The sequence below is a fragment of the Bombus fervidus genome, chromosome 7 (assembly GCF_041682495.2).
Source record: "Bombus fervidus isolate BK054 chromosome 7, iyBomFerv1, whole genome shotgun sequence".
Taxonomy (NCBI): Eukaryota; Metazoa; Arthropoda; class Insecta; order Hymenoptera; family Apidae; genus Bombus; species Bombus fervidus.
In genome coordinates this window covers 13,220,910-14,310,926 of record NC_091523.1, presented here as the reverse complement: position 1 = coordinate 14,310,926, position 1,090,017 = coordinate 13,220,910, and the positions used below count along the sequence as shown (strand labels likewise).

Below are 1,090,017 nucleotides of genomic sequence, written 5' to 3'. Positions count from 1 at the left end.
TAAGAATACCGGATATACGTACTGTTACTATGGTATTCGACAGTGCATTATTAGATACGAATGCCTAGGAAGCCGAGAGCAGAACGAACTTACGATACATTGTAATGACTTACACTTAAAATTCCATGTCCCAGCAGTTCGACCACTGTGAGGTCCGCATTATCATGCGAAAGGCAAGACAGGCTTCGGACAGTTTTCGATCGCTCGCTCGAAAGTGCATCCACTCTCAGATAAGTGGTAGCGGAACGGCGCGGCGTGATGACTACGAGATCCAGGCGTTTTAAATTTATCGCGAAACGGCGAGACGTCCTTCCGCCAGTCCCGCTAATGTACCTCGCAAACTCTTAGCACGAGATACACGTTTTACGTGCAGCGCGCTAAAGAGATCACGGTGTACACGGACAATTTCAATTAAAAGCCACGAAATGATCGCCTTTCTGTTTTATCGAGAGAAACCAAGCCAAAAATAATCCCCCAAGCACCGAACCCCTCCGATTACCTCGCGTCTGCAACTGAATTATTTTTAACCGAAGTCTAATCCACAAACCAAACGACTTTTTCGTCCTCGATGGTACTGCAGACCGGGTGCTTCTTCACATTTCGTGGTACTGCCTTTTTTCCGGAAATAGACTTCCTTTCTCTGAGTTAAAAGCGCACACACCGCGTCAACGTAGCACGTGTACAAGGTTCTGCGTATACGTCACGTATAGCCCGTGTGTACATACGATGGTGGTGTATCGAAGAGCAGAGGGCCACACGCTCTTTCACTTATAAATAGACATACGTAGATGGATTAAGCGTATGGAATGCAGTTCGATGCACGAGGGGTTTTAAAACGTGGAAGCGCTGCAAGCGCGTTCTGCACCTCATAAAGGAGCCAAAGCTTCAGTTACTGCGTGAAACGTTGCGCAGAACGGTTCTATCGCGAAACGCCTCCAGGATCCGAATCTTTTGTCAACATGCTGGCTGCGAGACACAGGTGAGGCCATAGCGGTACGCGATATCGCGAATGCTTGTAACGCTTTGCTAACTCCCGTGCCCTAGTGAAAACTGGGACGGCGCACGATTGTGTTTAGAACGACTATCTCGCTTTGACTTTCGATTTTATCATCTTTCCTTTATTAACCACGAGTAAACGCGCGATTCCAAGGAGAAAAATTGCCAATTTGACGTTTAACGATAAATCGACGTAGACTCGTTTCGATCGAATCTAATATCGCGGTACGCATAGGTACCCAGTTTTCACGTTCATAGATGGAACTCGAACATCGCATGACGGTTTTTCCTAGCGATAAGACACATCCCTTCGGCGACCAGAGATCCTGTCATATTGCGGTCGTTCCTGCATCCGGTAACTCACGAGAAGAGAGTACTGGTGACTAACGTTTCATACGGGATTTAACAGTGTAACGTTACATCGTTGGTTTGGTCTTTCCTGTGCTCCTCGAGTTCACAAGACGAGTCTTGGATTTCTCTGCGTACGAAAGGAGAGGTTATTGTGCGAGGGTTTTAAATTCCGAACAGGTTGAATGCACCCACAGCAACCAGGAGACACCTTTCTCTTTACTTTAACTATCTCGGCGAAAACAGTATCCAGCGGGGTGTGTCATTGTCGGTAGAATAATACGAAGAGAATCTATACATTGAAGTATAGAATTGCTTAACGGAACAGCGCAGATAATGAGTCACGTTGTTAAATTCCAAGGCAATGGATAATATAGTAATAGAAGATTCGAAATTTCATAAAGGTCGTTCGGAAGCCTAGTAGGTCAGGAGACGGCGAGTATATGTACGCGGTATTTTCACTTTCTTATCTCTTGTTTGGCACCACGGTCCCATTTATGAACCCCGTAGCGGAAGAAGTAAAAGGAAATTGGATTCGACGAATAAGAAACGCAAGTTCCACTCTATTAATGAGAAACAAACGGATGATACCAAGTTGAGTGGTACGAGCAGTTAGGATAGATAGAATAGAATCGAATGTTTTGATTCGATTTATTGACAAAATGAAACGCACGTTTGGAAATCTGTGGGCGTAGTGGTAAAAAGCTGTAAGAGGCCGTCTCGCGGCAAAGGGTGGTCGTAAAATTCATCGAGTCCACGCGACGCGTCACTTTCGAATGCTTGTATTTCTGCAATGGAAAGTCGGGGAAGAGTGTCATTTGTTAGGCGATACGTGGGCTGAGTAACGTCACTGACCTGCCGCAAATGGGCGAACGGTACGCGAACACGAAATAAATGTTAGATAGAAATCCGCAGCTGCGTCCGCGACCTACGTGAATCTATTTTCGTCCATAGAATCGACGGAAAAGCCGAAGAGGCGTCTAGATTCGCGACCAGCAGTGGGTGGTTTAACCTATTTTTAGAACCATTCATTGTCTTGAATTTACAATCGCAATTGTAAAACTTCCTGTCGAATAGGAATCGAAAGAGGAAGAGAAACTGTGTCAACTTCCGAATAATGATTCATCGATCACCGTGTTAATCGTTGAATGTTTGTAACGGACGTGACGCAAATACGTGTCGCGAAAGACGATTCTTGGAGTAAAGTTTTAAATCGATTAAAAAGGTGATAGCGAGTCGATAAAGATCATTAGAGTTACACCGATAGAGTGAATCTTATTGCCAGATATGGTATTTACGTATACGATTTGTAGAATGGTTTTTCGTTGTTATATCGTGCCTGGAATGCTCGGTTAATGAACTTTTAATAATTCTTGTTTACGGAACACGCTGCGTATAACTTTCCTATGCGCGTTTCCAAGCCATTATGAAAACTCTTCCACTAACGAGTATAAGTGATTATATGTATACTTGAATTACAGGTAACTGATAATCTTGTGCCGTTCATTTACAAGCATAACTCAGTCGTTAATTGTGCTGTGGTTAATGTTATTCCATCAGCAGGTTTGATAATGGGTACATATTTTAAAGCGATTACGCTCAAGCTATCGAATCGTCTGACATAACAAAAGCGAACACGATTAGCCGCTTTGCATAGGATACGTGATCTCAATCTCATCGCTCTAATTAATCTCAACTATTTTCAATTCGCTTGAATCGCACCGACTTATCTCTTTTTGCGTGTGTTTCTTGTATCTCATGCTATGCGACATCACCGTCTCCCTGTTTCTATAAATGTCTCTTGACGACGCGACGCAGAGACAGATTGGTCGCACGTGAGTCGTCGTTCGCTTTCCTACCGTAACTTTCAGCCCCTGGAAACACGTCCGTCTCTGGATGAAAACGTCCGACAGGAAACATTCCCGAGGGCGTTCCGAATTGTACGAGACCCTCCGTAACGATCCAAGCGACGTTTAAAGAGGATAAAGCACATACGTCGGAAGAACGGAATAATTTTTAAGGGTGTCGCTAAGTCGTGCAGTCTGGTCCCTAATGGGTAGGGTTCGTTCTATTTATTTTGCTTCTTTTCATAAAGGTCTCGAGATATCGAAGCACTTTCGGCATCAGAGTCATTTAACGCGATTCTCGAACGCGTACAAAGGACAAGAAAATGAGCAAACGTGTTTTGATCGATCGTAAGGTTGTCGAGCGAGAAGGTTAGGGTATTATTCGCAGGAAGTTCGGGATCTGAACCGTCCGTAGTCGAAATGGGACGGAATCGGAAAGACAGGTCCGGCTTCCTTTCTATATAGCAGCACCGCTTTCTTTTTGCACGTTTCATCGTCGAACGGAGCGTGACCGAGATGATTCCTTTTGGCGGGAATACATTTCAAGGTCCGTGGATACATGCAGGAAGCGACAGTTGGCGAAAAAGATTTTAGCATATGTTGAAATCCGTGGCAAACAACACGTGCATCGATATTGCGAAGGAATGAATGAATATGCATTCCATTCATAAGAACGGCTTGGTATTTGTTGTATGTGACCGTTTGAGGAGGACGCGATTTACCGTGAACCGTATGCGATCTCAACGATCGTTTCGATTAAAATGCCGCGTTGTCGGAAGACTGTAAAAACTGCGTGATTTGTGAGCAAACGAGAGACAAGTGATATTTTAGCGAAAATGAGACTGGCGCGTGTTTACGGAGAAATTACAGGTTACCGATGTTAAATTCTTTTTTTATCGTCGAACCTATCTCGTGTTCGCGAATTATGTAAAACAAATTTACCGTGCTCGTACAATTATCGATAAGGGAATTAAAGTCGAACGGCTTCCAGTGCAATGTTTGATCAAGTGATTTCAAGGATGAAAAAGGTCTGCAACAATTGCGTGCGATTGAAAAGAACGGAAAAGAAAGTACGACGTGTCTCGCCCGATGACCAACACCGTTATCACAATGACAGTCGTTCGTACGACTATAAAACACGATTCTTCATCCGATGTCGACAACTTTCGATCGTTTCGACGATCGAACGTTCGATACGAGCGAATGGTATGAAGAAAAACTATACGATTTTCACGATGTTGATAACGAATCAAGGCAAGGACACGATCAAACTTAAAGAGTTATTTCGATATCGTTCGTTAACTTTCACTTTGCAATTGTTTGGCGAAATTCCAATTACGAGAGGTGAGAGATCGTTTACGTCAAAATACACTATTCACTTGGGATTAATTCAAACGGGAGTTTGGATGTTCCGTAAAAAAATGCGTTTACAGTTGTACTTCTTTTTTGGTCTGTAACGGTTCGCTTCTCTAGCGTTAATATTAATCAGACATGCTCATCAACTGGACATGTTCATGCTGGTCACACGCGTGAAACGTTCAAGCTGATTGTGAACACTGCAAACTTTAACCTGGACGCTTTCCAATAATCAATTTCCCGTACCGCTAGATCAAGAATTTTTCCACTCCTAATCCAACCAAGTATACTTTAGCAATCACCTTGACTGGATAATTATCTGTACGACTGATGCGATCCACGAACGTTCAAAATGCAAATGAACTGCACCGTATCGAACATCGGAGCGATCACAGAACGTTTCCTCGATGAAAGATTTCTTTGAGCCATCCAGCAAGAAATCATTTGTCAGTATAATTCAAGCGGAATAATTAACAATATAGCTAGCAAACATAGATAGCAACACACTCGATTCGTTCTTTGCTATTTCGTATTCGTTTAGATGAAATTAAGCGAATTCTGCGAAGAACGTGTTACATTTGCTTTTATCTTAATGGTTCTCTTTTATGGCTTTCGATTATAGCGACACGAGACATTAATCTTATGTCTTACTCAACGGTGATTTTATTCTTATTAATGATTTTATTTTTATTATGATTACTCGTCGCAGATGTGTATCAAATACAAGTTAAAGTTAAACTAACAACGATTAGAATAATATGAAAGAAGAACACGAGTCTGCATCTGGCTAACTTTTAACATCGATACATCTTTTTTTCCTCGTCGATAGGGTTCGTTGAAATTCGAGAGGTGGGGTCGAGCGAAAAATTTGAAATATCAGCTGTCGTTCGGTACGCAAAATATTGATGGCACCGTTTAAAAGCGCTCCTGCTGGTCGAAGCGTTTCGAAAGGCGTGCTCGTCGCCGATGATCGACAGCTGCGTGGGTTGCTAGGGAAGAAACGAGTCGACAAACCGCGAGAACACGGTTTAAACGAGAATCATGATACGTGATATGGATACAAGAGATACGTGAAAAGTCTTTTTACTAAATACTCTTTATAGGAACTGATAACCTGTAAGGTCTCGTAGGTCAATCTTCTCGCGAATGGTCAAGATACGTGGCAGATATTTATAAGATAGATTTTAAATAGCAGAACGGTGGAAAAAGTTGATACACGCGCTTTGCGAAGATTCTGACGAAGCGTATTCAAATGTTTTTTTTTTTTTTCCTTTTTTTCACGTATCTAGCTGATTGCTACAGAGTCACGAGAAAGAACAGAAAAAAGGCAGGAGGCAAAATTATGCGCGATCTAGTTGCAGCAATTTCCTCGGAAGTTACGACGCGGAACACCGGCCCGGAACGGTATGGTAAGCGACGGTTGCTCTGGAGCCGTTAAGAGAGGTCGAATCACCGAAGGAAGTGTAAAAGGCAAAGGAAAACGAGAAAAGAAGATGTTCGACGATCGTGCTGCTAGGAGGTTGCTCTCTCAGCTGCCGCTTTTTTACAACCTTCGAAGAATTCTCCGGAGAATACGAGTATCTATATGTGAGAATTTCCTACCGTTCTACTTCCCGCCATTCTACCAACTATACTCTCACGGAAACGTTTCAGTTTTTCTCCTTGGCAACGCGAACAGCAAACCTCTTTCCTTGCTCCAAACAACTCGCCCTCGTGGTTCGTTCGATTTTATTCCAGCTCGCAAATATTGATCGATTGCTTTCGAACGATCAGTTTACCGCTTGAGAATAACAATTCGATACTCTATCCCGGTGACATCGATATAACTTCCGATCGGGCATACGATCCATCGAGAAAAACTATTCGTCGAACGATTACCCCCTTTTACGTTGTCATGTTCGTCGATTCTTCGAAGATAGATATTATTCGTTGGAAAATCGATAATTTTCGTCATCAGAAAGGTGCTAGAGTTTCTTCCTAATAGCTGATATCGATCCGCGAATAAATCGGTTATTTCGTATTACTTCTGTGTATATATATTACATTTGTATGTACAGAATATTTTGTATAACTAAACAAACTGTAGCTCTGAAATAGAAGATAGAAAAGAAAAACGTGACGCACTATGTACTCTTGCGTTTATGTTTTCCTCGTCTTTCGTACGATAAATCGTATAAAATTAAAATTAAAATACCTTGCAAAGTAATCATTTCTCAACCTGAGTGCCATAATATCTTTTTATAGAGCATAAAAAGATACATCGATCGATGTATAAAAAAAAAAGTTCCACTTACAAAGATAATAGCGATCTTAAAATCGTCAAAAGAAAATCTTCATCAGACCATGCATCGTTCGAAATTTTGTTTTAGAAAAAATTCCAGGACTATAGCTTAGTCCGTAGTTGCGTGAGTCACTTCGTATATTATAGATTATTATGTATCATCTTTTTCATCAATTGCACCATTTAGTATTATTGCGCACCATGCGGACAATCATTCAGTTAATGGGTATTAGCGCAGGCGTCTGTTGCACTACATAAGTAATAGTCTGCAAGAAGAATCTAGGCTACTCAGCTGCACCTGGGATACAAGTAACTATTCCGACTTTCCGTCAGTCGCAGTTTAAGCTTTGCACCAGCTGCATCGTCTCTGTTCCTCGCGTGCAATTCTAATCGTTCCTCTTTGTGCACTTATCGAGCTCTCAGCGTAGTCAGTTTAATGTCAGTAGTGTCCCTCAAAGTCGATGGATATGAAGTCAAAATGCAATACGGATTCGAATTCGGATACAAACCAGAATATCTCCGGAAATCGAGAAGTAACGAGCGAACGATCGAGGTTAGTTTTCAAGGTCGTGTAAAATAATCCCGTTATTTGCTGATATCAGTAAAATAAATTCTAACTTGACACGAATCACACGTAAACGTATTTTCAATGAAAGGAAGAGAAAAGAAGATTGATATACATATATAACAATCGAACGGTTACCATTGAGCGATCCAGTACAACGATAGAGAGATATTATTGCACATAGATGTATGTATATTGAGTGTCACATATCGATATCCGTGCGAATGCGCACTGACAGTATTTCTCGTTGCAATGTGCGCGCGCACTAAAATACCCCCTCGTACTTTAGTACCAGTCCACACCCCCGACGAAAACGATGGAATTATCGATCGCGTTGCTATTCAACCTAAGAACTTTTCGTTAGCTGACAGTTCACCGTAGAGACGGATTTTCGAGGAAGGAAAACACGCGTCGTTTCGATTACAGGATGAGACCAGACCGAACTGTATTACGTGTTAACGTGTCTGTGACCTGTGATTTGTGATCTGTGATAAAAGAAATTCGCGCGTTAAATCTACGACAATTTTCTTTCACGGACAGTGAGTAAATGAAAATCACGGCGAGAATGAATACTAATACTTTGATTAGTGCACAAGACCTTGGAAACGTTCTGCATGAATTGATATTTTCAATGTGAACTTTAACCTTTTCCTTATCAGCCGGTTTTACAGCCGGTGAACAGATCATGCACGACATTAATTTTTATTGATGAAATTTTAACAATGCAAATAATATAATTAGCGACATTTATTTATAGAGATCTTCGTTATGAATAAATTGATTTATAATATAAAATATCATTACCATAGGTAACAAATTTAAAGATCGAACAGGTGCATGCTTGTCGGCACGGATTCTCTGATTTACCGAGGGTGTTTTCGTTCCGTCAAACATTACATGATTTATGCTACATGTTTATTCTTAGATCAATTCCATAGTAAGTTTTGCGCGTTATTGATTAACGTTGAACAATCGTGAAAAAATATTGATTTGCATACTTTAAACTTTCAAGTATTCATTATTTACAATGGTCAATCCGATAGCGAATAGAAATAAAATAAACGTTTTTTTGTAGCTCGACAACTTTTGCAGTTTGTGATTAACGACGTATACGAACAATTAATCTTAAAAGAATTAACTAAAGCAGTAAAGTCAAATTTAATTGACTGTAATTTGTTACACACGTTTGTTTCTCTTTTTGTATATATAATTTTACAAAAAAAAAAAAACCAATTGCCTTGATACAATGTTGCATCCTTTGCTCGTATTCAACTTTCATTCTGGGATACCAAATTCAACTAGATGTCTAACATTAGTGGTTGCCTGTCTCATAAGTATCTCAAGTTGATTGGGAAGCAAGAGGTTCATTAGATATTAGCGAAAGTTCCGATATAAAACCAGTTTATGATCGAGCATAGAAACAAAACGTTAAGATAGTAATGCCTGGTTTCGCGTGATATGTACAGGATTAACGTTCATAGCAACTATTCGTATAGTTTTTTGTAGAGAAGACTCGAAGAAACAGTCGTTTTTAGAAAAGAAATTACATTAGTAATATTCGCCTGAGAAACTGTAATTCATCAAAGATATGATGTTATACGTAAAAGTTTATCTCGTTTATAAGTTGAATAACATCTATTATCCCATATGCAATCTTACGTTCGTACAGGAAGTGATATGCATTCCAATACATCCGTTCAACGGCACATTGACCGAGAGTGCTATAGATTTCTCTTCTGTTCTTTCTTTCTCGTTTGCCAACACACGTGCGCAGGCTTGCATACTCTGCAACGCGGCAAGTCACGATACAATCACATTGTTTACACACTACAAAGAACTATTATCTATGCTAAATCGTGCGTAGCATTAGTAACTAAAGTTGTCATATACTCTTGAGAATTCCCTTATCCCTATTTATGCATAGCATGTCACTTTCGTTTCTCTGCATAACATTTTAGTCTTCTATCATATATTTGTCATAGCTTTCTTTAATTTATCGCAAGTAACTTGACTGAAACGAATCGTTTCTCTTTCTCCGATTCTTTCTTTTTAACGTAAACTTAATCTGAATGTGCGAAGGGCTCGACTCATGATGCAATATCCAAACATCGATATACAAGAGGGAAGAAGACTCCGTAGCGTGCGAAGAAGACTTTTTCAAGACGAAGACGATGATAACGAAACGGAATCGGTACGAAATTCTGGTGTCGAGGACAACTGCTTTTTCGAAGAGACACGAAAAAATCGAGAAAACGTGCGTAATAAATCAGACATAATTCATCTTGATCGGCAGTGATTCATTGATTGAATTTTCTTTAGATTTTTTCTTTTTTTTTTTTTTTGAAAACAGGCTAAGGAAAGGTGGAACTTCGACTTCGAGAAGGAAGAACCTCTACCTGGTCGTTATGTATGGGTGAAACTTGACCAGCACGGAAATGAAATCTGTAATCCGTTGGAGACAAAAAATCGAATAGAAAATTTACAAACGATGCAAGAAGAAGACGTACAAGACGATGACATTACGATGCAGGACCACGTGGAAGGCAAAGATGACGAAAAAGTGACTGATAGTACGTGAATGTACGTAATTACAAAATACTTTGCTCATGCTGACCTTTTTGCTGATGCAAAAAGTTCATTTTTGTCAATGGAACCAGAAAACAAGTTTTGTACTATGAAGTTGACTAAATTGGAGTAAGTAAAGTTCGGATAGAAATTGCGAAGTTATTGATCGCAAAAAATACTGATTCGACTTCTAGTCAGAATAGACACGCATTAGTGTCTGAGGAGCTAGTAAACCAAAGTTAATCTTTTTATTTAAATTATTAAAAATTCTCACTCATAATGACAATTCGACAATCGAATGTTCGAGATCATTTGTCGTGATATTTGTTATTGTATTATTTATCTTGATTTTATTCCATTTTACATGATTATTTAATATTGTTATATATGTGATTAGTAAACGAATGATATTATAATGTGAATAAATTATACAGATGACCTTGTACTTTTTATAGATAGATGAAGTAATATATTATATTTATCTATAACTTTATAATCCTGTGTGTGATTTCCAAATGCTTTTCATTTCTCCTACGTTTTAATAAAACAAAGCAACTGCGACACGAGATTCATACAGACGGATGCTTGGAAGCACATGGTGCATGACTTATGTGTGACCTGAATCTTAGGCACGAGAATAAGATGACACATCTGCTGTATGTATCTACCGAAGAAATGATACCGACGAATGAAGTATCCCTCTGCTATAGAATGACGTCGTTAAAGTGTAACGATTACTAATGCCGGCGCTAGTTACACTTGATTCCACGAGTATCACGATTCCTTAAACTTAATCTCAAGTTCTCGTGAGAAGGCAGCGTGTGCACCTGGCATCGTTTCTTAAGAATCGTTCTTCTTTTTTTCACTCTGCTCGCGCTATGGAAGCTGGCCACGATGATGGCGGTGTACCCATTGCCAGAAATTGCACTTCCGTTCCGCGAATTCCCACGGAAGTGGGTACAATCGCGAGTACGACAAAAGATATTTGCGTATAACGTACACCATCTTCATTGTTCGCCCCCTCGACCATACAATACTTCTATGCTGAACAACTACATGTGTATGTACTAACGGCTATCGCTAATGAAGTATCAATGAGTGATACTTACAAAGAACTTTCTATTGGATAAAATGAACAGTCATTCTATTAAAAAAAAATTTCGTTCATTCTCGTCTTCATTCTCAGTTTCAACCCACCACCTTGATCTCGAATCAGATGATTTATCACGGCTGCATTTTCACTCTATGGCGGCGTGCACGCGACGAGATAACATACATATACCAACGATAAACTTGGATTTGATAGTGAAATACTTTTACTGATGGAACAGGTGACTCTTTTGGTAGTAAACACAGTGATACAGACGCAGCCACGCGTCTTCCGGTCGTCTATTCAGAATGTATAACACAAGGCTTCCTTGAGAAGTAATCTAGAATAGACCTAAGCTCATCGTTCGAGAGATGAACGCAGAAGACGTTATAAGAGGAAACGGTACATATTTATTTTCCATCCTTCGTTTACGACAAACCATGAGAAAACACCTGTGCAACGGAATACCTTGCTAAACGGGTACCCCACCTAACCGCAGATGAAAGAGAGACGGTAGTCTTTGCGAAACGCAAAAAGGATTGTTTTACGCGACTCATTCGCTCGTTCTCCCCTCATTGAGATGCATCCGGTGCCACCCTCACCACTTCCTGGATGTTGCGTGGGATTTTCATTTTCAACAACAAGCTTTGCAGTTCTCTCATGAGAATCTGCTCCGTTCCGAATACATCTCTCTCACTCTTTTTTATGTTTTTCATTTTTGTTCATTTTCGATAAAGTAGTTATCCGTAATATACGATATAAAGAATATATCTCAATGACAAAAAAGTAATTGGATAGTAACGGTAAAATATTACAGATATTAAATATTCTCAAGATGAGCAAAGAGAGATTTTTCTTTGAGTCCCTTTAAACGTTTATAAAGAAGACGTGACTGATATAACATAAAGGTAATATGTACGAAGTTATTGTTCGAATTTTATTAGGCTCGAACATTTAAAACTTCCCGCGAATGTACAGTAGCGCCAGTTGGTCAGCCATATTCTACCAGACGGATATACACTAACACTATTCAACGTTACTTGGCACACGGGTTCCCTGATTGGTTGCGGCGATCGTCTATGTACGGTTCGTTCAACGCGAGTTGCTTCGCACGCGATAGAAAACTATTTCCCCATTGCCTTCCATACGAGACACGATTCAGGCCACGAGAACAACAACGAGGTAAATTGACAATTATCATTGAAAAGTGTCGATTCACCTCGTTTATTTCGTATCTTCTCTTAGCAGCGTCGCAATAAACATCTGTTGCTTAAGAACCATCAACTGTCACATATATAAAGCTTAACGAGTAAATACGAATTCACATTTTACATTTACATAATGTTAATGAATCAATACTTATGTTCATTCCCGTATAAAGATATAAATATTTACATCGATCATTGAAATATTTAAAAGCATAGTTGTTATTTAAATGCAAACAATTCGCTGAATCAATAAATTCAAATATATAAGAAGTCAGACTTACAATTAGTAGATACGGATACGGAACTCATCTTTGCTTTGTCGAGAATATTAATACCGGACGAGATTTTATTTTTACATCTTGCAAAACATATTCTGGTTCTCACCATAGTGCCTAGAGACAGTAGCCTTATATCAGTTGAAATAAAATGACGATGATAATCTGAAGAGTATGCAAATAAATTCACCGTGTGTAACGTACTGCCATGCAAACATGGAAATCCGCCGAATAAACGTACGCACGAGTGTCCGTGATAAGATTACAGCCGTTGTTTTGAAAGCTGGACTTGTTTATTTTTCGTTTCTTTGTCAACATACAATGCGCATCATTTTTTTCTTCCAATCACTTGTGGATTTCTCATACGCACGTATATCATAAATTTATCAAACATATATCGAAAAATTTTATCTTGAAGTTGATTAAACGCGGCAACTATTCTTTGCAAGAAGTCGTTATACCTAAAATTCAAAGATTGCTTTTTATAATTCCAAATTTTTAAGTTATCGTATTTTACTTTGAATCAAACACAGATTCGATCGTGCATTGAACGCAGTCGCGCGTGGTGAAAATGGGAGTGGTAAAGGAGACAACAGTGACCTATTACTTATCCCAACCTTCTCGGTAGTACAGTCCCCCTGAATGTAGAAAAGTAAAGTTGGGTGGTATTTACCATGGATGTTGGCATACTGGGACGCATCCGATGGTTACAATCAGCATTCTACTCGTTTATGTTGCCGTGGAAGGGGCCGATAACTGTACAGCCTTCTCGTACGTATTTTCAAAGGCTTGAAATTGTGCGCTCAGGTTGAAGGAACTATATTCTGCAAATGGCGGTTATTTCGTTTCTCCCTGACGCGCGGAGAGGAAAAAGGGGTGACACCGAATGAGCCGAAGGTAGCCGAAAACAGCCGATGTATTTAGAGGCTTGGTTACTTGCATTGAGAGGCGCATGCTTCAGTCGCTAGAGAGCGCTTTACACGTGTGGAACGTGTCTTCGCGTAACTCCGTGCATTACAGAGCACGCACGTACCTCGTCAGCGTCAACATAACTGCGCAATCGTATACGACCTTCCGCCGAACTTGGAACCACGCGCGTGTCTTGACAGTCGTGTATTTGGCGGGAAGCGCGGTACTGTTTTCATTTAGAGTTTATGCAGTATCAGAGTCGATTCAGTGGCTCCCCACCGTGTCAGCGAACAGCATATTGGTGCTTTCGGGCCGTGTGCAATAACGTTTTACGCAAAATATTCTTTTGCCGAGCGAGAAATATTGTGTAATATATCTATGTGCTTCACATTACACAGACGTGATAATTGTGAACTCAGAGGGCCGATGCACGACCAGTTTTTAATTTCAACAGTAACGTGGTAATAACCTTCGCGGGAATACGTCGAAACACGTTCGTCGTCTCTTGGATGCTCACGCGCAAGTGCGAGCAACGTTGCCGGTTTGTTCTTCCCGCGGGCTATAGCGACAGATCTGTGAGAAGAGAAGAAAAAAACTTGGAAACGTGTTCGATTGCTGACATCTATTTCGGTTGTTTCGACTGTGGAGTTGTATACCCATCTCTGATGAAATATGAGATAGTTGTTACTGTTTTCCTGTCTTGCCTCTCGCTCTTTCATCGTGATACGCAATACTGTGTTTACCGTGTTGCCAAACCTTCTACTTTCGTCGTACACCCTTCGCATTGTCGATGATACACTCAGTTTTTAACTCTAACTTCGAATTCGCGGATGTGCCCCGTGAAAAAATCAACGTCAGAAAGTGTTGGGTGCACCCACCAGCCACTCAACGATCAGCGTAGTCGCGAGGCGACGCTGAGCACGGCCATTATTCGAAATTCGGTGTGTCGCGCCACGACAACGTTGCCACATCTTCGTGAGCCGCGAGTATTTCAACGTACTGTGAACAATTCCTGGAAGAAGAATCATCTCCGTAAATGGGACGTATGTATGTAACGCGTAAAAATCAATGCAAAAAAGGTCGACTTCTAAAACAGCGCCGTGCGTCTATTGAAATCGATCGTGTTGTGTAGATTCAGTAGTGGCGAATCGCGAATCGAAAACAGTGACGCTGAAAGAGAGAAGGACGGAAGGAGACAGGGAGTGAGAAAAGTAGTGACTGCGTGAAGAGAAACGGAAGCTGTTTATTCGTGAAAACGCTTGGTTATTGGTAACTGCGAGGGAGAACGGCAACGTTGCCGGCGTGAAAGACTAACGAAATATGAGCGCTCGAGTGTTGAATCCGGTGATGATGACGGAAATGAGCAGGAATTTGGGTGGAGGACGAACGGTGCCGAACAGAGCAGCCCTTGCCCGTGTTCGAAGGGACTTATTCGGACCCGTGGATCACGCCGCAGCTCGTGCATTGGCGGAAAGGGAGCTTCGCGCTCAATCCATACTCGATGCCGAAAGATGGGGCTTTGACTTTCACTTGGAAATACCAAAAGCTAATTCGAGGTACGAATGGGAGTTAGTTACACCACAGGATGTGGTGCCTGAACCCTATGCCCTACGAGGTATGCCCTACTTAAGGAAACACGCACCTAGTACACCTCGGAAACTACGAGATTCCTCGCCTACCACAAGATTCCTCCGTAAAGATTCTTCGTCTCCGGTAACTCCGATTTTATCGAAATCGGAGAGAACGCCACCACAGGAGCCAAGAGTACCACAGATCGGCGAAATCACCACCAACGATTTGTTCGACTTCGATTCGGACAAGAAAATATACATCGCTGAACCCACTACCCCTGTTTTATCAACCTCCACAACGAGAAAACAGTCCTCCATAACCGGTAAGTGATAACGTAAATTTTTTTAATCTCATCACTTGTATTGTATACGATGCGGAGTAGGATGGCAACGTGCACAAGCACGTGCGCTGTGCGCTTACCACTCTTACGATACCATTAGAGATAGAGCGTCATGCCGGTTACTATGTTCTGTATTATAAGAACTCTTTCGCTTATTTTTTAATGCAACTCTATTGGAGGAGATTAACTCTTTCTTTAGCGAATGAATAGCATGTTTTGGAGTTGAATAGTTACTTGCAATGATATCGATAACTCTTAATTATTTGCATACATAGGCTAGAAGTCCAAGATAAATTAAACGTTGCATTCTCACGCAAAGTACTAATTTTTCACTTTTTACTTTATTTCTTTTTTGTTCTTTTTGCTTCTCTAAATTTTTGTGTCATAAATTACATACTTAACACGAGCGAACAAAAAGTAGAATACTTTTAAGATTATCGTTGCACTCGTTAAAGAACAGTGTTTTTCGCACCGTTTTACTACGCGCCAATCTGTTCGCGAGAAGTTACGTAATTACATACTCGGGGACACGAGGTTTCCTGAATTATTCTGTTTAATCGATGCATGTTATCGAAGTTAATTTGCTGGCATTATTTATGCGGGAAGTAGCTTATCCTAGGTCAATCTAATTCGTCGGCCGAAAGGTCGTCGTAATTTACGTAATTACGAAAACACTTGATCTAGGAAATGAATTGTATCCAGTCACTGATCGAACGAGTACGCGCTTTTTTCTTAGAAAGAAATTGTTTCTAATGATTTTCTCCGATCGTTGCAAAAGATACTGCATCGTGTCAATTTATGGTCAATCGATGATAAAGTTCAACGTGATTGCTTATTTAACTAGTGAACAATGAAATTATACCTACGGATTGAAAGATAGATAAAAGAATTGAGCTTTCCTAGTTATTGATAAGATCGACGGAATAAAATTCACCACAAATATTTTTTTCTCCCGGATAGTTATCGCTTGATAATTCGTCGTACGCGCACGTAAACAAGGATGACATAACGATAAATATTATTCGTAATTTCTCTACCGATCGTCTAGACAACGAGACACAAGTGATGCCATCTGGTTACTCGAGACATCGTCTGTTTTCTTTATCGAGAAAAAAAAAAAAATTAAATGGACGCTGCGCCGTCTGGTTCGACATCTCCCGTCGCACATGATTTTCCGCGTTGCGTTTGTATGTTGCATACGGCCATCTTGTTTGGACCCGTACCTCACGGTCTAGTTCCCCTTTTTTCGCCTATTTATTATTCAGGCGTGCACACCACCCACGCGACGCGACTATTTCTGGACGTGACTCGTCATATGTCCCGCACGCATGCATCTACACGCGTGTAAACACATTTTGCGCCGCAGCATCGCACGCACTTTTGTTTATACCCTGAGAGTTCCTTTCGCGAATCTTGGAATTGCCCATCTTGATAGTATTATCCCAAAAAACATTGTCTCGAGACATAGTAAAATCGATGGAATCTTCGTAAAATTGTTTCCATATTTTCTTCGTGACGATTTTTCTTTTTTCCTCTCTTTTTTCTTTTTTTTTTTTTTTTTTCAAACTTCAAAGTATAATCTCATGTACTCGAGACAGACAAACAGTAATTGCAGCACTGAGTCGCGTGTAATTGTATTTACCTGTATCGTGTTGATTCGAAGACTAGACTGAATATGGTCGCGTGCTGCGCGTGACCGTTATTAGATGACGATAATATCGTACGATACGCTGGCCATTCGATTAACCGGATCGATACACCGGATGCGTTTTGATCTCTCGATAGGATTCTTTTCGCGATGAGCGAACTCCCTGTCTGTTTTTTCAAATATACGGGAGAGACGTAGCGTGTGTTTTCGTAACGTACGCGAGTTCGTTGTGGGATCGTGAGTACGATGGGGGCGCAAAAATGATTTTCCTAACGTACGTTATTAATGAGCCGCACGCGGTCAGCTGTGCAGTCCATATGGGGTTGATAGAAACGCGCACCCCCGTCCCATTCTCTTCCGCACACCCCTCCGTCATCGGCTTTTGTTCGCACGCGCGTTCCGTTCTGCGAGCGATACCTCCTGCGTGTTACGCGCATGGGGGTATCAGCTGTGCTCACAATCGTGCATCTCTGACAAACAACCCTCTGGATGGTACTACGTTACGAGGGTCGAACGGTATTTAAAATCAGGATTAGCCGGCACGACGATTGCAACCCGCATGTGCTGAATGCAGTTCGAGCTATTTAAATTGCACGCGACGATTTTGCTCGTAGATATCGAACGAAGCTACTTTTCCAACGTTTAATAACACATATAGTGTACGTAAAATAAATTTTAGATATTTAGATGTATGTAGAAAAAAGGAGAGAGAGATATTGGATAAGAAAATATCGAAGTTTCAGGAATATTTAAGGCATAAAAATATTTCGTAATAATAACGTGTAACGTGTCACCTTCGAAGTTATTAATTTTTATGTGCTCGATTCGTAACGTAACGATTGGAAGGGGGTTAGGTAGACTGCATCACAGATGTCCCTGAAATGTGCTTAATTTGTGTCGCGTGGCAATATGTTTGGATTTAGATGCAGAGGGTTAGTCAGGGAAATCGAACAGATGTATCGAATTTTCCCGTGGAAATTCGCCGAATGTTGGTTGGAGAAAGGGTAGGCAGAGGTTTTGTGTTTGGTACGTGCTGAAAGCAATGTGATATGACTCACGATTACGAGTATCAACCTAGCGCAGACTGTGTTTTTCTGCAAGCTTCCTATATCATGACTCACGAGAAGTTCGCAAACAAAGCGTATATGGAAGAAATGAAATTGCATGTATCTTATTCGAAATTCTTTGCTCGCTTTTATCTCTCTTTGTCCCGCTGTGTTGAGCCGTATCGGCATGCTTTAACACTTTAACGAATATTACGAAGATTTGCTCGTATCTTATCAGTCGCCGATATAATTAATAAGCATGTGAGTCGGTACTGTATTCGTAAGGTTATCGCGAATGCGATTTGACGTACGTGCATTGGTCTAGCTAGATCGTGCACGAGATCAAATTTTATATTGCATGCGATTATAAGCATTCCGATTTAAATGCTTTTTCGTTAATTCCTTTCTTTCTCTGTTGTACACATCGATTCAGAAGTACGCGCGCGCGCGCGCGCGCGTGTGTGTTTGTGTGTACACTTGTTATTGTTTTCATCATTGATCACATATCAGGAACACCTGTTATCGGTATCGTTGATGTACAATATTAATGAAACTGAAAATAAATCGCGTGTAATACATGTGGTATACGTATGTATACATGTTTGGTTTGTTGTGTGTTTCCAGACTTCATGAAGAGTCGTAAACGTAGCCTAAACGGTAGCGCGAAGAGCATGATAGAGCCGCCGGAGAAGATCGCTCGCAACGCGGGTCAGATACGCAGCTAAAAGCCTTCCAGCTTCCTCCTTCAGCCTCGCTGTCTTCTTCCATCTCCTTGGAGCGCGAGTGGGACCGGAAACACGAAGCATCACTGCCAGGAGGAACGAGAAAGGCAGAAGCTCTGGCAGGAGGCGCGAGGTCCGTTGGCTGTGCCATTCACGTAGATTTATCCGCCATGAATATAGGCGAAAACGGTGGGAGAAAAAGAAATGGAGTAGTGCCGTTTGTTTCATTGCGTATACTTTCGTAGACATGCCACGGAAATTTACAAAATAGTAGCAACAACGACATTAATTAGGAAGTACGAATACAAGAAGGACGATATTCCATGGTTGTTGCTATCTCCCCTTTTTTTCCTTTTTTCTTCTTTTTTTATATCTCATTCGTGTCGTTTTGTTCTTTTGCATTAGGCTACACAGATTAGAATATATACAACGATAGGAAGAGAAAGAGAGAGAGAGAGAGAGAGAGAGGAAGGAAGAGAGAGAGAGAGAGAGAGAGAAAGTGTGTGTGAGTACGTTAATTTTTCATGAAATTAATTAATGTAATATATTGTCCGTTTAATTCTGATACGAAGCGAGAGTAAGTTAGTGACGAGGTCGTCGCACACATAGGTACATTTTGATGTAAGTGTAAACAGACAAAAAATATATAAATACCTTGATATGTACATGTTAAAAATAGGTATTAAGTGAAAGTGAATTGCGTTTCTATTAAAATTCACGCAAGAAAGGCTATACTTGAGCCTGATCTACGAATTTTTTTGAAATCGGAGAATGTTTCGATCGACACTCTGTGAGTTTTCATCGACTGTTTCATTCAATGAGGACCCACAGATGTTTGAACATACATATCTACGTATAAATAATAACGAAGCTGAATCTATCGGACGAATTTCGCGACAGTTTTGACTGTGTCCTTGAAACGGTCGCGAAATCATACGACATTAGATTTCTTTTACGTATAATGTACAAAAATATAAGAGACGAAATTTCGACCATGATTTTTACACATTTGAGAATACAAAAGGAACGCAATCATATTTTTGTAGCCGAAAAGAGACCAATCTCGAGGACAATTAACGGGGAGAAAGATATGATTTAGATTGTAGTTGGTTACCCATGTTTAAGCATTGATCTCCTGTACAATTTTAAGAAAGTACAGCCGATGCCAAATCACCCCCGCGACTTTTTTCTTACCTTATACCTTCGAAGAAGGAACCCTTATCACATTTGGCTTGCCCATTCTCATTTTTCCTATTCACTTCATCACCATGAATCCCGTTAAGTGTTAGAGTATATTTAAAAATCTAAAGCTTCGTGAAGATTGTAATCTTTTTAAATATATTTTCTAGAAGAAAGAAAGAAAACGTTGATCAAATTTGCGTTACTTACGTATTTCATGGACTGTAACAATCAAATTTATAGCTGTTCTATAAATATAAGACGCAATCTTCGTTTGGCTTTTTAAATGAATTCTTTACTTTACTATCTTCGTTCATCTTTTTTTTTTTTCTTTTGTACAAATCATCACGAAGAATTTACTCGCATTTTTAATGTTTTACGATCAGACATTAGGTATTGGTGGTGTAGCGTGATCAAAGCCGTTGAAAGTTCTCCGTAGCCTATCTTTTGTTTCTTCGAGTTGGTAGTAGTAGTCTGAAATTTTGCGCAGCTTACACCTAAGAGAATGCGTAGGTTTATTTGGAAATATTTCACGAGTACAAATACAAATCGTAGCTTCTGGAGGTCTTTAAACGGTTCTTGAAATTATGCAACGATGCAACTTGTATTCGAATCGTTTTTTACCGTGTTAACGAAAGTACGATGTGTTTGACGTACATGCTGTTTACAGATTTTGGAACAAACCAAAACTTTCCTTCGTTACTTTCTTCGTCGCAAATGAATTTACACAAAACATAATATTAATGTAAATGTAATTGTATATCTTAAATGGTATATTGATTTTATAATGGTAGCTGTTTATTACAAGTTCTTTTTTTTTTCTTTTTGTTTATGATAATTTTGTTAACGCCATCCTGTGAAGTATGCCCCTTGAATCGTATCCTCCTGTTCCCGGTGCACACTTTTTCCGTTCACTCCTTTCCCACTTTGAGATTATAATTCAAAAATACGACTGGTGGTTACAAGCTATTTTTTTCGTAGTTCACTCGCGAAGTGCGCTATGAGTGGTAGAACTGATTCGTTGTGGAATTCTAATGGTCGTTTTTCATACCGGTTACTGTGTATTCGATGTTTCAATAGCGCTTTCATGGCTACGATACTCGTACTATGAGAGCATCGCGATAAGAAATCATATTGAAGTAACAGTTTTGTACGGAGCACGTTTGAATTTTATTCCTCCTCGACAAAACTTCCAATTCGTTGACTACTCATACGGATAAGCACGTGAAATTATGACGAATTATCGAAACAAAACGATGTTCGACGGCAGACTGTGCATAATGGACAAATTTGATGTTAGCTTTTCTTTTCTTTCTTTTTTTTCTTTTTTTTTTTTCCCTACCTAGCGTGAAAAAGACGCGTCGAACGACTATAGAATCTCGTTAGATCTAAAAGGATCGCGACATAAGGAAGAAGGTAGTCTGCCGTCGGGAAAAAAACGAAAAAAAATAGTAAAAGAGAATAATCTTATGCCTATGTAACCCTGTGATGTATTAGTATGATCTCAGTAAACATAACTTAGCGTGTACTTCTTATTTGTAATAAGCATAGATGTATATGTGCGTTTCAAACGTGACGTAAAAGTCCCCATAGAAAGAGTATGAAAGGTTGCATATGTTTGAGCACGTGTGCATGATGTTTGTTTGTGTGGGCGAATGTCAAAATAAAAAGGGTGAGCAGAAATACCCAGTGCCTCATATCCAGTTGGTATTCGCGTAAGAATTCTATCTGTAACGACAACATATTATATAAACCATAATCGTAAGAGAGTCTAAAAAACTAACCTTCATAAGTGAATGCCTATGTTTATTAAAAAAAGGATTTATCTAAAAATGCTTGGTATCATTTCTTTACACGCCTGGCATCCGAACCTGTGTTACATGTATGTCATTTGTAAATTGTTGGGTTAAATTGTATTTTATTTGACTTACACATGGTGATAGGAGGCAAATCGAAGTTCAATTTTCGATATAATAATGCCTTGTCTCTCCCTTACCCACACCAATCAAACAGCCTTTCATACCCTTCATAATAATTAGTTTGACTCCTTGGCACTCCTTTTTCACATGTATCATTTCCTTGTTACAGCGGAATACGCTTCCTAGAATCTCCTGAATCCACAATCAGAATCTTCTATACAATCTCCCTACGCTGAATCAGGAGCATTGAAAATTTATTCGTAGTGAAAAAATTGAGACAGGTGCAGGTGCAACGGCGGAAGTTGTATGCAGCAGAATAGTCGAAGCTGACTAAGAAACAGGTGCTGCTGGACCTGCATGTATTTGGCTTTGGTAAGTGACAATTTGATTTTATCTTTTCCCCGTTTTAAAGCGAAACATTTTGAGGGACGAGTAGAATGTATTAATTAAAAATATATAGTAACAAGTATATTAAATATTATACATAGTTATCGCAATCGTTTGTTCTTAAATACTACAAAAGGTATAAATTTTGCTCGAAAGAAAGTTGATTTACATCGAATTAAAAAAGAAAAATAATTTGCTATATTAATTTTAAATCGATGGCTATGAACACGAAATACAAACAACGATCGCCTCGTATGGTCAAATTTGCAAGTAAATTAACATCGAACGGAGGATGTTGATATAAAGTTGGCTCATTTTAAATACAAAATGCATACGCGATATGTATTTTCATAATTGTTCAATTGTCATACGAATCTATGGTTGTTAACGCGATTTCATAATCACGTTTCTCATTATATGTCAGATGAAATTAATGCATCGAACGTTGGCCGGAGCAACGCGTTTAATTTCAATTTGAGTTATTGGATCGTCGCGTGAATACAAAATCGAGGTCAGAGGATTATGCAAGAATTTCTTTAGTGAATCACACTTTTTCCTTGGGTAGATACAAGCAATCAATGAAACATTGAAAATTTCAATAATAGATCCAAATCGACGTATGTCTTCAACTTCTGTAAACAACGTGGAAAGGCAAATTATTAAAAAATATTTTTTACTGTTTGTTTTTATACATATAAAGAACTATATGGTTATTTCGGACTAAAACGACTATTCTTTAAAATATATTGCACGTATTTTTCTGCAATCTGCTCTTTCGAATGTTTATCTGTCTATACACTCGTCTCGTGCCTTGAGAAGACGCATTAAAATATGTCCTGTCTTTTATCACACATCTTTTTATACATCACACTGAACAAGTTTTTTTTTTTCACACTAGTCAAACATGATATGTTATTTATTTTCTACATTTTCAATTCGATTTAAATACTAAACATCGGCACGAAAACTTTTTCTACATGAACGTTCTACATATATAATTTTAAATATAATGAAATAATTGTTAAATATACGAGGAATGGGAAGTTCAATTCGATACGAACCGGTTATTTGTTGAAATTTTAAAAATTGTTTTAGAGAAACGGTGAAGTTTTGTTTGTCAGGCTCCTCTTTCCGTAACTCATGTCCTCGTTGTGCCTCGGCGTATAAACACGCACGTTCACTATAGTTATGCTTCTATGCAATCTCTGTTGCTAGGCGCACCTCGGCCCACCAACAGTATTTTTAGACGATACGCTCACATTTCGACGTTCATTCTTGAATGAAAGTGCCCTGTTCGTAGACCCGTCCACTACCGTCCAAAGAATTCCCCAAATTCCAATATGAGTTTCTGTAAAAAAAAAAGGACACGAACACGTGTTATTAGAATAATAATTAATTGGTACAATATTTTCTACAAAACATACATAGTAGAATATATCGGTGTTTATACGTTTTTTAAACGTTCCTGTTACTTTTTGATATTATAACGTTGCTTGCGTTGCATACATTATCATTTGATGCAAGAATTGCAAAAAAAGTAGCACATTATAAAATTGTGACAAAATATTTTAGATATACATACGTACATTAACACTTATGTTTATTTTTTGTTAATATATAAACAGTCATTATACCTATATGTAACTAAAAAGATAGTTAACGGCATGAAAACCATTGATCGTTTAATTTTTGCACAATTACGTTTCATACTTAAGGAGGTCTTGGGGATGAAAGCCGGAAGTGACCTCGATTTTGTTATCGACTCACTACCGTGAGAATTTATGTACGCAATGGCGGACAACGTTCCTGCAAATAGTGATAACTTTGTCTTTATCACACACTCGACAAAAGACAATTTGAATGTTTTTAATTATCTTTGCACGTAATATACATAAATATTTTATTAATTGTTATTGTTAGAATAATAACTTAAATGTAATTTTGTCGAGTGACAATTGAATAATTTGAATAATTTAACAAAGGTACGAGCATCGTGCGTTTTAAATTTTTAAGGATATTGTAATAAATAGAAATATTCTTTTGGCATTTTGCGACAGTAGCGACAGATAGTGGTCGAAGTAGGAACTGAAAATGTCGGTAACTAGGCCTATTGACAGAGATATCGATTCACAACAAATACTGATACAAATTTACATAAAATTATCCAAACTGGCGTTGATTTCTTTTTGACCGAAGATTCAAAGTGGTGCATTTAGATATTATTTTAGATATAAGAGAAAATCGTATAAGTTATACCGATATAATGTAGATCCACATCGATTTTTATAGTTACTACTCTCTGAATATATGTATATGGACTTTTTGGAACTCAAATTTTTTAATCCTCTAGACTTTGCAGTATCGATTAAATTCGTGTTAATTTCCAAACAAGTACATAACGTAACATAAACATAAATGAGAATTATATTACAGAAAAATATGTTGTAAGATTAATATCAACTAAGATGGTCGTAATCGTTACACGAATAGAGAAAAACGTTATGCCTTTTTACGAAAGAGGCGTCTAGATTCGATCGTGAAGCTCCAGCTGCCTCACAAACCGGAAGCCGACAACGCTGTGCCATTCTGATACCATTTGCGTCCGATTAGAAACGATAGTCCACTTCCTTGTTAGAGGATTTTAGAAGCGCGTACAAAAACGAGAAACGATATCAAAGTTCTTCTATGAAACTATAGTAGTAGATTGCTTCGACGTAAACGAGGTTCCTTCGTGTCTTAACGAACGTTACCGTTGACTTTGCTGCTCGTGATGACCCGTATTCCTCCTTCACGATCTCGTATTACTACTCATTTCGAAAGCAATCTTGAGATTTCTATGATTTAGCAGGGGAAAAAAAAGAATAGAACGCAGTATGAGGGGCGATGACAGTTACTCGAAGTAGTCTTTGGCATTATTTTCGGACGGCTACTTCCTGAAGAAGAGTCTTCTTTGAATTCGCCTCTTACAAATTGCGCCACGGGTGCAACGTACCTGTTGTTTACCACATAGTGGGTTCAAAGCCCGGTCAGTGCAACGGTCCTCCACCTTCCCTGCCTTCCTACCCTGCTCATCTTTCTTGCCCCACCATCGGTGAACATCATCCCATCCCCTACCGTCCGCCTCTTCAAGTAAGGACAAAGCGGTAGTTGCCTGTGATTCGAAGTCTTCGAGGATGCGCAAGACGAGGAGCTCGCTTGTGCCTCTTTGTAAGGTACACGCGGCGTCTGTGCTTCGTGCCTTCTGCTTCTGTGTTTGGTCTCTTCCTAACAGACCATTTTATTTTTTTTTTTAATCCAACTTTTTATCCCTTATAATCGCTCTTCCAATCCTTCTAGACGTTCTAATTATTAACGCGGATGAAGGTTAATTGCATCGTGCTTCGCATCGTGTATATTTCCTCAATGAAACGTTCGTACACGTTTACCGTTAATTCCGACGATAGACATCTAAGACTGGTTGGTATACTGTTTGTAAACATTTTCAGTGATCCGCGAAAGGCACATCAAGGTCACCTAGAACCTTTTCGTAGCTTCTTCGTGTCTTTTAGGTTAGATTTTCATCGAGTACGAAACTGTCCAGGGTGAGAAAGTATGGAAAAATGGTAAGGTTGTTGTTGGCGGAGTATGAAAGAAAGGGTGGAGACGAAGCAGGGTTGATAGTGTGGTAAACCGAGAAGAGTGGACGAAACAATCTGGAGGGAGGCCGTACTACGGCGTAGTACTCCAGTGGGATCAGGGTTCAAAGCCCGGTCAACACCATGTCCATGGTTCTTTCTCCTACTCCCCTTCTCTTTCTCTGCGTAACGCTTCCCCTCCGACTCCAGTTTCTCCCTACTCTGTCTCTCGCGTTCTACCTCGGTTATTTCATGTCCACCACACACACGTGCTAAGCATCACCATGGACCTCTCTCCTTCTTCCGACTGTCTCTTTCTCTGGGCATCGGTGTTGGCCGCGGTGATTCACCATCGGTCGGAGATAAGGGGCCAATGAAAGGAAACTGTAGAGGGCAGCACCGGCGAATAAGTGTATACGTGCTCCACTTGCCGCAGGAAAAGGTGGTATCAGGTAACGAAGATGAAAAATCGCGAATCGGTTCCTGGCTCCTGTTCATCCCGTTTCTCGGTAGTTTACGATCATCCTGTCCAGGATAGATAGAGAGAGGTAACATTGTTGAGAACTTTGTTTTCACGAGAGAACAATATCATCGAAGAAATTTGCTACCAGTTTACGAATCGATATATAGATTCCGGCTAGTTAAGTTCCAAGTGGAATACTTTGCAACTTTATACAGGATACACTTACTTTGTTTCTATAAGCTTCAAATATATATACAATATACTTTAGAATGTACACGAGAATGTCAGCGAATACGAAGCGAAGGAAGGTTACAAATCAGATTTATGCGAGCGTAGTTTCTTCCATCGTAAAGGCTTTTAAGAGAGTAGCAGTTCCTTCAGGGAGCAAATACAATAAACATACTTTGTATTTGAACGGATAATTTAAAAATATGCTGCACCAACGGTGCAGCATATTCACGTGGGTTTTATGTACGAAACTGACCAGGGAACCGGTTACACAAACATTCATTAAGAGATCATGGTTCCCTGTTCCAAAATTACGTAGCCATTGACAAACCTGGCATTATTTTGCTTGTGTAAAGCACCTTTAATGATACTACGTCTTCGTTTCGGGATGAATATGAAGTACGAAAAATGTTCGTAACGTACACTGTCATCTCTACGAAGAGACTGATGGAGGTGTTGATGGAATTTGACTGTTGCACAATGTTTCATTTGACTGAAGCAGAATTATTGCTAGTAGTATTTGTACTGACGTTTGACATTCAAACGGCGAGTAGAAATGACAAAAGAACTTATTACCACCGCGTAAACAATTCAGGATATTAATCAGTCGTGATCATCGCACACTAGAGTAATTGGTACGTGGCGATGAAACTTATCCTCTAGATACAGACAACCGTTACATCAAGAGGTAAGACCTCGCTGTTCGGACGATCATTGAATAATGAAACAATATCGGTCGTTAACACTTTTTACAAGACGAGTTTATCGTAACAATCTTTGCCGTTCATAAGGTGTATAAAGCGCAAAATCGATATAGATTTTAATGAATTATTATTTTGCCTCGATATTTAATGTAACTCGATGTTACTCGAGGAAGCGCATCGTAAAATGACTCTTCCCTTTTTTCCTCGTTTCGCAAAATAAAATTTTTACAGAATATTAAAAAAAATAATTAGTACGCGTTACCTGCTGCTTTTCATAAGTTATCGTTCATAATTCGTTGCGACGATCGCATCGTTTCATTCGGATTGCTCTAAAATCAATCGATAATCTACAGTGGTGTTTGTAGGAATATTAGAACAGTCGACTGCAAAGGGTAATCATATGCGCGTACAATGCGTACTATACATACTAACGTCCTTGAGCGTAAGCGATCTGTTTACGAAAGGGACGTCGACCCCTTTAGTGCTCACACCTATTACGGAGTTAGTCGAAGGGGAGAAGAACCTAAACGATATTGCGTGGTATAGCAATTATACATGCATCGTTTTTCCTCGTTCGTCTCCTCTTATTATTTTTCCGATCGATAGATTCATCATGGCACTTTTTACATTCTTTAATTATTTTCTTTATGAGTCTGATTGAAACTTGAAAACACGACTATTATTACATTCATTGAGAGTAGAAAATCTCGTTTAGTATTAACCTAAAATTTATAGCTTCTGCGATCGATAGATTCATCACGGTAGTTTTTACATTCTTCGATTACTTTCTTGATCAAACAATTCCGGTTCGAACAGAAAAATATTATACCGGATTCGTTGAAAGCGTTGGAGGTCTCTCTCAATGCCTACCTAAAATTGGTCGGCCGTAAGAAGATGGAAAAAGAGGAAGATTATCGGTTCTGAACGCAGGAAGTGCAAAGTGGTGTTGAGAAAAGGAATGGTTTTGCTTTCTCCGAAGCGTTTACTTGGAGTTTTATTAATGCAGAAAGCAAGCATCTCGGTTGGTTGCAGTGGTTGTGCTCGAGCAATTGTAATTTTTTTCAAGCGTTACTTACTGGATTGTAGATCGCATTCCAAGAAGTAATTTCGGTCCGAAGTCGGACAGTTTTCTTGTTCAATTCGATTTACTCCCGGACGTTCGAGCCTTTTTTTTTTTTTGTTTTCTTTTAAACGTCAATTGTAAAACCGAGGTGGGAAGAAGATCATAGGACACGTTACAAAAATTACGTTCAAACAATTTGACTTCGCTTATTCTTAGAACTCTTCTTTGATACGCGACGGTTTCTACCGAGTAGAAGAGTATCTTAAAACATTGGGTTCTTCGGCCGACCAACGCCACACAACCTTGTCGATTTAAATCAAGTCGAAGGATGGATACCCTTATGTTCTACTATGTTGGGTTCCATGCAACCCGTCCATTTTCGTTTTCGTCAACGGCTTAAAACCGTTCTTTTTCCCCTCATCCTTAGCAACACCGTTCAGTTTCAAAACCGGATTGGAAGAACAACAATACGGAAATTCTTGGATATAAGAATTTCCAATGAAGTATACCTCCGGACGATCCTACAACTATCCGACACCAGCGATTCAACCTACTAAAGCGTTCACTTTTTTCCTACTTTTTTCTTTCACCTTCTGATTTATTAACTTTGTTTATGTCGCACAATTTAATCCAGACAACACGTTTATTGAACACGTACTGCCCCCCCTCCCTTAGTCACGAGATCCTATCTAGAATTTTTTTATTTTTCAAGATACGTTGAAACATTTCATGTTCCTCGTATTATTTAGACTATTGCGAAATAATGATCGGATGAAAACGAACGTGTCTCCAAGAAAGTAATGAAACTTCAGTTTCCTGCAGTTTGGAAAAATAAGACATTTTAACCGAGAGATACGGTACAACAGATCGGATACCATTTTGGTCAGTACGTTTTGCGGACATTAATAAATTTCGCGCAACAAACAATATCGTCGTTTTTTTATTTCGACTTCCAAGGGAACTTTCTGTATTTCAGAATCGTATTCGTAAAGTTTGAACAAAAGTTCACTCTTGTCGCGTTCCTGCTGTTTCACGGCTCTTTTAAACTATGCAGCGGACTAAATTTTATCCGGCTGGTGGGTTGTAGAATGTAGAGTCACTCTGTGGCACGCGGTAACACCCAGCACGAAAAAGGTTTTTGTTGCCTGCAACCCTTCGAGCTGGGTCAGTGGCCGAAAAATGACCTGCATCGACTTGGCGGTCGTGGGTACCTAAGGAAGTGAAGTTTGTACATGTACAAATGTTATCATGTTCTCTGGAATTTCATCTGCTACCTAGAACGGTATACGTAGTCGATGAAATATGTACTTTGAGGAAGATACAAAAGATGTTTTTGTAAGAATTACTGCAAAAACGGAAGCATATCGTGAAACTGTAACGACGTAATATGCAAGAGATAGTGTGGTTTCTTCGCAATGTTTACGGATAGCAACGGAAGAAACCGCGATTCACGGTCGAGCTTCCGGAGGTAGAAACTTCTTCGTCGTTCACATGGGATCATCAGAGATACGGGAAAGAAAGGAGAGCCAAGAGCGGTACCGAGGCCTCGGGTAAGAAACCGTAATTGCCAGGCAGTGACTTTTGTAGCAGAAATTGCTCGTCCGCGATGTGGAAAGCTAACTTTGAAAAGCACGTAGCAATTCGCGAAGTGATTCAAGAAGCGGCGATTGGCGTACAAGAGGTTGGCATTCGAACAAGAAATTATGGAACTGACCCTTGAATTGTCCGCATACGACAATGGAAATATAATAATTCTTCCGTGCGATGGCCACATTCCTCGATCGTTTGAACACGGCTTAATAATCGATTTGAATCTAGGCTAGCATTGTTCGTTAAATTCTCTTGACTAGAATGTATTATTACTTAGAAAGTGAAAAAACTTGAAGGATGTGGTTTTGTTATGAGTCCCTTATTTATGAAGTATTTGTTTATAGCTATTACGTTGATTACTCATTATGAGACTCGTAGTTAACGTAAGCCGTAATAGTTAAGCGTAATCAAGGAAATGGGACGGTTCTTAGCAAGTTTCTTATAGGATGACATTATATCCCGTAGATAATTAAAATATCCAGAAAAATCAGTCGAAGGTCTCGTTGTTGTGTTTTTTACACGATTCAAGAGTAAAGTTTCGCCATAATATAAAGATTTACGTCATAGATAAGTGTTCGAAGGTATATGAATTTGGTATCAGATTCTGGTCGCTTATAATGTTCTACAAAACATCCATAATTTCGAGAAGAGATTGCATTGTATTTTTGTACCGCTCGTTAAGCTGTGAAACAGGCAAACCTGTTTACAAAAACCGTTCTGACCTTCGCATGGAACGGATACGCGTATATAGCAAGTTCATCTCTGCTCTTGTTATTTCAGCGTAAAGTGAAAAATGTTTCTCATGGTAAAGTTAATAACGTATCGGACCTCGGTGCACCTGTGGCGCATGTAGATGCTGTCGAGTTTACAGTGTGCATTAAACGTACGCGTATATCAGCCTCCGGCAGCCTCTTCTCTGTTCTCTCCATTATCACCAACAATCATGATCATCACGACCTTTATCGTACTTAAATTAATGTCAAAGAATGTACCCTGGATCTCGTGTTCCTAGTATTAGTAAACTTCGGATATTTACGCGATTTCATATAGGTATTTATGAATAAAACTGAAATAAGCCTATTTACGTAATATTAGCTCACCTACTAAATATTATAGCGAGTATTTTACTCTTGATATTTTACATATCGCGTGTATGCTACGCGTTTATGTTTCTTTAAATTTCCGCAATATACACAGCACGAATAACAGCAAAGCGATATCGATAAGCAAAAGAATTGCGCAACTCGTGCACGAATCTGACTCATAGATGCGTGATTTGGCTTTAGTCACGTGCCATGTGTCTATCACGTTATTCTGCATAAATGACTAAAAAATGGTAAAAAAAAAAAAAAAACACGCATACGTGGAGCACATATGGAATGTGAACGAAGAATAAGCGGAAAAAACAAGGAGTGTCGCGAAACAACTTTATTGAGAAAATCGAGTTTTAATATTTAAGTCCACTCGGAAAGGAACAACATTCGATGAATTCAACCGTATTGTTCATACAACGAAATTTGTACGCTACTTATCGTTAGTTATCGTAAAAAAGAATGACTAATGAAATATTCATCATTTTTATCCGTGTTTTGTTCCAGTACAATATTCCATGTTTTTAACCAGTGCATCAAATCTTTAATGTTATCTCACAGAGACATTTTGAGCATTATGATCTTGATTTGATAATTTCTCAGTGGCAATTTGCATAAACAAAATGTGTTAGAAATTGGAATATCACGAAAAATGGATATTCCTCGTTTTTCTCCTTTACCCTTCAAATACGTATGGATAGTATTTGTCGCTCGTACCAAAAGTAAAGGTAGATTAACATTTGTTATTACTAGCATCCGCAGAACAATCGCAGGAAGCACCGTATCAATTTTTCTAACGATACACTGGAACGATAGCGTATCGCCATTGAAAGAGCAATCTATGCGCGTAATGTCAGATTTGGTCGGATTAAGGTCAGATTTATCTGGATGACCGTGAAAAAGAGGGAAGCTGATCATCCTGCGTGTTTCGATCTCGATCTGCCTTCGGCTAAAAGCTCGACCTGCATCGCCATTTTTAGTCACGATCTGCAGCTCACCCTCGTCCCCCTTGTCGCACGGGACGCTTCTGCTCTAAGCAAGGTCGCTTTAATACCGCAGACATTTATCATACGAAACAAAGCAACATTGAATATCGAATCCAGAGATAAAGACGATTGCGGTGATAAAGATCCGTTTGCAATATCCCCGTTATCTCTAGTGGTATTCATTGTTAGGGAAACAAATTTAGAGAATGAATGCATTTACGGTCTGAAAGTCTGAAGGCGTTCTTTTCTTTCGTGCAAAGATACGGGAAAACGACGGATTGAAAAAAATTCATATTACAGGAAATATAGTTAGTCGTGAATAATTGTCCACGGAAATTGCTCTGTTGCCTCGTGTTCTTCATTTATAATGCTAAAATTTACAACTGGCTTGTAGGTCTGTTATTCCTTGTCGCGTTTGATCACTGCAAAAACACACGTTCGCCTGTCGCAAAGAGTTTAATCGTAGATCTTCCTGTACGACCAGTCACCTCACTCCGAGGCCATGCCGTTTCCTTTAGTAGGATCAAGAGACAAGATGGTACCGGTCTAATAACACCGATCATTAACCACTCGACTAATGTGGCGGCATGCACGACCAAGCTTTTTTTGACCGAATGGGACAAATTTAGAAGAATGTCGAAGCGTGAGATATAAAATACGTGTGAAACAAAAAACACAGGGAACGAATGAGAAAATCGAGCGAGCGAGAAGAAAGTACGAGAAGTATTTAATCGAGATATCGAATGGAACGATAACAATAGAATCGAGATAAAGTTGAAATTGCATCGTGGCACGACTAGAGATGGTTATCGTCGTTGTGATTTCATTCAACACCCTCTGTGCGCCAGGCAACGACTTCTAGCTTTACCTTTAGCGACACTGTTGTTGCTAAGGGGAATCCGATTACATTTTTCACATAATCGTAATCAGTCCAATAGCCTGACTCAACCTGCGCGTCACGGCGTCGATATCTTGTTATTTCTCTATCTTCCCGTGTATATACATACTTCTACATTTACGTACATGCGTACGTACACGATGCATCGGAGGTTTCTTTCGTCCACGCGTTTTGCTGGTAGAAAGAGGGATTACAGTTAAACGCGCGGAACGCGTGGTTTCTGGCAAATGTAGCATGAATACAATCGAACCGTACTCTGTGGAATGGATTGCGGCAAAAAACCGCGTAATCGACGGGGATACCGTTTTCTACCGTTCTGCTACAACTGCGGAATACGAACAGTCGTAATACGGCGCGGAATGAATTGGCAGCGATGGCGTGCGAGTCGAATCGATTTTCCATTGGCCCGTTAAAAACCTGAAATTCGTGCCGTGTTTTCGCTCGAAATTGCGTCTTGATAAAGCCAAGAAAAAGCAGCCGAGACGAAGAGGATTCGACAGAGAAAAACGGAAAGAGTGGAAGAAAATATCACGGAACGAAATAAGGACAGGGAGAAAAAGGAGGCACCGGGTGCCGCGCCATTAAAATATCGGAGCAAATTCTCCGGGCTTGGACTTCTGTAACGCCATATTTTTATGTATCGCCCGTTCCTCAAGTCGTCTGCTTCGTTTCAATTTGTTCCGTCCTTATTCCACAACTACTGTTTCATCTGTCACCTTCTTTACGAGATTTCATTTTTTTTATTTACTTCTCCTGCTCGTTGCATATATTTTTCATTTCGCCCCTCTTTCTCTTTTTCTCTCTTTCTTATTAAAAACATGCCATTATTTATTTCGTACAATCGTTCCTAGCAGTCCAAAGTATCTCTGGTTCCGTCGACGAGACATCTGTTCTCTTTGAATCGCCGTATACCTCTCTTGTCGCACGAGAAATTTATTTTTTTCTCGGATGTTGAATCGCTGCCAACAGCATTAATGAATCTTAACTGCCTGTCAGCTGTCGGCGAGATTACTAGTCCGTGATAAAAACCCGTTCGAACCTTCCATAAAAATAGGCGCAAGTTCGCCTTTGAATCAAGGATTTCTTTGCGATCATTGCCAATGTCTCGAAACGGCTCTATCACGTAGATAAAACGATTGATTTGATTTCCTGTTCAAATAAAAATAAAAAATCCTTATTAACCTTCTTCTCTCGCAAAATAATAATACGAGACGGAAAGAAGAAAAAATTTCATCGAATTAATAAAATTCAATAATCCAAATGGTAAAAGAAGAGAAGAGTTCGTGCGCTTCTCGAACAATTTCTCCCGATCCCGATGACCTTTCCACAAGGGCATGCACCAATGACGTCATCGCGCCCTTGCACGCTACGTAGAACGCAAACAGGTCGAACAGCATCGACGAGATACGGGTGTGTAGTGTAAGCACACAATCAGTCGCGCTAAATCTGGTCGCGAAGGGACACAGCGTATACGCACGAACAAACCGCATCTTGCTCGTAGCCTTTACGACGTGTAAATCACAAATGTGAGACGCCAAGGATCCCCCCTCGCATACACGGCCGCGCTATTAAAGTGTCTCCGAAGGTTTTACGATGGCTAAAGAATTCTTTCGGGGCTCGGTACATCGAAACGAGCAGGCCGTGGTTCAGTGATTTCGCGAGCCAATTTACAGTTCACGAAATTTTCCCGTCGAATTCGGAACTGGAAGAAGCTAAGCGCCATCGTCCTTCGGTAAAGCCGATCGAAAAAACGCGAACTTACTTAACGGTCGAAATCGCGATCGTTAGAGAGTCGTGCAAGTTTGCGTGTATGGCGCCAAACAAAGAACGGCGATGACCATGGGCCAGAATCTCGATATACCGCGAGCGAACGCGAACATCTAAATGCAACGAGACCGAGGATCGATAAGAGATGCAACACGTTACAATGCAAATTCTTTGACAGAAAGTTGCCGATTGAATTTAAGCCCTCGATCCTCCAACCTTGGTACGTATGTATATTCGTTCTCGTACGAATCCCAAAAATTATTGGTCTGTAATTTGAAAGACTATAATTTAAGTTTTCGATTTTCGAACTTTCGTTCAAAACGTATATATTCGTTTGCGTATAAATTCCAAAAATTGTCGAAACCTGTAATTTGAAATTAGACGAAGTACACTTCGAGAGCAGAAGGTACTTTTGTTGATGTTCAGAAAAAGAAAAAAAAAAAAAAAAAGAAAGTTGGAAGGAAATCGTATGGCGATCAACGTAGTTGTAAAGGTGGTTGCAGTTCCGATGGGCGAGGCCATAAATGGAGGAAGATTCGACGATTTTAATCTGTTCTGATGTATACCTCTTGTAAGCCTCTCGTCCTCTTCGATACACCTCTTTGATCTCTTTTTTTCTTCCCCCTTGATCCGCTTCTTTCTCTTTCTCTCTCTCTCTGTCTTGTATCCTCGGTATTCTCCTTTTTCTCGTTTCACCGTTCGTTTTGCTCCTGTCTTCCTTCCGAATGCTATTACGCGCACCGGCTACCGCGGGGAATACAACCGCCATCGACTCCACCCAGATGAACGGGACGACGAACCGGAGGAACTTACAATTAGGCAATTTAAATCAACCAGTTTTGATAGGCGAACGATGCTCGCTATCGACGTGCTTCGTATTAATATCGCGAATAACGTAAGAAATTGATTTTGTTTCGTCAAAGTTCGTTCCTTATTTCTTTCTGATTTTGTCTCTTTGGTCTTCGTTTTTCACGTTAATCCGTCGATATATTCGATCGTATTCGTTTCCGATGGAAATTTGTCAATCGTTTAGTGGTAGCCGGACGCTGATAATATAATTAGCGAAGCAATTAAGCGGCAGATCGTGCCGGTTAGAAAGAGTAACGCCGCGTACAGAGTAAAAGAGTAACCGCGGGTGGTGGCGAGCGATGTTCGATTAACACGAACGTTCGACGAAACGAACATAGGTCGCGCGTTTGTAATTGGCGCGGATCGACGAATACGGGAATCGTTTTTGTGTTGGTCGAAGAAGAAGTTTCGGCTACCGGGGAACGAAGAGAAGGACCTTGACATCGGGCGATTATCGGGCTGGCTCGCCAGTGTGTGCCTGGCCGTGGCTGAACCGAACAGGATGATGCCAAAGTGGTACACACGCAGGTACATAGCCGCACACAGGAAGAACCGGTGCACGTTATGCTTCTCGACACACGTGCGGCTATACGCTGAAAAGTCGAATGCGCACGCCGTGGCACTATATCTTGCCGTACTGTACCTTACTACACACACTCTATATGGTAGAGAGGAGGATGAAGAGGGAAGAGAACGAAGCGGAGGAGGAAAGAAGAGAGGCCGAGAGTGCGCGTGGTTTTGCCCCTTTTGCCTGCTCTGCCTTTTTTCTTCCTCTCTTCTTTCCACTTTCACCTCCTTTATCTCCTCTACCATGGCCCAGGGACGTAGCGACCGAGTATCGGCCGCGAAGAGACGCGTTTTCGTTTGTTTCGGTTCATCGACTCCTCGCGCTTCGAACTTCGCTTCACCGATCGAGATACTTGCGCTTTTTCGCTTCGTTGCGTTCTCTTGTTCTGCTCTATCAGCAGCGTTCGGTGAATTGAATTTTTCAACGATCTCGTGTCCGCCTTCGGCCACCATCGTGGGTTAGGTTTATGACTTAAGAGTGGGTTAATTGGTCGGAGTAACTGAGTTTTCCTCGGGAGAAAGGTCAGCCTTGAACAACATCGGCCAGCTGATTGAACGTGTTACTAGGAAGGCGCTCGAGGTATTGCGGTTGTGCGACTGGTTGTAGACACAAAACGAGGCACGCGGTTTATCTATTTTTCTATCTAAGAATACAAATGGTTCACCGCGTTGCATAACCCTTGCGTTTTCCTGGTCAGCTTGACGCTCGTTCGCAACAGGTGCAAGAACAAATATACATAGGATTTTACAGATAAAGTTAATTCGACGATCTTCCTATTTTTTTTTCTCTGTCGGCATGAACAATTTTTTCACACGTAAATTATCTCTAAATCTTATAGATATCCTATCTACACGCAAGTCTTATAACTCCAATATTTATTAGATTCGTTGATATTCGAAATGTAATAACAATTACAGGATGTTCTCGTAGTTTCGATCAAGCGATTCATCTAATCGTACGAGGCACGAAAGTTTCCACCTTACATCCCTGAGGTCCCCTCGTTCGTTTAGCCGGTCTCCTCTTCTTCTTCTTCTTCTTCGTCTTCTTCTTCTTCTTCTTCTTCTTCTTCTTCCTCCCCTCTTCGTTCCGCGTTGCCGCGAAGGGCCGCTCTTTTCATCTTTTTCCTCCGCGGCTGTCCGTTTGGTTTGCTCGCTTTGCACGGCATCACGGCTACTTTTGTTGCGCTTCTCTTTCCTTCTTCTTTTTCCCTCGTTCTCTCCTTCTCCGTTCCACCCTCTATCCCGCTATCTACGGATATTCGGCGTCTTCGTCCCTTCCTTGAACGCACCGCTGACGAACGATTCCTTTGGAACCGCGGAAGAGAGAAGGACAGAAACATAGGGGAAGGGGAAGGGACCTTTCTTTCTTTTTTCCTCCGGTCCTTCCATCCTTTCGTTTCTGCTATCGCTCGCCTTCCTCCAAACCCTTTCTTTCTCTTTTTCTCTCTCGTTTTCTGCCCACACTAGTTGCTCCTTTTGTTTTCACCGAGTAAGTGAGTCAGTGTGCGCGGGCAAGAAGAAGAGGCAACAGGCGAAAAAAAGAGAGAGAGGATGATCGGTGCGAGAGGGAGTAAGAGATCTAGAGATGGGAGAGAGGAGAGACAGCGAAGCGTGTCTGGACACGCGAGATGCGAGGATCGAATTCGACCCTCGGATGCGGATCCACAAAACTCTCGATCTCTTGGGTCTTGGATCATTCTCGAGAGAACGTTCCTTCTCCTCCTTTTGTCGATAGATTTGACATTGGAGAAAGATTTCTGGGACCGTGGTCATCCGTTTCGAGACGCGTCTCTCATATGGAAATTATTCGGTCAACCTATTATGTAGTACATGCGTCACTTAGACTTGTAAACGCTTCGAAGATCGGCACGAAATTAAGTGGTTTTAATAAGAATCGCGATCTAGATGGGACGGATGAATTGATTTCGACACGGTTTGCCGAGCAACGTCACTTGTGTTCCTTCTCGTTTCGATGGGGCGAAGTGTACGGAGGCAATGCATTCGTATGCTGTAATTTGCATCTCTTCTCGCCCTGTTCCTCGCCCGTGTATAAATATTTAATGGAGCGATTTCAGTATATATCAACCGGGCGTAAGGAGATTGTCTTTACACCGGCTAAGACTATAGGTTACAGTGAATACACCTTCTGGTGAATTAATGTTCCGAGGAATACTTTGATGCGATCGAATATATGAATTCTTACGAGAGTAGCTACAATCAGTCAGAAAATTGTTCATACATTCCATAAATTTGGAACAACTGAAAAGAGTCCATGCGTTATCGATCAATTTCATATTACCAAAATTGTCTCTCTATTTTTACTGGCAAACGAGAGTTTGTCATCCTCTTAAAAATTTTCAAAATATCGCTCGCCTTCGCGATTATACCTCTGATTTTCATGAAACTTCATCCGTTTATCAGCCATTATTAGAAGAGTTACATCCTTGAACCTAATAGGTAATTTTCATTTTCAGCGAAGTTGCGTTAAAATTCCTCCATATACGATGGTAAAGTACCATTGAAATAAAAAAGACCAACGAAAATGTACTTATCGTGTCTTTCTATCGCGATATTCGCTCACGATGTTCAGTGAAATTTAAAAGAGGGGAAAAAATAACGCCTAGATCCCGGGTCGATTATCTTGCGACAAAGGGCCAGATAAAGTAACGAATCTCTCTACTCGCTAATTATTAATCGGTAGAAATTACAGAAAATTGTTATCGCTATATTACCCTGTTCTCGTGTGACGATCTCGTAAATTCGCACGGTGATTCGGGTCCCCTTAACCGCCTTTTTCACGCAACTCTATCAGCATAAAGCGTCGTGTAAAGCGGGCAGATACGAGGAAGAACTTAATCGACGAGCCGTTACGCTTCGCCGTAGCCACTTACCGCGAAACCGCCCTTTTAATATCAATGTCGGCTCGTGCGAACTCGCCTCGTGCGAACCCGCCTCGATGAAGCTGTATATACTTAAGGTGCTGGATAGACTCGTAGATAGCGCGGTGAAAGAGCACCGACGGAAAAAGGAACAGTCGGAATGTTGGCGAGGGGCCATTTATCGAACGCGTCGCCAACTCGCTGTGCTTTCTGTCGACTAGATTCTACGCGAATGCGCCATAAGGAGAACGTATTCGTAAATTCTATCAAACTGTATGAAACGTCGTTGGTGCCGGCACGTAACACAGAAGCGACCCATCTTCCGCTATTGCCAACGAAACTTTCAATAAACGATAACCTTCCGGCTCGAGGCTTCTCGAGCGGAACCATTCATTACTGGGATCAGCAGAATCGCTGTATTATAGCATAATATAGGTAGCTATACTGCGACAGCAATAGCTCGTGAAAATGTTGGAATATTTATGAGAGGACATTTTTACGAATACGCTGTGTGTGTGTGTATTGTACGAAAGTTTTCGAAATTTCGTTAACGCTGTAATGGGACACGAATGATTATTTTTTATACCGTTACAGTTACACACATGATACATAGGTTTCTAGAAATGTTGAAAGACTTTCACGAACCACTATACACATATATGGATATAATACAGCATTTATAAAATATCTTTCTGAGAATGATCGAATATAATTCCGAATATTCGGAATTCAAATAAGTAAGTGATTATGTCTTTTGGGTTATTACAGTTCCACGAACGAGAAACTTCCTTTATTCTGTCCCGTTTTTCTGAATTTTTACGCAACCAAGGAGGCTACTTCTTGCCCCTTTTTATAAACGTTAACCTTCACGAGGATTCCGTGCTTGAAAAAAGGGAACATAAATGAAATATTAGTGTCGACGTCTTACCGTGTTGTAGAGTAAATAAGTACGTACTCGGTTCTCGGAGGTAATGTCGGTTATTATAATTCCATCTGTACACGAGAAGAAAAAAAAGAACGAAGATATGCGAATAACTTGTTCCAATGATCGCATTTTCCTCTATCGAAGTCTGAATTGAAAACGATTGCGGCTACGTTTTTCTTCTCATTGTTTATCGCGTATACCTTGACCGTGTCGTAGTTTATAGTTTATTTTCAATCGAAGGTATGTACACTATCGGCTATAAGTATTTTAGGACGTCTACTTTGTTCTCTATAGTTGAAGTCTCCTATTTACCATTTCAAAACATTCGAAAAGACTAAAGTTCCATCGTTCCTTCCGCCGTCTTTGTTTCTTTTTTCTCTCCATTCAGCTTGAAATATTTAGCCATTACTTTGTAACAACCTTTACGGTATAACTTTGAATGAAACATAAAAAACATGGGCAAATATTTCAACGTGTCCCGATAAACGAACAAATATTAGGGTACTTTAAGTTACGAAGGACAGCGCTGATACTTAGTACAACGCGAATGCTCTAATTCGCATCATGTGTGCTCCGCAACGTAAAATATTAAATAAAGTAGAACTTGTTCGAGCTGTCCAGCAAATGTAACGAGTAGGTTAAATATTCTGATATTTATAGCAAGCGGTGTACATCTGCTTTTGCTTGATTTCTCGAGCGCATTCATTTCGCGAACAGAAAAAAAATTCCTGCAATAATGGCAAATACGACGTCCATCTCGATCAAGGTCTCTCTCGTTCTTCGCCTTTTTACGGTGTTCTCGATTCCGTATAGGCGCTTCTATATCGCGTGCAGATCAAAAATCCCTCGTGATACCTTCGCAGCATAAATTACGTTACCAATTTCGTAGTCAATTTACGCTCCGAACCTGATACTTGCCACTGATTGCCTATGTAAATAACACGCGGCTTTACTATGATGAATGAAGTTTCTAATAAAATTCGTGAAATATCACGGTGTTGTTCTCGTTGGATAGAGGACGCAGCATTCCGGCTGTTCTCCGTGGATCAGAGAAAAGTGGTTCGTGTAATTTAGAAGCCATCACGCGTGGTCATCCTTGCACGCACATATTATGTATACGACTCATGTTAGAGAAGTGTGCAGTCGCGTGACTAAAAATACAATCCTGTACGTAGAAACGGTTATCTATCGCCGGCATTGTTTCATGGACAATCATCTATCTCGAGCCTCGACCCGTATAGACGTATGATTTCTTTCTTGCCTTACGATACGAATCTTCTACTTGTCTCATTCTCCTTTATTTCTACCCTTACTCTCTCTTTTTTCTTTTATCCTTCGTAACGGATATTAATCTGTCGACGAGTCATTCTATGACCAGCATAATTGTGAAATTAAAAGTTAACACGGAAAAACCAATTTCGGATAGATCGATCTTAATTCTTCCAGATATAAACACGATACAACTTGTTCGCAGTAGAAACGAAATAGATCGTTGAAAGATATAAAATCCGGAAATAAAAATCTAGGAATTAATGATTCATCAATGCGCATAAATTATTATATCCAATCGTTTGAGAATTTCGAATGGCCAATTAACTCGTCTCTCTCGATCAACAGGTTAAAAGTTACGATTCCGCGAATTGCCATTGATATGTTATAACGTGGCCGTAGCTACGAGTTTAGACGCGCTCGAAATTCGTTCTCGTTTCTGTCGCTGATTGCATATCGTTTCGAACAAACTGCAGCATGCGAGCGTGACGCAGCGGGGTCAACACTCAATCGGTACAACGGGAGCTGAACGTGCATCAGAGAACACAAAAGAGACGTAAAAAGCAGGGAGAAAGAGAGGCGATACAATAGTGCTACTGGTGCTCTGACAAGCGAGAGAAAAAGAGAGTAGAAGAGAGATAGAGAACGCGGAGGCAAAGTGGGCTGGAGTATCTGTACGATGCGGCGTAAAGGGAAAAATTGATGGCACGGTTACGAATGGTCCTGCTGCTGTTATCAAATAAAAGCTAGCCCGAATTTCTTTCTGAACTACGGCTCACAAAATTATGATTACCATTTTTAATAAAACATGTTTTTGTATTTCTAGATTTATCGGTATCTGTTCCAAATCGTTTGATCGTAACAAGCCGCATTGCGCCACGAACAAGCATACTCTCGCATTCTTTTTTACTACTCTAAGCTTTTGAAGTTACTTATGGTTAAAAAATCACGATTTCAAAGATCATGTGTAAATTAGATGCGGTATAATTTGCATTACAATTCGTGACATGTAAAGAATTATTACTACTATTTCCTAAATATTATTTTCTCCGTCACGATTCACGGGTTGAATTTTAAATAGATCTATGTAATCACAATGGCTTTCTACGAATACTAACCCAATTTCGTGTCACTTACGAATGTTAGCTTTTCAATAGATCTATTCACACTTATGAACTCAATAAAATCGTGATCGATGTACTACACGTGGGTCTTACAATCCAGCTGATAATCTCAAAGTGATCTTCCTTAGTATCCTTGCCATAATTTATGCTAAATTAATTTGGTCCAGAATTATTTATTTAAGAAGCAACGAAATTGTCATGGCATGCGTTTGAACAAAGAGAAACTTTCTGAATTCATCATCAGTGGTTCCTGTTCACGTTGTACGAACAGTTCAGAAATCACATTGACTAACTTCATAAATTTAAACGTAAGGAAAAGTGATGATATTTTACAGATGTTTTTTTCTTTATTTATTTTCCTTAGAATTTACTGTTATTTATGTTATTTGCTTACGATATACGAGCTTGTGGAAATGCTTTATCTCGAGCATCGAACATTAATCGTGTACTTGGGTAACGAAATTTGGAAATTTATAAAAGGTGACGTTGATCAGTTTGACTTTTGAGAGGCTCGTGTGACGATTAACGTTCTAGACGATGAAACAAAGCCATGGCTCCGACTCGTGTTTAATACGCAATGTCTGAAATTTCGAGAGGAATTCTATTCTTTATTGAAGATCATAGAGAATTAAGTTATGGCTGTTGATACTGTCGATCGGTTTTGGACATTGGTCATTTCGTGTCTGCGGCAAGTACCTTCCTGCCGAGCTTCGGAAATGTCTTATCAGGTCGTATCTTGTATAAACACGTTCCACCTGGTCTCAGGCCGTCACGACCCACGCCATTTTCTACTGTCGCTGCCCACGTTGTTTCGTAACTTTCCACGAGAACACTTTATCACGCACCGTTCGTCTCTCGTATTGTTCTGCTCTGTTGATAGCGGTAGAAAGATCGCAGCATTGATTATACGCATATTTCTTCTAATAGCTTCTCGCTAACGGTGTTAATGATCGTAGTTCAGAAAGTAAAGACTGGCAAGAACAGTGTCGTTCAAAAAAAATAAACTTTAAAAATGCGTATTTCGAATTGCTGATAGGACAGACGCGTACGTCAACCCTTAGATATTGTAATACAATAACGGAGAATTCAGAATGGATAAGCTAGAAATGTATTATCTTTTTATCTCGAAAATTCGTTGCAATTTTAGAAGAAATGAATATTAACAATTACATCGAAATATGTCGAAGAATGAACTGCGGTTGGTTAACTTTAGTCGTTGCAGCATCATCTCGTGCTAAAGTGATTGAGATACGTACATACCTATAATTAAGAATAATTTGTCCCAAGTCTACGATGTAGAGAAATATTACGATCTGAAATGAAAAACACAAGCGTAAAGATGTAATATCTGTATAAGATTAATTTATTTTCCTCGTTATATTTTGCAAGTCTAAAGCAAAGTTTACGGAGTAATAACCAAGTATTTTAAATTGGATGGAGAAATACAAAGATCGCGCGAGGAAATAATAAAACTTCAGTTTTCTTGAATATTTGAAAATGATAGATAATACGTTGTAACTGAAGAAGGTAGTATGTATATATATGTGGTAACTACACTGTTGAAAGCTTAATGGAACATTAAACGAACATCGTCCACGTAGGTGTAAAAAATCAGAAGCAAAATGTAGAATTAGCGAAAGATGCAGGCCGTGATTAGCGTGGACCTTTGAAAGGCGATCGAATTAGTTGGGTACGCGGAATTCCCTGTACGGGACGATTTGTAGCAGTAATCCAGGCTTACGGTTCCCGGTGCTTGGATGCGCTTTAATATGATTTAAACCTACCACCGTGTTGGCTACCGTGTTACGATCGTGAAGCTCTTACTGGCTACATGGGCCTTCCAGAGAGTCCTTGAGGAGAACTCGAGAGAGCGCGATGAAGCGAGACAGTGATACACGCGTGCGTACACGCAAGAAAGTGGCGTAAAATACGTAGGCGAGGTACCGGTTTTTTCCGGACCCACTACCGTTCCTCTTTGAATTTTAAATCTTTCTCGCTACCGAATGTAATTAAGCCGCATTCACCGCCAGACAAAAAATTGAATTCGTACAACATCCTATACGATTAAATTGCAACGAAAGCGCGTCGGTTCTCTTCAACATTTAGCTGTATAGTTTTATCTATGAGTAAACTTGTTCGTGCGTGCCTTTGTACATAATTCGTATCGATGTAGAGCTTTGCTTCGAACCTTCCTTCACCTCGTTCTTCTTCATTGCTCGACATTATCCTTCACATTGCGAAACTATAATATCCGACGAGCGTTTCTCTCTTTCAAGCAGCTTGAAATGTAATGGAAAACGGGTTATTCGCACGTGTTTGCTCTTTGCAAATTCAGCCGTTCACGTGCGCCGGCTGAGACAATTTCATGACGCGAGTCACTCGAACACACCGGTTCGTAGCTTGCCTTTGTTTTCTCTGTCTTTAGTCTCACGTGTTTTTCTTCGTCTACTTCTTCTGCACTTCCTTTGCTTGTTCGTTGAGTAAGCGAAGCGAACGCTTTGAGGTAGCCGCCGCGTTTCAGATCGGTCGAGGCGACGCGACCGCGACGCACGAAACGACGTACCGGGCGACGCACCAACGAGATACCTCACTGCGGTCCGTGCCTCGGCAAAAGTGACAAGGCCCCGGTAATTATAACGGGTGGCGCAAAAAAAAAAACGACGCTTCTCGTCTACTCGCCGCGCATCTCTCGTTTCGTCCAGTATGCACTCGGACATGCAACTCGATAAGCAACATTATCCACGGAGTCCTTCTCCGTGGTACTCTCCTTTTCGTAGATTGTTCGCGTGATTTCCACGATCTTGATAAAATATAATCCACGCAGAGTTCGTCGATCGAACCAGTCATCTCTATCGCGCGACGGAAATCAGACGTTGGATTCGCTGGAATTATTGAATTACGCGGAGCTTCAATAAAATCAATGAACGCTATCCAATGAACGCTGAATATTGAATTTTCATCCTCACCGTCGTCGATCACCAACGGTAAATCAATTACGTAATAAAAATAAATGAAATGCAAACTTCCAATTTGTGCATACAATATGGTTGTAGAACCTCTAATTGTAAAATTATATTATCATTTACTTAGCCGGGTCGATCAACTTGGTTCCTATTTTTTGGAAACGCACGAATTACAGGCAGCAAAAAATAGTCTTTTAATGCAAAATAATGACTCAAAATTGCTATTGAGAATTACATATAATTCTTCGTAATTGTGTTCTTAAGATTTAAGATTAAAACAAAATAAGTCGAAAAATTGGCAGTTAAATACATTTTGATATGATTGCAAATAGACGATATGTTAGTATACGATATGTTATTAGTTGTTATTGATATTTAACCTATTAATAATTTATTTTTCTGAAAAAATGATTTACGCTCATATCGTGTATGTGGCGACACCTATCATCCACGAGAGGAAGGTATAATGTTTCATTGTCAGCAAGAAGATGGCGGTAAAATAAAATAAACAATATCCAATTGCTGGTAACATTTTTTGCATACATACAAAAAACATAAATGGATTTAAAATAAACATTTAACGAAAGTTTTTTAAGGAATCACTTAAATGTCACATTAAATACACGAACTGCTTCGTGATCTTTCAGATCTAAAACACTAAAGAAAGCTTTCATATTCGCAATTTATTGTATAAAGATAATCGAACAGGTAATATATATCGTTTCATGGTAAATTTTATTACAAAATATCTTACAATTGTATTTTGTTTTTTATTGTGATTTTGAGTAAAATTTAAGTGCAAAGGCATTTAAATAATATTTAAATGTTTTGTACATTATCTTGTCAATACATAATTGTGACAAATGTGATCGACTGATTTGGATATTTTTCGCGCCATTTGGGGCTGTAAGCATTTCTGAAGGATCTTTTTACTTTTTGTATTGCTCCATTATTTTAGTTTAATTTTATAAAAAAAAAAAAAAAAAATGGTGTAAACGATTCAATCCTAACTTTATTACAATGGAACAGTTATTGAAACGTTCAAGAATTACAAAAGAATCGACTATTTCTGATATTGCATCTTCTATAAGTAAGTGAATGTTTTTATAAATAAAGTTAATTATGTGGTAAGACATGTTACATATATCGTTAAATATTTTCTCTGTATAAGTTTTTGCAACTTTTCAATCTTAACATTATGTTTTCAAATTGCTTACACTTTGAATAAAAGTGAGGTTATGTGTGTAGTTACTTTCATATTGTAAACACTTTTGCTGCTATAAATCATCAATCTTTCTGTTACATAATATTTCAGGGGAAATATCTGAATCAGTTTCGTCTGTAAGTGAGAAACACAGAGCTCTTTTGAAAGTTAATAAAGCATTGGTGTTATATATACAAAATAATAAAAAAAGACAGCAGATTCAAGCTCTAGATGACATACAATCTGATTTGGAGCAAACAAGATTGGAACAAGATTAATAATTATAACTTTTTTATACGATAATGTACAAACACAATAGTTAGTAAAATACCTTTTATTAATTGATGTTAAAATAACATATGTAAGTTCTATGCATTAAATAAATATATTTCCTCATATCACAATGTTTTTATTATATATAAAAGTACATTCGTTCATAACTTATAATAATGAATAGGTACTATTATATAAATACTATAATTATATGTTGTGTATCTATATGTATAACGAAATGACATAAAGGTAAGAGATTAAATTAGGTCTGTGCAATTAAATACCTGTTTTATAAAATTATGATTCAATCGTTATTCATATTTGTATTTAGGATCTGGTTTATGTTTTCTTGTCAAATATTACCTGACTTTTTTTTATGTTTGTCTGAATTTATAACCAATCCCTTCTGTAGATAGAGATTAAGCTTCAGGCAATAGTAATTGCTGATATCTGAAACATTTTTAAGTATTCGGTGTTTCAAACAATACTTTATCCTTTCGCTTCCTTTTTTACAATGAAACATATATGTGTCATTAATAAACACGCAGTGTACATTTGGGGAAGGAAGATAGCATTTTATTTTGATTGTATTAAATAAAGTGATAATTTAATCAAGATGTTTTTGGAACTATCTGATTTAGCTGGAATTGCCTCCTCACTATTCAAGAGTAATCTGCATTTTCTCATTTTATTTGAAAGAAAACGCATTAAACAGAAAGTTTGTCATCCTAAATGTTTCCCTCTTGTTTCCCCTGAATTCCTGTTTGAATGTTCGAACGTTCAATGTATTTTCTGTGGTTTGATCTAAAACAATAGTCGGGACCATTCCACCCTAAGAATTGTTGCCCTTTTTTAGGTAGTTTATCAATGGAAAACCATACGCAAGCTATTTCATTCGCGAATAGTTATTTCGCTTTGGTCGACGGTCTTGTTTCTGGTTTAGAAAGTCAGCTCTCGGAGGATGTGGTCCTCTATTGGTTTGGCAGTTTGATCAAAGGCAGGAAACATGTGTCCACCTTCTTGCGAGGTCGTAAACAAAATTCAAGGCATATATTCTCACATATTATATCGACTACTGATATCAGTTACGAAAAGGAAAGGTTAACTCGGTAAGAATACGTGAAGATGAAAATTACAGATTTCATGGAATGAGAAGAAACAATTTTAATTTTAGAAATAAAACTTTAATTAACATTAGGTTTTTATATAGGAACAAGCTTTGTTCGTGTCATTATCGAAAACAGCAAGAATGTCAAACAAGACATAATAATTTCGTCAATGATAATAGTACAATACGCGAGCCGTTCCTCCAAGAAATAGAACCGTCGTTGTCGACGTGTGACGTCATAACAGACATTAATCATGACGAAATCCATGTGAAGGAAATTAGCTCAGTGGACGACACGTTTTACCATCTAAGCGAGGGTGATCTCTGCAATCTTTTCAAGCTCGGCATCTTATCGACCGATATAGAAGAAATCGAGCATAGCATTAATAGAATAAAATTGAAAGAGGAAATGATACCAACCATCAAGAGAAAGTATAGTCAAAGAGATAAACACGATATCGTTCAAGTTAAGTATGTGGAGGCAAACGGCGAAGTAGAATTCTCCCGAAAATTTTGGAAACTAGGCAAGAATTTTTTTTCTCGTTCTACAGTAATGGTCTAGAATAATGATCAACAAACAATAATGAGAATTATTGTTTGACTTTTATAATTATCTTCACATAATATTCAGATGTTTTTTCATGATCCGAATTTTAATTTCATTAGAATTAATCGGGTTAATCTTGTTTCATTGAATCATAGGTTCCTGGAACACGTATATCTCGCGTCTCTGTACAGCTACTCTTCACACTTGGAGGCGGCCATGTAAATTGCAAATTGCATATAGCATCTCGTCTCAATGTAAAACCTTGGAACAATCGTGTGAAACTAAAAATGTCACGGTACGATTCGTACAGCCTAAAGTCAGACTACCCAGTCTACAGGAGATTAATGAAATTACTAGTAGACTAGTGCCTAATACGAACGAGTTCGGTGGATTTTTGAAGGATGCGGATTTCTTTGAGGATTGTAAAGGCTTTCTAGAAAATGTGAAAATGGAAATGCCAATTAATGATCCTTGTATGCCATTATACACTGCTCAGTATGTTAAAAATAAACTTGTCTTTGATAAACCGTCCATCAATATGGATCGTCGCAATGGTAAAGGCAAAAAAAAGTTCGTTTCTAATTATCAGATTCATCTGATAATATATCAGGATATTGATATATGTAACACGAATGAGTGTTGCACAATTTTAAAGGAATGAAATTTGAAGAAGGGCAGAAGTATAGCGCTTCGTGTGCAAAAAATAATTCCTTTTTGTGCTTAAATGGTATTAAAAAAATCTTTTTCAGGCAGATAATATCTTTGGAAAAAGATTACGAAATTGTTTCTTTTTTACTTTTACAATTAGTAAATATTTTTCATTAGTTTTCTTTATTTGTTCGTAAGTCTACACGTAAGTTTACGTAGTTGCGAATTTTACGCTTACAATGTACATTAAGTACACATATTAAGTCTGTCTTTTCTATTGTGATAAACTGAATGATTTCTTGTTCACTAGTAATCGAGCTTAAACGAATCAATCACTAGAAAATACTGCTTAAGTTAACATGTTATTTAAGTCAGTAATATTTGCCACGGTTACAGGTGAATAACCTATTATAGCTTATTCTTTAAATATTCAGAGATTTACGAAGACAACTGTATTTCTCTCGTACAGTATCAAATCTGAGTTAAAATATGTTTTTTTATTTAGCATTAGGTATGCAATTTTTGTTTTCTTTTAACTTGAATAAAATCCAATCTTGAAGATTGTACCAATTTTGTCAGTCTTTTTTTCGAATTGCCATGAGTTGACTAGTGTTTAATACATTATCAGCCAAAATTTGAAATACCATTTTTTTATTTGCACGTATATTAAATTGTTAATTTTATTATTCATTCGAAATCGAGGATTTTTCTGGCAAGAAAGATTACGAAACAAAATTGTGAATTGAGTACATATATCGTGTCGAAAGTTTTAGTTTTAGCTTTTAAACATTATCTATATTTGAATTGATCATTACAATGGCTCTCAAAGAACTTTGATCTTTATATAAAAATTCAACTATTTGACCATATTTTTGTTCTATTATATTTTCTTTCCATTTATTGATTCCTTAGATTCATTCATACTATACAATTTTAATATATATACTATATAATTGTAATATAATCTAATATAATACTATATAATTCTAATAGTAAATAATCTGCAAAGTACGTACCTAATCGTGTAAATAGTGGTTTGATAATACGTGTGTATGTATATATAAAAGTTTCTGTTACTCTGTGAAAAGTAATGCGTATAAGCATGCCAACTCATGTTCCAAAACAACACAATATATACAATGTTTACGAATGTAGACCCTCTCCCCTCCATAACATTAGAAATTGCGCGGCGAAACAGGAGAGCAGATCATTTAGCTGTCGAATTTCAGTGCGGTAACACATATCACGTTAATTAAGTCTGTAACGTATTCTAACCTTTCAGTGGCGTTCCTTTGCTTTTTCATTATTCGTTTACTACCACTTATATCTTGTTATTAACATTGTTTAATTAATACATGCGTTTATTTAACAATTCATTGAACATCAAGATAACGGAATTAAGTAGCTTTTTTGAAATTTTCTGTGTTAATTTTTCTTCGATCACTGTTTGGTTGCTGACATTATCGATATCTTGTATTGTAAGCTTTTGTAATGGAATATAAATTTGATTATTGTTTTATATGATTATATTTGTCATCACTCTATACATTTGTTTTAGTTTTAACTTTTGGTTCTCTTTTGTGCAGGTAGTTGATTGCAGAAATAAGTCGAGTTACATCGAAGTAATATAACAATTAATTTATTTTAACAAAGATAGACATATATAAACGATTATATCGTCTTTTCGTTGAGGTATAGGTAACATTTGGTACATATAAGTTTCATATTTAAATTATATTTGATATACAATTCATATTTATCTTAAAATATATATTCGATATATAATAAATTTACAATACATAATGTCCTAATTATTTGAAATACTGAGATGAATATAAGAAAGTTTAATAAATCATTATTTTATTTGGAATATATGAAATCATTTTCTTGTTTCAATTTATTCTGTATTCTGAAATGTAAAATTCTTGATAGTTTAACAATAGCCTCATGTAGACAGATCTTGTAACATAGAAATCTTAATAGTTTCACAATAGCTTCAATTATTTCGATAAATATTATAATATTCAACCATTCAATTCAAATCTTTCACATTTTGCAATATTACGATGAATTTGTTACAGTTAATGTCTTACATGTTTGCAACTTATAGTTTTTCCTCAGAGGTGGCGCGCAATTAGACGCTCAGTCGTTTCAAACCGAGGTTCCGCGCGCGTTTTCGCGTAGTGTTGTTCTTCACTCATATTTAGTTGTGTAATTTTGATTTCTTGCAAACATTTTGGAATATTTATAACAAACAATTAGAATTCTCAATTTTTAGATTTCAAACTTTTATATTTCAGTTCCAATTCCTATACTTATACTAGAATTTATTGAATTATCAGTTTCATTATTGCTAAAGTCTCAAATTTAAGAAGTTTCATCTTTTATCATCTCAGATATTTTAAATAATCAACAAAATATGCTTTCAAAAACAGATCTTAATATTTTATGTACTGTTACAGATATCTCAAAGCCTCAACTTCTTCCTGTTCCTTGAAGAAGGTCTGACGATGGATCAGTAGCCAAGAATGTAAGTATATATCTTTACTTTATAATTAAATTAACTCTAATTTGTATATTTTGCTTCAAATACTACTAATTAAGAAACAAAATTTAATTGAAAATTTGGGAGGTTAGGATTCCTATTTTTCTATTGAAATAAAAAAGATGTCAAAGTCTTAATATTGAATTATAAGATACAAATGTCTGACATGCTTCAGAAATCATTAGATTTTTAATTTCTAGGTTCCAAAATTTCACATTAGTTTCAATTTTTATATTTGTTAAAGTTTATTAGAATTTCAAGCTTTATTATAAGTAAACATCCATCTTTCACTATCTCCAAATTGTTTAAATAATCAGCACTCTGTTTTTAAGAACAAATTGTAATGTTTCATGTTATGTTATAGATCTTTTACGACTCTCATTTCCTTCTATTCTTTAAGGAGGATCTCACTGTGCTACAAAAGCTAAGAATGTAAGTAATTTTACACGCTGTGCTTAAATTAATTTTATTTTCTATAATTTTTTTTCCAATGAAATAAAATGTAGAACAATCTAAAGTTTCAATAATAACTATAATAATAAATAATAACTATAAGATGAAAATATATATCTGATATGACTAAAAAATGATTGAAGATCCAACTTTTATATAAATATTTCAAGTTTCATGAATAGCAATCTTTCATTACCTCAAATTTTTCAAACAATTAACTCTGTGCCTGTAAGAGCAAATTATAATATTCTATGCTTTGTAACAGATTGTTCACAGCCTCCATTTTTACCATGTACTTTTCAACGATTGAATTGCTTGATGATAGACTTGACTTCTGCTGACCCAGTGCAACGTTCTCCGCGTTTAATGGTGAGTCGCATGCACTTTTGTTCCTCTAGTCACTCAATCATGTCGTAGGATGAATGGTCCGAATCGACACGGGTGACTAGTTGTATTACGTAGAATTTTTTACGAGCATAGTGACCGCGGATATTTATTACATCCGTGAGTAGTAACATTTTCTTGTCTATGTCTATTTATTAGTTCAGGATAGGTTTTCTTGCACATCGCGTTTTTGAATTTTGATAACAATACATTATGAATAATAAAGAACTAGTATGGACAACGTAATGTTGACAATTGATATATGTATATGTGATTGAAAAGATTAAATATTCATATGAGTTATTTGTATGAATAAATAAATATTTCAATAGACAACGGATATTAAAATGACTCTCAGTATTTTAAAGCAGAGAAATCGGATACCCTCCGATTTCGTCATTATGAAAATTACGATAATGATAGAAATTATTATAATAACTATTATAATAATGTTATTGACAATACTTATCTTCTATTTTATAATAGTATTGAACAACTTTATTACTCGAGTTCCATATTCAATATAATTTCAATAGAATTTGAAATTGAAATATGCAGATATAAACGTTCAGTCCGTCTAAGAATGTGCATCAGGTTTCATGTGCAAGAAGACACTTCGCGACAGATATTTCATAATCAAAACAAGTTTTGAATGCTGCTCTTGGATTTTCAAAGATGTGTGTTGGTGAAGGAATCGTCTGAAGATATTTAGATTAATATTTCACTTAGAGTTCACTATTATTCATTGAATTTAATAGTACGTATTTGCATTCAATCCTAATTTGTTTTTTAATAGATATATTCTTTATTAATTTCTTTCATTCAAGTTTAGCATTTTAGTAATTCGCTAAATTAATAAAGTAAAATATAGAGTTATTAAAATTGGAAATAAAATGGAAATGAAAAATCAAAGAATATTAGCCCGTTAGATACAAAATATACCTAATAGATACGCTGATCATAATTTTAGCTCAGGATTTTCAGGTTTAATCCATTCCATGTTCATCGCCAAAACCTCACTCACGTGCCCAGGTGCTACTTGGGTGGGAGAAAGGCAATGGGCATGATGAGGATACTTTATAAGCTTAACAATTTCTCAGCGACTGATGTTGCGTTAGCTTATCGTGCCCGACGTATTTTCTACATTGTGTGTGTGGTTAGGCTGTGGAATTGCGTCGTCGTTTTTATGATTCCAACCATTATGATCTTAATTTTACAATATACAATGAAAATATTTAGATACGCTATTAAATATAGCATATAATAAACAGTAATATTCAATTACAATGGTATCAAATTACCACTTATTCCAACGATATCTCTCAATTTCACCAAATGATATATGTCAAAGATTAAGAAATCTTATATAACATGATCATGAATACTAATTAAGATTAACGATATTCGATATATAATATCTTACACGTATCTTTACCATATTTTACGCAATGGTCAGCTAGCTATCATCAGTCGATTTCAGGAAAATGGTATGTAAATTAGAGTGTGAAAGTTGTGTGGAACTTGAGTGTCGGAGGCGTCCCGGGACGTCTCTCTAGTGTAGGCTTTTGCGCTCGAGTTATGTGTGAGAACCGTGGAGCGAATGTGTTGGTGTGCTTGTTTTGCAATTTTTTAAATATAGGGCAAGGTAGGATAGGTAGCATACTTTCTGGTATGTGTGTGCATTAATTATAAGTAGGTAGGGCCGGGCAGGTTGGCACAGTCTGTGATCGGGTAGGCGCGTTTCCGCATGTCCAACCTGTTTCAGGAAATTTGATTTGAAAAAACTCTGGCTTTGTCTATCGATTTTTCGAATTTCGCGGACGTGGACGCGAGTAGGGTGTGGGTTTCGAAACGAACGTTTATCTATTGCTCGAGCAGGCACATGCGAGCGATCAACGATCATTACGATCGTTTGTCGTCCACGTGCATTTGAGTCAGCTTCCGCGATATACATTTTTATTTCACCTTTATAAGTATAAACGCTCGAAGAAAGAAGAGGCTACGAGCCGAAGAGGCCCGGCAGATTTGCCATAGAAGAGGGCAACTACTAATGTTTTTCCATCCTCTGGATCATCCAGGGCACGGAAAATCATTCTCGTTACTACTTTGTCACTATGCTCGTTTGTAGTATTGTCGTAGTATTTCTTTTTCATTTTTTAAGCCGACGTATATGTCGGCCCATCACCATATTGGGCAAGTCGCGTTTTTTTTTATAAGTGTTGCGAGAGATAAATCATAGAAGTTTCGCGGTTTTTTTATTAGCGTTGCAAGAGACTCATTACGGTTTGAATTAGAGTTGCGAAAAAATGATATTCGTGTTTGCTTTAGTGTTGCGAATTATGACATCGAGATTGTCTTTTGCAATTTTGATTATGAATTCATAGAATTTTCTAAAGAATAATATACGTATTAGAGTTTTAGAATTTTGTTCCCCGTTGTTTAAAATTATATTTAGAAATGTTCAAGTTTCATTACCTTTATAGTATTACAATTTCTATCGTAATATGTATTTGAAGTAGCTTTCTTTTCATATATAATAATATGTAATAATTTTTATTAAATTTGTTTTAAGAATTAGTGTTGCGATCTTTCATCGCGATTGTTTTAATTAGTTCTTTAGAGTTGCGTTGATGAATGATCGCGGTTTTTAGAGTAGTGTTGCGCCTATATCAAGCCCAATTTTCTTTCACTGGACTGTGAAAGAACACTTTCTCCTGAATCATCTGATGCAGCATTACACTCGTTATTAACGTTATGAATATTTAAATACGAGTGCATAGATCAATATGTATAACTAAGACATCCTACTTTTGCGTTTGAGAGTTTTCTAATTTTCTGTTTGCTTTTTTCACTTTTAGTAGTTAATTATATTAATTAATATTTGCAAATATTATATGAAGCACTCTTCGTGATTTATATTGAGAATTTTTGATTTTACATTTGGCTTTATTAAATTAGTGTCGGGATTATATCGAGTGTCTGTTTATCGTATTCTGATGGCCATGTTGGCCACTGATTCGTTCTCTTCTTCAACACACCCCAAATTATCATAGTGTTTGTTAATGAAAATACTGTTAAAATATGTTCGCTTGTCATTAATGAATATTGTTTTACTATGAGTATTCTTTAATAGCATCTCAAATAATTTTTCTCTTCATTTGGTAATTAATTACATACATACATTAGTCTCATAGAATTTTACTAAATTATTTGTGTCTGAGTTTGTTTCAGGATTCTTTGTGTAAGATTGTCAAAAGAAGACTCGTATCCCATATAATGTTCTATGTAGTTTTCCATTTTTTCTCTTTGTAACGTTTAGACTTTTGTATAAGATTCCCACAATAGATCCTTAAATTTTTATATAAACAGGACTTATAGGAAAGCTTTCAGATTTCTATAGGTAGGATCTGCAAAAAATCTTTGTCTTCGTTTAAATTATTTTGAAGTTTGTTTCAGGAATTACTTTAGGACCAGTAAAAGGACTATGCAAAGTAATTCAAAGTATGTACATGGGAAGTATTCAAAAGTGTATAGGAATTATTTCATACAATACCTCTCTTCCTTGTCCCATTATTATAGTCAGATATTTATGTAGGTAGACCTCATAAAAAATTTAAATTCTTACCAAGCACGTTAAATTAGATTTTCTATTAGGTAGGGTTTATTGAAATTTGTAAATGAGATGTTTTTAATTTGGGATTGTGGTTAGGTAGAGTATTTTTTATATTGCTAAAAAACGACTGTTTCTTAGAAGTATTAATCTGGGCATAAATAAATGTTTTGTAATTAAATACATGCATAATCAAGGGTAGTATTTAAAACTGATAAAATAATGTAAGATAGACAAGTAATATCATTTGAATGTTTTGGTTTAATGTTTCGCAAATGTACAACAAACGGGGAATTTGTTCAACTTTTTAAATGCAGAGTTAATATGTTTTTGCATAAAAGGATCGTGGATAGGGAGGGCTTCCATTTGCAGCAATACTACACGCGCTGAGACGTAGGCAATCAGTATTATTTCATATATAGAATAATTAATTACATGATAATAATACGACAATAATACAGTAATTACATGACAATACGATTTTGATTGATTGATTGCGATTGCGATTGTGACTGTATTATGCGGAATACTTATAGTTGAAAAATTTAATTTATATTTCTTGAAGTCTAGTCTACAATATATAAAATTTTATATAAGTTCTAGATATAAATAAATTTTGCAACGATTTTCGATTCTCATTTTGCCCGGCGAACATTAGAACATTGATGAACAATTGAATTCTAAAGATGCAGAACTCCTTTAAAAGTTAATAAAACAACGATTATATATATATATATATATATATATATACAAAACGATCGAAAGTGGCAGTATTCAAATAAGATCAAGATAGGACAGATCACAATAATTGTATAACTTTTTAAAATGACAATGTACAAAAGATGTATAAAATAAAATACCTTTTGCTAATTGATGCTAGAAAGTGTAGCTAGTACCATACGCATTAAATAATTATATTTGTTTATATCACAGTGCGTTTTAATTTTAAGGGTACATTCATTTGTATCTTACAATAGTGGATTAATAATACATATTATGTAAATACTGTAATTATATATTGTGTGTGCGTGTATGTGTGTGTGTGTGTGTGTGTGTGTGTGTAGCAAAATGGCACAAAGGTGAAAGATTAAACTAAATAAGTGCTATTAAAATAGCTGTCTTATAAAAGTCTTATGATTCACATTTAGTTTATAAACGGAAGACTTCTATTCTGGATCTGGTTTAGGTTTTCTCCTAGGATCATTTGCATCTAGAGGAATTATTACTGGTGGTACATCTGGTTTTTGTGTTTGCCCAAATCTATAATCAGTCCCTTTCGTAGATGTAAACCAGGATCTAGATATCGGTAATTGCTCACATCTGAAATATTTTTGAGTATTAAAAGTTTGAGATTATGTTTGACCCTTCAACTTGCTTCTTAAAAAAAAAAAAAAAAAATGATTTGCATGCTGTTAATAAACAATGTGCATTGATGAATTCATTCATTAGAAGAAAATATTATTTCACTTCAATTGATTCAGCTGAAGTAATAGTTTAATTATGTCATTCTTGTAACGTATAAAAGCAAGCGCAGAGTGGAAACAGGAATACAGTGAAGAGATTCTCGTCAATGCAGTGATTAATTTAACATAAAGTATCAGTCAAATGTGTAGTGGTTGCATAAAAGAATTAAAGAAGATAAGCTATGAGGGTAGGCGTTAGTTCTTGCGAATGAAGCAGAAAAATAAAGTTATTTAAAAGAAAGAAAAAAAAAAAAAGAAAGAAATTCCAAAAAACATTTAATGTAACGCGTGCAGCTTACAAGATATATAGAACAGTAGAGAACAGTGAGGATAGTGTGCTCTTATTTCCGTTGTTCTACTGGAGAACGTTCACACCTGCACATATTCTGGTTGTAAAAGAAGCCGGTCGAACATTCATGTGCGTTTCTACAAGAACAGCTACAATATACCGAATCCCAGATTTTATCTGGGTGCTCAATACATTTCGCTCGATAGTCCGTGTTGCTGCACTCGCATCTACACAAGTTCTCCTTATAAACCTGTTTGGGCGTGCAATCCTGAAAAAAGTTTATCAAATAAAATAATCTAGATTCTATGTTTCTTAAATTTTGAATTTAATATTCTTTAGCTCTCTAACGTATAAACGCATTCGGCGTGTATAATGAAAGTGTAATGAAAATTATAACGTTAAAGTTATCATGGATTGTCGAGGTGTTGAGCGGGCTATACTAGTTTAAGGAGGAAGATCTCAATTATCGGCTATTGTCAAATTACCGATGGTTTTATTACGCAGTCACATCCGCATTTCATGTGCTCATCTATTGGTATGACTTGTTTGCCTTGGTACTCGAATCTACCTTGCGCTGTCAATTTTGCCAGCATGATCTTCAAACATTCGTAATATGTAATTAGTTCGAACATTATCGTTTATCTGTAATTATATATTTATCGAGATGTCTTACTTCAAAATTTCGGGTTTCTATTTCCTTTGGCTGACAAGAGAGTAACTCATTTCCGCAACAACCTGTGCATCTGTTGACTCGTATACACCGGGGAAAATAGACGACAGACGGATCGTTATGTTGATATGTAGGAACTACGGTTGGTGAAGGCTCACAGTTAGCTTGCTTTGCCATTTGCCTATTCGAGCGTTCTTCAGGTACACCCATTCTGCCTAAAAGAGAAGGTATTAGACTGTTAAGCAAAAGGTTGGATCGCGATCCTGATCCTGAGTTAGTCAGAGGATTTCCCTTCGTTTCCTCCGAATTCCTGTTACATCCAGTTCAGCGTGGTTTCTGTGGTTTGACGTAAAAAGTAGCTACTTGGAAACTTTCTAACGTAGAACTCGTCACATCTTTTTACGCAATTTAAAAACGGAAAAACACGCGCAAACTATTTCGCTCGCTTTAACTCGCTTCATTCGAACTATCTATTTCAATAGTCGTCTCGTTTTGGTCGATGATCTTCTTTGCGATTTAGAAAGTCAGCTGTTGAAGGATGTGGTTTCCGATTGGTTCGGCAGGTTGATTCGCAAGGTAGGATAAACGTGTCTGCCTTCATGGAAGTTCATAATACGAATTTTAGACATGTGTCTTCTCGAATACGACACCGATCGCTGATATGTCAACTGCAGTTACAAAAATAAAGAGGAGGAAGAATGTTAATGTTGGGAAAGGATTTTACAACATTACAGGAAATTAAGATTAAGATCTTTATGTGGAAACATATTTTGTTTGTATCACCACGGGGAATACCAAAAATGCGAAAAAGATGATAGTAATTTCACCAGTGGTCATAATGAGGCAATCTATAAGCCTCAGTCCTTTCAATAAACGTGTAACGTCATCAACGTGTAACGTCATAAGAGACAGTAATCAGAATGAAATCCATGCGAAGGAAATTAGCGTGATGGACGACACATCTTACGACTTAAGCGAGGGTGATCTTTGTAATCTTTTCAAGCTGGAGATGTCGTCGTCGACATAGAAGAGATCGAGTAAAGCATTAATAGGATAAAATTGGAAGAGGAAATTGCACCAACCATCAAGAGAGAGTGTAGTCGAGAAGATGAACACGATGTCGTTGAAGTTAAGTACGTACAGGCAAACGACGAAATAGAATTTCCGCGAAATTTTTTGGAAATAAGATAAGGATTAATACTCTTCGTTTACTTTTTCCTGTACGATAACGAGAATTATTGTTCGATTTTTATGGTCGCGTTCACATAAAATAATGGACAAACGGTAATAAAAATTATCGTTTCATTTTATGACTATCTTCATATAATCATTTTTTTTTGCACGAATCAAATTTTTATTTCGTTAAATTTAAACGGTTTAATCTTACGCGTAGATGTTGGTCACGTCTAATTTTCGCATTTAAAAGGCGGCCATGTAAATTGCAGATTGCGCATATCATTCCGCTCGATAACTCAACCTTGGAACAACCGCATAAAACTAAAAATGTTACGGACACGATTCGAACAGTCTAAAGTGAAACTACCACCCAGTTTACAAGAAATCAATGAAATTACTAGTAGATAGGTACCGAACATGACCGATTTCGATTGCTTTTTGAAGGATTTTGATTTCTTCGAGGACCATGAAGACTTCCTGGAAAGCTTGGAAATAGAAATGGCAAGGAAAGATCCTTGTATACCATTATTGCCACTCTCCTTGTCTTTAACAAACCGTCGTTAGTGTAGACGATCGTAACCACGGGAATAAAAAGAAGTTTGTTTTAAGATTTATCTAATAATATTTATATCAGAATAGTGAACACGTAAGACGATTCAGCGTTGCTCGAATTTAGAAGAACAAAATTTCGTTTAGAAGAACAAAAGTCGTATATCTGCAAGTATACGTAATTTTACTTGCAGAGTATACGCTTATAAGATTTTTATGTTAAGTACGTTTTTTGTTCTGCGGTCAACTGAATGCTCTCATGTTCACTGATAGTCGAGGTTGGTTATACAATGTAATCACTAGAAGATAACATTCAGGTGAACGCGTTTATCTAAACGGACAATATTTGTTGCAGTTATAGCCGATTTATCTGCTATAACTTCCTACTATATTGCATCATTATAGTAGTATCACGTCTACGTTAGGGATATTTTTTCCTTTCGATATTACCGAGTAAAAATTTTCCTGTAAAGTAACATTCATAATGAACGATATTAATCTATTTAAGAACGTAAAAACTTACTAATAAGGAAGACTTGTGACGGTGATACACCGATCATTCGAAGGAACTCTTCCGGCGAATTGATTCTCTTGACTGTTTCCGACGACTGCGACCGCTGAAAGTAATAGGACATTTTCTTTACAAAAGAGAAAACATAATTTGTGGAAAAATTTTTACGTTCTCTATTTGTTTCAAGATTATATCTTTTTTCGTTATCTCGATTAGTCAATACCACAACTGATAATGGTAAAATGATACGATGCTATTACCAATAAAGCCCTGATTAAGAAAGAGCTGTTGCACAATAATTTACTAATTAATAATATTAGTGAAGTAGCAAGTTGTAAATCGTAAATATTCCTTTCACAATTTTATTTGTAAAATTTCGTTTGTTACATTACCATATTTGTTATTATAAAGTAAGAAAATTGATTAGTACTAATAATTTGTAACTTGAGATTTGCAAAATATCATTAATACCATTAGTTGAATTGTGTAAGATGAACCAAAAACCACATAGCTGTTTTCCTGGAAAAACTTAGTCATTCTTGCATTCTATTAGATACACGTTCGTTACACGAAACCAATTTTGAGAAGAAAAGGCACGTTAATCAGCCACCTGATTCTAATCAGGAATTCCAATGTTTTGTCATGCATATTAAGGAACGAAGAATTGAAAAGATCATTGGTTAGATAACAGTTATGCGCGTATCATGTACTGACGTATCGTGTGTTCCGAACAATGCGTTAAGATCTCTAATATGGGTCATATGATATCGAAAAATAGAAATTGTTGCGCTACCGTTCGTGCTATTGAAATAATCTAAAGGGTGTTTGGAAATACCGTAGTCTCGAAGAAAATGTACGAACGGTGGAATCTCGATGTAATAATCAGGGTATTCCCGCTAATGGCTAATCGATGAATCATCGAATTCGATTGTGTGTACTCGCATGACTAAGGTAATCATGAGAGGTACAAAATGATTTTAGGTCAATCATCCGGGAAACTATACAAAAGATTAGTCCTTCACCGTGGCTATATTTAGAATGTTGTTAAAAAGCATTTTTTACGTCTTGGTCACTGGTATGAGACTCCCAACGTAGGCATGTCGAGTCGTTTTTCAACCACACGTTCGCCTTTCCATCTAAAACTGGTTTTAAACAAGTTACTATCGTGTGCACACTAAAAACTCCGCAAAACGTTGAACCGATTTCTCAGAAGCATCTTCGGCGTTAACATTCTGCCTCGATAGATGCGGTTCATTCGTTTCTTTTCGAATTTTTCAGAGATGACGACCAGTCAACAATTTATCCTGTATATGTATTTCGTATTATAGTTAGCTCACGTATATCGATAAATTGTCACCGATCTGGCATATTAATTTGAATATTTCCACAGGTGCGGAAGGAATCGGTAACGGTACGACCAGCATTTTAATAAACAGATTACGTATTTCACGATTTCCATAGCTGAGAAATCCAAGACATTGTACTTTCCAAGAAGCGCCGTCTCTTGGCACCTTACAAGAATTTTACCGCGACTTTTAAAGATCGTCTATTACACCTGGCGTTAAACTCAGTCGTATAACCCTATTGTAGCAGTGAAATATGCGTTGTGCATATACGGTGATGGCGCCGTGGCCAAACAGATATTATCTTCGCGAAATAATATTTATGACGATCTTTTGTGGCGATAGATTCCACCTTGTAATGATAGCGTCGCTGTGTATATGTTTTTTAAATCGTAACCTAAATTTCTCTTTGGTTTCAGAGGAATGAGGGTCACAATCAACGGAACTGTACACAAATTCTTCACAAGAAACTTTTTAGTTTTTTGTTTGTATGTTTGACTTTTCAATTTTGTTTCGTTTTTCAAGCGACGAATTTTATCAAATCTCCCTGATAAAATTAACCGTGTTCCGCAAAGTAATCGGCTAGGTATTCGCTCGAACGTCGAATGACGTATAATCAATTATCTATATATCGATTCACGAACAACGTGACAAGAATCCTAAGCGTGCACCGCGAGGTTTTTTACTTTTCAATCTCGATCTTCTACCTTCATACCTGTTTCTATACCACGTACATCCTTGACATTAGTGTTATACGGCCTTCGACGTCATTCAGATCTTTGCGGGAAAAGCAATCGTGCTCTCGTTCGCAAGGATGTCGTAATATCAATGCCTGTCGTCGACAGAAGGAACTGCCAACCGCTTTTCACACTGTTAACTTAAGTTAACGAGTGTACGGTGAAGATAATGGAAAAATAGAAAACGATACGGTAGCAAAACCGAAATAGATGACCGACTTCCGCGCTAGAATTGATAGCATGTGTTGCATATATTTCTTCGATAATCATCGTATATTACGATTTTTATGTTAAATTCGTAGTAAAAACGTTCCGTCGATCGATCAATTTCAGAAGTATATATTCATAAATATCGGATGATTATTCATAAAGATTAATGGTGTTGCTAAATGTTAACGTTCGAACGACCAATATATATCTTCGCGTAAAAATACAACGATAAAAAATACGACCTGCGCCAGCTTACGACCCGGTGCCTTTTGCACACGAAACGATCAAATAAATTTTTAAACGTTCGCCACGTATGTTCTTCACAATGCTCCGCGGGATAACATAATTGCGCTATTTATCGAAGTGAAAACGTGGGAGTGTTGCAACGCGGCTAGCGAACAGTCTCTTTGCGTTCCACTCGTGAAATACGAAATACATGTAACGCTTTCGAATCTCTTCGATAAAATATGCGATCGATTTTACCAATAATAACGCCGTGTTGTCTGCTGTTCTTGGTTCGACCGGAGCATTTGACTCTCTTGGATTTATCTGGTCAGGAAATACTATGTCAGCTTTATGGGGCACCACCAATCCACAAAAAATCACAAGAACGAGCGTTCTGTATCTGATTAAACGCGACATTTTTACTATTTTTAATCGCTTTTCTCCGCGTGTTCACCACAAACAAAAATGCGAGGATAGTTGTCTTTGAACCATAAAATTCGTTCTTTGTTCACGCGAACTCGACGCGTTCAGATGTATCGGCGACGACAGATTTTAATTACGAGAAATAATAATCGCACGTGTTTACGTGACGCTCGGTCTCGCTGTTTGCATTGCACTCAAATTGCCGTTTGCGATGCACGAGGAAAATGCGAGGACGTCACACCTGAACAGGTTCGTATGCTCGCGCTGCGATCGACTGCCGAAGCGAGTACGCTCGGCGCGTATTTCTGGCTACACACACGCTAATGCATACGCGCGTATTCTCACACATACGGAGCACGGATCACACGATTTCGCTATAACACCGTAGCAATAGTATCATTTTTGTTTGCGGTAATTACCGATCGTTATCAGGATGATACTGTTTGTGAACACGGAGTTATCTGGTCGGGCAGCTAAATTTTTTTTTTTATATTTGCTCGATCTTTTGTCTTATTGAGTCATTAAATCATAATATTGTTACGATCATCGATTCATAGCATCGTTAATAACAAACTTGTGCAACGTTGCTAACTGTTCTGATACGCTCAACGTGGACATTGTTAAGTCTGCCTGTTACTCAAACAAATTTTCACGATTACGGGGCTAATATGCGACGCAGGTGATGAATTTGCATGCGAGATGAAGCTATTCCGAGATTGCCCTTCATAACGCGATCATTCAAGGTGCTAATTTATTTAAGTAGAAGTACAATCTGCTGACCTTGTATGTGTAAATGTAATCACAGTATAGCTATATGCTAGAAATTGTTTTTTGTTTATTAATAATTGCAGCTTAATTTGAAAACGCGATATATTATATTTGTTTTGTCGAGATTCGAAATTTCCAATATTTTTTACATTAATCTTTGATCGAAGATAGAGAATAGGTTATGGACTAGTCACGCTATATTTTAACGATAGAACTATAAATAAATTTTAATTCTCCTATCCTAAACACGTTATGTAGAATTTTATGCGAGTTTTATCTTGTTTGGAATTATTGTTACTGTTAAGAAAAAGCTAAAGACCTATTTTATTATTGAGAATGCAAGTCAAAGGGAGCAGCCATTTTCTCAGCAACAAAGTTTGCGATAGATCGATTATCGCGTGCATATTAAGATCGCGGTCTGTTTAAAAGTACATAAATTTAATTCGATCGAGTTATTATCTATCTTACGTTGACAAATAATGATTGGAAAAAAAAAACCATGACATAAACTATGCGTCAATAAATTGTTATTTACTTTAGATTTGTGAATCATAAACGTGTACAGTTGCGAAAGAATAACTGGCTATACATTTTGCAATATTTGATAAAGAATATAGATATGCCATTGATCCTTGATGGTCCGAACGAGTCCAATTAGTTGTTTAAGAACTGTGGAAGAACTTCTTATCTAGTTTCGACTGGAACAAATGGAAAAAATACACAATTGCACCAAGTATCGAAAGAAATTTTATAATTTTCCAGATTGATCTTTAATAACTTACCTTTTAAAGAAGTCTAAGACTTCTCTGCAGCCAATGTTACGAATATATCTGTATCCTGGTGGACATCGTCTTCTTTCTGGGAAAGTAAGAGGCCTGGATTCGCTTGTAACGATGAAGGCGCACAGAAGAAGAAGAAAGATAATGAAACGTAATGGAGCCATCGCGTATGCACAAAATACAAACAATTTCGATAGAATTGTTTTTAAGAACTCGTTAGGTCCTTTAGATTATTCTAAATTATTCACCAAGCTATTGTCGAGGAAGAAATCGGAAACTGAAATACGAGGCAATGAAAATACGTGTAATATATTGCTTTCTATGTAATTCCCCCTCTCTTTTTCGTTTTATTCAGACTAATTTGCGGTTACAATTCATATCCTGATTACGCACATTGCGGTTTCCACTTGATAATTACGCGTGATAGTTTAGCGATACCATAAATTAATTATTAGTAGGTACGTAGTAGGCAAATTTTTTAGACGTCATAGTTGTGTTACTCGTACGCATATTAACGAGTTTATTCGCATTTGGTAATTTAACAAAGGAGTGAATTCTGACATTTCGAGCCTAACATTATTTCTAATAAGTTGTTCTTTATTGATGTTTAAGTATATATCTATAATAATTAGATGAAATTATATAAGTAAATTACAAAACGTATTCTAGTTCGTAATTTGTACGTAAATATATATTTTACAAATTGTTGTATACAGGAGATTGGAATTCACGTGAAAGGTGTTTTACCTTGTGCAGACTACTTATCTCTATATGTTAAATCAGATTCCAATGTCCTACCGACGCGAATGATTTATCTTTAGAAATGATTGATTTAATCACAGTTCATAATTGAGATATACGCTTGATATAGAATAATATAAAAATGTCGTTCTGCAGAGTTTTTAACATTTTGATTTATTTATGGAAATTCTAATCGAATTACGAACAAGCGATAAGGCGGTTTCCTTCCTCTTAATCTCGCATAAATTGATAATTCCAATCTTTCGAGGTCGAGTCTATATCTGCATCCTATCAATGTTTCTTACTTGGTTCTTCTCGTATTTCTATTTTAATTTAGAAATTTGTTAATTTTTTCGTTTGAATTGCCGTTTTGCTCGTTGGGTAATCCATTTGTGTCGCATGCACTTCCTTACCGACGTTGCGATCAGGAAAGAAGAATCCTGTAGGATTTTAGTAAGGATTTAGACGACTTGGGAATTCTTTGTCACGAAGTGTTCACTACGAAGAAATAACTAGAAATCTCGATATAGATTAATGGAAATGATTTTTTATTACGAATGTGACATCTAGAATTAATACGAATTTTGAGCAGAAACTACACTTCTATGAAACTATCGGAGCTATCAATATTTCGTCACATAATTTCATAAATTTCTATTTGATAATTCTATAACTGATAATGAATTCTACAATTTCACAATTCTACAATTCTACAATTCTACAATTCTACAATTTTATAATTCTATAGTTCCATAGTTCTACAATTCTGCAGTTCCATAGTTAGTTCTACATATATTTTTTATAGAAGATTGCTTAAGCAGGTGATTTCCCCATTCTTGTTTTTCAAAGCATCCTTGTCAGGTAGAATTTCTACTCACTTAAAAGATAGCCCTACAACGATTCCCAATTTTCACTCTGTCCGGTGGACAATTAATCGGGACGTTGATGAAGGATCCGGTTTGAACGCTTTTGTTGTTGGTCTGGAATGGCACGAACTTCTTTTCTACGTTCGATATATTCGGTGTTACTGTATCTGCGGTGTGTAAGGATAAGAACAAGACGAATGCTGTCGTCAGTACAATCCACAGGAGTCTCATCTTGAAAACGATGAAAGATTCGACTTCGTTTCTAACGTTTTGCTGAATCTACTAGAATGTTAATACTGCAATTGACACGATAGCAACGGTAGATTCGAGACAAAAGTTGCTCAAGCAACGTAATTTATTGCGAGCAAAGTGGCGAAGTGTATCGACGACGAAGTTTTGAAGACTGAATCGCGATAATAGCGCGATAATAATATTAACGAAAATTTTTACAACTTTTCAATGACGTGGTGACACGTGCTTTATCGTCGTCGCATTTCCACTGCGTGACACTATTCGCATTACTTATTTACACTGGTTAGATTTCCAGATCTCGTTGACTCGACCTTCGCGTTCGAATATAAATACGAAGTTGGAAAACTCGTCGATAGCAAAGAAACTGTGTCTCTGCGGGTCTTGTGTAAAAGACTGTCTTATCAGTACTGTAAGTATCGATGGTAACAACAAACCGTTATCGCGCGATACTCAACGTATTAGTTTCTGGAATCAAGACAGGCCTCGTTCCGAAGATTCTCGATCGATGTACCAACTTGTCGATCATCGAGAGAAGATAATTCGTTAATTCCATATAATAAGTTTCATCGTTAAGGTATCGTTCCCTTTAAACTTGCTTTACCAAACCTTCCTGCATATTCCACGTCGATCCAATCTCTCTTCTGCCGGGCAAATCTTCTTTCGAGGAGGAGCTTCTATTATCGTACCTAGAATCGTTACGTCGCCGGCTGTGAAATTTACATTTTTCTTTTCCGTATAGCTTATAGTGGAAGGTAATCTTTTACTGGAATTCGTTACAGTCCAAATGGACGAAACGATATTTGCGAAGGACCAACTGCTGACGAGAACTACGTGAATCAGGAGCAATACGAATATCGCGTTCCATAATCGCATCGTTCTACGGCTATCAAATTAGTCGTAACGTTCGCGTTCGATGTCCAACGAAACTCACTGATAAGTAACAGATACAAGTAATCGAAACACAATTGTCTGTGTCACGAATGAACGATTAACACGGAGGATCGATCGCGACTGTCATTCCTTTCGTTAACGATTCTTGGTTTTCTACTAGACTTTAACTCGCTCGACGGCAGCGTTTCATTTTCATCGGGTCGCGATAACCTTTAGTGATATTTTCGAGGAACGATCAAGGTTTTTTATTTTCAAGTATTTGGCACGCGCGTTGCCTCTCGATGTTCCGAACGATCGAATCCCGACGAATTTAATTCTATCGATGTTAGTGCATCGGCATTTCTCATTAACAAGATCGAGTAAATTTTCTATCTACGTAGTTACTTAAACTACGACGCAATACATAGTCGAAACTATATTAAATGTTTGAGAAACAAGCAATTCAGCGTTCGACCGTGGCGATAACCTTCGATGACGACTTTGATAGTGTCATTTTTTGGTGTAGCTTTTGCTTGCGTCTTTGGAAACAGTTAACGCGATCGCTTTCTGTACTACGTATTTATCATTATGACGTGCGCTTTTTGTTTATAAATGATCGTAATCGATTCGATTGTTTAGCTTCCTCTGCGAGTGATTCCGTTAAATAATCGGATCAGTTGGTGGCGCCATCGCGCGTTTACTGCATAAGCAATAAAATGATCGCGCGATAAGTGCTTTACTCATTGAAACGTTAAGTCGTAAAGAAGATTCTACGGTCAATGAATCGTGTGAGAAATTTTTCCATTTATCGCATTTCGGATAACTCAGACGTTTCAAAGAGTCTTTGTTTATAACTATTTTCTACGTATTTTTTACGTAAATTTTTCATCAAATTCTTGCCTATCAATTAATTAACTTATTAACACTACCGCCTTCTTCGAGTCGTTTGAACCGAATCGTATTTTTCTATCGCCATATTAATACATTTAAAAGTTAAAATGAATTCAATTATTGAAAATCTTGATTCCTATACGACACAATTATTTTCACTTTGCTATGGATAGCGAAAGATTCTATTTTACTTTAATGAATAAATAAATAAATCATCGTCTCGTTAGAGTCGCGATGTACATAAATTTCTTTTTTCTCATTCACTTTCCGCATCCTGCAGCGACTTACGATCATTTCAAACGTTTTATGCATCGAAAAGATAGTTAACAGGGTAATTGCACGTTCCCATAATCGTATTTACGAGCCGCTTCGCTTTATTCGAAAACGTTTAAACGAACAACCGAGGGGGGAAAATTCAGTGGCGGGGAAATTGGAACGAGTCGAAGTGGCGTGCGTGAAAAAAACGATTTCGATTATCGCGAGAATGGATCTCGAGCGTTTGTTACGCCTCTTCCAGTATCCAGTGAAGGGTTGACTTTTCCCCAGAGGGTACATAGTTGTACGTACCGCCGACGATCGTTTACGTGCGTAACATGTCGCGTCGATTTCTCAAACGTACGCATATTACAGTCAGATTTTATCCGCGATTCGCTGTGCACGAGTGGAATATCTGGGGCGTCGATGATCGATTTTACAGACGACAAATCGCGTTTAAGCCTCCGACGCGACTTCTCCTAGGGTGGAGTCAATGATCGTCGTCTTGTACGCGATTAAAGAGAAATTTAGCGAAATTACAATTGTCTTCGGAATTGGGGTAAGAAAGGTTGAGATGGATTTTACTATAGAAGTAGGCAATATACCAGATATATAGAAATTAATTCAGTATGTTTTCCGAGTAAATTTACCATTTATTGTCTTTGCTTCTGAATCAGTTATAGTTTATTGGAACGACAAGTAGTTCCTAAATAAATTAATAACTTGGCTGATCACGATAATTCGCTCGAGTTTATCTTGATGGACGAATCGGTAACTTATTGTTACTCAGTCGTTACTACGATGTAACTTGGATTTTATATCTGTGATATGGGATCGGTTAGGTAACAGGAGGAAGGTGTTCGAAAATTTCCACTAGAACGGACGTATCCTCCTTTATGCGAGAACTGGCTAGGTTCCCACGAACGCGGTACGCTTAGTCTAGAAAGGCAATAACAAGAGACGATTAAGATATAGTCATGTTGCTCGTCGCTTCCCTGTTCCTGGACACTCGGCCTGTCGTGCACGAATAGCAAACGTAACGGCCTCTAAACGTACAATTATTCTTCGATACGTTCGATTCAGAGGATAATTCTTCCTCCGTTTGCAATCTCCTACCGACGTAAGTAAAGCATAGAACAAATAAAACTCGTATACCTTTAGAATTTCCTTAGAGAATTCGCACGAAACGTTTCTACGAGTGACGCGTGTGTCACGAATACAGAATCAAACGCGTACCTAATTGATCGTGGTAAGAAACGTAAAAGTTGGACACCGGTGGACGCGTCCGGAGATGATATTGAAGCGAAAAGGCGTCAGAGACAGTTTGATCCGGTCGTTCGAACCGGTATTACTCGGGCCCGTTCGAATAATTTTCGGCCGAGAAGACGCGAAACGTCGTGAAAGAGAAGATGCTTATCGCGGATCGATGCTGAACGTTGGGAAATTCTGCGCGATACAAAACCGACTATATACGTATTTATTCGTGCTTATATGTGTACCTCGTGGAACACAAACGCGTATACGCGAGTCAGTCGAGCAGTCCGTCAGCCAGGCAGCCAGCCAGTCAGGCAGCCAGTCAGCCGGGCAGGTAGAGGTAGGTAGGTAGGCTCGATTTAAAAAGTAAATGACTGACGGACTGAGGTCGCCTACCAGGCAATTCCAGTAGCGGGCAATTGCGTGCAAGAAATTACTTGCCAATGCTGACTGGCACGCAAGCTCGAAGCGAACGCGAACGGCGAAGGTTGATGGGGCAACGCGGCGCGGAGGAGAGAGAGGATCCGGAGGTGGACTCGAAGCGGCTTCGTCGGGGCCTTCTCTTCTTCTTTCAAGCATCGACGATCCCGTCATCGTGCATGCGAGCATCCGTGGCGCGAATCACCCGGACGATTCATCTCCTACCAGCGGCGAAATTTCGTCTAAAACCCATCGCCGATCTGCCTCGTAAACTCGCGCGCTTCATCTTCGCGATCGCGTGACCTTCTTTCCCTTCGTTTGCCATCAGTGGCTGCGCGTTCTTCCTTTCTTTTTCGTTTCAATCATTACGCTGTTGCGATTCCACGCGGAGAAGGATAAATCGATGAAAATTTTCATAAAATTCTCGAAGCAGAGTGAAACCTCGTTTGTTAGAACAGGTCGGGAAACAAAGCAGTTCGGGATAACCGAGTAGTTTCTATAATTGAGGTTTACGAGCTGTAACCATCGTTTCTTACTATTATGCCGGATAATACGACCTGGGCCCTCTTGCATAATTAAACCAATATTATCAGACAGATTTTACAAGTCACGAGTCACAAATTTAATAGTACTAATAAATTTTTTTGTTTAATAATAATTGGTTTTCCTAACAAATTTAATGAAATTTTACAATCAAGGTTTTGTTAAATTATATGTCACGTGATTATCCCATTCGATGTACGATTGTGAAATTATATAGGGGAATCTGTAACCTGTAACTTGTCAAGTCGCTAATGCGTTCGCAGAATTGAAATCAAGCAGTTGTTTCACGTCCGACTGTTTCTTCTTTCAGATGCTATAAACATATTATAAATAAATATACGGTACATCGCTATTTGGCATCTGCAGTGGTACAACTCAAAAAAATGTAAATTCTAGGCAGGTTTCTTAAAATTGACGAAGAAACGTTTGTGAGTCGTTTCAACGATATCGCAAGAAATGCTCTATTATTCGCAATCAAAGATGAGCCAGTGTTGTTTTAAAAATAAGGTCAGATTGATAACGACACAAGTACAAATTTTGCCCTTTGACGCAAAACTGATAGAATTATAAAGGTACCGTTTTGCACGATAAAAATAGGAACATAATGTACGATTCGATGAAAGCAAATTTGAAATCTTTTGAGTTGTGCCATCATCATTGACAAGCACACACTTTGTCAACCACGAAACACGACGAATTAAACGATCATCATCTTTAGTTGGAACAATAGAGGCTCAGCTGTAAGTTGGCAAATCCGAAGTTGAGCATTGACTTCTTCGTAAAGATGAGATTTTATAATTAAAATTCAAACGCTTCGAAGAGAATTCTCGGGTTACGCTTGAAAAAGTACACCATTGTATTTATCATAACACTTACATGCTACATGTATATCGCTCGATAGTATTTTTATACGACTACAAAAATATAATGCTACGAAAATGAAATGTGGAATCTATTAAAAAATGCTTCCTTGTAAAATAGGGCTATGTGCAAATATTTTTTATCGCCGTTGCATGTAGTTGGAAGGTGATCGTGATGGAGTATGTAACGAAGGTTTGAGAAGAACGTTTACTCGAAAATACACGGTCCAGCGTCCGACTGTGTACACATGAGCACGGATAGAAGTTAGATCCGACTCGGATAAAATGCGATCGAAACGACGAGCCCGAGTAAAAGCAGAAACGTCGTATCGTATCTTCCGTAACCGGTGCCGGGCTACGTCTCTTGTCGGCATTATACGGAACGCGCACACCGATTATCAAAACTGTCGCTTCCTTCGTTACCTTTTTACGGACATCTGCTTCTCCCCCTTCCGCGGTCCGATGGACCCGTCGCGTTCTCTCCGTTGGAACCGTGAAATATGATTCGTTTTCTGGCAGGTCTCTATGATGCCAGATTCCATGGAATTCGACCGCGTTTAAATGTCATTCCGTTCATTTCAAACCGAGAGCCCTTTAAGCTCGCCAAACGATTTGCTCACGGTCAGGGACTCGATTAACGTTTCTTCCTTTCCCTCTTCCTTTCTTCGTTCTTCTCGAGGGTTTCTTTTTTAGGTCGGAATTTATATTCAAACGATGTTTTCGCTGAGTCGAGCATTCGTGCGAAGCGACTGTGAACGGACAGTAGATACGTGTTCATGTTTTCCAAAGCGAGAGAAGCACGGAGAGAAGTCGCGGTTAGCCGATCGCACCGCATAAAATTTGTCGTACGCAAGAAATTATCTGTCGAGCGGGGGTACGGGATAATTTTACGAGGCTTCGTGCAACGTCTTCACGATCGTCGGCCCGCAACGTCGCCTAATTTTACGAGGCTGTCCCTTTTAACGTCTTCTCCTTTTCAACGAGATCATAGCGTAGAGGCTTGCGTGCCTTTTATCTGGCCACAGATATTCGTGCAACGATCCTCTTTCGGGTTGAGATCAAGGCACCGGCGACCTCGGGCTAATTTGAAAATTGAAGCCGTTCGCGGCCTTTGGAATTGACGTTTTCATTGTACCCACCAAGATGAAGCGGAAAAGAAGAAAAAAGGATCGAAAAGAGATGAAAAACGGTAAAGGAAGCAGCGAGGAAACGTGAAAGCGAGGAGGAAGAAAGCGAAAGAAAGGCGGTCGTTACGTTTACGCAATATCGCGGTGGTACGGAATCGAAACCGCAGTAACAAACACATTGATGGTGAATGCGAACATCTGCTCGCAACAATTACATCCGCGTAACATTGGCTGGGGCTGGTTGTGTTCCTCCCCGTAGTTAAGCGGTCGCGAAAATTCACGGGGCCGAGGTAGCCCGAAGAATTATGCCGTTGCACCGACACCGACTGATTTTACGATGCGCCGTTGAGCTCGTATCTAGCACGTCGCCGCCTTATTTTACGACGCTGCCCCTCTTAACGCCTCCTTAGCCCCGGAGATCGGCCAACACGCGCCCGTAAACGTAAACGGCTCGCATACGTTTCGTGCTGAATTTCCAGTCGACTCCGACACGCTTCGTCCTCGATGATTTTCCCCTGTTACCCCCGCGTCCAAACGCCGCCCCATGATTAACGGAGACCAACCCCGCCGTTATGTTATTGCGCGCACCCTGAGAACCCACGCCACTTTTCTCCTCCAGTTTCTACGCGAACCTCGATACATTTGTGTCTGCGCGGAAACCACCTTCTCAGGTTATGTTCACCACGTTTGTTTTGTCTATTTCCCTGGTTGGTTACCGAGTTAAATCGTATTAGATGGTCGATACACATTTAGAAGCTTCTACGTTTCGATACCATACTCATTTTTTGAAATACCAATATAGCAACAGAATTCCGTTTATCCGAACTTGTAGCTTGTCAATTCACTGATATTACTCGTGTAAGAGGGCTCAAATATACAAATATTTATGCATGATAGCACATGGATTTGACGTTTGGATTGACCGTATCAATAAAGATATCGAGCAGGGCATCGTTAATTAATTTCGAAAATTAATTGGAAAAAATCGGAACGTTTCGAAGATACAGAGATAATCACGTAAAGGAAAAGTATGCGAACCGTTTGTCAGAGGGATCGGTACGAACGTACTTCGCGTTTTATTATTTCGCATGCGCTCCAAGTTGCGACTTTTAATGTACCTTAATCTCGTTGGTGACTTTAATGCCGTTATCACTCGCTAACATCGTCATTACTGCGGTGCAGTTCGCGCTACACTTGGATCCGGTTGTGTTTCTTCGAATAAGTAATTTCTGTTATTAAACGAACGAGTATAGGCACGGTTCAAAAACGTACAACAAGAAAATCATCGAGACGAGGCGTGAAAAAGAGAGAAAAGTAGTTAGAATAGGTGTAGAGAGGACGAGGAGAGAGGTGCAATGGGGCAGACTCCAAGAACAATGATCGACTACCCTGCCGAATTTTACGACGTGGTCTTTTTTTTCGCACCGCACGGGTTCCTTGCGTGCTAACCACCTTGACTGATGAACACACCATGTATAACGAATGTTACGGGTATCCTCGTGTTGTAAATATTGTACAGTCTGGCTACCCGAATACGCGAACACGTATGCATCATACGGTTTTTCGAGAATAAACTGCCTGGGAAATCATAAGATACAATAGAACTCCGTTTATGTGCAATACGTTTCTTTACATTTATTTAAACGAAGTATCAGTCAGTGTCCGATTAAATGAATTCTTCTTATACGAACGAAAAATAACAGCCAATGGAGAAAATTGACGAAGTACAATTATATGAACCATTTATCCCTCGACAAATCGAGGTTACAACGTACTGTGCAAAGCTGCAAACAAGACGAGTGTGAGAGATGCAGGTTCATATTCATCGTAATGGATTAGGCTTATCTCGATCTCATATGCATTTTCAGTTGCAGTATGTTACCCAATGAAACGTTTCATTGAAAATGACAAGAGAAAATCATGATAAATCGCGTTTCAGAGTAGAAGCTCGTTTACTCGAATTAGTCCGACTAGAAGCAGGTGATGTTCGGAAAATTGAAATCGAACAGCCATTTCTGTGCCACGTTCAACTGTTTCTTCTTTGATATATGGAAGCTATTCGCAATATAAACAAATGATTATGCGTTTATATAAGAGAATGATTTATTACAAGAATACGCGTTCGTATAACTAAAGTTACGCTCGATCTTAATTCGGATAACAGAAATTTGGCCAGTTCGTACATCTGCGGTTAAGCGTTTAATTTGTGTTCGTATAGGTACCTAAATTAAACACGGATAGACAAGGTTTTATTGTAGCTCATTTCGTCCGAACGAATTTCACCCCTGTTTCGTTTAAGTACATGAAAATTATACGATCTTCGTAATTGGTTAGATAGCGTTAGAGCTCGTAAGGCTCGGGCAAGGTTAGCGAAATCGATGACGAGATGGATGGATGGTTCGAGAGGAACGGGGTATCGTGGTCGATCCGACACGCATAGACGGATGGTGTTAAAAGAGCGAGCTAGTCAGCGTGCGCTACCGTACGATGGTATCCGTATCAGAGATCGGAAATCGGTCGCGGATCCCTGGCCGTAGCCGCGTTCGCTCCGGGAAAAGTAATTAAAGAATTAATTAAACGGAGGCTTACTCAGCTAAGTTCAGCCATCGATCAAGGCTAACCATGGCAGGCTCTTGTGTGCCGCTGACAAAAAACACCGCTACCGAAATCATAGGGAGTCCATTGTGGCCCGTTTCGCTCTTCTCTTCTTCTGTCTTCTACTTTCTGTCCCTTTTTCTCCCTCCATCATGCTCTTTCGGCCCCCGATGGACGCGACGCGAACAGGCACAGCCGATGGATGCCGCTCGGAATATGTAGTGGGTAGGAGATTGTTCTCGAACCGATGCTCCCGATCCGGCCAACAGAGCGCGGAGAAAAGGCGAGAGAAGAGGAGGGCTGGTCGGAGGAAGGAGAAAGATCGACAGAGTAGGAATGCAGCTCGCGTGCTCCGTTCCTGTCGTTACAAATTAGAGTAAAAATCATGAAGGAGAATCGTGGCAAATAACTTGCGCAGCGGGAGGGTTCCACCGGGTCCAACCCAGCGAACAATGCCTTCTTCTCCTTCTCCACGGCTCCTTTTCGTTCTCCACCTCCTCCTCTTTCTCCCTCTTGTCCCTTTACTCCCCCCAAACTTGCTCGCTCGCGTCTCCGTTTTCCCTATTCTTTTTTATTCATTTTTCCTTCTCTCCTTCCCCATCTCTTTACAACCTTTACAACCTTTCTCCGCTTTCTTATTCTCTCAGTGGTCCCCATCTTTGGTCGGTCTTTCCTCGTCCATGTTTTACTCGGCTAATAACGATCAAGCAATCGCAAACAGAGTCGGACACCTCGCACACAGCCATGCGTCCATGACTATCGTTGTCCGTTCACGGATCGGAGCTTGGCCTGCTTCGTTCTGGCCTCTCTTGATCCAAGAGGTGTGTGCTTCGCTACCGTTTCTTCTCGTCCGCCACGGGCCGGCGCGGCGTGTCGACACGTATCGGTCTGTCGATAACTCCGTGTCCGAGATTCCAGCTGGCGTAACACAAAAGTTTAAAGACCAGGCTTACCGGTAGCCACTGACAGATTTTTGTTGCGCCGTTCGATTGTTTCCGAGTGGAAGGGCTGGTTTTAAAACGCACGCGATAATCCACTCCGCCTTCCATTCCATTCCATTCGCTTCGTTTCGTTTCAACGCCTCTTAACTATGGGCGCGCCTCTCGTCGACGACGACACGATTCTTACGAATCGGGTACCATCGTGATCGATCTCGCGAAGTTTACTCGGAATACGCGGTGGTTAAGATTGGCGAGAATACGAGAACGAATGTAACCAGCACCGGACACTCCTTTCCTCTTTCTCCGTGATCGATCGTATATGCATTTGGCGGTCCGCTATGCGCCGTGGCTCAGCATGCCTTTCTAAGGGGACAACGGAATCCTGTCTGGGATCGAGCATCGTGCACGAGATCGGACAAATCGAGTGTCGATCGCGCGTTAACTCGCTCTAAGGGAATATGGAGTACTTTATATAATATTCTTCTTCGAGTTTCGTATTGTTGTAATATCCAACGTATAGATCGCATTTGATCGATTTAATGAAATTTCATTAGCATCGAAACAAGGTACGAGTATCGTCGCTATATCAGCAAAATTTGAAAATAATCCTAATATTGAGAAAACCTAATATTTCTACTTCAACGTGTGTGTTCCATTGTATTATACGCGAATATGTTTTTCAAAGAAACTCTAGATAGAATAAAATCATCGAAGCGATGACACGTGTATCGAATAAATCTCCGATGTGTTGGAATCTGGTTGGCGCGAGGGAAAGGGAGGCTTCGATGTTCGAGTTCGGTTCGGTTCGGATCTAAGTGTCCCATCGATGTCCATCGGAAGGTTGAAGGATCCCGGGTGAAATAGCCGGCAGTGAATCGCGAAACTTTAAAGGCTGCCACGTCTCAGCGAGTAGGCCGGCGAACAAATTGACCGAGGCGTCTAAGCTGACCGGTAGCAGCCGACAGCTTCTCACTTCTGGCCCTCGATCGTTTTCGTTCGACTGACGAGGCGAGGCGAAAGCCCGTCGGCCATTAATAATTGTTCGTAATAATGGACCAGCCGCGGTACAGGGGCGAGGGGTTGGCCGGCTCATCGACAGGGGAGGTTGGATAGAAAAAACAACCAGGAGACCGGTAACGAGGCTGACCGATTCACGATGTAGTGCCGGTTGTTGTTGTTCCTGTTGCTGATGCCGGTTCTCGCGGTGCTGGTGGTTGTGCCGGTGATGATGGTAATGGTGGTGTCGGTGCTATCCGGAGGCCACCCCCGCTGCGTTCCTAATAAACCCACTTGCTGGTGAGATAATGGCTCCACGGTGACTACACAACTCTCCTCGAGAGAGGAGAGAGATCGACGATGGAGAAGAACGCGATGCAGAGGCACCTTCGACGTCGCAATGCCGACTACCGACAGTATAACGTTACGAGCAAAAAGTTCCAAGACTTTGACTTTGCTTCGAGTATCAATGAGAGATGATCTTTGTCGCGCTTTTCCCTCCTCCTTGAAATAAGAACAACCCTCCTTTGCGACTAGTTTTCCCTTTAACGACAAATTAACGAGATAGGTTCGATGATTAGGTTGTTCCTTCGATCATATCAAGTATCGTTTCTACCAAGTTTGAATTCGGTAGACAGATACTGACGATTAATTCAGCTATTCAGAGGTTACATCGAATTCATAAGATTATTCAGTTAAGTCACTTAAGTTTCTTACATCTTAAAATTCCATCTTGAATTCCGCGCAAAATAATCAAACTTGTTTTGTATTATTTCGCTTGGCTTGATTCAAATAACTACTACTCCGCTTTACCTTATTGTATCGTTAGTGCCGTAGGAGCTGAGATTAAATTTCGTCGATAATTTAACGATTCGCGAGTCGTAATTGTGTGTTAGTCGAAAAGGAATTCGAACAGATATCGAACAGAGCGACTCGGAGGTTCGATTTTCGTTCATAATCACGAAACGATCTTTGCTGCCGGGTAGATCGGTTCGATCCAATTTAGATGACTCGACAAATTTGTAAGTTCGACGCGCGTCTCAATCCCTAATAGCCACTTTACTTCGTAGCCCACTATAATTGGGCCTTTCTTCCGTCTTTGCTCCACGAAAGCTTTAATATCCTCCGTAACCGGGACCTCTTGGTTTCTCGCGCCTCTTTCGCTGCGCCCATTGCTCGAGGTTAACGGTAGTTGGAGATCGTTGCCTCTATCGATAGCGATCTTCGACAACGATTGCGTGATGAATCTAGCCAAGCTATCTGAAAAGAGACGATGTCGATTCCAGCGTACCAAGTAGTCCTGTCGGTTGTAATGCGATATCGTTAAACGTAACTCGGTCTTCCATACGGAAAGTCTTTAAAGCACTTTGTTAGAAACTATATCTCGATAATATCGAGAAATAGGTAAAAAATCTTGTATAGAATAGAATTTCATTTATCTTCGGTTGAAAGTTCAATCATCGATTTATTACGCTTAAAGGTCTTTTTTACCATTTTCAGAGAATATTTAATATAAAATTGAAGCAAAAAGAAATAATACGTAGCAATAACAATATCTGTATAATATTTGTCGAAGTGGTCATCACTTTTAAGAAAACTCTACATCTGGTCTTTTAGTTTTTTCAAGCACCGAAGCCATCGACAGCGCGTAGACAAAAGACTGCGTCGGAGGCAAACCATAAACAGTAGACAGGCGACGTTGGCTTCAGGGTTTTCAGTCACAGGGTAATTCAATATTTAAAAATATATATTTTCTACCTTACAATTTATCCACGCGTTCCTTTGTATTCACATACATCTGTTAGAATTTAATCTTGATGTTAAGATTAATAATCTTTGGAAGACACAATGTTTGCGTTGAAATAATATTCAGTGATGTCTATTAAACAGAACTACAGAACCAGATGTATATAAGCGAGTGATATAATTAACAACAAGATTATACAAGAATTGTCGATTGTTGGCCAGTTACTTTCAGACTAGACTTAGGTAGTAACCCATGATCCCTTAAATACTATGAAGCCCACTCTTTATACAGTAATGAGTACGACCTGTGTAAGTGTCCTGTTCAAATGCCTGTCTGGGTGTCTGTGTAAGGGTTTTGTGCCTATGCGTGAAATATCGTTGTATTTCAACAACATCTAATAACCTCAACAATATTTTCACACTGAAAGTCGACATATTGCTTAACGTTAGAAAAATACGAATAAGTCGAAAATCAATGACAGAACGCTAGGGGTTTAAGGTAATTTATATGACCTGATTAGAAAAGCGGCACTGACTAAAATCTCGTCTCGATAAATGAACTTCAGATAAACGAAACTTTGCTATATTCTTAAAGTCATATTCAGAAAAAATTAGATTAAAAAAGGGAAAATCGTGGAATGATATTCTGCACGTCACTGCATGAATTTCTATGGAGCCCGAAGAGGTTTTCGATTTCGTGTCACGAACGCGATCGCGGTCTAATCCATCGAGCGCGCGTACATATGACAGCAATCAGTCAAGCAGCACAGGGTGTGCCATAGATCGCATCGTGGCGCGATCGCGACACCCTGTGTGAGGGATCGCCGCGATTTGCATCAGCCGTGCGCCGAATAATGCATACGAGCTCGCTCGGATCCGTTCGGATCGAAGCGACGCTGTCGAACTAATTACCAGCACGCTCGTGAATCGATTCACCGGACTCGCTCTCCTGGGGGCGAGTCTAATGTTTATGAATCCTCCAACTCGTAACTTTCTGATTTCTTTCTTTTTCGTCGCGAGCCTTTCAGTTGTTTGAGTAGGGTAGACCGGGGTCGAAAGTAACAATTCCACTTTGGAACACGGTTTCGCAAAGATTATTGGAGTTACGAAAGAATACTTTATAGCTGCGGATATTATATATCTATTGGACATTATTAAAATCATCGTTTGTGACAAATAACATTAAGATTATCAGCGGTAAAACTGAGACGAGAGAAAATGTTACTGTAATCGGGTGAAATACAACACCGCGTGAAGTAATTCTAGAGCAATCAAAAAGTGTTCGTACAGTTAAATTATAATAAGCGAAGGGGAGATCAAATATTTGTTTGTGATCATTTGTTATATCCAAAAACTATTTTTTACATTATGCATCTGTATAGATACGTCTAAATTGCTATAATTTCAGTCGTAATCTTTCATCTTATAATCTTTATGTTAATCTCTGTAGTACCTACATTTTGGAATATTCGATTTGTTGCTCTTGGCCCCAATATTCTCGGAAGAACGTCGGACTATGGATAAATCTAACTATAACGTCAGAAAAGGAAGAGAAGTTAACAGGAAAAGGGTATATAAACTATATAAAAACATTTTAAGCCTCGTTTTGGTAGCTTAATATGCGTTATTTGTTCGTAACATGTTGAACACGCGTATTCTCTCCAAAAAAAAAAAAAAAAAAAAAAAAAGGAAACGCAGCGAGCGGGGGGCTTGTGTTCCGAAACGGCCGAGCTAATTTTTTATTCATTCCAGAGCCGGGATCGGCATTGTGCGAGTCGCGGCCAGGTGAAAAGGTGCGGCAATTAACTTCGGCACAATGCGTTTTTCCTCTTTTGTTGCGAACGGCGTTGGATGCCTCCAAAGTCATGGTTCATCGCGAAAATCGTTCCGTCATGATGCAAATGATTCGGTTCGAAACGACCGCGTTCTAGGAACTCGAGGGTCGATTCCCTTTGGATAGCAAGTACATGATGTCTACGTACCAATTTAAAATTTGCATTAATATCGTCAACACAAATCCACGTTAATATCACGATACACCTTCATGTAGAAATATTCTTGTTTCTTCGAGACTATTATAGCTAATACGAAAAGGCAAAAAAATGTATGATTAGAATTATGTTTTCGTATGTGAAACTGTTTGACAGCTAAACGGGGCATCCTGCCGGCAATTTGTTCAATTTACCGGTGTTTATCGTGGCCATTAGGTATTTGACACTATCATCCTTACGATCGTTTTCTTCGAAAACGTAAGGCGACACATAGCAGCGATTCTCGCGTGTATTCGTCGATACACTCTTGTTATACCGTTATCAGTTCGATCGATCTCGTAAGGTAGCCAGAGTGTCGGTAGATGTTCAATGAATCTATCGAATAAATTCATACACGAGTATTTCTTCAATTATATATGTCGACCGTAGTATTTAAACGAGAAAGTGCGTGGCAGAACTGGTGCGAAGTGAAGGAAACTTAAAGGAGTTTCTTATTAGTATGAAAACAGCTAATATTGTTTCAAGTCGTCGTTTCTTTTTTCATTCATCTAGGATTTAGCGAAGCTGGAAGAAATGGAAAGTAATATTTATAGTATCGTACTAGGATATTTGTATAGGAAAACTATATATTGTACTAGGAAAAAAATAGAATTTTTTCCTTATATCTGTAATTCACGTAGTGGTTTTCCGTATAGTGTCTATTATTACGATACAGATTTTTGCTTTAATGAAACAATAAGTGACTTTATCCACGCCTGTCGATAATATCGCGTTTATGCAACTTTTACGAATTATTTCACTGCTTGATCCTTAACGGTTTGACGAAATAATCGAACGTTACGTATCGATCGATCGGAATCGATTGGCGGGCGAAATCAACCGATTCCATTGTGCGCGAGCTTTCGCGCAGAAATAGGCTGTCCCATTGAATCGCGCGTGGCTCTGAATATCTTCGTGGTGATGTTTCGTGGCTAGGCAGCCGGTTCGGTCGTTCCACGCGATAACGCAATCATTTGTATGGGCCAGCCGTTGAAATCGTTTCGATAGCGATCGCGGTGATCTTACGAGACTGGGCGAGAAAAAAGAAGGAGAAAGCGAAGAAACGATCGAGAGACATTCCAGGACTAGGCGTATCCCCAGAAGGTGTTCCGTAGCTTGGGACACGGGGACGGCGTCTAATTGATCACAAATACAAAAGAATCGGCTCGGGGCAGCGGCACGGCACGACACAGCCTCATGCGTGTCGACCGGTCGCTTCTATAAACATGCTAATGGCGGTTCCCGATAATAAGTTAGTGGCCCTCGATAGTCTCGCTCTTTCTGCGCGCGACTCTCTGCTCCTATACAAATCTCCGTATACCTACGTAAACGACGACACGGCGGCGCGAGATGCAGCGAGACGGTGAGACGGACGCGCGCGCGAATCGAGCGAAAAAGAGAACGCGAAAGTGTGACGAACGAAAGGATGGCGAAGACGGAGAGATAGAGAGGAGGGAGAGTACGACGGATCGAAGAATCGAGAAAGATAGTTGTGAGACGAATAGGGAAAGGAAGGGAGAGAATGAAACGTGACGTGAACGGAGGAGAGACGGAGAGGACGAGACAAAGTATACAGAGGGAGAAGAAGAGAAAGAAAAACTCCGGTCTGACCGCGAGAGCGTGCTTTACACGCTGATGCGTCCGAACGCGTCGAGGCGAAGAAGCAGAAAGAAGCGAAAATGGCGAAGAAAGAGAAGAAGGAAGAGAAGGGAGGAGGTGGTGGCGTCGATGGTGGCAGTGGTGGTTGCGACGAAGGGAAAGGTGGCGAAGTAAAGGGCAACAGGCGAAGGGCAGGGGAAGCGGAGAAAGAGGGGAGGACAAGGGAGAAGGGTTAGTAGCTCTTGTAACGCTATCAACCCTGTCGCTGTACATCACGTCGACACCATCCTAGTCGACTCATTTCAGACCGCAAGAGTAGTAGGAGTTGGCTTCTGCGCCATTACTTCGCTGGCCGGGTCCTACGTGCACACGCAAACACGAGCAAAGAGGTCTGCGCGATCGAGCCACGTACACGCAGGTTGCACGCGAGGCCGGCCAACGAAAGAAAAAGAGGGAGAAACCTTCGGTAGAATGTGTGCTATGTCCTGGGAGCATATTCCCTCGCGGACCAACTGATTACGTAAAATAAGAATCTTACGGTCGCCACTAATGCGAACAGAATGTACCTAGGGAATTTACTCGCTTTACGAACGGATAATTGCACTCGTTACACCACGCTAAGAACGGTCACCGATCGATGGAATATTTTCTTGAGACGCGAGTTTCGTTACGAACTAGACGTATCTAGTTTCGCTATTTTAGATTTTAGAGAATGAAATTTTCGATTCGGAGAATCTGTCGAAAAGTTCAATGGCCGGAGATGCAAAACGAAGAGCATCGTCCTAGGTTGGGAAGATCGGCAGGCAGTCGCGCGGTCTCGGGGCGAATCCGGCGGGTCCCGAGACGTGCGAGAACGTCTGTTTCTCGTGGGATATCTCCCGGCCATTTCCGTTTAATTGATCGTCCTGAAACGTTGGCACGTATATGTGCTCCGTGGATCGAAGACGATACTGGGACGGCGGTTTCAATGGTCACTGGACGAGCCAATTAGCTCCGTCCCAATGCTCAGGTACACTCTTCTGCCTCGCTCTTCTTCCCCCTGACACCCTCGTGGCGTTCTTTTTCTCGTTCGAACGAGCGCGTCTCTCTTTTTCTTACCAGAGCACGGATTCCCGGTCTATATGCGACCTGGAAGGCTTCCGGGCTGAAGCGGGACATTACGGGCCCCTCTTCTACCTCAGACGGAACACAGAAAACCGAGGTCCTATCTTATCCGGGAAGAAGTTTATAGCCCGGTCGACTCTAATTGGGCGAGAAATCATCGGGCACTCCTTTCCTCTGTCCGCTCGCTCAAAAAGACGCTCACTAATTCACGATTTCTCGCGTATTATTGCCGGGCCATGCCACCCTTCTTTCCCCTTTCTACCCTCTCTTTCTTTCTCTCTCTCTCTCTCTCTCTCTCTCTCGCTCTCTCTCTCACTCACTCAGTCCATCTTTCCGTCTTGCAACAGTTTCACATTTTCAATGCTATTCGTTTCCGTGGCTCGTGTCGGCTTCTCGCCGTGGCAACTATGTTTCGCGAGGAACGAGTCGCTTTGACGATTTTCTGCGAGCGACGCGTTATCGAGGGCCGAAGGTGTTCGTTATCGAAGCAGACTCTTCGAGCCTGAGAAGAATCCGAAGAACGATAGATAGGTACGAACACCTCGTCGTGTCGGTCGGTTCGATTAACTTGTCCTTAAACCGCGAATGTTGGGGCCGCGTTAGCAAGGAGAAGCACGAGATACACGGACTGTATCAGGGATATTTCTCTTCTTTCATGAAAGGAGGGTGTAACGCGCGAGGGGAAGGGTATGGGTGGCGCGCGTAGCGTGGAAGGCGAAAACGACAAAGAGGAAAGAAAGCGCGCGCGATTTACCGGGCACGAAAAGGTGCGCTACGCTCTCCGCGGCAGGCAATATCTCATTGAGCAAAGGAGGAGGTGACTTTAACGTTGGCCCCTCGTTCTTCCCATGAGCAATCGCGGCTGAGACGGGCTCCGACGTGGCCGCTGCGAGTAAGATCGTTAATCTTACCGCACCGATCGGTCTCAGATAGTAATTGTTACGTTCTCGTTTCTCCTGGCTGACTGCCTGAATGTATCCGGCGATCCTTCCTTCTGTTCTGTTCTGTTCTGCTCGCGCCCTCCTCTCCACTCCTCTCCTCTCTTTACCGCTCTTTACCTCTCTTCACCAGACGCTCTTACCTCCTTCTTTCCTCGACTTCTCCCTTATCCACCCTGTTTCCCGCATGTGTTCGACTGCTCGTTTGTCCCTTGTTCTTTCTTTTACGCCGAGAGTGTCGAACGACCCTCACCCACCACCGGTGTTAATGCCTTTGGCAACTTTGTTCGCATTACAATAACGTCGATCCCTTATTCTATCTTAAGCTTCGGCCCTATCGCTCCTGCCTTTTGTACATCGTTCGCCTCTGACTTTCCTTTTCTCTTTTTCGCCCTATTGTACGATACACCGATTTCACCGTCCGGGATATGAGCGTTCCACGGGGTAATTTCAATGGCCTCCAACTCGCTACGAAATTCTTTCGACCCGAAACAGATAAGGATAGTAGGGAGTAGTAACCGTAACAAGGCGAAAGATAGCAGCAGAAGATGTCACGAACACGCAAAAATGTTGCTAAGGACATTCGGAATGATTCAGGAATATTTGGCAAGTTTGTTTCAATTATCCGGCCGACCGTGTCCCTTTTTTTCGTCGCGACGCGACGGGTATGTTCGATGTTTCGCCTCTCTTTCGTTCTTCGGATCGTTGGCTCTACCGTGCGCGCACATCCCCGACCACGGGCGTGGTTATAAATTTGGTAGTCGCGTTAACAGCTGACGGGGGCCACGATATCCGAAATGTTGGCGGATCCGGTGTTTTCGTGCTCTCCGCCAACAACCGATTCCACCCGTGGCCGAAAAGTGTCGCCCGAGAAACCAGTTTCACACGCAGATTCCTTATTTGCGAACCCGACGAAACCGTAGATTCGAGTTAATCGTCGATGAGCCTTTCTCCTGGCCACCGCCCATCCCCTTCTTTCTCCCCTTTCTGTCCCTTATACGTGTCTCATACTTGCTTCCCTCTAAGGGGATGCTAATTTTCACCAAAATCACCCAAAATTGATTTTTTATCACGCAATGGATTCTAAGAACGTGTGACCAGAATAGGAATAAAGGTGGATTTGAAAACGTGGATAAGGTTGCGATGTTTCGAATTGTTTCGTAGTCAAAGACTTGTGTAGATATTTACAAACGAATTCATTTAAATAAAAGTCGTTTTTAACAGAGTTCGTTACAGTGTTACCATCGATTCATCTATTTTTTTCTACATAGTGCCTAGGTAATGCATTATCTGCGGTATAATGATTTCGCTAGGACTAGTTCCGGATAAGTTTCGGCGTCTGTTTCCTCGGCGTTTGGATCTTTCCTGACTTCGTATCTGGATCTTTCCTGTTCTCGTATCTGCATCTTTCCTGTCCTCGTATCTGGATCTTTCCTGTCCTCGTATCTGGATAGGGGAAACGTCCACTGCACCGCGGTGTAAATTATAGCGCAGCGCTGCAATTATAGCGCAGCCGGCCGACAGCCCGATACATATCGGGTAAGCAATTAATTACCTATCTAAATCCTCGGTAGTTCTAGTTGACAATAACGCCACGACGGCACTGCCGGTAATTGGAATTTAACGTTACACAACCATCCTCGTAGCTTATTATCGTAATCTTAATTGTAATAAATGGATCGTAATCGTAGTAAGTAGTTGGATAGGTACTAGGGACGTATCACTCGACACGAACGATGAAGAGTCGAGGACATGTCGAAGCGAGACACACGAATTGAAGTTTAACGAAACGATCTCGTCAGTCTTCTGTCCTTGTGTAATGAAATTCTATGAGATTAAGCGATAGTTTTACAGTCACTGTTCGAATTCGGCACGAATTCCACTACGATCACGATCGATCGATATAAACGGATCTCGAGATTTCTTGTTCACGCACATATTAGATCGATACACTTGAACGTTCTGTCTCGCAGTAACGTTTTTTTTCATATATCACTGATTCATAATCGATCTTGGACACTAGGCATGTGCTAAATCACGATATTCGGTGGCAAAAGATTTCACGCAAAACTGATTGTTACTTTAAACGTTTCTAATACGAGCACAATTTCTTCGATCGTTCCACCAAGTTTCGAGTTGGAACGATTTCAACGATCGTGTTTCGTCAATTCCAAGGGTTGTTGTTCCGTCCAATGATCCCGCCATGCAACGGTCGGCGAAGATGCAACGTCTTGGTCCGAATCTTGCACGTCGATCTCCTCGTCTTCCTCTTCAACCTCGACCCGCTCAAATTCCTTGTTGTTCGCAGACTCGGATTCCATCACGGATCTAACGTTAGTCTCGTGCCTCTGCTGTTCGTAGGTCGGACTCGAGGACTTGATTATACTCGGCGAATCATCACCGACGAGTTGACTGATCATCCTAAAGGCGCTCGGCTTTCTTTCCGGCTGTTTGGTGATGGAATCGACCCTGTCGATCCTCTCGTTCCGTTCCGCGACCTCTCTGGATGACGAGGAGTTGGTCACGACGGCCCGGAACGCGCTACTTTCTCCTCCCATTCCGGCGATTGAGCAGCTTGACGCACGGCTTACTTCCATACCGGATGCGGAATGCGGTTGCGGCGGCGGCTGCTGCTGCGGCAGCGGCGGTGGCGGCGGAGGCGGTGGAGGTGGTGGTGGCGGCGAACGTTTTAAGAGGTTCATTCGCTGATGACGACGCCACTTTGCCCGTCTGTTGGAAAACCAAACCTAAGAGTCACGAGTTAGGTCGTTAGATGGCTTGTGATCAAATTTCTAAGCTTCGAAGAAACCAGGAGGCTATGCACGCGACAGTCGCAGGGCCTATTCCACGGGCGACACCGACGCAATTCTCTGTGTATCGCGTTACTTCGCTTCTCTATGGATCTGAAAGCTCTCGACGAAGTGTAGAAAGAGAAACAAGGACTACGATCAAAACGAAAGACGAGAGAGGCAAGAAAACTACGATCAAGAACAAGCCCTGCGAGACCAACGTACTAGCCCCCCGACAAAGATATCTTTGAGATGGAATTGATCCTCACCTGTACACGAGCTTCCGAGAGAGAGGTCTTAGAGGCTAGCCGTTCGCGCGTAGACACGCAAGGATAGTGAGATCGCTCGAATTCTTTTTCGAGCTCCTCGAGCTGTTCCGGGCTGAAGGTGGTACGATTTCGTCGGAATTTCGGTTGCTCCGACCCGTCCAGGCTTCCTTCATCTCCGTCACCGTCTGCACAGAAAAACGACCATCTTCTTCTACTACCATCCCCTGTCTCGCGTTATCTTCCTCCATTCGACAACACGTTTCACGATTCTATTTCCTTTCTCTCTTTCTGATTTTCATCCCAATCGTTCTTCACACGGTTAATGGAAGATTAAACAATCATCACCTTGCAAGTACCCTCGTGCGATGGCGTCCGCGTGAAGAGAGTGATCCGCCGTTCCAGCAGCCGACGCAGAGGCGGCTGCGGCTGCCGCTGCCGCCGCTCCTGGGCTCAAGGACGGCGGAAGAAGCAGAGCGGAAGCTGCGCCGGTGATTCCAGTAGCTAATGGCGGCAGCATCCAAGGATGACCCGCTGCCCCCGGCGCTGGCCAGCCAGCGGGTAAATGGTGGCTGGTCGTTGGGTGTTGATGGGCGCTGTTGAAATACGGATGTGGACCCGCGGCGTATAAACCATAGCCTGCCGCTCTCGCGAATTCCGCGGCTGCTCGTTCTGCCGCGCGATTTCGTAGAATTCGGTTGATGCTACTGACGGATGGAGCTGTCGCGTTGCTGCAAACGCCTGCAATGAAACGAGCATGCTTCTTCTGGAACTGTCTACTTTGCGATTCTTGTGATTCTTTACGAGAGAGTAGGGAACTTTGGTGGTTGTTTAACGTTGTCCGGAAGTAAAAGTAAGATAAATTGTCTAGTCTTATTCGGATTTCTTTCGCTTCTTGTTCGCAATTCTTTGTAAGATTTTGAAGAATTTTGGTAGATGACGGGCGATGACGATCCGAGCTTGTTTGAAGGATAAAATAAAAGTTGAGTCATGTATTCTTATAGGATTCGTTTCGCTCCTTGTTCGCGATTCTTTGGAAGATAGTGGAAAGTTTTAGTAGATAAAAAACGATGGTAGTTTGAAATTGTTCCAAAGGTTAAGTAAGTTAAATTGCGCTCTCTTGTCGAATTTGTCTCGCATCTTGTGAGAATTTTTCTAGATCGTCGTTGATCGATTGCGCTTGTTCGAAAGCGTAAAGTATATCTACCTATAATATACATGACATATACGACATCGACGCGTTATGAAACACGTGTGTCATGCGTTATTGATAAGCGAGTGACCTTTTTGACAATAATAATAGGTGTCCATGCTAATAATAATAGATCGTCTCGCGCACTCGAGACTATAAAACAAACAATCGATTTATGACCCACTGGTTTTATATTATACGATTACTGTAAAGTACAATAAACAGTTTTAACTTTGATGTTAGGCTAGAATCGTAACATGCTAAAGGCGTGTTCGAATTTCTTCTACGATGAACTTCAATTGTAGGTTTACAAATAGATTTCGTAGCAGGTAATGTGAATTATGGTTTCCATCCTCGACACCTTCCTCCCAAGATTCCGTTCTTTTGAAATCAATAATGAACACCTTGCATCCGGTTCTTTCTGCGTTTCGAAATGCTCTTGATTTTCATGTAAATTGCTCGTGGATGACGCACGATACGCCTCAAAGGAGAAAGTTCCCAACGCATTAAGAACGAGAGACGCAAATTCAGTTAATTGATAGTCGAAGAAGGAATGAGACATTCATGCGCGATGAAGAGAATACAAGGTGAGACTACGCCGAAGCTTGTTTTCAAAAGAATAAAGTATGCCGATGGAGAAGGACGTGGAAAAGTTTCTTGATTCTAGTCGCAATTGCACGTGCGCTCGTACTACGACACATGTACTACTATTATTACGAGCGATTTGCAACTGTGCACGAAACGTGCGGCTCACGCATTGTTAAATAAGAAGTTAACTAACTACATATCTAGCTGCTGGCAATTACATATGAACAGAATTCGTCGTTCACTTTATCGTATTGTATATTAGCAACTCGGAAATTAAACCGATCTATTCTGTTTTCTGAAAAATTCTTAATCTTACTACAAGGTATTCTCCGACGAAATCGAAAATCTTTGCTATCGTCGATGTTCGACAGATCACTTTGACAATAAAATATGTTACACGTCACGTAATGGTATCAGGAGTAAATCGAATAGTTCTGTATGATTGAATTTAGCTCTGTCGTCGAGATATTAGCGGAAATATCGAACTGATGTCTACGGAAATGTATATTTCTATGAACACAACTGTAAGAGACGAAATTCAGATAAAAATTTGTTTCGTTTAATCCTAAACGTTCTAACGAACACTTTATGTACTTTAGATATTTTGCATGTTTAAATTTTTTATCTACAATCTACTGATATATCTAGTTAATTACTTAATTAATTAATTCGCTCTCTACAACTATCTAACCCATCTCCGTTAGATCTTTTTATAGAATTGTATGAAATCAAAAGTAATTAAATGGAAGGCTGGATACGAGATAATATATATATATATATATACACGTGAACCTGGTAACGTTCACATTAGAAATGATCTGTTTGATATTTTGGTCAACAGAAGTTCATTTAGTTGTATGTATAGAGACACGACGTGGTTATTTTAAGCACGTAGATATCATTAGACTAGATCAATAAATAAAATGTCAGAAAATTCCAAATAATTAATTAAGCAAAAATCGAATAGCTGGAAGGCGTCTGACTATTTGTCGTTTATATCAATATATCTCTCATATTTCCAAAGTAAAGAATTAATGAACGGTGTATATGACATATTTTATCTGGAATAACATGCTGAATGCGTTGGTGAAGTTACTGCTTAGTTTCCTGGAATGCAAATGATTACCGTCATAATCATATATTCTGGTACTAAAATTAAGAATTCTTCATACAGAGTCGATTAGTTTGATTTCTGTGTAACGCATGAATCAAACTGGTCTATTAGCAAGAATATAGAGCGACAGCAACAGTATTCGGTCATACTTGTTTACTTTATTATATCCGTTTACCGAGCAATCTGTCCATAAATTCGTTTCCAATAACTCAAACAAGCATTTTTTAAGCATTCCTATGTGTCTACACTCTAATTTTACCAAAGTGAACGAGCATTAGCTCGGTTAGGTTAAACGCGCTTTAACAGATGCCATTCTTTCATTTATCGTACGGTTATCCGCGTGAAGTAGCATAGACAAAATGTGCTTACCTTCGGAGATGAGCCTCTCTCGAATCTCCCATGCGAAGATCGTCGGATTTTCCCTCTTGTATTGTTCGATCTTAGCAACAACGGCTGGCGTCGCAACTTTTGGCTTGCTGCCACCGATTAAACCCGGCGGGCGCAACGTACCTGGAACACGTTAGAACCAACTTCAAGGACGCGTTGTCTTCGCTAATACTTGTGCTTCGCGATAAAATTGGTCGTAAACGGCGATGCCGGTTTATATGCCCGTGCCGATCGTATCGGCGAGTGTCCAGCATTGAACCCGCATAATTTCGGAAAATCACGCAAACACCGGACATTCTCCACGTAATAACGCTCGAGTGCAAACTGTCAGCCGAACTTTATAAGTGTTCCTCAAGCACACGAGCTTCTACCTTGTATGAATTTCTATTTAAACGTACGTAGTACGCTACGAGTAGATTGGTTACAAGAGTACATATATGGAGAAAGGAAACGAATTATTGCTCGTAGTTTGTTCGATGTATTGGATGGAATACGTTGTAGCAGTTGACAAGATGGAGGCTTAGAAGGTTGGTGCGCATCCCGTGTATAAGTCCTGGCTCGCACGGGCTCTCGACATCGGATACCAATCGTATCGTCTGGGCGGATCCACACGAGGTAGTCATTAGGAGCTTAGCGCGTGAAACGATACTGGTATGCGATAATATATAATCAGAGATATCTAATATGAGCCGAGACGTGTTCAACCTGCTGCCATGCCGCTCCTCTGCGTTTCTCTCCGCTCTCTTCTCCGCTCTGGTCGATCGTCATGAAAGAGCAATGCTTTCAACTCGCTCGGATTAGGCATAATTAATGAAAACTGAAAGTTCGAATCGTTGCAATCGCGTTCATTTTTCGACGTGTCTGATGCTTCAAATTGAGCAGCTGAAGTGACAAATTTTGTAGCAAATAAATACAAGTTTTTTATGAGAGAGAATGAAAGCTGTACGAGTGAGATACGGTAAGAAAAGTTACAAGCGAAAGGAAATTTTATTCGAGATTTTAAAATCATCGCAACGTAGAAATTAAGATTGCTAGTAAATCGCGGTTAGTAAATTTCAACTTCTCCACTTCTATTCGCTGTTTTATTCCAATTGAAGGATTTTCGCAGTTTAACGCGATATTGGGTGATAAATATTTTCGCCGAAACAATAATTTTGTTTATCATGTTGAACGTTCCGCTAAATGTATTTAACAATTTGAGAACCTTGTTCTTTCCAGTCTCTCAGTTTTTGTCGAATTATCGATTGTAAGATCGTGCATCATCGAGAATCGTAATCAGAGTTCGCATGACCGTCTCGTTGACAGATTCGTGGTGATTATCATCGATTTAATTGCTTCGTTCTCCTAGCGTATCACAACTCCTCAGGAAAAGTTGGACGTCCGAAGTTGGACGAACCCAGCTCTATAATGCGAGCAGAGAAAGCGCAGTCAGACTCGAGTAATTATAGAACGTTTCGCGTTATCATTAGCGACAATGGCTACGGTACAGCTGACAAGTTGTACGCCGAAGGCAGACAGGTGTTACGCGAATACATAACTACAAAGATGGAGTGTCGTGCGTTGCTCGTTAAACTCGATCGTCGATAAAATCCGCGAACTCTATTGAACGACCTGATGCACTGGAAAAATTGTCTATCAATGGAGATACGCTTGTAGCTATAAAGTTGAACAGCGTAATTGAAGTTTTTATTATGCAGCTGTTTCGAAGAATATAGATGGACGAATGTTTGTTGTACAAACGATGGAGGTTCTATGGGTATTCGAAGTTGAGAAGCTGGAATGATAAACGACGAGAGTTCTAAAAGAAATGGAAAAAAGCTTTTAAAGTTATTGCAGAATGTAACAGTATTGTGATTAAAGAAGAAGAAAGAATAGTGTGCAAAGGAAGAAATTTAACATGTAGAGTTAATCCATCACCTTTCTAGAACTGTAAAGGTAGTAAACGCTAAAAATTCGTAACAGTCAAATAATAAATGACGTAACCGTCAAAATTAACAGAACCGTGTTTTTCTTTCTATCGAAACTCTTCGCTTCTTACATGACTTATCATTTCAACTCCTCCACTCTTTATTTAGCGCTTGTTCCTAAAACTTCTACTTCTTGATAAAACTAGAAGATTCGCATGTACAAGGAACTCGCGTCTTACGTGTACTCGCGCGCTATTACAGGAAAAACCGCTTCGAAACCGCTTCTTATCGCAGAAATAATTGATGAAAAAAGTACACGAGCCGGAGAACAGGCTGCTTACACGCAGAATACGCGATGTTAGACGTATCGGAAGGCTTGTCTCGCGTCTCGTACCGCTGCCGGAGTTGTCGAAACGCACGATGTTGGCAAGGATAATGGAAAACGGAGGCGCAGTCAGAGTTGAGCAATTATCGGTAGTTACGTCTTATTATTAATAACAATAATGACGGCTAAAGTCTGTAGGATATCGCGTGCGCTCCCACGGATGAACTGCGTGCCTGGTATAAACGATGTACCCACCTAATAGGCATCCATGCCTCGAGCAAATTCTTTGCCCCGATCCAATGTCTCTCTCTTCCATCTGGTTACTCGCTTTTCCTCCTCTCTTTCCGTTTCATTTTGTTCCGTGTGCACGGCCGCTGGTCCGCGCGCTCGCGCGTGTATATGAAATTTTCGAGAGCGGGGTCCGGTTAATGAAAGAAACCGCACGAAGCCGCGATTCCATCGTACCTAGTGGTTACTCGTTCTTCCATGGATCGAATCAACGGACAGCGGACGCAAGCGGATCACCATCGGTATGCTTATTCGTCTCGAGCTTTGCGATGGCTACCAGCATCCATCCACGACGAGATCGAGCCGGCCATTATGGATTTACGAATGGAAAATAGGTGTAATCGCGGAACAGAATGCAGGGATAGGTTTCTCTTGCGAGGCACGCGGTCGTTATCCCGACGAACGTCTATGCAGCCGTCTATGGCGCGTTCCAGACGTCTCCTCGACGTTCCTTTCGCGCATTCCGGGACCATTTCTCCATCGGCGACGATCGATCTTGATACTCGTGGATAAGAAGACCGATAGGATGTTGCGGCTGAATTAACCGTCCGGGACGTATCGGAGAAATTAGACGATATCGGCCGTCTAGCTAAGAACGCTTTTCTCGTTGCTTTCGTGAAATTTATCGTGCTCTCGAAACGCTCGCTGCACAAAGATATCGACGCGCGTGATAAGCTCTATAATACGAATACATGTTCTCGAATGGCGGATATGTATCTCGGCGAAATCGTTGATTCTTGATTCCGTGCGAAGTGGATGCAAGGTTGGCAAGATGGATGAACTCGCGTCCGCGGTTGTCAGACGGGAGTTAACGAAACCGTAACGTTCACCAGGTACACCGGTGAACATCGTTGGAACGCCCAGTCGATGGTCTCGAACGTTCGCAACACGCGTTTCGTGTCCGCACGCAGAATACACCGAGGTTGCTCTCGATCGAAGAAAAAGATTGCGAAGCTGGAAGAGGAATCGGCGGTTCTTGCGCAGCCAGACGACTACGGCGCAGCCAGGGGATTAATTGTTTGCCGCTGTTAAGTAATTGCGGGTCGATTATGGTACATTATATTCACCTCGAGAGGCCTAAGGAGTCCGTATCCAGTGGAGATGAAGACATTACCGGCGAGTCGAGAGAGCAGGCCGAACGGTATTTTTACGAGCCGCTCGTAAAGTTAACGAGGACCAAGGTAGCAGTCAGTCGAGAAAGAGAGAAACCAGCGTTCCACCGATGCTCGGTGGCTCACCTCCATTTTTTTATTGCTCCCCTCGGCAATGTTCAGCGTTCCTCTTCCGAACGTAGAAGTCGATGGTCGTCGCCACTGTTGCTCGACTTTGAATCACGATTTTCGACCATCGATTCACACCTGTTTATCGGATTCGACCTCTCTTCCATCGTTAAAATACCTATCGTTTATCCATCGGTTGTTCGATGATTCGATTTCCTCAATGATATAACGAGTTCTTCTTTTCAAGGTTCGATGTACTCATTTTAGTCAACGAATCAATGCTTTCCGACGGTTATTTGTATTAGATCGTTTAATAAGTTGATGTTGTTTTCACGTGACTCGCAACATTGTATCTTGAAAAGGAAGGTTGTTTTCAACATGATATGCATATATCGTATCGTTCGATGACTTTCGTTTATCCATTCTTAACCAATGACAAATGCCTCTAATTGACAACCATCACTCACTGAGTGTATGCTCGAACTTTATTAGTCTTCAATGTTGAAATCCCAGGCTTTAAATCTAAGAAGCCATCTTTGGACAGTTGTTTCGTGAAAATGTTTTCTCCATAAGCGATAAAAAGCTTCGTCCGCTATTTTTACTGCATACTTATCATTCTTCTGATATAAGAAATATGTCAAATGTGCAAATATATCTTACTTTTTCGTCTTAAATCTGCTACAAAATTAACAGAAATTCGTTAAAAGTATTTTTTCCATACTTAAAGAGGCATTAAAATTGTCGCACTTTAAAAAATATATAATTTAACGACATAAGTTGTCTTAACCGTCGTACTACGGACAAATACAAGCATTCCAAGATCTACAAAAATCAACAGAGCTTATCAAACAATACATAAATTCTTGGTGCAGTAAAAAGAACGTCGTTCGATACCTCCTAAATTCCTCGCGTAGATTCCTCGAATCGGGGACGTGGAAGATCGACACGGGTAAAGATCAGAGCAATTATTGACAAATTATTCGAGAACGGTCGAGCACTGGTCATGCGAATGTTTTACGGGAAAAAGAAACAGCTGTTACGAGTTAATCTTAGCCGGCTAACGAGCTCGAAAGACCGCCGCTTCTTCGTAACGCTCGTTATGCCTTATTTGCCCATACTGATACGCGATGCTCCTTCTTATTTCCCCGACAGTGGTTGGAAAATGCTCGGGATGCCGATCAATTTAGTTTACGCCGTTTTATCGCCTCGGACGCGAACGAGCGGTCATCAACGTCAATCTGCTCGAATTTGCTGCGCAAACAGTATGGAACATCCTCGTAAAAAACTAGCCGTGAACGAGTAGCTCGCGGGACTGTCGTCAGCTTGTCGTGATTAACGGCGCTGGCGAATTAATATTTTGAATCTGGCAAACGCTTAAGAAATCTACCGAACGGTTATGTATTTTTACTTCAGCGTGTTTAAGCTTCAGACTCGTTTATCTCTAGTATCTTTCTAACGAATGATCCGATAAAATCAAACCACTTACGGCGGATGGAAGCGATAAAGCGAGATTGTCAAACTGGTCAGTGTTTGAAGTGTACAACTTTCGATGATCAATTGCTATCAATTTGAAACGTATCGATTGAATAATTAATTTGTATCGGGGATCATAAGGACCTAGAATCTCGTTCAGGATCATATAACGTACGAAATTCGAAATCGGTTCTTCGTTCACATTTTGGGAAATTTGGAGATATAAAAATCCAGAGAATACATATATCATACGAAAATATAGAGAATATCCAATATTCGTTAGAATAATTTGTACACAAGCGAGATATCCTCATAAGCTCAGCTTCCACGTTTTAGCTGCGTTTATAAAAATACAAATTTGTACAAATATCCGCAATCTATAACTTGTGACTAATGTCTAACTTATGTTCAACGTATAAGTTATCGTTGATCTGTTAACGACGAGAGAAAATGTTTTCAAAAAAGCAACGCAGATACCAGCATGCGCGCGGAATGCGAATAGCTATAGCTAAATCAATTGGTGACTTTAGTTAACGTTTTATTTTACGACCTTACAAGGTATATCGCTTCTACCTACTATAGCATTCGTATGCTCGCGTTGATCAAAGTACTTTCAAACTCGTGCTACCAATTTCTCGGACGCCGGAAGCGGCAATTATCCCTAACTTCGCGGAACGTGTTAATCTTTTTCATCGATGGACGTTTACAAACATTTGCAGAGATTAGAGAAATTTCCAGCGATTCGATCTCTTCCGTGTTACAGGGCATTAGCCACGATTACATCGGTATCTCAAGATTCGTCGGATAGGCTAACGAACAGTCGCGGATGCAATTACCAGGGAATAATGGTGCCACGTCTATGGGAATAATAGCGAAAGATTGCCGCGAGTTTCACCGGTCGTTTCGCGGATCACGATGGCTGCTTCGCCGCTCGCAATCTCCGCTGATTTTTCTGTCGCCTTGAGCGGAGAGCACGCGCGGCTAGGTAATTTTGAGCGAGTTACTGGTGCAGTTTCGCTCGACTGAGCGAACACTATGCCGAACACGGATTTCCAGCGCGTGTCGCCTCCTGACTCGGCATTTTCTTGGATTTCATCGCGAGGAGCCGCGTCACGGATCGGTAAACGCGTGTACGTTACCGCTCGCCGGCATTTATCTCGCGATGATACCTGGCTGAGAGGAATGCCGTTGTTTGGATCAGTTCGCGATCTATGGAATTCTGTTACGCGAAAGCAAACTGCACCATTATGCTCCATCGTCTGACCAGAAGGCTTCTCAGAACGGAAAAGAACGAGTTGTAGGTACCTTGCATAAAGGTAATTTCTCGTAGAAGGGATACGCTTATGTATAGTCGCTTCTTCTGTTCCTTTTTTTAGCTATTTCTTATACATTTAGCTTTCCTCGTGCGTCAAATGGCGAATTATTAAATTATACCGAACTTATAAACAGACGCTGTCGGTCGATAGAAATCCTAACCTGCAAGCTACGCGAAGTATCGACGACAGACTCTCTTCTTCTTGCGTTTTGCTCTCGCGTGAGATAATTTATACGAAATTTGATTAGTTTATTAATACGTACGTAGTTTAGGTACCAAGATTGGAAACTTACCCAGTAGTTTGGTGACGACCGCCCCTTGTTGATTCAGCGACAGCACATGATTAGCAAGGTCGTTGTAGTGCCTCAAAGCTCCTAATCCGTGCGATAGTTCGAGCAATCGTTGACGACTGGTTCCACCACCGTTGCCGCTGGCAAATGGTCCCGCGGTACAGTTTTGTAAGCTCACGCCTAGAAACGTAGCAACGTAACCGATTACCAATCTCGCTGGTACAACTCGCCTTCGTCTTCGCCGCTTAACAAGATCGACTCGCGACAATAACGCGAATACAATACAAAGAGCAATAGCGAAGACAAAAAATTGTCAGCTACTTGAGAAATCGTATTTCATACTATGTTCACGAACATTTCGTCGTCTGGTTGTCGTACTGTACGTAAAGCCGTTCGTGAGACACAATGGCAGGTATCGTGCTGAGCGGATATAAAACTTTTGCAACTATCTTGCGACAACTATTTGCAAACAGTATATCTATTCAGAAACTATACGCTTGTGAGTACGCGCTTTCGGTGAACGTTCGACGTGCTTCGTTCTATAATTCATGGACGAACATTCAACGAGTTTCTCGCTATCGAGAACAGATCGAAAAATAGTAGATCGATTCCATGCATCGCTCGAATGTTTATGGTCGATCTGCTACTTTATTCGCGAAGGATCGGCAAAAACCGATGATAAATACGATTTCATTAACAGTAAAGGTGTAACGAGCGCGTGGAACGGCGATCGCGAGGACGTGCCGGCGTAATCGAGCGAATTAATTTAAATTACTCGACGCGGAACGCGATCTCATCGATGCGATCTTCTTCTCGTCTCTCGGGGGCCTTCTCGCCGGCACCACGGACAAGGGAAAGAAAGAGATGGGCCGAGTGAGAAGCATCTGCCGTTTGAAATCACGTCGATTAATCACCGAAGGTGCGAATACCCTCGTAATTCCACGAAGGACACGGCCGGACCGGTGGTTCGCGACTTCCTCGGTGATTTTATAGGCGGCTAATCTCGGCGACGCGACGCGACGTTCCGTTTCGTGCCACTCTCGCGCGCTCACCGGAGAAACAGGCGACGATTTACGATCGAACCGGCCACGGTATTGAGAGCGATCCATTTTTCGCCTGGCGAACCTTACTTTAAACTTCCAACACTGATCGTATCTTTCCGAAGAAGAGAGAGGGAGGGGTAGGGTTGACGACGAGGGGATGAGGTTGAGTACTTATAGGATAGGGTAGGAAAGAGTGAGAGAGAGAGGGAGGAGACACAGAGAGATGAAAGAAGGGAGAACAGGGGGCGGCTGAGAGGAGGAAACGGGGAGAGAAGAGCAAAGAGGAGAGAAGGTGATCGGAAAGGGTGTCGGCCGACAGCTCGCGTTTACGAAACGATTGGTTTTTTGCGACGATGGCCGGCTGGCTTTTCATAACGGCTTCGTGAATCGGTAATTGCGAGAAATAATCACGCGAGCGGCTCGTACGAGTTCGTGCAGCCGTCTGTGCTCGTCTCTGCGTACATATCCTTTTCCCCTTCGAATTAATTCCGAAGAGGAATCACGGCCAGAAGAATAATTGTAATTAGCGTCGAGTTCGCGCGGACAGGCACCGTGATTTTACTGGCGGATAATCTTAACGACGTTTCATACGATCCGGTGACCACGATAATTTACGATCGAACGACGATATTAAAGAACCGTTTTCCGCGCCTACCGGGGCTCAGGAAGATGCGAGAAGGGCTCATGATGGTGCGCGCGCGAAGACAAGCCGGACGCGAAGACGATCGTCAAACGAGAAATTAAATTCCACAGGTAGATAGAAAACGACCCGGTTCCTCAGCTCATTTGTAACGCCTTGTTTCGACTGGTTACGAGCGGACGGAACGCGCGTATGCGTTTACATAGCACCCGTTTAATTAATTAGTCTTTTAAGCGCCGACCGAATTGCCAATCGACGATCCAGATGAATTTTACGCGAATTCTCGTGGTTTCTTATCCCGTTTTACGCTCGTTTCGCGGCTCGTCACCTTGCGTCGTCCCGATATTCGACAAAGCAACTAGCGCCGTTATAACACCGGTTTCTTTGTATTTATCGCCATGTCGCCCGATTAACGAATTAAATTGTAACTTCTTCGCGCTCGGAGTTGATACATGGGTGATTCCAGAGAGGTTATTCATACGCGTGACTCTCGGACGCTATATCCGAGATATAAAAATACAAGCGGAATATATTATTGAGCGACTCGAAGTCGATCGAGCGTACCAAGTTTAAAGTATTCGGAGATGTTTCGATGGCGTTGAATTGAACATAAGAAAGCCGGTCGGAAGTCGAATCGGGGAATAACGAGGCGAGTTCGTTTCGGAAGATATGTACGCGGTCAGGGAATGTACACGTGTCGCGAGTAATTTGGTCCTGGCAACAGAGAAGGAGACGCGAGGACGAGGCAGTTTGCGGACGATGAGATGCATCCGTTGGGATCGTTTGGCAAACGCGAGCGGTGCGAAACCTACGCGTTCTGCCCGTTCTGGAAATCACACGGACGCGCATTCTGCGCTCGTTTCGTGTCAAAGCTATCGAAGATGCCGTGAAAACGAAAGTAGCCGATGCACAGAAAGAAATGCGTCGTGTCGTTGCATCGACGCGAGGCTAGAACCGGTTCTGAACGAGTTCTGCCATCGAGTCCTCTATATTCTTTCGTATATACGAAATTGCCCCGTGGAAAAGACCGATCGTTCGCGCGAGGCAATAGATAATCGTTATAAAAATCAAGGAGCGCGATTCCTTCTGGTAAGTGCCTGGAGGAGGAAACGAGATCGATGAATGAAAATCGTTCGATCCTTGAACGAATCGACCGACTCGACCGTCTCGTGCAGATCATTGCGACGATAAACGCAGCGGATATCTTGGTTCACGCGTAATCGACGCGACGCGTCGATATCTCCCTTCGAAGTGGTTGGATCGATCTTCGGAACGAATCACGCGTGAAACGATTTCGTTTGGACGACACGAAGGCAACGAGCTGGCGCGGCGCAGCTCGGTGTTCACGAAAATCCACGAAAGCAGAAAGCGGGCAACGGACGAACCTGACCGGTACCTGTCTCGAAACTCGCAGGGTGTGGCTATAAATTCAGCCGGATAGGAACGAGATACTTAGGTTATCCACGAGTAACGGAAAATAAATCGTGCGCTGCCTGTTCTCGAACGACGAACGGACACGAAATCCAATTAGCTGCGCATACTTCGATTAAATATTGTCCTCGTTTAATTAGTCTAAACGTTTCGCGGCGGTGTCGCGCAATATTTACGCGCTCGTATATCCACGCGTCCCCCTCCTGTTAACAGGGACTGACGCATCGGCCTTCTAGCTTAGCTGCTAGAAGATTCTAATTAGCGTCCGACGCTCGACGACCACGAACCGACAACGACCACGGACATCGTTCGTTACGCTACAATAAAGGACAGATAGGAGCGAGAGTGACCGGCGAGGAGACACTTAACCCACGATCGGTGGAAACAAAGTGGCCGACACCCGAACAGATGAAGATACCTGCCAACTACCGGGGCCCCGCGACGCGAGATATACCTGCTAACGTCTCGAAATACCTGCTGGGTGTGGCAGTTAAATGTAGCGGATAGTCCCGGCGAATATCCGGAGCGGCCACGGTATCGGTCAGGGCACAGAAGTCGAGAGCGTACCGATCACCACGAACGGATATTGAAGGTTCAACGAGAGCACAGCAGCTCTTCGCTAAAAGACGTACTGTTGGCAACATATTGAAACCGGTTCTGAACGAGTATGGCTGGTAGCTGACCGTCGTTCCGTCTGGCAAGTGTAAACCACGGAAAGGATTTCTGAATATACCAGTAGTTGGTTGCAACTCGGACACCTATTCGATGGTCATTCGTTGCTCGTTGATCGCACACCACCTTATCATTGGATTCTAGGGCTCCGTGGAAAGGTCGACGGTCCGTTTAAATTCTTCTGCGATGCTTCTCGTTTCGTGCTTTGCATCCTCGACGAACCGGGAACACGATTTCGCGGTTGGTGAATCGCCGCGACAACGATTCCGTAGGCGTTCGCGTACGCGTTATGATTGGTATTGAACGTTCCGATCTGTTCTTTGCCTTTGATCGGTCAATTAACATTCGCCGGGTAAGAATAAGCTCGTCGTACGTCCGCGACAACTCGTCGTAAACATCCTCGTCCGGTGTGTATCGTATAGAACGCATTGCGCTCTAACTTATTCCACGAATATGCTATTTCTGATGCCTCGTCGTTCCGATCGACCGTCGTTCTCCGTGTTTCGCGCTATGGTAATAGAAAACACGCCTGTGCCGGATAATTTGCGTCAACTCTCGACGATTTTCGATTCGATCATTTAGCTGTCGCACCGATAAACGTCCTATGACATTTCCTGTGCGATGTTTATTCGCGAGAAAATATCTCTCTACTGTTCTACGATTCTGTTTCCTTTCGACAAAATCCATGTAAACCGATAGATATCTCATTGACGTGTAACGAGTAACCGTGTGAAGCGGAACGTGAATCACGAAAATTGGTGGTAATTTTGGGTGCGCGATTTTTCGAGCGTTTAAACGCTCGTTTAAGATACCGAGAGGGGCTCGAGCGGCCTCGGAGGAAGATACGATCGTGAACAGGGGAAAGATCGTATCATCCCTTAAGAAACGTTGGTCTGCCTACCATGGAGCCCGGATTTCGACACCTGGAGCACCATGAAACGACGTTTTTACGCTCGTTTAACGCGATTTAGATTGCCACCTTTTTTCCCTTCGCGATGTAGAAGAGCAAAGGACACGCGCGACGCGTCCATGGGAAAATGATATCTCTCCGTGGGTGAACGATTACGCGAAGAAACTTCGTTTCGGCTTAAATACGGTTTAAATGAATCTATACGAAGCACGACGATCGTCGATAGAAAAGAAGAAAGAAAGCAATCGATAACGTGTAATCGGTTCCTCCGGTTTTTGCGAATTCGTGTCAAAGGCGGCGAGGATACAGTTTACAAAATACCATAAGAAGGTGCTAGGTGAAGGAAAGAGCAAAAAATGTGGACGCTGCTAGCGTTGTTCGATTGTAACGCGGTACGTCGCAAAGAGAAACGGTTGTCCAATTAAATTCAATCATCGCGGTTTTGTCCGGCTGAAAACTATCCGCGCGAACCCAGGAGTGTCTCGGTTTGTTTGCGTTCCATGGAAATTTTCAGAGCGAGACGAACCGGAGCGTAACGCGAATGTTTCATCGATTATCCCGGTGTGTCTCGATTATATCGCGAGACGCGGTGTATTCAAGTGTTCGAGTCGCGCAATTTAACGAAGAGACGTTCGACCGGGCTACGTGATGCACGATTAATTGCTCGTTATCATTTTGACAAAATTAATTACTTTGTTCTCGTGCTCGTGTTTTATCTCGAGACAGCCCTGATCCTATTTGAATCGCACGATTTCATTAAACGCGCATTGTTTTCGCAATTGTGACGACATCGAGTCACACTCAAATATCTTCAACTTCGTTAGTCTTGACGAAACGATATTCAAATGGTGAATATCGTGTGTCAACTGTGTAACGTGCTTGCCAACGGTATATGGTAACGTGGTTCGAAGGATTTCATGCAAAAAGAAAAAGAGTCAACCGTATTGGAGAAGGTAAAAAACAAAGGGGATGAATGTGGAGGCAAACTGACCGTCGATCAAAGACACTGGAGGCACGGTCATCTGTTGATGGTGATGCGCAGCTGGATGCTGATGATGGTGCGGTGGATGGACCTGAAACAGATGCGACCTCGTCTGCGAGAAGGTCGGCGAGGGTGGTTCCCAAGGACGCGTGACGCCGGTGCTGACGGGTGCATCGTCGTCGTGACAGCAAAATTTGTCGGTCGCCGCTGCCGGGCCGCTGGCGCAGTTCACCACCGCGTGACCTTCGTTGTTATTGTTGTTGTTGTTGTTGTTATTGTTGTTTACAACGTCCCCGTTGTTGTTGTTGTTGTTGTTGTTATTGTTATTATTGCCGCCAGCGTTGTTGCTGTTGGTTATACGTGTAGTAGTCGCGCCTGTCGCAGGACTACCACTACCACTAGCACTGCCACTGACACTACCACTGCCAATGCCGTCGACCTGCACCATTTCGCTGTCGATCGCAGCCGCCGACTTGGCAGTACCAGGAGGGGTCGCGACGCCGCCACCGATCATCATCACCAGACGATCACCTCCACCCCCTCCACACCGGGCACCAGCTCCTCCTCCTCTTCCTCCCCTTCTGCCTCCACTTCTGTAGCTACACCGTCCCTATGGTAGAGTCGTTTCTCTTCCTGCCTTCGTATCCGACGGATGCTCGCCGTTTCCTGCACCCGACGTTTCCTGATCTCTCTTCTCGCGCCCCTGTCTTTTCGTCTCTTCTTCTCTCGGGGAAAGAAGTTCGAGATGTCGCAGGTCGACGTTCGTAAAGATCGTAGCGATTTTACGCCGAATTTGAACGAGTTTCGAGTCACTAGTTCCAGTTTCTTACCGAGGCACGAGTGTGTCACGACGTTCTCGAGTCAGAGCAAATAGCACACCGACAACGGATCTTACGTATAGGTGGATGAAAAGCGAACCGCGGAACGAAGGACAACAGTCTTCCGGCACGTACGGCCCCGGACGTTCAACGACGGCAACGAGGTCGGTCCTCGTGCACGCTTAGCCACTCACGGTGTCACAAGATGCGGCGGTCGGCGTGTGTATCGCGCTGGCGCAGAAGCGCGCGAGCGCAATCGACGCCAGGGTCCGGCGTGGTTTCCTGCGTCCGATTAACCAAGCTGAATGACATCCTGTCTGACGGTCCGTCGGCGAACGCGATTCATCGCAACGCGAGCTTTCACGTCGGCTGTCGCGTCTACGTGGACGAGCGTAGTCGATGCGAGGAGGTAACGGCGAGAAGTGCTCGCGAGCGCAGGCGCTTCGTCGAAGCTCGTGACTACCTATAGACGTGTGCCCTTCTCTACCTTCCCACCCTCTGCCTCTCTTCGCTCGCTCTTACTCCCCCTTTCTCTCTCGCTCTACCGCTGTCTTTCGCTCCGATTCTCGCTCTTCTTTCTCTCGGGTTCCACGCTTCTCTGTTTCTCCTTCTGTCCGACCCGTGCTCCCTTCTCCAATAACGACCGACGAGCTACGCGCTACCACGGGATAACCTGCTCGCGCTCCGCCGGATTCGAGCAGATTGCCTTCCGTTCGGGCTTTCGAAGCGCGCCAACGACTAGCTTCACCCCCACCCTCTAGAGCCTCGCGGGAACAGCGGCGTCTACTCGCATCCAGCTGACATCCAGATTTCAGGTAACGACAGTCTTTCTACTTGTCCTTCGATTCCGACCTCGTTCGCTCTATCGCTTCGGTCTTCCGCCTCTGTCCTTAAAACGAGCCTCTATGTAAGTACATACATTCGTTAGAATTTTCTCTTCATTGGTAACATCTTCCGGGTGCGATCGATGTCCGTCTGAGATATAGTAGTCGTTTCCGGTTGCTTCTCTCTGGTAACGCCATGGATCGTGGCCCGAACACCTCTCGGACCATTCACTTGACAGTAATTTCGGACGCGCGATTCCTCTTGATTTCGGTCGTCTTGCACGATGACCGGTCCACCTCTTTTTCGTAACCTTCGACTCGAGCGCGAGAAGGAAAGCTACGTACCAAGAAGCCAGTGTGGAAGAACGTAGAGAAAGAAGGAGAACGATGGAACACGAGTACACGGGGTAACCTGCTCGCGGTCCGCCGGATTCGAGCAGATTGCCTTCCGTTCGGTGGCTCGAAGCGCGCCCAGACTAGCCTTACCCCCACCCTCCAGACTGTTGAGTCGAGGTGAGATCAAGATTTAAGGCGCCGCGGCGCAGCGGCGGTGGCCGCGGTAGCAGCGGCGGCGGCGGCGGCAATGCTGACGAAGACGAACAGGAGGACGAGAACGAAGACGAAGGAACGACGACGCGGTGGACGTCGACGGGAAGGAAGAGGACGAGAAATACGAGTTCACGGAGCAACGAGGAGAGGCGAGCACGAAGACGAGGCAACAGCAGCAGCAGCACCAGCACACAGGGCTTGCACGATTACGATCGCGCGCACACAGGCCCCGGATCGTCGAACGACGAGGAGGAAGAGAGGAGGCGACGAGAAACAGGGAGAGGTGGACAGTGTGCGGCTTAGTCGAAGCGCTGGTAAGCCGAAGGGGGAAGCCGGGAGAGAAGCGCGAGGATGCATGGAACAAGTCGTCGTCGGCTAAAGGTAGCCAAGTGCGCACTCCATGCCGCGCATCTGAGCTTACCCGACGCCCACCGACCATTACCGGCTCGATCGACCAATTGGGCGAACCGGTGGACGCCCACCGATCTGTTCGACCTAACGTTCGTCGTCGCCCACGCCGAGAAAGCGCCCTTTCGCCTTCCGCTTTTCGCCTTCCACCTTCCACAGGCTCTCCCCTTTGTCCTTTTCGCAGACGGGATCGATTAATTCCCGAATCGGATGTCGATGTCGGATGCCGACTACGCTCCGGAATCGCTGATTCCAACGATTACCTTGCCTCGATACTTGCAATCGTCATCGAGCTCTTACGTGCACTATGTTTTTCCAACACCTGGCTTCAGTATGATATAGGAGAATAGGTATTTTTTTTTTTCTTTTTTAGGGAAGATCACCGTTGGTCCTATCGTTTCGCGTGTCTATGAACAACGGGCGATATCGTACATAGAATTTTGTTTAATCCCGCGATGTTTCTCTAGACGTGTAGCGGCATATGAGTAGAGAACAATTCAAATCACGTTGATGTTTTACCTCGGAGTATCAAGATGGTTAGGACACATGTGATGTAAGAATAAATAAACTCGGGGCAAAACGATGTGGCCGCTACGCGCAACCGTCGAACGAAGACGAATTTGAATTTTCCCACTTCCCCTCGACCAGTATAAATAAACGGACGCAACCGAAAAAAGTTCGGTATCAACGAGCTATCCAAGTGTTATCACGAGTTATCTATCGAGTTATCGACGAGTATCTAGCGAGCATTTATCGAGTATTAATTAGCAATTTTACTTTGCGGTTTATACACTGTACGAGCGACTCAGCGAATATAGTCTGTATATTTATTTATTATTTTAAATATATTCGACGGTTTCGACAACAAGCAGTAACATCTAATATATCTCACGGTCAAACATTCTATATACTAGTCCTCTACAGACGATTAGTACGATGTTACAGACAGATTTTGACGCGGGTTTGTGCCAGGAAACGGGAATGTTCGTATAGTTCCCTCGAAACGAGTTTTAAATCTACTTGGAGGCTACGGAGGAACGCGGCCCTCGTTTGATCGTCTTTCACAGATTCGGCGCAATCTAAAACGCGCTTATAAAAATCCTTTCCGTCTGCGTGTTGTACCTAGTCCTGATATCTCAAGTTCGACGCTCCTTTCGCACAAAAGTCTTGGTTAGTTTTCAAACATTTCCTGCTACGATTTAACTTCCGTCGGAGCAAGACGTTCGAATCAACGTATCTTACTATCTCTTTTCACTAGCAATATACCGTTGTTTCCTCGATCGATCTGCCATAATTTCCCATTTTCACTCCAAAATCATAGCGCAAGTTTTGCGCACAGTGCATCGACCCGTGTCAGATGATCTTTATTTTCTGTCGTTGCCAGATAATTAGCAATTGGAAGGCGTACGTACAAAACGGTGTCGTTCATGGGAAAATCCGCTGCACAGCGGTGTAGCGGATACGCTGGAAACGCGGGACGTTTGCGTGGCGAATGCGAGCGTTTCCTGTTCTTCGTACATTTAGTTCGACTCTAGCTCGATTTAGCGAAACGCAGGTGCTGTTTAGCTAGTTTTTCCTCTTACGTGAGGTGTCGGTAATCGAAAGACACCGTAATAGTTCAATAACATGGCGAATAAAAAAAATGAAGGATCATTTCGAAGATCGTTGGAAGTATGTTTTGCACGCTGAAGGTGGTGCTGGACGCGAAGATCCGTATAAATCGAAGAAAAAACAATTTGTTAGGTATGTAATTCCTCGGTTACTATCGAGGACTCACGCGAAGGTTTCTCGGGCCAGTGTCTCTGCTAAGTGCGGATCATCAATTTCATTTGGTTGCGTGCACGCACTCCGCTGCCACTTAAATTCTTTCCGAGTAGCTACGTCGAGGAAACGAAAACAATCGATCATCTTGTGACGTATACGAGCTTTTCTTGCAAAATTATGCTGATTTCGCTGCTGTCAACGCGATCATTTTGGTAAAAGTTCCTTATACCGTATGTATCGTCCGATGATATTCGACAAACGCTTAATTCGCGTTCCTCGAATCTTCGGACTCGCTTTCGCTTCTGTCTGATCAGAGAAAAGAAGTTTGAAGTTGATCGAAGGGCTTGCAATAATAAGTAGGTAACGACAGGAAATTAAATCGTATTTGTCGAAAGAGGAAGAAAGCTTAGTATCTACGAATTAGTTGACTAGGAATTTATGGCACGTATGAATTTTAATTTTTGGTTGGTTTTTAATTGACCGAAATTAGCGGAAAGCGGAGCTACCCGTTCATGTATCACATCGGTATTCAATTTGTCGTATAAAATCGAAACGAAATCATGCACGTCATCGAAGATTCCTGCGTATTTTCCTCAAACTCGAGAAATTCTCCAGCAACGGAAACATGTTATTCGGTCGAGAATGGCCTGAATGAACGCTCAAGAGAGTCAAGAAGCGTTCGAGCGAAGAAACGTGAGTCGAACTGGTGTTTAAGAGTAAATTGGCATCTGATCGCGAACAATTTCGGTATTCGGTTGTATTTTTAGGACGATAAAGGCCACAAAAGAGATTTACCTTCAAAGTTTGTTCACGAGCGTGAGTCACGCGTGCAAATCGAACTGGCGGAAAGGAAGAAGGAAGGCAACGAGCCCGATGCAAATTCTTTCTTGCAACGGAGACTCCTCGCGTGCGGTTTTCTCGACAGAGCAAGGTACATAACAACAGATCGATGCCTAGCTACCCCTCAGGAACAAGTTCTGGAGTATCGATCTTAAAACGTTGTACTTTTCTACCTCGGTCCTGTCGTCTTCTAAAGAATAGTTGCGTTTATAGATATGAACGTCCAGGCAACGTAAGTAGCATGTCGGATAGTTCAGACAATAAATTAATAAATTAACCAATTAATATTTAAACGAACCAAGAAAAATTTTTAAACGTTCGGAAGTTTCCTCACCGTGTGATATCAGAGTTTAAAGATTGCCATAAACGCACTGTGTTTCACGGTAATAATTACAAAGATATGGATACATCATTGCTACAAACTTCAGCTTTTTCATAGTTTACGGCAGCTCATTTTTTATTCAACGTTTAACCGATAGGTTCGCTTACAGTGTGAACTCGCATCCCGGTTAAGCGTAGATCGTGAAAGCGAAGCGAAAGGTTGTTTAACGCCCTCGATCGATCGTGATCAAGTTATGGTTGACATTTCTTACGGGGCCGTTCAAATATTCAATTGTATTGAAAAAATGAATCGTGGTTTATTGTACTTGAACCGTTGTCTTTACATCGTGGACTAAAGATTGGCAGTTACTACATCTATGCATCGAAGGAGCAGCGAATTTAATCCCTTAGTCCGATTTGCCAGTGAAAATGGCTAAATTGTTTTATCATAAAAAACGAGCCTAAGAATGAATATACAATGTATATTTTTACAAGATATGTATCAAGATACTTACGATATCGAGGCTTGGATCCACGCAGATTGACGAATAAAATAATTGTCTAACTGAAAACGACCTATTGGGTTGGCAACCTAATCACATGTAATTACCACCTAATGACAAAATCCGCAATCACCTAGTTGCCAACCCAATATATTACTTTTTATTAGCGAGTGAAATAAAATTCAATTTTCGGTGGAATAGTTGTCGTTCTTCGGTAGAACGGCGGAGGAATGTGCGAACCGATAGCTGCGTGACTCTCACTGCCTTCATTGTGCCAGAAAAATCCTGTTAGGATTCGGTTGTTGTGGTTCGCCTGTTTTTGGCCCCTCGCTCGTACCTCGCACCACCAAATCTGCTAAACGATGTGGTCACAGTAATTTAGTTATTGACCGCTAAACTGCCCCCTTGCTTGCCTCGAGGGCTCCAACAAGAACGATCCCTCTGCAAGTCTCTGGAACAACGACTATTCAAAAGCCTGACGAACGCCCTTTCGTCTTAGAAACGCGTTTCTATCGCGTCAAGCGAAATGAAACGTTTTCAAATTTTATTAACAGTCTGAAAACGAGATCTCCGGGGCACTTTACTTCGCCCGAAGCATTGTCAAACTTACTGAACGAGTTCATATTTCCAGAGAACACGACAGCATATTTAGAGAAGATCGATGATTAGTCATGTTCAAATTTGGAAACGTGGCTCGTTGACGATCACCGTTAAGAAAATTAGTCTAGTCGATTGTTTAATTGATTTAACGAAGCACTTTTTGCATCGAGAATATTTATCGGCTAGAAGTTTATGAAATCGCCGATCCATTGACGGCGAGTCCTTGTATTTATTCCGCCTTTGGAACACGATACGTGTTTATTATATTTTTATATTGATATTTTCTCGAGCGTTTAGCAGTCACTGTATGCAGCGCAAAAATCGAGATGATCGAGCTTTAACAAGTTACAAATTATTGACGTAAAAATGGATATATCGAAACGATTATTTCAAAAAATAATCCGTTTTGCTGTGATAGGCTGTGAAGTGTAAGCGCGACGTAACAGGAATTTCGATGTTTTACTTCGCACCATCGAAGATAGTGTTCGTGGCTGGAAAAATGGCTCGCAAGAGAAGCGAGCGACATGTTCTACTTGCTCCTCCTTTGACTTGTAACTGTAAATGATAAATTTGTACGTATGATCAACTTGGTTAACCACGAAAATATAAATCTTCTCTGTTATTAAGATCGTATCAAGGGAACCTTGTAAACTTATCGGATCTGTATGCCTTCCGATAACCTTCTTTCCAGCCACGAACCTCATTATAAGTAATATATTTTTCCAAGTATACCTATCTTCGACATCGGTAGGTTAATTTTTGCTTCTTTCCTTATCGTAATCCAAAGTAAATCACCCCAGATAAACTATCGTGTGTAAAAAAATCATGGTGACCCAATCAAGCAGGAGGAGCTCGTGACTAATTTAATTAAGGACGCGTTCGTTTTTCACGCAATGCGCCACGCGACCTGCGCGGCGTGTCCTTGCTGCACGACGCGGGAACCGCACGAACCGGGGCTTGAGACCGCAAGAAAGAAGGAGAAGGCAAGAAATTGAAGAGAAAGCGAGAAAGAAGAGGCAGGGAATAAAGGAAAAATATATACGTATATCGCGACGATTACTCCGACCACGGGGAGTCGTGCAGCGCTACACATAGCATGAACGAAGATTTATCGTGAACACTTTGCATGGTCGTCGGAGCGCGGCTCGCCTACGCTGGCAGAAACTTCGTGTCCACGAGCCACCACTATTACCACTATTACGTTATACACGGTGGTAAGGGCGACGGTGATAAATCATGCGACAGGAATGATTCGGCTAAATTGCTGCTCGCACGTATCCGCGCTCGAAACTGCCCCTCGCTCGTTCTCCTCGTGCGCTGTCGATTGCTCGCCTAGGCCACGCCGGAAGGCGGAGGGGCACGAGGGGTGAGTTCCACGCAAACCTTTCGTGCCCTGCCTCCGGCGGGAGGAACCGCCGCCAGGAACCGCCGCCCGTAGAAAGAGGCAATGTCCGTCATCCGCGTTAAGTACGCACGCGTCCAAGTAGCCATTGGTCTATTGATTTTACTGGATCTCCTGGGGGCTGCTTCTCGGCGGATTGTGTTACCTCTCGCCGGTTGCCTTTGCGGTGTCGGCCCGCTTCCAGGGAAAGGCGTGTCACCGAGAGGCGGAGATCGACCCGGTCGCCACAGTGGGGCAGACCTACCAACGATTGGTCCCCGTGACCGGGACGCGGTAGCCAGCCGCGACGACCACGCTATCGGCCAGGGAACCGACTCCCGCAGCTATGCTTCCCAGCCTCTTCGTTCGTCTCTCGAGGCCCGTCATTTTTTTTCTTTCGAGCTCACCACGAAGGTAAATGTCGATTTCGTACACGTCAACGCTTTTGATAGCGTTTGTCGCCTCTTCAGGTTCGTCTCGTTTCCCGATCTATCGTTTGAACGCCACGTTACTTGGTCTTTGATAGCGGACTGCTCGAGCATTGCATCGCCGCCATTGGAAGAACGCCCTCTCGAGTTGCTTTTGCTCGTATTATCGTTTCACGGGTATGTTTGGTCGAACGTTCGATTCTAAGTCTGTTTCAATGTTACTTGGTATTATGCGTGATACGGCAGTTAGATGTTTTGGTATTAGCGATTGCTATTTTACATATATAGTTATTCTTGCGCCGCTATGTCCTGCACCATACCGAGTTAGCTGATCGAATGCGCCATTGTGTACCATTTCGTACTATTTCCTAGAGATCCATCAGTCCTCTGTAGTATGCAATTAGGTATTAATTACTTCATCGTAAACTTATCTATAAGATACTAAATAATAGAAGGTTTTTCAAACGGTCATTACGATAATTCTCCTTCCTAGATGGTGGCTGTATGTCGGGGAATAAAAACGAGCGTTCTTAGACCATGGAAGGATAGGATCGTTGGCATTCTAAGTAAAATTATGCGATCACCGGACCGATAGTTCTAGACGGCGGCTATATTGTAAGTAATTTTGCGACGGTCGAGGGGGTTAAGCTAATTGCGGCCCTCGCATAAGTTAACTGTGCGACGCGTTGTAAATACATACGTCTTGGTCGCAGCTACGAGAGCGTGAACCGCGCGTATTTGCATGGAACGCACGATATTCGGCGCTTAATTGTTCTGTCGCGGCCATTCCTCGTCCTTTGTTCCTACTCGTCCTGTGAAAAATATTATCATCGGAGCAAGGAGCGTGTAACCGGTGCGCTAGCTCATTTACGCCTTTCCCAGGAAGTGCGCGAAACTTTTATCGCCTTCGCGAACTTTCTCTGCACAAGAATCCATTCTTCCCTTACTTCCTTTTCGTTCCTTTCGAGAGAAAATTTTAATGTTTCGAACAGCACTAGTTTCTAATTTGTTGGGTCAGTGCCAGACGTGTATCGTTTGTAATTTATCTATAGTTCACTATGGTCGCAACGCACTGTTTCATCATTTTTCTTGATTTTTCTTGTGGTAATTAATCTACCTAGATTCCTTACTAAAGTACACGATTATCTACGGTATTGGGCGATCTACGTTTCGAACAATTAGAATCGATTTATTTGAAATTGATTTGCTTTTCATCGTGAAAAAAGAATCGGGGAAATTCTTGATTAAGAGACCATCCGAACAAAGAGTTAACACGTTCGCTGCGAACAACTCCAGTTTCGGTATTTATACGTTTCTTCTTCAGAATCGTATCTTGTTTTAAGAAATAATCTTTGTTCGAACGAACTGTTCATAATTTTTTTCATCTTTCCAAGTTAGTTTGCTAATACGCAGAAAAACAACTTGCGTCAGTGGCATACAGATATAGATACTTAGGTAATCGAAAGGGTACAAGGTACATCAATAGCAGCGAACGTAGGTATTAACCTGTTAGCTAAGAGATTTGATAGAGACCTTTGTAATGATACAGTCCAAGATAAATCGTAGAAAAGATAATTCAATTTCAGTTAGATTCTTCTCGGTACTGGCAAATGCATGCGTTATATAAATGCATGCTTTATATGTAATAAAAAAGAAACTATATACGTTAATATAAAGAGACAAACTAATAGTTATAGAATTATCTGCGAGTAAAGAAATTTCTATTCAAACTGACACGTTCAAACTTTCCCGGTTAAGCAAAGCTACGAACATCTTTCAATTTTCTCCAACTTTCACGACATTGAGAAACGATCGCTCTTGAGAATTTCGTACAAAAGTTTCATTTATAACTGGCGAAACAAAATTTTGTTCGCAGTTTTGCATCAGCCCGTTGATCTAATTCCACGCAAGACCATCTGGACGCGTGAGCGTTAACAAAAGACAGACGACGATGGAATGACTTTGCACGTCTGTTTAATCTCCCGTTTTCGGAGGCCAAAGTCTTCCCAGGGATCGACGTGTCCGACCCTGAGCAGTACACGCAAAGATTGAAGGCTTCGCGGACCACATGGACAAAGGGGACACCGTGGTTGCATTCATTTCAACTTGCAAGAATGTCAGGGCGCACAAAAAGACCGAGACCCGCCCTTCCGTTACGAGCCGCTTTCCCTCGTGCGCCCGCGAGCATGGAAACCGACTTGCCTCGAAAGTCGTTTCGCGCGAGTCGATTCAACGCGGCTGCGACCGGATGGAAACGTGGTCGATGCCGATTTCTCAACCCGGGAAACGGCCAAATGTGAAACGCAACCGACCGTATTGCTGCTAGTAATCGCGAGTTTCTCTTCTTCGTGTTTCTTCCTGTCGTGTCCCGCGTAACAGCCCCGATACTCTCCGAGAACTTTTCGTATTTGATTATAGAGAGTCGAAGACGGATCTCTGTCGCGCGGTTGAGAATTGAAATTTGGTTCTTTGTTAAGCTCGACCAGGTCTCTTTCGCGGTGAAAGTTTTTGAAATTGTATTACAGGTTATACGAGTCTACGAATTTTTATTTCGACAGAATAGTCTTCTTTTTTTCTACATTTTTACGAAAGGAAATAAAATCGACGAATAATTTACGTACACATCGTGAACGTTGCTAAAACCAGCGAACTACAAAGTCTAAACTTAACCAAACAACCTTTCGATTAATTCAAAACTAACGCTACAGATAGCGAATATCAATGATAACGTTTATTACCTCGATAGCATCGTTTATCAACGAATATTTTAAGACAACGAAGCTTCGAGTCGAAGTTCCATACAACTCTTGGTGGTGTGAAATTTTTTAAACGATCAATCAGCAAATAACCGGTCTAAAAGCCAGTCATGGGTTTTAAGAGCATTAGAAGCAACCGTTGAGAAGCGAACTGTCTCTGGCGCAGGAAATTAAAAGACGCATGGAAGAAAATATATTACGTGAACGACTGATACCAATTGAGAGTTAAATAACCGAAACGTTTTCTAAACGTTTCTTGTCCCTTTCCTAACTCCCCCCAGACGTCTGCGTCTAATATGTAGTTCGATCAACAAGCTGCGACGGCTGTTCGTAATCTTACCGAACACGCGGCTATTGTCAGCCTGACGCGCGCCTAAATAATTCGAAGGCAACAGCGTCGACTAATAATGACGCACGAGCGGCTCAGCCGAGCTGGACTCCAGAAGCAGAAGAAGTAGCATCAGCAGCCGCAGCTTCGTATACTTAGGTGTTACATATTAAACGAGAAGGCCGTATTCTAGCTAGCCGAAGCAACCACCTGTGCGCATAGCTAATACCATATAATAAGGGCTCATGCATATGAATTTCGTGGGCCAGCCCAGAGGCGCTTATCGCGTAGAAATCTATCGGGCCTCAGAGCCGCGACCGCGCAACCCTTTTTTTTCGATACACCTATGCGGAACATCGCGATAATGTCTTTCACTGGCCCCATCGTGCGTGTCGTCCGTTTCCTTCTTTTCTTTTTTTTTTTTTCTTTTTTCTTTCTTCATCCAGACGCGCACCTACGTAAACGGTTCCGGAGCATATCCGACGCGATGGAAACGAGAATGAAGACATTTTAATTAATTCGTCGTTGTGGATGTATTTACGAAGATTATGGCTGTTTGCAGCTTGTAGTTGATGGAACGCAAGGTGCGATTAAGGAGATTGCACGGTTAACACTTTGGTGAACAAAATGGCAGTGATCGTAGTTTTCCTGCGAGGGCGAAGAAAAAGCAGCTCTGCGGTCATAAGCTAATGATTGCATTCTATGATGATAGGGATATCTATACGTAATAATTGCAGTAACGCAGCGATAATTGTAAGTTCTCCGAGGACTTCCTAAAGTTTCTTTGTTAGACCGAATAATCTGTTAACCAAGAGTAATGAATACTGATCGGATGCTCAGGTATTTGATCCACTAGATATAATAATTTCTTTATTTACGAATCTTCTATATTCTAAATGCAACCTAGCAATTCGAAAGATAAACGAAGATAAATTATATCGTATTTATGTTTGAAATTTATCGAACTGCATATTTGAAATTGAGTTATCCTATAGCTCGTTAATTTCAGAGTTATAGAAGTTTCTGATTAAAGGATAGTTTGGTTAAAGGGTAGATACATTTATTAAAAAATACAGCTATTATTGTTTACGTTTGTTTTAAGTAATAATATTTGTTCCAATACATTATTATACTTTGTTCTCCCTTGCCTTTACAAATCATCTCATCGAAAAGTATGGAGGCAAAAATGTAACAGTTGCATCAATAACACTTTACATCCTTAGATAATTGAAGCGATACAACGTATACGTCAATCACAGCGAAAATGTTAAGAATCGCATGGCTAAAATGGCTAGCGTACGCGAAGTAGATTCGGTCGTTTATGGTCTGACACATAAGCACAGTAGAGTAACGGTATATTTAAGTCTGTTCAGAATGCGATCTTCGGATCCGTAATAAAGTATGAATCATACTACAATAAGTAGCAGGAATTTTTTCAATTCTTTCGCCTGATTCCATAACGAGATTCTCTGTGTACAAAGAGAAGATAGACGCGTGTAACGCGTGCACAAAGGATACAGGCCTGATGTTCTTTTGGTGCGCGGATGCGTACCATGAAGAAGAGATATGGCCAAGCTAATATCCGTGGAGAGATTTCTTATGTTCTTACGATGTAATAAAGACTGGCTGAAGGGGGACAGATGCGTTCGCGTGGCAGACGCGGCGATAAATTCCTGCAGTCGATTCTTCTTTTGATCAGCGGGGCTGCAAGGTTGGCCCTCGGCGTTGTTGTTCGATCAGTGGTTTCTTTGAAATCGGTTCGATCGAAAGGATGGTAGGGTAACGAGTAGATCAACCTCGTAAGCATTTTTCTCTTGAAACACAGTCGTATCCTGTGATACGTTCTGCGACCTCTTACGCTAAATAATCGCCTGAACGAAAAAAAGAAGATACACATGTACATGAAGAAATTACTTCAAGAACTGCGTGTGTTGGTATATCCGGTCGGACGAAACCTATTAATTAATAAACCGTGCATCGCTTCTCTCCGCTTTCCAGAATAACGTCTGCGTCCTCGACGATATATCGTCTCGACGCGTAGGCTCGACACGTCCGGACAGATGCTTGCACGCAGGCGGTCTCTTTATTCGCGGGTCGTGCGTACGTACGCGATCCGCTTCGCTCGTGTCCATCTGTTTCTCGTGGTCGGTCTCAAAGACGCTCGTCGATGAAAAACCGGATCCGCGATCTAATGAATTCCGCCGTTCGTTTTGCATACCTATGCGTGCCGCGTCCCACGTTTAACGCGCGATTTGTAGATAAACAATACAACGCCGTAAGCGGAGCAACGCGCGGATCTACTTATGAATTAATTTCCTCTAATAGTTAGGGCCCGATAACGAACACCGTTTGCCGTGAGCCGCGCTCAACAAATATTTCCACCCTTTCATTATGGCATGCTTATGCATACATCGATCTTTCTATCGATCCTCGTTCCAGTACACGAGCTCTATCTACACGAACGGTGCTCACACGTTGCCTCACCGAGCCCAGCTTATCCGTCCATCCGTCCGAGGCTGTCACTTCGTAACTCCTTGCCGATCCGTCATTTTCACCGACGCCCATCCTCTTCTCTCTTGAATTCAATGCGCTTACTCTCGGTCCCGGTGGCGCTCCGTAATGAACAGAGGACACGAGGGGATCACGGACGAGAGCGACAGAGACCACCTTGAAATAAAAAGAGGGACGGCTACGATGAAACGAGATGGACAAGGAGAACGGAGCCGAGTTAAAGGAACACCTGTGCCAACTGGGGCGCAACCGGGCCACAGACGGATGGACGAGCGAACGGGTGGACAAAACAGGTGGGCCGTCACGCCGGGATTCTTCACTCGTTCTCCCGTGGGCCTCAGCTTTGGCCCTGCGAGACTTTAATTCATCGCTTCTCGATGCCACGCCACAGTTTCTCTTTGCTACTATGCGCGAGCGCGCGATTTGATCGTTTTTCATGCCTGAAAAATTGCCAGCCACTTCTTGAAGATAATTTTTTAACGATTTCGCGTTGCTCTGATCGGATATTATGTATTACATGCAACTTAAAAAGAAAAGAAAAAGAAAACGAATCCCGTCATCTTTTATATTGTATGTATATTTTAGAGGTAAGGTAAAATCGTGCTATTGAAGCATCGACGGTGTAATTAGGAGTCGTTTCCACTTATTCCGTATGCAAATGCCTCCTACCGCGGATTAAAACATCGATAAACAATTTAATAATGTAATAGGATATCGGGTGCGACGAAGATGACTCGTGTATAATTAACCGATTGTCTTGTGTCTGATCCCAGCAGCTTGTTGATCCTCCTTCGTGAGCCCCGCTGAATATACAATGGATTACGAGAGTGTTTGAACATTTATCGTAGAGAAAATTTTCTTATATTTGATGCGTAAGTTGTATCCCGATTGCTGTGGCTTAAAAAACCAATTTAAAAATGTATGTACAAGTTACAAGGTATTTACCGAAAACATATATTTAAAAATTAAAGAACTTAGTACGATATATAGCACGGATGGCTGTCATAAAACACGTAATTAGCGCTAATGAATGGTAACTACTGAATATCGAGACCTATCGATACAATGGATAATCGGCTGTTTAAATACCTTTGTGATATGCTAATGAAGTTTAACAAATTTTACACGTAATATATTCGTAAGAAGTTTCTACGAGCGTTGGTATACTCTCGCGAGCCACTGTACATGCCCTCGATCGTATCACTTCAGAAACAGGAACTCGCGTACTCGTGAAAACTGGTAAAAACGATGGATCGTTAAAAGAATCGATCGTGGTTGGCAGTTTTACGTGCCCGACATCGTCCCTGACTTTTCCGAACGAATTTTAATTCGCGTGCACGATCGTCGTTATTTATGCAATTGTGTAGCTCGCATGCAGTGAGTGGTAAACAGGGTAATCAGTTGGCGCAGCGCGGGGCGAGTTAAAAAGCCGCAGGCGCGGTGGACGCGGATAAAAATTTAATCGGGTGAATTGCAACTATGGCTAATGCGTGTCTAAGCGAGCGCGTGCGCCACGTAATGCAGCTATGCAAGAAAATAAGACATAGAAAAAACTGAGCAGGAGGAAACTTCTTGGTTGGAGCGCAGTTACTCGTAGACACGTGTATTGCGTTAATTTGTATGATCGATAGCCCGCTTATTCGTTTCGTGGCCTCTTGACGCGAGAATGCCTCGCGTGTTAGAACCAGAAGGAGCTTTCGTAAATTTACGTGACTCGATCGTACGGATTATGAGATTCCCGAGATAATCCCAGGAAACGGTAGCCGCCGTGTTCTTCCCTTCCGTTAATCCTAAGCTGCACGACTTCCTTCTTATCGGTCGCGCTAACCCTTTGCGGTCCAAACAATATTTGACATTTAATCCTAATTAGTTTATAGTCAATACGGTATTTTCGAAAGCTGGTTAGAATTCGAACGTATCTTTATATTTTTTCAACCAACAGCGCGTATGTAAATTGACGTATCTTTATTAATTTAACGTACGAAGACTGCAAGAGAAAAAAACAATTGTATTTTCCTCTTTTTACGGAGAAGCAGTTTCAAGATCAGCACGTTGTCAATTTGTTTCCGAGGTGGACACGTATTCTCTTAATCTCTTCGTAACCTCCAAAATTGCTCGATACAACGTTAAAATATCGCCTTGACAGTTGTATCTTGGGCCTCTATAAAAATTTGTTAATTTACCTAGGTATATCCTTGGATAAATTCGTTCCATCGTTACCTACTACAACGTTACGTTAAAACAAAACGATAAAAAGTCTCGAGTGAAATGGAACGTCGATTGCAATTCAACAGTGGACTACCAAGATTCAAGTGTCCAGTTCACGAAACGTCGAAACATATAAGATCCACTGGATGGAGGTTGCTTCGTACCATTCGTTTCAGCAATTAAGTCTTTTTACAAATGATACCGCAAGTCGTTCCAAAAAAAGACCGACACGATCGAAGAACCGTTTATGAAAAGGGAAAGGCGAACGTGGGGAATCGGCCCATCGAAAAGGTGGCTCGAAGCGAACAGATTGAAGGCCGTTTTTAGCGTGCTCAAAGGGGAACCGGTGCTCCCGATAAATCATAACATCGACGATGTATCGGCGTGTCCAGAATCTCTCCACCTTCGCTTCCGGTCCGCGGGCAGGGAGCCGATATCACCTGCCGAATTGGGTGCCTACCGGGCGCACGCGGCACCAAATACTTGCGGTTGTCGGTCGGTAAGCGTCGAAACCGCGGCCAGATGTTACCACGAGCAACGAAGAAGGTGGCGAAGATCGCGATCGTACATTACGAGTCCCCTTATCGTTTTCTCTGGGACCATGGACGACCAGCTGCGTATCCTCGGCTCTCGTCGACCCGCCACTCCGAATTTATCGCTCCGATCTCCGTATAATAACCTAATCGGACGTTGTATCGTTGTTGCCAACTTTTTTCGCCACGATCTCTCTCGTAACGGGCGTCACGCCGCACGATTTCGGGAACTTAGATTAAAAGGAAACCACGCGACGCTCTTTTTTCACTCTGTCCTTAAATCGATTTCTTGTTAAATCGATTCCGTGGAACGGATTAGCGTGTAGGAATTGGTAGCGGTCGATTAGGCGATATCCTGTTCGTTAGCGACTACTTTTCGACGAACCATCGAAAAGTTTTTACTCGATGGAATTCTTCCGAAGGTAGCCGGTCGAGCGAGGAAGCGTTTCGTCGAACGGTTAACTATCTATTAACGATGACGCTTTCCGTCCTGCTAAATGGTATCTCTAATCTTTGCCTACACGCAACGCTGGCAGCGGATATCACGGCGGGTCGAGTCATCGTACCGGCAAAAATCGCGTAAAATAATCGCGCGTACTCGGCCCAGATCCGGCGCGTCGAATTTATCGATCTGTCGATCTCCGTATAATGAGCTAATCGGATGTTATATTGTTGCCGGCAGCTCCTTCGTTCCTCAAAGTACACGGCCAACTCGAGAGAGCTCGGCGAATTAAGCGGAGTCGAGAAAGCTCCGATCGAAGAGAAAGAAAGCGAGAAAGAAAGAAGGAGAGGAAGAATGGAGCAGAAACCAGCAGAACGGATGGAAAGAAGGATCGGAGCTGTTTGAACAGAAAGGGTGAGAAGGAGAAACGGCCGGAGTAGGGTGAAACAATGAGAGGAAGTGAAGGTCCAACGAGTGCGGCTTCTTTCCATTCCCGATTGCCATGGAACTTAACCGAAGATATCATCCGTCCCTCCATTCTCTCATCAACGTGCCCGTTAGGTGTACATCCAACCGAGATATATCTGGTGTACGATGCCCCTCGCATCAGTCATTATCTCGATCGGCTTGACCTAGCCTATGCATCGCGATGCTATTCTAAATTACGCTCCTCTTTTCACGAAGACCTTCCCCGTTGCTTGTATTCCTTGATTTCTCCATTTCTTTCCTCTCTTCTTTCTCTCGAATTGGGAGACTAAAGAGATGGATTTGCACGATGAGCTCTTTTCGCCGATAGATAGGTAGATCGTTCGAATATCGACTGCGTTTCCGTCGAAGGAACGCGTATTCGAGCCCATTTCCCTCTATCAATTTCCCGCGGATGTCGAAAATCGTTAAAACGTTAACGTTAACTGCGAATATCAATACATGCGTTTGATTCCATAAAACGTAAATGGAAGGTTAACTCTTTCAAGACAAACTAGACTGTACTTTCATGTCCGAAGATAACTTTGATGACACTTTACAGATAGACTATTGTATTTAATATTTTCTATTATCCCTAAGACTCGACGAGAGGCATCGTCCTATTAGGTACGTAGATCGTACGCGTAATAATAATTTTAATAAGATTAAAAGAAAAAGTGGTCGTTGGATGGTAGTTCACTGATGAAATTGTTCGCCACGGTAGTTATCTCGTTGATAAGATAGACGCCGGTAATTCGTATAATTTCGTAAAAGACACATGTGTACTTCGCTCGTGCTGTTTCATAGCGTGGTAGCTATTTATACAGATACTGTTGGAACAAGTTTCGTTGATCGTGCCGTTTGTATCGATTCTGTCTCGCACTTTCGCATGATAACTTTGAGAACCGTCGATTCAATTGTCCATTGATAAACACCTGGCGCTTGGATCGCGAAAGTCGATGGCATTGCATGTCCGCCGATGTCTGAATCACGAAACCGGAATGCACCAGGGGACTGTCAATTATGACAAGGCGAATTTTTCTAGAAAAGTCATTCTCCGAGGATCGTTTCACGAGACGATAGTCACGAATTGCGAGGTGCATCCGGTTCGGCAGGATGAATCGGTATCCGCGCTTGCAACTTCTTGCGCGAACAACTCGGACGTTTATCCAGGCAAAGGGTATAATCAATTTTTTGAAGAAGACTCGGCTTTCCCTCGGTCGGGTGTTCCGCTCACAATAGGCTCGCGTGAAATCAAGCGAGTCGAAGGTTCGCGGAAAACATATGGACGGGCAATTAGTACCTACGCGGACCCGCGGCACGACCGTGTGTACACCGTGCATCCTGTAGGATCGTTCTGTTGGTAATAGCCTGGTAAGTGTCCAGCTCACGCATGCTGCGCGGCCTATGCGTGCGCGACTGACTGCGTGCGTGGTGCTCGCGTCCAAGGGTGTCAATCCAGCTACCGCGGAACTAACCGCTTTGCTGCTGCAGCAGAAAAACCTACATTTTTCTAGTATGTAATTTATACAGCATCATAGAATAGGCAACCGCATTCTACGTTTCAATTATCCATAACTTTGAAGAAGAAAGAGTATGGTATTATCGACTAACCGTTTCTTTTCAAAACGAAATCCATGCTATCCATTGTCTATCACTTTCGAAGGAATCGCGCATAATTGGCGCATACATTGCTGGAACACGAAGAGAAGAGGCGATCGAAACAATTCCCAAGGCAACGCGGAGTGCGACATATGCAGGCGAGTATTGGCCAGCGAGCGGGAAACAAAGCGATCGGAGGCGAGTCGGGGCGAGTCGAGACGAGTTGAAGCGACGGTACGGCGCGTAAGTGTGCGTAAACGCGCGTAATAGGCGGGGAGGGGCACAGCAGCTGGCGTCAGAGTGACAAGATCTAAAATTAGAGTGGTTGTGTTGCGTGTCGATCGTCGCATGCGCTTATCATACGCCCCCTTCCGGCTTCTCCTTATTTTCATAACTTCTTTCAATTCTTCGCGCTGCCTCCCATCGTTTCTCTCGCTCTTGTTCCTCGAGCGTTCGTCTTTCTTCTTGCTTTCTCTTTAGCCGCTGTCTCGTTCTTTGTCCGATCGGTGCTCCCATTCGTTTTCTTTCCTCGCCGTTCTTTCCGTTCGAAAATGCGGTCTCTGTCCGCGAGGAGAAACCGTGAGAAGGAGATCGATGATGGAAGCAACTCGAGGACAGACCGCGAACTCATTGACGATGAATTGCTCGTGGTGGCGCGCGAAACCGAAGAATTTCACCGGACTGAAAGGGAGGCGAGCATATCTTGGCGGACGAGGGCGGCAAGAGGCGATCAGGTGTTACAAGACAGGTAATCGGACCGTGGTGCATTCGCACGCATGTGTACCTACGCGTTCGTCCGAAGGTCTTTGAGAGAGAGGATACAGTCACGAGAGATGTTCAGGCCAGAACGTGTATTACTTATTCGCCGATGCATCGTCAAAATTTTACTTAAACGCAATTTTCCTGCCGAAACTGTTTCCGATCTTTTCTTTCGCGCGCTATTATCAATCGAACAGAGAATGCACGATTATCGTTCGACTATCGTTCGATTCGTTATCATTTGTCCTCCAAAGAATCTAATAGTCGCTCGACAGCTAAATCGTTGGCTATTTATTTCAATAGCCAGTTGGTTATAGTCTCGTTTTTTTCTCTTTTTGCCTTGTCTTTCTCTCTTTCTCTCTCTCTCTCTCTCTGTCTATCTTTTACACGCAAGAGTTACCTATAAATCGATGAAATATTCGCGTAAACGGTAGACGAAGCAGCTTGCAAGACCGACAGAAACTAAGCGTGCATAGGAGAGAAAACTAATGGCCGTGGCGCGTGTGTCCACCTGTAATTTAACATAAGTACGAGCCCGTAGGTCGTTGTAACCGCGGCCGTTTGTGCGCGCTGTGTAGATAAGTACAGGCTACCTACTTTATGCAACCGCCCACGTCGTTTCGTGCCGCGGGCAAAAAAAATGCCTGGAGGATTTAGGAGCGTCACGGTGTGGACGTCGCGAGCGTTCCCCTCCCTCCCCCCCTGTAGCAAGGACGCGGAAACGCGGTGGAAATTCTTAGTCGTTGTTGTTCGCACAATTTCATTTGGTTCTGGCCGCGTACATGCATCGCACGTAATTTCCCCGATAATATAGCCGCCGTTACGTTCCGCGTTTATGGGATAGAGTTGACCGCGGTGAATTTTAAACGTGCTCCGTATAAAATACTCCGCGACCGCTCTTCGACTTTTGACGATCGAACGTTTACCGGGTACAAGAGGCAGCTCGAGCCCCGGCTGTATCCTCGCGAAATAGTGCTCGTATTTTTTTCTTTGGGGGAATTACCGTTTCTTCGAGTAAGTGCGCAATCCGAGAGCAATTTAGAGATGTCTCGATAGAGGGTAATTGCTATTCCGTGGGAGCTGAAGAAACGGTGAAATTATAGCCGTGTTCTAGCATCGCAGCGACGCGACGTGCGATTCGGTTCGAGCGTGTGTAGATGGTCGGAGACGGTATATCTTCACGCGTCGATGAAATCCAACGCTAACGACTGCCAACGAAAGAAAAGTCTGACCGTAGACAAACACCGTGAGCTACTGAGCGAAGGAAATAGATGCACTCCGTTCTACCTATTATCCTTTTATCGGAAGATCCGCGGGCTAATTAAGGATGCACTTATTCCACCTTGGCGGAAGCTCTTCCCACTTTCCAAAGGAGTGCAAACAAAAGTAGATGTTTGGTTATCGCGTTTCGATCGTACGTTCCACGCTCCATATCGTTTTATTCGATTGCCACCGCGGCTGTCTCATTGTTCCGTTGCCTTCCGTGTCTTTAGAGGGGACGTTTAAGGGAGGAGTGAGAAAGAGAAGGAGATGGAGGTGGAGAAGGTGGAGGTTTTTATCGGCGATCGTTGTCTCGCGAAGACAAACGCCGAACCGCCGCAACTGTCCTCGATTTCACGTTATATACAGGAAAGTTTGTCCGGCGTGCGCGAGCCTGCGATGTCTCGGTTCCTGTCTAGTGCAGCTGCCGTGAAATCGCGGATCACGACGCGGCGCCGCGGTGTGAAATCGCGGCTGTCCCCTTCAACCTGCTCTCGTTTCGGACAGATTTCAGCCGTCCGGCCATTCGATCCGCGATACACGTGCCAACTTTTTACGCGCGTGCCAATTTCTCCTCTCGCGTCGCCTCTTTCGTTTTTTAGTACGCAGAGGGCACCTGATTCTGAATGAAAAAAATCTATATACACGAGTATTTATAACGATCGAATTGATTTCTTCGTTAGCGAGCTTCCGTACGATTTACTACGTAATTTATGCACGTACATGGAGCATATTCCTTTTTTGGTGGCACGCTTCTGTTCAGCTACCGTTTATATTCTCTATGAATTATTTCTTACCTATTATTCTCTAACTGCTCCGCCGTCAATAAATTTCCCCAGTGGCTTTTTCATCCCTGCGTATCTATGTTATCGGTGCTCGCTGCAATTTTTCATATCAAAAATGCATCGCTACTTATCGTTACTTGAACTCTCTACGAATCGTCTAATTACGCTATTCTACTGAAACTTCCTTTGCGGCGTACGAGGTCGTGAGTATGATTCCCCTATAGGAAAGAACGCGCCGTGAATATATCTATTGATTTCGCTATGTACATTTCGCTCTAAACTTTTAGATAAATGCTTGATTTCTTCTCGATGATTCATATATTTTTTCACGAAAGTATCGACAAACGTCGCGCCGTTATTACCGATTAAACCATTATCCGACTGCCGCCTATAGCCGCTGCTGGGAACGAAAGAGTCAATGCGTTTACATATTCGTGTATCGTTTCCACGAACTGTCGTGCGCGTGGAGAAAAAGTTCTTGCCTTTTATCGTAGAAAATCGTATTTCTATCGCGTACTTACTGCAAATCGATAAAGTTGAAAAAAGGGTAACGGTAGAAGACAATGGATCGAACAAGATTTATGCACGATACACACGTGCCTGTAAACGGCGACGCGCTACGCACCGAACGGGCAATCGCGTCCTTTTTGCGTGCGATCGTGGCAATCTTGGCGAGGACGAGCGGGGACCGAGTACGTCGAGGAATGCGAGGCAAGCAGTGCAAAAGGGCGGTACATCTGCGGCAGCTAAAAGACGGGCGCTCGTATTTAGCGGTGTGCAGGTTGGTCGTGCACCGGGTTAAGAGGAGGGAGCATATCGCGAGATAGGATCGGACGCGGTAGCCGCGTACGACCGGCTGGTCGAGATAACCATCGAACCAAACGAACCTGGCCAACCCCTTTTGCCTGACTTTTCAGCCACCTTGCAACGATTCGGATATCGCGGCTGATCTATCTCTCCCTCGCATTTCGGCCCACTTTATATTGTATACACAGTGTATGCGAACGCGGGGCTCAACGACGATATATCGCCATCTGTGGCTCATTAGCTTAAGCGGTACAAACTGAGTAGCGCGGTCTCTCGCCTCGCTTCGTTGCGCCTTACCACTCGGGCAATCGCGAGTTCGCTCCACTCCGCTCGACTCCACGCTAGCCTCGCCTCGCCTATCACCGACCGCTTAACGGCCATTATACGGATTATTACCTTGCTTCTCGAGTGGAAAACTGCCAACTGACGCCGTCTTGAATCCCAAAACGAACGAGGAAGCAACTTTTTTTTTTTTACAGCGTTTCGGCTTCTAGGCGAGTACCACCTTCTACTGGTCAGTGTGCCGTTGTTAAGGCGATTGTCGGGCCATCCATGCCCCTTGGCGAATCGTTCCGCCGCTTCTCGTTAATCTTTATCGCGTGGAAACGATATTCAATTAGATGCGGCGTCTATCTAGACAGTTAATCAATTTCACGTTCTGTCCACGAATGACGGGTACATTTTTTAAAGATTCTCTTTTAAATGCGTTGCTCATTAACAGCGGCTACCGTTAGACTACGGTTATAGCGGATACGCTTTCCGAAGAACCGTCGTTCTGACGAATGAAACATAGGAAAAATAACGTACAATGGCTCGAAGTGTTTCACTTTGTATAATACGTTCTTTGCGTTATATCGGACACTTGGAAATTTCGTTGCCACTACAGCGATTCACGACTATTCAGATTATATTGATAACATTTTTAACGAAACTGATAATATATACAGAAACTATAAGATATCTGCTGCAAACATCCAGTAAAAAGTTGCTAAATTATCATACTACGTGCCTAGAAATAAATTAATAAACATATCGTATATATAAACACATAATAAATGTTAAAAATGATCCCACTGAATATTCGGGGTTATTAATACAACGAACGATTAACCGTTTAAATACTTCTGTGATCTCGACGAATTTACAATGTATGCACTTACACTAAATATATTCCATGTACTATTTTCTTCATTAATATTCTATATACATTTTAAAATTTGTTTTAAAGTCTATCGACGTAATCGTATCTCGTCGTGTCTCATTGGAGTGTTGAAGAAATTTCGAAATGTCGCATAGTATAATACACATAATACATCGATAAAAAGATTCTACACGTGTTGGAGTTTTGAATACTTCCGTGAACTATTGTCACTATTCTCGTAAGAATCCGTGTATTTGATTGCTCTGATAATCGTATTCGTCAGAGAACGTACCTAATGTAACCATAGTTTAACAAGCGTTACGATGTCATCGGCAAATCGAGCGATAGTTATATTTAGTTACCGTGCTCCCGATCGCTTGAACAAGCATCTGAATTTTAAGTCTCGTTGGTATTTGTCAGGCGGATTAGAAGCGGATAACAAGACTCTGACGCAAATGACGACCACGAGTTATACGCGCGTGTTATGACAAAAATTCTGACGACTTAATAGCTTGATACGACTCGTACTACGTACGTGTGCGAGATCCGTCATTCCGCGAATTTTATTAGCGATACGCGCGCATTTTAATCGGCCTCGGAATGCTGTGACGCGTGAACACCGGTTTCATGGACTCGTCCATGCGAGTCAGATTAATATTCGAATGATCCCTGGAGAATTCCGTGAACCTCGCATTTCGCTGGTGTGGAACGCAAAAGGAAATGTTGGAAGGTTACACAAACACGGCAACGGTTTTCACGGAAACGTTTCATTACCAAGCTTGCTTAAGACCAAGAGGCAGCATGCTGACAAGCGTTTAAATTACTTGTTGTGACTACGATTGTTCGAGAATACTTGGGATACTTTTTCAAAGCGCTTTTAATTCTTTTTAACTGTCATATCTCTGAACACAACTATAGCCGGAAATACTCGATATATGGACATCACGAGGCGAAAGCGCGATAAATTCACCTTCTTTGATTTCCTGACTTTCGTTTGGTTTGGCAATTGGAAAGGAACATCTCGATGTAACATAGTTGCGCAGGAAGATAATAGGCGAGACCCAAAGATACGAACCCTCTAAGAAGATGAACGATAAGTCTACGAATTTTTGTAAAAAGATCAAACGTATAACTAATATTGTGACGATCAACGATCTTTCCACATTTGGATCTACATCTAATACAGGTTACAAGATACAGATTTTGTTGATGTGAAATTGATCGAAAGCGCATTGAACAAGAACGCCGTAGAATACGAAGAATGTCACTTGTTCTACTTTTGTCCCGTAGCCTTTGTATCTTTTTTTATAGTTTAGTAATTCGGCGCATATAATTTCGAATAACGAACGGATCTTTCGCAAGCGATGCCGTACTCCGTGACAAGACGAGTATATTGGAAAGACGAAGTGACGCGATTATGGTGGTTACGTTTTTAAAAATTGATGAAAATTGTGTCAGACGAAAATACGATTCATGGAGAGGATAAGTTAAAACGGCGGCTAGTGTGCACGGCCGCCACCCACGCTGGCAGGAACACGAACGAACAGGTAGGTAATACACGGTGTACGGTGGCACGACAATAGTCGCGTCGTTGTCACAATGACAAGAAGGGAACCGGTATTGAAAGGCAAATGAGAGGCAGCGCTGCTCTTCCTCGCCTTTTAGTTCATCTCCTTTCTGTCGCGCACCCACATCCGCTGCCTTTCAAGTAGCACCCCAAAACACACCTTACGCAAATTAATGTCGCATGCTAACAGGACCCCGGTTCCAATGACCGGGACAACGAAGTGCCTAAGGACAGTTGGCTCGTCATCGTCTTTAATAATGATTCATCGCCATACGGCGCGACTAATTGTTTACCGGTCGTTCACAAGCAGCTTCTTCACCGTGAACGTTTCTTCTGTCGTCGATACGCATGCCACGCATGCATATGTATTCTCACGTGGCTTTCTCTTTTGTTTCTTTTTCTGTTCGGCCCGCTATTTTACGGCTCGTTTTCTTGTTCGGCTCGATTCCCTGGTTTCCTGTTTCGCGTTTGTTTTCCAACTATCCATGGTGTCTGCTATTTCCTGCGCCGATTCTTCATGCTATAGATTGTGAATTGTAACGTTCGAATTAGATTAAATTAACTTAGGTGTCCAGAGTTTCAACGAACTTTTATTTTTTCATCCTCCGTTGCCCTTCTGTATATATTTATTAATATTTTCTTTTTAAATAATCTGTTATATGGTATGTATTTATGTCGTTGCTTTCGAATAATATTGTTTGGTATCGTTGAATTATGTATGTGATATATAATTGAATTATATATATTGTAATGGACCAGTGTGGAGAACTGCATTACCAGCGCCATGGTCTTGCTTTGCCATCTGCCTTTAGACGTTAGACTTACTCGTATAGTAGTTACCTTCTGCTTCTCTTATCATTTGAGTGTCATTTTCAGCATTACCGACTCAGTATAAGATTAATATACCGAGAATAAGATTACGACGTTTATAGTGACTGGAAATTGAACTTTAGCTTATTACTTCAGATAAAGTCTAAAACAGTATATGTTATTGGAGTTCTATATTTCTATATTAATCAGAATTCTATATCTCTACGTATCTTTGCTATGTGCATAATTTATGGCTGTAATACGTATAGCTGTGATATTCCAACATCCGACAAATCACGCTGTTTAGCTTCTCACGCTAATAATTTCTAGCGTATAATAATATTTTCAAAAAATTTAACCTTCAACATGTCAATTTTTTTATGGAATATATATAAAAATTAATGTCAATAAATATATATTCTACCGTCGAGAAAGTAGTCTCTGTATTGTGTATGCATTATAAAACAAAGTAATAAATACTGGTAAACAGAAGCCAAATGCGACATTACATCTAGATAACTTTTATTAACCAATATAATCGTATATTGTTACAAATGACGGCGGTACAATATCGTACCACCTCAACGGATTACAATGAAACGGCGTGTTAACGTTATACAATTAAAATGGGAATCGATGAATGAGCGAATTTTACGAATGTTTACGGTCTTATCGTCGCTACTCGACTTGAAGAAACTGCATACACGACAACATGTAATTTGTAGAACTTTTATCCTTGTGTCTTGCGTATTGAAACTTTACTCTAATCCCATTGTTTGAGTGAATTCTTCGGTTTGCCACCTGCTCTCGTATTATCGTATCTATCTGATAGAGTGGTGAATATGTCGGTTGTGCGCGCGTATTGTATATGTGTACAAACTGTAATTATGCTCGAAGACATCGAAAACTCACTACGTAATGTTAAATGACGACGTGTCGCGGATTTGCTGTTGGTTCGCACCCTCGCGGATTTTTCTTTTTTTATTCTTTATCGTCACTGGAAATAATTACGTGCGTTTGCGTGATCGCGCAAACTCCTTTTGTCATTCTAATTATCCTTCTCTCGTACAATTGCTCGTAAAATTGCTCGTAATTCTAGTCGTAATTTTCCACCGTACCTGATCCAAGAAGCTAACTGTAGCTCTTGAATCGAAGATTCGCGTGTTCTCCACGAGTTTCGAAGCAAATCCGCGACTCATTGATTAGGCTTACGGCTACTATCGAGATACTGATGTACATACACAAGAACCATGATTCTCCTGTTCTCTAGAACACGGGTAGAGTATACAAAGACGTTGTTTGCCGAATAAAAACGTGTTGCACGCGCACCGTTGCTCAATCACTCGCGCAAACGCGTTCCGGACTCGCTCGTACACTCACTCTCGATAAACGCTGGAAGGGTACTGGTTTCGTATATCTTTCGCTCGTTTTCCGTTTCTGCTCGAAAATCGCTGGCTTTACTCTTTGTTCCCTCTTCGTAGTTGCGCGTGCCTCGGCTACCTTCGTTTCCTTTGCGTCTCCCTTTTCGCCTTTCTTCTTCATTATCACTCTTCTCGACTTTTGTTGGTCCTGTGTGTGGCAGTGCCTTGTTAACTAAGATTTTTGTTAGAACGTCACAGTGATTTCTTCTTCACTCGTTGTTCCATCCCCGTGGACTCGCATCCCCTTCTTCCTTTCGATCTGTGGTACACGCTGATCCTCGCGCAGAGCGACGGTGAAAAAGATTCGAGCGGAGGAAAGACCAAACGAACGTTCGTTTCTCTTTGCTTTGTTCGATTGTTTGTCGAAATCAGTGGACGCGGGTGTGTACGGTTTTTATGGCTTTTTCGCGGATTCACGGTTGTTGAAACGAGGCAATCGAGGGCAAGGGGGTGCGGACCACGTTTTCAATTGATTTCGATCGATTTCAATTGACACACGCTCCGACTAAAATCGATCGATCGGTCGTAAAATAGTCGACGACGAAACTAACCTGCTTTTATTTGAACTTTCAAGGAGGGGTTTGATGAGGTTTTTGCATCACAATTTAAGGGAAAGAGACACGGCACCCCCTTTCTATCGAAGACACCTCGAGAACAGAACTCGCAACAAAATTGCTCTTCGTTTCACAGACACTCTGCTGAACAATAACTTACTGTGCATCGTTATTTACATATTCGCACGCAGCATTCCAATCGCAGTCGCGCACATCGAAGTCAATAAAAGATCTCCATATAATTGTATTTATATTTATATATATTTATATATATATATTTATATATATAATATATCTATCTATCTATATATATATAATATATTTTTTAATTTTTTTTTTATATTTATATCGTATTACCTTTTAATAATGTCGTCTCGGATTACAATTATGTATAATTAATCTTTATGTATAACTAGTGTCACAACTTCGTCCCCCTCGTTTCCATCATTCCATTGCCCCCTTTCGCTCTTTATATCTCTTTCGCCTATACATATGTCTAAGAATTAAAATATTTAGACTCGAGTAGCTAGGTACGTACTTCGACCGGGGAGGCTTTCTGTTAGGGCGGGGTTGGAGTCTTTCCTTTCTGAGTTTCACGGAATCCGTGGAGGGATTTTCAATGTATAACGACTATGTAAACACATGTGTTCTCTCTTGGTTTGCTTGCTCAACCATCTACAATGTACGATATTCATAGCGAATTAAGTGTGAAAGATCGATCTACCTCTTTTCATTTCTCTCGATTCTCGAGATAACTTTGGAAGCTAATCGACGACGTTAATTAACAATAACTTTCCGTGAATGGTATGTGTGACTATGTGTGTGTGTGTGTTATGTATATGTGTGTACATGTAAGATTCACTACTAGTGTACCGACTATAATTTCATCGTCGTATAATCTTCTCTTGCACGTCCATCTTAAAACATCGTCTACGATATTTCTTTACTTTTAATCTCTTAGTCTCGCGATAAAATCTACATTCGTGGTTTCTCGCCTCTTCGCCGTAGTGCGAACATTCTCGAGCCTGTTTCGAGCGCCCGGATTTATTTCGAACAAAAAAGGAAGAAAAAAACGAAGAAAGAAGAATACGCTCTACTCTTTATACACAATTTTTCTTCCTGTTTTCTCGCTATCGTCGTCGTCGTCTTTCTCGTTCATTCTTCTGTCTTTTTCTTTTTGTTTTTATACATGCACGTCATTCGATTCGAATACGCGCTTCGATGTCGTCGGAACACTCTCCGGAGCATGAATGTCGAAAGGGTGTGTCGATAAAAGATTCTAAAAGTTAGAAACAGTTTTTGTACTTTGCAGCACGCAACGAGAAAGAACGTCGAAATTGTTTTGGCGCGCCTTCTCCTTCCGATTCTTTGATTTCCTTCTGTCGATCGATCGGCAAACGAGCGGCCGAGTTTCGTCCTTGTGCTCGTCGGAACAAAAAGATATCGTTCGCGAGACCAAAAAAGCGTCGTATCAAAACGTCAAGCGTCTTGTTTGAACGCGGCGAAAAGGAATTACCCTGTTCCTGCATCGAGTCCTGCGTCTTTTTTTCATTTCTTCGACTGTTCAACGTTTTTCCCGCTTTTTTCTTTTTTTTTTTTTTTTTCTTTTTCTTTTCGCCGCGAGAAAGGGATCACGTGGCTATTTACCTAAAACTATCGTGTGCCATGCTAACGAAGAATATACTCGATCGCTAATATGAAGTGACTCGTTAAGAAGATCGTTCGTTCGCTCCTCGTTCTCTTCTAGGTACCGTGATCGCTAATATCCACTTTTTACTGAAAAATTTCTAATTAGATCGCTGGCACACCTCGGTCGAACGATGGAAGCGATATCGTTTGAGCAAGTTCGAATTTGCGATTGAAAATGTTTTTGATCGATGCCGAGGTGTCGAAGAGCGAAGCGATCTCTTAAATGCTCTCGATGCACGATGGGGCGAAGGTACATATATAATATATAAAAGTAGAAAATTTGACGGCAGTATATAGAGATCGTAAAAGATGTGAAACACGGTGAAAGGAAATGGGCCCTATTTCGTGAAATGGTATTGCACGTACACTGTGTTCGTATGGTTTTCTCTAGAACTTTTTGTGCTTTATGGCGAATACAATCGGTTTAATTATATGCTTTGTACCTATGCAAAATTTTCGTTTTCTTTTTTTCTCGGCGGTCATTGATCGACCTGTTCCTCCTGATCCGTGCTCTCTCGACTCACTTTACCGATCAAGGAAGCAACATCCAAGCTGTTTTTTAAGCTAAGAGAACCGAGGATAAAATACATAATGCGCGTAAAAAAATAAAACGACGCTTCGCGATCCTCTGCGGTTTCCTCGCGAAGCCCCGACCTCGAACACGCAGCATCGACACCTGCGCCTTTTACTTTGACCCCCGACTTTTAAATCGTCGATCGAGTTTCCCGTTCTTTCCTCGACGAGGACCGTAAAAGCAACGTCTTCGTCGTCGCTTCTATTCCGCTCGTCGTTCCGTGCTTACTCGGCTGTTTTCGCCAAGATTTTAAAGAAGAGACCGGAAGCTGCCCCGATCTCTCCGGCGATCCACGAACGCCCCAAGATATGTCCAATTATCGGTTTTGATCAGAGTGACTCGTTGAAACCTCGAAGCCTCTCTTACCTGCTGGTAATCCATCCCTTTGTCCAAGTGTTTGACTCGCGATGGACTCGAGTGACGAAAAGATCGACCGAAACCTCGAGATCGATCGTGCAGCCAAGAATGTTGTTTGTCGTCGAGAGGTAACCTCGGCCTCGTGTCATTCTCCGTTCTCCAAATCTTTCTCGATTCTGTCTGCGAACGACGATCACTCCGGGCCATTGATCCCAATGAACGGCCTGTTCGTCTAGTCGAGACGCGCTTTATAGCTGGTCTTCCAGATCTCCGCGAACGTGACCGCGCTGTGGAACCTGTGGAAGATGCAGAGCGGCAGAGTGACCCTCTGCACGATGGCCCAGGCGAGGAACCCGTAGAAATCGAGCTGCACCGGGTTCGCCATCACTTTCTGCGACTCGAACGTGTAGATGACCCACATGGTCAGGTTGCAGATCAACAGGAAGGTGACTACCTGTCGGCCAGGCTTGCTGCGATCGTGTTCCGGCAGGTGAACCCTTCTACGAGAAACGTCCGCGATGAACAGCATCTGAAGGATCACCTGTGCGACCGACAGAAGGCCGGTCACCATCACCAGAAGATTGGGTTCGTGTGTGAACGCTGCTAAGGAACCGGCGATCACGCTGAACACCGCGTAGACGAACAGGCCGAAGCCAGAAACGCGAAGAAGGATGTCGTTCAGATCGCTTTGCTCCTCGGCTTTGAATTTCAAGCTCTGCACCCGTATGAATCCGACGATTATGGCGACGATTGACAGGACCATTAACACGCAATGAGAGACGTCCGCTAGGTAAATGGCGACGAGACCAAAGTCCGGATGATGGATCAGCACGAAGAAGAGGATCAAGCAGATGAGGGAGCCAACCAACAGCAACAGGCCGAAGAATAGTCCTTTGCTCGCTCCTACACAGTCCACCCTTGTGTGACCTATTTTTGCGTTGAGAGATTCGTTTAGTGTTGCTCTGCTTTAGCCGAACGTTATTTTAAGCAGTCTTGCGAATGGTTATTTTAAGTCAAAGATTTAACCATAGTCATTTAAAGATGAAACCTTGGACGAGCTATCATTATGTAAATTATAATATGAATGCTTCTTTACTTGAAAGAAAATGCTAAGTGATTTCAACGGTTTGGGATTGCATTAATCGCGAAAAAATAAATGAAATTACCTGCATGAGCCAAAGCGACGGCTCTTCGAGACAGCATAGCCTCGAGGCGGCGCTCAAGGTCTGCTTCCACTTGATGCGGCCAACGAGGATGTCGTCCAATGTGTTTCCACATGACGTAAATCACAGCGGCGCCAATCAAACTGTACTCGATAATGAATGGAAACAGATACGGCTCTGCGTCTTGAACGATAGTCCCCATGATATTGACTCGGCCGCACGAATTGGATGCGATCTCCTCGTCCGTTAATGCCTCCGCGTAGGCTCCGAAATTCGGGCTCCAATATTCACTGCTATTTGTCTGGTTATTCACATCGAAGATTTGGTGTATCTATAATATTACGAGATTTATTTACCACAACGTGCAGAGCTCTACTTACAAATGATCCTATAGATCATATATAGATACATAGGATCGTATATAAATCAGTACAAACGATTCATATAATAAGAGTGCACTGATTCTCTTCACTTGCTGCTACTGTTCGTTCGTACGTACTAGAATCCGCTTAAATTATGGTAAATTGAAAGGACCGGATCTTGTTCCTCGAACTCCTCGACGAAGAGAAAGAATAGATCTAGCTTTGCCGTAACTATTTGCTTTCTATTTGTTAATTCTATTTGTTAATGAATTTTAGTTACACCCAGCTCGAGACGTTCCAGATTAGCAGAAAGTAACAGAGCTGGCTCGTTTGAATTTAAGTGAGATCATTTTAAGCGATTACCATTTTAATAGAAGTTCGTGTATGGTACAAGTAAGTGTAGTCAATGGACGAAATATTTAATCAGGCCGTAATTAAGATTTCGTCGCGGTAAATGGAGTTCCAGCGTACGTAAAATGCACTCGAAGTATCCTTACCTCTTCCTTGTTTTCGGCTTGAGGAGCGTCAAAAAGTTCTATGAAGAAAGACGAGAAAGTGGTGGACGGTGTGGTAGTGGTAGTAGTGGTGGTCGTGGTGGTTGTACTGGGAGTAGTCGGGGTTGTCCTTTCCTCGGTGGTGGCTTTCGACGTGAACGTAGTTAGGAAAGTGGACAAAGTGTTGGCAGTGGTTGTAGTCAAACTCGGCTGGGGAGTTGAGGTGGAAGTAGTCGTTGAGATCGGAGGGTTCCAGGCGGTAGTAGTGGTCGACGTTGGGGTCGTGACAGCTCTCGCGATCGCCCTTGCCGTCGTTCTCATCACTCGACCCAACGAGGCAGCTATCGTGCTCGCGACCGACGTTGAAACGGTCGATGACCTCGTGGCGGTTAATGGCGCCTCGCGCAAAAGAGCCACATCCCGAGGTGCTGTTCCCAATATGGCTCCCGCGTTTCTCATCGAATGCTGTTTGATGCTCTCTAAATATATTCGATCACGATATTAGCGAAATTTCTTGGGACGCTTATTTTTACGTCGCTTGGAGCATTGAGAGTAACAGCGAACCAAGCAATATTTTTTAACGCGAGTTTGCAGTATCGATCTATTCCAATAAACTGTGTTGACCAGTCGATTCTCGTAGCTGAGATTGTGGCGCATATATAGTAAACTTTGTCGATTTCTATCTCTCTTTGTACAAAACGATAGATCTCAAACGTTTATTTGCAAATACATGTAAAATATTGTTTTTTTACTTTTATTATAAATTAATATATTCCATTCTACTCTAAATATCGATATTCTAAATATCGTGGCCACGTAAGATTTAGTCCAGTTTTGCTCCCAATACTTCTCAAATGTTGATCTTTCTTTATAATGAGAATTTACCAAGAATGCCCGCCTCGACTTGACCCATCTTCTGATGATGCTTCGTGATCTCCTTGATGCTTTCCAATACCAAAGTACGAATCCAGACGCAAAGATTGGTAGCCACCACGTGCATCAGCCCGAAACGCGCGATCACTTTGAACCGATGAATGTTGAGCTGGGAAAACGGATAGTCAATCTCATATTCGGAAGTTATGCGAAAGGATGACGGTTATTTGCCGATACGCTCGTCTACCTACCCTAGAGTTCATGAAGATGAAATACATCTGCATGAACGTGAAAATCATTTGCAGAACCGGATTCACACCCTGAAGAATCTGGTAACACGGTGACGTGGGTGGTACCTCGAAAAATGTGCCGAATTCTAAACCATTGTAGACCATCGTACCCAAGCCAAAAGCTACGGACAAACGAAGTAAAATTCGTTTTTCGAAATAAGTCGTTCTACTTGGATTTGAATTTCAATTTCAATGGAAATTCGAGTTAAACTTAAGTCCGAATCTAACTCACGTTTGAATTTCAAATGTGAAATTCAATTTTCTCACCAATTGCTCCGATTCTGAGGAAAAAGCTCCCATGACTCTGGTCGTTTTGCGAAGTCTTCCGCTTTCGCAGAGCCCGTGTGGCCACGCCAGCCTCCACATCAGCGGCGTCCTAAATCAATTGTTTCTCTCTCAGGAAATCGTCGTGAAATTCAACGGGTAGCTGAACCAGCCAACTACACCATCGAACTACGTTTAATTTCGCGGCTGAAATTGATTTTTTAAATACTGTCTCGATACCGAAAGGACAGCTTTAACGAGGATGGGACTGTCGAGTTTCAGTCTGCAAGAAGATTCGCGTGACGATGAATGAGGGAACTGTAGCACGCGCCTTTTGATAGATAGTCGTCGACGACAGATAACCCACTTACGTCAGCGTCTCTTTTAAAATCGCGACGTCGTATCGGTTCGATACTCGTTTTACAGAACCGAAACCACGAAAACCGTTAAAACGAAATTATTAACGCTACGTGACTCATCCTAGTATTTTTAGTTGCTATTGTAAATGAATTACGAATTCTTGCTCGTACGTTGACAAGTTAAACCGATCTTATCGATATATCTGAAGCAAAATAAAATACTTAAGATAGTACGATAAAAGAAAGTTGAAGATCTCTGAAATCCGACCTGGTACTCTTTTTTGTTTTTCGACGACTTCTGCTCTTTGTCCTTTTTGTCCTTTTTCTTGTTTTTCTCCTTCGGTTCCTTAGGTGGTTTCGGTGGCCTCGGAGGTGGCGGTGGCGTATCGCTGCCTCTCGAGCAGCAGGCGCTTTCTTGAAGTAGAAAGCAGAACACGTACAACAGGAACAAGATGCTAACACCGTACAGATACGTGAAGAATCCCTCGTAGTAATACAGGGGCAGTTTGTGCGTGACCACCTCGCTTATCACATAAGCGATGCATACGACCACCAGTAGTTTCGCGTAGATGAAACTCATGATAATGAACAGCGACGTCCTGCAAGAAAAAAAGAACGAGAACTCGTGCGTATCTGTCGAGCAACGCGAATCAAACACGATTATCGCGATCGTTGCGTCTCTCCAACGATCAGAATTTCGTTATTCCTCGAGTCTCACCGTGTCTTTCGGACTATTTGTACCCTACTACCGTGCCTTGGAACACCCCCGGCTCTGTTTACGTTATTATTTTCCATACACGGCACTGTTTCCACTTCCATCGCGAATTGATCGAAGCCTACTTTACGCACGCGACACTTTTCTTTCTAACAAGCGTTTTCCACTTCGTAGCTACGAATATCACAGACGAGTCAACGTCGAGCCGTATTTATACTTCTGCATCCGAGTAAATTATTTGCCAGCGCCGACTGCTGTACTGGATACTCGATTCACTGGCATGCTATTTTCGATGTCGAACGTACGTTGGACCACCGAGCATCGAACTCTGCTTGATTCTTCACAACCTCCTTCGCTCTTCTTCTTCCTCTATTCCCGTAAATTGTTTATTCGATCATTCGCATTACCCACTCGCGTATTCCACCATCTCCATTCGACTCTTCGATCGTGATCGTTCGCATACGCCAGTCCACGAAACTCTTGACTCAAACTGGTTCAAAAATTTTCTTCCGACGATGCAAGGTTCAGCGACGCTGCACCTCGAACTCTCGCGCTTCTGCACCGTTCGTCCGCCACGGCGTTCTTTTCTCATTAAAGGTTAGGTCGCGAAATCGATAATTTGCGTACGCGAAGGGGAGAGTGCGTTGCTGGTCGATCTCGTTGGAAATTAATCGCGCGAGAAACCGGTTTCTTCCTGCGACCTACCTGACAGGAAGATGACGCAGACGCGCACGCAATCAAAACGATAATAACATGAATACGAGCGAAAGAAAAAGCAAAGAGATATTTCGAAATCCGCGGAGCGTTTGCGGTGCGATTGCACCGCGTCGCGACGTCTGCACGGGAATATCAGGGGCTCGGCGACGTATGGTGCATCTTCGTCGAGAAGGGCTTAACCACCCTTTGTCACGCTGGCATTTCAGGGGTTGGAGCGCAGACTTTATTGTGTTCCGCACGAGTCTGTACACTCGTGTAAGGCATTTTTTTCTACTCTTCGATGATTACATCGCGGGCCGGATAAAGAATCGTGATATTTAGCGAGACACAACGAAATCAGTTTTTTCCATCCAGCTTTTGTATCTTTCTCTAACCATAACCCGTTGATATTTCCGCGATCTACCTACCATCTACCTACCATCTACCTACGTAATTTTCTTCTTCGTTTAACTTGGAAGTCTTTGCGTTACATAATAAATATACTTTTTACACTTACCACGTTGAAATAATTTTTGCAAGAAGGAAAAGGAAAACACTAGAAACTCGTGTCTTTTATTCTATCGACGAATACTCGTAAAATGTGAAGCAACGTCTCGTAGTCAGTTTTTTCCGCTTTTAACGTCGCTCCGAATCATCGTTAAAATTTCGCAGATTTTTCACGCGGAACGTCTCTTGCCAGGAGCAAGATAACGGGACGAGTCAAGGACGGTGAGTGATGGTGCCTGGAGGGATGAAGATTTCCAAAGTTTTCGGAGCGATGGAAGACAAAAATAGAGAGAAGCGAAGACAGGGCGCGTGTCTGCCCGCGGTATGGCCTTTTTTTCCACTTCTGAAGAAGAAAAGCGGCGAGAAGTGGAAACAGTGGCGGATAGCACAGACTCCGAGCGAACCAGGCTGCCTCACGGTCGATATTTCGAAGTACCGACTTTCAGCCGCTGGTCTTTCGCTCTATACCTCGCTCTCTCGACTCGCTCCCGCCTCATCTGTGTCCTGTCGACGAATTTCGCTCTCCCCTTCGCGTTCAATCACGGCTGTATTCTTCATCAGCAGTCGTTTACGTATATTCACGTCGGATCGTTTTTACGTTTCTCGGTCAAGCCCATCGCCCAAGCATTTAATTTAATTCGTCGTTCCGTCGTTTCGTTCAATGAGATACTCGAAGTTCATTTTGTCGATCGTTTAAAAAATGTGTGTTAATTTCGTTTCTATTTTAACCACAGGCAATTTTAGCTCGCTGTTTCGTACTGTAGTTGATTCACGAGAACGTTTTAGCGTTATTTTCGGTAGTGTGTTACACAGATTGTTTTACGAGCGTATCGTGCTGGTCGTGTTGGCGGCACGGAGGTATGTACAGTCACGTTCACGAGACCCGTAATACTGTCTTGTCTCAGCGTCTAGACTCTAGACGGACGAAGCGTCGCTTTCAACCCGTGTTAATGCAATTGCGACTGCGACTGCGACTGCGACTGTGTAATTCGAGAAGGTATTGCTCGGCCGTGTTGCATCTATACATCGTCGTATCACTGTCATACTTTACCGCTCGATCGATAGTAATAAATTATAAATCCCAGCGAAACTAGTTCGCGCCATTATCAACCGATCGATGTTCGCTGTCCGTATGAGTTTCTCCTTTGTCTCTTTCCCACTCGTTGTTCTCTCGATGTAAGGAAGGGAAATTAATTCATCGATTGGGCGCAAGATTTTCTGTTTTATTACATCTCCAAGCGTATCGTAGGCGTTAAAGAGGTTTCATTCACCGTCCTATAGACAGTTGTCCTCTCGTTCTTTTTTTTTCACGATTCTCTAATCCCACGATCACGAGGAGAACACGCGAGCGCTCCCCTGCCTCTCGTTTTACGCTTCACACGCGTTCATCAATTTCCATGAAAAAAAAGGTGTCGTCGCGTTCCAGGGTTAATGCTCGTCGGCCTGTCTCACCTCTATTCCCTTGGACTAGCTCGATATATCGAAGATAAAACACACGTATACCGTCCCTCCTCGAAATACGTTCGCGCTCCACTTCCTCGATTCTTTCTCGAGAATGATTTCCATTCGTTCGTGGCCGCAACCTCGGTCGGTTAGTTACTTCTTTCAGCCTGGGGTAGTAGGTGGTGTACGTGCGCGAGTGCATAACTCGGGGCCGCGTATAATGCACACTAGACGCAAGACGCTTCATAGGCAGCAGCGCGACAGCTAACGAAGTGCGTCGTAAATAGACACGCAGACGAAAGCCGCCATTTCGAGTCGAATACACAGAGTATCCTGCAATGAATGGTATGTCTATGGAGAACGATGTTTTACGCACAAAATATTTACTCGCAATATTTTTATCTTATCGTCTTTTACCAATAGTAGGAGACAAATTTTGTTTAAATCTTCCTTCACTTGGAAAATTGCACCGACTGATGTTTATATATTAGACATTTGTATGTCTGCGGACTTGGGATTATTTCCATCTATAGACTTTCCTTCTCAATGGTAAAACGATTTTGCTATCCTATCTGTTTCTTTCTTTCGAAAAAAAAAAGAAAAAAAAACACTATTTGTATATGTATGATGTATATGTATTGTCACTGATTACGAATATCTTTTTATAGTCTTCTTTTATTAATATTAATGACTGGACTAAGGTTGCATAGATATACAGATATTTGTATTGTGAAATTTATTTAACATGCGGGTTCTCTCTCGATTATATCACGCATTACGGGGCTCTGTATTCTTTTCTCGTTGCGCCCATTGAAGCAGCCATACATTCATTCGATCAGTCCTCATCTCTTGTCTTTCCTCACTAATCGTGGGTGTGCTTTGAAAAGCGTCACATCGTGGGATAAACGAAAGCCATTGTGTAGAAAACGAGGCGTTGAATCGATTTGCGAGTGGAAATCGTTACACGCGCGTCTGCTTAGACGTTCTCGAGCGGAAGCCGTCTAACAGAGAATCGCTCTTCCGGGATCCACTGCATATGTTGCGTGCTCGTGTTTCCGGAAGTTGCTTTCCAACATGGACATCCCGACGTCGGGCGACGTTCGGCCCAGTATTCATCGATGCGTTATCGAAATTCTAGAACGGGTAGCTGATCGAACGTTCCACGATGGAATGACGATACTTTCCCACGTTCCTTCGATGAGCCATAAACACGAAGTATCGAGAAAATGTTCGCGAGTTCGCTCGTGGAATTTTTAATTAGGTCGACCTAATTATCCTATAGTACGATGTTTGTTAATTCCATTTAAACAACAAATTGTTTCTCCCCGACCCTATGAATTTTTAACTATCCTGTTATCGAGGGTAATTTAAAGCAAACGTCGACGGCGTAACAAAGAATCGAAAAGCGAGAATTTTCAGAGAGGTTCAACTGGTGCTCCTAGATAATTACCATTCGTTAGCGTGCAGATTACGAGAGCTCTGGTCAAGTGGATTCTTGACCTAGTCCCGTTTCTCCTCGTAATTGCGCCGTGGAAAAAAGAAACGGTAACGTTCGGCTAATCCCTCGTTAAAATGCGCAAACGACCGATGTTCATGCTCCGACACGTTTGACGTAGTTCAAATTGACACGACGGTTAAATAAAAGGAAATCGAGTCGACTAAAAGGACGCGACAGTCGTCACGTTGCATTTACTACTGGGACAAGCGATGTGTCGAGGAAATGATAAAAAAGAAAAGAAGAAAAGAAAAAGAAACGTTAATGGAAATGACGGCCCTGCTTTCTCAGATGATTTTTCTCTACGTCTACGGCAGCCGGTCTTACTTTTTCGCTGGGGTCGAGCGCACGTTCTTCAGCTCCATCTCTTTGTTTGCCGCGTTGTTCTTCTCGGCGTTGTCCTGCGCGTTTGGCGACGAGTTTTGCGGATTCAGAGGCCTGGTCACCGGGAGCGTCGCCGTGTTGTCTGCAGCGGCAGCCTCCACCTCCACAGTGGCGACCTTGCAATCACCACCACCCACCATCGCGGATTTCTTCTCCCCTCACAATGGACCCTAACGATCGGCAAAAGACACGGCTGGATCTCACCGGGAATATACCACGATTTTCCTATTCTGAGATCCAAACGCGAGATTCCCACTCCGACAGAAGCTCGATTACGACACAGCCGCCATTTTGGCGAACAACTAGAGCACCGTTCGAAGTGTCCACGATATTTTGACTAAAAAATCCTCCCCTCGTCGTTGAAGCTTCGACACTAAGCTCGTCTACTGCCTCGATAGTAGCGAATAAAGAGAGATATCGGATCGAACAGAGCGAACGGAAGCTGATCGGGGCGCGAAACGCCAGAGAGTCGACACGGTTGGAAGGTTTCGAGACACCATTTCCGAAAATGAGGGCAGCGAGCGCGAGTCAAAAACTCTCTCCCCAAATTGTTGCTCTCTGTTTATTCGATTCCGCGGATCACGCCTGCGCGTTCGCCCCTTGGACTTTTTGCTGCGCCTCACCTCGGTCCTCGGATCAGATGAATGATAGTGTACGAACTTTAATGAGACACGTATAAATGAACATCGACGGAACGGATGACGAACGCGTGTAGTAAGATTGACAGATTTTTTTCGGGGGTTGTCGGTGGTTTTTTTCTTTTTTTTTTTTTTTTTTAGCAAAAGATTTATCAACAAAGAACGCGTCCCGCTACTTTTATTCCCCTACTCCCGACGAAGAAATTTATCGACCAACGGTCGACTGGTCCCCGATCTGGTGTGAGAAAAGAGGAAGGGTCGGGCGAGATTTTGGGGCTGGAATTGAAAGGGCGGTTCGGCTCGGCGACCGCGTAGTCGCGATCGAACGCGAGGAAACAAAGAGAAGAGAAAGGCGCGACAGAGGGCGAAGGGAGAGGAAGGAGCGTGGCCAAAGGGCGAGAGAAAGGACCGCGATCAGAGTTGGGAAAGAAGAACGTCGGGAGGAACGAAGCTGTGGACCACCCCAAAGGTTTTCTCTCTCTCTGATCCCGCGCACTTAGTTGAACGAGCTAATGGAAAATCCCGTGCACACGACCGAACCTGAGGCTGGGAGGATCGAGCACTCTCGCTCCGATGACTGATGACGAGCACGACGACAGGCGACGGCCGATGGGCGACAGGCGACGGGCGACGCGCGGCTACGATTACCAACCGAGTGCAATGCACACACCTCGACGAACGCCGACGTACCAACCGACGACGGACCAACGAACGAACCAACGAACTATCCAGTCACCGAGTACGCGACCAAGAAAGCTCACCTGCTAGAGAGGTGGTTGGCTGAAGGTTCTCGCGGTGACTGCACCCAGGGTTCGGCGGAAAAGGGTGTGAAGCGGAGAGACGGAGAAGGGATGGAGGATGGAAGATCGGCGAGAGAAAGAGGAAGTTGATGCTGACGGTAGAGGAGAGGGGGCAAGGGCCAGATACGGAGGATGGGGATAGAGAGAGAGGGAAGGAGAGTAGGAGGAAGACAGGCGCGTAGGATTCGTAAGTCGCGTAGAACGTGGAATCGGGAGAAAGGGAGAAAGAGGAATGGAAGAGCGGATGATAAAGATGGTAAGGTAGACACCGAAAGGGAGTCTACCTTACGATGGCGGGTGTAAACACAAGCGTCGAGGGTTAATCCGAGAGGAACGGGAGCAGAGCGAGAGATGGACGGATGGACAGGAGCCGAGCGAGATGGACTATGTTATCGGAGCACGATGAAATGGGGGTAGAATCACGATCGCCGCCCCCAGCATCCCGGAGACTGAGGCTGGCCGGGAGGTCTCTTCCCGGGCAGCGGCAGCTTCTTGCACAAGCGCACTACGAACCGCGGCTTTCACTCTATATCGCTCTTTTCGCCTATCTCCTTCTCGCAACCCTGGCCTCTTTCTCCCCAATATATTTCGTCTCCTTCTCGCGATCTTTCCCTACGGTGTCTCTTGTCTTTTTCACCCTTTTCGCTCCTCCGCTCCTTTTTCGATGCATTCCATTCCCTCCACCCCTGACTGTGGTCTCGTACGCGGAGATCCAACGAGAATCCTCCACCACGACTCCTCTCGGCTACCAAGCTACCTCGAAGCTGGGACTCCTTTTGTTCCCTCGGAATCTTCGGTCACGTCATGAATTTTTTCTCCTCGTACTTGCCATGTCCCCGTTTTCGTTCCTGCTCCGCTCTGTTTTCTTTTCCAACCTCGTCTCTCTTTCTTCTACTCTTCTTCCTCTTTATCTTTTTTTCTTCCATTTCCTCGTATAACCACGCGCAACTCCGAACGAATTCGAGTTGTTTTCTCGATTCAACGTCAATTACGGGCCAAAGGCCGACTCCTTGATTCGATCCGCGCTTTCCTTTTTAGCTTTTCCACGCGTTTCGTCTCCCGACTCTCACCGACGTTGCTCGTAATCGCGGTCACTGGGTTTTCGGAGTAGCGTCGCGAGCCCGCGTGCTTCGCCAATCTGCTTGACGAATCTGTATCCTCGCAACGGTCGTTGCAAGTCGTTTTTCCGCGACGAAAAGCAACGTCAGAGCTGATTCTTCAATCTTTTTCCAAGCCTTTCTCGCCGACCTCTTTTTAATCCACGCGTTTCGCGGAACCACGATAGCGGAAGTCGCAATGCCAACAAAAATCCCTCTTCTCCGGTAGCTTTTTTCACCGTCTTGTCTCTAGCGACCGTGTTCATTCACACCCGCCAATGATAAACGCTGAATAAACATTGAGGCAACGTCCTCTTTTTTCCATTTTTATCCCCATCTTGCGTTATTTAAATATCCTTTCGCATCTATTTGCAGCCTCCCGGACGTGGTGGATGCTAAAGACCTGGCATCGATGCATTTACGAGCAGTCTTTGTACGAGCTCCTCCTCCCGTTCGAGCACAGTCCGCTGTCTATGGTTAACAAGAATCGGTGAAGCACCCTTTGCCGGTAACTCGTCCTGCATCGTCGTCGTCAGGAGGGAGCCGTGTCTTTTGTCTACGCGAATTTCTGTATGGGAAACGCGTGCGCTATCGCGAATTCCCCTCGCGGCCCTTTTCGCGATCAATTCTCCCGAAAACTCGAGTACGCTATCGTACTCTGTCATTCGGCATAAGATATCATTCGGCAAGATATCGTACTATACATCCGCCATCCGTACCATACACCCAGATTCTCCGCAATCGTAAATTCAAAAAATAATTTCGTGATCGCTAGGGTAACGATATCTCGTACCGATCCTTCTTTTTTCCCTATAGATCTGGTGGTCGTGTGTAATTCATTACCATTTAAGTTTCCCTCTCGGGTAGCAAAGTCTCACGGTTTGTTTCGTCGATATTTCACGATCACTTTCAACGCGTCTCCCTTCCCCTGTATCGCGATACCTTCTCCATTGACTCGTAGATTCTCCCACTCTTCTTTGACGAGACCGCAAGATCGTGTCTCTGTTCCGATAAGTTTTTAATTCCATGAAACAGAGGCGAGGGGAGAAGCGGGCCGTGTTTCGCGAAAGCGTTGCCTGCAAGTTGAAAAAGTCCGGCGCGCACATTCGGCTGCGTTCCCACGGGAGGATCCGGAACGGTGAGAGGTAGGAGATCTGGATGAGGGCTTGCGAGGTGCCGGGGGTGAGGGAAGGGGAGTGATATGCTCTGTGGTTCTGCGACCCACTGACCCGCTCGATAACGCTACCACCGAGGTCAGTAACCTTACCCTACCATAAAATTCTCCATCGTACGACCCTTTTCGTACCGACTTGACTAGAACCAACCTTTGATTACGATTGCGATCGGAGATTATCTCCTGCCTCGTCGATGATTGCCGCCAGCTTTGTGTCTATTGATCGTTCCACTTGTCTTTTATACAAGATACCTATCAAGAAGTACTCTTCTTGCTTCTCTTTTTCATCTCACGTTAGAACGGAAAATTTCTGATAAATGGTTGAAGTGCATTGTTCGATGGTAACATGAGATTATGGCAACTTCGCGGTAAAGGATTCGTTCCTCTGTTACACGAAGTTATGTTTCGTAAGTCTGTTTTTCCGGTTCCGAAGGGTCGATGACCGACTCGATGATCGAAATACTTGGCAACTATCCATCGAATCCACGAATGCCAAGCTCGATTATAGTTTTCCTGCTTTTTCTCTCGTTCGTCGGACAGGTTTTTCAGCCGCGCGGCAACGTATTGCTCGTAGGTACGTTGGCGAAGAATCTCGAGCGCGCAATCAGCCTCGACTATTGCGGTAATCTGTACAAATGGTCGCGTGAGAATTATCGCGATGCGGCGTGTCACGCGATAGAGGGGACCATGGTGCCGTTTTTTTTTTTTTAATTTTCTTTTTATTCCTTTTCTTTCTCCCCCTCCCCCTTGCCTCGATCGACTCGAAGCTAACGTTAAGGGTGGAAGACCGCAGAAGATCGCCGGACGTGGAGTAACGCGCGGCGATCGCGTTCCCAGAGATGATCGGAATCAGGTCATCGATACGACGCAATACCTGTGTCCCTAGTATTTTTCTGCGTGCTGTAATATCGCGTTGCAAGGATTGCGACAGACCAGACTCACGCACAGCGAGTATTGATTTCGAGTCTCGCTGGCAGTGCTGCCACGATTCCGCGTCTCTAGAACTAAACCCTGGATGAGAACTAGGGAGAAGGTCACCGAAATCGCGTCCCTTCCAAATTTTGAAAATTTTCATTTATTCGCAACGCGTAAGTAAGCTTCTTCGTGTTTCATCTCCGTTTACGAGACATTTACAAAAAATGTTAAACGCTCTTTCTCCGCTGTTAAAAGCGAACGTCTCTATGGGTTTCAAAATTTCCAAACTTTACAAATTTCGCTTCTTTCAGAAATTCATCGTCGCGACAACAATGAATCCCGTGGTTTTTTTGGATTTCAGCGGCATCGTTTAAATTTGTACGATGCAGTCAGACAGTTGCTGGTTATTTGAAATTTTTCAATTATCCGTGAATCTTTTTTCTTCTCCGAAGTATCCGATCCTTCTGAAGAAATTCGAGCAAGTTCGCTCGGTTTTTTGCCCCCGATCGGTGCACCTCGAGGTCGTCGACGCAGCTTACCTTCTTCGGATGCACGTTGCATCGCCCGAGGGCTGCTTCAAGATGGCGTTCTTCTTTAACCGGTGCATATTAACGAGGGTCAATCGGTCGTGCGGAGGTGGTTCTCTTGTACAACGAAGCGTTCAACGAGCCAGATAACGAAACTGTGGAATTTCCTCCTCCCATCTGTCTTCTATCGAAACACGTAGTTTTCAAAGTCGATGCAAGTTTGCCGCGTCGATCGCTCCCATTTCGAGAAACAGTCGAACCAACAACAGTCGATCACAAATTTCGGTCGTGTCTTTACGCAAATTACACGGTCGCTTGACAAATTCGAATAACGAACGTAGTTTCGATTCAGGTTCACGCGAAACTGTATAGATCCTCGTTACTTCTATTATAGTCAAAAGATTGCTTGTTTACAATGGCTTCTCGGGTCTGTGCACTATTTCCCTTTGTAAACGCCGATACGATCTTTCCCGAAATAAACGATTGCTATATCACTCGGCTAAGCATACAGACGCCCATATCCCCATGAGACTTTGGTTACCGAAGTCGTAAAACGCTAAGCCACGTTGGCTAATGTTATTTTCGGCCAGTCAAATGGTCGGTATCATGATCAGCAGTTTAGCGCTAGCGGAAGCACTGGAAACTTAACATGCCTCCACGTGTCTGTAATCACCTACGGCACTGTTCAAAAGTATTCGGACTCTTTCTTATTTTCCACTAGGTGTATTTCATTGTACGTACGATTATAGACAAATTAAACAACAATGATTTTATCCTTTATAATCAGCTTAGCTATGCGTACTAGTGTATTATAAAAGGATTAGATCGACTTTTGAAACCTTATACGTAATGAAATTGGTGTTTGTATCTGTCAAACCTTATAAAGGTTACTTGAGAAACTCTTTGTCATTTTGCTTAATTTTCGGGTTACAAGTCGGATGAAGAAGAGTCCTCTAAATCGATGTTAATACAATCAATGTTATTTAAATAACGACATGTACGTAATACGTACAGTAAAGAGTAAACTATATTATTCCTATGTTCTTAATAGATAATTAATTTGCTAGTTTGGCAGCGAAAAGATAGTAAGCAATGCGTCTAATCTCTATGTGTAATCGAAAAATTTAAATCGAAAAACTGTCCAAGTTATAATATTAAATACAGAACGATAATACAAATACGTTGAGGAGATTGGTTTGTTTAATTTGCACAGTTCGAAGCTAGAGTATCTGTTGATGTTCAGAAAAACAGGCAGTCGTTAATTTGTAAAATTCACGCACTGTTATTAGAAAACGACCAAAGTGTCCGGATACTTGTGATCGGTAGCGTGCTAGTTCCATTACCATTCGAGCCACGTGTGGATTATATTTAACCTTCCTTCACGCGGCTATCGATATTTTTTCCACCGACGCACGTTTCCGTAATGTCCTATTTTTATCGGTGCGTGGACGTCCGCGTGCAAAATGAAAAGAGAAGAAAAAAAAAAAAAAGAAAAAGAGAAGAACGCAAAGAGGACGAGCAGGCACGCGTTTATAGGAAATCATGGATGGTACCGCAGGCATGTAAAGGCAATTAGACGACAGTCGCGAACGCGTCGTAAAACCGTCGCGTCTCGGCGAGACGTCGCGCGGAACGAGGCCCTCGCGAAGGCCTTTCGTCACCTCGACGATCTTAAGAATGCACTCGCAAGAATGTACTCGTAAGAATGTACTCACTTTGCGTTCTTTGGCAGTGTGCCAGTCGCTGGGCCAGAATGCGTGGGGGTGAGGCAGAGGGGTGGATTGTTCGTGTTCTGAGGCACCAGGGGTTGCCTCGCGTGAGCCGGTGACGTGTGCGAACCGTAACCATCTGAATTCAGCTAAAACCAATGAATTAATCCCGGGTGCATTTTTATACAGCGGCTCACGAAAGTATTTGAAGAAGTATCTTTCTATGAATATATTATGCTTGTCGTACGAAATATCTTAACATTTCGTTGATACTTTATCGATAGACGCGACTATCGGCATTATGTTAATGGTGGGATTTAAAACCAATCTGAAAACATATACAGAAACTGTAAGATATTCGGTTCAAGTCGATACATATCTCGTAGTGGTTGAAGTATTTGAACAGTCTATTATTAATTACATACATTAGCGAGCAACGATATTTAACGAGGATCAGCTGCATTTAAAAAGTCAAAGAACTAAGATCGATAATTTGCTATGAAGCAATCTGCTGATTACCAGCGAACGTTCGGTATATTCGACTTGGACAGGAAGCACAGTTTCGCGATGTATTATATATGCATATGCTCGAGATAGGACGATCGATCAGAGAACTGGTTCACTGGACGAAATCTCTTTTCCCGACAAACGACAAATTTCTATCCCTTTTCGAAAGATCGTCCCAAAGAAAATTAGAACGCAAATGATGGAACGTAAAACGTTAAACAGCTAATTCAATGGACCACGGTGGAAACTTACTTATTACAGCTACTTGTAATGTCAAGTTTAAGAAATCTTGACACGGTATATGGATAATTGATTAAACGATTAATTAACCGAGTTTTGTTTGCTTCTGACGAAACCCGATCAACGAGAAAGTGAAAGTAATCTCGAAAGTAAGGTGAAACTGGACTTGGACCGGTAATTGGATGGAAGCCCGTGAAGTTGACGTACCTTGACGACCGTGCCGATGAGCGAATCAGGCGGCATTTCCGGAGGATCCGGTATCACTCCGGGGTTGGCGTGGGCAGGATAATCGTTGTGAAGATTGGGCTCCTTGACAGGAGTGCCGTCGACCCGCTCCATGTCCAGGCTGTCGGTCGGTGTCGGCTGCGAGAGCAGGCGCTCCTTCATCTCGTGCAGATACGGACACCGCTGCATCTCTTCAGAGTTACTTTTCGGTCGATCTGCAAAGTAATCAGGTATCGACCGGTTAAGAGACGATGCAAGGAGGAAGCTCGTTGCTTGCTTTAAACTCGATCGTAAACGATAACGTTGACATCGATAGGCCGGCCGTGTCGTGGCAATCGTGTCTTTCGCAAGGGATATCATTAATTATACGCCTCGTGAATAATGCATCGAAACTATTAATCGACCGTTCGTCCTCGTTTCCGGTCCTTCATGGCCGGTAGTTTCGATTCGATCGATATTCCCGAGATCGTCGTATAACGACGGTTGCTTGGCCGTTATGTCCGGTACAATGGAATCGAGCGACGAAGAAACGACACTCGCGCACTCAGCCTCCGCCAATCCCTCTGGAATTAGAACCTTTTCATCTCGTTAAGTTTCATCGAGCGCGTATTTGTTCCGACCTCGTGCACCACCCCTCTTCCACACGATTCGCTTATTTACGCGAACAGTGGCACTCTTTGAGAGGGACACTCTGCGCGAGGATCATCTTAACACATCATCTACCTTTTCTCCTTCTTCTCTCCATTCCATCGACGACTAGTCGTCTGACGGCGAATATCGAGCACATATTCTTCCTCGTTAATACAGGAGGGATCGATAGGAGAACTGGAAGTTCAGGGTTCACGAAATCGCCCCAGCGTTAACCTTCAACGTTGAACTTACTCGACATTACGTTGTCCATCGCGTGCCAGTCGAGCAAAAGGACTCGATCGACGAAAAACAAGAACTCGAACGATCTCGATCGCGCGAAATCGAGAGTAGGCCGTGATCGATCGGCCGGGACAATCGAGCCGTGGGACGATAGCGTAAACGCGATCGGATCGGCACTGGTTCAAGGGGAAGTCTGATCCTCGCAAGCGAGTACGCGACATGCTCTCTCCCCATAGCAGAGATCGCCAAACATGGCACTGCCGATCGGCCATCGAGCGGTCCGCTAGTCACGTGCGTTCATCTTTCCGCGCGGCCACGCTTCGAGGAACTTGATGAGCACGAGACGGGAAAACGAATGAGAGCCATCGAACGCGCATCGAAGCCTGCTCGAGTTCTTTTTACGTTATCATCGAGTGGCGCTGCACGGAATAGCCGTATCCAGCGGGACTTTCCATTAATTACGTTACGGTGATCTCGATCGTCCGTTACATTTTTGGGAATTTCAGCGTAGATCGTTTCTCTATTTACTTTTCCTCGTTTGGAATATAATTGCGTTAAATTTCGATTGGCACGATGCTGGTGATAGATGGCTGACAGATGCAAGCGTTGCAAATTGGTTTAAGAATCGATAGTATCCATAACATTATATAAGTAAAATATGATATAAGGTACGAGGAACTTTATTTAAAGTGCCGAGTGCAAATCAGATTTTAAAAATGTATAATTGACGCTTTCGAAGAATAAGGTGTACTCAGGCCTCAGTGATTAACTGTTGAAAAATTTCAATTCGGATTCTGAAGGGTTTAGTCGTATTAGGTTGTCCGAAAAGTTTCTTTCGTTTTATGAAAAAATAATAGACGCACGACGTTTTTTGTTTTATATTATTTTGTCGAATTAGTTACAATCCATTTTGTTCTGTCGAGATAAACCCCGCGACACTTCACAGACTTGGTTTCACGTTCGTACGAAGGTGCATTGTTGCAAAAAACACGTTTGCGAAAGGAAGACATTCTTCGGACAATCTAATATTTATCTGACGGTAATTTATCGCGAATAAGAGAAATTTGTCATTGCGATAGCTTAAAGATTCTAAATAGATTGATAAGATAATATTCCGTCATCTCGTAATATATTGTATGTACTAACCTAATTATGAAACGTACAAATTTCATCGTATTTGTCGATTAATAATTATCTGCTGTCTTCTGGGACTATGTTACTCTCGGGTTCTGCTTTTGAAAAATTATTAAGACGTTAACATAAAATATTCGCTTACTCTTTTAACACTTTACACTGAGAAGTTTAATTACTTTGCAGACTTTATACTGAAAATCCAACAGTCATATTTCAATTATGGATTTTTTAATTAGTAATTATCTGTTAATCATCAAACCCGTGCCATACCAATCGAGGATTAATATCGATAATTTCCAGGCCATTGTTTCGCTTACTACTCGAAACCACATCTATTAAGAGAGTTCTTTCTTAAAACGAAGATTTAATCGATATTAAATCGACGGTTCTCTTAATTAGAAGCGAAATCGGAATTTACAGATGAGTGGTACACGACAAACAGATAGGGCAAACAGAAGAAAATAGATATCGGTCGAGGATGAATTTTTAATGTTTGCTCGGCGTTCGAATTACGGCTCGCATCGAAATGGCACGGTTTCCCGGCGAAAAGCTATCGATTCTCGAACGCGCCGCTAAATAGGTCACTCGACGCAGCGCAGGTAATTAGCGGGAGTAGCGAGTTTACGTAAGAACGGGTTGCTGTGCGTTTTACAGGTAGCAGCGTTTCGTGAACTCGACGAGTCAGATTTCTCAGTTATCTCGTTTTCGCGAAAAAGGTGTCGATTGCTTCGGGTATCGCGCGATTAACTGGGTCATTTGTTGCTGTACAGTTTTACTCTTGCGATTCAACTATCTACGTTATATATACGTATGTATGTGTGAACTCTTCTTGTACCTGTATTCAAATGTCTGCCATTATTTCTAAAAAGAAACGGACTAAAATTACATGTTAAAGTCAACGAATTCTCGCCTACGAATTCTCATTCGTCTATATTTACCCTACGGTGTTGCCAGCACAGATTTTCATAGGGAAAAATTATCGATTATCGAACGTTGTTGTGCGTGAAGTTAACGGAAGCAGTTATTTATATCAGCTAAGGGAACCGATGACACCAACGTGAATAATAAATGAGCTCGTCGAACAAAGCTCGTCTCTCGTAATGCTTGGAATACAATATCATTTAATATAGAAAAAGAGAAAAATAGAAAGAAGTATAGATATTCAGCAGGAAACGTAAGACAACACGGATCGCTCCAGTGTTTCGACGTTACGTGATTTTCTAAAGTAGCTTTTCTTCTCGAAAGATCGCTTGAAACGAAACCTGACGACACTCTTATTTTTAGTCTAACGGATGTTATTACCAATCGTTACGATTCAGATCGCTCATTTGCAGGTATACAGCGTGGAAGAAATTAGACGAAGCGAAGTGTCGTAAGGAACGAACACTCATCGAGGTTGTTAGTTCATTGACAACGCCACGTGTAAATGTTTGCTTGCTGTCGCAAGCTAGGAATAAATTACAGCTACGAGCGTGCCTTTGCAGCCGTCGAGCGCATACTAAACCATTTTCTCGACATGATTTGCATCCGTCGTTTCAGCTACGAATCTAACGTTCTTTCGTAGAATCGCGATCTTGTCACCGGTATTTTTGTACGTTTAGCAGAAGTTTATATTTGTATCGGGATCCGACTGTTATTTCGATCGAGATGGAACGGAAACTACGTTCGGTGTATGTACAGCGACGATGAAATTTCAAGGTGATTCGCAAAGCAGGAAAATGGCAAACGCTTGAATGAAACTAGAAACGTGGATAGGAGGGTAGAGGGGGGAAGGAGGGTGGTGAAAGCGAGGCTGCAGTTACTGACCTACCTCGAGTCACGATTGCGAGCTATCTCTACGAAGAGGCGGGCAAGAAGAAGAAAATACTACTGGCGGAAGGGTGGCAACGACCGACCTCAGCGTAAATACACGGCAGCATCTCGAAAAAGGAACAAAGGAGGGACGATGAAGCTGCCGAGAAAAAGACTCGAGTCACCAAGAGTTACTTCGTCTTTTCCATTTTCTGTCTTTTGTTTAGTTAGCGTGATTAAACGTATAACACAAAGAAGAAGCGAGGGGCGAAGTGAATGACACGTAGATAGCGGAATCGTTGGTCTAATCGATCAATTTGTTGGAAGAAAAGTTAAAGGGGTGGCGTGACGCGTATCGCGAGTACGAGCCGCCGCTTTGAACGTGGTGTTGAATCGTACAAGGGGGAATTCAACAAGTGCAGCAACGGCTAAATGGAATAATCGGTTCGGTTAGAGCAAGCATGGATGGGGTGGAACGAGCGCGAGAAAACGCGGTGCTAGTCGACACTGAGGACACTCGCGATCAATTTTAGGCCGGTCGTTGGTAAATCAGCGGGGAAAAGGTGATCGAGCTTTGACGGAGAATCGATGGTGGTGCGATATAAACAGAGAAGGCGAGGAGAGGTTAAAAAGGAATATAGAGAAGCAAAGTAATCGGAAAATCCTTGGTTACCTGTGTGCGAGTAAGGCTGATACAGGATTCTAACGCGAACCCGCCGGCAGCTAGTTTGTTCCCCGATAACTGACCTATCCGAACGCGCGTCCGGGTGACGCCGCGGCGTCGCGGTGCCCACTGCAAGCTCACGTTCCATTCGTTCTCTCTCGAGACGCGATCGCGAGTCGTGCTGCTTGCCTCCTATTCTTGCACATCGCCGGCTATATATTTAGAAATCCGCGGTTCGTCGGCGTCACAAGCTTTAATCACGATCCTCGGGGGTCGGCTATCACTGTTCCTTCTCCTTCCTATATATTTTTTCTCCCCCTTTATTTGCCGCGCACTATCCTTATCCCTCTTTTTCCCCCCTATCCTCTCCGTACGTGCTGGCTCCTCCGTCGTTCCTTTTCCACCTCCAGTTCGCTCTGATTGTCCGCCTTCGTTCCCGTTTCGGTAGTCGGCGTGGTATGTGTCTCTCTGTCTATTCACGTGTGGCGAACGAAACGGAAAAGGACACGTGTGCGTACGTGTGCGAGTCTTAGGCGTGTGACACGTGCGAGCCAGCTCGGCAAATGTGGAATTATTTCTGCCTTTTGCCACATACCCCCTACCTGCCTCTTCCCACGCTACCTTGTTTCCCCCTTCCTTCGTACCTGCCTTCGAACGACGCTTGCTCGCTCGTGAGCCCGACGACGGCGTCGACGCCGATACCGGCCGCCAGAACGTTCGCCGGCCATTCCGCCATTCTACGCGATTCACCGATCGCTATTACAGATCTTCTCTTGTCAGCGAACGCGTTCACCAACCCCACCCCCGTTAGTATCCCCCTCTTCGTCATCGATCCACGTTAGCACCGCTAATGGAACACCGGGATAGGAGACTTAATTTACTCTCTTGTCGCTTTTCAGATCTGAGAACAATTCGCGTGCGCGATGGATATCAGTTTTTTCCACGGCTCCCTTTTGTTTCTCATCCCGACGGGTGCCCTCTGCTTCGCGTTAACGTTCAGAATCGACAAAATGACGCGTATTTTATTAGAGTCAACGGATCGATGACGCATCGTTCCTTCCGGGTCATCCACTCTGTCTCTCTCTCTCTCTCTCTTCTTTTTTCATCCTATCTTTTTTCCTTCCGTCACTATGCTCCATATTTTCGCCTCACGTTCTTTCGAATATCGAATCCTATCCGCGCTTTCAATCGTAGCCAGATTAACGAACACCCTCTGGAATTGCTCGAGGGCAACACGTTCAATCCGGCTGGTGTACCGTCGACGTACGTACAGTCACAGACTCCTCGAGTACCTGCAGGTCACGTAAATCCTTTAAGCGCGTGCACACAGATCAAAGATCCCGAATGCGTCCCGGAATAGCGCTCCTTTCGGTCCAAGCTCCGTATCACTGATCGTGCTCTTTCTTCGGAGTTACCTCATCGTCGATTCGAATACTGTAATGGATCGAACTCGATGCTCGTTTAGAACCTCTAAGACCGGAAGAAATCGCCAGACCGATATCGATCGATCGATAGAACCGGCTAATATATTCTCGATTATGAAACGATCATCGAGACCGTCGTTGTACTCTCGATGGAATTCTAGAAACGTGGTCGCCAATTACCGTATTGTCGAACGACTAAAGAATTCCGTGTAAATCGCTAATATCGTCGGTTGATGCCTAATTAATTTCTTCTTTCCACGATACTCAAAGCTAACTGTGCTTTCTTTCTGTGCCCGAGCTCTCGCATTTGAAATATCGATAGCCCGTGGAGCTCTTCCCAGAACGAACCTCGATATTCTTTTTTCCTCCGTCTTGTTCTCGTTTATTAATATTCCGTCCGTGCTCTCGTTTCGTCGCGATTTGTTTGAACGTTTTGTTTCGAGCTCGAGAGAGAACCTTTCGCTTCCACAGCTTTTCGATTCAATTTCGCGCATCGACTGGAACCCTCAACCCCTGACTCTGGCCTCGTCTGTTTCCCCCTTCGTGTATAAACGTCTAGCGATAAAGCGCCGAGGACACATCGAAAATCGTCGACCCGGAATAAGCTCTCCTCCATATTTGAAAGCGCGCGATAAACGAGCTTTCTTCGCGGACAACTTCCTGGAAATTTGAAACGAACCGACGAGCTCGAATGCTCTTTCTCTCTAATCGAGCTGCCACAGTGACACGCTTTATCGCGAGTAATTTTAATTATTCCTGGTTGTTTCACCGGGCACCGATTACTCGATTCTTAACGCATCGAGATACGAGGTAACGACACGAAGTGGAGAATTAACGTCAGGAATGAAAGGGGTCGTAGAGGCTAATCGCGGAAGTATATCTCCCCTTGAAAACAAGCGGCAGCGATATTGTAAGGATGCAATTACGAGCCAGCCTTTCTTCGCTGTCAACAATTATTTCCTTGCCACCGATGTAAGACGTTCGTCCGCTCAAGTTTTCACGCAAACTTTGTTTTCTTTAGCGGCCGTCCGCGATAGCCTGCGCGCGACAAAAAGACCGAGCATATAAATGCGCGTCGTTGAACACAGAAATGGAACTCGACTCCAGCGAGCGGCTAACCCAGTTCCTTACTGGCGCATTTAATTTAAACTACGAGATCAACGAAGCGCGCCAGCTGTGTGCATCCATCGCACGTTTTTACTAATCCGCGTCTTTTTAATCCGCCGTGCTTGAACGTGGCAACGAATCGCGAGTGAAAGTTCGTTGTTCGAGCTCGGTCGGATGTTCGCGGCTACGGAAGCTGGCAATTGCCAAGCGGCGAGAAGTTGCGACGTCGAGGGGAACAAAGTAGGCATGTAATTAAAAATGAAGCACGCCCTCCTATGCAATCGCGCCGCGCGTCAAGATCCTGTCGTTTCTCGGCTTCCGACATTCGTTCTCGCGTTCATCGAATTCCAGCCTCTTAAATTCCTCCACGTTTCGCTGACAACGCGATTCTGTGTCCGGAAAACGTACAAATTTTGCGAAAATTCTGCTTACGGTGTTATCTGATGAAAAAGAGAATGGAAAAAGTAGAGTGTTTTGAGAAACAATAGTTCGGCGATTAATAAATGACGCGTGGAAGAGAATCGACAATCTTCGGAAAGGGAATTGATTCGCGCAGAGAGTCCGTGTGTGTGTGTGTGTGTGTGTATATATATATAGGGATTGGCGTGATGTCAGCCGAGCAACACGTATCGGGTTGGAAGGCAGCGAGAGATCTCAATGAGCAGTCCATACGAGAATGTACGGTCACAGATATGTAGTACGGTAGTTCGGAGAAACAAAAACATCGCGAGGTTATCGCGCCGGCTCCGCCCGTACTCGCGTCCTCGAACCTGATCGATATGCCCGCCCCTTCGACGTTCTCGGAAAATATCGACCGAGTCCTGAGTATTTCGGCTCCATAGGCTGCTGCCTGTAGTATATTTTATCTTTTCCCTCTTCTTGATTTACCGCTCTAATATTCTCTTTCCATATCTCTACCTCGTCGGTAGAAACCGCCAATAGCAGTATCTTGATAGAACTGTTTGCGCTCGATTCACTCGTTTCTTTATCCAAAGGAAATTACCAGTCACTCTAAACTCGCCTATTTTTTTTTTTTTTTTTTTTCAGTATAGTTCTCTCTTTTTAGTATAATTTTCTAGCTATCCGAGTCTCTGGAAAAAACATTTCCTTATTTACGACAGATCGAACGAGCGAAGTATAGGTTAAGAGACTCGAAACAGGTTAGGACGCACCACCCTTCGCAGCATCTCCCCAAATTTTACCACTCTCCTATTTTCGTTTATATCGTCGTAAGAGAAACATCCACTCGTGAGAAGTAGCACGTAAACCAGCCTGTCAACTACTATGTTCCTGTATACCACCCTCGACATGCCATTATCGATATCTCATACTCCATGCTCGTCTCTCTCGAACGCGACTCTATCGGATTTAATCTCCAGATAATTTCCTATCCAGCTTTCCTCTGCCTTATCGAACTTGTCCGCTTTTCGAGCACACGTTCTCGTGGCAGCTTTTACGCAGGTCGGTGCTATAATAGGGTTAGGGGAAGGGCAAGGATCACAAGCCTTGTCTAAGGTCGAACACGAAGAGGGAGGCTTACGGTGGTCCTGTTGGTGGAGGTCGTCGAGGACAAGGAGGCCTGGAAGCCGGCAGCGGCGTGGTTCCCGGCGCGATACGCGGCGTCACAACAATCGGACGCCGGAAGCGGCAGCGGAGGCGATGGATCGATTCGGTCGGCCGGTCGTGAACCTCGAAAAACCGTCACGCCGAGCTGCTGCCGCGGTATCCGACACGAAACACGGCCAGACTGCATGGCGACCACCTGTGAGCTTCGTACCGGCGCCGGCGTCGCGACGCCTACGTACCGTCCATCGACCCAACCGCGCCACCGACGAGATACCGCGACCTCGCTCGACCGAACCTCCGCACCCGGGACCAATTCGAGATTCGCGCATGAAACTGCGTAAACCGTGGTCTGTCCGGATTTCAATCCTGGATATTGTTATCGTCGTCGTTGAGAGATGAGCAAAGTGGTTCGCTCTTCTGCATCGAATTACACATGCGAAAAAGAACAGATTCCAGGGAAGGAAATATCAATACGATACGCAATGACAAAAGGATGCGAAGACGTACGATGGAATATAATTTATGAAGCAGATGAGCCTGGATGAACCGTGGCCTCTTCGTAATCGAACTTTTAAAATAAAAATAGGCGATTTCGAGACGAATGGAATTTTTGCACACTTTTACTTTGAACAGAGAAAGGTTGTTTAATCTACAGTTATGGAATAAAGAGATCTGTGAAACTGGACAAAAATTCGTGTTAGTTCGAAGCAATTATATTTCTCCGCGGTTAAGAAATATCACAAGTATCGATCAAATATAAAACAATTGCTATTGACACGCGTGATTTCTCGATTGAAAGGTTTCCTGATGCGTCAAAGGTCTTCTTGTTCCTTCAAATAAGATCGAGATAGAAATAGAAAAATTTCAGGATTTGTAGAATTCGAAGAAAGTAACAGAATGTCTTCCTTTGTTGAATGTAAAATTTGATGATTCAAGGTAAGATGTAATAGAATTGCACTTACGACAGCACGGTTGCTTCCGGGAAAATGGACTAAGCAATAGCGCGTCTATACACTGTTACGAGTCAGAGAATCGTGCATGCCTATTGTTTCGCGATTCCAATGGAAGCAAAACATTCTACTTTTATTCGGGTTACGAGCTCATTCAATCCAATTTACCTTTAATCGAATCAAAGGCGTTCGATTTCCTTTCATCGGTGCTCCTTTCTACGGAAAAAGAGGATCGTCGAACTATTCGGTTCGCGTTGCCGTTTGACGATTCGCAATGCCATTCTTCGCTATTCTCGCTCTTTTGACTACAGCATTAACGGTCGTAAATTCAGGCACCGATGTTGAGCGGCTTTAGGACGCCGAGCGGTATCGCGCTCCCAAGATAATAATCGCAGTAGTTACGATGATTACAACCGCCATTGTTCTTCCCGTCCGATATTATCCGCTTTCCGCGCTTCTCGGTATTTTCTGTCCGTTCGACGAAACCGCGAATATGACGCGGTGCTTGGAAGAAAAAAAAAAAAAAAAAAATACAGCAAGGGGAAAATGGGATGGAAAAAAATGTGTCGAAGAGAGAGAAGTTTGAAGGGAAAAAACTGGGTCGTTGAGATGGATGGTGCGCGGCAATCGGGAACAACGGTCGCTGAGTTTTCCGTACGTTTGCTAGTTCGCTCGATATTCCAACAAACGAATGTTTAGACCAGTTGCGAGATCGTCGCGGAGAACCGACGAGGTTGTGAAATAGGAGATGACATTCGATCAGATCCCACGTTCGTCTTGGGAAAAAATTCTATTACGACGGATCTATTACCGTGGGTTTATCCGAGCGGTTCTCGCGCGACGACGAACGCAACTAGTACGAGTTTTCATCAGATCGCGGAAAGCGTCGCGACCGAGAAAGAACGTATATTTTTGACGAAATATTCTCAAGTTAAAAGTTCAGATTTTCGTATAACAAATCACTGACATCTTCTGTTTAATCGCAGCCTTCAGAAAATAATGTTAAATTAAAGATCTGTATGTGCTTGAGGATGTTACAATATTTCGCGACTCTATTATTATTATTAGTTTCTTACCTCCATAACGAATTTCGATCTCGTTTCACAAAAAAAAAAAAAAAAACCAATGGAAAGATATTCACTGTGAAAACTTGCTCCTTGATGAAGCCACGCGATTATACTTTCGCTCACTGACGGTCTAAGAATTTTCACTGAGAAACGCTTTTTCCGATTTTCCTTGAAATTATCACTTGGATACTGCGCGTCGAAGTACGAGCAACTTTTCATCCGACTTCCCCGACGTCAGCCCTCTCGAAACGCGAATCTCGTAATTGTGAGCCGCGTAGCGAGGCACTCGCGTCGCGATTGGCGGCTCGAACGCGAATAATCGTGGTTTTATGATGGGCGCCCGATACTTGGCTCCTTTCTCTTCGCGAATCGTGGCTTCCCCTCGGCTCTTGTCGCTTCACGCTTCCCGCGTCCACGAAATTTTGCACCATCGATCGGTACATGCACTTCTATCGAATATTTCCGCGTTACGCTAGTAAAATATTACGAATACGTCTGACAAATTTTAGAAAGCGAAACGAATCGCTTCTGCTATCGTTCAGTTTCGTGTTCTCGTTGTCACGTTGAATTCTTGTGATTCGTGTTGTAACACGAGACACACAAGCGTTCTATCTATTAGCTCGTGTCGAATCGAGGTACGAATTGTTAAGGCGAATTTCCAGTCTGGAAATTCGCGTCGTCGTTGTTCTCGGGGGGACGGAGTTCCCAGAAGAAACTCCAGAACATTTTTTCCTTTCGCGACTTTAATCTCGAACACTGCAAAGCGTCCTTCTGTGCGACAAGATTCTTTGATGTGTGTCGGTCGTCACCGAGTAGGTGCCTTTGTCATCCAAGTCTTCGACTCGATGCGAAAAGAACGTTGTGTCGGATTAGACGCATCTGTATCTGGCCCTAGGTCGTATCAAAGCTGTCACAATTGACACCTAACGATTTATGCAAACACGAGTCATTCAGAGAAAAATTTCGCTAAGATGTATAATTTTAAAAGATCATAAATTCTTAAATTTTGGAAGCTCTGAATTTCTAAAATCTCTGGTTCTTTATTGATCTATCGCGAACTAAATAATTCGTTTCTGGCAATTTTTAAGAATTTTCTTTCGAGTTTCATACGAGGATATTTTACGACCGTTCAAAAGAAAGAAGAATGTGTGTTCGCGGCAGGTCGGCCATCCCTTCCCACATTACATTTTCAGCCCCCTCGTCCAACTTCTCCACCGACCTCAGCACAACGGTTCAATGCCACGGCCCGATGAACCTAGACACCCGGTACATACGCGTGCACACATACACGCATCCAATTTCGCGTACGTATTCGAACGAGACCGTGGTTTTTATTTGCCGGACCTTGACTCGATTTTTGGCTCCTAAATCGTTGACAGTACCGGAAGGTCGACAGATTTCGAGTTCGCGGCTTTTTCGCCACAACGAGAGCTTTTAATGGCGGGAACACGTTAATTGGTCGCTATCGATTACGGGCTTTTTTCACGAAGATTGCACGCATCCCACAGAACATTTAATCCGAAAAATGTACACTCTGAAAAAATCGAAATTAAGCGCGACTGAAACTTTCTGAAAATATTTTACAATTTTCTGTATGATAGAAATGTGCACTAAGAATCGATGAAAAAGTGGAGGCAATGGTCCTGTTGGAAAGCAGAACCGATCAATCGTTCAGAAGGAAACGATTTTCCACGTTAGAGACGCTAATTAACGCGGATCTGTCTGTCACGTTCGTTTATCGATTAGCAGAACCTAATCGAACAGTGTTACGCAAGTAAATAGCTCGACTTCCGATGCTATTATCCCGCCTGTTATGTACTTACGCCGGTACCTGATGCGTCCGTTACACGCGACTAGCTTGGAGATCGATAAAGCTCGCGTGGAAATTGTTTTGCTGTGAAAAGTCGTTGACCGCGAAAGCGTCGCGGAATCGAAATTCACGTCGTTTATTTCTTTTTTTTTTTTTTTTTTTTTTTTTATCGCGTCGTATTCGCGCCTTCCGCAACCGATATGGCCAAGCCATAAATTCTCTAATTGGCCATGATCGCGTCCGCCATAAAGCATTTGTAATGCGATTCGAGTTTCTGCCCGTAATTAAGGTTAGAAACGACAATTATATATGCAGTTCATTAATTTCTTCAAAATCCAGTTTGTTGGAATCTTCGCGCAGAGACGTCAAGTAAACGAGCGTTGCTGCAACATGCTGAGCGTTTCTCCGAACAACTTATAGAGTGCGTCATTACATAGAGGAGCGCGGGAAAAATTTACGGTCGCGTTTCGTTCATCGGCGTTTGCTCAATGAACCAAGATTCGTTTTCCGTGTCTTTCATCGACGAACGTTTCGATACAAAAACAGAAAAGGCGATTGTACCTACCATTGTCTTCTGTGATTTACACGATCTTCGGCTGACAAGTAAACCGTGTTAAACGTGTTAGACGGTCATTCAAGACGAAACTAGATATCCAGGCAAATAGAAAACAGGCACGCGCGCGAACGAGGTAAGCAAGGGAGAAACAGCGTAATCAAAAAAGCCACTCAACGTGCACTTACGCGAAGCGTACTCACCCGTCCATTAAGCAACAACGATGCGCTCGTAGAACGCCATGAGTCGCGGAGATGGCCCGATTCAGTTTTCACTCCCGTATTCTATCTTCCCGCGAATTCTATCTTGTAATCACGTTCTCCCTTCTCGTCGTCGGCCGAATGGAACGGTAGTACTATGTCCAGCGACACGCTGCCACGTTCTCACCAACTGTCCGGTTATTTTCCTCGAGCAACGTGCTTCCTCTGCGGCATTCGTCGAATGTAAACAAGGTGTTCGGAGCTTGCGCTGTGCCCGGAAGCTTCGCCGCGAACCACACAGACCTTTCTGTCCGTGCACGCGACTTCTACGCTGCTTGTCTCTCTCTCTCTCTCTCTCTCTCTCTCTCTCTCTCTCTTTCTCTTTCGCTCTCTCTGTTTTTCTCTCTTCCACGTCCGTCTTTTCCCTCCTTTTTCCTCTTTCATTCACCTCTCGCGTCCCTGTCCAAGCAAGCTTACGGTTGGTCACCGTCCTCGTCACACCCCCTCGTAACCCGTCTTTTTCCCATCAACGGGAAAACGCTCCCCCTTCGGAGCCCTTCTGCGTGTTACGGTTCGTAGCTGGAGAAGTTCGGTCGCTTTTACTGTCGCTGCCGCTTCGTCCCCGTACGATCCATGGCGCTGTAATGGCGACGCAACGGTTATGGGGGTCGCCGTGCGCGAAGCCACCCCCATGCACGATGGGGAAGCACGATCAATACCTTAACCCCCGCGATACGCTTTTCCACTCCGTGACGCTTGCCTGTCCCCCGACGATGTACCTAGCCCGTTCACCCTGCAACTCTCTGTTTCTCTCTCTCTCTCTCTCTCGCTTTCTCTCTTACTTTTCCTCTACTCTCTACACTCGGTTCTCTGTATCGAATCGCACCGGTTGCCGACGAGACTCTACCTCCCGCTTTTATCGCCGCTATTCTTTGTCTCGCACAGCGAAACTTTCTGTATCGCGTGGAGCATCGCGACCGACCTGGAACCTCCTCCTCGCGAGCAGTTGAAGTCTAGCGACAGAATGAATGCGACCGGTGGCTCTTTATCTTCCAGCGATGCAATTGCGTCGGAGGGCGGCCTCGAGTGGCCACAGCAACGGCTTAATCGGAGCCAGGGAACTTCGAGGACGCTCCTCGAGTCTCTCGTCTCTGCCGTGTGCCGGAAATTCGTTTCTCGCGCTATAGGGAGCGACTATTTGGACGTCGTTTACTACTTCGGCTCCCCGTATCGAATTTTTAACCCCTGGTCTGCGCGATTTTATCGAATTTTATTTCGGCTATTTTATTTGACCCTCACGATGAGCAACAATTTTCAAATTCCTGAATAACACTTGGTTAAAGCGTTCTACCTTTGTCGATGTCGAATTGTAAATTGGAAAAACATTTGAAAGGGTGTGTATAGTTGGCGATCGAATTTCTACGTGTTCTAGTGGCATTTCGATGCTGCACGGTCGTAAATTATCGAACACCCTACAAAAGTGATGAAAAAATCGCTTTTTCCGTTCATAGATATAAAACGACTAGCTTTGGTTTTCGACTGTAGGTACAGGTTTCAAAGGGTTCGGATATTCTTTCGTGGGTATTGATTTTTTCCATTACGATTTAAACGGACTCCAGTAACGATGGATACGAGAGCGTATTACGAAGAGTTTGGTGGCTAAAGTACACCCTCGTCGAAGCGACGGGAGCCCGACAACGCCCAGGAGGGTTGAATTTAGCCCTTAATTACGGGGACCGGCTCACGAACGATCAGCCACCAGAATGTTTGGCTCGTCGAGGGTTTCCTCTATCACGCTTCACCAGATGCTTCGTGCTTACCATGAGAGACGATCGTCTTGATTTTTTTTACACAACATGTATCATTAAGAGGAACCCCGCTACTCGTTCCTTGTATAATTTCGTTCCGTCGTTCGAGCGATTAAAATTCGATTCGTTTAAAATAAAATCTCGATGTATGGATACTTGTCGATGTAGATTAATTCCATTGAAACAAACTACTACTATCAGTACTAATAGCTACTATCGTGAACGCTATTAATACTGTTATTTATTATTTGCTGTTTGCTATCGAAAATCCAAAATATCAAGAAGGGCGAAGGAGCGAACAACGATCAAAAAGAGCAAGGTACACACCGACGATTCACTTGCGAGTGAACATTATTGCAGCCGTGTAAAGGGTCGTTGTGTTCGCACGCTCTCTTGTGCAACGCTCTCTTACCCTTCTCTCACGTGTGCCGCGATAAAAATGAGCTGCATGCGTGCTGTGTTTCAAGATGTGACTCCAATTTTATTCAACGCCCAGCCGCCTTCTCTCCGATCCCACTCTATCACCCGTGTTAATTCTCCTGCGTGTGCAGATCAATTTGCTTATTCGCTTGATTATTTAGCTTAATCCCGGCAGGACGAGTGTCACTGGTTAAATCAAGAAGATAAAAAATATGTCATTTGCGTTCAGTTGATTCACCGAATGTTCAATGGTTCACGAGATATTTCGTAATAAAGAATATATATTGTTTAATTGTTGTATCTTTGTTGCAAGGAAGAAAACGAAAGAAAAAGACAGCGTACGTGTAAATACTTACCATCGGACATGACGACGAACAGTGATCACCGGATCTTCGCAAACATTTTATGATCACTGCACGATTTTCTTGTAACGAACTCGCGATCAGTTCTCGAAACCTATAAAAATGTTCGATTATTCGCAAGAACTTTTTGTCTGGTATGAATGCTGATAAGAACTGTGTTTCATAAACGTGCTCGCGAATAGTATGCACGCTGCATGCAATTTGCAATCTATCGCGGACAGCGACGATGCAAGATGTTTAACGAGGTTACTGGATGGTTCTGCAGGTGCGATAGATTACCGCCATGAACGATCGTGCTATAAACTTTATGGCGCCAGGCTTCTGAATGACTATTTGCTACATATGTATGTATAAAAGGTACTCCTTAAAAGCGGAGAATTATTAATCGAACACCGTTTTTCACTTTTAATTCACAACTTTGTAACTATCAAGGCATCTATTGACGTTTCATACGAATTCAAACGCTTTTCAGTGATTTTATTTTCTTATCATTTTATCATAAAATTTTATTTCACCAGCATCATGTATATCTTAGAACGTAAACTATAACATTAGAGATAAAACTAAAATTTCTCATTTCTTCAATAAATGACAGTATACATAGAGTTTAAAGCACTGTATTGTATCTGAGAAATATAAAATAGTATTTAAATCTACTATAAATAGCTTTATATTGTTTGTAAGGGATTTAAAATACTATATAGTATTTCGGTATATTTGTTCTTCTGTTCTTCGAAATGTTTTCCTTCTACTCTGATCTCACGTACTTAATATTCTTCTAATTCTAATCTCATGTATACAAAAAAAAAAAAAAAAGAAAAGAAGAAAAAGAAGGAATTCATTTGTACACATAGAATTACTCGATTATGTAATATTCCCCGCGCGATCTCATTCGATTCGAACAAATTGACATAATACGATTCCTCATTACGTTACGCGACAAGGCCGCAGTGGTTTGCATTATGAGACTTGGATGCGATTATGCATATGGTCCTGCACATCGTATTAGCTTCGCTGAAACTTTCCATTAATTGCATAATTAAGCAAATGGGGACGCAAAGGTGTACTAAGTGCTTTGTCTCGAAACTTCAACGATCTTACACAAGATTTTGGGCAACTGCGAAGATGACGGAGTTACAAGTAGATGAGAACAGATTAGAAGTCTAGATGACGGAGACAAAGTTATACTCACCTTATGAACAATTAAGGCGACTTCCTTATTAAAAGACCACGCACGTAACACGGAAACCAGTTGCATCCAGCGTACACGAAGGATGCATCGATATACGCACGTTAACTGAAACCGTTTCGCCGACTGACCTTGTCCATTTTACGCGACAAACGAGCGTGATTAGCGAGGAATCAATTAAAAAGCTTCACATCTATGACGCAAGGCTTCGCGTTATCATATTTCTTTACGCACGAATACATTTTCGTATTTAAAAAATCTCGATTTCCTATGTAAAAGATCGTTTAAAACAGTTCCGCACGCGAACATAACTGCGTAAATACTATACGAATATTTGTGCACGCGAGGATAGCATACACGAGAAATGATGGTCGAGAATGCTCGATTTAGATGCATTTTGCTCGGTGAAAGTCGCGTCATGATTCGATTTTCTTCTTTTTTGATTTAGTTTAGCCTGTTCTAGTGGAATGACCGTGGCGGCTTCGTGACAGGCCTATCTCAACGTCGAGAGATCACGGACTCTGAAATCGAGAGCATAGTCGTAGGTATTTAGGTCGACGCTCGGCCTCCTAGACTCGCGACTCTGTGCTGTTCAATGTGCGTCGAACAACTTGCAGATAGAGCCGCCTGTATCGGCGAAGGAAGCATCGAAGAAAAAAATGTTCACCTGAATATTACGTTCGCGACGTCTTAGTAATTTCGCTGATTGTTATAAATGCAGAGTAGGTGGATACCGTAAATGCTTTCAGATTTCAGGTATCTTGGATTCGTTATTCGAAGTACGTGCATATTCGAAGAATATTTTAATAGCGACAGGACGATAGACAGCTGGTGGCAAAGAACGAAAGTAAGTTATTATTGCGGACGAGTGTATTGCAATTCGTAAGGTACAAATAGTACAAAGGGTATAAGAGTACAAACATTGCGTAGGAACTAGAATATGCGGACATAGAAAAAGTACAGTTTAGAGACGTGACATAGAAGGGTATCGTTTTCCCTCGTTCACCCTTGCTCGAATTTCGAATTGCGCACATCGTGACTTACCTCCGATTTTCGTTTCGTAATTCATCTCGATTTTCGGTTAAGACTCGTGCCGAGATCGCTTGTGCCGTTTCCAACACGGTATCAAGAGCGTTACGCACGTAGATCGACTAAATGGAATAGAAATTGACAAGCTTTTTTTAATCTTTACAAATGACAACGATGCGAAAGACGAAGACAGAGGAGAAGAAGAAGAAGAAGAAGAATAGTAAATAGAAAGGAGGAAGAGAAGGAAGGACAAAGTGAGAAAGTGATGGGGGATGAATCTCGACACGAGCCCCGATCAATAAACGTAACGTGTCGCGCGTAAATCCTATATCTGATAATACAATAAATATTATAATAGAACAACGCAATAATAAATATATTTATATTTGTATATATATGTGTATATATTATATATAATATAGGAAGAAACATGTCGACACAACTAGCTCTAAACACCGAGAGGATCCATTTTCTTATCTTTTCTCTTCGCTCATCCTTCTTACGTTCTCTTCTTTTCTTTCTCCTTGAAACCCCGTATTTACAGCCGTCTCACAGTCGAATTTTTACATCTTACAAAAGAATCAACCGGTTCAACTATGCAGCTTAGATTTCCAGTATCGCTGAAAGTGTGATCGTTTATCGACGAAGAATAAAAAAAAAAGCGCCTATCGCACGACAAACACGCGTTTAACTACTAAAAATGTCTCTACCGAACGTTTTACGCTTTCGACGCTTTCCCGTTTCCTCTTTATCTCTCTCCTCACCATTCATTTTCTCGTCGAGTTGTTCCCAAGGGACACACGCACATATCGTCACGCAGTCGTCTCACACAACACGCGGTAAAACAAACGTATACGGGCATTCTCGCAGAACAATAGTATCGTACACCGATCGATTAGATCGGTACGATTCTCTCATTCGGTCTCTCCTCGAGGGACCATCCGTTGAGCAGAAAATGTATGAAACACACTGGAGCAGGTCGTCTCGGCTAATTCCTTCAAGGTTGCGGTCGATCGCGATTCTTCGATACCCCTTTTTTTCCTTTTTTAATTATTCAGAGATTGGACAGCACACTCGACGGATTAAGGCTTAATGATATGATTCGCCATTGTACTCTGTTCCTCCTTCGAACGTTATCTTCATCTTATCTCCTGTTTTTCTTTTTTTTTTTCTTTTTATCTTAACATCTTCTTTCTATCACTTCGCGTGATAAATCTATGGGAATCTACGGGACGATGCTTTTGCATCATTGCCACCGTTTAACAATCTCGTGAATTTCTTTTTTATAAACGTACCTATCTTTCTTTCTTTTTTGTTTTGTCTTTTCTTTTTTTTGAAACGGTTGGAAATAACGCACGAAGCATCGATTCGGTGCTATGTTTAAAACTGAGACCTCCCCCTTCCTCTCGCTCATTCTCACCGCGTTTCTCTCTACAAACCGATATTTCGAATTTAGATTCGTGACTAACGTGCAACGCCATGCGAGGAACCGTTGAAGGCTTGCAATTTCGATGTGATTCAAGTGGTCTTGTATAGGATAAACGTTGTGTGCTCGCACGCTCTACTCTCGAGGCTTCCGTTTCCTCGAAATGCGGACGATCGATCGATCGCGAGACGTTGCCGCATAAAATCGTGAGAAACAGACTATACATTTACTTTGTACAACTATCGTGACAGACGCGTTGGACTTTTATACTTATTCCTTCAAACCCACTTTCCCTTTGACTAAAAAAATTACGACGAGAGCATCTACGTAGTAACAATATAAAAAACTATTCGAGTTGATCAGTCAGGACTTCGCTATAGGTAATCTGTTTCTCTCGATCGTTGGATTATTCTTTTAGTTCCTTTCTCTCTCTCTCTCTCTCTCTCTCTCTCTCTCTCTCTCTCTCTCTCTCTCTCTCTCTTTGAATTATTCATTCGAATAACCAGGGACATTATGTTAAGTTGCAGCTTTGTACTACGTGGAAGACGGATATCCGTGAGAGTATTCGAGTAACATCGAAGGACAGATCGATCAGGGGTTCTCTGGGTTAACGCGGATTTTGGTCGACTTGCATCAGAAACGTAATCGTTCTTCTATCACCTTAACCATCGTCCTAAGGTTGCTTAGAATTCAGTCTTACGAACGTTTACGATCAAAGAAAAAAGACCTTTCTTTCTTTTCTCATTCTTTCGTGTACACACACTCGCTGCCTTTCTCTCTTTTCTCTCATTCGCTATTTTTGATCGGTAGAAAATCGTCTTAACGCTTACTTATCGAACAGAAATCTCATTGTTCCCGAGAAAATCGAAGGAACAGTCGTTGCTTCGACGATTCTAAGCGACTAATCGTCTAACATCTAACCTCGGTAAAAATTGTGCGTCGTTAATCGTGCCACCACTTTTTCCTACTCTTTTACTTGTTTCCCTTAAATCGATTATCATTAGAAGATTTGAAAATGTCTGCGCGTTCGTTCGCAGTTCGTTCCTGAATCTCGTCACGTACGAACTGCGTATATACATCGTGATTCGTTTTAGCGCGAGGACGATTCGAGATAAAAGCTTCTTACAATTATCTAAACGATAATAAATAACGCAACTTCTCGACGATCGAAAACAAACGCCGCTGCCAACCACTTTCTCCTCTACGGTTCGTCGAGCTTCGTTTTAACGCGTTACTAACGTGAAATCGTTAACGTATAACGTGTCTAAATCAACCTAAAACAACGCATAACGCCTCGAAACGCATACTCGACTAACATAGTGAACTTGGTAAATTGTATCGACAGCTTTTTGCAACACCTCAGGGACGTAGGACGAGGATTTGACGAAGAAGAGGTAAAAGGACGTCGACCTTGGACCACGTAGCTCGCAAAGAGGACTTTTACTTCGCGATTACATGAAGTAAATTGGATCGTTCTCCGCGATGGCATCCAACCTTCCCGGCAGGGTTTTCGGTCGTTGAGGAGCCGTGGTCTTGTACACGACCTCACGAGACCCCTTACGTCACATGTAGGTTGGTTTCACCTTGTACGCCCTTTTCCAAACCTCGCACAGACAGACGGTGCTGTGGAACCTGTAGAAGATCGCCAGAGGCATCGAGACGTGCGTGATGATCGTCCACGCCCACAGGCCGTAGAAATGCAACTGCACCGGGTGCGATTCCGCTCGCGATTTTTCCAACGTGTTGATCGCCCACATCGCCAAATTCGTCACCAGTAGAAACGTCACGATCTCTCTACCCGGTTTCCTCCTTATCTGTTTCGCAGTGACCACAGATCTCCTTGACGCGTCCAAAATGAAGATGGTTTGAAACGTAGTCTGCACAACGCTCGCCAACGCCGTAATAAGCACCAAGATCGTGTGCTTGGCCAGAGTAAACTGGGCGCCGATGATCGTGAACGTTGAATAAATGAACATGCCCGTCTGCGCGGCTACTAGAAGAATGTTGTCCAGTTCTAGGTTTCGGCTGCCGTCGTAACGGAGCTTTCGCATCTGGAACATCCCTATCAGCGTGGCCAACGTCGACATTCCGTACAACGATAACTCGCAGACGTTCACTTCGGTGACGGCGAAGCCAACCAATTCTGGACGCGATATCAACACGAAGAATAAAATTAGCGAGATGATCGTCAGCACCAGGATCAAGATGCCCACGAACAGACCTTTGTGCGCGCGAGCACAATCCACGCTGTAGTGATGCGGCGATCTCCTGCGAAATTAAAATCAAAGTGAGAGTTCGTACGTGTGACGAACGGATATTTATAATTATTATTGTCTTTGATTGTCTTCGACTATTTACCTGTAAGCATGCGCATGATGCCGGGATCCAGGAGGTGTTTTAGGCTGTGAAAACGCCGCCTTCGATATATTCTTCCACATTACGTATAGAATCGCAGCACAAATTAAGCTGTACTCGATCGTGCAAGGAAATAGAAACGGGCTGGCGTCCTGGACTAACGATCCAATTATGTTGGTTCGACGACACTCGAACATGTGATGCGGCCCTTTCAGACCTCTCGGAAGCCTCAGGTGCTCGCCATGGTGGTAGTGATTATGTCCCCCAAGATTAAGATTGAAGTTCGAACCTAATGTAATTTCAACTTGATTCTCCACTCGATATCATTAGGGGTTTCGTTGTACTCGAGAGACGACATAATTATCCACACACATGCACATATACAAAGACGAACGAAGCTACTTGAATATTTTTTAATAGGAATCTTTTATGTATGTATTGTATGCGTTATGTAAAACGTATTAAAATTTCATCTGCCAAGTTGTTATCAGATATCAGTCTGGAAATGTAGAAATTACAAGATATTTAGCTGAAACGTATATCTACAGCATGATTAATCATCTTCAGCGTGTAACAAGCGTCACAGACGGTCCCGCTGAATATCGATTGATCGTTTAAATAATTTTGTCATCTCTGTGCAATAAAATACATTCGCATTAAATATATTGTAGCTTCTAAGTATAGCGTAGGTTTGTTTTAAACTGTATCGACTCTCGTTACAGTGCTATTGAAATTTCAAAATGTTTCGTACAATACGCGTAACATTCGTAAAAGGTTTTCACTAGCGTTTGCGAGCTACTGCTCGTAAGCAGCTACGAATCGTACCTAATCTGTGGGAGATCCTTAACGAGTTGTTCTCCGGATTGTAGAACGTCAATATCTCGTGTTTCGTTTCCTGTACAAGGACGCTCAGCCAGACCGACAGATTCGTTCCAATCATGTGCATCAGCCCGAAACGCGCAACCACCCGATGACGATAAACTTTCATTTGCTGTCAAAGAGAACAGAGATTAACATCATCAGCGATTCGTAGAAAGGAACGAGAGTTTCCTTTGTACATCTAATTAAGGAAAGAGAAATGATCTTTGAAGCAGGGCTAGGGAATCACAAACGTAATTATTAGTCAGATTTCTCTCGTTGTAAAAGACTCGAGCTGTATTTAGGGGGATGTTAAACGATCAGCGATAATTGAACGATGGGAATTCTCTCGATCGAGAAACCTTCACGGAAAGTTTCGATGAAAAGCGGTCGAGTGTGGCGAGAAATATTCATCTGTCGCGAGGCAAAGGAAAGAGCAAAGCCGGCCAGGGTAGGACAACTCGTGTTTCAGTATTAGTTTCAGGGTTGTTCACCCTTCCGTTTCATTAGCCTTTCTAGACAAGCTTCTCGTTTTGCATCGACGCTTTTGCTCTTTCATTACGTGCCGCGCACCGATCTCTGCATCATCGATGCCGCTGTTATTTTTAGTCCCTTCACCTACTCAGTGATCCCCCTGCTGATTTTCAGTTAACCATCCCCTTTTACGCAACATCTTTGCGTGAAAAACGACGGACCGAACCGCTGCCATTCCCTTATCCCCTCTTAACGCTTGAAAGATGGGCCACGATTTTATTTGCCATCGATCCAGTCACCGTACATTTACGTTTCTCCATAACAACACGCTGGATGCCAACATACGAAACGTTCAATTTTCTAAATCGTCTCCTTTTTCTAACACGATATACGTACAACCTTTGTATAGACCATTCTATATGACATTGTAAAATTGAGAATTTGTCTTCGTAAATGATTTTAATTTTCTAACTTTTATGGACGTAAAGGCATCTTTTTTTCGCGATTCCTTGAAGATAAGCGAAACGATGGAAAATAGAAAATATAACGATAGAAAATATATCCCGTACGATATATTTTCATACAGTATCAGCTTGTCGATTGCATGGTGATCGGTGAAACGAGGATTGATCTTGAATATAATTTCGATATCTGTAAAAATACACTCACCTCGTTGTTCAGAAATATAAAGTACATTTGTATGAAGATGAACGCCATCCTAGTGGCCGGCGTGAGGGCGAGCATGATGTTGTGGCACTTGGTGTTCTGCTCCAGCTCGAAATACTGGCCAAGTTCCAGTCCCGAGTAGATCATGGAGCCGATACCGAACGCCACCGCACCCATTCGTAGATAAAAGCTTCCGTAGTGTTGTGCCGGTTTGATGGCAGTCACGTGCGGACACGTGGTGTCCGCGACATCGCTGTCGCCACCGGCGCCGCTCGACGATCGCGACGAGTCCAGGTCGCACACGTCCTTTCGTTTCTCTTCTCATGCAAATTTATGGTAATCGGTCGGTTAAGATTAATGCGATTTTAACGGAGCTCAGCTCGCTGCTTCCCGTCGTCGGAAGCGGGTTGAAAGCTAGCGCGCGAGATGCCCGACTCGCCATTGCCACGCAATGATACTTTGACCCTTTAACGCTGCACTCTGACATTCTTCCGATTCGCTTATTTTTCATTTTCCGTTTGGGTAGAAATGTCGAGTGACCGCAGAAATCATTGGCGCATGCTTAATAATTTTCCAATGAAGCGTTTCTTTATCAAGTTCTATATATTTTATTTTCATAGCGTCAAATTCGTGTAATCGTATGAAAATACTACTAAATGGTAGGAAATAAATCTAATATACTTGGATTTAATCAATTGGTATATAAATGCTGTAATCGATACAACGATGTGCCGATACTGTTTTTAGCTATTGTATCGTTTAGTTGTTTTAGTATGAAGTTGAGAGATCGTAGCTAATGGCGAATATTGGCGTAATTAAAGTTGTGCGAGGGTTCATGTGAAGGGATTCGCAATGCACACAACGAGCAAGGGATTAATTCTGTAAAAAGCAGGCTGTTTTTGACAAATTGATAGGCAAGCGCCTAAGATAGCGTAATGTGACCTATGTTCATGTCATAACAGTCTTGTGCAGAAAGAAATTACCTACTCGTAAAACAACTCGTAGCGGACCTTCCTGAAACGTCAAGTGGATCGTGTTCATTCGACCTCGTTTATATCCCTGGTCGTGGATATAAAGAAAAAACAACAACAAAAAAGAAAAGAAAAAGAAAGAAAGAAAAGGCGGAGAAGAAAGAATTTCGTGCGATCACAGCGATCGACTTACTTGACTTGGATTTGCCGTCGCGAAGCAACGTGGCGTACATGTAGACGAGAAAGATCATACTGCCGAAGTAGAGGTAAAGGTAGAATCCTTCGTAGAACGATGGCGGTATGTAGGTGGATATTACTTCAGCCATGGGAAAAGCGATTCCCATGACGACCAGCAGCTTTCCGTAAAGAGCGCTAAAAGTCGTTGCCAGGGCGTCACTGTGCAACAAACGGAAATTGTGTTTGAACGAGAGTGCTCGGCGTTTACGTGTGCCCACGCATTCGATTTCTCTCCACCGGGGAAATTGGATTATTTCCGGCCCTACCTGTTGTCGCGATTACTTTCTTCGACTTGGAGCGTTTCACCAGGATTACGGATATCGTCGTTCATCCTTCGAAATGCGTACCTATCGCGCGTGTACAGAAAATCGAATACAAGAAAATTCTTTCTCCTTCGGTTTAGGTTTGTAACTCGATCGACTGAAAAAACGCAAGCGAAATGAACGTTAGCCAGACGAAAAGGAAACGTCGAGGCCCCGGAATGCAACGTCGGGAAGCGTCAGTGGAGATACCATCGGCCGCAAATACATCCACCCCCGTAAGAATTGGCTCAATTACGAGTAATCGTGTGCTCGACCGTGCGTATGTGTGTTTGATTCATAAAGTACCGGTAATTGCGGTGCAGACGTCGGTCAGGATAACCCCGAGGATCACGTGAAATTTCCGTGGTGACCGGCATATATTCTCCCCCTTCGTGTTAATTCGTTTGGAATTGGAATCAGTCAAGATGAAATCTTTTGGTCGATCGGTGCACAAGCGCTAATGGGACGCTTGAAACGTTCAACTGCGAATATGACCCGATTTAATCGTACACGTTCAACTTTTCCACGCCATGACATTACATTCCACTGATTTTCCATATAGACACCAGAGAGTGCTCGATATAGGTTGACTCGTTGATGGTTATAAATTTACAGTATCTCTCGGCAAAGACATTGTAACGTCTTTCTCATTCTGTATTCTATATCCTATACTCCATATTCTATTCTATTCGTTCTACTGCTCTTCGTCATCGAATTATTCACAATTTTAATATCTTTTACTTTTTTTTTTTTCTTTTAATAGAGATAGAATTCGCAGGAGAATCGTAGTGCAAAAGTTTATCAATTACTACGATGTTATATATAAATATTCATGACTTATGTTCCTTTCGTTGCTTCGTTATTTCGCTGAACATCTTGAATTTTTATTTTTAGATTGATAATTTTCTCGATTTAGTGCAACATCGCGGTAAAACGTAAAGCCGGTATTGCGTTTTCAGTCCTCGGACAAAATATACCAAATACAACCAAAAAGAACGATAACTGCATTGTATCAAAAATACTATCGATTAAAAGATTAGAGCTGTAAAATTATAAGTCAATTTTCTATAAATTAATGGCTGCTACATATACACTATCTTTCCCTATAATCGAACCATAGAGCCGTATAATCCTATAGAACTATATGATTCGATAGTCAGTATCTATAGCGGTTTGAAAATATCGAAGCTCGCTACGTAAGAGAACAAACAATCCAATTCGACTCGGTGGAGAGCGAGAAAGAAAGGTACGTAAATAGAAAACTTACCATCCAAGCTTCTTCCACTTCCGGTCCTCGGCGACATCGAGGAAGGTCGGTGCCGGATAGCAGACCGCGGAAATCGGCTGCGAGGAGCATGGTAGAGCCAGGGCGAACTGGGGTGGCCGGTGAGCGCGGGAGGGTGAGCTGCTGCTGTGTCTAGACAGCGTTTCCGGCGAAACGATTACCGCGGACGGTGAAGCCGGCGACGGTAGTGCAGCCGGCAATCCTGGCCAGCTGAACAGACCGTGTTTCCTCATTATTTCTATCCTGTCCTTGGCCGATCGATTCATTGGTATCGACGGCTCAATTACGGTAGTAGATAATTACAAGGTACGCTGCTTGAGGTACCTGAACTACATCGGTAAAACGATTCGTTCTTTTTGTCGTTCCTGTAATTACCTGTGATTTCAATGCTCTTTTCATCATCAAAGATACTTCGACTCGTCGTGATTGCGTACTTATCGATACTAACGTGTACTAATCGAGCTTTACGCTTATCTATCGTCGAAAAGAAATTCTTCCATCGAACGAACTCGTAAAACGAACGGATCAATTTTTTCTAATCAGCCCATACCTACGCTGATTGGTGCGTGGGAATCAGAATCGATCGTTCTTTCCGTTTTCATTCTAGTCCCAGTCCCCGGTTACCAATTTTCATTCGTTCCACACGAATTTGCTCGGTCGAAAGCAATTTATCCCGAAAGCATTCGATGCCAGTGCTTATCGCTTTCGAGCGGACTCGCGCCCTGCCCCTGTAATACGTTTAAGCGAGTTTCCTGAGTGCTAGCGGGTCGTCTGAAACGTGCACGCGGCCCGAACTTCGTCACCGTGAAACTGGCTGTCGTTACTCGCCGCCAATCCGAACTCGTTAAACTGCGCCGACAAATGGCCGGGAAACTTTTCACTGGGCGGTATCGCGACGTCGTCAGTTTCTCCGGAGAATTTCCACTTCAGCCATTGTAAGAAAAGCGACACGACGTTGAAGAGTACGAGTATCGTTCTCGCTCTCAAAGACGGTCGCGCTAACACGGGAAGGAGTAATTAAGCGCGTTGCCGGGGAAAAATATTTTTTCGACCTGTTTTCACCATGCAACGCGCTTAATGAAACTCTGAACCCCAACGCGTTGCTTCAATCTAGTTTCTCTAGTTTATTCTTTTCTGTTCTCTTTTTTTTTTTTTTTTTTTTAACGCTCTGCGAACGCCAGTAATTAAAGTGGGTGTGAGTTTTCCCATTTGCTCGATTGCGTTCTCCTCGTGCTATTCTGCCTGTTCTACACGGCTATGGACAAGAAATTCGTGTTCTCTCGTTATCCGTTTAAAAGAAGAAAAGAAGGGAAAAGAACAAGCGGATAATTAACGCGTTGCTACTTTGATAGAATCAATGTTGAATATCCGATGAGTCTGGCCGCAACGTAACAACGGCTGCTAACTAAAAGTTTCGAGGAATTGAAAGGGGAGCTCCGGCTGCAAACGGTTTCGCGCGTCTAATTTAAGGTCAGCACGGTGTCGTAACGTTTGATACACGTCACATTGACACTGGCTGCAGGAAGAGACCTACTATAGAGCGTGGACGGTCTCGCGAGCGATATTAATGCGACGACTTTCGAACCAGTGGCCGTTTATCTAATGATAATCCCTCCTCCGATCCGGCGGCCGTTTCTCACACACGTGCCGGCCTCAGGATTCGCTGCAATTCTCTTCTACAAAGAAACGGAGAAACGCGTTGCCCGTTTCTATGGAATCCACGACGACAACTTATAGATACACGCTTAGCGATCGAAACGGAATGTAAATGCGTTTTCACCGTTGCCAGCGTCGTCGCGATATTACGTCGACGTATCGAGGCGAAATTTCAATTTACCGCAAGCATGATTTACCCCCAACCACTCTGCAAGCGTTTCGCGAGAAAGAATTTTCGAGACGTCGTAAACGGAGCTGGTCGTTGGAAAACCAATTTTAGAATATACGAGAAACGGCGAAAATATTCGAGCAAAGTAAATAGATTTAAGTTTGATCAAAGTGATCGACAGAAATGGAGTAATTTGAGTGCTTAACTGTTAACGAAAGAGATCGGTTTTGGAAACAGGTCAACGTCTATTTTCGTATTCGAAATTCACCGCAGATGGTGTATTTCGGTTCGCGACATCCTCCGAAAGATTCCCGATATCCGAGCGTTATTTAATATTTTAGTAGCTGTCGTTCCATATATCCGAACGCGAATTACGCGTCTGAAACGAACACGTTGACGAAGCGAGTTTCATGAAAGCCATCCATCCGCGAGGTTTTCGCTAACCCCTCTTTAAATATATCCAAAACCGGGAGATCGTTGTTCCGCGCGTTTAAGAAGGTAAACGAGGTACCGCGTAAAGCGACCTACCCCTACGAGGCTGATAGTAGGCAGTGAGAGGGACGTGGAGGAGTTTCGTCCTTTTCACTCGAGAGATTGCAGGGGTAGATGGTTGCTTGGGCGTGCGCGCGAGCGCGTTTCTACGCACCGTGAAAGAGAAACGCGAGAGGAAAGGTAGTCCAACCAAGGATGGAATACGCGCGAAAGAGGAAGAGAGGATGACTCGTCTCTTGGCTTGCAGCTTTTTGAAATAATCACGTAGTGTTGAAGAAGCAGAGGAGAGCGAGAGGGTGTTGCCGGACGAGAGGGAACCCGTGGAAGGGAGCAAGAGGGCACCGAGGGGTTGATTCAGTGGCTGAGTACCGTTCCCTCATTGTGGCACGAGTGTATCCGTGGCTCAAGGACTCAGGGACTGACTCACCCTTGTTTCGCTGGCTCCGCCACTCCGCCGCCCCTTTAGGATATCCCTCAGGAATCTGTTCCTCGTCTTCGTTCGTTCGTTCGTTCATTCGTTCGCTCTCTTTACGTGCTCGGACTCGAACCACGAGAAAAGACCTCCTTTTAATCGTTTCGCTACCAAACTTTCGCCACGTAAATACTCGCTAAACGCTTTTCACCCCTTCTTCCCTACTTTTCCCCGAGCTGTTTTTCGCGAACGCCAGGCACCACGCATTTTTATCTCTACGATTATTGCAAACTCTCCGGCCAGCCGGGGATTATGCTTTTGACGTTCGAGGAGGGTCGTGGTTGGCTCGACTCGATACAGCGAACGTTTCGTGGTCGAGAGCTTTTTTACCACCGGTTTCTTCTCACTTTCCTTATCTTGTTTCTTTCACGTTAAATCGTTTTCGTACTTGCGATAGGCAACGATAATGTACATAGATGGACTGTAATCTTTTCGAAATCGATACGACGAAGTGTCACTTGAAAATTAATAAGATTAATTTCTCGCTCGTAATTCTCAGCGAATGCGTTGTTCCCTGCTGCGTTAATGGAAACCCAAAATTCCTGGTTTACCCGCAAAACAACTTCCAACTCGAGCATTTCGACGCGTTTCAACGATCGATCGAAATCCCCCTCGGGAAAGCATGCGAAACATACGAGGACTACGTCCTTGTCGTCGTCGTGCCATCGGAAATCGTAGACGACCGTGTGGCAGTGTGCGTGCGCGATTTCAGGATTCCCGACAAGTCGTCCGGAGTGAGAAGTACACTGAGAGAGAAAGAGAGAGAGACAGAGACAGACAGAGGAAGGAAGGAGCAACCGGATCGATTCGTGGTCTCGACAGGGTGGAATCGTAGTACCTGAGGGAGGTCTCCTTGATGAGCATATCCGTGACCTTGGCTGGTAGTTTCCTCGACCGTCTCGGCGGAATGTTAGCTGCTGAACTCGCCAGCGGGTTCGCACAGTCACGGCCCTGCGGCTCGTGTCACGACACTCTCGGACCTCGCATCACAAACTGATGCCCTGCACTCTCGCGAGTCCGCGGCTCTCTCTCCGCTAATCTTGCTCCTTCTCTTTCGCCGTCCCTCTTTTTCTCTCCCCATCCCACTCGTCGCCTGTATCCATCGTCTCTGGATACGCGGCTGTTTGATAGCGAGCTCGTTACCCGAATGAGATTCGCAGTGGCGTAACGTTCGCGGAAGGACCGCTCGAACTCGCCCACGTTCTATGCCACGAAGTTTCGTTCTGCGTGTCGAAGAGTTGCCTCGAGAAATCACGACGAAAGCAACGGTACCGACAAGTAGGCGGAAGCTGCGAGAGGAGAGACAGCGGCAGCGAAGCGGCTTGAATTTGGAAATTCTCGAATCGGATCGAGTACGTCGAATTGCTTTAGCACCCTGTTCGGTTCTCTCTATCCTCGGCATCCTCTCGTTCGTACCTTGACCGTGCAACGAGGATCCTCGAATCACGAACTTCCGCAACTCTGATCTTCGTAGGAGAAGGAAGAAAAGGAAAGGGGGAAGCGATTCGCTCCTCCTTTGGCCTGGCTGAGTTTGCTTGAAAGGAGTCGGGAGCCGAGTGCGCGTGTACCCTGATCAAATCTGCATGTAAATCGACGGAATAGGCCAGTCTTCCTGTTCTCGTGCGGACCGAAGGAGAGGACGGTTCACCGGAGGTTCCGGTGAAACGGGAAAGGAAGAGAGAGCTGGTAACGACAGAGGGAGAGAGAAAAAGGGACGAACGTTGGACGATGCGTAGAGACAGGAGGGTGTACGTGGAGAGGATAGGAGAGGAGAGAAACGATAGAGAAGAGAATGCAACGATGGAAGCGAGATGGAAGCGACACGAAGGTCGTTCGTTGGCCATAACGAAGTGACAGGTCAATATTAACTTCGGTGCTGTTGGCCACTCGTGCGTTCACGAATTCACGTTCGATATCCGCCGGAAGTAATCGAGTTCGGTACGAAATGGAGGCGGCCGGCTATCCACCGATCGGCTGCCGCAGATCGGATGGAAATTGCCGTTCGAGCGGCAATTAATCGGTCGATTCGTCGCGTCGCCAAACGGATAAATAATCGATTCACGCGAGACAACAATGGTGATCGCGTTTCAGATAATACATAACGGAAATTACGAGGGAATTATTTGCCTAGCCGCGATCGATATTCAAAAGAAAAAGAAGAAAAAGTACTATCGTACGCGTTTGATTATCGTTGCTTGCCGCGATACGCCTTTGACGTCTCGTTTCTTGGTGACTCGGAGATTAAATCCGGTAGAAGCGGCAATTTTGCAAATTGGGGTCAGTGTTTCGCTTTGATCAAAAGCTCGCTCTGTTTCGTCTCGAACTCGCCCCTTTTCGGGCCGTCGACCACTCGTAAACGACTTTGGTCAGCGATAGAGGTTACCCCGGCTTCAACGTGATCAGCGTTCTCTCTCGGTTGCGAACGTGTTCACAATTGTGCTTCCGGTCATGCGAGTAAAAATTAATGGAGCAAAATGGAGACGCTCGCAATACGATTTTTCACGATCAAGTTCAATCGTCGACGGTGGACAAACTGCCGCCGGTCGCTTCCCTGCTGGATACACGGGAGCCGAGGGATGCGCGTTAATCGTGGACAGTGACTAATGTTCCATGCCTGTGAATAGTGGCGGTGGTCGTTCGAATGAAGAGACGAGGAGTAACGTGGCCGCTTAGGGGGGACGGTAATTCACATAGCGACGTTACGTATGGACCTACAAAGCGAGAAATAATGGACGATAACCTACAAGAATCTACACAGATTTCCACCAATGACATTATCAATTCTCTGAAAAATATGATATAGCAGCGATTAATGCGTGAATCTAATCGACGCGTGTTATTCACGGCTAGATATATTTTTTATTAATACGCTACGTATCGTTGCTATAAAATCATCCTAAAATTTTTTATTCTTCTCGTATCGATTCTTATTAATTGTACGAGTACGAACAATACGAAAAGGATAAATTATTTTTCAATATGATCTCGATCGTGGCATATTTCGTTAATTATCAGGTTTAACGTACAAAAATATATAGAAATTAAAAGCTTTTTAAACGTGTACGTCTAGAATACCGAATAGCAAAAATACGAAATTGTAAAGGAAACATCTACAGATTTAGATGAGATTATTAATATTTAGAAGCCATTCATGAAATTGGTGGCTTCCCTTGTATCCGATCAATCAAACCGTCAAAGACGGATCGTAATTCAGACTTCCTGCCACGAGGTAATCGCGTCACGGGCCTAATATTTCCATCGGTTGCCACGCTCGTAGTCGTTCCTTACGCGTTCCTGCAATTATGCTGTACGTCGTGGTATTCCAAACGCGTTGAAAATACTTTCTTCTATCTCATCTCGCATTTTCTTCACCCCGAGATTTTGTTTACCTACTTAACCAACCACTTTTTTCTCCCGTTCGAGTTTCTCGCCAAATCTAGAGGAAACTCAAGCGAGAGACGTATGACGGATCTTTAATGGATGAGAACGTTGCTGGCAAAAAATGTAGGGGGTGAAAGACGCTTAACACCGAAGACGGAAATTAATCGTTGCCAGTTTATTTCAATCGCCTTTCGAGCGAATATGTCTTCATAGCTCGTTCTAACGATGCTCTTCTTACGTCTGAACATCTTTCGCAAGATGCATACGAATGACCAACGTCGTTTATGCAACGAAAAGAACGAATTTAATTTCCAAATTTTATCTGATATCTATTCTCCATACATAGATAGGGAAATGGCTAGATAAAAGAACGCGGATCTAGTTGCTTCTTTCTCATAGACTCGATACAATTATAAAAATGGGCACATTCAGCTCAAAGCACCACGACACCTGTTTCACACAATTATACTAATATTATTATTATTATTATTATTAGTCTACAAATTTTGTTATTGTCACTAGTACAAGCAAGTGTCTTAATACTAGTTGCCGACAATCGTAAATGAATTTGTCCCTGAGCTACTGCATTAACCATCCTCTCATTTTCACAAAGCGTATTAATAAAAAAATTCCGATGTCTAATTAAAAAACAGAAGCGAAAGGTGAGCACAATATGATCTTTTCACTGCCATCTCGAAATTGTTAGTCTCTGTAGATAAAACACCTCTTTACGCTCTGAACGCTAATATTTACCCAGACCATCTACTTGCCTTTCTCTTCTTGAGTTACTAACCGAACACCCTTCAATTCGTAACCGTAAATATCCTCGAGCGACGAACGGAATCGCGTTACTGGACAAATCAAAATCGCGTCTCCCAAGTAAAACGAAGGATCTCGCTGAGGGTGGAAGAAAAAAGAAAACGGGGGATTTCAATTAAAACCGAGATCTCTTCGACGCGGATTAACACTAAACCTACCGGCGCGATCAAATTGATCGATCTCGCAACTTTTGCACAAATTTAACCATATTTAAACTTTATCATATCGCATCATAATTTCTGACTTTTCCTAAAACACGCATACAATATATTTTTTGGTATTTAATTTTAGTTTGCTCTTTTATTTTCTGAGAAAGATTTGTACTCTGCCTTGCCTACCGTGAGCGGTTATTTTAACCGCCCGACAGAATATGTTGGTTATTCTTAAAATAAATGCAATCAGTACAAAGAAAAAGCTATCTCAAGGTTAGATGACAAGCAAAATCAGTAATAATAAATAATAACAACTGTTACACCCGTAATCTTGTCATAAAACAATTCATCCCTCGATCAAGATAGCCACCAGCTATCAAGACATATCAACTCAGGCTCACAATAATCCTAAGGAACCGCCACAAAATTTAGCGTTTTTTACAGTCCATTGTTACAAACATTTTAAAAGTCGAGATGTTTCTCGGGGTTGTTGCTCATTGCTATAAAACACGGGAAAAGCTTTCCCAACTCCAACCTCGAGTAACCGTTGGTGAACCGAACGGTCAATACTCATCAATATTTTCGTATAAATATCACTGTCACAGATCGTACTTTTACTTTCTATTGTCTTTTCGGCTAGAATACATCGCGGTTTGTTAGTCAATTAGTCGACATCTAAACTTGTTATCTCTAAAACTCAGACAGAAAGCATCTCGGAGCGTTTTGTGTAAAATTGTTATAAAAGGAAAAGTAAAGCATATCAAATATAACAATAATTTTGTATTCCGTGCATGGTATTATTCTGTGATAAATATTTACTCTAGAAACGTCAAGATTTTTCCAAAAAAAATTATACAAAAAAAATAAAGGACATAGAGGAAGAAAACTGTTCAGTGTGCAATGAAGAAGACAATTCAGCAACTGAAAACGGCATGGAAACACATGAAAAGCTATTTACAACCGAATCAGAGTTGAATATTATAAATAAGCGTTTATCAGGCAAAAAATCTAGATGTCTCATATTTGTGGAATAAAATTTGGAGACTTGCATTTTTTTCAAAAACAATGAGCAGGAATGACTTTGTTGAAATTATGAGGTTTATACTATTTGATAAGAAGAGCGAAAGAAGTCAACGTTTACGAACCAATAAATTTGTAATGGTATCTACAGTATGGGACCAACTTACAGAGAATTCACAAAATTGTTATAGACCTAGTGCATACATTACTTTTATATAAAGAATCGCGGGAAAAAAAACCATGCAATAAAACTACCAATAAGTTCAGATTCATCACTACAAAAAACTTGTCAAGTAAAAAATTGTAAAGGTAACAAAATTACAAAAATTTGTTTAAGATGCGGGAAATATTTATGCGGCAAATGTACAATTGATGATAAGATAATTTGTAAAAAATGCAGCAAAATTGAATAAGATATAAATAAAATGTATAAATAAAAGTATAATCCTATTTGTCTATAATTGAAATTAAACTAAAGCAAATTTGGACGAAATTTTATGAAAGTTCGTCATTTTATATACATTTAGTTATAAATTAACAATTATCTAAGTTAAAAATCATAAAAAAACTATTACTTCTTTAATCACCGGTTATTTTTACCGCACACGGCAGGAAAAGTGTCGGTAAGTTAAAATATCGCTCAACGAGATGTACGCGCTGTTTTATATTGCGCAGAATATCCGTACTTACTCTTGCGGGGCGAGCGTGGAGAGCTGGGACGGGAGTTGCTGCGTTGGTTTCTCGGCTTCCGTGTTGATTATTGGGCCCTCGGGTGTTCGCAACGCAGCCTCCATCGCCGCGGCTTCCTCCTCTTCGCGCAGCTCCTCCGAAGCTTCCTCCGGGATCGTGGTGATGTCCTCTAATGGCGGCAGTTCGTTCCCAGTTTCTTCCAAATGGTTGTCCATCATCGGGTCCGAGTTTTCTCCTGGACGCGTTACCTCCTCGATGTCTGAGTCGATGCCCTATCCACACGAATTAATATCCTTTTAGAAAAATTGTTGGAATTAAAGCTTTCAAAAGTTTGAGATGCGTTCTTAAAGAGATTGAGGTGGATAGATCATGACCAGCACAACTAGTGTATAAAAAGACTCTTTTTTGTCTTCATCCGCGTTGCCTTCTTCTCAGTTAGAAATTGTGGAAAAAAAACCGGACTGTGAATTGCTGGGATTCGAACTTGGGTCTTCAGTTTGCAACCAACTGCGCTAACCACTACTCTATCGTCGTTCGGTCGATGATAGGGTCTTTGTGTAGGAAGCCACGGAACATAAACCGTTGGGAAGTTTGCTGTCAAGCGCTGCTATAGTATCCTCCCCCCTTACCAGCGATAACATTTTTATATCTGTTGTATATATATATGGTCGTACGACATCGCACGTCGGTCGCTTATTGTCAAACCCGTGCAGAGGTTGCGCGAATCTTCCGTGGATACCCTTCGGTACGGTGCGGGCGTTCAACGTACGGTCGCCACGGGGTCGTAGGCCTCCGTTTCCACGCTCTTAGATTCGCGGTGATTGAAGTCCGGGCAACGTTAACACGGTCACCTTTTTTCATTGTAGATCACGTCGGGGTCACCAATTTGAGGTGTATAGGTTCGTGACCGGTACTGCTAGTGTATAAAATTTTTGTCTTCATCCGGATTACCTTCTTCTCATTTAGGAATTGTGGAAAAAAACCGGACTGTGAGCGGGGATTCGAACTTAGTCTAGAACGTTCTTAACCAACTGCGCTAACCACTGTTTTAGCGTCGTTCGGTCGAAGATAGGGTCTTTGAGTAGCCACGGGACACAAACAGTTGGAAAGTTTGCTGTCGAGTGTAGCTACAAGATAAAGATACATCCCGATACTTCTTCTTATTATTATTTCTTTTACGTATCGTTCTCGTATAAAACTGATTTTCTTTCGCGTTTATGAAACCCTTTATTCAACTGTAGATGCAGAGTAACTTTGAAAGTATGTTTCCTGTAACGAGTAGTCAATGCGTTTCGCGATTTCCTTTCAGAGTCACGCTGGTATCGATGGAGAAGCAAACTCGTTGGAGTTTGCTTCTCCACTCTGCTTTCATTTATCCTATCTCCTTTCTTTTCCTGAAAGATATCAACGAGTTCGCCGTGGATAAAGGATAAACGAAAAGACTGTCTACCGACAAAGAGACTGCGAATAGATATTAATATAAATTTGTCCTATCCAAAGATAGAAAATATCTATCAAGGATTATCGATGTATCGTGTTGGAATTGGTACCTGGGCAAAGTCCATGTAGAAGGAATCCCTAGAGTCGGAACTGCCTCGGCGGAGCCGGAGGCTCAGATCCGGCGAGCTCTCTCCCATCTTTCTTATTTCCTTTCTCGTTCCTCCTCGCCTCTTCCTGTCTCCGCTCCGTCCCTCCCCTGTATCTCCTTTGCGCAGCGCCTTCTCTCCACCCCTGTGCTACCAACCCCCTTTGTCTTTTACGAGCTTCTTGCTCCACAGACGGGGAATTCTAAAGAGGGTGGCCCTGCACACACAATCCAGCGAGTTTGCAGCCTGAAAGAATCGTCCTTGAATGACAGATCGTCGTCTCGTTCTATCATCTTCCGCCCTTTCCGCGCTTTTCTTTTTTTACGCTCGCTCTATCCTCGATGTCATCGTCCCTATGTCCGTCTTTGTCTGTCGCTGGTTTCCGCGGAACGAGCACGCGAAAGAACAAGAGTACGTCGTCGTTCGTCATTGGCGCGAAACAAAAATGCCCTGATGAAAGAAGGGCTGCCGAGTGGTCGTACGTGAGTCCGTGAATACCGAGTCCGGATCTTTGAATATCAAACGTCCGCGCGAATTAAAATTTCACCCCTATTTCCCCCGCTGTCGTCCGTGCTACTTTCGCTGGAAACGGCCACGGGGACAACGAAACGCCGTTGAAAAGAAAATAGCCCCGTTCTTCGAGAGCGAACGAATAAAAATACGCCACCGTAAGTCAATAAATCACGGAACGATTGGTGCATTTAGGATAGGGATAAACGGGCGTTGAAATTAAAATATGAAATTGAGGCATAGTAATTACGTGCAGGTACCGTAAGTATACCGCGAATATTTATGCAAATTCGTATTTTTATGAATATAATTCCTACTTCTCCGGGTCTCCTTCTTTATTCTACCCTCTTTCCTTCTCCTCCAGATTTGACCTCATAAACGCTATTGCGAATACCTTGCGTACTTTATATACGTATTTTTGCATACTATGTGTATTTTTCTATTTTCGAATTTATACGAACGCGTAAAAATTTCCAGTCTAATTGCACTATGTTTTGAGAATATTATTATAGACATATTCATTGAAACGTGTGTTTAAAATTAACAAGCATCCCGTGAATTGTGATCGGGAATGTACTTGGAGTTACTTTGCTTGTTCCATTCGAAGGGTTTGAGAAGTTCTCCGTTGCCTGAAAGCAATAAACGATCGTCCGTCGATCGAACTTCCCACTTCTTACATTAATTTTCAAGGATTTAGAAGGGTGGCCTTCGAAGTCTCGATCGTCAGACGAATAGAAGAAGGTGTCGTGGATAGGCGTGATTATCGGGCGTCTGGTAACTGGATTCAGTTACGTCGAAACTAATTACGAAAGCTAGGAAATTCAATGGAGCCTACGGTTTGTCTTCGACTTAATTGCCTTAGCTGCGACTCCGACTGGCTGACTTTAATTAAAACTAGAAAATGTCGGTCTCGCGGCTCCCCACGGGATCGAACGCATGGAAAAATCTCGTTCACGCGAACGAGCATTTTTTCCTCCGTCGCCTCGTTTAATTAACTTCGACTTGATCGGCCTGATTGAGATGACATCGCGCGACTCGAACATGGAACTTGTATATTTAGTAGTTTAATCTTGCTATTTCGAAATGTTAAAAGAGAGATTAACGCGAGGCTTGTAGTTAAAACGGTAACAAGATATTCTACGTGCAACTTTCTTGCACCATGTTATGCACATTAGCCCGGACCTACGTCTAGCCTTGCGAAATTCTGTTCTCGATAGACCTTGCAAGTGCACGAAACCTTACTCCCTTTTCGTCTGAACTCGATTGTCAGGAGAGACTCGAGCTTCCCTTACACTTAGCTATCGTATTCGGTGCAATTACTGCTCGGTTATTCGACCAAAGTACGAATTTCGACATTATTATCGTAGTTTCGATAGCTAAGAATAACGAATTTTCACCGCAAGCTTCTCTCGCCAATATATCACTGGGAGGCAGACGTCTGCTGTGAAAATGGAAGTACTTTGCAAGTAAAATTCAAAGAGGGGAATCGAAAACGTTGAGTTGGTCGTACCTTCAGGGAACATTTGTCTTTCTGTGCGCGATCCAGTCGCGGGCCAGTAAGACGCCACTTCGCCAGGATCTTGTAAGCCTGAACGTCAATGAACATTCTTCCTGTTCGGGATCAGACTCAGAACGCCATGCCACGTCGGACCCTCTCGTTCCTCGAACGTTTTATGGCCAGCGTGCGTGGCGTCGAATATTTCTCCATCAAATGACTCCCCGTACACGTCACGATATTGCTACGGGCCAGGGGAGAGATAACGTGGGGTAAGATGCTGGCTGTATTTTTTTTCTCTGTTGGGAAAAGCCGGAAATAACTGGGAGAATTGCCGTGCGGATCTACTGCGCGTTTGTACGATTTCTTCCTTTCGGTTATCTTTGATGAAACGATTCTACAAATTCAATTTCTTACATTCTTTTCAGCAGACTTTATTTCTCTTTGTAAATTGCGCGGGAATTGTAAGAGTTTGAAAGAAAGAAGTCCGCTGTTTAGCAGGTTGGAAAAATCTTATCGTTTCAGTATTGAATTACAACGTAGCATTACGTGAAACAATTTTAAATAAGCTACAAGTATGGCAATCGATACAGAGATTCCGTGGGCAAAGTTGTACAATTGTTGAAGCATACGTTTGCTAGCGATCCGCAGCAACGATTTTCCGTCACTTATATCGCGTGCCGGGAAAGGCAGGTATTTCCATCCGCGTTCATGCTCAACGGCAGTTCATTGGCTTTTTGCGTCCATAGCTCGTTTCATTGCTTTATCTAACGCGTGCCATGAAAACAAGCCTACGATGGCTGCACGCAACCTATTTGCCACTTTCCGCCGACCTTTATACGCTATCAGACACAAAACGTTCTAAGAACTGACGATAGCGGCAGGAAACAAAATTAATTAGGTCGAGTCCGGTTCGAATCTATCGACGCAACTACGCATGAACACGGAAGTAAACGTTTCTGATTTTTTCTCTAACTACTATCTCAAATCTCTGACATGTAAATCAAAGCATAAACCAGGAGCAAACTTAAGCATCGTCTACTCTGTTTAAGAATTTTCTACTTCTACCTCGTTCGTTTCTCTTAACACGAATATCTTCTACTTGAAAGAAAATATAATGAGAGACGAATCATTGCTATTTCTCGTTCAAACGAAAAGAAAAGAAAGAAAAAGGAAAAAAGAAGAGAAGAGAAGTGTACGGGAAATCCACTTACGGGGTCTGTATCTCACACGATCGGACGTTCTCCACGCAATGTATCCTCATTCGTTCATCCCCCCGTGTCGCGGTCCGATTCGTTTTCACTTTCATCCAGCGGCTCGTGGTACCTCCTACCCTCCCGCGCGGACATCCGATCGCGGCAGCGGACCCGTCAGCTAGCCTCCGGTATCCGGAACCTCCGCGGTTCCATGGCCGGCCGCGAAACGGTGTGTCGGACCACACGAAACCACCCACACCACTGACACACGCAACAGAACACGGAACCAATTGACTATAACAACCGCGGGAAGAGGATTCGCGCGACTGATTCAGAAACACAGTCACCGATACGAGTCGCGAGACCGGCGTTGTACCGTGACTGCGATCGGAAATCGCACGCGATTCACCACGCGTCCGCTTTTGATCGTTGTCGCGCGTGCAAACACGCACCACGGGGATTGTTTTCCTATGGATATTAATCTGTAAACGGACTTGACCGGCCGCTACGATCGCCACGACCGCAAACACGGCCGGAACTTGTTGATACGACCTTGCGCTAGTAATCGAAAGTGTTTTCGAAGCGCGGGTTCAGGGACGACGTACGATCAATCGTGGCGTCGAGACCAGCCACCGAGACGACACTCTTTGGCACCCCCCGAAGGGCGCGCCACGCGAGCCATCGACATCCTGCTGCCAGAGCTGCCGGGCTGCTGCGATGGCCCGGGCGTCGCGATCACAGCGCCTGCGACGCCGCCACCCGTCCCACGCCGGTGATGTCGTTGCAGCTATTCCAGGACCGTATCTATCCTATACAGTTTTTTTCAAATCCGATGCATCGTGTCATTTAATGACATCGCAGAATTTTATTTAGAATGACAGATTCCTTTGGTGATTTTTTTCTGAGAGCGAAGCTTAGATGACCGTTTGGTAACGACTATGAGCACTTGGAACGCTCTTCTTATTTGTGAAAGGTAATTTAATGAATTTTTAATTGATTAGACTATAATTTAAAGAGTCTTAATTAAGCAGGTAAGTGATAATGGAAATATGATTTAATTGACAGAATAAGTATTTGAATTAGATTTGGGTAGGGTGTCGTTGAGACTAGTCACAGTCTATTGGAGGAATAAGTACGCGTTGGAACATGCGCTCGAAGCCGGTAATGGAAAGAGTGATCCGAATGCGCCGTTCGGAAACTCCCGCGTGTGGAAAAAATGTAATGTATTTAATGGTGTGGAACAGACTGAATACTCGATAAATTTTGCCGTAATTTCATCTAGAGTACAAATGAGATACTCCCACTTTCGATGATAGAATATTCAATATAACTAAATAGCTTTGGCACGGATAGAAACACGAGCTACGCGCGTGTCTTTCACTTGTTGCACCCAAGAGTACAACCACAGAAATGCATAAATGAATCACCAATTTTAATGATAGTCATTTCATTTATTCTTTTTTGTATGTTTTTTTTTTATATTGTGTAGATATATTACAGGATATATGAATGATGTTAAAATTATATTCGTCTTTTGACAAATACCAGTGATGTTTGTATTTTTTTAATAAGAATAATAAAAATATCATAAGCGTTATATATATTTATATCTATACATTTCCTAATTGCATTTTCTTTACTCCTACATTTCGCTTCGGTATAGCCACGGAATGAAACGAGATTCTTTCTCAGTTCTTCATATGCAATAAATCTCCGCGAATCAACCGCAATTAAATTCTTATCACATTTTTGAGACAGAACACATTGTATCTGGATAGTACAAAGGTGAATTAATTGCCGACGCATTTCGGCCATGCCAAACCTCCACAAGATATCGACACAATAACGTATATGACAACCTACGAGATTCACAAAAAAATGTTTGCATTAAATGGAATACTTCGCATTAAATCAAATCGTACATAGTATCGATTACTTACGATTAGGATAACTCCAACAATAACGTAAATTTTTACGTTCTTCCAAAACAACGAGCGTGCTAAATTTCTACTGGTTTTTCTGAATGTAACCGACTAAAAATATACGAAACATTATTTTTTTGCATATCCTTTGTGGTATCTTTTAATTTTACTTACATTCGTAGATAAATTTTCAGTCTTGTTTACAAGAAGTTCTAACCGTTCTCCACGCATCGCAACGTTATCAATATTTTTACTCATTATATCTTTCAATTCATCCAGATCACCGAGAACGCTATCAAGCACATCGACTTTGTGACTAGACTCATTGTAATGTTTCTAAACAACAAATGTAAATGTGAAAATGTTAGAAAATACATTTCACATATATTTATATTTCTTACCATTGTACTAGCTAAAGTTCTAGCAAAATCTGTATTCATCGCATAGGGAATTGCAGTTTGCGCATCTTGACCATATGCGGCCAAGAATCTTCCTTTAATTTCTGCGAGGTATAAAAATGCTTTGGATTTTTGGTAATCCTATAACATAAAAATGTTTGATACTAATGAATTATTTCAAACGATGCTCGATTACTTTTAGATTACTTACATCATCTGTGATGCACATATAAATAATGTTATCTTCACAGATGTAATGAAAAAGATATTGTCCTTGTGAATATGTAACCTTGTCATTTTCGGCTTTTTTTGCCAAAATGCTCTCTGTTACTTCATCAAAGTTTCCAGTACAAGAAGCATATTTTGCCAATACTGTTGACCCTCGAGCCACCACTGTATATAAAATTGGCATGATGAATGCTGGAATAAAGTAAAGATTAATATTTAGTTAATTTATAGTCTCCCTTGTTTAAGCTTTTATAAGCAAAGAATCTTTAACCTACATGGATCTATTAAGTAAACAATAAAGTTCTGTTTATAACTGAATTTCCTTATCTGCTTTCAAGCTGATTAGTACTTAAAATAACAGAGTTTACAAAAGGTGTTGTCATAACAGCATGTAAAGTAAGAAGAACATTCTAATATTCTCAAGAAAGCAAGATAATTGCAAGACTTACGGAACAACAATGGAAAAGATTAATAAATCACAAAGTAAGGCGTCATAATTTCTAACCTCCAAAGACAATGAAATGTCTTATAAATTCATCGTTTACGTCCAAAATTCAAAAGATGCTGTCAGAACGAATAAGAAATAAAATGACGTCGTAGTAACCAACATGTGAATTTATCAAGATCAACTATAATTTTCATGACCTACCTCAATTATTAGGATGGCGCGAATTGAGAAGTGATTGTGCACTTTGTTCGATGTTAACCTGAAAATTTCTACTGTACTCCCTCCTGAGATCGTTTTTATGAGTAACTTAATTGATCAACGAATTGTGACTTCATGAGAATTGTCCTATGATCCATCAGCATACGTCAACAACGTCCGTGATTATCAGTAACACATGACAGTTGATCATTGTCAGTGTGTATTTCGCTGACACGCGCACTACTTGTGGCGCGAAATTTAAAATAGCTTATTTTTCTGCTTTTTTTTTTCGCGAAGAGAAAGCAATATTTTCATCTGTAAAGATAATCTCAAACAATTCAGTATTACAATTAAAAATGTTTAAAACGTCTGAATTTGAAATATATTTTAAAACATTTTCCTAAAGCTCGTATCTTTAGGCCGTGAAAGATAGGAAAGAAAAAAAAATTTCGAATACGTTACAAATCCAAGCATTCCTTACTCGAAATTCACAATTCGCACTCTGGTTTATAACCTAATTACATTATCTCTATCGCTATCAGGAATCAAAATCATTCATTATCTAGAAAAAGAAATTACTGAAGAATTTACTTATCAACAATATCTCCTACAAAATTAATCACAGGTTTTCCCAATTCTTTAAATATACGATCTGTTCTCTTGCATCATGCTTGAACTTCGCTCCAAATACTAGAGGCGACACGGAACATGCGTGTCCGGCCTCGAAGGGTCCTGGTTAGTTCGGAAAGCGCATGTCAGTAGCAATACGAAATTACTTGGCGTGCCAGTTTTCTGGATTTCCTAGCTGCGTACGGATCGATAGCTCCTCACATGTGGCCGCATACCGACCAGTATACCGACGCTGCTTACTACAATGGAGAAGGGAGTTAACAGAACGTAAGAGTGGATAGATAACGGTATATTCGTCGAGAGGAAGAGACGCGTGCACGCGGAGTCTACAGCAGTTCTGTGTGAATCGGCAGACACGCGACTACCTTCAGAGCTCTGGTGATCATTATCTACGATTGCCGCTATTCCGTCGATAGTTATTCGTTCTACGACATTAGCCATGATTCTAGGTAAATATATTACGTTATCAGTAACCTTATCGTGCATTGATGAACTTCACATTAACGCTTTTCCATAGTATTAGACTTCAGAACCTTTTGCAAGTCTTCTTTATTAGATTCTTTCATCACGTGCTGTTCATTATTCATCAACTTGTTCATATGAAGTTTAGTGAACCCTAATTAACTGATGTTTACCGATAGTAGATTACTGATAGTAGCTAGTTTTCTTCCTCGACTTTAATTCTGAACTGGTTTCATGGGAAAAGCGATAGAATCGCAAGGTGCGAGGGGACGGGTGCCAATTCCAAGGAAAACTTCTTAGATCATGTTTCTTCGTAATTTCTTGGGTATCGCAGTTATGTTTTTTTTTACGTTTATTGCACAACGTTGTTTGTTACGTTTGCACTGTTTCATGTGTATATTTGGAGCAGGTTATCGAAGTATTTTTTTACTGACATGCTATCCAACATATAAGCTTATCTCAAGGATATGTTCTTCTTCGGAGAAATTTTTCATGTTCGTCGCTGCATGATGTATTTCGATTATATAATTCCACCAGAAGAAATGACTAGCGCACAATATTCGCAATTTAAACTTATTATAGTTATTTTCGTGATTGGTCTTGTGTCGGAGAGCAACGCCCGTGATATTGATTTCAGCAAAAGGGTCCATTGTCTCCCCATGCGATTTCCCCTCTACAAAAACAGTAAATCAATATCATTGAAAGAAATATCAGATTATGGTAATACCAGTCTATATATAGCTACGTCTATGGTGGATATAACAAATATACACGTAATAAATACAAATTAAATAATCGGCGAAATTAGAAAATTTATCATTATCCAACTACAATTTTTTATTTTAATCTAAAATAAATCTATTTACTCGTTTCATTATGTTGTTATGTAATAGCACTGGAATATCTAATACGTTGGTTCACTGATAGCACTATATGCTATACTATATATACTATGACAGTTACAGTAAGCGATATAAGGCATAACATCTCTTTTAAATTATTCTTGCGTTCGATAAACATTCGTTAGAAAATATCAAAGTTCGAAAGAAAATCTGAGACTGCGAATGTTTATGCATTTATAGAAAATTTAAATACGCAAACATTATATAAAATATAAGATATATCCAAAACAGAGTACTCGTTGTAATACTCAGCGAGTGAAACAGGTCTCTACCTCTCCGATTGCGTTCGTAAAAATACAAATTTGTATAAAAATCCACTAACTGGTCATTAGGAACGCCTATAAGAATGACTGAAAAAGCAAATGCGACAATCTATGCACATCTTCGAAAGCGCACAGTTCTTCGGTTTCCGTAGCCTACTTTCCCGCGTATCAACGATACGGGACATTTTAGCATGGACAAATTGTGCAAGTCGTTTAATACGAATATACAGCTGCTGTCACAATATTCCGTTACGTTGTTCCGATTTCTCGCTATTTAGAGGATGTCATTTCGAATTGCGATGAAGAAACGGTCTATATTATAACGCAATTTCATCTGTTTCCGGTCGGCTGAGAAGAATGCCGGCTACTGTTCGTTCGAATATGTACCGTTAAACGCGCCATAAACTAAACATTAACGTTCAATTTGCATCGTTCGAGATTACTTCTTATAAAATTCTGTAGAATGCAAATAAAACGGAAGCCTGTCGTGAACGTTCCGTTGGAAGATCTTCAGTCCGTTGATCACAGTAGTGCGTTTAATTTATTTCACCGGTATTCTCGATGATCTCCAGAATAATTTCAGATTTCACGCCATTAGAATATTTATTATACAAGCCGGTTCTATGTTTAATTGATCGATGAAGGACTCGAGCAAGGTACACATAAAGAATTTCATGCTCTGTTTGGTATAAATTTAGATGTTGACGAAGGGTTCACATATTATCGGGACTCATATACATTTCAGGCTCGTATATTATTCAGCAACGACTGTCTCTCCTTTGGAATCTTCCTTTGTTTCACTCTGAAACCATTACTTCGTCGGTGTTTTGCATTGCAAATAACTTGATTTCTCATTCACACGGATGTTCCCTGGATGTCCTCTGAAATACAAAATTCGAAGTGCTCTAAAAATTTACAAAAGAGGAGAAAAAGAAAATTAGTTCTTTCAGCGAATAATCGAGACAATGTAAATGCTCAGTATCTCCACAGTAGAGTTGCATTTATCTGAACGTGAGCTCCTATTATGTGAACTCTAATTATATAAACTGTTTGCCCCCGATTAGTCCAAACAAGTGGAGTTCTACTATAAGTCAAATTTAACCACCATGCAATCTTTATCTATGTTCTGTTATCTGGACGTTTGATCGCAGCTGCGAGTCGACGATTCTGCAACGGACCGTTTTGCATGGTCACATAACCGTAGAGAATTAATGTTGCTGAATGTTTTGCGAGCAGACAGGACACGGCTGACGTACGTATCTGCAGCCGTTGTTGGCGCCGGCACTGTAGTCGTCTTCTTTTGGTGGTGGTGGACAAAAAGGCAAAAGGATAGGCCACCCTCGGAGTGGCGCAAGGTTGGCGAATTGAGCGACCTGTTTGTGTATCCGGTTAAGTCGCTCGGCGTTGTTCGAGTGAACTCAATGGAGTGCACGAAATTGGGCCTGAAATCTGGCTGGCTTAGGGACCGAACTTTGATGGTCATCGACTTGAATGGACACTTCGTTACTGCCAGACAGTGGCCAAAGATGGTTCAGGTAAGAGATTCAGAATTAAGCAATAATATAATATCTTGCATCTGGATCGATGGTTGTATGTAAATATATGGAAGAAGATATATTGTCTGTTAGCTATTTGACTCGCATTACATCAATTAAAAAGACTGTTTTATTCTATCTATGTATCCATTTCACGCCGAGACGAGATTTCCTGACATGTATGTCTTGTATTTTGATTAAATTTAGTTCCAACAGTCAGGATGCAAGGAAACACCTTATACTTAATTATATTTCACCAATTGTCCTAACTTTGTATATTAATATTTATTGATATTTATCATTTATATTCATTTCAATATTTGCTTCAAGATATTAGGTATTTTGAGAGAACGAAGCCCATGGAAATCAGAGAGACTCCATAAAATCTATTCTTAGACGATGATAACATCTCGATGGCACCTTCCGAGCATCTAATTATGCTAGAACACCTTGTTTTTTTCGTCCAGTCGCGGGGAGACGCGATCGCGTTGAAGCGCGTCAACGGGAGTCGTAAATTCCCGTTACGATTATACGAATCGACACCACGAGCAGGGCGATCCCCTTATTTCTTGTGGGATAATAGGGGTGTTTGGTTTTGAATATAACTGGAATCTACAGTTATATGATATATATATATTTATTTATTTATTTACACTAGCCTACAATAATTATTGCGTCGACAGAAATTGTTTGACTTCGTCGTGTCGGAAAGCACAGTGATTGACCCGAAGGTTGATCGATTTGATGGGTAGAGCACCGAGAACTTGACTGCCCGATGAGTGATAGGACAGTAGACTTGACTGCCCGAGGGGTGTTAGAACAGTAGCAGACCAGTCTCGTACTGTTTAGGAAGAAAGCTCGGTGTGAGTGTACCCTTTTTGAACTAAGAACGCGGATTCGTTGTTCACACTTTTCGGTAGAAAAGCGAGGGTAACGATCCGCGATGCCCACAGCCAATGTTAAGATAACACCTCGATAGCACCTTCCGAGTATCTAATTATGCTAGAACACCTTATCCTTAATTATATTTCACCAATTGTCCTAAATTTGTATATTGATATTTATTGATATTTATCATTTATATTTATTTCAATATTTGCTTCAAGATATTAGGTATTTTGAGAGAATGAAGCGCATGGAAATCAGAGAGACTCCATAAAATGTATTCTTAGACGATGATAACACCTCGATAACACCTTCCGAGCACCTAATTATGCTAGAAGATGATATTAGATCAGCTACTTGGTAGATTACCTATATTGATTAATGTATATCAGCGTATCAGTGTACAAGGAGCAATGTTTTATCTTTATAACGAGACGCGTGTTCAACTCGTAGCTGATAACGAAACAGGAAGAAATGCAATGTGGGATCGTTGTGGAAACTAAGTGCGTGGTAATTAGAAATGGATCGATGCGCGATAATCAAGGCAATTTCTTCTGATCTTCCTCATCTCTCGATATGTGTATTCTTCACGAGTCGTTAAGTTTAGTTTGCACGGTCCTGGCATGGATTCGGTTGGGTTTCCTCTTTGAGCTCGAAGGAGCGAACCGCCATTTCTTTAACACGACTTTGTAAGGAAACGGGATACTTTTATAATCAGGATTAACGATCCGTTTTATTGTTGCGAAGATTCGCGAAATTAACTGTTGGAGTCCGACGCGAGTAATTAATTCACCATACGGCGGTATTTTCCTATCGTACGTTGCATCGTTTAGTTAGTCATTTCCTTCGATGGAATGTACCTTCGATTCGATGGAAATATCTTTCATCTCGGAATCTCGATATTTCTGTTTAAAAAAGTTTCGAATCGCTTCCTTAAATCTTTGGCAGTGTAACAGAATAACAAAAAATTCAGAATGAATGATTTAAAAATTAATTATCTCTTCGGTCTCAAGATTTATCTCAGTTATCAGATACGGAAAACACATACTTTCAACATTTTACAAGAAGCAAATATTAATAATTGCGTTGTTGCGGAAATTTTTTGGTACCAAAATATCCAAAGTAAATTATTCGTTGTGATATTCAGAGGATGAAAAATATCTTTATTTTATATTATTTCTATTATAAACGTTCACAGTTTGATCGTTACATTTATAATGTGAAATTTATAATTATCGTTAAAGAGACAATTATCAATGAAATAATGAGCTGAATCTGTGGGTTTCAGGTGATACCTAGCATCTCTGGATCGATTCTCACATTGTCCGCTCCGGGAATGATGTCTACGTCTGTCGATTTGTCGCAACTCCAAGGCAAAGGATTTCGCGTCGCGGTCTGGGGTCAACCTGTATCTGCCTGCGATTGTGGCGAAGAATCTGCCAGATGGTTATCTCGCTTTCTTCTTCAAGAGGACACCGGGTTTAGATTAGTTTACTATCCTTTACATTATCCAACAAGAGAGATCAGGACGAGAGGCAAGATTTTTTCAGTGACAAGTGACGATACTGTAAGTTTTGATTCAGACACAGTCGTCGCTGAGAATTACTCAGGTTTTACAATCAAATAGTTTATTCATCGCATTAGTAAATGATTTATTTATTAAATAGGGCGCTTATCCAGATGCCACTAGCTATTGTTTAATAAACGAAAGTTCAGTGACGGACTTGAATAGTCGACTCGAAGATCCAGTTACCCCAGATCGGTTTCGGCCAAATTTCGTGGTTAAAGGCGCCAACCCATACGAAGAGGATACTTGGGGTTGGATAAAGATAGGTGATATCATTTTCAAGTCTGTTATGCCTTGTACGAGATGTATCCTAACTACCGTTGATTCCGAAACTGGGAAAAAACATCCGAAGGCTGAGCCTTTGAAGACTCTGAAGAGGTTTGCCTTTATTATAAGTAACATTTATTTATCTTAAATTTACCAATAATCACGCAATTTAACTAATAAACAAGATGCACTAGATTTAGTCAATTTACTAGATGAGTAACACATGTAAAAATTTGTAAATTTTGAGATATTCGCAACAAATCAATGCGAAAGCGAACCACTTTCTGAGATAGTTTTCCTAAACCTGAAAAATATATCTTTCCTAGTCGTATCACTCTATTAGAAAATCGACGATGTGATAACGAATTAACTCTGCTGCATTTTCCGAATCATTTTTCTATTTTTCCATCATCATTAATCATCAACAAATCTCTAAAGTTTGAAGAAAAGTAATTGTTATTTCAATGCGTGATCTCTTTTCTTCAATCTTTTTGGCTAGAGATTTTATTAAGACGTTAAAAGCTTTTTAATTTGTTAATATAATAGCATGATTCAGACCTAAAAATTGAGGGATTGCAGCAGGTTTAGGACACCTACATTCATAATTATTTATGTTGTATTCATATTCTTGATATCACATAACACGTTGGCTGCCGCAGCGAATTTTATATGTTTTCTTTTGAGAGTAGCAACAGATTGAAATATATTACATTTAATTTTTACAAAATATTATATTGTATTGTTCCTTCTGAATCTTATCTAACAATAAGTTATTATATAAGTTAAGCACACCGTTGAATATTTTTTCGTCCATGAAATATATCATGTTCTAATCATTCTATAGAATCTAGTAACGTGGTTTATCGATAACTGTCATGACAGCCAACGCGTTAAGAGTCATGCTCTTTTTCATTCGGATAAAAATTAATAAGACGTATATATTTGTCACAGTTACAGACAAATAATGGATCCAAATGTTCGCCCAGTAGTTGGCGAGAGTCCAGTGATGGGAATTCACCTGGGATTGAGAAGTCCCAATGGCACCATCCGAATAGGGGACCCAGTTTACGTCAGTGTGCCCAAGGAGCAACCGCTATTGATATCGCCTCCCTAGCTACACCGATGGGCTTCGTGTGAAGACGAAATTTTCTTCTACGACGAAGCCACGAGATCTCTGAAGGAGGACACTTTGTTAAAGAATTTAACACACAGAGAAAACGCATAGCGTCGAGCCTAAAATCGCGTCTCTGATCGTTGAACAGGGCCTAAAATGTTACAACGGACATCGTTTTTTCAGACAAATTGCTATTCTCTCGATTAGAGAATGATGTAAATGACGCGATAGTCGCGTGACAACAATAATTTAAACCTTTTTGCCAAATGTATTTTTCGCTTTAAAGTTGAAGTGTTCGTCGTTTGAGATAATTTGCGAAGAGAATCGATGGTTCTCAAATATCATATTTTTGCTAGATGTTGGTGATGAATCGACGAGGAAAATATCATAAACGTGCTGGGAGACGCGTTTGTTATTTGTTCATATTTGTATGGAGTATATTGTTGCGAGGAATAAACGAGTCGCAGAGGAATGTGAATTTAAAATTTATAAGGTTTGAGGAGGGAGAGGAGAGAGTTGCTACATTTTCAATAATGTCCTAGCTTTATGATAATAATATTTATTTATTTACACTACAAAACAACAGGGACGATTTACAGTAAAAGGGATAACTCGTCCAATTCGAAGATCGAAATACATTTTTACGAGTATTATTCGACAATGACCATTTTCTTATCTCGCCTACTCTGGGCCAATCTGAGAGAAGAGAGTGGCATCGTTTTATCTCGTATGCGGCAATCGTGGAGTGAATCTCAAACTATGCTCAGTTTTGTACAGGAGCCATGGAATTCCTTTAGTTTACCGGATGGTCATCGGAATCGCCGCAGCGGCTTGGCAGCCCTCGGAGAAGCAACGGACAAGGAAACGCGGGCCGCTGAACGGGGAGAAACTTTCTTTACGTGTAAATCGATCAGATCAGAAAGAAACAATGCTTGGCACAGTTGTGTTTCGGAAATAGCTATATACACAGCTCACATGAGATTCTACTCGGACTTACGTTATTTTTTCTTATAAAATTACACAAAAAAAAAAAATATATTTATACGTAATAAGATATTTTATATTTTAAATAGAGCTACATAGAAAAATGACCGGCTCAAAAACATGTTGAATTCCATTCGTATAAATTATATATCATATCGACGAAAGTTCGAGCGTAGCGAATCTCGGTAACGTGAACTTCCTAATCGCTAATAAGAAGAATAATATACCGCGTATAACATAAACAGAGAAAGTATTAAAAAGAAAAAGAGAGCGTTGGAGGATGTGAGACAGAAAACGAGAAGTAGGAGACGAGAGAAGCGAAGCAAAATAGACGGAGGACAGAGACAGTTCGAAGTATGAACTCGAAGTCGCGCGATTACGCTATTTAATTTGACGAGAACAATTCGGTAGTATCGACGAGAGACTTTGGATCTCGGGGACAAGGGGGCAACGCTGGTTACGTTGCCAACGTCGTACCCGTGTTCCAACTTGACAATCACGGCTCGAGAATGTCTCTCACGTGGCTCCCGAGCGTTTCAGGACCATCGGAATTTTTCTCTTATACTTGGACACCCTTTCGCTGTCGCGTTTAGATGATGAACTTTAGATGACGGAAGTGATCAGTCTCGCCTTGAAGTTGACGATGCGTTCGCTCGTCGCTGCCAGGCGCTGAAAATATAAATAGTTTCGGTTAGATTTTATTGTTTAGTAATCAACTATACACACACACACACACACACACATAGATATTCTTTACATGATAAATTAGAAAGAAGAAGAAGAAATCGTCCAGACTATAAGATACGAGTTTCTAAATCATTTACGTGAATGCTTTTTTTACAATTCTCTTTCTGTAGAAGACAATCCTACGATTTTCCGCTTACAAATGTCCGCAACGCTTTCGCGTTTCAATTCTACTTTCGACATTTCTTATTCGCGCGACCACGGTTTCACCGTAACGTAGTAAAGAAACGATCATCGATCGAAGATCATTCACACGGACGGTGCAACATGTGTTCGTTCGCCACGTGACTGGAGCCTGCAACGGAATTTAGCAAGTTGCGGTGCAAGCAGACAAATTCCGAGCGATGTACGAACCGTGAACGCTTTCAAGCCGATGCCCGCTCGCACGCGCGACGAAGGTTGAGCATAATAAGCGCGATTAACTTTAATAACGCTCGAGCTATACAATACCACTGTATTTCCGTCTGTTCGTGCTGTTGCTTTCTCTGGTTTGTCGCATTGTAAACGCTATACCGCCGCCACGCCATAATAAAGACGTGGTCTGTCGATTACACGCGAAACGAGTCGAGAAAAACGCGAAATATAGCTGCGACTGGCCGGTGGTTTTGTTCTCACAGGAATTCCTACGCGTGTTCTTTTTCGGCCGCTTTCTTCCCGCTCGAATTCCAAACGAAACGCGTAGAAAAATCTAGTCACTGTCCGTTGCGTTTCCTCTTCACGCTTGGTAATAGTAAAACCGATCAATTAGCCGAGCATCTCGAGCATTGCACGGAGACAACGATCTTTCGAAATTGGAATAGTTTTTGCGGAACCATATCGTGAGAGAACCAACGAAACGTACATAAAATATAGAGATCTCCAAGCGAGATCATCTGCCTCTAACCAGCTACTTCCCCGTGGTTCTTTCGTCGATCGGTTTCGCTTTCCTTGAGAATTCACGACGCGCGAGAGTGAAACGCGTGAACTTCGACGAGTGACCGCGGTGATCGGTGTATTTATCCCAGTACAGTGTTACAAATTGTAACTGTAACATATCATATAGGATATGATATCGGAGATAAAGTAGACACTATTTCAGGTGTCGGGATAAACGAACTGTTAGAGATCCGAGGAAATATGAACCTGAGTAGTTGGTGAGGACAGTGCGAAGAAGTTTTTAATACAGAGTATTAAACATAAAGGGGATATCAACGATGTTTTATACTGTATATTAAACTAAAAATGTATATTTGCATCTGTCTCCTCGTTTCTCAATTTATCCAAATAGTAATTAATATCCTTAGTTGTATTGCTGCTAATATACGGCCTTAAGAGGATCCAGAGCTTCAAGGTATCAGTCCACGTCAATTCTCGATGATGTGACGTATGATATTAGGTATTTCATTGCCTGATCTCTGAACAAACATCGTGATTTGTTTGATTTATGATTTCGGCACAATTGCTCAACCACGATATTGCTTTTACAACTTTATAAACGTAAATAGCTACCTAGGTATTATTACAATATTATTAAACAACTATTTAATTACAGCTAAAATAAACAGCTATTAATCTACTAATTAAAATGGTATTCTTACCATTGTACGATCGCGAATATTCTGAATTAAGTTAAGGAACGAATTGCACGCGAGAATTGAGCACATCGGTAGAGAAATCGCGTCATCGATAGGTCGTTAGAGGCCGAAGGATCTACCAAGATCTCGATCGCAGGAGCCGTTCAGTCGCACTCCTGGCAATATCGCGTGCCAGGAGCTACGTAGCAGTTGCTTGCATAAGTCAGCCGGCAAATGGACGAGCTATTTCATAGAGAAAGTCGCTTACATTTTTGCTTTCCATCGATCCGGACGGGGGATGCTTACGTAATCGCCCGGTTTTGTATCTGGAACGACAACGCGTCACGCTTGCGCGAGTTTCGGCAAAATCTTGCGCGCGAAAGATCGGTCCACGTCGAATTCAGAATTTCACTTATAAAAAATTGCGAAAGTATAAAATTCTAGACTCTCTCTCTCTCGATTCTTTTTAGATTCTTTTTAGATTGATATATATTAATAATTAATTTAACGCATAAATTAATATGGCTTTATTGGAAATAATAAATAGCGAAAAAAGCTGGTTGAATATTAAACGAGAATGAGATTAGGCGAACTCTAGTTGTGCGTCGTTCTTGAATTTAGAATCGCTCAAGAAAAAGAAATTCGTACGTTGACATTAACAAATCGGCCAAGATATTGTAGTTTCACTTTCGAACAAATCGGTTATATAAAACGATGCAAGGGAATAGTTAATTTACAAGGCAGAATCCGAAAAAATACTACGAATAATTCGAACAGGTTAATGGCAATTTGTTGGAAACCCGTCACGGTGACTACACGGAAAATCCCGAGCAAAGTTATAACGCGTTTGGTCTGCCAACGTGTGCTAACCTCGGTCGGTCAACCCCTTTCCACATGCATATTTCGCTTCGTGTCTGCTTCGTTAAACATAATCAATTTCTAATCGTAAAGATCGACCGGCAGTTGCCACAACGCGATCAGGTCGCTGAGTTTCCATTCATGTCGGTAGATTGCTCATAGAGAAACTGTCTTTTTGAAACGGTTCTTTACGATCAGAAGAAGATATTGAAGCAATTTGTAAATTGAAGTGTTCTCATTCCTTTGATCGCCGATTGTATTATGAGCTGTATGATACAGAATTTCATATTTCTTCATCGTTTCTCTTTTCATTGCTTTTATATTTCCGTTCCTCGAATCACTTTCTTTTAATATATATTATCAAGATGTTAATTAGACGTTTTGATATTGTTGGATATTTTAGAATTCCAAAATAATTGCATTGATGAGACATAAAAATTATTTCATCGAATCGATTACAAATCCACTTTACATTTCAAATAATATATAATAAATAAAATGATGAACGAAATAATACATTGAAGAAACATTTTGAGATTTTAATGAATCTATAAATTCTAATATTTCTAAAACATTTAATAAATACGATCGCGTCATTTTCGCCTTTCAACTGAAAGCAAGAAACGTAACGCTAATCGAAAAGCATAATCGATAAATGAATAATAAATTTATCCAACAAAGGCAATGAATCGATTTCTGCATTTTTTAGATTTCTTCTTACTATTTGCCATTTATCACTTAACCCATTTTTATCATATACCAATGAAGATTACTCACAAGAATGAGATCCTGTACGAGGTTCGAAATTCCTCTGTTCACTATGACGAAGAACCTGGTCACGGGTCCTGGAATTGCCTCTTGAGGCTCCTCCGCGCCCTTTCCAGCCGACCCGTCGCCTCCGCTTCCGGCTACCAGCTGGAAATAATCAAGCCGCGTATTAGCCTAATTTCTATCGCAACAGAGGTTTTCTCAGAAAGAGCACGAGAGAAGGTGAATGATAGAGACAAGTTGCGTAGATCGTTCATTGTCATCGATCATCGCGTAAATCGTTGTCATTGATATTTTATTTTTTAAATAGAGAGATAGTTGCGGTGTGTAGCAGCTCCACGTCCAGCTTCAGCGCTCCCGATACTACGGTGCTTTTACATCCTGAATCCTACTTGCGGCTACGATTCATCGATCTTGCTGCTACGATCCTTACGTGCGCTCCTTCGGCTCGTGACATTGTTTCGGATATCGTTATAGGGTGTCCATACGCTCAGGATATCTTTCTATTCGTATTCTTGCAATATAATTTATACAATGACAATATACTTTCGCGAGATAACTTCGAAATCTCGACATTTCAAAGTTTCGTGACACTGTCGCATTATGGACAACCTAAAGGTGCATCAAAACTAGAAATATATTTACAAGGACCCAAAAAGACAATACGACGTTACAGTGATAATTACAGACAGCATGACGCACATACTTACTTTACTGCTCGGTCGTTAAAAAATCGTACGTCACGCACCGTGCTATCAATTTACAATACTACTATTTAGAAAAATTCGTGTACGAGGCCAGACGACTCGGCTGTGTGTAAGAATCTCATTTTCTCCGTACGCATTCAGTCAGAGATTCGAAACGAAAAGAAGCGAAATTATTGGACAACGCGAAGCGAAATCGTCTGGCTGCGCGTTGCTTTTGGTGCGTCCCAGTAGCAACGAACGAGCTACGGCTACGACGCTAACAATATACAACGTACGAATGTGCAATGAACGAGTACGAGATCACAACAACGAGAGAATCGGCAATCGATCAATGGCTGCCCTGAGATTCCGAGAAAATCGGCCGGGATGTCCATCAGCCAGTTGCTTCGCCGAAAGTCTTTAGTCGCTGGTTGTCGGTGTCGCGTCGGGACCGTTGGTCGGGTGGAACAATTGGATAAAAGATGAGTCGGACGTGACGGAACGAAGGATTTACAGGGTCACTGAATACTTGTCCAGAATCGGAGAATAGGATCGATAAACGTGGAGGTTACAGTTAGTAGGAAGATATGACGATAATCGGTGTTACGTGGCGTTCGAAGGACTGAAAGTTGTCACATTGAAACAATTCTTCGGGCGAATACATGCGATGGCTTACGAAAGTATTTAAACGTTTCGAAATTTTTGTACGTACATGTGTAACATTTCGAAATTTTATTTTATCATACCGCATTACCAATTTTCTTTAACTAAACATATATATCTGCGTTAAATGTCTTGTAACTTCTATATAGATTTTCAGATTTGTTTCGGATTTTACCAATGTGATAATGTCAGTCGTGTCTCGTTAAAATGTTGGTGAAATTTCAAAGTGTTTTATATAAAACACGCAATGTACATGTACATAAAAATACATTCATCAGCCATTGTATATGGAAACTAAATTGCAGATCTTCCATGTCGTTGTTGAAATTATCTTTAAAGAATACCAAAAATATTCTTTCAGTCGGTCGAGATGGGAATACAGGACGAATGTAAACAGGGTTTTGGTTAGTGACAACGATGATGCATTACATCTAAGACTCTACGCTAGGACTATGAGAAAATCGATGAACGTTGCGCGAATTGTGCCCCAGGTTTCTGAAATTATTCGCGTGACGGATCTTCCTCAACAGGGTGGACGATCGGATTAAATGTCCTGGTGCACAATCCACGTACGATCGTGGCTAAGGGAAATCGACGAAGAAGGCACGACGAAACACGGGGAAGGCAAGTTAATGAAGAGCGAAGAAAGGACAGACAGACCACACGAACGATGTTCGAATAATCAAGTAAACGGAAGACGAAGGATAAACAAAAGAACACGCGGTACGAGTAACAGGTGATCGTTAGTCACGTGCGAGGAGTACATGCTGATCAAACACAGTTGCATGCTTTGCTTCGATGTACAGAGGATTGGGTGCTGTTAAATATGCGGTTCGTTGCTTGTAGACGTGCAAAGTACTTCTTGCGAGATAGATGCAAATATTAGATATTGGATGCACTAGAGAACGATATTATTATTGCAAACCAATATTACCTCGAGTTGAAACTCCTTACATCGTAACATTCATATTTCTATAACAAACGGAAAGCCATCTTTTCGGAAGAAATACATCTTGAAGTGGTGCGTTACCATAAAAGACCTTGCTCGAGAATTAACGTGTTAGAGAAAGGAAAGTGTCATCCACCAAGCGCCATTGGCAAAGAGAAACAGACAGTGAGTTAAAGCCAGAGCAAACAGAAAGCCGACCAGGTTCCCATAGGCCAACATTCAGCGAAACCACTGAAAATCGTCATCAAGAAACCTGTGGTATCCGTTCACCGAGTGGACAAGTGAAATTCAGAAGAGAGATAAAGAGAGTAAGAGAGAGAGAGAGAGAGAGAGAGAGAACAGACAGACAGGCAGACAGAGAGAAGTGCAGTAGGCAGTGTCCGTTCGGCTCTGCTCGGAAGGATTAGCGTACCGGTGGTAGGTTGCCGGCTCCTGACGCGGCCGGTGCGCTGGTCGAGGATCCCGCCGTGGTCGAGGAACCAGCTGGAGCGGCAGCAGGGGCGGCACCTTGGGGAATCGGGCCCAAGTCCCGAGAGGCGCTTAAACCGAGCCCTAGGCTCTGCGTACCTGCCACCACGCGGTACACCGTGCCCGCCGCTCTTGCCGCCCCGTCGGCCGCTTGCTAAACGAGAACAGAGACGAGAACTTTCGTTTACTGATCCGCTCCTCGGGAGAACGCCTGTCTATTTAGTCATTCTTTTCTGTTCTTTTCTTTGTTTCGGTCATGATTGTCGCGTGTCGTATCGACAACAAGCGATTTTTCTCCCTCCGCTTCACGATAGTGGATTAGTATTCGTCGTCGATGAAGTGGATGTCCTGCAAAGCGGCTGAAATTGTTTTTAACGACTGACGAGACGAGTATTTTTCTTGGTATTTGTCTTTGGTCAATGCGACGATTCTGCGTTTATTCTAGTTCGTTTCAGTCATTTTGTTTCGGGTCCATTGGTTTCTTGGGGATTGCTTTTCTCCAGATTGTTTATCGCGTGAAGAGTGGAGGATCAGAATAGAATAGTATAATGCAACAGATTTCCCAGAACGTTCTAAGAAAATGTGAAATGTTTCAATCCGATATTTCGTATCGTACTTTCAAGGAAACGAACGGTAGTTTTTCGATACCGTAAAAGGAGGTCGGTCTATCGACTAGTTCCAAACAGTCGCGCGTATTACTCAGGATCGCGTAAGTTCTCCATTAGCGATTGCGAACATTGGTAGCCTTTGATAACAAAGGATCATAAGATAAGTAGCCAAAGACGGCGAGGGAAAGCTTTAACGCTACTCGAAATCGCCAACTCCACGCAGTTACTTGTATCTTTATAAACGCGATCAAGAGAATGGAAGCTAATCAGAAATTTGTTTTAAATATCACAGCGTAACTTTTCCAAACGCGTTCAATTTGAATTTCGAAGGAACGAAAAATCGAGAATACGATTCGAAAATCGAAATTATTAGCTGTTTACGCAATCGTGATTTCCAAATGCGACGCAAAAGATAGGATCACGTACTTCTTGTTCTAGCGCGTTTCTTGCGACGTGCTAAATTTTCTATTTTTTTTTTTTTTTTTCTCGTTTATGAAGCATGAGCCTCGAGGACGTTTTCGTCTCGTCTCTAATCATCCACGAGGTTAGGTCGCGCCTAGGTCGAGAACCTTGGAATAGTAACCAAGCTACACAGCTGGGAAATTCGGTCGTAGACTTTCACCGGTATCAAAGTAGGCGCCCTTGCCTGTGTCCTTCTGTTCGCTGCTTATTTGAATATTAAATCTACCAATTTCTGCAGTACTATTTTCGATCTTTATGTTTTTGACGCAAAGCTATACCTTTTCTTATACAAATTCTTTTTTCTTTTTCTTTTTTATCCATCTATACATTCAATTCAAATATCGTGCATTGAGTTGTTCGACGTCTAATACTATTAAGAGCAGTAAATTGTACGGTGATTGGAAATATCGAGATTAATCGACAGAGTATTATCCATCGAATGTTTCAATAATTATTCGACTTAATTATTGTTGCAGTGAACTAGGTAATGTAATATGACTTGGAAAATAATTATTTCTTAATCTTCAAGGTTTCTGATACGTGATACAAGAAATACGTACTTTCTACTTCTTCTGGAAAATAAGTATTAATAATTCCTAGGCTGCAGATTTGTATGCATTTATACAGAAATTCACAGAAAAATGATACTTAATACATGCAAATGATACATATAAAATAATGAAAGTGGCGTGTCGGATCTTTCTTTTTTCTTTAATAGATGTTGCGGGTCTCTTTAGATTCCTTTGCTTTACTCGTACCCATAAAAATATAAATTTGCATAAAACCCCTCGATCTAATACTATAATAATTACGTTACGTATTACCACATGTAAGATACGACAGTTTGCCGGAGTTTCTCACACGCTACACTGCGAATGGTTTAATCGTTTTAGAAGATTAGTCTGTTCGAATCTTAGTGTCATCAAATGGACAAAATCCTCAGCTACGTTTATCGATTAAACATCGCCCATGAATTACAAAAATCCATTACAAAAATCCATGACAATAATTAAGATCCACAGAATGTAAACTTCCACTTTTCACCCGATACTGAAGAGACGCAGTGGAACAGGAAACGCTTTCTTTATTACGGAAAACTCACCCTGATTATATCAAAGACGAAGTTGCCAGAGCTGCTGGAGCCGCCCAGACCAGGGAGGAACCTTTTGTTTCTGTTCTCGTCATCTTCAGTCTCTACTTCTTCGAGAGGCGTCAATGGTGGCGCTGCATCGTTGCTGCCCTGTTCATCCGCGAATTGTACTTTGACCTCGTTGTTTTGCGACTCGGCTGCTACTTCGTTTACCTTGTACTCCGCTTCCGGGTTTATATTCTGTGAAATAGAAGATTTACGGTCTACCATCTTGAGTATGTTTGATGACGAGTTGCCGATCGATTGCTAAGGAAACACGAATGGACATTAATCGTGCGTTATTATACAGTCAAGGACTGTAAGAGTGTATTTAAATCGTTGGATAATCAACGTTAATTATTTATGAACGCTGATGTATTGTAATATCAAGTTCGTTAACGATCGACCGGCGTTTAGGGAGAAAAAATACGGCTTATTCAGATCGAAGGAAACGAAGCGTGTGACGTGCGATCTCGCGATGTCTCGTGATCGGGATGCGCATCGGTTCAGCGATCGATGGCTGAACGACGGCTATACTCTGCAAGCAACGTAGAGAGATATGCAATGGATCACGACAAAACTCTTCGAAAGAACTCTTTTTCTTGGTCGTTTAACATAGAAAGCTGTATCGTATACATTACATAGAACATTTTATGATTTCATTAACACCGTAATGAGACACGACAGTCATGACTATATTGGAAATATTTGAAATCAATGTGAAAATGTGTATTACGTACAGAGGTTATAAGACATTTATGCAAACATTTAGTAAATGTGTACTGCATGAATAGAAATAGTCGTATGAATGGAGAAGTAACGAAAAGTGATGTAGTTGCAACCACAGTTTCTTCCATTTACTTTAGAATTTTCTTTCGTGAGCAATTGCGTAATATAGTATATGTGTGTAGAGCAATTATATAACAGCGCAATCGAGTCCAAACTTCTGATTATCGTATTAGAACAACGGCTTTTAACGAGAAGTTTGAATTTATTAAAAATCACCAAAGAGAGCCTCTTGTATGCTACGTTTTTCTATATTATTTGAAGTTATCTAACTTATAAATTGCAGATTTTCTCCGACTCTGAATTCTCTTATGCTGATTTCAGTCAACGATGCATCAAAAACGCATAAATATCCAATAACAAAACATCGCTGCATGATATTTATAACAACATAACACTACAGAGAAGCTAAACAAAATATGATAAACGGGAATCTAATAATCATTTATCATCATCCATCATTGCGGAATATAAATTGTTAACTCGAACGTTGTTTTCTTCCAGCTAATTCTATTTAGCATAGCTGTTATGCGACGATCGGGAAATTAATTGTAAATTAACGCGAATGCAGATTGATTTTTTCCAATGATCGACAAAAAAGATGAAGGCAGAAAGTAGCGATTAATGTTCAACGAAAACAGCAGAAAAAGTGTCCTCTTTATAAGAAAGTACCTTGCCTCGAGACGAATATGAAGAATCAAAGGATAACGATGTCAAGAAAAATAAGTAGAAGACAGAATGAAGAGAAACACAACGCAAACAGATAGACAAGCGAATAATAGAAAACGATACGAATGGTATACACACGCAAACGCACACAGAGAAAGAGTTATAGTTAGCAGACAGTAGAAAAACTTGGTAGACAAATTATTGTTTCCCGCAGCAGTCCCAATTGCGCGGTGATCGTCCTTGCCGGATCAATCGATTACTCTTCGTTCAGGTTCATTGACCTCCAACGTGTTACCGATCTGGTCACCATTGTACAGTCACGCGACCGTAGGGGCGACCTCGTTCGTCCTGTCGTCCTGATTGATAGCGGTCGTCTGGCTGGCTTTAGTGCTCGACATACTGGCTGGCGCTTCTGTGTCTGTGTCCTCGTCCGGCGGGAACGTCGGCAAGGATACCGATACCTTGGAATTGCCCGCGTTGTCCTCCTCGTCGTCGAAGAAGGGCGACTCAGCGGTTGCCGTCGAGCCATCGCTCGACGATTTTCCGGAGTTCGAGTCACCGTTATTCTGAATGAAACTGCGAAGAACGGTCGGGCCGAGTATTCGGATGATTTCCGCGACAATCGAGTTCACCTTTTTTTCGATCATCTAGAAAATAACAGCTCTTAGCTGACCTTTTTTATCAATCCTGTTTTCGAGTGTCGCTCGTTCCCATTCACGAGGAAGTTTTCTGTCTTTTCGTGTCCGTGATGCAACAGTCGTAACGTAGCTCCTGATGGTAATATTATCGCGCGATTTAATCGAATTCGTTTCGTTGAAATTCGTGTTCGTTATAAATGGTTACGTCGAGCATTGGTTCTTTTTAATCGTTCGGCCAACTGTTATTATTGTCGTATTTGCGTCGTCGAAATGTACGTCGATAGAATTGCTTTTTGAGCAACGTTATTGTTGAATTAATGTTCCAGTATTTGTTGACGGAGCTCGATATTAGGATTCGTCGTCAGCCTTCGGTGCAGTCGAGAACGTTACAACGGGTAGGAAGTGAACGTGTCAAATGGCGATGGATGATGTTGCCGAACTAGTGGCTGGTTCGATAAAGGTGGTAAAGTGGAAATAGCAAACGGTTGCAACGATCGTGTTTTCCACGGTGAAATTTGGCTCGAGAAGGATGTACGCGGATCGAATTCGTTCCGATAGAAACTTTCAATTTTCGTTCGATATCTTATCTTAATTCATGAAGTTAATTGAATAAACGAACACGTAGTTGCGCAATCTATAGACAGAATGCACAGGAAACGAGGAAACTCTCCGTGAATCATGAATCGAACGTGCAACTTTCTTAGGAGGAATGTCGATTCACTGCGAACAATTTCTCTTCGGGTTTAAACCGACACGGTATTACTAATGAAACGTTTTCGTTGACGATATAATTTCTCAATTACCCGTTAATGCGAGAAAGCGGCGATTTGAACAACATCGGACGTCCAAGATCCTATTTCGATCGATTAAATCCGATACAAAAAATACCGTACGTCTACGAGGGAAGGGGAAACTTGGTACATAAATCGGTCCTGGCCGTCTGCAGGATTTGACTGCGCTGTATTCAGCAGCTGCTCACCTGAGAGGCTTCGGGAAACAGTTCTCGCAGGATACCGATCGTCCGTTTGTTCCTTAGAGCGGCCTCGTTGTCGGCTTCGGCCATCACCAGCCGATTCAGTGCCTGAAAAAAGTTTCCCTGTTGTCCCTACAAAGTATTTTCAATGTCTGGAAATTCTCGTTTCATATATTACTCTTCCTCTCATGCATCTGCTTCCGGGATTTTCATTACCACCTTTTAGTTATTGTTCTTGTATGTAATCGTGTAAAGTATTATCCACAGAGATAAGAAAGTACCGGCGAAATATATCAGCACCTGATCGGAGTGCTTGTCTGGAAGATAGTCGAGAACGTCGAAGAGCGTTAAGATAATATCGTTGCGCAATGTCCACGATGGGTAGTATAAGAGAGACATAAACTCTAACCAAGGATTTCGTTCGATGCGTTCGACGTTTGCTCCTGAACGATAATTTACAATCTACAAAATTGAACGAGAACGCGTGCGGATCGTTCTACGAACGGAGAATTGAATAAAGTTTAGGCGAGAGAAAATAGTGGAACTGTAACGTTGCGCACGACAATCGCTCGAAGAGAATTGCAGCGTTTAACGACGTGATTGCGCATTATTACGTATTACCGCATTAGTGTCGCTACAATTTTCTGTTACGATATACGTAGCTTTTTATGATTTATGACCTCCCAAGTTGTAAACGACGCTTCTTGTTCGCACAAGACGATTTAAATAGATCGGCAGTGAGATGAAAAAGTAAACTCGTTTATAAATAATGTCGTTGAGTTTTGTAACAACCCGGACAAAGTCATCGACGGATTAATCGAACCGTTCTGACACTTGGACGGTCTCAAAAGTTGCTCAACCTGATTACCATGGTTCACTTTCCCCTATACCGCGCTCACGTTCGACTCGCTGTTACGATATTTGTCCCTGCGTGTTGTCCACATTCGCAACTAGTCTTTGCTTCCGACATAGCCTCACCAATAACGAATTCATTTTACAATTTCCTATAGATATCCGAGTAAATCGCAAATTTTTCTGAAATTGAATAGCCGTTTGCTTCGAAGCAAACAGCTGAACGAAATTAGAACGAGTGCCGTAATAGGAGATCGCGCTTATTCTCGCGTTGAAGTCTCCAAAACTAGCGGTAGTCGTCTTAAGATATCCGTTACAATTTCTTTTGTACTTTGTAAAACATTTCACCGAAGATTACGAAGAAAATATATATAACAGGTACAATTTTGATGATTACCTGATTTTCGTGCTATCTAGTAGTTAGAAAGAGCTAATACCTAAAACATGATAACTGATACTTTTGAGAAGTCGATATATTTTATGCAAATATTTTTCAAGAAGATCTCATAAACAAATTCTGGTAATACGTAATTAGTTGTTACGATATCGCATTTTAAAATTGCTGCCATATAGAAAACAGGAAATATGACTTATCGCGTCTTTCCTCTGCACTTTTTCACTTGGATCTTTTGTAACTCAACTGCAATTGACAAATCCCACAAACAACAACGATACCTGGCAATAAAAATATTTCAAGCCAAAAGAACAACTAGTACAAAAATAAAGAGATTTGGAAACCACTATCAAGCACGATATAACGAGAGATGGAGAGAGAGAGAGAGAACACGTGCACGTGAGCGCGTGTACGTTTACGCGCGCGCTTTCCATTGGGCACCGATCAAGCGAAGAAAGTGTCCGGTGTAACTCTGGAAGTGTTCGCGGCCAGTGAAAGTGTCGAACAGAAGAAGAGAGTCGACCAGACGTTCTGACTTTTCGTTGGACCGTATATTTCATCGCTCGTGAAATGATACTTGCCCACATGCCTAACTCGTCACGCTAAAAAAAAAAAAGAAAAACAATTCCATGAAAATCGTTTAGTCTCCTTCGACTATGACGCGCGAGTTCTCTCTATTTTCTGTTTCCGACAAAACCTGTTTCTTAATCGAGATGTCTACGCCTATTTTCATTGGAAAGAATGGCTATAAGAAAAATCTTCGTTGCAGGAAACAAGGAAGACATTTATTTGCATACTCTACTACTTTAACGATTCGGCAGTCGTTAAAATGCAATGGCGGTAAATTAAAATCCTAACAACCAATCGAGCCGCCATTAGACATGTTAATGTTACGAGCAAATGTGATTCGACGTTGTTAAATGGAAATCAAATACATCGTCTTAAGTCCGAGGATTCCACGTGACGTGGATGAGACATTAGAAACACGAGTGTTGCGCGTTTTCTTTGCGAGCCTTTATTCGCGCGAGGTCGTAGCACTCGATCGGAGTGAAAGAGGTTCCGTCGAAAGTGAAACATCATCTGCGATCACCGAATCGATCGACTCGGTCCAACGATCAACCGGCGATTTAGCCGGACGTCGAAATCCTGGCGAGAACTTTCGCAACGAACGACACTGCACGTTTCCTTCGTTGGTTATCTCGACGATTGAACGGCCGTTGCCTGTCGCGAATTTCGCGCGCGGAAACCGCGCTTTCTCCGATTCCAGCCTTCTTCCGAGATAACGAAGATCGTCTCAAGGATAGATGGATGGCGTCCAGCCGGCACAGTGACACAGAGAAATCGATCGTAACGCTAGTTACGCAATCTCTGAATCCAATACAACTAGCTGAGAATCCTTTCGGACATCGGACAGAATTTTCTAAAATACTTTTCTGCGTTAAATACACGAAATATAAAAATACGATATATACAAAATACGATGCAAGAGATTGAGGTAAATTACATGAATATCAGAGAACAGAATTTAATAAATTTTCCTCTGTCAAAGAGGAAGCTATCTATATAGTTTGGAAGTTTCCTCCTTTTTAGTGGAATACACGTTTGGCGTTGAAAGGTTCAAGAACTAAATACTAAGGTCGTTCGATGACTTCGATAGAACCGGACTGCGGAAATGTTTGTGAAATTATCGTACGTTGTCGCAGGCAAATGAAAACAAAGTCTCTGACGACATTTGGTGAACGTACGTACGTTTTTCAGCCGACTTACCTCGGATTGGAGACGATCTTTATCAGAAAGTGGAATCGAACCGACTAAAGTCACGCACAGTGCTGTTGCCAAAATAGCGATGAGTTTCATTTTGTTTGGTTGGGAATTTGAATACCTGCAAAGGAAAAGGGTATGATATAATTTTCATGGGTAAAAAATTCCTTGTTGGTTCTTATAAAATATTTCACCGCGGAATGTTTAGCAACTTTGATTGTTTATCGAAACGCGAGCATCGTGAAATACGTATCACTTTGCGTTTAAGAATATAATATCGTTTTATCTGGAATCTAAAATATTATCTTATATCTGCGCGTGTTTCTTGGATAATCGACCAGCATGATGGACCGGAAACGTTTTGAAAGGATCCTGGAGAAAAAGATGAGAAGGTGAAGGAGTCTCGTCGATGTTGCAGGAGTGGGGAGCAATGGCTCTCCTTTCTCGAGTGTGGATACGTTCGAAACTATCACTTTCGACCGAATGAAAGTGGAGAATGCCGCTGGCAAAAACGACGCCGAGATTCTTGAGGAAAGATGGTCTAACGCGTTTCGTTCATTTTTATAAAAATGAGTCATCGCGATTGCTATTGCTTGTTGTTCGTTCTTACAATGTCGAACCGTTCGTTGCAAATCGTAACGAAATATAGAAATTTTGAATATTTCAACCTGAACTGATAATATGCATTTCTTTACGACGTAATTATCGAGAAGTATCGAAAAATAAATGCTCATCGGAATATTTGACTTTCTTTTTTGTAACATCATTTACCTTTCACGTTTTCATACGTTCTATAAAATTTAATTGTAAGTTCAAATGCACATGTTGCTCGACTTGCCTTCAAACGAGTCTATAATTACGATAGCGAAACTGTCGGAATATAATGCTGACCACACATCGAGTTAATATAGATTCAGTACACATGTCGTCCCAACCGATGGTGATGGAGCAACAGTGCGCGTTCGAGGCCAAATATTAGCAAATTTCATTAATAATTCGCGAGCATAATCGAAAGCAGGCTGCGACTATGTTTGGAATAGAGAGTAGTACAACTTTCTTCTTAATTGATAAAAATTGCAATGAAGTAATTCGACTAGCTACCAAATATTTCATCGATTTGATAAAATCGATAGGTTGAACCGACGTGTGTAGAGTCACGTGCGTTCCGCGAAATGATCAAGCGTCACAGTTCGATAAAAACCGGATTTTCCTTCGGTTGGACCAATAGCTGGTCTTACGAATTTCGATTTTTTCCTCGAGCTCGTTGTGTCCGATGAGAACCACTTCACGAAAATCTTCACTCTGATAATTCTTTCTGCCCGCTTCGTATACGCGAGCCTCTTTCGAACTCGAGGAAGAAGCTCGAAATTGGAAATCCTATGCACCTGGGAACCTATCGAGACTCTATGAGAATTACTATCTTGTAAACTCTTTTGCAAACGTTAAAAAAGCAGTCGGATGTTTTATCGAGACGTACAGCCAAACTGAGTAAGAAAAATTGAACTATTTTTGTACAATCGAATTTCCAAAATACTCGATAGTTTCCTGAACACAGAGCTCGTGTCACGTGGACTAACGTAATGATCGAACGCTGAAATAAAATGCACGATATCGCGGTCGAATACGTGTTCCGTATGAAGGAACTCACCACACACCGATTCGTTATGACACGGTAGAACTTTTAAACTGTCCGCTTGTAAAAGAGACCGAAAAGGAGCTCTCCGTGGCTCCTGCTCTCTTCGGCTTTTCTGTAACTGTCTGTGTAACGGAGGTTAGTGAGCGGCTTTTATTAGAAGGAGGGGCCTATCGCCACCTCCACGCTACACTTCAGACTCCGTCCTCTCTGTTTCTCTTTCTTTTCTGATTGCCTCGCGCGATTCTGAAGAAGGGATCACCGTAGAATGTGAGATGTAAGTAGCTACGGCCGATGAAAGATCCTCGATGCGACCGTGAAGATGTGCTGAGCGGAAGTACGAAGCGGATTGTTGTTGTGCATCAATGTATCCCTAAGGGCGATCGATAACAACGAATATAACGAGTAAACGCGTTACTATAGGAATTTATGTTCGTGATTAATAAAATATACGTTCGTTTGACTTTAGAAATATTTCGAAATTTCTGGGCTTAATTTGGATTCTTTAGACCTTTGAGCTGTTGAGTGTTTAAATTCTCGAATCTTCAAATTTGTTAACTATTCAACGAATTCCTGTTATGGAAGTGGAATGTTCCTGAAAGTTAATTATAATTTTCAATGATAAACGAACTTGCGAAAGATCGATTGTGTCTCGATTACGTTACATTTTTTCTATGCCTTTCTTCGACTAAATCTCTCTTCGTTAAGAAGCAAGTGTTATAACAATCGGCGTTTAAAACGTTTTCACGATGAAATTGATTGTTCGGGTTCGATTATGGTTAAAGAAGGCTTCGAATCTTTTTACAGGAAGCATTCGTCAATTATATCACGAGGAACACGAGATTCGGTTTTATTCCTAAATAAATATAAATGTATAAAATAGAAAGATCCGTTTTTGTTTGCATTTTTATCTGTGATTATAAAACTGGTTCTTCCTTGTCTCATTCCCTCTGCGTTAGGCACTGCTTTTACGAAAACTTATATAAAGACCCGACACGAGAGTATATCTGAATCATAGAAACACTTTTGTCATAGTTATTTATTATTCACTCCGCAAATGGCAAAAGTTCCAACTTCGTTCTACATCGAAATATTAATTTCATTTTTATACAATTTACTTTCTAAATCCGCATACGTAAAATAGAGGAAAACATTAAATGCGATGGCTGTGCTTTAATTGAAGAATGCAGCCGTAATTTAGTTCAAGGATTCTCAGTGGATTCGGCCCGTGCGTGGTCAGACACGTCCTATTATATTACCGCTGTAGCCGTGTGAATCGCACACCGATGCAATTGTTCCATGGCACTTAATTACGCTGCCAAAAGAAACTTTCCAGCAATTATTCGGCAACGAATGTATATCTGAAATTATCGCAGGTAAATCGGATTTATCACGGTACCTGGTGTATTCATGGCTTTTTCCATGGAAGTTCTCCGTTTCCAGTTTCCTTCTCTTGTTTCACCGACCTTGTTGCATGTCGCATCCAGTGAAAATCCTATTAAGATTTCAGACAGATTTAGTTGATCCGTGTCGCAGTACGCGACTGCGAAACTGTCGTTCCAGATTGTTGCCCGATTGTTTGGTCGACTAGAGTCACCTCAGGTTTCACAGAATTGGAATGAAATCGTTTTAACGATTAAACTAGAACTAACAATTTGCGATATATACATACAGTACTAAACATAGAGCAGTATGCACGGAGAATCCTAATTAAAATGTAGGAAATGCACAAACAACGAAAATGTATAAGTATATAAAATTATATCTGTATTTTAACGAAAGTCAGCATTGATTTTGTCAAAGGCAATTGCACTAATCTTTTAGTAATCGGAAAAAGAGAAAATCTGAAACCCGTGATTTCGATAGTTTTAGTGTTAAATTTTCCACCTATCGTTGCGTTGTACATTTATTTGTCCAGTTTTATTATTTGTACACATTAAAGAATTGTGCAAATTGCTTCTCGATTCGTTGATCTCTGTTTCGTTGGGAATGGGCCGAATAGAAAAGGAACTCGAGATACGCATCGCTAATCCTTAACGAAAAAGTGGTCATGATCGATCGAGCTTAGGAAATGGAATCTCTCGTCGTGTGTTTGCCGTTAGCTGTCAAAAATTTGGAAATCGATGTCGAAAGTGGCTCTTGCGCCAGTTGTGTTCCTTAGATGTTTCCCAATAATAAAGACAATTTAATTCCATATTATACCGTGTTTGCAGTATACGTATTTCGATATTAACAGAAATAAACCACGGTGTTGTTCTGCCAGCTCCTACTGATCAAGATAAGGGTGACTTTTCGTTTCTTCTCGACGATCATTATCAAACGTTTCGAAACTTTCTGGTAATATTTTCTATACCGGTATAATATTGTGTAGGGAGAGAGAGAGAAGGAGAGGGAGAGAGAGAGAGAGAAGACGCGTTTCAGTGAATCAGGGAATAAAAAACTCATTAAACACGAGGTCAAAAAGGAAATTAAAAACATCCATCTTGAACTCGATCGTATAAAAGCTCTTCAACATTTCCGTGTCTCTCATAACCTCGTGTTTAATTAATCGAATTAATTCCGCTCAATATTAAATGAAATTAACTTGTGTCTCTTTGTTATAAATATAATCTGGCCAACGATTGTACGCAAACATATGTTGAACAAGAAGCATGTGTCTTGGGTTTGTACTTTATAGAAAAGAGTCACGTATAGAAATTCAACGTAATTCGCGTTCATTGTCATTGTAAACATTGAAAACGGCTTATGCTCCTGAGAATTGTATACATCGCTGTTGAAGTTTGTCCTGTTACGACGTTTCCGCTTATTATTTTGCCAGCGATCGAAACGACAGAAATGAGAGGAAGAACGATCATTATTCGATGACGAAACTGGGCATGTTCCAATCGAGTCGCTTATCAATTACGAGAAATCGATTCAAAAATGGGTCGTCACTCTCCTTTCTCTGTAAAAATCTTGGCTTCACTGTGTTTCGTTTAGTACCTTTTCACAATCGACTTCGAGTAACAAAGTGATAGAGTAGTAGAGACTTCGAGAATTAGAACTCGTACTTTAACTCAAGTCGGTGCATAATGAATTACTCACGTTCTAATAAAATGTTTCTTCAATGGCGCGTCGTTGATAGCCCGTTCGACTTTTATCAAAAGTATCCCCGGTGGAACTTTCGACGTTATGCAATTTCTACTTTCATGCACAATTTGATATCGCTTTCATTCATCTCTTACCAGAATAATCATTCTTTTCATCTGACTATGATCTTTGCGCGCTAAACCACATTCTCGTGACCGTTTTTGTCCTTACAAAACCTACAAATAGAGAACGTTATAGCTTTATTGTAATTTTTCTTTTTTTTTCTTTTTTTTTTTTATATAATTGATCAACTATAATTGATTTTACCATCGATTCTCTATTAATTCAATAATTATCCATTAATAGGAACGAGGATTCAAAAGCCACTAGAAATCCTCCTTGAAACTAATAAGAACAAGACAAAAACAAGTAACTCAAGGATGCGCCGATTCCTTTATTCCCAATAGTGCCTTGAGCGACTAATAGATTTATGTAATTCGGTGACACGGAAACTCACGTTTGGTTGTCCACTTTTAAACGTATATTATAACGCGGGCAACGGTTGATCACGTAACGATCTCCAGGATCCGGCCTGGAATAGCACTTGACTCGTGTTCCTGACTAATTCCGCTACCGGTTCGCTAAGGAAACCACCGTTGAAAATAAACGAAATTCTAGTTCGTGCTTCACGTGTAATTCCGTAAGAAACAACAGGTTTTTTTTTTCTTCTTTGATATCACCATAACATATTTTAAGTAAAATAAATTACAACGAGGGACCATAAATGTTACAAGCAACATTTTAAAAAGGCTACAGTGTAAGAATTCATTCTCATTCATCTGAGATTAAGCAATTTTGATCCGGGATAATAAATTCAAATAATAAATGAAGTAATAAGTTGAAATAATATCTTGTTTAAAAATATTATCGATAGAGAAATATCTCTTAGGGCATCTTCAATCGTTCTCAATCTTTTATTAAAATATATGGTAATCACCTATACCGCGTTTCAGTTGTAAAAAGAACATCGCTCTAGATGTTCAATTACGACACATAGTTTTTCTAAAAAAAATTTTAGACCGACTGCTGGAGTATTCCACATAGCTTCCAAGTCCATTCGTTTTATTACACAGTCTTTGACATTTGTTATTCCTGTCACGAATATTCTAGGAGTCTCGTCGATTTGAGATGGGCTGAAACGTCGCAGCCTTGCCAAGCGGCAATAGTTTCGTTTCTAATGAATTTTTCATGCGTTTTCCATACGATAGGAAACGCGTAACAAAAGCACAAACACTTAATAAATCATTTATGTTCAAAATAAGGGTCGCGAGTATTTTCCATGTAATTGCACGTGGGGTTTGAAGGTGGAGCAACAGAGAAATGTAAGAATTCCTCGTTTCTACTTCAGATGCTCGCGAACAGGCCAAGGACTACTTACGATATGTTCTTACAAAACTGGATTGAATCACTTTTTTGCTCATACTTTTATGAGTCGTAGATTATGGGGTTAGATTTAGCACAATTCGTCATTGGTAAACTTCATATGCTTACGATTGTATGGTAATTTTAGACTCGTTCTCGATGGCTTGATAAAACATGTACAATGTTGAAGGATATTGCACCGAATGAATGTCATTTGAAAATTGATAATTTAGAGCTGATATGTATAGATGCAGTGTCAGATGCATAATTAGATTTCTTCAGGTACAAGTTAATCATTCATAGACATTCTCGTATGTTAATGAAGAAAATTGAAATTTGCTAGTTAGCATGAGTTGGTTGGAAGATGATATTGTAAAGTTGCTTCTTAGAAATTTGTGACCAACAATGGAAAGTTGAGAATTGTTAGCACCTGATGGAAGTAGGTGAGAAACTGAAGGTTTCACGATGCAAGTTCGAACGTAGACAAACGAATGTTTCAGAAGACAAACCACTCTATTTTTTGTACATTTCTCAAAAGACGTATAATTAATATTCAATTTGTCAAAAATCGAACAAATCACTCGCACGTATGTATTTAACGCACGAAGATGATACAAATAAGCGTAAATTCTATGATGAATTTTACAAAACAATGTTTGCATCATTTTTTTCTACTTCCTTTAATTAATTTATTTAGCGATATTAATTACAATAGACATATACCGATGTTCTTTCTAATTACGGAATTAATGAAAGTTGCTTCCGAATGACTCACTTATGGCTCGAACGATCGCTTACGAAGTTCGTGCTATACTTAAAGCAATAAAATATGACACACACCGGTCATTAGACTATTATCGGCGCTAACGATGTCTATTACTAGGCGTCCGAGTAATTATTAGAAAATTTAAGAATATTTTTATAGCTGATATTAGCTTGCTGCTAACATGGCAGGCACGTGCGATTACAACGTTCTAGGAACTCTATAATACCTATGCGCGTTATATAAAACTAATGTTTACAAGTTGAACGTTTCACGCTGTAGTTTTGTTATGGATCCAGCATGTATCAATACGGAAAATTATTTAACGCTTCTCCTTGTTATGCGGAAAATACTGTAGCGGTTCTTTTACATATCAAAGTATAAAACCAGATGACTGATCAAAATATACATGAATACACCTTGTAAGTAACAGAACAATTATACAAAATTACAGACATCTGAATATCATTAGAAGATTATCTATAAAACCTTTAAATAATTATTAATATCGAATATTAAAATCGAAACAAATACTTGTCATAAAGAGAAATTTCATACGAAAACACTTCTTCCAAAGGAATTTAGATTTCAAGTAAGTTTTTATTAATATCAATTCCAATGGTACTGTCAGTAGATAAATTTGTACCAGTAGAAACTCTTTGATACATTCTCTTGCGGATTCCAACCGATTTGTTGTTTTCATTAACGAATTCGATAAATTATTATCAGGATACTTGCATATCCTAAAGCTTTTTCCCATTCGTCATGAGGTCTTCTTAAATGTCACGGACCGGAAGACGGATCCTGATCGGTGAAAGTGTCACGTGACACGATTCTATCTCACTAAACCGTCCCCTGTCGAAAGAAGAAAGATTTTGCTACAGGGCGTTCATCTTATGACACGCGCTTTTTTCTTTTTCCCACTTTCGAACAGGACGAATTCTCGCGTAATTTCCTGGTAACTCGATTATCAGAGCGTTGGGGCGTTACGTAAATAAGAATGTCGGGATTTACATAGAAGCAGAATGCAAAACAAAAGACAAAGGCGATGTTAGACACGGTTGATTTGCAGTTGCACCGCCTCGAAGAAAATCATGAGATCCCGATTACGCGGACTTTGGCAAAGAGATTTCCGCGAAGTCTTTCTTGCAGCGTAAAATTTGCAACTACAGCGTCGCGCTCTGATCACACGCCTTTCTGACTAAAGATAAATAACATTGCCGCGCTCGTTACTTTTAGTCTTGCACGTTCTTTACATTTTCTGTTTGAACATTAGTCGAAAATCGGCCTCGATAGTCAACGATGCTTCACGATTATCGAATGTTTTAATATTTGGAAGAATGCGAGGTCGATTTTGTCAGAAAGATCAGAGAGAGAGAGCTTGGATTTTTATCTACTCGTGATTTCTTCACGTTCAAAGTTTATTCGAAACAAACTTCTTTGACGACCAGTTGATGTTTCTTGTTTTTTATTTTACGTGATCTTTTACACTGCTCTGTGTCTAAGTATATTATAACAGAAACATTATTGCCAATTAGTAGAAAGATCATTGAGCCTATGCATTGAATCTATAATGCGATATTCAACGCAGACGAGCGCCGTTTTCTCGTGTGTGTTGCAATGGACGTGCAGCGTCACCGGACACAAAATATCTGCTTCTGTTTTTACACAGAGGATAGATTCGGAATAAAACAGTACTAAAAGCCATATTGAAAGAGAGTAAAACGCATATGATAATGTGAGAACTGGTTATAGACACGACTATTCATTATACAAATAGTAACTTGTTTTCAAATAAATTATATAAAATCCTCGGCATTAGATCTCTGTTTCATGTATATTCGCTTACATATACTTTTTATTCTGTGCGTTCCTGAAGTTAATTATATGTACATGCATAATTACGCGCGTTAAAGATTTCATTTCTGCTCGGTCAAATAGTAGCTTCAAACACGAACAATTACCGTATACAATATTCAAGAAACAATTAAGGGGAATTCCCACGTAACTTAACATCATGAAGCTGGTTCACGGAACTGAATGTTGACATTTTATTCCAAATAAAGTAGACTTTCTATCATTTTTTCCATAAAATAGAGGATACAGAAGATAAGCAAAATAGACGATAGATGGCAATTAAATTCTAAGGAAAACATAAAACAAAATTAGTGTGAAAATATGTTAGATCAAATGAAACCATACGAAAAGAGAATTGCAGTGTTTTTGTAAACCGTGTTATATCCAAATTCATGTAAAAAGAAAATATAATCCATATGATCTAATTTATCGTTAAGACGCGTGTGAAACATTTGCGCTATATAAATTATTCGCCTACGTTGACCCTAAATGACTCACTCGTCCAATTTATGTTCATTAATTTAGTCTTGTAATGATACGTCTACGCTAAGCGAACAAATGCTTGTTCACTCGTCATTTTAGTAAAATTAGAAAACGAAAGTGCGAACGTGTATCGTTTGTTTCATCAGAACGGGGAACGCACGAATATTCGCCAAGTGTAAACGCCCCATAGCACGCAATACAAACATAACCTATATTTTTCGTAATTTGGCTCGTAGATTCTACCGCAAGTTTTCCAGAACAATAATAATAAGGATTACATTGTTATCAATAAGAGTTTTGCAAGTACGCGATAAATGACCATACAAGTTGGTCATTGACTTTCGGAAACTGTAGAATATCGAACAAAACTTTAAGTTTTTCATTTGTGAAGTATGAAAATTTTTCTGCGCACGAAACGAAATTTTTTGCTGTTGCGCGATAGAAAATTCTGCTAATCGCTTGTAACTATTCAGTGGCAAAAACTCGAAAAGTAGACGGAATATATGACGATAAGAAAACCGCTAGTCGCCTCGTAGCTCTATGACAATTATCGATTTTGCAACGAACGTTAGGCGAAACATTCAGGACCGATAGACTGCGGAGCAGATCAATGGACGACAGAAACTAGTCGCACCGTGAATGTTGCTAACCTTCGTTGTCGCGCGAATTGCATGAAACCGAACCGGTAAACTCGGAATCGTTTTCCATCGTGGCTATAACCGGAATTTCCTATTACAAGACCGTCACTTGTTCTGCCTTTATGTAAATTACGTAGCTTTTTATTTATTACTAAGTGAAACTAATTACGCCTGTCACCGTGCATGCTTATAGCTTGACGCTCAAGTTTTTTTTCGTTAACAAAATAACGCTTCACGAACTTTCTCATTTTCAAAGAGGAAGCTATTCGTTAGTGAACCAAGTTATATACATTGGATAAAACATCTCTAGATCCTCGATGATCAATTGCGATTTTACCGACAGCAAGAGGAAGACGGTGAATCGATCGTTAGAGTTCTCGATTATTATTGTTTCCATGCACGATCGCTAGACGGAGACACCTTTGCTACCCTTTCACTGATAACAACCCTTGACGAAATCGTGTTTCGACGAAATCCAGATATTTCACCTCGTAAAGATTTCAACGCGTTGTATGACGCAAACGGATGAACCGAGTGGTGGCGCAGTTCCAAGGTGACAGAACGATTTCGTAACGTATTTTAGAACTAACAACAACGATAATTATTTAACGACAACTGCGCAGTATATTTTGCTCGACTGATCCATAGGTTATTAGTCTGAATATCGGTCGAATGAAAAGTAGCCAGTATGTGGTATATATATATATATATAATTGTCAGCCTAGCAACTGATAAGTTTCCATGAATTCTAAGGTAACCAGTTTTTGCTACGATCTTAATGCTTTTTATTTGATTTGGGCGCGACGCGTTCCAGAATATTCGTACTATAGTTTATTGCACTTTCTTGCATAAAGTACCAACGTTCTTTATCTCTGCCAGCATCCAAACAACGAATCCTCTTTTCCCGCGTTTTTGTAACTTTACTGTTACGTGAAAATCACTCGAGGAAAAGATATGACAAGTACGTTTTAATTAATTTTCTGACTTATGAAACGACAATTGCAAATATTATTACGAACAGACTCTTGCACTTTTTTCGTATCGCGAATCAATTTAGTTTATTGAATTGCGCGTTGTTGGTGTTAGTAATAACACAAGGCTCATAGATAATAATAATAATAATAATACAAACTCCAATAAGTTAAATTGATAGAATCTGATAGAGACATCGATTCGAGCAGTAGAAACTATAGAAAGTAGTCGCGCGTTTCAATTTTTTCTTTTTGCTCCGTGTGTATGTGCGTGCGTGTGTGCTTGTTGAAGCGCGTCCACGTTTAAAAATATATTTATTAAATGTTAACAGGATGATTCGCCGATCGTGAAAGCTACGTCTAATTATTGTCGTGGTTACATGGTTGCGATGTCGTTTGCTCCTGTGCAATTAGTACCAGGAAAGAAAAGACATTGTTGCTCGTTGATCGTTCGTTCAATTGTTGGCTTGCATATTGAATTTCATTTCGCTTTTTCTCTTTGTCCCTGACAAATGAATTCGTTTAGGTGGACGATACGGTGCGTAATTTTCAAGTATAATATCGTCGATCAGTTTTTAAAAGGGAAACCTAATTAATTTCGTTTTTCTGTGAGATTTCGCAGGATTTCATAACGTTACAGAAGGGAAAAAGTGAAAGGCATTCGGTTTCCTGCTACTTTGACCGAATGACACGAGAGAAACACGTGAAGTTCGAGATTGAAAGCACGAAACTTGGACGATCTTCTTCGAATATCTAAAAAATCGTTTCGTATACTCGTATTATAACTATGTTAACACTTTGGCTGCCACGTCGAAATCACATGTTTCGCTCAGTACGCCATCAGAGTATTTTTATTATTCAAAGCATATAATGGCAAAATAGTAATAAATTGACGATGTAAGACAACATTCTTTCCCAATGGACCGTTTACCTTATTGGTGGTCACGAGTGACCACCGTGGCGCCTTGGTAACAGTTGATAGCGACGTATTATAACGAGGCTTCGTTTATTTCAACAAACCATTCGCATTCGTTGTTTCGTCGTAAGCAAAACGTCCAGAATATATTGTTGAAACATTTAGAAGATATTAGCAAACAGCATTTGCTCATTCTATATATAATAGTAAGGTGGAGAGACATTTTTATGATTTCGACGAAACATTCGGATGAAATGGTAGAATTCCGCGAAAAGAATTATGTTTGTGATAAACCAATGGTAGTGGTAGATTACAACAGAGGAAAGTGTGCTGTAGATTTATCAGATCAAATGATAGCATATTCCAAACCACATAGAAGAACCCTCGAATGGTATATAAAATCAGCCTTAGAGTTATTGTTAAATACATCAATTTCAAACGCGATGATACTCTATAAACAAGTAACAAAAACAAAAATCAAGGTATCAGCTTTTAGAATGGCACTCGCAATGTACCTTACACAGTGCCATTTATCAGAGCTATCAAATATACTTATTCGATAAAGATTACAACACGAAATGCAGAAGAAAGAAGGGCAAGCGTATCTGACTCGAAAATTTTGCAGAGAATGCTATAAAAAAAAAAAAAAAATGTTAAACAGTCAGGATCAAAAATTGCTAAGAATCGAACCAAAAAGTTGACCATCTATTGTCCAGATTGTATTGATGAGCTACATTTATGTTTAAAGTGTTTTAATACAGTGCACCGTTAGATGCAAGATTTCTTCTCATTTTTTTTTTTTTTTTTTTTATGGATGTTCTAATAAAAATGTCTAATCGTTCAATGGGGCACTTTTTATTTCGATGTATCTTCTATTTATCGGTTATATATAAGCAACACGTCCAGAATATATTGTTGAAACGTGTAGAAGATATTAGTAAACGGTATTTGCTCATTCTATATATAATAGTAAGGTATTTTCACACTTCTAACTTCAATTATATGATTATAAAGCAGTATTTACGATTATTTTCTAAGGTGTGTTTATAACAATATTCGTAGATTATCCCTCAAAGATATGGATGCAAACACAGTGCACCGTTAGATGCAAGATTTGTTTTCATTTCTTTTTTTTTTTTTATGGATGTTCTAATAAAAATGTTAAATCGTTCAATGGGGCACTTTTTATTTCAATGTATCTTCTACTTATCGGTTATATATAAGCAACACGTCCAGAATATATTGTTGAAACGTGTAGAAGATATTAGTAAACGGTATTTGCTCATTCTATATATAATAGTAAGGTATTTTCACACTTCTAACTTCAATTATATGATTATAAAGCAGTATTTACGATTATTTTCTAAAGTGTGTTTATAACAATATTCGTAGATTATCCCTCAAAGATATGGATGCAAACACAGTGCACCGTTAGATGCAAGATTTGTTTCCATTTCTTTCTTTTTTTTATCGATTTTCTAATAAAAATGTTTAATCGTTCAATGGGGCACTTTTTATTTCAATGTATCTTCTATTTATCGGTTATATTCAAAATGCTCTAACTGTCAATTTTCATACAATTTTTACAATTGTAAGAAGTTCTAGCGCTCCGGTCACCGATGACCACCGTGGCAGTCAAAGCGTCAACTGGCCCTTCTACTTCTTTTTTATCCCTTGTAAGTTTCTCTAATTACGTCAGATATGTTACTAAGTTTACCTGAAATCGATTAGAACGTAGAAAATTACAAGATCTCGCGGAGTAGAATCTTGCACGTAAAAAGCAATCAATAAAGAACGTTGGATGTGCTCGTAGAATAGAAAGTATAGGAAACAATGATTCGTATTAATATGTGTGAAATTGGCTCGGCATAAAAAGGATAGTTCCACTTGTAGCGTGTGGTGATGCTTTATATTAGGTTGTTCGAAAAGTTCCTTTCGTTTTATGAGGAAATAATAGGCGCACAACGTTTTTTGTTTTATACTATTTTGTCGAATTACATACGATTCATTTTGTTCTGTCGAGATGAACACCGCGAAATTTCACAGACTTGGTTTCACGTTTGTACGAAGGTACATTGTTGTAAACGACACGTGTGCAAGAAAGAAAGATACTTCGCGGACAACCTAATACTTAATTACGATATGTAGAAATGTGAAATGGGGAGAAAACGGCTGTCGCGTAAATCTGTTCGAAAATATAACTTTAAACTTTTGAATTAAGAAACTGAGCAAAATTCGTGGTAGATTTCGCAAAGAAAGAAGACGGATTATAAATCACCGATGTCAAATAAATATTCTTTATACATACATTCATGAGAGACAACAACCTATTTCTATCCTCCTACATCTGCATATATCCGTAAAGCCGATCGACACGTGAAATCTTGCGAACAAACGCAACTGAATCGATAAGTCGTTGAGAACAGTTGTATCGTATTAAGAACTTTCTAATTTCTATAGGTGATCGTTAAGAAACTTATAATCGATTCACAGCTTAAATTTTTAGTTTCAGCAACGGCCTTAACATTTTGACTTTTGTAGATGATCGTCAACAGACGGTCAATTCATAGTTTCGCATTTGAACATCTAGACGTGCTTTTAGAATTAAACTCGAGTTTGGAAAAAATTTTGGACGTTAATTTATAAACGTTCACCGATTGCCAGCGGAAGCTGAACAAGTGACGCGAATAATTGAAAGGTGATGTAAGGCGATTGTTGCATAAACAAGAATGATCCCGACTCTATCTTTTTCTAACACGCGGATGATAAAGATAAAGATCGATGGCGGAATCGCAAATCGTCGAGAATATTGAAATTCTATCGAATAACGAAATCGACCTCGAAAGGATCAGAATTATAAAATCAGAATCGTCCAGCCGACATTTGGTACGATCGTCGTGGCACGATATAAAGTCTCTTAAGACTGGTCAGTAAACCGATCTAATGGTGCTAGTTGCGAGACAGAGCTCAGGCTCCACGATACGTTGCTATATCTCTTCGATCGCTGATGATCAGCGTGATAACGTAGTGGAATTTATTACAGTTCGTTCACTGGTTTTAATCATTCACAATATTATGGATTGTAGAATCATCGTTGACTTTCTCATGTCACGTACATCGTCCTTTCCTTTTTGTTTTGGCTCTTTTTTTACGTGTTTCACGAGGCAGCTTGCTGAATACTTCATGACATTTGTACTGTATTTTTATGCCATTTGCTCAGAACTCATGTTGATTAACTCTATAAATAGAAAAACAGAGGAAGCTGAAGATGTTACGAACATTATTTTTTTTAATATTTATCTTGGCATTCGCGATTATTTATACCATCGTCTTGGAATAGATAAGCTTACGAAAGCAGTTTTTATGAAGATTTTTACGAAGCTTGATCACTACGTTGCGAATGTTTATGAGTTATGGAATATTTTAAGGTGCGGAAATGCGAAGAATTCGTTATAATATTGAATAAATGAAACTAATCTTTGTTATGCTTCGCTCCTTTAATTCTATTCACGTTTACAGTCGTTATGTTTAATTTGCTAATCACGTATCCGTGAATAGTAATAAAATTAAGAAATATACTACTTTAAATCGAGCTGGTGAATTTCTCTTTCGAGAAGTTCATACATCGAACACCCAATGAACCATTTTACGATTATATAAAGATATAGTTCATTAGGTATTTAAGATCGAAATAGGTAACGTTTTATCACAGATTTATCAAAGTTACGACGATAGAAGTACTTTGGAAAGAACCTGAAAGTATAGCTCAATGTGATTCGAGCAAAATCTTAGATCAACTTGAGACGGCGGCGCGGGCGTGCGATTAACTTAATATGCACGAACCAGCGTGGTAACTTTCATCAACGTGGGATAGAGTTAAACTTGTCCTTGTTTTGTTTCGTACTGAAAACTGTTAATGAACGCAGTGGCAGTTTGTTCACCTAATGCTAAGGTCATTGTTGCCACCTTCTAATACTTCAATATCACGTTCACGGCCAACCACAAGTTGCCAATTGTAAGGCTTCATTGTCAATTTGTTTAACTTTTGCAATTCGCGTTGTTGTATTCGTCTAAAACGGAAAAGTCGAGAACAGTTTCAATCTACGTAAATATGGTTATCTGCAAAAAAGAAAGAAGAAAGAAGCGTATTTCGATAAGATTATAGGCACAAAAATAGCAAGTTTCATCGTGATAACTCCAACTTTTACTGGCGATAAGAGAAAAATGACTGTAAATATTGATATAATTCTACCATGGAAGATAAGCGAGCATCTGAACTTAGTGACCATCATAAACTGTTAGATTGCTTCTATGCACGATCACGCATAATCCTTACATTTTCTCCTACCGCATTCTTTCATAACATTTCACCTGTCCGAAGTCAACATGTAAAATGAAGCGACTACCGTTAAACACGAATTTTTTCAAGATTCTCCGCTTCTTTTCGCAATCATTTCGAAGACACGAGAAACAAAGGATACGCCATCCGTAAATTATAGATTTGGAGATTTCACGAAGCACCCATTAAGAGATAAAGTTGCTATGTTAGTAAATCGACGTCCCAATTGTACACTTGGAATCCATTACACACGATTTTCGGATTAGGCGGTTCCCATGCGTTGCGAAAGCCTGTCGTCGGCCGCACTTTGCGTGCACCGCGCCTCCTACGAGAAATTGCACCCCCGTAATTGCGAATGCAACGACGGAAGTGAGCGCACTCGCCGAGGCGTTGTACACTGTCATTAGAAATGCCAATATGCCGATCGGCGCACGGAAAAAGTGCACGCTTGCACGATCAGCAAGGAAAGGGGCGACCAATTACTCATCCCGCTATAAAACATCCACTTTTCCATGTTTCCGATCAGTTTTCACGTCGCGATTCTACGTCGAATTTCCCTTTGCCCGATAACGGTTACGATCGACATGTGCAATACCTAGTGGGAATACGCTGTCGATTTTATCAAGCAACGACGGATTCTGTGTCAAATGGAAGGTGCGCCTGTTGCGCAGAAATGACGTCCAGGTGTCGATTTTTGTTCTACGAATTCGCGTGGACGTTGAGCAACGATTAAGCATCAGTGTTGTTAAATATATTTAATACCTTATCGTTCGATAAATTGTCTCGTAAAGAAGACCAATAACGATGTTTTTCCTGTTGTCGAGGAGAATACCAGGGTCCTATACGATGCTCGCGCTTATAGCGACAAACCTGGTGATTTCAATGGCCGCACCGTTGTCGAAACGTTTGCCAGAAGACGCTCCGAACGACGCGAGAAACGGGTTCTCCGCTGTGCCAAAAATTCTGGAGATTCAGTTACCGCTGAAAATTGCGACCAAGGACGACTTGGTAGCATGGGCCAGGTACGTTATGGGTCTAATGGCGTCTCGAATAAATATCACTCTGACTACTGTGAAAGAGTCGCAGTCGAAACCTACTGCAAATGTCAAAGCTGCAGAGAGCAACAGAGGTTTCGACAACAGCAAAGCTTTCGAGAGCGTAAGACCGCAGAACAGCGGTAGAAATTTGGCGGTGCAAAATTTTGATAACATCAATCCTGTCAATGGTATCCGACATTATGCGAACACAAAGAGCACCGAGAACACGAGATACGCCGAGAACTTTGAGAAAACGAAAATCCCCGCGGCTGTTAGAATTCTGGAGAACGGTAGACACACGGAAAACATAAGAATCGTAGAGAATGGTGGATATCCTGGAAACGTTCGACTTGTGGAAAACGGTAGACAGCCTGAAAATGTTAGAGTTTTAGAGAATCGTAGACAACCCGAGAACGTTAGAGGCCCTCAAAGAAATGGAAATCTTCAGTTATCGAAGGATAAGGTGTACGCTACTGCACAGTTGCCATCGTTTACGATCAACGGAGCGACTACGAAGAGTTTATTTAACAACAATCGACAACTTCAACCACCGTTTAACAGCTTCGCGATCACCGATACCACTGTTCCAAGCCCACTAGAGATCGCAGCGAATATAAATATTCCAAGATCGAAATTCAAAGAGCCAACCAACAAAAATGCCTTCGACACGACGAATTTATTGAAATCCACGGATCGACAGCTGTTTGTCCCTCAATTTCCTGACTTTGGACCAGCTATTGGCATCGACGTGAGACCTACTGACATTGTTCGAAATACAAACGTGGTTTCGCCTCCTGCGAGGACTTATCTACCTGTGACCATGACTAGCGACAACATCAAGTTCCCAAACGATCCTTTTGTTACTAGATACTTTTTCGACGGAGTCGAAAGGAATGTTTCCAGCAACCTGGGTATCGCGGATGAGATCACGTTCACCACGCGGAGTCCTCTGGTTTTCAACGATGAAATACCATTGAAAGGCGTTGATTTTCTATCTCAACAGAGGAACATAAGTTCTGTAAAACCGCTGTTCAAAGTTCCTTTCGAAGCGGTGATTACGTTTACCCACGAAGAACCTGTACAAACGACCACGTTGAAGAGCGAGAGTGGCAAATACTTCACGATACCAACTAGAGATCCTCTTGATCAATTTCCACCGTATTTTGATACCAATTACACCGTGACCAACGAATCTGGACAAATCAACGTTGTATTCGATGATAGCATTGAAGTGAACGAAACAATGAACAATTCTAAAAAGGAGGAGCGGAAGAAGCAAGAGAAGAAGAAGGAAGGCGCGAAGAGGGACAAGTCGAAGAAACAAAAATCTGAAGGAAAGCGTCAGTCATCACCGATTAGTCAGTTGTTGAAGACGATAGTCGCGATCAGAAGAAATAATACTCCGTCGACGAATCTTACGCCGCCTCCGTTGAATCAACAGACGTCATCGACTACGCAGAGGGTTCCAGTGCGTCAAAGGGTTCCACAGTCTCAGAGAACTCAACTTTATCCTACTCAGAAGCCACCGGTAAGTTCAGTGATGAGTAAAAGTATCGTACATATTTGACCAGTTGATATGGCATATAATATAAACGTCACAAGTGAAAATTCTCAATAGAAGCAGAATGTGCGTTTCTGTTAGTTCGATTGTTTGAATTGTTTATCGCTTAAACGTTATGGGCTTTCAGCGTTCGTTAGCTTTGTAGATGTAAAAGGAGAACAAACGGTAAAGATATATTTTTATCTTTGCGAAGAAATGAGAAAGCAAGAACCGTATAACTTCGAAGTTATTAGAAGTAGGCGGGTGAAAGGTGTGCGTAAATTGACATTGTATCGTAGAAAAGTGTGAATTAATAAGGTTGCATTCGTTAGAGACAATGTAAGAGGTTTGACAGGTGTGGAGTAGATAATTTAATTGGACGCGTTAATTACTCAACGTACATTGTTTATTACGAGCATCAACGAAATCATGTGGATTTTTTTGAGGCTTCATGGGTAAGCAAATAAAATCGAAAGTTGGTGTTACATAACACAAATAATTATGTAACACGTATACAATTTATGACTTGAAAAAGAATTGCGAAAACGAATGTATCATATTTAACGAGAAATCGACTTATAGATTTCATACAGTCCACGAGGTATATGTGCGTATTTGATTTACTGCAAAATAATCTTTTTCCATAAATCACGTCTCATCGTCTGTCTTTAAATCATGAATTAATTAACGATTTATTTATATACCTAATCGGCAGAAATATTTATTTCTCTTTGGTTTAATTTTCTTCAACAAGAGATCGTTGTGCAAACTCGCGTGTGAATCACAGAATTTCTTCGAATTTGCTTGCGTTCTCAACGTTACCGGTGTCATCCGAAAACAACAACGAACACGCATCAACGGAACCTTATTGAAGTCGATTCGTTTATTTCAGTCTGCGCTCAAACAGAAAGGAAGACGTAATCAGACGTCTTTGGCGCAACAAGTTGAGGTACGTTCGATTTCATTTTCTATGGTGTAGCATATCGCGAAATATTATTATTACGAGAACTATTAATCGATAGGACGATGACAACGACAGTGGAAGCAAAGAGGATAATGGCAGCAACGAGGACGATGATAACAAAGAGGACGATGGTGGGAAAGAAGGTAACAAAAGTAAAGAAAATAGCGGCGAAGATAAGGATGGCATCGAATCCGACGAAGAAAATGATAACAAGAGTGACTCTAAAGAGAGTTCTAACCAAAGCGAGTCAGATGAAGACTATGACGACGACGAAGAAGGTGGTCCCATAAAAACTGTCATCGACTTGCTTATGCTTGTCGCACCAGCTTTGGAAGATCTTAGCGACGTAAGAACTTTGACGAGGATTTCGAAATTATTAATACGCAACGTTAAACATATTAGGTTGTTTAATAAGTTCGTACCATGTTCATATTTTTCGCCATGTCTTTTAAGAACACAAAATAGTAAATGATCGAAACGAATAATTTTATACGATCGAATTTAATCTACAGAAGGCATTTGGAAGGAAAGATGAACGAATAATATACATTTCGATTTGAATATAATGAGAAATTAGAGCCAAGATAGCTAAAGAAAGAGGGAATGATATAAAAGCTGGATAGATTAGTATAAAACTTCCGTATATAACAAGGAAATAAACAACACAAACTTATTGAATGATCTAATGGTTGTACGAATATTATCAGATTTATCATGGATCCTACATTTGTTCATTTTTTCAGCCTGACTCCGACGCTGATATTGCCGATTTACTCGAAGTAGGAATTCCAATACTTCAAGACCTGTCGGAAGTAAGAACTCTAATGAATCATCACGAAATGCTTCGTTTATCTAAAAAAAAAAAAAAAAAAAAACATCATCTTGCGCTTTTAGGGAGATGGTGAAGCAGGAGGAAGCGATATCCCAGCACTGTTGCTTCCGATCTTGTTGCAACTTAGTGGAGTGAGTTATCAAGTTTCTGTAGAATTTTTCGCAGAGAAACGAAATCGATAAGAAGGGATACCGAGAGTGCAGGTAAGATCAGGTAAAAAATAAAGTTTGTTTCAGGGTAAGAATGGCGAAAGAGATTCGGCTGCGATTTTGACACCGCTTCTTCAATTAGTTGCACCGCTAATCGGGCCCATTATCGGTCCATTGGCTGTACCATTGAGTCGTCAAATCAGTAACGTAAATATAATAATAATTTTTGGAAATGTTTGTTTCTTCGTATTAGAAGGCAAATTGAAGTGAATTTTAGGCTCCAGGTCAAGGTGGATCGAGTTTTGGTGATCTCATTAAGGCTTCATTGGGTCCCTTGCTCGAAGTACATATATATTATTTATTTACGATATTTTTCATTATTATTACCATAATATTATGTTTTTTTAGTAATGATATATATTGATTTTATAAAATATCCATTTATTTCTAGCCGGTTGGACCTGGAAAGATGACGGTGCTCTCAAACCTAATAGCCGGAGTTGTCTCTAGTCTTAGCAAAGTACGCATTGACTTTTCTGTTAACAACAATTTGTTCTTCTCTAATAAATCGACCGTTTCACTACTAAACCAGTCTCATGTATACCATCGTGTACTGCCTCTCGATAGTTCTTGGAAATAATTGCAAACCCTTTAACACTAAAACTGCCAACCTAAAGATATTAAACGAAAAGCTTTCGCATCTTATCGATATAATGGACCATTGTACAATTTTAATTTAAAATTTCGAATTTTTTTGTAATATATTGATAACAATTGACAATAATCAACGAACACCCGTTAACTGTCCTTTGGTTGTTGGCTTTTTACAGAATTCAGGAGCTGGTGGTAAATCAGATCTAATGAGTCTCGTGAAAGCTGTGGTCGCTGGATCGATAGCAGGCACCAGTGCAGGTTCCAGTGGTTCCAACGGTGCCAAGGACACTTATGGAGCTCCCACTAGCTATGGTGCTGACCATGGTCCTCCCCGTCCATACGGTTATGTAAGTTTTCCCTTGTCCTTTCATTTTTTTCTTATTCGCCAGTACATTGCGCTTGTCTCCTGTAACTCAGAGTCAGAAACATTTCCTAAGATTTTATTAGTAGACTGTGGATGTTTATGAAGATTCACATTTTTACAAAGACAAATAACCACATGAAATCTCATTTCATCTTTTATATATCGTAACGGGAACTCGATTTTACATGTTCTAATATTTCAGGAAATATGTGAAAGTGTACGTTTATGTTTTAATGTTTTATATATTTTTTTTATATTATATACATCCTGTGCATCTTACGATGTTTAACTCCCTAAGCACATTTTTATAAACCGTTGCCTCCAAACTTAAAAAATCACAAAGCTAAATACGATGTTAAGTAAAGTCGTTAATAAGCGATTACCATATCTCAAACTTAATTATAATGGCGTTTCATCTTTCGACGACAGTCGATTAATGGATTAAATTTCCCATAAATGCATAAACATCCGCAATGTACTTCTTAGCTTTCTGTGACTGAGCTTCTGAACTTTTCAGCCTAAACCATCATCAAACTCACTTGATCTGCTCGGCTCATCGATCAAAGACATCTTTAACGCGATATTAAAAGTGGTTGCTTCGTTAGTGAACGCTATTGCGACTATTTTAGGCGCCTCGTCGAACACCTCGAATGAACCGGTATCGACAACTTACGGTCCGGCCCCACCCCCTAAATATGGCACGCCATCCAGTACATCGGTTCCTTTTAGCGAGACTATTAGTATAACTACTAGTAAACCACAACGATTAATAAGACTATAGATGATAATATATATTATCTTTATGGCGTTCTTACTTGTCGAAGTAATAATTTTCTATCGCGATTATGGAGAAGGAATAACAGGTTAACGAAATGTCTGTAAGTAGAAGTACTCGTGGATAAATGGATAGAATTCTAAGTTGATGTGGTTTTACGAGAAGCTTAAGATATCCATAGATGATGGGAATTACCTTTCATATTAATTAAAGTTACGTACATGAACAACGTGAAATGATTCCCGATTTTAAAGAATACGTTGCTATAGTATGTAGAAAATGATAAATTAGATTTTATTTTATATGTTTTGTATCTTGTACTTTATTATTAATATATCTATATTTTATATTTTATTATATTTTGTTATTCAATGTTTTATATATATATATTGAAATTCTTATTTTTTTCAAATTTAATTTGTCTCTCTGAAAGGGTTGGATGAAAGAGAAAGTCGAACGTCGATAGAAATTTCCTTGGCAACGTTCAAACAAGTTACACGTATCTTCAAGATATACGTAATTAGTTTAGAAATGCTGATTTATCTGTCAGTTTCCTACAGTTTGTTCCTTTAATGGGTAGAATATCACGTATTATCATTTTTTGTGCAACATGTGAGAAATAAAAGTGAGTTTTTTCGCGCTCCGTCTGCCTTTTCATTTTGTCTAATATCGCGAAACTTGAGCCTGAAATTGACTAACTGTTATTCGCATACAGAGTCGCAGGAAGTCGCAGAATCGAGCAACAAAAGATTGTTAATTGCTTCGTTATTAAAGAATTTAGCATAATTGCGGTAATGATCGTGCAATTGATATTGTATATAGATACAAGGCTAATTACTAATTTCAAACTCGTGATAATCCAAGGATGCAAAATACGTCATCGATCTGATACTTTCGATTCGACCTAATTTGAAGCCATTCTATTCCAATCGAACATACATAATTATTATATTTTAAGCTTTGTTTTCCTGTTTATGTTAAACTCTACTGTCGGTACTAGAACCTTCATATTATGCATTTGCGTATTTCAATAACGACGATATTTTGCAATCTTTTCCACGAAATCATTGCACATATAGAAAGAATCAAGGTGTTTAAAGTTTTGAGAAGCTAATCATGGTTTAACAGCGTGACTCGAGAGAAAGTAGAAAATAGTAAAATATATTAATATATAAATTTCACATCTTAAATGTTATCATGCGTAACGCATTTGTATATATTTTTTATAAATTGTTGAAAGCATTTGTAACCCAGAAATGCAGGAAATTGAGGATGAAGAGTTACAAATTATCTTCTAAACTGATCTTCATTTGTCATTCTATTACACTGTTAATAATGATGATTAATAAATACCTCTGCATAGCAATAACAGGTTTAGGAAGAAAACGAATAAAATTTCACTATTTTTTTCATATATTTATTTCGATATTATGATAATGTGGACAAATCGTTTTACTCGATTATTTATAAGCGATTTTCTTAACTATTCCTGTGCTTGTACGTAGTTATTGCACGATCTATATTTGCCACCTTGTCATTAAAAAAAATTGGGTTATCGCGATAAGACAGCAGCTCGATAATTAGCAGGTTTATTAAAACATTGCAAAATGGTGGTTTCGTCACCTGCGTCGTATGAAACTGGGACAAAGAAATTCTATAATATCCGAATACAAGTCATTAAAATGACGTTCATTAATAACATGCATCGATGATGTGTATTTGTTTCTTAATATATTTCTATGTATACAAACTATATATATATAAAATATATTTATTCAGAGTCATACATATTTGGAAATATGTTTCTTAATATTTCTAACAGAAAAGATTCATTCGATAATCTTTTCTATATATAAAAAATATACTTTTGCCACAAAAGTCGATAAATATGTGACCAACTTATTCCACGAACACGTGGAAGTGCATGACGTGTAATGAGATAGCGGATTACGTGACTCGGAAAGGGCATTGAGCGTATTTGGGCGTTGCATTCTCGAACAAGACAGATGTGGTTTCACACATGACGTAACGGTTGTTGTTTCTCCTGAAAAGGACAGGGCAACCTATAAATTTGCTCTCACCACCTACGGTACCCGTTCAATTAAATGATTCACGAGATGGTTGCATTTAATCGGTTCATTCTCAATTTTAATGAAAGGTTTCGCAGTTTTTTAAAAGCTGTATGTACGTGGAATCCGGAAATCGTTCTTTTTATTGCCCTAAAAGGGACAGCCGAGTATTATAAAACATTTTGTTGTCAAACGTAACTATTTACGAAGTTTCCGTCAATCCGATAATCGATCGTTTTGTTAATCGGCATATTAAAAAATGAGAGTTCTACTTTATTTTGAGAATAACAGAAATAGTCACTAAACGAGAAGAATATTTATTTTCGATAGAATTATTCCCAATTTGAACGCGTTACATTTTCCTTACAAAACAAATGAAAGAAGATGAAAGAGGTGATGAGAATTGTGGATCTTAATTGCCGAAATAAAAGTAAAGGGACGCTAAGATTGTACTTAGAATTTATATTAAAATAGTTTTAGATTTATTTAATAAACGATTGCCAGGATCTTCGTCGATATTCATTTGCACGCGTCTCAGTACTCTCTTTGTCTCACCATTTTCCATCAGACTGCCAATGGCACAGTTACATTCAGCTGTTTTTCGAGACGCCGCGCACACACATACTTCCACACACTCATATTCACATACGTGTGTCACTACTACGCGGCCAATCTAGTCTAGCACACAAAATTATACATATTTCAAAAAGATGAATGACGATAATAAAAAGATGAGAGAAAAAATGGAGAAAATAAAAGGAGACCAATGAGAAAAGAAAGAAAGAGAAGGAAGAGGACGTTCATTCTGTGGATTAACGCGTATTCCGTAATACTATCGTTCGTATACGATTACACAGCGTCGTGGAGTAATTGGTTAATAGACGTATCATTGGTTGAACGCCTCGATTTCACTCGGATCATATGAAATCAATGAGATGCAATGAATTAATAGCGCGTTCAATAAATCGATGACTATTAATGGCGTTGATCGCGTTAGAAGTGAACGTTCTAGCGCCAATTCTCTAGCGATCATTCATCGATCCGTACACGGTGTTACGAGTCTGGAAAATAAGTTGAAAAATCGAACTTTTTGTTATCGAGCGTGACATGTATGTAAATAAGTTTGTGAAATTTCGAAACTGTCTCGTAACTCTTAGGTACAGAAAACGTACCTATCGCTGATAGTATCTACGCTGTAAATTATCAATGGTCTAACGCGACTCGTCGATTACGAGATGTTCTCGTAAAAAGCTATCCATTAGGTAAACTTTGACCTCGCGCGTTACTAAACCGACTGCAGTGCGTTTTACAAGGATGTAAACTAACAACGAACGATGGTTAGAGGACGTACTTTTATGCATATGTAAAATGTTAGTATTGCAAAACTGTGTAGATCGCATACAGTGTAATATAGTTTCTATTCAAAATCTATTGTTATAAATCGAAGATAATGGACATATTCAGGCAAAATTAGTCGATTACTTGGTTATTCGATGTTTAACGCTTCGGAACGTTATAATAAGAAATTAAACAGACAACGTGACTGTGAAATATATTACACATAACTGTATTAGTAATTTGCTTATGTAAGTACAATGTTAATATTTACCGATGGAACTAAATTAAAACTAATTTTCGTTGATACTGTAAAACTTTCTCATACTTGTTACAATATCTGAAGGATGAAGCACGTATCTTTCTATTTATATCTCGTTTCTTTAATCACGTTTAGAAACACAAATTTGCATAAGCATCCGCAGTTTAATGATCGTCTATGGTTTCAGCAACCGTTAAATAAGAGATTACTATCAACTTACACGCTAGCTGTTTGCTCGAACACGTTGCACTTCGTCAGATCTTTCAACCAGATCTCAAAGAGAGGGAAAGAGAGAGATGGTCGTTTCAAAATTCGTTGCATGCTTTGTAATCGCGTTCACGGTCGAGGCTGCCTCCGCAGATGGAAGGTGAAAGCACATTTCACCGTTTGACCTATGAATGAACGCGGAAGATCGCGTTCTTCCGTTCATTCGTGTCACCACCCACGATCAAGTTGCCTTACCCGTTTCGTGTACTTGGCAATATCGTTATCGGACCGTGAAAGTCACGCTGGAACTGTCGAATTTCCGGTAGCTCCGTTCAATGGACAGTGTATGGTATAGAGGAACTTTAATATAGATCGAAACGTTTTTCCCGATTTCATTTTTCCTTTTCTCGTCCGACGGGTTTACCAACCATGCTAAACGATCACGGAAGACCCAACGATGGTCGTACATTATACGCTGTATGAACTGGGATATCCGATGGGCAATAACGTATCCATTGATTATAGGAATATTCGAAAATTTACTGGACACGCAACTTGATAAGCTAGAACTTCTTTTATCGTAATAAAATTTTAGTTCGATTAACTCGGTCCGATTAACTCATTGAGAATCAACGTTATGTCGATGCAACGTTTCACTTGCAATTGAGCAGATTTTTGGAAAAGTGTTTATAAGATAAAATAGTGAATTGTGTGTGGATAAATTGGAAATTTTGTTGAAGTGTTGTTTATAATATCGTTTTATTATTTTAATCGCCTATCGTTTTTATACTCGCAAAATAAATACAAATTTCAGAATACGTAGTTTGACTAGAACATACATTCTTATCGATATACATACTTAGCACAGATTTATAGATCCTTTTACAGAAATAATTCTTCTGAACTTTTTCAATTTCAATTATTAAATCTACCTTTATAAAAATAACGAAGAATAGTAATCGCATAATACGTGTTCTCGTTAGTATTTCTTCTCGCCAAAGAGATTAAAGGATTTATGAGATAATCTACTTATTTTTTTCAGAAAATATAACATCTGTTTTTGCATGTGTTCTGTGTAATGCACTTCTGTAATATACCTTTGATAGATTTTTTGTACCTTCACGAAACAGAATGTTACATTTTACGCGAGTGAAACTGTTTTTCACATTGTCTCATTACTTAGTTGTTAGTGGAAAGAATGAAATGAAAATGAAATGAATTCCTCTCCATCGTATTTAATTATTGTCTGAGCCTGAACTCGTTCATGTATACTTGTTTTTTAACGATACAATTCAATTATGTATAAACTGAAAGTCACACAGCGAATATACGAAGAGTCCACCGGAAAAAGAGAAAATATCGAATTTTAAAACTTTTTCCGTATGCTCCCGCGTGTGTTCTTTATTATTGGCTATGTCACAGCGCGAATTAAAATTTTCTGTGTCTTACAGTAGTTACAAGACATTGAACCCACGACGAAAAAACGAGGAACGTCAAATACAAACAGTGCGTGAATGGGAAATGCTTCGAAAGTTGAGAATAATGCAAAATAATGTGACGAATAAAATGATGTTTTATTTTCATATATGAGAAAATATGACGTTATGATATTATATACAGGAAAAATAAATTTTCGTTTCCTGAGAAACGTTAAAACTTGACATTCCCCCTTTTTCCCGTCTGCTCGTCGTATTACATTTGTTAGAACTATTACATATACATATGAACTCCAGTTTCATGAACTTTTCTCACGATGGAATTAGATAAATGGAATTCTACTCTATGTAACACATGTCCTTTCTGAATATTAAAGTTTCATTATTCATAAGTTACTAAGGGACAGGCATTGCAGCATTAAAAAAATAAAGTTTATCAAACATTCCGTATAAAAAACAGATAACTGGTTGAATGTTTCTCCTGGTTTTTTTGCATAATAATGTAATATGGTCGCTAACAGGGAAGGCCGTTCACTCTCAATTCTCAAAAGAAAGTTGTACTTTTCGTCATCGATGGGACACCGGTTGACCCTCGAACCGTATTTGCGAAATTTCTTTTGATCTCATTGCTGGCCAGTGAAGAAACTTTTCTGTATATTGTTTACCTCTATTCGTTTCTATTTTGTCCCATTCACATGCATTCGAAGAACGAAGGAAGAGATGAACGAATCAAATTAGTTGCAAGAAGAACCTTTGCACCCGTCAACCGTTTTTCGACTTTCGGTTTCTTCGCGTTCCAATGAATATGTACAGCGTACAGTCGAGAATTTTTAACGCGACAATATATGTATATTGCGTTGTGTCGTAATAATGCTGGAAACATTTGATCCTTGACCGCTTCTTGCAAATAGAACTATAGAAAATAAGTACGGTGACTATGAACAGTATTTGCACACCATTGTATCTATCTTTTATCATTTACATACTAATTGCTTAGAAGCCAATTTTTTGCGGTCAAACGTTAGACCAGAAGCCATAGGTCAAGATAAATAGAAAATATCATATAAATACATGTGATTGGAAACACTATTAAGCAATTGTAATAAAAAAGATGATATATGACATGAGCAGTAACAAAGATGCGTTACTATGCAACGAAGTATTAGAATGATTGAATGGATTAAGAATATTTGCATCTAGTATTGTCATTAGGTTCGTTCATAATACTTGTACAACTCCAGCTACAGTCCACGAGAAAACGGTGGGATTTTTTAACAAATTTTCACCTTATCAGTCTTCCATATGCTTCTGCGCGTGCTTTACTTACCACCGATTACGTCGCATTAATTCGAATTAAAATTTTCTGAACTTTACAATAGTTATACGAAATTGACGAAATTCATTTTTGACTGTTAAATGTGTTGTATATTATTTAAAATTAGAAGCAAAAGTTGAGAATGCTGAGGAATAAAATGTTTTATTTCGATATAATATCTATGAGAAAATATAAAATTCCGACTTCTCAAGTTTATATGTTGAAACATAAATTTTCGTTTTTTGAGAAATGTTAAAGCTTGAGATTTCTCCACGTAGATTTCTCCATGTAGCATTTATATGATGTTCGTATGACATCTTCATATACTATTTTTGATATACTATTATGATACACTGATAACATTTGGCCGCAGAGAATTTGAATATCGCGTATAATTACGCGATTATGTAATTCTTAGAAAATAAATGCAAAGGCATTAATCGGCAGATGATGCCATGAATATTGATAAAAATATAAAACACGGCATCCGTAACATCATCACATTTCTGAACTGTTTAGTTTATAGAGTTGCTTGAGACGGCTTCTAAACGACTCACATAATTAATCAGGCTCGAGTATATTACATTTCGTAGATTTAATAATACATTCTTAAAAAATTAAAAATTTTACTACGAAAGTTGATATCATGATGACGAAACATAGAAGAACCTGATCATACATTTCTCTTAGTCATCGTAGATCTTAAAAAAAAACGAAAAAGAAAACACCCCATTGATCTTGCTAAAAAAACAAAATAGTCAAACTCGAAGATGGTATCCTGCTGGGGGTAATCATTCGCATATTATTTAACGATTAAGTTAGACAGATTTACCAAATATCCAGCTGGACAAATTGTAAAGTACAAATTAAATAATAATAATAAAAAAAAAAATTGTAGATCTTCATCGAAGTCAAAGGCATAGTTATTTCTTGAGAAGTGAAGTCGAAGAGAAGCAGGAGTTACGCGCTGTAATAAATAAAAAAAAAAATCTGACTTTCTACAAAAAGAAATAAATTCATCGTGTTCTAACTGCGTTTCGAAATATTTTGTTCAAGAATTCGTACAACAAACACTGTATCTCTTTGCATCCATTACTATTAATTCGGTTTATTATGTTCCAAAACGAGGCGGCCTACATCAGATCTAAGTATTTTTCTCTATTGGGATCTATTATGTTTGCGCAAGCTATTAGATGAAATTGCGAGATCGACTACCGGAACAGAGACTGATCCGGTAGATACAGTCTGCTTGAATATTTCGAAACATCGTAACCGGATTCTGCGACAAAATACCTGTACCGATATAACCAAGCCTGTATTGACGTGATTCTGGTAAATCATAGTTTTTATGGTAATAAGAGAAAACATGTCCTGCCCTTTTTTTTCGTTGATATAAACCTTATCACGGGTATTATACGTAGATATAAGTATTAGTTGCGTAAAACATATCTAAGAATTAGAACTTTGAACCTGGCGCAATTTATTAGAATTTTTATGTTTAGATAACATGGTGCGAAATAATTATTAGTTATATTTTATTTATCATAATTAAACGAATTTTTATGCATTGAGAAATTGAAATGATTAAAAAATGTAAAAGATGTAATAATAATATGCAAAAATATACGAAATATTCTCGTATAATCCGTAATCAAATTCGAATCACTTTGGTCTTACAACATTAACCACTTTTAATAAGATGTAAAATAACATTGAGAGGTGTGGATAAATTTTAATATCAAATTTAACGTATAAGTAATATTTTGTTGCTTCATATGTTTTATCTTACTATTCTGGCGAATACTTTGGAACTTCTTTCTTAAATCGAATAATATAATATAATTGCGAAGGAATATAAATAATTTAACAAGATAAATATTTTCTCTGCAAATTGTCGATGGGATTCGAGTGTGGCAAATTGCACGACCATTAACGGATTTGAATATTTTACGATGAAAAGAGCTATATGACATATGACATAAGTTTCTGACCTAAAATCTTGTGTAATAATACGTTAATGACTATGATATAATATAATTAATATTTATAGCATAGTGTATCTAATAGTAAATTATCTTCGATCTTTCTAACTCTCCTTCTGCATAAAATGATAACTACAATACTATCTGACGTTGAAACGATTTTCTTTTCCAGGCTAATTGCCGACCTGGCTATGGTGGAAGGTGCTAAAGAGATTTTTCACAACGTCTTTCACCACATCAATTTCATCTCTAATTGAATAAACATCATGAATGATCAACTCATAAACATATGGATCTTCGAGCACAATCCTGCTCAATAACTAGGTCACAAAGGCAAAGTTCGCGGCCTTCGTTGCGTCCTTCGATGACAGAATCAAAGAACATCGTTTTTTGAGTGACGAATCTTTGTTATGAGTAAGATTTTTCAAGATATATTTTTATATACCTATAGTAAGTAGAATAAACTTTGTAATATTTTTCATTGATGTTAATTTAAATGCAGATATGCGATTAATGTATAGACGTTTTATTGCATTAAGAATAGATTGTGACAGAATGCGTAATGGAATATAATTATGGTTCACTGCATCGATTTAAAGTTAATGACGTTTTCTCAACATCGATTCATATAATATGCATCTGTAATTAATGACATTCTAATACAATAGTCCATGAGTTTCTCAATGACAATGATTTCAAAACAGAACGAGATGAAAGCATAAACTCCGTTCGTTGCAATGATCAATAATCACGTATATAAAGCTGTTAATAAAATTGTTTGCACTTGTGACAATCGATTGCTCGTTTCTCGAGAGCTCACTGTTCGAATACTTGCGTAGCCGTTATACATTAAGAAAAAATAAAGAAAAACATCTCAATGGTTTGATGAACTGTTTAATTAAAACACCTCCCCTAATCACGTTTGCGTTTCTTCTCGAGAAGGTGAAACCTAATCAGCAGCCGCAAAGTTTAAGGTCTTGGACTGTGTACTCTTTCATGCGGAAATTTCATAAGTTTTAGCGTTACGCAACAACACGATTGGAGGCACTTTTACTCTCGAGTCTGCTCTCTTGTCGCGGTCGAGCTTCCTATTTCGCGCATTATTACGTTCTTCGCGGTCGAACAATACGAAGCTTGAACCGTCGATGAGTGAATGTGCCATGGAAAGATCTTCTAAATCGAACGAATTAAATCTGGCGATAAAGAAAATGTGATCCTGTCCTTTCGTACTTTTACTTTCTTTTAGGACAGATGTTTCCGTTTCGTGGAAGAGCCTCGAGCGATCCACTTCTTAGTCCCTGTGTACATAACAATTACACAAACGAGTTATAAAAGAGCTTGCGTAACTGAGGAATAGAATTGTTACGACGACACATGATCATAGATCGTAGAGAATTTACGAGGAGACCTGAAATCGAGACTTTTATCCCCAGTATTTTCATTACGGCAAGCTTATCGAATCGTTCTCGTAGTGCTCCTCCATTGTACTTCGAAAGAAAGTAACGTGTGTTATTTGATCGCGAGGAAATGAGAATTATTTACTGTACACTTTTTATATTTCAAATTATAAGATATACTATCGCTCATAAGTATAAATTACCTATTAAAAAACATGGTAATAATATACTATCCTATTTGGTATATATATAGGTATACTTCTACGTACATTTGTTATTCAAATATCACTGGCTACATTACATCAGAGGTTTTTTTCTGTATCAATGTGAAAGACCTTCGTAACCAGTTTTATAACTCAAAGAATCTAAAAATAATCTTTGTTTTAATAATGCATGTATTATATATATATATGTTTTTTAATAATAATAATAATAATAATAATAATAATAATGTTATAGTTTAAAGGCAGCCGTCAAGTTTAACTAATAAATCATCAGTTATCACAACTCTGTTAGTATCCTGCACTTCGTAATTGTAAGAAATTATACGTTACCAAATATCACTACGGACAATCTCGCGTGATAGGGATAAACTAATCGAATTCATCGGGAAAAGTACAATTAATGTGGCACTTACAATTTATCCGATGATAACAAATACAAATATCCCGTAAAGTAATATTACCGCATCGTCGTTGATTCTTCAGATTATTCGACCGTTTCTGAACTTTCTAATTAACATCGAAGCTGCGTCGCAGTAATCTCTGCCGTTGGAAATTGTTCTCGATAGAAAAGCCTTCAGAGGATACTAATTGCAAGTCCATGTTGCGAAACGCGACTCACAACGAGTGTATCCACTTTGTTACATGGCTCGTGTAGCAGCATAGAGAGTTGCATCGTATAATCGCACGCAATCTCGACACGTGGAATTTTATCGATGGAGATCTTCTTTGGCAATCAATGCAAGAAGATCGGTTTTTCTTCTACGCTCTCTTTGAAAGTAAAACATTATGGAGTTTTATGCCATGGTTACGTGCATACGTACTCGGACGAATTCACGTTCTGACGAACTTAAAACGCGAATAAATAAATATGTGCATACACACAGATGTAGATCTCTATGATCGCATTGCAGTCTTATGATATTTTATTTGTTAGAAAAGACATCTGCATAGCGCGATCTCGACCAACGTTACGCCTTTCTCGTGAATAATTCGCACCTGTGCCACGCGTTTTATCATTACGAAAGCCGCGATATAAATATACTTTCAACAGGTAACACTGGTTCCTTCCTACCGTTCGATAAGATTGAGTTTTCAGAGGGACGAAGAAAATTAGGAACTTTCTCTGGTCGGGAAGGAACTCGTACCAATATCGTAACGCTTTATTGTTTTGCAAAAGTGAATTATGGAATCGATGTAATTCGCGTAAACCGGTATTATGGCTGCAGCGGTGTTTATAAACGTATGATTGACTTGTTGAATATAGTAGCACCGATGTAGGAAGTTCCGTGGCCGAGCGGAGAAAGTAGAGACGGTATATGTATTTATTCGTGTTGCGGACTGATACGCATATGCTTAACGATCGCTACAAGGCGCTATAAATTTCTTGATCCACAGTTTCGAATACAGAAAAAGTTCAGGAACATCAGAGAATCACACAGTTCGTGTAGCGCTGTCTGAGAAATTCTGATCTGCAACATCCGTTGGGTAATCTTTGTAGTATTTTATCTCAAAAACGAACGTGAAAACAGAACTGCTGTTCAACTTTTAAAAAGTTATGGTTTTAAAAGATCAGCTGTTACGCGAAGATTAAAAACGCTGGAAAATTTAATTTATTTTTAAAAAATAAAAAAGGTCTTTTTAAGTATGTCAATATAAAGTATTAAATTTTGTAGTTTTAAATGGTTGTAAATTATACGCACCTTGGTAGAATCATCCTATGGATTGCATAACGAGGATTCGTTGATCCTTTGACTATAATTTTTCATTCACGTAATAAAAGGAGTTCACGTTGAAATAAATGGATTCATCTAACCTTCTGATCCTCGTATTCTTTTCAATATTTCAATAATTCAATCTAACCGCACAACTATTTGTCGGATATGTAATATGTGTTTTGTAATTGTAATGATATACAATTCTACGTCGTTAACATAACCGAGTGAAAACAGAGCACAAGAAGCAAAAGAAAGTAATTCTTTTTCTAACACGGAAAACATAGTCCTTAATTGGTAGAAAGTGTTAAAAGCTTAGTTTTATGTATTACATTTAAAAATATAGAACAGATCTAAGCACAAACTTATATAATATGTTTAGCAATATATAGCAGACTTGTACTTGAATTTCTCGCTGTTCATTAGCTATCTATAAATGTTAGCGTTTAAAATCTTCGGAATTATATTAAAGGAAGCGTATAAAGTCTATTTAAGAGCTGCGGATTTACTTATTTCGTTGTTAAAGTGAATAAATAAATCACTAATAAAAATATATTAGAGACTAGCTTTCATCGCTAAGTATAAATCAAGCACTCGTTAAAATTCCATTCAAATAAATGAAATTTCACTGTAAAAATGTGTTTGGAAATTTTATCAAATTAGATAGCTCCGCAGCTTCTCTCGAAATCATCTAATCCCTTGCGAATGATAACATACGAATTTATTTATATAGCGACCTCCTTCCTTTTCTCATTTTTTATCCGTAAGAATAAAAGCAAATAAAAATTGTCATGTCATCGATGCATTTCTAATGAGCCACTAGAACGCAGAAGGCAAAACACACCTGACGTAACTCCATACGACGAAACACAATGACCTGAGATTTTCTATAGGAACTCCGAACGTTCCTATGACCACAAATTCAAATACAATCGCTGCAAATACAAACACGTACATGGTCATGTGTAGCCATTATAGACGAACTGAGGTTGGTAAAAGGATACATGTAACATACGTAGACACAGGTAGCGTTACGTAAATGCAATTCAGCCTGACTAGCGAGGAAGAGACTCGCTTTTCCAGGATGGACCACGTCGCGGTCTCTGTCGTGACCGTGCGAATTCTCGACAGCGAAAGTATCGTAACTTTTGACCCGATCGGCAGCTCGATCATCCCGCCGGAAGATCCTCGTTTATAGTAAATCATCCGACCTAGGTCTTATTCAACACACCCGAGAATGTTTGCGGTAGAGTTTCGATAATGCGGGGAAACAGCAACTTTCGTCCGAAATACGAGAAAGTGGGTTAGAGTGCATCACGCAATTAATCAAATCATTAGATGGTCGGTTCGTTACCTTGCATTGTAGTATAGCCCATTAAGAGGCTCATGATTTCCTACGAATATTCGTCCGTGTGTTCTCGAACAATAGAAAATGCTCATGACTCATAATGCAATCGGAATTCTTCTCTTTCCCCTGTATCATCGCTAGACTGCGGACGTTTATGTAAATTTACATTTTTGTCGGCACTAACGAAATGGGACTTCAAATAGATATCTTATAAGAGGTAATTTGCTTTCGATATTTTTTATATGTTTACGCATTCTTGAATTTCGTATAAATGCATAAACATCCGCGGTATAATTTTTACAGACCAGTGACCAGCTAATCAATGATATTGTCAATTACGTCTCTTCTGTAAATGAGATCATCGGAGAAATACACTGGGCAGACTGTGGATTTTTATGTAATTTTATATATTTTTTTTTCTTTTTGGGTGGGGAGAAAGAAGTAAACAAATGGAATTTACATGGTAATTTGTTTCGCCTATTAAAACTTACACTTTGGATATTTCATATATCTATTTTTGTATATTATTTACTCGTTGGATTTTTGCATTTATCATAACAACCCGTGATATGACGTAGGTTTCTTTAATAGCAAAGTACGTCAATCGTTATGGAGAAATGCCGGTAGCGGACGAAAAAACGATTCAAACGAATTGAGTCACGCGGCGCTAGAATTACGCCATAAATTTCGCCCACCTTCGTTGCCAGCGATTGAGTAGCGGGCGTTTCGTTCGACCAATTTCCCCGTTACAACTTTCCTTCGTGGCGGCTGGCTCTTCGCCTCTATCCCGGCATCGGAGGCGTCGCGTATCGAGCTTCGACGTATCGATACTGACCAGCTCTGTGGCACCGCGAATGAAACGTCTCGCGATACGCAGGTATTCGGGAACATCGAGTTTTCCCGCGGTTTCCGTTTGAAATACCGATTATGAGAAAAGAGCGAAGATAGAGAAGAAATAGTGTATGCCATCGTAGTGAATTTTGTGGTGAATGTCGACAGAGAAAGTTGAGAACCATTACAGAACATCACTGAAGAAGGCACGTGCGACGGAACCTAGTTGTACCATAGTTGTTGTTAAAAATCGTTTTTCTTCGTCTGGAACTACCAGCCAGTTATCGAAAGTTTCGACCAACCTAGTCGCCAAATGATATTTGCATTTTTCGATTTTTTGTGGGTTTTCTAGAGACCGTTTACTCGACAGTGAGTGCAACTTTGTCGCCATTCGCGAAACCAGTTACTCCGGATTCTGATTATTGAGCGATCGATCGAGCGATATATCCACCATATAATGTGAAAATCATCGAAATCACCTGGTTGAACCGTTACGATATACTCAGTGAACTCTGACGATCGTTAAACCCGCGTTCGACGTGATCCAGATACGTAAGTAATCGATCGAGTCGTTCTATAACGAACTTTAGATGAATGCGTTACATTAGATGGAAAAAGTTCTAGCGTTTGCAGCTCTTCGACTAGAAAGTTGCTTACCACTTTTCTCGTCACGAAAAATCACTTAAGTAAGTACGCGTTGTAGATGAATTTATACGATACTAGAGAACGAAACAAATTTAGCGTTTCAAAGGAGTTTATTGTTCCTGTCTCTTAAAGTATGTTGCACAAGGAGAGTCATCGAATGCAAACACGAATCTGTCGTGGTCAAGTAACTGACGTGGAATGAGAGGTGCCGGAGCATCCGCTTTCTTTTCGAGGTCCAGTCGTTGCGCAAGAACCGCTATCTCCGGGACCAGATGAGCACTTCGCCCTGTCTGGGGTTACCTTTCTTCGGAACTGGCTAAAAAAACGTCTTGCTTGTTCTTGGAAGGTGCGCGATCCGTTACTTTCGTCAAGACTATCGACTTTCGTTATTGGTCAAACGATACGTCCCAAATGCTTTACCCAAGTGCGAACCTTCCGATTTTTTCAATGGGTTTCATCCTCGTTGTCTTCCTTCCTCTTTAGGAAGTTTTTTTTTTTATATCGTAGAAGGAAGTAATATAGTAAAATCGTAAAGTAAAATGTTAATTAGAATCTATTCGTTAACCTAGTCGTAATTATGGCCGTATTATGAATACACACTGGGCAGTGTTTTAGAAATCAATGTCCATCGTCGTTAGTAACTCAGCAATGAATTAAAAAAAGATATTTTAGAATACAACCAAGTAAATACGATAACGATTCTCCTTCACTGTATAACTATATTTTTGCGTGATGTATATTTCGTGTATCCCTGGATCATTAAATTCCTCGTAAATACATAAACGTTCACAGTCTAATTACAATTCATTTCTAACTTATTTATCCTAAAAGCTTTAGTTTTATAACTCGCCGGTGAATTACTCAACGATTTATTTTTTTTAAATTACGCCGAAAAGGAAATTGCTGTGAGTTACAGTTTACGTAAATAGTACATCTTACGCCTGTGAACGAAATTCCAAATCCTCTCGTACCAAGAAGACCGCAAATTACATGCTTCGATCATCTGAACCTGTGAACTCTAACATTTGACCGATTTTCATCCTTCGTCGTATCGTTCACGCTCGACCACGCCAGGAGCCTCTTTTCTAGCACTTATTGACACTTTGTTTCTCTTTAATCCTTTCTCCGCTCTGTTCTCCCTCTCTCACTAGCTGTTTGGAAAGTTACCAAGTCTAGCCGCGTTTAAAATACCTCATACGTTTACGCATCCAGGCGCTGTGTGGCACCACGCGACGAGAAACGAAGATGAACGACCGTCTGACCACATAACGGCTCGTACTACTTAACCAACTAAAACCTTTGCCCGCCGTTGTCAAAACGACTTTAGATCGTAGCCTCTTTCTCATCCGAGGACGACTTGCATCTCGCGACGAATCGTTAGGATTTAAACGTATTCCCGTTTTATCTTTCACGTTTCATTCGCGGAACGAGGTCTGCCAATGATGAAACGCTGTTTCCTTTCTAAACATCGTTCTCCTTATCGGGATGCCGACGCTTATCTCCAAGCGTTACCGATCAATACGCAATTATTATATAGCATAAGACGTTGAATAGGCAGAAGACGTGTCCTTAAATGGGAACCTTCTCCTTTGTGGAAGGACAATTTTTAAATTCTGATGCAACAGGGAATGACGGAGGTGCCGAAGTCGTTTCGGTTACACTTATGACCGAAAATTCCATCCTGTTCTCGTACAACGACTGTAAGATTTATTCTGATCCAAGGGAATAAAAGCAAGGCGGCATTTTTCGACCGCAAACAGGTGTTTTCGTAATACGTTCGCGAATCAAGGTATTCCACTATACGTGATAAGTATTAATAAGAACTAAGAAGATCGCCAGTGAGGACTTATGGTTGCATAATCTTGGTCAAAAAAAAAAGCAACCTCTTCTTTATTTGCATAATTCCCTCGTATTTTCTTCGACGGCCGTACGTTCCACGAAACTCGAGTGATCACCTTGGACATTAAAATGGAGCGTACTCTCGTTGGCAATAGCCCGCGTTTAGGTTTTCGTAACATCTTTAGCCGTGAACCGAGCTCACCAACGAACAATATAGGATTTTGTAACGCGCTCGAATGATGGGAATAAAAAGAGAAAAAAGATGTCGCATAAAATAACGCGTGCACGTAGGGTCGGCTATCGATAGCAAGTGCACTCGAGCACCAAGTCGGGAAGTACGTCCTTGATCCTTTCTATCCACGCGTTCGCGGACTGCATTTCAAATTGCGCTTTCGAATTTTACGATAACGTCACATCGATGCAGCTACGAATTAATTGGATTTTCGAAGCTCGCTTTAGAGGACGACAGAGTCCTTGACGAGGCACGAGCCTTTCTAATTTCTTTCTAACTACGATGAATAGAGCAATTAACGAGAGCGATCTATGAGATTGTTCGATGAAGATAATGTGGTTTTATGGGAGTCTCTCTTGAAAGAATTTTTTTTTTTTTTTGTACTTGAGAGGAGTCAGAAAATCTCGAATAACTTCAAGTCTATGGTCAAGGTGAAAGTGAAGTTCGTCTCGATTAAATTCCCCGAACAAGTCAGTCGGTGGTAATCGTGAGTGAAATCAATCCAGTTTTCACGGATAATTGTAAACAGCCGATGCAACAACGGCAACTAGAATTGTCTGCAATGATTAAAATTATCAGTTTGTAATTTTTGAAAAGAAATTTTACAAATGCATTTTTCTCAATTTTAACGATTCTTTGTAAAATAAATGGATAACACATGTTATGCATTTCCAATCCAGATAATTATGATCTTTTTTATTAGCAGTTCTACTATCTAAGAAGCTGATAAGGAAAAAAATAGCTGATTATTCACATATTAATATTAATAATTATTAAAAATCGTGTAATTAATTTTAATGCTTCATTGATAAGATTTAAATTTCATAAATCTATTTATTAATTCCACAGAAGGATAACACGAATTGTTCTCGATCATTAATTTACCATTAATCCATATATTTTATTAATACTCGTATATTGATAAATCCATTATGATATACTTACATATATTTGTAAAACTCAGTATACATGTCATATTCTTCCTTTAATCATCGATTAAAAATCCGTTGTTAAAAATATGCAAGTTATGAGATTTAGCTTAACAAAAGGTTCGAAAAAAAGCCGATAAGAAGTCAATTCGAAGTCAGAGAAAAGAAACTTAAAAGCCGGTACTTCGTTGTGAGCCCAATTACCAAAACAGTACAGAAAATTAAAAGCACTGTGTTAATTAAGACAAGATCACGACGTCGTTTTGTCACGACCGGCAGGCTCGAGCGCAATATGTAAAGCGAGGAAGGAAAACGATCCAATTTGGAGAAACTAGCCGTTATGTAATCGATATTACGACGCTTCGACATCATATGAGATAATACTACGAGAAAGCGACGTCAAACTGTACCTTCCTAGACCGTCGAAAAAGAAATTGCAATGTATCTATCCGGCTCTTGATGTCTTGGATGATAATCGAAGCAACAGTTGGTTACAATCGAATAATTTTCAACTGCAACCATTTTCTTATAGCAAACGGTACGCTAGGAACGCAACGTCTCGCGTATAAAACGTCTAATTATGTAAAGACGTATAACCAATTTTGTTTTCCTTATTAGTTGCATCGTTATGTAAAAATTCCAACGGAGGGAAGCGCGGGATGCAACTTACCTATAGGAAACCACGAGAGTAATGCAGGTTTTATGAATACGTATAAAAGTAAATCAACTTGCGTAACAGCACCATTGAATTCTTCTATTTAATCAGTTACATTCTATCGCTTCGAAAATGAGAACAGATCGATTTCTGTTAACGAAGGTGAATATCTAAAGGTATCCGAAGAATAGGAAGAGCGAGGAAGAATTTCAAGTAGTCGCGTTTACATATTTTTCAAATTTATAATTATGTAATGTAACATTAATGGCCAAACACAGATTTTGTCCTGCTCCGTGTTTATGGATATTGCTGGGTTTGCTTAGATACTGCTTAGATTATCTTTCAATAACAAGTTCGAGCGAAAGCTATCTGCTTTATAAATACGGTTCCTAAACGGTGTAAATCGTTTGAAAGTGTTCATCTCGGTTAAAGAAACGTTAAACAACGTTAAAAAACCGAGTGGCTCTCCCATTAACCCAACACAATTACGCGTTTCTTACTACCATCTGAAACATTACATAATGCGATTCTTTTTAGTTGTATCACTGTCATTGTCGCCGCAGGCGTTCAATCGTTCGATGACATCGTTCCACTTGTTTTTTTTCACTTTCACACCCGAATAGTTCTGACCTTTCCAGTTTCCCACCTCTAAGATCACCCCACCATTCCTGGTCCCATTAAACGCCACTTATTCCACTATTTTGAAATCACTTCCCCGGACTATCGTCTAGACGCGTACTAGTTAGTGGCATCTTCCCCTATGCAGATGGTTGTATGAAGTCGCGAATAAGTTGTCGTGAATAGGTTGTCGCGAATCCCCATCACGAGCTCGCAGGACAGATCCGGTGATTTCGAGAGCCGAGAGAACGAGGCTGCGTGGGATTCGCGGAGCAAATCGAACCTGCCCCACCTGGGAGGCGAGGCTTGCGATTCTCGAAGCTCGATTCTCGATTCTCGAAGGGGCACACATGCTCGCCTTCGTTCCCATTCGGCCTGCTAAGACATCGGGATCTCCTTCACCGTGGTCCTCAAACGGGCCTCGCGCTCCGCCAGGTACACATCTCGCCTCACGCACTCGCGTCCACGCTCGCACTCTATCTGTAAGTTGATCACACATTCGACTCATTCTCGACGCGTATCCTCGTATTTCTGACAGGCTCGCCACGTGGCTTCTTTGCCGCTCCGTACACAGATCGCTACTCGTATCTTTCGTTGACAGAACGGTCAGAGCTATCAAAGGTCGTTCAAATTTGTTACAAATTTTAATTATAATTTTTCATTTTCGCCTTCGTGATTCGGAGAGTGTTCTGTGAAAATTTCACTTTATCTCTATTATTATATATTTTGCCTGCAGTTACGATTGTCTTTAATCGTTCGTAAATTTGTAATTATCCATCGATCGTTGGCAGTTCCTGTCTCCGTGTCATATTGTTATTCTTTCCTATTTTCAATTAGAATCGTTCGCGTTTATTCGCAAATCTATAGGACGTGTAACTTTCTTTGATACATAATCGATCGATTGTCAGCTCCTATTCGTTTCGGATGATTACAAACTTTACAAGCACGCGTTTTCGTATGACGTTACGCTTGATAAACGTACGAATATAATTTTCATAGGTTTTTAATCCGTGTTATTTGTTCTCCGTCATCCTTTCACTTGACATTTCTAGTTAGACGTGTCGTTTTATTTTAACGAAAAACCGGTAGCGGTTTCCACTTTACTCACCGCATACGATTTTCCCTAGAACAAACGAAGCCGAGTACCGAAAGAGGAGGAAGCAAAATGAGGATAACTTACGTGCTCTTTGGCCTCGCGTTGCTCGTTGCCTACGTGCACTCGAACCCTATCGTCAAAGGGGAGGCGGAATCCGAGGATCTCAATCCATTGAACGAGGTAAGGCCAATTACAATTCTTTCCGACGAACGAGCAGAATTGGAAGGGAGGGGAGGGACGCGGTCGTTATGCAGCACGCGTATGAAATCACGCGAAAACCACGGATATCAAATGGAATCAAAATGTGGCTGGCAAGAGGGGACCCGCTGTGAATCGCGAAAGTGAAAGCGCCTATTTCGAGGTTTTATTATATTGCCGCCTCTTACACGAATTCAAAGTAGATGCTCGAGTGAACCGAGCTCGTTTGCGATCCCCTTACTTTCTTCGTTTGTACGCACGTATCGTGTCTATGATCACGCAGAACGTATTAGGAAAACAGAGGAAAGAGGAACCGAGAGACGGATCGATAAGCCGAATGGAAAAAGAGAGAAGCACGGCGGGCCGAAGAAACGAGCGAAGAGTGAAAGTGGTTGACTAACTTGACGAACGCAGACACGCGAAGCCGGATACGCGCGCGTAACTGAAATTCTGATGCGCGCACGTGGCCGTACGTAGCGTACATAGCCTCTCTTGACTCTTTCACTCTTCGTTGATGGAAAACTTGTGTGTAAAACTCGCGCTACTTGTCTCTATAATAATCGAACTTGGTCGACGATGATAAAAGCAAAGTCCGATCGTTAACGATGACGTCTCGCAGAATCTTCTGGAACGATCGGCTAAAGACACTTTAAAGTTTCACTGACTCGACGTTATATACTTCGATGAAACGTTAAACGTTTGATCCTTTCTCTCCTTTCCCCGGTTGCTTAATTTGATCGTTCGACTCGTCGTTTAATACGATCACAGAGGGAAAGTGGTTTCCCCGATGAAATGGTTTCCACGACGAATTTCCTGTCTGGAGAAGAAATTAACGCGATTCGTTTCGGTTAGATATACATCGTGGAGGCCGACGATGATCAGGCGGCGGATGGAGACAGGACCGACAGGGATAAGAGGAAAGTCGGCGTCATCAAGCTGGGCGTGTCCAATGGGATAATCAATTTCGTTTTCGGCGTAAGTGTCTGACATTCTCTGCTTCGAAAAGTAACGCTGTAATTTAAACCGTAAGAGATTTTATTCACATGGAAACCTCTTTGTAGAAGCTAGATTCCTTCATCGATGCGAAAACTAAAGCGCTGGGTACGTTGGATGAGGCAAATAAAGTAAAGAACGCTGCGTATGGCATTGATAACAAGCATTCGGCTACCAGCAAGTTCATCAGTGATCTGTTCGCTTCGAAACTGAAAGCAGCGAGCGGAAGCATCGGACCGGTACTAAACAGCGCGCAAACTTTCGTCTCCAGCTTCAAGCACGGATTGGCTGGCGCTACCGCTTCGAAATTGCAACCGCTTGCTGCCATCGCCGGTGGCTTGTCCTCCCATACGACGTCCGATTCGCATGGACACGGTAAGATAAGAGACAAGCACTTTTTGGATCAGAATCTTGTTGAATCGATAATTTGTTTAATTCAATTTGGGATTTTCAGACGAAGAAAGCGGAGACTCGTCAAACGCGCTCGCGCTTATTGGGAACATTTTGACCAAGAAGCTCGTCAGCTTGAGTCAGTTGAGTCAGAACAAAGACGACGGACATTCCGGTCATGGCGAGGGAAGCGCCGGCTACGGATCGTACGGACATGTTAGCGACGGGGTAGGAATACCATAACAGTTTTTCTTTTTCTCTTCTCCTTTTCTCTTTTCTCTCTATTCTCTATCTTCTCTATATTTTCTATCTATACAACACGGCTGTTACACCGCAACTGATGAATGTTGCTGATGGAAGTGAGTTCTATGCTCGTCGCCTCTCGTAATTAGTAACAACACTCGGTAACGAGTCTCTGTTCTTTTATCCTCTGTTTGCTTGTTCTCTCTTTGCTGTGAAGAGTCGTTCGCCATGAAAGCAGACATTTAACAAGGGATTAGGAGTAATAGGGAGCTTCCGTTTCGTTTCTCTCTCGTTTGTTAAACTTGCATGTCGGTTAGGTTTCATTCGCGCCAGAGATAACAATTAAAGGCATAACTTCGTTTAGCCTCGCATACTAAAACGTTCCGTCGAACCTTCGTTATTCCATTGCATCCGTCCAACTACGCATGTGCTTACTTTACTTATTATTATACCACGATGGAATTTTTCATGGCAGTTTTAGTTTTCCAAATAATTTGCTTGCTCAAAATCACACGATTAAAAACACATAACTACGTTACTAGTTGTCGAGTATCGCGTGCTGAATTAACCCGCTACGGAGCACGTTTGGAAGATTCGCTTTAACGCGCGGCTACGGTCAAAATCGCCAATTAAAATGACTGTTGTGCATAAACAGTACGAATACGATCCACCGCAAGGGGCGTATTATACGGCTTAAAAAGCGGATGCGGTGCAAACGAGGACATTGGACCTTGGCCTTTGGACACGTCCAAAGGGATCATCGATCAGCCACGCTTGAGAGAAGATCCATGACGCAACTAAACATTCATCTTAAAGCGCGAACAAATAAATAAAAGCAATAAAAAGAAAGAGAAAATAACGAGAGGATTGTACGAACGTTATACAAACGAGCGTCTTTAATTTTCGTAACTGTACGACGATATATCTACGACAATGGATTTTTCTTTTTAGCACGGCCGATAAAATGCCAGGATCACACAGGCGACACAAGTAATGTTCTAATGTTTAGAATGACACGCAAGAGATCTCCCCTATCTCATCTGTCTCATCACTTCCGGGCTAAAGCTACCGAGAAGTTACCCATGAAATTGATTCACCATTGTGCGATCTGTAAATAATTCTTTAGGTGTATGTTGCCGTGGGACTGTCTCGTCCCATGTACCTCAACGTTGTGCAAATCAATTGTAAATAGAGTATTTAACCGCTCGTTAAATATACGCTCTAACGGTGTACGTTTATGAATGGTAGATGTTGATAATAATGATAATTGTTTTTTTTTTCAATAAAATCACGATCAGGTTTTCTTTGTCTTTGAATCGAGTACTTCAGTCTTTTACGAATGCCATCGACGTCCTGCATCCTTTCCTATCCTTCTCTGAAGATCTTTAAGAGGATCTCTAAGAATCTTTAAAGTCGGTATTAGAAGGATTGCACGATTTTATCGTAGCATCGTGAAGGGATAGTTAATTATTGATATTTGTCAAATATTTGCGAGCATATTGAACGCGATAGCAGGCACCAAGAAGTTTACCGGACGGTTAGATAATTATATTCGAATACCAACGTATCGGACACGCCTATTTTAATTTTTTTCTTCTCAATGCATAGAGGAATAATTTACGTACACGTTGTTGCTATTGCATGAAAGCACGACGCCATAGATATGCTATCGACAGAAAAAAGGACAAATAAAAAAAGAAGGATATAAAGGAATAAATCAATTATCCCCCTTTTTTCTCGTTTTATGATATCGGTATATTTATTTACGATATCGGTCGCACGGTGTAGCCTATACACTGTGAAAGGCGAACTATCATTGACTGCTTTTACGTGTGTTTAGAAACCGATCTCGGTCACCACAGAAGATATCCCTACTTTCGATAGGATGAGGGTGTCCTTGGACGTACCACCACCTGTATTCGGTTCTGGTTTTACCTTACTTACCAATGTCAGCAAAGTCCTGAGCAAGATTATAATGGTAAGTACCAAAACCTATAATGACTTAATCGGGCCATTTCTTTTTCGATTGGACGCCTAATGTTTTGTAGACTGACCGAACAAAAGTGACATAGAAACGATTATTATAACGGCGTTGTCAGGATTATCTTGCAACACTCTACTCGAGTTTATTTGCGATGCAACGATTTTTTTTCATAGCTTTTACGTCGGATTGACTAATTAACGCAGACATATCACCCTTCACTCGATTTATTACAAAATCATTGCGGTTCTTCATGCGTATCATTCGCGAGATTAAAGTGGAACGTTTCTCGGTTACATATGTGGAGATTAAACTGAATAACTAATCCATTGCGTGCTAAATTAATTTGCTAGTTGTTGGCTTAGAATTATCTACAGTAGGTATCCGGATATTTTGATCAATTTTACCAGAGTGTACGAACTAATGGTAAATTGATAACGCGATAAATGCATTCAAAGAACAAATTAATTATTTATCATTATCGTTTCAAATTTTCCGAAATCATTGTCATCAATCTTCGCTTATATCATTTAATAATTAACGTTCAGAACGATACAGAAAAGAACGGAACAAATTTTTAAAGATGACTTTTTCTGTGATTTGTAGAATTCAGCACGTCGAACACAATCAACCGTAGAACTACTTAAACCAATATTCAGCAATGCCCTTTTCTCTGGTGAAAAGACAAATGTGCACACTCACTAGAAGAAACTCTTCGGAGGCGGCAATCAGATAGCTCAATTATTACTTCAAGTATTTTCACGGGGTCCTAATTTACACAAGCCATTCTTCGGGAACGAATCGAGAGGCGGGCTCCAGTGATCCTTGCAAGTAGTCTGAATTATCAAGATAGAACCCAAATTATGGAATACTCGTCGTTTCTTCTTTCTTTTTTTTTTTTTTTTTCTTCTTTTACGAGAATTTTACGAGATCTGAAGGACCTTAAGTGAAATTGAAGATGTTTTACTAAAGAAATTTCTTTTCTACGAAAAGAACTATATTTATCGACCTTTTTGTACGCTGATTAACTCAATCCAGATTAAATTCTTTTCTATCCTTTGAGGAAAAATTGCTCCTCGTTAAATATGAATAATAGAAATGTTACCTCGGATAATTTTGAGAAGAAGACGTAGCGCATTAAAATGCGAGATTATTTTTGTCAAGAAAAAATACATTTGTTATTCAACTATGTAGTAACTTATGAAAGAACAAAGTTGTGTAGACGAAACATAGAATCTACAGAGATTAAACTCCCAATTTATAGCTAGCATCAATCTTGTCCAACGAAGGCTGATTTTATGGAATTTCGACGATAACTGCGAGCGCGGTTAATCGTTCGTCGCTTCGTTTCCTATCGAATTCGTTGCCATAAATTATTGTTCGCCAAAACGATAGTTCAATGGTCGCGTGCCGCTGTCAAGGAAGTACAACGCTGTAATAATTTACATATTACACAGTTGTTGCTTTAACAAATTGAATAACAGTGTGCGATATCAGAATGGAGAAGTGTTGCGAGCACGTATTACAATTACAAACTTGTTAACTGTATTTCCGACCGAATAAACGTGTGTACGTTTTTGTAAAACGAAATTCGTTACGTTACTTCCCATTTCCTTTCTAAATGCCTATCATCGGAAAATAGTTTTCAATTGAAGATATCCGGGATACTTTCTAGATACGAGAACGACGTAAGTATAATTTGTCATGTCACGTACATAATTGTTTCGTTAATCTTTTCAGGACTTTTCTTCAGGTTATAAAAAGATTTTCTTCCTTATAAATTATTAATAAACAGTGCGGGTTTTTATGCGGTTATGGAAAATTGAAATTGCAAAAATTCATGTAACACATAAAGGCGTATAAAACATTCGAAGCTAATCATAATAAATTGTGTCGAATAAAAATATGAGTTTATATAAATATCCGCAGTTTAATCACTATGTAAATAAAAAGGCATTTTTTATACTCCTATAAGGAATATATAATACTCGTGGTACTAAAATTTAAGACGAGTTTTCTAAGAAAAATACACTTACGGTTCAATTAATTAATAAACGTTAAGAGGTTAATAATTCTTAACGCGTCATTAGACGAAAATTACGCCGTTAAATATCAAATTAGATCGTATTTTAAATACTTCATACTATTATTTATTATGTATCATATTAAATTCGTTGCAGAAAGTTTTGCAATACCTGTAATTACCACTAACGATCTGCTGATTAATTGATGAGAAATGGGATCTTTGTCCCTCAGAAGAATAATTGAAAATCGAAACCATAAGTAACAGTATAACTCCATATACATATTTTAATATATAATACTATGTTTAAATCGTTATCTTGTAACTTAAGTTGCAATTGTGTAATTAAATAGCAGAGAAAGGTGAGGTTTATCTCAAGCATCTTTGATCGGTGCCTATACGTAATGAAATCAATTCACACATCGTACAGTCGAGATAATAATCTCGCGACACCAAAAAGTGCTACTCGAGGAAACAGCTATTAATTATTCGTCTAAACTTCCGTGTCCGGTGAAAGCATTATTCAAACACTCTATCGAATGAGAAACGAAAAAATAGGCTAGGAATGCGAATGCAACTAACAACGCATGCGAGTTTCTGCCACACACGCAGTTTCCTAATGATAAACTGTCAAAATTATGCAACTATACTCGGTACAATTATATAAAATGTTGGTATATGACTTATAGATTAGACACTTGGTTTCTTGGAATGTTTTTATTCCTTTTTGAATAGACGTAATTAAGGTCTGAAGTTACATAGATATAAGATCAATAGAATTCTATGTACACAATAGTATTCTAAGAATTCCTCGCCGGTAGTTATAAATAATAAAATGTAAATGATTCAAGAACCAACATATGTATATTGCGTCCTCTCGTGAATGTAGGTTAAAAAATTGGACGGACTTTGTATCGTTTAGCTGAAGATTCAATAGAAATGCGTGTAATTATGCAACCAGACGTCGATTCCGACATGGAGAGATGTAGCTCGTGCCCTAGTTCTAGATATTCTAAGACATCGATGAGCGAGTAATTATCACTCGTGTGTATGTTACGTACTTTCTTAATTGTCACCGATCATGCGTTTCTTTTATTTGTGATCACGTCTTATGCAGCGGATGGTTTATGAGAAAAATAAAAATTCACGACTTAATCGTTAATTTATGATCGCTTTGTCAACCTGCGGTGTAATAAAATTTCTCAAGATCTATAATTGGAAAGATGACAGTTTTACGATAGTTCTCTACTTAAGATCGCCTGTAGATAGGTTTCCCGCTATGGTAAGAACATAGCGGTTTGCAGTGCGCGAGGCGCCAGTTACAGCTACGCTGGCACCAATTATGATACCTTAAACGGCATTTATGTCACTTGAAAAGCTAATTTTAAAGTAATTAAAATATTTTCTATTTCTTTTTCCACTTTCATAACAATTTTGTTATCTCATTAAAATTAGAACTATCAGAATGGTGAAAATGATCAATTAATAATTTTTCATAGAAATTTGATAAATTTGCAACGTCGGATTTTTAAAGATTTGAATATTTTTTTTTTTGTAAAATATTAAATTGATGTGTATATCCCGTCCCCCTTTTGGTTTGGTTCATCCAAGTAAACTATCAATGTCGTAAATATATATGCAATATATAATATAATAAATGCCTTTTTAATGATAAATCTGAAGATATTTACAAAAGAGGCACAACGTTCCAGCACGTGGATGGATGTTGTAAACCAAATTTATGGAAGACTTACTTTGACAGACAAAACTTATGTAACAACTTGGCATATGCGTGGATAAAATATATTCTTTCGTATACCTCTCGAATTTGGTTTCTTTGATACATGTCTCATATTTTACCTGTCGGTAGATCAGGTACTAATATTAAGATTTGTAAAATTGTTAATAGTTTAGCCCGCGATTACGTAAGAATCGTTCGTTGCCTAATTTTCTGAGAAACGCGTCTAATGGACTTGCCATAGAGCACATCGTCATCAGGGGATATTTAGATGCGTCATCGTGAGAAATTTTCCTTCGTGCGCAACGCGAGATCGCTGGAGAAATGGATGATGGAATGAGGGGCGCTAAAATTTCGTAAATCTGTTCCGTTGAGGTGATACACGCGAGGTCTTTCGTAAAAACGCGAACGACCTTCGGTGCTGATTCGAGATATTGAAAGGAGGAGAGACTCATCTCGTTAGTGACGGGTCTGCCGTCCAACAAGATGCACTTGTTCTTACTCGTTCGATCGCCACGTTATATTTCTTCGCTGTGCCACGAACATCGGTTTACATTGCAGAAGCTGACACGGATCTTTCTACTTGATTGAACAAGTTTGAAGAACTATTGTCAAGGTAAAGTCGACAAGTGTCTAAACGCTTTCATCCGTTCATAGTTTTTGATCTTAGTCTAAAATACCATTCTACTTTTGAGAACTACTGTCAAGGAATGACTGAATTTTGAAAATTCTCGTCCTGATAAGATTGACAACTTTTTATATTTAACTCTTCCTAATTCAAAAAATTTTTAATACGATTCAACTAGCGACTTTGGTACACCTGTACAATGAAATCTTTTGGAACGAAGAATTTTGATTTGAGAAGAAAAGGGTTATAAATGAGTGTACATTTATTTCTACAGTAGCTTTCTTCCATTTGTTCTTTTTGTCGATTATAATAATACGATTATCACACGATCAATGATCGCTTTAGCAGTGCTAATGGAGTGCAAGGGATTAACAGATTTTCACTAAAAGTCACTAACTATTCATAGTGCTGTGAGCTTATAATTAGTGCAATTGAATGCAGAATTTGTCAAATTATTCACTCAGTAATCGCTTTGTATTTGTTCATCAAATATTAACTATGTATTTTTTAATGCCACAATTGGTGATTTTCTATTTATCAAATCACTTCCACCTAATTTTTAAAACGAACTATCACTGCTATCGATATACAGTATTAATATGTAGATGAAGGTGATATCTTTCAATTTACCTGTTTCCTTCGCATTTTCGTTCGTTATTGGAAATAGTTATGCCGAATTCCTAGACAGGTATCGAGGTCAAAGCACCTATGATCACTGTTTCGTGAGCAATTACGAGAACGTTATGTAAGAATAGACTTGACCACGCTTTATTATACAACTCGATAGCCGAAATACCATGTGGATAAAATTTATGCGAAGAACTGAAATCTTCTTTCGTGTCAAACACGTTGTTTCATAATATTGTAGGCCTATATCTATGAATCAAGATCGTCTTGATAACCAGTCGATATTTCTCCAATTAGTAAGAAAAGATGCATCAATAAACGGCTCAGAAACCACGTTGATCTACGTCAAAAATTATATAATTATCAAAAAAAGTGGAAAAACTTGTGGTTTTAAGAAATACCTGTTTTTTAAATTTATCTTAGAATTTATTACTCTTATTTACCACATTGATCGATTCTATAGATTGAGAAATAAGAGGAAGCGGTTGTTATGAGCATATTTCTTAACTTTTTGAAAGTTTATCTCAAAATTTACTATTATTCATAGGCACTATTTACTTTACTATTTAGTAGAATTTAATAGTATTATTTGTTTCATAATTCACTGTAGTATTATTTATGTTAATTACAAATAAACCTACAGAAGTAAGTTAATTGCGGATTGCATACGTATATGCAAATTCATATTGAAACTGATAATTAAAGAATAGTAGATACTTTACGAGTTACACGTTAGATATTATTACGAATATTATCCTTTGGATTCTTATTTCTTCGATTATATGTTTGAAGCGTTTTATACACTGCTTCGCTTCAAATTTCTTATAGATTTCTAAACGGTTAGAATCCACTTGCTTCGTGTACCTGTGTCACGAAACTGAGAAATTTACGAAAAGTGAAACTGATCGCATATAATTAAAGTTTCTAGGAGATTCAAATATACCGACACATGAATGACACGATAAATTGCATACCTATTTTTCCATGTTGCACCTTCGTATTACTATATTCGGCTGCTGCAAAAGATACCAGACTTCAGTTTGTGACCAGCGTCCAGATATTCTCTATATAGAACTCGATTCCCGTAACTTTAACACCGCGTGCAACGCTTGTAATTCACTTCGAGCTTCGTAGTTTTTCCCTATTGCGATTAGAAAATTATATTAGCCATTTCCTGTACACTTCCAGGTACGTAACAGGATAACAAGGAATTGCATAAGGGTTCGTGAACGAAGACGGTCAGAATTGCGCAATAAATATTTGTACGCAGCAAATAAAAGTAAGTAGACAGTTTACTTACAATGGTATATTAACTTGGACCAGTGAAGGAAAGTTGCAGGGATATTTCCTGTACTTTTGAAAATGGAGAGTTTTGTTGATCCTGTTGTTTCGAATCGACGCTGTTGAAAAATGAAGTTTAAGAATTCAGGGTTACTTTCTATGATCGCAGTGAAAAATGTCTAGCGTAATTCAGTGACAGTCTGTCATTTAATTCGTTCGACTTAATCTTCCAAAAAATTAAATTAGGCAATTTAAAAAAAATTCTTTTTGTTACATACAGTAAAAATAGGAATGAATTTTGGCGTAATTAGACTGCAGATGTTTATGCGAATTGATATTTTCAGAAACACGATTAAAGAATTAGAAGCTAAGGAAACATTTGTTTCGATCAGTAAATTTATTACAATTACGAAACAAAGATTAGAAAATAATCGATAAATAATATAACGAGTACTATACCTTGAATGCTTTACCTTTGAATTTCCTATAAATGCATAAACATAATTGAGTAATTATACGAATCGATTGAAATACAAAACACGATTTTTAACATACAATTACGTTCCGTGCTTCTATAATTCATTGACACTATTCCCACGATTATCGAAACAATATTACTTTCCTTCGATACATTACGATATTTCTACCTTCGTTAAACAGTCCGCGAATCGTAAACGTCTGAGCTCGAAAAATGACGGGCGATCGTAAAACTAATTTCCATATAACCTCAAACTCCGAGTCTAATTTACTCTAAATTTTTGTCAATTCCACGCATGCTGAGAACCGCTGACTCATAACAGGTGGAAACCGCGTTGCGTAACGCATGTACATATATAGATCCTTGGATACACAAGAGAGATTTAAAGCAAACGTTGAAACGCTTGCTTACATAAAATTTGGAACGATAATCTATCTTGAAAACAAAGCTTTATACGAAAAAATTTCGATTTACTTTTACGCAAGGAACTATTTGACGTAAAATAATAGAGTTACGAAAGAGAACTTTATGGTATACAATCTGTGACTTGTTGACTTACTATCATTATTAGTTATCAATTATTGTGCAGAAAATTTTGGCAATTTCGATACTATTTCGCAGTTTATTTCCCATTCTAAACGTTTCGTTTCCTAGTACAGTGAAAGAAAGACGCCTGGCAACTAGACCGTGGAAGGAATAATTTGACTGGAAATTGCATCGTATCCGCCCTCCTCCAACATTTTCTTCCGCTAGTCTATTAACTCTGGCGTTCTTTTTTTAAAACTCGAACTCTTAACTTACGGTAAACAATTCACGATCGGAATCAAATATAGATCACTCGTCAGAACCTCGTAATTCAAAAAGCACTGAGAAGTGCAACCAACTAAAATGGTAAAAACGCGAAACTTCATCAGTGATAATGTTCGAGAATAATTACGTCTGTGTGGATTTCCATTATCGGCGGTAAGAAAGTGCATCGCGGGCATAATAAAAATGAAGTAACACGTCGAGCGAGGCATTTACCATCGATTTATGTTCAAGGAAACACGTGGTCGCGCGACGGCCAAGAGTGAAAGTGAAACATGATCTGTGATCCACGTGCTTCTGACGCCCGAGCGCGGCTAACCTACAAGTACCGCATCGACTGAACCTCGGACAGCACGTTTCTGCTCCAGCGTGTCGATCGTTCCAGTGAAAGAAATTTCGTAATCGTGGACGAAAAGTGACGAATAATTCGACGTCTGTGATTGAGTGGCATCAAGCATCGTTGAACGAATGCCAACTCGAAGGATCGAAGTTGACGCGAGCCAGTGGACTCTGATAGAACCACCATCGAGATTTTTTGTGTTTGCTTTGTTCCATTATTTCCTCGATATATGGGAAATTTGAAATCGGAATTAAAGATTTCAGAGGAAGAAAGGATTCGGTCAATATCGGGAGAATTTGAGGAGTAATCCCTTAAAATTGATTACATCGACTAAAGTTAGTTTCAACGATTCGGTTTATCGACCGAGTCCTTTCGCGCGATCGCATAATCGACAACGCGATAACTCGTGCAACTTCTGTAGAAAGTCGACCGTCCGGTTTAATCGTGATCACGGCAAAAAGAAAAAAAGATCGAGGAGCAATCTTCAGAAATTTCAGAAACTGTCAGAGACTCGGACAACCATCCATAGCGTCGTGTGTAGTAGAAATATACTGTTGACTATACGTATTAGGACATCTGTCGATATTTAGTGTAAATTCAGTATTTTCAAGTGCTTCTATTTTCTAGTTATTTTATTTTAAATCTGTTGTGTCATTCGCGTCGTGTACAAACATTTCTGACAATTCGATGAAATTGAAATTAACGTTTGTTTATACGTTTTAGTTACATTATTGAAACAGCTATATAATTAAATATTTTCTATATAAGTACAGTATAATGATATTAATTTAGAAATGAATTATACAAGTTATATTAGAATGTCTCTATTTGTATACTCGCTACCTATATTTGTCCTCGGCTGTCATTTACATGTCTGTAAATCGGTCAAACAAAAAAATTACTTAAAAAAATATTCTTCCTGTTCGAACATAATTTCCGTGAAAGGAAGTTGTCCACTTCGTGATGATAATTACAACCATCTTACTGGAAGGTTATTATTTACAATTGAACGACATGTATAAGTACAATCACTGGCGTAATTTAGATGCACCGACGTTGCTTCATAAGCATTACGACGATCATAAGGTACTACGATCTCGAACCAATTACTCGCTCGATCAACGAACAGTGTTCCGATTTCACTTAGCCCAGGTGTATGTTATGATTAGGTAACTGATTTTAGACTTCCTTAATCATTCCATGCATCGACCCGTTACAAAATATAGAGTCCAGAGTGTAAACGATTAGAAACGATGGAGAGCAACGAATGTTCGCGAAACATTAAAAAAACTTGACGGCCTCGCGTTCAATTTCAACAAAAATAGACATTCACCGACTATCTAGCGCTAATGTTAACGAAGGAATAAACTGGAATGATAAGAACAGACGAGAAATACCTATTGGTTAAACGGTTCTTTCATTGGCGCGGAACAACAAAGAACGATGTCTATTGCATCATATTCGAAATTCGTTGGTCAATTGATTTCGAAACTGTCGAAATATCGCTGCTAGTGAATTCCCTGCACGCGTCAACTCGAGGTTGCGTCGAAATGGAGCACAAGAGGAAGTATCTAACCAAGGAGTCACGAAAAGCCAAATTCCGATCGTCGTTGGACAGTCACGCCCGATCTGGCACGAAGGTTACAACCGTTTCATCGTCGAATCGAATCTCACTCGTTTAATCGATCGAATAAAACACATAACCGTTGTTCGATCGCATTTACCGGTATCTTCGGGAGTGCAAGAAAGACTGGAAAGTGCAAGAAGTGAAAGCGCGAGGAAGGTTCACGGGCATTCGGTATTTCTGAAATTTTCCACCGACTTCAGAAACAAAGCTTCGCATTCTGTTTTCACGCGTTAATTCTCAACGAGGTTCATGCGTGACTCATAATCGTACGTTTCAGTAAAAGCATGGCGTACGATTTCCCGCGTTTCTTAAAGACGTATCCCCCGTTTGTTAATCGATAGTACCTTTTAAATTGAATCCGATCGTATCACGAATACGAATTGCTTGGTTAGTCGTATTATTGCTATTTCCCTGGCGACCATTCGTGCCACGCTTACGTGATGGGAATCACGCGACCGATGGAGATTCGAGTTTTTAACGGCTCGAGTAAATAGCTAACCTGTTCTGGCAGTCGCGGTTTCATCGCTTTTCCGATTCTTTTTCTTCTTCACGAAAGTTTCGTGGCTTAAGTGAAACGTCGAATCGATTCTCCTCGCGTGACACCCAACGAGTTCTTCGCGAAGAAAGTACGTGGCGTAATTTCGCGGAGTTGTTCCGAGTCTGTCTACAGAGTGTACTTTAAAACGAAATTTACATTTTTGATAGCCTGGATACGTGTTGCGGATGAATCATTCACAGTGAATATGAAAGGTGAATGGAGTATTTATTAATTCATTGATTGAACTCGTTTCACTGGTTTTCGAAGTGTCAGAGCTAGCATTCCCTATTACAATTAATTACATGGCAAAACAATGTTACCTGAATGACTGTGTACTTGTTGCTGAATGATATTAGTAGCGTCAGTATCGCTTCAGCACGGATCGTATCGATATCGTTCATTCGATTCATCAAAAGTAAAGATCGACTCTACTTTGTTCGTTGATCGCTTTGGATATCGATTTTGGATGAAATACAGATGAAAACGATCTTTACTTCTTTCGCTGTGAACGAATCATCCACGATATGTAATTTGAAGCGTGAAATCTAGATTTACCTTTAGACATCTTCCTCGTGTAAATTCCGTGACCGATTAACAGCGTTTAATTGCAGATGCAGGCGTCGTCGATGAATTTATTGGCAGCCGGCTTATCGCTATTTTGCTTCGTGTATCCCCTCCATGGCGACCCTCAAGGATTCTATTCGACGAATTATGAGTCCTACAATCCTGTATTTCACATATCAGACCCGGTGCACCGTGTTGCACAATTTCCTGAACGATACGATTCTTCGGCCACTCGGAAATCTTTACCACGCGTGACACAGTATAAAGAAACAACCGAGGCCACTCGAGAAGAAGATCAGTTTGAAAAACCTTTGCTTCTGCTGAGTTACTCTAGAGGAATGACAGAAACGGTGCAGCCAGGAGTATATAACAGGTATAGTGATTTTGGGTCGGGTGATCGCGAAGAGAAAGCGAAAGAAGATAGAATAAAAGCCGAAGATGAAGATAAAAAGAGCGACTTGGACGAGGAGGCCATTATAGAAAAGATGAGGATTCTAGATCGACTGTTGTCTGAGGATTCAGGTGAAAAAGATTTTGATACGAATATAATTGGAGACAAGATCATCTCGGAAGAATCGAAGAGGGTTGTCAGAGAAGTGAAGAAGAAGAAGCCGGGATTGTTTTGGTCCTTGGCAAAAATCACGTTCGAGGTAAGGCATTTTCTCTCTACATATATATAGTGTATAGTAATGTATGGTTAGGTTATGGATACTTGAATTTTTCAGAAGACAAATTTTACAGTATTATCCAAATGCATGATTAATATTTAACTTCTTCAAAAGTAGACGGTCCAGGTATAGAATAAATGTATATTTATCAAGAGAATGAAAACAAATGATCGTAAATCTGAAAGAAAATTAAAAACGACAATTTACGTCACACATCGTTGCTTTCTTTCGTTTCTCAATTTACGAAGTTGATCGATATCGATCGATTTATGGCAGACAAGGTATACTTGTGTATGAGTGTATTCTACATTCAATGGTCACGACAAGTTTCGAGTTTCCCTTCAGGATAAAATCGTACGGAAGGAAATTTTAACAGATCGGTGATGACATCATGGTAAATCCACATAACCGGACCATTCAAGTTGCCTGGTATGCGGATGTGCATTTTCCCCTCCCTCTGTTACAAGGAAGAAAAAAGGATAATGTGCACTTAACTGCGTACGGTCAGTGAAAGTGCGGGTGAGATTGTACAGATGACCACGATAGCTAGTGACTCGAAGTCACGTAACTGTCGAGTGTCGAAGGTTTGATCGTTGGGCGTGAGAGAGTTTAGAGGTGGCAAGCAGTTCAATGCACAATGGACTGAAACAGTAAAAACATGAATTGTATTCTCGCAGCGCTATCATTTATACGTTACTCGTTTATGCGTTATTTTAAATCATATATTCCGATTCTGACAGCATTTGTTTATTAGAAGGAAGGATTGTCTTTCTTCTCAAGTATATAGGTTTGTTTCGTTGCACGAAAAAATTCTAATCTGGGTCATTAAGCAGCGAAACAACAAGCTGAAAGATAATTCGTTAAATAACGAGTTAGGTTTTATACTTACTAGTAATAAAAGCTGAATTGTAAAACAAATTCCGAATGTTTGCAGGCAATCAGCGACACGACATCAGCGATCAAGGAGATCGCCACCATCATCAACAACAGCATCGCTCCGGATTCGGTCACTGCTAGTACCATGATGAGAGGATCCCTAAAGGATGCAGGTTCATCGAACATGACAAACGTCAACGGAACAGAAACAACGACATCAATACCCACGACCACGCCCTTTGTCTTAACTAGACAAGCGGTACAGAATTTAATCAGGCGAAACGTCTTGGGGCTCGTTAAACTTTTTAATATCGAATGGAAAGACGCACTAAACGTAAGACGATTCTTTCAAGTCCTTGCAATTTGATTCTGATTCTAATGATCGATTTATCCGGCCATTTGACCTATTCATATTTTGTCTGTACATTTTCCAGCAATCGGAAACAAACGTGAAAGAGTTCCAGAGGGATCTAGGAAATCAAATAGGCAGTTTCTTTCGTGACAGAAGGGACACTTAAAACGACTGATTGCATTAGGACATTTCTTATTCGATGAAATTCCTTCGACAGTGTACATCCTGTAAGCATGTAGCCAAAGATCGAACATAAGTTTAACCGACTAGTAGTACGTGTAAAAGACCGTTTCTTTTTATAATTCGAATTAAAGAGTTGAAAGCGAAAGTGAAGATATTTCAAATTGCCATAAAATCAACTCCAATACTATTTCCAATAGTGCGTCTCGTAAAAGAGCCAAGGACAAACGAGACTGTTTCAAAACACACAAAAGATCATAGGTGTTTATGCTGGCTCATGTTACGTCACTTTCAAAGATCATCGTCCGATATTTATGTAACGCGGTCTCACACGACCTACGCGCTCTCGTATTTGTACGCAGGTAATCAGTGAAACTGGGTTTTAACAGTTCTCTTGTATAAAAATCAGACGAAAATTCGAGAAGAGGTAAGTAGAAAGCACGTTTGCCTGAATTCGATTGGTTGACACGCGGCGTGGGACCACTGGATTCGCTCTTATATGTGGATCAACCAGACGGATCAAGAACTACACGATCAGTGCTGTTCCATGGATCACGTTCCATAGAGTAAATCTGTTTACGCTAATTGTAAGTAATATTCTTGAAACGTTTCTTTGAACGAAGTTTCTTTGAACGTAGTTTTATATATTCACGATTGATAATTTTGTTGGTATACTAATACAACGTCTTACGAGGCTCATTAAAGATTAATTAAAACAGGAAGAATTCAAAGTTTGCTTTCATACATACATATGTATATTGGCTTTATATCGCTCATTATCTTTTATTGAAAATAATATAAAAAGGTATGCAAAAGTTTCCAATCAAACAAGTTTTTTTTCACTCAGCTTTACATTCTGATTGAGATACTTAAAGATTTCAAATAATATTATGTAAATACACAACAATATTTACTTCTTACTTCTGTTTTTTTTTTTTTTACAATATTGGTTAAAATTTGTTTAAATAATATAAAGTGAATATATTACACACACTATAAATTCATACACATTACAATAACATTTTCTTAAATTGTATACAGTAAAATATGATGTACGTAACGAGAAATTTTTATTCACCATTGTAAGATGATGATCTTACTTGACTTTCTCTAGAATCATTTACAATTGCTTCGCATAATCCTATCTTTCAGCGTAAAAAGAAATAATAATTTATCAGCTGTCCTTAATGCGTTTTGGTCGTAATTTTCGTTTGATCGTTCAACTTCTGTGAGTATTCTTAGCTGTTGCTTCTGTCTGTTCGTGTTCGTACATGGGTTTACTGTTACTGTTACTGTTACTGTTACTTTCATGTAAATAACTAATTCCGCTTACGTTGTTGCATGCGCGTAACACGATAGCTCGGTGAAAGAAGACAAAAAGGAGGGGCTAAATCGTGTGTAAGAAGATTACGTGGAATAGAAAGGACCACTGGTCAAAAGGTATTGGATCCGTGGTATCCTACATCGTGATTGGTTGATACTTCGCGTGGGATCTTGCAATCATCCTTATAGATCGGAGGATCGTCGACCTGTTCTGCAGTTTGCAGATCACGAAGATTCTTTGACGGTCGTATCAAAGTGTTAGAACAATGCTTGGGATAATCTGCGTTTTCAACGCTATTTTGTACGTGGCAGCTTCGGAGACAGTAAGTTCTGCGCTTATTTCCGACAATTTGTATCTTGTTATTTTAACACGTTAAAACTTTCAGATCTGTTCAAATGATGGATTTCACATCGTTGCTTTTAGTATTATAAACATACTGATTCTTTTCACACAAATCAATATTGGCTTTCCTTAGAGTTATCTCTGTTATCATGACATTATAGCGTAATTGCAGTGAATGTGGTGAAGCTTAATCATTATCCGAGTATATATACAAACAATGCAAATATTTTGGATCTTCGATAATAAAATTCAGATCTTTCAAGGAACATTGAATCGCAAGCAGAGTTTTACTCGATAACACTAAAAAGAATTAACAATTCTCTTGAAACTCTTTCTCATTGGATCTTGACGCTCGATTCTTCAGCAAATTTTACAAAATTCTTCCGGTAAAGACCTCACACGTACAATACACAGTTTTGACACGTACAGTCATATCTTCACGTGCCACTATGCATCTATGAATCTTCACGCGCATTCTCTGAATCGCTCTTAATACAAAACCAATTAGTTAAAGACCAATACAAAACATTCGTCGGTTCTCAATCACTTGTCACTTGTTCTTAATCACATGGTTTTTATATTCGAATTCACGTATTAATAGGTGAGTGAAGTAATAATAAAAGAATTTAACTTTCGATACTGTGTAACTACTATAATTTAAAGCTAAACTCGTTGATATTTTCAAATGAAGGAAGAACATTGATCTGTGAAATTTTCAATTTTCCGGTATGCGATAGTAACGCAAATAGAAATGCAACGAAAGAACAATAACGCCCGTTCAGAAGGCACGTTGGCATTTGCATTAACACTTATTGAGCAGAAAATCGTTTGACGCTCTATATGTAGAAAAGAGAAAGTTACTATGTAGGCATAATAGCTGTTTAAAAGTAATTCAATGCACATTCTCGTACGGATAATTCTACCCGCATTTGCGACTTTATAACGTGTGGGATTAACTTTATCATATCTTCCGATTACAGCATAGTTCAAGTGTCAAAACATACTATTTTAAGAATAGCTTTAGTGAATTAAAATGCTACAAAATTTCATCGTAAGTTAATTCCTTCTATACTAAGATGATTAAAAGTTGTTTTATTGTCGCTTTATATGTCGACAAATAAATATGTTATTCTACGTCACTATATATTATTTGCTTAAATAAAAATGGTCTAAACATGATATGGAGACTTGATAATTGAATTTAAATTTGTTATTTCAGGTGATCCTTCAACGAATGAAGCGTCAAAATGATCCGAGTGAAAGTGGTCATGTGGTAGACAGTATTTTTAACGTGAGTATTATTTAATCTCTCTTAAGTTTCTCGGTGATCCAATAAAAATTGATTTTAACGCTTCAGATTCCAATTACGGCGATCAAGCAGACAGGAGCCGCTGTGCAAACCTTCAGCCCAGAAAATTCTAAGGCCATCGATAGTATCTTAAAGGTATATTTATATTCAGGTGACTTACATAACACGTACTCTTCGTAAATACAGTTTTCGTAAAAATTCCTAAAATATACTTTACTTTTAACTTTAAACAAAACAAACTTTCGGTGTGCATACATACTTTTGGATATTTATCAAACAATAATATTCTGCTCTCGCGTAACACGCTCTCGATATGACACAGTTCGAATTTTTGTGTTTTATCGTGTTATCTATATATTATCCTAGCAATTTCTTTGAAATATAAATCTTTCTGTCATTTTCATAGATCCCTGTTTCGACCTTAGAAGCTGTTGGAGCTCTAGTAAAACAAACGTCTGGGCAGAGACTCCAGAATGCCGAAGAGTTACAACGAATACGCCAAGAAAGAAGAGAGAGAATATTAGCTCAAAGGGAACGACAGAGGTTCCAAAGAGAGCAACTTCAGCAACAACGTTTCAAACAGCAACAAATGAAGAGAAACGTTAAGAACAATAACAAAGATCTCTTCGGTTTAAACACCCTCTCTTTCCTGGTTAGTAATCATGGAATCTTAGGTAGTATTCAAGGTCCGTTTGGCGGGTACAATGGATTTGGTGGTGGACATGGTGGTCATGGTGGTCATGGTGGTCATGGTGGTCATGGAAATCAAGGTATACATTTACTGGTATCGAATACGTATCTGTACTGCTTGACTAGGCAAAAGCGAACTCCTTGAAAAAAATAATGAAAAAGGGAGAGACAAAGGTATATGTGCGATACCTTCGATTATTAATCGAACAATTGTAATAGGGGATTTTTACAAAAAGGCGTGTTTTTCTGTCGTTAACAAATTTGTTAAAATCGAGATAATAAGAAAGAATAGTGAATTGTATGTTGATATGTGCGATTTCTCGTTTTAATCTTATGCCAAAACTTTTCTGAAATATCTTAAAGTACAAATTTTACGGAATTGATAGAGAATATATCATGGGAAATTCTGCAAAGAAATTTTATTGCAGCTTCTAATGAGAATCATTATATAGAACCAGAGAATGGTGCGCCACTTTTTTTACCGATTATCTATTTGTTTATAGATCTTGAAAACTTCGTTTTTTTTTTTTCTGAATCGAACAGTACAACTATAAAACTACAGATGATTCATATAAAAATCTTTATAGGTATCCATGGAGGACAGGGCAGTACAGGTGGTTACGAAGTCCACGAAAACGTAGAAGAAGATACAAATTATTTCTGGCATGGGATCACCGCTGGCTTTGGTACGATTTCTGGTTCTCGGCCAACTAGCGCGCATATTTCCATACAAAATAAAGTCGCCCCTAAAGATAAAAGACCAAACAAGAATTACGACGATTTTCGAATACAGAACAAAATTGCTCCGAATAAAGAAAATGGACTAGACTATGAAGATGATCCTCCACTGCAGAACAAGATTGCACCCAAAAGGAGCAGGATATCGTTTCAATCATAGAACAAATTCATCAAACAGTGAAATGAATTCAATCTTTTAGTTTTCTATCACGCGAAACACACGCTGCCAGTTATACTCGTACATAAGTATTAGGAATTAGGACATCTACTTGTAGTATTTATTGGAAGACGTAAATTTTACTTTGTCTAATATTTTATATTACAAGGCTCGTGTAACGCAATCGAAATGACAGATTTATAATAAGATAAGTAGAATATAGAATGACAACAATGAAATGCATTCGATTACCAAATGTCCTAATACCTACATACGTGCGTAAATATGTCTAGCAGTGCACGTTACTTTAAATGTTCTACCATTGTAAAGCAAAGTGACATCGAAGAACAGCAGAGTATCGCCTGACTCGTAAAAGAAATGAAATACAAAGCGAAGTGAATTTGACTTTCTAAATTTTCATGACGTATTGTATAACATATATTTATTTTTATATATCACACGTTCGATAACAGCTGGCCGATAAGTATGCGAGTCACATTGCATCGTTCATGTAGATAACGAATGACAAAATGTCGCTGCTTAGAGAAAACCAGAGTCGTTAAAACAAACTGCAATTTCATCGTTGGGACGATAATTGGCGAACGAACTACAATGACTCGTTAGATTTTCACGGCAGCTGCGCTATTTCAGCCACGAATTTCGAAGTCACGTATGTACCACGAAAGATTCCATGGCTACTACGTGGAATGTTAAACGAGTCAATCCTGCGATACGGAAAACATTTCGAATGTAACGCCTCCCATGAATAACGAAACGATGCGAGGATAAGCAAGCAAGCCGTGTATCCATTGTGTATTCGAATAAAATTCAACTTCATTTTGTACATAATTGATATTCCACTGCATGGATCCTCGTTATAAGATAAATATTAAACGAAGGAAAATGAATCTCAGTATCTGATGATAGTCGGATTTAATGAATAATCGCGTGACTGGTAGTCTTGTTTTTTATTTATATGGCTCGGGCGTCATAAGCAAATAAATGCATGTAAAATAATAATCAGTCCATGCGTTAACGTTAAATCGTTTCGCAGTTATCGATGTATTAGCATATGTATAAATACAGCGTTGGCAAGGTTGAATGATTCATACGATCGGTTTCGTTTACAATTTATCACGTCTATCATTCGAAGGAATCAGTCTCAGAAATTGAAAAATGTATCTCTAAGTGGTATACAAAAGATTTTTAAGCTTTTCCTACTAAACTGTGAATTAAATATCGCAAACGCTCGATCATTGACGTTCTAAAAAGTATTACAAGTTGGCGTTGACAACGATTATGCTGATTTCGAAAACGGAAGTTCGTCGAATTACAACATTGAATCTTGATGTTTGAATCATAACTTTGAATTTTTATAAACCGTCATTCATATTCAAGCAAATAAGGAGAATTCTGAAATACCTTCTGACATTAGAATACTATTAGTCATGTAATTTTATGTTCTTAGATATTTATTCGAGGAATTATGTTTACGTTTGATTCAACTTTGATCTGCGGTATTAATGTCTAGTTTTCCTCCATCTCGTTACATTTTTAATTAAGATCGTTTTAGCGTCATCCATCTATGTCGTCAAAAAAATAATCATAAGAATCTTTGCTTCTCCTTCACCTATGTGTTGAGTCATTTTAGCGGAAATTTCTCCATCACACAAGCGCATAGCTATTTCACGATTGCAGCATTCCCTTTCGTTAAATTGTGAAGAAATTACGAATTCTTTAACCATGGTCACGTTAATTGGTAATTTATTTCCGACGTAAAACAAAGAAAATTTTCAACGTTAAACTAAAAACGAAAACAATAAATCGAAAAACCTTCCGAAAATATTTGAATTATTTTCTAAAGAGGTACAATACATTTTATACCGCACCAACTAGCTATCTTTTATTATAAAAAGATATTCGATTATTTTCATTAATAAATGGAGGAAGAATTTGTGCATTAAGACGTTAAAAGCCTATTGAAACTTCTGCTGAACTTCTTCCATTTGTAAAAATAAACAGCGTACGATACTGTCTTTTCGGATATATACTTATTAATTAAGGCAGCTCACTGAAACTTATACAAATGCTAGCGAGACTGAAGAAGGAAATGAATGCGTGGTGATTGTATTCGGACTGTCCTTGACCCCGGCGTAATCATAGTTCATTCGGTAGACAATCGTCGTATAAATCAGCTATAAACTCACATTCGCAAAACGAGTTGCTCGGCTACTTCTTAAGTCTACGTCAGACTTTATCCCTTCCCGACGAGAAGGTAAGCCAGAGATGTCTTCGAGGTCTTTTTAGAAGTCGGTAGTAAGTGCGTTAGGTAGCCAGTTGTGCGAATCAGTTGAAAGAAAGATGCTGTGCTGCAAGGTTGCTTTAGTGTTCGTAGTTAGTCTAATTGCATTAATCAGCGGGATGCCTCACGATAGCGAAAATAGCCCCCAGAGTCCATTCTCGGTGAGTTTTCAACTTTATTGAATTAACAATACAAATTTTCATTGTATTTGCCTGAGAACAATTCACATTTACGTTTGCGATACGGACGATTGTGAGACAGCAATTTATCGAATTTTGCATTGTAACTTCTCTTGGAATTTCGAACGAACAAGTGGAAGTTTAATTGGCGATTCGCGTAATTGGTGCGTTTGGAAATTTGTAGGAAAACGAGGCTTTGAAAAAAAAAAAAAAAAAAAAAAAGAAAAAAGAAAATAGGAATAGAAATTGAAAAAGATTGTCACATTTTTATTGAAAAGTTTCCGTTCGTGTTCGATATCGATATTTATAAAACGATTAAAAATAAAGAATTTCCTCTCATAAGAAAACAAAATTATTCAGTTGTTCAACCAGCGGCTATAATTAGAAATGATAATCGAAACTGTACGATATTTGCAACCTTTGCACATGCTTAACTGTATACCTAATGAATTGTTTTACAAACTGTGTATGAGCAAATAGCTCTAAGCGAGCAGCTTTCTAATATTTCCAAGTCTAACGTAACAATAATTAGACAACGTGCCACGACGTCTATTGAATCTTTTTGTTCGAACGGTCATAAATGATGACAAACGAATGACGGTGAATAGAATGTATAAAAAAATTTAGTGAAAAGGGGAGAGTACGGGTCACTGATGGCGAAACAATGTTAGGTAATCAGCAAACGCAACCACGATCAGGGGAAAGACCGCGGAAGTATAAAACCGAGTTAAAAGTTTGCGATGGTTATATGATTTTTAGAAAATAATGCTTAAATTTGCAAATAATTGTAGTGAACCAAGGACTGAGTTAATGTTCGTCATCAGGCCGACAATTTAGTGAATTTACATAAATATCGAATAATTGCGGGGAACTTAGGAAATATATAGAATATGGTATAGAAGCAAATTGTACCGAGCTTATAATTATTTAAGAAAATTGTTTCATACTAACTACCACCTATTTATTAAATACATACATAGTGTACCTAAAAGCCTTCAGTAAGGCTTATCGATCTAATTGTAGCGTAGAGATATCTATAGATTTTATTACAACGAGGCATTATAGATATAACGTAGATAGTTTGGTAGCAATTATTAAAATGTTAATACTTAGAGAAACTTATCGTTGTAATTATACAAAAATGTTAGAATTTTGATGCACCGTAGTGATTAAGAGAGTTAGTAAAAATGCATACAATGCGCTGTACATAATATACAAAGTTATATATACAGTTTGCAAAGTACAGTATTCGCCATAATATTTGCAAATTGTATATATAACTTTGTATATTACATTTGTAATATTTGGTTTGTTTATTAAAGTACAGTATTCGCCATAATATTTAATAAACAAACCAAATCTCTGCATAGATTCTCTAGCTGAATTGATAAAAATATGGATTTACTTATTGCACCATTTAGTTAAATTATCCTATTTAGTACTTTTCCATTCTTCGAGATATGTTTAGATGTCCAAATTCTTTAGATGTAAAAATTTCAGACAACAATTAAATGCCTTAAATAGTATGAAGTAGAATAGTATGAGAAACAAAAGACACTTTAGTTTTCATTACTTTCGAAATGATCGATATAGGATACTTTAACTATAGACAGCAGCATAAATATTCGCAGTCTGATAATAAAGCAATGAATAAACATCCCATTGTTTCTCCGTAGCTTCCATTCGTTCAACTTACAAATGGTGGAATCCGATTCAATTTGGGCGGCTACCATGCCCAAGCTGGACTAGGCGGAAGCAATGGACTTCACGCTGGCGTCGGAACACCTTGGGGTGGCCATGCGTCCGCTGGTTTAGGTGGCACAATCGATGGCAACAATGCAAATCTCGGCTAGTATAATTCCATCGACGCGTCTTTCTTCTTTTTCAGTAGAACTCGTAGAAATCTGTCGCCATAGACGTTTATACGAACGTCATCTATTTGAACGAAACTTTAGATTGCCAATCTCTCGAATATAATAATTCCTTTATTTACAGATTCCCTACTTTCTTAGGTCCCGTTACATTTTGTACTAAAAGTACTTTGTATTACGACTATAATTTTTCCAGTCTCATAATTAACATCTTTATGCGCGATGTTGCATACACGCAACATTGTATTTTAATACGATACCAAATGATAAACGTTAAATTAACTAAACGATAAATCCATTTGTTTCCGATAAAAGTGACCCATTATTCTGGTGTATCGCGACTTCTTTTCGATCATCCAAAGAGACAATTTTCCTCGGACGATGGAAAAGGGATATTGACATAATTCAACTCTCCCTTATGTAAACGTGAACTATAATATTAACAAAAACATCATAGATCGTAAGAAGTCAGCTCCTATTATATCATCTCCAATTATATACCTATATGATTTTTTTATACCTTGACAGATTCTCAGAAATAGATATTTATCGTATCATAAATATACTGCAAGTTGACCTCTAGACTTCCAGTTTTTTCTTTTTTTTTTTTTTTTTTGCTATAAGAAGGCGAAATGAAAAGTTCATGCGGTGAATCGATCAACAGGAGGGGGTCTGTTCGCGAGAGCAGGCCTTGGAAACGGAAGACACGAAGCTGCAGCGGGATTAGGCGGCGTGATAGACGGAAGTGGAAGATCTGGGCCTGGACTCAGAGGACAAATCTTCGCCAACGCGGGAGCCGATGCGGTTGGAACGTCGAATGGGATTATTAACAGAGGACCAAGCGACAGACGAGATGATGGAAGTAATAAACCAGGTGAAGATGAAGGCGACAGGGGCCAACCAACCAGAGGACATTCGAATATTCAAGTAATCGCTCGTTCTGGAAATAAGAAAGAAAAAGTAGTGGAGGTGCGTTAAATTATTATTAATTGTTCATTGAGTCGTAACGAAGATGTTCGTTATCAGAGTTACAAATGTGCGACGTTTTAAAAGTAATTTAGGTTTAATTGTAAAGTGTGAAATAAAGAAATATATATAAAATGTGTGCAAAAGTTTCTGGGCAAATAAATCTATTTCATATTCGTATAAAGGGATAATTAATTCGTAGTATAATATAACTGTGTATTTATTATACTGTTTTCTTTTATTCGTCATAGTCCTGTACCTAACATTAGTTAACAACTTTTTAAATATCATTGCATTAGGTAAGATCATTAGATGATCAAGTACGTTAGATAAATATCATTACCTTACATTAGGAATATAAATTGAGGGACTGACGTGACCGGGAAGTCTTGCACACCACGGTATATAAATGACGTGCTTCGTTAAAAAGAAAAAAAAAGGAATAAATCTCAGACGGTAAATATATGATACGAAAGTAGAAGAAAATGAATATAATTTGTGGTGTACGATTAGCAAACAAATTATAAAGCGTTGGGATATGTTATATGAAAGGTAAAATTACCGTTAATTTGTAGACAGTGGCTGTGCCGGCAGAATCTCCAGAGGCTTTTAAGCAAATTGACTCTTCGTCGAAAAAAGAGGTAAAACACAGTTGTATTAATAGCATCAATTTGAAGGTCGTTGCTCTTATATCGAATTAATAATCTGCGAATACGATTACGTCAGATACAGGAAGCATTAAACGTTAAACCGCTATCTATCGCCGAGGTTAATCCTGTCTTGTCCAGCGAGACGAATGATATACGCGTTGGTGAGAACAATCTCAGTTAATTAATAGTCTTAACTCATTAAGGATCAACCAATGGTTCATCATAATGTTATAATTATATCAATCTCTTTGCGTTCCATAAAATCGTAAAGTCTATGTGAAAGAAATAACCACGGTAAAAATATCGAACGAATCTTTAGAATCCTCGTTCACAGTCACGTTGTTCGAAAATAGAATTCCATAATGAAAGTTGACGGAAAAAAGAACGCTAATAAAATATTGCGTCAACGTAACGTTGCTCCTTAATGAATTAACGCGACACGATGCAACATAATACAACGCTCGTTCATAATACGACACTTTTTATACATTTGAGATTTATTTTTTAGTTCGACTAACGAAAGTCCTTCCACGTCACCGTAGAAGAAAGTTATGGGAATCGAAGAGACAGGTTGATCAAGAGCATACAGATCCGATAGTGCCACAGGGTAACGCCGATTCAAACGTTCAAAACGTCCAAACGCGTCAAGCGATTTATTATTCAGACCCTACACCTACGCGAAAAATAGCGGTAATGAGGACCAAAAGTCCTGGTTTTTACGATGACATATTTCAGGTAAAAGATACGATTATCCTTATTTATCTATCCAAAAGTATTCGGACGCTTCTTTGTTTCTTACACGAGATAAATTTTAATTACTTCAATGATATTATATATGTCGGATTAACATTAGGGTTAAGGGTGTGTAACGAATCTTTCTTTGGATTAGACATAGTTGTTTTATGATTGTGACAAAATTTGACAAATAACCGTGGTAATTACATACTCGGGATGTGAATGGCAATGATCTTAGACTCGATAACGAATCTACCACAGTCTAAGTCGTACTCGACTTACTGATCCACGATTCGGGTGTAACTCAACGTGCTTGTCCACGGTACAAGTAGAACTTACCTGACTGCCTCTCAGACCAAGTGGAACTGTCCTTTTATATACTCCTTTCCATACCTCTCTGTACCTCTCGGGTCAACCTTTGTTTTTAAGGAGTGCCATTTAATTACTCTTTTAGTTTAATTACCTCTGTTAGGTACACGTCCCTCCCGTGACCGTGGCTACGTTCAGCAACGTCACTTCGAGCCTAAGCCCACTGTCATTAATCTCGAGCACCCACACTCAGATTAAATCATAAACAACTGTTTCTCAGTTTTATTATTTAAATACAGCTATGATAAAAAGTCTGGACTAATTGGGGACCTTGCCAAACATTCCAAAAGAAAGACCCCGATGTCCTTTCATCTCCGACATATATATAACCAGCATAGTCGTATAATAAAATATTATAACGCGATTAAATTGATTTTTAAGAGCAGTACGTAATACTAAGACTAGCATTTATAACTATCGGATCTTGTAACGTTATTCTGCCACTTGGTAAACTTTACATCTTTGGATTCTATCATTTCCAAATTATAAATTACATTATGAAGATATCTTTCAAACGGATAGCATGTTGATGCAAAAAGTGATATGTAAATAATCAATTTATGGGGTAAATAGTAATACATATTGCTATTGTATCGTTTAATATGTAATTTGAATTTATAATTTGTTAATTCCAATTATTAATTCATCAACATCAGTATGTTCGGATACTTATAAAGAAGGGTAGTATATGATGCAACGAAAGCTTCCCTCATTCACTTGAATGTTTCCTTTTCACAGATACCGATATCAACGCTGAACGCTGTTAATCAACTGTTGAATAATAATGCCGGCTAAGTAATGACGTCGTGTTGCGTCAATTTCTAATCTCCATATAAGCTTTTTACATTGTAAGACTTAGTGGTAGTGGAAATAGCTATCCATTAAAAAAGATACAAATACGTTGTGTTTAATTCGTCAGAATTTTCTTAATAAATTATTCTAAATTGAACTCTCTTTCACTTTTTATTCCCACCACACCAGATTCACACTGCATTAATAAGTCCATCAAAAATAATCTATTTTATTCTGTAAACGTGAAACCTATTGTAGTATCGTGAAATAATCGTGTGAAACTCGACGAACTTGATAAGACAAAGAGTACGAACTGCAGCGGAGGTAAAAATAAAAGTGCTGACGAGCCAGAAGGGATGAGAGATCCCCGTGGGTCATCGTGCCCATCGACGTGTCCGTGGCCCTTCTGGAAAATCGAGTATTTGGAAAGGCAAACGTGACCATATTTTGGAAACGGTTTTAGTTAAATAATTATAATTTTCTGTCCTATCATTTGTAAGTAAATGTACGAAATAAAATTCCTTTGCTGTTAAATTATTGCTTCTTTCCTAAACCTGTTCCCAAGTGGAGAGTTATCATTGCGAAAATTATCGTTATTTTACTTTTAGGCGCTCATATTCGATAAAAATCGCAATTATGTTATGTAAAAGACGAGAAATTCCATGAAACGTACGAATAGTAGTAGTAATGATGTTTGACAAAGACAAGGTCGAGTTTTTGGATATCAATGCTAATTTTCGAACAATGACAGTTATTACGAGGTATTTACTATTAATGGTCAAACAGTGTGATATAGACCGGCTGATAACTATGATATAAATATGAACGAGTCAACTAAAAATGCTAGTACTTTCGAGGAGCTTCTTTTTGCATTTTCGTCGCAAAACCATACAAAAGAACACAGCTCGTCAATATGGGAGTTATACCGTCTTTATTCGTCTCTTGCTTCCTGCTTGGGATATTGGCCACTACAGGCAATGGTCAGCTGGTAAGGTTTCTTTGAAACAAAATAGTTACTATAACGAAGACAATTACAAATTGTATTTCAAGATTTGTTTATTGTTTCTTTTTAATGCCGCCTATGAATACTGTCATTGTGATATATTGGTATTTCAGACCACTGGACAGGGCATTCTTCCTACTGCACAAGGTAATGGCACCACTCTGTTTAATAAATAGGATACTATTATTTATAAGCTGCTTCTTCGTGAAACAATATATGTATCTTATTGATATTGCTGGATGTAACGTTTATTAGCTTGACGCATTTGAAACGTCGTTTTTTCAAAAATGTTCGAATTTTACGGATCGATACTACCTAACAACCTACGATATTTTATAATAAATGTTAATCGAGTCGAATGATTATTAATTTATCATAAGATTACGGATGCTTCTAAATATTGAATTTTAAATGTGTGGAAATATACAGAAGCATATAATGCACGGGAATGTACTGAATATCCAGATAAACCACTACGATAGTTGTAAGACGTGCCTCTATTTAGATATTACTCCTTTAATGATATTCGTAAAAATGTAAATTTAAATAAACATCCAGTCGATTTATACGCTTTTGTGTATTGGATTTTATCAAATTAATTAATAGGCAATAAATTAAGCAAGAGGAATGTTTTAAACAATTTAGGAGGAAACCTTGGTAGCAGCTCACTGACCGGAGTCCCGAACCTCAACGATGCCCTCGCTAGTATCCTTGGACCTATTTTGGGCGGAAACTCTACCAACGGAGGTAATAGCTCTGTCTCTGGCTCTTTAAATGGGGCCTTTTAATAAACTATCGTATTCTAATAAAAATTAAAAAGAAATTCTAAGCCTTTCGTGCATCAATGAAATTCGTAATCTTCGCCCCTTAATAATTTTAGTCCACTGTACGCAATAAATTGTTTCATACATCTTAGTATAATTATCAAAATATTTGTGAAAACTAATGAAATCAAAATCTAACATAATAAGTTATCCTCTATCACGTGTAAATCGAAGAGTCGCTATCCGTCGTTCATGATCTAACTATAGTTAATCGTCAAGAGCTATATACGTTTATGCTATTATAAATGAAATTTCACTCGAATACATTATTTCACCTTAGATACGAATAAAATCAAACAAATGCTATTAAGGATTTTACTATTACATAATATTAAATACAAAATAAATAAGTTATTGTTTGCAGTAGGTATGAATAACACTATTTACGATAATATTATTAAGGGTGATAGTATTAAAATAAAATTCAATTTCTCTTCATAATCGACTTTAAAGAAGTTATATAAAAGACTTAGAAAGGTTTTCTCGACTAATACGTTAATATAATGTTAATGTAATGTTTCATGATCGCATCTAGGAGTAACCATCATCGGAAGCCTGAGTAAGATCTTGTCCGGTCTTCAAGAAGTGTCGCTCGGTACACTACTTCAAAATATTTTGAGTGGAAATCTTTCTTCACTTCAGCATATACTTGGTCCTGTAGTAGAACTCCTACTAAGCCTACCTATAGTTGGCCCACTCATAATGCTCCTATCGCAAGTATTGAATGTAAGTTTCGTATTATATTTCGTAATTTCGTAATTTTCGTATAACCTTATTAAAAAGTTTTATAATAAGTAGTTTTAATATTAAATAATTTTTAATATGTTATTCACTTTGATCATTCTTATTTTAATAAGCGGAAATGAGGTATTTTCTTTAAAAACGTGTATTCGTTAACAAATACGACATTGCCCACTAAGCGTTTGTAATACGATTGCCAACCTTTTGTGGGTTTATTGCACGCTAACGCAAACTGTTCACAAATTGTCATTAAATCTACCAAAATATTTTATATACGTACTTCAGTGTATTTCGTAACTTCGAAGAATTACGATCGTCCATGAAAGTGTTCGCGATTTACATCTTACAAAAATGGTCGTTTTTATTGAAATAAAATATATAAGATGTAGCCATATAAGTATTTGTTTATTACCATATATAAAACAATAAGAAAATGGTGAAAAATTACTTCGCAATGAAATCTTGTGGCGTTCTATTCCATTAAAAATGGCCTTTTTATCGAATGCAAGAGAAGTTTTATGAGTGATCGTATGCGTCTTACGAATATGTAGACGAAAAATATGCAAAACGAACGACGATGAGATGTCGAATTATTCATAAACACCAGTGAGCACGCGCCTTAACCGTAATTTTTATTTTTGTATGTTTCAGATTCCACTGACTCTTGTCGCAAGTATAGTCGCTTTATTGCTCGAGATCTTGATGGTTCTCTTGAACATAACGAGAACTACGAGTGGTTGATAAGCGAGTCTTACAAATTAACGTTCGTATAATTTCATTTGGATATGCATATTCATATATTATACATATTGCGATAAAATGTGCATTTTGAAAAATAAAATTTTATCTCAAAAGTGAAAAATGAACATTTTCTCACCCATTTTCCCTTCTAATATCTTCTTCGGGACAAGTCGTCCAACATCGACCCTTTAATTCCTATAGTTCAGATCGTGATTGCGATATTCTTTACTTTCTTCTACTTCTATCTTTATTTTAATACAAAGGGGTTTATATTAAAATATGTACAAAGTGCGTCGGTTTCATTAGTTTCAATAATAAACGATACAGTGGCACGCGAAATTGCCCCAACACTTAGGCATAGAAACCTTCTATAAATATATTATGCGAATTTTTTGTAATTTCATTGGTACTGTAATAACATCTATATCATGATTATATTAGTGAAATTCTAAAGAAATTTGACAATAATACATATATAAAAGCTTCCAGATATTTATCACAAGCACACGTCAGTTCGCACAAGTCACCAAAGTATTCGAAAGAAACAATTATTTATTATACAATACTAATAATCCACAATGATTTTGGCAAAGCTACCCTCGGCACTAATTCTATGTTTAAAACTACTACGTATGCGTATGTATATTAATTTTTTACTAAGTGTACATTTACAGTAAGTGTCGCGAATTCTCGACTAAAGAGCAACTCAAACCGATCGGTCGATATCGCGTACCTCGAATGACTCAAGGTGGAGGAGGTTTAATAATCGAGTGTTAGAGTAATCTAGCACTGCATTTGCACTTGTCGTATAAAAGTAAAGTGTGATGTTATGAACACGGCGGTGGTAAGATCTTGTTGGCAGTGAAGTATTTCACCCGCACGGTACGACGTTTGACGATGAACTGTCCTCCTACGTTGCTGATTCTCCCTACCAGCCGTTGAATTTCGTCTGTCCATCGCGCCTTTTCGGCTGGGTTTTTCCCAGAGTTGTTTACCTGACCTCGGAATCATTAAGTTTACAGCTCGGGAAGAACATGTAATTCGAAATTTCCTAAAGAAGGGACTGGGCTTGTCCGAACTCAAATTCCGCACTCAAAATTCCGAACAGTAAGTAAGTTGCAAACTTCTATACGCGCGATCAGATTGATTTGAAATTCTATCGATAGTAATGAAATTTCCCAAGTTTTCTATAATACAAATAACGCGTTGAGAAAAATCTTAATAAAAATAGTGGTAACTATATAAGTGTTTCGTCGATGATAGCGTTGAATGATTTTTCCTTTGATATCGAATTATTCGATTGCAAATGAGCTTTCGAAGGAACACGTACGTACACGGTCGACGGCTGTTTCTAGATCGTGAAGCAAATCGAAAGAGAAAGTGTCTGTCGTAAGAGCGTAAACCAACTTTATAACCGACTACAACGTAATGTGTTAGTCGCTGGATGACTGCGATACAAGGAACGTCCTGTGCGATAAATCTTCGGTTCTGTTCTAATTGTCTTCGTTTCGTACACGATAAAACGATTTTCTGGCAGGAAGTAGAAGAAAAACCGCGTCGTGAGTATACTATCGCAACAAAGTATCGTCACTTTCATTTAAGAAAGTGGAGTTGCCGGTGACGAAGAAATTTTCTTTGCAGAACAACGATGTGGGGGAGTCTTGAGAAACGAAGAACCTTGAGATTTTGTATCTTGATCCTTGTCTGTCGGCTCGATTTATCGATCGGATTACCCGCGGAACAACCGACCAGATTCACCTTAAATACGGGAGACACGAATTCGAGAAACGTTGCTGCAAGGGTAGTGTCTAATTACGCGCCAGGCGAGGTAAGTGCGTTTATAGTTTTTTAAAGGAATTTCACAATGAAAGACCGCTAACCATTTTTAACGTAGAAAGAGTTTCACATTCTTTGAATAAATTACTCAACTATGATCTAAACTATGTACACAAGTGAAAATGAGGAAGAAATGTTTTATATAATAAAGTTTTACTATAAACGTTTTATTAGAAAATTATATGCAAATATTGAACACAAACTGAAATACAGATTTATTAGAATAACTGATGCTATATTTTCAAACACAAGTTTTAGTATTCTAATCAATCATTCTTATTGATATTACCTGTCAATCACTACGAATTATATTATGCCGCATGTTGGTATTATGCCAATGAGTATGATATCATCTATGTCACGTAAGATTGATTTTTCGTATTTGTTTAATTTAATTACAGCTTTGTAAGGAAGCGTTTAAAGTTATATTTTATATCGTTTACCGTTTGTTCTTATTTCCACTTGCACAGATTAGTAGTAGATTGTACGGATTGTCCTATATTTATTTATCTATCATAATTTTAATGCTATAAAAATAGTATGCGATAGTAGTAAGGACACTCGTGATATTCAAAGATTGGATTAAAATTACAAAATTTGATATAGAATAGCGGTTAGGTCAAAATTGTGTTTCGGTTTTTGTAGGAGATTTTAGGCCGTATCGCGGACGCGACAAGAATTGGCACAGGCAGATTTGTGAATTCCGTCATATTGGCCCGAAACATCATAGCCAGTCGGGCGCAGGTAATTGGCGCACTGACTTCGATACCGCATATCATCGATTTGTCTCCCATTCTAATAGGCTTTTAATACCAGATCGATATAAAAATTCTATCGGTTTGTTCTCTAACTGTGCCCTCAGACGATCAATAATATCGTCGATATTTCTGTCGATAGTGCTCGTCAAAAATGCGATTTGTCAATAAATATTGACGATGTTATCCATTGTTCGAGAGCGCTCGAGAAAGAAAAAGCTCATTTGCCTCAAACGATCAACATGAAATTTAATTAATAACCTTCAATTTGATATTATAATCGTCATTTATGATCGCTTCTTCGCCTATCTCATCCCTCTAATTTATTTATTCCATTGCTATCGAAGCTGTTCCATTACTGTTATCGAAACACACTCTCGATCCAATTGCAGTCTAATTTTCAGTACTCCGATCATTTCTCCCGACGAAAGGTTCGTCTAGATCTTTATGAAGCTTGGGTCAGTAAATAATTCGTGTAAATATCTATAAAACTATCGCTGCGTCTTGGAAGAGAGGAAAAAAGCATCTCGATAGAGTTTCACCATTTATCGCAAGGCTCTAACAGCATGTGGCAATAACGAATAACAAATCAACCTGATTGGAAGGAAAATCGAGGTTGAATCGCGCGTAGAACTCGGCTAATTAGCTCGAGAACCGCGTTAATCCGTGAAGTATGTCTTAGTATATAGGAAAATATCGCTGGAACGTTCACCTAACATTCATGCTATCATTAAATTCAAGGATTGAGAAATCGTAACAGTATTCTAGCAAGTATAAAATATTCAAACGATAAACACGCGTCATATTCTTTATGGAACAGGCTTTGGTTAGCGAGACACAGGCCACCATGGCTAAAGTGGTAGTGCAGAAATCGGTGGCCTTGAACTACGAACCAATATCCTCGGCAACGACCCAGTATCCGCCAGTAACGAACACTCGACCAAACGCGCGCGAAACTGTGAGACTGGAGAACGAAACTGCGCAAGGTTTCTTAGAAAAGCCAGTTTCGAAACCTGTCGCGAACATTTTGGAATCTTTTCTCAATCCTACACCATTGGTCGATGGTATCAAGGAGGAGGAAAAATATGGAAACTCCGGAGACAAGTTTATCGGCATTGGTCGGACTCTGGTGAATGGATTTGAGAAGTTTAGCAATTTTCTGAACGGTGTCGTTGACGTACGTATATTTACACGTAGAATATTAATCCTTTGACGAAGAAATATATTTAGAAAATAATTATGTCCTTAAAGATTTCTCGCCTTTTTTTATGTGGAATTAGACAAATTTTGAACTTTCTATAGAGAATAAATATTTATAATTACGTGTAAATATGAGAAATAAGAAGTATTAAGTTTGGCGGTTTGATCGAACGTGTAACGTAATAATTAGAGGAAAAGTTGACTTATTCTGAATAATAATACATCGATAATTATTTTTAGTTTCCACGCAAGACTGTCAAAACGAGTACCCAGGAAATCACGGACTTTTTAAATAAAATAGGAGCTCGTCTGGTCGGATTAGAGTAATGTAAATATCATAATTTATAAGATCGTCTTATTCGATGTTCTAATTGTTTTTTTTTTTTTTTTGTTACTCGAATAAACTTGTTTGTTTTTTACTGTGTCGTTTTATAAAACACAAAGTGATTTTCTCGCCAGTTGATTAGAAAAATACTTTAAATAATGTTAACGTTGTGCGATATGTATATCTATAAACTGTAGATATTTATGCAAATTCATATTTTTATGAATCCGCATAATGACTTGAAAAGTTTGTTTCACCTACTAAATACGTCAGCGAATATTTTTAGCTACTTGCGTTTACAGCTGTAAATTTCGCATAAAATCTATACATATTTGCAGTCAAGTAAATTGAAAACGATAGTGTGTGATCCGCAATGTAATTGATAGCACAGTGCTTGAAATCAACTAGCAAGAAAATCATGTTGTATCTAACGTGAAAGATGGTTACGAAAAATATCTGAAGAATATTGTCGCATAAATATATTATTTATTATTCGAACGATATAGGTACGTACAACGTAACGAACTTCGTGTCGAACATCTTGTAGCGTGATGCAATGTAAACGACTTTTGCGATATCGTAACAAGCTGCACTCGAAACCACGCTTCTTTAAAACAAATATTAGACTTCAAGTGCTGTTAAATTATCAACTACGCGATGATGTTGTATACGATAAAAACGTGCGACCGACACACCCGAGGATTTAAAGCTAAGCGAAAGGAAAATCTTAGAAATTGCAGGTTCCACGGGTGCGTCGATTCGATCTTAAACGATAACGAGTAAAAATAATGCTCACGTTCGCACAAACAGGCAGCTTTTTAACAAATAGAAGGTAATAAAGTATTGACAAAAAAATCATCGAACATAGCCTCGTTGTACGAAACGTAATTTTGGTAATCTCCGCGTGCGATCAACGTTATCTCTAGTAAATAAACAAGTTCGCATGCAAGGTAACATAAAACATTCGCATTCTACGATATAAAATTCTCTCACATACTAGCGTTCTAACGATCGAAAGTCGATTAAAATGATGTCGCGATAGTAATCACTTGTCGAACTGTCCTCGACAGTATGTCGTCGTTATTCCTATAAATCGAAGGTATTTTGTTAGAAACTCGTCAAGCTGGCCCTTTAGGAAAAGCAATCATTCATCGAATGTAACGAGCAAAGTAACGGCGTATCTTGTGCATCTTTGAAGCCGTGCTCGTTTATCAACTCGTCCTATTATCTCTTTCGCGAATTAGCAGAAATTTCACGATCTTCGTAACGATCTTTAACGCTTACGCAGAGTCGCGATGATTCGCAGTGATCACTGGTCCTACTCGAATTCTACGATAGAAAAGGAGTCTTTTTCGCCTCTTAGCATTACGAAATAGCATCGAAGGCAACGAAAGAAATTTACAGGGATCCATATCTCGCTCGAGGAGTAGCGCATGCGACAATCGAAATCTTCTTCAGACATTTCACGAAGAAGATCGTGATCATCGCGGATGTGACGTGTAATATATAATTGGTTGGATTCGATGGATCTTAGACACTGGTTTCGTCCAAGATCCATCTGAAATTCTAGGTGTTCGCAGTATCGTAACTCTTGTACGTGTGGGATGATCTCTTGTGCCTGACGGTGCAGAACAAGATCATGCTGGCCACCTGTCCGAATAGCTGAAGGAAAGCCACGACAAGACCGACGGTTCCGACCACGTGAAGCCTAGTAACTAGCCACATTTGGATAGCTGTTGCGCAACCTTCTTGGTACCAATGTTCCTTGTTTCGTTCCCCAGGACCAAGACGACCGCAATATCGTTCCCTCTGTATGCAACAGGAATCGGGTACGCGGTCTTCCGTCGGCCATGCGTCGATCCGGAACCAGTCGGTATAGTCTCGTACACCGCAGCAATGGAACTGAAATTGTCGCAGAAAATCAATAAAAAATTAGTGAGATTCGATGTAGTTGAGAGAAATCGTTTATATAGTTTGACGGAATAATGGTACGTACACCGGTCATATTAAGTATTGCTACGCTGTTATATTTATCGTAGCATTTACATATTAATTAATTCAGTTCAAATATCATTCAAATGTCATATCATTTAGCTTATACTTTCGTGAGACTACAAAAATTTGATATTGTGAAAGTGAAGCATAGAACCTGATAAGAAATGCTTCGTTGGTACGTGCCAATACTTTTTGCAAATGTGGCTTTGAGAATAATAAATATTTAAAATAGTTGCAGTCTCGAGTCGTTAATCGTGGATTGTTTTAGCGTTAAGGTAGACATACTTGGCTATTCTCACCTCTGTGTGTATATGGTCCCATATAGCAGGAAGAGTACCAGGTTCCCTGGTCAGATTATAATGTTTTTCAATACCGAAAAGAAGCTCGTCCTTCAAGCTCTTCGATAAATGTTCTCTAAAGATGAAGGCCAGAGTACCCAACATGGATTCACCGAGGAACATCAGTATTACCAAAAAAAAGTACTGCGAAGAGAGAAAAATTAGAGAATGAATATCAAAGCAAAGGTGATACCCGTAGAAAAGCGGACGAGGAATGAGAAGCTACGAACCGTGATTAACATGCATCTCGATTGAAACCATGCACCACAGCATCCGAAGAAGGCGATGACGAAGGTCACACATCCAGCGGCCAACAGCAACGAGTCAGCTGACGCGAAACTGTAGTGCGGCACCAAGGTCGTGTATCCGGAGTAAGCCAATCGTAGCCACAGGCCTGCACCCAAAATTCCACAAGCGCATAACTGTAAAAAATGTTAAACGAATCAGAACGACATTCTGACCTGGATGATCTCGACCATGACACGCATCTTTCTACGTCGATCATCCTCGTCGACTTTACATTTTTATATAAATTTAAAATTAATATGACTCTAGAAATAGGAAAATGTGGCCAAAAAAAGGCCATCTTGACCCAGATCGAAGATTACAAAATCGCTAGTCGTTATCCTCATTGACGAGTATTGAAATTGATCTTCGATGCAATTATGTTGATTTTATATGCAATAAAAAAAATGCAGCGAATCTTACGGATATGCAGATAATTACTTTCTAGACGATTATTCTGCGTACATTCTGAATTCAGAAAAAAATGTCTCGAAGCAAGAATCAAGAAAAGAATATCGTTGACAGGGCGGCCTCCTTCTGACGGTTCGACGCGCAATTATGCAGGCGATCTGATCGCGCGTGCTTCCGTACGAACGTTGCACGCTGTTGCGAAAGCTCTTAAATCACGAGGTCGAATGTAAGTTCCAGCTATGCGTGCTCGTTCGACCTACAACCGCTGTGTGTAACTTTCAATCCTGTCGTTTCTGACACCTTGGTAGTCGCTCTCGAAATCGGCAATCGATGAATTATGTAGAAGAGAAGGAAGATCGACGGAGGAATGTCGACGTTCGTGGTTTTCACGCTTGGTGAGAATCTCGATTATTCAGCGGGTATACATAATCGCGAGTAAAAAGTGGGTCGGCAACGAGAAAGCACGCTCGTCTTGTATTATAACGTTAATGAAACTCTAATGCAACCAGACGACCCAACAACGTTTCTTTTCACTGACGAGACATCGGTGTGTATCGTGGACAGCAATTGAAACGCCGCAGCTCGATTTACACGCGTATTTCTTTCCTTGTGCCGGTGGCCGTCTCGTGGTTACTGTCTCATAGGGGAAATTGCCATCCTGGTCAGGTGAAACATAGTTTCTATATACACGTATAGCGTATGTCTAGCTCGCGTATTCGGTGACAGCGAGATTAGAAGGTGTATTGACCTTTCCTTGGAAATTGTTACGGTTTAGTGATTCACCCTCCCTATACTGCCCTCGAGGCGAGATTAAAGCCATCGTTGTACGGAGTGAGGCCACCCGTCATTTACGATTTCTACCGTTCCTTTGTTCAACTGCCTCAATTTTAGCTCGTCGTCTGTAAATCTCCGTCCCATTATATCCATCTGTAAACCTCTACCCCATTATACCTGCCTGTATTGTTCGAATGAATGATGCGGCAGCTTTATTACTACGCGGTTCAAAGCTAATATCATCCTGAATCAGACGTGTTTTCGCGCTTTCACAGTCTGCGTCTCTGTTGAGATTGATATTGTTATTTCGAACCATTAGGGGTATAGAAATTGTATTCCTTCAAATGCTGTGTTCAGCCTACATTTTATACAGTATTTTGTCATTTAGAGCATTATGTTTAAGTGCAAATTGTAAATGTTCCAATATGCTGACAAAACAGTCTACTGTACGTGTATCACGCAATAATAGAATGTCCGTTAGTAGCAGATATCTGTTCTTGTCAGGAGTAATATTATCTTAATCTAAACAGCCAATGAAAGTGACAAAGATGTGGTTTCTCACAAAGTACCATATGAGACATTTGAAAATTGACACCGATAGTTTCAAATATAAGAAGAACGGAGCTCCATAGAATTCTTCGTGTCATCCTCAAGTACCAAAACGAACCAACGATCTTTTGAATCTCTATTTGAATAAATGAAACCTGGCATCGCAAAAGTGATCATTTTTATCTTCAATAGTTTGCAAGTGGAAGACTATTGCGCTTATGAACGGGGGTGTACTAAGATCGAGCCAAGTCCAGAGTCCAGATAGGTAAACAGAAACGTTGTCGGCAGAATATTCGTCCTCGCTGCGATATATGGAACCGGCGTAAATTAACATCAGCGTGGTAACAACGTGTCGCATTATCCAATATAGTTAAATTAGTTCGAACGAAGCAACTTACGCGTCGTTGCTCAGGATCGAGACGAAATCGACTGATGCTCGACCGACCCAATATCCCAGCCACGGTTCGTCGGCGAACAGCATCGCGGCCAGCGGATCGTGGCCGCGTGGAATCAATGGACGAACGGTCCAGTCGATCGAACGATTAAACTCCCCTCGATTTACGTCGTCCACGAAACGAGTACCGTTAAGTATCTCTCGTGGATGAAATGGCCGTGCAGAGTCTCGATCGTCGACTGCTGATTAGCAAACCGACTGCGTGCCCGCGCGAAATTACAGACGCAATTTCAGCGCAGACGCCTGGAATCGTTCGAGTGTGCAATTAAGGACACGAGATACGTAATGAGGCCCGTGGAACATTGAAACCTAGTACTTCTCGACTACACGACGGTACAAGAATTTAAGATGAGACGACGACGTTAAGGAAAATAGCGTGTACCTGATATATAGGCCAATTGGGACGTGCCTCGTTGTTGCGTACTAGAAACAATACTTTAATCTTTATTCTCAACCAGTTGTCAATTGTCTTGGGATATCTGATATAAGATTCAATAAGATTTCACTATCTGACTTAGATTATGAACTTTTTTATAAAATTATTAATGTGTATCAAGAACGATACATAAAGTACTATACGTCAAAATATCACAAGCGACAGTCGGGAATATTGATACGTACGTCTATCTTTTATTGTCCTAATTTTTCGCAAACTAACACGAGCATGCTAAAAGTACTAACAAAAATTAGTGCCCCATAAGTAAGATCATACAGTAAATATCTATTGACTTTAAGAAGTATAAACATTCCACCTTACTCGAAGTACCCCTGTTCATTTCGAGCGCAAGTTTTCGAATTGAAATCTCCCATTTATTAAAAGTATCTCGTTCATTAAGCTTCGGGAAGGTAATACGATTTATACGACGTTCTTTGTCGTAGAAATGTCCGATGTACGTCTGTGTAAATCCAAATGTACCTCGACAGTAACGAAGAAACGTACGGCGATCGGTGTGCACAAGTTGAAAGATCCCTTGTTCATTTCGAGCGCAAGTTTTCGAATTGAAATCTCCCATTTATTAAAAGTATCTCGTTCATTAAGCTTCGAGAAGGTAATACGATTTATACGACGTTCTTTGTCGTAGAAATGTCCGATGTACGTCTGTGTAAATTCAAATGTACCTCGACAGTAACGAAGAAACGTACGGCGATCGATGTGCACAAGTTCATTTCGAGCGCAAGTTTTCGAATTAAAATCTCCTATTTATCAATAGTATCTCGTTCATTAAGCTTACAATTTTTACGACGTTCTTTGTCGTAGAAATGTCCGATGTACGTCTGTGTAAATCCAAATGTACCTCGACAGTAACGAAGAAACGTACGGCGATCGGTGTGCACAAGTTCATTTCGAGCGCAAGCTTTCGAATTGAAATCTCCTATTTATCAATAGTATCTCGTTCATTAAGCTTACAATTTTTACGACGTTCTTTGTCGTAGAAATGTCCGATGTGCGTCTGTGGAAATCCAAATGTTCCTCGACAGTAACGAAGAAACGTACGGCGATCGGTGTGCACAAATTTAAAGATCCCCTGTTCATTTCGAGCGCAAGTTTTCGAATTGAAATCTCCCATTTATTAAAAGTATCTCGTTCATTAAGCTTCGGGAAGGTAATACGATTTATACGACGTTCTTTGTCGTAGAAATGTCCGATGTGCGTCCGTGTAAATCCAAATACCTTGATAGTAACGAAGAAACGTACGACGACCGGTATGCACAAGTTGAAAGATTTACAAGGAAAAGCCTCGTCGGACAAGCGTCTGCGAGCGTCTTCTCGGGTACCGTAAGTAAGTTCATAGCTCATAGAGCACGGTTCAACGTCCTATTTAAGAGTGGCGTGCGGCGGGGACGAGCGATTTCAAGTGGCACAATAAATTCGAGAGCAGAGACAGAGTTCGTTGGAATGCACCGAGAATGACAATGCGCATCGATTTAATCGCATGCGTGGGCCGTTCCTCCTGTTTCTGTTCGCGGTCTTTTGCTCTACGTTGCGCAGCATCGGCACGAATAGCAATGGAAATTAACTTGGTCGATCGTGTTTCTGGGTTCGCGAACGTGACACGCTTACGGACGTGTTTGAACGACGTTGTTTTCGCTTCGCGAGCCGTCTCGTCAGCGGAATCGCGAACAATATTTATTTTTAACTGTATAACGAAAACAGAGAACGCTTTTACGAGCGTGACGAACGATGACGATAGAATAGAATCGGACGTTGCATGCGGTAATTATAGTTCCATGAAATCTGAATAAATCCCGATGATGACGATCAGACTATGAATGGAATGTTACGTATTTATTACTTTGTATCAGGTTGGTGCATATAAATTCCCAAGTTTTTTAATCAAAACATATAACGAGCGTTGAAGATAATCTCATCGATTATCGAGGTTTATTAGTACAAATTACTCCTCTATCCCTCTTAATAGAAATTATTTCAAAGGAAACTATAACAATTCCGTTCCAAGAATATTTAGATTCATAGAATCAACGATCCACACGAAGCTAAAGTAATAATTCAAATAATCACTAGTTACTCGGAGTCGTATGCGAATTACTTTGACTAGACGCACGAAGTATTGATGAAACTATGTTCAAGTTTTATTTGAGAAAACACGTTACAAGCACCAACTTATGTAAGTAACTTCTACTTGATGGATTAACAAAGACAGCAAGTGTTACGTACCCAAATGAGAACGTTGAGGGAGCAGAAAACGTGCCTGATGCACGTGTATCCTGTGCGGCCCATGCTTCGATCCCTCGCAAAGTCCTCGCGACGAAGGGATTGGCAGTGTTTCCTAGAAACACGAGGAATGCGATGATTCTCACCTGAGAATTGTCCCGAAGCAACTTTTACCGTCGCTGACACCTGTTTCAAGGATTCGAAAACACGAACCCGCAAAGACAATCGCGAAATCGAACGTCCGAGCTTTTGGTTGGCGCGCCGCGAATTTTAATTGGGCTACGCACGTATTAGCATCGATCGGGTCGTTAGCATTCGTATTTGTTGGTCGTTAACAGCGCTCAGCAAACTTTCGCTGTTTACTCTCGCGTGAGTCACGATCGATCGGGATCTCGATTCGCAAACCACGCTCGATCGTGACCGGCTAAACGTTTTAAACGAAAGACGCGGGAAGATCGAACGACGAGGTTCGAGTCCGGCCAGGAACTGAGCATCGTTTTGGATTACCGGGAAACGCGTTTACCACCAACGAAACAGAGACGAGCAACAAGAAAGAGAAAAAGAAGAGGAATGGCAGGCGAAGATAAAGCTTTACGAGCACGGGCGACGATTACATATTCCTTGCGAAGCCTGACGGTTAATGCCTATGTTCTACTTATGTTAGTTTATTGCTGACTTGATGCTCGATGTATTATGAATTGATCCTTTCAATGTTGATTAAAACGAGGATGTGCAGTAATAGTTGCGTTGGCGCGTGTATAAAAATTCGTCTTCATCGGTGAAATTCAATATGCGAGATAGATTTTAAAACAGAGAATACGTTAATTGTTCATATATCATTGTAACAGTTATAAATAGACTGCGGATGTTTATACGTTCGAAATTTAATATAGAAAAATATGCAAAGTATTCAAAATATCGAATGATATTTAGTGAATAAGGAATACTAATGTAACTATTATTTAAATTCCACATTCAAAATTGGTTACTTGTTATAATATTTCACCAACTCGAAAGATTCTTATTTGCGGTCTTCTTTAATTCTGTTTATTAAAATATGAAATTGCATAAATATCGGCAGTTTAGCTATAAATTTAAACACCTTATACCTTTTGATACGCTCGTATAACGTGCAGTTTCAGCTTGAAAGGTTCGAATACGAGGAAAGGAAAGAACAAATAGATCTTCGCTATTGGATATATCAACTTACAATCAACTTTCGCCGTCAAAGTTTTCATCCTTATCGCACAACGATGATTTCAACTTTTCGGCATACTAGTCCGGATTATTTTAGATAAATTATCAACACGAAAAACACACGTGAATTAATTAATGGATCGTACCGGTTGACTGACCAGCCTGACCGGTTGTCAGGCGATCCTCATCGGACGAGGATCCGTTCCGGTGTGTTCGGAACCAGGTTGATACGATTGGCTGTGGCCCCTTCTGGGCCTTCTAGGTCCCCTAACGGGACACCCTGCCGACAACCAGGCCTCTTACCTATACACAATCCCGATCACGATCGCGCGGGTCCACTTTGTGGTGGAGGTAACATCTATGGAAAGGTATGCTCACGCGAAGACGTCACTTTCCTACAAACGTCCACTGAGTAGCAACCGAGACGCTCAAGGTCGTCGGAAATCTGCGATCGTGTTTTCCTTTCGATTCCTGTCGCGTGATTGATATACGTAACCAATGCTTGCAAATGATCAAACGATATTTCTACTCTCACAAATTAATACGTTAGCTGTTAGGAGAATCGTGCATGCCATGGTTTGTATATCATTTGTTTTATAGAACGATATATTTTCACACCAATGATATCGAAACGTTTTTACAAAATCTGATTGGCATAGGATTTGAAGCAGGTTAAATCAAAATCACTGGAAATCTAATTTAGAATTCAAAATTTGAAAACAAATTATTTAACACTCTCGCTGCCATTGACGTATACGTTGTGACAATTCACAAATTACGTCGATAATAATACTGTCTTTCTAATTGTACTTTACATTTTCACTGAATATTCATCACTGTCAACAGGAAACGGAATTGTATCGCAATGGTAATTACATATTCGATATTGTTACTCATTGATTCTTGCCTGTTATTCAATTCAGATAATAACTCGTAACAAAGTGCGACAAAATTTCTGATAGAAAGAATATATTGTTCGTGGGAGAGAAAAAATCAAATTTCAAATTCGACGGATTTTTATGGATCGTCGATAGTCCGCGTGGTGTCTAGCGTTGATCACCATCGATTCTCGCAACATTCGACGTATTAACCGTCGTTAAAAATCGATTATGGGCCATGAACCCGATGCTTGCCGTTCGATTATTACGTTTGCAAAACTATGCAAATAAAAATCTGTATGGCGACATCGAAAGATACCTTGGAAAGGCAAGTTAGAATTGTAAAATCACATAAAAGATTCACTGAACACGGTTATGGTATCAAAAGTTGTGATCTCGGAAACATAGTAGCAGCATGTTTGACGCATTTTTTTCATCCATTAAACATAGCTCGTCGCGCGCACGTATAAGTAATGGATCGAATAGCGCACGTCCTCGAACACAAACAAAAGATCCGCGTCGCGATTTTCCTCTTGACACTTTGTTTTAATTAACGACAACGAGAAACTAATTTTTTCCCTGATAATTAGCAGTGACCGATTTCACTGATTTACCGGAGTTTCACCGGCCATTTTCATGCAATTGTGCGACACGCTAATACCGTTGAGAATAGTACAGACGATTTATCGAACTCTCTAATCTAGCACAAGAAACGTTGCATTTATCTACGCGTGACGGTAAACGATTTAACTGTACGAACGTTGCGACGCGAATTTCTCACCTGCACGCGTTCGACTGCGTTCCTTTGCACAGGTGAGGCGTTAGTCGAAGAACCACGAAAAAAAGGGGGACCGTGACACAGCTTATCTCAAACGGTCGAGTGTGACATTAATTTCCCTCGGTTCACCGTTTTCTACGCGTCAAATCGCGCGAATAACGCGGTAAAATGGAATTCTCGCGCGTGTAGAATTGTGATGCATTGTTTACCGAGCGTTCCACGCGCGTCGAAGATGGAACGCGTAATTTATGTTCACAGCGAGAATGAATTTCACGATCGTCGATTCGATTTGTCTTCTTGTCACCGGCGATGTGCATCTTGGTCTCCTGACTGTGCGTTTACAATGGTTTCGATTTGGACGACTGCCACCTATCGTTATTCGCATAGTTTCCATAGAACGGAAAAATCCCTACTCCTCGCTCCTCCATTTGAATATCGTTATCAGCATGGGATAATATTGATTCATCTTATCGCGTAAGCGAACTCGTCGTGCAATACACGGTACCGTTTGTTGCGAATGGTTGTCTCGTTAAATAAACGAGAATTAAAAACGGGTTCAGGGCTGGGTCGAGGTTTGCAGCGGTAAATCCTAATATTCTTCGTAACCTGTATACGAAATAACTGTTACGGAACTCGTTTTTCGAAGCAGGAAGAATTGCAAACTTCCGAAATTATAAGTACAGATGGCAAATCTTGAAATCTTCCTCTACGAAATTCACAACGAACATCGTAAAAGAGTTCGCTGTAGATATGAACAATTGAACAATTTTCATAAATAAATAGCATGTTACTGGAAGGTCGTTTAAGATTTAAAAATCTAAAGGAGCCAAGAATTAAACGATGAAAGATGACCAAATTATAAATTTCTGACTGTCGGATAATCGTTCGAAAATACTATAGACATCGTTAGGATGGTGCAGTAACATAGTCGTGAGATTCGACAGACATTTTCGATATTAAAATCCCATGTTCATACGCATCGCGTCATTAAAGGTACGAACCTGACAAATCGTTCCGTTAAGTCATCCTTCCGAGATCACAGCGTGCAAATTTGCCGCAGATAACGCATTCGATTGAGATTCGACGATAATTCTCGAAGAGCGGGGTTGATCTCGTACTTGAAATCAATTCGTACGAGCGAAATGGACCCGCAAACGCCGCGGCTAATGGACAACGAAGAGAGTGCGAGGGGGCGTAGGAACGGTCCCCCTTACCACGACTTCCTGCCAATTGCGGACAATTTGCGATCATCTATGACCCTCCCCGTTCGTCGCCCCGTCGACGTGAACGGTGTGGACGGTGCTTAAACCGTAAAAGTTAACGCGGCACGACTCTTTATCTGTCGTTCCCTTTTTCGCATGGGGAGCCGCTCTTTCTCGCTTTACATGATACGTGCCATCGACGACGGCCGCGCGTTAACGCGTCCTACGCGGCTCACTTCCCACGTGACGTAACCGAGGAAAGGAACGACGAGCGCGTCGCGTTTCCAACACATCGCTCTATCATCAGATCTATCTCTGTTCGTGCGTGCAATTTCTGCAACGAGGTTAGTGCCGATCGCGATCACTATGCTCGTTGCAGCGAGGTTCGCGTTTTTCCGTGCTACGAGCCACGGCAATTCGTGCTTTTCCAAATCGAGGCGTTTCAATTCGCTATACGCCACGCTTTCTTATTCGCAGATGAGTTTATTTCGCAGGTTTCCTACTGTTATGGTATATTGTTAGATGTTTAAACCGCAATGAGAACGTGTAATGGTTTAACCGAAACTTCACGTTGTGTATAATCGCTATTAGGATAGTAGTTGTCGAATTATTTGAAACGAGGGGATCGTTGAAGAAAAAGACGGCGCGTCAATTACGGGACGCGAAAGGAGAAACTGAGAGACCAGCGTCGTAATTCCTAATTTATTACGATGCGCTTGTTAATCGCGAGATGATATGCGTCCGCGTATACGCTTGTCCTCCCACGTGATATAGCGGAGGATCGAACAAAGGACCGCGTATAGGCGCCATCGTCGTTTCACATCCCCTAATCCTCCGCAACCTAAAACGTGATCGGCTTCTCGAATGTAGGTTTATGTATATGAACGGGGAAGATTAAAACTTTTCTCTCTCGTAAAGTAGAGAATAGATCTACGTTCCCACGAGTATTTAGATTTTTTAACTTGTTAAGAGATATAAATCTTCATTTACATCACCTATAAGATGTCACGCGTGTGTGTAATGAGAAAACGAACGAACGAATCGATCGAAATCGGAAATGATCCTTCTCCATTGTTTTCCACGGTAAATGACAAGTGGAAAGCTTCTAGTAGGCGATTAAAGCGAGAAGAGATTTCCCACGAGCGCGAAAGAAAGCGGAAGATAACAGCGGAGGAACGAAAAGTATCCACTGACGATTGTTCCGGGAAGAGGAACATGGGAAGAGAAATCGACGTTCAGCCGGTTCGCACGATCGATTTCCTTGGTGGCGCGATTACATCGCGCGGATTATCGAAACGGTCTGCTGCGACATTTAATTAACGTTTCTAATCCCCGAGTGCGGAGAGGATTACGGTCCTTGATCTAGAAACTTGTTCTAATCGGGGATCATTAATAACAACGATGGCTTTTGAACGTGTAGTTAACAACGTTGATGCGCGTGTATCATCGGGACAACCATCGTTAAATTGGCTTCACATAATGATTTTCATTCTATAATAAGAACAGTAGTTTACAAACCTCATGAGAATGATTGCGAAACTAAATTTCAGAAGCGTAATGATGTCAGACAGCAATTACCGAAGAAGATTATGTTTAAACGCGATAATCTCACGATTATCAAGCAATTAGGCTATAAACAAATTGAGATAGCGTGCCATGAACATCAGGTGGCAATTTGTGCGTAACCGTGGGGCAGTGTCAGTTCGCTACTCGGTTAGAGAAAATTATTTCTCATATAGTCGCTTAGGAGGAGAAACGTGGGGAGGTGCGACGAGAATAGTGTCATTGGACAATTCGCATTAGCATGATTATAAGAATCGTTTATAATCATTATTATGTAATGCATGATCTCGATTGCCTTACGTAACAAGCTTACGCACGAAACTGCGTGTTTTGCCTTTTCACGAAAACGCTTGTTCCCTAACAAACTGCTTCTCAGAAGAAATTTTTTTTTACAGAAATTTTATAGAAATTGCACGAGTTGATTCCACGATTTACATCATTGAGATACCAGAGTCCAACGAATGAATTCTACCATCCTTGTAGACGATGTAGAAGCATTGCTTATCTAACGTAGAGATCGCGACAAAATTTCTAAGAGCCTTGACGGGGCTGCTAATTTTCTGCACGAAATGAGACTAGAAGAATTTCATAGAGAACCGATTGTAGGTTCCGAGAGTTTGATAATCAGCGTTCTAGAAACAACAGGGAAGGAAGTCATAAATTTTATTTTCCATGAAAAATATCTTATAAAACGAGAAGAAACAATGGAGAGCGTATTAGCGTAGGAATTTTCCTGACTGGATTGCGTAATGTTTTCCGTTTGGAATATGATGTCTCTTGCAAAAGATATCGTAAATGAAATGCGCCTTCTATGCGGAGACGCAGATTTTTTTTAAAGTGCGTACCTCTGGCTGAACGAGTCAATGGAACTCGTTAAACGCAGAATAAAAAAGTGAATCAGGGCAATAACGCTTTACGATCGTCGCGATTATTCACCGGTCAGCGTCTTCTTTAATTTATGCCTGTCGTGCGAAATTCTGTAAAACGATACATTCAATCGGGCCCGCGAAACGGCGCGATTCTTACAGACAACATGTGAACTACTACTTTTACCACGATATAACAGTAAACCTGAAAAAAAACGCCCGTTTTATTATTTATTTTCATGCATGGAATGAAATAAATATTACGGTAACAAGTTGAAGAGAGTTGCGCGTGAAGTTCGAAAAAACGGAAGTGTCGAGGGCCGGAAAGCGATACGAAACACGAAGAATACCACTTACAGGTGGGATGAAAGTGGGAACGGTCCAGTACTGCGTTGTTGACAGGACCTGTCACGAGCTCTTCGACACTGAATGAATCACGAAAGTTCATGGAAAGTGGAGTCAAAGGTCGGCTTGTGTTCGCGACAGGTTTCGAGTTCTCGGATCGACTGCACGTCAGGAACGCGCACAACTCTCGCATATCCGTTCTCCATCGGGCACCGCGAAACGAAAGTCGCCATCTGACGGGAGCCGAAGAAATTGAACGATGCGAGGGAACGAACTGTGACAGATTACCCGGGTAGAAAGAGCCGTGTCACGGTTATGATCCGCCGCGGATAAAGGGATGTACTTTCTTGATATTATTATGTTTCGTTCTGATAATTATTCCTGTCATTCCACTAATGACAAAAACAGTTTGCGTATTACTTCTTAATTTGTTGCTTATTTACAACACTTAATCGCATAATCGAGAGCAACAGAAAAATAAGCTTGTAAATAATTATTGGGTTGGCAACTAAACCTAACATTGCGAATCCAATACTATCGTACAGGCATCAAACGATCGATTAACGTTTAATTGCATACGAGAATTAGCGATTATCATGTCGTAAACAGAGAAATTTGTTTATTCAAAACACTTTAATTCAAAATAACTTCAAAAACGCATAAAGTACAAATTGAGCAACAAGAGTGTAAAACGAAGAAGATCGTCTTCAATTATCCTTCTTATATCTCTGAGAAGACTCTTCCATAGAACTAAGCCATAATTCTAAATCCTTGGTCAACGCGGGCCGTTGCGCGTTTGGTTCGACTTCAGCGATTATTTCTGTAACTGGAATCTTCAAACCTGTGATAGTTTGTCTGCTAAGAACAACCGCACGTACGAAGTTGTCCGTCAAACTAATGAACTCGTGTTCCAAATAGAAGTGCTTATCTTCCCAATATATTAGCTGCGAAATTAAAACAGGATTTTCATTTCATGACATAACGATACACATAATTCTATGTATATTAATATACAATTAAGGCTAATTATATTACATTATACTGTATTATATTTGTCTAACCTTCGTGATAACTTTATAAGGCGTAAAAATGGGAATAGCTCGACGATACCGAGTCGACGAAGCTCCTTGTACTGCACCTCCTCCTCTTTTTGCGATGGCCGCGTAAATTCCACTGCGATCGTAATAATGAAAACGTGCGAAATCCAGTTCACGAAGGTATCTGGCATTGTTCATGTGCTTCAAAAACAAATCCACATCTTGTGTTGTACATATACCTAGAGAAATGAAGAAAACATTCAATCTGTTCTCTTTCAATTTTTATCGATAAAAAGAACATTTACATATTTGTTAATCTATTCATTTGAATATATGTATGCAATTTTATATTTTTACATATTACCTAACTACATTGCATATGTTTGTTATTACATCATTATTTATCATATCATTATTTTATTATAATCTTTAATAATTACTCGTATCAGCGCTTATTTAATCGGATTTGACGTTTCGTGTAAGTAAAATTGTAATTTAATGCCACGATACCAGAAAAAGTAAAGAATAAAAAAGTAGATAGGATAAAGTCATTCTTCGCATTTTACTTATGATCTTTGATATTAACGTAACATTTGAAATATAATGCGATCACAATTTCATTACAAATTTGTCTTGTTATAATAATACCTATAATCTTCTAGTACTATATAATTTATCTATAATATATAATATAATTTATATATATAATTTATACGTATTCTGCATAGGCATTAAATAAAGAATATCTGAATTTTCGAGTATGAAAAATGTCTGGTCAATCATACTTGAAAAATGCTTGCCTTTAAATTCTTTTAAAATGGTGGGGATCCCGCTTTACATTCACCAAAGTTAATTTATTGACGTAATTTCCATTGTTCTTATTACATGTCATTATTGTGCCTACTGAACACGTGACCGAACGCGCGCGTATCCATGCTTCTTTGATACTTTACTTTTCATACAAAAAAAAAAAAAAAAGAAAGTATTTTATCGAATGAATATTATCCCGTATCTTATCTTGTATATTGTATATTGTAATGGTCGATGAAACACTTATTGTTATATCATCGATTTCGCCACAAATCGATACCAATAATAATCCAAATAAGAATACTCATTACTAAAGGATGTATCTCTAAATAGATCGAATACAAAAATTAAATATAAAGAACAAAATAGTCGCGAAAATACTATCATAACCTATAACCTATTTATCATAACCCGCAGTATCATAAAACTGTTGAAACTATGAAATATAACCGATGGAAAAGATGTTATATGATTATTACCATAGATAGTAGTAGTATCGAAAATCTTCTTTTTCTTCTGTAACAGCCTGCCCGAAACTAACGTAAACACGATCCTGAGGAAATAATTTACGTCAAAGAGTATGTAGAGAACAAGTAAGATCGTGACGAAGCAGGCGCACACCATTTTTCTATAATGCTTCCGGAAGACGAGACGTGAAAGGAGAACAAACAGCTCTTGACGTTCACAAAGCCACAGTCCAAGGAAGACTGCGTGCGGTTACCATGAAATTCCAAACTGCGAGGTCGCTTCTTACACTGTAACCGGTTCCTGATTCTATGACGTTTCGTTGTAATCGAAACGGTGCTTGCTCGCTGCACGTACGGAAACATTCCACGTGATCAAAAGACGATAACGAACGTCCAATATTTCGAAGATCATAATATTTTGTCCTCTTTTATTATAGTGATTTTATAATTGTGAACAGATGACAACTCGATGGCTCGCTGTGAGAATTTAATCGATCGATCGTTGATGATCGTAGCAAATGAATAAATAGGTGAGTCAATGAATCAACGATTAATATGATTTAAGAGACTATGCATATATATCAACAATTCTTATATAAACTATATACAAACTGAATTAACTGGTGTGGATGGAACCGAATATTCTTTGGCTGCACTAATCAGCACTTTATAAAAATGATGTCGCGTTTAATTCAGAAAACCGAGTAGATACGATTTCTAAAAATATATATGCTATTCGTTTTATATATCATTATATCATTGCTTGGACGCATTAGCCGTGAACGTATGAATGCCCTATTTAAGATATGAAAATTAAGTACACGAAGTCGTGACCTTTACGTGAAATATTCAACGCGGCATGCATGCATTGCGTGACCTCTATTTTAAATTACAAAATTTTCGATTCAACTTCCGTTGCTAAATTCTTGTATCGTCAACAATTACTATATCGTTTCGATCGAAATCGCCCTGAACAATAAAGAAGAAAATAATATGTGCTTTCCAACGAAGAAACATTAGCCATCTAAGGAATATTTATTCTTACTCCTGGGTAATGGTATTTTCAACGACATGATCCAACATAGTATTATGTGACAAAAATGACATTATTATCATCTAGAATTATAATAACGTTTTCACGCATAGTACGTGCACAATGCTATTTAGCTGTTAGAGACTCGCTACGTCGTCGGCTACTTAATAACCATACTACGGATACCAATTTATTTCGAAATTCAAGTGGGATACACTTTATGGATTCACCCATGCAAATGGCGTCGGTAATAAGGATTGTATATAAGGATTTCAACAAATCGATCATATGCGAGCCGCTTACAACCAACTCGCAATTTCGCGGATATTCTACATATTGCTAGAAACATAATAATAACAAGCAAGTGAAATTTATAATAGAATCACAACGAATTGATGCATGGCAAACACGGTAACAATATCGATAAGCGAATGTCACAGTCTGAGTGCTCGACAATCGCAGGCGCGCGAATATCCACCATGATTAATGTGAAGGCACCTGTAATACGTTATAGAGGTATAAACATTCGCCGCTCAACGCGCTTGTAAATATATTGTTGTTCTATCTCTACCATCTTGCAGCAAAGCAACTGCTTGGGAGAATTCTACACTGTTTTCTCGTGGAAATCATTACCGGCGCCAGTCGCTAATTTATATATATATATATTTTTGTTTATATACATACATATATATCTATATATACATACATACATATTTGTATACATACGTATACATATTTATATATATACATATATAATATATATTATAATAAAAAATGTAAATAACACCACGCGTCTCGCGATTACTTTCAACGGAGAATATTTAACAAACGGTGCTCTTTTTAATTTCGGAAGCTCCTTTGAAATGGATGTAATCGATCTACAATCTGTAACCTTATCCTTCTAGCAGTCCGTTCCACGGTTGCTAGTAAAACTTTTGGTAAATTATTCTCAAAGTCACTGAATTCGTCGGCATATCAAACGATTTGTTAAGCAAGTTCCTCCCCGCACGTATAAGGAATTTAAAAACATCTTGTCCGATAGTCACGTATATACCATTGCCTAGTAAAATAATTTCCGCGTCTCTGTTTGGCCTTTGTACTCTAGATTTCTGTTTCTCATCGATCCGAAAGAGTTTCCTTTGACATTGGATACATATACACGATTACGCATTCGAATTACGTTGCCAATAACGCTGAGCCAATTTTCAGGTAGACAAGCATCAACTTTTCAGCTGCCCGATCGTTCACCTCAATTCTCAACCGAACCATCGGGAATACAATCGATAAAAGCTCCAAACTTAACTCGTAATTTGTTCGCCAAAAAAATTGATTCGACGTTATCACGCGCGTCGTTCGAACAAGAAAGTAACTACTGGAAGATTCCATGAATGCGTTCACGACCAACGAAAGCTGGCATCGATCGAATCTTCGACCTTACACGGTCGTAGTCGAATAGACGGAAGTGGACACGGCGCCATTTGCGGAGGACGCCGTATCCTCCTTTTGTCAGCAATTCGTCGTTGCTGCTGAGCTCTGACGAAGCATCGCCGAAGAAATTTCGTTACTTTCCAACCACCTGGCGACTTCCGGTGGCATCTGCGGTCGCACATGAGGTATCTATAACATGAATGTTAATTAATTTACATATTTGCACTCCAGGCAAATTATTCAGATTAATGTAATCAATTGTTTCAGAGATTTTACGTTTTCTTATTTATAACGAAGGAGAAACTGAAAATTCGTTAAAAAGTGTTAAAAAAGATTTTACCTGAGTTACACCCGCCTCCACGTTACCGTTCTGCTTGACGCCTCGTTCCATAAGGGAACCGATCACAGCCTCGGCGCTACAATCCAAAAGCCTTTGTCTGCACATCGCGATGGCCCTGACGAATCCGTCGCTGGGAGTGATGAACCGATGTTCCATGAATACGGACTTCTCATCCCAATATATTATCTGCAAAGATACATGCCACGAAAACATCGAATGGTTAAATAGGCAAAGTTACTTGTAACAACCTTATGGGCGCAATTAACTCTTCTCCTTTATAATGGAAAAATGTAACCGGTTTTGATTTGATATTCCACTTGCACCATGATAAAAGTGATAGCGAGAATACATTTTGGATACAATGCGTCATATGATCATCGGAGTGCATACAAAACTATAGTGGCGAACACTTGGACAGCTTCGACTCTCTAAAATAGTACCAGCAACGATTTGCACACTAAGTGTCAACAAGTTCGTTTCCTTCTCGGTCTTATCGGTTTTCCTAGAAGTTATCGAGAACAAATGTTGATAATCGACCGGATACCGAGATCTCTGTGTCGAAGAATCGTAAAAATTTTCTATGGTTTCTCAAGTCGATCAGACAGAGAACAACGAACGTGACTCTGTAATACGATTTTACGTGATCACACTCGCATACCTTAGAAGTTATTTTGAAGATGGACAGAGGTTTCAGGAAGCGGCGATAACGAATGGTCGACGCTCCTTGTACGACGCCCGATCCTTGCGAGCAGATCTCGCGATAGAGGCTCGTCCTTTCGTAAAAATCCGCCCTGGCGAAATCGATCTCGCGAAGATATCTCGCATTGTTCATGTGATAAAGTAATGTGTCCACGTCCGTCGTCGTGCAAATACCTGCGAAAAGTAAACGTTAGTACAACCGTGAGAGTAAATAGAATGAGATAAACGATGATTATTCTTTTATTATGTATGTTTCAAAGATCGAAAGGTTAAAGTTGAAGTTAAATATGAATTTTCAAAGGCTGATGTCACGAATTGTTTTTGACACGCAATTGCGAAACGCACCTTGCGATTTTCCATGACGGTCAAGAGAATTAAGGATGCATGATTTCAGCCGAATAACGACTAACCGCAATCGCGTATCATGCCTCCGATTAAAAGAATACTATAGAAAACTTTTCTGATTTGAACTAATACGATTAAAAACAATTAATTAGAGACTTAAGAAGGTAAGATGAAATATATGGAAGAGGGAATGATGAAAAGGTTGCTTGAGTCGAGTCGCTACAAGGACAGATAAATAAAAGATCAGTATTTGCTGGAATATAATAAGCATATTAAGTAACCCGAGAGTTTAATATTCTTTGTTTGTCTCGCGTGTCATGTAAGTCCTGACAAAAGTGTATGTTCTTTCGTAGGTAATTTCTGGAATTCAGACCACCGTGTATAGGATGAGAACGCTACTGAAAGAAAAGGCGCATACTGATAAAATACGTTGCAAAATTTACGTCGTTTACATTTCGATCTGTTGGTCCAGCTTTGTAGAATTTCGCAGCACAGTACTGCACAATCAATACTCGTACGGATTTGCGACACGAGCAACCGACCGACCAACTGATCGCGCATGGTAGGTCAAGGTTTACGCGAATGAGCCCAAGATAAGTCAGTAAATTGTAAGGATTCTGGACTTACGTAGCAACAAAGATGCATGAAATGCATTTTCATAGAATCTCTATATTCTTGAATAACGTTTCGGTTATGTGCTATCGATAATACTAGCTTGAACAAGGCAGCATTGTAGACGTTTTCACATCAAATCGTTAATCATCGTTATTTCTAATCTCATTCAGGGTTAAGCAGCCAACATACCGTAAACGGTGGTCTCATCGAGGATATGAACCTTCTTCTTGCAGAAACGTGCAAGGAACACGGTCAAGCACATACGCAAGAAATAGTGAACTTCTATTAGGCCATAAAGCAGCACGATAGCTCCAGATACACCAGCCAACACCCAGCAGGTTATCATCATGATTAAGTTCGCGATTCACACGTCCTCAAATTCGAACAGGAGTATGATCCCCGCGTGGTCAGGCTTTGGAATTCCTCCACCGTCGGGAAGCCACACTCCACTTTATCGATTCGTCGTCGATTCTGACTGCGTTTCCTGGCTCGCTTCTCGCCGATGAAAAGCCAAGTTGCTCGATTAGCATGTCAAAGGATCGTAGGTGGATCGACGCACCATGACGATCAACATTAGTTCCAAATACATCGGTACATGCCGGACGACCATTGAACGCATCAAGAGATAATGCAGCCCGTGTCCGGCGTTCTTTTATATACGAAGCACCTCGGACCTGAAATGCCAGAAGCAATACCATTTAAATACTCAAACAAAAAGTATCGAGTGTCACGTTTTCATGGAGTGCGTTTCTCATTGTAATCGTGCACATGGAATATTCCACTCGAGTCGTGCGATACGACATTTTTAATGCTAGGAAGCAAATGTTCAATAACAAGAGACAGAAGCAAGACAGTGATTTGGTTATCTCCTTCTTGACAACGATCACTCTGCGAAAGAACTCGGCAGGCGAAGCACTTTGGAAACTAACAAAGTAATAAAATGTCCGAAATCTGCACTCACTAATTAACAGTGTAAATATTAGGAATACGCGTTTGCTATGATCACGCGATGCTTTCCTGCCAAGTGGCAGGGGATCGTTGACGAATAAGCGGCACATCAAAAATAGGCATCCGATGAACCGCGCGCGTCTTGCAACGTTGCTGATCGTTGTACACCGATGAATAAACGGAACGATGACGAATCGCAACCGTGCAACAACGACACCATGTAGTAATATCCACTGATGTAACGTTTAAACGTAGAATTTCTGGTAGTACGAATATACCGTGGAGGCAATTCAAAATTCCCAGCGAAAGCTACTTTCGATACTTTCCCCCTCGAGAGGTTGTGCGATTGTCACGCGAAGCACGTTTTCATTGGTCGCGTTCTTCCAAAATATTGTCCCGAAACGTCCGTCTTCTTCGTCGAGGTTCGCAATGCGGTATTGCTTCTTCCGAAATCGAAGGTGTTTTCCCAATTGACAACAACTAGTTCTTCTATATCACAAGATTCTTATTGTTCAGATCGGTGTTTAGGTTTTCGACGTTTAAGCGTTCACTAGCTTTCGTATGCTCGCTTCGACCTACCTAGCGGCCGTCTGTCAGGTGGAATCGTCGAGGACGCCCGATGACTGTCCTGTGCCTGACTATTCACGGCAACACGAATCTGCACATGCTTATCTACTTATACACGCACGCACACAAGGAACACACGTACACAAGTACAGAGCTAAGGAGTATGCGTTCGAGTCGACGACATCTCACAAACTGCTGATCAACGCGTTCCCGGGTTCGATGTCGTCGTCGGCGTCACAGGCGCCGGAACGTCCCTTTCCAGAAGTCGCATCTGCGCCGAGGACTTCCAACCATGATGCCGGTTCCTAGTGGGAGGCGACACTTCGTTGCGCGTTGACGTCAAAATCCTTGGCGCTTTTCTTAATGGCAAACCGAAGTACAGGCGTGTGTTATGCCAGGATGACGCCAATCTTGCCATTTTGAACGCCTCTGCTTTTACAGGGAGTAAAATATAAATTTGGAAATCATAGCGTAAACTGATTTCTTTGAAACGGTTTTTCTTCGCGATGAATTCAAAGGTTGTACATTGAAATCTTCAGTTTTGAAAGCGGAAAGAAATTATAAGATTCTGTATAGTAGATTTTGAAGAAGACACGTACAAAGTAACAAGGAAATTGACCGAAAAGTACAATATCCTTGAACTTTGAGAGTCTTACAACTCGCTGATTAAGGAGACAAGCGAAGTTTTCTAATATATTCATTGCTAAATCATATTGATTATATCTACGTAAAAAAAGAACGAAGCGTATCGACGCAATTTTCCCAATATCTATATTAATAAAGTATAATAATTATAGGACACTAAGGGACAAATATAATGTTAAATCATCGTGATCTATCTAGAATAATGAATCTTCCTCCTTTTTTCTCGTTCTTATGAATTGAAAACTCACCTAAAATTTATACAATAAATGTATACAATATAAGTATGTATCGACGTCACCGTCGAATGTAAATACGAGTATAATATAATTTATGACGTATTAAAATAACGGATAATTCAAACGATGATTTTCATCGTGAATCCTCCTTTTGTAGTATTTTATGTTTTATTTACTTTCTTCGTGAAAAGATCATTCCTAAATAGAATTTTTAATCTTTCATATGTAAATCTTTTTCTGCTATTCTTTTTTTTTTTTTTTTTTTAGTAAATTTCTTAAGAAGTTAAAGAGTTCGTTTCGCTACCTTGTGTGACCTCGTCTTACGAAATCTACGTATGCCAACTATATGTAATTAATACGGGGAAGAAGTTCGTCAAACGTTGTTTGAAGGCGGGGCATGCACAAGCAATACGATGTTACGTCGAAAAGGTACTGGCCAGGAAACGCTTTCCTGCTGATGTTTTATGGAAAACGCGTGATCCACGAACGAACAATCACGAAATCGGCACGAATCACGAGCTAATCAATAAATATCTCACGTACGACGTGGGAATTTCAGACGTCGTAAAATTTCTATTAGCCTACCAGAAGCCTCATAGAACCATTACATTACATTCTAAACTATGTCCGCAATGGGACGACGAAAAGCAATTCGCGAAGCAAATAAAGCGTAGATCTCTTCTTTTTTTTGTAATGCTAAGTTAACATATATATGTATCAAAGCAATTATTATCATGTTTATTCTAAAAAAAAATCATTTGTACAATAATGTTCTGTTTGATACTCTGCTTAACGAAAAATATAGAGAAGAATAAATATATGTAATTTTCATGTTATAATAGTATTCTTCCATTTTCAGATATTACTAGCTAGAAAAAAATTCAGTAACAAATGGTTTATCCCCACTCTCGTACCGAGTTAGAGGTAGATCGTACGGAATAGGGAAAACGGGAACACCAGCTTCTTCATTTTTGATAGGAAACGTGGTTGATCCAGTCTGTAAAAAGATGATGTATACTTGAAACGTGTATAAAGGATATATAAATAAGAATACGTTTACGTACAACGAAGTGCGGAATAAATAAAACGCCTGCTTCGTAATTCAAAATATGATGGGAATCCTTCCTGACCATTCCCCATGCGGCTTTACTTAAATTAGCACTAGTAAGAACGAACCAAGGAATCTTTTCTAAATTAGGCGAAATTCTTGTGTATGTTTTTATATGAGGTATTGCTTTATCTCTAGCGGTTCGTGTAGCTTTCCATTGGCTGAAATAATGTATGTACAGTATGTACATATATAAATAGAAATATATAAATAAAAATTAAGAACTTACTACATATAGGATTCTAGCCATTCTTGTTTGGAATGCGTGTGAATACTGTATGGCAAACAACAAGATCCATTTCGACAATCAAAACTTTGTTTGTAATTGTTTAAAGATGGATAAATGAACCGAAAGTTCGGGCAGCTCTTCAAACCTGGTGGATTCTCCTTTGACATCGAAGATATTATTTCCTCCTGAATCCAACTTTCATAATTAGGACCCAAGCTACCAATACTTGAACTCTGAGCAACTAATGTCCACTGTGGTGCATCAGGAGGTAATTTCGCGTGTTTAGAAAGAACATGACCTAATTTTCTATAACCCCAATAGTCATATTCCACACCTGTGTGTCTCCCAGGAACAGATCCCACAAAGAATACATTTACTGAAGAAAAATTTGCTCTTCTCACAACAGAAATCCATTCTGTTAAAGCTGGGTGTCCGTATTTGTGCAAGTAACGTTCGAAATCCTTCTTGAATCCTGTTGGTGATTCTCCATCACTGGGGTTTGCAGATTCTGCCAGCAGTGGAAGATGTGGCGATATCCAAACTCTGATCAACAACATTGAAACAACTGTTTATCGATTAAAACAACTCTTCTACTTAAAACAAGCACAAAATAATGTCTAAAATTATTTAACCAACCCTTGTGTTCTATTCTCCCAATCATCTGAATATAAGTTTGCAGTAGAAACCACAACCCGTATTCCATCATCTTTGTATTTCAGGATCATGATTTTAGTATGATGACAACCAAATTTTGTTGGCATACACACAGGTATCATAGTGATATTTAAGCTTAACTTTTCTTCGTCCACTCTTGTTCCATATAAAATAGACATATCTGTGCGCTGTCCAGCCAATAAATATTGCAAACATAACCACCCAACATCAACCATGAAATTAATATGCAAACTTTTTACAATTTCCCCTAAACTAATGTCGAAGATCTCAGGACACGTTATAGAAAATTGTTGATTATATGTTTCTTCTGATTTTTGAATTCTTGTAAGAAATAAGTGATATGGAGCTGATAAGGCATATTTTATATCAAAATTTCCTGGTTCTGCCACGGATACTTCAAATCCTTGTTGTTTCATCATTTTAATTCCTCTCTCTCTGACTTCGCTCCTAGATTTTGTAGAATTGCATAATTCAAATTTTTCCATCAAAGATGTGCCTTTTGAAGAACTAGAACTTTCCATATCCTTTAAACTATTATTTGTATCTTGAACACACTCTGGTACCTGTCTAGTATGACTTGACTTTGATTTCTTCTTTTCCTTATCGTTGTCACCAAAGATACTACTATCTCTCTTTTTATCTTGAGAGCTAGATCTGTGCATGGATTCTTCGGTTATCTTTAGATTATCCAATTCTTCTTTCATTTTGGAAACTTTTCTCTGATTATCTTTTTCATTAGAAGACATAAAAAGTGCCTCTGCTTCCTCATCCATATTTTTCAACTTATTTTCCCTTTTCTGAATCATTACTTGTTTATGTTTCTCCACTTTATTCTTTAAAGTTTCAGAAACTGTTTTTTCAATAGTGACTGTTGGACTCTCACTATTTATTTTAGAGTTTGATGCCGTGGTTGAAGAACTGCTTCCATCGCTATTTCTGTCTTTTCTTAATACCATCTGTAAGATCTTTAATTGGTCTTTCAAAAGACAACGATCAGAACACTCAAAATCAAGTTCCTCGGGAATTTGTATTTCGCCTTCTAACTGATTTACTACAATTTTTTCCACTGAAACAGATCATATGTTTTTCTTTGATCACGGATGAATACTTAAAATAAGACTGACAAGAAACATATGAAACTTACAGTGTGGATGTGACATCTCGTTGAAATGAATTGGGTTTTTGCGATAGCATTTTTCCATGTAAGGACATTGCTTCTTGACTGAAACTTGCACAAAACAGTGCAACTTTTTAAATTGCACGAAATTCAATCTTAACCTTAAAACCAGTTAATGTATGCTTACCATTGTTCATAAAACCTGTTGCCATTTTGTGATATTATTTAATTTGCAAAGATGATAGTACAAAGTTATCCTTTAAATGTTACATAAAACAATAACGCGTAATACTATCACAATTTGTTCCCTATCCGACCAACTTCTATTTCAAATTATTGACGAGAACGAGCAGATGGCACTGTAACGACATGGCGTAAGTGTAGTTCGAATTGAAATTAGTTTCGATTTAAACTTCTTTGCGTCCGCGCGTCTTAAAAACGTAGTTTTAAAAATATGTGGAAGTCAACGTAAAACCATATAAATTGTTAACGTTACTCACTTAAATTATATTCACTAGTTTATACCAAGATGAGACGACACGAATATTTAGTATTATTTAATTAATCCTCATTGTCAAATAATGATATGTCATGTGAACTTCAATGAGCGCCAATTTCGTTAATCAAGATGGAAGACATACAACACGATGTACAATATTCAACACGATCGTTGATTAGCAATATTTCATACATTCGATCTATAATCTGCTGTAAGATATTTCCAAACATCATCGAACAAGGGATAAGGAACGAGAAAGGTAATTTAATAAACTCATTTAGTATCAATATAAAGTTAAGACATTAATAACATCGATATAAGGTAGAACAAAATGAATCGTTGTTGGAAAGCGATTTACGTCGGTGCCATTAATACGTCTCAAACGCGACATTGAGAAATATCATCTTAAATGCGATACGAAATGTTAGAAAGCGATTCTCAATAAAACGATCGAAGGAAAGCAAGTGATGAAGGAGAACGAAAGACGTAGTAGCTGGGGGGGGTGGGGGGACGATTAACAGCGTCTCACGCGTAACAGCGCGTCCTTAACCGATGCAGCGTCGAGCACCAGGGTTAAGTTTCAACGAGGAAACTTACCGACCGCATCTCAGCGCGCTCGACGCTCGGCGAGCGTCTCTTGGGAACAAATTGCGAAGACGAATTTCCATTTTTTCCAAGAACAATTAATAGCCGCGGAAAGAATCGGGATGGCGGTCTTAAAAATCGGTCCGCTTAATATGCATGCGCATAATTTACAGGGCGCCACTGGTATTGAAATGATTAAATTAAAGTCGCCGCCAGGGGGTGGAATGTTTTTCAACCGACGTCCCGCGCACAAAGATGATTTGTCTGGGGAAAATATTAAACAAAAACACGCCACTGGGGAAGCGTCGAAAAATTTGCATCGTTTGATTAAAAAATGGGAAAGTAGTTATTTTAAAAACAGATCACGATAAAAGTAGGCGATCTTCCCAAAAGAAGTTGGACTTTTTCAACAAATGTTCTTATATACCTTGTCAAAAGTTCTTCAGACGAATTAACGTTTAAGCTTCAGTTCTAAACGTATTTATGCGAATAATAACAGCTTCTTTTACTTGAAAATATTAAAGAATAGTATACTTAGAATAATTTGATACGAAGTACATAGAGCGTATAATTTTATTCAAAATGATAGTATTTCTATCGGATATCTACCGTATATTGCACAAGCTGTTAAAACACTCTAAATTAGTTGTATACTTTATCAAAGTAAATAGCTTATCCTTCGTTTCGAGTCGCTTACGTTTCGAGACGACGTTCACGGAGATAAATCGAATGAGCGAAATAGGAAACGTTTCCGACGTCAAAATACAAGCAATTCGTTCGTAAGTCACCAGGAAAACGAACAGGCAGCTCGGCGAAATTAACAGTTTGCTCCTTTAGTCGTAATTGTTTCTAGAAACGTTTGCTTCTTGGATTATGGCTCGATCAAGTGGAGAGTAATTGGAAGGCGCTTCGACGTCGAGAAGCCAACACTCACGTCGAATCGATTCCTCGTCGAACATTTTATATTCGTTAGACAGTACATTATTTCCAGTCAATACATGCATGCGAATATCCCGACTTCTGTAACATGGATTCTTCTGAATATTTTACGAAATTCTATTCCCAACACGGGAAACAGGACGTTCTTAAAAGCGACGCAGGTGGAATTAACGAGTGAACGAACGAGGACAAGCTTATTCAGAAAATACGACGACGACTGTCGACCTTTTTTTAGGAGGAAAGAGCTAAGAAAGGAGCGGCAGGATAAGCGAAGATTGGATTATCTACCGTCAGATTCGATAGTTATCAAGTTCTAGTTGAAACTTGTTCACGATTCGCACGGCGCCGTGGCGGTGCAGCGAACTGAAGCTTCTTCCCTCGATTCTCCAGTTTCTACTGTAATTTTCGTTTTATATATTTTTATATATTGTAATAATAAACGGCCATAGGTTTAGCAAAAATACACATTGAAAGGAAAGATAGAAAAATAATAGAATAGAATGAAATAAAATACAATAACGTAATGAAGAATGAAATAAAACAGAAATTATACAATAAAGATACAATGAAATGAACGAACATCGTGGATAGATATAAAAGTCGAAACGAAAAACCGAGAAATACCGTCAGTAAGTGTCCGAACAAGAATGAGATTAAATTCTTACAAATTAACTGGTTTCAATGAACTGGTTGAACGCGTGAACGGGAACCGAATAAAAAAATCAAGCTTATTCGCAATAATTACATATTTTTGAAACGAGATCGGAAAACTTCAGATTCGTAATTTCACCTTCGTATCGTCACAACTTCGATACAAATTATTAATCAAATATTTAACAATGTTAAGCGATAACGAGGTACCTTCTTAGGGGTTAATAGCTAGCAAGAAACGTCGATATATGTACATACCCTCGTAAAAAACGCGGCGAGACGCTAGTCATAGTCTTTATCGTCGGTCGTTCGGTTCTCGTGCGCATCATTTCTATCCATGTTCTATTACGTTCGTTGAAAATGGATATGAAGAGACGGAGGGGTAATCTGCCTTTAAACTACCGTGAAACACGCATCGAGTTACGAACGAGTCTCGCGACGAGTGCGTCGAATGTACTTCGGTACCAATAAATAACAACACAACACCGTCGAATGTCACGCGGCAAAGGCAGGGGCGAACGACGGAGCAACCGAAAAGTGGTATCCGTCAGGCTTGCAGGATGCGAAGAGAGGGGTGGGAGAGACGCCGTGCGTCGAGACGCCTCGGTCCGCTCAGTCACCGCCCAGACCGCGCCGCGAGCGATTCATCCGTCGTGACTTTCGCGTGTTCACGCCGGATCTCGTGTCAGTGACTTTCGTTGTCTTTAATTGTCACTTAACCACCGTCTCTGTCTCGCGAATGAATCTTAACTCTCGGTACTCGGATATTGTACGTCTGAGCCACGTGTTGGCGCTTTATCGTCGATTTTCATTCAAAGATTGCGGCTACCGGTGGCCCCGGTTAGAACCGCGTTGATCCAGGCGTCGCGTGACCGTGTGATCTACCCGCGTCGAACAGTGATTCCCTCGCATCGATCACGTGAACTGCAGTGTAAGTTAGAAGTGGTGCCGTGGTGGAGTCGGCTGGAACGCATCCTGCGGAAAGCGGTTTCCTCTGGAGGCACTCAGAAAGCAATCAAGATCCATCGCTGCCCGGAAATGCCAGAAAGTCAAGGTCGCTTTATTTACACCGTTATACTACCGATTCGTCGTTAACAGTCGGTTTCGCGCGAGCCAAACGGAAGTCGCCTCGTGAATCACTCGTTATTTTCGATCGTGTTATTGTACGCTTGTTTACGCGCCCTTCCTATTGTACATTGAGAAACTTTTAAAGTAGTTGGGTCGAAAGTCTACGATACGTTTAATGTATTGGTCGTCGCAGCGACGGATTATCGTTGTTGTATTCTTTCTTTTTGTTTTCCTTTTTTCTGTTTTCTCGAAACTCGTGGAACGACGAGGCGACTTTGAATGGTAACGCTGAGACCATAATGAATTGAATTCCACGATACGACGGAACTCGACATGGTACGGAAATTTTAACAAAATTATCATTCAGAGCATGAAAGACGTAGCGATTCGATAGCGAGAACGTTCCTCTCAACCTCGGTATTGCTTGTCATTTTCGGATCATGCCGATGTCAAGTTTCGAAAACGCGGATACCCTTCATTTAGAATACGCAACAAATTGCTTCAAAAAGAGTTTCAAAAGTTTTAAAGTATAAAATTCGTAAGCAAGATTTATAACGAGAACGAAGTTCTCTGAAAGAAGAGAAAGTTTAAAATCCATCGTTGTTGCAACGTTGCAATGAAAAGCTGCGCGGGTTTTCGCAACACACTTTGTAATTTCGAATCATTTCACCCCGAGAACTTGTATCTGCTCGTTATCGATAAATCATCGATCACGAACGAAATTTTTAGACAAGCGATATCGTGAATTCTATTTCGCTCGAATAATTTACAAAATATCGAATGAACGGTAAGAATGACTGGAGAATATATCGATACTTTCGTCCTACATTCTTCGGTTTTTCTTCATTTTAAACCTGTTCATTTTACGAACGAAAGTTTGACACGAGGAAGATACAAAAAAGGTCTATCGTGTTGATTGAACTGTTACGGTAAGGGGGATGACGGGCTAAAGTGATCGAATAACTTTAATTAATTTTGACCGGTTAGCAATGAAGTCTTGCCAAGGCTGTCCGGATCGTAGTAACTGCGTGGAAGTTTATAGAGCGTGGAACGATTAATCACGGATATCGAAAGAATACGGTCCATGCATCGAAAAACGATTCGGCGAAAGTTTCGTTACTCAAACTGTACCTCAACTGTATATGTCATTGTTTATATGAAAGTGTATCGAAATACGAGCGAAAGGGAATCGTGTTATGCCGCGTGCATGCGAAAATAAATCGTAGTTTCCGATGGAATACCGTTCCAAATTCTATTCGATAGTCGAAACGTTAGTATCGTATATCCTTGATCGATTAAAAATATTATTCGCGTTATGGTATAATCGAAAATCCTTGCTCTCCGTGATTATATAATAATTTAATTCGAGGTCGACATTTACACAGGCGCCCAAATTTCAAACGTTGTAGAATATCAAGGTACTAATTAATGCAAATTTGCAGAATTAGGTGATCATTTCGTAAACTGATTGCGATAAATCGCAAATCTTTTACTCTATTTCGAATAAATATATGAGATCATTTTTTACACGATAAATTATCTGCTCTGTTTGAGACTCATTTCCATCCATGAGATATATTTCTGTCCTTCTTTTTTTTTTCGCGATTGTATTTTTCCGTCATACGAGATGTAGATTTATCGAACTGTTTATTTGAATTGGTATTTATTGAACGAACAAAATGGAATTTATATTGATACACGTTATACCGCGTTTCTTACTGAACTTGTCCTGTGTTGCATAGTGATGCATCGGTCGACAACGTTGCAGAGTGTAAAAGTTACAAACATATCACAAATCATAGTTTGTATTCTCGTCTTTTACAATTTTATCATACTAAATCAAATAAGACAATCGGATCACTCGTAATTTAGAAAATTTACTGGCAACATTTCATTTATTTTATCAAAGAATTTGCTGATTTACTATCATGCGAAAAAATTGATTAATTCTTGTAATTTCTTCTTATACGAATTTATTACGTGAACGAGAAAATTTATTAAGCGATATATCGTAAGAAAAAATGTCACTCGGAAGAAAGTCTTTGAGACGAATTGTGGGATGTGGAGTGGTTCTTTAGTTAAAAAGTTCCAACTTGAAAGTGGCTATTGTAAACGTTGCCATTGAGAAAAGCAAGCAGAAGGAACGCGTTCGATAGAGACACTCGAATCTTCATTCAATGCTCTAAGCGAATCGCTCGATCATTTCATGAATAATCGGCCGTAATGGCAACTAATTTTTGTATAGGCTGCCGATAATTCTCCAGCCATCTGGAGAATACCGGCATTAAACCAGAGAAACGTTGTAGATAGTTCACGTGAAGTGGCTCTCGATCTTAAGCACGAGACAACAAAGATCCTTCGATGTTTCTTTCTTCGATACTTGTATTTCAAATAAAGTTAACATTTAATATCATCGAACGGTTTGGGAGAAAGCGAATACCCAGATATTGTTATGTTATCGTAGAAAACAGCAAACAAGTTTGGAATGAAAGTTTCCGAAATATTTTTCCACGCTGCACCGTAAAGGGATTAATATTTTAATATTCTAATACCACAGCGAGAACTTGGTCGGTGTAACGCTCACTCGCGGACTTTTACTGTCTCCAAACGATATTACGATCAACATCGTACTGATTATAAAAATGTTTGTTTACATAGTATGACGGGACTGATATGAATTATGTATATTCAACTTTCATAGATCATTCGGTTCCGAGTTATTTTTTGTTGAGAGGAAGAAATGCGAGCACCGGTATTGCGCCATGTGGCAAATTGTTACGTAATCCACGCGGATTCATCCGTTCGCAATCCTACGAAACACAAGGAGGATCTCATCCAAATTCAATTATGAAGTAGCTTTAGACATTTTCTTCCTTTTTTCCTAGAAACATTTCCGTACCGAGAGTAATTTGAACGTAAATGTAAATAACTCTCAATCGACAAAGCAGAAGACGATAATTCTTTAAAAAGCGTGGATTATATTCGTTTTGTTAAAAAGTACAAGGTTCTCGTTTTAGTACACAGGTTCGAACACCTGAAACCTGGTTACGCTGGTCTTCGCGTGCATTTCTTAATCGACCTGCACGATCTCGAGTTTAACCCGAAGGATCTCTCCATTGTCTGATGAACTACCTCAAAGACGGCACGCCATGAATAAATTCATCTTGGTAATCACCGTCATTGTTTCGCTGTGCTCGGTACAAACAGATCGAGTACACCTACATATCTCTGTTTCACGGCAGATTTAAATGGTATAATTAATCGCGTTAATTTCGACAGTTCTCTCTTCATTCTTTAGACGTCAGGTATTATCGTAGATTTTTAACCAGTTCGAGCTCGTTAAAATTCGAAGCATCGATGAAAGGAGAAATTGCCATTGAAAATTTTCACAAGAGAAGTCGAGAGGCACGTTGAATGCGATAATGGAATTTTGAAAATGGAAAATGTCGCAGGGAATGACGCTCCCAAACCGACATACTCTTGAATCGAAATGAGATGCACTTCAAATCCATCTTACGGAAAAGTGGCCATTTCCATTTGTACCGTACGAAACAGGCCGAACTGTCTCGCGTCGCGGTACCATCGTTCCAATAATTTTCTCTAGCAAATACTTTTCTCTAGACAAATTTTATGAAAGTACGTATTATAGAGTTTCCAATGGCCTAATTCCATCAGAGGGGAATTTAAGGTTTCGATAGACGCAAGTTTGCGAAGTAATTTCTGTGAAGAAAATCGCAAGACGTTTCTCTAGCCGCACTCGTCAATAATTTCACCGCCATCGTGTCGATAACGACGAACCAGTTTATCGAAACCCTACGTTCCCAACGTATTCTATCTCGGTTTTCCCGGTTTTAGTTTGTTTGAAGCATTACGGCGTAAGTTGAACTTTTGATATTTTATTTGAGCACACGCCTGCCCATTTATATACAAACTTCAATCTCGAGATATGCGTTCGCTCTGATCGACTACGACATGTTTACACGAATTTACCCGACATATCCCCAGGTCGTCTGACCACGTTACGTTCCTCTGTATCTCTGTCGAGCTGCTACGTTTGCGAAACTCGTTTCCTTTCGACTCAACATTCACAACGTTTAATTCTACGTAAGCTTAGTTAATCGTGAAACGAATGGCCCGTTGTTTCTTGCTCTCTCTCTCTCTCTCTCTTCGACATTATTCTCTATATGGAAAGAGCATTTGCATAAAATAGTAGCAATTTAAAACAATATATCGTTTGGTTCGTGGTATTGCCGATTATGAGAAACCCATATAGAACAGTATACTTAAGCTCCTAAATCTATAACGCTTTAATTCGTGAAACAAATTGTGTAAAATTGTATTTTTTAAGTGCCACCATGGTGAACATACTCGTGAAATAATTGAAGTAAAATTCAAAAGTTGAAACATAGTACTCGAGTTAGAATAAAATCTCTTCTTTCGTCAGTTTTGGCTCGCGAACGATATAAAAGAGTGTAGAATATTGCCCTACCTACGTCTTGTCTTTTGATGTCCGATTATTTGCTGTAATTTGGCTATACGGTAATTTTTTAGACTACAGAACGAGCAGGCACAACTTCGGACTTCCTTTTCAACGTGGTGCACAAAAGTGCTCGTTAAAATACCATGAAATGACGAGGCGAGGAAAGAGAAAAGGGGGAGGCCACTCAGAGGAACTTTAACCGTAGCACCTTTTCTTCGTCTGCTATCTTCTTACCTTATTCCTCGGCCGGACTCTTACTATCCTATTCTCATTCTTCTTCATCGGTTAAATCGAGGTTATCGGAGCGCTCAATTATTTGGGTCATTCGAGACTACCGTTTTCCACTAGCATCGAGCATATCCCACCGTGCACCGAATATTTTGCTAGAAATAGGTAACGTTTCTCTGATAAAACGATGCCGGAGCCATATTTACCTAGGAAGAATTTCCGAATTAATTATTTAATATTAAACAGTGTTACGAATTTTTTAGAACGATCCTTGAAATTCTTTTCTATCTATTTGCAGTGAAGATATAATTAACGAGAACGTGTCTTGAACTCGTAGTAATAAATATCGTAGAGATGTCTGGAAGTAGATGTTTAATACGACCGTATGATTATCGTGCGATATATTATGGGTGATTTCACAAGGGGAAGAAACGTGATATAATTGATTGGTTGCCGAAAATAACTATATTTCGCGTAGGATAGAGGATTGAGCCACGGAACACCGTATCGTTTATTACGAGTAGGTTAAAACCTGCGGGATATAATTTAATCGCTCGTCTGTACGCTTCGCTATCCAACGTCGAAAGACCTTGCGCCGATAGATAAAGAAATGGTACCCTTCAGACTTTTCTAAAATTACCGCGACACGCGTCGCCCCAAAGAAATTTAACGAGCAAAATGATTTGTTGCTTAGAATTGCAGCAACACGTATTTACGAGGCACAATTTTCCTTTCATTTTTCTCGTGCTCGTATCCTATAAAAGCTTCCGGTGAATCGTCTCGTGTATATTGCACGTACACACGGCGATATTCCCGTTTTCGAAGCACACATTTTTGTCGCACTCGACTTTTTCCCATCGTACCTACTCGTTCTTTCTTCCAAGCGAAATTTAAGAAAGTTACAGTTCGATCGAACTCACTTGACCGATCTCTCGAGCACAGCTGGCTACCAGCGGGGTCGTTTCAGAATGGCAAAACGCCGTCTACCATTGCACCCGGAAATTAAATGCCACATACAGGTTACAGGAAGATGATTGCTTCGTCCTTGACACGGTGCGGCATATACCGCTTATTTGCAGCCCTACGAAATTACGAGTCACATGATCCAGAGATGACGATTAGTGCGAAATAATTCCGGCGCTTGAACATGCCCGTAATAGATGCGTATCACGGATCGTATGTGCACGCACGCATGTACGTAGCAGTGTGTACACAGTGTAAAACACGGATAGGTACACGTACTTACGCGTGTGGTATCTATTATATCGACACGTAGCTTCGATACACATGTACGTTCAATGTCACGGTGCTCGCACGTGCATCTATCGCGTAGCTATGTATTTGCATGCGTGCAATTTACAGGTAGCAGTCGATGCGTATGCAAATTAGCAGCCAGGGTAGTTTGTTACAACGGAAATTTAAATTTTCTGGGTGGAAGGTCCGGGAAACATCATCATTGCGTGGCGTAAAATCGCAAGTGAACGGTGAACCACGGGGTAATTCAACCGCTGGAGCGAACTTCTGCCGCTTTCGCGATGTTTTACACAGTGTTGGAAAATACACGTGCACTCGATAATCGGTCAACGATATGTTTCGATAACAAGCTGTCACGTATGAATTAATTTTGTGGTAGCAATTTCGCGCGATCATCAGCCGGAAATCGTATCGAGCGTCGCACGTCGTCGTTATAAATTTTATTTTATTCGTCGCTCGTGCAGCGATATGGTCGAGACCTCTGAAACCATGCTATCGCAAATTACATTATGCCGTTACATAAATTTCTGAATGCAGTCAGACTGGAATCGACGATTTTGCGACAACAAAAATTATTCATCCGCTGTTTCGGCGTTGACGACTGTACACAATAGAAATAAAATTTCCAATGTCCTAATTACAGAGTCTCGATTAACCGAATTAAAATTGGACAGTCGTATTTCTCGGATAATTGAACGGCTGAAATTATGACATTATTATTTTTTTTTTAATGAAAAGTGTTAAGGTTATTGGATGTATGTGAATACAAAGGAACGCGTGGATAAATTGTAAGGTAGAAAATTGTATTCCGAACTTTGTACTTACGCTTTAATATTTAAAAAATATATATATGAGCTGGTCCAGATCCGCACGCTAGCAGCGTTACCCTACAACTGAAAAACCCTGAAGCCAACGTTGTATGTGTATCGTTTATGGTTTGCCTTCGACGTAGTCTTTTCTCTATGCGCCGTCGGTGGCTTCAGTGCTTGAGAAAACTAAAGACCAGATGTAGAGTTTTCTTAGAAGTAGCCACCACTTCAAGAAAAAGTGATAATTTATTGCGCATTATTATATAATTTTTTTCCAATCTTTCTGAGCTATACGTGGCTAAATATTGATATTCCTTTACTTTTAATTTATCAACATAAACTATAACTATACAGAGTCCAGATGTACTTATTTCTCAATTTCGTTAACATTTGTCTACTTGTTGAGACACAGAAATAATTTCCAATTGCAGCTTTAATTTTTGGTGCCATTAATCGTAGATCTTGCAAGGGTCATAGATTTTTGCAATATTTGCGACAGTTTCTTATTTCTTCTCAGCTTCTGAAGCATTCCTTGCTTTATTCCAACACTCGATACAATACGTTTCCTCTTTGATGCCGTTTTAGGATGTGAGATATTAACATAATATCATAACAGAACAGGCAAAATACGAGATCGTAGGACGACACGAGTAAGAAATATCGTTTAGTTGCTACAACGTTCGGTCGGACGAAAGTTTGCGTACTGGACATTCTCTTGTATTATAGAACTGTATAGAATTGTGGATCATAATTGCCGAAATAAAAGTAAAAGAACACTAAGGTTACACTTAGAATTCATATTAAAATAGTTTTAGATTTGTCTAATAAACGATTCCCAGGATCTTCGCCGATATACATTTGCACGTGTCTCAGCACTTTGTCTCACCATTTTACATACCACACTACCAACGGAACAGTTACATTCGTCTGTTTTTCGAGACGCCGCGCACACACATATTTCCACACACTCATATTCACATACGCGTGTCACTACTACGCGGCCAATCTGGTCTAGCACACAAAATTTTACATATCTCGATAAGAACGATTCTCGATAAAATCGTATGCGTCATTAAGAATGAACTGTACGATGTAACGTGACGCGTGACGCCTTCCGATCTTGTCACGAGTGATGCGAAACTTTCTATGGAATCCATTAACGCGGCGAAAGATGCAATTACGTTTGCGCGCGGAGCAACCCTAAGAGTAACCGCGATCTCGTCTATTTCATTTTATTAAGCTTGTCGCGCGTGTTCGTCCCCCTTCAAACTCTTGATTCATATTTAACGACGATATTAGTCATTTGCAAGTTCAAAGAACCGTGCCGCCTGTTCCGGTATCTACAGAGTGTTTCAAAAAGTTGCAAGAAATTATAAATAAGCAAACAAAAAGCTTTAATAAACATAGGTATCTGTATTCATACTCGAGCATCTTGTAACTCTAAAACTAACGATATTTAACCTACGTTCGTCGAGACCTTTTTGTTTGTTTCGATGTGCTCCTGATGTTTAGCACCAATTACCAGAAACAGTTTGTATTCTCCTAATTAGTTACACAATAACTGTGTAGCAACGACAGTTTCAATGAATTTAACGAGTTAGTAACGCAGAATTGTCCCACGTTGCAAATAAACTTCCTCAACTTCACTTTGGATACGCACGAGTTTGAAGGAAGAACTTGGATCAAGCGAAGTTAAATGTTGCAACAATCTAAACAACGTCGCGAATCCTTTCTATCCTCTCGTTTGCCATCGAATCCTAAACTTCAGCAGTTAGCGAACCGTAGAACGAGTTTCGGAAAAGAACCCAAGTTATTTTTACTCGAAATAATGAAATTCGCTCGAATAGAAAGTTTCTCTGAAGTGTCTCGATTTTAGTCGAGGCTGAATTACGACGATTCGATATCCAACTCGATCAACGACCCATTCAACGAAAGGGTAATAAGGTAATCGCTGTAATCGAACGAATTCTCTTTCTGTTTACCTTCTCCGTGTCGAATGTTTGAGGATGCGGAGGAATCTCGCAAGGAGTCGGCAGCGCCGGCGAGTAGCTAAACGTCGACGCCCCAGAGCGACGCCATCCTCATTGATTCCACTCCAACCATTTCACAGCCCTCTCGCCGCCCTTCCTTCAGCTCGTGTCCTTAACTGGCTTCGTTGCCCGCGACCTGTTCCTTCGTCAGCCGCGGGAATCCTTTAACATCGCTGTAATGCGTTTTGAATTGGATCGATGGGCCGGGGAACTTTTCCGGCTGTTTGACCAAACTTTCTCAATTTTCATGAAACTCTGTCCTCCGTTTAAGTCCGCGTTCCCCCGTGGAAATTCAAAGTCGACGATCAAACCGCGTACGCATGGATAAGAGAGACGAGGCAGAGATGATTCTGAATTAAAGTCGAGCAAACCGAACGATTCGAATTTCGTCGTGGATGAATCGTAGGAACGGCACAGTCGTGTTCGAGCATCGAAAAAAGAAAAAGAAAAAAAAATAAAGGACTATTATCATGCTTCGTTCTATTGGTCGCGTTACTTTAAAATCAGTCTCTGGCGAATCATCCAATTTGCATTGGTCGTTATATCGAGGTTCGTTCTCTGATTCTAGTCACGCGTTACCGCGTGCCGACGAAATTTCAAAAGGAACATTTTCATTGACACGGCGGTCTTCTGTCAGAAGGAAGACTTCGAGAATTGTCAAGGCGATGAATAATAAACGAACGGGCGGAGTTACGAGCGGGATATTTGTAAAATAAAAGGCCGGCGATATTCGGGTGACTGTAATTACCTTTGACTTTACCAAATAACGGGGTCTGTTACAGACAGCGGTGCAGGCATAATTGCATTGCATTGGCAAAGGGATATTATATGCAAACTTGAACTGGAGATGTAGTATCGGGAAAGACGAAAAGAGTTCTCGTTTCATTTCGAGAAATTTAATTCGAGTTTCATATATATGAAAACGAGACATCGTTAAATAATAAGTCGTGCCTCTATAAAATACGAAAAGTTTAACTTATTTCTTTCTCTTTTGATCTTCGTATAGAATTAAGTATAGTTATATTAATTATAGTTACATAAATACATCGAAACAAACGAGTGAACTTTATGAGCAAGACAATACAAGCTTTTACGAAACATTTCGTTAGAGAGCGGTACGTCGACCACTCGAAATAGAATGCTGTAATTAAATAGTTTTCTCTCGTTAAAGGACCGATCCTATCTATCGGTTGTTACCAGAGACGCAAATAATATGACGTTCGTTGTAATTATCTGTCTTCGTTTTTCGCACCGTTGTCGTTGAGTGGGAAGCGTATGCAACGCGTATCACACTTATCTAATAATCAAAGATAAATGGCCATCGCGACGCATTAGCAGCGATATCGATTCTGTAAACGAGAATCAGCAGCGAACATTAAAGCAGTCGGTGGCTCACGCTGACTTTAAAGCTCGACTTCCTAGTAGCAGTTATTCATTCGGCGAGCTTCATCTCGAACTTCGTCGCTGAATTACCGATTCAGCGTGGGATCGATCAATATTCGGTCGCGTGAACCGGGATAATCTCGGTCGGAATTCCGGACAACCGAATTCAAAGCGATTTAGAGCTTAAAGTATTTAATCGGACGGATGACGAGCGTTTGAAATTTCCGTGAAATCAACGACGACGCACCGTGTTGATTCCTAGCTGATTCATGAATATCTTTTCCTCATGTTTTTTCGAAACATCGCCATCGACTGCAATTCAGTGGCACGCAACAAAACTTGTTGCTCTGGAATCAGTCCAGCCAGACAACCGCAATTACTCTTTCAATCGATCACGCGTTCCGCCGCGGACAGGCCGCACCGAATACACTTTGAACGCGACGATCGATGATTTCAACGCGATCCACGAGCTCTCGGAATTTAAACGACCGCGCAACCGTCCCGGAAACACGGTCCACCGATCTTCGGAAAAAGTGAAGCTGTCACTGACGAACGAAAAATAAATCGCTTCTCGAATTTCTTGGGGTCAAGATTTACGCAGCGATCGATTTTCCTCGTCATGATACGAATTGTATAATGATAATTGGGCGACAATACAGTTTGGATAAGAGAATTTTTCATAATAATATGATATAACAACAAGCATTTAGCGCTTGGATTAATCTAATATTTATGACAAAATGAAATAAAATAAATAGGTATCTCATAGCTTATAATATTCATTTTTAGATTTGTTTTGCTTTACTAATAAGTATGATTTTAATAGTCTAGTCTCGTAACAGTGCTGAGAAAATTTCAAAATGTTTCCTATAGTACACATAATGTATTCATAAAAGCTCTCTACGTACGTTCGAATGCTTTCCTGCATTTGCATACCGTGTTCTAATAGGAAGTATTCTGTTGAGACAATAAAACGTCCAGATAACGGCTGCTTCGGTGAAGAAGATTCTACCGTATTCAAAATTTTTCTCCTAAATTCGCATCAGTTCGATACGTGACACGATATATCGTAATTTGTGGCCAAATATTTTGCAATTTCGAGTCAGCTGGAGATATTTAAACATCCTATCGACCTTTCATTGCAAATTTCTCTGAAATTCACACGCGCCAATATGAACCACGATTTATCCTTATTCTCGTGCCAGCAGCGCAGAAAGCATCATTTCCGGTTGCACGCGTCGCTCGTTTGTTACCAAGTGGACTGTAGTGGACTGTAGCGAAGATTTTCAGCAAGTCTTCTCCCATTTTATTTTTCAACTTACTCAAACGCACACGCTTCTTCGTTTCCGCTTGACACCGACAAAAACGATACTCAGATGTTCGTTCAGCGTTCGTCAAAGTTTTGTTACATTGCCCGTTCGAAAATCTCTACGTGCTAACAGATATAGGAAATGAAAATCCTGCATCAGTTTCTGTCTGCGGTATACTCGAAGAATCGGATAAATGCGCGCACGTATTGCGTGCGTGTATTTATGGATGTGCCAGGATAGCACCAGGGGGTCCCACGAGCGTGGAACAAGGGAACCAAAAATTCGAAGAAGCGGAATACGTCTTCGTGAAACATACTCGTGAAACATACTCGTGGAACATGGAATCTTGTTTGTTCGGAATTCCAGAAAATATACGTAGCCATGTCTCATCAGCAAAGTGAATAGAAAATTCAGTCATAGACCGTGCAACGACGACCCAGAGTATCGAAAACTATTCGTGGAATGTTTGAAAATGAGTACGCATTCCGGCTTTTTCCTCCGACCTTCGGCTCCGATAATGAGAAGATCAAGAGTCGAAGTTTAATCAATGCAAACCGTACGATTTTAATCACGCCTGGAATCGTTCTGGATGGGAAGTTTGTCTACAGGGTGTCCCGTATACCTAACCTAATAGTATTACGTACATTCTACGTAGATTCTACATATAGAAATAAGTTGAAAATATAGGGTAATATTTTGTTTTCGTAAGTGGTATTTCGTTTCCGAGAAAATTAAATTTAAGAATTCATCAGTCACGCATGTGTCAAGGTAATCCTTAATTAAATGAAAAAAGACTATTCGACATTTTTTGATTATTTTTTTGTGTAGAATTACATATGAATAGATAGCGAAATACGTAATATTGTCAACGCTTTTTATTCGCAAGGTGAGGATACAAATACCTCGTGCATGTCTTCTCCAAGATTATTTTTCTGTCTCGTTATCGATCGTCCTGATCTCGACCATTAATTAAACGAAGTTTGGACGAACAGAATGAAGAATTCCTTTAACAAAGTTTCCTGCGGCTCTTTTGCTAGAAACGTCTCTTTTATCAAGCAGCCAAGTGTACGTCTTAATCTAGGCACTCTCGCTGTATCTCTGCTGGTTTTATGAAAATAAAATTTAATATCGGTGCCCGTGTAAACACAGCTTCAAGTCCCGCTGACACTCTATGAAACATGCTGGTAATAATCCTTGTACGGGACCTCCTGCCGCGCCTTCTTGTCTACGACGACATTGTAATCAGTCATTTAATATCCACCAGGGAGAACCTAATTTCTGGGAGTCGTGATGAAAGTCTTGCGGCGCGGTGTTGTCGATTGATAGGGAGCCTTTCTCGATTCTATCGGATTAAAAGAGAATTTTCTCGTTGTTCTCTTACCTCCTACCAATTTTATACGAGCAATAAAACCAGCGGCTGAAATTTGATCGAGAAATTCGGAGTGTTCCTCGTGTTTCAAAACGTTCCACTTGATTGACAGAGGTCGAATAGAGAGAATCGTTAAAATGTTATTAAAAGAATCGCGTTGGTAGACGTTCTAATTACACGTTATTATATCTGCCGAGAAGATTTAACGTTGACGTTTGAAAAGCAGTAAATTCGACTCAATGTAAATAAAACGGACGTTCACGCGTAATATTATATTTAACGTTGAATCACACGAGTTCTTTCTTCGGATAAGCCACTCTTTCTCTCTCTCTCTCTCTCTCTCTCTCTCTCTCTCTCTCTCTCTCTTTTCCCATCTTTATTTTCCACGGTGATATACTGTAGGAATAAACGTTGACTACAGGACGTTGCATAGTATCGTCACGTTTGCACGAATTAATTAAACAGCTACTTGCAATTGCGCAATTATCGGCAGAGCTGCAATCGATCAGGGAAATGAGTCGTCAGCGTCGAAAGACGGGAATATACGTCGCATCCGTGTCCGTTTGATTCATTTCGTGGCGCCGGACGGATCGATTTTTCAATGAGATCGTCCCTCGTAAATTCGTAAACATTTGTAAAAGCAATAATTCCGATAAATCGTGCGCGTGTTTCATCTAAATGTCAAGCTACGTAGAAATTGGATACTTGTTCCCTTTTCTTCGTTATTTTGTAAACTTTCGTCGCCTTATTAGTCGCGCTCGTTTCCTCTATTGCAATCGTATTCTTAGCACCGAGCAAAAAACAACGAGCTCGATCGATTGGTTCTCGATGTTCTTATTCTTCGCGAGAATCGCAAGAACTTGGCTGTTTCTTGGGCAAACTATGGCGCCGGCTAACAACAAGACATCGAGCGGTCTGCTTTTTACGATTGTCACCTTTTGCACTAGAGAGCCAGGGGATTAGAAGAACGTTTCACTCAGGCTGTATCGGCTATTTCTATCTGGATACTTCGCAAACAGTAATACACTTAAATGTTTCTTGAAACAAGTCGCCTGGGTATACAGGACGATTGAAGTCTTGGTACACAGAACTCGTTAAATCCACGTGTCACACGTACCTACCTCCCTTTTCTCAATTCTCATTTATTTCTATGGCAATTGTACGCGATCTTTCGCAGTAATTACGGTTTCTCGAATTCTTGGTTACCGAGGAAAATTAAGCTTAAGCCTGTTCACTCTGTTTCATGGTACTTCGATACCGCGAAGATTCATCTAAAATTTTCGATATCTTATGAAATATCGATTATCAAGATAATACAGAATAGCTTCTTTTATTACCCCGAGCTATTTAGAATCACAAGTAGATTTTATATCCTGTACGATCTGAAATTCATTCGATCATCTACCTGAAGATATTGTCGCGGATCACGCGTTTCTGTGTACGTACCAACAAAGCTTGTATCCTTCCAATAACACTCGCCACAATAGTGCGTTTTATTGGCTAGCACAAATGTTTGTCGTGAAGTGGAACTTCTCTCGGACACAGTCGGCCAATTTTCTTCGCGAAACCGACGAGACCTTAAGGGTAACTTATGGGAAAAATCCTCTAATGGAATGGCATCGCAACATAGCGCCATCTCCGCTAACAAAACAGCCTCGTTCATCTCTGTTAGATACACAAAAGTCAGGTGCACGATAAAAATATTTTGATACGCACAGGATGTATCTAGTTTCTGTGTATACATACACATTATTATTTCTCTAGCTGATAAAAATACGACAAAGTTTTTCATAAACGTTGTTTCATTTAATGAAGAGTTTAATGAAAGAAGGTTATTTAAGAAAGGATTAATTACAGTAATTTCAATATCAACTTAGTTTTTACATATTCTACAACGTGTAGAATGAGATACATGATAATTCGTCTTATAATAATATTATCTTTGTGCAAAGGTGTTGATCGACAAGTAAAGTCAGGCAAAGTAGGTGGAGTACCTTTTTGGTGAATTCCATACATATTTTTTATCCGATAAATTATTGCTCGAGTATACATCTCCTTTGCTTTGTTAAGCACACGCCGAAATACGTAATGTGGTAATAATATAATGGAATCTTGATTATCTAAATTAATCATGGCACATAATCAATCATAGTCAATACATAGTCGTATAATCAGATAACTGTATTTCGTGTGAGAGATCCTGAACATCTCGGATCGTGAACTATCTTAGAAATGCCGATATTGAACGAGAAGGAACACTTTAGAATAAAAATGTAATAATTTCTATTCTGCTTTTCAAAGAGATTTGATTAATCGAGATTTAGGGATAAACGATGATCGTTCCGTACTCGATATTCTAATAATTGACATTCCACTGCGATATAAATCTGCTTTAACAAATTACATCGACATTGAAATCTCTATAAATAATAGGCTGGAAGGAAATCCAGAAATTCTTTATTTATCGTAGCCATTCTGTTAATATTTGAAACGTTCTAGCTCTCAGACGATACTTTGTTTAAACGATCTCGGATTACAAACGCTTCAATGAAACACTGTTTTTGAGACGAGTAGCTTTTCTTCAAGTTCGTCACGCTCTCAATAATGAATCTTACGAGCTCATAGCGACGCACAGTTCTTCGAGTGTTTCTCCACCTCGAATGCCTGCAGCAACGTATATACAAGCGTTAAGCTCGGTTTCCTTTCTACCTTTCCTTTGTTCTGCTTTACGTTTAAGTGCTCATATTAATATATCTCTATAACCTGAATTTTCTTGGAAACGGAGAAACGGGTTGGTTATTCCAACAAAGTTGTTCTATGTGGCTAGGTGCACCTTGCAAAATTTTGGATTTCGTCAGTGAATTTTACTAAAGTAAAATATAAATTATTCGAAGTGTTCTATGTTCTATTGTATATCAACGCGCTGTTCCAAGCTAAAATTATAAATCGTAATCTTTCACATTTATGAATTTACGATGGTTGCTATAGTTCCTGGGACTTGAATCATTTTTTGTAAAATATACGAACGGAAGCTGGTAATTTTACAAAAATACTTGGTTTCTCAATGTTTCTTAGTCGCCGATATTTTTAATGTTCATCGTTGAGAAAATTACAATCTTTTCTCGCTCTAACAATGATATATGCATTATTCCATGTAAAATTCTATTTTTAAAAAATACCTACATTGTCTTCAAAATTTTCTTCAATTTTACTACGGACCTTACGAATGATCTAATGATCTTAGTCGTAGTTGTAAATTAGAATTTTTGTTCGTTGTTTACGGTAACAGAAAAAAATCACGACACGTTGTTGAATCGACATCGCTAATTTCGTAGACGTTGCAGAAACATAATGGTTGATTTGAGGGAGTTGGTGAAGGCGTTGAGGAGAACCGTTGAATGAAACACGAGAGCTTCACGTGGGCGCTCGTGAGTTCAACAACAGCTGCGGACCATCCAGCAGCGTGTACATTGGTTCAGCCCTCGGTGGCTGAAATTGTTCAGCACGAAATTACCGAGCTCCGTTTCGTCGTTGGAACTTCCTGTTGCGGTGTAACGCCGCTATTTCCACCGAGTTTTGTTTGGCGTAGAAAAATTTGGTCTAGAAAAGTCGCGTGAAGCTTGTCACGATTCGATTTCTATCGTAATCGTAGATTACCACGTTCGAATGCAGGACAAATTTGATTCTTTGAAAAAGATATACAGTCGTTTCTTTCTTATCTTTCTTCCCTTTACGTCGGTAAGAAATTAGGCAAAGTATCCCCCTTAATTACAGTATGATGTTTTATCGATTATCATTGTTCCTTCGTTTCCTCCTATTTTCTTTATTTCCTCAAGAAATTAGGCAGGTTTATTGGAATACGCCGATATATCGTGATAAAAGACACGGATATATTTTGATCTGTGTGTGAATAGTTTAGTCTGAAAAATGATTGAAAACATACCGTAGAAAGTACGTCAGTTTAACCACAAGAACGTTATAATTCTGTTTAGTTTTCACTTCCTAAAATTAAGACAATAAATACGCTGAATAATTAAATAGCTTAGCTAAAGAACACAAAGCGTTCCGTTTCTTTTTGTACACTGGCGCGCTTCTTCCCATCGCTTAATCTTTTAAACAATTAGGGAGGAAACTCCAGCGGGATTGTTTCGCTTAAGTACGATGTTTTGCCGATTATTATTCCTTGTTAAAGGGATGATCAGGAAATTCGTGTATGGCTAGATGGAAACTCAATGGTGTTCTCGATAGTTTAGGTTATCCGGTCGGTCATAGGGCAATAGTTGGTTTGAACCTCCGAGTTGTCTAGTTCGTGATCCGGGAATACAAGCCGCTCGTAAAGTTCCTTTGGTATCCCGCTAGCAGTTTCAAAGCCTTCGGCTTATACCAAGTGCCCAGCAAAGCGTAAGATATAATCATGAAGAATCGACGAGAAGAAATGAAATGCAGCTGCATCCATTTTCCTACACTTCGCTCCTTGATTCGCTACTTTATCTTCGTTGTATTGGTAAACGTAAAAATTTCATTTACGAACAACGAAGATGGGTCTGGTGGTTAAAAGAACGATCGAACGAAAAGGAACTTTTGTGCTCCTTCTCGCGTCCTGATACTCCTCGTTTGTCTTTGCCATAACGAATCCTTGAAAGCAGCGTAAAGCAAACAGAAAAGAATAAAACGAGTGTACAATAAGGAATCGCGAAGCTCTTATTGTGTCGGTTACTTTAATTCCATCGGTGGATAAGAGTTTGAAAATAAAGAGTCTAGAAATAATGTCGACTTCGAAATTGGATATGCTGCAGCACGCGGCACGCTGCGTATCCTATCGCCTCGACTGCATTCCCTTAATTACTCGCGCGGACGGTGTACTAATTAACAGAAACGCCGTTCTCTGTTCTAGGTGAGACGAGGACGTGAGGGCTGATCCGATGAATGGGGCTCAGCTCTGGCACAGGTATTGTCTAGAAATAATTTCGAAAGGCAGCTTTCCTCGTGGAGAGGTAGCGAGCCAATTTGTATATCGTGATTACAGCTTAAACTCGGTTTCTGGATATTAGATTCTTACATCGATATCCTTTCGTGCATCTATTTCGTCGTAGTTTCGAGAGTCGATGCAATTACGCTAGCAATATAGGTCACATCACTCTCGAAACACATGTCACTTTTCCATTCGTTTCGTCTCCCTCGACGATGATATATTATCACGCGAGAGACACTTGATTTTTAAATTTATATTCTTTCTTCTACGATTCTACAATTATCGAACATAATGCTCGTACCATTTAGGTGACACAACATTTCCTCAAACTTCTGCCGTATGTTGCGTGTAGGTTGCTGTGTAAAAAATAATCGTGCGCGGCAACTCAACATTTTTATTCAGGCTGTCTTGTTATTGCACGTTAGCCGATCGCTACGCGATTCACTGGATCGTTACATTTACATAGCCGCGTACACACCCGTTAATAAGTGTTGGGACACGTGCTGATTTCATACGAAGCGTGTCAATCGATCTAAATTATTTGTCAAAGAATAAAGAATTTGTCAAAGCTATTCCCAAGCATCGCAGCAACGAAGTAACCATTTAACAATTATGCGTCGATCCCCCATGGTTTCCCGATTCTATGCAAATCCTGTTGAACAGATTTTACGCGAATTCGCTCCGTGGAACCGAACGTTTTTGTAAATAATCACGATGCCGTGCATCATAATTCATCGTATTCGTCGGAGTTGCCGCGGCCACGACAGATCAAGTCAATCTTGATGGAATTTCCTCGAAGATTCACGGATCGTGAAACAGTCAGAAACGGTGGACGCGGAATTCAAAGAGATTCCATCGGAGATTGCGACAGAGGCATACGTATCGAGTTTTGGTTTACAAACTAGTGGCACTAGCCGGTATTATTCTCTCCTACTTGAATACAATGCTCTGCACAACAGGGGTGAGAAACGTATTGGACAGTGGGAAGAAATATCAAATTATAGATGACACGTAGCTCTTGCCAAGTGGAACGAAAGTCAGGTTCATCGAATCGATCAAATACATATGTATGTGCATACATATGTATGAAGCAACGCGGTCGTTTGAAGTGATCCAAATCGTAATCATATTTCATCTTAATTCCATCGCGTCGCAGCTTTTCGAAATGTTTGTAAATTCAATCGATTTCCGTAATATAACGTTTTTAATGCGGCTTATTCATAACCCTTTGACGACACGTTACTACGCGTTCTCTTTGATCAGTTGGAATTTCCAATTCCTTTAATCCGATCGGGGTGAAAAACAAATAGACTGTAACAAAAACGTTCTATCTGCATTATTACGGGAAAACGAGATGCGAGTCGAAAGGAAAGAAGGCCAGGTACGTTTGGCCCAAATCACTGCGAACGGTTCTAGCGTAAAACACCGAATAGAGGGATGGCGAGGGGGCGGCGGGATTTAAATCTAATTTGCGATATATGTATAAGAATGGCGACGAGAATCTCCATAAAAAGCGTGGCTCGATGCCTCTTTTTCCGAACGACGTCGTAAGAAGTACACTTGGGCCGTTTTTTATTAATGCGGAAGCAGCCTCAGACCCGAGGCGTCCCTAAAATCTCTTTAAATACATCAGCCTCGGGTTGGAAATATCTCGGGTTGGCATCTCTAAAACACGCTCTTGTAGCGGGATACCGTGACCGAGCGTGTACTTTGAAAAATTAAAAGACCGAAAGTTTGCGGTCGTTGCCGTAACTTTCGTATCGTATTGTCGTTTACATTAAACGGACTCGAGCTTCTGGCATATCTCGAGCACTTCGTCGCATTTACAACGCCGTCGAAAGAAGAGTCTTTCCCCGTCGCACCTTCTCGATTGTCTTAGAAAATAAAAGAGTAGCGGAGAAAGCTTTTTACCTATGACGCTCCCTTTCTTCCTTCAGCTTCCTGTGTTCCCTCCGTCTCACGTTTTCCTCGTTGTTTTCATCCTTTTGCCTCGGCTCTTTCTTCTTTCGTCGCGAAAAGCAAAGGCGTATAACGCGCGATACTCGAAGGAGTTACAGGGAGAAAAGGGTCTGGATGAAACAGAAAGAGAAGCACGAAGCGAAAAAAGCTGGAAAGGACGGGGGTACGTGGCTTATCTTGAACTCGACACGCTGAAAGCGTTTCTGCTGCTTTTACTGCACCGCTAGACAAAGTTGAGTGGCAGTAACGTAGTACGTGCTATGGGCTTTCTCCCTTCCCGCGTTTCCTTCCAACCTTTCGGAAGACGCGACGATTCGAACTCACCGCTGAATACGAGCCTAATTGGAATTGAAAGCCTCGTCCGTGATCCCGTCTTGTAGTGGCATGCGTAACGAGCGTTCTTCCTCGATGAACTGTCGCATTGATCGATACGTACGAAACGCACTATATGATCGTACGTCAATGGAAAATCGGGTTTCTCGTATGCAAGGATACGTGTGATCGATCCGTCAATAGCGTGGAGGAGCGAGAGTACCACAATGATAAAAATATTGGATTGCCGTTAGTTCTTCATTCGTATTAATCCCTTGGTACCGATACAAACTTCGTATCTTCTGATTTATGCGTTTATGTGCGTCGTATGATACGTTTTTTAATTCAACAGTGTAGAATTCAAATATTATTGAAATATTTCGAATATCATTTCGCTTATACCAATGCATTTCGTGCTGGTTATATTAAAAATATATCTTTCCTATATTATCATTTCATCGGAAATTTTATAAAAATAGGCCATCCATTTTACCTAACGTTCTTGTATTTCGGTTTAAGATCGTTTATTAAGAGAATCGCTACAAACGAGACAGTACTCGATATCAATATCGATAAAAATAAGGTGTACCTTTACGTGACCAATGCATGGTAAAGCGATATCACGAAGAAGATGTATTTTCAAGCGATTGGCGCGTAATATATTCGCAGAGAAGGAGCTTGTCACTGTTCTATTATGTGAAAATTGTTACCCGAAAGTTTGTAAGAGTCTCGCAGTCGCTGACATGGAGGGAGTTAGATATAAAATAAAGTAATAAAATCTTTCTTTAACGGTAATATGATAATGATGGATCTCGAGTTTTCAATGATACTCTCGACTCTTCAACGATCCCCAGAAGACCTCAATCGTATACAATTTTAAAGATTTCACACGCACGGCACACATTCTTGCCACGTGCAACCAAATGCCCACGTGCAACTAAATCTCCACGTGCATCCTCTCAATCGCTTCTTATTTTAGCATAACTCACCATACACTAGCATAAATCGTTCCATCGTTAGTCATCTCGCACGAATTCTCAGCCTCTCGTAATTACGGATTGAAACACTTCTTACATAAGCGTTGTCGATACCTTCGGAGGGAAGGAGGCCTACTTTTCTCAACAATAAGCGTGATAAGCGTGACAAGCCGATTAATTACGCAAGGACCACGTTTAAACGTAGGGCGCAGAGTGAGGAACAGACAAACGGCGATAAGAACGAATAAGGGCAGAAATTGCAGACTTGTCGTTTGAAACGATCGCGAAGGGAAGATTAATTAGCGAAGTATAACGCGGACTGATTTTCTTGATGGTTTCAATTATTTGGTCGCAGGCGGTCTCTCCTCGTTGTCCCGTCAAACTGACGGAGAGTTCGAGAAGAATAGCTGAGAGAGGGCAAAGTTCACTCGTCGAACGGTTTCCGTGAGAAATCGAAGTCGATTCTCGAATAAACAACTGCTAGCCACCAACACAAATCCGCTGTTGATTGCAGCCATTGTGTATTCCTGAATCGTGTCCTTCTATCTTGTTGAACGCTATTTAACTGAAAGGTAGTTATTGCCGTGGCTCGATAGGAAATCAAATCGGAAACTGACAGGTTTGTTTCGTTTTGATGTTTATTTTTCGCCAAATGCTACGAACGCGTGCCTTCCGGCGTAGACGAGCGAGCAACTGTGAAGCGAAGCTCTGCAGTGGAATCTTTCTTCTCGTTTTATTGTATCCATTCGTTTGGCAGGAAACGCCGGTGAAACTTGAACAAACTCGAGTAAAAAACAGTCATCTCTTTTCACCGGAAATATTTCATAAGCCTAAATCTGCGCGGATCTTGCTTAAAACGCCTATTTATGCAATCCTGTAGCTGAGAGCCAGACTTACATAACTCTCCTTCTGTTGGGTCTCGACAAAGCAGAAAAAATACGGTATTCTCGTATTTCTTGTCGTAGAAATGTAGCATAAACCGTATAAACACTGGTAGCTTTTCATAGCATAATATTTTCCGATGTAATATAAAATTTCACATATTTATATTTATTTTATGTGTATTCTCGTAACATTTCATCTTTTCTTGCTCCATTACCAGTACAAAATGCGTAAAACTTTCATTTTCCAAGCTTCAGTATTTTCGAAATATGTTAACTGTGTCGCACAATGTAATTAGAACTCCATTAACTTAATGTTACTTTAGCATTTAAATTCGTTTCTTTCTTGATACTCGATTCGTTTGCTCCTCTACTTTCTATTTATCTTAACTACAGACATTCCACTTAAATAGATGTTTGTTTTATCCTCTAAATTTGATAACGAGCACTTACTTTACTTCGCATATTTTGTATACGCATTTTTGTATAAATATCAAATTTCTCACGAACGCATAATTTATGATTCTCGATTCACCAGCCGTTAATGGCTTGCAGAAAGCTCCAAGATTTTGCTAAGAACGTATGAATTTATATCTGCCAATGTTCTGCCAGTACTATAATAATTTTGTAACTAAAAAGAATGCACTTTGGAAAGATTCGCAGAAAGAAGGTTCGAAGGGACGAAATTGTAAAAGAAACGCAAACTCCGTTATCGCCCCCTTGTTCCTGTCACACTGATACCGATATTCCTCATCCATCCGCATGTTTCTTTTGGTCTACGTCGAAAAACACGTATTTCCTTTCGCGAAAGTTGAAAATAAAAGGGGAAAACCAATTTGGACAAGTGTGTGTGGCTTCGTAAAGTATTGCGGTTAAACTCGGAGTTGTCGCCGAAGGATAGAGGGTGAACTCGCGCACGATTTATTAAAGTCGCTGGGAAGATTTCCGCGATGTTAACTTGCCGAGTTTCTTCGTTTATGCTATACGGAAACAGCATGGTTCGCGTGATAGTTTCTCGAAACTTGGACGAGAAAGTTGCGCGCATTTACCAACCGCGAATACGGCGGCGACTTTTGTGAAAGATCACGCGCGATTTCTGCTCATCCAGCGACGATCGTAGACTCGCGATTTCGTTTCACATTCTTCGTGTTCGCGGTGAATCGCGAACTACGAAAACGATTATTGGCATCGTTCCACTGCATTTATATATTGTAGTAGATAATAAACTTTATTACTTAATAAAGATATTCATGCGTGACACGGTTTAGAATATTTCTCGTAAAGATCGTGTTACGTTGGATCGATACGAGATAAAATTTGCTGCTATTCTGCGTACTACCGACGATAAATTTAACGACGCGTAATAACAAGAATTTCCACAAAGTATCAATAACTTTGATATTTCTATTCCCTTTTATTAGATCGATCTCTGACTTTGTTATGTGGGAAAAAAGAAAGTAACTTTATCCGAAATATGTATTGCGAATATGATAATACTTTAATATCGAGTACGATATTCGTTGTTACTTATTATTACCTTTCATTCATCTGGCGAGATATTTATTTCGTGGTACAAAGAAATCTTTTTTTGTATCCGATAACTTTGTCAAGTTCGTTGAAAACGTAATTTCTTCGTCAAACGAAACTGCGAAGGGCATTATGGAACTTGCCATTTTTCCATCGAAAACTAGTATTCCAATTTGTTTAAGAGGAAGTTCCATAAAGTGTTGGTTATCTATGCTGCACCTCGTTCGTAGTTACCTAAACGTCTAACGATGAATCGATAGTTTGTGGATGACAGTTCTGGCTGTAATTTATAAAGTAGGCGTCGCCAGGTTGGAATAATTATAGGATGACTGTGACATTGCATGAACCGCGCAATCCGATGCAATCTACGTCGTTGTACTTTTACTTTGTCGTTGAAAGAATCGTTTAAACGTGACTGGAAGATTTTCGGAAATTTCGAAACAATTTCGTCTATCTATATCGAGAAAGAGAAAGATAAAACGTAATATTTGTTAATTCTTTACTTCGATTTTTTCACGTAAAACATTTCCATAACAAGATCACGATACATAAGAAAATACGAAGAGATGAACGATAAATCATTGGCGACGTGCCAAGCTCACTCCAGACCTATTTCTTTTACACCGAGAGTCGGTTTAATACCAATTATATGGAAATTATACCGCGACCACCGAATTTAATTATATTTCAGCCGCGTCGCGTTTTACGATCGGCCTGTTCGTAGAAAATCGACCGACGATACGCCCTCCAGAGTCATCGTCTTGTGCTTTACGACGTTTCGTTAACGTAGTCTGAATGTCTCGCCGGTCTAGCTCGTAACTTTTCAGTTTAGGTACGTTGCCCCGTAAAAGATGGAAAAGGTTTTATGAAATGAAGCGTCCTTGGAACTGGAATCATTAAGACCGACAAGAAATTTAAAGATAACCATGCACTTGTAGAAATGTTGCATATATTATACGTGTTACACGAGATTTTAAAATAAGACACGCAACATTTTTTTTTTTTTTTTTTTTTTTTTGGAAATAGTTTAAAAATAAATTCTCATTGAGAATTATAAGTAAATTATTCCTGATACTATAACGTGAATAATAAATGATTATCGTATGTTTGGTTCTAGCAAAATCTAATGTTTAAATCTATAGGGTAATATCTTTTTAGTCTGCGGATCTGATTCGTCGTGTCAAGTAATTAAGTAACTAGTGGGTTTCGGTGGTTGTTAATTCTTATGTTATATCTATTACTGAATTTGGATATTTCTTCTTAAGATCGCGATTGTTTCGTTGGTTTTATATCAAGGTGCATCCATTAAGGATCTTGGAGTTTTTGATTGGAATCGTTGAAGAATTTCTATGTTGGAATTACTCGCTGTTCCCCATAGTAACACACAACGTATATAAAATATGGATAATTCATAATACGAATAAAAGTTTTCTCTGATAGAAATCCAAACACTTTCGCTAGCCACTGTAGATAACATTATTGCAACGTTATCGCATTCTGCTTTTGAAAATGATTGCACAGTCGATAGGTCAATGCGCCGCTTTTGTTTGACGACGGATTTATCGTCCCTGTAGAAGTACACGTGAAAACGTGACATGACGTAAGTACATTTATGTATTTCATATCTATGTATTTGGTTCGGTCGTGTTTGTCTTCTACAGAATCCGTCTGAGAAAAGCTCATTAGCAGCGAGTAATCTGTTCCGTGATGAACTACGCGAAAAGTCTGACGACAATAGTAAACAGGAAGACGCGTTAGATCGTGGAAATTTAACGCGTTTTCGATTGCTCGACAAAGCTTACGAGATCGTAAAACGCCTCGGTTTTATGTTCCACTCGATTAATACTCGGTAGCGTGAATTTAACACGGTTGACACGATCAATCGTAGAGAATGATTTACGAGCAGCAAGAAAGCAAATCATTTCATTCGTTCGATTTACACGGTTGAATATTTTTACTTCTCTTATAACTGTACTTGTGTGTATAACTACTGCTCAAAACTATGTGGACGTCTGTTTGTATTTTCAAATAAAACGTCATTTATTTACACAATTGCAAATAGAAAAACCGAGGACAATTTTATTCTTTAAATCTTTGCACTCCTATGTCGAGTGTGACTCGGCATTGGTTTTTATCTCAGGAGTTCCTTTGTCGAGTTCCACTCGACGTTCTTTCAGTCCCACCTTTTTTTTTGTGAAACGTGCGAAATAAAACGAGGATTGCATCCTGGAAATTGTTTCAAGGTATAACATACACTTAAAAATTACAAAATACAACAATAGTGTGAATAAAACTGGTAATTAAGTAAATTTGTTTCTTCCTTTATTTATTTAAATTCTCTTATTTTTTAGTTAAAGTAAATTTCAAATAAAACACTTAAAAGTTGTTGGGAGCTGCTGCTAACGAAATTGAAACAAAATTCCGAGTGCAAACGGTTAATAAAGTCGTCGTAGAAGTAGATTCTTCTCCTGTGATCAGACACTCGATGCATTGGTATCATTCGGAAGTTTCTTCTGAACGAAGCGTTCGCGCGTTTAATTTTTTATAATCGAAGATTTATTTGTTTGGAAAAAAACGGATTTTTAATTGAAGATATATTTCTTGTGTCTGTCGATTCCACAAGAAAATAATAAATGTTGCTTTAGATCGTACTATTAATTCATACGTTTCAGTAACATTCATACGTATCGTTAATACAAATCAGCCGTAGTATCCATATTATGAATAGAATTCGTATTCACCAGAGTTTCCCGGAGAATCGACGTTTCTTTCTTTAAAGATATCGAGCATGCATTGTCTACGAGGAAAACGTAAAGATAACATTGTTGCACGCAAACAAGTTTAGCGCATTGGGGATTCGTTGATGGCGGTACGAACCGGATATGGAATTTACGGATAACAACGTTGGACGTTTCTCGTATTCAAAGTTTCGTGTTTTTTACGATTTTCCTCGAGAGATTTCTCAAGGAGGATGCACCAGCAGGTTCTTTACTTTTCGTTTTTAAAACCGAGCAAACAACTCCTCAACGTTTCGCGAAAATTTCGAAGAAACGAAATATTAGTTCATCTTGGTCTTCGTCTCTGGCGACAATATTTTTATAGTATCTACTATTTTATGAATATTTTGTTAACATTTTCAATAGCATGCAAGTTTCGGAAAATTGCGTTTGAAGATAGACCGTTCCAAATTGACAATCTACGGTAAAATTATTATCCAGTACAATGATTTAAATAGAATTAACTTAAATGGAGAGTTTTAATGCAAATGGAAAAATATGATCATATTCTTCCTGTATCATATGATAGACAATTTGTGCTGCATTTCGCCTATGTACACTGCTGTGATTGTACATGTATATACGGCTATACGTGTATACTACTAAAATGATTAAGTATAGGTGTCACTTCAGAAAGAACAAAAATCGATAATAAAATATTTCTTTCGTTTCACAGTTCCGTACGACGACACGGGTAGTTTTTCAAAATTTATCATTGGCGACTCTAATATCATCGTTGTTGTTCTATACCTGAGCACCTCTAATATCGACCTACTGCCAGGTCCAGTCTCGTAATGTTAACTTACGTCCACTTCTGGATCGTTTTACGTTCTATCGTTTTCCCACAAAGCTTAGACACGTCGCTCGATATGAATATCCAAAATGATTCGCATGAAATTAATATTCAGATCGAGGTCTAGCCATCCTTAGATTCGAGCGGGGTTTTAGCTTAACCCCGTCTAGCTACCATCTGAAATCCACTGGAATGCAAAAGGTGCGGCCGAATTCTCTGCGGAGTTATTAATTCTCGCGTTTCGATTCCGCCGCCGTGTCTGATGATGATTACACTGGAACTGTAATTGTCCTAGCAGCGACGGTAGAATCCATTTCGAGAGCGGTGTAAAAAAAGAATTTGACCTAGATAACGTAATTGATAGACGAGTCCCTACTTCAAATGAACGATATTTTCCATGCCCATTTTCCATATATATATATATATATATTTGTTATCTTGAAAATAAAAATTTCGATCGTATAACGTGACAATAAAACAATTACACGCGTCGGCAGTTCCAGTTTTTTAGATAAATGTGTTTTCGATGAAAAAATGACTAACCGATACGAATAACTCAGCGTTCGCATATAACTATAGACAAATAAATTGCAAAAAGTACTTGCTGCGTTGCTCACATCTCGAATTTCCTTCGTTTCTACCACGCACACGTGCGAATAGATAGTTGTACGTGCGAGTTCGCGCAATTTCCATCCCATACGATAAAGATTCTTCCGCTGCTGGCGAGTACGGCCAGCAACTCGAGATGAAGACGTTGAATGTTCAAGATGGAGTTCACGAGACCTTCGGCTAAATAAGCCTGTCACTGCATCGTGAAGAATTACGACCTCCTTGTTAAGCCACTGGCTTGCGACCTTATCGTTTACCCATCGTCTATAATGCTCTTGTTACGACCCTTAATACGTAACCAGAATATGGACCAAGAAAGATCACGGGAAAATATTTTCTACTTTAAAGATGAACGAAAATCGAAATAAAAGAAGGTGAACATTTTGGAATTAAAAGAATTGCAAATTTGGTTATTAACACCCGATAATTACACAGCCGCTGGGAAATTTGAAAATATTTCTTGTTTGTAACAAAACTTTGGTATTTAATGTACATATATCATTAAATTTGAAATTTCATGCATCTCCGAATAGAATTCTTGATGTGCCAGCACATTCTACGTTCTCTTTCGTATAAGCTACTAAGTTAAACGATATTCCATCGACTATTTCAATGTTAATCTAACTTCTCTTAGTTTTGAATTTCGAATCTATTTTTGTCCGATAGTATTAATAATCGTAAGTGCGTTATCATTTCCTTTATACTTGGTACGTCTCTTGCAATTTTTTGATAGAACCACAAACAATCTATATTTATACAGAATACACTGAAATATCTGGAGAATATCTATATGATCGATTCTAAACATAAAAGCAAATGAAGGAACTTCATGATTTATTGACCCGGGACAGTTGCTAGTGTACATTCAGCGTAAAATAAAATTATTTATAACTGGAAGAATAACTCTCGTGTGACACATTTGTACATAAATCTTCTTTATTATCTCGATCTATAGGATCGTATGTTATAAATTATCTCCGATTTTGTTTAACATTCTGTATAACATTTCTTTCCTCTTATTCGTAAAATATCCTGACAAAACTTGACCTAAAAATACTAGAACAGTTCATATAGTTGGTGGCCTCCTTTGAAGCGATCTCAAGAACTTTCAGTCTGTTCCATCGATACGCTGAATATTCCATTTGCTAAACGTGCTGGTCGATTCGACGACTCTCACCGTTTCTTGGAAATTCAATCTTATAGTCTTGGTATCGATGATTCGAAGCGCAAAAGTCTATTTGTCCGAATAGTAATAAACATAGTCGATGGACGATGGATGATCCAGATGGAAACTATACCTCGGGGAAATTCTCGACCACTCGAACCACCGAATACGTCGATTCATCGAACGGTTCATAGGCGAAAAATTCGTTTCCAAGCGATAAATATCGCGGCGATTTTCCAAGGTACACGTTCCACTGACTGCATCACTTATCGAACGAACTGGACGATCGTCTCGGTAATGTTTGATTTATGGCAAAGAATCCAGCTGTACGCGCGGTATCTCGGCACGAAGCTGCGTTTCCCTATTGTTGCGATTCTATTGTATAGTTCATATTACATCTCTGTCCATTCTTCATCGTGCCACTATCGTTTACTTTTATCCCTCGTTTTTTCTTCACTGACAAAAGATCTTATTTTCTCAGAACACTGATTGAAGGGAAACTTCGTTTACTCTTATTTATTTATCTAACCATATAATTTAAACCTTTGATGCCCCCGGTGAGAATAAACAGAGCGCAATAACGTGGCATGCAGTTTATTTTTGAAATTACGATTAGTTATAATTATAATAAATTGACGACATTTACTAACACTTTTATTTATATATTGCGCGTCTGTGTTATGTAAATCTTGAAATCTCTGCGTTGCACTATGTAATAAAGCACGACTATCATAATCATTTCGATAGAATTTCAAAATAAATCTGAAAATGTATATACAAGTTACAACATATTCACTGTGTATATATATATATATATATTGGTATGGTAAAAAATTAATATACAACAGAGATGATCGTCTTAAACGTACAACGGGTGTTAAAAATAAATTTATACGTTGAGACTGACTTACGATTAGTTCCAACTTTACGAATCACCTACGATCTAACAACGATAACACTTGGGAGTTGATGTTGAGACGATTTGTGGGTTGTTAGCGGATGCTGAAATCAGAGCTTGGCGAATGTCTGTTAAACTAAGTTCAAAAGAATGCACATTACTTTGATAAAATGAAGGAAAAGATTATACGATACGAGGTACGACACAAAGAAAATCCCAAAGTTGCAGCGACATGATAACTCAAGATTCGAGATTATTAACGTTCCGGTTACGTTTGTCATTCGATTGATTTTATCCAGAGGATCCAGTGGAGAGACGTTCGGTAGGTTAGGCTCGTTTCTCTTCGTTTTCGTGTTTCTTTCAGAAATACCCCTCACGGTGTCCATTTTCGGCTACTATTTTCTTCGGGTAGGACGTATTTCATGTGTCAACGCGAAAAGAAAGAGAAATGTTTTTTGTCAACTGCAGCCACAGAAAATCTCAGCTTGGAAGGATAGAATCTTTGGGATATTCAATAAACGTTCGTTTATTGAATATATTCTGGGCGCTTGTAAATCGTCTGGCATCGTAATATACCGAAATGGTCTTTATCGTGGATCGTCCTGTGAAAGAATGTCGTAAACGTGTTATATCGTTTATATCATCGATAGAATAATAACCGCGTAGATTTCTGTTTGAGTGGATGAATTGTTGCGGTGGCGCCAAATATTCAGCTGTACCACAGCTCTTTTGCACAATAACTTGCCAATCGATAATATCGGTGAATTGATACAACGCAAATTCTAGGCTATAATCCGTTATTTTAGAATGTTCGAAATTGTATTTATACGTTTTATAATTTAACGTTAAGTGGGATAATCAGTTGGCTCGCAATTTGTAAAACGCATCGCAGGCGTGAAATTTTATTTGTTTGATTGCCGAGCTTGTTATTCTATTATACCGATAACTTGTAATTTGCGAATTATAAATTTTCACTAATTATTATACTGTGGATGTTTACGCGTGTTAAATATGCAACAGGTATTTATGCACGAAAAGTGACAAATGTGCAAACGATGTCAGCAACATGTTCGATATACAAATTATAAATCGAACAATACCATATCGAATATTATTTATAATAAAATCTTCCTTTTGCGAAAACTTTTGCAAGTACCTCGGGTAGGACGATATAATGGAACAAAGGTAGAAACCGTAATGACGAAGCAAATGAACCTGTTAAGCCTGTGGTTTAAGAGTAGACGCTTCCCTCTTCGATTTTAAGACGATCGAAATTCGAAGGATATTTTAATTGCGACCGAATAATGACTACAGGATTTCACGGCACTCGGGACCGTGGTGAAAAGCTTCACACGCAGTAAACCGCGTTTCTGCGAGTTCTCGTCGGCGCTATCGCTCGATCTATCGACACGCTCGTTTGAAAAGCTGTCCGATAACAAACGTTACTGGGAAGAACAAAAGATCGAACGAAGCGTAGGACGTGACGACCATACTCTTCCTGTAGCAATAATTGTACCTTGATATACGGTATGAAAAAATTGCAGTCAGAGGCAATAGTATGGCAGCGAATGATATATGTATATAGAGTTTCTCATGACCATTGCGATGTGAAATAAATATCAGCACTATCGGTTGCCTCTGATATCCTACAATTTTCGTCTGAAATATTTCCCCATACCTTTCGTATCTTCCGAGACATTCGATCGTCTCTATTTGCTTCTTTCGTCAGATCTTTAATCTATTTTTTCTTTGAACAATAGACGCGATAATGTAATATTGGATCGTTCTAAACTTCGTAACATTTAATTACTTAATTAAATAAAACATAACAGTTTGAATGCTAATCGTGTATGACATATTTAAGCACGCATTGCAGGTTTCTACCAAATTTTGCGAAAACGAAAAATCTGCTAGTAGTCGCTTTAACTGGTTCGACATCTTCACCGTTAAATGTAAACCAGTGGATGTCACTGTGTAAGAAATCGCAACAAACAAATCTCGAGGGGAATTTATTCGATTTCGGTAGCGCTATAAATCTCGATGTTCCGACATTCGGTAAGTTCTCAAACAGTCGAAAGATCGAAGGTAATAAATCCCTTAAATGTTTCACCTATCAATTCCTTGCTTTTGTGCCGATTTTCTGTCACCGTTATCGGCATGTTCATTTTCGTGAAAATGTTGTCGGACCGTGCATGATTAATGAGAAAAATTCACATCGTGTCAATCGTCAACAGTCGTCCTCGGAGTAAGATAATGTTCGTCCCCTTCCTATCCATCGAACGTACAACATTTACCAGATAACACTGACGAAGAATCGCTATCGTCGCTCGATCGATCGTTAAACTCGAACGTACGCTATCGTCGATTTCGCGCTGGATGCTCCATTACGATTCGACCTTCTTTACTCTCCGCTTTTCACGATCGGTAACTCGCAATTAAGGATAATCGATCGTCGAACTGGCTTGCAGTTTGTTCGCTACCGAGTATATCGCGTTCGAACACAGTCCAAGTGAAGAAGAGGCTGGAAGTAGAAGCTTCTTTATACACATCGTGTAATGCTGATGTTTAATTAATCATCGATCCAATGAGATTTAATAACAGATACTCGCCAAGAGGATTTAGCTGAGAAATTATTAGTTCAAGCACGGCTAAATCCATAATTGGCGCGCGTTTAATATTTCATTTAATCGTCTCGCCGCTGCTTTCACCGACGTTCCGCGGGTAATTTTTCACAGTTATCACGGAGACAGCCGAGACAGATAATAGCCGGGTGCTGTATCTACGATCACGGTAATGAGGGTCGTCGGTGATTAATTTTTAAACGACATAATAGCCCTCACTTCCGATACAAACCATCTCATCCGCTGCTACTTCAACTCGGTGGAGGACAGAAAACGAAAATGAGACGCATACTTTCATCCAACGCTGGCGTTAATGCGATATATCATTTATCATTTCCTTTTCGGTTAATTTACGTTGCCGAATTACGATTTCCACCATCGTAGTTATAAAAGAGAATCTCGAAGATGTGCTTGACATTTTTCTTTCTCTCTTTCTTTTTTTTTTTTTTTTTGTCATCGTTTCTTCTTCCATCCGAACGGTACAATTTTATGATTGTTACGCCACGAGGCTTAGTATAGGCCGTATTTCTAACCGTCGCTCGCGGTCCTACAACGTCGCAGACATGTCGTCTTATCTACCCGACGGAAAATACACGATGTATCGACGAGCGCATAGTTGTCAGCAAGCAGCGAGTTCCAGAAACGTCGATTTCGGTCCGTTATTTTTCCACACAAAGAAGGTGGCATACGTGATCTTAGGTGCGAACGGTGACGTGAGCCAAGCGTAGTGGGGTCGTCTCCCCGAAAAGACAGAAACGATCGAAGGGCGATCAGTCTCATTTGAAGATTCTAACAGCATACGTCGAGAGGTCTGACGAATAAAGTCGCCACAAGTCTAACGAATATATCGAGAGATATCACAAAGTCGAGTCGAATTTCTGTAACACATAAACTGTACTTATCGTTAAATAATTTGTGGCGTTTTTTATTATATTTATTATTGTTAAATATACAAGCTATATTAACCTGTTGATACAGTGTTAAATTCATTGAAATACCTCTGTTATCTTAACCGAAACAGGGGAACGGCTAATTCGCGGCGTCGATTATACGAATCGTAGCGAGAATTTACGCCTCTCGTTGACGCGTTTCCCCGCGATCGCTTCTCTTGCGATGCCAACCACGTGAGAGACCAGGCCGCGCTTCGGAACCGATGGGGTGATGACGGAAATAAAGATCTGGCGGCACTCGACGACAATGTATGTCGCCGAAGCGAAGTGCCTACTGAATCCTCGATATCCCAACGGTCCTTTCGCCGAATGTTCGAAAACGCCTAACAAACGCATGGATAGTGGGGATATCGAGGGATGACAATGAAAAAGAATCAGATTCCGCCGAAAGTCAAGTTGTAAGAGCTTCGATCTTGAAAAGTCACGCCTAGAGTTCAGAAGTAAATTATAGCCAGTGAAAAACAAGCATTAAGAAATAAATTCTCTTTTTTGTATTTTCTATTTCTATCTTCTATTTACATCTTCGATTCTCTTTTTTTATTTTACGTGACACTCTCCGCGAACGATTACAGCAATATGATATATTTTCCCTTTAATTGGACAAATTGTTTTTCCCATTCGTGGATTTTAATGGAATATCCATTACTTTAATGTAGCTTAATAAGATAATATGTAAGCCACTGTAGGTTTCTCGATAATTTTGCGCGTATACCTAGTACATTGCCCTAGTATCTACGTATAACGTTTATACATTACTTCACTGACTGATCCTTAATGAGTTAACTCGTTCTTATACGATATAATTACGCACACGGAGCAATTAGATCGATGTCTCGATGATTCGAGAGAAATCTAGCAAAGTGACAAACGACGTGGAAATCGGGCTTTCTGGGTGGATTAGTTTGTTCCGTATTTTCGTAAAGGGCTGTACAGGACCAGACGAGAAGATACGGTCCTAATCCAGGGAAACGACGAGACTCTCTGGTTAACGGGCACGGAAACGATTTCTTATTGCCGAAACCGGTGGAAAAGCCATACAGAATTATTCTCGCATAATACCCTGTCAGGACGGAGCACTGTTCAACGTAATCGTTGACTTTCCACCGAAAAATATTCGATTACTATTATTTCATTGTCAAGAATAACAGAAAAATTATAGCCAGAGTACTATCAATGAATCTTTTAATCGTTTGAGCAGCAAACAGTTTTTGGAAACGCGTTTAGAATATTGCAAACTAGAATATTGAAAAAACAATTTTGATCTTTTTTGTCTCGGTTTATTGGCTATTTGTTGTACCTGAAAAAAAGACAAAAACCGTACACAATTCATAGCGTTAGGATTTCACGAAACAACGTCAACACCTGAATTTTTGCCAATAATTTATTTTGCATCTAAATGACAACATTTCGCTGCCTCTGTGACATTCGTCATTCGCGATCCTCAAGTCCATGTCATGTCAACCACCTTATCGCGGCCAATTTTGCTGTATACATTTTATCGCTGTCTATTCCCTTTTGTCGATTCGTGAAAAGAAACGCGGCGAATTTTTCGCGATGCGTCCGTCGCGTATAAAAAAGTTAGCTTGCAGGTGGGAAAGGAATTTCAAAAACGCGATCGCGAGGTAAATATTTCGTCGAATCAACGTAGGAACGTGCCGTGTCGATATTCCTTTCCTTTACATCTTCGTTTCCCATTTTATTTACGAAAGATATGTATTTGCAAGAATTCTGCTCCGTTTTTCATAAATTCGCGTTCTGTCGTCTACGATGAAATCCTCTCCTCGAAGATAATTTCGAAGATAGTTAAATCTACGATTTATTAATATCTATCGAGATAATGAAATTATTTTACTAATTAACACGCTCGCCGTGGATCGTATTATTTTACGTAAAAACGGATAATGAAATACAAACAAGAACAAGACAAGATAAATTTATGTTCGTCGATTTTTTATTTTCTGCGCCGCTCGATAACTAAAAGATGACTAAATCTCTATAGACATCTATAATATTTATACAAACGGAAAACGCAAAGCCAGAGAAAGAACAATATTTGACTTAATAGAGTAGAGTGCAATATTTGCATAGAGATCACAAAACATTTTTTCCGCAGTGTTTTTAATTTTGAAATTGCGATTCTTTGAAAAGTCGTAACCACACGACCAAGCGAATATATCACGTTATACCTTCATAGTTCGTACGACGGTACTAATTTAAAAAAAAAAATGTCCATCTTATTCGTTCTACGAAGAAACGAAGCTAACGAGTCGATCAGGATTCCTGGGAACCTTCGGAACCTTAACACGCTCGATTTAGCCAAAAGCCAAAGCTGATCGATGCTCCGGATACGATACTCGGAGCTTTAAAGCGAGGGATAAAACCGTGTATCGATTGGCGGTGGCTTCTTTCGGCCACAGAACAGGAAGCTTCTTTTTCCAAGAGACAGCGCTCCTTTACTGTGCACGAGCCAGTCAGGAATTTCGCACGGCGGCGCACGACTTCGAAATTCCTTTCTGCCGGCTTCTATTTCCTACCGGTGCTGGCTCTGAATAAACTCAGTTTACCTTCAGAACCCGAGGGATATGTTTTGTTTGAAAGAAACGTTTGCCGTGGAGCGCCGAACAAGAACCGCCCGATGGAAAATTTTCTTTCCTCTCTTTACGATCTTGCCGGTGTTAACGAGATACGAGGTGCAGCGTGATTCAATTGCAGCAAGTAACGATGTATTTTACACCCTCGAGACGGTCACAAACATTTCAAACGTTTACACGCGTATTTATCGTTGCTAGTTTCTCTGTTCGCGAATCCGACGATTACAATAAATCTGTTTACAATTGTATCGGATAAACAGTTTGAGTAAAAAATAAACATCCGCGGAGTTTGCCCACAAGGTCGGGTCGGGGTAATCAAACGAGGAGAAAAACGGTCGAGCATGATGAAAAATATTTGACTATCGGGGAAAATCGGTACCGCCATTAGGAAATCGATAAATTTTCTTCTCCTCGTAGAATTCTATCGCATGGTAAAAGCATTTCCCCTATTCCATCCATTTGCCTTCTCATCCAGAGGATATTCCATCGAACGTAGTCCATTAACAGGGAAATATAAAAAAAAAAAAAAGGTTGCTGCGCAGCCAATCACGCGTTGATGTGATTTCTATCGCGGAGAAACGAGATGGGGAAGGTGTTTTTGCTCGTGGCGATTCACACGAATCGTTTGATACGATCGTCGATGTTTAACGTCCGTTGTTCTTTCTGTTTCAGTTTTCCACCGAGGGAAATCATGACAGGAACATACCGACGATCGGTGAGTACGCACAGTACATCAGATCCTTTTCATACGTTGCACGCATTAGTTGTTGTTTACCGGCCCTCCCTATAACGTTCTATACACGTTTCGCGTTATACGGTTCCCAAAGCGGAAAAAGTAAACTGGATTATTTCTTGAAGTAACACGATTAATTCCATATGGAAATAAGTATCATGGAATATACGAAGTCTTCCATATCGTACAAAGATTAATACATAAATTACAGTAAGTTACTGTCGTAAACGAGTAACACGAGCACGCCACGATAGAAACCGATTATAACGTAACACGGCATTTGGAAATATACTCTTAAGACGAAGTACACCGAATTCAGGCGTTCTCTACGAATTATGATTTTTCAAACAATTGAAAAAAGTATACGTTTGCATGTTGGAATGCGGGTGAGGCCTGCGACAAAGTGCTGGAGGCAAACGCAGCAAAAAGTGACAAATACCGCTCTTGACATATTTGGCATTCTTCTGTTTTCAGTCGTGCTATTAGTACACTGCGTTTCGTTTCGACGTTTCCTGCTCACCTCTTCAGAATAGGCTCGAAATGGCCCATTTTTAACGAAACGTAACGCGCTAGTAACACGATTCACATCCGAGAAATCACAAACGCGTCGCCTGATTATCGTCAAAGTGTAAAATCTACAATACCGCTCTTGTTTATTTATCTCGCAACAATATGCTTCTGCATAGAGTCCGTTTAGGTAATTCTTAAATCGCATTATACGCCGGTCCGAGTATGAACTTTTCCATCGCCTTATACGACGCCATATTACACTTATCTCGGTCTTTCGCATACGTACCCTTACTGCAACACTTCTCGACCTCTCGACAGCACCGGGCACGGTGGTTTCCTCGTGGACTTTGTTTCACGTTGCGTGTTCGGTGGCCGCGTTGCATTGATTTTTCCCTTAGTTCGTACACCCTCAGCGATCCCTAATAAATTCGCACGATGCACTCGGGGAACGCCCACTAGCGCGAGGCTACACTGCGATGTCGACCGTGCAAACGTTTTATCGTCCGAAGGAGTTAGAACACGCTCGTATATACGTAGACGAGTCTCCTGGAGCGTTGGCTCGGTTGTGTTCGTGCGTCCATAAATTACAACGATCGACGGAGGACCGAGGTAAAAAATCGTGGCACGTTCATCCTCTCGTGTTACATTTACATTTGCATCTGGGACCCGTTGTATGGTTCCCACCATTTGGCCAAATTATCGTTGGAAATTGGGTGAGCGAACGAGGGCGCTAAGAAATCGACGCGAATTACCTGTCGGCACGAACGATCGTCTGAAAATATTATCAGAATATTTCGACCGGTGCCGTTTCGCCGATTCAGTTTCCTCCGACGGGTAATCTCGATCGACTTGGACGTCGACGTGGCGAAAAGCGGGAAAGATGATTAATGAAAACCAGCCTTTCAGATGCAACGTTGCAACGATTCGAAAGCCTTCCACGAACTAGCCCTTATCTCCGGAAGCCAGGTCATTGCCTGAGGTCACGCAGCTTTCGAATTTTCGACCGATGAATCGCGTACTCTGGCAATTTCGTCCCGTTATCGTACGAACCTATTCATTTACTCAGAGCGCGCGAGGTAAATCTTCGAACGAGCGTGGAACAACCAACACTTTTTAACCGAAATCTAGTTCTCTCGTAAAACAGTCATAGAAATTAACAATAGAATCTTCCACTGTATTCCATTTTGAATTCTCATACTTATGCAGTACAAGCGGAACTGATGAGAATCGCTTAAATGTTTGGAATATCCTTCTACTATTTACCTAACTCGCCATCCCGTCTCTCTCTCTCTCTCTCTGTCTTTCCTTCTCTCTCTTTCTACCAGCGTTGCGTTTAAATACAATTTCAACGCACCTCTGAAGACTCTGAACGTAGCGTGTGAGTATGTATCGGGGGCAAAGATTAGTAGAGAGAATCGAGGAGAACACCGAGGTTGGAACGACGTCGGAAGAGACATGAATATTTGGAAGTTGTGCGAGAATTCGCGAAGCACGGCATCGTATGAATTTTCAACAGTGAAAAACATTGCATATTCGATTAGAGACGGGGTAGATCGATAGGTTGGCACGGCGCGGCCGGCACAGTCACGCCGTGTGTATTTGATACACGCCGTTGATCAGAATGAACGATCGTTTCGACAAGAGAAATGGTCGCAACGTCTTACGATATTTACGACACAATATACGACATATGGAATGGTCGATCTTGCGTCCGGTTGAAAGAATGCTTGCCCATGAAATATTTCGACAGGATGATTCTTCTGTCTATGAAAATAATCGTGTGTATTCTTTGTAAACGAACGGACCGCGGTGTTCATCTATTATTAAACGTTATTTATTAGAGGATGCAAACCATTTTACGTGAACGAAACAACGTTTTAATTGTTTGCCGCAGAATTTAACGACAATCGCTTTATCCCTCGCCACGCCCTCGCTATTCTCGCGTCATTTGTTTTCTATCTGCGCGTAGCTCCGAGCGTCGATATGATTTTCTCAACGTCGCCATGTAAAAGAAAAAGCAGAACGTGAGGGATATACGGTGACTCAGTTGTAGACACCTTTTACGAATATACTATCTGTGCTATACGAGACTCGATTGTCACGATCGTATTGGTAAGGTTTCAAACGAATTCTTATGCAAGTTTTGTGAAAAGCAGAGATATACTCGTCGACACAAGCAATATTTTAACGAATTTAACATCACGAACGTAATATCACTGAAAGCAGTATTTGGAAAATTTTGTTTCAATTAAACGCCTGTCAAGCTTTTAAACCAAATATAAAAACAATTTCAGTAATGTAATATTATTCGATCGACGATATACCGAAACCTGTAAATACTCATTATCTTCTCTCCCTTTAGTCTTCGTATATTAGGTTGCCCGAAAAATGTCTTTCTTTTGCAAACGTGTTTTTTACACCTTCATACAAACGTGAAACCAAGTCTGTGAAATATCGCGGTGTTTATCTCGACAGAACAAAATGGATCGTGCGTAATTCGACGAAATAATACAAAACAAAAAACATTGTGCGTCTCTTATTTCCTCATAAAACGAAAGAAACTTTTCGGACAACCTAATACATCGTCGGATCGTTTTCAATTTTTATCAACATAATCACGACGGCCATGCCTCGTTACAACGTTAACAAAATCTCACAATGTTTTATATAGCACGCATTATATACACGTAAACGTATTCCATAATAAGTGACCAAATGCTTTCGTGAGCCGGTGTGTCTATATAGTCGGAGCGTTCGATGTTACTTCGGGCAATTCGAAACTTTACCAAGGACGGTAACTGAAAAAAGAAACGGGGACAAAGGAAGAAGGTTCAACGACGACAAAGCACGAAGAAGAGCATCGTGAACGTGAAGTTTCGTCGGTGATTTAATTTGGTCGCAGCAGAACGTCGGAAACTGAAATGCAATGGGAAAAAAGAAGGATATAATCTAGTTGGTTTCCGGGGAATTTCGTTGGCCTGTTAGTAAGTAGTCAATACCGAGCTACTTCCTCGGAGACTTCGATCACCGAGGGCTGGTTAGCGTTACGAACGGAGGGGGATTAAGGGTGTTGAACTCTGGAAAACATACAAAAACGAAGGACATTGGGGCGCTGGGTCTCAAAACAGTGTTGCTCGAAGACACGGTTAGGTCATCCACAGCGCGGAGGATACAGATTCATGGAAAAGCATTGCGTAACTTGTTTATTTATGCATTCGTCTCTTGCGAGCCTGCCTCTCGATAGGAATAATCGGTTGGTAGACAGTCGACGGTTGTTTTCAAAGAATTTCGGCTTTTTACTTTGTAGGATTCTGTTCCAGTCTAAAATACAAAACACGTTCTTTCGTATTGCTACTTAACTCAATAGAAGTATGCCAACGTAGACATGCGAAAGTTTGCGTAAATATAAAAATAGGTGTTATACTGACAGATACTTTGTTGAGTAGGTCATACGAGAGAGAGAGAGAGAGTAGGTCATTTTGGGGATTTAGAATAACTTACGATTCTGCCTGTCGCCGTTGTGCTTACCTTATTTTTTGCAGCCTTTCACAGTCTGACAAAAACAGTCAGTAATTATAGATCGCGTATCCATTGGTGTACGTTTTTGTGTAACTGAAATGGAAACAGCATACTTAGCATATAGTGTCGTGAACAATTCAGAATGCTAATAGCGCGACGGTCATTGCAGGAAAAATACGTAACAGGTACTTATCAAGGAACAGGCGTTTAGTATTAGTAAGGACAAAAATTCAGTAACAATCGTGCACAGAGTTTTATTCGACTATCTTTCTTACGAAGACAATTAAATTCTTTTTGCATCAAGAATTAATTGCAAAAAAATGGGAGCAAATGATAATATATGTAATGATGTAGGATACCGTCTAAGCAAAATTATTCTGCGACTTTTTAGAAAGACAAATTAAGTGTACGAATAGATTCTGAAAGTATTTTATTCAGAAGAAACAAGTTGGAATAAATATATTCGTAGTAATCGTTCTAATTCGAAGATCAAATCACTGTGAGCTATAAAAATACGTGCGAAACACAGCGCAGTTTCGCAAGTCGCAACTTTGGAATCAGAAAACACGTAACCCGGAATTTGGCGGCTGCGGTCAATTAGAAAACATATAAGAGGGTTCTAATCCGTCGATTACTCGATTATCGATTTCTAGCTCATGGTTGTATTTCGAATTCTATGCTCGCAGTTCCAACAGTTCGCTTCGACAAACTTTCACGGACTGCCTTACGATAAACGAAATTGTGTAGACGTACCGAAGAATATATCAGGCGAACGTAACGCGCGAACGAACGCTGCAGCACGACGGATCGATCTTGCGCAAACGGAATTCGAAATCCCCAACGCAGCTGCCTTTCGAAATACGATAAGATCGCAAAGCATTCTTTGGATAAATAAATTGAGAGTTAAAGCGAATAAGAATGCCTGTATATTTAGTTGGAATTTCCTATAAATCGTCGTTATATGTTTCCGATGCTCACAAAAATATCTCGAACACTCGTAGAAATCTTTTACGATATAGACACGACAGGCGCAATTATATTTATATGAAAAAATGAAATTTTTCTATGATGCGCGTGCAAGTATAATATCTTAGCGAATTATTGTATACTCGGTGGTTCATTTGGTAAATTAATGGCTCGAGAAATACATATATATATGCGAGAATGTCAGTGAAACGGAACAGTGGGCTAGCGTGCAGCCTAATTTGCTGCTAACGGACGCCATCGATTTTGTTAAATTACCGTTTCGAGGGAAATAAACCGTAATTGCTAACGTATCTAAATATACTGCTGTCGATTACTTCATTATCTCGTTGCAAAATATTGAAACGAACGAAATTGAATGAAAAACACGGTGACATGACTGATCACCGCGATAGATCATCCGAGTAGTCTGGTACAATACACAGATAATGAAATTGGTAATCGTAAGTCGTACAACAGTTGCAAACCTACCCATAGGCTTATTAGTTAATTGCCGAATGATTATCACTTCGCGAGCCACGTAATGGCGTTGCCGCTCGATTAATCCTAATTAACGGTAACAGCTTGCGTGGGATAGTCTGACCACGTTTCTCTTGCCTTCCCGTGAAATAATCCCAAGGTTTTAATTGCACGCGAAGCGAGTCGCGCGTTCGGTGAAAACACTGTTCCAACGAATTATACATCTTCGACTAAAAGAGAGAGAGAGAGAGAAAGAGAAAGAGAGAGCTCCTTTTTTTCTACCCGCCACATTGCTGATCCTGGTATTCTCGTCTACCGTCGCATCTAGGCTGAAAGTGTGCAGATTTTTAGCGATGCGTCGCGAAACGCGACGACTCGGTTAACCAAATTCACCGCAGCATCTAATTAAACTTTCTACTTAAGTGGTTGGAATCCTGCCAGTTACTTTGCTTCTAGCAACGTTGCGAGACGCGTATGCGTGAATTGTCAGTAAGTTTCGAATTCGCAAAGCGATTCGATCGACAGTGGAAAATGAAAGCTTAATACTTGTCGACGAAAGTCATAGGTCTACGTCAAAGCGAGAACGAAACGCGTTAATTATTTCAGTCCTATAGCCAACATTGTGTGGCGTGTGTTACTCAATCATCAAATTGTGATCAATCACAACAAGCAGAAGCTTAATATCTACCGAGGAAAATCACCGGTTCTATCGTCAAAGCGAGAATGAGACGCGGCTATGTAAATGTAATTAAAGCCACTTTACGGACCTTCGTTAGCAAGAAGTCGCGTAAAAAATCACTGTTTCTTTGACCCATCCTCGTGTACCAGAACACGATCGTGTTGGAGCATCCGGAAACGTGACGTCGCATCCGGAAAGCTGCAAAGTTCGTATTTTAATTCGAAGTTTTCGTAGCCAGCTTTTAAATCGTTTTGTCCTATGACCTCTTTAAATACCCGGACATGGTCCAAGCGGTAACTTTCTCCACGGAAAAGCGGTTTTTCGTGAAATTAAATTGCGAACTGTGCGACTGTTTGCGCGTGATTAAGAAAGAGTTTAAGATTTTTAAATGGCAAAAATCAGTTTAGTTGAGCAACGACGAGTTGTTTGGTCTTATCTGTATATAGTATTCTATTCATAATTATTCGAAAGATACGCTTTTTATCTATTGAAGCAAGGTTTGAGTCGGTTGATCTTCGACGTTCTTAAATTCAAGTTTGAACTTTACATAGAATGTTAGATGATAAGACGCCATTGACCTGCAATAAAATAACGAAGAAATGAAGAAAAATCGTGTACTTTAGATACAGCAGGAACAAATATCAGAAACAAGAAAATGCACAGCGAGAAAAGAATTATGGTATAAAAATGAATAAAGTAAATACCGAAATGACTTTCACAAATACATATACGCACGTTATCGAATTCCGATAATTTCAAAAAATACCGATAGTAGCTGCAAATTAGCTTCATGAGTATAAATCATATTCTCACACAAAACTGTGCTTGTTGAGCTGTCAATGTACACAATATATTTTATTGCTTAGCATTCCAGTAACAAGACAAATAGTCTTTTCGAGTTCTATGTCTTTTGTTTTTCCAGATAAAAATAATTCATAACTAAATTTGACGATTTACAAATTAAATAAGGAATTTTCCTTATTGTTGGCACATACGATTCTTCGTTGCAATAATGAATATTAATATGTTTATGACTAGAAATCGTCAATTCTTGTTATCGCTGTGAACGATTCTGTGTGATTTATGAACGTACATAATCTACGTAAAAGACAAATACGCTAATGATGGTTACTAATGGTGGGAAACGTTTCGAAAACACATCGTTGTCGTCGCGATTTTTCTTTCGCACAAAGGTAGCTCGAATTTCAAAAAGAGATCTCTGCGATATTTCGTTTTTCCTATTTTTCTCTCGTCCACTTTTCGCCGCGTTGGAAGATGAAGAGATACGTAAAAGTTTTTGTTTCTCTGTAGTTTCTGAGCAAACAGCACCGACCTACACGCGATCTACAACCAAAGCTCTTAGGAATTTCCGTAATTGAAGCAAGTGCCTGTAATTTCTAATAATATAATGTTCGCATAACCATTTCTCGTAATAGTGAGTTAGTTAGTCCGTTGTTGATTCCCTGATGAGTTACAAAACTTTTGTTTCTCACCTTTTATCCTTTCGTTTTTTTATTACGATCTAATATAATAATAATAAAGCGATATATAATTTAACTTATTCCTTAGCGTAACAATAACAAACTGACATAAATGAACTTCGATATTACAATATATACATAACAATAATATTTTATAACGATATAACAGAAATATCTTACAAACTACCATATTCTTCATTCAATGCGTAATTGTCTATTACAAACAAGCGATTAAAACATAGAGAGTTTGTCAGTTTACGAAATACTTGTGTAAGCATTGCCAATTACAAACATCATTTTTCTTATTACACATTTTTTTATGCCTTTTCATCGTTCTAAATAAATCGTCGCATTTCGATTTATTCGTGATTATGCAATCGAAGTCGATCTTGTCAGAAATAAGTAAATACCCCGGTACTTTCGAGCGGTGGTATATCCATTTCTTGTAATATGACATTGTTGCGAATTTTCGACTAAAGAGCAACCGGTCAGGTCAAACCGATCGATCGATATCGCGTACCTCGAATGACTTAACGCTCAAGGTGGAGGAGGTTTAATAGATCGAGTGTTAGAGTAATCTAGCACTGTATTTGCACTTGTTGTATAAAAGTAAAGCGTGATGTTATGAACACGACGGTGGTAAGATCTTGTTGAGAGTGAAGTATTTCACCCGCACGGTACGATGTGTGACGATGAACTGTTCTCCTACGTTGCTGATTCTCCCTATCGGTCGTTGGGTTTCGTCCGTCCATCGTGCTTTTTCGGCTGGGTTTTTCCCAGAGTTTTTTTACCTGACCTCGGAGTCATTAGGTTTACAGCTCGGGGAGGACATGTAATTCGGAATCTTCTAAAGAAGGGAATGAGCCTGTTCGTGCCATAAACGGACGGCCACTAAAAATTCCGAACAACATTGACCTCTTCATCGTTCTAAATAATAAAATCGTTGCATTTCGATGTATTCGATTATGCAATCGAAGTCGATCTTGTCAGAAATAAGCAAATACCCCCTGGTATTTTCGAGCGGTAGTATATCCATTTCGTGTAATATGATATATCGTAATATAATGTACTGTAATGCAAATTATTGAATTAATGTCGAGTAACTTTGAATTTGGAATAATAACATACAGCGTGATGGACATCTTGACGCAACGTCGAACGATTTCGTCGCGTTTGCTCGCGCCAAATCGGAAATAATAACGATTAATCGGGGTCGTTCTCCAGGCAGGTGAAATATGCGAGCACGAAGGTCTCCGCTTCGTTGACGTGGAATATACATCCCGAGGGAATTATGCTTCGGGAACGTCTGCAATTACTATGCCGTGCGAAACATCGCAGTAACTGAGAACGACCGACAGCGGAAAATTCGTGATGCGGTTTGAGTTGAAATTCGGTTTAACTCGTCGCTTTAACAGCGAAAGAAGTAGCTGAAATTCCGTTACATTAAATTGAGTTCTGGGAAATGTTCACAACGGAAAAATCTGCCGCGCTAGTCTATAAATTTTTATCAAACATCGAACGACACTTTTTAAAACCAACAGCAGGGATTGAGTTAAATCTTTATTTTCGTGATGTTGATGGATACGCGAATTTTTTAGTCTCGTATTCTTCAATGGCTTTGCTGTCCACTTTCACGTAAATCGATAGTATCGATACAGTGTAATATCTCTAATAACGATACGATATATATAATCTATAAAATCAATACTAAAGGAACTTTGTTATTAACGTAGGATAAACTGATCGCATAAAATTAATTTTGTTGCCAGTAAACAATGATCCATCATTGAAAAATATGATTTTGCGTTTGAAGCTTTTTCCGAGTATTGGTTTTCCTCCAGGTATAACTCATTTAAAATAATATGCGATGTTTCCTTAAACGTATTACACGCATAAAGGCATATTTATCATTGAAACAACATATAACACTTTGTAAAAATATTGATTAAACAAAGTGTGAACACGACCGCAAGATTACAGTTGCAGCTTAAATTTACGTAACATCGTGTCGACAGTTGAAGGTCCATTTTTTAATTGTGCATCGAGATTTAATTTCCGATAATCTTTATAGTAATCTTGTAGTATAGTAATCTTTAATCTTGGCATCTTTTAACGCTGCTACAGTAACAATTCTAACAACAATATTTCTTATATATTGACTTATTTTTTACATGATCAACATAGTAGCAACAGTAGTTAAAAATCTGCGAATCCTAAAATCACTATAATCGAAGAAAGGAGTGTCGAGATATATCCGTATTTCGAAAATCTCCTCGATCCTGTTATTTTTATATATGAACACAGAGAACAACTGGAAAGACAGTCGGGACACGAATCACGTTCGTTTTATTTTCTCTATCCTTCGGACGTGACACCCACACCGAAGTGGAAAAACAGATACATACAGATCAAAGATATGGGTAAAAACGTTTTTCCTCAGTTCGCTTTTCGCTTCGAATCGATAAGCCGTCTGATAGATTGAACCGTAAATTAAACGCAAAACGGGAGAGGAACCAGGCGAATCGAAGCAAACGCGATGATAATTGACCGTTCTATTGCCAGGGTCGCGCTCTCGCACGTTTAATTAGAAAAGTTTAGCATGGTTGCGAGAGACCAACCAGGGGATCATAAAAGCGATTAAAAATCCAGGTTGGCGAGAATTGTAAAACACGATCGACTTTAGAGATCGGTAAGTATGGTCGGCGTTCTATTAAATTTTCAACGATGCCATCGACTTGTTAGACGATCGTTGGTTCGATTAGTTGGAAAATTTCTTTCTCAAGATAAATACTATAGGAAACCCGTGAGAAACTTGAGCTTGTAGGTCCATAACTTTTTAGTTTACGAAACAAACTGTGTAATCAAAATTGTATTTGTTAAGTACCTTCATAATGAACAGAAAGTAATTGAAATAGAATTGGAAACTTTGCTTTTGAAAACCGTCGAAAATAAGATCGGAACGCTTGCGCGTGTTTTTATAAAAGAAAATAGTCGTCGGATCGTTGTTGGTATTTTTGAACTAATTATGCAGATGCGTATGATTATGGTTTTATTCTGTACACTCTCACGCGGAATTTCTAAATATTCGCTTAATTTTCGAAAATTCTGATTGTTCGTTGCGAATTGCTGGTTTAACGGAATTTTACGATGGACAAATGATCGCCGCTTGTTAGAAATTCGGCACGTGGTGAATCGGGTTTTAATTGTAGAAACGTGACAGGGGCGGATCGGTGGCCGAACAGTTGCCAGATCACGCTATTCTCTTTAGCAACGCTGGCATTTATGACGTTATAATTATAACGTAAACCGGACTGCGTGCTTTTGCAACCGAATAGAGCGATTCTCGCGTGGTCATTAATTTTCAAACTCATTACGCCTTTTGACGGTGGATTGTCTCGTTTAACCTGCTCCCTACAGTCATACAAATAATCGATAGAATTCCATTTAGCACCAGTAAAACTAACAATCCTAAACATTTAGATAGATATTTACGTAAAGATATTTACCAGAAGGTGAACATTTATCAGTTGCGTTATCTTCGCCGGATAATATATGACGGTGACGCGATAGTTTTGATAGCTTGGAATTAATGTTCGGTTGAATTAGGTAAGCACGATTCGTCCATTACACGAGATGTTACTTCGTGAATGTACGTAGCCCACGTAATGCATTTTCCATTCGAGGACTGAATACACGAGATGAACGAACGATTCCACATACTCCGTCGATGGGAATCGTGCACCGAACCGCTAATTGAACGAATAATTTGGTAACGCGGACGACGAGTAATGGAAGGACCGTGTAACACAAAAGGTTAGAGCGCGACGAGACGCGGTCAAGTGAAAACGGACGGTGACGCGTCAGACGTGGGAACCGAACGAGACAAACAGAAGGCAAGTTATCGAATTCCTAAAAGTTTGTTTCTTCTCTGCGTGAACTGTTGTTTCGTTGCTGGCGCACCGGGGCTGCTTGTAAATGAACGTTAAACAAACTGTTCTTGGGGAAGAGAAACCGTGTGAAAGCAGCTTCGTTGAAGAATAACAGCGTACAGTAGAAACGAATAGCTTGTAGTCAGACGAGCTTCCAAGCATTAACGCGAAATACCGAAACGCACGGTGAAAAAGCGTATTCAAAGGCATAAAACATTCAATCGCTACATTCCTCTCGATTTTCTCGGAATAAGCTTTCCTATTCGAATCGGTCAGATTTTCCTTCAACGATCTTTGTCCTTTTTCTCGAAAGTACGAAAGCTGCTTATAATCTTTCCTTCTGCGAGAATGAAAGCCAGAGATTAAACAGCGGAGACTGTGTCTCCGGGGATAACCGGGGTCAGACGAAATAACGCCCTACTGTGTTAAACTTGATGAATACCTTTTGCGTGTTGACGGAGCAGGTTACAAAGGGCGTTTCACGGTATTGGCTCTTTGCCAGGGCATAATCGTGCATCTACGGCCACCAACACGCCACCAATGCTACCAAGCAGAGTGCTTCGATGACGTGTATATACTTTTTCTCCGATATTCGTCGAGTGCATATATTAAAAATAGAACAGGGGGAAGCGTAAACTCTCGCGAGCTAGTGAATCAGTACAACTGGACAGTAGGAAGGAAGGGAATTGCGATGCGACAGGATGCAGGGGACTAATCGATGCGAGGGCATTTCCTGGGTCACCGGTTGTGATAACGTGCTCGTACAGGTTAAACCTACGCGCGTTTCAAACGTGTCTCCGCATCAATCGTCTCGATGATAAGTAGCCCCGAAATTTCTGCCGCTATACGCTATTCGAGCTTAATATACGATTCATCGATTACCTTCGAGACTGATATTGCCTGTGAAACATCAAATGAAGGATTTCCCTGGATCAGGATAACGTCTGTCTGTCCTTTGTCATCGTACGGGGTTACGAAGGCGTTGCCGATCGAAATAGAGTTTCGGAGTTTAACACCGCCACGGTTTTCGAACTTGAACGTACAAATTTCACCGCTGTTTCAACGAGAAACAATATGCAATCGAGACAAGAAATCGTGTACATTATCTGATCGTAGGAAACTTATGAACATGTAAAACAATTTAAATTTTCATCAGTATTGTGGTGAAACACGGCTGTCGTGGTTGTATCGATAAAATTGAATGGCTATCTGGAAATGTATATAGAAGCTACGCAGCAAGCTTAAACGTTGTCCTACTTTAAATTTGGCGAAGAAATTTATTTTCACGGTAACCCAGAACTCATAGACAAACGTACATTAACTCGGTCGAAAAATTGCTCCTCTTTTCACAAACCTTGACTATGTACGCAAGCCACCGTGTTCTAATCCAATTAGCGTACATTCCGAGTCTTTTATCACGTCCATCCGCGTTTATCCGAAAGGTGTACACGGTTTGGAGCGTCAGCCCGTATGATAAGCGGTTTCCCCAAGTCACGTCTTATTCGTGTCCAGTCTGGAAAATTATAGTGGTTTCTGTGTGAGTATATGTATATATGTATGTTTACAAGCGTAACACGCAGTGGGACGCAGAACAGAGTTCCCCTTTGAATCTGTCCTCTGCTCAGGTTGCTAATTCTCAAAATGAAGCTGGCTACAGGAATCGAGGGAAGATCCTTGGCGGATCTGATGCTGGGTAGGTCACGTACTAAGCTAACTAAGAACGAAGCAGAATGGCTCGTGAATGGATAGACGTTAATTCGAACACAGGATCCGATCATTAGAGGGAGAAACGGTAACACTTGGCAAGACGAGGTTGGCTATGGTAATGCCCGGTGAATCTGGGTCAATCAGTTGATCGTCTTTAGTTAAGGGGATACGAAATAGTGCAATTAGGCTTACCTCCCTTGCAATTAGGCTTACGTCACGCGGATGTCGAATCACGTCGGCCGACAAGATTTTCGTGCCACTTCGCTGCCGGCAGCAGGGAGAAGTTAATTTGCTACGAGCGAAGTATAGCGCTGTATTTCGCTTTGTTTATAGTCGAAAACAAAGAAAATGAAAGAAGGAAAGCAAAGAAAGAGGATGCAGAATTCTTTCAGTCCCACCGCGGTACAGTGGGTTTGTTGATTTAATTGTTTGACGTTGTTGAAAACGCGTGAACGACCACCTCTTTACTCGAAGCAAGAACCAGGCAAAAGAGGAGAAGCTTTCTTCCCTCTACGGCGATATAAAAATTTCAAGCGTTCCAGACGATCCGTTAACGAACCTCGTGAGAACGAGGGATTTGTACGCGTTGGGATTTTCAATACCAATTCTTCCCTTCTTTCTTCCCCAATATTTATACTCGTTTCGCGACACAGCGAACGAAGCGAAACGATGATATTATGTATACGTCGTAGCTGATTTTCATTTTTCGACAAGAGCCGGAACGCTCGGTTTTCTAACCTCGGTGGCTGCATCCCATTCAGGATAGAACGAATTTTCTCGTCGACTCGGTTCGAGCGAAATTTATAGCTCCGGACGTGAATCATCATCGACTGAGAAACGCGGCTCTACATTGGCAAGCGTAACTTTAGCAACTGGTCGTATTTCGCTCGTCACTCTCGACTACCTGGAATCAAACATCTCTTCGACTCTGCCGCAATCCCGTTGATCTCGGTTTCTGCAAGTGGCAGCCGGGTAAAACCGAAAAAATTACTTTTCCGGTTGGTATTCTCCGTCATCTGTTATCGATCACTGTTTACCATTTTAAATCAGATCTCTGTATCTAGGGATATAAACGATCGATGCCCTGTGGAACTATTGGACACGATAATCTACGGTGACACGATAAGTCGCGGAATATCAACTTCCAGAGCCAATGAATTTTCTGCTTATCTCGGTGCAAACGGTGCAGCGTGAGAGATTAAACACCGTTAAAAGGAATCCAATTAATCTCACGACAATAATGTTCGTTAAAGAAGAATCCAAAATGAGATTTTGCTTTACGTTGCTAGGCAGTAGTAAATTCGGTTGTTACGTTCCGTGTAACGACACTTTATGAAAATTGCTTCGCGGAAACGCACGCTGGATTAAATTTGTAATTTCCACGTGCCTCGCATTACGGCGAAAGTTTTGTTGATTCCTGTCTTTATCACCATGAAACAATAGCTTCGGAGAGTTTATCTTTGAATACGCGTACAACTTTGTTTCTAGCTTCGTTAAAAACATAAAGCTTTTTGCCATATTTCGTTATCCAAAAGTATAGCTCTGAATACGATAAAAAATTCAACGAGGTGAAATAATAACGCGATAGAATTATAATATCAATAGGTGCCATCTTTGCCACCAGATTTCGATACATATACCAATTTCAGTACCGGACAAGTATTATTAAATTAAACGATCGATTTTACGTAGATCTTGTATAACGACATCTACGTTTCTCTTATCATCTTATCAACAGGAAACCTGATTAACTCTTTCATCGTTGACAAGTATAAATTGTTAAGACTTGTAATCGTTGCAACTGTTATCTATTCTTTGTTTCGAAATCACACGGAGAATACATATTGTGCAGAAGGTAAATAAAAAATACACAAAATCCACATAAAACGACATTTTTTAAGTTTTATAACACAGCTGTTACGGTACATCGTCGTTTAAATAGTAGAAGGGCTACACAACATGAAACACATTTTCTGTCGAAAGTTGCTAAAAATAATTAAAAAATGAACGAAACTACCTGAAGGATAAACGAAACCAAAAGTCCTGGCTACGAATATAACATATTACACAGATTGCAATATAATGGCTGTTAAAATTCTATTTCGATGTTGCTAAAATTCTCCTCTTAACAACTTTTACAATATCGCGCTTCGCAAACTTTTACTTTCGAAAATTGTTTATTTCAACGATATAACAATATTGGTATCTTTTGGTAATCGCTGTAAATATTAAATCGATTAGGATGCAGTAGAAGCTACGATGTATGAATTTGATTGTTATTTCTATGAAATTAAAAAAGGATGATATCTGTAGATACTTGGAGAAATTGGAGGGTTCAAAATCTGGTTTCGTGGGTTCCGCGAGTTTATATCAATTTCCAGATGAAAGAGGATTAAGCTGGCATTTCTCTAGCAGGCTGGCGCAGGAATTGGCGAAGTTTCTCGAAGATAATGGAGGCAGCTGGTGCAGCTCGTATTTCAGACCTCTATCAGCGCCCAGTCATCCATGCGTTCCGTATTTCAGAATGATTCTTCTGGTAACAAGTCAACGAATTTCGAGAAGCTTGTCACGTGTTTCGAAATTTTAATTGGTCGTTGACTAACTGAAAACGACTTCGCTTCCGGAGGACGTTCCCTCTAATTAATTAACTTGACCACGTGGAATCGAAACGGGCGAACGCGAACGTCTGAATGAATTTTCCACGAGCACGTGAAAGAGCCTCGCAATCTGCGCGTTGTTTCAAGAAGTACGAGGTGAAATGCTCCTCGAAAGTAATAACGAGGCCTTTTCGCAATAACAGTATCCTCTGGATCGATGCGATTAAACGTACAGTTCTTTGACGGAAGAGGTTGTAATATTTCTACTTAGAAACGTTTCTTAGGAAAATTTTATAAATATTCGTCAGATTAATTTGCGACTTTCGCTTAAGAACGATAGAGTCTGATGAAATCAATCAATTGCGTAAAAGTGTTCGTCCTAACTTTGCTCGTCCTTATCAAGATGCTCTTGGCCTGTTAATCGGATCGATTCTTAATTGAGAGTTTCTATAATTATGGAATTAAAAGTTTATAAAGACGACTACGTTTCAGTTAGGTTCAGACCTTGGCAATATTCGAGTAAAATATATATCTGGAAAATAATCATCTAAATGTATTTATCATCGTTACTTCTGATTATTATCTCTTATCACAGGTTAGTTAATTTGAGTAAATAAATTTCTCTTTGATTTATTCTATTTGGTTGTGAAATGAGATAATTTCTTATTTTATTTGACATTACGCATTTGAATAAATGTTTCCTGAAATAATTCTATTATGTCAACTTTATCAAATGCGTCAGGCATACAAATTTCCTCGTAGCACAGCTCGCACATGCTTTATTCGAGAATAACCGAAGTTAAAATACTTTTCAGAGGAAATACCGTTAGAGTGCAAAATAATTTGGCTATATCGATTATGATTGACACGTACGGAAAATACGGTAGTTAAAGTTTAGGTTAATATTAAAATCTAAATTATTTGTTGCTCGATTTGAAAATTTATTATATTCTGATATATCTCGATAATTTAATATTGGTTTTAATACTTGATGCTTTTGATATTTCAATCTAATTTATTTAAATTAATTTCATCTTAAAGTAGTTTAAGCGATTAATTATTTCAAATTAAATAGGTACGACAGATGGAATTAGTCTTTAACTCTAGTGAAAAGACTTGTAAAGGAATAGAATATCTATGAATAAAAAATTTATTGCACTCAAGAAGTTGGCGATCTGCATAACGAGATAGCTCATCTTCTCCAGTTAACAGGTTAATCAAATTAAACTCGCGATTTAGCTATATCTGCCTCGAACTGTAATATCTTGCTTTACTTAAACGATCATTAATTAACCGGTCTTGGTGCACCAATTGTCAGATACAAAGAATTCGTTTCCATCTCTAGAACGTCTACTTCTTAACGTTTCACAAAGAACCGGAACGCCTCAAAGCGCATAACGTATCACGTAACTTATACATAAAATAACACGGCTGTACGCTTCTCAAAGAAATGCCTAATTATCAGGCGCAATTGTACAGCATTCGCGAGAATGAGCCGTGTTTTCCAAACAACTAGCGTTTCCCACGTGACGATCAACGCTACGATTCTCAAGGGGAAAAGAATAGGATCGCGGATGATCGATCCATTTCCCACCGGATAAGATCATCTTACGAGTGGTGAAAGCTTTCAGAAAGTGAAAAGACCACTATTGCTCGAGGCAAATATTGAGACGCTCTTGAAACGTTCCCGAACACGGAACCACGGTTAATGTTACGTATACTATCTCGAGAACGACAGCTTTTAACGTTCCAGATTTTCTAGTAAATTCATACGGCGGAAGAGATCGTTCTTTTGACGACGCGTTCTTTATGTTCTTTATTTACGAATGAACATTTTATTTCATCTACTACGAGCTGTGCTCCGATATACATACACAGGCTTACTGTCAAAGAAATAATGCAAACGCAACGCAAAAACATTATCGTCTCTTCTGATCATCTATTTTCTTCCTCCCCTTTGTCTTCACTACTTCAATAATAATTGGACACGTATTGAATTTATACAGCGAACTCTCTATTTTTCAAACATTGGAACAATTACAATTTTTCTTCTATACTCGGCCAAGATCTTCAAAGTATCAGGCGCTATTTACATCTTGTCAAATACAAAGAGCGATATATGTGCTGTATTACAATTTCCATGGCTATTGGAGCGAATTCTTACGCAGTTACATAGTAAGCAATATATACGGTGAGTACAAGTATAATTTACATATGTTCTTACGTCCCAGTAAAGCGCCGTTTCATTCTACGTTTCATTTTCATGGGATCAGATTTTTGCAGTCATAGGAAATACCGTCGTAAAATAATGTGAATTTTAATATACTTGAACTTAATTGATCGATATGTAAATGCCATAATAAGTACGATAATGAAAATAATTTTTGTAACCGCTACAATTTATGGTATACGAGTGCAAAATTTTCGAAACGGTGCACTTGTACAACGGGAAACGAACGCTCTTTCGTAGACTCTTCCAGACGGTTGTCCGGCAAAGATTCGGTAGCATGCAAAAACACAATTGCGCGCGTAGATTAATAGCCAGAAAATTTTGTCATAGTTCCATCGTTTTTCATTTTCCTTGGTCGAGGACACCGTGCTCTTGGAGTTTTGCGAGATAAAGAACCGTCCGTTGGTTCACACTAATCCTTTCGAGGCTTTGCAACTGGGGAATTCCAGCTTCAGACGTGAAATTAATTTTCAGGGATGGAACGGAAGAAGCGTATGATCTGTTCTTTCTTTCGTCGAGCTGACCTGTGTACGTTTTAATTTCACGAATTACTCGTCGAATGCATGGCGCGGAAAATGAAACATTGATAATAAGCTTAATAATTGATAACGTATGTACGTCGCAGAATAATTTGACGAGAAAAATCGACAATGATATGCGTAAATTTAATTTTTTTAATTTTTAAATAAAACGCACATAGGCACAGTGAATCCTTCTATGACACAGTTAATTCGTTTCGCGTTGTATCGACATCGTATTAAGCGAAAGCAAAACAGCGTTCACGCTGTACGAGGGTTAATCCGACTCTATTAATGTCGTGGTATATGGAAGCGTGTAACAATTTTTCCACCGTGTTTTCATAGTACCGTGCTGCAATTTTCGAAACCGTGTTTTCAGAGTACCATGTTATAAAAGGGTTAAGTGTACTGTTTCGTTTCACCTTCTATATATATTAATGACTCCTTCGCTTTCACCATTCTGTATATTTGCGCATGTTATGTACATTATACACAGTTTTGCGCTTTGAAATTTCTGATATGTTCATAAACATCAGCAGAGTCTACTAATGAGCGTCTCGTTCGTCGTCGATTTTTTAAATTTTCTCCCAACAATATTAACTTTGAAGAAGAAAAACAGAGCAGACCTCGAGAAGATTATGCAAAATCCAGAGCAACGATATTTCCCGAAAAAAAAAACTAGATATCGAGATAGTAAAAAAAGAAAAAAAATAAGAGAAGCAAAATAGTAAAAATAGTATTGAAAAAGAGCGTATCTGGATGTCAAGAGTGTATGGATTCCAACAATATAATAATAAACTCGCTCTAATGAAGAGCATGACATATTTATTATAACCAAAGAAAACGAACGCCTCCCATGTTACAATTTAATAGTTTGCACATACACGACATGCGTATATTCGTAATGTACGTACACGAGAAAACCTTGTACTTCCTCTGCCGCTTAAGCAGGTTAAAAAAGCAAACAGATGGATGAAGCTGTCGAATCGAATATATAGAACTTGGGGATTTTTTATCGAAGCGATCGTTTTTGTTCGTATCCTTTCTCGCCAATGAGACTGGATATTGGAAGATGCGAAGAATCGGTGGAAGGAAATAGTCGGAGAACTGTCCCGCGAAGCTGTTCCTTCCCGTAGATCGAAATTCACCGTGACAATAACGCGATACGTCGCGTAATGGTTTTGCGGTTGAAGGACCAATGGCCGATACGGAGAGAAAAAGAGACGCGTAGTGGTTCTCTGTCTCGCGAGAATTATTAGAGACTAAGTGAAATTTATCTGCGGTACAAGCCAATAGAAATTGTATCCTGGCTGGAGCGCAACCAGCTATATAAAGGAAAAGAAACGAGGCTAAAAGAGAATTAAAACGAAAGCCAATCGGAGCTTCCGCGAAGGTCTTTTAAAAATTAGATGCTCGTGCTCCTGACGTTTAGCAGGACATCAATATTTGACATGCGGCGGTGATTTGAAATTCGCCCACACGGGGATAATCGGTCAGCTTTTCGTCGATTACGTACCCATCATGTTTCCGTCGAACATTGACCCATTTTTGGACATCGATGGGAACAAGGTAGGTGACCAACCAACAGCAAAAAGTGAAGCAAAAACTACGCTCAATCTGTAACGAAATTAAATTAACTTCCAAACCTGACGATAGTGTGTTCTAGCAGTGCTCGGTAAAAACACAAAGCAATTACGCTGTTCCCTTTGATATCCTACAACGGGCGTCCGATTAAAATGCAATTTACGACTAAAAGGTTGCAAAAAAAAAAAAAAAAAAAAGAAGAAAAAAGACAAAATTCGGTGGTTATATCTTGTTGCATGGGAAAGGACATTTTTTTCGGAGGACACAAAATGGGAAACGAAGAAACTGACAAGAAATGAATGCGTGGTATCAGTACTCGGACACGTCGAGTTTCCATCGATGCGCTGTGCAATAATCTACGCTGTAAAGAAACGAGATTTATCTTTCGCCGAGGTTCTACTTGCATTTGGGCAAACTAGGTGGAACATCGTGGTCCGCCGGAGAAAAAAAATTGTTTAAGATAAAAGTCACATGAATCACAAGCCGTTCCATGTACCGGAAGTTCCGCGAAATGGAGCTTCTCCCGCGATAACTTGGCCGTTTTAGCGGTGACACACAATGGGTCGACGATATTCCGGTTGACGAACAGTTTCTGAACTTTCACGGTCGCGTGCTTTTCAACGCGCGGAATTTCGAAACGGTGATTTTCTACAATACCGCGGATACACAAAGTCGCAACGGCACTGGCATATAGATCGAATACGTTTCAGCACTGTAGCGAACACGATACGCGAGATAAATACCGGTGAATGAGCTCGCAAGAATTTGTTCCGGTTAATTGATCCATGAAAGTAAAAAGTATATTTGATATCGATAAGTTAATCGCACGATTGGCGAACTCAACGTTTGGAAAAGATTGGATTATTCACAGCTTTCCTATCGGTACAATCAGGTTTCATTCTGCCTTTTATTCCCGCTAATCCGTTTAGCGTATCTTTAGCTAAATGCTTCTAGAATTTCTCTTTCACCAGGAGAGGATTTCCAATGTCTCGTTCTCCTAATTTCCTGACGATACACGCGTGCATTAAAATATCTGTGTAGTATTCAAAAATATCATACGCGCCATTTATACACAAATAATTTTTATGTAGGTAAATAATATTGCAATTAATTTTCCTTAAGGATTTAGAGACTTAAGAAAAATATAAACTGTTTTAGACGATAGAAAATTATCAAGATCGTAACTTTTATGCGATCAGAGAACCGGCCTAAAGCACTGTGCCGCTTTTGAAACATACGGATATCGACATTTCTCCGTTTTTATGCCAAGTAAAATCAATTTACTCGTTCGTCGACACACGCGCCGCTTTCCAAATATGATTTATCCGCGAGCCATCGATTCTTCATTTGCCTCTCAAATGAGCCATTTTGCTGCTTCGCGTTTTTCCTCCTCAACGTTTCTTATTACATCTGTGGATTTACACGAGTTTCGTTCTCTCCTTGGCACTCCTTACGGATGAGAGACAAAGGAAAGAGAAAATAAATTGAAGCTCGTTAAACCGATAAAATTTCTCGACTGTAATGCCAACTGTAAAAAGGATTCACGCGAGGAATTTTAGGGGAAAAAAAAAAGAGATTTCGGCTAATATGCTTAGCTCGTTCGGGACGAACGGACGAAACGAGGGCGCGGCAGTGAATAAAAAGAGAAAAGAAAAGTACATCGTCCCAAAGGTTCGAAGCTGGCAGAATTTCAATTCTGGGCGGACATTTATTGACTAGTGACGAGCGCGAACGCGCGCCTCAAATTTGGCGATCCCACGCTCGTGACAATGGGAGAAACGATGAAATATATATCGTGTTCGTGCCATCTCCATGCGGAAAACTGTATAATATTTGTCACACATAAGTCACCATTATATTATATCGTGCTGCCAGGAAATTTTGAAATCAAACGATTTATTTACTGTTGGAGTTCCAAAAAAAAAAAATTTTTTTATTGAAAAAGTCATAGAGATTCAATGCGGATTCTTCAACATGCCACGTTTCAAAGATCCGATCATTTTCGTTTTTTAAACGAGCATCTTCGCTCGAACGAGCACTTTTCGATGATTTGTGGGATCAATAATTACTAGATAATTAGAGACCAAGGTATTGAAAACTTTTCACTTCCGCACCTTTCCAACAAGTGTACCTACGAGACAAAAGACAATCAAAAGAGCGAAGAAATTGATACGAAGAATATTAAAATTTCCCTTATAATTCTATATAAAAACGCTATTACTGTCTATTAGGTTGTCCGTAAAGTTTCTTTCGTTTTATAAGGAAATAATGGATGCACAACATTTTTCGTTTCATATTATTTTATCGAATTACGTATGATCCATTTTCTTCTATCAAGATAAAGATCACAACGTTTGTCAGATTAGGTTTCATGTTTGTATAATGATGCATCGTTGTAAAGGACGTGTCTGTAAAAGAAAGACACTTTTCGGATAACCTAATATTATGATAAAATTGCAACAATCTTTCTACGTGTAATCTATAAAAAAAGGACATCAAAAGTGTCCAGGTATTTCGGTTACCAGACGAGCGTGAATGTTTTGATTGCCAATGCGAGAGTTAAGCTGGAAAAAGAATGAAACGAAAGGCCGCGAAAAGCCTGGATTTTCGTATCGTCCGATGTAGACCGAGGATTTTCCGCGCATTATTTATGTATAATTTCGAGCGTCTCCGCAGGATCAGGATTTCATTACGATATATATCATCGGCTTATACACGTCGGAGAAGAGCGTCCAGTTGACGTTCGCGGACCGTAATCCGTCAACAGCAATTCGTATTCAAATAACACAGCGCACGTACGCGTGCGTGCACCCTGGTACACGCGAGCGCTTCGTAAAAATCGTTGAGAGCCAGGGGATAATTCGCATTAATGATTTTTTGCATGACGCGCGACCATTTTATTTTCCCACGGAACGACAAAAAAATGCCGGACATTTGAACGCGCGTGCAGTCTTCCGTTTTCCGGGAATTTCATTTCCATGCAGATTTCACGGGAATTAAATATTCTCCTTTATCACAGTGATAGTAAAGTGTCGCGTCTATTTCTTTGGCTACGAGCTGACGTTGGTTCTGTCCAAATGCATTGCGTTTATTTTATCGATGCTCGTTATCACGGACTAATCTCGGTTCTGGAAATTCTAGAATTAACAGCGCGAAACCATCGATTGCCTGTATAATTCAATGGATAGAGCGTAGTTTCATACGCAAACCAGCTATCCATCGATTAACTTGTTTTTAACCCGCCACTCTGACACTTTAACTTCGAATACTTGAAATCGTTATCTGAGAATTATTAAACTAATTGCGAATTATAATATTATGGAAGCTATGAAAAATGAAAATGAAATGTGGAAAATACGATGAATATATATCTTTCTGGATCTATGCTTTTTTATTTGCATATTTGATTAAACTGGAGATGACATAATTGAAAATCCGTAGGGCTGTGATATAGATTTAAATCTTTTAGGAATAGCCGACAAATTGACAAAGTTTTGTTGGTAAATAGTAAATTGTCCAGTCTGTGTGATACTGAAATTCTGTGTTAATTCTTGCGACGATTTACCGATTAACCAGATTTAAAGGAAGAAAGAAAAGTTGGAACATAATTCAAGAGAATTTATTAAGCGTATTTTATTCAGTCGAAATGACGTTTCGAAAGAAGTTGTATAAACGTCGTAACTATAGTTAGCTCGACTCGAGAAGACCGTGCACTCGGTTTACGCCCCTTCTCACGTAATTTCCTCTAGCAAAGTAATAACTGTACCTCGTAGACGCTTCTTTTACCAAGTTCTTCATCTTTCAGCTTTTTCTTCGGTCGACATTCCACTGAAACATACCGTCGGAAGTCTTTTGGTAAACACAAAAACGATAGCTCGATAAATCTCGCAGCTTCATTTATATTCCGACGTTCTTTGAACCGCTGCACTGCCTCATTACGATGGTTCATACGATGACTTTGACTGTGGAAACGTGTCTCGCTTAACTGACGGATGCTGATTTACGCGAATAACTTTGGTTTACGGCGCGAACGTCGGATTTCGCTTCAAGGGGACCGTAAAACGAAACAGTCGATGTTAACTACACAGCTCGTCGTTTCGTAGACTGCCTTTGGGGGTAAAACCATTATTCTGTTGTCGGTTCCGTGATGCGAGCGATCCGCTCGATACACCAGATGTTTACGACTGCTTAAAGATCAGAGACTGCAGAAGGTCAAACGAAAGAAATTCCGAATTATTTTTTCCCGTTCGAGCTTCAGCATTGCTTGAAATCAAGATGAGTTTATGAACTTTCAGAAATTGTTTCCTGCGTTTTGACACAGCAAACTCACTTAGATCGATATAGAAATGATAGATAGATAGATAGATAGATAGATAGAGAGGATGCTTAAGACAGGCAAGCTAGTTAAGTACGTTAGTTTTATCAAAATTTTCAATATCGATATAGAGGGAATATTATAGTGGAAATTTCGGTATATCTCGCACACAGCCATGTGTCACACGTAGCTAAAAAAAAAAAAAAATTGTATAATAAATATTCAAATGCTTCCGTAAGTTACTGAACGTAAGGCAGATACAACTAAGCACATAGTTGTTCTTTGACTTCGCTTCAAAGTTTCAAACTCATCGCTCTCCGAAACTTTCTGCATTTCCATTATTCTCTCCTGTGAGAACTCCGAACCATTTTGCTTTGCTCTACAATTTTCTTTCCTCTTATGCAATGTACATACTATCGTTATTTGTAACTCCAAGATCGTATATATATATATAATGAAGCTAAAATCCTCTCCTCGTATTTCTGTACTAATAATATGATAACAATTTTAATCGTTCCAATTTAGCGCGCGTGAATTTCGGAGCGTAACACCGAAAAAGATTCAAACGCGGTTCAATTTTGTGCACTTCGCAGCGGTAACTAGCGATTATGACACGAAGCAACGCGATGCACGAAATTGGCAGCTATTAGCGAGGCATAATTAGCAACACCCTTACGGTTCGCCCGATTACTCCATCGCTTTCGTGCAGAGTATTCGTTCGCGTGCACTCACGCTGCTTCATTTTCTCTATGCAACCAGACACGCACACGATCGGCTAATTACAAGCGAATTCGCCCGTGGAATCACACACGAATGGATATGCTCGATCGTTCAGCGGCTAGCAACAGACTCCTGTAACGCCAATTTTCTCGCTTACGAACTCGCATGCGAGCGCATCTACCAAGAATTATCGCATAATTCGTCGAATTCTAAGACTAATATCGCAGATGGCTGGGTCTCTCAATTTTCACCCATTACGATCTATCGTATTATAATATTAGGTCGTCCGTAAAGTTTCTTTCGTTTTATAAGGAAATAATGGATGCACATTTTTCTTTATTTTTATATTATTTTATCGAATTACGTATGATCCATTTTCTTCCATCAAGATAAATATCACAACGTTCGACAGATTAGGTTTCATGTTTATATAAAGATGCGTCGTTGTAAAAAACGTGTCCGTAAAAGAAAAACACTTTTAGGACGACGTAATATAAGAAACTAACGAGAAAGTATGGTTTCTTGGTAGTGAGAAAATTATTAATAAAGTGGAATCATCATTGCGTTCTTATTTTGCTAAATAGAAGATTCCTTTGTATCGGTCAGATCGAAAATTTCCTAAGATTCTACGTAAAATTTGTTAAATAATTGTACTTTGTCGAGTACTTCCAGAGATTTGCTTAATCCATTGATTAATCCATGATAAAATACATTTGACAAGTTGACCAAGTAATGTTTTATTTTTATGATTTTATCTTAAAATCAAAATGTGAAACAAAAATAGCACTGTATTTTCTATTTAATAACTTTTCTGAATATACAAAGTTGCACGCAGAGAATCGTAGATTCCAGGGAGGCCAAATGTTCGTTGCACGTAGAATACACAAACAGTTTGTTGCAACTTCTTTTATTTCTTATCTCCAAGTGTAAAAGCGAAAGTAATATTAGACACAAAGTGGATCTGTAACGCTCACTGAACATAGTCCTATGTTGACATATTATAGAGCCCCATGAATTTTCAATGTTCCGTTAGGAACGAATAAACTTAATAACTGTAAAAAGAGAGCATAAACAATAACAGAACAATGACAAGTAAATTAAAAAAAATTATGTTTTTAATCGTCACGTTTCTCCATTCGTTTCTCAATTCCTGGTGTCGTTGAAACCACCAATATGGCTCCTGAGCGATTCATACCTAGGTTGATAGCGATAAAAGATTTAACTGGAAACCAGTGGTGTTGTACAGAAGTAGATTTTCTGATAAAGAGGGAGACTCGAGACGGTCGGTCGAACACTCGTGCTTGATACGAGATAAAGACTTTTCAACCCTGTGACGTTTCCCAGAAGCAACGTCAACGTACACGCGAACACAGTTTCCGTGAAACGGTACCTTGCCCAAGTACAGGATGTGCAACAGGTGCAAAACACATAGGCTCACTTACTGCATAGGCCGATCTGCAGTTCCGCCCTACTTCTGATCGTCGATTAAGTGGCAGATTTCGCAACTTCGACGACGCGTTACCACTAATCAGTTAACCATGTTTCTTGATACTCGTACTACACGTTCGCGCTTTAATGTCGTATCGACCACAATTTGCTCAAGTTCATGTTGAGATGCTCCAATTAGTAAATGTTTCTATAGAGATATGTATAATTTTATGTGCTACATAGGTTAAATGCGCAGTAGTAATACTTGTATGTGAATATCAGTGTGTGGAAGTATGTGTGTGCGCGGCGTCTCGAAAACAAATGAACGTAAACTGTACAGTCGGTTAACAGTCGGGTATGTAAGAAAGTGCTGAGGCGCGTGCAAGCGTGATCGATGAATATCTTTGAAATCGTTTATCAAATAAATATGTAACTATTCTAATATAAATTCCAAGTGTAAATTTAGTGTTCCTATACCATTATTTCGGCTATTAAGATCCAAAATTCTCAACAATTTCAGTAACGAAACTTGTTAAATTTGAAAACACACAAGGGAAGAATATGATACTTTCTCTATCTTCTGTAGGAGAACAATTTCAAAACTCAATACCCTGGCGACTAATTTCATATTACTGGAAAAGATTATTTTCTCATTTAAAAACTAGATACGTGTGCTTGTCATCTATCTACATGTATTTGAATTTATTATTTCGAAAATATTAACAGTAATAGTTATTGTTGAGGTTGAGGTTGACTGATTGAAGAACGAGTGGATGAATTTGTAATAGAAAGGTATATTGAAATAATTAAAGGTATAAGTATAATGTATAAGTTTATGCTGATTCAGATCCTTGCTCTCTTAGTGTTACTAGACAGAAGGAATTATAGGGAGCACGTTCATATATTTATAGCAAAAGGACATTACCAAAAAAGTTAAGCTTATAGCTTTGGCTAGAGGCTACGGGGAACATAAATAGAAATCTGTTTATCAGTTCCTTTGTTCCTAGACCTTGCAACCCAAAACATAATGTACACTCAAGGGTACAATAATATTCATCGCTCCTTATTTAAAATATTTCTGCGTAATAGCAGTCTCCAGGTCACGAATATACATAAATAAGGATGTAGAATTTTTCTTGAAGTAGTTACTTCAATAGTTATAATTATTTATATTTATTATGATTATATGTATAAGAATAGTTTTATTCCACTGTAGTTTTAAACAAGGATTCTTGAATTTATCACTTACTTCTCCGAAGAAATATACCTTTTCGAGTAAGAAATTATTTTTCTTCTCAATTTATTGTTTGTATTAAAATATCCTCGTTTCAGCTCCAAATGATCCATAAATCGAAAAATCGATAAATGCAAGGCTTGTCGTGTTTTTCTTCGCGTGGCCTGCAATTATTAAATACAATATACTTACGTGTACGAAACACGGTAGAAGCTTGTTAAGATAATCTTTTTCTTCGCAATGAACAGCTACTATTTACTAATTAAGATGTCAAAAAAGTATGGGATTAACTTGTTTAAATTGTTGCTGGCGACGGTTCCCCGATTCACAGAGAAAATTAGTGACCGGAAGACTCCCTAGAGGTACCGGGTGTGCTTTGACCGCGAAATGTTACGAACCGAGTAAAAAACGACCTCGTACGTAATATCGCGTCTTCGTGGCTCATTTCGTGTGCGGAGAATTTACTGCCGCAAAATTCTCGTGTATGAAACATACAGGATAATAGTGCTACGACCTCGAGGGATAGCTATGAAAAATACCTGCACACACACGCGAACACGTATGCATACATTTCGCGTAATGTGGAAATCTTAAGAAGAACTCATCGATCATCGTTTTCAAAGATGATGTACCAATTCGTCCGCCGAAAATTCTTATTCTTATTAACGCGACGAAGTACCGGCACGCTGACCAATTATTCTTCATCCGACATACACACGTCGTCTCTCATTCAACGTGTTCACGAAAGTCACCTATCCATTACGGTCCTGTGCATGTTCATACACACAGGTTTATCGATCTAGGTCTCAGTGGAAACACGCGATTCACGGTAAGCTCAACGACCCGTGCGGGTTCGAAGTTCCAACGTCGAGGGAACCGCGCGCGAGATAACCACCCTCTGAATCATGTGCCTCCCTGTTACCCCGCTTTTAAATGATATCTTTCTTCTTTCCTCCTCTTTTTCTCTCTTTTTTTCCCGTAATTACGTAGTTTAGTGACTTTTCACAATTTTGACTTCGGTATATTTTTTTAAAGCTTTATCTTGTGGCTGATTTTGGATTTGTCTTCTTATGACTTTATCCTCAACATATTATGGCTGAAATTTTACCACATGCGAATTCTGTTGTAACATTATCGTAGTGAAACGTTTAATTCCACTCGTGTAACTTTATTAAATTTTTAATTACACGCTATACGCTGCGGTGAATTTTTGCCTAACCATACTCTTTAAATGTTATATCGTATCGTCTTCCATCTTTCTTTTCCTTTTTTCTTTTCTTGCGCGGAAAGAACAACAATTTGAAAATAATCGTAGCCATAAAAATAAACAGTATCTTATTCAGAAAGTTCATCATTGTCCGTAATCATGGACCGAGCATCTCCTCTTCTACAAACAGCGTCCTCGTTGCATATAAATCCGATCTACGTTCTTCCGGGCTTCTTTCCAACGGGTTGAACGCTTCCAAACGTATTTAAAAAGTTGCTATTTCCTCCAAGTTTCCGCTCGCTCGATCCGCACGGTACGAGAACTGTTGCTCGAGGTACGTTTTGTTCGAGGTATTAAAAAACTACCTGAAACTTCTCTCCGCTATTTAAGCAGCCTGTCTTTCCTCAGAGGGAAGTACACAAACGTGTTGGACGATTAAAGGTTTGGAAAGCACAGCCTGTCTCTCTTTTCACTGGAAAACCGAGACTATGCAATCTCATAGGCTTAGATTTCCAAGAGCTGTTTACCTGTCTAGCTGTGCTGCAAATGTTCCATTTTCGATAGCTACGCAAACTCATATTCGGCATCAGGTATTTACGAAATTACAGCTACCTGACCTCCATACTTCTCATCATCATTTCGACGTTTGTAAAACCTAATTCTAAAGGTGAACTATCTTCTAGAATGGGAGTATCATTGTTTTGATAAAAATAAATTATATCGTTTATATTATTATTAAAATACTAGTATTAAATACTATTTATCAAGAAGAATGTCGTGATTAAAAATTTGCCTTAACATGTTCTTTTAATAGTAAGCAATACATAGTAGCGAGCGTAAATAGGGGAAATCTTTTTGTATCAAATTCTACCTAATTTAATTTGTAATTATTACTAATTATTAGGAATAAAAATTTGAAGGAAATATTCTATGTACATGGTGGTTCAAATTGCAAGAAATTCATGTTTAAAATTAATGTTATAGAAGGAGAAATAAAAATAAAACTTTTCATGATACAATTGGAAACTCTGAAAACCCCAATGCTATCGCTTAAATATCGATAGAAGGAAAATAATTTTATCGTTAAACTATCAATAATCATTTACTTCAAACTGCCTATGTCAGATTCATTTTTTGAAGAATTTACTCTTTAACAAACCGCACGGTATATTTGTTTAATGTTCTCCTATTTGGGGGAAATTATTTTCGCAAATTAATATTCACAGTATGAATGCGACGTTTCCCTGAGCTAGCAATTAAAATAAGCTATGGGCAGAAGAGCACAATGATCATTAAGAACCTCTGGTGTAAGTTATCATCCATGCATAATGCCGGTGATAAAATTCACTCGACTGTGGTCAGCGATCTCGAATCAGTGAAAAATGGGAGCAGTGGGAGTTATCGTCGAGGAAGGGATTCGTTCTCGACTAATGACTCTAACAGTTGCTGGAAAAACAGTTTTCCTCTGGTGGTCTAGTCGATCGAACAGGATCGAACACCGAAGGATAAGGCCGCGATCAAGTGAATCTTCAGTTTAAAATAACGACGTGTTTTATTTCTGTTTGGGTCGTTAGCGAATTAGAGAGGATTTCGACGAATGTAAATGATGTTTACATTTCGTAACGACGCGCAACGCGAGAAGATATTTAGTCCGCCCTTGTAGCTCGTCAGATTTTTCACTATTATTTTCGTAATTACGTCGAACGTATGAAAAATGTTAAATTATGTAAAATAAACATGTAGACGTAAAATTTTACGACTAAATAACGAGAGATCTTTTTACTATTATTTTAATTCGAATTGAATTTCTACTATTTTAACTTGTTTAGTTAAGATACCCTAGCAGGTATCTTTTATTTTTGTGATTATTTTATTTGAATAAAGAAATATTTTTAATCGAATCGAAAGAAGCTACGCACAAATATAATAAACTTTTATAACAGGATATTCTAACCCTTTTGAAATTAATGATACAGTACATGTCAAGATAAATTTGAAATTATATAGGAGAACAACTCTGAAGATATGAAATGGATGGGCAATTTTTTGGGGGTCGTTGCTTCTCGATTTCGATTTGTTTCGCAATACACGCACGGCCATCGTCCTGAGATTCGTTCGCATGAAATACAGTACACATATACATACACAAACACACATATCGTGCCTTATGTAAATCATCGGTTTCTAACGATCTCGTTGCGCAACCCCGCCGCAATGGCGCGACGCTCGATAAACTCACGATGAAACCTCGCCGCTCTCATGTGATACATATTTACCCTTGAGATTAATAGCCGCAAAAGGAATTACTATTTCGATCACTCTCGACTGTATATCCTTTCTCGGTTCAAAGATTTTAATTATCCTTCAAACAAAATTGAAGATTAAGATGAATCGATCCTTTGACAAGCCACGTAATTAATTGAAATTCAATGGATATTACAGACATACGTAAGAAATGTAAATAGTTTAGATATAAAAGTAAAAATTTTGGTTTCTTTCGTTATATCAGGTTGTCCGGAAAGTTTCTTTCGTTTTGTAAGGAAATAATAGACGCGCAATGTCTTTTGTTTTAAATGATATCTTTCTTCTTTCCTCCTCTTTTTTTTTCTCTTTTTTCCCCGTAATTACGTAGTTTAGTGACTTTTCACACAAATAAAGATGTAGAATTCATTTAGTTTATTCAATTATACACAAACGTAATAATAGAAATAGAACGAAATGGATGATACATAATTCAATAAAATAATATAAAACAGAAATTCTTCTTCATCTGTTATCAGCTTATGAAACGAAAGAAACTTCTCGGACAACCTAATATAATTCTTTATACACGTTTCGATCTAATTTCTTTCGTACAAATTTCATACTTGATGAAAATATCGTTTATAACGATAGTCGAATGATATCTTAAAAACAAATGGGATGGAAGCTCGGTGAGAAACAGGCAAGGAAACGGTAGCTTCCGCTTTCTCAAGGAGCACATACTGTCGAACAATCACGCGTAAATGGACTGGAAGAATTAGAAAATCGTTTGGTAACGATAACGCGGTATTGAAAGCAAGAAAGCCGTTTCGTTACCACACACCATCGACATAAAGCGAAATAGCGCTATTTTGTCGAACAATGCGTTTGTTAAACGCAACCGAAACACCATGTGACGATCTCCGATTGTTTCTCCACAATGGATTCTGTTCCATGTTTGAACGGCCGACGTTATTTTCGTAAAACATCGTGCCATTGAGAAGAAACGCTACACATCGCAGCCGAGCGACGTCGATTCATCCAACGAATCGGCATTTTTCATTCATGAAAATGTCACACACCGTTCAGGACAGCATTATTGCGTCGTAATCGATGTCTCGCAGCAGAGAGCACGAAAATCCAGAAAATTACGTCGCAATGCTGTCGACGCGCAGCTAGTACGCGTGTATGTTTGCGTATAACCAATAAGGGTGAGTGTATTTCGCGATCCATCATCCGTTCGGATTACCAACAGGGCGTATCTAGTTCCGTTGCGTCGGTTGGTTCGTCGCTTTGCTCGCCTCCTCGCAATTGTCTGGAGAGCGGTATTTCGTGCTCAAAATTAAGAACAACGATATTCCATCGATATTTTTAAACGCAAATTTATCGTATGTACAGCAACAAACTTTTCGAAAAGTATAGATTTTTACTTTGTTCCAAGAAGGTACTGTTATTTTATGGAGAGAAACAGTCTCTATCGCTGAAATGATGGGAATTTATATATCGACTATTTGGTACAAAACTGTATTTTTCACCACAGAATGCGATTATATTTCTCTGTAGTAGCATGTAGTTTTATTTATAGTAACAAATATTATTCTATAGAGGAAAGGACGAAGAGGAAGTACTTGAACGTCATCGTTGCGATTAGGCTGAAAACATAAATACTGAAACATATATCTACGATATAATTAAAAACTATAGAAGCGCAATTGCTATAGCAATTATAATATTGTATGATATATAGGACGAAGCGTTTGAAACAAGTCACCCGAATATCTCGCTTTCTTTCGATGATAGAAATAAATACATCGGATCAAATTTGATTGGTTTCGTGAAGCACATAATCCGATGTAACTAATTTCTCTCTTACAGGGGAAACTAAATTTTAATTTATGTATTAAACTTTAAATGTGTATTGTATAAATAGATATATAGAAATATGAAAAATCTGGAATGCTTGTTACAAATGTTTCGCCTGAGTAAAAGTTCGTTCAGTAAAAGACTAATGCTACAAGACTGACAACTTAGATAATAAATAAGGTTTATGAAAGGAGAACATTTGGATAACTTATTGAACTTAGCGCGAGTTAGATTTTAATTCTTTGGTGATAAAATGACAAACTACTGAAAATAGGTCCTTTGGATTTTCTGTTCATTTATTCGAGTCAGTTGATTTATTTGCATTCCAAATACTCAGTAACTTTTAACAGTTTTAAAATCTTTTTAATTGAAAAAAATTTTCTTTGACAAATATTCTATTTTCCTTCGTTCAAAGGTTTGTATAGCTGTCGATGTGCTTATATACTAGGCTTTGTATTAATTGAAGAGCTTGAAAGGTTGACTGATGGAATCGTTGTGTTCTTTAAACGACGCATGCGACTATCCGATACGATTTTTTAAAAATCATAAATTATTTATGATTGCAATAATACTAAGCTATTTCGATCAAATTTTCAACATGTACGTAACCGTCATAAATCTTCAAACCGTATTGTTTAATTTAAATTTCCATTAAGACCTGGATTAAAAGGTTACAAAAACTGACCTATACTTTTTTCTTCGCGATTCCGACCGATTGCAATTTTTCCAAAACATTTTTGCACGCCATCTAGTAAACTAATCCTCCTAACTTCCAAAAAAAAAAAAAAAAAAAAAACGAAGTTTGGTCCAATTTTTAAAAAGTTGTTCTGTTTTTAGACTATCCGAATATATGTTAATGCCGACGATAGAATTTTATCTTCATTTTTTCTAGGACAAAAATTCCATTACGTAAATCTTTATAGCTATTTAAACATTTACATGACTCTTATTATGCCGATCGATCCAATTGCATTAAAAAAGTTTTAAACATTCATTTTCCACAACGTTTTTCGTCTATTTAATCATTAGTGATCATATAGATACTTTCAGTAGTTTAATTTTCCTGCACGTAGTTGGCTATCCAAATTCTCGTTTTTCCCATATCGGGAATGCCTGTCAAGTGGCTGCAACGAATACGTTCGGAACACTAGAATACTTCATGCGACCATTTTTCAAAATCAGTGTAGAGTTAAAAGTGGCAGTAAGTGGCAGCTTAAGTTTATATACTCCCTTTAGTAATAAAAAATGAAGTTTCCTATTAAAAAATCCTACATCTGTCACCATTAAACATTTTTGTAAAATCCTTGTCGAAGCTTAAATAGTTATAAACTCTGCGCTGTTTAATAGGATATAAAAATTATAAGAATTAAAAGATACTCAATTGAACAATGCAATCAGTATCATTTTGAATTTCAGGATTTTGTCTCGAGAACGTTGCCCTCGACTGCACAATTATTTAAAATAATGTTGTAGATCCGGAAGTTTCGAAGGATTGTCGTTTCAAAGGAAACGGCATTTTTTGGGAATGTTGCACTTGAAAAATTGAATTTTAACAAAAAGCGGATTTTCAGGCCTGTTGGATCCTCGCCATTCTTCCGCGTACGCTTTATTTGTATTCCCACCGATATAGCGATTATGTCTGACATAGTAAAATTAGTGAAAAGGTTTCCACGTACTATTCTGCTGAATGTCGGATACGTAAATACATTCTGGGATCGAATGTTTCCAATTATTGGATATAACAGTAATCCGAACGCTGGTGATGTTTTATTCATACGTAGAAATTCATATTTTTGCGAACATAATTAAAGATGTGTTTCACTTAATAAATACAAAACAGAAACTTGTTTTAATTATCATATCCCACAAGGAGCACTTCAACCGAAGGAAGCAAGTCCAAATAAATAGGAGCCTGTACCATCTACTAAATACATACCATAACGAGTACTTTATTTTGAATTTGATTTGTATCTTTTTGCATACTGTGTACATTCTATATGTTTTCTACACGAAATAGTGAGATAGTTGAGATGGTAATTTTTGATAGGAATGATACTATTGAGATATGTATAATTTTGATTAGCCGTGTAGTAGTGACACACGTATGTGAGTATGAGTGTATGGAAGTATGTGCCTGCACAGCGTCTCGAAAAACAGATGAATGCAACTGTTCTGTTAGCAGTGTGGTATAGAAGATGGTGACATACAGAGAGTGCACAGACGCGTGCAAATGTATATCGACAAAGATCCTGCGAATCGTTTATTAAATAAATCTAAAGCTATTTTAATATAAATTCTAAGTGTAACCTTAGTATTCCTTTACTTTTATTTCGGCGATTAAGATCGACAATTTTCAACAGATACGAAGTCAATATTGATATTATCGTTCTTCTCAGCGGAAAATATATGTACATTAAAGTTTTAGGGATGGAGGGTGGAGAATTTATTATTATTATCCATGAGCCTTTGGAGCCTATAGAGATAAAGGAAGAACAGGCAATTTGTCACTGATAAATTTCAGTTTCCATAGACTTCAAAGTTAAAGCAAGGATGTTCGACGTTACTTTTCTTTGCAAAATGTAAAGACGAATTTTGGTGAAATTTGAGGGGCGAATTTAAACGAATTAGATATTCCAAATTACAGAGAAACGAATGAGTCGATTTGTCTGTTTCAGAAAGCGCGTACGAAGATGAGGAGCATGGCGCCAGGGGCGCGAGATCCCCTGGTGAAAGTGGTCTCGGCGAAGAAATCGGTGCTCCTGACGATGATTGCGCAGATCTACCTTTGAGGATGGATATTAATACGATCAGGGGTTGGAACTCGGGCGCGAGGAGCGGTTTCCTACGGGGCATCGGGCAGCGCGTGAGCTTCGACCCCGAGGCACCGCCGCCGCCGCCGCAACCTGCAAGAAAGGTCGATGAAAAGGTCAAGGTAGGTATCTCTAACGTTACACAAGAAGCTACTGTTTATCACGAACAGTAACAAAGTATTTTGTTCAACCAACGAATAAATTAACGCTCGTGATGATAAATCTCCATCGCTATTTTTTTTTTAACAATTTTTTTAATTAAACCGACAGAATGAAATTGATGTATGATTTGTCAAAGTAAATTTCAAACGTTTATAATTCGCCATACAATTATTCACGAGTATGTAAACTAATTAGAAATCGATCAAAGTTAATTGGAAATTATTTACGGTCATGGTAGATTAGTAGAGACAATCAATTTTTTAATTAGTTACGTGTAAACTAGGTGACCATGTCGATAACCTTCGTATTGAATTAATATTAATAAAAATCTACGTTATCGAAGGAACCACGGTCTATCATCGATCTTCAACAAATTTTTTACGTTCGTGCAAAAATGTCGCAGAGCTTTTATGCACCCCCTTCCTCTATTTAACATTGAATAACGTTTTAAATACTGAAGCTTAAACATCTTTATACCTTTAGTTTATAACTACGTTAATACTATTCTAATATTTCTATTTGATAGATTCCCTTTAACTTTCCTAAAAACTATACAGAAAATCGAAGAATTTTCGAGCCTTCGATAAGATCAAGTATAATTCATATTAACATACATAGGATTATATGATAGTTTCAAGTAATTTTTCGTATAAATTCTATAAAATAAGACTTGGTTGGGTGACACAGATAGGGAACTGTCAGTTTCGAGGAACTATGAAAATGATACCTTTTGTTCTGTCTAGTCTACAGAAAGACTACACCCAAACAAGGCTGAATATTTTGGCTGTCAGCACGAGGGTTAATGGAATTACGAAACGTTCAAAGTAGAACGAGCGTTTGACAGAGGAAAGCAGGCGAACAGACGAATAAAAGGAAGCAGTCGGACGATAACTGCGTTACGACGTCGACCCAATTTGCGGAAGTCGCTATTACGAATCAGAAGTTCTTTTCCCGTCGTAGTCTACCTTTTTATTGCCTTCTCGAAAGTCCTCTCTCTCGAGAGACGATTATGTTCCGAATCCCTGCGAACGAATCAAGCTGTCACTGGAACGTTCTGACTAGTTCCTCGAAAGAAACTCCTACGCTATTTCGATGATCGTAGATAATCGGATTCGACCGATCGACAGATGTAATTACGCTGTAAAGACAGGACAGAAAGAGATCGGCGCCAAAACTTTCATTCTTAATGCGTTCCATTTCGACTGTGACCTCTGTACCAGTCGAATCACCCATTCCAACATTGTAGATCAGAGAGGAAGATGAGCAAGCAGCAAAAAATTATTTTATCGACGCTACAAGCAGTTGAAGATAACGCGTACGCTTCTACGCACGCTTTTACGAGTGGTTCGTGAAGCTTTTGTTTTTATTACGTCGTAAAATCTCTATCGAGTTGATTTCATGGCGGCAAGCGGTATGGTAAATGTACTGGACAACTCGTATTTCGTGAAATCAAACATCCTCCTAACAATTCCAGTCTGGTAGTTCTAATACGCGTTTTCTAACAACAGTTAGATAGTTCAGCGTCTTAAACGAAACCGCCGTTCATAACCTTTAAGACACGTACGTTCTATTTCTAATTCTTCCATCGATAGCAAACGAAACCTCGCAATTGGTTTCTGTCTTTTATTGGTTCGTAAACGTCTTCGATGAATCTCTGCTCGTCAAGCTGCTCCACCAAAATCCCGTGGTTTTAACCGATCGAAACCAATCTTCCACACTTTCATCTCATCTTCGTGCTATTCCGCACACCGGCGATCTATCATATTCACCTTTGTTTCACGGGACAGCGTTTGATTCACGGCGTGGATGCAATGCATTAGAATCTTCTGCCTCTGGCAAAAAAAAAAACCATCGGGAAGCCGCAACTAAATCATACGACGAATACTTGAACATGACCGGTCGACACGGGAATGGAGCTGCTTTGAATACAGGTCAGCAGAAGCTCGTAACGACTACGATGTCCTAGTCAGTGGTCGCTAAGAATAAAGGTCTTCGTTTATTTCAAAGAACAGCGGCATGTGCATCAGGTCAGAAAATGTTCGAATACTTATAAACGGAAAAATTAATTTTTCCTCAGCACGAATTAATTGTCTATGTAACGTATGAAATTCACTCTTGCCTAGTTTAACTTTAATTTTGAAATGAAAATAATGCTAAAAATGAGGATGATGAAATAAACGCATCTTCTGACGAGTACACCGGAGCAATCAAACTTATAGATTCTTACGAATGTATGCATTTCGATATTCAGATGTTTCATTCGTCAGAACCGCAATTACAATCTTAATGGAATTACGGAAGAAAATTCTTGATAAAAGTTGGCTGAAAAGGGGCGGAGGTTGGAAAATAATGAGGCTACCAGGTAACGGAGGGATGGAGGTACTCGGCGGAATACGCGTGAGCTCGCGATTACCCCTCTCGGCTTCAAGAAGATGACATACTGTGCCAAGGGCCGACACTGACAGCGAACGAGTGTTTGCCCGGGCGCACCCTAATTGTCGAGCCGCCACACCCTCGGCAAACATTGTCCATCAACCCTCCTCCTAACAACCATCTCTCTATCGGCCCCTACCACTCGACCCTTTTCCATCGGGACCAGATATATGTACATATATACGCACATCGCACGTATACGCGGTGTCCTTGGTGCGAAAGGACGTGGATAGCTGTATGATCAGAAACCGAGGGTTGCTTAATTGCTGGAGACGCCGGCATTAACCGCAGGATCTCGTCTCGCGTTACCCCCCACACTATTTCATTTCCGCCTCCATCGTATTTGCGGATCGTCGTCGTTCAGCAAATATCAGAGTTCTACGTTTAACGTCTTTGATAAACTTCCTGACTCTTGCCTTGACTCCTTAACACACGGTCGATGTCGTATTAGTCAGCTGATAAATAAATAAAAAATAAAGAAACCGTTGGAGAAGCGCTCGGTTACTGATTGCTTATAAGGACGTCAACGAGATGTATCTTCGAGTAATAGGGAAGTCTCTGGAAGGAGACTTCATTAGGGTCCAAAAGTGGAAGATTGGAGGATTTGTAAGATGTCTTCAATCGTAGATCGATTCATTGTAATGTAATTTATGGTTACGATAGATTAACCCTACAGCATCTCTTGGGTCGTGCCTGATATAGTCGTATTTCTCTGTCGTCATGAAATTTCTTAAGCTTGAGAGAAACGCGAGAGACGCTTCTCCTTTTGATTTTCTGCGTACAAATGTTCTAAAACGCTAAAATCAGAATGAGATTGAGATATGAAAACTCGAGGACCGCAGCAGGGTTAAACCAATGAGAAGGCGCGAAGAAAAGTGGCTTAGTTAAAAATTCTGTGTGAGGTTCATAGAATAGCGAAAAGACTGATGTGTCGGTGAAATGCTGTCTATGTGCCTAGTCATGCTCGTCAGAGACATAAGTTTTTTACTCGGTCAATCTCTAATGAGAAATACGATACTTTGTCAAGCGTAATGAGAAACCTGCGGGAGGAAATATTAGGTTATCCCATAGGTAGCGTCTTGTTTTCTGGAATTATATTCCAACTTTCTGCTAACTTTTTAATTCTCTCCTTGAAAAATTGTTACGATCTCGACCGAAATATTCAGCTACCCCTATGAAATTTCTCATTAGTATCTAATTATTATTAATTAGGTTAAGCGATTCCAATGAAATAAAAAGCTTGTTATGCTAAGTACAGAGAATGGTATAATAAATTTCAATTATACCTTTCATTTTTTATTCCAACTCTTTCATTTATCGAACCTAATATCGTCGATGCTGTTAGATTAAATTAAATTTCACCAGTTCCCACACTCTTAACATTGCCTTAGAAATTCAAAACGCAAGATAAAAAGCTAGTCATGTATTTAATTAATATCACGCCGATCACAGGATTTTCTAGAGGAATAGAAGTTCTGTCGATTGAATTTACCCACAAACATACCGTTTGTAATCACACAATACCTCAACAGTATAATTGAAGGAGCGATAATAGCACTGCTACGAACAATTACACCGTAATCACTTGACCATCCAGTCCTGGCTTTATCTGACATATGTCTTATACTATCTTATCTTATATATTAGGATTTTATGAAGAAAAGCTCCGAAAATACCCGGTTTGCAAGAAAGTATACAAGCATAGAGGTTAACTCTTCCTTTGAATAGGCCTGTGTAGAAAGAAGGCATTGTTTCCGCTCATGTTTGATCTTTACGTGTTGTATTCGGTATTCTTTCCTCGTCTGCAATCTAATGACAAGCATAAAGAGAACTTGCCTCCTAACGAGAGGTTTCCACGATCGAACAATGAACGGCTATCCGAGTCGTTAATTACTCCCCTTGTTCTTCCTACGATCATCCCAATTTCAGCTGAATCTTCGATCAGCCTTTCCATACTCACCCACGCTCCTGTATATCCCTCGATCGACGCTACTGTTCCCTTTCGATCATTTTCCAGCGAATCGTATTTCTCTATGGTTGGAAGATTTTTTTAATTTGTGAAAAATATTAAATTATTTCATAACGTCAGATTTACATGTATTTTATTTATTCATAAAACTATTACCCCATTAGTTTTACACTTAACTAAGTTAGAACTTTACATCTGCACACATGTTTATGATTAATAACGATTCTGTTAATGCTAATTACAGTTTTTTTTTTTAAATTGTTGTCACGTACAAACTAAACTTTTTAGAGGTAATTACGTACGGGATGATTTAATATACGAAGCGAATCGGTATTTTTATATCGATACACTGCAAATATATACAGAAAATATACTTTAAAAATAGATAAGAATTGTTGAAATTAAGTTTATACCAGGAAGGATAAGGGAGACGAAGAAGTAGAAAATTGGAAGAAAAACTAACCATAATCCTTTCACTGCCTCTTAGGAGAAAAACTTTGAGAATCCAGTTAGCTGTTACCTCTCGAGAGTATCGAGTTTAGGGTTAAAACTTCAAAGTTCCACGAAATTTCCGAAGTGTCCGATCCCCAGGTAACACACTCAACTCTGCTCGTATCCCGCTAGTTATTTCATTATATTCGCCTAGTTCTACATCCAGAAGTTCGATGACGTCGTATCGGTTTAAATCACGCCGCTTCTCTCGATCCACGATGCAGATCCATTCGCGCGCACGTCGTTCACTCGGGTGACTATATCCAACGTTGCGGTACATTTATCATCCTAATTTCATCCATCTTTCATCAGAGTTTCGTCCGTCGATCAATAACCCGTTACCCCTCGAGTTTCTTGAGGACTCGATGGTTTTTTGTTGTGAAAAGTGGGATTGGGGCAAAGTCCAGCAAATTCCACTGAATAATATATTATAAGTAAACGTGTATTGGTACTATATTGGAAAATATGGTACGTCGGTGTATTCAGTATAATGTCGCCTGTAGAAGGTGTGTGAGAAAAACAGTGGACGACGGATTTTCATGCATTTCTGGGAAATTTGAAAGTGCACGTAATATGCAAAAATATATAAAATATGCAAAGTATAGCGCTGCCTGTAACACTTGGTGAGTAAAACAATTTCCTGTCGAAGCTCTACTTTGTTAGATTACGTTCCCGAAAATATGAATTTGCACAAAAATCAGCGTTCTAATGACAACGTTACCAATTTATGAGAAATAAGATCGGCTTCGTTACTTTTTCCACACACCATGCGTATCGTAAATGTTCACAAAAAATAAAGAAAAATTGTAAATATAATACCGTAAAAAAGGATGTATCGCGGGACTGGACGAAAGGATAACATTGGCGGGTAGCGACGTGTTTTGATTAATCCTGTCGCGAGGATGAATAGCGCGACGAATGAAATAAAGCTACAAGAAGCTTCATTTTCCGAAACGTGGACGCAGCGACGAGACTATAATAAAAAGTTACGACGGTTTGCAGAGGCACAGTATCCACGGCATGATAGAGGAAGAGAACGTGGTGAGACCGCATCAGGAAATGGCTAGTCTGTCCTATCAAGAGAAGAAGTACCTTCTCGCGGTGGAACGTGGAGATGTTGCTTCTGTCAGAAGGTGAGACTTTAGGAAATCAAAATCGTACGTAAGCTAACAACGTATATTTACGTATTAATGGAATTATATTTGGGGAGCGGAAATTTTGGGGGCACGTAGCGCGCGTGGATTATGTAACAAGAATAACGAAGGGGAGAATCCTTAATGTCGCAAGACATTCTGGAAAAATTCACTCTCGTACACGTGCCAATTTTTTCTCCTCTGTATATACATATATATCTTCTATATATATATAAAAGAAAATTTTCAGAGCCGCTCGAAATCCTTGTTACATCATCGAACGTTCGTATCTCGTGGTTAATCATTCGCAAACAAGACACGTCTTATACCAATTATATCCGGGTCTGGATGTAACTGATCTTTTTTCCACGGAGAGTTTCAAGAAGTTAGGGCCAAACTTTAAGAGTATCCATATAAACGAGCAAAAATGTCTTAATAAACACAAGTCGATATATCGTTATTTTCGAAGTTGTAAGACGTACGTGTTCATACTATGAACATATGAAACGACAGATACAGACAACTCGACGAGGCACTCGCATATATGCATATTTTTGTATAGAAAAATTTTCATTCCCAAATATACGTCCGAAATATGAATGTTCAGCGGGCTAGAATCGGCAAGATGCAAGGTATTGTTTCGATCACTTTCAACGCGACTACAATGGCTAATTTGAAAGGCGGGAAGAAACGGCGCGTAAGAGTATCGCAATCGTGGCTTTTGTGCAAATGAGCATACGCGCGAGCTGGTTGAAATCCGTTGGATCTAGAGGTTGAGCGTTAAACAAGACAAGAGATCTCGCGAGGGAAGGTCAAACGCGCAGCTCATACACATATGTATATCGCGTCAGTGTGCCAAAAAAGGATCTAATTATCCTACGAACAATCGTCCCGTGATGCTGAAACTTCTCGGAATTCTTCACGGCGTTGCTCGTCTCGACGCAATTAATACCGATTGCGATGTACGAGAAAGTTTCAGCGGTCGTGGAATTCTCATTTGGCTCGGTCTCGGGAAACAGGACAGCTAAATACGATTGCCAAGTCGATCCGTTCCGGTGAACGTAATGGGAAAATCGTGAGCTTCGTGGTTGAAATAAAAGAAAATAAAAAAAAAAAAAAAGAGGGAGAAATAGAAATGGTAAAACGAAAGGAAAAAAAATAGAGAAGTTAGTAGGTAGGAACGTAATGGGTGTTGTTTCAGGATGTTGCAGAGTGCTCACGAAACCGAAATGAACATCAACTGCGTGGATCCATTGGGACGTTCGGCGCTTCTAATGGCGATCGATAACGAAAATCTGGAAATGGTGGAGCTGCTGATCGAGCACAAAGTCGACACGAAGGACGCGTTGCTTCACGCCATCTCCGAGGAATTCGTCGAAGCGGTCGAGGTACTTCTGGAACACGAGGAAAGTCTTCATCGAAACGGGGAGCCACACGTTAGTCGCTTTCATCGTCTAGTATATGTAACTGTATCGATCCAAGAATTTTTTATGCTTTTCTCTTTATCAATCTGTAGAAACTAGTCGCGCGCGTATAAAACGTCCCTTTGAATATTTTTACGGTCGTGTATAAGACGTTCTTTGAACAATTTTTCCTCATCCCTTGCGCTCGAGCTTTCCTTTACTCTATCGGAGACACTTTGATTTCGTAGCAACAAGCTTCGCCTCGCAATTAAGCGGTGATTGCATTTTTCCGGCTAGGCAATTTCGTTTCAGTTATCGAAACTCCCCCCTGTCCCGTAATTTTCACCGTTGGTTGGTTTCGTTCCGCGCTTAGGCGACCAACTACGGCGACCAGACGACTCAGCGCTACGGTTAAGTAGATTCCATCCGAGAAATAAGTCGACCCACATTTAAATCAGGTAATCCGAAGAGTTTTCCGCCGTTGACCGTCATTCGCAACAAAGCGTGTCTCGATGAAAGCGTTTCTCGATGAAAGCCAGCTGACCGAATCTCATTTCCGTCAGAGCTTGAAAAAACGCTTGCACCCGTATACCGGTCAAATTCACGCCGACTGGACATCGGGGAAAACGGGAAAATAAAGGCGAGAGGGTCGGGGAATTGTTGACGAGAGGAAGCTTAATCAGCTTTTATTCCTCTTTTCCGAGGGAGGAATCGGCTTACGTTCACCATCGGAAATAATTATCATAGTCCCCCTTGCCTCTAACGATCGCGATGTTTTATTAGTTTGCCAAGTGCGTCGATTATTAAAGAAGCAGGGCAAGTACGGGAAAGATGATCTATCGTAGCTATTTCAGAATGGAAGAACGAAATAACAGTTTCATTATCGTCGCCTGTCGCAACACGAGACCCATCTCGTTTATTTGTTTCAATTAATCTATTAACCCTAATCTCTTGAACATAACTCTCTTCTTTATGTCCCTGCTGTTATTTTCTAACGAGTTGTTTCGTTTCTACAAAAAAAAAAAAAAAGAAAAGAAATAAAATATATTACATATATTTGAAAGTATTCAAATTAACCATTTCAATCCACGTAACATCTCTCTTGTGCTTGCCCTGCAAAATTCTTATTATACATTTGCTCGCGTATTCGTCGTAAGATTAACGTAAATTCGCGATCTACGAATTTCTTCTACGCTCTGTCTAAAGAACAATCGCTCCATATTGCAATATATATAATATAAGTTTATACGTTTGTGTTTCAGAGCTGGGAAGCGCTGCCATCGGACACCGCAACCTTCACACCAGACATTACACCCCTAATCTTAGCCGCTCATAGGGATAACTACGAGATCATTAAGATCCTGCTGGACCGCGGATCCACGTTACCTATGCCACACGATGTTCGTTGCGGGTGAGCGGTTTTCGAACAAAGCTTCTTTCATCCTTCCCATAGTTACGAAATTTTCTTCATAAATAAATCTGACGAGAGAAGCTGTAAACGTGAGAAACTACAATCCCTTGTTAAGTATACGTTTCACGTTGATTAATTTCCAATACTGATTTAGCACGACATGCGATGCTCTAACGGAGCCCGCGTATACCAATCAGTTAGGGTATCTACGATGCAACCTTTACGCAGCCCAAACCTAATCCCCAATTCCCAAGCATAGGGTGAAATTTCACTTCCCTCGATAATATCTATCGTAAATACTAGGTCTATCCTCTTACACGAAACTTAACATCCGAAAGTTTACAAACAGAGCGGAAAATCCCTAACTAGAGTCATATTAATATTGATTACGATGATGGCATTTATTCATGAGCAGGTGCGACGAGTGTGTAACATCGAGGAGAGAGGATTCTCTGAGGCATTCCAGGAGCCGAATAAACGCATACAGAGCTCTAGCATCGCCGTCCTTGATCGCTCTTTCCTCAAAGGATCCCATCCTAACTGCGTTCGAGCTCTCTTGGGAACTTCGGCGACTCTCGTTCCTCGAGCACGAGTTTAAGTGCGAATACCAGGTGAGACAATTAAGTAACGATATGTATTGCCTCGGTAAAGACGATAGGGGATAGAAAGTCGATATAGGAAAAGAAAGGAACTCAACGTTTAATAAAACAACGTTAAAACGATATTATCGATGTGTTTTTTTATACTTTAGAAAAAGAGATTAAAATCGATATACTGGAATTCTTCTTCTAATAGTGAGGATGAGTTGAATCGTTGCATAGAACAGCGTAACTTTAACTTGATGTAAGAGTAGAACTCTAATGGAAGAGTGCCACGACAAGATAACTTGCCTCTCCTTTCAAAGGATTTCGTTTTCGATAAGCAGAAGGCGATGTTATTTTGTCCATAGTCTAGTTACAATTCTTTCAATTTTATTTGATGTTCGTTTAAAGTACCCGATTACGCCGGAAAATAGAATCTAACGTTCAATTTAACCATGGAAACGCGACGCTCCCTCCCCCCGCTTGGAGAACGTATCCGTGAAGCCACAAGGGGAAGATTACATAAAACAACCGTTGAACTTCGGAGTTTGCTCGCTTCTCAACCCTTTTGGCCCACTTTCCTCGTCGTTCAATTACTTCTTTTGCAAACCCATCTACGAAACGAAATTTACGGTAGCGTACCTACATTCTTCGCGCTGCTAATGATCGAAAATATTTAAAAAAACCTGCTTATTTTTATCAAGTTATATATTTCAATTGTACAGTTATGGATAAATAGAGCTACGATGATATTATCCTTTAAAATCATCACAGCTGCGTATAATAAAATATTATGATGCTATTAGATCGGTTGGTTAAATCAATTAGTTATTATGGAACTACCTGTGTTACAATTTTTTGGTTTCTCAATTGAAAGGTAAATTAAGGCGGGTCTTCTAAATCTAAAGTAAATACCATTTGCGGTTAAATAATTTAATTAATAAATTTTGTGGTTACACGCTATTATGACGCTATTAGATCGGTTGGTTAAATCAGTTGGTTATTATGGAACTACCTGTGTTACAATTTTTTGGTTTCTCAATTGAAAGGTAAATTAAGGCGGGTCTTCTAAATCTAAAGTAAATACCATTTGCGGTTAAATAATTTAATTAATAAAATTTGTGGTTACATGTAAACAGTAAAATACGTACGTTATCGTCATGTTTTTCAACGAACAATTTAGCGTTAAATCGAGAGATCGACATTTAATAAATATATATATAATATATACACGTTTTGTAATTCGATTCTAAAATAGTATTGCTGATTCGTCGTTAATTTGTACGCTGCAATAAGACTCTCATTCTGATACCATAAATCGACCAGTGTCCAGATACTTATTGTTGGAATGCAACGATATTTCACGCATAGACATAAATACCTTTACACAGACACCCACACAGGCATTTGCACAGGACACTTACACAGGTCATACTCATTACTGTATAGAAAGTGGGGTTCAAAGTATTTAAGGGATCATGGGTCATTACCTAAGTCTAGTCTGAGAGTAACTGGTCAACAATCAACAATCTCCATACGTTGTTAATTATATCACTCGCTTATATACATCAGGTTCTATAGTTCTGTTTAATAAACATCACTGAATATTATTTCAACAAAAACATTGTGTCTTCCACAGATTATTAATCTTAACTTCAAGATTAAATTCTAACACTTATGAATGTGAGTAGTATACATACTACATGGTACTATATAGCTAGAAAAAGAAAGTACAAAAATATTCTCCCAGATATTATGGGTAGGATCTTCTAAAGATATAACGAAAATGGGGCACGAAGTTGAGAAAGTTAGGGTTGACATAAGCTTGCGAAAGAATGTGGCGCCACGTATATGTATTCCTCCGACGTAGATTGAAACGTATAGGTTTCTTTATAAGGTCGTATAGCTCGTATATTATTCCCGTCATTTATTTCGTTTGTTCGCGCAGGAAGAATGCTTCTGCCCCGTAGAGATGTTCCAGACTCTCAAATGGAAAATTCGCAGATCACCGGAATTCATGAATGTAGAAAGGAACAAAATAAATCAATATAATGCAAATCGATGCTTCGCAAAGATATCTATACAGATCTTGTACAAATTGTTTATTCGGGATCCTTCCGGCGAATCTGACATTTAAGCTGGCAAATATCGATGTCGACGCGAGTCGGGGCACGCATGAAAGGAAATTAATACGAAGAAACGGCTCGTGCATTTTCCAGTACGACGCGGTCTGCTTATTTCTGTCGGCCATCTTTGTTGACGCAAAGCGTCGTCTTTCTCGCGTTGTAAACGCGATCGTTGTTAATTCTTGTAAACAGCTCGAGCGCACGTGGTCGTTTTCGATTCACGAAAGTCTCGAAATACTCGCGAGTGTCCTTCCTCTAAACTACTCTAGAGAAAACGAAATAACACTAGGCAAAACGTCTCGATGAAAGTTTCATGGTCGATGCAACGCGACGACGGATATTAATGTCTCGTTAGCTTGATCTCGAAGTACATGGCCACTCGCAGATATTAGCGAACGTTTGAACAGTTTGGTATGGCGCTTTGATGTCATAAATGTTTGCTTTGGCGCGTAACTCCAGGCGGAACAGGGCTGCACCGGATTCCTGTTCGTTCGCTCGTTTCTATCTTTTCCGAAAAACGCGCTGTATTTTCTAGTTACCGGACAATGAAAATTTCGTCGGATAACGAACGCACAAGGAACGTTGCTTTGGAATACTTTCAATGTTTCTTTTCTTATCGATTCCGAAAGATCGCGCTTCGAATTTCGAATAACGATCGAACGAAAATAATTCATCGTCGTTGGCGGATTGATTAAACCTATAAAGAGATTGGCAATCGATTAACGAGGATGAATTATAGACGACCAACCCTCGTCCAACTTTCCTTTCTCGTGGCGCGATAAAAACTTCTCGCTTCTCTTTTCGGCCCCTTTTTGTCGTATCGAGCGACGGTCTATCGTTTGCCGGCCATCTTGGATCTCCTTTTGTGAAACTATTATTTCACGAGAATATTCTGTGGAACATTGTACGGAATGTCTCTGAAAGCACAATTCTTTTGTTCTTACTTTGTGTCATATAGCCGAGTCGCTCGTTTCTTTCGATGTTCAACATATTTTCTTCTTTTTTGATTGCCCGGCCGATTAAACACACCCGTCACTTTGTACCTATCAATTTAAATGCAATAACGTCCGAACAAATTGCTGCAGATGATCGTTTAAATCTTCCAAGCGATCGACGAGGACTAAAGGGAAATAAATTACCGACCGATTTCTCCCTATCCTTCGTTCGCGGGGATAAAGTTTCCACGAGATTACTCCGCGTTTTTTCGAAGGTCTCGAATCGCGCCGAATGGCCGATTGTCCCCCGACAACTCGATTGACAAACGACCTGTCTTCGATCTGAATCTTTTTATCGCTCTTATTCATGCTTCTCTTCGCAATTTCCCTCGAAACGAACGATACGAGCCTCCAAGTGTCCTTAAAATTCGATACAGCTTCTTTTAAGAGCCGTTTTCAAGAGCCATCGTTTTCCAGAAAAACGGCGCCACCCTTATACGTTAGAGAAAAAAGTTTCGCTAACGACGTCGCGGCTTACTTGCAGAAGCACCGTCGGGGAAACTTCCGTCAACGAAAGTAGCAACGCTTCTGCAGAGAAACACCGGCGAATAATTCCGTCCTTCCGCGTTGTTGACAGAACTTGTTTCGCGCCTCGCGTGCTCGCTTCTCGAAACGGCAATGTTGCGATTCCAGGAGCTTAGAAGACAATGCCAAGACTTTGCTACTGCTTTACTGGATCACACTAGAAGTTCCTACGAGCTGGAGGTGCTCCTAAATCACGATCCCACCGGGCCAGCGTTCGAGCACGGCGAAAGGATGCATCTGAACCGGCTGAAACTCGCTATTAAACTTCGGCAGAAAAAGGTAACCGTTCGAACTTTTATATTTCTCAAACGAATTGTAAAAGAAAAATTGTACGTTATCGAAGAAACAGACTACTTGAACAAGACGTAATGCGAGTAATGCATACGATCAAATAGTTTTTAATGTTACCGCGATCCTCGAACTTTAACGTCTCAACTAGACCTTCGTCTCGATCAGCGAAACATCTTTCGATATTTTAAGAAAATCTTTATACGTTCACCGATGGAAAAGAAGATATTATACAATCCATAATTATTCGTTATTATTTTTTATTATTAATCAACAAAAAGTTTCCAAAATAACGCCAGTAAGGTACAAAAGATTAAGAAGATTGCACAAGAGCAAAGTGTAGATATAACGTCGTTAGATCCTAGATGGATCATTCGCGATGAGTCCTAATTCCTAAATTAGACCTTAATATGTACAATTTGCTAGTTATATGACCGGAAACTGTCGACCGATATTAGATTATCTCGAAATTTCCAGTTCGTGGCGCATCCCAACGTGCAGCAGTTACTCGCATCGATTTGGTACGAAGGTCTTCCTGGCTTCCGAAGGAAAAACATGGTCCTCCAGGCGCTGGAGATCGTCAGAATCGGCGTTCTCTTTCCTTTCTTCAGCGTTGCATACATCATCGCGCCCCACAGCGTGGTCGGCCAGACCATGAGGAAACCGTTCATCAAGTTCATCTGTCACTCGGCCTCGTATTTCACTTTTCTTTGTAAGTATCTTCCTTCTTTCTACTAAGTTTTGCCTCGTCGAAACTCGTGCGAACCTGTTCTGCGAACGTGCGAACGCGCGAACGTGACGAACGTGGCCAACGACTTTTGATTCTTGCCCCGAATCCTCATTCAAATGCCGCACTGTGCGTCGCGTCGATCGACTACATCTTGCTTCATCACTGCTGCAAGCTGTTTCCAGCACGTTCTAAAATTAACCTCGATCAAAGTTGGTTCATGACTTTCTCTTTTTTCCAAACAGCTGGCTCGCTCGTTTCCTTCAGGCGTACGGGAATGCGTTCAACCTCGTTCCTCTCGGCAACGTATTTTACCTTTCCTCACGTCAGCGAATCAAACGCAGAGACCCGCTTCTAAACAGTTTACAAATACCTCTCATGGCAACCGCGATTCGCGAATACCTCTCACTACCAATAATAGCAGAGTGCGGTAATGCTCTAAATTTGAGACATTAACCATCATTACGGGGAAACGATAAACATTTGAAAACGGGAACACCCTTAATCGAATTAAAGCTACCAAATACCACCGCAAAATTATAGTATACAGCACTGAATCGAGGACACTCGGGACCTCCGACATTCTTTATTTCTTTAATATGATAATTACATGGCACGAATGTATTCCATAATGGTAAATTTTATTAAATGCTAGAGCGTATCTGTACTGTCACTTTGCCTCGCCTTTTTCTCCCCCATTATTCTAACCTTTGAGTAAATATTCGGAATTTTTATCAAGATGTTTCGTGACGAAAATGGTCACAGTTTTGAATACAACAGTAGTTAGAAACTCGGCCGAGGAGATTCAGTTAGAGAACGGTTTAGAGAGCGGCATTCAGACAGCTGAAGCAAAGGCAGCAAGTTCCAGGCCAGGTTCCAGGCATTCGCGAAAAGCATAATTGACCTCGAAGTTAAACTAACGATATTTTGAGTCACGGGGAACGTGGCCAGATAATGTACTCCTCGAGGACGCGACCAGGGCGTAAGGAATTTCGAGAGATTATTCAGGAATAAGCCAAGTTAATCTCGTCGGCCGTAGTACGTGGTTAGTTTCGCACACATACGAGGGTAATATTTGACCCGATGTGATCGTGGAGACGGGCCTGTATGTAAATCGCCGGATCCAATAGCTGTTTCTATCGTTTTTCGATCGATAAATGATCTTGGGAGAAGATCAATCTACGATGTTGCACATCTGTTCAGAGTGATTTGGAGTTTCGAACGCTATCGTACGAAGTTGTCAAGTGCTTTAAAGCGACTTACAGCTTCGATACACCGCATCGTCCCTATTATCGAGTTTACCTGAAACAATGTTACGCAAAGATGTAACTTAAACCCATTATAGTTGTAAGCTTCGCAATTACAGCAATGTCTCGTAGAATTCTAATAGACCAGTTTAGAGTTACGTCACGTTGTTAACACATTTCGCTACAATTACGTAAAAACGTGTCTTTCCTGTATTTCCATTTTTCAATTTAACTGTCGATTAAATACGTTGGCTGTCGTAACGCGATGTACCGAAGGTTTCGTTAAGCCAGCTTTACTTTTGAGAAACAGAATTATAGCACTACGATCATCTACGAGCCAGCACTCGGACGGTTCGTGAGTAATTTAACGGATTTTCGATGCCATGCATTTTTAACTTGTCCGCGGCACTTTCCCACAGTTCAGTAGCCGAGATCCTGTCATAAACTTCGCAGTTTCCAAATGGTCATGCGACGACCAACCTAATGGTTTCCGTCACATAACTCGTACCCTCTCGAATATTCCACAGAGGTGTACGTTCCCACTATCTCGACGAACATCCCCGTGTAACGCTTGGTCAATGTCCTCTTTCCGAGAATACAACGCACGATGGAAGACGGATACCAAGTACAAAGAATACCGAAACAGCGCGCATCTTCGGTAAAATTTCAGTCATACCTCGGAAAATCCCAGTCGTATCTCAGAAAAGACAAGTTAAATCGCTATCAATCTGTAAATCGCTTCGCACGTCGCGAAACCTTTTACGTATCATAATAGCATCGCTATCTCATATATACCTATATATAAGCATGATGCAGTATGACATCAGTTGTGCATAAATACATTCGAAAATCGCAGTCGATCGATCAATCGATCTATCTTCTGTAATCGCGCATCACACGCGCAAACATGATTGATTATGCCCTTTGATCGAATGTACATTCTTTATATGCTCGATTATGCGACATAATTATACACGCGAGTTGAGGAACGGTAGGTATAAGTTGGAAAACTACATTTTGAGATATTTGAAGAAATAGCTACAATTTTCATGATTTGGTATCACCGATTCCCAATTTAAATACGGATATGTTCATCCAGATAAACGTTCGCATATGTTGAATTATGGTATTACATATATTTTTCATACGATAACATAAAACTCGAATTTGTACTGTTTTTTAACTTAACCCATTTTTGTTGAAAGGAAGTGTAAGAAATAAGATAGTTCTTCGAAAACAAATTTCTTCATTGATCCTTGTCTTGTGATACACTTCACTAACTTATTATACAAAAGATTAAACATTTCCGACTTGTACCGTCTAACGAGTTTTTACAAAAATTGATATAACTAAAAAGGTATTCGTCGTATCAATAAAAAAAAGGACGTGATTTTGTGCAACGAAAAATGAAACAACGTTAAATAGCCATATTCTTATATGACCGAAATGAAATAAAAAGTCATTACAAATGATATGGATTCACGTTTGTCCGCAGTTATGTTGATCCTGGCTAGTCAAAGGATAGAAAGCGTGATCGGGAACTGGATGGGTCACGATGTCATAGAGCACGAACCAGCACCGACGAAAAGAGGCGCTGCTCCAACGATCGTCGAATGGTAAGACAATATTCTTAATCAATGTTTCTCTTCGTTCACATGGAACCGGACAAAACGATGCTAAATAAAAACGCGGCAGATATCGATTGTTATTTTTCCTAAGAATGTTTCCTCAGTGCGCTGGAAACTCAATCCACTCGACGATACCTTGCATCATCCTTCCACTACAGCTCTAGCTTCTACTAAATTCTAGTAGCGCAACCCAAATAAAACTGACTTCCCAAAAATAAACACTCTCGGTAGCCACCCGTCCCTCGTGGCACCTCTTGAAACGACTTCTTCTCCCAAACTGACAGTATATTATTCCCTGTAAAGGAAATAATATAAGTGAAGTTGGGAAACGCATTTCCCGAAACGCTTTTAAGTTGTGCCAGCGATACTCCCAGGAGGAAGCCGATTTCGAGAAAATGGGAAGAATATCGTCAAACGTGTACGACGTATCGTAGGTTCATCCTGGCCTGGGTATCCGGCCTGATTTGGTCCGAAGTGAAGCAGCTGTGGGACGTCGGCCTCGAGGAGTACGTGAACGACATGTGGAACGTGATCGACTTCGTTACCAACTCCTTATACGTAGCTACAGCCGCGCTCAGGGTGGTCGCTTACTACAGGGTGCAAAAAGAAACCCAGAAGTCCGGATCCATGATCGAGCTGCAACGCGAACAATGGGATACGTGGGATCCGATGCTCATATCCGAGGGCCTTTTCTCCGCCGCAAATATATTCAGGTCTTCGCTGAATTTAATTTCTTCGTCCTATTCTTTCTTACTAAAAACCTTTATTTGAATTATTGTTAAAATTTGCACGTAGTTCGCAGAGCCAGATATTTAACGAATAATTGTTTGATGATGAATTGTTTGGAAAATTCGTAGCGAAATTTGGACACGATTTGAAGATTGTACGTTATAGAATATATCATTTCTTTTGATAAGCTTTTAATACTTAATTTCTTCTAGTGTCTGTAATTCTCTCGGCAAAGCATTTATTAACATAGTCCTTGTGTAGGCTTCTGCAATATTTCTTTTCACAGAATGAATATCCTCTAAAGATATGGATGATATGTAGGAGACGAGGAAAATTCTTGGTAAACTTTAACTAAGCCATTCGATGCACAGCAGGAAGCATCATTTTGCTGAAGCACATAACAAATGATTTACTCCAAACCTTATCAAACCTACGATATATAGAATAAAATAAGTTAAATCGATTGCCAGAAACGCTACGAATTCTTCGAGCAACCCAATACCTACTAGTCGACATTGACTCAAAGTACTTGAGCACAAATCATAGAAAATTTTTATAAATGCATCAATTTTGTTGTACAAAACTTTCTAAAATATATCATGAACACTGGTAACCAGGCACGACTGTCATAATTATATTGCTGAAATTTCCTGAGCCATTGTTCATGTTCAATAGAAACTGAATATATAAGTCCTCAAAATAGCAAGTATTTTTGTTAACTTTAGAATGTTCTATTCCGAACAATTGCATTATTTGAAATGTCACCTGGCGCCAGCAACTTTCTAACGCGTAAAATTTCACGGTTACGCATCAAAAAGGTAATTGAGAAGTACTCTAATACGCTTTGGAGAGTTCTTTGCACGATATCTCGTGAAATCCCGAGAAATGTAATTAGGCAGCACTCTTTCAGCATAAATTTCAATTTCACGCTCTTCAGCCGCACATACGATCAAACGCAACACGACTGGTCTATCGATCTACTTGCAGCTCTCTGAAACTCGTCTACATTTTCTCCGTAAATCCTCACCTCGGTCCACTGCAAGTCTCCCTGTCTAGGATGGTGATGGACATCATGAAGTTCTTCTTCCTCTATGTGCTGGTGCTATTCGCCTTTTCCTGCGGTAAATCTCCATGTCAATTCCACGGGTCGATCCGTATAAAAACCATGACTGAAATAACTCTCACGAAACGACGTTATTCGTTAACTCAGGTCTGAACCAGCTGCTATGGTACTACGCGGATATGGAGAAGAAACGGTGCCCGACCGCGATGGCTTATTCTGGTAACACCAACGTCACGACTGATTCGAACGCTTGCATCGTTTGGCGTAGATTTGCAAAGTACGTGCTACTTTTTGATATAGTAACTTTTAAATGAAGATTATAAATCTTGTTAAGCATAAATGTATAATATGTTGAGTATAATCTGATTGATCTTCCGATTTTGATGTTATTTTACGTTTGTTAGCTTATAGCTTTATATAACATAATCGAAAGGAGGAACAATCTGTCCGATTCAAAAATATAAAATCTTCAGTAATAAATGCAATTTTGTGAAAGAAAAGAAAACTAACCGCAATATCTTCCAAGTAGCAATGAGCAATACTTTCGAAATCGATATTTTTGATGTAAATATTTTTCAAGAAAACCGCGTAAGCAAATTTAATGAAAAATCAATTTCGGTGATATAAGATTGATCGACAAGATAATGTACAGAAAATAAACAATGCAACTTGTCTTTATCTACAATCTACGAATTTCTTAACGAGATGATAGAGTAAAAAACGTGGAAAATTATATTATACCTCACATTTGGCAGGCGACTTAAGAAAAATTAAATTAATTAAAGCTAAAAAAATCATTGGGACATGATATTCTTTCGTCAGTTTGTTCGAAACCGCGCAAACGCTATTCTGGGCCGTGTTCGGACTAGTCGACCTCGAGAGCTTCGAACTGGATGGCATTAAAGCGTTCACCAGGTTCTGGGGCATGCTGATGTTCGGCACGTACTCGGTGATCAACATCGTCGTACTATTGAATCTATTAATCGCCATGATGAACCATTCCTATCAGTTGATCTCTGTGAGTTAATCTTTATCTGTTTGATCGTCGTCGTGACATAAATAGAAGACATTTCCTTTGTCATTGGAATCAGGAACGTGCCGATATCGAATGGAAGTTCGCCAGGAGCAAACTCTGGATCAGCTATTTCGAGGAGGGTGGCACGGCTCCACCACCGTTTAACATCATCCCGACTCCGAAGAGCGTTTGGTACATGGGCCAGTGGTTGTATCGGAAGTTGTGTGGCCATAGCAGAGCTGCCAAGAAGGAGCACATGAGAACGATCAGAGTGAGATTAATTCGAATTAGATCTAAATCAAAGCGTTGCTAATTTCATCACCGGATTTTCGATGGAACGTAGGATGATCACGAACATTTGGTAATTTGATAATCTTGTTTGTCTAATAGAGAAAAGTTAAGCAAGCATCGGAAAGAGACTTTAGGTATCAAAGCATTATGAGGAATTTGGTGAGAAGGTATGTGACGGTGGAGCAAAGGAAAGCGGAGAGCGAGGGTGTGACAGAAGACGACGTGAACGAGATTAAACAAGATATCAGCGCTCTGAGATGCGAATTGATCGAGATTTTAAAGAATTCCGGCATGAACACGTCCACAGCCAGTGGCGCTGGAACTGGTGAGCTCAGTTGCACGATTGAAACAATATCATAACTTTATAGACACTAATTGTGCATTTCGGTTTCGTGTGATAGTCTTGTAGAATTTGTAATATTTCATAATATCCTACGATATTCTGTAATATCCTACAGAGTGTTACGATATATGTCTATGATGAAGGATACTTATAAAGTCGTTTTTAGACGCTAAAATAATAGTTAAACTGTTGTTTGAGGTTTATTCTTTATGTTATAAACAATTTCGTTTTACGCCAGAAATAGGACTGGCATCGATGAATCAGCTGACGCATCTTTCTTTCTGTCTCAGTTACACCATCAAGCGAAACACGAGTTTCTCACTTTGAAGCAAACGAACGAAATGAAATATAACACGCGAAATTCTACTTTGATTTATTGGATCCTAGAGTTATGAAGTGTGAGCGTGATAGAGAAAAACTGTTTATATCATACGTATTTTTACACATATCTTTAGCGTAAATTAAAATTATTTATATCTCAAAAGATACGCCTCAAATAACAATTTTTTGCACGAATCTTTCTCACCGTTTTGCTGTCTAGAATCGACCCTCGAATAAATATCCTCCACATATTGTGTAACGCTCTGTATAGTATCCTATGTTTTCATAGAATTCTCCGTTTCTACCTTATGTTTCCTATGCACGATCCCTTGGAGTTATGTTCGTAAAGCGTATCAAGTTGGTGGAAGCCTTATATCGTGACACGACTACGACATTAAGAAGGGGTTTGCTAGCTTCATCCTTCGTAAATGAAAGTTTCGAAGTTCGTTACTGGAACGCTATTAATCATTCGGTGAACCCTGGCGGTATAATTAATGCAATCAAGGATCGTCTGGCGCGAATATTGTTTCGCAGTTGGTTGGTTCGATTTTTCGCGAATACTTGCCAAAATCCAAGTTACGAACAGACGCTTATCGCGTTAATGTTGTTGACGAATGAACGTAATTAATCGGTAACACAGACACGCACAGGCATTTGCCAAGACCCTTTCAGTTTTTCGGTAGCTGCTTCAGAGTAGTCTTTGGTTTTTCTCTCTGCCCCATAGACGGTAGCCTTAAAGAGCTGTCCATAGGTGCGGGGGGTAAGAAGAATCGTCAGAAGGAGCGGCGTCTAATGAAGGGATTCAATATCGCCCCTCAACCCAGTGGAAGTGGCAGTCTACCGCCGGTTGACGAATTTACAGCGTCGCTGCAACAAGTGCAACAGGAGAACTCCCATGAGATATTTGGTTCGACCTTGAGCGGGATATTTGGACCAGGTAACACGCCGAAGAAGAGTCCACATCACACCAGTACTAACAGCGTTCCGGGACTCGGTACGAGCAGACAGAGTCGCAGAATTAGGGGAAGTTCCAAGAAGAAGAGATGGGAAAACCTTATCGAGGCAGCTAAAGTTCGAGGCAGAGTCTCGAGGCTAATTGGTAAGTTACGCGATAAACTGTATAAACCGTATTAACCGTAAAAATAATTATGACAAAATTTCACTTGGTCGGTTCATGATTGTACACGGTTAAATTTTTTAATCGAACTGTCGTTGTACCAATGTCTATATATTTATGAGAAATTTAGTACTTCTTGCTGTATTTAGGGAGTATTACGAATCTCGATTTAGGGTATGTTTCCATAGCTTGCGAAAAGCGACTCTTTTCGATTTCTCAGGTAGATCTCGTTCAGAGGATTCCGTGTACTCGCCTGCTTCTGAAGATGGCGGTTCAAGATCGGAAGGATCGACGGACTCAAAATCATCATTGGAGACCCCTGGACCCGAAGTCCAGGCCACGCACCATTCCCATCACGCGCATCATTCGCATCATCACGAAGGACATCACATGTTCGCTCATGGTCTAGGCGCGCTGGTAGCACTCCGAAAGAAACGAAAGAACTTCTCAGACTCCAGGGCGACTTCGGGAATGAGGAGCAGCAGCGGTACGAATCCGGTGTACCCGATCACCTCGGTTCTCGTTTCGAAAGTATCGAAGAAACAACAACTACAGAGAGCCAGCAGCGTACCTGCTAGAGGACCGGAATTAGGCCAACAGCCGATTCCACCGAGGAGACACGAAGGCACGCAAAGTCAACAGCCTAGTATCGACACACCTGAAGGTGTCAACGCTAACGAGCAACCTGGTGAGTCCCTATCGTAGTTCTAACGTTTAACATCGTTTAACCCTCGTCTGGTGGTGGCTGGATCGCTGTAGCCTTTTTTCAGAAATCTGTAACTTTGGAAAGTATCGAAAATTGAATGTCTTTTCACTTTTGTCCAACGCTGCATCATTATCGTATATTATTTTATGGACAAGTAAATCTACGGAATATTTTTAAAAGACTCTGATCGAGGAGAGAGAATTTTTACCTCTACAACGTACCTAACTGTACTTCGCAAAGAAAGTTACATACAATTCTTTATCTTAAACGGTAACAAACACGAAATATCTTTATCTATTACGATTGACTCAGGACCAGTACAATCGACGAGGGTTAAGTAACCTTGAGTCACTCTTTTTACTTCGATGCTTTGACTTCCAATAATCTTCAAATGGAACAAAGTCGAAACAATTCAGATTTTTACGTATATCTGGTAAGCTATCGAAACGATAAGACGATGCTAGAGTATATTTGCACAGACACGAGCATAAGTGAATTCTAGCAACAGCTAGAAGATGTTGTTTATTTGTGTTGCGAAGTGGTTCCGGCTGCTCCGCTGACACCATCAACGACGGAGGAGAGCGTGGTCGCGAGCAGTTCTCTCCCAGCGACCATGAAAAGGAACGGATCAGCGACGCAGCTACAGCGACTTCCGGGTATCGAGCCGATATCCGGCCACGATGTATCCGGAGGATGGCTCTGAGAAGATTCGACGATCGCTCCGCAGCAACGTATCACGCACTGGAATCGATATTTGCGCGTAGACGAGTTACATTTCCACTGACCAGCAAAGGCTGGAACGACGACATCGATCGCGAAGGAGGATCGCGTAAGATCGCGTGGTCGTCGGCACACGCACAATGATGCCTTTTTGGCGACGACGCATTTCGCCGAGACAAAAAAACTATATAGATATATATGTACATGTATTATTTAATAAGCGACGTCGCCCGTGAATCTCGAGCAACGCCAACTCGTCGACCCATCACGGCCCCCTTTACTTCGATGTTTCGTGGGAGAAGAAGAGAATGGGAGAGAGCCTAACTATAACTTTAATACGAGCGTCTTTCACCTAACGCGCCAACTTTCTCGTTTCCGGGGAAGAAGATTAACTTTCGCGGCGCTTTATGTCGCTCTGAGAAACAAAGTTTCTGAACACGTTACAGACCGAAAACGCGCGGCGCTTATCCCTCAAAGAAAAAATGTTTCCCCGAAAAAAAAAACATCGCGAAGATTTTCATTAAAATTATCCAAGTTTCCTCGCGTCGATCACATCGACCTATATCGCGTTCCTAATGATCATACCGATGTAACTTATCATTTTCACGTGCTCACGCCATCCGAGTTAATCTCATCGTCGCCCGTGCGTAAACATTATCACCGATGATTTTATACCGTGAGAACGACGATCGGAACAGATGATACTTCCACGGAGACGATTTCAATCTGTTCCGTATCGTCTAACGACCTACTATTACTATACTGTTATTACTATTGCTACTACTGCCAGAACGGAAGGGGCAAGTGGGTCGACGATAACTAACCTAGTCAGCACTAGTCGAACGATCTCATACGAAAGAAGAGGATTGCGACGATCGGTAGTTGCGTTAACCTTTTACGGACGATTATAATTAACTCGGAAAAACTGGAAGAATCGTTATCGTCGTTCACGTTAATGGACTGGCGAACATGTCGAATTTATGCATGCCGCTTCAGGAAGCTGGTCTGCTGAAGATCGGTGCTCTTTTACAATCTTCTCCCATTTTTTAATCCAACTAGTCATCTATTATTGCTTTATTTTATTACTTAACGAACTCTAGTCAATGATCCGTACTCAAACGTATAGCGTATTTTTTTCTTTTTTTTTTTTTTTTTATCTTACTCTTTTATTCTGACGAAGAAGCGATTATCATAAGGGAAAGGAAGGAAGTGATCGAAATTTAGGATACGTTTCTCCCGGTCGATATTCGTTTCCGGAATTTCTAACAACTATTGTAGAATCTGCTGACAGCGATAAAACGGACGGCAGAATTGCACGAATCGAAAAACTTCGAACACGACGATTTCTTTTCTTCTTACTGACAAAAGGGAAACGTATCCTAGCAAAGACGGTTTGCTGCGTCCGCGGTAATCATTTTTCTTTTATTAGCGGTTTACGAAGCAGGGAGGACGAGATAAATGTGTCACGACCAAAACAGAACGAGCCGTAGCGTAGTCGAGTAGAGGCCTAAAACAGATTAAGATCCGTACTACTTCCTAGATATTACGTGTACGTATGATAATAACTGTAATTAATGTGAACCCGGTGTCAGGAACGCGGAAGAGAATCTCGTTATCCAAAGGATCCACTCGAATTTCCATCGTCTTCGTATCCTATTTGAGTTCGCGAGCCTGACAGACCGTACGTAATTACTATACCGCCTACGTGTATTATTTATGAGATTATTATTGTAAATGTAAAGTTAGATGTCCATTTGGCAAACGTCGTAGTGAGTGTTATCTTGTGAAGCGGTTATCATTGTAAAGAAACAAACAAAAAAAAAAAAAAAAAAAGAAAAGAAAGAAGGAGAAAAATAAAAACGCGAAACAAGGTGAGAAAGAAGCATACAGTGGAACGAGAGTACACGCAAAACGGAACCAACGTTTTATTAACGACCTAAGCCGATTGAAACAATAGATCGTAACTCGAAGACGAATCATAGAATTTAGCGGAATTTTTTAACGATCGAAATTAATATCGTTTCCGATAGCACAGCATTCATCATCAGAAGTCAGATATTTTATAGAGAATACGCGATCTGTTAGATCGGGGGCAAGAGTGCAGAAGTATAGGAGACCTCGAGATTAGTCATTTCGCAGCGTTATCGTTTCGTAAATATTTGTTGAAGCTTGATTAAATATATTTACAAAAATTATAACAGTTTCGTAAAGATATACGAGTTTCTATAACTGTCAGGGTACGATTCGAATTATTGTATATCGATGTTGAGGAAAAAGAAAGATATGTTTAACAGATAAACGATTATTATCGAAACTAATTGAAATTAATATTGAAAAAAAGCTTCTATGCTTGTTTTTGCGATATGGTCTACTCTAGACGCGCATGAGTTTACCATCGAACGTATAAAACTTTTTCGGTTGCGAAAGTTTCGTTTGGCGCTGTTTGTTAAACGAAGAGAGAAACATATTTAAACGCAATACGGGAGGTCCATTTTTCGATTACGTTCGTTTGCGATCATAGCCCAGCGTATTTCAGTAACTCAAACTGAGAATAGAGAGATCACGAGTGACCATTAATAAAATACCATTTATTCTGATACATCGGTTTCTTTCATACCTGTCATATCGTATACAAGCTAATGTTATAATCTGTCACCAGAATTCATAATTTCAGAGGAGAAGGAATACTTCTTTACAAAATTTCTTATATAAAACCGACAACTTTTTCCCAGATGCATACTTCATCTTTTATTCGTCGTCCCAGTTGATTAAAGATCGAATTTCTTCAAAGTGTTACTCGCATGGCGCTAGCTGACATCTGAATCGCCGCTGAAGCTTTTTGGGACAAGGATTTCCTCCGTTTTGTGGCTCTTGCTGGAAATTCCAAATATCAATTAGTAATTATTAATTACAATACGATGATAATAGTTAGTAATAATAGAAGTAAATAATATCATTTTATTCAAAGTTTATCCGACTCACCAGGATTGTACGATAACTGGTAACACGACCTGTACCACACGTGACGCTACAAGGTGACCAAGGTGACCACTTGCTCACGCGACAATCGACAGGTTCTGCGCTAGGTACCAGGCCATTTCTAGCGTCAGCTTCGCTTATGGGTTGCCCGCTAAGAATGTCTCGTACCTGGAATCAAACGAAGATTTCGCTTTGTTAAGAATCGTTCACAACAGACTAATAAAAATACTCACAATACGACAGGTATTGTTGCACTCTTCAGCAGTCAAGAAGTTGTTCCTGTTACCGCGACAACCTCCATAAACAAAGGGTACGCACATCAGTTTCTGAGGAACGAACGCCCACCTCTGGAAGTAACCCCTGCAGGGTCCAGGATCAGCTTGTTCCATACAGACCACTGAAACATAATAGTAAACCAATGTAAAATTCCATTCGTCCATACTGCTCCTATTGAAATGAAATTTTAAATAGAACGCAGTTAACTCTTAATGCATAAATTCCATTAGAAAATATTTGGAAAACGAGTCTTGCGAAATTATTCGAACTACAATCTCTAGTTAAAATATCCTATTTAATATCTTTTTCGTTTCTCAATATGTACTGAAATATTTGAAGTTCCCTGTACTTTTTTTACTTTTTAGGTGAAGTTATATTATACGAACTGCGAAATAATTATTAAAATATTCTAAATTAGGCAATGAGAAACAAATACGAAAAGAATAATAAATTTTCAATTTGTTCGGTTATATCAAAATGATAGATAGGACACTTGAATTAAGGAGAGTAAAATACTGCACCCGATTTACACGCCACTTTCGAATTCTTTTAAAGTTTTACCTTTTGCAGTCGCCATGTCGAAAGTACAGTCGGCCTGCTCCAAACACGGACGTTGCTGCAGCAATTCCAATTTAGAGGAGCAATGTTGCTGCTGTGACGGTTCTACCATCAACAGTCTGGTTCTCAATTTTACCCCCTTTCCGCAAGAAGCGCTACACGGAGACCAATCGGACCACTCAGTCACCTGAAACAAATGTTACATCTTACACACGAACTAACCATGATTCAACGTTTGAATTCAGTGCTCAAGACACGCTACAGGAAGCGCTAAAGGGACTAAATCTTTACAACCAGGGCGCAGATAGCATACCTTGCACGTAGGATCGATCTGTTCCTCTAAGCCAGGCACGCACGCCGCTTCCATGCATTTTTCTTTCTCGACAATGGAAACGTGAGGACATCGTTTACGACCCATGCTATTCTGGAATCGTCTTGTTCGCATCTTCAGCCCCGGACCACACGTAGAGGAGCACTCGGACCAGGAACCCCAATCAGTTGTCTCGCAGAAAGGATTATTAAGAACCGGCAGCAAATCAGTATCGTCTGTCTCTCCCTCTCCACTGAAATCGATGAAATAATAAATTTATAAAAGAGACGAGTACAATTTATAATTTAATTGATCAATATCATTGTTCAAAACGATCGAGGAAATGTTTACTAGCAGTAATTTCATTGTTCGTTTAAAGCATATAGAGTTTCCAATATGTTTTCCATATACTTACGGGCATTCCGGGATCGATGAGACACACATTTCCTTTGAAACTAATTGCCTGTTGCACTTGAACATTGTTGCTTTTTCAGGCATTAGATACGACCTAGTACGCATTCTCAGTCCTTTGCCGCAAGTCACCGAGCAGCTTGACCAAGCTGTGTACTCTGTAGTCTGACATTCGGCTGAAAATAATAAGAAAATTACGTTAAACGTTAAAAGGCGTAAGTAAGTATGGTTTGTTAGAAGAGTGACTTAATTAGGAAGAGTAAATTTCAAACGAAATCAATTTGAGTTAGAAAGAAAATTATTAATAACTCGATCATTTAGCGACGAACAAATTTTATTTCTTTCACAATTTAAACAATAATCTTTACTCTTTGAGGCACTTTATCGCTAATAAAGTATATTGCTTATTCTCAGACGAAGGATTAAGACAGTCTACGAATTCTAGCATTCTTTTTATTAAATAGCATAATTTTGTTAGTTGACATAATAACATTCTCTATATTCTAGAAAATAATTCACATTTAACGTTAATTGTCAATATTTCTAAATTAACAATTTTTCTTAAATATATCACTCTTCTAGCAAAACGACTATACTACAATTAATAAGAGGGCATCGAATGTCGCCTACGTCTAGAAGAATCCTCGGTATTCTCAGCTACCTCGAGCTGCGTGACTTGTTGCTGAAGAATTTCCTCGTCGCAACCCCGCGGAATAATTTTCTCTCTGTTCAGATACAACCTGGCTAATGGCTGCATGGGCCTTCCAGTTGGGTCGTAAAACGGTGATCTGGGATCTTCAGGGTACAGAGTGGTGATTGGTTTCATCTTCTCGCGCGGCTTTGTTTCAGAATTGGGCGACATGTAGGAGATTCCATTGTCAGTGCCAGCGTCCCACGGGTATAAATCGATTATCTCGCTTTTGGTCCAGGTACAGTCCTTTCTACAGAGATTTAGTTTACTGACACCGACGACCCAATCTGGAGAAGGGCCAAACATGGAAGCTGCAGATATCATGGGATGTAGCCTATCCACTCTAGAATAATGAGAAACAGAAATAAGATTAATTAAGAAAGGTTTTTAAACATCAAGGTCTTCACGATCCACGTTTCTGTAGTTATTACTATTTGTGTTCAACATGACCGTGTCCAATAAGGATATTATTTCAACGTTTCTCCGGCACTGCAGCCACCTTCTTTGTGTCAATTCTGAAATTGTCATATTTTGATATCTACATAGTTGGATATTCTATATGAAGAGCACACGGAAAGAAAATAATAAGCGTATTTTTGTTAGCATTTTTATCCTGATGTTACTTGTTTATATTTAATGAGTGCCTATCAAGATTATCTTTTAATTCCTTGACCTATATTTAAAACAACCTTTGTTGATGTTTCTCTTTCTACAATTAAACAAACGAATACTATATAGCATCTTTAATTTCTGTTAGTACATTTCAACTTCTTAGCAAAATATTCATTATATCACACAATTGCTGTAAATGTATTTATAATTATGTCGTAGAGGAATTATGTTTAGTTAAACTATAAAATTGTAGAACATTAATAATACTGATTTCAACATATCGTAGGTCAAGAAGTGAAAAAAATTTGGCATGGATCATTTTTGTTACGAGCTCCTCGGTTATCCAATTAATTAAATCCAGGAAGGATAGTAATAAGTATTGAAGAAAAGTTTTCCCATTTTTTTCACCTTTCTTTTCACAGAAATTGTTGCGGAACACAAAGGTACCGTGCCAACAATAACAATCAAAAAATATAAATAATTACTTGAAACTGCTGGTAGTATTGCTGTTTACGTTTGGGTACCACAATCCAGCAGCTTTGATGAGCGTTTTTAATTTATTTCCGGTCTGAGCCCTGAGCTCAGATTCTACTCCTGACGCGGATCCCCACTCAGCTAACTGCCGGAAGCCATCAGTTGCGATGTGGTCCTTACCCCAGAAGGAAAATGTCGGCACGTGAGAAGCGCCGATTAGGTCACTGAAGTGGGTCAACCAAATAGAAAATGGAAAGTCTTTTGGATGAGTCACGTTTGACCAGAGTCCTTCCATTGTCAACTGAAACGCGAAGGTAGAAATTGCTGAGAAGCCATCTAGCTTTCAAGCCTTTACGAAGCATTCTGCATCGATTTTTTCAAAATTGTCCATGGTATAAATACCGACTGACCTCCGTGAGATCGGCGCCAAGTGATTTACAGCACAATTTCTCACGATGACAGTTTAACGTACCATTAAGTTTCTTTCTTTTCTTATCACGTTTAAACGTGTTTACAAGAAGCGCAATTTATCTTTATTACGTGATACGTACTGATTATATCACACACTGTTAACTATCACACAGTATACTGAATACAATTTTATGAAATTCGATGCTTGACACCTTATGAAACTCTTTTTGCATCGGTCGAATTTAATCTTCGATTAAGCTCTGTTACGGTCCTAAATTTTCTCACTTTTTCAATTCAACAAATAAGCAAACGTTCGATGTCTTCGAATATCAAATTTAAGCTTTCGAATATTAGCTCCAAATTTGGACAAATGAATCTTGACAGTCGTCAACATAATGTGTTACTTTAGAATTTGTAACTAGTTGCCAACAACGTTTCAAAGTCTTTGAGTAGATACCGATTGCAAAATTTAAAAAAGGGTAAAAAATTATCCAAAGGACGTAACAGAGTTACATTCTCGCAATTACACAAATTAAAACAAAATTTTAATTTCGAACCGCGTTTGCCAGATATTCGCCCAGCTCACTCACCGAGTATTTTGCCTCGTCGCAGGCGCAGCATTTGTCCACATTGAAGGTCGCGGTCTCGGCTGCTTCCATTTCGCAGAAGGTCTTGGTTAGGCCAGCGTCCTCGGCGTACCATCGCACGCTATTCTCCAGTACCATAGCTGTAAAGATAACGCATCCTGATCCTGACGGCGGTGCCTTCCACATCACTTGGATCTGTGCCAAGGTAACAACGTTTAGACTGTCTCGTTGCGGAAGCTCGTGAACTCTGGTCACGATAACGCGGTGGAATCAAACATCACCGACCGTTGGCCAGTAGCCAACCAGAAATTTATTTGTTATCTATCTCTGTACATTTTCACCAACATAGGGCTAGGTACCAGACGTTTAAAAAGAGGAAGGTATAGGTATAAAGGCTGTATAAAGGCTAATTCACCTCCGTTTTCGGATAATCGGAAGCTTCCGAGATGGTGTTGACGCAATCTTCATTGAACGTGGTCAAAGAATCGGAGAACAGTTGAAAGTATCCTACTCGAGCGTTAAGATTATTTGGAGCGTGTTGAGAATTCACCGAGAGCGTGAAACGCGTGAACTGTTGCAGCCTCTCGTGCGTTTGTGATCCTGAAAACGATTCGAACTTTTAGAGAGAAACGTGAAACGTGCGGCGAATTCCTTTGAGAACGACAAACAGTATTCCGGTCGGATGGAATATCTATTTGACCGGAAACTTTACTCAAATATTCTTATAGACTTCAAGAACTGTTCGTGAGTTTATTACAAGCAGAGAACGATCGTTCGATCATAAAGCGTTTGTGAACATCTCGTGAACATCTTTCTTGCTGATCACGCGCCTTCCAAGCGTTCATTCATGGCAGATCTACCGCTCAGCTGTTCACACCTTTCGGTGTAAACACTGTAGGATGGACGAGTGGTGCTGAATATTTCGAAACTGGTAAAAGACAGAGTCAGATACGATCGTGGATGACACAACGAACTGGATTCATGGAGATCGACGATCTACGCATTACTATGCAGTTACTACTATAATACGAGGCTACATGCTTCTGTTCAATCTCCAGGCAGCTCGTGTACAACTCATAGAACAGTTCATAAACATTTCTGGTTAGTGTGGACCCAACTCTAGAAGATTATTTACTTTCTGGAATGTGTAGATGGTTAAACAAGAAAGTTTGGTGGTCGAGCAGGTTAAATTATATGGTTGTACGCTGTAAATATCGCGATCTTTGAAAGGGAAGCCAACAAACACGGGGTAAACGTCGTTACCTTGCAAACTGATCGTGTAAACAGCGTTGGGAATATATTTGTCGGCCTTCCCGCTAACGAGTATCCTATAGCCACCGTCGCCCGTGGTCCTCGGAGCGGAAGTTTGTTCCGCGGTCGGTCGCATAGGACATCCGGCCTGTACCGCCATCACCAGACACGTTGTCACGGTCAGGAACAACATCGTGCAGTCTGAAATGATGGATGTGTTTCAGATCGATTGTGTCAAATACAAATCCTCACGCTGGCCAAGTAGTCATGCTGACTCGATAACTTCCGGTATCGGTCATCTGTTAATTGTTGTTCACGTAGAGACTGATGAGGTATATTAATAAAATGTGTAAATAAAATAGGTAGGTCGTTGAAACTCGTATCGTTTACAACTATATCGAATCTTGTCTAACATGAAATATACAAAATTTGAAGATAGTAACGAGTTAGTTGTCTAAGAATATACCAAATACTCGCGATGAAAAATACACAAAATATTCAAAATAAAGTGTTCTTTAGAATATTAAAAATGTGAAAGAAATCTGCGTTTTATGTTTGTAATCGCACTGATAAAAAAAATATCGATTTACATAAAGATGCACAAATTGTTTATCACAATAGCACAGTATAGATGCGTTCTCCAGAACACGTGTCATAACACAATAACAAACAGGTTGGTGCTTTTCTTTTGTACAGAAGCCTTGTGTTACAGAAGCCTTCCATTGAAAACGCAGCAGTCGTTAGAAAACGAACGCACGCTCGGCTAATCACCTGTGCAGATGCTAAACGACAGAGAGATAGAGATAAAGGAATCCCGCATGGAAGATACGCGCGTGTTTAAAATAAGAATTTTAATCACAGTGCCCGCATCATACGATTACGCGATAGTAGTAAACTCAATACCAGTTATAATAAAGCAACGATAAGTATCGCCGCTAAAATGTAAATAAATATGCAAATATCTATGAGCGCTCCCGAGCAATTAGTTTCAAGATATCACAGATGAACCGTAGCGTTTACGGTAACGGTATCGTTCTGGTGTAATTGTTGCAAGAAGTGCAGACGATAAACGATTTAAAAAAAGAAATGACACGCGTATGCTGGAGAGAACGCAATGAGCGGGCGGCTAATGATCGAGCAGAGGACTAGAGGATCTAAAGATGCATCGGATAACGCGCCAGCGTGTCCGGGAAGTGGGTCGGGAGTTCGAACCGGCTCTCGAGATCACCACTCTCGACATGTAGGTGTAGGTTTCTAGAACGCTGGACTTGCTGTTGATCGCAGAAACAGGGACACCGCGTTCGGCGCGCGAAAACCATCGCGTGTCTCCGTTTCGGGGCGAGTTCCACCTTGTGGATTTTAGAACATCGATCTTCAAATACTTTCATTCACAGAGAGGTTGCCAAACGAGTTACAGAATGGAGGAAGAGATCAAGTGTGGAAAGTAAAAGTTGACGAAGAACTAAACGTAAAAATTTTAATGCAGGTACTGGGCAACGAAGAAACTTTCAATGTACACTACGGTTCAAAATTATTTAGATAATTATTGATTTCTGACAAGATTTATCTTTATTATGGATATACGTATCGATTAAAACGGGATAATTTTATTCTATATAATTATGTCTACAGCGGTTAACGTATGAAATATAACGATAAATATAGGTGCAACGCAAGTCCTAAAATTACTCGTAAAATTCGATTAATTGCGTATTGTGACATTTGCTCAAATTCAAACATCGTCACTGCTAATCGAGCAAAAACGACGAAATAATTATGATGAACAGTAGAGTGTATATTATTAAATCAAAGTAGTTGATATTGCAGAGGAAAACAATGCAGCGGTAGTCAGTCTTTAAGCCGAAGTAATTGCCAGTTGGAACGAGTTAGAACAATTTATGCCTGTCCTTGTAAACATCCATGTTAATATTCTTTACTTAAAAAATAAATAGCATTTTTTGAAACTATGAAAACTAAAATCTACGATACTATGGATGATATCAATGCTATAGAGATCCTATAAAAATTTACGTTTAATCGATCCATACCTTATCGTTCGTTCTTTTTAATCCTTTTTATATCGCAAATTGTTGCTCACCTTCAAAAGCACGATAAAAATTAATAAGAGATTCCAGGATCGCTTCTATCACGCGTTACACATTGCCGTACGAACCGTGAAAAGAAAATGATCCACGCTTAACAGCGACGAACTCTAATTCACCACCGCGAGCTCAACGCCCCTGACTGATTTCGCCTCATGACGTGACTCACGACGTCCATGTGCAATTAAAAATAATAATCGTCGTGAAGTCACGTAACATACGTGAAACGACGATTTTTGGAGCCTCTGGACATTAGTGAAACGATCTTGAACTATTTAATCTACTTGGAACTATTTAGTTATCGAAAACGAAATTGGCGATTACGCAAGCAGCTCGTATTTGTAAATTACTTGACTGTCATACCGCAAATATAGCAACCAAAGAAAGATAAGTAACTGATTATGTAACGGTTGTCGTATTATGCGAATATTAAAAAATTGTATGCAGTAAATGAAAAATGAAAGAACTATACGAGATACTCGATATCCAAAAGTAAATTATCAAATTATCATTGGAACAGAAAGAGAGGGAGTTATATTAATCAACAGTCCTGTAGAATAATACAATTACTTTACGTAAATATGAAAAGAAGAGAACAGTCAAATCTATGCAAAACAAGATTTTAGAAAGTGAATTGTATATACGTAAAATTTGTATGGACGTAACTAAACAAACGAAACGTAAGCACAGATTTGTTTCATCTATTTAGATGATCTCGAAATCCATTAAAATCGGTCGACCGAATTTTACGTATGTTTAGTAATTTCATGCATTTGTGGGAAATTTAATGGTGCAAAACGCGCAGAATATCGAAAAATATATGTGACACGGAAAATATAGTACTCGTTATAATATTTAATAAGCAAAACAATTGTCTAGCTGGATTTAATATTTACAATTATATTCATTAAAGTATAACTTTGAGTAAATATCTGCAGTCTGATTAGAATATTTTACTTGAAAAATAAGAGACGTTTCTTGAAATTGTTTATGGAATATTATCAAATCCTTGCATCTTACGTTGCACATTCAACTATCTCATAAACGCAGTTTATTTATCACTGAGACGAACTTCTATATCGATCAACAATCACGTCGAACGATTGAATTATGGGACTAGAAGGATTTCTCTCAGCCAATTTACCCGAGACTCCAGAGAAATTGCGAGCACAATGAAACTAGTCCTTCTGAAACTTGATTACACAGCTTCACGAAAATACGGAACACCGTGTAAGGTTAGGACCGATGAACTCAGTACGTCGAATGAAATTAGAACGATCGAAATGTCGGAACAGAACGAGACGCGACTTCTTTTATGAGGCTCGCCCTTTCACGCGCGCTCACGATTCCGCTTCGGGGTGTTTCGCTTACGGCAAAATTCGAAGTGGTTTACATTTCACCGAGAGACGATTACTTAACGATGTTCGGATAAAAATCGACGTATATGTAGCGGACGTTTCGTAACGAAGTTGCTCGCAGCTTCCTCGCTCTTCTGCGATCGACGGATTTTCTATTATAATTAACAAAATTATGAAAATTAATAATTATAAATGAGAACGAGCGAAAAAGAGATGCTCGGAGTTAATAGAAATCGTTGGAATAAAAAATATCACTTTACGACGAATATCGCTGGAATCAGTGAATTAATTGAACTTGATAGAAATGAAAATAAAAAGAAAGCGTGAAGCAACATACCTGCTATACCACTGCACATGTTGCTGATTTTCTGACACGATCACGCAATCTTTTTTCAGCGGACGGACAGAAAGAAGCCGAAACTGTAACGCGTACAGCAGAGCAGCCGAGATGTTAAGTAAAACGGGAGAACGATCGGACACGACTAAACGAGATGACGAACCGGACAGCCGGTATCGCGGGCCAGGAAAGTTAGCAGCGACGATTCGAAAAATATCAACTACGGAAGCTCGCCCGCGCGTTCGACTTTTCTGATGTGAATTCTGTGTAAATCAACCATCGCTTTTATTTCTTCTCGTAACTTTTCTTAACCTTTTATTCGTTAAAATAATTTCTTACTTTAACATTCGGTTTGAATATTTTTTAATTAGGTAAATGAAAAAGGATAAAATGGAAATAAATTACTAAAATATATTGTCTCGATGATACAGACATTAAGAGATGTTTGACATGTTCCATATGGATCAAGGTAATTCCTATTCAAACATTGATTAACCCATTTATGGGTAAAGCGCGTCTCCAAAAATCATATTGTAGGTATATTTTTTATGGACAATTTTTTATGAAATGATCATGAATCTTTTTCCATTTATTTGTTATTTTTCCGACGAGTTCCAAAGAACGTAAACAGTATGTTTTTCGTAAATATTGTTTGTTACATATAATTATGTCAATTGCTTGACCGATAAGGTACGTGTTTATGTCTCTTCTATGATAAATAAATAGACGTATATCGCTTTTCTGCAAATTCCACTTTCATTTCTAGAACCTAAATGTGAACCAAAATCACGAATCTTATTCTCCAGTGAACGGTCATGCGACGCATTAAACCGAAGGACTCTAATCGGCAAGCATTATCTGAAGTCATGAGGTCAGTTTTGGGTCGTCGTATCTTATTAAAAACAGCTTCCTGATAACGTATACCAGATAGCCACCCACATCTGCATTTATCAATATGTTATTCTTCTAGTTAACTAAAATTAATCTTTAACCACTCATTCAGCATCTTTAAAACGTTCCATCCCTCGTGTGAATAAATGAAGAAAAAGAAATTCCAGAATCTTGATTATCAGAACACTGATTAATAGAACGATCGATTATCAGAACACTGATCAATGAAAGCGAATGATTTGGAGATGATCTCTCGTAGAAACGATTGGCAAGCAACAACGAAAAATCGAAACAAGTCGTTACACTTTTATTCGAAAGTTTTCCTTCGATATTACTATTTATGAAATATATTAAACAAATGATCGGCCATATGAAACCAAAGTTCATGCACTTAAGGGAAATTCAAAATTGCAAAAATGCACAGAATGCGGGTGATATAAAAATATACATAAAATATTCAAAATAGGATACTAATCATAATATTCGATGCGTTAAATAACTTTTTACGTGAGTTTCATTTTTGTAACGGAGTTCGTAAAAATAGGAATTGAAGCGTTTGCAGCGATAAAAAAAGCAGTTCGAATATTTAGATTCCATTTATCGGAAGAGATAAAAGATATGGGTTCAGAAAGGGACATTGAGAAGTTTCACATTCAAAGGTGTAAAAGTTCATTATTACGATCGTTATTTCACTACGAATTTATACGTACCTGTATTCATTTTAGCACGTATTAAAAAGTGATTTGATTTTGCTTGATCATAAATTAGTTTACGTAAGCTTACCCAAATTACTGCAAGATCGAATTGTCTCCTTATTGCAATAGTTCCATCAATTTGCATAAACATACGCGATCTAATTCAATGGCCATTTCGATAACCAAGCTTCCACTCTGCCATAGAAACCTCTCCGGTTCTCGCTTCGTATCACCTGCACGTCAAGTTAAAAGGAAACTCTATTTGAAAACAGCGCGTCGCTAGCGCGAGCAAGGCGTCACCGCGGCTCGCATGCGCGGAATTATCGAGCGGCTGACGAACCGAGAGCGCGTCATCGAGTTTGCTGGCTATTCATCTGTCGTAGAAGCGTGAACTCGAGCGTGTGGTAGAGGTGTAGTGCAGCAGCAGCAGCAGCAGCTCGCCACGCGAATCAACATCGTCTCTACTAGCGCTCGTTCCTCGAGGAGAGATAAAAGCGTGGCAGTATGGCATTCTCGAGAACGTACACGGAAGAAGCGTGGATCTAACAACGAAGAAAGACGCGATGCCGATCGTAGCCGGTTCGCGATGACCTCTACATTTCCGTTCGACTCGTACGTGACTGCGTCCCTCGATCAGCCGTGATTCGACGAAACGCGCGCGTCGCGACGCGGTGCTTTTGCGAGTGTGATCGTGGCGACAGCTGGAACCGAAGAGGAATCGCGGCTTGAACCACGAGGGCTAACCATGGCTACTCTGGCGGGCAGCTCGTCGTCGGGCCTCACCAGGCCACCGACAATGCTGGAGCAGCTTCTCGAGGAGATCAACTTCCAGAGGACCAAGGAGCTCAGGCAGATGCTCAAAGATGGTTCGTACGAGTTCGTATTTAAGTTGAAGCGCTACTCGTTCGGTTCAAGGGACGTTTAGGGAGGTTTAGGGCGATAAGGTTGGGGAAGCGGGTGAATGCACGCGACGAGGGTGTGTTCCTGAAGGGACCGGTGCCTTTGTTTGACAGACGCTGCCAGACGAGGGTGATTCCACGATCGATGAGCGTGTGTGAGGGGAAAACGAGCGAAACTGTTTTGCGTACGGCTTGCCTGTTTCGTTGCTAATCGGTGATTTTTCAAATCTATTTTGAGAGACCCGAGATTCTTTATTTCGTTCTTCGCTTAGCACGCATGAGTACGTTGCTAGGTCTGATAGATAGTATGTGTGCGTTTAAGTTGTTTTAACGGGGCGGAGGAATAAATTTAAATAAGTTTGCATTCTTAATTACGATACTGCGAGGTCGAAGGCATTTTCAGCGAGACGCGCTTCAAAGCATTCTCGCAACGTTTTAGTCCGTGCACGTAATGCCTTTTAGAGTCTAGTATTGTTAGTTTCTCTTTGTTTTCCATTTAAAATCATTTATTTTTGGACCGACGATTTCCTTTTCATTCCTTTCTTTTGTATCCTCGCTCGCACTTGTATACTTTCTTTGTTTTCGTCGCCTATTGTTTATCGAAAATTGCCGATCTCAAGCTACGATTTAGTCGTGCGAAAGATATACGCTAAGAACGACGAGTAATTATTTCATACACGTTCGTTCTATAAATGTAAGATGACGCGACGCGGTATCAATGATCAATTAGATGCACGCTGCGTATATAACTCGACTCACGAAATAAACATCCTGTCGCAAAACATGATTAGATTTTCTATTTTACGAATAGGAAAGATGTACGAAGTGGCGTGTAAACGTACGTAGTTAGGCACTCGATATCGACGAGGATGTTGTTAATGAACATATTTATATAGGATCATGAGCTATTTCCGCTTTAGCCGACGATCGGAAAAGGCCAACTTTCATCCATGTTTTTAATAAAAGCTCGTACAGCTTTAATAAAGCAGATAGGGAATCGGTGAGATGTCAAGCTGCCAATAGAGGCTGCGATTAAATCCTCGCGGAACATTCTTATCGATTATCGATTGCCTTTAGCGAGATTCGTTCGCTCTTAGTTCCTGCTTAATCGAGGATTATTTTATCTTGCTGCGCCTTCATAGATAACTTCGAATCGCTCGTTTTATCGTTGCTAATCTAAAGTTCTACCCCTGCTTATACGAACTTTCGCCTTTACGTTTCCAGAGATACATTAAATTTTTTATATATATTTCATTCTTATAATCAATCAACTTGTTCATTTTAATGCTACTTTAACTAGTTTAATCATCCTGAATAGCTATTTTATTTATCTTTATTAATTTTATTTTAGTTATTTTAGCTAATATTAAATTATTCTACAATTTTAAACCTTTTATTTAAGAAAGATATAATTCTTATCAAATTGAACAGTTACACGATTTTCGCAACGTATTACAAAAACATTGATCCCTTCCTGAATGGTCTATAGAAAATGAAAAAACATTTTTTTTTCATACACAAGTTATTACTTAGATTTTGAGAATCGAGAATATTTCAAAATTGTTCGAAAGAAATACCTTGAGCTAAGAAGCTTTAAATTCCAGAATATACGATATTGCAGCGTGTGGAATCTGAGGCGCGTAGTATGAGTTACAGACGACAAGTAGGTTAACGATTCCAAATGGGATCCCGCGACCGCGAAGAGATAATTGCATATATTATACGTAACAATCCAAATCTCTAAAGGAAAGATATTTTAGAAATATTCGAACGTGTTTTCGAACTACAATGATGTTTTCGATATCCTTGTTGTTTCCTGAATCGTTTGTCTATAAACAACTCATTAAGTGAAAGGAAAAAGTAGAAATGAATTGGCAAATAAATTAGACGAATATATTGCACTGATATAATCGTAAAATCTGTTGTCTCTTTGCATTTTTCGTGCATTTTTAAGACGACTTAATAATTTCCTGTTTATATTCCTGCAGACTCGGGTTTCGTGATACTTCAAGGTACAACCTACTGGACGGACCTGTTTGTCAGGCACTTCCTCTTCCAGGCGGAGCATACGATCGACGGCGACGATCTCCTTTTCTTCGTGCGCAAAAAACACGTGAAAACATCATCGAGATACTTACCAAAGTTCGAAACGGAGGTGGACGTGTTCCGGAAAGACAGCAAAAAATTACCGATCGGCGATCCCGACATCGATTGGGAAGAAACCGTGTACCTGAACCTAGTCGTGCACCAGTTCGACTACACGCTAACGTTAGCGATTTGCACAAGGACGAGTCCCAAGGAATTGCAAGTGAGTCGTTCTTTCGTTCCTTGCGTAAGCAAAGAAAAGGGATACTATAACATAGCAGAACTTTATTCGTTGCAACAATATTTTATTTGCTGCCCCATTAATCTTTCCGTAAAATTGTTATTTCATAAGAACCGTTCCTTCTCCGATGCGCGCAGATAGATAGAACTGTATCATAATTTAAAAGCAACATAGAATATTAAATATCAGAAGAAGTCATACAGGAATTGTGTATTCCTCTGCTCAAAGACTTCGTAGAACGATGTTTTTACTGTTATCTCAGAAAATGTAGCGACTATCTATGAATAGATTAAATTTCGCCAGCCTATGACATACCGTTTGCTTATATGGCAATGTCTTTGGTATAGCTATGTTTCTGTCGACCGTCGAGCGTCTTAAACGAGCCATTTACAAATGGGTGAAAAATCTCAGGAAAAAAGAGAAGACATGGTAGATGATGCTCGCCAGGGTTGATCTTCCACCGATGAGAACGTTGAACGTGTTCATAGACTCGTGCTATCAAAACACCTTCCGGATGATCGCTGAAGAATTTGATGTCAGTTTAAAAAACGTGCATTGAATTGTAAAAAAATGATCTAGAAATGCGAAAGCTTGGTGCTAGGATTGTTTCGTGGTTTGCTGATGAAATTCTGATGAAAATCTTTGTTAATTTATTTGATTTCCCATTGCAATTTTATGCCAAAACTTTTCTTAAAACGTTATTGCGTATCGAAAGCAGGGCTCATAGGAAATCAGCAGAGTTAATTCCACTTTCTTGCGATTTTTTAACGAATAAATATTTCAGGTATTACGAAGACACTCGCAAAAGGTTTACGCAAGCCCAAGTCGGCGGCGAATGGACGCGAAGGGAGATCTCGAAGAGATGACGTACCCGCATATATGCTTCATGGTGGACAATTTCGACGAAGTTTTCTGTGATATTCTAGTCAGGGATGGTGAGATGGTGTGCGTGGAATTGGTTGCGTCCGACAGGGAGGGAGCCATTCAAGGTGTCATTTTTCTCGGGTCTATCAGATACGACGCTTTGAAGAAAGTATATGACGCGAGAGTACGTTTCATTAAGAAAGTCATGCTCACCAACTCGTTACACCAGCTATTTTTAACAAACATCGTATTTTGACTTTCAGTCCAGTCTCAGTACGAAAATGGCGCAGCGTATGACATTTGGCTTGTTTTCTGGCGCGGCTTCCCAACGAATAGAATTCGTTCGAATGAAGGGACCTCGTGGTACGATTATCAATAGGAAACCCTTCAACAAATCGATCGATCGCTTCTAGTTTTCTATGGAAACCTGAAAACCTTCGTTGCTTGTTTTCAGGCAAGGGGCACGCGGAAATGGCTGTGACGAAGCCAAAGGGTTCAGGAGCGGAGACACCAACTTCGGAACCTGGCTACTGCGCCACGGATTCCCTCTGGGACGCTGATTGGGACGACGCCGAGGAATTATTTATGTATCGACATCAACGAAGGCTATCCGACCCAAGCGCCAATTTGAATAATTTCGTCCGGGGTGGTTGGAGAACGAAACCAGACACAGCTGCAACGAAAGCCAGGTCAGAGAACGAGGGTCTGGACTCGATGGCCAATGGACTGAACGAAATCGAAGCTGGAGATGTTCGAGACGGTAACTACAAACTGTTATCCTTTCATGGTGTTTAGTCCAAGTTCGACGAAGACAGGACGAAAGTCGCGGATGAAGATAATAATCTTACTTATTTACCTTCTCCCTGTTCTTTCTAGTGCTTGCACCTTTCAGAGTCGACTGTGCATGCTGTTGTGTTACGTATCTGTGTATTCTGCACATATTTTTCTTTCGATAGTTGGTTGATCCTCTTAGGAGTCGGTCTCGATGATACATCGATCTATGATTATTATTCGAAGAATTTTTGTTTGATCTTGTTTCTTTTTTTAGATTTTCTCTGTCTGTTTTTTTCTTTCTTTTTTTTTTTTAGTTTTTTTAGTTTAGATGATTACGATCGAGACGCAAGAGTTCCGTGTTTCCAAGAACGCTTTTCTTTACCACATCTCTGAATATTCTTGGATTATTAATACGAAAAGTGTTCGTTTAAGATCGCGTACGTGATGATCAGAGGCACTTTCATCTTCGTGATTGTTTTTTCTTGCTGTCGAGACGCGAAGCTCGAGATCGGTTCGGAAGAACCTAGTTGACCCATGCTCTTGTATTCCTTCAGACCACCAAGTGCCACGAGACGCAGTGGTTCGGTACATTTCGCAGATAAGATCGTTCGAAAATGACCGAGAAACGAACAGAGATAAAATACGTGAGAGTTCGTTGAGAAGAAACGGCTGTAGAGCACCACCACCAACACCACCACACGCGAATTTCGTACGCTTGTCGCGAAATGGACGATTGAGCCAAAAAATCAGACAAAATAGAGCCAATGAAAATTCAAAGATAAAAAAAGAAAACAAAAACGAATCGAAAAAGAAGCCAAACCGAAAAGATATAGAAATACGTTGTTTCTAATCTGTGTCACGTGCCTTTCCGGCTCTTTCCTTTGTAGCCGACCTACAGGATAGCAGCTGGGGCGGCCGGGGCTCACCAGGAAATCACAGGAGTCCTCAAGTCAGGCGACGAAGATCCCCTTTCCTTTCTGGCAGGCAACAACGTCCCAAGCAAAAGCAACGTAACTCGTGGGAACGTACCGAAAATGAGAACTCGTCGAATAACAAGGAGGCCTATCACGAAACACACGGTGAGCGTGCTCCTGCGTGTTCAAAACGATTGTTCTTCGTCTCTCGCGTTTCCCGTCTTCCAAAAGAACTACCTCGAACGCCAATAAACCTGAAAACAATCTCGATGTCAACCAATCTACGAGAACCGATTAAAACGATAAAGCCGGCAAATCTCAAAGCAATTTGGACGTCGTCCAATCTATCGTACAATAACCGATCGAATAGAGCCAACGAATCCCAGAGCAATCTCGATATCGTGTACTGCGTTGTATAAGAACCAATCAAAACGATAGAGACGAAGGGACGAAAGAATCGTGAAAACGCGACACGAGCGCGCGCACAATGTCGAAACGAATTATCTGGTGGCAGGCCTCCGCAACCACCAACACAACCATATCGAAGTGGGTAGCGAGATACTCGTGCCAGCGGCAGCTTGTTTGACTGACGACAACGTGAGACAGAAGCTGGACGCGGGCGCGATTCTGGTGCATGGCAAGGAGGAACTACCGTACGAAGAGGACAATAACCGCAAACGAAGGCCATACAGCACCGGTCAGATTAATCACGAGCGGATCAACAACCTGGAGAACGACGAGGAACATCGACGACTCAGCGACGACGAAGTGGTCAGAGTACGTCGGACCGATGGTCGCCGGCGTCTTCGTTCGGCTGGCTCGGATCACGAAGAATACTACACCGGCCGGAACAAGAACAAAAACGACGACCAGATGAGAGATAAAAACGCGAACGCCCGTATTACAAGAGGCAACCTGACCACGCATAGACAGAGCGCCACTCTGCCTAGAAGGAGGCGAAGACGAGCATTGTCCGGCAGCTTCGCGGGCAACCCTCTTCCGCCGCATCGAGTCACACCAGACGGCACAGCTATCTACTATTGGTGCGAGCTCCCGCGCCGCCCCGGCTCACAGGGTAAATTCTTCTTCCCCCTGCCCGACACATCTCTACACCCGATCACGCGCCCACGCGTACAGGACACGGGTCTGCTCTGTGAACGACCGCTTTCTTTTGCGCAATTTACGAATTAAGCCGAATTATTATGGAAATACGTGGATATCGTAGATAGGTGGAAATGATTTTTTGGTTTGCTCGGAGGTAGCTAAATTCTGTTTGATAAGTTTGTGTAACGCGAAGGTCTGTTCGAAGCGTTAGAAGAAAACCTTGCGTAACGTTTAATAAATGTAATAAAACAAGAAACTTAGTATAATAGTCTGTTTGTTTAGAGATAGTTATTTCTAGACCAGAAAATTAGATTTGTGTTGAGAATTGAAAGACCGATTGAAGGGGAACTGAAGAGAATAGAAGTTAATACGAGTAGCTCTGTTTAGAAATTCTTTCTTCTAAGTAAGAAATTAGATTTGCGCTGAAGATTGGAAAACTAAGAAGCTAACATCGGAGAGAAAGATTTAAGAGTTGCGTAAAATTTAGTAATAGGAGCAGCCTTGCTATTAGAAACAATTATAACGCGTCGAAAACTGTAAAGCTAGAATTAACAATTTACACTGGAGAGAAATTCAATTTTTATATGCAGAGGATAACGGTCGTTCATCGAGCAGCTCGTGCAACACCAAAAAGCAGTCATGTTGTCCATTGTACTCAACCCGTATTCTTGTACATTCATACATTCCTAGTTAGGAAGGTAAACTTGTACAGCCATGCTCAACAAATGACTGTGTTTATGAGGATGGTGAAATAACAATGGCAACGGGGGTGCGATCAATCGACTATTATTGTCGGCGATTATTGTTGGAACAGTCGTGACGGTGTTCGATAGTGCTGGTGGTGGTTTCTAACAGTAATTTATAGGGTGATTAATTTTATGCCTCGCGGCTCTAAAGATGTCGGGGTGGTAACGAATACGAAATAACGTGAAAAAATAGCGACCGTTTTCGTTACACGAGTTTCACCACCGGTATAAACATAGTCATCCACGATGAGGGACAAGCATTCACTGACACCGATAGAGTCGAGATAGAAATCGTAGAATGCGAGCTGTCCGTGCGGTAGCAACAACGATTCATCCTTTCTTTCTGCTTCACAGCGTCCGATCATCTCCAGCAGCGCGCGAACAAAATATCGAAAAAGAGATCTACCGAGTAAATAAACAAACATGAAACGAACGAATAATACAAAGAAGTAAAATTAATAAATTAGCAACTAATGCGAAAAGAGGAAAAAATGAAAAAAGAAATATCGAACGTTGTGCGCAGAAAGAAGAAGCTAGTGCATCCCTGTTTCGTGTTTATTTATTCTGCGCACCTGTAGCTAATGTGCATCATTGTAACACCTCTACATATTTTCGTGCTACACCTGTTCACCTTTGCGAACAATTATTTTAGCCATTCAACGTCACGAATTTGAACAGCAATTAGCTAGCCGATCCTCGACCCCACATCCGATCCTTTGATCTTAGTTCACTTTTGTCGATCGTCTAACCAGATTTATTTCCTGCGATTGCTTTCATATAATTTATCGACACGAATCATTCCAGGATCTTAATCGTTGGTCGAGTTTCTGACCTAGTTCGATATTCAGAGTTATTAGCAATAATCGGTTCGTTCTCTGTGTGTTAACAGAGTTGGACGACGGCGCTTACAACCCTCTGTGGACGATGCGAGGATTCACACAGACCTTCCATTTCTGGAAAGAGACGAGACGGGCCCAATCCGTTCCCTTGAACGCGTTTCTTACTTATATTACCCTGCCATGGTGGAGCATTGCCAAAGGTAGGCCATTAAAGATACGACAGACTCATAAAGGACAGAAATTCCCTGGAAGGAATATATGAATTTGATCGTTTGTTTCTGATAAATCCAAGACAGTCATAAAAATAGCATTGGCCAAATAATTCACGCGTGTAAATAAGATCGTATTAGCATTGCGTATCGGTGAACTAGAGAGGAAAATAAATACATTCCTTCTCAGGGAACATCTTATCAGTTGCGCGCAATAAATAACGCGTGTTATCGTGTATTTACAGATATTCTTGATCATCGAGAAGGACCTATTCTGACGTTCTAGCCAACACAAGGACGTCCCATTTTCATTTCGAACAAATTTCCTTTTCCCATTTCGCTCCCCACTTTATACACACTTGGATAGAACTGTGGCCCGACAAGATCGAAGTGTATAGATTAAGGAATAAACGAGATACTATTTATAATCCCGCGCCTATTATTTTATTATCTCCATATGGACAGGATGATGGTCCAGGGCTGACAAAGGCGACCGAGGAAAGATCAACACGTTTAATAAAAATTCCCTTCGAGATGCATTTACCTCATAGTCCCGCGTGTCTAAAGATATACGAAGATACCAACGTACTTTGCTAAACTTTATTCCTTTATCCGTTTTCTTTCTCCTACTCGTGTAGCTTCAGCTGACATTATTCGCGAATACGTTCAGATAGTCACCGAAATTGGTCCATGTGTGATCCCAATAATCTGGATTCGCTCTGTTATCCCACGGCAGGTTCCCAGGTAATATCGCAGTGGCGTTTAATTTACGTAGCCTGTCTCGCAGCTCGGTCACGAGGGAAGGATACCTTGAATCCAAAAACATAAGCAAACCGCATCATCAAGCGCGTGTCATCGGTAAAAGAAAGACGTTGAAAACGTTAATATCATAGAAATTGTCTCACTCACTTGTTTATAAGATTATTATCCTCGCAAGGGTCCTGTTGAACATTGAACAGACAAGGCGCCTCCAGCGGTTTGCATAGTGGCAAACTATCATTTTTCGGCGGACACTTAATCATAGCATCTTCCCGAAGCCTGCGAATAGCGTCTGCAGACAAAGTCAAGCCGACGCTGGCCACTGCTCGACCAGCTGTACTTCCGATCACGCCTCCGATATCATAAACCCATTCCCTTCCGGATGGGCCATACCAACCGTCCCATTGGCCATTATAGGTAGACCCTTAGAACCCAGAAAATATAATAATTAAAAAAAAAAAAAAAAAAAACGAATTCCAATGAAATTGATAAGTAGAAACCATACACGGTAGTTTACAAAATTTTTCCGGCCACATGAACTTTTTGTATTCTAAAATATAATCTTCCAATATTTTCTAAATCGAAGTATTGTGATATAATCTATTCCAATACTATAAATATATGTATAATATTTATATTCCAATATTTTCTATTCTAATAAAGAATTTTAACTGATATTATAAAACCATATAACAATGCTTATTTATTGAACTGTTTCTTTTTTTAACTTGTAACGCTCGTATTATATTATTTCGAAATTTCCTCAGGTATCGCTCTGGAATATAAAGAGGAAGGATCAATCGACCGGAAACTTCTCCACGCCATTGCAGCTCCTAATTTCCTGATGATAAAGCTACAATTACTTTTTACCCTGAATGTACTTCCAGTCTCCATACGTGATTCCTGCCACTCCAAAGATATCGTCGATATTATGAAGAACCATTTTTCGTGGCGATTCTGTGTCTTCGCTCAGCGCATACCATAAGTCCATCCCGTCGATGTTCAAATTAGATGGATTCCCTCCAGCAGCTGTTATAAGCGTTGGCAACCAGTCACTGATGTGAAACAATTGTCTACTCACTCTCCCAGGACGCACTAATCTTGGTGACCATAATAAACCGGCTCCCCTAACGCCTCCTAATAAGGATAAATTGGTCGTTCAATTCTATATTTGCTTTATTTTCTCACATTGGAAAATCGTATACAGGTGAGTGTTCTTTCGGTAATACCTTCCCAGAGAGTGTTTTTTGTGCCTCTCAGAGGCCAATTCGAAGCGGCGTTTAAATTGAAACCGGCCGGTGGCCCGCCATTATCCGTGGAGAACACGATCACGCTGTTTTTTAGCATCCCCTTCTTGCGAAGCGCTTCGACCACCTGGCCAACCGACTCGTCTAGCTTGCTCAGCATACCTGCAATAAAGTCATCATATCGTTTTCTGAAAAACAAGATTAACGCAGCAATTGTCAGAGTAATCGAAAAAACCACTTATTAATTTGAAAGAATGTATTTTCAAAACTAAGCATAAGTGCAAGCATACGTGAACGCTTTCGTTGATTTGCATAGCAAAAGAAAATCATCTTACACCAAGTTTCAACACATTCGTCTCAACCGCAAGACTAGTTACAGAGAAAATTCGGATTCCTAATCTTTTTTTTTTTTTTTTTATTTTCCATTTCACGATATTATACGATAGCTCTAGCGACAAATAAAATGATCCTGAGTCTTCCTTCTAGTAATTTTCTAATTAAAAAAATAAATAAGTAGATTTTATTTCTATTAAAAATAAGTAAACGTCAGCACATTTTAGAATGGTAATGTACCGTATTCTCATCTCTCGTTTTATTAGTACAAGTTTCATGCCTTAGTCATCGATAATCGTAGTGTTAAAATTATACGTAGATTGGTAAATAAGCGTACTCTAGTTACCAGCAAAGCGCCTACGCTCGTAGTTGAAGATATTGGTGAACTTGGCGACATCTTGGTCGGGTACTGGCAGAGGATTGTAAGAATTTCCGGAATGTACAGCCGCGTGAGATAAATAGAGGAACATTGGACGACTGGCGTTATGATCATCGATTAGTTTCACTGCCTCCTTCGTGAAAATATCCGTGGAATATTGGCCGTGGAGATCCCAGGCTGAATTTAATCCCCTCCTCATGTCTAATCCCCAATATGGCTGCATTTAAATTAAATTGTACAGTATTCTCCTCCTTTAACGATTTAATTTAACCCTTTGGCAGCGTAATTAAATTAAACGAAGAATTCAGAATGAACGATTTAGAAAATAATTCTTTCTCCTCAAGATTTTCCGCGTTTCTGTTATCAGATACAAAGTACGTAGCTCGATCTTTTAGAAGAAACAAAATCGTTACTTTTAACGACGTTTAAAATACACAGGGACTACGGAAAGTATTTGTACACCACCGCATTTATTTATTATCGCATTCGTGCGATAGTTAATTAGATCCAACAGTAATAAATTTCGTATCCTTTGATAAAATAATAATTTCGTACCATTGCAAAAATTTGTACGAAAGAAACGTAGAACTTAATGTCAAAAAAGAAAAAGATCCTAAAAAGTCCTTCTTTAGAGAATTAGGATGTGTAAAGATACATTTGCAGCCATTTTTCTGTATGCGTAGTACATTAACGTGTGTATAGTATATTTGATGGTTTGTCCGAGTCTCTTTCGGAATACGCTGTTAAAAGATGCAAATTAAATTACTTACACTTTCCACGGCACTGTGATCAAAGTAATCATGATGACCGCTCCAAAAGCCAATGTGCGAATCGAATCCTCTATACATAGGCGTGTATTCTTTCGTGTAAAATCCCAAATGCCATTTACCAACGATGTGCGTGCTATAGCCAAGTTCTCGAAGATATTGCGGTAAAAGCTTCTCGTGAAGAGGGAGTCCTCTCGGCTCGGCGCATTTCAGAACCTAATTCCATACCATATAACGTTAACTATACTCCCATTTACTCGGAGTTTCATAATTAAAAACGCGAATCTTGTCTCACGGAAATACCAATTTTGTAACGTTCCGTAATACCAATATTTGAAGGTCAGCTATACTTTCGTCGTAAGTATGAAGTCAATGGAAACAAAGTGAGAAGTAAGTGAGATCGATAATAGTTGGTGTAAATAATTTGTAAATATAATGGCGAAAATATAACAGCGTAATTTTCATAAAAATTCTATAATCCGATAATTAATATCCAATTTGTCTAAAGTCAAATAATTTCTGTCGATAAAGTTAATTATATTATCTTTATCTCTAAATTATCTTATCTCTAAATATCCGATTTTTAACGTAGATCAGGCAACTGACTCGATTTCGTTATTAAAAAATAATTGCGGTTCAAAAATCGTTACAAACACAGCGACACGATGTTTCCCTCTCTCCATAGAACGAAACTAGTATTGTCGGAGTGCAACGAACCACGGTGGAATTAATGCTTGCGGTTGTTAAATCCTCCTTAGCGCAACATCGTTTTATTTACAAGCCGATTACGCGCTTGAATAGTTAATGACGGAGCCGCGTACCCCATGTTGCATTCCTGTGTGAATGGGATGCTTGCCGGTCATCAAAGCGCTCCTGGACGGTGTGCAAATTGGAGTAACGTAATAGCGGTCCAACAGCAAGCCCGAGTATGCCAGAGCATCGATATTTGGTGTTGGGATTTGTCCCGACCCGTGAAATCCGACGTCGTTCCATCCCTGTTCGACGGATTTAATTAGGCGCAACAATTAAAATATTCATCGAACTCTTTCAACGGCAATCGATATCCTTGATATATCGAAGTGTTTGTAACTCGTACGTTGACTTCTATAAATTTCGATAATACAAAAAATGTACAAAGTGACGCAAGTTTTTCTAGCTACGTTTCCTCGGGACGATTTATAGGTATAAATAAATGAACGAGTAAACGAGTATACTTATTAGTATTGGAATTACATCGACCTTCGATATCTAGATGATTGTACCGGTTTCATTACGTAAAAACACGATTAATATTCAATTCTCAAGAGATTAATAACTTACTTCTGCAAGTTCATTTATTGCAAGATGACGGGATAATAATTGTTAAGGTGATTTGAAGAAACAGTCTTAAGAAGAATCGTCGCCACTTTTTTCTACTTTTCAAGTTATGCGATCGATCAACGTGGCTTCTTTATTTCATTCTTTTCTCATTTTATGCCCATAGAACAACGTGAGAAAGTCTCGTTGATAGTAACCTGAACCACTCTGTACATGAAGCTTATAATAGCAAATGAACGAAATGACTGACAGCTCACCAGGTCGTCGGCTAAAATGAAAACGATGTGAGGCTGCATTGCAGCAGCCACGTGACAAACAACGAAAACTGTCAGGTAGAACCACGACGCTGTTCCTCGAATCGTTATCATCCTGTCACGATGCCGGTCGTCCAGTCTCAGTCTTTCGTGGAACTTTAAACCGGTTTCCTTGAAGATACTATTTTCGTTCTCGACGATGCAGCTCGCTAAAGAATTGCCTCACGATCGATGTATCTGTCTTCCAATAATTGACTCGGAAGTTTAATCCTCGTGTCCAACGACTTGCTGTCTACACGTACGGAAAGTTTCAAAGCTTCGCACGACACGGCGCCAGCTACGAGTGTACTACGGAGAAAGAAAGCGCGAAGACAGCTGTGATAAACGACAGCTGTGACGAGTTTGTGATAACAGAATGATAAACTCGCGCGTGTAAATGAAAAACAAACGACTCCCTCTCCTTCTTATCCGGAAATCAGCCGAAGAGGCGAGCACTCGGGCCGACGACCGATGCAAAACTGTCCTCGGATCGTCCTCTTCTTAGCGGCGATGGTGGGGCTGGCCTCCCACTGTGGAGAACCGTGTTCTTCGTCTTCAAAACGTCCGCGGTTGCACGACGATTTCGTGGGTTAGGTCATTGACACGCTCAGGTTGAAACTACATAGAAGTTTCTAAGCAGAGCTCGGTCATAACTTGTCATTGCGTCGTTTCTACCCTTTAGCCGAGTTTTCTTTATTTGTGAAAAATGGTCGTGTTGCGTTGTAATTATATGCGACGCTTGGAGAACGGAAATATCGTGGAAACCATCCTCCTTTCTCGACATGACCAAGTGTCAAGATATTTCTGACAAGAAAGTTCCTGGAACGGAACCTTTCAAGTACAATCTTTGAACAGTTAGAAAATCATACGGGAGGAGAGTAAATAAAATTTTGCTAATAGACGAAGTGTTGAGCGATTTTTTTTTTTTGTAAATAAAAAAGAAAAGAAACAGTGGAAAGTAGAAATAGAAATTGTCTCTAAGAAGAAAACGTTACATTTTACTGTCAGTGGAAGTATTGTGTAATTACAACGTGACACGAACGTTTTTGGTAAATAACGGAGATACGGATAAAAAGTAAAAATGCCACGGTCGAAAATTGTGAGTGATCGTTATCGAGCCATTATTATATGTGAAAATGGACACGGGTCAATTTAGATGACTATCGGATGGAACAATTGTTAGGAAAATGGTAGGTGCCTGACAGGAAAGGGAATGCTATTCCGTAACGTGAATCAGTACATTGTTTGTCGTTGTACCGTAACGATTAATCCCGTGGGACATTCGGACGTATTAAATAGGCACGTAACACGATGTTGTAAAACAGAATCTGTTAAGTTGACTCGTGATTTCGTCCGATGGGAATTCTACAAAGTTATTGAATGAACAGTGCAGTTTCATTCTTAGCGGCAAGAATTAAGTCCGATTAACGTCACTTGACCTAACGTTGCAAAGGGCAACTCCGACTTTGTTTGCCTCGTGCACTTCGCGCATGATTTTGCAGAAAAAGTAAAGAAACTTCCGCAACGACCAACTGTGTGTTATTAACCGCGTCTCGCGAACTATGGCTTTGCTCGCTTGGAAGTCTTGGAACATCGTCTTATCAATCTATACGGTGACTGCCGTTGCGACCATTGGAAATAAAGTCACTTACAACGAGCTGATTGATACAACGGTACTCAAGTTATAACTGCAATGAAAAAATGAATTGAAGCATACGAAACGTCCATGTTATTATAGATTGATGGCTTTGCCGTTAATTGAAAAAAAATGGACATTTTATATGTTTCAACGTCGATTACAATGACGATGTTGGCGACTAAAATGCCGCAACAACTGCTCAGCATAACTCGAGAAGAAATACGAACTAATTGCCTATGCCGAGCGTTCACGGATTTATTAGCCAGCGTTTGTCTCGTAAAAAGCGCGAGGAGAACGACGAACGGTTGAAAATGAACTACGTATTTGCGATAATATTTTTTTCATTTTGTAGTTGCATTACCTTTTTAAATGGAAACCTTCCTTCTCTTCGCATCGTAAGAATCGAATCTTCTCGTCGTTCTGCGTAAAAACAGTATTTAAGTGACATAGATGAGAACTGATCGATTTAAAATACGGTTCAACTTTAATTTTGTAGAATATTATACGAGAAACGACGTAATGCAGGACTCTTGTATTTATGTTTTCTTTGTCCTACGCGTGATAAATTCTGTAACACCCTGTATATCATGATAATAATTACAAGTCTTGATAGTTTGTGTTTCTCAATGTCATTATATGATACGCAGGCTCGAAAGGTAAAAGGAAGGTAAAAGGAATTAGTATACTACCGATGTATAGCCATATGACAAAATTAATATACGTATTATCGTATATTACGTGTATGTTCTTTTATCTATCAAAAATACACGATCATACGAAAAGCGCATTTTCAGATGACAATCGTTCGATCATGCACGATGTTCCATGCAGACGACGCTCTTCTATTAGCTGGCGAATACGACGAATTCTTTCAACGATCTCTGCTCAACGATACACCGGTTGCTCTGATCTCCGAATCGAAATCAACGGCGTTCGAGATGTTCACTTTGGGCAAATATTCGTACACGATATACACACAGTTCTCTGTGATATATTTGCTTTGGAAATTGAACCAATTCATCGTGGTTGCATCCTCGCAGCCAATGCTTCAATTGCTTTTGCAAAAGACAAGGGACTCTGGTTGGTCGAACTTCCGGGGCTTCCATATTCTGATAGACAGGAAAACCGAGCAACGCGGCTGTGCGAACGCTTACAATTTCCTGTGGACAGCTTGGGAATACGACAGACTTTCCACCATATTTCTGTGCATCGATCCGATCGAAGGAATCGTCCTTTATACTTTTAATCCTTATTCGAGCATCGCGCCTGAAGTTTGGAGGAACGTTGGACATTTCCATGGGCGCGGTGAACATCCCTGGATATTATTGAAAAAGAAATACCACGATGGTGAGTCGCTTAACTTGCAGCTACTGAAGAATAATAGCATCTATTGTTAATTAGACATTCGCTTCGTTCTCCATTTTGAATATTTTCACATATATTTATTAGGTCGTCCGGAAAGTTTCTTTCGTTTTATAAGGAAATAATGAATGCACAACATTTTCCGTTTTATATTATTGTTGAGGTTATTAGATGTGTGAACGAAGGAACGCGTGGATAAATTTGTTAGAATTGAATCTTGAAGTTAAGATTAATAATCTGTGGAAGACACAATGCTTGTGTTGAAATAATATTCAGTGATATTTGTTAAACAGAACTACAGAACCTGATGTATATAAGCGAGTGATATAATTAGCAACGTATGGAAGAATTGTTGATTGTTGGCCAGTTATTATCAGACTAGACGTGGGTAGTGACCTATGATCCCTTAAATATTTTGAACCCCACTCTCCATACAGTAATGAGTATGACCTGTGTAAGTGTCCTGTACAAATGCCAGTGTGGGTGTCTGTGTAAGGGTATTGTGCCTATGCGTGAAATATCGTTGTAGCCCAACAAAATAGTAAGATAGAAAATATATTTTAATACAGAAGTGTAAATACAAGAAGGAATATAATTTGAGCTGGTCCAGATCCGCAAGCTACCAGTGTTACCCTATGACCGAAAGCCCTGAAGCCATCGTCGCCTGTCTACTGTTTATGGTCTGCCTTCGTCCCAATCTTTTGTCTATACGCTGTCGATGGCTTCGGTGCTTGAGAAAACTAAAAAGACCAGGTGTAGAGTTTCCTTAGAAGTGATGACCACTTCAACAATATCACGCAGTTGAAGATTACTGTTGAGGTTGTTAGATGCGTGAACAGAGGAATGCGTGGATAAATTGTAAAGTAGAAAATATATTTAATAACAGAAGTGTAAATACAAGAAGGAATATAATTTGAGCTGGTCCAGATCCGCAAGCTACCAGTATTACCCTATGACCGAAAGCCCTGAAACCATCGTCGCCTGTCTACTGTCTATGGTCTGCCTTCGTCCCAGTCTTTTGTCTATACGCTGTCGATGGCTTCGGTGTTTGAGAAAACTAAAAAGACCAGGTGTAGAGTTTCCTTAGAAGTGCTGACCACTTCAACAATTATTTTATCGAATTACGTACGATCCATTCTGTTCTATAAAAATAAAGATCACAACGTTCGACAGATTAGGTTTCGTGTTTGTATAAAGACGCATTGTTGTAAAAGAAAGATACTTTTTGGACAATCTAATACATATTGTGTGCATTCGGTACATTCTTGCACGTTTAAGTACAATCGTCGTCGTCGAATGTTTCACTTATGACGATAAAGCAACAAAGTAGCGAATAACTTGGCGATAAAGTAGCCAAACGAAAATTTTTACCACTGCGCGATAATAAAATTCATTAAGAAAGTAACAACGTTTAGGAAATAGTGTGAGTAGGTTCTAAAATGATAATAAATTGAATGTGAAAGATTGGAGAACATGCGAGGACTTGATGTTCGACAAAACGAAAGATCTAAGCGGGTACGAGGTCCGAACGAACGCCATATCCTTCGAGCCGCATCTTCAAATAGACCCAACTAAACGAGGCTTGGAACAGTTCTCCGGTGACAATAGCGAAATCCTGAAAATAGTGTTCAAGAAGTTGAACGCGAGCCTTCGCGTGCGTGTGTACACTGGGTCTCCGTATAATTTAGGAGGAATTGGCAGTCACGGAACTATGGTGGGAATGATGGCTGACGTGGCTACTCGTGAGGTGGATATAGGAATGAACGCGAGGAACCTGTATAATACATGGAAGGTCGAGTACGTGTTCCTACAGTTTTAACCCTCCATAACGCTATGTGACTTGGAATGATAGGCACGCATACGCTGCTGCTCATAAGTATGTAGAAGCTTCGATGAATTTGTATTAGCCCTTCCAGGGTCGTGTCTCCTTTTAGTCTGTGAGTTTTTTATCAGTTATTGATAACGCAAATATATTGCGTTATTCTATATATATATCGTATTTATGGCGTAGCGATCGAACAAACCAAAGACGACAAAGACTCCTGCAATCGCCAACTCTAAATAAATTTTGAATAACAAAACTTATATTAGGTTGTCTGGAAAGTTTGTTTCGTTTTTTAAATAGGTGGCAAGTATAAAATATATTTCCTTCCGTGTAGCTTTCTTAAATAACGTATGATCCTTTCTCTTCTGGCACCTTTTGCCATCTCTCTGAGAGCCTCATAACGCCATTTGTCCAAAATTCTCTTGGCTTACTTTTGAAATATTCTTCGAAGCCGTTTTTCACTTTGTTTCTAATTTCCTCGTCGTATATTAAATTTTAAATTAACTCAAAGAACCGTGATCGATCGCGGTTCTTCTTTTCCATAAATTAGCAAAATTCTATTTATAATTTAAAACACGTGAACGTTGTACCGAAAGGAACGTTCGAATGATAGAGTTGCATCGAATGTCTGACCATGTCGGAAGAATCTACTTGAAAACTAAACGCAAGGAATTCTCTTCTAAATCGATTGCCATGTGTTTTATTGCAGACACACGTATCCTCACGGAGACGACGGTCTTTGCGTGTTCACGCAACGAGCAGGAGAAATATCAGAGTTTGTCAAGATCATGTCCTTCCTATCGCCAGTTATACACGCGGCCAATCTTACCGTGTTCGTGATCGCCCTTCTGGTTCTTACAAAATACCAGGGATTCATAGAAGCTAGCATGAATATAATACGATTGATGACTTTTGGCGCCGTACATAGATTACCGAGAACCAATTCCACCAGGATCTTCTTCAGTAGTACGTTCATATTGTACTTGATAATGAACGCGCTGCACCAGAGTCATTGGGCTTCGTTTCTTACCATTCCTGTTTCTCTACCGAATATTAGAACATCCGAGGATCTTAAGGTACTTGTATGATCTTAAGCAATTTACGAACACCTTGTATCGATACTTGAACACCATAGTTTTCTAGCATTTCAAAAAAAATATCGTAGCTAGCCGAAACGCATACTTTATTCATTTAAAACTACAACCACGGATGATTCATATTTTATTGATATTCATATTTTCCTGAAAATAAAAAAAAAAAAAAAAAATAGCGCACGAAATTTATATTTTGTATAAGTTTATCACAGAGAGGCTCTTAATGCAATCGGAGAAGCCTCGCGGCTGGAGAATTAATCACGTACTTTATTAAATAACTAAAAATAGTATTATTGATGCGAATATTAATGCGAGTCACTGTATTTATAATTGAGACGTTTATTTGCAACAACGGTTGACTGCACGAGACAGAGTATAAACGATATCGATGAAATGATATAACCGGTGGCATTAAACTTGAAAAAATCTCGCAAAGTGGTTTTTGCATTGCATTAAGGAACGAAGTATTTTAGCCTGTGAAGAATCTCGGTTTTCTATTTTAATATTAACGAAGTTTCTCGTTCACAGAAGTCTGGCTGCCGAATCTACGGATCGATATTTCACGGTCAAGAGCTTCAGGATCCCGAACTACAATCACGTTTCCACAAGGACACCTACTATGCTTGCAAGGAGCACGTGCTTCGATCGCAATACGCCGCCTGCTTAGGTGACTGTCTTCATCATTACATGAGGATTTACAATGAAGTGCGCCTTTATCGATCTAAGAAAATACAGCAGAACGCGCTGGTGTTCAAGACCAGAGAGGACTGGCCATTGCTTGTTTCTGTAACGCGTATGATTCAGAGAACGGTCGAAGGTGGAATTATAGGAAAATGGAAGGAGGCGAGTACAAGAAAAACGCGCCGGGCGTGGAAGAAAAGGCAACTGAACAAAAATAAAAGCTTCAAGACTTTGGAGATGCATCATGTCTTGTTCAGCTTCTATATATTGGCGATTGGATACCTTTTAGGGACTGTGGCTTTTGTTGTGGAGATCGTTATGGGAAGGCAACGAATTGACAAATCCTCGAGAAATCGGAGGCATTGAACGAAAAGTAGATTTTCGATGTTAAAATTGTTGCACGCAGTGGTCTTGAGATGATTTTGTATCAGGAGAACATGATGTCACAGGAGGTGGCACAATTTCGACGATTCTTGGAAACGACATTCCGTCGTTTCGATTTTGCGATTTTGTATCAGGAGAACGTGATGGAGCAAGAGGTGGCGCAATTCTGGTAATTCTCGGAAATGACGTCACTTTTCAGGAGCAATCGAGACGATTCCTGGAAATGACGCCATTTTCCAGGAATTTCTCGGAGCCGAAATCGTGAAAATTTGGTCCAATTTTTCAATTTTGTATCAGGAGAACATGATATCACAGGAGGTGGCATAATTTTATCGATTCTTGGAAACGACGTCACATTACAGGAATTTTTCGGAACCAGAATTTTCGAGATTTGGTTCGAAACTTTGGGCCGATTTTGCGACTATGTATCAGGAGGACATGATTCCATAGGAAGTGGCATTATTTCGATAAATCATGAAATATGATATCATTTCCCAAAATTTTAGGAAGCTATATTTGTTACATTGTTAGCGTGGCCTTATTTATTTCTCATTTTTTATATTTTTGTTTCTTGGTGAGTTTTTGTGAGATTTGATAGTAAAGCGTATAATAAGTAACGAGAGTGTGAAACGCTGCTAAACTACTCTGATCTATCGAAACTCTTTCCAAGTACATTTTATATAATTTTTTCTGCAATAAATAATCTCATTTTTCATTGTATACTCATTTCCAAGAAGATCGTCGCTGCTGGTTGCTGTTGGTTGCTTCTCATTGCTTGCAGTATCCTGATTGTTGTTTTTATAATCGATACAAATAGAAACAATTTATTTCTATTACTTAATTACACCTTTAAGCAATCTTTAAGTTTCTTGCTCTTCTCTTTCCCCGTTCGAATGCACATTTCCTCTCTTGTTGTAGGAGAAGACAGCACATAAAGTGAAATATCTGTAGTCGTTCGCCATGGAATTAGTATCACACGCAGCAATTTCATCTTTCTAAATAAAATGTGTCATACACGGACATGTTCTATCACATAAATGGCGAATTATCTTTATTGGTATAAGTTATTACTAAATATGTACACGATAACATATATAATAACTAATTGTATAATTGTATCATGTAATAGCATTGCTTAATAAAAGAATTATTTATTCCTTTCGCGACAAAACAGGAAATTGATATTATTTGAATACTCACTGTGCCACTAATATTGACATTATTAATTATTTCGATACCTACAAAACTTTTTTTCGCGAATAACCAGTAAATAATTTAACAAATTGGAAAGGACGCAAAGGAATTTCTTCGTAAGAGAACAAGATCTTTCGAACGACGAAGAAAAATGGGTAACTTTTCAACTTACGACTTTCGATTTACGAAGAATAATAAAACAAAACATTAATTGACAAACTTTGCTCTTAAAGTTCTCTCGCGTTCCCCAATTTTACCGTGAAACGCAAAAATATTGAAACTTTCAAAATGATTCTATCCCTGGCAACTCGAAACTAGCGCGGTTCCAGCAAGTTTCTAAGTTGAACAACCTACGACAATTTCGACTTCGCAAAAACCAAAACACCTACGATTGAAGGCAGTAACTGTGCACAACCCTTCGACGCTGCCAATCGATCTTGAACGAAGAAGAGACAAGCGTGTTAAGCGGCCTAAACGGCATAGTGACCGAATTACGCTTGCCGAAATTGTACGCCAGCCTGAAGTTAACCGGCTACTCGAACAACACTCGTTGCTACAAGTTGCTGCCCCTGGTGGCGAACGGTGAATACGACGTGTTACTGAATATTCAGTACGCCTCCAACAAACCGAACATGACCATCACCTATCTGCACGTCAACTCAGCAATCAGTATTCTGACCAGGTATCCAGATAACGAGACAGTCCACGCGAGGATCTTGAACTTTATGAATTCTATGTCGCACTGCGAGCTATTTATTACCGTACGGTATAATTACCGTGTTTATTTTTTAATGTTCTACAAATCGAGGAATAGCACGCGCGAGTTTAAAAGTCGTACGTGCGGCGTTAAATAATTCTATGTCACGTTGCCGTGAACGAGTTCCGTGGAAGGTTTGTCCGATCACGGCGTTTCTTTTATTTACTTATTTATTTATTTTTATTTATTTATTTATAAAGTAATTTATCCTCTTTATTGATTTCGCCGATTCCTCCATTATATCCGTAGATTCCGTAGATTCTGTGGACGCTTTAAGGGCAGCTGCGGTCAACGTCTACGGATATGCGCGAATATGAAAACGCCATTTTTCACGATGTGTACCCTCGGATCATTGGGATTCGTATCATGTGAAAAAGGAGAGGAACGTGACTTCTGCCGCGGGTAGGTCTTCGAGGTTATCGAGGATAGCTTTCGGCTTGGAAGTTTCACCTTTCGAAACACGGGACAAATGCTTCGTACTCGACGTACGCGGTGCGATCTGATCGAGAGACTCGTTCAACTCGGTGCTGATGCACTTGTCGCGGAGTGGATTAATAAGATCGTCGGTGGGGGACAAGGTGGTGACCAGATACGCGCGCGAGTGCAAGAAGACTAAAGAGGATGAGAAGAAAAGTTACGATGCGATGAAACTGAAGCAAGTCGAAACTCTGCTTTTTATATCGTGGTTTTCGGACGGTGTGCTTCGACACTGGCATTCTTCACGGAGATCTTCTTACAACGTGGCGGCTGAGAATAAGACACAGAAGAAGAAAAGGAAAAAAAGAAATTCCCATTTCTCCATTCACCGCTTGAGGTATTCTTAAATAAGTTAAACGAGTGCTTCGACTCGGTGTTGATCATCGTGAATATCTTCGGCGCTTTCAATCGCAATGGAAAAGTTATCGTTTATGGATAAATGTAGCTTGTAACGTCCTTCTGTGTTCCGAATTATTCGAGGCTAACTTTTAAGGCTCCGGTAAGTATAATCTTACTCCGCGACGACACTTTCAAGATAACAAATACGTGCTCCGTTTTATGAGAACGAAAATGATCGCTGTTTATTATAAAATTTCAAAGACGGACAAAGTATTCGAATTGCAGAATTTCGAATTCGTTTCCGACAACAAACGATAATAATAGTTCGGGACTTTGAAGGGATATCAAAGAATGAATGTTAATTGGTCAATATTGTATTTATTCCTTCAGTTTATTTTAAACAATTTGTTCATTCGAAGGACCTCGTAAATCCCCCGTAAAATGAATATGTTATATGTTTCTTTTTACAATTTATATCATATACACAATAATAGCAATAATAATAATAATAATAATAGTAATAATAATAATAATAAGAAGAAGAAGAATAAAATTAGTAATAAAGTTAATAATAATGATAATAAGAATATAATGATAATGACGGTGACAATGATGTTAACTAATAATAATAATCAATCAAGTCAATCATAATAATAATAATTATCATTATTATTATAATAATCAGATTAATCGTAATGCAAGCCAAAGGCGCAAAACAAACAAAACGTAGAGTATACGACATAGTAAAACCATCATCACTTTTCTTTTAGTCAACGGTTATTTATCTATCTTTTATGTACGCAATTTACAAACCGTTTGTCAGCTGCGCATTATATCTCTCTTTCTCTCCCATCCTCTCCTATCCATTTTGTTGCAATTATATTCCTCCTCCACTCATTGTCTCTGCATTCGTATTTTCCTCTCCATTCTTTATTCTCTCCTTTGAATCGCCGTGTTTGCGTTTTCTTTTGTTTCTCTCGTTTAGCAAAACAATCTCACTCTCTCCCTCCCTCTCAATCCGCTTAAGCTGAGATTACTATAAAATAGATAAAAAAGCCCTGCTCGCAAAATATCTCGCAAATATATCGATATATATATGTATATATAGTATATATGTATATATTGTCACGGTCTTTCTTCTTCCCCGTTCTGTTTCGTTCTCGTCTCTTCTCGTTCCCTTTCTTTCTCTCCCCCGTCCCTAACCGTAGCTCGTTAGCGCGTATCAGATCGGTCTCGAGGCGAATCTGTTCGACACGAACCGATATTATTTCGGTTCGCAATCGCAATCGATCTTCGCGTTTCCATTCGAACAAGATCCAACAAAGCGGAAAGAAAGAGAAGACCTCTGCCTTCGAGACGCGATCGACCATAAGATCTCAGCCTTCGTTTCCCGAAGTTCCACCGAATGCTACGAACACGACAACCTGTACAATTTTTCCTGTCAAAATTTACTAGCAAACTTGTTCTCTATTTCTTATCCTCAACTTGCTTTCTCAACATCGCGTTTTCTCCGCCGGAAAGATTCTGTCGATCGAACCTTTGCGGTCGAAGCAATTGGAGAGCTACGTTGCAACTGCGTCGCTGCAACGACATAATATTTCGAAACTGTGTCTTGCGTATAACAGTCCTACGTATAATTTTCGCTATCTGTAAAATGTTAACAAGGATGTTACGATCGGGAAACGAGAAAGCTAGAATGCAATGTGGTCGATCGCGGAATTGTGCGTGGCAGTTCCCCACAGATCGCCTGACAATCGTGAACGTGGTTCGTCGAGATCGGAAAAACGATGTTGCGTACGTTCACGTACCGCACGGGTCAAAAGATCGAACGATCGGATCGACGCATTCGCACACACCCACGTAACACGGTCTCTCTGCCCCTCGATCCTATTCTTTAAATTCATTTCCATTCCTATCAAAGCGGTAAAGGTTAAGTGGTTAAGTTAGCTTAAGTAACAACTAAAGGATTCTTCAATGGTTAATGCTCTTTTTTTCTTTCATTGCTCGTATTAAGCCTATTGATCAGTCCATTCTTATGTTTCATGGTTGGGGAGGGTAGTTTTGGATCGAGTACTTATGCTAGATCGATCAACGTATTTTTTTCTTAATTTATCTCTCTCTCTCTCTCTCCCTCTCTCTCTCTCTCTTTCTCTCTCTCTCTCTCTCTTTCCGCGAATCCCACCGTCTCTCAGTCTTCCGCGCCAATAAATACAATAATTAATTAATCGATCAATCAATCAATATTATTAATTAAAATAAATAAAAAGCAAATAATTAGCTTTCGTTAAGCAAATTTGGTCTTTCCTTGGTGCGGTTGCCATTCTATCTCTCTCTCTCTCTCTCTCTCTTTCACTCATTCTTTCTCTCTTTATTGCTTCGTTCTCCACTTTTTTTGTATCCCTTTCTCGCATAATACACTCTCACAGACACACTCTCTCTTTCTCACGGCCTCTCTTTTCTGTATCCATTCACGCTCTCATTCGCCACTTCTCCCTTTCGATCCAACGACTCTCTCTTTCTCTCTCTCTCTCTCTCTCTCTCTCTCTCTCTCTCTCTCTCTCTCTCTCTCTGTGTCTGTCTGTCTGTTTGCTTGCTTGCTTGCTTGCTTGCTCGTTTCGTTTGCTCGTCTGTCTGGCCGTCTCTTTGAGATGATCTCTATCAAACGTGACCGATCGACGCGCGATTTCAATTTCTCTGGCGTCCGAGCGGGACCCTCACGAGTGAAGGGTAGAGTCTACTTCGGAGAACGAGACAGACTAGACTTCGCTAGAATCATTAGAGCGTCGTTCGAAAAGTAGAGGCGAACGTTAGTGGAGGTTACTTCCCTTCTTTCTCTTTTCTTTTTTTTTTTTTTTTTTTTTTTTCGAAAGAATTATTGCGACGTCGGCTCACTTTGGAAAACTACCCTTCGAATCGTGTAAAGAGTCCATCCTGTCACGCGTCGATCGTACTACGCGGTATGTTAACTAATTAATAAATTGCTTGTGCATTGCTCGTTGCTACTTAGTAGTGTTCGGTTGCTCGTCACCGTGAACGCGCGAACTCTCCCGCCCTCGTTCGCGTCTCTCTATCCTCCGTGTCGTATCAATGTATATCATACAAATATAGGAATACGGCTCGCGAAAGACGAGGATCTGACAGACATTGTAAAATGTTCTCTCGTTTCCTCTTGTTCAGCCGCATCTCCCTCTACGCTCTGGTATTTCAAGATCGAGGGCGAATATTTTCAACCACGAACGTTTCTGGAGGACCAGAGAGTTCTCCTGTGAAATTGGAGCAACGCGTTTACGGAATCGGAATTAGGTACTACACGCGATACGACCGTATACGAGAGTATAGTAAAATAATGATCGTATATTACTATTAATATAATAATATAATTATGATTGCATGTTTCTATGTTTACATATATGGTGGTAAGTGGATTTTCTCCTGTACGAGTATGTCAATGTTGTATATTTGTGTGCGTGCGTGCGTGTATGTTTCTGTGGGGGCGCGCGCGCGCGCTTCCTTGTGTACGTGTATGTTTCGTATGTATACATGTATCTAAATATATTACAGTTTTACGGCGTAGCGGGTAAAGAAGACGGAAATCAAACAGTTTTAATTAACTGAAACATTTTCGACATTATTATGTATATATCATACATATGTATATTATTATACGCTCGACATATCATCTTTCAATTATCGAATAATCGTTTCTGCTGCTGTAATACGTAGAATATACAGTTGTCATTGCGACATGCGTTGTTTCAATCGGTTTCCTCTTTTCTTTTCTTTCTCTTTCTCCACTCTTCTCCCCCAAACTCACCTTCTCTCGTACGCGCACGCACGCACGCACACAAGACACGCACCTCTCTTTCTCTCCTTCTCTCGTACTCTCATACCCCATTCATTCCTATAAATACCTCAAAAATTAATAACGATAATAGTACCAATATAAATCAATAATAATATAATATAATAATAAAGATATAGATATTAATGATAATATATAATAATATATAATATAATATAATATAATATAATATAATATAATATAATATAATATAATATAATATAATATAATATAATATAATATAATATAATATATATAGGCGACGATAAACTTTCATTAAACCGTAGCGAAAAAGTTCACGTAGCCCGATATATATAAATCGATCGTTATTGATCGGTTCAAAAAGAAGAAATTAAAAGAAGAAAAAAGAAACAAAATAAGAGAATGGATGGAGAAAAAGCGGAACCACGTAAGCGCGCATAGACTCCGGATACATAATCTTTGCCACCCATCAAAGGAATACCTGAGCGTGGCGATATCGGAACGGTAGCACCATTCGCTAGGTTTTTCTCTATCTTTGGAGGTCGATAGGAACGTAGGACTTGTCCAAAAAGAACATTTCTCTGCGCGACGACCGTTAAACATATCTTAATATAAAATAATAATAAAAAAAAAGAAAGATATTTTAAATTAAAGAATATGAAAGATTTATACAGAAGGAAACTAATCGTAAAAAACGCGATATTGCGATAAGAGAAGAGAAAACCACGAAAATACATCGTACGAAATAAAACTTAATGTTTTAAGAAAGTTTTAAAAGAAAATCGTTTAAAAAGGGATTAAAAAAAAAAAAAAAAAAAAGAATTTTTAATTAATAATGACGCGTTACACCGATCGACAGACGTTGCACCCTGCAGAACATCCATCCTCACATCCAACTAATTTCTCGATAAAAGCGCGGACACGTTCGATTTCATTGCAATAGCCGAATTGTACGTGTTGCAAAGTTCGTTCAAAATTCTCGTCCTGCACGTCTGTATATATAATATACGTTCGCATTGTATCGCGTATTCGTCTGTACATTTTCACAGCACGGCTGACGAGAGCGAAAGGCCTGATATTATACGTATCCGCTATAAATATGTGTCTCGAAAATATCAAAACTTTTTTTTTTTTAATAGACCTCTTTTTTTAGTTTCTTTTATCCTTCAGTCCGTGTGCACGCGCACACGAGGTATAAAATTGTATCCCGTGAACCATTGGACCGCGCTTAGTAACTCTATATGGGCCCCCCTAAGTCTCGTCAACTCGTGTCCGACCCCTTTGTCACGGTTCCAGCATTTTTTTCCCGCCGTGTTTGCTTCTTTCGCTCCTCTTTTCTTGCTTTTCATTCGTCCGTTCATTTCTTTTTCCTTTTTACTTGCATCCTACTCGTAGGAAAGCGTTAGCAATTAATTGACCGACACAGCGCATTATGAACAAACGTCTATACGGATTGGTCCAACATCTCTCACGTTCCGTATTATTATTAAAAACTCTAACAGAAAGGCTGCCGGGAGTTTTGGAATTTAATTCGATTCAATTTCGATATGTTTTGACTAATTGTCGAGATAAATTGCTCGTTACGATCCTGGTCCAAAGAACGATTTATTAACTCCCAGTTGAATGCTCGCTCGCTAGTCAATTAACTGCTAACACGTTTCCACTCGCTATTTTCTTCCTGTTCTCGTCTCGTTACAATGGTCATATCAAATCGAATTCGCCGTTTTATCGAGAAAGGTTTATCTCGTCAGTTATCTCGTCAGTTATCTCTTCCTTTTACACTCGATCCTCGTATACTTTTAAGCCTACATTCTCATAGCTGCGAAAATATAGGAAAAACACTAAATTGCGTGCGTATCTTGCGACATAACGGTTTCTCTTCTTCTTTTTTTTCCTTTTTCGTTCTTTTGTTTAATTTTGTCGGTGACGGAACAACGTCAGAAAAGAAAAGGAAGCGTATCGAACAAATACGATTACCGATTCGCGAGAAGCGGATGAAGGGTAGTCAATTGAATCGAACGTAAAAAATACAACGATAAAAGAATAGTAATAATAGTAAGAGCGCTAATAAAAAGTATATATGTACAAAAAAAATTTAACATATTACAATCATTTCTGAAGAATTGGACTTCGGATAGAACTTTTAGGACAAATTCGGTGGACATGTAATATCTTGTGTATGTGTATTTTAATATTTTTATCTTTTCTTTTTACCAGAAATTTCTTGATTTTCGATAACATTTGTGGTAGCAAAAATTGGGGCGGGCCGGCCTGTCGCGTCCGATTTAAACGTCGACAGGTCACCCTCAAGGCGGCGGCACTCGCAAATACCTATTTACAAAAATATACACATGAGCAACTTGCTTATTCATTACGCTTGGTATATTTTTTATTTTTTGTTGTTTTCTTCTTCTTACGTCTCGTGTAATGAGAGTTACGCGCTATTTTTTGCTTGGTGTCTGTTCTCGCTTTCTTTGTTTCTGTCATTTCATTTTTATTTTCTTCCTTTATAATCGCACTATTTATAATGTGGTGTATGCACTATATATCATTATCTGAATATTCTTTTTTTTTTTTCATCTCATCACTAGAACCTCTACTTATTCCCCGGTTAATTCTAAGTAATGTAAATACTATGTATTGGTTGTTTTGTTTTTTTTTTTCTGTTACCGTTTAACTTTGTTTTTCCTTGTTGCGTATTAATTATCTAATCTAGATTACTTTTTCTCCTTCGTAACCTATCTACAAAAAAGAGTCATGTCTTTCGTTCACAGACGTTAGACATAATAGTAGTAGTGTTGTATCGGTTTTGGATCAATCTGTTGATCTTGTTGCTCGCGGTGCATCTCCACCGAAGAGAAATGCATCATTACACTAAATTGTCCCGTCTCTATCTCTCCTCCATTTTCTTTTCCTTTCTTCTATCTCACCTACCCATCATGGATCTCACCATGTTCTTCTCACCATTGCCATATTCTTTTGTTCTTGTTTCCTTTTTATTTAATGAAAACGGAACACCGACGTGCGTGACGCGATGGTTCTCTTTTCATTAAATATATTCGTATCTATATATTTATAGTTATCTATATATTTATATAGGTAATAAACTATACGCATATATATATATATATATATGTATATATATATATATATATATATCCTTGTGTATTCGTCGCATTCGAATCGCCAGGACGAAACTCATGCTTCAGGTAACGTCGGCTACGGCGCACCGTAAAGCGAGAACACACGGGCGCTTCTGTGGCACTTCTTATTTCTTCTCCGTCATTTCTTTCCTGTAAGTTAACAGATGAGGTCGACAAACAAAAGGAAAAGAAGTAATTCATTTGTTTATTTTCCTTTTGTTTGTCGATATCATCTGTTAACTTACAAAAATGATTTACTCCGAAAAAAATAAGGACCAGTATTTTGCCCTCGTTTTTTTCTTCATTTTTTTCGAACGTATGTTTATTCTATTGCTTCGTTTCGATCACTTTCTCCTCCGATTTTACATTGCCAGTCCATTCTCATCTCGAAAATAAGTAACGCGTGCTATACACAGGATACAAGGGCTCCCTCTATATGACCGATCACGGATCCATACTGATCCTTCTTCTTTTAACTTCCTTCGCTGTTAGACGAATAACTCTGAATTGACTATAAAATTGGTGCTAGGAGTTTTACAAAATGCCAGGGCGCCTATTCACAAACCCCCGAACGAAGAAACGTAGTGATTAGAGCTTTCGAATATAATTATATCAAATACAACGGTCTCTTCGTTGCTCCCCAGACCACCTTCAATTCTTGCTCCCCACCAGAATAGTCCTTAATCATTGAGAATATACTCGACGTCTCCCGTTGTTTTGTTTTCTTTTTCTTTCTTGCTCCACGATTTTCTCGACGCGCGTTACGTTACTATAATCGCACGATTGCCGATCTTTCGTACGTCTTCCAAATCCACAAAGATCGTTTTATATATCTTTACGTGTACATCGTTGGGTACGTGGCCATGTTTTGTGGGAGAGAAGTAATATAATTAGGGGTGGGGGGTCTGGGGCTATGCCACTGTGGTCAGAGATCTCGAAGCTTCTTTATACCGGCTTGAACGTAGCGCACCAGATCACGCAATGAACTTTTCAATGTGAGGGGTCCCAATTTTTCATCCAGCTCGATGAAGAAATCTGCAGGTACAAAACGACAATACAGACACTTTAGCTATATATCCCTCAAATACGGAAACATGTATATGAATGATCGAATGCTCGAAACTCACCTCTATTCATATCTGTCACCAAAGCGTTTGCCTGGTCCCACAGATCGAGACAGTTCAGTAGCAGGTTAAATTGGCAATTTTGCTTATTCATAGCGTTATAAATAATATATGGAACACTAACGTACGACGGAGCTGCCTGCGGTTGACCCGAAGCAGCTCCCCGATTTGCTAGTTCGCCGCTGCTATATCCGGAACTCTGACTACCAACAGAACCCACAGAACCAGCTGGTGATGGTGTTGGGGATAAAGATGGCGTCCCTTGACCTTCTACTTGTACCGGTGTTGCCTGAGCAGCCTAAAGATAAGATAGTAAATGTAATAAGTTTTATTACATAATCGAATAATTTGTTATTTTATGATAAAGCGTTCGAGTCCGGCACACATACCTTTTGATGATACTCGTTCAGAATTCTCTGGGTCTCTTTGATTTCGTATTTGCGCATCCTGTACAGCTTCAAATATATAAGGGATTGACAAAAGAGACTAAAACAAACGAGACACAACAATATTTTTAAAACACGTTCGTACAATCACGATAGACGAAAGAAGCTCAAAAAATGCGTACTCACCTCAGAATGGCCAGCTTGTTGTGTATATTACTCTCTGTTGAGTTATTCTGCTGGCTCTTGAACTTAGACGAGATGTATCTAAGTAGAGCAAGCGGAAAACGGAAGTAACTTTAATTAAGGGATACTCTTTGTTCTATTGCTGGAGTTTTCTTTGGAATATACTCACTTGATAAGACTAAGTGTATCCTTGTACATGGTGAACGATGCCCTCTCCGTGACAGGATCCGCCTCCATGGCGTTTCCAGTGAGCAGGAAACAGAGAACAGCTTCTAGGTAAAGCATACCCTGCGCCGTGAGTTCGCATTCCTTGTCAGCGCTATGTTTTAGCCGCTTCGCTTCCATCAGGTACTGATTCTGGTCCCTATTTGCACACAAACATGCGAAATGAAATAAAGTGTCCATCCTATCGACGTAAGTTGGTTTTAACCAAAGCAATGAAACATTTACTCACCACCTATCCTGATCCTCCAAAACTTCATTCTGAGGATTAAAGTAGGAATAATACACTCGCTGAGGCGGAGGTGGTGGCGGTAATAAACTGGTGTCAAGTTTCTCTTCCCGTTCGTGGTTCGTTGGTTGTATTTCACTTTGCTATTCAGCAAAAATGTCATCGGTTAACAAACTTGAACGATGTTAAACGAAATAGGAAATGAAAAATGTCATTTATTTAGTACCTGACTTGAAGATGGCCTAGGTGTAACTGATCCGGCGTCAGAATGTTTCCTCTTTCTCTTCCTCCGCTCTTTGTTTTCACCCGACTCTTTCGTCTTAGTCTCCGCGGAACACACAGTACCGAAACTGGACACTGAACTACAACTCGGACTACGTTTCCTCTTGGGCAGGCTACCCGCACCACTACCACATCCACTAGCACCTGCACAGACGACACCAGCCCCGAGACCGATGCCGCAATTACTCTTCGTGTCCGATATAAGTTCGCCCTTGATCACAGCGCGATTCTTAAGGTCACCGTCGACCAACAATGCGTCACCGTGAATCCTCGTGTCGGAGGCTAGTTGTTGAGGCGGTGGCGTATCGACAATCTCCCCTTCCTCCGGCGTAGGCGGTCGAGGGGCCTGTAAAGTCAGCGTCGAGGCTTGTCTCGACGACGGCCTCGTGTCCGGAAGTTCCGTGCGTTGTCTCAACTCTTGACCCCTCGACAACTGTGATATATGCGGAAGTTTGCTCAGGTCGATCCTGCAGAGCAAACTTGGCACACCATTCACGTAGGTGAGCGGTGGGAAAGACTGAATCAAACTGGATGCCTGTGATGACGGTCTCTTGTATGGACTGTCTCCTCCTGTCGGTGTATTCGCAGAGGTGTATTCCTCCACGTAGATGCCACATTTTCCGCCGCCTTTACCGCCTTTCCCTCCTTTACCTCCGACCTTTCCTCCACCCATGGAGGATGAAAATACTTTCCGAAGAGTGTCGCTTTTCTTTTTGTCCTGTACGTTACCCGCGTCCTCTTCCTGTAACTTCGGACCTGGGCTGTTATCGCTGTCTGAATTTTCTGGAGAAGTAGCTCTAGTTGGCGGTGCCCTTGGCCTTGGAGGTACTCTATATTCACAACAAATTAAATTCATTAAATCTTTTTACTTAATTCAATTTTATCGTACAAGCCCTCTTGCACAATAATTTACCACCCCCCTTCAATTGTGCAAGAAGATCCTGTTCCTCGATATATAAGACACTTACCTGGCAACCTGAATACGATTTCTCACGGACAATTCAGACTCGCTATCAGAGTCGGACCCGCCGACGACGTTGGTCACCCGTGAGTTGGACCTTCTAGGTTTCGCCTTTGCGGGACTCTTTCTCTTCTCCTGTTTCTTTGGCGAATCTGCCAGTTTACTCCTTTTGATAGGCATTCTTCTCCAGCGTGTATTATCATCCTCGGAGGCACTGTTGTTTTTTCTATTTGGCGGGCTTTCGTCTTCGCTGGAAGACGCACTCAACTTGGATCTTCTCTTTTCGCTTATAGGGACTACTACGGGTGACACCCTGGTCGGTTGATCGCTATCCGAGTCGCTAGAGGCTCCCTGTGATCTGTCATCGCTTCCATCATCACTGGTCGTTATGGTGGGTTTTGAAAGAGGCGCCTTCTTCTTGGGGCTACCCGCTCCTCTCATTCTGCTGCGAGGTTTGCCATTTTTCAGATTTTCTTCTGGCGTCCGATGACCAGCTTTTGTATTCTTGTTGGTGAGCTTTCTGGGACGACCCGGAGGTCGACCTGTTTTCCTGGTGTCCGCCACCTTTGGTTTTTCTGGCTGAACCCGAGTTTCCTCCGCTGGTTGATTTTTCTCTTGATCCGAGGGACGATCACTGTCACTGTCCAGCACGCTGATCATCGCGGCGTTACGGGTGCTCTTCAGGGCCTCGTCCAGCTGCCAATCATGAGCTGCCTTTTCCCTGTGCGTTCTAGCGTCCGTCGTCGTCGCCGGAGAACCTTCTCGCCTATTGCAATCCTGTAAAAAGTAATTTTCTAATGTAACTGTCCCGATACCAATGGGCAAAAATATATTTAGATGGAATGCCCTGATTCAAAAAGCGAGCCAGTCTGTTACGAATGTCCATTGAAGTCCACAGCGGGACTCGAAGTTGAACAAAGTTTGATGAGGTACTACGCTGAACTCGGTTAAAGTTTCAGAAGATGATTATGCTTCGTATTTCCATGTATTATGAACTCGCAAGCATCATATAAGTTTATGATTATGTCTTAACCCACACAACCAAACACCAACCACTGTGAATTATATCAATTAAACATGAAACACTTAACCTCTTAACAAGCACATCTTTTTCGATTTACTAGTGGAAATGATTAAACGTTTTTATAATGAAAATGAGGATGAAAATGAGGATACATATCTGTCGTTAGATGTATACATATTTTGCTATAGGATGTCGTATCTTGAATCGATGTAAAGATCATTAATTCAAGGAATCAGCTAAGTTAAAGATAGTCCAACTATAGTAAAAATATTGCAACACATGAGACTAGATTTCACAATGAAATAAAAATGAAGCAGCAACACCTACAACTCGCAGGATAACTCTCCAATTTCCAAGAACTCTCACCGAACTCGTACAACTCTCTCACCTCTTCAACAATTTTTACAAAACTCCTCGAATTCTCAATAATACCGAACTTTTAGGAGGATAACATATACAACACACATTCCTACCATGTGTAGTCAAATTTCTACGAGACACGTTCCTCTCAATCGATACTCTAAAATCTGAAGTCTAAATTCTAGATTTTAGGTTCCTTACTCTGGAGGTTGCGAAGTACTTTTAGAGGACCGTTTCAATTATTTCTAGTTGAAGATATTTATATATCTATACACCCTTATTGCGTACCCTCAATAACCTTGGGGACCCATCATAAATCTTGGCATTTTCATAGTTGAGATCCTTCAGACCAAACAAGTATCTTTTATTTCAAGTGTTCCTTAAATTTATTGTCTATTTCGGGAAGATACAAGAAAGTTGGGTTTTCTCACGTTTAGCGATCTCCTGCTAGCAACTTTCTCTCGGTGGCGGTTAAGACCCTTTCTTGTCCACCAACCTTCTTCTTATCCAATCAGAAACAATGACTATTACCCTCACTTTCCTAGCCAAAATTGTCATCAACAAATCCCATGGTCCCATGCGCTACACACCCACCACTAGCTTTCCTTCATCTTTAGTTCAGTCACATCTTTTGATCGGGTTCTACCCTTAGTTCAATCACCTAGTTAACTTATATCTATACGCAGCGATGGTAACTATCTGTGTCTATAAGTTGTTGGAATAAACTCTAAATTGTAACCTATTAATTTAGTGTATACTTAATTCAACCACCTCTATTATCCTAATCGAAATAGGGGATCGATCATTTCGTAGCGTCGATTGCATAATCGTAACGGGAATTTACGACTCTCCGCGAATGGTCGAACAACCACAAATAAATGTATTGCCTTTATATCAACATGCGAAAACGAGTTATCTCGTCACTTGGTAGCTAATCAACTAGAAATATACTTTCTTTATTGAAAAATACCCTGTTTTGTAAGTGTCTGGTGTCTACTAAAGATAAAGTTTGTTAAAGATATCATTGCAGATACAAGCGCAAGGACTATGACAAACCTAATTGAGATTGACTTATCTTTGTTGACTCTTAACTCTGTGATTACACCCGGTTAATAAGACGAAAATATTTCCTTGAGAAAAGAAATCGTCGTTGGACAAAGATTTAGAAACTCTGCTCTAAGTTGAACATTCGTCATCCGCTAGATCCTCTATCGTTCGTCATTCCAACGAATTCTCACTTTCACAATACGAAACCACCATGTGTGTTAAGAGGTCAAAGAACACCAACATAAATGTCAACTACAGATGAAAACTATACCTGAGCTTGCTTGTTTTCCGAATTCTGTTCCCCGTGAGACATGTTGGTCTTATTGAAGAACGAACTGAGGTTCCATCTCGGTTTAGATTCCTCGATCGCAGGCGGCGGTTCTTCGATCAAATTTTCGTTCTTTGGTGATACCGATGGAGGAGTGGAAGGGCCTTTGGTAGGCTGAGTGTCGGCCTCATCCTCAGAATCGTCGCTGCTGTCAGATCCGGAATCAGAGCCGGAATCAGAGCTTGAACTGGCGCTACCTGGCGAACTCTGTGGAGCCTGAACGGAAGGACTGGGTGGCCTTTGATGCGTCGTTGGGCTTGGAGTACCTTTCGATTGCAACGGGCTCACCGGCGGAGGTGAGAGCACTTGTTCAGGAGTCAATTGTTTCGGCGGTGACGGAGGTCTGATCGGACTCAGTTGCCTTGGGGGTGACAGAGGACCCACCGGTGACGGACCCATGGGTGACATGGGTGCCAGGGGTGGCGGGGCCGGTGTCATCGCTGGTATTAGGGGTGCTGATAAACTGTGAACATTAGTAATAATTTTCTAATAAATACAAATTCGTGAAATGCTCAACTTTGTGTCTGACTAAATAAAATTTATTGTCAGCTCTAAACTTCGAACTTATTATTGTTATTTCTAGATTAAAAAATCATAAAGTAGTTGGAATTATTTGTTGTTTCAAATTGCTTTTCTCTATCTTTAATATAACTTAGATTCGAAATTCTGTTCGTTAATAGACCGAGTTTTTGAACGTAATAATATGGTAAAAAATAACGAGAGTAATAAGCTGAGAAATAATATAGTCCCTGTATATCGTCCTGGTAGGATGATAAAATAAGTTGATAATTAGCTATAAATAGGTGGGTGTATTAATTTTGGATGGAGATAATGGAACCGTATAACAGGAGTATTAATTAGCGATCGTATTGATAAACGGGATACTTACTCGACCGTGAGGTCTGGGCTTCTGTTTCCCCTTGTCGTTCGCGATGACGTTTCCTGTGGAAGAAAAACGGAACGATTACCAATTAATTTTATAACATCACTGTGATCGCGATCTTCACATACGTTTGTCTTTAACCGAACCTTTAATCCAATAATTGTTACAAGTACGAATTAATTAATATAAATACTACAAATTCAATAATAATCCCACAAAATAGAATATTACGGTATTCAATAATTTAACGATATTATTACCTTGCTTGTCTCATCATCGCTGTCCTCGGATAAACTCAAGTCCCGCTCCAAATCCCTGTAACAAGAATGAACAAAGATTTTTAGTAAAATTGTAGGAAATAAAAGAAGAAAGAAATTAACGACTTTATCAAAAGCATCATACAGAAAAGAAGTCCAGTAGGATCATTTTTATCCATTATCGAATGTGCAAAGATCATTATTTTCATAAACATATATAATTATCCCCAAGTTTTTGACTTTTAAAGAAAATAAATATATCTCAGTGTTTTATCTAGAATAGCAACAGATATTATACTGCAGTTATTGTTGTTTAATAAGAAGAACAAGCTTTTACACGCATTTCCCAAAGAAATTATTCAAATTCCTAGAAATACACTGTTGCAGATCTATAAAAAATTGTATGCAGATTGACCAACTGCTTAATCATTTTAACCACTGTTTTAATTAAGGAAAAAGAAATTTTAGTATTTCTGACGTTAAATAAAATTGATTGTTAATCGTTCATCCGCCGAGCAAAGCTCGTTAATCGTGACAGCGTATTATACGAAATGGTCGGGAGTGGAAACAGAGGCGAAAGAAAAACGAATCGAGCCGGTTCTCTTCGAACGAAGCACTTTCGATTAGAATCGACAAGAAAAAGAACGCGGACGCGGAGAAGAAACGCGTGCCGAGTTCACCAACGCGCGGTGCAACCTGTAGAACACGAACGACGCGAGAGGCTTAGGTAGGAAACAATCGTTCATTGATCTCTGAAACCGCTGTTTCACTTCGCCTCTCCGCCGTTGGCTTCTTTGTCACTCAACAGCCCGCGTGTTTCTTGCTTTCCCTGCTCACACTTTCGCTTTTGACTTCCATTAACATCCGATCGGTACAGTATTCGATTATGTGGTACACATACCATTATACGATCTAATGCAATGTACGATATCATATCATTGTATGAAGCGGAGAATATTCTATTACATGACACGTTACAAATTGGAGCAATATTCGAAAGACGAGGTAAAATTTACTGGATGTGAATTCGTAGATTTTTATAGCGCGATATCCGCGTACTTTCTATAACTTTCGTTTTAGTGGACGCTGGATTATTCTTGTTATAAACGACGAATATTTCGTTTCATAGCGACGGAAGAACTGTTACCCGTATGAGACAATTAATATAATATAATTATAAATAAAATTGAGGAAACATGAAATGCTGTACGTTAAAAAATAGAATGGATAAAAGTTGGATGCATTTCTAAAGATGCATTGAAAGTATTAAAACAACAAAAGATGTGAGATCACAATACCTCATTTTATACAATGCGCAGCAAAATGCCAAAATTACTATATAGTAACTTTAGAATGGTACTTGTAGATTGCAGCGTACATGATGTACGTGGAACGAGAAGTTTGACACTTGCATACCAATGTACGTAACCAAAGGTAGCAACATTCTAATTTAACCGGTGAATCGGTGAACGACAATAGCAGTGCGTCGTCAAGCATCGTAAACGCGCATCAGCGAGCGTAAAGAAGGAGAAAAATAAAGAAGAGGGTCCTTTCACCCTCGATCGGCGAGGCACGCGAGAGGCGGCGACGCCACTCTAAGAACGGGTAAAGTGCAGCGAACAGGGGGGAATGGAAAGCAGCGAGAAGAGTAGCTATGGGGAGGCAACGAGAAAAGAGAGAAGACACGGTCTGCGAGATAAAGAGGGAAAGTATACGCGAAGCACCGAACGCGGATGTACGAAGGTTCATCGACCCTAAACACGCTGTCCTGCGCGTCCTCGTCGATGCCTATGGATATGGCCGACTAGCCGTGCCTAACCTCGGGTTTAGTCTTCTCTCTGCTCTCGTGAATTTTTCGTCTAGCGAAAAAAAAAAAGCAAAAAGAAAAAAAAACTCTTTTCGTTTTATCGTGCCACATCCTCTCTTCCTTCGCTCAACAGGCAACACACGGAATAGTAGAAAATTGTCGAATCGAGAGATCAAACCGGAATTCCATTCACCCTTGGATTTTATTGATTTATTAAACGAGATTCAGTTAGAAGTTTTGATTGACTTTGAAACTACAACGAGCTTCGAAAGCTACGGGTCGGAAATGGTGGAATAGCAAAGGAGAATAAAGTGGCAAAATCGGCGAACGAACACACGGTTTAACGATCGTGGATTGCGACCTCGTGGGAACCCTTTCAATTTCGACGCCATGCCGTTCGTTACCTTCGACGGATTCTTCGCCTCCCCCTCGGGAAACGACAGCCGCTTTATCTTCTATCGGAGCGCGAAAGAACCAGGGAGGTACAAACTGGCGTTTAGCAAAGTTCAACGATCTTATTCTCCGCAGATTTCATCTCTTCTTCTTCTTCTTCTTCTCCTTCTTTTACTTCTTCTTGGGAACGTTCCGCGTGTCGGAACGATATGATAGTCTGAGGATCGGGACGAGCTGCTTTAAATTGCTCCAGGTAGCGAGCCAAGGCATATACTATATATGCCTGTAGAAATTAAATTGAACATTTTGTGACAATATAAATTTAGAACTTCGTTTATAGGAACTTTGGTGGGTACAAGCAATTCGTATAGCTAGTTCCTGTAATAACGCACGACTTTGATCGAAAACGAGATGTTTCGATGAAAATCAAACACGCTACAAAGTCCAATTTAATTCTAGCAAACGAAGGAGAGTTTCCTGAATACGTCGATGCAAGAAAAGTTGTCAAGTTTTCTAGATATCGCAAATCAAAATTCATGTTGGACAATGTAATATAGATACGTTCGCGTTCGAACAAGTGTATTCAACCTGCGGGAGTTCGTTTAAAATTCATCCAAAATTGCTGTAGGATATTGTACCAAGAGGAATCTTTGACGAGAAACTGAACTTCGAGTGAGAGATACATGGATGGACCGAGTTTATGGCTCGGGAAGAAGAGTTCATGACCATTCAAGGTTTAGAGCGAACGTGACAGAATGCGTGCTAAGAATGTCTACGTAGTTCGTTTGAAGTGAGTGAAAGAGATTGTAAAACAGAGGATACAAGGACATAGATACATTGCCGAGTTAGTTCTTGAACAGCAGTCATTGTGTCGGAAGCTGATGGCAAGGCGAGAAGGAAAACGGTACTCGCGGTTGGAATCCATTTCCATTTGTCAGCGCGTTAACGCGGCCCCGTCATTGCGGAAAAGGAGCAGAACCTGTTTGCCTGAACCCGGGGAGGCAGACCTTCTTTAACCTCGCGTGATCCGCCGCGAGTTTGCAACGAGGAACAGGCCACAGCCGCGTGTACGCGCGAGAACAGCGAACCAGCAACACAGTGGCGACGTAGTCGCGTTACGAAAAGGGAGCGACATATCCGGCTCCTTTGGGAACCCGTGCGAATCATTTCCGGAGGAAAATGAAAAAGAAAAGTCCATGACATTATTACGAGGTCGTCCTTTCATCGAATTAAACGCTTTGACGACGGCCCCGTGTAATTGGCAACGAAAAAGAGACCGGAATTTCTCGCGAATCTCTTCGGATCCCTTCTCTCTTGCTGGCTGCCGTTCAATGGAATATTTTATTCGTACGGGAAATCCGGTTATCCGGTTTCGTTGGGATTTAAACGTTTGGTCTTCTCGACGAATCGCTGGGATACGATCTATTTTCTATCGCAGGGCCGTTCGAACCAGATTCGTCTCGGGCCTTCGATCGATTCTCTCTCGGAATTCACGCAGAATGGACACGCCACATTGTTCGGAGGACGGGGCTCTGAAGATAGGCAGATAGAGAGAGAAAGAGAGAGTCACGCGTGTCCATTGTCTCGATAATTGAAGCGTCGCTAGACATTTACCGGGAACGAGACGAGAGGATTTTAAAAAGAGGTAGAACGCGATTCAAGTGCACGAGTATACGTGAAGAGAGGCACACGAGGCGCCCATTCGGATCGCTCCAGCGAACAATCGTTCGTCGGTGTTCGCCTATTATCCATTAGCTCATCTGCCAGTCTCTATCAGTCCGCTCTGGCGACGGCACGTGCTCCTGCCTGCCTGGAACACGCTCGATGAATCTCGGCCGCAAAGAGTGCCACCATTGCGAGAATTAATTAAGCCGGGTAAACGGCGAGGAGCACGTAAGCAAACGAACCGCTTAGAGCGCAGTTTACCTAATTACTGAATCCGAACGGTTGGGAACCGAGTCGGAAACAGGTTGGAGAGCAGACTAGCATCGTGTCGCCGACTCAGGAAAACGGTGATTTCGCGGATTTACAGAAATTTTTTATTGTAGTTTTAAGTATGGTTAGTTCGAACCGTTTGATCTTTAGAGTGTTCCGGGTGGATATATAAATTCTACGAAAATTATTATTGGTACCTAAGGATGAATGTAGTCGCTTAGGCTGATAAACCGGGAGCCACGATATGGCGAGATTGTCAATTAAATTATTGAACGATACTTTGGACTGCGGGTCTATTTAGATTCGTACATTATACTTTGATACGAATAATATTTAATGAAGTATGCGTACAAAGTATCATCTTGATTTCTAATAAAGTTAAACAAGATTTGAAGTTGTATACATCTTACGAAGAGATTCGACAACGATCATCCGTGATCTCAAGATTACGTTATAGGAGAGAGAGATCATCGAAATCGTCGAATCAGCGAGAATCCACGAGAAAACTACACAAACAGTTCGTAGAAACAGCAGACTATTGCAATTAAAGCGATTTTCAGGTGAACGATGAGGCTCACGCGGCGTTTCTCCGTGTTGCGTAATAATTAAAGATAGGAGTGCGCCTCGGACGAAGCCGTGGATCGCGATGCGCCTGGTAGGCAATTCGTAAAACGGGAATCGCATTCCTCGTTCCATGCGCATTTATAGACGGTGGCGGTCGCAGACTGCGACAGTAAGTTCTGCTAGCTATTAAAACAGGGACGATGAGACGCAGGAAATATGGAAGGAGGTCGTCGGTGATGTAGAAGGCCGATGGAGGACGATGGAGGGTGAGAGCGGTGGAATCGTTGGAGGTGGCGATGAAGTACAGAGGAGAGAGACCAGAGTGGATAGAAGAGAGAAAGGAACGAAGTCAGTGGTAGTGGCACGTAGAATTTCACCAGGCAGACTAGCAAGCTGCCTGTTGCGAATAACTTCGGAAGTTCCAGCATGTATACCAGCGTACCAGTTTCTCTCTCGGTCTGCTATTTCCTCTCTCGTTCTTGTCGCGGCAAAGCCTTCTGTCTCCTCTTAACTCGACCCGTCTCTTTTCGTCCTTCGACGCCTCATTCTGTCTCTCTTTCGTTGCATACTACCTCCCTGCCTGCCTCTCTGCCCGCACCACTAACTCAGTTCCTCCCCTCGTATCTCTCCTCGTTCGTTTTTAACCCCCTCTGTACGCGTTATCCAAGCCTCGCCACAGATATATACTCGTTGCGTCTCCGTCACCAAAACTTCCCCTCGCGTCTCAACCCCCTCTAAGCTCCCTTTTTAACCCCTTATTACTTCCCCTTGCTCCACCCGCGATTCGATTCCGTCTCTCTTTCCTCCGCTCCCGCCCCCACACAGCCCCCTTCTTCACCGCATCCTCCACACGGTTTCACCGGTTATCGGTGTCTCGTTTCGGCTCGCCTTCAACCCCTCGCTCGCTTTTTCCCTCGTCCGCTTTACCTTTTCTGGTTACACGCTATCTGCATCCGAGTTACCTCTACGAGCTGCAGTCGCTACACACGCTACCCTACTCCCACCTCGACCAGGACCGCCCTTTCTCACTTTGCGCGTTACGAACGTCTATCTCAGCGTCTTCGTCCTGCGTCTCTGTCCTTGCTACCAACCCTTCGATTTCATTCCCTCCTACCGCGTAGTTTCCGGATACGCCGCATGTGCGAGCACGCCGTCTGCGAGAAGCCACCACGCATCTGTCGACCGTTTTTCGATGGGGGGAAGCACGCGTACACCGACGACGTCGAACGAGAAGCCGCGTCGACGATAATTTTGGTGCGAGCAGTTGTTTAAGCAATTGATTTCACGATAGGTGCTTTGAGACGTAGTTACGTGTTGGCAAAGAGTAGCGACGTTTGCGAGGGACGTATTTTACTTGTGTTATAAGAGGATAATGGATTACATGGGGAAATACACACGAATAGGCTGGCGAACGATAAAAATTGACGCACGGTCAGATCTCTAGAACGTAACCTTCACGGGGTTTTTTCAGAGCCTGCGCCGGGTCGAATAAATGTCAGCATGATCTGTGCCCTTTCTCAAACATTTTTATAACTTGTACATTTTTCCAGTTAAATTGAATATATTAAATATACAGTATGTATCCATGCACGATAGTCATATTGTCAATCAAAGGGGTTGTCGCAATAGGAAACAGGCCTATCCAATAATTTAAGAAAATCAACAAAAATCAACTAAAAATCAAGTACATAGATGCTGCTTCGCAAACAAGTTATAAATTCGTAGTTAATATTCCTAATAATAAACTTTTGAACTTTCGAACGCAAAACCTATTCTTTCTCTTCCAATAAATACGATTTCAATAACGATAGACCGTTCCATTTACCAATATTATTAATTGGAAAATTATTGTGCAAAAGGATCTAGTTTGTAAGTTAATATCCTGTACTCGATATGGCGCGAAAATAAATCGTTTAAATCGAGCCTAGATCGTTAGAAGCAACACGAATAGGGATGAGTATCAATGGTGTCACCAGATTCGAGGCGATGCGGTAGAGAGAGTCAATGAACGCGACGAATCCAAGGTACATAGGATTAAACGATTAGCCTTTAATCGTCGAACCATAGAATTGTCAGAGGAAGCTGCGAATCTCGTCGACTATGTCCTGGAAAAAGAATCGCGGGACCGACCGCGTACAATATACCGGGGGAAATTGAATTTTTCGCGTAGGATAACCTTCTCAGAATTCACCACCAGCGTCAAACGCAGGCCACAAAACACCCACTGCTTTTTGTTATGAAATTCTTGAATGTCGTGACTGTTCAAAGTTTTTGGGGTGTAAGATGTGTTTGCAAGGGATTTTATCCCAAACGTTTCGCTAATATCGGTGGATACGAAGCCGTGGAAGCTACATATTGTAGCTGCTGTGCTATCTAAACGACGGTATGACATTTCTTAATTCCGCTGATACTTCTAATATTTATTTATCGTCGATATTTTCAGAAACTTTTGTTGAATTATAATTGTCAAGAAAGATACCAATATCTAAGTCAAGTCCAAATGTTTACGTTGTTTATTTGATAAAAAAAAAAATAAATGTTCACGAATTAAGTGAATACAATTACAGATCTTTTAGATATAGTAATCTTTTCTTTAGAGATCTCCTATCTTTCTGCATGCTTTCTCGATTCCTTTCAAAATAAATTATATCGTATGTACATTCGAAGACCACAGGAAAAAACATGATAAACTTTTGCGTTCTATAGTAAAATAATCTTAAAAGTCTACACGCTATCAATCGAAACCGTACTTCTGGCACTTGTCTTTTATTTAATCTTGAGAAGATTACAATGAATATTCGCAAATTTAAATTTTATTACGTCGAATCAGAGGAACTATCGAACGCGGGAGATACCGATAAATGCCAATATCGACGATAGCTGAAGTATTTAGATAAAAGAACAATCGCGTTCATCAAATGTGTAGTGTACTTTCAGAAAAGTGCTATAAATTAGATACTAAATGTTCCATAAAGTATTTAAACGATTTCATTCTCTTATTAGTTGCATATGACAACGTATTGTGCCGAAATTGGAGACAAGACGCGAAATTTGCCTAACGCGTTAAAAGCGAAAAGTTGGAGGAGATACGTCATTCGAAAAAATCAAATTTAAAATTATCGATGGTCAAGAATCGAAACTAAATTTATATTACTGAGAAATTTCAACGAGGCAAACTGCTGTCAAAAGTAATCCGATAGCGAGAATTGCAGCGGAGCTTCTTTGCTTTTGCAATTAGCAGTCGATAGGATTTAATTCTCTCGTTGTTTGTGACACGCGTGTCGCTGGTCCGTCGACGACCGAGTTAATTTCGTGCCGGCCGCGAAAATAGACGCGCGCGCTGCAAATCAAACGGTACCCAACGCCCCAAACGCTGCGCCGTCGATCGACGCGACGTCGCGACGGTGAAAAAGTTGCGTCCTCGCAATATCAGCGCGATACCGACCGCCCACCTGTCCCTCCGCCCTTCTATTAATAAAACTCGGTCGGTTTTACGGGAAACCGCGACTCGTTTATTTCAACGGGGATCGTTGCATTGTGCAATTCTAACTTATCCCTCTTTCATCCCCTTTCCAAGGAATTTTTAACGAAATCTGTTAAAAACGATGACATTCTCGATCGCCAGATAGATCTAGCGTGAAAATAAATGAAAGTTTCATGGTAATTCGTTCTAGTAAGGGAAATTCGTTTCTGACAAAGATGATTAATTGCTATTATTTGCAAGTAATTTGTGAGAATTCTTTCTCTGTGAATAATTTCCTATTATCAAAAGTACGAGTCAACCGTATTAGGATAGGACCTATAATTTAACAAAAATTAGCTCTTGTTAATTATTGATGTTGTCAAGCGTATTTACGGGAAAAGTGTTAATACGAGCCTTAGAATAATCTGAAAACGTCAGTTATAAACGTCAGTATGTGAAATCGTCAAACGCTCTAGATAATTAGATAAGATTGTCGTAAAATTTTTTAACAACAATTTGTTGAAATGTATTACCAAGTAAGATACATAAAGTACAGCGATTTGAAGTATCGCGAAATGGTGAAAGGGAATTCCAAAGATAGATCCAATTAATATCTTTGTCGTCGCTTAGATTCTATTATTTCCTTCGGCTATTTTCTACGATTTAACGAAATTTAAAGAAGCTAAAGTACATAATCGTACCGATGAAATATTATGAAACTGCTTGGTTCTTAAAGGATCGGATAGATCGATTCCACGTTTATCGGAACTCGAATCGCGAAAAGTTACAACGTAAACACCAAGAGCAAACGAATCGACGTACGGAGGGTCGGGAAAATGGCGTGCATGAAACGCGAGCGTATTTCGCGTTTCCACGCAAATCGCATAATCAACGATGCGCATCGTCTGTGTATCGTCGGCTTAAACGGCTGGATTCCGTGAGAACGAGGTTCGAGATAAATTGAATAACGACACGCTTGTTCCAGTGAAATTGCTTAGGCGCAGCGTTCCGCACGGCTCGATTTAACGCCAATAAAACGATATCCAGCAACGCGACCCATCGTCGTTCCACTTTGTCCTTCCTTTGTCCTCGATGCCCGTCGACCGAGAACTTTTCCTTTTCCACCACCCTCTCTACCCCTCCACGGTGAAAAGAGACAACGAAAAGAGTAAGAATTTCGGGGTGTTCTCTCGGTCGCGAAGAATAGCGTGACAGAGAAGGATAACGAGATTCCTCCGACCATCGATGACGGCTCGACTGTTTTAAACGGAGCCGGAAAACCAGTTAAGAGCGAACAAACGGAGTTACGGGCCGCTGGGAGCCGCTGCTACTCTATCAACGATCAGGCTAATCCGGTTTAATCCGCGTCTTAGTTAACACCATGGAAAAGCCGTGGCACGTCCTTAGAGACAGACGGTTAAAGCTTCTTCTCCCACGTTCCATTTGCGCCCTTTCTCCGACTGCCCGCTTCAAGTCACGACCTTCCACGCATACATTACAACCCCTAGGGATTTCGTACGACTTCTCTCAAGAGTACAAGTGGTGGGAAAAATATAGAGAGGTTACGAATTGAAGCGTTAAGGAGACATAGATATCGATTGGTATAACGATAGCTAGACGTTTATACACGTGTATGCGCGTAGGTAGATACTATAGAGATATGTTTATCAGGCGTGAATCAGTGCTGCGAAGAGGAAACGTATTGAATTTCCGATTAGAAATGTCATTTATGAATCGATATTTAAAGCTTCTACTGACTTAAATTTCACTGTATTAATTCCCTGTTGCTTCTTACACTACGGTAACTATTGTTCGCAGCTGTAGACTACGTATACTCGTATTATACTATATCGATAGGTAAGTAAGTATTTACGCTTGGATTAAATTCAAGTTACTACAAGATCTAACAGTATCTGGCTACTTACGATCAATAAGTTTTCTTTTCGATGGAGGTACGAGTGACGTTCGTAGAGAAGAACTACAATTGGAACTAATATCGAAAGGCGTCGGTTAAAGTAAAAAGATTAATTGACTCTAGCCTCGGAACAAATCTTCGCGAGGGACAAATACGAGACGACACGAGTATTAGTTTTGCTAAAAGTCGTTCTTACGAGAGGTAACAAAGACAGTTAATAGACAGTGTCTAGAGCTTTATCCCATGGTTAAGTAAGTATCACGGAGTTTATTATTTTGCCTGGTAACCAAGATCGACGAGCAACGGAGATTCTTTGGAAACTTGCGCGACACGAGTATACTTTAATCGAGCCAAGATCCCGGCCCGAAAGGTCAGAAGTTAATTTGATAATTTCGATTAATTTTACGAGAAGAAGCTTATCCCCAGGGTAATGATCGTCTATCCCCCCTCAACGCCTTTGCTCGCGTTTCCTCGGCATGAAAATTGAATTTAAGGAATTACGCGGCGTCATTTCCGTCGAACGACAGAGTTTCCATGAATCCCATTAGCCGTTTCTGTAAACGATACTTCTAATTAACCGGCTCCGATCGAGTCGTCATGATTGAACGTAGTAGATCTTCTTCCCCGAGTTTGGTAATTTATTAACATTTTCAGCGGTAAGTATTGAAAATGTAGGTGTATGAAAAATGAAGTTTGTTTAGCGAGGTAATAATTTCTCGATTAGATGACGTAGCGTAGAATATAATATAACGTTGACTGTAGTGTAACATTTGTCAAACTATGGACGGAAATAAAATTTGAGAATTGTTAAGATTACGTGTTAAAGACAGTGGTAAAATACAATGTGCTAAGTTTAGAATTTACATTTTAAATTTACCGCCAGTAAGTTGGAAAATTTCAGTTTTAATTTTCTTTCTACGACGATATACGTATAAGCGTAATTATTACGATATGATATAGCATTTATAGGTAGAACGTAAACTCCGACGAATGGAGTTCGACGCTTTCTATATTGCAAAATGTCATTTAATTCCTAAAAGTAGCGAATACTTTTAAAATTCACCGTTTTGAGAAAACGGAAATATCAACAGCAAATAATTATGTACCTCTATTTGTACGACCATATCGCTGAAAGTGTTAACAAGTAATCTTACAACGTATACCCACTCGAATCGCGGTAGTGATCGAGTTTAAAAAATAAAACGATGATATCGATAAGTATTCAAGTTCTATGACATCAGCTGCGATTCCTCGAAAGATCGAGCGGAAAGCCGCAGATTATCATTTTCTAGAGCCGTAAGTATGCGAAACATGTTTATCAAGGCAAAGTCTACTAAGTATGCGAGTGGCTAAACCAATAAATCATCTGCACGCAAACGCGATAACCGTCTGGCTAGAAAATTAAGAGAGATCAACGGAGGAAAAGGCAAAGATGGGAAATAAAAAATTGTCGTTTTATCACGATTCGAGGCAGGCAACGAAATCCCTTATCGTTCTGCACAGAGTCAGGAGCCCAACGTTATCGGAATTGGACAAGGCCGTGGGCCGGTTGGCTGATAATGCACGAACCTTATTGCATATCGTCGTTCTACTACAAATATCGTCTCGTTCTTTGTTTCGTCTTACCGCGTAACGGAAATCTAAGACGTTACCGAATTTCTATCTACGTAACAAAATTTTATCGTAAGATCCGTAACAGAAAAAGTTCTCGTCGAGCTTCGCGACTATTTGGACAGAGACAAACTTCGCTAATCAGGAACTCGCAAAGTGATTGAATAAATGTTACGCAATGTTGTTTGGCTCTGTAAAGTTATCCCATAAAAACAACTTTTATCGTGGTTTCAGAACTTTGTGATTGAATTCAATAAACACGTCGAGAAACGAGATTGAAAATACACGTCAAGATTTATAATGCACAGTGTCACGTGGAGGTTTAATTGCACGTGGCAAGAATACACGTTGCACGCGTGAAATCTTTAAAAGCGTGGTACGATTGAAAATGTCAGCGAATCGTCGATAGTTCGGAGATCGGTTCGCGTTGGTGGTAACTTTCTATTTCTAGCGAATTTTTAATACATTACCACCAGTGTAGCTATCAAATGTAGGACCATAAATTACATTCGACCTTATTATTAATATTTATATTCAAAAACGGTTAAATATATCGTTATATGTATTGAATATGTATGCTTGCAATCCAACGTCTAAAATTTACCGTACACTCGCTAAATAATTGGTAACGAAACAAAGTAAAAAAAGAACCTGTTTATATAATAATTCGGTCTTAGAGACTCGTCGTAGAGACACGATGGCGATTATGGCCTAGGAAACAATTAGGGCCGATGATACACGTCCGACTACTATATCGCGTGCACACAACCGATCGGAGCCCTCTTAAAACGAGGCGTCGAAGCGGCGTGTTAATTCGAACGAGCCAACGCCGTTCGACGATTCACCTCTTCCTGATTGCCATCGAACCTTTGCGAAACGCTTCATCGAATTCAACCCGCCAATCTTCATTACTCTTTACGATTCTGACACTCTTTGACGAAATTTAGCGCACCGATCGTCGCAAAATTCACTAACGAAGTTTAGTTTTCTACCGCGAATTTATATTCCGTCTGATATTTAAATCACGAGACACTAAAACGGAACACATTTAAAATAACAAAAGAAAAAAAAAAAAACGGAGGTTCGTAGGTTTTCAACTAGTTTTGCGTATTACAAAAGCTACAATCATCCATTCGTAATTCAAGAGTCGATACGTGAACGTATCGCGAAGACGTTGAAACGTGCAGAACGAAAAAAGAACATTATTTGTGTTTCTATACTTTTTACTCTGTATTATATACCGAGTGGTGAAGAAAATATCGAGTTTAATTTTTCAACTATTTTCGTGCGAACATCAAATCGTTTAATGAATCAAGGATTAACGACGATAGAAAACATTACGATGAAATTAATTGTACCATTGCTTGAAACGATTGCGGTTAATAACTTCTTTCGTTACACCAAGTTCTTCGACGATTTCCACCAAGGGGAAAATTAGTTCCTTCGTCGATTAAGGAAAAAGCGAATCTATTATTTTAACGACGTTGGCATCACATTTACATACGTTTTAACGTTATCGCGTTCGTTTCAAATGATGAACTTTGCATGGCGCAAAGTTTAACCGTTAAAAAGATGCGGCGTATGTAAATCTCTCCACATATCTAGAAATATAAATATATAGATATACTACCGCAGAGCATCGAATTGCACGCGTGGCATATGTTACACGTATCTAAAAGGCTTTAGATACGCTTTGATTTATAATTATATTAAATTATATTAGAGCGAGTTGACGAGTTCGCGAAAAATAGAGAATCGCGTAAATAGCGAATCGAATTTTGTTTATGCATCATGGAGTTTCGATTGTGGCGAGAAAGTCACGTCTACCGACAACGATACGACCCAGTTCTCCATCGAGGAAGCCTGGTAGTGTTATTAAGGGCAGTTACGGTGGTCGAAAACTCACGACGAACTGTGACGGAGCGGAGAAAGAGGGATGAAAGTGGGAACGTGTCCTGCCTACCGTTCCGAGGCTCGTTAATTTTCTTTCTGCCTCGATAGGAGGATGAATGTGCCGATTTCAGGAAATTGTCCCGACTGATCTATAAAGATACCGTCCTACTAATCTTCCGCGATATTGCCTCGAGTACGCCGACGCCTAATGCAGCGAGAGTTTTCAGCGTTTCACGCGTGTATTCAACATTATATCGAATTATATTTGTATAAACTACATATAATGTATATAGCACATTATGTTTATCGCGTACTTTTTATCGGTGTTCAGTAACATCAAATTATCGTATCATTGTATTTCATCGAAAGTTATATTTTGCGAAAAATTGCGAATTTTATAGATGTATGCAAAACTTTGACAAATCTAACCTTCTATTCGTTATTCTATATATGTATACTTATGCAATATGTGTGTACTATTGCATAACTATGTACTATGCGAGTACTATTTTGTTGCTACATATGCATTGCTCGTTATTCAATAATGTTGTGTGCACACTATGAAAACATCTGCATGGAGCATAAACGCGTGTGGGTGTCATCGCGCGTTTTCCTCCGATTCTAATTCACATTTGCCAAAGTAATCTTCTACAAAACGTGTTCCTAGCTTCGGCTACGTTATGAAGTGTATTTTCAAAAATTCTATTCTTCCCTATAAGACGAAGGATCGCGAAAAAGATATCGAAAACATTGAAAGTTAAAGTCTCAGTCAGGCGTCGACGTAGGAAGCTACAAAATATGGTGCACTTTGGTATGCAAATACAATAAGCATATACAGCAATATACAATTCTGATTAATCATTCACGAGATTACCGCGACTGCATACTGCCAGTAAATATTACGTAGTCGGCTATTTCATCTCGGATTGTGGTTAAGAACCGACTCTATCTTCTACGGTCCCTGTCACGAGTTTGCTGACAATATTTACTGTTTACGATGGAATATACCATAAATAGCTGATCGTGCGTATCATTTGAAATAACATGGTTCACGAAGGAGATAACCGAAAGGAAAAAACAGGCGATTGCACGAAGAAAATGCATTAGACGGCGTTAGCTATGCAATCTTCGTTAAACATCGATGGTGCACTGTAAACTATACTAGAGAAACGCTTATGGAAATTCCCGGTCGAAAATCGTGTTGATGGTGAAAGATACGCGAGACTGCGGAGCGGAAGTTTCCAGGTGGGACGAGAAAACGGCGACACAGCTTCCTGTCGACACGTGGGAAACTTTCGAGCATCTTCGTCGCCCAGTTAACTCCAACGTACACGATTACGACGCGTCTATGTTCTTCTTTTTCCCAGAGTTTCGCGTTGCAACACTGTTATCGTTTACTTCGACGTAAATAGTCCGGCCGTGTTTGCCTTTGCACGCGAGGTCCCCCGGGAACCGTACGAAAATAGCGGAAACTGACGTTGGATGCTAATCAAAAAGCAACTAGAAGGTATAAATGTTTGAATGGAAAAACGACGCGATCGAAGGATGGATTTAATTGAAACGCGCCGATAAGATGGCACAGTACGGGCGCGCGCATAATTAATCTCGTCTTTGACGGATTAATTCTCGTTAAACCGGTTCCGGAGTGCGCGTCTCTAATATCTGGCGCCATCTATGCTGCGCGATATAGCGGCGTAGCGCGTCGAGTGGATTCGTTCGTTCCTGGTCTCGTTAAACACGTCCTCGAGTGGAACGAGATTCGCGAAAAATCTCCACCATCCATCAACGTTCTACCGGCGGCATTCGTGATTTTCTCGTAGATGATTAGCTGGCAGGAATCGATAGATTCCATAGAGAATAATAAAATGCAACGCGGTGATTTTAATGCCACGACATTCTGACTGCCGAACGGATGATCGATCAAGTATTCAAGTATAAACGTTCGAGAAATCAGTTGAATACTTACGCCGATAGTCTGCTGGCGGCTTGTCTTTCACGCTCTGAAACAGAAAGAAAAAGGGATGGTAATTAGCATCGGCTAAGTTAATTAACGTCTGATTATCGACGACCAAGGACTAGCAACGAGACGGAGGCAACCAGACCCGATCCTATCGTTTTGTCTAACATAATGATATCGTAATGTGGAAATACGTTCACAGTACATCTGTCAAGGATGCGATAACGGCTCCATTTGTCGATAACGGATGCGGGAAAATAGAAAAAAAATGCGGTCGCTTACGCGATCGGTCAATCGTTTACCTTGTCCTTGATTTCCGATAAGCGCGATTCTGACGCGAATTTTCTGACGTTGAATCGAAAATAAGTATGCATGTATACAGTATAGGTGCACAAGTTTACTGGAATCCGGTGCTACCTTGCTCTTTGCCAGCGATGCATCTTAAATCAATTACTTATTACGCAAACGCGCGCAAACAGCATGCATAATCGCGCTCGAATCGTTGAATTATAACTGCAACGATCGTTTCTAAGTATACCTCGGCGATTTTCACATCTGCCGGGGGGGAAATTATTTTCATACGACGATCGTCCTCGACGACGCTCGTGATAGACGGCTTCTTTCATCTGACTCGAACTAGCGGATATCAATTGTGGAACTGTGAAAGCAATGGTGCGCGCGAGGGAACGTGAAATTTTTCGAGAGATCCCCGAGCGAGGATCAATTCGTTCGACGTAACCTTTCTTGATGCCGTTGCACGACCAGCTAGAGCTCTCTTTCCCCTCTTAGAAACGCAACGAGCCAATGGAGAAAGAAAAGAAGAAAGGAGCTGTGACGAGCGAAGAGAGAAATAGAGAGGCAAACGCAAACCCGGTCGAGGAGGCATTGCGTAAACAATGGAAAGCGGCATGCACGCACGCACGCACGCACTCACGTATGCACGCACGAAGGCAAGCAAGTACAGCATGGGAAAGGGGCTACGAGCAGAGGACAGGCTGCTGGGACTGGGTCAAAGAGAGGGAGGGTGCCACCAGGAAAAGGGGACGCTCGACCTCGACAGAGAGGGTTGCGCGTCTTAACAACAGAATTGCCACCAAATTCGATCGTAACAAGCTGCTTTCCACTTCGATCGAATAAAATTTTATTTCAAGATGTAATCGAGAAAGTGAGATTTTAACCCGTTTAATTATTCATTTCATTACTTGCATTTGGATTATCTAACTATTAGACGTAATAATTTTTGTTAAGAATAAGTTTCGTTATATTTACACAAATACTAAACGTAATCTAACCGATTTGTTTCTTTTAACTCTTATTAAGTTGCAACATATAAAATGGCTATTTTCTTCGTTTCAGATAAATAAAAATTAGTGCTTTTCATTCGAGTAATCGTATCAAAAGAAGTATTTCATAGTGATTGGTGTGTAATTTTATGCACGATTGACATTTACGGTGACGAACATAATATACGTATAAAGAAGAACACTTCATTTACATAACTCGTACGCAATATACATTGTACTATTCCTACCTAAATTAATACCACTGCGCCATGGCATAAAATATTCGTTAAATCGTAATGGATATTCAAAGACTACATTACATCGTCTGCAAAAATAGACCTAAAATACGTACGAGCATACGTGAGATACGAAGAAAAAAATAATTTCAGTTAAATTGTTGCGGAAGCAATTTATAAATGCACCAGTACTGATAGAATCCAGACAAAGACTCTGAAATGTTCGATCTGCCATTCCATACGCTACAACCCAATAATTTATTTCTAATTATAGAAGATTCTAGTTAAAAGAAAATTCGGCTGGCAGATTAACGAGGCAAATAAACGTCGCCTTATCCGCACGTAGAAATATTCTTGACGGACCACATCCTTCGACCGTATGACATTTCATAGACGCGCGCATGTATGTTGCGTTAATGAATTCCATATGTAACGCGATTAATATACGATTACCAAGTTAGACGCATCGCGATGTCCAATTAGAGGTATGATTTATCACACGATCACTGGTCGAACGAGGGACGCGCTCGCGCGAGCCTTACAACACCGCCGATCGTCATAACTCTCTCTCGTTTCGAACAAAAGCTAGGAAATTCCCTGGCAATGTTCCACCGGCTAATTATCACTGTTCGCCGTGGTCGCGAACCCCCCGTGAACTATTCGAACGGATCGCCACGATTAATCAATGACACGCGCATATCGTGCTCGATACTCGCTCGCGAATAATTAACGTCCAAGTATCGCGAGGATGTTGCATAATTCCAGCGATAGCGTCACGTGCGATGAAAAGTCGTTCTTCTTGTACGTGTTATGCATCAATTACCTACTCGACGATCTTCCTATCTTTAGTCGTTATACAAACTTTAATTTAACGTTTATCGACGATGCAATTTCTACTTTACCTTCGATGATATACGCTATTAATCAAAAGTGCTCAAAGACTTGCTTACTTTTGATAAAATGTATTTTAATTATACGATTAGGGAGTGATCGAATTGCGATGATCTTATTCTTTACGATCGCCATAGCTCTGTATAATAGTAACGTATCGTGACTTGATCGAGCGTTTTTGAAAGTCACGGCCATTGTCAAATTTCATGCAACTATTTTGTTACTTGGCAAACTCTTTGGATTCGGATTCTTGAATATTTGAAATACGAACTGTGCTAAAAAAAATTCTTCTAAACCGATACTGACTGCGACGATAGTATAGTCGTAATAGAGATATAATATATTCAAAAAATGTTTCTGTTAGAAAACTATGCATAGAAGAATGCAGAAATTGACGTCATAGCGTATCACGTGAATTACATCAATTATTTCCTTCGTATCATACGCGTTGAAAAGGCAAGCGTTTCTCATGGCACGATAAAGTGCTCGAAAACGCAAGTCAACGATGCGATTCGACGATTCACACCTGATAACAGAAGATAGTTGACAGCGTCTTGAAGTAGCTGGAACTGGAATCCAACGAGCATGACTTATCGTTCGGGTTGCTAACGTTGATAACGTTGATGATGGTTCATATTGCTCGCGATCGTGCGTGCACACGCGTTTCACGCACCGCTTTTCCACAGCTCGCGATCAATCTTCTCTTCGATCGCTTTTCCCCCTGCTTTTGTCCGCCGCCCGATCGGAAATGACGGCAGCGCTGCGTGAAATCGAACCGACCGCGTTCATTGATTGGCGCGTATGCAAATCACGTCACTTTCGACTCTACCGCACTATTCCAAGGTCGTCGCGTCTATAAACGATCATTCGATCCGTACATCGCTATTCGACATCGATCTTAATAATACAGCTTCGCGTTGATACTACACGTTGAATCTTATTTCCTTCTTTTTTTTTTTATCTTTTCTCTGTTGTATTTTTATTTCTAACGATAAAGTGATATTCAAAATGAAATCTATCTTTGCCGAGATTTATTTATTATCGTTTGTTTTAGACTTATATCCGACCGTGTTTTCGCACAAAAGTGTGTGACGCGAGTCGGTATAACTCGAGGGGATGTTGCACTACGAATATCGTGGTAGCGGAAGCGTTTGGTCGACCGCGTACACTCGCAGTGACGCGCATCGGTTGACTGAGGCTCGGCTCGGGGCCCGCTAGGGCCTGGCCCATCGCTGCCAGTTGAATTAACTGCTGCTTGCTTTTCTGCCTGCTGGTAGTCGTACACGCGCCAGCCCAGGACTTCTCAGCCCCGCAGCTTGCTGAGCAGACGGTCGCTTCACCTGCGTACCGACGCCTTTTGTTCAACTCATCCCTCTCCCTTTCGAACGCCCCTCTTTGCTCGCGATCTTTCGCGTTCTTTCTTAACTACCAGTCGTTTTCGTCCACTACCCTCGTTTCACGTGTCTCCTCCGAGCACACTCGTCCCGTTTCTTACCGCGTTTCTATTTTCTTACGTAGTTTTCGTTAATACTCGAAGCATTAAAACGATCCTACGATAAGAAATCGATCGAAAGTTCGAATGATCGAGGACGATTCTACTTGCCTCTATTGGTTCAGTCAAAGCGATCAATCACATTTCTTCTTAATTTCTCAATTTCATTACACAAATAGACGATGTTCGATTCTCCAGAGACAAACAATTCACTATCATAATCATCAATTCTCTGTACTTTTTAATCCATTGAGATGATCTATGCGGCTTCTGAACAAGTCGCTAATGCCCAGTATGTTTAAACGAAATGTTAAACGAATATGTTTATACGAAATCGATTGAAACTTTGAATGGAGAACGATCGGCAGCTTTCTCGGCTTCTAATCTCGTACATCGTAACGAAATCATTTTTTCATTTTATGTACTTTTACCAAGCACCGTGAGTTCGACGTTCCATCAGATTGCCATAAAAGCAACTATCGATCAGGATATAGCGCACGGTCTGTGTTTATGGAAATGTGTGCGTGCGCACCATCCGTAAAGGATCGGAGCGTGTGTTATTAAGGTGTTCAGTTAGCCGGCACACGCCTCGACGTATGGCAGGCTGGTGCACCTGTTTCAGCAAAAGGATCTGGTTGGACCACCTTACCCTACGATTCTCTCTCTCTCTCTCTCTCTCTTTCTCTCTCGTTTGTCAGAGAACGCTTTCTACCTCGTTGTTTCGTCCGCTGCTCCTCCGATCTATCTCGATCAAAATTCAATGAGACGATCACGGTCGATCGTATTAGCCGAGGCCAGAGACCGCTTACTCGAGAAATTAGGTTTCTCTGTGCACCGTCGTGGGTTCTGGATAGACGAGGCGGGTCATTTTTTCCAGCAAAAAGTCGATTCTCAACACGACAACGCAACATACGCTGTCTCCAACGTATCGTTCGTTTCGTGATTCGAATCGAATTGCTCCAAGGATCCGTTTCTCGATCCATCGTGATTTAGTCGCTCGCGAAGAATGTGTAACGAGTGCCTTCGTATTCGTTCGATCTTGCTACAGTATATGTATTATTCGGACGGTGTACGTCCTTGTAGAATATATAAAAGGATGACTTTACACGGAGAGAAATATATCGTAGAGTTTTATAATGAGTTTCTGTCGTGATTCGAATATCGCGTCGCCGAAGAAGAATCCACGGCACCGGCTAACTGCGGCGATTATATTCCCTCGTAGCTTCTAATGAGAGTCCGATTGTATTTGCAAACGCTTGTGCAACAATGGACGATTGTTCTGCACCGCGGACGGATATAATTCTCCGCTGCTCTAATCCTTTGACTTTCGTTCAATTGATTAAGCGTCGGGATCGGGGAACAGCGTGATCGAAGCGACTTACAATTAGCGATGTGCTCTCGAACGCTTTGAGTCGCGTCAAACATGCGCGATCGCTCGTACAAGTCTTTGTGTAATTCTGTCAGATTATTGTTAGTCAAATTTCATCGAATTTCACAGCAAAATTAATTTGTTATATGCTAAGAAGGCCAATTAATGGCCGTCTTATAAGTCAATCTAGATTCCCACGAAACATTAACATAAAGTGGGTATAATTTGGAAAAGTGAGATTACACACGAGATTGCACAAACATAATTCGTCTTCTTCCTATTTGTGCAAATGCTTCTGGAAAATAATAGCTTCTGCTATAAACTAGTTGATGTTATTTCGCGCGTTGACAGATATTCTATTGCAAAAAAATATTATACCAATGAATGATTATACCAATGGCCACCTATCACTACCGAGCATTATCTTTGAACATGATTCGAAAGGATGACTGTACGCAAAAGCTTCGAAAGATTTGATAAATCTAAAATTTTGAGTTTTTAAAGTTGCAGCGAGTCTGGAAAGTCTTGATTGGCCTAAGTTTCGAAAGTTTAATGGCATTCAAGACTTGCAAGATTCTCAAGTCTTATCGAAACTCCAAAGACTCGAGATTCAACGCGTACTTAAACTTCCAAGAAGTATAAATATCGAATTATGTTTGAAATGATTCGGCATTTCATACTATCGTAAACTTCGAATCGCGCCAGAACTAAGATTCAAACAACCATCGCTACTTTCGACTACGCTTGCACCCCTTGCTACAAAATCTTCTATCTAATATTTTCTCATCTTTCAGGATACGTTAAAGTATTCGAAACTACCATGCTTTTTGTGTTTTAATTAAATTACGTCATACAGGCTATTAGGGGAAAGCGATTTAACGTCTTAAATCAAATGACGAGAAACGAAGATAGCACGCAGGATATATGAAACTTCAGTTTTCTTCGCTTGCAAACTGGTAGACATGATATTTTTAACTAAATAGGGTAATACACCCATCGTAAGCTATTCGATCATTTTGCAGACATCTATTTCGACGACAATGAAGATAGAGTTGTTACTGGCGTCAATGAACCTCCGATTTGGAACGCAAGGAATTGAAAAGGTTTCGTTGGGAAGAATGAATCGGTGATGACACTTCCGGCAGCTACGTGTCTTTGGTTCGGACGATAACGAGATTATCGAAGTAAAACGGTGTGTTTTAACGAACGTAGACGAACGAGTCGGCCGCGAATAGAAATTCTTGTGGGCATGAACGTGATGTGTCCGATAGAACAAAAGACGCCGAATAGGGAAACGATGAGATTGATCGTTAAGGCGACCCAGATTCCCTGAAACGCAACAATGTTCTGGCTCGCTTGCCACGTTACCTGCAAACACCGCCTCGTTGAAAAGTCAGCGTGAGGCAATCGTTCGGTTGCACAACCGATCGATGACAGCCGGGCTTCGCTCGGTTATGACGGTTAATTTGCATCCGTCGAAGGATGTTGGGAAGACAAAGGGAATCGAAAAATCGAAGGCGAGCCTCGATCGATCCCTCGAGAACACTTCGAAAGCAAACGTAGAAAGAAACTTTAAATAAACATGCTGTGACGGCACGATATCGAATAAATAGCGATGTTATCGAAAATTTACGAGAGAAGGGAAAAAAGAAGGGGAGGAAAGGACACATAAGGTTTTGGAATTCTCCCTGGAGAAAAGAAGAAAATCGCAGGAGAAACGAAACCGACAGGTGCCAGAGACAACCTCGACCCAGTTTAGGGTCTCTGTAGGATTGCCCTAATGCGAAATTGTCTTAAATGAACGCTACGACAAAGTATCGGATCGAAGTCTATTCGAAACCATCTACGACTGTGTGTCGCTATGTTCCTCTATTTACTACGACGTTTACATAATTAGTAGACCCGATAACCTCTTTATCTATGGCAAACTCGTTCAACAAGGTTGTCATTAAAATGGAAAAAACGACGAAAACAGTACGCGCAAATAGAACGTACGTCCATTAGAATTTCTAGTAGAACGAAAAATCGTAACAGTTAGACCGCAGGTTAAAATTCGGGGAAAAATGCAGTTTAAAAGAGAACCGTGAATAATGGAGCATTATTGCGATACGGTTACGTCCAAAAGTCCCGCATAACGAAACAAATTGTTGGACAATGAGCAACGAAAAACGACAGGATCGTTAGATTCATCGTTCCGTAAGCTTCTACAAAATGTCAGTCACAGTATGTAAACGCGACTTCCTTCGAAAGCACGCATCGACGTATTTATTAAGGAGGTCGACCCCCGGGCGTCGGAGGATCTCGAAGGACGGAAGCTCCTTTCAGTCAAAACCGGAAGTTGCTCGAACTCCGAGAGGAACTTGCCGCGAAGGAGAACCGCTCGCACTTGCGGCTAACTTTCCAGTTTCTCAACCGAAGGGAGTTCCGAGACGAGTCCCTGGCTGCGCATCGCGAATGAAGAGCAAACATTTAACTGGCGCTTGCAACCGCGAAACCCTCTGATATCGTGAAAGAAATCACGCCGTTTAATAAGACTTCCTCTAGGATTCGTTCCGGTGTATCTTTTCTCTAGAATTCTAAAATTAATTTAATGTTAATTACAATACGCTGGAAAAATAGCTCGCTAACGTGCAACTTACCGAGTTTAATAACTGACGTATGTACATTCTTGTTCAAATGTCTCAAGACAATTATTACGTCGGTTCCAAAATTAGAAAATATCAAGCACGTAATGTAAAAAAAAAAAAAAAAGAAATAAAAGATGGGATTTATGCTAATGTATTAGTGATTTTAATGGGACATACGTTGGCTACAGAAAGTATTTGCGCACCATTGTTTTATTACAGCATCTACCCACTAACTAATTAGGTAGGAGTACATTTTTCCTCTAATTTTCTCGTGTCTTCGTATAACGGTAAAAGTTCGATACGAAAATGAAATGTATGGAATCTGATAAAAAAAGAAATGCTTCACTGGCACAGATATGGAACAGCTTGTTTTTTCGACAGGTTCTGGACTTCTATTATAAAATATGCAACATGGATATACTCGTGATATTCAGATCATAAAACGAATCTCTATTCAGATTTCATTTCTGCGATTGTCTTCATAAAAATACAAATTTACACGAACACGTGCACCTAGATACAACCGTGACCACGCGCCGTACTATCACCAGGATCACGCATACTTACATATATCCATTACAGGATACTAGGAGAAAAGTCGAGTCATGCCAAAGGACTCCACGAAAGTTGACTCGGCGTCCCGTTCGGTTAATAAACTCGTATTCGACACACGTCAATGCCTCCGTTTGCCGGCTGTTCGGCCACTATTTTACCCCCGTTTACCGCGCCAACCACTAACCAACGGGTCTCGGTGACCACCACGCTCCGCCACTTCGAGACTCGATATCACCGAACTGGGTCAACCGAATGATGTATTATCGAATGCGCCGTTCCATCAAGCCGTGCGTTCCACGGGGCAGCCAGGTAAAAAAATAATGCATCCCCCCCTCCCTCAATCATATACATACACACCTACGGAACCAATTCGAACGATCTTAACGTTCGCGTCCACCTTCGAGTTCGTTTATTTATTTGCTTGGAACTGAATGGATCGTTGACCTAATAATATATTGATTTCGACCACGTGCGCGCTCGATTGACCAGCAATTGCTAATCATCCGAGCAAATCCAATCGAAGGGGTAATACAGCCAGCGATATTAGATTATAATCCATACAATGGGGTTAACGTAACCATTCAGAATGTAGTGTAAATTGTTCTTGGAAATGTAGTTGCAAATCTACCGATCTCGTCGGATTTAATTAAATTTCGGACGAACAGACATTCGAAGGACTGCACTTACGTAAATTAAGACACGTCGTGTAAATCAGAGAGCGGGATTTCGTTCGTTCGAAATCTGAGAAAAGACGGGGAAGAAGAGCCTCGACGGAGTGAAAAGTTCTGTACAAAGAGTTTGTGGAAGTTTGCACGGAGTCCCTTGGTTCGAGAGCCGTGGCTCCAAGTCGAATAAATTAAAGAAGCACGTCGACGCGAGTGTTCGCACACGGATTGATGGCACACCAAGCTGCGGCCGGATCGCCGAATTGCTTTTGGTTTGGCATTGAGCTTAACCCGCGCTTAATCGATACCACGCCGAAGGTCGTACGCTTCCGTGGCGTCTCCGCTTTCTACCTTTTTCTCTCCTGTGTTCTATCCTCGTGCCGCGTTTCAACGGGCACACGCGAACCCGTCGCGTGTCCGCTCCTTTGATATCGCGATACGAGATTGGCGTCAAAAGCCGATCCGTGACCCGTGTTCGAATTAAGCGCCCGTAGATCATCGATTTGATAACAAGGACGAGAAAGGTTTTTTTTAATTAATTACTGAACGTTACATTTAAATATCCGGTTATCTTGTTGAGCAAAATATGATACCAAATTCTCTTAGTTCCGCTGGAATCTATCGCAATTGTTATAAAATTTGTTTAATGGCAAGATATCAAAAGACTCTAGAAGATTGTAAAAGCTGCGGGAAGGAATTGATCGGACGAGATAAAAAATTTGTCGAAACTCGTCCAATTCGATGAAATACTAATTCTGCAAAACTAAATTGTAAATTCTTTTTCAATTTCGCTATAAACTTTTCAATGAACCCGATATATTCCAATAAAAGAGAATGTGAACTTGAGGTCTGAATGAAGTTATTTCCAAGTTCTGGAGCCTTCGTCATGGGAAACGAGTACCAATGATCCGTAACTCGCCATTGAAATTCCATCGTAACTTTCGCGCATATATTCGCGTCTCACCATAGAATTGACCGATTGGCTGAAAGGCAAACCGAACGACCATGAGGAAGAATCATAAGCTAAGCGAAGGGGGAAAGATTAAACGAGCCTGAAGAGTTTTAATCGAGCCGTTTTGCATTTCCTTCCTATTCTCTACTTCGTTTCGTTCCCCTTTCCTATTTTTCTTTTTCCCTTTCTCCCTCGTTTTTTTCCTTCCCCTTTTCTTTTTTTCTATAAATCTCCATCGACGACGGTCGACGAGGAGAAAAACGAAGATGCTCGTCGTTTCGGCTCATCGTTGACTTCCGCTCGATTTGCATTCGAGAGCTGGCTCGATATCTGCCTTATGAATAACCAGCCCGGCTCGGGTCAGATCGCCGGCAAAGGGTGAACATCTCTTGCTCGTCCTGCCCTCCCCTTCCCCCTTCCCAAACTCTCCGCGCGCATCTTTTCATATAAGATTTCCCAAGGAAAATCCTTCCCGTAGACAGCATACCGCGGCGAACGAGAAACGAGCGCAACGGCTCGAAGAAGCAGAAAGGATCTCAATGGCTCGTCCCTATTCACCTAAAACTGGGGATATAAAATAAATTTTGTGGGCTTAGGCAGCCGGTTGCCGGCAAACCTTGCCTGAATGCCAAGAACCGCGGCGAAAATACAGAAAGCAAGAGGCCAGCCACGGGTGAGCAAGGGTTCCGCGGGATGTTCTTGAAAGGTTCGTTTATATCTTCGTAACGGCGAATTATTAAGAGAAAAGAATTCCCTTCGCGTTCTAATTGCTAAAAGAGCCCTCCAATTAAGACGAAAGAAAAGGAGAGGAGTGCTCGCCCTCTCTCGTTTTCTTCTCTCAGTCTCGCTCGCTCTTAATTAACTTCTCGACGCATGACAATTCTTCCGAGCAAAAAAAAAATTCATTCGATAAACCGAAGACGCTTGAATCGAGCCGGGCCAAAGCGACAAAGAAGACGATCCACAGACAGTTAGTTAACTACCTTCGTTCCAAGCGTGCCATTCGTCGTCGAAACTTTACCAGATGTAGGAGACGATTTCTGCCACCGACAATTTTTGCCACTGTGCTTCGAATGCTACAGATGGATAGACGAAATATTCGAATATACGAATCCAGGAATTATACTTATCAACCGTTGAAAAGAACGACGTTACTTTATATATTTTGTATCATTTACTTCGGTGTTTACGATTGTTTATAAAACTGTACAAGAAAGTGATTCATCTTTTTCCTCCGTTCTTCAATTTATTAGTTTCGATTACACACCAACCACATATCCAGATGAGAAGATTGAAAAATTTAAGAGGCACGGGATTAATCGGTTTGGCTTTCGAGAGGATCGCGCGACAAATATCGAATTAGCGGCGAGAGGGCAGATCCGTTTGACCCACGATTACGCACGAGAAAGTCGCAGACGTCCGTTTCCGTGGCGCGATGCATGTGTTCTGGTCTCGTGTGCAGTCTTCTCCGATGGATTCGTGCAGGAACGGAAAGGAGAAGGGAGAAAGAGAAGGTAGAAGAGGAAGAGACGGAGGTGGGTCATCGACTTCGTCGACGTGACGCAACGTACACCATGCGTCGAGACGCTTCGGCCAAGCGTATCGGCCTGGTAACCTCTTCCTTCCGGAAGTGGCCCCTCCCGTGTTCGCACGTTCGTTTCTCCACGGAGAAAAGGAGCGCGCGAACGCTCCAGATACATTGCACGGCGAATTAAAATCCTACGGAGCCCACTAAATCACAATTGCAAATAAACCAACTGGTCAGAAGAATATATATACTCGATCGAATCGAAAACACCGCTGCATTATTCGTTTTCAAAGCTATTATTGAATCGTGACGTACCGCCGATGATTATGCGTCGAAGGTGCGACCCGAACGCGACTGTGTTTCGTACGAAAAACGTGATTCACCATTTTCGTTGGCTCACCGGACTATATATAGATCTCGAGAAGAAGTCTTTTCTTGGCGGAAGTGGCTCCCTTTCACGCCATTTCTTACGTCGTTCGAATAGGTGCTCGAATCATCGAGACAGCGATTAAATTTTAGAAGGATACGATTCGGGCGCGAAAAGTGTCGTTGAACTTTTCAATTGAAACGATCGTACAATACCTCGACTTTTGTCTGAAGGACTCTTTTGAGAGAACGATCGATTCAGGTAGAAGAAAAAAGGATGCAGGAATCGATGTATTACGGTGAAAGAAGGAAAAGCGCGGCGGTCGATCGGTGGAGAACCGTGACGCGGGTATTCCTTTGGCAGTGGCCGCGAGAGAACGAGCGCATCCTTTTGAAATAGCGATGGATGCGACGATTCTCTCCCTGGCGAACACTCGAATATCAGTGAATAGGTTAGCAGGGTTAAGAGTAGCCAACGATCGAGCGCGTGCATTCAGAAGCGAAAAAGGGGACGTTGGAGGTGAGCGCGAAGGCCGTTTTAAGCAATAAAACGCGAACAAGTAAACGGCTCGTGATCGAATCCGCGAGAATAGATCAGCGCGAGGATAAATAGGGCGAAGAAAAGACCGGAGGAGACGAATCGACGTGGTCCGGCCATAGAGGGTGCGAGAGGTAGAGGGCCGTGGAGGTGGATTTAATCACGTTAAGTAACTGGGAGCTGCTTGCTTGCCTGGTTGCTTGCTTGCGCGGAGACTGATTCGAGGGTGTTGGCGGGCAGAATAGATAGGAGGCAGAGGAGAGCCGCTAGGGTAGAGGATGGATATGTGTTATCGACCCCTTTCGCTTCGCCTCTCTTCTTCTCGTGTCCCTTCGACTATGGCCACCCTTTTTTCCACGCTCTTCTGCCGCCAATGTTCGCACCCTTTCTTCTCTGTTCCCGCGCACAAAATCGTTCTGCCTTTTTTCCTTTGCCGCCGCCACCGCCGCTTGTGGCTCGCGCTCGATGAAAGACGAAATGAAATTCCGCGCGGATTTCGCGTATAAATTCCACCACCTACTCTCCCGCTCGCCTCCAGCCGCGCTCTTACCATCATCGCCATCGTCAACACTCTCCGACCGGTCTGTGAAAAGGAGAAAGGAATCCTCGAAACTCTTTCTCGTTTCGACTCCGTGTTCCTCTCCACGCGATCGTTAACGATCCTTTCTTCTACCATTCTGAATGAACGGCCCCCTTTCAGAGAGACGTCGCGTGCCACCCTACGAAGCCCGCGTGATCGATATCGTATAAACGCTTCTGTCTCGTCTTTCGCGGTCGCATTATGCGCACCGCTCGCAGTCTTATAATTTATCGGGAGCAAAGCGGTCGCGAGAGTCTCCGCAGTCTTTTCTCGCAAGACCTTAGAACATTTGAAGAGGGCGACGATGGAACAGCGGGAAACGGGTCGAAGGGGTTGAAAAGGCGGCGTTCGTGTCACGGGGCTAGCGAAAGGGCGCGCTTAACAAGAGACGGGAACGCCGTAGAAAAGGAGAAAACGAGAGTCGACGAACCTAACCTTTCGGTCGAGGCCGAATCCGACGTTATTAGGAAAATGGACCTTCTTTCCTTCTTTCATTCTCTCTCCCTCTGTATCCCTTAAACCCAGTCGACAATAAACTCTCTTTTCCTTGCTAGCGTGTCTACGTTCGAGTTTTTAACGTCTGGCTCGGCTCGCCGCTGGCAATTTGCTCTCGTCGAAGAAACCAGGCAAAAGAACAACTTTTCCACTCGATCGAAGTAATCCGCAACACCGTATACGTAGATACGTACGGTCGTGTTAGTCGAATATGGTTAAGCGGAAAAGCCGTCGGTTAATAAGAGAATCACGGTGATACTGGCATACGCGGATGTCAAAGGAGATGACGACATCATTTGCCGAGAATCCGTCCACACGGATGAGCAGAAGTAACGCTGGAGGCGCGTCATCCCGCAGTTACGCGATCAAACACTACAAATTAGCAGGCATCGCTAGCAAACGTCATCAGCGTGACAGAAACACGATCTAACCGTGATCGAGATACGCCAACGTTCCAATGACATAACCATCGCTGCAGGCTACGACGACGGTCGTAACGCGATCTACCTTTGTTCGCGTCGACGAATTAATCTCGCGAATCCAATATTCCGTTCGAATAGTTTCACGAGAAACGACTAACTAACGGCACCGAAAAAGGAACGCAGAAAGCACGAGAATCGAGGAATGAAAACAAAACACGCGATTCGTTCGTCGTGATTGTTATTAAAAAAATAGATGAAATACGTATAAAACGGGATAGGTTATATGTCTAAATTTCACCACGATTTTTAATCGATCAACGATCCTAAGGAGAATCGTATCGAGACTGTGAACCAATAATTTTCAAATTAGAGTTAAACAAGCTAGAGTTTCATTACACTTTAGATTCAAGTACTAGGAATTCAAAATACCGCGTATTCAAATTCTCGCTAATTTTTATTTCAACAGCTACGATAAGCCCATTTCTGTTCGTTTTCTGAGTTCATTCGTTAGTTGGAATAACAAGAAGTCCTTTAATATGAAATGATCGAAGAAGGGGATAATCTGATATATTTGCAGATAATAATCCTTTTGAAATGCACGTCCATTCGTTTCTCTTCGTCTAAGAAACGAATAGTATTAGCTTAATCGTTACGTTAATTAATATTCGTGATATCTCTTAAACGTTCGAAATGACGGCAAAACCACGTACATATGTAATCCCGAAATCAAACGAAAAGATAGTTTTGTAGTGGAATCACTCTTCTATAGAAAGCGACATATTTTTCACTCGAAAATGAAATCAAACGAAATGTAGAAAATGTAAAATAGAATAAACGTGGAAAAGGATGCACTGAATTAGTGTTAATCCGGATGTCGATCGATAGCGGAGATAACAGGAGGACGTATCTTTCGGCTGGCCCTAAACTCGTGATTTAACGACTTCACGTCGCACTGTATAGCATAATTGGACAAGTAGGTCAAGCCGCTCGATAGTATACAGAGGTAACTGACAGCGCCGTGGGGAAGAGGGCTCGATATTCAATATTTAATTTGGTTCAGCACGTGTACAACCCCTCCGACGTATAGCTACCCTTCACGAGGGTTTGTCCCGACGCTGGTTAACGCCGCTTACGCTCGGAAGCGAGCGAGGACTTGGAAAGTAATTCCAAGACCGAGTCACGAACTTTATTCGCGGCTCGTTCCCTCGTGAATCGACCCAACCGGAGAATTCTCTAGAATGGACGCGTTTATCGACGCGTAATCGCAACTTTAACTACTGTCTTAACTGCGGTACACGCGGCCGTTTCCCAAAGAATTTCCTTCTACCGCTCGGAGGATCGATAATCCTGCAAGGAGCAGAGGTAAACGAAATCGTGGACACTGGAGAGTACTTCTTCTCGCTGCTAGAAATAGAAATCTCCTATAATACTCTAGGATCTGTCTCTGATTACCTCGACGACGACACTTTTATCGTGGACGCGCGTGTTAGCTGCGTGGCACCTGGCCAGATTTATCGGGTCGATCGAATATCCCGCATTAAACCGTAATGGCTGTTACACGCTCGTAATCGACTCGACGAGCACGCACATGGTGTATCAATTTTCGATCCAGCCTAGTCGCAGTGGCGCCTGCTTCCACCGTGTAAGTAACACACGTCGCTAAATTCTTGGACGAATCGACGTCGTAGACCATGTATATTATCGTGGCAGGAATTAAACCGATTTGGAAATTACGAGTAAACAAACTCATGGTAGATTGCTGTAATTACGGGTCTTTTGTAAGCCTCGAAGCAATCAACCTCTCGTAAAACTATTCCACGAATGTTCTGAATAAACCAGAGACCGAATGCCTCTGTTCGATCGATGCGGTATATGTCAAATTGTTGTCGTTTTCTATTCTTTTACTTTTCCCCCCACAGCTTCTACTACGTATTTTATATCCTCAAGTTGCTACCTGGTAAGAGACAGAAAGCATAATTTATCCCCTGTCTTTCCCTTGCGTTCTTCAATTGTATCTATAAAAATATGCATAAACGTCCGCGATCTATTTACTACCCGTTAATCAGCGATCTGATCATATCAATCGAGGATTGACATTACGAACGTTTGCCATTTCTTATTCGAGGTCAGCCGAATAAAACCGACCCTCGATTAATGGAAACCGAAACGAACCTGGCGCATTGTTCCTCGTTAGAATCGCTGGTTAATAATTCGCTCGATTATGCTGCCGTATTTCACGGGGATACTTTATCGGTAGCAGCAGGCAAACGTAATTGCGATGCCGATTAGCCGTCGGCGAGACGGGTAATCGAGCGACAATCGGGGCAAAAACGCGCGGTATCGATCGCTCGCGGGACCATGAGATAGATACAGCGTGCATATATTCATGAACTGACATAATGATACACGCACCGGGCCCGTGGACACGTGTACACCGCTTGTAATAATACCAGCTGCACCAGCGGGCCGTACGACGCCCGACGCCCGACGAATGGCTCAACAGGTATCGATTCAGGCAAATGTCAAAGGTGTGCTACTCGCTGAAACTGCATTTTCCCAATAAATTAGCCCGCCAACTGGTCATCCTTCGTTCTATAGACTTTTCGAATTTAACCGCCAACGAATCGCGTCGTTTACACGCGATGCATGATATCCGCGTGGCTTTATACCGATCTGTTCCCTTTTCATCGATCCGTCAAAGTATTCTACTTGGTTGTTAACGAATAATCGAGCGAAGTTAGAATTTTTTTATCGCGATGAATTCGTATCGAAGGTAATAAGACACTAAAAAAAAAGCAGGATCTAATCTGCTTTCACTGATCGAATACAACGCGACACGTTATGATTGTTTTTATCGAAGCATACGCGCAAAATCTCGTATTTTTCATCGCGATACGCTGTAAGATGACACTGATAAAGCGCTAAGAAAATAATAGAAAGAGATTGCCATGTTTTTTATTCCGACAAGTTCGTACTAATTGCAAGAATACACGCGTGATTATTTCTCGACAGGACACATAGTGCCATCTAACAGGGAGCAATGTTCACTTAGCGATATAACAAGGTTCATTGCCAACTGTTTCATAATCCTGTATCTATATTATAGACAATAACGATGAAAATTATTGGCATAGATTAGACTGTCCTCTAAAATCCTGCTGAAATATCTAGAATTTACGATTCTTTCGATATTTTTGTAAAATATAACTCGAACGTAATGTTTAGAAGCACGTGTGAATTTAACAGGTTCCTGAAGGGAAGAAAAAGAACGCTGACCTTTTTCCACAACTACCAGAAACTCGCGTATCGATAAATAGTTACTTTACGAGGCCATCTTGTCGCGAGGAACTACGCGTTTACGATCATGAAGAACGGATAGACCGGTGTCGTGACGAGCTATGACGATAAAAAGGAGCGTGTAAAAAGCGTTGAACATGGACGATGCAGCTGGACATCTAACGGCTATTCTCTGCTACAAAGCAACAACGTCATCGGTTAATGATTCCCTAGCGATCGTCCGAGATTCTCGAGATGTCTCCTCTACCCCTGACTTTATTAAGAACCGAGCGAAGTTCCGTTCATAGTTCTCGATTGCGTGTGCAACTTCCTCGAAAGCTGTTTTGCTCCCGTCGTAATTACGTCGATGCGTGCTCGTGACTGTCAACGATACTTCCTTCGAGGGACGTAGAATCGGCGGAACGGATTACGTTGCTTGTTAGAGTTTCGTCGTCGGCTTGGTATTGTTAGGGGCGCGTCTTCGTTGACGTAATGGTTAAGAATTATGTCGGATCGCGCAAGATATATTATATCAAGATGAGAATTATCGCGATACCACGGTAGACAAACTCGAAGAAGCTGTCATCAACGCGATCCGTGTAATCGCGTGCTCGAGTCGAGATAAAGTCGTTCGCCGAGCTTGGTATTTCGTCCGTTCGCTTCACAATTTTCTCGCTACTTCCGCTCCCTCACGAGCATCGTAATTTGCAATTTGAGCTATTTACAGCCCGGGCATCGATAGAGAAACGACGAGCATAGGAATGGTGGAGAAGAGGGGAGCAGACAGAGAGAGATTGTACGTTTAATTAGAAGAAAAGAAACGGCGAAGGGTTTATCGGATTCCAAAGACGTGGCCAGTTGGCGTGACGCGTTTCAATTTGTTGGAGCTGGCCGATTCTGGCGGCTGGCCATTATCGTACAGCTTTAATGCCGTTAAAGCAAGTTTCCACGCACAATATTAAGCAGCCTTCACATGGCTAGATTGCGATCGTTCTGGCAACGGGCAGATAGTCCAGGAGCACGCGACCACACGCGAAATAAAATAATCGCATGCACTTGGCGCAACTAAGGGCGCGCACTCTCAACTCGAAATAACACCGTAATAAAAGACAGAATGGAGTAAGTCGATTTTATCCTCGGCCGAGATCGAATCGCCAGGTACGCGATATTTCTTCCGATTCGACGAATTCCAGCTCGCCTCCGTTTACGTCGCACCGGAGTTTCCGTTTAAAGTTTCATCGACGGAAGAACGAAATTCTACGTCGGCACGGCGATGTATAATAAACGTTACGTATATTCGAGGACACCGTATCGCGAGCGACGAAAGTAACGAGACGGATAAACGAAAGAGAGAAGAAAACCTCGATCAGCGATATTAATTTATTGGTCTCGTTTGTTCTCGTCGCGATCCACCGGCGACAAGACGGCTGAGCGATTGAATATTAAGTGACGGAGCTTCTGTCTGCTTCTCGGCGAACTTCGCCCAAGGGACTTCCTTCGAACTAGAAAACGAGACCGAGAGCTACGACAGCCACGAGAGGTGCGCACCGGGTACCAGACCAGTCGCCAGGGTGGAACGAGGACGAAAGGAGGACGAAACGAGCAACGAAGATGAGACAGTGCAGAGAAGGGAAAAGCAGGCAGAAAGAGACGGTGAGATCGAGGAACAGAATATATACGAGGGATGGAGGAAGAGAAAGAAAGACGGAGAAATACGGAATGGAGAAGAGTGCCGGGGGCGATTTCAATAATTAATGTCACGGGAATTGCCGTACACCGGCGATAGCACTGGCGGAGTTACTACCGCAAACTTGAAATTCCCTGTCGCGGTATTCGAGGCAGATCGGTCCATGGATAATTACTGCGATTATCCCACGGACAAGCCGGCAAAGTCTTCGCGAGTTTATCGGCTCTTACTAATGAAAACTTCGCGAAGTACTCGAGAGTCCCGTGCGCGCCGCCTTTCAACCGCTCCGCCCCGCTAATAAATTTCTTTCGAGCAATTGGCAGTTTTCGCGCCAAACCTCTTTGCTTTTTTTTCCCTTGATTTATATACACGGTGTTAAAAGATAGCCGCGTTGACTTTAAAAGATTCTCGTCGAAGAAGCACTCGTTTCGATACGAAATCAATCGTATTTTACGCCAGAAGGATTACTTGTACCACCTATCATCGGTTATTCGTTTTTTACTCGTTTCTGTGAATATAACAAACTTTAAAAGTCTGGAACCCTTTCTTCTTTTAATAACACACCATACACCTCGTCGTTTGAGCGCGACTGGACGAAATTTCCAAGACATCGATACCATCGATTACAATTCACCGGTCTATTCGAGCAGAAGAAACGGCAACAGAAGGACCAAGCGTTTCGACGTTTCTCGAGCGTTGACAATAGTGCAGCGAGATATTACTTGACCTAGGACACGTCGATAGACAGAAGAAAGGCGTCGATCGGCGAGTGTCCTGTCTCGATCCGACGATAGAACCATGGAACGGTTCGTTCCCATGGAAACCACTTCGTCTCGTCGTTCTGTCGCTTATTCTTCTCGACGTATCGCGGCAGACGAAAAGAGGAACGCCAGAGAGGAGCCTGCAGAAGGACCAGGAAACGAGGGAGACGCGCGAAAAAGGAAAAATATCGTCTGAAGGCGAGGGAGGGGGTGAAAAAGAGGGTTTACACAAGGAAAGAAGAAGACAGCAACCACCGTGGCACAACCAGACCACGACTGAAGGTGTAGTTGAAGAAGGAAGAGCCGAGGCGCTGCTGCGTGGCTATTTGTTAGGAGAAGCTGTCGTTGTACGTTCACCTTCGTTCTACGAGCTGTCACTCGCGTACTTTCGCGTCTAAATGGGGAAGAGTTCGTGACGCAACATACAGAAAATACGATGGTTGCGTCTATTTAACACCAGACCTACCGACGATCAAAATATAAATCTCGTAGCAGAGAAATCAAAATGAATTGTATATAGAAAAGAAAATACATAATATTGGGTTGTCCAAAAAGTGCCTTTCTCTCGCAAACGTGTTTTTTACAACAGTGCATCTTCGTACAAACGTGAAACCAAGTCTGTGAAATATCGCGATGTTTATCTCAACAGAACAAAATGGATCGTACGTAATTCGACAAAATAATATAAAACAATAAACGTTGTGCGTCTATTATTTCCTCGTAAAACGAAAGGAACTTTTCGGACAACCTAATACACGAGAAAAAATGTTTGTCTATATTCTTTACCAACAACCAAATCTTTCAAAAATAAAGCCTTCCAAACTTATACAATTTCTATGAGAAATTATGAATTCGCGATCCACCACATTGATAATTGTCAACATTAATCGTGCCTAAATATGCTGCTCTCGAAATCCAAATTGATCGACTCGCACTTTCTCCTAATTTCTTCCTTTCATTATTTGATTCCCTACGTTACTCGACCTAACATCTGACCAGTTAGCAAAACAACGTCGTATCTTCAAATCTCTATACATTTAAAAACGGAGATTGAAAGGAAAAGTTCGAGGGTGGACAAGAGTAATTCGAGCGTTTGCTGAAATCACGGGGGTGCATCGAAAGCCAAACGTTACGGTCGAAAATGAACGTAGGAACCCGGGGCCTTTTAGCCGTAGCGGCGCGCTGCCTAAAAGGTCGTCGGTCACGCAATCACACCCTCGCTCGTTAACACCTACACAGAGAAGAGAGAGGCATAGGCGGGGAAGAGTACAGGTGGATGAATTCGGCGCGGAAGCGTGCCGCTGGTAGGCGGTTGGAGGCACGCGCATTACAATTCCGACGCGGTTAACGCGTTCCCTCCTCTTAATCAGCTCGAGACGTCCTCGACTCCGTTCTCCCTGATAAAGAGGAAGCCACTGGCACGTTCGGGGCAAGAGGTTAAACGTGGCCCGACCTCTCTGCCGTGTCGGTGGGCGTTTCGCCGCTTGCGCCGACAGGGCAGGAAGTGGCCGCGGAGAAATATACCGGCCACCAAGGTAAATTAGGAAGCTAAAGGGGAACCGGAAGCGGCAGATTCCGAGATTAGATTCTGCCAGTCGTCCCGTAAAAGTCTAACGTTCCGCCGGATAATCCAAACGATTCTCGTCCATTCGAGCTACAGCGGTGCGGTCGCTTAGCAGTGGTGTGGATTTGGAATGATATTTCTGCAGAAATGCAGATATCCGAGCAGGTGGCTCGCAGAATCCTTTTGCACATTAATTCACCAAATAGTGGTATTAAAGAAACTATTTACGAGTCGTTGGTTACGTTTCTCGTTTACTATTTCATAGTATTACATGATATAAGATTATTAAGAGACTCGTGATTTGTAGAATTTGCCTGTAAAATATCATTTGTTTCCTTATCATACTCGTTACTCTTATGGAAGAGAATTTATTCATACCATTAGCTTCTAATTAACGACTTGTAAAATTTACTAATAAGTCGGTAAATTTAGTTAGCTTAATCGCGCAAGAAAAATTCATTGGTGTTATACGAGAGAGATATATATATTAATATTAACAACCTGTGATTTTTCGCGAATGCGAAATTTAGCAATGAAAGAATCGAGCCGCTAATTAGTTCAGAGTCGCACGGAATAAAGCGGGGGAATCGAGAAGCGTCGATTTTCGAGGATTTGACACGCGGGATGCGTGAAAGTCGCGAGATCGGTTTACCGCGCGCGGTGAGGCAAACTCAAATATACGAAGCGAGAAGCAAATTCTCAGCCCGCGGCCCGGGAGGGACATGGAGTGTAACACGCGCGCGTACACGTTCGTAACGGCGACGATAATAAGCGTCGCAAAGTGGCCAGTGTATATTCGAGCATCGACGTCAAACGGAAGGGAGAGCCGCCACATCGAATGGTTAATTCATGAAACAGTATCCCTTGCTGCTCCCTCGCCCTCTCTCGAGTTTGAACGCCCCCACCAGTCCGCGTGCGCATCGTTTAGAAACATTCGAATATCAATGAATCCACAGGTTTTTGCCCTGGACCTCGGACAATCCGGCGCGACGTGATTCTCCATTTTTGACAATGGTCCCCGTTATACGCGTGGCAAGCTGTGACGTCGGCCAGCATGCGAGTAGTCAGGCCGAAAGCTAACTAAATATTTGGATTTTCGTGAACAAACATGGGATCTGGTAAAAATTTTGTGGCGCCCGCCTCGCATTTCACGGACCGACTGTTACGTAAATCGGAAATTTGTAAAACGTGACCATTCACAAATATTTTTTGCATCTCGGTTGATCTTCCGTTACGGTGTGTCAACTACTATCGGCTCTTTTTCAGTTGATTTTTATTTTGTAATTGTTGAGATAAAATCTAAATTTGTTCGATTGCCGAAACACTATTGCCGAGGATACAATGAGTCATGGAAATATTCCATCACACTGTCATCGTCGCCTATCGGTGGATTTATTCATTCATGAAAATGCGTTTGTTATGGCCGAACGGCGAATATACCGCGAGAGAAAAGTTTGAAATTGTATATAAACGATGTGTCGGACTGAAAGTAATTGTCAAAACGCAATTATGCGTTCGCGATGCCTGTAATATCGATTTTCGATTAACATTACAGATTAATAGAAGGTTAATAGAAGATTTGAAATAAACGCAGTCGGAAATATGGTTTGAAATTTTTAGTCTGTAATCTATACATCTATGCGCATAGTAATTATTATTTCAAGTAATATTTAATTAATTCAAATTCAACTAATTATTATTTGAAGCTCAAATAGAATTAAACGAGATTCAATGGGTATTTAATTTCGTTCCGTCTCATACTCGATCAGCTATCGACTACCACAAGAAAAAATTTATGGACGAATGAAGAAAAAACTGAAGCAAGTAAAAAAAAAGTTACGCAGTGAATGGACAACGTTTCACATTTTATATCTGATACTCGATGAAGCATAAATCACGCGACAGTCAACCACAGCACCTGTGTTACGTGCCTCTAAAAAAGTTCTAGGTGTTTAAGGTAAACAGTTATCGAATCAGCTGGTGTAACGTAAATTTTCCGCGCGTCGCCAAAATATATATTTTCCCACCGTCTGTCCGTCCGTGCGCATATAAACGCGTATAACCGTGTATACGAAACCGTCGGAGTCAAATATAAATTTCCCCGGACGGTGAGTTAATGGAAAAGGTCAGTGACTGCGAAACGCGGCTGCAAATTGACGTTCGGGCTTTTTGCGGATCGCAATGAATCCACAGGTTTTTCATAGGCCGTGCTACTTTGTTTCCAACGGGGGCCGTCACGCAAATAATTCCTGCGGTTTTATGAAAATATTTCACGTTGCAAAGAATAATACGAGATTCGCCGGTTGAAAAGGACCGACTCGCGAACAACGCCGCGTGCAACGATTAAATTAGCCCGCGGCAGTTTCGTCATGACCATTATCGCGTGTAAAGTATAAAAGCAAAAGCAGTAAATAAACTTAAAAAAAAAAAAAGAAAAAAAAGGAGAAAGAAGGAAAAGAAGAGCGGAAAAGAAGAACAGGGGAAACGAAGTTAAACTGTTCCGAAATATCCGTTTCCGAGCATTCATCGCTGTCACGCACTGCACCACGGATAATCAGACTCGTTTCGTACGGTAATAAAAATCTCTTGTTTGCCAAAGTTAATTACGTAATAGGCTATAAATGTTAAACAGCCGTTGACAAAATAATAACGACGTGCACTTTTTCTGCAAGACTCGACCAACCGTTTAAAGACCGCTACTCTTTTAAAACGGAATCTACTTTACGTAAAATCTTGTACAGAACGATCGAGAGTGTTTGACTAACGTAGATCGCGTAGAAAACGTCGTAGTCCGTTCAAGCATTTTCAACGAGGGGATAGCTGGTAATACGGAGAGGCTTGTTATCGTCAGTCTCATAATGGGATAGCTTTTCGGCGCATCGGATAGACTAAAGTCGCGTTCGAATGGAACAGGTAACAGGATTGCCGTCTTCGATCGCGCCATCGAGCATTTCCACTCGACGGGGGATTAGCCCGAAACACGAGGCATGCAACATACACTGGAAACTTTACTTACGAGGCTTCGTGGCTTCCTGCGGCGTCACCTCGGTCAACTGCAAAGAAAAACACCGATTATTCAAAATTGATAATATCAAGCAGGAAAGGCGACCTACAAACGTAACTTCACGATCGAACTTCCCACGTCAAATAACGATTCGACTTTAACTATTTTCTACTCTATTAGAACGAATCTCGTTACAACTATGGATACATTGTGATTATATGATTATATGTTTATGGCATACATTTTCGAACGAATGCAACTATTTGAAGAATTCGAAGATCGAAATGAGACTAACTCAACCAAGACTTTGTGAACTTGATAGGAAACTACAAGAAGTATATTTCAAATCATAGCATGGAAATAACAAAATACGATAATAATATTAATGTCGAGATTGTTAAGATTATTACTATAATACGGAAAATACGGGTGTTTCGTTATTATTAATTTCATAAACTACTACTGTACTCCTAACAATTTGTATATTCCTTTTATCTGAAGAATTCGTCGGGACGCTGCTAAATCTGACCAGTGTAACCATAGACTAACGTACCGCTGCATTTTTATATCGTGAAAGATATTCCACGTGAAAACGTACCGCTTTAATGTTTTCGCTGAGACTTTGTTTATACTGGGCAACTGTTGATCGATCGATCGATTCGATCTACCTTAACTTGTTTGCAACAGTCGCGTAAACACAGTGTCAACCAAGTTGAAACGACTTGTAGCCGTTCGACCAAAAATAGCTCATTCTTCTATTTTTGGTTGAACGACCTGGTCATCTCAACTGTAGTTGCCTAACGTAAACGTGGTTTTAGCACGTCGCCATGTTTTACGACTATTCCGTGGGAGATAATATTCAAGAAGCAAACTGGTCGCGGCATACGTCGGAAAATTTCGTCGCGCGAAAGCTGGCTGACCGTTTCGGTCTTGCGAATTTCAATTAATCGTGTCGCCTCGTAGCTGTCGGACGAATGTCAGCAGCGTGGAAAACCGCGAGCGCCCACGCGATTCGGCATCGGAAAAAGGAAAACACGAGCCCCGAGAAATTAATCCGCTTTTCACCAGAGAAGCTACTGATATCTGGCGGCTCGTTTTCCCCTTTATACATGCTGACTCTCGCGCGCTTCTCTTTCGTCCTTCCTTTCTCAGTTTCTTTTTTCTTTTTCTTCTCGCCGACAACGACGAAACGAAACGAAACGAAACGACATTCGGCAGCGCACGAAACTCTTGACACGAAGCCAAGTGGCACGAAAGCTACAGCTTGTTCGGCTCGAAAACGCCGGCATCGATCGATCGGACTCGCGTTCTTCGCCGAGCGTTTTCAGCGACCGCGAGCATGGCCTGTGGACGACGAGGAAACCGAAATTCCGCCTTTAACAGGCCGCACCGGTCGTTTTCTAGAACGGACACACGGGCGTTGCGCGAAAGCCGATTTATCCGCAACGAAAGGCGTCCGTCTCGGTCGAGCGCGAGCTTCTTGACACAGTGCCAAGTGGCACGAAACACTTCTCGGTCGCTCGATACAATTCGAAACGTTTCCACGATCGATACGCGTCCTAAGATTTGCCACGGCTTCTCTATAATCAACGGGAACGCGATCGCTCAATTTCACGCGACTCTTTATACCATGCTATGTACACACAGCACGGCTTCTAAGTATCGGGACAGTCATTTAAGTAAATTCGAAAAATCATTAGGAAATTATCGCAATCCTTAATAATTATTATTGCGCTTGAAACGTTAGATTATAGCTTAAAGATACACGTTGTTCAATACTGAAATAAGAATGTTCGCAATTTTACATAATAGAATTAATTCTCTTCTTGTCTATGTATATCTGTCTATATAATTTTGATATTCATATGATATGAGTTTTTTTTTGCTATTTGGCTGTATAAATACTGTAGACAACGTTATGTTGAGTTTGATAATGTCGTGTACGCTTCTTGGAGTTTCTTATTTCATTCGGTCTTTAAACTTAGGATTTAAATTGAAAAATGATTTATTATATCGTTGCGATTCTTCGAAATAGTTGTCAGAAACGTATGCCTTTCGCGTGTCTCGTTGGATCGCGACTCTGTATGAATATAAAGCTCTGATCGATTAGTCGTTCGCTTGATATTTTACGCTCATTATCATGCTTCGTACGAAACTACCACGTGTCTCGACAACGCTTACGCACAGATCTCTGCGTATATATAGTCTTTAATGATGCGCAACGATGTAAAAAGAGCGTTTATCTATACCGTACCAAAATTTGTTACGCGAACAGACAGAATCTAATGCTCACCTTTACTAGCACAGGGTTGAACGTGAACTTCGACTCCGGCTCCTTTCTCGGCGTCTGGGCGATAGCCGTCAGAGGCGTGGGCGGCATGGACATTTCCTGAAACAGAAGCGATCGAACGTCGATTAACGTTTAAGCTGACACACGAGTGTAATTCATCCAAAACACAATTCTCAACATCGACACGTACAGACTCGGAAGAAACGAAAGAAGAAAGAGCAGAGGGAAGATACGTAAACCGACTCGAATGCAAAGAAAACACGTCATCTTTTCTTTCGTCCATCGTCGGAGCCGCGAAAAAGGTGACCCTTTTCCTTTCATCGCGGCATCGCGTCAGTGGTCGTGAGCTTGTGCAAGTGGTACGTCTCGAAAACGAGTACTTTTGCGTAAGACCGAGCGCATCTGGGCCACGATTACGTCAATGGGCACCGGACCGAGGTCCACGAATTCCGCGTATGATCAGCCGCGACGACCAGGTACTCGGAACTCGTGTCTATTAACGTAGTGGGCCGTGGTCTCGAGTTCGTGAACACGTGCGCGCGCGTGAGCGAACGAACGAACGTCCATACGCACGCCGTGCATCACGAGGATGGAGTGGAAGTCGCAAACACGCGAACAATGCAGTCTGGTGCATCGGCATGGCGCGGCCTGAACGAAACGCATTTCCACCGGCGAATCGTCGGGACCGATTCATTGACCCGTCGAGACATCCGTCGACGCGAACAAAGACCGACGAGACAAAAGCCTCTCGTCGGTGTGCTTATATTCTTCCTACGATCAACGACAGAGCTTGTTTACCGGCGTTACACGGAGAATTATGCAGCCGTGAAAATTCGACCGGTTCGAGTGCTGCTTCTTCGTACGAGATTTGACCGGAGCGCGAGACGATTTCAACGCGTTACCCGGAAGTCTGACTTCCGTGTTATTCCCTTACTATGGTAATGAAAAATAACCGAAGAGAATGTCCATTTTTTCTACGACTCGAACTTTGACACGATAACGTACGTCATCAATAAACCTTACGCTTACAACTTGCTTCGAATCTCGATACCTTAATTTTGAACAGATATCGCTGTTTGGCATCGATAGCGGGACAATCGAAAAAATTGCAAATTTCCTCCTATCGAATAGAAAGTCTACGTTGTGTTTCTATTTTTATCGCGTAAAACGGTATATTTACAATTGCATTAGTTTCGCGTCAGAGGGCTATTAAAGACAACTAGACATTATAAAATTGGAAAATACAAACATATTGTTTCTGCGTTATTTCTGTAAGCGTTCTTACAAGCTGTACGTGTAGATGTCTATCTTCGCACTTATATGGTAAATAACATTATTATAAAATTCCCGAATAACCGAGTGAATCTCTTCACCTCGTATTATTAGTCCGACTAATAAAAGTTAATGCTCGGGAAAATTGAAATCGAGTTATGCTCGTTTATCGCTTTGTTTAAGCTATTCCTGTATCGCGTTCGACTACTCCTTCCTTAAACGTGGAATTTATTCATGATACAAATAAACGATAGCATATATTGATTATGACGCATTGATCCATTATAAGAACGCCTATTGCTGCAATTGTAATTACGTCCGATAATAATTCCGTTAATAGAGGCTTGGCTATGAATCTCCATACTCGAAGCCGAGTATTAACTTGTTCGTATAACCAATATACGATAGGACAAAGTTCTACTGTGCCCGATACAACTTTGGAAGACAAGCTCGCGAAAGTTCGCGCCTGGTTGTTCCTGCTTCGATGACAGAAACGTGAATATCGAGCTATCCACGGTTCGTCGGCGTCTACGTGCACGTGCACGTTGTAACCGTGACACGGCTTAGTCGACGTTGCAATCAACGTCGCTTTTAAACACTACCCACGTGAGAATCACGCGCTATGTAACGCACGTGCGTCGAGAAACGTGGACGTGTATGTCTTCCTCGTTTTATTCAACGTGGGAAAACGGGCTGCATCGTCGACGATGTCGACACGAATATGCGTCGTCCTCGTGCGACGTTCGTCGCAACCAACCAAATGCGCGACGCGTGCGATGTGACGAGAACTTTGAGTGCACAGACGGAGAAACTGTGTAAAGTAACGTGAGGTTTTTTAAAGAGTCGCATTAGCCGAGGGCGTTCGTTTCGACGAAAGATCTCCGGTTTGAAGTGAATGTTCCAGAGGTTCCTGTATGTCGTCGCAAGTTCTCGAACATCTCTACCGATTTGACGCGCGATAAATTGGGGATCTTGCCCGGCTGCTTGGCACCCACGCGTGTGAATCGAAACAGATCTTCGACCTGATGATCCACGCGCTTCCATAAACGAGGTTTCTCCTTCCAAGACGGCAAAGCGATTCGATCGAAGAAATTCGTTGTAAAAAGCAACGGTTAGTTTCTTATCGTTCCAAGTTACTTTCGATCGAACGATAATCTCCGGTTTGTTTTTATCGACAGTTTTACCGACGATTTTATTTTATCGATCAATTTTATCGACAGTTACAGCGAATTATTATTGTTATTACGCAGAATGCTAAATTATAGATTATCGGACGCTCAACCCTATTGCGATCCTTGTATCTTTATACTTCGAACTTGTTCTCATTTTAAATCTCAATTAAATACGTTTAATATTTGTTGATTGTTCGGAAGGCTGATAAATGTTGCTTCTGATCATCGAGTTTTCTTCATTCGTTTACGCATTTTGTTAACGTTTATGCATTGTTGTTACAAATCGGCTACATTGTCCGAATATGAATGGTAATGCGTGTACATATGTATCAGCGTATTCCAGCAACGTTGAATAGGGTTTTCATCGTTTAGCAATCGAGTTGGGAAATATGCAGCGTCCGCGGAAAAACACGGCGCAACGATACGCGAAATATTGTATATCGCGTATACACAGAGATATATAGATTGTCCTGCGAAAAAGAATAACGCAACCGCGGCGGGATCGCTCCACGATCATGCATAATGTATCGCGGCGCGTCGTGAATATAACGGTGAACGGCAATGGCAGCGTTATCCTTCGAGCGGAAACGCACGGCAGAACATCGTTACCAGTTAACGTTCCGATATTTTTCCGCTCCACATTTTCCCACCAACGAAAACCGCGTCATCGACCGTCCACGCGAGTGTTGCGTTAATTGGCGCTGTTGCGTTTCGATCATGCGTATCATCGACCGATATTCGCGGGAAGGACAATGGAAGACCAAATCTACGAGACGACTGTATTCTCTCTGATATGCGTATGTTTACGCGTTTCTGATTGTATCGAATTTTTTGAAAGAATAGATGCCATTAAATCTTTGATAATACGGCAGACAAGATGTATTACAATCGTCAGCGATCTATCGAGAGAATAAAGGAAGCCGCAACATCGTTTTCTTTATTTCGTGGAAAACAAAGAAACAATTACGATTTTCAACGATAATTAAATATCTGCAACGAATAGATTTAGTATTCGCACGCTGTACGATTCTCGTATCATTTTGTATCTCTATTAAAAATAATAATAACAGGAAACGTGTAACTAAGTAGCTACCGATATTATTATAGTGCACCGGAAAGCGCTAATTAATCGATTTGTACAATGAAAGGCCGGTACGCGAATGCTCACGATCTGCAGAAGAGAAAACAGGAGAGAAAACTTGGTGAGTTAACAGAGAGAAAAACGCGGTCGAACCGAACATGCGATTCGCATGCAGAATCGTTCGCGGCTGTCGATTCAGGGATGCGAACAAACGAAGAAAGAAAAGAAAAAAGAAAGAATGGAGAGAAAAGAAGACAAAAAAAGTAAAAGAGACGAAACGAAGCGAACGAACTGGTGTCGTTAATCGCGACTTATTATTCTCGCTCGGCCGTGTGCAGCTCCGAGACACGCGTGACTCGCGTACGAAATCGTCCATTTGCATCCCGCCGCTCGACGACCACGGGCACGACGCCGACGAACGACACACAGGGCCGAACGAAAAAGGACTCGACACGTTTGCCAAGAGGAGAGAATTCTCCGGGGGCTGAGTCACCCTCTCCGCGCGACGTACCATTTCGTGCGAACCAGTTACATTCGCGGCCAGCCGCTTTATTCCTCGTGAACACGAAACGCCACCGCGAGTTATGGGGATTCCACGAGCCATCTAATGGATCCGTGGGACCACGATCGATGAGATCGAAACGTTGAACCCAAGTCGAACGCGTTACTTCCCAGAAGAAAATCGACCGTTCCAAATTGAATTTCCTTTCCTTTTACCATCGCGTGGAACATCTACACACCGTCCTTATCCAGATATTCCAACTTATGAAGTTCAAAACGATATTGCCGGTTTACTGATAAAGTTTAGATTAGGATCGCCGAACGATCGAACGAACGAAGCTCGGTTGATGCGAAGAAACCTCCGAAAATTTCGAGAACAGCTACGGCTACGATAAGATAATCCGCCCTCCGCGACAGTCGCTGAATTATTTATTCCTAACAGGCGAGAGAACAAAGGGGTTCGATGATCCGTAGCGTGACTACGAGCCAGCCAACAAAATCGCATGTATCGTCACAGCTAGGGCGCTATTTACAAAAGTTGCGCCTCGACGAGGGGTGAAGGAACTTGAATCAAGAGGACGAAGGCGACCCTCCGCCAGTAATTTGTCAAACGATAACGAATATCGTTTGTTTTATTATTGACCATCCAGTCTTTTCGAAATCATGATCGTAGAATGGGAATACGTACACGTTCCTGTTCATAAATATCGGGATATCTATAGAACGTAATACTTGATCCAGATAAATGGAGGAAAGGATTAAAAGATTAGCGAATGGCAGACAAAAATTTGCCAAAACTACTTGCGTGAAAATGGTAAGAATAACTGTTGTTTTCGGACCCTGATGCTAATGAACGAGGGTGTATTATTGGTGCGTCGCACGAGCACCGTAATGCAGTTCGATAATTATGCTGGGCACGCGAGGAGGATTGAAAACCCGTTACCGAGTGGTCGACGCTCGATGCAGTGGCTGTCGAAGGAAACTCGCAAGATCGCATTTGCGGGACCTTGAGCTACGAGCAGTTTCCCTGTGCTCGCCTAATGGACCAACGGGAAGACCATGGAATCGAAAATGCCGATTCGCCGTTGCAGATCGATCGTCACGTTCAACGCGTATTCCATTTTCACACAGAGGATATATCGCGCTGCAACTTTTATTTATCCCCCGCGATCAACCCCCCTGTGAATTTACGGCGCGCCATCACCATTCTCGATGCAATCCTTTATTTCAGCCATGGTTTTTCCAAACGTCGGACAGCCTGGCTCTGTTTCTCGGATAAATATTATCCTTGTCGAATATTCCATTCGACGAATGCGACGGATTTTTCCAGGCAAAAGGGGAATACGGGCGCGTATTTTTATCTCGTCACGCGACGCAGACATTCCGTGAAACGTCTCTTCGAAAGGTCCCGTGAGATCGTAGGTGAACACTTGCTGTTTCCCTTCGAAGATGCACCCTGACGACAGGTCAAATGGAAGCCTCGTTCAGATTAGTCGAGCGACCGGAATTCAGCGAAACCAATTCATCGGTGCGAATCTGTCGTCTACTTGAAATATCCTTTCGAGTTTCTATTCTTCTTCCTGTTTACGATTTCAGCTTATGATCGTCGAATTCAACAGTTTCGTGCTTTATGAAAATTCTATTGTTCTACGATATCGAAAGAAGACGTGTATTTTAAAAATAGCTGATAAATCGACGAAGTCGTATAGAAGAGTAGAATTATTCAGACAAGCGATATTTTAATACTTTTGATATTGGTATAACGGACGGTATTACGAAAAAATGTTAAGGGACGAGGAGGCACTTGGTACGTTTAAATCCGAAAACGGACAATGTTGGTAATACGAGTACTTCGAGTTGCTTGAATTCAACTAACTTGACTAATCTGAACGAGTGTATGGGGTCGTTAGAAGGGTAACATTTCCATCGTGAAACCAAAATGAAACTAAACGGTACTTCGTCGCGAGATGATCTGAAGGGTCGGGCGTTGGGTATCGAGTCTCGACTGCAAAGCATTTGGCTGCGAGTTAACTCGATCAACCTCGAATTGACCTTATTAACTCGGTCTAATTGTCTTCTCCCTGCGTGTACGGTTAACCAACCGATCGTGTTCCGGAGGGGATGGAAAAGCGAAACCGGAGAGAAGCTAACGGTTCACCAACTAACGCAAAAGGGAAAAAAATGCAACGAGAGACTGGAAGCTGGGAATCGGCGATCGAATGCGCGGAGAGAGCCCGACGAACCGTGCGCGTGGGCCGAAAACTGGATTAGCCGCGATTTATAGGGGCTACACGGGAATCGAATTTAAGCTGGAAAAAGCTCGAACGCGAGATCCTGCGGGCAATGGCGATCGTCCGGCAAGAGTTTGCTCCCTAAATATCGCCGTGGGCACGAGGCCGTCTAGTCAACCGTAATGGAAGCTGAAAATCTCTCGATTAATCGACGAACAGAGTAGAAAGAGGAACACCGCAGGATGGAGGCGGCTCGCAGAGTCGGAGACGGAGGCGGACAATGTCCGATATAGGGGTTGAGGGTTGGGCGAGGGAAAGGGACGATAACGGTGGCGAAAGAACGCGATATTCAGGATCCACGCTAACGGTCGTCGTCGGCGAGCGCAATTAGCAGCCGCATTTACGATGCCTACTGGCGCAACTCTCGTATTTTCCCACGGGCAGAGCCGTGAGAATAATTCATGGGCCTCGACGGTGCTTCTATACCAAACGGCTAGGCCGGTCTGCAGGAAGGAGGATACGGCGGGAAAAGGGGGCACAGTTGAACCCAGCGGAGCTACAACGTCGACGACTGCCCGGTAGTATCGTCATAAATTCGCGCTGAAAGTGGAAAAGCTCGGAGAACGGTAACGTCGACTCGATTCTCTCTCTCCTCTCTCTCTCTCCCTCCCACCCTTCCTCCCTCTCCCGCTCTCGTTGGAAACACGGCGCGAACGGATGTCCCGTTTCGTCGACGAATCTGCGAGACTTTCGAGTCCCTGCTCCTCTGACGCTGTTGAATTATGCAGACGTATATCGATTCGATGATGAATGAAAGAAACGCTGGTCAAGAGAAAGCTGAAACGGAAAGCCTTAAACGTTCTACATTCGAGAGGATATTCTTGTTCGAAGAGATTAAAAAGTTCGTTTCGTTTCGTTTCATTGCGGTTTCAAGGAAACGACACAATACTCGAAGATGTATTGTTGGAAATGTACAGAGTGGTTGTCACGATTGCTCCATGTCGAATGAATAATGTTTTCCGAATTTGACACACATGTAAAATACATGACCTTTCTTCCTCCGTACTACAGATATATCGCTCTTTTTTTTACAGATTTATTCTGCACTTCGCGGTAGTAAAAACGACATTTTGTCGAAATACATTTCTTTCTTCTTTTATTCTTTTCGCCTTTCTCTATCGGAATGGATAACGGCGCTCGTACGCGTCAAGATTCTCTTTGACGTTACTGTTTCTGATGAATGTTTAAAGCAACACATCGCAGAAAATTACAATACGATCATGCATTTACTTAGTTACTTAGTCAGTTAATTTACTTAGTGATTAACAGGAAACACGCTAAAAGTCTCACTGGCGACGAAGCGACGTTCAAGAGTGAATTAAGAGAACACAGTCACGAAAGTTTCTACAATCGGAAAACGATCTATTGTACGACAGCCTGATAAACGCTTGCCTAACGATCTACACGAACCAACATTTCCCCAATCATATCCTATAACGATTTCGATCAAGAAACATACCGTAATGTATAGTGGTTACAAAAGGTATTTGCATACACCCATATTTTCCCACCAAGTGTTTTTATATCAGATTACATTTCATTACAAATCTTCGTAATCGTAGGAAAGTTGTACTACGTGATAAGAAACGTAACTTGCATGAACCTAGTTAATTGGTATGTAAATACTGTAATAAATACAACAGTGTGCACATACTTCTTGTAACCACTGTACATTGAAGAAACACATGGAAGATACACGAGAGAGGCGTATGAAGAGGAAATTAAACGACATCTTGATCGAAAGGGAAAACGGTTACCGCCCACAGCGACCAGGTATTAATCGATCCCCATGGATGGCACACGGACAAGGACATCCCATCGCTGCCACCGTATTTCGATACTCGATCAAGCGTGTCACAGTATTGTAACTCCATAATGATATCAATTCGCTGATAATCGCTGTTAAGCCGTGTCCATAAATTAACATTGGAGTTGGGGCGAGCTTTTATCGGTCCCGAAACCAGAGCATTATAACCGAAAATCTCGTTATAGGGACGATGGACGGGTTAAAACGATGGGCGTTCCGAGCCGGACCAGATATTTTGTCCGTGTCTCGTCGAAGGCAGTCGGGAAGATCGAATTCCTAGACTCCCACGAGCGAGCCAGCTATTCCCGCGCCATCATTATTCTCTATTCACGAATAGAACTGGGTCAGCCGGCAGTTTATCAGCCCGATTGCAACCGTGTATCGAGTCCAGCTGTCTGCACCGATGGAATCGGGTTCACGAAACACGCGGGGCAAATTGTTTCGGGCCAATACTCTGGCTTCTGTCTTTCTCTCGATATTGTCGCGTATATATCGTTTCGACGAAAAATTGAAATCTCGAATATCACGGCCGTGTCGTCGATCGAAAGTCACCGGAGAGCGGAACCAGACTTCGTACACGAGCAACGAAGCATCGTCGATTACGGAAAACTCGATCCAGAGGATCACCGGAAACCTAGTCTCGCTTTGCGGTGTTGATTTAAACGGGAACGCGATTGCGCGCCCATGGAGGCTGCCGGTAATCACGCCGGCACGTGACTCGAGGACCTCTCGAAAGGACGAGCAGAATTCAGGGCTTTGCTGTTCGCGAGAACCTCCTGCATTCCATGTCGCTGAAACGTCGTTTGCCAGCTAGTAAAAGTGCCTCGAGCGACTCACCGAGGAATCCTTTGACTCTCTCTAGTTCCCTGAAATCACGATGCGTCGTTTTCGAGCGTAAGCACCGAGCGAGGAAAACGAACGACGTTTAGTTACCGTCTCGACCAATCAACCAACTCTTGGCTAAATTTTCGATCGGTTTCACGGCCATGTCCGCGGATTTACGAGCCTGAAATAGCTCGAATCGAACTTATACCTCAAGGACACGTTCCTATAAATAGACACGTCGTTTCGACGTTGCACGAGGCGGCGAGGTTCGGCTTCTTTTTCTTTTCCTCAGAAACGCGTACCTCATTGTCTCGATCGATCGATCGATCGTGGGTTCTCACGGTGGAAAAGAAAAAGACTGGAAGGTTGGCCGATTCTATTAACGACCGGCGACAAAGTTCCCGTTGCCTGTAGGGTGCGAAAGCGTATGCCCGAGCAGCGGTGACGAAAGCCGATACGACCGAACCGAACCGGTGGGTCGATTCGGTTGAACGACAGCCACGATATGACCGCGAATGAGATAGCGTTGTATCGGCGAGAAAATTGGCTTATCGACCAAGCCGAACTTGCAACGATGGCCAGGCTAAAGGCAAAGTTCGACGTTTGTCGCGAGGAATGCGTACACCGGCAGTCGCGTTGTTTCGAAAACCGTGCTGTCGTTTCGATGTTGAGAAACTATTACAGACATCGCCAGTAGGATAAGGTTAATTTATCGACCTCTTACCTTTAAAATATTTTCTACATCCGCGGAATTCTCGGCTGGACCAGGCCTCGAACTTGTTCCCTGAAACAGAAAAGAAAGGTTCGATTAACTTACATCTCGTTGACCGATCACCAAGCTGCGTGTTTATGCAAATTCATATCCTCGATGAATTCATTTTTTAAATTAAGATTCAATTCCGTTAAGATTAAAGAAGCAGAATAAGAAAAATATTTGTCTTGATGGTTTTACAGCGGGTATTAGGATTTCGGTGTCTTGCTTATCGTTTAGTGCCTTTAATACGTTCTCGTACCTTTAAACTCTGAAATAACAAAGTTAAATTAACAAATCAAAATGGAATCAATCGGAAGATCGAATAAATGTATTTTCCATTCTTCCTGCAAGCTTTGCAACGTTTGCCTTTCTGGGTCGATGTCTACGGAATTAAACGACGATAAGCAAGTCGCACGCGGCACATTCCACGCGACTGTTAATTAAAACGATTCCAATTCGACGACACGGTGACCGCTCGCCCGCCGCCGCGCCGTCCAACTCTCACGAAGTTCTTCCCGCGATTTATCACGAGCTCTGGAGCGATCATTAATCAACACTCTCTCGCGGAAAAAAGACGTTGAGAAGAGCGGCCAGGACGCGCGGCGCTCACACCCATTACGAGCGGAGAACGAGTCGTCGAGTAGTCATTGCTGAGAGGAAAACGCGGAGACAATGGAGAAAATCCGTGGACCTGGAAGGCTAAAAACGATGGCGGAGAAACGGAGCGAGAAGGGATAGAGTCTGCTGACTGTTAGCCGGAGGACACGGCGACGCTGAATCCAAGGAGACGGGATAGTCGCAAATAGGGGATGAAACGCGAAAAATTGCGGAAGAGGGTGCTGACGAATCGAAAAAAAAAACGCGAGAAAAATTCGCGACATGATTGGATATCGTTTACCTTGGCAACAGTGATAAGATACATAGATCGTCGACCATAAATGTTAGAACGCCTGGTTGCTGTTGCGTATTTAAATTAATATCGTTAATTAGCGAAATTTTACAAGTTACGAATGATAAGTTACCGATGATATTATCGACAAATCGTCCTGCGTAAAAATACGAACGGAGATAAAACAAACGAGGTTATATCAGAAAATTTTGCAATTTGCGAGGTGTCCGACGTAAAACTTCTAAAATTGTAACAGAGAAATTTTTAGTCTGTAAATTGTCGAGTTCATTGATATCATTGATCGACGACAAATAATTGCGCGAGAGACACTCGCTGATATCCAGTAGAAATTGATCTTCTCGCGATAAATGAGTTTCCGGAAGCAAGTCATTTATTGCTTAAGAATCGAACATTAATAGTAGGTATACTTATGTAACGAAACTAAGAAATTGAAAATAATCGAAGTTGATCGGTTCGAGTTTTATGAGGTTCGTACGTCTTATAATACAAAACGTTAAATAAAGTAAATTTCTTGGAAATTTTCCAAGAGATGTAACTAGTGTCTTAATACTAATGACCGGTAGTTTATTTCTGTCTTTGCTTCCCACTTCTCTCGAATGTCACGTGTAATTCCAAGCTAATTTCGCGGATGAAAACGAGAACGACCGGATAAAAGGAAAGAATGGGGGAAAAACGAAGGACCAATAGGGGAATCAATTATCTCGACTATGGCAGAGCGAAGAGAGAACGCCGGTGCTTCTCCGGCTAACTCTAATTGTATAAGTAGAGCAGGGAAGGGAGGAGTGGTACTTCCGGCGTGCTCCAACAGAGAAAACGATAGAAACACGGCGCAAACCGGATCGGAGAAGACTCGATCGATAGTCAATCTGAATGAAATTTGCACCTCGAGGAGTCACGCGTAATAGGGCTCGACCAAACTCGCCCCCTTCTTCCCATTTCTCCGGCTTGTACCCTTCTCCCTATCGCGTGTATTCCTCCAGCGAGATTTCTATTGAAAAGCAATTCGTTTCCCGTCAACGAACCTGTCGCCGCGAAGCTTTCATCGAATACCGAGATTGAGAACGTTTCGACAGGAAGACGGGTGGAAAGCAAGAATCGATAATAACCTCTTTATTATTGCTTCGCACCGATTAATGTCTCAGAATGTTTGATCTCTTGTTCAGAGATCGATAATGGAAACAACTTTTTTGCACTATGATTCTACGCGGAGATTCTCGACTCGATCTACGAACACGTAAAATGATATGAACTGTCGTCGATGAATATGCAACTGGAACGTGAACTCAAAAACTACAGTTACCGGAAACAGAGACTCGCAACAGAGGATAGAAAAATCTTGTCGACTAAACGGCCGCTGTTATACTACCAGAAATAAATCCCTGTTGTTATCCGCGATCATAAACGTTTTAACGAGCAGCTCCGGTATTCGATGAATACTAATCGCGCAACAAGTGCAACCGCAACCACCCCGATTCAGTTACCTATCCGCCGATTCGCATTCCGGATTCGTTGAGAGATAAATGGAAAGGGAAACAAGAAATAAAATAGCTGATCGACGAGCGTTGATAAAGCGATTAGAGAAGAAAACGCCGAAGAAAACGCGCATAATGCAATACGTAGACGTATCCTTGTGCAACGGCGACATTTTACTCGTGTAAACAAGAACGAGCGGAAGGACGAGAGCGTGGTACAGAGGAAAGAGAGAGGGAGAGGGAGAAAGTGAACGGGAAGCTATGGAAGCGGAGGAAGAAGCGAAGGAGGCGGCGATGGCCGCGAAACAATGGGAATCGATACTCACGTTATCGATAGGTAACCTGGACAGTCTGCTGCTGATAGCGTGAAGCCTGCTGCCGCTGGAATTCCCGATATTTGAATTGCCAAAGAGCGTACCGTTCCCGGGTGAATTCGTGGGCGGCCCTTTGGCGGGTAATAAACCGTGGCTCCGATGATCGTTGCTATTGCCCCCGTGCTTTACCGGCTGGCCGGGGTAGCTACCTCGGCCTCCGTACGGTGGCTTTCCATCGGCCGGTTTCACAAAACCGCCGCGTTGATGACTCGACGACAAGGACGACGACGAAGTCGACGAGGACGAACCACTAGCATCGGTTCTCGGTCCTCCGGGTTTCTTGAATTCCTGGGAGGAGGGCGAGTTCCTGGAATTTGCGCCGATCGAACTGGAACTCAGCCGAATACACGCGGCTGGGGGCGGAGCAGGGCTCGGCGGTACACCCTCGATGCCGATCAGCCGTTTCGGCTCGTCTAGAAGATGCTTCACCAGAGAATAGTTGCCTAGTTTCGATTGAATTTGCTGTGTCGTACTGTCTCGAGCGTCTGGACTCACCTAAAATCACAAACATTTTCTACTAATAATTATTCGAAAGATTAAACGATCGGAGACAGAACAAGGCGCGCCGATAAACAAAAAGAAAATATACGAGGCGCTTAATACAATCATTATTGTTGTTGTTGTTGTTGTTGTTGTTGTTGTTGCTGTTATGAATTCTATGCGAATACACGAGGATTCCGAAAGTAGTTCATCGAGTATGAATCAGTTAGGAAGAAATGTCAATTGCCTGTTAATCCCTGGAAGGGGTTAAGAAGTTAAGTGCTACGAAACTAATTTACATTTGATTCTATGCAGAGTAAAACTCTGCTTCGGAAGAAAGGAGTAAAAATAGTACATGATATCACCATAAAGTTTCTGTTTGTTTAAATGTTTTGTCTGTACATTAAATTACGAAAGTTGATCGAAGATGCTACTACGTTCGATCATACGGGTCGTAATTATATTTTCTCGCCACGCAGTCGTTGCGAATAGAAAGGAAAAAGTATCGAGCGAGAAAGCACCAGATGATCGTACGACATCCGCAAGATTAATCCGTTTGAACGATCCTCCGTGTCTCCCGGCAAAACTGTGCGAACCGCGTGTATACGGAAACTCGGCATGTATATGCTATATACAAGCAATAATAATTAATGCGGCGTAACAGTGGCTGGCAAGTTTACGACGGTACCGGAGAGAGGAGAAATTCGTGTTCGACCGGTGCGCGCACCGGTTACATTGTACTGCATAGACGTATACAATATAACAGACAGGCAGCTTCTGTACGCGTTTATGATCCGCCGCGTCTCTGCCTTTGTCTTTACGGACAATGAGATGAAATCGTGGTTTAATAAGGAGGCGGAGTGGGCCGAGGAAACCTAACGTGATTAATGAGCGCGCTATAAATCACGTACACTTGTTCACACCGGGACCCTTTTTCTGACCGAGCGCCGCGCGAGCATCGAGTGTGCTACCAGCCGGTTCTTTAACGAGCTTCCGATGCATCGTGCACCTCGCGGAGAGTGCAATTTTCGAAGAAAATCATTAATTCGAGCTAACGCGCGCCGCGAGTCTACCACTACTTCCTTCCCTCTTTCCACCAACCGGATTTTAACCGACAACGAATCTCGTACAGGCGACCAACGAGGAAGAATGGATCGATAAGAAGCGACCGATGAAGAGACATGGCAACCAAGAAAATAATTGCAAACTGAGACAACTTACGAGAAAGAAGCGTCTACGACCTAACCAGATCGACGATATTTTCAAAGTCTTTTAAGATCCAATTGGACACGACGCGGTAGTCGAATTTGCTAAGTTTTAATTTTTATTCATTCACGGATCGAAGTCTGTTACGTGCAAAAATATTACGTAAACGACAGGCTTCAATTACAGTGTATATTCGTGTAATTAGATCACGATCGAATATCATAGAGAAGAGACACGACAAATTATATTTTCCGAGCTTTATATGGTGACAATTTTAAAATTCAGCGCACCGTCAATTAATTATTAATTATTAATCGGAGATTAGACGTAGGTTTCTGTTATCTGAATATTTCAAAAACATCGATAATTATAACGTTAACTGTGTCACTGGCTTTGTACAACACTTTGTATCAAGGTACTCTTACAATCTTATGTTTCTTCGTACCATTGAATCTGACAAATCGCTTTCATTTCAAATTGTATTACATCGAAGTATTTCTTCCAACCTCCGAGTAGCATAAAAATTAGAAAATCAACAAAAATGAAGTTATCACATATATACATAGCATAAGTGTTGAAATCTCTACAATTGCTAAATACGAATACCAAGAAAATAGCAGCTTTCGAGGCAATATCTTGAATAAATAGAACTGTTAAATGACAGGCTGGAGTTTTTTTCAGATGATATTTCAAAAGGATCTCTGAGGTTAGGGTAGTCTTAATGTCTGGCTAATTACGCGTCAGAAAAGGGATCCAAGCGCAGAGATGACATAAACGTAATACCACAAGAAACTGCGAGGTAAACTCGCCGAGGAATGAAAGAGAGGAACGCTTAGGTGACCAGGTCAGGGACTTCCCTTCCACCCAGACCTCGCTCAATCGCGCCACCTCTTTCCCTCGCTAGTCTCTTTGTCCTTCCTCTACTCCCTCTCTCTCTCTCCCTTTTTCAATCCTCTCTCTCTGTCAGCTTGCTCAAGAACTCGTCTCTTTCCAAGGAGCTCTCTCTAATCGCGCTCGTTCTCGTGTTCATCGCGACGCGATCATCGTACACGCGAAGCGCCGTAAAACCATCGCCGAAAACGTCGTAAAACGGTGAAATATACGCGGTCGTAACGCGACCGGGCCCCGTGTCGTTAACAAGAAACGACGCGCCATGACGCAAATATTCCCGCAACCACTGCTTCTGGCTAACCAGCCCCTGCCTAACCAGACCGTACACGATCTACTTTGCCACTTTTACTTGAGAATTTTTCACATTCGATCGGACCGTGGGAGAGAGAAATCTATTAATCAGCAACGTGACTTGAAATCTGTTCTTTCGCGAACCGGTGATCAATCGAGAAGAAGCTTGGTAAAGTATCACGGGGTGAGATGGTGAACTTGAAATATGAAATGCCCTCGGCAATTTATGATTTCGGAAAATACCGATCTCTATATACAGCATAAGGCACTTAATATCGTAGTCTTGATTTATGTTATTATTACTAATGAAAAATGTTGCAAATCAAAGTCGAACGGTTTCAAAGAAGACTTTGGTCTTATAACTTCGTTGTAGGCTATATTACTAGATTCTTTGTTAATTATGACAAAAAAAAATATTAACTCGTTTCTATTAAAAGATCATCGGTTTGAAAGATCTTCCAATATCGCTATCGAGCTACCATTTAACGACAGACAATCGGTGTCGAGAAAAAGAAAAGGAACTTTTAAAAATTAATATTCATAGCTTTCTGATTATGATGTCAGCGCACGATATCGACATTATAGTATCGTCTTTTGCAAACCAGCGTTTACGTTTTATACAGATATATTGGTCAGAACACGTAAGAATCAATACTTTTATCGTCCCTTGCTACTATGTACACGCAAACCTAATCTCGATGAGGCGCCAATGCAATTGGCAAGAATATCCGAGGCAAGTTTCAAGATCTTGAAACGACTTGATTTCCAGGGAACAAGTTCTGGGATGGACGATGAGCTTTGAGGTGATTTAACGCGCAGGCGACGGCTTCCTTTTGCACGCATGGAACCGTTTAAATACCTTGCGACAGAGCAAGCAGAGGCACGATCTCGCATGAGAACAAATCCAACGGACACGTACGAGGACGCACACGGGCGCACGCACGCGTTCTCGGTTCGTGCAAATTCCTCCTGTGAATGGATAAAAGCGATTCACGGGACGAGCTATACCGCTTTGATCCACTTACGGCCATGCCACCGTGTATATCCCTTGGCTGATCCATTTTCGAGATTTGTTCGGCGAGTGAACGAGCGTGAACTGCGAATAAGCAAGGACATCTGTCGTTGGGTATTCGAAAACTGTTCGCCATCTCCGAATTCAACGAAAATTTTCGCTTTACGGCAAATTCTTCTCGTTGGCTTTTAATTGACCGTAAATTAACAATTTCATAGCCAAACTAGTCAAGCAAAAATAACACGTGGATCCGATGGAACATATCGTATAGAGAAATAAAATATTTCAGATGGAGATTATCATAATCTTCTAATTCATTAATTATTCATAATCTTCTAATATCATAAACTTCTCCAAGTACGTTAAATAATAAATAATATTAAATACAACTCATCGTGTATAATATCGTGTTAGATAACTAACCGGAATCCGAAAGGCTCGCGTTTACATAGTGAAATTTGACTTTGCAAAACGAACATGTAAAACTAACTTCAACGATGATTCTCGGTGATCAACAATCTCTTTTACCATATCACCCCTACCACGAAATAATATCTGTACTCGGAGTAAATTGTACTTAAATTTTCACGATGCATCGGTGACGATGCCGGCAATTCTTGCCTCTAGGATAAGAGTTAACGTTACCTGAAACTCGTTATCGACGCGTAAAAAGTTATGTGTAGCGATGCAAGAAGATTAAGAAGAAAATATCCGATGAGTTTTAATCAAGGCCACGGCATAGATTTCTTCTGGGAGCAAAAGAGGATAAAAAATATGGTAGTTTTATCTTGTTCAAGAGAGAAAGACGTAGTCGGTGAGGAGGAAAGACGAGGGCTGCCTCTGCAAGGGTGAAACTTTATTTAACGGCCGCCTTATGCGGCAGCAAAATAGGAGCAAAGCGAGTAACATTGAAAGAGGGAGAGAGAAAAGAGAAGAGAATGGAGCCTCGGCAGTTGGCAAGCGGCGTGCGACGAATAACGCGCTTCTACGTGTGTAAAGCATAGCCAAAGATCGCTTACCTCGCGTTCTGACGAGAAAATTTGCTTTCTTGCCTACGCTACGAAATTAGCAACCGGTCCCGTATACTATTAGCGTGGCTTTAGCTTTCCATCGATTATGTATGAACGCGTTGCTAGATAATAGCTACGATAATCGAATCGTATTATCATATTCGACTAATCTGCAAAACTATAGAGCACAACAACGGTATCTCTAACTTCGTTAAGGAACAACGTTGCGTTGAAATATTTTATCTGCGATTTCTTTCCAATCGATTTACATTATCGAATGGAGATTTTTTAACGTTGCCATTTCAAAAGGGAATTCCAAGAATATCCGTGATTATCTTTTGCCCATCTATATTTTATGATAGCCTGACGTTTAAAGAAATTGCAGTATCGGCAATATGCTGTCGCTCGAAGGTATCTGCAATATCGAAACCGTGTTTATTAGGTAAGAGAAAGATAGACGCGGTTCAAAAGTGCAGGAATTTATTATTAGAGATACCAGTTGACAATGAAATTTAACACGTTTGAAAAACTTATTTGTTTGATTTATTTTCAGCTGGTTTTTGTTGCCTCGTTCAAACTACTGGCAAATGGAACTTTCTTCCAACGGCTTGCTACCTCCTTCCATATTTCAACGATATTGTGCTTACCTACTTGGAGAAGAAGAGAGAACGAGGAAGCAGGAAAAGATAGGAAAAATATTCGACTCCATCTTTTGTCGCGATATTTACACCACTGTCTTAAGATTCGGTAAGAAACGAAAGAATCTACCGACGCGCCAAGAAAAGAAAGCACGCCACAACGTCGTCCAAGTACGGTTTCTTGTCGGCTACGGTTCCGACCAGGCCAGCGAATCTACCGGAGAGTTATCAATCTTGCCGGTGGCTCGGCATGGCCGGAGTTCAACGCGACAGAAATTACCCCGGAGGCATCTATATTGCCTTCGCGACTGGCAACCGTATCGCGCGCCACGATGTCTCTATAAATTACGCGCGGGAACTCCGAACACAGTCGACTTTCTCTCTACAAATTTTCATCGAACTTCGTCGAGCTTATTTACGAGAGATTGTAGAAGCACGGCAGAGACACGAAGACGATGAAACGTCGTTGCTGGACGTTTGCAAATAGCTTTTCGACGTCGTGGTCTCTTCTTGAACCAACTACCTCTATTACAGCGACAAAGAATTCCGAGTGGCACAAAGGAACGACGGAATAGGTGTTCCTTCATCGAAGGCCGGAAAAACCGGGTCGTCCGAGTTAAGCTCCTTACGTCGGAGGAAATTCAGACGAAACTGTCCAATCCGCTTCGTCGTCGTTGCGCGATTGTCCATGAAGGAATTTAGAGTGTTGATACCGTAAAGTCGATTCTTAATTACTGCTTGTCGGTCTATTCACTGACGTATTTGCCTGTGCCAACAGAATCTACATCGCGAACATCTACTTTCTAAAGGGAACAAGAAACGAACGATGAAAGACAGTTGATCGCTTTGCGCGTGATTTTCCACGTCGAAAATCAATTACATGGAACGTCCTGGTAATTATAGTGCGATAGAATAGGGAAAGAATTTGTTCGGATAACGCCCTGTTTTCGAGGAAACTGGTCGTGAATACTCAAATATGCGCAACAATTAAATTTACAGTTTTACATTCGACGCTACGAATAACATTTCAAATAATTTCTGTTGTCACTAACACGAATCCTAAAAATTGAATAAGACCGATTACGCAACGAGAATAATTATCCATAATGTTAACGTTGTTCGTAATTGACATAATTAAACGCGCGTTTGTAATTGACATAATTAATTAATCGAATAATATTCAAAACGAATTTTCTCGCAAACGAAACCTCGCAGAAGAAAACTTATCCCATATTATCAAGTCATTTACAACACAGGAGCACTCGAATGATATTCGAAAGCAATTTTCTCTAGAACGAAATCTCGTGTAAGATAATTTATTCCACGTTATCGAGCCGTTTTCCTTCGTGCAAGCACCTTCTTCTTCCTACAACGCTATAATTTCTACCATAATTACGGCAAAAACACCCGGTGTACGTAGAAAGAAAAGCAAGCTGTTGCTTGTAGCCCCGAAGAAAATTCAAGCAGCAACCGACGAAATGCCGCATCGGAAATAGCAGGCAGGGATACGAAAGGTCAAAGAGCGGATGGATAGTTGGCCGGAAAATCCAGACGACCGATGCGCGAGAAGAGGAGTTTCTTGCTCGGGAGGATTTTCGACCGGAGTCGTTTCGTTCTTTCGGGCTTTCGAGCTTCCCTTTGATATTATGCTTGCAACGGCTGACTCGATACCGCTAGGGATGAAATATCGTCGGAGTTGCGATACCACGACGGATGAAGAGGGATTTTAAACGACCCGCTTCTGTATCCTTTCCCTTCGTGCCAGCCACTGCATACGCATACATGTAAGCGTAAGCGGACACGGCCGAGTCGACGAAGCCGGACGAGGGGAAGGAAGAAAAGCGTACGTAACGAGTAAAATGTCATCCTTTGCGGTGCTCGCTGAAACCGCAGGAGAAACGCGCGTCGAAGGACGTTTACGATGGAACAAACGCCACCGTTGCGGTCGAACGGTGGAAATTTCTGTCTGGAATCGCAGCGGAGGAGCGAGAACCGGCTAATGGATCCGCCGATCGGTGGCCACGCCACGGGAAATAAATAGCGATGAGAATCGCGTGTCATTACCGGGCGGACAATGCTCGCGATGGGATCGACACAAGTAATAAAATGACGAGGGAAATGATATACGGTAAATCGAGTCGCGAGTCTCTTCATCGGGTTTATATTCTCGAAACAGGACGCTGGTTTCTGTTTTCAACCAGAGGATCGAATAAACTCCAATCGAAAACGGCAATCGAGTCGATTGCCGGTCAGTTTAAATAGAAACGTCGGATTAGTCGAGTACCGTTAAGTATCTCTAGAAGCGTCGTAACGCGAGAATAGTTTCGCGGTCGAAATGGAAGTTAGGTGAACGTAACCGGTGAAGTGGTAACGAAATTGCGAACCAAGCAAAATACCCCTTTAATATCGTACAATCTCTCTGTGGCTGACAGCTATATCGTGTAACCCTGAAGCGGCAGCTTAATCAACAAACAAAATAACAGAAAGTACCTGGCTATCTAATTAATCTCTTCCATTTGTAATTAACCAACCGGAGAGCCGATATAAACTGGAAAAGTTACCAACTTCCAAGGGTTTGAAAGAGCCTGGGACGGCTCCCTGTCCCAAGCACACCGAGGGGCAAGGAAAAAACCGCAAAGATTTCAACGAGGCAGGTGGATGTCTCGTTTGAGGTTACGCGAGCCACGTACGCCCCTTCTTCCTGCCGGTGTGCTACTCGAGCACGGCCGCTTTCAACGAGCAACAAAGATACTCCCGGGGCTCGCATAGATGCAGTTTGCCGACGGTTCAAACCGACTACTACTGGCTCCGTTCGCCTCTCTCAGAAATTCTCTTTCCAGTCCGCTGCTTCCATCTGACAGCTGCTCTCCTCGGTCGAAAACTCCGTTCCACCGCGAAATAATACACACGCCATGATAGTAGTACGTAGATTGTAGGCGAAAGAATCTTCGTTTCGTCGGATCTAATCCGAAGCAAAGATTACGTCACTTTTCCTACATCGTCCGTGGTACACCGTTTCGTTTCAACGTAACCGCCAAACGATTATCGTGTATCGTACGTACGTTGCTCGTAGAATCATCGTGGATTGATTTTTCTTTTATTTCCAAACACAGAATCTTTCTCATTTCGCTCGTCTCGCGAATTTAAGACCACGGTATACGTATAGGTATCGTTACGATCGGCTCGAGCACAGAGGTTCGAACGCAAATCGTCTCGTCCCGTTGCCATCGACGAGCCACGTTTCGTTTCATCGTCGAAACACCCTTCTTTCGGATTTCCGCTTCGACGCTTCCGCGTATTCCGACGCGTCGTTCGATCTGCCCGTCTCCGCGTGAATCGTCGAGCTCGACGTCTCGAATAGAGAGATCTCGTCGAAGCTTGAGCGTCGTATCTGTGTACTCAGCGCGCATTGACAATCACGCGCGGATAAATTTCAGTGCTCGATCATCGTCGTTAATATCGGGGAACGAGGGAACAGAGAGCAACAGAATGAAAAGCCAATAGAGCGGATCGTTTCGAGAAAGTCGCATCGAAATTAGTTCGAAAGGAAGCGTCGAACGATTCGACGACCTCGTTCGGGAAAGTTCGCGTTCCAATTACTAGTAACAGTCGAGAACGTAAAAATTTCGTCGACGAACGTTCGCTATATAAATTTGAATCGGCGTACGATCGCGAGGATGAGAGGAACCGTACGTCGTATCGCGTTGCTAACGGTTGTTGTAGGTAAACCAGTTGAATTTTTACGTCGCTGAACGCAGCCGATCGATCGCGATCATCTTTGAAACTCGCGGTAGAAAAACGAACAGAGTTATATACCGGTAATTAATCAGCGGCCCTTGAGAGTCCAAGGTCTCGAGGCGAAGCTCGCAAACCGTTCGATCCGGTGGCGGCGGCGCGCGTTCGTCGAAGCGAAGCGTTAATTAGCGTTTTATTAGCGGCAAGCTTCGGATCGAAGTCGCGAAGCAACGCTCGGCTTCGTATGCACCGGACGAGAAACGCGAAGAAGGCGCAGGTGTATGTGTGCGCGAGAACGTAGGTAAGAAGTGGCAGGAAAACACGGCCGGTCGAGCTTCGATTCTCTCCCTTTTAACCCTTTAGAAGTCGGCTGCTTGTTTCGCGGTCGACGCCATTTCGCCTTGGTTTTTGCGGGATTAGACGGGAAAATTTATACGGCGGGGGATAGGCGTCGCGGGCGATATACTTTGGCGAAGAAATTTACTGCCTCGGCGGGCCCTCTCTTCTCCTTGTCGAGTCTCGTTCCCACCTTCCCTCGAAACGAGGATCGCGTTCCACACGCGACACGATCGGCCCAGCGACGAGAAGATCGAAGAGGCTCGCGACGACGATCGCTCGCCGGATTCGACTCGATATTCCACGAGCGTAAATTTATCTGCAAGCTTATGACGCTCGGTCGGTCCCGTTTCCGCGCGATATTAAAAACGCTACGGTTTGTACGCGTTGTTTGCTCTTCTCTTTCGCGCATCCCGAAAGAACGAAAACGCGGTGCAATCGAAAGAGTGGGTGGAGAGAACGAGCGACGACTACGAACCAACCAGGCAAGGGTGGAGAACGAGGGAAAGAAAAACGGCGGGAAGAAAAGAGAACAAGAGAAGCTATGGAAAAAAGGGTATACGAATAGAGCTTTTACGCGCGCCAAGGACGAAACACCGTCGTCCGCGCAATACGGCTCTCCTCGCCTCTTTTCCATTTTAAAATGCTACGTGCCTGGCATCGCTTCCTGCGGTTCCCGTCCGCTTCGCTCACCCCCTTCCCCAACCTTTACGGGTCACCCTTTTCTTCTATGCATGTGAAATTCGCATTAAGCAACCGACGACTGTGTCTCTCTAAGCTCGTCGAGGACCGACTCGCGAACGTAAGCAACCACTATTCGTCCACCTTTTCTCTTTCCACTCCTTTTTCCTCTCCATTTCTCTCACTTCGATCAAGCTCCGTCCATACATCCATCCTTCGAATCTCGTTGAGTTAATCGCGCATCCACCACAAATATCTTTTTCTCTCGTAACGAGGTGCAAATTCAATTGCAAGTGGCGCGCGCTCTTAATTCGCTGGCGAAAACGAAAACGAAAAACGCGTAGACGTATCGAAAGGTCCGTGCCAGGATTGCAAACTCCTGGAAATCGTACAAACAGAGACTGTACGTACACGTACGTTGGCGGAAAAATGTTTAAATCGACGACGATGCGAAATATCTAACGCGCGGTTTGAACGAGCGGAACGCGGCGTTACCTTGCTCAAAAGCTTTTCGCATTCTTTTTATCCGTTCTCGGTTGTTGTAACATTGAAAAACGCTTAGAAAAATAACCGTCAGATATTTAGACCTGGCTGGGATTTCATGGGAACGGGCCATGAAGGTATTACCTGTCACGCGTCCAGAAGTAATCAAATTCGACCGGTGGCGAGAGAGAAGGACGAAATGTAAAAACGCGATCGGAGAGGAGAAAGCGCGACGAACGCTTTGGGGCTATTTGCTGACGCCCGACACGCTATTCCCGATAGCGGAACGTCTGGCCAACATCGTCCAGACGTTTCCATTTGTTTCCCCGAAATGAAATGAACGCGTTCCGTTGAAATCCTGTTCACCGCCAACCATCGGCCACAGTGTTCTGCGGCGAATAAATTTCCACGCTTTAAAACCTTCGTTTCTCCCGATATCACTGCCGATGCGTCCAGTTTAAACGAACATGATTTTTTCCTCTGATGAAATTTTAGCTATGCTCGTATCGTTCCCGCTCTTTTCTCCCCTCGTCGAACAAATATTTCACCGTTGAACGAATAAATAGAGCCGTCGATAAACAGAAATGCGCGTTACGATAGTAAGTTCGTTATCGAGTGGCGAGGATATTCCGCGCGCAATTTACGTCTGTTCCACGACGCCGACACCAGGAGGATCCAATAAGGACCTGTCTGAAATCCGGTGTTTGGACGGGATCACCTTGGGAGAGGATCTTCTCGCAATGACCCTCCGTCGTGATAGCACTTGGAGACATCTCGATACGCGGGACAAGCTTCTCAAACACTTCCATAGAGAGCGAGAGCTCGATGCACGTCATCAAACTGCATTACGTTCGTGTGGGACTACTAGTACCACCTGTTACTATGCACACCTACGTACGAGCGACTCCTACGCTCTCGCGAGAAGCGCCATCGAAAAAGTCGATCGGACTTCGATCACAGGATCGATTTAGTTCGTGTCGATAAACGCCATGAACCGATGACAGATAAGTTATATAATACGAGTGAATCTTTTAAACGAGACAAACTATATTTTTTCCTCTTCTTCCTTCTCTCCCCCCCCCCCCTCCCCCCAAGTGTCATCGACCAGAAGAAAAGACACGACGACGACGACGACGTACGTTTTGATTAACTTTTTCGCGCTCCCTCTCTAACTTTCGAAGGTCTGTCTCGCTATCCTCCCGGGAGAAACATCGGGACGACTAATTAAACGAACGAAGCAGGAAACGTGACGCGACGCTATTGTCGAAGATATCGGGTTTTTTCGTAGTCGGACTTGTTCGAAGTCCAATCGTAGAGGCACGAGCAGCACTGCTGGTACAAGCCGGTCGATGAAAACTACGAAAAGATTATGAATAGGACATGGGATCGGTGCTCGCGATCCCAACTACGAAACTGCCTATAGGCGGACAGATAAATCACTCGGTTGCGTCGAACGTAAAACATACGAGGGATCCTACAAGGTCGGTAATCATGGACCAAGAGAAACAAACGGGCCACTCATCATTATGCCACCGTACGGTTGCTGCTAAAGTGGTGCAAACTCTTGCCACCGGCAGCGTCCGTGACTTTAACTGCGGCCTTTCATCGCCAGCGCTCGAAACAGAGGCGCAAGGCGCTCGCGTGGTACGATCGTAGCCGAGTAATCGCAAATCACGCATTCTTATCGCCGATCGGGACGATAACGACGAGTCTCGGGAATCCAACGAGCCAGGGAGAAGCAAACGGTCGACCAACGGGCTTGAAATCAACGGGATCGTGTTCGATCGAATCTTCAAATTAATTAGCCTCTAGTTAAGTTTACCAACTTGTAACGCCGTTCTCGCTGATTCTTCGTTGATCCACGCTTCTCGGTTAACGCACAGACGAACGGAAAGTTCGAAACGAGCCGTTTCTTTGCTTCGGTTCGGTTCGCACGTTCGCGCTAGCATTAAAAGATTAAATATTTGCCAGCCGACATCTCGTTTTCATCGCAGTCGTAGCCGGCTTAATTCCCGAAAAAAAAATTACGAACGACCGAACGCAACCGAGCAGCGGAGTTTACTAATCACGGTAATGCCAGGATGAAAAGTAAGCGTCTCCATCCATCGGCGACGCTTCGCTCATCCACGATTATTTTTCATCCCTCTTTCCTACGCCGGTCTCGTCAACGACACCAGCTCGCTCGCTCGCTCGCTCCTCCACCTACAGCAGCGGCAGCTTCGTTCGTGCGCGCCTCCATCCGCCCCTCGCGTCGGTCCATGACCGGCCGACGTTCTCTCCTCTCTCACGACGTCCTTCGTCCTTTTTTTTCCCCCATCCCTGTTAACTCGTTCCATCCTCTCCCGCTGCGAGCGTCGCCAGACCTCTTCGCCACTTTCAACCGTCCCCCCTTTTCCAACCGCGCACAGACACGATTCTTCGCTCTTTCCCTTCCTCTCCTCGCTTTTCTCCTCGTTTTTCATCCAGTTTATCGCTCTTCTTATCCTTCCTCTCTCCTTCGCCATTCTCGTCTCTCCTGTTACGTCTCCACCTTCGTCCCGAGTCTCGACCCTCGCCAGAGTTCGTTTCTATTCTCCGTTAACCTCGCGCGCCGCCCTCCTTCGGTCCTCTCGAAATCTTTCTGCCCCGGTATCCTTGCGTAACCCCTAGACGCCAGACATCCATAACTAAACCCGAAGAGGACGAGGGACGGCGAAATTACGCCGGGACCGATCACGCGCACACTTCCCTTCGTATTTATAGCGGCGCAACGCTCTCTTCGGGTCTTGTGTACGACCGAAATAGAGTCATTCACATCTTTGCACCGGTTTCCACCACGGCAACGTACAATGACATACTTTATAATTCGCCCCGATACCCGGCCAATAAAGCGAATCGACTCTCTGCGGTCCGCAAACAACCGCGCTCCAACGCAGGCGTTCTCTTTCGTTCGCTCGACGCGCGACCACGTTTACTTTTACGCTCCAGCGACAACTATACGATACGATACCTCGTACGACTCTCCCCTTTCGTCTCTGGATCGACATTTCGACGATTGCACGGACAATTTCCTGTCTATCTGTCGCTGATAAACGACGAGGCCGCTAGGATGATGGACGCACGAACGAATCTAGTTACCTAACATCGGGCCCCGATAGTAACCAAGGAAGCCCTGCCCTAACGAGAACGTTAAGTAACAGGAATCAGTCTCCGGAACTAATGGGCTAACGCGCACTTCCGCGACGCGCTACACTCGCTTGCTAATTATTTGTAACGCGGTTTCGTACGGCGTTCTGTTTTTTCTTCTCTTTTCCTTTTTTTTTTTTCCTGCGTTTCTCTTTCGCGTCTCCTGTTTCCCCTTTCGACGACAAGTCCCATTCGAGGTCCTGGCGTCTCCTTGCAGAGATGGCCGCGAAACATATTCTTTTCTTCTCGCGATGATCGCGTGTCAGTAGGTCGATCGATATCGTAGAACGCGAGCAAACTTGACACACTTAGCCATTTCGTCGGTCACGTGGACGAACCAACAATCGAAATCATTATGTATCGCGTTTGATGGATACCAAACACGGAATACACCCTGTTGTGGAACGTAGTCATCGGAATTGACCAACGGCAGTGATCGATTTGGTACTCGGTATTGACTGATGGCGGCGGCGCCGGCGCCAGCTCGGTGAAATTACAATTTCGATCGAGGCAGTTTATATATGTAGAGGGCCATAACAGAGAGGGAAAGAGAGAGAGGGAAAAAGAGAGATTCTGCCGTCGTGTTTGAATTTGAACATACATCGAGTTTGCCTTTGCGAGTGAGTCACGGCGTCGCCGTAGGTCGCGGTCTCTTGCTTCGTTAACGGACCTCTCGTGGCTTTTGTGTCGGGCATCGGTTGTTAAAGCAACATTGACAGCAGCTTCTTCAACCCCTCCCGTTTACCTGTTCTTCGTGTAACTGTCTGAAATCGTCGTACGTTCACGCGAACGGTCTATCGCGAGAGTCGCTTTCTCGTTCGATCTTTGTCCCTCCGCGCGCGCGGTACGAGTGCATTGACTCGCGACGTCTTGCACGCCTTTACCAACGAGTAAGCGAGCTGCACCGATTCTAGCGACTAGTAGCTAACCTTCCTCGACCACCAACACCGAGGCAATGGTATTGGACGGCGAGATTGGCGTGGAATCGATTGGCTCTCGGACAGAGGGAACATCGTTGAAACGTCGGGAAGCTAAAACCACGAAGGAAACGATGGTGCCGAGTTTGTCGATGTTGAAACAGTGGATGCGAGATCGAATCAACGACAAACAGCCAATACGAAAAATCGTCGTTACACTCGTGCATCTTCTAATCTTTTCTTATCAGTTGTCACGCTTACACGTTTACAAGCTTGTGCCTCGCCTTGATCTTTGTACCCGTCTCACTCTCCTACTTTATGCGTCGTTTTCTACCTCGTATATGCGTAATACTTTGGATCTCTGTGAATCTTTTTACACCAACGAGTCTCTCTGGCGATAGATTAATCGACGTAATACGATAAAACGAGGGGAAATAATCGAGAGGATAGAAAAAAAAAAAGGAAGAACGCGTGGGTCGAAGCGCGAGAAGAAACAGGGTAGTTAAACGAAAGGGGTGCGTGTATCCGGGAAATTAGCGAAATTCACGGTGGACATTAGGGAGGTTAAGCGGGTACTACGACTAAATTCGAACAGCGGTCTCGTGCCAAGGGTGCAATTAATTAACCCCCTAGCATTCTAGCCCTCGACCTCCCATCGGGTTCCCATCGAACGGGACGCGCATACCGAGGAAAGGGGTTTGAGCAACGGCCACCACCGATGTACCAAACTATTTGGGTCGAAGACGAAGCGAATGCAGCGCGAATCGATCCACCGATCCGGAAGAACAAACCGATGAATAGAGAGGAAACGAAAAAGAGGACGAAAGAAGGAGAGAAAGGACGAGCTATTACTAGGCGCAGCCTCTGTAACCATCCTCTGTAACTTGACGGATAGAGAAAAGAAGGGGTGAAAAAAGAAAGGAACGAGAGAACGAAGAAACTAAGATATCGTTGGATTACCAAGCTTTATAACGAACCGGAGGAAAAAGAAACGAGATTGCACGCCGATGAACCGCCGCAGGAAATAAAGAGATGGAAAAGCGCGGAAAGAGTTTTCCCCCTCGGGAACGGGGAATTATTTGTATACGGTGTGCAAGCATGCATTAGTACAATGGTATTGCTGTTGCAATTATAGTCCCGCCGGTCGCTTTTTTTTCTATTTTTTTTTTTTTCTTTTTTCCTTTTTTTCTTTACTCTCGTCGAGAGAAGAGAAACGGGATGTGTATACCACGAGCCAAATAATTTCGCCGCGAAATTAACGTATTTAGGACGGACTCCCCTTTAATATGCGGCCACGAGGGCTGTACATAAAACGGAGTACGGCCGGCGTAATGCGATTATTATCGTTGCCTCCCACAAGGAAGAAAAATAGCTGGACACCAACCAAGGGAGAAATCTCGCGCGTCGCGTATAGAGGGAAGAAGGGGAAGGAACGAGGAAATTATAAAAAGATCGATCGACGAGAGCCGATGGCGAAAATCTATTCGCTCGCTGTAATCTCGCGGTCTTCCGCGTAATTTCTTTCCCCGCCGCCGAAATTAATGCCTCGAATAGCCTGCCGTTTAACGCTCGAATTACGAACAACGTTCGTTCGTCCCTTTCTGATGTTCCACCATTGGTTGTCGCGTATTCCCTCCGCGGTCGCGAGCGATAGCCAACGAGCCGGAGAGGTCGCGCAAAAATGGACCGTGCGCCGCCATAATGCTCGTGATTATTACTTGCCAATAAAGATAAAAGAACGAGGAAGAGAGAAATAGCAAGGAAAAGAGAGGTAAAAGCGGAGAAGAATGGCTGCACCGATCGCAGAAGGTGGTTACCACCGCGCGGCAGCTCTACCACTCTTCTTTCTCTGCATTATCCGGTATCGTAGGTAATTTTCCAGCAACGTGTACCACCGAACGTGGGTTACCAGCCCATTGTTTATATCCTCGGCTAGTTCTCGACTTCGCTCCTCTCTTTCTAGCTCACCCTCTTTGCCACCCTTTGCCTCCTTCGTTCCGCCGTTTCTTCCTTCTGGCCCACCCCCGCCACCCGTCCTTCTCATCGGCTTCTCCGCTTGCTTGCTCCTCCACCTCCTCTGCTTCCACCTCTGCGTCCCTCTCGCCTTTCCATCCCCTCTGTCTCTTTCCTTTCTCCCTTAGTAGCTACAACTCTCGTCAAGCCACCGCATTATCCCACCCTCTCACACACCGGTATTGATTCCGTCATACCACCCCTGCCGTGAAAGCCAGAGTTGCTCTCTTTGTGTGTGGCCGTGTGTGACCCGTAGTGTACCGTAGTGTTCGTGTGTATTTTAGCCAGCGTCGCTCCACCCTCGCAAACGGCCCCCGCCGTCCCGCCACGGTCGAAACGAACCGGAGAACCCGTCGGAGGCGGTTTCATAAATTACGCTAAATACCAGTGGGTTACGCGACGATACCCGCGTGTGATCGCGCGCGTGTATGGCGGTCACGCACGCAGCCCTTGTTACCACCCCCCCCCCTCCCCCGACAAAGTAGTTTCCTAGCCGATGACTGTGGAACAGGCCGCAACTAGTCGAATACTCTAAGCGATCGAGTAATTAACGACGTGGATGGCGCTCTCGTGGGCGCCAGCGTATCCTAAGGAAAAAATGCACGCAGGTTCCACCTGACGTACTCTACGCGGTAACTTCCAACGACCAGTTAACCAGGGCTTCCTGTTGAATTATCGCGAACAGCGTGAAATAAATTTTAATTTCGAGCGTCTGCCGGGAAGTTGCGTGCGGGCCGATCGACCGGCGGATAACGTTGTTACGTGTATATAGCTATCCATCTTAAGCTATTACAGTAACCAGCGGAAAATCGAACGTGTGCCAATCGTCACATTGAAACACTTTATTGCCTTATCGTTCTTTCATCCAGGATATCTTTGAATTACGCTGATAGATGAACGTAAATTCTCTGGTGAAGCGCACGCTTCGTGACAACATGGTAAACTGAGTAAACTACGTTAGAAGTTGTAGCCTCTGTAGTATTGGCAACGTTCGAACAGATAATTGTAAACGGCGCTCGAAAATAAGAGTTTCGTAATAGTTCAACGGACTAGAAAATTTGTTCAAACAGCTGCTCGGCTTATAAACGAAATTATGCAAGCAAGGTTCGCAGATGAGAAAGGATAAGGCGTAAGAGTCTAGGAAGAGCGAGAGAAACTAGACACCGCGCCGTCCATTCGAAAGCAACGATCGCCACGACTTAATTGCTCGTAGAGACGCTTAATTAGTAATTTAATTAGCGATCCGACGCCGCAGATAGCGTCACGATAACACGCGTACTGCGAATACCTTGCAGCTGCGTTGATAGGGACGTGACAAAGGTATCGGTTATGGATTACAGGATGTGGCTGTCGGCAAATGGTGCGGCCACACGAGAACAGATTTACGATCGACGAGGATCGGTGGAAGATCGCGAGACGAACGAGACGACGACGGACGATCCTCGCGAAATCAGAAAAGACGAGAAAACGAAACGAGGAACGTTGGCCGGTCTTCGACTTGCTTCGCCCCCTTAAAATTCACCCCGGCATTCTTCTCGCGACAGATTTGAATAATGTAGTAGGCGAAGAGAAAGGGATGAGGAGAGAATCATGCTACCAACTCTTTGCCTCCCTCTCGTCTAGAGAGTCTTGGAAATCCAAAAGTTGGAAGCCGCGTGAGAGAAAGCGACTAGAAGTGGTGGAAGAGGGTAAGAGAGCGGAAACGCGTTTCCGGGATTCCTGGTCGTTCCCCCACGGGACATTAAAGTCATTAAGAGCGATCTGGAAAGCCCAACACCGGTCTTACGAAGCTGTTCTCGGTCCATCGACTCCCCGTTATCTCGAGGATACTCGATTTAACTCAGAGCCGCGATTTACTGCTACGATTACGCGTGTGGAACGCGAGCAGTGTTTAATAACGTTTTAACGCCCACCGGTCTTTTCTTTTCTTTTTTTTTCTCTCTCTCTCTCTCTCCCCATACCCAGAGGGAAGACGTAAAAAGATTCAGAGCAGACCCCTCGCTTCGACTCGACTCCCGTTTCTTCTACGATCTTCTAATTTTAGAGGAGCGAACAACAACGTCTGGCCTAGTAGCAAACCTTGGTAGTTTCGTAAACGCGAATAAATAAATATAATTACGATAAACTGTCATTGCGATGGACGCGCCTAAACGATCGTAAGATTGTTATCGCGATACGGTAGCTCATTCGCAGAAATTTGTTACGAATATCTTACGAGTGTCGGATGAAACATTTTCAAACTTTATTAAGAAAAAATCATTAGTTTCATGTCATAATTTATTGTCGAAGAATCTAACCAAGTTAATAATAGTTTGATATTTGTAAAAAAATATTTTCTTTTTCGATCTAGTTACCGTCGTTCATGAACGTTTATCGACGAGGGTAACTCGTGGCCTGAAACTTGTGGAACTTCGTCAATAATAGCAATTCAATCGTGCGAGGAAACGCAGATGATTCGTTTGTCAAAACATCGATTCGTTGGAACGCGTATTCGTTACAGTCGCAGCCTGAATCGATTTCCCGCAGAACGACGGACCTGTTAACGTTATTCACGCGCGATACCTTGACACGTAAGTCGAGAGAATTACCTTGGGTTAACAGCATTGATTCCGGTGTCTGCCCGGCTCGAGATTCCAACCGATTTTACGGAAAATGACAAACGACCAGTATGGGAAGGTGCGAACGCAAGTTGTATACCGTCGATAATATCGTGAGAGACAGCGCGAGCTCCAGACGTAGTTTTCCTGCCTTACGTGGGAATATCTCCTCTGGTAAGAGCGAAAAGCGCGCGAGATTATTTTGCTTCGACGGCCATTCTACGCAACTCCGTCTTTCTACACAACACGGTCAATATCCCCCTTCCCTCGTTGTCTTTGTTTTTTATTTTTTAATTCGCCATGCGGAAAGGATAACACGCGTTTCTGTGTGCCCGATACGACTCGACGAATTGCACGAACTGGCTTCGCCAAGCGTTTCCCCGCCATGTGACAGCCCGTTATCGTTTTTGCCTCGGAGCCGGCTGATAACGAGCCTCAGGGAGGACTAATTAATTCCCAGGAAAAGCCCGAACGTTTTTCCCCGATTAGACCGCTACCGACGAAGCTGTTAACTCGTACTTTCGTTCTAACGTGTGCCACGAAAACATCGCCACCGATCTTGTCGGCTAATTAATTTACACCATCGGCAAATAACCGGCCCTGTTGCTAACCGATCTAATGGATATCCGATTCGAGCTTTCGTTCGTGACGTTCGATCGAATTGTTGGAAAAGTTTGTAACAAAATCTAACGAGATTGCGAAAAAGATAATGTATTTTTATGGAACGAGAACATCCTTTCCGTGCGAGGATCATAAGGAGAAAATACGATAGATTTACTCGTATCGGTTTTTCGATATCGATGTCACTCGCGATCAAAGAGATGTATCTATAACACGGAGATGGAGAGAAGTGTCGTGGAACGACACAGGGCAAGCCAGGTGATGCTCACCGTCACGCGATGCTACATTGTTTTGTTCGAATATGTGACACTTTCCAGCGATACGCGTGCTTAACTGCAACGATTGCGTTGAGTTTCTAAAAAACAACATCCATCAAGATTCCTTACAGACTTCTTTCCATTTTTGCACGGTATAATATTTTAATAGAAAATAGTCAAGATGGGGATCATTAGACTCATCTTGCACGAGCTTACGTAAAAATACCATAGCGTTGGTTTCGTAAGTCTAATTTTACAACGTTCGATATCTTTGAAATATTCAAGAATCTAACGAAAACTTCGTACTTAATCCTGAAAAGGGCAAATAAAGAGACAATTCGAGGACTGATCAACGATATAAGACAATTTTTCTACTGTTTTCCCGTAGCAAGAGGAAATGTAACTTATCGTAATCCTTGCCCATATTCCTTCATTGCCAATAGGCATTTAATTAATTTCTCCTCTAACGCGCAGTATCGTATCGTACTCTTTCGTCCGCCTCATCGTACGAGCATAATGCTATGAATAAGAACAAGGACAATCTAACTCGGGTGCTCCGCTTTCCGACGAGAATCGACTAGACCCTCATTGGCGAATAATCAACGTGATATCGAAGGTAGCGATGGTGGCGTAATTTTCACGTTATTCGTTACAGCCACGGTGGTTCGTACGGCGATATCTTTGTTACGAAAAACAAGCGATTGCGGCGGTCTCTGGGCGGAAAGTCGCCACGGTTGAGCCGCATTTCCGTCGAAGCGCGCGCGTGTCGGTGCGTGTAGTAGGTGCTTGCTTGCCTGGCTTACGTGCGTACGTGCGTGCGTTCGTGCATGCGTGCGAGCGTGCGTGCGTGCGTGCATGCATGTCGCAGTGGCCGTCTTTGCCGCTCGTTCTCGTCTCTGACCTCGTTTTCACCGTAGCTGTCGGCTCGACTAATCGGATGGCAGACGTCGGAACTCGGCAAGTTAAATTCCTCGCGGTTACGTCCGCTCGCGTCGGCTTTTCTGCGCGAATTTGGTGCAGTTTCCTTGTTGTTTCTTGTTTAAACGAAACGGTGTTTGTTTGTTCCCGTAAACTTGTAAATATTGACCGTTTCTGTACGTGTTATCAGTGCTCTGTTGCACGAAAATTTACCAACTAATAACATCAGTGAATCGACAAATTACAAGCTGCAGACTTCTCCTTTACGATTTTGCTCTCGTTAAGTTTTCGTCGAACGTTGTAATCAGATAATTTACAATTTACACGATTTACTAGTAAAATTTCATTCGTCTCGTTGCCAAACTTGTTAATATCGGCCAAAGGTATTTATTAACGCTGGTAATTTCCGACTTTCCAAGTTTTGTTAACGATGTTACCTCAATTATGCAAAAGCACGCTTTATGGAACGTTAAAGCGTTGAGTGGGAAGTTCGTAGCGTTTTCCAGATTTCGAAGTTATTAGACTATTGGGAAATTCTGTTAATCGCGAAAGAAATGAATTAAACGCCTATTAACATTTCTTCGGGCAAATGCGACGATTAAAATACTCGAATCCATTAGACTACACAAGGTGAAACGTTGCTCTAGATACACAAGCTCCTCTACAGAGTGTCCGTGCCATATAAATGTCGCGAATGTCAAGTGCGATCAAAGGTCGCACTATTAGCCTATATTTGTCAACGCGATAACGCTTCGCAACGCGTATTTTCCAAATTATCGCAAAAATAAAAATTACGCCTTCATAGAGTTCGTCCTACAAGTTATAGCTTCAACTACGATGTAATACGATCAATGAAAAATTTCTGTATTAAGAATTAACTATTGTATTTTTCCCGGGGTATGTCATCCAACCATACCTATTTATACCTAATGATAAATAATAAAAAATAAATAAATAAATAATAAATATAATAAAATTCGTGAATAGAAGAGAAGAGGAGAATTCTAGCGAATCTTGCGAGAACCTTGAAGTACAATATCGAATCGAAGAGCGCGAGTCAGTCAGACGAAAAGCCGAAGGAAGTCTGAGGGAGATTGAAAAGTGAGAGAGAAACGAGGAAAGCGCAATCGTTGTGAATCTAGCTTAATCTATAATCTCACGTATACCTAACATTGGCGCGCCACACGATACATACATATAGTAGCTGCGTACATATGTGAAACGTGCATTACAATACACATACGCAAAACAGATTGAGAAGAGAGAGAGGAGAGAGACATAGGATGCACCAATGCAACTACATACGAACGAACATTGGGATTACGTAAACCACGAGGCAGGCATAATGCGATCAAACGACCTACAAATCACGGGCTTCGCTTTCCGCTTAACGCGAGAGCACGACTTAATCCTATAGACGATTGGTAGACGATCGGATGATCGTGAAAGGTGAATCATCCTTTACTCAAATCTGACGACAAGTTAACTTGTCTTTGATGTGTTCGACAATCTTTCCTGCCCATTGATAGGACCTATCGCGTATTTACCATCGATTCGTGATCGCCCTACTGTCTCTCTGTGTTAGACCATACCGTCGTTGTCTTTGAACTGACGTGTCCAGTAAGCTTCTATCTAAATCTATCGGATCGCAGACGAAATAGCTGTAGAATTACCAATTTGCCAGATCGATGAAATATGTATCGCGAGTGACGATTAGGAGATAAATCGAAGAATCGATGGATTTTGATTTAAAAAAATGGATTGAGAAGTCAGTTGTAAAGAGATCGATTTGACTAACAGACGCTTCTAGTTAGACGTCGAAATAGAAAACTGAGATACGCGTTCAAGTTGATACAGCTATTTAATTTTTCCATCTTTCTCAGCAGACAGGACAAATTACGATACCTGAGATTTCATTGAAGTTCATCGCCGCACGAAATTCATGTAACTCGTTTCTTCGGTATACCATCGATCGGTTTTCGATGATTGAACGCGGACAGAGGGGCGTAATGAATTCCCAGCTGCCAAAACACGACACGAACCAGGGGCAAATGATCGCTATTTGTCGTCGTTCGAACGGCACCTCGTCCTCGTGAGTATCGTATCACGATCCTCGTCGTCATCGACACGCAGCCACGCGCAATCATTAAAACCTCGTGGCGAATTACGTAACCCGATATATTCCACGTTTTTCCGATATATTCCGATTTATCCCGTCGAATCGATATATTGCACGCGACGCGACCTTCCATCGCGAAAATGTATCCAGCTGTTACGCTGACGCGTATGAAATTTCGTTTCTTCAAAATTGGAATTATTACGTTTGTTCCTATAGTCTCTTATCGATCACATTAAGGAAGAAACAATTTGTTATGTACACATATATTTAGTATTAAGATTTATACAGAAAATATAAAATCCTCGTTATTGGCTTCCTGGCAATTTGGAATAATGGAACTAATTGAAAGTAAGTACTTGGCGATTGGAGAAACGTATCGAATTACTCACAAAATTATTTTGATTGAATACCCGACGTTCCAAACTAATTGCGCGTAACTGAAATTTTATTTGCAGCCGTGTCATTTTCTATACACCAACCTAATAAAACGAATATTCCGTCGTTGATCTTGCCGAAGTCCTCAAAGTTCAACTTCCATTTGAATAAACAACAAGACTTTTAATGTTTTAAAAAGATATTTATACTCAAGAGTGAAACGATAAAGCACACGTATCGATAACAATTTCTCTTCAAGTTTCTTAAACTTGAGGCCCGTTTTAACCATAGAATAATACAATTACGTCAGAAGCGATTCGAACAGCGTAACAGGTTTAGGTACAAACGTTAACGTTCAACTAATTGATCTGTTCCAAGCAACGGGAAGACTAAAAGTTCCTCAGCGAAATAAGAAAGCCAAGATAAGCGAGCTTTCTGTTACGAATGTCGACGCTTATATCAAAACGGAATAATTGGAACGTTACTCGTTTCTTCGAAGAAGTCGAGATACGGGAGGCGAAAGTTATCGCGTTAAAAGATAGAGAAACGGAGCATCCTCTGACCATTAGCGATTAAATAATCGAGTTACCGCTTTCGCGAAGATTCTACCGTCCATTCGAGTTACGAACGTCGGAGGACAAATTGTTCGCGGTGCACCGGCACCGGAGAAAAATGGATCGCGCTCGTTCCTGTTGGCAAACAAAGAAAGAGCCGTCGGTTATATGACTCGTATAAAAAGTAGATCGTAATTCTTTAATTGTCCGGCACGTTCGCGATTTACTCTTTTGTTCGTTACGTAACGAGGAGGAGGAGAACGACGAGAGCCTCGTGTACCATGTTGCTCTCGTCCGTGTCTTCTGTCTTGTTACCTTGCTATTATTATACGCCAGGCGTTGTTCATTGCCATCGGTCGTTCGACAAAAAACTAACCATTCACGATAAACAACGAATCCATATGTGTTGCTTCGTTCTTTGCTAATTACACATCGACAGATTCTGCTCAGATAAGTGTTAGATTCTTAATACGACCTGTTCCGGTAAGTACTCTATCAAGTAAGCAAGTATCAGGACATCTACCCTTTACAATATAACGCGAGAAACTAGCAAATTTTATTTTATTTAGTATCTTATATCGTATAGATGGTTGTACATTTATGGGAAATTTAAATGTGCAAATATGTACATGTTGAGCTTATTTGATGTGTGAACAAAGGAACGCGTGGATAAATTGTAAGATAGAAAATATATTTTAACACAGAAGTGTAAATACAAGTCGGAATATAATTTGAGCTGATCCAGATGCTCAAGCTAGCAGTGTTACTCTATGACCGAAAGCCCTGAAACCATCGTCGCCTGTCTACTGTCTATGGTCTGCCTTCGTCCCAGTCTTTTGTCTATACGCTGTCGATGGCTTCAGTGCCTGAGAAAACTAAAAAGACCAGATGTAGAGTTTCCTTAGAAGTGGTGACCACTTCAACAATATCACACAGTTGAAGATTACTGTTGAGGTTGTTAGATGCGTGAACAGAGGAATGCGTGAATAAATTGTAAAGTAGAAAATATATTTAATAACAGAATTGTAAATACAAGAAGGAATATAATTTGAGCTGGTCCAGATGCTCGCGCTAGCAGTGTTACCCTATGACCGAAAGCCTTGAAGCCATCGTCGCCTGTCTACTGTCTATGGTCTGCCTTCGTCCCAGTCTTTTGTCTATACGCTGTCGATGGCCTCGGTGCTTGAGAAAACTAAAAAGACCAGATGTAGAGTTTCCTTAAAAGTGGTGACCACTTCAACAGTACAGAATGCACGTAATATACGCGAGTGGAAAAATATCTACGATAAAGAATTCGTTAGGATATTTAGAAAGTCCGAGAAATAAATCTGAATATAAGAATGTGAATTTGTATAGAGATCCGCACGGTCCAATTATGATTATGATTATAAGGCGAATAAAACATGATGCGAGTAAACTAAAAGATTCATAATAAATCGACGAAACGATAAAAGGGACGAAAAGCGTTCAATTTGAGCCAAGTATCGGTAGATATTATAGCAGCAGTATACGTTAACAGGACAGGAAAAAGAAGGAAAAGAAAGGAAATAAAGAGAGAGAATATCGTACGACCGTTCGACATATACGGTGATTATTTTTGCGGGGATATTAAAGAAGGACCAGGGCAAATTCCGTGCAACAATTTCCGGTAAAATCGACGAATTGCCGGTGGGCGGGCAACCAGTGCTCGGTCCCTAATGAGTACGTGACGGTAGCTAATTAGGTTAATTGAAGGCGTGAGGCACCGACATACTGTCGACGTTGTCTCTCGTATCTTCCTCGTAAACGATCATGGAACGCTCTCCGACCTGCTTCTCGCCGATTCTGATCTCTACAATCCTTTAATTATTTGTTTAATCAAGGGACCGGCTCGTCCAGTGCCGCACGAAACGCAACTTCATCTAAATTTGTATCGTATCTGGATACGTAAGCGTCTCAAATATTGGATTCATACCAGGTCCGATACCTCACGTTAAAATATAAGCGTAATTAGGATATTAACAAGAAGAATTAAAAAAATTGTAACTACGATCTATCGTTAAATCGTATTTACTTCGTATTCACAAAGAATATATAGGCTGGGCGGGAAAAGAAGAATTCCATCGAATTCATCAGGTGTCTTATAGAAGCGCCAAGTTGATACTGTAAACACATGTTACACGTAGACCGTGTGGCGTCAATCTTTTAGAAGGCTACTTGCTGCTATCTATGTATGCAGTGGAAGACAAAGTTTGTCAAAATCAGTGAATGGCACTTAACACGATTTCTAAGCTCTAGGTATTCTAGTTTCTATAGAATCCACGGTTACTATATAAAGCATCGTTAAATACTAAAACAAATGACGTCGATCGAGTGTGTATTTTTTGGTTTTAATATCAAAGCAGCCCACTGTTTTTTCAGATTATTTTTCTTCTCGCTAGTTCCTCGCATATATTTTCCAATCATTACCTTTCACGATCTACGATCTTCGTAAATATATATGTTAGTACAACGTGTTACTATTTTTGAAATTTAGATCGTTTAGCAACCCCATTACGTTGCCGCTATTTATCGTTCGACTATCGATTGCCGAAGAAAACGGTCCAACACGATCCAAATATTTCCCGATAAAAAGTGGTATAACGTGAAAATGCGCGAGTCCCGGGCACGCGATGGGGTGTATTCCGCGAAACGTGCATCTCGCGTGTAATTCAAAATCGCCGTTTCACGTTCCTACACGCGAGCCTGTCAGATTTCTTCCCCGTCACTGAAAATTCCATTCCTTGCCTTCCTATGGCTTTTCTTCCATGTAATCCGCAATGCTACGACGAACTTTATCGGAACGCAAGGTCAACGAGGCGAATAAAGTTCCGTTTCGAACTTCCACGACCACGCGATTGTTCGACAAGATCTGTCGAATCAAAATCCTTCCATTGACGAGAAAATACTCTCCTAGTCGAGAAGAAACAGCATCGTTATCCAAGTTTCCATCCATTTCACATACCATTTATACAATCCTGGATACTTTGTTCAACTTGCAGTAAGAGTATGCGAGTTCCTATCGATGCGTTCAAATTAACAACGAGTCTTCTATTCCTTCTTCGTGTTCGTTAAAAAGGATTCATGAGAAATTCGTGTGTCCTATTTCTCTAATTACGTTACGTCATTCAAAAAAGTAGAACGAGCTAATTTTCACCATTAGCATCAACAATTCTAAAACTGATCTGGTTTACCGTTACAGGTAGCCTAAGTAATTTATATACACACATATATACAGTAAAAAAGAAGATGAAATATTATCCTATATATATATATATATATGTAAGATCGTAAATCTTGGGATAATTCAGGTGATCGATTCTAAAGTCTAAAAATCGAGTTTTATTGTGAAAGTAATTAGATAAAATACAAAAATAAACAACAATTGATATCCGTCTATAACAATAAATAACAATAAATTACATAAACGAGAAATAACAAGTTGTGTACAATGTTTATCTGAAAATCGAGAATCGATTTTCAACGTCCTGAGCTACCGATCTTTCTCCGTCAGTCTTCAAAATTTTAAATAATTGTTCCGTGATCTTGTCTGTCTCTGATGTTGCTCTTTGTCCGTCCGTTTGGGAAATGAGTGTCTCTCAAAAATGTAATGTAAAACATAAGAGGGTCGCTCTGTCCGTGAAACAAAGAAAATCGTGCTACCCGTAAAACAAAAAGAGTCCCTATCCCACGTGAACTCTAGAGAGTTTACATATATATATATATGAAAAAACAAGGAAGTAATAAAGAAATAACAGCAAATGATTAGATTTGAAGTAAATCAAGCTATCCTACCGTAAGCAGCTACATAGCACTCAACTTTGACCGTTTTAACGTTAGTCTTCTCATAGCCGTTTCAGAAAGTGCTGAATATTTTCGATAAATCTTTCGACATATTCTCGGCGATTCGATGGTTCTTTGCCCTTTAGCTCGAGAAAACAGCCACAGGCGTGTTTCAGACAGCTTTCGTAGGCGAAGGAACGTTCAGCTGGCAATCCACGGTGTTCAAAACGGATTCGTCGGAATATTTAAACAGTCGAAACGCGGCAGTATTACGTAAACGGCGTTTAATCTGACGGAGATAAGCGGCGGAAACATCGGAATCGAAAGCTTTCTAGCCGCGTCAAACGCCTACGGAGCCAAGTTTTCCGAACGAAAAGGGCAGAAGTATGTCCAGATTCTGCGATAGAAACGATTTGCGGTTGCATTTAGCGAACGCTGCCTCCTCTTCCGCGTGTCGTACGAAGGAAAGTTGCTGGAACGAGATTTCTACGATCTCGCAAACTTGTTCCTTACGACCCTTTATTTACGACATATCGAAAATATTTTCAACGAACGGTCGTCGTAACCGACTCGATAACGTTGACCTACTGCGGCTAAAAGATTCACGTTGCGACTAATCGCTTCTTTCGAACTGGGACAAAGTTTGTTTACTTCGAAACAGTCGCAGAGTACCCTGCTTTGATACCACGGATTTGCTGCATCTTTTATCACAGACTTTTACATTTTTTTTTCATTCATTAACGTAACAGTAAAAGATTTAAGACGAAGATATTATACAATGGAATAAAGGTCTACTTGAAATAGCAGCAATATCGTGGTATATCACGAACGAAAAACTTCATAGACCTTCTAAAATTTGTCTATACATGTCTATACGAATTCACTTGGACAAGGTTTCCGTACTTCAGTCTACGATAGTTTTCTTCGGCCTTAACATCTCCACGACTTCTTACGGTATCTTTCGCGTTAACGAACCATTTCCTTACGAATAAAATGTCGATTTCGTATTTCGCGTACGTCGAAACTCTTAACGTGATACGTTTAACGCGATCGTCGTATTCGCAAATGCCAAACGAATCGAATTACCACCAAATTGAATTCGCAGTAACCAAGCGACGACCGTTTGATGGCAAAGTTGGCTCATTAGCGTCGCGGTTCGTTTCAGTGTTCGAAAATACGCGCGTTACGGATCGCGAAAAAATAAGAGGATGAAAAAAGGAAAAAGAACGAAACGAGACAGAGATAAGGACAGGCAACTTCTCGCAACTCGACACCTGTACAAGACGGTAGTATTCTCTTGGTTATTGCGGCAGCTTTCAAGGCGGCGAAGGAGACATTTCCACCTGCTCGCTTCTGTAAACACGTTCGTGTATGCCAGGAAAAAGAAGAAAAGCAACGAGCAACCTCTTATCTGCTGCGCGGAAATAAAATGCACCCAGACAGTTGTCAGAAAGAATGCTGTTCGCCCCTAGGACCGTGACGCAACCAAGCTTTTCCGACATCCTACAATCGAGTTCAAACGTCTAGTTGCGGAAAAGGCGGACCATTTTTTACTTGATTAAATTTCAGCTAGCGAAGAATAGGAAAACACGACCAAAGTTCTTGTTCGTAATCTGCTAAGCACGGTAATGTCACGCTAATTTGCCACCACCGGATCCATCAGTTCTTGAAACTGATTTCATCAACCGATTTCGACCAGATTGATAGAAACAATCTTCTGCAAGTTTTAAATTACCAATACATCCTGCATAATTAGCAATGTATCCGCTCGTACGATACACTGTCCTTTAACGCGTAATATACTTATCTATTCTCTTACTTTGAAAATATTCAAAGTTACCGAATGTTGCTCCAATTCAATGATTTGTTCCGCGTTGCATTATTCTAGCTGAAATTCTTACGTTTTATCCGAGTTCCTTCGGAAGGATTTTATTCGAGTTACGTTGGAAACTAGTCGATCGTCGTAACGTTAAGCGACGCCAGAGAAAATCGTAAAAGGCGCGGCACGAAATCTAGAAACCCACGACCTTCGGTCGCAAGGAGCGTTCCATTAATTTGCCAAGCCGGTGAAGCGACACGAAGGTGCGCGCAGTTCCTTCCTCTATCGCGAGTCGGTCGGACTACGAGCGATTTAACGGAGAACGAGTGGCGTATAATCGGCGGTGTGGCGGCTCCGAGCAAGGTCTCCATCTAGCTGGAACAGCTCGTGCGCCCTTCGTCCGGTTGTCGTCGTTTCGCGTTCGTGCACAGCCGAGTGCATTACTGCGGGACATATCGGTGAAAAAGCGAGGCTCCATTCCCTCTTTACCATTTACCCCTTTCGTTCTCTTCGTCCCTCCGCTCGAAACCATCTCGTTCCCTCGCGGCGCGTTGCGACCATTGCTCGCTCTAAATCACAACTTTTCGCCGTGCGAGCCAGGCTACATGGAAATGCAAATGCACGCCGTTAATCTCGGCAATAAATACGCGCCTGCTGCTTAAGTTCGCGTACGATGTCGCGACATAGTCTCGCCACAGGCGTGCACGCGTCTCCTTTTGCTCTGCCTCTTCGTCCTCGCCATTGCGTCCTTTCTTTTTTATTCTTTCGCTTCCATTGTCCGGCTTGCATCGCGTCTTTATTTCCGATCGCGAAACGCTCGGATCCCACTTCCGATATGACGCAGAGTACGCTGAAACGGCTGACTGGCAGTGAAAAAGTCAGCGGATACCGATATCTCGTTATCGTGACGTTTCATTTCTAACCTTGTGGGCGATTTATATTTATTGAATTTATGGAATTCTATTAAATGTCAAGAAACATCGAAATAGCATCGTAATCAAGGATCTCCGAGGACTTGAAAACTTAAAGAGAGACACAAAATTATGTAATAAAAGATGGTCAAAATTACGACTTTTCCCCGATCGCGTAACTATTCTAAGAGATTGTGCGTCGCCGAAACCGCACACGATAAACCGACAAAGAGCGTTCGCGACTTTACGATCTCTTCTCGAACTTGGATTTACGATATCCAAGTCCGTACGTTCCCTCGACGCTTGTCCCCCTTTCTTTTTCGTCGAGATCGTCCTGAATTCTACTATCGAACTAAACTTCGTCCTACTCGTTGCGTCGAGCACTCCGACGTTGCACACTGATTGTCAAAAGTAGCATCGTGTCTATATACGTTGGAGCTCGCAAGCAGCTTACAAGCTGAAGATAAACAGGCTCGTCGGGCACAGGCGCTTTGATGTAAGGTCGATGCGAGTGATATAGGTAGACTGTAAAATAAGGCGCGAAGTAGTGACATCGACCGATCTAGCCGCAACTAGGGTAGGGAATGTGACTTTGGCGAAGAGAATGTAGAAAGATTATAAAGTCAAAAACAGGCTCGAAAACAGGTTCGTTTTTACCGATACAGTAATTGCAACGTGTGGAATAGGAAACGATGCAGTAAGATTGGTACATTGAGATTTCAGTGAAAGGTTACAAACGGGAAGTTTAAGTTTCGATTGATAAAACTTACGTCAGTAGCCTACAATTTAAGACCAGCTAATATTACACTTGTATTTTTATATTGGACGAATTAATGTAATCGAAATATACAGTTGACCCTTCGACGACTCCAATCTTGACGAATACTAATGTCTCGAAAAGGATACAGAGTAGGATGTCACCCACGCTGCAATAACTATTATAAAATTCGCTGCTGGCGGAATGTCGAAAGAACTATGTTTTTCTGCCAGCAGTTCGTATTGCGAATCGCGTAACGCATACACAGCTTTTCTGCGTTTCGTTGTTGCACGCTACGAGTGCATCTAAAATTATATAATTATAGAAATATAACAATAATAATGAAATAGAAGTAAGACTGTCGATAGATTGTTAGAATGAAATTTTCGGAAACTTAAACGTTATACGTGCGAATGTTTAATTATAATACGGCTCGTTCTACCACGTTCTTCGAGGCTTTGTTACACTGTCGAGTCAAATGCAAGCTTTCGTGAATCGGTTCCGGTAGCGAAATAAGAGGCGCAGTCACGTTCGTGGTCGCGAGTGCGCGATCTGGCTGACGAGTTACGTGACGCTAGACTTTCAGATTCGCGAGGAGGAACACGAAGGCCGATCGAACCGATAGAAAGCTAGAAACTTCTCCTTACCGTGTATCTTCCCGTTTTTTCCCTCTCTCGCCTTCTAACGTTGCCTTTCTAGAGTTCTTGCGCGCACCTTTTAACGATCCCGTTTTATATCGCGCGAAAACAAGGTCGCAGCGACGTACGCGGGGTGAAAGTTTACTTGGAGTTTCTTCTTCGATTAATCTATGAATTATCCGTGTACTTGGCGTCATGCAAACGATGATTAAGGTTATGATTACACACTGGACACGTGCTTCTGATGGCCTAACGCGTCGCGATGATCAAGTACAGGGATCCTTGTGAAACAGAATCCCAAACAGGATTAACGAAAACTCCTTCAGCCAAGATACAGCGAGGACAAATGCCTCCACGTGCCGGTGTCTTGCGTAAACGTCTTATATAAAACCTCGAAGAATTAGACCAAAAAGAAGAAGCAAAATGTACAGGCTCTTACCTACGAAAGAATCCTGGTCCGATCAAGACTATTGGTAAAATTGAATGAATGTAAACCTATGTAAACCTGTAAGGTGTTCTATATCTTATTAACAAGAACCTAAATCGCAAACTGTGCAATAGGAGCGAAATGGATACGTTGGAACGTATTCTAGTCGAGTGTCCTCGATACAGGCAACGTAGACCAGCATCCTTAAAAAGTATGAATATTATAAGTAGGCTTTCTCTTCAAGAAGAAAAGCTATTAAAAGATAGATATATATATAAATCTATGCATGAGATTAAAATCCTTCTACTTAGAAGAATAATAGGAAAACGAGTCAGGCGCTACACTAGGAACAAACCTAGGTAAACTAATCTGTCGAACTAGCTAACATCAAGAGACCACGACTTTAACCTTAACTTTAGAACATTTAACTTTAGAACACGATTCGTATCTTCGCGCGTGTGCACACTTACACGTATATACACCAAGATTTTACCGAACGTAAACTCCATACAAGCGACAAATACTACATACTACTACTACTGTGTAGATTCTTATGAGAGCAGTTACGTTGCATGTATTTTGACTTAAACGTGTAATCACTGTAGTAATCACAACCTAACAGGATTAACGGAAAGAACCGAGGAGCCAACTGTTTATTATTGACGTAGTACGGAGACTCGACTCTTTAAAATGAATGTAAAAGAAGTTAGAAAATTTGGTTGGGAGAGCAAGGTGCGTCGTATAAGGCTCGTAAAGCGGTTATTAGAGAAGTTTAAAAGTCGCGGAACACCTGTTGAGCAGCGAAGAGGGGTTCAGAGGCGAGAGACGTTCGAAAGGTCATCCGCATGCTGTGCAAGAAATCGCATCGATGATTGTCGATCGATATCACAGAAAACACTTCAAACTATACTCTCATTTCTAAAACACCGTCGCAACTTTCCATTTTCTTCGATTTATGGAATTTGAAGGGATTTGGCTATCGAACGGCGCACGTTCGTAGAACCTTTCTATCGTTTTTCCTACTTCGACTCGATTTGTCTGATCTTTGATGTACCAAAGGGTTGGAAATAAAAGCGGAGAAACGACGTGAATAGAAATTCAGGTCGGGCTCGAGCGAAATGGAAGAAGCGGCTGCCGATGTTTACGAGCCATGGGAGAAGCTGGACGAGCTTTTTGGCATCGTAACGATCGTATGGGATTTCTCTGTAGACCCTTTAGGCAGCTGCTACCGCTTCGGTATTCATCTTTCAGGGATGAAATCGGAACACCCTGAGGATCCGTTCGAGAAGCGGCCAAATGTTTCCTCCTGACTTGCGTGGACCAGCAAGAAAAAGGAGGGCGACGCCATATGGCACCTAAATATGGTATCGAAGCGCTAATACTCTAACGAACCACAATACTAAATCTGGAAGACTGGAGGTAAGTGAGTGACGATGTAATCCTCTGCACGAGCTGACTGAATCGTGACTAGGTAAATATCGTATCGATTTCAAAGAGATGCTATCGATACCAGGCGTTGTAATTAGAAACTTGAAATGGATTTTACAAGCTACTATGTCGTACGTACATTTCGTAAATGTAAAAATTATCAGATTATATTAAATTGTTCGACAAACGAAAGGGAGTCAGATCGAATCATTCGATAAACTAACGTGTAATCTGTCACGCGACGCGTGACACGCTGTATAAATTGTCTGAAATATGTATACCTGTTCGTTTCTATCTTTCAAATTATATTTATTTCTATAAATCATACACGATGGACAAGGGCTATGGGAATGTATTGGATGTGATAACATTTTGCGGTAATACACCGCTGAAAACGATCATTACGAAGAATTTTATCGCATCCACCAAGCAAACAAAAGCGTCGTTCTATAGGCTTGATAAATAAACATGTTGTGTGTATGACGCTATAACGAAGGCTATAACTTTTTACGTAAGCGATTAAAACACTGCCGTAATCCAAGTGTAAAAGTAAGTTATTTAGAATTCATAAAATCATAAAACAAATATGGAAATGAATACTCTAGTAGTATATTTACAGAGCGAGAGTAACACAAGGAACGATCTTTCATCTGTTTTGATCGGTATGTTTACATTACGATCGTCGATCCTTGTCCTCATTCCTTGTATAAAACACATTACCATAAAAATTTACGTCTAAAGTCTAAACGACAGAAATATTTATCCTTGTTTTCATACCGCGAAATAAGTTGCGAAATAAAAGTAGCGAAATCAACTAGTCTATCCTTAGATCCACCGACCAGAAACGCTTTCGCGAGGACTTTGTCCTGGCGTAAATAAGTAGGTATCATAGTCGATGACACAAGGAAGGCAAAGAAGAAAAATAAGATTGGAGACTTACCCTGACAGGAGCACGGAAGAGCGGAGCGGCGACAGCGTGTGGATTAGCATGATGGTGAGCGTGGTTGTGGTGGCCATGGTGATGGTGTCTGGTGTCAGGACCACCTCCTGCAGCCGCTTGTTCGGCCTGGACCGACATCGCCGCGCGGGCTTGTCGTTCCCGCTCCCGAAGCCGGTCCCGGTCCACGCTGCAAGTCAAATATTCCTTTCGATTAGGTCTCCGTTGAACTTTCATGATAATCGGCGGATTATCGTTTCCGATTCGACTCGACTGTCGCTTACGAATCATCCATCGACATCGCCGATTATTTCGAATTGATACGTGCGCCGATTGTAGAGTTATTTGCACAATGTTGAGGTACTTTAATGTACGCATTGGAATATCTAACGATATTCAGTATAAATCGAACGCTTTCGAGTATTTTTATTTTCTAGTTTCTTTACTATAAACGTTACTTGTAAAATATTATACATAGAGTAAAGTTCAGATTAATTGGAATTCTCCATTAAATGTAACGACTAATAAATTATGCTCATGGTTAATAATGTATACCGGTGTCAATATACAGTACCACGGGTTACGGGACACTTAACTCGTCCAACACAGATACGAATATGTGTTGTAATTATACATAACGTAAATGATATTAACACATATTTGATAACTGTATATATTATAAGAAAAACTAAAAATTATGCTGTTCCGAAAACTATATAACAAACTGATTTTTAAACTCGCGTTTAAAGATGATTTCTGACCGGAGCGTGTGCGTATTTACAGGTTGTTTTTATACCAACGAAAAGACAGATCGAGTGTATTTAACTAGAAAATGAGAAGATCGATAGAGGAGACACAAATGGACTTCTTCAGCGAATGCAGATACAAGACGCGCTAGAATCGGCGTGGGTCGCGTTGCGTGTCGATGTTCGATATCCGTGACATTGGCTGAGCAAACGTTCTATTTTAAGTACGTCTTTTTAAAGAAAATTCTGTCGCGCTTCTTGCCGCTGTCAACCGCAGATATTATCGGCGGAGCGATCGATCGATTCGTCGCGCGAGTGATCACCGCGGCGAGAATCGTCCATCCTCTGACCGGAAATCGGCAGAGAGCCGGTGTTTCATCGCACGTGTGACACGCTGTCGAGAGTAACTCCCACGTTTTAAAAGAATACCGACAACGATGAAAGAAACTAGGCAAACAGAGACAGGAGAGATTCGTGACGAGCCATAGAGGGAGCAGCTGCAGCTGGCGCAAACACCTGTTTAGTCGCGTTTCCGGCGACGACGACGTCGGCAATTGCGTACGAACGAACCAGGCTCCAACATGGCTCGCGAATTATCGATTCTGTCAGGATCGCCACCAACTGCCAACCGACGGAAAGCTTTTTCCTGTTGCTTCTTATCTTCCACCGCGGAATCGAATTACGCGTTACATTAAAGAAACCCATCGTTGAGAATCGTCGATCGAACAATGAAAACTGGGTCAACGAATCGCTTTTCAATCCCGATTCGATCCGCCGGCCAACCAACCGACGTATTTCCATACGATGGAAACCGGCACGCTCGCAAAGAATTACTAATTTCCGTCCAGCGGATATCGATCCGCGCTGCTAATCCTCGCCGCCGCGTTCATTAACGAACACGGTGCGGCTCGTCGGTGCGGTGATTGTTGTCGATTTTTCGCGGCCACCGGAAATATCGAGGGGACGGGACAAAACGCTGCAGAAAGATCGCTTCGGGTCGATAGCGCGAGATCGGTGCAAAATTCACAGGACCTGGGACGAGTCGCGACGTCGAATTCACGGTTCAGGATTCAGTCAATGGAGTCTGGGGCCATTGGCCGACGAGTCGGCGGCGGGACAGATATTACCGGCGGCGTACCATCTCGTCTCGTTCCTCCACGCGCCTGTATCTCTCCCCATTTACGAGTCCAGATACGACCGATTCCCTGGTTACTAAAATTCATCCCCTTCCTTTTCCCCTCTGCCGATATCTTTGCCAGGCTGAGGACACGTTGCTCTCGCGATTGCTAAAATTCTCTGATAAAACGACCATGCACACCGCTATAACGACCACCAAAATCCGATACGAATATCCGCGCGCGTATCGCGCGCGTATTGCTATAGCGTTTAACGTATACAGAAGACGATAGAAACGCGAGACATAGCGGAGCAGAGTCATCGGAATCGGTCGAGAGTCAACATCTTCAAATTCAATGTTGAACTTTGCACAGAGTAATCAAGCTTATTGTATATTACGAGGCATCATTAATCTTCGATATGAGAAGAAACGCGAAAATATTCTGTGCTTCGTGTTCAACGAGAAGACGTATATTGTTAGCAATCAAGAGTCTTGTTGCTACTATCGGGAGCTATGTATTCGAAAAGTACGATTATTATGGAACAACATATCGGCATCTGATTTGTTGCAAAATCACGAAATGATTCGAGGTAAATTTCACTTCGATTTACACGCGCAAAATCTTCCAATCGTGACTGAAATAAAAAATTTCGATTGAACGATCGAGCAGCGATAAACGATAACAGCTGCTGCGAAAGGATGTTATAATCTTCATGATACTCAATTTCCACCGATTGAAGATATCAATATAAATCAAAGTCGAAAAAATAAGTCACGGAGATCCAGGTTAATTAATGAAAACTGAATTTCTCTTTTCCATCGTAATTTAATACCCTGTTCTACGAATCTACCGTATCGGTACGCGTATAATTTTACTTATTCGTTTCTTGAAAACTGTAACCTAACGGTGTAAGGAAATAATAATAATAATAATAAATTTCCTAATCGTAACGATTCTACCTTATTTCGCGTTTCAACCTTCTCCTCTGCCAATAGCTTTGGCTAAAGGATTTCGTATCTGTATGGAACGTTCAAAGCTGTAGCGATTTTCAAGTGTCGAGAACTGTTAGTACAGTTTCGACGAGCATTCGCTCATCGTCCGCGCTATAGTTTGCGTTCAAGTAAAATTGGGGCAGTTTCACCAGGCTGCGAGTGTTCAAACCCTCGACGATCTCTTCTTTTTCACGCCCACGCATCCGGCAACCATTTACACGAGTCTGTCGTTAAGAGATTTTGGAAGACGATTGCAACGAAAAGCAGGGGAAGCCAGCCATTTTATCGTAGTGTTCGACAGGTCACAAAGCCGACAATGTTCATCGTGCAAACGAAGCCTGCGCGCTTTCATGATTAACGCCTCGGTAAATGGAAACGGGATACGCCGCCCTTCAGGATTCATGTTCGCTCGGCTGAATTTCCGCCGGTCGGACAATTTTCCAAATTTTCCATCGGCAATTCGGCACGATCGTTCTCGTCGGCCGGCGACGTCCATCGACGTCATCGAGTGTCACGACAAATCATTTCGGTCCCGTCAGATTGATCGCCGACTCGATGGTGTCCGACTATTTTACAAATTAAATAACGTTGCGTGCAGGAAAGAAAATAACGACTTAACGAGTTAACGACTGAAGGAAAACGACTCTGATCAATATCGAATCGTACCGGGTTAGTGCATAAATTCTGTCCGCATCTTTATTCATATGTAGTGGCTACAAAATGTATTTACATATCGCAGTGTATTTGTTATAACGTTTACATGAATAATTAAGTAGATCCAATTATATTAAATCTCGTATTATTAAATGGTATAGTATCTTCGCACGTCTATAAAAACTCAATGCTGTGTAAATGAACTGGCAACTGTAACACAGTTATATTACAGTAATTCTATATGAATTTTTCCTTTTCTTAAACGAACCACTTTAGACGGATAAAAAATTCAGAAAAAAAGAAATTGGAAGATGCGGCGTCGATACGATACGATCGGGAATTTTTTAAAAATCGAGCAGCAACATCCTTTTTCCAACGGCACGATCAAATATCTGCCAACGAGTTTTCCAAACGAATCACTTAGCGGCGGATCGATCCGTCCCGAGGCGGAATATCACCTCCGGAGATAATTAACTCGCGTTAATCGCGGTCCGTTAGAAATGGTAACGAAGAAGAGACGATTTAAGAGAGCTCTCGCATTTTCTGCGATTCGCGATGAACAAACGGGAAGAAGGAAGTCGGCTAATCGACAGAGAGTAAAGCGAATGAATCCAATTTTTTTTCTCTCTTCTCGGTCGTCCCGCTATCTCCTTCGCGTATCGTATTTACTCGTGGACCGATCGAAGCAATTAATCGATTCGTTGTTGATACATCTCATTAACGATAATTATATTCTCCAAGTAAAAATAACTTTACTTCAAACACGTAACAGATGTCTGATATGTAACAGAAAATATTGTTAGAAATATTCATTGGACTTCGATCGTTGGTTCTTGTCAAGCAAAAATCGATCGACTTCACTTTTTATCAATTTCCTAATTTTATTACTTTCCTCGTTGATTTCACAAGTATTCGCTTGATGTTCGACCGTAAGTTCATTTATCGCGAGAAGATGACGGTAAATAACGGTAAATTCTAAGATAAACTTAGAAGACAACGAGCGTAGAACATCGTCATTTTTCCGTACGTTTCAATTTGCCAAGTTGAACGACGTCGGTTTCTGAATGGCTTAGTTGTCTCATAAAGACGTAAATAAATTTCTAACGAATTGTCTAAAAACTTTTCAAACTATTAACCCTTTACCGATGAATTTGCGAAACGCAACCGCGAAAATGGGAAATCGGTCGAGAATATTTATCGAAAAGCACAGGGTCAGAAATCGACCCACAGAGAACGCAATCGGATATCGAATGGCCGTGCAAGTGTGTATTTTTAATTAAAAAATCGTACATTCACGTCGGTAACGATGACGAATATGAACTGTAAATGGAAAACGTTTCCCAGTTCGTTTCGCGAGAGAGCGCGGCTGGGATGCTCCTCTTTTTCTCTCTCTCGCTCTCTCTCTTCCTCTCTCGTTAATCAACTGGAAATTCCAACGGCCAGTCCCGGAATAAACATTTCGTGGCGTATATTTGCGAGTCTGCACGATAACGAGGCGTCATCCGATTTCCCGCGTTCCGCAAGGCACGAACACGGAGACCGTCGCGTCAGGTAGCGATCGATCTACGTCAGCGCAGCGGTACTCGAGCAACCGGTGACGTGCTAACATGCACCATCCTACATAGTGCTCTATTCTCGCGCAAATATCTCGGAAACCGAGCACGTCGATGTTTAAATTCGTACCTGCGCGTCTACGTTCCGCGTTATTTTGGATATCAACGTCTTATAAATTGTATTAAGTGTACGATATCTTTCCTATTGATTCACCAAAATTGGCTGAATGAACTGGTTTTCCATTGCCTGATCGCGTTGCTGCAGCGATCGATCTATCGGTTTGCTAAAGGTTTCGTAGCCTAAATGATATTCTAGAAAACACGTTCGATGGTTTAAAATTCTTGAAAAGCCGTCTCTCCCAAGAAACTCGTTAACCCCTCGACGGTAATATCGAGTCACATTTTTGCTACTACATGTTACAGTTTCGATTTAACAAGGATTTTCTCCCTCTTGTCGATAACTGAGAAACCATTCAAGACAGAAGGGGTTGATTCGCGAAGATCGTCGAGAAAAATTAACGCTATCGCGAATGGAACATCGCGTCGATACGCTTGTCCTCGTTTTCGAAATTAACGAAGAGTCGAACAAACGCGATTAAACGTTTCATTATTATCCGATATTGAATTGAATATATTCGGTGTTTAATTAGCCCTCTCGGTAACGCCAGTTACACCTACGTGACGCACTTAGTTGCTTTCTACAGCCCGAGCGTCACGCATACGTGACGCATTCTAAAACCTACTCGGATCGTCTACTTATATTTTTCTATTACTATATGTGCAAAAATATACGTATCGTATTACGTAACGCGTTGACAATTTGAAACTCGGCCTGACAACAGCGACGTCTTCCTTGGACCGCGATAGCGAAAGGGTTAACATGTACTTGCGACGACATCCCAACGAAAAGGTTACCGTTAAAACAACATTCGCGCGACGTGAAATCTCATCCGTGGCAACTTCCTAAGAGCAGAAAGTATCTGCACGTGACGATGTAGAACTTTCTGGTGGAAACGGGCAGTGAGATTTCATCGCTTGGTTCCAGCTTCTTTTTTGGCGCGAAACGTAACGCTGCCCGCCGCTACTCTGTTGGGTGGTGAACGCACGTCGTGCTCTTTAGAAGTCCGCCGGTGTACGCGCGCGCCCGTAACGCCAAGTGTAAACTAGTACGCGAAAGAGTAACGCAGACGCGCTCGCGTTCGTCCGACTGCGCGTGCACGCACACACCGAGTCCGCTACCGCCGTTGCACGCACGTGGCCGTACGTGTGGCGAATTAGATTCGAGCTTAGTTAGCTACACCGGCGATAAACGACCGAGACAGCGAAAGTATTCGCACCGGGGATAGGATGGGAACGACGAACAACCAGCGACGAAGAGTGTACGCTCGCGAGGGAAATAGATACACGAGAGTACGGAGAGGATCGACAAGAGATAAAGACCGATGAACGCGTACAAGAGCGAGACGAATCGAAAGCGCGAACCGCAGAGGAGTGGCAAGGGGAATCCCTGAGTTGTCGCGTTTATTTTGAGCCGACGAAGGCTAAATGCCGGATTGCGCGGTCGCAAATTCCCAACGATTCGACTGCTTTTCTCTCTCTCTTTCTTGTCCTCTGTTTCTTTTTCCGTGTATCTCGTAATCACCCTCGCTATCTTCATTTCTTTTTCTTCGCACGAAGCCACGCAGCGTTAATTACTAATTTCGCCAGCTTAACCATAGCCGAATACGATTCGCGACAGAAATCGATTCGCAAACATCGACTGGGAAAATTCCACTTCCGTGCAAGGAAATATACGGCGAATCAGCGGCAGAAATCAATCCGCGATCAACTCCGTCGTGTTTACGATTTCGTTTGGAAAGATTGAATCGTTCCAGACAAATGTTGAAAACTTGTTGTACCGGCTGGCAAAAGTATTTGAATATGCATGTAACGAACGATGTGTATTCGTTCGTCGTAGGAATCTTTCAGCTATGTATATCGTACGTGTTGATTGTTTACAAAGTTATTTATTGCAATACGTATTTAATAGAAAATTAATGTACAACATAGCGTCTTGAGCATATAATAGGCGATTCCAAAATAGCAGGGCTTGTTGATATAACGAACGAACGAGTGTTTAAATACATTTATAATCTCTGCGATATATGTACTTCTGTTGAATATCTCGCAATTTTTATGTACATTTCCAGACTTTACAGTCGTAATGGACCAGTCTCGTAACGGTGTTAATGAAATTTCAAAATGTTTAGCGCACGATATATTGGTAAAAGCTGTTCGAATATTTTCGCGAACCTGTGTATATTTGTCGCCGAATTGAAAACACGTCTGACAATAAAAGGAGGGAACGTCGCGGAGAGACGTTTCTCGTCTTTCCTCGACCGTCACGTCGTCGCAAAATCATTTCTTCCCGTTGAATTGCAATCGGCAAACCCAATGACTCGGTTCCATTGACACTGACACACTGACATCGTTTCACGGTACGACAACCTTCGAAAGCCGCGTTTCGTTCTACGCTCGTGCGCTAATCTCCTTGAACGAATTGAACGGCGCCTCTTGAACCGCAACACGCCTTCTCAACGCCATACACTCTCGGCCGTTATTCCGATCAATTTTCAAGCATCTCGAACGCGTTATTTCTCGTTCGTCGTTTACCCGCTGCAAGCTCACACGCGAACGAATATAATGCTTTCGACTATTGTTCCGCCAAACGTTCGCATAAACAAACACGCGGAGGAAACACCGATTCCGCGAATCGCCTGGCTTGAATTATTAATTGCGCGATAGATAAGATCGATCGATCGCGGTTACGTCAATCTTCTAGAAAATGTACATCTTGCGAATGTCACATATCGCTCGATCGAATATTAACGTCGAAACGCTCGCGAATTATATTACCTGGAATCTCGAGGATGTCGACTAAGCAACAACCTTTCGATTCGATTTATGGAATGGCAGTTGTATGTTAATAACGAGGCCCGATAAGACAGTCTGTGCATTCAAATTTAGATTTCCACGCGTTCACGCGTTCCAACATCGTCGGTTTGTTGGAATAACGACGGAACAGACGAAGAAAAATATATTTTCCAGGAAATCGGTCTCGGATAGGAAGTTTAAAATACTCGAGCATTTAACGACGCATAAATTATTTTCTTGCACGATTTGGCTAATGTTTTACGGATTTTTAGCACCTCTAATAAAATGTTCGCGTATATTCGTACCCTTTACTATTAAATTCCCATGACTTTGTGACTGAACACTTTTATGGGACAATTACGTCGCTCCTAGTACGTATATCCTAGTAAATGCACTACCGCTCATAACTATCCGAACGACTTGAAAAGTCGATGGATATTGCATGAATAATTGAAATTTAAGCCGCGTGTAGTTTCAAAACACTGTCCATTGTTCCAATAAAGTAGCTATCACGTGCGTTAACAATAACAAGAAACGCTTGCTTAGCTTTCATCGTAGAAACGAAATAAATCGTAAGAGGTGCGCTGTTCGAATTCGCGTTTACAACCAATTTTTAGACATTGTATAAAATTGAAAACCTTCTAAACGTGTCGTTATTCCAACAAACCGACAATGATTATAGAACACAGTATATCGACTCAGTCATGAATAAATTTAAATACAGACGCGCTACTTACGCCGCTTTCTGAAAAAGTCATCCATTGTTTTACCCTTCGTTATTCACTCGTGAGACAAGTTTGGTATTACGAAAATTCTGGGGAAACGGTGGTCGACGAGTAAAAAAAAGTTTGGAAATTAGTCCGGACGAGCGGACAGTCGGCCGATTAATAGCACGTAACTCGGTCAAAGTTCAAGAACGGTCGGGGCTCATCTTCGCCTCGAATTTTCTTTCGTTCCTGGCATTGAACAGAACTGACGGTAATGTCAAGTCCAGGCGCTCGGAAAGCTGAAGTCGCCGGACAGAGAAGCTACGTCTTAACCATTGTCGATAACCATTACATAATGGTCGCTCAATAGCATCGTCCGTTAAACAAAGATGCGAGAAAATATCCACTCTATATCGTTGGGATAGAAATTGTCATTCTCGAGCGATAATAAAATAGTAATCGACAGCAAAGAATGTCCGTTGCAATTGGAAATATTTTAAATAAAGTTATTTCATCGAACGCCTGTGTCGATCTTTTAAAAGAATGTTTCGCGCTCTCTTTTCTTCTTCGTTGTTTCGCAGTTTCATGGAATTTTTACCAACTTCGATGGCAAAAAGAAACAAGCTCGTTGCACGTGTACAATACTTACGTTAAACGTTGAAGTAAATAGCTTAATAATTAACGCAATTTCGAACGGTTAAGCAGTTACGATAAAAGATTACCAATCTTGAGTCGACCTTCACGACGAACGATACATACATAAGCATTTGAAATGTAGATTATGGTTCTAAAGTGCCGATTGGATATAGCAGCGTTGGTTAACACGTATGAATCTGATAATTTGTATATTATACTTTGCGGTGTAACTAAAGTAATAATCGATTGATACAAAAAAATTAGGTGTCGGAGAGGTAACGGAACAACGAAAATATTTGATATTACACGCTTACTACTCGTATTTCACGGAATAAGAAATTACCATCTCGAAACGTCGATATTCCAATATTTTATCGTCGTTATCGTTGATTAAGTCTGCTATCAGAAATTATCGCGCCTCTAATCTCGTCGCGAAATATGTCGCTACATTCCGACTTCCTTTATGTGTTTTTTCGCTACGCGATTATTTTGAACAGCCGAGGAGGAATCGGGCAACAAACGCTACGGTCTTGAAAACCCAGTTTCTATGAAATTCTAGAACATTGCTATTCGATAACGACGTTCTACCGTAGCGTCGTATCAAAGTTTCTCTTTCCGTGTGTGTGATTTCGGGACACGAAATATTATCTATTCGTTCGTCTGACAACTACGCCGAGTTGTTCTGAATGTACGAATCCAATATACATATCTACCGATAATACCTCTATCGTCGCATTGTATACGCATTGGGCGTTGATAAAGAATATAATGGGGAAACCTTGGAAATATATTCGGTATTTATGCAACGATGGACGATTATTAACGGCTGATTAATCATCGTACAAATCATCGTCGCTGATCGTCGAAGTACGAAGATACGTGGTAAGAATGAAAGTGCGGAGTATTACGAGGAGAAATACTTTTTTTACCCACACTGATGAAAGTAGCGTGACAAAAGAGCAACAGATACGTTCTCTTTATTGTTAGCTGAAATCTTAGCATTTGTTCATTGTTCAAGATACGTTTGTGGCTTCCTGAGATTGTTCACCTTTTAAATTATGTGCCGATCTTTTGTACTACGAATGGAGGTTTTTGAATGAAACGAAAAAGCCAAACAAAATGATAAACTTCGATATCGGAATGGTAGATAGAACTATTTATCTACGGAAAGCAGTGCTAATCGCTGATAAGAAATACTATTCGATCGATGAGAGAATCAAATAGATCTTTTTACACGAATTAAAACAATATACGACAAAGGTTAAAAATATTCTAGAAAGATAAAATTTTATCTTTGCGAAAAATTGCCACCGAATAGAAATAGGAAATTTTACGACTTTGTCTGTTCGAATATTTTTAAACGAATATACAACGCGTCAAAAAATATATTCGATCGCGATTTCTCGACATGTAGTTACCGCGCAAGATAAGCTCTGCTATAGATACGATAAACCAATTGCTAATGACATCTTCCCCCAATTATTGTAAATTTTGAAGTACATTTCTGGCAAATCGTACGAAAAAGTTTATTCCATCTTTAAAATTACTTTCGTGTACGTACGCTTCTCAAAATTTTAAGCGTCTCCTCGTACACCATTTTCTACGCGTTATGTTCTCTTTCGGTTCATTAGTGCGCTTGTTACTCGGTCGCGTGATTATCAATTTACAAACAATCGAAATCCAACACCGACAAATCTTTAAACGTACTGAACGTTTATCAGCAATCGCATGGACGATCCTCGGTCCAATGGATCGGCGATAATTTCGCGGAAATCGAGATCGCGGTCGAGACGCTTGATCCGCAAACAGAGCACGCGTGTACTCCACCACTACGACGCAGAACGACCGATGTTTTCGACACGAGATGATGTTTCTCGGACCAGTGGACGGCCATTTTTAAAAGGAAACCAAGGCTCTTTGGTAGCAGCGTTCTCTGTCACTTACGTAATACCAAGTTAGCGCGCGCCGAGTCGAAAGAGCGAGGGAAGAGAAGCACGAGAGTGGAACGGTGGAATAGAACGAGAGACGTCCCGTCGAAGAAGGACGTTGAATCGTGACAAAGTTTCTCAACGATGAGCCGTAAAATTTTGCCACTCCACTCCCCGCTACTTCTAGTCATTCTCTATAACCTGGCTTGGTTGACGACGTCACCGATCAACGGCAAAAATGTAGGAATAGAGGAATCTACCGTGTAGATCGATAAAGATAAGGAAGTCACGATAGGGAAATCCATGACGTATACAACCGCTAGTGAAATAAAAAGCAACAACGCCGATTCATCGTCACAGAGTCGAGCATTTATATTATTTCCGCGCGTTCTGTACAGAGAATATCGCAATTTTCTCTTCTTATTCTTCCTTCTCTTCCTCTTCTTCTCTGATTAAATTAAACGTAAAGGAATCGAGGTTGGTAACGCGATCAGCCAGTTCGATCGTTCGAAGGATGCGAACCCGACGACGCGTCCTCGAGGCTACGAACGATCAATCGCGCGTAACTTTGGAATCGAAGGTAAATTCGACGAAACGGAGGTTTCGTACGGTGCGATACTTGGCGTTATTCCGGTAGCTTGGTAAGTAGGTCTTATAGGTAAGAGAGAAGATGAATCATACCTTGGCACGGGCACGTTCTAAAACTGAAATGACGCGTTACCGTTGTTATCCTGCGTGGATCCAGGGTAAATACGTTGAATAAATACCGAAGACCGTTGCGTATCAACGTAAACAACAAAGCGACCCGACCAGCACGCGATGTCAGTAACGACGAAACTAAGAAGGTAACGTGCCGTTTGAATGCGAAAGAACAAAAATATGGCGGCACGTGGTATGATGAAATCGCGATATCTCCGCGTCCGAGCGCTTTTGAAACATGGCTGCCAACAAACGTTTTCACGCGCGACCGTCCGTCGATAATTTTCTGGAATCTACACGAATACTGGCACGAAGGATCGACTGCCTCGATGACCGTGCATGGTACGTTAACGACGCGCTCGTGCCTCTGGTATTTATATCGCGCGGAATCTAGTTTCGTCCGGTGTCGCCGGTCGAAAGTAAACAGACCGCCGCCTCGAACGTTCTCAACCAAATATCCTGTTAATCCGGGGAGACGTTTCGAATTCTGTTGACAACAGTTTAACCGCTATTGAATCGATACACGCGTCTAACCCGTCTAAATTTTCTCCACGTGTGCCGCGCGCGCTTCTGTCACGAAACACACCAGCTGGTCACGAAAGTCGTGTCATACTTTCTCCAAAAGTGCTATCGGAAAACTAGGATGTACGGTGAGGAGAAAAAAACTTGGGATAACACGCGATCGAACGTCGGTATAGCGCCGACTGCGTTCCACAGCGCGGATATCGTGACGGGTTAATCATTCGTCTTCTTTTTCTTTTCCGCTTCACCGTGAAAAACGTCCATCCCACGCGCAATCTATCGCAGCACCGCGGCCACAGTAGGTACAATTTAATTTATCGTTCGCACGAGAGCAAACGGAACGAAACACGATCGTGTCGTATTTACCGAGGGTTGTTTTATTTACTCACCGTGAGTTCAAGAAAGGACCAACTGCCGGCTAATCGCGATATCCAAAAATAATCCTAACAAAATTGACTTGTCGCTGGAACTGCGATCACCGGAATCACTAGAAATACCAAGAATCGTGCGCGAGGAAACGGCTCGATAGCCCGCCAGTGACGACGAGATGCTTGCGCGAAAAAACACTCTCATTCTTTCGCCGAACGCTCAAACGATTCCTCGAGCAGAGCGTCGATCGGCATTTCCAGAAGCACGAGAGAGGAGCGGCTAATCCAGAAGCGCGCGCTCCCGCTCGCACAACACACTGTGCAACAACCCACCAAGATAAACGCACCAACACTCTCCTAGGTCAACACCTTTTTCCATTCGACCGACGTGAAGAGAAACCGAATCGCGAACGATGTCAATCGCGAGAACGAATCGAGGAAACGGCGAACAACGCGAGAACGTAGTGCACTGATTACGAAGACGAGTCCCCTTCGAGCGGCAACATTCTTTATTTACTTGCACTCGCCGGCCGGCCACACGCGGTTCGTTCTCTTCGAAATTCGAATAATGGCCGCGACATTCGTAATTTGTTTACATGACGCGATTAGAGGTTGAACGTTACGCGGCGACGGCAACGTGACGGCAATGACGACGATGACGGCGATGACGAAGGCGATTACGACGAAAACGACCACTAAGACGACAACGACGACGACGGCGGCGGCGGCGGCGGCGGCGACTACGTCCGAGAGGTACACGACAATACACGAAACGGCGACGACGTAGCGCGAGTGTGCACGAGACGATCGTCGACGAGAAACTGGCACCTTCCGGTCGAGACGAGGAGAGGGAGAGCAGAAGAAGAGAGATAGCCAGAGATACACACGTACACGAGAGAGCACGTACACCGTGAGGTACTTGTGTATGTGTGTGCGCGCGCGGTTGTACCGAGAGAGCGGGAACGAGAGAGAACGAGGAAGAGCGAGAGAGGAAGAAGGGAAATCGCGACACTAGCGACCATGGGGGCGATTCTCCGGCACACGCTCTTTTGCCGCAAAAGCTCGCGCACTACGAGCACACGAGAGAAAAAAAAAAGTACGCACAGATCTACTGTGTACGAACCTCCCCTCCCGTCTGCCTCCTCTACACCCACTGCAAGCCGTCGTCATCTTCTCGCTCCAACGATTCTTTCTCTTTTTTTCCACCCGTTCTTCCTCGCTCTTCCTCTCCTGCGCGATCTATGTACGCGTGTGTGTCCGTGTGATCATCCGTGTGTACGTTCGTTGCACGTATATGCGCGTCTATACCCGTTACGTGTTTAATACTCGGTGTGCGTGTACACGCGAGAGACGGAAAGAGAACGAGCCGAACAGAGATGAGGAAGGGTTGACGCGCGTGTGCGAGACAGAGAGGGAAGCAGAGAAGCAAGGAGCGCAGAGCGAAACACTGGAGTGGGAGATTATCAAAATGGCCGCGCGCGCAACTTACTCCACCTCCTCTACTCCTCCGCCACCGCCGCCTATTCCTACGCTTCTATTCCTCCTCTTCGGTCGACCGACACGCCGCGCCGCCTCGTGCGGAAACCGCCAGGCGCTCTACCGCACGATATAATAGCAATGGATTACCGTGACACTCGTAACGCTACTGAAGCTTCTTACTGTTTGCGAACGTCGTTGACAATACGCACAAAGCGCTGGCGGGAACTGGGCGACGAACGCGTGCAACGATTTATTTCTTACTGTCTTTTTTTTTCCTTTTTTTTTAAAGCCCACCGAATGGAAAAGAGATCGCGATACCCGTCGTTCTACCGTCTTCTATCGTTTCTGATTCACTGCCACGACGATTACGCGTCGAGTCGTCGTACGTCAAGAAGTTCTGCCTCTAAAACGAGAGATCGTTACACGGAGTTGATACGTTACAAACGCGACTACTACATCGTACACGCGTCACGTTTGACATTGTCAAAAAAAAAAATAAAATCCTACGCTCGAGCGTGCAAATCTTTTCAGTGGTATTAACTGGCACGGATGCGATCATAATTTAAAATTTAGCTGCGATCGAGCAACGATTCACGAGACTGGTCAAGGTATGTACGTATCGCGTTTAAATCTCTTTGACATTCGAAACAGGCGTTCCCACACATTTGACTAATTTTCGAACAAAGGGCGTTACAACGGGCGACCCCGGCTACGGGGGTGAACTCGTGCCAAGCCAGTTTTCGGAGGAAATTGGCATATTAATTTCCGATAGGTTTTACGGCACAAAAGCCACGCGTATGGAAAGCAGCGAACGGAACCTTTATGAGAATTTTTATCGGCTCGTTTCGAAATCCCTTTTACACGCCCGTATGCCACACACGTTCCCCACAGCACACGCCCATCTGGCTTCCGTCGTTTAAAATAATATCGCGAAACGGTGGGATTTTAAATTTAATTTAATCAGCCCCGATGACCGCTTCCGCCCCCGCGACACCCTCGATTGCGTGTAAATAGTGCAATAACCGCGGTCGCCTCCGTACGGAGTAATTAACGAGAGAAGTCTGCGAGCCAGTTGGGACAGTCGAGGAATCTGGGTTATCGTGGAAACGCATCGGCCGAATTAACTCGTTGTCGGCGTTCCTCAAGTTCCGACTACCAGGTCAGACTATAGCCATCAGAAACTGGCGTCTGTCAATCACGCCGCTAAATTGCCGTATCGGGGCGTAATCCCAATGGTTCCGCGACTCAGCTTCGACAAGCGTCGCTGACAATCGAACGCTCCACTCGATCGACTGGTTGGTTACACTGACCTACGACACGACCGACCACGTTGTTTTTCAAACGGACGGGGATACTACACCACCACGCTTCAACCAGAAAAAGATGAAAAAGAAAAAGAATACGAGGAGACGTGTTTGTTTTCCCCCGACTCATCGACTCTCTCTATATATCCCCGTTCCCTCCTTTCTTTCGTCTTCCGACTACTCGACGAATCTACTCGGTTTATACTTTCGACCTTTCTTTTTTTATACACGTCCGCTCCATCACGGGGCCACTAAGTCGATGTTACAATTTCCAAGACGATGAAACAACTGGTAATCAAGAAACAGAGAGGGAAAGAGAGCGAGAGAGCAGGAGATAAAAAAAAAAATTCGGTCAGTCAGCGGACAGAGTATCCGAAAACGGAGAGACTTGGCGCGATCGTGGAACGCGTCTCTTCGGATTGCACGAGGCCGCCGTGTCTCGGAAGTCCGTGAAATTCGAGCGAATGCAACGCGGCGGGCGGTCGTCGCGGATGTCAGCGAAATCATGGTTCTCCAGAAAACGCAACCACGCGAGACGATCGTGCTCGTCGTTGACGATTTCGCGGAAATCAAGCTCGCGGAATAAACGTAGTAACTCCGTGGAAAACGAAAGATAATGTCTCTATGCATGTATACGTGCGATTTACCGTGCGTATATAGCGTATACACGCGCCTCAATCGTTTTGACTGAGAGAAAACGTTTCATTGGAATAGATGGAATAAATGGAATACCGAGAACGCGTCGTTCGATAGAGAAGAGGTTGGACCGTGTCGAAAATAGAAATACCGACAGGCGGTCGTCGCGCTTTTTAAGAAATCGCTTCTCTTTTTCTCCTCGCTTTCGCCACGATCGAACCAGTGTCGTTCGACATTTCTCCTATCGTCGTAGTATTTCTTTTCGGCGTTCTACGTTCGGCTAAGAGATACGTGGTAATAATAGTCGTCGAAGCCTAGATGTTAGTCAGTGGATTATTTTTATCGTCGGCTCGCTGACGGGACGATTTGTGTTTTCTTTCTCCGGCTTGCGAGCCTCGATGTTTCTTGGACGATCGCGGCGCACCGACCGACCTTGAATTCAGCCAGTTAATTCGACGAAGCGTGTTCGATGCGCTGGAAGAACCATTCGACGCACCAATCTGTTCGATACGCCATTTATCTATGTTCCGTTCACCCCTTCGAGCCTTTACGAACAGGCTCGCGAGAAACAAACGCTCTCGAAAACTTTCCGAAAACAACTGGATGATATTTTAATCCGGCATAGATGACACGAACGTTGATACTTTGAGTCTGGCGCCTCTCCGCCCGCGTTTTATAATTAGACCTCGAGGGTGTAGTTCGCTCGACGTTACCTCCGTAAGCCGGTCGAATACCACGCGGAAGGGTCGAACGAGAGACTCGGAGGAGCGCGATTCGCGCGAAAGAACGCTGATAATAAGACGAGGAATAGAAGGCTGCAGCGGTGTAATTACCTTAAACTTGTCCAATTATTTTACACGAGATAACCGAGGAGATTTTCGCGCAGCTCAAACGCATAGCAGCATTTTACCGATCCGACGTCGACGAGGAAACAGGAGCACCGCGCGAGATTGCGTTCCATTGGCCCAGATAACACCGCGAGTCTCCTCTTCTCGGCCTCTTGCTTCTTAAAACCCCGCCAGTTCTCATTTCTACGGACCCGCGAAGAGATCTCGCGCGCGTCTTCCACTCTAACGACTAGAATAATCTAGCTGAAAATCACTTCTGGTCGCTCTGCTCGCTGCAACGAACTCTTGCGTCAATGGCGTTAAACCGAAAGCATAGAAGAGAAAAAGAGAGAGGGACAGTATAATCTGCGATTATACTTAAGTACATCAGTGAGCGATACGGACGGAAGATTTCGCGGCACGCGAAATACGCGCGCTATCGACCCCGGAGACGGGAGGACTGCAGACGAGGAGTGGCTTTCGACGATACCGCATTGGCAACTCTCAAAGGAGGGAGACACCGCTTTGATGAAATTCAGGGAACAGCGTTCACGGTTCAAAGGAAAACCGTAGGGTAATGTCAGGTAATAACTAACGCGAACCAAGGTAGCCCGTGAGAACCGGGGGCGGAGGTGGCACACGGCAAAGGGAACCACCAGCAGGTTCTCCTCTCTTCTTTTCCTTTTTCACGTCAGCCCATTTCCTGTCTGCCGCCATCATTTTTGGCGAGGATATAGAATCTCTCGATGACCTACTACTCCATAGGGGGCGCGCTTGCCTGTCCTTCTTCTACCTTTTTCAGCCGAGTAGCAGAAAAAGACGGCCGAAGGTAACGCGAACGGAAGAGATCTCGGTGTTCGCGTGCGAAGTCGATATTCAGCGAAGAAGGGACATGAAATCCCGTGCAACGGAACGAAACGTGCGTTATCGAATGAACGGTCACCGATTACTCCACGCTGACTCACGATGTACTCGACCGGTCGAAACCGAAAGGCGACCGACTACCGTTCACCGCTCCGATTTTTTTTTTTTTTTTTTTTCCCAAGACCAAGAAATCGTCGATCGTGTCACTCCCGTGAAACTCTCTTCGATTTTCCCCCGATAATAGCGGAACGAATAGGAACGTACTATATTATCCATATCTGAATTACCGAGTCGATGTTACACAGTAAACGACTTTCACTTTGTTAACGGTAAACTCGTATCGGCGACTAAAAAAGGAAGAATCGTCCGTCTGGTGACGAACACTAGTCGCAAAATTATACAAGGTGCGCGTTAAACGTAGTACCATCCACCAGGGATTGATTGTACGTACGAAGATAAAGTGGAAAACGTAGAGTAAAATTTTTCCATTTAATGCCTCGATTTCGAAAACATAGAGTTTAAACGTTCTGTAATCGAAGGTTATACATCGGTATACGCGTACTTTTGATAAATCTTTTTTAGTTTCCTCGAAAACAGAACGTTCTACGGAACGAATTTCTTCTATATTACTCTCATCCTGTCGATAATTCGAAGACGTAACGTCGCATGAAAAACTCTTCGATGTATTGTTGCACGTTCGACATCTAGACGACTGTATCGCGTTACGCGAAACATCCTGTACAGCGATGAGATGGTTTATCGGTAGCGATGAATCGACGATTCCATGCGCGAAGAGAGACTCTCTGTTTCCTCGATTACATCTAGACAATGTTCAGCCGTATTTGCACAGGTGCATCGTGCACACCGATCACCATCTTTCCGCGGGACGCGAGCTATTTTAGACGTGGAGCATTCATTAACAAATTCTTGACATTCTCCAGCACGAAACAAAGAGACAATCGAGACCCATTTCCTTGAACTTTCTTTCAAGCGAATTAGCGTTGCAGCTAGTGTCACAGCGTCCCAGACAACGGGATCGTCTGACTCGTCGTTTTTACATCGCGATTACGCAATACGCGCGAACATTCCGTGTGTTCGTCCACGCGCGACCGTCTCGTGTTCTCGACTAGTCGAGAATCGACGATAATTCACGAAGAAACGTCGTTGAATTCGTCGACCAGCGAAAACGCGATACGGTCGAACCTCGACGACTCGAACCTATATAACTCGCGAATATCTATAAGACCGCGATTTTATCCATTCACTTCCGTTTCGCAGTGAAAATCTCTATAAATCGAAGCATAAACTTACTTTATCTTGAATTATTTGCCACGTGTCTAGGTGTATTACGTTACCTCGATAACTCGAATCCAAAGAAGCCTAACCTCTATAAGTCGTAGTTTGATTACCGCTGCTTCAACAAGTAATGTGTATGTATGCGTATCTATACTTTGTAACGAAAGGTCGTATCTCAACCTACACCCACTATATGTTTCTAACCTTTACACTACGCGCGTGTCCTTCACACCACAGCTATACGTAAACTCTCATTCATTATTACAAATAAACGATCGATCTGTAAAAATGAAATTTAATTTTCCCCGAGCTGTTACAATTATAAAAGCATTAGTCTTCGTACAACGTTTGTTTCGGTCATTCTCGTATGTTAAACTTTCGCTACTCGAGTAACTCGAGAGAGTTGAGAAAAAATCTCCGTAATTCGAAGAAGCTGGTCCCTTGAGGTCCGAATTACCGAGGCTCGACTATACCATACAGAGCAAAACTTATTAATTTTACAAACGAAGGTACGAATTACCGCGCGAGGACACGCGAGCCAAAAATTCGTCCGTTTCTAACAAACGTCGCGAAAACGTTAGCAATTATACGCACCCTCGACGTACGAGCTACCCCGCAGTAGCCGCAACTTTCAAAATATTACGTACTTACATAGTTAGGTGTTTCGTTAGCATTAGAGATTTCTCTGTTTGGTTATTTACGAACACTCGGTATTATCGCGCGCGTTATCGGCGCACGCACGCGCGTAACGACGCCTCGCGCGCATATTTATAACGGCGCGTAACGTGTTATCGACTGAATATCATTTTCGAGGCACGAGTTGTTGCAAGGAGCTTCGTTTTATACTTAAGTGTACTCGTTGCGCTCACACGTGCCACGCGAACACCGTTCCACGCAGTTGCCCCTGTACTCTGGCTACTTAACGAGCGATCGACACTCGAGAAATCGACGCTGTTCCCTCTTGGTGATTTTTCACGCGGATTATCGTCCAAGCAGCCGGGCACCGGGCCAATTTTCAGCCAGTGTGCCATCGGTTCGAGACGATTTAAGCACGTTCGACGTCAGGAATTCGGCAACGACCACTATAGAACCGCGTGACGAGAAGTGCAACCGAACTGTATGCCTAGACAGTGAGACGCGAGCCGAGGATGAAATTAGTGGAAGAAAGCGTCGTCGAGCTGGCTTAACGGAGGTGATCGTCTTGCGATCTGTTTGCCGAGTCGACGATTTGCCAAGTGGAGTACGTGCGGTTACAATGCCTGACATCACTCTGCTCACAAAGATAATCCGTCGAAGTCATGACTAATCTCGGTAGAAAAGTCCGGATAAATATGACCCTTGGCTGCCATTAGCTTCTTGAAAACTTAATTTACGAAACGGAACGAACGTTTTCGACAAAGAAATATAGCCTGACCGGCCGAGATAGTCCCTTTCCGATCGTCGACGAGCGACCCTAGTACTTCACAGTTAAAGAGAACCACAGGGTGTAAGAGGGTTTACAAGTCGAAAGTTGAGTCAGGGCCGGGTAATACCAGCGTTGGACCGACGCTACGTTGAGTGGCCGCATTGTAGAAACGCACCTACACAACGCCTAAATGCACCCGTGTGCGAGCGTATTTCTACAACGCAGGCCACGCAACGTAACGTCGATCGAGAACGCTCGTGCAACTTCGGCTCGAGGGTTCGACAGGAACGCGTATAACAAGCGTTGGACGAAAACGATGGTGAAAATTTAGGCATCTGTAAGTTGCTAAAATTTAGCAACACGAGGAAGGGAAGAGGAAAAGAGAAAATTTTACAATCTTCGGAACGAGGAGATCGCGACTCCTATTAAACAGAGATAAAGAATTATCTAATTGCTCGGTCGAAGGCAATTAAGGCAACCGCTATTAACCGTTCGGATTGAGTGTCTCGTTGAAAGTATCGTTAATACCGAGGAGGAAACAGGTTTCCATGTGGGCGATCGGTCGGCGCGAGCATCGTGTATTTTTCGCGGCGTGCGTTCCCTATACGGTCAACCAACGCTAGGATAGGTCCTAAACCGTTTTACTACTCGTTTTTACTCAACCCGTATCTTCTCCTACTTCGAGCCGATCGAGAAAACTCAAGTAGCCGCGATAAGTTTCGTACGGCCAAACTGTTGCGCCTGTGGAACGCTCCATTTCCGCCTACGTCTTCTCTTCTGTTTCCCTTTCGATTGCTATTCCGCCATCCTAGGCGTTTCCTTATTCCCGTTAGACTGCCTCTACGAGGCTATATCGTTCGCCGTTGACGACCACGAATCGAATAGTTACGGACGTGGAACGGGGATCGTTGGCAAAATTCCCTAACGGCGGGAAATATCGAATAAACGGTGGCGAACAACGCAACCAGAACGAAAAGACGGGAGGAAAAATTCGTGACGAAAACGACGATTCTATCGCGGTCGAACTCGAGGTCCCACAGCGTAAACCTGCTCTTTTCTTCCCTCGTTTTAGTCACAACCTCTCGGCTACTCTCGTGTGGTAACGAATGGAAAGGTCGAGTGTAGTGTATCGATTCCCAGGCAAATATTTTACCGCGTGCTACCAACGATTATACCAGGTGTTTGCCAACGTTATAAAAACGAAGGTCGCTCGAGTCGCTACCCTTTCTGGGCGTTCAATGGCCACGAGCGTTACCTGAGCGCAAAGCGAAAAGATCGAAAGAGGTAAATCTCGGAGAAAGCAATCTCTGAATAACGAGGACCGTCGCTGGAGCTGGAAAATTCTTTTCGACGCGAGGGCGCGCGAACCAATTAACGGACCTCGAGTACGCGATGCGCGACGACGAAACGTAAGATCGAGAGTCACGATCTTGAAGAGGGACCACCCAATTTCGACCAACTGAGCCGGCTATGAAAGACATCGTTCAACTAGACGACAGCTTTTCTACCTGGTCCCGATGCAGCCGGCCAACAACCAACAAGCCGGTCAGTCTCCGTGAATCATCGCGAAAGCTAAAACGAACAGCATCGGGGGCCAGTGTACCGGCCAGCCCTTCCTAAAAATTTCGCCACGATACGATCTCGCTGCTTTCAATGGACCAACGCAACGGCCGGACGTTAACCTTCCCTTCATTTTGGGTTGCTTCTATCCCGTCCTTTTGGCCTCCTGTCCGGCTGTCTTGTAACGTAATATCGCCAAATGCAAGCAGAACGAGTTCATACAATTGCCTTTTGGCGTTCTTTCCCGCCGATGCGAAATTACGTAGAGACGCATGCGTACACCGTGATTTTGCGCCGATCTTTGCCGCGCTTTTTTCCTCTCGTTCTCTCTCTCTCTCTCTCTCTCTTTCTCATACTCGCCCTCTGCCTCCTATATGTAAGTATTATACTATACTGCCAGTTACACGTTTTCGACTATCTCGTAGCGTATACGAGCTGACAAGTTTCCAGCGAACGCGCGTCTCTTCTCTCTTACATGGAGGAGGGAAAAAGTCGGATCTTGGTTTCAAGCGAGTCGTGGCACAACTGTAATTATACCCGTTAATCTTCTAATTATATTCTCCGACATGTCGCTACGTTCTACGTTTTTACGTGTGTACACTACCGTTCAGAGAGAACACTTTGATCAGTAACATACAGACAGCAGCAGATATGCGAAGTTTACCAAAGCGTAGAAATAAACGACAAATTAGTAATTATACGCATGACTTGCTACATTTTCTATACAATTATCGTAGATCTAAAGTATCTCCTGAGATGTATTGTATCGATCACGTACGTTTATCATCCTCTTGCGCGTTTAAAAAATGTCGATAACGTTAGTTACGTAGGCTCTTGTTAATTAAAATAAACCAAGGCTATTAGATTATAACGTTTATCAGCTATTACGCGTTAAAACGCTGCATTTTAGCCACCGAGTGACAGGAAAGACGTAGAATCGACGAAAATGAATTTATCGTATTTTTCTCGTACGATCTTTCATTAACATCGTGGCAAAGGATATACAAGTTCCCGAACGCGTTCGAACGCTAGCGCACGAGAGTTGACGGGCGCCTGCAGCAGGCAACGACTTATCCTATCCATCGAACGCGCACACGCGAGCGGATTCTGTTGCACGGATAAGTATTTAATTACGACATCATAAAATAATTGTTCCGTACGCGGGCGAACGGCAATTACGTACAGGCGGTAAGTACAGGTAAACGATAATTACGGTCGTTCGGCGTATACGAAAACGTAAGACACGCGGAACCGAAACACAGTGACCTTCGACTTCTACCACTATGATACACATAGGTCTGTGCACGGATCGCGTGACAGAGGGAATTACAAGCTCGGGATGCTTAAAATTCGACGCTCTTGCGGTTAATTTTCACTTACGAGGAAATCGAGCGGCGCCATCTCCGTAGAAGATGCCAGCGCGTCTCCAACCTCCAACACCATGTAAATTGCCAACGATCGAATTAGCCCGGCGAGCAAAGCAAACCGCTCGTTTACGAGCATCGACGGCAGCTGCGGAACGACTCGCGATCAATTTCCTGGGAAAAGTACCGCTGCTGTTCTGCAGCTACCGCGCAAAGATTGCAGGATCGAAACGAGCGATTAAGTCGATGACTTTGCTCGCCACGGAGAGCAACAATGTTCCACGGATAATCGGAAATCAGTCCTTGTTGAAGCACGGTCGATGTTTACCTCGTAGAAGATGCCCGACGAGCACAAAAAACGCGGTGTAAGTATAAAAATGAAAATCGTAAGCCTTTACCCGACGATCACGATAATCGATCCCGATTAACAAGGCAAAAGCAAGAAGAGCCGAACGAGATCATCGAGGATTTTGCTCGATCGCGGAAGCAGCAAAAATTTTCTCACTCCCATTGAGCGCATCCGTTGGACAATTGATGGTATTCGCTTCGATATCTGAATGGGGTGATTAAATAGAATAAACGTATCGTAAATACAAACGGCAGTTCCTGCGACCATTCAACAATTTCATCCATTGATACGTCGAACGGTTTAATGAGAGTAATTGTAGTTCGATTTTGATAAACGTAATAAATAATAGGTATGTAGGTACAACAAGATACGCGAATAAAAAAGAAAGGTACAAAAGGTAAAATACGAATCTCTACGTTTCATGCTTTGTATTTCAATTCTATTTAATATCTCGACGATGCTCTTATTTTAGCAAATAAGAAGAGTTTGTAACGTTTAAAGGAGATGTTTATCGTAACGTTAAAGAGAAAGATCACTCGTAACAATCGGAATTTCTTCGTATTTCTTTCGAGACTGTGATGTTTCTTAACGTTAAAAAAATACAATCGAATCGGAGATGACTGAAAATACACAGTAGGGTTAATACGATGTATCGGAGGAGTCGTACTAACGGTGTGCGAACGATCGACACTGCCAAGTCTCTCGTATAAATCCAATCAGCGACAATCGGGGAAAAAAGATTCAGTCGTGATACGATACATCGTTTTCGATCGGAATTTTCTCGCGATCTCCGTTAACATAAATATCGTCGAAGGAAACGAAGCAAATCAATTTACAACTACAAAACAAGACGTCGGACGAGCAAATTTTCAACGATGAAAATTCAACTTTCACGAAAATCTATATTCTTTTTTAAAACGCAGGAACGATCGTTCGCGGCAAAGCAAATACGTTTGATCGTCGCATGAACGACGCTGTTATCGAGACAAAGGGAAAACATGATTCGATAAACATTTCCTTGTCTCCCTTTTTCGCGTCCATCTGTCCTGGCACAGGGACACGCGCGTGACATGCGAAAAATAAGCATCCGCGAATGGAAAAGCGATACGAGCACGTTTTCCCTTCTTTTTTTTTTACCATTTCTCTTTTTCCATCGCCTCTTTTTCGTATCCTTCGAACGGGACACACGCTGATAGAACGCGGCGAACACGTCGCGTCAGCTGAACCATCCCCTAAGTATCAATCGTAGTTCGAATTAAACAGCCGATCCAATTAAAACATTATGCATCGCATCGCACGAAACGGCTACGGTACAAAAGGATAACGAGACTTGTCACATCGCAGGCCTCTTTCCAAAGTCGGAGAGAAAAATCCGACGGGATGGGGAAAAAGGAAAATCTCGTTGAAGAGCGTCTCTCCTAGCTTTATCACGAACCATAGTTCCCCTAGAACCTCGTCGAGCCGGTCAAAGGAATCGACAGGCGATCATGTCAAACAATTATCCGAGTTTTTAGTTTCAAAGGCGCTCGATTGAAAATTGATCTAACTTTTATTTGTAGGTTTAAACCTATTCGACGAACTAAGATGCAGTTATTTGAATCGTTTGAATATTTTAAAATTCAATCTTAAACTTTGCACGGGATAATCAAACTTGTTGTGTATTACTATCGGTAATTAGTCCTTCATACTTATTATAGCAGCGAAAGAACGAGAAGGTATCGTGTACTTTGGAAGAAAACGCATTAACGGGACAACGATTCGATCAACCCTGTGTAGGATTTGAGACAACGAGCACGTATTATGTACGTAAGAGTTGATAAAACGAAGAACAAACGTCGTTCAGGCATGAAACGATATAGATACGCTAACTGAATTACTTATGGCAACTACGACAGAGAACTTCTTTCTTACTTGAATTTCTTTGCTTTTGATAAGTACGTAGAAGTTATATCTCCGGATAAAACTATGGCCATCGAACTGTACACTGTGTATCTCGTTGCTTATCACTGCGCCAGCAACGAGTCGGTCTTCCGTCTTGAAACGTAGTCGCTTAAAAATCGATAGTAATCGAATTACAAGGCAAATTACTTAGCTTGTCTCGAATATCTTATCGACTTAAATAACCCTATCTTGCAGTAGCTACTTCCTCTTCGTATATTTTTAATTATGAATAATTTAAAAAAAAAGAAGGGAGAGACAAGAGGACGTAAAAACTCAAACCATGTCGGATGGTAGTAACTACTTGGAAATATGGTAAACCAGCAGTTAGGTTTAATAAATAAACGATTCCGAGCTAGCAACGCCACAGACGGAGGTTAATCGACGGAGAAGATTGCTATGAAAATATTTCAGGCGTGCAGCGGGCACGGTCGGTCTCTCCCTCGTCGACGACGTTCTCGAACGGACGTCGAGTTTCTCTACCCCCTTTCCTATCCAACTTCGTCGCTCTGGAATAGGGTGGCGAGATTCTAATCCCGCTTCCCGAGGCGTCCTTCGCGATTCTCGATTATACCCTTCCTCCAGCCGCTCCCCAGCCTCGACCAACGGTACTTCTGGTCAGAAGGTAAATGAACTGGGATAAGATGTCTCCGAAGAGAAACCTTAGAAATCGCGAAAGACCCCGGTAGCTTAACCCTGGCTAACGATCGGCGAACAAGGATATGGTCCTCGACGATAGCGCGAAACGAACGACGAGTATTTCAGACGAACGCGTCGTCCACTTTGTATTTCCAATGGGTAAACGTCCCATTTCTATCGGTTACGACACTACCGACCAACCACCAGTCCATTCGACGAAATAATTACCGGTATCCGTATCGGTCGGATCAAAATCCCAGTGACAAACGCGTTTCGAAGCCGTCAATCGGGCGGTGCATCGTTATTTCTCGCGATAGGCGTCGACAAATTTAAACCACATTAATTAGTAGCTCGATCGATAATGACAAGGGACGATAATTACGATCAGGCGCTGAAGTGTAGCTCGCAAAAAGCCGGTAGAGAGGGAGAGAGGGAGAGAGAGAGAGAAAAGCAGGCTCTATCAGAGAACAAGGGGTTTCGCCGATGAAATGGAGTAATATCGATTTCACGCAAGCCGTGGCCATAGAGAGCAGGATGATTTCGGTGGCGCTCTCGAAAACGTCCAACCAACGATAGACCACCACCCTGCTGCAACCTATTCTACCAGCCTTGGAACCGTTTCAACTACGTTTGACTTAAAGGTTACGCTTGTTCTTCTGCCCATTCACAACGCTTCGTTCTACTAGGATCAAATGTATCGGGGACTACTGGAATCGACTCTGGTCCAAGATCTGCCCACGTGTAACGAGCCACCTACGCTCGATAGCGGCTACCTGTTTCTCAGTCTGTTCGTCTCGCTCGAGAAGAATGGAAATAAGAAGACGGGGGAAAGGGTACGGGCCACGATGTTCGCAACTTCACCGTGCAAAACGACCAGCTTACGCCGCGAAACCCTATGTTTCCGTTTATCACGGTCAGATTTAAGAGGCGTTTTTCACCCCATTTCTACCCACGCGAAACACGACCTACGTGTACACCATTCTCGCGATCGTAAAGGAAAAGCTGAAATCACGACACCTTCTGCGGGCTCTTGGATCGTTCTCAATGGGGAGCTCGTTGATACATTCATTACAGAGATGGAGAAACGCGTTTAACAGGATTCTCGTCGAACATCCGAGCAACGATCCTACGCATCGATGTACAATAATAATAAAGTGGAAAGTGTCTTGCGGTATCGAGTAGTCCGAGGAACAAAGGGACACTGGAGAAGTAAAAACACGAGAGAAAATAAAAAGTATTCCCTTGGACGGTATGGAGAGACTATAGTCGTTCGGTGACTGGTTCGACTAAATAAAATATAATCGGTATGGTGTGTAATACTCGGTGAAATCGATATAGGGTACAACCGGCGCGTCTTCAACCTTTCATCTTCTACGTCTATCTTCCTCCCGTTGCTCTTTCCATCGCTGCTCTTCCCCTTACGTTTACTCTCTCCCACGCGCGAAAGAGGGAAAAATCGTCCACTTTGGCCGCCGTTCCATTATAGATTCATCGTGCACGCGTACAAGCATCGTAAACCTTTCACGGTCTTTGTTTACTGGAATGGTAACGGAATTGCTCCGTTTCCTCGGGAAATATCCATGAATAATACCAGCCACCTCGTATCTTACCCACCACCATACCTAGTATCTTCCTCGCGAATCACATCGTGGATTACCCGATCACGTTCTCGAAGATTTTTAGCAATTTTTCACGCGATTCCTCCAGCATTTCATCCTTAAGCGTGGAAACTAAGAGAAACATCTATGCGACTCTCTGACTCTCAAATTGGTCTTGCTTCTTTTTTTTTTTTTTGTTTTGTTTTGTTTTTTAGCAGTGTACAAGTAGGTGTACTATTTGGATAGTTTTTAGATACGTACACTCATATTCGTAAGTATCAAGACATCCGCTGATTTCATACGAAATATAATAGTCAACGTAGTTCGTAGATCGGAATATCGCGTATCTGTGCAATCTAAATCGAATCGAAATCTAAATCTAGATTTATATCTGATTAAAACAGCCATTTGTGAGAGTTACAGTAATATATTAATTCTAGTAATAATTTCTACGTACATTTTCCGATTTCAAAGTTTACCGATATAATCGTAATCGTCGAGTCTCGTAACGGCGCTAATGAAATTTCGATATGTTTCGTATAATACACGTGATACACCCATAAGAAGTGTCTACAAGCGTTCGAATGCATTGGCAAACTTATACAGCTAGTTTTCTATAATAGTACAGTAACTCTGCAATGGAAATTACCGTATTTTTTTCGTACCGTAGCAATTCTAAATGGAGAATTTTATTTTGAAAACGCGTACATATCGTTCCTTTGTGTTTCACGTTTGGTCCGAACAGACAATAGTCGTGTAAAACTAATCAAAGGTTGATCGACCGAAAAACTACAATGGACAAATCGTCGAGCAAAGGACAACGAACCAAGGTTCGTCGGATCGATTCGTTCTCCTCGATGCGTAATCCGATTGTCATTCGAGTGATGGTAATACCCCTCGAGGTGTATCTAAGCAGAATAGGCAACCGGTAGCTTTCAGTTTCCGAAATTGCAAACGACGAGAGCAACGACGAGGCGGATGAACGAGGTTCCGTTTATCAGAATGTCTTGTCAGCCACAGCCTTTATCGTCGACTATGGGGAGGAGGAGATCGAGAAGGTCGTAGAACATAGGAAATCGAGGTGGAAGGAGATCGTCTGACGACCGTACGAGAGAGCTCTATCGTTGTTACACGAGCATTGTGCGCGTGTGTCACGCGTGAAGATATACCGAAGCGGACAGAGGAACGAACACAGCGAGCAACGTGCGTACAACCGCGTCGAATAAGACGGATTTTATCCCAGTGAATCAGTGTCTCGGGTACAATGCTTCGGATCGACAAACAAAAGGCCCCGTTCTACTTGAAAATGATCAATTATTAACGGTACTCTAAGCGTTTCCTCCCATTGTACTCGCTAATAATAACGCTGACATCCACAATGTTCGAGTAGCCCTAATTACGTGGATATTACACAGATCGGAAACTTGCAAACGCCTGTTCCAAGAATCTGCAATTCCCTTTGAAATTGAGTAGCATTTATTCGATAGAAGCGTTTCGCGAATTGTCCGCGAGTCTTTTCCTTGGAAGGTACAGGCGACGCGAGCGCGCGAGGTCAGGGTTTTACACCGTAGATTTGTTCTACAAAGAAAATACGGTATATACGTTGGCTGTGTCGCAGGCATCGACTCAGAATCCCCAGCTTCTCTTCTAACAGGTTTATTATCGATATTGTTGTATGTTAATTACCCAGCTCGATTAACCCTGTTAAATAGCTAATTTAATAAACGCGATAAACGTCGATTTCATCGCGACCTGCCGATTTCCACCATTACCCTCGCTCTATAGATATAACTTTCTACTCGATCGTGGCCGAGCTACGTATAATCACGCTCTGACAATTTCACCGGCGTTTACGCTCCTGTTTACGATCCTCGGCCAACGCGATAAAGTCGCTGGTATCGCTTGTTCCTCCGGAATTCGATAAAACGCCACGACAGTCTACCGACTGTAATAATTATTAGTCGAGATATACGACGATATCAACCAGCTGCTGGTTGATCTGCTCAACCGGTGTCCCGTCTATTCTTTCACTTCTCGACGAAAACGAAGAAAAGGTAAGAAATAAAATCGCGTGTAACGCAGGTCGATGAACGTATTCTCGATCGATTTTACGCGATCATCGTGCGTTTCGATCCCTATGCACATCGACCAACGACGTTTATGTCCGACACCGTGTTTGCAAATACAAAGGCAGGTAATGCGGCCGTGCTGAGCGACTGAACACGTTACACTGCATTACAAATCGCGCGGAAACACGGCTGCGCTCGCACGCGTGTGTACACGCACGCATACGAACGCGATCGGTTGGCAACGCTGCGAATGCGTGCCCTCCGAACTGATTCTTCCTCTTACTCTCTCTCTCTCTCTCTCTCTCTCTCTCTCTCTCTCTCTCTCTTTGATTGCACGCTTTCGTTTACCTCCGATGCATCACCTGGCTTCTTTTCTAACTATAAACCCGTACGCGACACCGCAGGATCGCATAAAGAACGATTCTCTCGGGTCCACGTTTGTCCCCATCGCCCAGAGCTTCCGCGAACGTAACGACAAACGAGCGAAACAAGTATATCCCGATAATTGTTCATCGCCAGCGCGCTGTTATTGCTGGTAACGGGGATCGTGATTTTTATCAACGTTCGAACGGTTTCACGGACTCGAAAAACTACGAAACACGCAATGAAAAGGAAAATAGACGCGGTATTTACCGTTATTTAGGGTGGATCAGAGACGATGAGATAGGTAGAATACGATCGATAACGAGATCAATCCATTAAGAAGTAACGTTGCGCTGACACAGCACCTCGTTTACCACTCGAAGGAATTCATTGGCGAAAACGAGGATAAACTTTTCGAGAAGGAACTCGTGAGATCGTAGCTGTAGTACAAAGTGTAACTCCAGATAAATGTTTCTTAACTTTCGTTACAAATTTCTTGAACAACCTGATATTGCACGTCCGTTTACACTGGTGGCTATTTTTCATTATAAAAGAGTGTAGTATAAAGGAAATTATTTTTAAAAGGGGATTAATAAATCGTGGAAAAATGTATGCGTGAAGGGATTAATCGGAAACTGGTGACATTATCGAGTTGGCAACCCATGAAAATGGATGCCATACGCGCGAAATCACACGTCGGACGCCATCCCTCGCGGTAATACTTTACACCCTGCGGATCTTTGTGACGTTAACGATACCGTGGATCGAGCGATCGCGATTGAATCGCGCGGTACGAGCAGGCGCGACCACGAAGACGACGAGCCGTGAAATTAGACGCGAAAGAGAAACTGGAAGAAGTACGAGATGATTCCGCGAGATTGAATTAGATCTCCGCGAGTCGATAGCGGCTAAATTTGCGATAATGGTTCGCGGGACTTTATGGCCATCGAGCGTTTTTCCTCTCTCACCCTCGTACTTCTGTGTACACCAATAGGAGAAGATCGACTCCAAACACGTACGAGAGGGCAGGCATCGTGGCTATACGGGGTGAATAAGCAATAAAATCAAGCGTAGAACGGTGCTCGTTTTCTGCATACTTTATGTCCCCTACGTCGGCTCGCTAGGCATTCGCTGGCATACTTCAAGTGTTCTAAAGGTATGTGCAAGTTTTAGATCGGATCCTGAACACGCTCTGCTGTAGGTACGAGCTAGCGAACGCGCGTGCGCGCGAAACCGTGACGCGCGCGTTTTGAAATTACTCGCGCGTCGTATCGTTCCGATTCGCGATCAACTTTTTGTTCGACGTTCCGACAAACTGGCTGATATCGAGTGTGACTTTCGTACGAAAGATATACTGTAACGAAGAAGTAGCTACGTTTTTCAGTAATTTAGAATCGACCAAACTCCGGTCAGTTTTTCAGACGTGTTATAAATTTATAGTCAGTTGATATTCGTAATAATAAACTTTAACGCTTTTGTATACGAAACTTGTGTCTTTTCTCTCTTCCATTAAACACGATTTAAATATTGAAACTACCTCCTCGTTACTGCAAGCTCTTAAATTACGAGTTTTGTTTAAATTTGAATTGCTTGTAGGAAAAGTCACGATAGTTTGCAATATCTGAAGAATAAACATGTATACTACGTACTAATAATTAACATTCCCATAGAGCTAGTGTCGCGTTAATCACATTTCTTTGTTAACACACGATTCGTCATATCGTTCAACGTATGGTTAGAAAATTGCTCGAGTTTTAAAAAGACGCGAAAGGTCTGTCCATTGAAATTAAAACCGTCGACGCCAAGTAATTCTCATATTTCTAGTTTTTGTCGCACAGCCACATTCGATCGACTAGATATAAATTTGGTTATAGGGAAGGAATAAAAATGAACGAAACAGATTGGACAGGTTACGAGATCCAATATCAAAAGAAACGAACACACACTCGGTGATGCATGGCGATTGAAATTTCTCATCGCACAAACTCGCGTCCAAACAAAGTAACTTGCACTGGGATCCGGTGTCGAGACAAGTGTCAGCTGGGAAAACGGGAACGCGTCAGAATCTGTTGCTGTGCCGCAAAAACCTGCCACTGGCAAAGCGACTCGCGTACCACCTAGTCGACGCTAATAAGCAATAATTGATTTCGAATCGTCGTACGATCGGTGAAAACGCGAAATCCAACGAGATTGACGCGACATATGGTTTTGACGTTTAACGATTCTAATTAATGTACATTGATTATTTGCGGATATTTATGTAGTTATAAGAAATTTCATGTAAAAATGTACAAAATGTAGACGGTATGTAGACAGGTAGAAAATATTCAAAGTACTCGTTATAGTATTCTGTTGATAAAAGAAATTTTCCATCCACACGTTCGCTATCATCGTGAATTGAAGCAAAACGTTCATCACGGATAATATTTTATTTCTTGTATATCTGTACGATATTTGTTGAAAATGACAATGCGAGCTCGTGCTCGCCACCCATATGCAAAAATGCGCTAGTTACAATAACTTACAATAAATAGTAAATAGAAGATAGTTCTAGATACAAACGATAGATTTAATCGATTTATATCTATAGGTTTAAGATGTTCTTTCGTTTTTATCCCTAGTTCACGTAAGAAAGTGCAATAAAAGTTTTTCAGCTCAGAACGGTGTGATAGATTTATCCAAAGAATAAAATAACAGCTAATACGATCCTACCTTTGAATACAGAAATAACAACGATATTTAAATCTAAAAGCTAAAATTTATGTACCTCTCAAATACTAGATTCCGAATTATATAAGTCTAAATTCTTTTGATTGAATTTGTAGAATGTAAAATCTGCAAAATACCTCGTGAACAAATTCGATTCTCGACATTCAATTCGGATTAATACCAGACGTGTTTACACACGTTAAAGCTTCCATTTAAGCTATTTCTTTAAGTATGTTCACAAGGATACGATTTTGTATAGATATTCACAGTCTAGTAACCAACGATCGTTTGGTTAACGTCATTGTTTAAATTGTGGATTATAAGGATATTGTAGTTTGAATCACCTAATTGCGCGCACCGTAGATAGTAATATTGAGAATTGTTATTCTCGGCTCAACAGATAAGAACCTTATCCTATGTAAACAAATAAAACCGAATATCGTCAAGAAACTCACCAATTTATTACAAACCATAAAATAGGAAATTATTGCTGCATCATGGGTACAGTTTTATATGCAAACAATGACTAATGTTTATGGTCGCTCCCTTAAATCGTTTTACCAGAAGGAAAATCTGTCTAAAAAAAAAGCCTAAAATTATGAAGGTGAAATCGTTCTTGACCAACGTTACAAACTTTCCGAAGCTAATACACGTCTATAAGACAAAAGAATAATTTCGTACGTGTTAGGCAGCTGTGCCTACCACGAACAAACAAAGGTGACTACGTTGTTGATTACGATGATGACGGATTTACAATCACAACACAAGAGTCTAGGTTCAAAATCATAAGAACCGTTTCAAATCGCCGTTTCAAATTGCCAAAACGATTCTTCCTCTTCGATTAAATATTCTCTCGTATCCTACACGATCTATTCACATGCGCGACTCGCAATCAGTCGGATTGTCGGCGACGAAGAAGCGGCGAGACTTGGAACGTTCTCGTCGTTTCTCCACTTCGTCGCTCGAATTCCACACGCGATACTCCTCTCCGATGGTCGATGCTTCGCGCCACAAAGCACCACACATACTCTCAGAGAGAAGCACGCGTGTCTTTCCTCTCGTCTTCCTTCTTTCGTTACTTGTCGCGTCGATACAATTCCCGATACTACTCGAGATGTTTATAGCGTAGTTGTGATCGTCGACCGAACCGAATCAACTAGAATCAATCGTTAGATTACGAATGTTCGTGGAAATTTATGTAGATTTATAAATGCGATCTAAGTTGAGATTCGCTTCGTTCGCTAAATATTGTAACGAGTACCATGCTTTGAATAATTCATATATCTTTGTGTATTCTGTTGCACTTTGTGCTGCTATATTTTCTACAAATGCATGAACATCTGTAGTATATCTGTTAATTACTAATAAAGGAATGTTTGTAAAAGTTTACGCCAGCTTTACTTCGATACTATGTATTCCTAACGCCATTTAATCGTTTAATCATCGATTCGGCTTGTGTCGATCGTCAAAGATCGGTAAAGATCGGGAAAAAATATTTGGGGAAGTTTGAGTAAACAAAATGGAGGAAGATATCGGTGAAAGAACATGGATTGCAGGGAAATGCGTATCTAGCGACCCCCACGCGACTCTCAGCAATAGCCGAGAGATAATTAAGTAGGACTCGTAGATGCTCCGCTAAAAATAGAGGCCGTCGTCGGAAGATGAAATCGTCCATGAATTAATCGGCAACGAACAGGCCCTCTCGTTTCACACCGAGAAGCCTGAAGACAATGATGCGCGCAGAGAAAAATAATTATATGGGACACACATTTCGACAAAAAGATCGGCGTTCGTTTCTAAACGCGTTACCGTAGTAATATCGATGCGATCAACGAGCATCTAACCGTGTCAAGATCGATAAACAAGACGTCAATCTTCTGACTCATCCCCCATAATCGCGTCATTTTACCACCGCGATGTGAATATACCTGCTCCTGCATACAATAACGTAGTCACGAATCTAAATCCCCCGACAGCCGGAAAATTCGCTGACACCCAGCACAGCGCCAAGCTAACCCCTATTTACAGCGAACTGCTACGTTAAACGTGCCACTTTCCGTAACGTATAGAATATCTTATTAGGATAATAGGATATTATCGAGCCAATCTTTTTCGTGTTTTCCTTTGACCATTGCTTCGTTTGGGAAATGTATATACGTATCATCGTCGAAATGAAATACTTCTTTCATTTTGAGATCGAGCAATCGAGCAATAAAATCAGTAAAACGGAAAATACAAAGTAGCGAACGATGATCGTACTATATAAACTTACCGTGGCTTCTTCATGGCTTGTCGATCGGCCTAACTCGGCGTGTCACGTGTTTCGTGTGTACGTCATTGGGAGTCGTCTCGTGGTATTCACGAATCGCGTCCAGAGGCGACGAACGAAACTTGGGTGCGAAATCGACAAATCGAACGTAAAAATTCCCTAGATCGTTTTCGCGCGACTCACGCTACTCGGTGTAATACCCTCCCCCCTTGTCTTTGTCGCACTCGTGTCTCTGCGCTGGTTCCTCGCACTACTTTTCTCTCGCTCCTTGTCACATTATTCTCCGTTTCGGTCTTCCTCGTAGCACACGAAGGGACGTGCTGTACGGTAGGGAACGCGAGAAGGAAAACTCTGGCAACGTCGCCTGGCTCACTCGCTCGCTCTTTTGCCTCTTCTTCTCTCTGTTACGTCGTCGTGCTGCCCGTCGATGTACACCCTGTGCCTCTCCACTCTTTTTCTCATTCTTCCACGCTCGTCCACCCGTCTGTCTGTCTTCTTTCAACGTTCAACACCGAAAGATCGCACGTACACATGGAGCCGGAACGATACGGCGTGTACGGGACGTAACATACACCGGCAGAGCCACGCTTTCGGCGTATGAGTCGAGCGCACCGCGCTCTGAAAGATTTGATACTCCCTTTTTTTCCCCGATTACAACATTCGCGTCACCGCGTCAAACCGCGTCTCGAGCACGACCGAGCTCACGGAATTCCGTGCTTTTTCAACCGATACACATTCGTGTCAGAAACCTCTAGCGTAACGAACCGATGTATCACACTGTCACTCTATCTTTCTCCAACCAGAGGCCCGTGCGTGCAGTTTGTCTCACTTCATCGAGACAGAACACAGTGTCTCTCCTTCTCTCTCGCTCCTCCAGTAATGTTTTGTTTTTCGAGCTTACACGCTATTTCCTCGACACACGAATTAACTCCGATGATGCGAGTTACGACAAAGACACACCAGCGATTTTCACACGCGCGACGATTCGCGCACCCTTAAATATTCCACCATGTTTCAATGTCACCGGAGGTACTGTCGTTTGCTGGCGGTGGCGGAAGCCATATTGAGATCGCTGTTCGTGACACCGCCAGAGCGCCAATCGGTAGATGGACAAGGGGGACTGCGCGCACGCCGATTGGTCGAGCGCACCTGTTCCGTAGTCGCCATCTCCCGGCATTTCTCGACACCGAGCCGTGCACCTTACTTATCGACGGATTGGATATCGGACAAATTTCACCGACGCACTTACTGCGATTAATTTTACGAATTTACATCGAGACACAGAGTAACAGATAAAAATATCGGTTCTTACGAATCAAGCAACGTGAATCAACTGCTTAAAATAGGTATCCTAAGTTCATTAGACATCTTGTTTTATCGAATAAGGTATTAGGTGATTTTTGTAATTAATAATTATTTTCAATGCAGATGCTAAAGAAACATTTTGACAAATATCGAACTTGATTTTCCTACGCATATACGTATCTTCAATCGCGTATATTGAACTTTATATATCGCGTGATTTTAGGATCGAAAGCTTCTATCGACACGTTTTATTTGACTGCTAGCAATACGATTTAAATTCCCACTCGTACACGACCTTACCTAACGACACGAATCGAGCATAAATGCATTACACGCGTGATGATAAATATTAATCGTATTCACTTCGAGCCGTTACTCGATTATGCAAATAATCGAATATACTTTGTATACTTTGTATCGTATCGTACGGTAACGGAGTCGCGACAGCCGATGCATGTTATTTTTCGTTTAAACCAATTAATCACGGTGAACGTTCTCAACAACCAAAATCAAAATATTATTTATTAAAGGACGCTAAATATCGGCGGCTCGTCATAAATTTCATAATTTGCATTAATATAACAGTTTAGTTTACGAGAACTCGTGTCGTGCCATCGTTTATATAATCTATACGAGACAGAATGAACTTTATCGTCGTTGGAAATGACACTTAATGATAAGATTACGTTTATTAATTTCTAGTAAATACGTGTGCAAAAAGCCGGTCTATCGACTAATAATGTACGCGGTACGTAACGTACGTTCTGTTCGGAGTAACGAAATTTTTATTTTCCTTGTTATACAGGAAACGCGTTAAAACCGTACAGAAGCAGAACACCAGGAAACATCGGCATTGCGGTTGAATCCTGTTTCATGACGAGAAGTGAACGTACATCGTATCGAGCGTCGTTTGAAAAATGATCATGCTTTCGATAGCAAGTGAATATTATGCAAATGAAGTGGAAAAACAGCAGCCAAATTTTAGCAAATTTAAGATGCCTTCCCGGATATTCGTAACTCTGATATACCTAACGACAAGGATATTTTACAGTTTACACGCGCTATGTACCGTTTATAAATATCCGGATAGTTTGGTCGATCTGTAGCAACAATATGTAAATTTCATTGAAATGTACAAATTAATAAGAAAAATAACAGAAGTAGATAAAATATACTGCCTCCTTGTACGATTATCAGGCTATAAATCTAAATTACCTATTAAACAAAACGACAATAATATATTTCACCGTTTAGTACATTGGTATTTGAGTACCATTGATAATATTAATATCGGAAATGTTTCTATTTAGAAAACCCTTCTTCTTACTCTCTCCTAAGATTAAGATTAAGAGAATTTGAAAACTTAATCTATCATTACTGGGATTAGGATTATATTCTGCTGTACGTAGTTAAAGCGATTACAAGGGATAAGATCGTTAAAGTTCGATTTATCCACAATTTTGTACTTAAAACGTATCTCGTCAAAGACAAACGAGAGTCCGGATACTTTTGTGCGGTAGTGTACTATCTGCCGAATCGATAACTCGTAAGATTATTCGTACGTATAAAATTCCCGTTATCTGATATGTCTCTGCGTTTATTTTCGTGCTTTCGTTTGTGTACAAATATTCAAATCGTGTCGCGAAATCGCTTTGCAACGGTATCGAGGAAAACTACGTTCGAAGCCGCTTAGGAAGATTTCACGCGGCAATAGATCGTCTTTTCTCCCCTATTTTTTATCTGAGAAATAAAAAAGGGAGAAACAGGGAGGATTATGCAAACGAAATGGACGGAGATCACAATGTACGTTCTCATCAGGCGACAAATTACTCATTTAGAGGCCGATGGAATCAAGTTAATCGTGATATCTCGTTCGTTTCACGTGACACGAAACCAGGCTATAGGGAGGTAGTTCGATTTAAAAGATACAGGCGCTTGATTAAAGCGGAGTTAAAAGCTACTTTTAAATTTCGTAGACGCGGAACGGTGGAGTTGCCAGGGAAACGCCATGGCGCCAAGTCTTCGATTTTGTCGATTCGAAAGCAGACGCTTCGTCGAGTCGCATAGAACAACGGGTACAGCTTGAAATTCGTGTCAGCTCGTAGGCAAATCGCGTTCGAGGGACGCGCCATCCGACCAGCCATCAAATCGATCAAGTAGGATTTACGCCCTCGGTTGTCGTAAAACACGACGACCAACTTTCCCCATTTCCCCGGCCTACCGCGACACGAACATCCGAGACACACATGCGCGAATGGGTATGCAACAAGTCTACGCTACTTTGCTACATCTTACGTGCTCTCTGCTCTCGACTGCTCGAGAAACGTCGACGAAGAAAGGCTCTTTCGCGTAAAACCTTCACTGCGCGCGAACCTAAGTCAAACTGAATCTAGAATTACATTCGTTACGTTAATCCAAGGGCTGACGGTAGAATGGAAAAAATATCGTGAGCCAGGCGGGGGAAAAAAAGGTACGCGCAACAAGTCTACGCTACTTAGTTCCGTCTTTACGCGAGGGAATCTGACGAGCCAAGATCGTTCGAATTTTGGTCGAACGTCGATAACACGATTCTACGATAGAGAATAAGCGTTTCATTCTGGAGGAAAGATGAAAAGGCGAAAATAGCTTGGCTTTCCTAATTGAACACGGAATTACGTTTATTATGCTATGGTTGTTCCAGGGACAGGGTCGAGAGACGTCGGAGATCATGTAGAAAAGGACATGCAACAAGTCCTCCCGTCAATGGCCTCTTTCGGACGTTCCTCCTCTTTCGATGTTGCCTACGTCACTGGTGACGCACGACTTCCGCTACGTCACGCGTACGCGCCGCCCATCACCGTGTACTATCTCTCCTTTCAGTCCCCGTGTTCACCTCGACGCACACGCCGACCAGATAAAAACGAAATTCCGATTTTCACCGCCCACGAAGAGAGATTCCTAGGCGTCGCTTCTTCTGCTTCTTTCATCCTCGAGAGCCGAGCGACATTCTCGTGCAGTTGCTTCTTACAACGATCGGCCGTTTACGTGGCGATACTTTTGTTTTGCTTTCGGTTCACCGAGCCACTCGAGCAGACCGTATTTTGACGAACGCGAAAGTTACCGATCGTCTTTTTATCGAGACACGTTCAAAGCCGATAAACAAGAGCGGCGGCTCGTTCACCGGTCAGGCATCGATCCATTGTTGGCCGGTATACGGCGTCGTTTCCGTTTAAAGGGCTACAGAAAAGAGGCGAGCCAGTGTAACTCGACCTCATTGAAGAAAGCTACCTGAATCGTTTTAAGAGATTGCCACGAACCAGCCTGGCCAGGTTTTTTTTTCGGCAAAGAGGAAAATCGGTTTCGACAGGAACCCTTCCAGTATCTTGTCTAATCCGGCGATATCGATAACCTTTGATCGAATTACCTTGACTCTCGCGTGGAGAAGACAAACGTTTGAGCCGGCTAACGATTATCTCTGTCAAACGAACGAGTAGATGGAGGCTGTTCGAGACATTGATCTATGTCGTTCCTGACAGGAGAGAAAGACAAACAGCGATCGAATAGAACAATCGTTTGAACGTTTCGCGATTAGTGCCGATCGTGATAAGAAGAAAGGGAGAAAAAGAGAGGAAAAAGAAAGGGAGAAGGAGACGCGACAGGGACAAACAAGGAGCTGTTTCTAAACTTCGAACGGTGCCGCGGCTACGCTAGAAAAAAAGAAAGGGGAGCGCAAAGAAGAAAGGACAGCGAGGTGGAAACAGAGCTAGAAAGAAGGAGAGAAAGAGAACAGGGGGAAGGAGGAGGGATGGAGCGAGTCCCTCTCTATTGATTTCCTGCCGAGGGTGGGCCAACGAAGGGAGGATTAAGTATCGGCTCTCTCGTTGCTGCTTTTCCCTCTCTGTCTCTCGTTTTCCCCTTTCCCCTTTTTCGCTCCTTTGCTGGCTCTGCAGCAATTCGACCAACACTTGCTCGAGACGGACAAAGAGAGACGAGAAGAAAGAGCAACGATCAAGTCGAAAGGAGGAAGAGGAAAGAAACGAAAGAACGAGACGGAAAAAGGAACAACTGTGCGTATTCCTCTTGGCTACGACTTCCACCTTCTCTCTCTCTCTCCCTCTCTCTCTCTCTCACATTTTGTCTCCCACTCCTTCATACACTCTTGTCCCTTCTCTCTTCGATCCCACCATGTCCATTCGTTTTTCTCTGTCCTTTCCACGTTGTACACGCGTGTACCGAATGTCGACGACTTTGTGGTGGTAAACAGAGCCGCCGTAATGCAACATGGTACACGCTGGAGCGCGAACGTGGTGGGTCCCCGTAGCGCTGGCAGTGGCGACTATCCGATGGCGGAGAGTGCAGTCAGCGTGCTCGCGATAGAATGGTGAGAGTAAGGCAAACACACTGACAGTCATAACGATAGCGACTGCGGTAGGTACGTTGAGAGACAGCGACATCGAATACACATAGACGTAGAGTACATACGCGGATAGATGGTGCGCCAAAGGATATAAGTATTGGTGTCACAAGTACAGCCCCCGTCTGACGCTGTCTACGTTCGATAGTAGCGGCAGCGAAAGTAGTAGTAGTAGTAGTAGTAATAGTAGTAGTAGTAGTAGTAGTAGTAGTAGTATAGCGAGTACCATAGTAGGAGTAGTAACACCAACGAGATAGGTGCTGGTGGTAGTAAACTTGCGTACAAGCGACGTGACGTCAGAACCCGAGCAGCGTAACCCATGAATCCGCACCTCGTCCACTCCCTCCCACTACTCTGGGCCACCCTAACCGCTAACCTCCCTCGTGCATCCAGATACTATCGATATTACTCCACTACGCGTAACGTAGACAAATTAATGGAGCAAGCTCGTCAAAGGGGCGGGCGCGTGGCGCCTGCTAAACCGTGATTTCTTCGGGATTTACAGGATCTGCCTCGCGACTATCTCTTCCGTATTTACACGTTTGGATCGCGCTCCAGCCACTCCGCAAAGATTATCCAGATCATTTCGGTCGATTAAATCAGTCGGTACATTACGTCACGGATATTAATTCTCGAATTCGCGTAATTTTATCCCTTTCTCCCTTCCCCCTCCCCTCTCCCTTCCATCCATCCTTTCACGATCGGTATCGGCGATCGGGTTTCACGAAAGATCGTTAGATATATCTCGCGACAGCTTGCAATGAATTTCATAGGCGGCAAAGTGATTTAAACCATAATTCACCGTCGTCTACTTTCCGTTCTATCACCTACCGCCTTCCGCCAACCTAGATATCGCTGATATTAATGGACCGACCGTGGCAAACCAGTTGACGCTGAGTTACAAGGTATCAGAGATTACAGCGATTAGTTTGCACCGTGGTTACCTCGATATTCCTATCCGCTGCTATCATCATTCCCGTGTACAGTGAATTAGTCGCTAACGCACAGACGTCTCGAATAAAAATCTAGCGCTATCGAGTTTGTAATTTGACAAGGACGATTGTCCGGATCGTGAAAGTATCGAAATACCTTCGAATCTAGATGCATCGAATTGCATTTTTCCTAGCACCCGGTATATATCGTTGACGTAACTTACGCTACACGAAGAGTCAATTAACGGGAACTGTTTTATCGGATCAGCGTCGATCAAGTTCCGACCACAATGGTGAGAAACGCGAACGAATCGCGGCGTAAACGTTGGCACGTGGGATTACGATGACGTTTCAACGAATATTACATTTCATTTACAATTAATAGGGTGTATTTATTTGCGTGGCTGGCGCGCGCACACCCCACAGTCACGCGTGCCAACCAGACGTTATCGATTCAATAACACGCGGCCGAACAATGCCACAGGATCTAACGCGATTCCGTCGCTCCATTTAATACGATTTATCGACGATACCTCGAATTATTCGGCCAATACACGACGAAGGACGAATTCTTTTGGTAAACCAAACGAACGATTAAATCACTCTACAATTCATCTGTGCTTAATTGGTATATTCTCACCTTGTTTAACGTAAAATTATTTCCTCCGACTCTTGAAATTAGTTCCACGGTTGAAATTGTAGCGAGAGCTGCCGTTATCATTGACCCGTGATCTTTGACTCGATCGAATACGAAAAATAAAATCGCTATAGGTAGTGCCGCGCTCAAAACTGTGAGATAATGAAATTGGCGAGGCTTCCCCGTTTCCCGTGAGCCATGAAAATGGCACCAAACATATAGATCTATTCGAACGAATTTAAATTCACCTACATATATAACTCTTTGACATTTTGGTCCGATAGACGACTAAATATAATACTACAAATTTTACGTTCAAAAATTATCGCACGTAACACAGTTATAAATGTTAATTTCTCGCAGAAAATTCAAAATATATGATCTTTGTAATGTGGTAGCAAAACTATAGGAAATCTTCAGAATACGTAGACGATTATTTTCTAGCACGTTCATTCTGAATTCTCCATCGTTTTATCGCACGTTCGAGGAATTAATACGAGGATTAGATTCGCTATTTCAATTTGTATTTCTAACGTCTCTTATACTGGTCTGCTGATACGTTGAAGAAACTAGAGTACTCGGGAGAAATACGTAAGAATCCACGATTTCTATACAGCGTAGGGCGTTGCTCCGTAATAGACGCGTAGCGAATTCAAACACGAATTTACCAAACGAGAAACTTTGCCTTCGCTACGATTCTACTAGTGCGATCCGGCAGTAGTTTCATCGCTACATCGCTTTGACATCGCGCGTTTTGATTCGCCGATAGATCGTGGACATTGGTTTATCGCCAACGTCATAACCCTTTAGATGCGAAGGAAACCAATTAAAGCAACTACCATACATCGAGGGACGTAGGCCGGAACCGCGGCCATGAATTTACGAAGCATGTTGCACTTACGGTTTGCACGCTCGTTTCACGTCATCCGCATTCTCTGACGCTTCTATTTTTACCTTATTATTATTTTCTCTTTTCTCTCACGTTTCGTTTAGCAATGAACAATAGCGACAGCACGATGCGTCAAAGATGCAACAAGAATTTCGATAAGGGCAGCTAAGGAAACGAACGGCGAGTATCTACCGCAAGGGTTGAACTTTCGAACGATCTTATCGATTTGCAGTGGGAACACGGTCACGCACAGATGCGCAAAATGAATCAAGAAGAAAGGGACGAAACGATAATGCACCGTCGTCCACGATACTGCACCATTGATTTAGTAGTGGTTATCCGAGCTCCCCTAGCACACCGACAATGACTCATAGTTGCTCGTCTGTGTCGTTAAACACGATTCTTCGGCCGCGAATGCATCCACGCGAAGAGATGCTCTTAGAAATTTAAACGATAGCCATTCTGCGCGTCTACGCGCTGCTTTTATCCGCTGCCCCGTTATTCGAGCAACTGCGCGAACCAATCGGTCGACGCTCGAAAACATTCAACGTTGATTCTGATAACAGCGCTATCTTTGACATCTGACGAGTTCGTTTTCGTTCGAATCGTTCTCGATTTGAAAAAAAAAAAAAAAAACCTATATACCGCGTATGTTTTCCCTCGTGTAAGCTTTCCCTCGAAGCAACGAAGGTAGCCGCAACGTTTAGACGTTAAATAAAGAAATTCCAAGAGAAAAAGGGAAAAGAAGAGATCAATGATAGGCTGTTAAAAATCAAGTAACGAGAGGTTGCGACGTGATCGTGTCCCGAGACATCGATACATCGAAGATGACAGATAGAGAATGAGGAGGACGAAGAGAAAAAAAGAAGCAATGTCTTTGTCGTGGGAAAAGACAGTGGGATGACCCCACGTATACGAGACATTCTGCCTTGCGACGAGTATGTGGGTCGAGAAATGCCGTACGCGCTAAATATATATCGGCCGCTTACACGCGCGCAACTTTTGCGTATCAAGGCGTCCAAGAAGTCAGAAGAAAGAGGGTCATCAGAGGCAACAAGAAAGGATCGTTTCTTTCTTTCTTTCGAGCACGCGAAAGAAGAGAAAAAACAAGATCGTGCTCTATGTCAGATATTTTCCTCTTTCTTGGCGTTCGCGCGAAAGAGAAAGGAGTCGAAGGAGGAGACGACCGAACGCTGGGTAAAGCGACTCTGCCGCGGAGAAATCGATTCGTCAATCTGTCATGGCTGGGACCTTTGCATCCGGTGCCGGTATGCGTGTTATTTACGTGGTTCGCGAAAATCTCGTTCGAGTCACTTTCCAGCCACCACGTGCACCGCTTCCACGAACCAATCGAGCAGTTCGAAACAAAACGCTCGTCCGAACGAAAACGTATCGAACGAGATGTACTCGCCCCCTCCAACCATGGTTACGAGCTTTTAATAATAAGAGCATCGTACGAGCTTCTTTACGGTTTCTCCTTCTCTGCTTTTCTCTTTCGCGTTGCACTCTGTCTAGCACGGTGGTCCTTTTCGAGATAGATAGCGCGATTATGTAGTGCGTGCGGCGTCAACGTTTAATTATACAACCCCCGACAGTTAATTAGCAAGTTAATGGAGGAAAAGAGGAGAAAGAGAAGAAAGAGAAGCGCGGAATAGGACGAGAAGGTCATAATCAAGAAGAACGAGCAAAGAAAACAGTATAGAAGCGAGCAGCGATCGTTGGCTCCGAACCTAAACGAGGGAGCCAAGGTTGAGCGCGAAACGATGCCTCGAACGACCGACCGAACGAAACGAAAACTCGCGAAGCTACTTTTAACGTTCGACGGTCCTTTCTCGTTTGTTTACCCGAGAATTTACCGACAGCTGGTAACTGACCTCGTGCAAAACACGAATCACGTTGCTCCGCACAGGGAGACCACGCAAAATTGATACTGATGATGCAATCTCGAGCAAACAGCGGGCTACAACAGCGAGAACGTGGAAACTCTGTAGGAAAAAAATTTACGTTCTATCCGACTGGAAACATCTGCTTCGATTTTTGCTACTTTTCTTTCTCTTCGTCGCATCTGCATTGGAAATTGAAACGATAAATTAAGCGAACGACGATAGACAGAAACGTTCGTGCCACGGATCGTTTAGCGAACGCAGGCTCGGTTCTCGGGAAAATGGACGGCTATAAGCAGATTCGAAAAAGAAGAGTTGAAAGAGACGAAATACAAGTAGCTCTCCTCTGCGATAGCCTGCAACGAGGGTGAAGGTTTACGGCGGAATTATAAACAGCCGAAGGTCGGTATTACTGGGAAAACAAATTATAGTGCTTCCACGCGCGAAAACGCACACTTGCAAAATCGTTGCCCAAATATAAATTGCTGCCTTTTTATCGAAGCTTCGATATCGAATTCTATCGATCGCAAAAGTCTGACAAATATGAACAGAAATCTCAATTAGACGGGCGATGAATATATTCTGCAAGATCTATCATTAGCCAAATACTCCGTCAAATACTCGAATAACAAGTTTAGGACGAAATATCGTTTCTGATTCGAAAAAGAAACCGGAGTTATTGAGAAATCGGATTAATTGATAAGGTTTCATCCATCCAATTCGTTTTATCCAGTAAATATAACATGGTATCATAATCGTTTTGTTCTTGTTTTTATCAAACGTTTCAACGATAAAATTGTTATAGTTACGAGGCTTGGAAACTTGCAAGAAATACTCCAATAAAAACATTTATCGTACAGCAGTCATCGAAATCGAAAACAACGAAACATTTCCTTCTCTCCTAATTTCAATTCGAAATATTCTCAACAAACAGTGGTGGTATACTACTCGGAATAGAAGGATACGATGGTATCAAAGGTCAAACACGAGTTCCACACGATCAGACGTAACAAGGTAGTAGCGTTATTTGAATCACCTGTGTTTCAACATCTTAAAATTCGGTCTCGGACTGTGCACAGACCATTGTACGTTATGTAACATCGTCAATCATTTTTATAACTTGTATACTTTAGTGAAAATAGATACGAAAATCGGGCAAACGATTCGAATAACTGTACGATTACTTGAGTCAACAAGGAGGTATTGCACGTACAAGAACTACTAACATCTACATACGCTATACACACGTACTTATGATAATTGCAATTGAGAATATTGACATTAACCAATTTCAACAAACTTTTTGCCATTTGATAAGCAAAAGTTACATGCTTGTAGAAAATTATAGCCGTCAAGCTATCTGCGTATAGCATATATATTACTGTTTATCACAAGCAACAATAATAAGTTATTTTATCTTCAAGCGTAAATTACTTAAAAATTGTTCATAAACAAAGGCATATTACTTAACTCGGATGAAATATTGTTTTGAAACGAACAACCTTATTTTACCTCGTGGGACATCGTTGGTCGAATCGACGATATGTTTGATCGTGGAGTCCAGGTGAATCGAAACAATCGTCGGATAGTTTAACGCGGAGGAGTTGGTCGAGCGGTTGGTTCATTGGCCAGACCACTTGTCGCCTTGAATGCAGTCTCGCCTGGTGTTACATTCGTATTCCGCTCGTAACGCGACTTGCCCCGAATGCTGATAATTTAATAACACGGCCGTAATTTACGATAAACCGATTTTCTCTTAATTGCTTTATCATTCGCGTTACTGCGTCACCGTCTGCGATCGCTTGCTCGGTCTTTTGGAGCGGAGAGAGGTTCTCAGCCGACTCAAAGTAGGAAACTTCGGAAAGGAGAGAGAGAAGAAGAACATCCGCGAAGAGTTTTAGAGCGCAGTGACTGCTTCGAAACGTACACGTTAGAACGTACTTGCACGCGCAAAACCGCCTTACCCGTTACCTGACGGAAACTTTCACTCGCCTAAGTAACGTAAACAAAGCACGTTCGCAAATGACCGCGCAGATTAGATACCTTCAATTACTTCGTCCGAATAGTCTTCGTTCCATTACTTCGATCTTTCGACCGGTCGCTGAAATTATCAAAAGTCTGAAAGTTTAATACCGAGGAAAGCCCGTACGAGGAATCGAGATTAGATTTGTAATCGAAAACCGAATTGCGAAAGAGGAACGGAATATTATTAAATACGTAATGTACGACGTAGGTTTAAGTAATATTTAATTAAAATTAGATACTCGAAGGATTAACGTTGCCATATCACGACAGACGAGAGAAGAAAAGGAAGAAACGATAAACTTGCAGCGAAAGGTCTTTTCAATGGTATGGTATACCATAAAGCGTTCTATACTCGGAGTTAAAGAGATTTTGCGTTACTTCCGGACAAAGAAGTTCTCGACCCGAGAACGGAAGGAGAGGGACGGTAAAAGTCGTAACGGGTACGAAACGACTATGGTAGCCCATTACGGGCTTCAAATATTTTCGTGCAGGCGACGCGTCTGAAATAGCCCAACGACCAGGAATTTATTGGGCATTCTCGTTCCAAGATAGGAACAGCCTACCGATGATCCTGTAGGTCGAGCGGAACGGACAACGTCGACGGTATTTGCACTTCAGCCGGTTGCAGTGCGAGACTCGCAGAAACGACGAAACGGGCCGAGGGGACCAAAGGCAAAGGGAGAAGGCGTGAAACGTAAAGGGTGCGAGGAGAATCGAGACGAAGAGAATAAAGAGAAGGGTGGAAGCATCCTGAGAACTTGGATCGATGCCGTGTTATCAAATCACGTCCTTCGCTTTCCGTCTTCTTTGCTCGCCACCCTTCTTTCTCTCGTTCTCGATTGTTTCGTCTCCTACTCATCCTTCCCCCTCTTGTTCGTCCCCTTGTTCGCCCTCGCCACGGCCTTTCCCAACCGAACGTCTACACGAAACTGATTTATGCTACCACGTTTTTGTATTTCCTCGTCCCTGTTGTAAACTTCTCGAAATGAGCGTCTTCGGCAAACTCGTTGAAAGAACCCGAAATACAGTGGAATATGTCGTGAGTTAACAGTCGTATTTTCTTTGACAAAGGAACCCGTCCACTATGCAAACGAAATTCGGCCAGGGTCCCCCAAAGGTAGGTACTGCTCGGCAGATGTAAATGAGGGTAATGCCGCACCTCTTTGCGACCAAGGTGTAATACCTACAACGTGTTTAGACGGTCGGTGAACGGACAGGAAATGAAAATATTCACGAGTCGTGAGACGGTCGAGTCTAGTTTGTTATATCGATCCGTGAGCGAGTAGCATGAGAGGATTGTTGAACGAGTCGATGAAAATCGTCCGACACTAGTCGAAAATAATATCGTACCGATAAAAAGCTGGTCGATCGACGCGATAACATCGAACTGGCAAACAAAAATGTATCGCTATCGGGTCGATGTGGAGCATATGGTTCCATCGTGATTCCTAAATCACAACGCGTCAGAGATAATTTTATTCTTCGTTTTGATCGGCAATGAATTCCAACGACATTATGCAATGGAATGCGCGAAACGTGCCGACAGGAGCAACAAAAGTAACGTTTCCCGTACTTGACCCGGATCTTCGACCGCCAATCCAAGGACTTTTTGCTCGTGACCGCCTGCATACGTGTCTATGTAAAACGTATCTTGGGTAACGAGACCGATAACGAGAGACAAATAAACGAAAAACGGGTGTTGGTAGGTTGTTGAAAAGCAGGTGAACCGACTAGCGCAGGAGAGACTGGAAACCGTGGACGAGAAGTCAGAGCCACGTTGCTCAAACCGGATGATTCCCGCAACTCCTCAGGGGCGGGAGAGACCTAACGGAACTTTTCTACGCGATACTGACGTCACTGAAACGCGAAGAACACGAGAGCCCCGACATTTTTACCGCGCGAAACTGTAACGCCTAACGCGGTGACTCTGTTTCACATGCTTCTGTGCACCGGACATTTCCGATAGAATTGAGAAGCCATTCGAAAATAAATAAGGATAACGCGAAAGAAAATAATTATAAACTTTAGTTCTCTTCGAACTCGATCAAACAGCTCGGTAGGACGTTTTAGCTGAAATTTCTCTTTATTTTATAAATACAGGAAAATCTGTATAAAAGACGAGACAACGTTCTTCAACTTTGAACCAGGTCGACTCGTAACCAAAAATTTCTATAAACAATTTCAAAATTAATAACAAACTAGAACTAAAACTTCTCTAACACGCTCCTTTCCCCGAGAAGAATTCTCGATTCTTCTATATTTACGTCCCTTTACATTTCCCTAGTCATTCTTCCTCCTTGATTTCTATCTTTTCTATTCTTCGCTTCCCCAAACGACGTTCTCGAAGGGCGTTCAACCAAACCTCGGTAATCGCGTCCTACCGTTATTTAAGAGAAACAAATTACCGTCAGGTAGAATCGTTGGGTAGCAATCTAAACGTGTCGTCTATCGGTGAATCGTGAAATTGCGCGGATTTCATGCAGCTACACGATTACATTTAGAGATTCGGCCGCTAATTGCACGGTGAAGAAGCAGTTGTCGGAGAGGCACGATTATAATGGCGTAATCACGACGAAGCCATTGGGTAAGAAACTATAATGCGGCCGGCTGAGTGCACTAAGAATTACGCAGAAGGGAGAAATAATAATATTACGAAGACCAGACCCAGATAACGTGCTCTAATAACCGTCCACTTTTTTTACCAACTTATCACTAATGCCCGGTTTCATTCGTCCGTTCTCCATTCGATTACAGCGAGTCGATCGTTCCGCCGATCGATGGATAATCGATTCTTTTTCTCAGCCGAAAAGCTGTAAAGATTTCATTCCGCCATCCTCGATTAACTCTTGACACGCGAGAGACCGATTCTCGTCGACTAAAGGTAACAGAACAAATCCAAACTCTATTAAAAATCATCGCTTTTTCTTCGTTCTTTATTAAACAATGACTATCCATACGTGTAACTAGATTTCAAATTTGTATGCGTCGTTATCTCGTACATGTACCTCTATATGTACAACGACCGACATAACGCTGCATTTATTATCAACTTAAAAGCTGTAAGAACAGATGGCTCGTTCTAACGGCGCACGGAAGGTACTTCCACTACTTAAACTTGCAAAGAGGGAAGAAACAGTTATACCTTAAGAGTGGCCCTAAAGGCAAAGCTCGAAGAAAAATGAAAAAAGGTTCACGGGAATTGACACACTTCAGCAAAGCTAACGTTTAAAAATTCGTTTGTAGTAACACGCGTCTCGTTTCACACAGGCTGATATCTATAAAAGCAGCGAATCGTAACATATTCGGCTCGCGAATAGCAGAAAATTATGAATACACCGTTGAACGGCCGTCAATGCCTGCTAACCTTTACGAACGTCCTTTCGCGTCGTTCGTCGGTGGATCAATCATACACGACGTATAGCTGATAGGGCTTGATATTTTCACTGGCGAGAACGCCATTATAGAACAACTCGGAGGATTTTCTCACGGCAGAAGAAACAGACTGATGAGATCTAACTCGAGAGCTTTTTCAACTCCCCCCCTCCTCAGACGCCAGCCTTCTCGTCAACGGTCCATTCAGGGTATATCGTTTATTTTTCAAACTTCCCTTAAGAATTCATTCAGGCATAATAACTTTGTCTCCCCGTATATATACCGTGAAAGGAAATGTTAAACGCAGAAGAATCGACGTTTCACCTTTTCAACCATTCTATCGTGTCGCTTTGATTGAAACGAAATTCAAACTTTAGAATCTGTTTGCCACTGAAAAGAAAAAATGGCCAGGGGAAAGGGGAGAAGAATTTTCTTCGGTGATAAAGATGTTGGACGATAGTTGGCAGAGTATTAAAACACCAGGGAATTGTTACCGCAAATCCTGACAGGCTGGGAGGTATATCTGCGCGTGTCTATCGAGGTAAGACTAGCTCGTATTTTCCCCTTCCTGTGTTCCCTTCCTTCGCCTTCGTTGTATCTGCCAGACATAGAGCGGTGCTCCAGTGCGGTCGCGGCGAAGCGCAATGCTACTGTCTTGTATTAGGGGGCGTTCACATCGCATCGATAACAGACCAGAGAACGAGGCCATGCACCTCGACACTCAAACTTTCACCGCGAACGAAACCGAGCCAACTGGCGCTCGTTCGATGCTCACCAAACGCGAGAATAATTTCTTTGTCAACCCTCCGTTTTATCGAACGATTAAACGATACCGAAGCTCGCGAAAGTATTACAACAGCGGCATCGATTCTATCGAAGTGGACATATTGGACATATTGGAACTGATGCCTGATCTTTTATCGGAATTTATGATCTAATATCCGGCGTAACGCGCAGGATGATTTAATATCTAGAACGGCGATATTCTTTATCGTATGGAGACGGTTCTTTTTCCTTTCTCTCGTTAAGCGAATTTTCAGCGTTATTTTGGACATACGGTGGTCAATATGAACGTGGCTAAAGGCTCAACCGTCGCGTTAGAAATCTGCCGGTGAAAGTGTTAGAGTGCTTAGCTTCTTCTACCTGAAAGCCAGCGGCCGTTAGAATGTCCGAGAATAAGCAGCAATGCTTTCTGCGTAGCAAATCGGTCGAGCGGTCGGCCGATGGTTTACGACCAGAGAGAGGCAATATAAACAACTTTTAAAGTTGCCTGACTTTTCACGACCGTGTCTCGCTTCTGGCCTGCTAGATGCAATAGGAATAAAGACAGACGCTGCAGAAGAATCGAGAAAACCATAGTCAACGAACTTATTCAATTGCTCGCACATAGTCGCGAAATTTTTTCTACTGACGATTGCAGAGTAACGCATATATACGTAATTGGTTCGATCGTTTAATAAACGTTCGGTTTATTTTGTCGAAAATGTTGATAGGAATATCGCTTGTATCGAGCAACGGTTGCTTTCTGGCGTACGAATGATTTTGCCTGGAAAGCGGCGCTGTTCACGGTACCGTGGGTAAACACCAAGGCTGCCCTCGTATACACGCGAAGGAAAACGACAAGAACAGATCGGTGAGGAAATTCCCTGACAATCGCGATAGTTGCGTGGACGTTGGCGTACCGAACAATTCTCCTTTTCGTCGAAAGGATCAAACAATTTCGTACGAACGAAATCGTTTGTACGGATATCTATACTTCTATCTTTTCGAGCCTTGCATTGTAACTAAAGTTGGTATAAATACGATTAAGCCAGCGGCGCTCGTTGCGTCAGCAAAAGTGAAAATAAACGCGCCACGATCTTCTCCGAATTTACCGAAAGTTCCTGAAGATAGAGTTGCTTCCGTTTTTTTCTTTTCTGTTTTCTTTCTTTTTATAACGCCGTTGCTCTGCGGCGATTTAAACGTTGAAACGTTTGTTCTCGTATTGCGCGCGTTTCTCGTGACGGAACTGCGCGCGTCGCGTATTTAAAATTCAATTATACGACACGAACTAGCACATTAACTACTCATAACGATGATACACATAACCATTCCCATTAATTATACAAAGCTATTAGCATTGATTGGATCGTATATTCGAAGCAAATGTAACGCGTGTAGCGTATTCGTTACATTCGTGAACCGCTTGGAAACGAGCAAAAGAAAAATAGGCCGGCAAATCGTTATAGATTTTCCCTACCGACTTTTACTCGTTGTATTATCAACAATGTCGTTATCGTGCTTTCATTATCAAGCGTTATCGTGCGGCCAAAGTCGAAGGATCGAGACGAGTTTTATCCGCAGACGAGACTCTCTATTTTTAAAAGAGAGTATCGCCGTGTTCTTTGGCCCATTACAACGTGGAGCCAACTTCGACTAAACAGTTGGCGAAAGCGCTTCTACGGCCTTTCTCTTCGACGAATTATCAAGGATGGCCAAGCTCTCGTTTCCTGCGGTCGTCGTCGTGCCTGTCTATGAGAACTAAAAAAAATTTCTTCTTTTCGCACGTACAGTTTGCTCGAGTTCTATCGACTTTGTACATATTAAATATTTACAACAATCGGAATTAATAGAGTAAAGTATTACCTCGAGAGTGTGATTTTCCAGATAAGATTATGCGCGAAACGTTTCTCATCGAGTGGTATACACTTTTTAGGTTTAACGAAACGATTGATATTTTTAGAAGGTTTGCAATTTTCGAGATCAACGTTCCGAAATACGATAATTTTCGAGACGCAAGTACGTCAGAACGAATCATATCGCCGCAGTTTTTTGTCAAGGGAATTTATTAAACGAAGAATAAGAGGCAAGGGGAAAAACAGGTTACTGTACCAAGAACGTTGCATACCATAGGTACCCTGTGGTTAAGATAATGAGAAAAGAAATACGGCGCCATCGGTCGTCTTCCTACCCCATCGGTCTCTCCCTTCCCTTTCACCTTGTTATGTACTTCGCGAACATCACGCGTCTAATATACGACACGTGTTTGCAACGCGACACAAATTGGTAACGTAATAACTTTTGCTAAAGGACGAGTAATTGTTCGAGCCTCCGCATAGCATCATAGATTCCACATATAGAATCGTAGCTTTTGTTTTACGTTTCAGGGTAACAAGGCTCGATATTCGAGTGACAGACATTTTTGTACCGCTCGAAGCGTCCGACTATTTTTAGCGAGAGTACAGAAATGATTCACCCTACGCTTTAAAATAGCAACGGAGAGTCATCAAAATATGAATGGTCGAACGAAAATTGTTAGAATACGCACGATGTCGTGCGATCTTCTTTTCTCTGGAATAAAGTATCGGGTTATCAGCGTGCTAATTAATTACACCTATCAACGCGATTACTTCGATTCTATCGGCATTCGCGGGAACGAAAGCCCGGGAGAGCCGTTTGCGCGACTTTCCGACGTCCTCTAACGTCCTCTAGCCCCAATAATAAAAATAAAGAGACCGTTACGTTTCGTCCTTTCCTTCCCTAATACCACCTTTCCTCTTTACCCTTCACCCCCGTGCTCTCTTCTTATATTATTTGTACTCGACCCGGTCGTTCCACGCGTTTGACATCAACACCGACACCGTCAACACAACAGCCATCGCGGTTTAAACCGTTCGCAGCGTCATACGCGGTGAGTATCACAGCTGTTGCCGAGAGGCACGCGACTAAACGCGTCGTAGCAATTAATTCGATTACGCTAAACCAATTTATTTTCATCGGCCAGGAAAATTAAACGATGTCGAACGAGCGTCGCGAAAAGCCGTATCCTTTTTCCCGGAACTCTATGGCTGCCGTGATATAGCGAGAACACAAAAGGGCGGTGCCATCCAGGAGCACGGTGTCACGCGTCCCTCTTTCTCTACCCTGTCTCTCGCTCTACCCTGTCCTTTTCGACCGGAAGCCTCCTCTCTCGCTCCGTTAGTCACGCATATAGACGCGCGCTCGCGCAACCCTTCGCGTGCCACGCGCGCGCCAAATCATCGAAACAAACGCGGCCGCGAAAGCTCGTTAGCTGTGTTGGAGAGAGTATACTCGAGCCGGCTTTAATTTCACCACCGAGGACCATTACCGAGTTACGCGCCCCGGGCCAACCGAGTATCATCGATAATACGATAGCACGAGGCACGAGTATCCAACTAACCGTAGCAGCGTGTATACCTACGCGGTGGCAGCATTCTCCGCGCATTCAAATTTACTTACGAGCCGTAGAAAACACGTCTACGAGAGGAAGACGCGAAAAGAAACTTCTCTAATGAATCGACACGATTTAACGAGGCCTCCGGATATTTTTGTCCCGAGGAAATTGTCGCGTTAACGTGCTCGTTATCACCGCGTGTCGCAAGTTCACCAAAAATTTCAGTATATTCCACAATGACGTATTTTTTCCACTCTTTTATTATTTTTCTCATCGACGACCAGTTTCCCAACATGAATTCGAGGATCATTATGAAAATGTTAGTTTCATTCGATGTTATCGATGACGTCAGTTACCTTCGTCGAATTTCTGTCGGGTATCAAGAGATTTCCTATTCTCGAATCTACATAAATACCACGAAATTGTCGTTATCGTTTCATACTCTGTAACGTACAAGTAATAAGCATCGAGAATATACGAACAAGAAAGTATACGATTTGTTCGTCCATTTCGTGTAACCTCGTCTGGTGCTTGAAAAGGCGGAAACACGGTGGCACGGAGAAGCACGATCATTTTTGCATGGATGACCTTGTCCTACATTCGGGCAGTCCCAATTACGAAATATATTCCGATCAAAATTCTGTGCTCTTTAATAGATTCGCAATTTCGTTGAAATTCGTTGTCGCAAGTGGGGTCAAGAACGCTATTCTAATCACGCCGTACTTGTTGCGCGTTTATTCGATTCCGCTTCGCTCTCTCTCTCTCTCTCTCTCTCTCTCTCTCTCTCTCTCTCTCTCTCTCATGGTTATGCTGAAAACCGTCGCGTTTCGAGATTTCCGTATCCTCGTTATTTACATTTTTCGAACCAAGCAACCGTAAAGAAATACATATATATAGGATAATGCCCAGAAACGAATTCAGTCGATTTGATGGGACGACTATATTTTTTAGGTCGAAACGAAGAAAAACGAGCCGCGTGTCGAAAAAAAAAAAAAAAAAAACGGTACCAGGTGTCAGAATCCGAGGCTGTTGCGGCTTTTAGCTCGCTTAATCGGCCTTATTCGTAGCCGATGCGGAAATTCAGATCCCTAACGATGCCTATCAGTTTTTAGGTTATTGTCAGTTAACAAACGCTTATATCTGAACGATTTGTAAGTCTTAAATTACCTCCGTATCCCTTTATCCCGTTATATAGGTAAGTCCTCTAGCCTTCCTTAATTTGTTTGTACTCGACTATGCAATTAGCATTTACGACTCTACCTGGTACCCAAAATGACTCATTCCACTATTAGTCAAACCGTTCATTTGTTAATCCTGCTACCTGATGCAAGATAATCGCTAGTCGAAGCCTGTACATCTAGGAATCGTGAAATCTTTATTGTTATTGCTTTCTTGTAATGTGTTTATGGCACCCTAACCTAACAGTAAAGTAAAACTTCGAAATTTTCAATAATTTCAATATAATAGGCATGAAGACCCCTTCATACCTGGTAATCTCAACCCAGGTCATTTGTATGACTAAGTGCCACTAGAACCTTAGGCCAAAAATAGATGTGTATATACAGTAAAATCTTAGTTAATCCGTTAATATAATCAGGTTTGTTTCGGTAAAGATAAACATCAACAATAGCAAAAACGGTTGTATAACGGTTTGTTCCAAGAAACGAAACATCTGATACCAGACATTTTGATTGTTTGGATAGTTCTAATGTTAATAATTATAAAAATATTAATATTTATAAAATAGTTAAAAATAAATGATGTTCTCCGATATGAAAGCAAAATCATTCAAAGAGGAGAACGAGCATGGCCGAACAATGTATGTATTTCGTACGTTGATAGCAAAAACCTCGCAATTAACCAAGTGTAATTTGCGTCCACAAACGCGACACTTCGCGATGCTGCCAGTATCGCGACCGTCTAACCGCATGCATGCCACAACAAAAAACAAATTAACGCGATCAACATGCATTGAACGTGTTAAACGGTACACTTGTACGCACACGCCTTGGGAAAATCGTTCGATCGGTCTTTAACGTAAAAGTGAATTCACGACGGAGATTCACAAGAGAAACAGAGAGAAGTCGATTCTGACGATCGTCCTCACCGATATTTCTCACACTGTACCGTCGATTGTATCCAAGGAGACATTACGAATTACGATGAATTAATCGAGCAAATTGCTGTTGAATGTTAAATTGATGTTGGTAAGAGTAAGCTAAACGCTGACACTGCATTTCGCGCGATGAGTGCGTAAGCAATACGCCTCGGTCGACATAGTACCCTTTCTAGTTTCGTGTTCAACGAACTTTGTATCATATAGAACATAGACAACACTTTTTCATTCAATAATATTATCGTTTGATCGTTATTTATGAATTTTGAAAAATATGTGAAATGTTTAACATTTGAAAGACTAAAAATATTGTTAAAATCGCTGGTATTTATGATTTTAGAGGAACGAATTATATGTATATGATTCAACTGTAGCAACGCAGGCTACACGATCGGAGACAGTCGGTCGAACAGAGGCCAACGTATTTAAAAACAGAAGCGAACCAGCAGACCGGTTAGACACCAAGGAGATCAGCCTCTGGTCGAGTAATCGAATAAAATGAATCTTTCATGTCACACTTTTCTCCGGTCATTATCAACGTTCAAGCGAGACACGAATTGTTTATAGTCGTTGTGTACTTGTTCTACGAAGCAACGCGATCCAAATACGTACATAGTTGGGTAAACTGATCTTTAACGCGACTACGTAAATTACGAAAGTCAGATAAAAGTAGGATAAGATGCAAATAAGAATCACATAGACTCACCTCGATAAAGTGCCCTTGAGCAGAGGATTCCTGTCATTATAGTATCCACCGGACGAAGACATCTTCAAGTAATCCAAACAATGAGCACGTGGCACTTTGCACTGACACTACAGCACTGCATCACTGTCGCGTGATCTGTTAACTTTCCATTCACCGTACCGACGTTATACTCGATTAACTAGTTACACGATGCATCGTTTTCCAAAAAAAAAAAAAAAAAAAAGAAAAAAAAAGAAAAAAGAAAGAAGTAAAATCCACTAATAAGTAGATAATAATTGACACTCGCGTAAACGCATATCACGGAAACGCGTTACTTAGCGGGTTGGGTAACCATGTTTTGTATGTTACGTATAACGACATACTTCACAACTATCCGGTGAGATAACAACCACCCGATACTGTCAACAAGTTGCTAGTACTTCTTGCGATCCGAATCTCACCAATTTTCTAGATTGCTTTCTTATTTTTCCTCGGTAGCTCGGTAGGATTCAGTGTTCAACATTGATCGTCAGATGACACTTTTCGACTGACTTCCCTCAACTTGCGACTACCTAAACACAGAAATTTTCGTTTAACGAGTTGCTATTTTCAGGCTCCTCCCATGCTACTTTCAAACTACGCATGTTCTTAGTTTTATCTACACACGTACGAAATGCGAACATTGTAGCGGAAACATGGCTACCTATGAAGTAACCCCCATCCCCTTCGTAATATATGATTCAGTTCTATTCCAAATTATCGCTAAAATTTTCACGAAACTGTGTCGAAAACGTTAATGGTTCAAAACAAATAATCGTTAGGTTATTATTGGATCGTCTGTTTGTCGCATTCGACGGTTATTTTCCATTCGGACAGTCGAGGTCACCATTATTACAAACAGTTGGCGCCAAAATCCTGCTACGTTCAATCCGCTCGGGTGAAAGTCCTTGCAGCAGGTATTCGAGGAAACATTGTAGTAGGTCGCTGTGAATTTTCACGCTGCTCGACGAATGCACCAAACTTAACAAACTAGACTAAACGATTCATCGTTCTTACTTCGTCCATCCAGCGGAGTATATCGTTAGGGATACGTCTCGCGATGATGTTCCGTAAATGGTCGAAGAATAACGATCCACACGTGTCTTCCAGCGAAGAAACGTTAAGATAAGTGTCACGGTTGAAAGCGGAACGTGCCAGGTGAGTCCATCGAGTACGTCGTTTATTTATAAACTAAGGGAACTCGAGAGAGAACGCAGGAGCGAGGGAGACCAACGGAGTGTCCCTCGCGTTTCGTTTACCGTTCGTAAACTACAGTCGGCGCGTACTTCGAGGACCACGTGTTACTTATCCGATCTTTCGATTGGCCGTGCGATTTCAAGATGGCGCGACTGTTGACCTGTCAATGCAAATTCATGATCCTGCATGCATTTCTTTTTTTGAAAATTTTAAATATAATCGCTCCCAAAAACTTTCATTATTCGTTAATAACAAGTAAAACTAGTTAAACCGTTCTTTTTTCTCATTTTATTACAACGGACGAGAAAATATGAAACGTTAGGATAATATTAGAAGTTAAATATACACAATATTTTGTAAATATATCGCATTTGCGTGAGTATTTAATATATAATTATTAGTATAAAAATTAATAGATACGTATATTTAAAATACGTTATTCAGTACATGAAGGATCATCCATTGCAACAGTATGTCATAAGCTATAATTATTCCTTTCTCTCACAGGTTCTGACTCGTCTATGCACTTTCACTGTATCTTCTACGACTCTCGAATCAAATGCGCGTTAAAATTGTCGACACAATAGCAAATAAGACATATTTTTTCTTATCTCTGAATCATTATTCTTTCTGAGGATTATCTCTTAAGAAATAATTTATACATTTAAAGTATCAATAGAAACTATATAGAACATTTCTGATTATTAAATTTTTATCAAGAGTTCTAGTATATTGTATTATATTGAATTGTATATAGATATATAACAATGGTTCTGGTAGGAACGCACAAACCACAATACTTTTGCGAACCGATGTACCGTTTTCACCAACAACTCAAACGAAAAGTATTTGATACAACAAAAGCAAGTTATCTACTCGTCACTTCATTGCCATTTTTAAACAAATTATTCACATCATTTACACTAACTTTTTAAAAACTTTAAAACAAAAATGTATGAAAACCTTTTTCGTAGTCTAGTAACTCAGAGTCCATGTTAACCGGATGAATTAAAAAAATATGGTTGCACGATTTTTTCAACTGTAAACTAAAAGACGTTTTTGAAGGATGGGTAACGAGGCGAAAAGTCGAGGAGTAAAAGCGTTACATGATTCAAGGACGTACGCTAAGTGGGATCGTGATCCAGTCGATAAGCAGCTGTAGGTGCAACGAACGTTGTACCCTTACAGTTCGTGTACTTGTACGCGGCGCTGATCGAAGTAGAAAAAGCGCCCTCACCAACTATCCTGGTCTACTCACGAAAAAAGAACGACAGACTCGAATGCTTACTGGAAAATCGGTACCGTAAGCGTTCCACTTCTCTTTCATTCTCTTTCTCCTTTTGTCTCCTTTCCTCTCTCGCTCGCTCGTTCTCTCTTCCTCTTACTCCTTCTTAAAAGAAAACCGCTCCGGAATCCGCGTCTTGGAATGCGAGGCGACGAGACTTGGCTTCTTAGCACGAACGCAACCTGTCCACGCTATTTCCCCCACTGCGAACCTGCTGATCCTCCTAGCTCGACATGCCCATCCCCACCCCAAAGTCTGAGCGATGCAAACATGATTGCACTCACACCAATGAATATGCCATTTATTTGCTACTTCGTATGACCGAATAGATGCGTCGTTTGCCAGCGCGTCTCGGGTTCTTGTTCATTTACGTATATATACGACGCGTATGAATTTACCAGGAGTAGAAATTATTTCGCTGATTATCTATACACAAGAAAATGATATTCGTATGTTGTTTTTCCATAGAATAATACAAAATATTTTTAATTGCATTTACTTCAACAATTTTTTCCTCTTTTTTTTTTTTGAATTCATATACGGGACTCTGAATAAGAATTTTCATTTTCAAAGTATGATAAATTTTTAAAAAACGTAGGATCGATCGAGGACACCGAAAGTAGGTAACATTTTGACAAGAAACGATGTAAAATTCCTACTTAAAATACGAAGGTTCTGCCGAGCACAAATGGAATCTGTCCACGCTATTTCCTCTATCATCTCTCCTACCCGTTTCCCCTTCACCTCCTTTTCTAGGCTCCTCTACCTGGTGTAAGTGCTCGTACACCAACGACGCCTGTATCTATATTTGCCGGATCCCCGTCTAAGGTGTGTGAATACTAATACTTTACCGGCTATTGTAAGTATATATAACACGGTTTTACTTATTTACCCTACACATGTGCACTTGATATGTGTAGATACAGCACGCGTCTTATTTACCGAGCGATAAAGAGAGAAAGACTGATCCAGAGAAAAAGAGAAACAGAGAGATAGCGCCGCGACACGAGCTATTTTTCAAACTCAATGTACGTCTAAGCGATGATCAGTTTTAGCGACGAAACGAGCATTTGGTGGAAAAAAAATATATCTATGAAAAATTGGATATAATCTATCAAAAATTCTTTTAAAGCTACCGCTATTCTGCTTTCTTCTCTTTCTTCGAAGCAAAGAGTACAAATCCCAAAACATCAGCGACAATTAATTTTAATCGCTAAAAATAAAAAGAAAAATCCAACGACACCGAGTACTTACAAACGAATCGGTTTATCCCCTCGATTTCTCAAGTGAAAACGAGTGAATTTAGACGTCGAAACTATATAAAACAAAGATGAATTTCATTAGAGATTGCCTCTGTGCTTCACTTCACTGTTACAGTACACGAGAATAGGCGCGACTACAAACAGAAATTCTGAAATCTTTTGCTTCCGTGAACAGTGCGACATACGTTGTGAATACACGCGCGAGAAACATACCCCTCCGCCACCGTTTCGCATTGTCGAGCATACAGGCCACGTTCTGTTTTCTTGTGCACAGTCGCAACACCACGGATCATTCCCTAGGAATAAAGTCGTTCACAAGATCGTGCCAAGAAACACTACCAAGAAACCGATCGTTATTTGTGAACATTCACTTCGATCATGCTTAAACCGATACTTTGTTCACGTTCGATTGTAACGTATCGATATTACCAGCGTTGATAATTATTCAGATGTTACGAAAAATACGAATACGAATATCACATACGGTGAAAACATAAACGCGCCATCAATTATTCGTAAACGTACCGCACGCGACAGTTTCGCGATTTCTTAAAGATACATACAGCAACTCGTATGTGCATGATTTCAATGATCAAAGTACTTGATCGTCTAGAAAGTAACGTTCTACATCGACGACCTTGTTCCTAGGATCTACATAGGCGTCAATCGTAACAAGCATCTATCAACACCAGAATCAAACGCAAAAGCTTTGCTTAAAATGGATAGAGGGAGCTGGCCGCAGTTGTCAACGGCGTACGTGAACAGAAGGCTGGTCGATATGGGGAAAAAAGAATACTGAAAGTGACGATTACCGAGTAACACAATATTCATGGTACGTACTTGGAAAAACGATTACTCCTTGCGTTCCTCTTCTTTTCTATCTTGAACGAAAAAGAAGCACAATGACACTTCACTCGCGATAATGGCAGATGCGCACGACGGCCTGTCACGTGGTAAAGGGTAAAAATTACTCGTTTGCACGTGTGCGCCTACTAACGTTTGTATACATGCTTATACACGTGAATCGCGCGTGCGAGTATACGTGTCAGAGACGTATGAATGTATCGCGTCGTTGAGTATATGTAAACGTATATGTGTAGGTAGAGCAGTAAGTGTGCAAAAACGTTGCAACAACACGGCGCGTGGACGGTCGCGTCTGGACTGATCGTGGGGGTCGAGCCACAGGTGTCATCAGACGAGGACTGCTCCACCCCTCTGCCCCCACCCGGCTTCCTCACCCGCCTTCAATCCCCACTCTCGTCGTTACTTTCACGCACACGTCTACTCGTGCCGAAGGAGACGCGTGCGCACATCAACCGGCTTCCTCTATCCTCTATAATCATGCAATATCATTTGCTCTACCCATGGCGCCTATGAACTGACCGAACCGCGGCACGTGCTTTGCATTCTATCTTACAAATGATATGGACAAGTTTTTCAAATTGGTCTAAATCGCTATTAGAATTAATAGGAATCGTTAAGAACTTACCGTTTAATTATTCACCATGCGTTTAGAAATCTGTTTAAGCATCGGTAATTCGTCAGTAGCTTGAAATAATTACATAAGGTGAAAATCAGTAGATAATCAAGCTAGTGTGGATCGAGCATTACTTATCGTACAACTGTAAGCGCTTGAGAAAAGGTGGATAATTGAATAATAATATTATAATTATGTACATAAATATACACAAAATTATGACAGAAATAGATGAAGAATTTAAGCGGGAAAATGAAGGATGTTAAGTATTATTGAATATAAATGTTCGTAATTCAAATAGATATTTATTCAAAAACCAGTGTATTTCGTGGCAAAATGTATAACGTCAGTTATTGATGCAATGCTCATGACGTATTCTCACTCACCCAGTCGCACTCATACGAATTCCTCCCTCTCTGTGATTTATACTCTTTACTACTTATATGTATATATATTTTTCTTTATGTTTGCTTATAGAATATTTAATATTTTTTTCTCTATTTATTCATCATTTCTGTTTCAATTCGTATCTGTACACATAGTATCACTGAATTTATCCCTAACACATCTTGAAGAACTGTATTACATACATAAACATATGCATGAAATCAATTTGAGACTAGTCATCCGACACCAAGCGATCTTAGTACCAAAATAGTAACATTTATTTGGTATCGGTAATTTACAATCGACGTACCAAAATAAACACAATGGCGTTTTATCTACACGTATTACCATTCCTTGGTGTAAAATTGTATGTACCCATACGTATTTTAAACAGTACATATAATTATTGATAATAGTTACATAATTGAACGACATATACATTTCTTGCACATTGCGCGTAGGATCATTATACGCATTTGTATTAACAAGAATGAATGCAATGACGCTATGCGTACAATATATCATTGTAATGTTAGAATTATTGATAATCTAATTACATATACAGTATGTGATATGGGCGCTTAGCCATTGTTTCAGCTATGCGGTACGTAATTTCCCGCGCACCCAAATGTTTGTTTTTATAATAAACGAGCTAATAATACGAGTTTTCCTTTCTAATTCGTAAAAGAAATCGCACAACAAATCACTCGTATCGATTTATTGAGTTAAAATTAATTATCTGTTGTATAATTGTTTTAACGTTTCTTTGTACTATTTTTATAAAAATATTTACCGATCTTTAACGGGAGAAAGTTTGTAAGTAGAACTATTTTCTTAGTTCTTACGAAGAGAAGGAGAAACTTATCGATTTCTCATTGCTAGCAAAGTCAAACTCGTATTATTGGCTTGAAAACAAATTGGCAACCTTTCGGTCGCCCTCGACTTCGTCGCGTGTCACTTGTGAGACTCGCACGACCGTCCTGGGAAACGGAAGCGCCACTCACTTCCTTCCTCATCCAAACAATTTTTCTCTTTTTCGTAAAATGATCTTAAGTATGTGCAAAGTATGTGCAGATGAGAGAGAACCAGACTACGTTGTCGTGGAAATTGTTCCAGAAATCATTCGGACACATCCAACGTCGCTAAATACGTGTAATAATCATAAACTATGAAAGTCAGTAAAAAATAATGAATAGTAGAAAGATCTACGTATTAGAAGCGGTTAATTTCTTTTTCTATCGCGTGAAACAAAAACATACTGTGAAAGTTGTAACAATATAAAATATATATTCGTGATTGATTAATATAATTTTTCGAAGTAGTAGTGAATAGAAAATATAGCTCATAATTATACTTCGATTCAACTGTAAACACATACATCATGCTCTATACCATTGCTAGCATTTAATGCAAATCTACGTCGCATAAGTAATTGATTTAGTCTTAAAAGTTAATGATTAAAGGGACACTCGTTATGTCCGAAAAGCCTCTTTTATATATTATACTTTATTTACTATTCAACGTGATATCACTTTTTATTTGTTTTTATATTTGTAATGATGCTAAGATAAAATAATCTTGCGTTGTCTTCGGCTTAATCTCTGAAGAGCCACGTCGATAAAGAACCAAAAGTTACGGCCCTGTTAAGCGCCGAAACATCTGTAATTTCTAGACGAGACTGAAATTTCCATGGCGATATATCAGAAGTTTCCCAGGACGAATAATTCAATGACAAAAATTGGCCAACAAGTTTCTCTTCATTTTCCAACAAAGTTATATTTCGTGAAAGTAAATATATATATATATACATATATATGTGTATGTATATATATAGTTACATATATATAAATATATATAAATACATACATATATATATATGTATGTATTTATATATAAGTAATTTCTATAACGTGTCGTTTTATAAACACGTACAATTAAAATGTACAATTTGTCCTTCAACGCAAATGTAAAATAAAAATTTGAAATCAAAAAGATAAAAGATGCTGGCCATTCTTTTCTGTCATCTGCTCGCTTCATTCGACGGACGCTTCTAAAATACTGCCAAAATTTCTCTACAAAAGCGAAGACCTTATTTCTGTTAAATTGCACCAATAAAGCATATGATCTACCTTAATTATCCTTTTTATTTTCAACAATACATCCCATTAATTAGCAGCATAAAAATTTAATTCAATTATACTGTATTACTTAAAAAGAATTCAAATGTATCGTGCAGCCTAATTAAGAGACAAAAAAATTAAAAGCCTTGCTTCCAATAGTATCGTAAGGCACATTTTCGACACGTCCCAAGTCTCTCAAGTTTTCAAGCGAGGGATGCATTTTACGGGGACGAAGCCGGGAAGCGACTCGATAGATCGGCTATTAAAGACCCACGCTGTTATCGAGAAAAGTAGTCGCCATGCATTAAAATAAAACGAAACAAAAGACAAAGTCACTCGCCTATGTGTACTCAAAAAGTATTCTTGAAAAAACGTGTAAAAAAAGTACATGTATATTTATTTTACATGTTCGTCGCATTAAATACACGACGAAACTCGCATACATCAACTTTACCGATACTAGTATATGTTCGAATCCATTGGATTTGATTGCATTCAATTAAGAAACAACAGAGACTTATTTTGCTTCAACGTGGTAAGAAATATCACGACCCATAGTGATTTATTAGTACATCCTCGAAAAATAGCGCACTACTCTTCTCGGGTAGCGACAGGAAACAACGTTAGATATTGCAATAAATATGGTATAGTAGAAGCTTGGACGATGCACGCTCCGTTAGAACCTGGCTCTGATGTAAACAGCGGAGGCATCGTGTTCTCCGTAACCAAGGCGTTTAGCGTGTTTGTAGACTTCATTCGCTGCTGCTGCTAGCGGCAATGGCTGTTCTAATTGATCGCTCATACCTAAAGAGAGTCTTAAGTCTTTTTGCATGTGTTGAAGTGGTAACTGCGTTGGGAAACCACCCTCGATGATAGCTGAAAAATTAAACCACATTGTAGTTATCGTTCAACCAGATCTAAATCTCAATTACGCTTGATCGATAAAGAAAAGAAAGACCGTAATACCTTTCCCTTTGTCAAGAATGGCAGGACATGCCAATGATGTTAATTCCAGTACCTCGAGGACATCCTTTTGCTGTAGACCGGCACGATCTGCTAGAGCCATACTCTCGGCTAAACCAGCAAGAGTTACGCCAGCCATCAGCTGAAGCACGAGATTCATTTTAGAAGCATTTCCTACTTCTCCAAGATAAAAACTATTTTTCCCCATTGCTTCGAAACAAGATTGGCATTCGTCGAACAGAGTTCGATCACCAGCCGCAAGGATCACTAAAGTACCCTCTTGCGCTTGTGTTTTGCTACCCTGCACTTGGGCCTCTAAGTAACGGCCACCCTTTGCTGTTATTGCCTCGGCGATATCTTGAGATGTTTCTGCATCTATACCAGTCATCTCCACATATCCTTTTTCCGGAGATATTTCTGTAAGGACTCCACAATTTCCAAACACCATCTAAAAAAGATTATCCATATTTTTTATATCTGTAACGACGTTAAGAAATCTTATGTAACAGGATCTGAAAGATAAGTCACGTCTTTTACTTACGTCTTTGGCAGCTTGAGGATCAGCCACACAGGAAAATGTAATATCTGCAGCGAGCACCACATCGGATGGCGTTAAACCTTGTTCTGCTCCAGCTTTTACAAAATCTGCACACTAATAGAAAAAAAGATCGTTCAATGTAAATTTTCAAATTTTTTAACTTGAATTTGAAATTTTGAAAACTGATGGGACCAACCGATCGATGTCAAAGCATGTAAACATAATTTTATGTAGAACATTTTCTCGTATAACGAAATAAAGTGATGTATTTGAGTGAAAAACATTCTTGTGCTTTTTTCTTTTTTTTTTTTTATTCAAAAATTGGGACCCTATTGTTACGGCCTTGATAAATTTTAGCGACATCGCTCGGTGCGACATGGTACTACGAACAAAGTCTAACGATAGCGGCTCCGGTAGATGTCGCCACAACGAGCCACTCGCCATTTGCGCCGTTATTCTGGTCACGTAGGTTGTCTGAACGGCTTCGAAGCTAAACGTTTCCAAGCTTGCTTGCCACATCAGCAAACGACGCCATTGCATCATCTAAAGATATTTCCCGCATACGGCCAAAAGGTGTATCTACATATTTATTGAGATTTAAAGGATTATAAATTCGTTTAGTTATTCTCGTAACCTAGAAGGAATTATGCTCTGATGAATTTCTAGAAGTTTCGAAACATTCCAATATGTCGACAATGTGTGATGAATCAATAGAAACCGTTAACATCATATCGAAGCAACTATGAAAACATTCATCACATGTAGATGTATATACATTACGGTTTACTGACGACAAATGTGGTAATATCTGTACCTTTATTTTGTTAAATTCGACCGAAAACTATCATATATAATACTACATTTTATATACGAAATAAAATTCTCTTTTAGATTTTCAAGCGTAAGACGACGCCATGCTTTTACAATATGTAATGGCGTCATTACTCTTTACACGCCATCCATATTTTTCTATCAAATATATTTATATTGACTATTAAATCATATTTAGTCGTATTAATATTACATTAGCGTAGTATATGTAATTCCTGTCTTAATTAATGTTTCTTATCGAATTTCGTATAATCATTAATAAACAGAAATTCCGATTGCTGAAAGAATATTCCTGGCATTAACGATTACGTATCTCGGCGTTTCTAGATGTGACCAGTCATAAGTCAGTTGTGTTGTCAACAAAGAAACAAGGAACACAAATAGTTTATTCTTTCGTTCCGGTCAATAAACAATCGTTGATTTGTGGAAGTTAAAATTGTCGAGAGTGGCCGCAATGAAGGTTCGTTTACTCTTATACCAATGAAACAAATAATTCCAAACAAATTTGTCAGACGGCACAGAAGTAGCATCGACTATGTGAAACGAATATGAAAACTGATTTGCGTCTTCTATTGTTTTGTTGCACGTGCGCAAGAGTAATCGAGCAGGAAGTGTACATCGATCGTATTCTTGACCTGTATTATCTTACAAATCCAATTTATTTCGGCAACTGCATGAAATTATTCATGTAGTTGTTATGTAAAAACATATATAATAAGAAGATAATTCATCATTCAATTGATGAATAAAATACGAACATATATATGTATATATTTATACAGTCAAAAGATCATGAAAGTATTATTTCTTTTCTATACTTATGGACGTTATATCGTACATATGATTCAGTACGTCTCGGGCTATAGGCGATGTACTTAAACCGTAAACGATAGAAAACAGACACTGAATAAGTGTTGAAGAAGAAATAGAAAAGAAGAGATGTAAAAAATATTTCTGGTCAAGGAACTTCTACTATTTCTTTCTTTTGTGTGACATGTGTATTGTGAAGCGATGGGTATGTCCACGCGTTCTCAATTGCTTACATCGTTGCCACGTCCACATTACAATATGAGCCCAGATTGTAAAACTGAAAACTAGATATGTATTTAAAATAGCTATTGTTACCAATTTTACTATTTTAAATGTATTTAATCTGTGTGAATTAAAATATGCTATTAGTATAGTTGAGTAAGTTGGTAAAAAATGTAAATGATTCTATTTTATAATTTTTATTTTAAGCCTGAAGAGTTGTTACAGGTAGAGATATCATCACTGTTTACGCTTAAACGTACCGAGGAATCATATAACAGGCTCAAGTTTATGCAGCTATACATATATGCCAATGAATAACCTTGGAGCTTCAATCAACTTGCTTACTGCTACAAAGCAAGAAATTCAATGATTTTCAAAAACGAATGCCATCGACTAAAAACTCCCAACTTTTGATAACGTGATAGCATAATTTAGATAATATTCAAAGCTCGCACCATGAATACATATGAATCGTGTATTTTAGATAATAATGATGTATATGACGCGTAACCGTATATAGATAGGAAAACATTCACTATTCTGCGCCATGAGCGATCATTTCGAATCTACGGAAACTCGTGGGTGGATGGTTATATACGCTAAACAGATTGCCGGTTTATTTAAACGACGGTGTGTAACGAAATACGATGGTACGCTAACTACAGTATATTCCTAGAATTCGTTTAAGTATTATTCCCGCTCGATTCATATTTTGTTAAAACTTTTATCACTCGATTCCAGATGTGCTTGGGATGATTCCAATTTAGCAACCTAGTTTTTTCCCTCGTGTATCCAAGTGGCGCGCTTTTTTTTTCAAGAAATAAACTGGGTCACACGATGGCAGCAAAGTGTGCGTATACACGTGTCCACCGACTAAAAGAATCGGACGAGTGAACAAGCACGAAAGCAACGTGCTAGAATATAAGTTGCAAAGGTGGCGGATGTAGACGCATACAAGCAGTGGTAGAGAGGTATAACGACCTTTGCGGCTCACAGTGAACGTGCGGAAATCATTTGTATAAAATTTCTAATCGCAAAGTTCGCGCTATTGTTAGTCGGTACGCGACGCACGATCAGGAAATAAAATGGCAACAGGAGGAGCGTGAGAACTCACGTAGAGAGAAACGATTTGTAGGTGGAAAGAACTCCCACAACGTTTCAGCAATTACATATCTCGGATAAGTTGCATAGTTGCATGCATGTTTCATGTTACTTAATAACGAAGAATAACGAGTGTTTTATAGGTCTATTTGTTATTTTATTATTTTTTTAATTATTTTGGAATTATTTTTAAAGTCTCAGATGTGTCCTACACCGATTATTATTATTATCAGCACAATCAAACCGGAAACTCGACTAGCAATTAATTTCACCGAACTGCTGATACGACACTAGCAAGAACGAGCATGTCGAGGCTAGAGGACCATAAAAGCAAAGTGGAAGAAGGGTACGTTTAGTAAGGGAGTAATTAGCGAGTCTCTAGGTAGGTACTCGTGCAACTTACTGTGGAAATTCTAAGGCTTGTTAAATGATGTAGTAGACAGGGTTCAGAATATATTTGTGAATATTTTAAGAGTAACAAAAAACTCGTAGAAACACGATACGATCTATGATTTTTAATTTAGAAACTTAAGTTATTATGAATAACATAAGTTATTCAAGGATCCCAGCTGTCGTAGATTAAGAGACAATTTTGAGGAGAAAGTTACTTAAGCTTTTACAAAATTCTATGTTATTAAGATAGACATTATGAAGATAAGATAACATTCAGAATGTCGCGAACATATCACAAACAATAGTATCTTTTTTAGATAGAAACGATACGCATCCCGATAGCTCGTGACGTATAGTACGGACAAAACGGGCGAATAAGCAGAACTTGAACGACACAGCCGTTCATTCAGACTATATGTATCTTGGGATACGTTGTACTTGGTATTCGTACGTCCCTGATCTATATCTACCAATCCTAAAAATATTTATAAACGGTAAAATATAATACGAGCAATAGGGTAGTAGTACATTTTAGTACATTTATTTGCATGCATATATTTGCAGTCAGATGAATAATTCACCTTTTAAAAATATCAAAATCGCGGTAGACTGGTAAAGGCCAAGGGAAGAAAGGCAACGAAGGACAGAAGCGACTAAAGGAAGCTTCGGAGCGAGCCTGCGCCGTCTAACCGACACGTATAAATAAAGAGTTGGATACCTGCGAGGTTGCCAGATCTCAGTAATATTGATCCACGAACCCGACACAGCCGTCAGCCGGGGGTCATACAGAGACACGTGGCAACATCGGCCTGTTCCCAGCTGATCGAGCTCTACTCACGTCTGCTCGACGGTCGACCGTGTCTCTCCGTTCCTTGGAGTTCTCTCGCTTCCGCACGAGCTCTCCCCTCTTTCTCTCATAACTAGCAACCGGCCACTTATCGCCTTGCCTCAAATCACAAGCCTTTCCTTTCTTACATCGCTGCACTCAACCATTCCACTTTAACTCGAATATGAAGCGAATGCTTCCTTCCACTTGTTAACTATACACGGTTGCGAGCGATATTATGCAATAAAGAAAAGCGTTACGCGCCAAACGGACAAGTACACGTCGTGTTTGTTCGCAAGAATAAAACATAGGAGAACCTCTAACGTATATCTTCGATTCTCCTCTACTCCATTCTGCTTTCATCGCAGCAGACGATTTTATGCCAATTTTATACCCGAGTTGCTACCATCGAAGTCGAAAGAACGTACTATCCTTTAAAATAGCTACTTCTCTTTTCTTCATCGTTACTATCCGTCCGATACCTTTCGACCCTCCTAAAACACCATGTGCCAACAGTGTTACGTAACAACAGTACCCAATTTGATACTAATATAATCTTTAGTTATTTAGGGATTGAGAAACAGATTCTCATAAATTCGTAAATATGTTGGAATCGATGAAATGTTTTGAATCGATGTTTTCACGAATAAAATAATGTTCCGCTTGATATGAAGCAACTCTGTTTATCTCGTGCGATATTCGTGTTTCTCGTTTCGTGATAAACACGATTTATAAAAGCTCTATAAATGCCATCAATCGACTTAAGGCATTTCCTTTGGAAGGATTCCTTCCTCCATTCTATTTATCGGTGTCATTACGTAACATATTTTTAGTCGATAAATCCATATTTATTTTCCATTTATGTTATCTTCCAATAATATTGAAAAATTATTAATATTGTGCAATACAAAGATCAAGTGTCACGTTTCGATGATGGGAAATCTTCTCTCATATTTTTTCTAATTAATTTACTATCGCAATATCGCATAAATCGCTCTGATAATAGCACTTGGAAATAATAAAAGAATTGTACGTTTCTTCCAACTGAAGAAATTATATAATGGAAACTAACCAGAGACTTAAGAGAGTAGGATAAGAAACCAAATGGCCCTACCCCTACAGTTGGTTCCCTTGGCCATGACCGACGAGAGAGAGAGATTATGTGTGTGTTGTGTGTGTGTGTGTGTGTGTGTGAGACAGAGAGAGAGAAGTCTTCGTGCAAGCTATAGAAGTTTAGCAATCAAGGTCAAATTCAATCTCGTTACGACTATGCACACAAATCAAGTTTCGAAACAAATTACGAAAACGATCTACAAGGTGTCGCACGAATTACGCAATCCCTATTAATTTTGATTCAAGCTTAGGGCATAATTCAATCAAACATTTGCGCCAAACTCACTCGCTTTGCTATATTTCATTGTGATAAAGCATTCCGTGATTTGTGACCTTGTTAAATTCTGTTTACGAGACACAACGAAGTGAAATTTGAAGTTGAAGCAAAAAAATAAAAAACGAAGTAAGAGAAGGAGAGGGGAGCCAAGGTAATCAAATATAATATACACAAATTGAGGCTTATCTAACATATCTGTAACTGGAGAATATGATGGAACTGTAGTTTCAAGCATTTATTATCGTGTCGAATATATACATAAGCATATATGACACTCAGCTTCTAAATGCGTCATTAATATCGTTTATGCGAGCGAGTTTGTTTGTTCATAGCTTTTTTTCATGCGCATCAATAGCGTATTATATATGTACATTTAAATTTATATTTTTTGCTAATTTTAGAACACTATGTATCTAGGTTGTGATGTTGTTATTAGTGATATTTCTTGCGTACTACACACACTATGGTTAATTTGAATACCTTTGATATTCATAAACGCGAAAAAGAATTTGTTAGAGATATAGGATTAGCATGCGATTGTTCAATCTACCCGAAGACCGTTCTCTAATGGCTAAATTACATCATACTTCTCTCTCTCTACGCTATGCTTTTCTTCTTTACATGACGTAGAAAACTCGCTCTTATTGAGCCCTATTCAAAATTGAACGTTAGCTACCGCTGACGGAGCTATCGTACCAAGGTCAATCTGGCAATTGTACACATGAACGGTTTAAACAAGTGATTTACAGGTGTGCGGTGGTTTTATTACGATAACGATTTTCGCATACTTTTGCTCCTTGCTCTAAAGTGATTAGTTTTCTCGATAGAATGGAACTAGAAACTTAATGATACTTTGCTCGATACCGATTGAAATTTGCATTGTCAGTACGTACGACAATTTGCAACAAATAGTTGAAGTAATGACAAATCGTTTTGTCAAGGTAATTAAAAATAATAAGTATATACTTAGCAAAGGAAAGAACAGATTTCTACTATATGTAATTTCAGGTTACGTAAATGATGAGTAGCTCCTAGAAGAAAAAGTCCAATTTTTAACAAAAATATCGGTGTTGTAGAAATCTGAAAGTCACCTCTGTTTTATAAATAAAGTGCTATATTTTTCCTATGGTATAGAGTAGACAGTTTTCAATAAACGTTCAGTCAAATATTTTTCTTCAAGCATTCTCTCAGTTGCAGCACTTTCGTTTCATGTTTGCGTATCATTTTAACTGAACGCACTTGGTACACAAACAGACACGCTTTCGAATGATCTTTGTAATCGTGAAAATAACAATTATACTGCGAGTACGTAACGATGTTCTTGCATCGAGTAAAAACTGGGATCACAGGTGTATACTAGATCGGTGTCACACGATAACCGAAACGATAAATAAATCTATATAAAAAAGATGGTCTTTAATCAAGAAAAAGAAGCGTTTCGTTTCACGGTCTACTTGTATGCGTTAATTTCTATGTTACCCGGAAACGAACGTGAGAAAAATACTTCATTGTGATTTCATTGAAACTTCCAATTAGAATATCGAATATTTTCTGAATACTGAAACTGAATACCAAACTAAACTACGGACGATACGCGAAGAAACGAAGGAAATCGTATCGCACGTTGCGAAATAAAAATTTCTTGAAAAAGAATTTGAAATTTTTTCGCTCGAGCAAAAGTAGCAGTGACGCTGTTCATCAGAGTGAAAAGATGGCAGATAAAAATGTGCTAATTAATGAGCATAAAAAGAATACTTAAGGAAACCATAGAAGAACATGTGTAGTAGAAAACACATTAATAAATAATTATACTATAAAAGTACGTATCTGAATAGGTGTAGTTGAGAATAGATAGATAGAAATAATCCTGGTGTGGTTAGCGAGGATGTGGGGACAATAGGCAGGAATCGGGCTAAAGGGCTGTGTCTGGTTGTGATCGGGTTCCCCTGATGGGGCGGTTCGTTGAGCGCGGTGCAGAGCGGCGTGGTAGGTTTCGCGTCGGCGCGGTTCTTGGAGCTCGCAACGTTGCCGGTTTTCCGAGACGATGGTTACCACGAGGAGCAGCCAGAGTCGAACGAATCTTTCACAGTCAGTTTTTGCCTTTGATAGGCGACGGACGACGTTAGACGTGTCGCGATGCACGAGTGTGTCATGTGACATACGAAACAACAGTAGAACCTTTGCGTTGCTGCTGCAAAGTTTGACAGGGCCGGCACGTAGAAACAGATAGAGTAACTACACACGAAGAAATAGAAAAAAAAAAAAAAAAAAAAGGAAAAAAAAAGAAAAAAGTAAACGCAACGGAAAACAGCGTGTTATGTGTGTGTGTGTGTGCGTGCGTGCGTGCGTGCGTGTATGTGTGGCTCGTTTGAATGTGTTATCCATTTATACGCGTAGCTGGGCGCGCGCGAGTGTTTCGATAGCTGTATAGTTAGCTGTGTGCAACGGTTATTGTATGCTGGCGGATTACCTTCCCGTCCAATTTCGGAACTCTGCAAGTCGTTCCATTAGAGCGCGCACAATTATGTTACCGGCTCGACACGGCAATAGCAGCAACATCACTGCCGTCACCATCAACAAATCCAGTAATTTCAGTACCTCCATAAGACACTGGGCCGGATTTTTTGCGAACGGTTAAGGATATACTACCAGTTAGCTGGTCGCTATCTCAGAGCCGAGACACTCGGTGCTTCGTGGCTTGTCCATGATCCTCGCTTAGGTACGTAACACAATAGAGAAAATACAAATAGAAAAAGAAAAGAGAAGAGAGCAGAGAAAACAAACTAAAAAGAAAAGAAAGAATATTATCATGTATGTAATAAACACGTTTCATATATTTTTGCAAAAGCATGTTCAATGCGTGCGGAAATCTCGTAAAGAAATGACAATGTACGCTTTTACGTTAGCAAACCTCCTCCTCTTCTTGAGAAATTATAAATAATAATCATTGAACGTGTACATCCGCTGTATTACTTGCTGATTCGAAAATAACGCAGAATTTTAAACGAATTTAACAGAAGAGCATTAAAGTCGATCGATTGGTAAATTTTGGATTTCGCGACGATACATCAGGACATGGGATTTCTTGGTTGTATGCGTGGAAATCGTCATATTACAGGTCATAGGAATGAGGGAGCGAGTTTTCACGTGGGACTCGTGGTGGTGGTTAATAGTCCTTCTCATTGCGGTGCACGTTACGGATACGCAGGACGCAACGTTCATTACGGAAAAAACGTCGCCGTCCTCGCGTGTAGAATGTGCCACGGGTTGCGAGTGCTTGGACAATGGAAAAAGCCTACTGTGCCGGGAACGAAACTTCCTTGGACTCGGTCTGTCCAAGCAAGTCACCAATGTCGTGTTGAGGAACGTCGGAGCCGCTACCATACCCGTTTCCGCCCTCGAGCCAGCGATTCGTCTCAAGAGTCTCGCCTGGACTTCGAGTGGAATCGAGAGGATAGAACCTGGCGCATTCCTCGCGACAACGTTCCTCGCACATCTCAACTTAGGTGACAATAGGCTGACGGAATTCCCGTCAGACGTCTTCCATCCGCTGCAACAACTACAGTACCTGAATCTCACCGGAAACCGGTTGACCACACTCCCGCGAGCATCGTTCCAGGGTTTGGATTGGCTCGAGGAAATCGACTTGTCACGCAATCGACTCTCAGTACTTCCCTATCAAGTGTTCGCTTTGTCCAAGTCTTTGGCACGGTTGGATCTTTCCGGTAATTTGTTGGTATCCTTGCCGGATCACAGTTTCAGGCCCAACAAAAATCTCCAGGAACTCGTCCTGTCCGCCAACAGACTCACCAAACTTCCACCCCGTTTATTTTCCGGCTTGAATCAATTGAAGATCTTGGAGCTGTCCGATAACGAGATCGATACAGTTCCGCGCGGTCTGTTCTCCGATCTCGTATCGTTGCAGCACCTCGATCTTTCTGGGAATCCTATCACGCGTTTGACAAGCATCACGTTCCACAGCCTGTCGAATTTAAGATGGCTCAGCTTGAAGAATCTACCGGTCACGGTGCTTCCATACGATGTATGGCGACCAGTGAGGAAACTACGCACTCTATTGCTTTCCGGAACAAGACTAGAGGCCCTTCGTAACGAAGACTTGAAAGGATTAGATAAATTAGAGACATTGGAAGTGAATAACAGCCCGTTACGCGAGATCTCTCGATGTACCCTGGATCGTACACCGGCACTACGTAAAATCGATCTACGCGATAGCAATTTGACCTTCCTACCGGCAAACGTGGCGCAGCTATCGTTTCTGAGTGAGCTGCAGCTGCAAGGTAACCCATGGGCCTGCGATTGCCGTATGTTCTGGTTCGTAAAGTGGGCCGAAAGCAAGGAGCACCTACGAACCGTTTTTCAAAGTGGATTTCGCTGCGGCGACGAAATCGACGGTACTGCCGATATCCTTCAAACCCTTCGTTACTTGAAATGCGCACCGCCAAATTTGATATACGCTACGCCCACGCAGCAACATCTTCTATTAAACCCCGTGCTACTCGAATGTGAATTCAATGGCAATCCCACACCGTCATTAACATGGGTTACGCCGACGCTTCAGGTACTGCATTGGAATCCTGATCCAGCATTTCCCGACGCTTTTGTCGAACATCCTCCCGTACACGGATGGGAACAAAGTGTACCGTTCATTGATGATGGTCGTATACGTATCCTCGAGAATGGATCTTTGTACATAGCGACGTTGCTCAGGCAGGATGTTGGACAATACAAGTGTTACGCGGTGAATCCGATTGCCAATGCCACCACCTATATTAGTTTGCAGATGAATCCAATAACGTTAAACAGAATCAGGATCATGAGCATATTGGTAGGAGCTGCCAGTGCGACGGCCTTTCTTCTCCTAACGCTTCTCTTGCAACTGCTTCGTTATCTTTTGCTGAAGTAAGTATTTTCTCCCGTTTCAGTGCAATTCAACACCGATTATTATTATCGCTTGATGTATAAGTGCCATTGCGTTCGAAAATAATAATGCGCAGGTGTGCATCATCTGTGCTAGCTTCGTTACCTCGCGTACCTATAGTCGATACTTTTTTTCTCTTCTCCCTTGTAAAATAGAAAAATGCATTGTATTCGATATATTCAATTGTAACTACGAATTCGTGTGAAACTGATATCGTTCGCGGGTTATGCAATTTCTATCGTTGTATATAAAATCGTTCGTTTCCTCTCGTTTCAGATGCGGCTGTCTAAACTGGTGTATGTGCTGTGGACGGGTGGGTTCCACACCTAGAGCAAAGCAGATTTACCAAATGTTGGATAATATCGAGCAATACAAGAGTCAACAACTCGAGAGACTACGCGAGAATTACACTCAACAAGTGCATAGAATAAAAGAGAACTGTGCTCAACAAGTAGAATGGATTCGAGACAGCTACGAAGGTCAAATGAGACACATTAGAGACATACGGGACTACGGAACGAGCCACCTTACGGCTCTCAGAGACCAGTATTATGATCAGGTAATGAAACATTTACTGGAAAGTTCGTTATTCAACGTAGAATTATTAAATATGTCCTCCTCCTCGCATTCGCGTAACACCGTTAGAGATTACTTTGAAACACAGTTGTACGAGTTCGTCAGGTTTTAAATAATTTCCACAAAGAACGAGAAATATGTCAAAGGAAAGATCAGACGTCATGGCGTGCAAACGTTTCACAATGTTGTTTTTCTGATCTCGAAACAGGTGAGGAAAGTACGGGATTACTCGACGAGTCAGCTCAATTGGGTGCGAGAAAACTATGTCTTCCAGCGTAACAAGATAAGAAAGTTCAGCGCCCATCAGGTGCTAAGACTACGCGAGAGTTACAAGTATCAACAGCAAACACTGAACAAGGTACTAGAGAATCTACCGAACTTGTATTTCGATAATTGCCGGAGCGGCTCTTGCGGAAAGAGCGATTCGATGGTATTTGATGCAAAAGACGATGGACCCATCCGCATGGATACTTACTTTAAAGCAAAGATCGACGATCTGGCGAACGGCGTTAGTTTAGAGGATGTCAACAGCGAATATTACACGCCAACGGAACTTTCGTCGACCAGTCCTCATGGAAATGCAATGGAGGGGATCCATATAAACTACATCGAGGAGATGGGCCCACCGATTCGATTTGATCCGTTGTACAATGTATCACCGCATTCGATAATTCTACACAGTATCGACGAGGACGGAAGCTCACTGTCGGTGTACAAAGATGCAGACAATGCCAAGTCAGTTTTCAAAGGCTTGAGCAGCGAAGTCTTAGCCAAAGAGCCTAAAGAAACGCCAGAAAGTTTCGGTCTCCTTGCACCTAGCTCCAGTTTGCCTGACCTACCGCGTGAAACCAAACTTTAGACGAATTTGATGACAAGTGTTAACACAAAAGGGTACTAACCTTTCTTTATATAGCAAGATTACAATTAAGACGAGAATGTACTGCCACTGGATCATTATGTGAGAAAAATATATAGAAGTGCCTCTACATCGGTAAGTGAGATTGTATTCGCAAGAACGAACGGTGGTATCTTTCTCTATCGTGGGACTTCTTGAAATCCGATTGTTCTTTATTCGTCCTTTAAAATGTCTTATTTGCTCCTTTAAAAATGCTTCAAAACAAACATATACCTCGATGAACGATAAGAGAAGAACGCCTACGAGTATCAAAGGCTGCGAGTGTCCCTTTGCAAACATCGATCAAGCCAATGATTGTGTGTGCGTGAGTGTTGTTTAAGGAGAACTAAAGAAAAGACAAGAAACAAAAAAAAAAAAAAAAATATCGCGGACAGTTGCCAAGGATTTTTCTGTGATTCGATCGATGACCTTGTAATCTGTCCGCCCTTACACTTTGTGCTTTTTATCATTGTTGTTATCATCGCTCAGCACAAACGATAACAATCGACGATCGTCAGACAAAGAAAACGCTGGAAAGAAACGCAAGATGTCATAGTGTTACTGCCAACCCTGCCGTAAGCCAATTTCAAAATAAAAAGCTAAAGCTCAAAAAACAAATTGAGAAAGCAAAAAAGAAGATAAAAGAAGGAAGAGACAGAACTGACGCGTGTATAAACGGGTCCGTACTAATTTTCGCCTAATTGTCAATTTCACCCGAAGGTCAACGATTTTGAAGAAATCGATAGATTCACTTTTATTCTTCTGTAAATAAATGTGCGTGTGACTTTATCAGTTTACGGAGACGTGAGACTACAATTTTTATGAAAAATTGAACTCAGTACCGGTATACACGATCGCCGAAGATTATTCACTGATCGAGGTCCGACGAAACCGATACACTGTTTGTTATTCCGTCTAGACTACATACTCTTCTTTCCTTTTTTCTTTTCGCTTTCTATTTCGAAAAATTCGAGTGTCCAGACATTGGAACGCATGTTATCTTTTTCTTACTTTTCCAATGTCCGCGGATGTCTTTAAACCTATTCCCTGTTCGGTAAAATACAAATTGTTGGAAATATAGAAATATACAATTATTTAACAGAAAAAAAAGCTATCTTTGTCGAGAACAACACAAATACATGTACTTAATTAAATATCATCAATAACACTGTTGTACCAATCGTTCCGAAAAGAAAAACTTTCGAGATGTATCAAAGAAGATAATAAGTGATATTTCTAAATTCTTTTATCATGTCAAGCTTCTATTGCCACAATCCAACTGATACAAGCACGTACAAAAAATTCTAGCAGATCTATAACGAAAATAGCCTTTTCTTAAATATCATACTCTATATTTTTATATTATCCGCGTCTTTCCTCTTTAATATGAAACGTGAACTGAATTTTAAATATCTAATTAAATTATACCGAGTTAAAAATTTTATCCCGATTTTAAATATAAAAAGATTATAAAAAATTTAAGGATCCACATTTGAGATATTTGATTATTCGGGTACACTAACTAAAGTAATTACGACGAGAGAGATCTCTAACCACAAGTGTTAAATAGAAGAATATTCTAATCACGATAATCATAATCAGCTCGAGAACGGCCCTATTATAAGCTTCGAACATCAGACCACTCCTTTTTCTTCGTCTGCTTTTCTATGTGCAAAATCCAAACGATATCGATCGCGGAAAAGAAGAACCGAACACAGTTAGATTCTCATCATTGGTACGATGTTTTAAATAAGCTTATTAGATAATGCATGTTCTATGAGCTGTTGTCTACTTCCCTGACAATGTTTTACTCTAATTGGAGAAACTTGGAGAGATAGATCTGTAACCTTTTGTATATCCAGAGAACCGTTCGTTGACGTTATATTATCTATTCCGAGTCTCCACTTTATCTATGTGATTAAAGAAACAAAGAAAAGAATAATACAATTATAAAATCTATCAATGTATTTGAAAGTTATAAAAAATTATTTTTTCAATCGTATAAACGATTATCTCCTTCTTCGTACGCATGCCACAAAATGGTTCGAACGTATATGTACATCGAATTATTACTTCTTGAATCGTTAGAAATATGCAATTTTTTTTTTTTTTTTTTTTTTTTTTTTTTAAGAATAAAATACGCTTAGTTCGAAACGGGAAAGTAGAACTGAATTTCTTCCCTGCCATTAGATACAAAAAGTGTCTAAAGGTCACCCCAATTATTTTTAAATTCACACTAAATTTATCTTGCGTTGTATTCTAAAGTGGATTCAATTGACTGTATATGATCGCAAATCAACCCTTCCAAAGGCACGGTAGTCATAAATTTGCCACCGTTTTCCGCGCCGAGAAGTGGTTCTCAAACTGTGGTTACAGTTTGACGCTGTACCGTTAATTCAAGCGAAGAAATTAATATCACGCGTGCTATTCAATTTACTGAATTTCACTTTAGAATTTCTAACAAAACTGTGACGATAAAACTATACGATGCCGCGAAAAAGAATTTCGTTCTATTATCAGAGTTCTCTTGTACGATAATTTATCAACTAATAACATTAGTAAATCGACAAGGTAGAAACTATGGATTATAAACATCTCCTTTACAATTTTATAATTTTTGTTCACAAACGATAATCGGATAACTAACAGATAGATTTTTCAAATTCACTCGTAAAATTTCATTTCACGTTACTAGAAAAATATGTCACTGTCGTACGAAGGTATTTATTAATATCGTAACTTGTCAAATTTCACTGATAATATTAGTTCAATTGTGCAAAATGATCCAGGTTACTCGTTTCAAGACAAAACGACTTTCATGTAACGAATCACGTTCGATAACTGAAAAGATGATCGGACGCGTATACGTAATCAAACTTGATGTATATATTGTAAGTTTAATGCGTAGAAAATGCTGCGCGCATGCAATCCCGTTTCTTAAGCAGCGGAACTTAAAGTTCGTGGTAATATATGTACGTTGAAACGCAAGAGATCCCGATTTTCTTTCTTTTCAAATCTTTTCCCTCTCTTCTGCGCGTTGAATCGCCCCTCGCGGCCCCCACCACACACGTTGCATGCCGGCGAAACGAACAAGACAACTAGCTAACGCATGTAACGGTGCTCCGCCGTTATTTTTGGAACGCTTCAGCGACTCGAAGGAGATAAAATTTTATCATCCCTCGAAAACGGGGACGCGACATAACGCGGCAAAAAGTATACATCACGGGATACAAGGCATCGTGCTCGAGCAAGAAACTGTTGCTACCGTGAATGACGCTGCGGGAAAATAGATTCGAGTCGCGTCTCATGACAGAACGAAGGAAAGCAAACCGATTAGGTGATTGGTGTGGCCGACGTGGATCTTAGCGGTGGTATGGTAACGTGCCACACGCGAGTCGGTTTTTAATTGCCCTTTCCGTGTACCGACGCGCGCGTGCGCCGTCATATTATAATTACATTACGTTTCATACGAAAAGTATCGCGTCACTCGAATCTCGTGGCAACGTTGTAATAAACTTGTCATCGTAACATTTCGACAGTTTGTCACCTTTGTTATCTAGACATTTTCATTATCAACAAACCGGTTTGAACGAAATTTAGTTTACATTGACGTATAATGTTAATTTTTCAAGGCGAAAATCAGTATTTCTATTATTGAAAAGGCTTTTCCGGTAGAAAATTTCATCGAACTTCGATATTGTATATATATATATATGTTAAAATTTCACTTGTTATCTTCGAGTAATTATTCGCTGAAGCGCACGCGATCAAAACCTATGCGAAAGTACGTCGAATATATTTGTAAGATTGGCAAATTGAGGAAAAGTTACTTCTATGCGACGAAAGTCTGAATGTTTCTCTTTTAAGCAAAATGTCGTAATACGAAATAACGAAGACATAATTACGTGCTTTTAAGATTTGCCCAAACGAAATTACGTTAGGTACCGCTAAAAGCTGTTCCTTAAACGTTTATTTTCGATGCTGGAATCGGAATTTATACGTCATATCTATCGATCCAAGGAACTGATTATAGGATTATCCATTAATCGTTAAACACTCATTAACGTTCTTAGATATACAAATTAGGTGGCTACAGATGTACTTCATCAGAACAATCACTCGTCAAAAATAGGCTGTGGAATACCACGAGATGATTCGTTCCACGATACGTATTATGTGTAGCAAAATGAAAGATAATGTAAATCGCGCGTCTGCACTATATTTTGTTATATTAAATATTCAAATTGCGCGTAGTTTTTCAATGAACAAAAGTTCCTGCTATGAAAATACGATTTCGCCGACTTTTGAGTGCTTTTGGTAGTTTGTATTTTTTTGCATTTTTTATGCCTGCTACTGAAAACACGTGTTACGAATGCCAATAAGAATTTGTGAAATATTTATTTTTGGAAAAATAATACTTGTAGAAAAAAAATTAGAACATTTTCTTGAAAAAAGAACAAAAAAAAAAAATTACTTCCACTCTCTTGTTCCTATATATTTATATATATTCCTTCCTTTTTTACACTTAAATCAAAGAAATTATAAATCACTGGGAATATATATATATTTTGTCAATATTATGGATTTCAATATAACGATAAAATGCAAAGGAAGAAGTCCTAAAAATGTTTCAACTGATACATATCCCACTTCTTCCATCGTATATCACGCGATAGTCAAGAGTTATTGAATTACTTTACAATTCAAATAAGTAGGTACCTGTGCTCCTGCAGAATTTTTCATTTTTTTGCCTAATAAATAATTTAGTTTTTTGTTACCATCTTAATGTTTGTTTTCAACAACAATTTAAGTAGTTTTAAGCATAAGCTGAACATGCAGCAAGATCAATAAACGAGATTGTTTATCAAAATATCTTCTTTTTCTCTTTTCCCTAGCTTCCACAAAATCATTTAAACATTTTATTGAAAAAAGAAACGTCATCCGCGAAATTTTTGATGGCAGAATTCAAATTGTCAGAGTAATAACGTTTTGTTAATTGAAGGTAGGATACGAAGTAGGAAAAATGAAACACGGCCATATCATTCTTGCTGACAATGCAACAATAAAATTAATAGCGAATACCGTGTTAAGAATTTGTATAAAATTAGATACATTCAGATCATATATATCCTGCCGAAAAATGAAATTTCAATTTTTTCTTAATGCAAATTCAAATTTTATGTAATTATATGACTATTTGAAATTTAATATATTTCAAAATAAAAAAGTATATCGAATATATCTATTTTTCAATTGATAAAAATTAATTAATATTTTTTATTATTTTTATTGCCTATTGTTCGTATTCAATTTATCGTGTTAAAATAAAATTAATCTTATAAATTAGCGTTAATAATTTATATGAAATGTGACCTCTTTTTTTATAATTATGAAGATATCACTTACGGCAATAAAACAACCATATTGCAATTGTAATTGCATTACAACGTAAGTAAATGAATTGCACATACCTTTTCCTGCGTCCGATTCCATACAATCACGCTGTGTCCACTGTTGATTAGGTTTTTTACAATACCACTTCCCATGATTCCCAAACCAAGGAACCCAAATTTCAAGTTTGAAGGAAGGATGTTTTTTTCTTTAAGTGTTTGCGACAATGTTTCCACGTCCAAAGGAGGTGTCACCTATTGTATTAAGTAATAACATATTAACAATTAATATAATTTCAAGTACCTATGTAACAGTAAACTATATTTCGAGGTTAAAAAATAAGAATAAGTAAACATAACCATCTTTTTTTTTAAATTGAAAAAACATTAAAACTCCTTTAAGATATTAACAAAATTTAAAGACAAAACAAATTACTTTGAAATACAACTTAGAACTTGACTGTAATACATTTTTTACAGTTTTCATAATATAATATAGCTTTACAAATACAAAAATAATGATGAAAATGACTCGTGTATGATTAAAAAATTACATTACTTCATAAAAATAAGATTTTTGTTGATTGAAAATCTGGAATTTGTGTTAAATGATACTAGTTTTATATCGATGGAAAGGAATTAAAGAAGGCATAATATTGTTGTTGTTTATTTATTTACATGAATGGGTAAAAGTTGTTCGAATTTAGTATTCTAAAAGACGCAAGTTCCTGTTCCTAGTGAGTATTCAATTAAAAATATCTACTATTATAATTTAATCTTTTTCGAATTAAGAATAATTAAACAATATCATAAGAGAAAACTTCTTAAAAAAAAATATATACTTTCGTATATGTCAATCATGGAATAACAAAGTAAAATATACTTACAGGTCTAGCAATATTCGCTGGCCTGTTAAGAAGAGTTGATCCTGATTTTCTGAGAGGAGTAGAATGATTTAACGCAGGACTAATGCTGCCAACTCTATTACTATTACTTGTACTTGATTCTCTCCGTTGCTTTTTGGCTGGACGACGGGCATCGCTTGCACCAGAGTCCAATCTTTTAGTTTTTGGTGTTTCCTAAACCAATGATTTCGTGTCATATTTTGTACTATATATTAATTCCAGAATATGACACTTCATATTCATATTAATAGCATGATTTATTAAATTTGTTTTGTAATTTCAACGTATCAAAATGCATATATTTTAATTCTACTGTTTGTTATAATATGTAATATAAATCTAACCTTACGAGGTTTAGTTGTTTTTACTATATTTTTCTTCTCAGATATGCTTTCTTCTTTAAGTCTGTCGAACAAAGAGTCTGGGTCTAAGCCATCTTCAAATACCTAGAGCAAATAATACTATAATAAATGGTATATAGCTAATAATTTTTTATAAAATTTTTTTTAATATACTGTAGTAAACAATAATAGTTATAAGATATTATATTATATTATATTATATTTTAATAAATTTCATTACATTATATATATATCACAGAAACATGTACATTAAACAGTTTTCATTTTATTCGTATAGCTTACCTCTCCATTAGCAATAAATTCCTCTATTGCTTCTACTGCATCTTTAAATGCACCAGATTTACTAGACTTTACCAGAGTATCTTTGTATTCTAGATATGGTTTTATATTAGATTCCTCTATCCATGCGCTACAATAAATATTTATGTAAGTTTCAAAAGTTAATATATTACAAAACATGAAAAATAAATAACTTTATCCAAACTTACTAATTATTTGTTCCAAAGAAGAAAATACATTGAACTGGCCCCTTCTTAGTATTTGTTGGTTTCTTCAAATCCTTTGAAGGATTTGACACCTTAAGATGTCATGGAGAAATTAGTATTTAGAATAAAAATGACGATAAACGTATTCTCCATATTTGGTAACAAAATAAAGGTATAACATCATATTTATAAATAACAATATTAATAATATTCATAAATCTGTATCTCATGTGCATTATATTTCATGTTTTATAATAAACAATTAAATGTTATAAACATAAAAATGCAAATGTAAATAAATTATATATTGTTTTATTCATCGTAGTAATGTACTTATTTGATCAAATTAAATATTTACAAATACGTAAATTTTAAATGTGTCAATATTTTTCATTTAAATAATTTAAATATAAATACTGGATAAATACTGAATGTTGAATATAATTTAAACGATGATATATACAAATAAAGCATAAAATTATTCAGTCATATCAAATTTTATTCATAAACTACATATAAAATAGAAGCAAATAATAAATAGATTATTACAAATAGACATATAATGTATAATCAATTATATGATTTGCTCAATTTTCAAATGAAGAAAATCATAATTAGCGCGCGAATATTTTAGAGGGACTGATCTTGCAATAAAACCAAATTATCTGTTTCTAATGAGAAAAGAAATAATTTAAACAATAACTGCTTGGATATACGTAATGTAAACATAAAATTTAGCTTATCTAAGAACATCATGGGTAAATAACATAATTTAGGTTATATTTTCGTAGTCTGCGCGCCAATTTGAATTTAAAAAACGGATATAGTGGGAGATATGTAATAAGAAGTAACAGGAGCATAAAATATATCAATTTATAATAGTATGGTATACAGTTAAGCGGAGCACGAAATGTTCCCGCCAAAATGATGGCCGCGTTTGACTTCGTGGCGCGTACAACCAAGCAAAGTATAGTTAATATAGAACCGTTAGTAGTTAACTCCAACTTACCCGACCAGGCCAAGGCGAAAATCCTTTCATCTTGGCCCTGAAATCCATAAAGATATCAATTATTAATCACCGCCATTTGGATTGCACTATTTTTATTCTAAACATCCATTGATTAACACATAATAAGTACACACCATACAAGATCACCCAGCTTGAATACCTCCGACATAATATATCGTCCCTATTGCTCTCACAATCGGCAAGCGACTGACTGAGCAGTAGAGCGTCGTTTGTGCATGACGACGTGATCCAAATACCCCCACCAACATACAAGACTCAAATGAGTATCTTATTACCATTTTTGGGTTTAGTTAACCAAATAAACTATACCAATATATATTTATCTATTATTTGGACCAAATTTAATAGCTTTGTCAAAATAATAATATTTAAATAATGTTAACTTGTAATTGCTTACTTCCGCTAACAGGAAAAATTCAGATTTGTTAGATTCCCGTCCTACAACCTAATTCTCAACATCGTCTTATGAATAACCAATCAAAATTTGATCTCAAACTTATAATTATTTTATACAAAATTTGAAACAAATGAATAAAATGATACCTAAAAATAAAAATAACAATTCTGTCAATAAAAGAAATATTTATTGACAAGTAACAGGAAAATGTTCAATGTCTGATAAAGGTATGAAAATGATAGACGTGAAAGTGTAAGGAAATCTAAGTTCACGGCGATACAGCCTTGCCAGCTGTCAGCCATCGATTGTAAGAACTATTGCTGTCTTAGAAAGCAGCAGTACCTACGAAAACAGTATCTTTGATTTCTTCTACGTAATCAAAATAATATACCGCGCTTCGAATAAATTTCACCAGGAATGGATAGTAATATTCATAACAATATGGTATGTTTCATAAATGATGCTGATCGTAATAAATATTTCAAAGGCTCTAATGAACAATTTACAATTTGTCTCTGATTGCCAGAATACCTTTTATTTGGTAAACATATTTCACATGCGTAAAATAATATTTCTATGTATTATAATACACGTTATGCACAAATACTGACATGAAAATGTCGATAAAAACATTGTCCGCAATGATCCTCGTTTGTTTCTTGAGAGTGATTTAGAATAAGAGATTAAATAAAATAAAAACAATAAAATAAAAAAAACCTTATACTTTGTTATATTGTTTTAATTACCTCAACACTGGAGATATATAAAAAATAACATTTTTAACCAAAATATAAACAATATTTTATATCTTTAATTATTTGAAATCTTTTATTGATAAAGAATATTAAAGATGAGTAATTTAATTTTAGCCTCCACAAACAAACAGTAACTTAAATGAGGAACCATCATCCCAAAATGAAATACCTACACTAGCTGTGTCTGTATCAGTTATACAAAATGATATAATCAATTCGGGAAACATTGCTGCAGCACAAACTTCAATTGAAGACCGTATGGTACGATACAAATTTTTCGTTACATTATGGAAAATTATTATTATTAAGGAGATTATGATTATAGACTGGAGGAGAAGACATTCCACCTCCAAAGGCAGATTTTTCAGCTCCACCACCTTATGAAGTTGCCACAAAATTACCTAGTTATGAGGAAGTACAACGTGAAAAAACATTACAAGGGGAACCTTACCCTCAAATCCACATGGTAATTGATTTAATTACATAGTATTGTTACTAATTAATTACAATATCCTTTTAAAAATCAAATGTATATTATGCAATTGAATAATATTTTTATAGCCTGAGAATATTAGAACACCAGCAAGGCCTTTAACAATATTGGCTATAGATACTGAAGTTGTAGAAGGAGATCCAGAGAGTACTTTACTTGGCACTGATTTTATGTTCTTTACAGCATTTTTGGGTAAATTGAATAATATATACCTGTATATTATACATATTTCTACATATTTCTATTTTTACATTTATATCTAAATAATATATATTCCAATAACAGTTGCATTTTGCTTTAATTGGATCGGATTTTTATTAATGATGTGCTTCTGTCATACAATTGCATCTCGATATGGAGCACTGTCTGGTTTTGGTTTATCTTTGTCAAAATGGACATTTATTGTTAAACATTCCACTGATCTTGCATCACGTGAAAATTCATGGCTATGGTGGTTGATAATGGGATTTGGTTAGTATTTTGTTATTGACACTACTTCTAAATATTTACATTAATATATGTGCTACATTTAATTTTTAGGAGTTTTGATTTGTGCACGTGCTATTATTCAATATTTGAACATCAAACGTGGTTGGAGACTACTACCTGGAAGTGCTCAGGAACGCTTACTCTTTTTTTATTAAGCCATTAAACTTGCACTTTTATCTAACTTGGCTTTAGAACAAACAGCATTTCTATCTGGGGTTGTATTTATATAATATATAATCTACACCCTCTAAAAATATATATTACTTAATATTGGCTATGTGTACTATTCTATTATTAGAAAAAAGAAAAATTAAAGTTATTAAGACTATTTGCCAAATTTGCTTATGTATGAGATAAACAGAGCAAGGTAAAAACAGAAATAAGATAACTTTTGCACACTATTTTATGTATTAATATCACATAGATAAAATAAACTGTAAATTTTTATTGCTCAAATAGTATGGACAATGCTTTAATGTGAAATATTATTTACATGTTGTTCATTTGTACGAACAGATACACATAAGAATTGTTTCGTGACATCTGGGATATATGTAAGTTTATTACATATAAAATTGGAATTATGAGTAAAAGAATTTATTTTCTAAGAAGAAACATATAACCATTGTCCGTAGACAGGTATTGAAGTATAAAAGTTCTAATAGTGATATTGTGTAATACCTTCTAGTACTAGGTAAGCTTCTAGAATTTTGAATATGATCTATATATTGATAATCTGCATTGCTTGTTTGTATATTACTATAATTTATAGAGAGAATCCTTATTGAATTTAAAAATATAAGTTACTCATAAAATATACATATGTGTGGTTATGTATATATGTGTGTATATGTACACACATAAATGTATAAAAGAATTACTGCGAATCTATATACATTATATGTTATATTGTCAGAAACTTCATTGTTATATACTTATTACAACAATATAAAAAGCTAATATGTCTTATATTTTTTTATCCATTGTTATGTAAATATATTTTTCTGTATTAATTTTAACACAGCTTTAAATTATTATAAAATATATTACAGTGGTAAAATATACAAAGCAATCAGTGTTCAGATATAACTAATTTTTTCGAATAAAAATATTTACTTATTATATTATGTAAGTGAAACAATTGCTTCAGAGGTCCCATGGTGTAATGGTTAGCACTCTGGACTCTGAATCCAGCGATCCGAGTTCAAATCTCGGTGGGACCTAAGTTTGTTTTTGCTATTATAATGGGAAAAAGAATTCAGTAAATTTTTTTTGTAAAATCTTGTAAAATGTTACAATAGTTCTTCATAATATCTTTCTAAATTCTATCACTTAAAATAAAAAAGTGAATATTAGAAGTTTGTAAATGAGATAACGATAAGTGATACAAGAATTGTTATCGACAGAATATAATATAGTCATATATAAGATCTGATGTAGATGTAATACCACAGTTAAAGTTTTAATATGTGTTGATAAAGGTGTATGTGACATGAAAATGATAAGGAGCTCAAGTGACTCCTCCAAATCGTAGGGGACAAAAAACTGTCACGCTTATTCTGCATCTTTGTGTAATATGAATAAAAACCTATATATTCTCTTAATCTTCAATTTAGTATTTCGTTTGAGATTTATTGGATTCGTCAATTTTGTTGATAATGCAGAATATAATTTCTAAATTCATCGTTTTGAGTTGTAGGGGGCGCAAATGAAATTAATGATTTTACTAAGGTCGGTATTTCAGTTCGTATAACATAAAATTTCATATGATGTTAACTCTATGCTATAATTCATTTGTAGAATTAGAATTAGCTAGCAAACAAAATTTTGAAAACCTATTTTATATATGGATATATATTAATTAAAATATGGGAGATTCGCTGAGGAATCAGAACAATAACTGTAAAAAAAATCCAATCGTGTTTTTAGATATAGCAATTGAATCAGAAAAAGGTAATGTATGAATTTTAAAATTATAAAAGGATATTAGTCAATTTCTAATTTTCAGTGTTTGTATTACTGTTCTGTTTTACATTTCATTTCATTAGAATTTTAAAAATAATTTATATGATACTATGATACAGCTGGAAGAATTGTGATAGAGCTTTTTAAAGATGTTGTACCTCGAACAGCTGAAAATTTTCGTGCACTATGTACTGGAGAAAAAGGTATTGGAATTAATGGCAAAAGGTTACATTACAAAGGATCAATATTTCATAAAGGTATAACAAAAAGGATTAATGTTTTCTAAAGGTAATATAAAATAATATATTTAATGAAAGAAGTTTTGTATCGTTCAGTGTTATCACAGTTTATGGTCCAAGGTGGAGATATAATAAATTTTAATGGTACAAGTGGAGAAAGTATATATGGAACGCAATTTGAGGATGAAAACTTTGTGCTCTCTCATTCATCAGGAGGATTATTGAGCATGGTAAATGAGGGTTATCCAAACAGCAACAGTTCTCAGTTCATAATTACTGTTTCAGCCACAACACATCTAGATAATACTAATGTCGTATTTGGTAAAGTTTTAAAAGGAATGGGTGTTGTATTAGAAGTATCCCAAGCTAGAACAATTCAGGATGTACCAGTTCAGGCTAGCATATATGTTTTACGTAGACACTTTTTGTACCTGGTTTAAATTATTAATAATTATATGAATGTTTTTTATTATAGAAAATACATATATTTGACTGCGGAGAGTTGAAACATAATCAAAATTGGGAATTGGAAGAGAATGATGGTACAGAAGATGTATTTACTCCATGGCCAGAAGATTGGGATTATTCTAAAAATATTAAAAGACAAGATGTAAGGATCTTATTATAGGCATATATGTTTAGAAAAGAATTGCTTTTCTAATGAACATTCATGGATATTTATAGTACAAGTATATAATGGATGTTATTCAGAAGATAAAAGATTCGGGAAATTATTATTTTTTACAAAAAAATTATGTAGATGCAGGCAGGAAGTATAAGAAAGCATTACGCTATTACAAGTGGATGATGAAGACAGTAGACGTACCAGATTCTTCCAATGAATCAATAGTGAATACTAAAGTAACTCTATTACTTAATCTTGCAGCTGTTAAATTAAAGCAAAAGAGTCATCGCGAAGCTTTAAAGCTTTGTTCAGAGGTAAGATTTAATTGAATTTAGTATAAGTACTTTAAACTATTGTTTAATAACAATTTTAAATTTAGGTTTTACAAATAAATCAGAATAACAGTAAAGCATTATTTCGTAGAAGTCAAGCATACATGGGACTAAATGAATATGATTTAGGTTTAGCAGATTTACAGCAAGCATTATTAGAATCTCCTAATAATAAAGATATTTTGTTAGAAATTGATAAAGTTAAAAGAGTCATGAATTCCTATTTAGTTATTGAGAGAGCTACTTGCCAAAAAATGTTTAAATGAAAAAAACTATTTTATAAAAAAATGTAAATATAAAATTTTTTATATATTTAAAATCATACATACACACATTTTTATATACAATACTAGTGTTGTCTAAGAAACGTTGTAAAGTAATTGTATGCGTGTTAGCTAAAATTATTTAAATATTTTTTACGTAAGAATAGTACTAAATTTGAACATAATGTTTAAATAAATATTTGTATTTATTTTTAGCTTTCTGATTTAAGCATTTTTATTATCCAATAACAATCTTTTTGTAATGTGTACAAAAGAAAATCATAGTATACTGTAATCACATGTGTTGAGAACATTATTGTGAACATTGTTCTGTTAAAAATATATTATTTTCTATATGCCTTGTTGAACGTTACTAAGTATGAAAGGAACATATGAAGCATACTTATATCACATCAAATACCCCTTTTGTATAGCAAACTTTCTTTATATAAATACGATCACATTTAATTATTTTTTTGATAACTTAAAATAATGTATCAGATGCAAACTTTTATGATATTATAAAAAAAAAATAATGCATGTATAGATTATATACAGAAGTTAATGATATAAAAGTAAATATTGTTATAAACATGTATTCAATGTATATGACTTATTTATTTAACATTTATATTAAGTTCTTAACAATTCTGAGCATTGAATTGTCTTATGTACGTGACACCTAGCGGACGTATGTCACACAAAATAAATATAAGATATAGTTTTAATAGGAGCTCACATATAGTTTCTTTCATTGTAATAATATTCTTATAGTAGCAGCGATTTATTGTATTTAAATGTTTTTAATAATAAAACTCAAGCAATATAGACACATTTAAAAGAATTATTACAGCGCTCTTTGTCATAAACAAAAACTCACGCCTTTTAACAAGTACTTGTTTTCGTTGAAAGATCTTATTTGTTTTAATAACACTGTATACCTATGTAACAAGTTTTAGTTAATATCTACAGTAATTATATGCAGGAGCTTTTGCAATGACTAGATTAAAAATGTTTTCATTATTACCTATATTTTGCGGTAATATTAATTTTTTCTAGGGTTCATAATTTTTAATAAATAGATAAATAAATAAAAAAATAAATACATAAAAATAATAACTATCTAGGTAACATTATCCAAGAAATTTTTTAACAAAACTTAAAAAATTTTCTGCTGTTAATAAGGAATGCACTTATATATCAAAATTCTCTCTTGTGTTTTTATAAATACTTCAATCTGAGAATTGACAAATAACTTTAGACTTCGTGACATTGAATGCATGGTTTTTCCTGTACAGTAATATTTCTATGATGATCTTTTAAAGAAGGAGCAAAGCTTTTTGTGAGACATTTAACATTCTTAATACACACTTTGTACATTGGTGAACTTTTTAAAAGCCAGATATGTGGACGGAAAAATTTCAAAATTGCTTCAATGATCACGATGCACATCATATAATGAATCAACTTAATGACATGATTATTTAAAATTGTTTTTGATACATTCTCTTTTAAATGTATTTCATGATAATCCTTTGAATTGCAATGGATTTGATTTTAAAATGTTAGACACAATGAAATTAAAAGCATTCAATTTTGTTACCTGAATATAATTAAGACTAGTCTCTGAACCTATGTACAGTGAGTATTTTTAGTTAAAAATGTATTAATTCCATTCATGAGTTAGACTATCTATTGGAATTCTCATTTGTTTCTTCCTATTTTTGTTCAAGTCTTTCAACTTTGCACCTTCAATTTTTTTTTGCTTTTTCTATGTCTCCTCAGATTAAAGTTATTCCTTTTCAATTTCTTCTGAATTGTTTTCCGTTTCCAAATTTGCACAATTTTCTGTCGTAATTTCTGTTTCAATAAAATTGTGTAATTCTTTACATAGTGTTTCTTCACAAACTTCACCGTTTATAACAGCATTATCAATTATGTCATATTCATGTTTTACATCATGTTCTACTACGTCCTTGAAATCAGGTTCTATAATCTCTTCACAACTTTTAAACATGTCAGGATGTTCAGTTGAGTTCAATAATTCGGGATTTTCATTAGAGTTTAAGATGTCAGTATTAACTTCATCATCTGTCGTATCAGTAGACTGAGATACTTTTTTTAACACATTATCAATTAAATTAGATGCAAAACTTTTATTCTCATTCCCTTCATGAATCGTTTGATGAATCGGCAAAGTTTGTGGTCTATGTGGTCGTGCATAAGGAAACATATTTTCTTCGCCCGCTGGGGTATGGACTGCCGATATTTCCGTTTGCGTTGCAACACCGTTATCAATAAGATTGGCTTTTGTTTGCATATTCGACATGCATCGTTTTATTTCTGACATAGAATCTTGTAATTGTTGAACCTAATCATATATCAGATTTTTAAATAACAGAAATGTTACTAATATTCTAAAACGGATTACAAAGATATAATTGATGTTACCTGAGTATGCAACAAATTACATGTTTGTGCTAGATTAGTTACAACGTCTACATTTTGTCCAATATTTTCGTTATCAGTGTTCGTAGAATCTCGATTAGCACTAGGTTGGAGACTAACAACTTTCTTCCACAATGCATTAATTGCTTGCATTTGTAATAACTGTAATTTATGTTCACTTTCTAATGCAGTTCGAGTAGCTTCCATATCAGTAGAGAGTTTCCTTAAAAAAAAAAAAAAGATTCATAAATTATACAATATTTTGAAAACGATATTACATTTATTTAACGAGAAAATGAAAACCATACTGGATATATTTATTCGTCCTTATCATTTCGATAGTCTTCAATATAGTGGTTGCTTTTTTATTAAGATTCCTAGTATGATATCCTCTCCACATCCTTTGAATACATATTGCTGCTTTCTCAGCTTCATCTTGGTCTATTTTAAAAGTAAAAAATTATTAGGCTTCTTAATTTATTAGGAAGACCTATTTTTATATTTATAAAGAAAAGGAGGATCACCTTTATTATCTTCCTGTCTTCTTTGAATAGCTCTATGTCGAATGCTATCTAATTTCGCTTGACATACTTCACTATCTTCATCACTACTTTGAGTAGCATTATCTGCATCGCCATCTCCATTGTTTTTAATGACACTAGTTTTAATTTTATCATTTGCACTCTTTGGCCTTTGTATATTTCTGCCTAAGTTTGGTGAATTTTTTGTATTTCGTTTTGCAGGCAATGTTTTGCTTTGAACGTAATTATTGATTTTCACACTATGGGGACATTTAGTATTAGTATTTGTAATAATAGGCTTAGCAATATTTGGTTTTCCAACAGCACAATTTGTTGCTGAACTACTTTTTACAAGTGCATTCGCTTTTATAGAAGTAAGATTTGTTTTAGCCATTGGATTTACTGTATTTATTATGGGAATAGCCTTGCCATCTCCATCAGAAATAAGCTTGCTTGGCATTGTAATTTGACAAGGTGATGTTAATTTGCTTGGTGGAGTTTTTGCTAATACTCGAGAAAGACCAGATGGTGGACGAAAATCTGGACTCATTAAAGACTCAGGAACTGGCACTAATTTTGTTGCAGCTTGCAGAGGGCTAGATGTTTCTGAAAAGCAAATTTTTAGTAATATGATTTTATTTAAGAAATGAAAACTCAGTAATATTCATTACTTACCTTCTGTATCTTGCAAAACAACTGTATTTGGAGTCTTGTTAGCTAAAGTACCACACAGCATATTTGGATCTAAACTCTGAGTCATCAATGATTCCTGATCTTCACTTAATAAAGTATGGCATGAAGAAACTATAGCATCAGTGTGACAACTAGATACCATTCTATCAGGTGACCTCATTCTCAATGAATTTCTTGATGAACCTAATTAAATACCATTCATTTGTATTTGCAGTTAATTTCATGTATTGTTACATATTTTATTGTATTTGAGTTCTTTATGACTAACTTCAATAGCAGAAGCATGCAAATAATATCTGACTAAGGACAAACAATATAAAAAGTGTGAACTATGTGAAATATATTTCCAAATCGTCAAATACTAATTTGCTAAACAAATTTTCTAATTAGCATCGTTATCACAACATTGCTCTTTTTTCATTCTCCAAAGTCATTTGCGCTATAAGCTTAAAAACGTAATCACTTAATAACGTACTATATACTAGGCACAGAAGACATAAACATGTGCATTAATCCAAGACAAAATTTGTCCATAATGTACATTTGTACATAATGTATTACATTATTATTTAACTTTTATTTTTGATTAGCTTTCTAAAGTACAGATGATATTTATCTCAGATTTTTACACATGTTTACAATGCAGTTATAGCCGTGTATGATTAATTTCGATTTTGACTTTGGATACCTTTACAAGGCGAATGGCACACACAGTACTTTGCTTCATAAAATTTTGGTGACTGTAAGCATTTATCTTCATAGTATGTCAACATTGGCGCAACTAGAGAAAATACATTATAACTAGAACATATAGGTGCATGACGACTGGAAAGTGTACATCACTACTAGTCCACGTTTTATCAATGTAACAAGAAAAACTGTACAAAAGTTTATATTATACTTGCAATAATAATGAACGAAATGGAAGATTAATTAACTCACTGGCACGTCTAGGAGAACCTGTCCTGTTATGACTAAGTCTACGCCTAGTAGCCGGAGAAGGACTCATTCCGACGCTACTTAAGCTGTGCACACTTCCAGTATCACTTTGTTGATTTAATTGCTGTTGATGATGTTGTGCTTTACTCAAAATTAGCCTTAGCTTCCTGTCAGTTTCATTTTCTAGGGATTCACCAGAAAGTGGGCAAACAGATGCTAAATACTGTGCAAGTAATGCATGTTCGCCAACACGGAATTGTCTACCGCGTCCCTGAGAATATAGCCACTCTGCTTTTAAACTGAGTGGCCATCATTTCAAGTAAATTTTAATTCTTCAAAAACTGAATAAAATTATACATGTCTCTATATAAAATTATACATGAAATGACCAATATGTCTAGAAAGACACCCACCTTTCAATAGGATCAACATGATAGCCATCAATTGATTTCAAGCTCATACACCAATTGATAACAAAAGGTCGATAGTCAAAACCACTATAAGCTATTTGTTAAGAAGCTATAGCTGTAGGTCTACAGTTAGTATGAATGATTTTGTTTTATATGTACCTAGCATTCTACAAGCATAATATTTTATTGATAAAGAACAATTCTATGTGACGACATTCAGAATAATAAGAAAATATTTTGTAAAGAAATTTTGCTATAGATCACTAATTGACTTCTAAGATCTAATTGAAAATATTAACTTGAATTATACAATTATAAAAAGGATACATACTGTTACCTGTCATACTGACACATGGATTATTAGCAATTGAAAAATTGACTACATTTTTCAAATTAGCTAAATGTGACATTTCATTCAAATCTGTAATGTTATTGTTTGACAATGTAAATGTTTCTAGAGAAGTAGGTAAATAGCGTTCACATTGCCTTAATGTTATTATGCGATTGTTATGTAAAAACAGTTCCTAAAATACCGTTAGTTTTAATAATATTAGAGTTAAAGATTACATAGTTTCTTATCAATATTACCTTTAAATTTCGTAGATAAGATATGTCTGAAATGTGACTGATGCTATTTTCAGATAAATCTAAATGCTCCAGCTTAGTATTTGTGTGCAAGTGTTCAATAGACTGCAGATTAATAGAATATTATAAAGATTCACCAATTCAGCTATTAGAAGATATATGTACCACACTTATATTTATCATACCTTTATATTATTGCCAGCTAAGCAAAGTGTTTGTAAATTTATCATATCCTTTATACCTTCTATGGTCAAGATACCATTATTTGCTAAATTAAGAGTTACAAGATTATGTAACTTTGATACCCCATACATACGAAGCAATTGATTCCTTACTATTGATAGCTGAAATAAATTAATTATAAATTTTTTAAATAATCGTTTGTTTACTACCTTAGGAAGTATGATTGAAATGTATAGAGTAGAATGAAAGAATAAAAGTATAAGGACATATATATAATATAAATACATAAATTTAATTTTACATAACATATTATCATAAACATATTACCTTAGTAATTCTGTGATAAGAATCAAGATTATCGAGACGCTGGAGCTCATTATCGTCAATGATCAATGTGCTGATATCTGCATCCGACGGACAGCGAGGAAGTTTCTTCAAACCTTGACCGCTTAGATCGAGTGTATCGCATATTAAGGATTCTAAATAAATTTAATTGTTGTTAATTTAATTAAATAAATATTTAAATTTTAAATAACATAAAATGTCAAAACTGGCAAATGCAAGACCACAATGAAATTGTACTGTTTTTACGCATATACTAATTAAATTTATAAAACTTGTAAAAAATTGATACGTGTTAAGAATATTTAGGATATTTGTAAGAAAATAGTTTGTATAAAAATTGTATAATACAAGTATTAAATTTTCACTAACCCGTCGAAGCCATGATGAACACAAAAACTGGTAGACGCTATGAAGATGGCGTGGTAATTACTATAGTATTTAATAAGAACAGATATTTATAAAGTATAGCAGTATTGTATGTAATATAATATTAATTTTAGTTTGTATATATAATTTTATACAGATAACAGAGGAAATAATACCACACTAATATTTTTTCTAATCGTATTTATTTCCATTAATAATATTTTCGTATAACACAAATTTAATATTAATCTTGTAGAATCAATTCTTACTTGATTAAAAAAAGACATTCTAGTTAACATATAATGATATTACGTTTATAAAGTATAGATTTTTCAATCACGATAAACGGTGCCTATACGAACTATTTTGAAATTGCGCATACGAAAATCCAATATGGCGATCTAAGAGTTCAAGATACTTTTGAAGTCACGTCATTAGTTCTGTTAAATTCATTTTAACATTCAACAGTGTAACATCAACCTGCTTAAAATTTGGATTATATTCTAGAAGATAATTATTAACAATCGGTAAGGTATTATTTAATACAATCTAATTTAATACAATAATTAATAAAATCTTTTTATGACATAATAACAAAGTCACGTGTTAACATTGTTATGAAATTACAAAAGATTGTACGAAGTAAATTAATAATGAAACGTCACATAATTAATGTGTGTAATAGATACAAATCTAATAATACAAATCATAACGTTATTGTTAATGAAGGCAAGCAATTTCGAAAAAGAATTATTAATATCAAGAAATGTGGGCCGCTTCTAACCTCTCCAGAGAATATTTCTACGTGTAATCAAAACCATGAAAATGATGTGAATACAGATTATATAGCTAAAGATTCAGTTGTTTTACCAAATAAATCTCAAGTATCTGTGGAGTACGAAGATTTATCCGATATACCTAAAAATTTTGAACAGAGTTTGTATCCATTAATATACAGTGCAAAAAGTAATTATAAAAATTCTTTAATAGAACATAAAGATATACAAACATTAGAAAATGAAAATAATCAGAAACAAACTTATAATGAAAGAACTAATGACAGTGATGTAAGAATTAACGAAATCAATATGCAGATGCTTTCAAAATCATTATATGAACAAATATTTAAAAATTTTTCTAAACAAAAAAAAATACCAGAGGAAGAAATAGAAGCTATAAAAAACAATTTGCGTTCGTATGGGATAAACACTGAAGATGCAAGTAGACTTCCTGATGTTAATATTAAAATACCTCCTTTAGAAGGAGATAATATTGAAGAACATTTTTATAATATTGCAAATACACAGATTAAACCTTATATAAAACTTATAAAAAATATTATGAAAGATATTCCTCCAATGCCAAATAAATGGTTATTAAATGAAGGTTGGACAAGATATAGCGTTGATGGAATACAAAAAGTAGATCATCCACTAGAAGATGCTATTATTTTTGATGTGGAAGTTTGTATGAAAGAAGGCCCTCTACCAACACTTGCAACTGCAGTAACTAATGAAGCATGGTATGGCTGGGTATCAAAATCTTTAATAGATGGTTCAAGCAGAAATTTTGAAGGTAAACAGTTTACTATAGACGAACTAATACCAATGGAAAGTACATCTATCGAAAATGGTAAAAAATTAACTTCTTTCCATAAAAAGCCAAAACTTATAGTTGGTCATAATGTATCATATGACAGAAGTAAAATTAAAGAACAATACTGGTTAAAACATACAGGATTAAGATTTATTGATACAATGTCTCTTCATATATGTGTTGCTGGAATTAATAGTTATCAAAGGGCGATTTTAAATTCTAAGAAGGATACAGATGAGAAGCTGAATTTACAAATACATACCTCACTGAATAGTTTAACAGAAATTCATAAATTATACTGTGGTTCTGAATTAAATAAAGAATCTAGAGATACATTTGTAAATGGAACTTTGATAAATATCAAAGAAGACTTCAATTCTTTGATGAGTTATTGTGCAAATGACGTAGTTGCAACTCATAATGTTTTACGCCAATTATTTCCTACCTTTGAGGAAAGATTTCCTCATCCTGTTACTTTGGCAGGGATGTTAGAGATTGGTACAGCTTATCTGCCAATAAATTCTAATTGGCAAAAATATTTAAACGAATCAGAAACTACATTTGAAGATTTAAATTATGAAACTAAAGTTATTCTTGCTAAAAGAGCTAATGCTGTTTGTGAACTTATGCATAATGAAAAATATAAAGAAGACTTATGGATGTGGAATGAAGATTGGAGTAAGCAAACACTTGAAGTAAAAGCACAGTATTCAAAAACAAAGATTAAGGAAGTATGTAAAGCACGAAAGACAAAAGAGAAGAAAAAGACAGAAACTCAGAGCTATTTAACAGATGACGAAGATGAAGAAGAAGATCCTTTAGAGAAAGAATTTGGTTATGTGATGGAAACAAGAAAGTTTTTACCTTCAAGGTTACCACATATGCCAGGATATCCTGCTTGGTATAGGAAACTTTGTCCTAAAGTAAAAGATGAAAACTGGTCTCCAGGCCCTCAAAACATAAGCACTTCTAAACGTATTGTTCCAATGCTCTTAAATTTAACATGGGAATGTTATCCTTTGCATTATATAAACAATAAAGGTTGGGGTATATTAGTACCTCATACTAATAATTTAGATATCAAAACTAAAGTACCGTTAAGACAACTCTTGGCACACTGTTCCTTTTCTAAAATGGAGGATTTAGTTGATGAAACAATTTATACGATGTCAATCATTGACAAAGAGGTGCAAAATGATCTGAATAAAACTGAATTTTGGCGTACAAAAAAGGAGAAACCTATATCTGAGTTAAATAACCTTTATAAAGGCAGTGCATTTTGGTGCAATGTGGATATAGATAACTGCTGTTATTTTCTTAAATTGCCTCACAAAGATGGAAAAGATAATAATGTTGGAAATCCTTTGGGTAAAGATTTTCTAAATAAATTTTCAGAGAATGTATTGGCTAGTTCAGATGCCAGTGCTGTAGAAATTTTGAAAATTACGAGGATGGTTTCATATTGGAGAAATAATAGGGATAGAATTATGTCACAGTTTGCAGTATGGTTTGAAAATTCACATTCACCATGTAATGTTAAAAGTTCCAAAAAGTTCATGCGTTATGGGGCAATTTTACCCATAGTAGCTGTGTGCGGGACATTAACTAGGCGAGCAGTAGAACCTACCTGGATGACTGCATCTAACGCTCATCCAGAACGTATCGGTTCCGAATTACGAGCAATGATTCAAGCGCCCCCAGGATATTATATTGTTGGCGCCGATGTTGACAGTCAGGAACTGTGGATTTCATCAATAATAGGAGATGCTTATTATAAAAAAATTCATGGAGCTACGCCGTTTGGTTGGATGACGCTAATTGGTACCAAATCTAACGAAACTGACATGCATAGCGTTACTGCTAAAGCAGTTGGAATTTCCAGGAACCATGCTAAAATCATTAATTATGCTAGAATTTATGGTGCTGGTCAAAAGTTTGCCGAAACACTCTTGAAACAATTCAATCCTTGTATGACGGATAACGAAGCTGCTTCAAAGTCACGAAAAATGTTTACCATGACCAAAGGCAAAAAGATTTATAGATTAAAGCCTGAATATATTGGCGAATTTGAAGACAAAGATTATTCGTTGTACGAGGCATACAGAATATCAAAATTATACGGTAAATCATTGTTGGAGATATTTAAGAAAAGTAAATGGGCCGGTGGTTCAGAATCCGCGATGTTTAATAGTTTGGAAGAAATTGCTGAGAATCCTCATCCTGTTACACCTTTCTTGAACTCTAGGCTAACTGCAGCTTTAGAAAGTTCAACAAACAACGAAAAATATTTACCCACTAAAGTAAATTGGGTAGTTCAGAGTGGAGCAGTGGATTTCTTACATTTAATGTTAGTCTCGATGAAATGGCTCATGAAAGACAATATAAGATTCTGTTTATCATTTCATGATGAAGTACGGTACTTGGTACCCTCACGGTATAAGTACAATGCAGCACTTGCTATGCACATTACGAATCTCTTAACTCGATCTTTTTGCGCTTCAAGACTTGGAATGAACGATCTGCCGATGTCAGTAGCATTTTTTTCTTCCGTAGAAGTAGATACTGTTCTGCGTAAAGAACCTGAGAATGATTGTATTACGCCGTCGAATCCTTATGGCTTAAAAAATGGTTACGAGGTTCCTCCGGGAGAGAGCTTGGACGTATGGTCTGCTATAGACAAATCTAAAGGTTCTTTAGGATCATGGCACGATGTAAAACAGCGAATAACTGCACCGAATAAAAAATATAAATCAAGAGAAATTAAACCAAAGACTAATGAAGCATAAAGTTATTAATCGAATGATAATTATAATGATAAGCATAATTATAAATGATAAAGCCCAAAATTAAAACTTAAAATTAAACCAAAGACTAATGAAGCATAAAGTTAATAATCGAATGATAATGATAATGATAAGCATAATTATAAATGATAAAGCCCAGAATCAAAACGATTATATTTTTCATTTTAAAATGAACAAATGAATATTGATATAAAATTCTTATTGTGTTTGAATTTACAGGTTAAAATGTCGAAAGCAACTAAACGTAAACACGTTACTAATGAAATTCTGGATTTCACCATTCCTACCGAGACGCAGTCGATTGTCCAAATAATACAGTCGCGCGGTAATAATCTTCACGAAGTTGCTGATCCAGCTGGTTCTAAATATCTTGTATCGATGCCGGTGAAGTTTAGAAAGAACATCTGGATAAAACGGGGAGATTTTGTCTTGGTAGAACCAATATCAGAAGGGAATAAAGTGAAGGCTGAGATCGTGAAGATATTAACACGAGTAAGGTTAACTGTAAATGCATTTGTATATTACTTTTTGTACGTAACTTTTTGAGAAACAAAATTTATTTACTAGGAACATAAAAAATGGTATCGACAAATGAACTGCTGGCCCAAAGAATTCGATGAAATCCCCGATTTGAATCAAGAAATAACCGATGGAAAGAATGCTGACGAAGAAGACGACCTTTTTGTAAATACAAATAGATTATCGTATAATATTAATAGGATAGATAGTGATACGAGTTCCGATGAATCTGACTCTTGTTAATATTTTTATTATGTAAATAAAAAAATTATTTATATATAAGAAAATGGGTATTTGTTTATTGAACGACATAATACAGATTTTCGAAAAATATTTGACATGTTATTGTGATATTTGTTGCTAAACGAATTTTGTCTCACCATAAGAAAAAAAAAATATGTCTCCGTTTGACGGAGACGAGTGTTATCGCAAAAATTATCGTTGCATTGTCTGATTAATCTTATCGAGTAGCATGATTTTTGCAATTTGATGCGTGTTCTACCTCCTGTCACAAAATTAAGAGTCCTATTTATTTTTAGTGTTCTTTTCTCTAATCAATTTAGGGAAGCTCTCCAAAAAACATGTTTGGTACCGGAATGAATGTTTTATTGCTCTTTGAATCTCAAATAAAGGAAGTTTTAAACGCAAATACATACCATGAAAATGATTATCTTTTTTTACTGCTCTTGTAAATTTTATAAATCGCAAAATGCGTCGTATAAATTGGAGATTCTTTTCCTACTAATGACTCATGATCATACATATTCGAGATAATACGATAAATATATGCATATGGTACAATAAATATGCATTTCTTATGAATTTTTGTACATACAGGAACATGCTTATACATCAACATTTTTCAAGCTTAATCCTCCTTATTCTTTGTTTCGTATGACACGCTACAATGTTAAACTTATCTGTTAAAAAATTGGAGCTATTACACGTTATTCGAATCCGTCATCAATCTCAGTTAAACATTTGCAAGCAATTGTTAGATCATTTTGCTAAACAAAAGGAAAAAGAAATTTTCTCGATTTAATAAAAGTTACATTTACGCTATGTGATTAGACACAAAATACATTAATAAGGTACAGCTACAAGCGCGATTCAATGCACTGAAAATCATAATAGAATAGAATGGAACATTAGAACGACTCTCTTATCGCAAAATCAGGAGAGATGAGATTGTTGGGACGAAAGGTGTCCAACGGTATCGTTAAGAATGTTGCGTTCAGTCACGCTGTACAGTAGTCTGCTGTCGACAGCGGCGATTGGCTGATTTACCGTTCTCCCCTTCATTTCGACCATTTATTTTGATCATTTGTGTTAATGATAGCAAGTTACGCGCTCAAAACACATATCTCTTTCTTGCTCCTAACCGTGCGCATGGTTTCCAATTTCTTTCTCGCATTTCTTTCTTCATCTTTTTTGAAGCTATATATTTTACGAGCATTACCGACAAATTATAGACATAAATATAAACAAAATATAAATATAAGCTGTATTATCAGGAGAAATTATAATATTTTGTGAAATTGTTCTAGCGCTGATAATTAGTAACGATAAATAATAACGTGTTTCTTCGTTGCTCGGTATGTGAATCGTGTATGTTTGTTTGTGAGAAGATTTGTATCTGGATGAAAAAGAATGGAAATATGTGGTGGCTCATTAACAAGAAACGGTCGAGCAAACATACAACTTCGAATCAAATTTTCATTGAAATGATAAGTTGAATGTCTACGATTAAGTTTAGACGGAGTGAATATTTGAAACAAATCTATGATATTTTATTATTCGAAGTGAAACAATTTCGTGGAATAATAATTTCGATAAAATTATTGAACTTTCTTCAATTTGTCTTAAACTGATGACCTACTAACGATCGACCGATCGTGGTTTGTTGACTCGACATCGAATTATCGAGCCTCGTAGCAGAATGTTTTGTTTACCGGTGATCATTTCTACTATCACGCGTAATACATTTTTAAACTAAATTAAACTAAATGAAACGTGTCAAATTCTAAACGTGTTTCTTCAAGAACACGCGGGTTTCGTTCGAAATATTCAGCGATCGAAGTACGACTTCTTTCGCGAAAGATATTCTTCGAGAACAGAAGAAGAAAATTTACTTGCCCACCTTAAAAATCATCATGGAAACGTCGAAGAACGATACAAACGATCTCCACGACTTTTGGAAGGATTTGGACTTGAAGAATTTAACGGAAGACGAATATCTGGCCACGGTACTTGGACCTAAGTATTTGCCTCTGAAGATGGTGATACCATTAACGATAGCGTACGTGACAATTTTTGTGACTGGTATTTTTGGGAACGTCACGACGTGTATCGTAATTATAAGAAATTCTTCGATGCATACGGCCACCAACTACTACTTATTCAGTCTGGCTATATCTGACCTTATTCTACTTGTATTGGGTGAGTGGCGTTTACGTTTGCCTGTATCGATACGTTTTGTTGCTTCGTCCGGGTCACGTCAATTCTCATTCTCCCCGTTCGTAAAAACAATTTATGAAGGAACATGAAGATAATGAAGTTCGATAGACGTTTAATAAAGATAAGCGTGGACGAATACACGCAACCCCCTGTATAGGTATATCGATTTGCTTTTAATCGACACGAAGAGAATCTATAACCGTATTAGATTTATGTCTGATCTCTGAAATAACGTATACTCGATTAAGTTATTAAATGGAAATAGCATTTCTATTGGAATTGCTAATATTTTTATATATCGATGCTTGATAAAAATAGGTCGATGCCAATATACAGAGAAACGTGTGGACAGAAATGATGTTTAATTTAGTTTATATGTACGATAGTTATATAAATATAATATATGATTGTTTGATTTAGCGAATTTATGTTCGAGCGCATTGCCGATATATAAACGATTAAGAGAAAAAAGGAAGGCAAAAAGAAATGTATCGAGAAATTTATCTACGAACGACGCGTTTAAATTCAGACTGTTTTACCATTGTTTCTTAAGTCGATGATAAAGGCTTTAAATTAATCTTCCTCTAATGTGTACACGAGAGATTGTTATCTGCTCGGTTGGTTGTTTGTTGATCGTAACGTCGTTTATATTTGCGTCATAGCGCGAATTTTTCAGGATAAAAGTTGTGGACGTGCGTGCACCTGTGTCAAAGTCGTCGTTGAATTAACAGATTTAAGATGATAGGAATAAGCATAACGTTTTATACGATCATTTATATTTTGCATCGCGTTTACGAAATTAACTTGGATGTTCGTCGCTCGAATCACTAAAATTTAAGATCAAGATAACGAGACAACGATAACGATATCATATACATAATTAGAATGAAATTTGACTATCGAGGTGTAGGTGTTGAGTGTAAAAACGTTGATTTGACGTTATTTATGACGTATTATGAGAAACTTTCCGTAGGAATCCTTTTTTTTTTTTCGAAGTAAGGATACAATGGCAAAAATGAAGAGGTCTCTACGCTGGAAATCGTAGACGTCAATATACCGATTAACTTCTGATAAAAATCTTACCTTTTTAAGTTCCGTGTATTCTGTTAAACTTGATAGTGACGTCAAAATATACAACCATACTTTTGTTGTATCTCCTACGCTGCGAAAAAGAACTGTTTTCTGTATGTATCGTTGGAAAGATAGAAAAATGTCCAATTCTTATCGATAGCTATGCTGCTCGCAATAGCGATGAAAATCAGCGATTAAAAAAATTATGATAAGACGTCCAATGCTTACGTACATTCGGTATGATCGGTATCTGATATTGATTTTGTGAAATACTAAGTGTGACTGCATAGATATTGCTTCTAATTAGCGTGTTCTAGACGACATTCGTTTGAACTCAGAGTAATCATATCTTATTAAACGATTCATTTTCAACGTTTCGGTCCTCTTTGTCCTCCATTGTAAGCGTTTATTAGGAAATAAGTCGTCACTAGATAATTGTATCGCTGCTTTAATACGCAATTCTATGTCTGAAAGGTTGAAGCAAATAGAAATAGTTTCTCAGACGGTGTAATAAATATTGAAGTTGGTTTAACACGAGAGATACAATTTCGCGTCTCATTAACATCGTCGTGAAACATTGCGACGTCTGTGCGTTAATTGCCATCTGGGCTTAAGGCAGTCGTAAATCTACTTTCGAGAAAATGAGTTTATGCATCACAGAGACTCTTGTGTCTTTCAATTGTTACGGTGCTCGTCGTTCTGGTTTAATACGATTGAAATAAAATACCTCGATCGATCGATTATTATTTGCTTGTTCTTCGATCGTTATCGCGCTCTGTTCGATCATTTTCAGGATTACCTAATGAACTGAGCCTCTTTTGGCAACAATATCCATGGGTTCTAGGAGTTGGTCTTTGCAAAATCAGGGCATACGTATCGGAAGTGTAAGCAATCTATTTTCTAGTCAATTACAAACAATTATATTATGTAAATTTCTCTCTAAAATTTATCTTCTGCTTAATAGATCCTCCTACGTATCGGTTCTTACGATAGTAGCCTTTTCCATGGAAAGATATTTGGCGATTTGTCACCCGCTCCGCGTTTATACAATAAGTGGCCTCAAAAGACCAATACGTTTTATTTTAGTCGCGTGGTCGATTGCGTTGGTTTCTGCCATACCGTTTGCAATCTACACGAAAGTCAACTTAGTCGAATATCCACGAGGTTAATTAAAAGATTTCATCGTGTTTCTCCGAACCGCTATATATACATGTATATAAAGGAAGTAACGAAAATGTATAATTATTTAGATTCCGGGAATTACTCGGCTAATTCCGCGGTTTGCGGAATGTTGCTGCCATATATGCCTAATTTCCCTCTCTATGAGTTGAGCAGTATTATATTTTTCTTGATACCGATGCTAGTTATTTTGGTGGTGTATACCAGAATGGGTTTAAAAATCAGAAACAGTACAAATCATACTTTAAACTCTGTGATGCAGGGCGCTATTCATGGAGACTCGAGGCAAATTCAGTCTCGAAAATCCGTGATCAGAATGTTAAGTAAGACGTTTTTTATCTTCAATTTTTTACATAATACTTTTATTTTCGTCAGATTTGTAACCTATGATCGCTGTTTTAGCTGCGGTGGTTATTTTATTTTTCATTTGTTGGGCACCATTTCATGCTCAACGATTGCTTTATATCTACGCGCAAGAATCTGACTATTATCCAGACTTGAACGAGTGTCTGTATATCTTAAGCGGATGTCTCTATTACTTCAGCACAACCGTGAATCCAATTTTATACAATTTGATGAGTATGAAGTATAGGAAAGCGTTTAAAGAAACCATCTGCTGCAAAACGAGAATGACAGGCAGGAGAAGTTGGACTACCAGAGAGTCCCAAATGTGCAATAGTAATTCGAGCGGAAAAGCGCGAAGCGCAAGTTTCAAGTGTTCAGTGAGGTAGCATGTTTAACATAGTTTTATAAAAAGTGGGAATTTCAAAGTGGCAATGCTTTTTCACTTTAACGCCACGTTCAATATCATTGTAATTTTTGTTTAGATATACTATTAGTCAAGCGAAGGAGATGTTTCGATTCACTACAAGTCGAGAAGGCGTGAATAGAGATGGAAATATAAACGATAATGTCGCTCGTAAATCATACATGCTCAAAAAGGAAGATTCCACGTCGAAGCCCCTTCTCAATCGAATGCACTCAGGACAGCAGGAAGAAAGAAATAAAAGTGATTCTGCACGTAACACAGAAGAGAATAAGTCTGGGTCTACAACCAGTAGCGTTTTGTAATTTAAGTTGTACATTGTTAGTCGTTAAAATTATTGTACATAATAGTTTTAAGCTTGTTGTATCGTTATTGCTTATCTTATTTATTTTCCGACTGTATTGTATAGCTGCGTTTTTAAATTCATTTTTACTCAATTGTACTTAAGGATTATGTACTTAATAAAAGTTCTAACGGTCAATTGTGAGAATCGTAATATACGTAAGTCAAATGTAAATAAGCACTGTTTACCGAGTGACATTTATTTTATAGTAGCATGTACAAAAGAGTAAAAATCATGCGAGAAAGGCGAGTACATACTTTTGTCAGTCTAGAAAACTCCGACAAAGAACGGTATCTTGTGACAAGGAATGTCGACGCTATTAATTCTCTTTATCAAAGGTTCGAATCCTTTGAATGAAACTATTTTAAATACGGTTGATATAAGAAACTGTTTAAAATCTTTTAAAGCTTTCTATTAGGTACTTTATTACTTCATTGGGTATCAAATTTTTTTACTAAATACATCTTGCGTCTTGAAAATCTTTTTCTTAACAACGAAGGAAAATTCTCCTTAAAATCTCGCACTAACAATGCAGGACTATTTACTTCATCTTATTTCAGTTTATTTCCTTTTATCTCATTACTTTTTATAATTTAATGCAAATCAGAATTCGCGCGTCAAAAGGAAATGAATAAAATAAATACAATTAAATATGATCTCTGGAGATCGTATTTATACATTTAACAAATATTTTGATGCGCCACAAAATTATTCAACACGGAATTAAAAGTAGAGAAGAAGTTGAATATGGAGGATAATTGAATAAATGAAATATATGGAAGATATATTATGAAATAATGTATTAGTATATCACAGTATATGAATATTTAAAAATAATAAGTTTCTGATAAAAGTTGTCCAAGAATTGTTTCGCCAAGGAACAGGTTGTAATTACTTTCTGAAGTTTCGAATTGATTGACATCAAGTTCGAACTTTTAATGAACATGGACGAAGGAAATGTGATAAGCTTACGTCTGTAACTGTGTAAAGTTTGTCGGTAGTTGAAAATCAAAGTTTCGTAATTGTAAGATATCTGCTCTTTGAGTTTACTTATGATCACAAAGAACTAGCGTTCGTGGTTTATTAAATAAAATTCCGTATTTGCAGGAACAGAAAATAGTTGCTGTAGTAACAAAACTTTTGGACATCTCGTTACGTAATTGAATTAACTTGATCCGAGCTTGTTATTGACTCTGGTAATAAAATTCTATATCCACGAGGTGATTCGAAAAGTAATATATCCAATAATATTCTTGATTAAATTGATCTAGAAAATAATTTTGTACCTGATAGCCAAATCAGTCGAATTCTCAACAAAGCAGTAAAATAACATATTTCTGTGTAAAAAATGTATTAATTTTTGTTGTATAAAAAATTGCAGCGTGCTGAAGTAACGAAAAGTTATTGTTATAGTGGAGTGCTGTCAGTTTCCTGCGTTATGTAATATACATTCCATTCTTCTGTTATGAAGGAAAAGAGAAGGAAGAATTGGAAAATTGGAAAGTAGAATAGAAAAGTCTCCTCACCAAATAAATTTTATAAAAGCAATTTCTTGAAACTATCTTTTTAAACTTCTATTCAGAAGACATTTGAAATATAAAACAGCTTGTTTAAAACAAAATTGTTGGAGGACAGAAAAACTCAGGTGTATCTGATTTTAAGGTGACGTTGTAATTAAAGTAGTTTACATCATTAAGTCTTTCTCGTTTATGACATAGCGTCCTTTATTATTCTGATAAAATAAAGGAATAATAGTTAGATATATGATAGAAATTGCAGAAAGGAAGAACAAAGAGAGTATATAGAATAATACAATTTCGAAAAACATTAGGTTTTGAGTTAAGGTATTTCTCAAGTATAGAATTTTGTAGCTGAACAAAAGAACGCGTCAGCAATTTCTCTGTTCAAGTTGTCAACATGAATGGTGTAACCTGAATAAAAGCTTCTGTACTCGTTTATTATATTCAACCATTGCCAGATGATGTTAAAAAGAAAATTTCAAGAACGTAAACATGGCAACACGCGTCTTCTTAGAATATTTGTATTGTGTGACAGAATTGATCATTCTCGTGATAGTTGAATGCTCGTATTCGGTGTATCAGTGCGTGTTTCGGACAGTTTTCACACAACTAATGGGCCAGAAATCATTGCAATGGGTAACATTGTTTTCTTAAGCGATGGTAATACCGTTAGAATTCATTCATATTCTGTAGTGCGCGCGATTTTATTGATTTTCCCCTTTTCTTTTCAGACGCAACGTTTTCTAATCCACTGTTTATAAAATGTAAAATATATGTACGTGACGTAAAGAAAATAGGAACTCGCTATGTGTACTAAGTTTCCGTTTTTGTCCACGTTCATCCACTGTATTTAACGATGCTATATTTTTAATTTCTTATATTTTTATTAAAAGTCAAATTGTCGCGTTAAAAAAATTTGTTAAGATCGTGTAATCATCTAGCAATCCATCTAAATATCATACTGATATCGTATATTTTTCAGTTCTCCTTCTACATTTTTATTCTTGGCACGTTGATATTAATCCTCGACTCGTGCACTCCGCAAATACAAGAAGTACATTTCGATTATGAAGAAGCTTTCTTACTCTGCCATTTCCGTCAGATACATCTTCCGAAACAAGCAATTGAGATTGCTCGTCTTGATAGCGATAACAACAAGCGATATTTATTTCGGGAATCCTTAACTTACAAATCGAATAAATACGTGATTCATTTTTTGTTTCGCGATACCGATAAATCTAGCTATCGAACCAGGAAGATATGAAAGAACACTAATTGCGGCATTCTGTCATACTTCCCGGAAGAATGTGCAAATGGATGTAAATCACAGTCAGAGACGAATACTTGGGGACAATAAGACGGGAAAAGATTCGTGAACGATTGCGGGGTAAAATGAAAATTCTAAAGACGCGAAGCAAGATTGGTAGAATGAGAAAGCAAATTCTTGGAAACAAAAATTGTCACTCACACATACGGGAACATCAATAATTTGTCGAAATTAAATTGTATGAAAAATATTTGTACTTCGTACAATAAGAATCGAAATAAAGCCACGCTTTGATGCTGTAGAGTAGTAGTGTCTCCCACCGCTAAACTAGATAAGCAATAATTTTAGCGGATGCCAAAAATACGCATCCTCCGGTACTCGTATTGTTTTCATCGTACAAGTCGACAGTAATTATACGTTTTAACGTGATTTAATATCATCCCTAACTATCCAAGTACAGGATTTTAATAACGATGACATTAAAGCTCCTAACGAGGTTACGTACAACTGGGAATTTTCCTCTAATAATATCAAGTAACATCGGAACTATACAATGTCTTTGAACGACACCGTTATATCGTTTTTATTTGCTCTAACTTCTTACGTGGAACGATCGAGTGGCTAAATGTTGAGAGTATATCGAATTATACCGAACAGACGAAGCGGACAGAGCGAAATATTCGAAAAAACTTCATTTCTCGCGTTAAATCGCGCAACCGTTTATCGTGTCGTCGCGTAGTTCAATTTATCACGGCATTAAATTTCATTTTATGCTATGCCTTCCTGGTCCTGTTTGGGAAAATATTAAGACGCGTCTAGGGGAGAAGTAAGTTTTCACAGGTGTTACAACCCGTGAAATATGCGTATGCGCGAGCAGAAATTTCTCTCGGTAATCAGAACGATAAAATTGTCGTTAAATATTTTGAATCGTTGATTTGGCGAGATGCGCGTGATATTATTGGTCGAGTTACGATGCGGACTGGTTTGCGGGGGTTAAAGTGGAGGGTTGGGTGCGTAGTAGATGGGCGCGTGGTGCAAAGGTGAGCAACTCGAGAGACGTCACTTGTTCACGATCTGGCGAACGGTGCGCTTTTAAGATCATCCCTCGCATGGGGGGAGGGAGGCGCCAGCGTTATTACTGTTTTCCACACGTCATTGATTTCGGCTGGAACTGTCGAGATTCGAGCAACAGATGAATTTATCCTTTGCCGACGAATACCGAAGGGATTTCTATGAAGCAAATATCTGTCATTTATGGGAAGACTATTAATTGTTTTCGAAGTGAGGGAGAACGATTATCGTTGCGTGACTTAAAAGGGAACAGAGGGCAAAGTGATTTATTTCTGTCGCAAACGGTGATTAAGATTCGTGAACGATGGATGTGTCGGATAAATATTCGTTTTACGAGAACATTAGCGACGAATTGGAATACTTGGAAAAAATACGCGGTCCCAAGTATTTATCCTTAACGTTGATCGTGCCTGTTACCCTTACGTACGTTATCATCTTCGTAACCGGATTTGTTGGCAATGTGATCACTTGCATCGTTATATGGAGGAATCCGACCATGCAGACACCGACGAATTATTACTTGTTCAATTTGGCGGTATCCGATCTGCTGTTTTTAATATTGGGTAAGTTTAAGAAATGTTCTTTACTCGTTGTTTTTTCTATATTTCTTTTTCTTTATTCTTTATTCTTTTCTTTGATTTCTTTTTTTTTTACTTTATTCGTCGCAGTCAATGCTAATTCGTAAATATAATGGAATATAATTTACGATAACTGCAAATCGAATCAAAGCGAATTAGTTTAAAGAAATATTCGGATGAAATGATACTTTAAGTTGGAAACTTAATTAGACATACAAAGTGTGTATAAATTTACGATCGAGAGGTATTTTAACATGGTATTAAAAAGATTAGAAATTGTCTACTTTTAACTGTTTTACGATAGTTGATTTATATGCAGTGCCGTTGCAGCTCGACCCACGTGTAGATAACTTATCGAATCCAGTAGATGCGATTAATTCATAACTAGTCGAGACATATGTGATTCATTGATGAAAAATTATGTTCGCGTGTTATGTGTTTCCAGTGGAAATGGAAACTGATATACGTAATGTAAGATAAGAGATATATGTATCTATGTAATATACATTTTTACTTGATATACTATTCAATCTCTATACTTGCAGTCATAAGGTACATTTAATTGACATTTGATCACATTTGTTATTTACTGTAGAGGTAAAGAATTGTATTAAAAATAACAAAATAGAAATAATTAGAACTTCGAGAAAATTGTGTAGTTAAAAATTCTTTATTCGTCGGAATCCCTGATCTACAATGTCTTTGCCAGCGCATAGTATAAATTAGAGAGTCTATTTAACAAGAGTTTTATGTAGTATTGCCGATTGCGAGGCGATATTTGCAGAATAGTCACGTATTAGACGTTAATTGTCGGTTAATGGGTTGTTCGATGTTCCTTGCTGTGATTAAAGGTTACACTTACGATTCCATTCGTTATTCGTTACGATTTCATTTGTATCTGGTGCTGAATCGCCATTTCCCTGAATAAATTAGTTTGCATCGCAAGTAGCCTTACAATTAATTTATGTTCACTGATCTTTGATTTTCGTCCGATGTCATTGTTTTATAATTTTGTATTTTCTTCTCTCTCTTTTTTTTTTATTGACCGAACTAAAGCGGTAATTGAATTCGAATCATTGCAATTGTACAAACTAACGTATTTCGGAAAGGAATTTCATGGATAAAATCGTGAAGAGAAAAGAAATAGACTTTATTGGAAAATGTTTTTCATTTAAATTATCGCATTCTCTCTTGCTTTTACACTTGCATTATTGAATCAGCAGTTCGTAGCATTCCGTGTTCTTAAGTTGTGAAACTTTCAATTATTCGTAAATAGGTTGATCATGAGAGGAAATTGAACGAATGAACTCGATATAAAGGATATTTACTTCACAAGCACGATTTTATCTTCGTTTTGCAACGTGGCAATTTCTGAAACGGAGCGTGTAATCAAAGAAAAGCACGAATCCCTATGAAAACAATTACAGTACAAGGGTAAGCACGAATTTTCCAATTAATTTTCAGGTTTACCCTTCGAATTGAGCGTATTTTGGCAACAATATCCATGGCAATGGGGACTAGGCATATGTAAACTGAGAGCGTACGTCTCCGAAACGTGAGTCGACATAGTACCAGTCAAAGAAAATCATACTTTGAACGTCATACGAGATGACGCAAAAAAATCTTGTTTTAAAGCAACTACAAGAATTTTCTTTTTAAAGGTCCTCTTACGTGTCGGTACTAACTATAATGGCATTCTCAGTAGAAAGATATTTGGCAATTTATCATCCTCTTCGTCATTATGGAAGTGGTTTGAAGCGTTCTATACGATCTATATTTGGTGCATGGTTGATAGCTTTGATTTTTGCTATGCCATTCGCTGCTTACATTGACATAGATTATGTTGAATACCCACAAAGTGAGTTCTTGCAAAGCTATTTGTTATTCTACATTCTTTGTGGCTTTCGCAAGCTTTACTATACCGCTCGTAAAATTGCTACCAGAAGCTTCAGCATTTTCTAGGAGTGCTTTAAAGATTTGAACAAGTAGATATTTGAAAAGGTATCGATTTTACATTTGAATTACAAATCGTATTAATGCAATTTTACCATATATTATTGATACGATGTCAGGATAGATATTTACTCAACGTACACTCTGTAAACTGTATTCATGCGTTCATGAACCGAAAATGTAATCAATAAACTGATGAACGGTTTGGAAAATCGGAAATGTCAATCGAGCAAATGAGAGCAAGAAATTCGAGTCAAAAGCACTTTTCGACATAGATATGTATTTTGCGCGCGTTTCATTAATTTTCATATCGTTTATTTTTTATACGAATTTACTGTTAGAAGTAAATAAATACGCGAAATTTTGTTCTGTCTTTTTATTCTTCTTTTAAATGGTTACTTTCTCTCGGTGAAAATATCGATTGGTTTTGATTTCCAGACTCGAAACGAAACTCGGAAGAATCCGCGATTTGCGCGATGCTGAAGGAAAACATGCCAAATTTTCCTCTTTACCAGCTTAGCTGTATCTTCTTCTTTCTCATACCCATGGTGTTTATCGCGGTGCTTTACGTGAGGATAGGGTTACGAATACAAAGTGATACCCTCGCGCAAAACGTCGAGGGATACGTTCATGGTGAAACCAAACAAGCCCAGTCACGGAAAACCATCACACGGATGCTGAGTAAATGTTCAATTTTAAATAAACGTCATCCCGCCCTTTGTTCCTACGAAATGTTAATACGCCCTTCGCAAATACGTTAATCAATTTCGTATACCTTTGTCGCACGTGTAAATATATAGAACGAATTGATTTACCCACGAAGACAGCCATTATTCCGTATAGATGATATCCTATCAAGGAACGTGTTCAGAGATTGATGAGGAAGCCGACGTGGATGTCAAAGTTCCTCGACAACGCGAGATCATCGTATCACGAGACAATTTTCACCTTGTCGATAACACGTTACAAAGGTCGAAAGTACTAAAATTCTTGCGAGTTATAACGTAGTCGGAAATTTCATTACTTGGTTCATTTACCCTCTTCCTGATCTTTCTATTTAATTCATTTGAAGAATACACGGAGAAGAACACGATAAGACATATTCCTCATTTCTTTCTTCTTTTTTTACAGAGGAACAGCTTTATAGATTTTCGATGAATCCCATGTTATCAAAATTGCTTTTTAACTAGCTTTAGAGTTAAACGTGTGTTTTTCTATCAACTTAAAAATTATCAAAATATTTCTCGTCATCATATTAAAACGTTGAAGATACTAAAATATATGCCTTTAACTTCTACAAGTTTTCGTTAGCTTCTCAGCTAGTTTTAGTAGAGTTTAACCTTTGTTTAGTAAATTTTAATAGTTTTAATCTCTGAACCTAACAGGTTGTTTTCGCTCTCGATTCCATTATATTACAATTCTTTCGCTCGTTCATAAAGCGACATTAAAATTAGCGAACCAACAAGAATGCACTTAGATTTTTAGCCGGTGATCTTCATTTATAAACATTGCTACATCTTTCACGGTTCGTTGTAAGGTATTAATATTTATTTATAGTTATTATATTGGAAAGAGGAAAAGAAAAGGAGAAAGAGGTATCAGGTAATATCAGTAAACATCAAGGTGGATAGAAATCGTGCTTCGACTTGGTTCTACAGGTGCCGTAGTGATCACATTTTTCATCTGTTGGGCGCCATTTCACATTCAACGATTATTATACGTGTACGAAGATTCGACATATGATGACATAAACCAGTGGGTGTACCCGCTCACTGGTTGCCTTTACTACTTCAGCACCACCATCAATCCCATCCTGTATAATGTGATGAGCGCGAAATATCGGAATGCTTTTAAGGAAACATGTCGATGCTCCCCTAACAATCCATCCATTAGCAGAGTTGGCCTGAGCAGCATGAGAGATTCCAGTACAATTTGTGGTGTCAGGCCTAGTCAAGCATCTCAGGTGTTTCGAGAAAGAAGTGTAAATAGCCAACGACATGGGATGTAAGTCAAATTTGATTAATGCTTGTTAAAAGCATCTCCCTTGCTCGTCGTTAATTTTGCACCCATTTTTGTGCTTGGTGAATTGTTTGTCGTACGAACTACGATTACGCTTTACACCGTAAAACTTCGTAAACCAATTCACGCTCCCAGAAATTGTTGTTCCCGGCATATATGTAGGTACAGCGCTTCGGATTCTGTGGAAAACAAGTCGCACGAGGCAGCTCAATTACAGCCAAACGATGGGGAGGATGAAAAACGAACGAATAACGTACCTGCGAACTATTCTTTGACAGCAGACAAAGACACTAACGAAATCGGTGATTCGCGATATTTGCAACAGACAAAAAGATCATCGATCCTAATGCACGCGAAAAACAGTCGTCTCAAATATCAAGTGTCTGACGAAGATGAGACTCCCTCGAATGAAACGCACATCTGATCATCGTATTTTGGAAGAACGGTATATATTTAAGGAATAGCGCACAGAAAAGTCAATGATAATTTCAAGCAAAAAAGTTAAGAACTTTGTGATATTATCGCGCAAGCCTCGTTCCTTGTAACCCTTTAAGATCATCCTTTCAAAGTATTAATCCCTGGCTTATCTTGTCAAGGAAAATGGCTCACATGTTACGAATTTCCCGCATCCATGCACGTTGGGAGATAACGGAAAATCGGAATTTACGTGTTTGCTAGGATCGATTGAAGATATTGAAAAGTACTTTGAAGTTAGTGTGGGAACGTTTAAGGAAGATTGATCGAGTGTAAGGTAAGTGTGGTCGAGCAAATGTAGCTTTCAAATATTTATGATAGCGAGACTGGAATAAAAATTCATATTCCAGTTTGAAATTTATAGACGGGAGATAATTTCCAAACGATAAAAAGAGAGCTTCAAAAGGACAAAACTATAGACAAGTTTTTAAATTGTACACACGTAGAATACAATTACGTTATCTAAAAATACTACGGATTGTATTCCATTACTAACATGGTATTGATATGGCTTCTGATGACCCTCGGTATTTTGTCAGACTTTTGTGCTGTCATGTATAGACAAATATACAAGATCAATAGCAGCTTTTTTCCAAACCATGAAACGCAACATTATCAATGCATTCACTGTGAATCTGTTACACGTGTAAACATCCCATTATATTGTAGCTGGCATATATTACCATATTAAATGTCGCTTTATATAACTGTTAGTAATTTCGAAATCTATTCGACTCTAATTCCTAGTTTATACGTATAACGTAGTCTAGGATATTTTCCTTTCTTCTAATATATTTTAGAAGTTCGAGTTTTCTTTTTTTTTTTTTTTTATTTGAAACACATTTACAGGGATAATCTGGCAATTTTAAGACTTGGAAAAAAATCGATTGTATTCACTTATCTATCATCTAAAAAAGAACTTGCTTCCCTTATCCTTACTTTGAAAATCCCAAGAGCTTTTTAACCATGCAAAACATGGAAAGTCTTTTCGAGCGAACTAACGAAAAAGATCTTCATCGGTATCTTTTCGTTACAAGGATGGAAAATATACGGTCGAACGGATCGCCAAGCTTAAAAGTTTTCGCAACATCATTGTTAACATTTCCAGGATCAGAGAGGTTTACAGTCGAACATCAAGAAGAAGTTTCATCTTGATGAAAATCTTCGAAAAATATTTGACGATACGTTTGGCGACATTGAAATTTTATATAATCGAATACCGAAAATAAAGAAACGAATTTGTATAAAATCTGAAGTACAAAACATGTATATCTGACTGTGCTTATTGAAGAATTTTAATCTTTTGTTCCTACAAAGTTTTCACTGTTCACCTTCTTATTAATGCAACTATATTATTACATGTTAATGAGAGTCAATTCAATCAACTAATACTTATCGAAGGTATTGATCCTCTTTCCTTTAACAAATTTTCTTCGATACCGGACAGTTAAATTAATTATTTCTTTTGAAATTGTTGAAACTTAAAACTCGTAATGAATTTCGCGATATCTATTTGCAAAAGTTAGAAGCAACACTTTCCAACTTCGATTAAAATCTAATCAAATTTAATTTTAGTCACGTATTCCATTCCTATCTTTGATATAATGGACGATTATCAATAAGTTTCGAATATAACACGTCATAATGAGGGGAAACAAACGTAAAATTGTTAAAGTACTCAAAGAGAAATTTCAAACGGCTATGATAAATTATGATTATGGATGACTCCATTTTCAACAAGATCTCTATACTATTTGATCGCACCTCTGATTGTAACAATACCATTAGTATAGTATAATTCTGAGACATTAAACTAACGCTCGAAACTCGCGAAAACACTCTTGGGTTAACATTTAGATTGACGCCAAATCTTTTCTCGGCAAAGAAATGGTATTTCTTGATCAATTTCGTTCACTTCAAGGATACGATAATAAATGGCAATTTGCTTACAAAATTAATTTCATCGAACATATCTGTTGTGAAAGTTGTAATAAAACATCTTTCTGGAGAACTGAAAGATTCAATTTTCGCTTCTAGTTTCAAGAACATTTCAGACTGTATTTCATCGTAAAATATTTTCACATATTCATCAAATGTCTATTATGATATCTGGTAATACCTATTCACTGCACATGCGATAATGGTATTGGTTTTTGAATCGATAAACGTCATACACTGCATAGAAATCAATCGCTACTTAGCTACAATTTTATAAATAAGTCTACTTACTAACAGTTGCGATAAATCAATAGGAAAAATTTAATTGTCATTATTTTAAGTTCTTATTAGATGTTCGTTATAGGTGCTTAATAAATTTCCATTTCTATTCCTAAGATTTTCCTTGTTATTTTTCTTTCGTTTTCGTGCGATTAAATGTATAAAAATTAAATCCGTCTGACTGAAATTTAATGGTTTGAGAAACTGTTCACTGTTCTTCGTGTAAGGTTCATGAATCATTAAGGAGAAAAAGGTGTATTTCTTTATTTTTGTTGGAACGTTCGAAAAAGTAATTTTATATATCATGGAAGATAGATTTTCTATTGATTGATAATTGTAATAATCATGTACAAATTCTTGCAATTTTCGACCTGTTAAATTTGAAAGAAAGTGACATTATAAAAATATAACATTTTCTTTAGGAAATTAAACAAATAAATAAATCATAATATAGAGTGAAAAGTGATTATATTATATAGAAATTATCTCACATAATAATTTATCGACATTGTAATGTTATCGATATAGATCCTAGTAACTTTCTAGTTCTTTTTTAATGTAACTAGCTGCATATACTGATTCCAAATTTTAACGGTCTCGTTCGAATAGTACTGGCCACTGGCCTTATAACTTTGACTTTCAAAGTTATTATAACATAATTAATACAAAAATACAACGTGATTTCCTACATTATGATGTAATACAAGTTTTAATGTAACTGTTTTAATATAACATTTTCTTACTTTCGTCATGTGCATGTGATGATTTTATTGTTTTGTATTGTACTTGTTTTTGTTTACACACGTACCCTTCATTTATATATGGATGTATTTTAAATGAGATACAAAACGATAGTAAAATATCTACTGGAATCTGGAATATTATTTTAAGATTACTTGTTAACAAAGCATAACTAATTATGGTGAGTAAACATATTTTGTAATGTTTAAATGTTAAATATATTTCTTAATGTGATACTTCTTATAAACCCGTGTATTAATTTTAGTAGGGGGTGGAATATCGTATGACGCAAAATTCGAAAAAACAAAATGAAAAATATATTAAATATGATAATATAAAATTACAATCTGATAAAGAAATGGAAGAATCTCTTTATAGCTCACAAAACTTTTATTTGAAGTTGTCACAAGATTCTACTATATCTCATTCTCAAGAAGTAAGCGATGATGAAGATATAATAGTAATAAGTGATTCTAGCTCTAATTCAACTTGTTCTGTTTCTAAGTATACTTCTACATCAAAAGTCGCATCAAATAAACATATTCCAACAGACAATAGGATTTATATTCTAGATTCTTCAGATCCTGAGTCTTCAGAGACTACAGATAAAAAGTATTTCAAAACATGCAGGATAAATGAAAAATCGCAGTTTGTTAGTAATTACAAAGAAAGAAAAGATATCGCAAAAGACAATGAGATATTATATACATCTGATGAATCTTCCAGTATTGAGTATATCAAAGAAGATATACCTTCTATATCTTCTAATAAAACTAATAGCACTTATGTCAGTTCTACTGCAGAAAACATTGTTAAAAGCATGGCAGATACAAATGTCAAATCTCATAGCGATACTATTAATAATGATGTTAATAATTCTAAGAATTCTGGTAGTACTGCTCGATCATTTAAAACTGTATCTGCTACGAATAGGAACTGCATTGATTTTAAGAAGAAACTTTCACGAGAAGATGCTAAAAATATTCTAAAAAATATAAAATCTTCACGATTAATATATGAATCTCCAAAAATTAGAAAAGAGAAAAATGTTGCGCTGGATGAGGAGATAGATGACAATGTCATACATCCAGCTATTTCACCAAAAAATAAGTTAAAAGCAAACGGTATAGTTATTGATGAAGATCCAATAGATTCTGAGACTGATATTATTCAAGGCTCTCAGGTAAATCTAACAAATCCTTATAAAACCCATGTTAGTAAATTTTTGAGTAAAACATGTGCAAAAGAAGATCAAGGGCCAACATATACTGAACTATCAGAGAGGAAGAAAAAACAGATTTCACAATGGCTCATGGCTAATTCACAAAGTGATTCCCAAAGTGATAGTTCACCTGGTATTGTGCCTCTTACTAATACAAATGATATAAGTTCCGGTAATAGTAGTCTGGAAAGATTAGAGATGAATTACGAAACTCCAAATAATAGGGGAAGGATACATCAGTTTCCTGTAAGAGAAAATAAAACTACAAACCCAGATTATAATAAAACATCTTACCATACAGTACCGCGTCAGACTACAATAAATGAATTTGTCCAAAGAACAAAACATAATGATCTTGAGCTCCCTACATTAAAAAAGAGTCATATTGATAATAATGTGTCAACTCCAACGAATTCTACAATGAATGTACCACAAAACATAGATATCATGGATTGTGCAGATATATTAGATAAATTATATGGCAAATCTTGGCGCAGTAAAGCTGATGTATTGTTTCCAAACACTGAACCACGTAAACAAATAATTAAAACAAAAAATAGAGCAGTTCAAACTGATAGGTACTTTGCAAGTGTTATAGTAAAAAATATAATATCATAATATATAATTAATTAATAATAATCTACTAATTAATATTTATAAATATCAACTGTTACAGAAAGATTACAAAGAGGGAAAAATTTTACATATCAGATTCAGATGACGATTTTAACGCATGTAAGTAATTATACTATACTTTTTATGAAACTAAATTTTATGTTTATTTTAAAAAGATAGATAAAAAGACAGTATTAATTATTTTTAATTCAATAGCTCTAAACGATTTGAAATTACGACATTCATCAACAAAAAAGAATGTGCGGAAAAATACGAAAAGGAGAGATAACTTTATTAAAGATGAAACATCATCAGAAAGTAGTTGTGAAAGTTTGTACTATACTGCATTGACAAATCCAAAAGTATCAAAAAATAATACACAATCAAAACCGACAGCTCCAGCAATTGCACGGCAGTAATAAACAATTATATTTTTAGAATAAATATCTATAAAAAATCAAATTTTTATAACTGTAACATTTTATTTTTAGAGTTCTTGCAATATGTGATTCAGATACTGAAGATGAAGGTGATATACATAATGATAATCAAATATGTAACATAAGAGGAAGAAAATTGTCATTTAGTAATGATGAAAGTGAAGGCTCGAGCACTAGTGAATTTGATCCTGGTGATGATGTACCACCAAAATCTACAATTAAGAAAAGTAACGTATATTCACGTTATTTACATAATATGTTATGTATGATGTATCTAATATGAAAAATATTTTTATAGCTTCTATTAAAGCTAGACAGCAATTATTTAAATTAAACGCTCAAAGCAAATTAACTTCTGATAATTCAAAGTATGAAAGATGTACCAGCTTCCTGGCATCCTTGGCTCAAAGTGTTTCTCTTGCTAATGTACATCCAGATGCTAAGAAATACAGATTAGATTATAAAAATAACAAAGAAGATTTGTGCAATTATTTGTATAAATTATATAATGAAAAAGTATTTGATAATGAGTTACCAAAAGACATGTCAATGGAGTGGAATGTTCGTATGAGAGGAACTGCTGGTTTTTGTTATAACAAAAAATCAGTGAGAACACTTGGTGGTATTGTAAGATCTTCACGAATAGTTTTGGCAACAAAGGTATGATTATATGGTTTTTAAGAAATTTCTGAGATATGTATTAATTAAATAAATTTTCATACATAGATTTTAGATACTCCAGACAGACTTAGAGATACCTTAATTCATGAAATGTGTCATGCAGCTGCATGGTTAATAAATGGGGTTTCCGATGGACATGGTCCATTTTGGACAAAATGGTATATTATAATAATTAATTATTCACATATTCACTAAAATATTAATTTAATTAATTACTTTATAGGGCCAATAAAGCTATGAAAACATTTCCTGAACTACCTCCGATAAGAAGGTGTCATGATTACGAAATTAAAACAAAATTTACATATAAATGTGTAGGCTGTGGATACAGGTAAAATGCATTGTATAAGATTGATAACACATACATACATAACTTATCTAATAATAAGTTTCCGAATATATATATATATATATGTTTGAATTACTTTGAACTTTATTACAGTATTGGTAGACATTCCAAATCTTTGGATATCGAAAAAAAACGATGTGGTCATTGCTATGGAAAATTCGAATTATTATTAAACAAGACAACAAAATCTGGGACTGTACAAATGCAAACTCCGAAAAGAGAACTTTCGGCTTTTGCGCTTTATGTTAAAGAAAATTATAATTCTGTAAAAAAAGAACGTAACATAAAACATGCTGAAGTGATGAAAATTTTAGGTCAGCAATTTTCGGAAATTAAGATTGCAAAGAAACAAGAAAATTTTGGAAATAATCCAAATAATTCTAGTTAAATAAGTGACTGGAAACATATTTAGCATTTTTGTAAAATGCTTCTTATATTTTATACGGACTGCCTATTTTACAGAACTTAATCATTCTTATTTTATGTGAACACTTTATGATTGGCACAACTGACATGTTTTACCATTGCAGGCATTGGAGTATAAATAGTAAAACGAAATGTTTATTATACACAAGATAGGGTTATTATATTATAGTAAACATGATCTTTAGATCGATGGATTGTATAGACGTGGTGACAACTTGTAAAAGTTGTTAGCGAAAGTTTTTAATAAATGACGTATGCAAATTAAATCACTGTAACTTTATTTCAATTAGTAGGATATTATTTATAATCAGAGAATGAATAGAAATACCTTTTATTTCAATAAAATTCACATACATATACAATATTAATGTATAACGTGATGTTAAAGCAATTAATTAATTTGATAATCTCCAATAATTTATCGAAATAATTGGACTTGTTTCCATGTAAAGTATCGTGATTATTGAATGGAAACGCTGTTTAAAGTTATTTGCATTGCGAGGCGCATGCGCGAAATTCACGGTGTGGCGGCGGCATCAACAGCGCACTCTAAAAACAGTCGAGCCGAAGATGGCGACGTGCGAGTGGCGGTGTCGATGCGGTGTTTGAGAGAAAGGACCATGTTGTTGCCGCAGTGTTCGCAGTGTTTCCGTAATCCGCGTTAAGTTCGGTGCAAATGTAGGAATGTCAGAAGCTAAAAGGGTACCTTTGCAGACCTTGGAGTTACCGGAGTCCTTGGGCTACGTCGCGAAAAAGGAGAAAAAAGGGGAAAAGGGCAAACAGCTCGCGCCCTCCTTCCGCTTTACACTTACCCTGCCAGAGTCGAACGAGAAGGCATGTCCTGAGTTCAACTATGCACAACTCCTCAAAGCAGCCGAGGTCAGTTCTTCCTTTCACTCCGTTTATCTGTCCAAGGGAAAATAAAGCCCACTATGCCTATCCATACGGTCAAGTTTACCAACACATTTAGTTCTACCACAGACACCGGTTATGATTTCGTTTCACGTACTCAGTTTGACAAGAAACTGCAAAAATGCCAATGGAATCGCCCATTTTCAGGCTGCATGAAACCCAGTGTACTTGTATCCGTTACTCAAGTGAATTGTCATGTCGCGGCTACCGCGTGAGCTCCGACAGTCCCACAATATGTGCGCTATTCTTATTCGCATACATCTTCTGCTAGAGAGGATATATGAATATTATGTATAAACTGGTAGAAAAAGATGTGATCAATTCGAAGCCATCGAATAGAGACGTCAGAACGCATTGCCGGTGGATGTCCGCGTTAACGTATGCTAACATGGAAACAATGTCTGTTCAATGTTTCATTTTAAAGTTATGAATAATCGTTTAATACTTGTTTTCATGATAATCATTTTTTCATATGTATATGTAACAAATTAGAGAAATATTATGATACAATTGAATACTATCCGGTATCGTGAATTCATTGAAACAGTCGTTCACATTACTTCGGGACGTGTTTATTTTGTTTCACTAAGCATGGTACTTTCATTAATAGCTTTTTTCTTATGTATGTACGTAATAGTTTAGTCTGTATCTTATCTCAGTGATCTTATGCATGTACGTAGAGTATATCATTATTAGTTTTATGATCGATGTACCGTAGACAACTCGTGACTGACGGTTTAAAACAGTTAGAACACATTGATTCGCATTATATGAATATTGTGCAATAGTGTTATTCGATCTTCTTTTCGTTTCTTTCGTTATTTTATTTTATATTATATCAATTATAATGTTATTTATATTATATGTCTTACATATTTTAATATTCTATTCTTCCTACATTCACTAGAGTATAAAGCACTTGCATTATTCGAGAGAAGTAAAACACTATCCTGTTTTAAATTCACAAAATGTACATTATTTTAAAATATTTATTACTTTGTGTTAACTTTCAACGATTTATGGTTATAACCTGTTTGATCAGATTTGTGCTGAAGCCAAAAATTAGTGACTCATTTTTATATAGCTTTAGAGTCAAAATTATAAAAAAATTGTTTTAAAATTTGCATTTTTGTTGGTACAAATATTATAAAAATTAATTAAATCTTGTATGCATCGAAAAAAGATTTTTTCAGAAGATCATTGTTATTTATTTGACAATGTAACGTAATATTACATATAAGATAGAACCATTATTGTATAGAAATGAAATAATACATAAATATTAATAATAAAATTACACAAATTTATATCGCCTTATTAACATACATTTATTATGTGCTATGTTTCAAATTTTTTAATGCTAAATTTATTTGAAACTTACATAATTATATTTGTTCGATACAATTTATTTGAAATATTGTTTATAATTTAATGCATTTAGTTAGAATTTACCGATAAATGTATCTTTTTGTTGGTATCAATCACTGGTTGTAGCGTCTCTGGTACTAGGAGAGCAGAAGATAACAGGGAGTTGCGCGTTTCAAAAGAAAGAGCAACAGTGACATTCTACACGTAGTATGCGCTCCTGGTATGAATGGACAGTTTATGCCCTCTTTTGAATCAATTTATTCTTCTTTTTCGTACTTACGTTTCTTAATGTCCATTCTAAATCTACTGTATTTTATCAATATTTTATCGACGGTATGGCTCTTTGTTTAAATATTTATTAATAAATAAATTGCAAAACATATTAATTTATCTACATGATCCATTTCAATATTTGAATTTTATACATCGAAATCTGCTTGTTATGAATGTCATTGATGAACGCGTGTGCAAAGTAAGTCATTCTTTAATGTTTATTAAAATAGTGAAAGCGCGCGACGAAATTGAAATGAGCCGCGATTTATCCATGCGTTAAGAGTAGCGCACGAGCAACGTCCACGAATAGTTCATCTTATTCGCATTAAATAAATAAATAATTTTATTTTACAGAAAAAACGTAGGAAGGAATTAAAACGAGGAGATGAAAATGCAACCAATGGACTATCTTTTGACGACGACGACGATGATGATGATAAACTACGAGATATGGCAAGAAGATTTGAAGCAAAATATGTATGTGAAACGTAATTTTTAAAAAATTTATGATAATTTATGACATCGAATGTTTGAGAATTTATTTATTATTATTGAAAGAATAATGAATATCCTTTGATCCTTATAGGGAACTTCTACCATGGGCAAAAAAAGACATAAATATGAGGATTATGTGGATTTGGGAGCTGGATATGATGAAAATGATTCTTTTATCGACAATACTGATGCAGTATGTAATATATTAAATATTATCATGTTGTTTAATGTATATTTTATAATATTTGTACATCATTTAATCATTTTAGTATGATGAAATTGTACCAGAAGAGATGACTACAGCACATGGAGGCTTTTACATCAATTGTGGAGCTCTTGAATTTAGATCAGCTGATAGACATGTATTAGTTCACAATAATAATAATAATAATCAGAGCAATGATGAAGAAAGCAGTGAAAGTAGTGAAGAGGATACGGAAGATGTGGATAGCCCTAAAAGATCAGACAAACGAAATATTAGTTCATCGGATGAGGATGATACTGAAGATATTACCAGTGATCAACCGAGAAAAGTAATTGGAGTTATGATATAATATTATTTATTTCACTATTATTCTATATTAAAGTATTTTTGTTATTCTTTTAGAAACAGAAGATAGATGAAAATGTGGAAAAGAAACAAACTAATGAAAACATTATTAAAAAAAAGAAAAAGCAACAGAATTCCCAGGATCAGCAAAATTTTCAACAAGATGGAGACACGTTAAACAGACGGAAAGAGAAAGGAGAAACTACAGATGCTGAAGGTAATGTACTTACACAATATTTGTAAAATAATTACAATGTCATCATGATATAAAAATTACAGCAACAAAAATTTTAGTTTCAGAAGATCAAGAAGACAAAAAGAAGTCTGATAAAGTAGATACACAAAAAACTAAAAATACTTCCGATAAAAAGTTTGATATAAAAAAATGTGAAAAAAAGACCTCAAATACTAATGGTTTCGATGGCAAAAAGTTAGAATTAAAAAAATTAGGTGGTAAGGATAGTAACATTGATGATGCAATAGAGAGTGTAGTGAATGCTGCAAGAGTTGAAGATGAATCAAGTAGAGACACAACAGATTCTGGAAAATCTCGTTGTATAGGTACTGAATCCGAATGTGATGATATTGATAAAGAAGAAGCACCATTACCTGATCCTCTTCCAGAAAACGTTGTAGAAATAGTTAATAACTTGAAGGCATGTGCCGAAAACAGTAAAGAAGGAAAAACTAAATTTTTCAATACAACAGTAAATACATTATTGTTAAGGTAAGTAATTGCAATATAATATTTTATATTTTGAAAAAGTAAACCTCAGGATTTTTATTTCAGTTTAGAGAAAAGATTGAGGGCGCTTTCGCCTCCAAGCTTGAGGCCAGAAACATACGGCCATCTTGCACGATTTTTACCATGTAGTAAAGCAGCACTTCAAAATAGAGCAAAGAAATTATTTGTCCAGGATCTCGATTACAAAGCTAGAGATCTTATACAAAGGTAGCATTATACATTATTAGAAATTTAACTTATATAGCTTTTATAATTTAACAGTTATTTTATTTTATTTAATAATGATTTTCATTAATATTGGTATAGGTTAAAAACAGTAATCGACGAAATAAAACCATCTGTGAGATGCAAATATGTAGATGAGTGTAAAAAAGTTGCTGAAGGAAAGTAAGTATTCTTCTTAAACATTTTTTATAATTAATAAAGAAATAAATCCGTAAAAAGAAAATTATAAATTATACCATATTTGTAATTTTAAAGTATAAATTAAGCGCCAACGTAATTTTGGATGGGAACTTACAATAATTTTTTATTTCTTAGTCCTCATTTATACTGGGATATATATCGGTACTGTTGGTAAGGTGTCCCTCGTAAGAGGAAACCTTTTCTATTTTCACCTTCCAATTATCTTCTTTTTCTTTGATCTTTCTAGTTGCCCCTATACTTTGCTCATGCTTATACATATATATATATATATATATATATATGCTATCTCAATATCCCATATTTTTGAAAATAATCTCTATATTACAAAAATTGAAAAAATTTGTTTATTGTTTTTATTGAGATAGCGAACAGGCTGGGCTTATCATCAGTATCAGTGTTTAATTTATCATAAGCATCATTCTTTTTATGACACAATAAAATTTTCAGTTTACTGAAATTTGATTTAGTGGTCACATGTACACTGCCTTGTACATTTTTTTATATAGGATTTCACATAATATATTCTTACACAGAAAATTTTCAGATCACGGTATTTTATCACAATAAATGCTGATCATCATTCTTTCATCATTGCCGTATTATCAATTTCTTCACAATTCTTCCATTTTTCTTTATTGATAACTGATATTTCTATTTCAGGGAAGTAGAAGGGTCTCCTGAAGATGTTGAAAGTTCCGACGATGAAGATATTTGTGAGGATATAGATAAACCGAAAATTCCTAAGAAACAATTTCCTTGGACTGAAGAAGCAAAGTAAGTTCTCAGAAAATTTTATCTGCGTTAAGCTTCGCGCGCACTATCGACAAATTGTCGTCCTCACCCGCGTCGATTAAAAGTTCAATTTCTTCTTTCTCTAACAACAAAAATGTCGTCATGCAGTTGTTTCGTCAAATGCGTGCACGTCCATATAAACGAATAACCTTTTCGTAAACGACGCAACTGTCGCATGACAGATTGTCACTAGTGCGCGCATAGCCTAATATTATTGGAAGTTATATACCAAATTCCTGATTTTTTTCTTTTTACAGAAAACTTGTATCTGAGATTGCAAGTATAAAAAGTCATTGTTACAATGTTTTAAGACCAAGAAAATTGAGTATGTATACTTATGTTGGATCTTTCATGGTTCGCCAAGTATTGCCATTATGGCCACCTGGATATATGACAGCACAGGCTTTGCTGAAGTTTGTTGATGAAGCTGAACCTACGTGAGTAGCATTATAAAAAGTTGGAACGTGTTTCTTTTAGAAAATCTACATGCTATAACGAAATTATTTGTTTCTAGCACGAAAAAGAAAACAAAAAAACTGAAAGAAGTTGGCAACGGTAATACCACTAATTCTTCAGAAAATGTGATGTACAGCTCTACAAGAGTTGAATCATCAAGTATAAGTGCCGCTTCTTCACAAGAAAAGGTCTCAGCAAATGCATCTAAAATTCAAAACGTAACAGAAAATTCTACTAGTTATGTAAAACAAGGAACTACAAAATCAAGTGATAGTATAGAAAAAAAACAACATAGTATAAAAAATAAAGATAAGAATAAAGATACTGGTAGTTCGGGGCAGTATCACGAGAACTCAACAGCGACAGCTAATAATTCCAGTGTAGGTAAAATTTCTGTTGTGCCTACAGCTCAGCTAATGGCTCAAAAGCCGGTTAAAAGTCACGTAGAAAAGATTAATTTGATGGACCTAGTTAATAGTTCTCTTTCTATTACGCCGGTTAATGATTTTCACAAGCCATCTACGAAGATAAGTGAAAATAAAAAGGATGTAGTTTCTATTACTGCTTATCCTGAAACTTCGAATGTTCTTCCAAATACAAATGAAGTGCCTCAAAGTGGACATCATTCCGTACACAGACAGGAAGCTTCATATTCATGTGCACAGTCACAGCATTCTAATTATTCCGCATCGAATCAAGCATCTTCACTTTCGAAAGCGGTATCTTTAAAACACAGACTGCTACATGAGAACACTGACGTAAAAAATAGTAAAAGATTAGAAGATAAAGATATTGATTTGGCCAATAAGACTGAGAGGAAGGACAAAAGGCGGGAACGATGTGCAGAAAGTAAACATAAATTGCATGATGTTAAAAAAAGGAAAAAGGATCAAAAGGTATTAGATAAACAGGTAGGATATGTTAATTCGGATGTAGTGCCTATACAACAACAGCAGCAACAGCCATCACTTACGAAAGAAGAACAGGAACAGAGACAAAATGAAGAAACAATTGCTGCTACTAATTATTTAAGTCAAATTTTTAATGATGATGCATCATCAAGAGGAATATCAGATAAACGAAAAGATATTGGACTTATTTTGGATGATCCAATAGGCAGCGCGGTGCAACCAACGGAGCAAGAAAAAGATGTTCAAATGGTGATGAGGTCGTTAAAAGAACTACAAGAATTACAAGAAATGAAGTATTCACCAAGTAATTCACCAATTAGTAGTAATATACAAAAATCTAACAAGTCGAACACGCAATGTGCTAATTACCAAGATGAATATTCACGCTTATATTTAAAAAAAGACATTAAACTAAAGTCTAAAGAAGATACACAATGGTAATATTATTAAACACACATGTGCACTATAGACATAAATTATGTTGAACAGAATGAAAATGCCAGTGAACAGATAATAATTTCATAGAGATCTATAGGCGGATTTTTGAGTAGATCTGTATTATTTTTGATGAAAAACAAATTAGTGTGAAACTAATCAGAACTTCTTCCATTATTACAAGTCGCGTTATTATCGACAACCAAAATCATATTCAATAGATAAATAGCGTGCCGCGATCGCATTGATCGCACCAATTTTTAAATATTTTAACAAACCGCCAAATTCTGTAAATATATTCATTCGTAGGAATTTGAAAAAGCGCGTGTACAGAGTAAGCATAAATTATGGAAGTATATTAATCCCATAAACGTTTGTATATAAGTTGACGTCCATTCATCGCCGTGAATGGGGTGGTCTATATAGATACATTTTTTTTATTTGACGGCGTAATTGCTTAACGATTTTAATTATTTGCCAACAATTAAAGCGATAAACCATCATAATATTGTTTTATCTAAAAAGCGAATTACAAAGTGTTTCGATTAACTTTGCTTACTGCCAGAATATAAAAAAATGCGGGATAGTAAATTTATTTTTTCATAATACCTAATAAATATATAATAAATACATAACCACCCTAAATCACAAAGCGATAAAAATATATTTGGAAACGGTGTTCCTTTTGCGCACGAACGATTATCATTTTGTGAGATAATAAAAAGGATGATGGAGATGTGTATGTATATTTTTCGATATATACATTCGAAATTAAAATCATTGACTTCCAATTTAATTTGGACGTACAAGCAGATCATATAATTTGCTTGTTAAATATAAAATAAAAGATGTTATGGTAAAGCGACAAATTGCCATTAACATTGATGCGCAATTTATAAACGCAAAAAGGAGAAATAGAGTCAAATGTGTTTGATGTATTTAAACATTGAACACTTTTAGAAGCTTTAGCTAGAACAATTATTAAATTGTGTTCAAAATTATAAACCTGTATAATTGGTATGAAATTTAATTAATCCTGTTAATTTTAATAATCAGAGTGTAAGAGCGAATGTGCGTGAAAGTACTGTTTAGAAAGAGCAACAATATTTTTGAAACACGAAGATGATTAGTGATTGTATTATATACCACACCTTCTTTCCCCTCGCATCTTACCTTTGCGATACTTAGAATATGATTAAGCGTCTTGTACAATTCTTTATCGAGAATTTTCACGAAGACGACTTAAAATATAAGTTTTGAATATTTTTTACAATACCGATATATTTCTTACCTTTACCTTTGTCCGACAAGTATATTGTAGATGTGCCTCCAACAACGTTTGAAAGTTGTAAATATTATATGATAAACGTATCAGTAATTTATTTCAAGCTTTTTTTGTATTATTTGTAAGTTTTAATATATTAAAATAGTAAAAGATTTTAAATTAATGAGTGTTTCAAACAGAATAAATAGAAAACAAAAAAAAAAAAAAAGAAAAAAATATATAAGAAGATAAAACACATTGTTTCTATTCTTACAAATTTTCAATAAAATGCATTAATTATTCGTTATACAATGATTTCGTAAAATATTTGTTCCGCTTCATTGATCGATGGGCTAACTTCCTAATGCGTAGAGCCGAACAAAAAACTCGAAGGTTATACCGATTTATCGAACCTACGGATCTTTTAATCCGTGCATACAGGATGCGTTTAGTTCTGTCACTCTTAAACAAGGACATTTGCCTCTATATAATTGATTAAACCGACTGGAACAAACAAACAGTCTACTGACGCCTGCTTTTTAACATGTCTTTCATTTCTTATATCGTGCTCCTTTTCTTTATTCAACGCAGCCTTTGTGCATCTGACTTGATTGCTCCGCAGAATAACGAACAATCAAGATCTTCTTTGTCAGACTCTGTGCAAAAAAAGATCGATGAAGAGCATGCAATTTTCGACGAGGAGAAGACAAGTAAGGAAAGTAGTTCCATTTATAATAGGGGGCAACTAGGATTTAATGAACGTAAGCGAGATGAAAAGAGATACGGCAACCAAGATACAGCACGCAAAGGGCATGACAAAGGAAGGCATAGTTTAGGAGAATCCGAAGTCGTCGATCACGAGAAGAATTCTTTTGAACGGCATGGTAGTGGATATTACAAAAAAGGGCATCACAGGACCGGTTTCAGCAACAACTACCATAAAGACGAGTCAGGAAATAATTCAAGCTTTTATGAGGACAGCGATGACGAAGGGGGGCATAGGTCGTCCGGGAATACCGGTGGATATTATGGGCAAAAATCGCAGAACTCGTTTAGGGACGGTTCGCGCGATGTATCTTACCTTGAAAAAGATAAGGCACAACAGGGAATATATGACAATAGGAAAAAGTAAGTGTACTAGCAAGTTATTTTTATTTCTTTAACAATTTTTAGCAAAGATAATATGCACGTAAATCGAGTATATAAAATACTAATTTATATATTTGTTATTTATCTACATAAAACTAAAGTATGAATAATTAAAATATGATTTTGTTTCACGTTAGTATTGACAATTATCATGGTTATATCAGAGGATATAACAACGATCGATATATAGATGATAGAAGAAATTATCTGAGGAACGAAGCACGACATTATTTTGATAAAAATAAGGGAGATATATACAATCATAAAGAAAGCTATTATCCAATTACTTATCGTAATAACGATCGTGTGCCCTCCCTCGGATATTCGCATCATTACGTGGATACATTACCTGGAGGATATTACAGAGAAGATCCGTACATTATACCTTATTCAAAAGATTATAGGTAATTTCATATAATTTCTAAGATATTCATTGATATGAATCAGGCTATTAATTATTGATAATTTGTTTATTCTTAGATATTTTCCACATCGACAAAGAGATTACGAACAAGAAATATATTACCCTTATACAAGTGTTTACACTAAAAATAATCGAGACGATTTTGATGATAACGGATACTTAAAGAAATATAGGAATGATTTTAATAATGCATATCACGGAATTTAGAACTTGATTTTACAACGTAAAGTATAGATGTAGAGAGCGATGACTAAAATGCAAGTTTGTACTTTTAGTAATAAAACTATCTTTTATACGTCCATACTTATTTTGAACTGATTTAATTTTTAATATTCATTGCAATATAGAGTACACCAGAAGGTCCACCACCATCATGAATAAAGGATACGACAAAGCTTCTGCAACTTTATTACATTCATTATAAAAACGGTACTTTAACTTTGATAATTTTATAGCCATTTTAATTTTTGTATGAAAATGTCCTTTCTGCGAAATCGTCTGCTACTTACGTGTGATGTTTGGTTGCATATTTACGGTGTTATCGTAGAGAGTAAAATGTATCATAGTTAAATATACATTAAAAGCATTCGTACAAGTTCGAACGATCCAGTTATACTCAGAGTCCAATTGAGAATTCTCGCTCATATTACATGTTTCTAAATCTTTTGTGACGATAGCGTTAATTTTCATTAAAAATTTTGAAGCTAAATAACGGATTATACAAAAAAATGTTTTGTATTAAAATTGATGTTAATCACATTATTTTCGTGGTTATATTCATGGAATCATCTTGGATTTGAAATTGATTAGAAACATCAAATGTTTGAATTTTCAAAAAATTGAAGTATGTTTCGTCATAGATGAGATACAATAGATAGATTTAATATACAATGTATTTCTGTATCATATAGTTTAATAGGAAATAAGTTTTAAAGGAAATAAGAAACATATAAACGAATGATTTCATTGTAGGTATGAATATATATTTTCTACGCTGAAACGTGCTGAAATTTGTTCGCGGTTTGATTACTTACCGACAGTTAATTTTGAATAGGATCCTTTCGTAACATTTTATGGTTTCGCCGCAAGTGGAGCTATCATCAGTGATCGTGACGTAATATGAAATACCCGACAGTCAGAGGTCTGGGGGTCTGCTGTATGACCTTGCAGTGTTTGTAAACAGATACACGTTGCTATTGCAAAGTGTTGAGAATACGATAGAATCAAGATTTAACAAAGCGTGTCACGAAAAATTTGCTTGAGAAAGAACGAGAAGGAGCAAATCCACGGGGGTCATGGAAGTGGAGCCTATGTGTATCGTAGAAAATGAGACGGTGAGTCGACAATTTGTGGAAACGATAAATTGACAACGTGCTCGTGTGATGCAAACTGCCATGAAAAGCAGGCAACAACATTACGCGCGTTACAAAGATTACACCATGTTATGCAAAGAGGGCGCACGTACAAAATGTCAGTTTTTTGTAGTAGTTGTTATTTTCTAACCGACGACAAAGGGCGTTGTTTCTTTCGCTTGACGTCAGGATCTCTAAGATTGAGGGTTTGTCAAGGGGTCGTGGGGTAAGGGGCAAGCAGATCCGAAGGGTGGCTGTTTGTTTGTGTGTGATTTTCCTTAGTGTTCGTATACCAAAGCTGACGTTCGATGTCGCTGTTTCGTTTTTCGCATTCTTGTCGACTGATCGCGCCACGTGTCGCTGGTTTTCGTTCTTTCGTTCGTTAAGAGATGTCTCTACCGTCTTTAGATGGTCACATGATTTTCAGGCGCGGAATATACTGGAGTTCATGTTGCGACTAGAAATCGTTCGATCGTCAACGTGTCTAGATTTGTCATGCAATTACTATTATGAAATTCGCGGTACTTTGATAAACATTTGTTGTGTCAAGTTTAGAGTGATTTATCTACTCGAGAGATAGTGACGTATCATATCGAGAGAATTTATTGGTTTTCATTCGAGCGTCGTATTGTAACGTATTTGACACGTTATCATAGGTTACGGTTACTATCTACGTATATCACATATTAAAACAAGAAGGAAGAAGATGAAACTAATCGAAGAATAGTTAATCGTGTTTGATTAATCAATCGTAATTACTGAGTATTCAATTCTCGTGTAATAAGAACGTTTCATTAACCAATAGAAATTTACAAAATACTACGCATAATTGAATACGTTACAAATGACAAGTAATTATGGCATGAAAAGTTCTCACACCCTGTCCATAGACAGCTCTGGAGTCGGAAATCGTCCATTCCGATCGTAACGAACCAATCGATGCGTTCGAAAAATGGACCGCGTAACTCGGTTACGTGTAATCGTAATTTTAAAATCAGTGCCGTGTGTTTTACTAAATCGCCGATACGCGTCGCGTCAGTTGTTTAATATTACCGGTTGTTCGGGCACCGGTACCGAGCACCACGTCCCTGACCACAGCGTTTTAGCTCATCAACTGCGCAGTTGACACAGCTCGCACGTCGCGTAGCACCGGTGAGTTTTTTTACATACAAATTTAATACGCGTTCCCGTAATTTCCTAGTCTTTAAGAGCGTTCTCGCTACCATTGTAGCTCGATGTTTGTTTCTTTTGAATTAGCCGTGAAATTAGCTACGCTTCTCGAACGCCTGATATACATACATACCATTTCCGAACCATACCCTGTTGATTCTGTCTTCGTTCAGTCGACAGTACGTACGCACGCTTTTCCGCCGGCATACGTTTAAGTCGGTGATGCACAGCCGCGCGGAATGTTTTAAACTCTATGAGTCTCGCGAGATCCATTTCGACGTTGTTACATAGTTTAAAATGCCGGTCGATCGTTCTCTAGTTCTACCGTTAGACTTGGTCGCCCACACGCGACGCTACTGCGCAATTTAGCGGTGCATATCTATCACGAGAGAAAAAACTGTCCTATTAATTGAAGAAACTTTGGTATACATGTAGGAATTTAAGGGAAGACCCGTTTCTTCTCTGCGATGTACATATATCGTACCTACGATAAATGTGTTTGCGTTTTAACGGTTTTGCGCGCCCTTACCCGCCTATGTTCCTTCTCCATAAATCGCGTAAAATTTAATCAAACCCAATCGATGTGCCGAATACAATTCAACGCGTATCATTTATTCGCGTTGTTTAATTCATGCGTCTAATTAGAATAGAATGTTATTTCTACATTTTAAGACGCAATTTGTAATTATTACTTTTATTTACTTTCTTACGATCTGCTTCGATCGAAATAAAATTTCGACGCATCGTAATTTATCGTTTCACATTCACGTTTAGTCGAAATGGAATATTATTCCAAAATGATTTACTTCGATCGAAAGAATTCTGTTTCGATTTTTTTTTTTTTCTAAAATCTCCTTCAGTTACCATCGTCTGTTACGCACTGGGAAAACTCAATGCCTACGTTTCTCGCTATTACCAACAAGTAGAAAGTAGCTCACGTTTTGCATCGGCATGGCGTTACTTCGTTACATGTAGTCATCCTCGAAACTTACATATCGATACCGAACATGTTTATAAACACTTTTGGTGTTCGAACGTGCTCATTTCGCTGCGAGAAACCTGATAGGAGCAGCCTTTGTGTTTACTCGTGCCTCTGATAACCATTCGATGAATCGCGTTTACGAAATCAACGAGTATCGCGAATTCGCGGCAAAAACATTTCGCAGCGCGGTTACGTTACGTTATTGGGATACCGTGGAAACGAAATATTTGTCAACAGGATCTCGTATTTTTAAGACGCGTTAAAGGCACAGAACGAATAACGAAATTTTTCGAACCTTATCTGTACGTGTTAGGACTCTGTTTATGCGAACTTCATTCATTGAAATGTTAGTTAATACTTATTTGATCGAACTTACTTATCTTAATGCTAGCTTTTATTATGTAAACGAAAACGAATAGATAGCGAAGAAAAATGTTGTACCTTTATTGCATGAACCGTTTGTATGAGTTTAGGTAAATGGAATTATACTGCTGTTAGAGTTATCATTCTAATCTATCGTTACAGAAATCAATCACAGCTGTAATATATCGTGTTGAAATAAGCAACAGCAATCCAGTGGGACATACACGATACGGTGAATGTGTTAGAAAGCCTTCGACTACTAAAAAAAGTAAAGTATGTACTACGCTCTAACATACGTTCGTTTAAAATAGGTCGATGTCGATAGGATTTGAGGAAAACACATCCTTGGACGCATCTAACACGATCGTTAGAAGATGAATCGCAGAAGGTGGAAGGTATTTTGTAGGCAATCTCGCAACTCCCATCAGGCAATGCCCTTCCATCGTGATCTCGATACGTTTGCGATGCAATCGAAGCGTGGTGAACGGCGACATCGTCACGACGGATGCTCCGCGGTTCGTAAATCTCTTACGACGGTTCCTTATCGATACGAGGTCGCGTTCACTCGATAGGACCTCCTTGTCGATTTTCCTTTCACGAATTCTATCTTTCGGCGGCGATGATTCGATGGATGCTCCATCCTTCAATTTCTATGGCCATACGGCACATTTTTATAATTTTCATGGAACCTTCCAAGTGTTCTTTTCCAGGTAAATGTACGAACATCTTCTTTCTTATTTTTATTACAAATTACACAATTGTTTCTATCGTATACCATTGTTTCAGCGAAAGAGAGAAAAGAAAAAGTTGAATTAGTCAATAACGTCGGAATCAGAATATCAATATTTTATTAGCGTACCGAAGGTTCGCGCAATACCCACGTGCAACTATCGAGAAGTTTATTTATCTTGAAATTGGAGGATTAAGGAGAAACTAACCGTAATCGTCAGACGTCTGGCGCTGGATGTGGTCTCGACCAGGCAGACGTAGCGTTAGTAGAAATTTCCCATCAATGTCAGACGTTTGTGTACTAATGCATCGGAGATGCGCGCTTCCGCACGATTTTCAGCTGTCGCATTCGGTTATCGATTTATAAGAAATTCCACCTTAATACCAACTTGTAAATGGTCGTGTAGAGAAACGTAGGCGATATAGCCATTCCCTAATTGAATCATTTCAAGCGCGTTGACTTCGCTACTACGAGTTCATTTCTGTTCTTTTGCATTTTTAATCTAGGGAATTACAAGCAACGAATTTAATCCTTGCGAGGTAAATTTTTCTGTTAAAAACAGAACAATATATAGTAGGTAAGAGGTATTATTTAAATTTGAAAGCAACATGGGTTAACGTATTCGTTGTTAGAAAGCGTAGCTGCATCGAAATTGCACATTTTTTTTCATTACAAATGTCCTCGTCTTTATTGCAACGCATCGTGTCTAACGCTTTCCCTATTTTTCTAAGCCACATTGTCGAAATGCGTATAAACTAAAAAATGCAGTAGTCGTGCCAGCCGCACTACTCGAATAATTAAAGCGTGGTAACGCATACATCGTTAGCGATGAAACGAATGATACGAAATTATAATTGAAAAGAATACGATACAAATAATAATAAATTGGACGGAAAGTTTTTTGAATACAATTTCATCGGTCGCATTCTTCTATCTTTTAATTTATACGATCGATACGATATCTGAACCACTCGAACGTTCGATTCTTATGTTCAAGAGATTGGAAATCCACAAGTCAACTACTCGTTTAACAGGTTAAAATAATCGTTTAAACCTCTGAGAAATTGATCGAATAGAAAAATACGAGTAATCAGGGTAGGAAAAATTCAGCGTGGCAGACGTTAGAGATACTCCGGTAGCGAAAACAAAAAAGTTTGTTCGGCGGTTGCGAATTTAGGGCGCGAAACGTGGACGGGCGTCGAGCGTCCCTGAATTTACGGGATTTTCGTCGGCGGGCGCGATTTCACCGTGGCGCTTTGCCATTGTATTCGCGGAATTTCTCTCGTTCATTGTTACATAGCGGCGTTGGTGGCGCGGTTGGAAAATTACGAGGCTCCCTCCTCCACTTCCTCTTTCTTCGTCTCTCGTCCGGCCGCGTTATTTCTCCGGTGTACAATGACGTGGAAAAGCCGAAGAAGTCTTTCACGCGCGTCCTTGTTGTCGCCTCGTTTTGCCTACGTTTTTTTCTTCCTATTTGCACCTGTCCGTGACGTCCGGTAACGCGATTATATCTTTCGTCATAACGATACGTAGATTCGCTTTGTTAACCCTTTTGCTGCTTTACCCTTGGAACTGGCAACGTTTTCAATATGAAAAAATATGCGCCTGAATAATCGAATACATCGTTGTAAATATTAATTATCGTGTAATTGTTATTAAACGTCAATTACGATAAATTCTGACATAAATGGAAATACAAATGATTGCGTTGCATCGAGGACGAGTATTTAAGGTTTTCAGCGAGTCATTAAATGGTCAGTGGTTGAGGGCTCAGTGGACAGACGCATCGAGGGATTCTTTGAGAAAGAAGCTGGATTTTTTTAATTGAATAGGTGAAATTTCTAATTCAGTACGTTTAACTCTAAAAATAAATTTTGGAATTAAATTACGCGATTAAACTGATATCGATGAAGTTGAATTAACGCATAACTGAACGAGTTTTATTTGTTTCTTACAAATTGTGGATTTATCACGTGTTTCCTATCAGATCACTATCTTTCTCCGCTATATTATCTATCAGAGTACTCCTTCTCAGTCATCGAGTGGAATAAAATCAAAGAGAAAATGAACAAGGATCGACCTAGCACATTTTTTCCATGTGATGTTCGATTAGAAAAAAAGAAAAGTTGTAACAAAGAGAGCACACGTTGTTGGGAAAGTGGTTCGTCACTTTCAGAGTTTTATCATTCTACGTCTTAGGTCGACTAGCGTAAGTAGACTTTGTCTCGTTCGTTAAGCTCTGCATCAAGTCGTCGCTTCCTCTTGCGAGATTCACTTTGTAGGCCATGGATGAAAGAGCGCGTGGAGAATCGTGCAACCTTCGACGAACAAAGGTAATCATAAGGTTGCGCGACTTGTGTATCCGGCAACTGTGTTTCACGTTCACTCGATGCCTAGCATTTTATAAGCGTGAATCGCAGTTACACGAAGCGTGAGTAGCGTTTTTCTGTGACATTACGGAAATACGATAAGAACGGACATCGCAGTAATCCAATCGTAGGCCGACACTGATTTTATTAACGGTAGCGAATGCCGACGACGATCGTGTTTGGTTGGTTCTATTCTATGCTGGGACAACGTTGATCATCGTTTCCTCGAACGGCAGGAACGTCTTCATGCAGAAGCATTGATTGAATTCATGCTCGGCCGGATTTCTCCGATTCGCTTGCTCGAGCCTGGAATAAAGCGTAGATTGAGAAACGAAGAGGTAAAAGGAGCGGCGGGTTTAACGCGTGTAGCTTGCCGAAGACAAAAAGGGACGTCTTCCGCGGTGATTTTCAGTCTCGTCTTTATTTCGTGCCGTGTAAACGTTGTTATGAATTTCTAGAGGAATCACGGACCGGCGTAAGAGGATTTCGCCTAACTCCGTCCGTCTACTGAATAATTGAACCTCGCGGCAATCTCTGGCGCCCTGTTCCGCCAAGAACCAGACCGACAAACCTTCGCTTCGGCTCGATATTACGGCCGAAGCTAGGGAAATTGCTTGGCTAGCCGCGAGGCACGAATTTGCATGGCCATTTTCACGATCGCAATTGTACGGTTTCCAATGGTTTTGAAATCGTACAAAAACTCCACCGACCATTTGCTCATCGCCCGCGTGACTCGCTCTCTTCCGACCACGAGGACCATCGCTTGGCGACGAACGGTAGACGCTTTGGCAAATTTCGATACGGTATAAAGTTGGGACCGCGTCATCGAGGTCGATGTGCTCGCGGAAGATGGACGAGGAGGAAGTGGTTCGTATGGAAGTAAAAATTGACGAGAACGAGACGAGAACCATCTCGAAGAGGGAGAAAGAACGCCAGAGTAAGAAACTGAGCGACAGAGAGATTTTTGGGGTTAATAGGAGGTATCAAGGGTTGGAAAGATGGCTAACGCGTTTAAGAGAGTCTCGCTAAGGGAGCCTGGAAGTAATTCCATTAATAACGAAAATTAATTGAACGACGAGTTCTTTCCGTGGAATTCCGCGAGTGGTCTGACTCGTATGAAAGGAACGGAGTTCGTGGCCGAGTTAAAACGTCCGTAGGACGAGCTAAGGACGTTTCCCGAATCCTTTGTAATTAAAGACTTTCCGGTCGAGAGGTGATCGTCCCGGAAGTTGTGCCATCAAGTAAAAGAAACAGAGCGTACGTTAACGAACGATATTTACCACGTTCGTGGACTCGAATTAATCGCAGATGCGCTTGAAACAAAGAGACGTTATCGGTCTCGTTTTTATCTCGTTTATTTTCTTCTATTGCAATCACCTGGAAAAATCTGTACGCTAACAAGAAGAAATTTGAGCAGAACAGGGGAAGGTTCGTGTAAAACGAATCGAATGGAACGAGACGCGATGTACAAATACTTCATTAGCGCGCATAGAAATTCACCGAGTAACCCGAAGGGATTTTTATCGTATATTTTAAACGACAGGACAATGTCCGTCGATCGGCTTCAAGTGAGAGTTATTTATATTTCAACTTTATCCTCGCGCGAGTCCAGCTTTCGTTGGTGAATCTCCTATCGAGAGGAGACGCAGTTGCTCGTCTCTGGTTTTTATTCTCCCTTGATGAAATCTATTCACGGAAGCAGGAAGATGAATAAAATTTCTGGTATACCAGTTAGGCGGTCTTGTAATAATGGCAGGCGTGATTAAAGCATAATAGAATACCGATTACGCGAACTATTAATAGAACGATCAATTATCGGAACAACGATTAACGAAAAATTCGATGGTCGCGAGTAAGATTGGGAAATATAATAGATTAGAAATAGATACAGTGGAGACAGCAAGAGATTACGATACTCTTGCTTAAAAAAAATATTACCTTCTTTTTAATATTAATATTTATAATTCGAACAAAGTTGCTCGATTATCCAGCCTGTGTCACGATCAATTCGGATAATCAAGACTCCACCGTATAATAAACGTGTAGAACGTGTAAATTTATGTAGAAAGCCGAACAGAAAACTAACACGTCACGTCGATTCTATTTTACTTCGTTTATATTTACTTTATCCATGCTTTTCTGCTTCGAACGACTGCCGGTTATATCGTCGTTTGCACGATTCTATCTTATTATAAATAGGATTTTGAATAAAATATTAGGTTGTCGGAAAAGTTTCTTTCGTTCCGTAAGGTGATAACAGTTGAAGAAGAATTTCTGTTTTATATTATTTTATTGAATTACGTATGATCCATTTCGTTCTATTTCTATTATTGCGTTCGTGCATAATTCAATAAACCAATATAAAACAAAAAACAATTAGAAAACGAAAGAAGCTGTTCGGACAACTCAATACGATGATCAACTATATCTAGCTGATTTTTATCGGGAATAAATAATTTATAAATAAACGTAGCGATCAAAAACGAAAGTATCAGTTGACAGGTGTTGCGTCGCTTCTGCAACACGCCCTAGTAGCACGCGCAGCATCGCCTTTGACACGATCACTGACCATGCATCGGTCGTCCGTGTATACCTATAAACTAAACCGTATATGCCGTGGCAACGAATCGTGCGTTCGCATCGCTAGATTAAATCACGCTTCACGCGGAACGAAGAGCTGCGGCACGAAGCGAGCCGCGTAACTCGGCCTTTGCGCTCGAGAAACACGCGTAAGAGGGAATCGGCCGACGAACTGCGAAACTACAAAGCCCCTGTGCTCGATTGTGTACAGTGTGGTCTACTAGCTTCCGGTCTCTGGCGTGCAGCAGTTTACTATCGAGCATCCGGCTATTCCGTTCACGCAATCTCTCTTGTCTATAACCTGCGCGAATCTCCGAAGCGTAATCCTCAAAGTATAGAGAAGTATAGAGAGCTACCTGTCGTTACTTACGAATTTTAATATTTTCCTCTCGATACGTGTGCCGTTGGTGTTGGAAAGGAGATGAGCCAAAGCGACGTAGGTTCGATCGGTTTCTAACGATATTGCACTACTTTTCTTTGAGATCATTTTTAGCAACAAGGTACGTACTCGCGCGTATTTTCGTTATTGGTCGAGATGGTCACGTTTCGAAATTTGCCGTCTACGTTATCGGATAGAAAGCCGAACGTAACTTTACCGTTGTTTTTACTATTGATCCTTGGGAGAAGTGTCTAGCGTTTATTCCGCTGGAGATCGGACAGTAAAAGCGTCAAATATGTACGCGGAGACAGTTGAAATCGACGGGAGATTCGAGAGGTTGATGGTCGAAGCGCGGAAACGAGCGAATCGTTCCCCTCTGTGATCGGATACACGTCAGAAATGCGAGTGGGATTGTCAAGCGCAGGAATGATGGTGCAGGTAGCACGGCATTGGCGATAGGGGCGTGCAGGAATCGACGGAAGTGTCAGTGACAGTGTAGGGATTTAACGAGTTTTCCTGCCCTTCCCCTATAGGGTGTACTCGCGTCGTCGACCGACGTGTGTCTCAAATAGCGTAATATAGCGGCAAAACGATGGAAATCTAATTTCTCTCGATTCAGCCACGTTGTTCTTGCGTCTGTCTGCTCGCTGACAACATGCAGCGCGTGACTTAATTATATTCTTCTGAAACCGGTCAAAATTGCATCAGGCACACGACAGGGTCTTCGTGAACAGACGCAAGTCGGAATCCTTACGCGAGCGTGCTGCTTGTCTGCTTCTCTCTCCCCCCCCCCCCACACACACACGCACACGCACGCACGCACGCACACACTCTTCCTCTCTCTTTTTGCACGTTTCCTGTATCTCGCTACTCATCGTGCAACATCAATTCCATTTTCTATCTACAAAGACTGGCGCGTGAGAGGAGTCACGAGACCGAGGGAGGATGAAAGAAGGACAGGGAAGCGTGGAGTGCCTCGCAGCGAGAGGCAGACAAAGAAGAGACGAGCTAGGAGGGTGGGAGGCGGGCGAAAGAAGTCGGAAGCGGTCGAGGGAAAGAAAGAGGATTCGAGGAGATTTAATACCAGATAGGATTGAGAGGCAAGGATAGGGCCGAACGTAAACATCTTCCTTAAAAGAGGGCTGAATTTGTATTTTGTCACCCGTGAGCACATGCATAGCTAAGCCTGCGGCCTCCTCTACTCGTCGCAACAACCGTGCTCAGGGGACGTCTAAATTTTAACGGGTCGTGTGGGGTCGCTGTCGTTCGGACACGCCTCTATCCCCGCGTGCGTTATATTCGCTTGTTTGCCTTCTTTATCTCTCGAGGGGGCAGAAGATCGTCTTTTCGATTCACCCCTCCGGTACTACGATCGTATTCTTTTTGCTTGGCGCGTTAAACAAGCCAAGCAACGAACGATGGTTCTTTTTAAGCAACTTTGACTATCGAGTGGCGGTAAAATGGGCGGCGACCGCGTTCCTTTGGATTTACGAAACGTTCCATACGCGTCAATGGCGCGTTGGAAAGTTAAGCGGATAACGACCGGGAAGAAAGAGGCGCCGTCTGGCCTTTTCCGCAGCGACAAATTACGTTATTTGCCGCGGTTATCCTAACGCGAGAACTCGTCAATATGGTCTCCTGTAAATAGCCTTGATGCGCTTAGGGTAGCGTCGATGGGGACTTTCTGTCGAGCTTCTAGCAATTTTAGTCAAGCTGTTCTCTCTCTCTCTCTTTCACACACTTCCTCTCTCGTTCCTGGATAAGCTTTTGTTCCCATTGAAAACGGTGGACGTTGTTCTCCGCGAGCTCGAACTAACTCGTTTGAGATATTAATCAGTGGAAGGAAGAAACAACGGATCAAGCGGGTATTACGTCGCCGTAGAGACTCGTATCATCCGCTTCCAGATCTTCCCACTAGCCGTTTCGTCGCTGTGATGTTCTGACGTTACGATTCCCGATTTTGCTCGATAACCGGCAACGGTGCACAAAAGTGTTTTTTTACCATCGTGCTATATCCCGAACGCGTCGCGATTCTTGTCTGTTTATTTTAGTTCTCGCTGAATTTTGTCATTTTTTTATGACCGATAAAACGAATCTTGTTGTAAATGTTCTTCGTAGCAAGTTAGGACGCGTTTTGACCATTTTTTCTTTTACCATACAATTTCAAAGTTTTCGGATATTCGCAGAATCTCAGGGTTTGTTGTTCGTTTTCTGTTCGCCACTGTATTTCTAGTTGCGAAAGATAAATTCTCCAGTTTACGTTTCTCCACTGTATTTCTTCAGTTTACTAAGTGTGTTTTCTTTCTTAATTTCAGGAGGGATCTCGCGGTGATCGGAAAGAGGGGGGTAAGAGGGGACGCAAGCCTGGAAGGAAGGCGTCCGACAAGACGGATATGAAAGCCAAGCTCGGTAAGAAGCTTCTCTACGTATTTGTATCATCTGCTTCGATTTTACTAGTCTCTATATTGTTCAAACGTGGAGATTAGAAACTCTTAGCATTTACGGTAGATCGCGAAAGAATCGAACGCTTACGATAGAAAATTATTATGCATATACTATGCGCGTTATGGGAAATTTATCGAACTTTCATTAGCATTGAAACGAAACACGTCTATCGCGACTATGTTGATCAAATTTACAGCCAGTGCGAATTTGCAGGACTAGAAGGTTACGAGACATTTATTGCGAACAGGCATTCGGTAAAAAATTATTATAGTATTCTATAATACAAATATGTACTTTCATGAGTCGCTGTATATCGATGTATACCTTCGCGTTACGAAGAAAAAATGTATCAGGCAAAAATTGCCGGATAGGTTAAAAAAACGCTCGGAAGATTTTATAAGATAAGAAGATTGCTTCCTTTACGCCTTCGGCTATCCAACGCGAAATTTTCCGCCGATACGACGATCATGTAAATCAAGGATGGTAATTCCGGCCGTCATCCCTTCTCCGCGTATTCCCAAAAGCTCGTCTCATCGTGAATCGTTCTTTTTTCGTGGCCGATGGCTAACGATATTTGCGCGTCAGCCTTAAGAAGCCGAGTTAGCCCCGATTTACATTTTCGCCGGTGGTGTATTAAGTAGGAAAACAAGATGTAACCGCATGCGTTGCACAAGCCACGTGAGAAATGCACGCTGCTTGATTACGAGGCGTCGAATCACCGTTCTCGAGTCTCAGACCCATGACACCGTAGGAATATTTATCCTTCCTGAACGAATGAATATTTATGCTGGGTCAACTTGGTGGCTGGAACCGATGTTCCCGATGATTCTGTGCCGCGACGAGATGGCAAGGCGTGCTTTGCAATTCCGTCGTCTTGGCAGTGAAGACGAGGACGCCCTGGCGAAGACATCGGCGAGGAAAGCTCGAAGCGATGTTGCGAAATATCCGCTGCAGCTACGCTGCTCCTTTTCGTTTTCTTTTCTCGCGTTTTCTTTTTTTAATTTTCCGAGCTTTCCATCGTTCCGCTTTGCTTTCTCGCGCAGCTTCGCTAGAATCTTTGTACATACGCGTTCACGTATAAACTCGCGGGGTAATCACGCGAGAGAAACAATTTTCCCCATGGATCCAACGTCTCCCTTCTTTCTATGCCTTCATTCCCGCAGCTTTTGCTTCTACGTGCATTCGAACTAGTTTCTAAAGGTTGGGCGGAAGCAACACGGACAGGATCTAAGCTCGTTTTACGACCAACTTTCGCGTTTGCAATCCTCGCAGCTCCGTGGTTGAACCACGCTTTTCCTCTTGCCCGTATTTTTCTTTCTTTTGTGATTTCCTATCCATCCAGCTTCCCCGATCTTTGCTTCGATTCGACGGCACACGACGAATACGCCGGTTTCGTCGAGTCTTTCGACAGTCGTAATTCGTGACGTTGCCACGACCGCTTCCGGTTTCGCTCGGTCAGCGTCGTAAATCCAATTTTCCCTAATTTCATTCACGCGCGCGCTCCCTCCGGGCTTCCGATCGGTTGTTTTCACACGGATTTCCCGGTCAGATCTTATTCGACAGACTCGTTTGATTTCGTCCAGATGTCAGCTCCGAGCTACATCGTAAATGGAGCCGCAAATTGACTGCGCGAGAACGTTTAATTTCCGTGTCGAGATCGAATCGATCGCGATGGCTAGCTGCGTCACCGACGCGTCTACCGCGCGAATTCATTTTCGATAAAATTCTCCTTGATCCGACTGCTTCGAACGTCTCACCGTCGTCGAGAGTCTCTTCCCGCCTGTTCCCCGGACAGCTTCCTTTTAAAAAAGAAAGGCTGCGACACGAGTGCCGGGCAAGAGACGTTTATTGCCGCGTAAAAGGCGGGCTTAGTGAGCCGTAGACGCGATAATAGCCGCGACCCTTGATCGTAAAGAGCTTTATCACACCGCAGTCCCAGACCACCGGAGAAATTTGCAATATCCTGCAACGGGCTATTAAGATCGATTTTATCCGACGCTTCGTCTTATTCGCGAGTGTTCGTGGCGTAGCGGAAATGCTACGCGCCGCGCCATCAAACCAGTGACGTCGTTTACGGTTCGTTTCCTTTATCCTTTTTCAGTAGACAATGCAATATTGTTAATTAATACAGATATCCAGGTTATTAATTAAAATAGCGAAATTATTTAAATATTAAAGCTGTTTAAATCATTTTAAATTCTCGCAATAAGATTTACATCGGCGAATCGTGCCATTAATTCCTTATTTTTCCTCAACTATTGTAAATAATTTTTAAAAAGTTTAGTTCGTTATTTCGTTCGAACATAAACTCCTGGCCGATTAATCGTTTCCGTAACAATCTGAAGCAACTATGATGCTCTATACAAGGGAAGTAGGTGCCCTAATACTTATATACAGAGGTCTATATATCGTATCAGAGTTTCATCAGTACCCTGTGTCTGTGTAGTACGTATCGCGGGTACGCCAGTACACGTGAAAAATAGCGCGTCACATTTGAGTTACGCGAATTTATCGCGCAATGGTTGCGTACACTGCGGATGCCCACGTCCTTCACCTTCGTTTGTAATTTTTACCACGACAATTTATGGCAAATCCCGCGGATGGAGCAGGCAACATTTATCGATGCTCGTTCGTCGCCGCGCACAACAATCCGTTTGTATACCTTGTCTAAGTTTCGTATTTGTTTTACGTAGCGCTAGGTCTATTTAGTTTCGATTTTATGGTAGTTGTTACGTGGTAGTGCCATTTCGTGCAGTTGCTGGCAGGTTAAGCAAGAAAGCTATTCGAATCCAGCGCTGCACATACATATAGGGCGTAACGGTATTTGTATGCGGAGTCAGATACGAGTGGAAAACTTTCCTGTTTTCCATTCAAACAGCTGACGTTTCGCGGTATTCTTGAGTTCGTCCTTTCTTCCTTTCGTTTCTTATCTTCAGCACGAAAGATCTTTTCCTTCTTAAACGATTTCCATAGCCGAGCTGGATTTTAACATTCCAATTTCATAGAGCTCAGATCGCGACGCAATATGGGAAATTCAGTTAATTCCTACCTTCATCGATGTAAACCAACGAGTAACGAAAGTTTATTTTGGAATATATATCTTTTCTTATTCTTATTCAAAATTACAAACTTACCAATTAGCGTATCGAAGCACGTACGAAAAAAGTTGCTAAAATGTTTTAGAAGCTAATAAAATTTCAATTTGGTGATGTTATACGATAAACAGAAGGTAGATGCACTTGCAGGTGTTGCGAGCGTTGAAGAGTTCAACGTGTTTCGAAATCTTCCTTGTTTCGTACTTTTGTTCGATGCCATAATTTTTTCGCACGTGCGCGATTCCTGTCACTTCGTCATACACGACATACCCGGAAAAATAGTATCGCGTTACTAGTTACCGCGGTATCGAGCAGACACTAATGCTCGTACTAAGCTTAACACGTTTCTGGATCTCATTAAGCCGCAATCTTTTTTTCCTTTTACACGTCTCATTATGTTGCTCGTGTTTTACGCGGGACGAGGTTCGCAAAGTCGCGTAAGAAAGCAGCATTTCAAAAATATTCTGTCAACCGTGGTTAGAATTCTGTTTTACTTATCTCGCGGGTGGTAGACCTCGTGCGACAGATCTATTTTGAATTATTAACATCGTATTCCATTCGTCGTTGGATTCGATTTCGCGTGAAAAATTCACCAAAGGAGCGTCGGTTGCGTTACACCGGCTCGTTTGTTTCGCTTTTCTTCTCGTGATCTTCTTTTCCATTACTTCTTAAGAACGCTTCGTAGTTGTCGGAATTTGAATTTCGGGATGTAAAGGTACGAAACAAGTTGGGTATAAAATTGTTGAGAAAATTGAGTGGACGTGAGGACAAAGCTATAATACTTGTTTATATTATACTCTCGTCTTCTCCTTTCCCAGTCGAGATATTCTATTCAGTGTGTTTCCATGTTCCAAGATATATTCCAAGCGAAGTTGTATTATACAGATTATTAGGAAATAACGAATACATATTTTTAATACTAGAACTATCACAGCATCCAAATTGACTGGTTTTGCAATTGTATTTTAAAATTCCTACTTCATGTTATATATTCTTTCCGCAATGATGTAATGACTTTCGCAATGATAATTAAAAGAATAATATAATGAATTTTATTTTGTTTTTTATGTATTCAAACTCAAAATAACTGGTACTCGTCAAGGTGTAAAAGGGTCCTGCAATCTGTTTATCGAACTCCAATTAATCAGTTTCCTCGTTTTGTACAACTTCTTACACGTTTTTATAACTTTCACTGCGTTTCATTCAATATGATGATATCAGTTATCAGAAGAGTTCCGGATCGATCTAGAAATATCACACCAGTCAAAATGGTTCTACAATTTTATAAATGTGTGAATCCCCGCTTAGGGGTCATGGTCCCAGATGGATTAATAGTACCAAAAATGTACTACATAACATGGAATTTCTTCTGTAATCAATAAATATAAAAATATTCTATTATTTCGTATTTTTCAAAGACCAGCCATTTTGATATATAATAAACCGATAACTTTTCTTCCATTTCGAAATATTAGATAGAAATGATAAAAAGTAGTTTTATCTATAAGAAGACATACGGCAGTGAACGTGTTAAGCAGTAAAACGTTACTGAACGTATACGACACTTTACAAGACCTTCCCTAGTTACATCGTCGTGAGTTTCTCAGGTTTACACTCTTTTGGGTTTATTTTTGCAGAACGAAGTCGACAGAGCGCGAGGGAGTGTCGTGCTCGGAAGAAGCTGAGATATCAGTATCTTGAAGAGCTGGTAGCCGACCGCGAAAAGGCTGTGCTCGCACTTCGAAGAGAGCTGGAGATGGTAAGTCCTTCTCCATGGGAATGTCTGCTTCTTATCCTTTATCATCTTATTTCCGACGATTCGTTTCTCCATCATATTTTGCTCGTATATCCTGTAATATCCCCCTGGCCGTTTCCTATGCAACGAGACGATAATAAATCCTTTCGCTCGGAAGAAGTTCTCGCGGCTTGCAAAGTGAGTTATACACCTATTATTCCGGTGCGCCCCTTCACGGTGGATGTTTTTAAAGTCGTACGTGTTCTCGATTATGCAATCGCGGGCCATTTTATCCAGCTCGTTCGAGAAAGAGTTACAGCTGTCCTAGAATCGTTGCGGAGCGTTGCGTTTGTATTTTCTGCGTGCGTTAATATCGTAAATTCCCGGGGCAAGGCAAGAGGAACGAGAATACCGGAGGACACAAAGTTTTTCCGAAGAACCATAAACATGTCGAGGTTCCTACCTCCTTTTTCGTCTTTTTCCTCTTTTGAACGGATTAATGGGCGTCCTGAAGTTTCCAGAATTAGTTCTGCTACCTAGACAACGACAGTGCGCGCGATGCAGGCATTGCAAAATCTCCTAACATTCGTTCCCAGCGATGTTTCTTGGCTGTTCACGAGCCGAGCGTATCTTAGTTAATTACCCTCTGTGATTATCTAATGCCGTTCGATATATATATATATATATATATATATATTATTACTAGTAAATCGAGGATAACGCATTTATTTAAACGCGACTATGGGATCGTTGCTAAATCTCGCGTCTGTTTACTTTAGATTCTCATTGTCGAGTATAAAAGAATTAAATCCGATAAGAGTTTTAAAGGTACGTACATTTAAATTGTATGATCATGGATTAAGTAGAACGATGCGAACCCCACGAGCTTTTCACGTTTTAAGCTTTTTCTTGCAGTTGTATCGAAAAGAATCTTTCCACACGTTTATCCCGCATGTTCAGATCTACCGCAGAAGAACGACTTGTCGAACGAATAGAAGAGGAAAGAGCCTTTCCCGCATTGTCTATCCACATCACCACCCTCCAGCTTTCCCAGCTTCCTTAAAGTTACCGAGAACTGTTTGAGTATAAGAAACGACGTTCGATCGCATGTCAGCTGGAAGCACGTGTAACCGCTATCCCGTTATTTTCCTTTCAGTATCGGCAGTGGGGACAGGAATTGGACGCCGGACGAGTTCCCGAAGGGCTACAAGCGATGCTGGAGGAGCTCGGCTCTCTGAAGCGGGAGAAAGCGGTCAACTAACCGAACAAGAAAGACGGAAAGAGAAACACGAGTCAGAAACATCGAGCTCTGCCATCTTTTTTTGCTTTTATTCATTTTGTCGCGATAGTCGAACTTCCTCCCGTATTCCCGGTTATTCTTTCGACCGAAAAAGTCCGCACGGAAGAATTCAGATTCTTTTCAACGACTCGTTCGAGTTCTGTCTTGCGTTTTTGTACGGAAGAAGTCGTTGAAAAAAAAAAGAAAAAAAAGAAAAAAGAAAGAAAAGTAAGAGAAGAAATTCCATCTCGTCCAGACTTACGATTCTGTCCCACTTTTACCTAGTCTTTGTACGTTCTCCTCTTATCACGTTCTTCTTTGGAGGAGAATTCGATTCGGCGTCGTTGTTTCTATAGTTATTATTACTGCGTTTTGTTTTTGATACTTTACACAGAAAATTCATTCGTGCCTCTTGTTATTTGTCGATTAAGTTAACAAATTTATTGTCCTTGTTTTATTATAGTTGCGACTAGACGATATAAAAACAGACCCGGTCGATGGTGACCAGGTACTCGTTGTACCGAAAAGTACCTAAAAGAAGTACCTTTTTTAACGATTGTTAGGAAGAGAGAATGAGAAGAAAATTATATATCTTTGTTACGCGTCGATGAAGAACGGCCGTTCTGTACCATAACGAAAAGAAAGTGATGAAGTACATATTTGCTTGTTCCGAGACTCTGTCATATATTATATTATAGTAGGTGTACTTGTTGAGCAATCTAGATCTCGTTTTTCTCAAATTATCTCCAAGTGCGTTTTTTTTCTATTCTGATAACACAGCCGTGTGTACACGACCGACAAAGATTATCTGTATGGAAATGGTATTTTTGTACTATCGTATAAAACGCTATTATTTTGTGCAGATTATTGATATTGCGAGAAACTTGTTCATATACATATATCTGGGAAAAGAAGTCTAAGGATTGAATAAATCGAATATTTTTAAACAAGTCCGCCTTGTTATTTGTTTCTTTGTCTTTTCCTTTCTTTCGTCAAGATTCCTCGATCACGAAATCATATTTTATTATTCATTTACAGTTCTTTTGGTCGGACCACGGAGAACGCAGTTTTATCGACGTCATTTTGGAATGATATTTCTCCGTGCAGCTGTACACGAATTTGCATATTTCGTTGTGAAATACGTTCGACAACGAAATCTCTGTTTCGATTTGCGTAGATTGCAACGCAATCTCCCATCCATATTATCCAACGCGTCGAAACGACGTTACTGCTGTTCGATAAAAGAAGAGATTTAAAAAAAAAAAAAAAAAAGAAGAGAGACAGAGAGGGAGTGAGAGAAAGCAACTATACATGTCGGTGTGGCCGGCCACGTAAAATATTTACGAGCATATGGAAAATGTAAGTATCGAGGTCCTTTCGGACGAATCAGGCTGTCAGGTCAAACGGTAATAGTGCCGATAATAATAATTGAAAGAAACCAGCTGACCTGTATACTAAGAATAAGATATTATTTCAGTCTTTGAACAGTGCGCCGTGTGTTATTTAAACGCCACCTTGGAAGGAGATCCTGGTATCGGCCAAGGTATTTAATATCACGGTGCGAAAAAAAGCCAGGAAAAACGAATACGACGCTTCGTAACTTTCTGCTGCTCTTACGCTATAATTCTTTTTTCGTCGTTTAATCGCTGAAACTTTAATGGACAACGTCCCACACGTAATTTTCCCTAAATCTAATTATCCTTCCGCAAAGCAGTTTAATTTAAACAGCTTACATCCATTCCGCTGTATGGAACGCGGTATTTCAATTATAGGGAAAATTCAGTCGTAAAAACGTGGACACACGTCAGAATGCGCGTACAAACGTGTGTAATTATACGAACGTGTAAAATGACACGCTTTTGAAAAAAGACGAAACGTTTCTTAATAGGTTTCCAGAGTTTCTCATGAATTTAGTTTTAGCGCAGCTGGCTATCAGTCGCACTTGCGATGATCGTAAAAGCAGGGGCGCATGTGCACGCGTCTTCTGCATCGGATAACGACGCACAGTTCCTCGTAGTCGTAAACTATGGCCCATTCAATTTCGTTTCCGCGAAAAAACGCGTTTCCACCTGACGCGCGCGCTGGACGCAGCCAGTTCAAAAGGCGCGACACGGGGCGCGGCGGTGAGCGAGGGAAGAAAAAAAAGAAACGGTAAAAAAAGAAACGGTAAAAAAAGAAACGATGGAAATAAAGGGTTGTCGTCGAGAGAATATGGAAGCAGGAAGAAAAAGTATATGGTAATTCGATAATGCTAGACAATGGTCACGAGTCTCCGGCCTGATTTACCACGCTCACGCGAATGTATACTCGTCCGCGTTCTGAATTTTAGCCGCATTAGGTTGGATGGAAAAATTTCTACCTATTTTCAGTGAATTAAGACGGTTTAATATCGTTAAGCGGTGGCAACCGTGGCCCTGGAAACGCTGCTAAAGAGTCGCGAATAAAGCGCCGTTTCATTATTTCCTCTTTTATCCTCTCTTATTCACGGCTAACGCGTTTCGTTTCACTCGTGTTTCCCCATAAAGTTTACATTCTATTTTCAGGGATTCCGACGGCCGGTAGCGCCGATTATATCGCACATATTCTACCTGTGTGCAAGGAAATATGGAAAACGCGGCAACACACGAGAACGATGTGCAAACGTATCACCTGTCCGAGTGCCGGAAGATTGAAGTCCGGTGAGTATCGTTTCTGATTCGAAATTCATAAAAACCATTCTTTACGCTGCAACGGCTGTTTACATTGCAATCTTGACAGATATTGCGGGCTATATTACGGGGTCAGATAGGTTCTTCCGTTTAATCTGTGTGCTAATGCCGTTACCGTTACGAGCAGCGTGACCGGATTTGCGTTTCATTTACTTCGTAATTTATTCAATGACCGACACTTCTGTTTCTCGGATCTGCGCGAGCTAGTTCGCTACAACGTCGCGCAACAGCAACGCGAGAACACGCTGCTTGAAACTTGGCGTGTTAATTCCGAACCGTCGCGCCAGTCTTGTATTTTGAAATACAATTTTTGCTCTTATCAGGTTTTACGGTCGACGTTCGCAGGACGAAGGATATTTTTTCGCAGCAGCTCAAAATTTGTTATTCCGTTGTTTCGGTCCGCAGTAGCTTCTGAAAGTATTCGAACATTTGGAGAAACCTTTTGTGAATATACCGTGTGCGTTATATGATACATTTCGAAATTTCACTCAACTACTACGGGTGTATTTGTAAAGTTTGAAACAAACTTGAAAATTGCAAAAGATTTAATACGAACGTATATCTCGCAGAAATCACAAAAGTGTTTAAACTATTGAATTAAAATCGGTTATTCGTTGTAGCAACGAGCCTCGATATTCCATGAAACCATCTTAACACACGTTACAGTTTTAGAAGTCAAGTGAATCAAGTTCATATATTAAAAGAGAAGACGAGTAATAACGTCAGAAATATCATTTATTCAAATTTATCGTAAAATTTACCTGATTATGCTCGTGACATTCGTATTTCACTACAGTGCTAATGAAACTTTAATTTCAAATACTTTGGCGTGCTATTGTATACAAGTTTTCATCAAATTCAAAACACCCGTCATAACGTTAATTACAAAAAGGAAGCTCAGTCTGAGCTTCTCTAAGGTATAGATCAAACAAAATCCAAAGTAAATTTGAGGTAGCAGCAGGTTGAGGATCTTAATCTCGAAGGTCCCAGCTCGATACATATTTTATACGGCTGCTCGTTTCGTATCTCGCCGCGTGATCACCGGAAAGTTCCGGTCTGTCAAGGGTACAAATAAATTTTTGAACAAAGTCCCGTTCGAATGTCCCAGGGAACACAGCAGACATGCAAAGATCACGCGAAATGAACGCACGCGTTCGATAATTCAAGCCACATGGCGATTCGAGGATCCAAGAAATTGGAGGGATGTAGCGCCGAGTGGCAGATTGTAGGGTAAAGCGAATGGAATATAAAAGTATACATAAAAGAAACAATCGTGGAAATTTTTCAAACGACTGTACGGTGCTAGAACGAAGGTTGGTCAAAAGTAAATCAGGGGAACAAAGTAAATCGACTTCCATTTGACCGGACACATCAAATCGAATTTCTCCGTTTCTGTATCGATTCAATCACGGCCGCGATATAATATTCACGAACGGGCAGATTCCGTCAAATGTCTCTGGGTCTTGCGGTGTAGCACCTGGAAATGGTTTTCTATGGAGGTCGGTCGATCTACTGTCCGGACCTAGATAGGGTTAGCTATCAGGCTTTACGATTGACCGAATCGTAAAGCCGTCCTTCCTGAAGCGGGATACGATCAACCTACCAACCGATATTTGATTCTTGATCGTATAAGCCGAGAGCAAGGTCGCCGGTGCAGCAAATTCTGAGCAAATGTGCCGTTAATTCTCTGCCCGTTTGCCTCTGTAACCCCTTCAGCGTCATTTCCTCCTAGTCCTAGCGTGGTCATTACACCGTCTTCCACTTGATACCTCATCTTCCTGCTGGCTCGAGGGCCAAAATTCAGGCCACCGATATTTCATTTCGTTCTGTTCGATACACCTGACCGACCTGTTTAATCCTCTTTCTTCGACCAAGCTGTCCTCGACGGGGAACTTTTTAACGTTTCTTGGTTACTCGTAGGGCGATCGTAACGTTTCAGGATGATTCCCCCCCCCCCCGTTCTTTATGATTTAGCGATACACAGTTCTACGCTTGTTCGAAGTTTCTACGCGATCGCAGTAAAAATCCTTGAACAGAGAATAGAACAGCGTAGCTGGAAAAGTATCGTTCGCGGAATACGTTAAACCGTGCAAGAAATATAATCCTAGCTTCCATATAATATGCAGCGAGTAGCATTAAAGGATCAAATTTATAATTCGACTTTCTTCCATAAACTTGGATATCTAGTCAAGAGCGATGCAACGGCAGAGTGGCTTTGGCTTTGCCTTTCCACGTTCTTGTCGTTCCTCGATATTTCTCCCCGTCTTTTTGTATCTTCTTTCGTATTCAAGATATTTTCCTTCCCGTTGTTTCAAGCTTCTATGGTTCCCCTTCCGCCTGTTTCTTACAAAAGTCGTTGTAAAGAATCGACACTGCCGGGCAAAGATCGGAGTCGGAGAATAGAGAAAATCCACGGGAAAATGATAGTAAGAGAAGTATGAAAGAAGGAAGGAAACAATAGAGCACAGAGGGAGATGTTTCGTTTGCAACGGAAGGTTGGACGAAGAAATCGATTGTTCATTCACTGTCGCCCCGTCGAGAGAGGAAGCTTAAGTGGTTTTTGCATGGTCGAATCCAGGTTTAAGCGTGTCAAAACTTTTTAACGAGCTCGTTAGGGACCTACCAATGGCGAAAAATTAATTATCACTGAAAGGACGATGTTCTTTCAGCCTCGCACCTTTCTCGTTCTTCGCGGACTCTCGTTCTTCTCTTTCTCTTCGAACTTTCGCGCGACAGTTTCCATCGGATACTTCTAGACGATCGGACGACGAAAACTCGTTATCTTCGTGAAACACCGGGCCCGGACTGACATTTGTTATTCCTGTATTTTCCACCTTTATCTCAAAACGTTGACGAATTAAGGCCACGTTTTTTATTGCACGACGTAAAACAGGATACAACGGGAAATAACCGTATAAAGATATGGGAATTCCGACGTTTCGGTTATGAGATAATAACGCATACAAGGCAGGCAAGGAAACACACAGGATCTCGCAAACAAACGGTGGAAAATAAACTACGATTCGACGACTTTCGCAACGATACCGCGCTGCGTCAAATTTTGTATCCCGGTGGAGAACGATTGATTTATTCGATTGATAGGTAATCAGCCATTATCAAATCTGCGGAACGACAATCTAATCAAGCTCCGGCCGGAATTTACTGCACGTACCATCCTGAAATGCCAATAAACCAAGCCGCGTTTACGATTTGAACGTGTGCTTTGCACTTGATTGCCTTCTACGCGCTGTGTGAATCACCAACGAGCGCTGCCCTTTGTTACTTGTAAATTGGCGAATCGATGCACTCGATTTACAGCAGCACGTTTACTTGAACGATCTGCTTGTATCGCATTGACTTTCAGCCGCGGTCTCGCTCTATCGCCGCTACCCTTGTTACCACGAGCCTTGTAATTGGTAATACGTACACAGTCTCGTAACTGCTGGTACAACCGGAGAAAAGGATAATCCTGTACGAACGTATAAGTTGAAAATATGGAATACAACTTTTACATAGGAAGATTTGTTCTTGAGAAAATTGATTCTATGATTGAAATACTTAAACGTTTTCGCCTCGTACGTATGCATCGAACCTGTTTCTCGGCTTACAGAATCTCCCTCTCGGTTCATATCTCCGTTTATGTTTATATTTATCGCGTTGAATAAAATGGAAGACACGGTGAAACAGAATATTCACGTACGATAAATTTGATTGTTGAAATTGTTGAAAATAATATTTCGTGGAATGGAATACCGCACTTTGTGCCGACAAAAATTCGTGCGAATCCTTCCTAGCGCGTTTTGAAAACAATCGTCTCTTTAATATTTTCAATACATTTCAGTCTTTTATATTGAATTTAATATTTTCAATATTGCCCGATACTTGCAATTTTTTTCAGAATGCGTAAATAAAGATCGGGCGGAATTAGAACGATCGTAGCAGTAAAATGTTTTATTTTCATAGGAGGGAAAAAAAGGATGGTATTGCTGAGTGAAGAAAAACAGGTGAGCTTGATCAGTTAAACAACGACCGTATTTCGATTTGCCGTCGATTTATTTCTGGTATCGGTAACGTTTGAAATGTTAGGATATACTCACGAGGCTGGCGCTTCGTTGATCTTGACTACTCGCACACGAATGATCGTTAAATCGATCGATACGAAACAAGTCTTACGATTGTTTTTTCTTCTTTTTCTTGCGTTTCTTTTTAGATCAAATCATAAATGGCATAAGTTTGAAACGACGCGCAGATTTACATAAAATTAACGATCAGATGGATTGCGGTGGCACGACGGAAGTTGATAGTACGTCTTCGACCTTTTTTGTTATCGCTCTTCGCGTTTCTTTCTTTCTTTTTTGCTCCACGCTCGTTCGTTTTTTAAAATCTGGCTATATTAAAAGTTTAGTGTAAAAACATCGTTAAGAAAGGATATTTACTCGGTGCGTTAGTTAGAATATACGAGCCTTAATGTGTCGGTTACAATGAATTGAGACGCGTTCGAAAAAAGTCAATTGTGATGATAACGCATCGACGCGCACGTCGACGTCAACTTCGATCGTGCAAAATCGTAGGAAAGTTCTTTCGTGGCGTGCGCCACGAAGCGCACTCGTTGACTTTGTCAACGTTTTTTTCTTTTTTTTTTTTTAGGCTCCCTCGAGCATAACTTCGTATCTAGTTCCCTCCGTGACAGTCTGATCAAACCGGCCATTAAAATCTTTCTAAGTTCTCCATTCTTTCTTAACCGAAATTTTATCTAATTCGCTCTCTTTGATTTCCACGTTTTCGACTTTGATCTCGTCACGATTCAATCTTTTCTCGATGAAATTACGTCTGGTCGGTTTGCTCTATAGGAGGGTCAATATGTTCATCGACTTCAGGTACCATATGTACAAACATCGTTAGTTCTCTTTCTCTCGTACACGCATACGTACACGCACGCACAATAGAACACATTGAAGCAGTCATCCACCCGAATAGTAATAGTGTCACCGTCGTGTGACGATCGGTGTCAGTCGTTCGCGAGATCGATCGTTATGTGTACATATTTATACATAATATAATTATTATATTGACTAGAACGCGCGGTTTTGGTTCCAGCATCGACGAAAATATCGTTGAGTGCAAATTAAACACATCGATTATGGCTGATCTTAAATCTTTAAACGTTCGACACACACGAATACGTGTCTTGGTCTTCAAAAGTCGTAGAGACGCTCGTCCTTTTATACAGTCGCGTACATCGTTATCTCGCAACAAGCCATTCGTTCTGCTATAAAGGAAGAAACGTCGTTCCACCGTGACGAAATACAATCGCGCGATCGAGCTCTTCTACCCTTTCACCAGTCGCTTCACTCGACATTGTCTGCGAATACTCGTATCTCGCGACTCGGGAATCTTCCAAGGAAATCGAGTTTGCCTATTTACTTACGTTCGCGTCCGAGAGTCGCGGATGGCACGGGCAAAAAGATCAAAAGAGCGAAGAGTGGAGGAGCTCGAGTCGTCGTAAGCTGGCGCGAAGTTTCACGAGCTGGAACACTTCGAAAGAGTGTTTCCCTCTTTGCTGCTGCGACGATTGTTTCGCTCCTTACGCTATTGCTCCTTTTTCCAACCGTCGACCATCCTCGTAGCTGATTCGCAGTGGCTAAGGACTCATCAGTCGTTTCATGTTGTAACGGCAGTAATCTCGACCGATTATATCCTCGTACGGAATTTCCTCTTCCAAGGGTTCGATGCCATCCGCGGCCATGTCGTCTCGAACCTGCAAACAGAATCACTCTGTTTCCATTTCGATTTCGTCAGCGAGAACTGAAGGAACAGAGAAAAAGGAAGGACGGATGAAACGATTGACTTTTACGTTGTTGTCCATGTAGCGGACAAATTAAATATTACATGGTTTTAAGCAACATGGAAGCAAATTTCCTCGAGTAAATGGAAGTTTTTTGCTGCTCGCGTAAACTCGATATCGTCGATCCCGGAGAAACAGTCAATCAATTTTCACGGTGCTTCGAGTCGGTGAAAGGCGGAGCAACCGAAAGGAGGCGAACGTTAAAGAAGGAAGGCAGGGAAGGAAAATGTAATCGTGGTCGTAGGGTGCGCATGGCGTTGCAAATATTCTGGGGAAAAATCACGGTCGGGGCACGATAGTCGGTCGAGGAGAAAAAGGGAATGCGGGAGAAGGTGTATAGTGAAAGCCGAGGATGCCGAGGGAAAAAGTTCGCGGTGCACGTATTTCGTGCGACTCTGTACAGCCACCATCAATTTTCGGTAAGCCCATTAACCTTCCACGGCCATTACAGTCCAGCCGAAGCTTTCGGCCGTGGTAGCGTTCGGCGAACGCGTTACCGATGTTCGCAACTTTTTTTTCACCTACACCCCCTCTCTCTTTCCCTCTCCTTTTTAAAAATTTATTTTCTCTATTCAGCGTCCTCGTGTTTTTGCTTTTTAATCGTTTAACGGCAATCGTTCGTTCGAACGAGGTCTGCGCGTTTCCATCGAAAGAAGGGCCTTTCCAACAACGAGATCGCTGTTTCATTTTGTAGGTCAACGTGATATTATCCTTTAACCGATCTGCCCGTGAACGGAATCTACGAGAACATAAAGGATAAAGATAAAGATACTACAAGCGGTAACGTCACCGAGGCTGTAAAATACCGAGATTCTCATTTATTTCGTGCCAACCACCGTTCTGTGTCTTTTGTGTTTGTTCTCGAGTATTTTGGTCGAATAAATTTCGAATAAACGGGACAAAAAATGAAGCGATATCTGTTGCTCGTCGAGAATTCAAAAAGTTGGAAAGAAAACGACTTTGCAGCGTACACTCGACCATTTCAATTGCCCTAATCAAATTTAGTTTTGTCGTCGGTCTCGTGGTTCGTATCTTGCGCTGTACTGTGATAAAGCATCGTTCGTCTACGCTTCGGTCGTAATACACGGTCGTTTTTTCATGGTCCGCGTACGTTTTATCTTTAAATTGAATTCTTTCCCTCGTCGGTGCACGACCACGAAACGTTCACCGTCGTGGACCACTCCGTAGAATTGTCGGGGAAATTAAAATGTTAATGGACGACGAGATGATTCGTAGGTAGGGGCCAGGACCCGTTTCGTCGAAGTTATCGTTCATAAATTCAGAATGTTTTTAATCAAACGCGCCTCGTTCTCGTATTTCTTTACCTTCGACCGATGGTAATAGGCTCTCTTATTATATTTCTGAACAGGCTGAAACGTATCGTCGGTCGTCCGCTGACTTACGATCTTCCAGATCGTAAGCCGTGCGCGAGATAACGCACCGAACGTCGTATATTTTTAACGTGTTAGACAATTTTATCGATTTAGAAGGAGAAACGTTGCCTGGTGGTTACATGAAAATGTATTAAGGGGCGCGAAGGCTTTCTCGTAATTATCTAACCGCACTTAACTTGTTCTTATTGATCGTCCTCTGTCAGAATTCGTTACGTCGCGTCGCTGCCAGCCAGTTTGCTCTTAATTCTCCTTCAGACTTTATCTCGCCGATGTCTCGAAGCTTCTTGTTTCGGGAAACAACTGTGTTTCACACCTCGATTCTCGGGATGCAATTAACGAGAGACAATGCCGCCCGTAAAGCAATCGCGTCTCAGGACCAGTCTCAATTTTCGACCACCTTCTTCGCGTGGTGTTCATATCGTAGGCGATACGTCTGCAGCTGCGTTTCTTCGTCTTTCTAAGAACTCTAAGGTACGACACATACAGAAGATCGACGTAATCCCGAATTTCGTGCTCGCCCCAGAGGAACAACGTTGAGATTCAATTCCACCGACGGTGTTTCGTGCGTCGGTCGTGTCCCCAGATGTACGGTAGACCCGTCTATTGTTTTAACAATTACGACAATTCTCGCTTTCGGTAACGAACAGTCCGAAATCCGGTGGATTCTACGTAGAGAAACATCTATTCGTAACAAGGAGCAGAGAATTAAAATCGTTCAAGCCATTGTCGTTTGTGACATGCTTGGTAACACAGCGAGAGATAGATATAGGTACGTGCTTAAAGGAACACGTACTTACAGACGAAGCTTGCTTCGTTTTGTACGTCGATGTATGAATTAACGTCACCTGTCAGGTCCAAGGAGCTGCATTCGTAGGTAACCGTGTTCTAACGAAACACGAGTGATCGTTCTGCTGGAAACCGTGCTTCATTGTGCGGATAATTTGCTTTTCCCGGAGTCTAGTACAAATTTCCGCGAGCGAAACGTTTAATTGGATCGATGGAAACTCTCATCTTTCCCCTTCATGAATCTCGTCGAAAAGCAAGCGATTCGTTTCGCTTCGTTCGCCAAGGTAAAATCGTTTGTCAGTTTTCAACGTATCGCCCTGACTCTACCACCGTGTTCCACGTTACTTTCGCGTATTAACGAAATCCGCTTTGGCTAGTGTTTCGTTGCGTGGACGGTGAGAGGATCGCGATTAAATTATCGTTATAATTTCAGTGACGGCCACGTCGAGGGTTGTCAAATAACCGACACTATTTGTACGCGCAATTTCCCGCATTACACGCTTTTGTGTAATTCCACTAATGTTCTGTTAAAACATACTACGGTACGCGTTGTTCATACAGCGAATTAGTTTACTTTGGGCTTTTCCGTTATGCGAGCACTTTACGACGCAGTAGCGGAACGTAGAGAACGCGATACGACGTCAAAAGAACGGCAGAGATACGCCATGGAAAAGCGATTTTACCTGTCACGTTGGGACGTTATACGAATTATTTATCTTCTACTCGTTTGCTTGTCGCGCGTAGAAAACTGTATATGGCTCGTTACTCGATATTATAAATTACAAATGATAAATAGAGTCTCGATGTTTATGTAGATTCATATTTTTATAAATACAATTAAGGAAGTGGTGTGTCTGCGTACAAGTTTCAACTGGAAATATACAAACACCGAGAATATCACTGAATTATGGAACAGAAATAAATCTCGTTGGTACGTGTGACAAATTTGACAGCTTTCACGAACGACACGATCGAAATTCCTAAATAAGCTTCGGAGAAATCGTCATTTTCTCTCGGTCATGATATTTTTAAATTTCTCTGCAAATATCCCTGATCGCAAATTTGTCGGTTTTTCGCCTTACTTTCCTCCGTCGGTCGTTTCTTTATCTCTGAAAGTCGGATAAACGTTATCACGTGGCAGGGTAGCGTGTTAGAAAACGCAGGTAAAGAACATACGATCTCTGGTGTACGCGATACGTACACGTGTGCGTGCAAACGGTAAATCGGTACAAATCATAGAAGAGGGATGGTTGTTTTGGTAGGTGGAGAATCGAGCCAGCTGGTTTTGGGATTGGCAGGACTCCAAGAGAACAAAAATCGTCGGTGAGTGTACGCGCGGTCCAGCCGTCTCTCTCGACGATGCACCGGCGAATGCATGATTTGTGTGCTTTATTAAATCCGATATTGGTCGACTCGGCTAACCTGGTTCAGGACCAACGGTTATTTCGCGCCAGAGACCAGGCTACCAGTCGGCTATCGTTCTACTGATTTTTCACTTCTGATTCCTGCGCGTATTTCGCGGTACGAGTCACGCGATTGGAATAAGATACGTATCTTCGTTCGTAAGTGTTAGGACACTGACGGAGAATCGACATAAATCTGACAGATCGTTGGAGTATTATTAAAATCTTTAAGAATTGTTCGTGTCTTTATTCGGTCGCATACTAAAAATAATTCCGGAATTAGATTTTAGCTTATTTATTGGGTTGGCAACTAAGTGATTGCGGATTTTGTCATTAGGTGGTATTGACAAAATCCGCAATCACTTACTTGCCAACCCAATAGGTGTTTCGCGTCAAAGGTTTCGCGTTCCAATGAGGTTTAGATCGAAGAATCGCATATACGTGTCAGTGTATAGTTCTTCGAAATTTAGATCAATTATCGTTGTATCGTGCTCATACTTATGGGTATATATGAGATGATTTTATCGTAGAACGTTTACCTTCTCTACCGCTTTGAACACACGAATGAGATTCAGGCCTGCTAACTTCTGAATGTCCTTTTCCAACCATCCACGCGCCAATAGTTCTGCGAATAACTCCGGATACTTGCTAACGTCTTCCAAGCCTGCCGGTGTCCTGAAAAGGATAGATCATAACGCAGTTTCATGAAAATCTTCATCGATCGATAACACTAGAATTACCGAACTTAGGTTTGCTCGCAAAATTAATATTAATTTCTATTGCGATGAAATGATCATTATACATATGTAGGTATTAATTTACATTACACAGTAGGATCTCGTTTATTCGAGTAGATTATGGAAGAAGATAATTCGCATAATCGAGTAGTTCTGATAATTAATACAAGTACCCTAATTATCCCATTTATCTGTTTCTATCGGTTTTAAATAATAGAAATTGATGGCTGGGGAATTAAAATCGGACACGCGTGTGCGTTTTGTCTAAGTTATTTCTATATTGCATTCAACTGTTCATTCTTTGGCTTATGAAATTTATTCTGAATATAAAGAGGAAACGATTGCATACGTTATAAGAATTTATTTTTCATCGTTAGTCGAGACAGCAGAAATTGAATCGTGAATTTGTATATTCAAAACTATGCATCCACTTGTTCGTATACAAAGTGTAAATAAACGACGATATATTGTGGCATACACTATATATTTGAATCATAACCATGCTTAGATGTACGATATAAACCGGTCGATAATTTTAATGTTAATATCTTCGTCGACGTTTAATCGTCGCTCGATTAATACATTGCATTCTTGCGACGGAATTCAATATCGGCTTTTCCTTTTTACGGCTCGCGTTAAATCAACATTCGATAAAAGGCTTTTCCTCATCGGCGGTAGACGGAAAGTTCGTACAAGCCCGGAGATCACTATTTACATAAATATTTCCACGCGATAAAATAGGGTTTTAATGAACCGAGGTAAGCGCGGCGAGAGTTTAAATTAGAAAACTGCTTGAAACTTTTATAAGAGGCCGGCATACTTCACGTTCTCCATATTACTACAGTAATTTTACCGCCGCGTAATTCTTAGGAGGAAGTTTAATCTATTACGCCGGTCCTGGACGAATAATCCTTTTCACGTTTAATGCGCGGGCGAGCGTACACGCCGAGAAAACTCGCGATAACCTTTGTTCATAATGCATGAGTACGGGGCAGGCCCCTTAACGCGTATAAAAATTCACTTGCGAAGGAATTAGCAACTCCTTTCTGCGATTTTCCGTAATAAGTATGTGTACATATATATAAATATATATATATATACACACACACATATACTTTTTTTCAGTAAGGTTATTCGATTTTTGGCTCCGCTTGTACACACTTTTCGCTTGTATTCGATTACACGCGGCGCGGGAACATTAATAACGTTAAGATAAAAGCGAAGAAATTCCGAACGTCACCGGTGTTAGTTTTTCATTCGAAACAAAGCTGTTACGACGGAAATCCGAAGAACGGTAACGAGCTTGTCGGGAGAAGGAGCTGCCCTCCTCCAAATTACAATTCTCCTCGGGCGGTTTATTCCTCATTACTTTAATTACTATAGAGCCAGAGCCGGATGATAGCGCGGCTCGTTGGCTGGCGCAGAGCGAGAAACGTCAGGGGGCGATTTCGCTCTTTAGGAGCCTCGTCCGCCTAGCGATCCGAACGTGAAAATGTGCTACGAGGTCGAGCTCTCCTAACTCGTTTTTCTTTTTTTTTTTTTTTTTATAACGACTTGGGATGATGAGCGCGAATGAGCCGCTGGGCAGATAATAAAAATTAACGATTACACGTATTTTCGTTTCCGATTATTACTACGTAATTGAGGTCGGTAAAAGTAAGTTCTTGAATCTCCCGAAATCGATCGATTCCCCTATTTTAATACCCTCTACCACGTGCACACAATTTTTTGCAGGTTTCATGCCCGAGCTATTCATACGTTTTATCTTTTCAATTCGGCGTAAAAACGTTTTGTGACGGTGGCCTTCTTTTTTTTTACGTTTTAATTAAATGTATGTTTAACGACGAAATCGTTAAAACGCGACGGTTGGCTCGTTTTTCGTTCGCAATATTACAGCGCTACGGTAACTTAGCAATTAAACCGCGTTATCTGGGTCGTTGTGAAGCGGAATTGGAACGGCGTTACGTCTTCCACTGCTTCTTTTACATTTCCCTGTCGATATCCTCGTTACGATCGAACGCATTGACGGTTGCCATTGTTGACTTCCCCTTCGGCTACGTTGGTAGCCGAAAATAAATAAATTGATGCGCGTGCTTCGAAATGGCAGAGAGACGTGACGGAAGGCTGGCTAACTAATTTCGATATGGTCGATGGCACAGCGTCGACGCGACGTGACGCACGCAGCAGATATTCACGGCGAATTAGAGGAATGACGAGCGAGTAGAGCGTTAAAAGGGATCAGTCTGAATTTCGACGTTCTCATTACGCGCGTCATAACGAGCGGCAGAGAAGGACCGGCCGACAACGAGCGTTGCAGAACCGTTGAAAGCTACCTGCTGACAATGTCGGTACAACAAGAGCGGTTAGAGACTTATTCATAGCGCGTCATATCGCGGCTGAAACTGGCAGTTATGTAGCTGTATACTGTGTACAGACATCGACTGTCTGCGGTCACGAGCGTTGTTTCAATCTCGGAAATTTCCAAATCGAGTGCGTCCGTCATTACGAGACGACCGTGAACGAGCACACGGGGCCGACGTCGTGGACGTGGCGCGATCGTTTCCCAGGGAAATACGTTTCCCTCGTTGCCCGGTATCAGCCACCGTTATCAATGCCTCTGGCGCACGAGTATTATCGATATTAGCCGTCAGTAGAACAGGTACCGCTACTCGATTACGATATGAAATTTTTCATCGGCTCGATCCACGATAGACCATTATCATTTTACCAGTTTCTACTTCTCATTCTCCTCTCTCCGTTTTTTTTTTTATACTTCCTTTCTCGTTCTACCGTTTCTTTTTTCATTTTTCTAATCAAGCAACGAATAACAATTACGCACGCCGCTGGTGATTGGCAATCGGCCACGACGATAAAGGAAGGAAAGTACTGCGCGTGATAAAATATTACCCGTAGAAAATTGAGTCACGGAGATTTATCGGAGTCGTATGGGACGCGTTGCGCCCACTTCGTCGCACTACCGACGGCTAACCATGAACGCGAATATCGCTAGGATTCGCGAAATTTCCAATTCTGCGCGCCTTTCCGCCACAAAGGATTGTGATCGTGTTGGAGAAGAGGAAACGGCGGCTATAAGCGAGATTGGAACCGATTCGCACGATTTCCGGGATACGGGACGAGCCGATATCATAACGCAAAATACAGGCAAGCAGAACGTTACGAAAAGAAGGAAACTCGACAAAGCCAGCGTTCACGGTGGACGCCAGAACTGTATCACGGCCATCTTTTTTCATTCTTCCGTGTTGTATGGACGACGACTGACGTCGAAACCAAAAATCCTATTCGACCCAGAAGATACATTTCGTCCAGCCGATCTGACAGTGATTTATAGGAGAGAATGAAAGGCGGAAAGAGGAAAAAGCAGCGGCTGCAATGGAAGAAACGTCGAAGAGATCGATACTCCGCCAAAAAGAGCGGACGCGAAAGAAGAAAAATACATTCGGCACCGATCCTGTTTCTCCCTCCTGTTTTCCGTTTTCCTTTCCCGATATCGATGCTAATTACGCCGATTGCAGGATTATTGGACAGTATAATTGATGGTAATTATCAGATTTAGCACAATTATGCTGGATTCCATTTGCTCGCTCGCTGTTTATCTCTCATCGGTATCAATTCGTCAGCGAATAAAAATTCGCGGTTATCTCGATGCACGCTATAAAACGTGTTTTCAAAATGGAAGTTTGACGTTATTCTGTAACTCGTCCGTTGTTTGTTGTCATCAAACTACCAAATCGTCGATCAATATTACCAAATCCCTTTTATACCATTCATTATTTGCTAACTAGTCTGTTATTTGTTATCACCGAACTGTACGGGATCGTCCATCAATATTACCGAAGCTCTTTTTTATTGTCGATAAATTAAAGTCGGGCGTCAGAAATAAAACGTTTTATACGCGAATGACAAATCATCTTCAAAGAGGTTCGTATCGAAAAATCCACGACAGGAATATTCGTAAAATCAGGGAAACCGACGTAATTTCGACGTTTTCCACTTCTTTTCTTTTTTTTTTAATTATCTTCCATTCAGCTATTATTAGAAACCACGAACCGTCCGCAATTGTAGTTAATTATATCGTTGAAGTGTAAGAGTTTCTTCGAGGCGATAAACTGATAGAAAATGATTGTCTCCGATACTTGTATTAACGCAAGAAATACTTTACGTATGCAGTAAATTATAATTAACAGTTAAATATATTATCGCTACGCTTTTTAATAGGCGTTTGAAATTTATATTGGGTTCGTTAAAGGGTAATTAGGTACGCTTTGGTACAATTTATATTTTGTTGTTACAAATCGACCAAAGCGTCCGGTTATATATGAATGGTAATAAAAGGGAAAAAGGGAACTGTTTGAATGTAAAAGTTCGTGGGAAATTCAAATAGAACATCTATTTTTTTTTTACGTTTCTCTACAGAGCACGAGAATCTTCAAACAAGGCGAACGAGATTATATGTTTGAACATCAGCCATGTAATTACTTTTTAATCGTGTTGTTACGGTGTTAATAAATATCTCTCATAGACTGTTATACGCTGGATGATTGAGTATATATATATATTTGTGTAGATATCGCAATTAATAACAAGGGCATGTGGGAACTCTGTTTGAACGTTACGGTGATATGAATTTTAACATTCTTTAAAAGCCTGCCTGTTAGCGTAATTAACAGAGAAGTATTGAATTCTGCCAATTTCGTATTTCCGTTTCACGTCCATCTATTACAGATTCAGCTGCTCTTCCTCGTTCAAATGAATAAATAAATACGTGCGTTTTGATCTACACGGCAGTGTCTTTTAACGTATCGATTATTCGACTAAAACCTGAATTATATACAGGCTTTATTCCGTGATAAACTTTGAGCTTTTCAAAAATATACTCAATCATATTTTCATTGGTATTATTTTTCTGACAATCGACAAAAGTCTCGCGATTAATTGGTCGCACTTATTTGAGTTTATTTAACTGGCTATCGATCGTTATTTCGTTAGCTAAGTTAAGAATGTTTGATAAGGTTATCGAATATACCAAGGGTACGGCTTCTTTTGTTATTTATTCCAATTCCACAGACTAACGAATCAGAACTTTTCAACAAAATATAATACTTTCGATACTTCGTTAAATTTCTACAGTTCATTATTATTCAATAGTCCAATTTTCTGGTCCAGTTAATAGTACCCTTTTTCCTCTTAAACGTTGTAATCGATGAAGGAGTATAGAGACGCGAGGGACTAATTATTTTAATCGATTTCGTATTTTCCACGCTATTAAACATACGTCCCAATTATTAATTCATTACATTTAGCTGTCTCACGGTTGCGCGAACGAAACAAATTTTATTCTCAACCTATGTTCTTCATCCGAGGAATAATCGTAGCTACGAATTGCTCGAATTCTTGTTTCGTAGCCCGATGAAATTTTTAATTTAATATTGTCGCTGGCGCGCGTAATATTAAGGATTTTTTGCGCCGCCGTGAAAAGGAGAAATCGTATATTATTTTCGTTCATTTCAACGCAAAGTTCTTCTTGAGATTCCTCTCGCCAACACAGAAATCCGCGAAAAGCGTTATCCTCTATCTCTTTCCGTGTCCTAGACAAATGGAGCGCATACGCGAGTTCAATTTTATGGTTCAGCTATCAAAGATTTTTCACCAGATAAACGCTACTTCGAAGTTATATAATTAAACCTTAATTGCTCACTCGACAAACATTTGTTAATTATAATTATGTTGTTTCATTGATATTTATCCCTACTGTAGGTGCACCAAGGTATTTCGTATTAACCTGTTATTGCCCAACTTAAATTCAAACGCACGAACAAAAGAATTTCATTGTCCAATTAATAATCGTTCGATCGTTCGCAGACAACTCGAGCGTTATTCGTATGCCAAAAGCGTTCGGTTCTCTCTGACAAAAGTACGAAAACGTTGTGGTTAAACGGGTTCGATCGACGACACGTCGATACCTTTTTCTTCTCGTTTGTTATTTTTTTGTTCTTCTCTTTGTCTTTTTTTTATAGTTCGACGTGCAAATCACGCTCCGCTTGCTTCGCGTTGTTTTTCAGTCCCCCCAGCTGCGCGACTCCACACCCACGCGTGTTTTTCGCAACGGATTTGCGAAACCTGACAACTTTTTAGCATCTGCCATCCTTGCTCTTTCTTTCTGCCCCATTTCCCTGCTTTGTGCTTCTTTCTCTTTTTCGTTTGTTACGTCTTTCCCTTTCCCTTTCTCTCTCTCTCTCTCTTCCTCTCTGGTTTTTTTTTTCGCGCAGCTTAATGGCAAGCTCTCTGATTCCAGCCTCGGGCAGGTATAATGCGTCACAGTCTCGCAAACAGGGTCGGCCGATAGTCGCGCGTTTCATCCGATCCTTTCGCGCCTTTGTTTCTCCAGCGACGATGAAACTCTGTTAAATACCTTCTACCGGCGAGTTATAACGCAAACAAAACGAGACGATGCGATAATAGAGCGCCGCACCGTATCCCCGGCGAATCTACTTTTAGTCCGTTTGGAATATTCCTAGCCGCTCGGCTGTTTCTGTTACAATTAACGTCGCCACGAGTTAAAACCGGGTAAGCAGAAATTAGCTGCGACGACAATTGACTGACGCGTCAATGTCCCGCTCGATCAATGGAATATCGAATATCCATATCGTTCGATATCATCGCTTCTTCCATCCCCTCGCACCTTGGCTCGCGCTCATTTTAATGAAACAGGGGTTGCGTGAAACAATTTCTCGCAGAATAGTATTAACACGTTCACTGTTTAAATCGTTTTAATCTTCATTCATACGTTTTATGGTACGATCGATCGCGTCATATTTTTTCTATTATTCTCCACCATTCTCTTTAGAACGTTAGCGTATAGCGCATACGTAGCGTTATAGTTTCATTCGAGAGAAAGTAGTTCAACAATTTTCCAGGAGGTTTGAGTAAAGAAACTTTCTAAGAAACCATACGTAGCTTAGAATGCTTTGGGAAAAGACGTATTAAATATAATTTGTCTCAATTTTAATGCATTCTTTTCACAACAAATGAACACGGTTTTGTTCTATTGTATCAGTTTTATTCGACGCGTGTTTTATATACATAGTTTTCATTCAGCATTGTATCCATGCATAAAACAGCAATACACGGATGTAACGTAAAAATATATTCTCCGGACCGCACGTGACGCACCAAATGTTGAACCAAACGTTGTGTGTCATATGCGATGCATGGAGCATTGGACGCGTTGAAATTATTTTCAATGAAACACACAGAATCTCCCTAAGACGTTGCACACGGTTAAGAACTGGTATACGGAAAACGACTTGTACGGCTTACCCTCTTGGTATTACGCTTTTATGAGGCAGTGGTCAACGCTTCGGGTGAACATAAAAAAAAAAACAACAGCACGTGCTTTATGGTAGCTACATGTTGGATCTCGTAAATCGCAACCGATATAAGGGGAACAGCACAACGTGGCAAGAAATTACCACCTTTCATTTTTTTTCCGACCCTAATTTGCTGTGTGTTCGTTAAAGCTCACACGTTTCTTGCACGTATTTTTCCATGTGACTTTATCACGATTTATTGCAAACGAGAGACTCTCGAGAGTCGACTACAGTCTAAGTGTATTTTTATGAGTAACAAAAATGTAATGGCAATTCAACTGTAAATAAAAATTACACGAGAGACTTACAGATTGATACCATCGTAGCCGGCGCCTATTCCTACGTGATCCACACCAGCCACCTTTCGCACGTGATCAATGTGAGCTGCAACAGATGAAAATAACGAGTAATGTTATCGAACCAATAGTATATAGTTTCGTTCATACGTATAATACGTTTGATTTAATTCAGATATCCAAGGCGGAAAACTGCAATCTGTGTTATTTCATTTTCTACGTTTATTCGTTTTGCAAGATATTCTCTTGGAAGAGTATGATTGTTTTCCCTAAAATCGGCTAAAGCTGGTTAGAAATTTAATCGATACGACCGATTTACGCCTCAAATGAAGCGCGATTTTGTTTATAATTTGTCGAATTTGTCGAGGAATATACATCGATAAGGATTAATAAAATATCGATAATTTATTAATAATTGCAGTTCGTATAATAGAAATCCACTGATCTCTCCGCTATCTACGATGTTTCGTTCGTACATGTAACAGAAGCTTACGTTTAATTGAGCGAATCGAACCGATAGCAATACATTTAATCGGGCATTAATTAAAATTTCGTTTGTATAAACAGAGTGATACTGCATCGTGGATTGATATTGGAAGAAATATTCGATTTAATTATAGTAGGAAGGAAGAACAATAAGATTTGATTTCTTCTCTTCAGCCTAATACCGCGAGTCTTCGTTGCCCTAGGGTTTCTCCTGCATCGATGTAGGACAACATATATTACGACCATAAATTGTAAAATATTATCAATCGTGTTATACGCCTCTGACAGTAAACCAACGCGTATTGTACCCCAAAATAGCTTCTCGTATTTCTATCTTCAGCGAACTTAACCTCGATGCTCACATACTTCGAAACCATTCGCAATCCTGAGAAGATTGGTTGAGCAAACATCGCGCGAGCTGTCTTGCTCGCGTTCTAAGTGCAAACGTCAGTTACACTTGGAGTTAAACGTAGCTTCGGGGTGTACTTGACGGGCAACGCATTATTCGAGGAACGCGTGGGTGATCACCGGCGTGTTATTATTAAGTGGCCGTAATTGTTACGCTGTAGTCTAGCGTGCTGCGAGCAGCGCGCAACGAGAAATCAATCACGAGAGTAATGTTGTCAATGGGCCAGCACGATCCGGCGTGCAACCGCGCCAACTAGCCAAATTATTGCTACGAGTCTGTTCAACGCGGTGCTTCCCGTTTCGAAGCATAATTTTCTCGCTGTTTCTACGTGAACCGATACATCGGGCGGAAATGAATCGTTGTTCGACTGCATGACCCTTATAGATATCGTTATCGATTCGCTTCCGTGAACCTGTTATTCGAACACGTATGAATTTTCACGCGACAGGGTAAATCGTTGACGAAATAAAAACTACATAGAGATAGGAAAATATAGATGTAAAGATTTAACGAAATTATCGTGCACTGAATTTGGTAAAATTAATGTATAGTTCAGGCTAATTGTTTTCAGTGTTCTGGTACTCGTTCAGAATATTCATTTAGAAAAATTATTTGGAAAATAACTATATGACATTATCTGGGAAAAAGGAATCTGCGTCTTATAGAACGTAAACGAATTGAATTTTCGTACCATTTACCTTTTTTCTGTAGCATTTGTTTTTTCTAACTTGAATCAGAAACGAAAGTAGAAAAATGGAACAAGTACAGGCGCATAATAATATTTCAGCAGTAGAAGTCGACGTTAATTTCGCCAAGGATACCCACGTTTTCTTAGTATATGCACCTGTAAATTCATTTTTTTTTTTTATGAGTACAACTAGAGAAATGGAAGCTAAATAGGGATTTGTTTCACCGTCTAAATAATTTAACGAGTGCTTCGTTCTGGATATTTTGTATGTTTTTGCATACTATGCGCATATTTACATTTTTACGTATTATAATTTTCCGTAATTGCGCACGTCTGTAGTCCAGTTGTTAACAATTGTAAAAGAAAAGAGACTAAGTTTTAGGGTAATGTTACATTAACATACTGCTTAAAATAACTAGAGCATCATTTTGTATCTATACATTTATTTTTATGACTGTTTCAAAGGATCAAGTATCAACATTTCTACACGATTATTCCATAAATCTGTACTTTGAGTTTTACTTTAAAAATTCACGATACTTCACAACAATTTTAATTTAAATTGTTGTAATTTAATTGGACGACCCCGTTCCCCTGTTCGTTACCGTCATTCCTCATTTCATCAAATTCTATCGAAACTCATCGAAGTCACGAATTCCTTTTATCGTTCGATCCTCGTCGATGCCTTTGTCCATGTCCCCGACGAATCACAGGCGGTGGAACGAATAAAAAAAAAATCTGTGACGAGAACGAGCGAATGAAATTCGTAATTCCTGAAGGGAAAGCTCGTCGCAATGGCGATGCTATTCCATTTTAAGCTCTCTTTACCAGTATCGAGTTGGCTCGCCGATATTCGCCTCCTGCTGAATGCATTTGGTATTCTCAATGCCGAAGTACGAAGGTTAACAGGTCTCCGCGTAAAACTGGCAATACTCGGCATTTTGTGGCATGCGGGAAATCGCGTATAAAAGCAAAGCAGCTCAAAGCAAGAAAGGGACATCGCGGTGCGCGTATTTCGAATCGCGCGACGGTTTCGAAATTTTCATCGAGCGTGGCACAGTACACGAAATTATGCAGCGGAAGAAACGCCGAGGTGTTGGCTGAGGTCGAGCACCGTGGATTCGTTTAACATAATAACGAGCTGGAGAGCGTGGCGATAATTGCCCAGGAAGGTCACGGAATTGCAACATCGTTTAAAGGAATGGCACGCGTTTCATTTTGCCCCGTGTGTACGTCTTAGCGTTCGCAATGGAAATGCGATGAGCGCGGAAAACTGTATCGTTTGGGCCACATGGGGAACAGAAGGTGGTGGGGAGCGAAGGAAATGCCAAGTTCCATGCTGTTCGCGTTGAAATTCTAAAGTTTCCCACGTTCGCGTGTCTCATGAATCACAAAGGGTTCGCAGATATGAAAGTGCAATTGCCCGTTGCCTACTCGGCACGGTCGCGTTCGATGAAGATTTTTTTTTCGTAGCGCGCTCGTAACTATGTCGAGGTGGAACAGGCTGCTGCATAAATTCGCTCTCGCCCCGGTATATTTCATTTCTACGTATAAAGGCGAAGTTTATTCAAAGCGTCGGCCGTTTGCGCCGGGTACCCGAAACTCGTACGGCAATATGCTTCGACGTTGCTCTCCTCGACTGCGACCGTGTTCGATAGTATCAACCTGTACAAATTCGATCGTCTATATCCCTTTGTGATAGGCGACATATTTGAAAATTGGCGGGTCTCGATCGAAGAGATTCCGCAGATATCTTCTGGAAAAGTAATTGACGGCTCGTGCGAAACGATTTAATTTGTTGGCATATTTTCAGATTTTCAATCGTACCGTTTATTTTTCAGTTTCTCTCGCACCTACTACCGTAGAATATTACGAAATCGAGTATCGTTTGAGTACGTACGTGTACCTGTGAAATCGACTCTTCTATGTGGAGGAAGTGTCGTTTAAGAATATGTAGCTTTAAAGTATTTCATACTTGTATTTTTATTGGCATATACTTGGTAGGAGAGGTGTACTAAGGTTGTAAATTAAAATATCGATCGGTGTGACATCAATTGATATAGACACGCCCAGAGACTTATATGCTTATAGAAGCAATGTGAATTTCAAAAGTCATTTAGGAATTTAATTACGATCAATTGGACGTCAAAGTGATTACTTTTTTATACGTACATGTAGAGTATAAGAAAAAAAGAATTCTGAATTAACGCTATATGACTCTGAACGATATCACGAGTTTCTTAATCCTCGTACATGTGCTGAGTTACTGTTTCCTTTCTCCAAACATGTGCAAACTTTAATAGCCGTTCGATTTTACGATTTCGCCGTATTAGGTTGTCCGAAAAGTTTCTTTCGTTTTATAAGGAAATAACAAACGCATAACGTTTTTTATTTTATATTATTTCGTCGAATTGCGTACGATCCATTTTATTCTGTTGAGATAAACACCGTGACATTTCACAGACTTGGTTTCACGTTTGTACGAATGTACACTGTCGTAAAAAACACGTTTGCGAAAGAAAAGACACTTTCCGAACAACCTAATATATCTTCCACTAACAGTAAGAGACTTCGATAACTTTCGCCATTTCGTTCATCATCAAGCTTTTACAAAACGATTCTCTATGTGTCATTTGTAAGATTCGAAGATGGTAGAACGGCGAAAGGCGCGGATTAGCTGGAGAAAACCTTATTAACGCGTGAGAGAAAGAGAAAAAGAACAATTTCAACGCGATTCCAGCGTCCCTTTCAATTAGCTTTTATCCTAGAATATGGAACGGTGATCGTGCTGCTGGTTCGCAGTTACGCGGAATAAAGGCCGAGGGTAATCTTGATTGGAGCGGAAGAAGGGGAAGAATTAGTCGAGTAACGTTATCAGTTCAAACAAAGGCGATATTATATTGGATGTGAACGTAGAAACATTACGTTCAAACGTGCTAGTGGCTACCTAACAATTATCCAACAGCGTCTGTAATCGTTTGCAAAAGTGATACTCGATATGAATAAAAAGGCACAACGTTCAAGTATGCTATTCGGTATCTAAGTATTGATAAGTTATCTAGTAGCGACTGAAATCTCGTGTACTGTTAACGTGTGAATACTTGGCAAAGGAATTACGCCATTTTCAAAATTGATATCTCCGGTGCTGTAAGCTGGGTCCTTATGGCAGATACGTTTCTACGTTTCGTCAGCATTGCAGTTAGCTTGGTCAGAGGTTGTAATATGAGAGACTGATGGTGTGTGGTGGACGATATCTAGCGTAAACCTGCTATTTAACTCTTTACGACCTGACGTTACTTCGTAGTATCGTTTACATTGAAATATTATTACGAAGCAAATATGCTTAGAACATGGCTAGAACCTACATACGTATGTCTAAATATGTACTACGTGGATATTATATTTGGCGGGAGTTGGCGTTTCTCTTACCGGCTACGTCTTCCAGAGTCGATTTCTCGCCACAGCTGATAAAATGGGGATAGAAAGATACCATAACTATACCATCAGTCTGCGCCTGAAACAGAGAATAATGGAGAAGTTGGTTGGTTACTTTTCGTAACATTTCATAATTACGGAATTGAAGCTTAATAAAGACAAATTAATTTCAGCGGGGTGAATTCTTGCAAATGTATATCTCTTTACGATATATGTATATCGTTGTAATTGATTTTTAACGAAAATAAAATATATAAAAAGGAAAGAGATTTCTAATAATATACACTATTAATTCGTAGATTTTTAAATAATCCACATGAATTTTCATCGCATATTTGATGAAATTGAAAAAAGTCGGAAGGATTTTCAAAGAACGAACTCTACTCCACATATTATGTTTGCACACGTTGATCAATATTTTAATTCCATGGAAGTAGGTTGCCTTTGACCCTTTCTTGCCTTTCTCGATTTTCTCTACGAATTTTCCGAACGACTCCACGTATCCAAGAGATTAGTAATTTAATCGTAAACGAGGAGTTAGCTTTTCTTCTTCGATTAACAGGTTTAATATCGTGAGAACGATGCAGAGAATAGTTGTAACTTACCAAACGTTTCAGCGCATGGTCAGGCACATTTCGCGAGGAATTGCAAAGGGCGTGAGCGCTGCTATGGCTGAAAATAACAGGCGCCTTTGACGTCTTCATGGCGACCAGCATCGTGGGCACGGAAACGTGCGACAGATCCACCATCATTCCGAGTCGATTCATCTCGAGGACGATACTCTGGAAACGTTCGGTCGGTGGGATATAATTGGGATAAGTTTCGAGTATCGCGAGGACGGAGATTTTTCTCTTCGCTTTTTTTCTCTTTCTTTCTTTTACCGCGATAATGGTACTCGAGTTCGCGAAGCGTAGTTTCGCTCTTAAGTAGTTTCAAAGATATCCCGAGGATGCCGCATTAAAATCGATCTGTTCGTTTCTCGGATTTACCGACTGCTTTCAGAATCGAGAAGTCCGGATTAACGCCGCTTAACTGGTCGAAACGAGTCGATTATTCGAAAGGAAATGGTCAGGTGAATGGAAGAACGCGCATAGAGTCCTGCAGGAAAATTGACCAGTTGAAACGATATCAATGCCAGAAGCGAAGATTTTCAGTTGAAATAGACAATGCATTTCCACTAGTTTTGACGATCATAGGCACCTAAGAAAGTTTTTCTACGCGCAATATACAGGACATCTTTATTAAAGTAGGATGATGAAAGAATTTCAGTAGAGAGTTAGTAAATTAGGAGATTAAAATATCGCTATCGTTTTCTATATTAAAAAATAAATACTTTATTGTACGAACTTATGCGTTTATAAGTTTTATTTAAATAAATACGTCTCTTCTGTAAGACGATTCTCGTAGATGACCGTATATCGTTCATCTGACGAACGCTAGGAATTTTTAGTACTTAGTGGGAGACTAAGTGGTGGAAGATGAACTATTTGTACGCTATACTTATATCCCTATATCTTCAACTATAGCCTACCTGGCGCCGATCTGATGATTCTATAGCCGTATAAGCTAAAATAAATTATTCTGGTATTCGTAACTATCTCATGGAAAAGAATTCCATACAAAATTTGCATCCTTCCTCATTGGGAAGATTTTCTCTTTTTCCGACAGTTATATCCTTTCAGCGTTCGATACAAAAAGATTAAGTTGGAAAGTTAAACATCGATCGCCTGACAAATGAAAAGTTGCCTTCAGATGCGAATGCTCGCTACTTCTTTGTAGCATGCTCACGTGTGATCCGTGACACTTATTGCAACGGTCGATCAGTCAGATTGAACGACAGTTCCTTGGACACTTTGTTTCCGAGGAATTCCAATCTGGAAACGTGGAACACGAAATTCATAGTTTCATACTTGTCGGGTTTCAGATATGTTACTTTATTCTATATTGCTACTTTAACCGCGTCTCGGTTACGTTATTTGTTCCAGTTGCTTCGCCAATCATCGTTACGGATTCGTTCTAATAACCGTTTACACACGGTAACAAGCTGGTTTTGCAAAAAGTTCGTAGGAAGTCGGGTCTAGAAAACTGTATTTTTCTCGCAAATAAGAGATTTCCAATATGTTCTATCAAGAAATCTGCTGTCAGGGCGGGGGAGATATCGTTCTTGATATCTGACGTCAGACTTCCGAGATACGGTTACTAATAGAAAATTCGATTTCGCCAGTTGACACTTGTCAGTTCCGGTGGAACAAAAAGGAACGGGCACTGTGTGACTTCTTTCTCGTACGTATACTTGGCGTTCGTTGCCGCGAACAATTGTTCTTTTCATTCGAAGACGGAGCGTTTCGTGTTTGTACGTACAAATAAAATACAACGAAATTGGCGCACGATCGATAAATACCGAAGGGTTACGAAAGTCTCGTGGTTTGTCCTCATTGACAATCGTCCGACAACAATTGAGAGAATAATTCATTCTCGTCCGTGGGTATATGAAGGTCTGCCAGAAATAGAGTTATCGTTCGCGTTCTAAGAACTCTTGCGCCGTTCCGGGGAACGTCTCATCCATTAAACGTAGATGCTTTGTTAAATCAGCGCCGTCATGGGTTGAATCTCTCAAGATCCCTGTTTATCTCGTTTTTCGTCTGAAACTACATAGCTCGTCTCTCGTTTCCGTTGCTTTCTCGTCTCGACGTGGAATACGCCGTTTTCATAACGAAGACCGGTTCTCATATTGCTGGTTCCCCTTCATTTGCGTCTCTGTATCTTTTGTTCGGCGTAACGTCATCGTTTCCAACGTATTCGAGGGAAATTAGCCGGGAGACGAATTTATCGTTAACTGCAGCGGCCATTATCACGAAATTAGCGAAGTTGCAGTATCTTTCGGGACGAAGTAGTCGTCGTTAGACTCGCACAGTTATCTCATGAATCCGGAGGATTTCTCCGCACCATCTTCGGGGCGGAATGCCTGCACCCGTTAAACGAGGATGCTTCATTAAAGTAACAACGCGATAAACTTCACTCTTCGGGATTGCTTCGCCACCCCTCGTCTTCCTCCTCCACTTTTTTTCTTAAGCATGATTTCACTGACTTGGCACACACATTCCCTCCCTTCGGATCGTTTTGTTTTCTTAGCCGGGACGCGACGCGAAATCTCGCTTTGCGACTTTCTTCCGGTTTTCTCGTCGTGGAGATTTTAGCGTCAGCCTTCGACGGAAACATCCTGCAGCGACGTTGCATCCGCTCGCTAAAAGCAACGAAAAGGCGTTCCATCATGGAAGATGAAACGGGACTCGTGTATCGAAATCCACAAAGAACACAAAACCAACGAGATAGGGAACGGCGTCGTATTGAAAGTCGAGCAACGCGAATTTCTAATGTACGAACTCCTGAATCGTGTGTTCAGTTTGATCGCGATAAGAAGATGTTTTAACATGGAACATCAAATTTCTAGATGGAAATATTCTATTAAAAATTCGAGAGATTCGTTGTTCCTATAGAGGATCGAACGAGAGGAGCTGGGAGAATGTTAAACGTTTCGCGGCGCAGGAACGTAAAAGGGAACACGTGCAAGTGACGCTCGACAGGATGATATTCGCCTTCGAAAGCGACTGCTTCATAAAAGCCTTAAGCGCTGTTCACTTGGTTTTCTTCGATCGTTGGAACGATTTATCAGCTCGCGCTTTTCTTCATTTTAATTCAAACTTGCTCGTCATTGCCATTCATTTGTCTGTATTGTTTTAAAATTTAGCTTCCGCTGACCTTGAACCTCTGTTACGGCTGAGCACGGATTCTCCTGTTAATTTTTCACAGGGAAGTTCCTACCATTGTCAAATGGAGGGGTGGCATTGCATAAAAAGATATTTAACTGGATGAAAAATGGTCCAGCTTTTCTCGTGGGGGAAGTTAGGCAAAGGTCTCGCTGATTTCTCCTTTCGTGATACACTCGCCGGCGATTCATTTCTTACGAAGCATAAGTTAGATGGCAGTTATATTTTTTTCCTGACCATTGAAAGAATCCACCCTCGTGAATCTCGAGGTTAAGGTGGCGTAACACCGTGTAGTCTGACAGGATGACGAATCGGCTTCATTTCTTCGCTACTCTTTTTTTTTCCAGGTTACTCACTGTCGCTGTCTTAGATACTCTCCCACTTTTCCGAGCTGTTGTTTCGTAGCGTAGGTGAAAACGACAGAGTAGGGTCGTGACGATGGATCGTAAAAGGATCGTGAGCAGAATAGTAATTCATAAGGAAGATCTAAATCTGATTTACAGAACGTGTTTGGTTCTAGATACGACTATTTGTATCGATTCAATGGGTGATCCTTCTTAAATTTTATTCTATAAAATTGACACGGTATCATTTCCATCGAATATACGTTCCAAGACATTCGAATCTCCGCGATAGCGTCCAAGTTGAGTCTTCTAGCAACCTAGTTTTGCTGTAAAGAAGAATAAAAGAAAGAGATAAAAAAGAAACGAGAAAAAATCTCATTTGTTTGAATCGATCGAGGGTCGTTCGTTTCAAGAATGGATTTCTTTGGTTAAAAGTTATCCACCGCTTCGCTAACAGATGATCGAACGATATATAAAACAATGTCGAGGAGAGGAATGTGGAAAAAGTTAGTTGGCGCTCGGTTTTTATCCGGACAGCACGAAACTGCGAAGATTCGTACTTTTGATCGTTGCAGAGTCACCAGGACACGGCCAGTTGCTCGGTCATCCCGTTCTTTCCAGGCGGTCAAACTTCGCCTCTTGATACTTCTGTTTGTTACCGGCTGCCGCCGTTATCGTCGGCCAGCAACTTCAGTTACGAAACTGTCGATGCTTCGGCCGCCTATTTAGACGAGAACTTTCAGAAACAAGCTGGCAGCTGGCCTCAAAAGGGCGGCTGGTCATTCTACGGAAGGAACGCTTTCCAAAACTTATCGGTCAGATACAACCGAGTGTCGCGAACTTGCAAGTGTATGTCGCTTCACGGCGAACGCGATCACCCTTCGAATTTTCGGCGTCGTGGCTCGACGACGGAATCGATAAGCGTTCACGACGTCGAGCAGACGTGGTTATTTCAACCGCCAACCATTCGATCCAGCCTTGGTAGCTGTCTTTCAAAATTTCTGCCATTTGTTCCAGAACATAGCTAAGTTTATATTTTCGCTGGTCTACCGGGAGTTTTAACCGGATTTTTCTTTCGTTCACCGGGATTAAAGAAAATCTGCTTAGCATGCAAATGTCTCGCGACAGACGATGTCGCTTTATCCGTCGCGGAGCAATTTCGTTTCGTTGGTTCTCGATATCCGGCAACTTTTTAATCGCGTTACAACACGCTGTAGTTTCCAAGTGTGTTCCTAGTTGAGGGAAGCAGAAGCTTAAGTGGCTGTAGCTCGATGAAGGATCAGGCGAAAGCCGGAGTCCTCTTCGGTGCATCGTGCGCGTCGAAATGAAAATCGATTTGCGAGTTATGTTTGTCGAGCACAAGGGACCACGAGCGAAAGGCAGGCGAACAGCGAAGAAGTTAATAAAGGGCCGGTGTTTGAAAGTTTAGCGGGCGTTGATGAGATGGTCTATAGATTCTTGAAATTAAGATCGAGGCCGAGGAGAAATGATAATGCAGTTTTAAAGACTCTTCACGTGGTGAAGTAACCGGCAAATCCTTAACGCCGGAAAGTTGAGATATTAATAACGAGCGTAGCCGTCGGTAAGATATTCTCGATGTACATTCCTGACTTCTATACCGGATAAGCACGGCGTCATCGCAATTAATGTTTCATCGTAGAACTCTTTGAGAAGAAGTTCTCATTAAAAAACTATCAAACATTCTTTACACGTGTACTCTATTTCGCTTCTCTCTCCTTCCTACAATTCTATTGCTCTATTGTCCTAGAAAGTTTATACCATAGAGCATAATAAATCATGCTTCTTCTGTTCTGTCTCTCTTTTGTCCCGCTTATGATAGCGTCGCTCGATTCAGTTGGACATCCAACGGATAATTAATTACCAAAGTAAATAATCAATCAATCCATTTCCAAATATTCCGAATGCGATCGTATCTATCCTTCAAATCAAACTAATCATCCAATTTGCTATCCACGTTCGTGTTACGAACGTAAAAACTGGCTAGTTATAGAAACCATGTTGACGCGTTCGTTGTTGCCGATTGTATCATAGCCTTAATTATCTGCAACTTATTTGCCAAATTTTTAATAACCACTACCGATACAGTTATTTATAGTACAATCATTATTGTAACCTCGTAATATTATTAAATTGATACTGCGATCATTGCTGATAAAATCTCGATTATCAGAACAATTAACAGAACGATCGATCGTCGTAACGTGGAGGATTAGTAAAATATTTCTAGTAAGAAAGATTGGCAAAAGAACAAAATTAAAGGCCAGAAGAAATTGTCACATTTTTATACGAAGATTGTTGCTTCTGTTTAATACTAATATTCGTAAAACAGTTCTACCATGTAGAAATAAAGTTATCCGATTAAGCAAACAGCGTGTGAAGCGATTAGTTCGGATAATCAAGATTCTATTGTACTCTAGCAGCCATATTTTACCAAATAACAGCAAATGTGCTAAGTCGAAATTGAACGAGCCTAGTGTTTCGTTCTTCTTAAAACACGGCCAACCGTACCCTTTTCTTTTTCCCTTTGTTTCGATTGCCCCGTTACCGAGAGCCGACGTGGCAATTAGCCGAAAGCATCGAACTGTGACTGAGTGTGCTTTTAGCGTTGGCTGGATCAGCGATCCGTAGATGTTCAGGCATTTTTTCCATTCGCCGCACCCTCGTATCGTTTTCTCCGGTCGCACGTGTCGATACGCATGGTCACGTATCAGGTTGAGAAATATAGTTGCCTGAAATTTACGGTGAGAAAGTGGCGCTCGCTCGTTTTAACAGAGACAGTGGCAGAAACTTGGCGAGATCGTCTCGCAGGCCGCGAGACCAGCAGATATTTCCTGCAAAGCGGTCCCGCGCTAATTGCTCCGCTCGAGTTATGTTTTCTTGAATTTGCCACCACTTCCGGTTACGAGGCATCCCCATTGTTTGGACACTGACGCCTCGCCAGAATTGTTTCCAGCTTCATCGGGGTCAGGCAGGATACACCAAATGTCCTCTTCGGGGAAATTCATGCTTGTACTCGAGTTCGAGTTTGCGACCACGGATGGTCGATCAGACTGTTCTCGGTTGGTCGTTTGGGCGTTTCGTGTGCTCCTATCTGTGTGTTGTTCTAGGTACAGTAACCAAGTACAAAGCGAAGTTCTCCGTTCAATTCGTAGCAACGTGATAGCCTCTTGTAACAGGACAGATACATTCGGATAAAATTTTGAAATTTTATTGGTTGCGTCTACGATAAATCTCCTTGTTGCTACTTGTCGTATTAAATCGAAATTAATGTTATAAATATCAGTAACGATTTCCTTGCAAGCTAGCATTTTCTTTAAATTGTTGAGATTTGATAGTATAGGTTTGGATTAATGGGCGTTCGAGTAGTTTGATATGCAAATTAATGCGTATTGTACGAAGATACCGGAGCGTAATAATTTGTAATATATGTATAATGTGTATACATACCATTATTATAATAACGATATCTCTGGTATAATAATTCACAGAATTATTATTAATGAATTGACAAGAAACAAGTTATAAGTTATGGATTTCTATCGTACAATTTTACATCGAAATTATCAGAACAATTAATATTAATAATAAATTTTAGATCGTAATTTATAAAATTAATTCGCAGCACGTTATTTGCTTTTATTTGTTACCGTTATGCGACAAAGTATTCATTACCATTGGTAAGTTGTAATTTGTAGAATTATTATTAGTTTAATTACTGAGGAGGGATCAGCTCGTGTTTCCCTGTTAAAATTTGTAACTGTTGCAAAGGTACACGGGCAACTGTACAAACTATACGTTCCATGTTTTAGAATTTATCGTAACAGAATTTATTATTAATCAAATTTTTTAAATTTCGCAACACAGTTATCATTGCATATCGCCACTTTAAACAACAGTAGAAGGATTAACGCGAACCAAAATTCAGTTAATGCGGGGTTAGCCTCAAACTCTGTGTAGCCTTTATCGTATCTTCGTTACTATGACACAGATACGATGAACTGTCTGTGCAGTTCTCCTGTCTCATGTGACTTTGCCTATATATAGGAACAAAATTCCGCAACGTATTCTATGCATACTAATAAACAACAATGTTTTACGTGCTTTTATCTAAAATACGTGCCTTCATTTGTTTCAAGTACCCTAATGACGTTTTCAACAAAACTAATAGAAGAAAAGTTCGTAGAAATAAAAATACGACGAACCCAAAAAGAAGACAACTGCTGTTAGTTATTACATTGGAACAAATTTTGATGCGATTAACCTGTTAACTGCGGAGTTTAGTTTGAAAAATCGCTTACGGGGTGCGTAGTTAAAACGAAGCAATGAGGAGCATATTATACATTTTACGAACAAAGTAAGGAAAAACGGAGAGGTATTATATTTTTACTCGATGGAAAATTAATAATTCATCGTTGAAAAAGGTACTGTTATTGAAAACCTAAAAAGTGCCAAAGAATAATGAGGTAAAATGCACAAAACAATTTGGGGAATAGCCGATATGCGCAGTAAAGTACACAAACGGGGTTGCACTGGGGAAAATAATCAACTTAATTTATAAAAAGCCATACGTTATACGGAGCATAACCGATATACCAAAGAGAATAATCAAATAACCAAACTGTTTTTTTTATAAAATACGTAGCAGGTTTACTGGAAGTATAAAGGAAACATAGCAGTAAATGTCATTTGTTATTTTTAATTATTACATTTTACTAAAATTTTCAATTTTTATAGTAAACGGTAATTTTTTATTTCGCACGAGGAGTGTACACGTCAACCGCAGCGAAATATAGTTTTCGATTGACGCGTATACACGTCGAACGCAGCTAACTGGTCAAATGACATAAACGTATCGCTATGTTTGAATTTATTCTCTGATTTTATTATTACTCTATCGTAATTTAATAAACATACAATAGCTTATGTTTCAACATTTCTATGAACTATTTCCGTGCAGTTGAGGCGGATTACCGTATTTCTATGTATTCGAATAATGATTTTTATTATTCGATTAGTAATTATTCACGTTGATCGAGATGTACGGTTATTAGCATCGAATATAGGGGCGCCGTTTACAGACGGTAACGCGATAAACGCGAAGAGGCGATGAACAAAAGCAGAAATTTTTCAGAATTATCGAGGAGCTGCTTTCACGGATGGAATGGGTTTCGCTGGGCACGTCGAGCACCCTTTCAACAGGGCTATATTTCTTCACTTTCCGGCGTCGTACGCTCTCCTTTATTTCAATCTCCTTGCCCCCATCTTTCAACCGTATCGTTTTTGCCCGAGTATTCCAGGTATTTCGTGGTCTCGTTCGCGGCAGACACGACGAATGAAAATAGAGGGGGTTGAAATGGTGGAAACACGCGTCGAGTTTTCGGATTCCTCCCGTGAGAACCGAGTGGTGTCTTCTGCCAAGTGATCGTAGAAAGGTACAGTTTCAAAATTGCGATATTGACAGAGGGTTGGAGGGAAGCGGTGCTACAATTCCGGAAGGGGGTTCGATATTAAAGAGACAGAGCACGTATCGTGGAATGAAAACGGCGAACGGGAAAGAAGTAACTGGAAAAAAGTACCCGTCAGACTATATCTCTTCTTTTTCTGGCGTGACCGTGTGGAATTTTTATTGAGTGCTTGAGGGAGCTGTTTATTACGCAGGTGTGGGTGAGAAATGGTGTAGCCGCTGAATGAGGTATAAAAGAAAAGTGGAGGATCGTATATAAAACGTCTCGGTGCACAGATGAGGCTGAGTGAGAAAAAAGCTGATTCTTTTAAGGGTTAGACATATACATATGGTATATATATATATTTACTTATATATTTATATATACGTGATATGCATACGCATGTTCTAGAGAATTCATGCAAACCGTGTTTAATATGTTCGTAGGGATTTCATTTATTTCGCGAGATAACAGGTATAGCTTCGTACATTTTGATGAAACTAGGTTCTTTAAACGTGTTATTCTCTTATGTAGAAAAATAATTAAATGGGGCAGATAACAGGTAATTCATTGATTGGATATGGTTGTATGATTAATAAAAGATTTTTTTTTAATACAAGTTTTTACGAATTTCGGCTATTCCATTATACGAACGATTCAACGCGATCAACTATTGGATTATTCGAGAAATTCGTAATGTTTTCAATACGAGCTATCGAATAATAAAATGTTTCGAAAAATACACTCTAGTAAAAATCTATACAGCTCGCCATTACATGCAACACGAGTCTCTCAAGGGAATTCACCCTTTCACGTTCGTCTAAAATTACGATACTTTCTTAGGATATTTTTTCAGAATATTTGTCCATCTTCAATCTGCCGAGTAATTTGAAAAAAAAAACAAAGAAGGGGAACGTTCGTATTCTAAAAAGTATAGGCTAAACTCCTGCGTCTCGGGCTAAAACGAGAACTCGATGTTAGTCGGCTGACTTGTTCTTTTCTCCGCGCAAATAGACAGGAAGTTTCATGGATAGTGCGGCAAAACTTACCGAACGAGATGGCGGAGAAGAAAAGAATAAAAACAGCCGAGGACAATCACGGGGCGGAGTATCCGAAATTTCGCGGTGGAAACTTAAAATGGACTCTGTACCACGATTTTCCGTGGATGGGAGAAACGAGAGAAGCACGGAACGAATCTCTGAACAGTGTTTGTCGGATGTTCGTGTGTTCACTCGTTTTTCTTCCCTCTGAACGAGAGCGTAGAACGAAGTCTGGTTGGATCGCGAGAAATTTTCGAAAAGAAAAGAAAGGGCAACCAGCATGAAAGGATGATCGAGTCAAACGAATAGCTGTTACGCGACCGAAACAAACATTTCGACTGGATACTAAAGCTTAACGAGGTTAAAACGATCGCGGGAAAACGTAAGCGGTCTTCATTGAATATTTAAACGACCATTTTTCCCCTCTTATCTTCTTCTTTCTGTTCATCTCGACCATAGAACTTTTCGTTGACTTAAGTCACGACCACAGTTTCCAAGTCGTTTCTCATACATTTCTCTTTTTCCCTCTGTACACCATCCTCTTTCGCTATTTTACTCTCTGTTTTTTATCTTTCTCTTTCAAGAAATGCTCCGGAGGAACGTTAGTTTTTGTCTCAGCGGTTACGCAGAAAGAAATTGCAATAACAGCTTGACACACCGAATTTTCCCCATATAACTTACGAACGCAATTCGCGTGCTCTCATCTCGCGGAATGGCGTTTCGCTCGGTGAAAAACGTAAAGTCCGGCGAAAATAATTAGATGAGAATGACAATCGACTAAGCACCACGAACACGCCGCTTAACACGGGGATAATATTTTATCCCGATCTTTCGGTTCTTGCCCATGCTTCTGGTTTATATCGCGGTCAGAATCCTAAAGTCGTTTCTCATATATCTCCCTTGCCGTTGGAAAACATCTCTCGGGGCTGTCTGCCGTTTTTCTAACATTCGCCAAATAGAACACGGTGGCGAGCTCTCGTAACTTGGCTGGAGTATACCTGACTTTCCCAAAGAAAAAACACAGTCGAGTTAAACTTGAGTGTATCGCTTTAATCGTTTCGAAATTAATGTTGTCAAACGGAACGACGACTGCACGAAGTTTAAACGACGCTTCGCGACAGCGGAATTACACCTCTCGAACGCTAAAGCAGTCCTTCTCTGACTCTAAAGAACCATGTCACGAAGCGATACCACTCGAAATTATCTTTCATGCATTTTCAAATACGCAGGATGCCTACGAAGGTACACGGTTACTTAAAGTTAAAGTTTCAAACACACGCACTTTTAGAAAATTCGCGTGACTTTTATTTTGTGCCGAAAGAAATTTGCTTTCTATCTTCTTGTCGCACAAAAGGGATCGACGTCTATTTTTATTATATTTTTTTTGTTTGTTCGAAGAATCGAGAGAAATTCTACGAACTTGAAGGATAAATCGTATTTCCTTTTTTTCTTTTTTTTTTTTTTTTTTACAGAGAAGCAGTTTTCAAATTTAGTACATTGTCAATCAATGTCACATCGTTCTTTTATTTGACTCTGGAATAAAGTATGCGTTTTTTCATCCATTCAAAATTTTCAGAATGTTGTTTGGTTCCATAGTTACTCGATTTCCATAATTCCATTGTCAGCGTATCAGTAATTTTGAAGGAATTCGCATTTTTGAGCTTGGCGAAGATCTTCTTGTTTAATCGTAAAGCGACGTTAAAATCAGAAAATCAGCAGAAATCGACAAAAATATACTTATCATGTTTTTCTTCTATGATCTTTGCATGGAATGTGTGAACTATGAAAATAGAGCTTTACGATTCGAAGTATGCGCGCTTAAAACGCGACCGATTGTTCCCTACGGCTGATCGATGCTGCCCATAATTTTCTTTCGTATAAGGGTAACGTTCACTCAGGAATTCATGAATACTTCGACGCGAATACCACGAATGCCAACGGGTAATTTTCATAAATAACTCGCGTTTCAAACTTCCTTGCGAATTTCAAAGATCAGCTATCTTACGTAACTCTACCTCTTTTTCATCATTTTTAAGGACTTCCAATATTTCAAAGGTTTTCTTCGTGAATCGATTTATCGGTTAAATTTTCATTGAATTTCTCCATGTTTATGGTTCATCGATCCGATTGACATGGATTTACGATCGAGTTCGCCGCACAACTATCTTGCTGGTGAAGAAAGTGTCATTTGGCGAAGTAACGCGTAGCTAGAGAGATAGACATTTGCCGGATGTTTTAATCCGGTGCGCAAAACAGCGCGAGTTCCCTCGTCACGGTAGAAAATCCTGCCAGTTAGGACGAACGCTGTGCCTCCAGTAAAAACTCAGCCACTTATCTTGCTCAGAATCACACGCGAGTTTAGTTGCACGCTTTATCATTTAATCACACACTGATGAAAATTTCATTCAAATAAATGGAGTTGGGATATTCGTTTCGGACAGATCCACCGTTCGATTCAAAATTCCGAAAACGACTTACTGTTCTTTTTGTTTAATCGATATTCCAGGTATCGGATAAGATCGATCGTCTTTTTAATTTTCTGCCGTACAACACGTCGGTCTTCGCGTTTCACGATTGACGTACTACACGCGTATACACGTTACGATACACGTTCAACGCGTTTGCCGATGCTCGTTATACGGCTATCAAAGGGACATCGGAGCAATGGTTTTCGATCACAGAAGGAACAAAAGTTTCTTTCTACTCACCTTGCCAAAATTGGAGAGACCACCGATGCGTGCCACTTGACCGGGTTCATCCGCTGTGCTGCATTCTGCCCTAACGAACCAATAGGTCAGTAACTCAATGGCAACAATCCTCAGCATTATTGTCGTACAATGCCCTCTAATCATAGAGTTTCACGTTCGTAATACCAAGCAACGCGACTAGAATTGTTCGTCGAACTAATGACTACGGAGATTGTGCAAGTCCCGTATACAAACGTCTTGATTTGAAGCACGAATACCACGCGAATGTCCGGCTACCCTGTGATTGAAACGTGCCTTAAGCCGGAAAATAATTCGGAGCCGTGAAATACCGTACGAACGATAAATCTCTGTCCACAGAGGATTAATTACTATTATCTAGACGAATTTAGCGGGGAACGATAACGTCTGTGGACGGATTCGTAAACATCTCTCACGTTGATAGGATTACAGGGAGTCGTGGTAGGCGCGGACTACCAGGAACGGGTTTCGAGGAGTCTGAGCAATTTCGGGACCATAATCGTCTGTATTAGCGCCATGTTCTCTAAGCTGGCAAACGGAACGATGATACGATGTTCGCAATGCTAACTGACGCGATAATCGATCGCCGGAGGAACGACGAGTAAACGACGAGTAAACGACGAATGCGATCGATTTCGAACGGATGAAGTTCTGAATCCGAGGTCGGATACTTTGCATTTTCCTTTGATAATTAGCGAATGGAAAGACGATGGCCGGCACTTGGTCATTTAACTGAGCTATGCATGTTCGGAATAACCAGAATTGATACGTGAGTGGTTGAAATTTCAATCATTTGCTCTCCGTGTAACTGATTAGGATGGTATTTTCTATTTGTTTCAGACAGATACAAGCAACGAGTAGATGTCCACTATTTGTGGTTCACTAATTTGGTCTCGATGTTTGTTAACTAGAATGGGATTTTCTACTTGCTTCGAATACATAGATATGCGAGTGACAGGGAATTGGTCTCGATGCGTGGCTAGCTATGATGGGATTTTCTACTTACATCGGATGGATGCGCGAGTGGTGGGCATTTAGCCTCGAGGCGCGGCCGACTAGGATGGGATCTTCTACTTGCTGTGACCAAATATATGCATAAGTGGAGCTATATGGTCTCGGTCGCTCGATGTCGACATATGGCGACATATGGACAGAACGGAATTTTCTACTTGTTCCAGATAGATTAAAATCTGATACGTACTCAATGTTCTCCTTCTATTTAACATATACCAAGTATAGCACCGAGTATAGAATTTGGACAAAGCGAAAGGCAAGGATAAGGGCAGAGCTCGAAATAAAAATTTTTCATGTGATCACGCGAATAAAGACCGTTTATATTCTACGAATAACCGTGTGTATTCGGGCTAAATGAACCAATTACCCTTTGGTAGAGGATGACACTCCCTGTAATTAATTCAAAAGCATTGCTGCTAATCACGCAGCTGTAACTGATACCTATATGTGATCTATTATTAACATAGTATTGACCTTGTGTCTGATGATATTTATATATTTATATAATTACAGCGAAATAGAGATACGAAGTGAAATATTAATTTGGAAACGAGAGTGTATGATCAATGTCAATGTCTTTGAGATAGTTACATATATAACAAAAGAGGCATTATATAGATCCGACTTTTAGAGTGATTTTACAGAATGACTGCTAGGATCGTACAATCGATTTCGATATTCCGCATTTGATTTCTTCGTTGCGTTATAATAAAATGCTACATTACGTAGATTTAATAGCTCCAACTAATAACGAAAATTCGTGTACCCTATCCTCGTGATTGTACGAGAGAAGCTGAGGCTATAGCTGAGGCTATGAACCAATTTCCACCATTAGAGCCGTCAAATAGAGAGATGGTAAGTTCACGTACCAATATACTGGTCATTCCTACTTCAGCTCGCCATTAGCCGAAACGTCTCCCCGTATAGATATTTATCTGGTGTCGGTGGAATCTATTGGAGTTGTAAAACGCGCGCGGTCGATACCGGAAATTCCGAAACGCAGATAATATTGTTACGGTTCCATTAATCCGCGCATGATTCATTGTCCCGCCAGTTACGTAATGCAGCGTATAAATAAAGATTGGATCGGCTTTGCCAATGTTATAAATTTCACGGTCGAAAGATAGGATCGTCGATCATCGAGCCCGCATTCCTCAGATTTTTAACTATGGCGTGATTGTGTGTTGTTGTATTGCGTTCTGGTGTTTCCCTTTTAAGCCCGTCGAATTACAATGTCCTGTTATGTGTCACGAGTTTGTTGCAAAGTTTGTTCCGCTATTAAACCCGTTCCCTATTAAAAGCGGTAAAAGTTCTGTATACTTGCCATACCCCGCGCTGTTTATTAACCGACATAATAGACGTCTGAAAGTTTCGTTCGTATTAACCGTCGTTTGTTCTACGATGTCGTATTTGAGAATAAAGAACGTATAATAAATGTACTAAAAGAGGATTAAACGTAATAATTTGATATTTCGTACTAACACTTTCGCTGCAATTGGAGTTTCCTTTCTTTTCTCAGGATCGCTGTACATGTATCTTTTACTAGGAAATCTTTTGCATTTGGTTTGTCTATCAACGAGGCTATTTGACCAAACGGTTGTTAAAAATCAAATCGTCAAAATTTATCGTATCACCGAAGGGTAGTATTTTCTTCTTAAGCAGGAGGAAGAAAAGAATAACTGTTGTTAAGGAAGAAACGCAACCATTGTGTTAGCATTGTCGAAATTATTAATAGACAGTAGCAATGAACGTGTTAAATCCAACTACTGGAATTTTTTAAAATAAAATATGATGTTTCAACATATGAAATGTCGGTTTGAAATGTTGGATTTTCCTGGTAGATTTCATTAAGAAACGTATCGCTTGTCTGTGGTATTGTTTTTACACGATTGAATGTTGATTTATGTTCGTTTTCCTCGTGTATCTTTTGTTTCAAATAGCGGTGGAAATCCGTCGGTATTCTGTCTGCAATGCCATGATCAACGCACACAAAACTCGAGTCATTTTCCCCTATGAATGTAAGTTCGTGTAGTTATTCTCTGACCGAAATTGCACATATTAAAATACACGATATTAATATAGGACGATACGAATGTGGGAAAATTTTGTAAAATCCAGGGCACTGATGAATACAATATTCAAAATATCGTATCTGAAAGGCCAATATGTGTCGATTGTAACGATAAGGCAAAAGTACAATTGACTGAACCGAAGAAAATGAACGATTTATATGTTGTAAGTTTTACAGCGAAGAACATAATAAAACAGATTTTTCGTAAGTCACCTTTTCTTGCCACCAATGTTAAGCTTTATAGAAACTATACCAAAGAAATAAATTTTTTGATTATAACCAATACGAGTACATCTTGTAATTTCTACACGTATATAAATATTTTCGAATTTATTCCGAATTTCAGCAATATAATCGTGACAGACGAGTCCCATAACAGTGGCAATAAAATTTCAATTCAATTTCACGTAAAATTTCACATAATATATTCATAGATATTTATAAGCGTAGGAATATTTTTACGATCCAGGGTAGCTATTGGTTCAATTATGTTCTTCGCTGCATTTTTCATGCTATCAGATAGCAATTTTAATTTTACACCCCGTATACGCAGGTATAAAATAAAATTCGTACTTTATTCCGGGGTAACCAGGGCGACGTGTCTCTCGCAAAAGCCGTCGGTTCGTTCGAGACTTTTTATTGTTTCCCGCCCAGTTTTCCGCGTTGTCGTTCGTTTTTCTCAGCGGACGACGTAGTCGGTGCAATGGGTGTCACCTCGTAAAAGGGAATTCGTCCATTGTTTGTTCTAGAATAATATTTCTATACACGCCCGACAATGCCGGCAGCTGGGTCGCGCCATTCGTAAACCTTACGTAATTCCGAATCTCCTCGCCGCATCGCGAACTTGAAACTAAAACAGTTGCCTCGATGTTCGACGGTGTCGTCGAAACAGTTCCACCCGCGGAAAATATCGATACGCTTCCGAACGTAGAACGTATTGTGCTCGAGACATGCCCCAAATGCAACTTCCGATCCATTGAAGATTTCCAAGATTCTGCAATTTTCCACAGTAGCTGTATGTTGTTCGATATATTTTTTGAAATTTAAACGTATTAGACCGCTCCATAAGTAACGTCGTGTAGTATATGACGATTATGGGAGAAACATATATAATAAATATACAAATTCAAGGTGCAAAATAGGAGATTACTCGTGGAACGATTTGTTAGCCGTTTGAAATTTAGAAATTTCGTTTAGTTTTCGAAGGATATGTAAAATTTATGGTGCGTGGATAACGTTCGTTACAAATGTCTCGCGCTTGTATTTTGTGCTTCGCTTTTATTTTATTATTTATTGAACGTTTGTAGCACGTAGCTGTACAACTGTGGGTCTATATTTTAGAAGCGAAATTATTGTTATTCACATTGATTGTAAGATATGAAATGTGCTGAACGCTCTGAAGCTTTAATTAGAATCTTAATAAATAGTATCTTGTTTGTCTGTAGAGTAGATTATATAAAATTGACCGTTTATCTATGTTCTTTGCTTTCGTATTCTAATTTTTACATAAAACACTGTTGGCAGTTTTCCCGTATTCTCTTTCCAATGAATACGCACAAAATCTGTATCATTTCTCGTTATGAATTTAAACTCGGATATTCTACCGGAAAGTTCGTAGGTAATGTTAATATATTTTTTAAAAACAGCTACTAGCTAATCAAATACTACTCGCCGTCGATTTTTTAAATATTCTTGCAGCGATACTAATTTCGAAAATTTCATTTCACCTCATGTAAAATAGTAACAGTTTTGCTTTAACCAAGCTTTAATCGATAAACAGAAGCATATTTATTTTAATCAAAGAAAAGCTACATTTCATAAGTTACCATCTAATATCTATTTGGTGGTGTCTCTATTTTCATTTTGGTAACGCGTTACTTGTTTTCCCATAAGTTCTCATATGCGAAACGCGTCACGATTTACCAATATCTCCCTCGATAAATTGTTACGGAGAAACACGATGATTGATGTGCGAACGATAATGCATTATGATAAATTATCCTCGGCAAAGCTCTTTATATACGATTACGCATTGAACGGCACGCGACAATCACGAACATCGGTTAGCCCGACCATGAATGATTATCTAATTTTAAGCTATTTTCGTTCGAAGCTTCTGCATTAGAATTCAACGAAATATTATATCTAATATAATGGTGCATTGTCTCAATTGGTAAACTCACCAAGGCGTGTTACAAGTATGAGTGAGCGTGAGGTATCTGGCGCCCAACTCGTACAACATCCTGAGAACTGCCAGGCTCGCTCCAACCGCGTGACCCCCTTCGACCCCTATCAGGCTTGCTAATCTACCCTCCTTGTGCGCCCTCTCTATACCTGAAAGCACACGTTAAATCTCCCTTGAATATTCTCGATTGTCATTATTATTATTGTTGTAATTATCCTTATGTAGATACCAGGCATTCTCCAACTTCCACCTTTATCGCCAATCTTCCCAACTACCATCATTTCGCTAATTATTACGAACTCGTTTTCGCGTCTCCCTTCAGATACGTTTAGGATCTCTCACGGTAATGTATGTATATAAATTTTAGTCTGATGATGATAAAGTCGTGCCAGATGCATTTGTACGATTAACCTTTAAGCGGATAGCGTTGCCATTTAGCGAGATATCTGTATCTTCCGACGTAGATATGTATCATTTATCGCATTACGTATTTGAATTTGGAGGATTACAATTTCCGAAGATTATTGATATCTTCAGAAATATTAGGAAACGCGAGCAGATTGTAATATCTAAAAAAGGAGTTTTTTAAAATATTGAATTTGTATTCTGTATATATATATATATATATATATATATAAGGAAAAGATTGAAAATACATAACAGGAATTTGTATTGGTTTTGACAAGCATCTGGTTTAAATTCCATTGAACAAATTTTTGATAAATTAGATCGATTGAAAGGACCGAGAATTTTGACCAGTTCGACCAAATTCGGAATTTGCACGGTGTTAACATTCGCAGTTGTTACGGATACATGATCATTTATCGTTCGTTATTATTACCATATGGTTTATATATCTAGTAATAATTTGTCTAGCCAAGGGCAATTTTCCATTATGATACAGTGTTTCAGTTAGAAAAGTGAGACACGGATGAAAGTATTGTAATTCAATGACTAAAAGCTACATTGTATTTTATACCAGAGTAGCATACATGTAAATGTCTTTTTTTTTATATATATTTGGTGTTAATTAGTAACTCGTTTTTAATTATACTGGACGAATTGTTCAAATTATTTTTCTATATTTGCATGCCACGCATACGTATAATCAAACTGTTTCATTCGAAGAAAGCGATGCATTTAAAAGTTAATTAATGTCACGAGTCGCCTTCGATCCTGGTTTAATAGAATCATTTAAATCATGGATAGCGAGCGTTATCGGTCGGATCATTAATTACGAGCCGTAAACGGGGCTTGATTAATCCCAACCGGAGAATAATGGAACGCGCGGCTTTCAAAGAACAACCGGACAACTCGGGAAATCTTCCTTGCGGCCGGTATTTTGTCAGTATTTAGTCAGCGCGCCGCGAATTCGATTCCCGGCCGGTTTAATCGTTTTAATCGAGTCCGGTCGTGTAAAGGTGGGGCTATCGAGCTCCGTGAAATCGGATTCGCGGGCTCGGTGTCGTTCGGATTCGATTAAAACACCGCGAACAAATTGCGTTAGGTCGTCGGTTCCGGGATACCGATATATACCGCGTACAGCGTGTGTCGTTTCGTGGCGCTGGCGGATCAACCCCCGGCGATGTTCACCCCCGAAGCGTCATTTATCGCGGGGAATTCGAACTTTTCCGCTTTCGACCGCACGCGATAGAGCTCTTGGTTCGCGCTAATGGAAGATCGATCCTGTGGTTAAACGAATTTACTCGATAATCTATAATCTTCGTTGTTCGAATAGAGCAACCCTTTCTCGCCATTTCGCGTAATCTATTCAAACCTTGTAACATGTTGTTCGCACGTGTGTCGTATTTTATTTTTCAACGGTTCTCCGCAGCCGTTGGCACGGAAATGTTAGTGGCAAATTAATAGCGTTTCGTACCATTTGTCTCGAGTAACTTTAATTCCTTCGTGGTGTGTGGCTGGCGCTTACGCTGTATTAAGCTTTTAATGGAAAAATAACTGGAAAGGAAAGGCATGGCCAGCAGCGAGCTGCAAGCTGTCGATGAACTTCGATTTACTGCGTCCGCTGATTTATAACTCGCGTTCCGACTACCATGCGTTCCAGTTTACACTTCGCCTTGGTCTAACGTATACGTAGTAGTAAGAAATTCTTTCAATTTTCTTCGAATTCTCACATCTCCTGCATTTTTGACGTATTTTCCCTCCTCGCGGCGTATCATGCCGTTAAAGTGGTTTTGCTTTATATCTCGTTCAACTAATCGGTTTATAAATTCCTTAGTTCGCTTTCGTAGGTGTAAACGTTTCCGCGTTCGAGAGCTTTACGATCTCTTAAAGGGCTTCGAAACGGGTTATTCGATTCGATCGCGCGAGAATTATAAACGGGAACGGCAAGTTCGTCTTCGTCGCTCGTAAATTCTCCACGTCGAACTGCCGGGACATTTTGAACTATTGTCCCGAGCGTGATAGTACGCTTTACGTCGAAAGTTTCCGAGGCAACGACCGGTTCAGATAAACACACACTTGTCTCGTCTTCCATTGTTTCTTAGAATTATACGATCCTCCACATATCGTTAATAAGTCGTAGATACCGCGACACATTGTCTTGTTTAAGATTCGCTGCGTACAGGCGTATCGTTTTTCTCAGCCGCGTCCATTTCACGTTGAACTCTGATAGTACAATATATTATGTATGCGTACGCAGAAGTTGAAAAAAGCATTCAGACGGGTGTGTTACGTCCGGTGACTCTGTCCAAAAACCAAGCCCCACGCCGCAAGTAAGATGGCAGCCAGATGTCTACACATCCTTGCTGCGTAACCTCAATGGTCTTCAGGACTCACCATAAATCTTGGCATTTTCATAGTTAAGATCCTTCAGACCAAACAAGTATCATTTATTTCAAGCGTTTCTTACATTTATTGTCTACTACGGGAAGATACGAGAAAGTTGGTTTTTCTCACATTCGGTATCTTCCGCTGTCAACTTTCTCTCGGGGGCGGCTAAGACTCTTCTTAGTCCATCAACCTTCTTATTATCCAATCAGAAGGAATGATTATTGCCGTCACTTTCCTAGCCAAAATTGTCATCAACAAATCCGATGGTCCCGTGCGCTAGACACACCTATCCCTAGCTTTCCTCTGCCACAGCATCGTCACTAAACTTCACTGATTCTCCATCTTTCGAACAGTCAACATTTCTTGACCGGGTTTCCATCCTTAGATCAGTCAGCTACTTCACTTATACATACGCAGCAGCGTAACTAGCTTTTATATAAAGTTGTTGGAAATATATAATATTATAACCCGTTAAACTCAGTGTTATACTCATTCAAGCATCCCTATTATCCTAGTCGAAATAGGGAACCGATCTGTTCGTGGCGTCGATTATTCTAATCGTAACGGGAATTTACGACTCCCGTTGACGTGAACCTCGCGATCGCGTTTTAAACAGCGGGCGTTTTTTATAAATACATTATGTGTATCTTTATTTGTATAAGCATACCGCAAATATATTATTATGTCAGTGTTTTATTTATCGTAATTTAAAGAGAATGGTATATCGTGTTTCATGTTTAACGATCGGTATTGACGGTAGTTGAAATTCTGTCGATGTTATGCGTCGTATAAATCAGTCAGGAAACACGGGACGTGTTTTTGCAGAAGTAAAAAGCAGCTTGCAAATTTTGAACAATCGTTCCTTTATACGTCCGAGTGAAGCATATATATTTATGTATATATAGACAGCTACGTATCGCATGTCTATTTACATATGCATGTGCATGCCGACATGCAGTCGCCGTGGTTCGGCTTATCGAACGTGGTAGAACGGTCGGGGTATGGCTTGACATTTTTCCATTCCAACTGAAATTTACTACTGGCTGAATCTTCTTCCGCTGTCCGACGTTTTCTCATCAGATCCGCGTTATGTTCTCGCGCGCGTATCACTACGGAGGAGCAAATTATTATATGGGAACACGTAAAAACGAGGACGAAGATAATCCTGCGTGTTATAGGGTAATCGTAATCTTATAGAGCGGAGATCGTATCGTCAAAGATATCGATATGCATCGATCGATCAAAATCCTCTTTCCTTCTCTTTGAAAATTATTCCCCGTATCCGTTGCGTAACGAGTTTCCTCTCCCTTCTTCGCGCTCCCTTTTCCGACCTTGTTCTACCCTCCGCGAATAAAGCAAGTATCGAGTTTAGATGATCAAACGTTGAGCACACAATGTGTCCCCTTTCGTGTGTCACTATTTACTCTCTTCTTCTCACTTTCGTCAATGTCACTGCCTCGTCGTGTCGCCTAGCAGTCGTGGTTGTTCCATTTTTCTCGTTTCTGTTCGATTTACCAGCTACTTGCGTCGTTCGAGGCAGAGAACGGGCTTGAAATTGAGGCTCGTATCAAAGGCGCGCAGCTTGAATCCCGATTGACGCCCATCGAACTATTCTCGTTCGTCTCGACAATTTCTCCATGGAAGAAGATCAATGGAATTTCGCTGTATCTCGCCGTCACGGACAAATCACCGCGAAATAGGTTACTCGTGGCTCGTAGCTCGGAAGTTGATCGTTACATCGAGAGCAACGATGGCCCGTTCTCGAAGAAACGCCTCATCTTTCGCAACTTAAGATGCATCCTAAATTCTTGAAAGTGTATTCACGGTGACGATAATAATGGGGAGTGCTGGCCCGACTTTTCCACTACGTCGGTAGACGAGCAGGGATTCTCCCGTGTTTCCTCTTGGACGGTTGGCTCTCTTCCAGGGAATCTGAGAGCGCGCGACGTTGAATGGCCAACCGGAAGCAAACATAAGACGGCCGACTTCGGACGTTCGTCGACCTCGATCGAACATTTCATATCGTACGTGCGTAAATTTTCGCCAACGACCGACAGAGGCACGAATAGATTGTTTTCCGGGGCACGTTCGAACGAGAGAAGTAACTCCTCTTTGAAGCGAGTCCATTTGTTACACGGACGACATTTCGCGAACTGCTTGATCGTAGGACGCGACGAGGAATTAATTAAAATGGGAGAAGAGACACGACTGCCACGGAAGATTCATTCCGCGACGATTTTCTTAAGGGAGAAGTCGGGTAAATTCTTTTCTGCCAGCCACCCTCTGACATTGGCGGCACGCCAGAAATTCTAGCGGTGTGTAACGTCGAGCGGCCCATTCTCGGAACAAATAGAGGATGGTAATTCTCGACGTTCGTCGACCTCGAAGCTCGATTTCATATTCCTCGCTCGTGAAGCTTTAGAGCTCTTTCCAGCAGGGTTCTGGAGATCGACGATTTTCGAATACGATGGGCTTTCCTTCTCGAGAACGCTGACTTTATGGCTGACTAACTACATAATATATTATGTATATCGTATATTCGACCAGTTTCGCGAGAAGTTCACGAAAGACTTAAGCTTGCTTGAGTAGGAGCTAGAGATACGTTGAAAGATGTAAGTACGCGGCGCCGCGTGTTTACATTATATTAGAGCTGATTGGCAATTAATAATTTCGTGTTTAACTTACGAAGCAGTTCGGCGATTGTATTAAAGAGTGATACCGCGAATTCTCGCGGCAACAGCAGCGGAACGTTTCGCGTGTTGTTCGACCCACAGCTGCACCATCTACTTTGGTTGACGATTTAATGGTAGCTTTGAACCAGTTATCTAATAGCCCGAAGAGAGCTTAATGAGTGGTTGTACGCATACAGAACTTGTTTAGGGAACAAACAAATACGTTGTGCGATCGATACACGGCCGTTTGTCGATGTTGGTTTGCCCGCGTTATAGCGATAATCGTCACGGTGGTGGCTCGTTTCTTTTGTTGCAGCAAGTCGAACAAAAAGAAAAAATAGAAAATAGGTCGCGTGTTCGTCGTGAAAATTCTTTGACGAACGATACGCGAATCGATAACGATTCGGTCCAGGGGGAAAAAAGTCGAATAGGTTTGGCTTGTCGCCAAACGAACGGCCGCGCGATTGAAAATTTATCTTCGTGGATCGCGTAATGTTTAACTCGATACCTTGCGCGTTTCTCATTTTGTCAGCGATCCTTTGACTACGCGATCGTCATCAGCCACGTCGAAACACGACACGGCCACGATTTTAGTTCATCAGCTTCTCTGTCGATCTACCTCTCCCTTTTTCCTCGCATTGAAACGATTGCCGCGTTAATATCCCGGTCGACTCGACATTCTACGTTGATGCATGACCATGGTTGCAGTTACAAAGGCATAGAATTGCAAGCGAAATGCCTCACCTTCCGCCGTGGTAACGAGGACCATGCTTTCAGGATGCTTGTTGACCAGCCGACGAATCAGGTCGATCTGCTCGAGTGCCAGTTGGACCGAGTCGAGGTGCTGAGAGGAACATGGCACGTAAGCTGACCAAAACTGTAACAAGAACAACAGAGAATCTCGGTGAGTATTTGTTTGAAAATAAATGAAAACCGTACACGTTTTCCTTGAACGTGCAGCGATTAACGACAGGATAAGATAAGATTATTTGAATGAAAAAATAATTTTCTTGTTCGTTCCATTGGTTAACACTGAATTTTAAAGTGTCGCAGCTTAGATGACCCAAACAATTCTATCTTGCTATAAGCCACGCAAAATAAAAGTCAAAGTTTTTGATTGTGATAATTTGGAATTTGAAATAAATTCTGGTCCAAACGATACTTATATCGTTCATCTAGCCATAAATATTCAATTAACGATAGTTTCAAACACTATATAGCACTTCTAACACGGAATCACGACGATAGCACGATTCGGTGCGTGTAGTGATAATAAATCGGCGCGAATGGTAATTTCTCATTTCAATTCGCTATCAGATAGAACTTTGGAAATAATTAAAAGGGTATTACGAAACCATGACCCCGGCAGGATGCCGCTTTGAATTTTAAATACTGGGATATCGGGGGCCATAAATAAAGAGAGTATTTATCCTCCCTGCTCGCAATGTATACACCGGTTAAGAATATATTCTACTTGGAGTAAATTAAACCGATGTATCAGATCCCGAGGATTAAACACGACCCGTGATATTTCATTCGGTCTGATAAGGGGTTATGGGGGTGAACGTGAGCTCGCATAAAAACTCCTTTTATACATCGTTCCGGGGTTGCTATGCGTCAAACGAAATCACGCTGTTCCATATCATTATCGTCGTGGGGAAGACGATTTTTTGGAATAAGGTCTTTCAATTCCTCGAGATATTCCAAATTTAAGACTCTCTTACAAGGATTTACGTGTTAGTTTCGTTGAGAATTGTGGATCTTAGTCGCCGAAATAAACGTATAGGAACACTTAGATTACACTTAGAATTGATATCAAAATAGTTTCAGATTTATTTGATTTGTGATTTACAAGATATTCGTCGATACGCATTTCCACGCGTCTCAGCATTCTCTTTGTCTCACCATCTTTCTTTCCACGCTACCAACGGAACAGTTGCATTCTTCTGTTCTACGAAACGCTGTGCACGCACATACTCCCACACACTCGTACTCATATATGTGTGTCACTACTACGCGTTAATCTAGTGTAGGACACAAAATTACACATATCTCAATAAGTTTAAAATCTCGAAATCTCGAAATGGTACAAAGCCGAGTAAACCTTGTACGTATCTGTTATCTCGAATATCTTGGGCACGAGATTCGATTTAGAGAATCAATTTATCTAAAATATCCTAATATACTCAAAACATGTAAATGGTTTTGGTAAAATAAATCTAAACACTTGATCTGACTCTGGATCAATCCGAACATCGTTATGCAAACTTATTTTATTTTGGTTATTCCTTTTCAAATATAGTTATTCACATGCAGTATATTTCGCTATAGATCATAGGTTGGTTAGTGTAACCTAGCGTACCACAAAAATCGGCACGAACATATCAAACAACACGATAGAATTCTTTGCGTATCCGATTCCATGGCATCGTTGTATTCGTATTTAAAATATTCCGTACAGTGGGTGGTAGAAAAGTTTTGTTTTTAACAGCACCAGATGAAATGTACGTTCCGAGCGTGACGTTGTCGTGGAGCTGTCATAAATCAGCGGGTGGCGCGAAATGGCTTCACCCCTTGTTTTTCCTCCTCCTTTTATTCAACACGACCGTCTCTTCCTCTTTCTCATCAAGCAGCGGTGGTACCAACGTGTGACTCCCGACACGTCTTTTCCCCTCTTTCGTTTCTGCGACTTCATTACCTTCCCAGGATTTTTACGGTTACCGTTTGCTTTGCGTCGCGTCGCCACGACTTAAGCCGCCTGAATGCATTTACTCGCGGGAGCTAATTGCGACACGGCAATGATCTAATCTCTGGCAAAGTACCTTCAGTCGTGGATCGTGCTCGAAAGTCGCCCCGTAAACGACCGTGCCTCCGGAGCTTTTGATTTCCAGTTAATGCAATCATTTCCTCCTACTATTTTCCTGACCAGGCCCGTTACCCAACAATTTCACCCGTGGCAAGAATTTATTCTAAATTAACGGTCGTTCGCTATCTAGGCGCGTTCGAGAAAAGCTTAAAGAGAAAAAGAGAGAGAGAAAAAGATAGAAACCATGAAATTGCATCTTGGAACGCGATACTTTCATAGCAACGTTTCCCTATTGCCAGACGATCGTCGTCTGTTGATCGCATTCCGCGATGATAAATTAAATTTTGATAAAAATACTCGATCGAGCGACGATTAAACGCACAAACTGTTTGCAGAAACATTTTTCTAAAGTTGACGCGTCTCGTTAGCATCCAGTTCGCCTCGAATTTTAGGTCAGACGTTTTATAAAACCGTGTCCGTGTACGGGTAAGATGTTTTCATCTTTTTTCTCCTGTCCTCTCTATTTTCCATCTCTTTCTTACTTCCAGCTGCTACCCCTTCGCGCAAAATCGAGCAGTAGTCACGGTCGGTCGGGTTTTAGGTCAGACGTTTGTAAAAATATTCACCCCCGTCGACGATGTAATCGCGCCGTGTTGTCCCACTTTAAAGACGTGCTTACACACGGCCGTTGACGTGGCCGTTTTATGAAATTTGATGCCGTGTTGGTGTACCTCGTCGACGGAGCACTCCCTCGCGAGGGTTAACAGCGGCCTTCAAACGGCCCACGCGACTCTCCCTCGTGCGTCGGCTATGTGCTCTTTCTTTTCCAATGTTCTCGCGTGATTCACATTTTTGTTCGCTCTATCGCGAACGAATTATACCGGAATAGAACGCAGCGGCAGACGTCGGTATCTCGATTTTTCCGTTCGATACACGCATTCTTCTTGCTACCGCTCCTATCGGTCGGGTTATTCAATTCCCCGAAGGTAGAACGTTTTGAATGGAACACACTCGAGTTATTTCGAATCGACCGAAATTCACTTTTGGAATGCAGCCGTTAGGAATCGCGATTGCTCGGGGATAGCTGTCTCTCGGGTGCAATCGAAAATGCTTGTATCGTGTTCTAGATATTCGACGCATTAAGCGCCTGCATTTTCATTGACTTCCCTTGGCCTCGTATGGTTTTTTGTCAGAAAGCTTCCGGGGCTCGTTACACGGGACACACTGTGTTCGGACTTTTGCGAATTTCGTATGTAAATTGGCTTTCAGAGGTGAACACTTTGACTACACTGGTTTAGAACACTGTTTGGAAAATTGCCATTTTCCAGAGAGACATTTTTGGTTTTTCCTTCTTTTCGGTATCGGCAGTCAGGCGTTGCGCGTTTCAACGGTTATTCGTGCCATTTGCAAATGTACTTTAGCTTTTTTGCATTTTTTCACGCGTAATAGCAAATACGTGTTATAAATCATCAAGTTTCTCAGGGGTTTTGTGACAATAGCCGTGCAGCTAACGGTTTTCATGTTCAGTTTGAATTCTGTGAAACTTTCCATAGGATTGACCAAACTCCTGTCCACCTCTATAACAGAGAACTTCTCTCTCTCTCTCTCTCTCTCGACTCGAGAGTGTGTGTAATAGAAGGAAGAACGCGAAGTCTTAAAAATCCCCAACACGTTTAGTTCGATATAGCCTTCGATGTTTAATCTTCAAATAATGTTCAGTCTAACAAATAATTTTATAGCTTGTCAACAATCATAGCGTTGCAAACGCAGATTTTCGATTGTTGCGCGTATTATTAAATTTCATGGTTAATTAAGTCTTAACTTTACTCTGTGCTGTAATACATTTTCATCGCTTAGAAAAGTACAATGAATTTCTTACGAACGTACAAGTTTACATTTTATGAAAAACCACAGCGAACCGACTCGCGCCATTAAAATTCTTAGACGATTGAATACAACGCGTAACAACCGCTCGCATTTGGCCATTCGTTTATAGTTCCGAGTCCTGTAACTTGCATCCTGCTTCGAGGATAGTTTTAATCGTCGCGTATAAAATTTGACAAGCTCGTCGAATACTTCTCATAATGAACCAGCAGCCGTAATGAGAACACAACGATCTCGTTCCGTTTATAAATAACACATCGTTACGGTATTTCCAGTTAAACGTGAGTTGTCATGGAAGAGGAAGCACGATGTTCGGAGTCCACTAAGGGATGGTAAGGCGATCAATGGTTCGTAACCTTACCGCGGCGGATGCCTTCTCTCTTCGTCTGAATTAACCAAGACAGTGATGGATTGAGTCGCGACTGGCTTGCCAGATTCTGTATATATATATGTATACCGTTACTATGTATATTATGCATACGTGCATACATACGCGTTCGTTTCAGTGAGCATAACCGGCTAGTCACCCCTTTCGTCTCGACGTAAGCAAACTGAATACCTTGAGGAACACGTTGACATTGAGAAACGACGCATAAAATTAGGCGACCGTTTTGTCGCGTATTCCTATCTTAACAGTATACTATGAATTCGATAATGTGTTCCCTTGTAATTTATCGATGTTAACCTTGTTTATTGTTCAAGTTATCTCTCTCTCTCTCTCTCTCTCTCTTTTGCGATGAATAATTGTTGCAAAGTCCTTACGTTTCTTGTCCCTTTGAACATTACTGTCTCAACTCGCTGCCTGTCGCTGTTCGTGCTGTAGCAATTCATAACTAACTCGTTTCCATGCTATTCGCGCAATTAATATGCCCTTTTAATTACGGTATTAATTAAATTGAACCGCGCACGCCACGTTGCTACGTGTGTTCGCGCATGTGCCTAAGAAGCTTATTTAAATTTTCCCCCTTACCGTGTTATGCGACACGTTGGCATTAGGTATAGGGGAAAGTAACGAAGTGGTCTATTCGGGCGTAGGCTTAGTTTAACATCCGCTTTCACAAGCACGACTTTTCGGACTCCGCCACCCCTGCTGTTCCTCTTTATCACAGGCCGTGACTCTTACGCCACGCTTGCCGTAATCGCGTCTAGATGAGCTTCTAACAGATGGGATCAACGGCAGACTATTTTACTAACGAGTAACCAGAGCCAAGGTATTTTCAAAGGTCTCTTACGAGCGAATATTCTTAGGGCAGTCGCTAGTTCTCTCGTTCTTTTTCTCGCAGCTTGGACCGCGAGCTACACCTATACGTATTCGCTACCGCTTCCTCGCAGACGGAAAGCACAGATGTTCCCTCGAATGGAATTCCATTTCTGACGTCTTAAAGTTAAACCCCGTTGGATAAAGCGGAACTACCGAGTTCGCTGGCGATGCAAGGAAAGCGCTGCCACCAAACCTATGTTTTTCACCTTTATGACCCAACTTTTCCCAAGAACGCTTCTATCCAACTTTTATATCGTACGCATATCGGTAGGCCGCGGATATTTATGCTTGGTAATTTCGGTTTGCAGGCAAGGTGCACAGTGGTTAAAGAAAATATTCTCACGCCACTGTATTCGTTGCAGCGTATTCGCGATAACGATATTCGGTAGGTAGAACAGATCGAGGGACATAATAGAAAACATATAACAAAATTCACACAGACGTTCACGGTCTGTAAATAACACTTCGCATTTCGTAACATTTATTCAATGCCGGTTTTCATTTTCTTTTCAATATTCGAAACAGTCACCAGGCCTTAATCGCACGTCATTGTAATCGAAATGGTTTCGTTCGCAATCCTTTGACGAAGGAGCGATCAGTAACGAAACGTGTCGATCACGCAGGGAAATGAATAGGCATCTCACGTTGCGCGCTGCATGCAGCCAATGGGTTAAAATATTCGCAACTTGAAATATTTTCTATTCAGGACAGATTCGTATTTTCAGGCACATTTATAGTTGGCGCGGCCAACAGCGGTTTCGTCGGGTCATATCGGTTATTCAACGGCGAACCAGGACTTACGTCTGAATGAAACAGCGGCTCTGTATAGGGCGAGCACCATCAAATTCGGCATTCATGCGCCACCCGTGAAACAGCCTCGATCCGGAGGCGTCGAGACCGTGTTAAAAATATATATGTATATATTTCCGTCTAGACTGGTAGAGATCGGATCGTGTTGCGGCTGATACGTACACTTCCATTCATAAGTACTATGATATCTACGAAAGCTTAAGTAAAATCATTGTGAAATTATTATTTTAACATTATAAAACGTTTAAGAATTATTATCTCTTTTTTCAGACTGCCTAGAAAAAAATTCATACGTTCAATATTCTAGTATAACTTTATTAATTTTAGAATAGAATTCAACATTTTGTCATCTATATGGTAACTGATCAATTTTGACCATCTTAAGCGTATAAATAAGCGTTAAATACGATTTCACCGACTGTTATGATATTAGCAATGTAATGGACAATTGTCTGTTGAAAAATTTATATATAATTTCTATATAAATTTTCAGATTGGTTTCAAACTTTTCCAGCGTGTATAATCATCGAGTTTTATAACAGCGCTAATGAAATCTCAAAATGTTTCGTATAACGTTCATAATATATTATAATTTGTATTATATACAACGAATACAAAATTTCGATCGATGGATAATTTTAATTATTACGTTTCGTTGCGTAGATATCCTAATATTTATGAATGAGAGAGAAAGAGAATACACGGCGCCAGGCAACACGTACCCAGGCGATAGTCCGCGAGTTACATCGCGAAAGTAATTTCACAGGTAGCAGGTTTCATTACGCAACGTCCGTGCGATTCGTTGGTGAAGAAAGGGCGTGTCGCGGGGGCAACTGCTCGTCGTCTGCTTTTATGCACGTCAACTGGAAATTATAATCTACTTTTGTTCGCGTAATGTTACTTAGGCGCGTGCTTATTTCGAGTCTGTTCCTTTGAATGGACAGAAACGCCGTGCATAGTCGAAGGAAAGATGTTGGTACAGCTCTTTAAACCGTCACAGTTGTTTTCCGAAGGTTTATGAAGTAAAAAGTATTTCTGTGCCTTACGCGTAGAGTCCTTTCGCGGGCAACGCGCCTTTCATGTTGTCGGAAAACGACATAACTAAAATTCTCTCGTTAAGAGCTGTTTCGTTCTTGATTATACACGTTCTGCGCGTAAGAATATTCACAAATTTTTAGACGTTTCATTTATTCTTCCATTGAAATATTTTCTACGTAGAAATTAATATTATTTAGCTTCTTCGTTTATTCCTTCATTTGATATCCCTTCTTCGGGTAGCTGAATTTCTCTTAAACGTCTTGTTCTTCGAAACTTTATATATAACTCTCAATAACCGTTAGACGGAGCGACGAATCGAGCTATCGACGACACGGATAATAAAAATTTAATTTGAGAAATCCTCTGCTGTAGTCGCTAATTCCAACTACAGCGAATCCAGAAATTGTAACAACCAATAATCGTTACGGTGTCTCGACTCAACGTAGAGACCTGCGCCATACATTTATAAAATAACTTATAAATAGTTCAAACGATTCGTTGTTATTAACTAACTTTTCTCTCTCGCGGTTGTAGCCGAAGATTCGAAATCGAAAATCGATATCCAGTCCAAAGTGGGCTTAAAGTAGGTGTTCTCTGTGTTTGAGAAGGAACAGGATAAGATAAATTGTGATCACGGGAAATGTTAATCCTGATAATGAGTTTGGTCGAGTTTCGGTGCAAAATTGTCGGATTAAAGTTCTCTATACTTTAGACGGTTCCTGGCCGAATAAGGAATCGCTTATCGGTAGATTTACGCGATTTCATAGTTGGAACGTTGTTCGTTTCGATCCTCTTTCGTCTCGCGAGAAAGCTGTAACAATCACAATTTTCTGTTACCACCGCAATCTTCTTCCACCATCGTTTAACGTAATGTCATCATCGAGAGTAAAAGGCACAAAAGAGTTTCAGCGAAGGCGATTTTCTATTTTCACGAAATAATCTTATCCCTTCGTATCCCGGGTCGAGTCTCAGCCCGAGTTTCCTCGCTCGATTCCTCCGTTATTCTCACATTTTCCTGAAACACCAAGAGTTTCGATCGTCCATCTCGAAATGGACCAAGAGCTGACTCAACAAGAATAGATTTATTCGATTGCTAAGCCGTGTTGGTGGTTTCTCTTTGTTAGTTTCCGAATATACCTTTCTCTCGTTTACTTTCTACGTGAACTTTTTGGCTCACGCCTTTTTTATTCAATCACCGATTCCGTCATGTTAGCCGTCAATGTTGGCCGATCAAACACATCGATTTTGTTCCTAGGTAATTTTTTCAGAACTGGATCCGTTCCATTCCGTCGTTCTTATACTCTGGATTTTTAATCATCGACAAGTTCTTTTACGAATCTTGTTAAAAAACACTGAGAGCTCTTACGCGGTCTTTTCATTTATCCGATCGATTATGCTTACGACGTAGTTTCTTATCCACGCGACTGTTCTATTTAACGAGCTGTGAACGTCGATCGATTAGAAACATCGAGAGATTCTGTGCAATTGTTGCGCAAGTTGGTCGATCCATTCGACCATTCTTAAGTCCTGGGCGCGAGTAAGCCATAAGAAAGAGACAGGATACCGTGTAACACGGAACGGTGGTTGGAGATTAATCGAAAGGATATCGGAACGAACGAGCACCGCACGACTTCATAGACCACGGTAAATTTTCGTCAGCGCGTAATCTCGTGGAACCGCGAGAAATTAATTATCAAAGTTGTTGGCGGTCTGGTCGGCTCGTTACATGCCGGTTCGTCGCACTAATGGAACGAATTCCGCGAACGAAATTTTTCCCGCGATCCTGTGTCTCGTTGCGCGGGATAATCGCGATAGCGTCGAGTAATGGCGCCATCAGTACAGATAAGGGTTTTACGTCTCTCTTAATTAATCCTGGTCGGTCTGTATCGGGCTACGTGGAACGGAAAGAAGGTGCTGTAATTGAAACACTGTAAAGCAAAGAGCTTCCGACCAAGACACGCGATTCGCGCGTTTGCGGTTCGTTTCGTTCCGTCGTAATTGCAGGGATTTTAAACATCGAAGGGAATGCGATTTTTCGAACTGCGATCCGTGGAGACGAACGAGTCAAGACGACACGCGATTTCCTTCCCCTTTCGTCGTTCACGCGCCACCCTAATTTTCTCAACTGACAAATCGCGTGCTCGATTCGACTAATTACGAAGTCGGTTTATACACGGTATTTGAAAAGTTACGTTTAAATGTAAAAAATACGCAGCACTACTCTTCCATACAAGCAACAAAGTCTTAGTAACACGCGACGGTCGCTGGTCTCGAAGTTATGAAACGTTTTCAATTATCAGCCTTTAAAACGGTATGAGAGATTTTATCGTCTGTCAATTCGAATGTATGTTGTTGCTCGACTCATTCACACCCGTACGATTCTAGCGATCTGAGAAAAAACGAAAAGGTTGGCCGTAATTTTTATCGGGCTATAAATCGTAGCCTGGCGGCAAAAAGAGGGGAAGGGCACTTTTGGGAAAAATGTTTCAAATGGCTGGCGCATCGACTCTCTCACGAGGGTGCCTTTTTCTCGAGAATATTTCCAGCTAAACGTGTCTCGCACGCGAGAGCCAGGCAGATGTAGCGATATGGTGTACTGCGAGTAATTGGACATTGTCTACGGACACCGTCGAAATATATATGGTCCGCTTTCGCGATTCGTGAAACATCTCTGCCACGTACCTCTGGATTAATGCCTTTTCACGGGAGCTCACGTTATTGCGGTTATTATTGTGCTCACCTGCGCTGCAACCATACCCTCCTTCAATCTTCTGAGATCCGTGTGGCTCCAGGCGCTCCGCGACCAAGGGTGGGTATCCCTCAGGTCATCAAACCTGAATTCCCTCAACTGATTCTTCAGGAACTTGCGTATGTTCCATGGTAGATCGTTGTGCCTGCAGCAAACGAACAAAAGGAGAAAATTAATGTCTTTCTAGAATTTATCGTTCAACGTAATATATTACTTCGTTCTGAAATCTTCCGCGGTTTTTGTTGCATCTGTTTGCGAATTAGAAGAGTTAGAGAAATATGGTTGGCTATATACCTCTGCGTTACCTTTGTATCCGTCATGGCCTGTATTTCTTTCTTTCTCGTGAAACGATCGTGCGATTTTATTTTGTTCAACATACTTGAAAGACGAAGACCACAGAGGAAATACACGAGATGTAATTTTTTTTATGTGATTTATTGCTGAAACTATCTTTTAATTAAATTTAGTTATCGGTCTCGCGACCGTCCCCGTATTTCGCCTCATTTATCATCTACCCATTTTTAGTTCCCACTTGCTTGATCAACTTCATAAATTGAAAAGCAGGGGGAAGTGATGATGCTGTAAACGCTATTTTCTAAATTTATTTTACGGCTACTCGCCGTTATTTAACGTCGTCCTGCTGTGATAAATGAACACGTGGAACTAAGTAATTTGTTTTTTTCTTTAAAGATCTCGAACGTTAATCGTGTACTTATGTAATGAAATTGAGAAACTGACAGAAAGTAGAGTCGAGCATTTTGACCTGTGACTTGTTTATCAGCAATCTCAACTACACCACAGCGATTCAAAGTTAACTTGTTTCGACGCTTTATATCTGCTCGTATCATTTCACCGTGTATTTTATACACAGGCGGCGATCCGTTTTATCGAGTGTGACGCGATACCGTGAAATGGCCCCTGTTTCAAGTAGCAACACACCGCATGTGTCCTGCGGACAGGGGAAGCCGTACTCTGGGGGCAAGTAGAATGGAACAGGAGATATACGACGAGAAGGGACGGTAAAGCGAGTAAACTTTGCCTCTTACAATAGCATTAGGCGACGTACAAGTTTCTCCACAGGTTCGGTTACTTCGTCCGCGCTTCGTCTAACTTATTTCATACAAAATCCTTGATTCCTTTTGCGAGGATTTTTATAGACGTTTGTTGGTCAAATATTGGCATGCCGGAGACTCGGGTCGTCAACATTGTTAGCGAAGCACGAGTAGAAATTCGCGAAAGAAAACTCTGTCCAGACTGTGTGTAAATCCCGATGTTTGCTGTGTACGCAAAATTCCATCGAAAATTTTCACTATATAAATATTATCTACAATATGTTGGTATATTTGCACGATATCGTAACTAATGGAATTCATTTGAATATACACACGATCGAGTTTCTATCGACGAAAGATACGCACAGGCGATATAGAGTCGGCGTGAAAGGAGTATTCGAGATTGTGAGCCACGTTACCGAGGCAATACAGAGCGACGAAATACAAGCGAATGAGAGAGGAACTAGGCAAGCTAGGGAACTTCGCATCTTGGAATAGCATTAGCCAACGTCTAACTTGCCCTTAGTTCCCCTGTTTCTCTCATGGTATTCTTGTTCCGTGTTAATTCCTGTTGGATATATGTACGGTGTGTAACCTGGATATCCGATCTCGAGTTACAATCAATGTTACACTAGCTTCCTGTCGCCTTAAGATCCTGCTTAAGGTATATTCCGTACGTTATATCTGGCAATTTAACGCCGAGGGAAACGTATTCGAGGGATGTGTTCATTTAGACTCTGACAGGCACGGTTCTCGAGCGCGTGAAGCTTTAATTAAAGTAATTACGTCGGGGTAAACCGGAAACTTTTCGAACGACGAAAGGAAAAAAGAAAGGAGGTAAAAACGAAGAAGACCGGAGAAGCTCTCCTTCTGTTAACACACAAGGTTAATCCATGAAACGAGTGTAATTACGCGGCCGAGACAGCGACTCGAGGCGCACGAGTTCTTGTTCGAAAGCCATATACCCATTAAAGCTGTATTACGAACCGGGATAATTCTAAGCACGCGTCGCATTCCTAGCCCGTTTCATTCGGCTGACACGCGAATTAACCCGACATAATCGACGCGACGCAGAAGACACAGCCTACGCCGTCTTATCTACGTGGCGAAACAATTTGAATAATCGCGCGGATGTACGATGAAGCGCGGATGACGGCAGAGAGAATCCGCATCTTGTTGGCTGTCGTTGGCGAACAGCTAATTGAGCAGGACGCGATGGCGCCAAGTTGTATTTCTTGATAGCATCCCGATTACACGCCTAGTGTAATTACTCGCGGAAACTCGTAACTGCGTTTCACCGGCTTGCTGCAAAAGTTTCGCAGCGTATGACAATGCCGCGAACTTTAAACGGCTCGATGTGTGCCTTCCGCGATGCGCCTTCCAACTTTGTTTCCAGCTTCCACGACCTTTTCCTAATCCATGTTCCTCCGTAGTTACGCGTAATACATAGACACGCGAATAATCGATTCCGCGATGGTTTAATTGGCAAGGCGACGCGGTTTTATCGTCTTGTTGGAGCTTTAATGGCGTTCATTGTGCGAAAGGGGCGGTGACGTTGCGTGGCGAAACTGAATGTTCCGTGGTTTGAAGGTAAACTTTAACACGGAATTTGAGAAAAAGGCTTGAAAAGTTATTCCACCAGATGCAGTGGAATTAAAAGAACGAAAGGGCAGATTGAGCAATATTTACGTTGTGTTTTGCTGTGCTGATTCTTCATCGACTACGTGTTTGCCGGGTGTATTTAAATATTTGCCAACTTTGCCGCGATGAGTTTCGTGAAAATGCGGCTGTTTGAAATTGTTTCACATGAATGCCTGCGTGTGATGTACGTGTCAACGTTTCGTCTTTTCCAATTCTTCCCTCGATCATCGCGCTCTTTCGTTTCACTGTACGTAATAACCAATTTTAGTATGAAAATACTCCACAAATTTTCAATGAGATGCCGGGAAACAGAAGGATCGCGACATAAAGGAATTTTGTTGCATGACAAAATGAGAGAATAGAACCGTGTACGCGCGGCGGATGGAGAAGGAACGTGCGTATTGTTACCTCAACAAATCTGACCTAAATCAGAGATGGATCTCTCTAACCGTTTGCCATAAACCGCACCGCATGGTGGCTGAATGCACTTTGAACATGGTGCGAGGGGAATTTAACTTCGAACGAATTAGGTAACCAAACGAGCAGCCTGTGTACCCATCTCCTCCAACTCCTGCTTCCTCTGTTTCTCCCTCTTCTCTCTTTCTCTCTCTTTCTCTTTTGCTACTTGTCGTCCGATAATTCTAAAAGTTTATAAGGACTCGCTAGGGAACTCGCTCTTTAAACATTCCTATCAATTAACGTTTACTAAGCTATTACATACGTTAACTTCTTAATCCCTGAACCATCTGTTTTTCTCCTTTGCTATTCTAGAAAAGAAGATTAGCAGAATGTTTGAAAAGTTGACACTACGACACTTAGCCATCGAATTACACGTACACACTTTGTCGAACGATCATTGACATTCTCGAAAACCCGCTTAAACTCATAAAATTTCTACGAAAACGTACGAACCGCTCATTTTGAACCGCTCGTAACGCTGAACCAGCCACCGATAACGAAGACAATCAACCGAATGATTTATCCGCCTGATTGGAATCGTTACAGACTCTAACTGGATTTTTTCTTTAATTTTCATCGTTTTATTTATTATTACTATGTCTAACTATAACAATAATAACAGGTCACTATCGAGCAGGTTTCCAGATGTTAATATTAACGATTATACGTGCAGCATTCGACTCGTGACACCAGCAGACTCTAAAAACATACAAAATCGTTCCCTCTAATTCGTTCGAACGCTAGCTACCAGCAGCTCGTATTCGTATTCGTATTCTCTATTTGTCGCGACGCGTTCTTTGTATTCTGCGCGATCGGACCCGTAATCGACACGGATTGTTTGTTCGAAATACTTTCGTTGCTCCTTTGGACTGTTTACCGCTCTATTCCTAGCAGCTTCCTTTCCAACCCTCGGCTATTCCGAATGGTGATTGGATTTTCAGGTTGGATTGCCTCGTATCGAATGGATTGTACGCTATAGCGTCTGTTAAGACCCCCGTATAATCCGTAAAACGGGTTATATAACAAATAAATAAAAACTTATTTGCTAACACTAAATATTTAATGAACATAACTTAAGCGTAAGTACGAAGTTGTAGAGTTTTAACATGCAAAGTTGCCAGAGTTCGAAAGTCCGACGGTCCAAGGGTACAAAGTCTAAAGTTCATGTAGGTATTCAGTGGAAGTTTGAGAGTTGTCCTAAGTCCTTGTGTTTCTATTCCTTACAAACATTGTATTCCATTCAAATATTGTATGCCTCCTGAAATAAACTTTCCTCGAACGATATAATAGTCCGATCAAACGTCCTATTTTTATCAAGTTCTTCGATAATGAGAAGATAAGTTTACCCGATTCAAGAAAATATGAATTTACGAGATGTATCATTCTACCTCTATTCACGCCTGAGTGTCACTACGTGGTCGCGTGTGTCACGTGCGCGTGTAATTAAGGGTTCGTTAGCGGCAACGTATGTAGGGGGTGTCTTGCAAGTTCTAGGTGAATTAAATAATGCGCTCGGTTTCGCGACTGCTTAAGACTGACTCTCACAGTCAGAACCATGTTTTCTATTTCCTCAATTCACGCATACGCGTCCACACAAATACGCGCATAGATACTTTGATTTATCATATTATTGCAAATACTGCACGTGTCAGAAGACGTTCATTGAGTCGTCCTAGTCACGGCCAGTTAATTCTAAAGGTAAAATTATGCGCTCCTTAACGCTATAGAGAGAAAAATTCAAACAGCAAATAAGTTATCATAAGTCTTATCATAAAGTTTATAAAGTTCAGAATATCTTATTTCAAACAGCGTTTTCGTATTCTGTTTTTGAACCTTTAAGTCTCCGCGACTATATTCGCCGGATGCGGTTAACCTCGGGTCTGTGCACGAAGCGACATACGAACGATCCGACCAATAGCCGGAACGCGGCTTGGTAATAATTAGGAAAACCAATAAGCATTAGAGTCGGATCGTTTGATACTGTCGCTACGTGCGACCGCATACGTACAGTGAAGTGAATTGGATGAGACGAAGTATGTACGCTTATTACGCAGGATACGCCTATAAATACGTAATCAAAAGCGCTAAACGGTGCAGAGTTTCCATTTGAATGCGACTGTGGACTAAAAAGTGTCCGACCGAACGGAACTACAAACTGACGGAAACTGTTCTAATGGACGTTTCGAAAGACGATTAAAATAGTTATACTGGGAATTAAAGTGTACGCGAAGGTAAATTGGATAGGTCACTATTGGCGGCGAAAAATCGTACGAGCGAATCAGCCGGTAAATCGATCGGTAAATAGCAAAGTTTGCCAGCGCGTTTCAAATTTGTTCTGCATTTTTACGCAATGTCAATTAATTAAAGAGCGGAACGACGCGTCGAGATTGTTTGCGCAACCATTTCCACCAGTAGATACAATGTCGAAAATTTTTGGTCAGCCATTCCCGCGGTTGTCATTTGTTATTGGCGCGATATATTCACCGGTCGATGAACGATGGACATACTTGAATTTTTAATCGAGCGAATTTTGCTCGTATCAACCGTGCGTCGTGTGATCTTCCTATCGGCTCTGGCTGGTCTGGTGCTTTTTTCCATCGCGTCTAAGCGAATCTCGAATCGGGACGGTATTCGGACGAGCCTGTCTGTAAAAATTATCTTTTAAAATGAGTGATAAGCATCGGTAGCCGAGGATGAACGATCCAGGCAAGCGTTCGGGGTAGGTTGGCCGACAGCCAGGCTCGTGTTTGCGCTCATCGATAACAGGGTGTCGTAAAAATTCCGCCGCTTATTGGTAATAGCCGACCGAATTATTCTTTTTCCCTTTTCCTTTTTCCCATCCATTCTCTTCCTTCTTTTTCCCTGCCGCGGTAAATTTCATCGATCGGCCGGCGCACGGCGAGAGAAGGGTGGAAAAAATTCGGGCCGATATCTTGCTTCTTCGTTTTATCGTTCTCCATTAAAGCTGCTTTCCCAGCATGATTGCCCTAATTACGTCCCGGCTGTACAAAGAGTGGCCAAAATTACACCCGAGCCGAATTCTTTCGTCGATCTTCGTCAATGTCGCCCGAACGAAAATTGGATACGATGGCCGACGATTTCGATGAACGTCTTTTTCAACATAATTGCCCTAATTACGTCGTCCACGAAGAAAACCCACCCAAAGAGATAACACCGCCACGGCATCTTCCATTCCTCTTAGTATTTTCTCTTCCCCAACGGAGACCAAAGACTTCCGACCAGAGATCAGTCGTGATTTTCTAGTCAACGTCACCGTGCCTGCTTGTACTTTTGAAGCATTTTCACATTAGCCCTTCATGCATATTCAACGAATACAACACGTGTCTAAGAGGAGAATGATATCCACGAAGCTGATTTCACGAAAGCGCCGCCGAGTTTTCGTCGGAGAGAAGTCGAAAGGGTGGTGCGAAGCTTTATGTGTAGGTACGTACACATGTGAACGCAAAGAGGTGGGGTAGGATACGTTTTCATCGGAGAGAGTTAATTGGCAAAGCGCGATAAGGTTGCTGGGCTCGATATGCATACGAATAGCGAATATTCCGTTTGCTGGTGGCAGTGGCAGTCACTAGGCATGCAAATACCACTTCCGGGTCTGGTAGACCGGCTCGAGCCTATCGCCTGTTCGAAACGCACACGACCTCCTTCGTCGCTTTGATTATTTCCAGAATTTAATTAGCTGTTTCTGCTGTTCGACGTTTCACAAAAATTAACTGATTAGCAGGCATCGGTCCATAATATACGCGATAGCACATTTTTGTTAAATGTTATTTTCTGCTCAAGTACATCTATTTATATTCTATTTGTTCTGTATTATATCTGGCCGTACGAATGTACGAGTACATCCGAAGATTAAAAGCATCGAATTAATACCGAATCTACTTAGTCTGACGTTCTGCTACACTTAACTCCTTTTCGTATATTTCGAGAACTAATGAATTAATTTTAATCTTATTCGTTACCACGTCAAATGTATTCCAAGATGAAACATTCGACATTGCCTCTTCCAACTTCATTCTTGCAAAGGAATTAAATCGTTCAATAATAGACGAATTACGAGGGAGAAAATTTCATAGTACCAGGTGGGAAGGGAATCAGTTGGCGATTTTTTCCAGGCGCCCGATTTCGCGTAAACTAGCGTCTAGCTGGCAGCGCATTAGCCACTGGTTTTCTTCTATGCTTTAATTTGTTCGGCGATTAGCCGCAGACCCGTACTATTTCGGTGGTCGTCGCCGTGCGGTACGCCCGGAATCATAAAATTTAATCCAGCGTAAAATCCACCGGCTATACGGTAAAGTTAGTTACTGCCTTTTTAAAGTTGCCTCCTCTCGGATCCCCAACAGACAACTGGCGTTTTTCCGCATCTTCCTCCGCGGGTAATACCCGTAACATCGTAAAAATTTATTTTTGTAATCCTTTTTCTCGTCGTTCACTTCCTCTTACACACCTCCTAACAGCTGCGTTATCGACCATAAGTAATTGGACGCTTCCAAATCATCGCACATACGTAAATGATACTTCAAACGAAGCTTTTTAATCCAATTTTGGTCTCCGATCTTGTACGATCCTTAAACGTGTCGCTTTAACATTGAGATCTTTGGATAATTGAAATGTATATTTGCGATCATATTCCATAAGATTAAATTATACGAACTGTTAGCCATTCATCGCAGATAGATGTGAAAATAGAACGATGCAGGTACATTCCTTGTATCGGTTACGATCAAGCAGAGTACACGTACTTGATTTTAGTTGCAGGAAGAGTTAAAGAATTAACGGTAGGCTAAACGTATCGTAACTTTGAAAATATAATAAAAATATTAACCTGTCGATCGTTCGTGCACGAGATGTGCAAATACTAAAGGACGGTAGTGCATCTACGTATAGCGATTTAACGAAGCTATTACAGTTCGCGCGAGTGCCGGAATCGTGTATCGCTGTCGTTACCGTTACATCTGCGTGACATTATAGTGGTTATCATACCTGGCAAAGCTAGCTAAATGAATTACACACGGTTTTAATGGTGGTGATGTCACGCGTGTAACATAAATATTCGGTAATTACATCGTTTCGTTTAACGGCACGTTAAATGGGATGACTCCTCTTCGCGTCATTCTTTTCCGCAATTCGTGAAACTTTCAGCCTCCTCGAAACGTTCAGTGAGAAGAACGACATTTGTTATTGTTGAGAATTGTAGATCTTAATCGCCGAAATAAATGTAAAGAAACACCAAGGTTACACTTAGAATTCATATTAAAATAGTTTTCGATTTATTTAATAAACGATTTCCAGGATCTTCGTCGATATACATTTGCACGCGTCTCAGCATTGTCTTTGTCTCATCATCTTCCATACCACACTATCAGTTACATTCATCTGTATTTCGAAACACCGCGCACACACATTTTCCACACATTCATATTCGCATACGCGTGTCACTACTACGCGGCCAATCTAGTCTTGCACACAAAATTATACATATCTCAATAGTTATATAGATCCTGGTTTAACACTTAAGATTTACGACACGGGCTAACGACGACACGGACTATGATTGCTATTTTTGAGAAGTGTTTTAGATCTACACGATGCTCGACTATCGTAACATTTCCGAACACGTTCCTAACTTTATTTTGTCTATCCTTGTTTATCTGTCTCATAGTAGACACGCGTACCTAGGGAGACAGTAGGATCGTGACACGACGTGAAGTTTTAAGTCACGTTTCGGAATCCAAGATCCATGATCCGATTTACGAGTACGAAGCCTGGGTAGCGTGGACTCGGTAAGACAGCATCGACGCCTTCGACTAACTCCGCGAAATCGAGTTACACGTTACAGCTACATTAACTCCGTCAGAAGTTGGTGTCTGTTCATGTGGTCGGTTTTACCGGTGTACGTATTACATATATATTGGTGGCAAACAGACGTGCAGGGTTCGTGGCCGCGTATCGTTATACCGGCTTATACCGAAAATTAACCTCTGTACGTAGCTTGCTATTTGCCTCTGGCGACCTCGTCGTCAGGTTGCCAAAGTAACTCTGTTTCCTGTTGTTCATCTAGTAACCATCCCGCTTTACTCTTCAACTTCGATAGATTAGGCGGTTAATCCTCTGGCTCGTGATTTAACGACAATTCTCGTGAAACAATTTCTGTCTGGTTGCGTTTCAATCGCGTTGTCGCGTTGTAAGTCGAAAAGGAACGAGTTGAGGGACCACCGTGAACGATTTCCGTATCGTTTCGCCGTGAAACGTGCTACTCGCATTGAGAATCTGCATTATTCATAAAAAAATGAACGCCACGGAAACTCCATCCACAACGGGTATTCATTCGACGAGACAGTTGCATCGGAAGATAATATCGCCTCGGTGAAGTTTCGCGGGCAGACCGCGGCAACCGAGGCGTCACGACGCGACGTCGTTCCAGTAGATTCGATAATAACGAAGAGCAGCGGATATAACGCGATCTTACGGTAACCGATTCCTTAGAATCTTCGCTTTTCTTACAAATTGGATTCGTTGGACGGTGCTAATAATTCGCCTCTCTGTCCCTGTTCTTTGCCTGCTATTCATCGCCGCTGGCGTACAATGCCCAAGCTTAAAGCCATAGATTCTTTCTGCAAGGAACTTCGATCGTTACCGCGGCTCTTCTTTTCCATTCGCTCGCCCCGCGGAACCGTTAACGAACGTTCGTTGATTCTCGGCTAAAGTTCCACGTAGCCGATGGTTTTGCACCGCTCGTTAATAAAATTAATTAGAACGACGTGGAACGAGTAACAAAGCCGCGTGACAGCAACTTTTGTAGCGACTTTGCGCTCGTCGAAAGAGGTGCCGCGCCGAACTTACGTCAGGCATAGCAGCCCCATGCGATAATCTTGTTTCTTTTTTCACGTTGAAAATTCTAACTAACGAGAGATTTATTTTCTTTCGTGATTGTGACGCGGCGAAGGAAGAGGAAGGGACAAAAGGGAGAGAAAAAAAGAAAAAAGAAAAGGAAGAGTCAGGGGGTTTTGCAATTGGCCTTAGACGACGTGATAAGGAAAGATTGATCAGAGGATGTATTTTGTAACGCAAAGACAGCTCTCAGCTAATGTTGTAAAGCGTTCCAGGCTTTTCTAATCAGATTTTATATTATAATGTTTTATAGGTATAAATAAAAGAGGATGCTATATAAAAATATGTAGATGGCGTGGAACAAATCAAATGAAAAAGTTATAACGCGAAAAAGAATATAAACGTTTTATATCGTTAAACTTTTATGTGTGGGTAATCCTGAAAAAGAGGTATATTACACAAATTTGAATACGCGCGTTGAACTGATATGACGAGTCAATTGATTTATGAGATGAAATAAAATCAAAATGAACTTGCTAGGATAATACACTGAATTTTTTATCACTCTTCGTCGGTATTTTATCGATAGAAACGGCGAACGTTTTTAAACCGGCTATCGTAATTGCATCGATCGTAAACCCATTCCTGCATTATAGCATAGTAACCTCGAATCCTTTATTGTTCCCTACTTCGAATTTCTATTATAACTCTTCAATAAATCTTCGAATGAATCGTGTTACGTTCTTTTCTTATTTATATCCATGAAACGAATCGATACATTTTGTTTGGAAGAACCTCAAACAGTTGAATATATTTTGGTATCCGTTTGTTGATAATTCGGCAATGAGAATGGAACAATTATCGCCAGATTTTACACGTAGACGACGAAATTTTTAGATCGATACGACGTGGAACGCGGTCACGTGTGAAAATTTAAACTTCCCTCGACATTATTACATCGGCTGAATTAACGGACGGGTGGAAAGGGCTAGTGGCAAAAGGCACACGCTTATATTTCACATTGGTCGTTATCGTGGAAACGACTGGCGTTTGCACACGATCTTTAAATGGAACCGAAGCAGACGCCTTGGCGAACCAGTGGACACGCCCGCCAGCTATCCGAATGAAATTGAACGGAGAGAACTCGTGTGTCGATACTGAACAACCGGTGCAGCGCGCGGCGGTTGTTTCCTTCTGGAGGAATCGGGTTTATCACACAGTGAACAGATTTTTTTAAATTAAACTCGTAAAAAATTCATTCGACCTACACCGGGATAGTTTTGTTTAATTTCACGCAAATAATATTCACGTTATATTTGTCTATGATAAATGATATTTTTCTATGAAAGATATAGAATATCGTGAAAATAATATTTACAATGTAACGGCACATGAGTTACAGTCAGTTGTCGATCAGTTATAAACCAGTTATCAACGAATTATCAGCGATCTAATTAAGTCATTAATGATCCTATTTTACGACTTATATACTGTCTTAGCGAATTTATTAGTACGAGCGTCTTTGCGAACATTATCTGTATACTAATTTATCATTTTAAATATATTCGACGGTTTCAACAACGAGCAATCTCGTCCATTAAACCTCACCGACCAACCATCCTCTACACATAAACCTCTACAGCAATATCTGTAAGATACATGATATATACAGCAATTGCAAAAGTATTGTTCGTATTTTTCAATGAAACGTTTCTTTGCATCTTTTTCTATATTTCAATTTTTTTCTACTTACATCAGATTTTATATTTCAATTTGATAGTGTCAAATGTTTGTACGAATATTCGTACATCCTGAGACTTAATCGATTAATACATCGATATAAATGCTACGATGGATACAATGTTGTGCAAATCAGTTTCGTAGCCACGATGGACAATACATAGTTCTACCTTTGCTGTTTGCATTGACTAATTTAACTATTTGCTGTTGGCAACTCTTGCAGTTGATAGAGCAACTTCTTTGCACACGTAACATCGCTTAGATTTTTACAGTCGCTGTCGCTGATCTTATTAATCGTTTGCTTAGAACGTTTAATATCGTATTGGAGTTTTTCTTTCTATTAGGATGTCCGAAAGGTTTCTTTCGTTTTATGAGGAAATAATAGACGCACAATGTTGTTTATTTTTATTGAGAATTTTGGATCTTAATAACGAAAATAATGGTATAAGAACACTAAATTTATACTTAGAATTTATATTAGAATAGTTATATATTTATTTGATAAACGATTTCAAAGATATTTATCGATACACACTTGCACGCGTCTCAGCAATTCCTTCCATACGAGACTGTTACCCGACTGAACAGTTTACATTCCTTTGTTTTCGAGACGCCGCGCACACATATACTTCCACACACTGATATTCACATACAAGTATCACTACTACACTGCCAACCCAGCCCAGCACATAAAGTTATACATATCTCAATAGTTTTATATTATTTTGTCGAATTACGTACGATCCATTTTGTTCTATTGAGATAAACACCGCGACGTTTCACAGACTTGGTTTCACGTTTGTACGAAGGTGCACTGTTGTAAAAAACACGTTTGCGAAAGAGAGACATTTTTCGAACAACCTAATATCTCCTTCTGCAGAATATACGTAAAAGTAAAGCTTACTACCTATGGATACGTGTGAGTCGACATCTAAACATGCACTTTTTACTGCATTGGTTATATCGATGTCGATGCGTGACACTTCGTGAAATTTCTAACTGTAAGTCTTAACTTCGTGTTAGAGGATTTGTCGCTGTGACAGGTATACAGTGGACGAATCATTGTTTTTACCACTCTGCGATTAGTCAATCAAAATCTTAAGGGTATAAGAGTCGGTCGTAAATTCTACTGGAGGTGTCTTCTATGAACAAAACGAGGAGGTCTCGCGCGAAAAAGAAGCCATTGTTTCGAATCGAAAGCGAGATACCATCGTCGATAGACTTGGCAGACTTCCGTCAGTCGGAAAAACAATTGGAAAATTGTCTTATTGTTCTCAAGGTAGCGCTTCTTACCGCCTGAGGGTAACGAAAGGTGTTGCCCTTCTATAGGTACCACCGATGGTAGTATCCATTTGAATTTTTTTTTTTTTTTTTTTTACTATTCGAGCGAGAGAAATCAAAAAGAGAGGAACGAAGAGAGAGGGAGCGAGAGCTCCTCGTCAATTTTCTAATTTCCTTTCGTCTGGAAACTGGAGCGGCGAAGCATCGCGAGTACACTGGCAGAAAATCGTTTCAAATCGACACACGAATGATTCGAAGTGGATTGAAAGTGCACCGAAAGTAAATCGAGCTTCGAACGTTTCTCCGGTAGGGACGAGAGGATGGTAGAAAGAAAGAGACAGGAAGGAGAGAAAGGAAAAGGGAAAAGAGGTTTCTGCACGGGTCACGTATGAGTATCGGCTCCTTAAACTAGAACGACCGCTTTTAACGAATAAATTTCTACTTGGGGGAAAAAAAGCTCGCGTGAGTCTGCGAATATTCGGCTTGCACTCTGATCTCCACGTACACGATAGGTAACCACGCTTGAAATAGAGCGCTTTGCAAAGTCTCGCTACGATGCACCAACCGAATGAGAGGATTTATAGCGTATGCACATTCTTCGTCTTTCTTTCTTCTTTTTCTCTTTCTTCTTCTTCTTCTTCTTTTTCTTTTTCTTATTTCGAGTGGAACGTTGGCACGCGCGAGCCAGATGCTAGAAGAAACCTTCGATTGCATTACGATGGCACTTTCCACGTAGCTTCCGGAAACCGGGAAAATTTCTCTTCCATAGCAAGCCGATATTATCGTACGTCGAGTAGTCTCACGTGTCGCGGTTTCGATAATCTTTCTCTATGGCTATTGCGATCGTTATCATTGCATTCTTTGGGAATATGGTTACGATCACGTCGAGCGCAGTCGAGAATATCAAATCGCGTATGTGCCCTCTTCCGATCCTTACCGGGCAAGGACTGCATAATGAGCTCTGTATCTCTTTCGAGACATTGCCGCGCTCTATCGTTGATTTATCTTCTGAACGCAAATTTTAGTAGGAATCGATGAACTTCAGGTTGTAGAAGTCTAAATCATTCACGCATTAGCGGTATAAGAGAAATAACGAGGTCATAAAATTTATCAAGTTGGAAAGTACACGGTTCGTAACGTAAAAGCGTAGTTCGAACGTCGAAACAGGAATTTGATAAGATATACACGTGCAATAGGAGATAATAAGGTGTTCGAGTACTTGTCAGGAACGTACGTTGTTAATTCGTTATTATGAGAATTAGTTTTTCCTCTGAAGATTAATATTTCAGCCGTAGTACTTTTCATATGGTGATTATTAGGAAGCAGAAAAGAAGACAGGGGATTGTTACCGCGTAATTTTAGTGAAAAATTGAATGCAAACGTCAGAAGGCGCATCGATCAACTTCAATAACGTTGCAATATTATTTTTAAATATTTCCATTGTTTAAATATTTTCTTAATTTATATAGGAGCAAATCATTCGTCTTTAAATAATCGAGCGTTAATTATACATCGGATACCAAAATTGAAAAATCTGTGACAAGTAGAGTTGATCGATTTCACTCATATACTATAACCTGATAAACTATATTTACAACTTGAAATCCAATTTGCATTTTAAAGCTCGTACTACTTACGGCTAGATCAATCCACGTATACATATTTAAGGGATTAATTTATATTCTCTTCCATTAAAAAAAAAAAAAAAAAAAAGATAAACAAGGTAAACTCGGACCTACATCTGGGCTTCGACAGGCATATAGACGTTCCTTCATCCACTTTCGTCGATTCTGCGCGAACTTGGCCAACTCCGCGACGACCTAAATCTCCTTTTCTGCTTTTAAGCTTCAAGCATCATCCTGGACGCTACTTGCACCCTGTTCTGCATGTACGTTATCCGTGTGCTTATATATTTATGCGCCGTTGAGCGGATACGACCGTACGTCGACGCGATAAACTCGCAACTTTGAACTCTGCTAGTATCACGTGCTCTAGAAGAATGATTATGTTCAACGACTAGCTTTCACTCGTTCGGACTATATTACTCTTTGTCGTGGGATTCTTCGTGCGCGTTCCTCTACGATTTCAATCTTCACGATCAAGTCACCGATTAGGTCGAACTTGCTTCATGTGTCAAGGTAAAGACTTGTTGCTCCGCGTTATACAAAATCGCTGCCACTTTGTCTTCTGTTAAAACTCTTGTCTGTCGAGAATCTTCGAAAGATCTTAATCTGTTCAGTGTTCATTAAAACGACGAATCTTGAGAGAAAGTTGCCTTACACGCAGATTTTCTATATTATATTTATCATGTTTCGTTTTGTTGAAGTGCTCGCCACTTCTAAGTAAACTCTACATCTGGTCTTTAGTTTTCTCAAGCACTGAAGCCATCGACAGCGCATAGACAAAAGATTGCGTCGAAGGCAAACTATACGCATGCAACGTTGGCTTCAAGGTTTTTCAGTCAGTTTTAGAGTAACGCTGCTAGCGTGCGGATCTGGACCAGCTCACGTTGTATTCCAAACTTTGTACTTACACTTTAACATTCAAAATATATATTTTTTCTACCTTAGAATTTATCCACGCGTTCCTTTGTATTCACATACATCCAATAACCTTAACACGTTTTATAGAGGAAATATAAAAACAGTTATTACGAGCAACATTTATATCAATTATGCACAAATTTCAAGTTTTTGAAACATACTCGGGAAGGAAATTTTGATCTGGGAAATCAGCTACGTCTCGTATTTCGTTTTTAATAGACGAAGACAGGATTCTTGATCTGTTGGATTAAAAAAGTTTTATTGGCTAGGAAAGTGTCTAAAGTGTTGAATATTTCAATGTCAACTATCCGGTAACATCGCAACACGAGTGATAAAACACACGGACCTATAAATTATTAATATTTATCTCTTGATCCATCGTGTCGTAGATTTTGAAACAAGTAATTCGATACAACGGTTGTAAATCTTAACAGCGCAGAAAGCGTTAAAAGCGTCGGTGCAAATTTGGGAAATTATCCGAATTTTTGTGAGAACCTCGCGAGTCTTTCGCTCAAGTTGAGTATCTAAAACGACCGAAACGTCTATGGTCCGTAGTTTCTTAGTGCATACGTTCTTTCTCCCGAAAAGAACATTTGAAAAGGGTTGTGACGCGGAAACCGCTTTGCACCCTTTCCTTTCCCAGTGGAAGACCAGTCGGCCCACCTTTTGCGGTCCAGCGGCACGGAACGGCCTAGGTAATTAAATATTTCCGCACGGCAATGAACGTTATAAACAGAGTCGTTGAACGACGTAATTACAGGCTGCTGTCCAAGCGAGTTATCAGCTTCGCAGAGGAATATTTTTGCGAATATCTCGCGTTTCCGGTGAAAAAACGAGTCCGCTTTCGTTCACCAAACAGTTGTCGGACCACGGTTTAATAGGCGTACAAGCAACCAGCGATAATTACGGAGCTTAAACGTTTCGCAGAAGAAAGCAACGTTTTTGTCCGGTCTGTACTGGCTTCTTGGCTCGTACGCGAATTGTCGCCACTCGAACGCTCGTTTGTGTACGTTTTAATTGAATATCTGATGCGGAAACACGGCAATAATAACCCTGATGAAAAAAATATTTTGTCCTTTTTATCGAAGAGCGAGATGAAAACGTAGAGAACAGTCACCGGAGATTTGCCGCATGTATATATATATATTTTTTTTTTTTTAATGAAGCGAAACACAACCGTCGACTCTTTGTTTCCGCGTACGTTTCTCGCATATGAACGAAAAAGCTCGGCCACGATACACGAATTGGCCAGTCGCGAAAATTCCGACGAACGGTTTCATCCATTTTTACGGTTTCGCGAACAACAGGGCGATGCTCATCGCGCGATTGTTACGTAAGCCCTTGTGAACTCTTTTCGTGGCCTTTGCCGAGGAAAAATGCAAACTATTATACAGGGCACAATAGGCTCGACGAGGCTTTCACTCGTTATCGGTAACGAATCGCCTTCGGGTCGTCGACAATCGGCGAAATCGTTCGTGTTCCATTTCCTCCCGTGGTGCTACCCTTTTATAGAGACGATACGTCCGAGGACTTCTCGAATTTCTATCGCGACCCAGGGGATGAAAGACTCTCTCCTTGCCCATGGTCGACAGAGCTGACGGAGAGAAGACCGTAATTTGCACCAACAAAAGAATCATTCTTTCTCTCGTCTTTACCACGATCCGTTGGCTTATTTTTGACAGGTCGCTAGAAACGTCGTTGTACGACAGTGACAGATCTATACTTTCAGAAAAAAAGCACACATCGATAGACGGTTCGATAGTCGGCTCGCCTAAGTGCAAAACAACCCGAAAGAATTTTTATTGCTTTGTAATTGCTTCTACGTTTACAAATGCACCACATCGTGGAACAAACGAAAACTCTCGTTGGTTGTTCGAAACAGAAGCGATCTTTGCCTGGTTTCGATGGATCATTCGAGTGAAATTTTACGACGACGAGAGATCGTTGTTGCTTTTTGATTCGAGAGGCTATCGAGAGGTGAGAGACATCGATAGAGTCGCGTGCCAACGAAATACGCAAAGGCAGGCGCAGGGACGTAGCGAAAGGAGACACGAGGCATTGTTTCACAGCCACGAGAAGTGGAAATTCGTATCTACTTCGAGGTAACTTGAGAAAGCGGAAGACCAATAGCCACTGGCCATCCTCGAGATAAATTTCATCCTGCTTTTATTCCTTTCACACCTTTCGTTCTCCTTCTTCGCCGTCTCTCTTCAATCGCTTCGCCACTTCCTCTTTCTCTTTCTTCCTTCATTAACGTCTTTTCTTTCGCGCTCGTGAAACTTTCTCATTACCTCCGAGAAAACACGCGACTCTCGAGTTTCTTCGAATCGAATCGCGGCTCTTCTTCCCTTCAGAGGAGATAAAGGAACGATTTTAAGCCGCATCGCCATCAAATCTCTTCGCGGATACTATTTTCATATTCCAGCCTTTAGTCGCTTGTACGTTCTTGTCGGCGTGTTTGTTCGTACGCAGTGGACGGACGTTGCGCATTGTGCGCGAGTTGTTGCAGCGTGTTAGGTTTTCGCGGTCGATCGTATCAAAAACCGCGTCGCGTTTCTTTTGTCATCGGCGAATTTCTGTGAAACTCTGGCGCACGTTTGTCGCTGAAATTTTAGCGTAACGAATTTTACATAGCGTCAACGAAAAACAATTTGCTCCTCTATTTTTCCGCGAGGAAGTTACTGCGGTTGCTCGATCGTTTTTCCTTTTCATTGTTTCGCAAAATTCATCAATTTGTAGAAACAAGAAAAAGTAGAGACGAGTTGATCAAAAAAACCGAACGATAGAAATATGCGACGTGGAAAATAAACATTTGTCGACTGATTCGATTTCGCGGATGGCAACGATGTATGGCTGCGAAATTGAGAAACGATTCGTTTGTGGAATCCAAGGAAAGTTTAGCCCTCCGTAGAGAGATGGAAAAGCAAGCGTTTTCGGATGATTCGACGCTCAATCGCAAATTGGACAGGACACACGGACGACGTTCCTTTCAAGCTTAATTCCGGTGTAATTAGAGGCATGCTTCGGCTATAGAATGTCGTCCATGCGCGTCGTTACGACGACATTGTTCTCCGCTGGCTATAAATTCGTACCTTGCGATGCTTCAATGGAACACTCGAGTTAACGATTACACTAGAGTTTTCAGTTATTCATTAAAATTTCAACAATTTTACGAGACGCACGCCAAAAATTCAAGTACCAAGGGCTGGAGAGGTGGAACGGGTCTCTGTAGATTCTACAGGCAACGTTAGCATCCCTAAACGCGAACTCGCCTATGTATACCTCGTTTTAAATTCTACTTGCAATCGTTTCACTACGATCGAATCACGTTATTTCATGATATACAGGATAACTCAGGTGTTCGCACATAACGGTGTTAGAATATTATAGAAATAAAAGGTAGAGAATGTTATATAAATCGTAGACTCATGTATGCTTTGTTAAAAACTCATAATTAGAACGCAGATGCTTGTGTAGATTCACATTTCTACTTGTTAATTTAATTAAGGAAATGAAATGTAGATAGATGTTTGTTTCGCTATACTTTAGACATTTTGTGTATTTTTCCATGTTCTATGCATTCTATACGTTTCTCGAATTTTCTATAAAGCCATAAATATTCGCAATTTAATTATAACAAAAATATGAAATGAGAACGAAGTGACGTTTTATTCGATAAAGCATGAAAACAGATTGGCGATGTTCAAGTTATTCCCGTTTTAAATTGTCGTCCATTCTTATAAATGGTTGACGTCTGTGACAAATTTAATTTATTACATCACGAACTTCTTATCGATTTCCTTTAATTTCACCGAATGCATTACAAATTCATTACATTAATCCTTGACGCGTACCAATTTTTGCCTCGTAATCAATTTTCTTCCGAATGATTAAACAATCGTTCTATTTAAAATAATCCACTATTTAGGCATACATTACTAGCATACTTGGTTCTTGTTGAAATATCCATCGTTCAGATAAAATTAATAATCACGTACTACATAACGTTCACTATTCGCTATATTAAAAAGAAAGTCAGTTTAATTTCATATGTCGTATTTTAGTGATAACTATTTCAATAAAATCTATACTGACCTACATTTATGTGATTTTATTCTCCTCTTTTTTATTTAGCACTACTTTCTAGTGGAAGTTTGTGTAAACTCCTAAAAACCTACAGATTCCAAGCTTCGTCGTTCTGCCTTTCTCCGTTAAATTGGTAAATCCAAAGAGCGAACCTCACAATCCTCCGATCTTTATTTACAGAAACTAGCGTTGTTTTTCAAGAAAAGCTGCCTGCATATCGTACGGAGCTGTCGATTTTAAATCGCGCCTCTCTCTCTCTTTCTTTATAGTAAAAAATTTATAGATCGTAAAATTGCGATCTTAGAGGAATTTCCTTTTACTCACCCGTCTATCAATGGCACGTCTCTGAGAATTCTGCGAGCTGCCGCGAGTCGATCTCCTGCGTGGGCAGCGAGCAAAATCCTCGTCAGTAGCTGACCAAGGACCATCACGCCCACCACCATCCTCATCCTCCTCCTCGCTGGACCCGCAGCTCTTCCTTACTAATGTCCTCATGCCATCACCGTCGGCTGACCGGCTCACCCGCAGGATATCCCTCCTAACAACGATTCTACAATTTCCCGTTTGTCGTGTTCGGCCCCTTTTCACTCGGACGTTACCGTTTTCTCACCCTTCTTACTCGTCACGATTCATTCTCACGGAACTCGTTGGTAGTAGAACGTAACTCTCAGCGAACACGAAATTTCCAATCGTTCAGTTACAGATCCGAGAACGTCGTCTAAATTCCGTTCTATTATCGTCGCACTAAGCTTTTACTACAGCGTTCTTGACAGTTGCAGATCATAAGGTCTTTTTCTTCTTAAATTTCTGTTTATCCTCTGGGCATTCTCGTTCGTACATCTTTGTAGATTCCTGTGGGTTATCGTTCGGTTAACAAACTTTTTTAGCGAGTCTTTTGTTGGTTCAACTACGCGGTCGTTGTTGATAAACTTTTTACGTCACCGTTATTTAACTTTGTTCTCAGTACTCGATACTTCAGTTAAAAAAGTTCCACGAATCGTTTATTCTGCTTCTTCCTCTGCTCGCATTTCTGGCGGCGTTTTAGCATTGTCTTTTTTTTTTATACAACCACCAGCGCACTGTCCTCTTCTTATCTTTACGTCCGTTCGCCACAGGATGCGCGTCGACTGCTTTTAATTTCCCCGCAGTGGCGCGGCCCCGATAGGAATGCACTTTTTAACGAAAAGTTTCAACCCGTGGTTCAACGATGATGCGCGTTTATCGAATTTTCTCTACTTAACCGACCACCTCGTTCCATCGGCATCTCGAATCTTTATATAAAGATCTCGAAAATAATGACCAATTTCTTCCTTTCACAGACATTCAACCACCAATTTTCCTTCCTATAATCGCCACACCGAATTACCTTTCGAAGCTCGTCCCCATCGATCGGCTCGGTTCTTCTTGGTCCTCGAGTGGTTATAAAGAGCTTGATGGAATCAGGTAGCCGCCCTTTTGGAGGCTACAATTTGCACAGTGCCTGCTTCGACGACCAGATCCCGGCTTTTGGTCAGAATCTCGGCCTAGGGCGAGAATGTTGCGAGGAAATTGAACTGTTCCCGCGGAAACACTTGGCGGCGACTGTTTGCTAATTACGTTGAAGCACGTTGGGGACTCGAGGGTCTTGACTCTGTCCAAATTATTTGGCCTCGCGAATCCACGATGAGTATCTGCAGCTCGTTACTACGAACCACGCGACTCGCGATGATCTTCGTGATTTTATTCTTCAAAACACTGCCAGTCGTTGGCCGTTGTCGGTGAACGCCACCTGATTACCACGAGTGCGCTAAAGGATGAAAATTAATTAGCAGCGTGAAAAGGTGGACAGGCAAGGCAGAGGCGAAACGTACGGCCGGCCGGTGGAGCAGGTCGAGCGTGAAAAACTCGTTTTGCTCGATCGTTTCCTTTTTGGGAATTGGGTGGAACCGGTGTTCCGGGACGGTACGGTGATGTACGATCCGTGTCCCTTTAACGTTGTCGGATCGAACCACGCTCCCGTGCGGTCTTTTTCATTTGCGACCGCCGCGCGGTCATCTGCACGCACTGGTGATACTTCATGATCGTCGACGGTATCGCGGTCCACTGTCACAGACCTCGATCGTAAATCTGTCCCAATTAATTCGGTACTCGATTAAGTCTCGCGATTAATTACGCAATCTCCGAGCTAGGGGAGGATGGTTTCCTCCTGTTTGCGTGTTGCACTATCTCTCTCTCTCTCTCTTTCTCTCTCACTCTCTCACTTTCTCTCTCCTTCTCCCTCTATCTCGATCAGGCCGCCTATCTTTCTGGTTCAGCCAACACCAGTAGCGAATGATGGATCGTCCAATCCGACGCGGATACCTTTTTTCCAGTCTCTTTGATTGCGTCCGCGTGCACGATCTTCTCTCTCATGAGGTTTTCCACGCGACCGAACGAACGATCGTTCCGCAGAGGCTTCCAGTCGAACGATGCATTACTGCAATTCGAGGATGGAAAAAAAGAGTTGAGGGTCGAAACACGCGAGGATTTTATCGTTTGACGCTTTTGAAATTTTGTCACTCACTCTCTCTTTCTCTCACTCACTCACTCTCTCTCTCTCTCTCTCTCTCTCTCTCTCTCTTTCGCCCGCTCTATTTCGATTCGTTGATTCTGAAGGAATCTAATCGCTCTCAAAGGCAATTATCCGCGTATATAGCCGCGTTCTTTCGTACGGTGTTACAGCGTATAAATCCGATTAACAATTGAACGGCTTGGAGGAACGCGATGGAAACAGGCGACGCCGCTTGCAACGAGGCCGTTAATGTCGACTGCGACTAATGAGTTAGCCTGTTCATAATTATCGGCATACATGGTCGTATAGTTTCGTAACCGGTTATCAGCGTGATACACGATATTTATCTGTATGACAGGTGATTAATTAGCGCTAACGGCGTTAACGATCACGCCCTTTGATCCTCCTTCACAAGGTGGCCAATGATCTCGTGGCTCGTCTAGCTTCCCAAGATTTATCCTTTGCCGTGAATTTTTAAATATTCGCACGCGAGATCACTCTGCTTTGCGATTTACAAAACGACCGAAATCCAGCCGATGAAACTACGAAGCTTCCCCGAGCACAATTTCAGTTAACAATCGTTCTACTTCAATTGCTAATCGGAAGCATTTTCTCGTTAATTTCCGATTAGTTCTTCGTCGCGCGTGAACCACTTGCAATGGAGCATCATCGTTCGGGCGGAGAACAAGCGTGGCTCGTAAAAATTTCGCGGCTAACAATGCTCGCTATTGCGTACCGTGTAAAATTACTGGTAGCAGAGAAAGAGAAAGAGAGATAAAGAGAAGTACAAAAATTCACGTTGCGGCGAAAGCGTGTGTGAAAGTTCTGCGGAAAACTTGTTCGCGAAACTTTGGACCGCAATCGGGAACGGAAGTTTCGCCGCGTAAATCGTTGGGAAAACGGAAGCACGGACAGTACCGGTGCAAGATCGAAACTTTCACTGGAGAACCTTTTGTTTCCGGTGCGCGTCGCGTCGCTGATCCTCTTGCAAGGGGTCTGTGAGAGGGTGTTAGCACGGCGTCCAAGTCACGCGGCCCCGATCACTGGTTGTTCGCGGTCCGGAGTTGAAGACCCGACTGATGGAAACGTACGCAGAAACTCGGTATAGCCGAGGGCGCAGGCGCTCCCGTACCTCTCTACGATCGTCCTCTCTTCCATTGAGATCCGCTCCCCTATCTCTCTGCCTTCTCTTCCGGAACCCGCTATCCCCTTCGACACTTCGTATTCCGATCCCACGTATTCCTCTGTTTGCCGGCCGTCTGCATATAGGCACATCGGTCGACGAACGCGCGATCCGCCAAGCTTTTTCGAAGCGTTTCTAGCCGGAGCATTCTTTTAAGTATACTCTCGTTCGTAAGTATTAGGACACCTGCTGATCTCGTACGAAACGCGACTGTTGCGTCGCGAATCGCCGCACGAGCAGCTCGTTATTCGCAGCTTTCGATGTAGCAGAAAGGGAAGAACGAAGAACTGTACGATCGCTAAAGAACTTTGTTGTGTAATTATAACGCGCCATCTGGCATGCTTTTTTGAGTAGGTTTCAGCCTTCGTTCGTCTTTTTACGTACGCTTCCGCTTACAAGCGTTAGGACAGCTGCTGATTTCATACGGAACGCGACTTGTTGTATAAATCCTCGCACGAGCAGCTCGTTATTCGCTGCTTTTGATGTAGCAGGAAGGAAAGAGTGAACTGTGTGATTACTAAAGAAGTTTGTTTCGCGACGAAGCGAGTACAACGCGAGATTATGCGAATTATGTATTCAAGTTTTCACAAGTGTCCTAATCCTAGTACTGCAAATGCACATGTGTGTATTTTGGCAACAAGAATTCGGGAGGAAAGCAGACGGCGTCACGGTTACGCCGATTTAGATATTCTTTGTGCGATCCCACCAGCAACCAACAGCCAGTCACTGCTTTACAGCGCCGTAAAGAGGATCGCGTCGCCTTGATTCCTTTTTTACGGCTTAGCCCACGATACGCGACCGACTTTTCGGCGAATTGTTTCACAGACGAAGGGTTCCGTGGTCGATCTTCTCCGCTGCTTTATTTTTGGTTTTATGGCAGGCTGATCCACGGAAGTTGATGCTTGTCGATGATTCTGTCGGAGAGAATATTCATTAATGCTAGACTTTGGTTGGTGTAATAAAAAAAACTTCATTTTTGTCGCCCTCTTTTATCGATTGAACTTGAACACAGGATGCTTTATTAGTATTGTAGGCGGATTATAATGACGTAGAATATATGTATATAGAACGAGGCACGATAGTATTTGATCACTTAACGTGGAAAACTTTTATGGATGGGTGCTACACAAAAGTTCGTGTAACTTCGTTAGCACTGTAACGCGACAGGACTGTTACGGTTACCTTGGTATAGTTTGAAACAAACTGGCAAAGGTATAACGAACTACATAAGGTTTGCGGAATATTTACTGCAAAATATTCATTTTGTAAAAGTTACACAAATATTTGATACACTACGAATATACTGAAGTTATTTCTTTACAATGTGTTTTCAAATCGTACGCTATACGATACGATTATTTATATTCAGAATAATGGGAAATAAATACCAGATATCAGATTTAAATTAACTGTTAAAAATCAAGTCAAGATTAGATTTTCAAGAATTAACCTTTGAAGCTAAGGGATAATCTCGCTTTCTCATCATTCTTGTTTCTCTTTTAATCTGAGATTAGAGACTTTGTTGACACATAGGAAACCCTGAAAATCAATAGCCATAGTGTTTACACGGGATGAATCTAATTTCTTCGGAAGTATACGGATCCACCTGACGAGTAGGATACACTTTTTCAGTCATCGCGTCGCTTCTATCAAGTTACTGCTTATTCCGTTAGCCTGGTTTAACCCTTCCGCGGCCTATTCCTCTCTGTTTCCTCCTCTCTGCTCCTTTCACGCGCTGCCAGTCAGCAGGACGTTCATTCGTCTCACGGTCGGTCCGATGCAAATTTTGAAAAGGTGTCGCGACCATAAATCAGTTTAACGTGTATGTATCCGCATTTGCCTGGCTGTGAAGGCTCGTGTATTCCGCGTTGTCGTCGCCTGCCTTCCGCTATTACACGACACTCAGGAAACTGGAAAACTCGATTCGCTTCACGATCGCGACTTAATTAACAAAATTACGATGTTTCGACTAAGAGCTTCGCTTATCGCGTAACACGCGTAATAATACGCGTCGATCAATCACCCCTTGTACATGTTCGTTCCGGTTTCGTGGGTCAATTCCTCGCCGATCGGAAGCTCCTTTCGAAAATTCATAATTAATCCCATCAATGTCACAAGGTCGGTTCCACTAGCTGTGAAATACCATCGTCCCCGGGGAATATGAATTTCAAATGGGTTATAGAGGCCCGGTTACCAGGATTCGATCGTTATTTCGAAGCTGGCCCCACGAATTTATCGAAAATCATTAAAAAGCCGAAAGTAGAACGCCGTGTCGAGGGGCCGAACAGAAAAATTCACGCTGCAGATTTTCCCTTTTTTTCTCATTGTCCGGCTATCTGGCTGCTTGGTCGCGATTCCGAGTGTAATTACCGGTACGACGTGGAATAATTATTATCGCGTGGTGTTAACGAGGAGAAACGGTGCTAGTCCGCGCGTGGAAAACGCTGGTCTAGTCGGAAATGCTCGTCGTATAAATGCACGTGTAAAATCGCATCCGCCGTGATGATCGTCTGTTTGTTCCAACGACGATGGTGACTCGATGATGAAACGAGGCTGCATACGAGATCACGCGCACCGGAAACGGCTGGTACTTTACGTTTCCCGAATCGCCGGTTTTTTCCTCGGCTCATGGTCAATTTGGCGTGCTCGAGCAGATGCAATTTGCGCAGCGCAGTCTCGTCGAGACTGGCGATGATCCAACGAAACGACTCGCCCTGACGCGACGACACTCGATTATCGCTGGACGTGGCGTGAGAAGTATAAATGGCGCGCGTCTGAATAGGAAACGCAACATTGTAACACGAACAGGTTAGCCTGATACAGGGTGTATCGCAATTTTCGATCGTGAGTTGCTAGCGTACAGTAGTTGGCGAAGGTATTCTATTCGTAGAAAATTTGTATTTTTATTATATATAATCATAATAAAATTTTGTTATTTAATTGTATTATATAACATACCTTGAAATTGATAATAAAAAATATCTGGAAGGAAAACAAGCTCCGACATAATAATAACTAGAGTGCAACTTTTTGTGCATTTATAGGGAATTTGAAAGGGAATTGCGCAAGACGCACACGATATACAAAAATATATATCCAAAATATATCCAAAGCATAGCATTTTCTAGAATACTTGGTAGGTAAAATTAATTTTCCACCGATGTTCCTACTTTCTCACTCATGTCTTCAAAAATATGAATTTTCATCAAAGTTCACAGTCTAATCGTAACAGTTCCGTTTTCTTACAGTGCTGGTGTTTCAAAAAACTTACGTGCAGCACGTAGAATATATTCGTAAGATTTCGTCCATTCGAAGACACGTGAAATATATTGTTCGAATACTTTCACGAGATATCGTATGGAATAACCAGAATCCATCGAGTAAAAAAGGACGAACGATAGAATAATCGAGCAGCTGGTATCGTTCACGCAATTCCGATACGACCCGAATGGCGCGTATTTTCGTATCTTCGATTTTGACACAATGTTGCTGGCTAAATGATCGAAACGTAGTTACCGGATTCGTTGCAGGGAATTTCGGCATTTTTTTGTGTGTGTGTGTGTGTGTGTGTTGGGAATGTTATCGTAGTATCGATTCGGACTTCGTTTCGCGCGACGGATCAGGGATGTGAAAACGATATAAAAAAAGTTTCATGCAAATACCGATCCTGTTCGACTGCACGTCCCGATCGTAGTTATATTCGCGTACCGCGAATTACAGGTCGTTCGAAGTGGAAACAGTCGCAAACTATGTGCGACTATGTACACACTGCTCTTCTAATAATAATTACATTAGCCTGGTGAGATTGTTCTGAGAACGTTTCTAGTCATCGGACCGCCGTTAGCTGAAAGTTGAAGCTAGTTATTCTGGTCAAATTTGTAGGAAACATCAGCGAAACGTAAATGCTGAATTGATATTTTTCTACGCGAAACATTCGCCTGAACGGGAGATTGAAACATCTGCGCCAGCAAATTCAACCTAAACGATATTGCATTGTGCTATATTAAACAACGTGCAGTTATCGAGAAGAAGAACGCTAGGAAGATGAACAAAGCCGAGCATTCGCAAATCCTCATGAACGATTATGTTCGAGACAAATCTACTGCCACGTGTCAGAGCGTAATTAGAATTTGCGAAATCGGAGCAAGTGGTCGACGCGTATTTCTCACCGAATCGATTTTTCCCTGAAACGATCGGGTTCTAAATTTTCTCCATTATATGTATACATATATAGCGATGTCGTAAATTATTTTTGCTTTCAAACTTCTCTTCTGAAATTCACGTTTAAAAAAGAGGCAAGAGATGTATAAACGTATTTGACGTGCCCGCTCGTGTTTATCGATTAACATAGCTGATTACGATATCCGTATACGCCCGATAAAAATACGTACGACTTAGCAATAAAATTATAGGGTGCAGAGTGAAGTTAATTTATCCGGTGGTAACGATGATCGGTCGTCGCGTGACTGACACGCCCTTTGGTGTTGCAGAGCGTGGCGTCGCGACGAGATTTAGATGTTCCCAGAACGGACGTAACGGCGTTCCACCTTCAAGATTGCGTCCACGAGGGAGAATAGCGAGGGCAGCGTAATAACGACAACATCAGGCCACGTTAACGCGATAAAAAAACTCGCCGCGCCGGTCCGGATTGCTCGCTTTAGGCATGCAATTTTATCCGGCGGAAATTACCAGGTAGACGGTGGTTTACAGTTTTGAGGAAACGCTGGTTCGCGTGACGCTACTCTCTAATCTTCGTTGGATAAATTGAAAATCATATCCGCTGGTTTAAGCTTGGATCTGCGTTTGGATTTGGGTTACGTTTGGTCGGATCAAATATTTCCGTCAGAAGAATCCACCGGTGTCGGAGCATCCTTATTTTTCGATCAATTTTTCGAGCACGTTTCGAAAAGCGTGACAGCGTCGGGAGCAGCAGCATCGACGCCATTGTATCCGAAACAAAGTAGTCGCGCGAATATCCAGGTGGGAAACCGTTACCAGCATCGTGTTGCAGAGGTGTTCCGGGAGTTGGCAAATTCGGCGGGGGCGATTGAACGACGCGACGTATCGTTTAAACTGCGTCCACGCCCAAAGTGGCGATCTCAGCGTAATAACGATATCAGCCACGTTATGCGATACCAACCATTAGCTTCATCGATTCAATATCGATTTTATCGACCTATCCGTAGCAGTTAGAGAATATTTGGCGGATTCCCTTCGGGCGATGCTTCTGAACGGTAGCATGATCGTAATGATTTTTCAGCCTTCTACGGTTCGTTCTCCGTGCCCTTTCTCTTTCGTTAAATTATTCGTCCGCTTCTGGCGAACGCCGTACGCTCGTGCAATAATTATTCTTTCGTTAGCCAGTAGCTTGCTGTTGTCGCTGAATTTTCTTCTTACCAACAATGCGTGATATCGAAACGGTTCACCGATAACATTGTGTATGTTTTTCTTGACACGCGAAGTTTTAGCAAGCAAGTGAACGAGCCGTTGACTGACGTTATTCGAATCTCTAGAGGCAAATCCGCTGGATGGAAAATCGAACGCAGATCTCTCTCTCTCTCTTTCTCTACGTTCGTCTGTATCTCTGACTCTATCTTACGTTCTCTGTAGGGTGACCGGAACATGAAGGGAGATCGTAGGGCAGGACGCGTGGCGATACGATTATTTATCCGGTCTCGGATCGCGAAACGAGAAGACAGGAGGCGTGGCGCGTCTACAAACACGCGACAGTACAATGCACGCGCGTGTGTGTCGTTGCAGGTGCCAGATTGCGTCTGTGGCAGGGTCGACGCGTCGCACCTGTGAGAAATTACCCCAAAGCACGCAGCCTGTTCCTCAAGTACCTGTCTAAGCTCCTATACACGTAACCTTGTGTACAAGACGTGGAATAGCTACGCTACGAGCCTCGTGCAAGCTATGCAAACCTTGAAACAGGATCCTTGGTATTTTCCTTGAAGTGGTTGGCTACGCTTGCGAGTGGACCTTTAGCCTTCAAAAGGGAAGCGAGACTGGCCGAGCGACTTGGCGACATCGACAAAGACGGAGAATTGTCGTAGAAAGCGTAAGAAAGAGAAAGTAAACATATATATCACGAGCGAGACGAGCCGGAAGAGAATGAAACTACCGGCGATCGATTATCGATAAATACTTGCTGGATTCCTGCCGATGGTCCGTTGTTACAAGCGTAAAAAAGCCTGGGGAAGATTTTCAGGGTCGGCTCGTGCACGCGTGCGTCAATCGAACGCGCAAGTTGAACGCGCCTATTGGCCGAATTTCTTGGCACGGGATTAACGTGCTTAAAAAGGAAGCGTGATTTATCGAAAAGAAAGGGGAGGTACAGACGCGCACGAACAAAACGCATACAAGGAAGCACGAGTACCAAGGGACTCGTAGTTACCATCGAGTTATATTTCTTCTCCTTCGTAACGCGTAAAGAATCCGCTAGATACCGAGAGTAATTTGTTTACGATTGTACCAAGAGGGTAATTTTCCTTTTGCCGGAACTGCATTCCCCGAAAGAACGATGGAAAAAAGATTTGTGTAACCGGTAGAGATCGTTTGCCGGTGAAGTATTTATCAAACTGCGGTTCGAAAGAAAGTAACCTTTCTCCTCGTCTAGGTCTTTCTTTCTATCAACGCTTTTGCCTTTCCCGCGGCGACGTTCCTTTTTGTTCGTCCGCTCTAGCGACCGCTCGACGACTGAATAACAGTCCCTCAGGCACGATAAAAGGGTTCTTAATTGTTAGATATTATGGCCGCATTTCGGTTTTTGTTTCTCATTCATCGAGAAGTACAGCTTTAGCTTGGCCTGTTTTTTCTGGTTCGTGCCGGCACGGCGCACAGGACCCGGCGGGAAGTTTTTAAGCTTGGAATTTAAAACACACGGAATATATTAAATCGTACGGCTATTAAAAGTGCCTGAGTGCTTCTCGTTCTGTGGTTTTTTCATGAACATCATTATTATAAGTGGCTCGCTGTTGGCTAGGTCAACGACAGGCTCAAATGGCGTCTTGGTGGCTCTCCTCTCCTTTAATGGTTGCGTCGGTCGTTAGTTCAATAATGTCGACGATAAAAAAGAGCCTTGCTCACGGTATTTGCAAATGCATGCAGATTGACGTGATTTATCGAGTATCGTATCAAGAATAAGCCGAGCCACCGTAGATATGATCGCGAGAAGTGGGCGGGGGACGGGACAGAGGCTGAGAATCCGGCTTAGACGTTAGTAACAAAGCTGTTTTTTCCTCGTGTCGTGGAAAAACGCCCAGTGAAATTCGTCCTGAGCAAAGTACGGGAGAAAGTCCCGTTAGACACGGCTATAATCCGCCGAAAAACTTGTGTAATTCCGCTACGAGCGAATGACCGCCGCTGGCACTGCATCTCTCTAATTTCCAGTTTTTCTCTGGAAAGCCACCCTTGACATCGGGTTCAAGTTGGAAACTGGCTGTCTGTCGTTCGTTCAAGGACGCTCTGTCGTAGAAAAAGTCGGATAAAGGGAGAGAAAAGAGAATAATAAAACGGTATGGCGGGTGGGAAATTGCAAATATATGCGCGCCGCGAAGAGCACCGGAAGAAGACCGACGACTTAAGCGTGCTATAGTTTGCCATTACTTGGCGAGATCGTTTCACCGTGGTTTATGCAATTAAAGTATTTGCCGACTGAATCGCTTGTCAACTCGCCAAGATGAGAAAAAAGGGAGTGCTTGAAACTTGACCATCACCGCTGGTTTGCACTCTCCTTATGCAACTATAGGAACCAAGCGCGCCTTCTTCACCGGTCTCATCCCTTCGGTTCAACTTTCTTCCGGCTTTCCTTCACTTTCTAGCAAACTTCGCCTCAAATTAATTTTGCAACTCTAACTTCTGCCGACTCTCGGATAGTACTCGCTTTCTCGACTCGATCGGCGTCATCCATCGACCATTTCCGTTGAGTGCACGAGCTATCGCACGGCCTGTGTCGTGTAACGAGAAGCCCTTTCGTATTCGCTAAAGTATCATCAGGAACTGTAACAGAATAGCGAGAAGCGAACACGAGATACTCCTTCTGTGTCGTTTGAAATTTTAATTCTAATAGATTAGATTGCCATGCAATAAGGGAAATTTCATTAATTTATGTCTGTCTGGTTGCGATACGAGTCTCGACAGCTTTAAAGCGCATGTGAAGTATTTATCTTTTCTCACTTTCATCTCGTACCAATTATCAATAACGCAATTAAACCGTCGTATAACTATATATATTTTCTTTTCCAGTACCGATGAATTTTATACGTTCGTACGATATTGCTACATTTTCCATTGTATTTGTTGTTCTTTGGTCTTACGCAGCTCATAAATGAATCCATAACGAGATTTTGATGAAACAAAGGATCGTATATTATACATATATACGAACATACAATACTCAATACACTATTTCTCCGTAATTTTTGTCGCGTATTCCAGATTCTTATTTCGTTCGTATTCTGAATTGTTCTAATCGATCAATCGCTTTCGTAATAATTTCAGACACGTATCGTGTTTTGGATGTGACCAGTAATACTCGTAAATGGTAGTGCATTTTATCACGCGAGCTCTTGTGGCAAGCGTCGTTTCTTTTCATTTCCGATTCTCTTGCCGGCTAGAGCCTATCTCGCTTCTTTCGCCGATCTTCTTTATCTCTTTTTCTTACAGAGAAATGTGCACCGGCGTTTATTTCCGATTTCCTCGAGTGGCCAGCGCCGCGGTGCCACGACGTAATACGATTTCACGAGCGAACTCTTAAATTTAAATCACCGCGCGACAGATTTTTTCAAACCGGGCCGCCTCGTGCCTGAAAATGAATTTACTCTCGCGGAAACACTGCTCGTAGAAAGATAGCGGCGGCCGGCGGAGAAGGGATAAAAGGGAACAGAGAGGAGGCAGCGCGAGAGGAACTTCCGGTAAGTTCCTTTTCGTGGCACAGATCCGATTTCCTGACTGCACTTTTTCCGCATCCCTTTCCTTTTCTTTTTTCTTTCTTCCTCGTCTCCGTTGGTCGCGGGTAAAAATTCTACAGCGGAGCAGGCTGCCACGTCGAACGTAACCCTTTGGAATTAGATCGGATGGTATCACCAGTCACCCCTATCTTCCACCCTTCCTTTCGCCACTTTTTTTTCCTCTTTTCTCCTCTTTCTTCAATTTCACGCGTCTTCGCTCGCTTCCACATTTTCTCTTGTGATTTCATCAGACGCGCGGTTAGCAGGAACGCTAGCAGCGACGTCTCAAAAAAATGAAGAAGCACGTGTTTGGCACCAATATCGAACAAAAGATGGATTTTGACAACGTAAGATCAATCGACAATGTACCGAAGCTGAAAAGTGGAAGATCTGACCTATCGTATGCTTCTCCTATAATCTCTGTACGTCGAAGAAGAAACAGCGATATATTGGGTTGGCAACTAAGTGATTGCGGATTTTGTCAATACCACCTAATGACAAAATCCGCAATCACTTAGTTACCAATCCAATATATCGCTGTTTCTTCTTCAATAGAAACAAGTATTCCTCTTCTCGCGAACTAACTTTTTACTAAGTATATGATTGTAATGAAATATCTTGTAGTTTCAATGTGGACCATAGAACGTTTCTATGATAAGTCGAAATACATTCGTGAGGCAATGTACTTGCATGGAACGGACTACGAGCTGCTCGGTAAGCTTTGAAGCTATACACGTATATGTATATGTATTTCGCAAAGGACCAAGACTCATAGTGTATTCCAGGGTGATTAACAGGGTTCCTCGCGATTAACAGTTGTCGAACATTTGCATGGAACGGTACTTGCAGACGTTTGTTAGCTTCGTGCCTTCATTTCTCTTCGTTGCCGCCCCATGTCCTGTTTTCTTTTTCACCTCCGTCTTGTCTCTTTGTTAACCATCCTAAAACATGGGCCCTATGGGAAGAAGAATGCTCCTTTCAGGTAGAGGCTCTTAAACCGTTGATAGCTTGTTGAATTATAGATGTAATGTATTTTCGTGAACGACCGTTTGTACGATATCTTGGCTGACTTGCAGAAAACTCGTAACAACGATACAGATTAATTCGTTCTGTAAATCTTTCTCGTGTCCAAAGTGTCCAATATTTCTATTCGGAGGGTAAACAATTTTTGCAGAGAATCGGATCGACATAAACTAAAATGGATTCGCGTCTTGGCGCTTGTTTCGCAACGATCGTTGGAGCGTGCTAGCGATTCCTGGATAAAAGCGTGTGTATCCGGTGCACGCACAGCGACGCATTTTTCATCGTTTTACGACGACACGGGTTGTTAAATGTTTCGGTTATGCGGCTGCAGGCGCAATGGAGATGGCATCGCGTGCAAATCGTCCATCAGATTTTAACGAGGCGCCCTGCGGGAACAGAAATTGCGACGGTGATGAGCAAATACTCGATAAATATTCGACCAAAAGTAATCGAGGTATCGTCAGGTAGGAGTCGTTTCGCGCGAAGGTTCGAACGGAAAGGGACGGCGGAATCTGCGACTAACGGTGAGAAGGGAAGAAAAAAGGATAAAAATTCAGGAAAGAGATTCGACTTGGTAAATTGGTCGAACATAACGCGGCACTCGAACGATTCTCGAGTCTTCATTCGAGCCACGATTTACTCAACTCTCTCTCTCTCTCTCTCTCTCTCTCTCTCTCTCTCTCTCTCTCTCTCTGTCGGTGCCACAAAATCGGACGGATCCGGCTTATCTTCCGTGTTTCTATACTGTAAGGAAGCTCAAACCAGAGAAGGAACGTTGCTTGCTAGAATGCTTTTCTAACGCCGGCCAATGCATGCTGATAAACCTGCTGGACCAATTTAAATCCCAAGATGGCGTCTGCGGCCATCAGCCTTTTTCTTTTCTTTCTATTCTTCCTTTTTGTTAACCTCCTCTCTTTTCCTCGTTTCTTTCCGCCTGGTTCCCAGGGATCTATCGCGACGAACGATTTATTAACCCATTTCGTCGGCAGACATCTCTAGTTTTGCGAATTTCCTTGGAAAATCGATGCCCTCCTCTGCTTCGCTTCGATCCTCTACATAGCTTCCTCTGCCCCCCCCCCTTCACGCTCGCTCTCTTGGATGCCGAAAGGAACGTTCTTATAATTTTCTCAAAGATCGAGCAGACACGAATTCGTACGTGTTCGTTGAATTTCTCTTCGCCGCTCGTGCAAATAAGTGCGAAATGTCAGATATTTGAATTTCTAATTTCAAAAGAGTGCTTCTCTCTCTTCGTGAATTCCATAGTTTCCCGACGGATCGTTAGGTGTTCTTTAGGGCGATAGATTAACTCTATCTATGCCGCGCATTTATTTCCAGCGATAATATTATTGAAAACGGTTCTTTAAAATTAATAATAATTATATAAGAATATTTCCGAATTTACTAGAGAGTCTTTGCTTATTTTTCTACGTTATTTGTTTAACGTTATTCAAATTACACACGTAGTCCCGAATTCGAATTCCACTTCTGACGTCAACGTTGCGAATTTGACATTCGTTTTTGCTCATGGTCTTTTATTTACAATTCCGATGTATAATTAACTATTAGACTGCAAATATTTGTAATTTTTACCCGATATTTCTATCATTCGTATCGGAAATTTAAAAACGAAGAAATGCGCATGATACGCGAAAATGTATCATATGAGTTTTGCTGCGAGTTGTCCATAGCCGTCTTACACCAGACGATGTTTGTTTATGGGAATGTATTAACAAGTAATATCGATGAGATGTCTATGACGATGAATTTAGGTTCGATAACGAATACACGGTCAACGGGATGACGACTGCGATTAGGAACTCGATGTACGTGTTCACTGGGCTAGTCGAACTTATCAGATTGCTCCTCAGTCCAAGTGGAACTGCCCTATATACTCCTCTCCGTATTCCTCAGGTCAATCCCTGTTTTTAAGTAGAGTTATTTAATTACTTTATGTTGAAGTGATCGCCACTTCTAAGAAAACTCTACATCTGGTCTTCGGTTTTCTCAAGCGCTGAGGCTATCGATAGCGCATAGACAAAAGAATGCATCGATGATAGACCATAAGCGGTACATGTGCGACGTTGGCTTCAGGGTTCTTTTAGTCTAAGGGTAACATTGCTAGTGTGCGGATTTGGACTTACATTGTATTCCACACTTTGTACTTTAATATTCACAATATATATATATTTACAATACCTTACAATTTACCCACGCGTTTCTTCGATTCCACATACATCAAATAACCTTAACACTTTATACCTCTGTTAGGTACACGTCCCTCCCGTGACCGTGGCTACGTTCAGTGACCCATTATGTCACTTCGAGCCCAAGCCCACTGTCATAAATCTCGAATAATCATAATTGACTTAACTCATAAACAGCTATTCTCAGTTTTATTGTTTAAGTACGACTATAATAAAAAATCTGGACTAAAGTATTGGGGACCTTCACAAATATTCCGAAAGAAAGGCTCCGGCGTCCATTCATCTCCGACATATATATCGTCGTAATATTTAGTGCACGAAATTCTATTTGTTTAATTATGCTTGTATAGTATTTCTGCATAAATACATCGCCACGATTATTATTCTTTCATAAAATCGCTCTTACGAAATTACATTGTATTAGCTTGTCCGAAAAGTGTCTTTCTTTTACAAACACGTCTTTTACAACAACGCATCTTTATACAAACATGAAACTTAATCTGTCGAACGTTGTGATTTTTATTTTGATAGAACAAAATGGATCATACGTAATTCGATAAAATAATATAAAACTGAAAATATTGTGCATCCATTGTTTCCTTATAAAACGAAAGAGACTTTTCGGACGACCTAATACCAAATAAGGTACCCAGTAGCAGTGTCAAGAGAAACGAACACGCGCTGCAACAGAACGCATTGAAATTTTCCCAATGAAAATAGACGGTTCGATAGTAGAAATTGATTCGTGAAGGATATCGAATGTTGACTGGAAAATTACACGATGTCGCAATGAGACGACGTGACGGGACGCCGTGCGATCGTGAAAAGGAAGAGGACGGATATGGAAAATGATCTACGCGTCGAAATTACTTGGAGCCAGGCTTTTTGATTCTATACGGAAAGTTTCCTTTTGTCTCGATGGAGGTCGCGAAACAAGATCAAACTCAGCTTCGAAATATTAGCGTTTTGCGCGGTGAACTCGTTCCCGATACCGCCACTAGTTCCGTGGAAAAGTTTTCCGCGTTTCCAACTGGCGTGTTTGCGTTTATCGTGCCCTTTGCCTACATCAACCATTTAGTTGAAATAATAATACGGTCTATAACAAAGTTGTAGAATTATTTAATCAACGGAAGATAAAACAAGAACCGAGAGGGACGGCCAATCGCCGACTTACTTTTTGTTATTATTTGAACGAAACTTTAGAGCCTCGTTAGCGAATAGTTGATCAAGATCTAATATACTCGGAGCATGATAGAACTTCAATTAACTGGCTCGTAACAATAGTTACTCTTGTCAAATGTTTCAGTCTTTTTATGTAATGTAAATAGCATTCACACGACAAGAGTCATCTTTGTTATTCCGTAGCTTTTCAATTATCAGAATCTCGAGTACGAGAACGATCGATTATCATCGAAACGTAGTTCGTAAGAAAGTTCGGGAAATAGGAATAAAAAGTTGAAAGAAAAATATTCGCATATTTATTTGAAAACTTTCTGCTTCTACCTGATATTAATATTTATAAAATAGTCGAGGATAAATGATCTTTCACGCGAAACCAAAATTGCTTTGTGTATCGAGAAATTCCGTTGGTCGAACAATATGTGTGATAGTAATTAAGGTTTTATTATGACGTGAGAATTTTTGTATTCTTTTAGTGACTCGCAGATAGTGTTAAAGTTATATAATCTATTTTAAATCTAAATAGTTTTCTTCTCCACTGACCCGTAATATTTTGCTTTAATCAATGGAAATTAATTGATAATATTATGCTTGAAAGAATTACTATGATAATCAACCGAGTACGACTTTCTCCTGTCATCTTATGTGTGTTTAACGGATCTGAAAGTTTAACGGAGCATAATATTACTTGTTATCCCCGCAGATTAATCATGTCGTCACGAAGTAGAGGTTTGCGAATGAAAGTCGAGTGAAGCATGGCAAGGTTTTCTTAGGAAACGATCTCGACGTCTTCGTTCTTATCGTCTCGTTAGCGAATCCTTACGTTTCATTTATCCCTTTTTTATATAACTTCAGTTGGATAATTTGTCGCAGATTGCTTCCAATGATCTCCTCTGTATTTTTCTTCGCTTTTCGAAGTTATTTGTGTTCCACACTGCCATTCATTCTATAACGATGAACTATACGAAACGCGCGAGAGAAAAGCTTGCAAGTACGCCAGAATAAATCAGATATGATGCTTTGGAATCATCGTGGAACTCGAGAATGAATGAAAATCGATAAGTAGGATTATCACAAGTATGTAGGAATGTGCGATCGTAAAAATCTTCGTATATCTTGTAAAAGATTAATTTTAATTCCTCGCTTGGATGTATATTTAATACGCGATGGATTAAACGATAATAGCTGTTTTATAGTAAAACACATGATCCTACAAAAATGCCTGAAGAGATAAGAGAAAGAAAAATTGGTTTGTACCAACTATAAACTGTGTTAATATTTTCTAAGAACTTTAGTTTACGTTCAATTTGACTCTTAATTGATTTTCTCCTCAAAGAAGACACTAGCTTTACGATGAAGTTTTCCCAAGTTTTATTTTAATAAAAATAGTTTTGTTATAAGATGCACAAGGGACTTTCGTGACTGACGATATGAGTATGTGACATGTGTTCTAGAGTGAGGGTTTCAGAAAACTCACAAAGGAATAGTTTCTATATTCCGCATATAGGAAGATTCTCCCGATCGTCTGAAGGGACTCCACCGGTGTTCGTGGAATATCAGTTCATTATTTCAGGATCGAGAATTCCTTGGACGGTAGAAAATAATTTTCTTTTCTTCAAGAATTGATTATAGATTTCTTCCGATAATTTTAAAAATATAAAAATTCATCCAAGTTACGTATAAATCTCGAAAGTAACTTATTGATTATAAAGCATTCCGGATGAAGCCTCATAGAAAGATTGTAAAAATAAAATGAAAATGAAATCTACGTTGTCTAATAATTTACGTTCATCTTCATCAAAATTCTGTTTCTATTCTTGACGATCTTCTATCTGTTTTCGCTCGCCAGCGAAGAGTTTTATCGATGTTCCAAACTTAGGTGTCGGGATTATACTGGCTGCGTAAGTTGTTTAAATCTGTAAATCATTGAAGAGACGACGGCGGATTGTTTCAGCGTATTACATCGGATTACGAATTTGTTTCGAACTCGTTGAAAAGCGTTCGACGTTGTTCCCATAGCCAAGTTTCTTCGGCGATATCTCGTTTTTGTAATTATTTATTCTATAGTGGGAAGTTAACTGCGCTCTAGTCGGTCGCTAGAATTTCGGACATTTCATTAAGTCGAAGCTTCCACGTCGATTTCTCGCTTTATTTCCCCCGTGATTTCTCGGCGAAAGGACGGCAAAGATATCTGCTTGTAGGCGAACGTTCGAGCATCTTGAGACCGAAGTTTAAACGTTATTGCAGTTCGAGAACGAGAAACGTACTGTTGTTCCTATCGAACTTTCGCCTTTAAACCGGAAAAGAGCTTAATAAAAGGGACAAGGCAATCGTAAACTCGTGGAAACTTTGTATTTCAAAGGTGTCAACAAAGATATAACTGAGGCTAACAAGAAACATAGCGAACGTAGCAAAGTCGCTTTTAACGCTCAAACACAGAAGGAGAAAAAGTATCTATGAAAGATTTTTAACTAACAATATCGTGGACGAACCATGCGTAATCTTTCGGGAATACTATTTAAATATCGAGTACAGTGGAACTTCGATTACGTTTGAACCCATAGGAAAGAAACTGTTCATAAATAGAAACGACACACAAGAGCGGTAATGTGGATTAATGTTAACAAATGTTTAGTTTATCGAAGTTATTCTCTCTCGATTTAACACGTGTGATTTAAAAACATCACACACACACACTGAATTCATTAATTTAAAGGCTGATCAATTACTAGCAAAAATTTCATTCGAACGAACGAAGTTCCACTGTACCGTCATTATTTTATGTTTGATCCTCGGTTGTCGTTTGCTCGGTAGTCTTCTCTATTTCCGTTTCCTTTTTAATCTTCAGAATATCCTCCACTTGCGGTGTTACTACGACCGTTTCACTCTCTTCCGGAAATACATATTCTTCGTGATTCTGAGAAGCATCAAAAGCGTAATGTCCCAATCCTTTGTAATGTCCATGTTGCTCGAAAGCAGAGTGATGGTGGCCTTCGTGATGTTTGTGATGGCTATCGTGAAGATGTTTATGATGATGATCGTCGAAATGTTTGTGATGTTCCTCGTGTGAATGTCCATGTTTGTGTTCATGGGATGCATGGTGTTTGTGATGTTCGTGATGGTGATGTCCTTCGTGATGATCGTGGTGATGCTTGTGGTCGTGTCCATGTTTATGTTCTTCTTTGTGTTCGTGACCGTGTTTGTGTTCTTCGTGATGATTATGCTTGTGGTCCTGATGGTGGGAATGATGATGATCTTCGTGATGTCCATGGTGATGTTCTTCCTTGTGACCATGTTTGTGTTCGTGTCCGTGTTTATGGTGATGGTCCTCATGATGACTATGCTTGTGATCTTCGTGATGTCCATGATGATGTTCCTCGTGATGGCTCTGCTTGTGTTCGTGTCCGTGTTTGTGATGATGATCCGAATGATGACCATGTTTATGTTCGTGTCCGTGTTTATGATGATGATCCTCATGGTGGCCATGATGATGATCTTCGTGATGTCCATGTTTATGCTCGTGTCCATGATGATGCTTGTGTTCCTCCTTGTGGCCGTGTTTATGGTGTTCGTGATGATCGTGTCCATGGTGATGATGATGGTTCTCGGTCTCCTTGTGAGTATGATGATGGTGATGTTCATTAACGTGATGATGATCGTGGTGATGATGATGTTCGTTATGATGATGATGCTTATGATGATGGTGATGCTCGGCATGATGTTTGTGTTCCTCGTGATGTTCGTGTTTCGAATGATGTTGGTGCCCATGGTGATGATGGTGTTCTCCATGATGTTTATGATCGTGACCATGCTTGTGTTCATGCTTATGACCATGTTCGTGTTTATGTTCGTGTCCATGATGATGTTTATGATCAGAATGATGCTTGTGACCATGATGGTGATCGTGTCCATGATGATGATGGTGACCATGGTGATGTTTGTGGTCTTCCTGATGTTTATGCTCAACGTGATGTTCATGTCCGTGTTTATGTTCGTGTTCACTATGATGCTTGTGACCATGTTCGTGCTTATGTTTGGCATGATGATCGTGATGTGCGTGATGTCCATGATGATGAGAATGATGATGTCCACCGTGATGGTTGTGACTATGGTAAAAAGAATGACCATCGAATCCGTGAGCTCGACGCGTAGAAACGACCTGTGGCGTCAGAAAAGAGATATGCGACGCTTCAGCCGAAATTCGTGGTTCGATCACATGTTTTGCTGGTTCGTTGATCCGTGAAACGATGCTAGTCTTGGTGTTGGGGTCGAAAGTGGCTCGATGTAACGGCGAATGAAGCTGGCCGCTTAGGGGCAACGTTAGCGGTTGGAAATTGGCTCCCAGGTCGCCTAATTGCCGTTTTCGTGGATGTCTCTCAACGGCAGGTGACTGTGGGGTTGTTAGAGCGTTGTACAGCAGTAACGGACGAGATGGCTGTACTTGCCGCGGGAGCCTGACGGAATCGGGCAATTCTGCTCTGACTGTTGATAGTTGATCTCTTTGCGATGCTTTCAAATTTTCGCCAGTCGCCGCTGTCAGTGACAGAGCGATGGCTAGAAGCCACGCCTAAGGATAGAATACAAATTGAGAAAGAAAAGCACCAGACAGCTCGGTTTAAATGACAATTACCGAAAAATTCTAGCGAGATCGAAATCAAATATACGACCTGACTTTTGTCTGTAGTCTCTGATTAGAAAAGTACAATCACACGCGGAAATTTCATTTCTCTAAGTAGAGTGTGTTGTCTTATATACGTATGCACGTATTGTATTGTGGTATCGTGGACGAAAGGCCTAAGAGATATCGGGTGGACCATAAACAATGTCGCGAGAAAGCCTAAGTGCCGACGGCCCATCAATGTATCGTCGGTCATTCAATCGAATAGTTCCACCTACGGGAAAAAAGGCCTACGGGACCCTGGCCACGAACGATTGCGGAAAACGTGCGTGATGGGACCATGAGAAAAGACGAAGGGCTGCTAAGGGAGAAAGACGGATTAACAGTCAGTGAGCGTTGAGAAGTCAGAGAACCACGGTGACGAGAGTTGCAAATTAACTATTTAGTTATCTTAATTATAGTACGTTATTGCGTTTAGTTCACGTTAAATAACCATCGTTTCCTGTTTAACCAGCACCTATTTAGTCCATTTTAAATAAACTAATAAATAACGTTCCTGCAGTATTATATTATAACCAATAAACTTTATAAATTGTCCTTGGATGTGCAAATTATTATTAAATACGTATATGGATAATGATGAGGAATGGGTTGATTGCTAATTTTTCAAAAATCGTCTAACCACAAGAGAGTTCGTTATGATGCGCAGGCTACGGTATTTTCGCGCAGCTGACATCACCTTGGCTAACCGAAACAATAAAACATCGTCGGGTCTGGCGCGGGCCATTTTGGTCTGCTGCATGCTGGCTCGCAGCGCACATGCGAAACGGACACGTTCCGAGTGGAAAAACCGGAGATAATATCCAGTAAATCGTCGCTGGCTCGTTTTATCGCGCTTTGCTATTTCTTGTCGTGTAAATTTCTTCCTTTCGCGCGGTCCGAAAGGTAACAGAGAAGCTAAACGGTGAAGATAGAGACGGATAAACGTCGAAGAAAGCACGGTTGAACTCGGTGACCAAGATGGTACACGGGCAGGAAATCGAATCTCGGTTTTGTGCCACCGAATTAGCGAGGTCAGCTATCCTCGAACGATCAGGAAATGGTAGGTTTTTAGCGCGAAACGAATGGATCTTCAGCGTCGCTCATTCTGTCTGTCTTTCTGTTTCTCTCTCTCTCTCTCTCTCTCTTTAGCGATGATTTATGCGATCCGTGGTACGTCCGCGAAAAAATTGAAGCCACCTCACGTTACGCGGGCAGGAATTTTAAATTAGCGTTCCGTCCTACGTTCAGCTTTATTTCGCGATGCGTGACCTGGACGCGATGAGAATGAATACAGCGAAACGACGCGAGTACAATCAGGAATTTTATTTCCGGCCTGCCAACGAATTCCAAACACGAGCGATACATTCGTTAAAAGATTCATCTATATATGTTCTGGCGCGATTTGAAAACTAGTTGCTGCTCCAAGTCAACCTACAGAGTTAATGTTTCAAAAAGATACGACGTTTTTGAAGTAAGCGTGAACACCGAGTAAAGTTTTGAACATCTCGTTGAGAGTAGGCTTATCAGCGACAGCAATAAGTCTTATTCAGAGATGCTGCCGTTGTTGCAGCGACGCGACTCAGGTATCAACGTGTTCCGTCTGTTTTAATCTCTCGTTATGCTCGCAGACATCGAGCAGCGTAACGCGATGTTCGCGACATCTTGGTATATTCTTCTTGAAATGCAAACGCCTGCTCGTTGATTAACTCGGAATTTAATCAGCGACAACGGCATATAAACGATAGGATTAGTGGATCTCCCCAAAGAGAATGAATAAGAAATGGCGCATCCTTAGCTTGAATAGCTAATGTTGTATGTCGTGTTGATTTTTTTGTGTTGGCAACTTGCTTTAATAATGTCAATGTTAATATACATAAAATGTTAAAGAATTCAGATATTTCAATATGCTTTGGACATTTTTAAATTCATTTGGATTTCAAAAGTGAAATTACTCGATTATTATTGTAAAAGCGTATCTGAAGTAATATTTGACGAGTTCTAAATATGTAAAACTCAGAATTTCAAGAATCTTCCGAGTGAAATTACCGCTGTATGAAATCTACGAAGATATTTAAGGTACCTTGATAGCGCAGTTAACAAAGTTTCTGACATAGGAGCTAATAAGTCAGGGAAAATACTTATGTTAAGTCTAATAAGAGATTAACATAATAACAATAAGGGATGAACTTACCAACGTTGCCATTGTCTCCGTTATTTTGGCTATACAGCCAGAGAACAACTGGATACCGAAGTTCTGTGACGCTGTACTTTTATACAGAGCAATTGGCAATCGATACTTTCTTCCGTGCTAAGCACCAGTGTCGTTTACGACGGAATCTAATATTTTAATTGTCGTCATAATACGCGCCGAACCGCGACCGGGTCCGATCACTCGCGGCGGACTATTGGCAATCATCGAATTTCATTCATAACCGTTCGATGTTCCTTATAGACGCCGTTTCCGGTACAATAAAAATTGAGGAAGCGGCGATACCGGCTGCCCCGATGAATCAAAATTGATGGATAGAAATATCGATCGATATTCCGCGCCGCTGTATAATCGTCGACCATTTTACGAGCAATCAAAATTGCGTAGGGAACTCGATCGTAACGCTGCTATGCGTATCATCGTAATTTTCTCTTTTAAATTCAGATTTATCGGTTTTCAAATAATCGCGCGATGAGAGTTACGATTCGTTCGATTGATTTCTTTTCGACCTTTTCATGCTCGGTTTAATCGAGCATCGTTGTACGCGTTTATGCCAATACGCGTAAAAAAATTGTGGTTTCAAAAGTAAAAGTTCAACGCGTGCTTAAAAAAAAAAAAAAAAAAAAAAAACGATCGAAAGAGAGAGAGAGAGAGAGAGGGAGAGAGCCGAATTTTCGCTTTCACACCTATTTTCCTGTCCGCCATCGCTGCTACCTCGTAAACACAGGCGTTCACCAGCGTTTAATGCGTAGCCGTGCATTCGACCAGAAACGAAGCAAACGACGCGTGTACCGAATTTAATTTATATATCTCATTATTTAATAGGATAAATGGGCTGATTTCTCTTCCTTGTTGTTTCCCCCGTTCCATGAATATTTAACGGGCCGTTTCGCTTGCTCAATTCTTTTTCGTTCGTCGGCCTGTCGATCGAACCGTTGCTTGTTTGTAGATAGACGAAATTACGCGATTAATTCCCGCGTACGCCAACTTTGCAAATATTTGTAGATCCGTGTAAAAGATACGGCTCGTGAGCCAAGTTATGGACCAATTAAACGCTGTAAACTTTAATATCGTATTTAATATTATCACGGTGCTCTGCCGGAATTTGTGCTTTCTACGTTGCTACGATTGCGGAACATGGTTGGTAAGTTGTATTGATGAAACGCGGCTAAAGATAAACGGCGTCGATGTCGCCGCTTTTAGTGGCTCGTTGCGATACTACGCTCGCTAGTAAAATACTTATCCCAATCGCCGTAACAACGTCTTACGTGGTCGTGCTTTTCTGTCCTTGCTGTAATTTCGTCACTCAATTGCCTGAAATCTAGTTATCTCGAGGCCATTACCCCAGGTTACCTCTCGTTTCGCAGGGACCCTTATTTCTTGGTTGTTGCGCGACATTTTCTCGAGAAATCCCTGGAATCGCCTGTTAGTTGCGAAAAAACCCTCGGGAACATGACGAAAGACGAGCTGAAAAGATAATCGAGGAATTGTCGAGAATCGCATCCAAGATGCGAGAGAGAGAGAGTAAACTCGTCGATATTCGAACGTGGAAATCTTCTCGTTTAGGGTAATTCGATTTCATAAAAGGTCTCTGTGCGAAGAGTAACGTGTCGAGTATACAGAACAAAAATCTGCAATTCGTCTCAACGATGACGTTGTTGAAACAAATTGTAAATATCGTTGTTGGCAAAAGAATTTTTGCTAACTACGTAAAATAGGGTACATCTTACTGACTTCCATGAGCTCGAATTTCCGAGTAATTTCATCGATATATTATTACATGCAAGAGTATTTCATTTGTACAATCGTATTGCTAAGGTTTGAGGCCATTTGGGTTAGCTTTGGATCGAAGATTTCCTTTTTGATAAGTAAACGATCTTTAGTTAGTTAGAAGCTGTATGCGTCTTAAATTCAAATTATTCGAACAGTGTATTTCGTATGATAACGTTGTTCCAATAATTATACGGAAAATCTTAAAGTTACAATTCTAAAAGCGTGACATTGAAAATACTTTTACGCGTATCTGTAAAACGAAGCTCGAGTGGCAATTACTTTGTTAATTTTTTCATTTTCGCTGGTTACGTGAAATGTAGGGAAATCAGCCGATTTCGTTATCTTCCCTCAATTTATCCGCGAATCACGATGTTCCTCGATTCTCCTGCGATTAAACGCGACACTCCAGCCGTTCGAACTTCGCCCTTTATCGTACGTTTACGCGATTTCTCAACGAATTTATGTTCTCACGTATCTCGGTTAAGAGGTATATATATATATATGTATATATTTCTGGCTGGGACATTACGCGGTTACGAGACCACGTGGTGCGAACGAGTTTGCGAAAATGTCAAGGCAAAGTCGTCTCTCGAATATTCCAAGCGTGTTAGTTCAGAACAGTTCATCCGGATTAAGGGTGGATGTTTATGAATCGCAACAGAATTTCGTTCCTCCTATGTGTGCTCGCGCGTGAATAACGAAGAACGATCGTCGTTATTTTAAATCGCGTGTTACCTACGCGAAGATTTTCCGATCGTTTTTTATTCGAAAAAATTGCCAGCCCAAGGTGAAATAATGAAAAGAGATGGAAAGAATTTAGTCAAACTGGGAAAGTTTAGCGTGGAAAACATCGACTCGATGATAGAGGAGAAAAATGAACGATGATTTATGAAATCGCCGGCCGAGGATGAAATAGCCTTTCCATCTCTACGTCATGTTCGATAAAGCACGCTCAATGAAGTGACAGAATAATCGTATTGTGTACGTACACGCGGCGACGATAAAATCCTGCTGTCGCTAACGCGCGCGCGACACGTGCCGTTTCACTATTGCCGACATCCAGAGGACGGTCCCTGGTATCGCTCTATGGTTTAATGAATATTTGAATCAATCATCGATCGCTATATTTGTCCGTATTGAACGTCCAAAGGAAAAGATCGAATTTGCTCATCTCTAAAGCCAGCTTCGTTGTGTATCGATTGCGTGAAATGAAAATTCGCGAAATTGAATTCCATGCAGTTGCAGAATTAAATACTCTGGACGCATTAACTAAAATTTCAGTCGATGTATTAACGAGTAACACCGCAATGTATGCTCTTTGCGTAACATTTGGATTTCGTAAAGAGATCAGGCGAATCTACTTATCTTTAAAATAAACTTGCGAACACGGCATAGTAATTTGTAAAACTGAATTTCACGTACATAATTTGAATCACCGTATCAATGCGTTAACGAAGTTCTCCATATGACGCGAGTCCTTCGTGTATCGGTTGATTTTTTTTTTTAAAAACACACAGCGAACCTACTTATTTGTAAAAACAAATTTTATCGTATACCTATCGATTATTCGGAATGGAAATTTCCGCAAGTTAATCCCACGCGATTCGAAATAACGCGTCATCGAGTTAACGAAGTTTTCGATGTTGCTGTATCGTGTACATCACAACGTACATATATCACTTGCATATTGTTTAACTTTCTACTTTTAATTTCTATGGTTCAATCCCGGATTCCAAAAACCGAAATTCCCAAAACTAACTTCCACACGATCCGAATTAACGCATTACATGTATCAACGAAGTTTTCAATATCGTTGCGTCGCGTGTCCTTCGCGTACACGTATCTCCAACCACTTACCCGCTGAAAGTTACGAGAAACTTAGCGGAACTTTTAGTAGCGAAGCCTCGCGATTAGTGGTCGTAATATTTGTTCAATGTGTAGCCAGATAGCGGGTTCGATGCGGCAAGGGATGAGGCGAACATAGACAACGGGGGTTGGGACAACAGGGGTGTGAGCGAAGGGAAGAAGCAGGATGGTACAGGCGAGGAGAGAAAGCCCACACTGTTTTCCTGCTTTCTCTCGGCTGGCACTCTCGACTGCTCGTTCCGCCTTCCAGGCTTTCGCATTAATGGCGGTCGGAGTCGGTAATTATTTCCGCGCGATTTTCTTCGTGTAATTCCGCGTGGACAATAAGAAAGCCCGAATCGATCGAGGCGAAGTTAAACAAACCACGGAAGATATTACGTAACCTTGTTTCCGCCTTCCTCTTCGTTCCTGTTACTCCGCGGGGTGAATTTAAGCCGCAAATATATTGCGGTTAAATTAATTTTCTGGGAATTGTTCTTTACGGAGAATGGTAATTTATGTTCACCTTAAGGGCTTCGGCTCTTCGCAGCGAACGACGCTTGCTTTTATTTGAACGCGCCTCGCGGACGTAATTAGAAATAATAAAGGGGCAAGGGATGATAAAGAAGCGCTCGCTATCAAGCAGTAGCTTACGAAGGATGGCAGATTCTTACATAGATATCCAGTAAAATAAATTTTATTGACGAATCATTTATAGGGATCTTTATCGGCCATCTGTCCGAAGAGAAATGGTAACGAGGGGATGTTCGCGCTGGTTTTATAGCCTTCGATCTCCAGGCTTTCGATCAAATGCAAGTCGACAAATTTCATTCGTACATTTTATCACGGGCTTCCTTGCGCCATAATTTATTAACTTATTAACTTTGTAGTATAACAAAGCACCGAAAAGCGACAGTTTATAGATTACAAACTCCTGTACAAGCAGCCTTTAGAATTTTTCAATTTATATTACGTCGAATATAACAGCCGAACGATGAGTAATATGTAAATGATTCGAGTAAGCTATACGTAGATATTGTCTGGTAAAAAATGAATTTCTGTACGTAGGAAATAAATCTACGTATTTAAAATTTATTTGGTAAAAAGAATCTGTCAGTTGTGATAGATATGGCGTAGGAGATAAAAGAATGAAATTTGCACGTATGATCCTAATTCAATGAACAGACCGTGTATCATAAATTACCACAGATATCATTCCTTTTCCAAAGTAAATATTTATCCACGTTCACATCTCTATAAAATTATTCGAAGAAAAGATAAATAGCGCGCTATTTTTCTTTCCAGCTGGGAATTCTTTTTCGGCCCCTATGAATTACCATTTTTTCATTGCGACCGTTTATGTGTACACGAGTTATCTAGATCATGGCTGCGGTACGCGAACCATTAAACCGGCTTTCGCCATATTTTTCCTCTCTCGATGTCCGAACCTGTGTCGAGTTCGGTTAAAGCGCTCGCGCGCGCGTTCCAGCCTCGTGACGCATCACTGACCCCGGTGAATTAATTCTCTATAATTCGTCATCCCTTTCGCCGACGATTTATCCGAACCGGAGTTAGATGGGGTTCCTTCGACGATCACGGTGGGGAAAAAAAGAGGTCATTAGTCAGCCAGATCCGGATAATAAAAGCAAATGCAGGTGTGATAATAATTATTGTCGTTGGTGAGAGCTGACGCGAGCGCGTTTAGTGGACTTTTATGTTACTGCTCGTCGATTCGCAATCACCAGATCAGAGAATGGCAATAGTTCAGAGCAAATAAACGACTTACATCGATCGTACGAGAAATCGTAGATTTTAATTCTACCTGCAATTTTTTCGCTTGGATAAATCAATTCCATTTTCACGTAATCTCCAACGTCGGGTCTACGCTGGTCGGAGCTGTTCGCGAACTTTTCAGGAGCAATTTACGAGTCGTTCGTGGTTTGTCCGCGAGTAAAAGCAGCATTATTATCTACACCGGAGCTGACGAACTGCTCTCGAGGAAGACACACGAGTACCTTTCGCAGACGAATTCGTCGCGTGCTGTTTCGTAAAGAATAATTCTCAGAATGAACTTAACATAATAATATCTTGTAGGAATAAAACGGTTATTTTCCTCGATATCAATGCGTTGTTCTTATTACAACCGGTGTACGCGTACAAAACTCATGAAAATATTTGAACTGCTGCTGTAGAAAATTTTCATACATATATTATATGCGCTCTACAAAACCTCTTAGAATTCTATTAACACTGCGATGAAACGCTATTATCATCGTCTGAGTAAAGTTTCAAGCAAATCTGAAACTGTATGTAGGAATTACGAGACATTTAGTAGGGATATACGTTTCAGGGAACTCGCAGAAGTATCAGATACAACTTCTTAAACATATAATATAACCAGCATTAAAGATGGTCTCGTTTAAACGTCTCAATATATTCAAGTTTATTAATACAGCGAATAACCGATCGTTTAAATACTGTTTGCGATAAGATCCTTGCAACTTGTACATCTTCAGATTCGTTTTAAATCTTCCTCGTGGGGAACAGTAAGTAATTCCAACATAGAAATTCTTCAACGATTCCAATCGAAAACCTTAAGATCCCTAATAGATGCACCTTGGTACGTCACCAACGAAACGATACATAACGACCTCAAGATACCCACAGTCAAAGAAGAATTATCCAAATTCAGCAATAGACACAGTACAAGAGTTAACAATCACCAAAACCCTCTAATTACTCAACTACTCGACACGTCGGAACAGATCCGCAGGCTAAAAAGACATTACACCTTAGACCTAAGCATTAGATTCAAATAGAATCAAACATATTATAAACACTTATTAATTATGTCATAGTACCACGTCAGATAAATCTACTTAAAATTCTCTAATGAGAATTGATTGTAAAATAAACGAAAATAAAAAAAAAGCCTTCCTCGTATAATCGTGATACTCGCGTCTTGTTCGGAATTTTGAGTGGCCGTCCGTTTATGGCACGGACATTCCCTTCTTTAGGAAATTTCGAATTACATGTCCTCCCCGAGCTGTACACCTAATGACTACGAGGTCAGGTAAAAAACCCAGGGAAAAGCTCAGCCGGAAAGGCACGATGGACAGACGAAACCCAACGGCTGGTAGGGAGAATCAGCAACGTAGGAAGGCAGTTCATCGTCAGACATCGGTCGCTCTCAACAACATCTTACCACCGCCGTGTTCATAACATCACGCTTTACTTTTACACAACAAGTGCAAATACAGTGCTAGATCCATTCTAACACTCGATCTATTAAACCTCCTCCACTTTGAGCGTTAATTCATTCGAGGTACGCGATATCGACCGATCGGTTTGATCTGACCGGTTGCTCTTTAGTCGAGAATTCGCAACATATAACAAGTATTAAAGATGGTCTCGTTTAAACGTCTCAATATATTCAAGTTTATTAATACAGCGAATAACCGATCGTTTAAATACTGTTTGCGATAAGATCCTTGCAACTTGTACATCTTCAGATTCGTTTTAAATCTTCCTCGTATAATCGTGACACTCGCGTTTCATTATACTCTTAATGAAATTTGAAAATATTTTATATAACATAGGCAATATATTAATAAGAAGTTTCCACATTAAACGTTCAAATATGTTCGCGATTCGTCGTAGATGCAGTAGATGGATGACACGATCAGTGTGTTCGTAGTAACAAGAAATAGGCGTTGAGCACGTTCTACGATGTTCCTTCTGTCTCTACAATCATCTCAGTCACTACGATCCTTGTACGAGCCATCATAGAAGTCTTGCGCAATTATGAAAGTGAGGTACGCTGGAAATTCACGCCAAAGTAAACGTACCGTATGAAAAATGATGTCGTCCTCAGCGTAGCGTTTTGCGCGTTGCATCGTTTGTTTCGTGTTCGCGATAAGAACGTAAAAGGATGATTGAAGAAGAGGGGACGCGATAAATGGACGACTTCCAGATACTTCTCCGTAAAATAACCGACACGGATGCAACGTTCCTCCGGTCATAGGTTTGTTTCAACGTTCGTTTCGTCGAAGGGATGAAACGCGTCTGATCGTAAAGGATGTTCGGTGTTTATCGAAGATCGTTCGGTTCGTAATTTTTTTATCGCGGAATAATGACATTAAGACACGACAAACCGCTTTGTTTCGGTTGTTCCTTTTTGTAGTCGGCTGTCTGAAAGCATCGTCCAGATAAGAAAGCGACGAGAACCTTGCTATTAGCTGCTCTCGAATGGTTTCGCGTTGATTACATCGATAAATACGATTTCCTCGCACCAACGTTGCATTACGGGTTTATCTTTTTCCAGAAAGCATCGAATTACGACAACGAATAACATTCCTTGATATTTTTGTTTGTAAACGACGGTGTTCTCATTGCTTGGCTGTGATATGCAGAAGAACGTAATCGCTTAGTTTTCCATGAACATTACCAAGTCGCCGCAGAGATTGAGCTCCTTAGAATTAACTTGTCAAAGAGCAGAGAGAAAGAGAGAGGGAGAGAGAAACTATGCTTTGCTTTCCGGTCGGAAGATAAAAGTCCGCAGTGTTCGATGTCTTGGCGCGAATTAAGTGGCCAAGTCGAACATCGTGCGAGTCTTTTACATCAAGTTCGAACTGCGGGAGAGAGATTTGCATTCCAAAGGGGAAGACTGACGGTTAAACTGCGAACAATTCGTTCGCCACTCTTTGAAGGGTATCACGATTTCTGGTTGGGTTCGAATAAGGAGAGAAGAAGAGAGACAGAGAGACAGAGAGAGGTGGCTTCAGCTATGTAAAGCGGGAGCAGGTCGGGAAATTTGTCGGGAGTTTCGGAAATTGCCCTGCTCCCGTGGAATGCTCTCGCCTTGCGCTCCTTGCTTCGTACGTTCACGGCGTTTCGAATTTCCGTAATGCTCGTCGTTCTACCGAGTTCTTACGAACTCGCCAAGTATTTCGGAATCGAGGTTGCGTGGCTGGTCAGTCCGCAGAGCTTCGAGAAACCATCGGATAAAGTATGTAAGAAATTTCAAGACGTTTCCAACCCTTGTCAATGAGAAACCACATTTCCCCTCTTGACCAACGCGTCTCGTCTTCGTGTTAGCCGAAACTTCATTTCGGAATGCTCTCCCTCGACCCATTTCTTGCGTCTTCCTTCCCCATGAACAGTGCAGTTATTCGCATCAGGCAGACTGTAAGGAGGTGATAGTAACCGACGTTCAATGACATTGTACCAAGTACGATCCTCTCGAAGCCATTAGCCATTCGCGAAGAAAGGAATCTCTTCGTTAGGCTTTCTTCCTAGAAAATCAGCCACGCGTGCGAGGTCTGTGTTCGAGGTCGAGCGATAAACCGAGAAAGGAAACTTCGGAAGCCCGAGATTTCAAACGTTTTCTACGAAGTGGTGGATTCCAGTTGAGCACTCGAATCCTTGCAAGCTTATTGACAAAAGGGGATAGTCGGTACACGTCCGCAAAGGCACGTGATCGTTATCTCGGTACTGGTTGCTCTCCTTTCTTCCCGAGAGGCTGATAGAAGTTCTCCTGCTGTTTTCATTGACTCGAATAACGCGGTGAACCCTTCCGGAAATTACGGCTAATTCTGGCGACGCCCCCTCTCCAAGTCGTTCACATTCTTTGTCCTCTCTGACTTGCTCGTTCGTTTGCCGTCTCGTTCACGATCTTTTTGTCCTCCATGGGACGAAGCCGGTGCCTCTTTCTCTGCGCCTCCGGCACCGAAACCGTCGTGAACAATTAAAAAACAGCTCGACCACAACAGAATCGCTCTTACGTTAAAGCAATTACCTTCGTTTGACTAAATGGAAAATCGAGCTCCGTGATTGTGTTCGTGGAACGACTAGCCGTAAAATCTCAGCCTTCGGCAGCCTTCTTTTCTTCTTCTCACGCTGATCTTTCTGTTTGAATACCTGTGCCGAAGCACTTGAAAGACGTTCGATGTATTTTGTTGGTCGTTAAAGAGCTGATTTATGAAAGTAAAATAAAGGCTCTAATAGCGTCACCTTCTCTGACATAATTTTAGAAACAGGGCAGGCGTTTTTCTATTATTAGTCGATATGGTTTACCAATCATTTACAGACCGACTACCTACGTACATAGATCGGAGTGCAAAAATTAAATCCCTGATATACGTATTATTCCATAATTCCATGTAGAATTATCGGCTAGAACACTCTGCTTTACTTCCCTTCGTTGAGTGATCGACTTCGAGGTTTCACGATGCAGTTACTAGTGCATCGACTAGTATCAGCATATCGGTGTCGGTTGCGGTTTGTACGGATGCTGTATACCATTCAGTACAGCGTTCTAGTTGATGAACAAAGCTCGATACTGACTGATACCATTTCACAAAACCTCAGGGTTGATACGTCCCGACATGGGTCATTTCAATCTGTATAGGTCTCTTTACGAATCTCAGTATTTCCCTTTTTTTTTATCTTCTCTGAGAATCATCGCAAACACCCGCTAGTTACATGGTTCGTTCGTTTGACTTTGTACTGTCTCGTTAGCCAACTATTTCACTCGTACGCTAATATCAACGAAGCAATGTTCATTGACCAATAGCACCGCGAGAGTCGTTTTATTTAAGAAAGAAGGAAAGAAAGAAAGAAACGTTGTAACGTCCGTGATAGCATCGTGGCGAGCTCGTAAAACAGCCGAAATCCCATGGGTGACCGGCCTAAGAGATCTATGGTCCCGATTGCGGGTTGAACGAGAGGCCAGGACATCCGGTCGAGGCGTCGTCTTAATTCACCCGCGGCCCGTGTCAGGCTATCGTTACCCTTCGCGCCGGAATTCTCTGGCTACCCTACCCGTTGATTTACGCGGTTGCTAAAGTTTTATCGGCCCGTCTATCAAACCGACCTTGGAATCCCCCAGGAATCGACCGTCCAGCATCCCTGATTTCCTACGAATCCGCGAGAAGGCCACGCCTTCGAGAAACCGGGTCAGGCTTAATCCTGTCACCGAAACAAATTTATGTTCGATTCGATCACTAGATACGTGTATACACGTACATGTGAGCACGTGAATGTGTGTATAAGGGGAGAAAGGTCCTATCACTGGACCTTTGTCTACCGTGATCCACTCGTGGCTTCATTTTCAAATTGGCTATAAATCGTGACGCCGGGCAAGAGGCGTGGAGGCGTTTGGCATGAAGTGTGCCCTGTCTGAATCTATTGTAGTGTATTTATGGTCTCGTTGTGACCATCTTGTTCCTCCTTGAAAGAATGCGAACGATGTTGTCAAGAGGCGTGCACTATCCGACTTACGACCAGGTAGACGGTCGGATGAAAATATTCATAATTCAAGCGCACGAATACGTATCGGCAAAAGCGAGGAAAAACCCACGAGCTATGATTTAAACGCTAGATACCTGCAGGTGTCTTGATATTTTTATATGATTATAATCAGCAATGTGTATGTATATGAAGAAACAGAATTTGTAAAGGAAAAGGTAAACTTAAAGTTAATGCTTGATGGTTAGTTAACTGAGGGAAAATGTAAATTGGAAGATTTTTGTTAATGTGGCGAGTAAACAATACACATTAAGGTAGCTTATAGATACTAAACAGCTGGTTACCGAACAATACTATTTTCAAGTGAGAAACCCAAGTTGGTTCGTATTCTAAATCATACGAAGTTCTCATCCGGCGTTAGTCCGTATAAAGGGACGACCATAAATTTGCGCGTGGAGTTGGATGTGGTGGCGCATTTATCATTAGCTTAAATTTACCTCATATTCGTAGTAAATTTTAATTGCTGTCAGGAGGGCGGAGCTGGTTAGAAAATTCTCAGTACGATTTTCGAAGAGACCGATCGCACTTATAGAAATCCTGTAGGATCAGTCGCGACGATATCGAACTTTTTTCTCCGCTCTAGTTAATTAAGTCAATCGTAGAGCTTAGGAAATTGCCGTGGTTCAGTTTGATCGTAGTCAGGCGATCCGCAATGCGGAATGCGACGGTCGAAGACGTTAAACGTTTACGGATTCGCGTTTACGAAACGTTGGAGAATGGGCGCTCGTTCGAATCGAAGCGATGCTTCGGTCAATTAAATCGAGCATTTGTCTTCGGGAGTCGTCTTCTTTGGTAATCCGTGGTCGGGAAACTTTTGCATCGTTCCCAGACTGCCGAATGCTTAGAAGCTGCAGAGAGAAGGGCAGAGCCCGCTCTGCCGTCTTCGTGCGCCGATCCCGCGGGAATAAAGAACCAAAGTCGTTTTCCTCCAGCTTCAAATTGACCTGGGACCTGCCTCTCTACCCCGATCTCATAAATATTTAAATCTAATGAACTTTACAGCCCGTGTAGATTCAAATCAGGCGTTCTTCGTGGTCTCGTCTTATATATTATTCGACCACCTAGTGTAACGTTGATCGAGGATCAACGCCGCCGGTGTCACTGATTTTTTCTTTTCCCTGCATACTGTATTTACGTTGGTTCCACCATACTGTGCTATAACTAGACACCCTGGTCACAGAAAGAAGGGTAACTATCGAACAACGGTGTGTACGTTGCGAGTGACAATGATACAGTGTGTAACTGGAAGATCAAAGAGATCGGTTTCGCACTCTGCGCGTATGGCGCGAACTTTTCCCCAATTTTCAAACGCTCGTCTAGAGTTTCCGATGTTATTGATACTCCGGTTTCCTCGATCTGTCAGGTTTGTTTTCCACCACTGAAGTAATATTATTGGCGAGATTTCACAAGGTACGCGTTACAAGTTTTTAGTAAATATTAATAAATTCTAGAAAGATTAGTAACGAAACAAATGTAAAAGTTACGAATTACGAGTCATTTGATCGTGCTTGATGACCTTAAATTTTCCGCTGTAAACGTTCGGATGACGCTCCAACCGGGATTATTTAACAGGAATTTAAAACCTATGTTTGAAATGAAAAAAAAAGCAATCTTTTTATTACGATCCGGAAGAAACACACCTTGCGAGCAGTCAGATCGATGTTAAATCTGTACCGGATGCATCGTAGACTTTGAATAACGGTTCTCCGTGATTGCACCGGTTGCCAGGCCCTGTGTGCTTATTAAGGCTCGGTTTGTAAATAACGGCTACGTCGGGAGTAGGTTGGCCAGCGAAACGCCGAATTTAGAAGGGTTTCCGGGGAGCCGGTAGAATTACGGCGTGTCGTAGGAATTTTGCTTTATTGGCCTCCAGAATTATGGCGTGACGGTGTGTTTCACAGTGCCGCGAATTCTCTTTCAAAATGTCGTCGGCAGAAACAATTTTCCGCGTCTTTTAAATTCATTTCTACCCCATCCTTCTTCATCAGTTTGTCCCGTTTACCCCTTTTCGTTTCGACCCGGTCGTTCGTCTTCCGTCCAGCTTCTCGAAGTTTCTTCGTTATAACGAGAACTCTAGAACGTTTGTATGGCACTTTTAATTTCGCCAGACTCGTTTCTCAGTCCCTTTACCGACACCCGGGCGGCAATATGTTATTCGTTCGCACGTACTTATTCAAGCTACCGGGCGAACGTTCTGTGGATTATTTTTTAATGCTCCCACAGCGACACACGCGAGGTAAGCCTCGTGTTGATTATGCATGAACGAATGGCGGTGGTAGCACGCAGCCAGTGACGATGCCTGAAAAATTAGGAAGTTTTATGGGCGGCTGTGTGAGTGCGAGGAAGCCGCGAATTATTCAAAGATCTTAGCGAGCTTGTTGCCACTTCGACCCGGTTTTCTGTCGAGAAACTTCGCCAGAAACTTTCTATTGCGCTCCGTGTAGCTTTCCTAAAGAAAACACGTCTCACATACAATTTTACTAGGAAAATTCTGTTATCGATTCCGATAATAATCCTGTCACTCGTTCCGGGTAATATAATTATGTTTCCAATGGAGCATAGCGTCTCCCGAGATCGTATAATTGCAACGTCTCTCGATTCCATCGGTAGCTGCCATACAATTTCACAGTGGGGTTTCCCGAGCACTCGAAATCGAAGGGACGTTAATTCCCACTGATATGAGAAACGTCTCTCGTGAAACAAATCGTGGTCGTAATATTGCGAACTAAGGGATAGGGCAGCACGAGGGTTCCTAGGCGCGATGTTTCTCCATTTTCTTGACGGGATCATAACAAATACAAAAGCGCGTCTAACCAACAAGGAAGAAGCATTACTGACAGATACGCTGAGCCGGATGCAATATTGAGCTACCCTCCGAGTCTACGTCGTAATTAAAGCACTGAATTATTCGTCAGCTTGCTAGAGCCGGTGTGAACATCGTTAGCGTCGACGACCGGCCCGCGCCGTAAACAGCAACCCCTCTCGTGAATTATATGCTTGCCACTCTTCCGTCGTCTCGGCCAGGCCAGTGTCAATATTGTTTTAAAACCGTCTCGGATGTATTCCTCGGGGGAACGCTACGAAAAATAACCTCCGCTCCTCGTTCTCGATCCTCGTTCCATCGGATTACCTTCCCTTCTCGGTAATAACAGAGAGAAATGTGTTCTCGATTTTTATCGATGGCCAGACGCGTCTGTCATCGTGAGAAGAAGGCGAGACGTCCTTAGGGACAATTTCGTACGGAAGGATGGATAAAACCAGGAGAAGATGACCCTTCCTTGTATCCTTTCGCGAGTTTCCGCTTCTACTCCATTAGCGTTTATCGCGGAACAGGTATGTGGTTTGGTTTCGTTGTTAATCGAAGAATTAGATACTGTCTGTCTGGTTGCAACACGATACGCTGCTATTACGATTATGATATCTTAGCTTCGCGATAGAATTCTAAGACATTTATGATATTAGTTATATGGTTATATAGTTACGTAGTTCCCATAACGTGTAACAAGTAAATCTTATATCGCTTATACGGCTAATTTCGAGAAGAAATACCGTTTATTGTCTTCTCAAATTGTATTTGTAAGCGCAACAACGATTTCCACTGAGAATTCTAAAAAATTGATGAAGCCGATCCAGTAACTTGTTCGACCAGCGTCAGTTTTGAAACTGTTACGTTTACGGTGATCTCTCGGCCATTGGACGCGATTACCGGAAACGGTCGGCCGTTTTATGAGCGGCACGTTCATTACTCCTTGCTTGTCATATTAAAGTCACCATGCAACGCGTCCGCAATTATGCCCGTAACAGTGTCATATCGCCTACTACCTCGGTAGAAATGAGAACCGTTAATTTGTCGTGACAAACGTACTCCCCGAATCGCAATCTATGAACTGGAACAATAGATATGGAGGCTGCGATGACAACGTGGTGCGTAATTAAATACACCGACAGTCGAGCTGGTTTCAGCTACAATTTCTGGAACAAGAACCGGATTCAGAATGAACGAAAGGACTAAGAAATCGAGTAAAAACTGCGGATCATTACTTGCTACATAAACTTGAAGAATTTAGAAGAAATTTACTTATAAATTCCATGTTATCATAGGAAGCAGTTTTCTCAAAAATCTATTCAATTAAAGGAAATTGCTCTTGACACGTTAAATTCGAATTAACAACAACAAGTTATCAGAAGGTTTGGTATACTCGTGTGCATAAAATTCAGGACGTTATTTCAATTCTTTGTGCGTGTTGAGAATTATGGATCTTAATTGCCGAAATAAAAGTAAAGGAACACCAAGGTTACACTTAGAATTCATATTAAAGTAGTTTTAGATTTATTTAATAAACGATTTCCAGGATCTTCGTCGATAACATTCGCACGCGTCTCAGCACTCTCTTTGTCTCACCATCTTCCATACACTCATATTCACATACGTGTGTCACTACTACGCGGCCAATCTAGTCTACACATAAAATTATACATATCTCAATAGTACGTATTAACAATTTCCTAGCGTAAATGTTCATGAATCTGGTCACCGAATAAACATAGCAAATAAATATCGATTTAGTCACATTTAATCCGCACGATTATGCGCTTTCTTAATGAACTGCCACGATCTTTCAAAAACATCTCGTCTCGCGCGTGACAATAGAATTTTTCAATTTCTGACCAACTGCAAACGTTGTCGGCTGTCAAACGTATTCGCGGGATGAAAAGAAACGGTTGGGTAAATAAGAGTTCATTTTCTGGCGGGTGTTCCGCACGAAAACCGGGGATAGCTGGCGGCGGCGGTCGAGGCTTTCACGCAATATTGACGCAAGAGTGGTATAGAGGGGCGGCAAATACGTTTCGCGCGTTTATTCCGCGCTGGCGTATTTACATCGGGCCTAGATCGTCGTATCGGCGCCCTGTCAACGATATGAATTAATATTGATGTCGACGCCGGGCTGAAAGAGTTGCAGTTGCCGTTGAAAATAATCCCAGGGGTTGGCGAAAATTTCACTGGCAACCGGGCATTCGCGCAATAAAATCTCGCCCTTCATCGACGTATTAATCAAACTTGGTTGTCAGCGATGATCGATAAAATTATGGACGTCAGGTTGCTTGTAAAATTCGTAGAACAATTTAAAGAAAAGGTAACAGTTTAGCATCTTTCAGTGATCTTTCGTTAATTACCTGAATAGCTTCGCGGAATTTTTCTCTCGAACGATTCTTCGCTCTCTTCCAGTGAATTTTTAAACGAATTCCTTGAACGAATTTCTCGAAGCTGATTTTGCCCGAAGTCATTCGAGTCTTTGGAGAATGTTATAAGAGCCAGAGGAAATGTTAATGTAACTGTGTTATATTCAGCGAAGAATGGTATCGATTATTCCAACGAAGGTTCAACATTTTTTGTCTGTCTTTCATGAGAGATATAATATAGCGTAAGATGCTAACTAAATGAAATAGAATCTACCAAGACAATCCTCGTTTGAAGGTTAATAAAAATGCTTAGGTACGTTGTCACGTTTGATCCTATCGTCTGGAACCAAGTTTCTGAAATAATTTGTCGAAACGCGATTTTTGCAGACTATACAGCATTTTTTAAATAATCGATGGCTGTACAACAGGATGAACTAGACTCTGCACAATGGAGCTATTTGATCTGTACATCATGGTGACACAGTTTCTTCGTGACACCGTGATGGATTTTGAGAGTGAACTTTTGAATGTAATAGACTGTAATGTTTATGCATTTACGCGAAAAAATACACAAAATTGAGCCAAGATTGGACCAAGTACTAAAAAATATCCAAAGTAAAGTAATCGTTGTTACTTTATGCAGAGTGAAACAAATCTTCTCAATTTAAGCCCATCTCCCCATGTTTCTTTCTGTAAAACCGAATTTATATAAACAGTGGATCTCGTGTAACTCAACGATAGTAATAAGAAATAACTCGTGTGATAAGCGATAAGTTAATACCGCGCAAAGGCCAAAAGAAGCAACATATCCCATCATTAAGTTAAAGTTGAAATATACGAGACCCGTTACATAAACATCCATAGAAGTCACGCTGCATTCCGTTTTCCTAAGCTCGGTCCGTTGCAAAATTACTATCGTCTATGAAGCAATATCGACAGAAATATCGACAGTTCATAGAGTACCCGACCGATACGGTAACGTGCGTAATAATTAATCAGAAAATCCAACGTAGTCGTTATCGTCGAGTCGTTCTAATCCCGTTTGCCGTGCATGTTTTCCATACTGCGAATTAGCTGCGTGTTACGCGTTTAACCGCGTTAGGCGGGACACCCGCACGCGGAACCAGACAATTTATCGATACCACAATCGATATTTCCGTGCAGAGTGACGTCGGCTGAGCGCGAATCGACGAATAAAGAGAGGAAATCAATGGAATCTCTGTTCCAGGCGGCGATCAAACCTAGCTGGATTGGAAGCCATCGTTGATCGGCCAGACAATGGCGTTAGTCTCGCGAAGACGTCACGTAATTGCGGGGCTATTGTTATCGCCGATGAACCATGTCCACCGACTGGGGCAACGCCGAATTAACGTGACTCCGGAGGTAGTGCACGCAGCCAGTACCCGGTAAGTCCAATTAATTAAATCGGTAATTACGTTCTCAGACGAATATGGAAGGCGTGGTGGCAGTTGCCTCGAACACGACGTGCCATGTTTCTACTATACCACGTGCAACCAAGTACGGTAGGGCTTCGATCAACCAAGTTTTCCGGCACTGAGACACGTATCGCGAAACATCGACTGAAATTTAGAATTCGTCGCTAATTTGCGAATAACGGGATAATAGGTTAATCGAACCTACATTGTAATTCTATTCGCTAAAGATTTTCGATTTTCCACTTCTACGTACTCTCGTGGTACCAGCCACAATCACCATTAGGGACTTGTTTTTATTTAAAAGAGATAAGGATAAAGAAGAGAAGTAGGCAGAGCTCGGCGACTCTGCGGGAAACTTTCTAACTGAGAGCTAATAACATTGAATATTAATGAACCTTCTGGTTTTTTGCTTCCCTCGCGCGTCGCCCTCGCGTACCGCTGCTAATGAAGCAGGGTAAGGACGGAATAAGAGCATTGTAGCCCGCTCAACAATGACCCTCACGGTTCTTTCTCGTTGGGCGCCGAGAAGAAGACCGAAACTCTTTTATTCCTACTACAAATTCCATCAGACGGGTCAAGGAAAATCGGTAATCGCGACTAAACACATCGAAGTTTGAAGATGAGTTTGAAGGAGATGAAAAGTATAACACGTGCATGGATTAATACTGACAGAAATATAAATTACAAATTTTATCGATCTGCTATAATAAAAGTGAAAATGGATCTTACGAAATGCGATTCGCTCGGTTCAAATTGTTTTTCGTGGTTCGATGACGTTCGTTAAAGGCGATAATTATTTCGATCGCCGAATGGACAAGGATGGACGTTTCAGAGGCTGGAGATTTCATCGGTCAGGTCTATGAATATCGAAACATTTATTTGCCAAGCACAAATATGGATTTCCATCAAAGCGTTTGCGCTGGAAACTCGATCGGCTCTAATTACCGTCCCGCGCCATCTCTACGAGCAGTCTGCCCTGTTAAAATTAGAATCGAGAAACGGACGGATTACACGTGTCCCGATATTGAACCGATTCGATTCGTCGATGGCGATTAATTTGCTTAATCCCGGACAGATTAGCGGAGGAAGCTATCCGACAAGCAGTTTAGACGGCGCGATAATACCGCGTTGCAATCTTAATCGAAACGGCGTTGCTCGACTTCCCCTTTCGATGTGTACGGTTCGATATCTCTAAACAATTAATTGGATCCTGGCACCGTATCGGTGAATGAATCCGATTAGGCGACTGGAATTTTGCGGGAATTGCTTCGCGAATCGAGTACGGATCCTTCCGAGTTGAATGTCTCTGATCTTGAATGACAGATCACAGAGATAATCTGTAGGGGCTAATTTCAAAGGACAGTTCCTTGTTCCGTTTCTCAATTGCGACTTGCTTCTGAATTTTCAATAGTTGAGTATGTCACGCTTGTAAGTTACGTTCTTGGTTATTGCGATAATTTATAGATGAAGATTGAAATTAATGAAAGCAGAGAAATTCTTGTTATCGAATGGAAAACCATAAGAGGAATAATAAGCGCGTGTTTTGCTGAGTTTTCGATTTTAATGTCACTTTACGATGAGAAGAAGGAATATTAGTATAAAATAGGTAAAAGTGGAATAAAATGTGTAAAAATATATTTCGCAGAATTTTGTAGAAGCTAAGGGTATAACCGTTAGGACAAACAATATTTTAATATCATAATATCGCCGCAGTTTGAATTTCACTATTCTACCATACACTCGAATTTTTACCAAACTTTTTTTTACCAAACATTCCAATTTTCTACCGTATAACTGCGTCTGTGGCTACACGCGGATGATTGGAAAGCACACAGTTTCAGTCGGTTAAAAAATTAACGAACTTTCGGAGGAACTTTCCATTTGCGGGACGCGGACCTAATATCTCGCGGTCCGGCGATTGGTGGATCGGCCCAGCTCGAACATTAATTTAGATTAATCCGAGGCGGGAGTTGGCCAAGTAAAACTACAGGTGAAACTAGTTTAGCCACAGAGATCCCAAGAGAGCTTTGAAAACTAAGCGTCGCTCTGCCGCTTATTATATATGAGACGAGCCTTACCAATGTTTCGTTCATTCATACCGCGTCTTCATACATACGTCGATTGGATGTCGCGTCGCGTGAATGCACACCGCGAGAACCCGATTGAAACCTCGTGATTTTAGCAATATTAAGTTCGTAATTTTCGAATGAAATATACATCCGCGGAATGGAAGGACCCTTTATGAGGTAGAACGGAGCGTGTACGATTAATGGAACGGCGCGGTTGGATTAAAAGATTTTCGATCTCCAACTTCGACACGGTGGATCGATACTCGACGCTCATTAATTTATGATATACGTACAGACGAAAAGAATGTGACGTTTTTCGTAAGAGAAATGAATCGAAGATACGGTGTAAATTCCAAGAATGATTTCGATCAGTCGTTTGCCGGAATAAAGGATTCGTTTCTTCGAACTAAAACCATTACGATGATCAATAGTATGAAAAAGAAAATTCCAATACCTCGGAATAGTGGAAGGAAATTTATCGAGATTCGAAACTATATCTAGATCATGGAATCCCCATTTCTTCGCCGACTGTGTCATCCTCGTCGACTGTACGATCTTACTTCTGTTAGCTTTCTTTTTTCCATGCTCGGTCAATAACGTTTCGTGTTTCAAGCTCGGTCGTCTCAAGAAAACGCTCGCCTGTCTGCAATCCGCCCTGGCTTTCGTGAAATAACGTCGCTCGGTACATCCGGTGTTATTTGTCTTTCTACGCTCGGATGTTGCAATATCATGCAAGATCATAGTTAAGTGGGAACGAGGTCGCAGCCTCGTAGTATTCAATTTAGCGACATTCGTTTCGTCGGATTCCTGCCTAGGCCGAATTTACCTCGGCTGCAATCGTAACGTCATCGCGACTGTCTCGCGAGCGTAATCATGAAACATTCGGCTCGTTGGCGTTCGCGGAACATCGTCGACAAATAAAGCACGTGACGATGAATACGCGCTAGTTCGCTCTGATCGTTCCCTTCTCTCAACCATCTCAGACAACCTCGTAACATTTTACTTGGAAAATCATGAATATAGAGAAGAAAAGGGTAGTTTGCTTCTTAAAGATCTTGTTCGTTTAAACCTTTGCAGGCGTTTGTAACGTCGGATGCAATCTATCGACACTTTCGACATTGTTTACGTGGTTTCGAAGGAGAATAAGACGCTCCGTGTTTGATATCCTCCTCACGTCGTTGATCACGCGCAGAAACCGGTCACGGATTTGCGAAGGAAGAAAATCGCTCGACGGTAGACAAGTACGTTCTGAAGGGAATGATTACGTATTCCATCCTGTCGTCCTTGCTTCTCCATGCACCTTCCGTTCTCCCGATTCTTCGTTTCCTGTCGTAACCTCTCTCCATCCGCCGTCTTGTTTAACCAGCGACTGCTACTGGAACTGACTGTTTATATTGCTGTATCCCGCGAGCTACATTATAATAGCAATCATCGTTGACTCTTCTAATCAATGTCAATTCCGAGAATCACGTCTGATGCACGCAGGATCACGAAACTGATTTTATATCACTGAAAATCGCGTCGCGTCGTGCTCTATCGACGCTTTACTACTGCCACACTTTCACTCGACAATAGATGTTTCGCGTTGCTTAGCGCTTTCCTTTATTTACACGTTTGTACAATGTGAGTTTCGAAGTTAAGTTTGTCTCTTGCAAAACCCTGTTTGACAATTTTGACGATTTGTTGATGTTACACGACTGTTCGCGGAAAGACGCGATCGCAAGGAAACGCGTCAGCGAGAGGCGTAAATTCTCGCTACGATTCGTATAATCGACGCCGCGAATTAGTCGTTCCCCTGTTTCGGTTAAGATAACAGAGGTAGTTCAATGAATTTAACACTGTATTAATAGATTAATATAGTTTGTATATTTAACAATAACGAATATAATAATAAAAACGTCACAAATTATTTGTGTTATAGAAATTCGACCCGACTTTGTGATATCTCTCGATATATTCGTTAGACTTTGCGACTTTAATTTTATTCGTCAGACCTCTCGATGTATGCTGTTAGAATCTTCAAATGAGACTGATTGCTCTTCGATCATTTTTTTGTCTTCTCTGGGAGACCACTACGCTCGCCTATGATCACGTATGGCATATGCCACCTTCTTTGTGTGGATAAAATAACAGACCGAAATCGACGTTTCTGGAACTCGCTGCTTGGTGACAACTATGCACATTGTATATTTTCCGTCAGGCAGATAAGACGATCTGCCTACGACGCTGTAGTATCGCGAGCGATGGTTAGACATACGGCCTATAGTAAGCCTCGTGACGTAACAGTTGATGAATCTGAGATGCTATAGAAATTTGAGATCTGTTAAAAATCTGACCGTTTCACTGGTAAACGTGTTTGGTTGAGTAGCAGTTCGTTGACTGCGGTTTGTTTGATAATGTTGCTTGGTTCTGCTGCTGGTTGTATTTTTGATTAATCGATGTATCGACGAATTTAAAAAGGTGTAATTATGAGGATCACACGAGATACGAGTACCTATTGTACATATGTATCTAACTATGTTTTATATTTTGTAACCAGGATTCTGTTCGATTCATCGTTCTGCGATTTATAGCTCCCACTAACGTCATTGTAGCAGATAAGAAGGAACGGCGAATTTCTTTTGATAGTACGAGTTTAATCATCCTGGAGTTTGTTCGCCAACGTTTGGATAATGACAGACGTGCATCCGCAACTTTGAAAAGTTTGTGGAAGAACGGGAACACCCAGGCCGGTCCCGGGAACATAATTTATTTCTCAGCCTCTTATTAAAGAACAGAGGGTTATTAAGTTGGCCGAGAGAGAAGTTGCGGAAGCGGGAGATACGGCGATAATGGAAGGCTGGAAAGGAAAACGCGAGGAAATTATTTATCATACGCTTTTGGACGGATGGTGGCACTTAGTTTGGTAATTTGATCGTTATTGATCGTTCAAAATTCTTTTCGGTATAATAACGAAAAACGAGACACACAATTTGAAAATTAATCTACCAAGTAAATATATAATATATTCGGATATACAATTAAACACCTTTTGGTAGTAATTGCATTTCAAGTTTCAGTCTTGCTAGCAAAGAGATAAACAGGGATTCGCGATTCCTCCGGCAGCGGAGAACGTTTATCTCTCCCAGTTGTATTATAACTCGAGCGGGATATCGTGTTACCGTGTTGGCATTTTTAACAGAGCTGTGTTAATAGCACGGATCAAGTGGACTGGTCGGAATCTCATTAAATCCCCTAAGCGACCCACATTTCCTTTCCCTTTCGACAAAATTACTTTTGTCGCTAACTCGTCTCTTCCAAGCTTATCGCGGACGTTGATTTGCATAATCCAGATTCTTCTCCGGCCTACAGACTTCCATCGATTCCCATTTCGTTTTTCACACTATTTCTTTTTTCTTCCACTCGAACTTCCTCATTTTTTCCCAATTTTTAGCCATTTTCTCTTTGTAATCTTTCTACATTTTCTCTTCGCACGATATACACTACTGTCTGTACAAGTATCCGGACACTCTAGTCGAGAATTTGCTTGTTTGTTTAATTTTCTTTCGGTGTAGTATATATTACCTGCACCGAAAAATAGCGTTTACAAAAGCTTCCTGCTTTCATGCTGTTGGGTATCACTCGTCGCTCTACATATTTCATATCCTTCATGCTCATTCAGCTAAGTATATATTATAGATTCTGTTACAAGCGATGCTTACATTAGCATTTCTGCTCCTGTACTCTACTCTTGGTATAGTACTCGTGCTTTGTTGTAATACGTTGCTCCTCTAGTTACTTGCTCGCATACATACATATACCGAGTATTACAATTGAAATTTCGTAACGGAAGAATATAACGCGTTCCGAGTCGACCGCGTCTGTCCTGTGTCTGACAGCGTGTTGACCGTTTCTACTGTGCGCTCAAACCGTCCTTCTTTCTATTATACGTGAAATTAACTTGGTCCTGCACGTTACGTATACGTAGACGTAATCACTCATAAATATGCGGTCATTTTGGTTAACATGTAACAGCGGTATTTGAATTTGACTGGTGTTCAAATTTATGACGAATTAGTAATTAAAACCAGCATTTACCAGTTTATTACGAAACCTGTATAAATTTTAATTAATCGGTGAAATACATATACCAATGACATAGATGACTATTTAGTATGTACGCTACTATGTTTACCTACTTAGATATTAGTACTTGCGTTATCCTTCTATCAATTTACGAAAATCTTTCGTAAACAATTTTCTACTTCGCTGTGTATCAACTTTGGAACAAGAAAGAAAAATTTCCACTGTTAACCTCGCAACGTGTAGAGTCGACTTAGGACAAACGTTTTCCCGAGATTTCTAACTGTTGCAGAGTTCTATCAACGAAATCCAGGAAACAGTTTTCTCAGAAAATCGTTTTTCAACCTCCTCCTTAAACTCTCTTGCAATTCGCTTCCAGACAAGACAACGAACATATATTTTCCCTGAACAAAGTGCCGAAGGAATAGTCCGGTCGCCTTTCGTTTAAACGTTAACGGGTCGCTGTTGCATTGTGCGCGGCAATTGTCAGGGCTGCGAGGCCTGGAATGATTAAACAGCAACGGGGCTGTTTACCCGAGGTAAACGCCATCGCAACCCCGGCGTTCTTCTAAAGCTCTGGATCCACGATGCTCCGCGTTCACGCGGTCTCTTAGCGAAACTGAGCCACCGTCGATCTTCTTGCCGTCCCCTCCCCTCCATTGAAGCAGGCTTAGCGGGATCCTGTACTTGGAATATTAATTTCAACACGCTACACGCGAACATACCATCCGGAGCTATGCAGTTTTCCGTCGCTTAAACGAAGCCGTTATCCGCAATTTCCGGCGAATGTATGAATATTCCGGCGGTTGGTATTCTCTCGTGGTCGCATCCACGTCCAGACGATGCTCGTTCGCAAAATCCTTGCGCTCGGTTCTCGAACAAATCTCAGGTAAACACGTCTGTCGAAATCATCGTTATTTTTAAAAGTTATTCTTGAGAATTGTAGATCTTAATTGCCGAAATAAAAGTAAAGGAACACTAAGGTTATACTTACAATTCGTATTAGAATAGTTTTAGATTTATTTAATAAACGATTTCCAGGATCTTCGTCGATATACATTTGCACGCGTCTCAGCACTCTCTTTGTCTCATCATCTTCCATACCAGACTGTCAACGAAACATACGAAACATACGTGTGTCACTACTACGCGGTCAATCTAGTCTAGCACACAAAATTATACATATCTCGATAGTTATTTTTATAAATTTAATTTTTTCTAGCATCTGTGCACATACTCATACCAGATGGAAGGCGACATAACGAGACCATAATAAAATCGATGAAATTTACAACTTTCGATGATCGCGGTAATTAATAGGTGTCTAGAGCCTCGTTCAGCAGGATAAAACGTTAATTCTGAATCTGAAAAAAAGAATTGTTTCCTTGTAGAAGGGAGCAGTTATGACTTACTTCAAACTTGGAAAAAGTTAAGCTTAGTTGGAAACAAGTTACTACTGCTGCCTCATATTCTTCCAAAAATACGAGCAAAATATTCTACAAGCTTCAATTTTCACTTACGTTCAACTACCAACGGTGATGGAAATTGATTACGAGAAACTGATACAAGGCGTAGCGTTTTTCTCGCGATCTCGAACGGTACACCTTTATCCTCGAAGGCACGAAGCTTTTTCACGAACTTGTAGAGACCGAATTTTCGATCGACTGCGCGGAAACGCTCGCGGCACCTCGTCTGATCGTCTTCGAAGGAGAATCCAGAGACGAACACAGGTATCCCGGTCACGTAATTCGAAATTCTCGGTGGGCCAGGCTGTGAAATTTGTCGCGGCAGCCAGTTCGAATGTTTATTCAATTTTCGGGTGGGCCGTGTCACGAAGAATGCGAACACGCGCGGACGGACTGGACCGGGTCGAGTTTGCTCGAATTAACTCGATTTTAGATTCGATCGTGCTGCCTCAAAGGGTATGTTTCCTCTCATCACAAAGGCAAATGGCCACCGTATAAACTGCATGGTAGAACCGTATGGTCGACGCGCGTTCGTCTGTGGCATTCTTTTTAAACTGATGTAGAGATGTAAACTAGACGAATAGAATACGAATGAAATGTAATTTTCGTCGAGAGAAAGAGAGGCGTGCATACCTTCCGCGATCGTCGCGTAATTCCGACAAAGATGTTATCGCACGTTTCATTTAGACGACCAGAGGCGGCGACTGATATTAAATATGCCGGTGAGCGAGGGCAATTTGCACTAATGCGTTCCGCACGGGCGTAAACTCTTCTGCTCATCTCGGTCGTCCCTTTTTGCGTGTTTTACCGCTAAAATTAAACGCGTCAGCCAAGAACGAAAGATCGGCACAAGAGATCGTGACGTTGCTCTTGTTATTTTTCTCCTATTGCATTATGCGTCGTGCGAAACACCTTTGATAAATTATCAATTACACTTCCATCGCGCAGTTCGTAAATGTTAAGATAGCTTTTGGTTTCATGCAAGATAAGATAAATAATCTGAAATTATCAGAAAGCTAATAAAAAATGTACAATGTCATCTTACGTGCCCGATGTCATAGATTTCGAATTTTTGTCTGCAAATATGGATATGAGAGATGAGTATCTATATTAATAATTTGAGCAGGCTCTGGATATTTTCAGAGGCATTCAAGGTGAGCAAATTACCTGATCGATAGGTCGATAGGACGATAATAGACTTGTTTTGATAAAATAGTTTCTATGGACACGCCATCGTCTACGTATTTAATGTAAGAAACTAAAACAACTATGGAATTGTTTTCTGTATTGTCTTGATTTCTATACACGATTTTTTCATTATTGTATCATAAACCAATTTCTATCACGACATCGTGTAAATAACACGTCGATCTAACATCTGACCTATCGAACCATCGTTATTTGTTCGATTGATGTAATATCGGTGTTCCTGTTAGCGGTTCTCCAATTATTTTGAACAGTCTAACTTTAACTGTCAAGGATCATTCGCTAATTATAACGTAGTATTCACAATTACAAAAATTACATTTTTAAATGGAACTCTAATTCGACACTTAGAACGTAGACCAGCCATTTCATTAACAGTAGCTACCTTATGTTAATTATATCGTGGTGTTGTAATTAGGAAAGTGAGCTCCTTACTTGTGGTTCTAATTTGACAGGCAGGAACTACTGTACATCATACGGTTCATTAACAGTTTTCGCTCTGCTACTATGCACATGATACATAATATATTCCTCAAACTTAGATTTCTTGAATTGTTCGGTTCCATATTCCAGAATCTGGTATCCTATTCCATTCGCTGACAGGAGTTGGAGTACAGAAACGGAACAATTAATGATATGAAACATTCCTTGCAGTAGAATTCTCCAGTCACAGTGGAGCTCTTGCTTCGCGGAAATGATACACGATCCAACGAGGTTTATCGCGAATTCGACGACCCCGGTGTCTGGTGGCCACTTTGAAAACCGCGAACACTTGATTACCAAGGAAGTTTATTAGGAGCAATAACTCGTCGTTCTATTCTAATGGGATTCTATGCTCGTAGAATTACTTCGAAAACTGGGAAGAACATGTTGGAAAGACGAAACATTTATTTAAAAAAGTACTCGAATGTTAACAGTAATTTCTTATAAATATCTTGTTCGGAACTTTGAGTGGCCGTCCGTTTATGGCTCGGGCAGGCCCATTCCCTTCTTTGAGAAATTCCGAATTACCTGTCCTCCCCGAACTGTAATGGCTCAAAGGTCAGGGAAAAATCCCGAGACCCAACGGCTGGTGGAGAGAATCAGCAAGATAGAAGGTCAGTTCATCAACAGACATCGTAGCGTGCGGGTGAAATACTTAAATCGTCATCAGAACATCGTACCGTGAATACTTCACTCTCAACAAGATCTTACCACCGCCGTGTTCATAACATCAAACGTTACTTTTATACAAGTGCAAATAAAGCGCTAAATTACACTAAACTGAAGTCAATTTATTAAACCTACTCCACGTAGAGCGTCAAGTCATTCGGTGTACGCGATATCGACCGATCGGTTTGACCTGACCGGTTGCTCTTTAGTTGATAATTCGCAACATATAATATACTCTGAAATTTCACTCGCGTGGATAATTGACTATCCAAATATTATGATCCTTGCCTAAATCTTATCCTCTGTATTTTTTAGATTCCTTTAAAATTTTCTCAGTATGTAAACACGACGATCGTCTTTCATTACAGCGTCGATGGAATCTCGAAAAGTTTCGTACGATACGCACAATACGTTCGTAAATATCGTCTATGCTAAATGTTGGAATATTTTGGTGTCTCGTTTCTAGGATATTTACTTGGAAACAATTTCGATAAAACGATGAAGTAAATAGCTTCTTTAATTACGAAACAGCACGACTAAACGTATAGTTTTGAAATTGGAGGAAAGCAGCTTTGTGTTCGTTTTCGCAGACACTGTAGACAGAGCAGTTTATCCAAATGCAGACTTTCGCAATACCCATGTGCACTTGTCGGCTTTTCAGTTCTCCTGATAAATCTCCGACTCCTGGTAAATGCACGCTACTTATGTGTTGTTTGAGCTACCAATACCAGGGTAATTGAGAGTTATCGTAATTGAGCGTTAACTCAGGTGACTGCAAGAAATATACATCGCGCAAGTCTTACGATGCTCGCGTACTACAATACCATTTACCTCTATTGTTCTCTTCTCTTATTCTCCATATTCGTATTTCTTCAAGTTACATAGCTACGTATATATTTTAGTTATACATGTCACTTAAATGAGTAGGTTAACAAGAAACCAGTGCGTTTTATTTGTTCGATAGAAAACTGTAAAAGTATAATTAAAAAAGCTAGTAAACCCTTAAAATGTCAGTACAAATAAAGCGAAAAACCGATGGGATAGCTGTAAGGTAAAAATTCTCTTTGTAATGGCACCAATAGCAAAACGTTAGTTTACATTATAAAATTTTTAACTCTGAATAAAATAATGTTGAAAACTCTGATATTAAAATATACGTTTTATGTCATTGTGCATGCCGAGTTTTTTCAAATTTGTTGAAATAATTTGTTCCTGATAAAAATATGAAATAGCCAACAGTACATACAGATTGAATATTAAAGTACAAAATGTTTAAATAACTAATATCTACCTAAATATAATTTTCGTCTCGTATCATACAGACTATATATACGTGGAAGAATGACAAGGTTAATCACACGGTCTAGAGATACCGAGATCGCTAACGAGACAGTTCGTTTTTTTTTTCTACTTGTTCCTTGTTATCACGTCGAATAAACCCAGCTAGCGGGAACAACGAAAAATTTACGGCGTGGGCAAGATCAGGTCACCGTGAAACTACAACGGTGTTGACGAACCGTTTGCCTCCGAGAAATCCTCGCTGATCCTACAGCTTGGTTATCGCGTGGCTTAAAGGTAGCTCGCTAGGAGTACCTGGACCAGTTACTAAATCACTAGCCTCTCCGATCAGTGGACCGTACGTTGACAACTCGATCGAATCGATTCGCGTTACGTTATCAACCTAAGTTTTATCTAAGACACCGATTGGTACGCTACGCCAAGTCTTTAAGTACACATCTCAAAATTGATTATTATCTTTCACATTTATTTATCTTTCGACTCCTTAGAAAAGGAATGCAACGAGAAACAGTTGGACAACGTCGACTATTCTTTACGCTTCACGCGTATCAGTCTACGAACGTTCTCCGAAGACGATAGCAGTTGAGTCTTGTTCGCGAAGATTCGTAGAAAATCTGCAGGTTTTACGTAAGAAATGCAAGATCCAAATTGGTGTCCAAATTTCTTCCCATCCACGTATATAACGTTCGCGAAATTGGCAAACTTTCGATCCAGTAATCCCATGCTGAATCGCTGAGATCGAGCGATAGTAACGGGGCAGGGTTTCTACGCAACGAACGAAAACAACAATTTTAGAACCGGTCTCGTCCGAATCTGGCTCCGTTTTCAATTATTGGCCAACGGCAAGAAGCAAGATTCACCGGTGGAAACGCGGATTTCAATGGGTTTTCGGCGACGATTCTGCGTATGATTTTACAGTGGATGGAGGATAATGAAACGCTGAGGGCATAGCTCGGGGAACGTTTAATATCCTGTCGGGGCGAGCTCGAGCTCATCAGCGATCCACTTCGAGCACGATTAATTCTCGCGTCGATAACGATGTTATTTTTGTCGCTAAAGCCGTCGGTCAACCAACGAGATCTCGATGGAAACGCGATTATCTCGTCGGCGATTTTGTGCCACCGTCACTCTATTCCGGATGTCGTTTTCGTTAATTGAACGCGTTTCGCCGCCTCTGATCCGTAGATAATCACTCTTATTAACGTCCAATCGAAAGATGGCCGAAGATTTCTGGTCGTGTTTAAGATACACAAATTTCCGTTATAATCGAGATAATTTTCCTTCGGGTAAAACAAATTTCGGATATTCCTTCTAGCGAAAAGACAGATGTCAAACTTCGCCAATTATCGTGCGAATCTGAAGTTCGATATAGAGACTGGCTTCTTAACGATCGATAACAGAAGAATGGAGATCCAACTAAATAGGGAGGAATACGAATATGCAAGCAGAGATTCGTGTAACGTGAAAACTTTATACAATAGCTTATTCCATAGAAGTTTTAAGCCAGCAGACTGCAGTTCGGACGACCAGAATTAATATACGAATTTACTACTTCTGTTCTTCGTCTTCCATGCAATGAGAAACTTCTCTGAACTTTTTGTATATTACGAGACACCATTAGGTTTTAACGTACTAACGGAAGAATGATAAAATATCTTGTATTTTTGGCCCAACAATAAAAGTGCTCCGAACAAGCCGATTATAGGATTGTTTGGGTCAGCGAGTCGATATCAGGTAATAGTTAATAAAATAAACGACTAAATGTCTTCGACAAATAAAATAATATACACGCGTTATTGAATTATCATAATTACAACTAAAAATATTAACATCGAATAAGCTTCCTTCCCTTCCACAAGTACAAGTTACGTCTTCTACATAAGACTTTCTATACAGAAAATTACAGCCTTTGAGCTGTGAATATAAGTACAAGCTGTACTATCTAAAATCTATTTTCAAATATAAATCGTTCAAAAGTCGTTCATAATCAATCTTGACAAATTCTTAGGAAAATTACCGACCTCGATTCAAACATCCTTTCTGTTGAAGTGGTCACCATTTCTAAGAAAACTCTACGTCTGGTCTTTTTAGTTTTTTCGAGCACTGAAGCCATCGACAAAAGACTAGGACGAAGGCAGACCATAAACAGTAGACAGGCGACGATGGCTTCAGGCTTTCAGTCATAGGATAACACTGCTAGTGTCGCGTAATTTTTAAAGTGATTGCAAAAGATTCAGAAAAAAAATGGAGTTTATTTGTCACAGTTAGGTTTTTTATTACAAAAGATCACAAGAAGAACTGTTCGAACCTGTCTCGTACCATCAAGGAAGAAAGCTCGGTGTGGGTGTGCCCTTTCGAACTCAGAACGTGGATTCGTCGTTCACACTTTTCGGTAGAAAAGTGAGGGTAATGATCCGCGATGCCCATTGGTTAATAAATGAAGTTGTAAAGACAAAAAAAAAAAAACCAGATATGGGTATCCTTGTTCATGGGAAAAGTCTGTTACCTCGCCAGACACCCGCTTTCTCCGTAATAGGTAAGAGCGTGCAACAAACATAAGGACCATCTGTAAACCGAAAATGTTTATGCGAAGAGAAATGAAACTGAACAGATTCGATTTATGGTATCTCCTTAGGCCTGTTGCGGGTCAGTGTAACAATGGGTAGGTCTTGGCGCCCAGACTATGAGGAATCTCGCAAGGACCATCGCATCTTGAAATTTGATCCGTGACAATGGCTTCAGGCTTTCAGTCATAGGATAACACTGCTAGCGTGCGGATTTGGATCAGCTCAATTATATTCCGACTTGTATTTAAAATATAATTTAAAATATATTTTCTACCTTACAATTTATCCACGCGTTCCTTTGTTCACACATCTAATAACCTCAACACTTTCTAATTCACATAAACCCTGCCTTTACTCTATTTTTAATGATCACAAAAGGAAAAAGTAGCTCTGGATCTTATCGTTTTAATAAGTTTTGCAATTCTAGTTGATATTTAAATCCAAATCTTGAATTCTCTGTCGAATGCAATGTCTCTTGCCACTAAGGGATTGTGGAATCTCGCGACAGAAGGGACAGGTCTCGGTGCCTCATCAATGTTTCATCGCGCTGGGAGCGGCTCGCAGCTATTTGCCGAGTAAAAGGGAACGCGAAGCTGGTATTCTGTAATACGGTAATCGCGGTGCCCGGCACGTACGCGGTGTGATAAAGAAAACGACAGAATGCGCCGTGTCAGCGTGAGCACTTTCAGGCTACACACAATAAGCAGCGAACCCCCGTTGCGTTTCTAGCGAAAGCACGATCTTGGGAAAGGACCTTGATTCACCAGGTATCTGCCGTATCTGTTGTATATACAATTTTCCTGTATCTTGGAATTTCTTGCAAGTGGTGCTACGACATAGAGACTGGATTGCTAATCTGCGAATCGTCACCGTCTAAAGGTTTACGTAGTATTTTTTTAAGGAATTATTACGGTTATTTGTAGCTCAAGATAGTTAAGATACGGAAAAGATACAATGTATCGACGAGCGTGTCACGTAAAATAAAAAAGAGATATCGAAAACGAAAAATAGAAGATAAAAAGAAAGAATTTATTTCTTAGCACTTGGTTTCACACTAGCTACAATTCACTTCTGAACTCCAGACGCGACTTTTCCAGACTGAAGCTCTTACAACTGCTTGACTTTCGGCGGAATCCGATTCTTTATCTTTGTCATCCCTCAATATCTCTACTATCCACGCGTTTGTTAGGCGTTCCCAAACATTCGGCGGAAGGACCGTTGGGATATTAAGGGTTCATTAGGCATTTCGCTTCGGCGGGACATACATTGTCGCCGAGTTCCGCCATATCTTTATTTCCGTCATCAGCCCATCGGTTCCGAAGCGCGGCCTGGTCCCCGATGCGGACTGAGATGTGGTTGATGTTACACGAGCGTAATGGGGTTCGACTCCCAGAGAAGACAAAGAAATGATCGAAGGGCGATCAGTCTCATTTGAAGATTCTAACGGCATACATCGAGAGATCTGACGAATAAAGTCGCTAAGTCTAACGAATATATCGAGAGATATCACAAAGCCGAGTCGAATTTCTGTAAACATTAACTGTATTTACCGTTAAATAATTTGATGTTTTTTATTATATTCATCATTGTTAAATATACAAGCTATATTAACCCTGTTAATTCAGTGTTAAATTCATTGAACTGCCTCTGTTATCATAACCGAAACAGGGGAAAGACTAATTCGCGGCGTCGATTATACGAATCGTAGCGAGAATTTACGCCTCTCGCTGACGCGCCTCTCCGCGAATGATCGTAACAGATACGACAAGCTCGTTTTTACTGATTTTTCGACCTTGAAGTTACTCGATGTCTAAAGGGAAGTATTTCAATCATTTTTTGATACCGACGTCGGGGATGTTTCTCGAAGTGAAATACGACGTAGTGCATGCGAAATCAGCAACAGTTTAAGTCGTCGTTTCGCTGTTTTCGAATTTGTTTGAAAAGCATAAAGATTCGAATTCTGCAATTTTAACCCTTTATCGTGAGAACGAGTTGGTTCTCTTTTTAAATGTCAATGTGAGAAGATTCAACGAATTCCAATAAAACTTTCTACACTGGCAAGTTAATTTTGTAACATTGAAAGTTACAAGCACATTTTTCTATTAGCAATTTCTCCTCGAAAATCCGATCGAGATTCAAAAAAGTTTCGGTGAAACTTTTCCTATCGTCTGCGAAGATAAAATCAGAACGCCTTATTAATTCTGTCGCGGGTTGATTGTCTTCTTGACTTTCGTTCGTTTCAATCAACAAAGTTCGGAATGCTAATGTCCCCTTTAAAGAAATTCGAGTAGTTTGCGTGCTAGGTAACACCCCAATCAGCGTCGTTTGCATGCACAAGAATCATAAAAGCGTCGCGATTGCTGTAATTCTCGCAGTTCGTCGTGTTCTTGGCGTCTCGTTTCACAGCGTCATCGTCATCGTCATCGTCCGCCCTCAGACTGTCTCGTCGTCGCGTTGCCTTAGGCTGTCTTTTCTTTCCGATTCTTCGTTGAAACCGTTCGCTAGCTCGTCGCTAGTTTTCTACGAGTCGCTATTGTTAACTACAGTCTGGAGCACGTTAGAAATTTCTATTAAACAAGAGAACGTTTCATCAAACAATCTAGCAAAATATTGGTGGTGACGAGTCAAAGTCGAAACAGAATTTACTCGGCTGTTACGCTTGTCAACGCTAAACACGTTCATTTTGAATAACCACCCCTTCGAAAGCTACTTAATTTTCCATCCTCCCAGCCTCTATCCTCATTCGGTTTGCCACTAACCGTACACGGTTCAAATATTTGCCGTAAACTATCCCAAATGATTAGCGCCGGGCTAACTTAACTATGTCGTTAAAGTATTAGGTTGTCCGAAAGGTTTCTTTAGTTATTTAATTTCTTTAGTTAAATAATAGACGCACAATGTCTTTTGTTTTATATTAATTTATTGAATTATGCACGAATATAATAATAGAAATAGAACGAAATACATCATACCTAATTCAATAAAATAATATAAAACAGAAATTATCGTTCATCTATTATCACCTTATGAAACGAAAGAAACTTTTCGGACAACCTAATACGTCTTTTAAACATCACAGTTAACACAAACCACGTTACAACTCAACTATTACAACTATTACCTCGTTACAAATAAACCTATTTACTAAAATCATTTCTCCGTATATATATATATTTTTTTTTTCACCGAATGTAAAGATTTCCATTATCGCGAGAATAAGTGAGCCGACGGCGGATAAATCTGAAACATGGAGCGCGAACGAGGAAACGTTCGGGAAACACTATTTCCTGGCATCAAGTTTAATTGCATCGACGCGACGCGATACGCTCAAGACCTTAGAATGCCGCTTCGACATGACGGGCTGAGGGGTTGGCTGGTGCAAGAAACAGGAAATAAAGTAACCCGATTTACGTGCTGGTAAACTGGAATTCGATAACGACGATAGCCGGGAAGTTCCGTTATTTTTGAAGTCGCAATTTCGCTGCAGCCTGGTTAGTCGATCGGAATCGCTCGTGATGGTATTACGAGGGTGAAGGATGGTGGTAGAAGTGGTTTTCGTATACGCGGCAACCATCCACGACGATGATCAAGGAGGAACTTTAATGGTCCCGCGAAGTTGTCGCTTCCTTTTTTTCTTCTTCCAGCAATTCTGGTCTCGAGGGAATTGAGATCGCATGTGGGATCAGTATTACTGCTTTCTGCGGTGCGATAAATCAAACGCGAATACGATTGAACTCTATGGAGGAAATACCCTGGTTGGGGAATTGCTTCTCTGTTTCGAATTTTCCCAACTTGGACACTGAAACTATTTAATTACGATGATACCGTCGTCGGGTTTCATAGAGAAGTGGTACAACAGGAGAAGTGAATTTTTTAGAAAATTATCAATAACTCGATCGTTTACTGGTAAAAAGTTTCGTTCGTTTCGCGATTTGGTATACGTAACTTTTGGAAGAATCTGTACTATATACTGTATTTAACCGTCAAACTAGAATTTTATTCTACGCGTATAATTCTATTTTCATCGTACTCGTTGAAACTTTGAATTTGAGGTTCTCTAGTGAAATATTGTTTATATGTATACTGTTTACGACTGAAAAACAGGAGTAAAACAGTTTTTGAACTGTGATATTTTTCTTGTTAAACAACGTAAATGAATTATATAAAATAGTGACACTTTTATCGAGAAAATAGTTCGCTTTTTAATTATTATTTTTGGAAATATCTCAAAATTGATAATTTTTCAAAATACGCCGCTGTTCCAGCAAACTGACGCTATTATTATTAAGAGAAGGAAAAAAACGACGCACAGTGATGTATTTTCACCGAAAAACCAGAAACAAGTTGATTTAAAAAATGTTGCGTAAGCTGCAAAATTTACGCAACCCGAGGTAGTTAAATATATGGGGCACAATGCATTAATTTTTTTCTCATTTGTGCACTCGTAAAACGACGGTGGTTCGTCAAATGTCGGGAATTTTTGAACCTCGCAATACTCTCTTTTAACTATTTTCCGGAATATCGTTCGTCTATTAGCAATTTTTCTACGTTCCTCAAAGTTATATAAATTTCTGCATCATGGAAATTTTTCTAAATTTATTGCTCTGCATTTTTAGACATTTCAATGATCTTTTGTAAAGCATTCAGTTCCTTCGGTGTTACGTTTTGGAGAATATTAGAAAAACGTCACTTCTTATTATTTTAGTTACATCGAACTAGTATGATCGAACTAGTGACAAATATTATGAACAAATATTGCTTATAATTTCATGATTCTGTCTTGAATCTTCTATATACGATAAATATTGAAAATAGTTCCATTGAACATCGAGGCTTCTTACTAATTTAATGGATAATTGACTCTTTCGATACTCTTGTGATTTCTGCAAACTATATAAACTTGCACCAAGTATCTCGTAGCTTCTATGCACATTTTTAGATTTATTTCAAACTTTATCTACGTAAACACGATAGTAGGTTTTCTTACAGCGTTAACGAAATTTCAAACGTCCCGTATAAATGGTACCTGTAAGTGTTCGAATGTAAAACTAACGATCTTTCACAGTCTTCATGTTACGACTGTTCGCGAGGAAAACGCATCAGCGAGAGGCGTAAATTCTCGCTACGATTCGCTAATCGACGCCGTGAAACAGTCGTTCCCCTGTTTCGATTAGGATAACAGAGGTAGTTCAAATGATTGTAACATTGAATCAACAGGGTTGATATAAGTTTCTATTTCCAACAATATTTAAAATTATGATGAACACGTCACAAATGATTTAACGATGATACAATTAGTTTGTTAGTATAATTCAACCCGACTTTATGATATTTCTCGATGTATTCGTTAGACTAAGCGACCTTGATTTTATTCCTCTGAACCTCTCGATGCATTCGGTTTGAATCCTCATTTGCCACTGACTATCCTTCGACTTTTTCCTTTGTCTTCTCTGGGAGACGACGCCCACCACGTTCGGTTCTCGCAACAGTTCGCACCTATGATCACGTATGCCACCTCCTTTGTGTAAAATAACCGAAGGCGAATCGATGTTTCTAGAACTCGCTGCTTCACGACAGCTATGCGCTTATCGCTACTTTGAGTATATTTCGCCGGTCATATGAGACGATCTATCTGCGACACTGTAGTACCAAGGAAGACGGTGAGGAACACGGCCTATAGCAAGTCTCGGGGCGTAACACTTCAAGTTAATACGTAAACGAACTTATTACACGGTCTTTCGATTTCTCCAGTACACCAATCATATTTTAATCGTCGATAGCTTCGCTGCTTGTAAAATCTTGTTACACGAACCAAAAATAGTTACAACACTCTGTCTATATGTACACATCATATTTGCTTGCCGGAACGTCGATCAATCGCACGAATAGAGTTTCTGATTCCGTTGGAGACGATGTTCGAGCTTGAGGAACTGCGAATCGCAACGCGTCACAGAGTCTGTTCGAGCTACCGCCGATTTCTCTCGCACCGAGACGAATAAGAAACGACGAATATCCTTGCCGTGAGCGAACGCTCGAATTAACCCGGTTGCGACGACGACGGGATCGGCGTCGGTTTACAAAGCTTTATCGAATCGACGTTATTTACCGTTCGAGTGAAAGTTTCGTGTAGCGGAAACAGAGTTCGGCCGTTAACCGGGAAACTCGGTTGTATCAAGCAGGACTCCACGCCGTGGAACAGAGCCCCACTCGGCCCAACACTCAAAGCAATCAATTCGCGTCACCCGAAACAATGTCGAGCCCCCACTTATCCACGTCGATGAAGCTCACCGCGCTGGGCTTAATCTCGAAATCGACGCAGTCCAATACAGTTCCCGTTGTCGTCGTTGTCGCGTCGATTTTGCACGCGACTTTTTTTTCATCCTTTGCTAATTTATTCACTGGCTGAAAATTTTTGGTTAAAATTTAGCCCTCGTATGGGTAATGTGTGGATAGTTTTGCAGAGCTTTTTTTTTTGTAACTGGTGGTACAACTGGGAAAACATCGATTCCATACGAGAAAATAAGTCGAAAATATAGAGCAAAATTTGCTCACATTTTTTTAGGAAATTGGTTTAAATATTTGCTTCATTAGCGTGCGCTTAACTATGTCTCGAATGAAGAGATGTTTATCGCATTGGGACAACATATAATGTAACAGGAAATTAAATTTATACTAGTTAAAATTTCGTTATTTTATAAACCGTTGAAGTTATTTCTCATTCTGCATTGAATATAAAATTCATATGAAACTATGAGCAGGGACATGTGCTAATTGACAGCAAGATTTGTTGAATCGATACATGGTGAAATATAAATGAATGAACTAAATAGTTGAAGGCAATTGTCAAGAAGAAGGATGTCATTTATAAACAAAATCTATTTATCTCTTATATCTATTTTAAATATGATTTATTTCGTCTTGTAGAAATCCTGCCTGTTTTGTTGTATCGTCATTACCAACCTGACATTCCGTATATTTCCATTTGGTTTTGCATCCCGGTTAACAACATCGTCAAAACGAATCTTAAATATCCAAGCTCCGAATTTATACGTCAGTCGGATAACCATAAATATTCTGAGAAACGTCTAGGGTCTAGGGATTGAAGAGTCCATAAAAAAAACATACTTCGAGAGAAAGGTATAAAAAGTATTTACGAGAAGAAGAGGTCGAGGATAAGATGTTCGAAGCGCGATCGGTGGTTAACCGGAAAACAGGAAGCAGTTCGGTGAAGAGCACTGGCGAAAGAGGAAAAGGAAACAAGAGGGATAGAGGACTGGGAAGGGGAGAGGGAGCGTAAAAGTAACGGAAGTGAGCCGGTTAGTCGAGCGGCGAGACTCCGTAAAAGTGAAATACTAGCACGACCAGCGAGCAATCTCAGGCTGGCTGGTGACAATTTTTTATCTTTACGAGCCAGCCAAGCGCAGCCCGTTGTTCCTATTGCATAAGTGGAAAGAAGAAGAATTATGCATTTACGTAAATTATGACAGTGCTACGAAAATGGTTTCTCTCCGCTGACCTGTAAAGTCTCTGCGCGACCAACGTCAAACGCGAGTACCGGAAGTAAGTGTCGTATCTAATAGGTTTCCGGTCGCGAGACGCGGGAACACGGTCGAATCAATGCGAATAGTACGCGCGAGACGTCTCGAGTAGCTTGTTCGTCTTAGGGAACGACGTCGTCGTCGAAGTGCCATTTCGACGAGTTCGATTGTTCATCGCGATAGCAGATCTGCTAAGAGAGAGGATCGTCGCGGTACCCAGCGACATTGGCGTCTTAGACAAACGTCGAAAGTAGCGGTATTTGAGAGAGCGTAGAAGATTGGCCGAACTGATTTTCCACAGAGCTGTGTGGTTACTCTGCGGTAAGAATGGCGAACATAAATAGTGCAGGTGTCAGGAGCAAAAGTAGCACTCTCTAAAACGGTACACAGGAGCTGAGCAATTGCAGTCGATACTAGAAGTATCAAGGCTTACTTGGTTCCCTCGAACGATCGCGCGCTTGTGCAACTGTTTGCTAGATTTATACTTGTTCTCTCAGTTCCTGTTATATCGTGGCTTTTAAAAGTGGACCACTTCTTCCTTTGGCTTTTACCTATTACCAGAGGATTTCGTTGTTGCTACTTCAGATAGTAGGAACGGAATCAAGAACGGAAACAATTTAGTCGCATTTACAATCAGTTTGCCGTATCTGTTACCATTTAATTCCTTTATCGTATCGTCCCTTATCTCTTCAGAATGTCCTAAATCTCTTTCAATTGCTAAAATCGCACAAACTTCCTTCTGACATAGAAGTTATCGTTCGAGAACAACTTACATGTTCTATAGACTGTACTCTTGTAACGACAATGCCAACCATCGTCTGTCTCTTCGTCGCTTGTTTCGCAAATCGTTTTCAATTATTAGAATCACACGAGTTTCCTTGGTTAAGTAGGAAAGTAATTATTGAAAAACCAAATGCACTCCCTATGCTCGTCAGTCTTCTTACAACGACCATCTTCCGTATCCTCATCCCTTATTTCGCAAACTATCTGCGATTCCTGAAATCACGAAATTTTCCAGTCGCTTGAAATCGATCCATCTTTACTCTCGATGGTCTTTTTCAACGACCAGTGACCATTCTTCGTCTTTTCATCTCCTATTTCACGTGTAACCTTCAACCGTTAAAAGTCGCACGATGTTCCATTGTTCGCGACAAAAACAATTATCATTCGAGAATAATTCAAGCTTTTGCGTTGGACAGTCCTGTCGTGACAACTGCGGCCATCCAACTCGGCTGTACACGATCCTCGCTGGATGTAGTACATCGAATAGCGAATACGGGTGAGGGCCAGCGAGTCAGTCGTTCTGGCAACGACACGAGGTCGAGACTACGTTAGCTCGCCTACGAATATGCGAACGATGTAAATTCCAGAGAGAGAGAGTGCTCCCTTACAGCTGCAATTGCATACTCTGGCCGCGATGCAGCCAGCCCGCGACCGCGAAAGCACACTGCGGCTTCCGTTCGCTGGACGTCTACCTTAGCGCCGTTGCTATTTTCCACAAGCCCTTGCTCCGAGAGTGGTTTCGCTCGTTGCACGAACCTCCGCTATTTCGAGAAAGATGGAGAGTTAGTTCTAGCACCCCTTTTACTGTCCCTTTGAACGCTCGTGTTGATCGATGAAGGTTGGAAGGAAAAGTTTCGAGAAATTTCATTTTGCAGGTTATCGACAGGATAGAGTTTCATTTTCAAAAGAACTTTATATAGAGCTTTTATAGTAGCAGTTATTAATCAAATATTCTTCTTTTTCATCGTTCGCTCCTTTACAAAGGAGATGACCTTTCTTAAGGTGTAAATACAGGATGAAAAGCTCGGAGCGAATAACTTGAGAAATAATCCAGCAACATCCTGAAGAATCGGCCTATGCTCTATGGTAGATAGCTATTTGTCGAACTGACAGTCATAGTGATGTAAGTCAAGGTTCTAGAGAATTTCAATTTGATCTTGTATTTTAATTCTTGAAAGCATCGTCCCTTTAGTTTCATAGTTGATTTCGTTGCGATTTTGCTTCTTGCCATGATACCGATGTCATTAAAAATGAACCAAAGTTACGGTAGGTAGTAATACAATCGATGCAGTTGCTGTAGATCTCACTGTGATCTCTAAATGTACGACTTCGTAAAATAATACTGACCAGAAGAGGTTTCGAATGAAATTTTAATCGTACACGTACGTGTACCGCTTACAGCAAGGCAAGATTTTGGGGTTTAGAGAACGAGGCATGGTTAAAGTTGCACGTCGAGTTCTCGAGAAACTCGGCTGGAAATTAACAATCGAAAACCGACCGAGATCTTTAGACACGGAGGAATTAGATTGAGCGTCACTTTCTTTAACGAAACCTAGCTGTTCAAAATTTTACTATTTTCTACCATTCCTCTTTATTGCAACGAATGTTAGTAACAGCGAAGTTCTCGTTGACAACTAACGATGGGACTGGTTTCTACTTATTCTAGGAAAAGAAAAACACGATGGATCAAAGGCTTTGATAGAATTTATTCTCGCGTCACGCGGAGCAACGATTTCATTTTCGCTTAGCCTACGACGAACACGAGAGTTTGTTGGCGATGCACGTGGTACCGTAACGTTTAGAATCCCAATAAACCTGCGTGCATAGCCAGAGATGAAATTGCTGCTTGGTAACAATGGCGAAAAAACAACGGATTATTGGAGTAAATTTCGTTAATGACTGTAGATGCTCTTCCACAGTCCATCGATAGTTAACCCGATAAGTGAGTCGATGCGTTAATGATGTCGATAATTGCGATATAATAGATCGTGTTCGACGTTGATTATTATTCGGCCAGGGCATTAAGTATATTCGATGAAAACATTTTAATCGAATCGAGTTCCGCGTGTCCATCTGCATGATGAACTTGTTAATTATGCGGCCGAACGTATTCTGAGCCCGAGCGCGAAAATATCAGACAGCATCATCGCAGCTACCGTGCGAATTATTTCACGAAGCTCGCTGTCGCTCGTTTGCTTCTCGTTTTTAACTGTTTCCGATAGTCCTTCGACATGTGCACTTTTTACCTATTGCAGAGAAGGAATAATTTGAATCGTACGGATTAATTGGTTCGTCGAGAAGGATAATAAATCACCGGAGAACTATGCTCAATAACTCGTGACATTTCACCCATATTTCATGATACTTGGAAAATACACACTGTCTGCGGTAACTCCGCAGTTCATAAAGTCTCTGATTTCGAAGGTAAAAAATGATCCTGCAAATTGTTATGGTCGTAACTTTCTTCTATCCTTAACTTCCTTTCACCACGATTATCGACAGCTACTTTGTCCTTAATCGCTGGAAGTTTTTAAAAGTATTTTTGCTGTATAAAAAAAAAAGAAAAAACTCGGTAAACGTATATTACTTAACCGAAAATAGAAAGTAACGTATAAACTAATTTACTATCTATATAAGCTGTAAACTATAAACAAAAGAGAAGGATTAGATTTAGGCTGGATATACGTCACGGTAAAAGCTTAGAGCGTAGTAAATGTACGGAGGTTTGCCGGCAAAGTAACGAGAATTATTATTTTATGAAACATTTTTATTGAAAAATTTCACGAAGCTATGTTATCCTCTTTAAAGCGTGTTTCTTTAGAACGCACACAATGCTCTCAATGCCTTTGCCATTCCTCGTACCATGCTTGTAGCCTTTACGTGTTATATCCGTGTTCAGACCTTTCGTCACAGCTTTTGGAACGTTTTTCACGGTGCCGAGATGCTGACCCTTTAATTTAGTTTTTAATTTGAGCAACAAAAAAGTAACCCTAATCTGCCAAGATCTGGACTGTATGGGGTGAATGTTAGGTTGGGGTTAGGTGAGAAGGACTGCAATACATTTTTTTACCTGCAACTCTCACAGCTATGAACGACTTGATGCATTATCGAGGTGTTTGCACGCAAAAACACTCGTATGGATCCGACGAAGGACAGAACACGACTAAACAAGGGTTCTATCGCATGTCTGAGATCCCAAATCGGTGACCTTGAGCGGCTATCCCAACAGTTACGCCCAAGGGAGCGTAGTCACTTCGTTCTGATTACACTTCCCGGCCAGACCTTGTCTGTAATTTTAAATAATAAAAACGTAATTCCACGAAAAGGTAGCGCGTGTTGCTTCTAATTACCAGTTCATCGTTACCTTGAACAATTCGCTAAAATTATTATCGCTAATAGAAATCGACCAAAGCGTGCAGATACTTAGGAGCGGCAAGGTAGAAAAATAACAATTATTCAAACCGTATCATAAACCGTGAAGCCCGTAACATTCGCTTTTAACTATGCGATAACAAAACGTTTAAACGCAACAGTCATTTGAAAGTCATTAAGCGCCTCGCTCAGTTTTATCTCTATAACGCGATTGATTTTTCCTCTGGCTCGTTCTGATTTGCTAAAGCAGCAGCGTATTTTAAACCGCCATTTGTTCGCGCGCTATCTTCCGGTACCGGTAATTGGACTGCACGGTACGAACCGTATCGAGATCACAGACGATAGCGTTCTCCCGGAAACGCAAAGGGGAAAGGAATTCATGGCCGCCGCTTTTTCTCCGCCATGTGCGCTTAGATAAAAATAACACAGGCTAACGTAATAATAACGCTTTTAAAAGCTTCGTGAGGGCTTTTAAAGGTGGCGATCTACCTGCCAACACCTTCGAATGAAGTTGCTCTCTCAGTTGAACAGGCGCGCTAGGCGTTAGTCATGCGTGCCGTAGCCAGTCTTTTGGTTCCAACCTGCTTTCTGTTCGACGCTCGTGAATCATCGTAAAAGCGTTGGACAATTTTTCATACTCTTTCACTCCCTTTCTCTCTCTCTCTCTTTCTCTCTCTCTCTCTCTCTCTCTCTCTGGCCCTATTTTCATCATCTTTATCATTGTTAGGCTTTAAAAGGAGGAAAATTGCGATGGCTCGGTGAATTTCAGTCTCATCTCGTCACTCATCGCTCGTTTAACTTTTATGTGGGCAAACAAAATGCTACGATTATTTTATGAGTGCAGAAGTTAGTTCGAAGCTTTTGCCGTAATAAATACATTCAATCGTAAAAATATGCAAAGAACGGGTATCCGGTTTTGCTATGTTTTAACACTTTGGTCACAGTACTCTTTTACTAAGGATAGTATTCTTTTTTCAGATTGTATTTTTTAAATTAATCAACAGGCTGTTACGAACATTTTCACATACCTATACATTAGGGAGATTCTGTTTTCTATCTTTACATTTAATGTTATTTTTATTTAATGTTATTCAGATTATATATTATCGGACATATATAGGCTTGATATCACGTTGCTCCGTGATCCATTTCTGCGATCGTACGCAGAGTTTGCCGACGATATGGGGTAAACAAAGTCGTGAAACGTTCAGGTCCACAGGAGGTCGATTGTCCGAAGCGCATCGAGCAAATTGAAAGTGGCTTTCGAATTTCCCGGAATCGCTGTGCGAGCAGCATTTTCGCAAAGTAGTTTCTCGCTAACTGGCTTAAGACGTAAACAATTTCTCTTTAACGTCCCTTGCAAGATCGTAACGGACCTACCTGCGTTTCCTGACCTATCTCCCTTCGTACGACTATCGTTCTCGTTCCTCTAGACATTTCAAGAAATTTGTCCACCGCCGTAAACAATTTTTAATTTTCCTACCCAACCACCTTTCACGTATTCTATAAAATAAGTAAATTAACAGTTGATAGTTTCATTATATCAGGTTGTCCGAAAAGTTTCTTTCGTTTTATAAGGAAATTATAGACGCACTATGTTTCTTGTTTTATATTAGTTTATTGAATTACGCATGAACATAATAATAGAAATATAACGAAATGGATCATACCTAATTCAATAAAATAATATAAAACACTATTGAGATATGTATAATTTTGTGTCCTAAACTAGATTGGCCGCGTAATAGTGACACACGTATGTGAATATGAGTGTGCGGGAAGTATGTGTGTGCGCGTCTCGAAAAACAGATGAATGTAACTGTTTCGTTGGCAGTGTGGTATGGAAGATAATGAGACAAAGAAAGTGCAAATGTGTATCAACGAAGATCCTGGGAATCGTTTATTAAATAAATCTAAAACTATTTTAATATGAATTCTAAGTGTAAGCTTAGTGTTCCTTTACTTTTATTTCGGCAATTAAGATCCACAATTCTCAACAAACAGAAATTGTTGTTCATCCATTATCATCTTATGAAACGAAAGAAACTTTTCGTACAACCTAATATACTACGAACATATATTATTAAAACGATAAATTTATTTCATTCAGTTTTATTTCATTCGTAAGATAACATCGTTATATAGTTTCAGCCTCCGTCGTTATATATAACTATATATAACTATAAAATTATAGTTGTCTCTTCGTCGATCATCGTTCATGAGAAAATCTAAATCAGCAAACAACTAGCGCGTGCCATGAAATTGATCCTGTTAGCGAGCTGTTTTAAGGCAAACAATCGTTCGACGAGTAGGAGGAACGTAAGATGCGCAAACTGTCGAAGGGAAGATAGGGGATAATCAACGATAAAGAGGGCACTACGGTATTAGGAACAGAAGGGGGGGCGAAGGTAGGCGAGTGCCGTGGAGTTTCCGCTTTTAACGCAAACAATCAGGGAGGAAGTGGCTCGTGGAATTTCATGTTCGCGTAAATGCACGCGCCACTCGAGCTAAGCGGCTCTGATGATGGAGAAACGGTCGAGAGTAGGGTATTGTTAGGAAATAGAACGCAGCCGCATCGTCGAAGCTCGCAGAAGGATCAAACTTGCGCCACGGATTCCTCAGGACTGTTTCCTCTGCCGTTTCACCGTCGATCAGACAGTTCGAAGACCACTATCTAACGCTAAGTAGTGGCAAGTTTGTTACTCGAATTCGATTCAGACGATAGTTTATTCTCAGTTTAAATTCAAATTTCAACTCGACAATTTGAATTTGAATTCCAACATCCGAATCTGAGTTTGATAATGTAGATCCGAATAGGAAACTTTGAAGATTCTAACTGCGAATTTAAATTTCCCGTTTAAACTCGTCGAATGTGTTGGTCGATGTTGGACATCTGTGTTCGAAGATGAAAATTTCCATTTTAATATTAATTTTAATTTGAATTTCAATGTAAAAATTCCAATTTGGAAACTCGAATATGCAGTTGAATTTCACAATTTAAGTAGCGTAAAAATCGTACGTGAATTTCAAAAATATTGCAAGAGATCATTCAACATTTAAGCGTGACGTCCCCGGGTAGAAAAGAGATTACAGCTCCTTCTCTGCCTTCTTTTCTTCCGCGGTTGCTTTTAGTTTTAGCGGAGGAAATTTGATCGCTGACAGTGGCTATCTGGCACGACTTCAAGGCGATCCATTCAGATACTCGTTGTTCCTTATTTCCTTGGATTGTTTTTGCAACGTCAAACGTGTTCAACTACTCGTTCTTCGTACTCAAATCGAAACATATATTCGCCACGATAGCAAGAAGCATGGCTGCTCTTCTTTTAGAGTCACCGAAAGATCCAAAAGTCAAATCGAATCCGTATCGAGTCATCGATCGATAGCACGGAAAATTTCCAATCCAGTCGAAAAGGAATCTTGATATCGACCTGTCGTATCGGTTATACGGCTGTCAGGCGACTCGTTGCTTCGCCACCACATAAATATTCGATCAAATTTATTCGAACGAATATTTCCTGGTTTCTAGAATCGCCCGACAGAGAGAAATCTTATCACGATCTGCGAGTACGTTTTATTCTTGCTGACTGATTCGAGTGCCTGTCTTCAGCGATATCCCCGACGAAAATTCCCAAACTTGATACGATTGATACGTTCCTCGAACCTGCCCTCCAATCCATCGAATCAAAATTCTCGTAGAAGAATCGAAACAGCAACAACGCTATCTCGGTCGACAGATTGGAAACAGCGTCCAGGGACTGGAGTCGTCACGCTTCCAAAAATCCCCTCGCGATATTCACAATTCGTTTGTCAAATTTAAACTTGCCTTATCTTTCACGTTCTTCGCTTTTTCCCTGATCGGCCATTCGTTCGCGAATTTTAAGAGGTTGCAAGAATTCCATCACAATGACTAAACTCTAATCTGTGATCAAAGTTCACGAGTTACATACGTGAAACGTCGCTTTTACTACCCTTCGGAAATCACGAGTCTTACAATTAGTATACTTTGGACAAACAAAAATAACTATAATCGTAGAACAAAATCGATATTTATTAAAATGCTCTGGTAGGACGAGATATATGAAATTCTAGAATTTTCTAGTTTCATGGTAATTTGGGAAGTACGCGCCGTGAGGTGTTGTTCCACTGGCTAACGTATAATTTAACGTCCGTCAGTGCAAGTGTAATCTGTGATATCACCTTTCATAAACTTCAGAAAATTTCTGTTCCGTGATGAAACGATCATCGTATCAGTTATCGGTTAACTCTCGGTGGAAAGTTTCCACGGCGTTGGAAATTTCCAGGCGCTCGTTCATTCACAGAAATTCGACCAGCCCTTCAAACGCATACGCCGCGTACTCGACCTTCCGCTCGGCGTCGGCAAATTCCCACTGGTACGCTTCGTTCATGCTTCGTACTCACCGGAGAGTTAACGCAACTTCGACTGCAACTTTAGACGTCGGGCTCTTTGATCGTAACCCCTCTCGTTCGCCGTATAATGCGAATTGAAATACGCGAAAGGTCACGCGCTACGACGTCGAAGGGTGGGTGGATTCAATTAAAATGTTCGCCTGTTTCTATCGCTATCGAGCATTTCCATCGAGACCTAATTATCCTCGTTGACCGCGATGCGCGCCCACTTGACGCGCAAAAGCGCGGATATTTTTTCAATGAGTTCTCGGGGATCGGAGCACTCTACTCTTCCCGCACCCCTTCACGATCGATCGTTCGAGAGTCACCTTTTCCAATGGCCCCCACGGTCTTGAAAGCGCATCTGCTGGCGTTAAGAGGGGCACGTGTTTTTCAACAACGCTGATCTTCGAATCTTCGTGAGATAGCTTTCGTTTCTTTTCCAGTTTCCCAGGGAAAACAACAGAGTTTCGGAGTTTATAGAATTGCTGGATCTTCTCGCGCAACAGATCTAACATTATTAGCATAATTTCGGGAGAGATGGTCTTTTTCGTTTTATTCGATCTTGTATATATATTTTTTTGTTGTAAGAGAAATACCGACTTGCTTTGCGCGTTTAGAGGCTTCAAATTTCCTTTTACGACACGCAGATATCGAACTTCAAACTTTTAATGGCGCCCCTTCGTCTTTTGGAGAACGAGTTTGCCTACCTTTGAATGTACTGGGAATTTTCGTCTTGAAAAATATTTGCGCCGCTGCTAACACCAGAAGACTAAAAAGAAAACACCTCACTGACCTCACTAAAGAAATAAAATGGTCAAACTCGAAGATGGTATCCCTCTGGTGATAGCCACCCACATATTATTTAGCAATTAAGTTAGAAAAATTTACCAAATGTCCAGCTGGACAAATTGTAAAGTATAAATTAAATAATAATAAAAAAAACTGCTAACACCAACAAACGAGAAGAAGTACGGCCATCTATTTCTCGAAAAATATGGTCGTTTCTCGCAATCGTTCGAGACAGATGAGCACATTAGTTATTTTTGTGAAAATTAACGCTGATTGTCGACTTTTCGATTAGAACAGGGAAGAAATTATCAGATTCATCGTGAATGCTGGAAAAACTTGTTGCAGTTTTAAAATAACGTGTTTGTCATACACACAGTTAAAGAAGTCAAATTAATTCCGATACTGCTAGTTAATTATCTTCTCCTTTGTTTTCCACGAATACTAGCATGTTCCAACGTGAATCGCGATCTGGTCGATCGATTTTACATACAAAATAATTTAGTTGGCCATCTCTTCTGAGATTACCTCAGTGAAATTTGACCAGTCACAAGTCACAAGAAAATGTAAAAACGTACAAGTAATCCGATTATTCTATTTGATGAAATATTATGGAATTGTCAAGTTAAGAGGCCCCTGGAAAAATTTCTAATAAATAAACTGCTTGATATTTAGATAATTCCATGCTTTTATCGACGCAAGTTACGCGCATAAAATTACGCTAACAATCTAAAAGTATTAAAGAAACTTGCGTTGTCGTTACTTATCACGAACGATCGTGGTAATTATCACAAAGGCGGAAGAAAAGAGCTGGTTTCAGGATTGATTTCCAGATAGGGGAAATTACGATGTTTTACGAGAAGCAGTTTGAAATCGGATAGGGGTGTGTTTAAAACTATTCGGGTTTATGGAACGGAAGTAAACGGAGGGCAAATAAATGTTCGTGCAACCTTTGAGCGTTACGACAATTGCCCCCTAAATCACCGTAATGAATTAATTACGCGATAAAGCTCGCTAGATTATAGTGGTTCGCATTGAACGTCGAAATTAAAGGCAACTAAACCGTGAACGTAGTTGCGGTACTTCAGATCGATAGTCACCAAGTACCTTTTCCTTCTCTTCGAATCAACGTGCTTTTTTACGTTTCTCGTGGAAAAATCAAACTACCTTTACGCTTCGACTAACACAGTTTCGCCCTTGGAAGCACATATTTTCCAAGGTTACGTCGTACGATAAAGTATTTATCGGTGAACAGGAACAAGAGTAAGGCCGGCTGAGCGATGCGCACGGATTTAGGAAATGGGAATATACACTCTGGTTGATTTCTTCGATCCCTCGCGGCTTCCCGTAAATCTCAATCCTTTGTTACTTTACCAAGAAAATGGAATCGTTCGGTATAGTATAATTCCCAATCTAGGAATGTTTGTTTGCAGACAGAATTTTAAATTATATTTAAAGCGAATTATAAAGTGAAAATTATATTTGCCAATGAGAGTACATAATTTGTCGAAATTCTATCCTTTTTTCTTTGGTCGTCGTATATTTCTCAAACATCTAGAGTTCTTAATACTTTGACTGCCACATCAAAATCACATGTTTCGCTCAGAACGCCACGGGAGTATTTTTATTACTCCAAGCATATAATGGCAAAATAATAATAAATTGATGATGTAAAATAACATTCTTCCCAATGGACCTGTGGCGGAATTCGGCAACAATGTAAATCGTCGAAGCGAAGTGTCTAACGAGCCATTAATATCCTAACGATTCTTCCGCCGAATGTTCAAGAAGAAGGCGTGCGTGGCAACGGTCGCGGACGCCTGACAAACGCGTGGATAGTGGAGATATTGAGGAGCGACAAAAAGAAAAGAATCGAATCCGACTGACAGTCGAGTTTGAAGCGATAAAGTCAAGACAAAGTTAACAATTGTAAGAAGTTCAAGCGCTTTGGTCACCAACGACCAACGTGGCAGTCGACACCTAACCGATTATACAAACTCTTGTTATACCATTTGCACGAATTTGTTGTTAGTTAACCAAACGCTTAACATCATTAATCTAATTTGACTTTAATGATTATTATCCTCTTTAAAAGAGATTTGATATTGTGCATTCTAAATCACGAAAATCCGTGCAAGCCTATACGTTGACATAATGCATCACGTTATAATTACATTACATTAATATTATATTTAAACTATAATTCATAATTATTGATACAATGTATCGACGTTATCGTTCTCTGCTCTCCGTATTCCAACAGTACATTCTCTGTATCGATTCTCACTTACGTACCAGCAAGTACTCCAGTAATTACTACCAGGTAGGTACTCTAATAAAACTATTCACTCAGTTCTCAGCGACTCTTCTTCCATACGAGTTTTCATTCTCGAACGACCGATATAATTCTAACGAGTACAACGGTGACAAATTTCTGGAAAATTCGCGTGCTCCACGGAGAGTCGCTAACGAAACTGGGTCTGGGCTCGATATTTCAAGCGGTCGAAGATTCCCATTGACAAAAGTTCGCCCGATACATTTGGAACTTCCGAGCGACGACTTAATTACTTCCGTCCCGATCAGAAGGAGCGCCGTTAGCGATGGAAACAGAGCAACAGTCGCTCGATACGTTCCACCGACCCTTTTTCTCTCCCGTAGTCCACCGCAGCCAATTTAAAACGTAGTTTTCCGCGCGATTTCATTTAGCCGGACGACAGGAAACGGTCGTTCGTGAAGCCGGCAACCGCAAACCGTTCGAAAAGTTTCCGTCTTTTCTGAATATCTCGATTCTCTTTCGCGGATCGTTTTCCTCCTCGCTATCCACTCGCGCGGACCAGTCCTTCTTCCTGCGTTCCAGACGCGGCAAACTTTCCGCGACGTTCCGATTCAACTTCTCGATGCTAACATTTTTCCAATCGACCTTGCTCACTCGATTCTTCCATAGGTAGCCATCTCTCCTGCAGCCATATTCGAATGCTCTTTATTATCGTAGAACCTGTTCTTTCGCACAGAATCGAAGAGACGCGTTCCTCGAAGGGAACTTTTGTCCTTCGACGATCTAATTTTGTTTTATTAAGTAGCCTGCTTTTATTGATTAATTTAGCTTTAATAGATAACATCAGGTGTAGTTAGAGCTTTTGTTGAGTTTATTAGATGTATGTGAATACAAAGGAACGCGTGGATAAATTGTAAGGTAGAAATATATATTTTAAAAACTAAGGTGTAAATACAAGTCGGAATATAATATGAGCTGATCCAGATCCGCACGCCGGCAGTGTTATCCTATGACTGAAACCCCTGAAGTCATCGTCGCCTGTCTACGGTTTATGGTTTGGCTTCGACGCAGTCTTTTGTCTATACGTTGTCGATGGCTTCGATGCTTGAGAAAACTAAAGACCAGATGTAGAGTTTTCTTAGAAGTGATGATCAGTTCAACAGTTTTTATCGAATATATAATTCGAGCAAAACACTGTGTTGTGGAAGCAATTTTCTGCAGTCCTTGTTAATGGATAAAGCATAGATCGTAAGAAAAAGTTGTAAATACTTGACCTGCGACAAATGCTTCTAAATTATTGAAATCATGTTGTAGATTGTGTATATCAACTTTTTGTTATAGGCTACGAGTTTCCATCGTTTTATCGCAGTTTACCTTCGTTCAACTTATCCATAACATTGTCACTCCGTTTGCTCTACTGACCACGTCTCGTACGTTCGTTACTACATAGATCGAGTTGAAGGCAAGTTGAGATCTTTGGAAATGGTGTTCCGAGTGGTGGCGACAGTTACGAAACTTGCGTTCCTGGTATTAATTCCAGTCAACGGGGCGGTCGGCTCAAGGTTAACTCGACCAGAGTAAAGGATTAAGGCCGAAATAGGATAAAGAGCGACAGTTGCCTGTTGATTAACCAAAGTCGAGAAAGTTAGAGGTAAATTGGCATTTTGCTAAGGTGTTCGAGTTTAGGCTTGCTATTTCTATCAAATTGGGATGACCACGTTTCGTAACTGTAAACCATCCCTTAGGATCCTTAGATCCTATTCTTAAAATCCTTAGATTTTCTATTTTTATACACAAGGTATAGATAGGATTTAATACAACAAAATCTGATCAATTTTTGTACATTAAACGTTGAGGTTCAGGTTGACTGATTGAAGAACGAGTGGATGAATTTGTAATAGAAAAGTATATTGAAATAATTAAAGGTATAAGTATAATGTATAAGTTTATGCTGATTCAGATCCTTACTCTCTTAATGCTACTAGACAATGGAATGATAGGGGCACGTTCATCTATTTATAGCAAAAGGACATTACCAAAAATGTTATGCTTATAGCTTTGGCTAGAGGCTACAGGGAACATAAATAGAAATCTGTTTATTAGTTTCTTTGTTCCTAGACCTTGCAACCCAAAGCATAATGTATACTCAAGGGTACAATAATATGCACTGCTCTTTATTTAGAATATTTCTGCGTAATAGCAGTCTCCAGGTTACGGATATACATAAATAAAGATGTAGAGTTTTTCCTGAAGTAGTTACTTCAGCATTAAAATATCCGGTTCAGATGATTTTATAGCTATAAAGCATGAATAAATTTGTTTCCTATCGTCTTCTCTTTTTTCCAGCGAATATAATCTATCTTTTCTGAAGAATAGGATAAATTGTTTTTCGATACGATTTCACATACGGCATACTTCGTTCCTTGTCACCAGACCGCCCTTTTCTATGTATTTTTGAAAAATTGGAAGACGCAGAAGTGTACACGCAACATACAAAATACATAATGTGTATTAGATCGAATAATTTTCCACGTAGGTTCGATTTTTCAAATTATATTTGTAAGAATATATAACAATGTATTTATTAAAATTGAAAGTACTCGAGTAGTTGTATAGTTATGACACACGGTATATTATCTAACCCATAAAAGGTACAGAAAAGGAAAAACCATAACTCGTGAATTTTATTGTCGGTTCTCTCTATCAGACAGTCTTTTTCTTAAAAGAAATGGAATTATTGTAGATCAGTAATAGGTACAGATGGAGATCAATGCAGATTGAGGCAACTTGTTCGAAAGTAGCGAAAAGGCAAAAGGAATGGCAAGGATTCTAGTGTGTAAACGGAGGTTACGTAAGAGATCGGTTGTCGTCTGATTTATAGCTAACAATGGATTGTCTTCACTCGCTGTTTACGTCGTCGTAATTTTTCTCCAGCGATCCTCCATCGATCGTGTTTTCCTCTGTTGTTCCATCGAGTTCCGTCTCGTTTCACTCGCTCTTTCGGTGTTTCTTTTTCCTTGCGTTGTTGTCTTCTACGTTGCGTTATCATTCATTACGTAAACATTTCTTACGAACGTTAACATTTTACGAGCAACAAAGATATAAATACTCGATCTTTAAACAGATCGCTAATTCTCGTCACTTTTCTATTGGCCCCAAAAACGCACAATAATCTTGTAACATTAAAGTTTGATCAATGAAATCAAACGTTCAAATAAAAGGTTTATCCTGGAAATATCGTAATATAAAAGGATTAAAATCGTAGTTAAACGTGACAAACTACCCGATTCGCAATTTTACGAGGCGGAAGCAGGGAATTGTTCAGCGACCAATTCGGCCAAATCGAAGTATTCGGCGTGTCCCGCGAGGAACGTCACGGAAGCGTCGGAGCGTTCACCGAAACGGCGAAGCGTTTCATCAGCTCCGGAAACATCAACAGCGCCGATCGAAAGGAAACAAAAAACTTGTCCAGTCCCCAGAGTAGCAACGATTCAGCAATCACCTCGACGCGAAGCATTTCAAAGAGAAACGCGGGCAAAAAGCTTACGAGGAACGATGAAATCCATGGAAGGAGCCGTCTGGCCGAGATTCGATCTCGTAGACGGTCTGCAACAATTTATTTCCGAGTCGTAGAAAATCCGAATGAAAAACGAAGCAGCCAACGTAGCTGCTGCTTTAATTAAAATTCGAGTGACCCAGATCGGGCAAAAACTCGATCGCTGGTCTTACAAAATTATAAGGCGCTCGAGCGTGACCGCGATTAACAACATCCTGTCTAATAACCGTCATCGCGATCCATCTTTGACATTTCCGTGAGAAAAACGTATCTACGAGAAGCATCGATGATTTGTTATTGCAACGACGCAATGGCTCGGAACGACAGAGCGATTGCTCTATACTCGTCTTTCTGTTGCTTGAAAAAAGAGGAAAAACGGGAAGGAAGAGAGAATGTGACGCGATTACCAAAGAACTTTTCACTGGAAACAGAGAAACTATAGTCTGTCTGAACGGTAAAGGGATTGTTATTATATACTTTGAAATACCGATCATGATTGCGAAAATTGTTTATTTTATTCAAAGTGTACCACCTGTTGAATTCACCTGCCTATTGACGATTGTATTTCGTCACGGTAAAGGCGAGCTAATTGAAGGAAATATGCGTGAAGATACTTAATGCGTAATATGAAACACCTATTATAAACGAGAGCAGAAATTAAAGCACCTTTATGCACAAGCGAAGAGAATAAAAATAAAAATAAAAATAAGAGAAATACATCGTACGAGTAAACACGATGGGCATAATTCAATTGACACGTTTCCGTTGAATTTGCAGATCACAGATCGTGTCAATGACCTACTTAGGTCAATCCTAAAAAAGATTTAACATTCTTACGTTAATGGCGAATTTAGTTTTCATATAAACTTTTTGATAATGATCGAGATCGAGAGGTATAGACACGAAAAACACAGTATCTCTGAATATTCTTCTGATTTCTCATAAAAAGAAGCTCAACTGTGTCAGCGTATTCTACAGACGAGAAAACGCGAGTTCCTTCGGTCAATCGCAATGGAAGCGCATCTTTTGCACGGTACAGAATGCAATAAGCGGGTGTAAGTGGCGACAGAAATGAACGGTTTCATTTGCAGGTTGGCGCATTAGCGGTCTCTGCCTTGGGTCACTCGTTAGAGGCAGCTATCTCGTTGCTAATTAGTGACGGCACAACCGAAGGCGCTACGCCATGAGACTCCCGTTGACCGACTACATTAGTCTGGCAATTTCACGGTAACGATGATTGTAACTGTCAGGTTATAATTATCGTCGGCGTAATTGACTTACTACAGTTTCGAGGCACGCGCGTTTCCTCTAACGTGGCTGGCTAGCTTCAAGCATAAATCTAAGACGTTCGCGGTAAATTGGTTGTGCGGCGAGGTATTGGCAATTGTTTCCGAACATTAGTTACTTGGCAATCTATGATACTGAATGGAAATCGAAGGATACATGTTCCTTTTGTTACAAGTAATTGGAGATTGTTAATAGACTGCTGTAACACTGTACCCACGTTATTGGTCAAAGGTATTTGAGTAGTTGCTTATTTGCGACGAGAAATATTTTAATCGTAAAATTATGAATTATAATTATACACAGGGTATAATAGAATAGCGAGTTGACTTTCAGGAATCAATGTGCAACAGTAAAACCGACACTCGTATCGAAGAATTTTTTTGTTATTTGACAAACACCCCATTTGCAGATTTTTCAACTTTTAAATTATGAATCGGATCAAAAAGATTCTTCTAAACTTGTAGAAAGATTCTCGACGTAAATGCAAGCGGTGATATTTAAATGGCAAATGGATATGATAGTATATACCGTAAATAGTAAATTATATTATTGATACGTGTTTTAATTGGTAATTTAAATTTATAGTGTACTGATTTCATAATAAGGTAATATAAATGCTTTTTAATTGCTAATTCATCGTTAATTTGTACACGCCATATTACAATACTATTATTATATATCGATCAAAATGTCCGCGTGGATAGTGTGTGTCTATATAATACAATAGAAAGTACTTGCATAGTAAAAGGATATATTTATTGTGTAGAATGGTGCTCGAGTCTACAGTAGAAACGGTCGACGCGCTGTCAGACACGGTCAAACGCGATCGATTCGAAACGCGGTGTATTCTTCTGATGCAAACGTTCGGTTCTCATATTTGTTTTTTTACTAGTGTTATTATGAGAAGAATTTTCCAGGATTAAACACAAAAACAACTGAAATAAAATCACAACAGAGTTTCTGTAATGAAATATACGCGTAGCATGAATAATTAAACCGTTAGAAACGATGATTACACGGGAGAAACACGATGAATCATATTTTCTCTTTTATCGGAAAGCCATTTTAAAATTCCATACACTTTCAATTAATTCTGTATTACCTAAATTGTTTTTTATTTGGTTTCATTTAATTTTGATTGATTTTTACTTGATACTTTTATCTCTTGAATATTCAAAAAATATATATTCGATCATTTTCTCAAGTTTATATGGAACTTTATGAACGTATCATCGAATTTAAAAGGTCTCTTAAAAGAATCTCTTATAACAGTGGATTTTTCTCTTCAAATAAATCGTTTAGCTATCGAGCGATGTGTAAATAAAAAAAAAACCAACATACACTTATTATGTTTTTCCCCATGTGGATTTTAAATTACAGATCTGTTGAACATCCGTGCTTGTAACACTCCTACTACAACCATAAACGAACGTATACGTAAGAACAGATACACGAATCACGATACTACATTCGCGAAACTTGCACAACTCCACGAGGACTCGTTTCGTTTCTTATTCCTCGTCGAAACATTCACCGACGTTGTTCGCAAATCGGTGATTTTACTCGCGATAAAAACCAACGAACGTTGTTCGTCGTGGTTCGCCAAAGAAAGCATCTAATTAAACCGATCTCGGTAAAAGCGAGCTTTGATGTATGGCAGTTTCGATTCTCGCAACCGTTCTCTGTCCACGAAAACTTACTCTGTTCAATTACGGTTTCCGCTCCTCTTATATCTCAGTCACAGAACCGTATTTCCACCTGGCTGGCAACCGCATTGACGTACAGTTCGTCGTCACGACTTCCATGTCGCGATGAAGATCTGACACGAAGGAATTCGTCCAGCTACCCTCGAGATACCACGATGGAAACGTCGATAATGAGCGCACCACCCATTCTCCGATGTTCATTGCTACGTAGCTGCAGCTACACGCTACTCTCTGGTTTGCAGGACGTTCACACAGACTAGCGAATCTGCGTAAACGGAGGAAATATTTACCTTTTTGTGGCGTGAAAAATATATGGCTGAAATAAGGGAGTGTAGTTCTGTCAAGGGATAACAAGAACGAGATCCTCTCGGGTTTAGCTGGTGTCTTGTTCAAGCGTGTAGTATATCTAGGGCGGTAGTTTGGTGACGTTTAACACAAATATTTCTGTTATTCGTATGGATACATTAAATTTGCAAATAACTCCCTGTAGAAGAGAAACGTAGGAGATAAATATCGATATTTATGCTCGGTAGAATTCCGTTTATATAAACCTGTCCAAGTTGATTCACATAATCAGATCGTCCATTTCGATGCTCGGTATGGATGATGGTATAACTCAAAAAATATAAATTTTAGAAGAGTGGCTGTTCAAAATTTCCAGAGAAATCTTCGTGAGTTATTTCAACGACATCGTAAGGTTGATTTAACACAAGATGTGCCACTATTTCCGAAAGTAGTAATTTTGCCCTCTTACACAAAGCTAATGGAATTATAAACATATCGTTTTACACGATAAAAATAGTAAAAAAATGTGAACCTTCTATTTTATAAAAACAAATATGACATTTTCTAAGTTGTGCCACTATTCACGCAAAAGCTATTTATCTACCTACGATCGTTCGTTCACATAATAGGAGCTCGCGTTCATATAAGAAGATCCCATGGAACATTTACGCTTAATAAAATATACAATAATGTTGCAAACTTGTATCAATTGCAAAGTACTTAGATGAACACTCTATGTTGTTTCATGTAGGTAATAAGCTCAAGTAAAGTTCAGATAACTAGACACTACGTCCATAAAAATTTCGTTCATATAAATGGGATTAATAAGTGAAGCAATTATCAGGATTTTTCCGTCAGGTCTTCAAATGATTTTAAGGTTTACAGGGGAAATAAAAATTAGAATTAATAAGAATTTTTCTTATTTGGACAAAGTCGAAAATAGGAGAGTAACATGGTGTTACAGTGCGATTGGGATTATCAAGTTTATATTTTTAATGATGCAATGTACTCGAGTGTATGATCCTGTAATTGACAATTCAAATTTTGTAGCTTGTGAAGCTACAAAATTTCTCACCATGCGATGCATCTGAAACTGTAAGCCTTTTATTGACGACATAAGCTGCAAAATTCCTAATAACGCGATACATATAAATAATCCCGCTGTTAATAATATAAAGCTTCGAAATTGCACAGTGTTGTAATATTTGGCTTACGATAAATCCTCCTCTTCTATCGTCAACGTTAAACCATCGTGCCTTAGATCATGCTGAATATTCGTACTTCCAAACATCGTAACAAAATTCAGTAAATACCAATCGTATTCGCTTTCTTGAGGTTGTTAGATGTATGCGAATACAAAGGATAAATTGTAAGGTAGAAAATATATATTTTAAATACTGAGGTGTAAATACAAAATTCGAAATATAATATGAGCTGATCCAGATCCGCACGCTAGCAGTGTTACCCTATGACTGAAAATCCTGCAGCCAATCCTGTTGCCTGTGTTTATAGTTTGCCTTTCACGCAGTCTTTTGTCTATAGGCTATTCGATGACTCTAATGCTTGAGAAAACTAAAAGACCAGATGTAGAGTTTTCTTAGAAGCGATGACCGCTTCAACACGCTTGAGCACTCGACGTTGTATCTACAGCTTGGTTAACACCATCTCCATAACAGAGTCGCTATCACAACGCAAAATCGCAACGTCGTCGCGACATAAAAAACGCTTCGCGATCAAATTTTTTAAGAAACATAATTCACTTCATCCATTCATTTCCAACGAGATCGTGTGACTTATTGATTCGCATGCGTATTTGCCTGCTTATTCGTACGCCGCGGGCTTCGACGTTCGTTCAACGCGATAAGTCGTGGCAGTGGAAGAAACAACGAAAGGCCGGCCCAGGAAAAACCAAGTTACCATGTGGCAGACTTTAATGTACCAGCGGGAACCGTTGTCGCATGAAATATCGCGCGTCTTCCTCTGTCTTCCTACCGTATAGCGTCCTAACGAAAACGAACAACGGAACGTTCGTACGATCGTATCGCGTTTCGTGACTGAAAACGATGCAACGGCGATACGGATCGCCGCGCGTTTATCCCCGAACCTTCTAAATCGCGGGTAGGATCGGTCGATGCTGCTTGGATATTCCGTACGAGTTTTCTTCTCCGTCCCTTCCGCCTTCGTTTCTCTGGCTCGATTGTAAATAGCACGATATTCGTGAATCTATAGCCGAGAGCATAATAGGTTGGCCGTGCCGAGCGGAGACGCTGTCAGAAGACGCGAAAAAGAGGATAAAAACGAGCGTACAAAAAGAAGTGTACGAAGGGTCGCGCAGCGACCGATTAGTCAGCTGGTATTCGACCGTGAGTTCTTATGCATTTACATTTACGCAAAATACGCAAAATTTAAGGGCGTAGAAATGTACATAATGTACAAAAACTAACAATTATGAAGCTGTTAAGTAGATTTTTTAAAGTAACGTGTAACGATATAATTGGAATTTATGATTGTCAAGCTTCGTGAAAATCTTCCTACTCGACCATTTCTTTATCTCTAGAGCCGTTTTTCAATCGTTAAATTGTAAATCAGATTAAGCGTTTTCCTTTAAACTGATAAGAAGATGTAAACGCAAACGTTTGTATTTAAACAGTAAGTGTACACGTATATACTAACACTTTGTACATATTGTAGATCATCATACATCATTGATACGTATTTTAGTGGGTAATTTAAATTTATAGCGTGTTGATTCCATAATAAGGTAGTAAATACTGTTTCTAATTAGTAATTCATCATTAATTTGTACATTCTGGTTAAACTCAAACGCTCTTGTTATATATTGATCAAAATGTTCGCGTGTTTATGAGCGATAGCTTATGTCTGCGTATACGCATTGTGGAGTGTCAAATTAGTTGCAAATGTAATAAAAAGAAGCGCTTGAGACCGCAGTAGAAACGGTCGATGCGCCATCAAACACAGCCGAACGTGCTCGACAAACAATTTCTCATACAAAAATTTCCATTCTCTCGTATTTGGTTATTGAATACTGCCATTATCGAAAGAATGTTTCGAGATTGAACGTGATGTGATGGGAGCGTAATGGGGCGGTCGTGCCGACCGGAGACGCTGTTAGAAAATGCGAAAAAGAGGAATAAAAAAGGTGCACGAAGAGAAAGAGTCGAGACAGTAGGTTGGGGGTAGAGGATACACGAACGTATTCGTCACGCGAGCGGAAAATATATCATACGTGGAGGGTACGGCTCGCTAATGTAATCCCTCGGAACGCACACACGTTCTCGTTGGTCAGCCTGTACTGTCGTGCAACTTTTCTACGCTATTATTTCGATTAATCCGAAATTTAATCTGGCTACCCATTGTTTCTTTGTCGCGTAAACAAGGATAGACGCAAAGAGGGAAGAAACGAGCGTTTGGTCGAATCGATTGTGTTACGCGAAATCATTCGTTTACATCGAATGATCGTTGTTGGTTAGTTTTGCGTTTTATCGAACTTTTTTCCGGTGATATATCGAACCTGTCTTGACATTCCATTTCATTCTCGATTCTTCCAAGCTTTAATATATAAAATATACTGCGTGTTTTGTGAGTTTAATAGAAACATACAAACATTGATGTATCGTTATATCGTCGTATTATGAAAATTCAAAACAGCTTATTAAGTATAAATCAGTCGAGATGAAATGTTAAATACCGTTCCGGCTACAGAGGATTAACCGTGACGAATTGTATCGTACTGCGTTGTTTGGGAAGTTTCCAACGAAATTAAGAAACATTTAAAGCAACTTTCATTGAAAAAATTTTACAAATATAGAAATAAATAATTTTGATACTGTGTCATTGTTGGAATACAACGATATTACACGCATAGGCACAAAAATACTCTTACACAGACACTCACACAGGCATTTGAACAGGACACTTACAAAGGTCATACTTATTACCGTATAGAGAGTGGAGTTCAAAATATTTAAAGGATCATGGGTCACCTATGTCTAGTCTGAGAGTAACTGACCAACTGTCAACAATCTCCATACTTTGTTAATTATACCATATCACTCACTTATATACATTTGGTTCTCTAGTTCTGTTTAATAAATATCAGTGAATATTATTTTAACATAAACATTGTGTCTTTCACAGATTATTAATCTTAACTTTAAGATTAAATTCTAACAGTTATATTCAACGAGTAGATTCAATATCTTCTTTTTGAGAGACGAATTTTTCTCTTTCCAATCAGGAGCAATGTTTGTTCAAATTTTATTAGCATATGATTAACATTTCAATATTTGATAAAGATTCGTGATAAATAATTTCCCAGCGATTCTACCTATTCGAAAATAGATCATTTATTTAAAACGTGGAATTTGGTTGATTCCTTTCCTTCAAACAAAGACGATAGAGTTATTAATATACATTATTATTACAGATATTACGTTGGAATATTTCGTCATGAAAGTTGATCATATTTCCAACGAAATTCTGTACAAAGGAGAATACTGTTCGAGAAGAATATCTCGTCGTTAACCGACATGTAAATCGACCGTTCGATTCTGCATCCGGGCAGCCAGAGAATTTAATACCTCGCCTAAGAAACTCTATCCTATCGACGAAGAGAAGGAGGGAGAATATCCGAGAGAAGAGTCTGAGAGAAAAACGAGAAACGCGAAATAAAATGTCGATGTTGCTAATGGGCTTCGCGCCGCACTCGTGAAACGATTTACAAGAAACGTTTACAAGAACGCGACGAACGTCTTGAAATTCTTTTTCTCGATTCTTTAGCCGACAATTTCCTCGTCGAATGTGCCGATTCGAACGCTATCCGCTACAAGATTATTTTTTCTCCTCCTGTTTTACATATTCGACTAATTATTCCTAATTATTTGAATAACAACTTCAATTTGCATCCCTTTACCGATTATCAGAAAATAATATCTGGAAATATTTTAATAAACGTATAATCATCTGAATATGCGAGCGATACCGGACGAGCAACAGTTTTCCACAGTTAAAAGAACGTCAATTAGAATTTTCGTCAAATTTTATCCGACAATTACGTACCCGTGAGTTATTCCAGATGCGTTTGACAAAAATGTAATTCACGGTTCGTCGAACCGCTTTAATCATCGACGATGAAACAAAACGTCGCTGCCAAAAATATCCGACACGTACAAATCGCGACAGCAGGAGCAGCGAATTTCGCGAGTTTCCAGTAATCATCCGCACTTTCCGTACGGCTTTTTCCCCCGGAAATAACGAAGTCTTGTTAACGAAAACGATTTCCGTTTAGGGACGGATCTAAACCTTCCCGAGTCGTTTCTATTATTCGATTAGCATCAATTCGTTCGAAGGAAGAATTCTGCGGAAATAATTCCGTAGCCCAGGTGGGACATGGGCGTGGAAATTGTCCTCGGAATCTTTCCCAGCCGGTCGAATTATTTTACCGAGCTTAAAACGATCTTTGAAATATTCAACGACAAACGTTGCACCTGTGCAAACGGTGGTGGGAACGTTCGTTGGAAATAAACGCGTGAAACTGTTTCTCGTTACGGGGCTGTTTATTTGTTTCAATGTACGATAACTACGGTCTTTAATGAACATTGTTTTAAAATGATTATTTGATCGCTTGAATAATGAACAGAATAACGACGACGATAATGACAGCAAGCTACGGCCGGTATCGATTGTTATCGGATATATTTTCCTGCGCATCGTCGAGAAAAGAATGTATCAGTCGATATCGTAATTCGAAGTATACGCGAAGCGTATGTCGACTAGAGTATCAGTATTTATGAAAAAAGTAGCGAAGAGACAAATATTAAACGAATTTTTAGAATTCTCTTCCATAGCCATTTTTCATAGCAGTTTTATGTTGATATTACTTTACCAGAGAATTTATAGAAATCGATATGAATACCAATGGAAAAATATTTTTTATGAAATTTATGGCTTTACCATAATCGAACAAACGACACCCCTACATTCTCACGATTAAGACTGGTTTGGTCGAGAATTAAATCGATAACTCTATCAAAGATATTATTATTATTCCACGCTTTATCGTCAAGAACAGAAGCTATCGTTAGAAACGCAAGATTCAGCACATCTTCGTTATAAGAAAACCCGTGCACGCTAATGCATATTTCCCTTGACATAGGCAGCAGTATCAGTCAGCATTTCTGCACCATGCTAACGGGGACAAAACGAGGAAACTCTCCCAGCGACGAAATTCATGTTGGCCAGCAGCTAGATAAATTTTCGATAGTTCGCTACAGTAGCTTTCTCTAAAGGGCCGACTACCTCTACATTAAAGTTTCAAGTCCACAGTGAATATCTTTCACGGAGTCGTTGTTCCTACCGTGTAACGTAGTGCCCATGAAGGTTGTTCGCATTGTTTTCACCGGGACTTTTATTTCGAAGATCTGCGCGCTTTCTGAATTGACTCGCGTTTGAATTTCAAACGATACCACTGTCCGCTTAATGCTCCAGCGAAATGTCTCGCGGATCGAGCAGTGTTTCGACAAAAGGAATGCAAAAAGAAGAGAGAGAAACAAAACGATAAGATATATCTTGACGACTTAAGCGACCTAAACGATTCGTTCAGTGGGCTGATTACTTGCCAGAAGTTCAAAGTTCTCTGACTAAAACTCCACTTGGCAAACGAGACACCTTCAACCAGTTAATCATTTAACGCGGTGCATTTACGAAGTTTAGGAATAACTTTCTTCACAGAGTATCATCGAGTAACGACTAATAATCAGATTATTATTTATTATAGGAATAAAATTTTGTCTAATCCTCCGGTGCGTAGATTTATAAGTAGATTATGCTGGAAGGAGAAACAAAGTTGTTTCCTTCGGAGTTTCATGTTTTATGAAGTCTTAAAACTTCGTAGACGCACCGTGTACTTTGGAAGTACATACACCATATGGATATATACTACGGAAGTATACGCAAGTGTATGCACCATAGTTGTATAGTTCTTTTTGCATCTTCAACGAACGTTTCCCAAAGTAGAATTAGCGACAGTATCGACAAGGAAACTACGAGACTCTCTACCATCGTCGATTTCGAGAGTTTTACGAAAATTGGTACACCCTTCGTCGACGACCACTTCCATCACGTCCACGGATTCTGACCGCAAGAAACGCTACGAACACGAGAAGAAGATGTCGGCAAAAGGCAGGAAAAACGATGATGGATGATTGAGAAGTTGGATGTTGATACCACGCTGGCTGGTATACCGGAGTCGAAGAGGTAAAACATTTACCGGTTACTTCTGGCTGTTGTATTTTTTAGAGATCCTAGCTGCAGACGGTAAATAATTCAGAAGTTCTCGGGTGAGATGGAGAGGTTACTACGTATAAAAATTTGGTTGCTTGAATGTTGAGGAAAAGTGCAGAATTTTAATCCGATAAGAAGCGATTAAGTATAACATGGTAGAACTTTTGACAAAAATATTCGAATAATAGAATTTTTTGCTAATGAAATAAATAAACTAATTTAAACAGAGATGAAAAAATTTTTCAGTTTGTTTCGATATTTAAAAGGTGTACTTAGTTCTCTATACTTATACTGTATCTTTATCGCATATACTGTATACTTATTATATTTTTTGTTACTGAATTATTTAAATTTGTTAACGTAGGTAAATTTGAAAAACAGTGTTTGTACAGGAATAAGAATTTTTGTTATCAGCAAACATTCTCTTCGGATAACAGACATTCGGATATTAAGGTATTTGAATAATGGAGGTTCAAACGTGAAAAGCTGTAATTACTTTTCTACTAAATGCATGATGTTGTTAATCTTCAGTATCCTCCTGCTATATCATACTCCTTTATTTCGACAAATATTTGCTGTTGCGTAGTTAGGATGAAATAAAAGCAATGTATGCTTAAGTCTAGCTCAAATAAAGTTTACCTGGAAAAGAAAGATTAATAATAATACTATTTATCGTTATTAATGCCAGTAATGAATTATAGAATACTGAATTATAAAAGTCACTTTGATAATTCAGTAATACTTTCGCTGATAGTAGAGTATGGATGGAATTATTGAAGGAATAACGTAGCTAAAAATATTTTTAGTTTGCAGTTTCACGTTCTTCTGCGTATTAAAATTTATATGACACGACAACTTTAAATCTGTTCTGGTTCTGAGAGAAAAAACGATCGCATTTATTAATAAATTTGAAGTAATATTAATACTTATTTAAATAAACATAAATAATACTGTTTGCTTTTGTCAAAAAATTTCGATATATATCTTATATTTAAGGTAAAAGGAATTAAATTCACTGACAATTTATAATTAATTTACTAGGTAATTAATTTGTTTGTTTTCATGTTGAACAAGAGACCTTTCATTTAACTTACTGTGTAGTACTGCTTTGTAGTACATAATTTTCGTGGAAAAGTGACTTCAAATGAAATATTGGGAGTAAAACTTCGTGATTGTTTATAGTTTAAACGTTTAAGAACACAAATAACTCTAGAAAAGTATAAAATCTGATAAAAAATCGATTCATTGGAACACAAGGGTATACCTCGGTACTTTTTGCATCTTGTGAATTTTCTCCTGTTACTTAGTCCATTCAAAACATCATAAATCGTAGAATCAAGGAAGCTGTCGTAACTTATTTCTAATTCGTAGCTATCTATCCCAATATTATCTAACAATATTTTGTCCTTGTCAGGGTCTTAAATATCGCTAATTGAATTCATAACGTCATCGAACAAAATGTTTCAAAAATATTCCTCCAATTTTCTCCAACTTCGTCTAAACCAAATGATTGGCACTCACTGATCGAAGTCAAAACTATTCCAATTGCATCGAACTCGATAAATTATTTACATCGCGGTTACGAAAGGTATTTGCAAGTGTCTCGAGCAAAACGTTCCGGAGCATCTGATCCATTCAGAATTTCTTCATCTCGTTTCCCCAGCTGTTTCTGTTTCTGGGAAGCAGTAAATGAAATTAGTCGTCGTTCTGACACCATCAACAATCTCTCCCTTTGTGTTTCTTCTTTCGTTCAATCGATCTCCCTCTGCTCATTCCTTCCTTTTACATTTGGAAGGTCAATCCCAAAAAAACCTCGCACGCCTACGAGCACACATGTCGTCTCTCCCTTTGCTGATTCACCCCAACGTACATGAAAAAAGATGTCTTCATTATAATCATGTCTCTACACTGTCTGTTGCTATTTCCTTCATCTTCGATTCCTCTCTTGGTTTCCTCATCTTCATTCGTAGCTCAAGTTACACCGTATCTTCTTCGCACCACTTTTTTCTTCACCTCTGCTAATCTGCTTACTTTGTCTGTAATAATACAGAAAAGAGCATACCTCGTCGATTTAATTAACCAATTTTATTGAGTATTTTATGGTAGAAGTCCTGCGCTACGTGTATTCTTCTTGTTCTTCTTTTTTTCTCTTTTTTGTGATTCGTTCATATTCCCTTCCATTTCTCACTTTTGACGATTCACTTTCCTTCGCTTTCTCTATTTTTATCTTCTCGCTGGTTATCCACTCTTCCTCCGCTTCTTCTTTCATCCTTCTCTCTGTTCGCGCTTCTCCCTCCTGCGTTTTTCAGCACCTCTAACATTTTGTACAACTTCTACAATTTCCTCGCTGTTTCAACGGTTCGTTTCTCTCTCGCTCTTTTGATACGTCGAGTAAACCAGATTCACGAAGCGAAACAGAAAATTATCAAGTTTCCCGGGTAATCTTTTCAAGAATACAAAGTCTGGTCCATTCAAATGTGGTGAAAATAACGTACAAAGACGAGAATATGAAACGTGGGACAACTAACGAACCGTCTGTACGACAGGTAGCGAAAATAAAATGCGTTACACCGGAGAGGATTCATGTTTTCGGATTCCCTGGAGAAGCTGCTTTCGAGAACCTTATAAGGACACCCGACAAGTCCAGTAGGGCTTATTGTGGCTTTCAAGAGTCCTATGTGCGATAAATAACTAAGGACAAAGCTGGGTCCAACTGATTCCTTCCACTCTTTCTTTCTCCATTTTTTTTTTTTGCCTTGTTTTTCGCGCCCGCCTTGTTCCTACGATATCTAACTTACGATTAGCGGGAATTTACGAGACGTTCGATTCGTATGTTCTCACTGTTTGTTTCGAGGGGAAAGTAACATGTGTAATGCTGAAATCGTATGTCTATGTCAGAAAAAAGAAACTTGTTTTGCACATGCGTCTTTCCTTAAATCCTCTAAACCTTGTACATTCAGAATAAAGAGAAACCTTTCAAAGATTCTATAACAACGTTATTTATAATGTAAACGCGTCGCTTAATTCCTAGACAGCGTAACAAGAATTTTACGTTATCGTATCATTCATATAAAAGGACGTTTTAATTTTAACGATCACTTTTATTATGATTAATCGCTGTACATGAATAATGTATATGAATTTTTAATTCGATCGCGGACATTGCGCGTGTCTTACACAGTATACATTATACGATATATCATCGCTATACGAATGTGTAACGCTATTGATTAGATTAAGAATTCGCATTTCATCAAATCGATCAAATCCATCGAATTTCATTTCTCGCGATACAAGTCGCCGAGGGGTTAAACACGAACGAATTGACCATAACAAATCGCGGTATAACATTCGTGGATAATTTGTTATAAATAAACAAAATTCCAGCAACAACTTTTCGTCCCAATAATCAACCACAAATTTAATTTCGCTCACACGATACGCGTCACCAAAGAGTTAGATCTTTGTACCTATATGTATATAGTATCTCACAATGTATGTGTATCTCACAATTCATAGACATGAGAATACGTACAACGTACGAACAGCGGATTAAATTGAGACCCTTTAACAAACACATTTCGCTTCTCGTAACCAAAAAATATAAATCCCAGATAATCCACGTCGACGTAACTCCTCTCGGATTTTATACCATAGGCCATCCATACCTCGTGTTACGATCTACGTATACGCGAGTATGTATACACATAATATACAGTACATCGTTCACGAAACGTCCCTCAAGACGATTCCTCCAATACTCGGAAGACCGTGTACGTCGCGTTAAGATCTGCAAGCAACCGATAGACCCGCGCGCGCTTTACAAGTCGAGCAAGAGGTTGATTGTAGCGTTGAAAGCAGCGCAGCATGCAATCTCGCGCACGCCCCTCTCGCGTTTACTCGCGCTTTATCGCAGCCCGAGCATAATTCCACCGGATTCCACCGATCGATTCCGCTTCCATCCTCCGTGAACTTTTATCCCTTAAAAAAGATTCAGCAGATCGATGTTTGTTTCTCGCGTTGTCGACTCGACGTCGCGGCTCGTAAAATTCTGACAGTCGCGAGTTTACGAGCCACGACAATTTCGTCAGCTTCTGAATCTCGTCCACTGACGACCGGCCATTAAATCGTGCGACAAAAGGAAAAGGTTAAAGGATAGGGAAATTTCCTAGATACATTGTTATTGTCGGTCGTTTGCCGGATTTACTGCGACCTCTTCGTATTTTACGCATCTTTCGAGGACAGTTAATCCGCGAATTTTTATTTTCCGCTCCTACAACGCAATTAATCTAACCCTTTGATCGACAAGCTACTATCGTGGCTGTTACGACGGGCAAGGGTGTGCGAGCGGGGTTGTTACTGTCAGGGGCGTTATAACGGTCGATTGGTATTACGGCAATTTTTATTTCTACGTGGAAGCTTTAATTTTCAGCAAGGTTGATCCTATCGCGGTTCTTGAATTTTTATGGCGTGATTATCGATGATAAACTCGACACATTTGACGATAAACTCTGGCGCAAGATTGAAGCAATAATTCACGCGTGTCGACGACGGTTCATTCCTGTTTTCTTCTCGTTCGAAGAAACGTTAATAATTTATGTAAAATTATATGTAAAACGTTAATAATTAGAACGATTAAGAATTTGTTAGAAATCGAACGAGGTGAGAAAAAGAATTTATATTATGCGTCGAAATTATTGTTGACGATGATCTATTGTCCGGAACGCTGGAATATGAAAATTGTTAAAATTGTTTAGCACTTCGTTCGACCGGTGTTCGTTAGACTCGTTGGTTAAACGAGGAAAGGGAAACGGTGCTAGAACCTTTGAAGCGCTGGGCATGAAAATTAATCAAGCACATTTACGCGAGTGGAGATGGCTGGAATTGATGTGACAAAGCGCGGCGAACAGAGGTTACTTTAATTCAGAAGTAATATAGCATTCCTGCTACGGGAAAATGGAAAAATATAAGCGTACGAGCAAATATTGTCGTAATACTGGAAACGAAGGAAAACGCGTATATTTGCCGAACGATGTTGCAGCTAGCGAACATCAAAGCATGCAGGATCTGTAGAATATTTAATTTCTTCTACGATACAGAAATAATTAACCACGATTTTGTTTAAATGTGGGCGGCTAAATTTACAAAGGTAATCGGCTTTTAACTCTTCAACTTCCATAGGCATTTACAGGTGCTATTATTTATTCTACACACGAACAAATTGATTTTACTCTTACATTTACGAGAAATACACAGATAACAGATCCATATGGAATCTCCATATTTGATATTTGAAATGTAGTGGCACCAGCAGAGATACCTTTAGGCACACTGATGCAATACTGATACGATATTGATATTGTAATTTAGCGTACCTATCGCTATTTTTATTGCCTTATCCATTTTCCATCGTAGAACTAGGCTTGTTATTCGGTGAAACGAAAGATGGTAAAAATATTTGCAATTCGTAACGAAGACAAACATTCCAATATAAACTCTTAAAGTCTATCTTAGATTAACAGAGTGTAAAATAAAAATATAGACTTTGCCACGATGCCTCATAATCAGAGGAAATCTCCAATGAACAATACGATAATTCGACGCTTCGAAAACTTCATTGCATCCTCGTCGGAGTACGGAACAGTGATTCAGTGATTAATTAACATTAAGTAAACGTGCTCCGTGGAACATATTGTAAAATTTAACCGTTCCATTAGCGGGCTCTGTTTTCCATCGTTACATTTGTCCCATATTCCCCATTAGCGAGTGAAATAACGATCGGATCCATGCAAACAGACAGATTGATCGAAACAAAATGAAATTCTAAGTATCAGGTGAGGGTAGAGAGATAATTCTGCTGGTGTTCGAACCAGGGAATCAATTAAACGTGCTCGTTTCGGGGTATTAGCAAAACTCGCTAGGATTCATTAACGTTCAACATTCGTGCAATCTACGTTCCTATCAATTAACGTTAAACCGATATCGCGTTATACGAGGCTGTACGCAATTCCGATTATACTCACGTTCACGGGGAGAGACGTTGGCCAAGCAGCGGCAGTTCGAATTAGAGATACGTAGTAATTACATTATAACGAATTAATTTCTGTTAGTCGTCGAACAACATCACCCGTATTCATGGAATTACCTGGCATTTCTGTTTTCCTTTCCGACAAATTACACGCGTAATATCGTTTCTAGCGGTGGACTAGAGGATTCCACAGCTTCTATAGGAACTGTGCGTCTACGTGGTATTCACCGAACCACTGCCACCCTTCAAGTCAAGGATGCTTCGTGACGCATCCAGCAGCACCGACGGCTGTTCCCAGGCTGTTCCAAGCCAGGATCCTGCATTCATCCTTTTGTTCGGGTCCTTGGCATTGTCTATGGATCCAGCTTGGTCTCTCGAATCTCGGGAAATCCCGTCCCTGTGGCGCTTTCGATTCCTGATATCCCCGAGGAACGAATCGTACGTACGTACGTACATACGAGCAATAGGACTACCAGTTTACTGGCTGAAGGTTAAATATTTACCTACACATGCTTCCCTCTTCGCGAACTAAACAATGTCGATGACTGGTACGACCTTTGGGAATAAGTCACGTTACTCCCACCAGTCGACAAACCGATCCTACGCATCCATTTAGAAATTTATCCGGCGTGCTAAAGCTCTAAGACGCACAATGCAGTCTGGTCACGATGGCTGTAGACTGATTATTCTTGTTGAGTTATCGAACTCTCGCGAATCGTATACGTACGTGCCAACGGTTTATCGCTGACTGTTCCGTTGTTCTGACAACAATTCCGTGGAACTCTCTGTCAACTATATTAAGCTTCTTGCATTTAGTTGTATGCGTATATTTTTGCTGGTCAGGATACTTTTCACTTTCACGTGGCATATGACGATTGGTTTGATCGATTAATCGACCGTGACTTTTATATTCACGCAAGATAACGATGTACGAGTTTGTTCAAACTATTTGTAGAAGCTGAAGAACACATGTCCTGTATAAATTAAATGCACGACACAGAGAAACTGATTTAAAATCGGAATTGAAGTTTGAAATTATATAGAAACATATTAATAACACGAGTGCCACAATTGGTTAAAGCAAAGTAGATCTACGATCTTTATCCTTTCGCTGTTAGCGCGTATGTCCCTAATTCAATTCTTCCTATCTCAAATCCCTAAACGAAAAAAATAACAACAAACCGTAATCTGTATGAATCTTCGCATAAATCGTGTTCAGTCGAGCACGATCTACAAGCGAATGGAATAAAACCGGAATAAGAAAAGAACGTCAGGTTCGAAGGTCAAGGAGGCGATTTCTTTTGAAAATCGATATCGACGATTTACAATTAAAATCCAACGAAACCTTTCGTCGGAATGTCTTTAAGTTTGAATCTCAAGATGATCCTTTTCTCGCCCTCCTTCTGGAAAGAAAAAGTTTCGTTTCAGCGGCTAGGTGGTCGATCTTGGATCCTCGAGAGCTGACGAATCGCCGAACAGTCGGCTTATGGACCTCTCGATTCCAGTTCGAGTCGAAATGAAATATGCAGGCGGATCGCTTGCCGCGGCTACCTGGGACGATCGTCGCCCCATTTATGTCCGTCGACCGGAAGCCAGCGGTGCATTATTAATGCGCGGGCCCGATAGTTCTCTGCCGCGGAAGCTGCACGTGACACGTACAAATGTCCGTAGCCGCGTCATTAGTCCCGAATACACCCGGATATGCTGTCTGACTTTTCTCCGCAAACATCCACGCCCTTCCTTCGAAACCGTTTCGTCTCGTGCTTGTTTTCCCCTAAAGAAAAATTCTCCGCAAACTCCAAGAGTCGATGACACAAATATCCACCTACCTGATCGAGCACAAGAAACAATCACGTTTGCAGTGAAATTTTAGTGATTGACAAACACGATTCATCTGTTGATGATTATTCATTATTAATGAGGAATAAACAAGTAACTTTCGATTGGCTTTCGAGCCACTGTATGTGTTATATAATAATACACTTGGTTAATATTGTATTTAGTCACGTTCTGATAACAGCGGAATGAATATTTTTGCCACATTTATGTCTTGATTTATACCACGTACAAGTCTGTTTTAATTTATACCGAACAATGAATATATTAATATATTAAGTATTATAATTATGAATTTATTAAGTATTGGAAAATTAAATAGAGTGATTCGATCAATCGTCGATTACATTGCAATTCTATTAAACGCGAGGTGTCGTGATAGCTTGCGCAATTACAGGTAGACAAGGGAAAGAAAGTTTGCTTGGTATTTGAGTACCAATTATACAAATATTAATAACCGTTGTACTGAAAATATTTTATTACAGTTGATGAACAGTTGCGGAAATAACTGTTATATTCATTCGTTACTCTTGTCTACTGTAATTCTGTTCCATGAAATTCTAGCGTTCTTCTCGAAATTTCCTTTCTTCCCTGTTATATGTTCGTATAATAGCAATTACGAATATTGGTAGCTTCTGAGAGATTCCTAATAACAGAAGATACACTTACAGATATGAACGAGAAAGCAAACTTCTTGATTATTTCAAAGTTGGAACGATCAATGAAACGAATAGAAATAATCAGTAAAGTAGAAAGTTAAATATGTAGTTTCGAAGAACTACGCGTTGTGATATCACACGATATTATTACGAGAATCTCGACCAGACCGAAAATACCAGCGAATTCATTCGCGGTTTTATGCGGAACCCTAATAGAAACGATGACGTTCGATATTATCTTAGACTTGATCGAAGGGGAAGGCACGTAGATGGCCCCGAGTACTTTAATCTTTACCATTCAATCGAGCTCTGGCAGAGAGATTCGACATTACGGGCAGTTACTCTCGAACTTTCCTTCTAGAGAAACTCAGCGCCTCGGAAAACTTGTTCGTCCGTATTTATGACAGCTGCGGCGACACTGGTGCGGCAGAGAGATTCTGATATTCCCCTTTTACCCCTTCCCTCTTCTCTGATCGGCGAACCAGAAGAGAAAAAAAAAAAAAAAAAGAAAAAACCGTGAGGGTTTAGGTGAAGAATTATCCTCTTTGCGCCTCTTGGTTTTTCCCTCGCGGCAATAAAAACTTATCGTGGTCTTCAATTTGTGACATTTTCCGCCACCATAGGGCACTGTCAAGTTGTTTCGGGTAAAAAGAAAATCAAATTTCTTAGGAAAAAAAATCCCGATTTAAAATAGTTTAATCGTACACACGAAGAGAATCGTCTAATATAAACCTATTTATTCTTATTAATTTTTCAAGACAATAAACGTTTGTCTAAAAGTGCGTAATTTAAGAGAAAAAATAGACTTTCATCTATTATGTTTTAGGATAAATTCAAAATAACTTCATAAATTTTTCACTTTCGTAGATAAATAAATTATAATTATGGCGTTATTAAAACAGTTTAATGTTAAGAAGAATGTAAATCATGTAACCAAATAGTTAAGAGAATTAAGTAAATGAAGTTTCATTTCGAAAACTCTTCGAAGGCGAAAAGGGATCATGGATGGACAGACAGGATTTCCGGCAACGTCGTTCGTCTTCGTTACATTAATTCAACGCCTCTGGATCTCGGACCTGACGCCTTTAACCCGCTCTTTCCTTCGTTCTGAACCGCAGCCTTTCATCAGGACCTCGACTCTAATCATTCATTATTTCGTAATTCTAGAAAAGAACTTTGCGAAGGGAGATGCAACCAGAAAATACAGAAGGAAGGAGAGATGCTACTGCTTCTGCTTAATGAAGCTATCTTGACGACATTTCCTTTTCCTAATCTTTTCTTCAACTTGCAATTCTCCGAGGTGAAGTTTTATGCCGTCACTCAACAATTCGAGTATATCTTCGTGAGAAAAGAACTCGTAAATATTCCATGTTTATGGCCACCATTTCTTCCCCTATTTCGCAGTTGCTGATTTTGCTTGTGTGGAAAATGTGCTTGTAAAATAAACAAATGATGGTAGGATTAGGCATAGTTTGTTTCATATTGTCAAAAATTACATCAAGCGTAGCAATGTGAAAGAATTATCTATTGCAAATTCCAGTGCGGAAAATATAAAGAAAAGATTCTACTGCTGAACAAAAAACTCGATTGGGCTCTGTTTCCGAGAAAAGATCTCGTTGTTTACAAGGAAATATCTCCATCAAGAATCCGCCAAATCGACATCGTCCCTCCTGTGTTTCAATATTCGCTGAAAACATTTTTCAATTACACCGAGTCTATTGATCAAATCATGCTTTCCTATCTAACACTTGCCGATTTTATTTCTGTGAAATATACTTGCGAACAAAGGGACATATGGTAGAGTTGCTAACAATTTTCTATCCTTCAAGGTTATAAAAGATGATGCCAACAGTAAGAGTACGAAAGAATTACTTATTACAAATTCTATCGATAAATACTTATAAAGAAAAGGCTCTGTTCTCTCCGAAGGGTAAAGATTTTCATGAAACTTTATTTCCAGGAAAAGATTGTAGACATTTTGCGATTACATCAAATCTTCTTTGATCACGAATAATTCGTAATTCCAGAAACTATTCGGCACCGCACCGAGCGGCGACTACTTCTTCGATCCCAGTTAAGCCACGTCAAAGTCATCGAGCATTTCACAAATTCCCATCTCTTTCGTTTTCGTCTAATGCAAAACTCTACAGTTTCTGATGGAAGAAGAAAGGGAGGATGGGTGGATGGGATCGACAAAATGATTCATTGATTCAACGGTGTTCTAGCCCTCGGTCGCGTCCTCTTTTTCCTCTTCATTTCGTCGGAAGGCAAGCTTCCACTTCTGGCCCTCTTCCGCAAACTTTTCCTCCTATTCCATCTCTTTGTCGCTCCCGGAGGGAAACGAGGACGCACAAACGTCCCGGAAGAAATCTTTGCTTCCCTCTACTTTCTGTAGTCGCCTTCTATAGGCGCCTGGATCGCGATTGGATTACATGCTAACTGAATCAAACTGGCGCTCGTGAATTACGATTTCGCTGGCAGGGCGATAGATCTCGAATTGGGACGTAGGAATTAATATTTCCGCGGGAAATATTCGCCAAAAAGAAATATAGAATTTGTAATCCGTTGATAGCGCCCGATTTTGTAGTCTGATAGACAAAATCTCATTTGCTTATATTTTTCCTCTTTCCACTGCGAGTCTTTCGTTAGAGTTTGACATTTTTCAGCGATCGATTGGCATAGAAGAAGAGACAAGAGAGATCCAGTGTGTTGTTGTTTCGTTTCGGGATTAATATTTTGCTTGGAAGCTGCTGCTGCTGGAGAGAAGCAAAAGCGGCAGGATCAAGGAGAACAGGCCTTCCAATGGAGACGAAACGCTCTCGCTGTTAGGTGCATTCATTTTCATTGTAGCAGAAGTTTGCGCGCGTTTTTTACAATCACGCCTTTTCTATCCACTCTCCATCCTTTACAATTTCCGCGACGGTTCTTCGAAAGAGCAGTCTTTTTTCCATCTCCGTGTCCCAAAATGTCTCAGGCGACATTTGAAGGAATGAAACGTCGAAAATACTCTCCCACTCACCTTTTTCGGTTCTTTTTGCCATCGGTGTCGTTCTGTCCCGCTCTTTCCTCGCGGAACGTCCGATAAAATGACGAACCGGACCGCGTCATGATTTTGCCAACGTCTCTCGCCGATGTTTCCTGCGCTCGTCGGCAAAACGACGCCTCCGTTTGCGAAATCTTTTTACGAGCGCTCTTTCTTTTCGTCCGTTCGCTCTATTTTCCCCGCGGAAAACCACGAAACAAGTCTGGGCAGCAATTCCTTCCCTCTTCCAACGACTCCGTCAACCGATAAAACCTTACGAATTACTATTTTCTCGAACGATATAGACTGTAGCTATTGGTGGTGACACCGCTGCCTGGCTGGAACGTTTTCTTATTCTTTATCTTCTTTTCGCTGAGATTCCTTCTTAAGTGTATTATTTTGTCCAAGTTTCGAATTTATTGTTTCTTATTACCTCGTATTAGGAATTTTGAGCGATTTTTTATTGTAAGCGAATGACCGTGACCTTCGTGCGACAGAGAAGCGTCGATGAAGCAAGTGCTTGAGAATAGGGTGTGAAGGAAGAGGACATAACCATCCAACGAATGACTGAATAGGTATAAAGTACGACTGAGTAAGTTCGTCGCAAGAAATGAAAAGGAAGAAATCCGATAAAGCTCGGAGAAAGCTCAGAGAAATTTGATTCAGAGGACGACCAGTCGTCGTTAACCAGCAGATTAAAAAGAACATTACCTTGCGTTGCAACTATCGGTCCTTTCAAGTCGAAGAATAATTGAAAGAACATCAACTTCGTTATAACTTCGAATTGTTTTAATATCGTTCCATCTCTGTGAATTACAGAAAAAGTTGCAATTAGATGACGGCAAATGGTCGTTGAAAAGATCCCAAGATTTTTCAATCAGTCACAAAAGTCGGTAACAGTTTGTAGGCACTGGCACGTTCGACTCTCGTTGAGATATTTGCCGTGTGTCCCCGTCTAATTCCAAATGTTACCGTGTTAGCCCTGTCAACAGAGCAACGGACAGAGCTCGCGATGAATCAGCTGGACGTGCTTCACCGGTAATTTTGGATGAAGTACGGCCGCCACGGGAAATCTGGCGACGAGTGACGCCTCGCGTCCCAACGGAACGTCGGAAATATCCTAGTTCTGTCCTCATCATCGGGCTTGCGCTTCACCCATCGTTCCTTCTATTCGAAACTGTATCGGACGTGTTCCCATCATCGCCATCGAGGTTTACTTTCCAAAAATATTGCGTTCCAATTTCCACTAAAATTTTCTATTTGACCGCGTAACGGAACCGTTCAAAAAAACAGACGATCATTTCGCTCCATAAAAAACCGTACAATAAAAATACCATGTACGTCTATGAATGCAAAGTTCGAAAGGAATCAACTTGTTCCTATTCGAGTCGGATAGTTCAAAACGCTTTAACTTTCCTCGAAATTTCCCAGCATCTCGAGTTAAGTAAAACAACAGGTCCTCGTTAGTCGAGTGCCTGGAATTAAATATAGAAATTAAGCGATTCGATTAACGAGGATAGAAACAGGAAGCAAGGACATTTCAAAGCGAGCGATCTTGGTAAACATGTTCCAAGTTGCTCGATTAGTCCGGACGAAGCTTCCCTTCTTTCTTCTCAGGAAAAATCTTCAGAGAAGAAAATTCATTTCGACCTCTTCGCCCTAAGAAAAGGTTCAAATTCTTCGAGTACGAAGAATTACCGTGTCCGTGGAAAGAAGAAAGCGCCATATCCGGAAGATTGCGCGGCTATAAAGTTCCACGAGCTCTGTATAGTCAAATAGCAACAAGGAAGCCACGGAACGACGAAAAGGAAGGACGATCGAGTATTCAAGTATCCCTCAACGTGGTATACATACAGAAGAAAGGACCGCTGGCAATTCGGGAGGGAGAGAATCCCTCCCCCCTTAATACCTGAACAATGCGTGCACGGTGTTTACCAGCCGAATATATCCGACAATGGGAACACTTTATCCGGTCGAGCTTCTTCGAGCGTTTCCGTTTCAGCCGCCATGCACCAGCCGCATCGTCTTCGAGGTTGCGCATCCCGCGTAGCAATTCCATTCGTTGCGCTCCACATGCCTGCCCGTGTTACCCCATATTACGCCATATTACCGTGCTATCATACACCGGGGCCAAATTGAACCTAGCGTTCCACGGGCATGTTCTTCCTTTATCTTCCTCTATTCCCTTTCACCAGTCTCTTTCATGTTCCACTTTATTTTTCCTATGCAATGCCCGTTATGCCAAAGTACATCGAACTTGGCCAGATCTTAGGCGAAACAGAATTTCCTGTTCAATCTGGAACTTTTAAACGTTTGAATAATTTTTCAAAGCCACAAGCAAGAAACCAGATAACTCACATTTCCCATGCTTTATAGGAGAACAATTTCAAAACTCAATATATTGTCAACCGATCCTGCGTTAAAACAACGTTTACGTTTGACTTTGGGTTATTGTTAATAATATTCGTCGTTGTAACACACACGTGGATTTATCATTTATTATCAAAAAGCTTACATCTTCGTCGAGTTACTCCATTCCGCAATAACTTCGTGTGACATAAAAATTTCCTTTCAGCCATCGAGTGATATAAAAGTAAAAAGAACCAGAAAAATGAACGACTAATTATATTGTTCCGGTATGGTCTTTAAATAATAACATTGTATAATTATGTACGACAGAGCGACGATATTAAGACAACACTCGTACGAAGCGAAATTTCATCCACGATAACTCTTAATGGTTAAGTTTGATCCTGTGCCGTGTAAATTCACGAGCGAGGTTGCTTCCAGAAGGAATCCTTCTTGTAACGAGTCAATGTAAAACACCATGAATCTGTGTGTAACGCGCGTTCCAACGTACCGTGAAACGGCTGGATGCTTTTTCGCCTCGCTCTGTCTTCCTCTTACATTTCGTTGATGGTGAAACAGAGGCCTTTATTATGCGCTCTGTTCGTTACTGAAATACTCGCGGGGCGATTGTTCGCGGCGAAAGCGCGACTACGAGCTGTAAAATGGAATCGCGCGAATGACTCTCGTCTCGCGAGACGCTCCTTTCTTCCATCGCGCTTAATAACGAGCTGCAAATGAGCGGAGAGGACACGTCACTTTGAGTCTGTTAAAAAATGATGACTATAATATAATAGCGACTAAAAATTCACTCAATATCTGTACGTTGCATTTCTTTAATTGTATTCATAAAAATATGAATTTGCGTAAATATTCGCAATTTAACCGTCAGAAACCGTTCACTGTATTAATCATTTCCACGGGAGTCTAACTCCGTTTACACTTGAATGACCCTACGAATTTTCCAAGAGAAATTCAGACGGAAACCATCTTGTAATATCCAGGGTGCATTGAAATTTTCATGTCTTTAAAAAAAAAAAAAATTTCAACGTAGTACGTTTCTCAAGAACGTATCAAACACGTTGAAAGGAATCAGAGAAGAATTTAAAGGAAAGGAACGCCGTTCCTTTGGTAAAATAACGGCCGAATTAAATATTTAACTTGCACGGATTCTACCCTAGGTACTATCAGACTGTATCCTTTTATTCGCAGCACGAACGAATGAAGTTTGAACCTCACGTACTTCGAAGGAACCGTGCGCAGCTAAAAATTTAATAAAGAGAACAACAATAAAACAATCGCGGCGGATCGTCCTTCGGCTGGCCAGCGCGGTTGCTATTTGCATAAGAAACGCGAAAAAAAAAAAAAGGAATCGGTTAACGAACCAAGTAAAAATCAGTTGTAGAAAAATAGGATTTTTTTCAAGGCTATATCGAGAGAAACGAGTTCGTGCATCCTAATTAACAAAATTACTCGTACGACGGGGCTCTGTTACATAGTTTACGTTAATACATTGTTTTCCGATTGAATTTCCATTGTTTTCTGAAATCCATGCGAAACATCCCTCGCTTTATCCAGATTCTCTGATCGTTGAAATTTTCAAAGAAAATGATCACTGGTTTGTAACAGGCGCGATCATCGAAAATCGTATTGGTTGGAGATTTCCAAAATTTCATAATAATAGAAATCGAGGAACGAATCTGAAGATTTTCGAATAGTTTTACTAAACGTATTCGTGAGATTATTTATTGATACATCGTGTAAACTTGTTTGGAGTAAGTTACAACCTCCACTCTAAACTCAAGTCTAGTCTAATAAACTTGTTGCAAACTTCTTTGCTAACTGTATCTCTCGAATTACAAATCCAGGAGATCGTACGCTTTTAGTAGTCCGTGTCTGGTCAAGCATGCCCGTTACTACTTGTAACCGGACTTGATCCAACAGCAGAACCAACCACTTACCGTTATGCGAGCCGTTTGCAAACTAGCAAAATCAAACGATAAAAGTCACGTAAGAGGAGGAATGATATTCGCTATAGTTATCGAACCGAGGAACACCGGTCTTACAGTTTCTGGGAAAACAAACTGTATGGAGGGAACGAAACAACAGAACAAAGCCAATTACCTTTCAGCAGCCAGATCCCGACCCCATAACTCTTTCTGAAATTGTTCCAATTTTGTTTTCGTAGTGCTATACAAACAATCGAAAAATAGCGTTTCGTCCCTTAAAATTTCCTGCATTTTATATTTTTCCATTAACAGATTCGTGTTTTTGTAGTTTCCAGTTAACTCACAACCTAGTAGTATCATCTTTTTAGTTTCTATCGGCTTGGCAACTAAGCGATTGCGAATTTTGTCAATACCACCTAATAAAAAATCCGCAACCACTTAGTTGCCAACCTAATAGAAACTAAAAAGACGATACTACTAAGTTGTGAATTAATTGAAAACTGCACCTTCTTCGAAACACGTATCGGTTAATAGAGAAATGTAAAATGCATATTGGGCTGGCAACTAAGTGGTTGCGGATTTTTTATTAGGCGGTATTGACAAAATCCGCAATCACTTAGTTGCCAACCCAATACTATACGTTTCTACGACTGAAAAGATATAATGAATCTTTTTATGATAACAGCACTATTCTATGAATATTAGAAACCATAGATTGGCTCACGTTATGATTTTTTACTTCCCATACGAGAATCGTAGCAGCGTTACCATAACTTTATAGCGTGGATAGGGCTTAGTACAAAGCTTTATAACATACGATTATTTCTCTATCGAAGTATATTTCACTTACTTGAATTTATCAACCCCACGAACCTTTCGTTCGACTCCTACAACCTATGAACCCTACAATCCCTTTATTCCCAGGGCAATTCTATAATTACTCGCTTCAAAATTGCTGCTCTAATAGTCACGAATTTCTTCTCCCCGATTACCTTGTCCTTCCTTGAAGCCTCTTCATTCCATCGCCTCCAACTTTCTCCCGGAGCATTGTACAAAGAAAATGAACTGTAACCCCTTGGTTTCGTCGATTCGCCTTTAATTCGAGCTCGTGATGGCGAAGAAACAGCAATCTCCGGTCGATGGCGCGCCGCAAACCAGTGTTAGCTAAGTGGAAAATCAAAGGTAACGAGAAATCGATTCCCCGGACAACCGGTTTGCTTGTGCCGCGTTCGTACCTCTGTTCCGCGAGATATATGGCACAGTGTCGGTGTGGGCGGAAACTCGTGTCGGGCCATGGCTGATGAAACAAGAACGAGCTTGGACGAACCTGGCTGTGTTGCTAACATCGGGAACAGGGAACATCGTCGAAGAAGATGCTCGTATAGAGAAAGACGGAGCACGATAGAACGACCGATAGAATCGGAACTGTTTCAGAGTTTTCGTTCGTTCGTGCTTTGAAAATAATCACGGACAGACGTCTGCTTGCGCTGTGCTTGCGACTCCATTTCGTTGAAATCTCCGACTTTATACGTAAAACGTAAATGAAATTGAATTTCTACGCGTAATCGTTGCGAGTTACATAGACGAAGGTACGAAGTGGTGTATAGCGCTCGAGCCTTTGACGGTTGAAGATTTAAAACTCGAGTTTTAATACTGTTTTAATGGCAACATTTTTAAGATCGATATCGTGCGAAGTTCAGCTTCTCGAAGTTTCAGGTGAAATTTTAAAGAGCAGCTCGTCATTCTCGGGCGTGTAGAAACAGCTAAAGTTTAGACACTTTTTAAATGAATAATCGCGAAATCTCAAGTTGAAACTTTTCCAGATTACATTAATGTAGCTTTCAGCTTTACGATCTAATCATCTTAAAAGTAAAATATTACAAAACGGCGGAGCTGTTCGATGTATTTGAAAACTCTTCTGCTAGAACATCGGCAGGCTGTTGCTTCCATTTACTTCCTACCACGATTAGAACGACTTAAAATAGAAAGCTCCTTTTGATTTATAAATTAGAAGGTAACGTAGCTCTCTCCTTCAAGTTCAGATCTCGGTGCTTTTCTTTATTATAGACAGAGATTCTAATTTAATAGTGGCCGATGGATTTTAATAAACGAAATGGATAATCGATATGAAGAATTTTTAAACATTTATTATGATGTTAGTAATTAATTAATATAATTATAAATTATGAATTATTTATTTACAAGTCACAAATTATTAATTATTTTTATGAATGAATAAAAAATTATGAATATTCAATAACAATCTTTTTATTCTAAAAATATAATTGCCTAAAATTTTGTTTACAATGGAACACGATTGATTAATATGAAAATGGCTAATATACAGCTTCAATTTTAATGTTATACCGTAGACTCGATTATTCCCTGTTTCGTCTATCTTTAAAGCTTGTAATATAGAAGACGTCAAGAGCAATCTACATGACCCGGTGTTGAAAATAGCTTCGAGACACGGATTTTATTAAACATCGAACGTCTCAGGCCGACGCGTGTAACTAAATCAATTTTACCACCGTTGCAATGTGTGTTTCCGTATCGCGACCGTGCATGATCCTTCCATTAGAGTTTAAAGTGTCTGAAATTCTGCGAACGAAGCCGAAACGCCCGACCAGCTTCGACGTAAACTGACTTCTATTAAAACACAACACGATAGTAATCCCGTTCCGAAACGCGTGAGCGCGTTTAGCCCTCGAGCGACTCTTCGGCGGTCGCTTTCAACGGCTAATGAAACCAGACAGCTGAAACAAAATCCTACGAGGGAAACCTAATCTTCGACGTTACCAACACGAGTGAAGTAACGAGGCGGAACCACGCAGCCAAGAGTCTGTTTTACTAAAAGGCGCCGAGCTCTTTAGGAATTACGGGTGGAAGACGATAAATCAACTAACACGAAGCATGGAAAGGGGTTTGTTAGTGTTGGACGTTAGGTCGCGCAAACTTACGATACGGTCAGAAAAGATTGCTATGTTTGAGGAGTAAATCTTCGTTCTTTTGCCATCTTAGGCGTCAACGCTCAGATGATACACGACTCACAGAAATTCTAACGGATTTCAACAGTATGCTTTTCTAATTTTCGCATTTTCGTGTCTCGGTATTAAATACCGTACTATACAGTGCGTCGAAGAAATATCTTTGCAATTTTTTCTTGCGACACGCAAAGCAAGAAAACAGAATTTCTAATTAAACGTTAAATTAAATAATTTGCAATATTTGAATGGGACATTAAACGTTTTCCCGAATGAAAATTCTCAGAGTTTCAAGGGAATAAATTTGAGTTTCAATCAAGTTTCAATAAACGATTATCCAACAACCACGCGTTATTTCTTCGCGGCTCTAATTCCGTAAAATTAGTCGGCTTTTTTTTTGAGAAATTAATAATTTTAAGTCGACATTATCGTGCGTTATCGCGGGACAATGTACTTGGAGAAGGGAGTCTTTCAATTTTGCTTTAACCCTCGTGTAACAAATTCCGTTTCAACGTGACGCGTTTAATGAAAAGATATTAATTAAATAAGCGCGACTGTGCGTCGAGCTTTTTACGAGGACGGCTGTGGGTTTTAGGTTGTTACGACGCTTGCGTTAATTACAACGCGTAAATAAGCAGCGTTGCCTTCCTCGAATTAATTAATTAGGGCAAAGTGTTCAGGGAGAAGGGAAAATACGGTAGCTAGAAAAATGGGTGTCTGTCGCGTGGAAAAGGTTGAGTAAACGCGTAGCAGATGTTCGTAATCCGTGGCTAAGCTCCGGCGAGCTTTCGTTTCTTTCCGCTTGTTACCGATTCCACGTTTGAGAGGTGAATACCGGCCTGTACGGGTTATACTCATTTTCGCGAGATTATTATCCGTCAATGTTTCCATCTGCGAGAAACGGAAATTAAATATCTCGAGTCTGAGTGGCCCTACTCGAATGTACAAAGAACAAAGAGGAACTAAGAAGGGCGATAATTGAAGGAACGAAGAACAAAGCTCGGCGAGTAAAAGCTTCCGCTTGTATCGTTATTTTCATGCATTCGCGTAAGAAGCACAATTACGATCCCTTCGCAACTGAATTCTCGAATATAGTTTGCATTTTAATTTTAAGTCTTCTAGCGAAATTTAACCTTCTCTCTCAACGTTACACGTTTCGATCGAGATAAAATTTCCAGATGAAAAATGTAACGAATACACGAATAACCATTAACACGAATGTAATTATTTATAATTATATTATTATTTTATAAACAGAGCTAAGGAAGTAGGACTTCATCAGAATTTCAATATAATTTTTGACGTTTGTGTCTGCTTTCGCGCGATGTCTTACTACTGCGCCGGTGTCTGTTTTCACTTAACGAGTAACTTTTTCCCATCTCTCGCGGCTCATTAATTGCATCACATAAATTCGTACGTTGGTGTTATTAAATAAATACGAAGCTCTGATTTCACGAGTTATATTACTTTTCGTTGATGAAAAGTGGTTGAACAAGTTATAAAAAGCTGGAATTCTTTACTCAATAATAAATCATTCTGTATTTCCAAGCATAACTGGCGACAGAAAATACGTTTTTGAAATCCACAGAGAAGCCAATAACGGGCTGGAATATTCATTCTACAAAGCGAAAATAAACGAAAAACGAAATTGCAGGACGTTTCACAATGTTTTAACGGTTTTCCACGTTGTGAATTCGCATATCACACGATAAATTGTTTCGAAAACGATACATCGTTTATTAATCAAGCCTTACTATCGACTAGAAGCGAACCCATGTTTTCATATCATCGGAAACAGAATAAAAAGTCATGCATATGCCTTGTCCAAAGGAAGCATCTTTTTTTCAGCGTAACCGCACTATTTCAGCATTGATGGATTTGTCGCGACGCTCACGCCGATTCGGATATCGTGAACACGGTCGAACACCGGTTCTACCGGCTCCATTTCACGCGTATTGGGTTATCCAGATTTCCAGTGGCGCGGAGCAAGCGTCGCAAAAATCTCGCTGGGAGGAAACAAAGTTACAATGACGCGTGAACGGGGGGACTCGCTTTGAAGTTCGATGAAAAGAAAAAAAAAGGGAGAGAAAAAAAGGGAAGAGAGGAGGGACGGGGTCGTGTTGGAGCGACATACGATCTTTGATAGCAACGTGGAATCGAAAACGTTTGCTATTCAAAAGAACGGTGGAAAAGAGAGAAAAGAAAGGGAAGGAGAGAACGATCTCAATCAACGCGCATGGAGATATCGCGAAGAGAAGGAGAGATCAAACCATCGAAAATTACCGTTTCGCGATGATCGCGTCGAATACGTGATTCAAAAGGTTCCCATTGTATGCTCGTCGTGCCACAAAATCCCCGGTGAAAAACCTGTTACAGCCTAGTCGAGACCAAGTTTAAGCTCTACTTTGAACCAGGTGCAAACCGATGCATCGCGATATTCGAGTTTTCCCGTTCAATGCAAAAAGCTATTGAACGCTCTTGGCCAAACGGTTGTCATCGCTCGTGGACTTGTAATCTGCTCACAGTTTTGGTCAACGTACTCGAAATTCCAGCCATGTCACATCCTCGAAGATGACCGAGTTGCCTGCGCGTTAAAGGCGATTTAATCACGCAAGTTTCACGCCACTAGCGATTCCCAAGAGGAAGGGTCGCGTTGAAGACACCGAGAAACTTAACGGGGGTCGTCATCCGAGGCTCGTTGAACGCAAGAATCGATTTCAAGGACGTGTCGTTCTCGAACGACGACACTGAGTACTTCTGGCCATTTGCATTAATCATTGCGCGCGCGTCGCGTCGCGTCGTATAGCTCGTCTTCCCGACGTGGTCTCGTGCAAACTCCATCGTAGTTCCTGAAGAACGGGACTAACCAGACGGCGTACTGGACGTATCAATTATTTACGCGTTGTTTGCTTCTTCGAGAAAGAGCGTTGAATTAAAGATCGAGTTTCCAGATTGCTAGAAGAACTTGCGCAACTTGTGTCTTCCAGCTGTCGAATTCATCTAGATGGGATCTCCAACTTGAAGACCTCTATGTCGGGACGATGTGTTTTGATAAAAAAAAAAGAGTGTTTCCCTCTCATCTAAAGAACAGAGAAGACAACGTCGATCTTTTTCATGGATTTTCAAACGCCTGGTGATTTTATTTCTCGAGTATGCCATAAAGTATACGGATTATATCAGAGAATATTAATTTAGAAGGTCGTTTGTAACCATCGAAACGACGAGACAAACACAAAGATATCGTTGGAGGATTTTTCAAGTTACAAACAATTTCATTTTATGCTAGGAACGTGCTGGCATCAGTCAGACGACCAACCTTTCTCTGTATCTCATTCGCATTTCGTACTTCTCACTCTGATACAAAGGCGAAATCTTATCGATACACTGTGTCAAAGTAAAACAGACTTTCTTCGTCGTTTCGTCTGCGACATTCCGTGTATAAGAAACGAAGAGTGCAAATGAATTGTTGCAAATCCGACGGTTTATCTAAGAGGATACCTAACTTCCGGTAATTGCGTCATCAACTTCGAACGAAGTTTGTTAACTGGCCGAGAATTAATCACTCAACGCCGACAGGCTCGATGTAACGAGGCCGCACCACGAAATCGGCTCGCTGGATAAATTGAGGAAGAGAATAGGAAAAGTAGTAGGAACGCGATTTCACGGTTGTAGAAGCGTGTCGAGAGAGGTTTGAGCGTCCCTTCGTGTCTGCAAACTTACCGAAAACGATTAAGGAATTTGCATCCGGCCCACCTAGCCTCGAGTGATGTCGGTCACCATAACAGCTGCTTTTGACGCCGCTCGATAGTTTGCTTAATCGCTGGTGTAATGGTTAAATTGCTTCTAATTAATGCATCAGCAACCTTGCCCCTGGTGGATCTTCGTCCACCAGTTCCTTGCGATGAATCTTTAATAAATCATCGATCGTTCAATGTTTGTTGTAGACTCGCCGGATATCAGCGATTGTTTGGATTTCGTCACCAAACTATCTATAAGTATAATTTATTAAACAACTTCTGATTTGGTAAATAACATTGGAAGATTTGGAATTCTGATTTTTTTGGCATTAGGAAAATTGTTTGTTGGTAATATGGAATAGAGTTTAATGCGAAAACGTGGTCTCAATGGATATATATAAAAACGACAAATAATTCGAGGAGAATAAAATTCGATCAGCCTCGTCGGATTTCTGCGCGCCATAGTAGCATCCGGTTGTAGTTCCTTTCCTCAGAATTGTTCCACTTCCTCGTTAATTAAGCGAAGAATAAAAAGGAAAGATGGCGGTTTTGTGGAATCCAATAACAATGGATGAATTTCTTGTCCGTTAATTTCCGCTTCGAAATTAATTAGCACAGGGAATCGAAACGTTCTCATCGATAACGCGATCTGCAAACTCGTCCCAACTTTGCCTGCGTAATCGCCAACTCGACTCTTATTCGAGCCACTAATTCACTTCGCAATGAATGGCTACACGGCGAGCTGATATTGGAAATCGGAACGTTGCGCTTGATAATTACAAACGCTTGTAAATTCGCGCCGAGTTTGTGTCGGAATTTATAGGGAAACGCTACTTCGAATCACATCCGACGTGTGAATCGCAATTCGGAAAACACTTGAACTTCGAAACGAACAAAGAACGAGGATGCAGGAAATTGGCAATCGAACCGAGAAAAGCATCGTTTGTAGGCACAGAGACTCGCGAAATTGAACATTTGTCCGATGTGATCGTTGTTATAATACTGTAGCAGCCCATGGCCGTAGAGAAAGTTTCAGGATTGAAGCACATGTGTTGGCCACATGGCCCGCGAAACGACGTCCGAGCACAGGACGTCGTAAAAGAATAAATCTTGGGACTTACTAAAAAACTCATGGGCCTTCGAGGAGAAAATTTATTGTTTTATTGCCTACGGGTTTTTCCATCCCCACCTCGGAAGAAAACTGTCTCTTCCGAGGACCTCGGCACCCTATAAAAAGGGAAAACTAGGGAAATCTCGGGATAGTCGTTCATAGTCGTTCATAGTCATTCATAGTCGTTTATAATCGTTCATAGTCGTTTGATAGTTATTCATAGTCGTTTCATAGTCATTCATAGTCGTTTGATAGTCACTCATAGTCACTCATATTCGTTCATAGTCGTTCATAGTCATTCATAGTCGTTTATAATCGTTCATAGTCGTTTGATAGTTATTCACAGTCGTTTCATAGTCATTCATAGTCGTTTGATAGTTACTCATAGTCACTCATATTCGTTCATAGTTGTTCATAGTTGTTCATAGTCGTTCATAGTTGCTCATAGTCGTTTGATAGTCGATGATGGTGGTTTATAGTAGTCGCTGGTAGTCGCATGGTTAGTCAGTCAGATAGATAGTCATTGTTGGTTCGTACCGAGTCTGTATCGATTCTGTATTGTCATCGCTTGAGCTGGACATGCGTCACGTTACAATATATAAAACGACATCGAAATAAACATTGTTAAAGTTAAACACCAGAGTACTTTAATAACACCCAACATGTCCTACCACCTCAATACAGTAGAACTCGAACGTTCTGAACGTTTTGCAATATTATCTAAATAATATATTTTCCATTAGAGTACGGAACTTATCTTTCTCATAAGTTTCGCAACTTCGTTATTCAAGTTCAAGATCGACGTTCAATTCTAAAAAAACGAATGATTTACTTCCATCAGCTTCTTTCTTGCAAAAAGTTGGTACAGATGATAACAAATCCCAATGTTTATAACCTCGTCGTTTATTTCCTCTGCTTTAGAATTTTGAAATCGGTCCATGTAGCTTCTCAATTAAGAACTCTCATCACCGATTAAATCCAACTTTACTCTTATGCTTTTTGAATAATGTCTTGCCCGTTTTACTGCATTCTGTTAATGAGAATTAACAGCTACCAAGACACAAGAGTATCTGATGTAAATAAAAGAAAAAGTCGTTGTTGTATCTTCTTATCGATTTGAATATCCGAGATATTTGATCAATCTATATCAATCAATAGGATTCACTCCGAATCTCGAGTACGTCAACTAGCACATTGAAAGCAAGAACCAAAAAATATTTCTCTTTCCTTTCTCTCAACTTCTCGCCTTCTCCGTCAGACTGTAAATGCTTTTGGTTAAAAGCAACGATCACGCGGAGTAGCGAGCGTTTCTGTCTGCAATCCGAAGCCACCCATGTGACGAGTGAATAAACGTCGATAAACGAGCTCGCTTTATGCTCAAACACCGTTATACGCTGCGATCATTTGAGCGCTTCTATCGCTCGGACGATCGTTTTAATAACCGTGAACGAGCAATCGCTATCGGCCAATACGAGCTGCGAATTTTCGGGCAAGATTAACAACGAACCGGCGGCGATGAAAATCGCGATAGAGAAGTATACAACGATCTTAGGAATATTCCCTCGTGGACCAATTACGAGCTTTACAACAGCGTTGCAAGATAACCGCGATCCTCGTCCAAGATTTATGGTGGAACTCTGTCCTTGCGACAATGTTGAACCCAGCGCAAACCTACTCCGACCATTCTGAATTTCTTGGAGCAAATTTTGGCCGCTGTGACGACGTTTCGCGACATTGTAAACCGTCTCACTGTACTGTACAACGCTCGTCGCTTGCCCGCAAACGTCTCAACGACGCTTCAACCCAATGTACAATTACCATCGTCTGTGCAACGAAACCGAAGCATCGATGCATAGCCTCACGAACTACGAGTCTTTGTTAGCACTAATTATGTTTATGTATATGTAAGATTTGACTTGGTCGAGGATGAACAATTTTGAAAGAACTCGCTTTGATAACGTGATAACAAGGGAAATTCCACGGATAATGAAGAATTATGTATGAAGGGGAAAGGGATTAATACAGAATACTGGCGACTGCACGAAAACAACTAAACGTTCGCGAACAATGCTCCGACATTAACGGCCGACTCATAAGTTTGGTCTAATTTAATACAGTGAGACATCGCTACGTAAGTATGTCTCTACTGAAACAATTCCACTTTCGTGAAGAAGTTACCTTGAAATGGAAGTTACTAAGAGACCAGCAAGATTTTGGGAAACTATAAAATAATGACGTTCATTTACATTTCTTAATGTATTTAATTTAGAATTAATTTGGAACAATATATTCTTGCTTGAATATTGAATATTCTTTCGACATGAACTGTATTGTTGCAAATATAGTTTCTATATTGCATGTGTATGCGTAATGGAAATGTACGTAAGGAACACGGAAATGGAAGAAGAGTCTCTCTGTAAAGGTTTTGCTTTTGTACTCGTCTAAAGTTAAGAGAGATGCAGCTACAACGAATGGTCTCAGATGTTTGGTCCAGATACGAACCTTAACCATCTTAACTGCGAAACATATATTGTTATCCGTAAAACGACACAACATAGCGTAACATTTCCTGGATTTTACCTCAACAGATACTAACATATTTAAAATAAAAAAAATAACACTCCATTTATAAAAAATTAATTTAACCACCGAAATCTCCCGCAGCGCTTCGCTTGCAACAAAATGATTCGTATCATATACCGTGGTCTTAAATACAATTCCGAAAGATCAACGACTGTGAAATTAAAGATTCGCAGGTCCGATAGGTGACGAGAACATGGTCCGCAAGATCGTGCCGCGAACAACGGGATCGCCATCCTAAAATTTCCTAAGAACAATTACGCGAATCACCACGTGCGCTCCATCCAATCAAGCTAACAAAAGATGATGCAACAACTACGAAACTAAAGATTCGCAGGTCCGATAGATGACGAGAGCGTGGGCCGCAAGATCGTGTCGCGAATAACGGAATCGCCATATCAAATGGATTATTGTTCGTTGCTGTGTCCTTCCAGCGTTTCGTGTTCAGCTACGGCGCAAACGTTAACACCGACGTGGATTTCGAGTGGCTATTACACGCCAGTGCCCTTTACAAATTCCGCTCGTGCCGTGCCACGACCTCGTTCACGTTGCAACTTGTAATCAAAATTACCGAGGGCCGGGACCGTGTTGGCCGGAGATCTACGCACGTTGCTGGCAAGTTTACACGTATGTAAACCCGATCGGCATTTGCATCGAGTCAACCACGAAACGCCAACCGCGATGCCGTCTCCCTCCTATGCGACCGACCGAGACTCCCTACCCCGTATCAACTGTATTTTCGAGGACCTCGCGCTCCAGTTTCCCAGTCGCGTTACCCTCCTTCAGTTACTTTTCAGTTTTATCCGCGATCCATCTCGTCCTCTATTTCTCGTACTGTCTCCGTTTGTAATTAGTTGCGTACATTCGCCGATGGTGATGCCGCGCGAATTCGCATCACCAGGATCGCGTAGATTTTTAATTGGTCGCGAAACTTTATGGTACGATGGTTCGCGAGGTGTTGAAACTTCAAGTTTCAACGATAGATAATGGTTTAGAATTTTTGATTAGAATCTAAGGGTGGCGACGAACAGTTTATGCATCGGGTTGTTTGATAAGTTTGTACCGATTTTTAGATAATTTCCAATCTTGTATTATGAAGAGAAGTACATTTTAATACAATATTCGTCGTTTTGTTCTATTACTTTCTTATCGTTCTACAAAGAACATTCTTTCAAAACCTTTTTTTTTTTGCTTCCTCACGGATACAGTTGTCGAGATATCTTGAAAAGTTTTCGAGATATCTTTAAAAGTTGTCGAAAGAATGAAATTTTTTCCAGTTAGAGAATTTTATAAGGGAATTCTTTGGTTCTTTCATGAAAACTACGTCCCTCGTACGTAATACGCACTTGGTTCGTTATTTGTGTTACATTTCCCCTTCCGAGAAGAGAAAAACATCGAATACGTACTGTAATTTCTAAATCTGTCACAAAATTCGTGTAAATCGATTTATTTAAAGTATTCCTAATATACCAATTGTACGACATTTCTACACTATTTTATGCCATAAACAAACACAGGTATTCTAAGAGCCATCAATCGATAAAAACCGGCAGAATTAGAACTAATTTAAATTTCGCGCCAACAGATGAAATTCGGATAAATGGAATTTCGTTGCAAGTTTTTCTTTCGATCGTGACTTTGTAATTTTTCATAAGAATTAAAAGAGCAACAACAAATTCATATCGGAAAGCAATTATACGTATATATACATATACAGACAGCTCTTAAAATAAATTATTACAGATGACAATTTGCAAACGCTACGTGCAGATAGTATACGCGATCGTCCATCGAAATTGTATTTTCCATCGCGGCTATTATATGCAGAACAAATAAAACCCTTCAGGGCTTCGATCGTAACCATGTGACGGTGGTTAAATCGTGATAACAATTAATCTCTCTCGTTTATTATCGAACATTCTAAAACACGAGTGTCTCCGCTTTGATTAACAAATTAAGCAACGAACAAAGTTGAGAGTTAAGATCTTCGTTGATCATCGATTAAACGTTTCGTATAATCATCAAAAATTACAAAAATCTTTCTCACGAATAGATTTATGAAAATTTGTCAAAAGAATAAAGATTCCTTGTGTTTAGAAAATTCTAAATAACACACATTTGTAAACAAAAAAATCATACAATAAATTCCTTCGTCTTAGACTATTTTTCTTCCCAACCGATTAAATAATGATTAGCTCGTGTTTATCCTCAAACGATTAAAAACGCCAATCAACTTCCCAAATGTTATGATTTCGATTAACCACTTCACTCATATCCAAATAGCAAAAGGAAACTACAAATGTCGTTGTAGATCTCGAGAAATATCAATAGAATCTCTAATACCACAGCTCTTTAATTTCCGAGGATTTTTCTTCTCGACTGATCAAACTACCGGTTCGAGCTTTTCGCATTTCTCATCCACCATCCCTCGTGGTCAGATTAATCTGCGGAAGAAGACTGGCAAAGTTTAAAACGGTCGCGATTAACCAACCAACGGGAGCATCGGCTTTTCGGGTTTCAAACCTCGCCGTTCGATTAAAATGCGAATTCCACACGGTCCCACGTGAAATCTCGCGAATCTTCTCTGTCACTTGCCACAGAGAAACTTTCCCAGTAAAAGGGAAAACTGTTCTTTTTCTTCCGCTTGCTGCATAGCGGACTACTATCATGAAAATTCAACGTCTCTGTCCGCTTTCTTCTTCTTCAATCGTATCACCGCGCTTCACTGACGTGTGAGTCAACAATTGAAAGCGATTAGATCGCGTACAATTTCAGCTGCTGTTGTTACTTTAACACGAAAAATAGAGAAATAGTTTAGTTGGAAATTAGGACGTTGTCTCTTGTTTGGACATCAGGGTAGGTTATTTTCTTTGACATTTTTTTATCAGTTTAGGAATAATCAACTTGGACTTCTTTTAATCTGTAAGAATAAGTAATTGTTTCTTACTAATTATTAATAATAACTTTTTTGGATCGTCTTTACAGAGACGACAATCTTCAAGATCCTCAAGACTAGATGTACCGCAGACAAATACATTGATCGTTTTAGTAATTAATAATTTATCAATGTACAATTAACATATTCTACAAACTTGTTTTCTTAAACACCCCTGTTAATCGTTCCAAGATCGTTCAGTGGTGCAATTTTCTTTCAACACGAATGTTTTCAAATTTATTCGTAGATTGAACACCTCTTGATTTATTCATAGATTCTATCTGTATAATACTAAAAAGGAATTACTATACACAAAGTTCAAAGCAGGAAATTGTTTACTTGAAACTTGAATTGCTTGAAACCCATAATTAGTCGGCGTTTCGTGAAAGCAGCGTTTGCAGCGACGCACTCTATAAATTGCGTTTAAATAATATAGAACAGAGAGAAAGAGAGAGAGAGAGAGAGAAAGCAAAGTGAGGGGAATGGCCAGGACAGGAAAGGACGAAAGGGGTGAGTTCGGTCATAGCCAATTACCGCGAAAATTCGCCTCTGCCAATTTTGTTTTTCCCGCGATATCGGATTTGATAGTGATGTAGTGATTGCATCGATGCGATGGATACAACGCTAACGTAAATTGGACCGCTGGAAATAGTCGATTAAGCTAATAATTAGCACGGACATCGTGACATCTTTTCAACCAATTCTTCTTTCTTCGATTCAAGTATTTCATTATTGTTTCCTTAACGGCCGCGATCGTAATCATCCACAGAAGAAGAGGAAATACAAAGTTTGTAAAATTGCTGCTCGAACGAACCAAGACTTTCTTTTGGCCTCTTAACTGCTTCCTGGGAGTTTCATCGAATGGACCGTAACCAATATTCTTTTAAATCGATTCACTTGTTCCAGAAGAAAAGAACATTAAACTACACGGTCTTTCAAATTATGTTTCTACCCGTTCATACAGGGTGTTTTACTTAACTTTATCGCTTGGGATGTACTTCGCTGTGATTCAAATTTTCTAAAACTGTTCCCTTAAACTGTTCCCACAGACCAAAGGTGAAACTGATCTTTATATTTAAATAAAAAAGCAAATTAATAAGAATCATGTTTTCGTTTGAAACTTATCTATGTTTTTATATAACGAACTATATAGTGTTGTGGGAACAGTGTAGGATAATAATATTTTGTTAGAAAATATTAACCAAATAGAAAGATCAGCTTTGCTTTCTTAAATAGAATGAACGTCGTATTTTACTTAACACGATAGTCACGTCGATGATATACAATAGCAAGTAAATTCTTCGAAGTCGCCAAAAATTGTATAAACAAAATTTTCTTTCAACTTTCGTATAGAATATTGTTATAAAATTTTAATTATATCGATGACATTTCAAGTGATATAATTAAATAAAATATTCCGTATAGCAAGGGACCTCTTTCACAGCATTGAAAAATAATTATACGTTGAAAATGTATTAAGCATCAAACGAAACGCCAAGATAATCCTGCACGTTAATGTTTAAAATCAATAGCTCGTATCTGCATCGAATACAAACGGCGAACAAAAGCGAGAGAACAACCTGGTTGCAGAGCGACGCCCGTACGATGTAAAGAGCGTAGCTCGCAGAACAAACACGCGTCGTTAATCCCATCTATACTTAGATATTACCAAAGCCATTCGGTGACTTGTAAAAAAGGGATACAGGGTAGAAAGACAGGTATCAGATATCACATAAAGTTTAAAACTATTAATTAAAAAGTCCTTGGAACGTTTCATCGAACTAACACAACGTTTAATTGAATCCTGGTGATTAAAACGTAGCGTAAAGGCAAGCGCTGTGAAAACCGAACGAAAAATGAAAAAAGCGAGGAGAAAAAGGAAAGAGGGACGCAAGAAAACGGAAAAGAAATCCGATGGAATAGGAGAGCAAAAGGGTTGAGAGACGGGTAAACATTGTTTACCGATAAAGACAAGGAAAAGTTACAGGCAATGGGTAACGCCCAGCGGCTTTCTGTCCTCAGGAACGATATCGGGAAACTTCAAGACCCTCTCTCTCTCTCTTTCCCCTTCTTGTCTCTTTTATTATTTCCAAGTAGCTAACGGCACCGGTACCTTCGCCGACAGGCGTTTCTGCCAGCGAGAAAAAGAGGCAGAGAGACGCTAAACTTTCCCTCTATCGAAGCATTAAGAAGAACGGTCCGAAGTGCAGCGCAATTTCAGCCCTCCCCTTACTTCCGGCATGGCAAACTGCGCGCTAGAGTTCATCCTGTGTCGTCCTTGTGTCATATGAAATAATGAAACGTCCAACAGCCGAGGGAAACTTCTGGCTTCTTTTCGGAAGTTGGCCGTTTCGCGGTGGCCAGTTGTCTTCTGCGAATTATTATCAATCGATAGTGAACGTTTCCAATATTGAACTTGGAAGGACCTGGTTGGTGAAAATTATTAAGTGTAGTTAAAATTGTTTAGAACGTCCTCGATGTAAGTAGTATATATCGTGTTTCAAGGAACGATCAGATTACGAATTCAAGGGAGATGTTTCAATGCTGAATGACGAACGTTTCTGGTATCGAACTCGAGCGTACATATTTAGCTAAATTATTTATTGAACAGATTATTCCTAGATAGATTATTCCTGTCGTAAATAACATTGCCATTGCAAGAACAACTCGTTATTCAGTGAACAGCAAAACTAACAAATCTGTCAAAATGACAGGTTTCAGATATAGTACTTTCACGGTGACTGAAAACGTGCGGATGCTTTTAACAAAATCAATCTTGACTTTTACCAAGATTGAAACGTAGCTAATGCTTATCCATTTATTTTGATCGTAGGTATCACCTTGTAGGTATACTCTTAAGTATAACGTATATTACATTAAACGTACGATATAATACGTATGTATTAAAAATTTGTAGCTTCAAAGTTACTAATTGTCGTCAGAGAGCGTACAATGCGTAAGATGATATAATCTTCAAGGTTCCACGATCTTTGCCACGTGAAATCAAACGCCTGTTGGGACAAAGCATCTCATATTATTTTCCCTATCATTTTTGCGGAAACTGTCAAAGAACGTCGAAGAAACAGGGACGAAAGAAGCCCGAACCATCCATATCCGCCATCGAGTGCCTTTCGACACATTTTTTCCGCCTATACGGTCCGTTTTTGCTATAACGGCAGAGGGAAAGGGAAAGCTGTGGACAGCTTCGAGTGCCTGTTCCCACTGCATTCTCGTCGTCTGGAATTTATGATCGGCGAGCTATCGATAACGGACCGGATGGTCCTCGTGTGAGAACGTTTCAAACGACATGCACGTGGACACGATCGATTGCACTCGAGTAAGTACATTCTTGGATCGATTAAAAGTATTAGAAAAGAAAATTTTATGCACCCTGAATTAACTTTTGTCGAGTGTTATCGCATTACCGATAGTGACACTGCTAGCGTCTATAATCAGATTAGCTTTAGCGCGTATAGTTTTACACGCGTAAAGCGCCGCAATACGCCGCGGAATTTGTCGGCACGTAAATCAGTCAGCGTCTGAAATATATTAATTACTCGCAACATCGCTCTCATCCCTGCTACGTTTCTCATTCTAAGCGTTTCGCGGTATCGTAAAACGACCGTTTAATTACGAAACAATCGTCGTACATTATGCAGACCGATATCGTCTGGGAAACTTAAATGCGTTTCTTCCTCTACAAAATCCGTGGTACATACAACACAATTCACTGCGAGTATCTCTTTTTACTAGAAGAAGGTACATTGTTCGTTAAACAGTATATTCTTTAAGACAGTAGAGATTACTAACTTCTGTGTGTCCATTTCTGTGTTTGTATAATTTTTATAGTTAAATAGTATTATATAATGTAGTAACATGTAGTAACATGAAAATTATACAAACACAGAAATGGACACACAGAAGCTAGTACTCTCTACTGTCTTAAAGAATATACTGTTTAACGAACAATGTATCTTATTATAAGTACTATAATGTATATTATTATAAGTACATATAGTAGTATTATAAATTAAAGAATCGTCAAAATATAGAAACTTATGGGAATCAAGAATCAAGTAATCGAATAGAAAATACTAAAAATTATGGTCTTTACCCAGCTAGACAGCTGCTCTCAAACATTGTACGTCGTAAACGTGTGAAGCGAAACGAGGTCACAAGGTCCGAAGGGGTTAATCAGCCATCGAACGAGCCTGAGTTTCGAGTTTTATCACACACGATAGACACGTGCCTCGATATCGATTCGTCCATGCTAATCTCGTCGATCTCCTGTTCTTCGACTAATAAACGATTTATCGTCGCGTCAGAGAAACGAATTTTCCACGTATATCCTCTCCCCTCCCCCCTCCGTCGCAACAACGTGATTTCCTTTCGATTCCGTGTGTTGTGTCGCACGATCGAAAACTTCGAAACGAGTAACAATCGAAAAACGAGCAAGTCATTGGTAGAAATGTATCGGACGTAGGTGAACGTTTCGCAAAACCGTCGTCAGAGCTAAAGGGGCGAAACGATAGTAAAATGTTAATATCTGCAGAAGGCGGGGGTGTACGATGTTGCGTTCGATGCAATCTAATCGAACCGAGGTATTCGATCGGTTTAAAGACGAGTAGATATTTTACGAGGCCATCCACAAACGTAGCCTCATAAAATACGCTCTTGGTACCGAGCAACCGTTCGGACCGCAACACAAAAGGGCTCGCGTACGCTGGATAATGCAGCGTTAAAAGACGAAACGAGCTAGCTAGTCCCGGCAACGGTTATGACGCGCGATGTTCCATCGAATATGCATTATTCATCGTAGCCTGTTACCCTTTGTTATCGCTACGTATGCAGGATAAATATTTTTCTGCACTTCGGCTCGTTACTTCGCTCACCGCGCGCCACTATCGAAAAATTTCACCAACACGATCCTCTAACCTGTCCTCTTGTTAATTACGCTTAATTCATACTTGAGAAAATACGGTAGAATCTCGATTTTTAGACTACCAACTGCTGGAACGATCAATTATCGAAGTATCGATTAATGGAAATTTCGAGGGTGGTCTCTTATAGGAAATATTGTACAATAAGAGAAGAGGTTGCAAGGAATTCCTATGAAATATAATACTTGACAAGACGCAATAGAAATTCGATTGTCGTTGATTGACGGAACGATCAATTATGGGAACATCGAGTCATGGAAATTTGCAGAATAGTCTCTTGTAAGAAAGGAGGAAAACAAGAATTGAAGTCGAAGGAAATTTCAATAAAAAGTAATATCTATTTGAGAAACTATCTACTTGGTGAAAAAGAAAAAAAGAATGAACGGTCTATGTTCGACGATACGAATATATTATTGATACGTGTAGATGGAAATATTATCGAAAAGGTTTTTGAGAAAATTCTTGTTTTCAAGACGATAATAGTAATCCCAAGGGGTCAACGTGTCGTTGCATCCTTGAGGGATTGCACTCTTTTGCAATGAGGTCTGAGAAGAAACGACATAGTCGGAGGAGTTATGCGTGTTTGTATGCGCGTCAGCCTTGATTGATACCGAGAATGAATCATGTCACACCCTCCTACCAGAGCTATTTCATCCATATACTCTCTCGATCGTGCCAAAAGATATTCCTATCATTTTTTATGTGCTTTTTATCTGACTCAACTTTGTTCCTAAAAACGATCCTTAACCCTTCAAGATCGATCATCCCTTAAGGAATATTCAATGGCGTGGAAGGCGGATTAAAAGGATCTCAAATATAGTACATATAGGTAAATATTTATTTCATTATTTTTTCGGAAAATATTTTTAAACGCCAATCTACGTAGTACGGTTGTTTGTGTTAATCCTTTTAAATCTAAAGTAATTTTCTTTAAACCTTGTATTTTATATTCTTCAACGATTAAAAAAGATAGACTCGCGTTCAGAACATTTAGGGTTGTTTGCATTCATATAGAAAATATTTGCCATGTACATTTATTCCATTTTCGGTGCAGTCCTTCTTCTAGCGCAATTTGAGTAACTCAACAAAAACCAATTAAAAATCGAATGGCTTTTTAAAAGTACCGCAAATTGCTCGTAATAATAAACCTTTGCTCCTTCGAATACGAAACTCGTGCTTTTCCAATAAACACAATTTAAATATTGCAGCTGTTTTCCGTTGCTACAAACCCCTCGATCGTAACTTAGAAGTGGAACAAAGATTATAAAACCGTAGTCAAAGGATAGAAATTAACAAAATCGAAATTTAAGATACCCAGTTAATCATTATACGGATATTCGGTGCAAAAGGACCGCATAGCTTTCCAAAGGTTAATATTTAATACCAATTACTCGTCTGTAAGACACATACGAAATTTTCAAATAAAATTCATAGCTCCTCGGAACTCGTTAAGCGATCGAACCTGCCTACGCCGACGGTGTTATATCATCGTTGTTTCGTCATTCCCTCTTTTGTTTTTCTGTTCTTTTTTTTTTTTTTTTATTTTTTCTCGTTCGCAAACGCAATTTTCACGAGGTGTTGATTCACGATCCGCGCAATCCTCGCGGAACGTTAAGCCCACTTACAGTTAGCTGGGAAATTTCACAGCGTACGGGCTCGATACGTCGACACGTAGCATCCGCTTGGTGGAAATTGGCCGACGCTCGGTTCGTCTTTCGGTTGGACGATTCCGCCCCGAAATCGGCACCCCTCCCCCTCGAAAATCGATTAAACAGGGAATCCCATCCTCCCTAACTCTCTTTCATTCTGTTTCTCCGTTCGTCCAGCACGTACGTGTCTGGCCTGACGATACGATTATCGATATCGACTATGCGTGTAGGATAACGCAGCCGATTTCAACGTAAGACAAATTCGATTAGAAGAATCCGTTGAACCACCACTCTAAACCGCGAGACAATGAATGATTCACGGAGAAGGTTGACCTATCGACGTGGAGACCGTCTCGACGCATCGATCCACTCGTCAAACTGTACCTGCATGAAAATCTAATAGGGTCGAGTAATTTTTGGCTCGCATAGGATAAAATGCTCGTGATAAGATAAAAGAACGGCTGGTTATAAATATCGCTAAGCGTAGGTATAGTGGAAACGATAACGTAGGAGAGGTTTATTGTGATAATTTCAACACAGAGGTTTTCTGTTGGTTTTAAAACAGGGTGATTTATATAGTAAACACAAAGAGACAGGGAAATAATGTAAAGGGTGTTTAACCCTTAGGTGAACGTTCTATTTTTCACTCGTAAGTGGATTTTCAATCTTAACCCTTAAGTGGATTTTGTATTTTTGTTTTTAAGAGGATTTTCCATTCCATGCGTTAAATGGAATTTTCATTTTTATCCCAAAGTACATTTCGTACTTTTATTCTTAAGTGGACTCTTCATTTTAATTTAATAGTTACATTTTTATATTCTTCTTCATGCGTAATTATATGAATAAAACGATCTCTTTATTCTACTTTCTGTATACAATGTTTCTTTACAACAATGAATTGTAAATCGTACGGTACAACTTCTAAAGATAATAATATTACAGAGTAATACTTTAGATTTAAGATACGAGAGATAGAAACTACGACTGGTGTTCAGATTTGTTCCTTCACGTAGATATCTTGTATCTTTGATAGTAAATATGAATCCATTCAAATATCCAATAAAAGAATATATATGTATTTTTAGAGTCCAATAATTAGCGCGGATATATATTTCACAGAAATCGCAAAAGTGTTTAAATAGTCAGTTACCTATTAGATTAATAAACCTCGATATTCAGTGGAACCATCTTTAAAATTTATCATATTTTCAAGATGATTACTTACGTTGTATATTACATTTTTATTAAATATATATTCGCGGGAAATATTTTATAACTTTTATATAGATTTTTCGATCGATCCCAAATCTTACCAATATAATCATAACACTCATGCCTAATTATAGTGCTATTAATTTTCTCATTAGGTGATACTGACAAAATCCGCAATCACTTAGTGTCAATATCACCTAATGACAAAAAGATCCATAATCATTTAGTTGCCAATCCAATAGCACTATAATTAGACACGAGTGTTATGATCACATTGGTAAGATTTGGGATCGATCGATCACTTAGTTGCCAACCCAATAGTAAGAATACGATTTCTAAATATTTCATATAAGACATAGAATTATACTATACGTAAAAGTTTTCTAAAGTGTGCGTTTAAATACTTTTGTGAGCCAGTGTATACTTTAGTAGCAGTGAATACGCTCAACGTATCATGAACACGAATCAAGCAATATCGCATAAAGTCTTTCAGAGATGCGCAGGATATTCGATTGCAGCTGTGTACGTCGAGAAGATCTGCGAAGAAGGTGACGAAATTTACTTTAAAAGGTAAATGAATTCCACTAAGAGGAGGAAAGCACATTGGCTGTGTGGCCTGTTTACATATGTCACAAAGCTTCTCCGGGGATTTCGCTATTGGCACACATGGATCGGACGTTGAATTTCTGGCGAGAGTGCCAACTGCAGTTTCGTTTACCGCATTTGCTTACGTCGGTTACGGAATTGCGTGTCACACGCTATAAACGAAAGGAACGAATTTCTCAGAGTAATACAAATCTTCGAAATCTTTAAAAATTCGAACAATCGAACTTTTAGGCGATCCGCGAAATAATGAATTTAATTAAACATTGATCACGCGCAATGTGGCAGGAATTTCGCGAATAACTGACTGCTTGAAAACATATACAAATAAGGGACAAAAATCGATAGCTAGACAACCGGTGAATAATCGTAGAAGCCGCGGGTGGCGTATTTCACGAACCCGGTAACTGTTTTCGTTTTCCTCTTTACCGAGACGGTGTTAACATCTTTCATGGGAAAAGGAAGGGAAACTCATAAAATCGAAACCTACAGGACATTTTTATTCTGAGACTCGCCGTCACGTACTTGCGGCTATGTAAAGTTTGGAAAATTCCCCCGAATCTGCCATGTCCTTTGAATTCTAAATTGATGTTGTGTAAATTAAATTTCCGTGGTTCGATGGAAAATTAAATTAATCGGAATGAAAAATTCAATTAGTACATCTTCATATACATGTTATTGATGCAATGGATACGCAAGATATGTAATATTAAAAGGCTAATTTTTCTTTTTTTTAATCATTTGAGACGAATTGCGTTTCAAAGGGGTACAAAATACAAGTTGTCGATCCTTTTTCCAATGTTCATTGCCAGCGTTCGCAGCCGACGGAATTTACCAAGATAAATCCAATCGAAGCTGACCCATGTGATTTACCTTTACACAGCGTGCTTCATCTTGCCGTTTCGGGACAATTGGCGAATTTGCATACCCACACGGGTCCCGATTATTGAAAGTCAAAAATCGCTATCCGTGGAGAATCCTCTGTTCACTGCAAAAACACCCTAACTACCAATGTATACAGAGATTCAGACTACCAACTTGGGACCTAACTTCATTTTTTCAAATTTGTTATTTAAATAAATTGAGAGCTATAGGACATATATCTTATACACAGAAATCGTCGAGCAATAAATCAACGACCTGATCGACTCCATTTGTTTGATAATTTGTCTACATTATTATCCACATAGATTATCAGTGTTGGGTGTCCATTAGTTTATTTATCATAAAAAATAACATAACAGTAGTAAATTCCAAATAGAATTGTAAAACCGTTAATGTTCAACTTATCGGAAAAGCAATGATTTATGACAGCGAAGAAAAATCGCCGAATGCCAGCTGACCTAATAAAAATCACAAGGAGAAGGATTCGAAGGCGTAAATCTGTGTTCCATCATGGAATCAGAGCGTTCTAACGCTTTAATGCCTAGAGAGTACTCCCTTTTATCACGCTCATTATCTCCCCATTCAAGTTCTAACACCCGCGGCAGGGTTGTTCACGTACCGATGAGCATCCGTGCTCGCTGGGCCAAAAACGACCAAGCCGGTTGCGCCGTAGTTTAGGGTCAATTAATAAATAAGCTCCAGATGGAGGAAGGAACAGCAGCAACTAGGCCAAATATCAGGACAATTACGAGCAGGTGGAGACCGACCAGCAGCTTAAACTCAGCTTAGATAAACACCATCGTCCCATCCGCATGGGTGGCGGTCGTGTATGAACCTCGCTGTTTGCTGCCCCGCGAATTATGCTTGCAGATTTCGACGTCTTTCTACGCTCCGAGAATATTTACGATAAAGAACACCTGCGCTAGAGCCTCGATATTTTCGTGGAAAGGCGGGGAAGGCGTATCGAACTTCACAAATTCTTGGATTTGTGTTTAATTGTTCGACTAATATTTGGGATATTAATATTTTAGTGTCTTTACGTTCAGGCTATTTTGTTGTAATTTTTTGGGAAAAAAATGGCCTGGGTAATTTGATTAAAATGTTGCGGATGTAGAAATTGTAGAGAAACACTCTGATTTCTACTAGGTCGATGCATGTAAAGTGTTTCCTTAAAGGAATCTTCGACCGTCTGTAGTTTGCTTGAAAAATGATACGTAACTTTTACATGATTTTAATGCACTTTCTCAATGACTAAGTGATTTCATTACTTGTACTTTTCTAACGTCACGATTTCATATATTCATTCCTTTGTTCGTTACTTTTTTTCTACGTAGTTTGCACATCACGAAGTTGTGTAAATGAAAGGAGGGAAGTTTTTCATTTTCTCCAGAATGGGTCATTCTTTCCTATTATTTTAGCCTCTAAAAGATCTTGAAAAAATTCAAAAACACTTTGTCTCTATAAATTACTTTAATATGATATTAAATCATTCGTATGTATATATATATATGTGTGTGTAACTATTACATCGTATAAATAATAACCGAGATGTTGAATATTCTTTTTAATAAAAATAGGAATTACGAGTAAAGAAATTGAAGATCGTTTCGCTTGGATTTTCCAGCATCTAGTTTTCCTATAGATGTTTGCACATCGAAGAAATTACATTTCATATGCACGAACCTCGTAAGAGAGGAGAAAACTCGGCATTCGTACTCGCTCTAATAATTTTATTACCTTCAACTAGCCTTCTTTGTAACTAATATAACGGATGACAAGCATTTGCCATATAATTATAACAATTAGAAGGATAGTAGTTAAAACGAGCGACGTTCGATTAAATGGCAAAGATACCACGAAGCATACCGCAGAAGCAACATTACGGTTCCAAGGTATACGCCCCATACCAGTCATGAATATAGAAATCGGATCCCGTTTTACTGCTGTAAAGCGTAGTTTCGTGTAGCGACATACTGCTTCGTAAACCTCTTACCGTCGTAAACGGTTTACACGGTGCCCGTGCCGTCACAACGTTTGTCGCGGCGCGCGCAAGGCAGCCCGAAGAATTATGGCAATGGACAATTGGTAACGTCGCACTGAAACGGTGCCGTAAAACCGATTCTGCTCACTTTAATTAACGCAGGAAGGAAAACTGCGCGATAACTTTATTTAAGCATCCTACCGCGAATTAGCAAAGAAACGAATATGTACATGGAAGTTTGTATTGTTTTATTTCTTCCCCCCCCCCCATTTTTTTTCTGTAGTAGAATTGTGAAAAAAAAAGATAAGAAACACGGTAAAGAAGGTATATAGGTACACCTAATTGTAAATGGTAGCTGTAACAAAAAGATGTAATTTTTCAGGGTTTTATACTTTTACTTCTGTCGATTATTTTACATGTCATTTGAAAATTGTGAATTTTCTCTTCCATATTAGTATATGATCTTTGATTTGTTCTTTTTATGTATAAAAGTGTGTTTGTTTTTTCTTTGTTTTGTTTTAGAAACTAGTCAAGTACGAGTGATTAAAAATCGAACACTTCACGTGTTACGATGAAATAAGATGCTGAAGCATTGCCCTGCGATATGATTACGTTTTGACACTAATTTACACGCATTATCCTACCACGATAGCGGAATTCCGTAATTCAAGCACAATGATACACCGCAAGTTAATTAATGTAGAGCGGCTACGAAGCGAGCAGTCGGTGTAAAAAGTCGCGGTCATTTCGCTAGACCTCGTTCATTTACCGATGCCTGCCACTCGTTCATTGGATTTCCACTCGAATCGAGGAGTTCTCGAGTGCGACACGCGATGCCAACCGCAACCGGAAAACCGCGTGAATTTCCCCCTCATCGGACGATTCAACCTTCTCGTTCACCGACAAATTTTGGTTTCCCTTTTTGTGAATGGAAAAGTGCGACGAAGACAGCAAACCTTTGTAGGTCACAGTATAAGAATATTCTCGATTCGAATATTTTGTATTTTCGCTCATAATGGCGATAGGTGGAAGCAAAAGTTTCGGTTTGAAAGCTAAGTTGCTGAAAAGAATGCTTTTTGATGCTTGTTATTTTTGTTCTGTTTACTATAATATGTATAGTATATAGTTCGAGAATAGAAAATTATTTAAGATATTTTGCAAATGGAATTTTTCGGCAGAACGTGAAAGTCAATTTTGGAAAGGTAATACGAGGAAAAGGGGTGGCTATTTCGAAAAACTTTTAGCTGTAACCGACTCGACGCGATTTAGCCCCACCTCCTCCCCAATCCCCGGGGATATCGTAATTACGTTCAACTCTTTACGAGTTACGATTCTTCTTCAACTGGCTGATCGAGTTTCCACTCGAGTTCCGAACAGCTCACTCGAAATCGGTTTGTTTCGAACACTTTCAATTCGATCAACCTGCATCTGCTTCTCTCTCTTTTTCTTTTTTTTTTCTTTTTTCTTATGAGTATTTTTCGACGTGAAACTCTACGAATCGCCCTCGAATCGACCTTAAAATGGACCTTACAATCGACCTTAAAATGAACCCTAAAATCGACCTCAAAATCGACCTTAAAATCGACCTTTAAATCAATCTTCAAATTAAACATGAAATCGCGTACTTCGTTTACTGGTAACAAGTAGAATCATCCCGTAACTATCCAGACGTTCCCGTAATTGATCAGCCACGAACGATATTTATCGACGCGTCACAATTATTATTTTATGACTTTACGAGTCGATTATTTTCCTGATATTCCCTATCTTATTCTCGATGATATTCTCGATAAGAGACTAATATAACTTGAATCGCTCAGCAATTAGGGGAAGATAATTAAGAAAAAGTTGCGATAACGACTTTGAGCATTTAGTAGTAAGCCTGTCACGTAAAATGCTCGTGTCATTTTCGCGTCCATCTTCGTAGGTTTGCCCCATATCGTTCGGCAGCTATCGATCGACAATTAATCCGTTCGATTAAGTGAAACGATGGTCGAGGTAGGACAACGTGCACGATTTCGCGCGGGAAGGGGTAACGGAAGAAAGTACAGGGCAAAAAAAACGGGGAAAACTAATAGGGTCAGTATGAGGGGACTTTAATGGATGGCAGTTTCCGCGGGGTAATTGGTCTGCCGTGAACGGCCCGTGGAATGTTTTCGCGTCCGACTTCCAACCGTTTTCCCCTCTCGCGACTATTTCCGTTTTCGAGTAATTTCCCCGGCGAACACGAGGAAACTGCACGGGTTTTCACCAGCGTGGAAACAAAAGGGAGCAAAATGTAGGTGCGCGACCACGTGCCGTTAACCGAACCGTTGCTCGTTGCTTGATTTTATTTCGATGAAAAACTATCGTTGCCATCGTGCGTTTCGCGCAAACGAATAAAAGAAGAAAAAGGGGAGAAAAAACGGCGAACAGGAAAAGGTTTTCGCGCCAAGTTCGCGATAGAACTAATATTTACTAGGCTCATAATTTAATACGCGCCGACGTCGGATGTTATCGGCGATATCGGGGCTGAAAATTTTATTTCCTCGTCCTGGGCGCCTGGTTCCCATTTATTTCCGTTTTCGTGCTCTCCTTCGCAAATAGAAACGTCGCGTTTCTCGAAAACGAACGGATAAACGTCATGCCGAGAGAATTACGAAAAATCGGACGAGATTCGAAAAGAAAATCGGGTCGATGGCTGAACTATGCAACGTTATTACGTTGACGGTTCGCGCGAACACGAACGATCTAGCTAGATCGCAGGATGCTAGGTTACAGCCCGTTTCTCGCTGGCTTTCCAACGGCTTCCACGGACGCAGCCAATCCCCATTTAATTGGGTTATTAGGCTCCCATTAGATCGGACACGCGTTGCCACCGGCATCGATCAGCCGTGTGCGAACGTCCGCTTCAAAACATCCAGTCAGACGCAATTAAGTCGTTGATAGGGAAATCGCGATTGAACCGTCGCGTCGTTTCAGCTTCCAAACCTAAACGATTAATAATCGCTCAACTTGGAATTTCGTTCTGCGCGCCTGTTCCTCGATAATCGTGTTAACTTGGCCGATTAATATTTACGTTATTACATCGCGAAGATATTTGATGAAACGAAAATGCGTTCCCTGATAATTATGAAGATGCTTAGAAACATTAGGTACCTGGATAATTATGGAAATTTAAGAAGCTTATGCTTCGCGTTGTTGCACCTAAAACAACGCTTTCTTTCGGTTTCTTGCTGTTTCCTCGTTCATCATTTAAACATTTCAATCACAATTTCGATTACAACGATCCCCTGGCTACGTTTTAGCTTGACGTTAGTTGAGAGGAGTTAATGCATCCTCCATTAAGGAGCATATGAGAAGAAGAATGTTACGTACAGTATCTGTCTAGTGCAAGTAACTTCGAAGTGTACTTTAACTTTACTCTTAAGTTTTAATCTAACTTCAAGCTCGAACCAGGCTTTCTTTAATCCCACGACCGTAACTTTCGATACTTTTAACTTGCTTTCGAGAATCCGTTCGGTTTAACGATAACATAGTAGCACGCGCATCATGCTACGGAGAAGAAAATAGGAATTTCGTGAGAAGTTAACAAGGAAAGAACCATTCGATCTCGCGAAAGATTCAAATGATCTCCTTTTGACGTGATATCTGATATTCAAATGTTTACACATGGAAAATAAAAAAAGGATACGTAAAACCGAAATTCAAGATGATCTCCATTGAAAATTCGAGTCGGTGTGACATGCAGCACAGCAACGAATGATTTAGAAAACAGATTTTTCGCCAAGCGTATCCACCGTGTGGTTTGTTCAGAGAACGAAAACAACGGAGCCAGAATATTTTTTGGTTGGCCAGAGGAACGCTGGTCACACTGTTTTCCGACAGAACAACCACGAATGTTTTCGAATATTTGATTCGCACGTTGGATATACCACGTCGGCTATATCGATTTTCTATAAAATTACCATAACACCCGTGTCACCGACAACGGACTTGTTTGGTCAGCTGTTTGTCGTTCAGCCTGACTTCTTCGAAATAATCGGACCACGTATTAATCGGCTTTTTCCTTCTCTTTCTTTTATCTCCTTAATGGATCTTTCCGAAATTGTGTCATGCCTTAGGTTCATACGACATAGGAAACGTCGATATAAAACCACAATCCTATATAGTTGTTTCGGAAAGTCATATATTTAATCAAAGTAATTCCTATGTATAAGATTCAATGCTACAACTTCTTCTACGACTAATGCCAGTTTCGTTATTCTAAGACCGATAAAATTATCGGTTTTAAAATACGAAAATTCTTGAAACGAAGCTGTCGCAGTTTCTTTTAAATTAATTCGCGTATCGAAAAATAATGAGCAACGATGGCATGTTAATTTCTCTAATATTAAACAAACTGTTAAATTTAATCTCCCATTAACTGTTAATGTTAACTCTCGAAGGAAACACATTTTTTAAACAATCGATAGGCAAACTGGGTCATTTACATTCGAACCTAACTTTTCTATCCTATTAGATTTTAAAAAGAATCTGAAAGAAATCCGACGATACTCGTCTATGTCTACGTTACATCATACACTCTTTTGTTAAGTAGAAAACGTTGGAAATTTTGTTCGATAAGGATAAAAATTACAAGCAAAGAAATTCAGGATTACAATGTTGCTCGAGTTTTCGACAATCCAATTTACCTTTGAATTATTAAACTTGAAAGAAACGATATTTCATATCCAGCAACTTAATAAAAATAGGGCTGAACCGAATAACTTTGTCAAGATAAATCGTTCGGTTTCTAGAGAGTCGAGCAATAATCATTAGACCGCGGATGTTTATGCATTTATGGAAAATTGCAAGATACGAAAATGCACATAATGCACGTAATATGCAAAAATATATAAAATATTCAAAGTGTAGGATGCATTATAATATTTAACTGGTAGAATAAATCTTTGCTTAGGTTCTGTTTCTTTGGTCGAACCGTCGTTAGTGTTCATAGAAACATGAATTAACATAAATATCAGCACTCTGATAATCATGTACCATGGTAATAACACTTTATCGCCGGTGCACGCCTATCGACGTGTTATTTCCTATGGGAAATATTCATACTGCCATGTGCAGACATTAATAGCGATTCGGCTCTTGTAGAAAAGAGCAGAAATTTCAATGGCAACGTATTTAATAATTGTTATTCATAAATTATTGTGGCTGTATGAAATATTTGATGAAAATTGCGGCAATCGGAAGTTAAAACGATTGTTTCGCGAATTACGACAAAATATGTAGGTTACTTTCTATTGGAAATATTGGACATTTAAATATAAATTTTAATAACTGTATACAATGCATAACGAAAAGTAAATTGCATTATCCGCATCGATAATTGCGTCTCTATGAAAACTCTTGGCACATTTTGAGCAACATAACGTAATAAAAATATCAACTACAAAATATGGATCAGGAAAAATGTGTTTCCTTATTTCATAAAGAAAAAAGCATTCAATATACAAAGAGCGTAAAGTTTCTTTACAGATTGACTACTTTTGTTCAACGCCGCGCGAGAGTTGAATAGAATAAATTATTAATTAAATGAATTTTCTCGGAGATATAAGTGTTTCAAATAAGAAATATGTAACTGTAAAACATAAATCATACAACAAACAATAGCGAAAGTCACCCTATTTCGCAGCAGTATTCCAATTCTCTTGAAAGATACAGAAACTCGAAGAAAGCAGTCAATTTTTGTTCCCATTTTCTGCAAACAACGAGGAAGTAGAATTATGATACAAATATTAATGTCCTGCGAAAAATACTAAAAGTGACATATAAATTTTATTAGATTGTCGCCTAAAATTCATGCTGTTTCTGTATAGTCATTACATATACTGTAGCAAATATAAAGACAGGACGTGTTTCTGTTACAAAGAAATGCTTCACGAATCGGAATGATGTTTTTTGGATGTACACACGACGTAACAAAAATTCATACAGACGTAAAAATATCTCTGGTATATGTAGTTCGATACCAAAGAGAACGTGTCAGAAGATCGAAGAAATTCCGGTTTTCCTTTTCGCGAATGGTACGAGAATCTCACGGTTCCTCGCTGATAAAGTTCCTTTCCGGAGAGGGCGCGTAGTTAAAGCATTCTTTGGTCGTTGACGAAAGCCCATTACGCCGGTTTCGGCGAAATAAGGATGCAGAGAAAGTTACAGCCGAGAATTTCGCGATCGCGTAGACGCGCGCTAACTTTCCGCGTTACGCGCCACTCCCAGCGCATCGAAAGCTTATAAAGCTCGCCTCTCCCCCGGCAACTTTCCCGCTAAGCCACGATCTATTCCCAGCGAGCCAACACGCTTTCCCGACCAAATCCCATCGGCACTCGTCCACGTTTTCCCTGCGCCAATTTGATTGATAAGGATTACTCCTCTTCGAATTTCTACTCGCGCAACCAACGAATCAGGAACAAACTTAACCTGATTACACTCGTTTCCACAGACCTTATCGTTTTTTCGATAATTATATAGAAAAGTGCACACCTCACCGACTTTCTTAGTTTTGAAATATGTTGTCGAAGTCAATATTCTGAACAACTTTTTCCTATACAGAGATTTATAGGAAATTTGTTTTCGTAATATTCGCAAAGAATTTCGATTAAATTCAGTTCCTGTTATACTTCATTCTGACGTAATAGATAGGTGGGTGTATTTTTATATAGCCCAATCTAACCTTGATTCATTGATGTTACTCATCTTTGATAGAGATAAATGAAGAAAGATAAATGAAATGGTTTATAGTTTTTTACTGTAGTATCGTAAATAATTATGATTTATTTACGATGAATGGATTGTATAGATGTTGATTAAACAGAAAAACGATGGTTGTTTAACGTGAACTAATCACGATAACGTACTATAATTTAGACAACTAAATAGTTAATTTGCAACTCTCGTCACCACGGATCCAACGCTCTCACGTAGACCACACTATCTCGACAACACAACTCGCACTCTCTGACTTCTCTACTGACACTGACTGTTAATTTGTCTTTCTGAAGGATTCCTTAGCATCCCTTTTGTCCCTTTGTCTTAGCCCCAGCACGCACGTGTTCCGTAACCGCTCGTGCGCCAGGGTCACGTAGGCTTTTTCTACGAAACTATTCAATTGAAGGACCGACGACACATTGATGGGCCTGTCGGCACTTTGGCTCTCTCGCGACATTGTTTATGGTTCACCCAATATCTCTTAGGCCTTTTGCCCACGATACTACATTATGGTAAAATAATTGGATTGTGTACAGAATTGTCAGATTTATTATTATTTGGAATAACTAAATCGCGTACCAAGAAGAAGAGGTATGACAAAGGAGAAGAAAATTATTCGGACAACTCTATGGTAGAATCAATTTAATATTATCTCCTCTTAAATTAAATGCCATCGAACACGAGGGATTTCATTTGGATTTTAAGTCCGTTTTACATGTAATGAAATTCATAATCCGGAATAAAATTAGCGAACTTTTTAAAACATTGATTGGTAAACAGGCTGATTGATTTATATGTTGTGATTTACGTATTTATTTATTAATAATAATTAATAATAATTAATAATATTTGTTTCATGAGAATAGGTATTATTAACATTTATTAATTTGTATAATGATATGTACGCTTTAAGCGAGCGAAGGTGGAATCTTTAATGTAAATAACCGGAATAAATTAACTAATGATTCCTAATATTTCATAACCCCACGTAGAATTTTCGGTTAAGACGCTCTCCTTTTCTTTTTTAGTAACTTGACTGGTCACACACATTGTTGGAGATACCTTAGAGATCTCTTCGTTTCTTACGTTTAATCCTAACTTCTCCCAGAGGCTTCATTTTACTCGATCAAACATGTACATAACGATAATCATATATACAAATATACAAAGGCGGTTATTTATTTATCAAATGTTCATCAACATTTTCTACTCCTGACCTGCTATAATTTCAGGAAACGATCAATGATATACAGACTGAAATGTATGGTGAAACAAATACTGTCGGGGAGAGTTAACACTTTACCAACAGCATACGCACGTCCGACCGGCAGCTCAGACGCAGATTCTCCCTGGCGCCGGCTCTGTTTCGGTTTAAACTCTCCAATATCACTTTCTTCGTTCATCGCGAACGGTAAGTTTTTCAAGTTGGTATAAAACTGTGGAAGCTTATAAAGCAACGCAACTGACTCAACTGAGTAAGGTACCTTAGTACTAAATAACAAATTACTGTTCAAATAATGGGGAAGATTGTCGGCGACAAAAAGCCGATTAATAGGCTATCGGTCGGTAAGCGTCGAAGACAAAAACCGATTAATCGGCTATCGATCGGTAACATGTTAAAAAAGGCCAGTAGAGTGACGAGTAAACTCGCTCCTTTACTAGTCAGACATCCTATGCTGGGATTTAAATTTATTTTCTCTATATATTATTGCTCCGTGTTGTCTTCTTTTATATTTATAGTATTTATTATTACACTAAACTATTTTAGAAATTGTAGTGTAAAATATGTAACAAATAATTAATACATTTAGTTTCAGTACATTCTACGAATGTTATAGCTCCTTCTACTCGACTAACTGAGATACAAAAATACGAAATATATCTCAAATCATTTTCCTAAGATTTTGTCACGTATAGATTTACAATTTCAAAGCGTTTTACTACATGTATCTAGAAAAATCACGAATGTAAGGATAAGGGACGATCCAATCAGCAAATTAATAGAACGCGATATAAATGTAAAATTATTCCAGGAACGTAAGAATCGAATCGATGTTCCAGATAGTAGTAAATTGTGTACGATCGTTATAACGACGAATTTGGTGACGCATTCGCGAGTTCATTCGCTTCGTTTCCGGAGTAATACCCTCGTTAACGATCCTAATTGAGTTCGCCCCACCAGTAATTCGCGCGTAGTGCTTGGTAGACAGCAATATCGTGGAAAGCGCGGCAACTAATGCGTTCTTCGTGCAGAGTATGCAAATCGTTAAAAATCGAGCGAAAACTTCGACTTTGCTATCCGATCAACATGACTCGCGGCCGGAAGTTGCACTCGAATGTTTGGCCAACACTGATCGAACGCTTTGAGGGTGTTATCTTGCATCTGCTACCTTTGTGTAAGAGGCAAGACGCCTTTATCGAGGTCGAAGATTCTCTTCAACTTCACGAACTTCGATTACCAATAGTGGAGAAGTTCGAGTTATCTTTGATCCAATCATCTTTAGATTAAAATGTTTAAAGTACCAATATGAGACTTCCTATCAACTATAAAATTAAAATACAAATATCTGGCAACAATTACTTCCAACTTTCCTACATTTCTAGTTCAAATTACTAGAATATCTAATCTCTACAGCTATTCTCTGATCGGTGATTACTTTTAAACTCGATAACAATTTTGCTCCAACTGCTCTCACGACTCTTCAAACTTTAAGATCGACTCGTTTTCTTATATTTTTCGTTTTTTTTTTTTTTTTTTTTTTTGTTGTTGTTATTGAGGGTTTGAACATTTAATTTACTTTGGATTTATTACTTTAACTAGTGAGAAAGCACTCAACGTTATCGTTTAAACATTCGACGTTTTCTGTTTAAATGGTAGACATATCGTAATTCTATTCTTAGAATTATAAATTAAATGCGGCGAAGGCAGCACAATGGACAACTGAAATAACTTCGAGCACTGGTAATTGATTTTCAAATGCGTTTAATTAACCTGTCCAAAGGTACTCGAAGCGAGCTATTGAAATCATTTCTATAAAAATGCAAAACAGGTTTCAATAAGTATAAATAAAATTAACAGCATGTTAAAGCTTTTTGCTAATAATTTTCTACAATTTATGTAAAATCTTATCGTATATTATTATTACGCTTTTCCATGCATTAATTAATTTTTCGGTTATATGCAAAAATGTCTGATTAAATTTGAATTAAGTAACATATTAATGAATGATCGCATAATACATTATTAATATCCTTCCTTGTGCTTTCATTTACTAAATAATAGATTACATAAATTTCCTAAGGATCGATAATTTCTTTCTAAACTTTCCTTCTAGTCTCTCCTAAAGAAAAGGTTCACAGTTTACGTTCCAAGTTTGAAAGGACAGAGTATTCGAAAGATTTACCAATTAATTGGCGCATTCACGAGTAAAAGCGAGCACATTCAGGTTCACCGAATCGACAGAGGGGGTTCAGTGGCACAGAAAGTTGGCCGGCTCTGGGGGCAAAAGGCGACCAGGTGGCGACCTCCGTATCTAAGCGGCAAGGCATTCGACCTTTCGCCCCAACGACGCCAGCGAACCGCGAAATGAAAATTTTATCGGCGCATCGAACCAGCAGACGAAATCTCCCGATATTACTTAATAACGAGCCACGATGGATGAGAACGCCGGACGTTTGCAGCTGCGCGGAGAAATGAAAAGGCCGCCGTGAATTAAGTCCCGATCGTCGTTTCTCTATCCTTCCGTGTGCTTCGATTCAGAAACGTTCGCGACTATATAGAATTTTTCTGATTTGCGTTTGAACCATACGTACGGTAGATTCTTAAACAATTCTTTATTCAGCTTCTATAAAACTACGATATTAACGAAATATTACAATTTACAAATTATAAATTACTTATTGATTTTCTCATAGGACTGAAATAAATTCGATAATGGAAGAAATGGAATGTTTGCAAATGACAGACCATCCGATTATATCGTTAGGTTGTCGGAAAAGTGTCTTTCTTTTACAGACACGTCTTTTACAACGATGCATCTTTATACAAACATGAAATCTATCAAACGTTGTGATCTTGATCTTGATAGAAGAAAATGGATCATACGTAATTCGATAAAATAATATAAAACGAAAAATGTTGTGTATCCATTATTTCCTCATAAAACGAAAGAAACTTTCCGGACGACCTAATATTTAATATACAACTGTAAAAAAGAAAGTATAAAATCTATAATCGAAATTTGTCAATACATTGGCACGATTAATCGGTATTGTAGCTTCATTTCGATATTAATACTGTTTCATATCCGTATCTTTTCATCCCTCCAGTGATACTACATGATACGAGTTTCTATATTCTCCTTCTTTTTTTTGCAAAAACACGAGTAGATAATTATATTTGCCCGTTTCTAAAAGAAACGCATTATAATTTCCTAAATGGAAGAACAGACACGTTTTGCTTTAATGCATGCTGCAATTACGGCTCTTTCATAACGAGATCACTTCGGCTGTTAACGTTCCGAGAATTATACAGGTTACTCGTATCGCGTTTTTCCCGCTCGTATCTCAAATAATCGGTAGAATACAATTTCGTGGCTGAGCGACGAGCGACAAAACAGGATACGCAAAAACCTGCTCGTTAACATAATTTTCAATCGGACGTATAAATCAGTGACCAACCCCCATTCGCCTGGCCTCATCGCCACCAGACCTTATCGAAATCAATGGGTATTTTGTATCGGAATTAAATGCGTGTTATTTGCCAGCGAATGATAATTTAATTTCGCGGTTTCAGCTACTTTATGTTGCGATTCCTATAACTCGATGCTCGTAAACTTTCTCCTAACTGTCGGGTAATTTCATTACACACGTCGAATCTCTCGCTCTCGAAAAACAAGTAACACGATATCCGATTATTAATATGGTGAAACGCGATTATACAGTTTCACGCAACTGAGTTAAGCTACAACTCTGGGGGGATAGAAGCACCATGTTATGATAAAATAATATATTCGCTATAGAGGTGGAGACGTCTTGAAGATTTTAAAATCGGACTTGCGGTCTTTTCGATGCAACTAAATATTTTCTTACAGATTTTTCACGATAAATGCGCCGTGTTCGTCTCTATAAAAAATATATTAAGGCACTTAGCTTGAAAATTCACTAGTTTAAAAGGTGCTTTGCAGAACTTTTCACCGTACAACAGATGTACATAAATTTGTATTTTTTAATTTAAATCGCAATTTAGAGCGACATAAGAATAAATAAAGCAGGAGGATTAATAACACGAGTAACGAATAACACGAGGCACATGATGGTTGCAAACGAGAAGAAATTTAACGTTGTTCGATGTCAGGAAATCAGCTGATGATCTGTTAAAACACATTTTCCAAAAGGTATTTTTATAATTTCCTAATCATTTCCAAGATTTATCTCATTTTTTGTAAGCTTCGCATACTTATGAACCAAAAGGTATATCGACGTATCTCGGTGTTCCACTGCTACGTAATTTCGATGGATCGAAATTCGTTACAGGAGCGTATCGTAAATCTGTTTCGCGGTGGTTACGAGTCGAATTGCAATCTCCGCGAAAAATAAAATGTTGCGGTAGACAGAGACGTTCTGTTGCTTTCGATTATAGGAGAACGTCCGCGTTTTTCGTTCGGCCCATAAATCGCACGGGGAATTGGTAATTGGCTTCCAATCGAACACGGAACGAACGCCACAGGGCTAAACGGATTCCAAATTTATTTTCTTTCCCCACGCTTCTCTGACCAACGTGATTTTCTTTTCTATTTCATATACATATTATGTATTTTGACGATTGATGGAAAAGCTGCGCTATCAAAATCATGTAAATGAAACTAATCGAAAATATAAATAAACTGTTTGAAAGTACTAAGATCAGAATAACAGGAGAGTCATTCGATAGAAATGACTATTCCTTAAACAAATTGCCAATAATCTTTGAATTGGAAGATTCTTAAGAAGCGACAATAAATTTTGGAATCGACAATATCCAAATGAAAATCTCTATATTCATTCACGAGAATTAAACATTTCTATTTGATAAATAGTCTAAAACTTGCATACGATATTACATATTCTTTGTCAGCGGAATATAAAAGACAGAACGAAGATATAAATAATGTATCAGCTGTGTGGTACGTAGTAGAAAATTGACTTGTTATAAAAGGAAACTGAGAAAAAACAAGGATTTTATTTTATTCTCGCGCGAAAGCTTCCTTTGTAAAAAAATTAATTAAAAATGTCGCTTTACACTTTCCGCTTATTTCCCGACAAAGAATAGCCTCTCGTTCTTTGTGCGTTGTAGATACACGAGAAATAGAGAAACTCGCACGAAAGGACGTTCGTCGATGGATACAGAAACGGAGAACGGTTTATGGGTACGCGGTGACGGAAAGAAGCGTCGGCGACATGGTTTATGCAGACGCGTGGAAACGCTGAAAACGCATAAATATGTTGGTGGACGCGAGCAAAGAGAATACGTGCTCGGTGGAAACCAAAAGCACCACGTTCGCGTCACGATTCTCGCATTGCCTCGTCTTCCTGTCTCTTCTTGCCAACTACCTTTCACCATACGATTTACGAAACTCTGACTTTAATTTATGAATTAAACGTAGGTGTCGTTCCGCTAATTTTTTGGAACGATTTTCGGTCATCGTGTGCCACGATCACGCTTAATCGTTACAATTTTGAAAGCAAATTGAAACCGGTAGATATTCACTGCAACTTCAAGAAATTTTGATAACAAGAGATCATGGCACTATGTTGTTAGAAATGTTTAGCATTTTTTTATATTGTTATTATCGAGATATGTATAATTTTGTGTGCTAGACTAGATTGGCCGCGTAGTAGTGACACACGTATGTGAATATGAGTGTGTGGAAGTATATGTGTGCGTGGCATCTCCAGAAACAGATGAATGTAACTGTTTCGTTGGCAGTGTGGCATGGAAGATGGTGAGGCAAAGCGAGTGGTGAGAGTATATCGACGAAGACCCTGGAAATCGTTTATTAGATAAATCTAAAACTATTTTAATATGAATAGTGTTCCTTTACTTTTATTTCGGCAATTAAGATCCACGATTCTCAACAGTTATATTCGTTGGAAAGTTAGTGTAACAATCTCATTTGGGAATCAATGGGAGAGTTTAAAAAAAAATCAAATATTATCTTGGAAGCTATTATTGAAATTTTGTTAGGAAATATAGTGGTATTACTTTACTTCAAAAATTTCTATGGTATACACTCGATCTCTCACGAGAATCTAGTATAAAATTTGACCGTGTGAAAATGATGCGATGCTAGAAAATATGATAGAATCTATCATTTATCGTAATACACGAAGATCGGCCCACGTAGACGCAATATAAACACGTCGGTCGTAAAATACGCGAGTATTCCGTACGTGCTTACGCGAACACCAAAAATGGCCATTTCGTGGCTGGATTCAAAGACCACCGTGTGAGATTGGCCTTATCTACGTGGCCAAGTTTCCAAGGTCGATTTACAGAGGTCGAAGAAGAGGTTACTTTCCTTCGCCGCAACAATTCGCCCATTACGACTCGTAAAACAGTCGAAAGGGATATTAAAAGAATTTACATGAGAAACTGATCGTAATTCTTCGGTATTACAGGCAATAAAGATTTTCAAAATCCAAGCTCTATTTGAACATAAAATCAGACCAGTGTCAAATATTCGCACGGTATCAAGATCGAGCTAACTATACGAGCGATTTAATCGTCTCTAACACCATCGATGTTCCAGATATAAACAATGGTACTTATGGGGAAACCTCTTGCAAAGTGACGATACCTTTTTCTATGAACGTGTCTCAGCATGTGAATCTTTGTATGAATATACTATGATGTTTTTATGAATATAGTTATTGTTGTAGCATTATTAAAGTGGTTAAAATAATCAATTTGTAATCTTTGATAGAGAAATTTACAAAATTCTAGTTGTATATTTTATAGATTTACGATATTGTTTTTCGGGGGATTTGAATGATTTTTTGTAAAATATACGAACAAAAATATTTCTGTTAGATATATCGTTTTCAATTTTTCATACTTTTGGTACAAATATCAAACTCGTATTTTGATGGCCCGTAATTCCATTCCTGAAGGGAATTCGTTTCACCCATTAAATGTTATAACAAATATTTTATTTCCGGAATATTATATATCTTTTCATTTCACCAGTTCTAAACTTTCTGCAAATATTTACAAATTCCCGGAAATACAAAACTAAACCAGAATCTAATTACGTATAACATTAATAATAATTCCGAAACTGTACGTTAATCTTCAATGTTGCCACTATTTAATTTTCCGGTTATCGTACAAAGAATTATCTGCATTAAATAAATAAACTGTTATGTTTCTATTAACCGCGATAGGTATTTTAACATATTAAAAAGCAATTACTTCGATAACACTGTTATAAACAAATATATAGTGCAATAATATCCGGAGCATTGTAATGTTCGAATATTAATAGTAATCGATGTACATTAACGCCCATAAAAGTTTCCTGAAGTTCTTTTACGCTTCGCTTTACAAGAATCTACCTGGAATTCGAATACATGAGAAGCACGTCGAGAAAGTCCGCTCTTTGCGTTCTATGCAACGCAAGCTTTTTAAGCGCACGAAGATCTTTTTGGTGACGCGTTCGACGTGTAGCCAAGAAAATGCGGTGCTTCGAGTTTATACCAGCGAATTCATAGGTATCGTCCTCGAGCAGCAAGCCAGACAATGGAAACCGTGGAATATTCGTCGCGTTGAAAACAATGGCACGCGCATTTCCCCGGCCACTTCAACGAAATACAAAGGTCGTAGCGATTCTTCTTTTGCATACCAGCATGGCTCCTACTTATTGCATACCTTTCAGCACGTCATGAAGAAATAATATTGATAAAGAGAGACGAGAACCTTTGTTCATCCACTATTATGACGCGTGAAGCGATTGAAAAGTAGTCTCGAGAATTCTACAGGTGTGTTTTCGAATCGAACGAGTTTCTCTTGATATTTAATGTTCGAATTATGAAACGATATGTACGAGAAGACACTTTGGTGTCGTTTAATTTGCACGTGAATTTAAATACTTAACGATCCCTTAAGCTTCATATTTTCTGCGAGATCCATCGATATTCTGACACCATTAATCTCCATCGATCGTTGCCACGTTATTGAAAGATCTATGTTTTCGAATATGTACGAAAGATTTACGAAATGCACGACAAGCAAGTAAACAGAAGAAATAGAAGTATCGAAAGAATCCATATACATTGCAAGCTGAATGATACGTCGCTAAAAACTTTTTTACGGGGTTTCTCCCTCGAGCTAGCTTTCACGTTGGTAGTATGTCAAATTGCGCGCGAAAACTGTCGCGAAAATGCGTCGCAACAGCCTCGTAAATCTTGGGTATCTACGTGTTTCGTGTGTACTCGCATCAAACAGCTCGTGGAATCATCGGAAACGAGCAGAACGTTCTTCTCTGCTATGTCTCTTGAACTTAATTGAATCAATTAAATGTCTAATTCTCATAAACCTTCATTACCTTTCGTTTATTCTGTGATATCGTATTTCATTCTGGATTCGTAAATACACGTGTTTTTCGTGTTATTATTCCTTCGTGTTAATGCGATGCATTAGTATTATAAGAGTATAATTTCAAATTAAAATGCAGAAATTTTACACGGAAAATGTCATTCGTAACTTAAGCTGTTTAGCTAAAATAATAAAACGTCATAAAAAAATTTATATTTTGTAGTAAAAAATAAGGAGAAATGAAATATTTTACAACCACTTACATTAATTAGAGATATAGATTAACGAAAATTCCTACATCGTATCAAAATGTAACCTATATGAATTGCAGGATTAACAGGAATTTGTGAAGTCGATCGGTGAAGTTGAAAGAAATATTGAAAAGTATTTAACGACTACGCGACGATTACATTTTTTTCAAATTCCTCACTCGTGGTTATTTTTTTATAGCTTTTAATGTCGACGCGAGAATTTTATTAAACTGCAACACGTAAAAACTTTCGTTTTATAAGGGAACACTAGATGCACGTTTTTTGTTCCATATTATTTTATCGGATTATGTATGATCCATTTAGTATGTTCCATAATTTAATAAAATAATATAAAACAACAAATGTCGCGCATCTATTATTTCCTTCTAAAACGAAAGGAACTTCTTGGACAACCTAATACGTATAACTGTTATTTAAGAGATGGATAATTTACAATACTAGTGTGTTTATGGTTGCCGCGTATAAATTGCGGCATGGTTCGTAAAACTCGAAACGGAGAAAGAAACTGCCGTAGCAGGATCGCTGGTGGAACTGTCGGTAAATCAATGTACATGTAGATTAAAGTGTAATGGGGGATGAGTAGTGCAAAAAGAAAGATAAATAGAGCTAGCCAATTTAAAATTCCAGTATTTCAACCGTGAGACCATGACAAACTTCACAATTCAAAATCTCGTTCGTTAACATAATGTTTTTCCCAAACACGAGAGAAGAACCGATCGTTTCAATTAATTAAGTCGAACAAGGATCCTTGCGGTATTCTATCCCCCCATACACCGTATGGGATCCGACGATAAAACGGGATCGCGATAATTAATTGAATGGCTGGAGGCTTGCGGGCACGTTGTAAAATTTATTAGGCCGACCAGCTGAGAAAAAAATGTTACCCTCCCCTCCAAGGAAATTTTTCTCCCGATTAACCGGCCAGGATTTTATTCTCCCGCACTGGATTCGTGCCAGGATTTCGGAAAACCTCGGCCTGTCGTAAAAATACTCGGAGTCGAAGCCGAGCTTATCCAGTCCGAATTTTATCGGGACGACCCACTGACCCATATCGCACGGAATTTCTCTTCTTTATCGAAGATCTACCTTGTAGAGTGAAGCCAACGAAGAGATGAAGCAAAAACGTTCGTCGACTAGATGTGATTAATCATCCTCGGAAATCTAACGTGTAACGCGAGGCCTTTCTCTACGCGAATGTTCACGTCGACAGGCTAAAACGAACGAGAATGTCTCCCCTTAATGCCCCAGCTATGGCTCCGGTTTACGTTCTATTTCCGTTCGCGGTAGTAAAGCGACCAGCACGAATAAAATACGACCGTGCTTTCGCGAATCTGAACACCGATACCACGTGGTGAACACACGCTAGTCCAATGCGAGGTGGCCCCACGTGTGAAATGGCAAAAATGTGACTCCCTCGAGTCCACTGTGCGTTCTTCTCTCCTTTAAGACTACGTCCACCTCTATTCTGCCATTGCCGTCTCGGTCTTTCGTATACAGCTGGCTTAACGAAAAAGTACTGCTCAAATAAATCCGAAGGATTATCCAGGACGAACGTGTCCTACCTTTGGCTCGATTTCCTTTCCTGTCTACTTTCTTCGTCGCCTCCGCGCGGCAGTAAAGGGACCGCTGTTGTGTCGGCCAGTGGAAACGGTCGACGCTGGTCAGACGCTAATAGCAAAGATCCGTGGAACAGCGGATACCGGTGCTGGAAACCGCAACCACTTCAGCTTCTGTTACCGTCTTCGATTCGTTGGAAATCGTTTCTACGTTATACTTCTTTCTCCTTTGCCTCTTTTCCTTTCTTTTCTTTTTCTGGCTCTTCATTCGCCGTTTTTCGAAACATACTCTGACACACGGTATTTGTCTTAGCCGTCATTCTTCGCGTTCCATCGTCTTCACGGATCAATCCCGTTTCTGCGATCTGATTTTAACTCGGTTCCCACCATGGTGCTCTGTTTTCAATCGCTCGTGATTAATTAATGGGCAGATACTACGTTTATCTGAATCTGAAGGGATTTTTTTTTTAATTCCTTCTACCTGTTCCAGCTTTTGTACGGGTTTATTTGTAAAGAATAAATGCGTTCTTTTACTCGTGTCAACGTGTTCCTTAATGTAAGAGACGCTAAATAAAATGAAACTCTTAAACAACAAATCTAAATGTTTAATATTTACAGAGTGGGCTAGATAGATATTTATTTGAATATCTATCACAATCTTATAAAAATTTCATTGCATATCATAACGATACTAATTTAGAAGTGAACGATACATATTTCGCGCAAAATTTATCGCCACTCTATACGCGCTATACACGCACAGTGTTCGCAATTTCACGCGTTTCTTCTCCCCATTAACCCGTAAACGAGCTCGCGTGTAAAACAGCAAAAAAAAGATGCTACCGACTTGTCTGTCTACAACAGAACAAACTACTAGAAGTTAGAATGATTATGCGTCCCTTTACGTTCCGCGATGCTCCAAACTTTTTAATTCCGCTTTTGATCTCTTTTACACCTTCCTGCAGCCTGAGTACAGACGTTCCTCGTCCACGCCACTTCCTGCACGTTCACCGACATCCCACAAACTTTTTCTACGCTTCTCAAATACCTTCTAACTACCTTGCCTCTCACGGATACATTCTCCCTCCACTGCGTTTCAGATTCACGACCAGAATCAGGTTGAAATTAATTATTCCAGCAGAAGCAACGCGCGCGCGTTTCGACATTCATCAACCATGAAAGACACGGCACAACAGAAAGCCTGAAGCGGGACGGAAACTGCAAAATCAGCGTGAACCGAGGCGCCATACAGTCACTGATTTATCTGTTTACCGAGCTCCTTCTCGCGAGCAAGATTTCACGGATGAACTACGATCGACCCGCGACAAAAATTTCTCCAGGGTACTGGCGCAACTTTTTTCAAACTTTGCCAAGTTTTCGCGCGTCGCGAGTTTCGCGAATCCCGATTCTCCTTGGCCTTCTATCTTTCTTCGATTCGACTGCCCTTCGTCCGCGAGATCTTCGATTCCTTGGAGACGAGTAACACTCTGTCTCGAGATTTATCGTTTCGTTGATCGTAACCTAGTTTCAATCGCCCTCTCTCACTTTCTCTCGCTCTCTCTCTCTCGCTCTCCCATACTCCTTTCTCTTTCTTCTTCTACTCTGAGTCGTTGGAGTTTGCTGAATATCTGTAATGGATCGTATCCGGAACTTCCATTAAGCGCTCTCGCGTACCGCGTTTTGTTCCGCGAAACAAAACTCTCCCTTCGCGAGGAGCATGAGCTTGAGACTACGGTTTTTACTCTCGAACGCTTCCAACTTGAGATCCACCGTTCTGCGGCGATAAGACCCGCTTAGCGCGCGAGTGGAAAGTTTCCCGCGATTTTTTCCCTGCTTTTCTCCATCGGCTGTTCTGTGTTCGATATCCGTTTTGCTTGGAATTTTTTCGTCATCGAATATTTATTATTGTGATTTTTATTATTTTTTTTTTTTTTTGTTATGAATTTTGGAACATACGGGAAATTTTGTTGGGTATATTGGAATCGATAAAAAATATATGGTCAAAGTATGCATATAGTCGAAATGCTATTGGAAATATTTTCTCTCTCGTTGACACATTTAACATGGTATTGATAGAATGAACGAACAAATCTGCATTTGACAGCCAATATATATACTATCATACTGTTCATTCTTCATTTTATCAGAATAATTTTACGATTTATTTACATCAAGTAGAGAGAAGATTTAACGTATACTATATTTTAGATGCAATGTAATCTTACAGACAAACAAAATTTAAGTCCTTCCTGACTGTTAAACGAGGTATAAGACTGTAAGTTAGAAATTTTGGTAAGAAGCTTAGACGAGATAAGGTGCATTTACAATTAAAACTCTTAGTTGAATTATGGAAAACAGATTGAAATCTTATTCCATTTGTCCTTCTTTCTCCCCTTTCCTTACATCTATCTCTATTTTCTCTCTCTTTCTCTCGTCGTTTACTTTTTTCATTCTCATTCCAGTTCTCTCCTCTCTCGCCTATCAACTCTTTCCGTTCCTGTTCTTCTATTCCTTTTTTCCTATCCTTCCTACCTTTTCTTTCATTCCTCCAATTATTCTGTATCTTCCCTTCCATTTCTTCCCACCTTTTCTTCTTTGTCCACTAAAAATTGCTCCTCTCCTTTTGTTTTATGCTCAATTCTTATTCCATTCTTCCTGATCCTCCAGTTCTTTGTCCCTCCCCACCTTCTTTTTCCATATATTTCCTTTCTTTCTTCTTCTCGGTTCTTTAGTTCCCTTTCTACCCTGCACTCCTACGCCGAAAATGACATTACGATGATCATATCTCACAGGTAAATGACACAACACCGTAAAAATTCGAAACACGTCGATTAATCGTATCATGGCCAATGTGGCGAAAGTTCTTGCCGAGTTGCTGCTATACCGTGGAATTTTCACGGTGTAAGATGAAAGACTCTCGTGGAAATCGAGACTAGCGTCTGACGAAATTTCCAACGGAGGATAGGAAAAGTTGTCGACGGTGGTGAACGTTTTAATCGTGCCCGTTGCTCGCCTTCGGCCGTCGGCGTTTTCTATTAAAATTAGCGTACATCCTAGAATATTAAAAAGCGTCGGATAATCCGCAAGATTCCCCTGAAAATTCCATGGAGGGTGGAACGTTTCCATTAGCAGTACGGGCGGTGAGCAAGCCGCAAAACTGCACTTTCTACCCCCTGCTACCGTTAGATTTCTCTTCGCTTGGCTAGCCTCCAGGATTTTTAGGAACATCGAGGACGCCGCTTCTACTTCCTCCACCGGTTATACAACATCCTCGTTGTGCCGTTCTATAGTTAATTACACACGAGTATATTACTTGGCGAGAACCAGGAGATCGTCTTTTCCTAACACCAAATTCAACATCTTCGTCGCTATCATTTTCGCCTATTGTAAGATATTTTTCCGATTTTACGTTCTATTGACGTTTGACTATTAAACGACGGATTTTTAAGGGTTTTAGAAAGTATACACAGAATTCACATAGTCCGTAAAATTGTGTAAAATGAAATATTAAAAATATACTATTCGTTGGAATATTTAGCGATTGAAACGAATCTTTCTGTGTTTCTCGATGATTTTAAACTACACAAATTGGTGGTAAACCAATTGCCAATTTGTCACTGATCTCCGTAATTCGGTGTGTTCACGTCGCTGTAGTAACATTTGAACATAAATTGAGTCGTACAACAAGATTTTTCAGTTTCTTTCGACACTTGGGAAATCCTCGATCCCTGAATCACGTCAGCAAAAAAATTCAATCTTCGATTCCGGAATCGAAGTCAATTCGTTCGAATCTGACCGCAAAAACTTTGTCGCGATCCCCGATGGAAGAAGATACCTGAATCGGGAAGAACATCGGGAATTTCAATCTCGACGAGTCGATAAACGGAAGTCGGCACTGCGACGCGGAAGTTCGCCGAGCGAGGACCGCGTGTTGGAAACAATGGCAACGGCTCCAACCGACTTCCCACCACCTCTGACAACTTCGACAGTTAATACGATTTCTCGCGTGATGGGCTTCTTTGTGAAATTCTCCTCATGCTGCTGACAATTATCGCTGGATTCGCGAATTATGCGAACCACGGAATGCTTTCTATAAGGTTCGAGGATCGTCATAGAGTAATTCATTTTTATATTGCGTTTCATTCAGCATGAATTTGTTTGAATGCTACTCTTGCCGATATAATGTATCGTATCAAGACAAAGTTAAAGTTAATTAATTCAGGCTAATGAATATTGTAAGGATTTTCTTTCTTTCAATATTTTATTGCACAATAATTTATCAATTAATATAAATATCTATAAATTGACAAATTACGAATTGTAGGTTTCACATTTACAATTTTACAATTTCGTATCAAATAGAATAACCAAATGACTAAGTAATGTTTAAAGTTCACTTGCAAAGTTGAATATTATTTTCTGAATTTTCAATGTAACAGACGTTTTCTTAAATTAAAGATTTTTGTATACCACAAGATACACATGCTGTACAGACTTGAATGACGCGAAAAGTAATTGTTATAGAACTGCCGTTGTTTTGCTTTTTGTTGGTAAAGAATGTACATTTTTACAAAATATGTTTTTATCTTGAAATATAAATGTATTATTTATTACCTCCGAGCATGATGATAAATGACGTGTTAGCGAAGGAGATACAATTTAATATGACGAGAATGAAAACGAATAGTAAATGCAAAATGTAATTAAAAACACGTATATACTCTAGAAGCAATAAGCGATGCGCGCGTAACAGTTATCGAGATATCGAAAATATCGCATTATCGTATACACTACGTTTCTGTTATTACCGGACGACTGACAAAGTAAAACGCACCAACGAGTATTTATTAGCTGATTGTACATATACGCTGTTGTTATATCCGACCGATCGTCAATCTCGACAGAAAAAAAGAAAACAAACAACCGCATGCATTTGAAGCTGGAAATAATTATACAGATAAAGATGAATCTTTCAATCTCAATTTATAAAACCCGGATGTGAAATGTTTCCCATATCGCACGTTGAGCCGACAACAGAAAAGAGAACACGCTGCAACGATGAAAAAAGGAAGGAGAAAGAAAAAAAAAGAAAAAAAAGAACGGTGCACTTTTAATAAAACGTCCCCCTCATCCACGTCACGAACGACCGAACTCGCCATTAGAACATAAATCACCGGATTTTTCCGCAGCCGCGCGATAAACGTCCTTCATACGCGATTACGTAACGCTAATGCAAACTCAATTCGCGAAAGCGTGCTACAAAATATCGAAACATTAACGAATTGAAGAAGAGGCAATCGTTTGGTAGCCATTTGTTTCTCGTATCGTTTGTCACGAGCACCTCTTCGAAACCATTTTCCGTTTAATTGAAACGCGATCGAGCACGCCTGTAATTAAAGCGCCATGATCATCGAAATATTTTTTCCATCTAAAGCGATACGTTCCGTCATTGGTTATTTCGTGCAAACCAGCTTCCCGTACTCGTTGCCATCGTTACCATTATCGCATCCCGAGCAATTATACTTCCTCCTTGTTTTCTAGAAGGAAACAACTGGTCCGTGACACAGAAATCGCTCCAATTTCCACGAAATTTAATGCTTCGAGACACGCCACCATCACCACGACCAAAAATACCTTGCCAGTGGAAAACTAAATCCTCGTTTCGACTTCGTCGCACACAGCTGTGGTCATTCTTCAACGACGATTTGCATCAGTAACGACTGTTATACATTGATAACGTATCTTTACTCCGTGTTATCAGTCTTAACTGTATTCTATTGTATCTGTTCTAATATACTGGACGAAAGGAGAGCTACGAGTTCGAAAGGAAGTGTCGATAACCGACATCTCCCAAGAGCTCTTATAGTGACAAACCAGAAGACAATCGAGTAAATTCGAACGGACAAGAGACTGACTTATTTATTTGCTTGCACGAAAGACGCGAGCAATCGGATTTCCGTGGAAAACGTTAGTACGTTCTGCCGCATGATTGCCCTCCCTTTTTCCTCTATACCGTGTAACAGCTAAAATTGCGTAATGCCTTATATTCGAACAGATTGCCTAGTGCGTAATGGCACTTTAATTTTAACGAACGAGCGCGCGCTACTGCGCTACTACGCCATTATGCTATTCGCTCAAATAATTTCCTTCTTAATTTCCTTACCTCCTCCTTTCCTTCTCTCGTCTATGTATTCAATTTCTTTTCTTCTTTTTTTTTGTTTCTTCTTTTTTCTCTCTCTACAACGTATCAATTTCATGGAACGAGAAACATATAGTTAAAAGCGGCAAGGACGTAGCAGTTCTCCAGTCGCCAGTTGAATTCGTAATTTCTACCATGGCGTTCCACGTTGATAACATTTTCTTCCGTGTTATTTGCAACGTTCCTGGGCCAATTTCCTGCTCCATTAACGATCGTATCCGAATTTTCTCTCTTGTTCTATTTAATTAGTATAGAAGTACAGTGATTGAGATACGTCTGACCATTAGCGTGCCTAATCTACTGTGCTGACTGCCACTTTCGCGATCGATGATAACACCCGTGAACCACTCTTATTGCAAATAATTATTTAAGATTTCGTGCTGTAACCGATCAAAGGCGTTATGTTTGGAATTTTGTTAAAAAAAAACTACTTCTTATAAAGAACAAAGTAGATTGGGTTCTAGGTTGATTGAGACATACACGCGATGAATGAATTCTAAAACATTTTAAATAACGTTTGTTTCAACTCTGTCCCTCAATGTGTTTTATCAATATAGCTACCTAATTATTCTTGTATCTGTGTTTTTATGGAAGTATCTTATTTTACGATTAATTTGTGTTTCGATTATTGTCGTTTTAACGGTTCCATGGAAAGAGAAGAAAATTTGTCTTTGCCTTTAACAAAGTTTAGTTTGTATAAATATACGTGGTGACAATAGCATAATGTAGCATTGAAATTATAATTTCCGATCACGTGCAGCTTACCTGGCCAAAGATCTAATTATTCAGGTTTAACTAATCCACTAATCTAACTACTTTGAAGTCTATGAATGTTAATGCTGTTAAGTGACTAAACGGCCAAGATTATCCTACGTCGAAACGAGATATTTTAATTTTAGATGATTTCAAAAAGGAAGTCAAATATTCTTATCGAAACACCAAGGAATCCGAGGAGATCACGCCACGTCGAACGTCTCAGAAACATCAAGAAATACAACAGGATGTCGTATTTCGGACCTCGTTGTGATAGATTTCTCTTGATGACTCGCATAAATTACGAGCACCTTTGTTCTTGTCGACACGGTACGTGGTCGGAGTCACGCTCGACGATCCTGTGATTGGAACTCGATATTCCAACGATATTATCGATTATCTCCTCTTGTCTTCGGTAAGATTAATGGAAATTAGCGCGCGTCTCACAGCTCGCTTCCCTGTCAGTTCTCGATATAACTTCGACTTCGATGAACAATGTACCCGTTAACATATACGTTTATTTACATTTTCTAGACAACGTACACAGGCTTACGAAAGTATTCGAGTAGCCGTAGATACCGTGTGTGGACGCATTTTATGTGAAATACTTTGAGATTTCATTAATCCTTTGCACTCCTATGTCGAGTGTGACTCGACATCAGTTTTTATCGACATTCTTTCAGTCCCACCCTTTTTCGTGAAACGTGCGAAAGAAAACCAGGATTGCATGCTGGAAATAGTTTCAAGATATATCATACACTTAAAAATTACGACAATAGTGTGAATAAAACTGATATTTAAGTGAATTTGTTTCTTCCTTTATTTATTTAAATTGTCTTATTTTTTAGTTAAAGTAAATTTCAAATAAAACACTTAAAAGCGTTGGGGGCTGCTGGTAACGAAATTGAAATAAAATTCGGAGTGCAGAGGGTTAACGCTGTTATGAGACTGGATTATCACGATTACACGAGTAAAGTTTGAAAATATATTATAAATATTTTATTTAGTGCGTGTATACGCGTATTTTACAGAAATCGCAAAAGTATTTAAACAGAGAATTACCCGTTATAATGACGAGTCTCAATTTTCAGTGAGATCATCTCTGAAAGAAATTTCAAAACAACATGTATGACGTAGACATACAAGTTTTCTGTACAAATACTTATGTAGTATATAAAATGTATATGTTTTAAATTATCCTTCCGAACTATCGTATGCAGAGTAACGATGTTTATACGTGTTTATATCCAAACGAAATTTTCACACTGTATCGAAAAAGAATTCTTTTAATCGAGTGCCACCGTTTCGCGCTGTAAGTTTCATGAATATTAAACGAACATGAATATTTATAACGGTGTTGTAATTATGTTGACGAAATCGCCGACGCAACTAAATACTGCGAATAATTACTTCGCAAATAGCCGATTTAATGCATGCTCTACGCAACTGTATTCAACATACTCTTTGTATAATTATGTGCATGGTACATAACGATAAACTGGCATTGTCGAACGTTTCAAGCGCGTCTATTAAATGTTCCTCCTAAGCTGAATAACTTGAACCCTTAATTAATACTCTGTGGCTCTGAAATACCAAACACCGCTATAATTTCAATCTCTAGTGATACGATGTTATATCTTAACACACATTCCAAAACACGATTAACTTTTTAAATATGGGAAACGAAATTTGCCAATTCCAACGTCTATAATAATAGATGATACAAATGACAACTAAAAAATATTGGAACCTTTAATTATTATTTCAAGTGTTTCTGCTATATTTCAGATCAACAATGAGAAATTATATGCCGTGTGTATCGTAGAAGTGAAAAATTATTGGGTCCGACACAGGTTCCATAGTAACAAGTATAATAAACGCACGCTATCAGACGTCCTAGCGCTGAAAGGGTTAATCAAGTAGTCGATTTTTCTCGAGATCTTACAATGAATAGACGTGTACTGCATAATTATATAACTTTATACATCAAAAATATTAATCGTCGCTACATTTATTTCTGCAAATAAGTATGTTCTCCTCGATACGCAATCATTGCAACAATATTTTTATTTCACCGTAGCTATTAAGACTTAGCCCTCGTTCTAATATTATCGTCCTGCAATAATACTATCGCAATGTTATTTACAACCATGCAAACGGCAACTTTTTCATCTTTTCTTCATAGACATTCCATCGTTCTTTGTTCTAGTTTGTTTCTAAGATAAGAAGAACGTACTGTTGCGCAAAATTTCATCTGTGGCAACATTAACCGATTAATTTCCTTCGAAAGCTGTTTTCAAGTGATAAAAAAAATCAGTAAAAGGAGAGGGAAAAATATGTCACTATTTCTGAAGCATGAATTTGGGAATAAAAATCACACGTCGATTTTATGGGTCGAGTCCCAGAAAGCTCGAGATCGACCATCGTTCTTGAAACAGATTCCAAGAATTACGAGGCTTCCAGAACGAGGCTGTGCCTCGTAAATTTCCATCGTGCCGCTGGCTAGCCTCACTCTCCCCTGCAATTTCCATCAAATTCGTCTCCTTCGCGTGTAGCCGACACGAATTCAATGAATCTCGTGGCGATCGAACGTGCCACGTGTAATTGACGTTCGGATACTTTTCTATTTCCAACGTGATAAACAACCATCGAAGCTTCTGCATGTTACACACTGTCTATTTGCAACGTAACAGAGAAATATCGATTTAAACAGGACAAGTTTTTACATTAATTTGTCCATTCTTGATATTATATTTGAGAGGCAATTGTAAACTGCTGGATATCGACCGATACGCTTCTCACTATTTCGTTGGATGTTATTTAAACTAACTGGAAACGACTACCTATTCAATCTAATACGTATACCCGCAACGTAATGTTAAATATTTAACAAAACGAAATATTTACACCGCGTATAAATAATATTCCGTGGATCTCTGCTTTACACGCGAATGAATAACAAAGTAAAAAGATTAAAGGATTACAGTCGGTTGCGTAATTCCAGAATTTATTTTAGCTATCGAAAGCTGCTATACAACTTCGATGTCGAACGAAGCGTCGAATAATACGAAAACGAGGAATTTCGCGCAAAACTCTGTTCAATCCCGAACGATGAAATATCAAAGGCCTGCCCGAAGGAGCATCTCCAACACAGATCTCACCGCTTCATCGACGTAAACTCGATTCCAGAATATAAAATCCAAAGTACGAGTATTTTGCATGAAGGTTTTACTACCAAATGGACGGGAGGAAATAGAACGAACGTCCTTTATGCAGTTCGACCGAGGTCTCCAGATCTACGAGGTCAAACGAGCATCTTCGCAATCTCTGATTCATCCAAAGAGAGAGAGAGAGAGCGAGAGAGAGAGAGAGAGAGAAGGTCCAAGTAACTTAAACGAACCGTCCCTTGTTTCTTGGCTCCGAAAATGAATTCTTCCTTAAACGTAAAGTAGCTCGCGGTCTAACATTCCCTGAAGACTTATCAGGCCACGAAATCAGTGGGTACGACACAGGACCTTAGGAAATCTAGTTTCCGTGGGATCTACGGGATTTAAATAAATTCCATTCGCACGGGAGTGGCAGTTACAGAACGGACCCTGGGTAAAATGCAAACGCGGCTGAATTATTCTTTTTTTCCGGGAGAAAAACGACAGGCAAAAAGAGAGGGAGAAAGAAACGTGGAGAAAGCAAGGAGAGAATAAAGAGAGAAGGGCAATTGTATTTTATCAACGGTGGGGCGGTGCACCTTCCGCTGTTTCATAAGCAACAATTTCGTTTTCGAGGCTGGGAAAAAAACCTTTGCCACCTTCGTAATGCGGACAAAGCAGGCGGACAAAGCAAATCCCACGCGAACCGTCACGAGAGCGGTCGAGTTTTCCCTCTAGCAAGACGCATCACGCTCGTTCGTGCGGACCGCGTATACACGTCGGTTAAACGCGAAGCCTACAACGCACAGAACGACGCGAGTCGACTACGAAATTCTACAGTACAATTTATGCTGATTTATATGCATCTAGCGGTCCAAATCGGTACCCCGTACACACGACCCTCCCTCTACTGTTCTCTCCATTTCTACCCTCTGCCTGTTTCCACGCATTTCTATTTTTCTTCCTTCCTTTTACTACAAATGTATGTGCTTTGTTCGAGAGCTAACATCGAGTTTCGAAGCTTCTATTCCGCAGTGATATTCGATGAGAAGAATAATACAAACTGATTCCCCTATAGGATCAATAGGAAAAGTAACGCGGTTGATGATACGAATCTAAAAATGAATTAATTTTATTTTCTTTCGTCAATTACTCAGTACGTTCTATTCGTCGCTTTGAATTTATGGTTTCGATTTTTTAAAACATTTGTATATGTTATTCGACTTCGAGCCACTTGCTTATATTCGTTGAAATAATTTTTCAATGTGTAAAAATGCGTGTTTACAGAATAGGGAATTTATATGTCTTTAAAATTCGTACCTCGTAAAACAATCTTCTCTTAAACGGCGATGTTCGCATAATGTGAAACTACTTTTCTCAGTACGATTTCGAAATTAACGTCACTTACGCAATTACGTAAGATTCGAAAACATATTCTAAATACCAGCAGAAACATAAAACTATCACTTACCGTGTGCTTCTCCTTTCCGCCCTTCTGTTTACAAGCTCCGTTTCCCGCGAAATCTCCGTCGTCAAACTTCTCCTCGTATCACAACACACTCGCGAACTTCGACAAAACAATCGACCAATGTACACACCTATACGAATATGATGTATATCCATTCAAATTTCGCGAAGGAAATCTTCAACACTAAAGTTTCTCGAGACCGAGGACGTTTTAATCGGCAAGCTTTTTACACACATCTATCCCGTGTCTTTTTTCTAACCCAGTTCGCGTCGCGCTGTCTCAGAAAACTTGAGCAGTTACCTCGTTGGCACGACTCCGCGATTCCGCTACTGACTGTCGGCACAACAAAGGGTGAGCTTCCCCCGTGAATGCTAATCGTCGCTGGGTCGTCGGATTAAAGCGAACCCCGTTGATCCCCGATGTCTTTTCAACGTTTCTGCCCCCTTACAAGGGATCAAACGTGACTGACGAGAAAACGCTTCGCCTCTCTCGTCTCTTTTTTTCTTTTTTCTCTCGTGCAGAAAAGAGCGTGGTTTCTAATCAGAAGTAAGCGACGGGTGGAGGGAGCAAACGATGGATAGAAGTTCGACTGCTACGCCATAGAGACAGCTTCTATTGTCGATGACGAACAAAGGCTTGGGAATCGTGTGGTTGTAAGATGGTCACGGTATCGTAGGTGCATTGTTGAAATAAAGCCGACCTGAGAGTTACGCGATTATGAACTTGCTCGGGCCAAAGTTTGTTAGACTGTTGCGCAAATCGGAACGTAACTACGAACTAACTCGACCGCGACGCATCGGTCGAAGACCGACGAGAACTGAACGATTTCCTTTCCGTGACCTTCCGATTAGAAGTCGAAATGCACGGAATTTTGAATGTTATTGGTCTACGGAACGTTTCCACAAAGTTTCCTGATTGGTTATCGTCGACCGCGTGAATGTCACGAGTTTCAAATCGCCTTAAGCGACACGTTACATGGTGCCTCGAACATTTACCGCGATCGATGGACCGAATAACCTTTTGTATTATATTTCAACGAGAAGGGTTTTAATATTAAATCTACCGATCTACAATGTGTATGTAAATGCGCTATATATATCGGGATGATTATAATTAAAATAATATGATGAAGATAAATAGGTACAGCATTATGTAAAAGATTTAAGCTACTTAATATACAACGGTATTTTCTGTTTATGAATGAATATAAGGATACTTGATATTATTATTTTAAATTTATTTCAAGTCCGTTGTTGCTTCTTAATAAGCGTAATATTTTGGAAATTGTTGGTAATTTAATAAAGAAAGATATTGATTAATGTCTTGCCGTTCTTTCTGGGATCTTCTCAAATAAATTTTCAATAAACACACGTTATATTATACGATATTTTGTTTCTAGTATTTCAAGCGATTTATGTATATCTTTAACCTTCTTTTTTCTCATTTTAAATCGTTCGACGTATATGCCACGTTACGTAACATTTATTTTACCCTTTTACTTGTTGAAATAATTTTCCGGAAAAAATACAAACGAACAGCGTCGCAAAGGAATTGGTTTCTACGTAACGTTGTATAAAAATATTCCCTTGCTGGATCATCTATCACAGGTAATCCAAGACTTTTGCACGATACTAGTGCAGTATCGATTGAAATCAACATTATTTCCATCGGAAACGCTCTCATGCTGTTGTCAATTGCAAAAACCAGAAAAACTTTGTTAGTTCCAGTGTTAAGAACTATTGAGATATGTATAATTTTGTGTGCTAGACTAGATTGGCCGCGTAGTAGTGACGCATGTATGTGAGTATGAGTGTATAGATAGAAGTATGCGGTGTCTCGAAAAACAGATGAATGTAACTGTTCCGGTGGTAGTGTGGTATGGAAGATGATGAGACAAAGAAAGTGCCGAGGCACGTGCAAATGTATATCGGTGAAGATCCTGGAAATCGTTTATTAAATAATTCTAAAACTATTTTAATACGAATTCTAAGTGTAACCTTAATGTTCCTTTACTTTTATTTTGGCAATTAAGATGCACGATTCTCGACAAGAACGTTTACACTTTGCCCGTTATTGTCCATCTCGCGATAACTCAGCGTAGAAAAAGAACCGGAAAGTAAACGATAACGGGCTATCGAAGAAAATTCTACCTCAGGAATACGTGAAACACGATTTGCAAGACAGGGGCGGAATACGATTAAAAGGGGTTACGAGCATGCATTTCCGTTGTTGGACATGAATTATTCGCAAGTGGCGCGAATAGATTTCAGCGAGCCGATAAGCGATAAAAGGGCAAAGCAACGTTTTATCGGGAGAACGTTACTAATGCGGTTTACAAGGCGTTAACGACGATGCCGCGTCTCCCCTAATTATTCCTTTTCAACGGGAAGCGTGAGCAGCAGCGTCGAGCTGCGTGTCTCGAACAATTAAGACGCGACTGCTCTCCCTCCTTCTATTTCTCTCGTCCTCCTTCGTCCCGTATTCTCTCGCGATGCTCACGTTGCAGCCAGCACGAAAACTCGATGGAATAATTTCGCAAGTTCCGACGCGTTATACACCTGACAAGCTGCGCTCTTCCGCTCTCCAACCCCTCTACTACTCAGTCCCTTTCCCGGAGTAATAAATCAGCTTTCCTCCGTGTTGGAAACTTCTTTATCCTGCGTGCAGCTTACCTCTGTTCGCTCGCTCTGTATTCGATGGAAACACGCATGGTTTGTAGTGTTTGTCACGTCCATCGACTCGACCCAATCATCCAACTATGTACGTACTTACGTCTTTTTGTCGCACGATGTACAAGTTTCTTGAAAAACTACCACCGTACATCGCGAACTTTGCCGAAGCAAATGGGATAGCGTTGATCCAACTTCACGTTCGTTCATGTTCCTCAAAACGCGTTCATTTAACACCCTTTTAACGCTCTTCGATCAAGTTGCTGGTATTAGGGCGCGTCGTTTGAACGAAGACTCGGGACAAAAATCAAAATTCGCGGGCCACGCGTTCTCACGTTCGACGAGCCGCGTACAGTTTTATGCCACGGTACAAAAAAAAAAAAAACAAAGAACGTTGGTCGTTGGAAGAAAAATTTTACAAATAGGAGGAAAATAGAGAATATGGATAGCAGAGATAACGAAGAAAGTGGATTTGTTGGAAAAACCAATCGGACGCGCTGATTTTTCACAGCGTATCGAGGACACGCGCGTCTTTTAATTTTCGCGCGAACAAACAGCAGGTGATAAACCTGATGATAAACGTTAAAAGCTTCAGCGGATAGACGCAAGTTTTGCGGCGCGAATAAATGCGTCGCCGGGGGATATAGATTATAAATGGGGAACAAAATGGATGAAACGGAACGAATTTCACGATTTTTTTCGGTGACCGCTCCCACCGAAAACTGAATTCCCCCCGCCGCCTGTTCATTTAACAAACTCGTGCGTACTTTTTTTCCACTATGGTTCCATTTATTTTGTATATGACAGCAGTACGATCTGCTTCGTTCCTTCTTATAACAAGAAAAAAAAAAAGACGAAAAACATTAATACTTCCTCTTGATCGTCATACTGTCTAGAAAATCGCTTGTATAATTACAATTCGACACGCTTTCGATATATGAACAAAAAAAAAAAAGAAAAAAACAAAGAACAAAAAACAAAAGAGAGAAAATAAAATGAAACACACGCTGCTGCTTTCTTTCGCCGTTTCAACACACACGCCTGTTGAACCAAGCGATCGTCGCTCGTTCGCATAGATATTTCTGTTTTAAGATCTCTGCCCTTAAGTTACGCTGGCCGCAGCCTTAATCTTAAGCAACGATTTTTCAATATCTTTTGCACACTAGAGGTTATCCCTCTCTCTCTCTCTCTCTCTCTCTCTCTTTCTCACTCACTCACTTACTCACTCATTTTCATATTCATTCTATTCATTCTGCCGTCTAGTGCTCGATCTTACGTAATATGTATATCTGTATAATATAATAGTATATTCTCTTTGAAAAGTACATAATAAACCCTAAGCTGAATTTTGACCGGTACAATAAGTCTGAGATGATTTGTTCAACGAATCGAGCACCATGATCGCGATTCAAACGAGAAAGGACATCTAGAACCGTGAATTTCATTAAATGAAATGACCGTCGAAACGATGTGAAATGATCGTCACGCGTCATTCAATGCGTGGATCTGATTGTACTTGTTCGTTCTCCCTTTCAATCCGCTTAACATACAGGGTAAGTACACGAGTGAAGCACAACATCGTCGGGTTCTTCCGATCGTACACGGATCCCGGTGATCGTTGTATGCTTGATTCGCAAACATCAGAATGGCGTTTCGATCGCGAAACGCTTGTTCCTGGCTCGAACACGTTCTACATCTACTGCGTTGTATTGTCACTATGTTAATAAAGCACTGTTACTTCGATCATCGGATGTAAATTTTGATCGTAGGCCTTCTTTCGGTCGCTTCTCTCGAGGTAAATTAAGTACTCTGCGTCGACAACGTCGTTGAAAATCCTCGTACGATCACGCAGGCGCGAGAACGCGTTTCCAGTCTTAATACTAAATATTTTAATATTTAGCTGAAGTTGAAAGATACTTTACTTCGTAATAGAGAGATAAAATTTGACAATGATTATTATTAACATTTTAGACAGTTGGAAAAAGTTGAATGAGTCAAGTTTTACGAAAAATTGTTATCGTCGCGCCGCGTGTTGCACGTGACCATTCAGGTGGTAAGCCTCGAGGACAGCCGACGGAATCTTATCGCTAAGTATACCAAGTATGAAGGCACAAGTTCAAGGAAAGTATCTGTCGCGAAGTTCGACCACGGAAATCCAACCACCGCACCGGATGGACGACTTGCCGACATCCGGGAACGCCTTTCCACGCGAACGATACGCTCCTCCTCCGCTAAAATCATCCAACTTTGCAAAGATTTCACGTAGTACATCCTTTTGATTCCTTACGAATCGGTGAATCGATCCGAGCTATTTCAAAACTCAACTAGCTATCCGTCTGTCACGACTTTTCTCGTCTTCTTATTCCTGATTCAAATTCAACCTAAGCCCTCCCAGTTCTCTGTTTCCTTCTTTTCCCATCACGTTCTCTATCTCTTACTATCGCGTTTTTTTTTCTTTTTTTTTTTTAGTTGAACACAAAACACGTTGCTGTTAAGGCACGAAAATTCAACGATTTCTAGTAACGTTCGCCTGATTGACGCAATCGACACGTTGTCCCGTGGATGAATTCGTGTTTTGCGAGCAAGGCAGAGAAAAGAGCGAGATGTATAGAAACGATACGTTCATACATTTTTCATACGTTTGAACGTAGCCCGAAGATTATCGAAGTGGAGGAGGGACATCGTCGAGTCGTGCGCGATGTACCGTTTTTCGAAACACCTGTCGCCTCTTGCTCGTCTCTGTCGATGTTGATCAACCCCGTAAGTCGATGCGAATATCTTCCTCTCTATCCCACTTTCTCCTTAATTCAATGCACGCGTCTGACTCGCGCGTCTCTTCCATTTCTATCGTATTTATACTGCTATCCTATATAGGAATTCAACAAACGCCTTCACGGTTTCTTTCGGATGGCTAGTTTGGTATTCCTGGCCAACAACGAATCGTTCAGGGGATCGTTCGAGGCCATGCATCGAATCTGATCGCGACTACGTGCCATTCTACGGAATCTTCTTCGTTCGAATGGATCGAGGACTATTGCGTTACTGCGATCTCGCGAGCGTCGCGTCGTAAAGGCTATGTAAAAAGAACGAAGACGAAGGAACGGGAATATCGTTTTGGAAAATACAGGCTCGATGTCGATTACGCGTTATCCACAGCGACGCGTTTTATCGTTCGCGCCATGGTGATCGTTGTTACGTAACGCGCGAATTGAAAGATCGCTGGTAATCCATCCGACGCGTCTCCGCTACGATTATTCGCTGCTGCGACGCAAAGATCTGTTCCCTGTATCGAAGTTTCGCGTTTCGTGGATCCGTGGTTCGTTCTCTTTTAGGTTGGGCGCGAGAACCGGCATGTAGAAGAGCAAGCACCGTGAAAACGCGAGTGTTTCGATGTCTAATGCACGAACAAAATATCGACGAGACAGCTAATGATATTCAGAGTTCGCTACGAACGTCCTCTTCCTTCGAGTTCCTCTTATTTGCCATGTAAAATTGATTCTTAGCAATATCGAGGCACACGAAGAAATTGAAAATACGTATAAATAAAATTGTAAGAAAACTATCGTTGAAAGTCTATAACAAAGTTAAGGGCCAGCTGAGAAGATAAAAGAAGCGTTTGCCGGTGTGAAAATTTACGAAAGCTCCGATACGCGTGTCCGTGGACTTCCGTCCGGCGAGTCAATAAAATCTTTGCTATTCTTGTTGCTTTGCTGGAGTTCATCCGTTTCTTGCTGCTAACTTCTGAGCTACAGGCCTGACACGCCTCCACTCAAACTACTGTCTGCTTCGTCGTTGGGCTGTTTCGCCTCCGAAGCAAGGTGCGTCGATGAGACGCGATTTCACGTTCGTTTCTACTCTATCGCGCTCTCTTGAAGAGTATGCAGATGAGCGTACAGGCCATCCGCTGAAAGTAAATCGTCGTGAGTACCCATCTCAGCGACGGTTCCTTTCTCTAGCACGCAGATCACATCGGCGTTTCTTATAGTCGCCAAACGATGCGCTATGGTGATGCACGTCCTGCCCTCCATGGCCTTGTCCAGTGCCGCTTGCACGACCTATACAAAATTATCGTTGAATATTTGACTAACTTATCAAGCGCCTAAGTTACAGTACCGTGCAAAAGTCTTCAATTATCTATCAAACGCAAATGTTTGACTTTTATCAATGAATAGGAAGGTACTTGACGTTTTAATTCTGCGTTTGTTTATCGGAAAGCATTAAATCGAAAAAATAACGTTTGTCTCAAACGATATCGATTAATTCAAGATATTATGTATTTTACAAGATATTATGTTTCTTACTATAATTTTGTTCATTCTCTTATTCTGTATTCAATTTTTAATGTTTACTTATTTCTAGTTCAACCATTCAACCAAATATTTCCAAAAGCTAATAACTTTTGCACGGTACTGTGTTTTGATTTTTCAATAAATTTATCGATAAATTCAATGAATTTCTGATCAAGCTTAATACGTATCAGGTCGTCCGAAAAGTTTCTTTCGTTTTATAAGGAAATAATGAATGCACAACATTTTTCCTTTTATATTATTTTATCGAATTACGTATGATCCATTTTGTTCTATCAAGATAAAGATCATAACGTTCGACAGATTAGGTTTCATGTTTGTACAAAGATGCATCGTCTGTAAAAGAAAGATACTTTTCCGACAACCTAATATATTATCTCTGAAGATCGAATAGATAACGAAAAGACGTGGTTTTTAAAGATTTCTGATCGAATAAACAGCACGTACAATGGAACCTAAATGAAACCTATTTTCCTATGGAGAATGGCACACCAAAGAGGAAAACACGGTAGCCAGTAAGCAGCCGCGAAACAATAATTGCCATGAAATTCGTTCGGCACGAGCGAGCCGCTTTCCGTCCGCGTGGACAACAATCGAACTCCCTCTCACCGGTTCAGGGTATTTCCGATTGTTACCATAGATAATACTGTTCGATTGTCCTCGATTGTTGGCGATTTTGAGAGGACCGCCACGCTACCACCAGCCTAGAATAATCGATCTTTGTGGCTCTGAAAATTAAGCGTCGAATCGAGATAATCGTTCGACAGCCTTTCGAACAACAATCGCGTTTCGGAATGCATAAACGAAGAAAAATACAACAAGCGACGAAAGACACATTGGATAAATCACCTTAAACTAAACTGCGAATATTTATGCACTTGTAAGAAATTTAACAATGCGACAATATATAGAATGCATATTACATACAAAAGTATCAGATTAATCAAAAGGTTCTGTTGTTTTTGGCCTTTGTATTGATTTAATCGTAATATTTATCGAGTAGCCTCGAATATAATATTCACTGTTACTTATCCTTGTCTTTCATCCATCTCTGGCAATCTATCTATTCTGTCTATTGCCGATATTAAACATTTTATAAAGATGTACTTTATTGATAAAAATGTTGATTTCTTCTGCAATCTTGTCTTGCTTTTTCGTAGCTTATGTTTCGACTATTAAGATACGTAACGTATAAATTTGCAAATACGTAAGTAAAATCTGGTAGAACTTTCCGACCGACTTAATGTACATGTTGAAGTGGTCATCACTTCTAAGAAAACTCTACATCTGTAGATGTTTTAGTTGTAGTTTTCTTTTAGCTTTCTCAGGCACTGAAACCATCGACAGCGTATAGACAAAAGACGGCGTCGAAGGCAAACCATAAACAGTAGATAGGCGACGTTGGCTTCAGGGTTTTTCAGTCATAGGGTAACACTGCTAGCGTGTGGATCTGAATCAGCTCATATTATGTTTCAACTTGTATTTACGCATTAGTATTTTAAAATAAAATTTATCCACGCGTTCCTTTGTATTCACATACACCTAATAACTCCAACAGTACAAAATATCCGAAATAAAGTACTCGTTACAACATTCAATGTGCGAAACAATTCTCTATTTAAATTCCATTTCTTTGCTTACGTTCGTAAGAAAAATCTGGTAGAAAGTCTCGTGAAAAAGATCTGCAGTGATAACATTCGCGCATGCAAATTCTGTTCCGCCTTTCTTTATCGTTTTTTCTGTTTTCCTTCATTCGCATCCGTGTATAGGTAACGCAAGGCTGTTTTTTAACTGTACAGATTGTCAACAGAGAAAGCGAACAGCGAGATATAATATCGTTGTAACGAGATACGATGACCAAAGCAACGTTTCAATCGTTGGCGGTGCCCGAAAACATATGAATTTTAATTTCGGAAAAATTAGCATGTAAAGTATGTCCGTCGCATTGCGTGATGCAGTACGACGGGAGAAACATGGCCGCGGCGTATCTTCTTTCTTTTTTTCGTCTACTTTGGCTCGCGCGTTTTTTTTTTTACTCATATTGTTCATTAAAATCCATCAGGTTCCATTAATATTCATCAGCCGGTGCGGTATACTCGTAACACTAGCGTTAGTTTACATTGCTTAACCTCCGCTGTTATTCACATTCGTCGTTCATGGCAACAAACTATTTTGCTGTGCCTTTGGTGCTAGATTCTCATTAAACATCGAAAACCCACGGCTGACATAAACGAGAAAATTTCGCGCGCAAACTTGTCCTGTGCCAGCTTCGTGTAACGTTTTAAGAGATTATTTAGACATCATGTTACGAGATAAACTTTGCTAATATAAAGTATCAGCTTTAGATTAGCATCATGGTTAATGTAGTGATATTTATTTAACCTACTTATTCGGTAATACGACACAAGAAATTCCTAAGCAATTAGTTATCTCGAGCAACGAATAAATGAAACATTAAACAACATCATCTCTGAGTTTACGTTTCCTTTGCAAATTTTTCATAAGTATCATCTTCGGCCAAGTTACGAAGACGCATAAGCTACGTGCAAAGGAGAATTTTCAGATGCTTTTATTCGAGAGCGAAGGTGGTTTGTTGTTCAAAGAATATTAACGTCGAACGGAAATGATAACTGGACTGTGGATTTTTATTGGAAATGTCAATTTCTCGTCAATTTGACAAACCGCGTTTTCCTTGGTAACCTCGAAGCATTGACCCTCGAGTGTCTAAAGATGCAAATATAGTCACATAATACGCAAAACGATATAAAATATTCAAAGTAGAATGCTTGTTATAATATTTAATAAATATCGCAATTTGCATCTCTTCTTTTTTTAATTATATTCGTAAAAATGTGATGTTGCATAATAATTCGTTGTCTAATGATAACGAACATCTGTATAGAATTTCTCAAATGTAATCGTACCGCTTCGATCATACAAAATTCCTGGTGGAACGTCGCGTTAGACAATGACGACGAAAAATGGCCCATCAAGTTACGAGGCTGTTAATTGGTCACGAGGACGAAACAATGCGGCACGGTGGTAGCGAGACTGGAACGCGAGGCTTTTGTCCTCGCGAGAATTCCTCGCACTTCTTCTGCCTCTCTGGAGGAAGGTTGGTCATTTTTTTCGCCGGCTTTCTGCTTCTGTCCGCGACTAAAAAGCGCCACCGCGTTCCATCGCGTATTATATTACTGAATGGGCGCCGCATCTACTTCAGCCTGATTTCACGACCCATTTTCTCGGTTTGCCCGCGGTGTTTCTCGCCACCATCTCGACGACGGTTTTCGTCCACGGTATTTCTCGTTTAAGCGATTCGCGGAAATACTTTAGAAGAGGATGAACATGCACTATGCATGCGGTAGACGAGAATTGTTGAGACAACAAGGAGATGATTTTAAACGAGCAAACTTACCTTCTCGCTCTGTGTGTCGAGAGCAGATGTAGCCTCGTCCAGAAGTAGAATTCGAGGATTCCTGACCAAGGCACGCGCGATCGCGATACGTTGCTTCTGTCCTCCGGAGAGCTGTGTTCCCTTAGAACCTAACCTAGTGTCGTATCCCTGTAACCAAGATCGAATAACGTGTTGTTACGTTGCTCAATATGCAACTTTCTATCGAAACGGTTCAAATTTCCATTGGAATTATTTTGTGTTACGTTGCATAATGTAAAAGTTTCGTTAATTAGTTGGTGTTATCGCGATCGCGTGATTCGAGAAAGTATTGACGTTTCAGTTATATGGAGAACTTTCGTGAATGTGTTACGCGTGTTATACAAAACTTTTAGAAACTTCATTAACGCTGTAATGAGACACGTTTATTGTCGCCTTGGTAAAGTTTGAAACAAACCCGAAAATGTACACGCGAGTTAGAAACGATAGTTTGCAAACACAGGATTCGCGTTCAAGTCTCGCTGCACACTACGGCTTATTAATTAATACAACGAATAGCGTACTATTTAAAATGCCTCGATGATCTTTCTGGGTTATATGTTTCCAATATATATTTTGTAAGTTTCTTTCTGTATATTTTTTTTTTCATATTTGTTTCAAACTCGACCAACATAATTATGGTAGCAACGATGTTTCATCACGGTGCTAACGAAACTTTAACACATAATATATTTATAAAATACATCCATTGTAAATCTTCAAATCTCTGTACGTAAAAATATATTTCCTTTGGTAAACGATCAACTAAGATCTTAATCCATGGCCAATGAACGAAGCACTACTGTGTTTGTCTTCTCTGAACAGCTAAGCTCCGGGAATACCAATATCAAACAAGAATTGCGCTACTCACTAGTGGTAGAGAGCTGACAAAGCTATGTATGTTGGACTTCTTAGCGGCTTCTATGATCTCCTCCATCGTTACAGTTCGGGAGTTGTCGCCATAAGCGATATTCTGTGCGATCGTTTTATCGAAAAGTACTGGTTCCTGACCGACCACACCAAGCTGAGATCTCAAATTGCGCAACGAAACCGACGAGATGTCACGCCTGTCCATTGTCACGGTACCAGAAATCGGATCGTACAATCGTTGCAACAATTGGATGCAGGTGGATTTGCCACAACCACTTTGGCCTACCAGGGCGACCATCTGGCCCGGTTTCACGATTAGATTCAAGCCTTGTAAAATTTGCATCTCAGGCCTTGTCGGATAATGGAACTCGACTTTCGAAAATTGAATCAAGCCGTCCGCTTTCTGAAATTATACAAATTTCTGATTCTAGATAGGCTTTTTACTCTAATCGAATGTAAAGTGAAAAAATAATGAAAATTCTTGGGAGATAATAACATTTTCAAAAGAATGTCTCGCCTCTCGATCATACTGCACTTTTAAATCTAAAGTTTCTAAACTTTTCTTCGTCTAATTCTATTACACGATATTCGGTATGATAAACTGGTTTTTCAATTTTTAACCAGTGATGTATTTACGTTGACACGGTTCTATTAAATAAAATTAGAACGTGAAGGAATATGCGTTTTATGTTAAAACTGGAAAACATGAAACGAGATTCCTATCTCCACTCGAATCTCGTACACTTTCGCCACGTGTGATCAAATGAGAAAATGAAATTATGCATGCAAAACGTCTATGTAAATGTCGAAATCTAAATCTAAATCTATACGTTATTTATGAATTCGAGTATCGCTATATTAATTCGTTGGACTACGTTTGTATCAGATAGGAAGAAGAAAACTGATTCGACCGAATGCATTATAAATACTTGCTAATCAATCGAATTATACGTGGCAGTCGCTTGAGTAGGATAAATCCGAAACATCGCATCGTTTATTTCGTATCGCTTCATTAAACGGTTTGGAATTCTAGAGGGATAATCGCAACCCCAATCAAACAGAGTTTCCCGTTTTGAGCGTAATTAACGTGCATAGCCGGAGGCGTTGCTGTCGGTACGTCATAAATTCGTCGCTTTGCTAAACAGCCGTAATGAAACCTGTCGAAACGAGACATTTGGCCAGCTTTGCCAATCTTCCTCTATACTTTACACGTGGTGTTTGCTTTCTTCCTGATAAACTCGCGAAATAATTGAACTACATTGTTTCAACGACAGCGATATAATTGATCAAACACCTCATTACTCAATACATCCAACAACGCAACATTAACTACGATAAGATAAAGCTTCCTATTTATAATCTCTTATCGATATCGTGCAATCGGAGTTATACGCTGACTTGTAAGTCTCGCACTCACCCAATCCAGATCTTTGTCTTCCGAATCCGGTGGCGAGGTGATCTCCGGGACTCTGTCTAGAAGCTTGAATATCCTTCCGGCCGAAATTTTCGCGGTATTAAAATTGGGAGCGAAGGCAAGGGCTTGTCCCAACATCCAGGATCCAAAGATCAACGCTTCCGACACTTTGATCACGTTCTCGTATCTCAAACCTTCGGTAGCCACCAAAGCACCACCGTAATAGAGACTCAAGGCATAACCGAAGAATGGTATGGTCTGACCGCACGAGAATACCAATCCTCTCAGTCTATTTCTAATTCTTGTCGCTTTAGCCACGAGATCCAGTTCCACACAATAACGCTGCAAGAAGGCTTCCTCTTTCCCAAGGCTGGCTACAGTCCGAATGTTCGAGATTGCCTCTATGGCGATTCTCGTCGCGGCCTCCATCTTCTTCTTTTCTTGCAGACCTTGGCCGCTCATCACTCTCGCCTCGAAGAAGACTGCGCCCAACACCAAAGGTATCGAGACGACGGACACTAACGTCATCTTCCAGGTATAATACATGGATAATCCGATTCCAAGGACTAAGGTCGACAGAGCCTGAAGAATCGCACCGACACGTGTCCCCGTTGCACCCTGGACAGCACCGGCGTCTGTGGATAATCTGGCGCAAAGGGCACCCACGCTGTTCGTGTCCTCGTCGTACCAGCCCATTTCCTGTCGCAGCATCGCGGTGAACGCCATTTTTCTGATCCTCGCGGTCATACGCACACCGGCCAATCCGAACATATACATTTGCAGGAAAGTACCGACGCCCGTAACAACTCCGACCACCAGGAAGAGAATCGAGAACTTGACGCTCTCGTGGCGTACTTCTTCGTCATCTTGAAGACCCAATACGGAGTATACTTCACCGAAGAGAACAGCGAATGCTGGGAACGAGGCGCCCACCATGCCTGCTGCTAAACAACCTGAAACATGGCAATTTTTGTTCATTAGTTTCGTTCGGTAGAACTCTTTGAATTGGTAAAATTGTACGATTTATGATAGGCGAGGCATCCGATGAAGAGATGGATTATTTTTGTTGTTAGATATCCTGAAGTATTGAAATGTAATTTCCCTTGATAAATGTGTTAGGATTGCAGAAGCTATAGAAGTTGGAAGGATTTTATCAATCCATGGAGAGAGATTGATCGTTTTTATTGTTAGACATCTTGAGATATGGGAATTTCTTCTTCTTTGTCGACTTTGTTGAGATTGAAGAAATTGTATGATGTAGAAAATTTTTGTTAATAGACAGATAGATCGATTGGTTTTCATGTTAGATACCCTGAGGATTTCTGTTTTTCTGTCGATAAATCTGTTAGAACAGCAAGAGTTGTATGGCCTCGAGGAATTATATTCATCGGTAGAGAGACTGATCCAATTTCTCGTTGAAGATGTACGAGTGAATGGTTAAATGAATAGTAATCGAGCTAACTATACCGATCAAATTGTAAGGCCATTCCGGTTTATTGAGCCCGAATATCCTCATCATTGGCGCGTCGTACGGCTTCTCGTGTTCCTCCAGTTGATTCTCCGAGCACTCAGATGCGCCGGCTAACGACAACCGATGAGAGTGCATCGACAGAGTGGAGAATTGCCTCTTCAACGGTGGTTTCTGCTTCGGTATGGCTGCGGTGACCGTCTTTGCGGCTGATGCCGTCGCTTTCGCTGGAAATTCAATCGACACGAAAGCGTAACATCATACCGTCCGATGTTAAGAGAAGAAAAATATTACATTTTTATTATCATAAACTCTGGGACGCTCCTATTGCTCTCGATAATACGTGAATGTCTATAAAACAAGCTTATCCTTTTTTTTTTTTTTTTACATAATTTGAAGATCGAAACTATACAATTACAACGTTGATACTTTCTTTTTAATTCTTGTTTGGTGAAACTCTAAAAAAATGAAAAAAATACCTACTTGCTCGAGCATCAGTAATACGTAATATAATACGTCTATACATTAGAACCCTATTTATACGAATCGCATTTGTTCGAACGAAATTTTAGTTGGCAATTGGATAATCTTCTGCTTGTTGAATTTATTTGTTTGAACACGAATTCCTATTATGTAAACGAAAAGTGACAGATGATGGGAGAGAACGAATGAACTCTAATCCAGTTATATGAACTTCACCTATACAAACTATTTTGCCCTGAAAATTTCATACGTAAAAGCAATTACCTCTGGCAGTGGCACTGGCGTCAGCAGAGACCAATCCGTAATAATGATTTTTCAAGGCGAGCAGTTCCTCGTGCGTGCCCTGTTCAACCACCTGACCCTCCTTTATAAACACTATCCTATCAGCATTTGTAATCGTCGACAGCCTGTGAGTGACGACGATCGTTGTTCTACCCTTTGACGCCGCGTCCAAAGCTCTTTGCACAGTGTTTTCGCTATGAACGTCCAGAGCAGACGTAGCTTCATCCAATAGAAGTATAGCCGGTCGTCTAACGAGGGCTCGAGCAATCGCGATCCTTTGTTTCTGTCCACCGGACATTTGCGATCCTCTCTCTCCCACAGGACTATCGTAGGCCTAGAACGAAGATCGTTGATAAAGATTCTCTGCTTTGATTACTTGACAAGAGTTAATGAATGTGGACATTTTGACAACTTTAAATTTTAATTAACTGGAGGATAGATACTTATGTTTAATCAAGAATGAAAATTAATTGATATTTAAAGGAAACAAGTTTTAGGTATAACCATGTTCGTTGATAATTATCAGGAGAACACTGTCCGCAAGTAATTTGCCTATTCGATTGCCATACTCGTGGGATTTAATTAACGAAATTACGACGTGACACGTCTACGGCGTGTACGTACCGTGTTGAGATTTAATAAATTTACGAGCTACATCACTTCGCGTACCACAAGTTAAGTCGAGAACAGCAAGAAAATATTTGGTGTTTTACTTGAATACGCATAAAGTACTTCGTACGATCTAATAACAAACTACATGCTATATATTAATTTCTAATTAAATATATGTATATTGTAAATATGTTTACAATTACTTATTCTGTGACTTCTATGTACGTTTTTAAATAGACTTCACATTCTATCGATATAATCGTGATAGTCTGGTTAGAAGTGAAATTTCAAAATGCTTCATAAAACACGTGGATATAAAAGTTTTGCATGGTAAATTTTAATATATATACACTGAGCAAAGTATTCGAAAATAGATTTTCCTGTGAATAAATAAATAATGTATTTAAAAAAACACAATGCTAATACCGTGTGTGCCGCGTGAAAGCGACGTAATTTGCGTAACTGTCTAATATATCTGATCTCGTAACCAAAGCTTCCATTCATATAAAACCCAATATTGTTCGTCCATCAACGTGCGTGTAGCAAACGGTGCTCGGTTTTCCCGGGTAAAATTTCACGTGCACGATCGTGCCGCATCGATCCGTAAAATAAACTGCCTGGCGTGCACCATAAACTGGAAAATGTCTGGTCCACTTGTTTCCGCGGATCGTTACGGTTCTAAACGCGTCGCGAGACACAACGGATAAAGGCCAAACACACGCGATACACATTCACAACGGTATATACCGGTGGAACCGCGGATGAAACCATCGCTAGCATCGAATACACCTACCGATAATTCGGTAATAAACGCCTAATCGTTGACGCAGCCGTAATCTGGGATACCGTTATTTGCCCGGGCACGGTTTAACGGGTGTTTTATCGTCTGTTTGCACGCGTGTTTCGCGGCTTGTCGCTCACACCTGAGACTATTGTTAGCGCGTTACAACGAGCCGAATTTGTTGAGGGTCAACATGATCTCGATATACAACAAAATGACTGACAATAGACACTGTTCGATGTTCATAATTTGTCAAATTATTACATTGTAATATTACGAAGTATCAACAGTAGAACTATGTTTATCCGCATCTCGTTTAGGTAAAGAAATTTAGACCCGAACTCCTAAGCGAGCCCCTATTATCCGAACTGAGTATCCCTAAGAATCACTGATATATTAGGTTGTCCGAAAAGTTTCTTTCGTTTTATGAGAAAATAATAGACGCACAGCGTTTTTTGTTTTATATTATTTTGTCGAATTACGTACGATCCATTTTGTTCTGTTGAGATAAAAACGGCGACATTTCACAGACTTGGTTTCACGTTTGTACGAAGGTGCATTGTTGTAGTAAACACGTTTACGAAAGAAAGACACTTTCCGGACAACCTAATATTTCCTTTTTACGTAATTTTTTGCAGAATATTTACCGTGTAATACGGACATGTGTACATGGTGCAATATTCAGTTACAAGGTAGGAAATATTTAATCCTTAATAAGAATAAAAATCGTGTGATCATGGAAACGAATTAAAGAAACTCAGTTAGCCGAACGCCAGTCTCTCGCGTCCGAACTTGTAATATTAAGTTGTCCGAAAAGTTTCTTTCGTTTCATAAGATGATAATAGATGTACAACAATTTCTGTTTTATATTATTTTATTGAATTGGGTATGATCCATTTCGTTATATTTCCATTATTATGTTCATGCATAATTCAATAAATTAATATAAAACAGAAAACATTGTGCGTCTATTATTTCCTTATAAAACGAAAGAAACTTTTCGGACAACCTAATGTAACAAATGAAGGATAGCTTGTGAGTAATAAAATTACAAAATCTAAATTCTACGTGAAAGGAAAAATTCGCAGTTTAGATCTATGAGAAAGAAAGTTGAAAAGGTTTAGAAATCGAACGTTTCAAATGCTACGATTTGATATTCTTAAGATCAACATAGCATATATGGGGATGATGATGAAACGCAACGCGCACTTGGATTTACGACATTTTTGGATTTACGTCAGTGTGTTTCGCGTTGTTCAAAATTTGCTCGATAAATTGTTCCATTGCGAATAAAAAAAGATTAGAACAGACAGTCTTCTTATCACAGTTTAGTAATTTGCGTAAATCTTTATAAAACTTTCAGAAATATTCAGTATTCTAAATCAGACTGTAGAGACACTGATAAGATATTGAAATTTAAAAAATGGAAAATTCGACCGCAATGGCCATTAAGAAAACGTGCCCTTCCTTATCTCCGTGATTAGAATCATCACGACTGCGATGATCAACGAGATAAAAGAGATGAACGAGAGGATACGCAAGGACGAGATTAAAATTCCAAGCGAATTCACGGTTCCTGGACATGATTTTAATTAGACGACTCTTTGTGCCTGGATTCTAGAGATCCATCGGCAGGGAAAGAGTACCACATACCAAGAGCAAGGAAATCTTTCGACATAGGTCTATACTATGTGAACGTAACTCCGCACGCCTAGAGGTTCGAGCGACTGGTTGTTGAAAAGTGACCGAATCAATCGGTGCTCCGTCTATCACGAACCACGAGAAGGGAAGCTGAAATTCCGTTGGGCCAGAGAAAACGGCAACGAAATGGAAGAATAGGTACGAAGCCACTCACCTCGGGCAGTTTACTGATGAAGTCGTGAGCGTTCGCTTCCTTCGCGGCTTTGATCATCTCCTCCTCGGTAATGCTGTCATTTCCGTACCGGATATTCTCCCGTATCGTTGTGTCAAAGAGCACCGGTTCCTGGCCAACCACGCCTATGTGCGAACGGAGCCATTGAACGTTCAACTTCGCCACGTCCACGCCGTCCAGTAAAACCTGTTCGAACAGAGAGATCGACGCGTGATCGTTGTGAGAATTGTCTTTGACATTGACCAATAGAGGTCCAGGAGGAACAGAACCAAGACGATGCGATGCGAAGAGAAAGATAAGGGCGATCGTTCAACGTCGTTGTCGGCCGTTTTCCTCGGATGGGCGAATTTTAGGCGAAAGCTCCTTTTATCGGTTACGGCGCAACAATGCCATGGGAAATGTAAGTGGAAGGGAAAAGGAGTTCAAGAGCCAGCTCGAAAACATTATGCCAAATATACGGCGTAATATTTTTGGCAGGAGAAACTGCGACGGATGCAGAAACACGAGAAAATTTTACTACTGAGAGAACTCAGCCGCCGCGAGAAACGCTTCAAACTTGTTCCCTAAAATTCCCATCGCCGCGTTCGCGAATACAGATGTAATAATGGAATATATTCACGGTCGGGATATTGTTAACTCGGAACGCACTTAACAAATTCACCCTCGCGAGTCACGCTTGCCTGGATACCGTGGAATTTAATCGAGTTGGAATTCGATGCTACGAAACGAGAATGTTTCTGTATTTTATTCCCAACATCTCGTGAAATCTTCATCCGAGATAAAAATTTCGATCGTCTTATTGGCATAGGAAAAGTTGCATCGTTTTGAACAATAATTCTAGCAAGAACGAACGATGATGCTCTTCTGAACGATATACGCGAAAACCGTAATGACGCGTACATCGAGCTCTCGACAATCACCATTGCGACTTTGACCGAAAGAAAAACTTCATCGGGTTAATCAGAGAACTCGTCGCTTAGCCGTGCTCGTTGCGCAACGTCTGCATAAAAATATCGCCAGTTTCTACATTTTAATAAATTACTCCCTTTCCCTCGGTAAACAAACAAATTGAGGAGACGAGTCTACGATTCTCGTGGGATGGAGGATTCATGACCACCGACCGTGGAGATAAAATTACTCTGAGAAACTAAATTATACGGATTAATACGAATAATAAAAATACGAATTATTATTATTATTATTATTATTATTTAATTAACGCGACAGTGAAAGTACCAGCTCGTTACAGTTTTCTAAATTAACAAGGGGAAATCTGATACGAGATATCATTAACAGGAGGCGCCAGCGCAACGGTTCCTATCTCAGCAGCTCCGTGATATAATTTTTTAATCGCAATTATAAAAATTTAATATGCAATTTTTTTATTCTTTAGTTCTTTTCTTCTTTCTTTTCTTTTCCTTTTTTTTTTTTTTTGATCAGTTGTATAATAAGCACGTTACGCAGTTCTCCAATTTTCACTGACGCTACGCTTCTTCAATATCGCTCCCGTTTCAACACACGCAAATGGAATGTTTGAAGGAAATCTTTAACACAGAATTGAAACATACGAATTACGCGTATCAATTGTATATTCCTTAAATTTAAGCGTCTTTTAAACAATAGAAAGGTTGAACTCATACTAAAATGAAGAGAGAAATGCGAACGATCTAATCGTACGATCTAAACCGTTGTTTGATCCAGCGATTCTCTACCTTCGTTTTGCTTCTCGCGCAAACACAAACTTTTCTTTTTACTTGCCTGTCCCTTATGAGGATCGTAGAGACGTTGAATGAGCTGGAGACAAGTAGACTTGCCACAGCCGGACCCGCCGACGAGTGCCACGGTCTCGCCCCGATTGATCTTCAGATTCAAACCTTGCAACACCTTCACGTCCTTTCTAGCGGGATACTGGAAGTGTACGTTCTTGAACTCGATCTCGCCATTGACGGATGGAAGCTTCTGGCCGTCTTTGCTCAAGCTATCGATCGTTGGCACGCGATCAAGCACCTGGAAAATCGCCGCGGCTGAACCGCGCGCCACCGCGAACGCTTCGAGATGCGGCGACGTCAGACCCATGTTCTGAGCGCCAGCTAGCACACCGAAGAACACGATCACCAACACCGCTGGTGTATACTCCTTCACATCCTTTGGCCTGTCCTCCAGGATCAGTTGAACTCCGTACCTAGCGAACGATAATCGTCAATTTAACATGCGTTCTAATTTTCACCTCGAGAACTTGTCGTGATTTATTGCGATCGTTCGAGATGTCTTCTTCCTTTTGACAATGAAAGATCACACAGTGTACAAAGATAGAAGGATGACCACATTGATGAGGTGGCACAGAAACGAAAAGTATCTAATTTCGCTACTCTCAAAGTTCCCATTGTTTAACTTTGGCAATGCATCTCGACACGATGACAGAATAGATCGCGTTGCTACAGTGTTTGTGTTATGTTAATGGTTGAAGCTGTTTACATACACCGAAACATGTTACGATACATGCAGCGACTACGAGGTTCACAGTGCTGGTTGCAATATACGTAAACTTGTACCAGCGTTATTATCTAGTTACGGTTTGCATCGACTCAGATGGGATCAGTGTACCATCTGATCGTATGTATACCACATGTTTAGTCCTATGTAAACGGCTTAAAATTCTTAATCTATTCCTATCCGATTACTTTGATATTCGCATCTCTCACTCTTCAGCTACGGTTACTCTGCGAGTGTGTCTTTCGACGACCTAACTTTTTGACGAATATATCACACGCAGGTTCGTTCTTCGGATGTTTCCTCGGAACACTTCCCTTTTCCATCGCGCGATCCTATATGATTCGATTTAAGATATAACAGTAATAGAAATTCGTGTGCCTCGACTTACGATCGTGCGAGAGAAAATTTGATTTATTATAATCAAACCTGTATTCCTTCCCCTAGCCATCATTACGCACAAACTTCTTCCCTACGCTGTACGTAATTCGTCCATTTTCGAAAAGAGAAAACAACAGAAAAAGGAAGAGTTCCAAGGGAAGATCGTTTTATATCGAATTAGAGTAGCCAAGACAGCCACTTTCCATGGCAAACAAAGGAACACTCCTGTCCGATGCTTCCCTTTTAAAGCAAACAACTTTTACTTGAAACACCTCTGACACAATGCGGAAATTACATGGCTGACCCGTTTCTACCCTTCTCGTGCCTGTTTACCCGCGTCAGAAGCGTTTATTCTGAAAATACTCATATTTCTTTCATCTATGCTACAGTACGCAAACACATATCCTAAAAAGCGTACAAATATTTTCACACAATCTTAATATAGACATACCAAAACGCGATTGCGTAGCTGATGTATATGATGAACCACATCACGCCACCACCAACGCCGGACCACATTCCACGTCTTATTCCGGTTCTCTCGGCTGGTACTAGTTTCTCAGCGTATCTCTCCACTTCCTTTTCCTCTCCATTGAAGGCGATCACGGTCCTGATGGCGCCTAATACTTCCTCGGCCACTCTACCGGCTTGGCCATAAGCGTTCAACTCCTGAGCTGTTAAGGAGCTCTGAACTTTCGCTACTACGGCAGTGGCTATGACGATGATTGGTGCGCAACTTAGCACCACCAGCGTTAATTTCCAGCCGTATACGAACGATATGATGATGGAGGAGATGAAGGAGACCATGAGGTACGTGAACACGCCCAGCTTTTCTCCTATGCCTTCCTTCATCTTGTCCAAGTCTCTGCAACGTCATGGCAACTTTTGGCTACATTCGTTAATCCATAAATGGTACGTACCACTGCTTGATATTAATATCTGGTAATATCTTGTACCAAGAAGTGAATTATCAATTATAACGAAAAGTAGGTTTCGTTCAAAGCACACGTTTATTAAATTTTGTGTGGACAATTTGGTATTCGGGTACCGGGTTACCCAACAACCGTGAACATTTTGATTGCCGGCGCAATTGCTGCAAAATTTAATTAACGAAACGCTACACAATAAAAATAAAACTGGACTCTGACATATGATCTTCAATTTAAATTTCTCTCGGATGAATTTTCACCCGATTAAGTATTCGAGTCGTGAATAGATTTGTGGAAAATTCTTTCTTCGTCGGCACGTTTGCCAGGCTTCTCGTCGTTGTACAAGGTGACCACCACCGTAATTAGATACGTTCGTATAGTTTGGTGTCTGTTCTATCCAAAGTACCTGACGAAAATAACACGGAACCGCGGGCAACCATTCAGAATGAATTAATTAGAGTTTGCCTTATCTTCGACAAAGCAAAGGTCACCTTGCAAAAGCTCAGTTCCAACGAATATTCAATTTATCTTTTCGTTTGTATCGCGCGACCATATTATCCGCAGTTCCATTATCTCCTCTAATACGATTAAAGAAAACAGGCTGTCAAATAGCGATCGGAAAGCAAACTAAAAATAAAACCTAACGGTGTATACGTTTTAGCACGATATAAAGAAATGATTCCTCAAACCGTATGTATAAATGTCAAGGAGAAGTGTAACTGTGTTCGTGGCGTTTATATTTAACGCTGTTCATCCTGCTTCAGGTTCTAGAATATTCGTGAAAATGTTGCGGCGCCACGTTAAGACATTTCCGGGTGATTACACAGCATTTACGGTACAATAACACATACTCGAGAATGTCGTGTAATCACGTTCAACTAAAATCAATATTGTCTCAAATTATACGAACTTTATTATAATTCCGTCTTACAGTCACACAATATGAAATAACGTTTTCAAGCTGATAACGGCAATATGTAGCGAGAAGTTGCGACACGAGAAACATCTTTACAAAATATGACTTTTATTCCTAACGATGATAGGAAGAAACGAACGAGAACAAGTTGACGCAACTACGACGAATGTATACGAAATGATTTACGATGATACAATGGATTGCGAAAGTATTTGAACGCGTATGATAGACAATTTTTATTTTATTGATACGTGTTATATAAAACATTTTGGAATTTCATCAGCATTGTAACGTGACATGGTAATATCGATAAAGCTGGAAACCTATGTGAAAATGTACACAGCATTATTATTTTTTGTCAGATATGAAACTGTGCCACTATATACTGATCGATTCTCATTACCGTGAATGAAATTTCAGAACGTTTTGTACATATATTCACGAAAGGCTCCAATAAATATTCGAATACTTTCGTCAGTTACTGTACGTAAAATCTGGTGGATCGTTTCACTCGAAAATCACAAAGAAAATACAGAAATCCTTGCCATTCGATGATTGCCATTTAAGACAGGTGTTAAGTCGAGTTTACGTAATAAATGCGGACTATGAGCCAAATCGTTTTTAATGCCAATGGGTCTTGTAACTACATCGATATATACGCGTATCAAGATGCTATATTTACGATGCAACGAGATTTATTGTCTCTGTAACAGTGTAAGATAGCGTGATTCACTCTGTGTTTCAATCGTCTGCTACAAACCGGAAACACTACCTGGCGACAAGAAGAAAAATTTAGCCACCGTGCAACGTCGAATTTCTTTCATCGAAATTGCACGCGTGTCTGTGCAATTATGCGACTTGCGCCACGGATATACTATTGCAGCGAACATTCTCGTCCCGAAATAAACAGATTGCACAAGGAAATGCTCTAGTGGCGACGCTTTAATTGGCCCGTTATGAATCCATCCTTGACTTTTCGATAATTACGCGGTCTGAAACGCAACCGCAAACAGAGATGGACTTTGTATCGGGTAAGGATTTCGATTCTCACGAGCGGCCACCTGTTGATGAGCAGAGATCTCGTTCCCTAAACTTTGCTTCTCGCTTCTCCGTTATACATGATCCGCGCTGCGTTTATATCCGCGGAACTGAGAGCAATCGAAACCGCAATGTTCACTTCGAAGCCGGATCGACGTAAGAAAATATGTCTATATGTCTATCGTTCGGACAGTTTCCATACGGAACGAAAAAAAGTAGAATTTTCGAATAAAATAGAATTGATTTGAATTCACAGTTTAAATATTAATTAGCTGTGATTTAAGTTTAGATTTTAACGAAACCATTATTTTAAAGTAAATTTTTATGGAAACGAAAGTCTGGCTGTTAAATATATTTCAAGGTTCGATCTGAAATCTTTCGTGTAAAATCTAATTGCCTCCTTTTAACGAGTTATCGATTAACAGCGAAGTATACTTACTCGGTAATTCTACTGGCGAAGTTGGTCGACGTGTTGGTATCGTACCATGTCATATCTTGTCTAAGAACAGCGCGAAGGAACATCTTACGTACTCGAGCGATTTGTCTAGAAGCCGCGATATTTAATAAATCGACCGTGAACACGGCAAAGAAAAATTGGAACGTGGATAGCGCCGCGGAGGATACACCAAACGCAACCGAGTCGTCGTACAGCGCGCTCATCCTCGCTTCGTATGTTTCATTGGGTCCCCTGCAATCATAATATTTATCTCATAAATACGTTGTATTATTCATCGAAAGGAAACCGTTCTTCTAGATTCTCGATTCGAAGTATCGTTCCGTGGAACAGTATCGACGTGGAAAATTACGGAACTTCGTAGCGATGTACCAAAGTAAACTAGACAGAATAAACTAGACTATATTCCCCTCGAGCGATCTATTTTCTCGTTAACGTAACGCGTCAGAGGCGAGTCTCGCGTCTCGGTTTCGTGCTAAAAATATGCAATTCAGGTAGTGTAGGCGTGTCTGAGTACGCCAAGACTTACAAGACCTTTCCTCCTCCGAACCACTTCAATATAAGCGTCGGTGTACTCGATTGATTCTCCGTATTACGATCCACCAGCAATGTGGTGAATTCACCATACTGAATCGTCGAAATGGGGATGCACAGGCCTGTCAAAGTTCCCATGATCAGGCCACCAAAAATCAGCATCAACTCCCCGCATGTTGCAAATCGAAACTGTGAACAGACACAGAGCGGTTCTCGTTACTGGGTTTCGTCAAAGCTTTCGCGTACGCCGCGATTAAACTGGAATTCAAAGTTTTGGCGAAGCAGAGAGAACCGAGGGAAAGTGAGAGAAAAACGGGTAGCACAGGGGAAGCACCGGTGGGCAACAGCCATGGCAACGGACGTATTTTAATTAATTGCGCGCGAGCATCGACGTTATGTTAATTTTCCGAATGATGGGTTCGCCGGGAATTCGCGAGATTCCGGTGGCGTCGACGGAGCAATTTGTCGCCGAACTAGTCGAAAATTTCAGAAACATATTCTCCAGTGATTTAGTGCTGGCAACTTCTGCCTTTCCGGCAGATTTAACCCCGGGGAAAATTAATGCTGGCCTAACGGTGATTAATGGACGGAGATCTGACTAGTTCTAAACAAAAACAAGCCCGATCGATCGACAGAATCGCGCTCGTTAAGTTTGTCAAAGACAAAGGGACTCGATAGCCAAACCGTTCGGCCGCTACAAGATCGATTTCGTCGTTTGATTCCAAACTAACACGGTGATATTTCAACTGTAACAGAATGTATGTAGAATGTTTGAACAAATGTCGGTGACGTTTTCTGCTTTCTTTGTATTTTAATTCGTTGCTTCTTTTTCTCTTTTCACCCACGATACTTACGAGTTTGAAATAAGGCACTGGTGGCAAGGATTGTTCCGGCGCAACCGGCTTCTCCTCCTCCTTCGTTTGAGGTGGCACGAATTCACTGTGGACACAAAGTAATATTGACTTTTAATAAGAACACTTTTAGATACAATTGTTCGTCGATGTGCTGCCCGTTATCCATTCTTCTACTCTTTGTAGCAGCACGAGAAAATAATCGGTTATGGAAGAGTACTTCCGGATGCAAGGGAAAAACGATTTTCCCGAGAGAAAAGAAGCTTAAAAACCGGTTACGTTTCTTTCTTCTGCCATAGAAATGCAAAGTTCCGATTGTTTAATTTCCAATCCGGAAATACTCTTACAGGATATACTTGCTACAATTAAGAAATCATCGTGAATAAATTTATACGATTCTTGCAGTGTCTAGGGCGACCAGGATATCTCCTAATTAATTCCATAAGTTCCTACAATCATTTTGACTCCCATATTTACTCCTCCTATATTTCTCTTTCTAATTATTTAACAAAATCTCATTCATCTGTAAAAATCTTATTCGTACATTGGATCGCCATTCTCTTGTAGCATATACTGAGTTTCCTCTTTATCCTTCTTCGCATCTTGGAGCGTGTCTGAAATGAAATATACAAGGTTCCGTACACTGAACATCCTACAGCAATATTTTCATATGCATCAGCAGGGAAGACTTAAATATACGTTCGTCTCCTGTTTATCCGATCGCGAAACCGGACTTCGAATCCGATATCGCGTCGACGATTGCACTTCTGCGAATGTTTTCACTGATAAACGCATTATTATCGATGAAAAATCATTTAACATTTTCTTAATTATCTTCCTTAGATATTTCTCAATCGAATTTACTATCGGTTAATTGCAAATAAACTCGTATCATCGCAATAATTTCATAGGTTGTTTATACAAATTGTTATTTATCCCGATTCGGAGAGTTTCGAATTTCCTGATTCTTTTTCTTTTTCTGCGAGAAGTTGCAGATTTCGAGACCCTGTTCCTACTTAAGATCGACTCGACGCTCGTAAACCTAGTTGGCTGAATTATTGCAGAAACGTGTAGTTAAAACGTGTGGCGAACTACGGTCGTGAAACCAGTGACATAAGCGATCGTTCAGTTAATTCAAAGCGCGTTGCTCCTCGACAAACACCGATAACGATCGGCACGCGTTCCTGCTCCTTCAAAATGAATGAAAGAAATCGAGTGGCAAAAATGCTAAAACGCTTCGCGTTCATCGACCAGCAGGATCATTTCCTCTGGGAAACGACTCAATGTGTTTTATAAAACAGCGCACTAACGTCTAAAATACAAATGGAACTTCCGCGACGAAGAAACCAACAGTTTCTCTCTTTCGCCTGAAACAGCCTGACAAACGATCCAACGACTTCAGAGGAAATGGCCCCGCTAAATTGTCCAAGAATCTTTATCCTCTCGCAAATGTTACCCTACGATAATAACTCTTCTTCTCGATCGTTCATCATCGTGTTCCTCTTCTAACTCTAACAAATGGTTTTTACAAATTTCTGCGTCGTTATCTCGCATGAATGCGAAATTATCGTCGTCTAATTTCCTTGACAATTTGAATTAACTATTACGTTTCGCACGAAACCAGGAAACGTTCTGATACTTATGATATCTTGAACTACTCGCTCTGGGCTTCACAGAGCCAATAATTTATATTATATCAGAAAATGAAATATAGCAAAGAGAAACTTTTATATTAGGATTGACTTGAATTAATGTTGAATTCCAGTTGAATGAGACTTGATCCCATTGCTATGAAACAAGTCAAGGTATCCAAGCTTATCACGATTGTACGAAGATTTAGTAACATCGTTGTTCGGGAATCGATTCCCATTATTTAGCATCTTAATAAACGAGTTAAATGGCACACTGTATTATACGAGATCATAAATCTGCTGGGAACACTATGTAAATCGTTGGTTGGCGGATCAACGTAGACAGCCAGGACGTGAAGGATCGTCGTCGGCGTGTGAAAGGAAAAGCGAAGTTTCCGGTTTCCGTCGCGACGACCCCGGCAAGTGTCGGGCTTCGACGAAGTCTGGATCTTCCCGTAGGGGCTCCATTAGCGGAGTAATTGCTGTTCGAAACTCCTGCGACGAATCTACGATGGGTATTTTATACAAGGAACACGAGACTGCCAGCTACCATCGTAACAGTACGATGCATAGATGAATTTACCCCCCGGTGAACGAATCGCGCTCGACAAGTCCGATTTCGGGAGTTGAACGAGCAAACTTTTCCCTTCGATCCCTACGTTAATTCGATGAGATGGTGTAATTGTATTTCACAGGCTGACAATTAATTTCGATGCTGTAAACGAAGTTCCAAACAGAATGAACTTAACGATTATTATCGGATTATTATGCAGGATTATTACGTCTTGTAAGAACGTGGCAAATTTCGTGACAAACGGCGAAACTATGCCAATCGAAATAATTAAAAGACTATATTCCTATGAACGGCTGTATCGCACTAACCGAATGAACAGAAATAAAATCTTATACAACACACTATAGTCGCTTATGGTGAGAATTTAATGCTCGAGAAAAATCAGTATTGGTTTTATATGATGAATTGTACATAATATATTTTTTCCAGTTTTCACTTGCGGTGATTTATCGGCGTGTACGTTTCTAAGGAGCATTAATCACGTTTCGTTTCGATCCATCCCTCAATATGAACGATTATTTTCTACACGACGAGTTTTCTTGAATTATTGCGGGCACGAAAATTCGCGAAACTATCTATCCAAGAAAAATTTGTACGCGCCTCCTTCGTGTCAGTAGTTTCCGTCATCTGTCGCCACTCGAATCGATCAATCTCTCAACTTTCTCGCCAATATCTTCCGGCCACGAATAAATGCAAATTTTGCGAAAACTCGCGGAAGAAGCACGACGGATCCAGCGTAAACGCTGTTTAAATTTTCCTCAAACTATTCTCGTTTCTATTCCAACCATAAAAAGAAGGTTTAATAAGCCAGCATCAGGGATCGAAGCTCTGATTTTTACAAAATATCGCTGCTATAGATCGGATGGATTTTTATGCAAGTTTCTACTTTTCCAATTGTTCGTCTTAATAATTCATTCGTTTTCTTTATTAAAAGTTGTAACAAGCGGATACAGCGTATACGCATTTTGTATAACTCTACACTTTTAAATTTCGCATAAATGTGCATAAAAATCCGCATTCTAATTATCACGGCGAAGCAACATTATCGATTCGCGAAATCTCGAATGATTATTGGTTAGCGATCGATCAAGAATGATCGAGTGTCTGGACAACGGAACGCAGACAACGAGCGGTCGATCTTAAAGAAAGGAAAAAAACATCGCAATTTTTCATCTCATCGATCATGAACATTATAACCATCGATCAGTAACGGATAAGCTCGCCATTTATCCCCTTCCCTATTTCTCTGAGCTATTGTACAGAAACGAAGTTCTTCGAAATGTTCAGTCACCGCGTTGTCGATAAAGCGACCAGCTTGTGTAAATTAATTTTTCGCGCGGCCAAGTTTCGTCTTGGCAGCGGTTACTTTACTTTTTGGACTACTTGTCGCGAAGGGGAAAATTTAAGAAGCAAACGGAATCTTACGTACTTAATATAGTCAAAGATGAAACAACGTATGAACATGGAATTGTTATGGTACTTACACTTCAAGAATATTTTTTCCTGGCGGTGAGAGTTTGTTTTTTGGGGTTCCATTTCCATACCCTGCGCCTTCTCGCGCGGATTTGCTGTCCACTGACAAATTCGCCGTGTCATCGCGCATTCTTAATTAACAACTCTGCAATTAAAAAGAGATACGACGATTTTAAAACCTTCTACAAATAACTTTACAATCATAGACATTTCGTTCCACTCGACATTTTAATTAATATTAGGTTGTCCGAAAAGTGTTTTTCCTTCGCAAACGTGCTTTTTACAACAGTGCATCTTCGTACAAACGTGAAATGTCGCGGTGTTTATCTCGACAGAATAAAACGGATCGAACGTAATTCGACAAAACAATATAAAACGTTGTGCGTCTATTATTTCCTCATAAAACGAAAGAAACTTTTCGGACAACCTAATATATAAACCAGACCGATTCTACTGTCTGAAAATTTTTCAATTTCGATACAAATATGCGCGATTAGCTTCTTTTTACCTATATGATTATGATAAAAATGGTGATATACAAAAATGAATGGATGTAGGTATATAAATCTGACCCAATAGAAATCAATCTTAACGGTATATTTTCAATAACTGCAAAGACAAAAATTCTGTAATCCCTTATTTCACCAAACATTGTAACTCTAATAATAAGAAACACTTTGAGAATAAAAATCTCTGTTGGATCAGAAATAATAACCCTAATTAATAACCTTAATTATCAAAATCGCCCATTTCCTCAAAAATCCAAATAAAATGGAAGTTCAAACGAAGCCAAACGTTCGGTACAACTAATCGAACCCTGTCAACAACCGCTCGAGGTATAGTGTTGACAAAATTCGCGTCAGTTTCTCACGCCTCTTACACCACGGTACGCATCGGCGTTGTTCCGGTATGTTGGTTGGGAAGTGGCGTTTGGAGTTTGGAAACGTCACGCGCAACCAACGGGCCACACGTCGAGCCCTTGAGCTTTCAATAAACGCGGTACAATCGACATGGCATCAGGTTGGAAAAACGCAGGCCGCGGCGGGGCAGCCTTGCAGGATCGCGATAAATTAAGCCGAGCTGACGTTTTGATTGTCGGCCCGGCCTATATTTGTTGCGGTCAATATTTGCGTCGGCCGATCCATTGTCGCCGTTCGATCCGTTATAACCGTCTGTTTCGTCGAACGCGGGAGCAGGGACCCAGAGCTTTGCGCAAACTGCAATTAGCGACGATAATCCAGGGACAACAAACTCTATTTACCTCGGTCATTATCCACTGTATCATACGTTTACTATACAGGATATCCAATCTAAGCGATGACTAGAAACTCCGCTAATCCGTGTTAATTAATCGATTGACCGATAGGCCCTATGATTAAGTTTGAAGGGTGGGCCTAGTCACATTTCGATTACGCGTTGACAATGACGAAAACATTCGTCCGATGATTCAGCGATCATTCGCTGGTCGGATATAGGCTGGTTGCCCTATACTTTGGATCTTTGCTTTTTTTTTTTTTTAATTATCTTTCACGATTGTATTATTTATTCGAGATTAACGTAGGTAATAATTTTGTTTAGTTTGATCAATTTTTAAGAAGAGGATTTTCCAAGATAATAGAATTCTAAACTCACTCGTTTCTTTTTTTTTCAAATCCCTGATTCCATGATACATGTAACGATTCCAAATTCTTCGATAGTGCGTGTGAATTATTAATTATTGCATTTATCAAAGGAATATTATTAATCGAGCGAAAGATAATAAAAACGAATAATGAAAGTAGGACGAATTTATGTTATAATCTAATAGTTTGTGTGCGTGAGTAAATTATTTACTGTTTAATTTCGTTTAACTGAATGCATTCCTTAAAGAATAAACGGTGACAGTTAATAGATGGTAGAAGGAAAGTTCTGTTCCCTGTTCTTGCAATGACCGAGATCTTTCTAAATCTCCGGCTGCTCAACAGGCTATGGCGCGAACTAAAACGATAATTCAGCGCTCGAGGTGGCTATCATTTCTTGCTCGTGGTATATTACTACGTCGCTACACCGTAGAGTCGACTGCACAAGAGACCAGACAGCTCTGCCGTACGTATCCCCTCAAGTTTCAACCGAAGCTTTTGCGTGCCATTTCTCTTTCTCCCTATTAAAATTCTTAAATTTAAATATATGAGAACATCATGGTCCAACGTGTTTCAATTTCTAAAATCGAGAAGAATCGAGAATTTTCCATTTGTAACAGGAAATAATTTTCGAATGGGAGAACGAGAGTCAGAGAAAGACGAAAATGTAAGAACAAAAATATCAAACTTTCCATGTTCGAAATTTTGAAAGTTTTAACCACGTATGGAACGAATACGCTCGATGATTCTGATGGGTCATCATAGTAAAAGTGCATGACAACGAGACTTTGGCGAACCCGTGCAAATGAAACCGCTACAAGCGACAAAGCGTTAATGTTAAGCAACTGCAATTTGCCACTTGCGTTCTACAACGCTCGGTCTTTCTTGCATCCAATTGCTGTTCTAATTGTCGAATAAACGACGCGATAAAAACGGCTAAGTCATTAGGTCGTGTTGCGGTCTGAGTTAGTAGGTGGTCTTTAATCGCGAAACAGAGTTGCTCTTCGGTAACTATTTTCAACGAAAAACCGGTCCACCCTTTTAATTGTACAGACACGTCTTTAATCGTCGGAAGAAGGATCTCGATGTCGCCATTGTTCGTACTTGGAAGACGAATTACATCGAGATAATTCGATCAGACACGGTACATTAATTTATTCCTAACTCCATAGAATAGTCGATGTAATATGATTAAAATCTTTTAAGATAGCGTTTTCTCCTGCTCTTTCTCTTTTTCCGTACATCAACGATGGGCGAGAGTCTCGGTACCCAGTAATAAGGATCAAAAGCACTCTAAACGAGACTTCGTTGAGTAAACGAGAGAAAGCCAATAAATGGAAAAAAAAGAAGCCACCGTCCTTTTTATTCCCATCGTCCGTATCTCTCATTACTTTTGCTCTTTGATCAAGCGTTCTTTTGTTATGTCGTCTCGTCTTTCGCCGACGAATAGAGGGCAACTTTACCGTACCTTCGCTTTGGTAACTTGAAGCATAACGACGCAACGTATCGATATATATATATATATATGTCGGATTGTCATTGGAATGCGGAGCGCATAATGAATCTTCCTGTGAGTTGACCATCGTTGTCGTATACCAGATGATATTTATTGAAGCGAATGTATTACAGAGTTTAACAAGCGATAGCGGTGGTTGAATAATCAAGATGTCGATGACGATGAGTTTAGGTTCGATAACGAATACACGGTCAACGGGATGACGATTACGATTTGGGACTCGACGTACTTGTTCACTGGACTAGTCGAACTTATCGTACTCTCTCGGTCCAAGTGGAACTGCCCTTATATACTCCTCTCCGTACCTCTCTGTATCCCTCTGTATCCTTCAATCTTTGTTTTTAAGGAAAGCTATTTAATTACTCCATACCTCTGTTAGGTACACGTCCCTCCCGTGACCGTGGCTACGTTCAGCGACCAGTTATGTCACTTCCTGGACAGCCTTCCCGCAATATTGTTTTGTGGTTCACCTAATAACACTTGCCAGGTGTTTTTTGGCCTAAAGGCACTTAAACAATATTGTGACGTATGAAACTAAGTGATAATGATTCATCAGATATTTCTTAGACCATTCGTCCACGATACTACATTTATAACATTTACCAAACGCTGTTGCACCAGTAGAAAGTAAATAAATAAATATTATTAATATCATTTTCACACACGTATGACATTCTCGAATTCGATTAGGATATCCTCGCGAAATTCAGCGAGAATCTAACGGGCAATAAGCTACGAGAACAGAAAGTTCTCCGGAAGTTGAGCTTTTATTAACGAGACGGTTGCTTTGAAAGCTGGAATTGAGAAACGAGGAGTAATAAAGAGCCGCGAGGGATCGGCGACATCGGGGGACCGGTCAATTTCGAATTATCCTATTTCATGCGAACGAGAGCTTTCCGATTTCATTTGTCTCCGTTCCAATAACCCCTCACCCTTCTCCACGGCCGGGTACACGCGATCCAATTTTTCCTTCGTTGCCCTCTCGAAAGGCAGTTTATAAAATTTCCCGTTCGTTGCGGGATCGATGCAACGATAAATTGTCTCTGAAGTTGCAAGGCCGACCTCTCTTGCCCGGGACACGTCTTATCCCCGGTGCTCTGGCCGCTCTTTTTCGCGGCTCGTAAATCATCGATGAGCCCGTGGAACCGGAAGTCGAGCGGAAGGCCTTGCCAACGAGATATGGACTCGCATTTGCACCGTTTTGTCATCCCGTTCGCAAACTTACTCGTCGAGTATTATTAACGAAATCGTGAGATTTTGTCCTTTGAACAAATATTATTTCACCCTGAAAGTGTCCACAGTCCAAAGTCTTTCATTTTAAAAGAACGGGATTTCTTTGTCGAATAATTTCCATAATGTTTCCACTGTGATACACGTTTTTGGCAATTTATTGCCAGAGGATTATTTAGTACAGATAATGATCCAAAGTTTTGAAGAAGAGAAAATAGAGAAGGATATTCGATATTCTGCAGGGTCGTCGATATTTTTCTGTAATTCTTCCCAAATGATTTTTATATGTGTCGGCACTCGACAACAAAATATCACTACTCGACACTAACTAGTGTCGGACAACGGCAGCGCAGTGGTTAGCGCTTTAGGTTACGAACGTTCGGGACCCGGGTTCAAATCCCGGCGACCCGGAGTCCAATTTTTCTTCCACGACCCAAAAAATGAGAAGAAAGATCCAGCAGAACCCCATCAAAAACGCCATCTACACTCGCAGACAGAACCTGTCTCACTCTACACACCAGCAACTTACAACTATCATGACAGCCTATTCGCCTCATATGTAAGAATATTGTCCTGTGTATGGACAATAACGAAGATCATCAGTTGTATAATGACGTCAGACGTATAATGTACCCAACAACAATACCTGGAAGCATTCGTGTAACGTTGAAGTGAAAATAGTAAAAACCATGGAAAGTTCTAGAATAATATTGTGAATTAATGAATCGATTTGAACGTGTTTAGAAATAGCAGCTCTAGCTCGTGAAGTTCGTAGCGATTAAAACAATTTACAGCTTCATTGATACTAATCTTGTTAGAAACGTGCAAGTTCCATGGTTCTATGTTAATTTCCCAAGGGAATCGTAATCTTTCTTTCGAATTCGCGGACCAATCTTTTCGAGATCCCCGTAACACGGCGAAGAACAAATTTCGGCAAGGAAAACAATCCGTGCGAAGTTTTGTCGCGCTAATGTATTCGCGAGTCGGTCTGCTCGGATATCGTTCGCCCTCTTTCTTTCTGTACTACCGCGCACCAGCAAGGCGGTAAACTTCGTCAGGAGCGTGTTCCGCTGCTGAAAAATCGCGGCTAATGGGAAAAATTGCTAAAGTTACACGGGAAAGTTCGCCGACGACTTTCGTCGTTCGTCGCGGCACCTTTCGCAATCGCGAAACTCCATTAAGCTTGGAAACTAATTTCCAACGGAGTTACCGCGGTGAGCGTCGCATAATCCTTGCGTGGTCACCGGTGACTCGAATAATTTTTTTCAGGAACAATGTTTCGTGTATCTTCTGAAATTCTGTCAAAGATCGATAAATGTTTATCCGCGAAATTGCTATTAAATCTAAATTATAGGCAAGTCGCTGCGGAATAAGTCGTCGAACGATGAATTAGTGACTATATGTTTGGATAATCTTCAGGTTGTAGTTAGAGCGAGCGAATAGAAGATCCGAAGATCGCAATGCATACGTCCATTAGAATCTAAACGCGCATTTGACGGTTTGACGTACTGAGTTTGTCACAGCGCCAGTTTGCGCGGATTCACGTCCGCTGTAGCTACGGTCTTACTCGTTATCCATCTGCTTAGTTCCATGTAAATCTCGATGCATCGTTAATCGCGTGCAGCTGTAACTACAGCCTGTACGTCGAAAGCAATCTTACCGTAGAATGTATATGGACAGATACAGACAAGCGTAGCGATTAGCGTTGTCGGTTTCCAGTGCGTCTGACCATAGAACGTCCTTTTCCCCTTACGCGCTGTTCCCTATCCTCGCTGATAAATTTCTTTACGCCGAATGAAACTGAATCTTTCTCATTTATTTAAAAAAGTTAAGTTTCAGCAAATATCAGATGCCAGTTAAATGTTGATTTAATAAAGTGTAAAATAATCAGTACCACCAAAAGTAAATTAATTTGCACTTTGAAATTTGTTCTTTTCCACAAAAGTTTCAGTTATTCTTACAAGAAATTGAAAACATCGTGACTTGTACCCTATTTTCTTTAAACCTCTTAATCGCCTATCCAAAAAAAAAAAAAAACAAGTTCTCGACGTTTTGTTTCCTTCTGAATCCATATTAAATACATCGTTCAACCTTTTTACGACGAAAGGAACGAAACACCTCGTAGATAGCAACGCGGGCCAGCCAGCATTGAAAAAGGGATACCTTTTAATCCACTGGTATCTGTCAAAAGCACGCGTAGCCAGTTGGCCGTGGTTCGCGTATTTACGATCGACGCGTAATTTACGGAGGCTGCGGCTGTTTAATTAGTAACAAAAATAATACAACACCACGAGCTGAGATCATCTCTGACTGATAGCGGTACAAAAGGTGGGAATTTTTCAGCGGGCAGCTTTTTCGCCAGAACAGAAATCGTGAATTATAAAGCTACCGCCGACGAGATCCTCGACCGAGGAGAGTTATAATTAAAGCGATTCCGCTTTACCGTGCTCGGCTGCTTTGTGCTCTCGGAGGTTCGTTAAGTCCGACAAATTAATTTCCATTGTATTTTCAAACGGCCAGCGGGTACACTTCTCGCGGCCTTAAACCCGACTGCATGTGGAGAGTTCGAGAACCGTGCCATCATCTAATTCGTGGCGGCTGTCGGTCGCGTTTCCAGATCCGAATCTAACGATGTGCCGTGGAAAAAAATTCCTCTGGAATTCGAGAATATTTTACCAATGCTCTGTTCGACCAACGATGAATGCTTGAACCAACTTCTTCCGCTCGGAGGAAACGTTTCATTGAAAAACGTTCGTCCGTTTGCAGATCGTGAATTTTTTATTAAAACACCGACCGAAATGATCATCATACACACAGATGATTATAATTAAAATTAATAATCGCAAAAACAAAGAATTTAAAACCTGTCAAAACGATAATAGTCCTAGCGTTACAAAATCGAGAAATGAAATTAATTAATCCTACGACGTTTAATTTTAATCCGTATCCAAATATACTGTACCAATAAATATAACAATATACCGTGCCAACGAAAGTGAAACAATGGAAATAGTATTATCAAAAAAAAAAAGTATGAAATCCGTCACTTTCACGAGTTCGTTAATTCTAGTGTTAAAAAGCTAGCACATCGATATAGTGATCTATGATATTCATGTTAAAACACAAGTTAGTTTATCGTTCAAATGGTCGATCAATGGTATGATGACTTATTTTTCTTCGTCATCTGCTTTCAATATTTATCTTGGCCCGACCGTGTTATTCGAGAAAATTTATTTTAAGTATCCTTCGTTATTAACGATCACGATTACGCGTTTCGCGGCCTCCTTTTCGTAGTCGACGTCTAGTCGACGAACCAACGAATTCCGTAATCGGCCGCCGACTAATTTTAGACGTTCCGTGGACCTACCGCTTCTACCGCTTGTACGTCGCGTCTCCGACTTGCTTTACAACGACTGGAACAATTTAATCGACGTTTACGATCTTTCCGCTTATTAAAGCTATCGAAACAAACGAATATTTCGTTTGAATTGCACACAGAGAAACCGTTTCTTTCTGAGCCAATAAACCGCGGTAAATCGTAAATGTCGTTTCATTCAGACGATAAATTTATTATAATTCTGTGCAACGAGCATCTCTGGAACAAGATAGAAGCGCTGATCCAATTCTACGTAATAGAGTCTCGTGAATCACCAAAAATATCCAAAATATCTGCGTATCTCTAGATTTTCTGCGAGCGATAACGTTAGTCAATTCGAGCTTCCAACTAAGCGCCTTTCGTTTATTGAACGATTATTCTGGATTTCTGGCGTAAGAAGCGAATCCTGCGATATACGAGCCAAACTTTTGGCTCATTATCAATAATTCGATGATGTTTTCCCTTAGAATATAAAGGGTTGGCAGTGGAATTCACTATCTTTCCTTCATTTTTTATATTTCGTGGCTCTTACTGATTATTTTTATCGAATATCATGTCACGAAGAAGTTCAAACAAAAACCCGATTTTGCCAGCTCCTTCGGGAAGAGACTGCGACAAAATAATTCTCATCCGTACATTGTATATAAAACTTTGAGAAACATAAAACAAGATGAGTTGGAGAACCATCCACTGACTGGAGAATGCTTCTCCAAAATCCACGACGCTAGAAACATTTTGTCGTATATTTTGCTTCGACGTCGGCCAAATTTCACGAACGAAGGATGAAAAAATGATCAAAAATACGATAAGAAATTATCAATTCGAGCGGAGTTTATTTCGACTGAGAATTGTCATTTCTTCAACTTCATCGAACCCTGTTTACGTAAATGAAAAGGTCACGACCTAATATTTACGATCGTGTGAAAAATGTTCGCAAGATGAAATTCGCTTGGCCGAGGATAAAAATTATAGTAAATAAGAAGCCCGATTTTTTCACTGAAATATTCGAACTAGCGAACTGCACGTTCGTATAGATTCGTATAGAATGTAAGAAAATTATAAGAGTACGTCATAGTGGAGATTACGGCTCGAGTGACGCAAACTGAGAAACAAACGCGTGCCTCGGCGGCTATTTTGAGAATAAGCCGTACACTTACACGCGCCGAGCGGCTCAATTTCTTCGAGCATAAACGCTAAACAAAAAAGAAAAGAAAGAGAAAGGAGTATTTCGTAAAGAATGTAAGGAAGCTTGTATCATTCGCGAGCAAATCGTCTGGTGATATTTTTATATACACGCGATCCGACGTCCACGTGCGTCGATCGAAAGGCTAAATACGTGGAGGACCTGACAGACGAGATCGTCTGCAACCTTGGGCGAGTCTGGCCAACACCGCCCACTCTTTTGCCAACTCGATTTCGCGGAAGCTTCTTCGACGTTGGCAGAAGACGTACGTCTCGGATTCTCCGTCTCGCCCCGTCCTTTTCTCTCGCTACATCGACCTGGTAAACCGAAAATATCGCGCGATAATGGCGAAACGAGGGACGCCTCGTTCAAAGGCGCTGATTTTCTACGAGGTCACCGAGCAAAGTATTCTTTAAGCACTAAAAAGGTGTATTCTCGTTGCCAAGAACGGCGATCGCGAATGGAGCTTGCGTTGCCAAGAAAAGCATCTGGACATCGAATAAAGCGAGTCTGAGTCTAACTAATCAAGACGAGACGGCAGAAAAACGTGCAGCCGAATTGAGGCTGCAAGCGGACTAGAGCACATTTCGTAGTATTCGTTTATTCCTATAATCTGTATAAATCCAACAAAGGTAGAGGAGTATATTTTTCCTAAAGAAAATCCAGATAATACGAAACTGAAGACGAGGAACGATCTTTGTCTATGTTCGCCTTTCTTCGAGGAAGCAAAGGAATATTCTAGCGTCTTTCATTTTTGTCCAATATATTGCAAATGTTCTTAGCGAAATATTCATCGTATAACATAATTGAATATATGCATGTATCCGTAATTATACCACACAATATAATATCTAATTAAATCATGAAGCTGTGGGCAAATATCGTGACAAAGTTTTTACAAATCGATTAATTTCTACTCGAAAGTAAATATATCTTCCAAGTGCTAGAACGTACACTATTATTTAATAGAATGACAAATTCTCAAATCGATTAGTTGCTGCACTGAATATTTGATTAGACTGATATCTGTTCTAGATAACGAAACATTCGATTTGTCGTGTATTGAGATTAATCTATTGTTGGTAATGCCTCGATTAATTGATACTGATGTAAAGCATTGGAAGAACCCGGTGATATTACAGTGGCAGTGTTATCAGAAAGTAATCCAACGTCAGACTTAGTTTACTCATTGGTGGTCGTATCTCTGTGACTAATAAGAGATATTAATAAGAGACTGTGATCGATCGAGATACGATGATCGTCGTTTATTTCAATATTGCCACAATGATTCCGAAGAAAAGTTTCCTCAGATTGTAAGCATTGGCCATCAAAGAACGTACACCTTGTACCATCGTGTTGCACCACCGATAGAAACGGACGAACGAGGATCGCGACGACGATGTGTTCCTTGACGTATCGCCGAGGAACGCAAACACACGCTGTGTTTACAATCGTCTCGTTGTTCCGTGATTTCGACGATTCGAGTTGCGCGGTGAAAAGCATCGAAGATTTCCTAGCGTCAAAATGATGTCAAAGAGGAGAAGAGGAGCGTCGCTTCTGGAACTGAGATGCGGAAACAAATGTTAACAGAGATTTCGAGAACGACAAAGTGGCGTGAAACCATTCACGCGATTGGGAATTCCGGAGATGATTTTAAAGATATCGCCAGATCGATAAGCCATCCATCTATCATTATTTCGGTTTGTGATATGATCGTGCCGCGAGACATTTAGATTCGAAACTTCATCGAATTATTCATTTGTTTATCCTCGAGATTAATCTTTTGGTAGATAAAAATAACAGGTAAAAGAAAGACGTTATTGTACGGAAATAAGTTAAAAGTCTATTACGATAATATGCACTGTTATTTACGAGTATTAAAACACTTTCTAATTTCGTGCATAACGTTGCTAGTTGTTCTAAATTGGCAGAAAACAGATTACAGCTTTACAGCAGATAAATTTTCGAAATACGTGGCGAAAAATTATGATAACGAACCAACAATTATATACATAAATTACATACAAGTTGACAGCTGTAGAATTGTTTGGTACAAAGAAGAATTGGAAGAATTTCGGATGAATTAAATATCCCAAAATAGCCCATCATTTGAATCGGACTTATCAAGCGATTTATACGTAGCAAGCGCTCAGACAGCGAAGTATAAGTAAAATATGTAATAAAAATAAAACCAGAAACCTAGTTACAGAGTGTTAAACGTTCTTAATAGCGAAGGGACCGACAGAGAAAAACAAGCGAAGACGAGGGAAAACAGATTTCAGTGCTCAAAATTCGGATAGAAAGGGAAGCGAAAAAAGAGAAAGGGAAAAAGAACGAACGAGAAAGTTCGTTTTCGCGCGACCAAACTAATCCTTTTCGTGACAAATGGGAAGATATTCTCCGTGTCTGACTCGAAAACGCTTAATCCCTTTGTAAAAATTAACTCCGTCGCAGAGAAGCTGTTCCCAATCGCTGCTTCTAGGTAACGTCGATATCACAAAGCCGAAACTCGACATTGTTCCAACGCTTCTTTCCACCCCATCGTCCTATCTCCTCTCCTACCAACGATAATCGAGGGAAGAGGATCGAAGCGATAAAACGGCATAAAATAAAACCTGGCGAAAGATGTAGATCTTACTGACCAGTAATCCTTAGGACCGATAGCTTCTCTAGGATTGGCGTATTAACTTGCTTCAAAGAAGAAATCTGGGAATCTTCGAGCATCGGCGCGCGATAAAGCGAGCGATATCAAGTAGAAACAAATCATTTATCAAACAGCTATGCAAACAAACCATCTACCCCTTTTACTATATCGAGATGCACTGGAACGAAATTCAATCAGACAGTTGTAGAACCAATAGAAAGTTTAAAAAAACACTTCGTATCAACTTTTTCGAACTAACAATTTCGATTAATACGAGCTTGCAAATCCGCAACGAATAATCCCACTCAGCGTCCGATCGTGGGTTACCATCCTCTAAAGCGCTTGGCTGCTCCGTCGATTCGCGTCCAATTCTCTCTAGTTTCGTTCCGTGTACGCGAGGAGTCGACACGGAGGAAAGACGATACAAAAAGAAAGCTTTGAAAAAGGAATTTTAAAAAAGGATAAGGAAGTGATTAAAAAAAAAAAAAAAAGATAGTGAAAAATAGCGATAGCGAAAACTCCGTGGATCGCGGGTGACGATAATTGGAAGGGGACGGCCACGTTTCACAGGAATTTCGAGTCGTTAGAGTCTACACGAGGAGGTGGAGAATTCGCGTAACAAAGGAGATTAAAGCGACCGGGGATCTTGTCAGCGGACGGGGGCTGGCAATCCTTTGCGCAACAGCTGCCGCTAACTATCCGCGGCTCGTCGACCGTCCAATCCAGTTAAGGGAGTTTAGAGTTTAACGCTGTTACACGAATCAACACAGAAGGTCGCGTCGCCGCGAAAATCTCCGCTCCGTATCCCTGCGCCCTGTCGTGATCGGACCCGTAAATTTCAGCGTCGAAGGTAACGAGCTTTCGAGCCTTCGAGCAAAGCCTACCCTTTGAACACTGCCAATCGAATTTTACCATCTTTGTTCTTTGATTCGTCGATCCCATTACGACGATGCTTTCGTGGACGAGTTTTCGCGAGACAACATAGAAAGAAGCATAAAGATACAAATCGATATTATTATTAGACACTTGTTAAAGCGTTTCGTACTATTTGAAATGAATTTACTTTGATTGACTCGCGAATAGATAGAAATAGGAACAAAGGATACTTGGTGTCAAATAAACGACAGATTTTTGAGAATAAAGAAACGTCGAGTTTCTTGAATTTAGATAACCTGGCTAATCTGAACGGGATTTTAAGCTTTTGTGTAAGCAAATATTCATGAAAATATAATCTCATGCCGTCAATCAACCGTGGCGCATGGATCTTTCTTGCTATCTCGTATCATTGTAAAAGACTTAATTAAGATTATACACGTGGGGTCTCTGGTGATATATCATTGCATTTGATCAATGAATTGTTCCAATCAGAGCTTTCTAATTTAATAATTTACCGATTGATAATATGTATCGATAATAATTAATACGTTACAGATTATAGGCAATAGACGTCTCCTTTACTATTTCATACTTTTTAGTAATCAAATTATTTGTAATTTGTAAAATTCGCTAGTAAAATTTCATTTTCTTTTTTTTTTTTTTATCAAACTTGTTAATGATGTACAAGGATATTAACCAATATCGATAACTTGTAACTCGTAAATGGTAAAATTTGATAAAAGTTCGATTATATAAAATGCCTTAAACAAGCAATGGAAAATCTCGATACCCCTTACGGTTCGTAATAAATCTTCCACAAAACAGACGATTATTAACTTCGTATCTGCGATGAAAATAACCTGGCAACAGTGGTGGTGCAACCCAAGAATCAGTTTATTGATGATACCAGACAGAGACAACAAGTATTTATTTATTTGCACGTTTTATAATTGTCATTGTAAAGTTGCACGCGTAATTGTCGTAGACACAACGATTTCCTATAACAAATGATAATATTTTTGTATGATTAACCTTTAGCGTTAATTACGCGACGAATCGGTCGATAGAAGCAGATTTATCGATTCGGTTGTCTCATCGTCGGGAAACAGACTACGACAAAGTTGTGCTGCGAACGAATCCAACGAATTTCAATCGTGAAACGGTCGTTGAAACAGCTCAAAGAGATTTGATATCGTCACCTTCGAGGCTACGCTATTGCGGCTTTGTTGCTTATATTGAGAAACACAAAAGTTGTTTGTACATCCGCGAAAACGTCGACAGACTTGTACGGTCGTGTCAGAGATAATGACGGAAGTTCGTGGAACGATGATAAAAGGAGGAGTTATTAAACTTCCATCAAAATGTCAACGCGAATTCTCGACGTGTCCAGACGAAAAAGCGAAATAAAACGCGATAACAACGTTACTCTTTCATCAAAAAATCTATGCTTTCTCGTAAACAATCAAAACTTCGTGTCCTACTGTACACAATTGAACAAGCACGATACAGCGATTGTTTATCAAATAAATTAGCCGCCAAACGATTGCTGTCCACGCAAAAGCGAAGATAGCCAGAAAAAGAGTAACGAAACGGCGCCAATAGTACAATCTATAATCTCATATTGTTTGACTATTGTCGTTAAGATAAGGGTCGATGAAAAATGACTGTCACATTATATAATTGTGCCTTTCCCACCTGCGGGTGTCTGACCTACATGAATTTCGAAAATTTCCAAAGCAGCGTTACGTCATAATACGATTAAAAGCAGAAGGGAGAAGTGCGCAGAATTCCGGCGGCGACTGATCCACTTTACAGATAAATAATGTCGCAGCGAAATTTTATTTTGCTTCGATAATGAGTCAAGCGACGCGATAGAACCGACAGAATCCTTTCGATCGTCAAGTTTCAACCAAAATAAATAAAAGAAAGCAATATAGAGAGCATTTGCGGAGTAAGAAGGAATAACGTCGGTAGCCGAACGCCATTCGTCGTCGCGATGCTGCTGGCAGCACAAACGATAAAAAGCTCGATAAAACATGGAGAAAAAATATACCCGCGACTATTCTCCGTGTGGAAAAACGCTAGTAAATATTTCCGATTACACTTCGATATTTTGTTGCCCGGCGCAGCGTTCTATACATCTTCGTGCATCGTCGATCCTCGAGAAATATACTTTTTCGAAGACGACAAATCGTCGTTCCGTCTTAAACACGGCAAGTGACTTGCACCACGAGAGATCGTGTCCCTCTTCCTCTTCCAACGACCGCTTTCCATTCTGTTTACAGACAGAGACAGTCGGATAAAATTTGGCATCCTACCAGTTTACCTCCATAAAGCCAATAATGGATCAACCAAGTTTATTTCGAGTGTGATAATAATGCTACAACGCAATAGCACCCATCCGGTTTGAGTTTCGTTCTGGTAATAACCACGAGAATATAGAAGCGAAATACACACGATTAATACGAGTATGGAATAGCAAAGCCGAGTAAGCGAATTCCCGTGAAAATTGGTAAATCGTGCGATTTCTCATTCATGTAGGTCAACGAACATGACTATCCTAACAGAGCCTTGTGCCAGTTCGCAGCCAACGCTTTAATAAAAGTTGCGCACGAAGATTATTTTGGTACAGCGTTTCTGCTACTAGCTGCTAGCATTCCGTTGCTGCAACTGCCGGTCCTCCGAGATTTGTTTGGTACGTTTGAATTTTTCAAGCTCTATTCAAACGAACCCGCCTATGTGAACGTGGAAAAAAGGAACGACGAACGAATAAATAAAAACTGTGAACGAGAACTACGGACGATAATTATAGAACTGTTGCGGAATTAATAGACACAGGGGAGAAACGGTGAAAAAATTAAATAACGCTGGAAAATACAAATAAAATAATTTCAGGTTGTCCCGAGTGAAAATTCCCCTCTTAGAAACGTTATATTTTCCTGGCGAGTTCGTTTCATCGAATCGGCAAATCTGTACGTACGACAGGATTATGATAAGCGAAACAGCGACGTACGATGTTCCTTCTAATCGTGGTACCTCCGTGCCATTTTGACGGCAACAGGTCGCGGAAAAAAGGTCACGAAAACGTCGACGAACGAAGACGAACCCGCTTGTCGGTGATTCGATTTTAAATAGGATTAAGAGGCGACGCAGGGTTTCATTCCGTCGCATTCCATCTCTATGGTCGTTTACCTTCCGCGTATTCGTTAGGCTTCGTCAAAGTTCAACGTTAAAACGTTAAAACGACAGACGAAACTTTATATTCCGCTTATAAAGTTTCTTCCGCTTCGAAGCGAAACGGTCGATCCACGAATCGTAGGAATAATAAATTAACACGATACAAATGCGTCTGACAAGGGATCAAGGTAAAGCACGCTTCAAAGATAAGTGATTTGACCCGTGCGTAGAACATAGGTCAAAATCAATGCAAGCTATGAATTCCTGTTGCATCAACTTGATATATTCTAGCATACGCGTTTGATATCCTCCGCCGATTAGATCGACCCTTTTCCAGGGTCTAGCAGATAACCGTGTATTAGCCAATGGTGATTAATCGTTCCCATGTAAACGTATCATCAAACACGTGGTTCCCGTATCGTCTATATGAAACAACCCATAAACGTGCACGATTACTATCTACTCCGAGCAATTTTTAATACCCATATCTTCCAAACATCTCGCTGATTGAAAAATATAGATCGTCCAAAAATATCGATACTCTCCAGACGATTACGACGACGCGATACTTTAAGCCCAGTATATTAATAGAACCCGATGACTGTGGAAAATAATAAAAAAAAAAAATATTATCGACGAGTTCAATGATCACGATCGTCGCACAAATTCGCCGAATTAACAAAGAAGATTTCAACGTGCGATAATTAAATCCAAGAGAACCCCCGGTAGCACTTTTATCACGTACCTTGTACCAAGCTACTGTTTCCAATCGTTATCCCAAATATATCTGTTTTGATCAACGATAGGCCTCGGTGCGTTGACGGACCCCTTCATAAGTGTCCCTCGCAACTTCACTAGGCTTCACTATGCGGCTTGTCAATGCACGCGTATCCCACGGCCGTGCACGAACCGCGTGATCCAACGAAGATCGATCGAAGATGTATCCAAAAGTTGGGTCGAAGCGTCGGGAGCCAAGGGGATGAAGAGAGCAGAACGACGTTGTCTATGACCTTAGACACGCACAGCACCAAACAACCGTGTGTTCGTGGGGAAGATTCACACGCGACGTGGAACGAGAACTAAATCTGGCGGGATCGGTCGGCCTCGCACGAGTATGAATTACTGAAGCCACCTGTCGAAAGAGTCCGTCTTTTATACGCTCGAGGTGACATCGGCGAGATAACGCCGTCTCCCCGAGTTTACATGCGGCTGGGTTTCCTCGTTCTCGGTCGTAGCACCCGATCAACCGTCACCGCGCCACCGATCGTAATTTAATATGCCGTACAATTACCGATCGCCAATACGTGATTAGAGACAATTGGATGAAACAGGAGTTCGATTATCGTACGTATTTAACTTTCGAGCGATTTCTGTTAATCTTTCGCTATTCTCTAGAGTTCTAGGAATGTTATGGTGAGAATATGGTAACAGTAGATCGAATCGCTGATTTATTTCGAATGTGTAATGATTAAATGATAAACGATCGTGTAGTACGTGGTTGAGGATTAACCCTTCGTATTCTACTTGTGGTATGCAATTTGTTGCGGCCTGGTTTCACAAATAAGAAATGGAGATGTACAGAGGACCGCTCTATATGAATAAGTGTACTATCTTTTCTGTGTCTGTCTAATGTCTAATCTTTTCGAAATAGGATTTAGACGCGCAGTTTCCTCGCGGTAAAATAAAGCTAATGTAGCTGAGTTTACTGATAGTATCAAAGAATTACAACATAAAGGAAAACGCAATGAATTAATGCAGAATATAAATGTGATGGGATGACATACGGAAGAAACTCGTAATCTAACAAACATATAAAATAAATATGGGAAATATTCTAATCGAAACAACCTCGAGACATCGGATGAAGTAACGACAGTTTTCTTCGAATCGATCCGTATGTCAGATATTATGTATGCACGTGCAGGAAAAAACGTGTCGCCAATATCGACGAAACTGTCGCAACTACGAGAAAGAAACGGGTTTTTCTTGAATTACGAATTTCCTTATTCGACATAGCTTCGTTAAAGCTATTTCGAATATGCGTCGTGGTTCTTCATGGATGAAACAAGGAACACACGTGATCGAACAACAAGAGACACGATCGAACAGAGAACGAGGAAATCCCGGTTTTCCCTCTTAGAAAATTCGCGGAAGACCGATCGTTGTCGCTGCAAGCTTTGCAAAACGCGACTGTTGTACCAACGACGATACTTAAGGAAAGAGCTATGATACTCCATCGGAAGAGTTATCCCTGTGTCACGAAGCTGTATGGGAATGGAAGAAACATAGGCGAATAACGAGATTCGCCAGGGTACGTCACTTTGCACCGCGTGCAAAATGCAAACGTCCAAATGCAGTTGCGCGAGTTTAATAGGAGAACCGGGTGGTGAAAAAATTCAAGCGTGGAAAATAACGCGCCACCTTAAAGCAGACCAGCCACGGTATTAGATGCCACGGTCGGAGTTACGTTACACGTGCTTCCGGATATCGGGCTATTTATTTCACGTTGTACTGCGTCTTCGATTTATTCAATACGAGTATTCGAAAGAAAAAAGATACGATTATCTTTTATAGTTCACGAAGATATATCGAAGAGAAAGGTCGTTTGTAGATGAAGGTCACGACGGAAACAAACCCTGTCGATATATGTACTTGAAAGGCGATGCCATCGATCCTTATGTAATCGGTAAACGTTTGATCAAAGATAGACGAGAGGATCGATGAATCGAAGACAACATCGTACGACTGATTCGCGGCTGGTTGATCAAGAGGCGCGAACAGAAGAGCATTCGACATGGCTCCGTCCCATAATCACGTATCGTTCGCGTCGTCTAGGCGCCACCATAAAATTCGATCTCACGGCGCGGCTGCGCGCTCGTGTTCCTATTGTAAAGCGACGTACTGCCATTGACCTTGAATTTTCCACCGTCAAGGTCTGTGGCAGAGAGAGAAGCACACTCGAAATTCGTGCGGCGATTTATGCGGCGAAACGAGATGATGCGAGGCGATGTGACCTTGAACGGGAGAGGAAGCCAAGCGCAGTCGAGACGAGGCAAAGTTGAAAAGCTTCGGTGGTGTGCCGGCTTTTCGTAGATTCTTTCTCGACGGCGATTATCTTCTTGAGAAACTCACTAATGTTGCGAGAGCGAGCGCTTATTCCCTCGGATTTTTCGTGGACCGCGATGCTTAGTAGCTTTCGAACGACTGACGCAACGGTGCCTCGACGTCCAGACGCTTACGCAACGACGACGCGTCCCCTCTTTTTCATCCCTCTTGGACTGAAGCAAACGCCGCAAGTCGAAAAGGGACGACCACGGCCGGACGTGCACCGTGTGTGCTCGTGGACGTGGTCGAGATCGGAAGCGAGCCAGCGGGAACCAGTGCGAACCGGATATCGTCGAAATTCTGGGGACGAGATTCGCGCCGCCTGGCACACCGTGGCGTCGCGACGCTCCTGCGATCGAACGATGACGTCTAACGTCGCTAGTCTTTTCGGCCGCCCGATGACGTACTTCGACAACCTCTGACGTACTCGTCTGAAATGAACGGAAGTTGCATCGTTCCGGTATTTTCCATCTCGAACATCCTCTCTTCTCTTCGTCTAATCAGCGAGTAACGCCAAAAGTTTATTTTAGAGCACCGCTCCTCGTTCCGTTTCACCGCTCGATCTCCTTCTCAATGATCTTCGTTCAATTCACCGTCGTCGATCTTACGACCTCTCAATTAACATTGGAATCGATCGGTCGATTCAAGGATTATATACGAACTGTGTAACGTTTCGATAAGAGTGTAGTATTATTTCTCGAAACAATAGATACGTGGAAAGTAAGATCGATCGAGGCACGGACCAAACGAAAGTAGCAAAAATTCTGCGCGAAGACTGACATCCGTGGTCGGGTACGCGGCCTGTGCAAAGCGCAAATACGAAAGCGCAGGCTTGGCACGAGATAAATGTGGGTTGCTGGAGCACAACGGCTACAAACATACTGTTCCCTCGATCTGATGAATGGATATAATCCGAACAATTTATCAGACGCTGGACTTCGACCGACAGGTTAAAATGTTTGAAATTAAAACCACCGCTTTAATGAGCTTCTGCACGTTTACGGATCCAAGATACACCTATCGCTTTGACAATTATGTGTATATTATATTATATAAGTATAAATACACATAATCTAAATATCTCTAATTTCCAGCAACTTAAAATTTATTTTATTTATTTTATTTTTAAATTATATAATTTATCTGTCTACGCTTCAAAAATTACTTATACATTTGTTACTATACTATTATTTTGACATTAACTGATCCAAGTATTATTGTAACGATCATCGTCTTCCATTCTTCTAGAGTAAAAGCTTGAACATTTTTAACTTATGTGAAAGAAAAATACAGTTATAGGAAGCTAATAATTTCCATACATGTGTATCTCTATCCGCAATACAAATCAAATCATAGAAACAATCGTCCATATTCTTATCGTTTATACTATTCCGTTATATCATTGTATCAACCGATCCAATAATAACAGTCCTCATTAGCTTTTATACCATAGTGACAAACGATACATTTTTTTATCTGACGAACAAAGAAAAATTTGATTATAGTGAGTCAACAACTTCGACACTAGTCTATCTGCAATATACGGTCAAATTGATAGGGACAGTCGATCGTATCTTGAAATTAATTCCTGAAAGCTGGATTGACCTATCTTCAATCATCGATTCCTTTAATCCTAGTTGTTTAATATCAAATACCAAAAAAGTACAGTATTACGCGTGACCTTTGGATTCTGATTGGTACAATCTCTGTTTAACGATACTGGCAATCAAGTCGAGTTCAACCGGCGTACGCCCGATTAGAGGAGCGCGCTTCGTGATAAAAGCGCGCCGTATCAGTTCCGAGTTTCTGTTGAGGGAAGTGATGCGACGATCCGCTTGCAAACATATACTCAGACATCGATTATTCGACGTCTAGCGTCTATACGCAGCGTGATCTCAACCACTGCAAAATGCAGATGCAGCGGCTGCAACGGAATCGACCTCGACGTCACGGTAGACACAGTGACCCATTTCCACTGCCAGAAAATTTTCCAAGAACGTTCCCAAGACGGTGTTGCGCCCGGTCTATAAACGACAAAATTCTATTCGACGCGTATATCGTCGCTCCATCCTGGACATTTTCGAAAATTTTCTGGCACGAGAATATTTATGTAATGAAACTTCCGAACATGTTGATCGTAGTTGTTGAATTGCCAGTGAAGTTCTATAACGCGTTTGATAATCTTAGTTAAAAACCTGAATGAAAAATCGACACAAGTTCGTTTTTAAACAATACGTGATATTTATTTATGATTTTGTTACGAGTACATTCTGTAAAGTGTTTTCACCTTCAGAAGCATTATACGAGTCTTTAGAACCCATATCGATTAAACCCAAAAATTTAAAAATAGATAAAGCGGATGTTGCAAACATCCTTCTTTATTTATACCGTCTGCTTGCTATAAATAAACTTACGAAAACAAATGATTTGTTTCTTAAAGAGCGAAGATTTATCATGCACCCGTGCAATGAAATTGAGAAATGTAGAAAAAGTAGAGCGGAAAATTTCACTTTTTATACTCCTATGTTATAGATATATAAACTTCTGTATTAAAATCTATTTCTATCCACAATTTTCTCAAATTATAGGTTTTCTCGTTAATACTACTTTTCCTATCAACTCCTCCGTTAATAATTCTTAATAAACGTCCCGCTAAAATAACAGCATTCTTAAACTTGTAGTTGGCAAAGAGATTTTTTTTTTTTTTTTTAGCCTTTCAATTAATAATTCTTGATAAACGTTTTCCTCGAGTCAAAGTATCCTTAAACTCTTAATTGATAAGTAGAATAGTATGTAATTTTTTCAGAGAACAATGACGCCGTGTTAAACAAACAATAACAACGAGTCACAATATTTTGCGATATCATCTCACTGAATAAGCTTAATTCTTACCAGTCGGTTAGTATGGCTGGTTAGGCGGTAACGAGCTATTGTGAGGCACGATTAATTGTACACCACAGGGCGATACAGTTCCCAGGTAGCTTGGAGAACAGCGACAATAGTAGAGTAACGGCAGTATTACCTGACCGGTGGTGTGGATAACTATCGACTAATAAAGCTGCGTAAACCAGCCAGCTAGAATAATCGACTCGGCGGCGAGTTCTCGGATCGCCAACAATTAGCCATCGACAAGTAAACAACATCGGTGAAAGTAGATCGAGCTATCTATCAGTGACTTCGGCAGAGCCTCGAGCCTCTTTATCTTCGGTGATCGAATGCTAAATTAACGAGCAAATAACGATACGGCAACGATAAATGGTGCCATTCGAATCGTCATAGGGATTTCGTTTCTATAATACCGACCTTTATCGCTTACCAAATCCACACCGATTTGAAGTTCAAATTGTTGCGATATTACAATAGAAACGAAAATATTTGACTCCTATCGATAACGCGGCAACCTACGACTTGGTTATTGACCGAAGTGTCTGAAACAGATATGGGATACTGTAGATCTTCCGTTTAATATTAGAAGATTATGTTAAGTGCATACGATACGTTGGCTTAGCGTCGACGTGGATTTTAGCAAACCAGATCATCTATTAAATTTTGTCCTATCGATAACTATTGATTATAACAATAGATATGATGAGAGAGAGAAAGAAACGTCAATGTCTGGAAAGTTATTGGAAACATAAATTTAGCATTTGTGAAGACTGAAGATATCCTCTCTTTCGCCTACGCAATATTTGAATGGCAGAAATTATTTTAGAAGAAACTGTAACAACTCTATTCGAAGAATTTTACAATTATAGAACCGACGACTCTTCTAAATCTAGAATAGTAGAATAAGTTAGTCATTGGAAAAATACACTGACTCATATAAAAATTATTCTGACATTTCGCATACACCGACCTAACATTTCCAATGATATTTCTCAGTAATTCACGATCAAATAATACCTTTACACGTAATTGAATATTAATCATCGACACGACAACGATCCAGGCTCGACCATAGATTTAACGTTGAATTTTTCAACGATTCCCAAGACTCGATCGAACTTTCGTTTTTCGAAACGAAGCTGTAACGTTTCGCTATTAACTGGAAGATCGATAAGACTCGAATATTTTGTCATAGTATCGCGATAATTTAAACTTTCGGGACACACACACACACAAGCTCGATATTGATACCCGCGAATCGTTTAAAAATCCAGCGTCGATCCAAGGTCGATGTATTTATCGCAATAAATTCGTTGGCCTTTCAACGTCATCCATGTTCCATGCTCGAATTGCAGGCGCATTGTATCCCCTAGTACCTTCTTCGATTCACATCGAGGTCGCTCGATATTCTACGGCATTCAGAACCGTGACCTCGTTCAGGCCGGCATTACTTGGAAATCACGGAATCTGGCGTTGGCTGGTATCGCGACAAATCACGGCCTGGACTACGAAATCGCTTCGAAAGGCCAGTTTGACTATTACAGTAATACAGAGCCGTGCACGACCAAACAACAGCACGGAAAACTAGGAAGCGGTACGCAAGAGGAATCCCGGCGAAGGTAGGAGAATCGAGAAAGGCCAGTAACCTCGAAACTGCAAGACCGAAAGCCGGAGCCCCGCTTCCTCCTTACGGTACGATGTCGACGACGCCCGTAATAGTTCAGTGGAATTTAATCGAGACGGCAATTGTTTCCTATTAACAGTTATGAAAGCACTCCAACGACCTCTGAACCCCCTTTGAACCGTCGCCGGCCCCGAAGCCGTACATACCCCCGGCCAGTTATTTTAATTGGTATCCATTCGAGGAGATTGTAGCCGAGCATTGGACTTCGAATCGACCCTAAAATTACTGGCAAATCCGCCTCTACGAAATACGTAAGCGACAACGATACCGTGTGTGAGGAGATTACGTGAAATTTAGGGAAAAATTTTTGCTTGCGGTAGGTTGAGTTAAGGTCACGTAGGACGATGGGGTGGACAGAAATACGAGATACACGGTTAAGGGCAACGACTTGGTAAACGATGAGTGATTGATCTTCATCGAGCTTTGATTGAAATTGATACGATTGACAGAATGGTTATAAATAGTATGACAGCGACGAGATAGATAGGGCAGATGGTGTAATAATAGATGCTAGCGGAGAGTTTTATATAACTCTGCATAATTGTCGAAAAATAGATGGAAAGTGTTGGTGGTTGATTAACTTGATTAAAGGAAGTAGATCGCTTGGGGATAAATAACGAAAACTGAAGGTGAGAATAGCTCTCGATAGGGTAATTGACAAACGTTTTACCTACAAATCGGAAAGATTTCGGGAAGAGAATAAATATTCTTCTCAAGTGGTTCGAAGTGCTTTTTCAACTGCAAATTGCAACGAAACTTCCAAGGAATGTCAACAGACAAGGGAAGTTTGTTGAAAGATTATTCGTGATGTCTCTTGTTCTATTTGTTTTACGACAGAGAAGAATCAGAAAGATAAACGCGATTTCAAGAGAAAAAAAAAAGGTACAATTGCACAATAAAAATACGTTGTGACGAGACTCTTATTACGAAACACGTTATCAAAGTCGTCAAACGCTTCGAGTTCTCAGAACGGCGAAGAATTTTCGTAGCAGATATCGTAACTCGAAGGACCTCGATAACGTACGTTCCACGGTGGAACGAGAGAAGGAACAGGAGAGAAAGAAAATCTTTAAAGAGTTTCTAGCACGGGAAAAGCACGTTCTAGGTAAAAAAAAAGAACCGAGAGCAATTTACGATTTGAAAAAAAAAAGGGGGAGTAAGTACGTCGTGCAAGAGAAGGCAAAGTGCGGACAGTGTTTTCACGGTGGAAAAATGGGAGAGGAGGCAATGAAAGATAAAAAAAAAAAGATGGAATGAAGAACAACCGAGGGATCAGACAGTGGAGAGCAAAAAGAGCCTTCGGAAGGCTCAGAAACATTACGATGGTGTGGGTGAAGCAGAAAAAGCCATTTAATAACATCAAGATGCAACGTCTGGAGCAGATCCTTCTTCTTTTCTCTCCTTTAATATACGTTTTACCTCCTTGGTTACCACATCCTTGGCGTTCTTCGACTCTCATAACTCGACGGTATATGTTTTCCGTGCCAGTGTCAAACAGCTCGTTTATCGAGAATCAATCGAAAAGCTTTGTATAAACCGTAAACTGTTCTCGGACTCGAAGCAAGAAAGGAATAAAAGAACAGAGGAGAAAAGAAAAAAGGGGTAAAAGTGTACGAGTATCGGTATATTGTGTCAACACGCTGGAGATTGCGAAAATTACGATTCTAATATCTCGCTGTTTATGATCGTTAAAAAGAAAAACGGAGGATAAGATTGCAGCGTTCTCAAAGAACATCGGATACTCTTGTGTCCTTTTTCTTTCTCGATCGTGGAAAACTTATTTCACGCTCAACTAGCAGCGATCGCTTTTCCATAGAAACTCCCCTGTACGCGCTGATATCGTCGCGGCCACGCGCACGACAGATAATTCATAATTAATGCAGGAACTCGACATTGCTTGTAATTTATTCGATGTCAGCAAACCGTAAACAGAATCGATTTGTTGCGAAACACTGGATATTTACAACAACGTTAATTAGATGCAATCGAGATCGTCTATTTGCTTTCTCCGTTCACATTCTCCAACCCTCTTTTGCCATCGTTCTCGACCAGTGTTCGACGATTCGTGTTCGAAAAGAAATATCGACGATGCGTTGCATGAAAGACATAAAGGAGAGACGCTCGCTCGGACGTGACAAAGGAATACTCTCGGTCCTTTAATTTACATCACGATCGAAATTAAAGGGAATAATCAATGTCATTAATTCCGCGTATTGACGAAATCCATCGGCATGGAAACGCGAGTTTTATATTACGAAAAGAATCGATTAACGAAGGACAGAGAACGGACAGAATGGCTCTTCTCCTCGCTACGAATCAAACAGCGGGTGCTTACCCAACGAAGGTTACAGTACACGCGTAAGTAGCCTTTGTGAATACCCACGGCTTACATCCGATAATTTCATGCAATTCGAACTTACGCGGTCCGTTTATATCGTTTACATCGACGAATATTTGTCTTTATTTCGTTAGTCAAAATTGTATCTTTCGTACACGTGATTAACGATTTCTACGCTGTGAAACGATACATGAATTTTTAGAAATGACCCGCCGTCATCTACGAACTCGTATTCGAACCATTTAAAAATCCTGCTGATCAAGTTTTGAAATTGACAAATTTTGAAAAAGAATGGGAAATACGATAATAGTGGAGTGTTCAAAAATCTTGGAATTTACGGTCAATTGTGTTACCGTTTTACGATAAAAAATATTTTAAAAGTAAATATTGGATTGGCAACTTAGTGGTTGCGGATTTTGTCATTATTCTCTAATGACAAAATCCGCACTAATTTAGTTGCCAACCCAATATATCGTTTCCTTTTCACAAGTAAAGTGACAATTATGTACCTGGCTGATGGTATTATGAAATTTACTGAAAACAGAAGAAAAAGTAAAAAGAGACGTTAATTACCCTAGCCTTTGGAATAATAGCGTAAAATCGTTAAATAAGCGATACTAGTTCATTTTTCAGATAAAAACGAAATTAGCTACGACACAATGCTTTTACGCTGTAAACTTAAGAAACGTCAAGGTAAACAAACTTGTTACACCTGACAACTCGTTTATCTTTATACAATGTTTTTTCTCTGATAAAGTGCAACTCAGCGGATCTTCAAGCAGCCAAGACAGCCGCCCGCTGACTCTCCTGAGGGAAAAATCACGGGGTTGTAATGTTACATATATTAACGCGGACGAAGGACACTTGACGTTGCTACGCTATTTAGTGTTTATCGTTAACTGCACAGTTCCGAAACGTAGTTCTCCTTAAGACTGTTACCGTATACGTGCCATGCAAAATTGGAAGGAAATCTGGCTGGAAGCAAAGAAAGTACTACATTGTTTTGTTTGTTTGTGCGACACTTTCGATCAATACACGTTGTTAACATCACGATTGCGTTGAATCTGTGAAAAATCAATCAGGTTGGCGTTCTTCCCAAAGGACTTCAAAAATTGCTGTATGATGCGACCACAGAAGCAAAAACGGAAATACAGAAACGCTATTCCAGTGATTAATTCAAATGATTTTGATCCACGATGAAAAATACAGTTATCCATTAATACTTAGAAGCTGTTTTAAACTCGCGATGTTACGACCCGTTTTATAGAACGTTTAAACGTAATTCCCTTTAAACGACTATAAAAAAAAAAGGAGCATGGAAGAAAAATCTGCAGCTTTCGCGTGTCCTTGCTAGCAGAAATGCAAAACACGTTAAAGTTAAACTTCCACAGTTTATTGCACCTCTCTTTTTTTCAGGGAAAGCTCGTTGCGCTCGTTTCGATGTTTCAGGATTTGAATCTCCGGGTCAGACTTTCTACTTACGCGGCCTGATGGCGAACACGGGCCGAGGTATTAAAAGTTCGCACGCGTCCGCAAAGCGGATTACGCGCGGTAGCTGTGCGGCGACAGGCGGAATCGAAACCTGAACCAGAAATGTTCATCTCGCATCGCGTCACTCCCTTGCGCTCTTTCCTCTTTCTATCCTCATCCGCAAATTTTACCTGACACGTAATCCAACCCGCGTAACATTCAACGTTCGTACTATTTTTTCCAATTATGAGCGTCATGCAATCGCGCGCGTTTCCATTCCATCGCGAAGACTTAATCCTTATGTTGACAATTTGCTACGTTCCTTTTGACACAAAACCACGCTAAATTTCCATCTCTCGGATATTTTTGCCATTAACATTTCTAAAACAAGATCGTGCAGAGAAATTATGAGTATAACAACTTTAGACATATTTATAAACTTATCTGACGATGAGAATATATATCGTGAAACGTAGGCAAGTTCGTAATGAAAGTAACATTCCTCTCATTAATGAACCGAAATATACAAAGCGGAGAAGTTGAAAATTTTCGTATGTGCGAAAGAGTGATAAGTAACTTTAGCATCAAACTATATTGTACCTTCATATATAATTTTTTGACATGAATTGCTTGTTTACAACTGTATTTGAACTACAGAAACGAAAGACTAACGTTTCAGGGAAAACATAGAATTGAGATGAGAACTATCATTCTATATTTGATGTGTGGAAAGAATAAACTCAGGGCATCTAGCTACCCTAATTATAATTACCAAACGAGTATGGAGATTTTGGTTGCCAACGTAAGAGTTGAACAAATTACAGATTCGCGACATATACCTCACGAAGTATGACGATGACTAATTTTAAGCGATATCGTCAGGATAATACGAAACGTATTGCCATAACTACATCAACAGTTAACGACAGTATAACATTTGTTATCGATATGGTCGCGTAAAAATGATCGTCGTGTTGCGAGAGCGTTGAAATTGCAAAGCTGACTCTGAAATAACAATCAGTGACTCTGGCGAGCTAAACGAACAGCTCTCAAAGAAAGATTCCCCTCGGCCGCAGTTTCACATTCGATTTTATTTTCGCTAGAACGCTAACCCTTCTCACTATTTCACTTCTCACGAGCGCTGCTTTCTTTGTTTCCATTTTTCTCTCTTGCTTTGTGTTTCTCTTTCTGCCCGAGGGATGCACAGGCAACATCCATAAATCGCAGCACGAGCATTAACGCGATTCACGGTTGCGGGTCCGCGAACAGCCCGCAACCAGGAACAAAACAGGGAGAACAACCCCTCGGGAACTAGTGGAGAAAAGGTGCGACACTGGAAACGTTGCTGAAAAGGGGTTGAGACGATTTTTTACACACCCTTTCGAGGGGTGCGCTCTCTCGTTGCACACGCTCGTTTAATTCTACCCGAAGAACACGAGACGAAGAACAGAAGGAGCAGAAATAACGAAAGATCATTGAATTATCAACGACGATGATCGTGCTGTTTCTGAGATCTTTTCAGTCTCGAGTAATGGTACGGTTGAAAAACGATTCTGCAGTCGAGTATCGCGATTGTTCTCGATGGTTCCATTAAGACGTAGTAGAACTTTGAAATGCATAAAATATCCACTCGTTTATAGTGGAAGAGCGCGAGACCGAGGTTAAAGTAAGAAAATAAAAGCGTCTATACTCTGGTTGTTAGGATTAAGATTTCCAAAAAGTTGCGAAAGTTATGAAAAATTCGTACGACTAGCCAACACCTGTATATATCGCTTCTCATCTATCATCCTTCGCTCTGCGAAACCTTGCATATACGATACGTTTAAATTGTTCACGAAACTTCGGTATCCGTCTCTGTCAGGTCAGCCTGTTCCAAAAATACGCCAGTCATGATCGTTCGCGAAATCTCGGCGTCCACTTTTGCAACGGAGCCCACGCTGCAGTGGAACGATCGCGTGGAAAGAGCGGTTAATAGAATAAGAGCGGTTCGAATTGGTTCCGGGCGTAATCAACGTGAATTATTGAAACGAAGTCAACGCACGACAGGTCGCGTCGCTGTGGTCGACAGAAATAGAAGTCTCTGCAGACTGTCGTCGCGAAGCCATTCTTGAACGATCGACCAACGAAACGCGACCTCGGGACCTCGAACTCGACGGCGACGCGACGTTCGATCGGCGACATGCAACTACGCATTCACGAGTCACGCACGGATCGTGACACGAACCCTATGAACCGATCGGAGCGTATTTCGCAACCAAATGAAATCATGACACTCGGATACGGTCGCTCGTGAATCGATCGATCGTAAGCGATCCGCACAGGTCGAGTTCTATTGACATCGTTTAAACCAAGTAATAGCGTGTGTTCTAGGGGATAGATCAGAATTTCAACATTGAACGTTATACAACTAGTAGCATAGATGATGATAGATGATCGCCTGAACGATGGAAAATCCACGGTAATAGGAGTAATTGAATCAAATTGTTCGATTTTCCTCAGCTTCGTGAACTCCATCGTTGGATAGATTCTTAACAGACTCTTAACTGGTACGATGGTTGGATGATACGGCTAATAGAGAAATCAAAGCTTGTTAACGTTAAAGGAGAAGATATTCGCGAAAAACTATCCGATGCTTGATTTTTACTGATTATCTTAGTGATTAGTCAAACACGATGTTTGTGTTTTGCCTGCGTTAAATAAACCGGAGTGCGCCCGAAATATAACCGCGTAGCGTTTTCAACGAAGGATTTCGTAAACCGTGTCGAGTAAATCAGAAATAGACCGAACCAAGATTCGCCGTGCAGTATCACCGTGCCACAGACTCGCGTGGTCGAGCTGAAAAATATTTATCGCGCGAATTATCACACTTCTGTAATTTTCCCGCTCGTCATCCACGTCAGCCATTAATACCTGATATGATAATAGAATAAAGTAAAAAAGAAAAGGAAAGCAACGTATGCTGATGACTCATGAAAATTTAAATAAGAAAACACGGTGTTAAATAACATATATGTGATAATATGTAAACGCTTGTTAGCGTAACACGATACGAAAAACGAGTTCAAAAACTTTGTTTATAAAATGAATCGATAGACGCGACTTCGAATTACTGACGAATAATTTAACAATTTCTTTTCTCTTTTTTATTGCTTTATTGCCGTTTTTAACGTCGATACTCTGTAACGATGTTCCTATTTTTGCAACGGACCGTGGTGGCAGTTTATCTTCTTCCAGAATTTATTGACGGATTACAACGGTGAAAAATAGAGGCAATGAAAACGAACGAATTGATGGCCAACGATATTTTATCGCTTGCTTAACCCGCGCCCGACGAAAATCATAGCCGTTATCGCGAAACGAACGCTCCATCTTCAGTTCACTGGGACGTTTCTGAACCGCGCATCCACTCATTATTTCACCTCTTCTATAGAAGTAGCCAACCATGTAATCATAACTCTGTAATCGAAACAAAAACTTCCGGTTCGAACGTACCAACGTTCGTTTCTCATCCGTTTCAACGCGATTCACGAGTTCGCCTCGAGTCGAACTCCATTCGTTGATATTTTCGGGTTGATGTAATGGCAACAGCTATCGGGAAACTTGAAATTGAATCGAGACACAAATTTGAATTTAACGAGATTACTCTATAAATTGATTAACTACCTTCGATATTTGAAGCATTGCGTTACAAACATTGATTCGATGCACGCGCTACGGTGATATCTAACAACACAATAGATCATTGATAAAGGCTCGAACGCAACATACAGAATCGTGAAACGATCGGTTTTCTCCTAACAATACGCTATCAGATAATCCATCTTTTTATTAGAAAGCTTTGGTTATTATCGAAAACTCTGTCATATATATATTCGAATTAATGATCCATGCTACGGTCTATTCGAGCCATACATTCGGAACAAAATGGAAAGCTCAAACGACGGCTAAAGCTCGGGAACAATTTTTACAATCGTCCGGACTATTTTCAAATCGCAAACACAGAGGAGAAAAAAGCGAATCTATCGACGTGAAGCGATTCGCAACGAACGATGGATCGTACTTCGAATTCAATCACTCGCTATACAAGCTGGATATAGAGTCCAGCACGGAGTTTGACACGAAACAGAATGCAGACGACTGAAACAAGTCTACATATATAGAACGAAACAAACTCCAGGACAAATTGGAAGGTTTTCACTCAACTAGCCACGTCGCGTTTCCAACCTCGTATAACGTCATGCGACAAGCATGTGCTGGCTAATTAAACGACATTATCGTGGTACTCGCCGCGTACGCGTATCTTTTTTCCCCGTGCTTAATCGCCACCTATTATTTCCAAACCGATTAATACTGGTTTCGTGAACCGTATCGCCGCTAATTATTCTTCACCGGTGCAGAGTTTGGAGACCCGGGTTAATCGCGCTCTCGCGCAACACCGCCGGAAAATGCGAACTACAGCGGCTAGAGATATGGAAAACCGCTGATACACGCGAGTTTTCCATGTGGTCGAGCGTTGAACGTCCGCTCGATTGCGGCTTCATTTGCCTTTCGGATTCGGGTCACCCTCGTTTCCTCCGTATTATTGTCGCGCGTTTTCTTCTTTTCTCCCGCGAAACAGACGCCCCATTGGTCTGACAAGAATAAAGGAATAATTCGTTGGACGTGGTGTCGGTGAGACGCGCCTTTCTTGCGCCATATTTTCGCGCTCATTTCGAAGCAACTACTACGAAACTTAGAAAACTACGATGACGACGAGGATGTTGCTTTTTAAACGTGCCCGCTAGTCGTTGCGTTAACTGGATATTTTATTCCTGAGAAAGTACACATTTGCTGGAGGCAGCAGGATGTTAACCTAGTTTAGCATTGAATGTTATTCTCGTTCGCAGTAGGAACTTGCTGGTAATAAACGCGTTACGTGGTTCGTCTCACAATGTATCAAATTGATCGAGCGCCTCTTTACTCGTTCCTATAAATCGTTCGAGTTTAAAAGAAGAATTGTGGCGAATCAAGACTTTATCCTTGATACGTAACAAGTATGATTGTAAACAACGTTCGCTGCTAAGTGAACGCACATTCTTCCATGTGCTTTTTGTTCTCAATGGTTAAGAGCAATTTATATACATTAAATTATCTATGTTTTCAAATAGGACGTCGTAATGTGTACGACTTGGTAAATGAGACGTTTTGTTTCGATAATATCGACTCATGATGAAATTCTGTGATCGCTTGAATTAGGCAATGAATCAACCGGAAGCGGTGATGAATCGTAAACGGGATATAAACGCGTGCATAAGTTTCACGAGTACGCTTCGTATAGTTTGGCAAAACCATTTGGAAATTATTACCGACTCACCCACTTTTCCTTTTATTTTTGTACTAAGAGTGAATTAAAGTTTCGACTGTAGAATCGAGTGTTGCAAATTGCTCGTCTCTCTGAGAAGTCGTTGAAAAGATTATGAAACGAATATTCCCTTCGTTATAAACTTCCATACTTTATAAACTTTCAAACGTTTATGCGACTATAGGCGACGAACGTGCCGTGAAAATAAATCCAGGCAACGCACAGGTCGATTCATTAATTATAATTAAGCGCGATGGACCGAGACGAGATGCGCCGGCATCGATGCAGTAAAACAATTGTGTAGCTGCCAACACATCGCCTACCATGCTGATATAAATTGAGCGCTTCAATGAAAGCCTCGTGACTCTTCGCCACGATTATTATCTCTTTTTCTTCTCTCTATTTTTTTTTTTTTTTTTTTCTGTTTTTTCATTTGTGGCTCGCCACGATTTCACGCATCGTGTCCTGAAAACACTGGAGAACGCTTGGCGATTCTTTTGAGACAGTCAGCGTTAACACTTATTTCCAAAACGAAGTCAATTTCGTAGCGATAAGATACGATATTTCGAAAAATAATACGATAAACGTTGCGCTTTTAAACGACTTCGTGGTACTCACCATTTTGAAGGAAACCTGCCGATGTCGGCGCTCGAGTCGTAGAAAAAAAAAAATGAAAAAATCTCTCTGGTGTTTAAAAACTCGTCCAGTATATTAATATTCTTAATCCTCTTAAATTTTTCAACAAATACGACTCGTTAGTCACTTCTTCTCTCTTTCTCGCTCGCTTTATTTCGTTCACAATAATGGAAGAAAAATACTGCATAAAAAATATCACTGGTTTACTTTGGCTTGTCCTCTATCTCTTTAGAAATACTAGAATCGCTGGAAACCTAAGAAAAACCTGCAAAAAAGGATTTGGTACGTTAGTAAGACGCAATTGAAACAAGGTAGTTAGTAGGTAGGTCGTAGGTAGGTAGTACAAATAACGATTCCATTGTCGCGAGATCCTCGAATACTTGAATAACGCTACTCGGAAGACGACAATTTAATAACGAGAACTCGGAATGACGTTCGAGTGGAGTTGCCGTTAAATGATGATAAAGTACCGTTGAATAAGCTTGACGTTAACCAATATTTAGCGGAAGGTCTCTTACCATTTGCTTCGAAAGCATATTGCGATAGAACACCATTGAGATGGTACCACGCGCATGAAATGTGAACGGGTATATTCGCCGCGTAGATTTCTTCGCGTCTTTTACCCTTCGCTATTTCAAATATCCATTCCCCAGTCGGATTCTCAATCGATCGGAAATTCCGCGAATTTCGCATCGTTGAAATTCCAATTCGAAGCAAAAGGCGCAAACCTTCCCGCTTGGATGCTTATCGAGGAAATAACGATCGTTTCAGCGATTCATTCTATTCTGACCTTTATATAGTTACATCGCTTTCTAGATTCTCTTACTGTCTCTTTCTCGTAAAAAGAATTACACCCATGATAGAATCGCCAGTACGCGAAAATCACGACAGACTTCTCGCCATTCTCTCGTCCGGCCATAAATTTTCCACTGTGCCTGGTCGATCGCACGAGGACGAATGTTAGCGGTACGTAATCGCCTCGTTGAGAGAGGCGACTTTCACCAGACGATTCGCGATTGACCAGGCACAGACGAGAGAGGAGGCGAGAAACCTGGCGAAAGATCTATCCCTTTTCTTTGTAACGATCAGAGGCGTATTAGAAAGTACGTCGATGGACGTATGTACCTGTCTAACACAAAGCACGAACTCGCTGAACAACAATTGCGTGAACGAGCACACACGCCAGCTGTATCGATAGTTGATCTTTCTTTGCAGCGCGTGTTACGAAGGACTCATGTTTTCCTCGTTCTTTATCTCAATTTTTCTTCGCTGTATTTTATCTTTAACACGCTTGCACGAAAACCTCTTCAAATTCGTTTCTCGTACGAACGCTCGATAAATCGGATCTGAAACGACAGAGACATGAATTATTCCATGCTTGTACCGTGGAGGCGAGTTCAGAATATGAGCAGTTACACGAAACGTTCCACTTACCTGCGCGTGAAAATCAAACATCTCGCGAGGATTATGTAAAAATGAGAAATCAGGCTCTTATCGCAGAGGCTAATCATAACTAAACGGACGCGTATGTACGCGCCGCTGCTGTCGTCCTCTGAAATCTATCGAAGATCGTTTATTTTACATTCACTCTGGATACCTGGGCAGCGCACACGTTTTACAATTTGTCGCCTATCGGAACGTGACCGGTTGCGTCGTGGCTACGAGGCCGTGTGCTCTCCTTCAGCGGCATGCAAATCGATCCGCGTGTTCACTCGTCGTTCACTGATCCTATACACGATGTATATGGACACGTATATATTCCACGATTTCACCTAAAATGCCTATAAATATTCTCGTATGTTGATCATCTTGTTATTCGTATTTCCGATAAACCTCCTCTGCTTCACCATATGTCCTCCTGCCAATCTAACCTGTTCAAAAACAACATTTATATCAAAAACAGTATTTTAAATACGATTATCAAATTATAGAATTTCATATTTATATGGATGTATCGAGTTGTTCGGAAACATTGAGTTCGTATAGTATTGAAAAATCGATATAAAACACTGCTCTGTATTTAAGAAAATTATAGAGCAATGGAAGGATTATTAAACGATAAAATCTTAATTCCATAGAAATATTTCTAAATTGCCTTAATTGCTTTATAAATTTCGCTATGAATTTTCCAAACAACCTAATAATCAAAGCAATAAACCTAATATCTAATCTAAGATCTGTTTCACCAATTAAATGGTGTAACAAATACTTTAATTTAAATATTTTCCATACTTTTGCATATTAGACGCGTTCTGTTTATTTTTTTCGCCTTCAAATTTGCATAAACATTGAATAGCTAGTAATTATCAATACGTTTCTCGCGAATGAACGCAATATCTGCGTCAAGAATCATGCGACGCTCTAGCCCGGAAATTCTTTTTATTTCCACCATTATACTTACTTTGCATCGCACGATTACGCGTTGTCGCGTGACGTAACCGTTCCAACATCGTTCTAATTAATTTATGTGCTGCTTATGCGGCCTACGCGGCATCTCTGAATCCGATCATTTAACCGAACTAAATGAGCGCGCCTTGAACGCAGAACCGGCCGCGTTTTATTAGACTTAATTCGACCGGGTCGTTTTAATTCGATACGGCGACTCGGCTAGAGAGATGACACGACTGACTCTCGTATTTACGAACCCTTCCCCACCCCCGCCCTCCCTCCTCTCGTGCCTTCCTCGTTACATGGAAAAAGAATTGGCAAACATATGCGAAACAATCGAAAAATCGACGTTCCAACGAGCTATGTAAAAACGCGTCGAACAAACGAGCTGTCCGCGGTTTTCGCGTCACGCGCGCGGAAATATGCGACTCAGCGTCTAACAATGAACTCGTACAGGTCGACGAACTACGATCACGAAGTATAAAAACCGGAACGTTACGCGAATAACGAGATTCCACGGATCGGGAATGAATATGAGCCCGATCGATTGATACTTACACTCATCGGTTACGGGCTGTATTATCGCACTGGCAGCACGAAACTTCGTTAAACGGCTCCTAGCCGACGACCCTGGCAGCCATTAACGTGCGCGATAGTCTATATAAACAGAAAAATGCCAATGTCAATAATTCGAATTTGTGAGAACGAGCTCGATCTCAACTCCACCCGGGTTAATAGAAAAAAATAAGGAAAGCAAGAGTGGAGAATTCGAGACAATTGAATTGTTTTTCCCGTACACGATAGGGATAATAAAAATGTTTTTATCTTAATTCTCGTAAACGGTGTCCAACTGTGCTACTCCATAAACACGACTAATTTCTAATATATACCAATTAAACAAGTTCTATAGTTAGCAAGACCTTCGTATCAACTCAGATCTATAGACCTACACTGGCTCACTGATGTATTTAATTATTTACAACTCGTATCATAGACAACTTCTACATGCATATTGTATAACGTTATGTGAAACATTCTGAAATTTCATTAACGCTATAAACAGACACGCTATCGTGATTATATTGGCCGAATTTGAAACTAATCTGAAAACGGACTCGTATAAAAAAGCTACGCGATATCTGCTGCAAGGATATCGCTTGCGTATACATCTAATAAAAAATTAGTATACAGCATGAACGGCTATCCGAAGCGTATGAAAGGTGTTAAATATCTTCGGATTGGTTCCAGACTTTACACTCGTGACAGTTGAATTTTATAAAAGTGCTAATGAAATTTCAAAATGTGTCGCGTAACGCACATAATGTATTCATAAAGCGCATCTACAAATGTTCGAATACATTCTTGAGCCTGTGCGCGTACATCGAAGACTGTAGAGCCACGTCGTGTTACTAACCGCACCAAGAACGCGGCAGAACGAGAAAGTCTTTAAAAGTTAGTTGCACAACCAGTGTGCCTTCTGCATTTGCATCTGAATCGCACAGGTGAACGCGAATTTTATTCCAGCCAGCTTATATTTCTACCCTAGGATCACGATACGAACGTGCAACGTTGCCCGTTTCTATCAATCATTCCGGGATCCCGTTGCTTGCCACCTCGAGGCTGTGTTCGAAACTTTCCTTCTCCCACCCCTCGTTTCCCTCCTCCCACCCGTTAGGCGACGACGCCGTGACGCGACGCGGACACTGGAAAAGGGGGAATGGAGTTTTGGTGCACCGTAGTCGGAGAAAATTTCAGTTTTCCCTCCGAGCGAGGAATTCCGACGACGCCTTGGGCAGATGAAACACGAAGGTACGTCTAGACATGGAGAACCGTTCGAAAGAGTCTGCCATGGAATATTTCCCTTTTTAGGGTCCCATATTGCCTCCACTCGCATTTGCATGGGAATATTTACTGGACTCTATCGAAAGATTATTTCAGTGAAACGATAATATTTTCTCTTTGAGGGCAAGAGAATGGTGAATTTGATGAAATATTTTCGACTTTTCGTATCACAGGTTACGTATGCATAGACAATGGAAGAAGTTCGATCGACTCTTTCGTACCTATCGAGGCGTACTTACGAAAATATCTCGAAGAAAGTAGCATTCTTGGCAGTTATAGAGATCGCGAAGAAAAACGGCAGACCGGCTGTTACGCGATTTTTCTTTACCGAAAGCCCCTCTGGTTTTCTATACACCACGCGTCTAACAATCATCTAGCTTAGACCGAGTCGAACAAGAAACGCTGACATTGAACAATGAAGGCACTAGAAAACTACCGTGCAGCTTGTTTAGCTACTGTATACTGTCGAGCACGACCGGTTTCGCAGAAGAACAGAGGGAAATCGTCGCACCGCGAGCTTTCGCTTCTCTTAACTGGAAAAGGAATTCATCGAGATCGACTGATAACCTTGATGTTATCAGGAAATTGACGACCATCGACGAAAAGATAAAAAACAACCGATCGAAACGTGTCATACTCGTGATAAGAATAGAACGTTCTAAGCTTTTAGATACGTTAAACTTTGATAAAAAGACGAATTACAAAATTAGATTAGCGACTTGGCCAATTTTCGTAACAGAAAATTTCGCAAAGTTCTCACGCTCGAAGTTTCGGCTCTCAGGAAGGATTATCGTGACCAGCGAACCGTACTACTCTGGCCAGCTCCTTCCAGCAGTCCCTTTTTTCCTTCGTTTCATAATGAATTTTACCGCTAATTGACCTTCGCAGATGGCGTTCGATCGGTCGAACAACCGCGAGCATTCAGGTTCAGCGTTCAGGTTCGACTCCGATCCGACACAACGGATCGTTCGCTCTAAGAACAGGACAATAAATTGCACGAAAGTTCGAGCTAACGCGAGTACGTCGACCTCTGCAACGATCGATGGTGTATCTCCAGGCTATGTACTTGAAGGTGCACGCACACCGATCGCAGCTTTCGCTACAACGCGATCGATCGCCTCGTACACTCCGGTGAATCTCTCGACCCATTGTGAGACTGCCAAACCGCTTGATAGTTGCTGCAACGTTCCTCCGTTCTTGTTTCACTATCTTTCGAAACAACGCGTGGGTTCAGACCAACGTTTATTCGGAAGAAATTTTATTCAGACGTTCTCGATGTTTCTAGAGGCCTACGTATGCCAAGTAAATTTTTACCAGGAAGTTGCTCACACTCGTTCGACCTAGTAGAATTTTAAGATTTATCGGAAGCTTTCGCGATCGCTGTGAATTCCAACTATTGCATCGACTCACAGTGTACCGACGTTCTGTAAACACCGCGGCACGACGCTGAAGAGGACTGACACGTTGAAACTGGCGAACGAACGAAACTCGAGTCGGAACACGTGGCGAATATTCTATACGTGGAAAACGTCCTATGTATGTAGATTTATCGTAAACGAGTATTACTCCGAGTATCTGAAAATAATTTGCTCCAAAAGAATATCCCAGTGTTTTCGCAAGGAAATTAAAATAAGAAGTTTCACCTACGCTACACCGTAAGAACGATCTAATCGGAAGTGGAAGGATCTGGTACAAAAGCGTTGAACCGCGGAGGATCGATAAGCTGTGCAAATTTTCAGGCAAGAAACGAATCGCTCGAAAGCACCGACTCGACTAGGCCGACGATCATTTTCTCTGCTTGTTTTCTGGTCGCCTGTTCCGTGCATACATGCACGCCGCGCAAATTATAGAGGCTACCCTTCCACGTGTATTAACGCGGCAACCATTAGGACGCGGTCGGAACTTCTCGATCGATCCACCTAAAATTGCGCGAGAACATCGGCAAGAAAGGAAAGCCAGGGGAACGTGGCTAAATGGGAAGTCGTAATTGCGTACGCTGGATAATTCTGGGATGCGTGGTCGTAAACTCGATCGATTGGGCGCCATGTCGACGTTTCCTGCCGACTAAATTCGTAATAGGAATAATATTCCACTTCTGAGAAATTCATCAACAATGAAAATCAGTCGCGTATAATATTTTGTAAATGGATATTATAATATTAATCGAGCGAAATTGAAGAGTGTTTACGTTTGTGAGAGCCTCGAGTGACCGACAAACGGAAACCACGCGAGATATTAGAACTCTGGCTATGTGATTACGAGTCACCAACGATCAAACTATCAAATTACCTTGGAAAAGGCTATTCCATTAATGTTCCATATATACAGTACAGGTCATTAAAGTATTTAAACGTTTGTGGAAACTTTTTCTCAATATACTACCCGTGTTAGAGAAATGATTACAACATTGAAATACAACTGTGACGATCACACCGGTAGAGTTTGAAACAAATTCGAGAATGTACATAAAGGGTACAAAATATTTTAACACATTCGTCACATTTAGCACATTTAGCGATTATATACTTAAGGCAACTGTTCATACGACATATACGGTGCGATTTTATTAGATATATCATTGTAATAAACGTCTTGTAACTTTTATATACGGATCTACGTTGGTTCTAAATTCTGCCGCTATAATCACGATAATCGTGTGTCATTTCGATGCTAATGAAATTTCAGGAAAGACTTACGTAATATACGTAACGTATTTATAAGAATTTGCTACGGTAATAATTCAAATATTTTTGACAGTGGCTGTACGTATTTATACAAATGGCGACCTTAATCGTTAATTATCTGACAAACGAGTTTATACAAATATCTCTCGATTCAGCTATCAATTCTCTTATATGATTCGTACCCGATTCGAAATTACAACCACTTAAGGAATGGAGCAACTTATGGGATTACACGAGAAACTGCAGATGTTTAATTTCCAGTAACTGGTGCAACGTTCAGGGAAGAGAAGCTTATCGAAATATCCAGGACATCGAATAACGAGTAACTCAGAAAATCAATATCAACAGTTGCTTCACGGAACGCCATGGATGCGTCAGTGATATCGATACGCGATTCCTAGAGTCAGAAATCACAGTTGTTAAACGCATTCGTGCGATAAGTTTGCCGAGTTGTATGCAGATACATGTGCACAATTCACGTTAACTGGCGTTTGCATTTTTCACCTGGCACCTTGGAACGAAATCTTCCGATTGAAGCGAGTTTCATCGTACGATCATGTTCAAGGGACTCGTTATTGCCCTCTACGGGAAAACGCGCCGTTTTGAAGTCGGAAAAAAGAGAGAAAGTATCGCAACTTTAGATGGGCGAGGGAAAAAAGCATCGCGATTCTACATCGATACAAAATCGTTCGAGTTGTTATCTGTTTGATAAACTTTCCTCGATATTCCCTATTTTTCATTGACTTTCTTGTTTTTCTCTTTCTCTTTTTTTTTTTTTTTTTTACGTAACGCTTATCGCGATTATTTTATTCCGGGCACCGGTTGTGCTATGTTTTTTTTTTCAGGAATTTTAGAAGATAAAATGTATTATTCAGGTTTCGTACAATAGCACGGCGGAATTAATGTTTTATTTATTAATTGAAACATGCGATGCGTCAGCGTAAATGAAAAAGCTCGAAAAGAAGACAAAGAACCGGGCGGCTGGTCATTTTCACAAGCAATAAAACCGTTGCCCATTAACGTCAAAGGGGAGGATGCAGTTCGTATTTTTATCTACCTCCGTGACTCGGTATGCGTTATCGTTATCTGTAATAAGACAACCAAGAAACTGTCTGCACGAGCGATGCGAGCGAGCTAGCTTTCAAGGCTGCACTTCTGCAGGATGCAGAATCGAGGTACAAAAAACAGGGTGAAAAAAGATAGACGATGAAACGTTGCGCAGTACGTTTATCCCTGCAGGCCCCGCGTTCCATCTATACGAGCCAGACACAGCAACAGGAAGCATCGATCTTTCGAATAGAACGTCTGACAATCTGGTAGACGATCGACGAAGGCGACTTTTGCAAAGTGTCATCTAGTTTCGATACTGAAAATTCTCCTGAAAAATTGAACACCATTCGCTTGAATAATTCAGCTTTAAACAGATAACGAGTATTTCCATTTAAAGTAAACGACAGGATGCACGTCGATTTGGATAACGCAGCGGTTTATTTCGGATCGCTGATGTCATTCTCATTATAAGCAAATGCTTACAAAACGTTGCAAAGGTGAGAGCCTCGTTTGGTCTTGAAACGTCCAAGAAACGGTCGCATATTCATCAGCCAGTGTTTCATAGAATGCAACGGTGGCGCGTCCAATACATAAAACAAAGACACGTACGAATCGAATGTCGTGTATAATCTGACACGTTTAAAAAACGATGAAAAAGCGGAAGATCTATAGAATCGTCGTTATATATCGATAGCTTGTAAGCAAAAAAGAAAACGACTAATCATCGAGCGCTTACTTACGTTAATTTATTCCTTCCGTAGAGGCGGTACGCGACGCGCGTTTCAAAAACTAAATTAATCGCGCGAACCTGCATTTTCAAAGGGAGTCGCGCACGATCGCCATAGAAAGGCCGTTTAATTACTTGTCAAGGGGCAAAATGATGCATCGCGGGCGAAACACGGGATATACATAAATTTCGTGGTGAACGGATCGCCAGGCTTGGCCCGGCAACAAATTTCATTATCGCGGAAAATATTGCCTCGTGGCTCGATTCGATACTCTAAATAATTTCGATCCCGCTAATGCGGTCTGGACGTTGGTAGCCTTCGATGGAAAATCGCTACGAGCGTAATTCGATTTGCATACTACGTCCCTGGCCGATCGGATCGTTCCGACCTATCTCGTTTCTGTCGTGCTTTTTTATTCATCGCGCTCGTCGTTTGCGATAAACGTACTTGACTTTAGAATTGTCGCCATCCAAGCGTCTTAGAAACGTTAATCATCTCCGGTGACTATAGTGTGTCATAAGCAGAGCTACACACACACACGATTCGTATTTTAAACGAAACGACGCGTCTTGAACGAGACACCACGGAACTTTCCGATCGACCGTGACGGGTACGCGCGGCCTCGCAACACCCAAGAGACGACGCTCTCTTTTCACCCATGTCTCTCTCGACTCACCTCGAGCGTTTTTATTTTTGGCCGATCAAAGAGGAGCGAACGCGTACACGCGCGAAGTAACTCGAACGTCGCAGAGAATAGCTCGTTCATGATGACGGCGAGAGTACATAGAACGGGTGTTCCCATGCGGTACACGTTCGCCAGCAGAGCAACGTTCCACGGGATATAGGGTTCCGCGAGGAAAATATGCGGCCATTCATCTGCCGGGAATGACAATGAACGGATAGAATCGCGACCACGCGTTTCCAGCCAACTAATCGACTTCGTTTACCTTGCTCCATTACGCTGGCAGAAAAATCTCTTGTACCGTCGAGATAATGTGCACCGCCTTTCGCGTATCTCGCCGCTTACGTAAGATTTTGGAGCGCGTTCGTACGACGTTTTTCTCGCCCACGGAACATTACTCAAGCATCGTGTAAAGTGGAAAACCAACTTGAATCGATCAAGCAGACTGGCGTCAAACTCGAGACGCGGAAAACGAAACTCAAGAATGTGCAAATGGGTGATGGCAAATGACCTGATGTCGCGTTGCCTAGGCCTTGGAACTTGAAACGAATGCTGTGTAAGGGTCTTGCTCGGAGTGGGGAAAGCGATAATGCTTTCTGGTAAACCGAGGCATCGCAGCAACGCGGCACTTGGCCTGAAACCTCGGTCAAGAATAGATTCTTTAGAAACTTGTATTATACATTCCGAAGAATCTTCTATTCTGTAAACAGCAGATACGTAGATATCATTCGTGCATGCAGAAGAACCAATTTGACATTGTACACCATTGCATACTCTTTGAAACTGCAAGTCGACGTACAAGCTACGAAGTTCGAATGTCGCGAAGACTACGTTGTTGTAAAATGTGGTAGATTTAAGATAATAACATGGTTGCCTAAGCTGGTGAATTTCAAAGCTGGCGTGCAGCTACCTTTGTACCCCGCTATCAAACTGACGTAAGATTTGTTTGTAGACCTTTAGATAAAAGCGCGTTCGACTCTGAAGGTGATTCCTTCTGTTTCGACGATCGAAAAGCTGCTCGCGAGCCTGCTATCTCGCGTGATTCACGATCGGCGGGCTATTTTCTGCACGAAGGCCATATCCACGCGCTCGAATCGCGTTTTGGAGCGCTCGACGAACGCGATACTCCGTGCTCGATACATTTAACGGAATAATATAATACGTAGGAACGGAAATCTCTCGCGCAATGTCCGTTTATTTTACTTTAGTCGAATTCCGCTATACGAATTTCATTTTATGCGACGATGCATCGTACACGAATTCCAACCAGGTAAAGAATCGCGAATGTTTACACGTTCGCTGCTTTAAACGCGATCGAAGCGCGGTTTTCTACAATCCCAAACGCTTCGTTCCAACCAACGCTATTCGGAAATCCTCCATTGTATTTTGTATCGCGGCTATACGTGTTCGCAAACGAATCGACGAAACTTTTCTTTCGATAGTCCACATACCAATAGTATACCGTGTCACCGATTACGTTTCGTGTTTAAAGCTGTGTTTGAAGTACAATGTCGTCAAAAATATCACGATATTTCGTTACGTCTAATTACTTATTTTCATATGGATAACTTCTTAATTTAGATATAAGTGTTTCTAATTTATCAATAATTACTCGTGGACAACACGCTCGACATAGTTACGACTGCTCTCCCCACCTTGGGGCCAACCAGGCGACCTTTGTTACATTTTTAAATTCCTCTGGAAACAGTCATCGGATTATGCGACGATCAGTGATAACAATGACCTCGTTTAAAAATACGAGTCAGAAAGTATAGGAACAACGGCGAAATGGAACGCGCGAGATTCAAAGCGGAAGCGCACATGTTTCGGCCACGCGGATTCTGAAAAATCGATATCTCGTCGTAGAACCGGTGGCGTTGCGTGCATCCTTAAAGCGGAGCCACGACTAAAACTGGTAACATTCTGTGCTACCTGGCTCGACCAGGTCAAATACGACCAATGGGACGAGTCACGCATACAACCGTACCAAAGTATTATACGCGAAACTAACACAGAGCAGTTTTACCTGGTCGTGTTCTGCGATGGCCGGAGTAACTGGTTTCGAGGTTTCGCCAAAATTTAAATTCCACGAAAATACCTAACACGCGAACGAAAACATAAACACTAGCTCTCGTAACATCGTAGAGCGAGCGTAACAATCAGTGTGATATCCTACGCTCTAATACATTGTTTTCAAAAACAAAAAGAGAGAAGAGGGGAATTGTCGACGAAATTTTACGAGATTGGCACGGGTGAACACTTTCTTGTACAAAGAGACGACATTTGAGCAGAATCTAAACAACGCAGACTTCGATTTTCGACATTTGACAGATCTTTTACACATGCATCGTGAATCGACACAACGAGTATTGCGAAGAAATAAGAGGTTCGTGTACTGAACGAAGAGAGGAGCGTGTTTCTGGAAGCTACTAGAGAGCGTAATTCTGTCACCAATGCTGAATATCGCTTTACCGACCAATGTGTCGTATATGCTATGTCTGAATAAACAACGCTATAAGATAAGGCTGGTATTTCAATAAAATTTGAATCAGATCACGTGTTGTATACTGTTTTCGAACGAAAATTCTAAGAGAGAAGAGACGTCTCGAAGAGAGACCGATAAGATCAACGTTTAACGAAATGGAGTCTCGGTTGCATTTAAAAGACGGAAATTCCGAGAATTCGTTAACAGGAGAAACGCGTCGCTTGGCAACTGGAAAAGAAGGAAAGCGGTAGAAGTTGTTACGAAGCAACGTGCGGAAAATACGCGGAAATACTTTTGTGTATGGCGCGTGTTCGTGGAAATCGCGATCCAGCCCCTACGTATCTCCATCGATTTACCTTTAATCCTCGTACACTGCGAGTCAGCGTGTTTTATCGACGATGGCCACAACGTTTCGACACTTTCTGTCGTGTTACCGAACGACGAAACGATCCACTCCGGTTTCTGGCTGTGGGACGTGTTTGTAAACGAACTGGAGTGACACTGCGGCAACTGACTCGCTTATAGAAACGACGTTCGACACGTTGCGGACAGAAGGCCGTTTTACACTGACCCCCTGCCACTGGAACTTCTACGTATAACCATCGTCTACGTCCTGCCACACTGCCACGGTTGCCATGTTGCGTTCTTGCCTATGTGTGCGTTGCCTATAGTCTGCTCACCGCCGGTGTGCATGCCATCGCAAGTGTCAGGTTCTGCCACGATACCATACACACCGAAACGCGTGGAACACAACAAAGAACATTACATTTTCTTCTCTTTGTACGTTCAACGTGATTTCGTATACGGTTGAGGATTTTCGTGAGCGAAAAAGTGGAAGACAATGATCGATTGCCGTGATTCCGGAACGATCGAACGAGATCCATGCGATTTAACTCTGCACGCGATGAATCGAGTGGAAAATCTTGGAAAAGAATCGCTGATTCATCGGGAAATGTTTAAAAATATGTAGATCGATAGAAGGGATTTTGACGCGATGCAAATCGACGCGAGTACTATTTTAAACCATGATACGATTTCTATATAAAAATGACAAATGTTTTCGACACGTTACATAAGGAACTGATAAGTCGACGGTTTGCGGTAAGCAAAGAAACAGTCGTTGAGACTGGAGAATAGCGAGCTAATCTTTGCAGAAAAGAAGTAATCAGCGGGAAGGAGGAAAACGCAGGCCGCGTTGTAAAATCAAGGAGATTGATGGGAGTCGAGTAGTATCTTGCGACTGACAATAAAATTTCCACGCGTTTAATTACGTAATTCGGATTTCAATTATTCGCTAATAAGTAACCGCGATAATTCAATGATTACTCGTGTTCGCAGCTGACTAAACAATTTTCACAAACGGCGAACTAATGAATGGGAGAGTAAAATAATAACGCCACGTGGTTTATCGCGAAATAAATTCGGCCAGCGACTAACACGGTAACCCCGCTACAACGATTGCCTATTACAGGAAAAAGGGATTTCGTCGAAAATCCAGTGTAACGTGATAAAAAGCGAATCGAATTTGGTTGTTTACGATTTCCATTTACGTTCAATTAGATAACAATATTGACGTCACGGGGCTGCACTGAAAACTTCATGATTCAGATGATCATCGAGGCATTAACAGAAGTGTTGTTTGAAATGGAGTTATCGCGTTTCTCGCTAGAGACACGTAATCGTTTGAAGATCGTCGTGAACGATGCTCCCAAGGTTGATTGCTTTTCCAGAGAATCGTTCGTTCGAAGCGTGTAAAATAAATCACGAGACTAACAAACCTATTCGATCCACGATTCGCGGTAATATCTTTTGCAAATCGATTCGCATCACTGACCGAGGATCCTAAGAAACGCGATGACCAAGAAAGTCTGGCATTATCTTTAATCAGCACGAACCATACTTACGTAAAATTCTCGAGCCTCGAACGACTGCTTACGTAACTAGCGCTAATTTGTTTTTCGATCGTATCTACGAGTTTGATACGAGTAAGAAGCCGTGTCACAATGTCTTTCGAAATTCTGCAGCTATAACGATCACATCCACCATTGTTTGCTCGTATAACACCGGTTGCCGGAATCGATCGGCCGTGAATCATCGAGTCACGAGGGTTGAACGCTAAAAGGCACGCGTTTCCATCCGAAAAACCGTCGATTCTACCTCGGGACCGCGCAATACGCGTCACGTTAGCACCGGCTCGTAATTAAATTTCAATGGCCGTATATTTTGTGCGTTACAGCCGCAGCTTGTACGCGTGGATACGCCGCGAAAAATTTTACTGCTGTGCGAGCAGATTCTAGATAACAACGAGAACGAATATGAAAAAAAGAAAGGGGGGGGGAAAGGGACAACGTGGAAAAAGGATAGGAGAATCGGAGGGCAGTGGAAAAAATATCGTTAATTCGACCGGTATTAACGCGTTGAAATATTCAACGGCATTGAAAGCCATGGAGTATGACGAAACGAAATTCACGCGACGTTTCATGCATTTTGCAAACGCGAACCATCGTATACTGTCCCCGTAATTTATCCGTTGTTACGGTTATTCACTCGCGGTCAGGATCACGGAACGACTGAGTCCTCTATGAATAAGTCACGTCTTTGTTCGTTACTGGTACACTTTTGCCTTCTCGATTCGGTAACTCGACCGATCACTTAACCCACTTGCGTGGCATACATTTCACTAAAGTTTATCTGTGCGATAAGGCGAATCACCGATGAAACGGATTACTCGGGCCAGCGAATTTCGTTATCAAAATTTGTTAGACGTAAAAAATCAACGTTTAACGTAAAAAATCTATACGAATGTCATACGCTTCTCGTCCAAAGATAAAGAGTTTCAAGTTTATAATGATATAATATATGTAGAATTGATATCACACATAACACGAAATTACAAATACGAATAAATCTCTTATCCGTTCGTTTGATCTTGTACAATCCGTAAAAACGAAACCTCTGGATAATTTAATATTTAATACTATAGCATTTATTTATTCAGAAATATTAGAAATTGGGGTTTTCAATGATTTCTATCCTATAAGTTTATTGATAGATGTATTTATTTACAATGAATTAAACAGGAAACGATGGTTATTTAACGTGAACTAAATACGGTAGTGTGCTATAACTAAAACAACTAAATGGATAATTCACAACTCACAACTAATAGTTTACAACTCGCAACAACTCGGCGACTCAACTCTCGACTCCTCACAACTCGACTTTCAACTTACGACTGCCTGTTAATTCGTCCTTCTGCTTTAAACATCCCTTTGTCTTTTCTCATAGCCCCACCACGTACGTGTTTCGTAATATCAGCAACATTGTTTATGGTTCAGCCGATATTTCTTAGCCAATCTGTCCACGATACTACGATACTTTCATCAGAACGATCTAAGAAAAAATTGAATTAATCGACTATCCACCATAGTAAATGAATCTCGTATTCGCAATGACTTTTTTATCTTTCCACCCAAGTGATCTAGAACTACCCCTACCTCGTCGTCTAGAATTGCTGGGGAGTTGCCCATTTCCCTGCGTCGGATCATTAGATTGGCGCGTGTGAAATGTCCGTGCATTCGAAATTTTGCGTGTGAAAATTGCATTAATTAAATAATATGTTTTAGATTTATAAGACATTTCATACGCTCCGATTTAATGATATTCGAAGATCCACGCAAATTTGTAACAAATGAGACGAACATATTCCAATTACGCGAAGTAATGACACCGGGTCTAATGAAAAAGATGGGAGCAATTCGTGGCAACGAGACTCCTTCCACGTCTCTAAATTCGCGCGTAACGAGGAGCAGCAACGCTTCGTCGATGAATCGAAGCCACGTTCCGCATTCGAAACGAGATCACGACGTCCCATGCAAATGGGCAAAGATTTGTCAGGCATCGACGGCATAGTCTGCCGGGCCTATTTTCAATTACCAAAATCTCGGATGGTTCCATCGTCGGGAGAAACAGCGTCATACGTGTCCCTGAATCTCGGGGGATCTTCCCTGCGGCACCTGGGTAATTTACATACGATTAATCTTGATCACTGCTGCCATCCTCAGAGACCTGTCTTCGTCGGCGTAACGACGGGAAGCAGGTTAAACGGAGAATACCTAGCGGAGATACATGATCGATCGTTACGTTCGTGTATTCAAGTTGCCGCAGGACGAATTCTCGCTGAAACGAGAATCGATTTGATTAGATACATCCTTTCGGTTCTAAGCAGCCAACGATATATTCAACTCGAGTCCGGAAGATCGACGCCTGCGAGGCTTCCTGCGAACGACGAAGACCTATTTTTCGCCAACCGATATCCACATGGTGTTCTTTATTCTTGGAAGACTTAAAGAACACGTGGAAAAAGAAGTTTCGTTTTATCGCCAATTGGAAACACGGTGGAAATTCTAGAGGAATAGAATGGAATTAGGAGAAATAAAGTTGCCAAAAAACCGAGTAATAGGCGAAAAAGATAGCAACGAAACCGGTTAAGTCAAAGCGCGTACAATGGTAAACAATTGATAGATTCGCGTACGATAGATTTACGCAGAATTACCACTTGCGGCTTTGTCAAGGATACGTAGTCAATGAAATTAAACGTAGTTCTCTATCAGTGCAAAGTAAAGACATTGGCGAGACGAAAGCGGATTAAACTGGTTTTCACGAATACTGCGTTTCCTACCGAAGTTCAATATGCGATGTGCCACGATCGGATTCAGAAAGAAGCCACTTGCCAAGTCACGCCTTTCTGATGCCGGTACAGCACCGAATCGATTAAAATTAATCGTTCATTATATCGGAGTCAGCCCGATTAGACCGCGGCTTCGAAATTGAATTAAATGCCAAGCCATCCATTCCTCTCTCTCTCTCTCTCTCTCTCTCTCTCTCACACCCCCTCTATTTGGTGATGGATGGTTATGCCTACGTGTGAGGCTCACCTCGAGACATATTCGGTGGATTAATCTAATTAGACAATCCTCTCCATCAGTTGGTGCAAGGGTGGAGCAAGGAAACTGATTGAATTGCTGCAGTTCGCGACCTGCACTCCTCAAGGAATCGACGATGCTGCACAATATTCGATCAGACGCGATCACGTTCCACTAAGACGTGTTCTAATCAAGCAAAGCGGTTTATGTCGATCGGCTTTCATCGTTAGTTTCTTGGCATGCGCCCTCCTTCTGATTAGTACACGGATTCTATGGATCATCGTTGACATAAGATCTGTTCGATTAACGTCAACGTGTCTGTCTCGTTGTTTCCCTATTCGTTTTCACGAGTCAAAGACAAACAAGTATAAAAGATACCTTTGCCAGCGATAAGATAGAACGTGTCACGCTGAAGTAATCCGATGAGCCAGCATTCTCGCGAGGTATTCCTTACGTGAGCATAAATTCGAAAACATGTTTTCATTGAAAGATCTTAACATGAAACCGCTATCCAGCAATCCGACCGTTCGAGTGGTTTATCAGCTCTGAGTGTTCTTGCACTCTGGTTTCACAGTACTTCGAACTTTCCACTGGATGTTCCCGAAATTTTCCGTACAATGAACCTCTCCGATCCGCGTGTATCGGTATAATATTTTCGTTGCACGGCAGGAACGATGGAGAAGCTAAACGAGAATCTACGAGAGGAAAGGCGAGGGTGACCGAATAAATTCAGTCCGTTTCAATTTCCGATAGCAATGGCTACGTCGTTTCCCACCTCTGCGCTCTCTTTGCCCATCTCCATTGCACGCCAGAGGCTACGTTTATTCTCGTTTCGTTCTGTATGAATTATTCGTATGGAACAACGATTCCGCTAGCATAATTCTCTTTCGGGTCTGCTCATTGATCGCTGACTCGCGTATCGTGACTAAACGATGTTCATTCACGAGGTTAAAATCGCTCTTAATTAATGGCCGTCCATTTTCCTTGGCCATCCAATTAATGAAATTCTTTTAGAAAGAACCGAAGACTCTGCGAAAGGTTAATCGATTCCTCGATACAAGAAGGAACGCAGTTTTCACGATGTGCATAGCTTAACGTTCGCGTGAAGGCATGTTGATTCACGTAGGGTAAATAAAAAACTGGTTTTCAAAATCATTTATAATCGGTATGTCAATAAAAATCGTGTTTCGAAGTGTCCGGCTCGTTAATGGCCGCCAGATAAATTAACTCGCAGCTCCATCGAGTCTGCCGAATTATCTGATAACAACGAGTAACAGAGATGCGCGTGTTGTCTTTAAATTCTTCTTTAGTCGATAACATTCGCCACGCGAATCGATCGCGTTTCGCGCGATAACAAAGCCCGTGTCGAGTATTTCGATCTTGGCGGGGAAAAAGATCGATCGTCTGGCAGCGGTAACTAAGCCGTGTCGAAAGTAAATAACGAGGAAATGAAATTGTTGTTTGCCGGGCCCTGGCAGCCGACTGATTTTCAAGTGTTAAACGGCGGTTAACCGTTAAACGATGACAGAAAGATCGATAAACCACCGTGCAACAAACAACCGATCCTCCGCGACAAACCAATTCCTCCTCCACTCTTCCACAAACGTCACGTGGCGGCATTTTTCCGCAGAAATTACTCGAACCGCCGAATTGATTTCCACGCGCGGTCAAATCGCAGGTTTGCATGGATTACAACTCGATTCACAGCATGTTACGCGTGATTTACACGTAGCAGCAAAAAAGAGCATTTAAAAAAATTTCAGGTGTAGCTTCTCGATCAACCAACGAGTTTTATGGTATTCTATGATATCAGAGATTATTGCGACCTATCAACTAGGTGGCCATCGGTCAAGTTGCAACTGTTCGATTGAGGTCGTCAACCTTGAACGATACTAACGTCCAAGGTGGAGGTAGATTAAAGATTTCTAGTAAGCTTGCGATTAGTATGTTTATTTGAAGTGTTTGATATAAACGTAAGAATATAAAACGTAAGTAGCAGAGTTTAAACGAGTTTAGGCGAGTACGTGATGAGTCTCTTTCTCTCGAACCACCTGGTGCTTATATTCTAACTGTCAGTCTAAGGATGTGTTTTCGTCGACGTTTCCTGTGAGGTGAGAATCTGTGGTACCTGGTCGAAGGTGCGTAGTCTAACGTCCAGTTGACGACGTCGTCCAGTTGGACTATCGTCGAGTTCTCATCAGATATCAAAGTTTATGACACGTCGAGCGCTTAAAATGTACCAATTACTTTCTCGATGTGATCCGATTTGTAAACTTTATAACGTGTAGCCTGGGAAATTTCAAAAAATAGCAGATGTGTTGTCCGTATCGTAGACTAAGGACAACGATAAATCCTGTTCGAGCGTTCGCGGAGAGACGCGACCACGAGGAAGCGCGCCAACGGGAGTCGTAAATTCTCGTTACGATTATATAATCGACGCCACGAAATGATCGATCCCCTAATTTGGTTAGGATAATAGAGGTGGTTGAATTAATTATATCACTGAGAATAACAGATTACGATGTACAATTTATCCCAAAAACTTGTGGACAAAATATAAGTTAAACAGATGATCTAAAGATGACAACCAGTGACTGATCTAAGGGCGATGAACCAGTGAAGTTCGGTGACGATGCTGTCGCAGAGGAAAACTATTGCTGGGTGTTGGTCGCCCCATTACTGGTCACTTGAAGGTGGAAATGACCATTGAACATGAGAAAAACCCGACCTTCCCATTTTCTACGTGATGGAGCAATAATCATACGGAACGTCTTGACTTGAATATATTTTATAACGATTAAGAGCCCTAACGATAAAATACCAATGATTAGTTTTAATACAATTCCCTAGGATTATTGCGGTCCGACTAATTATATTTGCACGGCTAATGGCCGCCTCGACCGAGGGGTAGATTCTGGGTTATGTAAAGGGTCACCGGACGTAACAAACCCTGAACAGGAATTTCCATACCGAACAGGCCAGAACTCAAAATCGTTGACCAGAGCGGAACAACCATTCCAAAGATGAAATACCTCGGCTTTCAAGTTAAGTTAGAAAAATTTACCAAATGTCCAGCTGAACAAATTGTAAAGTACAAATTAGATAATGATTACAAAAAAAAAAAAAACCTCGGCTTAGTCCGACTTAACGCGACTTACTGTTGCCGACTGAAGAGGGATATCTTCGGGAAGGTGCTCGAAGAAGGTCGATAGAGAATCAGCATCGAGCTGAACGATGTCGTGTCGTGTCGCGAAGCCTGCTGCGATCGCTCTCTACAAGTGCATCCGACTCATTGTATGCACTGGCTAATGGCTGGATAACTGGCACACCGACACGGATGAACTTGCGTACACAAAGATGAGAGATCCCTCGGTACTGGAACAGGCCATTTGCATTCTGTCGTATTTTGCCATTTGTCGATCGTCCGAAAGTTTGAACAGCAGATCGTTATCTGCTTATTAAAAACAGAATACCTGTTTGTAAAGTCGTTGATTGTTCGATGATCAATTGGACCGACTTGTCTATATGATCAACGTAATCAAATGTGTACTCGCAGCTCGAATCGCGTTAATTCCGTGAAAGATTTATATCGATCGATCGAGGTAACGTTAAATGGTCAAACAACCGGTGGAAATTAGTCTTGAAAGTGCATGCGTTCTAATGAAAAAAGGAAGTAAGCACGCATTATGTTGGTACTCGGTGCACGCACCGAGACTACGCAGCCTCGTTTTCTTATTCTGCAAAGTAAGGATGTATATTCCGCGAACGTCGGCCGGTCGGTGAGCGCATCTGCAAATGACAGCAGTTGTTTCCAAGTTTAACCAAAGCTTCGCAGTACGTAGCCGGTTTTCCGATTCGCTTGGTTACCTGTATTCACGACAGTTCCCTATGCGCCAGTAAAACGCTTGGAATAATTTCGCGCCCATTACTTCTACCAGTCTAGGTCCTCTAGGATCCTCTCCGCGAGGGAATTTTATAAAATCAATCAGTAACTTTGAATGCTTTTCCTGCAGTGTTCGTTCTATTCCCAATCGTAATCGTAATTGTAATCGAAATACTTTTTAATCGAAATAGGCAAAGAAACGCGAGAAAAAGATTAGAAAATAAAGAGAAATAGTTTGTACTTTTTGTTTCGTATCGGTTCACCAAGTTTCTATTGTTACGTCGGCCGACTCTCTACCTGGACGGGGCCTTGCATCGCATATGGCAACCATATGTCTGCACCTCCTTATTGCGTACTCTAAAGAATCTCTTCCTGGCCAAAAACTGTCATCAACAAATCGGATGATCCCGTGTGCTACACACACCCTTTCCTAGCTCAACTCTGACTTAGCATCGTCACTCTCAGGGTAGTTCATTTTCGTCGTCCGAACAGTCAATAAGTCTACCACGGTTCTACCTTCAAAACAATCCGTTTGTAAAGTCTAACTATCTCATCGAGAGATATCGTCAAATCGGGTCATATTTTCTGTAACGCATTAACTATACTCATCGTCAAATACTTGTGACGCTCATAATATTGTGTGATATATCGTTGAATATATATGTCATATTGACCTGTTAACACAGTGTTAATTTCAATCAACCACCCCTGTTATCCTAATCGAAACACGGGGAACGACTATTTCGCGGCGTCGATTAGCCGAATCGTAGCGAGAATTTACGCCTCTCGCTGACGCGTTTTCCTCGCGACCGCGTCTCTCCGCGAACGGTCGTAACACTATAATTCCCGTTCGGAGAGTTACGCCCGTCTCGGCGGCGGCACCTTAAACGATATCCTTTGCATCGATTCCATGTAAATTGATGGCAAATTGATATCGTTGTGATACGTAGTTAAACAACATCGATCATCGATCCATCATTGTGTCTACCGTCGTTAACAACACGGATAATTTGTCTATCTCGTGGACTAGTTCGAAACTAAAGAGCCATTATGGATTCGACGAGGTTGAAAGATTACGGGAACCAATTTAATCGGACCGTTAGAAAGAATATGGAAATACGATGTTTCGAGGTTTGCAAAATATTACGTTACAGAAGTACCCTTGATGTTCCTGGCCAAGTATTCTCGGCTGTTTCGCCTTTCTTTAACGATAGACGCGCGCATTTCTCTAATGATATTCGCGAACGTTTAAATATAAAAATATCCCACACGACAATTGTATCGATCAAACACTTGTTAATTTTAAACGTAGGCTTTAATAAAATATCCCAATGTGAGCATAACCTACTTTTGGTAATAATACACGCGGTGACTAAACACCAATTTCATCTTGTAATTACAGCATTCATTTATGCATATCTTAATTGCATTAAATGTTTCGTAACGTACTATAAACGATAATGTATGCGTTTCGCGAAGGATTTGATTAAAATACTGGCTTTCGCATAACGCGGATAAATATCAAATAATTTTCTGAACGATCAGTTTATTGCTTTATTAATAAGCAATGTCACAATTTATAATATATAATACATGAAGCTCCTATAATTTGTATTTAATTATTACGCTGGACAATGTAGCTTAATTATTGCTCGTTCGAACGAAACATTATTTTCAACCGTATTCAAAATAATTACGATTCTCGTTCTTATCTAATTTCATAATTTCCCCCTTCCCGAAAATATCGATAAAACTGTGTACGAATACAACGAATCGGATATGAAAGAGCAACGTTTAACGCGAAAGCCGATCGAGACGCAAGAGAACCGGTTTCATATCGTCGAAAACAAATTTCTGGTACGCAAGCTCGATCTGAAACTACATTATAAATCGCGAATGAAACATGTCTCGATTTGATCGTTAGCTTATGTCACACCCCCGATCTCGATTTCTCCTTATTGATCGGTTCTTGCCGCTGTTCGACAGTAGAAATGAAAATCCGCTGGCGTGCAAATGGAGCCGATAAATCGTCTCCTTCGTATTTAAATCCCGGCGCCACGTGAGATTCCGTTCCGTACTTTCTCGAAAGTTTAATTCAAGATCAACCCCGTCTAATTCCCCATTCTTCTCGTAAAGCAGCGAATCCAGCCGAGCTAATAACGTGTCCCTCTGTATCGAACGAAATCGATGAGACTTAATCCCTGTCTTCGCCTCTTTTCCATCCTAAATTCCTGTCGACCGGAGGTAACCGAGTCTTGTCACGTAGCCAATTCGGTCCGAGTGCTCCTTAATATTCACGCTAATTCGAGCCGAATCCTCGATCAGCCAGATGAACGTTAATAACGTTAATGCGAGTTTAATACTTGTTTGATTCATCGAAAAATATATATCTTCCCTTAATCTCTCTCTCTCTCTCTCTATCTATCTATCTTTTTATTCCTCTTTGTTCCACGTAAAAGCAAAGTTTTGTGAATTAATTGAGTGCCACTAGATCGATACAACTAATGTATATACGATACAATTTAAGAGATACCTTTAATCTGTAATATATAATTTTCTAACGAAATACGAACAAATAAATTTGAAGAAAGATTCAATTTCAATGCGAGAACAATGTTCTTACAGAACTGAAGAGTCTCTCGGTTGATTCGTGTTTCGTCGGTCGAGAGTTACTCTTCGTATCGTACATCCTTACGGATGGCTGACAAATCCGCGGATACTCGCCATTGTAAATAAAATACAGCACGGTATGCGACTATAGAAACAATAATGAGAACGTCGGAAACGCAGGAGTTCGTTCGATGAAATTACCGTTCTCTACTTAACGAACAGAACGGAGAAACGATTCTATCCCCGCAGATGCTTCCTCTCGCAATAGGTATAATTTCCGTTCTCTCGTTGCTTTCTCCGTCTGCACATGACAAATGTCGCTGCCTGGTTTTGCTTTAAAAGGCCACTGTCTACCCTCTATCGCAACGTTTATTTAATCGAGGAAATTGCACGAGAAGTCTGTTCTAAAACTTGTCATTCTCGTTCGAATTAGAATTATCGCGAAAGTATTTCAAACTTCCACCAGCTATCGTTTACATTTGTATCGAGTTTGAATTTGGTTCGCGAACATGTAGAAATTCTACAAAAACGAGAAAACAAAACGATGAACGAAACGCTATTTCTAAAACGATGTATGGCCAATAGAATGGAACGATTCAACGACCGTTTCCGCGCGTTCTCGAGAAACAGTTGCGATTGCGAATCTGGAAAAGAGCCATTCGATGCGATATAAACCGTGAAAACCCAAAGGAAGCGAAACGAGTGACCAAACACCGATTCGATTCCTCTTCGATTCTAATTAGCTGCTAGTATCTCTCTGTTTACCTCTTTTGCGCAAGTATCCACGTTCGATTTACCGTCTGCCGATCGTAGACGCGAACAAAGACAAACGGTTCTTCTCTATTTCAATTGGAAGATCGCACTGCGAATAGAATCGAACGAATCGAAATACATAGAGACACCTCGCTCGTGTAGCCACGAAAATACAGCCAAATATTTCCTCTCTTACGCGGAACGACTCGATCGTTTCGCTGACACCGATGAAAATTCCGTCGACACGAGGGTACACCGAGCACGAATCAAATCGTCGAGAACACCGCTAGAGAAGAAAATCAAAACCAGGATATTCCCAGTTTTGCGAATATTTCGCTCAGGTCTTGGCAACGTCAACGTTTCATTTACTGACGTATAGACAGACGGTCTACCGACGAGTATGTAATTTAAAGGGAATGAAAGGTGGCTGACGCGAGTCTCATCGATGAAACGCATCGTTCGCGATTGTTAAAGGTTCTTTCTCTTCTTTTCTGCAATCGCAAGTGTTACCGGTACACGTTTTGATTTGACGTGTTCGAATTTCACGCGACTGTATGGTTGTAACCCCGCGTTGTCGATAACGACCACTATCAGTGGTTCGATCAATTACGTGGTGCGATAATGATAGATATTTCATTTAGAACGTATAAAATGTAGCGTATCGTTTCCGTACGTGCCGATTTTTACTGATATAATCGATAAATACTCGAATCGCTTTGGCTTAACGTAATAATTACGAAACAGTTTCACCTTGTTTCATCGGTTTTCGCGAATTTTTAAATTATATCTAGCGTAATAAAAAGAACGTGTACCTAAGAGCGATAAGAATCAATTTATGTACTCGAAAGATATCGTTGTTTAACTTTAATTTCATTTTTTCGCTTCTTATGTTTGACGCCGCGTCGGATAATTTCTATTAATCGAATATTATGAAACTTGCTTAACAACGACATTTTTCTTTTCTCTCTCTCTCTCTCTCTCTCTCTCTCTCTCTTTTTCTCTGTTTACATTTAATAAGGAACTCTAAACTTGTACACTTAATAACATGAAAAATAGTAAAATCTTATACACATATTATATAATATTTATCTATAATACAATTAATCGTTGCATTAATTAATCTGTATTGACATACAAGGAGGAGTGCTTGCTGATAAATATTATGTATCTATCGGGCCGCGTGGAAATTTTTCAATAGTTGACCTGATTTCTTCACTTTATGCAACGCGATCCAATTTTATCTCGGATGAAATAAACACTTATCCGTGAATGCCTCTGTATTCGAACGAGAAGATGATGTACATATGTACTAAAATTAAAGCTACGATTATTGTACACGCGACGATCAATTAACGAATAATATTAACGCATATAACGTCGATTAAACATCTATTAATTATAGGTAACGCATAACCGGAATAATAAATTTCGCGTAAACATTTCGAGTGGAATAACTTTGTAAAATGTCAAATGTATATAAAAATTTGTATCATACGCGAATTGTATATATATCTATATATATCAGTAACTAATCAATCGTGTGCGCTTGTTTGTTGATGCGACAGTTGAAAGTCTTTATAATACGTTCAACATGGCGCTATACAAGAGAAGTAAAGCTATCACAGAAGTCTCCACAAGATTCACGCGTCGATAAATGAACTACTAAATTGTGTAAGAACACGTATTAAATAAAAATTTAAAATCAATAACGATGTATCGATTGTAAACACGAGTCAACTCAAAATCTATCAAAATGTTTCCATATGTATGGTATCCATGTTGGTATAAATATTTGAGATATTGTTGGTACTGCTCTGCGCGTAAACTGATCCATCGATTTCATTGTCCACGTCCTCCGAAAAACTCACGAGCACCTGTGGAAGCAAAACTTTAATTAATTTCTCTTTCTCTATTTTTCTCTTTCCCTTCTTTCCCTTTTTTTTGTATTGTATCGTAAAAAAAGGCAATTGCCGGAAAAAAATCGAAACATAAATTGATTGGTGAATAAAATAATAGACACAGTACGTAGACGCCATAGCGTGCGTTCATATATAACCACTATTTCTCAATTTCCTCGTTGTCATGTGAATTATCGTGACATTTATTGGAAGAGAACTTTTGCTGAAAATTTATCGGCTATTCGATGCCGGCAACCTGATTGTGTCAAATGTATCGTAACGAGTAAATTGACAATTACTGCGAATGAGAACCGTGAAAGTTTCACAAGTCTGTGCACGCTGCTCCCAATGAAAATGCTTAAACTTTCGATCGTTGCGTCGATATATCGCTGCGATCGTTTATCGCGTCCTCCGCGTCGAGATATCGCACGCGAGTGAAGGGGATTAAAACAGGAAGACAAGGGACTGGTATGGAATAAAGGAATCGAGGACAGGACGCTTTCCCTTCCACGAGGAACCATAAAAAATCTCGAAAGTCTCGCGGAACGACCCGAGTGTTCGCGGTTTACATACAAGTTCACCCTGGAGAAGCAAGAACTGCATCCCGGTTTCAACTTTTTTTGCGGCTAGAATTTGTCTCGCGTTACCGGTTGCTTCGTGAAACATGACGTCGCCATCAGAGGTAATCTGATATCATCGATTCCTTATTTTGGACGATCTTTAACGTTTGAAAATCACAGCACTAAAATCCGAAGGGACAAGAGTATCTTTTTCTTTCTTTATCTCGAAAAGAATGGAAAAATGTGAATTCATTAAAATCTGTCTTCTAATGTGTTTCTAGTGTAAGCACGGTATATGTACGCATCGATAAAAAGACAATATATACGCCATATTTTAAGAGGCTGAAACACCTTACGATTATATAGAACGTTTTAATTAACGAACAAGTCCTGAATATTCGAACGATCGGTGCATGTAGCGATCTTAATTCAGTTAGTTTTCCAAGACACTATATTAAAGGGCGCTGGGAAATCCCGCTGTTTCGCAAACGCCTTTGGCAACGGTACAATTTCGCCGACTAAATTATGCGGGCGGTGTGTTCCTGACTGTCGAAACGATCGTTGCTCGAGTTCTCGAAACGCGATAAACACGGTCGACGCTTACTTTCCGCGTCGCCAGCAATTAAATTGCCGCCGTTCGGTCGCCTTTGATAGCGTGCGATTCTTTGTTTCCAGACCAGAATGAATTTACCTTCCTGTGGATCTGGTCAATTCTAGTCTCCAAAGAGATTCCTTTTCAATTTCTTCCCTTTAGAGGGAAATTCGTTTTCAGATGTGAACGCCACCCACGAACATAGAAAAATCGGCGAGAAAAGGAACCAAGTACTTTCAGGGACCACGAACTCTACGTATATTTATCTCTACGATCTCGTCATGTCGGAGATCAGCCTCGTGATTTACGATCCTATTTCTCTATCGCTTATAAAACGTCGTCGTAATTATCTCGTATTCAAATTCCATTGCTCGTCCATGAACTTTCCTGTTATTTCGATTATTGTTTAATTCAAGCAATTTCTAGTTGCGTCCTTCTCAATTTACGAAAATAAAGAGAAACTGGTAATTACAGTTAAATGGTATTCCGAAGAAGAATGGGGCAATAACGTAGAAATAAATGAATGGTTCGTGCAGAACACTATACAAAATAATGCACGACCTCCTCGTTATTAATGATAATAATCTCTCTACGATAGCGAATTTATTATTCGAGCGGTTTCTATCGATGGTTGTTTAATTAATATTCTCTCGTTGGATCAACTTCGAGTCGAGTCACACTCGGAGTACCAGTTTCTTTTAGTTTTCTTCTATTAATCGTCGATTAGGTAACTCTATGAGAAAATTGTTGCAACAAAAAGATCAAAAGTAGTCGCTTGTTTCGCGTGCGAAGCAACCAATTAAGTGGTTCAATGGTCCGAATAGAAAGGTCTTTGAAGAATAGGTGGATCGTGCAACCGGTTGCACAGATAACGATTAATTAAAGCAGAAGGTGTTTGAAATTAGTTATTCAGGGTGAATTTTGTGGTTGGCACCAGGAGCGACTGTTTCAGACTAAGAAGGAGCAGTCTCTCAACCGAGTTAATCTCCAGGGATGAGCTTTGTGTACGGGTAAACATAACCGGATCAACAAATCCCGTCATAGCCACGTATATAGACGGTCCTTGGAATCTTATCTCCATTAAGGAGACAGGACGCTGTAGCGCGAGACGCGGACAAACGATGCGAACGTGATTCCATTGAATGGTGGTACGAGGGCCGTGGAATCTCCGCTTATTCCGGCGCCAACCTCGTAATCGCTCAGCTATGAATTATTTAGGCGTAACGTGGATCCCCAAGCGGCGAGAAAAACTTTAAATCGTTTTTCTCTTGCGAATTCGAGGTGTCAGACGACCGTATGGAACTTGAGCCAGTTTGGCCGTATACCAACATAAATAAACGCGGCGATGGAATAAAAATTTTTAGTCAAGTAGGTAAAACGAGCTACGAGTTCAATGAAACTCGAAACACAAAAGACCCGGCTGAATAGGCCAGAATAAATTCCTAAATGGCGTTAATCACAGCAAACGCTGGCTATGTCCACGAACTTCCGAGATGTAACTTTTTTAATTAGCGTTCAAATTGCGCTTCCTTTATTAACAGGCGCATGCAAATTCTGGACACTTTGCATGAATCTGCGAGGGAATTTTAAGCAAATATCAGTGGCCCTCTAATCGACAGAATCCGACGTCGGGAAACAGACAACGGTAGAATGCAAATTTTCTTCTTTTTTTTTTTTTTTTCTTTGCCCTTCCTGTATTTCCTTCGTGATACGCGTACCCAACTTTTAATTATATTTCACGCGGTACACTAACCGCGGTGGTTGCGTAATACCTCGGGAAATGAAAAAGACAATCACGAGTCGAGAACATGTAATTCATCTCGAAGGACGGAAACATTGTTTCGCACGACGTGGAAAGTGAACGTCGATCGATCAGAAGAGTCGATTACACGCGGCTGCTTGCCGTTACTTTCAACGCAATTCTTCGCTTAAATGAAAAATTCCTCTGTTGCCACCCGGCGAGAAAAAATGGCCAAAGGTTGATAGAAGCTCGCAGAGGAGCATCGGTGTTGCGGCATTAAAATTCTCCCAGCTCGCGAGGAAGATTAAACGGCTGGAAAGTTGCTTCGTTGCGCGTGAATGAAATTGTTTCTGCGGAGAATAATTAATTATGAATAATTCCGTACGATCTCGGAAACATTGGTATAGTCAGCGACTTAAAGGCGTAATAAAATATAGCAGAAAATGTATAAACAAGCTTACATTATATGCAGAAGCAAACAATGATACAAGAAAATTGGCTCTTAGCCTGTTAGAAACCACGAAGGTAGACTGTGCACCAACGTGAGCCATAAGGCGACAAATCCATTAATATTCCTCAGGCTACGTGGTACGTAAACGAGGATCGTCCTTGATCGAACAGTCTGATGGCAGGCAGCGTGCAGGCTGTGCATCATCTGCTCGAGACAAGACTATTGTATAGTGCGCGCAACATTCTCCCGGTATTTCATCGATACCCGTTCGATTCGAAACATCGATAAGCAACTTGAAAGTATTTATCAACTACTATTCTAGTAATAGAATTCCAAATCGAATTAGTTCAAACGTCGATGCTCCTTTTAATCTTAAGATCGGGCTTTAACTTTGGTATTAACCTTTATAATTAATGTCGGTATTACCTTTTAGCTGGAAGTGTAATTTAAAACGGCGAAGTAAAACATAATCCTTGAAACACGAAACTATATTTCTCTAGATACGCTTGAAACTTTTATGATACGTACCTGATCCAGCGAACTTTGTGTCAACGTGTAGTCCGTAGCTTTCAGTTCCTCGGCCAACAGTTTCAGCTTATTAAAGCTGCTGCTCACCGGCATGTCCTGGCTTCGTGGTACCAGTAGACGAGCCGCGCTGGCTTGTCTCGAAGAGACCACAGCCCGCGGGAAATACTTTAGAACGGCTTTCCTTAGATCCGCGGATGAAATCGGTTGCCGGAATCGTAGAAACGCTACGTAACCTTCGCCAAATCTATGAACAAAAGTGCGAACGAACAAGACGATAAGTCCGAGGCTAAAGTAAATGATTAAATATTCGAAAGACGTTGTTCAAACGAAACGCGCATCCATCACCGATACCGAAGATGCCATTGACGGCAACGAGATTGAAATACTCAAGCTTGTCTTTAATAAACAAGAATAAAGGCAAGAAGGAAATGAGACCAAGAGGAACGTACACGGGCGAGATAGAAATAGTCAGGAAAAGCGACGTAACAATTATTTATCGCGCTATGCGCGTTCACCGGCAAGTCCATCTATTTGTATTCATTTATATCGGTATACGTATATCAGCATCGATAAATTATGCCGTGAGAAAGGATAGCTTGCACGTCAGCTGTTTCTCTGTACAATAACCGTTTCCGAGTAAATAAAAAGAGCGAGAATTGCTGGAAAAACTCGATGCGCATCGTGGAACCGATTCGATTCTAATCGTAATTTTCTCAAACAAACGATCTTTTCTTATTACTATTGAAATATGTATAATTTTGTATCCTAGACAAGATTGACCGCGTAGTAGTGACACACGTATGTGAATATAAGCGTGTGTAAGTATGTGCGGCGTCTCGAAAAACAGATGAATGTAACTGTTCCGCTGGCAGTCTGGTATGAAAGATGGTGAGACAAAGAGAATGCCGAGACGCGTGCAAATGACGTAGGTCGATATCGACGAAGATCCTGGAAATCGTTTATTAAGTAAATCTAAAACTATTTTAATATGAATTCTAAGTGTAACCTTAGTGTTCCTTTACTTTTATTTCGGCAATTAAGATCCACAATTCTCAACAATTCGCATCAGCCATTAGCTCTTATCCTCGAGCGTATCTGAAAAGTATGGCGATTAAAGGACGATTTGAATACGATAATCGTATATGAACTGAATATGATAAAGAAAGTTACAACGTACGAGCAACGATGTAGAAGTCGAAAATGTGAACGAAATTTTGGCAAGAACAAGCCGGTTACAAAGAGAAGTTTATAATATCCTGCGGTAAGTATATATTGCACACGGTATTTCATAGGGGTACGCGAGAATATCCTACTGTTTATGCGATGGGCAAAAAATCCGACGGGGACAGGTTCGTTTCTTGCCATCCGACGTTCTCCGGAGAATGTGGATGGATTACCACACCGGGGAATACCGTATAAACGTGTTGTGCACACGTGCACGCGAGATATCGTAAATTCTCTGGCGCTCGATGGCGGGGCGCAAAGAGAAAATAGGAAGGGGATATAAGAGGGACATTTTCGCCGAGTTACTTCCGGAGGCGAAAGGTGCAGCCAGAGCTAAATATTTATGGCGTGCTATGTTATATTCCGAAAAGGAAGTTAAAGGGCTGGCGCACGCGTTACAAGCGAAACAGGGAGAGCTGGTTGGGGGTTCGTGGCACGGTTGGTAATACGGCGGAGTATCGTTGTAACCGAAACGTAATCTCCGACCGGTTTCGTCGAACGGAAATGAAATTTTATGAAATTCCCGGCGGAGGGAATCGAACGCGCGGAAAATGATGGACGAAATTAAAAATCAATTGACCAAATGGGAGAAGGCGAGAGGGAATGGCAAATAAATTGTCGCGTTACCGATTTTGTCAGAAAGCTATCCGTGAGATGAAACCAACACGAACGATCCATTAGTTGGGACAACATCATTAAAATACGTCGATCGAAATAAATCCTGTCCGGATATTCGAACTTGCATATTCGTCCGGAATGATCGAACATTCTGCTGTAACTGTTAATAGTATATTAATGTCGAATGGAACTTTTAAATCTTGCCGTATGTACAGGGACAGGAATATATGAGTAACGAAACGAAAAGCATTATTCGATTAGTGCAAGTATTTATGTGTGTACTTACTTGTGTTTTAAATGCTGTGGCGTCCCTATACATCTGAGACCAGCCTTGGCAAGAATACCGACTCTATCGCACAGATTTTCACACTCTGCCACGCTGTGCGAAGTTAGAATTACGCAACTTTGATTCTTCGTCATATGCCTAATTGTTTTGGCTACCAGATCTTTCGTTGCAGGATCCATTCCACTAAGCATAATTTATATGAGTAGAATTAGACTAGGCAGAATTAGAAGAGAGTAAGATTAGAATAGGTAAATGTAAGGAAAGCAGAATACATAGTATTTATAATGATTATGTTTAATTCTAAAAAATAAGATTATGTATAAAATCGAAAGCCCCGAAAGGTAGCCGAAAGGCAAGTTGTAATAAACGCATGCGTTACACTAAACATAGAGAATTAAGGAAATAAGTGGAATATGAATTTTGTGCTTATTAAAAAGGTGCTCTTAATAAACCGTTTTACGAAATACCTCGTTGGTTCGTCCATAAGAACTACGGGCACCGGAGCCATTACGCTCAGGGCGGTACATAGTTTCCTTTTATTACCTCCGCTGAGACTGCTCACTCTCTTGTGCGCGTATTTCAGAAGATCGAGTCTCTTTAGCGCTGACTCGACCGCCTGAAACAAACAATTTTTCACGGCATAATATTAAATTCCTGCAAAAGGGAGTGGCTTAAAAAAGGTTCTTAAAAGAGCAAATTCTAAAATTCATCCGCGTGGAATTATTTGTCTTAAAACAAGGTGGAAAAATAGGCAGGAACACGTTGAATTTTCACCTGCTTGCCTCTGTATCGTCTTTACGCTATCAGCCGGAAATTCGAACGGAAAATAATTAAAAACAAGATCCTTGCGCCAGTGAAGCACGATGGAAGTTATTCAAAGGTCTCCGAGAAAACTCAGAGTGCGAGAATTGGCCGAGAGTTTGAACATAAATCAACCCTTACCTTGGGAACGTTGCTCAAACCGCAAACTTCTCCGTGAATCGTTAGACACTGATGCGGACTAAGAAAACCATCCAAACCGTCGCTCTGAGGACAATAACCGATTTCACCGTTGCACAATGGTCCTGAACCGATTTCCTTGCCTCTCAGTATTATTCTACCTGCTGTCGGTATAATCTCCGTTGTTAACATCCGAAAAGTGGTACTTTTCCCGGCACCGTTCGTTCCCAAAAGACCAAAGCACTTTCCTGCTTGCACTCCAATGCTTAAGTTTTGAACGGCTACATTCGTACCATAAACACTTCTATACTCCTTGCGCAGTTTCACTGTCTGCAAGATATCGTCTGACATGCCACTCTCCACCCTCATTCTTTCCTTCGATACGTCGTCGTCCTCTTGAAACGCTTCGTACGGGCACCTCTGTCGATTCCAATTGGGAAGAAATCGACACTCGATCATTAAATTCAAAGAGAAAAGAACGGCACCAACGATAGTCAGGAAAACGTAATGAAGACCCAATAACTCCCAACCTAAGGGTGACTGATAGGTATCCATATGGAATTTTTGTAATAATTGCGCTGTGATATCGTTCCGTGATATTTGTACTAGAGCATCACCCAGTACATATTGAGGAAAGATGAGTAAGACGTAGTGCAGTATATCTCGTACATCTTCCGTAGTTTTCGTTTTCCCTAGAATGTCGAGTACCAAAATAGTAGCCAGGGAAGCTACGCCTATGAACGTGTTGATGCAAAAAAGGACCATGTTCGACATGCTTGAATCGTCGAAGACTTTTTCAGTCAAATGTGAAAATGGTAACGCTGCCCACCTACAATTTAATAAATTCGATTAATCAAAATTGAATGAACACAGCGGTAGATTGTATACGATACAAACTTACGCAAAGAGGAACAATAATAAACAAATGCCAGGCAAATTGTCCCTAGCAACGTACGCAGGAAGTCCGAAAATTTCGAAAACCACGACAGCCAAAGCAATGGAGCAACCAAACACCTAAAAGATTTAAATTCAAATTGCCTTGCAATTTCTCTTCTTCTCATTCTCACGAACGTTTCGTTGATCACTCACGAAGAAATCCCAAATTAATACGGTGATCCAGTAAGTGACAGGATGAACGCCAGCAAGAAACAGGATTCTCTTTTCTTCCGATAATCTTTCCCTCACCAATTCCTTCGACCCTTGAGCAGCCACCAAATTGAACGCTAGCAAAAGTACGAGCGCCACGCCAACGTCAGCCACATGCTGCAATCTGAATCGACGTAAATTTCGTACGTTTCGGATCGTTAATATTGAATTAGTTCAGGCGAGAAACGCAACACGAAATCGTTAAGGAGATTAACAGACAGAAATAGGATTCGAATAATGAAAGCCACGAAATCCGGTTGAAATGTTCAGCGACGCGATTGTATAGGCGCCACGAGTTAATTAAAAGTAAACGCAACACGCGCAATTTTATTATGCACATTTTCCGCTTCATTTCACCAACATGGTAAGATCAGCGTGGTATGCTAATCTTTTGACCTTAATTGCATTTGGTTTATCAAAATATAACAGTAAGTGAGAATACGCGTGTTATTTCTTTTTTCTTTTTCTTTTCTTTTTTTTTTTTTTTTTTTCATTAATATATGGAAATTGAAACTTACAATGTGGTTCGGTTCAATTGATCGCTGGACAGCTTTAATGGATGATTCAAGGTTGTTAGGCGACCTTGAACACCTGATGCTCTTAAGATCGCTTCGTTTAACGCGCTTAAATAAGATGGCAATGCATGGTGACCTTTATTGTTGTACCATACAACAAAGAGTGGTTCGTGGTTAGAATGGAACAATGACCATCCTCCATATCTGCGAAATATCAGAATTAAACAAATTTCAATTTATAAAATTAAATTGTTCGATAGTGAATTTATTTTTCTTTCTGTGGTACCTCTTCTCTATGTATTCTTGATGAGTCGACACTATCCAATCTAGAGTGGGCCTGCCAGGCAATACTTGTAAAAGACCTTCAACGGCTTGGGACACGCCGTGACAAACCTGTTGACCGTCCTGACATTTACAGGTACCAGTGTCCTAATGAAACAAAAAATATTTACCGTTGAAGTTTAAATATTCACTTTGCCAGTATACACATGTTTTTAGCGTAATTCTGTAAAGGTCATACATTAGGCAATGTTTGCCATGCGCCAGCATAGTCATCCCCGAATCGATCGTGAAGCTGAAGTGATACGTGTTGCAAAAACGAATCGTCGCCGTTATCGATGCTAGGAATAAATTTCATGGTTAATATTAACTCCACGTATCAGCAAGCACTTTGCATACCTGTAGAAATACGTCGGATGTGTGTCATATAATTTCGGCGTAAGAACCAGCGGTGGTTCATCCTCTGATGGAGGCCTGATCAAAGAGAATCCCATAGCAACCGCAACGAACATGGTTGGCAAGAGGAGACCGGCTAAGAATGTCAACCAATCCTTTTTGAAGTGCCATATTCGTTTCTTCAGCAGAGCTTTGATTTGCTGAACAGGGGAGGGATTCAAGGATGGTTCGATGTCAATTAGATCAACGTTTTTGGATACCGCAGGATCTGTTGCGAATTAAATTTAAAGATTAAACTAACAAAATTAACTAATTAACAAATGTCAATAAAAAATGTCATCCTATATTTGACATCGTCCCACGTACCAACGTTACCTATATTAATAACGTTATCTTGAATAGGTGTTATAATGGACGAACCGCTCTCTGCCCTAGAACACAGATCTAGGAAAACCCTTTCCAAAGTATCACATTCCAAGGAAAAGTGGGAGTAACCCAGAATTGTGCGACTGTCTTCCAAAATCTTCGCTGCTTGCGCGATACTGAAATATAATTTATTTCTAAAATCTAATAAAAGATAGCATCGACCGACAAAGTTTCTAACAATCAACCTACTTATTATTTAAACCATTCTTCCCCTGGAAAGGCAACGTGACGACCACCTCTGTACTAGAAACTTCATTAGTCACCGCATTAGGCACCACTTCTTCGATCACGCTCTTTAAAGCTTCCACCTTTTTTCTTTCGATCGAATTAACATTTTCTTCGCGATCGGCAGAAGGGAACGTTACGAGAAGCCTGTATCCACGACCGTGCATCATTTTCAGGGATAACGGAGATCCCGTGCAAAGTATCTTTCCTTTATGCATCACGACGACGGTGTCACTGAGTATGTCAGCTTCGTCCAGATGATGAGTCGATAGAATGACGGTCCTGCCGATTCTGTGTTGATCGATTAGACGCCAGATCCTACGCCTCGCGGCTGGATCCACTCCAGCGCCTGGTTCATCGAGGATCACCAGCTTCGGTGAGCCTAGAAATGCTAAAGCCACGCAAAGCCGTCTCTTTGTGCCGCCAGAGAGCCGGTATACTGGTTCGTGCTCTTGTCTGCCTAGTTCCAAAGAGGTCAACATCCTACGAGAACACATGGCTTGATAACAAGAGTTGAAATCCAAGAAGATTAAAGATAATCGAAACGGAAAAGGAGTTTGCATCTGGAAGGAGTCGACGGTGAAAGAGGATTTATTAATAATGTATATACTAACTCGTTCACGCTTCGTTGCGTATCTACGTCGTCAGGATGTTTTAGTTTCGCGTAAAACATTAAATGTTCTCTGGGTGTCAAAGTACCGATAAGTACGTTATCTTGAGGGCAGACCCCTATGTCGGGTTTGCAACCCTCTTCACCGTTCAAACAGATCTCACCCGTGGTCGGAGCCAGCATCCCCGTCAGCATCTTACTGAAAAGAAAGTACACCCTCGAATAACGAGAACGAATTCAAATACCCGCTCAAAAATCCCTATTTAATCGATGTTAAAGAAGATAAGGCAGAAAAGATTTTTCTTAGAAGAAATCGTGTTATTCACGTACATAATGGTGGTTTTTCCAGCGCCATTTCTTCCAAGGAGACTCGTCACCTCACCCTCATTAAGTTTCAAGTTAAAGTCATCCACTGCTAAAACCTCACCCTGGTCCGTGTTGTAGATCTTCTTGACATTTTCAAATCTCACTCCTGTTTGTTTCTCGCTGACCGTCAAGTTACTCGCGTCGCTCTCTTCGTCTGTATTCCATGCAATATAAAGAACACGTATTTTTAATAGGAATCGACAGTGATTTCTTAAGCAAGCTCGCTTATCTTTTATACAGCTTTACCTAATCCTAGGAAAAGCAGATTAAAATATTCATCGAATAAAGCAGATGCTTCCCGCAAAATATAACTTTTCTCTCGGCTTCTTCAGATTTTTTTTTATTTTAAAAAAAAAAAAAAAAAGGAAGACAAATCATATTATCTATCGTGAATAAAAGCAAATTCTCTAACTCATGCATCGCATGCAGTATCAGCATGCAATCTATACGTCAGTCACCGAAGAAGTATAATACAGAAACGCGAAACTCGTACAAGACGCGAATATCTGATATCGTTGTATAGTCGGACGGTTTGCGTGGAACTCAAGCAAACATGTGCATAGGTAAACTATCAAGAAGAATTCCTACCGAAACACCCGTTCCATGATGCATCCGAACTGCAACATTGAATAGATTAAGCATTCACGTGTGAATTCCCACTCTCATGGAAGTAGCAACAAACATTTGCATATTCAGTGCAAACCAAATATTCGAATAGCTCTTTCCCGTGCAAATTTTACGAAATAGACGGATGGTACCGCGTTTATGCAGATTACATTACGTTTCACCTTTAGCGTTCTCGCGATATCAAACGATTTAGTAATTTTGTCAAATATCCGTATCGAGCGAATATTCTCGAATGGGATAAAAAAAAAGAAGTATGCAAGAATAAGACAGAGCCATGAGATAAATAACAATTGAAATATACACAACCAAATATTTGAATAATGCGAACGAAGCTTGAATGCAATGTAAGAACATAACGTAACATAGCAAAAGCAAGAAAGAAAAAGAAAAGCTGAAATATCGTGCAAGAGCGAAAGAGCGAGCGAGTGCGATACCTTGGTAAGTGGCTGAAGGGTGGAGAACGTCGTTAGTGAAATAGAGGTTGTTGACGAAGGCGAGGTAGCTTGGTCTGCCATAGAGAGAACGTTTATCGGCCCACCATAAGCTACGGGACCTCAAATCGTGAAAGCCCCTGCCTGGAAAATTATTCGCCAATGCTCGTCCGTTTCCAGAAACTCACCGGGTCATCGAACTTCTCTCGGAGACACGCACCGTCTTTTCTTTTCTTTTCTTTGCGAATGTTTACCGCATCTCGAGACCGCCCTCCTGGCGTTTCTCTTTGCAGCATCAGTGGCGATTATATGGGGGAGGAGGGAAGGTTTTGGTGAAATCTGTGCGCAAATTTGCGACGATGCGAACGAGAGGTGCGTGTAAACGTGTAGAATTCGTAACAATGTTCTTTTCGTTGTTTCATTGTGAACACATGGAGGATCTCAATAAAGAAACGAAGTAGTATCGTGAATGTTGAATAGATATTTTCAAAGATATTCTATTATATTTAATAACATCGAATAGTATTATAACGATGTTATGTTTTGTTTAACTTTAGTGATACCATCCTTGTATTCTTTTTCCATGTTTTCTTCTTCTATGTTTAGTAATGGTTATAGACAATAGAGTAATAAATAAAAGGGGTACACAGACAGGATACATAGAAATATTCAATAAATTCGCGACATTGCATGCAGCAGAGATCACAACTGATCTCTTGAAATCTTTGGAACAAATATCATGTTAGAAAGTTATTTGGATAACGTTGTTGCGTGTAGTTGTATAGATCCAACGAATTTTTCAATGCGATAAAAAAAAAAAAAAAAGAAACGAATAAATGTAAGAAAGTAGAACAAGTTGTAGTAGACTCTAAGCTGGTGACACCTCCACCGAACGATGAAAGATCGATTCTACAAAGTTCTAAAAGTTTACGCGAGTTCCGTTTAGAGAGGCGAAAAAGTTTAACAAGTTTCTACCTGAATTCGTGTATCTGGCGACGAGATAACCGATTAAGGCATAAAGGCAGCCGTCGAAGGCGATCATTAGGAGCACCCAACCCAAAGACATCGAATCGCCGGGACTAGATTCCTCCCACATCGCGCTCCAAGTTAGTCCGATGCCTTGAACTTCCTTCCTGGCCGCGTACAAGCAACCGTAACAAAAGCTGGTCGACATGCTGAGACACTAAGGAGAAAGGCGTTGATAAATCGTTCTCTTTGCTCGCAGAATGTGCACGACATTAACATAATTTTATAGGAAATGGTGGTTTTATCGTGAAACCTAACACGGACGCATCGTTCGAACGTGTTATTTGTCACGGAAATGCTATTGCTACGCTAGGTGGCGATAACTTACGATGAGAAGCTTATACCCGAGACCAATAACGGCCTCCATAGCAATGACAATGACGTATGGCATGAATGTCAGCAAGAACATAACCACGGTAGTGATCGCGGCCAGACTTGCCGAGCTGCACATCGTTGAAATCATGTAACTGAAAATTTGTTTCAGTAGAATAAAGTACGTTGATGATCAATTAATTTGATAAAACTTACCAGAAGGTTACGATGGAGAACGCGTAATCGATCATCATGATTAAAACTAAAGAAGCATCAGATTTTGGTAAAATTTTTCCAGCAAGCAGAATTGTTGCGATAGAGAACAACACGATTAAGAGTTCTATAAATGTCGTAATGAACCAAGCGACAGTGTTTCTCCAAGGTTTCAATCCCATTACGCTCATTACCTAGAAACGGAACTATGGAATTAACTAATGCCATTAGTTAAATGAAATGTTAATGTTGTGATATTTCCCCTGTTACCATTGCATTTTGAGATTCCCTTTCCCATACAACATGCCTGACAGCTGCTCCAACGCACATCATTAGCGCAAAAAAGAAACAAACTTGAATACCTTGAGACTCGTACAGAGTTGTTTGAAAGCTACGTGATACATAAAATTATTATCATTATTATTAAAATTGTTTCGCAGAATTAATTAAAACGTAAATATAAAAGAAAAACAAGAGATTATACGCACGGTACGTCTTTCCAACAAGGATATGGCATCTGTTGTGTCATAGTTTTCCAATCCTGATCTTTCTGAGTTTTCGTTCTTATAATTGCTCGATCGATAGAGTCCTGAAGCTGTACGAATCCTCTCATATATCTCAGGTGTTCTATAAAACTGCTCTCCGGACCAGGAATCCAAAACTGATTTTTTAATCTCTTCGTGGACTGCACGTAGTCCACGTCCATTCGAATTTTGTACACTATATTATCGGGCAATTCATGCTGCAAAGATCTGCTAGATCTCTTTGGGGCTTTATCCAAAAAGACAACACCGGCTAAAAATTCTCGCGTTTCCATCAGAACCCGTGCTTTCGCTTCCATTTCCTCCTCGGACCGAAATCCTCTTATTCGATCTACGAGCACGCACTCCAATAAATCATTCAACATACCAACCATCGTTATCAAACGTTTGGATCTCTTAAGTCGCCACGAAACCTCGCTGAGATCCATATCGGTGAAATCCCCTAGAAGAGGATGAAACATTTTAGAAAAGGCACGTTCGCGTCTTTGTTTTGCAAAAAATGGAGTGAGCTGATTTATTCTATTAAAAAAAATCTGAATAATCCAAAAATACATAGCTGTTTGTTTTACCTTTTCCTAGGACAACTTACCGCCTTCGAAATTGCTTCCGCCAAATGATTTAATGGCGATTTTTATAACGTCCGAGGACATTATGTCTTGAAGCTCTCTTAAACTGTCGCTCATTTCGGTAAGATTCGCCAATGAGGTTAAAGTTTTCTCGAAACTGTTCATCAATACGCCGAAGTGTTCCATTTCCACGAATGTTTTATTTGCTAATGTCATTACATTGTTGATTACTGTGGTATTGGGAGCATAAAGTATTTTACCACGTAGTAGAGGTTTCACGTAAGACCATATAATTTTCCCGCCTCCCATCGCCACAACACCTTTGTAGGTGTTTCTGCAAAATTCAGCTGAACAGAAAAAAAGTTCGAAATTTCGATGTTTTAATTTATAATCTTCAATTTCGAGGTTCGAAAGTGGAAAAATTCAAAAGTGCAAAAATTTTCAATCAACTGATGAAAAATTTCAAATTCAAAATTAATATCTGTCGTTTGATCGATTACACATACTGGGTAAAGAATCGAGCTCAGCCTTATCGAAATCTTTGCTATTATCCTCGATCTTCGAGATGATTTTGTATAAATCACCGTTATCAGAGACCATCGGTTGGCCGCACAGCATCTCGCTAGAATCTTGAAGGAACTTGGAAGCTACGAAATGCATTTGAATATTTATTAAATACGCAAATTGCGTTAATTTAATTCCAAAATTTTGCATAACTTACTGGAGACTGTCTGATCCGGTTCTTGCGCATCTGTTTCCAAGACTTGCGCCGTTGGCATTTGAGAGGAAAGTTTGTCCTTGAAGAATGGCAATAACTCTGCGGCCACTCCAAAATTATTCAGTACCATTTTTCCCTCTGTTTCCGTCAAATTTGCGTTGGCCAATATATTTTTCACGTTCGCGCTCATAAGCTAAAATAACGAACTAGATTAAATTCGAAATTTTTTACCGTCAATGTTTATTCATACGATTATACTCACAGTCTTAAAAATATAATCGAAATTTAAATTTTTAATCAACGTTATGGTCACGTTCTGTGTCTGCGAATCCTCGAACTGGCAGATAGCGGAGCTGACTTCCTCGGCGGTGATTCGACTGCTATTAAAATTCAACATTTCGCTGAGTTTCGTCGGGGAGCAAATGATTTCCTTCAAACTGAGAGCTCTTCTTTCTTTCATGAAAACAGAAATCATATCTATCTTTGCTTGGCTCAGCATCAACGCTACATCATTGGAAATTCCGATCTTATCCACCAAATATGACTTTACCACGTCCCAGTTGTCGAACATATCTCTGATAACGTCTGAAAATAAAAATATCGTCGCACCACCGAATCGAACGTCACAAGGCATTTCTTTCGAGAGGAAACACGCAATGAGATCATACATTTCATATCGAGCAATCCTAAATTCTTGAAGATGTCCATCGACTGAAACGCCACGATTATTCGATAAACATCGTCCATCACGTATTGATCCTCGATGAACGGCTTAATATCTTCCGCTATTTCCTTCAATCTAGAAAAACGAAACGGCATAACAGAATCTTTATACGATGTCGGATTAAAAGTGAACGTCAATATTCGAAAATTGAAGCAAGTTCCAAACAAATTCGGTCACTCGATGTCTCGCGTCCAATCTCATTCCTACGATCAAGACATTCTTACCCGTCGAAAAGCTTGTCCACCGTCTTATCCTTCAGGATATTAACCACCCCGTCGACGATATCAGGAACTCCTAAGACGCTCGAGACATCCTGGAAGTCTATTTTACTGGCGACGTCGACCAGATTGCCGCTCTCTCCGATAACGATGGACAAGTGCCTCAGGATCTCCTTCAGCCACGTTAAATTCCACGTGGCGTCCATTTGCCATTGTTTCAGCTCGCGATAGATCCGATCTAGATCCAGACTTACGGACAATCGATCGGCGATCTCCATCAACGTATGGTGACCTAACGCTTTTTGATCATACTGGAACACTTTTCCTGCTTTCTTTGAGCTCAGATAGTTGTACAAAACCGTCCGATTCCGACATTCTAACTTAGTCCGACAAAGAGACCCGTTTCTGTCGTTCAGCACCGCGTTCACGTTAATCATCGCCCCTGGCAAAAACGCCTCTACGTCATCGACGTCCGACGCCTTTACCACGTCTCGCACGGGCTTCCAGATCGGAACGTACTTCTCTGCCATTTTGGACAACTTTTCGATGTTCTTGTGATTCCGGCCCGTGTCCAGGATGAACACGTTCTTCTGCAGGGAATCCAACACACCGAGAACCATGGTCACGTACCTTAAATGAAACTTGTTTTTATTATCACGTCGCGTAAAAAGAACGATCGATGTGTAAGACACTTGTCAATTAATCTAAGGGATACAAATATATCTGGAATGCTTACAGTCCGGGTCTAGAATAAGCGGGACGTCCTACGAATTTATGATAACACTCGTTGATCGTGTCACTGTAAGTCTTGTTTTGAAAATTCATTAGAATCTCGGCGATGTGATGGAACGTGCCTTCCAAAGTTGTCAGAAATTCGTTTCTATTTCGTTTGACGTTCAGATACTGGTAATTCTTTATCTAATAGGAGGAATTTCAAATTAAACGGATATGTTTGAAATTGATTGGTTGAATCGTGATCGTTGAGTTATAAATAAAATAAAGCATTACCATACTAGTAGTTTTATTCCAATAGAGATCATGCATTAATATATCGTGAATCTGCGATATGTTCAATTGAGTCAACTGACATAAGAGTTTCGCGTAGAGCCGATGGTTCAGCAGCTGAGAATTCAGAATTTCAAGGGGGAACGTGACGCACCAGAAGCAGTCTCTGAAAGAAAGTTTTCTAATAAGCGGCTGCAGCGTAATAAACAAATTCCGCAAATGCTAACAAGGAACCGTAGCTTACTCGGTATTCCCAGCGGAATTTAAAATGTTCCTAGCGGTCGTGAAGAGTTTTTTCACCACTAAGTGAGCGAGCGCTTTCAGGTCCTGAAGGACAATTTTCTTCGTAAAATCCCTGACGCTTAGATAAACGACAATTTCATTGAAATTTTAGCGCTTACCTCCTTTTTATAAAGCGTCAAAAAATCCTCGAAGGTGCCTTCTTTGAAGGAAATCCACCATGCTGGAACCTTCGGATCCTTGAAACCTTCCGAAGCAGCTCGAATTATCGTCGATTCGATATGTTGCAATTTTTCCAAAAGATAAATCTCGTCGTAGTTTCCCGACCAATTTCTTGCTATTCGACCTTCCTGTAAATGTCCGCAAGTTTTAACAACGTCACGCGGCTAACAACGTCGTCATCAACGTTGTGAAAGTTGTATAGTCTAGTCGAACGTTGTACCTCGTACTTGACATCAAGGGGCAATATATCGATCATAGTCAGTTGTCCATCGGCGAGAACGATCTTTTGGCAAAAGTTGGTAATGCTTGACAAGAGGACCTTCTTCCGCACGAAGCTGGGCACAATCAAATATTTGTCGATGTCGCAAGGGTGTAGCTTGCCAAACGAGAGTTTCTCCACGAAATCGTTCAATCTCTCTGACTTCACGAAAGTGTCAACAACGGTGACGATGAGATTCGGCAGGTCTTCTATTAGAGTTAAGATAGGTTTCACCCTTGAATTCTCGTAGAGGATCCGAAGCTTCTGCCAAATATCCCCGCCGGCCAGTAGCTCGATCGTAGCGTCTAGAAGCTGATACGCTCGAGCCAATTTCGCCAGCGAATCTGTCGATCCGTTTAATTTCATAGGATCTTCGTTTTTCGCTAATTTCATGTACCTCTCTATCCAGGCTTGACCAGCTTTACCAATGACAGACCAGGTGTCGTTGGATAAATTCCTCCAGGTCGTCGCATTGAAAATTTTCGAGTTTATAACGTAATCAGACTTTTGCTCTGCGTGAAAGCGTAACGCTGTATCCAACAGTTTGATAACGGAGGCGCTTAAGTGCGTTGATTTCGACATGGTAGTTGTTTGACCGGTTACAAAAGACTGTTAAGCATTCGTGGTATTAAAGGCAATAACAAAAACGATACGTTCAGTGTCATTTCTATGATTTGTCTTTACTTACGTAGTATTCTGCACTGGTGACACCTTTCAGTAATTGGTCGGGATCGAAAGAACATATTTCTTTTATGAATCGAGTTCTGTTCGGAGTGGACCAATAGTTCGAGTTAAACCGAAAGCTGCACATAGTTTTCCTTACATCCTCGTACGACATGAAAACATTTGTTGGCGAATTGAGCGTACTAAGCGTAGCCACTAAAGCGATCGTTTCTTCAGGATGATTGTCGAGAATCTTTAACAACTGGCGTGCATCGCCATTTTCAACGAAATCCCAAATATTTAAATGGTTATTCTGTGTCTTGATATTTTTTATCGCATTCGTGATATGATTCAAACCTTCGGCAACACCCTCTATGAAGATTCTGTAGTTGCTCCTTTCCAACTTCTAAAACGTCATATTAATCAGAAAAATATTAACAAACTTCTGAAAAGTTGAATACTTAACGAAACAATTGATTCACCTTCTGGTTATTGGTCTCCGTATCATAAAATTCTAGAACATACTTGAATTTCTGAAGAGCAGTTGAAACATAAGACATGGAAAATGGAACCTCGATTTCTATCTTCTTCTCCTTTATATCCTCCATCAACCTCCAAACTTCAAACGCGAAATCGTATATGTCACCTATTACCGTGATCATGGAAGATCGATATCTGTTAACAGGTTTCGTCCATACATTAGCCTCGGCCATGTACAGGTCAGTGTAAACGTTGAAGTTATCAGGATCAAGGTCACAGGTGAAATTCTTCAAGGTTCTATATTCCTCGGGAGTAAAGCCAGAAACAGAATCTGACCACCATTCGAATAATCGAGTACAAGTGATGTCAGTATCCGGTGAATTGAATATGCGATCACCGACATTTGAGTTCATCAATCCATTGATCAATGTGACCATAACGTACGGTAGCTTATTGTAATAAATCGAGATGGGTGATTTATCGTCGAATCCCAACAACGGAAATAAACTCAGTTTTATGGAATTTTCCGAAGGCTCTAACAATACAGCTGGAAACCAAGAACAAGTTTTGGTAACTTTGTGAAAACAAAAGATTCAGAACAATTTTACAGACTATTTGGCACTCACCATTGCGCAGAATGTTAGTTGCGGTCTGTATCATTTTCTGAACAGAGTGTGAGATAAATTTTATTAGAACGAGAATGCGATTCTCAATGGAGATTGTCGGATTCCAGAGATCGCTAGCCGAAAGATTACTTTGAAAGGCCATCACTGTCTTGTCTAATTCGTAATCAACGTATTCAAGGGTGTTTCTAAATCATAAATACATAAAAAATATATTCTCCTGCGGGCTTCTTTAATACTAATCGACGATAATGACTCTCACTTGGCATCGTTCTTCATATCCGGCCACCTCTTATAAAATATGTTTTCAACTTCCGGCACGAGAGACGCCCAATGCTCCCAGAAATGCGGTTGTTCCGCCAGGATAACCTGTGTGGCGTCGTTAACCAAATCATTGAGCTTCTTAGCCTGACGACGGAATGTTATGTAACCCAAGGTCCAATTGAAAAGTGGAGATTGAACAATTTTATCGTGCTGCAACTGACATATATTTCGTTGAGTATCACCAAACGTTAAGTGAAAAGAATAAATTCTAAATAAATAACTTACGATCTTTCTTGTTTTCGTGAACACGGGATGCTCGTTCCATTCCTGGATAAACAAAGCTGGATTACACGATATCCTCTCGATCTCTCTGATTATTTCGCGAGTGCCTTCTCGCATCTCCATGGCAGATCCGGCGCTCTCGTTTTGTACGCAAGGCCAATGTTTTTCTCGCGATTTGTAATCGTCGAGAACGGATATCTGGCGAAAAAACACGAATTTTCAAGAATTTTTAAACGAAATTTCGATTCGAAATATACAATGCTCGAATTATATAGCTTACAAGATGAATCGGTTTCATAGTTATGATGTCAACGACATCGAGGATCAAAGGAGATAAATTTCGTAGAATGGCGTTTAAAAGAATTTCCGTCTGCGGCATGTCCTGCAGCAGCTCGGAGAGCTTCGCTCTATACTCGTTCCTCTGAATTTGATCAACGATCTTCTCGATATACTCAAAGATCACCGAGGACGCCCAGGCAATCGCGTGCGTCTCCTTCCATACTCCTTTCGACGAGAAAAGAGAGCTCTCCGTCAATTTGAAGAACTTGCAGATCAAACCTACGCTGCAGAAAGATGTAACGTGTCACCAAAGTAAATATCTGCCATTTAAAAAGGTAATGAAAAAGGAAAGGGAACATTATTTTTGTTGCTTGCGTACCTCATCTCGAAAACATCTTTGGCGCTAATATCGATGCTCCAGGATATTTCAAAAGCCTTTCTCGCCTCTTCTAATCTAGTCATGTTGTAACCTGGATCTTCCTGATGGACCAGAGTATCGATGTATCGATAAATCTCGATCGTTTCCATGTTAAAGTCTGTCCAATTGAACGGTTTTTTCATTGAATTGAAATGAATGGTATTGTTATAACGAACTTCGTCCATTTGCTCAATATTCGACATGTCAATTTCCAAGTCCATTTGTACGGATTTTGAGATATGACAAATCAACGCCTTCAGCACTGTCTCGTTCGAGTCTTTTGGAAAATTTAATAAATCCGGCGGATCTGGATTCGCACAGTAGATATCGGTAAAATTGTCATATTCTAGAATTTGTAAAGCCTGTAAAATAGAAGAACAGTTTCTTGTTCTGTAAACAAACTATGCTGATATAGCGTGTATACTTTTGCGTGTGAATGGTAGGTCTCACTGTAACCGTTCTTCCGCAACATTTCCTCGCTACCGGAAGAAATGTCGATTTTATAAAAGAGTTACGCGATTGTTTACCAACCTTATCCTTATCCGTTACGGTCAAGTAGAACGATTCGATCAACTCCATTTTCCTCTGCCTAAATTCACCGATCCAGCTCGTAGTATCCTTCTTCAAGTCATACAAAATTATCTTCGCGAGTATGTTCATCTTCTTCAGATCAGGCTCCATAATAATATAAGTCACGCTACGAGAGCCGACCATTTTCATTATGCTCAAATGGATCGCCAGACTGAAGAGAAAAAAGGTAAAAGTCGAGTAAATAATTTTTACAGGCTGTTCTCTTCTCGGATGTAAGAGGTCGAGAAAATATCTAACGGTGCCACTCACAGGTTCAATCTTCCTTGAGATCGAGTTTCTTCGAAAACTTCATGCCATCTTTCGTCAAATTTGAATACGGACCAGTCGGGGTCTGGCCTTTTCGGCGATGTCAAGTACGATATCAACTCCTTTGTGCTGCCGACTAGCGAAGTTAGATTCGATTTCTCTACGCTGACCACCTTGCGAAATGCCATATTGAACACCGTGGATAAAGAGTCGCTCACCTAACAACGTCACCCCCGGATTATGAGAACAGGTTTCGAGAATCATTCGCGTCAATACAAGCGAAACACAATGCTTACTATGCTCTCAAAGTTTCTCAACTCGAAACTTTCGTACACGTCCCAGATAAACTTCTTTCCGGCATCGCTGCACAGTAGTTCCTTGACGTGTTTAGCTTCGTTTTTGCCGTCTGTGAAAGGCTCAAAAATTTCGTTCAGCGTCCCCTCCTGACAAAAGAACTCGTCGGGACTCGTGCGTTTAACTTCATCCACGAATTTCTGCAATACACGCAAGAATCATTTCGTGCGCTCTACAAGCGTGGAAGGTTATACAAAAATAATTGAAACGTTTGCCAACCTCAACGAAGTCCAGTTTAGAGAATGATTTAACGAGTGTTCGATAAAAATTTGGATCGACGTTCGTTAGCAATTTTTGCACGGTGTCTTTGTGATTTATGGAAATATCGTAAATTCTGTACTGAACGTCCTCGTGAATAATGGCAACATGGTGTAACATTCTGACGATCGTTTGCATGAAGGACAAAATGTAACTCAACGTGGCTAGGATGTTATCCGATAGAAAATCTCTGAGTCCGTCTAGAATTTCAGCTGGTCTGTATAAAAAAAAAAAAAAATCATTTCACAACACATACGTAGATACATTTAAAAAAAAATTACTGTATAAGCAATGGAAAAATCTCACAGTTGTATGTCGTCCTGGTGGCCGTCCAAAATCTTTTGCATCAATTTCGCGCCATCGTGCAGAATGGCGATGCTCAGATCTAGAATTTGAGTAAGATTCTCGGGTTTCGCCATGTTTCCGTACACAAATCGTACTGTGCTGGACAAACGTTGCACTATCGTGAAAAAGCTCTCGGAGGAGTCGATAGTTTGATCCTCCATCATCCGTTTCGCTAGATCCAGTAACTTTTGCAATCTCAAGAACATTCGACGGACGGTCACCCAATCACGCTCCATCGAGAACACCGGATCCAAAACTTGCAACGATTTATTCACGCTGCGATTAGATTCGAGAATATATTTCTTTTACTTCCTATTTATTTATTTTGTAATCTTTTCTCGTTCGAAAAAGATTCATTTGAAATTAAAATTCGACCGAAGCTACTCACAAAGTTAGGTCAATTTCTTTGAATGTGACGTTCTTGAACACCATTATCATCTTTGGCATCCATTGACGTAACTTTAGGTACTGCGGAACGAACTTCTTCGTGGTTTGCAGGTCCAGAATCGTTTCGACCGCTCTCTTTAAGTCGTCGAAAAAATCGTAATCGCGAAACTTGGCCATTACACGGTCTATCATTTCCAGCAAACCGGAGAAATCAAGATGCTTGGACAGAATCTCGAGCATTTTGGGTATCTTCGCCGAATCGATGTCACAGAGAATCTTGGAAATTTCCAAGTAGTTCTGTTCGTTAGGTAGAATCAGATACTTCTTCAAAATTTCCGGAGAACAAATCGCGCCGTCGATATTAGACGAACCGAACGCCTCGATAAGCTGAAAATCGGTCCAATAAAAGTTGAAAACAATTCCATCGGGATGAATTGATCGATGAGTTCAGTTTGTCTAGCTTAATAATACGATACTGACGTATAGTAACTTTATGGACGAGTTAAACAGTTCGTCGATCAATCCGCTTCGCGCGTACGGCATCTGAACCCTAAGAAGATTCTTGATTTCCTCGTGGTTGTTGAACAGATCGCCCAATCGAATACCGCGATCTAGTTTGACAAATTCAATACTCGATGTAAATTCCTGAATACCCACGATAGTAAATGAGGTGTTGAGCAACTCGTGCATACGTACCGAACAGCGCTTTGATTTCTGGTCTAGTGAGTATCTGCGCCATTGATTTTAGAAGCTGGATGCTGTTCGGCAACGTGCTGATAGCGGAAAGAATCGTTTCGTTACCGAGCATCGGCTGCAATTCTACCACTAACGGACCTAGACTGTTGTAAAAATAAATCTTCTTTACATGCTTCTATCGAAATAAAATAAATAAACGAAATTAAGAATCATTTGGTGTTGCTTCAACTTTCTCTATTTTACTTTAACGATTCACAGAGATATTTAAATCAATGTTTAAAATAGTATCGAATCGTTAGACGTTATAGACGGTTAAAATGATTAAAAAGAGAAAATGTTTAGAAAAGAAGATTTTGCAACTTGCTAAACTAACGTGGCATTTTTGTAAGAAGGAACTTCTTCGTATTCCGATAGAGGATCGCAGGGATTTCCCACGCTGCAAATGAAACTTTGAACGAATGGCAGCAACCCATCCTGCGGCATAGACCTCGCAGGAAATTGGCAAGTTGGATAATACTTCGGATCTACATTGTCGCGAATCGTGTACAGGATCATGAACACGACCACAGGCCATACGAATACCAGAGCCAATATACCCTATAAACATTGAAGTTTGTGCATGTATATCACATATCGTTTCGCTGCTTGTAACTTCGAACAAATCTCAAATTATATAATTTCATAATTATAATTACCGGTTGACGTTTTCGGACGATGTAATTCTTCCACAAGAGAAGTCCAATTTGGTCGACCCTCATCGCGAGAACAATTTAGATCTGCAAAATGAATCGTCAAAATACTTTACGCTGTTTATCAATGTTTTAAACTCTTCGGATTATTTTGTCCCTCGGTTGGCTACAGATTTTAACTTCTCTGCTGCGGAGTCTTACACAGACATACATCGAAGTATTCGTATCTGTGTTATCGATACATTCGCACGAGTCTTTCGTTTCGGAATTCGACGCTACTCGCTTTGTTCACCTAACAAGAAAACCGAGATTCGTCAAACAGCTCTTTCGGTTACGTAGTTGACTTTCGTGGAAATTTCGAAAATGTCGGTGGAGAAGGATCGATGGTTGGATACATTGGAAAAGCGAGTCGCGATCCATAAATCAAGATTGAACAGGCGAAACCGATCGCTGATATATCGCGTAGGGCAGAACAAATATTTGAAGAGCGTAACAAGCGCGTCTGTCGATACATCGACAACCGGAAATGCGCTTCACTCTGTCGCGTGCTGCTCCGGGATCCATTGCGGGGAAACGGAACAATGAACCGTACGGATTGCTTTTCGTACGAAGAACGAAGTCGATCATTCGTACGTGTCGTATCAACGTATCGATATCATAGTTCCACCTTTATTTCCGGTCGAAATAACCAATTGAAAGTGATCAAGCTTGGAGCGTTCGATGTATTCTAATTTCCAGTGAATAAATTATGGCTGAATATTAAATGAGAATTTAATGCGTGTCGCTTGGAAACGCACGAAATAATCTCCAGCTTTGACATCGAAGCTTCTAAATTTGATTTGGACCCGTTATTATCATTAATATGTACGTGCCAGCGTGTTCTCGTTTGTACGCTGTTCATTTTGTAGGTACATAATAGGTGTATGGTATCGGAATATGTAAAATGTAAAAAGTGCGGCTAATTTATTTGTCAATTTTCTCTTAATTTCACCGTATTTTGTTCAAAGCGTCGTTTCAATTACGAAATTAATGTATCGATCGACCAGCGCGCTACTTTATCGACTTGCCTCTAGATTGGATTCTCAATTATCAACGCTAATCGTAAATTGATATGAAATTAAAATGCTAAACGAAGGTCGCCGACTATTTATAACTACTGTTGGATCTTGACATAGTGGAAAGACATCGAAGATTACAGATTTATTCTGTACAATGTAGTTAAATAACATTTCAAGAAATCATCGATTTACGATAAACAAAAACCAATTAATGACAATCGAAAATAAGCATTTTAAATGACGTGTTAGCAATTACGATGGTTGACCTCCAAATTGAGTAGCATAATTACACATACACACGCACACGAATTCTCCAGCTCTTCCGCACACTCATCATTATTCCAGTTCAAGATTACAAAGATGCAAAGTAATTATTGATTTGGAAGTACGTACCATCTTCACTCTGTCATTTGTATAATCGCTGGCATTCGCGGATGCATTTACGAAAATTGTCGGAAACTTCTCGAACGCCGTAACAACGGGAAAGATAAGAAGAAAAAAAAATTCTTTCGCGTGAAACTGTAAAACAATTAAAATGAATATTCCTTACTTGCTTACGACGTACAATTGTGGATGTCTAATGCACGACACTGAAGCAAAATCAAAGTACTTGTATGTCCGTGAAAGCGTAATAAAAATGCAAATATAAATAACAATCTTCCGATAAGTAGAATACAAATCTTCATGATGTAATCCAGTACAGCTGCGCATAACTATAAATTTACATTCTGCTGTTTCACTTGATGCTCGTTGTTTACTAAATCAGTGATTATAAAGAAACTTGTTCGAAGGGGAAACATTCCAGTCGGTGGATGGTTTCATTCATTAGCACGTCACAGGTTGTGTGCACTTTCACTGCGTTTGTAAATTATGTCTCTCAGCTACGTTGCACAAGCGAAACGCGTGATAGATCATGTGGACTCTGGAGAATATTTTTTACAGTATTGATTAGAATATTGATGAAGTTCTAGTTTGATTTCTTCCTCCAATGAGGTAACAATAATAGCAAAGAGGATAACGTATTTGCAGAAGATTGAAGAGACACCTGACGTAAGAAAGAAAGACCAAACTTGGACAAAGAAATCGCAATTTACCTTCTTCGATATTAGATAATCGATAAAACAATCTCCGATAAAACAAAGGCATTGTTTCAGTAAGATTCAATAAGATTCAGTAGGATTAATGAAGAGAAAAAATTCAAAGAATCTTTGAAGGAGAATCTAAAGATACGCGATTACTGAACGTAATTCTATCATAATCGTTTCCTTAACCTCTTCCGTTTCAGACACCTGACAACCTATAATTTACTTCACAGTGTAATTTAAAGTTCTAAATAGTAGAGTATTGCTAGCAAAATCGAATCTTTATTATCAACATGTTCTCGATCATTAAAGATCACGAGTTGCACGGTTCAAAGTCGACGAGCCGACACGGAACGGTCGAAAAAACAATGATTAACGCTTTTCGCGATACGTCAAAATCCTTGCGTACTAATTTTCAAAAGTCCATACATAGTAATATCACACGTACTAGTAACAGAAGGAAATCTTTGAATACGAAACGCGTTTAACGATTTTATAAGAGATGCTTGCTTCGTTTAAGATAATTTCAATGAGAACGTGGTGCATCATGAAGCGTTGAAAGCATGTTTTGATCGATGATCGATAACAAAAGACAATGGGAAGAAACAGCAGCATCGTTTTTCTCAGAAGCCTAAACAGATTGCAGCGGAGCGTAGCTGGTCGAACAAGTTTCCCGATGTCATAACAGCGCGTAGACCTTGCCAATGGGCAAAGAAAAATAAAGGAATCTCGGAAGGGAACGACACTGTATTACTTACATTCCTCAACGTGTACACCGCAACGAGAACAAGTTGAAAGCTTGTTTCACATTGAAAGACGGACGAGCCGAATCGAAAGACTGATTGGTTGAATTTGCAAAGCGCTCTTCGAGCATAGCTCTCGAAAATTCTGACTATATGCGAACCGAAAGATATTTGCTGAAAGGGCAACAACGATCGAGTTACGAATAAAAAGCCGGATATATCGGAATATGAAGCGTTTGCGCAGAACAAGAAGAAGAAGAGACATTCGACAAAGAGAAAACGCTGTCGACGCCATCAAAACAAACCGCTCTGACGCGAACCTCAGGTCCGATCGTTTTGAATTTCGATCCAACGTTTTACATTTCACGCTGGCACGTAATTTCTGAAGCGTTCCGAGACGGAGGCAACCGGGACCCCCGAAGATCCAGGAAAACATGAATCGGTAAACAACGTGGTTCTCCTTACGTAATAATGCAATCACATTGTAGTACTTACGTTTACTTGCTCGGCAATTTTCTCCGAATCGCGCAGTTCGATATATTAGCCTTCGTTGCTTGATCGTCGAACAAAGCACGAGCCCGAGGCTTCAATATCGTTCGAGTCTCATCGATCTGACGGTTTTCAAATTCGTAAAAACGCAGTCGCTAGTACCGCGTGTTGCCAATACACCGTTGTCGGACGCGGGAAAAAGGAAAAACACGGAGGAACGTTGCACCGATCGTTGGTCTTACCGATTACATCGATTGAAACGAGCAACTTCGTGATGTCGAGCGTCGATCGCGTCAAGAACTGATCGTTATTGTGTCCAAGCGACGATTCGCGACACAGTTCAGTAGCGGACGAAGCGTTCCTTTGCGCAAATTTTTGGCAAATGTTACGTTTAAACGGACGGCCGCTATCTCCTCCACGAGGCGCGTTCGGACGAAAACACCAGTCGAAAGGGAACTCGCCCCGACCTGTTCCGTCGGTTCACGATCTTCCTTGCTCTTACTGTTCGTCTCGCAAAAGAGAAACACACCGGCTTACGTTTATGCACACTTGGACGACGGTCGGAGGCCGACTGTTGCCACCACCGTGATCCACGACCACGTGGACCTTAGCAATGCCTCAACATCCGCTCGTGAATATGTATTTATAGGTTCGTATACAACAACATTTAGGTTGTACGCGAATGTTTCTCGCGTAAATGATCCCCGTGGACCTGATACCCTTCGACTTCGTCTCTTCCTTTTTCTTTATTTCTGTTTTTTTTTTTTTCTATCCTTTCTTTCGCGATTTCGGCTCCAACCTTTCAACGAAATAAAAATAATCATTCTCGCTATGGTATTCAGAGACACGGAATAAACCATGGATGCCTGAGGTGTGATTTGTTTTTTACCTAGAGCGCCCTATGGTTCCCTTTCCTTCCTTCCTTTATTTTATCCTATTCGTTGCATCGCTTGAAAAAGATAATCGAATTCCTTTGAGAGAATCAGTGGAGCGGTACTGTTTACTCAGATTTGTTTCCCGAGAAAATGAAAGAGGAGAAAGGGATAGTAAGCCGTGTGGAAAATCTTGTACAGCTATTGATATTCATTTGTTCATCGGACGTTCAGAAAATAGAATTTACATATATGTACGTATATTTTAAAAAGAACAAGACATTGAGACAAGGATTCGCCGCAGGAGTTCTTGTATAGTGATTCAGGAACTCTTTGGTAGAAATCGAAATATGTTGTACATATAACTATCTTGATACAAAGAGTATAATGTATAATATATAACGATACATAATATATAGTGATTCAAACTCATACACGATTAACATGGCGATCTAAAGTGTATTGAAATTCGGACGATTAAAAATTTCAACAATTTTATAAATAATCCTTAACTTTATTTTTAGCGTTATATCGTCGAACTATTGTCCACCCATTTATTTTATTGCGCGGATCATTGACATTCGAACCTGTTAAAATTGAATAATCAATGGATTTTAACGTTGCAATTTAAAACAACAATTTTTTATTATTAATCCTATCGCAGATCCTATTGATCGTACAATTCGTTAATTCCATTGAATTGTTATCTAGTGAATTGTTATCAATGCTTAGATTTATTTACTTACGCAAAGGGAGCATCAAAGCGACTTTTAACGACCGGTTTTGTTTAGCAAATAGACGCATGCGGGATTTGAGACGAATAGGTCGATCGACTGACCTCTTGTTGTATTGAAACGTTCAACTGAGACCAATCATACGCAGTTGCCTATCATTTACATTATCGAAACTCATCCTCTCATCGGTCAAACGATTGTTTCGGTTATTAATTAATATTAATTAATGGTATCTAGACGGAGGAAAATAAATGAACGCCAAAATTGTAAAATGATGAAATTAATTATCGTTCGAAAGAAGGAAAGTATCACACCGAAATTTATACATTATCGTTAGACAGAATAAACATTTTGCGTTGCGCGATACATCAAACCACGTTTTTCGCCGACTATCTATGTCACGACTTAGTTACATAATACTAATTTCCAGAATATACTTAAAATGATCGGTTTGCGATTTTTCATAGAAATTTTAGAAATTTTCAATGGTGCATCTTTGAGAATTGAATGAATAAAAGATATTCTCCTTGCAATATATATTTTTTTATACACACCACTAACCATAAGCATTGGGGCATCTTCTAATCGTTATATTTATTGAAAAATCTTAACAAATTCTATTGTATTTAAAAAATTTTACATTATAGGGCATGTATGATGCGAATAAAATGAGATTTTTACTAAAATAACTGGCGAGTAAAACCAGCAAAAAGCATTCAATTTATACCAAATACATATTAATAGATCTAGTAGCATAATATCTTAATACTTATGGTTGATACTTTCATGGTGACTTCTTTGATTCAAATTTTATGCGTTATAACAAATCATAGAAGATCTTAAGAACGCACTAACGTACTTCTAATCGCGATCCTTCTTACATTCTCAATGGCGAATTTCTCATCATTTTCTCTTTCACATTCATCACAATGTACCTAAGGTCTACCAGTGTTTCGTTAACAATTGCCATTAACATCGTATAAATCAACATCTATCGTAACGAATATACGAAAAAAGAACCTCTCCTCGTTACAAATATCAGTGAAAAACTGTGTGAACCAGTTGCAGGCAGCGTTTCAAAGAATTTCTTCGCTCGACAGGAGCAGATGGATCGAGGATTTTCGTGTGGAGACTTCGCCAAGAAGTTGATACGATCTTCTTCGTAGAACGATTTAAGAGATCGTTCGTTTATCGTATTTTCTGAAGCAGTATGTAACAAGAAAAATATTGATCGACGGGGAAATATTCGATCGGAGCGAATCGAAGGTTGTCCAGGCAGGAACAAAATAGATTCGAGAAGACTTGGAGTGTGTAATTGAAAGTGTTTTTACCGCGAGATGGTTCAGGTATGTAGAGGTGACTTTAAGGGAGGTAGACATCACAGAAGAAAGAAAAACGAACAACCGCATCTCCTCGTTAATGTCCTCACAGCGTGAAGAGAAATAAATGGCTCAAAGGCGATTCCTCTGTGGTTCGTAAATATTCTCGCTTCTCTAATATAAAGAACGCTACGTGGAAGGGAAACCGAAGATGCTTGATCCTTTCCTTCATCTTCTTTCTTTTTCCTTTTTTTTTTTTTTTTTCTTTTCGGAAGCGGTAAGTCCATTCTGGTTGACTGAAATGAGATTCTCCTCTTTTTTCTACTCTTTATCAGTCACGGGTGGTAATCCTATTAGCGGACACGAGAGGGGACAGCGAATTTCCACGTAACCGAATCGACAATCCTATTTATCTGTATTTTTTAAGCCGCATAGCTGAATCTAAAAATACGAAGCACGTGTTATTTAAAAAACGAGAACCAAAAAGCGAGAGAACCTGTCCGACCAGAGCTCGCCCTCCGCGTCTTATTTCGTAGAAATCGAGAATGCTGGGGCTGCATATGCGTTGCATTATACCGAGGTAGTATCGGGTGATGCGGTGACTATATCAGAAAGTAAAGAAATGGTTGTATGAATTAATGCCAAGGGGAAATCCCACTGAAAAGGAAAGAGTGAAAAACCTGTCTCCGTCGTTATATCGACAGTTACCTAATAAATACTGAGAGAGGCAAGGAGGAAGAAATAGGTAAAGTATGACGCATTTGCGAGACGACTAAACACGGTAAAGGAAGAAGTGGTGGCTAATTAATCGACTTCTCGTGCAACGCGTGCATTTCCCGTAATCACGTTGTTTTTCATACAATATCCACGCATAGAAGACAATGAAAGTGGTCGTTTAGACAGATCGGCGATATTACAAAACGTGCAGTAGTTGAGCGTGTTAACCGAACAAGGTAATAATTTCTTTACTTATCGATCTTCCATACCTGAATACATCGTTTCATTGCTACTGAAAATAAATTACATATTTTATATTTGAAAAGATTAAAATCGATCTATTTGAAATCAGTGTGTCTCCGTAAGTTTTCAATACTTCATGATTATCGAAATTTCAGAAACCAACTGGAAACAATCAAATTCTCGTCGATGGTTCTTCCAAACGAGAGTCGTTGATTCTTGCGAAACTTGGAACTCGTTCAGTTCGATTCCTCGAAACCACCTACCGAGTGCAATAATCTTCTAGACGATACGTAGATTCCGATTTGCAGGGAGATCACGTTGATTCGCATCTATTTTTGGACGAAGCAACGAGAAACAAAATGTCTCGTGCGCATCCACTGTGCCATATACGAGATTGCAAATCTACAAATCAAATCAATATATAAAATCAAATAATGCTAAACAGAAAACCTAACGATACATACCAAGTTACTGTTATTGGTATTATTCTTGCAACTTTCTATCAAACATACGATGAGCCGCGGTGTAATGATTACAAATGTATGACAAATGTATTACAAATGTAGTCGCAACCAGTTTCAATGGAGTAACAAAAAAGAAGGCAAAAAGACGTTTGTCCGTGCCATAAACAGGTTCAATGTCAGCGATTGCGTAGGTTCCATCAAATCGTTGGCAACACAGTTTTGACCCGTCACTGTAGACCATGAATTTTCTTGATTACCAATTAAACCAACCTTCCTCGTTTCCATATCCGCATATGTCATAACGGCACACAATTTCGTGAAACTCGAAACTTCCAAGTTGATTTTTCGTCTGGCATACAAATAATTATGAAACAGATGAAAATGAAGCGTCTCGAATACTAATCGAGAAGATGGATATCAGCCACGATTTTCACGGTTACGAAACGGCGTAGAGGCCTGGCAATTTATAGATCCGCTGTGTAAACGTGTCCAGAGTCCAGAGCAAACAGGACATGTCGTCGTCGTAATAATCATAGATACGCGAATTAAAGGACGTCAGGCCCTTGATAATATTGTCTCGGCGATGATGGTGACTATAATGTGTATATATATTTGGCTTCTGATAACGCCTCTTCTTTGATTTGCAACGCCAAGTAATCGTATCTTGAGCCATACTGACTCTTTGACATGGTAAGGTGGAGTTGTTTGAATCGCCTAACATCTCGAAATTCAATCTTGAACTTTTCACAGAAGATATAATAATATAATTAATCTAGTTAAATATTATGAGACATGACTAGTCTTTAATATAATAATGAAAGAGTGTAGGTGTAGAAAATATCGCGTGTACTTTAGATCCATCAAGACCAAAAAATGCGGTAGAGTATAATTGTACGAATCCTCTAGTATTCTTTTGTTTATCTCTCGATCCATGTCGCATTGATAACAACGGAGAAATTCTATGGCTCGCAATCGTTGCTCCTTGTGTGGTCCTCACGGTCGAATGTCGATCATGTGACCATACAGATATCTTTGATAACGCTAGAAATCAGAGAGAAAAGATACAAAGGGAATATCGCAAAAAGACAAAAGTGAAAATACGCGAAAAAAAAGGCATATTAATCAGAATACGAGTTATCTACCCTTCCGGGAAACATCGTGTCCGGTGAATGATATGCACTGCATGTTGACAATAATGAAATGAGACCTTCGCTCGAGCGTTACTGCACGCCATTCGATGAATAATGCGTCGCTACTTAAACGACATTTTGTTTACATTTTTTAAGTGAAGCTAAGAGAGAGAGAGAAAGTATAAAATGAATCTGATACAAGTATATATGTATTTTTATTAATATTTGTCATACAACTGTGCATATAACAAATTATAGCAGAATCACAAAATACGAAAATGATATATAAAAATTAAAAAAAATTATTAGAATTCCACACTTATTATCAAAGCAATCATCTTACTCTTTCAATTTGTTGCCACTCTGATTATAGATATATTTATTATAGATATATATATATATATATAGATATACATATTTAGGTATATTTTATATATTTAGGAATTGGAAAGTGCGGGAGCAAGAAGAGCATGGAACTTTTTAAGTCCTGGTTCATTGAATTCTTTGTAGCTCGGTATTTCTTCCTCGCAACATTTCATCCAAGCCTTTATATTCGGATATTGATTTACATCTACTAGAACCTAGAGAAAACATTCGGAGAGATGTCATCTGATTCTCGAAACGTTGTGATATTCGTTTTAATAAAAATTAAACAACTTACAGAGGCACTGGAGATCGTAGCTACGCAACAAATATCCGCCACAGTGTAAGTTTCGTATTGGACTAGCCATTTCGTGTCTTCCAGAAGCTTATCCAACTGCGAGAACGCATCTTTACATGCGTCTATATCTTCTTTGAGAATAGAAGTCCTTTCTCCCGTTAATACCGGTCGCTATAACAGTGAAAAGTTACAAATAACATAAAAAGAAAAAATATATAAAATGTAGAAAATGTAAGTTTGTATGAACGAGGATATAATAAAATTGTAAATATTTCGAATTAATGATGTGGATATCATCAGCCTGTGAAATTATCTGTCACTGCAGAAGGTTTGCGTCATGAGCTACTGTGTTATAGTCTGCACGACACCAAACTTCCGGACGCACATTTATTTCCAAGGGTCAAAGTTAATTCGTATAACTTCTAAGTCTATGTACAACGTATGTGTTTTACTATAATCAACCGTATCGTATGCTTACAACATCAACGCTATGAGTTAGATTTAGGTTTTTAGTGTGGACTCTCAGTTTCTAGAAAGAATCTGTATATTTTCCTAAATTTATTCTCATATGTTGTTTTCACCTTAGCTTATTAATAGCCTGGATTCCTAATTAGAAACGTCATATAGCGACCGTTCAAAAATTTGCTTGAATTCGAAAAAAACATAAAAGAAATCATTATTGATATACATGACTCTCGTTTCTCTCTCGTGATTCTCTCAAATATATATCAATGATTCTCTTAAAATATTACAAGCCTTTTTTACTCGCCCGAAACCGAAGTGAGATTGAGTCGTAAAAAAATTCGAAGGTCATAGCAGAATTAATATAATCCTCTTTTTTCAATTTCTTGCCGAACAGAATCTTTCGTCTTTTTCTCCAATTCGCATAAACTTAACCAAAAACGCGCTTCTTTCTCCTGTTGGGAAAGTTTAAAACTTGCTGTAACATTAATTCGGCCCTGCTACTAGTTAAAAGTATATATGTATAGGAGTACAAGTCCGGAAACGAGTCGCTCGTAGTTGGCCCATCACGGACAAAAATGTGTAGTTAGCCGACTTTATTAGGCGCCATAAAAGGTACATAGGATGCTCAAGAACTTCCTACCGGTATCACATAATACTCCTGCGCGTACATACGTGCGGAAAGGCGAATCGCATTAACCTCCTTTCGCGCGACTTAATCGACCGCCCCGATGGCAGCCTTTGTCTACTGCAGCACCATCGATAGGAGTACACGAACCAACCTATGTAAATGCGCAACGCAAGCGTTTCCTTCCTGTTTGTTTGAAAATCTGTAGCGATGAAATTCTTTTATCTTACTATACGAGTCGTGGTGAAAGTGAATCTGGAAAACTGGCTTTTGGATGCTTGACTATACAAGTATTAGCAATCACCATTGTTTTATACGTGCAACGGATTTCTCAACGATGGGAAAACGTAAGCCGATGACACAATTGGATAAGATGACAATAAGATGTGAAAAATCTGACATACACCAAATAAACTTCACCACTCTCCTCGGTGTATACATGAACAATGAATCACTTACCACGGCGCGTTTCAGAGCAGGGGACAATACCGACGCGTTGAATATGAAACACTGAATAACCTCAGCTCGTTTCTGCAGCTCTTTCGGGTACAGAGCTAAACGATTTGCAAACTCATCAGCCAAATAACTGATGATAGCGTGACTGAAAAGAAATCGATGCTAATTATTAAATGAATACATCAAGAATTAGGTAGAAGATATAAAAATGTTTCACCTATCCCAAAGAGTAAATCCGTAATCTACCATCGACAAAATCTTACGCGCAGGAATTATCTGGTAAAAAAAATTAAAAACAAATAGAAATTTGAATTCCATGTTAACGTGTTTCGTTCAGTAGGAAGAGTTAAATTTTTTACTTTTAAAAATGGCTCTGCTATATATTTCTGATCTTCCTGCTTGACCTCACGAAGCTTGTAATCCATCTTAGATTCCTTAGCCACCATTAGAACGGCACGACATGGTGGACTAATGTCATTTGCGTATAAGAAGTTATCCATTTCCTGTAAAAATAATTCATCTTTTACACATCCTGATACATCAGTATACTTTCAAGAGAAAATAATATCTTTACATCGATTTTATATAAATCGATTTTAAATAAATAATGCTCATATAACGTAATGTAATTTTAAATACGTGCAAGGAAGGGGCTAAATGTTTATTTTAAAAAACCACTCACGTTCTTGCGTTATTACTTAAGTGTCCTATGCGAAGATGTCGACCTAAGTGACTTAAGATGCAGATCTCTTGATGTTTTCTCAGCGACTGACTAAAACAGATAATCGATGATTCGATGTTGGGGAATATTTTGATCATCGGCGCTCGGTTCGCCGCGACACCGATGCCTGATACGAATTCTATCGAGAGAGGTTTCTGCGTCTTATCGCCCATATACGATATATGTAAATAACGGGAACCAGGTGTCTGTGTGTAATCTATTAAGTATTGGTTCGATTTCTGTAACGTAACGTAATACGTACGTATCTGGTATATATGTACTTCTTTTCTCACCTCCTGCTATCCTTCTTTTTCACGTATTGTTACACATACACTATAGAATAAAAATCACCTAACCACTAAGCAATAATAATCACGATTCTATTCGTTTCGTCGATTTCTACACTATACATGTACACGTTAACAACCTTCACTGCGGTTCCTATTTTTACCTCCTACGTTGCTGTGTTCTAACAAATAACTTTCATAGAATACCTGTCTTTTCATTGCGAAACTTTACACATGTGTTTAATATAAATTATTGTGAAACTTTTTTATAATTTCATATTTTCTTTGATATCTTCGTCCTTCTGTATTATTTTTGCCCGTTCAAAACCATGACAAGGAAATAAATAAGTGAAAGTCACTGCCGCGAACGAGCATTAATTCTCGAAAGATTGATAATTCCATTCGTTAATTAAACTACGGATTTCTATACAATTTCATATCTCTAAGCAGGAAACTAAAGAAATGGTACATACGTATTAATTTACCTACATAGTACAGAATAAAATCTACGTACTAAAAATTATGTCGAATACTCCACTCGGTGTATCTCTAAATTGATCGTAAATGCATATATGATATTGTATGGATGTATGCTGTGATTCATAAAACAAGAAACATTATCTATTCTGTTCTAATTAGAAAAATATACACGTATTCAAGTTTGATGTTCTCTTTATCCGTAACTAATTATAAATTAAATACTAATTATCAACGAAAGTTGACTTATATTATTTTTATATTACGCCATATGATATACGGTTAAAACTAACCGAGTACCAAAATGAATTTGGAAAGCTTCTTTACATCCTTTTCCATCTTTTCACTTTTATTCGACGAGAATTCCATGTTTCACATGAAAGTTTTAGAAAATTCAGTTAGGAAATTTGACGAAATTAAATAAAACCACGTATGTATGTATTTATTTATCGGATCTCTATCCTTTGCAGTCTCCATGGCAAAACAAAAATAACGCAAATGAATTTTTCTTCTTGAAATTAAATAAAAGCATCGTATTTAAATATTCATACTACATATATTTAATATTCATACGTTATATTATATTATATAAATATAAATAATAATGTATATATAATATATGAATATTAAATATATATATATATATATTTAATTATAATATTTAGGAAAACGTATTTGTAATAAGCGAACCTATCAACTTAACAGCGTTATATAGTCGTTATAATAGATAATTCGATATTTATCACGTGATAACTTAGTAACAATACTCACTTAAGAGATATATGAACAGCGTCGTTACGAGCTACAGACTATCTGGAATAAAGTACTAAACGTATATATGAGTAACATAGTAACGTTCAACACTTCAAATTATCTATCCTGTTTATCGGTTAGTACTCCTTTCAGAAGTAAACTACCAACTGTAAATATTCAAGGACGAGTTATTTATCTTCTTATTGTTATTATTATTATTCTTATTATTCTTCTATTATAATTTAATTTGTCCATCTTCGACGCACTTACATAATTTCATTGATGACACCTTTTTCCATATTAAACATTTCTTTTTTTTTTCTTCATTTTAGTACAAGTATAAAAATTTGACGTTTAATATAAAAATCTCCAAATACAAAGATCTCCTACCTTTCTAAACAAATATAACGATTGTTTACGCTTGTATTTATGGCCGACAATGTGTATTACACACAGCCAAATTCATATCGTGTCAATGGAAATCAAATGTACGTAATCGTTACACGCGATTGAGCTTATTTCAATAACATTTTACCATCTACGGTTTACTAACTTTCTCGCGAGATACACGCTCGTAAATAGTTACAGTACCTGATTGTTCTCGGTCCACTGAAAGTATTCTACTGCCTGGTTAACTGACCAATTTAACAAGAGAACATCTACATGATCGATTCTGTCTGAATGTGAAACGAAAAGGGAGATAATATGAAACAGTAACCTTGGCCGTTGACATTGTAAGGTTCTAAAGTTAGTGTTCAGGAAATAGTAGGTTGGTATGATCACTAGTTCCTACATGCTAAGTTGGTACGACTTCTAAGGACGCCCTTTTGCTTGGGCGTCGGCCACGCGTAAATTATCTCAGAGTATCCTGTATGATCACATATTTGTACTTGATGATGAAATACATAATATACAAATCTAATCTGAATGAATCAATAAATACCAAACTACAAAAATCTATTGATTAACAGTTAGTAAACAGACAAACGTTTGCTTGATCATTTAGAGCATGAAACAGATCGTACACGGCAGAATTTCATTTAAATAAACTGATGAAAATGTTCGAAATATTTTGTAGATATCTTTTATGAATATAGGTGTACCCGTTATACGTGCGATACGCGAAACTTTTGACATGTCATTATCATTGTTTCGAGAGTCAATTATCGCGCTTGTATCGTTAAAGTTTGCGACAAGTTCGAAAATACGTAGTCGTGAAATTTTTCAATGTTTCCCTAAGCTGGTATATCTGATCACCATTTACTGGAACGAAATTTTAATTGAACTGCTTCGATTATATAGATTGTTCGCGCTTCCGTTTATGGCCGACAATGTTTATTACACACAGACCAAATTCAAATCGTGTCAATAGAAATCAAATATACGTAATCGTTACACGCGATAGAGCTTATTTCAATAATATTTTACCAGCTACGGTTTACTAACTTTCTCGCGAGATACACGCTCGTAAATAGTTACAGTACCTGATCCTTCTCGGTCCACAGAAAGTATTCTACTGTCTGGTTAACTGTCCAATTTAACAAGAGCGCGTCTACACGATCGATTTTCTCTGAACGTGAAACGAAAAAAGAGATGATATGCGACAGTAACCTTGGCCGTTGACATTGTAAGGTTCTAAAGTTAGTGTTCAGGAAATAGTAGGTTGGTATGATCACTAGTTCCTACATGCTAAGTTGGTACGACTTCTAAGGACGCCCTTTTGCTTGGGCGTCGGCCACGCGTAAATTATCTCAGAGTATCCTGTATGATCACATATTTGTACTTGATGATGAAATACATAATATACAAATCTAATCTGAATGAATCAATAAATACCAAACTACAAAAATCTATTGATTAACAGTTAGTAAACAGACAAACGTTTGCTTGATCATTTAGAGCATGAAACAGATCGTACACGGCAGAATTTCATTTAAATAAACTGATGAAAATGTTCGAAATATTTTGTAGATATCTTTTATGAATATAGGTGTACCCGTTATACGTGCGATATGCGAAACTTTTGACATGTCATTATCATTGTTTCGAGAGTCAATTATCGCGCTTGTATCGTTAAAGTTTGCGACAAGTTCGAAAATACGTAGTCGTGAAATTTTTCAATGTTTCCCTAAGCTGGTATATCTGATCACCATTTACTGGAACGAAATTTTAATTCAACTGCTTCGATTATATAGATTGTTCGCGCTTCCGTTTATGGCCGACAATGTTTATTACACACAGACCAAATTCAAATCGTGTCAATAGAAATCAAATATACGTAATCGTTACACGCGATAGAGCTTATTTCAATAATATTTTACCAGCTACGGTTTACTAACTTTCTCGCGAGATACACGCTCGTAAATAGTTACAGTACCTGATCCTTCTCAGTCCACAGAAAGTATCCTACTGTCTGGCTAACTGTCCAATTTAACAAGAGAGCGTCTGCACGATCGATTTTCTCTGAACGTGAAACAAAAAAAGAGATGATATGCGACAGTAACCTTGGCCGTTGACATTGTAAGGTTCAAAAGTTAGTGTTCAGGAAATAGTAGGTTGGTATGATCACTAGTTCCTACATGCTAAGTTGGTACGACTTCTAACGACGCCCTTTTGCTTGGGCGCTGGCCACGTGTAAATTATCTCAGAGTATCCTGTATGATCACATATTTGTACTTGGTGATGAAATACATAATATACAAATCTAATCTGAATGAATCAATAAATACCAAACTCCAAAAATCTATTGATTAACAGTTAGTAAACAGACAAACGTTTGCTTGATCATTTAGAGCATGGAACAGATCGTACACGGCAGAATTTCATTTAAATAAACTGATGAAAATGTTCGAAATATTTTGTAGATATCTTTTATGAATATAGGTATACCCGTTATACGTGCGATATGCGAAACTTTTGACATGTCATTATCATTGTTTCGAGAGTCAATTATCGCGCTTGTATCGTTAAAGTTTGCGACAAGTTCGAAAATACGTAGTCGTGAAATTTTTCAATGTTTCCCTAAGCTGGTATATCTGATCACCATTTACTGGAACGAAATTTTAATTGAACTGCTTCGATTATATAGATTGTTCGCGCTTCCGTTTATGGCCGACAATGTTTATTACACACAGACCAAATTCAAATCGTGTCAATAGAAATCAAATATACGTAATCGTTACACGCGATAGAGCTTATTTCAATAATGTTTTGCCAGCTACGGTTTACTAACTTTCTCGCGAGATACACGCTCGTAAATAGTTACAGTACCTGATTGCTCTAGGTCCACTGAAAGTGTTCTACTGCCTGGTTAACTGGCCAATTTAACAAAAGAACATCTACACGATCGATTCTATCTGAACGTGAAACGAAAAAAGAGATGATATGCGACAGTAACCTTGGCCGTTGACATTGTAAGGTTCTAAAGTTAGTGTTGAGGAAATAGTAGGTTGGTATGATCGCTAGTTCCTACATGCTAAGTTGCTACGACTCCTAACGACGCCCTTTTGCTTGGGCGTCGGCCACGTGTAAATTATCTCAGAGTATCCTGTATGATCACATATTTGTACTTGGTGATGAAATACATAATATACAAATCTAATCTGAATGAATCAATAAATACCAAACTCCAAAAATCTATTAATTAACAGTTAGTAAGTAGACAATCGTTTGTTTGATCATTTAGAGTATGAAACAGATCGTACACGGCAGAATTTCATTCAAAACAAACTGATGAAAATGTTCGAAATGTTTTGTAGATATCTTTTATGAATATAGGTATATCCATTATACGTGCGATATGCGAAACTTTTGACATGTCATTATCATTGTTTCGAGAGTCAATTATCGCGCTTGCATCGTTAAAGTTTGCGACAAGTTCGAAAATACGTAGTCGTGAAATTTTTCAATGTTTCCCTAAGCTGGTATATCTGATCACCATTTACTGGAACGAAATTTTAATTCAACTGCTTTGATTATATAGATTGTTCGCGCTTCCGTTTATGGCCGACAATGTATATTACACACAGACCAAATTCAAATCATGTCAATTGAAATCAAATATACGTAATCGTTACACGCGATAGAGCTTATTTCAATAATATTTTACCAGCTACGGTTTACTAACTTTCTCGCGAGATACACGCTCGTAAATAGTTACAATACCTGATCCTTCTCAGTCCACAGAAAGTATCCTACTGTCTGGTTAACTGTCCAATTTAACAAGAGAGCGTCTGCACGATCGATTTTCTTTGAACGTGAAACAAAAAAAGAGATGATATGCGACAGTAACCTTGGCCGTTGACATTGTAAGGTTCAAAAGTTAGTGTTCAGGAAATAGTAGGTTGGTATGATCACTAGTTCCTACATGCTAAGTTGGTACGACTTCTAACGACGCCCTTTTGCTTGGGCGCCGGCCACGTGTAAATTATCTCAGAGTATCCTGTATGATCACATATTTGTACTTGGTGATGAAATACATAATATACAAATCTAATCTGAATGAATCAATAAATACCAAACTCCAAAAATCTATTGATTAACAGTTAGTAAACAGACAAACGTTTGTTTGATCATTTAGAGTATGAAACAGATCGTACACGGCAGAATTTCATTCAAAACAAACTGATGAAAATGTTCGAAATGTTTTGTAGATATCTTTTATGAATATAGGTATATCCATTATACGTGCGATATGCGAAACTTTTGACATGTCATTATCATTGTTTCGAGAGTCAATTATCGCGCTTGCATCGTTAAAGTTTGCGACAAGTTCGAAAATACGTGGCTGTAAAATTTTTCAGTGTTTCGCTAAGCTGGTATATCTGATCACCATTTATTGGAACGAAATTTTAATTGAACTGCTTCGATTATGTTAACTTGCTAGTAGCTACAAAAAATATTTGTATTTATCTTAAATATCTTACTTATCTTTTGTGGTAGGAAAAAATATCAATAAAAAAGAATATTCGGTACGAAGGGGCAAATATGATGATAGTCAAAAATATTTTCTCGAAACCACTTTTTTTAGAGATTTCAAGGTTATCGAAGTATCTTTAAATGACACTACATATTTTCATTACAACAGTCTTGTAACTGATAAGAAAAATTCAACGATACGTTATTTTTTGTATGGCACTGGATTACATATCGACAACGAATATAACCAAGCATAATTTTAAAAGCGTTACGAATTTATAACACAAAATAATCTGATA

At 40.2% G+C, this 1,090,017-nt stretch overlaps 46 protein-coding genes, 11 long non-coding RNA genes and 1 other non-coding gene across 150 annotated transcripts; 34 read left to right on the top strand and 24 right to left on the bottom strand.

Annotated features, from left to right (window-relative positions):
- Nucleotides 1-899: 899 nt before the first annotated feature.
- Nucleotides 900-10,454, top strand: LOC139988785 (uncharacterized). 2 transcript variants are annotated; one of them, XM_072006507.1, is made up of 3 exons: nt 900-979; nt 9,473-9,647; nt 9,744-10,454. In XM_072006507.1, the coding sequence occupies exons 1-3, from the start codon at nt 960-962 to the stop codon at nt 9,969-9,971; spliced, it is 423 nt and encodes a 140-aa protein (XP_071862608.1). In that variant the 5' UTR covers nt 900-959; the 3' UTR covers nt 9,972-10,454. The 2 variants fall into 2 exon arrangements, with proteins under 2 accessions (XP_071862608.1, XP_071862607.1); XM_072006506.1 differs by lacking the exon at nt 900-979 and adding an exon at nt 7,106-7,381.
- Nucleotides 10,455-13,510: 3,056 nt separating this feature from the next.
- Nucleotides 13,511-20,767, top strand: Dap (cyclin-dependent kinase inhibitor dacapo). Its single transcript, XM_072007942.1, has 2 exons — nt 13,511-15,334; nt 18,671-20,767. The coding sequence occupies exons 1-2, from the start codon at nt 14,761-14,763 to the stop codon at nt 18,769-18,771; spliced, it is 675 nt and encodes a 224-aa protein (XP_071864043.1). The 5' UTR covers nt 13,511-14,760; the 3' UTR covers nt 18,772-20,767.
- Nucleotides 20,768-45,585: 24,818 nt separating this feature from the next.
- LOC139988773 (uncharacterized) lies at nt 45,586-49,576 on the top strand. Of its 5 annotated transcripts, none has more exons than XM_072006490.1 (5): nt 45,586-45,961; nt 46,549-46,755; nt 47,567-47,819; nt 47,909-48,342; nt 48,521-49,576. In XM_072006490.1, exons 2-5 carry the CDS (start codon nt 46,740-46,742, stop codon nt 49,024-49,026), a joined length of 1,209 nt encoding a protein of 402 aa, XP_071862591.1. In that variant the 5' UTR covers nt 45,586-45,961; nt 46,549-46,739; the 3' UTR covers nt 49,027-49,576. The 5 variants fall into 5 exon arrangements, with proteins under 5 accessions (XP_071862591.1, XP_071862594.1, XP_071862593.1 ...); XM_072006489.1 differs by lacking the exon at nt 45,586-45,961 and adding an exon at nt 45,974-46,323; XM_072006491.1 differs by lacking the exon at nt 45,586-45,961 and adding an exon at nt 45,976-46,323 and having other exon boundaries at nt 47,921-48,342.
- Nucleotides 49,577-51,922: 2,346 nt separating this feature from the next.
- Nucleotides 51,923-117,387, top strand: LOC139989079 (uncharacterized). The gene is made up of 3 exons (XR_011800260.1): nt 51,923-51,990; nt 52,277-52,380; nt 114,321-117,387. It is a non-coding gene; the product is annotated as an uncharacterized lncRNA (long non-coding RNA).
- On the bottom strand, nt 56,796-63,891 carry Pvf1 (PDGF- and VEGF-related factor 1). Of its 2 annotated transcripts, none has more exons than XM_072007935.1 (6): nt 63,437-63,891; nt 60,676-60,769; nt 58,431-58,642; nt 58,243-58,353; nt 57,844-58,025; nt 56,796-57,325 (listed from the first exon to the last, which is right to left on the bottom strand). In XM_072007935.1, exons 1-6 carry the CDS (start codon nt 63,593-63,595, stop codon nt 57,172-57,174), a joined length of 912 nt encoding a protein of 303 aa, XP_071864036.1. In that variant the 5' UTR covers nt 63,596-63,891; the 3' UTR covers nt 56,796-57,171. The 2 variants fall into 2 exon arrangements, with proteins under 2 accessions (XP_071864036.1, XP_071864037.1); XM_072007936.1 differs by having other exon boundaries at nt 57,118-57,325; nt 57,768-58,025.
- Nucleotides 67,208-68,272, bottom strand: LOC139989487 (uncharacterized). Its single transcript, XR_011800350.1, has 2 exons — nt 67,772-68,272; nt 67,208-67,693 (listed from the first exon to the last, which is right to left on the bottom strand). It is a non-coding gene; the product is annotated as an uncharacterized lncRNA (long non-coding RNA).
- On the bottom strand, nt 86,352-106,244 carry Eyg (eyegone). 2 transcript variants are annotated; one of them, XM_072006472.1, is made up of 6 exons: nt 104,018-106,239; nt 98,334-98,510; nt 91,495-91,635; nt 88,580-88,972; nt 88,235-88,419; nt 86,352-87,923 (listed from the first exon to the last, which is right to left on the bottom strand). In XM_072006472.1, the coding sequence occupies exons 1-6, from the start codon at nt 104,523-104,525 to the stop codon at nt 87,324-87,326; spliced, it is 2,004 nt and encodes a 667-aa protein (XP_071862573.1). In that variant the 5' UTR covers nt 104,526-106,239; the 3' UTR covers nt 86,352-87,323. The 2 variants fall into 2 exon arrangements, with proteins under 2 accessions (XP_071862573.1, XP_071862575.1); XM_072006474.1 differs by having other exon boundaries at nt 87,576-87,906; nt 104,018-106,244.
- A 13,536-nt stretch (nt 117,388-130,923) lies between the features above and the next one.
- Nucleotides 130,924-165,319, bottom strand: Otopla (proton channel otopetrin-like a). Of its 10 annotated transcripts, none has more exons than XM_072007819.1 (10): nt 165,030-165,319; nt 151,873-152,105; nt 150,925-151,067; nt 139,087-139,417; nt 138,463-138,571; nt 138,157-138,317; nt 137,918-138,074; nt 137,036-137,511; nt 136,180-136,507; nt 130,924-135,940 (listed from the first exon to the last, which is right to left on the bottom strand). In XM_072007819.1, exons 2-10 carry the CDS (start codon nt 152,077-152,079, stop codon nt 135,246-135,248), a joined length of 2,607 nt encoding a protein of 868 aa, XP_071863920.1. In that variant the 5' UTR covers nt 152,080-152,105; nt 165,030-165,319; the 3' UTR covers nt 130,924-135,245. The 10 variants fall into 10 exon arrangements, with proteins under 10 accessions (XP_071863920.1, XP_071863919.1, XP_071863916.1 ...); XM_072007818.1 differs by lacking the exon at nt 165,030-165,319 and adding an exon at nt 162,473-162,763; XM_072007815.1 differs by lacking the exon at nt 165,030-165,319 and adding an exon at nt 156,359-156,908.
- A 4,883-nt stretch (nt 165,320-170,202) lies between these two features.
- Nucleotides 170,203-192,712, bottom strand: LOC139988791 (proton channel OtopLc). 5 transcript variants are annotated; one of them, XM_072006528.1, is made up of 11 exons: nt 192,065-192,712; nt 190,866-191,094; nt 188,810-189,091; nt 187,260-187,531; nt 178,391-178,618; nt 176,778-176,980; nt 176,601-176,627; nt 175,617-175,930; nt 174,441-174,606; nt 173,619-173,904; nt 170,203-173,528 (listed from the first exon to the last, which is right to left on the bottom strand). In XM_072006528.1, the coding sequence occupies exons 3-11, from the start codon at nt 188,894-188,896 to the stop codon at nt 172,823-172,825; spliced, it is 2,289 nt and encodes a 762-aa protein (XP_071862629.1). In that variant the 5' UTR covers nt 188,897-189,091; nt 190,866-191,094; nt 192,065-192,712; the 3' UTR covers nt 170,203-172,822. The 5 variants fall into 5 exon arrangements, with proteins under 5 accessions (XP_071862629.1, XP_071862628.1, XP_071862630.1 ...); XM_072006527.1 differs by having other exon boundaries at nt 188,810-189,062; XM_072006529.1 differs by lacking the exon at nt 176,601-176,627 and having other exon boundaries at nt 188,810-189,062; nt 192,065-192,710.
- A 1,080-nt stretch (nt 192,713-193,792) lies between these two features.
- On the bottom strand, nt 193,793-195,533 carry Vamp7 (vesicle-associated membrane protein 7). 3 transcript variants are annotated; one of them, XM_072006562.1, is made up of 6 exons: nt 195,244-195,533; nt 194,578-194,786; nt 194,370-194,507; nt 194,143-194,304; nt 193,987-194,079; nt 193,793-193,905 (listed from the first exon to the last, which is right to left on the bottom strand). In XM_072006562.1, exons 2-6 carry the CDS (start codon nt 194,776-194,778, stop codon nt 193,837-193,839), a joined length of 663 nt encoding a protein of 220 aa, XP_071862663.1. In that variant the 5' UTR covers nt 194,779-194,786; nt 195,244-195,533; the 3' UTR covers nt 193,793-193,836. The 3 variants fall into 3 exon arrangements, with proteins under 3 accessions (XP_071862663.1, XP_071862664.1, XP_071862665.1); XM_072006563.1 differs by lacking the exon at nt 195,244-195,533 and adding an exon at nt 195,100-195,234; XM_072006564.1 differs by lacking the exon at nt 195,244-195,533 and adding an exon at nt 194,870-195,019.
- A 443-nt stretch (nt 195,534-195,976) lies between these two features.
- LOC139988798 (mitochondrial amidoxime-reducing component 1) lies at nt 195,977-203,337 on the top strand. The gene is made up of 5 exons (XM_072006548.1): nt 195,977-196,319; nt 198,734-199,032; nt 201,206-201,484; nt 201,585-201,862; nt 202,703-203,337. Exons 1-5 carry the CDS (start codon nt 196,310-196,312, stop codon nt 202,863-202,865), a joined length of 1,029 nt encoding a protein of 342 aa, XP_071862649.1. The 5' UTR covers nt 195,977-196,309; the 3' UTR covers nt 202,866-203,337.
- A 71-nt stretch (nt 203,338-203,408) lies between these two features.
- On the bottom strand, nt 203,409-220,605 carry LOC139988801 (uncharacterized). Of its 6 annotated transcripts, none has more exons than XM_072006556.1 (7): nt 220,466-220,605; nt 218,817-218,931; nt 215,810-215,911; nt 212,711-212,938; nt 210,483-210,692; nt 207,782-207,919; nt 203,409-204,518 (listed from the first exon to the last, which is right to left on the bottom strand). In XM_072006556.1, exons 2-7 carry the CDS (start codon nt 218,904-218,906, stop codon nt 204,453-204,455), a joined length of 834 nt encoding a protein of 277 aa, XP_071862657.1. In that variant the 5' UTR covers nt 218,907-218,931; nt 220,466-220,605; the 3' UTR covers nt 203,409-204,452. The 6 variants fall into 6 exon arrangements, with proteins under 6 accessions (XP_071862657.1, XP_071862656.1, XP_071862658.1 ...); XM_072006555.1 differs by having other exon boundaries at nt 220,459-220,602; XM_072006557.1 differs by lacking the exon at nt 220,466-220,605 and adding an exon at nt 220,049-220,363.
- A 13,159-nt stretch (nt 220,606-233,764) lies between these two features.
- On the top strand, nt 233,765-242,510 carry LOC139988807 (uncharacterized). Its single transcript, XM_072006569.1, has 10 exons — nt 233,765-237,466; nt 238,371-238,431; nt 238,529-238,788; nt 239,186-239,254; nt 239,337-239,405; nt 239,511-239,630; nt 239,701-239,766; nt 239,875-239,943; nt 240,254-240,424; nt 240,959-242,510. Exons 1-10 carry the CDS (start codon nt 235,706-235,708, stop codon nt 241,220-241,222), a joined length of 2,910 nt encoding a protein of 969 aa, XP_071862670.1. The 5' UTR covers nt 233,765-235,705; the 3' UTR covers nt 241,223-242,510.
- On the bottom strand, nt 240,383-271,880 carry LOC139988809 (uncharacterized). The gene is made up of 3 exons (XR_011800216.1): nt 271,470-271,880; nt 271,144-271,310; nt 240,383-240,483 (listed from the first exon to the last, which is right to left on the bottom strand). It is a non-coding gene; the product is annotated as an uncharacterized lncRNA (long non-coding RNA).
- Nucleotides 255,326-266,050, top strand: LOC139988813 (uncharacterized). 5 transcript variants are annotated; one of them, XM_072006578.1, is made up of 7 exons: nt 255,326-255,886; nt 261,380-261,528; nt 262,399-262,521; nt 262,608-262,914; nt 262,994-263,157; nt 265,013-265,150; nt 265,760-266,050. In XM_072006578.1, the coding sequence occupies exons 2-7, from the start codon at nt 261,418-261,420 to the stop codon at nt 265,856-265,858; spliced, it is 942 nt and encodes a 313-aa protein (XP_071862679.1). In that variant the 5' UTR covers nt 255,326-255,886; nt 261,380-261,417; the 3' UTR covers nt 265,859-266,050. The 5 variants fall into 5 exon arrangements, with proteins under 5 accessions (XP_071862679.1, XP_071862676.1, XP_071862680.1 ...); XM_072006575.1 differs by lacking the exon at nt 255,326-255,886 and adding an exon at nt 260,469-260,687; XM_072006576.1 differs by lacking the exon at nt 255,326-255,886 and adding an exon at nt 260,580-260,734.
- On the top strand, nt 269,357-278,028 carry LOC139988796 (uncharacterized). 7 transcript variants are annotated; one of them, XM_072006540.1, is made up of 5 exons: nt 269,357-269,530; nt 271,358-271,448; nt 275,839-276,454; nt 277,407-277,682; nt 277,783-278,028. In XM_072006540.1, the coding sequence occupies exons 3-5, from the start codon at nt 275,852-275,854 to the stop codon at nt 277,864-277,866; spliced, it is 963 nt and encodes a 320-aa protein (XP_071862641.1). In that variant the 5' UTR covers nt 269,357-269,530; nt 271,358-271,448; nt 275,839-275,851; the 3' UTR covers nt 277,867-278,028. The 7 variants fall into 7 exon arrangements, with proteins under 7 accessions (XP_071862641.1, XP_071862645.1, XP_071862640.1 ...); XM_072006539.1 differs by having other exon boundaries at nt 269,359-269,530; nt 275,852-276,454; XM_072006544.1 differs by lacking the exon at nt 271,358-271,448 and having other exon boundaries at nt 275,852-276,454.
- A 150-nt stretch (nt 278,029-278,178) lies between these two features.
- LOC139988800 (uncharacterized) lies at nt 278,179-283,018 on the top strand. 2 transcript variants are annotated; one of them, XM_072006553.1, is made up of 6 exons: nt 278,179-278,467; nt 279,240-279,526; nt 280,766-280,837; nt 280,904-280,990; nt 281,262-281,625; nt 282,133-283,018. In XM_072006553.1, exons 2-6 carry the CDS (start codon nt 279,470-279,472, stop codon nt 282,441-282,443), a joined length of 891 nt encoding a protein of 296 aa, XP_071862654.1. In that variant the 5' UTR covers nt 278,179-278,467; nt 279,240-279,469; the 3' UTR covers nt 282,444-283,018. The 2 variants fall into 2 exon arrangements, with proteins under 2 accessions (XP_071862654.1, XP_071862655.1); XM_072006554.1 differs by lacking the exon at nt 278,179-278,467 and having other exon boundaries at nt 278,839-279,526.
- Nucleotides 283,019-284,715: 1,697 nt separating this feature from the next.
- LOC139988797 (uncharacterized) lies at nt 284,716-290,461 on the top strand. 2 transcript variants are annotated; one of them, XM_072006546.1, is made up of 7 exons: nt 284,716-284,903; nt 286,598-286,769; nt 287,457-287,761; nt 288,334-288,399; nt 288,485-288,569; nt 288,917-289,245; nt 289,838-289,873. In XM_072006546.1, the coding sequence occupies exons 1-7, from the start codon at nt 284,802-284,804 to the stop codon at nt 289,856-289,858; spliced, it is 1,080 nt and encodes a 359-aa protein (XP_071862647.1). In that variant the 5' UTR covers nt 284,716-284,801; the 3' UTR covers nt 289,859-289,873. The 2 variants fall into 2 exon arrangements, with proteins under 2 accessions (XP_071862647.1, XP_071862648.1); XM_072006547.1 differs by lacking the exon at nt 289,838-289,873 and adding an exon at nt 290,251-290,461 and having other exon boundaries at nt 284,724-284,903; nt 288,917-289,143.
- Nucleotides 290,462-291,135: 674 nt separating this feature from the next.
- LOC139988806 (uncharacterized) lies at nt 291,136-293,752 on the top strand. The gene is made up of 5 exons (XM_072006568.1): nt 291,136-291,292; nt 291,421-291,454; nt 291,953-292,054; nt 292,667-292,857; nt 293,524-293,752. Exons 1-5 carry the CDS (start codon nt 291,218-291,220, stop codon nt 293,611-293,613), a joined length of 492 nt encoding a protein of 163 aa, XP_071862669.1. The 5' UTR covers nt 291,136-291,217; the 3' UTR covers nt 293,614-293,752.
- A 785-nt stretch (nt 293,753-294,537) lies between these two features.
- On the top strand, nt 294,538-297,849 carry LOC139988891 (uncharacterized). Its single transcript, XM_072006678.1, has 6 exons — nt 294,538-294,720; nt 294,969-295,172; nt 295,255-295,441; nt 296,098-296,256; nt 297,010-297,381; nt 297,645-297,849. Exons 3-6 carry the CDS (start codon nt 295,262-295,264, stop codon nt 297,729-297,731), a joined length of 798 nt encoding a protein of 265 aa, XP_071862779.1. The 5' UTR covers nt 294,538-294,720; nt 294,969-295,172; nt 295,255-295,261; the 3' UTR covers nt 297,732-297,849.
- Nucleotides 297,850-298,195: 346 nt separating this feature from the next.
- Tsp5d (Tetraspanin 5D) lies at nt 298,196-312,218 on the bottom strand. 3 transcript variants are annotated; one of them, XM_072006550.1, is made up of 5 exons: nt 312,051-312,218; nt 305,213-305,324; nt 300,293-300,484; nt 300,024-300,206; nt 298,196-299,631 (listed from the first exon to the last, which is right to left on the bottom strand). In XM_072006550.1, exons 2-5 carry the CDS (start codon nt 305,273-305,275, stop codon nt 299,296-299,298), a joined length of 774 nt encoding a protein of 257 aa, XP_071862651.1. In that variant the 5' UTR covers nt 305,276-305,324; nt 312,051-312,218; the 3' UTR covers nt 298,196-299,295. The 3 variants fall into 3 exon arrangements, with proteins under 3 accessions (XP_071862651.1, XP_071862650.1, XP_071862652.1); XM_072006549.1 differs by lacking the exon at nt 312,051-312,218 and adding an exon at nt 308,272-308,406; XM_072006551.1 differs by lacking the exon at nt 312,051-312,218 and adding an exon at nt 306,420-306,964.
- Nucleotides 312,219-312,642: 424 nt separating this feature from the next.
- LOC139988805 (protein THEM6) lies at nt 312,643-314,843 on the bottom strand. Its single transcript, XM_072006565.1, has 3 exons — nt 314,365-314,843; nt 313,100-313,314; nt 312,643-312,982 (listed from the first exon to the last, which is right to left on the bottom strand). Exons 1-3 carry the CDS (start codon nt 314,507-314,509, stop codon nt 312,746-312,748), a joined length of 597 nt encoding a protein of 198 aa, XP_071862666.1. The 5' UTR covers nt 314,510-314,843; the 3' UTR covers nt 312,643-312,745.
- A 525-nt stretch (nt 314,844-315,368) lies between these two features.
- On the bottom strand, nt 315,369-319,161 carry LOC139988802 (protein THEM6). The gene is made up of 4 exons (XM_072006561.1): nt 319,002-319,161; nt 317,812-318,026; nt 317,154-317,339; nt 315,369-317,002 (listed from the first exon to the last, which is right to left on the bottom strand). Exons 1-4 carry the CDS (start codon nt 319,159-319,161, stop codon nt 316,892-316,894), a joined length of 672 nt encoding a protein of 223 aa, XP_071862662.1. The 3' UTR covers nt 315,369-316,891.
- On the top strand, nt 316,859-322,205 carry LOC139988808 (uncharacterized). Its single transcript, XR_011800215.1, has 3 exons — nt 316,859-316,998; nt 317,147-318,759; nt 318,983-322,205. It is a non-coding gene; the product is annotated as an uncharacterized lncRNA (long non-coding RNA).
- On the bottom strand, nt 321,926-324,707 carry Gkt (tyrosyl-DNA phosphodiesterase glaikit). Its single transcript, XM_072006532.1, has 6 exons — nt 324,525-324,707; nt 324,365-324,448; nt 323,182-324,286; nt 322,546-323,088; nt 322,273-322,477; nt 321,926-322,205 (listed from the first exon to the last, which is right to left on the bottom strand). The coding sequence occupies exons 1-6, from the start codon at nt 324,547-324,549 to the stop codon at nt 322,074-322,076; spliced, it is 2,094 nt and encodes a 697-aa protein (XP_071862633.1). The 5' UTR covers nt 324,550-324,707; the 3' UTR covers nt 321,926-322,073.
- A 30-nt stretch (nt 324,708-324,737) lies between these two features.
- On the top strand, nt 324,738-426,746 carry Trpgamma (Transient receptor potential cation channel gamma). 9 transcript variants are annotated; one of them, XM_072006519.1, is made up of 20 exons: nt 324,738-325,095; nt 345,837-345,890; nt 364,647-364,689; nt 400,588-400,844; nt 406,781-406,911; nt 408,113-408,374; nt 409,577-409,725; nt 410,141-410,336; nt 414,061-414,231; nt 414,718-414,952; nt 417,710-417,830; nt 418,277-418,555; nt 419,559-419,692; nt 419,782-419,911; nt 420,457-420,652; nt 420,726-420,920; nt 421,040-421,265; nt 422,329-422,703; nt 422,942-423,409; nt 423,967-426,746. In XM_072006519.1, exons 4-20 carry the CDS (start codon nt 400,704-400,706, stop codon nt 424,128-424,130), a joined length of 3,573 nt encoding a protein of 1,190 aa, XP_071862620.1. In that variant the 5' UTR covers nt 324,738-325,095; nt 345,837-345,890; nt 364,647-364,689; nt 400,588-400,703; the 3' UTR covers nt 424,131-426,746. The 9 variants fall into 9 exon arrangements, with proteins under 9 accessions (XP_071862620.1, XP_071862621.1, XP_071862619.1 ...); XM_072006518.1 differs by lacking the exon at nt 324,738-325,095 and adding an exon at nt 327,110-328,065; XM_072006520.1 differs by lacking the exon at nt 345,837-345,890.
- On the bottom strand, nt 426,715-438,320 carry Fat-spondin (extracellular matrix protein f-spondin). 4 transcript variants are annotated; one of them, XM_072006526.1, is made up of 12 exons: nt 438,179-438,320; nt 432,720-432,908; nt 431,872-432,056; nt 431,460-431,651; nt 430,470-430,759; nt 429,312-429,715; nt 428,686-428,857; nt 428,274-428,523; nt 427,964-428,147; nt 427,360-427,523; nt 427,130-427,294; nt 426,715-427,021 (listed from the first exon to the last, which is right to left on the bottom strand). In XM_072006526.1, exons 2-12 carry the CDS (start codon nt 432,898-432,900, stop codon nt 426,941-426,943), a joined length of 2,268 nt encoding a protein of 755 aa, XP_071862627.1. In that variant the 5' UTR covers nt 432,901-432,908; nt 438,179-438,320; the 3' UTR covers nt 426,715-426,940. The 4 variants fall into 4 exon arrangements, with proteins under 4 accessions (XP_071862627.1, XP_071862623.1, XP_071862624.1 ...); XM_072006522.1 differs by lacking the exon at nt 438,179-438,320 and adding an exon at nt 436,505-436,665; XM_072006523.1 differs by lacking the exon at nt 438,179-438,320 and adding an exon at nt 435,954-436,154.
- A 153-nt stretch (nt 438,321-438,473) lies between these two features.
- LOC139988793 (uncharacterized protein KIAA0930 homolog) lies at nt 438,474-447,193 on the top strand. 2 transcript variants are annotated; one of them, XM_072006533.1, is made up of 9 exons: nt 438,474-438,956; nt 440,978-441,297; nt 442,100-442,363; nt 442,443-442,542; nt 442,634-442,939; nt 443,841-444,032; nt 444,382-444,942; nt 446,607-446,756; nt 447,011-447,193. In XM_072006533.1, the coding sequence occupies exons 1-9, from the start codon at nt 438,836-438,838 to the stop codon at nt 447,049-447,051; spliced, it is 2,055 nt and encodes a 684-aa protein (XP_071862634.1). In that variant the 5' UTR covers nt 438,474-438,835; the 3' UTR covers nt 447,052-447,193. The 2 variants fall into 2 exon arrangements, with proteins under 2 accessions (XP_071862634.1, XP_071862636.1); XM_072006535.1 differs by lacking the exons at nt 443,841-444,032; nt 444,382-444,942.
- Nucleotides 447,182-452,492, bottom strand: LOC139988795 (arylsulfatase B). Its single transcript, XM_072006537.1, has 9 exons — nt 452,048-452,492; nt 451,825-451,977; nt 451,072-451,245; nt 450,254-450,466; nt 449,451-449,700; nt 448,754-448,933; nt 448,395-448,661; nt 447,675-447,948; nt 447,182-447,574 (listed from the first exon to the last, which is right to left on the bottom strand). Exons 2-9 carry the CDS (start codon nt 451,933-451,935, stop codon nt 447,406-447,408), a joined length of 1,638 nt encoding a protein of 545 aa, XP_071862638.1. The 5' UTR covers nt 451,936-451,977; nt 452,048-452,492; the 3' UTR covers nt 447,182-447,405.
- A 137-nt stretch (nt 452,493-452,629) lies between these two features.
- LOC139988794 (uncharacterized) lies at nt 452,630-459,755 on the top strand. Of its 2 annotated transcripts, none has more exons than XM_072006536.1 (5): nt 452,630-453,533; nt 454,294-454,846; nt 456,325-456,658; nt 457,396-457,762; nt 458,309-458,939. In XM_072006536.1, exons 1-5 carry the CDS (start codon nt 453,423-453,425, stop codon nt 458,825-458,827), a joined length of 1,884 nt encoding a protein of 627 aa, XP_071862637.1. In that variant the 5' UTR covers nt 452,630-453,422; the 3' UTR covers nt 458,828-458,939. The 2 variants fall into 2 exon arrangements, 1 of the variants encoding a protein (XP_071862637.1); XR_011800214.1 differs by lacking the exon at nt 452,630-453,533 and adding an exon at nt 459,164-459,755 and having other exon boundaries at nt 454,300-454,846; nt 458,309-458,913.
- Nucleotides 459,756-460,190: 435 nt separating this feature from the next.
- On the top strand, nt 460,191-461,605 carry LOC139988890 (uncharacterized). Its single transcript, XM_072006677.1, is given in 7 exon segments — nt 460,191-460,194; nt 460,381-460,499; nt 460,501-460,769; nt 460,771-461,242; nt 461,244-461,298; nt 461,301-461,461; nt 461,464-461,605. Coding segments are annotated over 7 exon segments (1,164 nt in total). The 3' UTR covers nt 461,548-461,605.
- Nucleotides 461,606-468,592: 6,987 nt separating this feature from the next.
- Nucleotides 468,593-469,281, top strand: LOC139989291 (uncharacterized). The gene is made up of 2 exons (XR_011800311.1): nt 468,593-468,730; nt 468,769-469,281. It is a non-coding gene; the product is annotated as an uncharacterized lncRNA (long non-coding RNA).
- Nucleotides 469,282-469,343: 62 nt separating this feature from the next.
- Lilli (AF4/FMR2 family member lilliputian) lies at nt 469,344-628,308 on the bottom strand. Of its 9 annotated transcripts, none has more exons than XM_072007497.1 (19): nt 627,999-628,308; nt 623,397-623,947; nt 565,463-565,649; nt 530,395-530,937; nt 527,657-527,716; nt 517,987-518,082; nt 515,706-515,742; nt 491,412-491,445; nt 475,868-475,922; nt 475,614-475,666; nt 474,668-475,187; nt 471,973-472,742; nt 470,949-471,834; nt 470,726-470,865; nt 470,441-470,635; nt 470,275-470,382; nt 470,092-470,188; nt 469,706-470,000; nt 469,344-469,613 (listed from the first exon to the last, which is right to left on the bottom strand). In XM_072007497.1, the coding sequence occupies exons 2-19, from the start codon at nt 623,456-623,458 to the stop codon at nt 469,504-469,506; spliced, it is 4,248 nt and encodes a 1,415-aa protein (XP_071863598.1). In that variant the 5' UTR covers nt 623,459-623,947; nt 627,999-628,308; the 3' UTR covers nt 469,344-469,503. The 9 variants fall into 9 exon arrangements, with proteins under 9 accessions (XP_071863598.1, XP_071863600.1, XP_071863599.1 ...); XM_072007499.1 differs by lacking the exon at nt 627,999-628,308 and adding an exon at nt 625,900-626,024; XM_072007498.1 differs by lacking the exon at nt 627,999-628,308 and adding an exon at nt 624,432-624,607.
- On the top strand, nt 627,009-628,125 carry LOC139989292 (uncharacterized). The gene is made up of 2 exons (XR_011800312.1): nt 627,009-627,729; nt 627,807-628,125. It is a non-coding gene; the product is annotated as an uncharacterized lncRNA (long non-coding RNA).
- A 2,840-nt stretch (nt 628,309-631,148) lies between the features above and the next one.
- Ndf (Nucleosome-destabilizing factor) lies at nt 631,149-653,038 on the bottom strand. The gene is made up of 10 exons (XM_072007981.1): nt 652,912-653,038; nt 652,778-652,814; nt 651,772-651,860; nt 651,566-651,692; nt 651,266-651,367; nt 650,904-651,095; nt 650,098-650,271; nt 632,647-632,757; nt 632,109-632,553; nt 631,149-632,018 (listed from the first exon to the last, which is right to left on the bottom strand). Exons 1-10 carry the CDS (start codon nt 652,944-652,946, stop codon nt 631,819-631,821), a joined length of 1,512 nt encoding a protein of 503 aa, XP_071864082.1. The 5' UTR covers nt 652,947-653,038; the 3' UTR covers nt 631,149-631,818.
- On the top strand, nt 633,114-636,139 carry LOC139989524 (uncharacterized). Its single transcript, XR_011800353.1, has 3 exons — nt 633,114-635,156; nt 635,248-635,750; nt 635,841-636,139. It is a non-coding gene; the product is annotated as an uncharacterized lncRNA (long non-coding RNA).
- On the top strand, nt 640,029-647,614 carry LOC139989512 (uncharacterized). The gene is made up of 4 exons (XM_072007978.1): nt 640,029-640,935; nt 641,335-643,136; nt 643,432-643,714; nt 643,940-647,614. Exons 2-4 carry the CDS (start codon nt 641,344-641,346, stop codon nt 644,588-644,590), a joined length of 2,727 nt encoding a protein of 908 aa, XP_071864079.1. The 5' UTR covers nt 640,029-640,935; nt 641,335-641,343; the 3' UTR covers nt 644,591-647,614.
- Nucleotides 653,039-653,463: 425 nt separating the features above from the next.
- Nucleotides 653,464-655,892, top strand: Ndfip (Nedd4 family interacting protein). Its single transcript, XM_072007995.1, has 6 exons — nt 653,464-653,639; nt 654,065-654,211; nt 654,276-654,416; nt 654,512-654,635; nt 654,729-654,914; nt 654,984-655,892. The coding sequence occupies exons 1-6, from the start codon at nt 653,613-653,615 to the stop codon at nt 655,085-655,087; spliced, it is 729 nt and encodes a 242-aa protein (XP_071864096.1). The 5' UTR covers nt 653,464-653,612; the 3' UTR covers nt 655,088-655,892.
- A 191-nt stretch (nt 655,893-656,083) lies between these two features.
- Nucleotides 656,084-656,155, top strand: Trnaq-cug (transfer RNA glutamine (anticodon CUG)). Its single transcript has one exon. It is a non-coding gene; the product is annotated as a tRNA-Gln (tRNA).
- Nucleotides 656,156-656,646: 491 nt separating this feature from the next.
- On the top strand, nt 656,647-659,200 carry Cyp40 (Cyclophilin 40). Of its 2 annotated transcripts, XM_072007993.1 has the most exons (7): nt 656,647-656,663; nt 656,733-656,885; nt 657,017-657,154; nt 657,233-657,531; nt 657,612-657,746; nt 657,821-658,075; nt 658,141-659,200. In XM_072007993.1, exons 2-7 carry the CDS (start codon nt 656,801-656,803, stop codon nt 658,357-658,359), a joined length of 1,131 nt encoding a protein of 376 aa, XP_071864094.1. In that variant the 5' UTR covers nt 656,647-656,663; nt 656,733-656,800; the 3' UTR covers nt 658,360-659,200. The 2 variants fall into 2 exon arrangements, with proteins under 2 accessions (XP_071864094.1, XP_071864093.1); XM_072007992.1 differs by lacking the exon at nt 656,647-656,663 and having other exon boundaries at nt 656,675-656,885.
- Cep97 (centrosomal protein 97kDa) lies at nt 658,955-664,968 on the bottom strand. 2 transcript variants are annotated; one of them, XM_072007975.1, is made up of 13 exons: nt 664,850-664,968; nt 664,463-664,614; nt 664,138-664,296; nt 663,956-664,057; nt 663,695-663,891; nt 663,371-663,454; nt 662,961-663,256; nt 662,707-662,799; nt 662,001-662,201; nt 661,329-661,931; nt 661,113-661,245; nt 660,808-661,027; nt 658,955-660,727 (listed from the first exon to the last, which is right to left on the bottom strand). In XM_072007975.1, the coding sequence occupies exons 1-13, from the start codon at nt 664,860-664,862 to the stop codon at nt 660,149-660,151; spliced, it is 2,832 nt and encodes a 943-aa protein (XP_071864076.1). In that variant the 5' UTR covers nt 664,863-664,968; the 3' UTR covers nt 658,955-660,148. The 2 variants fall into 2 exon arrangements, with proteins under 2 accessions (XP_071864076.1, XP_071864077.1); XM_072007976.1 differs by lacking the exon at nt 662,707-662,799.
- Nucleotides 664,969-665,256: 288 nt separating this feature from the next.
- On the top strand, nt 665,257-670,052 carry LOC139989521 (probable RNA-binding protein EIF1AD). 2 transcript variants are annotated; one of them, XM_072007997.1, is made up of 3 exons: nt 665,257-665,373; nt 669,466-669,738; nt 669,814-670,052. In XM_072007997.1, exons 2-3 carry the CDS (start codon nt 669,472-669,474, stop codon nt 670,006-670,008), a joined length of 462 nt encoding a protein of 153 aa, XP_071864098.1. In that variant the 5' UTR covers nt 665,257-665,373; nt 669,466-669,471; the 3' UTR covers nt 670,009-670,052. The 2 variants fall into 2 exon arrangements, with proteins under 2 accessions (XP_071864098.1, XP_071864097.1); XM_072007996.1 differs by lacking the exon at nt 665,257-665,373 and having other exon boundaries at nt 669,308-669,738.
- Nucleotides 665,425-669,278, top strand: Tam (DNA polymerase gamma, catalytic subunit tam). Its single transcript, XM_072007971.1, has one exon. The coding sequence runs from the start codon at nt 665,464-665,466 to the stop codon at nt 669,226-669,228; it is 3,765 nt and encodes a 1,254-aa protein (XP_071864072.1). The 5' UTR covers nt 665,425-665,463; the 3' UTR covers nt 669,229-669,278.
- A 946-nt stretch (nt 670,053-670,998) lies between the features above and the next one.
- Nucleotides 670,999-676,700, top strand: LOC139989515 (neuropeptides capa receptor). The gene is made up of 6 exons (XM_072007982.1): nt 670,999-672,204; nt 674,087-674,177; nt 674,258-674,457; nt 674,544-674,795; nt 674,875-675,199; nt 675,300-676,700. The coding sequence occupies exons 1-6, from the start codon at nt 671,919-671,921 to the stop codon at nt 675,541-675,543; spliced, it is 1,398 nt and encodes a 465-aa protein (XP_071864083.1). The 5' UTR covers nt 670,999-671,918; the 3' UTR covers nt 675,544-676,700.
- Nucleotides 676,701-677,339: 639 nt separating this feature from the next.
- LOC139989516 (neuropeptides capa receptor) lies at nt 677,340-685,732 on the top strand. 3 transcript variants are annotated; one of them, XM_072007983.1, is made up of 7 exons: nt 677,345-680,002; nt 681,482-681,572; nt 681,679-681,875; nt 682,409-682,651; nt 683,629-683,974; nt 684,152-684,740; nt 684,828-685,732. In XM_072007983.1, exons 1-6 carry the CDS (start codon nt 679,744-679,746, stop codon nt 684,411-684,413), a joined length of 1,398 nt encoding a protein of 465 aa, XP_071864084.1. In that variant the 5' UTR covers nt 677,345-679,743; the 3' UTR covers nt 684,414-684,740; nt 684,828-685,732. The 3 variants fall into 3 exon arrangements, with proteins under 3 accessions (XP_071864086.1, XP_071864084.1, XP_071864085.1); XM_072007984.1 differs by lacking the exon at nt 677,345-680,002 and adding an exon at nt 680,335-680,868; XM_072007985.1 differs by lacking the exon at nt 682,409-682,651 and having other exon boundaries at nt 677,340-680,002.
- A 1,821-nt stretch (nt 685,733-687,553) lies between these two features.
- LOC139989511 (uncharacterized) lies at nt 687,554-691,420 on the top strand. Its single transcript, XM_072007977.1, has 9 exons — nt 687,554-687,602; nt 687,687-689,221; nt 689,320-689,378; nt 689,475-689,673; nt 689,750-689,925; nt 689,997-690,358; nt 690,425-690,537; nt 690,603-690,710; nt 690,822-691,420. Exons 2-9 carry the CDS (start codon nt 687,705-687,707, stop codon nt 691,114-691,116), a joined length of 2,829 nt encoding a protein of 942 aa, XP_071864078.1. The 5' UTR covers nt 687,554-687,602; nt 687,687-687,704; the 3' UTR covers nt 691,117-691,420.
- Nucleotides 691,421-691,692: 272 nt separating this feature from the next.
- Nucleotides 691,693-699,790, top strand: Yem (yemanuclein). Of its 2 annotated transcripts, XM_072007973.1 has the most exons (12): nt 691,693-692,033; nt 694,062-694,184; nt 694,294-694,395; nt 694,472-694,735; nt 694,810-694,969; nt 695,047-695,479; nt 695,543-695,704; nt 695,804-695,884; nt 696,038-696,073; nt 696,584-696,697; nt 696,973-697,152; nt 697,230-699,790. In XM_072007973.1, the coding sequence occupies exons 1-12, from the start codon at nt 691,839-691,841 to the stop codon at nt 698,521-698,523; spliced, it is 3,144 nt and encodes a 1,047-aa protein (XP_071864074.1). In that variant the 5' UTR covers nt 691,693-691,838; the 3' UTR covers nt 698,524-699,790. The 2 variants fall into 2 exon arrangements, with proteins under 2 accessions (XP_071864074.1, XP_071864075.1); XM_072007974.1 differs by lacking the exon at nt 696,038-696,073.
- A 140-nt stretch (nt 699,791-699,930) lies between these two features.
- On the top strand, nt 699,931-701,657 carry LOC139989519 (uncharacterized). The gene is made up of 3 exons (XM_072007994.1): nt 699,931-700,909; nt 701,068-701,334; nt 701,411-701,657. Exons 1-3 carry the CDS (start codon nt 700,326-700,328, stop codon nt 701,559-701,561), a joined length of 1,002 nt encoding a protein of 333 aa, XP_071864095.1. The 5' UTR covers nt 699,931-700,325; the 3' UTR covers nt 701,562-701,657.
- On the bottom strand, nt 701,386-702,004 carry LOC139989525 (uncharacterized). Its single transcript, XR_011800354.1, has 2 exons — nt 701,864-702,004; nt 701,386-701,758 (listed from the first exon to the last, which is right to left on the bottom strand). It is a non-coding gene; the product is annotated as an uncharacterized lncRNA (long non-coding RNA).
- A 490-nt stretch (nt 702,005-702,494) lies between these two features.
- Reptor-bp (REPTOR-binding partner) lies at nt 702,495-720,783 on the top strand. Of its 3 annotated transcripts, none has more exons than XM_072007999.1 (4): nt 702,495-702,688; nt 713,595-713,688; nt 718,457-718,578; nt 719,711-720,783. In XM_072007999.1, the coding sequence occupies exons 1-4, from the start codon at nt 702,650-702,652 to the stop codon at nt 719,813-719,815; spliced, it is 360 nt and encodes a 119-aa protein (XP_071864100.1). In that variant the 5' UTR covers nt 702,495-702,649; the 3' UTR covers nt 719,816-720,783. The 3 variants fall into 3 exon arrangements, with proteins under 3 accessions (XP_071864100.1, XP_071864101.1, XP_071864099.1); XM_072008000.1 differs by lacking the exon at nt 702,495-702,688 and adding an exon at nt 705,581-705,616; XM_072007998.1 differs by lacking the exon at nt 702,495-702,688 and adding an exon at nt 705,638-705,736.
- Nucleotides 720,784-722,008: 1,225 nt separating this feature from the next.
- On the top strand, nt 722,009-841,985 carry LOC139989526 (uncharacterized). Of its 3 annotated transcripts, XR_011800356.1 has the most exons (4): nt 722,009-722,511; nt 770,263-770,389; nt 840,959-841,136; nt 841,620-841,985. It is a non-coding gene; the product is annotated as an uncharacterized lncRNA (long non-coding RNA). The 3 variants fall into 3 exon arrangements; XR_011800355.1 differs by having other exon boundaries at nt 840,959-841,985; XR_011800357.1 differs by lacking the exon at nt 722,009-722,511 and adding an exon at nt 768,801-769,425 and having other exon boundaries at nt 840,959-841,985.
- Nucleotides 726,552-959,976, bottom strand: LOC139989517 (dipeptidase 1). Of its 5 annotated transcripts, none has more exons than XM_072007988.1 (11): nt 803,003-803,661; nt 800,009-802,139; nt 780,025-780,178; nt 770,230-770,362; nt 764,019-764,169; nt 758,733-758,802; nt 746,014-746,190; nt 745,403-745,487; nt 740,403-740,478; nt 732,509-732,644; nt 726,552-728,299 (listed from the first exon to the last, which is right to left on the bottom strand). In XM_072007988.1, exons 2-11 carry the CDS (start codon nt 800,131-800,133, stop codon nt 728,183-728,185), a joined length of 1,224 nt encoding a protein of 407 aa, XP_071864089.1. In that variant the 5' UTR covers nt 800,134-802,139; nt 803,003-803,661; the 3' UTR covers nt 726,552-728,182. The 5 variants fall into 5 exon arrangements, with proteins under 5 accessions (XP_071864089.1, XP_071864092.1, XP_071864091.1 ...); XM_072007991.1 differs by having other exon boundaries at nt 803,133-803,661; XM_072007990.1 differs by having other exon boundaries at nt 803,164-803,661.
- On the top strand, nt 757,502-760,399 carry LOC139989527 (uncharacterized). The gene is made up of 3 exons (XR_011800358.1): nt 757,502-758,817; nt 759,175-759,523; nt 759,595-760,399. It is a non-coding gene; the product is annotated as an uncharacterized lncRNA (long non-coding RNA).
- On the bottom strand, nt 811,607-848,198 carry LOC139989513 (uncharacterized). 3 transcript variants are annotated; one of them, XR_011800351.1, is made up of 3 exons: nt 848,023-848,198; nt 813,192-813,303; nt 811,607-812,632 (listed from the first exon to the last, which is right to left on the bottom strand). XR_011800351.1 is itself a non-coding variant. In XM_072007979.1 (2 exons), exons 1-2 carry the CDS (start codon nt 848,023-848,025, stop codon nt 819,534-819,536), a joined length of 1,791 nt encoding a protein of 596 aa, XP_071864080.1. In that variant the 5' UTR covers nt 848,026-848,198; the 3' UTR covers nt 817,142-819,533. The 3 variants fall into 3 exon arrangements, 1 of the variants encoding a protein (XP_071864080.1); XR_011800352.1 differs by lacking the exon at nt 813,192-813,303; XM_072007979.1 differs by lacking the exons at nt 811,607-812,632; nt 813,192-813,303 and adding an exon at nt 817,142-821,321.
- A 1,913-nt stretch (nt 959,977-961,889) lies between the features above and the next one.
- On the bottom strand, nt 961,890-1,035,486 carry Mdr49 (Multi drug resistance 49). 6 transcript variants are annotated; one of them, XM_072007965.1, is made up of 19 exons: nt 1,034,761-1,035,486; nt 1,023,944-1,024,042; nt 1,022,432-1,022,868; nt 1,022,123-1,022,343; nt 1,020,980-1,021,262; nt 987,928-988,061; nt 984,783-984,852; nt 984,242-984,326; nt 983,383-983,576; nt 982,839-983,087; nt 979,968-980,381; nt 978,404-978,827; nt 976,628-976,831; nt 973,362-973,713; nt 972,614-972,841; nt 971,150-972,099; nt 969,734-970,135; nt 968,848-968,994; nt 961,890-965,180 (listed from the first exon to the last, which is right to left on the bottom strand). In XM_072007965.1, exons 6-19 carry the CDS (start codon nt 988,037-988,039, stop codon nt 964,977-964,979), a joined length of 4,035 nt encoding a protein of 1,344 aa, XP_071864066.1. In that variant the 5' UTR covers nt 988,040-988,061; nt 1,020,980-1,021,262; nt 1,022,123-1,022,343; nt 1,022,432-1,022,868; nt 1,023,944-1,024,042; nt 1,034,761-1,035,486; the 3' UTR covers nt 961,890-964,976. The 6 variants fall into 6 exon arrangements, with proteins under 6 accessions (XP_071864066.1, XP_071864065.1, XP_071864070.1 ...); XM_072007964.1 differs by lacking the exon at nt 1,034,761-1,035,486 and adding an exon at nt 1,033,213-1,033,692; XM_072007969.1 differs by lacking the exons at nt 984,783-984,852; nt 1,034,761-1,035,486 and adding an exon at nt 1,033,213-1,033,691.
- An 8,620-nt stretch (nt 1,035,487-1,044,106) lies between these two features.
- Nucleotides 1,044,107-1,075,888, bottom strand: Ldd (lipid droplet defective). 3 transcript variants are annotated; one of them, XM_072007129.1, is made up of 50 exons: nt 1,074,884-1,075,888; nt 1,071,512-1,071,592; nt 1,071,190-1,071,413; nt 1,070,817-1,070,959; nt 1,070,601-1,070,731; nt 1,070,122-1,070,507; nt 1,069,695-1,070,009; nt 1,069,350-1,069,605; nt 1,069,073-1,069,270; nt 1,068,780-1,068,994; nt 1,068,471-1,068,681; nt 1,067,901-1,068,301; nt 1,067,523-1,067,805; nt 1,067,246-1,067,440; nt 1,066,959-1,067,176; nt 1,066,700-1,066,884; nt 1,066,076-1,066,620; nt 1,065,619-1,065,999; nt 1,064,892-1,065,539; nt 1,064,611-1,064,799; nt 1,064,454-1,064,536; nt 1,064,213-1,064,375; nt 1,063,941-1,064,122; nt 1,063,211-1,063,834; nt 1,062,931-1,063,061; nt 1,062,525-1,062,847; nt 1,062,266-1,062,455; nt 1,062,051-1,062,191; nt 1,061,568-1,061,891; nt 1,060,925-1,061,420; nt 1,060,707-1,060,827; nt 1,060,440-1,060,630; nt 1,060,240-1,060,378; nt 1,059,861-1,060,068; nt 1,058,889-1,059,029; nt 1,057,792-1,057,981; nt 1,057,466-1,057,660; nt 1,056,816-1,057,334; nt 1,056,567-1,056,742; nt 1,056,204-1,056,468; nt 1,056,046-1,056,145; nt 1,055,812-1,055,954; nt 1,055,529-1,055,729; nt 1,054,954-1,055,134; nt 1,054,766-1,054,878; nt 1,053,868-1,054,693; nt 1,053,393-1,053,541; nt 1,052,926-1,053,108; nt 1,050,798-1,051,041; nt 1,044,107-1,046,901 (listed from the first exon to the last, which is right to left on the bottom strand). In XM_072007129.1, exons 2-50 carry the CDS (start codon nt 1,071,572-1,071,574, stop codon nt 1,046,776-1,046,778), a joined length of 12,255 nt encoding a protein of 4,084 aa, XP_071863230.1. In that variant the 5' UTR covers nt 1,071,575-1,071,592; nt 1,074,884-1,075,888; the 3' UTR covers nt 1,044,107-1,046,775. The 3 variants fall into 3 exon arrangements, with proteins under 3 accessions (XP_071863230.1, XP_071863231.1, XP_071863232.1); XM_072007130.1 differs by lacking the exon at nt 1,074,884-1,075,888 and adding an exon at nt 1,072,957-1,073,057; XM_072007131.1 differs by lacking the exon at nt 1,058,889-1,059,029.
- Nucleotides 1,075,889-1,078,562: 2,674 nt separating this feature from the next.
- Nucleotides 1,078,563-1,079,882, bottom strand: LOC139989134 (uncharacterized). Its single transcript, XR_011800270.1, has 2 exons — nt 1,079,213-1,079,882; nt 1,078,563-1,079,164 (listed from the first exon to the last, which is right to left on the bottom strand). It is a non-coding gene; the product is annotated as an uncharacterized lncRNA (long non-coding RNA).
- Nucleotides 1,079,883-1,080,552: 670 nt separating this feature from the next.
- On the bottom strand, nt 1,080,553-1,089,075 carry LOC139989133 (glutathione S-transferase 1-like). 8 transcript variants are annotated; one of them, XM_072007138.1, is made up of 8 exons: nt 1,088,966-1,089,075; nt 1,087,179-1,087,264; nt 1,083,246-1,083,335; nt 1,082,923-1,083,066; nt 1,082,781-1,082,839; nt 1,082,567-1,082,708; nt 1,081,018-1,081,188; nt 1,080,553-1,080,937 (listed from the first exon to the last, which is right to left on the bottom strand). In XM_072007138.1, exons 4-8 carry the CDS (start codon nt 1,083,061-1,083,063, stop codon nt 1,080,794-1,080,796), a joined length of 657 nt encoding a protein of 218 aa, XP_071863239.1. In that variant the 5' UTR covers nt 1,083,064-1,083,066; nt 1,083,246-1,083,335; nt 1,087,179-1,087,264; nt 1,088,966-1,089,075; the 3' UTR covers nt 1,080,553-1,080,793. The 8 variants fall into 8 exon arrangements, with proteins under 8 accessions (XP_071863239.1, XP_071863241.1, XP_071863243.1 ...); XM_072007140.1 differs by lacking the exon at nt 1,087,179-1,087,264; XM_072007142.1 differs by lacking the exon at nt 1,088,966-1,089,075 and having other exon boundaries at nt 1,083,254-1,083,335; nt 1,087,179-1,087,189.
- Between the last annotated feature and the right edge of the window lie 942 nt (nt 1,089,076-1,090,017).

Excerpts from the sequence above, each read along its gene's own strand:
- LOC139988798 (XM_072006548.1), top strand. Across the intron at positions 201,485-201,584 it reads CAGTGACAAGTGACGATACT|GGCGCTTATCCAGATGCCAC; the intron begins GTAAGTTTTGAT and ends TTTATTAAATAG. Across the intron at positions 201,863-202,702 it reads CCTTTGAAGACTCTGAAGAG|TTACAGACAAATAATGGATC; the intron begins GTTTGCCTTTAT and ends TATTTGTCACAG.
- LOC139988807 (XM_072006569.1), top strand. The coding sequence starts at position 235,706 with ATGTTTTTCCTGTTGTCGAGGAGAATACCAGGGTCCTATACGATGCTC. Across the intron at positions 239,767-239,874 it reads CATTGGGTCCCTTGCTCGAA|CCGGTTGGACCTGGAAAGAT; the intron begins GTACATATATAT and ends ATTTATTTCTAG. Across the intron at positions 240,425-240,958 it reads CTCCCCGTCCATACGGTTAT|CCTAAACCATCATCAAACTC; the intron begins GTAAGTTTTCCC and ends TGAACTTTTCAG.
- LOC139988806 (XM_072006568.1), top strand. The coding sequence starts at position 291,218 with ATGGGAGTTATACCGTCTTTATTCGTCTCTTGCTTCCTGCTTGGGATA. Across the intron at positions 291,293-291,420 it reads CTACAGGCAATGGTCAGCTG|ACCACTGGACAGGGCATTCT; the intron begins GTAAGGTTTCTT and ends TTGGTATTTCAG. Across the intron at positions 292,858-293,523 it reads TCCTATCGCAAGTATTGAAT|ATTCCACTGACTCTTGTCGC; the intron begins GTAAGTTTCGTA and ends TGTATGTTTCAG.
- LOC139989519 (XM_072007994.1), top strand. The coding sequence starts at position 700,326 with ATGTCTTTCATTTCTTATATCGTGCTCCTTTTCTTTATTCAACGCAGC. Across the intron at positions 700,910-701,067 it reads ATATATGACAATAGGAAAAA|TATTGACAATTATCATGGTT; the intron begins GTAAGTGTACTA and ends GTTTCACGTTAG. Across the intron at positions 701,335-701,410 it reads CCTTATTCAAAAGATTATAG|ATATTTTCCACATCGACAAA; the intron begins GTAATTTCATAT and ends GTTTATTCTTAG.
- Tsp5d (XM_072006550.1), bottom strand. The coding sequence starts at position 305,275 with ATGGGCCGCACAGGATACACGTGCATCAGGCACGTTTTCTGCTCCCTC. Across the intron at positions 300,485-305,212 it reads CCCTCAACGTTCTCATTTGG|TTATGCGCTTGTGGAATTTT; the intron begins GTACGTAACACT and ends CATTTTTTACAG. Across the intron at positions 299,632-300,023 it reads GGGACCATATACACACAGAG|TTCCATTGCTGCGGTGTACG; the intron begins GTGAGAATAGCC and ends CGACAATTTCAG.
- Pvf1 (XM_072007935.1), bottom strand. The coding sequence starts at position 63,595 with ATGTCGCGTTTAATCAGATACAGAACGCTCGTTCTTGTGATTTTTTGT. Across the intron at positions 60,770-63,436 it reads ACAACACGGCGTTATTATTG|CGGTCGCAGTCGTCGGAAAC; the intron begins GTAAAATCGATC and ends TATTACTTTCAG. Across the intron at positions 57,326-57,843 it reads TACAACCAGAATATGTGCAG|ATGTGAGCAATTACCGATAT; the intron begins GTGTGAACGTTC and ends AAAATATTTCAG.
- Cep97 (XM_072007975.1), bottom strand. Across the intron at positions 663,892-663,955 it reads CTTATCTACGAAATTTAAAG|GAACTGTTTTTACATAACAA; the intron begins GTAATATTGATA and ends ACGGTATTTTAG. Across the intron at positions 660,728-660,807 it reads GTAATTTGTTGCATACTCAG|GTTCAACAATTACAAGATTC; the intron begins GTAACATCAATT and ends ATATATGATTAG.
- LOC139989133 (XM_072007136.1), bottom strand. The coding sequence starts at position 1,083,457 with ATGGGCGATAAGACGCAGAAACCTCTCTCGATAGAATTCGTATCAGGC. Across the intron at positions 1,082,840-1,082,922 it reads TAGCAGAGCCATTTTTAAAA|ATAATTCCTGCGCGTAAGAT; the intron begins GTAAAAAATTTA and ends TTTTTTTACCAG. Across the intron at positions 1,082,709-1,082,780 it reads GGATTTACTCTTTGGGATAG|TCACGCTATCATCAGTTATT; the intron begins GTGAAACATTTT and ends ATTTCTTTTCAG.
- Vamp7 (XM_072006562.1), bottom strand. The coding sequence starts at position 194,778 with ATGCCAATTTTATATACAGTGGTGGCTCGAGGGTCAACAGTATTGGCA. Across the intron at positions 194,508-194,577 it reads ATATGTGCATCACAGATGAT|GATTACCAAAAATCCAAAGC; the intron begins GTAAGTAATCTA and ends TTTATGTTATAG. Across the intron at positions 194,305-194,369 it reads GAACTTTAGCTAGTACAATG|AAACATTACAATGAGTCTAG; the intron begins GTAAGAAATATA and ends TTTGTTGTTTAG.
- LOC139989517 (XM_072007986.1), bottom strand. The coding sequence starts at position 958,611 with ATGGATATACATCATATTCGTATAGGTGTGTACATTGGTCGATTGTTT. Across the intron at positions 758,803-764,018 it reads CATACTTGTAACACGCCTTG|GGCAGAATGCAGCACAGCGG; the intron begins GTGAGTTTACCA and ends TTGGTTCGTTAG. Across the intron at positions 732,645-740,402 it reads GGCTACGATGGTATCAATCT|GACACCGGCAGGCTTGGAAG; the intron begins GTAAGTCTCTCG and ends TATCCTTTTCAG.
- Fat-spondin (XM_072006522.1), bottom strand. Across the intron at positions 428,148-428,273 it reads AGATCGATCCTACGTGCAAG|GTGACTGAGTGGTCCGATTG; the intron begins GTATGCTATCTG and ends CATTTGTTTCAG. Across the intron at positions 427,295-427,359 it reads GCAACAATACCTGTCGTATT|GTACGAGACATTCTTAGCGG; the intron begins GTGAGTATTTTT and ends GTTTGATTCCAG.
- LOC139988813 (XM_072006575.1), top strand. The coding sequence starts at position 260,603 with ATGCTCGCCTTCGTTCCCATTCGGCCTGCTAAGACATCGGGATCTCCT. Across the intron at positions 260,688-261,379 it reads CGGGCCTCGCGCTCCGCCAG|AACAAACGAAGCCGAGTACC; the intron begins GTACACATCTCG and ends GATTTTCCCTAG. Across the intron at positions 262,915-262,993 it reads GTCCGATTCGCATGGACACG|ACGAAGAAAGCGGAGACTCG; the intron begins GTAAGATAAGAG and ends TGGGATTTTCAG.
- Cyp40 (XM_072007993.1), top strand. The coding sequence starts at position 656,801 with ATGGGAGATTCGCTGAGGAATCAGAACAATAACTGTAAAAAAAATCCA. Across the intron at positions 657,155-657,232 it reads AGGATCAATATTTCATAAAG|TGTTATCACAGTTTATGGTC; the intron begins GTATAACAAAAA and ends TGTATCGTTCAG. Across the intron at positions 658,076-658,140 it reads CTTTAAAGCTTTGTTCAGAG|GTTTTACAAATAAATCAGAA; the intron begins GTAAGATTTAAT and ends TTTTAAATTTAG.
- LOC139988891 (XM_072006678.1), top strand. The coding sequence starts at position 295,262 with ATGTGGGGGAGTCTTGAGAAACGAAGAACCTTGAGATTTTGTATCTTG. Across the intron at positions 296,257-297,009 it reads CTCCCATTCTAATAGGCTTT|TTCTTTATGGAACAGGCTTT; the intron begins TAATACCAGATC and ends ACACGCGTCATA. Across the intron at positions 297,382-297,644 it reads TTCTGAACGGTGTCGTTGAC|TTTCCACGCAAGACTGTCAA; the intron begins GTACGTATATTT and ends AATTATTTTTAG.
- LOC139988800 (XM_072006553.1), top strand. The coding sequence starts at position 279,470 with ATGCTTGGGATAATCTGCGTTTTCAACGCTATTTTGTACGTGGCAGCT. Across the intron at positions 280,838-280,903 it reads TGGTAGACAGTATTTTTAAC|ATTCCAATTACGGCGATCAA; the intron begins GTGAGTATTATT and ends TTAACGCTTCAG. Across the intron at positions 280,991-281,261 it reads CCATCGATAGTATCTTAAAG|ATCCCTGTTTCGACCTTAGA; the intron begins GTATATTTATAT and ends TCATTTTCATAG.
- LOC139989516 (XM_072007983.1), top strand. The coding sequence starts at position 679,744 with ATGGATGTGTCGGATAAATATTCGTTTTACGAGAACATTAGCGACGAA. Across the intron at positions 680,003-681,481 it reads TCTGCTGTTTTTAATATTGG|GTTTACCCTTCGAATTGAGC; the intron begins GTAAGTTTAAGA and ends ATTAATTTTCAG. Across the intron at positions 681,573-681,678 it reads AGAGCGTACGTCTCCGAAAC|GTCCTCTTACGTGTCGGTAC; the intron begins GTGAGTCGACAT and ends TTCTTTTTAAAG.
- LOC139989521 (XM_072007996.1), top strand. The coding sequence starts at position 669,424 with ATGAATATTGATATAAAATTCTTATTGTGTTTGAATTTACAGGTTAAA. Across the intron at positions 669,739-669,813 it reads TCGTGAAGATATTAACACGA|GAACATAAAAAATGGTATCG; the intron begins GTAAGGTTAACT and ends TTTATTTACTAG.
- LOC139989515 (XM_072007982.1), top strand. The coding sequence starts at position 671,919 with ATGGAAACGTCGAAGAACGATACAAACGATCTCCACGACTTTTGGAAG. Across the intron at positions 674,178-674,257 it reads AGGGCATACGTATCGGAAGT|ATCCTCCTACGTATCGGTTC; the intron begins GTAAGCAATCTA and ends TCTGCTTAATAG. Across the intron at positions 675,200-675,299 it reads AGTTTCAAGTGTTCAGTGAG|ATATACTATTAGTCAAGCGA; the intron begins GTAGCATGTTTA and ends ATTTTTGTTTAG.
- Reptor-bp (XM_072007998.1), top strand. The coding sequence starts at position 705,653 with ATGCCCTTCCATCGTGATCTCGATACGTTTGCGATGCAATCGAAGCGT. Across the intron at positions 705,737-713,594 it reads GTCACGACGGATGCTCCGCG|GAGGGATCTCGCGGTGATCG; the intron begins GTTCGTAAATCT and ends TCTTAATTTCAG. Across the intron at positions 718,579-719,710 it reads TTCGAAGAGAGCTGGAGATG|TATCGGCAGTGGGGACAGGA; the intron begins GTAAGTCCTTCT and ends TTTTCCTTTCAG.
- Trpgamma (XM_072006512.1), top strand. The coding sequence starts at position 363,966 with ATGTTTTGTTTGAAAGAAACGTTTGCCGTGGAGCGCCGAACAAGAACC. Across the intron at positions 409,726-410,140 it reads CCACACGATGTTCGTTGCGG|GTGCGACGAGTGTGTAACAT; the intron begins GTGAGCGGTTTT and ends ATTCATGAGCAG. Across the intron at positions 422,704-422,941 it reads CAGAGTCTCGAGGCTAATTG|GTAGATCTCGTTCAGAGGAT; the intron begins GTAAGTTACGCG and ends TCGATTTCTCAG.
- Gkt (XM_072006532.1), bottom strand. The coding sequence starts at position 324,549 with ATGGCAACAGGTTTTATGAACAATG. Across the intron at positions 324,449-324,524 it reads AACAGGTTTTATGAACAATG|TTTCAGTCAAGAAGCAATGT; the intron begins GTAAGCATACAT and ends GTTTTGTGCAAG. Across the intron at positions 323,089-323,181 it reads TGGGAGAATAGAACACAAGG|AGTTTGGATATCGCCACATC; the intron begins GTTGGTTAAATA and ends GTTGTTGATCAG.
- Ldd (XM_072007129.1), bottom strand. The coding sequence starts at position 1,071,574 with ATGAGGGTCGACCAAATTGGACTTCTCTTGTGGAAGAATTACATCGTC. Across the intron at positions 1,066,000-1,066,075 it reads CGGAGACCAATAACCAGAAG|AAGTTGGAAAGGAGCAACTA; the intron begins GTGAATCAATTG and ends ATGACGTTTTAG. Across the intron at positions 1,057,982-1,058,888 it reads CCCTTCAGCCACTTACCAAG|ACGAAGAGAGCGACGCGAGT; the intron begins GTATCGCACTCG and ends CATGGAATACAG.
- Dap (XM_072007942.1), top strand. The coding sequence starts at position 14,761 with ATGAGCGCTCGAGTGTTGAATCCGGTGATGATGACGGAAATGAGCAGG. Across the intron at positions 15,335-18,670 it reads AAAACAGTCCTCCATAACCG|ACTTCATGAAGAGTCGTAAA; the intron begins GTAAGTGATAAC and ends GTGTGTTTCCAG.
- Lilli (XM_072007495.1), bottom strand. The coding sequence starts at position 612,628 with ATGAACCAACCGCTCGACCAACTCCTCCGCGTTAAACTATCCGACGAT. Across the intron at positions 475,923-491,411 it reads GCCGCCAGCAGACTATCGGC|GGATTTGGAGCGGGACTTGA; the intron begins GTAAGTATTCAA and ends TTCTTGTTACAG. Across the intron at positions 475,667-475,867 it reads GCGATGATGAGACAAGCAAG|GAAACGTCATCGCGAACGAC; the intron begins GTAATAATATCG and ends TTTCTTCCACAG.
- LOC139988802 (XM_072006561.1), bottom strand. The coding sequence starts at position 319,161 with ATGATGATAACCTGCTGGGTGTTGGCTGGTGTATCTGGAGCTATCGTG. Across the intron at positions 318,027-319,001 it reads CGATGAGACCACCGTTTACG|GTATTTGCACGACGACGGAC; the intron begins GTATGTTGGCTG and ends TACTTTTCGCAG. Across the intron at positions 317,003-317,153 it reads TGGAGGCGGGTGTAACTCAG|ATACCTCATGTGCGACCGCA; the intron begins GTAAAATCTTTT and ends TTCATGTTATAG.
- LOC139989512 (XM_072007978.1), top strand. The coding sequence starts at position 641,344 with ATGAGGGAGCGAGTTTTCACGTGGGACTCGTGGTGGTGGTTAATAGTC. Across the intron at positions 643,137-643,431 it reads CTTCGTTATCTTTTGCTGAA|ATGCGGCTGTCTAAACTGGT; the intron begins GTAAGTATTTTC and ends CTCTCGTTTCAG. Across the intron at positions 643,715-643,939 it reads GAGACCAGTATTATGATCAG|GTGAGGAAAGTACGGGATTA; the intron begins GTAATGAAACAT and ends ATCTCGAAACAG.
- Tam (XM_072007971.1), top strand. The coding sequence starts at position 665,464 with ATGAAATTACAAAAGATTGTACGAAGTAAATTAATAATGAAACGTCAC.
- LOC139988796 (XM_072006538.1), top strand. The coding sequence starts at position 274,449 with ATGATAAGAACAGACGAGAAATACCTATTGGTTAAACGGTTCTTTCAT. Across the intron at positions 274,716-275,851 it reads ACGCCCGATCTGGCACGAAG|ATGCAGGCGTCGTCGATGAA; the intron begins GTTACAACCGTT and ends GTTTAATTGCAG. Across the intron at positions 276,455-277,406 it reads TGGCAAAAATCACGTTCGAG|GCAATCAGCGACACGACATC; the intron begins GTAAGGCATTTT and ends GAATGTTTGCAG.
- LOC139988785 (XM_072006506.1), top strand. The coding sequence starts at position 7,290 with ATGGATATGAAGTCAAAATGCAATACGGATTCGAATTCGGATACAAAC. Across the intron at positions 7,382-9,472 it reads GTAACGAGCGAACGATCGAG|GGCTCGACTCATGATGCAAT; the intron begins GTTAGTTTTCAA and ends GAATGTGCGAAG. Across the intron at positions 9,648-9,743 it reads CACGAAAAAATCGAGAAAAC|GCTAAGGAAAGGTGGAACTT; the intron begins GTGCGTAATAAA and ends TTTTGAAAACAG.
- Mdr49 (XM_072007965.1), bottom strand. The coding sequence starts at position 988,039 with ATGACACGGCGAATTTGTCAGTGGACAGCAAATCCGCGCGAGAAGGCG. Across the intron at positions 983,088-983,382 it reads TTCGGAGGAGGAAAGGTCTT|GGGACCCAATGAAACATACG; the intron begins GTAAGTCTTGGC and ends TTATGATTGCAG. Across the intron at positions 980,382-982,838 it reads TTCGCCAGTAGAATTACCGA|AGACTTGGACAAGATGAAGG; the intron begins GTAAGTATACTT and ends ATGACGTTGCAG.
- Ndfip (XM_072007995.1), top strand. The coding sequence starts at position 653,613 with ATGGATAGTAATATTCATAACAATATG. Across the intron at positions 653,640-654,064 it reads GTAATATTCATAACAATATG|CCTCCACAAACAAACAGTAA; the intron begins GTATGTTTCATA and ends ATTTAATTTTAG. Across the intron at positions 654,417-654,511 it reads CTTACCCTCAAATCCACATG|CCTGAGAATATTAGAACACC; the intron begins GTAATTGATTTA and ends ATATTTTTATAG.
- LOC139988773 (XM_072006490.1), top strand. Across the intron at positions 47,820-47,908 it reads GAAAAGGAAAGGTTAACTCG|GTTTTTATATAGGAACAAGC; the intron begins GTAAGAATACGT and ends AATTAACATTAG. Across the intron at positions 48,343-48,520 it reads CCGAAAATTTTGGAAACTAG|GTTCCTGGAACACGTATATC; the intron begins GCAAGAATTTTT and ends ATTGAATCATAG.
- Otopla (XM_072007815.1), bottom strand. The coding sequence starts at position 156,497 with ATGGAACGTGAGCTTGCAGTGGGCACCGCGACGCCGCGGCGTCACCCG. Across the intron at positions 138,572-139,086 it reads AAAACAAAAAAGAGTACCAG|GACGCCGCTGATGTGGAGGC; the intron begins GTCGGATTTCAG and ends CAATTGATTTAG. Across the intron at positions 137,512-137,917 it reads AGTCGAGGCGGGCATTCTTG|AGAGCATCAAACAGCATTCG; the intron begins GTAAATTCTCAT and ends GAATATATTTAG.
- LOC139988794 (XM_072006536.1), top strand. The coding sequence starts at position 453,423 with ATGGCTTTGCTCGCTTGGAAGTCTTGGAACATCGTCTTATCAATCTAT. Across the intron at positions 454,847-456,324 it reads GAAAAAGAAATACCACGATG|ATTGGAGAACATGCGAGGAC; the intron begins GTGAGTCGCTTA and ends TGAATGTGAAAG. Across the intron at positions 457,763-458,308 it reads GAACATCCGAGGATCTTAAG|AAGTCTGGCTGCCGAATCTA; the intron begins GTACTTGTATGA and ends TCTCGTTCACAG.
- Ndf (XM_072007981.1), bottom strand. The coding sequence starts at position 652,946 with ATGTCGGAGGTATTCAAGCTGGGTGATCTTGTATG. Across the intron at positions 651,693-651,771 it reads TTCTTTGGAACAAATAATTA|CGCATGGATAGAGGAATCTA; the intron begins GTAAGTTTGGAT and ends TATTTATTGTAG. Across the intron at positions 651,096-651,265 it reads AAACAACTAAACCTCGTAAG|GAAACACCAAAAACTAAAAG; the intron begins GTTAGATTTATA and ends TCATTGGTTTAG.
- LOC139988791 (XM_072006528.1), bottom strand. The coding sequence starts at position 188,896 with ATGGGAGAGAGCTCGCCGGATCTGAGCCTCCGGCTCCGCCGAGGCAGT. Across the intron at positions 175,931-176,600 it reads CGCTACGAGTTGTTTTACGA|AGAAACGAAAGGACGTGTGC; the intron begins GTAGGTAATTTC and ends TTGCATGAGAAG. Across the intron at positions 173,529-173,618 it reads CATCATGCGCATGCTTACAG|GAGATCGCCGCATCACTACA; the intron begins GTAAATAGTCGA and ends TTAATTTCGCAG.
- LOC139988793 (XM_072006533.1), top strand. The coding sequence starts at position 438,836 with ATGGCTACTCTGGCGGGCAGCTCGTCGTCGGGCCTCACCAGGCCACCG. Across the intron at positions 444,943-446,606 it reads GCGCCGCCCCGGCTCACAGG|AGTTGGACGACGGCGCTTAC; the intron begins GTAAATTCTTCT and ends GTGTGTTAACAG. Across the intron at positions 446,757-447,010 it reads ATGGTGGAGCATTGCCAAAG|ATATTCTTGATCATCGAGAA; the intron begins GTAGGCCATTAA and ends GTGTATTTACAG.
- Yem (XM_072007973.1), top strand. The coding sequence starts at position 691,839 with ATGTCAGAAGCTAAAAGGGTACCTTTGCAGACCTTGGAGTTACCGGAG. Across the intron at positions 694,970-695,046 it reads AGAAACTACAGATGCTGAAG|TTTCAGAAGATCAAGAAGAC; the intron begins GTAATGTACTTA and ends CAAAAATTTTAG. Across the intron at positions 695,705-695,803 it reads GCTAGAGATCTTATACAAAG|GTTAAAAACAGTAATCGACG; the intron begins GTAGCATTATAC and ends ATATTGGTATAG.
- LOC139988801 (XM_072006556.1), bottom strand. The coding sequence starts at position 218,906 with ATGAAACTCATCGCTATTTTGGCAACAGCACTGTGCGTGACTTTAGTC. Across the intron at positions 210,693-212,710 it reads TCGTCTTTGATATAATCAGG|CAAGCGGCCGACGGGGCGGC; the intron begins GTGAGTTTTCCG and ends GTTCTCGTTTAG. Across the intron at positions 204,519-207,781 it reads TCGTACAGGATCTCATTCTT|CGCCTGGCAGCGACGAGCGA; the intron begins GTGAGTAATCTT and ends TTATATTTTCAG.
- LOC139988805 (XM_072006565.1), bottom strand. The coding sequence starts at position 314,509 with ATGGTGTGCGCCTGCTTCGTCACGATCTTACTTGTTCTCTACATACTC. Across the intron at positions 313,315-314,364 it reads CGATACTACTACTATCTATG|GTATATGTACAACACAAGAT; the intron begins GTAATAATCATA and ends TCATTTCTCTAG. Across the intron at positions 312,983-313,099 it reads CTTATAAAGTTATCACGAAG|CTAATATATTGGGAAGATAA; the intron begins GTTAGACAAATA and ends TTAATTTCGCAG.
- Eyg (XM_072006472.1), bottom strand. The coding sequence starts at position 104,525 with ATGATGATCGGTGGCGGCGTCGCGACCCCTCCTGGTACTGCCAAGTCG. Across the intron at positions 88,973-91,494 it reads AGAGAGGCTCATCTCCGAAG|GCGTTTGCAGCAACGCGACA; the intron begins GTAAGCACATTT and ends GTTTCATTGCAG. Across the intron at positions 87,924-88,234 it reads TCTCGGAAGCTCGTGTACAG|GTTTGGTTTTCCAACAGACG; the intron begins GTGAGGATCAAT and ends CGTGACTCTTAG.
- LOC139988797 (XM_072006546.1), top strand. The coding sequence starts at position 284,802 with ATGCTGTGCTGCAAGGTTGCTTTAGTGTTCGTAGTTAGTCTAATTGCA. Across the intron at positions 284,904-286,597 it reads GCCCCCAGAGTCCATTCTCG|CTTCCATTCGTTCAACTTAC; the intron begins GTGAGTTTTCAA and ends GTTTCTCCGTAG. Across the intron at positions 286,770-287,456 it reads TGGCAACAATGCAAATCTCG|GAGGGGGTCTGTTCGCGAGA; the intron begins GCTAGTATAATT and ends ATCGATCAACAG.
- LOC139988795 (XM_072006537.1), bottom strand. The coding sequence starts at position 451,935 with ATGATAACGATTCGAGGAACAGCGTCGTGGTTCTACCTGACAGTTTTC. Across the intron at positions 449,701-450,253 it reads ATCACAGTGCCGTGGAAAGT|CCATATTGGGGATTAGACAT; the intron begins GTAAGTAATTTA and ends ATTTAAATGCAG. Across the intron at positions 448,934-449,450 it reads CGAGCGTAGGCGCTTTGCTG|GTATGCTGAGCAAGCTAGAC; the intron begins GTAACTAGAGTA and ends ACTTTATTGCAG.
- LOC139989511 (XM_072007977.1), top strand. The coding sequence starts at position 687,705 with ATGACGCAAAATTCGAAAAAACAAAATGAAAAATATATTAAATATGAT. Across the intron at positions 689,379-689,474 it reads AGATGACGATTTTAACGCAT|CTCTAAACGATTTGAAATTA; the intron begins GTAAGTAATTAT and ends TTAATTCAATAG. Across the intron at positions 689,926-689,996 it reads AAAATCTACAATTAAGAAAA|CTTCTATTAAAGCTAGACAG; the intron begins GTAACGTATATT and ends ATATTTTTATAG.